A 1,153,433-nucleotide genomic window follows, 5' to 3' on the forward strand; every position below is an offset into this window, starting at 1 on the left:
TCTGGTTTCTCTGTTTCAATTTGGTGCCATGTGATGCTTAATTGAAGACTGCATCCCTATTAAGATTATTCACTATACAGGTATGTATATCCTCCTTGAAAACACAGACCCAGAGTGATGACGCTGAGGATAAAACTTCAGTCTTTTCGTAAAATGTGCAATGCTGTACTCTGCTAGTGCTGATTTATCAGGTTGGCCCAGGTGTATATGACAGCAGTGTTCAACACAACGTTCAACATGTCTGCCCTATATAAGGTTCCTGGATTGGCATCTTACATATTATCTCATGTCTCTTGAGGATTCTTTCTATTGTTGAAGACATGCTGCCAAAATACAGCAAGGAGGTCATTGCAGTGGGAAGTGAACTTCCAGTTCATGACCTGACACAGCACATTTCAGAGATTTAGTTCAGCTTTTAACCACAGGAGCGTCTAACAGCACAGTCATTGCCCACTGTGCATTCATGGCAAATGTAACTTCAACTCCCTGCATGAGACTAAGAGTGCCATTTTCATCCAACTGTGACTATTTCCTGCTCCTGTCCTGTTATCAGTCTTGTCTTGGAGCAGTAACAAAAGCAATTACCACAAATTGAAGACGTTGAACAGCTGTAGCAATGAAATATTGTAGAAAATCCAGGCTGTTATCCAGTGGCCAACCTGAGTAGTATATCTATAACAAATCTGTCGGAAAAGGCTGAAAGGTCACAATTATTCTGTGGTTTACTTTTGCATGATGTTTTGAATATATCAGTATGTAATAATGCCGTGTGAAGGTTGCCTACCTGCAATTTCTAGTTTGCTCTAGGTGTATCATTGGTGGAAGATAATCGTATTGCCGAAAGCTAGTTTTATGGTGAGTCCTTCAATAACATATCCCTCACAGCTTTAAATAGATTTGAATGTTTTTTATGTTTATTGCCACTAATATAAACATGATGTCTAGTCTCAGATCTCACACAAACGTTTATCCCAGATAGTCCCCACAAAGCAGTAAGATAGTGACAAGGTAATTACAGTGCACTTGACATATGAAGTCTGACAAAAGAATATCACCACAATAGTTGTAGCTTACACAGCCCGTTAACTCTTTAAGTTTCCAGATACATGACAACAATGCACAAATGTCCTTGTTATTGATACAAAGATGCATGCAAGTGGAATGAAAATTACTACAATTCTGAAAATATTGCTCATATCAATGCTGGCTGCAGACTAGTTGTTCCTTGTGTGCTAGCTTGGTCCGGGGCTGTAGAATTTTGGGGGGAGATGTCTTATATAAAGATTTGTGTATGAATATTGTTGGCTTTGGGTGAGTTACGTTGCAGCAGTGATGTGGTTTACATAATATACGAGGTGCGACAATACAGTAATGAGATTGATTTTCTTTGCAAGATGTAGCAACCCTGCAGGCTTGCGTAGGCACAATCTTTGACCGTTGTCTATAAGCTGCTTCTAGTCCAAGCAGCACATCAATGCAAGTGCTCAGTTGTGAGTTGTGCTGTAATAAGTTAACATGTATTTGTGTCTCTAGTCACGGAAATGGAACCGCATAATATTGTGCAACGGTATGCGATAACTTTTTGCATTAAATTGGGTGAAAACACGGCCGATGACAACTTATGGTAAGCTTCAGAAGGCTTTTGGAGAGGTGGTTATGTCAAGAGCCCAAGTTTTTCTTTGGCATAAAATGTTTAGTGAAGGCAGAATGAAAGTTGAAGATGAAGACCACAGTCAACGACCATCAATCTCACGGACGGATGTCATCTTGGCCAGGGTGCATGAGCTCGTACAATATGATCGAAGATTATCCATGAAAATAATGTTCAGTTCTTCTGCAATCAGTCGAGAAATGGTTCATCTAATAATAACTGAAGATCTTTGTATGACAAAGATTTGTGCAAAAAATGGTCCCCAACACCACAACAGCGAGAAGCACGGAAAAATGTGGCAGCATATCTGTTAGAGCAAACAGAAATCAATCCAGAATTGTTGAGCCGCATTACTGGTGATGAAGGTTGGTTTTTTCAGTATGATCCAGAGACAAAACGCCAAAGTTTGCAATGGTGCTCAAAAGGACCGCAGAAACCAAAAAAAAGCTCGCATGTCAAAGTCAAAAGTGTACTGCATGCCTGTGTGCGTCTTTGAGTCCAAGGGAATTGTTCATAAAGAGTGAGTGCCTCCTGCACAAACTGTTAACCAACATAAATCCAAAGAAATTTTAGGAAGACTTTGTAAAAGAGTTTTTCGTGTCCGTGCCAACATTGCTGATAATTGGATTCTGCATTACGATAATCCTCCATCCAATACTGCCCTGTCAGTACAGCAATTTTTAACCTCAAAACAAAATTTCAGTACTACCACAGCCACCTTATTCACCAGATATCGGTGGTCAAGGGACACTATTTTCAAACAACACAAGATGTTCAAAAAGCTGTGACAAGGGTCTTGGAGGATATTACAGAAGGTGAGTTCCAGAAATGTTACCATCAATGGTAGAAGTTCTGAAAAAAGTGTGCAATCAGAAGGGCACTACTTTGAAGGAGACAACACTAAACTTGACTAAAACGGTAAGCACCAATTATTTATTTATTTTTTTCCCGCTACATCAGTCTCATTCCTTTGTTGCACCTCGTATAGTGAGTTATTAAAATACAAAAGATCACAGGGCTGTTTTGTATTTCTGTGCCTTAAATTACCTATTTATGAGTACAGAACCTATATGAAAATTATTATAATTTTGCAGATCCTTAATTAATGGGTTAATTAATTATGGGTGCAATATGGCCCAAAAAAAAATTTGCGAACAAAAGTACAGTGTCAAACTTAGGAATCCAACAGGCATAAGTAATTTGGAGTATATTCAAAATTTAATTGCAATGGTCTTTTAAGGTACTCATTTTTAAGAAAACAAACATATTACCAGAAAGCTAAGACTCACGACTTTACTGTGATATGTGTCAGTACATCCAAAATCTCTGAGTAGCTTAATCGAAATTTATTGTTACATGCTATAATAAGATTTTAAATTATTCATTACTTTTGATTAACATGGTTTTCAGAAAGACTAGATATACCATTGTAATAGGTGAATGTTAAATAATCATTAATTCATATAAATCATCATAATTAATTCGTCCAAAATGCGACATGAAAAATGTTTTGGCAGGTTGGGTACAAAATGCTCGAATGTGATGTGTATAACTGATTCTAAATGAAAGCTAAGGGGAAAAAAATTGTTGTAATTTAAGAGATGAAGAATAATAGCAGATAGGGGGAGGCCACCTTGCTATGTTTCATCACCCTGCTGAATTTCTGTTCTTATATATATTTCATTCACATTGCAACCTAATGTGCTCAATGAAATAAAACAAGTCTTATGTGAGTGGTGTAACTCAGTAGTGACTAATACTTAGTCTGAGATCTGTTCGTTGTTCTGGAGATCTTGTCGAGAAGTTTACATGTGTAATGTGAAACAGGGTCAGGATAAACCAAAAAACTTTTTATTTGATAGTGCAACACAGATCTTATATTGTGGAAGTCGGAACAACAGTGAGCCCCTCCTCTCATAACTCAACTGCTTATATACGCTTCATTGACAATTAGATAGAACTGATTTTACAAGTCACATCTTGTTAATTTAACATACAACTGGAAATGTCACAACTGCTGTCATTCACTCACTACACACAATTCAGTATGAAAAAGAATTTATCATAGGAATTTGTATCAAATACACAACACAAACAATGCTTGTTATAGTTTTGTTAATTATACAACAAATAAATTAGACACAGTATTCCTATCATATTTTAAGCACCTGTTTGAACAGACCCTTTTTATCAGTATTACCAGACGTTCTGACATTGAAACAGAAAGCAGGCTTCCATTATTTACTTATAGTTTCTGATTGGGGATAATTATGAAACTGAGTTATTGCCAAAGTAGTTAAAACTGTAACATATGTTGATCATACAAATAAACAGTAGCTGTACACAAGATGAGTAAACTTTGTGAAAGTGAGCAATTCCTGAAAACACAATTTCATGATCTGCTGATTAAAACTGAATGTGCCAGATGTTCCTACCAATTAAGAGATCTTTAGACTGTTTCAAGATCATAACATTCACAAGGTAGGGATTACTGGTACTGACATTTCATTTATGCTATAATTACATATGTAAATTGGAATCTGGGTGATTACATGACCTAACTGAACTAAGAGTCGTGGTATCGAACCATTTAATTCGCTGTCTAAGCTAATCCATTATGTTTGACTACTCCCCCTAAGAGTACTCTGCACCCACAGGAAGGTAAAAACTCTTCCAGGCAATCCATGAGATAGACAACAGGTGGTACGTACAAACTTCAATGCAGGTAGTAGAACTTTGAACATAAGCATATACAAATAAAGTGATATATGAAGTATTATGCAATTGTTCTACAATGAATATTTTAGTATTATGAGGAATATACAAAATAAATGAGACATGTAAGGATTTATCCTTTAAAACCATTCTGCTTATTTGCACATACTCTCCTCTCTCACCACAGGAGGTAACTGTCCTCTCCAACATACTGGGTGATAATTATTGAACTATATAGGGAGGGAGGGGAAGTAAATTAGTAAAAAGTATGGCTTGCACACACTTTTTATTCAACATGTAAATCTCACTGTAGAGATACGGATCTAGGTTATGGCATGTTCAATATGCCCGTCATCATTGGCGATGATGTGGTGCAGACGAATAGCGGAATTCTGCAAAACCTGCCGAAGTATCTGAACATAAATGCTGTTGATGGCCTATGGATTGGCTGTTTTCAGTGCAGCAATGGTTTTGGGGTTATTGCTGTACACCTTGGCTTCAATATAGCCCCACAAAAAGGAGTCAATGTGTTCAGATCTGGAGAATATGGCAACTAATCGAGGGCCATTCCAGTGGCATCTGGGTACCCCAGAGCGAGAATGCGGTCCCCAAAGTGCTCCACCACAACATCAAACACTCTCCTGCTTAGATGGGGTCGAGCTTAGTCTTGCATTAACTACATCGTGTGGAAATCGGGGTCACTTTTGGATACTTTGGTAGTCACTGTGCCATCAAGGAATATTGCACCGATTATTCTGTGACAGGACATTGCACACCACAGAGTCACCCATGAAGGGCGAAGAGACTTCTCAATCACAAAATTTGAATTTTGAGTCTCCCAAATGCACCAATTTTACGTATTGACAAACCCATCATCGCTAAACAAAAGCATGCAAGCGCATACTAATTCCCATCATGCCCCGTGGCCAACTGTGCAGTTTGAACATCCTAACACAATGGTCACCCTGTCACGCCATACAGTCCTACAAAAATTAGAATTTCTGTAAACTTAAGCACCTACGTAGAAAAACATACCTCCTTATACGTGATTGATAACACAATAAAAGTGCATGCTAAAATTTGACGAAAGTGAATGTGCAATGGACGCAGAACTAAAATTTAGGCTGTAGTACAGGAAAGCAACACCAGCCAGAAAGACGATCTACAGCTGGCATGTAAAATTCGTTGGAACTGGGTGAAACAAGAAGGGAACGCGATGAGCCAAGTGAAAATGCAAATGATATTTAATGAGTGAGAGGACTGTGTGGCATGTTTTGTGCAAAAAATTAAATGTGAAACCAACCAGATTACAGTTAGTGCAAAAGTTATATCGTAAAGACAAAGACCAGCGATTAGACTTTTGCTGTGCACTGCAGCTCGAAGATGATGGCTTTGTGAATTCAATAATTTTTTCGGTCGAGGCAAAACTTCATACAAATGGGAAAGTAAATATGCTCAATTGTAGGATTTGGGGAACAGAAAACCTATATAACATTGCTGAACACAAACCAGATTCTCTGAAGGTTCTTGTGGCCTGCCTCACAAGAAACTTTGTGCCATTCTTCTTCTTTGAAGAACAAGCTGTTAGTGGAGATGCCATCCTGCCTTCAATTGTTGCAGAACTGGTTAATGCCATTGTTGCAAATAGAATCAGAGAACTTTGTCCTTCAGTAACATGGTGCACCCTAACATTTTCACCATGATGTTAGCGCATATATGAACACAGTGCTTCCCATGGTGGAGTAACAACCAGTGTGTGCTAAAATGGCCTCCTAGGTTTCCAGATATATTACTCCTTATGATTCCTTTATAAGGGGTTATGTAAATGATCTTGTTAATGCACCTCCTCTTCCAGGTACTGTTGTGGAATTGAACAAGCAATAGCCATAGTCTCGGAAGGCATGATGGCCCACGTGTGGCAATAATTCGATTATCTCATTGACATTTGTAGTATCTCACATTGTGTATGTGGAATGAAAGTTGTTTGCAAAAAACACTAAAACAACTTACAACTTCACACTTTCAAATTGTGTACAGTAATGACAATAAATATTTTGACACACATTTTCACTACTAGGACATGTCAGGTGCTTCCCTGCCTAGCCAGCCCATCTCGGTTCACTATTCAGCAGCATGTGTCCATATAGACGCATTCATCAGGATTCAGCTCAGTGGCATTCGGTACAGCACTGACAATATTGTTGTGATCAGTCCAAAAGTATTTTGACACTGTAGTTTATTGTTGCAAAACAAATGCCTATGCCACTATTACGTCAAATACCCTTAGTTTACATTACCTTTTATTTTATTTTTTATGCATCTTGCAACATGACAAAGATCAAAGGGTATTTAGCAAACCTCAGGCCCAGCAAAGTCACACTCCGTACGAGGAATCTAGTAAGGAGGATGTCAGGGCGCTCCAAAGAAGACTGCTGCTGCTGACAGAGAGAGAGAGAGAGAGAGAGAGAGAGAGAGAGAGAGAGCTGCATGAAGACCCTGCTCTTCATAGCCAGCACCAAACAAAAAGCCATTAATATCGGCAAAGAATAGGAAAGACCGAAGTGAATTTGCCGGACTGGACACCTCAAATATGGTCTCATCTGCTCTGGATGGATGGGATTCGATATGATTGAAGACTAGTCATTGCAAGACACAATGTCTAGTACTAAGTTCCCACTGTTTACCATGGTGGTTGGAATTTTGTGGTGCGAGAATGCTTCTCTCATTTAGGTGTTGGCCCTCTGGTGCATACTGAAGTCATTATGGATCGTTTCAAATATTGTGAAATCTTGAAACTGCACATATTGCTCCATGCCAAAAAGAAAATGGGACAAAACAGGGAATTTCTGCACGACAATGATCCTAAGCACGCACTCTTCTGTTCATGTTTCAGACTTTTTGAGAAGGATGCAAGAAAGGATGCTTACATGGCCTTGTCAATCCCAGATCTCAATCTGATTGAACACCTGTGGGAGGCAGAAGCCACTCGACCCAAGGCTAAGGCGACAAAAATTCTCCAGCCATGACCAGTTATTGCATTATTTCGTTAAAGAATGGCAGCAAATCCTCCTGCATCGTTTGGCTGCCCTCATTGACTCCACGCCATCACTCTGTGCAGCTGTAGTTAAGGCGAAACGTTTTGTAACCAAATACTAATGGCTGTGTACACTGATTGGAGTTCCACAAGTCTTTTAATCTGTAACATGACTTTGTCGAACTACAACAGGGCGTATACATGAACAAGGAAAAAAGATTCCCGGATTTCCCGGTTAAAAATACACTTTTTCTGTGTTAAGTGACAATATACTCTTCCTCGGCACTGTAAAATTCATCAATTCTTTGAATGTTTATGGTTTTATATACCAACGTAAAATTTCCCGGAACTTTGGAAAACGAAACTCAGGGGGGAAAAAAAACACGTTCTGAAAGACCTTTGAAGTGCAGTAACATATACACTGCTTATTTCCGTATTACCAGACACCGCATGTCACTTTCCGAAGCATTGAAATCGTGTTGCGATGCCGTTTGTATTCCAGTCATACCTCATTTAATGTGATCTCGCCAGCTGATGACAGCATAGAACACGTCATGTAGTCAGCCAATATCAAATCCCTCTTAAGTGGCGCGAACACACAAATAAGAAAAGCAATGGTTTACATTAATATACATAGCATTCACATATATTGGTCTCGAAGATTAATAAGCTGAGCTTCCACATATAATGTTGATCTTTTTTGCACGTGTTACACTTTAAGATACATATGTGCCAGTAAAATGTTTAAAAACGACGTAAATGTTTGATCACCTGGACTCTAAATTCTTCTAGATGGTCGTCCTCAAAGAGTTTATTTGTAAATAAGAGTCAAACGCTCTGTGATGTAAGAAATTCATCTTACATTTTCGCACATAATTCATCTTGCGTAAAAGGAAATTTACTTTGAATGTAACGTTTTTCAAACCACCGTTCGCAATATTTTCCTGCAGTCTGTTGGAAATAGGTACTTTCAGCAGTTGGAAGAGAGCGCCAAGTAATAGGCGTCTCTGCGCTTACACAGCTACGATGACGCAGAAAGCCCATATGTTCGTACGTGTAAAACATTAAAAGATCTTACATTATCTCATAAAAGAAACAAGACATCAGAGGATACTTCAAGAGCATCGGAATTTCGTGAACCATACTAAAATGCATAATTCGGCTTAAAATGCACATTCATATGTCCAGATTCGTATGTAAATTTTATTGGAGTACCAGTACTGTATTATCTCATGTTTGGTTCTTTATTATGGTATAATGCCATACGTGCACTTGAAATGCAGCGAACAGTTGAAACTAGCCAAGAGTGTGAAATTAAACGCTTCGTTTCAAATAAAGCAGAAAAGATTAATGAAAGCCAAATCCCTTTGTCAGGAAGGTGGAAATGAAATAAAATCTAAATCTAATATTTCAGCGTTCCGTAATTATGCGACCGTTTTTAATTCATTTGATAACTCCAGGCCGCAAAAATCCGTTTATCATTTAAAGTGAGAGCAGTAAACGAAGAGGAAACAACAAAATCACTGAACATAAACACAGGTCACGTGGAGACGACCCATCTCCTCGCCACAACTCAGACTGCTCTGGGCATCAGCGCCTAATTGACTATATTTCCGAACCGGGGCAATGTTAAATAGTGGCGCCCAGCCATACTTTTGTAACTAGAAGCGAAAGAAGGCACCGATACTACTAATACGCGACTCAACTGCGCATACGCAAGAGCCCGCCAAAACTGCTCAAACGAATCTAATTTAAACAGTTGTCAAGTCACGCTCATCGGAGGCACTGTGTTTTGTTGATGTATTTCCTTTGCAACTTAAGTTAGATTTTCGTTTTTTTTTCTCTCGTTCATGTTATGTTGCTGCAGTATTATTCTGTAATAGCGGGATACAGTAATATCTTTTGTTAAGAGTATTGGTTCATACCAGTCAAAAATCACAAAAATTTAACTGAAAACTAAAGCAATGAAAAATTCCTACACAATTCCCGGCTTTTTCCCGGATCGTATACACCCTGTACAACATTTATATAAAACTGTGATATTGCGAGCGCTGGAATACAATGTTCCTGGTTTTGTGATATTACCACTGTTTAGGTGGTAACTGACTACTGAACAACACAATTCAGTTAAAACTCTCCGTTAAGTCAGGTTAAGGAAATCACTCGAAAGATTTTAGATAATGATATTACACAACACTGTCAGCGTTGAGTGTGCATATCACAAGACCAATGCAGGTACTAAGCAGTGAAGTGATCATTGATAAATTACTCTCAGAACTATGATGTCGCCTACAAACACTCATTACTGAATCCGAAGTATCTAATACAACCTCGCATCAAGTTTGGTTTAGCCAATTGCCATTTCCTGTAAAAAGTGCTGTGATTTCCAATGTTAGGTGTGACTACGGCTGGACACTGCAAATAAAGTGGAGAGAGTATTCAATATGACAAGATGAACTGGTGTTACAAGCCTGTAATGGCTTCACAACAGCAACTTCGTCGACTATTACAAGATGGCAGCACCTGCCGCAGACCAAAAGTGCATTAACGTTTACATTTACCCAGAAGATGACAAAGACTGGGTGTAGGTGCAACCAGTTTCAGGAAAAAAGAAAATGTGCTTACCTGCCAACAGTGACACGCAACAGAACAGAACAGAAGGTTATCATCTTGTGACATACAATATCAATTAATTGACTTAATGTACATGAGACTCATCAAAACACAAAAACTGGTTTACAATTTTTCTTATAATATCATTAATATAATATGCAGTACTGGATAATTAATTAATTACACATTTAATAATTTTTCTTAAAAAGTAACTAACTTTTAAAAATTAACGGTCCTAAGTACTTGCTCTCTCCTGCTCAAATTTTCAGGTTGTCATTCATGAATTATTCTACAGATTTTGATTTGTCTGCATGTTTGTACCCAGTAAATCCAATATCTGGTCTGGCTGCCTATATCCAGGTAAGTCATACCTAATTTCCCATAGAGACAGCACAGGCCAGTAATCATCAATATGGGGTGCTGTGTCCCAATAGTGAGATCTATACCGCAACCCAGAAGGAATTTCAGAGCAGGGCTGACTGAGGGAGTTTTGCTGACCACTCGATAAATACAACTGCCTTATTCCGCCAGAACCTAGGAACTACCCTCAATTCGTCAGGGCTGTTCTTACTGTGGGTACAGAAAGGCATATGTACCAGGCTGGAATGCACATCGTAAACAACTTTATGAACAGTAAAGTGAAACTGGTGCCAGCAATATTGCAGACAACCTCCTCCAAAGTCTTGATGCTGCTGGAAGAGTACGTTGGTGAGAGGTGGTAGAAAATATAAACTTTAGACATCGAAGTAGAAAGGAATGGAGTCTTTTCTGAAAGCTTGGCAGGGCCTCCAATAGACGTGGGCAAACCTGACTTTGAGGTAACTAATTCGCTAACCATACATTTGAAATATCTAGATCATCCTGTGATAACCAACATACTTCCAAAATAAAACAAGAACTCACCTCTTCAAAAGCTCAGTACTCAAAGGAATCAAATTTCTCTTCACCATTTACACTGACTGAATTGGATGAGGCCTTGAAACTAACTATAACGTGGTAGAGCACCTGGTATGGATAATATACACCCGTAATTTCTGATAAACATGGGTAATAGTAGGAAAAAATGGCTGGTCTGCTTCATCCTAGGCAGTGGATCACTGCCTAATGAGCACTTTTGAAACCAGGTAAACCAGCTGACAACCCTCGAAGTTTCAAACCAATTTCTCTTTTGAGCTGTACTTATAATTTCCTGGAGAGGCTCATCTGTAACACAATTAGTGGCTTCATTCTGGAGCATATCCCAACAGCAAGCGGGTTTCATGCCACAGTGAACTTTCATAGAGGCTGGTTCCCAAGAACACACGAAGACATCTGTCGCGTTTGTAGGCCTAACTGTGGCATATGACACCGTGTGGAGAGAAGGGATGATATACAATTACTAAAAACAATCTGATCTCGAAAAAGTGTAACTTCTCATGCAGACCATGATAAACAATAGGAATTTCCATATTTACTTGGGAGAAAATGTGAGCAAAGAGGGCAATTTAAGTAATGGTCTACCACAGGGCTCTGTCTTAGCCCCCCCGTTATTCAACCTATATATCTCCGATCTCTCCAATACCATGTCAACAAAATTTTGCTTTGCGGACAATATTGGTCTTGCTTGTAGAACCAAGGATCTTGGACGAGCAGAGACAATTCTCACAAAAGATCTAGCCATTATGCACACCTGTTTTAGAAAGTGGTGACTTAAACCCAGCACAAGTAAAATTGAAGAATGTACATACCATATGACAAGCAAACATGGAGCTCATGAAACTTAACGGAAACACACTTTGCCATAACAAGTAACCTAAGTTCTTTGGTGTCACCATTGACCACACCCTTTCATATAGAAAATATTTTGAAAATGCTGCTGCCAAGTTAAGAACTTGTAACAATATTATTCAAAAATTGTGTGGAATGACATGGGGAGCCTCAGCATATACCTTGTGCACATCATCCACAGCGCTGATCTCGCAGCCGAGTATTGTGGCCCGGTGTAGCTAAATAGCTGCCACACCAACTCAACTGACGTCCATTTGAACCACACTATATGGTTAATAGTTGTGGTAAGCTGACCAATACCAACTTATTGGCTTCCTCTGCTGAGCAATGTCCATCCACCTGCAATTTGCAGAAGTGAGGCCTGATTAGGAAATAATGCAAGCTGCAGGAGAACCTGGAATTACCTCGACAGGAAGACGTACCAAGTTTATGATGAAATAGACTCCATTCAAGAAGCTCACTATTACAGCAAGCAGAATAACTAGATGTCAGTAATACCAGGCTGAGAAACCTGTAGAACCAGAGCTGTCAACTTACTGAAAATCCTGAAGAGCGTGTTGTTTAGAAGGTATAACTGTGATACTGAGAAGGTATAACTGTGATACTGCTGGCACATAACTTGACAGGAAGCTGTGGGTAAAACTGAACAGAGCTCGCACTGGGCATGGACAGTGCGCAGACTCTCTTTACAAATAGAGTGCTACAGAGTCTCCAGTTTGTGACTGTGGGTCTCCGAACCAGACAATCAAGCACATTAGAATTAATGCCCCTTGCGTTCCTACCAGGGGTAATGTAGCGACCTCATGAAAGCTGATGATGCGGCTCTTATATGGATTAAGAACCTAGATATTAACATTTAGTTATATATAAAAAAAAACAAAGATGCTTTAACTTACCAAACGAGAAAGCGGCTCTGGTATGTTGATCGACACAATAAAATAAAAAACACACACACAAATATTCAAGCTTGCTTCATCAGGAAAAAGGGAAGGAGAGGCAAAGATGAAAGGATGTGGGTTTTAAGGGAGAGGGTAAGGAGTCATTCCAATTACGAGAGCGGAAAGACTTACCTTACGGGGAATAAAGGACAGGTATACACTCGCACACACACACATCCATCCGCACATTTGTGAAAGCTTAGATATTTGTGTGTTTTTTATTTTATTGTGTCTATCAACATACTAGCGCTTTCTCGTTTGGTAAGTTAAAGCATCTTAATTTTTTATATATATTTTTCCCACATAGAATGTTTCCCTCTATTATATTAACATTTAGTTAGTTTTACATGTAGCTTTGTATTTTCATATTCCCGTTATATATATTATTACTAATGTTATATACCTGTAATTTTAAATTGCATGTGAGCCATAGGTATAAATAAAATAAAATCTTTTACTGAATATTAACTTTTCTGCATTAGTTTCTCGCATAAGGTTTTTTTCAGTGTTTCTAAAATTATGCTGAGCAATTCTGTTCCTTTCACTTTGTTAAAATTTTCATACCCATATACAGTGGAGTTGGAGCATAAAGTTTTAAATGGTGGATGGGCAGCATAAAATTATTTTCATTTCTGGTTTTGTAATCATGTTGAAAATGACTTGCTACAAATAAATTATGTTTAATGTGTACAAAGATAATCATCTCATAGATGTACAGTGAGGGAACACTTGGTACACTTAATTTTTTTTAGGAGTGGGCAACATGATTTTCTATGCCCTACATTGTGCATATTTCTGAAGTTTCAATATTTGACACATGTGGTTTGAGTTACCCTAAAATCTTATTACTGACTCAAAGTTGCTGTGGTATACTTCTTTTCTTATGTCAATGCTGGTACATTGTACTATATCCTCATTCCAAATGCTAGGGTATTTAATTTATTTGCAAGGTACTGTATATTTGAGCCCCATGATAGGTTTTTATCCAATTGAATTCCAAGGAATTTTACTCCCTGTAAATCCTGGTTTCTGTGACTGACTGAATATCATTTAATTTTGCTTCTTTTGTTTTAAACTGCATTAAATGAGTTTGTTCCATATTTAATTTTAACCTGTTTAAATCAAATCAGGTATCTAATTTTTCTAAAGTATTTCATACAGTTTGAGGAATTTTGTCAGTACTGTTACTTTCAATGATTACAGATGTGTCATTTGTAAATAAAACTTGACGACACTCAGTATTAAGTGATATATCATTTATGTAAAACAGATACAGAATGGGACCTCAGACAAAACCTTGGGGTACTCCTTGTGAAATGGTTTTCCACTTTGAACAGTTAAGTTCTTCTCTTTGGTGATATAACCACTCTTTTGTCTTCAGTTGATTAGGTAGGATTTTAACCATTCTAATACAGTGCCCTTAATTCCATACTCTTCCAGTTTACAGGGTAGCAAGAAGTGGTTCACACCTCAAAGACCTTTTTAGGTGACAAAAAATTCCTGTGGCATGCAGTGAATTGTATAGAATGGAGTTAATTTTATCTACAATTTGATTTATAGCAAATACTGTGGTTTTGACTTTTTGAAAATCTTACTGATTTTTTGTGGTTATTTTAAATTTTTCTACAAAATCTTTAATTTGTATGGTGACTATCTTTTCAAATTTTTTTGATAGTGATGGGAGAAGAGGGATTGGATGACAGTTTCTCATATGTTTTTTTGTGCCTTTCATGAATAGTGGCTTAACTACTGTGTACTTAAGTGTGTCTGGAAAATAACCTTCTTGAAGGAACTGGTTAATCACTGTAGACAGTTGCTGTGCAGTTATTTTAGAGACTGTTTTTCACACTTTTGTTGGTATCCCATTCCATCCTGCTGAAGTTTTAGTGATACTATCACATTTTCTATATCTTTTACAGTAATTATGGTAAATGTACTGAAAAGTTCACCTTCAAATTGCTCACTGTTAAAGAAATTTGCCTTATCTGAGTAATTTCCTACATTGATCTTTGATTTGTTTGTTTATGTTTATACAGAATCCAATAAATAATTCAGAAATTTCAGCAGGAGTTACAATAGTTTTGTCCTCTATCTTGATTTCAGGAATATCATGTCCTCTAGCTGTGGCACCTGTTTTAGCTTTGACCACTGACCATAATGCCTTCAATTTGTTTTCACTATCCAAAATAAAACTATTATTTGCCATTTCTTTTGCTGCCTTTACAACTTTTTAAAAATATGTTTGTAATTTTTGCATAGGCAATAAAATCAAGACTCGTTATGTTTTAGTTCGCTATGTGGCTGCCTTTTCTTGCACTAGAGATTTTTATTTCTTTAGTAATCCACTTTACTTTATTTCCCACTTTTTATGGTGTATAGTAAGGGGCAAAAGTTTCATTAAAATGTGTAGGAAGTTTTCCAAGAAAGCAGCAAAATTTTCAGAACCTGAAGTACTATGATCTATAGCCTACTCCACCTTATTAAATCTGTGATGGAATAAGTTCTTATTTTCTTTGCTGACCTGGCTCTTTGTGTAGATTTTCTTCCAGCAAGGTTCTATTGTTTTTGTAACTCCATCAACGGAGCACAATAATGACTGGAAAATCCTAATCTACATAAAACTTATTTACCTTATTATAATTAGTTAAAATATTATCTATACACGTTGCTGACATTTTGTTTACTCAAGTAAAATCAGTGAAATTAGCACTGAAACACAATATTTGAATCATGTCAATGAATTTTTTTGAATTGTTGGCTTCACTGGCTAAATCTATGTTGAAATCAACAGTTACTATGACTCTTTTCTTGATTTCTTTTTGAAGTTTTGCAGTAAGCATTGGAACTTCGACAAAAAGGTATTTACATAGCTGTTACTGTTTTCCAACAACAAATATCCTTTCATGCTTCATACTATAGACCTGCCACCAAGCCATGCATTGGAAATGTGAACGCCAGTGAATTACTGGTACATGAGAATATTTTGGGTGTGTAACGTGGATCACAACGGTTATATGTTATGGACATTCACATACCGTGTCCTTACCTAATTAATTTATAAGGATATGGTGTCTGTTCTTTCGGACATGTACGAAAGAACAGACACCATATCCATATAAGTATATAGTTCTGGCAACACCGGCCATGACCTCCTTCTTCTGTGCAGATGCACACATATTCCCCGAACTCTTACTGGAGTTGGTAAGAATGTCTGCAACGAGGAATGAGTGTGTTGGGGTGGAACAGTACAAATGTAGTGTGTGGAGATACAAGGTGAGAATGTGCGTCTCGCCGGGAGACGTGCACGAAATAGTCCCTGCAGTCACACTATCCTCTGTGCCCTCAGTGGCTCAGATTGACAGTGTGTCTGCCATGTAAGCAGGAGATCCCGGGTTTGAGTCCCGGTTGAGGCACACAGTTTCAACTGTCCCCATTGATATATATATATCAATGCCCATCAGAAGCTGGAGGTATTAATATAATTCTAATTACCTAATTAAATTCAGGTCCAAAGTTATCATGTTAACAGTCATACAGCAGCTAATAGCTTCCCAAACTGTAACTAAGGAGAATAGACAGAAGCGTTTGATCTGCATTTCAAACCATCTGTAAAGTGGGCTTTTGTACCATCAGAAGTAACTTCACTTATTTTGGGTGCTGACTTGCTGCATCAATATGGTGTCGAAATACATTTGTGTTAGTTACAAATTTGAACTGGGTATGAAGGTGTTGGAAGATTTCTAGTGAGGGCTGCTAAAAATTGTGCCTCAAAGTGGAAGATGTAGTTCAGCATAAATGAACCTTCTGATGCACATTCTACCTATCATGTGTAAGACAACTGAGGTGGCCTCACTTGATGCATTTTCTCACACCTTTGAATATACATTTGATTATCTTGCATAGATGTTGTGACACCATAGAGAAATTAAGATGCATATGAGGGGAAAATACAAAAAGTTTTGCAGAAAATGAAGTGCTGTTATTTAAACTGTGTTTGACCACAAATGACTTAGATGCTGCTCAATCAGGACTTCAAAAACTGCAAAAGGAGTGTCAACCTCAGATTAGATTGATATCCTGCGCAACACCTGCTGCACCTCTTAATGGACAACTGTCATCTACTAATGTTGTCATGCACAACACACGTTACAATATTCAAATTACACCTGGCACTCCCATCACTTATAAGGCTCGCCAACTGCCAACTGACAGACAGGCTGCAGCTAAGAAGAAGATAAATGTATTATAAAATGTGGGAATTATCAGCAGTTTAAGCTTGTAGCACAAACCACAGATACTCAACTATGGGATCTCACAAAAGCTGAGAAAAGAGTTTTGAAACTAAAGAAAACTTCCCTTCCAAGATCCTAAAACAACTCTCTTGTGGTGTGACATCTCCAGAAAATTACCTTGTCTGTATGTGTCTGCTAGTTTTCGAAGAGAGGTGTGAGATTCAATACATGGCCTCGCACATCGTGGAGCAACCTGCACAATTAGAATGATTGCCAACAGATACCTGTGAGAAAAGACTGCTGTTTGGGCATTAGAACAAACTTGGTCTGTCAGAAAAGGTTGACCAACAAATGCTCAAAGCAGTTGGAATCAACTGTGTACCACAAATTTGTCAAGATGTTCATTTTCCAGCATCCCTATACTACTGCCTACCACCCTGCAAGTAATGGGATGGTACAGCAGTGGAATAGAACTCTTGAAGCATCGTTATTGCACCACAATACTTTCTGTATATTGGAACTGCCATTTGTACCACTCAGACTGTGGACATTGACATCTTTTTGCCAGAATTTGTTAACAGTGATCTAGTGCAACTTCCACTGGAGTTTACGATGCAACATCAAGAGCTTTCTCAACAGGAACAGTTATTCCTTCTTCAACAAGTGAAATAATGGATTTATAAGTATTGTTCAGTTATGGCATATCAACACACTGACACCACTTTTGTTCACAAAGACTTGCATACATGTTCCCATGTGATGTTACAACCACTGCACTCTGGACGTTATCCACTTCTGGCAACGTGTTGAGCATACTACAAAAATTCTCCTAAATGGGGAACCTACTACATTAGAGCAAGTAAAGCTCACCTATCTGCTGCCTCAGGACAATCCTCCACAGAGAAACTGCTAACCGCTGCCTACAGTAGCTGACAAGGACAAGTGATATCTTTGACTTTCTTAACCTTTGTTCTCCTTGCTCTTGTACGTTCATGTTATTTCGACATGACCATGATCTGTCCTGTTTCATGTATTCTATTAATTTAATTTGTTCTTTTGCATCTGTATATGTGCTACCTTTATTGTTGTTAACATTACTACAATTCTAACTCACCGAGTGTAAATTTCTTTTGGAGGGATTGCAACAAAATTTTGACCATTTTCAGCCACAGCTTGCAAAATTCTCAAGAAGTCACTGAAAGATAAACCACGAGTTCAAAAAAGATGAGAATTATATGAGATATAAAAACGTAAAATGTGTTAGATTAATTACATTAACATATTAATTATGAAGAGTAATAAAAAAGCAATATTTTTTCAACATACCATTTTACAAACTTAGTAATGCAGTAGAGTGATGTTTCATGCTGGAGTCCTTAGACTGTAATGAAACTGATTGCATTCTGTGTCACTACTACTGTTTTAAACAGGTTGCAACATGCATGCTTGACTTGCGCATCATGTATTGCAGGCAACAACCTGCTCCTCTTCCCAAATTCAGTGCTTTGCTAATTTCATTCATCTCTACTGAAATGCATTATTGGGTCAACAGAAGTGAATATTTTTCATCAATTATAATACATTGGTAATATACACTAAAGAGCCAAAGAAACTGGTACACCTGCCCAATATCGTTTAGGGCCCCTGCGAGCACGCAGAAGTGCTGCAATTGACGGTGGTATGGACTTAACTAATGTCTGAAGTAGTGCTGGAGGGAATTGACACCAGGAATCCTGCAGGGCTGCCATAAATCTGAAAGAGTACACAGGGGTGGAGATATCTTCTGAAAAGCACGTTGCAAGACATCCCAGATATGCTCAATAATGTTCATGTCTGGAGAGTTTGGTGGCCAGCAGAAGTGTTTAAACTCAGAAGAGTGTTCCTGGAGCCAGCTTGTAGCAATTCTGGGCATGTGGGGTGTCTCATTGTCCTGCTGGAATTGCCCAAGTCCGTCGGAATGCACTGTGGACATGAATGGATGCACGTGATCAGACAGGATGCTTACGTATGTGCCACCTGTTGTATCTAGTTGTATCAGGGGTTCAATATCACTCTAACTGCACACGCCCCACACCATTACAGAGTCTCCATCAGCTTGAAGAGCTCCTGCTGACATGCAGGGCCCATGGATTCATGATGTTGTCTCCATACCTATATGCATCCGTCCACCTGATACAATTTGAAATGAGACTCGTCTGACCAGGCAATATGTTTCCAGTCATCAACAGTCCAATGTCACTGTTGATGGGCCCAATTCACAGTATAGTTGTGAAATGGTCATGTAGGAAAATCCGCACTTCATCGCTATCTCAGAGATGCTGTGTCCCATCGCTCGTGCGTCAACTATAACACCACATTCAAACTCACTTAAATCTTGATAGCCTGCCACTGTAGCAGCAGTAACCGATCTAACAACTGTGCCAGATACTTCTTGTCTTATATAGGTGTTGCTGACCACAGTGCCACATTCTACCTGTTTACATATCTGTGTATTTGGATACGCGTGCCTATACCAGTTTCTTTGCCGCTACAGTGTACGTTGCTGTTGTGTTATAAAAGTAAAAAGTAAATTAAAGGTCATATACAATGCAGAAGATAATATCCCTTACATCCCAAGGGTCTCACTGAGGTCTTCATCATAGACTGAAATTACCTCCAAAACATATAGGAACAGTTCTCTCATGCCTTGTCTCTCCGACATACCGACTTTTTGGCTACAAAGGAGCACTCCCTTCACCATTCGGTACCACCCAGTACTCAAGCAACTGAATCACACTCTCGACTGGGGTTTTGAGTACCTGTCATCATGCCATGAAATGAGCATAGCCTACCCACCTCCCCCACATTGGTATTCTACCCACTGAAGCTGTATGATATCCTTGTCCATCCCTACTGAAATCCTGTCCCAACCCCTAGCCTCATATCACTGCAGCAGGCCAAGAGGCAAGCCTGTTTCAGACATCCTCCCATCACCACCTACTCTAGTCTGGTCACAGGCATCTCCTATCCCACCAACGCAGGGCCATTTGTGAAAACAGGCAAGTGATCAATGAACTAAGCTGTGACTGCAGTGCTGCTTTTTACGTGGACATGACAAGCAACAAGCTATCTGTTCACATGAATTGCCACCGACAAACTGTGGCTAAGAAACAGCTGGACCATTCAGATGCTGAGCACGCAGTCCAACACAACGTCCTATCTGAATGAATGTCCACCGACAAACTGGCCAAGAGACAACTGGACCACCCAGTTGCTGAACATGCTGCTCAACACAATGTGTTTCACTTCAATGACAGCTTCATAGCCTGCACCATCTAGATCCTTCCTACCAATGTCAGTTTTTCTGTGTTGCACAGGTGGGAAGTCTCCCTGTAATATACGAGGGCTGCTCATTTAAGAATGATATTTTTTTAAACATACCTTTACTCATTCTCATAATTAGTGATGGTCCTTCTCAAAGTAGTCTCCCATGAATGCAATGCACTTGCTCCAGCATTTCTGCCAGTCTTCAAATACATGCTGGAAACCATTTTTTCAGAGGTTCTTCAAAATTGCCTCTGCAGCCTTCACCACTGCTTCTGATGATTGATAATGCCTCCCACGAAGGCATTTCTTCATGTTAGGGAATGGAAATAAGTCACATGGGGCTAAATCTGGACTACAGGGAGGGTGAGGGATGCACTTTATGTTGATTTTTGCAAGATATTCAGCAACAACATTGCCAATAAGTGTCTGCGCATTATCGTGGTGCAGCACCCAGCCTTCATGGAAATATGGTCTTTTGCACCTGATATGGACTTGCAATGTTTCCAGGACATTCCTGTGCAGTTACTGATGTGTGTGCAGGTACAACATGCTGATAAACCATCCATGAATATCAAAGAATGAGATGACCATAACTTTCCCAGCAAAAGTGACCACATTTCCTTTTTTGGGATTGGTGATGAAGGAAATTTCCACACTGAGCTTTGCTTTTTCTCTCAGGATCAAAATAATGTAGCTAAATTTCATCAGCAGTGATTACATTTAAAAGAAACTCTGGATCTTCCTCTAACATCAACTTTAACTGCATGCAGACCTGTACGCGAATGTCTTTTCGTTCGGAAATCAACGGTCTTGGAACCCATCACGCACAAACACGTGTTGTGTAATTTTTCTGTCACCAACATGTGGGTGGCACACAATGAAATGTTCAGTATTTCAGAAAGTGATCTTAGGTAATTTGTCGATCCTCTCTCGTGATAACAGCAGCAGTGTTGACGTTTTTCTTCCGTAAGAGCAGTAACTAGAGCACCGGGTCCATCTTCCTTTGAAGTTGATTGTCTTCCCTCTTTAAACACTTCAAACCATCTTCGATCTGTGCTGTAGGGAAGAACAGACTCTCCATAGGCCTCCTGTAACGTTGTATATGCCTCAGCTGAAGATTTGTTGAGATAAAAGTAGAATTTCAAAGCCATATATTGAACCTTGTGTGTTACCTCCATTGCAGCGGTAGGCAATACTGAACATGTCTGACCTTTCCTGCCTCTCACAGGTGGGAACCAGGAGTCCCAACACTGAAACTACAATGGTGTGTTTGTTGCACGTTAAGCAAACAGAATATCATAAGATTAAATTTTAGTGCAAGAAATTATGACCATGAAAAAATTATGATCATTCTTTATTGAACAGCCCTCATATACTGTATGTCCCTATAACCCCACCCACCCTTAACCTTCGGCAGGCCTTGGCACCAACTAACTATCCCCTTTCTTGCTCCACCTACACAGCCTTCTATTCCACCAATGCACCCACTAGCATTTTCCAGCTTCTCTACACCTCTCCTTCCCACCTCCCCCAAGCTCACTACTGCACCTAGCAGCCCTACCTTGTTCCCACCATGTCTCTGCTTGCCACATAAGCAGCACTACACGTTCCCTCACCCCTAACCTGCTATCCTTATTTCCCCACTCTATGCTGGCCCCTTACCCCACTACCGATGCCAGATTGCTTCTCCCATCAGTTGCAGTTACAGTCTGCAGTCACAGAGTGTGTGTGTGTGTGTGTGTGTTTTAGTTTGGAAGAAGGTGTTTTTGCCAAAAGCTTATGTGTATAGCAGTCTCATTGTTGTGATTGTCTGCAACTGGGCGGTTCATCTATACAGTGGGTAAAAAATCTACTCTTTTCATAATACTGTTGTTATTCCATCCTGCACTTTCTATTGTTTGAATATCCTTTACATTATTTAGGCTTATTTTATATTGCATGGATTATGACATTGTTTAAATGATAAAATAAAGTGTGCTTAATTTGTGCTCTATAATTTGATATTAACTTTAGTTTTACGAAACAGCCTAAAAACCATGGGCAGTTTGGTACAGCTGGCAAAGCAAACTGCAATCAAATAAAATTTATTTCACAATTTTTCCCATTGGAATACTGTCATGTAATTTGGTGTAAATAGTATACAACAGAAAATTTTTTCAGCACAAAAAATGTGTTATTAAAATATTTTCAATTTAAAAAAAATTGGTTTGAGAAAATTTAGTACACTTATGAGTACTGTCAAGTAACACATATTTCTAAACCTTATAAGAAACTAGAAGGTCTGCAAGTCAAATAGTGTTGAAGATATGGCCAATCTGTGGTTTCAAAATTTGTCAAAAATCACATAATTTTGGAGATTAAAAAACTCTAAAATGAAAAGTCCAACAGTCTTAAATATTTCAAGTTACCTTATTTTGATAGGTGACAAAAAATTACAAAATCATCAAGGTTTAAATTAATTTTTTTAAACTGACAACCTATATTTTATCACTTTTATCATTTGTAAGTTTTACAAACACAGACACACACACACACACACACACACACACACACACACACACACACACACACACACACACACAGAGAGAGAGAGAGAGAGAGAGAGAGAGAGAGAGAGAGAGAGAGAAGGGTAGTAACAGATTATTACTTCATACAACACAGCTTTAGAGACATCTATATTACATAGTACATAGTGCTTTACCAAATGGTTTTCATTCATACATACATACATACACACACACAGCATCATTGACTTATTATCTTCTACTTCTTAAAATGTAACGTGTAATTTTATTTGTTTGGTCAGGTGTACAGATTTCTTTTGTTACTTGGTTTGTGGAATGGTTATGTGGGCTTTTCTTTTTCCTTGTTCCTTTGGTAGAAGATTTAGGCCTTGATTTTTTTGCTTTCTGTAGGACCGAGCCTAAACTCCTTTTGGCTTCCAACTGTAAGTGAACCTCAGCAATCTTTTCAGAGGCATCACTTGTGCTCATTTCTGCAATATCATCATCCTCAGCTAAGGATGTGCCTGTATCTTTATTCTTTTTTCTTCTTCTTTTTGGCAAAGATTTTAATTTGGACTTTCTTGTCTCCATCATTTCAGGTGCATCAGTCGTGCTCCTTTCCGCAATAATTTCTTCAGATGATGCTGAGCTATTATGTCCATTTCTGTTTCTTTCTCCTTTTGCTGACAATTCTGATTTGGACTTTCTTGCTTCTTCCACAATTGGCAACAATCTATTTTCTCTGTTCACTTGTTCAGGGACAGCATCGCTGCTCACATCCTCTGATATTGAGATGCTATCATTACCCTGTAAAATTAAGAATATGACATTTTTTTTTAAATGGTGACCTCGTTTTGAGAATACAATGTAATTGCAAATGATATGCTAAAATTATGACGATGTATGTCATTATACTTAATTAATCACTGAATTTATTTATTTGTTTGCTGACAGTTATCTCCAAGTGTTCTCACCTCTTCATTCAAGTTTTCATTTGGTACATCTACCTTTGTAGACAATGAAAATCTTTCGGTTTTAATGCAGCATATTTCAAAAGCTTCTCTCAAATAATATAATTTGAAGCCTGAAAACTGTTCCTTTGCAACAGCTAATTCTTCCTCCTCCATTTCTGTTGAAATAAAAGATATCAGGAGATTCCTCTGATGAAAGTGGGAAAGATGTCATCACAGGAAAATATTGCCAGTATCAGCAGAACATACTCACCACTGCTCTCAATATCAATTGTTGTTGGTAGGTAACAATCTGAATCATAATGGATTACCAGATTCACTGATCCACAATTCGTTGTTTTCAGAGTGTCATCCATTCTTACAGTGATTACAATATAATTTAATGAGAATGGATGGAATACTTTTAGTGTTATATTTTGACTGTTGGCCCATTCCTGAGGAGAGGACAATCATTCGTGAAACATTGCCTTCTAACATAAACCTATTACAATGGAAAATAGCAGTAATAGACTGCACATTTTAAATACCTACCAAAAAAAGTGAGAAATGAATGCTGAAATATAGGCACCTTCACTAGAATTGTTAAACATGTAGCAGGATCACGAAAATGGTCAAATACGCCATGGACTGGACAAAAACATGGTAACACTGTGAGAAATGCATGCCTGAACTTAACTGCAGATGCTAGCCAAACCTGCAGGCAGCACTGATGAATTTGACCATGAATGGAACCTGTTCAATGTCCTCAGTACATAGCCAGTGTCAGTCACGGCCAGAACAGTGTTCTGTGACAGTGTGAGTGCATTATGTCACAGCTACATGAATTTGAACTTGGGCAACTTGATGGTGGTCCTATGGTGAGTGCTTCCTTAATCAAGATAGCCAAAGTGTTTGGAGTTGCACTATATCGAAGATTTATACTGCACACACGGAAAGTGGAAAAACATCATCCGTTAATTTACAATACAGAAAAAAGTGCATTGAGTGATTGTGAAGTCATTGAATGGGTCTTTGATGAAAAATAAGAGGATGACAGCTGCAAAAGTCACTTAAAAACTAAGTTTTGCCCTCACGAACCAAGTCAGCATCAAAACAACATGAAGGGAGCTCCATAACCTGGGAACTGGAGGGCAAGGTGAAATTCCAAAACCGTTCATCAGTGATGTGAATGCCCATTAAAGGAAAACGTGGTGCTGAAGTTGTAAAACCTGGAGTATGGAGCAATGGAAGAAAGTCATTACATCAGGTGAGTATTGTTTCACACTGTCACCAACTTCTGGGTCAGTTCACATTCCAAGAGTGAACCATGGTGGGGTGTTCAGTGATGATTTGGGAAGCCAAACTGTAGTATTCCACAGGCCCCATGGTTACTCTCAAGGCCATCTTATGTGATCATTTTGGTTGTCAGGTCAATCCCATGGTACAATGTTTGTTCCCCAATGATGATGCTGTGTTCCAATACAACAGGGTCCCTGTTCACACAATTCACATTGTCCAAGATTGGTTTTCGGAGCACCAGGATGAACTGTCGCATTTCCTCTGGCCATCAGTCATCAGATCTCAATACTACTGAGCCTTTGTGGTCTATTTTGGAGGGAAGTGTGCGACTAATGTCTACCTCCATCACCATTACTCAAATTAGCCTCTATTTTACAGGAAGAATGGTGTAAAATGCCTTTGAAAACCATGCAGGACCAGTATTTATCCACTCTGAGACAACTGGAATCTGTTTTGAATGTCAATGGGTTTCCTACGCCATATTAGGCATGATAATGTGTTGTGTTTTTGGAGTTTCCATACTTTTGTCCAACCCCTGTTTCTATGAAGTCTGCAAAGGAAGTTAAATAACTTAAATCATTTACGTTAAAGAAAAACACGATCAGGGAAAGTTGCAGGCGGAAGGTAATTAAAACAATATAAAGAAATAGTCAATCATTAGGTGAAATCACTGGAAAAGTAATAAGGTTGTGTAACAGATTACAGAAAGGCAGCACTTTTTCAACAGTGGAAAGATCAATATTTTATTATTATTGTCTAAAGAAAATAAAGTCTAGATAATTAAAGATCTACTATTCTTTCTGTAGAAAAACGTAATTGATCTATATTTTACTAGCTCCATATTGCTTCTTTTCTATTACTTCTCTCTCTGTTTTTGCCATGTCCTCAGGAAATTTATTTTTTATCATAAATAAACTCTGTTTTCAAGTTTGCTAATGACTATAATAAACATCAAAATATTTTAGGAAATTAGTAGTTTTACCACAGGTTTCTGTGTTGCCTAAATAGAAATCTCGTTTTGTGTATTTGCTTCAATTCTTATAGGGAATTAGCAACATTTAAGCTCAACAAATTAAAAGATAATCAGAAGACTTAATTTCAAGTTATTTGTTCACTGCACCAGCCAAAATGCAGCCCCACTGTGAACAATATTCTCGAACATGGGATGCGTTGGCTGACATTCATGTGCAGCTGGAAATTGCCCTGACTATTGTCAAACAACTGGCAGCTGCTGCGAATAAGTGTGTTGGAAGAGCTGCCAAGAGTCATGTACCTGTGATACCTGGACCAGAGGTACATCAAGTATTAACTTCTCTCATGGATCCTGTCTCCTCTGCAGAACGTACAGGATCTGTTATTACTCATTCACTTGACTGCAAGTGGCATGTCAATGGCAGAACTAGATGGCCTGTACAGGGAGGATGGGGACCAGGGAGGACTCAGAGAATATTGTACTGATCCCCCTTAACAACAAGTTAAGGGTGCTGTGTTTCACTGAAACTGCAACTTAGACAGTGGGACTCACTTCACCTGTTTTGGGGAAACCTGTTTTTTCTGGTGTCACAAACAAGCAAACAGATAAGAGTAGGGTCTATTAATTGTTGGCAGTTCAAATGTATGGTGAATGACAGTACCCCAAAGGGAAATGGCAGCAAGAGGCAAGAAAGGACATCAGATACACTCAGTGTGTATGCCTGGGGGCCTCATTCTAAATATTGAAGAAGCTATTCCATACTTTACTGTATGATTAAATGATGATGGCGTTCCTCTTGGGTAAAATATTCCGGAGGTAAAATAGTCCCCCATTCGGATCTCCGGGCGGGGACTACTCAAGAGGATGCCGTTATCAGGAGAAAGAAAACTGGCATTCTACGGATCGGAGCGTGGAATGTCAGATCCTTTAATCGGGCAGGTAGGTTAGAAAATTTAAAAAGGGAAATGGATAGGTTAAAGTTAGATATAGTGGGAATTAGTGAAGTTCGGTGGCAGGAGGAACAAGACTTTTGGTCAGGTAAATACAGGATCATAAAAAAAAAAAGCATATAGGGGTAATGCAGGCGTAGGTTTAATAATTAATAAAAAATAGGAGTAAGGGTAAGCTACTACAAACAGCATAGTGAATGCATTATTGTGGCCAAGACAGACACGTCGCCCACACCTACTACAGTAGTACAAGTTTATATGCCAACTAGCTCTGCACATGACGAAGAAATTGCAGAAATGTATGATGAAATAAAAGAAATTATTCAGATAGTGAAGGGAGACGAAAATTTAATAGTCATGGGTGACTGGAATTCGAGTGTAGGAAAAGGGAGAGAAGGAAACGTAGTAGGTGAATATGGATGGCTAGAGGACAAATGTAAGGATGTAGAAGCTTATCTCACTAGGGGTAAGATAGATACTGCCTACAGGAAAATTGAAGAGACCTTTGGAGAGAAGAGAACCACGTGTATGAATATCAAGAGCTCAGATGGCAACCCAGTTCTAAGCAAAGAAGGGAAGGCAGAAAGGTGGAAGGAGTATATAGAAGGTTTATACAAGGGTGATGTACATGAGGACAATATTATGGAAATGGAAGAGGATGTAGATGAAGACAAAATGGGAGATACGATACTGCGTGAAGAGTTTGACAGAACACTGAAAGATCTGAGTCGAAACAAGGCCCCCGAAGTAGACAACATTCCATTAGAACTACAGACGGCCTTGGGAGAGCCAGTCATGAAAAAACTCTACCATCTGGTGAGCAAGATGTATGAGACAGGTGAAATACCCTCAGACATCAAGAAGTATATAATAATTCCAATCCCAAAGAAAGCAGGTGTTGACAGATGTGAAAATTGCCGAACTATCAGTTTAATAAGTCACAGCTGCAAAATACTAACGCGAATTCTTTACAGACGAATGGAAAAACTGGTAGATGCGGACCTAGGAGAGGATCAGTTTGGATTCCGTAGAAATGTTGGAACACGTGAGGCAATACTGACCTTACGACTTACCTTAGAAGAAAGATTAAGAAAAGGCAAACCTACGTTTCTAGCATTTGCAGACTTAAAGAAAGCTTTTGACAATGATGACTGGAATACTCTCTTTCAAATTCTGAAGGTGGCAGGAGTAAAATACAGAGAGCGAAAGGCTATTTACAATTTGTACAGAAACCAGATGGCAGTCATAAGAGTCGAGGGGCATGAAAGGGAAGCAGTGGTTGGGAAAGGAGTGAGACAGGGTTGTAGCCTCTCCCCGACGTTATTCAATCTGTATATTGAGCAAGCAGTAAAGAAAACAAAAGAAAAATTTGGAGTAGGTATCAAAATTCATGGAGAAGAAGTAAAAACTTTGAGGTTCGCCGATGACATTGTAATTCTGTCAGAGACGCCAAAGGACTTGGAAGAGCAGTTGAACGGAATGGACAGTGTCTTGAAAGGAGGATATAAGATGAACATCAACAAAAGCAAAGCGAGGATGATGGAGTGTAGTCAAATTAAATCGGGTCATGCTGAGTGAATTAGATTAGGAAACGAGACACTTAAAGTAGTCAAAGGGTTTTGCTACTTAGGAAGTAAAATAACTGATGATGGTCGAAGTAGAGAGGATATAAAATGTAGACTGGCAATGGGAAGGAAAGCGTTTCTGAAGAAGAGAAATTTGTTAACATCGAGTATAGATTTAAGTGTCAGGAAGTCATTTCTGAAAGTATTGGTATGGAGTGTAGCCATGCATGGAAGTGAAACATGGACGATAAATAGTTTGGACAAGAAGAGAATAGAAGCTTTTGAAATGTGGTGCTAAAGAAGAATGCTGAAGATTAGATGGGTAGATCACATAACTAATGAGGAAGTATTGAATGGGATTGGGGAGAAGAGAAGTTTGTGGCACAACTTGACCAGAAGAAGGGATCGGTTGGTAGGACATGTTCAGAGGCATCAAGGGATCACCAATTTAGTATTGGAGGGCAGCATGGAGGGTAAAAATGGTAGAGGGTGACCAAGAGATGAATACACTAAGCAGATTCAGAAGGATGTAGGTTGCAGTAGGTACTGGGAGATGAAGCAGCTTGCACAGGATAGGGTAGCATGGAGAGCTGCATCAAACCAGTCTCAGGACTGAAGACAACAACAACAACAACAACAACTTTCCAGCAGCCACTGAAGGAACAGGGTGCAACCAGCTGCAGATTTTGGTACACATTGGAATAAATGACACCTGTCGTCTGGGCTCTGAGGTCATTCTTGGGTCATTCCAGCGACTGACAGAGAAGGTTGAGAAGACTAACCTTGCACATGGAGTTTCAACAAAGCCCACAATTTGCAACATTGTCCCCAGAACTTATCATGGCCCTTTGACTCCGAGTTGAGTGGAAGGACTCAACAATGGAGTTTGAAAGTTCTGTGGCAAGCTAGCTACGAGTTCCTTGACTTGCACCACACGGTTGAGAACTGTAGGGTCCTCTTAAATGGGTCCGGTGTGCACTACACATCAGAGGCTGCTGCTCAGGTAGCTGACTGTGTGTGGGTTGCACACTAGGGTCTTTTAGATTAGGCAACACTCTATCCAATCCAGATAATGATAGCTGTAGGAAATCCAGAAGTATTAGTGTAAGACTGAAAGAAATGCCTCCCACAGGTGGACATGACATGGACACGTTCGTATAGGCATACAGCAGCAAGGACTTTAGCGCTGGCACGAAAACGGATTGAGATGAGTGTCAGTAAAATACACAAAACAGGTAACAAAAGTTGGAAAACTACATATGTACCTGTGCAGAACCATGGAATGAAGTATTGTGTCAGAACTAAAACATTAACAACACAGGAAGACAGTAGTATAAGGAGCCAACACAATATAGCAGATGGACATGGCTGGCTGACCACAAGAATAAGAAAAGGAGAAGCCAGCCATTCTGCAACACACTAACACCTCCAAACTAAAAGTTTAGGCCAGAGTGCAGACATATCACAAAACTTTAAAACCTTAGTCACACTCATCTAATTATCAGCTAAAATAGAGGACAGCTCTGTACCAAAATTTGCTTCTGCCCTTGCAACATGATATAAAATGCACTTCATTAAAATATGGCAGATAGAAATGTGCACGCCACAAGCATCACAAAACGGAGGATTCTCTCGCCATAGTAAAAAGCTATATGTAAGAGAGCAGCGCCGAATTCTGAGACACATGAGGGTCACTTCATTCCGCCTGAGAACTGGAACGAGGAACACCACAATCGAGTTGTTGACTTCATCAACTGCAGCTTATTGGTTATCACCGCCAGCCATTCCTCATCCCGCAACTGCATGCACTTCCTGTGCAGTGTTGGAACAATACCCTGCAAAAGAATAGGACACTGTGCCACATCCTATCCTCTGCAAGCCTCCTTGGCAACCCAGCCTGTTCATCTCCCCTTATCCCTACATGACCTGGCACCTTGCAGAATGACACCTGCTTACCCTGCTGTTGGAGCAAGTACAGATGGTCATATATTAGCCAGACCAGCTCCTCAGCTGGGTATAGGTTCTGTAATAATTGTAAGGCACTAAGGGAACCAGAGCAAATAAGAAACTTCTTGCCCCCTATACAACACATCTGCCCCAGAGCCTTCAGGATTACGTGGAGCTCCACTGAGAAAATGGTATACTCATCACGAAGGTGAATCCTGGTGACATGGTTGGGGAACATCACAGAGCAGCCAAGGGAATTCCCTTGTTTGGAGCCATCAGTATATACTACTGTGAAACCATGATGCATATCTAAATTTTCAAAAACAGTGACTGAAATGTAAAATCTGACATACAATCTTTCTTAAAATTCGTCTAGTCTAAAATAAGTTTGGGTCTCTGGAGATGACAAGGTGGAAATCTTCTCCCACTGTCATGTAAAACACGAAGACCGGCCACACCCACCTCTAGAAGGGAATCCTGTGGACGAATCCCATAGGGCCTCATTGCCTTTTACAAAAAAGCCTTTCCATTGGAAGCTGGGCAATGGTACGATAGCCAGGTGTGTATGATACAGACAGTTTTACAAGCCTGGCACACTGTAAGTAGCCATAGCCTGACATGAAGTGGTGGTTCACCAGCCTCTGCACAGAGGCTTGGTATGGGGCTCGTTCTGAATGCCCCAGTGGCCAACTGAATCCCTTCATGGTGCACCACATCCAACATCTGTAACTATGAGGGTCTCGCACCCATACATTGTGCACCCATAATCGTGCCGAGATTGCACAAATACCGTGTAAAATTGAAGCAGACAAGTCCTGTCTGCTCCCCATGTGCTGAGGCTAAAACATTTTAAATACTTAAAGCCTTAAGTGACCATTTTTTCAGGTCCTTAAGATGTGGTAACCACGCAAGCTTAGTCAACTATGAGGCCCAGAAACCTCACTGTCTTTAAAAGTAAGGTCAGTGACCCTCATCCTAAGCTCAGGAAGTTTAAAATGGAACGAGAATGGTTAAAAAGAACACACACAGACTTCTCGGACAGAAAACTTAAAACCACTCTTCTGCACCTATTCGTCCACACGTCGAAGAGTTAGTTGCAACTGACATGTTGTTGTTGTGAGGCTTGAAGAAGAGAAAAACACAGAGAAGTCATCCACAAACAAAGAACACTAGACAGGACTTTTCACTATGGAAGTAATGTTATTAATAGGTATGGCAAAGACAGCCACACTTAAAATGCTACCTTGAATGACACCGTCCTCTTGCTCAAAGCGATCAGACAGGACGTCACCAACTTGGTGTCTAAAATACAGTGGCAAGAGGAAGGACTGAATAAAAATTGGAAGACAACCACGAAAATCCCATTTGTGAAGCTGCTCCAGGATAAGATGCCTTCAAGTAGTACCGTAGTCCTTCTCGATGTCAAAAAATATACCTAGAAGGTGATGCTGGCGTAGGAAAGCCTGTTGTCTAGCTGCCTCCAGGAGGGCAAAGGTGGAGTGATACCTCCTGAACCCGCACTGAAAGCGACTAAGGAGTTGCCTGGATTCTAAGATCCAGACAAGGCGGTGGTTGACCATCCGCTCCAAGGTCTTCACCATGCAGCTAATGAAGGCAACACTACGATAGCTACTTTGGCATGTACGGCCTTTCCTAGGTTTTAAAAGAGGAATTAAAATTGCCTCACACCACGAGTCGGGATAGCGACCTGATGCCCAAATGGCATTAAAAAGTGCGAGGAGGATATCTTTGTTCCGCCTTGTGATGTGCCGCAGCATACTGTAATGGATCCTGTCATGACCAGAGGATGTGTCATGAGCCACAGACAATGCATAATCCAGCTCCCACATGGAAAATGGGCAGTTGTAATCTTCAGAACTACTCTATGGCACTGGAAACCTGGAGATCGTGACTGGCTTGCAGTAACTGTGGCAAAATATGCTGCCATAGTCTGGGCAATGACTCGTGGATTGATTTGGAGAGTACTGTTCCCCATTGTGACACTTTGCCCTCGCCACCCGAAAGGATGCAAAATTCTCTGCAGTTGGCCAACACTTGAACCTACACATAGCCGCACGCCTGGTCGTGATTGCAGTGCAGCATTCGGCACTTCAAGGGAGAGGTTGCCTCTTCTGTAGTCCCTTGGACTGAGGAATGGATGCTGCAGTGGCATGGTGGATCATTTTGGTAATATTGATCCACCCATGCCTTGACATTTGCACAATGTTTCAACTGGACCAACTGGCTATTAAATGTCCAGTCAGCTCTACCGAGCACCCACCACAGCAGTTTGCTTTCGAGTTCCATCCTATCTGACACGTGAATCCAGATCTGGAAGTGATCACTTCTGTGCAAGTCATTGACTACTTCCCATTGAACAGTGTGAACAAGAGTTGGACAGGAAAGTGAGAGATCAGTGATAGAGAACGACCCAGTTGCTGTGCAGAAGTGAGTGCTCTGTCTCACATTTATCAAGTATGCACATGATGACACGAGAAGCCTCTCAACTGCTCTACTCCTGGGACAGGTAGCTGCAGAGCCCCAAAGCACACTGTGTGCAGTAAAATCATCACTGAGGACAAAGGGGCAGGGCAGGCATGTAATAATGTCGGTTAGGGCCTCTTCATCAAGTGCATCATGTGGAGGCAAGTAAAGGGAAAATATTGTCAACCGATGACATACTTGGACTGATACAGCAATTGCTTTTAAAGTCATTGTAAGTGAGAAAGACAAGGAGTGGTAGTAGGTATTGATGAAATACCAACACCTCCTCTAGCTCTCTCTCCGCTCAGGTTGTCCTTTTCGTGGAGTACATAACCTCTTAGCTCAGGGGTGTACGACTGATGGAAAGTAGTCTACTGGAGAAACAGACACAGTGGTCTACCCTGAGATAAGAGACAGAGTTCCTCCACATGCATCCCGAACCCCTCCAAGTTCGACTGTAGAATGGGAGCAATTTCATAAATGTGGTTGTAATTTACCCCTCTCTTTCCACCGTGGAGGTGAAGCACTTGTAGAACGAGGGGGAGTGGAGGGGCTGCCTGGATCCAAGACATCTAACTCCATGATGTCCTGTTTATCAGTCATATGTGAATGAATGACACCTGACGGCACTCGGGACAACTTTTGACCTGAACGTTGTGAACCTTTCCCTGCACCCTGTCCCTTCAAGGATGAGGGGGAAAGGGGTGTTAAGAAGCACAATGCTTGTTGTATGCCTTCTTGACACTCACAATGGAACTGCTGCTGGTCTTTTCTGTGATAAATGCTTGGATTGCTTTATTGTTACTCACTTTGCCGTGGCATGTACAGGTGATGGTTGTACACTGGACGATGTCTATGTCAAGGCACCGACCTTAGGAACAGGTTTCTGCACCATGGAAGCATAAGAAGTGGTAAAGACGGGAGGTTTTGTCGCCTTTTATTCCTTTTTGGCTTCAGCATAGGGTATCTGCTTGGTGACTGAATTTCTCGTTCCTCTGCAAAAACAGGGAAGTCTCGGCTCCAGACTGGGTGGCTCCCAGAGCAGTTAACGCACACTGCTGGAGATGTACACTGCTTACGGTTAGCTACATCAGACCTAACCCTAAGTCGGAGGACACCCACTGTGATGTGATGTAATGTTTGAGAATGAAAAGTCGCAATGAAGGTGTCGGTCTTGTCAATTTCTCCATTATTCCTACGTATCCTCTGCTGTATGTCCACTATCCCCTGTAATGCATATTCCTGTTTAAGTTAAGCTATGTCGATATCCATAATGTCACGGGATGTGACCATACCCTTTCTAGAGTTAAGGGAGTTATGCAGTTCAACAGTTACATCATATTCACCCAATTTTTGAAGCTTCGTAAGTAGTTCCACTTGCTTTGCCCTGTTAGTTTTGAGCAGTAGAGAACCATTCTGCAACCGCTTAATAGACTTCAGGCTTCCACCAAGTCCTTCCAAGCCTTCATGGATGTAGAAGGGAGACACTTTTTCAAAATTCCCCTCCTTCCTCTTAATGACCAAAAACACATTTCAATTTATAACTCCTGAAACCTTGTTACTATAATTCAACTGACACAGATTACTAGGAGGGCTAACCTCCCTCATTCGTTTGGAGGATTGGATGTGGATACTCCCAGGCAGTACACCCTTCCCACTTGAAGGAGATGATGATGATTTCGAGAGTTCCATCTTGGTCCCAAGGGCAGCTAGGGAAACAAGGGTCCACTTATACAATTGAGTTGTGGCAGGTCCACCAGAGGTTGCCCACTAACGACTGTTCGACCTCAACAGCTATGCACCTCATCAGCGCACAGCACACCTTGAGATTGAGGGTTATATATAAGAGAGAGAGAGAGAGAGAGAGAGAGAGAGAGAGAGAGAGAGAGAGAGAGAGAGAGAGGGGGGGGGGGGGGGGGGGGGGACATTCCACGTGGGAAAAATATATCTAAAAACAAAGTTGACGTGACTTACCAAACAAAAGTGCTGGCAGGTCAATACACACACAAACATACACACAAAATTCAAGCTTTTGCAACCAACAGTTGCTTCTTCAGGAAAGAGGGAAGGAGAGGGAAAGATGAAAGGATGTGGGTTTTAAGGGAGAGGGTAAGGAGTCATTCCAATCCCGGGAGTGGAAAGACTTACCTTAAGAGGAAAAAAGGACAGATATACACTCGCACACACACACACACATATATCCACCCGCACATACACAGACACAAGCAGACATTTCACATGTTCAGAGCATCCTCCTACAGGCCAACTGCAAATTAGAACAGCATGCCACCCTCCACCTCAAAAAACTATCCAATCTCCTGGTTTCCCTCCTCCGGAAAGGCAACTCACTAACCCTTCACAACCTTTCCAGCAAACCTCAACCTCCTCTCTTTGCACACAAACCCAGTCTCTCCCATCTACTCAATCTCCCACTTCCAGCTCCACTCCCTCCAAAACCTCAAAATTCCAATCAACACAATCTGGAACCACAAAACCCTAATTCATTAGTTAACCTTTCCTCCAAACCTCTCTCCCAATCCGAAACCTCTGTCCTATCCAAAGGCCTCACCTTCAGCCCCACTCCCAGATTCAACCAAACAGTCCTTGTCAAAGATTTACTGTCCTACACTCGTACTCTCTGCTGGAAATATCACTTCGCCATGAAGAGAAATGATCCAATCCTACTCCTAATAATCCAACTCCCCAAGACACTATCCAAATTGAACCCTGCCTGGAACAGTTCCGTCCTCCGACACAGGGGGACCCACTACCTCTTCCTCAAAATCACCCTCTCCAAACCTTCCAGAAATTTCTGACTTCCAGCCTTGCCTCTCAATCCTTCTTCACCACTGCTGAAGCCCAGGCTATCTGTGATCTGAAGGCTGACCAATCCATCGTAATTCTTCCGGCGGACAAGGGTTCCATGACCGTGGTACTTGATCGTCGGGAGAATGTGGTTGAGGGACTGCGTCAGCTTTCAGACAACACTACATACAAAGTTTGCCAAGGTAATCCCGTTCCTGATGTCCAGGTGGAGCTTCAAGGAATCCTCAGAACCTTAGGCCCTCTACAAAACCTTTCACCTGACTCCATCAACCTCCTGACCCCACCGACACCCTGTACCCCTACGTTCTACCTTCTTCCTAAAATTCACAAACCCAATCATCCCGACTGCCCCATTGTAGCTGGTTACCAATCCCCCACAGAAATTATCTCTGCCTACATAGATCAACACCTTCAATCCATTACATGCAGTCTCCCATCCTTCATCAAAGACACCAACCACTTTCTTGAACGCCTGGAATCCTTACCCAATCTGTTACCCCCAGAAACCATCCTTGTTACCATTGATGCCACTTCCTTATACACAAATATCCCACACGTCCAGGGCCTCGCTGCGATGGAGCACTTCCTTTCACGCCGATCACCTGCCACCCTACCTAAAACCTCTTTCCTCATTACCTTAGCCAGCTTCATCCTGACCTACAACTTCTTCACTTTTGAAGGCCAGACATACCAACAATTAAAGGGAACAGCCATGGGTACCAGGATGGCCCCCTCGTACGCCAACCTATTCTTGGGTCACTTAGAGGAAGCCTTCTTGGTTACCCAGGCCTGCCAACCCAAAGTTTGGTACAGATTTATTGATGACATCTTCATGATATGGACTCACAGTGAAGAAGAACTCCAGAATTTCCTCTCTAACCTCAACTCCTTTGGTTCCATCAGATTCACCTGGTCCTACTCCAAAACCCATGCCACTTTCCTTGACGTCGACCTCCATTTGTCCAATGGCCAGCTTCACACATCCGTCCACATCAAACCCACCAACAAGCGACAGTACCTCCATTATGACAGCTGCCACCCATTCCACATCAAATGGTCCCTTCCCTACAGCAACTACCCTCCCGACCTGCTACAGAAGCAAATAACCAGAGCCATTTCCTCATCCCCTCAAACCCAGAACCTCCCACAGAAGAACCACAAAAGTGCCCCACTTGTGACAGGATACTTTCCGGGACTGGATCAGACTCTGAATATGGCTCTCCAGCAGGGATAAGACTTCCTCAAACCCTGCCCTGAAATGAGATCCCTCCTTCATGAAATCCTCCCCACTCCACCAAGAGTGTCTTTCCGCCGTCCACCTAACCTTCATAACCTCTTAGTTCATCCCTATGAAATTCCCAAACCACCTTGCCTACCCTCTGGCTCCTAACCTTGTAACCGCCCCCGGTGTAAAACCTGTCCCATGCACCCTCCCACCACCACCTACTCCAGTCCTGTAACCCGGAAGGTGTACAGGATCAAAGGCAGAGCCACGTGTGAAAGCACCCACGTGGTTTACCAACTGACCTGCCTACACTGTAAAGCTTTCTATGTGAGAATGACCAGCAACAAACTGTCCATTCACATGAATGGACACAGGCAGACAGTGTTTGTTGGTAATGAGGATCACCCTGTGGCTAAACATGCCTTGGTGCACGGACAGCACATCTTGGCACAGTGTTACACCGTCCGAATTCCGGATATGGGAACTTGCCCTCCAGTATATCTTATCTTCTCGATATCTGCCAGGCCTCAACCTCCGCTAATTTCAAGTTGCCGCCGCTCAAACCTCACCTGTCTTTCAACAACTTCTTTGCCTCTGTACTTCCGCGTTGACTGACATCTCTGCCCAAACTCTTTGCCTTTACAAATGTCTGCTTGTGTCTGTGTATGTGCGGTTGGATATGTGAGTGTGTGCGCGAGTGTATACCTCTCCCTTTTTCCCCCTACGGTAAGTCTTTCCGCTCCCGGGATTGGAATGACTCCTTACCCTCTCCCTTAAAACCCACATCCTTTCATCTTTCCCTCTCCTTCCCTCTTTCCTGACGAAGCAACCAAAGCTCGAATTTTGTGTGCATGTTTGTGTGTCTATCGACCTGTCACTGCCAGCACTTTCATATATATATATATATATATATATATATATATATATATATATATATATATATATATATATATATATATAATAGAAAGAAACTTCCACATGGGAAAAATATATTAAAAACAAAGATTCCAAAACTTACCAAGCGGGAAAGCGCTGGCAGACAGGCACATGAACAAAACACACAAACACACACACGGAATTACTAGCTGTCGCAACCGATGGTTGCTTCTTCAGGAAGGAGAGGGAAAGACGAAAGGATGTGGGTTTTAAGGGAGAGGGTAAGGAGTCATTCCAATGCCGGGAGCGGAAAGACTTCCCTTAGGGGAAAAAATGGACAGGTGTACACTCGCGCGCACACACACACACATACATATCCATCCGCACATACACAGACACACACACACAAAATTCAAGTTTTCACAACCAACGATTGCTTCATCAGGAAAGAGGGAAGGAGGAGAGGAAAAGATGAAAAAGAAAGATGTCTGCTTGTGTCTGTGTATGTGCGGATGGATATGTATATGTGTGTGTGTGTGTGTGTGTGTGTGTGTGTGTGTGTGTGTGTGTGTGTGTGTGCGCGCGCGAGTGTACACCTGTCCATTTTTTCCCCTAAGGGAAGTCTTTCCGCTCCCGGGATTGGAATGACTCCTTACCCTCTCCCTTAAAACCCACATCCTTTCGTCTTTCCCTCTCCTTCCCTCTTTCCTGAAGAAGCAACCATCGGTTGTGAAAGCTAGTAATTCTGTGTGTGTGTTTGTGTGTTTTGTTCATGTGCCTGTCTGCCGGCGCTTTCCCGCTTGGTAAGTCTATCCCTCAATCTCAAGGTGTGCTGTGTGCTGATGAGATGCATAGATGTTGAGGTCGAACAGTCGTTAGTGGGAAATCTCTGGGGGATCTGCCACACCTCAATTGTATAAGTGGGCCCTTGTTTCCCTAGCTGCCCTTGGGACCAAGATGGAACCCTCGAAATCATCATCATCATCATCATCATCATCTCCTCCAAACGAATGAGGGAGGCTAGCCCTCCTAGTAATATATATATATACAAAGATGATGTAACTTACCAAACGAAAGCGTTGGCATGTTGATAGACACACAAACACACACACACAAAATTCAAGTTTTCACAACCAACGATTGCTTCATCAGGAAAGAGGGAAGGAGGAGAGGAAAAGATGAAAAAGAAAACCTACATCCTTTCTTCTTTCCCTCTCCTCCTTCCCTCATTCCTGACGAAGCAACCGTTGGTTGCGAAAGCTTGATTTTGTGTGTGTGTTTGTGGTTGTTTGTGTGCCTATCAACATGCCAACGCTTTCGTTTGGTAAGTTACATCATCTTTGTTTTTCGATATATTTTTCCCATGTGGAAGTAAAGAGATCCCCATTCCCTGTAAAAAAAAACAACATTCCACTGCCGCGCTGTTCGGCAAATGATTGCTGAGCCTCTGAGGGCACCTCCCACAGGTGGGACTATTAAAATCCCAATGGTAACCTGCCAAAGCATTTGCAACAAAGTGCCGGAGTTTGAAGTGCTCATGAAAAACAGTGAAGCTCACATAATACTAAGTACAGAAAGCTGTTTGACACCTGAAATTGATGGCAGTTAGGTATCTGGGGAAAATTTAAGTGTATATTGAAATGATATAATCAAATCGAAAATGGAGGCAACGTATCTGTCACAGCATAGAAGAAACTCACATCCACCAAGGTAGAAACTGAAGCTGCATGTGAAATTGTTGGGCAAGACTCAGTATCAGGGGTGGGCATAAAATGATAATTGGATCCTTTTACCTCCCATCAGGCTCATCTCCTGATATAACTGAAAACTTTCGAGAAAACCTCAGTTCCCCAATCATACTGTAATCAGTGGAGGAGACTTTAATAATACAAAAAATCAATTGGAAAAATTACAGTTTTGAAGGGGTCGGTGTGATAAGACATTCTATGAAAGCTTTACTAAATGCCTTCTTTGAAAACTACCTAGAACAGATAGTTAGGAACCCCATTCGTGATGGAAATACATTGGATCTAAAGGCAACAAATAGATCTGACCGCTTCGAGGATTGTCCACATCGAAAATGGTATCAGTGAGCATGATATGGCTTTGGCAGCAATGATTACCAAAGTATGAGGTTTGCCCAGGAAGTAAAGCATCAAATTTCTTTTTTCTCAGCCAAAAACAATGCTATAAATGTGAATGTTATGTATGTATTATTTGATGCCCCCTGAGTGAGAGTGCCAAGATTCAGTCACTTCCAACATATAGCACAACTGCAGGATAGTTTCAAAATGGCATCTGCAGCTGATATACGTTACAAGCAAAGTACCGTCACTGAATTTCTCACTGAAGAGAAAGAAACTCTGAGGAATATTCACAAACGCTTGTGAAAAATCTAGACAGCATCTGCTGTCAACAGAAGTACAGTTAATTGCTAGGGAAGAAGAATGAGGTCATCAGAAGGTGGTTCGGCAGAGCTCCACGATTTGCAGCTGTCGGGGAGACCATCCACGGCTGTCACATCTGACATGTTGCAGCAAGCTGCAGATGTCATTCATGAGGACAGACACATTACAACTCAGAAGTTGGCACTGTGTCTGTCAATCAGCAAAGGTAGTATGGATGCATTCATCTGCACTCTTTGATATTTAAAAGTGTGTGCAAGACGGGTCCCACGGTGTCTAACAGTGGATCACAAATCCTACATAAAAACATTTGTCTTGATTTGTTGCAACATTTTGAAGCTGAGAAGTAGTCCTTCTTGTCCCAGATTGTGACAGGTGATGAAACCTGATTCATCATTTTCAGCCTAAAACCTCAAAACAACTCATTCTGCCACTAAAGTCATTATCACCGTGTTCTGGGGCTGTGAAGGTGTGATTCTCATTTATGTGATGCCAAGATGCGGTACCATTAATTCAGAAGCATATATCAACTCATTAACAAAACTCAAGACACACTTCTGGAGACTTCAGCGTCACAGCATTTCAAGAGATGTTTTGCAACAACACAATAATGATCAGTCCCACACAAGTCCAAGGTCTACTGAATGCATCGCAAAACAGTGTTACCTCATCTACCCTACAGCTCTTACCTATCCTCCTTCAGATTTCCAGTTTTTTTTTTACAGGTCAAGTACCGTAGTACCAAATTGAGGAGCAAATCTGCAAGGTCATGGAATGTATCAGTACATGAAATTACAACATACAGGTAATAACAGATAAAAATAAAAGTTTATGAACCTGGAAAAAGTCAATCCATAAATTTAAGTAAACATAATCAACAATACAACAAGAATCAGCTTAATTTTTCAAGAAATTCCTTGACAAAATAGGAGGAGTGAGGAAGCTCTTCAGTTTCGATATGAAAGCGCGTGGATTACTGCTAAGATTTTTGAGTCTGAGTGGTAGCTTATTGAAAATGGATGCAGCAGTATATGGCACACCTTTCTGCAAAAGAGTTAAGGAAGTTCTATCCAAATGCAGGTTTGATTTCTGCCGAGTATTAACGGAGTGAAAGTTGTTTATTCTTGGGAATATGCTAATATTGTCAACAAGAAATGACAGTAAATAAATTAGAAAGAAACTTCCACATGGGAAAAATACATTAAAAACAAAGATTCCAAGACTTACCAAGCAGGAAAGCGCCGGTAGATAGGGACAATGAATAAAACACTTCTCTGTGTGTGTGTTTGTGTGTTTTATTCATTGTGCCTATCTACCGGCACTTTCCCGCTTGGTAAGTCTTGGAATCTTTGTTAGAAATGACAGTAAGTAATATATATATATTGAGAGGCCAATGTCAAAATACCCAGACCCATGAACAGGGGTCGACAAGAGGTTCGTGAACTTACACTGCTTAATGTCCGAACTGCCCTTTTCTGAGTCAAAAATATCTTTTAGAATGGAAAGACTTACCCCAAAATATAATACCATATGACATAAGCGAATGAAAATAAGCGAAGTAGACTAATTTTCACGTTGAACGATCATTCACCGTTTGAATAGTAAAAATGGCAGCATTAAGTCTTTGAATAAGATCCTGAATGTGCACTTTCCACGACAGTTTACTATCAACCCGAACACCTAGAAATTTGAACTGTTCAGTTTCACTAATCATATGCCCATTCTGTGAAATTAAAACGTTAGGTTTTGCTGAATTGTGTGTTAAAACTGTAAAAACTGAGTCATACTGAGATCTAGTGTTAGTTTATTTTTTACATGCCACGAACTTTGGTCATGAACTGCACAATTCGAAACTAAGCCAATGTAGCACACATCATTTACTACCAAGGCAATGTCATCAGGAAACAGAAATATTTTAGAGTTACCTGTTTACTAGAGGGCATATCGTTTATATAATTAAGGAACAGGAGTGGCCCCAAGACTGATCCCTGGGGCAACCTCCACTTGACTGTACCCCACTCAGACCCCACATAACAGTAATTCTCAACGTTGTGAATAATGACGACCTTTTGTTGTCTGTTGCTAAAGTAAGAGGTGAACCGATTGTGAGCTACTCTCCATATTCCACAATGGTCCCACTTCTGGAGCAATATCTTGAGATCAGCACAATCAAATGCCTTAGCTAAGTCAAAAAAAATGTGTAGTGTTCGAAACCTTTTTTCTTCATCTCCCAGTACCTACTGCAGCCTACATCCTTCTGAATCTGCTTAGTGTATTCATCTCTTGGTCTCCCTCTGCGATTTTTACCCTCCACGCTACCCTCCAATACTAAATTGGTGATACCTCGATGTCTCAGAACATGTCCTACCAACCGATCCCTTCTTCTAGTCAAGTTGTGCCACAAGCTCCTCTTCTCCCCAATTCTATTCAGTACCTCCCCATTAGTTATGTGATCTACCCGTCTAATCTTCAGCATTCTTCTGTGGCAGCATATTTCGAAAGCTTCTATTCTCTTCTTGTCCAAACTATTTATTGTCCATGTTTCACTTCCATACATGGCTACACTCTATACAAATACTTTCAGAAACGATTTCCTGACATTTAAATCTATACTCGATGTTAACAAATTTTTCTTCAGCAGAAATGCTTTGCATGCCATTGCCAGTCTACATTTGATATCCTCTCTACTTCGACCGTTATCAGTTATTTTGCTCCCCAAAGAGCAAAACTCCTTTACTACTTTAAGTGTCTCACTTCCTAATCTAATTCCCTCAGTATCAACAGACTTAATTTGACTACATTCCATTATCCTCGTTTTGCTTTTATTGATGTTCATTTGATATCCTCCTTTAAAGACATTGTCCATTCCGTTCAACTGCTCTTCCAAGTCCGTTGCTGCCTGTGACAGAATTATAATGTCACTGGCGAACATCAAAGATTTTATTTCTTCTCCGTGGATTTTAATGCCTATTCTGAATTTTTCTTTTGTTTCCTTCACTGCTTGCTCAATATACAGATTGAATAACAGGGAGAGGCTACAACCCTGTCCCACTCCCTTCTCAACCACTGCTTCCCTTTCATGCCTCTCGACTCTTATAACTATCATATGGTTTCCGTAAAAATTGTAAATAGCCTTTCGCTCCCTGTATTTGACCCCGGCCTCCTTCAGAATTTGAAAGAGAGTGTTCCAATGAACACTGTCAAAAGCTTTCTCTAAGTCTACAAATGCTAGAAACATAAGTGTGCCTTTCCTTAATCTAGTTTCTAAGATAGTTGTAGGGTCAGTATTGCCTCATGTGTTTCAACATTTCTACAGAATCCAAACTGTTCTTCTCCGAGATCGGCTTCTACCAGTTTTTCCATTTGTCTGTAATGAATTCGTTTTAGTATTTTGCAGCCCTGGCTTATTAAACTGATAGTTCGGTAATTTTCACATCTGTCAACACCTGCTTTCTTTGGGATTGGAATTATTATATTCTTCTTGAAGTCTGAGGATATTTTGCCTGTCTCATACATCTTGCTCACCGGATGGTAAGAGTTCTGTCAGTAGTTCTAATGGAATGTTGTCTACTCCCGGGACTTTGTTTCAACTCAGGTCTTTCAGTGCTCTGTCAAACTCTTCACGCAGTATCACATCTCCCATTTCATCTTCATCTACATCCTCTTCCATTTCCATACTATTGTCCTCAAGTACATCGCCCTTGTATAGACCCTCTATATACTCCTTCCACCTTTCTGCTTTCCCTTCTTTGCTTAGAACTGGGTTTCCATCTGAGCTCTTGATATTCATACAAGTGCTTTCCTGTAGGCAGTATCTATCTTACCCCTAGTGAGATAAGCCTCTACATCCTTATATTTGTCCTCTAGCCATCCCTGCTTAGCCATTTTGCACTTGCTGTTGATCTCATTTTTGAGATGTTTGTATTCCTTTTTGCCTGCTTCGTTTACTGCATTTTTATATTTTCTCCTTTCATAAATTAAATTCAATATTTCTTCTGTTACCCAAGGGTTTCCACTAGCCCTCGTCTTTTTACCTATTTGATCATCTGCTGCCTTCACTATTTCATCCCTCAAAGTTACCCATTCTTCTTCTACTGTATTTCTTTCCCCCAGTACTGTCAATTGTTCCCTTATGCTCTCCCTGAAACTCTGTACAACCTCTGGTTCTTTCAGTTTATCCAGGTCCCATCTTCTTAAATTCCCACCTTTTTGCAGTTTCTTCAGTTTTAATCTACAAGTCATAACCAATAGATTATGGACAGAGTCCACATCTGCCCCTGGAAATGTCTTACAATTTAAAACCTGGTTCCTAAATCTCTGTCTTACCATTATATAATCTATCTGATACCTTTTAGTATTTCCAGGGTTCTTCCATGTATACAACCTCCTTTCATGATTCTGAAACCAAGTGTTATCTATGATTAAATTGTGCTCTGTGCAAAATTCTATCAGGCAGCTTCCTCTTTCATTTCTTAGCCCCAATCAATATTCATCTACTACGTTTGCTTCTCTCCCTTTTCCTACTCTTGAATTCCAGTCACCCATGACTATTAAATTTTTGTCTTCCTTCACTACCTGAATAATTTCTTTTATCTCATCATACATTTCATCAATTTCTTCGTCATCTGCAGAGCTAGTTGGCATATAAACTTGTACTACTGTAGTAGGTGTGGGCGACGTGTCTGTCTTGGCCACAATAATGCGTTCACTATGCTGTTTGTAGTAGCTTACCCTTACTCCTATTTTTTATTAATTATTAAACCTACGCCTGCATTACCCCTATATGCTTTTTTTTTTTTTATGACCCTGTATTTACCTGACCAAAAGTCTTGTTCCTCCTGCCACCGAACTTCACTAATTCCCACTATATCTAACTTTAACCTATCCATTTCCCTTTTTAAATTTTCTAACCTACCTGCCCGATTAAGGGATAGATACATACATACACCTTTTCAATAACTTTAGCAAACACTGATGGCATAGAGACAGGTCTAAAATTGTCTGCATTAACTCTTCCTCTCTTTTTATAAAGCGGCTTTACTACTGAGTACTTCAATCATTCAGGAAACTGACCATTCCTAAAGGAAAAATTACAAATATGGCTAAATTCAGGGCTAACATGTGCAGCACAGTACCATATAATATTCTGCTAGGCATTCCATCATATCCATGAGAATCATTACTCTTGAGTGATTTGCTTATTGACTCAATCTCCCCCTTGTCTGTATCACAGAGGAGTATTTCAGACATCAATCTCGGAAAGGCATTTGCTACGAAAGTTATATGAGTCCCTGTAGATACTAAATTTTTATTTAATTCACCAGCAATGCTCAGAAAATGATTGTTAAATACTTTACATATATCTGATTTATCAGCAACAGAAATATTTTTAATACAAACTGACTTTATATCGTCAACCTTGTGCTGCTGACCAGACACTTCCTTCACAACTGACCATATTGTTTTAATTCTATCCTGTGAATTAGCTATCCTAGCATACCACATACTCTTTGTCTTCCGAATAACATTTTTAAGCACCTTACAAAACTGTCTGTAGTGAGCTACTGTAGCTAGATTGTGACTACTTCTAACATTTTGATATAATTCTCCCTTTGTTCTACATGATATCCTTATCCCACTAGTCAGCCATCCAGACTGCCTATTACTGTTAGTAACCCATTTAGAACGTTCTAATGGAAAGCAGCTCTCAAAGAGCACGAAATGTGTTAAGGAAAGCATTATACTTATCATCTATGTTATCGCCACTATAAACATCCTGCCACTCCTTGACAAGGTTTAAAAAACTCTCTGCTGCTGTTGGATTAACTTTCCTACATAGTTTGTAATTACATGTGACATTTGTTTGAGTTCAAAAGCCTTCTAGTGTTAAAATTTGTGCATCCTGGTCTGAAAGGCCATTCACCCTTTTACTAACAGAATGACCATATAGTAATGAAGAATGAATAAAAATATTGTCTATGGTTGTGCTACTGTTCCCCTGCACCCTAGTCGGAAAAAACACAATCTGCAACATATCATACGAATTTAGGAGATCTGCCAAAATCCTTTTTCTTGCACCACCATATACGAAATTTATATTGAAGTCGTCACATATAACTAATTTCTGCTACTTCCTACAAAGTGAATCAAGACCCCTCTCTAGATGGAGCAGAAATGCTCTGAAGTCAGAGTTAGGAGACCTATAAACAAGAACAATTAAAAGTTTAGTTTCACTAAATTCAAACGCCCCTCCACGACATTCAAATATCTGTTCAATGCTGTGCCATGATACAGCTATGGACTCAAATGGAATACTGTTTTTTACATACATAGCCACTCCCTCACCCCACAAGGAGCTCCTTGAAAAATAGCCGGCTAATCTGTATCCTGGTAAAGGAAGCCTCTGAACTGCACAGTTATTAAAGTGGTGCTCTGACATACCAATAATTTCAGAGTCAATATCTATAAGCAGTTCACTAACTTTATCTCTAACACCTCTTATATGTTGATGAAATATGCTAATTCCTTCTCTACTTGGTAACATGACATCATCTGATGGTGAGCCCTTAGTTACAGAGACTTCCTTTAAGCAGGTATACCTATCAGCTGACTTCAATCTAAAAAAAGGTATACCTCTAAGACCAACTACCACAGGAATTTTTCCGTGAGTGATTCCACGACCACCCACTACACAGTCACCTATAAGCTTTGCCAGCCTTCCCTTCCTATACCTACTGAGGTGCAGGCCATGAATTATATATCACTAGAGACAATAAGAAACGTTAGCTGAAAACTAAAGCATGAAATTTACTAAATGACTTCAATGTACAGAAAACTCTTGGGCCATTAAAGAATGCCTTTCATGGAAGACATTTTGAGGACGATCAGGAGGTGATTCACACAGTGAAGCACTGGCTCTACCACCAGGACAAGGATTGATACCGAATGGACATACACGCCCTTGTTTCACACTGGAGGAAGGCCATAGAACGGGATGGAGATTACAAGGAAAAGTAGGGCATGTAGATGAAACACCATTCTTTCGTGTGTGTAATTCCCTTTACGTTTTATAAAGAAATGTTGGAGAAAAAATGTGGTGCATTACTTTCTGGGCAACACTCGTACAAACGATAACTAAACAAGCAGAAAGATGTATATGTTCAGTAAACTAGATAAAAAATCAGAAATTTGAAACTTTCAGCACAGGGCAGGAGCATGTAGAGGAACTCTGACTCAATTTTGAAAGAATAGTTGACCATGCATTAATAATTGTGTACCCAATAGAAGAGTTCATAATGGGAAGAAACCTCCATTGTATACAGTCACTGTAAAGAAACTTCAAAAGAAACAGAGATTATTGGATAACAGGTGTAAAACAAAGTGTAGGGCTACAGATGGATAGATGCAGAATGAAATGTATTTGGCTGTCAACAGAGCAATGCATGATGCTTTCAATGACTACTGTTGCAGAATATTGTCAAGTGATTTTTCACAGAACCCGAAGAAATTGTGGTCATATGAAAAGGCACCAAAGTTAGTGGTCCAGTCCCTAGTGTATGGGTCAGGAACTGAAACTGAGGGTAGCAAAGCAAAAGCTGAGATGCTTAACTCAGTTTCCAAATGTTCCTTTACAAAGGAAAACCTAGGAGAATTGCTCCATTTAATCCTCACACCACTGAAAAGATGAAATAAGTATTAGTCTCAGCGGTGTTGAAAACCAGCTGAAATCATTAAAATTGAACAAAGCTCTATGGCTCGATGGAAGGAATCCCTATCAGATTCTACACTGAATTTGCAGCTGAGTTAGCTCCCCCTCTAATTAAAATCTATCGTAGATCTCTCAAGGAAAAAACCATTCCCACTTACTGGAAAAAGTCACAGACACACCCACCTACAAGAAGGGTAGCACAAATCTACTATCCAATATCCATGACATCAATTTGTTGTAGAATCTTAGAACATATTCAGAGCTCAAACATAATGAGGTGCCTTGAACAGAATGACCTACTCAATGCCAAACGCGATCATGTGAAACCCAACTTGCACTTTTCTCATGTAGCATACAGGATGCTTTGGGTCAAGCCAATCAGGTCCATGCTGTATTCCTTAATATCCAAAAAGTATTTGACTCAGTACCACACCTATGCTTATTGTCAAAAATATGATCATAGGGGGTATCAAGTCAAATATGAGACTGGATCAGGTACTTTTTGGTAGGGAGGACACAGCATGTTGTCTTGGATGGAGAGGCATCATCAGATGTAGAAGTAACTGCCTCAGGGAAGTATGTTGGGACCCTTGCTGTTCACATTGTATATTAATGGCCTTGCAGACTACTTTAATAGCACAATCAGGTTTTTTCTAGATGATGCAGTTATCAATAATGAAGTAATATGTGAAAGAAGCTCCATAAATGTTCTAAATTAATGTTCTAATATTCTAAATTAATTGAAACGCTCAGCAGCAGACAGGTGTTGTTGATGTACCTCGATGGGAACAGCTCAAAATGTGTGCTCCGACCGGGACTCGAACCCGGGATCTCCTGGTTACAAGGCAGACGCTCTATCCATCTGAGCCACCGAGGACACAGATGAATAGCACGACTGCAGGGACTTATCCCTTGCACGCATCCTGTGAGACCCACATTCCCAACTATCCACAATCTACATACATAATGTACCTAGTAGATATTTGCCCATCCACTCATTACTCATGCACACTAAGGTGATGATTCCCGTAAGAGTTCGGGCAACCTGTGCTCATTCGCACAGATGAAGGTCAATGGCTCGGTAGCCTTTTAACCATATATATGAAGATAAGGGATAAGTCCCTACAGTCGCGTTATTCATCTGTGTCCTTGGTGGCTAAGATGGATAGAGCATCTGCCATGCAAGCAGGAGATCCCGGGGTTCAAGTCGCGGTCAGGGCACACATTTTCAGCTGTACCCATTGAGGTATATCAACAACACCTGTCGGCAGCTGAGGGTTTCAATTAATTATCATTTATTCTAGAGAAACTGCATGGTCATCAATGGTATCTGTTTTTTCGAGAACAGTTACTATCTTCACATATACCATAAATATTCAGTCAGTTCTTGATAAGATTTCAACATGGCACAGAGATTGGCAACTTCCTTTACATGTTCCAAAATATAAAATTTTTCACTTCACAAAAAAAAAGTATCCTATGACTTAATATCAATGAGTCACTGTTGGAACTGGCCAACTCATACAAATACATGGATGTAAGACTTCATAGGGATATGGGTAAAGCAGGTGGTAGACCTCAGTTTATTGGTAGAATAATGGGGAAGTGCAGTCAATCTACAAAGGAGATTGCTTACAAATCTCTCATGTGATAGGTTCTAGAATATTGCTAAAGTATGTGGGACCCATGCCAATACGACCAACAAGAGATATTGAACGTACACAGAGAAGGGCGGCACAAATCGTCACAGGTTTGATTAAACTGTGGATGAGAGTCAGAGAGATACTGAAGAAATTGAACTGGAAGACTCTTGAAGATAGATGTAAACTATCTCAAGAAAGTCTGTAAACAATGTTTCAAGAACCGGCTTTAAATGATTACTCTAGGATTATATAACAACCTCTATGTATCACACACATAGGGACCGTGAAGATAAGACTAGAGTAATTACTGCACAGACAGAAGCATTCAAACAATCATTCTTCCTGCATTCCACATGTGAATGGAACAGGAAGAAACCGTAACAACTGGTACAATGGAATGTACCCTCTGGCATGCACCTCACGGTGGTTTGCATGGTGTACATGTAGATGAAGCTGTAGAAGGGAACGATACCAGACTATGACTTATGCAATTTAGAGAAATCTGGATCATCTAAATAAGCCAATGCCACTCTGAACTCCAATTGCCATGAATGTCAGCTCGGTGTGACACTAATTGTGCCATTTTACCTGTTACTTACGTATGTGAAATGACACAAGTGTTCCATATTAAATTAACATGGTTAAAATGATCAAGATAGTTATATCTCTTCATCTTTAGGCTGGCGTGGATTGATAAATAAGATAAATTTAGCTTTAAAGCAAGTTATATAACAGTGAGTTAAAGTATGTGTATTATAATAATGATGATGATAACAATAATAATTGTAATAATCTCGTACGGTTTCCCACCATTGGCAGGGTCTGCTTGGAACACAAGCCTCTCTGCATCTTCCATGATCGTCTCACCATCTCTTGGCTACTGCTCTGGCCCAATCCTCTTCCTTCTTCCACATATTCATGTCAATCAATTTATTAAACATTTCCTCGATGCAATACAGAAAACTAGTACAGACAGCTCATGAGTAAAAAAGCATGATGTAGGGAGACAGGTGTGTGTGTGTGTGTGTGTGTGTGTTTTTCCCTACAAGCTTGAAAAATAAAGAGTATTCTGAAAGCTAGCAAAGCTCTGTACCTTCTGTTTGTGTACCAATCAATGGCGTAGTTCTTCTTGATTTCGATGCATTGTCTCCTTTACTCCTAAATAATTCATAATTCTCAAACAGAACTTTCCATACATTACTTTAAAAAATGGAGCATATGTAACAATACTCAATGTAAGTTATCGATTACTGGGGAATTAAGAACATAATTAACTTCTTAAAACATAAAATCCTCCAGGGAGATCGTATATTTTTAAGTGCCTGCACAGGATTACAAATCCATTTTTGTACTCAAGATTTCAACAATTGATTCTGCTGTATCCCACCAAATACTGTAAGTGATTGTCTCAGATCTGCTTGATAAGTGAGCCAAACAACCTGTTTGGGTATCTGAAAACATATTCTCTATAACAAGATTAATTTTGCTGCAAATCCAGAATGATGAAAAATGCAGATTATACAAAGATGAAAGCAGCAATTGTTTAACATATTTAATGCAAATAACAAAAGATGTTGCAGCAATGAAGACAACACAAGAAGAGAAAATCTCAAACAGAACGTGGCACGTATTAAAGAAAAGTTGGGAGTTTTGTGAAAATCGTAGTGAGAACTTGATAAAACATGGCAAATTAACAAAACTATTCAAAAATGTCTTTGATAGGATATGAGAGGCTACAATGAAAATATGATATGAGAAATTCGTAAAAACGAAGTATGAAGAAAGCAAAACATTAACTTATTTTGTCAGTTGAAATGGGAGACCGCATAGTAACTAACAACAGAGAGAAAATTGTATGAGCATTCAAAGATTTCTTTAAATGTTTATGTAGTCAAAGAGATGAATCAGAAACACAGATATATAATAATGAAAACAACAAAATACCAAAAAAATGCCAGATGAGAGCAGATGATGGTATCTCAACACAAACAATTAAAGGCCGAATGAAAAGTTGAATGGAAGGGATTTATTTAGAGATTGTTTGCAGAAGAAGACAGTTCCTCAAAACTATAACAACATTGTAATTATTCTCCTTCACAAGAAAGGAAACAGACAAGGCACACAAAACTGTTTACTTATCAGTCTCCTCCTGTAATGTGCAAGGTATAAACAAAAATTATAACCAACCACATAGAAAACACTCAAGATTTTAATCAGGCAAATGAACATGCTGTCTTTAGAAATGGATTTGTCACAATTGACTATTTGCACGATAACCAACAATGAGTGTGTATTACCACTTTGTCTGGGTTGGTTGGTTGGTTTGTGGGATTGAAGGGACGAGATTACTTGGGTCATTGGTCCTTTTTTCCATGAATGTGAAACACCCACAAAGAATAAAAACAAACACTGGATTTGACAAGAGACAGCACAGGACAAGAAAGACTCAGACACAGACCAGACAAAAGGAATTAAAATCACACAGTGTGTGACAGTGGTTGGCCGACTATAAAGACAAAAAAGGAAAAGCCAACCACCAAGAAATGCACTAAAAACCCAGTCTAAAATTGAAGGCCAAAGGCCAGACTCAACACAAAAAAGGACAAACAGTTAAATCAAGTGATAAAAGCTCCCTGCCCGAATAAAACGCAAAACTAAACCTGCCATGGTAGCGTCATATGTTAAAAGTGCAAGGAGTGTATCAGGCAGCGCAAACGTCTGCCTGAGTGCAGTTAAAAGGGGACACGCCAACAAAATGTGGACTATCGTCAAAGCTGACCCACAGCGACATAAAGGAGGGTTCCCACGGAGCAATAAGTGTTGCAGTTGTTGTGGTCCTCAGTCCTGAGACTGGTTTGATACAGCTCTCCATGCTAATCTATCCTGTGCAAGCTCCTTCATCTCCCAGTACCTACTGCAACCTACATCCTTCTGAATCTGCTTAGTGTATTCATCTCTTGGTCACCCTCTACCATTTTTACCCTCCACGCTGCCCTCCAATGCTAAATTTGTGATCCCTTGATGCCTCAGGACATGTCCTACCAACCGATCCCTTCTTCTAGTCAAGTTGTGCCACAAACTTCTCTTCTCCCCAATCCTATTCAATACCTCCTCATTAGTTACGTGATCTACCCACCTAATCTTCAACATTTTTCTGTAGCACCACATTTCGAAAGCTTCTACTCCCCTCTTGTCCAAACTATTTATTGTCCATGTTTCACTTCCATACATGGCTACACTCCATACAAATACTTTCAGAAACGACTTCCTGTGCGTAATCCTGGATGTGCGCAGCCGGCAGAGAAGAACAGGCTCCTTGCGAGAGACCCGCAAGGAGGAGCACCATGCACCAGTAGCCTGCTTGAAGGCCCGAAGTTTGTTGGGTGAAGGAAGGGTGTGCCACTCTTCACTCCAGGTGCGAAGTACCATCTGCCACAAAACTGACCTGAGGTCACTCTCTGAAAGGCTAATCTCCAAGGCTGATACACAGACAGCCTGTCTGGCCAGCGTGTCAACATGTTCATTTCCCGGGATGCCGACATGAACCGGGGTCCAGACAAAGACCACAGCGGCCGCAATGGGTAAGAGTATGGAGGACTCCTGGATAGCCATCACCAGACGAGAGCGAGGGAAACACTGGTTGACAGCTCCTAAACTGCTCAGGGAGTCACTACAGATAACGAAGGACTCACCTGAGCAGGAGCAGATATACTCTAGGGTGCGAGAGATGGTGACCACCTCAGCAGTGAAAACACTGCAGCCAGTGGGCAATGAGTGTTGTTCATAATCAACACAACCAGCAACCATTGAATCATCAGTATAGACAATTTCAGGGCCTTGAAACGCGGCAAGGATTGAAAGGAAGCGGCGGCGGAGGGCCTCAGGAGGGACTGAGTCCTTCGGACCCTGTGCAAAATCGAGCCGAAGGCATGGGCGAGGCACATACCACATGGGTGTATGCAGAGGGGCCTGGAAAAGAGGTGGAGGACAGAAGACCTCAAGCCCAGAGAGAAGAGCTCTGATGCAGACCGCTATCGTACACCCTGACTGGGGACGCCGTTCCAGAAGATGGATGACCGAACTGAGGGAACAGGAGACAATAATTGGGATGCCCAGGCAAGCTACAAATGTGTGTAGCATAAGTGGCCAGTAATTATTGGTGCCAGAACTGCATTGGAGGGATGCCTGCCTCCACAAGTATGCTGTTGACAGGGCTTGTCCAGAAAGCTCCAGTGGCGAGTCGGATCCTGCTGTGAAGGATGGGGTCCAGTAACTGCAATGCGGAAGGGGATGCCGAACCGAAAGCCAGGCTCCCATAATCTAGATGGGACTGAATTAACGCCTGGTACAGTTGTAGAAGAGTAGACTGACCGGCACCCCAGCTGGTGTGGCTAAAGCAACGAAGAGTGTTAAGATGCCGCCAGCATGTCTGTTTAAGCTGCTGAATATGAGGCAGCCAAGTCAACCAGGTATCGAAATCCAACCCCAAAAACCGATGCATCTCCACCACAGCAAGAGGTTCACCGTCAAGATAAAGCCACGACTCAGGGTGAACAGCGTTTCGCCGACAGAAATGGATAATGCAGGTCTTGGCAGCCAAAAACTGGAAGTCATGCACTACAGTCCAAGACTGCACCTTGCGGATGGCACCCCGCAGCAGCTGCCGTTCAGCAACTGAAATGCCAGCGAAGCTACAGTATAAGCAGAAGTCGTAAGTGTACAAGGAAGCTGAGACAGGCGTTCCCACCGCCACAGCGAGCCCAATAACTGCAATTAAAAAGAGGCAGACACTTAAGACACTCTTGCGGTACCCCATTCTCCTGAACTCGGGAGGAACTATAGGAGGCCGCAACTCACAACAGGAAGGTATGAAGTGACAGAAAATTTTGTATGAAAATCGGCATTGGACCCCGAGGACCCCAACCATGAAGCGTAAAGAGGATGTGATGTCGCCATGTCGTATTGTATGCCTTCCACATGTCAAAAAAGACAGCGAGAGGAAGTGCAGACTCCAGGCTCACCAGATTATCGGCAGCAGAGCAGCTCTTACGGAACCCTTTGTCTGGAAATCAATGGTTTTGGGAAAGCTTTTGACTCCGCTTCACAAAATCTTAAGTGATGGGCCTTACGATAAAAGGCACAGATGAAAATTATTATGGTATGCTGAAGAATATCAACATTAATGCTATAGAATTCATTAAGATAGTGGTAAATTCACAACTGAAAGAGGACTCATGCATGAAGCTCCAATGTCAACTATTCCCAGCAGTTCTACAGGAACTTTTGAAAGTAAGAATACATGGTCCATATCTGAACCATCTATGTTTTGCTGATGATGGTGTACTGTTCCGAATTAAGTCTTTCATAAAAGACTGCTTCTTAAGGGCTGAGACACTTCACATGCAAACAATTATTGGTACAATGCTCCAGTCATTTTGACACCACTATACGTTTTGGTGGTCATGTCATCTGTTAAAAATAAAAGTCACTAAAGCAGTATACTAATAAATGAGTGTACTGTTTGCTTCTAGTGCATATAAACTTCAACAACATTATGAAAAGAATAGATTGCTAATCTCTGTAAGGATGACACCCTGGGTTGCAGGCAGGCACAGTGAAATGACTGTTATACATTGAGCTTTCAACCAAAGGCTTCTTCAGAAAGGAAACACACTCAGATTCCCGCAAGCAAACACACTTCTTGCACACATGACCGCTATCTCCAGCTGCTCCAGCCAGAATGCAACTTTGTTGAACTGAAGCAGCAATTGGGAGTGGGGCAGAAAAGGGAGAGGGATAACAGAGAACAGATGGGACAGAGAAATGATCAGGGTGTATACATAGATAAGGACAAAAAATTCCCTCAGGAGTGGGGCAGAAAAGGGAGAGGGATAACAGAGAACAGATGGGACAGAGAAATGAGCAGGGTGTATACGAGAATAAGGACAAAAAATTCCCAAATTTTTCCCGGATGAAAATACACTTTTTCCATGTTAAGTGACAGTATACTTTTCCTTGGCACTGTAAAACTCATCAATCCTTAGAATGTTTATGGTTTTCTACACAGACGCAGAATTTGCCGGCACTTTAGAAAACGAAACCCGGGGGTGGGCGTTTTGGAAAGATCTTTGATGTGCAAGAACATGTACGCTCCATTTTTTCGTGTTACGGAGATATAAATTCGAGTTCCGCCAAACACTGCATGTTACTTCCGAAGCAATCAAATCGAGATTGCGACGCGCTTTTCTAAGCCAATCATAGCTCATGTCACGTGATCTCGCCAGCTGATGACAGCATAGGACACGTGATGTAGTCAACCAATAGCAAGATCACTCTTAAATAGTGCGAACACATAAAAAAGAAAAGTTAATGGTTTAAATTTATATAGTGTTGCTACAAGAAAAACAAAGCTTTCACAAATAATATTGGTCTCGAAGATTAATAAGCTGCAAAGAGAAGGTAAGCTTCCACATATAATGCTTATCTTTTTGCACGTGTTACACTTTAAGATACATCACACAAATTTTTAACAACGACGTAAATGTCTGACCTTTTGGGCTCTAAATTCTTCTAGATGGTTTTTAAATGAGAGTCAAACGCTCTGTGATTTAAGAAATTCATCGTACATTCTCGCACATAGTTCATCTTGCGTAAAAGGAAATTTACTTTGAAAGTAACACTTTTTAAACCACCATTCGCAATATTTTTCTGTGGCCTGTTAGAAAGTGGTTCGTTTCAACAGTTGACAGAAAGCGCCAGATAGACGTAACTGCGCCTGCGCAACTCCGATGACGCAGGAAGCCCACATGTTCGTACGTGTAAAACATTAAAAGATCTTGCATTATGCCATAAAAGAAACAAGACATCAAAGGCTACTTCAAGAGCATCGTAATTCCGTAAATAATACTAAAATACATAATTCGGCTTAAAGTGCATATTCATATGTGCAGATTCGGATGTAAATTTTCTTGAGTACCAGTACTGTATTATCTCATGTTTGGTTCTTTATTATGACATAATGCCACACGAGCTAGAAGATGGAAAACGTGCATTTGAAATGCAGCGAAGAGTTGAAACTAGCCAACAATGTGAAATTAAACACTTCGTTTCAAATACATTGACTGCCTCAGCGCAAAAGATTAATAAAAGCCAAATCTCTTTAGCAAACCGACAAAATAACTTCATTGTTCTGCCAGGCCATTAATGTTAGACTGTCAGAAAGGTGGAAATAAAACCTGAAACTAACAACATATTTTAGCCTTCCGTAATTATGCGAACGTATTTTAATTCATTTGGTAGCTCCTGGCCACAGAAATCCGTTTTGCTTTCATTTAATGTGAGAGCAATAAACGAAAAGGAAACAGCAAAATCACTAAACGTAAACACATCTGTAGCCAGAAGCGGGAGAAGGTGCTACTTATACGCGACTCACCTGCGCATGCGCAAGAGCCCACCCGCAACTGCTCCAATGAATCTAATGTAAACAGCTCTCACGTCACGCTAATCGAAGGCAATTTGTTGTTAGGAAGCACTGCATATTCTTCCTATAGCCTTTGACATGCTTTGGTTAGCAGCCGCTTGCATGAGCACTGTGTTTTGTTATTGTATATGGCGCATTTCCTTTGCGACTTAAGTATTATTTTCGTTTTTTTCCCCTGTCGTTCTTGTTTTGTTGCTGCAGTATTATTCTGCAAAAGCAGGATGCTGCAATATCCTTCGTTAGAGTATTGGTTCTTACCAGTCAAAATCACAAAAATTTAACTGGTAACTAAAACAATGAAAAATTCCCGGAATTCTACAAAATTCCCGGGTTTTTCCCTTCTCCTGGACGGAAAAATTCCCGGATTTTCCCCGGATCGTAGGCACCCTGAATGAGTGCCGCCTGGCAGAGCTTGCAGGTTCTAGATAATACCAGGACATAGTTCCAGATGCAGCATTGGGAGGTTGTGGGGGAAATTTGGTAGAAAATCCGAAGAAATTCTGGTCGTATGTAAAGTACACAAGCGGCAAGACGCAGTCAATACCTTCGCTGCACAGTGCCGATGGTACTGTTATCGACGACTGTGCCGCTAAAGCGGAGTTATTGAACGCAGTTTTCCGAAATTCCTTCACCAGGGAAGACGAATGGAATATTCCAGAATTTGAAACACGAACATCTGCTAGCATGAGTTTCTTAGAAGTAGATACCTTAGGGGTTGCGAAGCAACTCAAATCGCTTGATACGGGCAAGTCTTCAGGTCCAGATTGTATACCGATTAAGTTCCTTTCAGATTACGCTGATACTATAGCTCCCTACTTAGCACTCATATACAACCACTCGCTCACCGATAGATCTGTACCTACAGATTGGAAAATTGCGCAGCTCGCACCAGTGTTCAAGAAGGGTAGTAGGAGTAATCCATTTAACTACAGACCTATATCATTGACGTCGGTTTGCAGTAGGGTTTTGGAGCATATACTGTATTCAAACATTATGAATCACCTCGAAGGGAACGATCTATTGACACGTAATCAGCATGGCTTCAGAAAACATCGCTCTTGTGCAACGCAGCTAGCTCTTTATTCGCACGAAGTAATGGCCGCTATCGACAGGGGATCTCAAGTTGATTCCGTATTTCTAGATTTCCGGAAAGCTTTTGACACCGTTCCTCACAAGCGACTTCTAATCAAGCTGCGGAGCTATGGGGTATCGTCTCAGTTGTGCGACTGGATTCGTGATTTCCTGTCAGGAAGGTCGCAGTTCGTAGTAATAGACGGCAAATCGTCGAGTAAAACTGAAGTGATATCAGGTGTTCCCCAGGGAAGCGTCCTGGGACCTCTACTGTTCCTTATCTATATAAATGACCTGGGTGACAATCTGAGCAGTTCTCTTAGACTGTTCGCACATGATGCTGTAATTTACCGTCTAGTAAGGTCATCCGAAGACCAGTATCAGCTGCAAAGCGATTTAGAAAAGATTGCTGTATGGTGTGTCAGGTGGCAGTTGACGCTAAATAACGAAAAGTGTGAGATGATCCACATGAGTTCCAAAAGAAATCCGTTGGAATTCGATTACTCGATAAATAGTACAATTCTCAAGGCTGTCAATTCAACTAAGTACCTGGGTGTTAAAATTACGAACAACTTCAGTTGGAAGGACCACATAGATAATATTGTCGGGAAGGCGAGCCAAAGGTTGCGTTTCATTGGCAGGACACTTAGAAGATGCAACAAGTCCACTAAAGAGACAGCTTACACTACACTAATTCGTCCTCTGTTAGAATATTGCTGCACGGTGTGGGATCCTTACCAGGTGGGATTGACGGAGGACATCGAGAGGGTGCAAAGAAGGGCAGCTCGTTTTGTATTATCGCGTTATAGGGGAGAGAGTGTGGCAGATATGATATACGAGTTGGGATGGAAGTCATTACAGCATAGACGTTTTTCATCGCGGCGAGACCTTTTTACGAAATTTCAGTCACCAACTTTCTCTTCCGAATGCGAAAATATTTTGTTGAGCCCAACCTACATAGGTAGGAATGATCATCAAAATAAAATAAGAGAAATCAGAGCTCGAACAGAAAGGTTTAGGTGTTCGTTTTTCCCACTCGCTGTTCGGGAGTGGAATAATAGAGAGATAGTATGATTGTGGTTCGATGAACCCTCTGCCAAGCACTTAAATGTGAATTGCAGAGTAGTCATGTAGATGTAGATGTAGAGCAGAGAAGGGGAAGAGACTGGTGGCTCAGTTCGCAGAGAGCGGCACACAATGACGGTGGGAGGATTGGTGGTTTTAATGTTGACAGATGTGAGGATGGAGCCATCAGAGAGGGGAGGTTGATGTCTATGAAGGTGCACCGCTGGGTTGAAGGGGATCAGGTGAAGAGGGTGGGATAAAAGTTGTTGAGGTTGTGAAGGAATCACGATAGGGTATCTTGGCCCTAAGTCAAACTCATAAAGAGATCATAAATGAACATGAACCTAATCAGGGGTTTCGGATTTTTGGAAGGTTAGGAAGATTTCCTCTAGAAGGCCCAAACAGGTTGGCACAGAAGAGTGCCATGTTGCACTGTGGATTTATTTACATACCTTCCCTCCAAAGGAGAAAATAGTGTGTGTGTGTGTGTGTGTGTGTGTGTGTGTGTGTTTGGAGTTTACTGTGGATGCAAGGCTAAAAAGGTTATCACACAGTGAGGAGTAAACCACTTACACACACACACACACACACACACACACACACACACACACACACACACACACACAAACTTAAAACTCTCGTCACATTTGTTTGAACATCATTTAAAATAGAGGGCAGATCTGTTGGCAAATCTGCAGAAGCCCTCTCATCTGAAAATAAAACAGTCTAATAAAATGTAGCACACAGTGATCTGTACACTACAAGCAAAATACTTCTTGCAGGAGCAAGAAGCCATGCATTAGGACTGTGTCCTATGAGAAGGCAAGTAAGGAGGACCTCATCCCGCCTGCATGGCTGGAAGGAGTGACACCGCAGCCATGTTGTGGTCTTTACTAGACGGAGCTTATTGTCCGTCACTTTCAGCCACTCTTTCTTCCCTCGATGCGTGACTGTGTACCTAACAGCAAAATGACAGCATGTAGGAAGATTCACTGTGTGATCAAAAGTATTCGGACAGCTAGCTGAAAATCTGAAAATGACTTACAAGTTCGTGGTGTCCTCCATCGGTAATGCTGGAATTCAATATGGTGTTGGTCCACTCTTAGCCTTGATGACAGTTTCCACTCTTGCAGGCATACTTTCAATCAGGTGCTGAAAGGTTTCTTGAGAAATGGCAGCCCATTCTTCATGGAGTGCTGCACTGAGGAGAGGTATCGATGTCAGTTGGTGAGGTCTGGCATGAAGTCGGCATTCCAAAACATCCCGAAACTGTTCTACAGGATTCAGGTCAGGGCTCAGTGCAGGCCAGTCCATTACAGGAATGTTATTGTTGTGTAATCACTCCGACACAGGCCATGCATTATGAGCAGGTGCTTGATCACGTTGAAAGATGCAATCGCCATCTGCAAATTGCTCTTCAACAGTGGGAAGCAAGAAGGTGCTTAAAACTTCAATGTAGGCCTGTGCTGTGATAGTGCCATGCAAAACAACAAGGGTTGCAAACACTCTCCATGATAAACACAACAACACCATAACACCACTGCCTCCGAATTTTACAACTGGCACTACACACTCTGGCAGATGATGTTCACCAGACATTTGCCATACCCCCACACTGCTACTGGATCGCCACATTGTGTACTGTGATTCGTCACTCCACACAACGTTCTTCCACTCTTCAATCGTCCAATCTTCACAGTTCTTACACCAAGCGAGGCATCATTTGCCATTGACCAGTATGATTTGTGGCTTATGAGCAGCCACTCAGCCATGAAATCCAAGTTTTCTCACCTCCCACCTAACTGTCACAGTACATGCAGTGGATCCTGATGCAATTTGGAATTCCTGTGTGATGGTCTGGATAAATGTCTGCCTATTACACATTATGACCCTCTTCAACTGTCGGTGGTCTCTGCCAGTCAACAGACAAGGCTAAACTGTTTGCTTTTGTACTGTACATGTCCCATCATATTTCCACTTCACTATCACATCGGAAACAGTGGACCTAGGGATATTTAGGAGTGTGGAAATCTCGCATACAGGCATATGACCCAAGTGACACCCAATCACCTGACCATGTTCAAAGGCTGTGAGTTACGCGGAGCACCCCATTCTGCTCTCTCACGATGTCTAATGACTAATGAGGTCATGATATGGATTACCTGGCACTAGGTGACAGCATAATGCACCTAATATGAAAAACGTATGTTTTGGGGGGGGGGGGGGGGGGGGGGGGTGTCCCGATACTTTTGATCACATAGTGTAGCACACTACACAACAGCAAGCGGTGCGCGCACTTTCGCAGCTCTGGCAAAAGTTAAGTGTTCAGTAATAGAATAATATTAAACTTAGTGTAAATTATAGTTTAGATAGTTAAATTAACGTCTGTGTTAGACTGTGTATTGAAGGTTTCGCGAATATTAGCGTATTTTACCCGTAAAGAAGGTTTTACTAAACGGTCGGTTTTCGTCAGTGTTTGTTTACATTTGTAGGCGTAAATTTCGTGCGTGTGTAGACCTCTTATTATTACTTAACTTTGCGCCTATAATCTTAAATACTGCTTTGGTCAATAATTAAAGACTTTTTATCGTCGGATTGTAGATTATTCAAATTTATTTGTTCATAGACTTTCCATTTGGCGTTTGTTTACTTTCAGGTAACGATTGTTTAAATTCATGTAGCTCGTTAGATTACATCCATTGTAGGTTCATTATCTTACTGATTTAAGAATATAGTTTGTTGTATTAAGAGATCATTGTTTCAATTTTATTACTGTACATTGCCATGAGTACTAAGTGTGGAAGCTGCCGTAGGAAGATAGAATCGGGTGTGGTATGTGGGGCTGTTTTTCATTGGGGCTCATGTAGCGGGAAATTTGACGAGATTATGCTTTTGGCTCTCCCATGGAACTGTAGGTTCTGTAGTATAGAAATAAGATTCGTACAACAGGAGGAAAAGATGTGTGCCCTTCAGGCTGAACTAGATTCGGTAAAAACTGAATTAGCTAAGTTAAAGGGGGAAAAAGACTGCGGGAAATGGGAAATGGGAATTGGTAACAAGGAAATCGCGAAAAGGGACCAGCTATGTAGATGTTGTCGAAGTTCCAGTTATGAATAAATTCTCCTTGTTACCTGAAGTAGGAAGGGAGGAGCTAAAAACAGGAGTAGTTGAAAATAGGGTGCAGCAGACTACTAAAATTGGTAACAGCATTAGGTCGGGAAAATCTAGTAATAGGAAAAGAAAAGTCTTGCTGCTAGGTAGCAGTCATGGGAGGGGTGTAGGCCAACTAGTGCAGGAGAAATTAGGAGCAGATTACCAGGTCACAAGTTTGTTTAAGCCAAGTGCTAGGCTTAGCCAGGTGATAGAAGACATAGGACCACTCTGTAGGGACTTTGACAAGAATGATGAGGTGATAGTAATAGGTGGGGCAGGAAACAGCCTGGCTAAGGATAGGAATTATGATATTAAGAGTGACCTGGATAAAATAGGAGCTGCAACAGGATGTACGAATGTGGGTTTTGTTGAGGTATTGCAGCGTTACGATCAGCCCTCGGTTAACCCTTCTGTGTGGCGAGTTAACTGAGAGTTGAGCGAGCAGCTGCTGGACGGTGCAAAAACACACATTTATACAGTGCCTGTTGGTAGCATTGGGAGATGGGGATACACTCGACATGTCCTGCACCTAAATAGTCTAGGGAAGGATAGATTAGCTGATTTAACTGTAGGTCGTCTAAAGGGGGCCACTAGCACTCAAGGCAAAACCCCTGTGACACGAGAGGGCATAGGGGCACCTTTTTTAGGTTGAACAAGACGTCCAGACAGGCAGCTCTTCAAGGTAAAAAAATAAATGGTTTGAATAAAGGTAGAGGAAACAGTTGTGTTAATATATTTCACCAAAATATCAGGGGATTAAGGAACAAAATAGACGAACTAATAATTTGTTTTGAGAATATTAAAAATACAACAGAAGTTGATGTACTGTGCCTGTATGAACATCATATAACTACACAAATGGAAAATGTAAATATTAATGGGTATAAACTAGCAACTTATTTTTGTAGAGACAATATGGAGAAAGGAGGAGCTGCCATTTATGTTAAGGGGGAACATAGTTTAAAAAACATAGAAACCACAAAATTCTGTGTAGAACAGCACATTGAAGTATGTGCTTGTGAGCTTAAATTGGAAAGTGGTAAATTCATAATTGTGACTGTGTATAGGTCCCCACTTGGAAATTTTCAAATGTTTCTTAAAAACCTAGATCTCTTGCTGTGTTATCTGTCAGAAAAGGGAAAACACATTATCATTTGTGGAGATTTTAACGTAGATTTTCTTAAACACTCAAGCAAGAAGAACGACCGTGAACTATTACTTTGCCCTTACAATCTGACATCAGTCATTGATTTTCCTACTCGTATTGTACAAGACAGTAGCACCCTGATAGATAACATTTTCATAGACCAAGCTAAAGTAAAAGAAGTAAGCATCTATCCTATTAAGAACGGGCTTTCTGATCACGATGCACAGCTACTTTCAATTCATCACTTTGCTCCATACAGTAATGTGAAAAAAAAAAAATAATAATACGCCCAATTAACAATGTAACAGTTCAACAATTTAAGGAAAGATTGAAAAGGGTAGACTGGGAGGATGTTTATCGGGAACCTGATGCAAATGTTAAATTTAACTTATTCCATGATAAACTTGTGGGTATATTTGAAAACAGTTTTCCTAAGAAATTAGTGAATCATAATTCAGATAAACTTGATAAAAAAACCATGGCTGACTAAAGGGATTAAAATTTCTTGTAGCCGGAAATGGGAACTATACCAAGACACTAGAATCAGTCGAGATGAAGAAAAGCTCAACCATTATAAGAAATATTGTAATATATTAAGGAAAGTTATAAAAAAATCCAAAAGTATGTGTATCAAGTCTGAGATTAGCACCTCTGATGACAAAGTTAAAACAATATGGAATATAGTTAAAAGGGAAACAGGGCAACCAAGGTCACAGGACAACAGTATTACTGTTAAGCACAATGAAAAGCTTATAAATGAAAAATCACAGGTTGAAAATATTTTTAATAATCATTTTATAAATGTAGTGGAAAATATAGGCACCAGTTGCTCACCAGATAGAGCAGAACTCTATATGAAAGAGGCATTTCCGGTGCAAACAAATGAAATTGAAATCCTACCCACCTCACCGTCTGAAATTAAGAAAATAATAAATTCACTTAAGAATAAAAACTCACATGGAACTGATGGTATCTCCAATAGAATACTAAAATCTTGTCCACATCTGATAAGTCGAGTTCTTAGCCACATATGTAATAGCTCATTGAATCAGGGAATATTTCCTGACAGATTGAAATATGCCATAGTTAAACCCTTGTATAAAAAAGGTGACAAGACAGACGTCAACAATTATTGTCCTATTTCACTTCTGACATCCTTCTCAAAAGTGTTTGAAAAAGTAATGTACTCAAGAGTAACTTTACACATTAGTGGTTTTCAGAAAGGTGTTTCAACAGATAGTGCTATACACGCTTTCACTGATCAAATTTTAAATGCTCTGGATAGTAGAACATCACCAATTGGGATTTTCTGTGATCTCTCTAAGGCTTTTGATTGTGTGGATCATGAAATCCTCTTAGATAAGCTGAAGTACTATGGAATGAATGGTTCAGTACACATACTTCATATTTAACTAGTAGAATGCAGAAGGTTTAAACAGTAAACCCACATAGTACACAAAGGGCAGCAGATTATTCAGAATGGGGATGTATCAAGAATGGGGTACCACAGGGTTCTGTCTTGGGGCCTTTATTGTTTTTAATACATGTTAATGACTTGCCTACTTATATTCATGAAGATGCAAACTTGGTTCTCTTTGCAGATGACACAAGTATTGTAATCAAGCCTAAAAAGCAAGAATCAGCAGAGGAAAATGCAAATAATGTTTTTCAAAGAGTTATTAGGCGGTTTTCCGCAAATGGACTTTCATTGAACTTTGAAAAACACTGTACATACAGTTCAGTACAGGGAAAGGCATAACACCGGAAATAAATATAGAGTGTGGGGGAAAATCTTTAGCTAAAGCAGATTGTTCAAAATTTCTGGGTGTCTGTATTGATCAGAATTTAAACTGGAAGACACACGTTGACAATCTACTGAAACGATTGAGCTCAGCTACCTATGCTATTAGTGTCATTGCAAATTTTGGAGACAAGCACATCAGTAAGTTAGCTTACCATGCATATTTTCATTTGTTGCTTTCTTACGGAATCATCTTTTGGGGCAATTCATCACTAAGAAAGAAGGTATTTATTGCACAAAAACGTGTTATCAGAATAATGTCTGGGGCTCATCCAAGATCATCTTGTAGACAATTATTTAAAGAATTAGGGATATTGCCAGTAGCTTCACAATATATATACAGCCTAATGAAATTTGTTGTTAGTAACCCAGATCACTTCAGAATTAATAGCACAGTCCACAGCTACAATACTAGGAGACAGGGTGACCTTCACTACCGTTCATTGAATTTGACATTGGCACAAAAGGGGGTGAATTATACTGCCACAAAGATTTTTGGTCAATTGCCAAACAATATCAAAAGTCTGACAGACAACCAATCGGCATTTAAAAGTAAGTTAAGGGAATTCCTGAATGACAACTCCTTCTACTCCATAGATGAATTTCTACTCCATAGATGAATTTTTAGACATAGGCCAAAGAAATACAGTAAGCATTAACAATTGTACCGTATATAAGACTAACAATGATTATTTGGGATAAATGAATCTTGTGTACTTTGACACGTTCCACATCATTACGAAAGAATCGTGTTCATGATCCATGGAACAAGTAATATAACTAACTAACTAACTAACTGAACAAACAGAGGTTCTCGATATGCATTCTGGGGCTGCTATATCCACACTTTCATTCCCCGCAGTAACCATGTGCCCTGGTGCCTGGACCACTTTATCTGTTGGGTACAAGTGTCGCAGTGACTTAAGGGCACTCATAGAGTTTGAAAGACAAGGAATTTAGCACTGATAACATATTTCATCTGCTTCAATGCTTACAAAAACCCATATAATTCCATATTAAATACAATAATCTCCTGAGGCAATTGTAGCTTGATGACATGTTCAGGGAAAACAACAGAGCAATCAATGGACCCTCCCTGTTTAGACCCATTTGTAAGTACAGCTACAGAGTTGTGGTGCTCAGTTAAATCTCATTAAATAATGTATTTAAAAAATTTGGAGGAAGGCAAATTCGTCTGTACTGCACTAAATCTAAAATTACTCTGGGCCTCTGTAGTAACCAGGATGGTCTGTGTATGTGCGGATGGATGTGTGTGTGTGCGAGTGTATACCTGTCCTTTTTCCCCTTAAGGTAAGTCTTTCCGCTCCCGGGACTGGAATGACTCCTTACCCTCTCCCTTAAAACCCACATCCTTTCGTCTTTCCCTCTCCTTCCCTCTTTCCTGAAGAAGCAACCGTTGGTTGCGAAAGCTTGAATTTTGTGTGTATATTTGTGTTTGTTTGTGTATTTATCGACCTGCCAGCGCTTTTGTTTGGTAAGTCACATCAACTTAAATAAAAACAACCTGACTCATTCCACATCCATGATCATCATTCCACTTTGGATCAGTGGAAGGTACATTAGCATATTTACTTTTCATAGTAATATTTATTGTGTGTTCTCATTGTTCTGACATGTTATACATCCTGGAGGATCTCCTCATTGGATCATTTCGAACTATAAGTACATTCAATCTAATCTAATAATACTTTCTTGGGCCAAGTTCATTTTTGGGAATGTCTGCCAGAGCCCTGCAGGTCACCACACTTTTGCTGTAACGTGGTATGGAGCACAGTCTCAAAGGCATATTCCCATAGGCTTTTGGCTTTCTGCAGGTTTGTCGCTTGTTGGGAACTTGATGTTCTGATCAACAGTGTCCCACTGCACAATCACTTAACTGATTTTAATAGATGTTAGCAATGTCCTCTAAGCCTTTTTTAAAGGAAAAAAGTGTAAGTTTCTCGAAGCTGCCCTCTTTCCTCTTAAATATTAAAAACACATTCTCATTACCAGCAAGCATTCTGTTGCTACAGAAAAATCTTTTGGAACTAATTCCTGAGTCAGACTGGCTACACTATCCCTCTTGTTGACTGGGTGTTGGTACCTACCAGTGGCCCAACCATTCCACTGGGCAGAGGAGGAGAAAATTACGAGGCTTCCATCTTGGTCCCACACACAGCTAGGGAAATAAAAGTCCACCCAGACAGAGCCCCACGTCATTTAGGTATGCTTTATACAACTGAGGTGTGGCAGGTCCCCCAGAGGTTGCCTGCTAATGACTGTTCCCCCCTCAACAGCGAATGTGGCTCATTGGCACAAAGCACACCTTGATATTGAGGGTGTTTCTATAGAGGTTTTTTCCCTTCCTGGGGTCTTGGGAGCTCAAGCCATGATCCCAGATCCCTGTGACGCACAATTTTCCATCACCGCACCATACAGTGGTCGCTGAAGCATGGCCAGAGCTTATAGTGACACTGGACTGGTGGCACTTACAAGGTCCTAGCTCAGTAACCCTGAGTCACCAAGCCTGTATCCCATAAACAAATGCTGAGTTCCCAAGGGCAATAGTTGTGTGTTCGGATAAACTTAGTAAAGTGTATGAGGAATGAGGTAGCCGGCTTTGAGGCTGAAGAACACTGAGAGAAATAGTGTTCAACAGCGGCAAGATCATGGGCATGAATGTTGTTGGTGTATAGGGAAGTGGCATCAACTGTGGCAAGCAGTGATCCAGGGGGTACTAGCAATTGGCTGGAGGTGTCGTTCAATGACAGCTGAAATTCTTTCATTGGGATCACAATAACCAGCCACAAAGGGCAGCCAGGATTGTTGGGTTTGTGGATTTGGGACGCATTGAGAAGGTGAATGTGCGTAGAGTACCACAGGGTTGAGGATGAATGGATTCAGGGAAGAAGTTCTGGGAAGGGTCTATGAATTTAAGCAGGGATTGGAGGTTCTGTTGGACTTATGGGATAGGATCATTTTAGCAGAGTTTGTAGATGGAGGAATCAGACAATTGGCAGAGCAGAGGCCTTCCACAAGGTAGTCACTGTGACTCATACCAACAGTGGTAGAAACTTTGACTGCAGGTAGGATGATTAGATCAGGATCTGTTTTGAGGCTATGTATGGCTGTCTTTGCTTCTGCTGAAAGGTTGGTGTTCTTAGGAAGGGCTGCAGGAAAGGATGTGTGGCCAAGATTAAGTTGAGGAATTCCTGGAAAGTGACCAGGGGATAGTTAGTTGTGTGGGGAATGGGGTGGATCCAGCTGGATGATGGTGAAACTAGTGTGGAGGTGAAAGTCACTGTGAAAGGAGGGGTGGGATCCAGAGAAAGGGCTTTTGTGGTTACGCCATTGGGGGGGGATTCCAGTTTCAGCAGTACTGTGGCAGATATGATGTTGGGGAATGGTAATAACACGGGAAATGGAAATGACATAGGAAATGGGCAAATGAAGGCATCAGGTGGTTGCGAGGCAAGCTAGATAACAGAAAAATATGAATTAAAATACACACAACCACGTAAAAACATGCAAAAATATGTAAAAATATACCGTGAAATGATGGACATCCAACCCAAGATCCTTTCCACCCCTTTTTCTGCTCCTCTCCTTTTCACCTCCCTGTGCCCCCCCACCCCGCTCTCCTCACAACACTGTGCTTGACAGTCGTCTTGTGGCACTATCTAGAACCTGCACACTCCACCAGGCAGTGCTCACTTCTTTCCTCTACCCGCGTCCTGCTTCAGTTTAATGTGACGCAGTTGCCCTCTGGCTGGAGATAGTAGTCATGTGTCCAATAGGTGAGCTTGCTTGTTTGAATGTGTGTGAGTATCCTTTCTGAAGAAGGCTTTGGGTGAAAGCTCAATGTGTAACAGTCTTCTCACTGTACCTGTCTGTAAGTCAGTGTGTCATCTTTATGGTGATTAGCAATCTACTCATTGCACAATGATCCTGGTGTTCAAACTTAGGCTTTCCCTTGTTTGATTAAGCTTCCAACAATGAATGCAATAAAAGATTTAAACTGAAAATCAATAACAATACGCACAAAAAATTTATAACCAATGTATTGAAAAGCAAATAGCAAAATTAACAATGTAGTCATAGAAGACCCAGTAGACAAGTTTTTATATTTACGACAGTTGACGACAATTACTGGGTTGGGGCGAGTGGCGGGGGGGATAAGAAGAATACAAAAATGACCTTAGTGATTTCGGTAAGTTGAATAGGTTTTTCATAACTGACCTTAGAGTCTGCCTGAAAAAGAGAACTTTCAATCCGTGTGTATTTCCAATACTCACTCACAATAGTAAGACATGGACTTTAAATGCACAAATCCCTCAAAAACTAAGGATGTTCAGCAAGAAACGGAGAGATGCTTGCTGGGAATTACTAGGTGAGAGGAATCGAGGAATCAGAGAACAGACTGCACAGAATCAATGACTGTTAGGGTCATCTATCTGAAGACTGGTTTGATGCAGCTCTCCATGCTAGACAGTTGTCTGCAAGCCTCTTCATCTCTACATAACTATCAAAGTCTAATTCCATTTTTGGTCTCCCCTTACAACACCCTCCCACACTTACCTTCATTATCACATTACCTCTACATCTACATGACTACTCTGCAATCCACATTTAAGTGCTTGGCAGAGGGTTCATCGAACCACATTCATACTATCTCTCTACTATTCCACTCCCGAACAGCGAGCGGGAAAAACGAACACCTAAACCTTTCTGTTCGAGCTCTGATTTCTCTTATTTTATTTTGATGATCATTCCTACCTATGTAGGTTGGGCCCAACAAAATATTTTCGCATTCGGAAGAGAAAGTTGGTAAAAAGGTCTCGCTGCGACGAAAAACATCTATGCTGTAATGACTTCCATCCCAACTCGTGTATCATATCTGCCACACTCTCTCCCCTATAACGCGATAATACAAAACGAGCTGCCCTTTTTTGCACCCTTTCGATGTCCTCCGTCAATCCCACCTGGTAAGGATCCCACACCGCGCAGCAATATTCTAACAGAGGACGAATTAGTGTAGTGTAAGCTGTCTCTTTAGTGGACTTGCTGCATCTTCTAAGTGTCCTGCCAATGAAACGCAACCTTTGGCTCGCCTTCCCGACAATATTATCTATGTAGTCCTTCCAACTGAAGTTGTTCGTAATTTTAACACCCATGTACTTAGTTGAATTGACAGCCTTGAGAATTGTACTATTTATCGAGTAATCGAATTCCAACGGATTTCTTTTGGAACTCATGTGGATCATCTCACACTTTTCGTTATTTAGCCCCTGCCACCTGACACACCATACAGCAATCTTTTCTAAATCGCTTTGCAACTGATACTGGTCTTCGGATGACCTTACTAGACGGTAAATTACAGCATCATCTGCGAACAGTCTAAGAGAACTGCTCAGATTGTCACCCAGGTCATTTATATAGATCAGGAACAGTAGAGGTCCCAGGACGCTTCCCTGGGGAACACCTGATATCACTTCAGTTTTACTCGACGATTTGCCGTCTATTACTACGAACTGCGACCTTCCTGACAGGAAATCACGAATCCAGTCGCACAACTGAGACGATACCCCATAGCTCCGCAGCTTGATTTGAAGTCGCTTGTGAGGAACGGTGTCAAAAGCTTTCCGAAAATCTAGAAATACGGAATCAACTTGAGATCCCCTGTCGATAGCGGCCATTACTTCGTGCGAATAAAGAGCTAGCTGCGTTCCAAAAGAGCGATGTTTTCTGAAACCATGCTGATTACATGTCAATAGATCGTTCCCTTCGAGGTGATTCATAATGTTTGAATACAGTATATGCTCCAAAACCCTACTGCAAACTGACGTCAATGATATAGGTCTGTAGTTAAATGGATTACTCCTACTACCCTTCTTGAACACTGGTGCGACCTGCGCAATTTTCCAATCTGTAGGTACAGATCTATTGGTGAGCGAGTGGTTGTATATGAGTGCTAAGTAGGGAGCTATAGTATCAGCGTAATCTGAAAGGAACCTAATCGGTATACAATCTGGACCTGAAGACTTGCCCGTATCAAGTGATTTGAGTTGCTTCGCAACCCCTAAGGTATCTACTTCTAAGAAACTCATGCTAGCAGATGTTCGTGTTTCAAATTCTGGAATATTCCATTCGTCTTCCCTGGTGAAGGAATTTTGGAAAACTGCGTTCAATTCAATAACTCCGCTTTAGCGGCACAGTCGTCAATAACAGTACCATTGGCATTGCGCAGCGAAGGTATTGACTGTGTCTTGCCGCTTGTGTACTTTACATACAACCAGAATTTCTTCGGATTTTCTACCAAATTTCGAGACAATGTTTCGTTGTGGAACCTATTAAAGGCATCTCGCATCGAAGTACGTGCCAAATTTCGCGCGTCTGTAAATTTGAGCCCATCTTCGGGATTTCGCGTTCTTCTGAACTTCTCATGTTTTTTCCGTTGCTTCTGCAACAGCGTTCGGACCTTTTTTGTGTACCACGGGGGATCCGTTCCATCTCTTACCAATTTATGAGGTATGACTATCTCAATTGCTGTTGCTACTATATCTTTGAATTTGAGCCACATCTCTTCTACATTCGCATAGTCAGTTCGGAAGGAATGGAAATTGTCTTTTAGGAAGGCTTCTAGTGACACTTTATCTGCTTTTTTAAATAAAATTATTTTGCGTTTGTTTCTGATGGATTTGGAAGAAATGGTATTGAGCCAACCATTTACAATTCGCGTGAGTTCGTGGACTAACTGCTCGAAATAATTTTCGGAGAAAGCATTTAGGACAATCTCGGAAGACGTTTTCTGCCTACCACCGGTTTTGAACAAGTATTTTTGCCAACATACCGAGGGTAGGTTGAAGTCCCCACCAACTATAACCGTATGAGTGGGGTATTTATTTGTTACTCAAACTTTCTCTGAACTGTTCCGCAACTGTATCATCGGAGTCTGGGGGTCGGTAGAAGGAGCCAATTATTAACTTAATTCGGCTGTTAAGTATAACCTCCACCCATACCAATTCGCACGGAGTATCTACTTCGACTTCACTACAAGATAAACCACTACTGACAGACACAAACACTCCACCACCAATTCTGCCTAATCTATCTTTCCTGAACACCGTCTGAGACTTCGTAAAGATTTCTGCAGCACTTATTTCAGGCTTTAGCCAGCTTTCTGTACCTATAACGATATCAGCTTCTGTGCTTTCTATTAGCGCTTGAAGCTCAGGGACTTTTCCAGCAACTACAACAATTTACAACTATAATTCCGACTGTTCCTTGATCCAAGCACGTCCTGTAATTGCCAAGCACCCTTTGACATTGCAGCCATCCCGCACTTTCCCGAGGCCTTCTAACCTAAAAAACCGCCCAGTCCACGCCACACAGCCTCCGCTACCCGTGTAGCCGCCAGCTGAGTGTAGTGAACTCCTGACCTATTCAGCGGAACCCGAAACCCCACCACCCTATGGCGCAAGTCAAGGAATCTGCAGCCAATAGTCGCAAAACCGTCTGAGCCTCTGATTCAGACCCTCCATCCGGCTCTGCACCAAAGGTCCGCAGTCGGTTCTGTCAACGATGCTGCAGATGGTGAGCTCTGCCTTCATCTCGTAAGCAAGACCGGCAGCCTTCAACAAATCAGATAGCCGCTGGAACCCAGGGAGAATTTCCTCAGATCCAAAGCGACACACATCATTAGTGCCGACATGTGCCACCACCTGCAGCTGGCTGCACCCTGTGCTCTTCATGGCATCCGGAAGGACCCTTTCCACATCAGGAATGACTCCTCCCGGAATGCACACTGGATTTCTTCCCCTCCTTAGCTGCCGTATCCCTAAGGGGCCCAATTACGCGCCTAACATTGGAGCTCCCAACTAGCAGTAAGCCCACCCTCTGCGATTGCCTTTCTGATCAGCCTCCGGGGACGCCTTTTGCTGCCTGCCACGCCTTGGAACGACCTCCCAATCAACCACAGGCGAGGGCTCAGCCCCACTGCGGGCAGCAACCGGGGCAACCACAGCGGCAGACCGATCTGGGGACAGACGGGACAAGGTTGACATCCCTGTGATACCCAAGTCCAGCTCCCCACAGTGGTGCCCATTGGCAACAGCCTCAACCTGCGCGGCCGAAGTCAGCGCCGATTGCAGCTGTGAGCCAAGGGATGCCAAGTCAGCCCTCATCAGAACACAGCAATCGCAGTCCCTGTCCATTCTAATCGATGTTGAACAACAGTTAGTGAAACACGAGTCCGTGCCTAGATAACGCAAGCGAAACACGCAAAGAATGTATCAACTAACCTGTACAAATGCCTAACGACTGCGCTACAATCTGCTGAATTTACGATTACAGTTACTAAAACTCGAAATTGCACCTCCTATACGAAACTCACACCCAATTTAAATAAGAATCCACCAAGTAAACACTAAAGCGCGATGCTACAACTGTCAAATACTATAATACGCCCGAAATATATGAATTAAACAATGAAGTACCCAAAAACACGCAAATAAATTAATTAAACTATCTAACAAATAAGTAAGCTAGGGTTATACGACTTGCTGCTGGCAGCTGCTTATCCAACGGCGGCAGGGAGCACAATGGCTGTGACCAACCGACACTGGCTGTTCAAAACAAAAACAGAAGACAGACGACTACGCGAATTTACACTATTCAGGTACTAAGGCGCGATGCTACAACCCTCAAATACTATAATACACCCGAAATATATGAATTAAACAATGCAAGTACCTAAGTTCCTAGATACTTTGGGAGGGTCCACTCACGTTATCTTTTCTTTTATCATAATGGGAACTACACTGCAGATCATGAAGTTCCATCTGCACACATACAAGGGTGCTTTCAATTGAAATGGCAAACGGTCTCGAAAACAGATGTAAGATTGACAGTGCCCTCAAAATATTTAGAAGACTTATCCTTGTAATTCTTTCAAGTCCACAATGAATTCTTCAAATCTCTCATTTTGTTCAACGCCAATGAGCTTGGGGTAGTGGAAGGTGTTATTTGTCAGAATTTTTTCCGATCCACAATGTAATTTTCTTTTTAAATGAGTCTCCAACTCATCAGAAATGAGTTGTTTTTCACCTTACAGTGTCCTGCTGTGGCTAATGTGCAGTCAAGTCCACTTAAAATGAGAGATCCGCAATCCATTCTGGAGGTGCTAATATATGTTCCTGCTCTTCTTTTTTTTTTTCATAAATGCAATAATAATGATTTTTAAATGAAAAATCATTCCAGGCATGCTCCATGACTTAACCAACCAATTTTGTAATATATATAGTCTCCACATTCTTCATACAATTCAATAAAAACTGTTGCAACTGGCAGAAGAATAATGCGTGTGACTTCAGAAATATGCCTGCAAATTTATAACAAATCACTTCTTGATGTACAGAGGCATGAATCCTATCTCATGATGGTTGTAATATTTTGTTCTTTCATCATCAACAATACCTTCAAATTCTTTCTGCATGGTGTTGTAATGTTGTTCCATAGCAAATCTGAGATATCTGTCAATTATGCAAGTGCATATCTATCTCTACTATCATTCCCATTCACTGCTGAAGGCCTTTGATGATTGACCGCTGGATTGCATCACTTTTTGCAAACAGTCACTGGACCTGAGAATTCTCTTTAACTACGAACAAACAGCAGAGAGTAACATTGCTGACACCACAATTTTGCCAACCTGAAGAAAGCTACGCTGACAGAAAAATTCTGCACTGTAAAGCTAAATGAAATGCTGGACAGTACCATTTACATCTGAGAAGGTCTGAACAAAGCCGACACAAGCAGAGCCTCTGCTCACACATGGTGCTTGCTTGCAACTTGGCACACCGTGGCCAAACCTGATCTGCAACTTAGATTCTATTACAGAAAATAAGTATGTTTACAGTACTACATAGATAAGCATACAAATTAAAGTGTCCACATGTGAGGAGTGATCGAAGACGCTTTTAAAAGAATAACTTTATTTATAAAACCAAACTCAATTATAATCTCCTTGGATGAATATCCACACAACTACATAGACTAGAAATGTGTCTCCTGTGATGTAGTCTGTGATTGCCTTTGAGACAAAACCTAGAGTAATGACAGACTGCAGCAAGAAGACCTGGGGCATTACTGGGCTGGTGCTGCTGACACGTGACATTCTGCTGGTAAAGACCAGGAGGATACGGACAGGAACTGCTGATGACGAGTGCGGAAACAAAACTGCTGGTACTGCTAACTGGTAGCATTGAGACTGAACTACTGGTACTGTCAACTTGAGGAGGAGGAGGAGATTAGTGTTTAACGTCCCGTCGACAACTAGGTCATTAGAGACGGAGCGCAAGCTCGGGTGAGGGAATGATGGGGAAGGAAATCGGCCGTGCCCTTTCAAAGGAACCATCCCGGCATTTGCCTGAAGCGATTTAGGGAAATCACGGAAAACCTAAATCAGGATGGCCGGAGACGGGATTGAACCGTCGTCCTCCCGAATGCGAGTCCAGTGTGCTAACCACTGCGCCATCTCGCTCGGTTGTGTCAACTTGAGGATTAGGGCATAACTGACTTCACAAGTCCTGGCAGTGGCCTAAATAGTCAGGAGCAGATGGATATATGCGTGGTGTGCACCTGATCTGGCACAGCAAAATAGTGCCTTGCCAAGAGCACTCTGTGCAGCGACAGGCACGCTGCCTGTCGGTGACGCTGGTGTCCCCAGACATCTACATCTACATCTACATCCGTACTCCGCAAGCAACCTGACGGTGTGTGGCGGAGGGTACCCTGAGTACCTCTATCGGTTCTCCCTTCTATTCCAGTCTCGTATTGTACGTGGAAAGAAGGATTGTCGGTATGCTTCTGTGTGGGCTCTAATCTCTCTGATTTTATCCTCATGGTCTCTTCGCGAGATATACGTAGGAGGGAGCAATATACTGCTTGACTCTTCGGTGAAGGTATGTTCTCGAAACTTTAACAAAAGCCCGTACCGAGCTACTGAGCGTCTCTCCTGCAGAGTCTTCCACTGGAGTTTATCTATCATCTCCGTAACGCTTTCGCAATTACTAAATGATCCTGTAACGAAGCGCGCTGCTCTCCGTTGGATCTTCTCTATCTCTTCTATCAACCCTACCTGGTGCGGATCCCACACTGCTGAGCAGTATTCAAGCATTGGGCGAACAAGCGTACTGTAACCTACTTCCTTTGTTGTCGGATTGCATTTCCTTAGGATTCTTCCAATGAATCTCAGTCTGGCATCTGCTTTACCGACGATCAACTTCATATGATCATTCCATTTTAAATCACACCTAATGCGTACACACTCAGTGGCCTTCCTGGTGTGAGCAGGAATTGACTACCAGACAGATACAACAAACTGCCCCCTTAGAAAGAGATGGTACTGCCATCTCAGAGACCCACTGTACTCATGGGCAAAGCCATCCATCACCAGCACTGACTGTCCAGGGAACTGGAACGATCAACAATACAGCCAACAAATGGAAAGCAAATGCCCAGAAAAAGAGAGAGGGAGAGAGAGAGAGAGAGAGAGAGAGAGAGAGAGAGAGAGAGAGAGAGAGAGAGAGAAGAAAAAAAATACAATAATAGAACCTCGCGTTCCATGCTAATTCCAGTAAACAAAAACACTATGCATGTATAAGAACACTGGAAAGTACATAACCAATGACGAAGAATACAAAATACAATGACCAAGACTGTTGAGCAAGGGGTGTAGGACCCATGCCTTTTTATACACAAGAATAGTACAGAAACTTTACAAAAGCGTAGTGCCAGGCACATGAAAATACCGAAGTGAACCACTAATTAACACACGAAACGATCCCAACAAAACAAGCACGTGTAAGGGAATGGCGAATGGCCTCCAATGTAGGTGGCGATGGAAGAAAGGTTACGTATTGGTGAGGCTTGCAGCGAAACTGCCAAAAACCCAGGGCCCTGCAGAACATGCAATGGGATCAGCAGTGCCAGTGTGAATGGTGAAACTGGTGACTGGGCCAGCAGCAACAACAACAACAACAGGAGTGGCTGTGTGGGTGGTGGCAGCGACTTCAGCAGGAATGACTGGGTTGGCCACAAGGATGGCGGTGGTGGCGGGAGTGGATTGGTCGTGCCCAACAGTCACTGAACATACTGACAAGACAGCTGGTGTCAGCATCAAAAGGGCTTGTGACGTCAGCGGCAGTGGCAAGGAGACTGACAAATGGACGGATGATGTAACAGACAGACCGGGTGACGACTTCAGGGCCGGCAGGAACAGGGTCACCATCGGCAGGACAGGTGAGACGGCTGGCAGTGGCGCTGACACAACATTTGGCAACGTGAGGGCTGGCGTCAGACAAACTGCTGACAAGACCGATGTTGTTGCAGACAGAATTGTCAATGACGGAAGGGCTGGCCAGGCCAGGGCCAGCGATGTCCGGACTGACCACAGAGCTGACGTCATCGCTGACAGACTTGATGATGATGCTAGGGGCCATATGTGACAGAGACAGCACTGAAAGAAGTTGTGCTTAGAGGAGGGCTGGCTGTAATAGGGCAGCCACTGACATGACAGTGCTGATGACGAGACAGCTGACCTGTCACAGGAATGGGCTGGACCAAGAGTGGCAGCATCGCCGCCATAGAACTCTGAGAACAAGACATGGGGTGCCACATGGCATGACAACAAAATTGTAAACAACTTGACAGAAAATGGCTCAGCTTGCCAAACACAAAACTGATAGATGCCCTGTCTGCACTTTGTTCACGAACAAGCTCACTTGAACACTGTGAAAAAGACTGTCTGACACTAACTAAGGATGTGACATGTAGACTGCTAGGCCAGAGGCGACTGACACAATGAAAGTGGAACAGTTAACTGTTCCGCCAACAAAACAAAGTCTGAATTCTCTGGGCATGAGTCGGGGTAAAACTGACAGCACAAACTCAAAATTTATATACCCCCACCAGTAAGAAAATTAGCACTCCAATGCATACCTTGTACCTCGTAGGCTCTAAGTGTAACTCAAACTGATGACATTACAGGTCCCAGTCTTCTTTCTGACAGTCAAAAACATGAAAAGTTGGCACTGATGTACAAATGGCATGCTCAGAAATGGCTGTAGAAGTCAAAACATAAGTGAGCTTATGCCCAGTAACAATTTCTCTACTTGTTGATGCTGAAAGCAAATGATTTGAGGCAGTAGCAGCTCCGACAATGAAACACGCATTATGCTATACTTGAGCAAGTAAACTGTGCATGAGAACATTGTCCGCAAAAGAGAGACATGAAACTTGAAACACTGGAAACAATTTAGACCAGCAGAGTGAATGAGAAGTTACACTTTAACAAGCCACCTGAACTAAGCAGAAAAGACAATAACCACCATGAAACTCGGTGCAATGATGGCAAACGGTACCCAGGTGGAAGAATCATGAAAAGAACACTACCATCTGACTGTGGGAACAGAACACGAAGAAAAACATTGCCCTAGCAAAACTAACGAGCACATGATGAACAATAAAACATGCTCCAGTAAGTAAACTAATACACAGAAAAACTCTGAAACCAGACTGAAGGAACCCCAACACACAAAACCTGTGAGAGACAACAATGTCAAAACACACTTGTTCCACAAAGGAGAGGTTGTGTAAAACTGAAAAAAAAAGTTTTACTGTAATTAACAGGAAAACCATTTATGTTAAACCAGTTAATCCCTAAAAACCTTATTAGCTGACATGTCAAGTTCGTCTGATGAACCATCACCAAGAACTGTAGTGTCATAAGCACAGATAGTCAATTTAAAATATGCTGTACAATGAGATAGGTCATTAATAAACAATAATAAAAAGTAGGGGGGGGGGGGGGGGGGTGGCAGGACTGAGGCACTCCAAGTGATAGCATCTCATTTGGAATGATGCATACACATTTTCTTGACTGTGCAATACAACTTGCTGCTTTCTGTTAGTTAGAAGGATGTCTTTCCCAAATGTAAATTTACTCGGTTTATGGCGAGGAACTGTCCATCACAATCTGAGAGCTATTTATACTACTTTTGACAGCTTAATTTTGACATAAGTATGCTTATCTATAAACACTTTATCTGTTAAAGAACAACAACTGGCAGTTACTCTAGTTGGAAAGTGTACCACTGATACTACGTTGTAAGAGTAAACCAGACATTCAACGTCTATTCTGTTTCTATTATCTACTAGAAAGTTCTTGCTAAAGCCTCCCATTACAATGGATGATGAAGTAGCAGTAGCAGTAGCATTACAGGTGGCACAAGAGTGATACAACATGTCTCAGAAAAAAAACATTAAAATTAGTTAAGTTGGGACATAAATTTTTAAATTTATTTTCTCCCCAATTTAATTCACTATGTATTCATTAGTTATCTAACCATGGAAAATCCAGGATGGAATGTAACAATACGAGAGAAGGAAAGTTGCTACTCACCATATGGCGGAGAAGTTGAGCCGCGATAGGCACAGTAAAAATATTCACACAATCGTAGCTTTCAGCCATTAAGTCATCTGTCAGCAGTACACACACACACACACACACACACACACACACACACACACACACACACAAGCGCAACTTGCACACACATCTGCAGTCTCAAAGAGCTGAAACTACACTGCGATCAGTAGCACCAGTGCATGATGGAAGTGGCGACTGGGTGGGGGTCAGGAGGAGGCTGGGGCGGGGAGGGGGAGGGATAGTACGGTGGGAGTGGCGGACAGTGAAGTGTTGCAGTTTAGACGGAGGGTAAGAGAGAAGGTGCGGAGGTGGAAGGGGTAAATAGCGGAAAGGAGAGAAATAAAAATTAAAGAAATTAAAAGACTAGGTGTGGCGGTGAAATGATGGCTGTGTAGTGCTGGGATGGGAACAGGGAGGGGGCTGGATGGGTGAGGACAGTGACTAACCAAGGTTGAGGCCAGGAGGTTTACGGGAACGTAGGATGTATTTCAGGGAAAGTTCCCACCTGTGCAATTCAGAAAAACTGGTTTGGTGGGAAGGGTCCATATGGCACAGGCTGGAGGTTTACGGGAACGTAGGATGTATTTCAGGGAAAGTTCCCACCTGTGCAATTCAGAAAAACTGGTTTGGTGGGAAGGGTCCATATGGCACAGGCTGTGAAGCAGTCACTGAGATGAGGGACATCATGTTTGGCAGTGTGTTCAGCAACAGGGTGGTCCACTTGTTTTTTGGTCACAGTTTGTTGGTGGCCATTCATGCGGACAAGACAACTTGTTGGTTGTCATGCCTACAGAGAAAGCAGCACAGTGGTTGCAGCTTAGCTTGTAGATCACATGACTGGTTTCACAGGTAGCCCTGCCTTTGATGTGATAGGTAATGTTAGTGACGACTGGAGTAGGTGGTGGTAGGAGGATGTATGGGACAGGTCTTGCATCTAGGTCTATTACAGGGGTATGAGCCATGAGGTAAGGGTTGGGAGCAGGGGTTGTGTAAGGATGGACGAGTATATTGTGTAGGTGCGGTGGATGGCGGAATACCACTGTAGGAGGGGTGGGAAGGATAGTGGGTAGAACATTTCTCATTTCAGAGCACGACGAGAGGTAGTCAAAACCATGGCGGAGAATATAATTCAGTTGCTCCAGTTCCGGATGGTACTGAGTTGCACTTGCGTGAGTGCGTGTGTGCATGTGTGTATGTGTGTCTACTGCTGACAAAGGCCTTAATGTCCGAAAGCTATGATTGTGTGAATCTTTTTATTGTGCATATCGCAACTCAGCATCTCCGCTATATGGTGAATTTCTATTATTAATTATACAATCCTGTACTGTTTACTATGTTTATTTCTGGATTCATTTATTAAACAATAATCAAAGTTAATAATGTAACAGAATCTAATAGAAATTCATTTGTTAAGAAAAATTGTAAACCCTCTGGAATATGGTTATTTCTGCAGAGTGAGAGAGTCGTAAGCTTACCTTTGATGTGATCAGATGTATTTTTGTGTGAACAATGTAATCTTGGCTTTGTTGATGTAAAAAATCAAAATACTGTATGATATACTAAAATGTGATAAAATATATATGAAGATAGTATCTGTTCCCGAAAGAACAGATACCATTGATGACTGTGCAGCTTCTCTAGAATGAAATGATAATTAAATCAACATCCCAGCTGAAACAGGTGTTGATGTACATCACTGGGGGCATGTTGCAAATGTTTGCCCTGACTGGGACTCGAACCCGGGATCTTCTCCTTACATGGCAGACGCTCTATCCATCTGAGCCAACGAGGGCACAGAGGATAGTGTGCCTGCAGGGACTTATCCCTTGCACACTCCCTGTGACAAAATATATTTACGTAGAAAATGCTGAAACAACAATTTTCAGATGTATTTAGTTCAAACCAACTGTGAGGATCTGAAGTGAGATTTTTGGCTTCAAAAATCAGACCCATAGGCAAGAAGAACTGGAGCTATTTTAACATGACAAGCTAAGTAAATCTGAAAATTTATTGTAACCTTTGCTCCTCTCAAATCTTCATAAAATACTTTGCTTATTAATTACTTGGACTGGACATTGTTTAATGTGGACAACAGATGGAATCAGGAAGGAGGGGGGAGATTGCAACTTTTAGAGGCGAACATACCAATACCAAGGTTACACAGAGCAGTATTGCTTTGCTCTTACCCGTAAAGATGGTCCATGACTGACACTGGTTGATAACTGGGTTTAAAATAAAATCACCTGATGGTCAAACATGCATTTTATAAAAACAAATCAGTGGTACAGCAAGAATCCTTATAACCACCAAAACACCCAAACCCTCACCTGCCTCATATTTACTGTTGAAATCTTCATGGCATGGAACAAGGGTGAGGGCACACTATACATATTCCTTCAGAATCTCAACGCCTTCTCTCCCATTCGCTTCAGCTGGTTCTCCACATACCAACAAGCCACCTTCCTCGATGTTGAGCTCCACTTCAATATTGGCTACATCAGTACCTCCATCCATTTCAAACCTACCAACCACCAGCAATACCTCCACTTCAACAGCTGCTACCCATTCCACAAAGAATCCCCTTCCTTACAGCCCAGCCACTCATGGTTGCCACATCTGTAGTGAGGAGCAGTCCCTCTGGAAATATACCGGGCATCTCACTGAGGCCTTTAGAGATCATAATGACCCTTCCAACCTTGTACAAGAACAGATCTCCCGCACCTTCTATCTCCAGTCACCTACTATGTTCCACATATCCAATGTCCAGCTACAAAGAAACACTCCCCTCGTGGCTCAGCACCACGCAGGAGTGGACCAACTGAATCACATTCTCCACCAGGGTTTATACTACCTCTCGTCATGCACTGAAAGAAAATATCCTATCAACCCCTCACACACAAGTATTCCACCACCCAATGAACCTAGGCAACATCCTTGTCCATCCCTAATCTACTGCTGCTCCATATATTTAACAGTTCAGTACACACATCACCTTTCTTCACAGCAGTGTACGACACACATAGAGCATTCCCAATGGAAACATATCCATTATGTGGTTCTCCTTTGAGCGAACAGACAAGGTAGTAAATTTTATCTTTGGCACAACAAGAACCTTGGATACTGTCTGATCGTTGCAGCATATGTCCAGGATTTATGACTACATTCTTCACTAGCAGTCTGCATTACGATATTGGTGTCTTAAATTTCAGTTGAAATTATTGCAACCAGTCACATTTATTATTCTTCCCCCTGTGTGTTTCAGAGGGCAGTATCACAATCATCACGAGTGAGTATATGACCCTCATCTCAAGGTTAATATCTCTGCAACAGACCTACATACAAGACTTGTACCATACAGCCTCCCACTAACACCTACTCTAGTCTGGTCACAGGCCTCTCCTATCCCAGCAAAGGCTACCTGTGAAAGAAGTCAAGTGATCTACAAACTAAACTGCAGCCACTGTGCTGCTTGCTATGTGGACATGACTGGTAACAAGCTATCTGTCCACATGAATGGCCACTGACAAACTGTGAGTCCCTCACCTCCATCTACATATACCATTTCCTGTTCCCACTCCAGCACTACACAACCTTCTTTCTGTTGTGCCAATGGATCTACCAATCCTTTTCAGTTCCACCCAATCTCAGCCCACCACCCCCACCACCAACCCACCCGACTACACCTAACAGCCCTCCCACAAGCAGCACTACAGCTTCTCCCACCCATATCCAACTATCCCTCCCCCTCCTCACTCCGTGCCTCCTTCTTACCCCCACCACCCACACCAGATTGCTGCTCCCAACAGGCAGTTATAATGCAGTCTGGTCACAGCAGCCAGAGGCAATGGCCATGTGTGTAAGTTGTGCATGTGTGAATCTCTGTGTGTGTTTTCTATTTCAGAACAAGGCCTTTTGGCTGAAAACTTAAATGTACAGCACTCTTTTTGTTGTGTCTGTCTGCAACTCAACATCTCCTTTTTATGGAGGGTAGCAATCTATCTTTTTTAATGATACTGATATTTTCATTCTGGACTTTCCATTTTTTGATTATGACAATGAAGATGTTATACAACAACTAAGGATGCCAGTACTGAATGTCACATGCTGCAGATTATTATACAGCCTGAAATCTATCATATTTTTCTAACTGTTAATTATGCAAACATGTCAGAGTGTAGATTCTTTCATGCACATGCTTATAATGAATCCAGCATGTTCTACTCAGAACTGACCCTATTTTTCAATATGTCTTCTGCACAGTTTTTATATCTATTTATTGGTTAATTAATTCAATATTCACTTGGCTATTTATGTCAATTGAAAGTGATTGTACCTTCATAAATTCTATAGCAGCCATTAAACAAAGTTTGAACAGATAATTCTTATGAAGAAGGCTTTGGCCAAAAGCTATAATATGTGAGCCTTTTCCATGTTCCTGACTGCATCTCAACATCATGTCTTTATGGTGAGTAGCAATATATCCTTTTCGTAATATTGTAGACAAGCAACTAGGTAACATTTATTATGTAAAAATTATGGTGCGAGCTTTTTCAAATCTAAAAATATATGTAAAAACAAAACTGTGTATTACTCCGCAAGAAATAAACTGGAGATTCCTTAGAAAGGTGTAACAAATCAGGAAATTAAATACACTTCAGCAAGAAAAAGTCATTTCAACAAATATAACGAATATTTATGGTATATGATGGTAAGATCTGTTTGTGCAAAGATCCTGCTCTTCAGAATACCAGGAAGCTGTGGGTAATGATCCCATTTTATTTTCCAGATGACCTTGGTGCACTAGTCAGGTCAGTAACTAGGCAATCTGACATTCTGAATGAAGACACACTATACCACGGAGATATTTCAGGACATTTGTCCTACCATTGTTCATTATAAAACAAGTGATAAGAAGTATTTTTAAAACAAATATCATTTATTATTACATACACAGCCATTATTCTCTGACTGTGTGTGCATTCACAGTCCTCTTCTGATGTCACCTACTAGTTTCCAGCACACTACTGTGGCCTCTCTGCTAACTTATTCAATTCAACTCAATGTTCATTTCCATCTTCTCACACTTTTATTCAGAACAGTCCTCCATACAGTTATAAACAGCAGTTACAATTGTGTGTTGTAACTGTGGTCTTCAGCCCAAAGACTGGATTGATGCAGCTCTCCATGCTAGTATAGCATGTGCAAGCCTTTTCATCTCGGCCTAACTGCTGCTATCTGTGTTCATTTGAATCTGCTTAGTGTATTTGAGCCTTGGTCTCCTGTAATTTTTACCCCATTGCACTTTCTCCCATTACCAAATTTAGATTCCCTCGATACGTCATGTTGTGTCCCATCAGCCAGTGCACTCTTTTAGTCAAGTTGTCCCATAATGTATTTTTCCTGTTATATTCACTACCTCTTGATTTGTTATTTGATCTACCCAACTAATCTCAGCATTCCAGCATTCTTCTACAGCACAACATTTCAAAAGCTTCTATTGTCTTCTTGTCTGAACTGCACGCCCCCCCCCCCCCCCCCCCTCACTCCCACATTCCACTTCCATACAACACTATGCTCCAGACAAATATCTTCATAAAAGACTTATATTAGATGTTCACAAATTTAGTTTTTCCATAAATGCTTTTCCTTCTATTTTAATTTCTTTCTTTGTTCTTCCTTCAGTCTGCATTCTATGTCTTCCTTACAAATTTATTTTTTCCTTAAATGCTTTTCTTGCTATTCTTTTTCTTTCTTTTTTTTCTTCAGTCTGCATTTGATATCTTCCCTTCTTTGGCCATCATCACCTACTACTTTTATGGTCTTACTTTTTTTATTTAATTGCCTTAATATTATCTAAGTAAATTTGGCTAAAAGGATAGTCAAATGAAAATCGAACACCCACCACAGCAGAACCATGGAATGGTTCCATTCAAAAGTAACCAACAGACATATTCAGACATTTATCCCACTTGGAGATGAAATGATCAATTCCTGTTCCATAGCCGCAGTCAGCCACTGATGGATCTGCACAGGCACCCTCTCTTGCACTTCCTCATCTGACTGAAGTCAACATCCATGCACATCTTTCTTCAGATCACCAAAGATGCTAAAATCACATGGTGAACGATTGAGATGGAGGATGTTGCAGTGTTTCCCAAGCAAACTGATAAAGCTTAGCCTTTGTCAGATTGGCAATTTGGGGTGGGCATTATCATGCAACAGTTTCTGTAAAGTATTTTCATAGTGCTGCACATTGATTGCGGATCCACATTCAAGGAACTCAGTGAACAGAAGGCCCCTGCAGTCAAAGGAGGTCATCATTACCTTCCTGGAACTTGTGTGAACAGCTTTTTTCGTTGGTGGGTAAGATGAGGGATATCTCCACTGCTGGCTTTGTCGTTCACACTCAGCTATCAGAATACTGATGGATGGAATCATCCTGTTCCACGATAATGCCCACCTTCAAAACACTGCCAATCGAACAAAGGCTACACTTCTGCGATTTCAGTGGAAACACTGCAACATCCTCCATATACCCCCAGTCCTTCACTGTGTGATTGTCATATCTTTGGTGACCTGAAGAAAGACATGCATAGATGACGGTTTCAGTCAGATGCAGAAGTACAAGACTGCGGGTGTGGGTCTGTCAGCAGCTGATCACATTCTACTAAATAGGAACTGATTGTTTCATCTTCCAGTGGCACAAATGTCTAAATGTGCATGGTGGTTGACTTCTGAATAGAACCATTACATGGTCCCATTGTGGCGGGTGGCGGTTTTCATTTCACTGTCCCTCATATATTATTCCATTACCTTGTTTTACATTTACTGATGTTTATCCTATAATACATCTTCAAGACACCATCCATTCCTTTCATCCACTCTTCCAAGTCCTTAGCCATCTCTGACAGAATTACAATTTCATCAGCAAATTCCGAAGTTTTATTTCCTGTCCCTGAACTTTTAATTAACTTTCTAAATTTCTCCTTGGTTTCCATCACTGCTTGCTCAATGCACCAATTTAAACCTCAGCAACAAGCCCACAATTCTGTCTCACTCCCTTATATAGTATGGCTTCCATTCCACATCCTTTGAATCTTATAACGCAGGCTGATTTCTGCATAAGTTGTGAATATATTTCGCTCCCTGTATTTTATTCCTGCTACCTTCAAAATTTTAGAGCATAGTCCTGTACACTTTGTCAAGGGTTTGCCTTTCTTTAACTTATTTTCTAAGATAAATCATAAGCTGTTCCTACATTTCTTTGGAACCCCAACTGATCTTCCTCAGGATCGGCCTCTACTAGTTTTTCCACTTTTCTGTACATAATTTGTGTCCATACTCTTCAACCAAGACTTATTAAACTGAAGGTTTGGTAGTATTCACATCTGTCAGTACCTGCCTTTTTTAGAATTGGCATTATTACGTTTTTCCTGATATCTGAGGATATTTAGGCTGCTATCTCATACATACTGCATGCCAAATGGAATAATTTTGTCATGGCTGGCCTTCTCAAGGATCTCAATAATTCTGAGGGAATCTCATCTACTCCAGGGGTCTTGTTTCCACTTATGCTTTTCAGTGCTTTACTGAATTCTTCCTACAGTATTGTCTTTCCCGTCTTATTGTCAACTACTACTTCTTCACTTTCCGTAATATTGTCCTCAAGTTTGTTCCCTTTATACAGATCCTCTGCGTATTCTTTCAACCTTTGAGATTTTCCTTCTTTGCTTAGTTCTGGCTTGTCATCTGACCTCTTGTTATTCGTAGAGTTGCATCTCTTCCCTATGAAGGCCTATTTAATTTTCCTGTACACAATATCTATCTTTTCCCTAGTTATGCAGGCTTCTACAGCCTTACATTTGCCCTCTAGTCATTCTTGCTTAGCCATTTTCCACTTTCTTTCAATCTCATTTTTTTTACATTTGTATTGCCTTTTGCCTGCATCATTTATTGCATTTTTATATTATCTACATTTGTTGATTAAATTCAATATCTAGTGGGTTATTCAAGGATTTGTACTAAGTCATGCTTTTTTACCTGTGTGAACCTCTGCTGCCTTCTGTATTTCATCTCTCAAAGCTATCCATTGTTTATCTATTGTATTCCTTTCCCCTGTTTCAGTTCGATATTTCTCAATGCTCCCTGAATCTCTCAACAATCTCTACTTTCTTTAATTTATCCAGGTCCATTCTATTTAGTTTCCTACCTTTTTCAAATTTCTTCAGTTTCATAACCAATACTTTGTGGTAAGTGTCGAACATCTGCCTCTGGAAAGTGTTACAGTTTAAAATCAGGTACCAAATTCTGTCATTCCATTATCTAATCAACTTGAATACCTTCCCTTGTCTCCTGGTCTCTTCCATGCATACGACCTTCTTTCACTATTCTTAAACCAAGTGTAAGTGATGATTAAATTATGCTCAGTGCAAAATTCTACAAGTCTTCTTCCTGTTCATTCCCTTCCCCCCAGTCCATGTTCTCCTACTATTTTTCCTACTCTCCCTTTTCCTGACAAAAAATTTCAGTCACTTATGAAACTTAAATTTTCATCTTCTTTAAGTCTCTGAATAATTTCCTCTCACTGTTTCAGTCTCTTTATCATCTTCGGAGCTATTTGGCTTGAAAACCTGTATTACTAGGGTGGCTGCTGCCATCTATCTTGGATATAACAACACATTCACTATGCTGTTCATAGTAGTTTACCCGATTTCTTATTTTTTTAGTCTTGTTCTTCCTGCCACTGGTCGTCACTAATTCCCACTCTATCTATAATGTAATTGAGTAGATAAAAAAAAAAAAAATCTACAGACCCAGTGGCAGCAGGAGAACACACATATAAATATACTGAAATTTGCAAGCTTTCGGAACCAATGGCTCCTTTTTCTGGCAGAAGGATTGAAGGGAAAGGGGTGAAGAAAAAGGACTGTGAGGTGTAGGAAATGGGGGCAGTTCCAAAAAGCTGCCCTTTTTGTCTATCCAATTACATTATATTTTCAAAAATTGATTATTTTCATTGATAATGCCAATCTATGTGACTGCAGTAAAAATACATACAGTTTTCACAGTTTGCTCCTTTAAATTGTACTTTTCTTAATGTCTCTTTTAGTAGGATTTTGTAACACCTTTACCTTATTTTGTAGTTCTCACTGCTCTCCGTGTTCTTGTAATTGAAAATTTATAGCAACTTATACCACCTTCTTTTTCTGCACCTTTACTCTGTTCTCTCTTCTATGCCTGACATTTTGTGCGGACGTATGAGGTGTGTTCAATAAGTAACATACCACTTTTTTTTTTCCTCAGCCAATTTTGGTTCAAAAAAATGCAATATTTGTTGTGGGACATCATGAATATTCCTGCTTCAGCCCCTATAGGTGGCAGCACTATACAGCGCATTCCAAGCAGAGAGCTGTCATTGAGTTTCTTTTGGCAGACAACCAGAGCATCACAAATATTCAAAGGGATTTGCAGAATGTCTATGGAGACTTGGCAGTGAACAAAAGCACAGTGAATTGTTGGGCAAGGCATCTGCCATTACTGCAACAAGGTAGCGCAATCTTGTCCAACCTCCTGAGACCCCTGCAATGTTGGCACATGCGGATACTCTCATTGGATGTGACTGACGAATCACAATCAAATATCTCGCTGCACAACTGGTGTGTCTGCTGGTAATGCTGACACACTCGTTTCTATGCTGACACACTAGGTTTCTCACCGCCTAACGGAAGACCATAAAGAGCAACGAAGGACCATCTGTGCAGAACTGTTTGTGCGTTAAAAAGGTGAACATGACAATTTTTGTCAAACATCATCATAGACAATGAAATGTCGGTTCATCGCTTTGAATTGGAAACAAAACAGCAATTCATGGAGTGGAGCCACATCTCCTCTTCTCTGAAGAAAAAGTTCAAAGCCACACCCTCAGCTGTTAAAGTCATGACGACAGTCTTCTGGGATTCTGAAAGGGTTATACTGCTTGATGTCCTCCCTCATGGTGCAAAAATCAACTCTGAAGTGTTTAGGGATACCCTCAGGAACAAATGTAAATGAACTTCTCCTTCTCCACAAGAACGCTAGGCTTCACACAAGTCTGCACACTAGCAGATGCTCACAAAACTCACTGAACTCTTCTTCCTCATCTGTCTTACAGCATGGATCTTCCGCCTTCCAACTTCCACATGTTTGGCCAAATGAAGGTTGCACTCCATGGGAAGCAGTACGTGGATGATGGGGAGGTTATTGATGCAGCAAGATGTTGGCTCTCATGTTGACAAGTGGAATGGTACCATGTGGGCATATAGGTTCTCCCAGTAAATGTAAAGCCGTCGCATTGCATAGTGATTATGTTGAAAAATAGGGTTTTGTAGCCGAAAAAGTGAGGAATAATAAGGTGTACTGGAATCCTGAACAAAAGCAACTTGCTTTCAGACAAAATGTGTTCCTTTACTTATTGAACACTTCTTGAGGTAGGAAACACAAAACATAAAGGCCATATTTTACAGCAATATTTGGCCGGAGTAACTTACCATCAACATGGCTACAAAGTGACTGCATACACAAAAATTTTGCTATATGTCTACGCAATATTGCTGATGTTGCATGCTGTTGCTGATTTATTGCCACTGTTGTCCACCAAGGGTGGAGAATATTTCATTTTGCATGGTATATCTTTGTCCTTGCTGTACATACTTCTCTCATCTTTGTTTTCTACTTCTCTCCCAGATAGCACTGCAATCATGTCTGAGTGAAAACAACATCGTTTCACTTTTGTTCACTAGTTTTCAGGTGTACATATAGCCACCTATCTTGTTAACTGCACACTGTGAGCAAGTTTAATGTGTAAGCAATGGAGAAGTGGACAAATGAGAAATCTACGAATTTCAAAAATGTCATTCATCTACAATCAGAACTATGGGACATCAAAAGCATTGTATACAAAGACAGCAATCTGAAAAATGACACTTGGCACACCGTTCCCGATGAACTTGGGATTTCACTTGATGAAGCAGACAAAAAATTCCGAAGTCTTCAAGCCTATGGCAAATGTGACGTCGAAAAGATGCATAGGAAAAGTGGAACTGCAACTGACACTTCATCCACATGCCACAAGTTTCATATTATCTGAAAATGTGTCTGAACCAGGAATTTAAGTGTAAACAGTGGTGTGTACTGGTGAAGAAAAATAAAATTCATCAACTTATTTCAAACTTACCTGAACAAAACTCTTGTTCTGCCAAAACAATGCAAATTTTTGGAATCTAGAGGATTACTGACGAATAGTGCACTTTAAAGAGGAACATTACACTTCTATACGAATTAGATAAAGAGGAATATTTGATACTAGTCATTGGCTTTGACCAGAGACAAGGGAAACAAGTTACAAGTGTCACATTTGTTGGCTTCGCCAACGAACAACCAAACTGTGAAAACACTCACCAAAACATGACGTCACAGCAGCCATTAACATTAAGTCACTGATGAAAGCCAATGACTAGTACTGAACATTCCTCTTGACCATATGAATAACCAAAATCTAAAACCAAAAGGGCGATTGTCCATCAGTTTGTAACTGATATAAACTCTCTCATAATTGTGTCAGTTTTAACAATTCTTGGACGAGTTGTTTGAGACATTCAAAACCATATCAACATTCTGGCAAAATTCTGGAAAAGCACCAATTCATGAGTTAAATTTTATGAAGCATTCAGCTTAATTAAAAAAACAATGCATCCACAAAGACCAATTTCTGTTGTCGTTTATTACTTTAATCGCTGTGTGATGTAAATGCAGAAGAGACACAGTCACTTTCACTAGCTCACATTTGTCCATTTTGTGTATATAGTAGTGTAGCCCCACTTTGGCCCGGAAATGTATTGTCACAAACATTGCTATGCAACAGTGGCTGCTAATGTTGTTGTACATGTGGCAGCAGTTCATGTGATCACAATGTTGCCGGAAACCATTGTCAGGATATGTGCAATTTTTATAGTGCATAAAAACATAGCTTAACATTTATTTGTTGTTTGCTACTACTGCACACTTGCTAAAATTCAAGGTTATAAAAATCTGTTAAAACATATTATTACACACACAATTTCAAGCAATTAGATTCCTATACATTCATTTTACATATTATGATGTAACTGAGTGTGTGTATTTGGTACACATGTGTTTCTGCCAATCCTATTTTACATAAACAATATTTTTTAAAAATAATAATTTTTTAAAACTAAAATAAAACACTGCTGATAAGTGTTACTCAACATTAATTACTAGATACTTTTCACTTCACTAATTATATTACCTTGAGTTCCAGCACCTGGTTCTGCCGATGATGGAAAGCATTTATCTGCTGTTTTATATCTAGCAAAAAGTTTTTCAAATTTTCCTGTTTGAGAGGAGACCATCGTTGTACCACTGTTCTCATCTGTACCGAATGTGGTAGATAATACTTCTCAACAGAATGACCTCAAAACAAAAAACAATGTAATTTAGTAAATATTTTCATCTTTCAAAAATCAACATAAAACTCAGGAAAGACTAGTACAGAAACAAGATGTTAAACTGCGTGACAGTAAATGTAATGTCTACTTATTGGCATAATGCTTCACAGCAGCTCCATGATGATTAATTCAGTGCAAAATACACTATTTAAAACAAGAGGTCCCTTCTCAGAAAACAGTGGTGAAAGAAGAGAACATGGCAAATGCTTTTTAATGGATTATGTGTGGATGCCTTCCTGAATCTCTGGTCAAGAGAGAAATCAGACAGAAATAGCTGAAGTTAACAACAAATAGATAAAATGACAAGCTATGGATATCAATGAAGTTACAGTGCTGATCAATTACTGGGCACAATCATGGCCATAAAATATCAACAACCAAACTGAGAGTCATTGGAAGAATCCTAACGAAATGAGATTCACCGAATAAGGAGACTTTTTGTCAGTTTGAGACAATAAGAATGTAGACTTGTGCAGAAAGCCCAAAGAAGGGAAGTATGTTTAACCATGAGTCGATTCAGTAAGCGTGAGTGTGCCTTGCTGGTGTTCATCAAATTCCAGGGAAGATGGCACACTAGAAACATTATACACCACGGAGAAGTTTACTGTTAGAATTTAAAAAATGCATATTTCAATAAAAGTCATGTAATATCTTATCTTCTCTCTCACACATCTTACAAAATAACCATTTCAGTAAAATCTAAACTGTTAATTCATACAGGGACTTACCAACAGTCATTTCTTTCATGCACAATTTGTGAATGGAACAGGAAGGAAAAAATAAATGTAGTTCATGAAGCGTTCATTAATTTATTCAATCATTCAAACTTCATGTTCCATAAATCCTATCACGAAGGATAGCCTCCAGGAATGTGGAACGAGTCAAGCTATACACTAACATGCAAAGGCATCACTGCACACTACTAACAACAAATTGTGACTAATACTAATCCAATCAAACTGATAATGATGGGAAACACCAATATGTAACTTCATACTTGTACGTGAATGCTAGGAGAAAAGCAGCTAGTTTAGGGGAATCAGAGGCTCAGACGGTTTTGCGACCGTATTGGCTGCAGATTCCTTGACTTGCGCCATAGGGTGGTGGGGTTTTGGGTTCTGCTGAATAGGTCAGGAGTTCACTACACTCAGCTGGCGGCTACACGGGTAGCGGAGGCTGTGTGGCGTGGACTGGGCGGTTTTTTAGGTTAGAAGGCCTCGGGAAAGTGCGGGATGGGCTGCAATGTCAAAGGGTGCTTGGCAATTACAGGACGTGCTTGGATCAAGGAACAGTCGGAATTATAGTTGTAAATTGTTGTAGTTGCGCTGGAAAAGTCCCTGAGCTTCAAGCGCTAATAGAAAGCACAGAAGCTGATATCGTTATAGGTACAGAAAGCTGGCTAAAGCCTGAAATAAGTTCTGCAGAAATTTTTACGAAGTCTCAGATGGTGTTCAGGAAAGATAGATTAGGCAGAATTGGTGGTGGAGTGTTTGTGTCTGTCAGTAGTGGTTTATCTTGTGGTGAAGTCGAAGTAGATACTCCGTGCGAATTGGTATGGGTGGAGGTTATACTTAACAGCCGAATTAAGTTAATAATTGGCTCCTTCTACCGACCCCCAGACTCCGATGATACAGTTGCGGAACAGTTCAGAGAAAGTTTGAGTCTCGTAACAAATAAATACCCCACTCATACGGTTATAGTTGGTGGGGACTTCAACCTGCCCTCGGTATGTTGGCAAAAATACTTGTTCAAAACTGGTGGTAGGCAGAAAACGTCTTCCGAGATTGTCCTAAATGCATTCTCCGAAAATTATTTCGAGCAGTTAGTCCACGAACCCACGCGAATTGTAAATGGTTGCGAAAACACACTTGACCTCTTGGCCACAAACAATCCAGAGCTGATAGAGAGCATCATGACTGATACAGGGATTAGTGATCACAAGGTCATTGTAGCTAGGCTCAATACCATTTCTTCCAAATCCATCAGAAACAAACGCAAAATAATTTTATTTAAAAAAGCAGATAAAGTGCCACTAGAAGCCTTCCTAAAAGACAATTTCCATTCCTTCCGAACTGACTATGCGAATGTAGACGAGATGTGGCTCAAATTCAAAGATATAGTAGCAACAGCAATTGAGATATTCATACCTCATAAATTGGTAAGAGATGGAACGGATGGTACACAAAAAAGGTCCGAACGCTGTTGATATGTCTAGATACGACTGTGACAGGCGATACGTACGTAAGCATTCTGTCTTATCACCTGCATCCATTCATGTCCATTGTGCATTCCGATGGACTTGGGCAATTCCAGCAGAACCATTCGACACCCTACATGTCCAGAACTGCTACAGAATGGCTCCAGAAACACTCTTCTCAGTTTAGACAGTTCCGCTGGCCACCAAACTCCCCAAACATAAATCTTATTGAGCATATCTGGGATGCCTTGCAACGATCTGTTCAGAAGAGATCTCCACCCCTTCGTACTCTTACGGATTTATGGACAGCCCTGCAGGACTCATGGTATCAATTCCCTCCAGCACTATTTCAGTCATTAGTCGCGTCCGTCCCTCGTCGTACTGCGGCACTTCTGCGTGCTCGTGTGGGCCTTACAAGATATTAGGCAGATGTACCAGTTTCTTTGGATTTTCAGTGTATGAAAATACACTCATTTTTTCACGTTTGGACTGCGATCATTATTTACTCAGACAGCTCCGCTCCTGCCGTTCTGAAGACTACAAACGCGGTCCAGAACTGCCACAATGGGAAACTGATTCGTCAGAATCGAAGGCAGCTTCCGACGTATTCCAAGGTTCAAAATGGCTGTGAGCACTATGGGACTTAACATCTGAGGTCATCAGTCCCATAGAACTTAGAACTAATTAAACCTAACTAACCTTTCCGAAAATTATTTCGAGCAGTTAGTCCACGAACCCACGCGAATTGTAAATGGTTGCGAAAACACACTTGACCTCTTGGCCACAAACAATCCAGAGCTGATAGAGAGCATCATGACTGATACAGGGATTAGTGATCACAAGGTCATTGTAGCTAGGCTCAATACCATTTCTTCCAAACCCATCAGAAACAAACGCAAAATAATTTTATTTAAAAAAGCGGATAAAGTGCCACTAGAAGCCTTCCTAAAAGACAATTTCCATTCCTTCCGAACTGACTATGCGAATGTAGACGAGATGTGGCTCAAATTCAAAGATATAGTAGCAACAGCAATTGAGATATTCATACCTCATAAATTGGTAAGAGATGGAACGGATCCCCCGTGGTACACAAAAAAGGTCCGAACGCTGTTGCAGAGGCAACGGAAAAAGCATGCGAAGTTCAGAAGAACGCGAAATCCCGAAGTTGGGCTAAAATTTACAGACGTGCAAAATTTGGCACGTACTTCGATGCGAGATGCCTTTAATAGGTTCCACAACGAAACATTTGTCTCGAAATTTGGTAGAAAATCCGAAGAAATTCTGGTCGTATGTAAAGTACACAAGCGGCAAGACGCAGTCAATACCTTCGCTGCACAGTGCCGATGGTACTGTTATTGACGACTGTGCGGCTAAAGCGGAGTTATTGAACGCAGTTTTCCGAAATTCCTTCACCAGGGAAGACGAATGGAATATTCCAGAATTTGAAACACTAACATCTGCTAGCATGAGTTTCTTAGAAGTAGATACCTTAGGGGTTGCGAAGCAACTCAAATCGCTTGATACGGGCAAGTCTTCAGGTCCAGATTGTATACCGATTAGGTTCCTTTCAGATTACGCTGATACTATAGCTCCCTACTTAGCACTCATATACAACCGCTCGCTCACCGATAGATCTGTACCTACAGATTGGAAAATTGCGCAGGTCGCACCAGTCTTCAAGAAGGGTAGTAGGAGTAATCCATTTAACTACAGACCTATATCATTGACGTCGGTTTGCAGTAGGGTTTTGGAGCATATACTGTATTCAAACATTATGAATCACCTCGAATGGAATGATCTATTGACACGTAATCAGCATGGCTTCAGAAAACATCGCTCTTGTGCAACGCAGCTAGCTCTTTATTCGCATGAAGTAATGGCCGCTATCGACAGGGGATCTCAAGTTGATTCCATATTTCTAGATTTCCGGAAAGCTTTTGACACCGTTCCTCACAAGCGACTTCTAATCAAGCTGCGGAGCTATGGGGTATCGTCTCAGTTGTGCGACTGGATTCGTGATTTCCTATCAGGAAGGTTGCAGTTCGTAGTAATAGACGGCAAATCGTCGAGTAAAACTGAAGTGATATCAGGTGTTCCCCAGGGAAGCGTCCTGGGACCTCTACTGTTCCTGATCTATATAAATGACCTGGGTGACAATCTGAGCAGTTCTCTTAGACTGTTCGCAGATGATGCTGTAATTTACCGTCTAGTAAGGTCATCCGAAGACCAGTATCAGCTGCAAAGCGATTTAGAAAAGATTGCTGTATGGTGTGTCAGGTGGCAGTTGACGCTAAATAACGAAAAGTGTGAGATGATCCACATGAGTTCCAAAAGAAATCCGTTGGAATTCGATTACTCGATAAATAGTATAATTCTCAAGGCTGTCAATTCAACTAAGTTCCTGGGTGTTAAAATTACGAACAACTTCAGTTGGAAGGACCACATAGATAATATTGTCGGGAAGGCGAGCCAAAGGTTGCGTTTCATTGGCAGGACACTTAGAAGATGCAACAAGTCCACTAAAGAGACAGCTAACACTACACTCGTTCGTCCTCTGTTAGAATATTGCTGCGCGGTGTGGGATCCTTACCAGGTGGGATTGACGGAGGACATCGAAAGGGTGCAAAAAAGGGCAGCTCGTTTTGTATTATCGCGTTATAGGGGAGAGAGTGTGGCAGATATGATACACGAGTTGGGATGGAAAACATTACAGCATAGACGTTTTTTGTCGCGTCGAGACCTTTTTACGAAATTTCAGTCACCAACTTTCTCTTCCGAATGCGAAAATATTTTGTTGAGCCCAACCTACATAGGTAGGAATGATCATCAAAATAAAATAAAAGAAATCAGAGCTCGAACAGAAAGGTTTAGGTGTTCGTTTTTCCCGCTCGCTGTTCGGGAGTGGAATAGTAGAGAGATAGTATGATTGTGGTTCGATGAACCCTCTGCCAAGCACTTAAATGTGAATTGCAGAGTAGTCATGTAGATGTAGATGTAGATGTAGAAATGGAAAGCCAACTTTCCTCATCCTTAATATTATTATCTAACCCTTGAAGCAAAGTATTTATGTAACTTTACACAGAATGTCATAAGCTGTCTGCACACTGAGGTAACAAATGTGATGGGATAGTGATATGCACATATACAGATGATGGTAGTATCACGTACAAGAGGTACTGGTGCACTGGTGGATCTGTCATTTGTACTCAAGTGATATATATCAAAAGGTTTCCGTCATGATTGACTGCACAATGGGAATTAACAGACTTTGAATGTGGAATGGTAGTTAGAGCAAGATGCATGGGGCATTCCATTTCAGAAATCATTAGGGAAGTCTATATTCCAAGATCCACAGTGTCAAGAGTGTGCTGTGAATACCAAATTTCAGGCATTCCCTCTTACCATGGACAGTGCAGTGGCTGATGGCCTTCCTTTAACAACTGACAGTCTCAGCATTTGTGTAGAGTTGTCAGAGCTAACAACAGGCAACAATGCGTGAAATAACTGCAGAAATCAATGAGGGACATACAAAAAATGTATCTGATAGGATACTGCAGTGAAATTTGGTGTTAATGGGCTATGGTAAAAGATGACCGATGCAAGTGCCTTTGCTAACAGTACAAAATTGGCTGCAGCGCCTCTCTTGGGCCCATGCCACATCAGTTGGACACTAGACGACCAGAAAACCGTGGTCTGGTAAGAAGAGTACCACTTTCAGTTGGTAACAGCTGATGGTAGAGTTCAAGTGTGGCAGATACCCCATGAAGCCATGGACCTAAGTTGCCAACAAGGCACTGTACAAGCTAGAGGTGGCTTCATAATGGTGTGGGCTTTGTTCACATGGATTGGACTGGGTACTCTTGTCAAACTGAACTGATCATTTGCTGGAAATGGTTATGTTTGGCTACTTGGAGGTCATGTGCAGCCATTCATGAAATAAATGTTTCTAAATATGTCACCGCATTACAATTGTTCACAATTGGTTTGAAGATGATTATGGACAATTTGAGTGAATGATTTGGCCACCCAGATCGAACAACAGCATGCACAGAGGCATTCAATCAATCATTCTCCCCGCACTCCATATGTGCATGGAATGTGAAGAAACACTAAAAACTGGTATAATAGGATGTACCCTCTGCCATGCACCTCACGGTGATTTGGATAGCACAGATGTAGATGTAGATTTAGATTCATGGGACATAATCAAGAGGTCCGTTCATGCACACAATCCTGCACCGGAAACACTTTCGTAATTATGGACAGCTATAGAGGCAGCATGGTTCAATATTTCTGCAGGGGACTTCCAACGACTTGTTGAGTCCACACCATGTCAAGGTTCTGCACTGTGCTGGCCAAAGGAAAGTCCAACTTGATATCAGGAGGTATGCCATGACTTTTGTTACCTTAGATTATAATGGCCACACTGAGACATGTTTACTACAAACATAAGTGGTATTTACATCCCAACCTATTTATGTCCCAGAGTTCAAATACTCTGATAACATGCAGCAGTTACTAATAAGGTTTTCTTGTACTTTAGTTCTTATTATCCAAGAATTTTCAGTTCCCTGTTTGATGCGTATCAGCAGCCTGTTAAAGCATATAAAAATCCATTCTCAACCTTATATAGGCATGCATAACCTATACAGAAGTTAAGGAATGCGAAGCCCAGGTTGGAATATCAGCAATTATGAAAAGGATACACAGCCACTCACTGTAAAACTGACATGATGAGTTGCAGACATGCACAATGAAACGACTGTTACATACTAAGCTTTTGGCCAAAGCCTTCTTCAGAAAAGAAAGGAAAATGCACACACATTCACACAAGCAGGCACACCTCACGCACACATGACTGCTACTTCCAGCCACTCTATTCCAGTAAGAGTGGCCAGAGATAGCGGTCATGTGCATGGAGAGGGAGAGGGAGGGGGAGGGGGGGGGGGAGAGAGAGAGAGAGAGAGAGAGAGAGAGAGAGAGAGAGAGAGAGTCCCTCGAAGAAAGCTTTGGCCAAAATCTTTGTGTGTAACAGTCTTTTTGCTATGCTTGTTTCAACCGAACATGTTATCTTTACATCAGGCAGTAAACTATCCTATACAGAAATTTAACAAATTTCCAGTAGATGGAATAATTGCAGGTCAGCAACTTCTGTTAACCAGTACAACGAAAAACGTGCCACAGTTGCAAATTTCACTTGTTTTATTTGCTCAATGATTAGTTTTGAGCCAGGACCCATTTTCAAATCTGTATGCTCTGCAACTGCTCATTTGCACTTCATAATATGTATATATTTTTCACATGGTTGTTTATTTTTGGAAATACCATTTTGAGAATCTGGCACGATGATTTGAAAATGGGTTCCAGCCTGAAACTAGTCATTGGGTAAATAAAAAAAAGTGAAATTTGAAACTGTAGCTGGTTCCGTGTACGTTTACTAGAATTGCTAGAATCAACAACTAGGTGTTTCCTATTTTATTATCTGTCTCATGCTTGGTCAGAATTCTCCTTTTTTTCTTGAAAACAAATGTACATGTTTCCTCCAGGAAATCCAGCAGATGATACAGTAGTTGGACAGTATAAGAATGCACACATTTCACCACAACATAGATGTGCATATCTCCTAGATTCGATAAAGTTCATCCACGTGCTATTTCACATCCACATCTTGACCGATCTGTTTTCCGCTATACCTTTCACCTGCGATTGCGGCATTGGCTTTGTGTACAAATGCTGCAGCAGTCTCCGTTGCGTCTTTTTTGTCCTTCATTCCTTTCATAGAAATGAATATTGTCATTTTTTGTAAAGGCATGCAGGTTTCTCTTTTAAATCTGTCAACAATATTTTTTGATGCAAGGCATTTAGTGAGTTTGAGCCACACAGTTTTACTATGCCAGTAAACTTCTTTTAACATTATGTTTTTTGGGGGAAATAACAACCCAATTTCATAAACTGTAATCATGGACAATAGACCACTACCTCTATATTCTTTAACTTTTCAAAACATTTCCTTTTTACAGGCTACTAAAAATCCTTTTCCTCAAGAAAGGGTAGGCATATTAAGTCGAAATTTATGTCACATACTAAGGTCCACTGTTCCTTCACAATGTCAAACACTGGAGCTTCTAAGTCAATGTCATCAAAAGATATGACTGTTTATGTCATATATCCTGATACTCAAAACATGTTCGTCAATACCTGCAGGGAAATTTGGCGAGAAGCAGGGACTAACAGTATATATAACGGAAAAAAATCTGAAAATTGTGAATTTGTAATTGCAACACAATGTCCAACTGCCTGCCTGCCTGCCTGCCTGCCTGCCTGTCTGTCTGTCAATATAACTTTTTCTCAGTAGAAGGTGAACATATCAAGTTGAAATTTATGTTATATACTACAGTCTACAGTCCCTTGGTGGTGCACACAACTTAAGCTTCTAAGTCAACTTTTTACACTCTCTGAAGTGAAATAATAATAATAATAATAATAACAATAATCTTTATTTATTTATTTATTATTACTTGTCATTAGCCAACATTTGTTGAAATAGACAGTTTTGACATTACATTTGATAGTGAATCTAAAATTGGGAAACTATGTACATTTAGATTACATTACAAGAGGATAAAGAGTTGTTCTCTACATTATAATTCCTTAACATCATAGTTACTCTCTACATACATTCCAATTCCTTAACATCATAGTTACTCTCTACATACATTCCAATTCCATCTAATCTAATCTAATCTCACTCTCTACTACATTCCAATTCCTTTACATCATAGATACACTTATCAGCTAATAATTTGTGCAGCTGCTTCTGGAAGGCATCACCTTGTAGGTCTTTCAGTGATGGTGGTAACTTGTGAGTTCCTGAGCGATTTCCATATGAATAACTTGAACCAAAGCATCCAAAGAAAGAAACACTCGGAAAAAAAAGTGAAGTTTAGCTTTTTATATTTCCAGAAGTAATAGTGGGAAACAGGCCATTCATGTCACATACTTTGATACTCGAAAACTCACTGACCAAAACCTATAGGGTACTTACCGTTGGCCTAGAATCATGAAATTTGGCAAGAAGCAAGGATTAACAACACGTGTAAAGGAAAAAGGTCCAAAAATTGTGAACTTGTAATTATATTACACAATTTTTTTTCTTTTGTCATTTGTTGTCCTAATGTCTGTCTGTCAAGACACCTTTTTCTCGAGGAGGGGTAAATGTATCACGTTAAAATTTAGGCCACATACTAATGTCTGTAAAGAATTCACATTATCATTTTGCAGCCATAACTTATTAAACTGATAGTTCGGTAATTTTACCATCTGTCAACACCTGCTTTCTTTGGGATTGGAATTATTATACTCCTGGAGCTTTGTTTTAACTCAGGTCTTTCAGTGCTCTGTCAAAATCTACACGCAGTATCGTATCTCCCATTTCATCTTCATCTACATCCTCTTCCATTTCCATAATATTGTCCTCAAGTACATCGCCCTTGTATGGGCCCTCTATATACTCCTTCCACCTTCCTGCCTTCCCTTCTTTGTTTAGAACTGAGTTTCCATCTGAGCTCTTGATATTCATACAAGTGGTTCTCTTTTCAACAAAGGTCTCTTTAATTTTCCTGTAGGCAGTATCTATCTTAACCCTAGTGAGATAAGCCTCTACATCCTTACATTTGTCCTCTAGCCATCCCTGCTTAGTCATTTTGCACTTCCTGTCGATCTCATTTTTGAGACGTTTGTATTCCTTTTTGCCTGCTTCATTTACTGCATTTTTTTTAATTTTCTCCTTTCATAAATTAAATTCAATATTTCTTCTGTTACCCAAGGATTTCTACTAGTCCTCGTCTTTTTACCTACTTGATCCTCTGCTGCCTTCACTACTTCAGCCCTCAAAGCTACCCATTCTTCAACTGTATTTCTTTCCCCCATTACTGTAAATTGTTCCCTTATGCTCTCCCTGAAACTCTGTACAACCTCTGGTTTAGTCAGTTTATCCAGGTCCCATCTCCTAAAATCCCACCTTCTGCAGTGTCTTCAGCTTTAATCTACAGTTCATAGCCAATAGATTGTGGTCAGAGTCCACATCTGCCCCTGGAAATGTCTTACAATTTAAAACCTGCTTCCTAATACCATAATGTAATCTATCTGAAACCTGTCAGTATCTCCAGAATTCTTCCATGTATACAACCTTCTTTTATGATTCTAAAACCAAGTGTTAGCTATGATTAGGTTGTCTCTCTGCAAAATTCTACCAGGCGGCTTCCTCTTTCGTTTCTTACCCCCAATCCAAATTCACCTACTATGTTTCCTTCTCTCCCTTTTCCTACGCTTGAATTCCAGTCACCCATGGCTTCACTGTCTGAATAATTTCTTTTATTTCATCATATGTTTCTTCAATTTCTTCGCCATTTGCTGAGCTAGTAGGCATATAAACTTGTACTACTGTGGTAGGCGTGGACTTCGTATCTATCTTGGCCCCAATAATGCGTTCACTATGCTGTTTGTAGTAGCTTACCCGCATTCCTATTTTCTTATTCATTATTAAACCTACTCCTGCATTACCCCTATTTGATTTTGCATTTATAACCCTGTATTCACCTGACCAGAAGTCTTGTTCCTCCTGCTACCGAACTTCACTAATTTCCACTATATCTAACTTTAATCTATCCATTTCCCTTTTTAAATTTTCTAACCTACCTGCCCGATTAAGGGATCTGACATTCCACACTCTGATCCGTAGAATGCCAGTTTTCTTTCTCCTGATAACAACATCCTCTTGAGTAGTTCCCGGCTGGAGATCCAAATGGGGGACTATTTTACCTCCGGGATGTTTTACCCAAGAGGATGCCATCATCATTTAACCATACGGTAAAGCTGCATGCCCTCGGGAAAAATTACGGCCATATTTTCCCCTTGCTTTCAGCTGTTCGCAGTACCAGCACAGCAAGACAGTTTTGGTTAGCGTTACAAGGCCAGATCAGTCAATCATCCAGACTGTTGCCCCTGCAACTACTGAAAAGGCTGCTGCCCCTCTTTAGGGGCCTCTCAACAAATACCCCTCCATTGTGGTTGCACCTACGGTACGGCTATCTGTGTCGCTGAGCCATGCAAGCCTCCCCACCAATGGCAAGGTCCATGGTTCTTTACAGACGAATGGAAAAACTGGTAGAAGCCGACCTCGGGGAAGATCAGTTTGGATTCCGCAGAAATACTGGAACACGTGAGGCAATACTGACACTACGACTTATCCTAGAAGCTAGATTAAGGAAAGGCAAACTTACATACCTAGCATTTGTAGACTTAGAGAAAGCATTTGACAATGTTGATTGGAATACTCTCTTTCAAATTCTAAAGGTGGCAGGGGTAAAATACACAGAGCGAAAGGCTATTTACAATTTATACTGAAACCAGATGGCAGTTATAAGAGTCGAGGGACATGGAAGGGAAGCAGTGGTTGGGAAGGGAGTGAGACAGGGTTGTAACCTCTCCCCGATGTTATTCAATCTGTATATTGAGCAAGCAGTGAAGGAAACAAAAGAAAAATTTGGAGTAGGTTCGCCGATGACATTGTAATTCTGTTAAGAGACAGCAAAGGACTTGGAAGAGCAGTTGAATGGAATGGACAGTGTCTTGTAAGGAGGGTATAAGATGAACATGCAACAAAAGCAAAACGAGGATAATGGAATGTAGTCGAATGAAGTGTCGGGTGATGCTGAGGGAATTAGATTAGGAAATGACACACTTAAAGTAGTAAAGGAGTTTTGCTCTTTGGGGAGCAAAATAACTGATGACGGTCGAAGTTGAGAGGATATCAAATGTAGACTGGCAATGGCATGCAAAGCATTTCTGCTGAAGAAAAATTTGTTAATATCGAGTATAGATTTAAATGTCAGGAAGTCGTTTCCGAAAGTATTTGTATGGAGTGTAGCCATGTATGGAAGTGAAACATGGACGATAAATAGTTTGGACAAGAAGAGAATATAAGCTTTTGAAATGTGGTGCTACAGAAGAATGCTGAAGGTCAGACGGGTAGATCACATAACTAATGAGGAGGTATTGAATAGAATTGGGGAGAAGAGGAGTTTGTGGTACAACTTTACTAGAAGAAGGGATCGGTTGGTAGGACATGTTCTGAGGCATCAAGGGATCACCAATTTAGTATTGGAGGGCCGCGTGGAGGGTAAAAATCGCAGAGGGTGACCAAGAGATGAATACACTACGCAGATTCAGAAGGACGTAGGTTGCAGTAGGTACAGGGAGATGGTGAAGCTTGCACAGGATAGAGTAGCATGGAGAGCTGCATCAAACCAGTCTCAGGACTGAAGACCACAACAACATCTTTTACTATGTTCCACAGTTATTTAATACTTTTTGAGGAAGGCAATATCAGCAGTTTTGATGACTAGGAAGTGAGATAAAGTCCCAATACTCTAAAAACTTAATATAGATGACACATTGTGACATATGACTGACTTTTTTCCGTTATAACTACAGAATCAAACTGCATTACCAAGGCAGTGATCATGGTAGTAAAATTGTTCAATAACAGCCGCAGCACACATCATACAAACAGCATGCAGCTTTTACACTGTCTCATTGTGTAAATTTTGGTAAAGTTCACTGCAGTCTTCTTGACTTTTTTGGAATGGACCCATGTTACAGAGAATTATTAGTATGTCTTTTTATTCTGTAGTGCTACTGATGTGCTAATTTAATTCTGGTTTATCATACAGCATACTTTGTGTTAGCATAGTTTGTGGTTAATGTGGAACACGTTAGTGTACACATGAAAAATTGTGCAATTGTGTTGGTACATGATCCATGGCAGCTTAACTACTGGTGGAACCTTTTAAAGTGAGAAAACCAGCATCCTCATTGCCATAGGGGCCACTTTATATAGCTGTGGAGCACCAGCCATAGGCGAGAATCTTTACCACAGGATCCCAAGCAAATGATACATTTCTGTAAGTGTCAGAGGATGAAGCAAGAAGACGTCTCTTCTTGGATCCTATGCTAACGTTTACCTCAAGGTTGAAATTTTACAGGTTTCATTAATCTGTCGTAGAATATCATTAATGCGATTGTTTGGGGGGAAATTTTGATAGCACAGAACCCAAAAATCACATTGAAAAATGTGATTAACTCAAATTATTAAAGCCACAAAAAAAGAGAAAATGGCTCTTTTTATTGGATTTCTTATTCAATTTCATTTTTTATAAAAAGAATTTTGTGGAGCTGACTGCTGTAGAGATGTCTGGAAAAAAAAAGACTACTTACTTGCAATGTTTCTGCCTCAAGCTCATTTCCTGGTATTAGGACTTTTGATATTATCTTCCACAGACAATACTAAACAGTAGTACAGCATAATAAAATATGTCACATTTCATTTGAGTACCAGCAGACTATGGGCTCACTTTCAATGCACCCCCAACTTTTCATTCTTTTCTAGGGCATTGTGTGCTCACATTACAAAACCAAATATAGTTTTTAGGTGGCTTAGAAGACGATCTTTTGAATGGAAATGGTTTAAGAGAGTTTACAGATGACTGTTTTTTGTAAAAGCGAGGAAAATATAATAGTTTTTGGCATTTTTGAGAAAAAAAATCATCAACTTTGCCCTCAGTTTGTAAACTTTTTGATAGAAGTAGAAGAATTAAATTTTATATTCTACGACCTGGTATTCGTAAGTTATTGCATGCAAGCTTTAATGTGTACTCCGCTAATACTTCCAGAAATATAATATTCCAGGGCTACACCATTCTTAGACCCTAACCAATTCTGATCAATTTTATGACAAACTCTACAAATTCTGTCAACGTACTGGAACATAATGTGGGTATACTCTGGGTTTGAAGGGAATAAACTTAAAATGCATATGATTTATTTTAACCAAGAAATAAACATACCAGGATATGACAACAGGAGGGGAAGAAAACGAAAATTACACAGTTCAGTCACATCAATGTGACCACTGCCTACATTCAGTGTCCATGTGCAACAACTCGCACACAGCAGTTGGTAGCACTAGTAGTGCATCTTATGTAAAGCATGTCAGGGGACATAAAAAACAGTGTAATTGTTGTATAACGCGGAAACAGAGAGATTTATCTGACATCCAAAAGGGCATGATCCTTGGCTTTTGGGCCAATGGTGGAAGCATTTCCAATACAGTTATGTTTGTAAACTGTTCATGAGCTGCCGCGGTTAAAATATGCCGTGCACAGAAAAATGGCACTATCCAAGACGCGCCGAGACAACAGTGGTGCACCACAGGCCACAGATAACGGGGGTGAACGACGGCTGCAAAGTTGTGTATGAACAAATAGACATGCAACTGTTGAACAACTGACTTCCCAGAGCAACCAGTGGGCTGGCGACACCACTATCTACTCCAGTCCTGTCACAAACATCACCAATCCCATCAAAGGCAGGGCTACCTGTGAAACCAGTCATGTGATCTACAACTTAAGCTACAACCACTGTGCAACATTCTATGTGGGCATGACAACCAACAAGCTGTCTGTCCGCATGAATGCCCATCGGCAAACTGTGGCCACGAAACAACTGGACCAACCTGTTGGTGAGCACGCCGCCCAACATGACATCTTCGATTTCATGACTGCTTCACAGCCTGTGCCATATAGATCCTTCCCACCAATGCCAGCTTTCTGAGTTGTGCAAGTGGGAATTATCGCTGCAATATATCCTGTTCCCCTAACCCTCCTGGCTTCAACCTTCATTGGTCATTGTCCTCACTCATCAAGCCCCTTCCCTGTTCCCATTCCAGCACCACACAGCCTTCTATCCCACCAACACACCCAGTGTTTTTACTTCTTTCCTTTTCTGCTACCTCCCCCCCCCCCCCCCTTCCCACCTCTCCCCCACCTTCCATCTAATCTCCCAACTGCAACCTGCTGCCCTACCCTCTCTCCACCTCGTCCATGTATGCTCCACCGAGCACTTCACTGTCCCCCACCCATACCTGGTAACCCTACCCTCCCCACCTCAGCCTCCTGCTTACGCCAACCCAGTTGCCTCACCCATTACGCACACTGCTCTGCTGCTGCTGCTGCTCATAGTGTGGCTTCAGCTGCCAGAGACTGTGTGTGTGTGTGTGTGTGTGTGTGTGTGTGTGTGTGTGTGTGTGTGTGTACTCGTGTTGCCTATTTTTGACAAGGGCCTTGTTGGCCGAAAGCTTATTTTGTGACAATCTTGTTGTTGTGCCTATCTGCGATTCAGCACCTCTGCTATATGGCGGGTAGCAGTCCTTTTCTTAATACTGTTACATTCTATCCTGGATCTTCCATTCTTTGAAAGGAATTACAGACACTGGCTGCAAGCAGGCATTGATTGAAGTCAATGTTGAAAGTTGAAAATTTGTGCTGTGCCGGGTTCAAGCCCAGGTCTCTTGCTTACTAGGCAGGTGCCCTGACCACTGGGCCATCCAGACACAGTGGTCACTGCAACTACATGGACTACCCTAGCACACCTCCTGTCAGACCCAAAATAGTAACACAGAGAATTGATGACTGGTGCAGGCTATGGCAGTTGATGCTGAAGGTAAATAAATAAATCATATTGCGCATACATAGGGAAAGAAATTCACAACTGCACAGTTACACCATTACACCATTGATGAAAAACCACTGGAAACAGTGTCTATCGTACAATATCTATGAGTAACTATCCAGAGCGACCTTAAATGGAATGGTCAAACAAAACAAATAGTGGGAAAATCAGATGCCAGACTCAGATTCATAGGAAGAATCTTAAGGTAATGGGACACATCCATGAAGGAAGTGCCTTATAAGGCACATGTTTGTTTGATTCTTGAGTACTGTTCATCTATGTGGGATCCCTACCACATAGGTCTGATAGAAGAGATAAAGAAGATCCAACGAAGAGTGGTGCACTTTGTCACACAATCATTTAGCTGGCACGATAGCATTATGGAGAGGCTCAACAAACTCCACTGGCATATGTTACAAGAGAGAGATGATGTGCATCAAGGAGAGATTTAATATTGAAATTTTGAAACAGCACTTCCTGAAAAGAGTTGGACGACATATTATTTCCCGCCACATACATCTCCCATAATGATCACATGGAGAAAATTGGAGAAATTAGAACCAATACAATGTCTTACCAATGATTAATCTTCCCACTCACTGTTTGCGAGAGGAATGGGCTAGCTGGGCTCAGTTAGCGGTACAAAAAGTACCCAATGCCACACACCATTTGGTGACTTGCAGTGTATGATGTAGATGTAGATATATTAATGTAGTGCCAGTTGCCCATTATCCTTGTTACCCTCAACATTTTGCCAATTCCCTTAAGAGGTGAAGAGATCATTGGCTATTTCACCTTAATTATACATACATGGTGTCTGTTCTTTTGAACATGTCTGAAAGAACGGACACAATTTTTATCCACCAACCATTATGAAATAAGACTCAAAGGAATTACAGACACTGACTGTGAGCAGGCATTGATTGAAACCAATGGGAAAAGTTGGAAATTTGTGCTGGACCAGGATTCAAACCTGAGTCTCCCACTTACCATGCAGATGCTCTGACCAATGAGCCATCTGGACACAGTGGTCATTGCAACTGCACAGACTACCCTGGCATGCATCCTGTCAGACCCAACTTCTCAAATTATCCACTCACACTACTAATGTAGTGCCCCTTGCCCATTATCCTTATTACTCACAGCATTTCGCTGATTCCCGTACGAGTTCAAGCCTGATGTGCATCTGCACCGAAGAGATTATTGGTCACCTCGTTTCATATATATGTGGTGTTTGTTCTTTCGGAAAGGAAACTACCAGATCTCAACAAGCACACAGTATGAAAACATGTTATACACTTCCTAGCAAATTAAAACTGTGTGCCAGACCAAGACTCGAACTCGGGACCTTCGCCTTCCACAGGCAGCTGCTCTAACATCTGAGCTACCCAAGCACAGCTCACGGCCCGTCCTCACAGTTTTACATCTGCCAGTACCTCGTCTCCTACCTTTCAAACTTCACAGAAGCTGATTATAATTAATCACCCTGTATATAGAGTACAACAGTGGTTCTTTCACATTTCCCTGGGGCACTCCTGATGATACCCTTTGCTCTGATGAACATTCACCGTCGACGACAAAATACTGGGTTCTATTACTTAAGAAGCCTTCAAGTCATTCACATATCTGTGAACTTATCCCATATGCTCGTACCTTTGTTATCAGCCTGCAAAAGGGGCACGGAGTCAAATGCTTCCCAGAAACATGTAATATGCCTGTAGCCCTTCATTCATCATTCGCAGTATATAATCTGAGAAAAAGACAAGCTAAGTTTTGCATGAGTGATGCTTTCTAAAACCATGCTGATTATTAGACATAAGCTTCTCAGTCTCAAGAAATTTATCATATTCAAACTGAGAATACGTTCAAGGATTCTGCAGAAAACTGATGTTAGGGATATTGGTCTGTAATTTTGTGGGTCCATTATTTTGCGGTTTTTATATACACGGTGGTCCATTGATAGTGACCGGACCAAATATCTCACGAAATAAGCATCAAATGAAAAAACTACAAAGAACGAAACTTGTTTAGCTTGAAGGGGGAAACCAAATGGCACTATGGTTGGCCCGCTAGATGTCGCTTCTACAGATCAAACGGATATAAACTGCATTTTTTAAAATAGGAACCCCCATTTTTTTACATATTCGTGTAATATGTAAAGAAATACGAATGTTTTAGTTAGACCACTTTTTTCGCTTTGTGATAGATGGCGCTGTAATAGTAACAAACATATAAATATGTGGTATCACGTAACATTCCGCCAGTGCGGATGGTATTTGCTTCGTCATACATTACCCGTGTTAACATGGACCATTTACCAATTGCAGAAAAGGTCGATATTGTGTTGATGTATGACTATTGTGATCAAAATGCCGTACGGACGTGTGCTATGTATGCTGCTCGGTATCCTGGGTGACATCATCCAAGTGTCCGGACCGTTCACTGGAGAGTTACATTATTTAAGGAAATAGGAAGTGTTCAGCCACATGTGAAACGTCAACCACGACCTGCAACAAATGATGATGCCCAAGTAGGTGTTTTAGCTGCTGTCGCGGCTAATCCGCACGTCAGTAGCAGACAAATGGCACGAGAATTGGGAATCTCAAAAACATCGGTGTTGAGAATGCTACATCAACATCGATTGCACCCATATCATATGTCTATGTGCCAGGAATTGCATGGCGACAACTTAACATCATGTACGGTTCTGCCACTGGGCACAACAGAAATTACGGGACGATGACAGATTTTTTGCATGCGTTCTATTTAGCAACGAAGCGTCATTCACCAACAGCGGTAACGTAAACTGGCATAATATGCACTATTGGGCAATGGAAAATCCATGATGGCTGCGACAAGAGGAGCATCAGCGACCTTGGCTGGTTAATGTATGGTGCGGCATTATGGGAGGAAGGATAATTGGCCCACATTTTATCGATGGCAATTTAAATGGTGCAATGTATGCTGAATTTCTACGTAATGTTCTACCCATGTTACTACAAGATGTTTCACTGTATGACAGAATGGCAATGTTCTTACAACATAATGGATGTCCGGCACATAGCTCGCAAGCGATTGAAGCAGTACTGAACAGAATATTTCATGGCAGGTGGATTGGTCGTCGAAGCACCATACCATAGCCCGCACTTTCACCGGATCTGACTTTCCCGGATTTCTTTCTGTGGGGAAAGTTGAAGAATATTTGCTATCGTGATCCACCGACAATGCCTGACAACATGCGTCAGCACAATGTCAATGCATGTGCAGACATTACAGTAGGCGAACTACTTGCTTTTGAGAGGAATGTCGTTACACGTATTGCCAAATGTATTGAGGTTGACGGACATCATTTTGAGCATTTATTGTATTAATGTGGTATTTATAGGTAATCACACTGTAACAGCGTGCATTCTCAGAAATGATACGTTCCCAAAGGTACATGTATCACATTGCAACAACCGAAATAAAATGTTCAAACGTACCTACGTGCTGTATTTTAATTTAAAAAACCTACCTGTTACCAACTGTTCATCTAAAATTGTGAGCCATATATTTGTGACTATTACAGCCCATATATCACAAAGCGAAAAAAGTGGTGCAACTAAAACATTGATATTTCTTTATGTACTACACGAATATGAAATAAAAAATGGTGGTTCCCATTTAAAGAAACATAGTTGATATCCGTTTGACCTATGGCAGCGCCGTCTAGCGGGCCAACCATAGCGCCATCTGGTTTCCCCCTTCAAGCTAGACAAATTTTGTTCTTTGTAGTTTTTTCGTTTGATGCTTATTTCGTGAGATATTTGGCTCAGTCACGATCAATGGACCACCCTGTATACACGAGTCACCAGTGCTTTCTTCAGGTTGATCAGAAACTGTGCTGGGTGAGATATACACAGCAAATGCAGAGCTAGGAAAGGGGCCAATGCCATAGAGTACTCTTTGTAAAACCGAATTGCGATTCCATCCAGACCTAGTAATTTATTTGCTTTCAAACCTTTCAGTTGTTTCTCTATGCCAGATATGTTTATTAGTATGTCGTCCATATTGTAGTCTGTCCGCTGATCACATGACAACATGTCTGTATGATTCTCGTGTGTGGATGACTACTTGAATGTGAAATTTACAACTTCGGCTTTCGTATTGCTATCTTCAACTACCACATCGTACAGGTCAAGAAGGAATTGAAAGAAAGCCTTAGACCAGCTTAGAGATTTTACAGAGGGCCATAATTTTCTGTGGTTCTCTGCCAGATCTTATTCTAAGGCATGACAGTGGTAGTGTATGCTTCACATATAAATCTTTTCACAGACTCATGAATCTCTATTATGCAGACAATATAACATGGAAGTCGATTGTGATGATAAAGAAATGAGAACTTAGAGTGACTGACGGGAGAAGAGTAGTGTGGGGAATAAGCCTCGCCTCCTTCTTGAAGGACATAACAGCCTAAAGGATCGCTGATTCCTTTTATTGTGGTGAGAGTCACATTCGAATATCTTCCTGCACAACAATTAGGTTCATCACTTCACAACACAAAGCAAGTTGGAGTACACACAGCATTTGGTAGTGGCTACAGCACAATTGTTTGCTACAGCTGGCAATGGTAATTCAGGCCTGACCACTACTGTTCTTACACAACCGTAGTTCAAAACACTCCTTACCTAAAACAGCCAAGATACAGTGTCCGCATAATACTAACCTTTGCTTGTAGTCATTTGTGTTTCCTTTTGAACCAAGAATGCAACAGGATCTGCTTCCTCAGCATCTTCCAAATTTCATTATTAAATGATGGTGGGTCTTTTTCATCCTTTATCCTCTTATTAGGCATAAACTCTCCAGATCACAATTTACAATCTGTTTAAACTTTGACCACAATTCCTCTAAATCCATCTTACAGGAACTAAATGAAGTTAATTCACTGTCCAAGTGAGATGCTAACAACTGCTTATCTGCTCTGCCTAGCAGAAACACTCTCCTAGCCTTCTTGACTGATTTATTAGCTTTTGTAAACATAGTTGCTAAATGACATCACTATCGCTAATTCCCTTTTCTATACTGACATCATTGATACAGTCCAGTGTATAAGTAGCTACAAGAAGATATTTCTATTGCATGTGGGCTGTTGAGCTAGCTACTCAAGACAGCTTTGAGAACACATGTTCAAAAGTATTTCACATGAATGTCTATCTGTATCTCCTGCAATATGAATCCATAGACATCCCAGTCTATACCAGGTAGGTTAAAGTCGTTTTCAACTAGCACTGCATGATCTGGGTATTTGCTTGCTACTGACTGCAGACTCTATTTGAATGACTCTGGAACGCCACAGTGGAATCGGGTGGCTGGTAAAACATGCAACAATTAATTTGGTTTCACCTGCAGAAGACAATGCCCCAAATGTGTAACTTATATGTGTCACAGGGCACAGAGATTAGAACCACCACTATTGAACATTGGATGCATGGAAGGACATCATCCAGACTGATGAGTTGCAAGATATATTAAGTACAAGAAAATGGCAGGGAGCACTAAAGAACACGGAAAGACATCACCCAGACTGATAATCTGTGAGATGTATTAAATACAAGCTAGTGACAGGGAGCATTTAACATCGAAAACTGGGTGAGGTGATGTACCTCACTTGGTTGGTTGGTTTAAAAGAGGGGGGAACGGACCAAACTATAAGGTTATCGGTCACTTGTTCCGAACGAAACATGCCACAAGGGTGAGAATAAGACAATGAGACTTACGGCACAAAACAGAATGAAAGGAAAAACCACAACAATGACTGAAGGGCAACAAAAACTTAAAAGCACACAAGACGACAAGAAAACCACACACAAGAAACAGGTAAGAAAAAAGTAAGCAGGTTACCATGGCTGGCTGACCTTGAGAATAAAAAGGAAAACCCTGAAAGCACTAGGGTGGAGGACACACAGGGACAAATGACATGTGCTAAAACTTGAGCAATAAAATGTAAAACTAAAGTTGCTGTTGAGGCATTGTCACCCAACACCGAAGATAGGGTGCTGGGAAAGATAAAAGTCTGCTGCAGAGCGGATAAAAGTGGGCAGTCCAACAAGAGATGGACGACCGTCATTCGTGAGCCACAGCGACACCGAGGTGGGTCCTTGCGATGGAGGAGGTAACCACGCGTCAGCCACGTATGGCCAATGCAGAGCCTACAGAGAACCACAGAGTCCCTGCGAGAGGCGCACAGGGACATCTTTCACACACTCGTAGTTTCCTTAATGGCTAGCAGCATGTTGTGCGTACTGAGGCTATGCCATTCTGTCTCCCAAAACATTTTGGCGTAATACTGAACGCAGATCAGTTTCAGAAAAGCCAATCTCCATAAGCGGTTTCCGTGTAGCCTGTTCAGCCACCCTGCAGCAAGTTCATTGCCTGGGATCCTGATGTGACCGGGGGTCCAGACAAACACCACTGAATGACTGGACCACTCCAGGGCATAGATGGACTCCTGGATGGTCGCTACCAAAGGATGACGAGAGTAGCACTGATTGATAGCTTTCAGGCTGCTCAAGGAGTCAGTACACAGGAGAAATGACTCACCTGGGCACGAGCGAATGTGCTCAAAGAGCACAAGATTTGGCCATCAGCTCTGCAGTGAAACCACTGCAGCCATCTGGTAAGGAGTGCTGTTCTATATGTCCTCCATGAACATAGGCAAAGCTAATGTAACCATCAGCCATCAAGCCATCAGTGTAAACCATTTCATGGCCCCGGTACATGTCGAGAATCAAGAGGAAGTGACAGCAGAGAGTCGCAGGGTTAACTTGAGTCCTTAGGGCCATGTGAAAGGTCCAGATAAAGCCACATCCTAGGTGTATACCATGGGGGTGTTCGTGAATGAACCTCAAGTATAGGTTTACCACCTAGGTTCGGAGAGAACGGATCGCACACAAACTGCAACTGTAAGCCCTGACCTGGGCCGCTGATGAGGGAGATGAACTGCTGTGGGCAGGAAAAGGAGACGGTAATTCAGATGCGCAGGAGAACTACAGACGTGTGCAACATAACTGGAGAGCAATTGCGCATGACTAACCTGCAATGGAAGGTCTCTGGCTTGCACCAGGACACTGGTCATCAGACTCATCCGAAAAGCTCCTTTTGCTAGGTGAATGCCACAGTGGTGCACTGGGTCGAGTAAACGCAACGCTGAGGGTACCGACAAACTATGAACCACACTCCCATAGACGGGATTGAACGAGGGCTCTGTGGAGCTTCAGCAGCGTAGAGCGATCTGCACCCCAGTTGGTATTGCACAGGCAGTGGAGGGCATTGAGGTACTATCAGCACTTCCACTTAAGCTGACGGAGATGAGGAAGCCAAGCCAATCGGGCATCGAAAACCAGTCCTAAAAATCAATATGTCTCCACTGCGGTGAGTGGATCATTATTAAGGTAAAGTTCTGGTTCCAGATGAAACGCCGACAGAATGTATAACACACGACTTTGCGGCCGAAAACTGGAAACCCTGGGCTAGAGCCCATGATTGCGCATTGTGGATGGCTCCCTGTAGCTGCCGCTCAGTAACACCAATACTGGTGGAGCAGTACGAAATGCAGAAGTCATCTGCATACAGAGAAGGTGAGACATATGGCCCTACAGCTGCTGATAGACCATTAATGGCCACTAAAAATGAGATACACTCAATAAGGACCGCATTCTCCTGGATATGGGGGGTACTAGGGGTGGCACCAACTTGGACACACAAAGTACGAAGCAACAGGAAATTGTGGATAAAAATTGGGAGTGGGCCCCGGAGACCCCACTCATACAATGTGGCAAGGATATGATGTCGCCAGGTCGTGTCATACACTTTTTGTAAATCAGAAAAGACAACAACCAGGTGTTGGCGTCTGGAAAAGACTGTTCGGGTGACAATTTCGAGAGACACAACATTATCAGTGGTAGAGTGAAGCTGGTGGAAGCCGCCCTGACATGGACCCAGTAGGTCATGTGACTCCAGGACCCAACCCAACCACTTACACACCATACGTTCCAGCAGCTTACGAAGAACGTTGGTGAGGCTGATGGGCCGATAGCTAACCACAACAAACAGTTTTTACAGGGTTTGAGCACCGAAATGATGGTGCTGTCCCACCATTGCGATGGAAAGACGCCATCACACCAGATCCAATCTGACCGTGGATCCGATCTGTCTCAGGAGCTTTGTTGGAGCAATGTCCAAGGGCACTGTGGAGCTCCCACTCTGTAAATGGGGTGTTACAGAGTTCACTGTGGCGTATAGCGAACGAGAGGACTTTCCTTTCCACCTGCCATTTGAGGGTGCTGAAGGCTGGGAGTAGTTCTCCGATGTAGAGGCACAAGCATAGTGCTCAGCAAAGTGCTTGGCAATCGTGTTTGCGTCGGCAGATAACATGCCATTGATGTTAATGCCACAGGCACCTGTTTGGGTCTGGTACTCAAAAAAACGTCTGATCTTCGTCCAGACTTGGCAAGGGACGTACGGCACCCAACGGTCAAGACATATCTCTCCTAACACTCCTGCTTCCGTCTTTTAATAAGCTGGTGAGTGCAGGCATGGAGCTGCTTAAAGTCTATGAGGTGCTCCAGTGAAGGGTGCTGCCGATACTACTTATTTGCCTCAGTGACTTCTGCCGACCATCAAGGGACCACCTTTTGCCGGGGGGCACCCTAAACAGTGAGGGATTGCGTTTTCCGCTGCCGTAACGATTGTTGTAGTCACCTGCTCAACCATTACATCGATGTTACCGTGTTGGGGACAGTCAACGGTGACGTCAAAGGTAAAAGTTTCTCAGTCTGCCTTGTTTGAAGCCCATCTGGACAGGTGTCCATGTGCCTGACGCCGGGACAGAAACAGGAAGATGCCAAAGTGGTCACTACCACACAGGTCATCATGTGCTCTCAGGTGGATAGATGGGAGAAGTCCTGGGCTGCAGATGTATAAATCAATGGCCGAGTAACTATCAACGACCACACTGAAATGTGTGGCAGCCCCAGGATTTAAGATGCATAGGTCGAACTGAGGCAGTAAAGTTTCGACATCTCTGCCTCGGCCAGCAAGCACGGTGCCACCCCATAAGGGGTTATGGGCATTAAAACCTCCCAAAAGTAGGAAGGGTTAAGGGAGTTGATCAATCAGTGCAGCTAATACATTCTTGGGTGCTGCACCATCTGGAGGAAGATATACATTGCAGACAGTTATTTCCTGTGTTGTCCTTATTCTGACTGCCACAGCTTAAAGAGGGGTTTGAAGGGGCACAGTTTCACTAATGACTGAGTTTAAAACATAAATGCCAACTCCACCTGACACTCGATTATAGTCACTACAGTTCCTGTAATACCCCTTACAGCTGTGGAGGGCAGGGGTCCACATTGCTGGGAACCGGGTTTCCTGGAGGGCAATGCAGAAAGCAGGTGTAAAGCTTAACAGTTGCGGGAGCTCAGGCAGGTGGTGGAAAAAAACCAGCCACAATTCCACTGGAGGATGATGTCATTGTGAGATTGGGAAGGCATGGAACAATCAATGAGGCAGTTTACACCTCAGGGTCACCTGCTGCCACCGACTTTTTGCCTGAACAGTCTATATCCACTGTGTCTGAGAGTCCAGTGAGATCTAGGTCCTCAGTGGACGACAGAATCTCCACCTTATCCCCAGACACAGAGCTTGTAGGTAGTGGTGGTGTGGGTGCCACTGCAATTACCTCGGTCTTAGGGGTCTTCTTCTTGGACTTTTCTCACTGCTCCTTCGGTTTCCCTGGCTGGAAGGACTTCACTGATTCAGTCTCCGGGGCTGAGGAAGATCGTGAAGCCCTATGACCAGTTGCTTTTGGGCACTTCAGCTGCTGGCGGGTGTCATCTTTCCCATTAGCAGAAACCTGGAAAGGGAGTGACCCCAGGGACCCGTTTTGGCGAGAGGAGTCAAAGAAGACTTACGCTTCTCCAGCTGAAAAGTGGGGACTGGTGTCCCCGATGGTTGGGGGGCCAGTGCTCCCAAGGTAGTTGGTGCGGAAGCAGCAGGCGGGAGGGAAGGGGGGGAGGAGGGAAGTGCCCTCCACCATCAAGGGGGCAGGTGCAGCCTTCTGGCTCTGACAGCTGACTGGAATTCGCAGAACTGATGGGGCTACAAGTGTTCTCTTGGCGGTTGCATATGAGGAGGTCATAGCCACAGTATGTAGGCACTCATATTTTCTCTTAGCCTCAGGGTAGGTCAGTCGTTCTAGGGTTTTGTATTCCATGATTTTCCTCTCTTTCTGTAAAATCCTGAAGTCTGGCGAGCGAGGTGAATGATGATCCACGCAGTTGACACAGATGGGAGATGGGGCACATGGATTATTGGGATGTGATGGACGAACACAATCTCAATATGTTATGCTAGAAGTACAGCGAGAAGACATAGGGCCAAACTTCCAGTGCTTAAAGCACCGCATTGGGGGGAGGGATATATGGCTTGACATCACAGCGGTAAACCATCTCGGGTAAGGTGTCACCCTTAAAGGCCAAGATGAAGGCACTGGTGGCAACCTGATTATCCCTCGAACCCCGATGGACACGCCGCACGAAATCAACACCTCGCCATTCTAAATTGGTGTGCAGCTCTTCATCGGACTGCAAAAGAAGGTCCCTATGGAATACAATACCCTGGACCATATTTAAGCTCTTATGTGGCGTGATGGTAACAGACACATCCCCCAACTTGTTACAAAGCGAGTAAAGTCCGTGACTGGGCAGAGGATGCTGTTTTTATCAAGACTGACCCAGATCACATTTTGACCCAGATCACATTTTGGACAAGACCTCCACCTCCCCAAACTTGTCCTCTAAATGCTCTACAAAAAACTGTGGCTTCAACGAAACAAAGGAGTCCCCATCAGTTCTCGTAGATACAAGGTACCGGGGTGAATAAGGTTTGCTGCCATCCTTAGGCTGGTGTTCCTCCTATGGTGTAGCCAGGGAGGGGAATGATTTAGGGTCATACTTTATTGCATTGTACTGAGATTTGGAATGCTTAGAGACTGCTGGTGTTTGATCACCAGCAAGTGATGACATCGTGCATCATCCACGTTGATGCCACCCAATCCGACCAGGGGCCTCCCCACGAGTGCCACTCAGCACCAGCAAAGGCCACCTGGCAGGATGGCCACTGCTGGGAGTCCCAATGCGCCAGGGTGACAGGCATCTACTCCTTGGCATACATGGGGAGTTAATGGCACAGGCATCAGCAGAGACATCCCTGTGTTGTCAGGGGGATCCAACCAACAGGTTACATGGCAGCCCCACAACAACGGACTGGCTTCCATGCTGGATATCAGGTGCAAGGAAGTCCATAGTCATCGCCAGCACAAAAAGCGACACTGCATAGTGCATAGTGGACTACGTATACAGGGAGGAGTCCCCGCCCTAGAGATGGAGAATGAGCTGGACTGCAATGCGACAACGAGAAATTGGGCTAAAGATCTCAAGGCACGATGGACACGATGCACCACATAACGCGCCCTTCCCCAATTGGCTTGCTCTTCGGGAAAATTCTGAAGAATGGAGGTCAAACCCTACAGAGGACAATCACATAAAGGCCAAAACGTGCGAGACTCCTTTTAGTCACCTCTTACGACAGGCAGGAATACCTCGGGCCTATTATAATCACCTCACTTGGTGATAAGGCAAGTGGTGGTGGTGGTGGTATTCTCATACGTATCAGAGGAAATGGGACTCAAGTTAAATCTAACCATGTTTCATTGGTAAATGATACAGGAACCTACTAGATTATCAGGTGCACCTCTTGAATCATTTACAGCACCTCAGGCATGACTTGTGCCTTTCACAATATAATACATCACCCTAGCCCTCCCATGTCCTCTATAAGTGGCTTGAGGAAGGCCACACTGATAAAGTACTCATGTGGGCAATAAGGTCACCTGACATCATTTTCAACACCACCGATCAAGACATGTATTCTTCAACTTTGCTCTGGCCAGTCTTCATGAATTTTGGATGGCAGTTGAGTGGCCATTACCAAAATGGCTCTCCAGTACTTCTTGTGTCATAAAGTGCCAGACATATTATCAGGGTGAAAACAGGCATTGCAAACTACTAGGTTTGTGTTTAACCTAACTGATGACGAGAGTACTCGTAAAGATATTTTCTGTACTAGAAGTTTCAAGGCCTCCACAGGGGACCTGAATCCATAGTTCATGAGACTGAAGCCTGATCCTCCATGGGATGATTGTTCAACCACAGAGGCCGTCATACAAAATACTGAATTCTAATGTTTTTAGTTTTACATCAATTTCCTTTTCAGTCTTTAGAAGAAAGCAAGAGTGGGAAACTGAAGTTTAAAGGGACCACATGTTCTCAATAGAATTTCAACATCAAATCTAGAGTTGCTGATATCAAATGTCACAGGTGTCTTTACATGTGACATTATTGTGTTTGCTGTCTTTGATAGAGTTTCTGTCTTAACCTAAAATTTTTATTTTTAATGGGGCTTGATCACTGCATCATTTTTTTCCATTAGCTCAGCACCAAAAAGTCTTTTAACTTGTTGTTCTTAGCCACTTTCAAAAATAAAAGTACCTTTCATCAAACATTACTATTGCAGTCTGTAATCCATCATTCAGTTTCTCAACCAGGGCTATAAATATGTTAAGTTATCCAGAAAATGTGGTGCAGCCTACTCACTACTCTAACCATACCATATAAACAAATATTTCAGTCTCCCTGTAAAATTTCACAACTTAGTCAGATTACATGTGGGTCCTCAACCCATTTTCTTGCTATAAAGTTCTGTCTGCATATTGTACTTTATCAGTTTCTCAATTTCTGTTATAATCTGGTACTTGCTGTTGAGTAAATTTTGCTTTGATAGTTTTTCTGTGACAAAGACCCTGAAATAAAATACCAGAGTTTTAAACGGGTTAGTGGAATATCCAAAAAGATTGAAAAACTACACTGGATTTTGTATAGAGAATGCCTCACAGGTCATAAACTTTTGAAGAAAATCTAATTTAAGGAGCATCAATAGCTGCTGCTGAAATAAATCCTATTCACTACAAGTTTTGTTTAACTTGTCATCAAAAGGTAAACGAAAATTATTCACATCAGCCTGTATGGTATTGTTCTTGCTGTGACATAAAAAATAAAATAACAAACTGTCCTCTATTTAGAATGCACTCCCACAAATATGTATGAAACCTGAATGTAAACAGTGTACTACAATTATTTAATTCTAGTCATGTGTCTTGCTGCAAAAAACAGTTTCAGTAATGAAGGAGGGCTTTTATTTTATTTTTTGATGTCAGGGTAAGAATGATACCACACAGGCTGATGTAAATAATTGTATATTACATGATGAAGACTGGCTGATAGAAATTGGTGGTGAATACAGCTCTTGCTGGTAATTATCTATGATTTTCTACAGAAAGTGCACTTTCAAAACTCAAGGATGAAGATTATTTTTACTGTGTTTCTTGATAACAGTGGCAATGTCCACAAAGAATGTGTAATTCACAGCAGAACGGCAAATACAAAATACCATCAAAGACTTAAAATGATTCATTAAATCTTGTGAGTTTATTTGGAACTTTTCATCTCTCATGTGGTTTATAAAACAATAAAAAATAATAATATTAAGAAAAAGACATTGCCCCCCCCCCCCCCCCCCCAATTCATGTGACAACAATGAATTCCCATCCAGGTCCTCACTGACAAGTCCTCACATAGTACCATTCATATTATTCACAGATTTGTTATTCTTGGATTACTTCCTCTTTCTAAAACTGAAAATGACCTGATGAGATCAAGATAAGTTTGACTGAGGACATCCAGACAGCTGACTCAACAACCGTGAAAGGCCATTCTCAGAGATTTCTTGAAAGAAATACATTTCCTGCATTAGCTGTTTTTCATTTCGTATCTTTTTCTTCTTCTTTGTCTTTCTTTTTTAACATCTATGACAGTTCGGCAGCCTACCATTTCTCAAGCAACTGCATGCACATTAGGAAAAAATAATTAGAAGAAAAATTACAACGCAATCATATGTTACAGCTACCAGATTAAGATCAGACCAAAAACAGAATTAAATGGGTATGTACAGTGTTTAACCCACTAGATGCAGATGCATATGTTTTGAGTTACTGTAATGCAGTGTTCTTTCAAAGTTGTCTTAAGTTTGTATGTCTCAGCCCTCTTGATCCCTTAAGTCAAATTGAATCTTGAATTCATCAGGTCATCTTTAGAAAGAGGAAAGAGTCCAAGGATAACAACTCTAGGGAATAATATGGATGGTGTAATGTGAGGACTACAAGAAAGGAAATAAAAATTAAACACACTGAAAGTATATGCAAAGATGATACACTGAGCTGCAGACAGGCACAATGAAAGGATTGTTACACATTGTGCTTTCAAACAAATCCTTCTTCAGAAAGGAAAACACACACACACACACACACACACACACACACACACACACACACACACACACACCTGCTGTTTCCGGCCAGAATTCAAATGTATCGCTTGAATGGAACAAGCAATCTGGGGTGGGACAGGCAACGGGGACAAAAAGCTGGGTAGAGGTGGGGCAAGAGAAGTCAGTGCAGCCTAATGGAGTGTGTAGGGGCTAGATGGGGGCATCACAAGGCTGCCAGATGCAGTGTCAGGAAGCTGAGGTGGAGAAGGGAGAGTGGGGGGGAACAGGTAGTGGAAAAGGAGAGGAGCAGTGAAGGAGAAAAGACTGCTCAGTGAACTGGTATAGAGTGGCAGACAATAAGTGTGATGAGATGTGAACTGCGAGGAGGTGTTGGGACGGGATGGGGAAAGGGGGGGGGGGGGGGGGCAGTGTGCCGAAACTGTTGGGCGGTGGGTACAGGGGCAGTACATTACTGTAGATTGAAGCCAGGACGATTTTGGCGAGGAAAATGTGTTACAAGGTTAATTCCCATGAGTGCAGTTCAGTAAAGCTGGTGGTAGTGGGCAGGATACATGTCCCGGGTAGATGTTTTTATCTTAGACACGTAAAAATTTTATAATGTATGCATCAAGGAATAAAAATTCAAAAAAGCATTTTTTTCCCCTGCAGTACTTGTCTTACCTTTGTCAAAGACAAAAAGTCAAAGAGCAAGCAAATTAATTAATTTTTCTTCTATGAGTAGTAGTCTCATTTCACCATTCATCCTGATGCAATTATTACAGTAAAGTTGGATTTGGCAAGGCTGCTGTCACGGGTGGCCCAGCCTCTGAAGCAATAGGATAAGCCTGTGACAGGACTGGAATAGGATGAATGGTTTGGGCAGGTCTTGCACCTGAGTCTTCCACAGGCTTATGATCCCTGTGGCATGGGATTTTGATTGAGAATGGAACAGAAATGCTGTGGAGGTTGACTGCATGACAGAATACCACTTCAGGAGGGGTGTGAAGGATCTTGGGTAAGATGTCGCTTATTTCATGGCGTGGCAAAAGGTAATCCAACTCTGATGAAGAATGTCATTCAGTGTTCCATTCTAGGATGCTATCGGGTGACGGGGGTGCTCCTTTGTAGCTGGTTCTTGCGGACGGTAAAAGCATTGGGGGTGTGTGGGGATATGGCCTGGGAAATCTGTTTGTAGAGCAGGTCTGGGGGTTAATGCCTGTCTGTGTAGGCCTTTGTAAGACCTTCAGCGTACTGGGTAAGGGAGTTCTTGTCACAGCAGAAGTGCAATACCCAGGTGGCCAGGCTGCATGGTACACATTTTTTGGTGTGGAATGACTGCAAGCTGTCAAAATGCAGGTACAGTTGGTGATTGGTGGATTTAATGTGGACAGGGGTGTGGATAGACCCATCAGAGAGGAGGAGGTCAACATGCAGGCAGGTGGCATGATTAGCTGAGGAGGACTAGGTGAAGGGAATGAGGATAGGCTCTCTTGGCCATGAGTCCACATCATGAAGATGATATTAATGAACCTGAACCAGACCAGGGATTCAGAATTTTTGGAGGCCATGAAGGTTTCCTCAAGATGGTCCAAAACAGTTTGGCACAAGAGGGTGCTATGCAAGTGCCGATGGCTATGCCAAGGATTTGTTTGTATACCTTGCCTTCTAAGGAGAAGTAGGTGTGTGTTACGATAAAGTTACTAAGATGTGTGGGAATGAGGTAGTGGGGTTGGAGTCTGAAGCCCATTCAGAGAGGTAGTATCCGATACCAGCAAGACCATGGCTATGAGGGAAGTTGGTGTACAGGGAAGTGGCATCAACAGTAATGAGTAGAGATCCAGGAGGCAAAAATGTAAGGATGGTGGGGAGTTGGTGAAGAAAGTTGTTGGTATCTTTGACATGGGTAGTTAGATTTGGGGCAAATGGTTGGAGGTGTTGGTGAATGAAGGCCAAAATTCTTTCTGTGAGAACACAATAACCAGCCATTGTGAGACACAGGATGTGTTTGGTTTGTGGATTTGAGGGAGCATGTAGAAGGTGAGTGCATTGGACGTACAGGTTTGAGGAGGCAAATGGATCCAGGGGTGGGGCTCTGGGAAGTGCCTAAAGCTTTAAGCGGGGATTGGAAGTTATGTTTGACTTCTGGTATGGGATCACTGTTGAAAATGGGATCCTTGTGGTAGAGTTTATAGGAAGAGGAGTCCAATAACTGACAAAGGACTTTTGCCGATTAACCACTGTGATTCACAGCAAGGTAGTGGAACATTTGTCTGCAGGTAGGACAAATAGGTCATGATCTGTTTTGAGGCTGTGTATAGGTGTACTTTCTTCTGCTGAAAGTTTATTGTTCTTAGGAACAGACCTGGGAAATGATGCTAATGCCAATTTGGATGTAAGGGATTGCTGGATCATGATCAGGGGGCAGTTAGATGGGAGGGAGGGAAAAATACAGTTGGATGGTGGTATGAACTGGGAAAGATTCGGATTGGGCTAGCTTCAGTTGGAGGAGGGATTGGTGGCAAATAAGTGTTTCTATTGCATGGATCGGGAGCAGAGTTAGTCTTTGACAAGTCCAACACAGTTAAATTTGGGTGTAGAGCTAAAGGTGAGGCCTTGAGAAAGGACTGAAACTTTTGTGGAGCTGAGGATTTTGGTCAATAGGTTAACAATAGTGTTCTGGGATAGTTTTGTTTCTAGATTTAGTGGATTGTTGGTAGCAAATTTTGGGGGATGTGATAAGTGGAAAGGTCAGCTAGGCTGAGTCTGTCTTCTACGAGGGTTGGACTAGGAGAAACACTGTGGTTAGTGCAGGTGTTGGATAGTGGTGCCCCAGGGCAGCAGTAGAAGTCAGCAGGCTAGATAACTTACAGTTGTGGTGTCTGGAATGCTCTTCCAGGTGCTGGAGTGCAAGAGATTGAATTTTAGATATGTTATGTATGTAGTAGGGATTCCACAGTAATGGTATCTTCTGGAGGGAGCAGAAATGGTGGTGGGATGCCTAAGCCATGAGAATGTGTTTTTGCAGTACCAGGTTTGTGAGGGACAAGACTGGCGGAATATGAAAAGGTGAAGGTCATTGGGAAGAGGAATGGTATCCAGAGGAAGGAATTTTTATGGTTAGGACATTGGGGAGTGGGGCTAGTGGGATGCCATGGTTTAGGCAGCATGTAAGGAATCGGACGTGGGACTGGGCTTTAACTAGGGAAGAGATACTTTATGGAACTGGTGCACAGAGGTGGAGCAGAGGTTCACTGTGATAGAATGGTGTTGGGGAAATGGGAAATGACAGAAATTGGGCAACTGAAGGCATTAAGTGATTGTAAGAGGACTTGTATGAAAAAGGGAAAAAAGGAATAAAAATGTGTGCAGATATGTACAAATATGCCCAAACACTTAAGAAATGTACAAAACACGGGGAAAAAGGATGAAATGTATAAGGTATGTGAGTATTCTCATGTTGGGACTTGGATATGACTCCTCCACCTACTCAAACAATCTGCCCGAGTGATCACATCCCAGAAGTTTAATATAACTTTCAATCCCTGCTTAGAGCCTTAGGTCCTGCCCAGAAACCTCTTTCATGAATCCATTTCCCTCCTCACCCCTATAAATGCCACACTCTCACTTCTACATCCTCCCCCAAATCAACAAACCCAACAATCCTGGACCCCCATTGTAGCTGGTTATTGTGCCCCCACAAACAGAATTCGGCTCTCATTGAACAACACCTGCAACAAATTGCCCACAACCTGGCCTCCCACGTCAAAGATACCAATTACCTCCTTCACCACTCTCCACCATCCCCATCCCTCTACCTCCTGTATCCCTACTCATCACTGTTGAAGCCACTTCCCTGTACAGCAACTTCCCTCATGGCTATGGTCTTGCTGGTATTGAACACTACTGTGCTTCAGACTCCAAACCCACTACCTCATTCATCATAAACCTTAGTAACTTTATCCTAACACATCAACTACTTCTCCTATAAAGCCAGGTATAGAAACAAATCCACAGCACACACATGGGCACCTGCTCAACACATTCCTATGCCAAAGTGATATGGGCCATCTTAAGGAAACCTTCCTGTCCTCCAAAAACCCCAAACACTGGTCTGGCTCAGGTTCATTAATAATACCTTCATGATCTGGACTAAGGGCCAACACACCCTGCTCATTCCTTCACAACCTTAACATCTCCTTTTCCATCCACTTCACCTAGTCCTCCTCAAACCATTCCTGGATGTTGACCTCCTCCTCTCTGATGGCTCTATCCACAACTCTGTCCACATTAAATCCACCAACCACCATCAGTATCTGCATTTTGACATCTGTCATTCATTCCACATCAACAAACAGCCTGGCTACATGGGGTGGCATATCTGCACTGACAAGGACTGCCTTGCCCAGTATGCTGACTACTCCACATACAGATTTCCCATGCTATATCTCCACACACCCCCAATCCTCCCACTGCTCTCAAGAACCAGCTACAAAGAAGCACCCCCTTTGTCACCCGATGTTACCATGTTGTGGAGTAACTGAACGACATCCTTCATCAGGGTCGGTTTATCTTTCACAGTGCCACGAAATGCAGTCAACCTCCACAGCATCCCTATGCCACTCCCAATCCAAACCCCTTGCCACAGCAATCATAACCCTGTGGAAGACATAGATGCAAGACCTGCCCAATACACCCAATCAGCACTTCCTATTACAGTCCTGTCACAGGCTTATCCTACAACACCAGAGGCCAGGCCACCTATGAAAGCAACCTAATCATATACCAACTATACTGCAGTCATTGCACAGCTTACTGTATTGGTCTGAATACCAGACAACTGACCACCAGGATGAATGGCCACTGCCAAACTGTGTGGCCAAGAGCACAACGAGCAGCTAAACATGTTGTTGTTGTTGTTGTGGTCTTCAGTCCTGAGGCTGGTTTGATGCAGCTCTCCATGCTACTCTATCCTGTGCAAGCTTCTTCATCTCCCGGTACTTACTGCAACCTACATACTTCTGAATCTGCTTAGTGTATTCATCTCTTGGTCTCCCTTTATGATTTTTACCCTCCATGCTGCCCTCCAATGCTAAATTTGTGATCACTTGATGCCTCAAAACGTCCTACCAACCGGTCCCTTCTTCTAGTCAAGTTGTGCCACAAACTCCTCATCTCCCCAATTTTATTCAATACCTCCTCATTAGTTATGTGATCTACCCATCTAATCTTCAGCATTCTTCTGTAGTACCACATTTCGAAAGCTTCTATTCTCTTCTTGTCCAAACTATTTATTGTCCATGTTTCACTTCCATACATGGCTACACTCCATACAAATACTTTCAGAAATGACTTCCAGACACTTAAAGCTATACTCGATGTTAACAAATTTCTCTTCTTCAGAAACACTTTCCTTGCCATTGCCAGTCTACATTTGATATCCTCTCTATTTCGACCATCATCAGTTATTTTACTCCCTAAATAGCAAAACTCCTTTACTGTCTTAAGTGTCTCATTTCCTAATCTAATTCCCTCAGCATCACCCGATTTAATTTGACTACATTCCATTATCCTCGTTTTGCTTTTGTTGATGTTCATCTTATATCCTCCTTTCAAGACACTGTCCATTCCGTTCAACTGCTCTTCCAAGTCCTTTGCTGTCTCTGACAGAATTACCATTTCATCGAGGAACCTCAAAGTTTTTATTTCTTCTCCATGAATTTGAATATCTACTCCAAATTTTTCTTTTGTTTCCTTTACTGCTTGCTCAATATACAGATTGAATAACATTGGGGAGAGGCTACAACCCTATCTCACTCCTTTCCCAACCACTGCTTCCCTTTCATGCCCCTCGACTCTTATGACTGCCATCTGGTTTCTGTACAAATTGTAAATAGCCTTACACTCCCTGTATTTTACCCCTGCCACCTCCAGAATTTGAAAGAGAGTATTCCAGTTAACATTGTCAAAAGCTTTCTCTAAGTCTACAAATGCTAGAAATGTAGGTTTGCCTTTTCTTAATCTTTCTTCTAAGATAAGTCGTAAGGTTAGTATTGCCTCATATGTTCCAACATTTCTGCGGAATCCAAACTGATCTTCCCCAAGGTCTGTTTCTACCAGTTTTTCCATTCGTCAAGATGTTTGATTTCAGTGGCCATTTGAATCCTTCACTCCAATACCATGTTTTTCTCAACTGTGCACAACCTGGCCTCATACTACAGTAACGTATTGTCCTGAGTGCACACCCACCATGCAACAGTTTCCTCCTAATTCACATCTCCTCACCATCATTGCATTCTGCTCTCTGCCAATGGACCCACCAGACTTTTCCCCTTCTCTGCTCCTTTCCTTTTACCCTTCCTGTTCCTGTCCCCCCACCCACCCTTCTCCCTCATAGCCTCCTGACATTGCACCTGCAACCTTGTTGTGTCACCATCTAGACTCTACACATTCTGCCAGGCTCCACTGACTTCTCTTCCTCCACCCGTACCCTGCTACCCAGAGCCCTTCCCCACCCCAGATTGCTGCTTCTGTTCAAGCGGTACAGTTGCATTCTGGCTGGAGCAGCTGGAGATAGTGATCATGTGAGGTGTGTTTGCTTGTGTCAGTATGTGTGTGTTCTTCTTTCTGAAGTAGGCTTTGGGCTTTGTCCAAATGATCTATGCATAACAGTATTTTCATTGTGCCTGTCTGCAACTCAATATGTCATCTTTATGGTGAATAGCAATCCGCCCTTTTCATAATGTTGTTGAACTTCCAACCTGAACTTTCCATTGTTTGTTTAAGTTTAGGTGATGGTAGTAAGCAGGCAATAATTGGAAATGTCATATAACAGAATTGTTTAACACATTACCAGGCTTGAGAGCTGTAGACATAATATTCAGTTTAGCAGGATTAGTAACAGTGAGGAAATGGAAATGTGTGCAGTAAAACTTTGTGAAAAAACAAGTCAAAGACAGATCTGTGCAGACTGGTATTTCTATGTGTGGTCTATGTTATTTAAGATATTAACACGAGTGTTAGGAAGAAAGAAAGGATTATTTTCTCTTTACTTTGTAAAAAATGATCATAACTGACACTATCAGTATATAAGTTGTTCCAATAATACCATTTTTGAAACACTTGTTATACACAATTTGCAACAATAATATGAAATTTGGTAATGTCCAGATTCCCATCATCGTCCTTAAAATCAGATGCACTAGGAACGTTGAGATCAAACACTAAACAATATAACTACACATGAGACTATTTTTTATGGCATTTTATTTTAACATAGTATTTAATAGTAAATAAAGATCCATGTTCGAGAACCCCTGGATAATAGTGTTAAAACCACAAAGATGGAAATATAAAAGCCTAAAAGGGCATATGCCTATAATTTTCTGTTTTTGTATTTTTACATTTTGTATTTCCCTCTTTGTAGTTTTGATACTTTTATCCAGTGGTTCTCTCTGGATTTCTGTGCTTAAGAATTGCGCATGAGTGTGAATGTGGATCGGACCTGTATTTATCACCACATATGATGTTAAACTAAAATGATATGAAATATTGTTTATCACTTTATCCTAATGTTTCTAATGATGCTGCTTGTGAATCTGGGAATGCTTCACAATAGCTAAATATGTCTGGGAATTGGATGTACTTCCTAATTCCTTCTCGTCCTCCCCCCCCCCCCCCCCCCCCCTCTGTCTGTCTGTCTCCTCTTCCTATCCCTCTCACCATCCGCGTAAACTCCTCCCACTTTCTCTCTCTGTGTCCCCCACCCTTTCTCGCTCTCCGTGTCCACCAGCCCTTTTCTTTATCCACCCCCCACCCCCCACCCCCGGTCCATTTCCTTCTCTCTCTGACCTTGAGCCATGTTTATTGTTATTGCAAACAAATCGTGATTTGGAGTCAAATTTTCTTTAAATGAATGGGAAAACAATTGGTATCATTGGTATGTGGGAAACGAGAGGGACACCTCCTGCTGGATCTATAAGGATATTTGCTTCACTGACAGTATTTTGCACAGTTTTAATCTGTGAATGGGGAGGATTACAATGTTTTAGATGGTTCAGATTCTGTAGTATTATTCTAATTAAAAGCCAATAAGGCACAGACACTATTTTCCTGTTTTCTGTTCAATACCAACTGCGAGAAAGAAAACAAAACAGCACATTCTTGTGTATAAAATTTTTGTTTAAAATTATACATAAGGAGAAAGAATATATTTGAAACACACCATTTGTCTAATATTTACATGGATGATGACTGGCAGCCATTCGAAATATATTCGCTGAATGAGAGTAACTTGGCATCAGTTGTACTAGGTTCCAGTGTTCTACCTGCTGGTGACATATAAAAATTTGTGTCAGATTCAGACTCAAACCCAGATTTCCCTCTATATCTATTAAATGGATGGGATATATATATCCCTTGCAGTGTGAATATTTATTGGAGCACTGAGTAAAAATTCAAAGTGAATAGGTCAAGCACTTTTCAAGATTTTACATATATAAATATATTAAAAAGATGCGGGCTATGTCTGTTGACATGTTTGTTAGAGATTGGTGTAAAAAATTGAAATAAATCAGTCAAGAATTTTTCAAGGAAGACGTCAGCTCAAACATCTTTCAGATTATGTAATAATTTGAAATAAATCAGTCAAGATCTTCGAGATTTTTACTAATACTGTTTCCCCTTTAAATAGTATGCATATACATAGTACCATATGTACCAAAATATTAAAAAAATATGTAGCCTACAATCTTCCAAGTGTTTATTGGATGGTTACATAAAAATCTGAAGTAAATCAGTCAAGATCTTTTCAAGATTTCTGATAACAATGATTCTCATTTATATAGAACTAGCAAACCCTGCAATCCTTTGCTATTGTTACTTATGCAAGGGAACTGGACGTACATCCTAATCTCCCACTCCCCGTCTTCATCCACTGCCTTCAGCAACCCCCCCCCCCCCCCCCTTTAATTGCTCATCTTCTCGTTGCCTGTCTGAATGTCCATTCCCCTTGGCCTCTTACCTCCCTCTCTCTGACCTTGAGCCTAGTTTATACTTATTCCCTTTCTCAGGAATTGAAGTTGCTTACAATGAATGGGTAATTTGTTTGGGATCATTGATATAGGAGGCATGAGAGAGACCTATCCAGCTGCAGGATCCGTGAGGACAGTATTTTGCATAGCTTTAATCTGCAAATGGATAGGATTCAAAAGTTTTGGGCTATTCAGATTCCATACTAATATTCTAATCATAAGCCAGCACACCATAAATATGTTTTCTGTAAAACCGGCGGCAATTAAGAAAACAAAGCAGTATACAATTTTTATTTTGAAGTTATCTCTAAGGAATTCGAATATACATGTAAGTAACAATCTGTCAAATGGCTTACATGTTTTGTCAAAATAACAGTAAGAAAAATAATGAAACTGCACATTTCACAGCACATCAAAGCATTTTCTTCCTCCCAGTTGATTTAACAGAGAAACTGTACACTGACATTTAAAAAGGAAAAAAAAAAAATGACCATCCAAATGTTCATTGGAGTACCAGTTGAGAATCTGAGATTTTTAACAATAACTTATCCCGTTTGCGTAGTCCATGTCTGTCCAAATGTTCTTTAAAGTATAGAGCAAAAATCTGAAATAAAACACTAACTAACTTTGAGATTTATGGTAAGAAGATTAAATATAATGTTTATTGTGTGAAAATATGAAGTAAATTTGTAAAGAATGTTTGGAGATTTTAGTTTACAAAGTTAAGCAATAAACTGTTATTACATATTGTATTATTATTATACAAAATATATTGAAAAGAACCATGGACCTTGCCGTTGGTGGGGAGGCTTGCGTGCCTCAGTGATACAGATAGCCGTACCGTAGGTGCAACCACAATGGCGAGGTATCTGTTGAGAAGGCCAGATAAACGTGTGGATCCTGAAGAGGGGCAGCAGCCTTTTCAGTAGTTGCAGGGGCAACCGTCTGGATGATTGACTGATCTGGCCTTGTAACACTAACCAAAACGGCCTTGCTGTGCTGGTACTGCAAAAGACTGAAAGCAAGGGGAAACTACAGCCATAATTTTTTACTGTATTGTTAAATGATGATGGCGTCTTGGGTGAAATATTCTGGAGGTAAAATAGTTCCCCATTTGGATCTCCGGGCGGGGACTACTCAAGAGGATGTCGTTATCAGGAGAAAGAAAACTGGTGTTCTACGGATCGGAGTGTGGAATGTCAGATCCCTTAATCGAGCAGGTAGGTTAGAAAATTTAAAAAGGGAAATGGATAGGTTAAAGTTAGATATAGTAGGAATTAGTGAAGTTCGCTGGCAGGAGGAACAAGACTTTTGGTCAGGCGAACACAGGGTTATAAATACAAAATCAAATAAGGGTAATGCAGGAGTTGGTTTAATAATGAATAAAAAAATAGGATTGCGGGTAAGCTACTACAAACAGCATAGTTATCGCATTATTGTGGCCAAGATAGACACGAAGCCCACACCTACCACAGTAGTACAAGTTTATATGCCAACTAACTCTGCATATGACGAAGAAATTGAAGAAATGTATGATGAAATAAAGGGTACTATTCAGATAGTGAAGGGAGACGAAAATTTAATAGTCATGGATGACTGGAATTCGGTAGTAGGAAAAGGGAGAGAAGCAAACGTAGTACATGAATATTGATTGGGGCTAAGAAATGAAAGAGGAAGCTGCCTGATAGAATTTTGCACAGAGCACAACTTAATCATAGCTAACACTTGGTTCAAGAATCATAAAAGAAGGTTGTATACATGGAAGAACCCTGGAGATACTAAAAGGTATCAGATAGATTATATAATGGTAAGACAAAGATTTAGAAACCAGGTTTTAAATTGTAAGACATTTCCAAGGGCAGATGTGGACTCTGACGACAGTCTACTAGTTACGAACTGTAGATTAAAACTGGAGAAAATGCAAAAAGGTGGGAATTTAAGGAGATGGGATCTGGATAAACTGACTGTACCAGAGGTTGTACAGTGTTTCAGGGAGAGCATAAGGGAACAATTGACAGGAATGGGAGAAAGAAATACAATAAAAGAAGAATGGGTAGCTTTGAGAGATGAAGTAGTGAAGGCAGCGGGGGATCTAGTAGGTAAAAAGACAAGGGTTAGTAGAAATCCTTGGGTAACAGAAAAAATATTGGATTTAATTGATGAAAGGAGAAAATATAAAAATGCAGAAAATGAAGCAGGCAAAATGGCTAAGCAGGGATGGCTAGAGGACAAATGTAAGGATGTAGAGGCTTATCTCACTAGAGGTAAGATAGATACTGCCTACAGGAAAATTAAAGAGACTTTTGGAGAAAAGAGAACCACTTGTATGAATATCAAGAGCTCAGATGGAAACCCAGTTCTAAGCAAAGAAGGGGAGGCAGAAAGGTGGAAGGAGTATATAGAGAGTCTATACAAGGGTCATGTACTTGAGGATAATATTATGAAAATGGAAGAGGATGTTGATGAAGATGAAATAGGAGATACGATATTGCATGAAGAGTTTGACAGAGCACTGAAAGACCTGAGTCAAAACAAGGCCCCGGTAGTAGACAACATTCCATTAGAACTACTGACAGCCTTGGGAGAGCCAGTCCTGACAAAACTCTACCATCTGGTGAGCAAGATGTATGAGACAGGCGAAATACCCTCAGACGTCAAGAAGAATATAATAATTCCAATCCCAAAGAAAGCAGGTGCTGACAGATGTGAAAATTACTGAACTATCAAGGAGGAGGAGGATACTAGTGTTTAACGTCCCGTTGACAACGAGGTCATTAGAGACGGAGCGCAAATTACTAACACGAATTCTTTACAGACGAATGTAAAAACTGGTAGAAGCCAACCTCGGGGAAGATCAGTTTGGATTCCATAGAAATATTGGAACACGTGAGGCAATACTGACCTTATGACTTATCTCAGAAGCTAGATTAAGGAAAGGCAAACCTATGTTTCTAGCACTTGTAGACTTAGAGAAAGCTTTTGACAATGTTGACTGGAATACTCTCTTTCAAATTCTAAAGGTGGCAGGGGTAAAATACAGGGAGCGAAAGGCAATTTACAATTTGTGCAGAAACCATATGGCAGTTATGAGAGTCGAGGGGCATGAAAGGGAAGCAGTGGTTGGGAAGGGAGTGAGGCAGGGTTGTAGCCTATCCCCAATGTTATTCAATCTGTTATTGAGCAAGCAGTGAAGGAAACAATAGAAAAATTTGGAGTAGGTATTAAAATCCATGGATAAGAAATAAAGACTTTGAGGTTCGCCGATAACTTTGTCATTCTGTCAGAAACAGACAAGGACATGGAAGAGCAGTTGAACGGAATGGAAAGGGTCTTGAAAAAAGGGTATAAGATGAACATCAACAAAAGCAAAACAAGGATAATGGAATGTAGTCGAATTAAGTTGGACTCGCATTCGGGAGGATGACGGTTCAATCCCATCTCCGGCCATCCTGATTTAGGTTTTCCGTGATTTCCCTAAATCGCTTCAGGCAATTGCCGGGATGGTTCCTTTGAAAGGGCACAGCCGATTTCCTTCCCCATCCTTCCCTCACCTGAGCTTGCGCTCCGTCTCTAATGACCTCGTTGTCAACGGGACGTTAAACACTAGTATCCTCCTCCTCCTCCTCCTCGAATTAAGTCGGCTGATGCTGAGGAAATTAGATTAGGAAATGAGACACTTAAAGTAGTAACGGAGTTTTGCTATTGGGGGAGCAAAATAACTGATGATGGTCGAAGTAGAGAGGATATCAAATGTAGACTGACAATGGCAAAGAAAGAGTTTCTGAATAAGAGAAATTTGTTAACATCGAGTATAGATTTAAGTGTCAGGAAGTCGTTTCTGAAAGTATTTGTATGGAGTGTAGCCATGTATGGAAGTGAAACATGGATGATAAATAGTTTGGCCAAGAAGAGAATAGAAGCTTTCGAAATGTGGTACTACAGAAGAATGCTGAAGATTAGATGGGTAGATCATATAACTAACGAGGAGGTACTGAATAGGATTGGGGAGAAGAGAAGTTTGTGGCACAGCTTGACTAGAAGAAGGAATGGTTGGTAGGACATGTCCTGAGGCATCAAGGGATCACCAATTTAGTACTGCAGGGTCGCGTGGAGGGTAAAACTCTTAGAGGGAGACCACGAGATGAAGACACTAAACAGATTCAGAAGGATGTAGGTTGCAGTAGGTACTGGGAGATGAAGAAGCTTGGACAGGATAGAGTAGCATGGAGAGCTGCATCAAACCAGTCTCAGGATTGAAGACCACAACAACAATTAAACAGATATGTAGCTTATGTCTGCCTGAACATTAAAAATAAAGATTCCATGACTTACCAAGCGGGAAAGCGCTGGTAGATAGGCACAATAAAAAAACACACAAACACATGCAAAATTTCGAGCTTTCGCAACCCACGCTTGCTTCGTCAGGAAAGAGGGAAGGAGAGGGAAAGATGACAGGATGTGGGTTTTAAGGGAGAGGGTAAGGAGTCATTCCAATCCCGGGAGCGGAAAGACTTACCTAAGGGGGAAAAAGGACAGGTATGCACTCGCACACACATATGCTTTACTATTTGCTTCTCCTTGGCTGTTTGCACCTTTTACATCTGTTATTGCATCATACTTACTTAATTCCTAATTTATCCTTCCTCTGTAAGCCTGAATACCCTCTCTGTCACTTCCAATTCCTCAGATTCACAATTTTTCTCTATTATAGGAGTGCTGCATCCTCTCTCCTCGTGTTGTCTCCTGTTGCTTCTTTGACTGTCTCGCAATGTCTGCCCCCTTTAGTATTATAAAGACTAGTTACCTCTCAACCTTAATTCTCTGTTTGCTTTATGTTGAAAGCCCACATTGTCAAATCTAGTAGATCTGTCACTCTACATATGTGTACTAGCGAAGCCGGCAAAGCTTTCCAACTGCTAAATATGTACTGGAATTGGATATATGTCCTAATATCCGTCTCCTCTCTCTCTGTTCATCTCCTTCTACCAACCCCCTAACCCCCCCCCCCCTCTCTCTCTCTCTCTCTCTCTCTCTCTCTCTCTCTCTCTCTCTCTCTCTCTCTTTCCACCCACATTTGCCCTCTATCTGTCCATCTCGTTCTTTCCCCTCTCTATATCCACGTCCTCCTATCCCTTGTCTACCCATCTCCTCTTCCCCCCTCTCTTTCACCTTGTTATTGCAAATGAAACCTTGATTTGGAACTGATGTAACTTAAAATGAATGGATAAATGGGTAAATCAAATCATTGGTTTAGACGGTGTAAGAGAGACCTCTCCTGGTGCTGTACCTGTGATGACAGTATTTTGTATAGTTTTAATCTGCAAACGGGTACGATTACAAAGTTTCGGAGAATTCAGATTTTGAAGTAGTATTCTAATCATAAGCCAATAAGGCATAAATACAACTTTCTTGTTTTCTGTTAAAACTAACTTCGAGGAAGAAAACAAAACAGCACACTGTGGTATATACAATTCTTGTTTAAAATTACAGATAAGGGCAACGAACATATAGTGGAGAAACATGTTGCCTAATGGTTTAAATACCCTGCTATTCTAATAAAAACTGACTGTGAGAAAGAAAATGAACCCACATATTTCCATAGTGCATCCCAGTACACCTCTCAACTGATTTTATGAGAAAACCTGTACAATATCTATACAGCCTATGTCTGTCCGAATGTTTATCAGAGTACAGTGTAAAATTTTTTAAAAAACACTCCCCTATTTATAACTAAAATGGGATTCGCTTTGTTTTCCGATAAAAATTTCACACCTGTAAATTTTATGTTGCCATAATAACACACTAACAGTATTTACAATAAAGTATAAAAAAGAGGAGTTTTTGTTATGTTTATTCAATAACGTTAATAAATGAAGAAAGAGGTATCAACAATGTAAATTGTTCGATACTGTCAAACATATTCTTGGATAATGAATGAACAAAACTTACTGTACGTGTTCTGTAGTATAATAGTCATGAATGACACACCTTCATCCAATTGCCGTATTACAAAAATTAATCAACAGTACCAAAATGAAAAAATAGTATTCTATACACAAATTAAATGAAGGCTAACATTTTCTCCTATGTTTCTCTTTAAAATGTTGTACAAATGTGATGTACTGTACCTAACTCATTGAAAGTATCCAACATACATAACCACAAAAATAAATAACAAATGCACTATTATTCAGCTTCTGTAATTAGAAAAAATAATATATATATATTGGAATTTAATTTCGTAGTTTTACACAATCACAACGAAGTCAGTGTTGTTTAGCGTTTTAACCAGTTGCTTGAACTTTAAAAAGAAAAGCAATACAGTAACACATACTACAGTGCACTCTCCTAAATAAGATAATCAGTTATCTTTGTTTGCTTTTTGTATTTAAGATGTGTGTATGCATTTTGCATTTGATGTTGCTTTCTTTTTAACACTACATTTCATTAGTATTATTTGTATTAAACTCTTCTTTGAAAATAAGAAATTTTCTGTAAAGTTTTCACTGCATCGAGAGTTTGGTTAACTGATGATACAACAAAACTGTTCTTCTTGTTCATTTTCATGTTTGTCAATCACATCCTGGTTTTGGATGTCAGCTGCAATTTCTTCTTCATTTGCTGAGATATACACGGTAAGGGTGTTGTCTACCTGGATGTACTACTCTATTTTTCAAGTTGACAAAGATGGAAAAAATTCTTGAACTAATTCTGCCAGAGGAATGTTATCCTCATCTTCATCATCAGCACCATCAGCTGTTGCTGAAAACATGTCACCCTCACTGTGGGAATCTCTCTGAATCCTGCACGTTTAAAACAATTCACAACTGCCTTTTGAGCAACATCTTTCCATACTTCTGATATCATTAAAATTGCATAAAGAACACTGAACACTTTTTTCTTTACCTCCTTTGATATTTTGTAACACATTCATCACTTGAAGTTTCCTGTACTGCATTTTCAGAGATTTTAGAACTCCCTGGTTCACAAGTTGTGGAACTGAAATAACATTTGGGGGTAGAAATACGAACTTCATGGAACTGCAGATTGTTAACTACTAAATGAGCAGAATAGCCATGGGCAGGCAAGTAATTTTTTGTTCGTTTGATTTCAGTCGAGAGTCCCAGTTATGCAAACACTTTTCAGAAACGTCAGATATCGTCCAAGATTTTGCACTGTCATGAACTACACAGTTTTAAAACATCTAGATTTTCAAAATTTTCGGATAAATACAAGTGTTTCTTTACATTATCCTTGCAGCAACCATAACTGAGTCTCTTGTCTTAGACATTTCCCCTCCCAAATACCGGTTGCCTTTAAATTGCATGTTGTGAAACAAGCCAGTTTCATCTGCAATGAATATATCATCTGGCTTGTAACCTTCACACAAAATGGGCACTTCTTAGATAGCCACTCATCTGTTGCACTATCAGGTACTCTGGCAACTTCACCACAAATTTTCCTGCCGATATCATGGCAGGCTCAAAAACGTTGTATTCAAGTGAAGAACAATTAAAGTTCTGACTTCCCAACAGAAAAGCAAATTCATTGGCTTTCACTTGAAGAACGGGTCCAAAGATCAGCACTTTGCTGCTTAAACCATGTAAGTAAAACATTTTCAATATCTTTGTGCTCAGATGATCTTGCCCGCTTGATTTTTAAAGAATTGTGTTAAAGAAATTCTTGAGTGTGAGGCCCCCAATTCCTTCATGATGCTGACATTTGTTTCCCAATTTTCTAATTGCCATATTATGCATGACTTTTCTTCAAATATTAAATACCCCCCCCCCCCCCCCGCCCCCTCCACACACACACACACAAATCTCTCTCTTTCAACAATCTACAGAAAACAAGGGTTTGAAAATAAGCGTTACATGGTTGTTAACAATCTCCAAATATGTAACAAACAAAAATGAACATTGGATGTTACTGCTGATACATTTCTCTGAAAATAAGGGTAGCAAAAGCAAAATATGAAATGCTTGAAATGAAAACAATTTAATCCTGGCACTGCTGAAAAGATGGGTAAATAAGTATAAGTGTCAGAGATGTTGCGAAACATTTGAAATCATTAAAATTCAACCAAGCTCCAGGGCCCCACTGAATCCATCAGATTCTATACCGAACTTGCGGATGAGTGAGCCACTCTTCTAACTATATAACATATTCCTCAAACAGAAGAACTATCCCCAGATCTTGGAAAAAAGACAGATCACACTTGTCTACAAAAAGTGTAGTAGAAGTAATCAACAAAACTACCATCCAATATCCTTGGCATCAAATCGTTGTAGAATCTTAGAAAATGTTCTGAGCTCAAACTCCCTAATGAGGTACCTTGAACAGAATGACCACCTCCATGACAACCGGCATGGATTCCGAAAACAATGCTCACATGAAACCCAATTCGCACTTTTCTCACAGCATACTGAAAGCTCTGCATCGAGGCAAGCACGTAGACACAGTATTTCTTGATTTCTGAATAGCATTTGACTCAGTACCTAACCTACACATAGTGTTAAAAAGTACAATCATATTGGGTATCAAGTAAAATTTGTGACTGGATTGAGGATTTTTTGGTAGGGAGGACGCAGCATATTATCTCGGATGGAGGGTCATCATCAGATGTAGAAGCAACTTTGTGTGTGCCCCAGGGAAGTGTTTTGGGAGCCTTGCTGTTGATGTTGTATATTAATGATCTTGAAGACAATATTAATAATAACCTCAGACTTTTTGCAGATAATGAAGTACTATTTGAAAGAAGCTGCATAAATATTCAGTCAGCTCTTATTAAGATTTCAAAGTGGTGCAGAGATGGGCAACTTGCTTTAAATGTTAAACTGTGCACTTCACAAAGAGAGAGAGAGAGAGAGAGAGAGAGAGAGAGAGAGAGAGAGAGAGACATAGTACCCCGTAACTACAATATCAGTGAGTCACTGCTGGAATCGGCCAACTGATACAAATCCTGGATGTAATACTTGTAGAGATATGAAATGGAAAGATCACAAAGGTTCAGTCGTGGTGAAGCAGGCGATAGACTTCGGTTTATTGGTAGAATACTGGGGAAGTGCAATCAGTCTACAAAGGAGATTCTTACAAATCACTCGTGGAACTGGTTCTCGATTATTGCTAAAGTGTGTGGGATCCATACCAAATAGGGCTAAGATGGGATACTGAAGACATACAGAGAGGGGCAGAAGGAATGGTGACAGGTTTGTCCAATCCGTGGAAGTGTGACACAGAGATACTGAAAGAAATGAACTGCCAGAATCTTGAAGATGCACATACACTATCATGAGAAAGTCTATCAACAACATTTCAAGAACCAGCTTTAAATGCTGACTATAGGAATATACTACAATGGTGGTCTGAAAAGTTCTTGGAATGGAATAGAAAAAAAGTACTTACAACACTGTAACTTTTTTTTATTTTTCAATAGTCTCCTTGTAGGTTAATGCATTTGGTCGAAAGATGTTCCAATGCATTGACCCATCTCCAAAATGAGTTTCCTCCATGCCTGCAAAATAGTTGTCAGCCCCGGCTATCAATTCATTATCTGAAGCAAATCTTCACCCACCAAGAAAAATTTTCAGTTTTGAGAAGAGGTGGAAGTCTGACAGAGCCATATCAGGTGAAAAGACCGGTGTGGCAACCATTCAAACCTTAGTTCATGTAATTTTGCCATGGCGATGGCACGTGTGTGTAGCCGCGCATTGTCTTGTTGCGGCACCCATCCTGCAGATAATTTTTTCATTTCTAATTCTTAAGTTAAAATGTGATATACCTTTCAGATTACATCTGGCAAGCGTGAGCAATTTCACACACTTTCATTCGCGATCCTCCATGAGCATATTGTGCACTTTTGCAATGATTTCTAGCATAGTGACACATCTTGACCAGCCACTGTGCTGATAATCATCTAAGCTCTCCTGACCAAATTTAAATTCATTTGTCCACTTCATGATCATCATCATCATCACCATCATCATCATCATCAGTGTTCTGCCTAAAGGCAGGTTTTCACATGGTAGTTCTCCAGATGTTCGGTCTTCTGCCATCCTCTTCAGGAACGCATAATTTCCTCTTCCCTTTAAGTCATCTGTCATCTTGTATCTCCTTCTTCCTATAAGTCTTCTCCCACAAACCAGTCCTTCCAAAGCATCTACTAGCAAGCACTCCCTTCTCAATGAATGCCCCAACCAGTTCTTTTTCCTTTCTCTTACAACCTTCAGCATCTTCTCTCACCAACCCTTTCCAATACTCTTTCATTACTCACTCTTTCCATCCAGCTTATTCTCTCCATTCTCCTCCACATCCACATCTCAAATGCTTTTAACCTTTTTTCATCTTCTTGTCTCAGTGTCCATGTTTCTGCCCCGTATAGTGCCACACTCCACTTGGCAACAGTTGAATGTGAATAAGCAGACCCCCAGTTTACTCTGTAAATTGGCATGAATGTACTTTGCTTTTATACCTTTCTTTATGAAGTACTTATCACTCCTTAAATCTCAATTTTTTCCATCTTCGCAAACCACAACGCGGGAACAACAACAGAGCCACGTCACTGCCACAGCTCTCTTCCAAGAGCACTGACGTGGCACGTGTTTACAGGCAAAAGTCGAATGAATATCACATGAACAACTCGTTGCTCTGGTGCTGGCCTCTTGTGGTGATTCTAAGAACTTTTCATGCCATCCTCATATAACCCACTAAGTATCATCACATAGGGATCATGAGGATAAGAGTAGAATAATTACAGCATGTACAGACGCATTCAAATAATCATTCTTCTTGCACTCCACACATGAAATGAATGGAAAAACCCTGATAACTGGTACAATGGGATATACCCTCTGCCATGCAGTTCACAGTGGCTTGCAGACTACAGATGTAAATGTAGATGTAGAAATGTAATGAAAAATACATAATTTTACATGGTAAATTACAATAAGTGATTTTTTAAATATAGCATTGAAATACAACTGCACACACACAAGCACGTGCTCTCTCTCTCTCTCTCTCTCTCTCTCTCTCACACACACACACACACACACACACACACACACACACACACACACACACACACACACACAATGAATATGATAAGATAATAATACTTCATAATGAAATGAGGATTAGTTTGTTGTAGGTACTGTACTGGATGCAGGCACCAGCTACAAAGCTGTGTGGTCATTCAAAATGTTTTATGCATCTTTTGTGCTTTTATAACACATTTGGACTTACAATTATAAAGTACAAATTACTGTTAATACTGAGTTAATTACCACAACCACTCTCAACAAATGGTACTTTAGCAGTCCTCTTTCATCACTCATACACAACAATTAATAGACACAGAGAGTAGCTCTGTTCGCAACCCTGTGTTCTTTATACCTTCAGCTGCAAAACAGATGTCTGGAGTGCATACGCTGTTGAACTGTTGTCTTGTGTGACCCTTTGTGTTTTATTTAGAGACCAAAAGAATCATAAGCGAAGAAAAATCTTGTAGTTACTATGGATCAGAAACTATGTGCAGTAATGCGACTAGGTTATGGGATAGCAGCCAAAACTGCTGCTTTGAATTTAGGGGTGGGAAAAAGTACTGCTGAAGGCTGGAAGAAAAATCAAGTAGAAATTGAAAATTGGTGTGCTTCCCAAGCGAGTGGGAAGAGACAGTGTTAAAAGGTAAGTCAATAGAAGTTGAGAAAGCTTGATTTTAGTGGCATGAGTATTTAAGAGGAAAAGGTCTGCCCATTACGGGTCGGTATGGCAGGTAAATGCACTGCAATTTCAATGGCAAATCAAAGTAGGGGATCCAGAATTTATTGCCAGTGATGGATAGTTGGATCAGTGGAAAAAAGATTCAGTATTTGCCAGATTACCTGTTACAGAGCGGCTTTAACCACTGACAAAAAAGCTGTGCCATTGTTTAACAAGTATCGTTTCAAGGTAATTGACAAGATGTATCCAAAAATAAAGATGATGTGACCTATCAAACGAAAGCGCTGGTAGGTTGATAGACACTCAAACAAACACAAACACACACACAAAATATAAGCTTTCGCAAGCAATGGTTGCTTCATCAGGAAAGAGCGAAGGAGAGGGAAAGACCAAAGGATGTGGGTTTTAAGGGAGAGGGTAACGAGTCATTCCAATCCCGGGAGCGGAAAGACTTACCTTAGGGGGGAAAAAGGACAGGTATACACTCGCGAGCGCGAGCGCCCATACACACACACACACACACACACACACACACACACACACACATCCATCCGCACATACACAGACACAAGCAGACATTTGTAAAGGCAAAGAGTTTGGACAGAGATGTCAGTCGAGGTGGAAGTACAGAGGCAAAGATGTTGTTGAATGACAGGTGAGGTACGAGCGGCGGCAACTTGAAATTAGCAGAGACTGAGGCCTGGTGGATAACGAGAAGAGAGTATATACTGAAGGGCAAGTTCCCATCTCCGGAGTTCTGACATATTGGTGTTAATGGGAAGTATCCAGATAACCCGGGCACTGTAACACTGTGCCAAGATGTGCTGGCCGTGCACCAAGGTATGTTTAGCCACAGGGTGATCCTCATTACCAACAAACACTGTCTGCCTGTGTCTATTCATGCGAATGGACAGTTTGTTGCTGGTCATTCCCACATAGAAAGCTTCACAGTGTAGGCAGGTCAGTTGGTCAATCACGTGGGTGCTTTCACACGTGGCTCTGCCTTTGATCGTGTACACCTTCCAGGTTACAGGACTGGAGTAGGTGGTGGTGGGAGGGTACATGGGACAGGTTTTACACCGGGGACGGTTACAAGGGTAGGAGCCAGAGGGTAGGGAAGGTGGTTTGGGGATTTCATAGGGATGAACTAAGAGGTTAAGAAGGTTGGGTGGACGGCAGAGAGACACTCTTGGTGGAGTGGGGAGGATTTCATGAAGAATGGATCTCATTTCAGGGCAGGATTTGAGAAGTCGTATCCCTGCTGGAGAGCCAAATTCAGAGTCTGATCCAGTCCCGGAAAGTTTCCTACCACAAGTGGGGCACTTTTGGGGTTCTTCTGTGAGAGGTTCTGGGTTTGAGGGGACGAGGAATTGGCTCTGGTTATTTGCTTCTGTACCAGGTCGGGAGGGTAGTTGCGGGATGCGAAAGCTGTTTTCAGTTTGTTGGTGTAATGGTTCAGGGATTCCGGACTGGAGCAGATTCATTTGCCACGAAGACCTAGGCTGATGAATTTGATGGAACCAAAGGAGTTGAGGTTGGAGAGGCAATTCTGGAGTTCTTCTTCACTGTGAGTCCAGACCATGAAGATGTCATCAATAAATCTGTACCAAACTTTGGGTTGGCAGGCCTAGGTGACCAAGAAGGCTTCCTCTAAGCGACCCATAAATAGGTTGGCATACGAGGGGGCCATCCTGGTACCCATGGCTGTTCCCTTTAATTGTTGGTATGTCTGGCCTTCAAAAGTGAAGAAGTTGTGGGTCAGGATGAAGCTGGCTAAGGTAATGAGGAAAGAGGTTTTAGGTAGGGTGGCAAGTGAGCGGCGTGAAAGGAAGTGCTCCATCGCAGCAAGGCCCTGGATGTGCGGAATATTTGTGTATAAGGAAGTGGCATCAATGGTTACAAGGATGGTTTCCAGGGGTAACAGATTGGGTAAGGATTCCAGGCATTCCAGAAAGTGGTTGGTGTCTTTAATGAAGTTTGGGAGACTGCATGTAATGGGTTGAAGGTGTTGATCTACATAGGCAGAGATACGTTCTGTGGGGGCTTGGTAACCAGCTACAATGGAGTGGCCGGGATGATTGGGTTTGTGAATTTTAGGAAGAAGGTAGAAGGTAGTGGTGCGGAGTGTCGGTGGGGTCAGGAGGTTGATGGAGTCAGGTGAAAGGTTTTGTAGAGGGCCTAAGGTTCTGAGGATTCCTTGAAGCTACGCCTGGACATCAGGAATGGGTTTACCTTTGCAGACTTTGTATGTAGTGTTGTCTGAAAGCTGACGCAGTCCCTCAACCACATTCTCCCGACAATCAAGTACCACGGTCATGGAACCCTTGTCCGCCGGAAGAATTACGATGGATTGGTCAGCCTTCAGATCACAGATAGCCTGGGCTTCAGCAGTGGTGAAGAAGGATTGAGAGGCAAGGCTGGAAGTCAGAAATTCCTGGAAGGTTTGGAGAGGGTGATTTTGAGGAAGAGGAGGTGGGTCCCGCAGTGACGGAGGACGGAACTGTTCCAGGCAGGGTTCAATTTGGATGGTGTCTTGGGGAGTTGGATCATTAGGTGTTGGATTAGGATCATTTTTCTTCGTAGCATAGTGATATTTCCAGCAGAGAGTACAAGTGTAGGACAGTATATCTTTGACGAGGGCTGTTTGGTTGAATCTGGGAGTAGGGCCGAAGGTGAGGCCTTTGGATAGGACAGAGGTTTCGGATTGGGAGAGAGGTTTGGAGGAAAGGTTAACTACTGAATTAGGGTGTTGTGGTTCCAGATTGTGTTGATTAGAATTTTGAGGTTTTGGGGGAGTGGAGCTGGAAGTGGGAGATTGAGTAGATCGGAGAGACTGGATCTGTGTGCAATGAGAGGAGGTTGAGGTTTGCTGGAAAGGTTGTGAAGGGTGAGTGAGTTGCCTTTCCGGAGGTGGGAAACCAGGAGATTGGATAGTGTTTTGAGGTGGAGGGTGGCATACTGTTGTAATTTGTGGTTGGCCTGTAGGAGGATGCTCTGAACAGCTGGTGTGGATGTGAGAGAGGAAAGATTGAGGACTTTTATTAAGGGTAGGAGTTGATGGGTGTCTTCATTGGCTGAGTTGATGTGTAGGTGAAGGATTAGGTGGGTGACGGAAATGGATTGTTCAGTTTGGAACTGGTATAGGGACTGATGGAAAGAAGGGTTACAGCCAAAGATGGGAACTTTAAGTGTGAGGCCTTTGGGGGTAATGCCAAATGTCAGACAAACCTGAGTAAATAAAATATGGGAGCTAATCTGGCTAGGGCGATGGCATGTTTGCAGAAGGAATGTAAATAAAACTTAATGGGGTCATTGTGGGGATGTTGTGAGGGTGACATGGAATAAGAAGGTGGAAAGTGTAACATGAGGCTGAAATGAAAATGAAAATAAAAATATATGGGGAGAGATAAAGGTGAACTAAAAAGCAACTGGAGTTCTGGTGTGAAAAAAGTCGAAAAAGTGTTGGTTAAAGCTGAGCTATGTTGATCCTGTGGTGAACTTGGGTTGGTAAACAACAATGTGCACAAAGGTTAGGTGGTTGTGTTTTGGGAAAATTTCGAAAGTAAATGTATTAAAAGGAGTGGTTATGTGGTGGCAGATTATGAAAATGAGGCTAACAATTGTCTGACGAAGAAATAATGACGTTAAAACCTGTGGGAAGCGGCTAAAATATTATGTGACTTTTGCAGATGGTCTGAAATGGCAATTTAGCTGAATTGGAACCATCACAATAAAACACTAAACAACTAAAACAACTATAGCAGCAATTTGGATTTCATTACATAATGTCTCTACGAGAATTCTCCAACGCTGTGGGCCCATTGGATTATAAAGTCAGAAAACATTAAAGAACCTAGGTCTTCGTATATTTAAAAAAAAGGTGTTTTGAATGGTATGGCTGGGGTAATTATTGAACTCCGGTGCATCCATCATTTTTGCTATCCAGTTTGATTTTCCATCTAAGATAGCGGCCAGAGTGAAAAATACACAAAGTTTCATCACAAAAAATTGTGAATTGGGCAATTAAAAAGCAAGAGTGTACAAAGTGTAAAGGTGAAATCACCAAGATTAAAGAACATAATTCAAGTCTGCAATTAGTTATTAGTGAATTGAAAATGAGTACCTCGAAAATTCAGAGCGAAAAACTTGAGTCAATGTCAAATCAAAACTTGGAAAATCATCCTCAAGAGAGTTCAAACAACTCCTAAAAGTGGACAAAAAGGTCGTATAAAAACAGCAGGCATAAAGTGAAAACTGCTGAAGACTGTGCAGTATCACGAAATTTAGTGAATGACAGCCAATTTCAGATACTTTCTGATATGGACTACGCAAAAGCTGTGAACAATGTTATATTATGTGACAAGATCGAAGACGGTGCAAAGCAGATGAGACAGGAGCATATTCCACCATGGAAAAACAACCCCAACATAACAGAAATATGAACAAAATACATATACCGACTATCGGAAATTCTCCAATGGTATTATCATCTCTCGCTGGTACACAAAACAATGTGGAAAATGTGAGTCAAGACGACACAGGTACCTGTAGCTATAGACTAAATAACAGTAATCTTCCAACAAAAAGTAGGCCTACGTATAAAATTGACATCTATGCTGATAGCCAAGTGTGAGGAGTAGCCTCTGAATTGTGAAATTTATGTAAACACGAGATCAACAGCGTGGTACAATCAGAAGCAAATCTTAAGGCAGCAACTACAGCCACTCACGAAACAATCTCAGGGCTAAATAGTAATAGGGCTTTCTTGCACGTACTAACAATGTAGCAAAAAATGAGACAAAAGATCTTGTACCTAACCTTAAACGGAGGCTGCACCAATTTAGAAATATGAATATGATCGTATTTTCTATACCCCATCGTCATGACCTACGCAGCTGGTCCTGTGTGAATAAGGAAGTGAAAAAAAAACAGATAAAGCAATGCAAAATCTATGTAGGAACATATGTCAACATAAGCACACTATGGAAACATTCCATACAACACATGGTTTTCACATCAACAGACTGGGGAAGGCATTTATTAGCAGTAAGATCGTGGAAATAGTTCATATGGGGGGGGGGAATGCTTTTTTACCAGAAGTAAACATTCCTGCAGTTCTGACACAGACAGCTAGAGTGCTTATAATTCGGAGATATCATGTAACTGTACAACTGATAAACAAACAGTGCTAAAATATTTACATTGGTGCAAGTCAATATCTGTTGTATACGAAATAAATTATCAGAATTGCAAAATTTTTGTAACATTAAGAATGTTAGATGTAATATGCTTGGCAGAACATGGCTAAAAGAAAATGAAATTGAAAGTTTCATCCCTCAAGGATATGTAGTAGCTGACATAATGTGAGGGAAAAGGAGAAAAAATGGTGTTGCTGGGATTTACATCAAGAATGTGCTAAAATTTTCAAAACTAGGTGTGACACTGTACTGTTCAAAAATAAATGCTTAGTTTAGGTGTCTGAGACTAACTGAAGGAAATGAAATAATGGTTAGCCTGTATGGGTCTCCAAATGGAGATATAAATGTATTTTTTGAACAATTTGAGTTAACGGTTAAAAAACTCCTTAAACTGAAAACAAAGGTCATTATCAGGGAGGATTTTAAAATTAAATGATAGACTCAAAGCAACAACTCTCTAGAACATTAAATATTTTGAGATCCTTAAACCTGCATTGCACAAACACCTCTCCTAGTCATAATGATGCATGTTTAGACAATATTATTGTTAACTTACATAGAGAGGAATATGTAACTAGCCCGACTGATGGAGTTTTTGAAGATCATGATCCTTTGCTTTTAACAGTTTACCACAAGCATTCAACTTATTACAGTAAATCTGATGTGGCATGGGTGAGAGGTCAGAGGGTGGAGCACATTATGTTGTTCATTGACAAGTTAAAGAACACGAATTGGGACTCTACATATGGGAGCCAAACAGGAAAAGATAGATTTGAAAATGGTTTTGATGATCTCCTTTAAAAAATACAGAGACTTATGGTATTCATGTTTCTCATTAATAAAAGTTAGTTCCCCACGTAGACCTACACATAAAAGCACAAAAATCAACTGGTATACAAAAGAATTTGCAGAAATTATGGAAAACATGCACAAAAATGAGGATAATTGAGGGGAGGAAGAGAGGAGTAGGGTCTACAATGACTACCTCTGAAGTAAAAAAAAAAAAAAAAAAAACATTACAAAGATAAGCTCAGGCAGGCCAAAACAGCAGCATGTGAAAGTTATATGGAAGGTGCTACAAAGTAGTGCAGGACAGCATGGGAAGTTATTACACAAGATAATTCTTTCAGCCACGTGTGTCAAACTCTTCTTGATCCATGAGATCTGAATGATCATTTTGTAATGTTAGTCAGAGAACTAAGAGATAAACTTAACACCTCAGATACTTCTGCAAGGGATCTCCTCAGTCCCCAGCTGCCTGAAGAACCTTTATTTCGCCAAAATAACACCTGATGAGATCTGTAAAACTGTTTCCAAATTGTGCAGTTCCAAAAGTATGGACTGCTACTGAATGTCCAATTATGTTGTTAAAAGACCAGTTCACTTGATAAGTGAGCCACTGAGGTTTATTTTTAACAAATGTTTAGAGTATGGAGTTTTTTCGGATTTGCTCAAAATCTCAAAAGTTATGCCCAAACACAAAAAGGTTGATAAACTACTCCCCAGAACAATCAACCAGTTTCTAGTGAGCCAATGCTCTCAAAAAAATATTTGACTCACTATGTACATCCAGTAAGTAATTACTTTGAAAAACATGCCCTCAAAAATCATGGACTCTTACGCAACAATCAGCATGGATTTCGGACAGGTCAAAATACAACTGCAGCTGTTCTAGAACTGCTGACCAAACTTTAATTGCTTTTGAAAATAAGAAGATGGTTTCACTTGTATTATGTGATTTACGTAAAGCTTTCGACTGCATTCCTTTTAACATATTACTAACAAAATTGTGAGTATTATGGTCAACAGAAATGTACATTGGCAGTAATCCCTTCCTACCAGACCAACAGAAGACAGTCTCAATTGGAAACAGACGTTCTCCCTTAGTAAAAATTGGTACAGTGCTCGGTCCTTGGCCCCTTCTTTTCCATTGTGGCTATCAATGATCTGGCCCACTGTGTATTGCAGTCTGTAATCTGCTGTGCTGATGATTCAACTTCACTTTCTTAACATCATGCCAGCCCAAGCCTTAGTAAGATTTCACAAAAACTCTTGACTCTGCACTGAACTGGTTTGCAGCCAATAAACTTGTCTGTAATCTAGACAAAACTCAAAAGCTTATATTAGGACTGACTATGGAGATAGAAAATAAATGTCTCAAAGTTTTAGGAACACATATTGATGCCAAACTCAGTTGGGAAGAACACATGAATCAAGTCTGTAAAAAAATCCCAGAAGTGTCCTACCTCATACGGAAACTGAGATATGTGGTCAGTAATTATTATCTAAATACGGCATATTTTGGACTCTTTCAGTCACACATCTCATACAGCCTTCTCATATGGGACATTCTCCTCATTTCAGCAACATTTTAAAAGTCCAAAAACAAGTTGTCTGCATATTATGCAAGGCTTGTTCTTAACAGCACTGTCACCCTCTTTTTACCAGTCTTAAGCTACTAACAGTTGTGAATCTGTACATCTATGAGTCTACACTCAATCAAGAACAGCATTAAGAAATGTGTTTTAAGGGAAACAATACACAAACATGACACAAAAATAAGGCAAACATTGACATTCCAAGGCACTGGCTAGCTATAACTGGAAATTTTTAACAAGCTGCCTCTTACTGCTCAATCCCTGCCATTCGAAACAATATTGTATGACTGGGTGACAAAAAAAAACATTATACAATATGAAAGAGCTCTATGATATGGACAATACTGATGTTAATATTTGAAATTATAGCTGTATATAAGATATTTAATTTGTGCATGAACTATAAAGGTTAACTACAATAATTTAAGTGCAACTGTAACTTCATATTATTAAGATAGCACCTGATATTATTAAGAAAGCCTATTCTATGGCAACAAAAAATTCTGAAGTCTAGAAATAATGTTTCATCTTTACGGTGAGTTGCAGTTATCCTTTTCATAATTGTTTATATTCCAACCTGGACTTTCCATTGTAATAGTATAGATATAGATGTCAACCTGCTGAACCTTTATGTGTGAATTTCTTTTCTATATCTGTTTGTACTTTCAGTCCCAACTGTTCCTATCTGTATCAAGAGATGTTTAATAGTAGCATATGAACAATTATAAATACATTCCTATTAACAATGTACACTCTTTTTCAAAAGTGTTTTGCTGTTGTGAGTTCTATTATTACTGTTTCCTTTCATAAAAATAAGAGACTGGATTTAAGCTATATGCAAAAACAGTTTAATAGTTACAGATTTCATTCTCATTTAGATGGTTTTTTGCAACAAAAATTTTCCTATTTCAGTACTTGTCTTCCTCTCAATAGTCACTCCCCATGTGTCACCTAATGCTGAAAAACCTTCTTTGTTTGTTACAACCTGTTTACAATTACATAATGAATATACATATTTACTGAAACAGTATTTGCAATGCTCCAATAATCTGAATGGAGCTCCATATTTTGTTTGTATGGCACAATCAAAATTTGCAAGAAATATGTAAGTTAATGCATTACAATAACATAAGGCTCATATTACCATTATTTCCTGCCAAAAGACATATAGCATAGACCTCTGGAAGAATCTTCTCCAGATAAGACGGTCTGAACTGCACTACCAGTTTAGATTTATTGTAATCCACAACCTTCAAACCTGAAAGAAAAGGAATGGTTAAATGCAGTAATTAACATTTTAACATGTTAAACATATGGCATCTTTTGTTCTTGCAGCATTTAAGTTAATTCTCACAGTTTATAAACAACATTCTTACTATCAAATTCTATGACAGAGCACAGGTAATTTTGCAGCACCTATTACAGGTACTATATGGCATATTACATTCACTCATACAATAAATTATAATGATGCTGCAAATGACCTCGAGATACTGGAATGTTTTGTATGACTTGCATAATTATAAGGTAGAGACTTAAAATTAAGATTCATGTTTGTGTGAGCTGTGTGTGTGTGTATGTGTGTTTGGTCTACTTTTGACAAAGGCCTTGTTGACCAAAAGCTGAGACAGTCTTTTTGTTGTGCCTATCTGAGACTCAGCTTCTTTGCTATATGGTGAGAAGCAACTACCCTTTTCATCATATGAAATGTGTCAGAGAAGCAAATGATTTGTAAGGTGAGTTGAACAGAATGGATAGCAACTTAAGAAGAGTTTACAAGATGAACATTAACAAAAGTAAAACAGGTTAATAGAATGTAATTGAGTTAACCCATTAACTGCCAAACTATTTTGCTTCAACCTAAATTTATTTTTGGGTTACCTGAGTGACACAGAGGCTGGGACAATGGAAGAAAATGCTATACTTTAGACAAACCCCAAATGAGGATCATGGCAGTTAATGGGTTAAGTCAGGCGATGCTGAGGGTATTAGATTAGAAAATGAGACACTGCAAGTTAAAGGAACTATGGGTGGCAAAATAATGGTGATGGCTGAAGTAAAGAGGATGCAGGGTCCAGAATGACAATAGCAAGAAAAGTGTTTCTGAAATAGGAAATTTCTAGACATTAAATATAAATTTAATAGTCAGAAATTGTTTGAAAGTATTTATTTGGAGTGTAGCCTTATATGAAAGTGAAACATTGATAATAAACAGTATTGGCAAAAAGAGGTTTGAAGCTTTTAAAATGTGGTTCTACAGAAAAATGCTGGAGTAGGATGGATAGACCATGTAACCAGTGCAGCAGTAGAAGCTGTCAAGTGTGGTTTAAGCTTGGATTGTATGATTGTGATAGTCCAGATTGGTGAGAGTGAGGGAGAGATGGAATTGGAAAACCTGAAGGTTCTTTGGTACGCTGGGTGACAGCCCACCATGCCAGATTTAATGGTCAGGCCATTAGGTGGGATACCACGTGTCAGACAAGATTTCAGAAATAGGATGTGTGCTTGTAGTGCAAAGGAATACTGCACTGAGAAGGCATTTTGGCTTCCTGATGTAATGGGAGACATATAGTTCAAAGACAATGTATTTCCAAAAAAATGAAAATTTTCAAGTTACTCATCCATATCTGCAACAATCTATTCTTCATTTATTGATACCACATTTTCTCAACAACTCTGGTTTGGGAAATAAATAATTGTTACCCATCTCTCAACAAATGAAATATTATATAGTGCAGAGTTGTCATTATTCCAAACTGATTTTTCACCTAAGTGAATCTTATATTCATGGGCTTCTGTTGGAGCTAATAAAAGAGATCAGATATATTACATGGTTCGTTTAACTGTTGTTGCTGCTAACTGAATCATATTCTGAAGTTTGTTTATTTTTGTTGTTACATATTGTTCTATGAAAATCATCAGTTTAAATCCACATATCACACACGCATTCAGCCTCCATACACATTAATGCAATTAGACCAGGCCAAAGGACCACCCATCATTACCACATAGCATGTGGCACTCCAATCGTTCAAGAAACCGTACATCTGAAAATCTGTGATGCAATCTATCTGCAATTGATAAAGCCTTTGCTTCAGACAGTGCCCCATACTTGCTACCAAAGTCGATTGGTTGAGTAGTGTGAATATCCTTCTGCAATTGCAATTTAATATCGAGCAACTGCTTCCTTCTTTTCAGCAGATCTTGTTTTTGGGAGAATAGGAGATGCTCTCTCTCACCTGGAAACAAGAAAGGAATTCTTGTTAATTAATACTATAACAATGAATAGACAGCACTGTGTGAGTATGTTTATTAAAGTCATAAAAAAATGGTGAACAATTAGTATTCCAAAGTTTTTACCGACCAACATATTTTCAAGTACTTTACATTCTACATTTGTAAAAACATTTTTTAATTACAAACCAGTCAAAAAAACACAATTCAACAACAATTTTAAATAGAAACCTAAGTTTGATGACAAAGGACCATTCACCCCCAAACTTTCTAATCTTGTGAGCTATAGTAAAAAACAAACAAAAAAAAATCAATTTCCCCCCCCCCCCCTCTCTCTCTCTCTCTCTCTATGTGGTACTGCCGACAGCTTAAATCAATTACAGAAATTTACAACAAATCTGTAAGTTACAATGTACAGTTCAACATCAACACTGAAGGTCCGATGAAAAATTTGTTCTCACTCCCCCCCCCCCCCAAGGTGTTACCTACTGTCTCTACAAGACAGCACACAGATTAATTCTGTTTGTAGTGAGCAGTTGCAACTATATCTATATCCATACTCTGCAAATCACCACAAAGTGCCCGGAAGAGGGAACAGTCAACCAGCATTCATTTAGCAGTGATGTGAGATACCAGTAAGTCATTTAACTAACTATTCTTCTCACAACAATTTTGCAACTCACCGCTCCAGAAATATACATACCACAAAAAACATTCACCCTGAGCACTTACATTCACTAAATATTCATCATTCCTCTAGCACAATACTTCTTCAGGCAAACATAAATGACTCATCAGGTATGTACAGAAGCGGTGATCCCCACTTTAAAAAGAAAGGGCGAAGAGATAGGTACTTTGAGAAACATGTCTCCCATAATACTTCACAGAGGAAAAGGAAGATAGGCAATGACGTCAACAGGGCAAGAGCTTAGATAGAAATTGGCCAAGCCCTGATCAGATGAATAATCATGGTCTTTGCTTTAAGCAATTTAGGAACACCATAGAAATCTAAATCTGGATGTCCACATGGGAATTTCAACTGACATTCTTCTGAGTGTGAGACTAATGTCTTAACCATGGTGCCACACAGTACAGAACTTCCAAAACCTAGAGTTCAGCTATGTCTGAGCTACATATAATTAGTATAAGAGCATCAGAAAGACAGTTTCATTTGCACACTTCAGTTCATTAATGTCATGTGGAATCTCTTTTTGGGGCAATTCCACACACAAAGTATTCATTGCAGAGATATGACCTTTCCACCCTTGAAACTCACGTAGACAACTGTTTTAAAACTAGGCATACTAACAACACCCTAACAATAAATTTAGTATTTTTTAAGTTTTGTATGAAGGAACAGTCACAATTTAAAAACACTAGCAGCATTCATAAACTTAACAATAGGAACCAAAGCAGTACCACATTTCATGCCTTAATTTTATCTTCACACAGAAAGGAGCAAAGTATGCAGCCAGTTGGGTACAGTCTCGAAATAGTTAGAAATTGCACTGGCCACAGTGAGTAGGCATCAGGCTCCAACACTAGGCTGCAGTGACACTGGGATATGTGAGGTAAAATCTGTAACATCTCTGGAACCCTTGGAAACCTCTTAACCATTTTGCCTTCCTATGTGTATCATCTTACTGGTTTGTCATCGTTTGAACATAAATGGCAGAAAGTAACAAGGATGTGTGTCTGGAAAGAAGGAAAATGTAGGAACTGGCCACATACCTGACCCCCTCATGCCTTAGCTACAGGTAAGAGGTGCTGCCCTGTGTTGATAACACATCTAAGACAGCACTGTGTGCCTCATGTTGGACGAATGGACAATTTTCTATATCTGGACAACCACATAAGTTGGATGTGTAGGTCAATGGGAGCTACAAGGTTTGGCAAGTAAGGAAACCTCTAAGGGAAATAGTAGGCAAGTTGGGAAAGATAGCAAGTGTGCATTCTATATGTGTCCTGTGAAGTCTCGTTTAAGATGTGACGAAGGGTTTGACAGTAGCTGTTGAAGGCAGTGATCCAAGATGTAACCAGGAGGAAATTGTAGCTCATCTCCAGACAAATGGAGTTTGTCACCCAAGTTCTCAGGCCACTCTTGATTCCTATTCATGGTTGGCTGAATTGGTGAAGAGAGCTAGTATCGCACAGTACTGGTCATTTAAATAGTGGCAACATAAGGGAGGAGTAAATAATATGGACTGTTTTGAGGTGTGTGGCTGTTGGATACTTTCACCAGCAGTGATTGATGCATCCAAGTTCGCATCTCGACAGTTTCTTGCTACGCTTACCACTGAAATGGTCTAAATGATTAATATTCTCCTTTTAACATAATGATACTTACTTCTCCTTTCTTGAAGAAACGGGATAATCTTTCATCCCCATGATAAAGAATGCAGGATGATATGATAATAAATGAGGTCACTGGTATACTTGAAGATTGCAGTTTGTTGTTTTTCCACGTAGCATTTTCTGGATGAATAATTTAGAAGTAAAAACTGTCTCTCTTTCCAGAAGATATATTGCGACAAACTTTTACACAAATACACATACCTCACTCATCAACATGTCCCCCCAGAAGTGTAGGCAGGAAAATACAGATAGTTGAAGAGTGAAAACTTTGATATCGACGTAAGGAAACATTTTCATAAGAGAGTACCACTTAAACCACTTTTTGGCCTGACTGGGGATCCAATCCTTTTATTTGGGACGAAGTTTTTATTTATCCCCGTCCCATGTCAGCTTTATTTTTGTTAAAATTAATGTACATGAAATTTGCAAATCTAGAAAAGTTCAGTTTACAAGAGATCATGACTCGACAAAGGGCATGTCTTTTGCTCCATTAACACCTATAGTTCGTGCAGTGACATCTCCACAAGATAAGAGGTGTTTGTTGTGTGAATGCCTTGCGGTACCATCGGTACAACTATGGTGAACAGTTCAGCCTTGGATCTATAACTTTGCACATGATGTCGAACTGCATGTCATTATAGTGACTAGAGGGTAGCTCCATAGGCCAAGTGCACTTTGATGTGTGTGTGGTTAAAAAAATTCAATGCCGCGACAGTGAAGTCAAGGTTCTGTCCATGGTTATACAGACCACGCCATCATCACATATTTCGGTGTCCAAAAGGCCATCTCATATCACCGGCACAACATCGAGAGCTCACCATATTCCAGGTAATTCCATAAATTACTTGCTGTAATTCCTCCTCCGAGGTAAAGTTCAACGTCCAATGCCACTACAAAGGACACTTGGAACATTTTCATCATTGTAGGTACAAGCAAGTTTGATCACTGCTTCACACGAATGTGTATTCCTCATTTTGTACATGCTAAATGTATTATCTATGGACATTTTTTCTTTGAGCCCCTTTTCATTTCACACATGTTAAGTAGCCTTTGCACATACAGTTTCCCTAACATGTCTTTGTACATGAGTGTAAAAATTCACACCACATACATAAATAAATTAAGACATGTTGTAAATTTATGAAAAAAATTCTCAGTTTTCTTGCCACGTCAATTCGGGATAAAATCTTGAGCTTTCGATGATAGCCTCCGTTGACATCGTCAGGAGCAACTGACTATCTTCACTGCTGCTGTGGTGGCCTTGTTTAGCCCGTAGAGAGCTTCTGATTGGTCAGCGATTACATACTGTTGGCTTGTGATTGGTCGGCGATTACATACTGTTGTCGCAGACGGTGTCAATGTCTGCGATGGTAGTGCCACTTCTTCTGTGGGAATGTAAACATTGCAACGAATGTGTCTGCTGCTTCTCTGCATCGAGCACACTCCGATGCACCATCTACGCAGCGCTCTTCCTATTTTACTGGATATAGCGCTACAAAAAGGAAGAACTGCAATCAGTGGTTCATCCTGTGAGTGTGCAGCATTTTCCCGTTTCCTTTTCTTGGAGAACACTGCCTTTATATCACACACACCATAGCCATTCTTTTGGAACACTTACTTCAGATAGTTAATTTCGGACTTCAAGTGGTCCTCGTCAGAAACAGTTTTTTCTCTATATACCAATGTGTTCAAAACAGCTCTCTTCTGAACATGATGATGGAAACTCTGGGCATTAAGATATAAATCGGTATGTGTCGGCCTGTGGCACACAAGTGGCCGAGACGCCCAACTGCCTGTTGTTGTACTAAAACCTCCAAGAATGACAACCTTCCTTCCTTCTCCATCTCGACAGTGAGCTGGATGTTCAGATATATGCTGTTCGTGTGTTCCATGAATTGTTCAAGAGCTTCTGCGCTGTGTGGCCAGACCATAAATGTATCATCAACATAATGATAAAATAAGAATGGACAGAGAGGAGCCGAATTTAATGCACGTTCCTCAATATTCTTTCATAAAAAAGTTAGGCAACGAGGGAGAGATGATTGCCATACCATCCGTCATTTCATAAAATTTAGTAACATACAAGAAGTAGGTGGCCATAATCAATGCCGGCACAACTTTATAGTTTCAGGAGGAAGAAGATCTCTCAGTATTTTCAAAGTGTCCTCCACAGGAACTTTTGTGAACACTGATACCACATCCAAGCTGACTAAAATGTCATTTGGACCAAATCCAATCATTTTAATTTTTTCAATGAACATCTGGGAGTTCTTGATGTGATGTTCACAACATTCGATTAGAGGAATCATCAACTTTGTTAGGTATTTTTTTATCCTCTTAAGAAAATTAAGAAGATGATGCACCCTGTTATGGGCAGTCCCGGCCTAAGGGTCCCTGGAATTCACAATATCCCCTGTGAGTGTGAAAGCAATGATATAGGTCAGAACATTTGTACCATTTCTGACCACTGTGCAGAACACCAACGGCATATTAAAAATAGAGACCTAGAGAAATCAGCAACTGCAGAGCACAGCCTTACGAACAAACATAAAATACTGTTTGATGAAATAAAAATTTTGTCCCATGCCAGGATTCTGTTATTAAGGAAGCTGTTGAAATAAGAATGAGCAAGAAGAAGAACTTTAACTGTGATAGTGGGTATTACCTGAGCGGTGCATGGAAACGAGCACTCGATGCTGAGAAGCAGCAGAGACATTCCTTGCAATGTTTACATTCCCATGTAAGCTGTGGTGCCACCAGCACAGACACTGACACCGTCTGTGACAGCAGTACATAATCGCCAACCAATTACAAGCCAACCATTCAGAAGCCGTCCACAAGCTATATAAGGCTACCACAGAGGCATTGAAGATAGTCAGTTGCTCCTGACGATGGCAATGGAGGCTATTGTTGTAAGCTCCAGATTTTATCCCGAATTGACACAGCAAGAAAACCAAGAATGGTTTACATATCAGTGCCATTCGCAAAAGATTTCACTTTCACAATGTAAATTTGCTCCTTATAACTACACATAAATGTCATTTTAATATTATTTGACACATGACGATGTTTCAGTGACACATTATTTCATAAAAATTCTCATCAATTTTTACAATGAGATAGTACTCCCTTTAACTTTTTAACTTGTGACATAATCTTTGTTTACATGAATAATTTGCAAAACGTGACACGTCAGGACTGAAAAAACGATATCCATCTATGCAATTTAGTGTACAACTACCGTCACATCTCATTTAACTCAAGTGTTTGTAATTCCAACACAAGCAAGTATAGCTACACTTAGCCACGCTTCTCTCAATTCTACCAAGAGGTGGACTATGAATCTACAGGGAGTTATGATAAGGAATAGAAAGAAGCATTTATCATCTCCTGCTGAAATCCATCATTTACAAATCACACAACAATTGAGCAAATTCTCTGTGAACGATCCTTCATGTTTTAGGACAAACTATTTATTCAGTGTTTGCAGCACTATAGATAAAATTCAAATTTTGCTATGTCATATAAGTTTATTAATGTCATTTGCTTAAAAGTACCTGTAATGATTGTTCATCAGTGTACTTAATTTATACTTTTCTCTGCGGGATACAGCTCTTGTGTGTAAATACTTTGCTGCAAAGGTTGTGTCAGAAAGAAACGTTCATGGGAGGACACTCAGATAAGCTGTTATTACGTGTAATTGTGTCTTGGACACTTGTATTCAGCATTCATATTCTGTTACTTGCATTCTTCAATGCACAGTCCGACCCCTTATTTTTCATTCTTTGGTAGTACAGGGCCTCAATTTCATTTCACAACATTTTACATACATAACTTCTTTATATTCACGCATTAGATTCACATTATCACATTCATACACATATTTATATATAAATAATTACTCATACTGCACTGTGGCCCATTTCTTTTGGTAGCAGCTAACTGAATTCTCTTTCTTCTCATTACAAAGATGTGACCTTGCATTGTTCATTGTAAAAAAAAAATTTAATATTAATTTATCAACTAAACAAGTAGTTGCTCCAAGGCCAATCAACATATCATTCACACTTTTAACATACATATTTTCATTCAGTATGCAATTGTTCTTAGTTCATTATTTTTCTGACTGATTCTCAGAATATAACTCTTTTTTTGTGAGAGAGCAAATATTAACAGCATGTCTATCACTTCGACTTGCCTTTTCGGTCTCTTCCATATTCATACAATGAGTTCATTACCCCTTCTTATAGCTTATTCAGAGCATGAGCACATCCCAAGAATTATTCATTCTTTCATGGTAAGCACAGATTTCCTGTACTATAATTAAAAACAAAGATTCCAAGACTTACCAAGCGGGAAAGTGCCGGTAGATAGGCACAATGAATAAAACACACAAACACACGCACAGAATTTCGAGCTTTTGCAACCGGCGGCTGCTTCGTCAGGAAAGAGGGAAGGAATAAGAAAGATGAAAGGATGTGGGTTTTAAGGGAGAGGATAAGGAGTCATTCCAATCCTGGGAGCGGAAAGACTTACCTTAGGGGGAAAAAAGGATAGGTATATACTCGCGCACACACACATACACGCATATCCATCCATACATACACAGGCACAAGCGGACATATTTAAAGGCAAAGAGTATGGGCAGAGATGTAGGTCAAGGCAAAAGTGTGGAGGCTATACTCGCGAGTATATACCTATCCTTTTTTCCCCCTAAGGTAAGGAATGACTCCTTATCCTCTCCCTTAAAACCCACATCCTTTCATCTTTCCTTTTCCTTTCCTCTTTCCTGACGAAGCACCCGCCGGTTGCGAAAGCTTGAAATTCTGTGTGTGTGTTTTATTCATTGTGCCTATCTACCGGCACTTTCCCGCTTGGTAAGTCTTGGAATCTTTGTTTTTAATATATTTTTCCCATGTGGAAGGTATATGTGTGTGTGTGTGTGTGTGTGTGTGTGTGTGTGTGTGTGTGTGTGTGTGTTGTAAAAGAACATCTTAAATAACTAATGACAAACCTTATTTTTATTTATACACAAATAAAAAACACAAGAGAAAATTATCCTAAAACTAAGTGAACATCTTTCATAATTTACAGTGAAATATTTCTACACTTAAGCATGACAACTTCATAGTTGGTTTAACCTCTTGTCAAACCCATTCCACATACATACTCCTTTACATCTTTGTGTGGATAAAGGCCCTTGTCCATTCCATTTATGGGGTAATCTAGTTTATATGATCCTGGACGACGTACTTACGTGATTACAAATGGATCAGTGTGTAAGAGTTGCCATCTCCAGTTAAGCTTTCCATGTTTGGGTCATTTGCAGCAATACTTCTTGTCCTACATGGAATTGTATGGTGTGCCCTAATCTTTAGTTGTACGACTTTTTTCCCTGCTCATCCTTTTCTCCTAGGTTAATCAAAGTTTGGCGTCCCCCCCCCCCCCCTCCAAATAACATAACTCCCTTAGATACTTCAGGGAGGGATTTTTCTCATTCATCCATTTCTCAAACATTAATTCAGTTGGTGTAAAACCTGTCAAAGTATGTGGCAAGTTATTAATGATTTGCTGAAATCCATTTTGTATGTTTCTGTGGTTTGTAGCAGCATATAAATTTATTAAATTTCTTAAACACCCTTTCTACAGAGCTTGCTTCGGAGTGGAATCATGATACCAGTATGTATTTAATTTACTTGTGGTCATGAATTCCTTCCATCTGCTACCTATGAAGTACGATGCATTATCAGTTAACAGTATCTTTGGCTTCCCTACTCTCAGGAGACAGTCGTCTGTAATTCTAATAATAGAACCAGCTGTCACTGTCCTCAATGCATACAATTTAATATACTTGGAAAAAATGCCATATAAGGCAATTACATACTTAATGCATGCTTTTCCTTTTGGAAAAGGACCAGCAACATCCAATGCTACTAATTCTAAGTGTCTTGTGGGACCTATTGGATGCAGTTTAATTGATTTTAATTTGTTGGATTGTAGTATCCTGACAAGTAGTACATTTTCGAATTATTATCATCATCTCCTTCACATAGTTCGAGTCTTATTTTTTACCAGCTTGGATCTACTTCTTGCAATTGCTCCAGGCTATTGGACGATTTTACACAATATGGTAGGTGTGTTTTGTCTTGCATAAGTATGACACGGATTTTTCCATTTAGTGAGTTCTAAAAATTCATTTAGCCCTTGGGGTAGCCTCCACAAAGTGTCAGCAATTACATTTTGTTTACCCTTGATTACACTACATCAAAACTGAATTCCTGCAACTAAGACATCATCTGGCTATTCTTCTGTGCAGCAATTTGCAAGTCAAGAGAAAGGAAAGCATTTGGAAGCCACAATAGAGTTTGGTGTATTTTCCCTACAAATAATATTTGGATTTCTTAAAAGCCCACACTGCACAGAGAACTTCAAGCTCCATTACTGAATATGACTGCTCACATTCACTAAGAGTTCTGCGAGCAAAACTAATTATCCTGGGTGTTTGTTGTCCATATATCTCAGTGATCTGGAATAGGCATGCCTTCAGGCCTGTGAAGACACATCAGTAGTTACACAAAACCCTTATGACATGTCTGGGTGATGCAATATATTTGCACAGAGTAAAGCTTCTTTTATGTTTTTAAAGTTGGTTGGAGACTCACTGGTCCACATCCATGGGTTATTCTTCCATAACAAGTTTAACATGACATTGCTGTTCAGCAACTGATCAGCAATAAATTTTCTAAAGGAAGACACTAGGCCTTGGTAAGCTTTGAGTTGTTTTTTGTTCTGAAGTAGGGGGGAGGGGGAGTCTGATTGCATCTAGTTTCCCTGGCTCTGTCAAAATACATTTTTGAGGTTTTTTTTCTGAGGTGGGGCAATATGTCTGACTGCATCTAGTTTCCCTGGGTCTGGGAAAATACCTTCGAGTGATATGGTGTGTCCTTTCCTTCCCAAATTCAGACTTCTTTAAATTTGCTGTAACGCCGAATTCTGGGAATCATTATAAGTACAAGTACTTGCCTCAAAAGTCACAAATTCTCTTTCCGCATAGGCGTTGCTATTAGCGAGTCATCCCTGCAGCCAGTGACATTATTAAGGAGTTCTGGACCTAAAACTTTGTCTCACACAGGAATGAAAACACTTGCACTCACATTTAACCAAAAGCCACGACACAAAATTCACAGCTTCTGCCTCCAGATACAGACTGTGTATTTCCTACTGACCTCATAGAAAGCTACCTGCCAATACGATTCTTTAATTCAATTGTGGTAAGGTATTTGACTTTACCGGACTTTAGTAACTGTTCTTCTAAGTTGTTGGGACATGTCCTAAACAGGAACAATGATCTTGTTTATATTCCATGCATTGAGTACAAACCTAACACTACCATCATATTTGGCAAGAGCTAAAATCAGATTACAATCTGGCAAGTATGAGCATTGTAGGGCTCCACAATCTCTCATCCTCTCAATTTCTTTCCTCACTGCCTCCTCCTTGGACCATGGTACAGGACATTATGAAAAACAGAATGTTTTGTTAAGGTAAACGTCCATTTCATATGTGTAATCTTTTATTAGTCCTGGGAGCTTTTCAAATATATGCTTATACTGTAGTATTAATTCCTGTAGCTCCTCTTCCTGGTCTTCCAACAAACAAACTGATTCACTTATGTTTGCTTGTATTAATGCTACATCCATACTTCCTTCATGTAGCTGTTTGTCTTTTTGTGCATTGCGCAACAATGCATCTGTATAAGACATTTGTACTCTAATGTCTACATTTGGCAGAGGTTTGTTTTCTATTGTACCTTTTTGATTAAATCTACTGATAACCTTTGTTTGTTAACTGTAAAGAAAAACTTTTCCTGTCCGTTATCAATCTGTACCTTGTATTGATGGAAGGTATCCACATCAATAAGACAACTAACTACAAGTTTTTCCATCACTCGAAAAATGCATTTTAAAGACACTTTTTCGATAGCAATGGCTATTAATGCTTAAAGTCTCACCCCCACTGATTTGTTGTTTTGCTGGTCCTAGTTAACAGGAGGAGGATTGCCTGGCCATCTACCACCTCGTGGTTCTTGCCAATTATTATACTGGTTATTACCACCCACCAGGGTTACATTTTGAATCTGTTGTCCAAAACCCCTTTGTTCAGTATAAGCTGGTCCATTTTTATTAGGTTTATGGTTTCCTTTAAAACCTCATTTGTGTGCATCCTTGATTCCCCAGTTACCTCTTGTGTGATTATTATTACGCAAGTGGTAAGAGTTCCCACTGTTATTACTTTGCGAATCGTTATTTCGCGGATGTTTACTTCGCACATTATTGTTCTGGGTTTGTAACTACCCTCTTCATAAATTGAGGGTAATCGAATCCAGAACGGATAAAAGTATTCTACTTCATTCTCAGGTATTGTGATTAATTTTTCCTTGCTTTGTCGTGGTAAGTGACTTCCGAGTATTTTTAGTACATCCACGTGAGAGACTGGATTTGTCCAATATCTTGTTTTGTTTACATTTTTTTTTCAAAATATTTCTTTAGGCCCCATGTTTAATGATGAATAGTACTGGGTTAAATAACTGTCGCCTTAGCCTCTCTTCCTCTGCTATGTACCAGAACTTGTCCAAGAAGGCACTCTCAAACTGTTCATGACACTGCTCAGCCATATCAGTTGCCCGTAATAAAGCATCACCCTTCAGCGAACTTCATCTTCCATGCCTCAGTCCAGTTGCATGGTAACACATTATGGAAGGCTCTGGTGAATACCACGGGGTGCAACTTTTACCCTCTACAGCAAAAATAAGAAACTATGCTGTAGTAACCCCTTGTCAGCTAGAAGAATAGACAGGCAGGAGGTGCAGTCTGATACTGCCATTGCATTGTTTGGCTGCATGTGGGTATACTCTGTGTATGCCAGTGCAACTGGTATTGACATTGGCAGTGCCTCCTGAATTTTATGCTCTCCTTCCTCTCCACCTGAGCGACCAGTGGTAAACGGCGGATATGTATGGCACCTTTCTAATATGCCAGACTGCACTTGATTGCTAGTGATTAGTGGCTCCTTTGTGATGTCAGTACCACCAGTTAAACTGTTGTGCAATTTTTCTTCTGCTGCTTTTAAGCATGATTTGGTCTCGGCAATTAGTTCCTCAACTACCTCTTCGAGCCCTTCCACATTGCTCTTATGCTCTTGCATCACCTTCTGTGCTAATGTTGTATCCTTATCTAATAATCCTGATTCGGCTCTTTCCATTAAGTTCTTTACATCCTTATCAATTCTTTCTTGGGTTTTCTTTACAAACTTACAACTCAATTTTAAATTATTCATTTTTACAAACAGTTCCTATACTTACTCAGGCAAATCTTTAAATATAGTTTGCTACTCGGTAATAGTATCTTGCATCTCCTTTACACTTTTAGTAATTTCTGATTGAGTCGCCTGCATTTCAATCTGTGTGTCGCTCATGTTTTTCACCTTACCTGTCACTTCCTCATGTACCGTGTCAACATCCAATATCTTTTTACCTAACTTATCGTATTCCCTGAGACAGATCTGTGAATAGCTCCACCTTTAATTCTTTTCCCTTTTCGGACAACTTACATGTTAAATCATTTGACAGGTCAGTGCACAATGTTTTACTTACGTCATAAAATTTTTACATATGTTGATTTCAAAGTTACTCAAATTTTTGTGTCACAATTCCTTAAAATCTTTAAATGTTTGTGTTTGTTGGTTTGAAGAATCTTTGATTTTTGTGTTAAATTATTAAATGTTTGTGTTAGATCACTAAAGTTTTCAGTTTGTTCATTAAATTTTTGTGTTTGTTCACACCTAAATTCATTGAGAGTTTTTATCATCCCTTGCATAAGTTGCATCAACATTGGGGTACCTTTTCAAACACCTACAGGTCTGTTTTGGCTGATGTGGAAATTTTAGATCTACTAGAATTTTCTCTACCGTGCCTTTCACTAGACTCATGTGAAAAACTGCTTCCCAGTGATATTCGTGAATTTATTTCATCTGCCATAAATAACCTCTGTCATTAATCACATTGCTATCCACAATAATAATTGAGCTTAAATAACACTCGCCACTGTCTTCTCTCTCACTGACATTTTCACACTCACTATCCTTTGTCGTCGCATTAATCTGTATCCATTTCTGTCCTTGTGGTTTTATAATTGCAAAATTTTAAAATGAATATGCTTTTCTTCATTACTCTGAGAAAATTTGCTAAATTGTCCTGTGATGTGTTGCAAACATATACTGCAACTCATTGTTGCCACACTTACACTTATTCAAAATTCCCAGCCAAAAATTGTTTTTAATAAATACTAATATTATAAGGCTCCAATTTTTTAGGATGGGAGGGGAAGGTACTACAACTATTAGATACGAGTGAGGCGCTATCAAGTGCAGCTCTGCAAGCTACAAGTTAGTGTCTTCCCATCTTCTCGATGGGTTTCACAATTTCTATTTCTGGTAGTTTCCAAACAAATTTTATTCTCAGTCCATGCATATCCTTCTTTTATAATCCTTCCCTCTTTCTTTTGGCAATATTACTCATTTCATGCAACAAAGAAAAGAAAAGATAATAAAAACACTGGAAATTTTTACCACATTTTAAATATTGTAATTACTTCAATTATCTATACCTAGCACCATCCTTTTTATGGTCGCCAGTTATACTGCTCAATTAAGTACCGGCGACGTAAAAGAGGTTTGCATAACATGGAGGTGTGTGACTGACAGATACTTTAAACAGCATTGATTCATGCTTCTAAGTTTGTACCTCCACAGTTTATTGCTACGATTATCACTGGAACAGTCTAATTTATTAATGTATTTATTCTTTTTTTAACAGCTACTTACATCTTTTTTCTTGAAGAGAAGGGAATTTCTTCCACCCTTCTGATAAAGAATGCAGTATCGTACAATCATTAGACTTGAAGATTGCATGTTGCTGTGCTTCCAGGTATCATTTTCTGGGTGACAATTTAGAAATGAAAGAAACTGCCTCCCTTTCTAGAAGACATATATTGTAAAACCCTTTAACAAATACACACAGCTCACACACACAACACATCCACCCAGAATCACAGACTGGAAGGGACAGATACTTAAAGACTAAACATTAGAATGAAGATACATGTTCACCTTTCTTTTTTTTACGTCTCTCTTATTGGTGTGGGTATGTTTATATTGCATCTTTGTCATGCAGTGTTCCGATACTTATTAAATGACATATGCTTTATGGGTAAACCAAAATAAGATCTCTATCACAGCACACAGAGTGGAAGCTTAGCTCACTATCTGCAGCATAAACCCAGAATCAATTGTGGTTCTCTGGTTCGGAGGCAAGTGGAAGGTCAAACACAGAGGCTCAGATGATTATGCAGCAATCTCAGATGTGAACTTCTCAACTTCTGCTATCTGACAACAAATTGTAGGGCTCCCCTCAATAGACAGGCATGCACTAGACAGAGCATAGTGGGTAGCGGAGTATCTGTGGCGCGTACTTAAAAAAACACACCTTTCATATATCAATGTTAAATTACCTTTAATCAATGGAGAAAGATTAGCCACATTACTCTTGGAAATGAACTTCTGTCATTGCAAATCACAAAACAGAAAGATTAATGTGGTACATCTACCTGGATACTCTGCAAATCACACTTAAAAGCCTGGCAGAGGGGTCATCAAACAACCTTCACAATAATTGTCTATTATTCCACTCTAGAACAGCATGCGGAAAAAACGAACACCTCTACCTGAGCTCTGATTTCCCTCATTTTATCATAATGATTGTTTCTCCGTAATGTAGTTAGGCGTCAACAATATATTTTTGCATTTGGAGGGGAAAGGTGGTGATTAAAACTTTGTGAGAAGATCCTGCCACAATGAGAAATGCCTTTGTTTTAATGGCATCTAACCCAAATCCTGTATCATGTCTGTGACACTCTTTCCTGTTTTTCTCGATAATACACAACATGCTACTCTTTTCTGAACTAATTCAATGTACACCATTAATCCTATCTTATACGAATCCCACACCCTGCAGCAGTACTCCAAAAAGAGGACGGACAGGCGTAGTCTGGGCAATCTCTTTCGTAGACCTGTAGCATCGTTTATATATTCCACCAACAAATCACAGTCTTTGGTTAGCCACAGTCTTTGGTTTGCCTTCCCCACATTTTCTGTGTGTTCTTTCCACTTTTAAAGTTTTTTGTAATTGTAATTCCTAAAGATAAATCCTTTTGTGTGTGTGTGTGTGTGTGTGTGTGTGTGTGTGTGTGTGTGTGTGTGTGTGTGTGTGTGTGAGTGTGTGTGTGTGTGTAGTGTTCTGCTGTCACTTGGTGAGTAGATTTGTTATCTATCCATTTATATTAGGTATTAATTGAATTTACGGGCTTTAGATGTGATTGATTCATTGTGTAACTGAAGTTTAACTGATTTGTTTTAGCACTCATGTGGATAACCTCCAACTTTTCACTATTTAGGGTCAATTGCCAATTTTTGTACCATACAGATATCTTTTCTAAACCATTTTGCAATTTGTTTAGATCTTCCAATGACTTTACTAGGACGATAAATGATAGCATCTGCAAACATCCTAAGAAGGCAGCTCAAATTGTCTCCTAAACAGTTTATATGGACAAGGAACAGCAGAGGGCCTATAACACTATCATGAGGAATACCAGAAATCGCTTCTGTTTTACTTGATGACTTTCCCTCAATTACTACAAACTGTGATCTCTCTGACAGGAAATCATGACTCCAGTTGCATTACTGAGACAAAATTCCCTAAGCACGTAATTTGATTACAATCCACCTGTGAGGTACAGTGTCAAAAGTCTTCTCGAAATCTAGAAAAGCACAATCAATTTGAAATCCCTTGTCAATAGCTCTCAACACTGTGTGAGTAAGGAGTTAATTGTGTTTCACAAGAAACATGTTTTCTAAATCTGTGTTGACTGTTTGTAAATAGACTGTTCTCTTCAAAGTAATTCATAATGTTTGAACATAATGTATGTTCCAAAATCCTGCTGCATATTGACATTAATTGTGTTGCTGTTGTGGTCTTCAGTCCAGAGATGTAGCTCTCCATGCTACCCTACCTTGTCCAAGCTTCTTCATCTCCAAGTACCTACTGCAACCTACTTCCTTCTGAATCTGCTTAGTGTATTCACCTCTTGGTCTCCCTCTACAATTTTTACCCTCCATGCTGCCCTCCAATCCTAACTTGGTGATCCCTTGATGCCTCAGAACATGTCCCACCAACTGATATTAATGATACGGCCCTGTAATTTAGTTAATTACTGCTATTGCCTTTCTTGATTATTGGTGTGATCTGTGCAACTTCCCAGTCTTTGAGTATGGATCTTTCGTCGAGCAAGTGGTTGTATATGATTGTTAAGCATCCTCTCAGAGGAACCTAACTAGTACACAGTACGAACCGGAAGACTTGCTTTTATTAAGTGATTTACATTGAGTCACTAGTCCAAGGACATCTATTTCTAAGTTACCCGTGTTGGCAACTGTTCTTTATTCAAATTCTGGAATATTTACTAGGAAGTGGCCGGCATCACAGGTTCCAGGGATGTGAGATAATGCCGGAGTGATTGTGGGATCCTCTTTACTGCAATGGATGTCACAGCAAAGTGGAGCTGCCTCAGTTGCAGGCATCTGATGCAATGGCAATCAGCAGGGCCATGCAGCACGACATGTGTGCTTGGTCATCAGGCACCAGCCATGCACTGCATTTAGCACCATAGCATTAGCCGCCATCTGACTCCTGCCAGAGAGCAGAGGGTCAAATCCCACGCACAGCACTCTCCGCATCATCACAGTGAACGCATGCGGAGCTGAGAAGCTATTCTACATGTACACAAATACTCTGCAAACAACACTTAACAGCCTGGCAGGCACTTTGTCGAACCACTTTCACAGTAATTCTATATTGTTCCACTCTCAAACAGCAAGCAGAAAAAAAAAAATCTATGTCTTTCCGTGCAAACTCTGAGTTCCCTTATGATAATTTTACCCTGTATAGTTCAGCATCAACAAAATGTTCTCACGTTCTGAGGAGATCGTTGGTAATTGAAATTTTGTGACAAGATCCTGCTGCAATGAGAAATGCCTTTGTTTTAACGGTGTTCAGCCCAAATCGTGTATCATATCTGTGACACTTTTCCCCATTTCTCAATAATACATAATGTGCTACCTTTCTTTGAACTTTCCAGTGTACTCTGTTAATCTTATCTGGTAAGGATCCCATGACATGCAGCAGTACTCCAAAAAGGACAGACAAGTATACTGTAGTCAGTCTGTTTAACAGACCTGTTGCATCTTCTAAGTGTTCTGCCAATAAAATACAGTCTTTGGTTCACCATGCCACAACATTTTCTATTTTTAGGTTTGATTGATTTATCATGTAACAAAAACTTAATGACTTCCTTTTAGCGCTCATCTGGATGACCTCCCACTTTTCATTATTTAGGATCAATTGCCAATTTTTGCACCTTACAGATATCTTATCTGAAATGTTTTGCAATTTCTTTGATTTTCTGATGACTTTATTAGACGATTAATAACAGCATCATCTGCAAACTGCCTAAGGTGGCTGCTCAGGTTGTCTCACAAATAGTTTATACAGATAAGGAATAGTAGAGGAGCTAAGACATACCTTGGGAAATGACAGAATTCACTTCTGTTTTATTCGTTGACTTTCCATCTATTATTACAAACTTTGACCTTTCTGACAGGAAATCACGAATCCAGTCACATAACTGAGAAGACATTCAGCAAGCATGCAATGTGATTACAAGCTGCTAGTGAGGTACAGTATAAAAAGACTTCTGGAAATCTAGAGATACACAATCAATTTGAAATCCTTTGTCAACAGAGCTTCACACTTCATGTGAACAAAATGCTAGTTAATTTCACAAGAATGATGTTTTCTAAATCCATACTGACTGTGTCAATTTACCTTTCTCTTCAAGGTAATTCATAATGTTTAAACACAATGAACATTTCAAAATCTTGCTGCATATTGATGTTAATGATATGGCCCGATAATTTAGTGGATAGCTGCCTTTCTTAAATGTTGGTGTGACATGCGCAACTTTCCAGTCTTTGGATATGGATCTTTCCAAGCAAGCAGTTGCGTGTGATGTTATGTATGGAGCTATTGCATCAACATACTATAAAAGGAACCTAACTGGTATACAGCCTGGACCAGAAGACTAGCTTTTATAACATGATTTAAGTTGCTTCACTACTCCAAGGATATCTACTTCTAAGTTACTCATGTTAGCAGCTGTCATCTTCTTTGGCTATTCCAGGCACCATTGTGAGTTAGCACACTGCTGATGTCACAACAGTGGCCTACAGTGGCCACCAGCAACCAATTGACCAGCTGTCAGCAACACAGAAGACCTACACAGCATTCTCTCACCACGATGGAAGCTGCCGCCTGTATGCTAGTGCTAGCCAGCGTCAATAAAATGAGGTACGTTTTGCCTTGTCGAGCTACGACGAAGCATGTACGGTGACTGTATAAAGCATTCCTTACTGTCAGCAGGTTTTCCACTGGGCCCACCAGTCCACCAGCACAGTCAGTCATCTCACCAAGTGCAACTGCACTTTTCGGAGTGATATTGGCAGGGGATCTTCGAGGTCATCACCACGCCATTTGGTGGCAGAGGTAGCGACAAAACCCTCAATGTCATCTTTAGATGAAAAAGATGACTTGATAACTGCAGGGGTGCAGTTTCATCAACGCCTGGTGGGGTAAGTGCAATCTCTTTGTTTTATTTTTAAGTTCAGCAGATGACAGGTGATCTCAGACGGGTGAGGAGAAGTAAACATAAGAGCTATTTTTCACCTGGTTGATATGGACAAGGTGGGTGTCATGAGCAAGCAATGTGACTCATTGTCTAGTAGTAAAAGCTGTCAAGCATTAGTAGCGATTCAAGAAGTGAAGCTAGGTTTGCTCATTGTTCTGATGTGTAGCAGTGAATTTTGCTACTCAGGTGAGAGTAGTTAAGTGACAGTAAGAAATAATCTGATAGTATTATGGTTAAATGTTCTTGTAACTTGATTTTTTTTTTTTGGTGCAGAACTAGGAATATGGCTCAGCATTTACGCACATAAGGTAGTGATAATCTACGATAGGGGTATGTTTAAGTAGTTTTTTCTTGTTTATTATTATGTAATTGATGAGAAGTCATCATGCCCTGATCAGTTCCACAGGGATTTCAATACTGCAAGGAGCTATCACAGAGGAGGTATTGAGAATTTTAAGAGGTGAAGTAGGTAAGTAGCTGGCAGAGAAAATAGAGCAGCCTAAGAGTTAGAAGCACTTGATCCTGAGGTGAATGAAACAGCTTATCACAAAGCTCCGGAGTATAGGCAAAAGATGCAAAGAGAACATGAGAATTGGATATTGGAAAATGGGCTTTGGGATGTAAGAAATATGTTGATTATGGGAAGAATGTAAAAAAGGAAAAGGGGAGGAAGCAGATAGGAGGGAAAAGGAGGAAGCTGAAAGGCAGAGGAACTGGCTTGTGGATAGTTTACAGAGGATGGAAAAAAAGAAAAGGTCAGTAAGTAAAGAGGTGGGAGAAGCAGAAAGCTGAAAGGGAGGAGTACAGGCTTGAAGATAGTTTAGTGAAAACAGAAAGAAAGGAAAAGGACAGGAAACAGAGAGGTGGAATGAGGAGGAAGCTGAAAGGGAGAGGAACAGGACTGTGGATAGCTTACCTAATCAGACAGCGATGAAACACATTTCTGAGAATTTACACAAGGCACAGAATAATGACATTACTGAAGTTAGGATAAGTAATGTAGAAGTAACAGCTCTGATATTCAGTTGAATTGTGGAGTCTGAGGCAATTCAGATTGTATCCTGAGTGCAAGCACTGGGTCACAGCCTTGCAGAGCAAGCAGCTAATGTGAGCTGTGAACTGTTTACAGCACAGCCGAAGTCACATGTAAACAGTGAGTATGGGTTGGGTGAGGGGTACAATGTGAGCCCAAAAGTAAACATTCTGACTGAACATCAGGCCAAAGTTAACACACAGTGACAGAAAGCTGTTGCCAGCATAGAGCAATTTCAAGGTGTGTCTACCGCACAAAACAAACCTGTCAAACCACGTACAAATAGATTGAGTAATTCACATCATATAGTGCCAGAAGACACCGCGAAGTTGTTTTGGGCGTGCAGGGCGACTGGAAAACAGAGCACTTCATGGAGAATATGGTCGGTAATGAGTGCTACAGTGAAAGGAACAGGTGGGACTATTTGTCAAAGCTTTGTAAATTGTAGTCATGTATGTGGTACTCTCATGAGGATAGGTTTTGCAATATGTTATCTTGGGAAGCATAAAAAGAACTACTGTTGTAAGGACCAAGTCCAAAAGTACTAGGGACCGATGACCGTAGCAGTCTGGTCCCTTTAATCCCACAAACCAACCAACCAAAAGTACTGCAAAATAAAGGATTAAAAAAACCAACCCAGCAGACAGAAGAGATGCCAAGTGTAAGAGTTTACTGAAGCCGAAATATGTTTAGTTGAAGTTGATATGTGTCACATTTGTTTGTAAGTGTGGAATGGAGGGTTAGGTGTTTTTGCATAAATAAAAATGGCTAGGGGCCTAGCAGTGAAAAATGTTTCGTAATATTTGAGTTACTGAGTGGGGCAAGGGACCTATTCAGTAGTACAAGCGAGAAACAAGAAATATGTTTATGTTGCTTGTAAAGATTAATGTAGTTGAGAATAGCCAACCTGTCAGTATGTACTTGTTTTACAGATTAAGGGTAAAAGTAATTTCAATACAGAACCAGGACAACACAAAACATGAGGGAACAGGTCTTTTCTGTGAAGGTCAGTGTAGTGTCGCTACCCAGTGTTTTAGTAAAAGCAGTACAAAGTACTGAGAAAACCACTGTGAAGTATTGCATTAGCAGCTGCAGGCTGGTGGCCACAATATGGTGACACGTGGACTAGGTACGCTTGGCACAGAGGTGATAACCGGTGCAGGGCAAGTCTTTTGTTATGGGTGACATGACTAGGTGGCAAGTTTTAGTGAAACAAATGCACCGGTGAGTGATATAAATATCGGTGAGTGATATAAATATACTGATCAGCCCCAACATTATGACCACCAACCTACTATTCATATAAGCCCGTCCAGGCAATAGCAGCATCAACTGGTGAGGAATGACAGCTAGTCAATTACACACTCAGCACATGTAGTATCAGTGACTGTGCTGTCCATGTCTTGAATGGAGAAGACGTGCAGTCTATATGAGCTTTTCCGGGCGTAGAGTCTGGTGCCCCGGACGCTTGGCATGAGCATGTCGGAAATTGCACGACTTGTTGGGTGTTCCAAGGAGTGGTGTGGTGAGTGTCTTGTTGAAGAAACCAACGTGAAACCATCTCTACACATAGTGGGGTTGGGCAGCTACCTCTCATTTCAGATGTTGGACATCGTAGTGCTGGTAAAACAGGACAGGCGGAGAACTGTGGTGGAGCTAACACCAGACTTTAACGCTGGGCAGAGTACAATTGTGCTAAATACATAGTGCACCAAACACTCCCAATTGCCGGCCTCCATAGCTAAAAACCCATGCATGTCCCAATGTTAACATCACTACATTGACAACTATGACTGAAATGGGCATGTGACCATTGGCACTAGACATCGATGCAATGGCAGAGAATTGCAGGGTCTGATGAATCCCGATACCTTCGTCATCATGGCGATGGGAAGGGTGGGTGGGGTGGGTGTGATTTCGTCATCTTCCAGGGAAACAGCTCCTTCACAACTGTACTGTGGGTCACAGAGAAGATGGCAGCAGCTCCATTATGCTCCGGGGAACATTCAAGTGAGCATTCATGGATCCACTGGAGCTTGTGCAAGGCACCATGACAGCCAAGGAGTATCATACTCTTGTTGTAGACGGCATACAACCCTTCATGACAATCATGTTTCCCAATGCCTGTGGCATTTTTCAAGAAGATAATGAGCCATGTCACAAGGCTACGAGTGTGATGGAGTGGTTCAAGGAACACAGTGGTGAGTTCCAATTGATCTGCTGGTCCCAAAGTCACCACATCTGAACCCGATCTAACATGCCAGGGATATGACTGATGTGACATCAGAGTTCATCAACCCCTCCTCAGAATTTAAGAGAATTGGGTGGTTTGTGTAGGTAGATGTGGCAACAATTCATTTCAGCAACCAACAAAGTCCTCATTGCCACAATATTTTTCTCCTGTTTTCGGTGCCAAAATGGACGTACTGACTATTAGGTAGGGGGTCATATTGTTCTGGCTGATTAGCATGTATCTGAATTTTGAGGGAGAAGCATTCTTATCACGTGAGTTCAACAGCACTATCGCAACGCCAAGGAGCCATCGGACAGCGAGACGACTGGGTATCGCAAGCAGCACCTGTGGATTTGAGACCAGGCTGTGTCTGTCACAGCCAGCACTATGTTCCGTGACTTAGTCCAACAGTGCCAGCCGCTGTCCAACTCCCGCCAGAGAGCAGAGGATTGAATCCCACACACAGCAGTCTCCGTGCCGCTGTAGTGAATGGGTGCACAGCCGAGAGGCTGGTCCAGGGCCATTGCTGGCGAGGAAGTAATGTTCAACTGACATTACAACTGTGACCCACAGGGGCCACTGGTCACCCTGGGACCTGCCATCAGTGCAGGGCAGCTAAGCAGCATCCCCTGCCCATATGTCAAGAATCCCGAATTCATTAATAATGAACATTTAAGCAACTTATTACTTTTTGCTTGTTTATTCATACAGGAATCATCTCACAATAATATAGAATTTGTCATCATAATAAAATTAAAACAGATAGCCCAAAACATACACTTACTCTACAAATGCACAGAAATCAGATCCCTCATTGGAAGAAGTACTGTATAGTAAAGAATCACTCAAATGATTGCATATTAATAACTTTGCAAACAATACCAATAGTTACTTCAGAATTTTTGCAGATGACACGCAATTATCTACAATGTACTACTGTGTGAAAAAGGCTACACAAATATGCAGTTTGATCTTGCTTAAGTTTTGGAGTAGTGGAAAAACTGGCAACTTTGTTTAACTGTTCAGAAATATACAATTGTGAGTTTCACATATGGCAGAAACGTGAAATTTTGAAGTGTGAGTGTGTCACAATTAGTACCAATCAGTCAGCTCATATTAAAATCTTTGTGTAACAATTTGTTGTGATGTGAAATGATCATATGGGCTCAGTCATCAATGAAAGCAGGTGGGAGAATTCAGTTAATGGGCAGGATATAAGGTTAATGCAATGCACCAACAAAATAGTTTGCTTACAAAATCAGTTCCAAAATGTTGTTCAAGTCTGTAGATTCCATACAAAATAGGGCTAAGTGTGGATATCAAATATGTACAAAGGCAGCAGAAATTGTAGGAGGAAGATGCGATTACCGTTTAATGTCCCGCCAACAATGAGGTCATTAGAGATAGAGCACAAGCTCAGATCAGGATAGGATGAAGGAGGAAAGCATCCGTGCCCTTTCAAAGGAACCATTCCCGCACTTGTCTTAAGCGATTTACGGAAATCACGGAAAACCTGAATCAGGATGGCCAAACACAGGTTTCACTGTCACAGGTCCATTCCACACATGAGAGAGCATTACTGAGATGCTGAAAGCCCTGAGTTGGCAGACCCTTGAAGACAGGCGCCACTTACACTATGAAAGCCTACTTACAGGGTCTCCAAAACATGCCAGCACACCCCCCTCCCCCCCCCCCCCTCCTGTGTATCCTTCTCCTGTACCTGCATAACTGGAATAGAAAGCAGCTTTAGAATCTCACACAACCTTAAACATCAGTACCTCCATGCCTAGCACTTCATGGTAGTTTGCAAATTATGTACACAGAGTTTGATAAAAAAAAATGTTCACGCTGAAATCACAGGTAATATAACTGATTCAGATCAATCCAACAGTTCTGGCTGTCACCCTGGTGGAAGAAACACATTTTCAGCAGGCGTGATGCTCCTATCACAGGTCTTACTCCCACTTTTGTGCAATTTTTCTTTACTGCCTATCACACATTACATACATTATTGTACATGATTCTTCAGCTTATCCTTGTGTACTTAACACTGAAATAATTTACAGGTGGAGTGCTGGATGTCACTGTGCGATGGGCACAATACTTTGGCAAACGACCACGATGCCATCGTCAGGTCAGCGACACCACTCTTTTATTTTCGTCCATCCTCTCCCTCTGATGAGCTGCTCCATCAGCCATCTGCACCCAGCATCCATAGCCCCATTACTCCAGCCAATCCAGCGTTCTCTCCTAGGATCATGCCTAGGTGCATATGTTAGTGGAACCACTGCTTTTCCTTTGCCTGCCCCCAAAGTCAGTTCATTGTCTAGTACCTTGTTCCCCTTCTTGACCAATCTAATAGCAGTGGCCCATGCCATGTAAATTTCTGAGTGCATACACTGATGAACATCTGAGGTGGACAAGCCACATTAACTTTGTATGTGGTAAAGTCAGTACTAGCTTATATCTCCTTAGCCGTTTACGAAAATAGTTCCTAGCCAAACATTAAAAATATTATACCATAGAATAATATAATCCTATCTTGATTATCGGACTGAATTAGGGGACTGTGCCACTGATGTCCACTTAGTAAGAATATTGCTCTTACAACAAACAATAGGCCTACTTAGACTTTTACAAGATCCAAACAATAGAGAATCACGTCACGTAGTATCTGTGCTGCATGAATAGGCCTACCTAATAATATATTCTATACACATATTTACATTAGTTATTTTCTTGTGAGTCAACCAACAGATTTGCAGAGATGTACATGATCACAACACCGATAAAAAATACAAGTACTTCTAAAAACAAATAACATTCAAAATGACAGATTGAAGCCCATATACCAATGGTTTGATTAACTACAAAACTCTAAGAACACACATGGGGAATGATTTTAACACAAAATTAATATTTTCTGGTAGAAATATGTTTGTCCAAAGAAAAGGAAGGAAGGACGATTAGGTTTTAAGTCCCTTTGACATTGAAGTCATGGGAGAGAGAACACAAGCCTGGAATGGATAAGGAATGAAATCAGACGTGCTCTTTCAAAGGAGCCATCCTGGCATTCACCTACAGCAATTTGAGGAAATCACGGAAAACATAATCTGGATTTCCAGAGACAGATCCAAACCAAAATCGTTTCAAATACGAGCACAACATGCTAACTACCATGCCGCCTCACTCAGTGAAAAATATTAATATTCATTCAATGAATGTTAAGAAAGAGCAATACGTATACAAAATAGATATATACTGTAACAATTGCTGTATTTTGTACATGTAACTACTATTATGGCTATTACTATGTCTGATGTTTGCAGAAGTCAATAAATAAACTGTTGAATGCATTTTTACCCATGTATGAACTCCTTTCTGTACCTAATACCAAGCCCTTGAGGGCTTTGTAAAGGTTGTTTTTGGTCCCAGGGTTATATTCGCGTTTTTCACCATTTCTTGTTAAAAGGGAAACATTGTTAATGACAAAAGACGTCAGTGAGCATAGGTAGGTGTGCTGTATAGTAGTTTCAAAACACTCAGTTTTTCGAAAAGGTATCTACGGGAATTATTACCATTTGTAATTTTTAAAACTCGCTTTGTATTCTGAAAATACTATACCTACAACCAAAATTTCCCCGGAAAATGTGATTCTATAAATCACTGATGAATGGAATATGGACAACAAACTAGTTTCATTTTCTAAATCAGCCATAGCAGTAATCATGCGTACTGAAATAATAGTTGAACCAAGGCACTTCATTAATGACAGACGTTTTTTCCAATTAAGACCGTTATTTATGTGAAGTCCCAAGAACTCCACTCTTTCTACTTCTTGTATTTCATTGTTTAAGAAACCTGCATTTATAGTTTATGATATTCCGTGAGGAGTACTGAACCGTACAAAATATCTTCTTCAAGGTATCACGCTAATGACTAACACAAGAACTGTTGTTATTTAGACGTCGTGACGCCAGTAAAAATATTGAAATTGATGTACCTGTGTGACAGACAACAAACATTCCTGTCTGGCACAAACACGTTTGTACACCAAACTCAAACTGTAGAAATCATCTTGCGTTGTAATTCCACTGACTGTATGTCTATAAAGCGTTTAACCTATTATCTAAAAATCTTAACTAATATTTACCCATATTTGAAATACGACAAATTCAAACACTGTTTTCAAAACAATCGTATTGCCGCTCTAACAAATCAAAGATTAATGTAACGGCTGGGCTTTACTGTTATGCACAGGTTCTGCTTTATCTTCCAACTCATGTAGAAACTTTGGCAGCGCACGGGACACAAATAGAAATAGGTTTGGAATATGGCACTGTGTTACAGGTGAAATTGGCAATAATCTATTTTTCATGTATTATTGTCGATATTATTAGAGATAATGTGCGTCGTCTACTATTCTATATGTTTGTCACAGATTGCTGGGAAACAGGCAGTTATGTGGGAGCTTCGTACGAGGATTATATAGCCAGCCGTAAGTTTTACTTTTTTTTTTAATTTTTTTCCCCCTAAGTGACAGTTTATAAATACGTATTTTATTTGCAGCTGTTTGAATGTACATGTTGCTAATATGAGAATCTGTTAATTTCTGATGAAATCTTCTCGGGCTACCCGGATGGAAGTCCGAGAAGATTCAAACAGCATATACACCGAGAAAGCCTACATTCACAATGTTAGTTTCTGTTTAGATGTGTAGGAAGTCCAACGTTGATAGTCGTACTCTTCTAGATAAAGACTTGCTTCATTGACTACTGTAAAAAGAAATCAGAAACGGAATTCGTGCACTAGTTAACTTGACTTAACTGCTGTAGCTACTGTACTGAAACACAAGCATCCATCAAGTTAATTCATATAATGTGGTTCTTAGTCGCGTGGAAGAGTTGAACCAGAGACTCCTAGAGTTCTGTGACAAGCTACGCAATGACTCCATAGACTTGCACCATAGGGTTGAGAGTTCTAGGGCCCCCCTAAATAGTCCAGATACACATCAGAGGCAGCTAGCCAAGTAGCTGACAGTATGTGAGGTGCACACAATGGTTTTTTAGTTGAGGTGACTCTCCATCCAATCCACATGACAGTAGCTGTGGGAAACCCAGAACTGCCCATCTAAGATTGAAAGAAGTGCCTCCAAAAGAGTCACAGCATTCAGAACAAAGTGCCAGAGTTTGAAGCACTCCAAGAAAGCACTGAAGCTCATATAATTGGGTGATTTTGATCATTAGAATGAAGAGAGTATATTTGAAAGCTGCTGTACAGAGATAAGGGACATAAATGTCGTAGTAGTTTCTATTTATAGAGTACCAGAGAAACCTGGAATTGAAGCTTTTCTGGTGAATTTTCATTGCCTGCTGGGAAAGCTCAATGAAGGAAGAAGGTAGTACTTAGCTGCTGACTTCAGTATTATCATAGTTGAAAACAGTGACTTGTCGAAATTCACTGAGTTAATAAAAAAACTTTGCCTGCAAAATAAACTTCATGCAACCCACTGGAGTAAATGCACTGTCAGCTACCTGTATTGGTAGTATTGTAACAAATTATGTATTTGATGATGTTCATAAATTTTGCATAGATTTAGGAATCTCTGACTACTCTGCATCATTGGTGGAACAACCAAAAATTACCAGGAGCTCATGTGACAAAAGCCATACAAAAAGGAATTTCACTGAAAAACCTCAGTTAATTTAGAAATAAGTTGAGAGATATTGAATGGCCACATAGCAGCATTATTTTGGGTAATAGTAACTTTAACAAATTTTTAAGTAGCTTTCTTGAAATGTTCAGTGAAACTTTTCAGCTTGTAACCACATCTTACAAAATGACTATTAAACTTAACTATTTAACTCAGGATATAAAAACTTCTAGTGACAGGAAGAGGAAACTTCACAATGGACTGAAATATAATAAAAATAGATGTTTTACTGAGTATGCTTGTCATTATAATGCTATATTTAAAAAAGCTGTGAAGGCAGCCAAGCAAATGGCAAACAATGAGTTCATAGTGCAACATAAAAGTACAAGACAAAAGCAGTGTATTCTGTTGCCAAGTCACAGGTGTTAAGAGTTAGTAGTAATGAAATATCTAGGATTTATGTAGATAATAGCATTATTGTAAACCCAGCTCAAATATTGGTGTGTTTAAATGAAATCTTCATAAATGTGGAAAAGTCAGATGTTGATGTAGCAGAGTATCAGAGTAAAGTAAATCCCCGTGGGCTCTGGCAAGAAGCTGAGTGTGTTATGGATTTTAAAAAGGTCTTAATAAAGGATGTGGAAAATGTTTTGTTGGTGTGGTCTACAGTCCTGAGACTGGTTTGATGCAGCTCTCCATGCTACTCTATCCTGTGCAAGCTTCATCTCCCAGTACCTACTGCAACCCACATCCTTCTGAATCTGCTTGGTGTATTCATCTCTTTGTCTCCCTCTATGATTTTTACCCTCCACGCTGCCCTCCAATACTAAATTGCTGATCCCTTGATGCCTCAAAACATGTCCTACCAACCGATCCCTTCTACTAGTCAAGTTGTGCCACAAACTTCTCTTCTTCCCAATCCTATTCACACCTCCTCATTAGTTATGTGATCTACCCATCTAATCTTCAGCATATTTCTGTAGCACCACATTTCGAAAGCTTCTATTCTCTTCTTGTCCAAACTATTTATCGTCCATGTTTCACTTCCATACATGGCTACACTCCATACAAATACTTTCAGAAACGACTTCCTAACACTTAAATCTACACTCGATGTTAACAAATTTCTCTTCTTCAGAAACACTTTCCTTGCCATTGCCAGTCTACATTTGATATTCTCTCTACTTCGACCATCATCAGTTATTTTGCTCCCCAAATAGCAAAACTCCTTTACTACTTTAAGTGTCTCATTTCCTAATCTAATACCCTCAACATCACCCGACTTAATTCAACTACATTCCATTATCCTCATTTGCTTTTGTTGATGTTCATCTTATATCCTCCTTTCAAGACACTGTCCATTCCGTTCAACTGCTCTTCCTAGTCCGTTGCTGTCTGTGACAGAATTATAATGTCATCGGCAAACCTCAAAGTTTTTATTTCTTCTCCATGGATTTTAATACCTCCTCCAAATTTTTCTTTTGTTTCCTTCAGTGTTTGCTCAATATACAGATTGAATAACATTGGGAAGAGGCTACAACCCTGTCTCACTCACTTCCCAACCACTGCTTCCCTTTCATGTCTCTCGACTCTTATAACTGCCATTTGGTTTCTATACAAATTGTAAATAGCCTTTCCTCCCTATATTTTATCCCTGCCACCTTCAGAATTTGAAAGAGAGTATTCCAGTCAACATTGTCAAAAGCTTTCTCTAAGTCTACAAATGCTAGAAACGTAGGTTTGCCTTTCCTTAGTCTAGCTTCTAAGATAAACCGTAGGGTCAGTATTGCCTCACGTGTCCTAGTATTTCTGCGGAATCCAAACTGATCTCCCCCAAGGTTGGCTTCTACTAGTTTTTCCATTCGTCTGTAATGAATTCACGTTAGTATTTTGCAGCCGTGACTTATTAAACTGATAGTTCGGTAATTTTCACATCTGTCAAGACCTGCTGTCTTTGGGATTGGAATTATTATACTCCCAGAGCTTTGTTTCAACTCAGGTCTTTCAGTGTTCTGTCAAAATCTACACGCAGTATCGTATCTCCCATTTCATCTTCATCTACATCCTCTCCCATTTCCATAATAATGTCCTCAAGTGCATCACCCTTGTGTAGACCCTCTGTATACTCCTTCCACCTTTCTGCTTTCTCTTCATTGCTTAGAACTGGGTTTCCATCTGAGCTCTTGATATTCATACAAGTGGCTCTGTTTTCTCCAAAGGTCTCTTTAATTTTCCTGTAGGCAGTATCTATCTTACCCCTAATGAGATAAGCATCTACATCCTTACATTTATCCTGTAGCCATCCCTGCTTAGCCATTTTGCTCTTCCTGTCGATCTCATTTTTGAGACGTTTGTATTCTTTTTTGCCTGCTTCATTTACTGCATTTTTATATTTTCTCCTTTCGTCAATTAAATTCAATATTTCTTCTGTTACCCAAGGATTTCTACTAGCCCTCGTCTTTTTACCTACTTGATCCTCTGCTGCCTTCACTACTTCATCCCTCAAAGCTATCCATTCTTCTTCTACTGTATTTCTTTCCCCCATTTCTGCCATTTGTTCCCTTACGTTCTCCCTGAAACTCTGTACAACCTCTGGTTTACTCAGTTTATCCAGGTCCCATCTCCTTAAATTCCCACCTTTTTGCAGTTTCTTCAGTTGTTATGTTATCAGTAAAAAATAAAAACTCTGCTGGGTGGGATGGGATACCCTCTAAAGTGATTAAAACAGTGTGTGACATAACATTTCCTCCCCTTGATAAAATGTTCAACCAATCTTTTGAATAGAGATCTTTCCTATTGTCCTGAAGTGTGCCGAAGTCAGACCTCTGGTCAAGAAAGGGTCTCGGTCCGCCACACAGTTTTAATCTGCCAGGAAGTTTCATATCAGCGCACGCTGCAGAGTGAAAATCTCATTCGGGATCATCTGTGATCTCAGAGCGTTTGACTCCATGATCCATGACTTGCTTATTTACAAGTTAGACAAATACAGAATTAAGGACAATGCTCTAAATTGGCTCATATCATACTTGCACAACAGAAAACAAAGATTACCACTTCAAATGCAGTGAATAATTGTTCTTACAGTACAGTATCACAAAGTATGCCTCAAGCTCCATTTTGGCACCAATCCTGTTCCTATTCTACTTAAATAACTTGCCAATAAATATAAATAATCTATTAGTTCTGTTTGCAGAACTTAATTCTGTTTTAATTGCAGATGATAATGTAGGAAAAAATCTAAGCTCCATTGTAAGCATGAAAACTGGGTCCAGTTAAATGGGTTGAAACAGAAGTGTGCAAAAACTCATATAGTATTTCAAAACCAAATGTTCCAAATGGGATGGAACTTAAAATACAACACCACAATTGACTTATGGAAAAATTTGACACCGTCAAATTCCTAGGACCAAGTGTGGACAAGAACTTAAGCTAGAATACTCATACTGACTCCCTATCAAATAACATATGCTGGTTTGCATTTGCATTGCAAATACTAACAAATTCCACTGATATCAGTACATGACACATGTCTAAAATTATAATATTCCTACACAGCAGACAAAAAACTGAGGAGAATCATTCTAACTACACATATAAAATGAGGAATAGAAATAATTTTGTGCTACTCGCACACCAGTTGAAATTATATGTACAGACTCCACGGTATATGTGGATGACAGTATATAACAAGGTAATTAGCAAAAATATATTTAATATGAAGCCAGAAATTTTAAAAATGAGGTTGCAGCAGATTCTGTGGGAGAAATGCTGCTATTCAGTAATAAAATTCATAGAGGATAAAATGATAATTTGATCAAGAGATAATTGTTCATTTCATTGTATGTATGTGTATGCAGTGAAATTAAATTATTATTATTATACTGTTTCATAATATCAGCTGTTCTATGTTTATGCTGAAATTTTAACGCGGTTTTGATGTGTCTTCTGTACCCAAATCAAATGATTTACATTAAGTTTGTTATGAGACAAGTAAACCACAATTTACAATATGAGGCACAAAAATCTGATTTAAACCAGTAGTTGACAGTAGTGAGGTCTTTCAGGAAAATTTAAGCATATGCCGAAAGAATCGGGAAATGAGAAATGGAGGTGGCGTATTTGTCGCAGTAGACATGTAACTCGAGTCTACTTAGGTAGAAATTCCCCCCCCCCCCCAATGCTCAATATTAAGGGTGAGCAAGATGTTATTATAGTTTCCTACTTTCAACCATCAGATTCTGCTCCTGGTGTAGCCAAAAACTTGAGAGAAAACCTCAGTTTACTTGTACCTTTAAGCTATTATTATAAGTTATCTGTTTTGTAAAAAAATATGTATTTCTCTGGCTTCGCTAAATTTATACTTCATCAGCTTGCAGTGAAGTATTGAAATATCTACAACTTCCTGTTATAGCCCTGGTTTAATCAGTGCAATACAATGTTAGGTAGCCGTTTCTCTGGTGAGGTTAGTCAGTGTATCACATGCAGTGGGCTTAATTGATAGCATGTTTGTTATTTTATGAAGTTCTGTTACTTTCATCACCAGTGTACACAGAGAATGAGATTTGAAAGTTGTACTCCATAATGAATTGTATGTATCGAATAATGTTATTTTATAAGTGAAATGAAGTGTCAGATATAACTGCTTGATTAACAGATTTTAGAAGACTAAATCATGCAGGAGAGAACATCTGAAAGAGAGCAAAGTTCATGACATTTATTTGAGTTATTGCTGCCTCCAGTCAAACAGCTCCCAGTGAATTATATGCAGAGCACAATGTGAATACGAAACTGCAGTACCTGTGCTATTCTGATTACGATGCAAAGTTCTTTTGGACATGCATGCATACATACATGAAAGGAACAGGCACTGTGGCAACCACAGTTGTTGCAAAACACATCAAATGAATTAGCAATTGTGAATAATGACTAACATCAGCTGCAGGATGGAATGACGATAATGAAAATTTTTTCCGGGCTGGGACTCGAACCCGGGTATCCCGCTTATTGCGAGCAGTTGCCTTACCATTTGGCTGTCTGTGCTTGACTCAGGCCAGACCCAAACTTACATAGGTCGTCAACCATACATCTAGATCAGTATATGAGTGACTGCCTATAGCTGTTTACAGGACTGTCATCTTCTGTTCACCATTGTCATACCTCTCTGGCATTTCAATTGATAGTTACCAGTCAACTGTAAGACAACAAAGCTGGTTTGCACTATTCACACATTCCTTGAAGGCAGTTTGTAAATGGGAATTGTCCTTTCACGCCAAAATACTGGCTTCAATTTCCATTAGCCATTGTGTGACATCCATTTCACTGTCCCCATACAATACATCCAAACTCTCCAAACCACTTTGAAGTGCATGGCAGAGGGTACTTCCTATTATTCAAGTTATAAGGGCTTATTTCATTTTCATTCACATATGGAGTGTGAGAAGAATGATTGTTTAAATGCCTCTGTGTACATTGTAATCTCATTTTGTTCTCACAGTTCCTTTGAGTGTGATGCATGGGGGTTCCTGATATTGCTAGAGTCACCATTTAAAGGACACTGGATACAATGCACTTGTGTGACCAGATAGCACTAACAAGGGTATTGAGTGGGTATAAGAAGGGGAAAATCAAATGGTCAAAGGTCTGTGTGATCCATGGTAGACTGTCACGGATATGTTTACAGATCTGAATTGGTAAGCACAAGCTATACCATGAAAGCCTACTTTCAAAGTTTCTAGAATCAACTTTAAATGATGTATTATGAATCCACTATAATCCTTTACACATTGCACCTATTGTGATTGCGCAGAAAATATTAGACTGATTACAGTGTGCACAGAGGCGTTATAAGTCATAAGTCTTCCCACGCTCCATATCTGAATGTAATGGGTGAAAAGCCTTAATAACAGGTACAGTGGGACATACCCTCTGCCATGCACTTCCTAGTCTCTCTGACATTGACATGGGCCAAACAAACCAGTGACTATTTGTGCTGCCCTTCTCTGTATACCTTCAATACCCCATGTTAGTCTTAATTGGTATGGGCCCCACACTCTTAAGCAATATTCTAGAATGGGTCGCACAGGTGGTGTGAAAGCAATCTCCTTTGTAGACTGATTGCATTTCCCTCATATTTGACCAATGAACTGTCTGCCGTCTTCTTTACCTATGACTGAGGTTACATGATAGTTCCATTTCACATCCCTACAAAGTGTTGCATTGTTGTGGTCTTCAGTCTGAAGACTAGTGTCCATGCTACTCAATCCTGTGCAAGCTTCTTCATCTCTGAGTAACTACTGCAGCCTATATCCTTCTCAATCTCCATACTGTATTTGTCTCGTTATCCCTCTATAATTTTTACCCTCTGCACTTCCCTCCATTACTAAATTGGTAATCCCTTGATGTCTCAGATTGTATTCAACCAACTGATCCCTTCTTCTCATCAGGTTGTGCCACAATTTTATTTTCTCCACAATTCTATTTAGTACCTTCTCAGTACAATTCATTCATCATAAGAATAAACTACATGCAAATAAACACACACGATTGGTAAGCAGCTGTAGCCCTCGTAGACTGGTGTTGTACTGCTCTTGGAAGGATGTCCAAGTTATGTATTAGATATCTTATTACTATCTCACAGTAAATGATGTATTAACAGTCATCAACATTTTAGTTAATCACACTGTAGCTAGGTAATTGTTATTTCAAAAATCATATACACCCAAACTCTGTAAGCGATACTTGTGCTCCGATTGTCTCGCCGTTCACACATACTGTGGAAATGGATGACACTGCTTCCTGATTCGTAGTGAAATGTGTGCGGAACACTGTTAATGGCTAGAAGCAAGTTGTTCTTAATGTTTTTCATACAATTAGAGAGAGAAATCTGCTCTGATGGTTTTCGAGAAACACTATTCCTAAATATAAGGGTTTTGTTACAATTGTATGGGTGGTGTATGAGATTGGTAATCTTGTGGGCTGTGGTCTGAAACCCGTTATTGTCTCCAATTTTTTTAATACCTAAACTAACCATGATTTTTTCAAGAAAAATGCAGATTTTTTAGTTTCTAATTACATATCACATACATATCATCTGGTTTTCAATGCAAATACACATTCTCAGTTATCGATATTTTATAACTGATTGTTGAGGTTCAGAAAACAATACATAATTAATTTTTTTGGAGAAATGTGAAAAATCAAATACTCCTTGTTTGAATATGTCAATTGTTTTGTAGGACCAATGTGCTTCCACATGAGTTAGAGTGGTCAGTATCATAGAAGTATAGAAAACAATAATATTCGCAGTGTCGATCACACTGTACAAATGCTGCAATTTTATGATTGTAACCTTAACACTGCAATCTGAACTCAATAGAATTCATCTGGAGCCGAGTTAGGGGATTTGTCACGAGAAAGTAAGACATTTATGCTGCCAAACATACTGGAATTAATGCATGGAGATTTGACATGTCACTGCCGAATGAAGGTGAAATGCAGAACAGTGCATCATAAAAGAGGAGGGAAATGTGGATTTTTTAGTGGCTTGGGATTCTGTTGCTGTTCGCTTTGTTATGTAGCAGTACTGAAATGTACTCCTTGGAGTCCCATATGGAAGGAGTCAGAGATTATAAGATGACTGAGTGTAATACCTTCATTGGCTTCAATACTTAACTACATGGTGAAATGCCAGCAGGGCACATTTAAGCTGCACAAAGCTCATGCAGAAAAATTACCCTTGTTAAAGTCCAGAATTTTCATTACTCTTGTTTTTAATTACAATAGTATGTTAGCTAAGATCGAGAGCATGTTGTGTTTTCCATCAGATCACCTAAGAAGCATATTGCCTGAGTTTTACCATTATTTCCTTCTTTCTAAAAATTAAATGACATGCAGAGCTATATTGTTCTCTGCTTCTCTCTTTTTATTGTCTACAGCCACTTGTTCACACTACAGCATGTTAGTTGGACCAGGTGGCTGGCCAGTGCTGTCCAAGTTAAATGCACTGGAATTGCTGTTGTCCTGTATTACAACTGATCCTTATTACTGTACTTGACTGCACACAAGATAGCTAAGCTTCCGCTCTACGTGAAACAAAACCCAATGAGGTTTCAGCAAATGCAGAATAATACATAGTGTAATATTTACTTGAGGTTTATTCATATGATGAACAGAGTATAGTTGTGTGATCTACCCATCTAATTTTCTTCATTCTTCTGTAGCACCACATTTCATAACCTTCTACTCTCTTCTTGTCTAAACTGCTTATCATCCTTGTTTCCCTTCCACACATCGCTACACTCCATACAAATACTTTCAGAAAAAGACTTCCTGACGCTTCAATCTATACTCGAGGTTAACAAATTTCTTTTTGTCAGAAAGTGGAAACTCCATGTATTCTGACCCGAGATGCTGGAGTTGGCAGTTGTGTATACATGAGATGTACTTCCTTGTGTGTTGGAATCGTGTGTGTGTGTGTGTGTGTGTGTCTCTTTTACTGATGAAGGCTGTGGCCAAAAGCTATATGTCTTTCAGTTGTGCCTGTCTGCAACTTGATGTGTCTCCTTTACAGTAAGTAGCACTCTTGTCTCTTCTTCAGAAAAGCTTTTTTTGCCTTTGCCAGTCTTAATTTTACATCCTCTCTTCTTCAGCCACTATCAGATATTTTGATTCCCAAATATCAAGCTCATCTATTACTTTCAGTGGCTTATTTCCTTATTTGATTCCCTCAGCATCGCCTGATTTAATTTTACTAAATTCCATTATCCTTATTGTGCTTTTGTTGATGTTCGTCTTATGTCATCTTTCAAGGCACTGTCCATTCCTTCAGTTGCTCTTCCAAGTCCTTTGATATCTCTGACAGAATTACAATGTCATCAGGAAACTTCAAAGCTTTTATTTCTTCTCCCTGTACTTTCAATCATACCTCCATTTTTATCTTCCCCCCCCCCCCCCCCAAGTGTAAAGCTTAACATCAGGAATAGGCTACAACCTTGTCTCACTTCCTTCTCAGCCACTGCTTCTCTTTCATGCCGCTTGACTCATATCTGCCATCTGGTTCCTATACAACGTGTAAGTAGTCTATTGCTCCTGGTATTTTACCGCCGCTACCCTCAGAATTTTGAAGAAAGTGTCCCAGTTAACATTGTTAAAAGTTTTGTCTAAATCTACAAATGCCATAAATGTAGGTTTGCCTTTCATTAACGTATCTTCTATGAGAAGTCGGAGTCAGTACTGCATCTTGTGTTCCCAAATTTTTGTGGAACCCAAACTGATCTTCCCCGAGGTTGGCTTCCATTCGTCTGTAAGGAATTTGTGTTAGTACTTACTATTTGTGTCAGTGCTGCGCCTGCTTTCCTTGGAATTAGATTTATTATATTCTTCGTGAAGACTTGAGGGTATTTCACCTGTCTCATATATCTTGCTCACCGGGTGGGAGAGTCACGTTATGAGTGGCTCTCTCTAGGCTATCAGTAGTTCTGATGGAGTGGTATCTACTCCCAGGGCCTTGTTTTGACTTAGGTCATTCAGTGTTCTGTCAAATTCTTCAACCAATATTTATCTCCTATCTCATCTTCATCCTCTTCCACATATATAATATTGCCTTCAAGTACATCGCCCTCATATAGACCCTCTGTATACTACTTCTGACTTTCACCTTTCCCTTCTTTGCATAGTACTGGTTTTCTATCCAAGCCCTTAATATTATCCAGGTAGTTCTCTTTTCTCCAAAAATCTCTTTAATTTTCCTGTAGGCAGTATCTACCTTTCCTATAGTGATATATGCTTGTAAATCCTTACATTTGTCCTCTAGCCATTCCGGCTTAGCCATTTTGCACTTCCTGTCAATCTCATTTTTTAGACATTTGTATTCCCTTTCTCCTGCTTCATTTACTTTTATACTTTCTCCTTTCATCAATTAAATTCAGTATCTCTGTGTTACCCACAGATTTCTACTAGCCCTCACCTTTTTACCTACTTGATTCTCTGCTGCCTTCACTGATTTCTCCCTCAAATCTAGTCATTTATCTTCTACTGTATTCCTTTCCTCTGTTCTAGTCAACTGTTGCCTAACACTCCCTCAAGCTATTGGCAACATTTGGTTCTTTCAACTTACTCAGGTCTCTTCCCCTTAATTTCTTATCTTTTTGCAATTTCTTCAGTTTAAATCCACAGTTCGTAACCAATAAATTGTGATCAGTCTGTTGTCTTGCCATTATATAATCAAACTGAAACCTTCCAGTTTCTCTAGGTATTTTCCACATACACAGCCTTTCATGATTATGAAACCAAGTTTTAGCGATAATTAAATTATGGTCTGTGCAAAATTCTACCAGGCAACGTTGTCTTTAATTCCTTTGCCCCAGTCCTTATTCGGGTACTATTTTTCCTTCTCTTCCTTTTCCTACAAACGATTTCCTGTCCCACATGACTATTCAATTTTCATCTTCCTTAACTGTCTGAGTAATTTCTTTTATTTCATTATACTTTCCTTCAATCTCTTCATCTGTGCAGCTGGTTGGCATATAAATTTTTGCTTCTGTGGTAGATGTGAGCTTTGTTTCTGTCTTGGCTATGGCACTGTGTTCACTATTCTTATCTGCATTCCTATTTTCATATTCATTATTAATGCTCCTCGTGCATTACCCATATTTGCATTTGTATTTATAACCCTGTATTCACCTGACCAGAAGTCCTGTTCCTCCAGCCACCAAACTTCACTGATTCCCCCTATATCTAACTTTAACCTATCCCTTCCACTTTTTAAATATTTTAATCTACCTGCCCGCTTAAGGGATGTGACATTCCATGCTCTGATCCGTAGAATACCAGGTTCATTTCTCTTAATAACAATGTCATCCTGAGTAGTCCCCACCTGGAGATCCAAATAGGGACTATTTACTTCCAGTATATTCTACCCGTGAGGATGCCATCATCATTGTTTAATCATACAGTGGAGCTGCATGCCCTCAGGAAAAATTATGACTGTAAGTTTCCTCGCCGTTGCAGTACCAGCTCAGAAAGGCCATTTTGGTTGATGTTACAAGGCCAGATCAGTCAAATCATTCAGACTATTGTCCCTGCAACTACTGAAAAGGCTGCTGCCCCTCTTAAGGTACCACAGATTTGTCGTGCCTCTCAACAGATACCTATCTGTTGTGGTTGCACCTGTTATGGTATGGCTATCTGTATCACTGAAGCACTGAGGGCTCCCCATCAACAGAGCAAGGTCCATGTTTTAGGGGGTGGGGTACAAAGTATTACACCCAGCTGTTTGTGTAAGTACTCTGTAGTTACTTTAGAAATATGCTATTCGAAACTCTCTCACTACCTCTCCACCAATGACAGGCTTCTTGCTTGTTGCCAAGACTGCTTACCCCCCTGCCTTGATTCACTGTGAAGTGCTTGGCAAAGGCTACATCCCATTGTACAAGTTATTACAATTTTTTCCTGTTCCATTCTTGTATGGAATGTGGGAAAAATGATTGTCTGGATGCCTCTATGCTTGTTGGAATTACTCTAATTTTGTATTCACTATTCCCATGGGAGCAATACATAGGGGTTTATAGTATAGCACGAGAGTCATCATTTAAAGCCAGTTTTGAATCTTTGCAAGGTGTCTATCTTCAAGATACACCACAGCCACAAAGGCATCCATTTTTGGACCCTTGAAACTTCATTCCACAATGTTAATTCACTACAGTATTGTAATCATGGAATCGTGTGTTGTTAATTTGAATGCCATTGATGCGAATTATAAACTCATGACAAGAGATGGAACGCTGGAGTATTTAAAGGGAGCAACAGGCTATTAACTGTGTTGTCAGTTCCTCACTACAGGCTCTTGTGTAAGAGAGTGAGTTTCTTGCGCCATGTCTTATGAGCTAACAAATATGCTTGTTTCACTTCCTTTGGTTTTCTGTCGCAGTCCTCCACCTCCTGAATGCTTATTTTCACTCAGTGGATGGTGTTGTAAAGTGTTGACAGCCTGACCCCACTAGCAACATACTGACTCGCTTCCTGGTTCCACCTCTGCCTCTGGGATGACTGGATTTTGAATGTGGTAACATTAATGAGTTTCAGTAAAAATTTGTAATATCCTACCCCTTACTATTCAGTCCTGTAACAGTGTTTTGTTTGCCTTCTGACTTGAGTAAAAATACTCATGACCATCTCTACTCTTCTTGGGTATCCTGATATTAGCCCAGCCAGTTTACCCTTCTATTTCGTGTTTATGTGAAGACTGTGCCTGGTATATTCCCATGTACAATTTGGATCAGAAGGAACCACACCAGTGTGTGATACTGCACTCAATATAAGGAACCATTCATCACCAAATGTTCTCTCCTGACAGAATTCAAATGAGGTCCATCATGGCAACTTAGAAAAAAATGCAGGTTCAGCACTGTATGTCTTTACCTGATCACACTCCTTGTATTCCATGGAAGAATTTCTGTTACTTTAATTGGGTAGGAACTACTAACTCCAATCTGTATAATTATTTTTTCTTTTTGTAATCTAAAAAGAGAATTAGAAATGTTCAGAATGTAACCATATGAACAAATTAATTTGCGATGTGAATGTAAATAACTTTATCCACATCATTATGATCTATCAGAGAATGGTCCATGGAACATGCAACTAACCAACCAACCAACCAACTAGCTAGCTAACTAAGCATAGTCGGGCTTTGTGCGAATACAGTGTCAAGTCCATTCATTATAACCATGGTGTTTTCTTTGGTGACCGAGCATGGAGCTCACTGGGCTCACATTCAGGACGACAACGGTCCAATCCTGTGCCTGGCCATCCTGATTTAGGTTTTTCATGATTTCCCTAAATTGCTCCAGGCAAATGTTGGGATGGTTCCTTTGAAAGGGCACGGCCAATTTCCTTCCCTGTCCTTTCCTAACCCGATTAAACTAATGACCTTGCTGCCTGGTATCCTCCCCCAAACAACCCAACCCTCTTCTTTGTTGATCCTAAATTCTCAATCACCTGACCCAGATCAGCACTATGTTGCTGTTTTCTTAAGTGATGACGTGTTATTCTGAAGTTAGCTCATACTGCAACAGTTGACCTACACTTCTAGCATGAGAACTACCTAACTGCAAAACCACCTAACAACAAAACCATCTTTATTTTTACCGACTTCTCTGTGTGTGTCGCTGAAGAATATTGTGTGAGGTCAGCAGTATTTTGTGTTGTTTGTGTGCACAATGACAGCTCAGTGCCTCAGCAGTACAGTAATTGTAGTCCATCCAGTATCCTCAGTATTATCTATGAATTGTAGCTGGTACTGTGCTTAACAATGTATTAATGTCAAATTAATCTTTATGATACTTCTCTTTTCCTTCATCTTTCCACTCACCTCATCTTCACAACAGTTTCGAACGTTCCCAACCACTTTCCTGAACAAGGTACATACAGCCCTGAAAGCAATGTAAGAGCATCTGTTAACAGTAGTATGAGTTGAACCTCATTAAGGTAAATATTTGCCAGATTTTCTTTTGCTGCAGTTCTGACTATCAATATCTCTTTTAGGCTACACAATTGTGAACAAAATGCATATGCTGTCCCTTAACATGGGCATTGAACTTTTTAGTGATGTAACTTAATATCAATAAATGAAACTGTTTCTCCACCTGTCAGTTAATTTTCAGATAATTGTAAACACAACCTTAGACATGGTAGTTTGTGGACAGTAATAAAATGTTTAATTAGTGAAGATTCATGCACCTTTTCATCTCTCTTATTTTTGTCCATGTTCCAAAGATTTACACTGTCCTCTTCACAAAAACTATTTGAGAGAAAATGAATGCATGGAGGATATATTTATTGTCGGTGATTAACAGGCTGAAGACATAACAAATAAAACTGTCAGTGCCCACAAAAATAGTAAGGCAGAATGTAAATAATATAGGAGCAAATGAGAGCACTCACCAAATAGCAGAAGCATTGAGTCTTTGAGAGGTGCACTCACAAAAGAGAAGAAAACTTTGCCTGCTTTCAAAAGAAATAATTTCACATGCTGGAGAGCACGCGCACGTGCCGCCCCCTCCACACACACACACACACACACACACACACACACACACACTGTCCTGGCTGCTGTTGTGCCACAGGTGTGTATGTGTTAGTGTTTATTGGGGCCAGAGCTCATTAACAAATTTCCTGTAAAAGCTAACAAAGTTTTCATTCTCTTTTGTGTGTGGTGTTAATGATGCATTTTCTTTTGTTGCTTGATTTTTATATATTCAAAGGCGGGCACTCATTTTATATTATGAAATAGGTGAGAGAGTACCTTGGATATGATAACGTGTCATAAAATTTGTCACCAACTTTCTCCTTCAATTGCAAAAATATTCCGTTTGCATCCACCTACATGGGTAGAAACAATCATCATGGTACAATAAGAGAAATCATAGCTCGCCCAGAAATATTTCAGTGCTCTTCCCCCCCCCCCCCCCCCCCCCCATACCATTTGAGTGATCATCATGGTAAACTAAGAGAAATCGGAGCTCCCACAGAAAGATTTAAGTGCTCATTTTTCTTGAAAACCATTTAAGAGTGGAACAGTATAGAAACAGCGTGAAGATGGTTTGATGAACCCTCTGCCAGGCAATTAATTGTGAATTGCAGAATAATCTTGTGGACACAGATATTTTATTTTGCACAAAATCAATGGAAAAAACATTTTACAGTGTGAAGAAAGGAAGGAGCCTAAAAGTGCTTACATTTGTGAACTTGCAAATGCAGAATTTAGCATAGCTTATGCTGCAGGTATTACCTATCCTTGTCTCATTGCTATTGAGTGTAGTTACGTTATTACATTTGTATAAATTTTGGTATCGTGAAACTGCTGCAAACTAATAAATTATCATATTTTACATTGAACTTCGAAAAGAAAAGAAATATTACAAATTGGAACAGTTTCAGTGGAGCATGTCAATGACTTACCGACATTTTAAGTGTGGAAATGTATAAAACTCATTACTAGTTGTAAACAAAGTGCAACTTTGGGCCGTCTCCCTTTTAGCGCATTGCAGTTAACTAAGAGTTCCATTATTATCCTTCCGATAAAAGTACTGAGAACTATACATGAGTCTAACAGTAATAATAATGTAATAGATGAGATCCACCCAGGGGCTCTCAACTTTTTTTGCGAGTATTGGATTGGCAAGCATGGGGCTCCTGCCCTTGCGGTATTACTTCCTTTTCTGTGCTGCTTGTCTGTCCTTCTACTATACTTCCCATTGTGCTCCCTTTTTTTTCTTGTCCTCTTTTATCTTACATTCTACCTCCACTTTGCGGTTTGAGGTGTTCTTTTTTGTCTCTTTTTCCTTCCATGTCTATTCCCGAAGCCTGGCGAATGCACGAGATGCATAAAGGGTGCCATAATGCATAATTCCCTTCACTGAGGTTGAAGGGTAGGTATCGCATGTACCCTCTGGTAAAAGCCAGGCCTCGGGAGGCGTGATCACCTGAGCCGGTACCTTCCAACTGATTACTCTGTCTGAAGTTTGCAAGTGGTGCCCTGAGGTGTGAACAGTCACTAAAATGGGTTAGTACCCTTGTGTGTGGGAACTCCCAGCAGGAAGGAGCGTGCTGTTGGAGACACTGGCAATCGTTTGTGATTAAATCACAATGATTACACTGAGCCAATCCGCTCGACCGCAGTCTCAAAAATGGAAATGGAAAGAAATCAAGGAAATGTCAAATTTTCCAGCTGCAGTGTGCTGCTTATTAAATGTAAATCGAGGCAAATTGTGCATTTCAGGACTAAAAATTGTTGAAAGCTACACAACGCCTAAGGTACGCTGTACGTGTAGAGGCCCATCGCTTACTGAATCACAGATTTGTTTACCATCTGGCTGCTTGACAGATTGACCAAGGAAGTAAGAAAAAGTTACTTCTCTGACCAAGAGCATAAAAATTGTTGATGGTTGGTAATGAATTAGTGCTTACTCATACTCCATTCCTTACAGCTAGTAATGTGATGTTTTTGTCAAAGATCAAAGAAGGGTATGAGGTGACTGTTGCGAGACGCTGTGTACCAAATCTTACATGTTGCCAACGGTTTCAACATTTCAATTAAATTTGTATATCCTGTAAAAAGCAACCAAATGTGGAAACTGTCACAGAGATGCATTTGAGGCAGATTGCATACCTGCTTCCACCTATTTGGTAACTGAACCAGGTGATGATGCTCCTTTGTCCTGCTGATGGCCTGTGTTCCACGATCAGTGGGATGTACAGGAGACCTACGTAGAGGAAAAGATCTCAACTACTGCTGTTTCGAAACACTACCATGTTAAGCACATTATTGAGCCCTGAAGGAAACAGGGTCCAGGGCTGGAAAGAAATCCAATGTTCCCTCGATGTGTCTGCTGGGGTTCCTCATCCAAGAAGTGGAAGTGGCCCTGACTGCAGCTATCGAGGATGTGGGGTTCAGTAGTCAGCAACTTGTTGCTCGTGTCAGCACCAATGACACCTGTCACTTTGGTTCTCAAGACATCCTCTGTTCCTTCACTTGGCTGCCAGAAGTGGTGATGACTGCTTGGCCTCCTACGTGGGGTGCAAGCGGAGCTCACAGTTTTCAGCATCAAGCCTGCACTGGATGGGGATCCTTTGCTTTGAAGCCAAATGTCTCAACCAAAGGCTTCATTAGTTCTGTGACAATCACAACTGCAGATTTCTGGATCTATGTTATGGGATGGAAATTTTTATGGCTCCCTTTGATAGGTTAGGGGTGCCCTACACAAAGGAACAGCTTAGGTAGCAGAGTACTTATGGAGTGGACATCAGGATATTTTAGGCTAAGGTGGCAGTTTGAGGTCCTCTGATGAACACTCACCGGTCGATAACCCAGATAGCGAAAGTTTGATAATTATTACTTTGGGACCATCTACTCACAACTGAATGAAACACAGTTTTTGGGCCTTGCACGTTTTACTTTATTATTTTCAGTGACTTGGAAAATGTGCATAATTTTGTTTATGCTGTTTGAAGTTTTGCTTTCCTGTCATGTAGTAATAATTTAAAGATGTTCTTGCAGATTTCATGGATGATTATCTGTATGTGTTCTTTTTCCTTTATTAAAGCTGTGCTTCATCTGCTTGCATCCACTTAAAATTTTGTTTACACAGCACTAGGAATTGAACACATCAAAACAAGTGCTCAGTTACTATTGCTGTGAAAACAAAATTCCAAATTCACAGCGACCAGATGAACAACTACTGTAACAAAGGAAAAAATTACATGAAAATCAGCATCCACAAAATCTGTAAGTAGGATTTTAAATTAAGACTGCTTCATAAAAAAGCAAGAATGTGCAAGTACTCATTATAACCTGAACACACAACATGTGGCACCGCGGACACACAACATGTGGCACCGCGGACACACAACATGTGGCACCGCGGACACAAAGTAAATAGTATAAACGAAGTTAGACATTTTCTTGGCCGCTGAAGATGCCTTGCAAATAGTAAATATGTAAAAATAGTATGACACAAAAATTGTTTCACTCACTTGTGAAAAGATGGTCCCAAAGTAATAATTGTCAAAATACTGTAAAATTATTGGTAGTCATAACAAAGCTCCTAAACTTAATGCCTTCCAGGAAAGCTGTCACATTCAAATTATTCTTGGAACTGGGGACGTAATGAAACCTGAAATAGAGACCTTCCAAATATTTATCAAGGCATGTAATGTATATCGGAAAAACAAATCAGACTCCACAGGAGCAGAAATGTTCATCACTGTCAACAAAAATATTGTGTCTGTCGAGGTTGAAATTGTCATCTGTGAAGTTATTGGGCATGGGTAACAAGCATAGATGAACTCAGTTATCATATATTTTGAGACACTACCTGATTCTGCCATAACAGTTGTAGAATTGGGCATTTTCAACTTTTTGTGTCATAATGAATAGTCCATTAAATTCCGGGCGTGCGACCGCGCTAATAAAATTTCTTCCACTGATATTTCGGTTGCGTACGTCCGGCCATTTTCAGAGTGAATCATGCGGCTGAAATAACAGTGGAAGAAATTTTATTTCCGCAGCTGCATGCCCATAATTTAATGGACAGTTGTAGACTTATTCAAAGATAGTCTATGTTCAGTTGTGCGGAAATACCCAGTTTGTGCAGCGGAGGCGACTTTAAGCTACCAAGTATAAACTGAGATGATGCCTATGGATTCAATGTTGCTGATACTGACACTCTTGGGTAATACTTTTGAACACATTATCAGAGAACTGCCGTGAACTACTAGTTAGACAATCAACATACAATGGAAATATTTTATACCTTGTCCGCAGCTCGTGGTCTCGCTGTATCGTTCTATCGTTCTCTCTTCCCGAGCACGGGGTCCCGGGTTCGATTCCCGGCAGGGTCAGGGATTTTCCCCTGCCTCGAGATGACTGGGTGTTGTTGTCGTCTTCATCATCATCATCATCATCATCATTTATCCCCATTATGGTCAGAGGAAGGCAATGGCAAACCACCTCTGCTAGGACCTTGCCTAGTACAGCTGCACGAGTCTCTCACCTCCTCCCCTATGCTCTGTCAAGGAGTATGGACTTCATCATCATTTTAAACCTTGAATCTACAAATAGGCCTGACAATATTGGCAGTGTAAGTATAGAGACAGGTATTAGTGATTATGATGTCATTATAGCAACAGTTCTTGAAGTTAATAAATCCGTCAAGAAGGCTAGGAGAGCATTTATGCTAGAGAAAGCAGGTAGGCAGTTGTTAGCCTCCTACTTAGACAATGAATTGACTTCATTTACTTCAAATATGAGATACTTATTATGGATTAAGTTTAAACTGATTTTAAACCGCACTCTGGAGATGTATGTTCCAAGCAAGTGGCTTCAGGTTGGAAAAAATCCACTGTGGTTTAATAATAAAATATGGAAAATGCAGAGTTCGTTGCACACTCAGTTCGTGTCAGTAAGAAGACCAGTGTGCAATGAACACAACTTACACCGTCATATCTTAGCGAAAGATCTTGCCGAGAACCTAAGAAAATTCTAGTCTCATAAAATCACAAACTGGTCGAAGGCTTCTAACTGGTCACTTGTTGACAAACCTGGGGTGCCAATAGAAGACAGCAAAAGGAACCTGAAATTTATATTTAAGAAAGCATTCATGCAGAAGGATTATACGAACATCCTTACCATTGATTGATTGTCACACAGACTCCCACATGTAGGGCAAAGATATAGGCATCAGTGGGACAGAGAAGCAACTGAGAGAGTTAGAAAAAAAGGTCAGCAGGTCCAGATGGAATACAAATTTGGTTTCACAGAGAGTACCCTGTAGCATTACTCCTTTCTTAACTTGCATTTATCATGAATCTCTTGGCCAGAACAAACTCCAAAGTGACTGGAAAAAGGGCAGGTGACTCCTGTATGTAAGAAAGGTAAAAGAATGGATTCACATAATTACAGCAGAATATCGTTGAACTTTGGTTTTCTGCAGAATTCTTGAACATATTCTAAGTTTGAATGTAATAAATTTCCTTTAGACAAAGTAGATTCTGTCCACAAATCAGTGTGTATTTAAGAAGCATTGCTCATGTAAAACTCAGGTGGCCCTTTTCGTATGTAACATATCCTACGAACTATGGATGAAGGGCTACAGGTTGATGATAGTCCAAGTGTACGGAATTTGTGCCCAGATATGAGAGTGGCTCAAAGACTTCATAAGTAATGGAACCCAGTGCATTGTCCTCGACGGCAAGTGTTCATCAAGAGTGCACCAGGGAAGTGCAGTAGGATTACTACTCTTATTCACAGTGTACATAAATGATCTAATGGACAGGGTGGGCTGCAATTTATGGCTGTTTGCTAATGGTGATGTGGTGTACATGAAGGTGTTGTTATTGATTGACTAGGAAGAGGATATAGGATGACTTACACTAAATTTCTTGTTGGTGTGATGAATGGCACCTCGCTCTAAATCTAGAAAAATGTAAGTTCATATGGATGAAGAGGAAAAAACAATCCTGTAACATTCAAATACAGCAGTAGTAGTATGCTGCTTTACACAGTTACATTGATTGAATATCTAGGCTTAGTGTTGCAAAGCGATGTGAAATAGTGGGAGTATGTCAGATTAATAGTAGGAAAGGTGAATGGTCAGCTTCATTTTATTGAGAAAATTTTGGGGAAGTTCTATAAAGAAGGTGTATAGAACAGTAGTGTGACCCAGTCTTGAGTACTGCTAGACTGTTTGGGATCACCACCAGATTGGATTAAAGGGAGACATCAAAGTAGTTCAGAGACATGCTGATTTATTTGTTAGCAGTAGATTTGATCAGCACGCGACTGTTGTGGAGATGCTTCGTAAATTTAAATGGGAATCCCTGAAGGGAAGACATCATTCTTTTCACCAGGCACTGTTGAGGAAATTTATGGAAACTTCATTTTAGTCCAGCTGCAGAATGATTCTAATGCCATGAACTTACTTTTCACGTACGGACCAAAAATCTAAGATGACAGAAATTAGGGCTTATACGGAGGCTTATAGATAGTCATTTTTCTCTCACTCAGTTTGCAGTTGGAACATGGTGCTTTCTGCCATACACTGTACAATGGCTTGTGGAGGATGTATGTAAATGTAAATATAGATAGCATTGCTTCACCACAACTGAAAAAGGGTATGGTCACATAGTCCTCCAGCTCCATGCCGCAAAAGACAGAAGTCTGTAACCATTAAAGTAGCATCCTCGTGCATCACTGCTGTCCCAGCAGAAGCACTATAAAACTTTTATGCACACAAGGGTACCTTGTAACTCATACAAAAGAAGAGAGATTTAAGAGGGAATACTCCTGAGAAAGTTTTCTGCATACATCTTGCCAGAAAAGCTTGAATCCTCGTCCTTCAAATGCAGAGTATATATGCTCACTTATTATGAATTTCTGGAAGCCTAAAATCTTTGTAGGAATCGACAAGGATTCCAAAAACAATGTTCGTGTGAAGCCCAGAATGCTCTGTTTGTCTAAGAGACCCAAAAAGCAGTAGACACAGATATTGAGGTAGGTGTTATGTCCCTTTATTTCTGAAGGTCATTCAGTACAGTTCCGCACTGCCACCTAATGAACAAAATATGAGGATTCGTAATATCAGACTAGCATGATTGGATTGAAGAGTTTTTAGCAAGCAGAACACAGTAAGTCATTCTCAGTGGAGAGAAGCCTTGAGAAACATCATTTTTCTCAGTACATACAAATGACCTAGCAGATAATGTCAAAAGTTCTGTGTGGCTTTTCGTGGATGGTAGTGTATGCAGAGAAGTCATAATGCTAGAAAATTGATGAAGACCTGCAGAGGATTGACGCCTGGTGCAGGAAATGGCAATCGACCCTCGACATAAAAAAATTGTAATATATTACGAACACATGGGTAACAAACCCCTTCCATCAACTCATTCAGCCAATATTTGAATATTGCTCATCAGTCTGGGATCCATTCCCGGTAAGTTTGACAGAGGAAGTAGAGAAGATGCAAGCAGCAGCATGTTTCATTGCAGGTTCATTTAGTAAACATGAAAAATCAGACATGCTTAGCCAACTCTAGTGGCAGATATATAAAGAAAGCATCATGCTGTAGTTTATTGTTAAAGTTCTGAGAGCATACTTTCCAGAAGTTGACCAATGTATTGCTTTCTCATAAATATGTCTTGTGAAAAGATCACGAACTTAAAATTCGAAAGATAAGAGCTCACACGGAGCCTTACCATCTATTGTTTTTCCTGTGATCTATCCGCAACAGGGACAGGACCCAAATCTGAGATCCTATGCAAAAACTCCGCTTGGCGAACTCTCATTTCAACAGTGCAAATTGCACACCAATCCTGTTCCTTACAGGCAGCATATTGAGCCTGGGTGGAAATCCCTACCTCTGAAAAAAATAATAGAGTAGGGCCCTCTTGCTTCTGAACTCTGTATTCCAATAGACATTAAACCAGGCACTCATAAACTGCCAAGGTGATAGCAACTTACAACTCTGATACTTAAATAAGGCTGTCTTTCAGTGGAATGTACTTGGCATCAGAGGCCCTAGAGAAGAACTGCAGCTGCTACCATTTTCACAATCCCTAGCTGTTCTAAGTGTGCAAGAAATGAGATTACTTCAGCCCAGTACATTACAACCTGCCTCCTAAGGAAGGAACTCTAGCTACCAGGGATGTAATGATGCTCAGCTAAGATTATATCTGTAGCTATTTCACTCCATAGAAAACCCAGTTAACAAGCTGTTGCTGTTTGTATTTCCCCATCAGCAATTACATTTTTTCTTCGCAATATTTATGTACCCCCTTCTTGTTCTTAGCAGGGTAGGCGTTAGAGTGCTGCAATGCTCAATGTTTGAACGGTCACAGCTCGCCTGTTGACAGGGGGACCGAGCCGCTTGTGTCCGGCGCTACACGACTTGGCTCGGCCAAGTACTCGCCTCATGTCTGTTGTTCAGATTCCGGACATGCGGATAACCAAGCATGATCGGTCACCGCTGACTTCTCAGCTCGCCTCGCCCCGGCTCGCTGCGCTGTACTGTAAAAATCCAACACCACCTCTCTCTCTCTCTCTCTCTCTCTCTCTCTCTCTCTCTCTCTCTCTCTCTCTCTCGCACACACACACAGTATTTCCCTCTGGCTCTCTCTCTTTTAATACAAAAGACACACACTGTATTTATCTCTGTCTCTCTCTCTCTTTTAATACAAAAGTAATGTTTCCAAAAAGGGGTACGTGACACAGCTAAATTCATAAAGTACTTGGAAAGTAAAATGATATTTCAGTACATTCGGGGATAGAAGATGAGTCTCATTTCCAAACAGAAGATTTATTTTTCCTTTCATTAACAGTAAACATTAAATAAGTGCTGTCCCTGTAATGTAGAAGACAACCATCTTCACAAAGAAAACATACAAAGAACATTAAACATTTACAGATGTAACTTGTCGTTTTTTTCACTTGTTTGCAACAGAAACAAAATTATAGTTATTGTTTATCAGCAGTAAATCACTAACTCGCTCCAGATTTTGTTGGCTGCGGCGATTTGTTAGTAGCATGCCAGCTTTACTAAAGCATCTTTCACTAGGTGTGGTTGTTGCTGGGATGCATGAAATACATCTTGCAACTGCAGCCAGGCCTGGCAGATCTGTTTAATGTCTGCTTCACCGCTTTAAGATGATCATCATCATCTCCGGGGTGCATTAAAATGTAGAGATATACTTTATCTGTTGCAGATGATGTGTTGTTCCTCCATTCCTTGAAACAATCTCGCTTTCTGGGTGGTGGTGACACAGTATTTGAAGGATCTATGACAATAAACAAAAGAAACAAGTAATACAGAACTGATGTGGAAATCATCGAAACATTCCCTTAAAAACGAGGTGTTAATGAAATAATATATGATTTATAACATTCTCGTTTCTCTATAATACACTATCCACTAACTATGCAAAAACGATTGTGTTAATGATTGCATGTTGTAGCTGCGTAAGTGGCACACATTGCTAAGAATTTCATGCTTTTCTTTTATTTCAAGCATATTAAGAAAGACGGCCAAAGAAACGAAGCAATTTTATGTCTGGAAGGGATCACAATCTTCTCACAAACGAAAATCAAGGCTCCATTTTTAATCCTTTGTACCTCCTGTTGAAAAATACATATGTTAGTACACACCAATTACACTAGTTAATTATAAATCTGTCACATATCATAATGAAACAGTGCTTTTAACTGGAGTAATTACTCACTTGACAGCCAGTGTCATTGACCCTTCAAATTTGTTGCCGTTTGTGAAACCAAAGAAGAACTAACTGGACTGTCGGTTCTTTTTCGCCTTCTAATTCATCTGTTGTTGTTGTTGTTGTTGTTGTTGTGGTCTTCAGTCCTGAGACTGGTTTGATGCAGCTCTCCATGCTACTCTATCCTGTGCAAGCTTCTTCATCTCCCAGTACCTACTGCAACCTACATCCTTCTGAAACTGCTTAGTGTATTCATCTCTTGGTCTCCCTCTACGATTTTTACCCTCGACGCTGCCCCCCAGTACTAAATTGGTGATCCCTTGATGCCTCAGAACATGTCCTACCAACCGATCCTTTCTTCTGGTCAAGTTGTGCCACAAACTTCTCTTCTCCCCAATCCTATTCAATACTTCCTCATTAGTTATGTGATCTACCCATCTAATCTTCAGCATTCTTCTGTTACACCACATTTTGAAAGCCTCTATTCTCTTCTTGTCCAAACTATTTATCGTCCATGTTTCACTTCCATACATGGCTACACTCCATACAAATACTTTCAGAAATGACTTCCTGACTCTTAAATCTATACTCGATGTCAACAAATTTCTCTTTTTCAGAAATACTTTCCTTGCCATTGCCACTCTACATTTTATATCCTCTCTACTTCGACCATCATCAGTTATTTTGCTCCCCAAATAGCAAAACTCCTTTACTACTTTAAGTGTCTCATTTCCTAATCTAATTCCCTCAGCATCACCTGACGTAATTCGACTACATTTCATTATCCTCGTTTTGCTTTTGTTGAAGTTCATCTTATATTCTCCTTTCAAGACACTGTCCATTCCATTCATCTGTGGCCTCTTTAAATGGTCTCAGGAAATGCGCAGTTTTTCAATCTGTAAGTGCCATCAGCAAAGCAGCAACTTCGTTATACTGAGTTTGTAAGGATTCCAGCATAGTGTACAAGCTGTTCCAGCATGTGCAGACCTTTTGTTTCAACAATGATTTCAAAGACGAGCAGAGGGCACTTTTCTTAATGTGCCTTACAATACATTTTGCAGTATTTATTGTTGATGCAATGTTCGGGGCATGATTTGACAAGAAGTTATCTTCTTCAGAAGTATGGCTAAGTGATTATACAATGAGGAGCAGAAGGAATCCTTTCATGATTTTCCAAAGCCTTTATTACATTGGCAACTTGGTCGGAGACAAAAACAAAACTGTGCAACATGCCCTGCAAAATGTCCCAATCAGCCATCCTCTCTTAAATTTCTTTCATAGTATTTACTCCCATCTTCTTAACGTCTGGGAATTTTGTTGTAAATAAAACAATTTTCACAAGAGACCAATCTGTGTTAATTTAATGTGTTGTAAGTGTCAAATAGTGCGCCTGATTCTGCGAATCAGTCCACATATCAACTGTCGCAGCACATGTTTTATTAATAACTTCCACAATAACAGAAGGCATTATGCTGTTTCCTATTGCATCAGCTTGTTCTTTGACATTTCTGCTTATAGTAGAGAGATGTGGCATGATGTCTGCAACGTTAACTTCTCCATAATGCGCATCTAGATGTATTAATTCTTGGCCTAGTTCTCTGAAACAATATTAAAAGGTCTGATATCTTTAGCACACATTGCAACACACTTTGCTGTAATACTATTTTTTTGTTATTGCCGGTATCCCTGAAGGAGCTGTATCTTTGTGAGGTTTCTTGCAACTGTGTTTCTATAAATGAACGGTTCCCAACTGGAAACACAATAATGTGGAGCAGTTTATGCATGATACGTACCCAGTAGATGTACTGTTTTCGTCTACAGCCAACATAAATATACTCCATACTTGGCTTTTTAGACCTTCCCATTTCTTCAATGTGTAAACATTGGTTTCAATCTTACATCTTCCTGCACTGTATTCCTCGCGCTGCATGATTACAGAGAGGGGACACACCACAAATGAGAAGCCCATACTGGCTGCAGTCTCACACGGTTAATGACACATGTAATGTGTTTGAAGCTACGTGCTATGTATTCAGTTACGGCTTCTATGCTCGGCCACCAGAGCTAGTGCGGGCAGCCTATCCAGTTAGAGTATGCTTGCCCCACCTTGTATTTTGTGCTCGCTTACTCGGTCATGCAGGACACTAGTAGCCATACTACAGCTTACTGCCCAGCCCACTGCACTTTTCTTACCACTCAGTGACTGCAGTGCCCACCATCCAATTTGCGAATCTCTCAGAGCACTTGCAAGGGGCTTGCTCCTTACAAATATTGTGGACACATACACACAATGAGCTACCATGATGCACAGTTTGTTTGCTCAGCCACATTCAACCTATGCATAAGATGACCTGACAGCTTTCTAAAGTTGACTGGAAGCTCTGCTCTTTATTGGCGACCTTTGACAAACAACTGTTCCTCAGCATTGACATCCAGGTAGAGTACCTTATGAATGATACTCTAACTGCCTCTAATTTTTCACACCTCGAATATCTTCCCTCCTGTGACAAACCCAAGCTCCCAAGCAATGCTGGACCATGATTCGTGGGCAATGACATGGTCTCTTTGTATTTGAATGCCATCTCACAGTGGAGAACTTTGACAAATATAAACAAATGTGTGTGAAGAGCCAGCATACTATCAGAGACAGCAAAAAAAAAAAAACCCTCTTGGGTCTCTTTCGTTAATTCTCTTAACCACTTTACTCCCTGTACTGTCATTTGGGGTACACTTTATCACATTGCTGGCAGAAAGGTCTATCTTCCAATACGCAGTCTTACTGTTGCAAGTAATTCTGTCAGTAACTCAACAGTTTAGCCCAGCAAGCTCCACCACTATCATTCCAACTCCCTATCCTGGAAGTGAGTAAGAGAGGCTTGGGAAATCTCATTCGCATCGCATAATCACGAATGCTACAACACATTTTTTACTGCAAAGAAACTAGAGCATGCCCTTTCGTCAGCGTGTTGTTCTGTCCTGGAACCAGGTGACATTCACATTCAGATGTTGCAGCACCTCTCTGTCAGTGGTGTTTTCTCCTGTTTCTAAAATTGTATCTGGAAAAATAGTATATTTCCTTCAGACTAACATAAGTCACCACAATCCCTAAACCTAAACATGCTAAAGACAGACCTGTTTTTTTTTTTTTTTTTTTCAGCTACAGTCTCATTTTCCTCACCAGTAATGTGTGCATGATGATGGAACAATTAATCACCAAGCTGCTGATATGAGGGCTCAAGTAACAAAAATTGCTAACAAATGTCCAACATGGCTTTCATAGTCATGACACTGTCGTTGACCGTCTCATCACTTTTTTGACTCATATTGTTGACAACTTTCTGCGGAATTACCAGATTGCAGATGTATTTTTGATTTGGAAAAGGCCTGTGACACTTGCTGGAGGACAATTATCCTTCATACAGTTTACAGACAGAGGCAACAAGGCTGCCTGCGTCACTTGATTAGGAACTTTTCAAAATATGAGTGCATGGAAACGGTTTATTAGCCCCTTTTATCCAGAACAGTATAATTTACATTTCAGTGCTAACTATAACAATATTTTAGCAATAAAACCTATTATTGACTGTTTCCTGCAGGCATCGCAGGTGCTCTGTTTGCTGGCATTGTGTGGAATCTGTAAATCTGTTGTATGCTCTGATTCTCTCAGTGCTGCCCAGATCCCCTGCCTGATGTATACGTACAATCCTATATACAGTACACTGGATCCAGGAGTGCTTTCACTCACTCACTAATGCTGGCCATTGTGTTATTTGTACAGGTTCTTGGGCACATCAGGGTGTCAGGGATGAGACTGTTAATACTACTGTGAAGGCTGTTAATCTGCTACCCCGTCCCCTCGGACTCTCTCAGCACTGCTTCATGTAGGAACATTCTATTACTCTGACGTTAATACTGATCATCTCTCTGTGTGGGAACAAGCTATGCGAGATTAAACTCCTCCTACAGCTTTGGGGACTTTGTCTTGGCTTCTCATTGCGAGGAGATAATTTTAGCTAGCCCGCACATTGATCGCTGTCCTTTCAGCCATCATCATTTGTTAAGCGGTGACCCCATCATCATTTTGATCTCACTGCAACAAACCACTGACGGTGCGCCACTTGTGAACCCAATGTCAGTTGTCTATAATGACTATGCTGTCGGCTGGAAGTTAAACTTCCTACTTTCCGAATGTCAGCCCTTTAACCCTTCACGCTTTAATGTGTTTTTGTCATAAAATGATGAAGGAGATTTAATTTTCAACTGTAGACACCAATTGTCTTAGAAATTCTTCCCAAACCACCTCTTAAAAAGTGTTCCAGGTTCACTTTGATTACTCATTATAGTTTTAACCACCTGTTGTTTAGGTTCAAAATTATCATCTAACTTAAAGACCCAAAGAATGGTTTTCCTGGGAAAGGCCATTTTAAATCACGATTCAGGCACTTATTACCTCAGCTGTTTCACACCCCAGATAAAAAAAAGAAAAAAAATAGATGAGATTATAATGGTATCTCTTCAGTACATCATTATATATTTTGCTATCTAGCCATCTCAGCTGGGGTAGCACTAAGTATCTATGGCTGTACATCTTGTTTATAATATGTAGTGAAATATACAAACATAATGAATTTGACTGTCTTGTCAAAATCCTTACAGTACTTCCAGAGATTAGCCATCACATACAGACAAAAATGTAGCGAGGGACTGCAATTTATAACATGTATAGATATTTTTGCTTCTGTTGTTATAAACTATTCTCCACATACTATATGTAATATGCAAACTACATTTGCCTCATCTCAATATGTGTGTCTTTTCTGCAGGTGTCGTTGTGTTTCACTGAGAGTAACTCAGTATGAACCTCCTCCCAGTGAGAGCCACGATGAGCGAAACGCTAGACTGGGACGGCCGCAGTCACCTCATCTTACCATCATCAAATACCAGCTGACAACGGTGCTTTCAATATCCCATCGAATGACGGGACTAGCATTGAGTGTCTATATGACAACGTTGGGCTTAGGTAAAAATTTGCTGACAGTCACGTCAGCCATAAGAATAATTTATTTTCTAATATACAAAAGATCCAAAACATTGTATTCTATAAGACATATCTGCATACATTCCTCAACAGAAAACACAGCTAACGTAAAGTCCTGCAAGACAGCACAACAAACCCTAAAAAGTACTCATCATCATCACTTTGAAAATATTGCAGATTTGAGATCTTACCAGAATTAATGCACATCATTAATGGTAGGAGGTGGGAGAGGGAGGGCATGACTTTTCTCTTTGATTGAACTTTTATAAATATAGTTACATACAAGGATATTTATTAAAGATTAAAATCAGAAGGTAAGTACTAAAAATATACACGATAGAATAGGAGCATTTAGGTCAGCTGCAGGGTCAATCCATATGAAGTGGTCCAGTGAAGGCTGCTTGACCATTTTTCTATAGTTGAGAAGTTCAAGACAGTTTTTTAAAAAATAATTTATCTTGCACCTTTACTGGATGGCGGCCATATTCATTTGTAAGTGCGCAATGATTTTTCAGTCTGAAGACATTAGTGAAAATTGGAATATCTCTGCACTGGATTAATTACAACATTGCAATTGACATGATTGTTTTTAGAGAAGTGTCCTCTACAACACTGACTGTTACACAAAATACTCTAAATTCAAAAATAACCAGTCAGAATGACCTCCAAAAATAACAAACAAGGAGCAATTTATGAGAACTTAAATATCTTCGACATTTCGTGGCCCTGTCAGCAACTGTATAAATATTAATTTTAAACGAGTGCTGTATTGGAACTTCTGTATAAATATTAATTTTAAACTAGGGCTGTACAGGAACTCCAGATACCGTTATTCTGAGAAAGGTTGGGTTATCCCGACTGAAACCTAGATAAATTCTAGGCTGTTCATTATTAAAATTAATGATTTATGAGAGTCTATTTTTTTTCCTGTAGTTAAGATATCAAACACTATTAGCCTCATATAGAGTAAGAACACTTACAAATGTTTCCTTAATTTTTTACGAATTTTTGCAATTTGAAAATTTTTACTTTTTGTTAAGTTTGGGGTTAGTTATCTCAGGTTGGACTGAATATAAAAATACTATTTTTGACAGTTTGTACACCTATGTGATAGCAATGTACTGTAAAAATTTCTACATTGATATCTGACTGTGAACAAAGATATTAAATTTTGAAAATGAGGAAATAATTCACATTACTCTACAACTGATCTTATGGCTGTTGCTTATTTAAATGGTTTATTGTTTCATTGTAATAAAATTTGTGACATATATTTAGTTAACTCGATCACCCAATATTCATTTAGTTTGTTTATTTTTAATAATGCAGTATTAAACAATGGGAGCTTTCACTTTTGTTCTTTGGTAATAAAAATCCCATTTATGTTTAAGTTTGTCGTCAATAAAGCAGTATGTGATTGCTGAGTGTGGCATAGTAGAAGTACATTGTTGCTGGGTTTGACATTGTTGTAGTCAGTCTGTTCTGAAACCTTTGTTGGAGTGGACGTACATACTTTAAGAGTGTAGAACGTGTTATGTGCTTTGTTCTGTGTGTAATTTGTAATTAATTGTGAGAGATTAACTGGAATGCAATAACATGTATGAACAGTGCTCTGTTGGACAACTAGCAAGTGAAATGTTCCGTAAAACAGTTTACGGGTCAATTTCAAAAAACTTGAAAAATTTCAGTGACTTTGATGAAGTTAGACAAACTTTGTTTAAATTTCGAGTAAGTTCTTCTGTAGCATCAGTGTTTGAGTATCATGTGAAGAAACATATTCTGAATTACAACCACATTTTTGGAAGAAATAGCTGTGACCCACTTAAAGTTCATAAAAAGCCTGTTACTAAAGGTTTGAGAGAAATAAAACTTGAACATTTGTCCTTGTTATGTGAGAGTGAAGCAGCTTCTGAATTGAAACACAATGTGATTCCTGGAAATTCTCTGTGCCCAAATTGTTACTCAAAAATATTTGTTGTGAATCCAGAACCAAAATCATGTAACCTTTTTAATGACATTTTTATTCCTAATGAGGAAGTTGTTAGCATATTGGATTTTGCTTGTTCTAAGTTAGATTTATCTCGTGTGTTGAAAATAATAAAATTAAGTAGCAATAAAGAAAAGCAGCTATTGAAAATAAGGTACAACAAATTTCAGACAAAATTAGAAAAGGCTTAGAATCATGCTTCAACAATACAGATACCAACATTATTTCTAAAGGAGGAGGACAGCTACCACCAGCATCATCTGACACTGAATGTTTGAGCTTAATAGAGAAGTTAAAAATTAAACATTCAGTGACATCTAAAGAGGAAAAAGCTAAAATTTTAAGTTTGCTCCCTTACTCATGGTCAAGAGAAAAAAATAGATCATGGATTAAACATTTCTCATCGTTTGGTTAAACTAACCCAAAAATTAGTGAAAGAGCAAGGCATTCTTCCAGTTTTAAGAAAGAAGAAAGGAGTAGATATAAGTGAAGAAACAATTAAAAAGATCCAGCAGGTTTTTCAAGGTGATGAAAACAGTAGAATGTGCCCAGGTTGCAAAAAAGTAACAAAGCAGAAACAACTAGTGCTGTCAAATTTAAATTAACTTTATGTAGCTTTCAGGAATTCTCCTCCTGAATGCAAAATTGGAAGGTCAAAATTTTTTGGTCTTCGTCCTAAGGGGTGTGTTTCGGCTGGATCCTCAGGGACACACTCCGTATGTGTTTGTTTATTTAATCAAAATGGTGATTGCTGGTGCAAAACTTAGTGATCTTAACTACAAAGAGTTACTAGTGACACTAACAGTTATGACTGCATGATGAGTTTGTGTAATAATTTCCCTGGTAAGGAAACCATTTTTAAATTGTTTCAGGAATATGATGATGAAATGCCAGACAGTATTACCTTCAAACATTGGGTCACAACTGACAGGGCAGAAATGATAATTGTGGTTAAATCTCAGTAAGAGTACTTGGAATATTTAATTGATAACTTACAAAAACTCAAAAGTCATCACTATGTTCCTAAAATCCAAAGTAAGTTTTCAAAGGACAAAAAAGCGCAACTTCATGAAACTGAATGCATAGCGTTAGCTGATTTTGCAGAAAATTTTACATTTCTGATTCAGGATGCAATAGAAGGGTACCACTGGGTCAATGACAAGGCAACAGTGCATCCATTTATTCTCTACTTTAAAAATGAGAAAGATGAAGTTTGCAGTTCTTCAGTTCGAATTCTAAGCGACTACTCAGAGCACAACACTTTGGCTGTACATTTGTTACAAAAGTATGTAATAATTTACATAAAAGAAAATTTTCCCTAAGTTGAGAAGCTGATACTTTTCAGGTGGAAGTGGTAGTCAGTATAAGAACAAACATAATTTTTCAAATCTGTGCAACCACAAAGTAGACTTTGGGTTGGAGGCTGAATGGCACTTTTTTTGCATCTTGCCATGATAAAAGGGCACATGATGGAGTAAGAGGTACAACAAAATGTGAAAAACAAAGCCAGCCTACGAAGACCAACCACAGACCAAATTCTCGCAGTACAGGACATGTATGTCTTTTGCAAGGATAATATTAAAGGCATTACCTATTTTCTTATCAAGAAAGCAGTGGTTCTGCATATGAAAACAACACTTCAAATCAGATTTGAAAACTGTATAGCTATAAAAGGAACAAGGCATTTTTACAAATTCCTTGGCATTGCAGAAAACTTGGTTCGATGATATGTAACATGAGAAACCAAATTTTATGACGATCATCTCTGTCCTTAATGTTGAATGACATAGTGGCATGTGTGTGATGGACAGTGGTGGCTTGCAGAGGTTGAAAGATTAAGTTTGGAAAACAATGATGTTTTTGTGCTTTTTTACCACCCTGCTGGCCCAAGAACATCATTCAAGAAATCTGTTAGTGACAAAGTTTGGATTCCATTGAAAAATGTTTTCAGGAAACTTTCAGTGCTTGAACTTACTACAGCAATTGGGAGGTCTTATTCTATATCACAGAAGCTGTTTGAAGAAATAAGTGTTCTTAACATTCACCAACAGGTTTAAGAATAGTTGCATCTCGAAGGATGTTAATCGAAAATATTTGTTTTATGTACGTCAGAATAATATAAATGTTAATTTCAGTGAAGTTTCCACTTTTTGTATATAAATCAACACCTTACTTCAATAATAATTGATCATATCCTGCCAATATCACACATGAATAGGCAACAGCCATAAGATCATTTGTAGAGTAATGTGAATTATCTCCTCATTTTGAAAAATTCATATCTTTGTTCACAGTCAGATATCAATGTTAAAAAAATTTACAGTACGTTGTTATCATATAGGTGTACAAACTGTGCAAAAGTCATATTTTTATATTCAATCCCACCTGAGATAAATAACCCCAAACTTCAAAAAAATAATAATAAATAAATAAATAAAATAAAATATAAAAATCAAGTTCCAAAAATTCATTAATAATTAAGGAAACATTTGTAAGTGTTCTTGGTCTATACAGGGTACGTTCCGAAAGTAATGCAATTGAATTTCCCGCGCCGCTCCTAGTAGTCGGAGTGGGAGCGGGCCACATGGAGTAGGTGGGGGGGACGCTAAGCTTTGCCGCGAAACCGGTTTCAGTGCTCTCCGAGCTGTGGAAGCGGCAGGACGTCTGTTATTGTAAACCTCTGCGCGCCGACCGTGTCACGGAAAAAATGGGATCGAGCAACGTTACGCGATTAAGTTTTGTGCTAAACTGAACAAATCTTTTGAGGAGACTAACAAAATGATTTGTGAGGCTTACGGGGACTCTGCTCTGTCCTACTCTTAAATTTCGAGGTGGTTAAAGGCCTTTAAGAAAGGCCGGGAAGAGGTTCACGACGAACAACGCTCTGGGCGGCCGTCAACCAGCAAAACCGACAACAATGTGGCTCGTGTGCGACAACTGTTGGACTCTGACCGTCGATTGAGTATCAGGATGTTTGACAATGAACTGAACTTGTTGTCTACTGTTGTTTTTCGCATTGTTACTGAAGATTTAGCGATGAGGAAAGTGTGCGCCAAGCTCGTGCCCAAGGTGTTGTCAGACGACGAAAAGACCAACCGAGCGGAAATTTCAAGTGAACTTTTGCAACGTGTTGAAATTGAACCTGATTATTTGGACAACGTCATCACTGGTGATGAAACCTGGGTTTTTGAATACGACCCAGAAACAAAACGCCAAAGCTCTGAGTGGCACACTGATCAGTCCCCCAAGCCCAAAAAGGCAAGAATGAGCAAATCAAAAGTGAAAACAATGCTCATTGTCTTTTTCGACAGCAAAGGAGTGGTCCATAAGGAGTTTGTTCCTCAAGGACAGACAGTTAACGCTGCCTACTACGTGGATGTGCTGGAAAGACTCCGCAAAAGGGTCGTCAGGACGAGAAAGGACATCTCCGCTACCTGGCAACTCCATCACGACAACGCGACTTGCCACAACGCGCTACGAGTCCGCGAGTTCCTGGCCAAACACCAGGTGCCAACGCTGCCCCCCCCCCCCCCCTATAGTCCTGACCTCGCCCCAGCTGACTTCTTTTTGTTTCCTAGGATTAAGTCAGCCCTGAAAGGAACCCGTTTTTCGTCCATAGATGAGATCCAATCCGCCGTGACGAAGACCTTGCGAGAGGTCCCAGAAGACGCCTCCCAGGGCGCGTACCGGTCATGGCAGAGTCGCTGGAAAAAATGTGTAGAGGCCCAAGGACAGTACTTTGAAGAATTTTAAGTTTTTGTGCAAATCTGTTCAATAAATTACTTTAAAAAAAATAATTGCATTACTTTCGGAACGCACCCTGTATGAGGCTAGTAGTGTATGATATCTAACTATAGGGGAAAAAAACTCTCATAAATCACACACCCCCCCCCCCCTTTCCCAGCAATTTTTTTTTGGGGCGGGGGAGGGTGGGTGGGGTCAAAAAAGTGGATTTTTGAAAATTTGGATACCAAATTTTGGAGGTCATTTTGACTGGTTATTTTTGAATTTAGGATATTTTCTGTAATAGACAACATTGTACAAGACACTTCTAAAAACAATCATGTCAATTGCAATGTTGTAACTTAACCCAGTGCAGAGATATTCATATTTTTGCTAATGTCTCTAAACTGAATCATCATCACGCACTTACAAATAAAATGGCCACCATTCAGTAAAGGTGAAAGGTAATTTAAAAATATATATATATATTTGAACTTCTCAGTTATAGGATAATCACATATAAAAAAATTAAAATATTTAAAAATGGTCAAGCAACCAACTTAATTTTTATCGGACCACTTCATTTGGATTGACCCTGCAGAGTAAATAAAATCTTGATCAAAAGTGACTCACATAAGACTATGAAGATGATATTAATCAGTGGAAAGTCTGAATAAATAACAATAATAATACCAAAGGGATAGATTGTTACTCATCATATAGAGGAGACTCTGGGGCACAGACAGACACAATGAGAAGACTGCTATACACTTAAGCTTTCAGCCAAAAGGCCTCCTTCCTAAGTAGAAAACTTACACACACACACACAAAATTAGAAGCTCTAAATTTTGTTTGTGTGTCAGTTTATCTTTCAGTACATCACTTATACTGAGAGGCATTACAATTAATTTTTCCTACAGTGTTTTTAGTAATTTAATGTAGATAAACCACTATTCTAAAAAAAATCCATGTGTAACATTCTATGTATAGAGATCACCCTAAACTAATTGATAAATGTTACATTGTAGTGAGAGACCAAGAATAGAGTGCATGTGCTTGTGTGTGCGTGGGCGTGTGCCCCTCTGCATGCACACTAGTTAAGAAAACAAAACACACCAGTATTAGTGACTAGTATTAAGAGTTATACCAAATTAAATAAAAAATGGCAGTGTTGATAATATTGTCACTGTTAAGTTGCACATGTTTGTGTTCACAACATTGTTCCATCAAAGTCAGCAGTGTGTTAGCAATATTGTTAACCTTTCGTGTCCCTGCCTGCACTAATGACTACATTTACGTATTCTTGTCGTCTGCTATGCTGAACTGGCAGCAGACATTCCAACGCTTTGGATGACTTAAATATGTGTGTAAACTCCCAGTTCTTTAACAATACGACTTACTTGAGACTGTCAGCAGACTTTCCTTGCTGGTTAACCGGCTGCTCAAACCTCCTTTTCTCTTCTTCTCCGAAGTATATTTGCTAGGAACAGGAATTTCTCAAGACTCTTTTTATGTATAAAAATAAGCAGATGTACTCAGTTTCTTTTGCTTCACTTAACGATGTTTATTAAAAATCAAACTTATACAAATATCATTCTCCACATAAACAAACACTGTCAAGTAAGTTTCTTTGTGTATCCAAAGGTTGGAAACAAAGTTTATTTACAGATAAGAGAGAGTTGGCTTAAAAAACCAAGTCCATTCTCATCCTGAATCTGAATACATGTCTTATCGTCTCCAAGTCCAAGATGAGCATCCATTAACAATATTTCAACTTTTCTTCTTCTTTTCTTTTCCCTTCCCCCCCAACCCCCACCCCCCCTCCCCCCACTCAATAGTCAAAGTTATAAAACAGCACAGAATAACACAGAAGTTCCTTGAGTCTGCCGTGTTCTTTCATTATACTTCCTTGGCGCGACCAGCAAACACTTGTCGGTGCTGTTCAACCACCGTGTCTACAGTCTTCTTACTACACGCTTCAGACCTGCACACACAGACGTGCAGTAGATAGGCTCTCTCGCACTTATTTTTAAAATATCGTATGTTCGAGACGTTCGAAGGCAGAGTGATTCTAGAATTTATGCCAAAATTCTCGAAACATTAAAACATTTCACATTGTGTATTTACATCAAGAGCTACACTATGGCAAGTAAAGAGAAAGAATTAATTATATGTGGTGCTGCAGTAATAATACTTGATGAATAAACAGTTGAAGAAAGACGTAGTCGTCATTGGTAGATGGAAGACGTGATGGGAATGATGTGCTGTGTGAGCTGGTTTTGAAAGACTGTTTTGAGTTTTATAATTTCTCTTGGATGTTGCCACCCGATTTTGAAATTCTGATGAATGTAATAGGGCCAGTTGTTTCAGAGAGAGAAAAATACTTCCTGCGAAGCAAAGATTTTCTGGTATGCTTTGTCCCCCTTCCCTCCCCCGCCCCCAGCAGGAGATACCTTTTAAAGCCTTGCAAATTTTGCCACGTTTCAAAGGCAGCTGTATCTTAGATAGGACATGCAGCTTGTGAAGCTTTGGTTGAAGGTAATTCATTTATGGTAACTGCACCAAAACATTTGAACATATATTTATTTTTATTTGCGTATAAAAATTCATTCATATTATTTTCAATAATACTTCTTCAGCTTGACAGTCATTAATGCGGTGGGTGATATCTACAGTTGATGATTCCCTCATCCATGTTTACTACTGACTGCTTCCTCCAACATAAATTAGCTTCTGCCCCAAAGAAAATGCTGTACATTCTTTTTTGCTGTCACCGTCCTTTCATAGGGGGCGGCTCAGACAGTTTACTGATGACAGTACTGCTAATGCCAAGCAATGCGGCAATATTTTGTAGCAAGTTGTGCTTTGGTTTAATACTGGGACTACATGCCAGAGGCGTTCCGGTGATTCACAGAGTATGATAAGTTCATAATTTTGCATCTAGTCCATTCCATTTCATAAAAGAAAACACAATGTCATGGAAAGACAACATATAACACTACAGAGGGAGAGTATAAACACCAGTGCTGCATTGCAGCATTTGATCTGTACCAAAACAGCCATGAAATACTGGTTTTGAATTGTCAACATGTTGCCAGCATTGATAGCCCAGCACTAGCCGCAAACAATGTTGGAGAACATGTTTTGAACACAGTGTAGATGTGCCTTTGTTGGCATTTGAAAACTGATGAAATAAACTTCAATATTGCAGAATTCTATCTTTGTTGCATACCTACTTCTGAATCAAAATCAGATGTTGTCTTGTTAATTATAGATAGTTAAAGAATAGATTGAAGGCTAAGCTTACACATTTTTGGCAGAAAAAACTAAGTCCTGTTGGTGGTGGTAGTTGGTAATTAAGTTTATGCAGTTTGTAGATGTAATGCATTTCAATATCTTCTAGGTACCCTTGTATCACCATATCACTTCACTGATTACATCACTTGGATACAAGAACTGCACTTGAATCCAGTACTTATCGCTGCCACGAAGGCAATTATTGCATTTCCTCTGGCATATCACACATGTAATGGTGTCCGTCACTTGGTAAGTAACAATATGAGTTCTTATAAAGTTCTAGTCGTTTATCTTTCGCTTTTACGTCAATGGTATCATACAAACACCTGCATCTGGTCACATTCAAAACACTATGTATTGAAGAAACGGACCAATTGCTTAGGAAGATGTGCATCCGAAGCAGTAGAATTATGGGATTAATGGAAATTTATAAAAATAATCACTTGTCAAATAAAAAAGTAAATAACAGAAAGAAGTGCTGACTTGGTGACACTGTTGTATTAATTAGTCTTTGATGATGGGTACACTAGCACCAGCAAAAATTTATCCAGCAGGAGGGGGTGGATTGGGGGAGCAGAGCCTATCTACAGGGACGCCAGTGTATGGGGAGGCGGACACTGTTTCCCTGAAATCTCAAGAATACGTAAAGATAAAAAGCAAAAGCTACTTTCTTAAATTGTTACGGAGCTGACTCTCATGTTCATGGACTATTAAGTTCCAATAGTGTAGGTGGCTCGATCATGGAGTGTTATCTGAAATGAAAAATAATGGAATTGCTTGATGAGATGAATTAAGTGTACAAATGACCAAAGCAGTTAGAGATACAGCCACAGTGATTATATAGGGTTGTAGACAGAATTTGGAAAGAATATGCAGTACTTAATTGTTGCAAACATCCTGTGGACTAAGAATTAACACCTATAGCCACATTCTGTAGTCTGTCACCAGATAGTGTGTGCCTTTCTTCAGGCATCTGCTTGATTTTTCAACATTTCCATGCCACTCTCCAACGTGTGTCAAATAAATCTGTGGCCCATTGTACTGTCCTGCGTTGTAGACGTTTCCCTGTTGTCCCTGTTTAGCATGGGTCCCACACAGATAAGCAGTATTTTAAGCAGCTTGTAAATGGTCAGTAATACTGTACAATATTATCGACTTTCTCCCTACACTACTAAGTAATGTTGTGGTATGGAATGTTTTATGATGAAGGTGCTACTGCTGTGGGTAATTGCCCTACTTTGTTGCAAGCAAAAAAAGAAAGGTGGATGAAATATTGGTGTACATTGGCATCACTGTTCAGAGGCTCTGCCCCCCTCCCCCTTTTTTTCTCTCAGGATAAAAAATTTGTGCAGGCATTAGTATCCCCGTCTTCAAAGACAAAATAATACAATAATTCCTCCAAGTTGGCATGTATCTATTATTGTATGCTGCAATATCTTGCTACAGGAAATTCTTTCAAAAACTTGAAAGTCATAAATTCAGTTTCACTTACAGTGTAGTTATGGTCATGTGTCGTGCAAAAACACATACATGTAAGGATTACATTCGGGTAAGTGATGTATACACAGAGATAAATATCTATATATATCTTACCAAACAAAAGTGCTGGCAGGTCGATAGATACACAATCATACACACACAATTCAATCTTTCGCGACCAGCGGTTGCTTCTTCAGGAAAGAGGGAAGGAGAGGGAAAGACGAAAGGATGTGGGTTTTAAGGAGTCATTCCAATCCCGGGAGCAGAAGGACTTACCTTAAGGGGGGAAAAGGATAGGTATACACTCGCGCCCACACACACACGCACACACACACACACACACACACACACACACACACACACACACACACACACAAGCAGACATTTGTAAAGGCAAAGAGTTTGGGCAGAGATGTCAGTCGAGGCGGAAGTACACAGGCAAAGATGTTGTTGAAAGGCAGGTGAGGTATGAGCGGCGGCAATTTGAAATTAGTGGAGGTTGAGGCCTGGCGGATAACGAGAAGAGCGCGCGCGCGTGCTGGTGTGGGAGTGCGAGTGTATACCTGTCCTTTTTTCCCCTTAAGGTAAGTCTTTCCGCTCCCGGTATTGGAATGACTCCTTACCCTCTCCCTTAAAACCAACATCCTTTCGTCTTTCGCTCTCCTTCCCTCTTTCCTGAAGAAGCAACCATAGGTCGCGAAAGATTGAATTTTGTGTGTATGTTTGTGTTTGTTTGTTTGTTTGTGTCTCTCTCGACCTGCCAGCGCTTTTGTTTGGTAAGTCACATCGACTTTGTTTTTAGATATATTTTTTCAGCGTGGAACGTTTCCCTCCCTCCCCCTCCCTCTCTCTCTCTCTCTCTCTCTCTCTCTCTCTCTCTCTCTCTCTCTCTCTATATATATATATATATATATATATATATATATATATATATATATATATATATATAGAAAGAAACTTCCACATGGGAAAAATATATTAAAAACAAAGATTCCAAGACTTACCAAGCGGTAAAGCGCTGGCAGACAGGCACGTGAACAAAACACACACACAGAATTACGAGCTTTCGCAACTGGCAGTTGCTTCGTCAGGAAAGAGGGAAGGAGAGGGAAAAATGAAAGGATGTGGGTTTTAAGGGAGAGGGTAAGGAGTCATTGCAATCCCGGGAGCGGAAAGACTTCCCTTAGGGGAAAAAAAGGACAGGTGTACACTCGCGCGCACACACACACACACACACATATCCATCCGCACATACACAGACACAAGCAGACATATTTAAAGGCCTTTAAATATGTCTGCTTGTGTCTGTGTATGTGTATGTGCGGATGGATGTGTGTGTGTGTGTGTGTGTGTGTGTGTGTGTGTGTGTGTGTGTGTGTGTGTGTGTGTGTGCGCGCGCGCGCGAGTGTACACCTGTCCTTTTTTTCCCCTAAGGGAAGTCTTTCCGCTCCCGGGATTGGAATGACTCCTTACCCTCTCCCTTAAAACCCACATCCTTTCATTTTTCCCTCTCTCCTGACGAAGCAACTGCCAGTTGCGAAAGCTCGTAATTCTGTGTGTGTGTTTGTGTGTTTTGTTCATGTGCCTGTCTGCCGGTGCTTTCCCGCTTGGTAAGTCTTGGAATCTTTGTTTTTTGCATTCATTAATTATTTTTAATATCTTCCTCTGTGACTGTTCCCTATATTTTCTGAGAAATAAATCATATGATTCATCATTTTAACACTTCTGTTTTTGTACTTATCTGAACTAACATCCCACAATGTTGGCAATAACATAATTTTTTATGCACTCTAATAATAATAATAATAATAATAATAATAATAATAATAATAATGCTGTTTCATCTTGTTTTGAACTCTTTTCCACACATAACAACAACAGCAGCAGCAGCAGCAGCAGCAAAACCTAACCACCTTGATGTATGTATTACATGAGACTGTCAAGGATATTGTCAATAGTGTCCACAGATTGATACTGTAATCATAGAATATTATGGAACTTTTTTATTTTGTAAAGTGCACAGTTTTACATTTCTGGACACTCAAAGCAAGTTGCCTATCTTTGCACTACTGTGAAATTGTATCAAGGCCTGACTGGCTATTTGTGCAGCCATTTAGTTTTGGCTAGGTCTTTATTGTTAGATAACTACACTATCTACAAAAAATCACTGTTGCTTCATTAATATAAAACATGGACAATAAGTGTCCTAGCACACTTCTCTAGTAGACATCTGAAGTTACTTCTGTCAACAACTTTCCATTTAAGATAACATACTGTGTTGCACTTACCAAGAAATCTTCATTCCAGCCACAAATTTTATTTGATACCCATATGGTCTGTGGTCATCTATTTATTAATACGTGTTGGAGTGGTACTTGACCTAAGTGTGTGTGTGTGTGTGTGTGTGTGTGTGTGTGTGTGTGTGTGTGTGTGTGTTTTACAATATCCAGTAGTTTATCGTGATTTATTTCTTTCAGAATGTCATATGAGAGGAGCTGCACTTATAGATAAAGTTTAAAATGCTGTCAAAATCTACTCATTAACACTTTTGGTGCTGGTCTTGTACATTCCTGTCATTGCACCTGTGGTCTGGCTAAAATGTGTGGTTTTTCTATTAGTTATAACTCTTGTGTACAAATATGTAGTCCAAATTTCCAAAGTTTTTAGGTTTATAGGACTCGCTACTTTAAGTACACATATTTTGGCATTTCTAATGTCAGATCTGAACCCACAGATGAATCTTTAATTTAATAGTACTTGTCACTGAAAAAACTGGAAATGAGTTCTGGTATTCATATACATGCCACAGTAAGCAAACAAATGATCTTTCTGTTTAAATTTCTTTTACAGCCCATTTAAATCTAAAGAAACTCACAAAACACAAGAACAAAGCAAAAGTTAGTGCTCATAGTGGAGTACAGTGTGATACAAATTGAAATATGGGGAGAAACATAGTCCACCATTATGCTCACTGACATCATATGCTCGTATTATTTTCCTAATTTACCTGAAGAAAAATCCTTCATAACAATACAGTCTATGAAAATAATACAATAGGCGTGTTATCTGAATCGACATCAAATATTTCGTTCTCACCATCTGCAGACTCATCAGTGACTATGTAAATCATTTGCTCCAGATGTTTTTCTTGTTCACTGCACATTATGAATACAAAATCCATGAAACAGAGAACTTAAATGTCAACTAACACCTACAAAACAAGAGATAACAATGAAGGTTTAAAAAACGATAGTTTTTTGTGGTGATACTGCTACTGCCATCTGTCAAAAACTATGACGCCTGAAGACCTGACACATTTTCATTTTCAGGGGCCATAAATATGCATTTGACTTTGCGGAAAATCATAACTGGCGTGACATAATATTACACCTGCCACACATTTTCATTTCCTGCAAGCACTGTAATATTACGTTACCTGCACACTAACTGTTAACAGAGATAATCTTACGTTAAAAGTTTAATGTAATAAGACAAATATTACAGTTGGAAACTGTAAGTATGTCGTGAGGCAGCATATCATGTGGCACATAAATACCAGGACTTTATTCCTCCAGTATTTGAGAATGAGAGCACTTAGTGACCTCCAATAAACTTTACACAAAATTTCAAACTTTTACAAATATTTTTTTCTTGCCAATCCTTCCACATAATGAAAAGTAGTTTGTTGCTTACTACATTTTCGCTGTTCATGCAGTAAAATTCAGCATCAGGCCTGACGTAATTTATATCTTTTTTACTACTAGTTCTATTCATGATGCAGTTTGTGGACAGAATCAACCTATACCACCCAATTTACCTGCAAAATTATGTCATTGTATGACACATAGTTCAGGAAATATAAGATCGTCATTGAAGTTCGTGAAAAACTATCTTTTGCTTAAAATGGAGTGCAGATTACCCAAACTATATTCATTCAGTGTTTCATAACAACACTTAGTGACTTCCACCTTCTGGGCATTGCCTAAAGTTTTTCTTCATGGGATCTATGGTTTATTGTGGTTGAGAAATGGGCTAAACAAGTTAGAAATTGTATATGTGAGACAGCCTTCAGTTTTAATAATTTCAGTTGTTTCTCACTTCCATTGGCACTAGTATCTATATCCCTCATCTTTGCAGTAGTATGAGAATTTAACTGGGGCTCTACTTGTATCTCTTCCTGTGTAACGAAATATTTGGAAATGGTATTCAGAATTTCTGATTTTGCTGTACTGCCCTTGATTTTGGGTACTTTTTAATCACGAGTGTGACATTGTGACACCATTGTAAACTTTAATGTACTACTGGAATTTCTTTGGGTTTTGACAAACGTTTTTGATAAGATCTTGCCATAGTAGTCGTTAAAGGCTTTTATGCAAAATGAGATTTTCACTCTGCATCAGAGTGTGTGCTGATATGAAACTTCCTGGCAGATTAAAACTATGCACCAGACCTAGAGTCCAACTTGAGACCTTAGCCATTCATGGGCAAGTGCTCTGCCGACTGAACTAACCAAGCACAACTCACGACCCATCCTCACAGCTTCAATTCTGCCAGTACTTTGTCTCCTACCACCCAACATTCACACAAGCTCTTCTGCAAACTTGGCCGTGAATGGCAAAGGTCTCAAGTTTGTGCGTCAGTCCGGCACACTGTTTTAATCTTCCAGGAAGTTTCAAAGGCTTTTATGTCCTCGTCCAGGCCATAAAGACCCAAGGGATATTAACCGGCCACCTTGTCATTATCTATCTTGCGGTCTCATGCAGATGGGGTATAGAGGAACATGTGGCCAGCACACTGCTCTCCCAGCCATTTTGCAGACTTTCCAGACTGTGGAGCCATTACAGCTCATTCAAGTAGCTCCTCAGTTGGCATCATGAGGCTGTGTGCACCCCATACCAGCCCTCCCACCAAGGAAAAATCCTTTTCAGTTCCAGGAATCAAACGCAGATCCTCTTCTTGGCAACTGTGCTAAAATAGGTGTGTGGAGGCCTTGGAACAACATTTTATTTTCCATAATTGGCTATGATGAAGTTGGCATACAGGTGATCAAATGCTGGTTACTGCTGTTATATGCAATTGTGTCGAATAAAAATAAGTGTATAATGTGATTCATTTAGCATCTCTCTCTCTCTCTCTCTCTCTCTCTCTCTCTCTCTCTCTCTCTCTCTCTCTCTCTCTCTTTCTCTCCAACCGTAAGCTTCAGAACCAATTCCTCTTCATGCTCTTGTCCATCAGACATCAGAGTTAAACGTCTCATCATTGCTATATGAATTGCCCCATCTTTCCTTAGTTTGCTGTACATACAGCATAAATTGTACATTAACAGTTATTTTTTCTACAACTGCATCATGATCATTAATATAAGTTTCAACATGGATATCCTCGAAGAGGTCAGGTCTCTCTTTTGCCATTAGCTCTAATATATTTGTAATGAATGGACTTCAAAAGTGTTTTCTGTGGGGTTTCCAGAGAAAGCATTTATTATTATTTTGCTGGCTGTCTTGTCACATTTTCCTTGTACAAAACTATAAGTATTGTAATGTTTTTGAACAATTGAAGTTTCCATTGATGATAATATTATTGTGGAACATGACATAATGGCAATCTGATGTTTCCTTTAACATTCTTAACTACATATGGGATGACTGGTTGTTGATAGGACTCATTTATAAGTTTATGCCCACTCTTGATACTGAGTCTTACCTAAACAATCTCTCATGCAGTTTCAATTTTTTATCATGTTGGATCATAGTTTCTTGTCAACTGTGACAAATTCGCCACATCAGTTTCCCATTAGCCTGTCCTTTTGAAATGCATTTAGGTTTACCTTAAATATCTCTCCTGTGTCAGTTTCAGATGTTTGCCAACTTTCTGTAATTAGTGTTATGTGAGTGCCACTGCTTTTTAGGTGTGCTTCAAACTCTGGCACATTGTTGAGAATGCTTTAGCAGTTCATCATAAGGATTTTAATATTCTCATCTATGGCATCCTTTCTTCTTGTCTTACTGTAATACATCAGGGTCGCCTACAGCTTTTATTATTGGACCCCTGTGTTAACACACAGTCAGCTACCTGGGTAACAGCTTCTGATGTGTAGTACACCCCTGAGCCATTTAGAGTGACCACACAGCACTCATTCCTGTGATGCAAGCACAGGAAGCTGCAGCTCAACTTTTCACATAATTTTTCATGAGTAAACCACTAATTGCCGAAGCAAAGCTGCATACAGGTACCAAGTGGATGATCGGGTTGGTGTGATACAGTTGAGTCTGAAGAACTTCACAAGATAAACATCATAAATCAAGATATTGGAGAACACAAAAAGTTTCCAAATTCTACCATGTGGTCCATAGTATGCTTTGAAATGCAACTGTACCACAAGGCTCCAAGATCAGCCCGTAAGATATATACCTTGTATGTGTACTAGCATTTGGACTAGAAGCAGCAGGTACTGAACCAAGTAAGAAAAATCGCTAGGCAAAATAAATTTTCTCGTTCTTGCCTACAGAAATCAAAAATAAATCTGGACTGAGATTCTGACAGCACACTAGGTTTCGAAGAAAGCTTCCTGGAGGCCCTTGAACTAAGTGACTGCAGGGGTATGAGCACATGAAGGTAGTTTTCCCCAATAGGACCTCCTGGAGCTTGGCTCAAATGGCTCTGAGCACTATGGGACTCACCATCTTTGGTCATCAGTCCCCTAGAACTTAGAACTACTTACACCTAACTAACCTAAGGACATCACATACATCCATGCCTGAGGCAGGATTCGAACCTGTGACCATAGTGGTCGCGCGGTTCCAGACTGAAGCGCCTGCAACTGCTCAGCCACACTGGCCGGCTCCTGGAGCTTGCTTTGACCAAAATGTCTGAGGGAAAGCACCAAGAGGAAGACCATTTAACACCTGGGAGAAGTGAATCACATAGTACCTCAACTTTAGAGGTGCAAAGTGGCATCAGTTACATAAGTAGCAGCTGCTGATGTACAAGGAAAGTGTGAGGAGGCCTATTTACAACCGCACCCAGATTGCCGGAATGGAAAAGTGAGGATGAAGCAAGAGAACTGCAAGGGAAGGGCAGATTGTCATTATTCAGGAAATGAAACCTTGTCACAGGAATGGAGAATGTCACTGTGTACCAATTCTTAATTGTTTTATCTGTAATTTAAAAAATGTTAAAATTTGTGTATTTTGAATTGAATTTAAAAGAAAAAAGTGAACTACAACTCACGATCTGAGTGGTCCGGCCTCCTTTCAAACCACCTCTCAACTAGTTCATCCTTTCTTCCTGGAGAGTGAACATATTGTACTGAAAATTAGAAATTCTGTGCTGTAATTGGAAAAACTGAACGGTTCCTATATGCGGCAGCAGTAGTCAAGGTGTGCCTATATGCATGTTTGCAAGTGTGTTTGTCTGTTTTCCTGTCCCTGACTCCCTCTCCATTTCCTTTTAACCTTCTTCTGGTTAGTCCAATACAAGTATTTGATTTTCCAGGAGCTCAGTGCACCATGCATAAGGTGATTACTTGCTTATGGGCTGCATATGTTAGTTTAAAAACTTTCAACCTTTGCATAGGGCCGTGTAACCACAAGCTTTCTGTGTGTTGTTGTGTCAGACTATTTCTGTCAAATATGATCAAATATTCTAAATGTTGTTGTTTTGTTACTTTTAGGTGTGGGATTTAGGGAAGGCATTAACAATAAAAGAAGTCTACTACACAGGATATGCTATGTTAGCTGCAACATCGATCATGACAGCTTGGTTAATGTCGCTGTAATCTAAAATACTTCTCTCATGAAGTGTTTTTGGTGTAGTGTGTTTGAAGACTGTGCAGCAGTATTTATTTATGAGACCATATGTAAATCATTAACATTTTTGTGTACATAACTGCTCCATGAACCTTAGTTCAGATGTTTAAATACAGAAATGAATTCACATTGTAGTATTTGGTTGTGTAAAAACTGGCACTGTCCAGAATAGTATGTAATTAAATAATAAAATGTGCAAAAGTCTTTTTTCTGCTCACGTGGCTTAAGTGCAGTGCCGTAATTGTTTGAATAATTGCATTAAATTGTAAATGGATGTAACTGAAAATACTTTATGGGTCGTGCTACATTTAGAAGAGTATTATGTGCAGCTTTTTTTTATGATATAAAAACCAATGTGCCCGACACAGGAAACATTTAGGACAACTATGTGAATTTTGTGGAATGGTGTGTGAAGCCAGTAAATCATTACATATAATTGAAATGATGTGTTACATTCTTTCATTTGCCAATCTCCATAATGTTTTCCAAAATAGATAAATGTGATGCTGCACCAAAGAATAAAACTTGCAAAAAATATCCTGTTCAATGTATTACCAACAGGTGAATCACTGAACGCCTTGCATAATATTTTGACTCCCAACTGCGAAAGTGCAATGTCAATACCACTCAATACAACTCAGAACAATGTTTAGCACTTGACTTGGGTAATTTTTTTTTCACAAAATTTATTTATATTTTACTAACTGCATTTATATAAAATTTCTCCAAACTCTCAGTTTTTCTAAAATATTATGCTGGGTATTCCTTTAGGACTTATATTGACTAGATTATTTTTTAATGTAATCAGTGTCATTATTAATATTTTACTAAAACTCTACCAATGGTGCACGAGTTATAAAAGCTGAGTGAATTTTGTATCAGAAGTAAATACTACTACAAGATCTTTAGCTATGGGCAAAGAGCACATTTTACTACATGATACAATAAGAGCCTGCTAGCACCAGTTTGCAATTTGTTAAATTGTTTCATGATCGTGGAACTAGCCAGTGCAGAAAGTATATCTGTGTGGTACAGATGTGGTAGTGATTTCAATGAAACTGCTGGTGGCAAACTTCCCAGTACTACCTATGGGAACACTGTGTTACGAATTTTAGGGATAGTGAACTGGAAGTCACATGCTATAGATCTTGAAAGTCACAAATGATGCAAGTTTTCCATTACAGGTAACAGCATGCTTTGGAGGCTAAAGCATCCGAAATTTAATTTATTTTAACCAATTTCACTCACCTTTGCCTTACAAAATGATCTTCTGGGGCAACTCTTCATTCAAGAATAAAGTGTTCATTGCACAAAAGCATGCAATGAGACGAATCAAGTTTAATCACCACTTAAAATGTTACAGACATCCCTCATTATCTCATTACGACAAATATAGAATAGCGACTGCACTACAAATCTTCACAAATATATCAACTTTCACATTTGGTAAAGGATTTCATATTATTATTATTATTATTATTATTATTGCTACAGATATACTGTATCCAACCAGGAACATTGTGGTGTATTGTTTTCACTTGAAGTTAATTATTTCAAGAGATTTGAAGATATCGTAATATCATTACGAAACAAAACTACATATGTCAAAATTGAAACCTAAGGACTAACAACCTAGTTAACTTTTTACAACCATTGTTCATAATTCCAAAAAAGTGATTGGTCTAGCTTAACTATCCATAATTAAAAGTTATTTATTAATTAAGATTTCAATACACTAACCATTTTTGTATCTTTTAATATTTCAAAATTCCACTCCCATAATTTAGAAGCCCAAAATTTTCCTAACACTGCAGTGTTTTTAGATTTCTCATATTTTGATTTTGAGACAAAGCATTTGAAGTTTAAACTCTTGATAAATAAATTATAAATGGTGGTTCTCATAGAAGCTGGGGAATTTTAATTGAATATGAAGGTTTGTTACAACTACATCAAAAAGTTGCACATTGTGTTTTGTACAGTACAGCAGCTAAATGAAGTAAATGGCCCTAAAAATCCTGCTTGTGATTACTTTTATAATTTTTCTCTTTTATTAGAGTAGCACTCTCTTTTAAATCACTAAAAACTGTGACTGTAAACAGCTGGAAATTAGTCTCGGGGATTGAATTAGTTGAAGTTCAGTTGCAGTCGGGTTGGGGACAATTGAGAGCACAGACTACGTTGTAAACCTATGGAGAATGTACTGCACAGTAGCACTATCAGAATTTTCGAGAACTGTGTTAATGTCATGTTAATGGTGGGTGAGCAAAATAATGTAATGAACTTTTCAGCCGTGGTCTTAAATGAAAATTATCTGTGACCAACTGTTGTGGTGTATGTATGAGGGTGATCAGAAACTTATGTTATGGAGCCAGCAGTGAAACGTGTACATTTTGTTTCATAAAATCAATACAGCCAGCAGATAGTATATACATTAGGTTATTTTTTGACAGTCTTCACATCATGAGTGTAAGTGTACCTTTCTCATACAAATATTGTTCTTGGTGTTCAGCCACATTGTTGCATAGTGTTTCATCTCCTTGTCCGAAGCAAATCATCAGCCTCCTGGGTGTCCCTTCAAGGGGAAGTCACCTTCCTTCACAGTAGTTCATGCATGACCTCATAAGGCCAAGACGACCACCATGCTGTTGGAGCAGTTTCGCTTGGACAGTGATAGACCTTGCTCCAACCAATTTTCCACCGTTTCCTCACTTGAAGGAACACCTAGGTGGCTGACAGTTCACTTCTGATGAATAGATTAAACAATTTCTGACAACTTGGCTGAATATGCAAATGTAGTTTTTCAAACTTATCCCATTAAGAAGTGAGTGCTTCAACCAAAACGGAGACTGTTGAAAAATAACGTAATGTATGTTTTATCAGTTGGCTGTATTGGTTGTATGAAATAAAGTGCACATGTTTCACTACAGGCTTAGTTTCTGATCTCTCCTCATATTTAGAGACTGTGCTAGTGATTAGCTTCTGGCATCACCAAGGATTATGTGTATATTTTGTATGAATAAACTGCTCATAAAAAACAAATGCCTTCTGTCTGTGTCTATTATTTAACACGCCACTGCCAATATGAGAGAGAATTAAAGTGTCTTGTTTTGCAGCCAACTAATGGACTTAGAAGCTTGACATGGTAAGAAACACAATCACCTACTATAAATGAAAATGTTTCATTGGCCACTCTAGTTGACATCATCCATACAATTTGTACTCTCTGTAGATGAATGAATAACTAAATTTAAAAAAATAAAGATAACTTTTTTTAGATTACATTATTAAACAGGTGTGGATATTGATTACAGTGTCACAGTACATTTACTCCTGTATGGAGTTTATTGTCAACAATAAATCATATTTATAAAACGGTAACATGCATAGATATAATATTGGAAAGATAAATGACTTAAAACACCTCAGATTAATGGGGTATTCTCCAATACAAATCTGTTATCACTTACCCAGTGATCTGAAGGATGTGACAGACAATACAAACTAAGAGGGGCCTACCCATTATGAGGAAGGCAGACTATGAGGGATAAAGTGTCAGAGAGGTTCCTTCAAACTGTTTGTGAAATTATATTAAAAAGTCAGGGAAGTTAGTTTTGCTGTATCCTGATCTTTAAAGTATGGGGTAAATGATTCAAGGGACAGCAAAGAGATTCAGAAATGGCACAAGAATTCAATCTCGTAGCATAATGTGGAGTAGGGAAAATATCAAAATAATGAAGTAAAACCTGTAGGGGTAAGTCACTACAGTTCTTGCAAATTATCTACATTTCCATAAGTATTCTGCAAGCCACCATAAGGTGTCTGACACAGTGTTCCCTGTACCGTTACTAGTCATTTCCTTTCCTGTTCCACTCGCAAATAAAGTGCGGAAAAAATGATTGTCTATATGTCACTGTGAAGTATATTAAAAACAAAGATTCCAAGACTTACCAAGCAGGAAAGCGCTGGCAGACAGGCACAATGAACAAAACACACAAACACACACACAGAATTACTAACTTTCGCAACCGATGGTTGCTTCTTCAGGAAAGAGGGAAGGAGAGGGAAAGGCGAAAGGATGTGGGTTTTAAGGGAGAGGGTAAGGAGTCATTCCATTCCCGGGAGTGGAAAGACTTCCCTTAGGGGGAAAAAAGGACAGGTGTGCACTACCACACACAAATATCCATCCACACATCCCTCTCCCTTAAAACCCACATCCTTTCGTCTTTCCCTCTCCTTCCCTCTTTCCTGAAGAAGCAACCATCGGTTGCGAAAGCTAGTAATTCTGTGTGTGTGTTTTGTTCATTGTGCGTGTCTGCCGGCGCTTTCCCGCTTGGTAAGTCTTGGAATCTTTGTTTTTAATATATTTTTTCCATGTGGAAGTTTCTTTCTGTTTTATTTACATCATCATTAATTTGTCACTGTGAAGTGATACATTTACTTTCAAATAAAGGTGTTCCCAAAATATTTGTTGTATCACACAACTATCTTTATATCACCTGCATTTGTTATACCTTTTCCTTCACTCACACCTCACAATTTTCTAATGGGATGTAAAGGGATAAACAAAATTATCAACAAGCTAGGACAACACATTTGATTTTGGGACAAGCAAACACAGCTTCTCCTTTTTGATGCTGATGCTGAATCCTATTGGTGTCCATGAAAATTCGCTCTTGTGTCCTATGATTGGCCACATTTTTTGATTTAATATAAAGAACATATTAATAATCACTAGAGACAAAATAGACTATGCCAACTGGAGTACTTTACATCATGACTTCCATTTTTTAAAAAAGGAAGAAGACTAAAGCCAATGAAGCAAAGGTAGAGTTGCAGACAGTTGAGCTTTCAGTCGAAGTCTTCTTCAGAGAGGAAAATTCACACACTTTCACCCAAGCAAGCACACCTCACGCACACCACAGCGTCCCAACCAGAATGCAGCTGTATCTTGTTGAATAAGCAGCAGTCTGGAGTGATGTGGGATGGAAAGGATAGTAGGGTACAAGTGGGGGAGAAAAGTCAGCACAACATGGTGGAGCATGTAGGGAATAAATGTTGACAAGACAAGGCCGTTGAACACAGCATCGGGAGGCTCTGAGGGTGAGGAAGGGGGGAAGGCCACAGGGAACAGAGAAGAGGAAAACACCAGTCGGTACATTGGCAGAAAGAGGCACATGATTTGTTTTTCAGTTGTTCCTTTCCGGTGTGGTATCTGCTGACAAAGGGGCCACTTGTTTGTAGCTGATTTTTGGGGGGTGGTGGGAGGATTGGGAGTGTGTGAGGAGTATACGGCTTGAGAAATCTGGTCATGGACTAGGTTTGGGGGATAATGCCTGCCGGTAAAGGCCTTTACGAGACCTTAATCATACTGGGCAAGTGAGTTGTCAGAGTAGATACACCATATGCAGATGGCCAGATCACAAGAGAGGAATTTTTGGTGTGGAAGAGATGGCAGCTAACTAAATACAGGTACTGATGGTGGTTGGTAGTTTAAAGTGTATAGAACCATCAGAGAGGAGGTAGTCCAGGAATATGGTACATTGGGTTGTAGACATCATAGTCTGATTTTATATTCATTGACTGTATGTTCATGATCTGAACCCAGGGCCAAAACACCCTATTGTCGTTCCTTAACAGCCTCAACACCTTCTCTACCATCCACTTCAACTGGTCTTCCTTATTCCAACATGCACCTTCCTGGACACTGACCACCTATCATCGTGCCCTGAAATAAGAGACATCTTACACGTGATTCTTTCCACATCAAAAGTGGCATTCTGTTGCCTACCTAACCTCCACATCGTCATAGTCCATCCCTACACCACACTCAGACCCACCTGTTGCCACAGGGATCATATCCCTATGGAGGACCCAGGTGCAAGACCTACCCAATCCATGCACCCAGCACTTCCTATTCCAGACCTGTCACACGTGTATCTGCCCCCCCCCCCCCCCTGTAAGATGCCAGGTCACTTGTGAAACCAGTCACGTCATATAGCAATTCTGCAGCAATCATTGCTCAGTTTTTTATATTGGTATGACTATTAACTGCCTGTCCACAAGGATGGGTGGCCACTGTTAAACCGGCCAAGAGCGAAGTGGACTGCCCTGTGGCACAACATGCACCTGAACATGACAGGCTTCATTCCAATGGCTGTTTCACATCCTGGGCCACTGGAACCTCCCCTCCACCACAAACTTTTCTGAACTGCACAGATGGGAATTACCCTTACAACACATCCTCCACTTCTAAATGTATCTCATCCTCAACCTATGGTAACCTGCCGTCCCCACATTCTCCAAACAACAGTATTTGCCCCCACTGTTCTATCACCACCTACCATTTCATGTCCTCTCACCCTCATTGTGCACCAGTGCTCCCAACTGTCTTTTCCCCTTCACCGTTTCTCTCCTCCTTCACTCTCCATTGCCCCCCTCCCTTTGCTCCACTACAGCCTGCTGAAGCTGTGCCTGATAGCCTTGTCCTGCCACCATCTAGTTGTTGCATGCTTCAGCAGACCGTGCCGACTGTCCTGCCCCCTCCCATTCTCTGCTATCCCTACCCTTCCCCCTTCCCCGCCCCACCCCGGATTGCTACTTCTGTTCAATGCAACCCAGGACACAGTTGTATTCTGTCCGGGCGGGCCAGGGATAGCAGTCAGGTGTGAGTGAGGTGTGCTTGCTTGTGTGAATGGGTGTTGTTTTTTTTTTTTTTTTTCCCTCTGAAGAAGCCTTTGGCCGAAAGCTCAATGTGTAGCAGTCTTTTTGTGGTGCATGTCTGTGTGTCATCTTTGTGGTAAGAAACTATCTTTTTCATAATATTGTTTTTGAGGGTAGAAACTGCTGGGCAGAGGGTATGGGAACAGTAGGTTACCATAGACTGGGTTGATTTCAGGAGTGGAGAATGTGTTATTAGGGTAACTTCCATCTGTGCAGTTCAGAACAGCTGTGGGAGGGGGGGGGGGGGGGGGGGGGTTCCAAATGGCCCGTGTTGTGAAGCAGCCATTGAAACCAATCCTATTACGCCCATCTGCATATTGTGCTACAGGATGGTCCATTTTGCTCTTGGGCAGAAATTCCTTACCTCCAACTTAGTCTCACCATCCTTCGCCAAGTCCCTTCCTAAGAAAACTAAACTTTCAGCAGAAGAAAGTACAGCTGTACACAGCCTCAGAACAGATCATGACATAAGCATCCTACCCGCAGACAAAGGTTTCACCATTGTAGTTATGAATCACAGTAACTACCTGGCAGAAAGCCTCTGCCAGTTGTCGGACTCCTACACCTATAAACTCGGCCATAGTGATCCCACCCCAGAAGCCCAACATAACTTCCATTCCCTACTTAAAGCCTTAGACCCTTCCCAGACCCTCTCCTTCAAATCTTTTTCCCTGCTCACATCTATGACGCTCCACACACCCCATACCTGTACATCAGTGGTTCCCAAACTGGGGTAATTACCCCCTGAGAGGTGAAATGAAATTTTCAGAGAGGTGAAAGTAAAAGTGTTAGATTGAGTTTGTCATGAAATATCTATTTTAAAAGATCATTTCTTTTTTTTTTTAAAAAAAAAAAAAAGTGTGCTAATCTTCACATCACTTCACTCTGTAAAGGCTCATTACTGTTATCACTATTGCTAAGGTTGTAGTAATTACTGCATAAGTTACCAAAATTATTTTTTTTAAATAATAGCATTAATGTGTGACAATGTTTTGGGTGTCACAGATTTGAAACATTTTCCTTACATAATCCACCCACTACACTACATTGTACTTTGTCATGCATCTATGGTGATAAAATGGAGGCATATATGGGAGTGTGTTGTCCTTAGAGGATAGTTTACCAAGGAACATGTGATGGTTTCTGGTCACCGCTTCAATCTAATGACCAATTTTAGAACCACATGAAGGATTACACACTAGAGACCTGCCAGGCATAGTTTTCAATATTTTCTACTGTTTTTGTTGTAAGAAGTGAGGTTGTTTTTTGTGCAGCATCTGAAAATGTTATGAGTCCTACATATTAAGTGCTGTATAATATATTGAACCTAGTTTGAGGATATTCTTGGTTCTTCAGTTGCAAAGTTTTATGGTGAGTAAATTTCTTTATCCATCTTTTTAAAACTTTTAACACAATGTGTAAATAACTGAACCATACTTTGTCAATCATGCGCCATCCTATAGCTGAAGTGGAAGGTATCTTTACTATATAATGTGAAAATTTGCAAATTGAGTTTCATTAATGTCTTAACAATTTTCTGTGTCTCAAAAACGGAAATTTGTTCTAATTGAGTATAGCTTCTGTTTTAGAATGTTTTTAATGTGTAACTGTTGTTGATGACATTTATTAATTTGATTTCACTCACTGATTATTGATATGTAGTAGAGTAATAATGTAATGTGCAGACAATTAAAGTCGTAGGCAGCCGCTAAACAAGAGGAAATTTTGTGCTGCCTTGCTCTTTCCACAGTCCAGACAAATTCACACACTTATTGCAAAGGAAAGGAAAGCTGGTTGAGAATTAAAGTATTTTACTGGTAAAAGTGGATTGTATATATAACACTACACTGTCCAAACAGTTACCAGAATGTCTGAGCAGTTTGGCAGTCACAGCAAGTCATCCCAACCTCTGCCCCCATCCAGCCGTCCTATCATGGTGAAAGCCAGGTAGAAAATCTTACAATGACAGTGACCAGTTGCTGCTGAACCCTCAAGAGGGCACCTTGCACCAATGCAGAACATTATGCCCTCCTAATTTATATGAATTAGACAAACACAAATATTCACAAGCAACATAAGTTAGGTCAAACAAACAAGGAAATAAATTGATTGAATTAGTCATCTTCACTGTACACAAAAGAAATAAGTTTGGCTAGCAGTTGAGTAGTTATGTGGAGGAGTAAAGTGTGTTTCCATATCTTCAACAGCTGTCATTTATTGTGTCCCATTGCTGTGTGCACTAAAACAATGTACCAAATTGTCGAGATCATGGTGTATGTAAATAATGGCCCCCAGACCGCAACACAACAACTGGCAAGTTGTCGTCCCTTCAGGAGAAACAATGTACCTGGCTGTAGATTCTTTCGTTGAGGAGCGCTTTGTTCTCTGCTGCAGCTGTGATAGGTAGCTCTTTCACCACAGTTTACACACAAGCTGCTTACACTGCTGGATGAGCTACCATCTCAGCGACCTGGATAATGGTTCTGAATGCAAGTCTGGCTCTGGGACAGTTGTCTAGGGTTCACTGATAAGTAAATATACTGAAGTGAGGTATGAGAATTCATGTAGCTTATCAGAAAGGTGTGTAATGGGTCGGGAATTCGAAATTGGCATCAGAGGAATGTATAAATCTTCAGTTATCAACACTTGGTTTTCCACAAGTCTGTTTAAATGTGTCTTGATGTATTTTACATCTGCTTCCCATAGTGCACCAAAATGCTGCACATGTGTGGAATAAAATGCCACTGTATCCCATTCTTTGATGCATAGCTAAGGATTTGTGTTGTGTAGAGCAGAGTACTAAATAGTTAGTGCAGTTCACTCAGCTCATTCGTTACTCCCACAAATGTCTTCTCATTGTCACTGTACGTATTTGTGCAAAAGCTTTGTCGTGAAATAAATCTTTGAAGAGCAGAGAGAACTGTTCAGTGACAAGCTTGATGTGTGCTGCCTTTGTTACCATTCAGATGAACAAGGCAGTGTAGATCTTTGTCCTAGTTTTACTGCTCTTTCCTCCATTCCTGACATATAGCGACTTTCCATACTCAACCCTGCAGTTAAGGAAAAGTCTCCTTTGTTCTATTCGGACTAAAGGAAGTTGTCCCATTAGCTGGGTTGCAGCGATTGCCTTCTGGTGGTAACAAGGAAGGCACTCCTGAATTGTTTTCTTTCTTGCAGATCTTCCGTTGGGTATGCAGTACCTTTATCTGAAGCTTCCTAACAGGAGTTGAGATCCTGCTCGCAACAAACTAAGATGCTCACCCATGACTATAAATTTAGTTACGTCATGCTTAGAAGGAAGAATCCTGGTGTGCTTCTGACTGTAAGAAGCCACTGACTGTCCGCCCAGACTTGATGTCTATTCCTTGTCCAGATAGGGATGAAGTGAATTCAATTTGTTTTTTGTGCGCATTGTTTGACCTTGTTGCAGTTCTTCAGTCTCCATGTAATAGTCCAGTTGTTGCACCATACGAGAGATTGCATGTGATGCTGTGTGCAAAGTTCTCATGCAGTCAAGTTTCCATTGTATCTCTGTGCTTCCTGATATATATTCCACATGGGAAAAATATATTAAAAACAAAGATTCCAAGACTTACCAAGCGGGAAAGCGCCGGCAGACAGGCACATGAACAAAACACACAAACACACACACAGAATTACGAGCTTTCGCAACTGGCAGTTGCTTCGTCAGGAAGGAAGGAAGGAGAGGGAAAAATGAAAGGATGTGGGTTTTAAGGGAGAGGGTAAGGAGTCATTCCCATCCCGGGAGCGGAAAGACTTCCCTTAGGGGAAAAAAAGGACAGGTGTACACTCGCGCGCGCACACACACACACACACACACACACACACACACACATATCCATCCGCACATACACAGACACAAGCAGACATATTTAAAGGCAAAGAGTAAGGCCAGAGATGTCAGTCGAGGCGGAAGTACAGAGGCAAAGAAGTTGTTGAAAGACAGGTGAGGTATGAGTGGCGGCAACTTGAAATTAGCAGAGGTTGAGGCCTGGCGGATATCGAGAAGAGAGGATATACTGAAGGGCGAGTTCCCATCTCCGGAGTTCGGATAGGTTGGTGTTGGTGGGAAGTATCCAGATAACTCGGACGGTGTAACACTGTGCCAAGATGTGCTGGCCGTGCATCAAGGCATGTTTAGCCACAGGGTGATCCTCATTACCAACAAACACTGTCTGCCTGTGTCCATTCATGCGAATGGACAGTTTGTTGCTGGTCATTCCCACATAGAAAGCATCACAGTGCAGGCAGGTCAGTTGGTAAATCACGTGGGTGCTTTCACATGTGGCTCTCCCTTTGATCGTGTACACCTTCCGGGTTACAGGACTGGAGTAGGTGGTGGTGGGAGGGTGCATAGGACAGGTTTTACACCGGGGGCGGTTGCAAGGGTAGGAGCCAGAGGGTAGGGGAGGTGGTTTGGGGATTTCATAGGGATGAACCAAGAGGTTACGAAGGTTAGGTGGACGGCGGAAAGACACTCTTGGTGGAGTGGGGAGGATTTCATGAAGGATGGATCTCATTTCGGGGCAGGATTTTAGGAAGTCGTATCCCTGCTGGAGAGCCACATTCAAGGTCTGATCCAGTCCCGGGAAGTATTCTGTCACAAGTGGGGCACTTTTGGGGTTCTTCTGTGAGAGGTTCTGGGTTTGAGGGGATGAGGAAGTGGCTCTGGTTATCTGCTTCTGTACCAGTTTGGGAGGGTAGTTGCGGGATGCGAAAGCTGTTTTCAGGTTGTTGGTGTAATGGTCGAGGGATTCAGGACTGGAGCAGATTCGTTTGCCACGAAGGCCTAGGCTGTAGGGAAGGGACCGTTTGATATGGAATGGGTGGCAGCTGTCATAATGGAGGTACTGTTGCTTGTTGGTGGGTTTGATGTGGACGGATGTGTGCAGCTGGCCATTGGACAGATGGAGGTCAACGTCTAGGAAAGTGGCATGGGATTTGGAGTAGGACCAGGTGAATCTGATGGAACCAAAGGAGTAGAGGTTGGAGAGGAAATTCTGGAGTTGTTCTTCACTGTGAGTCCAGATCATGAAGATGCCATCAATAAATCTGTACCAAACTTTGGGTTGGCAGGCTTGGGTAACCAAGAAGGCTTCCTCTAAGCGACCCATAAATAGGTTGGCATACGAGGGGGCCATCCTGGTACCCATGGCTGTTCCCTTTAATTGTTGGTATGTCTGGCCTTCAAAAGTGAAGAAGTTGTGGGTCAGGATGAAGCTGGCTAAGGTGACGAGGAAAGAGGTTTTAGGTAGGGTGGCAGGTGATCGGCATGAAAGGAAGTGCTCCATTGCAGCGAGGCCCTGGACGTGCGGGATATTTGTGTATAGGGAAGTGGCATCAATGGTTACAAGGATGGTTTCCGGGGGTAACAGACTGGGTACGGATTCCAGGCGTTCGAGAAAGTGGTTGGTGTCTTTGATGAAGGATGGGAGACTGCATGTAATGGGCTGAAGGTGTTGATCTACGTAGGCAGAGATACGTTCTGTGGGGGCTTGGTAACCAGCTACAATGGGGCGGCCAGGATGTTTGGATTTGTGAATTTTAGGAAGTAGGTAGAAGGTAGGAGTGCGAGGTGTCGGTGGGGTGAGGAGTTTGATGGAGTCAGGTGAAAGGTTTTGTAGGGGGCCTAAGGTTCTGAGGATTCCTTGAAGCTCTGCCTGGACATCAGGAATGGGATTACCTCGGCAAACTTTGTATGTAGAGTTGTCTGAAAGCTGACGCAGTCCCTCAGCCACATACTCCCGACGATCAAGCACCACGGTCGTGGAACCCTTGTCAGCCGGAAGAATGATGATGGATCGGTCAGCTTTCAGATCACGGATAGCCTGGGATTCGGCTGTGGTGATGTTGGGAGTAGGATTAAGGTTTTTCAAGAAAGATTGAGAGGCAAGGCTGGAAGTGAGAAATTCCTGGAAGGTTTGGAGAGGGTGATTTTGAGGAAGAGGAGGTGGGTCCCGTTGTGATGGAGGACGGAACTGTTGCAGGCAGGGTTCAATTTGGATAGTGTCTTGGGGAGTTGGATCATTAGGAGTGGGATCAGGATTGTTTTTCTTCGTGGCAAAGTGATATTTCCAGCAGAGACTACGAGTGTAGGACAGTAAATCCTTGACAAGGGCAGTTTGGTTGAACCTGGGAGTGGGGCTGAAGGTGAGGCCTTTGGATAGGACAGAGGTTTCAGATTGGGAGAGGGGTTTGGAGGAAAGGTTAACTACTGAATTGGGGTGTTGTGGTTCCAGATTGTGTTGACTGGAATTTTGAGGTGTTGGGGGGAGTGGAGCTGGAAGTGGGAGATTGAGTAGATGGGAGAGACTGGGTCTGTGTGCAATGAGAGGAGGTTGAGGTTTGTTGGAAAGGTTGTGGAGGGTGAGTGAGTTGCCTTCCCTAAGGGAAGTCTTTCCGCTCCCGGGATGGGAATGACTCCTTACCCTCTCCCTTAAAACCCACATCCTTTCATTTTTCCCTCTCCTTCCTTCCTTCCTGACGAAGCAACTGCCAGTTGCGAAAGCTCGTAATTCTGTGTGTGTGTTTTGTTCATGTGCCTGTCTGCCGGCGCTTTCCCGCTTGGTAAGTCTTGGAATCTTTGTTTTTAATATATTTTTCCCATGTGGAAGTTTCTTTCTGTTTTATTTACATCATCATTAATTTGAACCCAACAATTACGTTTGTTATTGTCTCTGTTGCATTTCGAAATCTTCTCTATCGTCTTACTTTCTCTTTTCGTTTGTACAAGAAGTTCCACTTTGTATTCATCTTCCATTTTTCCGTAATCTACCATACATTTTATCCTGCCTAATTATACTCAATAATACGTAATTTACTTCCAAACCATAACCTAAAATTTTCAACGCTTTCAACATAACCGCTGCTATAAAATCCATTGTTCCAAGTTTACAAACATTTCGTGTAAACTCGTGAATACTATTTCACAGCTTCAGTTCCTTTCACCCATTACACAACCATCTCAGTTTTTTTCCAACAACTTTCGTTTTATTTCCATTTCCGTTTTTCCCACAAAACCGACCATTTTTTAGCAGCTTCCCACAGGTTTACACGCTATTATTTCTTCATCAAACAATTGTTAGCCTCATTATCTGCCAGTACATAACCAGTCCTTTGAATACATTTACACACATATTCTTCGAGATTTTATTCGAAATTTTTTTCGAATTTTATTTTTCCGCAAATTATTTTTTCGAAACTTTTTTCGAAATTTTTTCTTTTTTTCGAAATTTTTTTTCGAAATTTTCTTGAATTTCCCCACCCTTTAACGTGATCTGGAGACAACATAACTACCCAACCTTTGCACCCATTGTTGTTCACCAACCTAAGTTCAGCACATGATCAACATAGCTCATCTCAAACCAACACTTTTTCGACTTTTTTCACACCTTTATCTCTCCCTATACAAATCTCTCTTTACTTTCACTTTAACCTCATATTACCCTTTCCACCTACTAATACCATGTCAACCTCACAACATCCCTACAACGACCCCATTAAATTTTATTTACATTCCCTCCGCAAACATGCCTTCACCCTAGCCAGATTACGCTCCCATATTTTATTTACTCAGGCTTGTCTGACATTTGGCATTACTCCCAAGGCCTCACACTTAAAGTTCCCATCTCTGGCTGCAATCCTTCTTTCCATCAGTCCTTATACCAGTTCCAAACAGCACAATCCATAGCCCTCACCCGCCTAATCCTTCACCTATACATCGACTCGGCCAATGAACACACCCGTCAACTCCTATCCCAAATCAAAGTCCTCAATCTTTCCTCTCCCACATCCACACCGGCTGTACGTAGCATCCTCCTACAGGCCAACCGCAAATTAGAACAACATGCCACCCTCCACCTCAAAAAACTATCCAATCTCCTGGTTTCCCACCTCCGGAAAGGCAACTCACTCACCCTCCACAACCTTTCCAACAAACCTCAACCTCCTCTCATTGCACACAGACCCAGTCTCTCCCATCTACTCAATCTCCCACTTCCAGCTCCACTCCCCCCAACACCTCAAAATTCCAGTCAACACAATCTGGAACCACAACACCCCAATTCAGTAGTTAACCTTTCCTCCAAACCCCTCTCCCAATCTGAAACCTCTGTCCTATCCAAAGGCCTCACCTTCAGCCCCACTCCCAGGTTCAACCAAACTGCCCTTGTCAAGGATTTACTGTCCTACACTCGTAGTCTCTGCTGGAAATATCACTTTGCCACGAAGAAAAACAATCCTGATCCCACTCCTAATGATCCAACTCCCCAAGACACTATCCAAATTGAACCCTGCCTGCAACAGTTCCGTCCTCCATCACAACGGGACCCACCTCCTCTTCCTCAAAATCACCCTCTCCAAACCTTCCAGGAATTTCTCACTTCCAGCCTTGCCTCTCAATCTTTCTTGAAAAACCTTAATCCTACTCCCAACATCACCACAGCCGAATCCCAGGCTATCCGTGATCTGAAAGCTGACCGATCCATCATCATTCTTCCGGCTGACAAGGGTTCCACGACCGTGGTGCTTGATCGTCGGGAGTATGTGGCTGAGGGACTGCGTCAGCTTTCAGACAACTCTACATACAAAGTTTGCCGAGGTAATCCCATTCCTGATGTCCAGGCGGAGCTTCAAGGAATCCTCAGAACCTTAGGCCCCCTACAAAACCTTTCACCTGACTCCATCAAACTCCTCACCCCACCGACACCTCGCACTCCTACCTTCTACCTACTTCCTAAAATTCACAAATCCAAACATCCTGGCCGCCCCATTGTAGCTGGTTACCAAGCCCCCACAGAACGTATCTCTGCCTACGTAGATCAACACCTTCAGCCCATTACATGCAGTCTCCCATCCTTCATCAAAGACACCAACCACTTTCTCGAACGCCTGGAATCCGTACCCAGTCTGTTACCCCCGGAAACCATCCTTGTAACCATTGATGCCACTTCCCTATACACAAATATCCCGCACGTCCAGGGCCTCGCTGCAATGGAGCACTTCCTTTCACGCCGATCACCTGCCACCCTACCTAAAACCTCTTTCCTCGTCACCTTAGCCAGCTTCATCCTGACCCACAACTTCTTCACTTTTGAAGGCCAGACATACCAACAATTAAAGGGAACAGCCATGGGTACCAGGATGGCCCCCTCGTATGCCAACCTATTTATGGGTCGCTTAGAGGAAGCCTTCTTGGTTACCCAAGCCTGCCAACCCAAAGTTTGGTACAGATTTATTGATGGCATCTTCATGATCTGGACTCACAGTGAAGAACAACTCCAGAATTTCCTCTCCAACCTCTACTCCTTTGGTTCCATCAGATTCACCTGGTCCTACTCCAAATCCCATGCCACTTTCCTAGACGTTGACCTCCATCTGTCCAATGGCCAGCTGCACACATCCGTCCACATCAAACCCACCAACAAGCAACAGTACCTCCATTATGACAGCTGCCACCCATTCCATATCAAACGGTCCCTTCCCTACAGCCTAGGCCTTCGTGGCAAACGAATCTGCTCCAGTCCTGAATCCCTCGACCATTACACCAACAACCTGAAAACAGCTTTCGCATCCCGCAACTACCCTCCCAAACTGGTACAGAAGCAGATAACCAGAGCCACTTCCTCATCCCCTCAAACCCAGAACCTCTCACAGAAGAACCCCAAAAGTGCCCCACTTGTGACAGAATACTTCCCGGGACTGGATCAGACCTTGAATGTGGCTCTCCAGCAGGGATACGACTTCCTAAAATCCTGCCCCGAAATGAGATCCATCCTTCATGAAATCCTCCCCACTCCACCAAGAGTGTCTTTCCGCCGTCCACCTAACCTTCGTAACCTCTTGGTTCATCCCTATGAAATCCCCAAACCACCTCCCCTACCCTCTGGCTCCTACCCTTGCAACCGCCCCCGGTGTAAAACCTGTCCTATGCACCCTCCCACCACCACCTACTCCAGTCCTGTAACCCGGAAGGTGTACACGATCAAAGGGAGAGCCACATGTGAAAGCACCCACGTGATTTACCAACTGACCTGCCTGCACTGTGATGCTTTCTATGTGGGAATGACCAGCAACAAACTGTCCATTCGCATGAATGGACACAGGCAGACAGTGTTTGTTGGTAATGAGGATCACCCTGTGGCTAAACATGCCTTGATGCACGGCCAGCACATCTTGGCACAGTGTTACACCGTCCGAGTTATCTGGATACTTCCCACCAACACCAACCTATCCGAACTCCGGAGATGGGAACTCGCCCTTCAGTATATCCTCTCTTCTCGATATCCGCCAGGCCTCAACCTCTGCTAATTTCAAGTTGCCGCCACTCATACCTCACCTGTCTTTCAACAACTTCTTTGCCTCTGTACTTCCGCCTCGACTGACATCTCTGGCCTTACTCTTTGCCTTTAAATATGTCTGCTTGTGTCTGTGTATGTGCGGATGGATATGTGTGTGTGTGTGTGTGTGTGTGTGTGTGTGTGCGCGCGAGTGTACACCTGTCCTTTTTTCCCCCTAAGGGAAGTCTTTCCGCTCCCGGGATGGGAATGACTCCTTACCCTCTCCCTTAAAACCCACATCCTTTCATTTTTCCCTCTCCTTCCTTCCTTCCTGACGAAGCAACTGCCAGTTGCGAAAGCTCGTAATTCTGTGTGTGTGTTTGTGTGTTTTGTTCATGTGCCTGTCTGCCGGCGCTTTCCCGCTATATATATATATATATATATATATATATATATATATATATATATAGAAAGAAACTTCCACATGGGAAAAATATATCAAAAACAAAGATTCCAAGACTTACCAAGCGGGAAAGCGCCGGCCGACAGGCACATGAACAAAACACACAAACACACACACAGAATTACTAGCTGTCGCAACCGATGGTTGCTTCTTCAGGAAGGGGAGGGAAAGACGAAAGGACGTGGGTTTTAAGGGAGAGGGTAAGGAGTCATTCCAATCCCGGGAGCGGAAAGACTTCCTTTAGCGGAAAAAAAGGACAGGTGTACACTCGCGCGCGCGCACACACACACACACACACACACACACACACACACATCCATCCGCACATACACAGACACAAGCAGACATATTTAAAGGCCTTTAAATATGTCTGCTTGTGTCTGTGTATGTGCGGATGGATATGTGTGTGTGTGTGTGTGTGTGTGTGTGTGTGTGCGAGTGTGTGCGAGTGTGTGCGAGTGTACACCTGTCCTTTTTTTCCCCTAAGGGAAGTCTTTCCGCTCCCGGGATTGGAATGACTCCTTACCCTCTCCCTTAAAACCCACATCCTTTCATTTTTCCCTCTCCTTCCCTCTTTCCTGACGAAGCAACTGCCAGTTGCGAAAGCTCGTAATTCTGTGTGTGTGTTTGTGTGTTTTGTTCATGTGCCTGTCTGCCGGCGCTTTCCCGCTTGGTAAGTCTTGGAATCTTTGTTTTTAATATATTTTTCCCATGTGGAAGTTTCTTTCTGTTTTATAACACATATGCTGTAAGTCATTGCAGCAAGGTTATTTCTAAATGAAACGCGATTTGACTCCTCTATAAATGAGAGTTGGTGGATTTTACACACAGTTTCCAACAAATGTTTTCAACAATGTGGCTCTTTCACCAATCGTGCTAAGATAACAGTAGAATGTCTCCAAAATTAAGTTTTCGTGATATTTTAGGGTGTAGTCCAGTATTAGTCTTTTCCACTCGTCCAGCAAGTAGTAGAACTGCACACAGTTTGTGTTGGTAGTGATACTGGCTTTGGATTTTGAACTCAGAAAGCTTGACTGGGAAATTACTTCTTTCAGAGACAAGGCTAAGGTAGATACAGGCTCCATATGCTCACTCAGAGGCATCTGAGAATGCGTGTGACTTCAGCCTTTTTAGTCAATTGCTGATCACTCTGTTCAATCTGAGTACTATTCAGTGACAATAGATTGTTCACCTGCTCATATTGTGTCTTCAGGTCATCTGGTAATGGCTTACCCCATTCTATTAGTCTGTGCTAAAGGTGATGCAGTAATGTGTTGCAAATTGCTACCACTGGTCCTAGAAGCACCAATGGATCAAATATGAAGGCAGTTTGAGGAAGTACATTACATTCAGTCTAACTTGCATTACTGCTCTCTGCATCAGTCGCCAAGAACTGAAAGGTATCATTATGGAGAGAGGAAAAAAAAGGGAGTACCGCAATAGACCCAAAGTCTTGACTGTTGCTTGCTGTTCATTACTCAGACTCCATTGGGATTTGTGCTTCACAGTGTTTAGGTGGGATGTTTTCTGGCTGTACTGAATCATTGCCATCACATTTATGAAAGAGAAGTTCTCCACTCTGAAGTAATTTAATCAGCACTCTTTACAGACTGTTGCCTCCTCTGTTGTGTCTGCTCCACTCAAAACATTGTCTACATAAAAATCTCTTTCTATAAGGCGTGATCAAAAAGTTTCCGTTCATAGGTCATACAGTCCAGAGTCGGTAAGCCAATCGGGCAAAATAGCTGTGAGCATTGAGGTAACAATCATCCCACTGATGTACTAGGTGGAAGATACCTGTTTGGTTAAACCCCTTGTCTATCTGTGTGAAAAAGTTCATATCTACCTGCTGCACATACTCATCTGACAGGAATTGTCGACTCTTCAAGGCCTTTTTCAATGGGCCAAAGGCATAATAATTTTATAAAGAGAGATCAGCACTATAGGGCAGGTGCTAGAGTGTCTCCCACTTGAGTTGACATAACTTCTGCATTACATTTGCAGTATGGAGACATTCATCTTCATGAGGGGGAGAAGCACCCCTTATTGTGGACCATTCCATAATGGTGGTTTCTGACAGTCAAGTTGCCCTATACACATTTCTCATTGTCCAGTGGATGTCTAAGAGTGTTCGTCCTTTATTATCCAAGAAAAGAATAACAGCACAGTGATCTGTTTGGATGCACTTGGTAGTAATGTCACCACAGCATGCGCTTCCCTGTTTACCACATGCGTGTCGGAAAGACATGATGTCACACTGATACTTTGTGTATCGGTACATGTCAGTGCTTATATATCTGCATCAGAGTCATGCTACATTGCATATACATTGCAGCAGTGCCGTCACATAAATTTTTTTTGATTTCCCCCTGTAATATAGTTGCAGACTTCATGTAGGTTGCTCTTTCATCTTCTGCTAGTTGTGACAGGCATCTTTTTTCTAAAAAGGGCACATCTACTGTGCCATTGGTGACTATTGTCAATCGATAAGAATCGGTTGGGTCATGGGAGACTGACTCCGTAGTATTCATTGTAGGTCTCTATCCACCATTCGGTCCTCAATGTGTCTATACGTTTTTGTAATTTCAGCAGTGGAGGCATATCTGTGTAGGATCTGCAATATGTCATTTTTTAATGTTGTTCCAACCATCAAGAATTGAAAGAAGTCTTAGATATCTTTGCAGAGCCATTAAACACTACTTGACGTTTAGTAGCAGTGCATGATATGGCATGGAATACATACAGTTCTCTGTACATATGGTGACCATTTCCATATTACCCAAATCTTCATATTCTCTCATAAAACTAACATAACATGCCTTTAATTATGGCTGTCGTAGTGTTCTCTCAAAGCTTTGTAAGCAGTGTGTAGCTTTATTTCTGGAATCTTTCAGTCCTACATAATTAATTTTCACTGGTAGTTTCACCACAAACCTACTATTTGCATTTCTCCAAATGTTTGAAAAGTGCTCCTCACATAATCGCTCTTCTTCCATGCGCACAGAAAAGACTTTATTTCTTCCTACTGCTAGAGTCATTCAACCTGAATGTTAAGGTGGTTGTTGCATGTGAGGCATGACAGTACCCTTTGCATATTGGACTTCATTGAGTGATGTGGTATCTTTCTAGACAGAATCCAACCAACGATGTTTCCTGTAATGCTAAATGGTTGTCTCCCTTTAGCTAACCTTATTTCAATACATCAAAAAATATCAATGCTGCAAGCAGAAGATTGGTATCACCAGTTTCATTTAATGATGGTTATGCTAATCTTATGTGCTAAGGATGTTGCCAGGTGGGGATATCAGGGGAAGCTGTTGGGAGTGGGCCTGTCTTGCGTGGCAGTAATACACAGACTGCATGTTTGCGGTAGTCGCAACTCTGGAGGATATGCACACCTCGCCAATGTGTAACGATTCTGTGATTTAAACATCGCTGATACCACTTACTGGAATAAGATGCTGACTGAGTCATAGTCCCACTCGATCTGCTAAGCACCTAGACATGAAGTCAGACGTCTGTCAAGCAGTCCTCTGCATTGGTATACCTTCCCATTTTTGTCGGGGATGTTTACAAGGGCAGTTGATAACAGTACATCTGCGTGCTGGTGGCTTTTTTTAACTGTGTGTCTGGTGTGATATACCTATTTCTTGCATTTTGTTGACATTATATCTGGCTTGTATATTATGCAGTAGCGCATTGTTGCAAATGTGGCAGCTGCTGCCACAGCATTCCTTGTTCATATGATTTGTTCCCAGACAGTTGAAACATAGCTTTTGTCCGATCACAAAGTCTATTGTGCTTTGAATATTGCTCTCTTTGATCTGAGGATGGCTACTTATTCTGTGTATTGAGTTAAAAAACTCACATTTAGAAGCAGATGGTAAGAACTGTAGTCTTCTGCGTTAGCATGCTTTGCAGCTGTCTGCTGTGACTGGTGCAGGATTTTGTCTGACAGTAATCTCTGACATGTGGTTTCTTTAAATGTCACCAGATCTTTCACACAAGGAAATGTGGTTTCAGCAGTTTATGATTCCCACTATTTCCTCAGATCCAGCAAAACGTGCGACAATAATACTGCACACAATGGAATCCCACCCTACATGTCCTCAATTCTGTTCAGATTCACATCAGCTGGATGATTAGCATCCGTAAGACGTTAGCAGATTTATATTTGGTGTTGGGCAGATTCAGCAGTTCCTTTGCATCTAAATCAACAGTTAACGTGGAATTGTTATACCTTTTGAAAAGTCAGATCACGTGCAACGTTAAAGTTACTTTCTGTAACTGGGAAGTTTTCAGTCAGCTTACGAGGTTCATAGAGACACTTGATAACAAGCAATAGTACCGCTGGACATCAGTTGAGGCCTCATTGCTAATAGTGTCTTAAAGGTACAAAGAAAAATGCATGAATTCTGCAATGCTACCATTAAATTTTGGCAATGAAATCGCTGTAAGCCTTATGTCAAGCGAACCACATGAACCTGCAGAATGAAGTGGTATCACAACATTTGACAGGAGTAATGTCATTATCTTTGATTCTATATGTAAGCACAAGTGTTCAAATGACATCCTGTCTGCATCAGGAGATTCTTCCACATTGTTAATCTCTACCTGAGTTTGTATATTGTCAGTGACTGCTTTACTCTAATGTTGCTGAGATTTGATCCTTCCTGAAAGATATTAACAAAAATTCAGTCGCTGTGACTAGATCATTACTCTTTTCTCAATTAAACTTTGTCCCCAGCTCGTGGTCTAGTGGCTAGTGTTGTTCTCTCTGGATCACGGGGTCCCAGGTTCTATTCCCGGCTAGGTCAGGGATTTTCTCCGCCTGGGGCAGAGTGTTTGTGTTGCCTTCATAATTCGGGAAAGTGGTGAGTCTGGACAGTGAAAAGATCGGGACTTTGTACGGGTACTTATAACCAAGCACTTGAGCACCCTACAAACCACATATCTTCATCATCATCAGTTAAACTTCGTTTTTTGACAGGATCTGTCATTAAGGATATCAGAACACAGGATAATAGATTAAGGAAACTGAGCTAGACTGCTAAAAGAGCAGGACGACTGTAGTTGTGGCTGTGGCATGCTGTCTGGACTTCAGCTGCTGGTGGTCTTGGTGATGAGTGGAAGTACAAGGCGTCTGCTGACTTGACATGCAGTTTACGACATGATTCTCATGTAATTTAAAGCCAGAAGTGCTTTACTGTGGACATACCTCAAAATCGAAGCACATGATGTTTTGGATCATACCCAAATAGCTTTATTCATGTAGGAGGATTACAATGTTAGCAGCCATAAAACATGAGAATTCTGCGCTACATCACTTTTTACACACTCCAGACAAATGTATACACTTGACGCAAAAGGAATGTCAGTTGAAAATAAAGGTACAAAAGTGGTAAAAGTGGACTGTATCTTTAACACTACTTTGTGGGACCCAGTTACAAGTAAGTGTGAGCAGTTTGGTGGTCACAGCCAATCTCCCACACCTCTGCCCTCATCCTGCCATTGGATTATGTCAAAGGCCAGGTAGAAATTCTTACCTGCATTGACAGCAACCGGTCACTGCTGCACCCTCGCTAGGTCACCTTGCACCAATTTTCTCAATTGCATCTCTTCAATTTGAATGCAAAGTTTGTTCCTGGTTAAATTATATTGGAATAGTTTTTCATATTTGGGAAGACCGAACTTTTCTGGAGTATTTTTTGTAATTTCAGAAAAAGACTGCAGCACCCACAAACTAAATCCTAGAGGTGAAAGTGTGAAAAGTGTTCAGACATATAACAGTGTCCCCTTTGTCACATATCCTTACCTGAGTTGTAGGTAGTTCCCACAATGGACCCAAAATTGATTCATTATTGACTTTACAACATATAAATGAACAAGTTAAGAGTACAATGCAACACTAATTTAACATTGGCTACTACATTTTTGTATGGCCTACACATTATTATTATTATTATTATTATTATTATTATTATTATATCTGTGTTAGAAAACTGTACGTACACAGAGAGCTTCATCACAAATTCAAGAGAAGTAAAAACATAGCTGAAAGCAAAAGCCAAAGGGAGCATAAGGAGAGGAATGAGAGAAGCATTCATTGACAGAAAAAAACATTATGTCATTCATCAGACTATAAACCATACAAGGTTTTGGTTCTACATAAAAATCTGTAAGATGTTCGAAATCCTCTATTCAGCTAGTCAGTGACCACACTTTCACCAAAATGGAAGATACTAGAATGAAGGCCAAAATAGTGAATATTCTTCCGAAATTGTTTCCATCAGCGTGACCACTATGGGTTTCAAGCACAGTGCATACCACCAAGCTTGCCCAAGGGGCAAGTGGTGAGTATGCAGGTCTGCTGGAACACTTTCCTGTTTTGATGCAACCTCCTGGAGCTCCTAAGGAGGTACATTTTTGTACTGTTCACCATATTAAGACAATGGTACACTTGTCTCCTGTAGACCTAGACAATTTGCTTCCAACTATCTGGTCACTGTGAAGGCAGAATTTGTTTCCAGATCAAGAAAGACACTATGTGCCTCTCAAGTAGCCCATGGTCATCTTCTTCCACATTAGGCCCAAGGCTCCAGTTGTAAAGGAGCGGTGTGGCACGCTCAGAGCAGAGAAACAGTAGCGAAACAAACCAGTAGTGTTCAATGCGCATGATTATGGTGCCGCTGCAAGCAGAGCAGTGCTGAGTGAATCAGATATATTTGTTTCTGAGAGCGGCAACCAGAGCATTCAAGTGACTCCAAGTGCAGTTGGGCAGTGCAGGCAGGATTTGTCTGTTGCTGAAGGCAGCAGAATCAGTACTGTTGGTGGCACTTCTGTTTCTTCTGTTGTACTGTTGAGAAAATGGCATCAGCAGAAGCCTTGATAGCAGTTGTTTTTACTCACCTTCGTTTATCGAACCAGTAAAACAAGTATCATTACAACTTATTCATTTTGTACAAGTTATTTGATGAGGTGGCAGCAGCATTTTAAGCTGGGGCCAAATATAAGTGCATCCAGTATATTCCTCTTGCGAATCTTTTTAATCCATCAGTATAAAGATAAGTGAAACGTGGCACCTTTTCTGTACAGTAGGAGTGAAAATAGAGTTTATTAAACATACACTTCTGGAAATGGAAAAAACAACACATTGACACCGGTGTGTTAGACCAACCATACTTGCTCCGGACACTGCGAGAGGGCTGTACAAGCAATGATCACACGCACGGCACAGCGGACACACCAGGAACCGCGGTGTTGGCCGTCGAATGGCGCTAGCTGCGCAGCATTTGTGCACCGCCGCCGTCAGTGTCAGCCAGTTTGCCGTGGCATACGGAGCTCCATCGCAGTCTTTAACACTGGTAGCATGCCGCGACAGCGTGGACGTGAACCGTATGTGCAGTTGACGGACTTTGATCGAGGGCGTATAGTGGGCATGCGGGAGGCCGGGTGGACGTACCGCCGAATTGCTCAACACGTGGGGCGTGAGGTCTCCACAGTACATCGATGTTGTTGCCAGTGGTCGGCGGAAGGTGCACGTGCCCGTCGACCTGGGACCGGACCGCAGCGACGCACGGATCCACGCCAAGACCGTAGGATCCTACGCAGTGCCGTAGGGGACCGCACCGCCACTTCCCAGCAAATTAGGGACACTGTTGCTCCTGGGGTATCGGCGAGGACCATTCGCAACCGTCTCCATGAAGCTGGGCTACGGTCCCGCACACCGTTAGGCCGTCTTCCGCTCACGCCCCAACATCGTGCAGCCCGCCTCCAGTGGTGTCGCGACGGGTGTGAATGGAGGGACGAATGGAGACGTGTCGTCTTCAGCGATGAGAGTCGCTTCTGCCTTGGTGCCAATGATGGTCGTATGCGTGTTTGGCGCCGTGCAGGTGAGCGCCACAATCAGGACTGCATACGACCGAGGCACACAGGGCCAACACCCGGCATCATGGTGTGGGGAGCGATCTCCTACACTGGCCGTACACCTCTGGTGATCGTCGAGGGGACACTGAATAGTGCACGGTACATCCAAACCGTCATCGAACCCATCGTTCTACCATTCCTAGACCGGCAAGGGAACTTGCTGTTCCAACAGGACAGTGCACGTCCGCATGTATCCCGTGCCACCCAACATGCTCTCGAAGGTGTAAGTCAACTACCCTGGCCAGCAAGATCTTCGGATCTGTCCCCCATTGAGCTTGTTTGGGACTGGATGAAGCGTCGTCTCACGCCGTCTGCACGTCCAGCACGAACGCTGGTCCAACTGAGGCGCCAGGTGGAAATGGAATGGCAAGCCGTTCCACAGGACTACATCCAGCATCTCTACGATCGTCTCCATGGGAGAATAGCAGCCTGCATTGCTGCGAAAGGTGGATATACACTGTACTAGTGCCGACATTGTGCATGCTCTGTTGCCTGTGTCTATGTGCCTGTGGTTCTATCAGTGTGATCATGTGATGTATCTGACCCCAGGAATGTGTCAATTAAGTTTCCCCTTCCTGGGACAATGAATTCACGGTGTTCTTATTTCAATTTCCAGGAGTGTATTATCCCAAGCGATCTGTCCGAAATAACGTACTGGTATTTGAAAGCTGAGGACATCTAGATCGTACTCAAAAAGTGGTAACAGAGTGGAACATTTAATTTCTGAAGTGAAAGTGTTGAAACTAGAGCAGATGGCAGGGTTTTGAATTCTTCTGTTAGAATCCACACTAATACATTGAATGCTATCTTTACTTTTATAGACTGAGCTGTCCTTAAATACAGTGCCTTGAAGATAAAATTTATCAGCTAGTTTTTGTAGGCAAATGTTAAGGGGATATCATTCACCTCCGCTAATAGAAGTAGGAATGGTTCTGAATTGTAGAGTGTCTAATTCTGATGCCAATAGCTTCCTTAGTTATGGATTCATTATTCATACTCATGTGTAAAAGTTCTCTCAACTGTGTTTTCTCATCGAGAAATTCTTTGTCTATGTTATCCTGACTTAAGATATTTTCCAAGGTAGGCAGAAGTTGTATTTCTTGTATCAGCCAGGCTGAACATTATGAGAAGCATTTGGTCAAATTTTTTGGATGGCCTCTGCTTTAGTCTTTCCGAAAACTACCGACTCTATTCGAAACATTATTTGCAGCCGATACCCGTATATACCACGAAATGCATCTGCAAAATTATATCATTGTACGATACACTGTTCAGGAAATATGACATCGTACACAATTAGATGCGTGAAAAACTAGATTCTGCTTAAAATGATTTACTTTATAACATCATTGGTACTAATTCGCAGCACACTTTGCTGACTGCATCCACATGCGTCATTGTACCTGCGAAGTTATATCATTGTATGACAAACAGTTTATCAGATATGACATAATAAACATTGAGATGCATGAAAACCTAGCCAAATGGAAATCATCAAGTGTTTCGTAATAAAAACACTTAGCGACTTCCAACAATTAGCCTAATTTCAAACCTTTCTTAAATATTTAAGACATTACCTAATCAGCAAAATAATCAGATGTTTAAAGTTGTTCCGTACGTGTGCGTTCGATTCTTTACAGAATTGGCGCTTCCCTGGTACTGTGGATATTGAATAGATACAAAGAAGTGTAGAGTAACGCATACGGTCACAGGGTTGTTCCACCCATGGGAGAGTGTCACAAAGATGTTGAAACAACTTTACTGTCGGACACTATCCTGTGAAAGGCTACTTAGAAAGTTCCTAGAAACAATTTTAATTGATTGATATAGGAATATAACACTATATAGGCCTATAATATTGCCATAGGTCTCACAAAGATAACATCAGTTACATCGCACACAGAGTCGTTTAAGCAATCGTTCTTCCTGGCCTCTTTATTTGAATTGAACAGGAAGAAGCCTGTGGACCTCCAATACATAGTGATAGCGAATGATATGGGACACATTGGCATGGAGCACACAACACACTTTATTTTATACAAACTCGATAATACGAGAATATACAATGTAACAACACACTTGAGTCACAGAGTGAACTGATTTGCTACTGTCATCCGTCACAGATAGGACTGTGAGTCTGAGTCGTTTTCTCTGGCCAGCGATGCTAACGTACCCACAGAGCCTCCCTCTCCATCCTTGGTAGTGTGTAGAATGGTGTAGAGGTGGCAACGACTGGGGAGCAGAAGTGCTGTAGAGTGTAGAGATGATAATCATGGAAATGGGTGGCCGCGTGGATGGCGTGGCCTGCATGGGAGGGGGAGGTGGGGAAGATGTATCCCCCAGTATTTGTGCATCAGGTGAATCTGTGAGGAGCTCGCTGTCCAGAGGGGGCAGGTGAGTAGTGGAGATGGCCAGGCAGTCATCATCAGTGACATGTGCACGCAGAGTTGCGGTGTCGACGTTATAAGGTGAGGTGAGAACTTCCTGAAAATGGTGTAGCATCGACCCAGGTGAGACTGTATAGTCATCGTGGGCACCTGTGACTACCAGCTCCTTTCTGTAACTATGAGGCTAAGGTCCTCTAGGCATAAACAACACACATCGAGTAGTGTCTGGAAAGGAGGGGATGCAGTCACAGGAGGAGTAGGGTTGGGAGTTGGGGGGGGAGCCTAGCCATCATGATGATAGAGTCTGTATCAGGGAGACAGTTGATGAGATACCAGGCAGGTTTCAGTCAGTTGATGGAGACAGTGGCTGACTTCCCTCTAAGCAGAATGTCATAGGTGTTGGGACTGCATCGGAGGACTCTATGTGGGCCCAAGAATGGGGTTTGAGTATGTTATGGACAGTATCATCATGCAGCATGACGTGATTGCATGTGGTTATGTCTGTGGGACTAAAATTTTTGATGGGATGGGGGGAGGGTGGCAAAACATGCAGTTGGCAATGTGACACCAAACATTGTCAAGCAAGTTGGGAAGTGCAGCTGACGTAGATGGGCAGTTGGAAGAGACAAAATCACTGGGGAGGGACAGTGTCTCATCATATAAAATCTTGGGTAGTAAGGCATTGAGGTCTTGTTTATTTGTCTTGCTGACACCCAGCAACACCCATGGGAGTGTGTCAGACCAGTCGCCCCTGTGGCACATGAGAGTGACCTTTAGGGTTCAGTGCCACCTCTCAATAAGCCTCTTAGCTTGAGGGTGTCAGGCAGTGGCTCAGTAATGGGTAATTCCGCATAGTCTACAGAGTTCAGCAGACAGCAAGGACTAGAATTATCTACCTTGGTCTGTGATTATGGAGGCACTGTGGCTGAAACCCACAAACCATAGACATGAGAGCACTGGCAACTGTTTCCAACAGTGATGTCTTGGATGGTGTACTCTCTACACAGTGTGTTACCCAGTCAACAATAGAGATGAAGAAGCAGTAGTTGTCAGATGGGGAAGGGGCTGACCAGGTTCACATGAATATGCTGGAGGTGTCCCTTTGGTGTGTGGAAGGTGCCTAGTGGGGACTAAGTGGGCTGGGTGGTTTTACATTGCTGGCATGGTACACAGGACTTCATCCACAACTTTCAGTCTCACTTAACATAGAGCCAAACATATTACTCAGTTATGAAGCAAGTAATAGGTTTGAGATTGGGGTTGGGCGAGGTTGTGAAACAGGTAGAAAATAATTCTGCAGAATTATTGTGGGATGATGGGCATGTGCATCCCTGGGACATGCCACAGAGAACAGGGCAGGTTGAATTGAGGATAATCCTTGGCTCAGTGATGAGGGTGGAGGAGGCATTATTTAAGAAGTCCTATAGCTGGCACTTGTCCTGCTGAAACTGCACGAACTTGGGCTCCTATCCCTAAACAGCTTGGGACAGCAGTGATGGACAGGGGAGCTTCTGGAATAGGGTGAGCTAAGGTGTCTGTCTGAAACAGATCGTCCTTGATCACTTGGTGGGCGCTCTGCATGTCTGTGGTCCATGTGAGCTTCCTGTGACCAGCTGTATTTTTGCTTTTGAGGGTCCATGTTAAGGGTGCCTGCAGGGCAGCTCATTGCACTCTGGAGTTGTGATTGCCGGAAGTGTTAACAATATGGCCCAAGACGGTGACATACACCCAATGGAGCTGACATTTGACTTGGTTGATCACTACTTCAAGAGCACCGAGAATTGTTTGATGTGAGCAGAGTGTGAGTTCATATCTGCCGAAAAAAAATGAGTATATCTTTCAGATATGCATAGCAAAAAGAAAATTTTAAAAAGCAGGCTGTCTATAAAGTGTTGCCTTAATTGTGAAGCGCTTTTTAGTCCATAATGAATAAAAAGGAACGCCAACAATCCAGTGGGCATTGTTATGGCAGTCTTGTGAATGTCATCTTTGTACATTGGTATCTGAAGATATACCTTCTTACAATCAGTTACACCGAACTCTTAAGCGCTGGCAAGTTAGTGCTTGAAAACTTGGATATTAGGAGCATGATTGTGTGAGCATTCCAGGCATGATAGTCCCTGCAAAGTCTGACCGAGCCATCCTTCTCATGGACGAGGCAGATGGGTGACGACCAGCTGCTAACTGATGGGTGAATGATACCAGCTTGTAACATCTCGTCCACTGCTGCCTTAGCCATGTGGAGGCAGTTAGGGGATAGACATCAGAGGTGCTAACTAACTGGCGGGCTGGGTGTAGTTAATGCAGTGCACGAAGTAGTAGTGGATGGCTGACAAGATAAAAAGATCACATGGGATGGAGCCACTGGTTGAGAGTTTGTCAGCATGGCCAGTGTGGAGGTCAGTGTCCTGAGCAGCAGAAATGACATTGGATGACAGCTGTAGAGTGGAGCCAGATTGCCTGAGCAAGGTGGCAGTCTGTGTGTGCACGGCGCATTCACTCGGCTGTGTAGGCTCTAAGTGTGGTGCAGTTTGTAGTGCTATGTGCAGGTGCTGGCTTGGCCTGGGAGGCAGTGGTGTTAGATGGAGGCTGCAAACTGGAGCTGGGCTACCTGGATGAGGCCAGTGCTTGCACATGCCTAGTGACATTGACAAGTTGCAAAGGTTCGGTCATGGTATGGCAGGCAGTGCTGGGTGCAGGCGCTGGCTCAGCATGGGCAGTGGTGTACTGCATGGGTGTGGGTGTGTTGCAGGTGAGGCTGCTCTGCGCAGACACAGGTGTGGAGCAGGAGGCAGCGTATTGTGTAGATGTGGACACACCATGGCAGGCGTCATCTGGCATGGGCGCAAGGGTGCAGAAGATGAGCAGCATTACTGTCAGCATAGCAGAGATGGCAGCAGGTGGTGAAGGAGAAGGCACAGAATAAGCGGCAGGTGAACAGTGAGGCAAGGGCGGCTGCGTCAAGCAGCTTGAAGTATCAGGTGATAGGTGCAGGTCTGCAAGCATAGGCAATAGGTGAGGATTGGAGGTGCTCGAGGCTGGAGCAAACCTCTGCAAATTCTGCCTGTGCTTTTTGGATGCGACTGTGTAGGGACACATTGTCCTGTCGGAGGTGAGTGAGTGTTTCTTGCATGTCCACACACTGTTGACAGATGTTTAGTAAGCAGTCGGCGTAGTCCACACACTGTTGCATGTACTGTTGTGTGGGCATGGCTGAGGGTGAAGGAGGACTGGTGTCATTGCATTGTGGCTGTGCGGTGGACATGGTGTGTGTGCTGTTAGCAGTGCAGTCAGCAGACACGTAGGTGAGCCTGTTTGTGTGCAGTAAGGCCACAAGGTTAAAGGCCCATAGGAAAAGCACACAGGACCAGCTTCATAACATCAGCAACAATGAACAGCCACATGAAAGCTGTAGTGAAGCCAAGATCTAGAGTGCACGTCCAGATACCCCTAATGGCGATAGGAAAGCAATTAGCAGCTGCCAAGCGAAAGCGTGAGTCTTCAGATGTAAGCAAGACAGGCATGTGAGGGGTCATGCTGATCTGTGATCTGCTGTCGACCAGGAAATGCAGTCTGTTAATGCGGTAAAGGATCAGAAGCCAGCAGCAGGCAGCGACTTAATGTGTGTCAAGGCAGCCTATGCATAGTTCATGGTTCAAATGGCGCTGAGCACTATGGGACTTAACTTCTGAGGTCATCAGTCCCCTAGAACTTAGAACTACTTAAACCTAACTAACCTAAGGACATCACACACATCCATGCCCGAGGCAGGATTCGAACCTGCGACCGTAGCGGTCTCGCGGTTCCAGACTGAAGCGCTTAGAACCGCTCGGCCACTCTGGCCAGCGCATAGTTCATGGCTCATGGCCCTACAGATGAGGCAAGTACAGTGTAGTCGCAAGGTTGATGACAGAGGCACACAGTGTCAGCAAAGCACGCGTAGTGCCAGCAGAGGCAAGACTGTGTGTGCACAGCTGTTGATTCATTGGGAGTGACAGCTGGAGCCAAATTTGTTTTGTATACACAGTGGGTGGTGGTCGTTGTGACGTCAACATCAGGCATGGGCGACTGTCGATGTCTCCAGGAGGTCGCGCACGTGGCAGTGCAGCGTGCATATCCATACCATTGTTGGGAGCTTTGTTGTTATTGTGCCTATGTCGAGAAATGACAAAAATTCGGTCAGACAACGACAGCCGGGCGTCAGGAGTCTGGTTATGAGTTGCAAGTAAACTCATCTGTACCTAGGATGGGAGCTTGACGATCCAGCACCTCTTCAGGCATGATGCGTAGGTGTATTTTGCTGCAAAGAAGCCGCCACAATTAGGAGGAAGTCCCAATCTGAAATTGTTCATTGTAAAGTAACGGTTGTTGTTGCTCTTCAGGAGTCCGAGAGAGGTATCATAAGAGGATTGTTTTGGCGGTCACATACTTTCCATAGAGGGTGGTGCCAGGATGAAGTTGTAGATAACGTCAGTGTGCGTTGCAAGGTGACTGAATAGAGTGACATACTTCATGTCGTCAGTGACGATGGTGTTGGAAGCTTTCGACAATCGTGAACCACAGGCGTTGGTTGACTGTATGGAACGGAGGTAATGTGAGCCATGAAGCAATTGTCTGTTTGGTATGGTAACGTGGTTGGAATACAGCCTCACAGCATTGGGAGAACTGTGGGTGAATGGTGACCGATTATGCAGGCGTCTGCATGGACTGGGACGGACGGCCCGTCATGCGGCGTGGCTGAGACAGGACGCATATTGGGAGAACACGTGTACAGTACGTACGACAATGGCCACGACGCGGTTGGCACGGATCGGTAATTCAGGTCGTGAAAATGTTGACGAAATGAAAGGGTAAAAGTTACACTGATAGAGTCCGTAACAAAGTCAATAAGCGAGTTGTCAATTGCTTTGCGCTGCTGTGCCCCTGAGATTTGCAATGAGAATGCAATGTGAGAAATGTCACTGTCACTTTTAGTCACTTGGGCAACATTCGGAACACTGTTCATCTCTGTCGATAGTAAGAGACGCGATAGTTCAACGAAATTCGCCAACCGCGTGACGCAATGGGGGTGTGCTGGCCAGATTGTCGCGACGCGAATTTGGATTATTTTAGTGTTCACTCGAAGTTCAGGTTCCCCAGTGTGGATCTTTGGTACGTAGTGATAGTGAACGATAGGCGATGCAGTGGTATGGAGTACACAACACACTTTATTTTATAGAAACTCGATACATGCAAGAATACAGAACATAGCACAGTCGAGTCACAGACCGAACTGACTTGCAACCATCACAGATAAGACTGCGAGGCGTTTTCTATGGCCAGCGATGCTAACCTTCCCGCATGCCCTAATAACTTGTTCAATGTAAAGTGCCCTATGCTATTCACTTCACAGTGATTTGAGGAGTGTAGTTATAGATCTACATCTACATCTACATCCATACTTCGCAAGCCACCTGACGGTGTTTGGCGGAGGGTACCCTGAGTACCTCTATCGGTTCTCCCTTCTATTCCAGTCTCGTATTGTACGTGGAAAGAAGGATTGTCGGTATGCTTCTGTGTGGGCTCTAATCTCTCTGATTTTATCCTCATGGTCTCTTCGCGAGATATACGTAGGAGGGAACAATATACTGCTTGACTCTTCGGTGAAGGTATGTTCTCGAAACTTTAACGAAAGCCCGTACCGAGCTACTGAGCGTCTCTCCTACAGAGTCTTCCACTGGAGTTTATCTATCATCTCCGTAACGCTTTCGCCATTACTAAATGATCCTGTAACGAAGCGCGCTGCTCTCCGTTGGATCTTCTCTATCTCTTCTATCAACCCTATCTGGTGCGGATCCCACACTGGTGAGCAGTATTCAAGCAGTGGGCGAACAAGCGTACTGTAACCTACTTCCTTTGTTGTCGGATTGCATTTCCTTAGGATTCTTCCAATGAATCTCAGTCTGGCATCTGCTTTACCGACGATCAACTTTATATGATCATTCCATTTTAAATCACTCCTAATGCCTACTCCCAGATAATTTATGGAATTAACTGCTTCCAGTTGCTGACCTGCTATTTTGTAGCTAAATGATAAGGGACCTATCTTTCTATGTATTCGCATCACATTACACTTGTCTACATTGAGATTCAATTGCCATTCCGTGCACCATGCGTCAATTCGCTGCAGATCCTCCTGCACTTTCAGTTCAATTTTCCATTGTTACAATCTTTCGATATACTACAGTATCATCCGCAAAAATCCTCAGTGAACTTCCGATATTATCCACAAGGTCATTTATATGTAATGTGAATAGCAATGGTTCTACGACACTACCCTGCGGCACACCTGAAATCACTCTTACGTCGGAAGACTTCTCTCTATTGAGAATGACATGCTGCGTTCTGTTACCTAGGAACTCTTCAATCCAATCACACAATTGGTCCGATAGTCAATATGCTCTTACTTTGTTCATTAAACGACTGTGGAGAACTGTGTCAAACGCCTTGCGGAAGTCAAGAAACACGGCATCTACCTGTGAACCCGTGTCTAAGGCCCTCTGAGTCTCGTGGATGAATAGCGCGAGCTGGGTTTCACACGACCGTCTTTTTCGAAACCCATGCTGATTCCTACAGAGTAGATTTCTAGTCTCCAGAAAAGACATTATACTCGAACATAACATGTGTTCCAAAATTCTACAACTGATCGACGTTAGAGATATAGGTCTATAGTTCTGCACATCTGTTCGACGTCCCTTCTTGAAAACGGGGATGACCTGTGCCCTTTACCAATCCTTTGGAACGCTTCGCTCTTCTAGAGACTTACGGTACACCGCTGCAAGAAGGGGGGCAAGTTCCTTCGCGTACTCTGTGTAAAATCGAACTGGTATCCCATCAGGACCAGCGGCCTTTCCTCTTTTGAGCGATTTTAATTGTTTCTCTATCCCTCTGTCGTCTATTTCGATATCTACCATTTTGTCAACTGTGCGACAATCTAGAGAAGGAAGCACAGTGCAGTCTTCCTCTCTGAAACAGCTTTGGAAGAAGACATTTAGTATTTCGGCCTTTAGTCTGTCATCCTCTGTTTCAGTACCATTTTGGTCACAGAGTGTCTGGACATTTTGTTTTGATCCACCTACCGCTTTGACATAGGACCAAAATTTCTTAGGATTTTCTGCCAAGTCAGTACATAGAACTTTACTTTGGAATTCATTGAACGACTCTCGCATAGCCCTCCTCACACTACATTTCGCTTCGCGTAATTTTTGTTTGTCTGCAAGGCTTTGGCTATGTTTATGTTTGCTGTGAAGTTCCCTTTGCTTCCGCAGCAATTTTCTAACTCGGTTGTTGTACCACGGTGGCTCTTTCCCATCTCTTACGATCTTGCTTGGCACATACTGATGTAACTCATATTGTACGATGGTTTTGAACTTTGTCCACTGATCCTCAACACTATCTGTACTTGAGACAAAACTTTTGTGTTGAGCCGTCAAATACTCTGTAATCTGCTTTTTGTCACTTTTGCTAAACAGAAAAATCTTCCTACCTTTTTTAATATTTCTATTTACGGCTGAAATCATCGATGCAGTAACCGCTTTATGACCGCTGATTCCCTGTTCTGCATTAGCTGATTCAAATAGTTCGGGTCTGTTTGTCACCAGAAGGTCTAATATGTTATCGCCACGAGTCGGTTCTCTGTTTAACTGCTCAAGGTAGTTTTCAGATAAAGCACTTATAAATATTTCACTTGATTCTTTGTCCCTGTCACCCGTTATGAAAGTTTGAGTCTCCCAGCCTATATCCGGCAAATTAAAATCTTCACCCAGAACTATGACATGGTGGGGAAATCTACTCGAAATATTTTCCAAATTATTCTTCAGGTGCTGAGCCACAACAGCTGCTGAGCCCGGGGGCCTGTAGAGACATCCAATTACCATGTCTGGGCCTGCTTTAACCGTGACCTTCATCCAAATCATTTCACATTTCGGATCTCCGTCAATTTCCTTCGATACTATTGCACTTCTTATCGCTATAAACACGCCTCCCCCTTCACTGTCCAGCCTGTCTCTGCGGTATACATTCCAATCTGAGTTTAGGATTTCATTACTGTTTACATGTGGTTTCAGCCAACTTTCTGTCCCTAGTACTATATGGGCGTTGTGACCGTTTATTAATGAGAGCAGTTCTGGGACCTTTCTATAGACGCTCCTGCAGTTTACTATTAGCACATTAATATTGCTATTCCCTGTTGCATTTTGCCTACTCCTGCCTTGCCGCGTCTCAGGAGGCGTCTTGTCGGGCCTAGGGAGGGAATTCTCTAACCTAAAAAAACCCCATGTGCACTCCACACGTACTCCGCTACCCTCGTAGCCGCTTCCGGCGTGTAGTGGACGCCTGACCTATTCAGGGGGACCCTACATTTCTCCACCCGATATCGGAGGTCGAGAAATTTGCACCCCAGCTCTCCGCAGAATCGTCCGAGCCTCTGGTTTAAGCCTTCCACTCGGTTCCAAACCAGAGGACCGCGATCGGTTCTGGGAACGATACTAGAAATAGTTAGCTCTGATTCCACCCCGCGAGCGAGGCTTTCCGCCTTCACCAACTCCGCCAACCGCCTGTACGAACTGAGGATGACCTCTGAACCCAGGAGATTATTGTGTGCAAGTGTTGTAGCAATTCCACATGTAGGCCACATATTGAGATTTCTAAGCTCAAAGCAAGCGGAACTAATAATTTGTTCATAGTCTATGGGATGTTTTTTTCTTTTAAAATTACAGTTTGTTGCTGCGTCAACTCTCTTATTTTCTCTATTGAAGAATTGAAAGCAGCTGCCTTCTTATCTCAATCACCATAATCTTTGAGGCTCTCATTCCACATACATGTGACTCTTATATAGTTCAGTACATCCACCAATGAACTCGCGAAAGTACTGTCGTGTATCAATCACTACAGAATCCACTGCTTTCCCAATTATGAGAACTAATACATTTATGGGAGCCTTTATATTTTATGAAGTAACAGCTTTTTCATGAGATGAGAAAACATTTTATTTTTTAAGCACAGATCAAAAACTAACAAGAATAAACAACTCGTAACCAAGCCGACTACGGCAAAGATAAATATCTATCAGCTGCAGCTTTCACCCGCTGTTTTTGGCGCAGTGGATAAATGACGTCGCCACATCAGCCCCCCTCCTTTTGAAACCGGGTGCACCAGGTATGTGGGGAAACTTGCACTTGATTTTTCTACCAGCTCTCGTGAAAACATCTGGTGCAGGCAATGGCTGTTCCTGTTCTGCACTTGCTGCTTCATTGTCCTCTTCTGAAACCGAGGGCTCGGCGAGACTATCTGCTGTTTCTTTGGCCTCCACGTTTGAGGGTGATTTTGCAGACCGAGGAAGGAGTGTATCCTCTTTGGTGTAAGCAGGTTTAAGCCGCTCAATTGAGACTGTCTCTTCTTTACCATCCTTATCGATTTTGAAGCTGTGGCTTCCTCTTGTGATTACCCTGTATGGTCCAGAGTAAGGCGAAACAAGCGGCGGGCGCACCGTATCATCCCTAAGCCACACGTGGGACGTTGCTTGCAGGTCTTTATGTAAAAACACTCTCCGGTCTCCATGTCTGACAGGGTTAGTGGGTTTGATGTTTCTCATTCTAACGTTGAGTTGTCTCGCGAATTGCGTGCATAGCTCAGGAGCGAACGGCTGTGTAGATGCTGGAACGATAAATTCTCCAGGAACCCTCAATTGCTCGCCATAAACCAATTCTGTGGAAGAGCATTGTAAGTCCTCCTTCACGGCCGTTCTCAATCCGAGTAGGACCAGCGGTAGTGCTCCAGGCCATGAAGTGGAACTACACATTAATGCAGCTTTGAGCGTGCGGTGTAGTCGTTCCACCATTCCATTACTAGATGGATGATAGCTTGTGGTGCGTAGATGGTTGCACCCGCACAGTAGTAAAAGTTCATTGAAAAGTTGGCTTTCAAACTGCCTTCCGAGATCTATTGTTATGTTTTGCTGAACGCCAAACCTGAAGAACCATGAATGCAACAGTGCTTTTGCAACCGACTCCGCAGAAATGTCTTGTATTACAACTAGTTCTGGCCACCTGGTAAAACGATCAATGATTGTGAGCAAATAGCTTTGTTCTGAAGAGCATGATAGCGGGCCCACAATGTCCACATGTATATGTGAAAATCTTGCAGATGGCGTCGGGAAGTCAGCAATAGGTGCAAAGACATGTCTGCTGATTTTATTACGCTGGCATTTTAGGCATGCACGCGCCCATGCACGACAATCTTTTTATATTCCAGGCCACACTACTTTGGAGGAAACTAACTTGGCTGTAGCTCGTACTCCTGGATGTGATAGGTTATGTAGTGCATTATAAATCTCGCGACGATATTTTTCTGGTATGTAAGGTCGCTCCTTTCCTTTTGCTACATCACACCAAATTCCGTCTGGAACATTTGGGACAGACACACGTCTGAGCTGGAGCGCAGTTCTCTGTTCCTTTATTAGACGGCGCAAGAAAGGATCTTCTCGTTGTTTAGACTAACTCGGTCCAACGAACTGAATTTAAACTGGCACAATTCCTAGACAGGCAATCTGCGACCAGGTTGTCTTTTCCTGAAATGTGACGCACGTCAGTTGTGAATTGTGCAATGTACTCCACTTGCCTGCACTGACGTGGTGAATTGAGTTCTGTGTCTCGTTGGAATATAGCTACTAACGGCTTGTGATCGGTAAAAATTGCAAAGTGCCTCCCTTCGACAGACGTGCGAAAATGCTTTATGGCTAAGTAAATAGCAAGCAACTCACGGTCAATAGCACTCCATTTTTGCTGCTGTCGAGTCAGATTTTTAGAGAAAAATGCGAGCGGCTGCCATCTGCCATCAACTTCTTGCTGTAGCGCTGCACCCACTGCTGTTTGGCTCGCATCAACCATGAGCGCTAAAGGAGCGCTCAAACTTGGATGTCCCAGTAGTGTTGCCCAAGAAAGACATTTCTTTAAGTCATGGAAAGATGCTTCAGCATCTGGACTCCATGGGATTTTACGATTTCCTGTTGTATTTTTACCTGCAAGTAACGTTGTGAGTGGATCTTGGGCGGCAGCTAATTTAGGTAAGTGACGTCTGTAATAGTTGAGCATGCCTAAAAATCTGCGAAGTCCTTTGTAAGTTGTGGGAAGGGGCATCTGTTGTACTGCTTCAACCCGCTCAGGCAAAGGTGACAGGCCTGCTGCTGAAACCAAATATCCAAGGAACTTAACCTCGCGTTTTCCAAACGTGCACTTTGTATCGTTAATGATTATGCCATACTCTGTCAGACGGTGGAAAAGCTGCCGCAGATGTTCGACATGCTGATATAAAGAACCAGAGAATACTAAAATGTCGTCCATATAACAAAATACGAATGGTAATTCTCGAAGCACCTCATGCATGAATCTTTGCCATGTTTGGGCAGCGTTTCTGAGGCCAAATGGCATAAAATTGTACTCAAACAAACCGAATGGTGTGATAACTGCTGTTTTTTTTTTTTGTCAGATGGAGCCATTGGAATCTGGGAAAATGCTTTGGCGCAATCAATCACAGTAAATATTTTGGCATTGCTAATCGTACTGTTAAAAGCAGTCACATTGGGTACTGGGTAGCGGTCGGGAATCGTGCGGGTATTGAGCGCCCTGTAGTCTCCACATATTCTCCATGAATTGTCATTTTTACGGACCATGTGAATTGGAGATGCCCATGAACTATCAGACCTACTTACAATATCTGTTTTTAGAAGTCTGTCGAACTCAGCTCGCGCCGCGAGTAGCTTCTCTGGAGACAGACGCCGCGGGCGGAAGGCAACGGGTTGAACTTATGTCGTGCTGATGTGGCGTTGATTATTGTGTCTGCATTTCCAGGTTGCGTTGACGGGTTCGGTAAGTGCTGGAAAGTCTTGAATCAGTTTACGAAAAAGTGATTCCTCCGATAGTGCTTTGATATTGCCTACAGTATAAGAATCGTTACGACTGTCGGGTGTCTTCTTGCGTGACGCACACGTGTGCGCCCCGCTTAGTTGCGGGTACGAAATCGTATCACAATATCCCGACGCGAATGACGCGGTAGAGGAGCCGGAAATCTTCGTGCGGAAAGACACGGGCACATCGCAATGCACTTGAACCGACGCGGAAGACGCAGTAGGCAATATCCCTTCTGTGGGAACTGTCACCAAACGACGGTTAACCAGGTCGGGCATAAGTCGGTAGTTCCGTAAAAAGTCCGCTCCAATTATAGGACTCGGCACATCAGCAACCACAAAAGTCCATTTTGGATGTAAGTTAGAATTCAGCCAACTGTTTCTCACTATAGGTAGATATTCTGGAATTGTTTGCCGCAGTCAGCACATGTTGCGTTGTTGTCGTGAGTATATCACCTCTCTTTCTCGGATAAACACTGACTTCTGAACCTCTTCAGGTAGGAGTTACGGGCCGGCTAATGTACGTAAGGCCTTGAGTACTTGTGACGGAGTCTTGTCGCCCAAATCTTCGTATGCGAATTTTTTTTGTAGTCGCAAATCTGGTGACAACGTATAATGCTGTGTGAGAGCTCCCTTTAGCACAAAGTAATTTTGTTGCGACAAGGTTTCTTCTACTTGCTCTATCACTTCTAAATTTAGATGTAAAACCACTATATTAAATTTGTCAATGTTGTTAGACACCCCACGCTGCCGAAATATGCATTCAGGCTGCGTAAACCAAAGCTGGGGGCGCGTCGGCCAGAACGCGGAAAGCTAACATTTCCGTGTCGCGCGTAGGTGCTCCCATCTTTTGCGTTAACATCTGTCGCTCCGTTTTGTGGCGAATCAAAGGGCGTGGACCGCGATCCTTGGTCGAACAGACTGTAGTCTTCAATCTTGATTTCACTGCCCCATGCTTTTGTCTCTGAATTCATTATTCTCGTCGGTATATATATTTTCTTTATGCTTATGCTACGATTTTTCGGGGTCACCACTATGGGAGCCATTATATTTTATGAAGTACCAACTTTTTTATCAGATGAGAAAACATTTTATTTTTTAAGCACAGATCAAAAACTAACAAGAATAAACAACTCGTAACCAAGCCGATTACTGCAAAGATAAATATCTATCAGCTGCAGCTTTCACCCGCTGTTTTTGGCGCAGTGGATAAATGACGTCGCCACATATTGAACAAACAGCAGACTCAAACACTTTCGCGCCCCGTATTTTCGGCAATCTTCTCTGCAGGCGCTACGATTTGCCTGGGCCGATCTGATTTATGCCCACAGAATTGGGCAGTTTTACTCAAACCAAATTCCAGGTTTATGCACAGATTTTCCACAAACCCCTTGTTCAGACACTACGATCTGTCTCCACCGTTGAGATGTCTGGTGGGCACAAATTATTGTGCAGGCATATCGTTCCGTGTTGATTTGTATCAAGGACGTAACCACCACAGTCTAACATATACAGGGTGTTTAAAAAATGACCGGTATATTTGAAACGGCAACAAAAACTAAACGAGCAGCGATAGAAATACACCGTTTTGTTGAAATATGCTTGGGACAACAGTACATTTTCAGGCGGACAAACTTTCGAAATTACAGTAGTTACAATTTTCAACAACAGATGGCGCTGCAAGTGATGTAAAAGATATAGAAGACAACGCAGTCTGTGGGTGCGCCATTCTGTACGTCGTCTTTCTGCTGTAAGCGTGTGCTGTACACAACGTGCAAGTGTGCTGTGGACAACATGGTTTATTCCTTAGAACAGAGGATTTTTCTGGTGTTGGAATTCCACCGCCTAGAACACAGTGTTGTTGCAACAAGACGAAGTTTTCAACAGAGGTTTAATGTAGTCAAAGGACCGAAAAGCGATACAATAAAGGATCTGTTTGAAAAATTTCAACGGACTGGGAACGTGACAGATGAACGTGCTGGAAAGGTAGGGCGACCGCGTACGGCAACCACAGAGGGCAACGCGCAGCTAGTGCAGCAGGTGATCCAACAGCGGCCTCGGGTTTCCGTTCGCCGTGTTGCAGCTGCAGTCCAAATGACGCCAACGTCCACGTATCGTCTCATGTGCCAGAGTTTACATCTCTATCCATTCAAAATTCAAACGCGGCAACCCCTCAGCGCCAGTACAATTTCTGCATGAGAGACATTCGCTAATGATATAGTGCACAGGATTGATGACGGCGATATGCATGTGGGCAGCATTTGGTTTACTGACGAAGCTTATTTTTACCTGGACGGCTTCGTCAATAAACAGAACTGGCGCATATGGGGAACCGAAAAGCCCCATGTTGCAGTCCCATCGTCCCTGCATCCTCAAAAAGTATTGGTCTGGGCCGCCATTTCGTCCAAAGGAATCATTGGCCCATTTTTCAGATCCGAAACGATTACTGCATCACGCTATCTGGACATTCTTCGTGAATTTGTGGCGGTACAAACTGCCTTAGACGACACTGCGAAGATGGTGCATGCAAGATGGTGCCCGGCCACATCGCACGACCGACGTCTTTAATTTCCTGAATGAATATTTCGATGATCGTGTGATTGCTTTGGGCTATCCGAAACATACAGGAGGCGGCGTGGATTGGCCTCCCTATTCGCCAGACATGAACCCCTGTGACTTCCTTCTGTGGGGACACTTGAAAGACGAGGTGTACCGCCAGAATCCAGAAACAATTGAACAGCTGAAGCAGTACATCTCATCTGCATGTGAAGCCATTCCGCCAGACACGTTGTCAAAGGTTTAGGGTAATTTCATTCAGAGACTACGCCATATCATTGCTACGCATGGTGGATATGTAGAAAATATCGTACTATAGAGTTTCCCAGAGCGCAGCGCTATCTGTTGTTGACAATTGTAACTACTGTAATTTCGAAAGTTTGTCTGCCTGAAAATGTACTGTTGTCCCAAGCATATTGCAACAAACGGTGTATTTCTATCGCTGCTCGTTTAGTTTGTTTTGCCGTTTCAAATATACCGGTCATTTTTGAAACACCCTGTATGTTACACTGCAGTAACTAGTGACCAGTATCTGGCAGAAACGAAGTTATTCATGTATCATCTATGGCTGAGGACCTGTAGTCTTCGTAGTAACTGCACTGAAACTGGCAGACGAATTGAATAATACGTTTGTAAACATGAAGTATAATACGTTTGTAAACAAGAAGTAATCTATTACAAAACAGAATTGCAGGTATATAGTGTAGGTGGGAAACCATAACTTATGTATTTAAAGCTGCACAAATAAGTATATAAAATATCAATGCCAGTCTGGGCGAACTACATTTACTGTCAGTTACCTGTGAAAACAGGCGGATTGACAACAGTCACTTTGCAGTGAAGCGAAATCGTGACACTAAATAATAATAATAATTTGCAAGGGACTATGATTTCAACGCTGCATTGAATTTTATGAGGTCATTTATTACCTTAATTTCTTTTGGCTCCTTATTATAGATAATTTTACCATTGCGTAGTGTTTTTCTTAGGAGACACACATTATTTTTTGCTTGTTTATTTGTTGCTGCCATGTTTTATGATTATGAATGTTTTGATTTTTGCTTAAAAATATAGTAAATGAACAGAAGTCTGTTGCTAAGGCAGAATATTCCAAATTTCTGGATGTGTGCACTGATGAGAAATCGTATTGGAAGAAACACATTGATGAACTGCTGAAATGGTTAGGTTCAGCTTCTTATGCTGTTAGGGTTATTGCAAATTTTGGCCTACTATGCCTATTTTCATTCACTGCTTTCATATGACACCATATTTTGAGGCAATTCATCATTAAGAGAGAAAGTATTCATTGCACAAAAGCGTGTAATCAGAGTAATAGCTGGAGCCTGCCCTAGATCACCTTGCAGACATTTATTTAAGGAACTCAGGATATTCACAGTACCTTCGCAATACATATATTCACTAAATGAAATTTGTCATTAATAACCCATCCCAATAAATAAAAAAATAAAAACATGCATAGCTACAACACTAGAAGAAAGGATGATCCTCACTATTCTGGATTAAAACTTACTTTTTCATAGAAAGAAGTGAATTATGCTGCCACAAAAGTCTTTGTTCATTTGCCAAATAGCATTAGAAGTCTGACAGATAGCCAAAAAGTCTATAGCCAACCAACATTTAAAAGCTAATTAAAAGAATTTCTGAATGAGAACTCCATTTACTCAATAGATGAACTTTTAGATATGAAGTTAAAAGAAAAAAAACCCTTAATTATATCTCACAAAGAAAACCTGTGTTAAAGTGACATGTTCCACATCATTATGAAATGTCATATTCACGATCTATGGAACATGGGTTAATGTATGTATGCCAGGACATATTATTGAACACTCCATAGTAAGCGCTGCACTTTCAAGACTGTAAGTCAAAGAGGAAGCATTCCCAGCTTTTAAGAGTCATCTACAGGGTTTGATCTTTTCGATTCATCATGATTCTCACTATTCTTTTGCGCACTCTAAAGAATTGTAATCAGGATGGTGGGTTGCCCCAGAAAGAGGTCTCATTAAAATAGCACACAAGTCATCAGACAGTCCTTATGAAACAATTTTCAGGCTTTGTATTTAGTAGTTCAGGGTACTTAATCTGTTAAACATGCCATCAATATGTGAATCCTGTATAGAGTTGTCTTGAAGCCAGATCACTAGAAATTTTGCAGTGACTACACTTAACAATAAATGTGTCTGACAAACTGACTTTACAGGTCCTCCTCAGTCTCTTTGTCACTGTTATGGAAATTTAATGCTACGTTTTTATTTTTATTCATTATCAGCTTACTATTTTTTTTTTTTGGGGGGGGGGGGCTGAACAAGTCTGAAGCATTTCTGCTGTCTCATCACTGATTAATATGCTTCTTCAATCTGCAAACTGAGTAATGTTGTGAAAGTGTACGTTTCCTCTTAGACCCCCTAGATAAATCAAAAATTGAACGATTTGCCATACTGACCCTAGTAACACATTTTATTTTTCTTCATTGTGAACAGAACAGTGGCTGGTTATTTATTTATTTATTTATTTTTCATTAAATTGTATTTCTACTACTTGCTTGTAGCCAGTACGATCTTAGTCAGTCATTAGGTGCACTTCTGATACCAACACTATCAAATGTCTGCAGCAATAAATTATGGTCTATAATGTCGAAGACCTTGGACAGGTCAAGACATATACCTGTAACTTTTTTGCCATTATCAGGCTTTCAGAGCTCTTATATTCAAATATTTGCGATTTCTGTTGATCAGCCTGTCTGAAAACTGCATTGGCTGTAGTGAAAATATTGTATTTTTTATGAAATTAACACCTTCTTCTGGAAAACTTTTTGCCCAGTATTTTTGAAAACAAAAACAACAGAACAGTGGGTCTACAATCAGTTAACGCTCCTTTTGTTCCCCATTTTGAAAAGTGGCTTGAGCATCATGATCTTTAAATAGCAAGAAAGTATTCCACTTGTAAATGTAGTGTTGAACAGGTGGACTAACGTTATTGCAATGAGGTCACCAATGCTTTAAAAGACATAGTCCAGTACTTTATATTTCCCAATTGAATATATTGTTTTTAACATTCTAATTACTTGCATAATCCTTCAGGTTGGTTGGAGAAAGGAAGAGGGAGTTAGATTTGCATGCAGTTATACAGGTGGTATTGTACAATATCACCGCACAATAACTGATCTCATATATTTGAAAAAGTGCGGAAAAAGTAGTAGAAGCTGACCTTGAGGAAGATCAGTTTGAATTACAGAGAAATGTAGGACCACATGAGGCAGGCAAAGGTGGTGGGACCCCTACCACTTATCTTAGAAGTCAGGTTAAGGAAGGGTGAACCTACGTTTATTTTTATAGCATTTGTAGACTCTGAAGAAGCTTTTGACAATGTTGACTAGACTACTCTCCTTGAAATTCAGAACTAGCAGGAGTAAAGTACAGGGAGCAAAAGGCTATTCACAACGTGTACAGTAACCAGACATCAGTTATTAGATCAGATTAGATTAGTACTTGTTCCATAGATCATGAATACGACACTTTGTAATGATTTGGAATGTGTCAGGTGAATAAAAGGTGTCTATACAAGATATTACATTACACGAAATATTACATGACACTCAATATTTTTTGTGGTTTGGGAAATTACCTACCCACTTACTATATCCAAAAATTCATCGAATGAGTAGGAGGAGTTGCCATTTAAGTTGTCTTTTAATTTCCTTTTAAATGCTATATGGCTATCTGTCAGACTTTTGATGGTATTAGGTAAGCGACCAAAGACTTTAGTGGCAGCATAATTTACCCCCTTCTGAGCCAAAGTTAGATTTAACCTTGAGTAGTGAAGATCATCCATTCTCCTAGTGTTGTAGCCATATACACTGCTATTACTTTTGAGTTCATTCGGATTGTTAATAACAAATTTCATAAGTGAATATATATATTGTGAGACTACAGTGAAGATCTCTAGCTCTTTAAATAAGTGTCTGCAGGATGATCTTGGATGAGCTCCAGCAGTTATTTCTGATTACACACTTTTGTGCAATGAATACTCTTTTACTCAATGATGAGTTACCGCCAGAATATGATGGCATACAAAAGCAGAGAATGAAAATAGGCGTGGTAAGCTAATTTACTCAGATGTATGTCGCCAAAATTTGTGATGACCCTAATAGCATAAGTAGCTGAATGTGTTTTTTCCAGTTCAACCCGTCATCAATGCATGCACCTAGAAATTTTGAATATTCTACCTTAGCTACCGATTTCTGATCGAAGTCTATATTTATTAATGGTGTCATTCCATTTACTGTGTGGAACTGTATATACTGTGTTTTGTCAACGTTTAATGAGAGCCCATTTGCAGAGAACCACACAATGATTTTCTGAAAAACATTGTTTACAATTTCACCAGTTAATTCTTGTCTGTTGGGTGTGATAGCTATACTTGTATCATCGACAAAAAGTACCAGCTTTGCATCTTTGTGAATATAGAATGGCAAGTAATTAATATATATTAAGAACAACAGAGGACCCAAGACCGAACCTTGCGGCACCCCATTCTTGATTGTTCCCCAGTTTGAGAAATCACCAGTTTTTTGCTTATTATGTGAACTGTTTATTTCAACTTTCTGCACTCTTCCAGTTAGGCATGATTTAAACCGTTTGAGCATTGTCCCATTCATACCACAGTACTTGAGCTTATCTAGAAGTATTTCATGATTTACACATTCAAATGCCTTTGATAGGTCACAAAAAGTCCCAATGGGTGACTTCCAGTTACTCAGAGCATTTAATATTTCATTAGTGAAAGTATATATAGCATTTTCCGTCGAAAAACCCTTCTGGAAACCAAACTGACATTTTGTTAAAACTTTATTTTTACAAAAGTGTGAAGCTACTCTACAATACATTACTTTTTCAAGAATTTTGGATAAGATAGTCAGAAGAGAGATTAGGCAGTAGTTGTTGACATCAGACGTATCCCCTTTTTTATGCAGTGGTTTAACAATGGCATACTTCAGTCTATCTGGAAAAATACCCTACTTCAGGGAACTATTACATATGTGGCTAAGAATCCCCCTTATTTCTTGGGAACAAGCTTTTATTATCCTGCTGGAAATGCCATCAATTCCATGTGAGCTTTCGTTCTTGACAGAGTTTATTATCTTCCTAATTTCAGAAGGAGAGGTGGGTGGAATTTTAATTGTATCAAATGGTGTGGGTAAGTCCTCTTCCATTAACTGCCTTGCTTCTTCTAATGAACATTTAGATCCTATTTTCTCTACAACATTTTAAAAATGATTATTCCAAATGTTTTCGACATCCAGCTTGTTGTTTATCAAGTTTCCATTTGCTTTGATGGTGATGCCGTCATCCTGTACTCTTGGTTGCCCTGTCTCCCTTGTAATAATATACCATATTGTTTTGATTTTGTTATCAGAGGTATTAATCTCAGACATGATGCACATACTTCTGGACTTTTTAATAACCTTTCGTAATGGAGCACACTAGTTTTTATAGTATTTGGTTCTTTCTGGGTCATTACCCTTTCTTGTTGTTAGATACAGTTCCCTTTTGTGGTTACAAGATATTTTTATTCCTTTAGTAAGCCAAGGTTTTTTGCATGGTTTCTTATAATTAGATTTAACTACTTTCTCGAGGAAACAGTTTTCAAATTCTGTTACAAGTGTATCATGAAATAAGTTATATTTTAAATTAGCATCGGGTTCCTTGTACACCTCATCCCAGTCTAACTGCTGAAGATTTTCTCTGAAATTTCTAATTGTTGAGTCATTAATTGAACGCACAACTTTGGAAGGTAGTTTTGAATTACTGAATGGAGCTATGTCATATACTGTAACTAGCTGAGCATCATGATCAGAAAGCCCATTCTCAACAGGAGGAGAATTTATGTTTTTAAACCCATCTTGGTCTATAAAAGTGTTATCTATCAATGTGCTGCTGTCCTTTACTACCCGAGTAGGAAAGTTAATGACAGATGTCAAATTGGAAGAACCAAGCAAGACTTCTAGGTCATTCTTCCTATTACACTCTTTCATCAGTGAATCAACATTGAAGTCCCCACAAATAATTATTTGCTTTCCCCTATCTGACAGATAGCACAACAAGGCATCAAAGTTTTCCAGGAATAAATGAAAGTTTCCTGAAGGGGACCTTTATACTGTTGCAATTATAAAAAGATCCCTCCTTCAGTTTAAGTTGACAGGCACATGCTTCTAGATGTTGCTCTAGACAAAAAAAATTTGTATCTAAGCTTTCTACACAGTGATAACTTTTGACATATATGGCAACTCTTCCTTCCACCTTATCCTCTCTACTCATATGTGCAGCTAGTTTAAAACCACCAATATTTACCTTTTCCATGTCAGACACAATGTGATGCTCAGACAGGTATAGTATATCAATTTCATTATCAGATTCAGTGTCATCTAAACAAACCAGGAGCTCATCTACTTTATTCTTTAATCTCGGAATATTTTGGTGAAAAATTGTACCATTATTTTTTACTTTACTTTTGTGAGAATCTACTTTTTTCTTTAATCCACCAATATTTTGGTTAAATATGGTAACATTATTATTTACTTTCCTGTTGTGAGAATTTTGTGAGTTTTGGACCTCTTTAGCACCTGCCTTCCTAAACTTCTCATTGGACACTGATACTAGTCTAAAAAAGAGGTACATCCATGAGTACTAGTCTCCAACCCCCCCCCCCCCCCCCCTATGGATTTCGCTAAAAACCCTGCCGTTTACCCTTCCCCTTCCTATTGAGATGTAGACCATGCCTTGTGAAATCCCCCCAATCAATAGCCTCGACAGGAAACAATCCAATGTCTTGACAGAGTGGCTACCCTACACAACTGATCCAACTCCATATTTACCTTCCTGACAGAGCAGTTCAACTGTGGCTGATCATGCCACACGAAAGCAGGCACCTGCCCAACATTGGAATGGGTCGTTGCAGAGGCTATTTTCACCAGGTCACAATCAATCCTGTAGCCCTGATCCCCACCAGTACTGTTTCCCACTCCACCCACGATCATCACATGATCCTGCTTTGTGAATCCCTTGCACAAAGAACCTATATCCTCTACCACCTGGCTAAGACTTACACTTGGCTTGAAAAATTTTGTAACCTGGCACCTGTCATCTAATTTTTCCTGCAAAATCTGGTCCACACCTCTTCCATGGCTGCTACCTAGCAACAGAACTTTCCTCTTACTTTCTACTTTTTTTGAAACAGTTGGTTTCCTAGTGAGATTCTGTTGCATCTTAACTACATCTACTTCTACCTGGAGCCTCTTCCTTACTTAACTGTGGTTAAGGGGCATGTAAAGTAAGCAGTGGTTGAGAAGATAGTGAGACAGTGTTGTAGCCTATCTCTGATGTTACTCAATGTGTACATTGAGCAAGCGGTAAATAAACCAAAGAAAAAAAAATTGGAATAGGAATTAAAGTTCAGGGAGAAGTTAACAAAAGTTTTGAGGTTTGTTGATGACATTTTAATTCTGTCATAGACAGCAGTGGACTTGGAAGACCAGTTAATTAGAATGGACAGGTTGTTGAAAGAGCAACAAAAGCAAGGCAAGAATAATCGAATGTAGTTGAATGTCGAGGGAATTAAATTAGGAAATGAGACACTTAAAATAGTAGATGAATTTTGTTATTTGGGCAGAAAATAAATGATTGCTGAAGTAGAGAGGATATGAAATGTAGACTGGCAATAGCAAGAGAAGCGTTTCTGGGGAAGGGAACTTCGTTAACATCGAACTGAATTCAGACTTAAGGGGAGTTAAAATGCAAAATTTTTTTTTTACATTTTCGGATTTTTATCTCATTATAAAATTTGCAAATTTCTGAACAAAATGATACGCATATATCACTTATAAACTCACATGAGAAGTAGGTTTTTTTTTTTAAATATAATCTTCACTGGTTGAAAATATTAAAACATTTTATGTGTGTTACTTAAAGATCTAATAAAATCAGTAATTTTTTATATAGTAGGCTGTGGATTGCTGTGTTATAGAGGTTAATAGTGGTGGTCATGTCCAGAAGATGATGGGCATGATGTTGCGGAAGTTGAAACAAAGTTTGAGAGACAAGAAACTTTCTGAAGATAATATTATTCTCAATAACCAATATGGGTAAAGGAAGGGATGAAACACTTTACAAGCTGTTAATGAATTAATCTCCAAAGTAAGTAAATGCCTTGACAACAAACAAAGTGTATCTGGTATTTTCTGTGACCTCTCAAAGGCCTTTGACACAGTAAATCATAAGCTACTGCTCCAAAAATTGGGCACCTATGGCTTCCATGGAAAATCTATAAGAAGGTTTTCATCTTATCTCAAAAACAGATACCAAAGGGTGGTGATACATCCAAAGGAAGAGAAAACTTGCTCTAGTTGGAAAGAAATTCAAGCAGGCGTGCCCCAGGGCTCGATATTTGGACCACTTTTGTTCTTATATTACATAAATGACATGTCTAGCAAAGTAAATACAGATACAATACTTTACACAGATGACTCAACTGCTGTAGTCTGCTGCAAAAACACTGACAAATTAGTAAGGACCGCGAAACGAACTCATCAAGAACTTGAACAATGGATAAAAGATAATGCTATGAAATTAAATCTTGAAAAAACCCAAATCATACACTTCAGGCCCAAACAAACTACTGAATGTATATCACAAATAGAATATTCAGGTAAAGAACTGACCCCAGTTGATTCTGTAAAATTTATTGGGATAACTTTAAACAAAAACTTGCAATGGACCGACAATGTGGACAGTTTATTGAAGAGATTAAATAGTTTAGTTTATGCAAGGAGGGTATTACACAAAGTAATGGATTTAACAGTGAAGGAAACTGTATACCACGCGTATTTTATAACACTTATAAGATATGGAATAATATTTTGGGGTGCTGAAAAGACAAACCTCCTTTGAATCTTCAAACTAAAAAAACATCAGAGCAATGACAGGAACCAATAGTAGACATTCATGCAAACCACTATTCAAAAGCCTGGACTTCATGACAATCCCTTCCATCTTCATATATGAAATACTTCTCTTTGAACAGAAAAACTTACATCTGTTTGAAGGAAATACATTCACACATGCCTATGAAACTAAACATAAATTGAAATACATGCTACCTTGTTACCGACTCACAGTATATGAAAATACTCCATATTACATGGCTCTGAAGATCAGAAATAAGATAAGATCAATATTTGGGGAATCCACATTGGAGACCATTGACACATACCTAAAAAGCAAATGTTGTTATAGTCTAGAAGAATTTCTAAATGAATAAAAAGCAATGTTATAGTTTAGAAGAATTTATAAATAGGAATAGGGAGTAAAGATGCAAGTACAAATGGTATACTTTCGAAGCCATATAGATACAAAGTATACACATTCACTGTATATTCATGTTTATATATAGAATTATATGGCGGTTTGTATCCCGTTCAGTACATCCATACTTCATATAGGTGAGTGACGGCTATAGTAATGATTCAATGAGTTACAAAAAGATTTAAAATATAATGTTGTATTTTTATTATAATAAGCAATGTATGTTTGACATATTTTCTGTAATATATAAAATACTGTAACAACTTAGGTTAAAGACTGACGAGTCACCAAAGTTCTCAATCGAATGATTGTATAAAAACATGTTATGTGACAATAAAGTATCTTATCTTATCTTACCATAAGAGGCAGGCTGACAGACAAAATGATTGATGAACTACAGCAGTATTATGGGATAGCCATTAGAAATAATACTGAGAATTTGTTGGAAATGAAGCAGGCAGTATGGGCTACCTTCTTCCATGGACTGTCAACTTATGAAAAGCCAGTACACCACCTTTGCCCTCCTGGACCTGAGACATGGTGCAATTACTGCAATGCCCAGTACTCAAACAGTTCATACATTCCATCCTAGCAGAAGTCATGGATATCATAAAACCTATTTACAGGCACCTGGCAAATCCTGAATTACTGAAGAAGTGTCTGCATAGTCAGACTCAAAATCCCAATGAGTCATTCAGTTATCTTATATGGACTCACTCACCAGTAAATGTTTTTGTTGGAATGAAGACACTGAAGTGTGCCGTCACTGATGCTGTTATTGCTTTTAATGATGGCAATGTTGGTAAGATGAAAGTGCCACAGCATAAGGGAGTTAATCCAGGAGCAAACTGCATCAGAGAACTTGAACAGATGGACAAGGTTCGTATTGATAAAGAAGAGCATGCATCACAGCTGGCCACTAAGGAGTCCAGAAACAAGAAAAGAAGAAAAAGCTTGAAATAAAATCGAGAGGATGATATACGTTACAGTGCAGGGTGCTTCTGAGTGACTAAAAATAAAAAAATAAACATATATTAACATATGTATCCTGAGCCTACTGAATTAAAAGAAGAACATAATGTTATGTATAATTAAAATTATTTAGGATAACGTACAAAAAAGTACACAAAATTTTAACTGTGTAATTAAAAATCAGTATTTCTGAAAGCAGTGACTGAAATGCAATTATTGTAGTTCAGTAGACTCAGAACATGCAGTTTAATGCCGTGTAAAAGTTCCATGTCAATGTCTACAGTGGTTCCTGAAATATAGGGAAACCAAGTCACTAAATTTAACATTGTCGGGATAGAGTGTTGCAACTTCCCTTAAGTGTTAAGAAGCCTTTTCTCAAAGTATTTGTATTGAGTGTAGCCAGTTTATATTCTCATCAGTATGGACATCTAAAATTTCTGAAGTTTTCACTCTATTTAGTATTTCCTCACCACATGTTACACTTATCGTTGGTGTGGTACCTCTAGGTGTGCAAAACTGAATACATTGTGGCTCTTAAAATTGGGAGTTAGCCCATTAGCAGAAAACCTGTCATTTACACAAAAAAAGAGAGTTCATTGTTTCTCTTGCTGTATGTATACTTGGATTGATTACAATACTAGTGTGATCCACAAAAAGAACTATTTCTGTGTGTTGCATTTTACTGAAATCAGTGTATATATGAGGAACAGTAAGAGGTCTTATGTTTGAACCTTGGGAAACCCCATACATGAATTCTCTCTAGTCAGAATAATGTTCCCTGACTACATTGGTTGAATTAGTAAGTAACACTTTCTGCAGATTTTTGGCTGCATATGACATTATTCATGGTTGACTATACCTTCAGTCCTATAACACCTCAGTTTATCCAGGAGAATATTGTGGGTCACACAGTAAAATGACTTAGATAGGTCACAGTAAATACCAACCAGTGCAATTTTGTTATTTAATGCTTGTAAAATAAGGCGAGCGAATGTTTAAATGGCATTCTCTAAAATCCAGACTGCAAGATATTACAGCACATAATGTACATTGTGTGAAGAGTGCTGCTAGAAAGTTGCTTTCAGTGAGTGAAATAGAAAGGACAACATATTAATTTTTTATTTAAATGGTGCAGAAATAATTGATCAGAGTGGCATTGTAATAGCCACAGTAAATGAAGCAGTATGTATAAATTAGATGCTTTTCAAGTGTGAAATTGTTATCCAGTATATTCTGCAAAAGGTTTTTTGCGAAATCAAAGACTTGGCTGCTTAATTGGAAAGGTATTGCCTTGTGAAAAGGTATGGCAACAAGGGTAAAGGTATATGGCAGTGGTAACTTGTGAAATTTGAATACAAGGAAAGCTAGCCAGATTACCATTCAAAACAAGTAGATTTATTGAGCTTTTACAGCTGATACTCATAGAAATGGGCCTGTGGAAAAGGAATTTATAGGAGGCAGTAGTTATTTCCTTAACTTTATTGATGATTTTTCAAGATATACCCATTTTTATTTCCTTAGAAACAAGGACAAAGTGAGTCAAATATTTGACAGTTTTCACATTGTGGTTAAAAGAGATACTGGTAAAAAGATGAAAAATTCTCAGATCAGACAATGGTACCCAATTTGTCGACAAACAGCTTGAGCAACAACTGAGTGAATTTGAAATCAGACATCAAACTACGTTACTGGGCAGAAGTAGCATCAACTGCAGTGTATCTAAATAATAGATTACCTACTGAAACTGTACTAAACAAGATTCCACATGATGTTTGTACTGGAAACAAACCTCATCTAGATCATCTAAGAATTTTTAGATACAACACCATGATCCAAGTTCTCAAACGACTTAGAAGAAAATGCGACCCTAAATCTCAAAAGTATATTTTTATTGGTCACTGTGAAGATTCCATATGTTACAGACTTACAAATCCTAAAAAGAAGAAGATAAAAACTAGCAGAGATGTAATATTTTTATATGTGCTTAAAATGAAACAAAGGGCGAAAAAGTATCTGAAAATATTCATCCTGAATATGATGTACAAGAGCATGCAAAGGCAAAGTTAGAAACTAAAAGATCTGAATAAGTTGTTCAAGAGCAGTTATATATATGTTTATTTAAGATGAAATGGATGATGAGATCCAGTAAACTCCAAAAGCAAAATTCTGTACATGTACATGGCTGCTCAAGCATCCAACAATAAACATCTTACAGCTGAGGAAGCCATGGCCAGCCTGAATGCAAATAACTGGAAGAAAGCTATAGAAAAGGAAGGTAACGACTTGTCACATAGTTGAAGTGCTGTGTCATCAACAGTTACATGAACAAAGATAGAGAATGCGGCTACTTTTCAGCATCCTTCTTTGACTGTGATCGACTGTATATAATAGAGGGAAACATTCCACATGGGAAAAATATATCTAAAAACAAAGTTGACGTGACTTACCAAACAAAAGCGCTGGCAGGTCGATAGGTACACAAACACAAACATACACACAAAATTCAAGCTTTCGCAACCAATGGTTGCTTCTTCAGGAAAGAGGGAAGGAGAGGGAAAGACGAAAGGATGTGGGTTTTAAGGGAGAGGGTAAGGAGTCATTCCAATCCCGGGAGCGGAAAGACTTACCTTAAGGAGAAAAAAAGGACAGGTATACACTCACACACACACACACACAGACACAAGCTGACATTTGTAAAGGCAAAGAACCTTTTATATATCCTACCCTGAAATGAGATCCATCCTTCATGAAATCCTCCCCACTCCACCAAGAGTGTCTTTCCGCCGTCCACCTAACCTTCGTAACCTCTTAGTTCATCCCTATGAAATCCCCAAACCACCTTCCCTACCCTCTGGCTCCTACCCTTGTAACCGTCCCTGGTGTAAAACCTGTCCCATGCACCCTCCCACCACCACCTACTCCAGTCCTGTAACCCGGAAGGTGTACACGATCAGAGGCAGAGCCACATGTGAAAGCACCCACATGATTTACCAACTGACCTGCCTACACTGTGAAGCTTTTTATGTGGGAATGACCAGCAACAAACTGTCCATTCGCATGAATTGTCACAGGCAGACAGTGTTTGTTGGTAATGAGGATCACCCTGTGGCTAAACATGCCTTGGTGCACGGCCAGCACATCTTGGCACAGTGTTACACCGTCAGAGTTATCTGGATACTTACCACTAACACTAACCTGTCAGAACTCCGGAGATGGGAACTTGCCCTTCAGTGTATCCTCTCTTCTCGATATCTGCCAGGCCTCAACCTCCGCTAATTTCAAGTTGGCGCCACTCATTCCTCACCTGTCTTTCAACAACAACTTTGTCTCTGTACTTCCGCCTCGACTGACATCTGTGTCCGAACTCTTTGCCTTTACAAATGTCTGTGTATGTGCGAATGGATGTGTGTGTGTGTGTGTGTGTGTGTGTGTGTGTGTGTGTGTGTTTGTGTGTGTGTGTGTGTGTGTGTGTGTGTGTGTGAGAGAGAGAGAGAGAGAGAGAGAGAGAGAGAGAGAGAGAGAGAGAGAGTGTACACCTGTCCTTTTTTTCCCGTAAGGTAAGTCTTTCCACTCCTGGGATTGGAATGACTCCTTACCCTCTCCCTTAAAACCCACATCCTTTCGTCTTTCCCTCTCCTTCCCTCTTTCCTGAAGAAGCAACCATTGGTTGCGAAAGCTAGAATTTTGTGTGTATGTTTGTGTGTCTATCAACCTGCCAGCACTTTTGTTTGGTAAGTCACATCATCTTTGTTTTTATATATATACACACACACCTGTATGACTACATTGTCTTGGCTGTGCCCGGTGGCAGACGACTTAGAACCTCATCTATCCACACCTATAGAACAGAGTGTACAGCTGATAGTAAAGAAGATGAAATGTATGAAAAGGAAGTACCTTATTTGGAGGCAGTGGAAAGTCCTGTATATTTAGCTCAAATTTCCATGCCAGATATTGCCTTTGCATCCAACACTGTGAACAAATTTTGCAGAGACTATAGAATTAAACATTGGGTTGCAGTTAAATAAATATTTAAATGGAACAGTTGATTACAAATTAAGGTAGTGAAAGACAGGAAACTGGAATCTGGAATGTCTTAGTGATGCAGATGGGCGAAATGAACTCCATAACACGTTTCTGTTACAAGTAGCAGTTTCAAGTAGATGGGAGGATTAATATTCTGGTCTTGTGAGAAACAAAGATTCTGAGTGTATGAGATTGTCATTCACCTTACGAGGAGTGTTACGGTTAAGAACTCTGAAAGGTGAATCTGAGCCACATGTGATTACTGAACTGACCAAAGTGCATTGAAAGGAAATGGGAGCTAATCATGTTATCTCAGAAAGAAATAACAAGTGTGAGATTCAAGCACATTGATATTAGGCAACATCTTATTAGGTACCACTGAAAACAGAATGATATTACTATGTAATATTTGTGTACAAAGGAAATGCTTTGATTTATTGCCCAAGCCTCTCAGTAAAGACAAATTCCATAAATTGGTGAACTTGTGTGGTTTAAATGCATAAAGTACAATGCATAGTGCTTTGAGATGGTGTAGCATTCTATATTATTGCGAGCACATAAAAATATTTGTTCAGGGTGGGGTGTTGGGATTTGGCAAACAGAGTATTTGTTGTGTGTGTTGACAGTGAGTTAATGTGTATTGAGTCTCTGCCTATTATATGTATTCTTAAGTGCTCCCTAGATGGTCAATAATATTGGCAGTATTTCTTGGATGCTCAGTAATACTGACCATCGAGGAGTGAGATTGAGAGGTTGCACAATAACATTCAGAACATCAAAAACTTTGAAAGTATGTTGTCGATCCTGGAAATATTGTGCTGTCAGTGTGTGCATTGTTGGTGATATCCTTGACAGTCCCTTGGTGTTACATAGACAGAGGTGATGGTTGTTGTGTGGAAAATGAGTTCAAAACAAGACGAGAGAGCATTATTGTTAGAGTGCATCAAAATGTGTAAATCATTGTGAGATATTAGGGCACATCAATATAAAAAACTGAAGTGTTAAGACTGATGAATCATGTGTCATGTTGCTCAGAAAATAAATGGAATGACCACAAAGGAAGATATTAAAAATTAATTCATGCAAAGTTTTGAATAAAACTATGTATAGCTATTTATCCGTGTGTTTATGTTACTTATTTAACTGTTTAGTGCACATATTATTGCATGATATGTTTCCATAACTATGTCTCCTCGTGAGTCACTCATGTCCTATACCACTGTAGTGCCCTCAGTGGCATATTTATATACTGTTTTAAAATTTTGACTATACCCGTTATGTATTCAGGTCAAAAATGTTTTAATTGTGGTTTTAATGTTCTGACTAGAGCAATGTGTCTCAAATTTCCTTTTAACCACATGTAAGGTAACAGTTTCTTCTGAAGAAGGTGCCCCTAGTTGGTGTTGAAAACTAGTTAAAGAATTTTAAATTCTATTTGCAACCCATTGGCTGGAAATTTGTGACATTGCCAGAATATGAAAATAAATTTGTTTTGGCTTCTTACTACTGCAGGAAAAATGGCAACCAGGGTGGGGTAGCAATTTACACAAAGGAAAATGTAGATTTTATTACCCTACCTGACTTAACAAGAACAAATGTTGAAAAGGATTATGAAATTGCAGCTGTAAAAATTATTTAGTTCAACCTGGTTATTGCCACAGTTTACCGATCACCACCCGGAAATTTGGAACTCTTCTGAAACAAAATTGAGTCATTGCTAAATAAAGTAAATAAAAAGGATTGTGAGTTGTTAATCTGTAGTGACTTCAATATTGATTTCCTCACAAATGGTGGAAATAGAGAGACCTTTTTGAACCTCACAACATCCTACTATTTAAAGGCTGAAGTAAAAGCGGCTACCCGAGTAACAGAAACTTGCCAAACTGCTCTAGATCAATTTCTAGTCAAGAAGTCTTTACACACCACTTCATTAAAAATTTTCAATGCAAGTTTTAGTGACCATATTGCTCAAATATTAAGCACAAAAGTAATAGGCATTATTATCAACAAGATGTCTTTAAGTACCTCATGTAGAAGTTCTAATCAGGATAATGTAAACTACTTCAACATCTTACTACAGAAAGAAAAATGGTCAGAAGTGTACGAAATGAACGATATGAATGAAAAATTCAACACCGTCACTAATACATTAACCCATTTCTATCAAATGGAGCCCCTTAGGGATATGGCTGCAAGGGAGGGGAAGAAAACCAACTCTGTGTGCATACTGGGGGGAGTCATTCCAGATGTGGAAAGGGTCCTTCCAGATGCCATGAAGGGTACAGGGTGCGCCAATCTGCAGGTGGTCGCTCATGTCGGCACCAACTATGTGTGTCGCTATGGACCGGAGGAAATCCTCTCTGGCTTCTGGCGGCTATCTGATTTGGTGAAGACTGCCAGTCTTGCTAGTGAGATGAAAGCAGGGCTCACCATCTGCAGCATCGTCGACAGGACTGGCTACGGACCTTTGGTACAGAGCTAGTGGAGGGTCTGAATCAGAGGCTGAGTTGGTTCTGCGACTGTGTGGGTTGCAAATTCCTCGACTTGGGCCATAGGGTGGTGGGGTTTCGGGCTCCGCTGGACAGGTCAGGAATCCACTGCACACAGCAGTTGGCTACACGGGTAGCAGGGGTTGTGTGATGGGGACTGGGCTGTTTTTTTTAGGATAGATGGTCTCAGGCAAGTACAGAAAGGGCAACAGCCTCAAAGGGTGCGGGGTAAAGTCAGGACATGCGGGGACCAAGCAGCAATCGGTATAGTAATTGTAAACTGTCGAAGCTGCATTGGTAAAGTACCGGAACTTCAAGCATTGATGGAAAGCACTGAAGCTGAAATCATTATAGGTACGGAAAGCTGGCTGAAGCCAGAGATAAAATCATGCCGAAACTTTTACAAAGGCATAGACGGTATTTAGAAAGGATAGACTGAATGTAACCGGTGGTGACATGTTTGTCACTGTTAGTAGCAGTTTATCCTGTAGTGAAATAGAAGTGGATAGTTCCTATGAATTATTATGGGTGAAGGTTATACTCAACAACCGGGCTAGATTAATAATTGGCTCCTTTTACCGACCTCTCGACTCAGCAGCATTAGTGGCAGAACAACTGAGAGAAAATCTGGAATACTTTTTACATAAATTTCCTCAGCATGTTATAGTCTTAGGTGGAGAGTTCAATTTACCAGATATAGACTGGGACCCTCAGATGTTTAGGACAGGTGGTAGGGACAGAGCATCAAGTGACATTATACTGAGTGCACTATCTGAAAATTACCTTGAGCAATTAAACAGAGAACCGTCTTGTGGAGATAACATCTTGCACCTACTGACAACAAACAGACTCAAACTTTTTGACTCTTTAAGTGCAGAACAGGGAAGCAGTGATTATACGGCTGTTGCAGCATCCCTGAATATGGAAGTAAATAGGAATGTAAAAAAAGGAAGGAAGGTTTATCTGTTTAGCAAGAGTAAAAGGAGGCAGATGTCAGACTACCTAACAGATCAAAACTAAAATTTCTGTTCCGACACTGACATTGCTGAGTGTTTATGGAAAAAGTTCAAGGCAATCATAAAATGCATTTTAGCCATGTATGTGCTGAGTTAAACTGTGAGGGATGGGAAAAACCCACCGTGGTTCAACAAAAAAGTTAGGAAACTACTGCGAAAGCAAAGAGAGCTTCACTGCAAATTTAAATCTAGCCAAAACCTCTCATACGAACAGAAGCTACACAATGTCGAAGTTAATGTAAGGAGGGCTATGCATGAAGTGTCCAGTGAATTTGAAAGTAAAATTCTATGTACCGACTTGACAGAAAATCCTGGGAAGTTCTGGTCTTATGTTAAACCAGTAAGTGGCTCGAAACAGCATATTCAGACACTCCGGGATGATTGAGCCAGAGGAAGACACTCGTAAAGCTGAAATACTAAAAACCTTTTTCCAAAGCTGTTTCACAGAGTAAGACAGCTCTGCAGTTCCTTCTCTAAATCCTCGCATGAATGAAAAAATGGCTGACATTGAAATAAGTGTCCAAGGAATAGAAAAGCAACTGAAATCACTCAACAGAGGAAAGTCAACTGGACCTGACGGGATACCAATTCGATTCCACACAGATTACATGAAAGAACTTGCCCCCCTTCTAACAGCCGTGTACCACAAGTCTCTAGAAGAACAGAAGATTCCAAATGATTGGAAAAGAGCACAGATAGTTCCAGTTTTCAAGAAGGGTTGTCGAGCAGAGGTGCAAAACTAAAGGCCTATATCTCCGACATCGATCTGTTGTAGAATTTTAGAACATGTTTATTGCTCGCAAATCATGTCAATTTTGGAAACCAAGAATCTACTCTGTAGGAATCAACATGGATTCCGGAAACAGCGATCGTGTGGGACCCAACTTGCTTTATTTGTTCATGAGACCCAGAAAATATTAGATACAGGCTCCCAGGTAGATGCCATTTTCCTTGACTTCTGGAAGGCGTTCGATACAGTTCTGCACTGTCGCCTGATAAACAAAGTAAGTGCCTACGGAATATCAGACCAGCTGTGTGGCTGGTTTGAAGAGTTTTTAGCAAACAGTACACAGCATGTTGTTCTCAATGGAGAGACATCTACAGACATTAAAGTAACCACTGGCGTGCCACAGGGGACTGTTATGGGACCATTGCTTTTCACAATATATATAAATGATATAGTAGATAGTGTCGGAAGTTCCATGCAGCTTTTTGCAGATGATGCTGTAGTATACAGAGAAGTTGCAGCATTAGAAAATTGCAGCGAAATGCAGGAAGATCTGCAGCGGATAGGCACTTGGTGCAGGGAGTGGCAACTGACCCTTAACATAGACAAATGTAATGTATTGTGAATAATAGAGAGAAGGGTCCTTTATTGTATGATTATATGATAGCGGAACAAACAGTGGTAGCAGTTACTTCTGTAAAATATCTGGGAGTATGCATATGGAATGATTTGAAGTGGAGTGATCATATAAAATTAATTGTCGGTAAGATGGGTGCCAGGTTGAGATTCATCGGCAGAGTCCTTAGAAAATGTAGTCCATCAACAAAGGAGGTGGCTTACGAAACACTCGTTCGACCTATACTTGAGTATTGCTCATCAGTGTGGGATCCATACCTGGTCAGGTTGACAGAGGAGATAGAGAAGATCCAAAGAAGAGCGGCGCGTTTCGTCACTGGGTTATTTGGTAATCGTGATAGTATTACGGAGATGTTTAGCAAACTCAAGTGGCAGAATCTGCTAGAGAGACGCTCTGCATCACGGTGTAGCTGCTGTCCAGGTTTCGAGAGGGTTTGTTTCTGGATGAGGTATCGAATATATTGCTTCCCCCTACTTATACCTCCCGAGGAGATCACGAATGTAAAATTAGAGAGATTCGGGTGTGCACGGAGACTTTCCGGCAGTCGTTCTTCCCGCGAACCATATGTGACTGGAACAGGAAAGGGAGGTAATGACAGTGGCATGTAAAGTGCCCTCTGCCACACACCATTGGGTGGCTTGTGGAGTATAAATGTAGGTGTAGGTGTAGAAAATGGAATAAACATATGCAGAACTGAGAAAAACATGTTACCTTCTTTGCACACTAAAATTATGCTGTAGTGAGAAAACAGTGATGAATGCATATCATGCCTACTTTCATTCTCGTATTAGATATGGGATCACTTTCTGGGGAAATTCTAAAACTGCTAATAGCACTTTTAAACTACAGAAAAGGGCCATTAGAATCTTGTTTGGGTGCAAGTGTAGAGACTCTTGTAAACTTCTGATTAAGAAATCTGGTATTTCTCCATTACCCCCTCAGGGGGTCCACAGCTCTTTTGTGGACAGGTTCGTGGCGAGCACAGGAGCCCAAGCTAGTGCGGCCCTCTTTGCTTTCCGGGCTGCATACCTTCCTTTTCCACATCCTTCCCCACCCCCCCCATCCTACCTACCTCCCTCACCTCAGCCTCTTCCCTTCCCCTTCTCCCCCTCTGGGTGTATGTTTTGTGCCTACGTCCGGAGATGGACGCTTGTAATTGTAAGACAGTCTCTCATCTTCACTTTCTCTGCTGGAAAGTCTCTGTCCTTCTCTTTTCCTTGCCTCTTTTCTTTACCCTCTTCTCCGCTGCGGCGTTTGAGACCTCTCTGCTTTCCTTTCCTTTTCTTTGTTCCTCCGTTTCTCTTATTTCCTCCCTGTGCGTGTCTGAAGGCCAACCCACGCATTCCCACGTGTAGCCGGTGATGGGGTAACGCATAATTCCCCACCCTGGGTAGACAGGTAGGACACGTACATTACATACCCCCTGGTAAATACCAGGCCCAAGGAGGGGTCTTTATCCGAGCTGGTACCTTCCAAAAGTGCGCGATTGGTCCCTCTGTCCGGTCCTCGGGAGGTGTGACCTGAGATGTGAACAATCACCTAAGGTGGGAGTGACCTCAGAGAGGGCCCCCACTAGGAAGGAGTGCGCCATCTGAGATGCCGGTAATCATGGGGGATACTTCCGCAATGGTTTCCTCATCATCTACTATGTCTGCTCACAAGCAAAGGTTAAATGAGTCTCAGCCACGGACAATTCTTCCACCAGTTCCACAGTTCCTTGTTTCTCAGTTGGATGAAGGTCAAGACTTCTCCACAGTCAACTCTTTCATTATTCAGAAAGGTGTTGACACAATTGCAGGTCCTGTAAAGTCTTGTTCCCGATTATGAAATGGCACCTTGTTGTTAAAAGCAGTCAGTGCCCTGCGGGCACAAAAATTGCTGCAAACTTCACTGCTACACGCCGTCCTTGTCCGGGTGGAAGTGCACCACACTTTAAATTCATCATGCGGGGTGGTTTATACATGCTCCCTCGATGGATTTTCTGACGAGGAAATTCAAAACTACCTCTCTGACAACGGTGTAATAGCTGTTCATCGAGTCATGAAAAGAGTTGACAAGGACCTGGTTCCAACCCGTACTATCTTCTTGACATTTCACAGAGTTCAAATTCCATCGAACATAAAAGTCGACTATGACATAATTTTAGTTCGCCCTTACATCCCCAACCCTATGTGTTGCTATCATTGTCAGCAGTTAAATCATACCAGCCAGTCATGTTCCAATCCGGCCAAATGCATTACGTGTGGCAAGAATGCCCATGAGGGTGCTTGTTCACCTCCATCCCTCGTTGCAACAACTGTATGGGTGACCACTCTGCTTCCTATAGAGTTTGGCCCATTTTTAAAGATGAATAGCTCATTCAGGAAATCAGAATGAAGGAAAGGCGTTGACATTTGCTGCTCGAAAGTTATTCGCCAGTCGAAAGCCCACTGTGCCTCCCGCAGGTAGATATAGCACTGTCCTTGCATCTCCTCAGCCTACTAAGGAGACAGCCACGCAGACTTGTGCTCTCACCTTTAGTGCCACGGTCATCAGATTGGCCAGTGCAAAGATCGCTCATTCAGCCTCCCCACTATCACCTGCTCACTCTATGGCTCACCCTTCATTGACTCCTGCTAAATCACGAGCCCCAAAATCAGAAACCCGGACTTCCAAAAAAGAGCCTACTTGCGACGATTTTTTACATACCCTGCCTTCACAACCATCGATTCCTCCCTCATCTCAACGTCCTGTTTCCAAGAAGGCTCATAAGAAACCTAGTCCTCTCCTCCGCCACGGCGTATCTCATATACAGTGTCACCTGGCGGTAACCACCCTTGGCTGTCTTCTGTGTCGCCAAAGTGCACTGCTGGTGGCCAATCAACCAGCCGATTGCTGGCAGCAGGAGCTGCTCCTGAACAACCTATGGATCAGGATCTTCTGCCTTCGGCTGAATGCCATTCCATGCTGTCGGCCTCTGGCTCTTAGCAGTCATTGAGTTGAGAGCAACCGTGGTAAGATTCTTCCCTTTCTGTCCACCCTATGTCCATTATCCATTGGAATATCCACAGCATTAGAGCCAGTTGGGATGAATTGTCGATCCTCTTATGATCCTACCGCTTTGTATTGTATGTATTCCATTGTCCACACTGATGGCAAGAGCTAATCTCCTTCATCTCCTTGGTCAGCTCCCGCCCCCCTATTTGCTGGGGATCTCCACGTCCTCGTCCTTGAGGCTCCTTATTGATTGATGTCTTCCACCAAGCAGATCTTGTTTGCCGCAACACTGGGGACTCTACATTTTTGTCTGCCTCCATGAGACATTTCTCTCATTTGTATCTTTCGATTGGTACTGTTCAGCTAGCTTGTCGCTTTGAATGGTTCGCTCTTGCTGATACACACTGGAGAGACCATTTTCCATGTATCCTTCGATTGTAGCCACAACTGCCATCTATGCACCCAAGATGCTGGAAGTTTGCCCAAGCCGATTGGATACTTTTTTCGTCTTTAGCAACATTCGATGACCGTCAGTTTCCTAGCATCGATGATCAGGTCACTCATATTACAGAAGTTATTTTTACAGCTGCAGAACGTTCAATACCTCGCACCTCAGATTTGCCCCAGTGCCCCCCAGTTCGTTGGTTGAACAAGGCGTGCTGTGACGCAATATGTGAGCGGCAACATGCTCTTCGCATTTTCCGTCATCATCCTACCTTGGCCAGCTGTATCTGCTGTAAGCAGTTACGTGTGCAATGCTGTCATGTTATCCGTGATAGCAAAAAGGGAAGCTGGGACTTCTTTACTAACTCTCTTAACACCCTCACTCCCTCCTCCAAAGTGTGGAGTTGAATTCAATGGTTACCTGGTGCGCCTAGTTTCCCCCCAATCTCTGCGCTCACTGTCACGCATGATACCTTAGTGGGCCCCGTCGCAATTTCTAACTCATTGGCTCAACACTTTGCTGAGATTTCGAGCTCTTCAAATTACCCACCAGCCTTTCTCCCAAAGAAACGTGCAGCGCAAGTGCGACCTCTTGCTTTCTCCTCTCAAAATAGTAAAAGCTATAATATTGTTTTCTCCATGCGGGAACTCCAACACACACTTTCTTCTTCACGCTCTTCTGCCCCAGGACCGGATGGTGTCCATGTCCAAATGTTGCCCACCCTATTTGCCAAATCAGTTATGTAAATTGAGAACAACAACAGCCCTATCGCACTTCCCTGGGGCACTCCTGGCTATACCTTTGTCTCTGATGAGCACTTGCCGTCCATGGCATAATGTGTTCTATTATTTAATAAGTCTTTGAGCCACTCACATATCTGTGAACTTATTCCATATGTCTGATTCATCACTTAGAACTGTTTCATGCAATTTTGTAATCAAGATTTCAAAGGATAGTTTGCATCTATCTTCAAGTATCTGCCAGTTCAATTTTTTCAGTGTTGTAGCACTTTACTAGTATCCTACCAGTGAATTGAGGGCTGCAGCCTACACAAAATTTTACTTTGTTTTCACTCATGTTATTTTCTATTTCTGTGGTCCCAGTTATGCTGTGAGGAGCACAAACTTCACTGATATGTACTTAACATCTGTGTGACTGGCTGTGATTTATTGTAAGAATAGTATATGTGTTAGGAATTTTATGTAAATTTGGCTTTCATTCATAACCCTTTGACATATTTTCTATTTACATCTCCAGGTGACTAAAGACATTGATAATCCTGAGCAAGACATTCATGTAACAGCATAGAAGCTAAAAAGAGGAGATGGCTTCTCATTCGTCATCTAGTAATCCAGACATAGAAGATGGCTACGAAGGTGAGTTTGAGTTTTAAACAAACACCTTCCACACTGACTAATTTGTTCATTTCTAATGTCATTATTGTTACCTCTCTCATCATTCTGAATTTTTTTAAATTTTACTTACCTTTTAACCAAGACTTACTTAAAATGTATCAAATCGTTAAATTTTGGGAGTATTACTACTAGATAACCTCATTTCACATTTTAGTAATTTTGAAATAACGCAGATAATAATTAAACTACAGTTAGCATGAAGAACAGTCAGATTACGAGGATAGTTTAAATAGTTCTCTGAGTGGAATAGAAAGAAATGACTTACCTCAGTGAAACATTTCTATTTTACAATGTAGTCTCCTGTACACTAATGCACTTGATTCGTCAGTGCTCCAATGCTTGATCCCATCTTAAATATTATATCCTCAAGGCCTACAAAATACGTCACTTCTGGCTGTCAGTTCTATGTGTAAAGAGAATCTCCATTCACAGAGGAAAATTTTGAGCTTGAGGAAGAAGTGGAAATCTGATGGAACCAAATCAGACGAATAATTTATTTTTTATTTTTATTAATTTATTTAGCCTATCAAGATTAGGCCTATCTGTCCATCTCTTACACCTAACTAAGCGTTCTACATATTTCACATTGCATATAGTACAGTAAGCATGTTATACTAAATTTTAAAAAATGAAAGTTACTATAGTATACATAAGAAAAACATACACTCAGTTCATGTTTGTACATGGTAAATACAACAGTAGTTAGAGATTACAGTAAGGTAGGTTTCTAATTATGAGTGCTGGCAACAATGGGCACAGAGAAAGGGATGGATGAGGGAGAGAAAGATGACAGTTGAAGAATATAAGGGACATGAAGATGGTGTGAGTCATAGAGAAATGAAATGAGAAAGAAGCATAACTAGGAGAAGATAGGAATAATGGCAGAGGGAAAGTTGCTCGTATACATTAATTTTGGGTAATCACTATGGCAGAAGCTAGTGCTTCAACTTTTTCTTAAAAGTAGCAGGGCAAAGAATGTAGGGCAGCTTGTTCCAGAGGCGGACACCAGTGACAGTGAAGAAGTTCGCAATTTTTGTTTTTTTTGTTTTATCAATATGCACAGTTAGTACACTAGTTAGGTGAGACCTTGTATTTATATTATTATTATTTTGAAGCAAGGTAGTGGGATGCTTGCATATGAAGTAGCCAGTGAAATAGACATACTGCTTGGTAGTCCTGTAACTTGTCTGGCTACAGCCACACTAACTGTGTGTGTGAAGCATTGACATGGTCATATCGTCAAATGTTGCAGACGTAATGTGCACAGGCATTAATGGTTAGCTCTGACCATCCTGTGTTTTCACTACTCGTGCATTGTTGAATTACATTGCAATAATAGAAGTTTTGCAGAATGAGTGCTTGCACCAGTTTACATTTCACATCATGTGGAAATATGGTCCAAAACGTTTTGAGGGCATAGGGGCAAGTGGAAGCATTCTGACAAGTGGCGACAATATTCTCTTTCCAGTTTAAATGCTGATCCAAAGTTACACCCAAAATTTTCACTGCATTCTGATATGGTATAGAGATGCCATCAAGTTGAATGGTAGGGAAATTATTGCAGAATTCTGATGGGATACTAGAATTAATCGTGACATTTTTGCAGTTAGTTCAAGCCCCAGATTTGTTGCTCATTTTACCTCTGAAGGCAGATCATCATTAAATGGGACAGTTGCAGTATTTCTATCTTAAGGTCTGGCTCTTAGGTCAATGTGGGGGTCATTGGTACGGAAATGATATTTACATGAAGGCAGAACCGAAGAAATATAATTGAGATACAAGGAAAACAAAAGTGGGCCCAAGACTGACCCTTTTCACACTCCTGTTAGAATGTTTCCAGGATGATTTTTCATTCCCACAGACAATACTTAGCTATCCATTGTTTTAGAAGCTTTCAAACCACTTCACTGAGAAATTTAGTTGTCACATTTTTATGAGCAGTGTGTCAAAGTTGACAGTATCAGAAGCTTTGCTGAAGTCTAATAGTGACAAATATTGTGGCCTCATGGTTGTCAATGGCATATTTCGGGTCACCAGTTACCTTGATTGGTGCAGTATCTATGGTACTGTGTTATGAAAGTCGGACTGATATTTGTCAAGTAAGCTGAATTCGCACAAGTGATCAGTATTTCCAATGAAATAAAATTACAATGAAATGAATACCCTTAGCTGCATACAGGCGTTGATATAAGTCAACAGAGACAGTTGAAAATGTGTGCCCTGACCGGGACTCAAACCCGGGATCTACTGCTTACATGGCAGATGCTCTCTCCATCTGAGCCACTGAGGACACAGAGGATAGTGTGACTGCAGGGATTTATCTCTGGCACACCTCCCGTAAGACCCACATTTGCAACTTATTGTCCCGCACAATATTCATAGTGCCCCTGCCCATCATACTCATTACTCGCTTCATTCCTGCCGATTGCCGTAAGAGTTCAGGCACTGTTTGTGCATCTGCAGAGAAGAAGATGGTCAAATGGCTGGTGAGCCTTAACTATATATTAAGCTTTTGCAACCAACCGTTGCTTCGTGAGGAAAGAGGGAAGGAGAGGGAAAGATGAAAGGATGTGGGCTTTAAGGGAGAGGGTAAGGAGTCATTCCAATCCTGGGAGCGGAAAGACTTAACTTAGGGGGAAAAAGGACAGGTACATACTCGCGCACACAAACACATATCCATCCACACATATACAGACACAAGCAGACATATTTAAAGGCAAAGAGTTTGGGCAGAGATGTCAGCCGAGGCGGAAGTGCAGAGGCAAAGATGTTGTTGAATGACAGGTGAGGTATGAGTGGCGGCAACTTGAAATTAGCGGAGATTGAGGCCTGGTGGATAACAGGAAGAGAGGATATATTGAAGGGCAAGTTCCCATCTCCGGAGTTCGGATAGGTTGGTGTTAGTGGGAAGTATCCAGATAACCCAGACGGTGTAACACTGTGCCAAGATGTGCTGGCCGCGCACCAAGACATGTTTAGCCACAGGGTGATCCTCATTACCAATAAACACTGTCTGCCTGTGTCCATTCATGCGAATGGACAGTTTGTTGCTGGTCATTCCCACATAGAAAGTGTCACAGTGTAGGCAGGTCAGTTGGTAAATCACGTGGGTGCTTTCACACGTAGCTCTGCCTTTGATCGTGTACACCTTCCGGGTTACAGGACTGGAGTAGGTGGTGGTGGGAGGGTGCGTGGGAGAGGTTTTACACCGGGGCGGTTACAAGGGTAGGGAAGGTGGTTTGGGGATTTCATAGGGATCTCTATATATATGGTATCTGTTCTTTCGGTGAACAGATACCATCTACATATATATATCTGCTCAGTATTTTTCTTGTGAACAATCTATCCCCGTAATATACTAATTTGTCTGTAATCTCAGGATGATTGCGAGTTTTCTATCTTAGCGATAGGTCAGGCTATGCTTCGTTTCTATGAACTGGGGTACAAGGTGGGTGTGGCAACAATTCCTGTTTTAGTTGAAGTTTTTTTGCCATTACAATACCACTTGTGCATGGGTATACATTGTCATCTAAATCTGCGTTACTAATCTGTAGTTCACATTTATGTGCCTGGCAGAGAGTTCATCAGATCACCTTCAGACTACCTCTCCACTGTTCCGCTCTCAGACATTGCGTGGGGAAAAATGAACGCTTAAAATTTTCTGTACGAGCTTTGATTTCTATTGTTTTATTATTATAATCATTTCTTCCTATGTAGGTTGACTTCAGTAAAATATTTTAGCAATCAGAAGAGAAAGTTGATAATTGAAGTTTTATAAAATGTCTTTGTTTTAAAGATGGCCATTCGTTTATCATATCCATGACACTCACTCTCCTATTTCACGTTAATACAAAACGAACTACCCTTCTTTGGACTTTTTTGATGCCCTGCATCAATTCTATCCAGTAAGGATACCATACCGTACAGCAAAATTGTAACAGAGGATAGACAATAAGTGTAATCGTTTGTTTGTCTTCCCCACAACATCATCTATGAGATCGTCCCAATTTAAGTTGCTCATAATTATAATTCCCAGGTATTTAATTGAATTGACAGCCTTTAGATTTGTGTGATTTATTGCCTAACTGAAATGTGATGGTTTCCTTCTAGTACTTGTGTGCATGACCTCACATTTTTTGTTATTTGGAGTCAACTGCTTCTTTTCACACCAGACAGATATTGTGTGTAAGATATTTTTCAATTGGTTTTGGTCTTCTGATGACTTAACCAGATGATAACTGACAGAATTGTCTACAAACAATCTAGGAAGGCTGCTCAGATTGTCTTCTAGATCATTCATATAGATTACAAACAGCAGAGGGCCTTCATAAAACGCTTCTTTCTTCCTTGTCAGACTCGTCTTTTTTCACATATCTTTTGCTGTAGTTGCTCCATTAGGCTAGTGCAGTATTGTCCTGTCATTGTTTGACCAGTGGGAAGATAATCTATTCTACCACTGGGAAAATAATCCATCAGCAGAATCCCTTTCTTATCCCAGGAAACTGATGCCACGACCTTTCTGGCCAACTGTATTGCCTTTGCTTCCTTTGGTGGTGATGAATCAATGTTTTCATTGCACTGACTGTTTTGTCTGTGGGGTAAAGTAGTGGATGCAAGTTTCATCTTGAGGGGTCTTGTTGTAGATTGATTTTAAGTGATAAATATAGTTCAAGATGCCAAGTCCTTACTTGTTCCCTGTAATAACATTTACTTTATTCTCCGTCCATTGCTGTCTAGTTTTCTCTTGTTGTTGTTGTTGTTGTTGTTGTCTTCAGTCCTGAGACTGGTTTGATGCAGCTCTCCATGCTACCCTATCCTGTGCAAGCTGCTTCATCTCCCAGTACGTACTGCAACCTACATCCTTCTGAATTTGCTTAGTGTATTCATCTCTTGGTCTCCCTCTACGATTTTTACCCTCGACGCTGCCCCCCAGTACTAAATTGGTGATCCCTTGATGCCTCAGAACATGTCCTACCAACCAATCCCTTCTTCTGGTCAAGTTGTGCCACAAACTTCTCTTCTCCCCAATCCTATTCAATACTTCCTCATTAGTTCTGTGATCTACCCATCTAATCTTCAGCATTATTCTGTAGCACCACTTTTCGAAAGCTTCTTTTCTCTTCTTGTCCAAACTATTTATCGTCCATGTTTCACTTCCATACATGGCTACACTCCATACAAATACTTTCAGAAATGACTTCCTGACACTTAAATCTATACTCGATGTTAACAAATTTCTCTTTTTCAGAAACACTTTCCTTGCCATTGCCAGTCTACATTTTATATCTTCTCTACTTCGACCATCATCAGTTATTTTGCTCCCCAAATAGCAAAACTCCTTTACTACTTTAAGTGTCTCATTTCCTAATCTAATTCCCTCAGCATCGCCCGACTTAATTCGACTACATTTTCTCTTGGTGATTTTAATAACATGGTTTGTTTGGTTACCATGAGATGCTAAATTTCGCCCGCCATTTACCTTAAGGAGTTACATGTTAGAATTTCATCTTGTCTTATTTTCCATAGTTACAAATCTCAGAATCGTTCTTGTTCAATGTGTATTCAAGAAGGATAAGTCCGAGAAATCAATCAAGTCCTGGTAGGTCCATATGCTTTAACTATTGTCGAGAATACTTCCTTGTTTTCATTTAATTTACTTTCCTAGTTTTGTATTTTTATATTTGCTGCATTCTCTCATAAACCAGCTTTCTAGTCCTTCCTTCTTTGGATCCACCTGATGTTATTAGCTATAGGTTCTCTCTTTCATAGGTGTAGGTAAGCCTCCCTCTCATTCCTACCAAACCTGTTCAGGTCCTTTCTTCTGTGAATTCACCTGACCTCAGGTATAGGTTCCCTTTTTCTAGGTAAACCTACCTTCTCGCCCCCCTACCTCTCTACAAATCTGGAGACACTTCACCCTCATGGTTAACGATCATATCCCTAGTCTCTGACCATACAGCTTTTACCATTTCTAATATTGAAGATTTCTCCTTAGCAAAGTGATCTTACCCAAAAGCTACACAAAACATTAGTTTCTCACTTCCTTCATTTCTCTTATCACTCCTCTTTCTCGACCTGTTATTATTGATGTGTTATATAAGTACCTCTGAATAACTTAGCTTATATTAGTATGTCCATCCTCTATAATTTGCTTTCTTTTACTACCCACTATTCCTACAATATATGCTTCTTTCACTGTGATAGGGGTTATTTATTCTTATTTGTAAAAGTGTGCAGATATTCTTGTGAAATTTTGCTTCCTGAGTCTATAAAAATATCTACATTTATATGTAATACATTTCCCCTGATTATTGATTTTAATTACTGTTCCTCTTTTTATCATCTTCTTGTAATAACCATTCTATAATGCATATCAATGAGTGAATGCAATTAATTTTTTAGTGTAGGGACCTACGATAGTTTTGTTACATCCAGGATCTTGTTCCACATCACAGGATGTTGCCCATTTACCAACATTGTTATTGGATACTTAGTTGTTGCTATATTGTGTTTGACATAGGATGCATTTTGTTTTATTACTGTGTTAATAGTACTTGGGTCACAAGTTACAGAAAACCTGAGAATTATTCCTTTTGCTATTATTTCTCTTTCTGTTATGACCATTATTTGGTCTCCTGTCCATCCAACAAAAATTATTCTCTTTTTTCCTGGAAAATTTAGATGCCTAGCATTCCCACTCATTTCCTGTACTACCATTATCTGTATTCCAATTTTCTGCATGATTAAAATCACCTCATTCTTTATTCAGGGTATCTAGGCCTTCTACAAATATTAATAATTGTTCTGGGGTAGTCCACCAGCTATATAATATTTCTTTACTTGCGAAATAAGGCAATCTCCTTACCAGCACTTGAACCAAATGTGTTTCATATACTAGGTTATCTAAATACTTAGACCTAGTCAGATGTCACTCAATATACTTCTTATATGTACCCCATGAACTATTATAGTACTTAGGATCTAATAAGTATAGTGTCAATCAAACAATGGATAACCCAGGATGAAATGTAACAATGTTATGAAAAGGGAAGTTGCTACCCACCATATAGCAGAGATGCAGATGCTGAGTTGCAGATAGGCTCAAAAAAGACTGTCACAATCTAAGCTTTTGGCCATCAAAAGCCTTTGTGGAAAACCCACAGAACATGCAAATGCACGTGCACCCCCCCCCCCCCCCCCTTTCCACACACACACACACACAAACTCACACACAGGACTGCAGCCTCTGGCAGCTGAAAGTGTGGCTTCAGCTGCCAGAGGTTGCAGTCCTGTGTGTGTGTGTGTGTGTGTGTGTGTGTGTGTGTGTGTGTGTGTGTGTGTGTGTGAGATCTATTTTTGACAAAGACCTTTGAGGGCTGAAAGCTTAGATTGTCAACTTTTCTTCGATCCTTTGTTACTATTTTCTAATGCATTATTATACTCAATGTCCATTCTTCTTTTACTTTGTTCCTGTGATTATTTTGTTACCTCTAGAACCTCACTGCACACTCTACTTATGAACCACACTCTATTAGTCTCGGCCAGACACAACAGATGGCTACAAGCCCGCACTAATCAGTATTTCTCATTCATATTTGTTGTGTCTTATGTAAATTACTTGAGACAAAGTGTACCACCTCATGGAAACAATCTGCCCCATTTCAACTGTTATGAATTACCCCAGATATGTTTATGTGTTGATGAAACAATGTCAAAGATGTGTATGTTGTGAGAACAATAAGACACCCACTAATTCTGTAGAAGTGGTAAACATTTGGGCAGTAGGCCAGTGGAAACAGACCCTTGGAAGAGTGCCCCCCGGATCAGGTATCATTAAAAGAAAAGTACTGTAAAAGAATATGCCTAGCATGTCAAAATGTATGAATAGCCATTAAGTGGCAAGAAGGTACATTCAAGAAGGGTTCATCCTTTGGCATACAAAGAGCTTCAGAAGTTTAGCTGCATCCCTAAAATCGGTCTGAAGTGCAATTAAAAGCTAAGAGAAAAGGGAGATGATAGGAAAACACAAGAGAGCGAAAGTGGGAAAGCAGAGATAGCAGGCGAATAAGAAATAATAATAAAAAACACAATAAAATGATGATAATGGAAAAATAATGACAGTGGAAAAGAGGAGGACGTTTATGCTGGAGATTAAGTTCGGAAGGGTAGTGGGATGCAAAGATATGTTGCAGGGTAAGTTCCCCTCTCAGAGTGGCGGATCACTATACTTCGTTTGTCATAAGAATAAACCTGATGCAAACAAACACAAACGCTATGATTGGTCAGCAGCCATAGCTCTCGTAAACTCTTGGAAGTAAGTGCCAATTATGTATATGTGTATCAAAACATGTGGTGCGTGGCAGAAATCTTTTCAGTGACAAATCTAAAGTGTTCACTGAGAAAGATTTACGTGTGCAACGATAAGAATGCAGTGGGAATGTGTTCACATCTGTTGGGTGAATGCTATGAAAACACACTCCAAACCGACATTTCACATAAGTCACATCCAATGAAAATCTGTAACACAACCATCTGTGTGTGACATGCTTATAATTATGTATTATTTACATTTTAGGACAATTAATCTTTAAAAAAAAATGCAACACATGTTATAAGGAAAGCATGTAAACCATCTGAAGATGAATCACAACGATTCAAAACTGGTAACAGTACCCTTTGAATAAAGAAACTGAAAGTAAATTTGTGGCTTGTTGCGGCCAAACACCATCAACATTTGTCTTTGAATAACAGCCACAGTCTCCAACCATGTCATCATATGACAAAATTGCAAATCATTGAATATTTTGAAATGGGTAGCTGACAGGTTCTACCTCCTGCAGCTTTACAGGGCATTTTTCAGATAGATTATGGCAGCATGGTTTGTGGATCAACATGCACCTCCTATCTCAAAATGTTAGATGCTGCCTACCGTGAGGGCATTCGGATATCAACTGGAACCTATCGGACTGGCGCAGTTCAGAGACCTTGTGCCAAGGCCAGTGAAATACCACTCCAGATTTGGTACCAATCCTTCTGGCTTGACAGGTCCCGAAAATCTTTGCATTGCCTCAGTCATCAGCAATAAAACTGGCCACCCATCTCAACTCTGGGTGGCTGTTTAGGAATAGGCCCCATACAACCAAACCATTTATGATATGTGCACTGTCTCTCAGGTACATCAGAGATATGCAGCCAGGGAGAGAACAAATTGCCACACTGGTGTCTTCAGAGGCCCAAAATAATTGTAAGCTTGATGCAGTTCTATAAACTTGCGCCCCAGAGTACATTTTACGTAACTTATTTTCTTCAGTTTTAAGTATATGCCATGATTTTATCATTGTATATACTGATGACACTCAGCACAGGAATGTGCTCACTATGTTCTCTAATGGGGTACTTTCCAAGTACACCTTCCAGAACATTACAGATTACAATGTGGATTATGAATGCACTGGATTGAATTCAGATCATCACAGAATGAAGTTTCTCAGCTACTCAGACTGATTCATTGCATTACAAGCAATTCACCAAATGTATCCAGTAGACCTGTTGACTTAGATCATGCACGACACACAGCAGATCCAACACCAAGGGGGAGGAGGTGGTGTTTTGCTGTGTACTTGTATGTGTCAGCATTGTCAGTATACAGGGTAACGCCATAGTTGACAGCCAAAGAAACATCTAGCGATGTTGTGCATCGATGTACCTTGTATGCCATCATCTCATTGACAAAAGAATCGTGCGTCCCAAGTGGTGACCAACAAACTGCGGTCACTTGTATTGACCACCCAAGCTTGGTGGACGCATGCCAGCCACACAGGTAGAAGGAAGTGCTGTTCACTAGTCTCTGCATAGGACATTGCCCACTAACACATGGTTTCCTCTTCCAGTGGGAGGATCGACCACTCTGTGAAGTTTGTAGTGATCTCTTTCCAGTTCAATATGTTTCGGCTAAGTGTGTTTTACATACTGACAGTAGAGCAACCCCCAGTTTGGCAAGATATCTGCCCACCACCATCGCTGATACTGACACCAATGCAATACTGGTACTGAAATGTTGTAAATTGCTGTGCCTCATCCATAAAGTGCTGGGAAGGAGAGGTCAACATGCTCTGGTTGGATAGCTTGTCCAGGCAGTTTGACATTTTTATTAAATGGGTTTCATTTCAATAGTTCAATTAATAATGAGAGTATTTTTTTTAATAATTTCTAGGTGGTGTATCAGACACTATAATCAACTCCGTCTGTGAGGACAGCCTTCGTGCCCTCCTCCCCCCCCCCCCCCCCCCCCCCCTCCCAGATGGCATGCTGACGTTTCATAATGGTGCTGATAACTATGCTGTGGGGTGCCCCACACTCAACATCATCATCATCACCATCACCAGATAGTTATGATTCCAAATCTCTCAAGTCAGATTAAAATGGAATACTTGTTTCTCTTTGGTCAGTGCCGTTGGGCCCTGATGGCCTGTTTGGGCGGAGGTTTTTTTTCCCTTAATGGGACTGGACCACACACAATGTGCAGTAATAATAATGTCCTCTTATTACCAGAAATAGCACTTAATGATATGTTAAATGAAAAATGAGTAAAATTCTGTATAGTCCAGGTAGCTAACAAACTAAAACACAAGCAACATCTGCTAAAGCAAAGAATTGGTTCCTTCCTTCCTTCCTTCCTTCCTTCATTCATTCATTCATTCATTCATTCATTCTGTCATCCATCAAGTCTTGTATATATGAACATGAAAATTAATTCAACATGATGACCTCCCAGGTGCAAGCTTATCTTCTTTTGCTTTAGCTTATAGTTCACTGTAGGTCTTAAATGTGCCCAAGGTGGTTTGCTGCCAACTTGTGCTAGCACTGATTCAGAGCTGTGTTACCGTCAGTGAGAACTTATGGCCTATAAATGCCTGTAAGTTGTCTGGGTGTCACCATACAGCGTTACACTGTGTCCCAAAACTTATATAAAAAGGAGTTTATATTCATAAAAGATAGGAATGTGGTTGATTCTCTTAATTAATGTTTGGGCAACCCATAGTTTGAATTTCAAACAGATAGCAATCTGTTTCACCCCACACATCTCAGATGTGAGACAAAGAAGCCCAGAGGATTTAGCCATAGGTAAAAATTGACTAACACTAGAAAGCATGAATTAATGTTTTGCAGAATTGTATGCAGTGGGCCAAAAATGAGATTGTAATTTGCAATTTGGCTAAGTACCAGAATAACTTTTGTCGTTGTTCCCAATGTGGGGCGGCGAAGAAGTTGGTCGAATGAGTTGTTTGAATGTTCATTTCACGTAACAGACTATTGCCGATGCAACATATGTGGGACGGCGAAGAAGTCGTTGTTTAATGTTGAATGAAAGTTGAACATTGCCACCTTAAATCACGCGAGCCTGGCAACTAATTTGGTGGCCAGTCAGAAAGCGAAGGGAAACTTACTGACCTTAGTTCCCAGTATGCACGGCCACATTCCTGTACAGCCCAGCTAAACGAAAAATATCCATAGTTCTTCACGGGATTAGGGCTGCTTCAATAAAATTTAAAGTTCCAAACAAGATTTTATTATCTTAAAGGCTCACACAAATTACTCGAAACTTCTGAAAATGCTAAAGACATTAAATATTGTTAATTCAGCCAATCGTTTAATAGTTCAGAGGCGACTTCTACAGCAAGTTCCTCCCGAATAGTTCATTACTCTAACTAACGGTGCTCTATTAATAGTTCGCAATAATGTTAAAAAAAAAAAAGATTAATGCTCGCCTTAAAGGTGGAGTTAGTCACCACTTGCCACGCGGAATTATACTTCACACGGACGGCACAATAACAGTTTGTTACCGAAGTCTAAACGATCCAGGACGGTGTACAGTCCTCGCGATTTTCAATGTCCGTTTACATTGCTAAGTACGCGCATGTCACAGCCCGCTATGACGTCACCCGAGGCGAGGCACGATCGGACGTTAAGCTCGCGTGGACTAGGCGTTGGTCTAATGCGGAGTGAGCTTCCTACTGCCTCTGCCGCTCTTTTTATATAGCTCCGGCGCGTACCGCCAAGAGAGCATCTGTTCTTTCCGTTCCTATGCAGATGCCTGCAGCCTCCAAATGATCGCTATCTCAGGCACATAATCTTAAATATCACATTTAATAATAGCTTTACAAACTTCTCAATTTTTGTATACATACATCTGAGCAGTACAGAAGCACGTAGAAAATCTCAGCCCGCTAAAATTAAAACTTTACTCTCTAGAATTTTTACAATGGAACTAACGGTAGATTGTTACCTCTGAACCATAGCTTTATCAAGACTTGTATCAGCTGTTAATTATGCTACAAGACTAAAACTTGGTGTAGCTTTGTTAATTGTCCTATCTGATCATTTGGTCTTAAAGAATTTGTTTTATCATTAAAATTTAAAGTACTTAATCTATAATGCTTATGTACATTTTACTCACAAAAGTAGTTTTTACCAAATTACTAAAAAAACTAGAAGAGGTAACTGATTGTGGTACTTCCATTATTATTATTAGGGTGAACTGAAGCATCCTACCAATTTTCAATATTGTAGCTCTATTATTTCGCGCCTCTGATTTTTCCGAAAAACGCGGATTCTGGAGTCAATTTTAGTTTTATGGTTTTGGAAACCAGCACCACTCATTAATGACTTCTTACTGCACCTTCTCACCAAATTTTGGCTTCCTAGCGTCATTATTTAGCGCCTCCTATTTTTCTTTCAAAACGTGAATTTTACGTAAACTACTAATTTTATAACATTAAGATTTGTTACCTGAAACATTATTACATAGAACTATACTTTAACAAAGTTTTAAACACAAATCTTAATTTTTACTTTTATGTTAAATGTGGTGCAATACTATATGCAGGCGCGTTACGATGACGTGACGCTACTAGCAGTGAACTAGGGTAAGTCCCGTGCACTCGCTCGCCTCTGTATCTTATACATGATACAGCGCTTGCTTTGCTTCACCAAGTGCAATAACAAGTAATTTAGAGACTTGTAAGAAGCTCCCAAAAATGGCACATGTTCTGTCTCACTCTGCATTAATTTTAAACAGTGGAAAATCCAGGATGGAGTAGTGGCAATATTATGGAAAGGATAGATTGCTACTCGCTACTAGCTACTTTTAGAGGAGTTGTTGAGCCACAGACAGGCACAACTGGAAAACTGCTTCACACCTGAGTCTACTGAGGCCTTAGTGGCCAGAGACAGTGCTTGTGTGTGTGTGTGTGTGTGTGTGTGTGTGTGTGTGTGTGTGTGTGTGTGTGTGTTGTGCTTGCTTGAATTTGTGTGTTTTCTATGTTAGAAGAAGGCCTATAGACCAAAAGCTCATGTTTATAGCAGTATTTTTGTTGTACCTGTTTTCGACTCAACATCTGCTCTATATTGGGAATAACGATCTATCCGTTCCATAATATTGTCGACACTAATTTTATAAGAGATAACTAGTATTACTGTTTTACTTTGTGTATGTGTTTTGGCTCAACAGTTTTCAGTCTGTGGTTGTTTCCTTTGATAGAGCTGTGCATCAAATTAATTAAGATAGCAAACTCCTCATTGGACTTCTGACCTCTAACTAATGGGAAGAACTCCTAATTACAACAGAGACCTCATAAGTCCTGTTACAATCTCTCATACACAACAAGTGTCCCTGTTCTGCATGCAAAAATATTAAGTTCCATGTTTTTTCTTTCTTTTATATTCAAACAAAAGGTCAAGTAATTGTGTCTACGCATGACCTTGATCATATATCATATTAATTCTTTGATCTCATGCTGTATTAATATTTTGAGATCATGTAATTACACCAATATTACAGACTGTAGATATTACCTGCTTTATGCATTTTAAAATGATTTCTCCCTTTTCAGCAACTGCGGAGGAAAAGCTTGCTGCAGTTGATTATGAACTGCAAGAAATTGAAGCTAAAATTCAAAGTTTACAGGAGAGAAAAAATGCATTGGTGAAAATGAAAGAAAAACTGAAGGATGAAATGCTTTTGAGGAAAAGTGAGCAGGCAGCAAGTCGTAAATGGGATACAAAAGGTAGGATTGTTCTAAATAATCTAGTTTCAGTACTTGCAAGAGTAATTACTCCACAAATGAATTGCAGGAAATCCATTCATATTAAATATGGGATTGAGAGAGGTGAACCTTTCCTGACATTAATGTTTTTGTAATACTTGAGAAATTTCTGGATTTTCAGTGTAAATCTTTATAAAAGGAAGACAGTATCAGAGGTTTGAAACTTTGTTAAAGAGTCTGTGAGTTCATCACATAGTCAGTACCATGGTTTTCTTTCTCAGAACAGCTACAGTAATACTTCACTGTATTTGTAAGTGCATGGGAGAACAGAAAGGTGGAACGAATAATGAAATCCTCCAACTTCTGGTGGAAACTGGCCATCGTATAATTTCTGGTGATGACTGGTGTAGCGTAACTCATCCCACATGCTAAGATAATGCTGACTCAGGGTAAGTTAAACAAACTCAGCAGCCTACTTAGTAAGTAAAAGTGAACAGAGATATATGCAGCCAATGACACAGTTTTGAAGACGTATTTCCACAAAAAACCAGTAAGGTTTAAGGGAAACAAGAATGAACTACACCAGCTATAAAAACCTCCTGCCAGAGTGAAAGAATATTCCACAAGTTGCGCAAACAAAGTAATAGCTCCCCCCAGTTACTCAAATACTATAAAAATTATGTTTCTATCCTGAGGAGTGATAAGACAGGCAAAAGGTTGCACAGTGATGAGTACCTTGACAAACACAACAACAAAGAAAAAGCAGATTGGAGTATTATGTAAAGAGAAAGAGGGGAAAACAAAGCATGCATGCAAACATAGAAATTAAACACAACAATAAAGTAGCAAACTAATCTGGAAACTTTGGTGACCACTGCCAGAAAACTCTTTTCAGGCATTAACTAAAAGTAATGCAGTCACAAAATATCAACAAGAAAACTAAAAAACTGGCATGTACAAAGAGTCAATGTCTTTTAGTACAATCACTAAAGGTAGCAATGAAAAGCCTTCAGAGGGTTAAAAAGTTCTTATGCAGTTGGCTTCAATGGTGTTCCAGCGATTGCCAAAAAATGCGGGCATACTATGGTATTGCTGAACCACTAACTCACATCTGTCACTGTTCTTTGCAGGCAAGTAATTTCCAATAGTCACAGAGAAAGACAAAAGTAATTCCCATTTTCTAAAAAATCATGACAAAATGGACATGAACAGTTATTGGCCTGTGTCTGTAAAATACTTGAAAAAAAAAATTGCTCAAAAAACTGAAGGGCTTCATTGGCAAAAAAGTTGTACTAGCGTACATGTACCTCAGCGTGGGTTTAGACACAAGTCTACACAAACAGTTGTATATGGCTGAATTAGTATGATACTAGATTCAAAATGATGGAGCACAGCAGTCAGCCATCCTTTTCTTTCAGGCTTTATTAAAGCAAATCTGGATTTCAGCTAGTGCCTAGCCATTATCAGTGCACACTATTTCATAGTTTCAATAAATGTCCTAGTCCGTCAGTCCCCTGTTGTTTGGACTTCTGTCACAATTCCAGAATGAGATTTTTACTCTGCAGCGGAGTGTGCACTGATATGAAACTTCCTGGCAGATTAAAACTGTGTGTCCGACCGAGACTCGAACTCGGGACCTTTGCCTTTCGCGGGCAAGTGCTCTACCATCTGAGCTACCGAAGCATGACTCACCCCCGGTACTCACAGCTTTACTTCTGCCAGTATCCGTCTCCTACCTTCCATTCTGGAAACATCCCCCAGGCTGTGGCTGAGCCATGTCTCGGCAATATCCTTTCTTTCAGGAGTGCTAGTTCTGCAAGGTTCGCAGGAGAGCTTCTGTAAAGTTTGGAAGGTAGGAGACGGATACTGGCAGAAGCAAAACTGTGAGTACCGGGCGTGAGTCGTGCTTGGGTAGCTCAGTTGGTAGAGCAATTGCCCGCGAAAGGCAAAGGCCCCGAGTTCGAGTCTCGGTCGGGCACACAGTTTTAATCTGCCAGGAAGTTTCTGTCATAACTCTTTCAAGACTACTGTATAATGAAAGTAGGCTTTGCGAAGAACACTTTTCTCTGCAAAGCCAATGTCATATCACAGTCATGGAGTGTATCCACATTCCTAATGGAAGGTAACTTGATTGTACTAGATCTTTTGGATGCAAGGTAACCTGCCACAGGCATATTTATAGGTCTGTCAAAGGCTTTTGATACAGTGAATAATAAATTATTGCTGCTAAAAATTGAACAGCATGATATCAGAGGACTCGCAAACAAATGGATTGCATAATTCCTAAGCAGTTGTGTACAGGAGGTTCAATATGACATCTACAGATGACTAACTTATTTCAGCAAATGACATGTTTATCTGGAAGTAAAACAGTCAAGCAAGGTGTGCCTTGGGGCTTGATACTGAGACCTCTTATATTCCTCTTTTATATTAGTAACTTAAGTGTGAATATTGATCCCCACAGAACTGTTATATTTGAAGAGGATAGAACTGTTTTCCTTAAAGGGGATAACACAGAATACTGTGAACTTAGCTACTTAGAAACTTAGCGACTGAGCCATAAACAGCAGACTAATGATCTTTGTTATAAAGAGTGTTTCACTAAGTTTGGCATCACACAAAATACAAACCCAGTCAACTATCTGCAACTATTAGTAAGCGACCAATAGAAATTATTACTGAATTCGCAGTTGTGCATCTCTGGTTAAAAGATAATCTGAAATGGAATGAATATATTGACCAGACAAATGTTAAAATAAATACTAGCTGCAATGCCTTAAGTGTGGTGTGAGCATGTACTACTCAGAAAACAGTAAAAAGTGCATACTATACATACATAACAAGTTCACTTAAGATATAATTTGATGTTCCAGGTACTTTTATAACTGCTCTTATCATTTTCCAAATCAAGAAGGGAACCATGAGGAACATTAATGAAAGCAAAACTAGAGACTCTGGCAAACCCATTTTTTAGGAAACTGGAAATCCTAATACTACCTGCTTATATATTCTCGAGAGTGTAAAATCCTCAAAAAATCTCATAATGCCTACTGAATGCAGACTGAAGAAAAACAGTGAAATTCACAATCATTACACTATAATAAATTCAAACCTGTTTTTGTTACATGCTAATACATGACTTTGTTCAAAGGGATAAACTACATGGGCCTTCAGCTGTTGAATAAGCACCCCACAAGTGTAAAACTTATTGAAACTATCCACAATTTTATGGGCCATACTGTATTTGCTGTGGCACTGTTCTTACTTGTAAAGCAATACCTAGAACTGTAAATGTGCTGGTTATCATTAAGTGCAACACATGAACTATCCAGTGAAGCAAATTTTATACAAACCTGTTACAATATATTGTGAACCATAATTTACCCAGTATAAATATTAACACACCTGTTGCATACTAATTATTTCATATCACATGGACCAAATAAATAAAAGAAATGACACATTGCAGATCATGTGCATAGTCCTTGTGAAACTAAAAAAAAATAGATGCATTTGTAACATGAAATACAACACAATGTCTAACATTACGTACATATGTTATAACAGCATATTGATTGCAATTATTTTTTGACAAGTTGTCTTACTTGTTGTCATGCATGTGGAAAAGATTGCAGTGACAATACAGTGTGCCAAAAGATTTTACACAATAGTGCTATGACACATCAAGAGATAAGTGATTAAGTGTGTTAAGTGCTATAACCACTTTTATCAGCTTTTTGTCTTTGAGTAAGGTTAATTGTAATGGTCTTCTGTAAGTCAAAGGCAGTTCATATATGTTAGTTTTACTAGGAAGGTTCTAAAGTAATAAGGTGGTTTGTCCTTTGCTTATATGTAAATAGCTTTTTTATAAAAAAATAAAATAAAACCTTAAACATTAGTGTCATGCAATATTTTGTGTAATGTAATATCTTGTACAGACATCTTTTATTAACGTGACATGTTCCACATCATTACGAAGTGACGTATTCATGATCTATGGAACAAGTATTAATCTAATCTGTAACTATTTATGGAAACACTGACTAAATTTATATATTTTTGTTTGGTCCAGAATTTCCATGGTCAAAACAGCTTGATGAAGCACTGCACAAGGTTTTTGGCCTGACAGACTACCGTTCATTGCAGTTGTCTACTATTAATGCTGTTTTGTCAAAGGAAGATGTAATATTAGTTATGCCTACTGGGGGAGGAAAGAGTCTATGTTACCAGTTGCCAGGTGTAGTTTCTAAAGGTAAGGTAGGTAACACTACATTGTTCTGTGTACTTTTCACTTTTGTCAGTTTATCTTCTTGATCTTTTCATGTTAATAATGTGATGAAATATCTTAATGCTTTTTGTGTTGTTTAAAAAAAAAGGTTGGTTAATGTGTATTTTCTGTTTTATAAGGTGTTACTCTCGTAGTTTCACCACTAATTGCTCTGATGGAAGATCAGATAATGGCATTAAAGGCTCTGAAAGTGGGAGCAGAGATGTTAACTGCTACAGCTACAAAAGCAGATGTTAACTCTATACAGGCAGTAAGTATACATGATACATCTGATTCAGTGACTATGAATTGTCAGTCTGTGCTTCAAATAATTAAATAAAATGTGTACATTTCTGGACATAGCATGGCATTATGCTTCTGTAAATAAAATGTCGACATCTGCTAAACTCATACTAAGCTTCTGAAGATTACAAATTAATTTATCAAAACCAGTAAAGCATAAAAAAATTATTTGCAACTGATGACTGAATTTTGTCCTGAAAAAATGCATACTGTAAATTAGAGCCATGTACAAAATAATATGTATATGTTGTTTTAGTAAATCACAGTGGGCTACTCTCATTTTCAAATTTGTCTTAATGTCAATAGTATTTTTACAGAAGATAGAAAATAAGCATGAAATTTTGCTTAGTTGCAGCAAAGCTGTAGCTTAAGCATTGGGTGTCATTAACCTATAATAAACTAATGAATGCCACTGAATATTTTCCAAAATGTGTAGTGTATATTATGTCTTGCCATTATGCTTTACACTAATAAAATGCCAGATGAATGGAAATTAGTTTTTGAACATTCGTAGAGTGATTGTCACTGCTTAATTGATATTTTGAGTAAGTTGGAAACATTGTGTTATTGGAGTGAGTGGTGTGTGTAAAGAAATAAGAATATGAAGCTACTGAAATCTACATCACTGCTCTGCAATCCATATCCAAGTGGTTGGCAGAGGTTTCTCAAAACTACTTTTCGATTATTTCTAGGCCGTTCCGCTCTCAAATAGCACATGAGAAAAATGAAAACCAAAATCTTTCTCTTTATTTTCTATTTATTTTATTATGATGGCCATTTATCCCTTCGTATGTGGGAGTCAACAAAATATTTTCACATTCTGTGGAGAAAGCTGGTGACTGGAATCTTGTGAAAAGATAACTGGGTGCTTTTGTTTTTCCCATTGCCATCCTGCTCGCACGTCATATCCATGAAACTCTCATCCCTATTTCATGATAACAGAAAATGAGCTGCTCTTCTTCAGCCTTTTTCAATGTCCTCCATCTATCCTTCTTGGTAAGTATCCCATACTAAACAGTAATACTCTAGTAGAGGACAGACAAGCATAGTGTGGAGAGTCTCTTCACTAGGTTTGTTGCATCTTCTAAATGTTCTGCCAATAAAACAGTCTTTGGTTTCAATTCCCCACAACATTTTCACTGTGATGTTTCCAATTTAAGTTGTTCACAGTTGTAATTCCTAAGTGTTTGCTTGAAGTGAGATACTTTAGATTTGCACCATTTATCATGTAACGGAAATATAATGGATTCATGTCCACCCCAATAGCTGAATGGTCAGTGTGACGGGCTGCCATCCTAAGGGACCCAGGTTCAATTCCCGGCTGGGTCAAGGATTTTCTCCACTCAGGGACTGGGTGTTGTGTTGTCTTCATCATCATTACATCCCCATCTGGTGCGCAGGTTGCCCAATGTGGCGTCGAATGTAATAAGATGTGCACCAAGGTGGCCAGACCTGTTCCATAAGGGGCCTTCCGGCCAATGACGCCAAACGCTCATTTCCATGTTTGTACTCAAATGGAGGACCTCACAGTTTTTGTTGTACAGTATCAATTGACACTTTTTGCACCATACAGATATTTTGTTCAAGGAATTTTGTAATTCACATTGCTCATCTGGTGACCTTACTAGATGATAAATGACAGCATCATCTGCAAGCAGTCTAAGAGGGCTGTTCACATAGTCTCCCAGATCATTTGTATAGATAAGGAACAGCACAGAGCCTATAACATTTCCTTGGGGAATGCCAGATGTAGCTCCTGTTTCCCTTGATGACTTCACTCCAATTAGTAGGAACTATGTCCTTTCTGATGGGAAATCACGAATCCAGTTGCACAGCTGGCACACAGTTTGATTAGAAGTCACTTATGAGGAGCAATGCTGAAAGTCTTCTGGACATCTAGAAATATGGAATGAAATGAGATACCCTCATTATCTCATGTGAATAAATGGCCAGTTGTGTTTGGCATGAAATGCAAAACACGTTTCACTAGGGGGGGGGGGGGGGGGGGGGGACAATTGCAGACACGTTATGTGGGACGATGATGCAGTGGAGATACAGTATGAGGCTAGGAAGGGTTTAAGAGAGAATGAAAAGTAAAAATGGCATGATCTAGACATTACAATGCTTTGTTCTATAAAATAAATTACACTGTTCTTACAATCAGAATGCCTTTTATTTACACAGTGTTGCAGGGCTTGTAATTGATTCTCATTTTGAGAATAAGATGTTCATATCAAAGTATTTAATTTCTTTGCTAAGTTTTCAACTGTATAATTCCTCAGAACTACAATTTTCTAGCTAATATGAAAAATATAAATGTCATCTAGAAAAATTTGTGATTGCATCCAGAGCCGCCATGTTGATAAACTGGAATTCATGTGCATAGTAATAGAGAAGGGGTATGAGGCAATAATGTGGTGCAATTTCAGTGTTCTGATGTCAGTTTTTATGTAACAGTTCTAGGAAAAAATGGGAGTGCTAATATTGCCTCCAACCAATTGTGAGCATAATGCGGTTGTATTCCTATGTTCTCAGAAGCAAACACTAGCAGAGACACCATGAGCTGAGTCATGTGTATTGACCTAACATTATGAGAGTGTGGTCGGAAAGAAGGTGCAAGAAATTCAGTGAATTTAGGATGAAAAATGCCCACTGTGGTTTAACAATGAAATTTGAAAAATGCTGAGGAAGCAGAGGCTGTTGCACCCTCGCAACGGGAGGGCAGATATTGGGTCTCGCTGATTTAGCTCAAACTGTGTGTGTGGAAGCAAGTATATGACCCTATGAAGTTCCTAAAATATTTTGTCTGAGTGGGACATAGGAAAAGAGAAAATGCTCTCAAAAATTTATTGATTATTTGTGAGTGATGTTCGAATAACAGTTGCACAGTTAGTGGCATGGTGCAGTCAGTAAGTGTACACACTGATAATTTGGCAGCTTGAGTTTGATTGCCGTTGCTACTTTTTTTTCATTGATTGTATTTTGTTCCTTGCAACTACAAATTATAAAACTTAAATATAGTGTAACAGTTCCATTTATATACATAAAATTAATACATACAATTTAGATTACTTTAATTTGAATAATGATTATAGCTAAACAGTTAATTTTTGTAGTTGGGCGAAATTTTGAATGAAAGTAATATTTTTGAAAAATCTAGCAAGGATTTACCTGCTTTTATGTCTTAGAGGCAATTATATTGCGTTTTTGGGTGCTAATAATCAAAGAAACATTTAAAACATAAATATTGTTCAAATCATACACATTTTGTGAATGCACTTTATGAGCAAGAACATTTTTCTAAACTATGCTTCGGTGGAAAGCATACTTCATTCATGTTTTTAAACGAAGGTCTTTCCTCTGACAGTTTTGATGCATACCAAGCATATCAAATCACTGGCGTGAAAACAAGAGCACTGAATTGATTGTGCACGTCAAACATATTTTAATTGCATTTTCCCTAGACAATAATTCTTGCTGTTGTAGAAAATCAGGGCCACTTTGTAATCTTTTAGTTAGAACTTTGACTTTCTGATAAAAATATACACTGCTCAGTCAAAACATTGTGATCACCTACCTAATAGCCAGTATGTCCACCTTTATTGATAACAGCAGCAACACATCATTGCACGGAAGGAGTGAGCCCGTGGTAGGTCGCTGGAGAGAGTTGGCACCACACCTGCACACCGAAGTTACCTAATTCCCGTAAATTCGGGGGAGGAGGGTGATGAGCTCTGATGCCGTGTTCAATCACTTTCCAGATGTATTCGCCCTGGTTCAGATCTGGTAGGTTGGGGGGACCAACACATTAGTGTGTACGTGGTCCGCAACCAGTGTGCGATGCACCTTGGCCATCATGATACCTTGCACGAGCTCCACTGGACGCATGAATGTCCACGTGAGTGTGCCCCAGAACATAATGGAGCCACCCCTAGCTTGTCTCCATCCTGCAGTACAGGTGTTAAAGAGCTATTCCCCTGGAAGATGACCGATTTGCACCCTCCCATTGGCAAGGCAAAGAAGGTAGTGGGTTTCGCCAGACCATGCGTGCTCTGCTGCTGCGCCAGTGTCTAATGCCAATAGTCACGTGCCCATTTTAGCTGTAGGTGCCGGTGTCATGGTGTTAACATGCCCAGCATTAAATTATGATGTTACTTCCGCCACAGTTCGCCTCCTGCCCTGTTTTACCAGTCTGCCCAGCCTACAATTTCAGACAAAAAGTAATGAGGGGTGGCCGTACAACCCCATGACGCCTGGACGTGGTTTCACCTTGGTTTCGCCACATGTTGAAGACACCACAGCACTCCACAAATATCCGACAAGTTGTGGAGTTTCCAAAATGCTCGTGCCGAGTCTCTGGGCCATCACAGTCTGCCCTCAGTCAAACTTGGATAGAGTGTGTGACTTCCCCATTCTACACAAGGACAGCATGTTCACTGATACTACATGCACCATGCATGTTCCTGACCAGAAGTCATTCCTTGCCAGTTGACACTGCTGTTACCCAGCTGGGTTTATATTGATAGTAAGTTGGTGGTGATAATCTTCTGACTGATCAGTGTACACCACAGAGTTGAGCAAGACGAGGATTTTTAGGTGGAATGATCTTCCTCATTGTCAAATGTCTCATCATACACTGTAAAATCTATTTGGCCACCTCACTAATTCACCAATAGAACGAAGTTGTTGTTAGGAATGTAAGTTTTTAAATGTTGTTTCCAGAAACTTTTCATAAAGCTCTTTTGTTAGTGTTACTGGCTTGAAGCAAGTAACGATGATATTCTTATATTCTTCTTCTGATTTTTTCATGGTACCAGCAACTCGAGGACCAATTTTAGTGCTAGGCTCTAGCATACATAAAAACACAAGGGGTAACAGTTTCCATCAAGCGATTGAACTGTACTGTGCTGTGCAACAGTGGATGATTTGGGAGAGAGCAAGTTTGTTCACCAAAATGGTCTTCGAACTCTTGTAGTTGTATGTGCTGCTGTACACTGATTCATACTGGCGTCCAGTCTGGTCAGTGTTAATTACATAATCAAGGTTGAAGTTTGGAATTATACAGGGTGATTCAGAGAAATGGGAAATATTGAAAGTCGTGTTGGTAGTCATGGGTGATTAGTAGCACTGAATAGAGTATGCATCCTGTCAATGATACCTTCCCATGAAGTTATCTCTGATGCTGGGAATGGTGTGCAATGTGCATCTGCAGTCAAAGCGTTTTATGAGAACAGTGATAGTGTTGAGGGAGCACATAGAGAATTCTGCTGTCATTTTAATTTAGTCTGCCATGATTGTGTTCCATCATCACATACAATTAAAACATGGATATGTATTTTTGAGGAAACTGGTTTGGCAATGAAAAAGAAACCTCCAGGCTGTGTGCAAATGGTTCATACACTGCACAATATAAAAATTGTATGAAATGCTGTCATAGGAAGTCCATACCTGTCAATTTGTCACTACACACCATCTTTACAGTTGCATAGTTCAAGTGTTCAAAGAATATTAGTGCAAGACTTGTAATGCCATCTGTACAAGTTGCAGATCATCCAGGAACTGATAATCAGTGATCATGTTCTGGAGATGCACTTCTGTGAATTAGTGCTTGGAAAGACAATTGAGGACAAGGAGTTTATTAAGAAACTATGAATATCAGATGAAGTCCATTTCCAACTCAGTGGACTTGTTAATAAACTAAATTTTAGATATTGGCACAAGACAATCTTACGGAATTACACAAGCATTCATAGCAGAGCAATAAAGTTGCTGTGTGGTTGCTATGTCATCATATAATGTGATAGGCCCTTATTTTTTTTTCAGGATGAGACTGGCCATGCAGTTATAGTCACATCAAATTGTTCCGTCACCATACTGGAAACCTTTCTTGTGGAACAACTTCAGAGATTCCCACACATTAATGATACAACCTGGTTTCAACAAAATGGATCAAGGTCACACACATGCAACAATGCGGTTTCTATGTGCTTGTCCAACAGAAATAATGTTCCCTCACTTTATGGTGAATTTCTTCTTCTGCAGTCTGGTCCACACAACTTCCCAGTAAAAAATGGATTATGTTCTTCTTCTGGAAAAGCTGTAGTAGAACTAGTAACATTATATCAGTTGAGCAGGAGCAACAAATGCTTTTCAGTATCAGGTTAACTGAGCAGTTAATTAAAAGATACTTTGTGTGCGAAAACTTCAATATATTGTCACTTTTTTATACAAAAACACTGTTAAGCCTGTGTTAATCTTAAGTTCTAGTTTCAGCACTCACAATCAATCATAGTCACTCGTAATAGCCAGCTTATGGTTTTGAACCGAACATGTTACCTGAAAGGATTACAAAATGGATTAACCATGGCAATATTCTCGCTCAAATATTATACAGTCTAACCACCAGAAGTGTTCAGCTTGTGGACACTACTTGTATAACATGCCACAGGGATTTCATGTGTTCATTTTTTCACATATCCATATCCACTTTGCCGCACTTCACACTCAAGTTTTAATCATTATTCTGCAAAACCAACACATATATTCAGAGATCTTTATATCCACATCTGAACATGATGATGGCTGAGTGCTTAACTGGACCTTAGACTTCACAAAGAAATTCTTTGGCCCACAAAATTCGCTCGTACATACTTTCCTTTGATTGGCTGATACACATCATAGCCAATCTGATACTAGTATTAAATTGTGCAATACTGAGTCTTTTACCTTTGACCGATCACAACTTTATAGATTTTATGAATAATTTACTAAATGAACAAATTCAGAAAATGCACAGTTATAAAAATAACTCCCCTTTAAATAACAGAATTATCATAAAATATTTTTTGTTTCTCCAGTCCCTTAAACTGGCTAGTTGCACTTTGCAATTTCCCCTGAATGTGATTCACTCTCACAATAATGCATACTCAGTTAATAGACACAGCATTATTAATTTCTTATCTTATTTTCCATTCACACCATCATTCATACTAATAAACAAGTTAAATTAACAATAATTAAAGAAAGTTGTAGTTGTCACAACAGAGCAGTTTTGTTTCTAATATATATTTTAACTACATATTATTTTTTAGAATGTAAGATACTGATACCTTTCGACCATGGTCATAACTGCTTGCAGATAGCTACTGGATCAGAGCACATCTGTTGAGATGTTACATGAAAGCGTGAACAAGGTAGTGATGAGACTGCAGGAATGTTTGCTTAAAGGAGGAGCTCACCTGCAAGATGTCATCTTCAAAAAATAAATTGTACTTTATGTCTTCCAAAGAGGCATTATGTTTACTATCAAATGATACAGACAAATATTTTTAAAAAATTGTCTTTGTGAAATTATATAATTTTCTAAATTCCCAATTTATTTGTATCACCCTGTATGTCTCGTCTGTATATAAAACTTCTCTGCTGCTTCCACCGTTTCCTCCAAACTTGCAACTTCTTTTTTGTTGACAAACTTGGTGATTTTTCACTGTCTTATTGAATGTTTATGTTTGAAGGCTTTTGTTCAGATATCACTAGCAATAAACTGACATTTTTGTGCTAAATATGGGAATGCAACTGCCATCGCCCATTGTTGTAATGTTCTCATCATTACTTGTTCGTAACAGCCTTATACTTCCTGAAATCTTTACCGTGTTTTGGAGCTGATGAATGCAGTTTTGTCATTTCTTGTGCCACCTTGTCCTGTTTCTTTCCTCGAAATCTGGAGATTTTTTTTTCTCCTCCAAGATTGAAAATTGTGATTTTAGTGATGGGAACTCCCATTTGGGACGGGTATCACAAAAACAGATCACTTTCTTCTTATGAACCAGGGATGCCAGAGTGTGAGAAGAATATTTGTCTGGATCATAATCATCATCATTCATGCCTGTACTTGAAGAAGGAACCTGTTACAAATAAAATAAGGCTGCAAACAGCAAAAGTGTATGTGGGCACAGAGAGGAAGAGAGAATAAGAAAATTCACATACCTCTTCATAGAGATTTTGTTCATCTGGTTCAGTGTGTATATTAAAGCTGTATCATTTACTATGAAATTATCTGTCATAATTTCAGTAACCTGTTCTGCAGTTGCTTGACCTATGGCTGTTGCGGCATGACCAACAGCTGTGTGGGGATTGTCCGTTATCGTGCATTTTTCTTTATGAAATTGAATAAGTGTAACAAAGAGCACTGGTGATTTTTTTTAATCTTCATCAGAAGTTTTAATTATGATATTTTCACCAGTCACTTCTCTGGTAGAAAATCCTTGCTTGATTTCCGTTTTCCAATAAAACAAGTTTTTATGATAAATCACCGCAGACACGTGGTGAAATGCTGTTCACAGATGTAGAAACTGTTACATTATCTCTTAAAACAGGTGAAACAACCGACTTTTAGAGATGAATCACTTAAAATCAATCCCTGTTTAACTATTCTCATCATTCAAATTAAAGTAATCATAACTAATTGTAAATTGTATAATTAATTTTGTGTACATAAATTGAACTGTTAAACTATATTTAAATTTTGTAATCGATGATTTAAGTTTGTGGGGAATAAAATGCAATGAATTAAAATAAAACATTGGGGAGCAGTGAAAATCATACTTGAGCTACTGAGTTATCACTCTATTATACTTTCCAACTGTACCCCACTACTAACTGGACAATAGTTATTCCAACGTTACTCACAATGTAAGCAAAAAACTTTTGAGAGCATTTTCCCTTTTCCTTCGGCCCGTCAGACGAAATATTTTAGGAACTTCAAAAGATCATCATGTACTTGTTTTTACTCTCACAATTTGAGCCAAATTGATGGGACTGGTCCCATGCCCTCCCCTTGTCAGTTTAAAAAAAAAGAGTGCAGAAATTTTTAGAGGAAAAAGTTAAAAGAAATTTGTAAGTCTAAAAAATGATTGATGTGTGAAGCCTACAACAACTTCCACCATGATATGTTGGCGGAAGATCGTGCCGAGAACCTGAGAAAATTCTGGTCCTACATAAATTTGCTTAGCAGGTTGAATGCTTCTCTCATGTCACACATCAACCAATCTGTTATGACAAGAGAACACAGCAATAGGAAAGCTTAAGTTTCAAATTTTATGTTTAAGAAATCATTTGCACAGGAGGGCTGTACAGACATATCATTGTACAGACTTCTGTATGGGGGACATAGTAATATGAACCCAGGTGTTGAGAAGTACCTGAAAGAGTTGGAAACAAATGAATTGCCAGGTCCAGGTGGAATCCTAATTCAGTTTTACAGTATTTGACATCGGTCCTTTACTTAGTTTGTGGTTATCATAGACATCTAGCCCACCAGTGCAGAAGCCCATGTGACTGGCGGCAGTGGGAAGGGAGGGGGGGGAGGGGAGTGCAGTTGACCCCTGTGTGTAAGAGAACGAGAGATGGATCCACAAAATTACAGACGAATATCCATAAAACGCAGAATTTTTTAACATTTGTTGTAGAAGGTTTGTTTTTGAATTAGAGCAACTGGAGACTGTTTCATGATGAGCTTTCGATATTATTAACTTGAGATTTACCAACAGTGCAAATGCCATTTATGTGGCAGTTAAAGCTATATGTTCCAGGAGGTTGTCTTGGTATATTTTGTAGATTGAACTATGATGCAAATAACTATTCACATCTTATCAACAATATTAAGATAAGGATAGACAACTACTCATCATAAAGATGATCTATTGAGTTACAGATTGACACAAGGTTTTTGTTGTGTCTGTCTGCAACTCGATGGGTCTTATTTACAGTGAGTAGCAGTGTACCATTTTCCTAATATTGTTGATATTCCAATCTGGAATTTCCATTATTCACATCATGTTTCATAACTTGTCCCAATAAACATTTCACTACCATAACCTCATTGGTGATCTACTTTTGCACACTTTTACGTATATTTGTTTTGTTTTGTTTACTAACCTAATTCTCTTCTTAAATGTTCCTGTGTTTACTGTCCCTGGATTGTTGCCTTTGTCTTCATGTATATGGGACTATGCATATGCCATTGGTAAAGTGACTAGCATTTTTTTTTTTCTATGAAACTTCTTCTTGGTACCAACATTCGCAAATATAACAACTTTGTAAAATGTAAAGCCAGGCTTTCATTACTTCGATATGGAGAGAGGCAGTGGAAGATTAAATGGAAAACTGCCTTGAGTTGTGCTCAAGTTGCTAAATTTATAAGAGCACTGCTCTAAATACGCAGGCATCTGTGTTCAAATTCCATCTGGTTCACAATTTCCATCTTGCAATTAATGTTTAGTTCTTAACTAGAACTGAAAAAGGATATATTTTTAAATTTACATTATTAAAAGGTATTAACAATATTGCTGGAATCCTCAGATGTTAAATAACAAATATATATTTAAAACAATTACAGTATTTTTTAGTGAGAGCACTGAACGTGATGTAATGGTACTAATTTTTCAATATTTGGTATCATGTTTGTCACGATCAGCTTTAAATCACCATGCTCTGTGGTTGACAGTATGTTTCTGTTCATGCTAACCACGCTAAATCCTCTTTGCACTAAATACTTCTTTGTTGCAGCTCATAAAGGTGTATGTACTATAGGAATTTGCCTTTGAATTTTAATTTTACCCTTTCATTTGTTGAGAGTTCCATCAGTGCTTCCTGCAAGGATAATGCTGACATTTGTGGGTCAGAGAAAGGTGTCAGTACCGAACCTGAAATGGTCACTTGAAGATCCTGTAATCTGTTTGTAAAATCTTCCATGAGTGCGTCCGAATGTGGACAACAATATCCTAAAATGTCATCATCATTGGTTTCCGCAGAAGAAAGATTTGGAAACTTTCATACACAATGATAAGCAGAAGTGGGCTCCAGAGCAGCACAGTAGTGTTGTAGGGAAGCTGGACAGGAGCAGAAGTGATTAGCAAACATGTAAATACAGCAAACAAAAGTTTTATTTAACTTGTAACTAAAGAGCCTCATGCAGTGTGAAGCTCCCACTTCTAATGCACGGGTGAACTGTTGAAGGCTGGTTAAGAATGAAGATGGTCAAACACTGCAGCTGAGACTGGGCGTGTAACTGCTGCAGGTCATCCTATATCGCAGTGGCAGAGGGAGCTTGTAGTCGGTGCTGCTGAAGGTATGGTGCAGTGGGCACACATTATCGGATCTGCTGGGTCCCCACGTGACTGCTGTCAGTGTTTGTCAGAATGTGCGTTTCCATTTCCAGCTGAGAGACACCAGTGAGCGTGTTATTGATCTATAATACCACAGTTTTTGACAAAAATTATATCTGTACTAGCCAAGTTTTGACACAAAAGTAGAAATATACTACACAACAGTTGAAAGGATTACTCTTTCAGCGTCCTGTAATTGTTTCCCATTGTGCCATACAAGTTTGAAATTTGGCTCAAAGGTGCCCACAACCTTCATCTGTAATGGTGCAAAATCATGACATCCTGCTAAGTAACTCTTATGCTGAGCAACGATTCAATCAGCAAGGTGTCAATATGTACTAAAGAAAGGCCACAGCTCAGAAGTTTATGTGAGCTATAAGGTGGGCTAATGCTGTCACTTTGGCACCATATTTCACCTTAATTATGCTCAACACCACCTCAGCTGTCACACAATGAGAAGGGCATCACAGTCCCTCTTACCCACATTTCACCCCATCTTTTGACATCTCAGCGGTGGAAGTCAGAGCCGTGACAACTGGCACTGAAGTCATGCAATTTTCTGATTTGTAGCTGAACAAAACATTTCAGACACACCACTGCACAGAATCGACATGGAAAGGCCACAGAGGGTGGCATAAATGGCGTCAATGAAACTATCCCTTTCCCTGGGGCACTCATTCTCACACATTGTGTAATTGAAAATGATAGTTCGCAGTGTGATGAGCAGCAGGAAGAAATTCTTGTCATCCTGACACTGCTGACACCCTCATACACTTCAACCTTTCTCTGAGGACATCTGGGGCTACATTCCCTCTGAGTGTCATCAAACCCCCTTTGGAGTGCAGTCCGAACAAGTTTTGCGCTTGTGTATGGGTTGGAGCCACTAGGAACCGTTCAAAAACATATGATGAAATTTGAACACGATCCGAGGCAGTGAAGGGTATAAATGTTTTTTCAACTCTCCTATTTTCCACCCTCCTGTGGCATGATCACATGTGTGTTAATAAAAGAGCAAAGGGTCTCTCTAAGACCCTCCAGTTTGGTAATGCCCTTGTTGCCAATGACGCACCTATATTGAGCATGTTAGAAATGTACCTTCAGAAATTTTGACACCAAATTAGCCTGGCAGCTACTCTAGCAGTTGAAGGTTAGGCAACACCTTCGCCACCCCTCAGGTGCGGTTTGCCTGTCTTCAGACTCTAGAGCAGGTGCGGGCTAAATTGGTGTCAAAGTTTCTGACAGGTACACTTGTAATGCACCCAACAAAGGTGGGATGGGTGATTCCAAGGGTGTTGTCCAACTGGGAGGTCTTAGATGGACCCTTTGCTCTTTTATTCATGTTTATGTTACAGTTGCACTCCCATGTGATAGCACCACAGGAGGGTGAAAAACAGGGTGGCTGAAAAATCATTGATTCGCCCTGTACTGTGCTATTACTCAGTGGGACTTTCTTAATGGTATCTGACAATGGTTTATGCAATGCAGTTCGCAAGACCTCACTAACAGTTACAGTATCAATTCCTCTCCAATAGTGTGGCGTTTTTCAGATTTATCAGTAAGTAAAGAAATTTTATAAGAGGCAAGTAACCTATCCTTATTTTGATTCAGTGCCACACAAAAAATATTTGGTAGCATTTGATCCATTGAAATTCGTTCTTTGAGGCTTTGTAAGTAAGACAAATTTTTATTTTCATTATCAGGATGCATTTTTATCAGATGTTCTTCTAATCTTGAAGATTTCGTGACTACATTTGGAAATACTTTCTGGCATATCACTCACATTGGTAATTTATAAAAACCTGCTTTAGCTGCCACCATACAAATCATTACTATATTAAATTAGTTATTATGATTTAATTGTGTAAATATAAATAACATTTTGATTTGTGTTGTTATTAGAGTCTGCAAATACAAATATAACATGAAAAAAATAAAAATTTGAAGTTTAATTGAAGATAATATTTCCTGCATGTTTTTTTACTTGTGTTCTCTGTTGTAACTTGTCCCTCATGGGAAAACTTTACGAAGCTGTTCCGTAGTATCTTAGTGCACTAGTGGCCTATGATGCACAATTTTTATATTTTTTTGCTGCTAAGTGTTTTACCTTTCACGTGCATACAACAATAACTGCTTACAAAATTTAGCAATATAAGGTGAAATGGTGGAGTACAAAATACCAGTATGCAGTAATGGATTTTTTCCCTAGCTATTATTCGGTTATGGAGATAATATTTTAACTTTTGGCACAACACTTCCCAAAGTCCCACCTAAGTAAGCTACACTTCAAAATGCGTCTTTTTGAGAAATAACTTGCAGTGTTGCCCTTATGCAGAATATATTTAAAGTATGTGCCAATAAACCAATAAATGTTCTTTAAAGGTGCCATAAGAAAAGTAACTGAATTCCTATGAAACGAAATACTTTTTTACGTCATGGAACAAGTGTTTGTTCATATGATATTATTATTATGTAATGATAAGACAGAGATTCAGGAAGCAGGTTTTAAATTGTAAGACATTTCCAGGGGCAGATGTAGACTCTGACCACAATCTATTGGATATGAACTATAGATTAAAACTGAAGAAACTGCAAAAAGGTAGGAATTTGAGGAGATGGGACCTGGATAAACTGAAAGAACCAGAGGTTGTAGAGAGCTTCAGGGAGAGCATTAGGGAATGATTGACAAGAATGGAAGAAAGAATGGGTAACTTTGAGAGATGAAATAATGAAGGTAGCCGAAGATCAAGTAGGTAAAAAGACGAAGGCTAATAGAAATCCTGGGGTAACAGAAGAGGTATTGAATTTAATTGATGAAAGGAGAAAATATAAAAAAAATGCATTAAATGAAGCAGGCAAAAAGGAATACAAACATCTCAAAAATGAGATCAACAGCAAGTGCAAAATGGCTAAGCAGGGATGGCTAGAGGACAAATGTAAGGATTTAGAGGCTTATCTCACTAGGGGTAAGATAGATACTGCCTACAGGAAAATTAAAGAGACCACCTTTGTTGAAAAGAGAACCACTTGCATGAACATCAAGAGCTCAGATGGAAACCCAGTTCTAAGCAAGGAAGGGAAAGTAGAAAGGTGGAAGGACTATATAAAGGGTCTATACAAGGGCTATGTTCTTGAGGACAAATTTATAGAAATGGAAGAGAATGTAGATGAAGATGAAATAGGAGATATGATATTGTGTGAAGAGTTTGACATGGCACTGAAAGACCTGAGTCAAAACAAGGCCCCGGGAGTAGACAACATTCCCTTGGAACTACTGTCAGCCTTGGGAGAGCCAGGCCTAACAAAACTCTACCATCTGGTGAGTAAGATGTATGAGACAGGCGAAATACCCTCAGACTTCAAGAAGAATATAATAATTCCAATCCCAAAGAAAGCAGGTGTTAACAGATGTGAAAATTACCAAACTATTAGTTTAATAAGCCACAGCTGCAAAATACTAACACGAACAGAAAAACTGGTTGAAGCCAACCTCAGGGGAGATCGGTTTGGATTCCGTAGAAATGTTGGAACAAGTGAGGCAATACTGATCCTATGACTTATCTTAGAAAATAGATTAACGAAAGGCAAATTTACGTTCTCGTATTTGTAGACTTAGAGAAAGCTTTTGACAATGTTGACTGGAATACTCTCTTTCAAATTCTGGAGGTGGCAGGGCTAAAATACAGGGAGTGAAGGCCTATTTACAATTTGTATAGAAACCAGATGGCAGTTATGAGAGTTGAGGGACATGAAAGCGAAGCAGTGGTTGGGAAGGGAGTGAGACAGTGTTGTAGCCTCTCCCCGATGTTATTCAATCTGTATATTGAGCAAGCAGTAAAGGAAACAAAAGAAAAATTTGGAGTAGGTATTAAAATTCAGGGAGAAGAAATAAAAACTTTGAGGTTTGCTGATGACATTGTAATTCTGTCAGAGACAGCAAAGGACCTGGAAGAGCAGTTGAACAGACTAGACAGTGTCTTGAAAGGAGGATATAAGATGAAAATCAATGAAAGCAAAATGAGAATAATGGACTGTAGTCAAATTAAATTGGGTGATGCTGCGGGAATTATATTAGGAAATGAGACACTTAAAGTAGTAAATGAGTTTTGCTATTTGGGGAGAAATATAACTGATGATGGTCGAAGTAGAGAGGATATAAAATGTAGATTGGCAATGGCAAGGAAAGCATTTGTGAAGAAGAGAAATTGGTAAACATCGAGTATAGATTTAAGTGTCAGGAAGTCATTTCTGAAAGTGTTTGTATGGAGTGTAGCCATGTATGGAAGTGAAACGTGGATGGTAAATAGTTTGGACAAGAAGAGAATAGAAGCTTTCGAAATGTGGTGCTACAGAAGAATGCTGAAAATTAGATGGGTAGATCACATAACTAATGAGGAAGTATTGAATAGGATTGGGGAGAAGAGAAGTTTGTGGCAAAACTTGACCAGAAGAAGGGATCGGTTGGTAGGGCATATTCTGAGGCATCAAGGGATCACCAATTTAGTATTGAAGGGCAGCGTGGAGGGTAAAAATCATAGAGGGAGACTAAGAGACGAATATACTAAACAGATTCAGAGGGATGTAGGTTGCAGTACATACTGGGAGATGAAGGAGCTTGCACAGGATAGAGTAGCATGGAGAGCTGCATCAGACCAGTCTCTGGACTGCAGACCACAACAAGAAGTAAGCAGTGTTTCATTATTTTTCTGGTATTTCATTTATCACATTACATACAACGTAGGCTACTTTGATCTTTGTCAGAAAGCTTATAATCTGTATAAGTACACGTTCATTTGCCATCCTGAAAATTAATAATATCAGTTGCTAGAAGAAATACTAAACATATAACTCTAGAAAATGTGATTGTAAATGTACCTCTGTTGTAAACAGTTATTGTAACAGATATGTGTTTTTAACATGCGGTCCATGTAAGTAATCCTTTGAATTGGTGTGCAGTGGTTCACAGTTGCTCTGAATGACCTTTGAAAAAAAATCTACTGGAAACAAGAGGCCTTGGGTTTTGAAGTACTGTAAAGCATAATGAACCATTGGGGGGGGGGAGGGGGGGGGGGGCAGGTATCTTCACTATTCTGCACATATGTTTATCTTGCCACAAACCACTGCTAACTGGTATAATGTAAGCTTTATTGATTCAGCCACATCAATTGCAGATTATTCCACTTGGTTTTGCTGTGTGTCAGATAGCTAGGGGCATCAGAATATGTACCGAAGAAAAGACAGCGACATAAAAAAAGGGGAGCTTATACTTACTAAGTAAACTGTCATGTACTCCTTGTCAAAAATGTTGTAAGGATGAGAGCTGATTGTACTGCACCTTTCCATTGTGGCTTTGTGAGTATTACCTGAAGGGGAGAAAGGTGGGGGGGGGGGGGAGGGGGGGGGGAGAAGGAGAAGGTGTGAGTGACCATCAATACCCTTCAAATTTGCTCTGGATCAAGGCCCCCCCCCCCTCCCCTCCCTTTCCCAGACATCATGACTGGCCACCAGTGGGTGGTACCACCCCAGTAAGAACTGCTGCATTTGAAATAATGATAAATGAGAAATATCTTACATGAATAAGTCAAAAGTTCCAGTTTCAGATACTGGAAACATAACTGTGTGCAGCGTCTCAGTGATACTAGTTGCAGGAGAGTATTTCTCTGGAGATAATTTAATAGTCTTTTGTTTCTTTTTTATTTACCTTGTTTCTTTCAAGGTTGTGTTACCTGTTTGTGGCTTTCCAGGCAATGCTGGACCATAAGGCTTCATTAAAACTGTTGTATGTTACCCCAGAGAAGCTAGCTAAGAGCAAACGGTTTATGGCAAAGCTGCAGAAAATGTATTCAATGGGAAGACTGTCACTCCTTGCTATTGATGAAGTACATTGCTGTTCTCAGTGGGGCCATGACTTTAGGCCAGGTATGACAAAAAAATACTATAATGTTTGTGTGAGTGTGTAAATCATTTGTTTCATTGTGTTTCTTAGTATAGACGTAATATAAAACTGGACAGGACATCATAGTAAGTAGGGGCACACCATTTGAAAATGTTATTCTTGTTGAGTTTGTGTTAGTGGTAAAATATTTATTAGACGAGTTTTGAAACTGATATTAGGCTCATTCTTTGAAGTATGTACCATTATAAGTGTGACAGATCACAGTTTATTGAATAGACAGAATTATTGCTTTTAAGCAGAATATATGGCAAAGATGCAGTGAACACTCGAAACTAAGAATTTCCATTTTTAACTTGAAACAGGTTGTGGGATTCAAGGGACCAGACTGCTATGGTCATCGGTCCTAACTTGAAACAGGAAAAATAATGTTCACACATCATTATTTGTGTTGGACAAAAATTTGTGTTTTCTAAGGCTTTTCCATTTCAGTTTTGTTAAATTCTTCTAGCTATCAAAAGGAGCCAGGCGTTCCCAATTTCTTTGATGATCCATCCCATCTGAAATGTCTTCAATTTGATCACCCTATTGGTGTGACATGTTGAAATACACACATCAAAAAAAGTTTTGCATCAACCCGGTACCCAGAATTGCTGAAGATAGACGTTGACTGTGGATATTGTATCACAGACACAGTCCTTTCGACTGTTCAGAGATCTCACTAAAACCGCCCAAAGATGTAAACAACCATGCATGAGCAGTGCCTGTTAGACGGAGGGGGTTGGATAGCTGATCAGTTCCAGTCATTCCAAAAGGAAGGAGGTACATGGCTCGTGTTGTCTGTAGTTCAACCGTGCCTAGACGGTCAATACCGTGGTTCAATTGCACCCGTATTGTTACTTTATGCCAGGAAGGGCACTCAACAAGAGATGTGTCCAGGCATCTTGGAGTGAACCAAAGGAATGTTGTTCGGACATGGAGGGGATACAGGGAGATACTGTTGATGACATGCCTTACTCAGGCTGCCCAAGGGCTACTACTGCCGTGGATGACTGCCACCTACGGATTATGGCTCAGAGGAACCCTGACAGCAATGCCACCATGTTGAATAATGCTTTTCGTGCAGTCACAGGACTCAAACTATGCGCGGTAGGCTGCATAATGTGCAACTTCAGTCCCGATGCCCATGGTGAGGCCCATCTTTGCAACCACGATACCGTACAGTGCAGTACAGATGGACTCAACAACATGCCGAGTGGACTGCTCAGGATTGGCATCACGTTCTCTTCACCAATGAGTGTTGCATATGCCTTCAATGGAACAATTGTCGGAGACATGCATGGAGGCAACCCGGTCAGGCTGAATGCCTTAGACACACTGTCCAACGAGTGCAGCAAGGTGGAGATTCTCTGCTGTTTTGGGGCGGCATTATGTGGGGCCGGTGTATGCCGCTGGTGGTCATGGAAGGCACCATAATGGCTGTACAATATGTGAATTCGCTATATGATATGTGAATTCCATCCTCTGACTGATAGTGCAATGATATCAGCAGCATATTGGTGAGGCATTCGTCTTCATGGATGACAGTTCGCACCCCCGTCGTGCACTTCTTGTGAATGACTTCCTTCAGGATAGCGACATCGGCCGACTCGGGTGGCCAGCATGTTCTCTAGACATGATCCCTATTGAACATGTGTGGGATAAATTGGAAAATGCTGTATATGGATGACGTGACCCACCAACCACTCTGAGGGATCTACGCCGAATTGATGTTGTGGAGTGGGACAATCTGGACCAATAGTGCCTTGATGAACTTGTGGATAGTATGCTACAATGAATCTGGATCACCACTGCTGAAGGTTTTGCTGTATGGTGGTACAACATGCAATATGTGGTTTCCATGAGCTATAAAAAGGGAGGAAATGTTTATGTTGATCTCTATTCCAATTTTCTGTACAGGTTCCAGAACTCTTGGAACCAAGGTGATGCAAAACTTTTTTGGTTGTGTGTACTCTTCACTGCCTCAGAAATATGTTCTTTTACTTTCGTATTCTCTTTTTAAGTAATAAAACAACATTCAATGCAATGCTTCTTATCAGTCAACTTTTACAAAGCCTTCAGACCCATTGTAGTTTTAGCTTTGCATGCTTCCTGATGGCTGAGCAAGGTGGCGTAGTGTTAAGACATTTGACTTGTATTCAGGAGGACAGCAGTTCAAATCCCCATCCATCCATCTGTGATTTCCTTAAATCACTCAAGGCCAGCATCAGGATGCTCCGTAAAAAAGGCATGGCCAATTACTTCATGAAAACTGGTTTAGTGCTCTGTCTCTAATGAACTTATCACTGATGTGATGTTAAACCCTAATCTTCCAGCTTCCTGGTCACTACAATTTGTACGCTTGTCCTGTCATGTATTTTCTGTTCTTTTGTTTCAGAATTAAGCTATTCTGCCTGACAATTAGTCCATGCAGAAAAGATGTCATCTGTGAACTGTGTCCTGTGATAAGCTCTCAACATAGCTGATCCCTGAATTCATTTACATATGACTGAGCTATTCAAGTTTTAGTAGTTGTTGCATAATGCATTTGTAATTTTTACCATCGTAACTGACTTTTTGTCAAAATGAGGTTTTAGGGTGATAAAAATGATGCCTTTATTTGCAGTCAATATGGTACTGGGAAAGGGCATGGATCAGGAGCATGTAGGCCTTGTATATGTGCACTATTAGTATGGTGTGATGTGATAACAGTGATGACAAGAATTATGTTATGTTGAAGTATAGATATGAGCCAATTACATCTGTGGTTAGTTTCCTGTGTTAAGGATGGGAATTGACAGACAATGATATATAGTTGGTAAACTAATGGCAAAGTATGTTGAGTGGAAAACTTATAGGCAGCAACAGGACGACTGCAGCATGATTAGGACCATGTCTTAGGAAATGAGTAGAAGATACAAATGCAAAAATTCAGACTGTGTGAGAAATTTAATGGAGCCAGGAGCTACGCACTTACCTGAAACAACTGATTTTGAAGGCCTTTGAAGTAGGCTCAGATTTTTCATGTAGAATCACAGGGATAGATTTTGTGTGCTTTGTGTAATTGAAGAAGGCCCTTGACCATATAAAAATTACCATGTAGCACAAATGTAGTGGAATCTTTGTCACCTATGAGGGTTATATACCATGAGCCCAAAGCAAACAAATTAATCAATGTTTAGTCGGATTTTTATTGGGATTCTGAATGTCCCTGTATAAGGACTGGAAATAACCAAGTTCTTAAAGGTTATTGTGAAATGGTGGAAAATCATAGTTTGCTGATGGACAAGATTATTCTGTTTCAGTGTCACATGTAGCAGCTGATCGTGCTGACAGTTGATCTGTCCACAATAGGGCAATGCATTTCCACTCAACAGTTGTACGTAATTTGTTAATATAAAATGAAAATGGAAAATCTGGGATGGAAAAACAAAAATATGAAATAGGATAGATCACTGCCCATGACATGGAAGAGGTATTGAGCAGCAGACTTGCATATTGAATGAAGACTATTACGTATTATAAGATGGGTGACAGAGTTCTTCTTCATACATAGGCAGAAAACACGAACACACACACACACACACACACACACACACACACACACACAGCCATTGTCATCTCTGGTCATTAAGGCATGACTGCAGCGAACCAGGATCTCAGATGGGATGGGTAATGGGACCACAGAAGAGATGCAGAGTGGAGAGGGGAATGGATAGCAGGGTAGGAATGTGGGGAAATGCTGTAGTGCTGCCTGTGGGAGTGGTAGGGGATAGGACTGTGGAATGCTAAATGCAACACCAGGAGGCCATGCTGGGGGAAAAGGGGAGAGGAGAGAAGCAGAGAAGGGGAAAGGACTACTTGGATGTGCTGGGGGTGGGGGAGAGGGGGGGGGGAGGGTTGGAAAGATAGCAGGCATGTGCAATGCCAGAGTGGGGAGCAAGGAAAGCGGTAGAGGCGGGTGTGGACAGGGACTAGCGAAGGTTGAAATGGGGTAGGTGGGTTAAGTGAATGTAAGTAAATGAAAGATATGTTGTAGGGAGAGTCCCCACCTGTGCATTTCAGAAAAGCTGTTGTTGCTGAAATAACCCACATGGCGTGGTCTGTGAAGCAATCAGAGAGAGAGAGAGAGAGAGAGAGAGAGAGAGAGAGAGAGAGAGTTGTATGTTCATGTGTACATGGTTTTCTATCTGAAGAGTACTCTTCTATCCATAGGTTATGATACCTAACAGTCTTCTCTAACATGCCTGTCTGCTGCTCAGTGCCTCCTCTATGTGGTGAATAGCAATCTGTACTCTTTCACATGGCTAATATTGATGCTCTGTGTGATTCTTTTTCCTTACAGCGTATTTTGGGGGATGAGGAAACACCTGGATTGTCACTTTATATGCTGATTTTTGTTTTCATTCACTTAAAATAAAAATCCATGATTCTGAAACTAAATGGTTCAAATACTTGTCTTGTATGAGAACAAATTGTTTTTCTAGCTCTCCTCTTCGTGTCTCTCCTCCTCTTCATGTACCTCTTGTTCCATATCTTTCTTATTTATCTTGTAGAGACATGGAAAACTAAACAATGGAAAATCCATGATTGAATAATGACAATATTGTGTAAAGATAGATTGCTACTCATCATGTAGCAGATACGTTGAGTAGCAGATAGGTACAACAAAAACACTGTTAAACAAGTAAGCTTTAGGCCAAAACGGCCTTAATCAGAATTGAGCAAAAAGAAGAAAAGAAAAAAGAAACACCCCCCCCCCCCCCCACACACACACACACACATGCACGCACGCACGCACACGCACAAATGTCCAGGGTCTCCATCCGTTGAGACCAGACTGTAAACAGCGGCACATGATGGGGGGAGCAGTCTAAGTGGTGGTGGTAAGGGAGGGGGAGGAGGGTGAAGCGGGGATCAGAAAAGGAGAGGAGTAAAAAGACTGCGGGTGTATTGGTGGAATAGAGGGCTGTGTAATGCCAGAGTGGGAACAGGAAACAGAATAGACAGGTGTAGGACAGTGACTGACAGAGGTTGAGGGCAGGAGGGTCACAGGAGCATAGGATACATTGCAGGGGGAGTTCCCACCTGTGCAGCTCAGAAAATCAGGTGTTGGTAGGAAGGATCCAGATAGCACGGGCTGTGAAGCAGTCATTAAAATGAAGAATGTTGTGTTGGGCAGTGTGCCCAGCAACTGGGTGGTCCAGCTGTTTCTTGGCCACAGTTTGTTGGCGGTCACTAATGCAGACCGACAGCTTTGTTGGTGGTCATGCTCACGTAGAACACAGCACAGTGGTTGTAGCTTAGCTTGTAGATCAGATGACTGGTTTCACAGGTAGCCCAGCCTCTGATGGGATAGGTGATGCTTGTGCCTGTACTGGCACTGGTGGTCTTGGGAAGATGTGTGGGACAGGGCTTGCATCTTGTCTATTACAGGGATATAAGCCATGAGGCAAGGGATCGGGAGCAGGGGTTTGGTAATGACGGAAGTGAGTATTGTTTAAATGGAACATTACTCTTCGAGGAGTGGGAAGGGTAGTGGGTGGGACATTCCTCATTTCAGGGCAGGACAAGAAGTATTCGAAACTCTGATGGAGAATGTGATTCAGTTGCTCCAGTCCTGTATGATAATGAGTACCAAGGGGAATGTTCGTCTGTGGCTATACGGTGAGACTTTAGGAGGTGATGAGTGACTGTAGAGATGAGGCAAGTAAGATCTGTTTCTGTACAAGGTTGGGAGGATACTTACAGTCTGTGAATGCCTCAGTGAGGCCTGTGGTATATTTCGAGACAGACTGCTCATCACTAAAAATGAGATATCCGCAGGTGGCTTGGCTGTGTATAGAAGGGACTTCTTGGTATGGAATGAACAGCTGTTGAAGTGGAGCTATTGCTTGTGATTGGTTGGTTTGACATAGACGGAGGCACTGATGTAGCCATCTTTGAAGTGCGGCCAGCATCAATAGAGCGGCTTGTTGAATTGAGGAGGACCAGGTGAAGTGACTTGAAGAGCAAACAGCTGGACCACCCAGTTTCTGAGCACGCTGTTCAACACAATGTTCTTCATTTCAATAACTTCTCATTGTGGAACACACACACACACACACACACACACACACACACACACACACACACACACACACACACACACACACCTATCCCCTTCCCCGTTCCCACTCTAGCACTACACAGCCTTCTATTCCACCAACACACTTTTCTTCTTTTCATATACTCGCTTCACCCCCCGCCCCCTCCCCCCCCCTGTCCTCCCTCAATTACCCTCCATCTAACCTCTTGAATGCACCTAGCTGCCCTACCTTCTCTCCACCTCATCCCTCTATACTCTCACAAGCAGCATTTTACTGTCCCCCACACCTACTCTTCTATCCCTCCCCCTTCTTGCCCCCACCTCCTCCTTACCCCCACTACCCACCTAGATTGCTTCTCACATTACGTACTGCTGCCTCAGAAGCCAGAGATTGTGGTAATGTGTGTGTGTGTGTGTGTGTGTGTGTGTTCTTGGCTGAAAGCTTGCTTGTTTGATAGTCTTTTTGTTGTGCCTATCTGTAATTTGACGTTTCTGCTATATGGTGAATAGCAATCTACCCTTTTCATAGTACTCTTAGAAACAGAAAAGCTATAGTTAAAGGGATTTGACAGTTGTAGCTTAATTTTTACAAAAAATAAAAAAAAAGTGACAGAATAGGAAAAAGCAGGGAGAAGATTTTGAATTTGTGTAAGGATAGGAAAGTCAAGGCAAAGGGAACAGAACATTCAGAAGAAAAAATAGCATGTAGGTAAGGTTGTAAAGGCCAAGATTTGACTTGCACAGTGCCAACAATAGAATTTTTACAGTTACCAGATCAAAGATAACATAGCAAAAAACTGAAAAAGGATCATTAGGTGCAGATAGAAATGTAAGTTTACAGATTGAATTAGAGGTGTGCATGGGAACTTAAAAAGGTGAAACATCATGTTAGAGAAACACTTTATTGATGCAGAAATGTTTCATAATAATTGAAAATCTACATTTTACCATTGCAATACATTGATAATTGCCTATTTTGATACCATTTTCTCTTATTTCAGATTATAAATTCTTAGGAGTGATGAAGGCGATGTTTCCTGATGTTCCGATTTTGGGGCTAACAGCTACAGCAACTGCAAAAGTGATTACAGATGTCCAGAAAATGCTCAATATTCAAGGGTGCCTTGTCTTGAGAGCTTCATTTAATAGGCCTAATTTGTATTATGAGGTAATATTCAGTTCCTTTACAGATACATATAACTTTTTTCCATGATGGTATAACAACATTATTGTGAAAAGGATAGGTTGCCACTTGCCATATAGAGGAGATGTTGAGTCACAGACAGACACAATGGAAAGACTGCTATACATTTTAGCTTTCAGCCAGAAGGTCTTCGTCTGAAGTGGGAAAAACACACACACACACACACACACACACACACACACACACACACACACACACACACAAAGAATCTGCAAGGATTGAACAAAAGACACATGGGTGAAACACAGGTTTCTTTATTCACACCTAACATATTGCAAACATTAGATGTAGGTGAACAGATATCTGTAAGCATTTGACACCATAGTAAATTGTCAATGTGATCATATGGATCATCGTCACAAATATGTGATTGTTTCATGGAATATTTGAATAATAGAGCACAGTATGTCATTTTGGATGTCAGATATTCCATTTGGTGGGCAGACATTTCAACTCCAGCTCAGATTATCTAATCCTATAACATTTTATACTTAATAAAACAATGTAACCAGACACTTTTGTTTTCCATGCTTTCCCAAAATCAGATAAGACAAATGCCCAAGTACTGTCTTTGAAAAAGGATGGGCAGCTTTCCCCATTCTTCCTGTATCTATATTTACATCTATGCTCTGTGAAAATTCATGCAGCTTTTTTTTGGTAAGTGCTTTATTACAGATAACTATAACTTAAAAAGGTCTGAAGGTACTATTAACATTATGTGCAAGGTCATTAATATGCAGTGTGAACACCAAGAGTCCCAGGACATTTTCCTGTGGCACACCTTAAGTTATTTGTACCTTTGTCAATGACTCTCCATCCAAGATAACATGATTGCATCCTTCCTGCCAAGAAATCATCAATCCACCCATAAATTTTGCATGATGCAATACAGTTCTACTTTTATTAATAATCATTGGTGTGATACTGAGTCAAATATTCTTGGAAATCAAGTATCACTGCATCTACATGACTGCCTTGATCCATGCCTCCTGAGATATCATGTGACAAGAATAGAAGTTGTTTTTCACAGAAACGATACCAGTTTTGACCCTTTCCTCAGACCATCTTCAGACTTTTCCTTGCTGTTATGGCTGCTGGTGGCGGCAGATGGAGTGGGGTCCGTAGAAGTAAAGTTGTCACTGCTGCTGGAGCTTTGTTCAATTTGAGTGATTTCAGCTTTTCCACAATATCACTGGCACTAATCACTTATCTCACTCATCTTTTCTGTGGCATAAGAATTAAATTGGGGCAATCTTCCTGGGTTTTCCTGTGTGAAGGAACATTTGACAATGAGGTTCAGCATTCCTGCTTTTGAAACTTCCTGGCAGATTAAAACTGTGTGCCGGACCGAGACTTGAACTCTGGACCTTTGCCTTTCGCGGGCAAGTGCTCTACCAACTGAGCTACCCAAGCACGACTCACGCCCCATCCTCACAGCTTTACTTCTGCCAGTGTCTTGGAAGGTAGGAGACAAGACACTGGCAGAAGTAAAGCTGTGAGGACGGGGCGTGAGTCGTGCTTGGGTAGCTCAGTTGGTAGAGCACTTGCCCGCGAAAGGCAAAGGTCCAGAGTTCAAGTCTCGGTCCGGCACACAGTTTTAATCTGCCAGGAAGTTTCAAAAGCAGGAATGCTGAACCTCATTGTCAAATGTTCCTTCACACAGGAAAACCCGACTCATGCCCCATCCTCACAGCTTTACTTCTGCCAGTGTCTTGGAAGGTAGGAGACAAGACACTGGCAGAAGTAAAGCTGTGAGGACGGGGCGTGAGTCGTGCTTGGGTAGCTCAGTTGGTAGAGCACTTGCCCGTGAAAGGCAAAGGTCCCAAGTTCGAGTCTCGGTCCGGCACACAGTTTTAATCTGCCAGGAAGTTTCATATCAGTGCACACTCCACTGCAGAGTGAAAATCTCATTCTGGATTCCTGCTTTTGCTTCCTTAACCACAATTTCAGTTTCAGTGGTATCCATTAGTGTGTGAAATCCGACTTTCATGCCACTGACAACCTTTACATAAGACAGAATTTCTTTGGGTTGTGTGAGAAATGTTGTGATAATATTCTGCTGCGACAGTCATTTGAAAGCTTTGTGCCATGTGGTCTTGACAGTGAAATGAATTTCATTTAACATTTCCCTATGTATAGATCCATGTTTTGTTTTGCAGGTGTTGTACAGTAGTCTATTTCTTTATAGTGGCTTATACCATGGATAGTTGCTCTGATCATGAACTGTTCTATTAGGTATGTTTCTATCCAGTGTTGTAAACATGAGTCACATTTATTCTATGTGCTCCTGGCCAGAGATAGAAGTTTTCAAGTTCCCTATTGAGATATACACAACTCCCTTTTTATTTATTTTAACAACAACATGAAAGGAATAGATTGCTACTCCCATGTAGAGGAGATGTTGAGTCACAGACAAGCACAATGAAAAAGACTGGTAAAAATTTAAACTTACAGACAAGAAAGTCCTTCTGAAATAGAAAAGATTTGCACATTCTCACAAGGACAACTCGCCGCTGTGCTGCCTGTGTGGGTATGCAAGTGTTGGAAGGCTGAGTGGAGATGGGGGCAAGAGGAGGGGGAGAGGAGAAGAGTAGAGAGAAGTAGAGAAGGGGAAAAGACAAATAGGTGCATTGGTGGAAAGAAAAGGGATAGGTAGGAAAAGGACAGGGATTAGGGAAGGTGAAGGCCAGGAGGTTTACGGGAATGAAGCATATATTGTAGGGAGAGATCCTACCTGCACAGTTCAGAAAACCTGTTGTTTGGAGGAAGAACTCAGATGGTGTAGGTTGTGAAGCAGCCATTGAAGTGAAGCACATTGAGTTGAACAACAAGTTCAACAACTGGGTGGTCCAGCTGTTTCTTGACCATAGTTTGGCAGTGGCTATTCATGTGGACAGAGAGCTTGTTTTTGTCTTGGTCACATAAAAAGTGGCACAGCGGTTACAACTTAGTAGATCACGTGGCTGCTTTCGCAGGTAGCCCTGCCTTTGATGGGGTAGGACATGGCTGTGACAGGGCTGGAGTAGATTGTAGTGGGAGGATATACGGAATGGGTCTCGTATCTAGGTCAGTTGCAGGGATGAGAGTCATGAGGCAAGGGGTTGGGAGGAGGAATGGAATAGGGTTGGGCCAGGATATTGTGTGGATTTGATGGGCAGCAGAATACCACTGTGGGAAGGGTGGGAGAGGATGTTCTTCATTTCAGAGTGCAACGAGAGGTAATATAAAGCCTGGTGGAGAATGTGATTCAGTTGCTCCAGTGCCAGGTGGTACTGAGTCATGAGTGAAGTGCTCCTTCGTGTCAGATTGTGATTATGTGGAGGATGGTAGGTGACTGGTGCGACAAGGCACAGGATATCTGTTTCTGGGTATTGCATCCAGACTGTTCGAAGCTGTCAACAAGAAGAATTCTAAAGTCTGAAGCACTACACCAATTGAAACAGAACATGAGCCAGAACATCAAAAGGGCACATAACGTAACAAGAGGCAAACTGAGAAAAAAAATACCCCTAAATATGCAAATGTGTAAGTGTCGTAGAATGTAGGCAGGTCAGGCTTCTAAGGAAGCAAAAATACAACTGACGTGAGCCTGAGGCCACCTTAACTCCTCACCTCGGAGGCTCTCTCCAGCACCGACAGCGCGGGCATGATCTGCCAGTGACCACAGTGACTAGTTTGCTGGCTACCGGCACTGTTGGTTCTGCATCGTCCATTACCACGGCATTATCAGCAGCAGCAGACACCAAACTGAACAAGGTTCACAGTATATTTTCAGTCTGAGAAGGCCGCAGTGAGACCCTTGGCATATTTGGAGAGGGACCACTCGTCACTACAGATGTGATGACCTTGTTTGGCTAGACTTTATGGAATGGTCTTGTTGGTATGGAATGAGAAGCTGTTGTTGAAGTGGAGATATCTTTATCTGGTTTGCTTAACATATGAATCATTCTACTTGTTTTAGTTGCCATTTGTACCTTGGTAATCATTGTTGCTATAATTATTTCATAGTCTGTGACCTCAGTTTCAGCACGGACATTCTCAAAGAGATCAGGTTTATTTGTTCCCATTAGGCCTAATATATTTCTATAGTGAATGGATGCCTGAACTGTTCTACATAGTTTACAGAGAAGGCATTTAGTATTGTTTCACAGGATGTCTTGTCAGGTCTTGATGTTAAGGTAAATAAACAATGTAGGAAAAGATAGAGAGCCACTTACCATAAAGAAGACACGGCAAGTTGCAGACTGGCATGTTTATAAGACACTCACATGTTGCTTTCGGCCACAGCCTTTGTCAGTCAGTAGACACACACACACACACACACACACACACACACACACACAAACACACACACACACACACACACACACACACACACACACACACACACACGTGTGACTGTTGTGTGTGTGTCCCTCTTTACTGACGAAGGCTGTGGCCAAAAGCTACATTGGAGGGTCTTTTAATCGTAACTATCTGTAACTTGACGTGTTTACTTTACGGTAAGTAGCTGTCTGTCTTTTCCTACATTGTTGATGTTGATGTAAAATAAGTATGACAACACAAATGTATTGTAATGTAATGTTTATTGTCTCTGTAGACAATATACATTGTATAGACCAAGTCAAATTTGTACCACAAGCATGGAAAAAATATAAACTACCATGTCTAATTAGTAGCATTTAGCAAATTATAATAATATACGTCAATATTGTAGGCCTATGTCCTACTAAATTACAATTTCGTATGTGTCATCTATGCTGTGAGCAAGTTTTATTTTAACTAAACAACCTTTTCCATAGCTAAAGATTTCATTTTATTGTGGTAATTACTATGTGAAGTTGTAATCTATGCTCATGACATGAATATAATGATATTCAACCACCTGAGCAGTCAGTGATTGCCTTAGTGTTAGAGAGAAGCCAGGCATCTCTTCTATTGTTGGGCCGTTGAAGAATTCTAATTGCTAAAAATATGGCTAGGATACAAATACACTTCTGCTATATATTAAAACCCTTCTTTTGTAAAGGTACGCCCAAAGCCAAACAGTCAAGCTGATTGTGTCGCAGAACTCGTAGACCTCTTGAAGCACAGATTTGCTGGCAAGTCTGGCATCATCTACACAACATCCATTAAGGATTGTGGCGATCTAATGGACGAGCTGCGCAGCAAAGGATTGGCCGTAGGCATGTACCATGCTAACCTGGATGCTCAGTTACGAAGTCGCTGCCATGCCAAGTGGCTTAATGGTGAATATCAGGTGTGTTAATATGTAAACATGACTGATTCATTAAGTGAACTATTTCTTGAATCATTGTTTTCTTCTTCTCGACTGTATTATCTTACTGTCAGTACTCTGTGAGGTTTTTTAATCTAAGAAATTATGTTTTGGTTTTGTATAACCTCGGCATAAAGGTACTACCTTTTTTATATTGGTTAGATAAAAAAATCTACTCACCAAGCGGCGCCAGAACACACACATAAAAGGAGGTTGCAGTTAGGCAAGCCTCAGGAGCCAGTGGCTCCTTCTTCAGGCAGAAGGGTTGAAGGAGAAGGAAGAGGGATGAAGGAAATGGACTGGAGAGGTGTAGGAAAAGGGATAGATTTTGAGAAAGTCACTCAGAACTGTGGGTCTGGGGAGACTTACCACATGGGAGGAGACAGAATGAGTCTTTCCTTTTCATCCCATGTGGTAAGTCTCCTCTGATTTGTGGTTCTGGGTGACTTTCCCGAAATCTACCACTTTTCCTAGATCTCTCCAGTCCTTTTCCTTCATCCCTCTTCCTTCTCCTTCAACCCTTCTGCCTGAAGAAGGAGTCAGAGGAGACTTACCACATGGGATGAAAAGGAAAGACTCATTCTGTCTCCTCCCATGTGGTAAGTCTCCCCAGACCCACAGTTCTGAGTGACTTTCTCAAAATCTATCCCTTTTCCTACACCTCTCCAGTCCTTTTCCTTCATCCCTCTTCCTTCTCCTTCAACCCTTCTGCCTGAAGAAGGAGCCACTGGCTCCTGAGACTTGCCTAATTGCAACCTCCTTTTATGTGTGTGTTCTGGTGCCGCTTGGTGAGTAGATTTTTTATCTATCCAATTAAATTATTCTGTCACAAATTGATTTTAAGAGTGTGTACTATTTTTTTTCCCTTGAAGACAGCAGACTTACATATTTTGCAAAAGTCAGAAATAATAGTATTACAATAGTTATGCTTATAATGTATGTGTTTGAATGTCCCTTTACTCTGATCAGTGCACATTAGGATTTTTGAAGCAAGGCCGTTGGTTCCAAATACTGTCAGATCTAAATGCTGATATGAATTTAACTCGCTACTGAGAATGGCAATGGCATGTGACTCAACTGCAATACTTTTGATATGGAGTTATTAATGAATACAATGATTGAAGTTGCTTTTAATGTTCCATGGAATTTAATATTTACATTGGCTGAATAATTCAGTTGCTTCAAATGAACTAGGATAATTTTGAAGTTTATGCAGTTGCCTGGCCAGTTCAACAAACTTCACTGCAAATCAGTCGATTACAGCAATATGTAAAATAAGGGAAAGGCAACCACTCACCCTACAGCAGATCGATGCGTAGTGTACAGAAACACACAAAAGAAAGTAGCATTCACACATAATGTTGTGGGTCAATGGTGTAGTCTACCACCCAGATTTACACTGGTACAAAACACAATATTCTAGGTAAATTACTTTTTTCAAAAGAGTCACTGGGATAGACACTTTGAATTATTGATGACTCTATGTGACAATCTTACATTCTCGTGATGCTGATGTGTCAATCATTGTACTCTTGTGGAGATGTTGGTCCTTGACAACAATGCTCCTGAACAGTTCCATTTCTGAAGTTTGCGACAGCTCATTAATATCGTACTGTGATGTAAATTGGTGGCCCAGTTTTCTTCTCTGCCTACTGCAAACCATGAATGCCAGGCTTGTGAGAAATCACATGCTGTTAAAGTCACACCTTGCAAATGAATGTGAGTTCAGTCTGCCATTTATGAGCCCACCTTGTGGCTCAAACCTGCTGTTTTACAATGCTCTTTTCCCTGTCGTATTGCAGCAATTACAAGGATTACACATCAACACTAGAAGTAAGGAATGTTTGATTAAAATAAACTTCGTCATTGCTCAGGAACAGTAAACCTGACTATGTTACTATATATTTGAGAAATAAAAAAATAAAATAAAATATGCGTAACTAACTTTGTTGTGCTTTTACATGTGCTTTATTGTTTCTCGGTGAATGATTACAACATGAAAACAAGGCAACACCCAAACAAACATTGTGTCACAATGCTCAGGAATCCACAATGTTTCCTTACAGTACCAAAATTTCTTACATAAAAAAATCTCCAGCACTATCAGGCTCTGAAGATCAAGTGATTGTCTGTTGGTCACTGTGTCATCCTCTGCCATGGCGTATCATGTGGATGCAGTATGGGAGGCATAGTTCAGCACGCCACTCTCATAGGTGTTCTCGAATTTTCAGACCTTGGAGCTGCTTCTCAGTTGTCATCTTGAGACAGAGCATTCTCTGTTCTAGTCCTTCATATGAGTGTCAGACGTCCTGACTACTTGGCTGTGGAGGTGGACTTCTTACATACAGCAGTTAAAAAAATTATATGTGAATTATCTTTTTTGCATGAAATAGAAATGTGTACGAGTTATTTTGTCTATGTAATGTTCTTTCATACATAGTGTGTGTTATATATGAATGAATTTTTCATGTTCACAGCAAAAGCTTGCACAACAAATTTGTGTAATAGTCACCTAAAACACAATTGTAACATTTTTTCTTGTGTACCTCAAGACATAGTTGTAAAACACCTTAAATTGTTAAATAATGTAACAAATTGTAAAAATGTTATGCACATATGAATAATATTGAAATCTTAAGGATGTAATGCTTCTTTTAAAATACTATTATCGAAATAGAGTGAAGATAACGAGGCTTTTATTTACCACAAAATGTATATTGAAAACCAAAAGAAGTGTTGTGCATCTTGTTGTACAATATATATAACAAATATACACAATTTTATTAGTTAACTGAAAACAGAGAGATTCAAATGGTCATTTGCTGCAAAAGAATCAGATTAATACAAAATTCTCCTTTTCTCCTCCTGCAGGTAATATTTTTAAGGGTGAATTCTGTAGCTTAATTCACAGAATTATATATCTTTTTCCTTTATTCCACAAATATGCCCCATGTGGACACATTTTACCACTTAGTATTGCACGTGCAAAGGTTCAGTTGACATACATCTGCCTTTGCTCATGCATCATATCACTGACATTACATTTCCTCTTTTTTCCCCATAATCACTGGATGACTTACAGGTCCAAAAACTGTTCTTTTCACCTGTATGTTATACAGTTATCTAAGTACATTCACAAAATAGAACATGTTTTGCTCTTAAAATCTTTTTTGAGCTGCATCTACGACCCTAGTTTAAGATTTCCTTAACCTAATACTTGGTGTCATAGACGATCACTATTGAGACTGCTCACCATGCAGTTAAAAGCTCTTGATTACATTTCAAATAAGACTTGCTTAGGTATCAGTGTGCTGCGTACCAGAAATTTTGAAATGACCTTGAAAACAAATCTGAACTTTGAGATTTTATTTTTCAGTTCACATGTGTGAATGGGGACAAGGACACCTTCCTTAAATTTCACAGGCATTTTTTTTCACTTGTTCGTGTGATACCTCCTTTTTCTGTACAAGGTCCAAGTCATGCCTTAGTGAAAAGTTAACCACTTCTTCCACTGACTTTTTGGCCTTTTGTTTTTCAGAAGAAAACTCTGTACATTCATGAACTAAAGTGTGTAATGTGAGTTTGAATTCAGGTACTTAGTTGTTCCGTACCCTGTAGTTATGATGACTATACAGTCTTAAATATCTGGCTAGCTCATGCATGTAGTGTCCCATTGTCCTCTCATAGAACGTTTTTCTTTATTGCCAAGCCATTCCATAACAGACCTTTCAGTTTGCTGCTTCTTGTCTTATCTGCTTGGTTTCTTTCTTTTTTTTCTTTTTTCCCAATTGCTTTAGTAACTTTGTAGTGATGCTGTAACAAATGTCTGTCTCTGTTGGGCAGTGTTTTCACTCTTTTTCTCTCTTCAATCTTTTGCTACTTTACTTCACTTTCGCATGTGCCTGACATTTCATTAGTGTATGACTGCTTCTCATCTGACTCATCATTATCAGAGCATTTTATGCCCATCTCACTTCATAGATACTGAAATCTCTGTGTTCCCCAATGATATATTCATCGTCATCAGTTTTATCTTCCTTCCACCCCCAAGTGCTGTCCTTGCTCAAAAAGTTTTGTTAACCAGTCAGAGTGATTTGGCTGTGGCATCAACAGTGAACTGAGCCACTTGCATCTGTTGCATGGTGCACTTCATTTTAAACTTACTAATTCATCCAGCTCAGGTGACCTATGATAACTTTTCCCATTACCTCTCCCTTTCCGTTCTCTGTCATGATGTACAAGCCCTTAATACAGTCAACCAAGCTGCTTAAACCAAACCACCAAATATTCTGATTCATTATCCTGTATACTGGAAATTTTATCCATTTCCAGATGATGTATTCCAAAATGCCCCTTTGTTCGACAGGGCTATTTCCTTGAGTGGTAACTTTTCACTTTTGACCATTGTTGTTTGGTCTTTACGTATGCTAGGTTTGTCTCGTGTGCAAATATCACATTTTAAGTCTTGGCTCACTTTGTGAAGCTCATGCATCTTTGTGTTCTCTAATTCAACTTCGTGGCAGTTTTCTGTCAGCTGTTTTCACCAGTAAGGCATGCCATTGATGTTTTTAGGCTTTTGGTTAGGCTGAAAACAACTCCCTGTGCCCACTTTGCCCATAGCTAAAGGTGCTACAGATTTCCTGCTCTTCCCATAGAAGCATCATTGCTGTTCTCTCTTTCTGTTTAAAGAGGTGTATTATTCCACCATCCTCTCCTCCCATCATTCCTTGCCATATTTACATGCAAGCTCTTTCATTCATTCCTGTAATGTTCCCTGTTCCTATCTTGACCACAATCATAGCTTTGATGAAAAGTTCTCTGGTTTCCAGCCAGGTGGCAGTGTTAACATACCGTGACATTTCGAAGAGTGTCATATTCATGATCTTCTGGTGGAGTGTTGGGATGTTGTAATATTTACACTAGCAGTGGACCCCCTCTTGGGTACTGTCCGGCTGGCGAACAGGGTGAGGGTCGAGGTTGCAGTGCTTGGTATAACAGGTGTGCTAGAGGCTGTGCATGAATCTCTGTCTGGCTGTTCCAGTTGCATCTTGCATGCTGGTTGGTGTTGTGGTGTTCTTGTATTGTCACTAGTGCAGGATTCTATTCCAGACAAAGTTATTATCCTTCATCCCTATTGACCAGGTACCACAACATCTCTACACTTTCCCAGATGATGATGATTATGTCACTCTTCAAGACATCGCAGTATTTTAACACTGCCACCTTCTTGGACAACTGAGCACTTTTCATCAGTAGTACACATTGGAAAAGTCAACAGTCCCAAATAATTCCTTAATTATGATTGTCTCGGTTATTGTTGTTGTTGTGGTTTTCAGTCCAGAGACTGGTTTGATGCAGCTCTCCATGCTAATCTATCCTGTGCAAGCTCCTTCATCTCCCAGTACTTACTGCAACCTACATCCTTCTGAATCTGCTTAGTGTATTCGTCTCTTGGTCTCCCTCTACGATTTTTACCCTCCACACTGCCCTCCAATGCTAAATTAGTGATCCCTTGATGCTTCAGGACATGTCCTACCAACCGATCCCTTCTTCTAGTTAAGTTGTGCCACAAACTCCTCTTCTCCCCAATTCTGTTCAATACCTCCTCATTAGTTACGTGATCTACCCATCTAATCTTTAGCATTCTCCTGTAGCACCACATTTCGAAAGCTTCTATTCTCTTCTTGTCCAAACTATTTATCATCCATATTTCACTTCCATACATGGCTACACTCCATACAAATACTTTCAGAGATGACTTCCTGACACTTAAATCTATACTCGATGTTTACCAATTTCTCTTCTTCACAAATGCTTTCCTTGCCATTGCCAATCTACATTTTATATCCTCTCTGCTTCGACCATCATCAGTTATATTTCTCCCCAAATAGCAAAACTCATTTACTACTTTAAGTGTCTCATTTCCTAATCTAATTCCTTCAGCATCACCCGGCTTAATTCGACTACATTCCATTATCCTCGTTTTACTTTTGTTGATGTTCATCTTATATCCTACTTTCAAGACACTGTCCATTCCGTTCAACTGCTCTTCCAGGTCCTTTGCTGTCTCTGACAGAATTACAATGTCATCGGCGAACCTCAAAGTTTTTATTTCTTCTCCCTGGATTTTAATACCTACTCCAAATTTTTCTTTTGTTTCCTTTACTGCTTGTTCAATATACAGATTGAATAACATCGGGGAGAGGCTACAACACTGTCTCACTCCCTTCCCAACCACTGCTTCGCTTTCATGCCCCTCGACTCTTATAACTGCCATCTGATTTCTGTACAAATTGTAAATAGCCTTTCGCTCCCTGTATTTTACCCCTGCCACCTTTAGAATTTGGAAGAGAATATTCCAGTCAACATTGTCAAAAGCTTTCTCTAAGTCTACAAATGCTAGAAATGTAGGTTTGGCTTTTCTTAATCTTTCTTCTAAGATAAGTTGTAAGGTCAGTATTGCCTCACGTGTTCCAACATTTCTACGGAATCCAAACTGATCTTCCCCGAGGTTGGCTTCTACCAGTTTTTCCATTTGTCTGTAAATAATTCATGTTAGTATTTTGCAGCTGTGGCTTATTAAACTGATGTCTCGGTTATCATAATTATTTCTTCAATAGTTGTCCTGATTAACATTTTAATTATCTTCATTGTCAATGCTTTCTAAAAATGAAGCGAATGCTCTGCATTTGCAACCTATAATCTGGAGCAAAAAAAAAAAAAAAAAAGGGGGGAGGAGAAACAATGCCATACACTTTACTGTTTTTGTTCATGTCAGATTTCGTTTAAGACTTGGTCCTTAAATTCGCGAAATGTCGTGCCATTCGTAGGTAAATTTAATACTCACCCCTTTGCAGATCCAGCCAACACATCAATTACAACATTAATCTTTTCACTGTTGGACATTACTGCAAACAGTTCCTTACAAATTCCACAGAATACCAGCCACCCTCTTTCTTGTGGATTGAAATTTTCTTCTTTCAGCCACACTTCCATGTAGTCCATTTACCTGCGGCATGTTTTGGCTGTTCAAGTAATCTTCTTCCTTTTGCAGCCAGTTTGTTACTGAGTTCAGATGTTGTAGTGGTTAACATATCTACTGATTATACTTTCTGTCTGCAGGATTGTTGTGTTTGTTGACTTCAGATTTTGAAATTTTGGCTCTCACATTTGAGACCTCTACATAAGTAACTTGCTTACTTTCACGTTTTACTACTGAAGATGTAATTCAAAACAGTATTTTCAGAAATAGGATTTATATTCTCCTCTATTTTTTTAACTTTTTAACTGTATTGACTATCACTTCTATTTTGTTTGCATTGTATTGGCTTCAGGTTTCAGGATTCATTGTCCCAATGGTATTATTTATAGTATTCACTTTATCATCTAAACTACTTAGCTCGCCATTCAGTGCTGATGATTGTGTATTAAGCTATGATTTTATTGTTGATGCCTATGCATCTTGCTAGTCAAAACTGTTAATAAATCATTAATTGATGAAAAGGAGGTTTGGATTCTGGTTCTGATTTGAATTAGGTTTGTACATTATCAAATTCTGATTTTGTCTTAATTGCTTGTTTAGGCTCCATACTCAGCACCTTCTATGAATGTGTGCTCCAGTCCAGGACCATCATAGTTTTCTACATAATCATGATCAGTGTGAGCTTCTCCAGTTCTGGCAGTGGCATATGTCTCTGGCGTGAACTGTCAACAGTGGGCTCCGCTTCGAGTGTGGCATCTGTTATTCCGTTCACTTTTAATTAAACAGTTATTTCTCTATTGTACAATTTTATTTATGTGATGTTGTTGTTGTGGTCTTCAGTCCTGAGACTGGTTTGATGCAGCTCTCCATGGTACCCTATCCTGTGCTGTCTTCATCTTCCAGTACCTACTGCAACCTACATCCTTCTGAATCTGCTTAGTGTATTCATCTCTCGGTCTACCTCTAAGATTTTTACCCTTCACGCTGCTCTCCAATGTTAAATTTGTGATCCCTTGATGCCTCAGAACATGTCCTACCAACCGATCCCTTCTTCTAGTCAAGTTGTGCCACAAACTTCTCTTCTCCCCAATTCTATTCAATACCTCCTCATTAGTTATGTGATCTACCCATCTAATCTTCAGCATTCTTCTGTAGCACCACATTTCGAAAGCTTCTATTCTCTTCTTGGCCAAACTATTTATCATCCATATTTCACTTCCATACATGGCTACACTCCATACAAATACTTTCAAAACGACTTCCTGACACTTAAATCTATACTCGATGTTAACAAATTTCTCTTCTTCAGAAACGCTTTCCTTGCCATTGCCAGTCTACATTTTATATCCTCTCTACTTCGATCATCATCAGTTATTTTGCTCCCCAAATAGCAAAACTCCTTTACTACTTTAAGTGTCTCATTTCCTAATCTAATTCCCTTAGCATCACCCGACTTAATTTGACTACACCCATTATCCTCGTTTTGCTTTTGTTGATGTTCATCTGATATCAGTGCTTTTTGCACAGTCTGGGCTGTGAGATACACCAGTTTCTGGTATGTCCTGTCATCTCAAGCCAAGTTTAATGTCATCACACATTGATTGGTTAAACCACTTGACCTTGTCATAGTATACCTAAGGATTTCAGAAGTGAGGTTATCAGTTCTAAAAACTGTTGAAAGGGGAATCACATACAGCACACTGCCATGAATACCAGGGGGGATTAGAAAACTCCTCTCAGTCCCACTAGAGTTTATCACTCTTATCTTAGGCTCTTAAGTGACCTTCCCTCCCACATAATCTTCCCCAACCTCTCTCTTGCTGCTCCCCAAATGAAGAATTAATAGTTCCAAAACCTAAGGATGTACTATTTACTTTTATATGTGTGTATTGGTAGTAGTAAACATTTTGTTTCCTGAGGGTAAGGGCTATCCAGAAATTCTATATCATAATTTTGTATTTTTCCCAAGTGAATTTTCCTTTTGATACAAAGTATAAAAACAGTAGCAATTATCTACCACTCAAGAATAAACACTATGCGTTTACTCCAAAGAGAACTTGACAAAGGCCTTAATGGCCAAAACCTATAATTGTATGAATCTTTTTGTTGTGTCTATCGCTACTCATCATCTCCGTTGTATGGTGGGTAGCAACTTTCCTTCTCTGGTATTGTTACATTCCATCCTGGATTTTCCATTGTTTGACTGTAACCCTTCTTAGATCAGAATCTAAGCTTAACAAATATGCAGTCATGATACTAGATTCTGGAACATCCAGACACAAAAAAAGTTCAGCTTAACAACGCACACACACACACACACACACACACACACACACACACACACACACACACACACACACACAAGTTGTTCTTACAGAGTGACAGCATCCAGTATCTTAGAATGATAAAAAAAATAATTATGTGGCCAGGAATGAAGTGCTTTAGAACCCTGTAATAGAAAATGTACATGGCAAATAGTAAAGAGGGAGGAAGATTAAGACTTAACATTTCATCACTGACATATTCACTAGAGACAGAACACAATTCTGGACTGGGAAAGAATAGGAAAAGAAGTTGGTCATGTTCTCTAGCAATTAACAATTTAGGAAAAGTGTAACAAAGCAAAATTTGGATGGACAGACAGATGTTTGAAACCCAATGCTCTCAATAGAAACCAAGTGTCTTGAAAACTGCATCTCCTTGCTTGGAAAGAAACAGAGACGAAAGAAACTGGTTTTAAAATACCTGTTGTTCATACTGTCAGAAATTAAAAAAAAATATAGGATCCAGTCCTTTAATGAAGTGTATGACCACCAGCACATCAGAAAGATTATAAAAAAATAGACGGGGGAAATCAAGAAAGGAATGGATTGAAATGATGAGGATTGAGAGAAGTGGATCAGAACGAGAAATAATCCTGGATCAATAGCACCAAGAAGAAACCTCAAGTGCTTCAATGCTGTATCTGAGAAACTGGACTTGAAAAATGGCGAGCTTGATGATGATGATGATGATGATGATGATGATGATGAGGATTATGGAGGTGTAGAGGTATATGAGCAAGGGTAGCAGGACTGAAATATAAATAGACCACAGATGAAATTTTGCACTCATCTGATACTTGCCGTAGCCTCACCTAAGGGTCCAATACATTATATTTTCATTACTCCTGTATTTGTAATTTTTTGAACCACCCTAAAATAACAGTTGTTATAAGAAGTATAATAAACTAATTTAATGTTTCGTGGCTTTGAGTAACTGCACAAATCACATTAATTTCAGGCAGTTGTGGCAACAATAGCATTTGGACTCGGAATTGACAAACCAGATGTACGATTTGTGATTCACCATGCCTTATCAAAGTCCATGGAAAATTTTTATCAGGTGAGGAACATGATGTGTTTTTAATGTTTTTTTTCCAAATTAATTTATCTCTGAAGATATTTTTGAGCTAACATATACATTGTGTAATATTTGTGAATAGAGCACACTCCTAAAATGCATTTGCATATGCACTATATAGCTTTTGCAGAGGTAATCTGTTGAAACATAAAAAATTCCATGTTGACATAAGATTTCAGTTTGCATAGAATACTTTAAAGAGCGCTGAGAAACAACTCAGTTTTTCACTGTGTATTGGTTGGATTAATAAATGGTCTCATCATTTACTCGTCGACACCCCTTCTCCAATGTTAGCAGCCACTACTTCTAACTAGATCGCCGATTTCATATGTCCATTGATAGTATTGCTGGGCACCAGTGGAAGATGACAATAGAAAACATGCAAGTGCAACATGAGTGCTTATAGCCAAAGACTGTAGTGCATGAAGAATTCTGGAAGAGGCCTTCATCCAGTGGTGGATGTCAAATGGCTGATGATCTACTTCAGCTTCTTCCAGGACTTTATAATTCTTACAGTTGCTGGCCGACACTTTTAGTTCTTATTACTCCCACATGTACGAGATGGGATCTGGAAACTCTAGAAATTCAGAACTTAATTAAAAGCATTTCTTATTAACTGTTGTGTCTGTAAATAATCTGAATATCTCGCTCCTGAATTTGAAATATTACCGTACACAGTGATCAGTTTACTAAACAGGAAAACAGAAAATTTATAGTGAAAGTTAAAATAATGTGTAAATTATAAATCTGTGACCTCTTTTGATAATACTCACTCTTTAAATATTGTGTTATTTTCTAACTATAGATAGACTACAACTATTGTTAAAGACATCTGTAGTTTTAATTTGCAAAAACTTTCATCAGTGTTTTTTGCATATTTTGACAATTTCCACATACACAAGCTTTTGTCGGAAGGACATCTGCAACTGAGCTTCATTGTAGAACCAGAAAATCAATAGCTTCATTTGTAAATAGGTTTACTGCTTCAAATATACACCCAGTTTCAGGCAATTATAAACCCATCTTCAACTGTACAAGAACTGTGAGATGTGGGGCCACCGCATGCTGTGAACACCAGGCTGCGGACAGGTGGCTCCCGCACGTGATGCCAAGATGCCTGTATCTCAGCTTCATTTGCGTCGGTCACCTGCACACAACCTAATGTTCACAGTGCGCATCAGCCATATGCCTCATGGTACTTGTACACTTGAAGATGGGCTTATAATTTCCCAAAACTGGCCATATTTTTTTTATCTACATTGTCTCCAAATTGGATCTACAGAACATTGTGTGGATTAATGTCTTCAACGTGATGGCCACCTCTGTTTTGTCTTCGGTGTATTTTAGCTTTTCCATTACATTACTTGATATTAATATATTTTTTTCATAACTTTCAGTTGTGTTGCAGTAGTTGATAAGGCTGTCTGTTGTAGGAAAGCGGTCGTGCAGGGCGTGATGGGAAACCTTCAGACTGCATTCTCTTCTATAGGTTTGCTGACATTTTCCGTTTAAGTACCATGGTATTTTCTCAGCAGACTGGTCTGGAGAATCTTTACAGTATTGTAGATTACTGTCTTGATACAAAGCGGTGAGTACACGGTGTATATGATTGATTGTGCATTTTCCACCTTTCCTTTTATTGTTAATTTAAGAACCAGCTAGCTTTCAAATCACATATGTTGGAATTAGTTGTTGTTGTTGTTGTTATTGATGATGATGACAAAAATAGCAAGTACGAGGTTTTTTTGGCACATGGCAAGGTCTTTAGTGTCTGTACTAAATTGTTAAAGTGACTTAACATTTTTTTAAAAAAGAACTACACTAAAATGAGAATAAAATCTTTCATTAATCTTCTTTTACCCAACACACACACACACACACACACACACACACACACACACACAGAGAGAGAGAGAGAGAGAAATTAATACAAAAATGACTAGTGCAAGTACACAACACTAACGTTAGCAGACCCCTTGGAACAATGTTTGATGTTTTATTTTCTTGATTTAAAAGCAGCATTATGTGTTGTGTCAAGTGCTGTAAAAATTAAAACAAATTGATCCGTATTTCAGTATTTTGCAAGTTCCGTCCCTAACAGTTCACAGTTCTACCGCATTCTAAGTACTCACTGCCATAAAAAAGTGAAACAATATTAATTTCTGTGCAATGGATCTGAGCTGACAATTGAAAATTCATGCAAGACCAGGAGTCAGACCCTGATTTCCCACTTAATGTAAGCATTCTATTTAACCATTAGACTACCCCAAACACACCTCGACTCTTAACTCAAACTTTCATTGTCACTAATATCGCCACCTACAGTAGTGCTTAGGCAGCCATGTGATTAAAGTGACTAATTGTGACAAGGAGGAAATGTGAATTTTCACCTTGGCAGCCACACCTTTGTGAGTATATTTGAAAACTGTTTCACTAAGAAAACAGTGAAACATAATTGGAATAAACCATCTAAAAAGCCATGGCTTACTGAAGGGATAAAAATACCTTGTAAACAGAAAATGGAACTGTATCTTATAGCTAGAAGGATTAATGATCCAGAAACAGCCAAACATTATAAAAACTACTGTACTGTATTAAGAAAAGTTATTAAAAAGTTCAGAAGTGTATGCATTAGACTGGGATTAGTACCTCTGATAATAAAATTAATAAATTTTGGAATACTGGTAAAAGGGAAACAGGGCAACTGAGAACACGAGAAGGCTGTATTTCTGTTGAACTCAGTGAAAAGTTTGTTAACAAAAAGTCAGAATAAAAATAATTAATAATCATTTTTAAGTGTTGTAGAGAAAATAGGATCCAGTTATTCCTTACAAAATGCAAGGCTGCATATGGAATAGGTAAAACCTATGCAATTTGATAAAATTGGAATTCAGTCCACCTCTGCTACTGAAATTGGGAAAATAGTAAATTCACTCAAAAGTAAAAGCTTGTGTGGAATTGGCCGTATTTCCAACAGAAGACTAAAACCTTGTTTTCAAAAGACAAGTAGGATTCTCAGCTATGTATTTTGTAGTTCATTGAAACAGGGCATATTCCAGATAGACTGAAATATGCTATCATGAAACCATTGCAGTAATAAGGGGATAGGTCTGATGCTAACAGCTACCGCCCACTCTCACTTCTGACAGCTTCATCCAAAATTCTTGAAAAAATAATGTAATCAAGATTAGCTTCACATATTTGTGAAAATGAAGTACTAACAGGATGTAAGTTTGAGTTTCAGAAAGCCTTTTCAACAGAAAATGCCATATATGCTTTCATTGATCAAATATTAAATGCTCTGAATAACTGAACATCACCCATTGGTATATTTTGTGATCTCTCAAAGGATTTTGACTGTGTAACAATATTCGCCATATAGTGGAGATGCTGAGTCACAGATAGGCACAACAAAAAAGCTTTAAGCCAGCAAGGCCTTCGCCAAAAATAGATCTCACACACACATAAACGCAACTCACACACATACATTCCATCCTGGAATTTCCCTCGTTTGATTTTGACTGTTTGAATCTCAGAATTCTTTTATATAAGCTTAATTATTGTGGTATTAGTGGGACAGTGTACAAATGGTTTAATTCATATTTAGCTGGAAGATTGCAGAAGATTAAAATTACTGTACAGATTGTCTGCAAAAATTCGCAGAGTCCTCTAACTGGGGAGATATCAAGAATGGTGTCCCACAAGGTTCAGTTTTGGGGGGTTCCTTATTGTTCTTAATATATATTAATGACTTGCCACTGTATATTCATAAAGATGCAAAGCAAGTTCTTTTTGCTGATGAACAAGTATACTAAGAACACCGAACAAGCAAAAATTAGCTGAGGAAATTGTAAACAACGTCTTTCAGAAAATCTAGTAGTTTTTTGCAAATGGAGACACACAAAATTTTGAGAAAACGCAGTATATACAATTCTGTACAGTAAATCGTAGTATAACACCATTGATAAATACAGACTTTGAACAGAAGTCTGTTGCTAAGGCAGAATACTCAAAATTTCTGGGTGTGTGCATTGATGAGAAGTGTCTTGGGGAGTTGGATCATTAGGAGTGGGATCAGGATTATTTTTTTTCTTGGCAAAGTGATATTTCCAGCAGATACTACGAGTGTAGGACAGTAAATCTTTGACAAGGGCAGTTTGGTTTGACTCCATCAAACTCCTGACCCCAGCGACACCTCACACTCCTACCTTCTATTTACTTCCTAAAATTCACAAACCCAAACATTCCGGCCGCCCCATTGTAGCTGGTTACCAAGCCCCCACAGAACGTATCTCTGCCTACTTAGATCAACACCTTCAACCCATTACATGCAGTCTCCCATCCTTCATCAAAGACACCAACCACTTTCTCGAACGCCCAGAATCCTTACCCAGTCTGTTACCCCCGGAAACCATCCTTGTAACCATTGATGCCACTTCCCTATACACAAATATCCCGCATGTCCAGGGCCTCGCTGCAATGGAGCACTTCCTTTCACGCCGGTCACCTGCCACCCTACCTAAAACCTGTTTCCTCATCACCCACAACTTCTTCACTTTTGAAGGCCAGATATACTAACAATTAAAGGGAACAGCCATGGGTACCAGGGTGGCCCCCTCGTATGCCAGCCTATTTATGGGTCGCTTACAGGAAGCCTTCTTGGTTACCCAAGCCTGCCAACCCAAAGTTTGGTACAGATTTATTGTTGACATCTTCATGATCTGGACTCACAGTGAAGAACAACTCCAGAATTTCCTCTCCAACCTCAACTCCTTAGGTTCCAACAGATTCACCTGGTCCTACTCCAAATCCCATGCCACTTTACTTGACATTGACCTCCAGCTGTCCAAAGGCCAGCTTCACACATCCGTCCACATCAAACCCACCAACAAGCAACAGTACCTCCATTATGACAGCTGCCACCCATTCCATATCAAACGGTCCCTTCCCTACAGCCTAGGCCTTCGTGGCAAACGAATCTGCTCCAGTCCTGAATCCCTGAACCATTACACCAACAACCTGAAAACAGCTTTCGCATCCCGCAACTACCCTCCTGACCCGGAACAGAAGCAAATAACCGGAGCCATTTCCTCATCCCCTCAAACCCAGAACCTCTCACAGAAGAACCCCAAAAGTGCCCCACTTGTGACAGGATACTTCTCGGGACTGGATCAGACTCTGAATGTGGCTCTCCAGCAGGAATACGACTTCCTAAAATCCTGCCCCGAAATGAGATCCATCCTTCATGAAATCCTCCCCACTCCACCAAGAGTGTCTTTCCGCCATCCACCTAACCTTCGTAACCTCTTTTTTCATCCGTATGTAATCCCCAAACCAACTTCCCTACCCTCTGGCTCCTACCCTTACAACCACCCCCGGTGAAAAACCTGTCCCATGCACCCTCCCACCACCACCTACTCCAGTCCTGTAACCCAGAAGGTGTACACGATCAAAGGCAGAGCCACGTGTGAAAGCACCCACATGATTTACCAACTGACCTGCCTACACTGTGACGCTTTCTATGTGGGAATGACCAGCAACAAACTGTCCATTCGCATGAATGGACACAGGCAGACAGTGTTTGTTGGTAATGAGGATCACCCTGTGGCTAAACATGTCTTGGTGCACGGGCAGCACATCTTGGCACAGTGTTACACCGTCCGGGTTATCTGGATACTTCCCACTAACACCAACCTATCTGAAATCCGGAGATGGGAACTTGCCCTTCAATATATCCTCTCTTCCTGTTATCCACCAGGCCTCAATCTCCGCTAATTTCAAGTTGCCGCCACTCATACCTCACCTGTCATTCATCAACATCTTTGCCTCTGCACTTCCGCCTCGGCTGACTTCTCTGCCCAAACTCTTTGCCTTTAAATATGTCTGCTTGTGTCTGTATATGTATGTATGTATGGATGGATGTGTGTGTGTGTGTGTGTTTGTGTGTGTGTGTGTGGGGGGGGGGGGGGGGGGGCGCAAGAGCGAGTATATAGCTGTCCTTTTTTCCCCCTAAGTTAAGTCTTTCCGCTCCCGGGATTTGAATGACTCCTTACCCTCTCTCTTAAAACCCACATCCTTACATCTTTCCTTCTCCTTCCCTTTTTCCTGACGAAGCAACTGCCAATTACGAAAGTTCGAAATTTTGTGTGTGTTTTTATTGTGCCTATCTACCGGCGCTTTCCCGCTTGGTCAGTCTTGGAATCTTTGTTTTTAATATATTTTTCGCATGTGGAATGTTTCTTTCTATTTTATGTGCTTAGTTTTGTGTATGTAATTTATTTTTACCATTCCTAGTTAATACCTTTATTATAGGATGAAATCAGTAATTGTTTTGTGACTTAGATTCTGTTGTTGACTTACAAACAATTATAAATTGTGTACTAATTATAAACATTTGGAAGACATACTACTACTATTCTCATAGTATTTATTTGGCTCTATTTGAAAACATATTAGCAAAGCCATCCCTTAATTAATTTCAAAATAATTACTATGTTTGTCAAAAGTATTGTTTATGTAACTGTGTAAGTTAATTTTATTACTTAAACAAATGATTTGGCCGAACCTCTGTGGTAGAAGAAACTGTTAAAATGAAGGAATTTTTCGATGGATCCAATTAATTGAATGAGTTATGTTTTAATTGTAAATTCTGTAGCTTAAGCATTGAATTATATCAGTGCCTATTATTGTGAGGACATATAAAGGACAGATTTTTGGTCTAGAGGCAGTCAGTCCACAGTCAATTTTCAGAGGCGAATAATACACTGTTTCAAGTAACAACAATGCATCAACTTAACAATGGAATTAGTATAACACAAATAGACCATGTGTTAAAATAATGACAGTGTATGTTCAATTTATTTGAGAAATAGTGTCGCACGTACTGAATTATTTTGCAAGAACTGCGAACTCTGTGGTTGAGTTTTTCCTGCTTGTAGATGTTCAACAGCAAACTTGTAGCAGTGTGCTGGTGTTTGCCTGCACACTATGAATGAGGCTTATCAAACTTTACCGATAGTGAAGTGGCCATATAACTGTGTAATATTGGGGGGTTGCGAACAGTGGAGGAGTGTGCAACTGTTGGCTACGTGATTTAAAGTAGGCAGTCTTGAACTTCTACCCCCCTCCGATTTTTCAGCCAGTATAACATTGCAGTACGTCAACACCGAGGACTATCAGTGAAGAAATAAAGCAGGCGAAAAACACAAATTGGAAGAAACATGTTGTGATCTGTTGAAACAATTAGGTTCAGCTTCTTATGCCACTAGGGTTATTGCAAATTTTGGTGATAGACATACCAGTAGATTAGCCTACTATGCCTATTTTCATTCACTGCTTTCATATGGCATCATATTTTGGGGTAATTCATCATTAAGAGAAATGTATTCATTGCACAAAAGCATATAATCAGAATAATATCTGGAGCGCACCCAAGATCACCTTGCAGACATTTATTTAAGGAACTTAGAATGCTCAAGAACCTTAGCAATACATATATTCACTTATGAAATTTCTTATTAATAACTCATTCCAATTCAAAAATAATAATGAAGTGCATAGCTATGACACTAGAAGAAAGGATAATCTTCACTATTCTGCGTTAAATCTGGCTTTAGTACAGAAAGTCGTAAATTATGTTGCCACAAAAATCTTCGGTAATATGTCAAATAGCATTAAAAGACTGATAGATAGCCAGTCAACATTTAAAAACAAATTGAAAGAATTTCTGAGTGTCAACTCCTCCTATTTAATAAATGCATTTTTAGATATGAAGTAGTAAAAAAAATTTATATATATATAAATGAAAATATATTAAAAACAAAAATTCCAAGACTTACCAAGCGGGAAAGCGCCGGTAGATAGGCACAATGAATAAAACACACACACAGAATTTCGAGCTTTCGCAACCGACGGCTGCTTCATCAGGAAAGAGGGAAGGAAAAGGAAAGATGAAAGGATGTGGGTTTTAAGGGAGAGGGTAAGGAGTCATTTCAATCCCGGGAGCGGAAAGACTTACCTTAGGGGGAAAAAAGGATAGGTATATACTCGCGCACACACACATATCCATCCATACATACACAGACACAAGCAGACATATTTAAAGGCAAAGAGTAAGGGCAGAGATGTAAGTCGAGGCGGAAGTGTGGAGGCAAAGATGTTGTTGAAAGACAGGTGAGGTATGAGTGGCGGCAACTTGAAATTAGCGGATATTGAGGCCTGGTGGATAACGAGAAGAGAGGATATATTGAAGGGCAAGTTCCCATCTCCGGAGTTCGGATAGGTTGGTGTTGGTAGGAAGTATCCAGATAACTCGGAGGGTGTAACACTGTGCCAAGATGTGCTGGCCGTGCACCAAGGCATGTTTAGCCACAGGGTGATCCTCATTACCAACAAACACTGTCTGCCTGTGTCCATTCATGCGAATGGACAGTTTGTTGCTGGTCATTCCCACATAGAAAGCGTCACAGTGTAGGCAGGTCAGTTGGTAAATCACGTGGGTGCTTTCACACGTGGCCCTGCCTTTGATCGTGTACACCTTCCGGGTTACAGGACTGGAGTAGGTGGTGGTGGGAGGGTGCATAGGACAGGTTTTTCACCGGGGGCGGTTGCAAGGGTAGGAGCCAGAGGGTAGTGAAGGTGGTTTGGAGATTTCATAGGGATGAACCAAGAGGTTACGAAAGTTAGGTGGACGGCGGAAAGACACTCTTGGTGGAGTGGGGAGGATTTCATGAAGGATGGATCTCATTTCGGGGCAGGATTTTAGGAAGTCGTATCCCTGCTGGAGAGCCACATTCGGAGTCAGATCCAGTCCCGAGAAGTATCGTGTCACAAGTGTGGCACTTTTGGGGTTCTTCTGTGAGAGGTTCTGGGTTTGCGGGGATGAGGAAGTGGCTCTGGTTATCTGCTTCTGTACCAGGTCGGGAGGGTAGTTGCGGGATGCGAAAGCTGTTTTCAGGTTGTTGGTGTAATGGTCCAGGGATTCAGGACTGGAGCAGATTCGTTTGCCACGTAGGCCTACGCTGTAGGGAAGGGACCGTTTGATATGGAATGGGTGGCAGCTGTCATAATGGAGGTACTGTTGCTTGTTGGTGGGTTTGATGTGGACAGATGTGTGAAGCTGGCCATTGGACAGATGGAGGTCAACGTCAAGGAAAGTGGCATGGGATTTGGAGTAGGACCAGGTAAATCTGATGGAACCAAAGGAGTTGAGGTTGGAGAGGAAATTCCGGAGTTGTTCTTCACTGTGAGTCCAGATCATGAAGATGTCGTCAATAAATCTGTACCAAACTTTGGGTTGGCAGGCTTGGGTAACCAAGAAGGCTTCCTCTAAGCGACCCATAAATAGGTTGGCATACGAGGGGGCCATCCTGGTACCCATAGCTGTTCCCTTTAATTGTTAGTATGTCTGGCCTTCAAAAGTGGGTCAGGGTGAAGCTGGCTAAGGTGACGAGGAAAGAGGTTTTAGGTAGGGTGGCAGGTGATCGGCGTGAAAGGAAGTGCTCCATAGCAGCGAGGCCCTGGACGTGCGGGATATTTGTGTATAGGGAAGTGGCATCAATGGTTACAAGGATGGTATCCGGGGGTAACAGACTGGGTACGGATTCCAGGCGTTCGAGAAAGTGGTTGGTGTCTTTGATGAAGGATGGGAGACTGCATGTAATGGGTTGAAGGTGTTGATCTACGTAGGCAGAGATATGTTCTATGGGGGCTTGGTAACCAGCTACAATGGGGCGGCCGGGATGTTTGGGTTTATGAATTTTAGGAAGTAGGTAGAAGGTAGGAGTGCGAGGTATCTGGGGGGTCAGGAGTTTGATGGAGTCAGGTGAAAGGTTTTGTAGGGGGCCTAAGGTTCTGAGGATTCCTTGAAGCTCCGCCTGGACATCAGGAATGGGATTACCTTGGCAAACTTTGTATGTAGAGTCGTCTGAAACCTGACGCAGTCCCTCAGCCACGTACTCCCGACGATCAAATACCATGGTCGTGGAACCCTTGTCAGCCGGAAGAATGATGATGGATCGATCAGCTTTCAGATCACGGATAGCCCGGGCTTCGGCCGTGGTGATGTTGGGAGTAGGATTAAGATTTTTCAAGAAAGATTGAGAGGCAAGGCTGGAAGTGAGAAATTCCTGGAAGGTTTGGAGAGGGTGATTTTGAGGAAGAGGAGGTGGGTCCCGCTGTGATGGAGGACCGAACTGTTCCAGGCAGGGTTCAAGGGTTCAATTTGGATAGTGTCTTGGGGAGTTGGATCATTAGGAGTGGGATCAGGATTATTTTTCTTCGTGGCAAAGTCATATTTCCAGCAGAGACTACGAGTGTAGGACAGTAAATCTTTGACAAGGGCAGTTTGGTTGAACTTGGGAGTGGGGCTGAAGGTGAGGCCTTTGGATAGGACAGAGGTTTCGGATTGGGAGAGGGGTTTGGAGGAAAGGTTAACTACTGAATTGGGGTGTTGTGGTCCAGATTGTGTTGACTAGAATTTTGAGGTGTTGTGGGGAGTGGAGCTGGAAGTGGGAGATTGAGTAGATGGGAGAGACTGGGTCTGTGTGCAATGAGAGGAGGTTGAGGTTTGTTGGAAAGGTTGTGGAGGGTGAGTGAGTTGCCTTTTCGGAGGTGGGAAACCAGGAGATTGGATAGTTTTTTGAGGTGGAGGGTGGCATGCTGTTCTAATTTGCGGTTGGCCTGTAGGAGGATGCTATGTACAGCCGGTGTGGATGTGGGAGAGGAAAGATTGAGGACTTTGATTTACGATAGGAGTTGACGGGTGTGTTCATTGGCCGAGTCGATGTATAGGTGAAGGATTAGGCGGGTGAGGGCTATGGACTGTGCTGTTTGGAACTGGTATAAGGACTGATGGAAAGAAGGATTGCAGCCAGAGATGGGAACTTTAAGTGTGAGGCCTTTGGGGGTAATGCCAAATGTCAGACAAGCCTGAGTAAATAAAATATAGGAGCGTAATCTGGCTAGGGTGAAGGCATGTTTGCGGAGGGAATGTAAATAAAATTTAATGGGGTCGTTGTAGGGATGTTGTGAGGTTGACATGGTATTAGAAGGTGGAAAGGGTAATATGAGGGTAAAGTGAAAATAAATAGAAATTTATATGGGGAGAGATAAAGGTGTGAAAAAAGTCGAAAAAGTGTTGGTTTGATATGAGCTATGTTGATCATGTGCTGAACTTAGGTTGGTGAACAACAATGGGTGCAAAGGTTAGGTAGTTATGTTGTCTCCAGATCACGTTAAAGGGTGGGGAAATTCAGGAAAATTTCGAAAAAAATTTCACCTTCAACCCATTACATGCAGTTTCCCATCCTTCATCAAAGACACCAACCACTTTCTCGAACGGCTGGAATCCGTACCCAGTCTGTTATCCCCGGAAACCATCCTTGTAACCATTGATGCCACTTCCCTATACACAAATATCCCGCACGTCCAGGGCCTCGCTGCAATGGAGCACTTCCTTTCACGCCGATCACCTGCCACCCTACCTAAAACCTCTTTCCTCGTCACCTTAGCCAGCTTCATCCTGACCCACAACTACTTCACTTTTGAAGTGCCAGACATACTAACAATTAAAGGGAACAGCCATGGGTACCAGGATGGCCCCCTCGTATGCCAACCTATTTATGAGTCGCTTAGAGGAAGCCTTCTTGGTTACCCAAGCCTGCCAACCCAAAGTTTGGTACAGATTCATTGATGAGATCTTCATGATCTGGACTCACAGTGAAGAACAACTCCTAAATTTCCTCTCCAACCTCAACTCCTTTGGTTCCATCAGATTCACCTGGTCCTACTCCAAATCCCATGCCACTTTCCTTGACGTTGACCTCCATCTGTCCAATGGCCAGCTTCACACATCTGTCCACATCAAACTCACCAACAAGCAACAGCACCTCCATTATGACAGCTGCCACCCATTCCATATCAAACGGTCCCTTCCCTACAGCCTAGGTCTTCGTGGCAAACGAATCTGCTCCAGTCCTGAATCCCTGGACCATTACACCAACAACCTGAAAACAGCTTTCGCATCCTGCAACTACCCTCCCGACCTGGTACAGAAGCAGATAACCAGAGCCACTTCCTCATCCCCGCAAACCCAGAACCGCTCACAGAAGAACCCCAAAAGTGCCACACTTGTAGCAGGATACTTCTCGGGACTGGATCAGACTCTGAATGTGGCTCTCCAGCAGGGATACGACTTCCTAAAATCCTGCCCCGAAATGAGATCCATCCTTCATGAAATCCTCCCCACTCCACCAAGAGTGTCTTTCCGCCGTCCACCTAACCTTCATAACCTCTTGGTTCATCCCTATGAAATCCTCAAACCACCTTCCCTACCCTCTGGCTCCTACCCTTGCAACTGCCCCCGGTGTAAAACCTGTCCTATGCACCCTCCCACCACCACCTACTCCAGTCCTGTAACCCGAATGGTGTACACGATCAAAGGCAGGGCCACATGTGAAAGCACCCACGTGATTTACCAACTGACCTGCCTACACTGTGACGCTTTCTATGTGGGAATGACCAGCAACAAACTGTCCATTCGCATGAATGGACACAGGCAGACAGTGTTTGTTGGTAATGAGGATCACCCTGTGGCTAAACATGCCTTGGTGCACGGCCAGCACATCTTGGCACAGTGTTACACCGTCCGAGTTATCTGGATACTTCCTACCAGCACCAACCTATCCGAACTCCGGAGATGGGAACTTGCCCTTCAGTATATTCTCTCTTCTCGTTATCCACCAGGCCTCAATCTCCGCTAATTTCAAGTTGCCGCCACTCATACCTCACCTGTCTTTCAACAACATCTTTGCCTCCACACTTCCGCCTCGACTTACATCTCTGCCCTTACTCTTTGCCTTTAAATATGTCTGCTTGTGTCTGTGTATGTATGGATGGATATGTGTGTGTGCGCGAGTATATACCTATCCTTTTTTCCCCCTAAGGTAAGTCTTTCCGCTCCCGGGATTGAAATGACTCCTTACCCTCTCCCTTAAAACCCACATCCTTTCATCTTTCCTTTTCCTTCCCTCTTTCCTGATGAAGCAGCCGTCGGTTGCGAAAGCTCGAAATTCTGTGTGTGTGTTTTATTCATTGTGCCTATCTACCGGCGCTTTCCCGCTTGGTAAGTCTTGGAATCTTTGTTTTTAATATATTTTTCCCATGTGGAACTTTCTTTCTATTTTATTTACATCATCACTAAATAAATGAAAACTTATGTTAAAACTGACATATTCCACATCATTATGAAATGTCATTTTAATGATGTGTGATACAAGAATGTGATGTAATGTAATGTAGGTTCAGTGCATTTGAACAGATTGCAATGACATCATTTCATGTAACTGTATCTTCATCAATTTCACAACCATCTATCAGTTATTTCATTGTAGCGCAGTTTATTCATTTAATTAATGTCTATCTCTCTCTCTCTCCCTTTTTTCCTTAAAGTTATTTATACATTTTATTTTTTACTGTAAGGTGTCGACGGTCAGTCATAGCATCACACTTTGATGAGACGTGGGAACCAGAACATTGCAGGGCTATGTGTGATCACTGCAGATCTCCACGGGAATCTAAGGAGATTGATATCACAAAATATTGCAGACAGCTCTATCAAATATTGCAAAATGCTGCTAAGGGTGATGTTAAACTTACAGGTAAGGCATAGTAATTATGTTTAGGAATGATATATTTGGACTGCTTAAATAATCTTTGTTCATGTAGCATGTGAAGTTTTCTTGGCAGAGGTGTACTGAAATGTCTGTGTTCGCCTGTAAAATGAAATATGTTGGCTGCAATCTGTGGTACTGTGTACTGTTAGGGAAGGAAACTGATTCCACTTGTAATATGAAATGTATGACTTAGTAATGTATTTTAATTCTGTTTCCAGCTTGCATACACGCTCATGCACCCCTGCTTCTCTCTCTCTCTCTCTCTCTCTCTCTCTCTCTCTCTCTCTCTCTCTCTGTCTCTCTCTGTTTGTGTGTGTGTGTGTGTGTGTGTGTGTGTGTGTGTGTGTTGGTTTACAGAGTATAGATGTAGAAGTAGATACAAATATAGATTTTCTTGACTGGACAGGTGTGCACAGATGCCCTTGTTAGCAGGTAATGCTAAGTTTAAAAGCTAGGCTGCAGTATTTGGGACAATGTTCTTGTCACAGTGAGCTGCTCAGCATTTTTCTTATATGGTGAGTGCTTGTCATTTTGCTCATGATAATCCCTTTTTCATAAAAATTAAGCACCCATGAATTTTAAAATTTCCCCAGTGAATGAATGCTCAAAAAAATTTCAGGCTTGCAGCCGGTTGTTGTTGAATTCATCACACGATATTTCGACTGGGCACCTACCAGTCATTTTCAAGTGACCCATCAAAGACTGGCGAAGACTTGCTCTTCCACCATATACATCACGGAGTGGATATTCCAAACGTGCATCAAAATTCAAGTTCGCTGATGGACCACATATTCCAGCAACAACGCCCTGGCTGGTGGAACTGCGGAATTTAGCTTTCCACTGTGTTACCTGTCACCGCAGCCGTTGGTGCACTCTGTTGTCTTCAGTTAGAACAAATTGTGGAGATAATGGGGTCCTATGCACTCCCCAACTGATAGCTGGTATTGCAGTTCATCAGAATTTATGCCAGGTGAATTTCCACGGATTTTTTAGTGTTGGAGTCCCAAAACCACACACACTGTGAAAGAATGCTGCACTGAGCATCAACATTGCACTCACCTTTTGCATACAGTCAAGTCTGCTATTGCTGAACACTGTCTTTTGACTGTACAGTCAGTGGGGTATGATTAAACGCAGATTCTGAACACAGCAACATGTTTTTGGGATTACATTATTGAAGAATCTGTGGAAATATGCTGGAGGAAAATCGGATGAACCGTGATAACAGCTATCAGTTGGACAGTGCATGGAAACCCATTATCTCCATGATTTATTCTGATTGAAAATGACAGAGTGTGCGAATAGCCACGGTGAGTGGTAATGCAGAGCTGAGTTCCACAGTTCACCAGTGAGGTGCTGTCTCTGGAAAGTGCGGTCTGTCTGTCAACTTGAATTTTGTCGAATGCACGGGACACGCCACACCGTATAGGGTGAAACGGAGCAAGTCTTTGATGGCTCATCTGAAGATGTCTGGCAGGTGCCCAGTTGGAATATCTACTTCTACCTCTACATCTACATCCATACTCTGCAAGTCACCTGACGGTGTGTGGCGGAGGGTACTTTGTGTACCCCTATAGGTTCTCCCGCCTATTCCAGTCTCGTATTGTTCGTGGAAAGAAAGGTTGTTGGTATGCCTCTGTGTGGGCTCTAATGTCTCTCCTCATGGCCTTTTCGTGAGGTATACATAGGAGGGAGCAATATACTGCTTGACTTCTTGGTAAAGGTATGTTCTCGAAACTTCAACAAAAGCCCATGGCGAGCTACTTAGCATCTCTCTTGCAGAGTCTTCCACTGGAGTTTATGTATCGTATATGTAATGCCTTATTGATTACTGAATGGTTCTGTAACGAAGTGTGCTGCTCTCCATTGGATCTTGTCTATCTCTTCTATCAACCCTATCTGGTATGGATCACGCACCGGTGAGCAGTATCCAAGCAGTGGGTGAACAAGTGTACCGTAACCTACCCCCTTTGTTTTTGGGCTGCATTTCCTTAGGATTCTTCCAATGGATCTCAGTCTGGGATCTGCTTTACCAATGATTAATTTTATATGGTCATTCCATTTTAAATCACTCCTAATGCCTACTCCCAGGTAATTTATGGAATTAACTGCTTCCAGTTGCTGACCTGCTATATTGTAGTGAAATGATAAAGGATCTTTCTTGCTATGTATTTGCAGCACATTGCACTTGTCTACATTGAGATTCAATTGCCATTCCCTGCACCATGCGTCAATTCGTTGTCGATCCTCCTGTATTTCAGTACAATTTTCCATTGTAACAACCTCTTGATATACTATAGCATCATGTGCAAAAAGCCTCACTGAACTTCTAATGTTACCCACAATGTCATTTATATATATTGTGAATAGCAACGGTCCTATGACACTCCCCTGCGGCACACCTGAAATCACTATTACTCTAGAAGACTTCTTTCCATTGAGAATGACATGCTGTGTTCTGTTATCTAGGAACTCTTCAATCCAATCACACAATTGGTCTGATAATCCATATGCTCTTACTTTGTTCATTAAACGAGTGGGGGGAACTATATCGAACACCTTGCGGAAGTCAAGAAACACGGCATCTACCTGTGAACCCGTGTCTAAGGCCCTCTGAGTCTCGTGGATGAATAGTGCGAGCTGGGTTTCACACGACCGTCTTTTTCGAAACCCATGCTGATTCCTACAGAGTAGATTTCTAGTCTCCAGAAAAGACATTATACTCGAACATAACATGTGTTCCAAAATTCTACAACTGATCGACGTTAGAGATATAGGTCTATAGTTCTGCACATCTGTTCGACGTCCCTTCTTGAAAACGGGGATGACCTGTGCCCTTTACCAATCCTTTGGAACGCTTCGCTCTTCTAGAGACTTACGTTACACCGCTGCAAGAAGGGGGGCAAGTTCCTTCGCGTACTCTGTGTAAAATCGAACTGGTATCCCATCAGGACCAGCGGCCTTTCCTCTTTTGAGCGATTTTAATTGTTTCTCTATCCCTCTGTCGTCTATTTCGATATCTACCATTTTGTCAACTGTGCGACAATCTAGAGAAGGAAGCACAGTGCAGTCTTCCTCTCTGAAACAGCTTTGGAAGAAGACATTTAGTATTTCGGCCTTTAGTCTGTCATCCTCTGTTTCAGTACCATTTTGGTCACAGAGTGTCTGGACATTTTGTTTTGATCCACCTACCGCTTTGACATAGGACCAAAATTTCTTAGGATTTTCTGCCAAGTCAGTACATAGAACTTTACTTTGGAATTCATTGAACGACTCTCGCATAGCCCTCCTCACACTACATTTTGCTTCATGTAATTTTTGTTTCTCAGCAAGGCTTTGGCTATGTTTATGTTTGCTGTGAAATTCCCTTTGCTTCTGTGGCAGTTTTCTAACTTGGTTGTTGTACCACAGTGGCTCTTTTCCAACTCTTACAATCTCGCTTGGTATATACTCACCTAACGCATATTGTACGATGGTTTTGAACTTTGTTCACTGATCCTCAACACTATCTGTACTTGAGATAAAACTTTTGTGTTGAGCCATCAAGTACTCTGAAATCTGCTTTTTGTCACTTTTGTTAAACAGAAAAATCTTTCTACCTTTTTTAATATTTCTATATACGGCTGAAATCACCAATGCTGTAACCACTTTAAGGTCGCTGATTCCCTGTTTTGCGTTAACTGTTTCAAATAGTTTGGGTCTGTTTGTATTCATAAGGTCTAATATGTTATCGCCACGAGTCGGTTCTCTGTTTAATTGCTGAAGGTAGTTTTCAGGTAATGCACTTAAAAAAAATTTCACTGTAGTTTTTGTTCCTGCCACCCGTTATAAACGTTTGAGTCTCCCAGTCTGTATCTTGTAAATTAAAATCTCCACCTAAAACTATAACATGGTCGGGAAATCTACTCAAAATATTTTCCAAATTTTCCTTCAGATGTTCTGCCACAACAGCTGCTGAGCCGGAGGGCCTACAGAGACATCCAATTACCATGTTTGAGCCTGCTTTAACTGTGACCTTCACCCAAATTATTTCATATTTCGGATCTCCGTCAATTTCCTTTGATACTATTGCACTTTTTATCTCTATAAACACGCCTCCCACTTCACTGTCCAGCCTGTCTCTGCCGTATACATTCCAGTCAGAGTTAAGAATTTCATTACTATTTACATCTGGTTTCAGCCAACTTTCTGTCCCTTGTACTATGTGGGCATTGTGACCTTTCTATAGATGCTCCTGCAGTTTACTATTAGCACATTAATATTGTCATTCCCTGTTGTGTTTCACCTACAGCTACCTTGTCGCGTCTCAGGAAGCATCTTGTCGGGCCTAGGGAGGGAATTCTGTAACCTAAGAAACCCACATGTGCACTCCACACATACTCCGCTACCCTTGTAGCCGCTTCCTGAGTGTAGTGCATGCCTGACCTATTCAGGGGGATCCTACATTTCTCCACCCGATAGTGGAGGTCGAGAAATTTGCAGCCCAGATCTGTGCAGGATCGTCTAAGCCTCTGGTTTAAGCCTTCCACTTGGCTCCAAACCAGAGGACCGTGATAGGTTCTGGGAATGACACTATAAATAGTTAGCTCATCATCCGCGTAACATCGGAGCTCCCAATCACTAGTAAACCCTCCCCCCGTGTGCCTGCTTGGACCTTGCTGAAGGAGCGACCTCATGTCCACTCACAGGCAGAGCGGGCGATGCCACATGCCCAGCCTCCACATTGACCCTCCTCCTAGTGCGACGCGAACACCGCTGAACCCGCCACTTCCCTTGGGGAGAGGGTGTCCCAACCACGTCCGGTACCCGCAAAGATGTCTCGACAGCAGGGACCGTGGGTGAAGCGTGTAACACTTGGGGTGTACCATGCGACACACCGGACTCTCCACTGCCGCTACACTCCGAGGCAGCAGCTTGAAGACGGCTGACCAAGGCCATCAACACACTCAGCTGTTCATGAACAGTGGCCAGCTCCTCCTGCATCCGTACACAGCAGTCACAAATCCTATCCATCTTAAGAAATCAACAATTTATTGTAGAGAGTTAAGTAATCAACTTTTAACTAGACTGCTAAATCACTAAAGGTGGCTGATAGCTGACTAAACTGGGGTTACTAGACACTTCTTGTTGGAAATAATGAAAATAAGCACTAGCTGTCTCTGGACTGTATTAAAACAAACACAAAATCTGTGGAACACAATTACTAGTAATCGAAAATTGAAGCTTCCTGAAAGCAAAAACACATGGAAAAAGAAGTGACAAGTAAGAAAAACACAGTTAATACTTAGCCTGCTGCACAGGAGATGTGCAGCAGACAGCAGTTACGACGACACTCATGAATTAAACGAGACTGCCTACAAGCCGGAAATTTGTTTGAACAATCAAGTTGTTGTTGTTGTTGTTGTTGTTGTGGTTGTGGTCTTCAGTCCTGAGACTGGTTTGATGCAGCTCTCCTTGCTACTCTATCCTGTACAAGCTTCATCATCTCCCAGTACTTACTGCAACCTACATCCTTCTGAATCTGCTTAGTGTATTCATCTCTTGGTCTCCCTCTACAATTTTTACCCTCCACGCTGCCCTCCAATGCTAAATTTGTAATACCTTGATGCCTCAGAACATGTCCTACCAACCGGTCCCTTCTACTTGTCAAGTTGTACCACAAACTCCTCTTCTCCCCTATTCTATTCAATACCTCCTCATTAGTTACGTGATCTACCCATGTAATCTTCAGCATTCTTCTGTAGCACCACATTTCGAAAGCTTCTATTCTCTTCGTGTCCAAACTCTTTATCGTCCATGTTTTACTTCCATACATGGCTACACACCATACAAATACTTTCAGAAACGGCTTCCTGGCACTTAAATCTATACTCGATGTTAACAAATTTCTTTTCTTCAGAAACGCTTTCCTTGCCATTGCTAGTCTACATTTTATATCTATATTTAATTAATTACCCAATAGCAAATGTCTGCATGTTGTAGTTTCCAACATGAAAGCTGTCAACAAAAGGATATGGATATGTGGTTCGGCAAAAATATGATTGTTGCATTCTTCAGGCAGCCAAATCCTCTCCTAATTGTGTGATGTGAAGTTCAGTCTGTATCTAAAACTATCAAATAATTTGGCTGTAAACTGCTGTTCCATCTGAGGTCCGTTGGATTTCCTATAAGGTCAATCCAGAACAGAAGGATGATACCAAATGTACAGCTATTTATAAAATTAAGAATGTTAATTGTAAAATGCCTCATTTGCCCTGGATTGTCCTCAGATGTTATCTGCAGCAGCAAGGAGTAAACATTTGAGGTCACACTGTTTCCGTGGCCAGGGTAGAAATTGATGATGTTAATTCACCACGTTCTGTTAACTGAATCTTCCATCAGTTCTTGGTTGAACAACATTATAATCAATGAAAAGCATTAGTTTGCTTTTGTTATAAAGTATTACTTTTGTTGTGTTTACTGGTTTTTGGCTTACAAGGCCATCTTCAGACATTTACTGAATATTGCACCAAAGAAGCTACAATGTTTGTAAACAACATTGGAAGAGAAGTTACACGTGCAGATTGAAGCAGAAATGTACGGCAAATAACATGTTTGACAGTAGGGTGAGAATGCAATGTAAAAAGTAAGTTGAACAGTTAATAAATAAAAATGGACTAAACAGGAAAAAACTTTTAACACAAAACAGGTACAGCAAGCCTTCATAACAGTTTATATTAATAAACAAATCCAATAAAATTAGTACTTGACAACGCTACTTCAGGAGGTATAAGAGATGGAGAGTGATACACAAACCAATTAAAAGAAGAAAGAATTATCAGTGTAATGAGGGAATATACTGTAGAAGAAAAATGGGTAGTTTTGAGATATGAAATAGTGAAGTTAGCAGAGGATCAAGTAGGTAAAAAGACGAGGGCTAGTAGAAATCCTTGGGTGACAGAAGAGATATTGAATTTAATTTATGAAAGGAGAAAATATAAAACTGCAATAAATGAAGCAGGCAAAAAGGAATACAAACATCTCAAAAATGTAAGGATGTAGAGGTGCATATCACTAGGGGTAAGACAGATACGGCCTACATGAAAATTAAAGAGAACCACTTGCTTGAATAATATCAAGCGCTCAGGATTTATACAAGGGCGATGTTCTTGAAGACAATATTATAGAAATGGAAGAGAATGTAGATGAAGATGAAACAGCAGATATGATACTGCATGAAGAGTTTGACAGAGCACTGAAAGACCTGAGTCGAAACAAGGCCCCGGGAGTAGACAACATTCCATTAGAACTACTGACAGCCTTGGGAGAGCCAGTCCTGACAAAACTCTACCATCTTGTGAGCAAGATGTATGAGACAGGCGAAATACCCTCAGACTTCAAGAAGAATATAATAATTCCAATCCCAAAGAAAGCAGATGTTGACAGATGTGAAAATTACCGAACTATCAGTTTAATAAACCACAGCTGCAAAACACTAACACGTATTCTTTAAAGACAAATGGAAATACTGGTAGAAGCCGACCTCGAGGAAGGTCAGTTTGGATTCTGTAGAAATATTGGAACACGTGAGGGAATACTGACCATACGACTTATCTTAGAAAATAGAGTAAGGAAAGGCAAGCCCACATTTACAGCATTTGTAGACTTAGAGAAAGCTTTTGACAATGTTGACTGGAATACACTCTTTCAAATTCTGAAGGTGGCAGGGGTAAAATATAGGGAGCGAAAGGCAATTTACAATTTGTGCAGAAACCATATGGCAGTTATGAGAGTCGAGGGGCATGAAAGGGAAGCAGTGGTTGGGAAGGGAGTGAGACAGGGTTGTAGCCTATCCCCGATGTTATTCAATCTGTATATTGAGCAAGCAGTAAAGGAAACAAAAAAAAAATTCGGAGTAGGAATTAAAATCCAGGGAGAAGAAATAAAAACTTTGAGGTTCGCCGATGACAATGTAATTCTGTCAGAGACAGCAAAGGACCTGGAAGAGCAGCTAAATGGTATGGACAGTGTCTTGAAAGTAGGATATAAGATGAACATCAACAGAAGCAAAACGAAGATAATGGAATGTAGTCAAATTAAATTGGGTGATGCTGCAGGAATTAGATTAGGAAATGAGAGGCTTAAAGTAGTAAATTAGTTCTGTTATTTGGGGAGCAAAATAACTGATGATGTTCGAAGTATAGAGGATTAAAATGTAGACTGGCAATGGCAAGGAAAGCATTTCTGAAGAAGAGAAATTTTGTTAACATCGAGCATAGATTTAAGTGTCATGAAGGCATTTCTGAAAGTATTTGTATGGAGTGTAGTCATGTATGGAAGGGAAACATGGGCCAAAAATACAGGGTGTCTGAAAAGTCTTTCGCTGATTACATAAATTGATAACTCAGATTAGAAGTAAGATACAAATATGAAACTAGTGTCTAATTGTTTACAAACTATCAAAGTTTTTTCACACATCAGTAAACTTCCACATGAGCACCCTTGGTAGCACGTAGCATATCTAGGCAATATTCAATTTCCGTCCACACATTAGCCAACATCACTTTTGGGATTGCTTCAACGACTGTGGTTATCCGTTGCCGCAGGGTTTCAAGATCTGGTACACGTGTTCGGTAGACCTCATCCTTGACATAACCCCATAAAAAGAAGTCTAATGGGGTTATATGAGGAGTGTGTGGGGGCCAAACTGTTGGCCCATCATGACCAATCGAACGCCCAGGAAAGGTCATATCGAGATAGGCACAGACGTCCAAACCCCAATGAGACAGTGCAACGTCTTGCTGAAACAAGACATCGGGGTGATACTGAAGCAGCTGAGGAACAGCATACAGTTGCAACATGTCCAGATACACTGCAGATGTAATGGTAGCCTCAGCGAAGAAGAATGGCCCGATAATCCAATAATGCAATAGCGCATACCAAACATTTACCTTTGGACTGCCTCTGGTGCAATCCATGAACCCCAAATGTGCATATTATGGTGAGTCACTACTCCACTGACAAACAATATCACTTTGTCGGAAAAGGCAATTCGTCTGAGATAACCATCATCGTCCTCAATATGTGATAGCATTTCGACCACAAAGTCATATTGATGTGTACTGTCATTGGGCAACAAGGCCTGAATGATTTGCACTTTGTATGCACAAAACAATAAACGTTTGTGTAAAATGTCATGGAGAGAGCTTTTTGGCATCTGTAATTCACATGAAGCCCTGCGCACCGATTTCTTTGGACTTAGCAGAAAAGACTGCCGTACAGCTTCCACCCTGTCTGCTGAAGTTCTTAGTTGACCAGACCTCGGAAGGTCAGCAACCGATCCTGTGTTCTTGAACTTCTCATACCAGGCTTTAATGCTCTTGACATCAGGTGGATTCCTTCCAAATGTTGTCTGGAAGTGTCTCTGCACTGTGGTTGGTGATCGTGTCTCATGGTACCACAGGACACACTGTGCCTTCTCCTGATTGGTTAACATGGCTTCTTGGGTACTGCACCTCATCCACTACTTATGTACTGCGAATCTAAAACAGAAAAAAACTTTGATAGTTGTAAACAATTCGACACAAGTTTCATATTTGTATCTTACTTCCAGCCTGAGTTATCAATATATGTAATAAGGGAAAGTCTTTTCGGACACCCTGTAGTTTAGACTAGAAGAGAAGAGAAGCTTTCGAAATATGGTGCTACAGAAGAATGCTGAAGATTAGATGGGTAGATCACATAAGTAATGAGGAGGTATTGAATAGAATTGGAGAGAAGAGAAATTTGTGGCACAACTTGACTAGGAGAAGGGATTGGTTGGTGGGGCATATTCTGAGGCATCAAGGGATCACCAATTTAGTATTGGAGGGCAGCATGGAGGGCAAAAATCGTAGAGGGAGACCAAGAGATGAATACACTAAGCAGATTCAGAAGGATGAAAGCTGCAGTAGGTACTGGGAGATGAAGAAGCTTGCGCAGGATAGAGTAGCATGGAGTGCTGCATCAAATCAGTCTCAGGACAGAAGACCACAACAACAACAACAACAACAACAACAACAACAAAATATACAAGAAACTTAAACAGTAACAATAAGATAAACAGAAATGAATAAATCCATGAAAATTGAGGAGTGTTAGGGAACACACTGTAAACGCAATCTTTCAGTGTGTGTTGGTACTGCATTTTAAAAGGTAAAAAAGCTAAAAATATACAAATACAAAGGGAGTGAACAGGTAAAACATTAAGACTATACTCAAAACTGTGCCTAGATAACAGTTTGCATTAAATAACTGAACAAAATAAAATAAAAAGCTATACACATTCTCGTAGTTATGTGAAAAGTGATAATGGAACAAACAATGCAAAGTCCAGTATGGCCAAATATATTGCTCATATAATAATAGCTAGAAGAATTTACCTCAAATTGGTGCAGGCATTATAATCAACAAACAAATCCTGAAATATGACTGAGGAGCAAGCAAAACGGAATACAAGCAGATTGTCTAACATTCACAGGTGATATTGTGATGTCTTGGAATCATTAGAAGTGGCAGCTAACCCAGTCCACGCACCTCCAGAGATGAGCAAGTAAAGTAGAGCTACAAATTTCTGTAGAGAAGATGCAGTGTGTGGCAGACATCAGAGCAGTTCCTAGGTGGAGGTCAGTAGAAGGAAGAAAGATTTAGAAGAGGGGCAGAGATACCTTGGAGAATGGATAGAAACTTTTTTAGTATAAAAAATAATTATAAACATCTACAGTAAGAAGGCTATTTCAGTCAATGGGAAATTGAGACATTATCATACAGTGATCTGTGCTTAAGTGTTTTAAGTAGCAGGAACTCTTAGCCTAGTAAGAACAGGAGACCAGAATTGGTGGAATGAGAGATTCTCAGGAGAATATCAGGACCTCAAAGAACAGAAGGTGGTCAATTTAGAAGATGGGCAAACCAAGTACTGTGTACAAAGATAGATTGACCGTCTGACATCATCAGGAAAAGGAGCATGTTCTTCAGACAGATCCTTGGAATGGAAGGAATCTGGAAGAAATCAGAGATAAACAACATGGTAATTTTTAAATAAAGAATTCAGGCCTTCACATGGTTCAAGGCCAGAACTAGACCTAGAACAGAATCATCATAAACAAAAGAGCAAAGAAGATGGCAAAGTATGAGAATGAAAAAATATTGAACAAGGAGAAATACCAGAAGAAACAAAGCTGATGTGAATTAACAAGGTCCTCAGATGGCCAAAGTGGAAAGAAGAAGTCGGACAACAGAAAATACAAGTTTCTGATCAGCTGTTACAGAGATGGTTTGAGAAAAATGTTCATGATGTCCATTTACTGTCCACCTTGGCACCACAATCAAAATTTTTGTGTGCGTCAGATATGGAACACTCCCTTCTCACTGTGTAAAACCAAGGAAGAGCTTTGGATTGTGTTTATTTATCCCTCGTATGGAATTTGACATGTTAATTATGCTTAAAATATGCCCAGCCTCTGATTAAATAAACTGTTTAAGTCTGTTAGCAAGATTTGTCAACAGCAATGTTGTTCATTCGGAAATACCTCCCAGGTTTAGTAGCTGACAGCATGGACCCATTGAAAAGAAGCTGCAGTATTTTAACAGATGAACAATTCATGGAAAAATATTTAGCACTTGGGTTACTTTATAAATGTGTATAGTATTTTGGGAGGTTGCATTCCAAGAGGCAGCAAACAAATTAAATTTTTTATTGATAAACCACTACTTTTTAATACAGTCTAATTTGGAAAAATTGTTTAATAGTACTTGAAAGCATACCATTACAATCCTGTTCTCTCCTTTGTACACATTTAAATAGATATTTTGTGCACTACAGGTGAATATGTCTGAGTTGATATATTCATTCGATGTGCTGTTTTCGTAGAATTGAAGGGACTCACGAGTTAACCAATACAAGGATAACCATAGTGATGGAAAAGGTGTTTAATAAAAACACTTGTATATTTGTCAAATAGAATAATGTCCATTTTTACTACAAAACTGACGCTACAGGTGATCAGAGTCACAATAGAGTACGTACTAAGGTTTTCTGTAAATATTTTGTGAGGCATCTTCATCATATACTGAGTATCATCCACAACTTTGGAAACATCACCAGCTCAGTATCTCTGCCTACCGCAGGTATATGTATCCTTATTCAAAATGACATCCATTAGCTACATTACGCACGTACTTCGTAGCTCCCAAGAAACCACAGTGCTGCCAATTAATCCTTCACTATTCTATTCCAAATATACTGACCTTGTACTTCATGTACCGAATGAGGATGTCACTGACCAATAGTGCATGTTTCGTAAGTTAACTGACCTGGCTTTTTTAATGTTACCTCATCAGTTTTATCTGTTTCAATGTACATTGACACGATACTCAAAATCTTATTAATAGATACTTCTTTCCCTTCTTCATAGAACAAGGTCATATTTAAGGGTGAAAAGCAAATATTGTTTTGTTCAAGTAATATTTATTATTAACAAGCTTTCTAGGCTACCTTGAGGTTCAAGAAATCAAACCTTGAAAGCCATGTATATTAGGAAAAGCACAAAATGTTCGGTTATGACACTGGGAAAGAAATGTCATACTGAGAACTCATGTTGTTTGCCAAATATATTTGAATCAGTGGATTTACTTACTATAGAGCGGTACATTGTATAATAGTGGATATACACTGTAATCAAAGTGACCATTATTTATACTGTCATTGTATATATTCTCTTGTGCACATATGCTCTCATTCCCAAAATGATTTAAATGTTGACCAAAAATTTCTTTATATATGGGAGGCACAGTTCCATATATTGCGCAGGCTGAAGGGAACCTGATGACAATGTAAGGATGTTGTTGTTGTGGTGGTGGTGGTGGTGGCGGCGGTGGTGGCGATAGTGGCGGTGGCGATGGTGGTGATGGTCTTGAGTTCAATTGCTGATTTGATGGAATCATCAAACTGTTTTCAAATGATTTTTGAAGGGAAGGAACACAATATTGACAATCTTTGTGATAAATAGTACACTTGCCCAGTTCGTGTGACCTCATCTTGCAGTAATCTTGCTCAGGTTAACAGCAGGTGATGTGATTGCTTTGTATGACAAGTCAGTGCATTCAGAACTTTGCAGCCTGTAAACTCACCTGCTTTACTTTCACTGCGCAAATTCTGACATTGCTCTCCATCTGGCGGCACATGAAATGATAGGCCAGAGAAGTAGGTGGTTGGCCAGCAAATAAATACCAAACTTGTCGGGTAAAAACAGACTGTACTGTTGAGGCTCTGTGTCTTCCAATTGGTATTCATAGCGTATCATATTCTTAATTAGAGCAATGTGTGTGTAATATCAGAGTTCAGGGAGCCTGCATGGGAGCTACTAATTCAGTGTAGTCATCTTCTCAATGTGCTCGTTATGAAGTTCCAACACCATTGGGAGATAAAGCAATCAGGTAATCATTACTCTCGCACATTTAATGACACCTGTACAAAATATTCTGGCATTCTGGACTTTTACATTAAACACCAGGAAATTGAAATACTGACTGGCACGCTTCATAAAATGGTTTTCCACTCCTGTCACATTTACCCACTCAGTTGTACCCAAATGACCACCAGTGATTGTCTAAAACAACACTTAGAATGTCTGCAAAAGTATAGTTAGCATAGCCCTACTTATCATTAGAGTGGAGGCCAGTGATGCAGTTGAGTGACGTAAGCTTTTTTCATATTTTCTAACAATGTCTAATTCCATAGCCATTATCACTATTAAAAATAAATTTAAATTTACCTGTCAGAGTCACTTCCTATGCAATTGAACATTTTTGAATAGAGCATCAGTAGTGTGCTGCTTGACACAGGCACACAGATTAAAGATCTAGGTTAATGTTGATAAATGATATGAAATGGAACAAGCACATCAGGTTGGTAGTGTGGAAGACAAATGGTTGACTTCATTTTATTGGGAGATTTTCTCAAAGTGTAGCTTGTCTATAAATGACATGTGTTGACTCTGTCAGCTGGTGGGACTATACTAGGCACGGCCTTCACCTCAACAGGAAAGGGTAGGGAAAACTGTCTGGGCTAATAGCAAATAGCTTAAGGGGGGGGGGGGGGGGGGGGATGGCACGGCACTGTCACAAGTGATTTCAAGTGACAGATCAGCAGCTTTTTAAGGTAGGGAGGGCAGAAACAAAAGATGTTCAGAGACAGGCTGAAAATGACATTCACATTGATAAAACAGGCAGTCAGAAAGCAAATTTTGATGTACACAATTCATACAGAAAGCCTCTTATTGGAACTACAGATACTCAAAAATTGGCAGGAAAATTACGATGTTGTAATTCAGCCAGTAAAATGTAGACTTTCACGGCCGGAAATATCATGTCCATTATACTTGTCCGGGCTGTTATGCCATGGTCGGTTGATGAATTTTGTCTCAATTCCCAACGTTTCGTCTCCGACTGTGGGAGACATCTTCAAGGGTGCCCGTAGGTCGATAGAAGGTCCAACACACCCACTGCCTCGCTACTGACTGCCGCTAAATTCCGTCTCCGCGAGCTCCCGCGCCACGGTGTGACGTCACGTGTTTTGAAAACGTCAGTGCAATTGGCCGCTGTCTGTCGCCGTCGATCGCCATTGCCATCACCCAGTAGTGGACGGGTGGTACACATCTTCTGTTAATTTCACTCCCTCCTCCTTTCGGTTGAAATTATTTTGGTGTTTAGCGATTTCGATTGCCTCCCTGTAGAGCCTTTCGTAGTATCCGCTTGTGGCCACTAGTACTTGCGTCTCCTCGAAACGAATATTGTGGTTCCCTGGCTGGAAAGCATGCTCCGCAACAGCTGATCGTTCCGTTTCTCCTCTTCTACAGTTTCCCTTGTGCTCTTCCAAACGTTTAGAAACCGTTCTTTTAGTTGTACCCACATAAACATCACCACAGCTGCATGGGATCCTATACACTCCAGCTTTTTCCAAAGGTTTGCGAGCGTCCTTGGCAGGCTTAAGGTATTCCTGTATCTTCCTGGTGGGCTTGTAAATTACGGTAATATTCTGCTTCGTCAAGATCCTCCCTATTCTTTCCGTTACATTTTTCACAAACGGCAGGAATACCTTACATTTTGCAGTAGCCTGTGCGTCAGTATGGTTTCTGCGTGGCTGCCTCAACGCACGTTTTATTTCGGCGGACGAATATCCGTTCTTCATTAATGCATAGTGGAGATGTTCCATCTCAGCGTCGAGCAACTCAGGTTCACAAATATTTTTAGCTCTGCCCGCTAACGTCTTGATAACACCCCGCTTCTGTTGTGGGTGGTGGTTCGAATCCCGGTGCAAATAACGGTCTGTGTGCGTGGGTTTGCGGTATACTGAGTGGCCCAAACTACCATTTTCGTTTCGAAAAACAAGCACATCGAGGAAATGTAATTTGCCGTCTACCTCCTCCTCCATTGTAAACTGAATTCTCGAGTTTATGCTGTTTAGATGTTCGTGTTCTTCCTTACCATGTCTCCACAGCACAAACGTGTCATCCACGTATCGGAACCATACATTTGGTTTTTTGCTGGCAGTACCTAAGGCCTGTTCTTCGAATTTCTCCATAAAGAAGTTTGCAATTACGGGACTCAGGGGGCTTCCCATAGCCACGCCATCCGTTTGCTCATAAAACTGTTCATTCCACTTGAAGTATGTGGTCGTCAAACAACACTTAAATAGTTCTAAAATATCGGCAGGAAAAATTCTATCCAGCTGTTCCAATACATCATTAAGTGGAACCATGGTAAACAGCGATACCACATCAAAGCTGACCAATATGTCCTCCGGCTGGACCCTTATGCCATCCAATCTGCTGATGAAATGTGTCGAATTCTTTATATAAGAGTCCGAACGGCCCACATGTGGTTTCAACAGCGTAGTCAAAAACTTGGCTAACGAGTAGGTGGGCGAACCAATGGCACTTAGTATCGGTCTTAATGGCACACTTTCTTTATGAATTTTGGGCAATCCATAAAGCCTCGGTGGTAGCGCAACCGAATTGCACAGACCTTTCTGTACACTCTCTTCAATGGAGGACTTTTTTTATTAACCGCGACACAGTTCTGAGAACGTTGTTAGTGGGGTCCTTATTCAGCTTCCTATATGCTTGCGGATCCAATAGATCAGTAATTTTACTCTGGTAGTCGGCCACATCCATAACCACCGTTGCGCTTCCTTTGTCAGCTGGGAGAACCAAAATACTATCGTCGTCATTCAGGAGTTTTAAAGCTCTTCTCTCACCCACAGTTATATTACTTTTCGGCGGTTTTGCATTGGCTAATATTCTCACTGTTTCTATACGGATTTCTTCGGCTGTTACAGAATCCACACAGCGAATTCCTGCTTCTACACTGGCTATAATTTCTTCCGTGGGCACATAACGCGGACTAACAGTAAAATTTCCTCCCTTGGCAAGCACAGATGTCTCATCGTCAGATAACGAACGTTTGGACAAACTGAAAATGGTCCGGGAAACGTCTAAATGCCGAACAGACTGCTTAGGTAGCAAATTATCAAACTACTTCTTCTGTCTACTAGACGTTGTCAACATATGCTTCCCCATGGTATCATGCAGTAGTCTATCAATCTTATCCCAGTCACTGCTGCACAGTTTATTACTGATTGTAATATGGAGAGACATTAACTTACAGTTTGTGCTTGCCAAGTATATATTTACAAGCCCACCAGGAAGATACAGGAATACCTTAAGCCTGCCAAGGACGCTCGCAAACCTTTGGAAAAAGCTGGAGTGTATAGGATCCCATGCAGCTGTGGTGATGTTTATGTGGGTACAACTAAAAGAAAGGTTTCTAAACGTTTGGAAGAGCACAAGGGAAACTGTAGAAGAGGAGAAACGGAACGATCAGCTGTTGCGGATCATGCTTTCCAGCCAGGGAACCACAATATTCGTTTCGAGGAGACGCAAGTACTAGTGGCCACAAGCGGATACTACGAAAGGCTCTACAGGAAGGCAATCGAAATCGCTAAACACCCAAATAATTTCAACCGAAAGGAGGAGGGCGTGAAATTAACAGAAGATGTGTACCACCCGTCCACTACTGGGTGATGGCAACGGCGATCGACAGCGACGGACAGCGGCCAATTGCACTGACGTTTTCAAAACATGTGACGTCACACCGCGGCGCGGGAGCTCGCGGAGACGGAATTTAGCGGCAGTCAGTAGCGAGGCAGTGGGTGTGTTGGACCTTCTATCGACCTACAGGCACCCTTGAAGATGTCTCCCGCAGTCGGAGACGAAACGTTGGGAATTGAGACAAAATTCATCAACCGGACAAGTATAATGGACATGAATTTAGCCAGTGCACAAAATCAGTTATTTTATTGTGTCAGAATATCCGAGGGCTAAGGGGGTAAGCTTTAATGAGTCGCTTATTTGTGTTGAAGAATTAGAGTTGAGCAAACCAGTTGATATAATCTGGCTATCTGAACATTACGTGACTACTGGTATAGATATATTAAATGTTACAGCATTCAAGTTAGCTTTTTATTTCTGTAAAGAAAATATGGAGAAAGGGGGAGTTGCCATATTTGTCAGAAAATGTTTTAATTTCAAGAATATTGAAATTAATAAATTTTGCTTAGACCAGCACTTAGAAGCTTGTGCAACAGAAGTAGTGCTTCATAATAAGTCCTTCATTATAGTAGGTATATACAGAACACCTTCAGGAAATTTTAATCTCTCCATAATAAAATCTGGAAGGTCAGCTGTCCCATCTCATGGGGAAAAAACAAGGAAATAGTGATTGCTGGTGATTTTAATGTGGATTTATTGAAAAGCTCTGTCAGTGAACAATTATTGCCGTCAGTAACACTGTCATTCAATTTAGTTCCTACTGCAAACTTTGCTTCTAGGATATGTGAATATTCCAAGACTGCTATTGATAATATCTTTGCAGACAAATCTAGGGGAAAAGTCATATCACAAAACGAATAGTAAATAGGCTATCTGATCATGACATGCAACATCTTGTGTTAAATGTTGAAACTTGTCAGAATAAAAAATCTGTTAAATCTGGGTAAAGTCAAAAATTGAGATATTGAGGAAATCGCTCAAAGACATGAACTGGATAATGTTTACAATACTTCTGGCTCAAATGGAAAATACATTCATTAATAAAGTTACCTCCACTTTTGAAAATTGTTTTCCTCTAAAGGTAACTCAAATCACACAGAAGTAAAAAAATAAACTGTGGATTACACAATGAACAAAGATATCATGTGGGACAAAAAGGAGACTGTATCTACTATCTAGGAACAACTATGATGTTAGAATTCTAATGTATTACAAGAATACAGTGAGATATTGTAGCAAGTAATCCAGAAATTGAAGCAGCTTTATTATGAGAAAAAGGTAACTACACCGGGCAACAAAACAAAAACTGTATGGGATATAGTGAAGACAGAGACAGGTGGGGCCAAAAAGGTGTACAGTGCAATGCAGTATCTGAGACCAGTTTTTAAAAATAACTTCAGTAAAATGGGCATGGCACTCACATCTCCCAAAGAAGTAGCATCCATCATAAAATTCTTAAAATCTAAGTATTCCAGTGGGTATGGTAACATATTAACGAAGTTAATCAAAGAGTGCTCATGTGAGTTGAGATCTATCTTAAGTTATTTGTGCAGTCAATCTTTTATGAGTGGAACATTTCTAGACTGGCTAAAATATGCTGAAGTTAAGCCTCTTTAGAAGAAGGGAGATAAAGAGATACCACTTTTGCTGGCTTTCTCAAAAATATTTGAAAAGGTTGTGTTTTAGTGTCCTCTTAAGCATCTGACTGCAAATAATATATTGTCCAAGTCACTGTCTGGATTTCTTAAGGGTTCTGACATAGAGAAATCTATTTTCACTTGCAGCGAGAATGTATTTAATTAATTAGATAATAAATTAGAGGCTACTGGCATTTTCTGTGACCTGTCAAATGTGTTTGACTGTGTGATCCACAGCCTTCTCTTAAGTAAATTAAAATATTATGGTGTATCTGGCACTGCTGCGTAATGGTTTGAGCCTTATCTGTCTAACAGGAAACAGAGGGTGTCATCGTGAAATACCTTTGCAGTAAGCAGTCAGTCTTCATCTGACTGGTAATTATTTTCATGTGGTGTTCCTCAAGGTTCCATCTTGGGTCCATTGCTTTTTCTTGTGTACATTAATGACCTCTCATCTGTTACATTGACAGATACTAAGTTTGTTTTGTTTGCATATGATACTAACATTGCAATAAATAGCAAGTGAAATACAGATTTAGAAATAGCTGCTAATCAAATTATGACTGACATTAATAAGTGCTTTAAAGCTAATTCACTGTCATTAAACTTTCAGAAGACACAGAATATTCAATTCAGAATCTGTAAGAGATTTACTTCCAGCATGTGTATAACATACGAAAACATGCAGACTGAAGAGGTTGGCAGTGTTACATTTCTATGATTACAACCCGATAATAAATTCAGTTGGGAAGAGCATACCACAGAATTGCTTAAGCGCCTAAACAAGTCTATATTTGCCATGAGAATGGTGTCAGATGTAGGAGATATAAACATAAAAAAGTTGCATACTTTGCTTGCTTTCATTCTTTATTATTATTTATTTTATGGCCTTACCATTATGTTAAACAAGTTGTTACACAGGGATACAATTTGGTTCAACAATAACTTAATATGATATTTAGGTAATATAATTATTAGAGTCTATTCTTATATGAAAGGTGTTTTGCTCTTCTGTCTGCCCAATATTTCTTCATTCTTTCAGATATTTTCTTTCTTCATCTGAGACCACTCTTCCTGTACTCCTTTTATTGATTTTCATTTGTAGTCTGGTTTTCTCTGTCTTGTTTTTTAGGTCATCTACTGTAATTTGAAGTTCTTTTATATCTTCCTTAATTTCTGTGATCCATTTAATGTCACTCTTGCTATTCCACAAAATTTGTATTATTTTTTTATTAATTCTATTTTCTGGAGTTCTCATCAGATGTCCAAAGAATGAGATGCGTTTCTTCCTGATTGTGCTCATGACTGGTTCTATTTTCTTATATACTGTTTCATTTGATGCTATTCTCCAATGTCCATTTATTTTATACTGTTTATTTATACATGTCCTAATTATTCTTCTTTCTATTTTTAGTATTCTGTCAATTTCTGCTGTATTAGTTGTTTTGAAGATAGTTTCAGCTGCATACGCTATTTCTGGTTGTGTAACTGTTTTATAGTGTTTTAATTTTGCATCTATAGATAGGCTTTTTGTTGTTGTATGTAGTTTTTGTAATGTAATTTTCGTAGTTTAGTTTTTTTTATTCTATTCTGTCATGATGGCTTCTCATTTAGATTGTATGTTATTATTTCGCCTAAATATTTCAATTTATCAACAATTTAGATTTCCTGTTCTACTATTGTAATTTTGTTTGCAAGTGGTGGATCAGTTAGCATAATCTCCGTTTTTTCAAATGATATTCTAAGGCCTACTTTCTCTGCTATTTCTTGTAGTGATTTCACTTGTTGCCTGGCTTCTTGAACTGTGTTGGCTAGGAAAGAAAGATCATCAGCAAATCCCAAGCAGTTTAAGCTAATATCATCTTTTGCCCTTCCAATTCTTATAATCTTTTAATTGTTCTTGTACCATTCTCTCATTATGTATTCCAGTGCACAGTTGAACAGTAATGGTGATAGGCAGTCACCTTGTCTTAAGCCTGTTGTTATGAGGAATGGTTCCAAAATTTCTCCTCTAAACTTCACTTTTGATTTGGTGTTGGTTAAAGTGAGTTGTATTATTTTAATTAGTTTTGGATGGACTCCTAGATTTCTTAAAATTTTCAATACTGAAGGTCTGTGGAGACAGTCATATGCCTTCTTAAAATCTACAAATGTTATTGCCAGAGGTTTGTTCTGTTTCTTGTAGTATGCCATAATCACTTTTAAACTAATTATCTGTTCTGCACAGCTTCTCCATGGTCTGAAGGCTCCCTGATATTCCCCTAACTCCTGTTCTAATTGCTCCTTGATTCTTTCATATAGGATCTTGGATAGAATTTTGTATGTGCAGTCTTGGAGAGAGATTCCTCTGTAGTTGTCTGGGTTGCTCTGTAGTGTAGTGGGTGGATGATAGCTGTGGTCCAGTGTTCGGGAAATCTTTCTGTTACCCAAATTTTTGTTATAGCCTTGAGGTCTTGACTGTTTCACTTGCATATTTCCACATTTCAGCAAAAACCTGATCTTCTCCGCGTGCCTTTTAATTTTTTTGTTCTTTAAGATTTTTTTTCTACTTCTTGGAAAGTTGGAGGGTCTAGTTTGTTAGGTTTGGTTTTTATTGGGGTATTTATGTTGATTTCTAAAGGTTCTTTGGGTTCCTCACAATTCAGAAGTTTGTTAAATGCTTTTGCCACGATTTCTGCATTTGCCTTGTTACTGTGTGTCATTCTTTCATCTTCATCTTTCAGTATTAGTGTAGGGGCCTCATATTGTTGTAGTTGTTTCCCAAAGATTTTATAGTAGTTCCTGGAGTTGGTTTTATGATAATTACCTTCTATAGAGTTTATAATATCTTTATGAAATCCTCTCTTGATTCTTCTAATATTTTGTGTGAATTTTTTTCTTTAATTTTTTAGGTTGATGGCATTTTCTTCAGTTTTATGTGTTTGAAATTTTAACCATGCTTGGTGTCTATCTTCATGGAATTTGTCATATTCTGATGTCCACCATGCATGTTTCCTTCGTGGGTTCAAGGGAACTAGATTCTCTGCTTCTTTTTTAAGACCAGGCACTAGTTGTTCTAGATCATCTGTTAATTTGATGGTTTGTGTTATTTGTTGATACTTATTATTTTTAATTAGCTGATGTGGGTCAAACCTCCTCTTTATTTTATTAGTTTTTACAGTCCTCTTCTTTAGCGGAGTGAATTTGATTTTAATTTTAACCGTATAATGGTCTGAGCCTGTGTCTACTCCTCTCAGTACTTTAACATTGTGGATCTCCTTATGAAAATTTTTGTCCATACAGACATGATCTAGCTGCCACTCACCCTTCCTCCAGTCTGGATGTTTCCATGTTTTAAGTTTACTTGGCTTCCTCTTAAAGTATGTTGATTTAGATATAAGGTTGTGTTCTCTGCAGAGTTCTACAAGTCCTTGACCGTTTTTGTTCGTATATTTATGTGGACTCCATTTTCCAATTATATCTTTATATTTCCTTTCTTTTCCCAACTGAGCATTGAAATTGTCCAATAAGATTTTTACATTCTTTTTATTTACTCTGTTCACAGTTTGTTCCAGAAGGTCCCAAAATTTATCTACCTCTTCCTTTGTTTTTGTTAGACAATTTCTTCATTTGTTCGGGTATGAGCATTTATTATTGTATAGGTTTTATTCATTGTTTTAAAGCTTATAGTTGCAATTCTTGGCGATACTGCTTGGAAATCCGTTACTGAATCTATTATTTTTATGTTTACTGAAAACCGTGTTCCAAACTAGGGACATTGTTTCATTGCCCTCGGTCCTTGTTTCTCATTATAAATTCTGTATCCTTGTGATTCGAATGTGTCCTCTGTGGTGTTTCCCATTTCTTGGATCCCTGTTATTAAAATATTTGTTTATTTAGTTCATCTGTGAGCTTCTTGAGTTTTCCAGCCTGAAGTAGTGAGTTTATGTTGTGTGTTGCTATATAATTTATTTGCTCATGTTTAATCTTCTTTTTGTGTTTTAGTGTGCATTTGGATGGTTACAAACGCTCCGATTCATTTGTGGTGTAAATTTAAGAACATCACGTAGAAACCTGTTCGAGGAGCTTTATATTCCAACCACTGCTTCTCAGTTTATTTATTCCTTAATGAAATTTGTTGCAAGTAATACATCTGTTTCCAACCTGTAGCTCAATACATAGCATCAGTACTAGGAATAAGAACAACCTACATAAAGACCTAAAATCACTTATCTTGGTCCAAAAAGGGGTCCAATATTCAGGGACACACATTTTCAATAAATTGCTGGCAGCCATTAAAAACTTAGTTTCAGGTTAAGCACAGTTTAAACAGAGTTTGAAAGACTTTTTGATAGGCAACTCCTTCTACTCCATTAATGAATATCTTAACAGAGACTGTTAGACCAGCTCAAGTAAAAATATCTGTTAGATTTCAGATTTGACAGCATTTGGTCACAACAGTCATAATTAGATATTTTCTGTACGATAAATTTATTAATAGTACGTAACAGTGTTTCATTCTGACAGTGTGTAAATCCTCTAAATATTAGCTGTTCCAGTTTATCACATTGCATTCACTGACAGATGATCGGGGTAGTAAGTATCACATTCAAGTGTTTTATGTTTATATTTTCTGACATGTCCCACACCCACGACAATCATTTTATTTTTTGGGCCTGTGGAATGGAACCTGAACCTAATCTAATCTGTGTATAGAACACTAGTGTGACCCATTCTTGAGTGCTGCATGAGTGTTAAGGATCCCCACTAGGTCATAATCAAAGCAATTCAGAGGCTTGATGCTATATTTGTGGGTTATGTCAGCACACAAGTATTATGGAGATACTCCGCGAACTTGAATGGGAATCACTGGTGGGAAGATGATGATCTTTTCATAAGGCACTATTGAGGAAATTTAGAGAACTGGCATTTGAGGCATATCCCTGCAGAACAATTCTGCTGTCGACTGCATACATTTTGCTTAAGGACAATAAATATAAGATGAGAGAAATTAGGGCTTGTACAGAGACTTTTAACAGTCATTTTTCCCTTGGTTTGTTTGGAACTGGCACAGGATAGCAGATCACTAGTAGTGGCATGTGGTGTCCCTCTGCTGTATGCCGTATGCTGGCTTGCAGAATATGTATGTAGACATAATTGTATTTCACATGTGAAAATCAAATAAATTATGACTTCAGCCTGTTAGTCCACTAGTACTTGGCTGCCACCAACAATGATATACGTTTGGTCAGCCCCTGTCATGATCTGCCTCTAACAAGGGATTGCTATTGCTATTTGTGATCTTTTGTACCTTTGTGACAGATACGTCAGTATTCATAGAGCACATGTATGTAAAATACTTTTGTTAGCACCATCTGTGAGTGCCACTTATACCCTCTCAGATCATCTATTAGCAGAATTTTAATATGTATATTTCTTACCCAAACAGTTTCTTTATAGAATGACCATTTTGTGTCTCCCTCTTTCAGGGACAGGGATGAGTCCATTCCTCTGAACACAAGAGATATCCCTTCTCTGAAACGGCATCTTCGTTTTCAGTTTTGCCAGAGTTGTATCCATCCACTAACCTTCTAGAAGCTGCTATATCATGTAAATCTTCCGACCATGTCAGCGACCCCACTCAGCCGTTTCTTCTCCCATCTTCTGAAACAATGGCAGATATGGCTATCTCTCACTCCCTTGAATTCTGCTGCTCCACTGTCTTCAAAATTGTATACAAATCAAACCGTAAGTCTGAGTTAAATGCTGATTGCATCAATTAAATGGATATTTTCTACTGCATATTTTCGATCGTAGTACCCGTAATTTGTTCTTTATGTTAACTTACATTATTATGTAATTTATTTTTGGTGATGAGCGTGGGCACTGCCTTGTTTCATGTGATTAACATTTAACAGTATGCAACATGAGACAACTTGTACGATGTTTTCTTCTCAGCAAAAGGTCTTGAATGTAAATGAGGATCAAAAATTGTTTTGTATCACTCTTTGATGCAGAATGAAATGTTTATATTTGATATGACTGACACCAAAACATGCAGCAAAGATTCAGAATTGAGAACAAACCTCAGTAGACAAAAATTCAGGCTATGTGTGAGCCTATTGTCAGAACTGCACCATACTTAATGGATTAAAATGCTTTACCAAACTTTAATGTCTTCAGATTCTGATCAGAGACATGAAGGTGAAGGTGTGAATGCGGATAAGGACTTGTGTTCGGATGCAGTGTGGATAGGGATAGCATACCTCTGCCAATATGATATAAGCATCACCACCAGCATGTGAAACTGCTAATGGAGACACACATCTTTCTGGTAATATTTGTAGTGATGTTGATAATGTTCATAGAATGTAACAGTGGTAACTCAACGACTATTTGCACCAGTACCCTACAACAAACTCCATTGCAATTTACATTTTTTCTACTATCACGGTAGTGCTAATAGTGTAGTACTAATAAGTTGAAAAATGCTATTAAACATTATTATTATTATTATTATTTAAGCTAACTTCATGAGTTCCATTCAGTGTAAACAACTCTCTGTTGCACATCTCTTATGGGAAATATTCATGGTGAGAGATTCCATTGAATCACCTGCTATACAAAGTGACGCATATTGTGCAAAAATTAATGAAATGCATTGAAGTACTACTCTAGGTTTCGGTAATACTATACTTAATTTGAATGTTATTTTGTAAATTAATATCTAGTATGTTGTTGTGCTCTTCGGTTTGAAGACTGGTCTGATGCAGGTCTTCATGCTCCTTTATCCTGTGCAAGCCTCTTCATCTCTGAATATACCTACATATGCACACACGTGCATATGTAGCTAGATTGTGCCAATGAAACACACAATGCCAGGGCTGCAGTCTGGCAGGTAGACTGGCATGAAGAGTTGTGTTGGATGGAATGGGTAGAAGGAGAAAGAAGCAGGAAGGAGGGGAGTATTGGAGATGGGTAGCTGATGGCTCAGAGGGAGGCAGTAAGTGTATAGGGTAGGAATGCAACACACAGGGACTACGGCCTGTGAGTTTGTGCAGCACACGATAAAATGAGGTCAAGAATGGATTGGGAGGAGGTGACAGGACAAAAGAAGGGGAGATTGTTGGGTAGAAGATGTAGGTATAGTGAGTTAGCAAAGACTGAAGCCAGGAGGATCAAGGGAGTGGAGGATATGTTCGAAGGATAAATCACATTTGCACAGCTCAGAGAACATGGTGGCATGGCGGATCCAGATGGCACGGGTTGTCAAGCAACTACTGAACTCGAGTGTTTTGTGCTCAGCAATGTGTTCTGCCAGTGGGTGGTCAGCTCTGCTCTCGGCCACAGTTTGGTGATAGGCATTCACTATTTTGGACAACTGATTGGCGGCCATGCCCACATAAAATGCTGTGAAGAAATTGCAGGAGACACAGATGCTTCCACAGGTTGCCCTGCACCTAACAGTATTGGGTAAGCCTGTGGAAGGACTAGAGTTGGATGTACAGGGTGGGTGACTCAGGCAGGTCTCACACCTGGATCTTCCACTGGGATATATGACCCCTTTGGCAAAGGGTTTGGGAGTGGAAGTGGCATAAGGATGGACCAGAATGTTTTGTAGCTTTCGTGGTGGCTCAATAACACTTCAGGAAGGGTGAGAAGGATTGTGGGTAGGATTACCTCATATACAAGCCTGGTGATAGTTAAATCCTTGACAAACAACTTGGTTCATTTGTTCCAGTCTGGCAGGATATTGAGTAATGAGAAAGGGGGGGGGGGGGGGGTTGCTCTTTTACCTTTTACAGCTGGTTCTTGGGGGATGTGGGATTAGGGTGTATTTGAGAATATGGTACAGTTAATCTATTTGTGGACTGGGTTTGGTGGATGGTGCCTGTCTGTGAAGGACTAAGACTTTGAGCAAAGGAATTCTCATCACTACAAATACACTGTCCACAGGTGGGTATGAGAAATGGCAGCTATTTTTTTGTGTGGAAGAGATGGCATCTGTCAAAATGCAGTTACTGTTGGTGGTTAGTGGGCTTGAGATGGACAGAGGAGTGGATGGAGCCATCAGAAGGATGTCAGTGTGTGTTTGTCTTGGGTCCAGATCATGAAGATATCATAAATTAACCTGAACCAGATCAGGGATTTGGCAAATACTTACATTATTTGCAGTATTATGTAGAGAACTTAAAAAAATCATTCGCATAGCTTATGAAGGGATATGGACCAAAAATGGAGCACTGAGAGACACCAAAATCTGTATATCTTATTCTTGACCATCTCATCTCTAGTACTTCTCAGTTATCTTATGTAATTTCTCAGCACTGTTGTTTACTATTAAATATGTTGCTACTCATTGCATGGGTTTTCCAATGACACCGCCTATTGTAATTTATGACAAGACTGCATCAAGATGTTCTGCATTGAGACCTTTGGAGAGGTCAGTTAATAGTTCTGCTGCTGACATGGGACTCGAACCATTTCTCAAACCTGGAAACCCTTAATATACCAGCATTGTTGTAATGTTCCAAGATGCTTTTTAAGATAGTTTCTCAACCAGTTTGCTGTACGCGGTTTCATGCAGACACCACTTTCAACAGTATCTGTAAAGTAATGATTAAAAATATTGCTAAGTAGAAGGCAATCAGAAGTGGTATAGTTATTCACAGTTAATTCTACATTATTAGTTTTAGTTTATGTTGCATGATTCCTGATTATATTTATAACTGACCAGGAAGGCTAAAAAATTTTACCTTGGCATCACATAGGAAAATTTCTGACAGATTAAAACTGTATGCTTGACCGAGACTCAAGATTGGGACCTTTGTCTTTTGCGTGTAAGTGCTACCAAAGCACAACTCGTGAACTGTAATCACAGGAGAACTTCTGTGAATTTTGGGAGGTAGGACATGAGGAACATGTGGAAGTAAAGTTGTGAGGACAGGTTGTGAGTCTTGCTCCAGTGGCTCAGATGCTCGCAAAAAGGAAAGGTCCTGTGTTTGAGTCCCAGTTCAGCACAGAGTTTTAATCTGTCAAGAGGGTTCTTGAGAACTCTCATGTTTGTTGCACTACTTCAGATGTTGTATGGACGTCATAACTTTCTGAGTGAATACATTCAACAAATCTTGTGGAAGTGTTTTTGCTGTCGAAGTATAATGATGTGTAATGCTGTGGCTGATCATTGCATTTGAAGCAACCTCTTTCACCAATGTGCACAACCCAGAGTGAATGCTCACCAAGGAAGATGCCCTGTGTGTTCATAACACCTGCCAGCTTTGACCAGTGCAATTCGGTTTTCTCAACAAAATTCTTCAGTGATTAGAAACAAAGTTCCCCATGTGTAGTGGTGTCCATTGTGTCTGAGAACAAGTATTTTTCTTCCACTTTCTTTCATGACATCATCTTTTGTGTATTGATTGTAAACAAGCAGCTGTGAATGAGATCCCATATTGACCAGTTTATCATCCCATGAAAGAAAAAAAATCTCACAGCAATCACTCCTTTCTCCTCACTCCTTATGATCAGGTATGTCATGAAAAGCATAACATTATCATTGCACACTTATATTTAAATGGGGAAATCTGACTGTGCCACAACATCCAAAAATGCTCTCTTTATTCTGCACCTTTGTATTTTGTACTTCACAATGTCTTGCGAGTACAAGTCATGAGTCATGCTTGGGTAAGTCTGTCGGTAGACTACTTGCCCACAAAAGGCAAAGGTCCTGAGTTGAGTCTCTGGCACACAGTTTTAATCTGCCAGGAAGTTTCATATCAGCACACACTCTGCTCCAGAATGAAAAATTTATTCTGTAAATATCCCCCAGGCTATGGCTAAGCCATATCTCCACAGTATTCTTTCTTCCAAGAGTGGTAGTCATTCAGGCTTTGCAGGAGAGCTTCTGTGAAGTTTGGAATGTAGGAGATGAGATACTAGTGGAAGTAAAGCTGTGTGTTTGGGGTGTGAATCATCCTTGGGTAGCTCAGTTGGTTGAGGTAAGGCAAAGGTCCTGAGTTCGAGTCTTGCTCTAGCACACAGTTTAAATCTGCCAGGAAGTTTTGTATCAGCACACACTCCGCTGCAGAGTAAAAATTTCATTTAGGAGCTTCATATATGTTGGGTAATTCTTTTCTGCATTCAGTCTCCTAACTTATTTGCAGACCTGATATTTGTGCTGCTTGTAGAATTGTTTATATAACTTGTAGTTAGTCTGTGCAAGCTATACAACTTTCAGAACTATTGTTATAACATGTAATGGCAAAGGTTTTGATTTTAAAAGTGGATTTTTATAGATATTATTCACTTTTTTTTTTAATGCAATGGTACTGTTTTTGTCCAGTGAGGACTTCTAAGAGGAGGTTCCATTTATTGTTGACCCACGACTGTGCCTAAGTATAGCAATTATGTGCAGATAGATATATTTTGTGTTTGTACATGTTTCTTGGTTTTAATTTGGTATTGCAATATCTGCCGAGATGATGTGGTCATAATGATCTATTAAAAGACTGTTTGTGTTGACTGTACTGCAGGTGCTTGTCATCATAGATCTTTAACCTCATAAGATAGGATGCAATATGTTAAGGTTTGCTTTCCTGACAATCGTGGGAAGTGTTCATTTTCAGATCTCCGGGTATGGTGTTATTTACATTCCTACACCATGGCACTAATTTATTCGAAATTCCATCAAAAGATTTCAGGAATGAATTAAATTTTCCAGATGAGGGTCTGTATCTGCCAACAACAAAGAAATAAATAGAGTGAAACGTGAATTTGGGCTGTGAAATTTTGACTCTTTGTCAGCATAAAACTTGTTCACGCATGCCACTTTCTCTGTAGTGGATAGAAGCTTATGTTTTCTCAAGTATATGACAATGCCACCTACTTTATTACATGTCATGCAGTGAGATGTTTCTAGTTTCTAGTCTTTTAATTTGAAATAGTGAATGTTATCTACTGATTTCTGGTGCTCTGTTACAAACTACTGTAGATGGGGTCAGTCCTGTAATAAATGATGCAAAAGCATCTCATTAACATCTTGTACTTAAACACAAAAATGATAGAGTACTCTCACATGAACTTAAGGATGTATGAGGCATATACGAAACATGTTTTTCCAGGCCTTTATTGTGTTTCTTCAAGGGATCAGAATGTCAGTTTTCGGATTTGGCATTGTTAATGTTAGAGTACGGCCAGATGCATTTTCTGTCGCCAGCCCCGACTGTCTGAGTCTAGTATTATCTCGTGTAAAAGTGTGCAAATGTTTTCTGTACATTTACAAATTGTGTAACTGAGGTAGGACATGAGAAGCAGCTGGTATTCTCTTGTTGAATGTGAGAAACTGCCTAAAAACTACATCTGTGCTTACTGGCACTCTGAATCTCATTCTTAATCCACCAGGTGAATTCCAGCCTGCTGATGTGTGCGGATAACCATGTGGGTCCATAAATGACACACACACACACTGGTGTTATCTCATGTGGCACCAATGCAGTGTTTATTTGTCCTTAAAAAAAAGGTCATGTTTGTTTTGCATGTGCATTGCTTCAGTGACATACTATTTCAGGATTAACTCTCCCAAGAAATTGTAATTTTTGTCCTTGAGATGAATGACCTCTGTAACATTACATTGCACATTCAACTTATTGTTTACTATTTCTAGAAACTGTGTTTGTTACCTAGTCCTTCCATAACCTACTGAGATGTAGACGATGGGTCATAGGGAATTTTCTTCCTGTGCAGCTTACGTTAGCAAATGTTATACTATTAAATCTTGTGTATATATTTTGTATTATATGTTTTGTATCTACTTACTTACACATGACCAGTCTGCTTACGCATTATGATGCTTCTCAGTGTGTGCAGTCTTCTTTTGTCAAGATCACTAGATCTTTTGTTTCATTACTTGCTACATTGTCCGTTTCCACTAAGAACTAGAAAAAGTTATTGTTTGATAATGGTGACATCTGATCAGAAAGCATCTCATAGAAGTTGCTGCCTGGAATTTTGTGCCTAGTTTCATTGTACTGGTTATATTTCGATGTATGTATGTATGTATGTATGTACAACTTCTATTTTGAAAGTTTGCAGCTAAGATTTGCCCTTCCATATAGAATTATTTTAAATTTTCTGACATTTTATTGATTTTAGACACAATAGTACTTTGGTGCTGTGTGATGACACTGTTTTGTCTTTTGCCCATAGTAACTGATGATGCAGTATGAGAAATTCTTTGAAATCACTTCATTATCCGTGACCACACTATGATAGCATTATTTTTATAATACTGAAAATGTCTGTTTCGTGCTTTGATTTCAGTTTAGTTTTTCTTCTCATGTGATTCGAGACTGCTCATTGCACTCTCACAGACTGTAACTGAAAGCCCATCAAAGGGGTTTGGGTTTTCATGAACAAAATTTGTGTTGCATACACTAGTTACATGATTAGGGACATTTTCCATGTTAAATGTGTGTGTAACTTCTGTCCACTTTCAGAAGCAGATGAGATACTTGCAGAACTCCTAGCATATTCAGCTTACTTTTTCCTACATAAAATTTCAAAGTGTCCATTTTCAGTGCATGAATTGTAAACTGTAACCTCTATGCATTCAACTTCGTGATTTTCACATGCTTTCTTTGTAATGGGGAAAAATTAAAATTTTTATGAAGAGAAATGTGATCAACTTACACAGTGGATGCCATCTTGATCATATCTGTGTATTTTTCTCTGGCATTTCAGTGAGTTCCCTTTCACGTTATGGCAGTGGCATGACTGCAGTTCTCAAAATCTCTGTACACAAAAATTTGGTGGTTTTTTTGTACATCTTGCAGGGCTGTAATCAGACATGATTGGTATGGTTGGTATGGGTCCCACACACAACTACACTACTACATACAGGGTGTTTAAAAAATGACCGGTATATTTGAAACGGCAATACAAACTAAATGAGCAGCGATAGAAATACACCGTTTGTTGCAATATGCTTGGGACAACAGTACATTTTCAAGCAGACAAACTTTCGAAATTACAGTAGTTACAATTGTCAACAACAGATGGCGCTGCGGTCTGGGAAACTTTATAGTACGATATTTTCCACATATCCACCATGCATAGCAATAATATGGCGTAGTCTCTGAATGAAATTACCTGAAACCTTTGACAACATGTCTGGCGGAATGGCTTCACATGCAGATCAGATGTACTGCTTCAGCTGTTCAATTGTTTATGGATTCTGGCGGTACACCTGGTCTTTCAAGTGACCCCACAGAAAGAAGTCACAGGGGTTCATGTCTGGCGAATAGGGAGGCCAATCCACGCCGCCTCCTGTATGTTTCGGATAGCCTAAAGCAATCACACGATCATCGAAATATTCATTCAGGAAATTAAAGACGTCGGCCGTGCGATGTGGCCGGGCACCATCTTGCATAAACCACAAGGTGTTCGCTGTCGTCGTCTAAGGCAGTTTGTACCGCCACAAATTCACGAAGAATGTCCAGATAGCGTGATGCAGTAATCGTTTCGGATCTGAAAAATGGGCCAATGATTCCTTTGGAAGAAATGGCAGCCCAGACCAGTACTTTTTGAGGATGCAGGGCCGATGGGACTGCAACATGGGGCTTTACGGTTCCCCATATGCGACAGTTCTGTTTATTGACGAAGCCGTCCAGGTAAAAATAAGCTTCGTCAGTAAACCAAATGCTGCCCACATGCATATTGCCGTCATCAATCCTGTGCACTATATCATTAGCGAATGTCTCTCGTGCAGCAATGGTAGCGGCGCTGAGGGATTGCCGCGTTTGAATTTTGTATGGATAGAGGTGTAAACTCTGGCGCATGAGACAATACGTGGACGTTGGCGTCATTTGGACCGCAGCTGCAACACGGCGAACGGAAACCCGAGGCCGCTGTTGGATCACCTGCTGCACTAGCTGCGCGTTGCCGTCTGTGGTTGCCGTACGCGGTTGCTCCACCTTTCCAGCACGTTCATCCGTCACGTTCCCAGTCCGTTGAAATTTTTCAAACAGATCCTTTATTGTATTGCTTTTTGGTCCTATGGTTACATTAAACCTCCGTTGAAAACTTCGTCTTGTTTCAACAACACTGTGTTCTAGGCGGTGGAATTCCAACACCAGAAAAATCCTCTGTTCTAAGGAATAAACCATGTTGTCCACAGCACACTTGCACGTTGTGAACAGCACACGCTTACAGCAGAAATACGACGTACAGAATGGCGCACCCACAGACTGCGTTGTCTTCTATATCTTTCACATCACTTGCAGCGCCATCTGTTGTTGAAAATTGTAACTACTGTAACTTCGAAAGTTTGTCCGCCTGAAAATGTACTGTTGTCCCAAGCATATTGCAACGAACGGTGTATTTCTATCTCTGCTCGTTTAGTTTTTATTGCCGTTTAAAATATACCAGTCATTTTTGAAACACCCTGTATGATGTCTTACCAGGAAAAAGTACTCTTGTTGCTTCACCTTTCTCAACCAGCCCTACAAGATTCTTGTCACTTCCAAGAATACCCTGTTTGCCTTGCAGACCACCCCACTTTCACGCATTTGTTTTTTCAGCCAAAATAATTAGATGGAAACTTTGGTTCCCTACAGGTCAAATGTTGATCGATGCCTGGTTGGGTAAAGGAAAAGCCAACCTCAGGGTGAGTGATGTTCCTGTACCACAGTTCAGCCGTGAGAATTGTGAGGCAGTGGTGGCGTATTTATTGATCCAAGGGTTCCTGCAAGAAGATTTTCATTTCACCCCATATTCAACTCTTAGTTACATCAAAAGAGGTAGGTATTTAGCTTATCACGGATTTAGAGATACCCTTTTGACAAAGAAATTTTAAATTTTTGGATAAAACAATCATCATTTTCTAAAATTTTTGAGAAGGTAATGTACTCCATGAATGTTGCCCAACTGTATAGTAATGGGGCAGCCTACTTAGCCAATCACAGTTTGGATTTCAAAAGGGCGTATTCTATTGTGTCAGCTTTTTATACATTTACATCCCACATAATACAATCAGTAAATGATAAAATATAGTCAACTGGGATCTTTTGTGGCATGCTGAAGGCTTTTGATCATGTCAGTCTTCATATTCTATTACAGAAGTTAGCTTTTCATGGCATACATAACTCACCTAATACCAAACATTGTTGTGAAGCTGAGCAAAGCAGCATCATCAGAGAAGATAGTAAATGATGTTTTTGTGATAGTTACTGAATAGTTTTGCATAAATGGGCTAACTTTAAACTTTGAAAAAACACAGTTCATCCAGTTTTGTACTGTCAAAAATATCCCACCTAGTATGCCAACAATAAATAATAGAGTAGAAAATAATAAGTTCTTAGATGTACATGTTGATGAAAACTTAAACTGGTAAAACCAATTAACTCAGATACTTTTGCCACAAATGCCAACATTGAGAAACAGAAGTCAGTAAGATAACATATTTTGCATATTTTATTTCATTGATGTCTTGTGGGATAACATTCTGCAGTAACTTCTCAATTAGGCCAAAAGTATTTATTACACAAAGCAAGGTAATTAGAATTATGTGTGGAGTTCACATGTGTACATCTTGCAGGGATCTCTTTAAGGAGCTAGGAATACTAATGACAGCCCACAGTAGGTCTACATTTGTTCACTTATGAAATTTGTAACCAACAATCCATCTAAGTTTAAGATGAACGTAGATATTGACAAGTACAACACTAGAAGAAAAAATGATCTGTATTATGCTTCAATGAATGACACTTTATCACCAAGTGGGGTGAGATATGCAGCTATTAAACTCTTTGGCAATATACTCGTGGAAATAAAATGTCTGGCAAGTGGCAGAAATGTTTTCAAATGTAGATTTAGCAAACTCGTCTATATCCTACACTAATTCTTAAGTAGAGATAGACATTTTTAAATAAAAGCACCTGTAAATGACCAGCACATAGCCTTATAATTATTATATTTTATTTTTTTAAATTTTTTAGTTTTCTGTGTTTGTTCTGTTGAAATATTGCATATAATAAGGTTTATTGTGAATTTAATGTGTATAACAAGTAACTAATTACACTAAAAAAATGTTTTCTGCAATACAGGGTGTTTCAAAAATGACTGGTATATTTGAAACGGCAATAAAAACTAAACGAGCAGCGATAGAAATACACCGTTTGTTGCAATATGCTTGGGACAACAGTACATTTTCAGGCGGACAAACTTTCGAAGTTACAGTAGTTACAATTTTCAACAACAGATGGCGCTGCAAGTGATGTGAAAGATATAGAAGACAACGCAGTCTGTGGGTGCGCCATTCTGTATGTCGTCTTTCTGCTGTAAGCGTGTGCTGTGGACAACATGGTTTATTCCTTAGAACAGAGGATTTTTCTGGTGTTGGAATTCCACCGCCTAGAACACAGTGTTGTTGCAACAAGACGAAGTTTTCAATGGAGGTTTAACGTAACCAAAGGACCGAAAAGCAATACAATAAAGGATCTGTTTGAAAAATTTCAACAGACTGGGAACGTGACGGATGAACGTGCTGGAAAGGTGGGGCAACTGCGTACGGCAACCACAGACGGCAACGCGCAGCTAGTGCAGCAGGTGATCCAACAGCGGCCTCGGGTTTCCGCTCGCCTTGTTGCAGCTGCGGTCCAAATGACGCCAACGTCCACGTATCGTCTCATGCGCCAGAGTTTACACCTCTATCAATACAAAATTCAAACGCGGCAACCCCTCAGCGCCGCTACCATTGCTGCACGAGAGACATTCGCTAATGATATAGTGCACAGGATTGATGACGGCAATATGCATGTGGGCAGCATTTGGTTTACTGACGAAGCTTATTTTTACCTTGATGGCTTCATCAATAAACAGAACTGTTGCATATGGGGAACCGAAAAGCCCCATGTTACAGTCCCATCATCCCTGCATCCTCAAAAAGTACTGGTCTGGGCTGCCACTTCTTCCAAAGGAATTATTGGCCCATTTTTCAGATCCGAAATGATTACTGCATCACGCTATCTGGACATTCTTCGTGAATTTGTGGCGGTACAAACTGCCTTAGACGACACAGCGAACACCTCGTGGTTTATGCAAGATGGTGCCCGGCCACATCGCACGGCAGATGTCTTTAATTTCCTGAATGAATATTTCGATGATCGTGTGATTGCTTTGGGCTATCCGAAACATACAGGAGGCGGCGTGGATTGGCCTCCTTATTCGCCAGACATGAACCCCTGTGACTTCCTTCTGTGGGGACACTTGAAAGACCAGGTGTACCGCCAGAATCCATAAACAATTGAACAGCTGAAGCAGTACATCTGATCTGCATGTGAAGCCATTCCGCCAGACACGTTGTCAAAGGTTTCGGGTAATTTCATTCAGAGACTACGCCATATTATTGCTATGCATGGTGGATATGTGGAAAATATCGTACTATAGAGTTTCCCAGAGCGCAGCGCCATCTGTTGTTGACAATTGTAACTACTGTAATTTCGAAAGTTTGTCTGCTTGAAAATGTACTGTTGTCTCAAGCATATTGCAACAAACGGTGTATTTCTATCGCTGCTCATTTAGTTTGTATTGCCGTTTCAAATATACCGGTCATTTTTGAAACACCCTGTAAATTAAAGTTATATGTTAAATCCAGTTACTGGACTACAGTCCTGACACCGTGCATTTAAAATGGATAAGCTGTTGCACCACAGTTTGGAGTCCACATTAAACTGTAGGTCCCCCAGTAACATATGAGGTAAGTCAGTGCAAAGGCTGATGGAAGGTAATGGCATACCACCTCCATTAGGACCACACCTAGTAAAGCACTGTGGCATACAAACCAACCTTTGGGTTGATGATAGCTTTAGTTTTTTATTTCTTGTAAACATTTTTATATGGATCTGTAAGATGTAGTTCAGGTTTTGTTCAGAAAAGGGAAGGGAAGGGATAGGTAACACAAAAGAAATTTTTCCACATGTCTTATTATAAGAAATCAAATTGAGTCGGGTGATACTGAGAGAATTAGATTAGGAAATGAGACACTTAAAGTACTAAAGGAGTTTTGCTATTTGGGGAGCAAAATAACTGATGATGGTTGAAGTAGAGAGGATATAAAATGTAGACTGGCAATGGCAAGGAAAGCGTTTCTGAAGAAGAAAAAATTGTTAACATCAAGTATAGATTTAAGTGTCAGGAAGTCGTTTCTGAAAGTATTTGTATGGAGTGTAGCCATGTATGGAAGTGAAACATGGATAATAAATAGTTTGGACAAGAAGAGAATAGAAGCTTTCGAAATTGGTGCTACAGAAGAATGTTGAAGATTAGGTGGGTAGATCACGTAACTAATGAGGAGGTATTGAATAGGATTGGGGAGAAGAGGAGTTTGTGGCACAACTTGACAAGAAGAAGGGACCAGTTGGTAGGACATGTTCTGAGACATCAAGATCACAAATTTAGCACTGGAGGGCAGTGTGGAGGGTAAAAATCCTAGAGGGAGACCAAGAGATGAATACACTAAGCAGATTCAGAAGGGTGTAGGTTTCAGTAAGTACTGAGAGATGAAGAAGATTTGCACAGGATAGAGTAGCATGGAGAGCTGCATCAAACCAGTCTCAGGACTGAATATGACAACAACAACAACAACAACAACAACAAGTAAAAATAAGAGTTGGAAGCAGTTGGTGCAGAATGGTCATGGAGACTAGAGTGAGAGGAGAGGGCAAATTAATGCCTTAACATAAAACCGTGAGTTATCTTGTTTTATTATTTTGACAGAAACTTAAAATCTTTGGCATACTTGGGCTATTTAAGAAGAGATCTTGGGGAGGGGGGACCACTTGTATCTGTTTCAGCACTTACAGTTAACTGTGCAGCTACTGAGTTTCGGTTCAGGTGGTTGCCACTAGGTATCCTCTTTACTGTGTACAGCTTTGGATACTTGACAACAAAACATGCACTTTCAGCCTCTCTCCTGTGGTGTTATTGAGTCGACACTTTCAACAGAGGATGGGGATAGTGATCCTGAGTTTGACGTTGAATATAGCAGCTCAGAAAGTGAAGAAGAAATTGATGTTACTTCATTAGAGGCGGAAAGTGATAACAATTTGTCAGTTGAGTGACAAGTGCTTGCCAGTGGTACGAGATAAATACACCCATTGAGCTTCAGACAGCTTCTCCATGATTTTTGTTCACAGTAAACCATTGTAAAATACGTGGTTAGACTTCATAGCTACACAGAAACTAAAAAATAACTTCAAGTTTCAGTATATTTTAGTGAAAATCCAGTGCATGAGTATACTACGGATGTTTTATTGGTGAGATTCAAATTTTTTTAACTCCTTATTTTGAGCTTTGAAAGCTATCTTTATATTCTGTGTGTTATGTCATTCATTATAGGATGTTATTCACCATAAAAAAATGTTTTTGTAACATAACTTGAAAAAAAAGTCATTAAATGAAGCGGTTAATAATTTGAAAAAAAGCAAAGTTTAGTTAACTTACAAAAGTTGTTCAAAGAGAGGAAGTATTTATCTAAAACTGATATGAAGTTAGACTGGCCAGTTCTGTTACCAAAACAAATAATTTAACTGGATAGATAAAAAATCTACTCACTAAGTGGTGACAGAACACACATGTAAAAGACAATTGCAATTGGCAAGCTTTCGGAGCCAGTGGCTCCTTCTTTAGGCAGAAGGGTTGAATTGGAAGGAAGAGGTGTGAAGGAAAAGGACTGGAGAGGACTAGGAAAAGTAGTACACTTAGGAAAAGTCACCCAGAACTGTGGGTCAGTGGAGACTTACCACACAGGATGAGAAGGAAAGATGGATTGTTGGGGCTGCATTGGATGAGATTTGAAAACCTGAGAGCTTAAAGGTTTAAGACAGGGTAACATGCAGAGAGAGATTACTGCTTAAATATCATGCATGAGTTAATAAGAGGGAAAAGCTAAGTGCATTGTACATAACAGAGGTGGGAGGGGGGCAGTGAAAAATATATTGGTAAGACAATGAAAGATGTAGAAAACTAAACTAGAGTGAAGCAAATAGTAGTTACTGTGAAGAAATGCTGAGACAGAAGAAATTAACATAAATTAAGGTCAGGTGGGTGGCGAGAAACCAAGGACATGATGTGCTAGTTCCCAACTGCGGAGTTCTGAGGAACTGGTATCTGGGGAAGAATCCAGATGGCACATGGGGTGAAGCTGGTGCTAAGGTCACAATTGTCATGTTGTAGAGCATGCTCTGCAGCAGGATATCGCGAGTTGCCAGTATACACCATCTGCTTATGCCCATTCATCCTAATTGATGATTTGGTGGTAATCATGCCAATGTAGAAGGCTGAGCAGTGTTTACGTAACAGCTGGTATATGACGTGTGCCATTTCACAGGTGGCTCTTGCTTTGATAATATATGTTTTGCCAGTTACAGGGCTTCTATAGGTGGTTGGAGGAGGGTGCATATGGCAAGACTTTCAGTGGGGATGGTCACAGGGGTAGGAGCCATAGGTTAGGGAAATGGGTGCAGAAGGAGCATAGGGTCTGACAAAAATATTGTGGAAATTCGGAGGGTGACAGATAACTATTCTAGGCATGGTGGGCAAAATTTCAGACAGAATGGATCTCATTTCAGGGTATGATTTTAGGAGTTCATGGTCCAGTCGAAGTAGCTGATTAACGCATCCCAGACCAGGATAATACTGAGTCACCAGTGATGTGCTCCAAAGTTGTTTTTTGGAGGGATGAGCAGTACCAGGATTGGATGTGATGGCCCAGGAAATCTGCTTTTTAACTAGGGTGGGGGTGTAATTATGTGCAGTGAATGCTGAAGTGAGAATGGTGCTGTATTGCCGTAAGGAGTCTGCATTCGAACAAATACATTTGCCTCAGATCCCAAGGCTGTATGGGAGGGAATGTTTGACGTGGAAAGGATGGCAACTGTCAAATGTAAGTACTGTTGTTTATTGGTAGGTTTAATGTGGACAGAAGTGTGTAGCTGGCCTTCGGTGAGGACAAGATCAACATCAAGGAAAATGGCATGGGATTTGGAATAGGCCCATGTGAAATTTAATTGGGAGAAGGTAGTCAGAGATTCCAGAAATTTTAGCAGGTTAGCCACATCATGTGTCCATTTGGTAAAGATATCATCAATGTATCTAAACCAAACCAGGAGCTGAAGACTTGTGGAACCCAGGGCAAGTGCCCTCCAAGCGACCCATGAAACGGTTGGCGTTGGAGGGAGCCATCCTGATTCTCATGGTCGAACCCCTGGTCTGTTTGCACATCTGTCCGTCAGAGGTGAAGCAGTTGTTGGGAAGTATAAAGTTGATTAAGGTGAGTAGGAAGGATGTCATAGGTTTGGAATCAGGTGGGCACTGACAGGAAATGTTCAGCCGCACCTGACCATGTACCTGGGGGCTGCTGGTATAGAGGGAGATGGTGGTAGTGGGACGGGCACGGATTTCAGATGATCTAGGACTGTTTGGTGTCTTTGATGTAGGAAGGGAGTCTTTATACTATGGGTTGCAGGTGTTGATCAACTAAGGCAGATATATGTTTAGTGGATGCTTTGAAGCCAGCAACTATAGGATGGTCTGGATTATTGGGTATGTGGATTTTAGGAAGAAGGTAAAAGGTGTGGGTGTGTAGTTTGGGGGAGGGGGGAGGGGGTGAGAAGCTCTATGGATTGAAGTGTTAGCCCTTGTGAGGGGCCTGATGTTTTAAGGAGGGACTGCAGGTCAATTTGAATCACAGGGATGGGATCTTGATGGCAGACACTGTATGTAGAGGTGTCAGGCAGCTGGCATAGACCTTCACTAACATATTCCTTTTGGTCAAGTAACGCAGTGGTAGGCCCTTTGTCTGCTGGGAAGATAATGATGGAGTCATCGGCATTTAGGGAACATAGAGTCTGGAGTTCTGCAGAGGACAGGTTAGGGTCATGCTGTAGGGAAGATGTTTGAAATGTCCCATAATAAACATAGAATGTCAATTCTCTGCAAGGTAGTGCTGCACTGCAGGAATTCTTGATTTCACCTAATCAGTGAGAAAATTCCACTACCAAATACAAATATGGCTGATTTAACTATGAATGGTTGTACTGTATTGTAGAAGATGGCCAATGGTTTGTAGGTCTTGAGTGAAGGTGGTTTGAAACTCAAACACTGCATTAAATTTGTTGATGGTCAGAGCTAAGTGTTTAATTCTCTGTGTTCAAATAGGGCTACATTATCAAGACAAATCCTTGATAGAGAAGTACACATGGTAAGAATATGTTTTTGACATGAGTAACATTCTAGTTTGAGGAATATTTTAATGTAAAAATTGAAAGCTTTCTGACAGCATGCAGCATGTTATAAATTAGGCAGAGCAGTTGTCATAAGCTGTGATTTGCAACTAAGATATCTAAAGAAGAAAAAGCAAACAAGAAGAGATTTACAAGAAAGTAGCATGTACCAATCTCTTGACATCCCACTATGAAATGTTTCCAGTGGATGATGGTTCTAGGCTTGTGTTGGCCAGGGCAACAGTCAAATACCTTCTGGCTCCAGAAATAGGCCAAGATGGCACGGGAAACGGACAGTATTGCATTATCCGAAATAGAATGTCATGAAGACTTCGAAGATAGAGCACAGTCACCAGACGTAACACATCATGAATGAAATGCATAGATCTAAATAACTTTAACAATTGTTGCATGCAATCTTCAGGGTGTTGCGATTTTAATGGGCAGTGTTGTATGCAGTGTTGGATCACGAGCCTTGCCACAACTCATATATGATCGTATGCCAGACATTGGTTGGTGACACATAATTTTATTGGTTGATTCAATGGGGCATGTACCACTTCTTTACTTGCGTAATAGTCTCACACGTAATAGTTTGCTGAACACTTGTAACACTAGTTTTTGGAAAACGGGGTGTATACTTCTCCCTGTACTGCTTTCATAGAAGTTAGCAATGATGAGTCATCTTCCTGTATGAAGAAGAATTTGAAGAGTCTGTTAGTGGTGATGTACGTTTTCCCCTGTTTTTGCTTATTATATGAAAGATTTTTGTAATTTAATTATTGATTTTTTTTTTTTTTTTTTTCCAGGGCCGAGGGCAGCAAGTGTGTTGGCTAACAGCTACTGTATAAAGATGGCCGTCCCTGGCAAGAAGCTCCCAATGTCAGCTGTGGTGAAACCTGCACTTGTGTCATCTGGTGCAGCTGAGAGAGAACCAGGAGCATACAAAGAGAAGTGTACAAATAATAAGACTACAATTGTGATAAGTCCTGATAGGGAAAAGGATGTAAAAAAGGAAAAAATGAAACAGGGTGGTGGGCACTCGGACTGTGGCTCGAAGTTGAATGGTGGTCCAAGTGCTTCCTCTGCAAAGAAACGTAAGAGTGATCATGAAACATTGGCCAACAAAAAACACAAATCAGAATCAAAATCTGATGTGCTAAGTAGTTCTTCTAATCAGATTACCAAGAAATCAGATTGCTTACCTACAAGCAGTGTTGAAACTGTGATGTTAGAGGACTCTGATAGTGAAGAGGCACCTGTTTTGAAGAGCACATCATTTTCAGCCAAGAAGCGCAAGACATATATAAGTTCTGGTAGCAGTGATGAGGACTTGGAATGTGGTTGAAATATGACCAAATGAGACTGTAATACAGCTATTTTTGTTACAAATGTATTGTGTAAAATACTGAAATACTAATATCCATTACATTTTTCTAGAAGTAATTTACATATTTATTTATTTATTCACTCTGAATCATTCCATTAATGTGGAATAAGAAATAATGAAACAAACTTTGATTTGTATATTTTCAACCTCTGCTTGAGTATTTTGTGTATTATACAAGTAAATATGCAATAAGTAGATGATCAAATTGAAGTGTATTTTGACATCATTTAGTACTGTCAGTCAGCTGCCAAAACAAGAACAGCATGATTGTGCTTGACAATCCAATAAAACTCTTAATTACACCACTTTTAAAAAGACATGTCTGTAGGAGAAACAACAAATTAGAATGTAAGACGGGACGAAAGTAAGCATGGGGACTTTAAAAAAATATGTTTTAACACTTTGAAGTGGGGGGATTGGGGAGTAACAAACTGAAGAAAAGTATTTAGAAATAACAGTGAATTATCACATAAGATTCAGGTTCCAGTTTGCTTACAATGCATTGCCAGAAATAAAGAAATGGTGAGGAAGGAGAAAAAAGCAAAGCAAAGATTAAGGGGGAAGCGAAGGTTTTTTTTTTCTTTTTTCAACAGTTTCTTGTACTACAAGGGTTAAGCTGAATTATTTGTTTAAGTGATGAAATTAACAGATATAGTTATGCGAACAATACTTTTGACAAAACTGGTAATTACTTTGGAATTAATTAAGGGCTGGCTTCGCTAACATTTTTCGAATAGAGCCAAATAAATACTTAAAGAATGCTATTAGTTGTTCCTTCAAATGTTTGTAATTACTACAGAACTTATATTTGTTATTAAGTCAACAATTGAATTTAAGTTACGAAACAATTACTGACTTTGCCCCTAAAACAAAAGATAATAACTAGGAATAGTCAAAATAAATTAGAAAATTACATACATAAAACGAAGCACAAAATTGGATCTGATGTTATATTTTTTAAAACTGAGGGACAACCTTTCTCTTTTATGAAAATGCATATTAAACTCACACATGTTAACGGTAATTAGTCAGACATGAAAAAATGAATTTTAAGGAGGCAGATGGCAAAACAAGAGGGGAAGTAAAAATATCCCAGATTGCTTTGTCACAGAGTGGTGCAGGTAGAAATTTAAAAACAGGGCTAGGAACAATGTTCACAAATATGAATGTAAATTAATAACAGTTTTTCTGTCTTTGTAGCATCTTGTCCTGTGGAACTCCATACCTACATATTTTTGGTATTCTGTATTCAGTCAAATGCTTCCATAAGTTACATTATCATCATTCTCATGGCTATAACTGAAAAACCAGATGATTCTGCTTATACTTTGATACTGAGCTTTTGTCCAAATGAATTATAGAACATAGTGTTTGTTATTGTGCAAGAATCATAAATGTATTTCTGCCATTTCTGTCAGTGTGAAGGGAGTCATTGACTAGTGTAAGTTCATGTAAGTGTGTAAACAACCTGGCACAGAATGAGATTTTCACTCTGCAGCGGAGTGTGCGCTGATATTGAAACTTCCTGGCAGTTAAAAACAGTGTGTCCGACCGAGACTGGAAACATCCCCCAGGCTGTGGCTAAGCCATGTCTCCGCTATATCCTTTCAGGAGTGCTAGTTCTGCTAGGTTCGCAGGAGAGCTTCTGTAAAGTTTGGAACGTAGGAGACGAGATACTGGCAGAAGTAAAGCTGTGAGTACCGGGCGTGAGTCATGCTTCGGTAGCTCAGATGGTAGAGCACTTGCCCGTGAAAGGCAAAGGTCCCGAGTTCGAGTCTCGGTCGGGTACACAGTTTTAATCTGCCAGGAAGTTTCAACCAGGCACAATTATTGTCCTAGTACTATCATGGTTGAAGCCCTAATAATTCCAAAACATGTTTCAATTCTTCAATGAAAACTTAAGCTTTAGGTGGGTGAGCTTCCAAAGCCTGTTTCACAAATGAAGTTTGGTTTCTCTTGTACCCTGCCAACAACAAATAACAATAACTTTTCCCCATTTCAAGTTGAACTAACGAAAGCCTCTCTATTTTTCCCCCCCCTCGTACGGTTACTCCAGTATTTATAGCAGACGTAGGCATCATATTTTCAGGTGTGTAGTTGGGTGTGTAATTCCATTTCATATGCTGAATATTCCAGTGAGTAATAAAGTACAAAAGGCAATCATTCAGTTTTAGTTAAATGATGGGTGGTGCTTACGCACACTTAACAGACAAAAAAATCACTCTTGGTTTCAAACTTTTGTTCTTGTGCCATTACCCATTGTTGGTCATTGTTATCTCTATCTCAATCAATCAGAATCATCATCATCATCATCATCATCATCATCATTGTGTGTGAGTCCAGGATAGCATTTTATCTTCTTTCATCATTTTGGCTGGTAACCTCACAGCCATCTATTAGGTGATCACTGGCAGTATTTCAACCACTTAATGCAATACTGTGAAACTGTGGAGTAAATGGATGTGTGTCAGAGGTAACTTTGTCAATAATCCAACTTGACGATGGATGGCTGTAAGATTATCAGCTAAAATATTGGAAGTAGAAATAATACTGTCCTGGGTTCATGTCCAAAAGATAATGGAATATTTTAACTGCTGGTAAAACCTCAAGGAACACATGATAAACCTCATTCATTCTAATGGAACAACATCCAATTGCATTGTGTTTGGTATTGTATCTTTAATGTCTTTGAATTTATATTGAAAAATTTTAATCATATCATCTGTATTGTTTATATTTATTTCACCATTACATCCAACTCATTAGGAAATCAATAACAGTCGAAACAAAAGCAGTGACAGGTGGAACTGCTCAGTTTCCCTAACAAACACAGACATCTAATTCCTGTGTTTGTTAACTGTTCTAACATTCAGTTCTGTGACTCTTTTTAGCTTGCTGATATTCATCTCGTTGCAGTGCCTGTACAAGCCAGTCATCTGTTTCAGCAATTTCGTTTTCTTCTCCGTCACTGCTGGCATCAGATTCGGTGGAGGCAATAGAAAATGAATGTTGTCGTGCCTGCTGCCTCTGGTTTGCAGTACACCTTGCCAACCTGAAAATGAGTAAATGAACCAGTGTCACCCATGAAAATATTCTACAAATTGATGTATGTTTTTCCACTTGCTTTTAAAGCAAACACAAAAAAGGAAATTTAAAAATTATTTTTATTTGCTGACAATCATAATTGTTTTTTCAGACGATGGGTTTCAACCATCTGCAATGGAATCCTCATACATTTTTGTGCTGCACAGCAGTGTCATGCATTGTCCAGGTCAGAACACGGATATGAGGATGGTTGTTGGAGATGTTTGGAACCTGCTATCTGAAAACACAGTTGTGATTGTGTTAGAAAATTAAAACAGAAAATTAAAACAATTTTAACAGTTGCAGCAGTTATGGTTATTTCCACATTATGATTAAAATACCATACCATACAATAATATATGATGTGGTTCTGCAGATTCTCTAAGTTCATTTGATGGCAACAAACTGCTCCCTATTTTGTCCAAATGTTACAGTATTTCAGAGTGTGTCCAAGACAAAATAACAATATTATGAAAAGGATATAAATCCAACATGATCTCCAGCTCCTCCTCAAATCTCTAGGTCCGCCCCAGAATCACCCCCTGAGTCTGTCTACCTCCTGACTCCTACAACTCCCCACACTCCTACCTTCCTTTAGTCTATAAACCCAACCACCCAGATGCCTGTTGTGTCCAGTTACTGTGCCCCACTGCTCTTGTGAACTAGCACCTTCAGCCTATTACCCATGACCTACCTTCCGATATGAAAGACACCAACAATTTCCTTCACCGACTTTCCACAGTTCCTGTTCCTTTACCACACATTACCCTGCTCATCACGGTTGGTACTACCTCCCACTACACTAAAATCCCCAATGCTGTAATTACTTCTTCTTTGAAGGCATCAGGTGCAAAAAATTCATGGCGCCATCCTGTGTCAATCTATCCAAGGGTCATCCAGAGGAACCACTCCTAACCACCCAGAATCCCAAACCCCTCACCTGGTCCAGATTCATTGATGACATCTTCATGATCTGGACTGAGGGTGAGGGCAACACTATCCACACTCCTCCAGAACCTTCTCCCATTCACTTCGACTGATCCTCTTCAACCCAACAAGGCACTTTCCTCAAAGTTGACCTCCACCTCAAGGGTGACTACATCAGTACCTCTGTCCATATCAAACCTACCAACCTTTAGCAGTACCTCTACTTCAATATCTGCCACCCATTTTAGAATGAGCATAGCCACCCATTGTCGTTGCATCTGCAATGATGATCAGTCCCTCTCCAAATATACCAAGGATGTCACTGAAGCTTTCACAGACAGAAATTACTCACCCAACTGTATACAGAAGCAGATCTGTCATGCCTTATCTCTCCAGTCACTTACCACCTCCCACATATCCACTGCCTGACCACAAAGTAGCATTCTGCTCGTGTTCAGTGCCGCCCAGGACTGGAGCAACTGAATCACGTACTCTGCAAGGGTTTTGACTACCTCTCCCCATGCCTTGAAACGAGGAACATCCTCCTCACTATGCTTCCCACCCCTCCCACAGGAGTATACAGCTGTCTGTACATCCTCCCACCACTTCTGTCAGATCATGAGCATCTCCTATCCCATCTGGAAAATTAGTCCGTGATCTACAGATTAAGCTGCAATCACTGTGCTGCTTTCTATATGGGCATGATGACTGACAATCTGTCTGCCTGCATGAATGGTCACTGCCAATACTGTGGTCAAGAGACAGCTCAACCACCCAGTTGCTGAACATGCTGCTCAACAGTGTATTTTACTTCAACAACTGCTTCACAGCCTGCACTGTCGGTATCCCTCCTACCAACACTAGTTTTTCTCAGTTGCGTAGGTTGGAACACTCCCTACATTGTATGAGGGTGGTTTGTAAAGTTCTCGGAATCACCATGAGAGGTCAGTGCTAGTGCAATGAGTTGTTCACGTGATATTCATCGGGCTGTGGTCTGTAAACACGTGTCACGTCAGTGCTCTTGGAAGCGATCTGTGGCAGTGACGTGACTCTGTTGTTGTTCCCGCATAGTGATTTGCAAAGATGGTAAAAATTGAGATTATAGCAGTCATTAAGTACTTCATAAAGAAAGGTATGAAAGCAAAGGACATTCATGCTGATTTCCAGAATACACTGGATGACTGCTCTTTCATAATTCAACTGTTATCAAGTGGACAAATGAATTTAAATTTGGTTGGGAGAGCATCGATGATGATCCACACAGTGGTCGGTTAAGATGTGTCACTACTCCAGAAATCATTGCAAAGTGCACAAAATGGTCGTGGAGGGTCGCTAATCAAAAGTGCATGAAGTTGCTCACACTTGCCAGATGTCATCTGAAAGGGTATATCACATTTTGACAGAAGAATTAGAAATGAGAAAATTATCTGCAAGATGGGTACCACGACTTATGACGTACTCCCGCACATGTGTCGTTGCTATGGCAAAATTATATGAAGTAAGATATGAATTGTTGCCACATCAACCTTATTCACCTGATATAGCTTCATCAGACTTCCATCTTTTCCCAGAACTGAAAATTTTTCTTGGTGGTTGAAGATTCACTGCAAATGAAGAATTGATAGCTGGAGTTGACAACTATTTTGCAGGCCTGGAGGAAACTCATTTTAGAGATTGGATCAAGGCACAGGAACATCGTTGGCATCTCCCCTCCCCTTCTTGATAGCTGCACATTAACCATACTCTGTCCCCACCATGCCTGTGCATGCTCCCACAAGCAGCACTTCACTGTCCCCCAACCCACCCTACTATCCTCCCTTACCCACCCCACTCCTCCTCATTACCCCCACCACCAGCTTGCTGTTCCCATAGTGCACAGTTACAGCACAGTTAGACTACAGCATCCAGTTACAGTGGTCATTTTGTGTGTGTGTGTGTGTGTGTGTGTGTGTGTGTGTGTGTGTGTGTGTGTGTGTGTGTGTTTTCTATTTCAGAAGAAGCCTTTTTGGTTGAAAGCTTAAATCTATTAACAGTATTTTTCTTGTGTCTGTCTGCAACTCAGTGTCTCCTATATAAGGTGAGTTGCAGTCAATTCTTTCAATAATATTGTTGTTATTTCAGTGTGTGTGTGCACCTCACACAAGAGACAACTAAAACTACATATGGACAGCAGCTCAAATTTAATTCTTAAAGCTAAGAAAATAGTAGCAATCAAGAAAATCAAAGTGCCATTATGCTAATCTTGAAACAAAAACAAAATCTGAAAGCAAATAATGTGATGAAGGAAAATGTTGGCAGAAGTAATAAATAACATACTAAGAGTCAGTTTGCCTGCCAGTATGTGCTTTCAAGTGGTAAAAGCCTGTGTACTGCCAACAGACACATATAAAAGTACAAGACACTACCTTAGCTTTTGGAACTAATAGTTCCTTCCTCCAGCAGAAGAGAGGGATAGGTTGGGAAAGATTAGAAAGGAGGAGCAGATAACTCAGACCCCCACCCAGATTAAAAAGAACCCATCTGTAATGAAGGCAGGGGTGGACATAAACTAAAGGGGTGGGGGTGTCAGAGAGAGTAGAGATGTCTAATTTTGTAGTTTCTGAAGTGACTTTTACTTTTGACATAAAAATTAAGTAGACAGAGAACACTATTGGAAGAGTTATCACAATGTACAGATGTCTACTGGCCTAAATGGCGACTGTCAAACTGTGGCTAATTGCAGGGGTGACTATCTGGATGCTGAACACACTGCAAACTAAACTTCATTCATCATAAGAATAAACCTGATGCAAACAAACACAAACACGATGATTGGTCAGTAGCAATAGCTCTTGAACATTGGTGGTGTTCCGCTCTTGGAAGTAGGTCTAACCTATGTACTAGATATCTTATTAGTATGTCTCTGTAAATTAAACTTTTAAGATATTCTGGTGTATTAACAGTCATCAACATTTTTCTTAATCATACTTTAGCTACATAATTTTTATTTCAAAAATTGTGTACAGTCACAGGCTCTGTAAGTGCTACTTGTGCTCTGATTATCTCACTGTTCATACTTACAGTGAAAATGGATGACACTGCTTCATGCTTCATAGTGAAAAGTGCATGGAACACCATTAATGGCTAGAAACAAGATGTTCTTAATGTATTTCACAAGATTACAGAGAAAAATCAGCTTTGACATTTTTCGAGAAACACTATGTAGTAAACATAAAGGTGAGTAATGTAATTATTCGTGTGGCATAATTGGTAGTGGCATTGATTGAAATAGTGTGTGCTGGTGAGCAGCAGGAAAAAATGAAATGTCGAATACTCTTTGTTTCAATATGGCCATTGTTTTGTAGGACAGATGTGCTCTCTCACGAGCCAGAGTGATAAGCATCATAGAAACATGAGGAACAATTTCATGGCATCGGGCACACTATACAAATGCTGCATTTTTACAGTTATCCCCTTAACACTGGAATTTGAACCCAATAGAACTGATTTGGAGCAAAGTTAAGGGCTTTGTTGCGAGAAAGGACAAGACATTTAAGCTGCCAAACATACTGGAACTTATGCACAAATCTTTGAGAGACGTCACTTGTGAACGATGGTGAAATGCAGAAAAACACATCATAAAAGAGGAGGAGGAAACATGGCTTTTTTGGTGGCTTGAGATTCTGTTGCTGATCGCCTTGTTATCAATATACCGGTACTGAAATGTATTCCTCAGAGTCTGCTATGGGAGGAGTTCATAATTACCAGACAACTTACTGCAATACCTTCAGTGGTGGCAAAATCGCATCAGTGCGCTTTTACGCCGCACATGACTCGAGTAGAAAAATTACCCGTGTTAAAGTCAGGAATTTTCATGAATCTTGTTTTTAATTACAGTACTATGTTAACTAAGATCGAGAGCATCTCATGTTTTCCATCCAATTGCCTAAGAAGCATATCGCCTGAGTTTTACCATTCTGTTCCATTTTGTTCTGTTTAAAAATTAAATGACATTCAAAGCTACATGGTTCTCTACTCGTCTCTTTTTACGTCTCTACTACAGCTGTTCACATCACTGCAGGTTAGTTGGATCACTTCCCTGGCCAGTGCTGTCCAAGTTACATGCGGCAGTAATGCTGTTGCTCCATATTATCTATGAGGTGATGGGCATGTAACGTACAGCATAGAATGTATCCTCATCATCATACTTGACTGTACTCGAGACATCTTCGCTTCTGCTCCATGTGGAAAGAAATCCAGTGAGCATCCAGCAAATGAGGAAAAATACACTGTGTAATGTTTACATGAGGTTTATTCTTATGATGAATGGAGTATAGTTATTCAACAACAGCTCCAGTGGCCATGCCATTTTTATTCCACCATTCTCCACCACTGTTTTCTCAGAACAGTCTTTCTATCGCATCCTTCAGTCTTGCAATCCCTTCAGTCTACACCTCATAGTTTACATACACAGCTGTCCTAAAATATAAGGTAGCTTTTTGAGAGCAAGAAGGAAAGATTTCATTCATTCAGAATGTCAGTAATTAATTCAGATGCTGCCTTCCCTGTTCTGCTGACTTTATGGGATTCCAGTTCATAATCCTAATTAGAGCTGTCATATTTATATACTTTAGAATCCTACTCTTCTTCTGGACCTACTTAAATGACTTACTAAGACATTAGAGAATTATGAAACAAATACAATGATAAGGGATCCAAACACATTCGTAGCAGAGGCAGCATGGAGAAGTGCAATATGGGCTTACACCTGGTTCACAAGCAACAGCTCAGCTCTTTGATTTTACAAAAACTCATATTATTCACTTTCCAGCCAACAAAAATGTCTTACAGGTACTAGAGATATTTGTTATTTCCTCCTCGTGTGTTACTCTTAGCATTAATGTAGTACCTCTAGATGTACAGAACTGAATACTGTATGTTGTGTCTTTTTAAAACTGAGGGTGAGACCAATTGCAAAAAAACTAGTCAATAATACTTTTAAGTACCTTGTTTACTGTTTCTTCTGTTGCTGTATGTATGCTACGACTGATTACAATACTAATGTCATCTGAAAAAAGAATTAATTCTGCTTGCTGTATTTTAGATGGAAGGTTGTTTACACATTCGTATATGAGGCACAGTAGCAGACATACGACTGAACAATGGGGAACCCCATATGTGATTTCTCCCACAGAATGATGTCCCCAGACTACATTGGTTGAATCACTAAGGGTTGAACAAGTATGTAGCCTACAGAAATATACAATAACAACACTAGCAGAGATGCTGAGTCACAGGTAGGCAAAACAAAAAAAACTGTTAAACATGTCAGCTATCAGTCAAAAAGGCCTTCATTGGAAATAGACACCCCCCCCCCCCCCCCCACCACACACACACACACACGCGACCACAGTCACTGATGAATGCCTTTTTGGCTGAAAACTTACTTGTTTGACAGTTTTGTGCCTATTTGCGACTCAGCATCTCCATTATATGGCAAGTATCCTTTTTATAAAATTTTCATTATTCCATCGTGGATTTTCCATTGTTCAGTATCAATGTTTGTTAGTTGCGTGTTCCATAGACAATTTTTCATTATAAATCATAATGATGTGGAATGAAGCATTTAAAGCTGATAACCTGACTGCTTGCATTAACTTCTTCAGTGCCCTTGCATTCCTTACACTTAAATGGTAAGGAATTTAGTCCATAATGGTATTTGTGGTCAATGACAATAGTGAATTTGGAATGAATGTGAAATACACAATCACAATACATCACAACTGGTTTTCAGTATGCTTTACAGTAGTAGTGTGCAGTGGCTACTTCTGCCAATTGATGTATTTTGACTGCCCCAAATCCTTAATGATTTTTGTTAGTGATGGGATTTGCAAAACATGATGTGTAAATTAATTTATTTATTTGTATACTGTAGTATTAAAAATATTTGAGTTCATTGGGATGTTTCTGAATGGATGACCCTGTAAAGACAGAGTTCCTTTTCTTCATTTTTTATCTTCTTCTTCTTCTTCTTCTTCTTCTTCTCATACTCCTTATGCTCCTTGTTTGTGGCTTTTATACCAGTCTCAATGGGGTCAGTATGTTAATTTATTGATTTGACAATGTTAGTGGTAGAGGGTGGCCAGATGCCTGTTCATGAACCCCTCCCCTTCCCGTCCCACTATGGGACAGATGTTATATGTCCCATCTGTCTGTGTCTAGTATTATACCATGTGAACGTGCGTGAAAGTTTCCGAAATGTTTGCCAGTTGTGTGTCTGAAGCTAGTCTGCTCTCCCAAATTCCAGAAGCAGCCTGCTAAACCATGCAGGTTTCAGAAAGGCATCATAACAGTTAAATTTGTGTTAGAAGTTAAGAAATTCCTCTTTTCAGATATGCGTTTTTGCTATTTCCTGTCTGCATTTTACATCCTACTAGCTGACAAACCCAGCATTGCCTGGCTATTAATTTTGCCAATTTTCTATTAGAAACTAAAACAAACAAAAATAACTGGGTTTGTAGTATAATACCTAAACAATTTAATTTCCATGTATTTGTAGAAACACCTTAGAAATTGTGTGAGAATTTATGTGTGCTGGGCACAGCTGCTTCATGTATTTACAATTTGATGTTGTAAGTGTCTCTATGACAACACCTCTTCATAACTCTGTAGGCAGCTATTGTTTTTGCCTACAGCCGTTTGCACTTAACATTTGAAAGCTGCCAAAAGGGTATCAGGGATTTCCTTAAGTTGACTTGACCGTATGAGTGTCCTAGTAGTAAAGAATAAATGTATTAAAACTTCATGCATGATACTACATTTTTTCACACATCTCAGTATTAATGATATCATATATCCTGAATTATGTGTGATATCATGATATAATTTTATAGGTTCATTTTGTGGCATATGTGGATACTGTCTGTGAAAGTTTTTGTGAATAGAGCTAGTAGGTAGGTGGTTCTTATGCCAACAGTGATTTTTGCCTAGCAGTAAGGGATACGTGTACCAAGTTTGGTTGAAATCGGCCCCTTTGGTTTAGGAGATGTGAAACATACACTTATATATTCTAGGGATTGCCATTATCACTGAAACAACCAATTTTTTTGTCTGCAGTTAACCTGTCTATTGAAGCCACTCAAAATAGCCAGTTTCTGAAACAAACAATTTAAAAAAAAATTGTTTTTACTTCCAGCAATAAATGCGGGCTTCATACTAGGTTGGAACATTATTATGAAGGTGAAGGTACACTAGATCACAGTCAACATGGGGTTTAGGCTGTGGCGTACATCAGTCTCATTGTCCCCATGAAGGACTGTGATGGTGTAGGAGATGGGCGTGACAATATTGAGAGAGAAAGTTCACAAGCTGATGTCTTCTCTGTGTCTTCAGGATGGTATCAGTTTTTCACCCTAAAGCAACCAAAAAATTATGAGTTGAGTTATTGTCTCGAGCTTATAGCACGTCAATAAAATTATAGCTAGGAGGATGTGATAAAAAGTAATGCCTCCAAATTTTTTATGTGAAAATGTTAAAACTTTTTATATAAAACAAGCATCATTAACATTGTACATCATTATTCTTCATATCTAGATAATTGCAGCCCTCTGCTATTAGAGAGCTCTGAATTGTAGCATGTAACAGGGTGATGTGTAATGTAACTATCTCGATGCATGAGGAACAGCCGCTGTAATCGAGTTTCGATTTCTAAAAGTTTGTCCACACATGAAGCACCCTATTCTTCAGCATGACAATGCTAGACTGCACATTAGCACTGCACCATCTGGAACAATCCAGGACCCTAGATTCACTGTCATCAAGCACTCTCCATAATGTACAGTCCTGACTTGGCCCCATCTGACTTTCATCTGTTCCCAGTACTCAAAGAACTAATTCAAGGACTTCACTTTGATAGTGATGGAGTGGTGCAAGCAGAGGTGAGGATGTGGCTCCATCAACAAAGTCAAATATTCTACAGTGACAGCATCGACAAACTGGTCTGTGGTTGGGAGAAATGTGTTTGTCTCCAGGGTGACTATGTTGAGAAATAAACATGTAGACATGAAGAATAAAGATGCTGAATAGTAATGATGTTTTGTTGTATTTAAAAACTTCAAAGTTTTCACATAAAAGATTCAGAGGCATCACTTTTCAGCACACCCTCATACATCAATTAAATTTACCTTCTCTTCTGTGGGACATTGTGGACATTTTCTCGTTATATGATGTCGCAAGTTTGTTGTGCTCCTCCTATCTTTAATCTTTGAGAGCAAATGTAACATTGTACTTCACTGCTACTGCACTTTCTAAAATACTTGCAAACAAGGGGTGGTATCGTTCTGCAATGCAACTAATGTCAGAGGTCATAGACCAGGTGGGGGGAAAAGAAAGGAAGAAAGATCAAGTTTTGACGTCCTGTTGACATTTAGGTAATCAGAGATGGTGAGAAGCTCTCAATGTTTCAAGGATGGTGAAGGAAATCGAATTTCAAAGGAACACCTGATGAAATTTAGGGAAATTATGGGAAACCTAAATCTGGATGGCTGGATGCAGATTGGAATTGTTGCCCTCCCAAATGAGCGTACAGTGTGCTAACCACTGGAGCATCTTGCCCAGTCAGTTGGGGAGCAAGTCTTGCACACTGCATGTTCACGCACACCGTCTGATAGGCCACGCCACACGCCAACACATACATTATTGTCACTGCAGTGTTGCACCAATTCTTATGTCATGTGTAGGCATTGTTATTAAAATAGTGCTAATAGCATTTCTCAATTTCTGCACTAGTCCAATATTTCAAAGTAATATAAATTCCATGAGAAAGCTCAACTCATTTCTAAAAATAAGTTTTATTTAAAAACCAAAAATTTTACCACTGTTACTATGGCAAATAGATTTGCTGGTTTTATACCCGATTATCAGTAAAAAATGAAAAAAAAACTTGTTATAACTGAGACTAAAAAGTATTGAAAAATACTGGTCATTCGGAACTGAAATACTGGTATCATTTTTAACTAGTCAGTTTTTCCCATCCCTAGTATATACATCCATTTTTATAACATCTACTTAAACCATCCTCAGTTATTTTGCTGCCCAAATAGCAAAACTTATAATTACTTTTAGTGTTTCACTTCCTAATTTAATTCCTTCAGCATTGCCTGATTTAATTTGAGGACATTCCTTAATTTGACTACATTCCATTACCCTCCTTTTGCTTGTGTAATGTTTATCGTATACTCTCTTTTCAAGACACAATCCTTTCCATTCAAATTCTCTTTTAAGTCTTTTGCTGTGTCTGGCAGAATTACAGAGTCATCAACAAACCTCTAAGTTTTTATTTCTTCTATCTCAACTTCAATTGCCTTTGCAAATTTTTCCTTGGTTTCCTTTACTGCTTGCTCAATATACAGACTGATTAACATGGGGCATAGTCTACAACCCTGTTTCACTTGCTCCTCAGCTACTGTCCTTTCACTCCCTGTATTTTACCCTGCTACGTTCAGAATGTCCAAGAATTATTTCAGTCAACATTATCAAAAGCTTTCTCTGAGGCTATGAGTGTAAGTTCGCCTTTCTTCAACCTATTTTTCAAGATATGTGTAGGATGAGTATTGCATCACAGGTTCCTGCATTTCTCCAGAACCTAAATTGATCTTTGCTGAGTTCAGCTTCCACCAATTTTTCCATTCTTCTTAAATAATTTGCATTTGACATGTTGAAACTGTTTTACCATCAGGTATGATGCTAATAAGTGCAAAACAAGTTGTGTGTGAGGTATAAATAATTAAATATTTGCTGCCCAGACTTAACTCATTAGTGAAAGTGCCAAAATTGTTGTTGCCTCTAGTTTTTCTTGATAAATGAAAGAAAACTAAGATTGGAGAAGTTCATAAACCAGCCTTTCCAACATCAAATTCCATACTGTTTTCTTGGATACTTAAAGAATGATAAATACACTAATAAACTTCTTTCATGTCTATTCCTTCCACACTGGAATGTGAACAACTTTAATGTTGATATATAAAAAAAAGAAGGCATTTGAAGCACATACACACACTAAGTTGTCTCAAGGTATAATTTTCTGGCCTGATGTTCCTGAGATGATATGTAGAATATTTATTCTCGAAAATTGAGGAGCAAGAATGTAGCGCCGTGTAGAGAAATGTACATCTCAAAGCTATCTTTATGGTAAATGTCCATTTGCATGACAGTATTTTTAAACAATATTATGAAAAGGAAAGTTGCCACTCACCTTACTGGCCAAAAGCGTTATTTGTGACAGTCTTTTTGTCGTGCTTATCTGCGACTCAGCATTTTTGCTAATGGTGAATGGCAACTTCCCTTTTCGTAATATTGTTACATTCTATCCTGGATTTTTTACAGTATTTTTAAACTTCATGATTATTAAGGAAAAGTTGCAGCTGTGTCAGAGCAATCTGTACAACTTCAGAAGTTGTCTGGATTGGGTTGCCGAAGCCATAACATTTCACTGCTGGCAAAAAGGAGTTACTCTGCAGTGCTCCACTTTTTCAGTGAGCTGCACCTTCTTATTTTGTCTCTTCTGGTGGCGTACTATGATACCAGGATTCCTGACTTGTACTTGCAAACAAACAACAAACAAATTACAGAAATTTATTTTTCGAAGTAATGATTAAAACTTTATGGTTACCCCTCATACATATGAGGAGCTCATTGTCAAAGACGGTTGACTCCACCTTTCATTACTATGATCTTTTAAAAGCAAATTTCAGTTCATTTTTTTGATATAGAGTGAATAACAAAGTTGAAATTTGGCCAGTTATGTTGTACATATGAGCATTCTGTGGTCATGTTCTGATTGCTTCTATCTCTTGACTTTTCTTGCTTGTTTACAATGAACTTAGTACACATTCTCTTCTGTAATTGCACTTTATTATGTTAAATTGTAATGTAAGATACGACTGAAAATACAAAATCTTAACATAAGCGGTTCTGCCAAACTGAATATGTGTAGCAGTATGGGAATGCCAGAAAGGTGATCCTGTCATTATATTGGCTGCTGCTGAAGTTAGCCTGATATGAAGTTGAAATATAATGGAGATGCCCAAATTTTGTCCATTTTTGAAACTTGAGAAGTTTATGATTAGATTTGACTTGAAAAGTACTACTGGAATCAGTTAACATCTAAACTTAATGAAAAATGTAATTGTCCGTCTTTGAATTGAACTCATTTGAGACAGAGCCATTTGACTGAAGAAGATGATGAATACTATTTCTCTTCTTTGGTATGATGCTTAGACAACCCAAATCAGTGCTTCCCTATTCTTTTGCATATGACAGATCACTTCGTGTTTACATGTGTTTATTTTGATTTTTGTTGTATAATTTGTTTGGTTCAATTTAATGAAACACTGCCAGGAGAAGAAACGAAGAAACCACTGAAATGTGACTCTCTTCATATAAAAAAGAACAGGAAATAATTCTTCATTCTCCTTATGGAATTGGCTGTTGCATACATCAAGAAATCTAAATTGACTTGCTGAATCTAAAGTGATACTTTTAATAGTTTGCAACTATTGAATGTAATGTTTTCTCTGGCAGGAACGGAGTAGGCGATTTCTTCATGACTGGTTGATAGAAACATTTTAATTCCAGTAATTTAATATTTGATTAAATCATATATGCAATATACCTGACACATTAAGATGTATCACAGTCACACGTTTAGAGCTAGAATAACACTTCACCAAGAATTTGATAATACTTCATAGATGTTGAGAACTATATCCCAGCCTTATGAGAGTATTTTACCACTCAGCATGGTTAGCAAATTTTGTGGTTCAAAGTAAAGGCTGATTCCCTCTTCTCTCTCTCGACAGTATAAACAGAATCTGCTATTATAATACATGAGACACAAAAGGCCAAAATTTTGTCACTTTGCACTATTTGGAGATTGAGTTCAGAAAAGGAACTGCACACTGAAAGAATGATAAATATCTATGACATAAGCATGATGTGAATGCCACACAACCAAAGATTATAATTTGCTGTGGATGAAAGTGACTCTCGAATATTTGAAAATATTGTAAATGTATTCTCTGAAAGCAAAACCAAAACTATCTTAACTAAATTACACAATGGAAACAAATAATTGTGAAGATAAATTTTATTATAGCCATTATCACGAGGTCAAAGTGTACATTATAAACAGTTTCACATACATACACACAGTGTTTAGAGTTAGTTTTAGGTAACATTAAATTTCTGGATGTGTGCTGAATGATTTCACAAAGTTATGTGTCACTAATGAGTAACACAGTTTATTTCATACAAACCTTAGCAGTTATGAATATACAGCTACCTCATTTGTCAGAGATTTTATAATATTACAGTTATAGAACACAATCTATGACAAATACTATACTGCTCAAATGAAAAGATAACACTGCTATTAAACTGAGTGCAAAACTGAAGCTGTAAATATGTTTAATTTGGTACGAGTTTTAGCTGAGAATCTGAAGTTATATGCTTAACTAGAAGATGTGTTCAGACTGATTTTCTACCTCTGATGTCATATAGCCTGCCTCCCTTTGTTGAAAGTGAAACAGATTTCATGAACAGCAAACAGTTTCATTTAACAAGGACTCACACACCACACAACATCCAGTCATTTATCATTTGGATCACAGTTCTTATGAATTCTATATTATTACTTGCTCAGTGGATCAGTACATACACAAATACATATTTACAAAGTGGACACAGTATTTTTACAGATAACACAAGTAGCTGATAGCTTCCAAATACATAGAACATCTCTCAGAGCATCTGCATAATTTTCTGAAGAAAATAACAAAATAATATGCCATAAAATACACAACTCACATCTGTCATATGCCCAAAATTTTGAAAGAAGAATTGTACCAATGCATTTTGTAGGCAAAGGTTTAAATAATATTTCCCTATCCTATATGAAATTTGGTTAAGCTTATAGCTCCTTTGTAGGACGTGACATCAATCATTAGCTGAGGGAATCATATGAGATTTTGTTGGTTAGTCGACTACAAAAATCCATCTTCCCCCAAGCGCACTCTCTTCTCTCTCTCTCTCTCTCTCTCTCTCTCTCTCTCTCTCTCTCTCTCTCTCTCTCACACGCACACGCGTGCACTGGAGCTAAAGAGGCAGATGAATGGAAGGAATGATACTGCGGACAATGCTGCCCTGTAATACTATTGGGAATACCAAAACCCATTTTAATTTTTATGCTGACGACGTTACATTCAAGGTAATTGTCAAGTATTTCTGCTACTGAACAGCGTAACGTGGAGGAGGAGGAAATAAGTCTGTTCTGTATTAATTTTGTGGTATTTTTCTGCACAAGCGATAACAGATTCCGTGCCAGATGACTGCCTTTTGCTGGTGAACTCTCATTTTCCACAGACTGACAGATTCAGCCTCCTTCCTTCCACAGATACACCTCATAGCCAGTCTTCTGGCAATGTGAAGTGCTTTTGTTATCTTTCAACAATTTGGCGGTGAAATTAAACACTCTCAAAGTGTCGCTGTAGAACATAAAAGTGGTCAGCACAGACATGTCACTGCTAGCTAAATGCCTGTCTTCTTTTACAAATGGAAAACTTGGTACTAAAGTCCGTCTACATGGTTATCAACGGCGTATTTACTACGCCAATGTGAATTTCAAGGCACAGTTCCATCACCAGGGGTTAAGTCTCTTATGGAAGGAGGTTCTTGTGACGTGAAAAAACCAGAACCTCGATTTTTGGCAGATATCTGTCGTAATGTATCCGACATCGGATCCAAATACATAGAACATCTCTCAGACCATCTGCAGAATTTTCTGAAGAAATAACGAAATAATATGCCATAAAATACACAACTCACATCTGTCATGTGCCCAAAATTTTGAAAGAAGAATTGTAGCGATGCGTTTTGTAGACAAAGTTTTAAAAAATATTTCCCTATCCTACAAATTTTTACGCTATTGTACAATCACAGACAGTTGTCAACGACGAAAGATCCTGGCAGATTAAAACTGTGTGCCGGACCGAGACTCGAACTAGGGACCTCTGCCTTTTGCGGGCAAGTGCTCTACCACCTGAGCTACCTAAGTACGACTCACACCTGTCCTCACAGCTTTACTTGAGTCGTGCTTGGGTAGCTCAGTTGGTAGAGCACTTGCCGGCGAAAGGCAAAGGTCCCGAGTTCGAGTCTCGGTCCGGCACACGGTTTTAATCTGCCAGGAACTTTCATATCAGCGCACACTCCGCTTGAGAGTGAAAATCTCATTCTGGAAATTGTCAACGATGACACGAAGTTACTTCAGTGTTGTGTTGTTTAACTCAGAAATTGGAAAAATTTGTAGATTCCCTTTTCTAGTGTGCTGACATAGAAATGAAGGTCCTTTGGCAACTCGATGAAGCCTTTACGTGGATCTGTGCTTCAAAGTGTCCATTGACAGTAGAGGGGGCTCGTTGATTAAGTTTTCCATTTGTCTCACTGTCTCAGTTTCGCGAAGAACAGAGACTACGGTTACCACCAAATAAGTACAGCAAATTTTGAAAATGTTGGTCGAGTCCCACACTGTAAGAGAGTGTCCCCGCTTGTAGCGAGCGTCGTGCGGCGCGACTAAGTACGAGTGCTCGGTGATTTTTACTTCACAGTTATTACTGAGCACCTCAGGCTAGAACGACTAGCATCGGTAACAACAGTAACGAGTAGAGTAGCACCGTGACGGCCGAAGCGGAAGCCCCGCCGTCTGCGTGCGGCGGCACTGTAGTGGTGGTGACGAAGCTACTGGTGCTGCTGCGGGTGGTGGCGGCTGCTCCGGGCACGGTGAAGGCGCCGCCCTGCTGCGGTGTCCACGCGTCGTCGCTGTACAGGTACGACTTGGCGTCGACGAAAGCGCGGATGACGCGGTAGTTAGGCGTCTGCTGGTTGACGGTGCCGGCCATGAAGTTCTGCAGCCGGTTGCTGACGACCCAGAGGTTGCGGTCGGCGTCTACGGCCAGCGACGAGATCCACTGCAGGCGCTCCGGGTCCTGCGTGAGCAGGCGGGCCTGCGCCAGCGGCTGCGAACTGTCCCAGCGCGCGACGGCATCCTGCTGCAGGTAGCCCAGGTAGAGGTTGCCGTGCCAGTCGGCCGCCGCCGCCTGCACCGGCGACTGCATGCGGCCGTGGTTCCTGACGAGCGCCGAGACGGCGACGCCGGGCGCGGCGAGCGCGTCCGTGGGTAGGGAGAACAGGTCGTAGCTGCTGAGCGGCGAGTAGAAGAGGCGGCGGGGCCCGGCGCGCGGCCGCGGCGACAGCGCCAGCGCGAACACGTTGTGGCGCAGCTCGGTGCGGCGCTGGCCCACCTGCACGAACGTGCTGTCGGCGCGCATGGTGCGGTCGCGCACCTTCCAGGCGCGGCTGTCGCGCGCGCTCACCACCACGATGCCCGGGTCGCTCGGGCTCGCGTCGCTCACGTACGCCACGTCGTCGTCGCCGACCACGACGTCGGCGAGCAGCGAGTCCGGGGCGAGCAGGCCGGGCTCGAACTGGACGGTGCGCTGCACGCGCCCGGTCTCCACGTCTATGACGAGCAGCTTGGGCGGGCAGCGCGCGTCCGCGTTGCCCGACTGCGTGTTGACACGGCCCGAGTCGGGCACCCACATCCTGCCGGCGGCGTCGATCTCGACGCTCTGCACGTACTGCAGCGCGGTGCAGTTGCCGACGGCCTGCATGTCCCAGGACGGGAAGGGGTCGAGCGGCGGCGAGTAGGCGCCCGGCGGCGCGGTGGCCGGCAGCGAGGCGAGCGTGGCCGGCACGCCCGGCAGCAGCCGCGGCACCGTCACGTACAGCCGGTCGCGCCACGCGCGGATGCCCGACAGCGCGCAGTTGACGGGCTGGAAGCGAGCGTCCGACAGCGCGCGCAGCCGCGCCGACTCGTCCGGCCACTTGAAGTCGAACTGGTTCCACATGTACACCTCTTTGAACTCGTTCAGCTCGGGCCTCTGCGCCGCGGCGACGCAGAGGAACGGCAGCAGCAGCACCAACCACCGCATGGTGCGACGGAGACTTCGACGCTCGGACGGAACGGCAACTCTAATCGATTGGGTTCGCAGGAGTGCGCGCACGCTCACAGAACGGTCGAGGAGGGACTGGAGCAAACCCCGCTTGTGCGCGACCCCTCTCTATATACCCGGTGGCGATACGACGCGTCACGCGGATCCACACGGCGCAGTCCGAAGTATCCCGAAGCGTGACTGCCTAATCTCTCGACTGTAGCGCGCGACTGAGGCCTGCGGCTGGCGGCAAGCACGAGGCCGTGGAGGGGGGCGGGGCGCCTGCGCCCGAGGTGGGGACGGCGGCCGCCTACGCGCAGACGGCTCCCTCCACTCTCCGCGACAACTCGGTTCAACCCTAGCGTACTACCAAGGGGAGGGAGGGTGAGGGGGTAGAGGGGCACTTTATACCTACCACAAAAAAAAACAAGTTTCGTTGACTGTTGTTAATGTTCACTAACAACATCTTTTTAAATAGCTACTGATGCATAACAAGGATGCAGGACCTGAAAATATATTTTGCGCAGTCCTAGCAGTACCAACGCATTTTCCGTAGTGTGTACACAGAGAGGAGGGGTAGTTTATGATCACAAAAAAAGAAAAACAGATTTCGTTAATTATCGTTAAGTTTCATTCACACCAAACTTTTTAAAGATACAGGGATATGAAAGAAGCGAGCTGAATTTGAAAATATCGGTATGACATCGGTTCGAATCGCCTAGCGGTTCATCATCAGATGGTACGTGTATTAATTGTTTGAAGCAGTGAGGGAGTCATGTAGCTGTGCCAAGATGTGTAAACGAAACATGTAAGCACTGAGCGTGGCGAGAATTATTCACATTTTGAGATAGATTTGGTTGCTTTACTTGAAGTGATAAGTATCCATTGGTTGGATGTTGGTGTACACTGTATTCTGGAAACCGTAGTGAATGTTTTCCAGGTTTTTTTGGGTTACATTTAACTGAAAAAGTCGATTAAAACGATAAATATTTTTTTCGGAATTTTAAAATATATTACTAGGGTACGATATTTTCAAAAGGTAGGCATAAAATACCCCTCGCCTCTCTCTCCACTTGGTGTTGCGGGGGGTTAGTACGACGCAAAATGCACCGCCTGACAAATTTTGTTCACAAACAAGTTCTTAAACACCCCGCCTCGCGTAGCGCAAACAGACGACGTAAGTTGTAAGAGGAGGACGTAACTCGAACCTTTACCAAATACGAACGGCTGACTGTTGTAGCATCCCAGCCAGCTTGAATGAGGCTTTTAGGTTGGCTTCCCGCTACCGACTAAGCAGTACGTCTCAGAAAGTTTGCAGGTAAATAATTTCAAAAGGAGAAGTCTGAGTAATAGACACCGATTAGTTTTGTTTTCCACACTTAAAATGAAAGTTAATATACTTTTACAATTTGGGATAAAAATCAGTACAGCAAAGAATAGAGCGTATCATGCCAGGCTCGACGTACCAAGTTTCGTACCAAGTATCTCGTCAAAATGACTCCGTGTATAACGTTTTAACTGATGTGAAGATGACAAACGGCCGAAACTAATCATTCCTGAAGTAATGTTCCGAAGTGACGGGCGAAAATATCAGTGACAATGAAAGCCTGGAAGTGTGTTCAAATGGCGTACAAGTTGAAGCGAGTACTCGCTAAAAGCAGGAAATCCAGGTTCGAGTCACCGCCCCGCACAGCTTTTCACTTATCACTCCAGACGCATCAGTAACTGATGAGAGACGAGGAGATGCGTGAGCGCGCGGCTGTGTTCCGCACTCCTCATTGCGTAAGGCCGGAACTGTGGACGCCGCCGTCTCTACCCCAGCGATATCGACCACCGCGTGCTCGGTAAAACCCAGACAGCTGACACGGCGTCGATTTTCGAAGGGGGAACCCGTTAGGCGGGCAACACGGTGTGGGTTACCCCACAGCACTGCGCTGCCTTGCCCTGCCCTGCCCTGCCCTGCCCTGCTACTGAGTGAGGTGGCGCAATGGTTAGCACACGGAGTTCGCATTCGGGGGAATGACGGTTCAAACCCGCGTCCGGCCATCCTGATTTAGGTTTTCCCTAAATCGATTCAGGCAAATACCGGAATGGTTCCTTCGAAAGGGCACGGCCGACTCCCTTCCCCATCCTTCCCTAACCCGATGGGATCGACGACCTCGCTGTTGATCACCTCTTCTCAAATCAACCGTCTCTCGTCAGAAGTAAACCACTAAACTGGGTGCCACAGCCGTAAAACAGTGGACCTCAGCGTCTCAGCAGAGACTTCCGTTTACGTATACTAAGATCTGTTCAGAATTTCTACCATTTCGGGGGATCACACATGGTCAGTATGACAATATGATAACAGGACATTCTGGCTGTAGACTGATGGATTCAAAATGTCTGCAGGAATGACACTGGAGCTCAGACCTGATGGTTTTCTAAGGATTCATATAATGTCTATAATAGAGTGTTGCAGCAACTGTTCGAAAATTACGACCGGCTATTTATTTCAGCCGCAGTTCCGATTTTAAGTCTACACACAGCCGTCCTTTGAAATACAGTTCGGTATAATTCACTTTATGAGACACAGCTCGTATTTGAAGATCAGTAATCTAGATCGACACATATACTGTGCAAACTACTCTGAGCGCATGGAGATGACGCTTACGCTTCTACGAACTGATTAGACTTGTTCCAATTCCATTAGGGTACAGCTCGCGGGAGGAATGACTGTTTCAGTGCCTTCCTGTGCGCTGCAATGTTAGACTGATCTTGTCTTCACGTTTCTGTACATAGGTGACTGAAGTAGATCCCTACGTTCTTCATTTAATATTGGTTCTTGAAATTTTATAAGTAGGCTTTCGCGGGAGAGTGATGTTCACCTTCAAGGGTTTCCCAATTCAAATTTTTCAGAATCTAGGTGACATTCTCCCGCGGGTAAAACAGAGCTATGACTATTCCTGCAGCCCTTCTTTGTATAGCCTACCTGAATTAACTTCTGATAGTCCTATTTGGTAGGAGTCCTACACACCTGATCAATGTTCTAAGACAGGACGCACAACCGTTTTGTAAACACTTTCCTTTGCCGACGTACTGCATTTTATCAGCGATGAACCCGTCTGCCACGTGCCGTACCTACGATTGAACCTATGTTGTGGTTCCACTTCATATATCCACAAATGGTTATTCCCCGGCGTTTGTATAGGTTCACTGATTCCAGTTATTACTCACGAAATTTTAGTCATAGAATACTACTTACCAGCGTTTTCTGAATTGCACAAGTTCAAATTTAAAGCTAGTTGCTAAACTCTGTAGCTCTGTGAACGCTTATCAATATCTGCTAGGATATGTGTGCAGCTTTATTCGTAGAGCACTTCGTTATAGATAACCACATCATCTGCAAAAAGTCTGAGGTTACTGTTATCTACCAGATCACAAATATACAACATGAACAGCAAGGGTCCTAAAACGCTTCCCTGAGCCGCTCCTGAAGTTATTTTCTACTCTCCACCCAACACAATCTGCTTCGTCCTCCGTACCAAGACGTCCACAAATTTCATTTTACACCCCACTGATCGAACATTCTCTCAGTAAACTTTTGCATGCTGCTGAGACAAATGTTTGTTGGAGTCATGAAATACTGGATCTACATGACTGCCTTGAGCCACGGCTTTCAGGACGTCATGTGAGAAAAGCACAAGTTGGATTTTGCAAGCTAGATGTTTGATCTTCGGATCTCTTAAGCATACTTACGGGGCACCTCGTTAACGTCGTATTTCAATGCTGAGGGAGCCACATACGGCGAAGAAGTTGATGAGTTTCACCGTAAATAATCTGAAGAAATGTGAAAATGGCTCTAATGCTCTGAAGTAAATAATGATCTATTACTCCTGAAGTTTTGAACTGGCGTACAAGGCGTGCGCAGTTGAGAAATGTCATGTCTTACAGTTGGATACTCCCTCTGCTAGCAGTCGCCTGTCGCGTTACTGACAACTGGGAGAATCTTGTCTAACTGATTATGTGCAACTTTTTTTAGTTTGTTTATAATAACGATCAAATGTATATTAAGATATTGTGTCACTAATGTAGCGCAGAAGTTCGATTTTCAAATCTGTATTCATCAATGCTGCTATATTTTTCTCTTGTTTTTTCAGTAGAAAGCAGGGATAGTTGTTTTAATATGGATAGGAAAGCAAGCTTAGAGAACAATGTTTTTATACGTCAAGCTCATTAAGAAGGAGCATTAATTCCAAGTAGAAGAAGACAAAGACGCACTCATTCCTCTCCTTGTGGAGGGAACCATTCTCCTGAAGTGGTGTACAAGGGGGAGTCGAAATTTTCTAGGCTAACTAAAGAATAACAGAAATTTCACAGTAAGAATCTATTTTTCAATGTAATACCCGCTTAGAGAACTTCTGTAAACCATTCAAATAAAAGGTCTTCGATTTCGAATCCAACGAAGCTTTCACACCATCAATCATTGCATCATCATTTTCAAATCGTCGTCCTTTGAAGTCTTTAAGGCTTGGGAAAAGAAAAAAGTCTGATGGAGCCAAATCTGGAGAAGATGGCAGATGACGTTACAATTCGAACCCGCAGTCACGCAGAGTTTCCAGTGTTGCGAGGGCTTTGTGCTCTAGTGCGTTGTCCTGATGCAAAAGAACTTCGCGCACCAATTTTCCGTGCCCTTTTTTCCATTATCTCTACTCTCAAACGGCGCAGGAGGGTACAATAGTATGATGTACTGACAGTTACGTCTTTTTGCAAGTAAACCACAGTAATTAGCCCTTCTGCATACCGGAAGACGGATGCCTTCACCTTACCGGCTGATTTTTGCACACGGAATTTTTTGTTTGGGGTAGGGGATGAAGGATGCTTCCATTACTGTGACTGTGGTTTTGTCTCAGGATCGAAGTGGTGAATACACGTTTCGTCCATTGTGACATAGCTTGCAAGAAAGCCGCCTTCATCCGCTTCTAATTGGCGGACGATTTCTTCACAACACTGCACCGCTCCCGTCTCTGATCTGCATTCAAGTCTTTCGGGACCCACCGAGGTGAAACTTTCCGCATTCCCAAAACATCCACAACGATGTCATGAGCACGCCCATGGGAGATTCTAAACGTGGTTTCAATGTGCTGTAACGTTGTTGAAAGTCTCTTCGGATTTGCTGCCGGATCCTAAAATCAACTTGACTCGATATTACGGCGATCCAACTGATCGCCATCTTCAGGAAAATGCTGCCTCTGCTGATGAGACCCGCTGAAAACTGACGCCAGGTTGCAAATCGACTTCCTGTATAGGCCACCGTTCAGTACACGGCGCATGCGCCGCCCATCACGGTTGCTGCCCTCCAAGACACGGAGGTGGCGGCGCCCTTAGTGAAACACTGCTGGCAACGATATATCGCACTCAGGGCCGCACCGAAGAACGTCCAATTTTGATGCGAGATAATACAGGATTCCACGTCTTGCTCAGAGGAAACCCATTGTCTCTGTTGATTAAATTATCAGCCAACCTAATTTCAATCGCCTCTTTATAGACACTGTTCCAAGAACCGGAAATGTTGGCAACTACCACGGTTTCCTCAAATTTCATACTGTGTCCCTCATTTCAGCAGTGTTCTGCTACTGCCGATTTTTCCGGCTGTTGTAGCCTCGTATGACGGCGATGTTCCACACGTCATGCACTGTGCGAATCGAACGGCCAATGTAAGCTTTTCCACATTGACACGAAATTTTGTACACACCGGGTTTCCTAAGCCTCAAATCATCTTTCACAGAGACGAGCAGTGCCCTAATCTTAGAAGGTGGACGGAACACACTCTTAATGCTAAAATTCCTTACAATTCGTCCAATCTTAAACTATAAGCCTCCAGCATAAGGAAGAAAGGCCACCGATCTATGTTCCTCCTCATAAACCTCCGGAGATGGTCCAAAGTCCATAGCCCGACGAATCTGCTTCTCGGAGTATCCATTTTCCTTAAAAACAGCCATCAAATGCTCAAGTTCTTGGGTTAAGCTGCCAGCGTCGGAAATGGCATATGCTCTCCGTACAAAAGTCCTAAGGACGCCACTGCGTTGGTGTGGTGGATGACAGCTCTTAGGATGCAGATACCATCCCGTGTGGGTCGGCTTTCGGTGAACACTGTGTCCCAAAATACCATCTGGTTTTTTTATAAACCATAATGTCTAAAAATGGAAGCATCTCATCATTTTCAACCTCCATAGTAAATTTGATACGAGGATGAAGACAGTTGAAGTGGCCCAAAAATCTGTTAAGAGCATCACGTCCATGCGGCCAGAAGAAAAAGGTATCATCCACGTATCTCGAGAAGCACGTTGGTTGCAAAGCTGAAGTCTTCAGTGCCATATCCTCTCAGCGGGACTCATCAGCAGAGGCAGCATTTTCCTGAAGGTGGCGACCAGTTGGGTCGCCGATATATCGAGTCAAGTTGATTTTAGGATCCGGCAGCAAACCCGAAGAGACTTTCAAGACTTATTACGCCGGGAAAGCCTACGTAATCACATGCTGTAACGTTGTTCCACGATCCTGCAAAATCGTATCGTGAATTGCACTGTTTCATCAGTGGCAACGGTGACAGGCCTTGCGCTCCTTGGCGCCTTTTATACACTCGTTCTTGCACGATTGAAGTCGGACACCCAGATTTTCACTATTGCATAAGACGGATTACTGTCCTTAAGTGTATACCGCATATCTTCCGCAATTTCCTTGGGCGTCATTCCCTTTATATGAAGATATTCAATCATAGCACGATTGTTGATTCTCTCGATATTCGCCATTTTGCTTACACTGCGGTATACAACTCATTGTAGTGGCAAAACTAACGAAGCTGTAGCCGCGAAATTTGACTTGCGTACCCAAAAAGGCTCACCATGAAAGTCGGTGGTGTTGTTTGTGGGAGACATTACGGTAACTATCTCGGCTTAGAAACTTTTCGACCGCCCCTCGTATGGAAGCTACGGCAAAACTAGACCAGGGCGGCCGGTGCGGGACGTGAACGGCGGTCTTCCTGCATGCGAGACCAGTGCCGTGGGGCAGCCGCCACCACAGAGTCACCGCACTCGTTCTCCCACTGCTAGTCGCGGCCCGGCACACTTCCACTTGCTGCCGGGTGCACGAGGGATCGCCCATTCCTCGGCGGTTCCTGATTGTTGTTCTTCAGGTTATTCTTTCAATTGCCAATATCTTCTTTTTGCCTTTATGTAGATTATATTTTCTACTTTTGTCCGACACCACACCCCGAAGCTCCCTAAATACTTGCTTACCGTCCTGAATTATGCCCCATACAACAACCAGCGTCGTACGCAATCCTCTTTGGCTACCGTGGTTCTATTGACACGAAGTCAACATGGGTTTAGAAAACACCGTTCGTGCGAAACACAACTAGCTCTTTATTCACATGAAGTGTTGAGTTCTATTGACAAGGGATTTCAGATCGGTTCCGTATGCCTGGATTTCCGAAAGGCTTTTGACTGTGCCACAGAAGCAACTCGTAATTAAATTGCGTGCTTATAGAATATCGTCTCAGTTATGTGACTCGATTTGTGATTTCCTGTCAGATAGGTCACAATTCGTAGTAACTGACTGAAAGTCATCGAGTAAAACAGAAGTGATTTCTGGCGTTCCCCAAGGTTGTGTCATAGGCCCTTTGCTGTTCATATCTATAGAAACGATTTTGGAGACATTCTGAGCAGCCTTCGGCTGTTTGCAGATGACGCTGTCGTTTATCGACTAATGAAGTCATCAGAAGATCAAAACAAACTGAAAACCGATTTAAAAAAAGATATCTGAATGGTGCGGAAAGTGGCAGTTGACCCTAAATAACGAAAAGTGTGAGGTCATCCACATGAGTGCCAAAAGGAACACGTTAATATTCGGTTACACGATAAACGAGTCAAGTCTAAAAGCCATAATTTGAACTAAATACCTAGGAATTAGAAATACGAACAACTTAAATTGGAAGTAACACTCAGAAAATGTTGTGGGGAAGGGTAACCAAAGACTGTGTTTTATTGGCAGGACACTCAGGAAATGTAACAGATCTACTAAGGAGACTGCCTACACTACGCTTGTCCGTTCTCTTATAGAATACTGCTGCACGGTGTGGGTTTCTTAACAGATAGGACTGATGGAGTACATCGAAAAAGTTCAAAGAAGGTCAACACGTTTTGTATTATCGCGAAATATGTGAGAGAGTCTCACTGAAATGATACAGGATTTGGGCTGGAAATCATTAAAGAAAGGCGTTTTTCAGTGCGACGGAATCTTCTCACGAAATTGCTGTCACCAACTCTCTCCTCCGAATCCGAAAATATTTTGTTGACACCGACCTACATAGGGAGGAATGATCACCACGATAAAATAAGGGAAATCAGAGCTCGTACGGAAAGATATATGTTCATTCTTTCCGCGCGCTATACGAGATTGGAATAATAGAGAATTGTGAAGGTGGTTCGATGAACCCTTCTGCCAGGCACTTGAATGTGATTTGCAGAGTATCCATGTAGCTATAGATAACTAAATTCATCGATGAAATTAGCGTCTCTTGTTATGAGACCACGCTGGTATTCGAACCGCTTGACTTCTGCAGCTGTACCGAGCGAGGTGACGCAGCGGTTAGCAGGCTGGGCTTGTGTTCGGAAGGACGACTGCTCAGACCCGTGCCCGACCATTCAGATTTAGGTTTTCCGTGATTTCCCTAAATCGCTCCAGGCAAATGCCGGAATGGTTCCTTTTGCAAAGGCACTGCCGATTTTCTTCTCCAGCCTAGACACCATCCGAGCTTGTGGCACGTTTCTAATGACCTCGGGAGTTAAACAAAATCTTCCTTCTTCTGTTGATGCGACGGAAGGAGGAGAATGCGATTGTTTGGAGTGCACTGTTTCAGTCAACGGGAGGGAATGGGCGGCAACCAGCTCGATGACACACTCGTCTGCCTTTCAATAGGTACTAAATACCGGGTGATCAAAAAGTCAGTATAAATTTGAAAACTGAATAAATCACGGAATAATGTAGATAGAGAGGTACAAATTGACACACATGCTTGGAATGACATGGGGTTTTATTAGAACCAAAAAAATACAAAAGTTCAAAACATGTCCGACAGATGGCGCGTCATCTGATCAGAATAGCAATAATTAGCATAACAAAGTAAGACAAAGCAAAGATGATGTTCTTTACAGGAAATGTCCACCATCTTTCCTCGGCAATAGCTGTAGTCGAGGAATAATGTGTGAACAACACTGTAAAGCATGTCCAGAGCTATGGTGACGCATTGGCATCGGATGTTGTCTTTCAGCATCCCTAGCGATGTCAGTTGATCACTATACACTTGCTACTTCAGGAAACCCCAAAGCCAATAATCGCACGGACTGAGGTCTGGGGACCTGGGAGGCCAAGCATGACGAAAGTGGCGGCTGAGCACACGATCATCACCAAACGACGCGCGCAAGAGATCTTTCACGCGTCTAGCAGTATGGGGTGGTTCTAATAAAACCTCATGTCATTCCAAGCATTTGTGTCAATTTTTACCCCTCTATCTACATTGTGCCGTGGTTTATTAAGTTTTCAAATTTATACTGACTTTTTGATCACCCGGTAGTACGAAAAGAAGTACACATTGTTTCCTAACAACAAACAAGGACGTCCAGTCAGAGAGTATGGAAGGAACCCGTTACGCAAACTGGTTTTTTTTATCTTTTGTACAATCTGGCAGCGTCGTTTTTAAAATACAGGGTTGTTACAATTGGACTTCCGCTACCGAGTTGCGCACAAGAAAATCTATTTATCCATATAGGTACCGAACTTCATAGGAATGACGTTCAGGGCGTTGCAGCATTTGCGGACACGGACACGGCGTGAATTCGTTTGAGACAGAGTTGGAAAAGGGCCTCATTGTGGGTTCCCATTTCGCCGGCCTGTCGAATTGTGGACTACGCAGAATGTGGGTCATTCAGATGGTACAGTGGCCCGGCGTTGGACTGCATGGGAACGTGAGGCCGGCAGGCATATTCGTCGTCAACGTTCCGGGCGAACACGTCTGACCACCGAGAAGGGAGGATCGCCATAGTGTGCACCAGGCACACCGCAACCACCTCACATGTGCGCCTGCCATCCGAGAACAAGTGATGAAATCCCTGAAACATTGTGTGCGCCATTCCACGCCATTGGTTGGACACCAGCAGAAGGCGAACTAGGGAATTACTGTCCGATACGTAGATTGCCATTAACACCACAACACAACTGGCTGCGTGTGGATTGGTGCTGCGACCGGAAAGAACGGACTACTGCGTCGCAGGGTGTTCAACGACGAATCGCAGTTCTGCACCATCGTCGGCCAAGGTGATGGCGACCTGGGGAGAGGTCCGACTCTTCCAATGTTTTAGACAGGCACAGTGATGTTACTCCTGGCGTCAAGGCCTGGGGAGCCGTCGAGTATGATTCCAGGTCACAGCTGGTAACGATTAAGGGAACTCTGATGCTTCAACGCGACGCTACGGACATCCTGCGTCCTCGTGTCTTGTCTTACCTTTCGTGCGGCAGTACTGTGGTGCCATTTCTCAACAGGACAATGGTCGCCCACACTTGGCGACTGCGTGACGTTGAGGTACTCTCGTTACCAGCAAGACTCCCACATCTGTCCTACACGGACCTCAACTCTGTGCCATTGCCGATATCCAGGATATCAAGGACCATTTGCAACAGTCGGCGCCAACTTGCCTCCGGAGAGAACACAACGGCTTTATGACAGCATTCCCAACCGAACCAGTGGATGCGTCCAGGTCAGAGTGGGTGCAACGTCGTGCTAATACCTGGGCTCATACTACTAAGTTCTATATAAATCTGACTCGATTTTGTAATCACCGAAATAACATACTTTATGATATTCAATGGGGTGCTAACAAGCTTCTGCCGGCCGGGGTGGCCGAGCGGTTCTAGGCGCTACAGTCTGGAACCGCGCGACCGCTACGGTCGCAGGTTGAATCCTGCCTTGGGCATGGATGTGTGTAATGTCCTTAGGTTAGTTAGGTTTAAGTAGTTCTAAGTTCTAGGGGACTGATGACCTTAGACGTTAAATCCCGTAGTGCTCAGAGCCATTTGAACCAATTTTTTGCTAACAAACCCTTCCATTTGAAATGAATCTACATTAATTCTGATGTTTTGGCATTACGCCTTGTTTTTTACATTACATGTGATAGTAATTGCATAGTAATAACATTGATTTTTATTTTTCTGTGTTAGATTTGAAGTGAACATGGCTGCAAGAAAACACGGAGTTCGTAGTGAAAGTGAAAATGTAACACCGCTAAACAAATTTATGTCAGTTACATTGAGTGGTAACTGTCCGTCCTACTCCACTCTGAAGAACGCGGTTGCTGTGTTTAAGGAAGTGCTGAAAATCAAGCGCGTCTTACAAGGCCAACTTAAGTCACAGTTCCTCAAACCGTGGGTGCTGTTCATTCCATCATCCTGGCTTAGCGGAGGATATGTCGTAAAAAGACAGCATAGATTGTGTGCACATCCCGAGAACTTCAGCGTAATATTATTCATGAGATTTCGGACATGAAGAGGATCTCGGTCAAATGAGTTCCCAAATGTTTCAAGATAGACCAAAAGCGTGTACGAGTGATTGCTTTACAGTCCGTTTAAGTCCAATTTCGCCGGAATCCTGGGAGCTTTTTGGATCGTTTCGACACCATGGATAAAACGTAGATGTACTCTTATGATCCAGAGACCAAAGAACAGTCCAAAGAATCGAGACACAGTGGTTCTCCGCGTCCAAAGAAGTTGAAAACACAAAGATCAGCAGACAAATTGCTCATGTTCGTCTTTAGCGATAAAGATGGAAGCCTACTTATTGACTGCTTACAACAGGGTTAAACCATAACGGCAAAGGACTACGTTGAACTTCTCAAGGTCTCCAAACGTCACGGAAAGCTGAGAAAAGGAATCTAGTTTTTGCTGGACAATGCCGCTCCTCATAAGGTGGCCATCACGCAGCAAAGACGGGCAGATATTCACTCTGAAATACTCAAACGTCCACTATATTCACCTGACTTGATTATTTGTTCCCAAACCTCAAGAAAAGTCTCAAGGGAAGACGATTTCTGAGGAAGCCAGAAAGGCTGAGGATGAGTAGGTTCCAGTACAATCGCAACAACTGAAGCTGGAACAAAGATGTCATAAATGTGTTGAGCTCAAGGGAAAATATGTTGAGCAAATAAATTGTTTTCAATCCCGTAACAGTACTTTTTCGTTATAAAGCCGAGGACTCATCAGCACCTGCTCCTAGATACGTAGGAGGCTGTTGAATACTCGTTTGTTCTTGATAGTTCCCTCAGCAGGTTTTCGTCAGTTACATCAACCCTTTCCTTGTCCGCCTGCCTGCCTGTTAAGATGTTTAGACGTTTCTGTTATAGTCTCTCGCTGGTGAAACGAGTCTGTGACCATTCGCGCCGCCTTTTCTGTATGCCCGCTGTCTCCTGCTGGTCCGACCTCATTTAGTAGAGAAGTAGTATGAAAATGGTTCGATGAACCCTCTGCCAGGCACTTACGGGTGAATTGCAGAGTAACCATGTATATGAAGATGTAGATTTTGATCACTCACACTTGAGCAGTATTCAAGTACGGGCCTTTGAAGTGTCTTTTGTGCAAACACTACTGTAGACGAACAACAGTTTCCCGGTCTCCCACCAGTAAATGAAACGTAACCTGCCATTTGGGTTACCTACAACTGAGCGTCTGTAGTCGTTTCATTCCACGCACAATGCTAATCTGCAATGTTCGTATGGAGTGAATGACTCCTAATTGCGTAATGTACACAACTTTTCATTTCTCTACAGGAAGACTGAGGCGCCTATCTTTCCACCACGCTCGTATTTTGTTGAAATCTAACTGAATATTGTTTCACATTTTGCCAGATATAATTTTCTCATAGACAACCGAAACACGTGCGTAAAGTCTGAGACTGCAACAAATATTACCCGCTTAGTGATTAGTGTATAACATGTTCAGGAAGACTCCTATTACACTTCCGAAGGTTGGCTGGGATGCATAAGTGATTCCCATTATTGATTACTTCTGAATCGCTGAAACAATAAGTGAGGAATACTAAGCAAGTCTTGGGGGCCAACCGAGCAATGATGAGCGGTCACGAAAATCTTCCTGCCAGTGCCTTCGCTGTGGAACAACAGAACGATCTGAAGCACGATTTGCAGGGATCTCCATCCCACCCAAGGGATTTTGCTTTCTCTAACTTCTACCTGTCCCACATGTAAAGAAATTTGCGACTGGAGAAATATTTTTGGTTAAAAACAGAGACTGTGCTATCCGTAGGTGGATATCTTCCAGATCTTCCGAAACAGCAATAAAAGGATAGAAGCAGCTTTGCTTAATAAAGGTTCCAGAATTGATGTGATATCTGATAGGGAAGAGAAGTAGTGATTTCGCTGGTTCCCTTATACAGGATGCGCAGGGAGGAGTGGTCAAACTTCGTGGACAAAACAGGAACGATCATTCGAAGTAATAAAGTCCAGTAAACGTGGATTCTAAAATGCACACCTTAAAAGCTGTGAGCATTTGTTCAGTAGAAGAGTTGTGTTTCACAGTAGCAATGATGAGTAAGTGCCTTTTAGAGTGTGTGTTTACACAGACTTTTTTGCTTTCAATGGTCGTTTCTGTCATATCCCGGAATATTGACCATTCCTCCTGCATAACCCGGTAAAGGAGTACTGTTAGATTACCGTTAAAGGCTTTCTAACTTTCAAGTAATGATTAAAAACTCTGCTCGCCGTTTGGTGTTGCGGAATCTCCAGACCGGCGGGAGAAGGCGTTACGCCATCGCCCGTAGCGAGAGCGATTACTTTTCCTGTAAGGGTCAAGACTTTCAACTCTGCTCTACTGGTCGTGGGAACACTGGGGGAATATCACTCGTATCAACAGTTCCCACGAACATACGTCAAAAGGCGAAAATTTATTGGCCTATCAGTGACACAAGTCAAAAAACTCACTTGTTTTTCTAGCTCCCATTTAGAGCTGTGTGTGATGATTAGCGTGTGTGAAACTCTGAACAAATGGAACATAAGAAAAATTGAAGTCAACGGAATGAACCAAACTCTCACACATCGACAACATCGCACAGAAATGGCATAATACACAGAAAACGCACTTGAAAATGGGAATCATTTCCGGAAACGTGTAGTGTGAAAAGCAAATAAAAATAGTGACTGGTAGCAGACGAATTATTTATAAACAAACCTCTCGGCAAGTCATGACACTAATGCTACTCACAACGCACGTGCTTCACAGCGATCAACATCTGAAGCTGTTGACGCCTCTTACCCTACTCTGGCAGGCCTGGTGACGGCACTAAACACTAACAACTCTACTGCTCTCTGGTGGCTGTACTTCCTGTCACAGAGAATTGCAACTCTTAATCACTTACAAGCCCGCCGACGGTGTGTACGCGTACCTAGTTACACAGACATCCGTCTATGTTTTCCGAATGTTTCACTTTTTTTTTGTCGGTCAGTGTATACAGTGCAGTATAGAAGGACCCTTCGCCTTGCCTTTAGGGAGCTGTAGGTGTCAAAACATTTCCAGCACATGAAATCGACGCCTACATCTCTGGTGTCGGGCCCTCGACTTCCTCCCACTTCTTAGACAGATATTTCGTTTCTGCTGTGACTTTATTGAACTACCAGCCGTGCTCAGTAACAAAGCGACCCTCAACAATTCCCGGATTCATTTTAAAATGGTCCAGTTACTACTGAGCCGTTGTTTTCGCATTGACCTTTGAAAGTTGAAAGCTGTGGTAAGGTTCTGTGGGACCAAACTGCTGAGGTCATCGGTCCCTAGGCTTACACATTAATTAATGTAATTCAAAGTAACTTACGCTAAGGACAACACATACACCCATGCCCGAGGGAGGACTCGAACCTCCGACGGGGGGAGCTGCGCGAACCGTGACAAGGCGCCCTAGACTACGCGGCTACCCCGGCGGTATTGACCTTTCGTCTACTTTTGTCTCAGCCAAATCTTCAGGGATGACGTACCGCTCCCTTTCTTCTTCGTCGCCAGCAGTACGATACACTATTACCCGTCGACCGTCCAGTAGCGTACTGTGTACGCTGCCAATGTTTCCTCTGTCGTTGAGTTTGGAGCATCCATCACGTGGATTGTCTGTTGTGCAATAGAAGTACGGCGACGCTTGAATTCATCTCAAAAAGAAGAGAAAGAATTAATGTATTAGAACTCATGTGATGCTGTTCTCCACGTTTTACTATCTTGGGCTGAACTTTTAACCTATATACAATTCTTGCACCCTATGGTCTGTATAACCTGTTTTATGTATTGTACCCTTGGTCTGCTTGTGTTACTTTTCCCCTCCACTACTTCCAGCTGTTAACTGTTCCTGGGGGCCGTGAAATATGTCCCAGTAAGCGTCCCTTCTCCTGACAAGTGTCATACATAGACTCGTATCCTCACCTATTCTTGTTAATCCGTATTTATTATTAAAAGCAAGGGCGTCAACATCAAGAGTGCAGTGTGAATGCCACTACTAAGCGAGAAAGAGAGACCGTACAAGTGGAAACCAGGGCCGTACTGAGGCCACGGCGAGATAGGCCAGGACGCAGGTATAAGAAGGCGCAGAAACTGGATGAGAGTGAAAAAATCACCGAGGTCGGTTTAACAACTAACCGGGGGAGGTGCGTCAGTTCACTTGTCCACGTGTTCGTACCTTCTGCTGCGAGAAGTCGAGACTGTAGATGAACACACAATGCCAACTCCGCCAAGTACCACCGTAACGAAGTTACTACCGAACAGGCGTCACAGAAGTTATGCGCCAACACTGCACTTGCTTCAAACAGCTGCCGCCTACACGGTTTGCGCCTGCTCAGCAACTGAGTTTTAAAGTTTTTAGCCGGCCGTGGTGGCCGAGCGGTTCTAGGCGCTTCAGTCCGGAACCGCGCAACTGCTACGGTCGCAGCTTTGAATCCTGCCTCGAACATGGATGTGTGTGATGTCCTTAGGTTAGTTAGGTTTAAGTAGTTCTGAGTTCTAGGGGACTGATGACCTCAGAAGTTAACTCCCATAGTGCTCAGAGATATTTAAAATTTTTGCTGCAACTTTGCTATGGTATTAGAGGACATCGGTGGTTCGCGAGTAGGTGCTGAAGCAAATATGGTGTTGACTTAAAGCAAACGATTTTTTGTCGATTTCTGTACTACTCCAGTTTTCATTTTACAGCCTCTGGCTCATTTCTTCTTGAATGATGACAATATACAGAGTGATTTTTTTTCCACCGTTTACAAACTCTAGGGATTGATCGATGAGAGGATACGGGACAAAGAGGGTAATGAACTTATTTCCGGAAATGCATGGTTTCCATGCTAGAGACTATTTATTCAATCATACCTTGTTACGGAGACAGCGGTCTAATGCGCGCTGTACTATGCAGCCACAGTTACAGTATGTGCTGAAAATGGTTTCCATGTACCTTAATGCATGCGTGTACGTGCCATAGCATGTTCTGTCTCACATGTTCACATCGGCCAGGCTGCATCCGAACAGTGTCAAAGGGAGTATGAATATGCCGATCCAGTGTCACTACACCTCGAATGAGCTCTGCATACAAAATGCTTTTGAGATGGACCCATAACCAGAAATCGCATGGGCTGAGACCCGGCGAACGAGCAGGCTATGCAAGTGGATCCCCTCGTCCGATTCACAACCAGGGAAGGCACGATTGAGGTTAACCCTTAGAATCATCAATGACACTTCTTCCAGCAGGAGAGGAGTAGTCACCCGCAGGAAACGACGTCAGTTCCGGCCTGTTAGGGGACGTGGAAGGAAGACTGGTCCAAAATACGGTCGCCAGTTAACTCGGCTCACACATGCCGTCTGCACCGATGCTGATGGCGATTCTGCATACTACCCCACAGATGACTGTTGTGAAAGTTGAAGATACCACTCCGCGTAAAGGTGACCCAATCTGTGAATAGGATGGATGACACAAACCCCGGAATCGTAGTTGCCTGGTGAAGAAACCAGTGACAAAACTGCTCCTGGTGTGGAAAGTCTGTGGATAGTAAGGCCTGCACACGCTGTAAGTGATAAGGGTAGTAACAATTGTCACGGAGAATGTTCCACACGGTCGTCTGGCTTACCCTGTACTGGCGGGCCAACTGGCTGGAACTGACACGGCGGTCGCCTTCCACATTGCTAATCACATTTTCCTCCAAGTCTGGTGTCCGAACATCTCGGGTACGTATTTCATGATGTCGTGCTTCCTGAAATGACCCTTTCTCAGATAGAAACACTTTTGCAAACATTGAATGCTGTGGTTGTTGTCTGTGAAGATAGGTCTCCTGATGAAACCTTGCTGTCCGTCGCCCTCTGCCATCTGCCTTTCCGTAAGTAAACACCATGTCTGCAAGCTCTCGATTCGAATACAGAACCACTGCGTACAACGCTGTATCACATCCACTAAAAGGTGAGTCAGCAAGAGAAGTGAATCGGACGCAACATTGCCAATGACTGCGGCAGGAGAGAGCGCAAGGGCATGACGTGTGAGGAGTAGTACCACCCTCCAGCCGTAAACCATACATATTGTAAATGTGGCTGCAAGGTACAGCGAGTATTAGACCGCAGTCTCTGTAACAAAATATGCATTTCCGGACATAAGTTCATTAGACCTTTTAGGTTCCATATCTTCTCGTCGATCAATCCCTAGAGTTTATACACGCTGGAAAAAATCACCCTGTATAGCTCATTTAAATAATATTTTTCAATAATGCTTAATTTTTTGTAACTTATAGAGACAGAAGTTACAAAATTTCCTAAATCTATACAGAAAAAATTGCAGAGAGTTAGTTTGTGTGTGTGTGTGTGGGGGGGGGGGGGGGGGGGGGCGCAGACTTTGCATTCTGCCAAGGGCATAGGACCACCACGGTCCAGCTCTGGTGGAAAGAGTACACGACCTCTACGAGGTCGTGATGACGTGAAAGAAGAAGAAATGAGAGTCGATATGAAATATGTAGGGAGTCCATATTAGAGCTTTGGAAGACTTGCGATCAAATAAGGCAGAAAACGCAGATAACGTTCCTTCGGAATTTCTGAAATCGGTGCGGGGTGTAACAACCAAGCGACTATTCAAGTTGGTATGTAGAATCTATAACTCTGCAGACATATCGTCACTCTGCCGGAAAAATATCGCCCACACAGTTCTGAAGGGAGCCATCGCGAGAACTACCATGCAGTCAGTTTAACGGCTCATGCTTCCAAGTTCCCGACAACACTAGTCTACAGAATAATGGAAAAGGAAACTGAGCATATGTTAGGTGATTTATCAGTTTGGCTTTTGGAAAGGTAAAGGCACCAGAGAGGCAGTTCTATCGTTACGTTTCGTGATGGAAGACGTAAGAAAAATTAAGACAAGTTCGTAGGATTTGTTTACCTGGAGAAAACGTCCAACGATAGGAAAGGGTGCAAGACGTTCATGTGTATGGGGAGGGAGGATAGCGGCGGGGGGAGCAACGCAATTTTGAACGTTATCCAGCAACAGAGTTCGATTTCACACATGTGCACCTTATAACAGGCTACCTTTATTGTAGCTATTGTTTTGTTTTTACTTCACATCAAATGTTTATGGTCAGATATTTGAGTCGAGCGAAAACAAGACTCTCTACAAACTACACAACCGATTTTTGTCCGAATATCCACAGTCAAACGAAGAGTGGGAAACAGACGAATGGGGTATCAAATTAACTAACACAAAGTCTAGTTTTGCAAAAAAAATTTAATTTAGTGCAAGTAACTAGGGTAATTAAGAAAAACTTACTGATTTGAGGGAAAAGTGAAATATTTCATGAACAGCTACTCCCAGGTATGTAAATGATGTATTAAAAAGTTTATCTTTTCAAGGTCTAACTCATCTGTGCATAAAAAGTTGCATTGGTGTGATATTTAACCGTCAAAATGGTTTCCTTCGAACCAAGTACTACATTTAGTATATTTCAAGAACAGTAGACAGTAGGAAGATAAATGAGGTGTCAAAAAATTTCTTTCCAAAACCACGCTATTTTGCGCAAAAGACGATACGTAGGTGTGATATTTAACTGTAAAAATGGTTTCCCTCGAATGAGGTGCAAAATTCAGAACAACTGGAAAGCAGGACACACGAGGAAAGAAAATGAGATGTCAATAAGATCATGCTTTCTGAACAAAACTTGAAAATAAAAAAAAACTGAAAAAATTTCGGTCAAGTGTTTTGTGAAACGAAGTAAAGTATGTTACACATATATTTCATTAGCCTTTGAATGATGCTAGAAATCATGTACAGCAAAACAAGTGCGTCAAATATTTCTTCAATGTATTTTATTTCTTACTTTTAGGTAAAACATTTCACAAAACATTTCACAGATTTTTTCAAAATATTTTGTTATTCAGTTCAATGAGGCTCTTTCTTTCTTTCTCACTTACTCCTGGATATATTTATGGGTCGTAAAACGTGTTTGAGCTGTTTATTTTAATAACAGACAACTGTTTGTTGCCCATAATGATTTCCAAATTACACACACACACGTCGAAAGCCATGGATTTCATATCTGTTATTGTATTGCTTCTAGCGCTGACGAGACTCATAAAAAATAGTAATCAGCCCTAATCAGTCAAACTATTTAAATGCCTGTGTGTAGTAGCACGAAGTGACAATGAAACGAATTTGTGGATGTAAGACAGCTATTTTTTGGGTGAATAACGTCGGCGTGTTAATGAAAGCGCATGCAGAACTTCAGTACGAATACTCGTCCAGTGTTTGAATCTTTACCGAATGGATCTGATGGCTGACGTTGAAAGAATTGAGACTTGCGCTGCTAGTCTGATAACACACGAGCGCAGCCTATACGGAAGTGTAACGGAGATGCTGAGAGAACTCAAAGTTGAAATTTTTGGAAGAAAAGTTAATTCGTTCTCGCCATACACTGTTGGATAGATCTAATAAATAGATATTCGAGGCTGGCTGCAATACATCTGCAATCTTTGGGCGTGGGTACCGTGCGAATGAGATACTGGAGATGAGCACGCACGCCATACGCGAACGGGATACGTTAGCACTACGTAACAAGAAATACCATCCGCAGTTGTCCTTAAGTAAGAGACTAGCAGTACGAAGATAAGTAAAAATAGAGGGTAGCAACAAACTGTTTGTTAGAAAAACAGTTGCAAATCGGATTTTTGGCTATTACTTATCAGTATGGGGCCCTTATTGATTTGGATTAATGAAGGAGACAGAGAAAATCCACAAAAGAGCGGCGCGTTTCGTCAGGGAATCATTTAGTCAGCACGAGGTGCCCAACAAACTCCAGCAACAGACGCTGTGAGGGAGATAGGCGTTCGTGCATCATGGAGAGGCTTATTGTTGAAAGTCAGAGAGCGTACGTTCCGGGAAGGGCAGGGGAACAAATTAATTCTTCATTTTCTATGGCAGGGTGTCGTCGTCGTCCCAAACCATCTCGTGAGATTACACTGACGAGACAAATCAGAGAATTCGGAGTTCATACGTTAACTTTACGGACATTCATTCCTGCTACGCACCGTTGGCGAGTGAAAGAGGAAGGGGCAGAGGTACCTTCCACCATAAACAGTAAGGTGACTTGAGGAATGTTGATGCAGAGGTAAATAGTGTAGTTTTCGGAGAGTGGATTGAGCGAAGAAAGCAAATTAAGAAATGGAGAAGAAAAAAGGAGACAAATCTATTTAAACCTACTGAAGTTTCCCAAGAATGGCATAATTCATGAACCACCCCTCCTCCCTTTCCCTCCTACACCATCCATATACCTTCATTTCCTTTGCCAGGAAATTTTGGATACAGATCACAGTCCGTTAGAGCACACCACATCCTAGAGAACCTTTCTGGTGGGGCACTAAAGTGCTCGATCTCTGGATGGATGCAACACAAGATTCCATCTCATATCTCTTACTTATTCCTGTGCATATCAGTGACCTTTCAACAGTGTTATTACCTTATGCCAAATTTGTATTGATTGAAGAGAATACAAAAATTGCAAAATAGCGAATGTTTTATAATTTTAGGAAGGCCAGTTTATAAAATTTTTATAAATGGTTCCTAGCCAATTCTTTGTCAATAAACTTTGAAAAACACACTACATACAGTTCAGAACTTGTAGGAGGTTTCCCGCTAGTAAATGCCTCAAATAAGATAACAAGCAGATGGAAACAGTTGACAGCGTTAAATTCTTGCGATTACAACTCGATAATAAATTCAGCTAGGAGGAGCATACCGTAGAACTTGTGAAGGGCCTAAGGAAATAACTATTTGCAATACGAATGTTGTCAGACGCAATTAGGTGACATAAAAATAAAAAAGGTTAGCTTACTACGCTTACTTTCATTCCATAATGTCATACGAGGTTATTTTTGGGGGTAACTCATCAAGCCAAGATAAAATTTTCCGCGTCCAAAGACGCTTAATCAAGAATTATTTGTGGCGCGAACTTAAGCACGTCTTGTTCAGGCCTGTTTAGGAAACTACGGACACTAACTTTTGCTTACCAATATATTTATACCTTAAGCAAATTTGTTATTAAAATGTATCTCTTTTCCGAATCAACATAACTAAAGTCGCTTACTTTCGGCCAGAAATGTGTCCATTATTCAGGAACGCAGATCTTCAATAACTTGCCAGCAGCGATAAACAGTTTAATTACAGATAAAGCTTAGATTAAGAGGAACATAAAGGATTTATTGGTGGCTCTCTGCGTTTTCTCCATTGACAAATTTGTTAGTGAGTCAACTTATGTGTATATGTTATTCATAATATCAAACAATGCGAGTATTACATACAATCTAACTTGTGCACAAATTAAAACCAGTAATGCGATTATTGTAAATTAGTCTAGCACAATGATTTTTCTGTGTGATGGTGCATGGCTACAATAGCCTAAGAATTATCACAGACACTTCAACATATTTACATTTTACCTGTTTTGTTCAAAAATGGTTCAAATGGCTCTGAGCACAATGGGACTTAACATCTGAGGTCATCAGTCCCGTTGAACTTAGAACTACTTAAACCTAACTAACCTAAGGACATCATACACATCCATGCCCGAGGCAGGATTCAAAACTGCGACCGTAGCGGTCGCGCGGTTCCAGACTGAAGCGCCTAGAACCGCTCGGCCACAATGGCCGGCTTGCCTGTTTTGTGGCAAGTTTGTTAATACCTTTTAAATGAAAATATTTAAGTTTTTTAACTTATTCCACACCAATAAGGACCACTTTATTTGGGATTTGGGGAAGGTACATTGGCATATCTGTTGTTCTTTTCTCTGACACAGTAGGCATCCTACAGAATCTCCTCACTATGGATCTATTGCTACAATAGGAACGTCTAATCTGATGCAGACGACAGGCAGAAGCATCGGCAGTGCTGGTTTCTCCGTCGTGACTTTCTTGGTGATCGATACGCAGAGCCCGCACTTCCCGGGTTTTCCCAGCCCCACTGGGTTATCCCCGCCTAGGAAACCGCATTGCGGAGCAGCAGAGAGAGGTCTGTGGCACAACTGCAGGCGGCGTACCCCAGGCGCCCGTCACATCCTGAGGTTTCTCGTTTCTGTGGCAGGTGGCCTCACAGTCCCAGACCGCAGGCATCACGGTTCTCAGTGTGTGGGCGTGTGGGTTCACCAGAGCGAAATGACGCAGCGATCAAGACAGACAGTGGAGTCCCATTTGGCAGTGGAGTTCAAATCGACGTCCAGCCATCGAGATTTCTGTTTTTGCTGGTTGCCCTGAAACACTTCATCTACAGACATAACTCCGCAAGCTACTGTATTAGTATCCATGCGACAGCACGCGTACGTAATATGTTCTAAAACGCCGCGCATAAAAACGGGGTTTTATGGTGCTTATACCACGGGTTCTATTGGTAATAAAAAGGTAGGGTCAAGTGTTTTGGAAAGCCCCTGCCCAGGGACCATTTGTCTACGCAACAAAGGATTGTTGTAGCGTCACTGTCCTATAGTACATGGTCAAACTGTGAATATCACACTTCCTCATGTTTAGGAAAAAGGACGAAATAGTTTGCTGCTTTTGCATCTGATGTGGTCTATGATAGGCTTGATAGGAGTTGTGGAGGCACCAATAGTTAATTGGCACTTTGTCGGAAAACCGATCTCGAACAATCTTGAAAATTTTCTGAATATCTTTATCAGTTTCCGAGACAGAGAGGTTCAAAGCTACTCCTACTTGTACGCGTAAAATCCCGTGTGAGGCGAAAACGTTGTTTTTAAGATGACGTAGCACGAAGAAACATGCTGTAAAGAATCTCTGTCATCATCTTAAAATCCCATGTTATAGTACTGAAGCACATGCAAAATTTTTTGCACATAAAATCCTGTCTGAGGTGAAAAGATAGTTTTGCGTTATTTTAGTTTCACATAAAAAGCTATCTTAATTTTAATGACCCATTACATTTCTTTTCATATGAGTTACCTGCCCTACTGCAGCACGGAAAAGATGGGAACTAGAGGAAAAAGGTTCCTATTTTAGAACAAAAAATTGCGAATATGCTGCTGTTTTTTGAAAGACTCTGACTGAAAAGTGGGTATGAGCTGCATTTTTCTACCTTCCTCAGCACCTTTAAAAATGTTCCCAAAAATTTTGGGATGCGAACATATTGGCGCTTTTTTATTCTGAGAAAGAAGAGGACAGGAGCAAAGGCAAAGAAACGTAAAAGTAATAAATACTGGAAGATAGGAGACAATGGGGATGTGAAAGAAAGAGGGGGACACAGTGGCAGTGGAATATAGGTGACAGTGAGAGAACAGTGACAGGAAAGAAGTGAAGGGATAGTGCCAGTGAGAGAGGAATAAGGAGAAGGAGAAAGGGGAAGTGGGTGGGAGCCTGTGATAATGAGAGACTGGGTATATGACGACGACTACGAAGAAGAGAGATAGTGTCAGTGAGAAGACACCACAGCAGTGTGAAGGAATGGATGAGACAGTAGCAGTAAAAGAAAGCAAGAGGGAGACAGTGCAGTGGCAGCGACAGTGAAAGGAGTCTGGAGACAGTGACAGTGAGAGAGACACAAACAGATATTGGCAGTGAGTTTGACTAAATGAGTGAATGAGAATGGTCAAGTAGTAGAGCGGATGGGTATGAGCGACGTGTAGTGATGGACTAGTAGGTATGGGTGAGTTACAGCTGGGGGAACTTGTGGGAGCGAGAGGTGAGTTGCATGTGAAAGAGAGCGCGCTTATGTTTGCACCTCAAAATTTTTGGGAAATTTTTTAGAGGTTCTGAAGAAGGTAGAATGAGGCACCTGGTACTTCACTTTTCAGTCAGAGTCTTTTGAATAAACAGCAGCGTATTCGCAATTTTTGTGCTCCGATAGGGGTATTATTGTGCAGGTAGTATATGGCGGAGTTTACTTCCTACCACTGCTAGACATTCCCTTTCCCTTCCACTCGCACAAGCGATTGCTCGTATTCCTCTGTATGAACCCTTATCTACTTTAAACAGTCCTTGTAAGATGAAACATTAGAGGCTGTAGAAACACCTTGCAGTCTGTCGCAACTTGCTTCTCTAAACTTCCTCAACAGCAAACGCAGGCTTCGCCGGCAGAAACCGCAGTGATAGAAATTAATGTACATACGAAACCGCCGCATATCGCGTGTTATTTTTCGCCTTATTATTAGTTTAGGTCTTCAGACGAGAGCATTCTCAGATATTCATTGTTCTAAAGACAACGCATCGAATGATTTCAAGTTTTGGTAGCAACCATTGTCAACACAAAGTGCTGTGAGTTGGATGGATGAGGTACAAAATTTCAGAGTTATTTCGTCGTATCAGGAACACAAACGAAAGACGACTATTTACAGAAAAAGCGCTACAGTGATACTAAAGAGGACAGACGTGATAATTATTGGACCATCAGAGTGACATCTCATCTACATATCTAACTCACTTTAGTAATATACTGAAGAATAGAAAGAAAAACGTAAGCGTTATCGGATGAGGATCAGATTAGCTTCAGAACACGCGGGTTACAGGAAAGCTGCTCCTCTATGTCGCTATGGACGGCGGGGTGTCCGATGTATATATCAGGATACCTTCTTGACTTTTATAGACCCAGAGAGACGCGGCAGCATTGTAGGGTGTAATACGATGTTCGGAATTTGGAAAAAAAGAGGATAAATGAATGATCCTATATTAGTAAAACATTTAAAAAGTAAATAAATATGAAAGAAATAAATCTGAAAAATTGAACACTAATTATTATGGTGGGCGCTATTGTGTAAATAAAACTCGATTTCAGAGCAGGAAAAAAATTGCCAGCATTACAGATGCCAATTCGTAAGTCCGCAGACGCAATGTCGCTCATAACTGAACGACTGCAAGTCTTAATTGAACGGTTTAATCGAATCTACAACGTATGTACTGTACATTATATACCAATGAAAACAAATTAAAGGAATTCATAATAGTCGAAAGCAAATATCGACTTTGTAAACATCAAATTAAGGGAAGATGTGAATATACCAGTATCAAGATTACACAAGAGAGCCAATGAGAGGATGTCATCAGAAGCTAACAGAGCCAAGCGAAGAAAGTTTCCCTATACAGTAGAGCATCACTATGCGTCACATTTTGGCACAGAACAGCGAAAGGATATGTTTCTCGCTTTTCCTTCTGAGGAAAGCATTGAATGGAAGTGTAATAGGAACAACCGAGAATGAACAGAAATCATCTGAAATGTGCCGTTAAAAAAGAAACAAGAGAAAGTACAGTAAGTATAATAGTGGAGGAAGTAAGTTTGTTACCGGCAGAATGGGACGGGTTAGTGGGTACACGTGTCCAAAACTAGTTACCTTGTCAGACCAAAAAACAGTACAAGGGAAAGGCTGTGGAAACACAGAGTAGTGAAATAAGTTTTTTCATATTTACGTAACTGGTGGTGGTGGTTAGTGTTTAACGTCCCGACGACAACGAGGTCATTAGAGACGGAGCGCAAGCTCGGGTTAGGGAAGGATTGGGAAGGAAATCGGCCGTGTCCTTTCAAAGGAACCATCCCGGCAATTGCCTGAAATGATTTAGGGAAACCACGGAAAACCTAAATCAGGATGGCTGGAGACGGGATTGAACCGTCATCCTCCCGTATTTGCGTAACTCCTGCAACCTATACCCATTCCAACCTGATTCCTGCATTCATCCGTTGGTCTCGCTTTGCAATTCCTACTCCCCACACTTTTTCCTGGCGATTCATCGATGCTTCAGAATCTGTCCTGTCTAACGATTCCTTCTTTTAATCGCGTTGTGCGACAAATTTCTTTCCTTCCCATTTCGATCCAGTACTTTCTCATTCTTTATTACGACTATCCAAGCAATATCCAAAATTCTTCGGCAGCACAGCATTTAAAAAGCTTCTATTCTCTTCTTGTGTGAACTATTTATCGTCTACGTTTCACTTCCGTACAAGGTTACTTTCCGGACAAAAACTGGCTGCAAAAGACTTTCTAACACATAAAGTTTCTGTTAGCAAATTTCTATTTTTTATAAACACTTCTCCTGATATTACCATTCTGCATTTTATGCCATCGTCAGTTATCTTGCTGCCCATGGACGAAAACTCAACAACTACTTTTCGTTTCAAATTTACTATCTAGCTCCCTTTGCGTCGCCTGACTAAATTCGATCACACTCAATTATTCTTCTTTTCCTTTTTCTTCCAAATCGTTTTCAATCTCTGACAGAATTATAAGAGCCGATTTTATTTCTTCTACCCGAAGTTTCATTTCCTTTCCAAATTTCCGCTTGGTACATATGTATAGCTTGAATAACGTAGGGGATAGTCCATAACTATGTCTCACACCTGAATTTCCAAACACTGTTTTCCTGTCAAAATTGTCGAATACTTCGTCTGTATTTGCTTAAGGCAATACGGTTTTTCTCCGTAGTGAGATTTTAACGTCAGATGAGCAGCGAGGTCGCAGAAACCCTCGTCCTATGCCATCAGGTGACGCAACAGCGGAAGCATACGTGGCCGTCATGGGTCACATACAACAATTCTACTCTGACGTGAGAGAAAAGTCAGCGTGTGTGTGTGTGAATGTGTGTGTGTGTGTGGGCGCGCGCACGCTTGGGGGGAGTTGCGTGCCTGCTGAAACCACGGCCACTGGTTTCGAACTTGACTTATCACAGTGACGGATAAATCAGATATCATGGCAGGCTGCATATTATCGAGGAGTTCCTCAAAAACACATCTGTATCTCGACACATCCCGCGTGTACGAGGTGTAGAAGTATGAAACCGGAATTTGGTTGCAATAATTAGACGTCTGTTGTTTGAAACAGGTAAGCAATATTTAATTCAAAACAATCTCCATTGCTATTTATACATTTCTCCCACCTCTCCGGCAGGCTATGATTGACATGCCACGAAAACAGTTATTTCTTTTGAAGCTAACCAGTCAGCGAACTTATTGAAGCGTTGCTCAGAGAGAGCGTACCCCAGTGACGTAAATAGATGATATCGGACGGAGCCAAATCTGGAGGATAAGCCGCATGCCCTAGTGTCTCCCAACTGAACGCCTCGATCGTTTCCCTAACGCGTATTTCTGTGTGTGATGGGGCGTTAATATGGAGCAACATGACTTTGCGTTGCCTTTTCCCATTTTCACGCAATGCTCGATAGAAATCGATCATTTGCTGTTGGTAGCGATCAGTGGTAACGGTTTGACCAAGTTTTACCGGCTCATAATAGATGACACCGCCGAAGCTGGCCGGCCGGTGTGGCCGAGCGGTTCTAGGCGCTTCAGTCTGGAACCGTGTGACATCTACGGTCGCACGTTCGAATCCTGCCTCGGGCATGGATGTGTATGATGTCCTTAGGTTAGTAAGGTTTAAGTAGTTCTAAGTTCTAGGGGACTGGTGACCTCAGCTGTTTAGTCCCATAGTGCTCAGAGCCATTTGAACCATCTGAATAGATGTCACCTTTCTGATCCCACCAAACACAGAGCATTGTCTTCTTTCCAAAGCGATTTGGTCTTCTGGTGGATGTGGATGGTTTGCCTGGATTCACGCATGATTTAGACGCTTAGAATTCTCAAAATATAATAATTTTTCATTACCTGTCACTATTCGATGGAGAAGTGACTTTTTTTTGTATCTGGCGAGCAGCATTTCACAAGTGGTCCTTCGATTTGCTTGCTGTCTTTCATTCAGTTCATGCGGAAGCCATTTTTTCTCTTTCTGCACCTTTCCCAGAGCTTTCAACCGAAGAGAAACGGCTTTCTGCGTCACATTCAATTGTTCCGTGATTACCTGTTGAGTTTGAGTATCATCTTCATTCAATAAGGCCTGCAGTTCGTTGTCTTTGAAACATTTTCGTTGGTTTGTCGCTCTTGTCGTTTTTCACGTCAAAATCACCACTTTTGAATTTTTGAACCACCGAAAGCTTCGACAAGCATTCGATGCGATTCAGCAGCAGTTTTCTTCAAATGATAGCAGAAAACCAATGCTGTCCGCAAATCGTATTTCGTAGACACAAAACTTTACACTTGAAACAGATACCGATGTATTGAACTTGGTTACTGTGTGTTGACATTCGTCGTCAGCCGTTACAGGAAGCAGATGGCGCTACAGGTGCGGTCTCACGGGCCCCACTCTGATGGCTGGCACCATCTACAGGGAAATTTCGGTTTCATACTTCTACACCTGGTAATTCGACACAGATACTTCGCCAGTTCTGTATTTCCGACTTATAGAGAGGGGAGAAAATCTTCGCACGTTGACGTCAACCTGAAGCGTCAGCTGAGTCAGGGTTCTTGTCTCACTTAGATCTCAGAATTCTAACTCTTTCATCAATCTACACAGAAGGTGACTCAAAGGTAATGTCCCGCAGGACAAATAGGGTGAACAACACTCCACCGACAAAGGAACAAGTGCTAATAGCTTGTAAGATACGCATTTTAGAGCCCACGCTCACTAGGTATTTTTTTTTTCTTGTTTTGGTCCACACTACCACCTCTATAAAGTTCGTCTGTGGAGTTTTGGCTCACCCTGTTTGTCCTACGGGACTAGACTCGAATCACCCTGTATACACTAAAATGGGATTCATTGTCGACTATGTCGACTGACTCAAAAGAAACTGGAGCATTCATTCATTGAACACCAGGTGGAAAACGATTTGCAATTGAATAAAACTTCCTTAAGCGTTGTACTGAAACGTGTGAACTTTTCAGCAGATTTCATTTCCAATAAGGTTCCAGCGGAACGGAAAAGAAACTGACTGACAAACCGCAAATCTTCAAATACAAGCGGTAAGATTTTCTTGTTCTGTACAGGAGTTTCTTGCAGGAACTGATGACTTTTCTCTATAATCCGTTATGCGCTGCCGGGAAAAAAATGCAACACCTGCAGCGACTATGTTCAGCGGCACCTGGGTGTAATGTGTGCACACTGAAGAGCTGTTGTGTTAGTGATTTATTTGCTATCGGCGTGCGTGTGTGCCTTGTGTCTTGACTCTGCAGGCTCTAAAAGTTCTGAGTTTAGATGTGAAAAATATCTGCAGTATTCATTGTAGGGTACATCATTGTCCCACAGACGAGTACGTAATCCGGCTGAACAGCTTCAAGCATTTGAAAGGGGTCGCATTGTGGCATGCGGGAAGCTGGGTGGGCCTATCGAAGGGCTGCTGCTCATGTTGGGCACAACTTATCGGTGGTGGTCGCTGCTTTCAACAGTGGTATGCGGAACATTTCCACGCCTGTAGACCAGGTTATGGACGTCCGCGCAGTACAGACTCACGTCAAGACAGACGCACTGTGCGTGAAGGAGTGGCCGGCCGATCATCGTCCAGGGGCGAAATGGGGTAAGTGTTGCCGTATCATCAGGGACAATAGGGAAGCGCCTACTTGCAGCAGGATTAACATCGTGTGTCAAAAAATGGCTCTGAGCACTATGGGACTCAACTGCTGTGGTCATTAGTCCCCTAGAACTTAGAACTACTTAAACCTAAGGACATCACACACATCCATGCACGAGGCAGCATTCGAACCTGCGACCGTAGCAGTCGCACGGTTCCGGACTGCGCGCCTAGAACTGCGAGACCACCGCCGCCGGCAAATATCGCGTGTCCCTCTGGCCATGCTACCACTGATAGCACGATACTGCCAAGCCGTGGCTACTCTGGTGTTGCGAAAGATAGAGAATGGAATGGCGCCCTGTTGTCTTGAGTGGCAAGGGTAGGTGCTACCTGTATGCGGGTGAAGGTCGTGCACGTGTAAGATGAAGACGTGGTGGACGGCCGTTTATGGAGTGCATTCACCCACACAGGTCCCACTCCAGGCGTCATGGTGTGATGGGCCTCTAGTTACAACTCGCGCCGGCCGCGGTGGTCTCGCGGTTCTAGGCGCGCAGTCCGGAACCGTGCGACTGCTACGGTCGCAGGTTCGAATCCTGCCTCGGGCATGGATGTGTGTGATGTCCTTAGGTTTAAGTAGTTCTAAGTTCTAGGGGACTAATGACCACAGCAGTTGAGTCCCATAGTGCTCAGAGCCATTTGAACCATTACAACTCGCGGCAACATTTGGTGTTCCTGCAGGGTAAAGTAACCAGTGTCCGCTACAGTGCACAGGCTATTGGCCCTGTGTTACTACCATTTCATCGGCAGGAAGATAATGTGCTTTTCCTGCAAGGCAATGCAGGTCCACATACAGCTGCTGCGACACAATCTACCCTTCGTGGTGTGCATCAAGTGCCCTGGCCAGCAAGAACACCAGATCTCTCGCCAATTGAACACGTATGAAACGTCGTGAAGCAAGAACGTAATGGTTCTCCACAGCCCGTAAGAACCAGTTCGCATTACAAAAAGAGGCGCAAGGTGCTTGGGACAATCTATCGTAGGATGCTGTTGGGCACTTTCATGACCGTTTGCGTGCGGGAATACACACCTGTTTGTTGCCAGTGATGGAGTGCACTGTGTATTGATGCGACTGTTTGGCAACTCTTTACGGTGACTTGTGAGTTTCATTTGGTCTTAACGTGTTATTATACACTCCTACAATGGTGATCTACCTGCCACGTTACCTGTCAACAAAATGACTGCTCATTGTGGACGTTGCATTTGTAGTGATATATACATACCCACACTACTGGCCATTACAATTGCTACACCAAGAAGAAATGCAGATGATAAACGAGTATTCATTGGACAAATATATTATACTAGAACTGACACGTGATTACATTTTCACGCAATTTGGGTGCATAGATCCAGAGAAATCAGTACACAGAACAACCACCTCTTGCCGTAATAACGGTCATGATACGCCTGGGCATTGAGTCAAACAGAGCTTGGATGGCGTGTATAGGTACAGCTGCCCATGCAGCTTCAACACAATACCACAGTTCATCAAGAGTAGTGACTGGCGTATTGTGACGAGCCAGTTGCTCGGCCACCATTGACCAGACTTTTTCAGTTGGTGAGAGATCTGGAGAATGTGCTGGCCAGTGCAGCAGTCGAACATTTTCTATATCCAGAAAGGCCCGTACAGGACCTGCAACATGCGGTCGTGCATTGTGTTGTTGTTGTGGTCTTCAGTCCTGAGACTGGTTTGATGCAGCTCTCCATAACACTCCATCCTGTGCAAGGTTCTTCATCTCCCAGTACCTACTGCAACCTACATCCTTCTGAATCTGCTTAGTGTTGTCATCTCTTGGTCTCCCTTTACGATTTTTACCCTCCACGCTGCCCTCCAATACGAAATTGGTGATCCCTTGATGCCTCAGAACATGTTCTACCAACCGATCACTTCTTCTGGTCAAGTTGTGCCGCAAACTTCTCTTCTTCCCAATCCGATTCAATACTTCCTCATTAAATATGTGATCTACCCATCAAATCTTCAGCATTCTTCTGTAGCACCACATTTCGAAAGCTTCTATTCTCTTCTTGTCCAAACTATTTCTTGTCCATGATTCACTTCCATACATGGCTACACTCCATACAAATACTTCCAAAAATGACTTCTTGACACTTAAATCTATACTCGATGTTAACAAATTTCTCTTCTTCAGAAACGCTTGCCTTGCCATTGCCAGTCTACATTTTATATCCTCTCTACTTCAACCATCATCAGTTATTTTGCTACCCAAATAGCAAAACTCCTTTACCATTTTAATAGTCTCTTTTCGTAATCTAATTCCCTCAGCATCACCCGACTTAATTCGACTACATTCCATTATCCTCGTTTTGCTTTTGTTGATGTTCATCTTATATCCTCCTTTCAAGACATTATCCATTCCGTTCAACTGCGCTTCCAAGTCCTTTTCTGTCTCTGACAGAATTACGATGTCATCGGTGAACCTCAAAGTTTTTATTTCTTCTCCATGGATTTTAATACCTACTCCAAACTTTTCTTTTGTTTCCTTTACTGCATGCTCAATAAACATATTGAATAATATCGGGGAGAGGCTACAACCCTGTCTCACTCCCTTCCCAACCACTGCTTCCCTTTCATGTCCCTCAACTCTTATAAGTGCCATCTGGTTTCTGTACAAATTGTAAATAGCCTTTCGCTACCTGTATTTTACCGCTGCCACCTTCAGAATTTGAAAGAGAGTATTCCAGTCAACATTGTCAAAAGCTTTCTCTAAGTCTACAAATGCTAGAAAAGTAGGTTTGCCCTTCCTTAATCTAGCTTCTAAGAAAAGTCGTAGGGTCAGTATTGCCTCACATGTTCCAACATTTCTACAGAATCGAAACTGATCTTCCCCGAGGTCAGCTTCTACTAGTTTTTCCATTCGTCTGTAAAGAATTCGCGTTAGTATTTTGCAGCTGTGACTTATTAAACTGATAGTTCGGTAATTTTCACATCTGTCAACCCCTGCTTTCTTTGGGATTGGAATTATTATATTCTTCTTAAAGTCTGAGGCTATTTCGCCTGTCTCATACATCTTGCTCACCAGCTGGTAGAGTTTTGTCAGGACTGGCTCTCTCAAGGCCGTCAGTAGTTCTAATGGAATGTTGTCTACTCCGGGGGCCTTGTTTCGACTCAGGTCTTTCAGTGCTCTGTCAAACTCTTCACGCAGTATCGTATCTCCCATTTCATCTTCATCTACATCCTCTTCCATTTCCATAATATTGTCCTCAAGTACATCGTCCTTGTATAGACCCTCTATATACTGCCTCCACCTTTTTGCTTTCCCTTCTTTGCTTAGAACTGGGTTGCCATCTGAGCTCTTAATATTCATACAAGTGGTCCTCTTTTCTCCAAAGGTCTCTTTAATTTTCCTGTAGGCAGTATCTATCTTACCCCTAGTGAGATAAGTCTCTATATCCTTACATTTGTCCTCTAGCCATCCCTGCTTAGCCATTTTGCACTTCCTGTCGATCTCATTTTTGAGACGTCTGTGTTCCTTTTTGCCTGCTTCATTAACTGCATTTTTGTATTTTCTCCTTTCATCAATTAAATTCATTATCTCTTCTGTTACCCAAGGATTTCTAGCAGCCCTCGTCTTTTTACCTACTTGATCCTCTGCTGCCTTCACTACTTCAGCCCTCAAAGCTACCCACGCTTCTTCTACTGTATTTCTTTCCCCCATTACTGTCAATTGCTCCCTGATGCTCTCCTTGAAACTCTGTACAACCTCTGGTTCTTTCAGTTTGTCCAGGTCCCATCTCCTTAAATTTCCACCTTTTGCAGTTTCTTCAGTTTTAATCTACAGTTCATAACCAATAGATTGTGGTCAGAGTCCACAAGTGCCCCTGGAAATGTCTTACAATTTAAAACCTGGTTCCTAAATCTCTGTCGTACCATTATATAATCTATCTGAAACCTGTCAGTATCTCCAGGCTTCTTCCATGTATACAGTCTTCTTTTATGATTCTTAAACCAAGTGTTAGCTATGATTAAGTTATGCTCTGTGCAAAATTCTACCAGGCGGCTTCCTCTTTCATTTCTTTGGCCCAGTCCATATTCACCTACTACGTTTCCTTCTCTCCCTTTTCCTACTACCGAATTCCAGTCACCCATGACTATTAAATTTTCGTCACCCTTCACTATCTGAATAATTTCTTTTATTTCATGATACATTTCTTCAATTTCTTCGTCATCTGCAGAGCTAATTGGCATATAAACTTGTACTACTGTAGTAGGTGTGGGCTTCGTATCTATTTTGGCCACAATAATGCGTTCACTATGCTGTTTGTAGTAGCTTACCCTCATTCCTATTTTCCTATTCATTATTAAACCTACTCCTGCATTACCCCTATTTGATTTTGTGTTTATAACCCTGTAGTCACCTGACCAGAAGTCTTGTTCCTCCTGCCACCAAACTTCACTAATTCCCACTATATCTAAATTCAACCTATCCGTTTCCCTTTTTAAATTTTCTAACCTACCTGCCCGATTAAGGGATCTGACATTCCACGCTCCGATCCGTAGAACGCTAGTTTTCTTCCTCCTGATAATGACGTCCTCTTGAGTAGTTCCCGCCCGGAGATCCGAATGGGGGACTATTTTACCTCCGGAATATTTTACCCAAGAGGACGCCATCATCATTTAATCATACAGTAAAGCTGCATGACCTCGGGAAAAATTACGGCCGTAGTTTCCCCTTGCTTTCAGCCGTTCGCAGTACCAGCACAGCAAGGCTGTTTTGGTTATTGTTACAAGGCCAGATCAGTCAATCATGCAGACTGTTGCCCCTGCAACTACTGAAAAGGCTGCTGCCTCTCTTCAGGAACCACACGTTTGTCTGGCCTCTCAACAGATACCCCTCCGTTGTGGTTGCACCTACGGTACGGCTATCTGTATCGCTGAGGCACTCAAGCCTCCCCACCAACAGCAAGGTCCATGGTTCATGGGGGGAAGGGTCGTGCATTATCCTGCTGAAATGTAGAGTTTCGCAAGGTTCGAATGAAGGGTAGAGCTACGGGTCGTAACACATCTGAAATGAACGTCCACTGTTCAAAGTGACGTCAATGCGAACAAGAGGTGACCGAAACGTGTAACCAATGGCACCCCATACCATTACGCCGGGTGATACGCCAGTACGGCGATGACGAATACACGCTTCCAATGTGCGTTCACCGCATGTCGCCAAACACGGATGCGACCATCATGATGCTGTAAACAGAACCATCGGAAAAAATGACATTTTTCCAATCGTGCACCCAGATTCATCGTTGAGTACACCATTGCAGGCGCTCCTGTCTGTAAAGTAGCGTCAAGGGTAACCGCAGGCATGGTCTCCGAACTGCTAGTCCATACTGCTGCAAATGTCGTCGAACTGTTCGCGCAGATGGTTGTTGTCTTGCAAACGTCGCCATGTATTACTCAGGGATCGAGACGTGGCTGTACGATCCGTTACAGCCAATCGGATAAGATGCCTGTCATCTCGACTGCTAGTGATACGAGGCTGTTGCGATCCAGCACGGCGTTCCGTATTACCATCCTGAACCCACCGATTCCACGTTCTGCTTACAGTCATTGGATCTCGACCAACTCGAGCAGCAATGTCGCGATACGATAAACCGCAATCGCGATAGGCTACAATCCGACCTTAATCAAAGTCGGAAACGTGATGGTACGCATTTCTCCTCCTTACACGAGGCATCACAACTTTTCATCATGCAACTCCGGTCAACTGCTGTTTGTGTATGAGAAATCGGTTGGAAACTTTCCTCATGTCAGCACTTTGTAGGTGTCGCCATCGGCGCCAACGTGTGTGAATGCTCTGAAAAGCTAATCATTTGCACATCGCTGCATCTTCTTCCTGTTGGTTCAATTTCGCGTCTGTAGCAATTTCTTCGTGGTGTAGCAATTTTAACCGCCAATAGTGTATTAATATGTGTGTTGTTGAATGGAATGTGGGGTTTATTATTTAATTTAATTTAATTTACATTTACATTTTATTTTTATTTTTAATTTGATTTTGGTTTCACTGCAAAGAAAGCGAAGGCACGGATCGTTTTTAGATTTTACTGACACAAAAATGCAGCGTGAGATCGTGCCAGCTGAGATGGCCGAGCGGTTCTAGGCGCTACAGTCTGGAACCGCGCGACGGCTACGGTCGCAGGTTCGAATCTTGCCGCGGGCATGGATGTGTGTGATGTCCTTAGGTTAGTTCGGTTTAAGTAGTTCTAAGTTCTAGGGGACTGATGACCTTAGAAGTTAAGTCCCATAGTGCTCAGAGCCATTTGATCCATTTGAAGATCGTGTATAACTACTGAAATTACTTAGACGAATCCATGCTGAAAAACAATTAATCATTATAGGCTATATACACACACAAAAATAGATGTCACCATTTTCGACACGTAAGGACCTACGTGTGATTTAATTAGGTCTTAGTGCATGCCAAATCTGTGTCTCATTGCATGTAACATAAATCGTCTGAATAAATCGTTAAGTACTTTGAAAATATCAGGTTCCCATGGATCAGAAATGAAAGAAATAATATCGCCGATCTCCAGCGTCCCCTATCGAAAGAACTAGATAATAACTACGATAATCTGAAATTGCCGCTTAATGGAGGCCAATTGTCGCCGTCCAGCGATGTTCAGCTTTCTGCCGGCGCGGCGTCGGAAAATCTTTTTTTTAAAATGATGGGACAAGCAAACGGGATATGCGGTACAGGTTACAGTTAAAATTAATAATATCTATACTGTAGACATATATTGGAGTTCACTGCTCAAATAAAAAAAAACGTGTACACACCTTATTATGTAGATTGCGCACAATGGCGTCCTAACCGAACAAGACAAAGCAAGATAAAGAGTCTGGCGCTTTTTGTTTCACGCCGATACCAAAAAGAACAAAGATAATAATAATACTTATGTTAGAGATATTAGTTTTTCTTTATAATCGCATTATTCCTTAACTTTCAGGAGAGTTTCTTTTACACATGACAAATATAATTGCTTAATATCGTGGAAAAATATTTAATCATTTATAGTTAACCTAATCTGGGCCGTGGGACGACATACATTTTTGTCCCTGCCTGTATATTATTACACTATCTCACATTTGTTTTCGTGTTTCATGAAATCTTTAGTTGCTTTTCTTATATACGTTTTCTAACCAGCGTTCTGTAAACCATATACCGAATCGTATGACGAAGCAGTTTTGGCTCGCTCGGTCTCACGGGACCTGACACATATCTAAATAATGTGCAGAAGTCTATGAGAGACTGCCAATAGATATCGGACAGAAAACTGAAAAATAACCGGATGTATTGAAAAGCGAAATAAAAGGGTATCTAATGAGCCACTCTAACAACTGGTCAGAATATCTGGACCCTGGGATCTAGGTTCCGCTGAACACTCAGCCTACCTTCGTGTTAAATACGTTTCCAACTTTACCTGTGTATAGACAGCTGAAAAGTATATTGAGCAAGCAGTAAAGGAAACAAAAGAAAAATTCGGGGTAGGTATTAAACTCCACGGAGAAGAAATAAAAACTTTGAGGTTCGCCGATGACATCGTAATTCTTTCAGAGACAGCAAAGGACTTGGAAGAGCAGTTGAATGGAATGGATAGTTTCTTGAAAGCAGGATATAAGATGAACATCAACAAAAGCAAAACGAGGATAATGGAATGTAGTCGAATTGAGTCGGGTGATGCTGAGGGAATTAGATTGGGAAATGAGACACTTAAAGTAGGAAACGAGTTTTGCTATTTGCAAAATAACTGATGATGGTCGAAGTAGAAAGGATATAAAATGTAGACCGGCAATGGGAAGGAAAGCGTTTCTGAAGAAGAGAAATTTGTTAACATCGAGTATAGATTTAAGTGTCAGGAAGTCATTTCTGAAAGTATTTGTATGGAGTGTAGCCATGTATGGAAGTGAATCATGGACGATAAATAGTTTGGACAAGAAGAGAATAGAAGCTTTCGAAATGTGGTGCTACAGAAGAATGCTGAAGATTAGATGGGTAGATCAAATAACTAATGAGGAAGAATTGAATAGGATTGGGGAGAAGAGAAGTTTGTGGCACAACTTGACCAGAAGAAGTGATCGGTTGGTAGGACATGTTCTGAGGCATCAAGGGATCACCAATTTAGTATTGGAGGGCAGTGTGGAGAGTAAAAATCGTAGAAGGAGACCAAGAGATGAATACACTAAGCAGATTCAGAAGGATGTAGGTTGCAGTAGGTACTGGGAGATGAAGAAGCTTGCACAGGATAGAGTAGCACGGAGAGCTGCATCAAACCAGTCTCAGGACTGAAGACCACAACAACAACAACAACAACAACAAAGACAGCTGAAAGCAGTGACATCGGCAGGGTTACATAAATGCTTAGTATGAAGGAGTATAACGAAAGGAAAATTAGTGAGTGAAACAGAAGGATCAGTGTTTTTCCCCAAATTAGCAGCCTCTTCCTTAATATAAATCAAGTTATTTGGAAGTAATTGCCATAATCATCAGCGCGAGTAAATTTGCATTACTTGTAAATTGATGCTGTCACAGAAGCAGCCAGGAGTGTTTGCTCCTGTCTTTTGGTATGTAATTGAATCTTTGCTCAACCCCGAGGCCTTTGCTTTGTCGCGGGATTTATGAAGCACGATGTGTGCTTTGCCACTGTACTCTTCTAGTGGGTATACAGGTGAAAATGATGGATCCAGGAGGTGACGTCTGGCGTTAAAATCCTAAGCTTGGAGGCTTGTTTCTTCCTTCACGTCTCTCCGCTCCCGACTCTCGAGTCTCCGCCGCCACTCATCTAACTGAAAACTCGTCGCTTGAGTCTTTTGTGGGGTATAAGGGGCTCGACCCGTCTGGGAAGAGGGCGAGCACACGAGTCCACAAGTATAACCGCTGACTAGTGGCACTGCCGCTACATACGCAACGGTTGGGCATGGCGATTATTATATAGGGTGGTCCATTGATCGTGACCGGGCCAAATATCTTACGAAATAAGTGTCAAACAAAAAAACTACAAAGAACGAAACTTGTCTAGCATGAAGAGGGAAACCAGATGGCGCTATGGTTGGCCTGCTAGGTGGCGCTGCCATAGGTCAAACGGATATCAAGTGCGTTTTTTAAAAATGGGAACCTCCATTTTTATTACATATTCGTGTAGTACGTAAAGAAATATGAATGTTTTAGTTGGACCACTTTTTTCGCTTTGTAGTAGATGGCGCTGTAATAGTCACAAACATATGACTCACAATTTCAGACGAACAGTTGGTAACAAGTAGGTTTTTTAAATTAAAATACAGAACGTAGGTACGTTTGAACATTTTATTTCGGTTGTTCCAATGTGATACATGTACCTTTGTGAACTTATCATTTCTGAGAACACATGCTGTTACAGTGTGATTACCTGTAAATACCACATTAATGCAATAAATGCTCAACAAGGCAATACGTGTAACGATATTCCTCTCAACAGCGAGTAGTTCGCCTTCCGTAATGTTCGCACATGCATTGACAATGTGCTGACGCATGTTGTCAGGCGTTATCGGTGGATCACGATAGCAAATATCCTTCAACTTTCCCCACAGGAAGAAATCCGGGGACGTCAGATCCGGTGAACGTGCTTCGACGACCAATCCACCTGTCATGAAATATGCTATTCAATACCGCTTCAACCGCACGCGAGCTATGTGCCAGACATCCATCATGTTGGAAGTACATCGCCATTCTGTCATGCAGTGAAACATCTTGTAATAACACCGGTAGAACATTACGTAGGAAATCAGCACACATTGCACCATTTAAATTGCCATCTATAAAATGGGGGCCAATTATCCTTCCTCCCATAATGCCGCACCATACATTAACTCGCCAAGATTGCTGATGTTCCACTTGTCGCAGCCATCGTGGATTTTCCGTTGTCCAATAGTGCGTATTATACCGTTTTACGTTGCCGCTGTTGGTGAATGACGCTTCGTCGCTAAATAGAACGCGTGCAAAAAATCTGTCATCGTCCCATAATTTCTCTTGTGCCCTGTGGTAGAACTGTACACGACGTTCAAAGTCGTCGCCATGCAATTCCTGGTGCGTAGAAATATGATACGGGTTCAGTCGATGTTGATGTAGCATTCTCAACGCCGATGTTTTTGAGATTGCCGATTCTCGCGCAATTTGTCTGCTACTGATGTGCGGATTAGCCGCGACAGCAGCTAAAACACCTACTTGGGTATCATCATTTGTTGTAGGTCGTGGTTGACGTTTCACATGTGGCTGAACACTGCCTGTTTCCTTAAATAACGTAACTATCCGGAGAACGGTCGGAACACTTGGATGATGTCCAGGATACCCAGCAGCATACATAGCACACGCCTGTTGAACGTTTTGACCACAATGCCATACATCAACACGATATTGACCATTTCCGCAATTGGTAAACAGCCCATTATAACACGGGTAATTTATCACGAAGCAAATAGCGTCCGCACTGGCGAAATGTTACGTGATACCACGTACTTATACGTTGGTGACTATTACAGCGCCATCTATCACAAAGCGAAAAAAGTGGTCCAACTAAATCATTCATATTTCTTTACGTACTACACGAATATGTAATAAAAATGGGGGTTCCTATAAAAAAAAAACGCAGTTGATATCCGTTTGACCTATGGCAGCGCCATCTAGCGGGCCAACCATAGCGCCATCTGGTTTCCTCCTTCAAGCTAGACAAGTTTCGTTCTTTGTAGTTTTTTCGTTTGACGCTTATTTCGTGAGATATTTGGCCCGGTCACGATCAATAGACCACCCTGTATACCAATACAGTGACTGACGCGAAAAAGTCGTAAAAACCAAGGAGGAGTTGTGCGACATGAACGAAAAAGTTTGTAGGCGTGTTTCTACATCTGAAAGACGATGTCTATGCAGACTTCACAACAGTCGTATACGAGAGGACGCTAGCAGAGCTACTATGGATGCAAACCAGGTTTGCTTTAAATACTCGTTGTAACGGTCGTGAGCGTTAGTTACCTTTGAGATTGGACGTGGTGAAGTGATGGTAGACAACAACGCCTTTAAGGCGACAAGATGAATTCCCATACTCCTTCACAGAGAGTACGGGAACGATGCGGGAGACCCGCACCGCCGTAATAGGCAAGGTCCTAGTGGAGGTGGTTTGCCATTGCCTTCCTCGGACCGTAATGAGGATGAATGATGATGATGAAGGCGACACATCGAGACCCAGTCATCTCGAGGCAAGTGAAAATGCCTGACCCCGCCGGAAATCGAACCCGGGGCCCCGTTCTCGGGAAGCGAGAACACTACCACGAGACCACAAGCGGCGGACTTAAGGCGACAAAGACAGCATCAGGACGAGTTTGAACGAGGTGGTGTAATAGGATTACAGGAAGCTTGCAGAAAGACTTGGCAAGAATGCAGCCAGTGTACATGATTGCCGGCAGCGGTGGTCACAAGTATATACGGTCACGAAAAGACTGGGCTCCAGACGGCCACGTGGCACTAACGAGAGGGAAGACCATCGTCTTCGACGTATGGCTCTGGTGCATCGTACTGCACCTGGAGCAGCAATTTGAGCAGTTGTTGGCGCCACAGTGACACACTGCACTGTTACAGACCTGTAACTTCAAGAAAAGCTCCGAGCTAGACGCTCTGAAGTGTGCTTTACACTAACCCCATACAACCATCATTTGCGACTTCAGTAGTGTCAAGCGAGAGCTCATTGGAGGGCAGGGTGGAGGAATGTTTGGGTCTTCTGATGAAAGCTGGTTCTGCTTCGGTGCCAGTGATGGCCGTGTGTTGGTTAGAAGGAGGCCAGTTGAGGACCTGCAACCAGTCCATCTTCGTAGTAGAAACACTGGACCTACACCTGGAGTTATGGTCTGGGGTGCCATCTCGTATGACAGCAGGAGCACTGTCGTGGTTATCCCATGCACCCTGACCTCAAATTGTATGTCAATCTGGCGATTCGACCTGTTGTGCTGCCGCTCATAAACAGCATTCTAGGTGATGTTTCCCAACAGGATAACGCTGGCCCACATACCGCTGTTCTAACCCAACTTGCTCTACAGAGTGTCGACATCTTACCTTGGCTTGCTGGATCACCAGATCTGTCTCCAATCGAGCATATGTGGGACATCATCGGACGACAACTCCAGCGTCATCTACAAACAGCATTAACTGTCCCTGTATTGACCGACCAAGTGCCACAGGCATGGATCCCCAGACCAGAAACTAACATCTGGCACCTGTACGACACAATGCAAGAACGTTCGCATGCTTGCATTTAACATTCTGGCGGTTACACCGGTTATTATTGTACCAGAATTTCACATTTTCAATGGATGATCTTGCGCTTACATTAACCTATGATATTGCAGCGTTGATCACTTAAATATGTTACCTGGATGAATGCATTTCCGAAACTACATTACTCTACATTAATTATTTTTTTGTGTTGCGATTTTTCCCGCCAGTTGGTTGGTTGGTTTGGATAGAAGGGGTCCAAATTACATCTATTCAGGGAATGTCTAATAACTACGTTGCCATACACACACTTTTAAGGCGCTGCCAAGCATGTGATGACAGTACAAGAAAACATGACATGAGGACGAAGTACTTTCTCTAAATGGTGATTACTTATTAAAATAGATTTACAATAGTCTACAACATAAATACAGAAGCGAACGATAAATTACACAACTCGCTGTTAGTCCACAAACGAATGTTACCATGGCCATGATCGAAGGAATAACGCGCTTTTTGGTTGCGGGGCAGAACAGTGACGTTCGTCTGTGGGCAGTTTTCGTATGAAGCAGCACACATGTTTTCTCATGTTGAAGGTGGAATAAACAAGAATATAACCACTTTGTTTGCACTGGACGAAATTGCTATGTTTTGCATCTGAAGCTTGGACTGTAGTATGGAACTTATTTGAGACATCACTCCTCTTCTAATGGAACATATTTGCAATTGTATAGACTGCATCGCTTAAGTTCCGCCTTACACCATCCACAGTCTCAGAAAACACGGTTTCGTTGGCCATCTGATCCCGACAGTTGGTCATTTCTCCTTGTTGGTACTACTTTACAACAGCAAGATCGTGTACTCAACTTCTATATTAACAAGTAGTCACGACTAGCCTTATACTCCTGCACGCTTCATTTATGAAGAAAAAGTCTACAAGTGTGAAGCGACTGCAGCGCCACATTTGTCGGACTACAGAGGGAAGGCAGGCAGGAAGGCAGGAAGGAAGGACTGACGTAACAGCGGCGCCTTGATTTGTTAGGTATGCAACCCGCAATGTTAGTCTCTAAACGCGCTCCATTTGTGATCTCCACTGATGACTCATCGGCGCGCCGGTTTACCGCCTCGCGCTGCCCCACCACTGCCAGAGCTTGTTAGTCGAGGTAACAGGCACATGGGTGTTTGAAAACACCAAACAGCATGTCTGTTTCCACCGAGTGAGTCAGTGGAGTAGGTAAGTTACAAAGTTTCTGTCAGGCAGCAGTTGGGTTCAAATCCGTGCTGCCCCTATCGAATACAGTTTACCACATGTTCCATGCAATCAGCTCTGGCCAATTCTAAGATAATTACCTCTAAAAAAAAAAAAAAAAAAGTTGCAGTCGATTTCCTGTTCCCTACTTGTCTGACAGTAGTAGTGTTGCAGCTCTAGTGATGCGGCATTGATAGGCCATCACCTCTAACCTATCTTCCTTTCTTCCCTCTTTTGACCCTTCTCTGCACTCGGCACCTGCATGAGGCCCCATCATTCTTGCATCATGCCCTGTCATAGGATGTCTTATTGCCTCAGTGCCATACTTGGAAAGGTGATAGCTCAAATGGATAGTATTACTCACTGCTCACGAAAATAATGCGTCAACTTCTCATTCATGATCTATTCACCTGAGAAATCTGTAACATTCCAAAACCTTTCACGAATTATATTTCATTTTTAATATATTTAGGTACTGTAACACTCAAGTTGTAGCAATACCCAGCCTTACGAAAAGAATGGAATCTCCCTGGCATGACACATAACAGCATCTGAAAAAGCTAACTCTGTAACCTGTTCCCTCCGTGAAGCTGCATATGGAGGAGCAACGTCCGACAAATTACGAGAGCGAATTCTTACAGTCTGCATGTCATGATTGGTTCATTGCAAGAACAGAGATCTGCTCATCTTGTGCCATCTAAAAATGTCTCGTTATCCCAATTGGAATTGTTCTCCACAGGTCAAAGCTTCTAACTTAGCTATGGGGATCGCTACTCATGGCACTACAGGAATGTTCATAGTTTTTGACTTAATAAAAACGGACGCCATCTTATTTATCTGTATAACTGCTGAAATAATGGAAATGCTTATATCGGTAGGTATGGTAATATAACTGCCGCATGAGAGCCAGTAAAAATCCATAGATCAATGTTACAATCGCGATGTCTAATCATGACATCGGACGCAGCAACTGTTGTGCATAATATCACTGTCTTTTCTTGGGAACCACTTGGAAGGGTTGTTGGAAGAAGTCTTGTTTTGCATGGATTAAAAATGGTTCAAATGGCTCTGAGCACTATGGGACTTAACTTCTGAGGTCATCAGCGCCCTAGAACTTAGAACTACTTAAACCTAACTAACCTAAGGACAACGGACACATCCATGCCCGAAGCAGGATTCGAACCTGCGACGGTAGCGGTAGCGCGTTTCCAGACTGTAGCGCCTAGAACCGCTCAGCCACCCCGGCCGTCTCTGCTTGGATCAGTCTGATCATATTAACAGTTGTGTTTTCGAATGCACATCATGCTAATAACACATATTTCAATTGGTACCGCTAGGAAAAACTATTTTCTAAGCAAATTCTTTTCTCTTACTCTGCAATTACGTTTTTGTATTGGAAGTTAAACGATCGTGAAAGGTGCAGTAACTCAAAATGAGTCTCTCGTGGGTTACCACTTTACTCCACAAATCACTTAATTTAATATTAAATTAGGAGTCGTCGAGGCACTTTTAACATGTATATTTTTCGTTAACGAGTTAAATGTTAAACATTACCGAGCAACCGAGCTAAACTGATTGTTGACCACATCTAACAGTTTGCTCCCCTGGCCTCTCAAGACGCATACCCATCGGAGATGGGCGCCGTTTCTTCTGACATTCGTTACGTTAATTTGGTTTATTTGTGTTTTTTCCGAAAGCGTTTGTTAAAAAAAATAATGTTGCATTTATGAAACTTCAGCATGAATAAGGATTCCCTCGTAGTCAGCTTGCTTTTTGATGAAGTGTTTATTAGTTACCGTAAGTTAAAGCTGTAGCTATTACCGTCAGCTTTTACGGGAGTTCCAGCGGTCTGGTTTAGATCGCGAGCGAAGTCCTCGGCCGGATGAAACTCCCCCTCACCCAGGGTCCAGATGAACATTCGTCATTTCGGAGTGTGTAGCCTGACGGGCACAGCCATAGCACTGAACGTAATTCTGTATCGGAATTACAGTACGATAAGCAGCGTGGTATAAACGCCACGACGTGTGAACCTCACTGCAAGCTTCATACCAGCCAGAAGGAAGGAAGCTGTGTCAGGCTTTAACGTCCATCGGCGACGAGTGGGCTTAATGCCCCACCACGGCGAATTCATTAGACACAAATCTCACGGTTTGGGTAAGGAAATCGGCCGTATCCTTTGAAAAGGACCCATTCCGGCGGTTTCCTCACGCAATTCAGAGAATCCTAGATCTGCATGGCTGGACAAAGATGCGGACAGCTTTCCCCCTGTCTTGAATGGGAGTCCCGTGTACAGACCAAACAACCTGGGTCCTGGGTTCGAACCTAGCCCCTCCTTAGACATTGAACAAAATCATGAGCAATACTGGCTGGAGACTACCTTCATAAGTAGTCACCCTCATTCTGCCAACGGCCTTGTCAAAGAGGGGTGGGAAACTGCTCCTAAAAGACGGAAGAATCAGCAATGATCGACAGCATGAGAATGCAGAGGCAGCAGAAACCACTGACAAGGGCATGTAAGATGTATCCACACGATATGTGACCTGTAATTAAAAATTGTCTTGGAGATCTCTCTATTGCCAAAAGATTCCGAACTAGGCCCCTATTCAGATCTTCGGGAGAGGACTGCAAAGCGAGAGGTGACCATGACAATGATTTCTGGGCATACCCTGAATACAGGGTAATATCAACAGCAGCAGAAAAGGGACGCAGGGTGTAGAATTCAATTATGAGTAGGAAGATCGGGCAGCGAGTGAGTTATGTGTAGAGTGCAGTGATAGGATTGTTCTCATCAGAGTCGACAGCAAACCAACAGCAACAATAGGTCAGATATACATGCCGACATCGCAAGCAGAAGATGAAGAGATAGAGAAAGTGTATAAGGATACTGAATCGGTAATTCAGATGTAAACGGAGCTGAAAATCTAATAGTCGTGGGCGATTGGAATGAAGCAGTAGAGAAAGGGATAGAAGAAAAGGTTGGGGGAGAACGTGAGCTTGGTAGTAGGAGTGAGACAGGAGAAAGGCTCGTTGAGTTCTGCAATAGATTTCAGCTTGCTATAGCTCATTTTCTGTTCAAGAATCACAAGAAAAGGAGGTAACCTGGAAAAGGTACGGAGACACGGAAAGATTCCAGCTGGGTTTCATCATAGTTAGACTGAGATTCCGAAATCAGATATTGGATTGTAAGGCGTACCCAGGAGCAGACATAGACTCAGATCACAAATTAGTAGTTATGAAGAGCAGACTGAAGTTCAATGGAACCATCTGGAAGATTCAATGTGGAACTAAGTAGGATACTGATGAAGGATGAAATACGTTTCATATCCTCTAATGGTATGAGTAATATGACAATGAATTCCACAGTAGGCAGTTCAGTTGAAGACGCATGGACATCTTTAAAAACAGCGATGACAGAAGTTGACCTGCCAAACATAGATTCAAGGAGGGTAACTGCGATGAAACACTGGAAAACGGAAGCAATAATTCAGGTGATAGACGAAAGAAGGAAGTACAAAAATGCTGAGAGAAAGACAGGAATACAGCAACATAAATGGAATGAAATAAACGGGACGTGCAGGGAAGCAGAAGCGAAATGACCACAGGAAAAATCTGGAGAAGTAGTCAACAAATGTTCGTCGGAACGACTGGCTAATCGTGTAGAAAAGTGAAAAGAATCTTCGGTGAAGTAAAAAGCAAGGGTGGTAACACTAATTGTGCAATGGGAAACGCAGAGGAGAGGGTGTATAGGTGGAAAGAGTACAGTGAAGGCATCTAAGAGCGGAAGACTTGTCTGATGACGTCATAGAAGAGGAAACTGGAGCTGATATGGAAGAGATAGGGATCCAGTATTAGTCACAATTTAAAAAAGCTTTGTAAGATTAAAGATCAAATAAGGCAGAAGGAAGAGATAACATTCCATCGGAATTTCTAAATTCACTGGGGGAAGCGGCAACCAAATGACTATTCTTGTTGGTTAACAGAATCTATTAGATTGGCGAAATACCATCAGACTTTCTGAAAAAAACATCAACACAATTCCAGAGATAACAAGAGTTTATACATGCGAGAACTGTCGCACAACTTAACAGCTCATACACCGAAGGCGTTGACAGTATACAGAAGAATAGAAAAGAAAATTGAGGAGCTGTTAGATAACGATCAGTTCGACTTTAGAGAGGTAAAGGTACCAGAGAGGCAGTCCCGATGTTGTGGTTGATAACGGATGAAAGACTGAAGAAAAATCACGATATGGCCACAGGATTTGTCGCCCTGGAAAATGCATTGGTCACTGTAAAATGATGAAAGATGTTCGAAATTCTGGGCAGAATAGGAGTAAGCTATATGGAAAGAAGAATAATATACAGTATGTAGAAGAACAAAGAGAGTACAATAATAATGGAAGACCAATAACTATATGCTCGGATTAAAAAGAGCATAAGACAAGGATGTAGTCTTTACATAGAAGGAGCAGTGACTAAAATGCAAGAAAGATGGAAGAAATGGATTAAAATTGAGGGTAAAAGGGTATTAATGATAAGATGCTCTGATGACAGTGGGACCCTCAGTGAAAGTGGAGGAGAATTACAGGAAGTACTGAATGGAATAACAGTCAAATGAGTACAGAATATGGATTGAGAGTAAACCGAAAAAAGACTAAGGTAATGAGGAGTAGCAGAAATGAGAGGAGCGAGGAGCTTATCGTCAAAGTTAGTGACCACGAAGCAACGAAGTTAAGGAATTCTGCTAATTTGGAAAAAAAATGATACATGACGGATCGAGCAAGGATGACATAAAAAGCTGACTAGTACAAGCAAAGAGAATGATGCCAGTGGCGAAGGATGACATGGCGGTCGATCGGAATCGATTGCTCCCCAGAGCCTGTGGACGGAGCACAGTCAAAGTGGGCATTTATGGCCAAGAGAAGTCTGCTAGTATTCCGATGTCCTTACATCATACCCTCCATCGCCAACATGCTCACCAAGCAGACTTCCAATTCTTCAAAAGCGTCGATCTTGTGTAGTAATTTTACTTTTTTATGGTGTAGATGTACTTTACACGAAACTTCTACATTACTGAAGTTTACTTCTGTTTTAGATACGTAGCATGGTATGTCGAACCTAAACTTACATTCAGGAACCTTTACATACAGTACGCTGTCGATTACACTTTGCTTTGATGTAAGTCATTTAGTATGGCACGGAATGTTACAGGACGTTTAAAAATGCTTCAAGGACCGGTAGGTATGTCGCAGTGGTTCATTTTGTGATGAAGAATACGTCATTTATTACTGATAACTGATGGAGACATACAAGGCAGATTAATGCTGCGACGGAACAACTTAAGATGCCGTGCATATTGACCAATCCACCTAGCTTTGAACTGCCACGCAAGATCTGCTTCGTTCTTACACGAACACGATCCAACGCTGAAAGGTATGCCGATTCTTTGAACAAATGGAAGAAAATAACTTCACCAAGTTGTGACAGTGGTGTTGAAAAGCAGACTATGTAATTCAAGATTGTCCTCTGAGACCTTCTTCTTGAGATCAAACTCAGTCCCTGGTGATGACGGAGAGACCAATAGAGTACATTCGTGGCCTGGATGTTAGTTTACAATTTGAGGTGATTGTAATTTTTTGTGATCCAGCCTTACGCTAAGGAAATAAAGAAAACGTGTCGTAGAGGAGACATTCCTCTAGATAAACAGTATTATCACACTTTCGTACATCTCAAAACAGAAGCTTGCAAACATTTAAAAATTCCAACTGGCTATCAGATATTACTTCTTGGTCACGAGGCTTTCCTTGAGGAAAGTTCTTGTGATTCGGTACTGTGCTGAATAGTGAGTTCAGAATTGTGCTTCAGGAGTAATGACCTATAACTAGCTACTTAAGCCTATAGTTAAAGACATAACATTAAGAACATCACTGTCCATTCTGAATATTAGGTGTCCCTCATGCAATAGAGTGTGTTTCTGCTTGTGAACTATGATTGTAGTAGGGTGAGGGCGCAGTGTAATACAGATAGATATGCCTAGGTCTGGCTATGCGAAAGCAAACTGTTCGTGCCTTTTCATATCAGTTCAGACAGAAGAGGCTTGAACATTCGCAGTAGCACACATCGTTTTCTAAAGCGGAGTATTGATTTCACAGTCGAGGAGTCATGGGAATGCCAGAGGAATTAGGCGGGAGATCCCATATGTAACATCAATACCCGGGTTCCGCAGCTCCGGAAAAGAGAGAAAACTGAGCCGGACCTTATCCAGATATAGTTACAAACTATCCCCAATTAGTGATAATTAAACTCAGACGCCTTTCGTAACACTCTCGGCTTTCCAGCCGAGTAAAGTAGTTAAATCCGCAGGATGTACTGCCAGAAAATATTTCTAGCGTCACTGAGTTCAGTGGAAATACTTTACAAGCTAGAATGAATTCGCGTCAGGATCAGCGGTCGTGTTTTCTGCGTTAAATTCAACTTCTCGTCCCGGCAAGTAGTCCACCTGTGCAGGACAGTTTCCACGCCGATATACACCGAATCGCCATATAAACTGGTATAGGTAAGCGTATTCACATACAGAGATATGTGAACATGCAGAATACGGCACTGCGGTTGGCAACCCCTATATAAGACAACAAGTGTCTGGCTCAGTTGTTAGATCGGTTTTACTGCCACAGTGGCAGGTTATCGAGATTTAAGTGAGTTTGAACGTGGTATTATAGTCGGTGCACGAACAGTGGAACACAGCATCTCCAAGGTAGCGATGAAGTGGGGATTTTCCGGTACGACCGTTTCACGAGTGAACTGTGAATATCAGGAATCCGGCAAAATATTAAATCTCCGACATCACTGCGGCCGGAAAAGATCCTGCAAAAACGGTACCAACGACGACTGACGAGAATCGTTCAACGTGACAGAAGTGCAACTCTTTCGTAAATTACTCCAGATTTGAATGCTGGGTCATCAATAAGTGTCAGCGTGCGAAACATTCAACGGAACATAATCGATATGGGCTTTCGGAACAGAAGACCCACTTGTGCGCCCATGATGACTGCATGACACAAAGCTTTAGTCCTCGCCTGGGCCCGTTAATACTGACATTGGACGGTTGATTACTGGCAACATGTTGGAAGAGACTCGTTTCAAAGCGGGCCGGTGTGGCCGAGTGGTTCTAGGCGCTTCAGTCTGGAGCCGCAAGACCGCTACGGTCGCAGGTTCGCATCCTGCCAGGGGCATGGGTGTGTGTGATGTCCTTAGGTTAGTTAGGTTTAAGTAGTTCTAAGTTCTAGGAGACTGATGACCTTAGATGTTAAGTCCCATACTGCTCAGAGCCATTTGAACCAACTCGTTTCAAATTTATCGAGAGGATGGACGTGTACGGGTATAGAGACAATCTAATGAATCCATGGCCCCTGAATGTCAGCAGGGGACTGTTCAATCAAGTTGAGGCTCTGTAATTGTGTGGGGCGTGTGCGGCTGGAGTGATATGGCACCCCTGATACGTCTAGATACGACTCTGACAGGTGACAGGTATGTAAGCATCCTGTCTGATCACCTGCATCCATTCATGTCCATTCTGAACAGAATTCCGGCAGGACAATGCGATGCCTCACACGTCCAGAATTGCTACAGAGTAGTTCAGGGAACACTCTTCTGAGTTTAAACACTTCCCCTGGCCACCAAACTTCCCAAACATGAATATTATTGAGCATATCTGGGATGCCTTGCAACCTGCTGTTGAGAAGAGATCTCCAACCCCCTGGTCCTGTTATAGATTTATGGACAGACCTGCAGGATTCATGGTGTCAGTTCTCTCCAGCACTACTTCAGACATTGGTCGAGTCCATGCCACGTCATATTGCGGCACTTCTGCGTATTCGCGAGGGCCCTACACGATATTAGTCTGGTGTACCAGTTCTTTTGGCTCGTCAGTGTAATTTGCACTGAGTCATTGCTATTGAGTTGGGTGAACATTTGTATTAAAATGAAATAGTTTGGCACAGTAGATAACGTTAACTCCCAACCAATCTCGCTCTCCTTTCAGGCCTAGGAGCATGAGAAGTGGAACACAATTCGCCACTTCCGCAGATAGAAGGAAGGCAAGGTCGTAATAAAAGCATGTCCTGTAAATCAGCGGCCGTCGTTTCAGCTATAAGTCTCTCACCAGCAGGTCTAGTTTTAATTTAATGGAGAAAGCAATTAATTGATGTTCGAGTGTAGCGTCCAGACGGCATCGAGGTCGTTACAGATGGAGCATCATCCCAGGCGAAAGAGAGGGCTTAGCAGGGAAGGGACAGGGAAAGCAGTGCGTGATAACCCTAATGACCCATCCCTGCATTCTTCAAAATTACAGAAAAGTCAAATGTCCGAGGTAGCGATGAAGTGGGGATTTTCCCGTACGACCTTTTCACGAGTGTATCGTGAACATCAGGTATCCGGTAACACATCAAATTTCCGAAGAGAATCGTTCAGCGTGACAGAAGTGCAGACCTTTCGCAAATTGCTGTATATTTCAATGCTGGGCCATCAACAAGTGTCAGTGTGCGAACCATTAAACGAAACATCATCCATATAGGCTTTCGGAGCAGAAGGCCCACTCGTGTACCCTTGATGACTGCACGACACAAAGCTTTACGCCTCGCCTGGGCCTGTCAACACCAGCATTGGACTTTTGATGAGTGGAAATATATTACCTGGTAAGACGGGTCTCGTTTCAAATTGTATCGAGCGGTGGACGTGTACGGTTATGGTGACAACCCTACATATCAGGAAGGGACTGTTCAAGCTGGTGGAGGCTTTGTAATGGTGCGGAGCGTGTGCATTTGGAGTAATAGGGGACACCCGATACACCCAGATACGAATCTGACAGGTGATATGTACGTAAGCATCCTTTCTGATCAGCTGCATCCATTCATGTCCATTGTGCATTCCGACGGACTTAGGCAATTCTAGCAGGATAATGCGAAGCCCCAGACGTTCAGAATTGCTGCAGAGTGGCTCTAAGAACACTCTCGTGGTTTTAAACACTTCCGTTGGCCACCAAACACCCCTGAAATGAGCATACCTGGGATGCCTTGCAACGTGCTGTTCAGGAGAGATCGCCACCCTGTCTCCTCTTACGGATTTATGGACAGGTCTACAGGATTCATATTCTCAGTTCCCTCCAGCACTACTTCAGACATTAGTAGAGTCCATGCACGTCGTGTTGTGGCACTTCTGCGTGCTCGCGGGGGCCCTACACGATATTAGGCAGGTGTACCAGTTTCTTTGCCTGTTCAGTGTATATGTGTTATTTTACATTTCCATTATTTAGGCTGTGCTATAAACTTTGATTTTGACTCTGATATTGAGAGTAAAATAAACCGATCCCAAGCTGTCTGTGGTGCCATTAGGAGAACATTGCACCGTTAAGAACGAAAAGAGACCCTTCATGGTATTCTCTAAAGTGATGGTAGATCCTGTGTTATCCTATGCAAGGGAAAGCTGGTTACCACCAAAAAAAAAAAAAAAAGAAATAAAATTCAAACAGCAAAGATGAGGTTGCTAAGGAAGAGGAAGTGCTGCACAAGGGAAGAGATGTGATTAGAAATGAAGATATTAGAGCAGAATTACATATCTGCAACATAAATGAGAAAACACAAAGATATGGTGAAGACTGGAGACAATACGTCAGTAGAATGCTAGGTTACAGAATTCCGCGTATCCTGATCAACAGACGGAAATGGGAGAAGAGATATCGGAAGTCCTCGAAAAAGATGGGAATGTTTTTGTTTGTTTTTGAGGTCGGAACAGGCAACAGGCTAAGCCTTTAAAGGATAATGATGATGATGATGATGATAATGACGGATTTTTAACACATTGGGAACTGTGTATTTGTTACGCCATTCTCGCCTGTTTAACATAAATAACTCGACTTTGAAAAGTGAATTTAGAGGAAATCTCGGGACCGGCAGAAGACGGCCTGGAGATTGATGGTCCAGAAGTGAGTGCGGGAGGCCGGCTACACCACGTTCTCTGCCTCTCTGGGCACCACAGGTGAGTCAGCAGCCGTGCGTCACCGGCGAGCCGCGTCCAGGTGCGCTGACACCCGGCCGGCAGGCCGCGGCGGACGCGCCTGTTAGCGGCCACGGACGCTGTTTGCGAGCCACTTCTGGCCGTGACGGCGTTCCTCGAAAATTCTGCGGACGGCGTCGAGGGAGCGACTCTGCGCTCACAGCGTGGGAACGTCGGGCTGGCCTCAGCATTCAGCACTTGCCCCAAAACAGTTTAATTATCCATATCTACTAACGTAGTCCGTAAACCAATGGATAGCGCGTGGCGGAAGGTGATTCGTAACAATATTAGCGATTGTCTCTCCTAATCGATTTGCGTACTGAGCGCAGGAAGAAAAATATTGTTTATAAATCTGAACACAATCTGATCAAGAGTATCAGGACATCTGTTGCCGGCCGCTGTGACCGAGCGCTTCTAGGCGCTTCAGTCCTGAACTGCGAGACCGCTACGGTTGCAGGTTCGAATCCTGCTTCGGGCATGGATGTGTGGGATGTCCTTAGGTTAGTTCGGTTTAAGTAGTTCTAATTTCTAGAGAACTGATGACCTCAGCAGTTAAGTCCCATAGTGCTCAGAGCCAGTTGAACATCTGTTGGTGGATTTGAAAATGGGATGTGTCATGCCTTCGCCTTTATGACGGCTTCAGCTTTGCTGGGGACCCTGTCAATGAGGTCTCTAAATATCTGTGGACGAATGGCAGCCAGTTCTTCCTTAAGAGCCGGAACGAGAAAAGACACTCATGTTGGACGCTGGGGTCTGCGGCGAAGACGTCGGTCTAATTCACCCCAAAGGATTTCCAAAGGGTTCAGGTTGGAAATGCGGCCAGGCCAGTCAATTTCAGTAATGTTATTGTCCACAGACCACAGACTCGCAGATGCCGCTTTATAACTAGGTGCATTGTCATACTGATACAGTCTCTGTATACCAACTGTCGCTATGCTGTGCACAGTAGAAAATGCTGTAAAGTGAGTTCGTATTCTTCCCCATTAACAGTTTTCTTAAGTGCAAAAAGTGGGCCAGACCCTAAGTACAAGAAACACCCTCACGCCGCAACACCATCTCCTCTGTACTCTAGCCCTCTCAAGTGGTCACTTAGCACTGACTATACAAGTATGTCGATTATGAAGAGCTCCTCTACCATTGTCCTCCCCCCCCCCCCCCCTTCCCATTCTTTTTGACTCCCTTCGCACTGTTATTATGCTACCTAGACTGCTGGCAGCACTTTCGAGCTCACGAGTGATTTCATGTGATTTTTTACAATTACCGAATACAGTCCTCCTTAGTCCCTGGCCCTCAGTATATGACCTCTGCCTGGTCTCTGTTTACCTGTGGTTGTTATATTGCGCTTCCACTCTACATTCGCATCACCAACAGAGGATGGAGCAGCTGTAGAAGGACTGAAATATCCCTAATGGATTTGTTGTTCAGGTGGTATCCAACGTCTGGTCTACGTTCCAATTCAGTGAGCTCTCTTGGACGACCCATTCTGCTGTTCCTGGTTCTCTGCTAACAACACAGTACTCCCCACCAACTTTTGTACTTGCGGTTCCGCCTCTCGTGACACCTGGTGGTCAGCTCCGCATTACACACATACATTGATCAGATAGTGCATATGCGCTTCAGTTTGTTTTAAGACACCCAGGAATTAATGGCATTTATCTGCTAGCGGACACTGATGTGCATCCATAGGGAAAGTTTAAATTTTGTGCTGGAATGGTATTCGAATCGTGGCCTCCGGCTCACTAGCTAGATGCTCTGACCACTAAGCCGTCCAGACACAGTGGTCATCACAACTGTACAAACTACCCTAGCATGCTTCTCTTCAAGGCCAAATTCTCACCTTATCCACAAACTGCTGCCGTAGTGCCGTGCCCATTATATTCTTTACTCGCTGTATTTGGCCGATTCCCAATAAGAGTTCGAGCGTGGTGTGCATCTGCACTTAAGACATCATTACATACGTGTTGTCTGTTCTTTCGGACATCTCCTAAGGAACAGATACAACGCACATATCAATTTGTTTTATTTTATCATCACGCTTCCTCCGCGAAGCATACGATGGCGGCACCAGAATTCTCCTAAAATTTCGCTTCAACAGAGGTTCTCTAAATTTACCCAGCATGTTTCGCGACGGTAACGTCACCTTTCTTGCAGATATTCACTGAAGGAAAAAAAATCTCAACACCAATGAGTTGTACGACATAATCGAAAGTTCATAGGCGTGTTTCTGAAAGATGATATCTGTTAAAATTCCGCGGTGCTAGCGAGTAAGGATCCAAATAATCCAGAATGAGATTTTCACTCTGCAGCGGAGTGTGCGCTGATATGACACTTTCTGGCAGATTAAAACTGTGTGTCGCACTGAGACTCGAACTCGGGACTTTTGCCTTTCGCCGGCAAGCGCTCTACCATCTGAGCTACCGAAGCACGACTTACGCCTCGTACTTACAGCTTTACTTCTGTCAGTATCTTGTCTCCTACCTTCCAAACTATACAGAAGCTCTCCTGCGAACCTAGCAGAACTAGCACTCCTGGAAGAAATGATATTGCGGAGACATGGCTAAGCCACAGTCTGGGGGATGTTTCCAGAATGAGCTTTTCACTCTGCAGCGGAGTGTGCGCTGATATGAAACTTCCTGGCAGATTAAAACTGTGTACCGGGAAAGGCAAAGGTCCCGAGTTAGAGTCTCAGTCCGGTACACAGTTTTAATCTGCCAGGAAGTTTCAGATCCAAATCATGTTTGTTTTACATACACATTGTAACGGTCGTGAGCGTTAATTACTTTCAACATTGGACGTAGTGAGTTAATGTTAGTCAAGAATGCCTTTAAGGCGACAAAGACGTGGTTATCAACACCTCACTCACTTTGATCGAGGTCTTGTTATAGGGTTACGAGAAGCTGGATGGTTCTTCAGCGATACTGCAGAAATAATTGGTAGGAATGTAGGCACTGTACATTACTGCTGGCAGTGATAGTCACGAGAATGTATGGTCGCAAGAAGACTGGGCTCAAGCCGACCATGTGGCACTACCGAGAGGGAAGACCATCGTTTTCCGCTTATGGTTCTGGCGCATCGTACTGGATCTGTGGCAGCTATTTGAGCAGCAGTTGGCACCACAGTGACACAACGAACTGTCACAAGTCGGTTACTTCGAGGACAGCTCAGACCCAGACACCCTTTACCGTGCATTCTTTTGACCACCGCCATTTGCGACTTCAGTGGTGTCAAGCGAGAGCTCATTGGAGGGCAGGATGGAGATCTGTAGTGTTTTGTGATGGAAGCTGATTCTGTCTCGACGCCAGTGATGGCCGCGTGTTGGTTAGAAGGCGGCCAGTTGAGGTCCCACAGCCAACCTGCCTGCATTTTAGTCACACTGGACCTACACCTACACCGCACCCAAGCCATAAATCTATATGGTCTGTGTTGCGGTTTCGAATGATAGCTCCGGCACTCTCGCCGTTATCTCACGTAACCTGATTCCAATTTGTACGTCAACATGGTGGTTTGACTTGTTGTGCTGCCACTCATGAATAATATTGCTGGGGGTGTTTTCCAACAGGATAACGCTAGCCCACATAATGCTGTTCTAACACAATATGCTCTACAGAGTGCCGAGACGTTTCCTTGGTCTGCTCGATCACCAGACGTGTAGCCAATCGAGCACATATGGGACATCACTGGACGAAAATCCCAGCGTCATCCACATACAGCATTAACTGTCCCTTTATTGGGCAACCAAGTGCAACAGGCATGGTACTACATACCACAAACTGACATCCGGCACTCGTACGACACAATGCATGCACGTTTGTATGCTTGCAATGAACATTCTGATGGTTACATAGGTTACTGATATACCACCATTTCATGTTTGCAATAGCTTATCTTGCGCTTACATTAAATTTTGATCTAGCGATATCAATCACTTAAATACACTACCTAGACAAATGTATTCCCGAAATTTAATTACTCTACATTAACTGTTTTGAGGTGTTCCGATTTTTTCCGTCAGTGTATTAATCAAGTTACCCAAAAGCCTCTTACATATTTAGTACGATCTTTACCAGCACGTTGCGATGCCAGCAGCGTGTTTCTGCATTCGAAGTCTAGTGCGATGCCAATTTCCTAAGGACCCGAGAAGCTGGAATAAAACTCTACAGTGTCGCATTAATGCCTTGTAAGCAATTTGCTTTACAGATGCAATGTGCTTTTCTAATACCCACCCGCCACATAGAGTCACTTTCCCTAATACTGATAACATCTGTCACAGCTGTTGATATCACTTTTTAATAGTATCCCGCGACATCTATGCAATAAGACGTGCTCATAATATTCGAGCCTAAACTTGTAATTGGTTCTTTCTCTTTGTTATTTGTGTTTCCTGAAAGAGAACTGCCGTAACACAGCATCAAGTAGTAATTTTATCCATGTTTATGTACACTTCTGTACGATCATTCTACTATAGTACTTTCCTGAAAACAACAGCATTGCCAAGTTACAGGCTGTCAGTGTTGTTGTTCTTTGATAAACCGTTTATGTATACTGAAAACATTTAGAGACCGTATTCCTTTTTTTTGGGACACGCACATTATTTACTTCCTGTGTGTGGAACTTTCGCCACCCAATAAAACAGTGAGTTCTATTAGTAAAGACTTCATCGAGCTAGTCGCATATCTGTTATTCTACACGATCATATATTTGGTATTAATCAATATTTGAGACAGTCCTGAACGCCTTTCATAACCAGGACGACGGAATTTAGTTGTTTACCTCCGTCTGTTGTTTGCAAGATATCATCTGAGAATAAAGCAAGCTGTGTTCCACATTTATGTTGGTTACAAAAATCTTTACACGACTTTTTAGATTAGCAAAATAAAAAGCTTCGTTCGCGTTGGCTCGAACTCTGAATATACATGGCTGTGCTTAGACTGGCCGTGCTTTTGCCAGGTGCTCCCTGGCCATTTTGAAGCAATAACTGATTATTACTGTGGGCACGTATTGTTTTACACTTTTAGTTTCATTCCCAAAATGGGGTGCATACGTGGAAGACACGTGGACAGGCCGAAAGTTTTCAGCCTGTTTATATAACGGCAAGGCGGAGTTTTCAAAACCAGATTTAAATTTGCACATCATTTCCGGGGGCCGGTAGATGAGAACCCTGACCATCTGTTCATGAATTGCAGATTAAAACTGATGAAATTGCAGAAAGATTAGAAACTATGGAGGTTACTCCTGGATAAATTGATAGAACCAGAAATTGGTGAGAGTTCCCAAGAGACCATTAGGCACGATTGACTGAATGGCGGGAAGGACTACATAAATGAAATGGTGAGTGCAGTTGAAGTCAAACGGGGAACATTACATTGAGGCGTCCAAAGTCATGGGATAGCGATATGCACATATACAGATGGCAGTAGTATCGTGTATACAAGGTATAAAAGGACAGTGCATTGGCGGAGCCGTCATTTGGACTCAGGTGATTCACGTGAAAAGGTTTCCGACGTGATTGTGGCTGCACGACGGGACTTATCGAACTATGAACGCGGAATGGTAGTGGAGATAGACGCATGGGACGTTCCATTTCGGAAATAGCTGGATAATTCAATATTCCATGATGCACTGTGTCAAGAGTGCGCCGAGAATATGAAAGTTAAGGCATTACCTCTGCCACAGACAAAGCTGTGGCCAACGGCCTTCACGTAACGAACAAGTACAGTGACATTCGCGTAGAATGGTCAGTGCTAAGAAACATGCAACACTGCGTGAAACAACCGCAGGAATCAATGTGGGATGTAAGACGAACGTACCCGTTAGGGCAGTGTGGCAAAATTTGACGTTAAAAGGCCGTGGCAGCAGTATGCCAACGCGAGTGCCTTTGCTAACAGCACTACATCGCCTGCAGCGCGTCTCCTGGGCTAGTGACCACATCGGTTGCACACTATAAGACCGGAAAACCGTGACGTGGTCAGACGAGTCCAGATTTCAGTTGGTAAGAGCTGATGGTGGGGTTCGAGTGTGGCGCAGACTCCACGAAGCCATAGACCATAGTTGTCAACAGGGCACTGTGGAAGCTGGTGAAGGCCTCATATTGTTGTGGGCTGGGTTTACGTGAAATGGACTGGGTGCTCTGGTCCAACTAAATCGGCCATTGATTTTAAATAGTTACAGTCGTCTACTTGGAGACCATTCGCTTTCATGGACTTCATATTCGCAAACAATGATGTCACCGGGCCACAACTCTTTGCTATTGGTTTAAAGAACATTAGGGACAATTCGAGCGTACTATTTGGCCACCCAGACATCAGTCCCATCGAACATTTATGGGACGTAATCGAGAGGTCAGTTTGTGCATAAAATCCTGCACCAGCAACAGTTTCGCAATTACGGACGGCTAAGGAGGCAACACGGTTCAGTATTTCTGCAAGGGATTCCAACGACTTGTTGAGTCCACGCCACATCGAGCTGTTGTACTACGCCAGGCAAAATGAGGTCCGACATGCTATTAGGAGGTCTCCCATGTCTTCTCTCTTCAGTGTAAAATGAAGCCTTTCACGACCGGATGACATAGCTGCTGGTAAACCTTTCGGGATGTGAGGTCGTGGTCCAAGAAACTCTTCCGTTCCCTACGTTTCGTCCAGGACTGCGCTGGACATCTTCAGAGGCGCTGAGTCGACAAGACTCAAACGAGGAGCGCCTCTGAATATGTCCAGCGTAGTATTGGACGAAATGTCAGGAACGGAAGAGTTTCTTGGACCACGACCTCACATCTTGAAAGGTTTACCAGCAGCTACTTCAGTGTAAACTGGAAACTTACGAATGAGTAACTGTAAGTCTGACAGCCTTCAAAGTTACACCATTACTTGAAATGTAGAAAAAAATTATTTCACGTCTCTGGTATGGCATGGCTTGATAGCTCCCTACCAACGTTTGATAATGTTAAGAAAGTGGAACCAGCAGTGGAGAGGGACCAGCAGCACGCACGACGCCCGTGTGAGCTGCCCGCTGTCGGCTGGCGAGGTGAGGTCACCCAGCGTGGGAGGGCACAGGCGGCGCTGCGCTGCGCTGCGAAGTTCGCCCTTCGAGCACGTGCCGCGCTTCCGCCGCACCTTGCGAGCTGGGGCCGGGAGCGTCGAACCGTGCAGAAAGCGCGCGGGCGTGCGTTGCTCGCGACTGCGACTGCAGGGCGCACGTCCTGCCTCAACACGGTGACAGGTGGGCGGGAGAAAACACTGTCCTACTTGTGAACATTATCGAGCAATAATCAGTCTCGTTCACCCTATCAATAAAACAAATGGAAATGTCGTGTGACTAGGGCCTTCTGTCGGGTAGACCGGTCGCCTGCTACAAGTCTTTTTGGTTGACGCCACGTTAACGACTTGCGCATCGATGGGGATGAGATGATGATGACAACACAACACCCAGTCCCTGAGCGGGAAAAATCTCTGACCCAGCCGGCAATCGAACCCGGGCCCCTTCGCGTGACAGTCCCTCGCACTGACCACTCAACTATCGGGGTGAAACTGATCAATAAAGGGACGGCGATCTGATCGCTTTTCAGCGCGAAAAATACGTCCGGAAATTTGTTGATCGCGCGTTGTGCCAGGTCAAACTTTGTGAACGGTTCGGATGTGGTGACTGGGCGTGCCCTCCACAGTAAGAAACAGAGTACCGAGCAACAGATTCCAGTTCGGCTCGAAAATGTTGACCCACAACCCGATTGCACGGTGCACATCGACAGCGTAAAGATTTACGCGCCTGGTGGATTACTATGTGTGACGGTGCGCTCAGTACTAGGTTGGTGCATAATCCGTAGCGTTTTTCCGTAAGTTTATTAAACACAACAGACAGACATAACAGAGACTTTAATCATCAATAATGCATTTTCCTTCACTATTTAAAACTGGCTGCCAACGCTTTTCGATTCCTCGACTGTAGAAACGACTTGATTTTGAGGCGAAGAACTCGTTGCGCCGTGCTCGGAGCGCATTTTCATCCGGAAAGAAAATCTGAGGGGGCAAGAGAAGGTGAATAAGGAGGTGCGGATTGACTTCCCAACCCAACTGTGTAGTGCCTTTTGTCAGACTAACAGAGTGCGGACTGGCGTTATCATGGAGTAGCATCACTTCACGCTCGCGCAGTCTTCCTGGTCGTTGCTGTTCGAATGCGTCTGCAGGACGTCTCAATTTTTGAGTTGGGTTGTTTTGCCGGCCGCTGTGAGCGAGCGGTTCTACGTACTTCAGTCCGGAAGCGCGATGCTGCTACGGTAGCAGGTTCGAATCGTACCTCGGGCATGGATGCGAGTGATGTCCTTAGATTAGTTAGGTTTAAGTAGTTCTAAGTTCTAGAGGACTGATGACCTCGGATGTTAAGACCCATAGTGCTTAGAGCTTTGGGTTGTTTGGGAGAAGAGACCAAACTACGAGGACATCGGTCTCATCGGATTAGGAAAGGACGAAGAAGGAAGTCGGCCGTGCCCTTTCAAAGGAACCATCCCGACATTTGCCTGGGTCGAGTTAGGGAAATCACGGAAAACATAAATCAGAGTGGCGGGACGCGGGATTGTACCGTCGTCCTCGCGCATGCGAGTCCAGTGTGCTAACCACTGTGCCACCTCGCTCGGTTCCTCAATTGCTGACAATAAATGTCAGCAGTGATGGTTATGCCTCGGGGAACCAATTCCTAGTAGACCACAACCGTCGCTGTTCCACCGTATGCATAAAATTGTCTTTTGTGAATGTGCGGACGTCTTTGGACGGGCAGTTGCTGCTTTGTTTTGGCTCAACCACTGCTTTGTTTTCTTTACGTTATTATAAAGACACAATTTTTCGTCCCCTGTAACGATACAGGATAGGAATGGTCGGCGTTGTTTGCGAGCCAGTTGATGACGAGAAAGCAGAGATGTACATATTGCCTCCAGCTGATTTTTCTGATTTTGACTTAGAGCATGTGGTAGCCATACACCCGATTTTTGAAGCTTCCCTATTGTACACAAACGTCACACGATAGAGGAAAATCACAGTTCATCGCATTTTCCAGATATCGAGTACACCTACGTGGATCATCGTCGATTAATGCGTTTAAACGATCTTCATCAAACCCTGAAGGTCTTCCTGAACGTGGAGACTCACTAATGTCAAAATGTTCCTCCTTAAAACGCGAAAACCTGTTTTCTTTCCGTGGTCTATGCAATGACGTCATCTCCACACACGGCACAAATGCTTTATGTTTATGGCTATCTCCGCTGCTGTCGCCCCTCTATTTAACTCAGATAGTTGAATACGTCAGAAATGTTCCAATTTCTCCACTGAACACTCCTTTTTCTTGAGTCCGCAACACCATCTCCACTATCTCCAAATGACAAAATGACAATATGTAAACTCAAACAGAAACAAAAATGTTCAAATGTGTGTGAAATCTTATGGGACTTAACTGCTAAGGTCATCAGCCCCTAAGCTTACACACTACTTGTTGTTGTTGTGGTCTTCAGTCCTGAGACTGGTTTGATGCAGCTCTCCATGCTACTCTATCCTGTGCAAGCTTCTTCATCTCCCAGTACCTACTGCAACCTACCTTCTGAATCCGCTTAGTGTAGTCATCTCTTGGCCTCCCTCTACGATTTTTACCCTCCACGCTGCCCTCCAATACGAAATTGGTGATCCCTTGATGCCTCAGAACATGTCCTACCAACCGATCCCTTCTTCTGATCAAGTTGTGCCACAAATTTCTCTTCTCCCCAATCCTATTCAATACTTCCTCATTAGTTATGTGATCTACCCATCTAATCTTCAGCATTCTTCTGTAGCACCACATTTCGAAAGCTTCTATTCTCTTCTTGTCCAAACTATTTATCGTCCATGTTTCACTTCCACACATGGCTACACTCCATAAAAAATACTTTCAGAAAAGACTTCCTGACACTTAAATCTATACTCGATGTTAACAAATTTCTCTTCTTCAGAAACGCTTTCCTTGCCATCCTCTCTACTTCGATCATCATCAGTTATTTTGCTCCCCAAATAGCAAAACTCTTCTACTACTTTAAGTGTCTCATTTCCTAATCTAATTCCCTCAGCATCACCCGGCTTAATTCGACCACATTCCATTATCCTCGTTTTGCTTTTGTTGATGTTCATCTTATATCCTCCTTTCAAGACACTGTGCATTCCATTCAACTGCTCTTCCAAGTCCTTTGCTGTCTCTGACAAAATTACAATGTCATTGGCGAACATCAAAGTTTTTATTTCTTCTCCATGGATTTTAATACCTACTCCGAATTTTTCTTTTGTTTCCTTTACTGCTTGCTCAATATACAGATTGAATAACATTGGGATAGGCTACAACCCTGTCTTACTCCCTTCCCAACCACTGCTTCCCTTACACACTACTTAACCTAAATTATCCTAAGGACAAACACACACACCCATGCCCGAGGGAGGCCTCGAACCTCCGCCGGGATCACAAAGAGAAACAGTGAACTAGAAATAAAAAATAGCAATCGATAAATAAATCCATAGCAACCAGAACACCAACATAGAAAACAAAAATGCTACGAACTAATGTGCCAATGTACAGTAGTATTTTAGTTGCAGCGTGGAATCGAGAACTGAGGTCGTACTGTGATGTTACATCCGTACCGGACTACGTATTGTTCGTACTGTGCCACGAAAGGCAGGGTAGCCAGAGTGTGTAAGGGCTAGTGACATATGCAGATGGATGTACAATAGCCAGGGCGCAGTTCCCCCTTATTAATCCAGAGGTCTGTGGCGTCCAAATAGCGTCACGATTTTGCATCGGAGTGACCTGCAGCTTCGTCGTTTTGCAGCCACATTGTCTGACGACCTCGTAGGCACCTCATCCAACAGGGAAGCAAGGACATCTCTAACAAAAGAGAGGTAGGACAGTCCTATTAGAGCAGCTGGCATGTTAAGTGGCTCAACGATATGATCACAAATTATCGCACCCCTTTCTTTCAAACTGAACTTGGGTTGGTTACTCCTAAACAGTCAAGATCGCAGGATTTCGTCTACCCAGATATTAATTTCGTGTAAGTTCGTAGTGAGGTCTCGAGTGAATTGCGTTCATCATGAAACGTTCCTCTCGCCGGAGCCCAGAACCTTCCGTGGCGCAACGCGAAGTCACTCTCGCGGTTGCGGCCAGAATCGACGCCACTGTAGGCGGTGTGCGCCGCGCAAGATGTGCTGCTTCGCGGATTGAATGGGAAACGTTTCCTGGCGGATCCGGGTAAAATGTCTGCACAGCTGCGTTACCGAATACGTACGAATAAGGATCGCCAGCCTCGCTTTCATCCACGAGACAGGCTTAAACTTCTGACAATTGCAAATGGTTTCATTAAGAGCCCTATAGCTATCGAACCACTCTCTGGACGATAAGAGTGGTTCGGTGGGGGGCGCCAGAGGGGTGAAGTGGACTGCGGTAGTCGTCGTGGGGTTGTGGACCACTGCGGCTGCGGCGGGGACGGAGCCTCTCCGTCGCTTCTAGGCCCCCGGTTAACAAACAATAGAATACAATACGATACAATAGAATAGAATACAATACGATTCCGAGATCAGACCATTCGCAAGGAATTCAACACACCATCTCCAACTAGTTACTAACAATTGCCATTGATAATTACCAAGAAAAGAAAACAGGAATGCCGACCGGGGTGGCCGAGCGCGCGACCGCTACAGTCGCAGGTTCGAATCCTGCCTCGGGCTTGGATGTGTGTGCTGTCCTTAAGTAAGTTAGGTTTAAGTAGTTCTAAGTTCTAGGGGAATGATGACCTCAGAAGTTAAATCCTATAGTACTCAGAGCCATTTGAACCAAAACAGGAATACAGTGCAGGGTCAAAAGGGAAAATATCTCTCAATTTGCACTGAAACGAATGAAATTTGTTTGTATCAGTCAACCGTAGGCACGTCCTTCACTTTTATCCAGCGACACCTCCAGCTAGCTAATGCCTCCACACTCTGTTCTGATGCCTTCTTTTACCGAGGACGTCAAGACTCATTAATCTGCAGTACTCGCAGAGAAAAATTACACAGTGCCTAAGCAAAATTCGATGCTCGCGTAAATGAATGTCCTTTTGAATACTTCCTAGGCTTTTCATATCAGAAAAGTAAACTCGTTAGTTGCAGAGGATCACTAACTCCAGAATTCCGAGACGAGAAACACTTAAAAAACACAAACTTCGTCCCAGACGATTCACAGCTCGCCACCCCAACTCCGCAAAAAGTCCCGGCCAGCTCCTCGATTTCGCGACCCCACACTCATCACGAAATTACACTACTGGTCATTAAAATTGCTACACCACGAAGATGATGTCCCACAGACGCGTAATTTAACAGACACGAAGAAGATGCTGTGATATGCAAATGATGAGCTTTTCAGAGCATTCACACAAGGTTAGCGCCGGTGGCGACACCTACAACGTGCTGACATGAGGAAAGTTTCCAACCGATTTCTCATGCACAAATAGCAGTTGACCTTCGTTGCCTGGTGAAACGTTGTTGTGATGCCTCGTGTAAGGAGGAGAAATGCGTACCATCACGTTTCCGCCTTTGATGAAGGTCGGATTGTAGCCTATCGTGATTGCGGTTTATCGTATCGCGACATTGCTCTCGCGTTGGTCGAGATCCAATGAATGTTAGCAAAATATGGAATCGGTGGGTTCAAGAGGGTAATACGGAACGCCGTGCTGGATCGCAACGGCCTCGTATCACTAGGAGTCGAGATGACTGGCATCTTATTCGCATGGCTGTATCGGATCGTGCACCACGTCTCGATCCCTGAGTCAACAGATGGGGACGTTTGCAAGACAACATCCATCTGCATGAACAGTTCGACGACATTTGCAGCAGCATGGACTATCAGCTCGGAGACCATGGCTGTGGTTATCTTTGACACTGCATCATAGACAGGAGCGCCTGCGATGGTGTACTCAACGACGAACCTGGGTGCACGAATGGCAAAACGCAATTTTTTCGGATGAATTGTTTAAAGCATCATGATGGTCGCATCCGTGTTTGGTGACATCGCGGTGAACTCACATTGGAAGCGTGTATCCGTCTTCGCCATACTGGTGCATCATCCGGCGTGATGGTATGGGGTGCCATTGGTTACACGTCTCGGTCACCTCTTGTTCGCATTGACGGCACTTTGAACAGTGGACGTTACATTTCAGATGTGTTACGACCCGTGGCTCTAATCTTCATTCGATCCCTGCGAAACCCTAAATTTCAGCAGGATAATGCACGACCGCATGTTGCAGGTCCTGTACGGGACTTTCTGGATACAGAAAATGTTCAACTGCCCTGACCAGCACATTCTCCAGATCTCTCACCAACTGAAAACGTCTGGTCAATGGTGGCCGAACAACTGGCTTGTCACAATACACCAGTCGCAGCTCTTGATGATCTGTGGGATCGTGTTGAAGCTGCATGGGCAGCTGTACCTGTACACGCCATCGAAGCTCTGTTTGACTCAATGCCGAGGAGTATCAAGGCCGTTATTACGGCCAGAGGTGGTTGTTCTGGGTACTGATTTCTCAGAGTCTATGCATCCAAATTGCGTGAAAATGTGATCACATGTCAGTTCTAGTATAACATATTTGTCCAATGAATATCCGTTTATCATCTGCATTTCTTTTTGGTGTAGCAATTTTAATGGCCAGTAGTGTATTTAGCACCAGTTGTTAGTCACGGCTGTGCTCGCTCATCAGCTGAGTGACGGTGAGTAAGTAAACTAGTTTACGAGCAGTTACGACAGCCGCCCTGACGTGTCTGTCTGTTCAGGTAAGCGTACCTCGTGACGTGCACATCCGTCTTCCGACGCCCCCTCTCTCCCCCCGTTCCCCTGTAACAGCTAAATATAAGACACGGCGGCAATGCACTGTACTATTGAAGTAGCTATACAGTATACAACGTGGACAAAACGCAACAATTTTAGTAATTCTTAATATGGTCCTCGTTCGCTGATGTATAAAACAATGTTCCATTCCGCGCTTCACCCTCTTATGGGTGCCGCCCTTCTCTACCGGGTGAGGTGCGACTGCCTTCCTGTTCACTTGTTGCTCACGCGTACTCTCAACATTATGCAGGCATCCGTCCATGACGGTTCTCACTGATTTGTATCAGTTCCATTCCTTAGGAGTTTAAAATATCAAGTCTTATTTTGCATCTTTTTACTGTTTCTTCATTCATTCGCATTTTATTCTATGGCCCCTTTTTGGTGCTTTTTAGTCCGTCCTGTCTTTTAATAAGATTGCTATATAATTTCACTTCCATTCCTAAGCCCCCCTTTTCCCTGGTTTTACAGTTTCGTTCTTCTTTTTAGAGCTGACTTCCTTCTCTCGCCGTCTTCTTCATTCCGCCTGTTTTAAGATTTGACTTTCGTCACAATTTTCACGTATTAATACAACCAGACTGGGAATGGTGAGACCTCCATTGCGCCCAACGTTTGCCTGGTAAGGATCTGAAGGTAAGTCGGCTCCAACCGGCACCCATTTACGAGGATGAGCTGAAATCCATCTCGTCTTCTTCAGGCCGAACTAACACTTCCTTCCCTGGCGTAAACAACAGTTGCCGAAACGAGGAAACAAGCGCGGTCCGTAAATGTCGCAATCAGTGAATAAAGCAAATCACAAACTCTGGCTGCGATATCCAGCGCTGTAAATGAATCTGCGAAAACACTATTGCTGTTACCTGGATTTCTGCAGATGGTGTGACTGTAGCTCTCGATCAGAGACAACTCCCCACGTGTCAGCGTGAGGGCTGCCCAATGCTTGTGTAATTTCGTAGATACTGGTCGGCGATTGGCCTTCAGAGTGTCTCGAAACACCCTCTTCAGAGGCAACTGTTATAACCGAGCGTAGATAGCCGACATCCGCGTCCGACACCAAATACTCGACAGGAATTCAAAGAAATTGCTCAATACTCAGAGGACCTACCATATGTACAACTAATTTCTCAGTACCACACAGTACTATTGTACATACAGGGAAATATAACAAGAGCAAAAAAACGTACTTTTCTTTGAATACAGGCAGCATTTTGGGAAGAACTTCAGGCGCTAAGTTCGTTATCTACTTGCAACTTTCCAGTCTCTTGCAGTCTTCTCTCAATTCTTGCGAGCACCTAATTATATTAGGCATACCACCTGACGGTGTGCGATGGAGGCCTCTCGTAGGACTACCGTTTCTCCAGTTACTTAGTGGTGTGCGGGACAAATGACACTCGACTGAACCTCCGTTGAGGTCTGATTTCTCTGATTTACCCGTCGTGGTATTTTAGCGACATTTATGTTACCAGACTGGTTCGTAAAGCTTCGAAATTTTTACAATAAACATCTTCGTGATGCATATCGCCTCTCTTCATACGCCCCTTCTTACTTTTAACCTTAAATTCATGTAGAATATTAAGAGCCCAAGATGCTCGTGATTAACCTTATAATCAAATTCTATCTTCTTGTCTATTGCTGTTACAGGCATTGTCTTCTATCTGTCCGCATTTAAAGAGAGCTGACACTTATTACACCAAGCGGAAAGTTTGTCCAGGTCTTTCCTTACGATCCAACAATGACTATTCTTCCGTGTAGACAACAGTATGGTCTGCCAACGATCTTAGAGTGCTGTTGGCCCTATCAGATAAATCGTTCATGTATAAGGAGAACAGCAGATGTCCTGTTATGCTTCTGTTGGGCAAATCCATTATTAGTTTACAGTACGCTTAGGTTACAGTACGCTTGTTCGCCCACTGCTTGAATACTGCTCAGCAGTGTGGGATCCGCACCAGATAGGGTTGATAGAAGAGATAGAGAAGATCCAATGGAGAGCAGCGCGCTTCGTTACAGGATCATTTAGTAATCGCGAAAGCGTTACGGAGATGATAGATAAACTCCAGTGGAAGACTCTGTAGGAGAGACGCTCAGTAGCTCGGTACGGGCTTTTGTTAAAGTTTCGAGAACATACCTTCACCGAAGAGTCAAGCAGTATATTGCTCCCTCCTAAGTATATCTCGCGAAGAGACCATGAGGATAAAATCAGAGAGATTAGAGCCCACACAGAAGCATACCGACAATCCTTCTTTCCACGTACAATACGAGACTGGAATAGAAGGGAGAACCGATAGAGGTACTCAGGGTACCCTCCGCCACACACCGTCAGGTGGCTTGCGGAGTATGGATGTAGATGTAGATGTAGATGTAGATGTAGTTTTGTAACGCCGTCCCGACAAGATGAAACCACGAGCTATCAGCGGAACATCCCCCAGGGAGCGTAGGAAGACATTTTTACAGTTTTTGGTTTCATGGCTGTAGCATCAACGGAGGAACGACATATTCCTGTACATTAAGGCTTCCGGTAGAAAACTCCACGCATATTTTTCCAATATGCTGATGGATCTGCATCTGCAGAATAAAGTATAAGATGGAGAGTTTAATTCTGCCACAAACACAAGATTGTAAATGAGATGACAGTTCTCATTGTTCAGTGGTTTATACCCATGCACCTTTTGACCTATGTAACAAAGCTAAACTGTGGCTGGCACTGAAATTAACGTTAGGCTTTAGCGTTCCGTCAACATCGAAATCATCAGAGTCGCAGCACCAGCTAACGGCCGTGGATAGTTGTAAGAGCCGCAGCGCCACTCCTATGGAGTGTTGTAAGGAAACTGCAAAAGGTGAATCATTTTGTCCGAAAGAACAGATGCGACACACACACACGCACACACACACACACACACACACACACACACACACACACACACACACGGTGAAACGGACAATGATTTCAAATGGTTCAAATGGCTCTGAGCACTACGGGACTTAACTACTGAGGTCATCAGTCCCCTAGTACTTAGAACTACTTAAACCTAACTAACCTAAGGACATCACACACATCCATGCCCGAGGCAGGATTCGAACCTGCAACCGTTGCAGTCGCGCGGTTCCAGACTGTAGCGCCTAGAACCGCTCGGCCACACCGGCCGGCGACAATGATTTCTTCAGTGCAGAAGCACACCAGGCTCGAACTCTTAGGGGAATCGGAGAAATGAGTAGAATGGGCAAGGGGCACTACATTAATAGTTTGTAGACAAGTTGAGAATTTCGGTCTAATGGGAGGTGTGGTAGGGTAGTCCGTATAGCTGCAGTGACCACTGTGTTCAGGTGGCTTACTGGTTAGAGCATCTGCCTAAGAAGCAGAAGACCCATGTTCGTATGCCGGTCCGGCAACAATTTTCAACTTTCTCCTTTGATTTCAATCAATGCACGCTCGCAGCCAGTGTCTGTAATTCCTTAATGTCTTAATTCATAATGGCCGCTGGCTCAAAATGGTGTTTGCCCATTCGGACATGTTCGAAAGACCAGACACCACACACACACACACACACACACACACACATATGTATGTGTACTAGGCTCCAGCCTAGGCACAGCCTCGAAAATCATGACATATTCGGAACATCCACGACCAGCCTGACCGTTTCTCACAGATTACTGTTCTTCTCTTCGGTTACCTACGATATCGAATAACTGACAAGAAGAGTATGAAATATGTGAGCTGCGAACACCGTAACTGCACTTTAGCTTAAATTTCTAAATACCTCGAGATCAGACAATATCAGATCTTTTCGCCCCTTTATATCACATTTACTTATGTCTAAAGAAGCTTCCAATATTTTAGCTAGACGTCTATGGTCAGCGGGTCCGAAATTTTCGTAACATCTCCCAGTACATAATTCAGCCGTCTATTAACAGCCTCATACTTTGCTATCCAAGTAATTTGAGTGTAAATGGAAATGGTAGCGACTCCGCACCACACAGACCTGAGGTACCCATGACGCTACCCTTGGTTGTGGCGATGCCTGGTCGTTAATAACTACAGGGGATGGACAAATATATGGAGACACCAAAAACACATTAACATGCTTAACTCTGTATAGGAAACCCGTTGGCATCCAAAACGAGTTTCAGTCGTTTCGGAACGGATAGATACAAGTTCTGTATGGTTTTTACTGGAATCGTATACCATTCATCCAGAGAAATAGTGGCAAGATCAGGCGACGATGATGGATGTGGAGAGTGATCACGCACCCTTCTCTCCGAAGTAGACAACAAAGGCTCAATAATATTGAGACGAGGTAACTGTGGTGACCAGGGGAGATGTGACAATTCATACTCGTGCTCCCAAAACCAGTCCTGGACGATGCGAGCTGTGTGATCAGAGGCCCCGTCAATGGGGAACAAAGAGTGCACCATGGAATGGATCTAATGTGCCAAAATGGTCACATAATCCTTAGCAGTAATTCGGCCTTGCAGAGTAACGATGGGACCGATGGAATACCACGACATGGCTGCCCAAATCACCACAGAAACCTCCTCCATGAGTCACTTTGGCGTCTGCATTGTTGACTTGAGATGGTGTACGCCAGATGTAAACTCGCCAAGAGGTTGAAATCACCGTGAAACAATACTGATTCGACCAAATGTTTTTCTTACATTGCCCCATAATCCAGGTTTTATGGCTTCGGCGCCACGTTTTTCTGTTACGGTCATTTGCATTACTGATGAGTGATTTTGCATTTCCAGCTCGCCATGCAATTGTCTGCTTCTGGATCTCCCTTCGTGTTGTTCTGGTGCTGATAGGGTTCACGAGTGCGACATACAGTTTTGCAGTGACTTTTGCAGCTTGCGTCCTCATATTTTTCTTCACAATGCTCTTCAGTGACCGCCTGTTACGACCAGTCAACACACGCACACACTTTCGTCCGCGTTGTGACTTCGCATGTGATGCTTTTCCGCTTTCGTCGTATGCGGCGTCAATGTTCGATACGGTGCCTTTTGAAACACCAAACACTTCGCCTATCGTGGTTACGGAATCACCTAACGACAGTTTGCCCGCTTTCGAATTCACTTTGCTCCGACATAATGCACTCACTACTACACAGAACACTGTTAGCACCACGACCGACAATAGCAAGGTATGGAGGGCATTCCGCAGGTGCCATTCTTGGTCAAATACAGCATCGCCACCTACAGACTTGGCTAGCATCTAGATTTCTCACGATGTTTTCATATTTTCGTTCAACCATCGTGTGGTTAGTGTTGATTGTGGAAGGTATGGGTGGAGATTCCGATAACGGCTCTTAGGATGCAGGCTACTCATCTGTCAGGAAATACCGTAGGCCCGGAGAGCCGCGCATTCTCTTCCGCTGGCTGGATCCGCGTCATCATTCTAGCGCAACCTCGCCCCACGACACCCTGTGTGTAATTATAACCGCAGGTACCGACACAGAGGCCGTCTGGTGGCGCTGAGCCGTACACCGCACGCTCTCCTTCCCCCCTTGTCGGCGATGAGTGTTCGTAAAGGGAAAATAGTGATGATAGTTAGCGTCAGCAGCCGTGGAGGTAGTCCTACGTAATGGTGTACTGCAGAATTTTTCCATTCCCTGATTCTGACACATACAGGGTGTTTCAAAAAGGACTTTACAACTTTGAAAATTCATATAAATTAATTGACAGCACTTACAGCGGTGATTGTTGTGTCAATTTGTAGGGAAATACATAAAGTTTTGTCTCGCGTACTTCGCTAGCGCCGAATCGCACCGTAAGGAGCGATAGCAGCCGTTGCGTTGAAGATGGCTGCCTTCACTGGATCCGAGCATGCTAGCTATTTGTTTTGGTTTGAAGAATCGAAGTCGGCAACAACATTTTAGCGTATTTTCCGTATCAAGAACGCCAAGGATCCTCCTAAAAGGTCTACAATTTATGAGCGGCATACATGTTTTGTAGAAACAGGGTGCTCGGTAAGATGTGGAAATCATCAGGTCGTCCAAGCGCATCTAACGACGCCGTTGAGCGAGTGAGACAACATTCTGTCACGGCCCTACGAAATCGACCCGGTGTGCATATCCCACATACGACTGTTTGGTGTGTGTTCAGAAACAGTTTGCATTTGAAACCGTACAGATTGACGATCGTACAAGCAATAAAAGAAACTGGAAAAATTGCTCGCAAGAACTTCTGTGCGGATATGTTAAATCGATTACATGAGTATGAACATTTCTTGGACAAAACATCTTTTCTGACGAGTCGAATTTTCGCTTAAGTGGCAAGGTGTTTCAAAAAGGACTTTACAACTTTAAAAATTCATATAAATTTATTGAAAGAAGATATAGAGCTGGGCTTAGTGTTATTTTGTAGGGAAACATATCAAGGTTTTTTTCGTTTTTTCTTTTTTTTCTTACCATAGACTAAAGGTCTGTAGGATTTCGGGCAGTGGAAGTCCACATCAAAACATTGCAACGTGTTTGTGACAGCCCTGAACTGAACTGCATTGAGCAAGAACAAAGTGTACAGGCCCTTTTTTCCATGAAAGAACCATCAATGGGATAGTGTACCTGAATATGTTACAACAATATTTGATACCACAGATCGATGAGGATGACCAAGAACGAAATGTTTACTTCATGCAAGATGGTGCAGCACCCCACTACCTGGCTGACGTCCGAGATTTTCTCAGTGACCGGTTTCCAGGTCAATGGATTGGCCGTTATGCACCCCCACGTTCCCCAGACCTGACACCACTCGATTTTCTTTTAAATGGGGATTCATCACCTATATCGTTTTTGTACCTCCTGTACCGGCTTCCCTACCTGAAATTAGACCAAGAATTTACGCCGCCACTAAGAAAGTTACACCTGCAATGGGTTTGGGAAGAAATTGACTTCCGATGGGACGCGTGCAGGATAACCAACGGAAACCACATACATCTTTAGTCTAAGGTAAAAAAAATAAAAATAAAATAAAAAATAAAAATAAAAATAAAAATAAATTTAAAAAAGTTGATGGGTTTCCCTACAAAATAACACTAAGCCCAGCTCTATATCTTCTTTCAATGAATTTATATGAATTTTTAAAGTTGTAAAGTCCTTTTTGAAACACCCTGTAGATTAGATGCCACATCCAGTGACGTACAGGATTGGCGCATGAGCTGGATGAGTATTTTTGTAACAGGCGGAAAAGCTGAGGAGGGCAAAAGGAAAGAAGAGTTTATCGGGAGAAAGAGGAAGAAGAAGAAGAATCAGAACTGGAAGGCAGTGAAATGGGAGTTGTGTGAAACTTATCACGCTGAAATTCGGATCAAGCGAGAGCTGCATGATACGTTGTTTCTACCACATAGGCGCTTTGCACGCGCACTGCCGTTCAGAGGTAGCATAGTTTTGAACATTTCAAGCTGCTGTTGAGTGCAGCTGGGCATTATCGCAGCCTCTCCCTCCCTTTCCTCCCTGCCACATCAGCACATCAGTACAACACTCAGAAATACACACAACAATGTGAAACTATCAGAGAAGTCCTTCTTTTTCGGATATTGCTCAACTCGCGCATCATATTGGCTTGAATTTCAGTTGCGTCATTAAAGCGTTGGAGCCGTCATGTGAATTTCTTCACATTGTCATTTTTTAGTATGTGAATTTCTGGAAATTTTCGATTTGTGATGTGTGAATTTTTGTACATTGTCGTTCTGAGGTAGGTTCGTACTGATAACACCAAATCTCATTACCAGCGATGATTTTTTCCAGAAAACATCTGCCCGCGATTTTCATTTCCTCTTCTTCAAAACATTCTGGAAAACGTCTTGACCAGTCGGTTTAGAGGTGTTGCTCCACTGCGATTTTTGGTAGAGCAACGTTGACGCACTGCGGCCACAGGTCCAATACTCTAGACTGCCTGCCCACAACTGACTGGTCGAATGCAAGCATGTTGCTTACAGTTGTTAGTTGATGTTGCAACCGTAATTATTGCTTACACGCGAGGAATAACATCAACCTCGTAACGTTTTGGGCGGCTGTTGTGTGTTCAAAAATGGTTCAAATGGCTCTGAGCACTATGGAACGTAACATCTATGGTCATCAGTCCCCTAGAACTTAGAACTACTTAAACCTAACTAACCTAAGGACATCACACACATCCGTGCTCGAGGCATGATTCGAACCAGCGACAGTAGCAGCAGCTCGGTTCCGGACTGAAGCGCCTAGAACCTCTCGGCCACTGCGGCCGGCTTAAGCAAGTGTCCTTGTAACTGCTGGAACGTTACCTAGCACGCAGTTTTGTGAAACGGCAGCTGGTGTACCGAAGCACTGTGGCGCATGGCTGAATCAGTGCATGAATCAGTGCAAAGGTGGATGATTTCAACGAACTGTGTTCAAGTGAATCACCGCCATTCAAAACTACGTAGGCTCTCGCACTTTATCTGTAATGCGCCAACTGCGAAGTTTAGGCACGCCGTCCACCTCCCAAAGAACGGTTTACTATCGCACCGGGAAGGATATGAAATCGCAAAGCATATGATGTAAGCAATTAAGGGAGCTCACAGCTTGTGACTTGTTTCTGGCTACTAGACGAAGCCAACCTCGCTATGCCAAGTAACCCAACGCAATGAAAATGGAAGAGGTATATTTTACTTTTGTTGATTTCCTTGTTACGGCTTTGCATTCGTCGCCAATGAAACAGTGAAAAGAGACTCGTGTTATTTTAGCAAGCAATACACGTTTTGAATCATACAAAGTACGAGGGGCGTTTGAAAAGGCCATGCAAAGTCCGAGAGTAGGCACCGCCGGCGCGTATCGAGATCAGGTTTAGTTAGTAGCATCTTTGGAAAGAGCGCACACCAAGTTTCAACCATATTGGTCTATTTCTTTGTGTTTGACACTCGTGTGAATCAAAGAAGTCGAGCTATTGTCAAAAAATGGACGAAGAAGTATTTCGTGTGGGGATTAAACATTACTTTATGAAAGGTAAAACGCCTCAGGAGACTAAAGAGAAGCCTGATAATCATTACGGTGACTCTGCACCTTCGATTAGAACAGTTTATAAGTGGATTCAAAATTTCCGCAGTGGCCATATGGGCACAAGTGATGCTGAACGTTCTGGACGCTCTGAGGAGGTTACGACTCAAGAAATCATTGATAAAATCCATGATATGGTGATGGATGACATAAGAGTTAAGGTGCGTGAGATTGCTAGTGCTGTGGGCATCTCGAATGAACGGGTACATAATATTTTGCATAAACATTTGGACATGGGAAAGCTATCCGCAAGATGGGTTCCGCGATTGCTCACGCTTGACCAAAAGCGGAATCGTGTGAAGCGTTACAAGGATGGTTTGCAGCTGTTCAGGCAGAATCCGCAAGACTTTAAACGCCGTTTCGTCACTGTGAGTGAAACTTGGATACATTACTATACTCCTGAGACCAAAGAACATTCTAAACAATGGGTTACCGAAGGAGAATCTGCACTAAAAAAGGCGAAGACCATTCCTTCGGCCGGAAAGATTATGGCGACTGTCTTTTCGGATTCGCAAGGGATAATCCTCATCGACTACCTGGAAAGGGGTAAAACTATTACAGATGCATATTATTCATCGTTATTGGACCGTTTGAAAACCGAGCTGCAAGAAAAACGCCGGCGATTGGACCTCTAAAAAGGCTTTTCGATCACGACAATGCACGAGCACACACCTCAGCAGTTGTGGTCGCAAAATTAATGGAAACAGGATTCCAACTCGTTTCACATCCCCCCATTCTCCAGACTTCGCTCCCTCGGAATACCATTTGTTCCTCAATCTGAAGTAAAGGCTCGCGGGACAAAGATTTTATTCAAGCGAGGAGGTGATTGCAGCAGCTAAAAGCTATTTTGCAGACTTGGACAATTACTATTATTCGGAAGGGATCAACAAATTAGAACAGCGTTGGACGACGTGTATAAGTCTAAAAGGAGACTATGTCGAAAAATAAAAAAGGTTTGCTCCAAACACGTAAGTAGTTATTATTTTTGCACGGACTTTTCAAACGCCCCTCGTAGTATACTGACATAAGAACCCGTTACCTCACCGTGAATTCGAGTCTATCTCAGTACAACAGCTGGCCGTTGTGACCGAGCGGTTCTAGGCGCTTCAGTGTGGAACCGCACGACCCCTACGGTCGCAGCTTCGAATCTTGCCTCGGGCATGGATGTGTGTGATGTCCTTAGGTTAGTTAGGTTTAAGTAGTTCTAAGTTCTAGGGGACTGATGGCGTCAGGAGTTAAGTCCCATAGTGTTCAGAATTATTTGAACCATTCAGTACAGCAATAAAAGGACTGCCCAGCGATGAGGATAAAAGAGAAAAAACAAGTGGGAGTAATGATGGCAGGAGCGGCGTGGGAGCGCCAAGCCGAAGTTCGCTCTGGGCCTCGCGTCGTTCTCGGAACACTGGATGTGATAATTTCGTTACCAGGGGACGAACGAACCACTTCCGCAAGGTGTGCTGCCGCCGCGCACGCTCCTCCCACGCAGCGAAACCCTCCACCTGCGGGGCGGTGCGGTGGGACGCAGCAGACTGGGACTTCCCTGCGCTGACGTGGCACCGGCTCACGTCACACTGACTCACCCCCGCTCCGCCGGCTGAATCCCGAGACGGCTGCAACACTACAGAGGACGTATTCTACAGCCGCGTTGCTGTGGTGGGGAGGGCGGGTTGCGACACGCAGCAGTCACGCACTACCTGACCGGCTTAGTGAGTGCCGACACCACCGCTTCCTTCGTGGTTATTAACGTAGCTTACGACATGCTGCGATGGAAACGTCCGTCCCATTTGAGCCCTGGCAGAAAACTGGTAAAGGTCGCCCTGAAGCAACGATCCCTAATAAGTGAAAGTTTATTCACATATTATCTATGATGTTTTTTTTAAATTCCATACTTCTGCATACTGCCATCCTTATGTTTCTTTGTAACACCGAAATTGCAGATAATATACCTTGCGCACCATCGAAAAATATTTGGCGTTTAATATCCGTTGATAACTCGTACTGTACTTCTGTTTATGAATCTCTAAGCCGTATTACAGAAACCGTATTTAATGCGTAATCGATGTAATAGTGTATTTATTTTTGACTGTATATAATTGATTGCAATTGTAACGAAAATATTGTAAATTGCTGGGTGATACTTTGTTTAATGTATCGATAGCAACGACGAAACGGCAGTAGCTGTACCGTTGTTTATCTTCGCGTATGGAGAGTCTCTGTCGCGCCGCGAGCAGAGAGGAGCCAGAGCAGCTTGAGTTATGAGCCGCGCGGGATTATCCAAGCAGTCTCAGGCGCTGCAGTTATCGACTGTGCGGCTTCTCCCGGCGGAGGTTCGAGTCCTCCCTCGGGCATGGGTGTGTGTGTTTGTCCTTAGGATAATTTAGGTTAAGTAGTGTGTAATCTTAGGGACTGATGACCGTAGCAGTTAAATCCCATAAGATTTCACACACTTTTTTTTTTAAGTTATGAAAGAGCGCGGGATGTGTTTGTTGTGCGCTCCCGCAGACGCGGTGTGTAGCAATGATCGCACTAGTGTTGGCGCGCCTAATTCAGTCTAAACTCCTCCCGAAGAGGCCATGAAGGCCCAACGGTACCGACCGGCCGCCGTGTCATCATCAGCCCATAGGCATCGCTGGATGCGGATATGGAGGGGCATGTGCTCAGCACACCACTCTCCTGGCCGTATGTCAGTTTAAGAGACCAGAGCCGCTACTTCTCGATCCAGTAGCTCCTCAGTTTGCCTCTCAAGGGCTGAGTGCACCCCGCTTGCCAACAGCGCCCAGCAGACTGGGTGGTCACCCATCCAAGTGCTAGCCCAGCCCGACCGCGCGTAACATCGGTGATCTGACGGGAACCGGTGTTACCACTTCGGCATGGCCGTTGGCTGCCTAATTCCTTAACACGAAATTACTGAGCGCACGGTAGGAGTGGACAGGCGGAGGAAGCTCCAGTTCCAACTGTTGCCTGTGCCATAATTATCCGTGGCTCTGGAAACAATACCCGGGTTCTCACCGAACAGCAGCAGCAGCAGCAGCAACGACAGCCACATCATCGTAAGACTGTTAACGTGAAAAATTATCAACTTACGTAGGCTGTATAACCCAACAACATTTCTTTCATAAAGTATGGCTAACCTGAATAATAACATGCAATAGTTAAAACTTGTAGGGCACCTGTGTTGTCATTGTCCTCAGACAATATTACCAAGCAGGTTCCCTTTTCCTTTCCATGCAATCACCGAATGTCGTAAGAATATGAAAATTGATTAAATATGTACTGCCAGTTTTGCGTGTTTGCTATTGACCAGTTTCAGTCTAAATTTTTTGCCTCAGTAACTATTTATTCTCGTATTGCATGACAAAGGCTACTTAAAGTAACGTAAAATTTCATTGGCAAAACTAATAACTAAAAGATACAGCACAAATTAAAAGTGCACGTTTCATCTATTGTGTATTTACCTTAGTGAGTGACTTCTGCTGGCTTGGTATGTATCTTATTGCTGTTATATTAAAAGTAAAATCAGTTGCTCATTTGCTTAAACTAAACTTAACTCAGTCTTACAATAATGAAAAGTAAATTGCTTGCCTTTTTCTAAATTTTGCATTATACGCTGAGGGTACTAAAAGCAAATTTTTTAACATAATAAAGTTTTAGTTACATTTACCCAGTAATTCCATTTAATTTTACTTTCAAAATTTAATATTTCAGAATAAGTAACTGCAAACTCAATGCTTTCTGATTCATTTATTTTCTCGTGAACTGTTGTGGTGCGGAAAAGCGTGACAACCTTCTGCTGCCGCGCCAGTGATTATTGCTTCAATTTCTTTGCAATTACGTTTCTTAATATTCTGGAGCTAATCAGTGTTTTCTTTGTATTATCAGTAATATTGTGGTAAATATTACGTGCTACCCTTACTCCCCCCCCCCCCCTCCCCTGTGTGCTTCGTGAGCGATTGCATTATATTCCACCAATTTCAAAATAACCATCAGTACTCAGCTTAAGTTTAGATCAGATTCTTTCTTCAGAAGAGTCTGTTGTACATTTTCCTCCAACTGACTGGTGTTATGTTCTTTCCGTGACGATAGCATTACTCACTGTAAAATGTCATTAGGCAGATGCGATCACGGTCAGTCGTATCGCAATCCAGTACGCCGATTAGGAAGGCGGAGATTACACCTTACATTTAAAAATTACCAAAAAGTTACGTATCTGATTTTTTTTTCTGGCGTAAAAGCAACGTCAGCACAGTAACTACGGTGGCAGTTGGAACTAAGAAGTGTAAACAAGAGACGTGCAGGTTCGACCATTCAGTTGTGAGCAGCAGTGGTAAGCAGTGGCCGGAGGGCCATTTCGTGAAGCACTATCAAAAGTTCAAAATCCTTCACCGACAAATCTCGAAACATTTTCCAATAATCATCGACAGTGTCATCGACATATAATTTTTTTTCTATTCGTGGTTGTACAGAAAGAAGTTGGTTTCGTTCAAGGCAATGCGAGTGTCGGTTAGAGATGTCAGTGATGGAGCACCTCGAGTTCCTGCTGCTTATTAAGTCGAGTACACCGTTCGTTTGTTACATATTTTTACGAGCTCCAACAGGAGCGACTTCAGTAATGGATAGGAACTGTCATTGCTGTGTGCAGATGCGAGCTGAGTTGATGACCCTTCGCTCACAGCTGCAGGCGGTTTTCCGATTCCGTCACACAGCTTGAGTCTGCTGCCAAGGGGCATCACTGTGGGGAGGTCGGACGTGGGGGTGCGGCGGACTTCGAGTACGTCCACCGTGTCCCCCGATCGGTCCACTGCCTGGACCGAGGTCTATCCGTGGTCGAGTGGGAGATCATTCCAACGTCTCGCAGGAAGCGAAACACTTTCCGAGGGGTAAAATCGCAGAGCCTCCCCGGATCGTTTGGCGAACAGGTTTCGGGTGTTATCTGTGGCTGAGGAAGTCTCTCAGCCGGATGCACTCGTCCACACGTTCCAGAGGAAGCTTCTCGGCTCGAAAGGTCGGGGCATTCACAGAGAGTGGGTTTGCTTGTAGCTGGGAGCACCAACGTTAGGCGCGTAATGGGGCCCCTTAGGAACATGGGTGGCTCATGTAGGTACCAGTGACGTGTGTTGCTTTGGATCGGAGGAGATTCTCTCTGGTTTCGGGCGGCTAGCGGAAATGGTAAAGGCTACCAGTCTTACTTGCGAGATTAAGGCGGAGCTCACCATCTGCAGCATCGTCGATAGAACCCTGTGATCCTTTGGTGCAGAGCCGAGTGGAGGGTCTGTCACCGTGTATGCTGCTGATTTCTTGACTTGCGCCATCCGGTTGCGGGTTTCTGGGTTCCTCTTAATGGGTCAGGACTGCATTACACACAGGAAACGGCTACACGTGTAGCGGGAGCTGTGTGGAAGGGACTGGGCGGTATTTTAGGTTAGAGGGTCTCAGGAAAACACAGAAAGGGCGTCCGTCTATAAGTGGGCAGGTAAAACACAGTAAGGTAGTTGTAGACTCGATCCATATTGTAGTTGTAAATTGTCGTAGCTGTGCTGGAAAAGAATCAGAGCTTCAAGCCCTAATAGAAACCACTGAAGCTCAAATCGTTATGGGTACGGAAAGCTGGCTAAAGCCGGAAATAAGTTCAGCCGAAATTATTTCAAACGATCTAACAGTGTTCAGAAAGGATAGATTAAATAAAGTCGGTGGTTAGTATTTATTGCTGTCAGAAGTAGTTTACCTTGTAGTGAAATTGAAGTAGATAGTTGGGTAGAGGCTATACTTGACAATCGGACTAAACTATTAATTGGATCATTTTACCGACCCCAGACTCAGAAGATATAGTTGATGAACAGTTCAAAGAAAACTTGAGTCTCATTTCAAATAAGTACCCCACTCATACAATTATAATCGGTGGTGAGTTCAATCTATCCTCGATTTGCTGGAAAAATTATACGTTTAAAGTCGGCGGCAGGCATAAAACGTCATCCGAAACTGTACTGAATGCTTTCTCAGAAAATTGTTTTGAATAGTTAAATGGTTGCGAAAGCATACTCGACCTATTAGCAACAAATAATCCTGGAAAATAGGGAGTATAGTGACGGATACAGGAATTAGCGACCACAAGGCAGTTACCGTAACACCCACAACCATCAGGAAGAAACGCAAAGTACATCTATTTAAAAGACCTGATAAAAATTCTCTTAGCGCCTTTTTAAGAGAAGTCTCCACTCCTACCGATCTGATCATGTAAGCGCAGGAAAGGTGTGGAATCATTTCAAAGAGATAGTATCTACGGCAGTTTACCACATAAATTAATAAGTGATGGTACTGATACCCCATGGTACACAAAACGGGTCAGAACGTTGTTGCAGAAGCAACGAAGAAAGCATGCCAAATTTAAAAGAACGCAAAATCTCCCAGATTGGCAAAGTTTTGCAGAAGTTCAAAATATAACGCGTACTTCAGTGCGAGATGTTTTAATAATTTCCACAACGAAATTCTCTCGGAATCGGACAGAAAACCCAAAGAGATTCTGGACATTCAAAAAGCACACCAGTGGCAAGACGCAATCAATACCTTCATTGCGTGATAACAACGGTGAAGTCACTGATGACAGTGCCACTAAAGCAGAGTTATTAAACACGGTTTTCCGAAACTGCTTCACCAAAAAAGACGAAGTAAATGTTCCTGAATTCCAATCAAGGACAACTGCCAAGATGAGAAACATATCCTCGGTGTAGCAAAGCAGCTTAAAGCACTTAATAAAGGCAAGGCCTCCGGTCCAGATTGTATACCAGTGAGCTTCCTTTCAGAGTATGCTGATACAATAGCTCCATATTGAGTAATACATATAACCGCTTGCTCAAAAAAAGATCCGTAGCTAAAGACTGGAAAATCGCTGAAGTCACACCAATACCCAAAAAGGGAAACAGGAGTAATCCGCTGAATTACAGGCCCACATCACTAACGTCGATTTACAGTAGGGTTTTGGAACATATACTTATTGACAAATAGTCAGCACGGATTCAGAAAATATCTTTCTTGTGAAACACAAGTAGCTCTTTATACTCAAGAAGCAATGAGTGCTATCGACAGTGGATGTCAAATTGATTCCATATTTTTAGATTTCCAGAAGTCTTACCACACTGTTCCTAAAAAGCGCGTTCTAACCAAACTGCGTGCCTATGGAATATCGCCTCAGTTGTAGGACTGGATTCGTGATTTCCTGTCAGAAAGGTCACAGTTCGTAATAATAGACGGAAAGTCGTGAAGTAAAACAGAAGTAATATCCGGCTTTCCCCAAGGAAGTGTTATAGGCCCTCTATTGTTCCTCATCTACATTAACGACAAGCAAAATAATTGATGATGGTCGAAGTAGAGAGGATATAAAATGTAGACTGGCAATGGCAAGGAAAGCGTTTCTGAAGAAGAGAAATTTGCTAACATCGAGTATAGATTTAAGTGTCAGGAAGTCGTTTCTTAAAGTATTTGTGGCACAACTTGACAAGTAGAAGGGACCGGTCGGTAGGACATGTTCTGAGACATCAGGGGATCACAAATTTAGCATTGCAGGGCAGCGTGGAGAATAAAAATCGTAGAGGGAGACCAAGAGATGAATACACTAAGCAGATTCAGAAGGATGTAGGTTGCAGTAAGAACTGGGAGATGAAGAAGCTTGCACAGGATAGAGTAGCATGGAGAGCTGCATCAAACCAGTCTCAGGACTGAAGACCACCACAACAAACAACAACAGGAGACAATCTGAGTAGCCCTCTTAGATTATTTGCAAATGGTTCTGTCATTTACCGTTTTGAAAAGTCTGCAGATGACCAAAACGAATTGCAAAATGATTTAGACACGGTGGGAAACCCATTTTAGATATGATGGTAAACGTGGTAATTAACCCTGAATAAGGAAAAGTGTGAAATTATTTAAATAAGTACTAAAAGAAATCCACTAAATTTCGATCGTGATAAGTCACACAAACCTGAAGGCTGTAAAATCAACTAAATGCTTAGGGATTACAATTACAAAAAACCTAAATTGGAATGATCACCTAGATAATGTTATGAGTAGAGCAAACCAAAGACTGCGATGCATTGGCAGAACACTTAAAAGGTGCAACAGGTCTACTAAAGAGACTGCTTACACCACGCTTGTCCGCCCTATTCTGCAGTATTGCTGTGCGGTGTGGGATCCGCGTCAGGTGGGACTGACGGATGACATCGAAAAAGTTCAAAAAAGGCAGCTCGTTTTGTATTATCGCGAAATAGGGGAGATAGTGCCACAGACATGATACGTGAACTGGAGTGGCAACCATTTAAAACAAAGGCGTTTTTCGTTGCTACGGGATCTTCTCATGAAATTTCAATCACCAGTTTTCTCCTCCGATTGCGAACACATTCTGTTGGCACCCACCTACATAGGGAGAAATGATCATTACGATAAAATAAGAGAAATCAAGACGCGCACAGAAAAAATTAAGTGCTCGTTTTTCCCTTGCGCCGTTCGAGAGTGGAACGGTAGAGGGACAGCTTGAAGGTGGTTCATTGAACCTTCTGTCAGGCACTTTTTGTGAATAGCACAGTAATAACGTAGACGTAGATGTAGATGTAAATGTAGATGAAGAGCGGAGAAAGAATGACATAGCTTCGAGTCCTAAGACGACGTGAGAGGGTTGATGCTTACTTGTTTCTTGGTCCGTACTGGCAACCAACGGATGTGCTCGGCTCGTACCGATCAGTAGCTGTAGTATAAATAAAGCACGGAAATAACAAGGACTCGCGAAAGCAGGTTACAGGGACATTCGGGTTTAAACACGCTCGTTACTGTAAGCTGTGTAAGCGTGACTTCATAATGGCTCATAGGGGTAATGTTGATTAAGATCAACGTTCTTGTTACAGGAGTTCATTCATAAATGGGACGGCATAGAAGTGAAGGCGTTCTCTAATCTACTAAAATATTTTAGTAATGGCACCAAGGACATTAAAAGCATTACAGGTGAGCTAGCCATAGTTTTTCACATTGTCAAAGATAGTTTTAGCTACAGAAGTATGGATTGTGGAAATAAATTATCTCGTGATGGATATTTTCCACGATGCCAATTTAGGAAAGGCGATAACATGTGCTGGAACTAAGGCAGAAGCAATTGTGAAAAAGGTTTTCGCTACAAAAAGTGTTGAGAACTTCAGTAGTGTCTTGAAAGATCCAACTAAATCAAGCTACTTTTTCGCTTCAACCAATATAACAGAAGGTATTTTGATCAAGAAAAGGCAATAGGAAATAGGTTTCTATACGTTACTGAAGAGGCTGATGTTCACAGACTCATCAAGCCTTCACTGAATCATCACTGCATATTCTGCCGATAATCAAACGTTAATGAACAAAAGCATTACTGTATATTGGAATCGTTTCAAGAAGACAACAGGGACTTGGTGAAACCAAATATTTAAATAACCTGCGGCACAATGCAACAAAACATGTATGTGACGCAGTAGATGTAGAAACTGAAACACTTTTCTTGAAAATATATGGCCATTTGCCTGTATCATCAATTCCATGAAAACGCGATGAAGTTGTGCAGTTGAAATTGATTGCGACTAAATTCCGCTTAAACATCCCTTAAAATCAAGGTCAGGTGTTGATCATCCCCCTCAAAACGATCGTCAAACGCTGGTCACCCTACTTCGCTTCCAGACCATAAAGTCAATCCTGAGCTCTTTCCAATCAACTTTAACCTGCTCCACCTCTTCCATTCCAAATGAAGGCTCCACTTCACGCCTCCGCTATATTCTGCCCACCTACTACCCCTCTGCCTGCTGATGTGGACCTGAATGAGTACGCCTGGGACCATTTCAAACGCCACTCACATAGCCACAGGAATCGTCTTCTCACCTGGGTGACGTCCATAAGACAGTCAAATCTATGTAGAACAGATTGAGCCACTGACGATATGAGAGGCAGAATTGCAGTCCTGGTGGTATATTTTCCAGTGACCGGTGACGCTGCACTTCGGGCTGCTAGATGTTTACGCCACTTTACATAGACTTAGGAGAGACGTCACAGAATGAACGATGAGGGCAGTTCCTCGTCACAGCTCACTGGCAGTCTTCTTCCGGGTGCGATGTGTTTACTATTGCTGGGCAGGTGTTCAGGAAGCGCAGACGCGTCCCGGACGGTGCAGTGCGGTACTCGTTCACCAGGAGGCCCACACACAGCTGGAGTACGTATGCAGGAAGCAGCGACTAATTCAGCTGAGCAAATCGTCGTAAATGTTAAAATAAGCACGATCTGCAAACTAATTTTGTTCCGTTCCCTGAGGAGTTCATCCGGTTCTTTGCGTTTCAGAATGTAAAACACCAGTTATTCTGAACTGTCTAACCATCTTCTTGCTTCGACACTATGTACGATATTTAGTTATTGGCCAATGCTACGGATATCATGTCCTTCATTTTGCATATGTAAACCTAATGCTGTTTTTATTCCTGGCTTAGGTATATTATTTGAATCTCAAGTCAAACGCCGGTCGGAGTTGTCGAGCGGTTCTAATCGCTACAGTCTGGAACCGAGCGACCGCTACGGTTGCAGGTTCGAATCCTGCCTCGGGCATGGATGTGTATGATGTCCTTAGGTTAGTTAGGTTTAAGTAGTTCTAAGTTCTAGGGGACTGATGACCTCAGAAGTTAAGTCCCATAGTGCTCAGAGCCATTTGAACCATTTTTTTCAAGTTAAACGACATGCCACTTTGGCTAATATACTGTTCCTCACAGTCATTAGATAGTACTTTGTAAACGTCTGACTTATGGTATATATTTGATTCCCCAGTTGTGTGTTTCAGTTTCATCTGTAGTGGGTTATTAAGTTAAGTTGCATAGTGCTCAGAGCCATTTTGTAGTGGGTTATTGGTTTTAAATGCTATTGTCACGCTTGTATTTTTAAATAACTTGCCGTAACTTTCTAACACGTTTTAAGGAACATACTACTGGTACTGCATGTACCAAATCAATATTTGGTCAACATCTTGATGGATACAAATATTCTGAGGGTTGCATTTCTAACAATTTGAAAATATTACATACTGTGCTAAAAGGATTACTGCTAAATACTTTAGAAGAAATTGAAATATTTTCACTTCACGAAAGTAACCCGTTTTCTGTTTTAAACGAACAACTTCAATTCAAACACAAACATTTCTTCGAGCTTTTCGATGATCTGCTTTAGAATGTTCACTCTTCTGTCCTTCGTTTTTAAAATTATTAAAACTTTTAGGAAATATTTTATCTTTACTTTGTAATTTTATTTCACCAAACATTATTGTATGACTGACTATCTGTTTTTAGAATGTTTGCTTATATGCTTTTAGACTGCATATTGCTAATTCACATCCCTTTATTTTTGACACTACCGCTCATAATATTATAATTCTACATTCCTTCCGTTTTCATTATTTTTTTATAAGACTGGCATGCAACATAAGTAATAGCAATGCCTTTTTAAAAATTGTCACGTGTAATTAAACAAAATTGGAATCTACATACGAACTTCATAGACAATATTTCATAAATATGCACAACTACTGTGCTCTCTCGATTTTTTTCTCTTAGTATTGATCTGTAAGAATTATTATGTAATCTATATAAATGAAAGTCTCTTATTACACCAGTAAATCGTATCTGTGCAGCATGTACTATACATGTCGGCCAAAGATTATTGCAGCCTACTCATTGAAAATCGTTTCAATAAAGACATGTTCTGCTCAATAGTACATCGTCTGACGTGACAGTCTTTGCCATTCCACTTCGTTACCAAGAAACTTGCTGCCACATCTTTGCACTGGCGTTTATCCTCACCATGGCAACCACTAGTTTGCCTATCGACTTTACAACAACTTCAGTGGAAACAAGCCTGCTGCCTCATCTTTGGAACGGCGTCCACCTTCACCATGGCAACCAGTGTTTCCAAATGGTTCACTAGCAGGCCTCGAGAGGGCATCCCATGTACTGTCAAAACGAAGTTCATTTATCCTACTTGTTTAAATATTTTTAACGCTTCTTGATTGACAATAGCTGTTAAATAAGCTAAGTTTAGTGTGTGTTTGTTTTTATTTCTTGACGATGTTCTTTTAACTAAGAAATTTTACATTGTTATTCGACCTATAACCTATTGGTTAGGAATGACATCATTCCGTCAGAAGTGAATGGAGCCTCAATTATATACAGTGTGGTCAGAAAATGTCTGAAACGCTTGTAGGGATGTTGCAGGGTAGGTTGTACTGAGATATGAATCTTACGAAAAAAAAATCGATACGTTGCGCCGTTTCCGGGTTATTTAGCATTGAAGTTAGCCAATCAGATATTCGCGCGCGTAAATTCAAGTTTGAGCGTACCGAGACAAAGCACCCGTTGGACAACACCGCCCCTGGCAGGCCGCTTGAGTGTGAGCGCGCGACGCCCCGATTGGCTAAATTTTACGCCAAATAACTCGGAAACGGAACAACGTACCGATTTTTTTTCTTAACATTTATGTCTCAGTACATCCTGCCCTGTAACATCCCTACAAGCATTTCACACATTTTCTGACCACCCTGTATAGTAAGACGTGCACTGCTTTCGCCAGTAGTGATTCTCCAGCAGAAGGAGGTTCTTACTCATTGGTAATTCATCGTTTTATAGCTTTACAACTTTATGTATTTTCTTTTGGTAATTCATCGTTTTATAGCTTTACAACTTTATGTATTTTCTTTAATGTATGTAGCTCTCTAATTAAAGCTTTGTATACAACTTGTAGGTCTAAAGATGACCACAGCAGTCGTCGAAACCGGTCACCGTAATAAATAAATTGTGATCAAGACTGTTTTTGATAGTCAATATATGTAACACACTGATCACTGTCACTCCCATAATGTATTCAAAAGTAATTAACTTGTTACTGGTGGCTGGAAGAAGTAGCCTCATGAAGCCATGCGTGAACTTTTCAGCGCAGCCTCTTTTTGTTTGAGGAATTCAATGTCTTTTTCAATTATCTTTTAATCTCCTGTATTTCATACTCTCTTCTGTTATCATGCTACTTGGCAAAGCAAACTGCGTCTTTTCGTTGGCTTTATTCATTATCATGGTAAAATCAATCCCGTTTCAGAAAAGCTTCTTTGTATGATTTATTTCAGGTGGTATGGCCCTTAAAGAAAGGAAAAGTGTCTGAAGAATGCGTAGCGGAGAATGATAAACACACGGTAACGTATTTCTGAACAAAAGTGTCACGAAAATCTAACATTACTTGTCAAGAATATATTGCAAGTGACATTTACTATACTGATGAGTTTAATATTACGTCTATTTGCAACTGAGTTAATACAATTTATATTTCGCTACGTACTTTTCACCTCAGTTCATTATTAAGCACCTTCAGTAGCCTTACATGCTGCTAATGCCATTTTTTTTATCCGTATACGCACGTAATCTCAAAATTCCCAATACAATATTGATACATTTTTTTCATTGTAAGTTTAACACAGATGTCAACATTGCGCTGTGTGTTACCTGGCAAAGGAAAGAGAGCACGTGGTCAGTGTAACAGCACCGTGTTTACAGTCCCGTACAAACTGAGCGCTCACGAAGGCTCCGTTTCCTCTGATGTACTGACGACAGGCGAACTGTGTTCGGCACGCGCCTTAACGTATTCAGATAGTATTTGTTCGGACACTTTAAATTTACAGTATACATAGGGTGACCATGATTAAAGTTCTACTTTCAAAAGGCTGTAGAAAGAGAACCACTGCTAAGAATGGCGTCAAATTTTATGAAACGTCCCCTTAGAAATATTATACAAGACTGTGCTTAAACTGACACGCAATATTTTTAGCACAACGCAATCTGACTTTCAGTAATCGCTACAAAGAATGGCCCTGACTAACATTAACCTACCCGTTTCACAAATCGCTTACCTCACAAAAATCTTGGTTACTCGAACTACTGCTATATAGCGAGAGCCACTACTGCCAGCTAAATAAAAGATTCAAACTACGGAAGGCACTAACTACTGATAGGGATAGTTAGCAAATGAAAAATTTTAATAGAGAACGAACAATTTTAATACAGAACAAACAATGTATTTACCTTAATATCATCAAAAGTCATAATATATATAGCAGTTAATGACATCCAGTCTTACAGATTTCAAAACTCCGCCATTTCTCTCCCAACATCCGCCACTGCTGGCAGCTCACCTCCAACTGCGCAACGCTACGCGCTGTTAACATCCAGCTGCCCAACACTACAATGGCGAGTATTACAACAATGCCAACCAGCCACAGACTGCACACAGCACAGCCAGTGATTTTCATACAGAGCGCTACGTGGCGTTAGCAATATAAAAACCTAAACAGCCTACTTACAGTTTGAACGGCATATTATTGACGGAGGGGGAAACGCCAAGAAACAAAAAAGAAAATAACACAAATTTTACCAATAAAAGTCGCTCTTAACGTAAATGGGTCTACAAATGACAGATGAATAGCAATACGGCGACTGTAGTTTGAGTTGCATATTATACTATCCATTCCGTTCAATGTGTATCACTGCACAAATTTGACAGTCAACAGTTGAGCCACTGTTAGTTTGATAAGCCCATGCGCCAGGGCACGGTCGCACCAAACCGGTTTTTAATTGACCCGAGGCCAAAAACTTCATTAAAAGCAAAATGATAGCGGTTTTTAAATGTATTCGAGCCAAAAACTGCGTAAAAAACAAAATTACTTTTGTTCATAAACGTTGTGAGACTGGCGCAAGACATGTTCAGTATGCTGTCCACCGTTTTGAACCACAAATTGAAGTAGAGCAACAGCATATTCCACAACAGATCGCAATGTCTTGGGAATGACGTTCAAAATGCGTTGCGCTATGCGAGATTTCATTTCAGCAATGTTCGTAATTGGAGCACTTAAAACATCTTTCACATAACCCCACAGCCAGATGTCACACGGATTAATATCAAAAGATCTGGACGGCCAGGCTGTAGGGAAACAACGGCTGATAATTTTAGCATTTCCGAAGTGCCTCTGCAGCAGCCGCTTCACTGCCTGTAGAATATTCGGAGGAGCGCTATCTTGCATAAAAAAGATCACATCCACGCTGTTGCAGGGTTGGTATGACGTTGGCGTGCAAAAGATTCCCGTAGCGTTTACCAATGATGGCATAGGTAATGGGACCGGCACGACATATCTCCTCGAAATGAATGCGGGTGCTTCTTGAAAGAATTTTTGTGGCAAACATCTTCTTCAGACGCTAAAAACAAAAGTTGTGGTGGAATTCACAAACTTCTTGCTGGTGACTACAAAAGATTTCAAAAGACTTCTAGAGTTGGCAGGGGAACGCAATTCGAAAGAAGTCGACAGCCTGAAGCTCCCAATTTCTGCTTTCCTCACACTATCAATCGCACTCGTGATTCACTGAAAATACTTGGAACAACGGGCAATGAGTTGCTTAGCTTCGAATATCGTAGTAAATATTATCAGTAATGAAAAGATAGCCACTTCATCATCAAGCTGCGATGCGAGACTATGAAATAATCAAATATTTCTACCGAATAATTTCCCAGAAATCGTTTGAAATCGACGGAATAGCGAGAAAACAAGCTGATCCAAAATAGGTGGCTTTTAATTTTATTTGTAAAAAATAAACCTTTTCCCGAAAACCTACTTCAGCAAGCGATGCAGCTTTGTTTCGTTTGCATAAAGAAATGTTTTTCATCAGTGCAGCAGATGACTCGCTTTTCAGCTGTCTGGTTTCCTTGAATTAAACCTAAATGCAGACACGATTATTTGCATGATAGCGTGAAAAAGTCTGCGACAAAGAATCCGCGACAAAGGACTGAGGCACTGAGTCTGAACAATGAACGACCACGGTGCGCACTGAGGTTTGCAACTGAAGTGCCACCACGGGCTACACGTCCAGATCGGACGAGCTCAAGAACGCGCCGTGATGAAAGGGGGCGGCCAAACGGACACTGCAGTCTCTGCGCTGGTTACGTTTGTTGTAGCGTTCATCCCATGCGAAGATGCTTGCTGCACTGCGACAATATCGAGTATTTCATCGTTTTATGTTCATGAAAACGTTGTAATAAAATACATCTCATACAATTATGCAAGTATTTTCCTCACCCAAAATTTCCTCGATTTCACAAGCTTAAAGCCACTATTATCTTTGAAATCATACATAAGTGTGTGCAACTTTCATTGAACAGTGAAAAAGCTGACTTGAACAACATGCACAATTCAGTTCTGTCCTTACTATGAATTAATTTTTGTGTGATCTTCTTATGATTACAGCTCAGTGGGAATGGAACTCGAAAGGAACTTAACACACCTATTTACATCTTGTCAACTCGGCTATTAATGTCTAATAGTTAAACGACAATCATTGGTCCAAATTAGCAATTTCTTACCCGAGCAATGGAAATTTTTCACTTACTCGCTTCTCTTTCCTTCTGGTTCTCTTAATCAGAAATACGTTAAAAATAGTGAAATCAGAGGCATCAAAAATTCATTTCTTCTCGTTTTCATCGCCTTGGTTGGTGAGCGGACGACTGACAAACGAAAGACGAACAGTGAACGAGCCGATAACTCGTTGGAGCCAATAATGGACGACCCACGCCAAGCAAGTGGCCGGCAACCCGACAGACAGCCCTTAGTTTCCGCATGCCTGCAAACAGGCGCTAGAGCAGCAACAGAGCTTCGCTCAGCTGAATGAGCATCAAAGTCTCTATACAGGTACAGTCTTGAAGTGCTCAAGAAAGGTGTTCAGGTGGAGCCAAGGTTGTTTCCAAACTGACAGGGATCCTCTGTCATTTTACTCCCATACATGTCATTGTTGCACCCCCCCCCCCCCCCCCCTCCCATCGCCACGCCACAGGGGCGCGTCAAACAAGAGGACTCAAAAACATAAACATCATTTGCTACCTCGGATCTCATTCAAATTTCGTCGAATGGCTTTTAACAGTCCAAGGTGTACAGCAGAGCAAAGATTGTGGTCGCGCTACACTGGAAAGATACCAGATCACGTTCAGTGGCGTTGCAACCCTACGATGTCCTTAGTGAAGTGTTCAATCGTCCAGAGGTTGTCAGCAGGCTCTTTGGCATTAGTCAGGCAGGCAGCAGCAGCCGGCCGTGACAGCGACAGCAACAACAGGGAAGTAACAGATTTTGTGACTTTTATGAATCTCTAACTAGGAGCGAATCATACAGTTCCATCTGTGTGCTTTGGTAGTTTAGTTTTTGAATCACTGCGTGCTAATCTAATTTATTAGATACAGGTCTCCCGTTTCCGTCAGTGTCTACAGTAGAGTTTCGTAGCGCGGGTCGATAGTTGTTTGTACGTCTGTTTAGTGCAGTTTTCCAAGGTCTTTGGTATGGACAGCGACTGTGATTGTTGTGTACGGATGTGAGCCGAGGTGATTATACTTCGCTCTCACCTCCACTCTATATTGGATTCAGTTACTTGGCTTGAGCCTACATTGGATGGGCACCACTGTTGTGTGACGGCCGTGTGAATCCAAAGGACGTCCAGCACAGCTGAGTCTTCCAATCGGTCCTCACCTGTGCACAACCCAGTTACTGTTCGCACTGAGGTTGATCCCTCACCTGTGGTCGAGCGGGAGGTCGTCCCGGAGCACAGCAGACGACGAAAGACTTCCCAGAGGGCTGCACGTAAGGCCTCCCTGGTTAGTCTGACAAACAGGTACCAGGTGATGTCTGTGGCTGACGCGGCCCTCAGCCAGATACAGTCACTTGTCCTGTTTCAGAGGAAACCTCTAAGCCTGCAAGAACGGGGCAACCACAGAGTTATTGGTAGTTGGGCACGTTATGGTCCACGTTATGGTACCCCTTAGGGACATGGCTGCCAAGGAGGGGAAGAAAGCCAAGGTGCACTCCGTCTGCATACTAGGTGGAGCCATTCTATATGTGGAACGGGTCCTACCTGGTGCTATGAAGAGCACAGGGTGCAACCAGCTGCAGATGGTGTCTCATTTCTTTACAAATGACCTGTGTTTCTATGGATCGGAAGAGATTCTCTCTGGTTTCAAGCGGCTATCAGAAGTGGCAAAGGCTGCCAGTCTTGCTTGCCAGATGAAAGCAGAGCGCGCTATTTGCAGCATAGCCGACAGGACCCAGGACCGATTTCGGACCTCTGGTACAGAGGCGAGTGGAGAGTCTGAATCAGAGGCTCAGAAGGTTCTGCGACCATGTAGGACGCAGATTCCTTGACTTGCGCTGTAGGGTGGATGGTTTCACCCTAAACAGCGAGGTCATCAGTCACATCGGATTAGGGAAGGATGGGGACGGAAGTCGGCCGTGCCCTTTCAAAGGAGCCATTACGGCATTTGCCTGAAGCGATGTAGGGAAATCACGGAAAACCTAAATCAGGATGGCCGAAAGCGGGTTTGAGCCGTCGTCCTCCCGAATGCAAGTCTAGTGTGCTAACCACTGCACCACCTCGCTTGGTAAATATAAAGCGCTGATGCTCAAATCGTTATACGCGTGGAAACCTGGCTAGAGCTGGAGATAATTCAGTCGAAATTTTGTGCGAAGGACCTAACGGTTTCAGGAAGGATGGACTAAACACAGTTAGCGGTGGCGTATTTCTTCCTGTTAGAAGTAGTTTATCTTGTAGCGAAATTGAAGTAAATACTTCCTGTGAATTAGTATGAGTAGAGGTCATTCTTGGTAACCGGAATGAAATAATAATTGGATCCTTTAGCCGACCTCTCAATTCAAATGATACAATTATTGAAATATTCAAAGACAGCTTGAGTCTAATTTCAAACACGTACCTGGCTCATGCAATTACAGTTGGTGGTGACTTCACTTTGCGTTCGATATGTTGGTGAAAGTACATGTTTAAATACCGAGGTACGCATGAAACAGCATCTGAAATTGAGCTAAATGAATTCTCTGTAAATTATTTCGAGCAATTAGTTCACGAGCCTACTCGAATAAAAACGTTTGTGAAAACACTCTTGACGTCTCTAGCAACAAATAACCCTAAGCTAATAACGAGCATCAGAACGTATACAGGGATTGGCGAACGCAGGGTTATCGTAGTGAGACTGAATACCGTAACTCCCAAACCCCCCAAAAATTAACGGAAAATATACACTCCTGGAAATTGAAATAAGAACACCGTGAATTCATTGTCCCAGGAAGGAGAAACTTTATTGACACATTCCTGGGGTCAGATACATCACATGATCACACTGACAGAACCACAGGCACATAGACACAGGCAACAGAGCATGCACAATGTCGGCACTAGTACAGTGTATATCCACCTTTCGCAGCAATGCAAGCTGCTATTCTCCTATGGAGACGATCGTAGAGATGCTGGATGTAGTCCTGTGGAACGGCTTGCCATGCCATTTCCACCTGGCGCCTCAGTTGGACCAGCGTTCGTGCTGGACGTGCAGACCGCGTGAGACGACACTTCATCCAGTCCCAAACATGCTCAATGGGGGACAGATCCGGAGATCTTGCTGGCCAGGGTAGTTGACTTACACCTTCTAGAGCACGTTGGGTGGCACGGGATACATGCGGACGTGCATTGTCCTGTTGGAACAGCAAGTTCCCTTGCCGGTCTAGGAATGGTAGAACGATGGGTTCGATGACGGTTTGGATGTGCCGTGCACTATTCAGTGTCCCCTCGACGATCACCAGAGGTGTACGGCCAGTGTAGGAGATCGCTCCCCACACCATGATGCCGCGTGTTGGCCCTGTGTGCCTCGGTCGTATGCAGTCCTCATTGTGGCGCTCACCTGCACGGCGCCAAACACGCATATGACCATCATTGGCACCAAGGCAGAAGCGACTCTCATCGCTGAAGACGACACGTCTCCATTCGTCCCTCCATTCACGCCTGTCGCGACACCACTGGAGGCGGGCTGCACGATGCTGGGGCGTGAGCGGAAGACGGCCTAACGGTGTGCGGGACCGTAGCCCAGCTTCATGGAGACGGTTGCGAATGGTCCTCGCCGATACCCCAGGAGCAACAGTGTCCCTAATTTGCTGGGAAGTGGCGGTGCGGTCCCCTATGGCACTGCGTAGGATCCTACGGCCTTGGCGTGCATCCGTGCGTCGCTGCGGTCCGGTCCCAGGTCGACGGGCACGTGCATCTTCCGCCGACCTCTGGCGACAACATCGATGTACTGTGGAGACCTCACGCCCCACGTGTTGAGCAATTCGGCGGTACGTCCACCCGGCCTCCCGCATGCCCACTATACGCCCTCGCTCAAAGTCCGTCAACTGCACATACGGTTCACGTCCACGCTGTCGCGGCATGCTACCAGTGTTAAAGACTGCGATGGAGCTCCGTATGCCACGGCAAACTGGCTGGCACTGACGGCGGCGGTGCACAAATGCTGCGCAGCTAGCGCCATTCGACGGCCAACACCGGGGTTCCTGGTGTGTCCGCTGTGCCGTGCGTGTGATCATTGCTTGTACAGCCCTCTCGCAGTGTCCGGAGCAAGTATGGTGGGTCTGACACACCGGTGTCAATGTGTTCTTTTTTCCATTTCCAGGAGTGTATCTATTCAGAAAAGCAGAGACAATCTCCACTCCTTCCAAACTAACAATGTAAGTGTAGACTAGATGAGGCTTGAATTCAAAGAAATAGTAGGCCCTATCGATAGCAATTGAGAGATTTATATCAAATAAATTAACAAACGATGGATCTGATCCTTCATGGTACACAACACAGATCAGATCAGTGTTGCAGAAACAACAAGCATGCCAGATTTAAACGAACGCAAAATCCCCAATGTTCACAGTCTTTTATAGCAGCTCGAAATTTAGCGCGGAATTCAATGCGAGGTGCTGATAGTAGTTTCCACAACGAAACTTTGTCTTGAAACCCGGCAGAAAATCCAAAGGGATTCTGGTCGTATTTAAAGTAGCTAGTGGCAAGATACAGTCAATGCCTGTTTCTGCGCAACAGCAATTAAAATACTGTTGAAGACAGTGCAGCCGAAGCAGAGTTACTAAACGTAGTCTTCCGATATTCCTTCACCAAAGAAGACGAGATAATATTCCAGAATTCGAAACAAGAACAGCCGCCGACATGAGTAACTTAGAAGTAGATATCGTCGGAGTAGTGAAGCAACTTAAATCACTTAATAAAAGCAAGTCTTTCGGTTCAGACCGTATACCAGTTAGGTTCCTTTCAGAGTATTCTGATACAATAGCTACATAGCTAACAGTCATATACGACCGCTCTCTCGCCGAAAGATCCGTACCGAAAGAATGGAAATTTGCATACGTCACACCAATATTAAAGAAAGGCAGTAGGAGTAATTTACTGAAATACAGGTCCATATCATTAGCGTAGATATGCAGCAGGATTTTGGAACATATATTGTGTTCGAACATCATGAATTAACTCGAAGAAAGTGGTCTATCGACACATTGTCAACCCTGATTTAGAAAATATCGTTCTTGTTGAACACAACTACCTCTTTATTCAGATGGTATTCAGTACTATCGACAAGCGATTTCGAATTAATTCCCTTTTTTTTTCTTAGATATCCAGGACGCTCGAGGCACCATATCTCACAAGGATCTTGAAATCAAATTGTTTGCTTATGGAATATCGTTTCAGTTATGCGATTGGATTCATGATTTCCTATCAGAGTGGTCACAGTTCGTAGTCATCGAGCAAAACAGGAATGATTCCTGCCGTTCCCCAAGGTAATGTTACAGAGCCTCTACTGTACCATATCTATGTAAGCGAATTAGGAGACAATCTGAGCAGTAATCTTGGGTTGTTTGCAGATGGCGCTGTCGTTTACCGGCAAGTAAAGTGATCAGAAGATCAAAATAAATTGGAGAACGATTTAGAAAAGATACCTCGATGGTGTGAAAACTGGCACCGACCCTAAATAAATAAAAGTGTGAGGTCATCAACATGAGTGCTAAAAGGAATCCGTTAGACTTCTATTACACGAAAAATCAGTCAAATGTGAAAGCCGAAAATTCAACTAATTACCTAGGAATTACAATTATGAACCGCTTAAATTGAAAGGAACATACAGAAAATGATATGGGGAAGGCGAAATAAAGACTGCGTTTCACTGGCAAAACACTTAGAAGATTTAACAGGTCTACTACGAGAGGCGTTTGGAAAGTCGATGCAAAAATAAAAACTACTTACGTGTTTGGGGTAAACCTTTTGTATTTTTCGACATAGGCTCCTTTTAGGCTTATACACTCCATCCAACGCTGTTCTAATTTGTTGATCCCTTCCGAATAATAGGAACTGTCCAAGTCTGCAAAATAGCTATTAGTTGCTGCAATCACCTCCTCGTTTGAATAAAATCTTTGTTCCACCAGCCATTTCTTCAAATTGGGGAACAAATAGCAGTCTGAGGGAGCCAAGTCTGGAGAATAGGGGGATGTGAAACGAGTTGGAATCCTATTTCCATTAATTTTGCGACCACAACTGCTGAGGTGTGTGCTGGTGCATTGTCGTGATGGAAAAGGACTTTTTGCTGTCCAATCGCTGGCGCTTTCCTAGAAGCTCGCTTTTCAAACGGCCCAGTAACGATGAATAATATGCACCTGTAACAGTTTTACGCTTTTCCAAATAGTCGATGAGGATTATCCATTGCGAATCCCAAAAGACAGTCGCTATAATCTTTCCGGCCGAAGGACTGGTCTTCGCCTTTTTTAGTACAGATTCTCCCTTGGTAACCCATTGTTTAGATTGTTGTTTGGTCTCAGGAGTTTAGTAATGTATCCATGTTTCATCCACAATGACGAAACGATGTTTAAAGTCCTGCGGATTATTCCTGAAAAGCTGCAAACCATCCTTGCAACACTTCACACGATTCTGTTTTTGGTCAAGCGTGAGCAATCGCGGAACCCATCTTGCGGGTAGATTTCTCATATCCAAATGTTTATGCAAAATATTATGTTCTCATTCATTCGAGATGCCCAAAGCACTAGGAATCTTATGCACTTGCAATCTCACCCACTTTACCTCTTCTGTCATCCATCACCATGGACTTTATCAATGATTTCTGGAGTCTTAACCTCCACAGAGCGTCCATAACGTTCAGTGTCACTTGTGCCCATATGGCCATCATCATCATCATCATCATCATCATTTAAGACTGATTATGCCTTTCAGCGTTCAGTCTGGAGCATAGCCCCCTTATAAAATTCCTCCATGATCCCCTATTCAGTGCTAACATTGGTGCCTCTTCTGATGTTAAACCCATTACTTCACAATCATTCTTAACCGAATCCAGGTACCTTCTCTTTGGCCTGCCCCCACTCCTCCTACCCTCTGCTGCTGAACCCATGAGTCTCTTTGGTAACCTTGCTTCTCCCATGCGTGTAACATGACCCCACCATCTGAGCCTGTTCATCCTGACTGCTACACCTATAGAGATCATTCCCAGTTTTTCTTTGATTTCCTCATTGTGGACACCCTCCTGCCATTGTTCCCATCTACTAGTACCTGCAATCATCCTAGCTACTTTCATATCCGTAACCTCAACCTTGTTGATAAGGTAACCTGCCTCCATCCAGCTTTCGCTCCCATACAACAAAGTTGGTCGAAAGACTGAACGGTACGCAGATAACTTAGTCTTGGTACTGACTTCCTTCTTGCAGAAGAGAGTAGATCGCTCACTGCATTAGCTTTGCTACACCTCGCTTCCAGTTCTTTGACAATGTTGCCATCCCGTGAGAATATGCATCCTAAGTACTTGAAACTGTCCACCTGCTTTAACTTTGTTCCTCCTATTTGGCACTCAATCCATTTATATTTCTTTCCCACTGACATTACTTTCGTTTTGGAGATGCTAATCTTCATACCATAGTCCTTACATTTCTGATCTAGCTCTGAAATATTACTTTGCAAACTTTCAATCGAATCTGCCATCACAACTAAGTCATCCGCATATGCAAGACTGCTTATTTTGTGTTCACATATCTTGATCTCACCCAGCCAGTCTATTGTTTTCAACATATGATCCATAAATAATATGAACAACAGTGGAGACAGGTTGCAGCCTTGTCTTACCCCTGAAACTACTCTGAACCATGAACTCAATTTACCGTCAACTCTAACTGCTGCCTGACTATCCATGTAAAGACCTTTAATTGCTTGCAAACGTTTGCCTCCTATTCCATAATCTCATAGAACAGACAATAATTTCCTCCTAGGAACCCGTTCATATGCCTTTTCTAGATCTATAAAGCATAGATACAATTCCCTGTTCCACTCATAACACTTCTCCATTATTTGCCATCAGCTAAAGATCTGGTCCTGACAACCTCTAAGAGGCCTAAACCCACACTGATTTTCATCCAGTTGGTCCTCAACTAATACTCGCACTTTCCTTGCAACAATACCTGAGAAGATTTTACCCACAACGCTGATTAGAGAGATACCTCTGTAGTTGTTACAATCTTTTCTGTTTCCATGTTTAAAGATTGGTGTGATTACTGCTTTTGTCCAGTCTGATGGAACCTGTCCCGACTCCAAGACTATTTCAAGTACCCTGTGTAGCCATTTAAGACCTGACGTTCCACTGTATTTGATGAGTTCCGACTTAATTTCATCCACCCCAGCTGCTTTATTGCACAGCAGTCTATTGACCATTTTCTCCACTTCCTCAAATGTGATCCTATTTCCATCATCATTCCTATCCCATTCTATCCCGAAATCTGAAACATTGCTAATCGTATTTTCACCTACATTGAGCAACTCTTTAAAATATTCCCTCCATCTGCCCAAGGAATCCACAGGATTCACCTGCAGTTTTCCTGACCTGTCCAAAATACTTGTCATTTCCTTCTTACCTCCCTTTCGAAGACTGCTAATAACACTCCAGAATGGTTTTCCAGCAGCTTGACCCATAGTCTCCAACTTGTTTCCAAAGTCTTCCCAAGATTTCTTCTTGGATGCTGCAATTATCTGTTTGGCTTTGTTTCTTTCTTCAACATAACTTTCTCTGTCTACCTGAGTTCTAGTATGTAGCCATTTTTGATACGAATTCTTTTTCCTTTTACAGGCTGCCTTGACTGTGTCATTCCACCAAGCTGTTTGCTTCATCCTACTTTTACACACTACTGTTCCAAGACATTCTTTAGCCACTTCTAGTACTGTGTCCCTGTGCCTTGTCCATTCCTTTTCCAATGACTGTAATTGACTACATTCAACTAACTGGTACCTTTCTGAGATCACTGTTATGTACTTGAGCCTGATTTCCTTATCCTGAAGTTTCTCCACTCTCATCCTCCTACATATGGACCTGACCTCCTGCCCTTTCGGCCTCACAATCCCAATTTCACTGCAGATTAAATAATGATCAGTGTCATCAAAGAATCCCCTGAATACACGTGTGTCCCTCACAGCCTTCCTGAATGCCTGATCTGTTATTATATAGTCAATGACAGATCTGGTTCCCCTGCCTTCCCAAGTATACCGGTGAATGTTCTTATGTTTAAGAAAGGAGTTTGTGATTACTAAGCCCATACTGGCACAGAAATCCAAGAGATGTTTCCCGTTCCTGTTGGCCTCCATATCCTCTCCAAATCTACCCATAACCTTTTCATACCCTTCTGTTCGATTTCCAATCCTGGCATTAAAATCACCCATGAGCAGAACACTGTCCTTGTCCTTTACTCTAACAACTACATCACTGAGTGCCCCATAAAAACTATCCATCTTATCTTGGCCCATATGGCCACTCCGAAAATTTTGAAACCACTTATAAACTGTTCTAATCGAAGGTGCGGAGTCACCGTAATGTTTATCAGGCTTCTCTTTAGTCTCCTGAGGCGTTTTGCCTTTCATAAAGTAATGTTTAATCATCACACGAATTACTTCTTCGTCCATTTTTTGACAATCACTCGACTTCCTTGACTAACATAAATGCAAAATACAAGGAAATAGACCAATATGGCTGAAACTTGGTGTGCGTTCTTTCCAAAGATGCTACTAACTAAACATGACCTCAATACGCGCCGGTGCTGCCGTCTAACGGACTTTGCACGGACTTTTCGAACGCCCTTCGTAAACTACGCTTGTCCGTTCTCTTTTGGAGTACTGCTGCGTGGTGTTTTGTATTATGGAGAAATAGGGGAGAGTGTCACTAGTATGATAGAGGATTTGGGATGGATCTCATTAAAAAACAAAGGCGTCTTTCGTTGTAGCGGTATCTCCTCACGAAATTTCAATCGACAAGGTTTTCCTCCGAATGCAAAAATATTTTTTTGACGCCGATCTACATAGGGACAGACGAGCATCATAATAAAATAAGAGAAAGCACAGCTCGGGTGGATGGATATAGGTGTTCGTTTTTTCCGCGCGCTGTTCGAGATTAGAATAATAGAGAATTATTGTGAAGGTGGTTCGATGAACCCCCTGCCAGGACTTACGTCTGATTTGCAGGGTATACATTTAGGTGCAGATGTAGACGTAGCACTGTCAAGGGTGTCAAGAACATCCTTCTGTTGCTTATAGAATTCCGAATTGTCGTTTTCGACCTCGAAATGTGTGCAAATCAACGCCCCAAGCGAAGTAATGGTTTTTATTGACGCTCTTTATGCCACCCCTGAGACCTTTTCGTGTAGATTCCGAGCGACGGCGTGCGTGAAATGTTTTGCTCGGCCATTCAGAAGAACCGCGTGATTTTAAAGCTGGGTGGTCGTGGTTCTGATCTCTATCGCAGAAGCGTCAAAAGAAGGGGTGAAATGTGGTTAAGAGGAGGTGTGAATCCCATCGTGCGACATGTGTATGATGGCGCTGGGCAGAACTCTGGTGAAATTTGGTGCCATTGTGACATCATTAACCCGCCTTACAACTCACACGAGCGTCTGAGCTTACATTTTTTTTTCGCGCCTGTCGACACCTCACTGTTTGAATCATTGCCGAGTTCAAGGGCGACGTCGCAGGTCGCAGGTCGCCCTGCTTTTGCACCGCTACAGAAGTAGGTTGCAGGCATCTTTGAGCCAAATTTAAAAATTATGCGTCGGAATGGGAGACAATTACCATGCTTCGAAAAAGTGATTCTTTAATTTTGTTGCGCAGTGTATGTCTGGAAACCAGCACCCGTGAAGTGTAACGGGACGTCCTCCTCTAGAATTACTTTTCCTCAGCAGTAGTTGTCGATAGCAGTATTATTTTTCGAATTTTGGACAGGTCAATATTATCTCAGTTGCTTTTCCGAAAACTTTCATATAATTTTATACACAGTATGGTATATTTCATGCTAAAATTTATGTAAAGAAATTACTTTATAAACTATTTTAGTCTCGATGTTATAATCGATAAGTCCTAGTTCTGAACATACAGTTAAAATTATTTTTATTCATAAACATTTGAAATTACGAATTATTGACACACTTAAAATTTATATTATTAATTACGCAATCGTGTACTGTTTACTATATTTATTTCTGCATTTATTTATGAAATAATAATCGAAATTAATAATGTAACAGAAACTACTAGACATTCATTTGTTAAGAAAAACTGTAAACCATTTGGAATATTGTTATTTCCGCAGAGTGTGAGAGTCGTAAGTATGCCTCTTACGTGATGGGACATACTTTTGTATTTTTGGGAGAACAAAGTAATTTCGGCTTTGGTAATGTCAAAAATCAAAATACTGTATGATAGACTAAAATTTGAGAAAGCATATTTACATAAAAACAAAAATTCTGCAACAACGATCTTCAAGTTTCTTTAGTTCAAGATGTAACGTTCTCAGCTTCAAGAATCAGACCCCTAAACAAGAAGAACTGGAGCTAACTCAACATGACAAGCTAAGGAAACTAGAAAGTTTATTGTAATCTTCGCTCCTCTGAAATCTTCATAAAAGTCATTGATGAATGTGCACTATAGATGGAAGCAGGTAGATTGCAGAAGGTAGGGCCAGTCTGTTCTCTCATCACAACCTGGCTGTAGACGGGGAAGTAGACACTACAGGCATATCCGCATGTGTTTACCTCGTATCCTGACACACACTTCAGCTCCTTTTCGCAGTGAGTCACGCACTCTCTCGACTACATCTGGCTCATTTCGGATTGCGGAACAGGCATCGGTGACACGCCCCCGTAACATCTGCAAATTGTCGATAGCTTGGGCTTACCGAACGTCTTTAAATGTAATTACAAATAATTCCAAAGGATTCAGCTCCAATGAACAAGGGGGCCATTCTACCTGACGTAGACCAATACATCGTTCATGAAACTTTGCAGTGAGGTAGAGTCGCACGAGTCGGCCGTTGTGGCCGTGCGGTTCTAGGCGCATCAGTCTGGAACCGTGTGACCGCTACGCTCGCAGGTTCGAATCCTGCCTCGGGCATGGATGTGTGTGATGTCCTTAGGTTAGTTAGGTTTAAGTAGTTCTAAGTTCTAGGGGACTGATGACCACAGATGTTAAGTCCCATGCTGCTCAGAGCCATTTGAACCATTTTTTAGAGTCGCACGATCTGTCGGGAAATCGGTGGAGCCCCGTCGTGCATAAACCGCTATCGTCGTCTTCGCATAGATTAGTTTCAGCAATAGCGCTGGTAATCCCTCGCCCAGACTCTGGTAATACACAACACCTTTTAGTCTGTTTGGTAGAGTGTATGACCCTGTAAATCTCTCACCAACAGTTCCTGCCAGTACAGTGATACTGAAGATATCCTGAGGCCTTGAGTACGCCCACACGTGCATATTGTGGTACTTTCCTACGCCACCTCTTGTGAATCCTGCCCTATCTCTAAAAAAAAGCAGGCTGCGGATTGCGCATCTTCAACGACCTGCATTTCAACAGATTTTGGTGTCCGCACACATCATTATAGGAATTCTTCCTCTGTTTTTGACCAATACTTCAAATGACACTTCTTTAGACGCCATGAATTTCTTAATTCAAAGTAGCTGTAAGTTTCACTGCATAACGTACGAGCCTAATTATGTTACACTGTGGAAATGTCCGATTCTGAAACGCAGCTTACCTTCTTGCGTTGACGTGCACCGAAATTTAAAATCGTTTCGGCAATAGTAACCAAGTGGAAAAAATGTGCTATTATCAAAAAGAATTACCCTGTAACTTGTTTAAAGACCCAGGGAAAGCTCCGTTTCATACATATAATGGATTTGTTCCTGTTTCTCTTCACATGAGATACGGAAGTAATTGCTAAGGTCGTAACGAGAGACAGGAATAATGTCTGTCCTTAACGGCTTCAGAAACAATGATTTGCAACAGTCGCCAGACAGTACGGAGTCGCTTGGTGCCTTCTGCTGCACGGCCAGAACTGAACAATGGCAGCGAGTTCAGTAGGTGAGAGAGAACAAAGACCCAGCGGGGGCTCGGATTCCCAGAGCTACTGCAGTCCATCAGCAGAAGTAACGTGAGAACTGTGATCTCTCTGCTGAGATACAACTTCAGACCGGGCCGCGTGGGACGCAATATACACAGCTGCATTTACTTCTCGCAATCTGCTTTAATGTAGATGCAAAAATGCAGCTCTTTTATCACTCCCAGTTACCTGTTCCGTTTTTGAAAGTGGATTAAAACATTTTGTAATGAAATATTTGCTCGATAAAAAAAAGAAACTGCGTAGCTAGTTTGGTCTCTCATAGTTACAAGGCGACCCTGTTTCCTGTGTTAGACAACAGAAATACGCTCGGTCACACCTAGTCTCAATAGGGGCAACACGGAGAGGTCTGAATAATATCTGTAGATAGCTCGATGAATAATCATTCTTGGTGTTTGCTAAAGTTCGCCTTTACCGCCGACATGAAGACTTATTTTTCTACTTTAAATTTTTCTCTACGTTTTTGTAACACCTTCTGAGTAGCCAAACAAGCCCGTGACCATTAGAGTCTCTCGATGACGATAACGTCACCATGTCAGTGAACAGTATTCCTGCGTACGGCATACAAACATATAGTACAAAATGTTCTTCAGAGACGTCTTACCAATGAAACAAAGCTTTCCTCTTGTTTTGTGTACGGTTAAACTTGAATCAGATTTTTACTTAATACACCTAACCATTGTTGTTTAGTGACATGGACTGACAAGTCTTTGATTTTGGTAGGCAGTAAATGACATCTGCATTTATATTCCAAACGCCAGCTTACGGTATGTGGCAAAACTGCTTCGTGCAGAACTACAAAATTGCCTCCATTTCTCTGTTTCTTTCGCTTATGTCGCCGTAAGCCTCCGTATCAGGTAGAATGTCCATAACTTTCTCGTCCAAGTCAGTTCGCAAGACGTATGTGGGAAGTCGGAATACGTTACCCGATTCTTGTTGTAACTTACGCTAATCAAATTTTAACAACAGTCCTCTGAGTGACTCAAAAGACTCTCCTGCAGCGTCTGCCCCAGGTGTTTGTTCAGAATCTCCGTAACGCTTTCGCGGTAATTATGCAATCTAACGACGAAATGTGCCGCTCTTCGTTCTTCTACTAACACTTAACTGCATAGAGTTCCATATTTGAAACATGGATTGTAAAAATTGTTTTGTGCACATCTAGTGGAAATTTGGTGAACTAATCAAGTTTTACAGATGCAAAGAAGCTCACAGAGAGAATCTCTGATACTAGGCATGTAGTTGTTGGCTGCACTGCGGACTTCTGGTAACCTCTTTGGATGACACCCGAGAAAGCTGTCGAGTACGAATTGTTCTTGATTTTGGATTGCGTTTGCCTTACTAAGAGCCAGTTTAGGAAGTAGGGGAAAATCATAAAAACTGAAGCAAGTATGTAGAACCATATTAAACAACAACAGCTGTGCAAGTTATACAACTTCAGACTGTGTATGTTGCATGTGAGGAACCTAGTGTGAATACTGAAACCAGCACTATTCAGACCGCTTTGCTTTGTCAGGACTTTTTAAGTAGGTATTCTCATTCAATGTTCTGTTTTTGTGTTGGGTGTTATTTTTTAGGATGGTACAGGTACTACAGTAGTTAATTATTGGCTGTTCTTTGTGGTGGTAAGACCCTGTGGAACCAAACTGCTGAGATCATCGCTCCCTAGGCTTACACACTACTGAAACTAGCTTACGCTATGGACAACATACACTCCCATGCCCGAGGGTGGACTCGAACCTCCTATGGTGGAAGCCGGGTGAACCGTGACAAAGCGCCCAAGACCACGCGGCTACTAATCGCGGCTGTTTACTGTGATTTAAAAAAGTGTTTTGTGTTAATGACAGTGTTTTCTTGAAAAAGGCGCTGCTGTAGAGGACATAAGGCAGCTATTAGATTTACCTTATGGGAATGCTGATGAGCTTAGTGACTTTGGCGGGTGCAGTGATGAAGATCCTGCAGCCGGCCGCGGTGGTCTCGCGGTTCTAGGCGCGCAGTCCGGAACTGTGCGACTGCTACGGTCGCAGGTTCGAATCCTGCCTCGGGCATGGATGTGTGTGATGTCCTTAGGTTAGTTAGGTTTAAGTAGTTCTAAGTTCTAGGGGACTGATGACCACAGCAGTTGAGTCCTGTAGTGCTCAGACCCATTTGAACCATTTTTTGAAGATCCTGCAGCAAATCCGTAGGAGTAACATGGTAGCACCAGTTCTGAAAATGATCTCTCAGCGAAAGATAAAACAGAGACTGTAGAGTTATGACACATTCCTGCAAGTAGTTCACAAAGGATTGGAAATGAGCATATTTCTCGTTATGTTAAGCGAATAATCGAGTACCATAACAGCAAACCCAATGACTGTGCTCATAAGCATTCTCACAAGAATGGTGAACCTAAAAGCGTAAAAGCAACTAAAAAACTCAACCAGTGCTTATGGGAAAGATAGAACCTCTCCCTCATTGAGGAACTAAATAAATTTAAAAGGAACTTAAATTATCGAAACGAAAGAAAAACATTTCAGGCTGGTTTACCGTTTGCTTGATCTTTCAGTCAGAAATTTTTGGGCCGTTTGTAAGGAAATAGTGCTGAGCAACCCTTAAATCAGCAACAGTTCAGAATTGAGATGGTGCAATTTTTTCGTAACACAGAAAGATCTGGACGAATGAAGGGAAGATCAAGCAATATAATACAGCAGTAGCTAGAGACAAGAAAGAAGTGTCCCAGGAGTATTCTCCCACAATAAGATGTGCGAAGTGACTCTAATGGCCACTGCCCTACATCTGTGTCATGCTCCGCAACCACCTAATGGTGTGTGGCAGATGGTAGTTTTGTTCCTTAAGTGGAATGCCAAAAGAAATCGATGCGGGTATCTTTGATGTCATGGGTATACTTTCGTTTCTTGTAGAAAACGTGGTGTATACCTTTGTTCAACAAAGACAAGAACTGCTATTCAAGTTTCCATCAGTAGTTGGAACTTACTGTTACTACGTAGAACATTGGTCAAAATTCATACGCGATGCTATCATTGCAGTTTGTGTTAGTTACATATTTAAAAAAAATGTCAGATTGATGTAGAGTAAGTATATGAGTTTAGTTTCAAAATATTTTAGAAGCAAAAATAGTAGGATTGATGTTTTTCTACGTTATACTGTGTCGTTTATTGATGAAACAGTATGATTCCACACGGTGTTGAATACAGGGTTCTCAGAAAGCAATTCGATACGTTGAGCTGTTTCCTGGTTAACTAGAACTGAAGTTAGCCAATCTGGCCGTTGAGCACCCAAATTCTAACGGGCCGCCACATACAATTAGTATCAGTTGTTCTCACAGCGTAGATGATAGCACACGAGACTGCTTAACCGTTGGGTTGGGTTCAGTCTTTATTACTGCCCGATGTCCAATTGTTACATCGCTCTCTTGTTTGGTTTTAGGAAACCAAACGAGGAACACGTTTGGCGACACCATCTGTGGTGGGCCGCTTGAATTTGCGCGCGCAACGGCCTGATTGATCAACTCCAATGGTAAATAACGGAAATGGGGCATCGTATCGATTTTTTTCGAAACAATTATTTCTCAGTACAATCTACCCTGCAATACAATCTACCCTGCAACCCTTACACGCTTTTCAGATTTTTCTGACCACTCTGTATATGCAAAATGTGGAAAATGTGTTTTCTTCTTAAGTTTTTTTTGTTTGTTTTGTTTTTGGAAACTGACAACGCAGGATTTTGCCTCTGTTGTCCCCTTGCTATGAACCTACTTAAAGCAGTGGTCGTCAAACTTTTTTGTCCAAGAGCCAGTACAGACATGGTGGAGCGTCCTCTCGGGCAGCATACGTACCGATCTTACGATTTATTTGTAAGCTACGTAAATTAGTGTGTTGCGAGCCACCAGCAGAGTAGCTACAGTAACGGCTTCGTAAGTCGGCCGCTGGCTACCAAGTACTGATCGTTAATAGTCGGCACCATTCGGAACGCTTTATGTTGACTCTTCTGCCACTCTGCCACTCTGAGTGAGCCAAAGTACTGTACTTGCCTGACGAAGTTTTGTTGTATTGTCTGTGTGAGCCGATGATTACTTGATTAATAACAGTAACTCCGCTTATACGACGGTAATCCCAAAAGTAAGGTCTCCTATTTTTTATAAGTATAGAACTCTATTTGTGTGGCAGTTGGTCACACTGTTATGAAGAATGCTTCGCGCGCTGTGTGTAAACATGCGCACGCCGCGCTGAGGCGCTCAGTCTTGGCTTGGCAGCTGTTGAGAATGGAACTCCCGTGGCATGTTGCCGCCAAGTGCGAACTGCGCGCAGTTATTCGGTTTTTGAACGCAAAGGGCACTGCGCCGATTGAAATCAATAGCCGATTGACGGAAGTGTATGGTGAGTCGTGCATGGATATCAAAAATGTTCGTAAGTGGTGTAGAGTGTTTGCAGCTGGTCGGACCGAAATTAACGACGAACAAAGGAGCGGGAGACCGTCAATTTCTGAGGAGACAGTGTTGAAAGTTGAGCAAAGCATGCGTGTAGATCTGTGGATCACCCTAGATGATCTCTGCACGTTGGTTCTTGACGTTTCCCGAAGCACTGCTCACATAATTTTAACGGAAACATTGAACTACCGGAAGGTGTGCGCAAGATGGGTGCCACGCATGCTGACTGAGGACCACATGCGGCAACGAGTTGATGCTTCCCGCGCTTTTCTTCACCACCTTTCGGTCGAACAGGACAACTTCCTGGACTCAATTGTCACGGGTGACGAAACCTGAGCACACCACTTTACACCTGAGACCAAGCAACAGTCACGCCAGTGGCAGCATCCTTCTTCAGCATGGCGGCGAGCTAGTATGACATGGGCATACAAAAACTGTCACAGCGTCTACAAAAATGCATTGACAGAAATGGTGATTATGTCGGAAAATAGCTAAACGTTTAAGCTGTAAACTGAAGTAAATCATTGTAGAAATAAACAGGTCTGTGTACTTACAAAAAACTAGGAGACTTCACTTTTGGGATTACCCTCGTATTTAATACACTATTGAACGTGAGACACCTCAAAAATCTTACTAAGTATTTTGAATGTTATTTTTCTTTTATCGTTTTGGTATATTGCTGCACTCTTAATTTAATTTCATGTTACCTGCTACAAATATGTACCGCATTTGAACACGACAGTCTCTATAAAGCGCACTAACGAATCCATGTTACTTCCGTGTCAAAATCTACGGTATACCGCAGCAGTGGATCGGTACGAGCAGCTCACGACCGTTAGTGGTCAGTACTGGAAGACAAGCAGTAAAACATTCCCAGTCTCGCATCTCTAACCCCGCAGTGACCACGCTATTTGAGGTACGCAGACAAATTTATTTGGCTCTCAGCCAAACTCACCAACTTCAGTTAAAATTAAGCGCATATTGAAATGTTACTGCCTCTTAAAGTACTTCTGTACCATTACGGAGCAGGAAAACTACTTTGTTAAGAAGCTCTCAACGTCGGTTGACTTTTTGGATTCGGCTGTTATTTGCTACATGCACATTATGATAAAATAGGCTGAGAACCGATAGCCGCACTAACACTTGATTGAACACTAGCCATACTAACACCCACTAACACGGACCACCGTTTAACGACCACTGTCTTAAAGATTTCAAAATTAATTTATGAAGAAAACATAAAAAAGTCAAGCATGCCTCGAGATGCCTGGATGTTGTTCTGTCGTCTTCATCATCATCATTCATCACCATTACGGTCGGGAAAGGCAATGGCAAACCACCGCCGCTAGGACCTTGCCAAATCGGCGGTGCGGGTCTCCCACATCGTCTCCTACGCTGCTCGGAGTATGGGACCTCATCATCATCATCACTTAACGATTAACACTTCCTGGTAATGGTCGCAAGCTACAGAGCTATCTGTCAAACGACGGCCGGCTGTTTTGTGGCCGAGCGGTTCTAGGCGCTACAGTCTGGGGCCACGCGACCGCTACGGTCGCAGTTTCGAATCCTGCCTCGGGCATGGATGTGTGTGATGTCCTTAGGTTAGTTAGGTTTAAGTAGTTATAAGTCTAGGGGACTGATGACCTCAGATGTTAAGTCCCATAGTGCTTAGAGCCATTTGTCAAACGACAATTTTACAAGTTACCTCCGTCGTGAATGAATTCTTCCAATGAATCTCAGCCTAGCACGTGCTTTTCCTGTGACTCGCTTTATGTGTCGTCCCGCTTGGGCAGTTCTGTACTATTGCATCTGTGTGTTTTACGGCTGTTGCTGTTGCCATTGATTTATAGCCAACCGCGTAATCAGCCAGTAGTATCTCTTCGCCTGTTTATGTGCAACACGTCACACTTATTCACGATCAGGGTCAAATGCAAGTCTCTGCGCCAATCTTAGATCCTTACATATCTCCATACATTTCCATACAATCTACTGGTATTCTAACCTTTGTACAGACAACAAAATTGTCCATGAACAGCATCACGGATTTTCCGACTTTATGCACTGGATCATTTATATGCATTGTATGTAGTAATTTTCTTAAAAAACTCCCATGGAACACTCTTGAAATTACATTTACAGTTATTGAACTTGTCCCTTTAAGAGCGGTGTGTTAAGTTCTGCCGGCCTGAGTGGCCGAGCGATTCTAGGCGCTACAGTCTGGAACCGCACGACCGCTACGGTCGCAGGTTCGAATCCTGCCTCGGGCATGGATGTGTGTGATGTCCTTAGGTTAGTTAGGCTTAAGTAGTTCTAAGTTCTAGGGGACTCGTGACCTCAGCAGCTAAGTCCCATAGTGCTCCGAGCCATTTGAACTATTTTTGTTAAGTTCTATCTGCAGAGAAGTCCCGATCACAGTCACAAATGTGATCTGATACTCAGCAAGCTCATTTTTTCCACTTATCTACAGAGCGGAATCGTGTCGAATGTCTTGCGAAAGTGAAAGAAACATGAACGTTTTCGATCTCCGAAAAGGCCTTAATATGTGAGCACAAAACAGGTTCCACACTTACATATAGTGCTGCGTTCTCCTTAAGGGAGCCGAGGAACAGTGCTGCGCCCTATTGTCTGTCGTATTTTGCACACCGTTTTCTATTTTTGTGACTAGGAGGATGTCGCCGTGGCAGACTGGCTGGTTTTATCTTCGTGTTTTGTTATTGTGTACCTCCAGGCATTCATTGTCATACAACGTTTCTCCCAGTGCATTTTCTTCGGAGCAAGCGTCTCTTGCTGCCGTGCCTTCTGACTCGTTTCACTGGTTTCGCACGTGATCTGGCACCCAGCAGAAGGATAAAGCCTTCCTCTGTCGGTTTTTTAGGTGAATGGTGTCTTGTATATCATGTGCCAAATTGTATGCTAAGTATGTCTGCATAATTTATTGGTATATTTCGTGACGGAACCTATACGCTTTACAAACTCCAAGAAGAAACTGTGGAATATTTAACATTACATGAGTGTTTGAAACGACGAACACTAAGACATTTCTAACAGCAGCTTAAATTTTCTTGTGATAATATTCTGCCTGTTTTGTTGCTTAGACGGCCGCTAATAGTAGAATCACCATGCCGCACGGAGCGGCATTTGAGGTCAGGTTAAAATATGCGTCATTTATTGACTTTTTCACGTATGAGACCCGGGTCTTCTAATATGAAGCACTTAACTAAATTGTCTTTTCACGTGTCTTCTTCAGTCCTCAACCGCTTAAGGGTTCTGCTGCGCTGTTTCTTCAGCAGATCTCACCCACTCACTCGCGTTGAAAGAAGTTGCTTTCTTTTGATCCACACGAGCTTTCTCTGGTGATTGTGCTGGCTCTTGGATATTCTTTATAAAGCTCCTCTTTTACCTAAATCGCGACGGGCAGAAAATGTAACAGTAATAGGAACACCTACTGCCTTTCAGAGACATAAATTTCACATCAGTACAGACTATTCTTCTGATGTTTGATCGTAGACTTCGTCATGTGATTTGGGTATAAGACAACCAGTGACAAATCGTGCAAGTGTTTTTGAGTTCAGTGTCGCCCACCTAATGGTCTGAACGGTACTTACACAATCAGAACACGCCCTTGAATTATTACATAGCTCAGACACACCTCATCTGTTGCAGGGACTTTACGACCGCGCAGTGTTCTGCGTCAAATATCGCAAATTAATTTTCAGACGTCATGGCAAATTACCGAGGCAGCGGAATTTTCTTCTAACTTAGACCCATCGCTACGTACAACTGTAAAGAACCATTACTCCTCTAAAAAAAACTTTGTAACAAGAATATTTATTAATTCAGTCTTGTGTAGAGGGGCTCTTGTCCTTTGTGAAGTGTTAAAATGGCTCTCACTGCCGGCTAGGGACTGAACTTACTGTAACACTGTGTCATAACGTTCAGCTTTGCTACACCAAGAAACATTCGTCAACCATCTTACGTCAACTGATAGAAAAAAGTGTTCCGGCGTAAAGACAAGCGCGGGTACAAAGATCAAGAACGATATAGCAGAGGGGGCTGTGAGATGACGTCACGCTGACTAGGACGTCACCACGACAGGAGCGGCCTCTACACGAAGAGAATAAAAGCGACGCGCCGCCTAGCCTCGGCCCCACTCGGAGACCGGCACCACACGACGGACTAGAAGAGAGGCACTAGAAGAGCCGTAGTGGTATTAACGACAGCAGTGACGTATGAACTTGTGTGATTAGCTCCCACAGAAATTGTATCTGTGAAAGGACACTCGAGCAGTACTCAAGACTGGGTGACGCTATTATTCTACATGCCGTCTCGTTTATAGATCAGCTACACTTCCCCAAAACTCTTCCAATAAAATCAAGTCGAATATTCACCTTCCGCACTACCGTCATTACGTGCTCGTTCCAGTTCACTAGCTTTGCAGCATTACGCCCAGATATTAAATCGATGTGATTGAGTCAAGCAACACGCTACTAATATTGTATTCGAAAATTACGGGCTTGCGGAATGACATTTTCGCTACCACTAATGTTGTATTCGAAAATTACGGGTTTTGCGGGATGACATTTTCCCTATGGAGAGAGTGTGTGCTGGTATGAAACTTCCTGCCAGATTAACAGTTGTAATCTGACAGGAAGTTGCGTTACAGATTTATTTTTCTTACTCATTTGCATTAACTAACATTTTTCTACATTTAGAGCAAGCTACCATTCATCATAGTAACTAGAAACTTTGTCTAAGTCATCTTACATCTTTTTTCAGTTATTCAACAATGTCACCTTCTTGTACACCGCAGTGTAACCAGGAAAAACAGCCACAGATTGCCGCTCGTCCTGTCTGCCAGAACATTTACACATGTACAGAACACTTTGCAAGACTGTACTGCACTTGCGGTATGTTTTGGAAGGGGACAGGCGACTCTGGTTAACCGCGCTGACAGAAATCGCTATAACGAGTAAACCTTTCACTTGCCTGCCTGTCGCAAGCATCTGATACATCGATTTTGCCCTTCAACTGTGTGTGTTGCTGATAGCACAGTTATCAGAATCTAAATGAACCTGAATGATCAAACGGTGTTGACGAAATGGTGATCGTGTCATTATTTTTGTCAACTGTTGATGGGTGATTAATATACCAGTATGGCACAAGTTTATTGGTAAAAATTGGACAAAATACATGTTAAGCATGATGATAAAAAATAAACATGATTTGATGGTAGTACAAATATGCAACGAACAGTTGACAACCGTGTGGGATGGCTGGTTGGCGAAGACTAACGTTTGTCTGATTGAACTATTTACTCTGGCTCTAAATATGGATAACTCATTTTGAAATTATCTAATACTCAATACCTTGATGTATTTATTCTACACAGAAGTTATACTACGTTGGTGCACCTGAGAACAAGTGAAGAGATTGTCATCTTGTTTGCCCTAACAAGCCAGAGCAGCTTTTCTTGATGTGCAGTGCTGTCTCAGGTGACAGTCGTGGTTCAAGCGTCTGCAGAGCAGCGATGTGTGGCGCCTGTAATTCCCTATCGTGAGCACAAAATATGCAAAGTCGCTGCTAGCGATCTGTTAGATGGTTCGCAATTACTCTCTAGTGGAGCCCTGAAATCGCAGCAGATCCAGTGTGTGACACTCCCGTTCGCCAGTCGCGCCGTGGACCAGTTTGAATCTCTTATACAGCAGTGCACACAAGGAGATCAAACGTCAAAGCGGCAGACCTGTCACGAATAAGATTACCTCGGTACAGCCAGTTGACCGAAATGACTGAGGTCTAAACTGTCACTACAGCTAAGCATTCCCCACAGGTTCCCCAGTCAACATCAGTGCTAGCGCAGAGTCATGCTCAGGTTAAGTGTCCCAAGTGCAGCCCACTCATAACAAAAGCCAAGACCAGTATCCTCTCTAGACCGAAGTCTGAATCAGAAGGCCCACTACAACCCAGAATCTGAATTGGAAGACCCACTCCAGAACAGAGCCCGAATTGGAAGACCAAATATCTCCTCTCCTCACTCTACATCAAACCTTCGTAAACTCTACAAAAGCATTCCTGAAACTGACCCAATAAGTCTTTCCTGCCAATCAAAAGCCTCCATGAGTTCCATGTCTCCCCTCTAACTCATCTGCTCTACTCATCGACGAATCCTAATCAAAGTTCACAATATTCTTCACTTTATAGGAGAAGCGGCCAATCCCTGACTCAGAAATTCCTGTGCAGAGAAGAGGAGCCACTCCACTGCCAAATTGTTTTCCTTTTTCCATGACCCCTTAAGACAGCATGTTATTTTGAGTTTCGGCAGCCGGCCGGAGTGGCCGTGCGATTAAAGGCGCTACAGTCTGGAACCGCGTGACCGCTACGGTCGCAGGTTCGAATCCTGCCTCGGGCAGGGATGTGTGTGATGTCCTTAGGTTAGTTAGGTTTAAGTAGTTCTAAGTTCTAGGGGACTGATGACCACAGCAGTTAAGTCCCATAGTGCTCAGAGCCATTTGAACCATTTTTTGAGTTTCGGCAAAGCTCTAGAGTAAACAACACATTTATCATGAAGATCATTATCTGGACGGCCTGAACACAACCGCGTGTCCGACCAGGGGTCCCATCTAAATCAAGAGAAGTGCTTTTGTATCTCAACATAGATCGTTTCAGAGCCGAGATAAATGTTCTGTTCCTCCTAAAATTGTTTTGAAGGTCTGAAGCTTTCTAAAAGTCTCTGGCAGGCTGAGGGACGACACCACCTGATGGCTCCCTCAATAGCGTCCTGTCACGGTCAACATGGAAACTTGCGAATTTTTATGGTCACCGTCCCTGTTCACAAAGGGCGTTTGTGATGTTGTCGTAACGCATTTTCTGGGATACGTAGGTTTCTATCACGCCCCCGACCTCTGCTGTGGCAAGTTGCGCCTAACACATAGGTCCAGGTAGGCCGTTTTTCCACCTCGTCTACCGAATGTATTGTCTGCACACCATGGGAGAAGTTCATGGTTCAAATGGCTCTGAGCACTATGGGGCTCAACATCTGAGGTCATTAGTCCCCTGGAACTTAGAACTACTTAAACCTAACTAACCTGAGGACGTCACACACATCCATGCCCGAGGCAGGATTCCATCCTGTGACCGTAGCGGTCACGCGGTTCCAAACTGAAGCGCTTAGAACCGCACGGCCACACCGGCCGGCGAAGTTCCTGGGCCCAGCATTCTGTCCCCCGTAAGTGATTTGAGATGTCCCTTTCGCTAATAGCTGCACATGGCTTTCAAGCTCCAAACGTTCGCTGAAAGATTTGTCGTTAAATGACCAAAGTGCCTCTTGTTCTCAACTCCAGAAAAATACTATTGGAAGGAGAGCTGCTATAAAGTCCATGCGTACATTAACAGTGTACGTGTTTCCATCAACGCCTGCTCATGTCGATACTTCAAGTCGTCTCACAAGTATGATGTCATAGGAGAAAAATCAACATCATTAAATTGTACCCTTGAATATGGAGAATAGTGAGAAAGTGACTTGTCCTCTCTCAGCTTCCCCGGGGCACTCCTGACGATACCCTTGTCTCTGATGAACATTCGCCGTTGAAGAAACCTACTTGGTACTATTATTCAAGAAGTCTTTGAGCCATTCACATACCTAGCAACCTATTCGGTATCTCGGACCTTTGTTAACAGACTGCAGTGGGGCACTGCATCAAACATTTTCTGGAAATCTATGAATATTCATGAGACACCGTGGGGTAGCTTGGAATGTAGCCCAGAAAATAGGCGCAGAGAGAGAGAGAGAGAGAGAGAGAGAGAGAGAGAGAGAGAGAGAGAGAGAGAGACATGATCAGAAACTTTACACTCCCACCTTTCCCCCTCTCGCCTTGCCGGCCAAATACTGGCAGTGAGAATTTCATCCACCACCAGTATACAAACCGTCTTGCTCCGAGTTTGTGCTCACGCACAGGCCTGCGTTAGTAAAATAATCCATAACTGCAAATGTAAGCGAGTGCTTTCTTCTTCAAATGTGTCACTACTTCAGCCTGCTCCTACCCATCACACAAACAGTAGTCACACTCTCACAGATATATTTGCAACTAAATCCCCAAAGTAATTCGTACTTCTCAATTATCTGCACTGGTCTTGTCCGCCCATGACATATTTTCATGACGTATTCGTTAGAATATCCCAGAAACAAACCGCAGTTTTTACCGAGATTTCAAATGCATAAATGCAAATAAATAGCTTGGGGGACGTCTTCTATCACTCTCTCGGAGATAAACGAAAAACTTCATAGGGTTACTAATAAACATGCTCAACTACGTGACAAACATGGCCCCTTAAAGACCAGAAAAGTAAGAAGGAAATCTGCACCTTGGCTAACTGAAGAACTAAAACAGCTCATGAATCTCAGAGACGCTGCACACTGGGAATACAAACAGTGTCCCACTCCTGAAAATCATATTACTTACAAGCAGAAGTGTAACGGAGTCAGTTAAGCTGTGATAAATACAAAACAAAGGTATTCCCCGTAGATTAACCGACAATGGAAACAAACCAGTGACCTACGGAAAAACCTGCAAGTTCTTCTCACAGGCAGAGTAAAAGCTGCAGCTGACCCCATTGTCCAACAGGAGGAACAGCATCGGTACATCGTATTGCTTACAGTAACAACTGGACCACAAACGAAACAGAGACTCACTGACTACTTGATGGGGGTAAACGACTGTAGCCATGAAGAATTCTATCTAAAGCATGTTACTTGTAACACTGTCAAAAAAAGCCATCATCCGTATCAGATCAGCATCTACTGGACACAGTGGCTTCACAGTCCAAATGGTGAATCTTATTACTGACTTATGACTGGTCACTATAACAGACATCTTCAACCATTCCTTAACTGCATGTATTTTCCATGATGCCTGGAAACAGGGACTAGTTAAGCCATTACCTAAAAAGGACTCTGCCACAGTACCTTCTCGTTACCGACCTATTTTCATTACCACTGTACTGTCCAAGTCTTTAGAATATATAGTTCACGACCAGCTAATAAACTATCTAACTACAAATGAGCTGTGAAGGCTCCTGGATATCTCCCTTGCCCTCTGTTGTGATCCTTGGTCGTCGATTGCGTGGCTGATCTGGCAGCTCGTTTGGCCACTGATCTCGATGGACCCTTGAGCCTCACGCCTGACAGCTCCAGTGAGGTAGGTTCAGCAACTGATGTTTGTTCTTAAGCCTTTGTCGAGCTCTGCCAGAATGTAGCGTTTGTGGAGAATAGTCAGCCCACCACAAACAACTGTATCGAGTGCAGGCCCAACATACGCATTGGGGTAGTCATCTCAGAGATTTGAAACAATTAAATGCTGAACCGATTAGTTTCCTTGCATGGTTGGTAATCAGGTTAAAGAATTACAGGCGGCCGTAAATATTCTCGACTTAAGTGAGGGGGCGGGAGCGAGCGAAGATGAGTACGCACTGTAAATGTTCATTATACATTTTAACATCTTCGTAAATGCCATTTTTGACTATGTTCTGATGATGTGAAAATGCGTCTCGGCCCGAAACTAGTCATCGAATGAATAAAAAGTAAAAATTTGGAACTTTGGTCTGGGTTTTCGTTCTGCTGATTAACAGAACAGTTAGTCTTGGCTTCTATATCCCAGTGGGGGACAGGGTAGCCGTTTAGGTGGGGGAGGTTGAGCCATGGAGGCTCTCTGGATATTCACCCTTGCTCTTTCTTTTGGTCTTTGGTCGTCGGTTGGGACTCGAGCATGAGGTGGTGCACTCTGGAGGAGAGAAAAAGGGGGTCGCTGGAGAGAGTTGGGGGCGGTACGAGTCTAGCAAGTGACTCGCCAAATGGTCATCGATTTGACAGATTTCGGCAATTATTGCAGTCTGTTGTGGGCTAGTCTGAGAACCTAGGCGCTTGGGGGCTGTGGACGGCTGTTGCTGTGTGCACCTCGTTCACTTACCTACCAAGAGGAGAATTTATGCTGTCAGACGTGGACTCCCTGTGCTTGTTTTTGTTGTTGTCTTCAGTCCATAGACGGGTTAGATGCAGCTCTCCATGCTATTCTACCCTGTAGAAGCCTCTTCATTACCGAGTAACTACTGCAACCTACATCTTTCTGAATCTGCTTGCCGTATTCATCTCTCGGCCTCCCTCGACGGTTTTTAACCCCCCCCCCCCCCCCCCCACCACGCTTCCTCCAGTACTAAATTCGCTATCCCTTGACGCCTCAGAACGTGTCCTACCAACCGCTCCCATCCTCCAGTCTAGTGCTGCCACAAATTCCTCTTCTCCCCAAAATCTATTCAATACCTCCTCATTAGTTATGTGATCTACCAATTTAATCTTCTGTATTCTTCTCAAGTATCACATTTCAAAAGCTTCTATCCTCTTCTTGTTCAAACTATTTATCATCCATGTTTCATTTCCATTCATGGCTACACTCCATACAAATACTTTCAGAAATGACTTCCTCACACTTAAATCAATACTCAATGTTAACAAATTTCTCTTCTTCAGAAACGCTTTCCTTGCCATTGCCAGTCTACATTTTATATCCGCTCTACTTCGACCATCATCAGTTATTTTGCTCCGCAAATAGCACAACTCCTTTACTACTTTAAGTGTCTCATTTCCTAATCTAATTCCCTCAGCATCACCCGACTTAATTCGACTACATTCTGTTATCCTAGTTTTGCTTTTGTTGATGTTCATCTTATATCCCCCTTTCAAGACACTGTCCATTCCATTCAACTGCTCTTCCGAGTCCTTTGCTGTCTCTGACAGAATTACAATGTCATTGGTGAACCTCAAAGTTTTTATTTCTTCTTCAAGGATTTTTAATTCCTGCTCCAAATTTAGCTTTTGTTTTCTTTACTGCTTGCTCAATATACAGATTGAATAATATCGGAGATAGGCTACAACTCTGCCTCAGTACCTTCTCAACCACTGCTTCCCTTTCACGCCCCTCGACTTTTACAACTGCCATCTGGTTTCTGTACAAATTGTAAATACCCTTTCGCTCCCTGTATTTTACCCCTGCCACTATCAGAATTACAGAGAGAGTATTCAGGCAATATTGTCAAAAAATTTTACTAAGTCTACCAATGCTATAAACGTAGGTTTTCTTTTCCTTAACCTATCTTCTAATATAAGTCTTAGGACTTTGTAAGGAAATGAAAGGAGGGAGATTCCTCTGTAGTTATTCACATTAATTTGTCTCCTTTTTTGTGAAATGGATGGATAACTGCGCACTTCCAGTCGTCTGGGAGTTCTTCACTTCGCCATATGTCCTGAAAGATCTGTGTGATTTCCTGTAATGATCGTATTCCGAGATCTTTCAGTAATTCTGTGATGATTCCATCTTCTGCTGATGTTTCAGTTCAGTGAAGTGGTGTCGGATTAATTCTTGTTTCGGTGGACCGGTGTCGGGTTTCGTGTGACTTGGGGATGAGTGTGGGAATCGTTCGGATGGTTCAGGGCAATTAAGAAGGTCGGAAAAGTAATGTGCCAGTTCATAGTAGTTCTCGGTTGGTGAGTGCGAGTTTCTCATCTTTTTTCTTGAAGGTCAAATTTTGTGGTGAGTAACCTTTGATTCTGCTATCGAAAACTCTATAGAAATTTCTCCTATTGTAATTTCTGAATTTGTCCTCAATTGATCTGAGCTGTTCGGTGATGTAGTTACGTTTGGTTTCCCTGATGGTTCTGTTTGTCTCTTTGCGGATGTCGAGGAAGTGTTGTAGGGTATCCGGCATTTGTTGCTGTTGTATTTTTGAAAGGCTATTCGGCGATTGATGATGGCTTGGTCGCAGTTGGAATCCCGCCCTGGGTGTTACGCCTTTTTCTTAAGTGGGTGGACTCGCATTCGGGAGGACGACGGTTCAATCCCGCGTCCGGCCACCCTGATTTAGGTTTTCCGTGATTTCCCTAAATCTCTCCAGGCAAATGCCGGGATGGTTCCTTCGAAAGGGCACGGCCGACTTCCTTCCCCGTCCTTCCGTAATCCGCTGAGACCGATGACCTCGCAGTTTGGTCTCTTCCCCCAAACAACCAACCAACCATCTTAAGTGGGATTAATTCTTTGACTTTTGGAATTATTTTGCTACAGAGATCAGTCCAGTTGTTTGTCGTTTTTTTATTCTTCTGTGATCTTTGTTTCTTGAATTCTAGATGTGTCGAGCTTTTCGGTATGGGGTCACAATTATTATTATTATTATTATTATTATCGAATTTTCTCGTTTTGTGAATATAGAAGGAGCGATCTGTTTTACTTCCTAAAACACTCAGCAGCCTAGATCACGTAAATATTTCTTTAAGACCGGTTGTCTTAAATAAATGTTTTGGTGATCTTGGCTCTTGAATGGTTTTAGCAGTTTCTGTTGTCACTGTTTGTGGCTGCAACCGCAGTAGCACAAGTAATGTCAGTATTAACTTCGTTAGTTCATAGTCAGTATAATTTAGCCATACCGCCAATGCAGACATTCAAATCATTTTGATACTAGATGTCATACTAAAATTGTTATCGTGTTATTTATTTATTTTACACGTCTAGTTTCGTAGGACGAAATTGAGGAGCAAATCTCGAAGGTCATGCAACGTGTTAGTACATGAAACTACAACATAAAAGTAATAACAGATAAAATGAAATGTTTATGAATTGTAAGTTTATGTAAACGGAGTCAACAATATAACACAGGATTTAGCTCAATTTTTCAAGCAACTCATCGACAGAATAGAAGCAGCGACCCAGGAGGAAACTCTTCGGTTTCGATTTGATGGCGCGTGGATTTTTGAATTCATGTGGTAACTTAACGAAAATGGATGTGGCAATGTACTGTACGCCTTTATGCACAAGAGTCAGGGAAGAGCGATCCAGATGCAGATCGGATTTCTGCCTAGTATTAACTGAGTGAAAAATCCTAATTTTTGGGAATAAGCTGACATTGTTAATAAGAAACGACACCAAAGCATACACATATTGAGAGGCCGATGTCAGAATGCCCAGACTAGTGAACAGAAGTCAACAAGAGGGTCGCGAACTTACACCACTTACTGACCGAACCGCCCGTTTCTGAGCCAAAAATATCCTTCGGGAATGGGAAGAGTTACCCCAAAATATAATACCATACGTCCTAAGCGAATGAAAATAAGCAAACTAGACTACTTGTCGAACTGTCTCTTACTTCAGATGCCCTTCGAATAGTAATAAAGGCAGCATTAAGTCTTTGAGCAAGATCCTGAATGTGGGCTTTCCACGACAGTTCTATCTGAACACCTAGAAGTGTTCAATTTCACCAATCGCATGACAATTCTGTGAAATTAAAACGGGTTTTGTTGAATTGTGTGATAGAAAATGCAAAAACTGGGTCTTACTGTGATTTAGCATCAGTTTATTTTCTACAAGCCATGAAGTTATGTCATGAACTGCGCTGTTTGAAACAGAGCCAAAGGCACACAACACCCTTACTACCAACCTAGTGTCATTATCAAACAGAAATATTTTAGAATTACCAGTAATACTAGAGGGCATATCATTTGTATAAATAAGGAACAGGAGTTGTCCCAGAGAGGATCCCTTTGGCACCCCCTCCCCCCCCCCCCCATTTGATCGTACCGCCTCAGACCTCACACCATATGCCTAGGTAACTATGATGTAATATGTACTGTATGTGTGAAGTCCTCATCCGATGTAAGAGAGGTCCTGTTGGCCCCAATCAGATAGGGTGAAATAAATAAATAATATGAGAATATGTTGAATATGTTGATAATTATGTCGCCTTCCGCAGTCTGCTCTCAGATCAATTCGTTTGTTTGTTTTTTCTTCTGCCTTTCTAGTAATACCCAAAACACGAGCGCAGTTTCCGTCGAGCAGCAGATGATTGGCTGTAGGCGGCCTCTGCCTGGTTTTCCTAGAGTTGGACGTCGCTGCCGCGACACTGCGAGGACGGCCGCGGCGGCGGCAGCTGTCGGGTGACCTCTGTGTTTTCTGTTGGAGGTCAGACTTACTCGTCCCCATTGCACGCTGTCCTAGGACGAGGCGCCTGGAGAGGCCACCGCGAACGGCAAGTGGCGCTTGTGTTTCACACCTCGGCTGCTGCTGCTCCTGTTGCGCGAGCACCACCGACTCGGCGTTAAACGGGTTTCTCGGGTGGACACCTTCCACCTTCCTGCCCTGTCACTCAGACCGCAAGAGAACCTCGCCACCGGAGGCGGCACGTAACGGCGGCAATAAGTAGTCTGATAGGCCGGTCAGCCCTGTGTACTAGCCACGGCGTGAGGCCAGTATTCGTATTTCGCTACTCGAGGTCGTACGGCTACCAAGTCGATGATCGAGGTTATTCCAACACTTTATCGCCGCACACGTCCGCATCAGAAACCGTCCCAAACATTATGATTCTCTCACTGATATACGGGCCGCATCTTTGACGATGTTGCAAACTTTCAGGTATGATGGAGAAGGGTGAGTCTGTCAATTTGAGGTAAGGGACTCTGGTTCGGAAACAACCGAGCCGGAAGTTATAAGCGAAAATCGTCTTTGGAAATTTGTGGTAAGGTGTTATGGGACCAAACTGCTGAGGTCATCAGTCCCTAAGCCTACACACTACTTAATCTAACTTAAACTAGCCCGAAGGAGGACTGGAACCTCCGACGGAGGGAGCCGCGCGAACCGTGACAAGACATGTCAGATGTCTACCCCGCGCGACGAGCGAAAATCGTTCTGATGGCTCTGACAGTCGACCTCTTGTACTGCAAACTCTCTGCTTTCCATGTTTTGGGAGGAGCAGAACAAAACAAAAAAAAACTGGCCAAGTGCCGCTAGGACTCGTGGACCGTGGGTTCTGTACAAACTTAGCTATGTGTTCAGTTAGTTCATCCACCCCGGGAATCGAGAATCTCGGCAGTTTTTACCCATTGTCGACATCGATACTGGCAAGATATCGGTCCCAGGGATTCGAAGGCCGTATCGAAATGTCTACAGTAGCTCCTGGGACTAGCCTGGACATACAGAAAGAAGCGAATAGGGGAGTTCCGTTAACATATCTATAAAGAAAGGAGCTAATAAAATATTTTTTATTTACTTACTAGAAGACCACAACTTACCTTTTGTGATTGTATGCACTAATATTTTTTATATTACGCATCTGGCTGATGATGAATGCAGTTAAAGTTATAATGGCGGAAAGATATTTTTTATATAATATAATTACAATTTAAATATTTTCGGACTTGAAACTTCCTGGCAGATTAAAACTGTGTGCCCGACCGAGACCCGAACTCGGGACCTTTGCCTTTCGCGGGCAAGTGCTCTACCAACTGAGCTACCGAAGCACGACTCTCGCCCGGTACTCACAGCTTTACTTCTGCCAGTATCCGTCTCCTACCTTCCAAACTTTACAGAAGCTTTTCTGCGAAACATGCAGAACTAGCACTCCTGAAAGAAAGGATACTGTGGAGACATGGCTTAGCCACAGCCTGGGGGATGTTTCCAGAATGAGATTTTCACTCTGCAGCGGAGTGTGCGCTGATATGAAACTTCCTGGCAGATTAAAACTGTGTGCCCGACCGAGACTCGAACTCGGGACCTTTGCCTTTACTTGTACCGCGAGAGATTGTTTTCTGTCAGATTTGTTACGCTCCATGATAGTACTCCCGGAGGACACTAAAATCTCGTTCAACTTCTACCTTGGCATCTGCTGGAAGCCGAACCGCCTGTGTCAATGACCAGTAGATCTCCAGATAGGAGTAAAATGCTGATCGAGTTGCTGCAAACAAGGAAGCTGTCGCAGCATGGCGAACGACCGAGAGCCCTAGTCTACAAGCTAAGCGTAATGACGTTATGGAAGCTGAGAGATACTGTCATACTAATGACAGAGTTTCGTAAGGAATGCTAGGTACAACGCAACAATGCGTATTCAGGTGTCGAGCCAGCAGAAAAGAGCTTCTGAAAGGTGAAGTTGCGAAAATCGGAAAACATTAGGAGAACTGACAGCGAGGGAAAACCAGGACACATGACGTCATTGCCACTCCCACAAATACCCCGCCATTCACAACAAATGTTTCACTGCTGAGGGGGGATAATCGACCGCCCAGTGCGTAGTCTCAGTCCTTTTGTCAGTTGCAGCTATCGACTGTGATGGGAGGCTACAGACGTCGCTCCTCGAAACGCCTAGCTGTCTTCGACCTTCTATGGAATGACGAATTTGGTTGGAAGGACGCTGCTGCTGCCAACTGCACTGCCATCTTCCGAGACAACAACGGAGGCTGCCATCGCCCTGCAGGTCTTTGCTAGAGTCTTGACCTGCATGACCTGGACGCAGTTCGTCATCCGCCTCCGAGAAGGGGGTCACTGCAGCTGCTCATCCCGCACCTGTGGTAGAAGCCAATGTTGACGACTTCTAAACAGGGCTGAGAGTCGACACCTTCTGGTACAACTGGGCGAAACTTCCGATTGCAGATCTTCGACGTCAGTGAGTGCACTGTGGAAATCGATACGTACAGCTGGACGCTGCGGATCGACGGCCGCTCCTTGATGTAACAGCCGCCACCCTGGCGGCATAACAAGACAAGACAAGCACTTCTCTGCCGGGCCAGGTGTTGCATGGCGCTCTGGAAGACAATCCATTTTACTGCCCAATAAAAGTGCTATTGTCAGTGATGTTTTCTTGGCACTCATGAGCGTAGCCTGACGACTGTAAGAGTCTGGGACTGGATTCCTGTAGATTTCATGATTGTAGGTAAACGAGAAGTACAGCTTAGGTTTTGATGAGTGAATCTTAGAGTATCTTTTGATTGTACCCAGTTAGAAGATTAAATATTTTATTCCAAGAGAGCGTAGACCTTAATACATTACTGGCCATTAAAATTGCTACAACACGAAGATGACGTGCTAAAGACAGGAAGAATAGGCTGTCATATGCAAATCATTAGCTTTTCAGAGCATTCACACAAGGTTGGCGCCGGTGGCAACACCTACAACCTGCTGACATGAGGAAAGTTCCGAACCGATTTCTCATACACAAACAGCTGTTGACCGGCGTTGCCTGGTGAAATGTTGTCGTTCAAATGGCTCTGAGCACTATGGAACGTAACATCTGAGGCCATTAGTCCCCTAGAACTTAGAACAACTTAAACCTAACTAACCTAAGGACATCACACACATTCATGCCTGAGGCAGGATTCGAACCTCCGACCGTACCAGTCGCGCGGTTCCGGACTGAAGCGCCTAGAACCGCACGGCCACCATGGCCGGCAAACGTTGTTGTGATGCCTCGTATAAGAAGGAGAAATGCGTACCATCACTTTTCCGACTTTGATAAAGGTCGCATTGTAGCCTATGGCGATTGCGGTTTACCGTATCGCGACGTTGCTGCTCGCGTTGGTCGAGATCCAATGACTGATAGCAAAATATGGAATCGTTGGGTTCAGGAGGGTAATATGGAACATCGTGCTGGAAGCCAACGACCTCGTATCACCAGCAGTCGTATCGCGCAGCCACGTCTCGATCCCTGAGTCAACAGATGGGGATGTTTGCAAGACAACAACCAACTGCACTAACAGTTCGACGACATTTGCAGCAGCACGGACTATCAGCTCGGAGACCATGGCTGCGGTTATCCTTGACGCTGCATCACAGACAGGAGCGCCTGCCATGGTGTACTCAACGACGAACCTGGGTGCACGAATGGCAAAACGACATTTTTTCAGACGAATCCAGGTTCTGTTTACAGCATCATGATGGTCGCATCCGTGTGTGGCGACATCGCGGTGAACGCACATTGGAAGCGCGTATTCGTCATCGCCATGATGAACTGTGGTATCGCGTTGAACCTGCATGGGCAGCTGTACCTGTACACGCCATCGAAGCTCTGTTTGACTCAATGCCCAGGCGCATCAAGGCCATTATTACGGCCAGAGGTGGTTATTCTGGGTACTGATTTCTCAGGATTTATGCATCCAAACTGCGTGAAAATGTAATCACATGTCAGTTCTAGTATAATACACTCCTGGAAACGGAAAAAAGAACACATTGACACCGGTGTGTCAGACCCACCATACTTGCTCCGGACACTGCGAGAGGGCTGTACAAGCAATGATCACACGCACGGCACAGCGGACACACCAGGAACCACGGTGTTCGCCGTCGAATGGCGCTACCTGCGCAGCATTTGTGCACCGCCGCCGTCAGTGTCAGCCAGTTTGCCGTGGCATACGGAGCTCCATCGCAGGCTTTAACACTGGTAGCATGCCGCGACAGCGTGGACGTGAACCGTATGTGCAGTTGACGGACTTTGAGCGAGGGCGTATAGTGGGCATGCGGGAGGCCGGGTGGACGTACCGCCGAATTGCTCAACACGTGGGGCGTGAGGTCTCCACAGTACATCGATGTTGTCGCCAGTGGTCGGCGGAAGGTGCACGTGCCCGTCTACCTGGGATCGGACCGCAGCGACGCACGGATGCACGCCAAGACCGTAGGATCCTACGCAGTGCCGTAGGGGACCGCACCGCCACTTCCCAGCAAATTAGGGACACTGTTGCTCCTGGGGCATCGGCGAGGACCATTCGCAACCGTCTCCATGAAGCTGGGCTACGGTCCCGCACACCGTTAGGCCGTCTTCCGCTCACGCCCCTACATCGTGCAGCCCGCCTCCAGTGGTGTCGCGACAGGCGTGAATGGAGGGACGAATGGAGACGTGTCGTCTTCAGCGATGAGAGTCGCTTCTGCCTTGGTGCCAATGATGGTCGTATGCGTGCTTGGCGCCGTGCAGGTGAGCGCCACAATCAGGACTGCATACGACCGAGGCACACAGGGCCAACACCCGGCATCATGGTGTGGGGAGCGATCTCCTACACTGGCCGTACACCTCTGGTGATCGTCGAGGGGACACTGAATAGTGCACGGTACATCCAAACCGTCATCGAACCCATCGTTCTACCATTCCTAGACCGGCAAGGGAACTTGCTGTTCCAACAGGACAATGCACGTCCGCATGTATCCCGTGCCACCCAACGTGCTCTAGAAGGTGTAAGTCGACTACCCTGGCCAGCAAGATCTCCGGATCTGTCCCCCATTGAGCATGTTTGGGACTGGATGAAGCGTCGTCTCACGCGGTCTGCACGTCCAGCACGAACGCTGGTCCAACTGAGGCGCCAGGTGGAAATGGCATGGCAAGCCGTTCCACAGGACTACATCCAGCATCTCTACGATCGTCTCCATGGGAGAATAGCAGCGTGCATTGCTGCGAAAAGTGGATATACACTGTACTAGTGCCGACATTGTGCATGCTCTGTTGCCTGTGTCTATGTGCCTGTGGTTCTGTCAGTGTGATCATGTGATGTATCTGACCCCAGGAATGTGTCAATAAAGTTTCCCCTTCCTGGGACAATGAATTCACGGTGTTCTTATTTCAATTTCCAGGAGTGTATATTTGTCCAATGAATACTCGTTTATCATCTGCATTTCTTCTTGGTGTAGCAATTTTAATGGCCAGTAGTGTATTTTATTCCATGAGAGCGTTGACCTTAATATGCGACAACTTGATACATTTATCTGTACCTGAGGAAAAGGGTTCTAAACAATCGGACAGATAGAGAGAAAAGCTATCCTGTAAGGGTCCCATTTTTCCTGATTGGGGTGTATTGAAATGCAAGCCTCTCCAGCTATGAGCACTTCTTCTGTTGCAAGAGACGTGTTTCAGAGTAGCAAAGATGAACAAGATCTCATACCTCGTAATATATGCAGTTCGCAGCCCATGTTTACCGGAAATTCCTTTCTTGTTTTGGTCCATACTACATCCCCCTAAAACATGGAAAGCAAAGAACCGGCAATAGCAAAGGTCCACCCCCTGACCTCAGATTGATACGTTTATCCTTCTCCCTCATCCCTGAATGTTTGCAACCTCATCACCGAATCACCCTGTATACTGGTGAGCCACAACGCTTGGTTGCCCACATTATGTGTGAATGTCGCCTCGTGGCGTTGGTGGCACGTGACGCCTTAAGGAAAGTACATAAACTGATCAGAGACAGATGGAGGGTCAATCCTCAGAAGCGCAAAATTTTCCCTTCACAAAACGGGGAAGCGTAGTACCCTATGACTGCAATATGAATGAGACAGCTCTGGAATCGGTTAACTCATATAATTACGTGGCTGTAACGATTTGTAGCAATACGAAATGGAACATTCACATAGACTTACACGTAAATAATGCAGACGACAGATCACAGTTGATCGGTAGAATACCGGGGAAATGCACAAAGTCTACAAAGAATGTTGAATACAAAACACTCGTGCGACCCATCCTAGAATACTGGTCACATGTGTGGGACGCTTGAAATAAATTGTTATTTCCTCATTTTTACGCCAAAGTACAAGATGTGAGGCATAATATATTTATATGGATGTTGTTAAGAGACTGCCACACTTTGAGTGACATTACATGCATAATACCCCAGATAAGTCTAGTGAATGGTAAACGTGCACTCAAAATTCTTCTGAAAGACAAACTGTTGTGATAATTAAACTATCACAGATAAATAAATAAAGTTTCTGTATGACGAAACTCACCGTAATAAAGAACTGCCCGTCCCATTAACCAAGATCGTTAGCCACAACGTCCGACTCCATCGCATATCCTTTTCGGCACAATGACGCAACGGCTTTGAGAATACTGCTCAGCAGTGTGGGATCCGCACCAGGTAGGGTTGATAGAAGAGATAGAGAAGATCCAACGGAGAGCAGCGCGCTTCGTTACAGGATCATTTAGTAATTGCGAAAGCGTTACGGAGATGATAGATAAACTCCAGTGGAAGACTCTGCAGGAGAGACGCTCAGTAGCTCGGTACGGGCTTTTGTTGAAGTTTCGAGAACATACCTTCACCGAAGAGTCAAGCAGTATATTGCTCCCTCCTACGTATATCTCGCGAAGAGACCATGAGGATAAAATCAGAGAGATTAGAGCCCACACAGAAGCATACCGACAATCCTTCTTTCCACGTACAATACGAGACTGGAATAGAAGGGAGAACCGATAGAGGTACTCAGGGTACCCTCCGCCACACACCGTCAGGTGGCTTGCGGAGTACGGATGTAGATGTAGATGTAGAAAGGTGTATCTTCAATGTCAGCAGGCGTGACTGTCGTGCTCCAAGGAGATGCCGCACACCAGAATTGGAAGAGGCATGGTGTTTATGAAAACTGATTAATTTTTTGTTTCTTTGGTTATTAATGGGTGGAGGTGTAAAAAAAGTGATGTATTGGGTTATAACTAATAAATTACTTGTGAAAGTGGTCGCGTTACCAACACGTTTTCAAATGATTGTAGCGCGAAAATCATACTTTTCCGGACGTGGGTTCCAATTCAAAATATTGTCGTCTCAGTCCCTTCTACAAGTCCTAGAACTTTTAAAGGGAATTTTAGAGCACCCTGTAAAGAGAGACTAACGTATTCTACATGTATGGGGCGAAAATGCTACCTGTTCACCACCAGATATTTCGTAGAACTGTCACACCTCCTTAAGAAATATGTATACAAAGTGTCCCGGGAGGAATGGTAACAGGAACGATCATTTGAAGCATTAAACTTCACACAGACGTATGTCCTATTCCGAATTGTTTTCGAGACACAACAATTTAATATACACTGTTATTTATTTTCTCTACTATTCAGTACATTGTCAGGTTTACACTTGCACAACAGTTAGTGAACATTAAAACACGCGTTTTACGAAGTATCACTTGATAAATACGTATTTTAACACAGGCACCTCTAAACATTGTCGTACACGTCACATTACACCTGCTGTACTGTTCACAATAAATGTTCGAATCTCCCACCGTCAACTTCAGTGCATTTTTGCGCTCTTGAAAGACACGTGTTGCTTCTCGGAGTGTGTGTGCACTTTCCCTAAGAATGGGAGCAGTTCATCACGCTTTTTTTGTTTGTACACCTCAGACTTCATCCGACATTATAAACAAAACTCTAACGGTGTAAGGTCTGTCGATCTCCGTGGCCGGTTAATTTTATTACAACGACCAATCCAGTGATTAGCTAAAGTATAGTTCTGATGTCCGCTCACATGACTGATAAAGTGTAGAGGGGATCCGTTACGCAGGAAGTGGTAGATTGCAGTCGACGCGGCCAAAGAAGCGTCACGAGGTATTCAACAAACGAATTTTCCAAAAAGTCAGGTAATTCTGTCCCGTCATTCCCTCTTCTAAGATGACTGAACCTATCAAAATGCTATCGATCATATTGCACCAAACACTGATTGAAAAACAAACCCGGAAATTGGTTTCCGCTGTAGCGTGTGGATTTTCCTGCGACCATAGATGATTATTATTTATTTATTTATTTATTTAATCTGATCAGATTAGGGCCATCAGGCCCTCTCTTACATCGGACCAGTGTTCCACATATGCAGCATTTCACACATCAGAGCTACATCATGACCATAGTTTAAATGAGAAAATTAGCTTACTCTAGTGACAATATGAATAAAGAGTAGTGACTAAGACCTAATAAAGTAAATGCGGCAGTATTTTTACAACAGGTGCTATACATACAGATTATGATAAAAGCAATAATTATAACAGTAAAAAAAATATAATGATAAACATGACTAAGATAAACATGACTAAGACCTAATAAAGTAAATGCTGGCAGTATTTTTACAACAGGTGCTATACATACAGATTCTGATAAAAGCAATAATAATAACAGTAAAAAAACAAATAATAATGACAAACATGAGAAGGATTGGCAATAGTAATGAAGGTTTGTGCAGATGTACATAATATCTTGGTATGTAAAGTAGATGTTTACTGGTATAGCGTGTTTTGGGGAATGGAGATTTAAGGAGGGGGAAAGAGGGAAGTAATAAGGTGAAGTGCATTCATGTACAGAGGAAGGCATTACTGTTGCTTAAGTAGATACGTCATTAACTGTTTTTTGAAGCCGGACATGTTTTTAAGTTCTCTAACACAACGAGGGAGGTTATTCCAGTGTCGGGTTCCCGCTACTGTAAAGGACTTGGAGAAGGTGACTGAGCGATGCAGTGGAACGGAGAGGATTTTTTAATAATGGGAACGTGTGTTTTTGTCATGTTGTTCCGACATGAGCGCTAGGGACGAGAGGAGATATGAGGGACAGTGTACATTTATAAGGCAGTAGATGAGACAGAGTGTATGGAAATCTCTGCGTTTGTCTGCACGCAGCCAGGACAGTTTTGCATATGCTAGTGAAATGTGATCAAAAAGTCGAACGTCACAGATATATCGGACGCAGGCATTCATGATCAGTTCTAGACGTCGGGAATTTTCCTGAGAAAGGCCTTGTAGGATAATAGCGCTGTAGTCAATGATTGGGAGTATAAGCGTTTGTACTAATTTCTTTTTCAGATCGAAAGGGAAGAGTTTTTTATATTTTTGTAGGACATGAAGGGATGCTGATGCTTTTTTGCACACTGCAGTTACGTGCTCTGTCCAATTTAGATTTTCATCTATTATTACTTCCACACTCTTTGCTGAGGGAGAGAAGTTAATATTTGTTCCATTTAGGACAAGAGGTGGTACGGATTCCCGATGTTTTGGGCTAGTGAGCTTAGAGTGGCCAACAAGTACCGCTTGGGTTTTAGATGGGTTTAGTTTTAGACCTATGTCCTGTGCCCATTTTGACAGTGCATCGAGGTCAGTATTGAAATTTTCAATAGCTTTCTTGAGATTGCTTGGTTTCGCACTTAGATACAACTGAAGGTCATCAGCATACATATGGTATTTGCAATAGGTCAGAACCGATGACACATCATTGACATACAGAGAGAAGAGTATAGGACCTAATACTGAGCCTTGGGGAACGCCTGACACTACCTGCCGCCATAGTGATTTTATATTCCCAGATAGGACGCACTGCTGACGAGACGTCATGTATGAGTGAAACCATTGCACTGCACTTGGTGAGAAATTTAGACCGCTAAGTTTGGCCAGTAAGATGTCGAAGTCGACAGTGTCAAACGCTTTGCTGAAATCTAAGAAGTAAATGATAGTCGCTTCTTGTCTGTCCATGGCAAGTTTCAGGTCATCTGTCACCTTTATCAGAGCAGATGTTGTGCTTCGATGTTTACGGAAACCTGATGGTGTTCGTCTAGTAGGTTGTCAGTAGTTAGGTATTTGGTGAGCTGGTCATGATCTATATATTCTAAGGCCTTTGATAGTGCAGGAAGAAGGCAGATGAGGCGGTAGTCAGAGGGCACTGTGGCGATGTCCTTTTTAGGCAGTGGCTTAATTTGTCCAAGTTTCTAGGCCTCAGGGAAAACACTTGTGATTAATGAATCGTTGAAAATGTCTGTTATAGAGGGCAGTAGTTGGTCAATAATAAGTTTTATCATCTGGATATTGATACCATCATGTCCAGTAGATGCTGATCTAATCCGCATTATGGCTTTCTTGGCAGTACTGCAAGTGACGTGCTGTAGACAGAATTTTTCTTTGCTACAGTCGTTCAACCCCATGCAGTAATCAATGATTCTCTGTTGTTTTTGCGGTTCAATTTTTGTTGTAGGTAATGTGAAGAATCTGTTTAGTTCTTCAGCTGGGACCATGTGATTTTCTGCAACTTTTGTTTTGCCTAATCCGAGACTACGAAGATTTTTCCACAGGATAGCTGGTCTACATCTATTGTCAGCTAATGTACGGGCATGTCTGAGCTTAGCGTTTCTCACCGATTGACTGACTTTGTTTCGTTTCTGCTTGCATACAGCATAATTTTCAGGTGTAGGATGTATCTGGTATGCTCGATGTGCAGCATCTCTGAGATTCATGAGTTGTTTTAGTTCATCAGTCAGCCAAGGTGCAGGTTGCCTTTTTACTTTTCTGGTCTTTATTGGAGCATATTTGTCATATAGTTGAGTAATTTTGTTAGTGAAATCCTGGAGTTTGTCGTTTATGTTCATGAGGGGAGTAGAGGTCATCCCCCAAACTATTTCTTGTGCCTCAGTTTCGAGTTCAGGCAAATTTATGCGTTTGAGGTCTCGGTATGTAGACAGTTACGTGTGTTGTTAATTCCATTCCGTGTAAACGTGGCTTCATCAGTGAACAGTATCGACGGAAGCAATTGAAGATTGAATCATCGACAAAATCCAAGTAATGTGGCACTGTCACCAATGCGAAGATTGTGGACACACTATATGTGCTACGGACACAAGTTTACCACATGTAATGTTCGCCATACAGGTGTTCGTGGTCCATTGGTACGTGCAGAATGTCGCTGTGTGCTGCTGGCAGCACTACGCTGCACCATTTCAACGCTGTGTTGCTGTTGCTGCAGAGGTTGTTGAACTGCACGTTCAGAAGAAGAATGGGAACTTGGTTGAATACCTGTTTCAAGCAGTGTGTTAAAAACTCTGGTAAATGCTCTACCATCAGGTATTCGACGTGTCGGAAGGGGCAGACGGTATTCTTCGTCAGCAGCAGGAACACTACAGTCGCAGAAACCGTAAATATTCACCTTATCTGCAATTTCAACATTAGTGTAGATTTGTATCATTTTGGCCAGCACATGTACAAACACAGTTAACCGATGCTTCTGTCTATTACGCTTACAATCTCCCGCACCATTTCACTCACAAACAAACCAGGAACAACGGCACGTTCAACGAGCTAGTGTAATGGCAGAAAGAGATCCCGAGCGAAGAGGTTGGAAACAGCTAGGTAGGTTGGGCCAGAGTAAAACATCAAAGAGGCTGACCGTCTAGGGTCACATAGACTGATGAACCAAAACATTGTAACCACTGCCCACCGAGATGTTGAGCTCCTGGTAGTGTTGCAGACATGTAACGCAGTAAGGAAAGAATGTGAGCGGAAGAGAGACGAACGGGCAGTCACTAAAATGGAGATACCGGCTGCAAACGCGGAAATCTACTAATATAAGCTGTTTTGACAAAGGGTAGATCGTTGTGCCGCTGAAGCTGGAGACGAGAATCTCTGAAGCGGCGAATCTGGTCTCCTGTTGGTGTGCTAATGTCGTGAGCAGGTATTTCTTGTTACATCAGGTCGATGGCTGGGTCCTCACAAGCCATCACGCAGGCTGCAAGAAACATGCACCACGCTTCACATGAATGTCGGTGAGGGCAGAATTATGCTATGGGGCACAATGAGCTGGGCTTCTATGAGATATATGGTGGTAATCGAAGGCACTGACATCCTATGTCCGTGTTGCAAGGTCAGAATCGTTCTACAGTGGTTTCAGGGGCGTTGTAGTGAACTCATATTGATGTCTTAGCCCGAATATGTGCCTGATCTGTGTCCATTGTAGCACATATCGGACGCCAGCTGCGTGCCCGTAAACCACCGTTCCGTAATCTGCGGCAATTGCTTGACCTGTGCATAAACGTCTGGTGCCTCATATTTCTGGAATCCTATCAAGGACTTGTGGAATCAATGCTAAGCAGAATTTCTGTTGTATTGTGTTTGAAAAGTGGAACAACACGCTATTAAACAGGTGGTCGTAATGTTTTGGCTCATTGGTGTACGAGCGCGCCACTAGCCCAAAAAGAATTTAAATAAAGTGAGTTTTATCTCAGAAACCATCCGGAATAGGGCATACGCCCATGTGAAGTTTTTTGCTTCTACATCTACATCTACATCTACATCTACATCCATACTCCGCAAGCCACCTAACGGCGTGTGGCGCTTCAAATGAACGTTCCTGTCATATCCCCGAATATTGACCATTTCTACTGGGAAACCCTGTATATACAAGAACACGTCACAAAGGGGATATTTCCGGTTGACGAATCGTATACCGGCGGTTGGTTATCGTCACAGTAAGTGACATTACGAGTGAGACAATGCGCTGGAGGTGAAGTACCGTTGCGAGCGTTTGTTTCCGTGAGGAGGGGGTAGGGGGGAGCGAAGTGAGCCTCGTCTTGTACGCCGCAAGGGCCCAGGGCTGATTGTGAGCGGTCGACAATGCGCATTGTGCGCGTCTGACACGCACGGCACGCATGCCGACGCGTCCCTCACGCACGCTGCGTGCCGACGTCCCGGCACAGCGCCACAACGCCGCTTGCGAACCGTCTTCCAATGCTGTCTTCTGAGCAGGACGGTACCTTACCGGTATAGCTTCACTGTAGCCGTGTGGTCTTCAGTCCGAAGAAGGCTGGATGAAGCTCTCCACTCTATCTTCCGTGCATCTTTTCGACACTGCACAACTACTACAACTAGAATTCACTCCAGCCTCCTTTCTATACTCAAAAACGTAGTCTTCCTCGACAACATTTCACTCTAGCAAGTCCCTGCATTAGATTATTACCTGTTCCTTGAGCCTCAGGATGAAAACACTTTTAGTTAAGTTGCGTCGTGAAGTTATTTTCTCCACAGTTTAATCTTTTAGTTAGTTACTCGAGCTACCCATCTAATCTCTAGCATTCTTCTGCTGCACTACGTTTCAACGGTATTTATTCTCTTGCTGTCTGAACTGTTCACCGTGGACCTTTCACTCCCGTACAAGGCTAACCCTAGACAAATCTGTAGGAAAACGGTTCCTGACACTTAAATTTAATTCGTTGATAACATATTTGTCTTTTTCTGATTGATTTCCTTGTTGTTGCCAATTTGCATATCAAAATTTCACGTACTATCTACTTTGGCCATCGTCAGTTAACCTACTTCCTCCAGCATCACTTACTTCGACTTACTCCTTTACCCTCTTTTTAATTTTATTGATTTTTTTCTTGTAACCTATTTTCAGAACACTGTGGATTCCGTTTAACTCATGTTACAAGTATTTTGCCGTCTCTACCAGAATCACAACACCATAGCCAAACCTCAAAATTTTTACTTCCTCTCGCATGACTTTAATGCCTGTTCCAGATTTCTTGTTGGTCCCCTTCACAGCAGCTCAGTGTACTTATGGGCCAGAATCCTGTCTTATTCTCTTCTCATTTATTGCCTCAGTTTCTTGTACTTACACTCCTACACATGCAGTCTAGTTTCTGTTCTAGCTGTAAATAACGTACTATTAGTGCTACAAACTATATGGATTTATAACTGGAACAATATTTTTTTCATAATTCGAACACGGTAGCATCTTGTCTGTACAATATTTGTCCTGTGCATAAAATGCAACTTGTCTGTAGCGAGCGCTTGTACAGTGTGGTGCAGTTTCTTGTTACAGTTTTGGACGATGGAAGCGCTGCATCACATCTCCGCTGTACCACAGCGGTAGCTGCCTACGGTAGGGTCACTAATGAACCCCAGAAAGATGACGTTCTGGATGAAGACAGTTTCGTTGGCTGGGAAGAGCTACACGTTGAGCAGATAGCTGGTACAGTCGATGGGAATGTCTTCTGCCTCACTTCCTGCCACTCTCCCAGTCAAGGATGCATGATGCTGAGGAGGGATAGTGCATGTAGGGGGACTACGTGCTAGGTAATGTGCAGACTTCCCATACTACTGTATCCGCCAATTTATCTTTCCGAGTTCCCAAATGCTCTGCCATCGAACTAAGCATTAACTTCTTCCATAGTCGGAACAGGAGGCGGACGAAATCTTCAATTCATTAGGCTATGATTACATTTCCCCTGCTTAAGTAACCTTAACATCAGAGGTACCACGATGTAAACACTGCAGTTGATTATCAGAGGCAGAGCAGACGCTTAGACGAACCAGTGTACTTTGAGAAATAACTACGTTGTTTACTTAAGAGATCGTGGACTAACCATTTAAATTTGCAATCCAGAATGTTATTTCTCGTGTACTGCAGGAGATCGGAAATAGCTCGGAATCTCTTGACCATACAGTACGACAGTCGGCTTTAGCCGTGGACTGACGCTTATCTCCGATTTCCTTCGTTTCCGACTGGATTTGTAAATCGCTGGTGATTGGAGGAACACGACTGTATAGCGGGAGCGATCAAACAAGTGGCGACGATAGTCGATCGAACAGGATGCTGTATGATGCAACTCGAGGAGCTTCAGTCAGATAGACAGTGGTCACTTACTAATTCCAGCACAGAAAGTGTCTATGCCGTTGGTCCCGTTGTCACCTGTGGTCAGCAGAATCCTCTCATGGTGGACAGCGTCGATGATATTTTAATGCATATCTCTTGGTACTCTTTTCAGTTGGAATTTATGCAGTCGATTCCAGGAACAACCATCTGTGGACTTCAGAAAGTTGTAGCAGATACTCTCTGTCCTCTCTCCAAGAACTGAGTCTGGAGCTTAAGAAACCGTGCCATCAGAGCATGCAGGAAGTATCAAGTATGATCCTCGTTATGTAACAGGACTCTCTTGTACCTCGTCTCTCTGAATTTGAAGCACTGAGAACATTTACAAAGCATGTGGCTTAAAAAGGAACCACGAATGCTGCAAATGGACGAATCCAAACTTATCTGTAGAAAATCTAAACCCAGAGCATCCCATGACTGATCTAAGGCTTTTACCTCACTACAGTCAGTTGCAAAATCATTCACAGATGTGGAGGGCTGAGTTAGTCTCCTAATGGTGAACATTTTACTGTTGATGGCTGGTTATGACTATTACTTCAGTTCTGTACGGACTTCTTCACGCGACGCTTGCTTATGCGAAATTAATGACGTAAGAATGAACGTTTATTTTTTCGTGCAGTTAGAAGGAATTAAACGGAGCACATCGGATTCAAAAGGTAAAACGATGTGTAACAGTCATTGGAAGGAAGGATGATAGATGGCGTAACGTCGATTAAAGTATGTTCAACTGCTCGCTGCAATGTAGCCTCGAGATCTAAACAAAGATCAAACAGAGCTTGCTTCACTCACATGCGGACTGCGCACAGTAGACGAAGGTGAACAGCTAGATTCCGCCATCTCATGTTTCCGAAAGACTGTTGTGGATAATTCTTCCGGGTTATATGGCCGTGGTCTATGGAATACTTCTATTCCTAACGTTTCGTCCAATACTACGTTGGACATCCTCAGAGGTATGGCTGGTCCTGCTGACTCCTGCCGACTGACGAGTCGGGCGTCGGAGAGCGGCCTAAATACCGAGGAAAGTGGGCGTGGTCCAGCTTGCACATAGTAGCAGAGAGAAAACTAGTCAAAGATAAAATGTAACTATCGATAATAGTCCGTCATAAATAAAAATCACTTACCAATTCTTTAACGCCAATGTCCATATCTCGCTTAATTTCAAGGCCTCTTCTTTTCTATTAAAATTATCTTCATGTTTATAAATTTCATTAGCCTCCCTATACAGTCGTGGATAATAGTTCGTGGTAGCACTTAAAACTGTAGTTTCAGAAAACTTAACTACATGGTCACCGGACTGAAGTGCATGTTCCGCAACGCCCGATTTATCTATTTTACCCAGTCGACTTTTATGCTCCTTTACCCTCGTATTCACACGTCTTTTCGTAGTACCAATGTAGACCTTGCCACAGGTACACGGAATTTTATACACACCGCTAGATGATAATGGTGGCCTTCTATCTTTAACAGAACGAAGTACTTGTCATATTTTTCTGGTAGGTTTGAATACCGGTTTCACTTTATGTTTCAGCAAAATTTTGCCTATTCGATCTGTAACCTTACTAATGAAAGGTAAAGACACCGTGTTATTCCATTGTTGTGAACCATCCTTGTCCTTTGGCCTGCTGTAATTAGGTCTTAAAACTCTATTAATTTCTTTGTTTGAGTACCCATTCTTTTCGAACGCCTGTTTCAGATGATTAAGTTTCGTATCCAGATGTTCCGGCGTACAAATCCGCTTTGCCCTGTCTACTAAACTCTGAGGATGTCCAACGTAGTATTGGACGAAACGTTAGGAATAGAAGTATTCCATGGACCATGACCATATAACCCGGAAGAATTATCAACAACAGTACCATCCGGTCGTGAAAGCCTTCATTGTTTCCTAAAGACGTCCCCTACTATACCACACCATCCAGGTGACTCTCATGCCTATCTTTACAAATACGAGTATGTAGTTGTGTCGAGGACTTTTGGCAACCGAACACAGTACGTTATACTGGGCAGTGGACATTCAGCAGAAAGGAAAGTTCCAGTGAAGTCTAACAGAGCCTTTGATGCTCTCCGTGTCCACCTTTGTAGCTGGTCCGCATGACTACCTTCCATGCGGGGTACCAGGTTTCGACACCCGGGGTTTTTCCTCGGTCGTACGGGGTGCACTCAGTCTCGACCGATCAGTAGCGATTCGAAGGTCGAAAAACCCGACAAACGCCGAGAGAGTGCTGTCCTGACAATACGCCCCTCAATACCGCATCCGATGACGCCATTGTCGGAGGATGGCACAAGGGTCGGTCGGGCCCCATTGACCCATCTAGGGCGGGAACGCGCAAGTCTACCATCACCTTTAGTGTCCTCTGTACACATTAACGATGGATCAGATAGGATCTGCAACATTGTCAGATTCTTCGCTGACGATGTCGTCTACAGGAAATTATCATCGATGGGCACTTTTAAGGCTGGTCAGAAAAGTTTGCCCAACATTTCAACGTACTGTAAAGAACGGCAACTCTCTCTGATTGCGGGTAAACGCAATGTAATTCCCAGAAGAAAGAGCAACAGCCCGATAGTAGGTTACTCGCTTTCAAGGTAAGTGGTCAACATACAAGCAGTATATCACGTCGTCTCAGTTTTTAATGTAATGCTGGAAAGATGGAAGGCGAAGGGATAATGAGAATAAGATACGGGTCATTAGGGAGTAATTCAGAGGAATACAGACCGTCGCTTTTCCCTCCTTCAGTACATGGTGGGCAGGAAATGTAGTTTCAAAGTACCATCCGCCACGCAGAGGACAATGGTTTGGACGCTATACGTGTAGATGTAGATATGGATATTCCGGTTAGGCGCGCGTTCGCATGGCAGTTAACGCTTACATACATGAGATGAAGTAAAACAGATGTCCAGATGATTCCTTTCTTCTACGGGTTTCGGCAGATTCAGTCGGAATCTGTGGATGGCAAGTTAAATATTCCGCGGAGCTGTGGAGATAGAAGAGCGCCGCTTGGCACAGAAGTCTGCCTGTTCTGGAGCCTTGGTTCCACGTGCAAGCAGTCGCGGGTTCTGATCTCACGTAGGCAGATAGGGCGCGCACCTCCCGCGCGGCATGGACTACCTGCCTGTGTGTGTGTGTGTGTGTGTGTGTGTGTGTGTCTTGTCTCCAGTCTGACGTAAACGCGCTGCCGCGCATCGTCCGCTGTCCATGGTCACCTGTAAGACGCATCTTCAGCAATAACCAGTGCCAGGAAATGCTCTGCGGTGTTCGACCGGTGGCCATTAGTAACAAACTGATCAGAGCAAGTTCTGTAGTAAATTAAACGAAACAGTTCTACATGAGAAACCCACTTCCAAATGACGAGTACGAAATTACCTGTTAAATATGCTCATAAAGTTTCGCACCGCCTTTTAGCTCTGCATCTGTGTAACAGAATGAATGTAAACCAGCATTCAAGATGAAATTTCGTAGAACTCGCTGTACCTCCAATCATGAACGGGACAGTGCGGCGTTGTGAACGATCTTCAAAAATGGCTCAGAGCACTATGGGACTTAACATCTGAGGTCATCACACACATCCATGCCCGAGGCAGGATTCGAACCTACGACCGTAGCAATCGCTCGGTTCCGGACTAAAGCGCCTAGAACCGCTTGGCCACCGCGGCCGGCCGAACGATCTTCAATCCGTCCCTTTACGCCAAGGACGGTTTTCAGTACGCGAAGTTTCCTGTAGAACTGACGCACCCCAGCGAGCATTACACCACTAACGCGAGACACAAAACACAAAAGATCTGCTTTGTGGTCACATACGATCAATAACATCAGCTGATGGCCGCTGTCTCCTACCTATAGCTCAGAGGTACCCCGATAAGAACGCAACAGAACGTCTGGAAGGAACTGGTGGACTCTGTCGACTGTAAGTAACCGTCTACGCACTATCTACAACCACAAAGGTACTCCGCAAGCCACAGTACAGTACCCTGTACCACTAGTTGTCATTTCCTTTCCTCCTCCTCCTCGCAAATCGAGTGAGGGAAAACCGACTATCTGTATGCCTCCGTATGAGCCCTAATTTCTCGTATCTTCGTGGTACTCACGCGCAGTGTATGTCGGCAGCAGTAGAATCGTTTGGAAGTCAGCCTCAAATGCCGGTCCTCTAAGTTTTCTCAGTAGTGTTTCTCGGTCAGCGTGGTCTCTGGGCGTGCCCTACAAAAAACAGTAAAAAGCTCCAAGCCTGTGGTGCTTGTATATGATGGGCAATGAAATATCTGGAATCCAACCTGGATCAGTGACAACGGGTTATCTTGACTGACGAGTGTAGCATCTGTCTGACGCTTACGGTCATCGTAGAAGTGTGTAATGGCGGCCAAACACCAAAGTACAGCACATCTCAGACATACAGCTCCATGGCTTCAGAAGGAAGCTGGGTGAGACATGTTTTGGGCTGGTGTCATTTGCGAATGTCGGACGGCTCTCAAAGCTATCTAGGACAATTTGAGGGCCGTGCAGTATGGGGGACAGGATCCTGTAACCTATTGTCCAGACCCACACCATTTCGGCGATGGGTTCGTCTTTCAATACAATAATGCCTGAATACACTGCGCCCTCCTCGTGAACATATTCCTCCAACAACCAGCAAACGTCCGAATTGAACGGCCTGCAGTACCTGCTTCCGAGGTCCCCAACCGAGTATGCCGAGCTGAAGCCCGCAATGCGTCGTCGTATGGGCCCTCCTCGTGCTCTGTAAGACCTCAGGAGAGATGCGCATTACGGACTTTAGCAGCAGTGCCTCCACCACGTCGTGGATAGCATGCCAACTAGCATCCAGGCGCGTAAGAGTGCTAGGGATGGAGAAAGATGGTACTGTATTTCACCCAGCAGTAGATTTTGATTTCACAGATGTGGAAAGATGTGTGTTTTCGAACAGACTGACTGTTCAATTCCCTGCTCCCCTTGAACCTAAGTCCACTTATATTTGCGGAAATATTGTGGCACTAACCTTTTTTGAGCTGTTTGTGTCAGAAGGCGCAGGCGTGTGTGAATGTTCTAATTTAACACTGGAATTGCTGGCAAAATTTCAACCAATCTCGGTACACATATGAAAAAAGTGATGTATGGTAAGTCACTCTTAGGAGCCACAGTGAAAAAAAGTCTCCAACAGACTGTCCACATCGGAAAATACTGACTTTTAATTTATTTTACACATCGTTCAAGTTGTTCACAATGAAAAAATATATATTAAGGCCATTGTGGCCGAGCGGTTCTAGGCACTTCAGTCTGGAACCGCGCTGCTGCCACGGTCGCACTTTCGAATCCTGCCTCGGGCATGAATGAGTGTGATGTCCTTAGGTTAGTTAGGTTTAAGTAGTTCTAAGTCTAGGGGACTGACGACCTTAGATGTTAAGTCTCATAGTGCTCAGGGGCATTTGAACCATTTGAAAAAAAATATTATTACGATAATAGTTCCGAACATCGATCAGCGGCCACGACAGAATGTCAGTCGGAAATCTCATGTGGCACCGAAGGCACGGGAGCCTGGGCCACACCTTCCCGTATGATGTGTTTCGAAACTCTGCTGTCAGTTCCTGGGACATAAATAAACCAACAAACATGTGTCATCATTTAAATTAAGTTACTGGCTAAATAGGAAACTGTTCATTAAATATATACGCAAGTACTCATACTGTGTTCATTTTGTGTGTAGCTTTGGAGAATACGATGTTCTGACAAATACTTGTTTAGTAAAAAAGATACAAAAGACGTCGTAAGCCAATATATAAAATAGACACCGATGAATGGCTTTCTATGTTGACAGCTCTCGTGCAATGCTATAATACGAGATATCGTCTGTTGAAATCGCATGAAGCGCTTAAAAGTTGCTAATTCAGAGGTTCATCATGTAAATGTTTATTCATTGTGATACATTAACTTTTGCAGTATTAAAAATATTGAAATAATGTTGTGTTTTTCGATGCGCCTCGTGTATCTGGTGTCGTCGATTATCCAGATTTGCCTTAATACAAGACTGTGAGTTATGTCGAATCTCAAAGAGCTGTAACTTAGCCACCTTTAAGACTTAGTGACACTCCGCCGTTTTTGGAGCATCGTCTCCCTCACAAAGGCCATGTGAACATCACCCGTCACAATTCCCAGTACTGGAATTTTTCCCATTTCTGGCCCAACGGCTAGTCTTTGTACCTGGACTCGCTCGTAGCGGTCACCTAGCCGCAAGCCGGAACTGCCGTGGTGCGTTCTGAGACCTTTGCCCGCTAGTGTTCAGCCGTACGCAAAGTCATCTTACAGCGGACCAATATTGGGCAACCGATTAGCTGGCCTAAATACGCGTGACGTTATGTGGGGGAAGGTGGTAGAAATCGCAACAGAAATAAAATATTTAGAAAGTAGCACGAAGACGTGTATCCTGAAACAGCGGAGAACAACTTACTCTTAACCGAGGGCGACCTTCACTGGCATAGACACATTCAAAGAGTGACGTATATAGATAGCATTCAAGTATAGCTGGGCCATAGAAGTGATGGCTTCCTTTGTTTCCCCAGAAGTTTGCTAACCTGGCGCAGCCTCGGCCGTTGGGATGGCTAGATGTTCTGTGTTCGTAGTTGCCTCAAGAAAAAGAAGACGCTCCGTTTCAACTTGAATCTTTCTAACGGCCGCTGCCATTTTGAACAGTTTATTAATTCTTCTCAAAATGACGCCAGCTGAGACTTGTTTACAGTTCTTCTGTATCTAGAGAATTATTATTACAAGATTTCTTTAGTTTCTGTATTATTTAGCTGCCTTAATTCGCGGTTCAATCCTTGTTGTTATTGTGGTCTTCAGTCCAGAAACTGGTTTGTTGCAGCTCTCGGTGCTACTCTATACTGTGCAAGTCTCTTTATCTTCAAAAAGTACTGCAACCTATATCCTTCTGAATATGCTTAGTGTATTCATCTCGTCCTCTCCCTCTACAATTTCTACCCTCCACGCATCCCTCCAATACTAATTTGATGATCCCTTGACGCGTCAGAATGCGTCCTGTCAACCGATACCTTCTTCTAGTCAAATTGTGCTACAAATTCCTCTTCTCTCCAATTCTGTTTAGTACCTCCTCATTAGTTCCGTTATCTACCCATCTGCTTCAGTCCAGAACCGCGCACCTGTTACGGTCGCAGATTCGAATCCTGCCTCGGGGATGGATGTGTGTGATGGCCTTAGGTTAGTTAGGTTTAAGTAGTTCTAAGTCGGGATGGATGTGTGTGATGTCCTTAGGTTAGTTAGGTTTAAGTAGTTCTAAGTTTAAGAGATTGATGACCTCAGATGTTAAGTCCATAGTGCTTGGAGCCATTTGAAACATCTACCCATACAATATTCTGTATTCTTGTGTGCTAGCACATTTCAAAAGCTTCTATTTTCTTTTTGTCTAAACTATTTACGTGGCTACACTCCATACATATACTCCCAGAAAAGACTTCCAGTCACTTAAATGTGTACACGACGTTAACAAATTTCTCTTCTTCAGAAACATTTTCCTTGCTATTGCCAAACTATATTTTATATCCTCTCTACTTTGATCATCATCAGTTATTTTGCTCCACAAACAGCAAAACTCATGTAGTACTTTAAGTGTCTCATTTCCTAATCTAATTCCCTCCGCAACACCCGACTTAATTCGACTACATTCCATTATCCTCGTTTTGCTTTTGTTGATTTTCATCTTATATCCTCCTTTCAAGACACTGTCCATTCCGTTCAACTGCTCTTCCAGGGCCTTTGATGCTCTGACAGAATTACAATGTCGTCAGCAAAACCTCAAAGTTTTTATTTCCCCTCCACAGATTTTTCTTTTGTGTCCTTTACTGCTTGCTCAATATACAGATTGAATAACATCGAGGGTAGGCGAAAACCCTGTCTCAGTCCCCTCTCAACCACTCGTTCCCTTTCATTTCCCTTCGACTCTTATAACTGCCATCTGGTTTTTGTTCGAATTGTTAATAGCATATCGCTTCCGGTATTTTACCCCTGCCACGTTCAGAATTTGAAAGAGAGTATTCCAGTCAACATTGTCAAAAGCTTTCTCTAAGTCTACAAATGCTAGAAACGTAGGTTTGCCTTTCCTTAATCTTTCTTCTAAAATAAGCCGTAGGGTCAGTATTTCCTCACGTGTTCCAACATTTCCTTCTGTAGGTCTGCAGACAATAGAAACGTAGGTTTGCCTTTCTTTAACCTATCTTCCAAGAGAAGCTCAAATGGCTCTGAGCACTATGGGACTTAACATCAGAGGTCATCAGTCCCCTAGAACTTAGAACAACTTAAACCTAACTAACCTAAGGACATCACACACATCTATGCCCGAGGCAGGATTCGAACCTGCGACCGTAGCGGTCGCGCGGTTCCAGACTGAAGCGCCTAGAACCGCTTGGCCACATCGGCCGGCTCTAAGAGAAGTCGTAGGGTCAGTATTCCGTGGTCCTACATTTCTGCGGGACACAAACTGATCTTCCCCGAGGTCGGCTTCTACCAGTTTTTCCATTCAATCTTTAGATACTTCGAATTAAAATTGCTAGAAATTATGGATAGAGAAGCGGTCTATTGCTCGTCAGAAAGTCCCGAATCTATCATCTGAGTTCATTTTTTATTAATTACTTCTCGACTCATCCCTTGTTTCCGGCCTAGCGTGGCCGCCCCCGCCCTCCTCACTGTACGTGGCAAACTAGGTAGGGTTCGCAATTCGATATGTTACAAGAGTAGAGTGTGGAGTGGCGGACAGCTTTCGCAGCTGATGACAGCGCAGTGGAATGTTTGCGCTGGCTGGAGTGGCGTGCTCGCCAGTGCCGGGTACCACGTTACCACGCTACCACGTGCAGGGGGCGCCCCCCAGCTGACCGCAGTGTGTGTACACTGTACCCAAGGCCGACCGGTCTCCGTCTGTTTACCGTGTCGGCCGTGACGCAAGCGCCTCGCCTCGCTGCGCCGCCCCCTCAAGACGGCACGCATTAGGCACGCCGCAGCACCGCACACCAGGACGTGTCGTGCCGCGCTACGGCAGGGCCTGAGCGAGTGCCCACCCGTTGAGGGGTGGGGTGGCGTCGCGTGGCTGCCGCAATCGCCTTGTACGCGCTGTCGGCGATGCCGATGTAGCCATTATCGGAACATCATACTTCGCTTCCAGTATGCCTCTAGTTGTAAGGACTCGCAATGTTCGAAACGCTAATGAGACTGAGTCTGTGCGCGACCGCTGCGGTCGCAGGTTCGAATCCTGCCTCGGGCATGGATGTGTGTGAAGTCCTTAGGTTAGTTAGGTTTAAGTAGTTCTAAGGTCTAGGGGACTGATGACCACTGATGTTAAGTCCCATAGTGCTTAGAGCCATTTCAACCATTTCAACTGAGTCTGTTTTTTTTTGTACGGTGGTGGTTGTTGTGCAGAAGTAGAAATTCTAGCTTATTTTACGAGGATCTTTCAATAAGAAACGCCCCAAATTTTTTTTCTCAGAACGTATTTATTGTTAAGAGCCAGAATTTGGTGACAAAATACATCAACATGTCTTATCCATGTCCCATATTTCTACGTAGTCTCCGTCATATTCTACGGCCGTACGCCAACGTTGTAGAAGAGCATGTATTCCCTGCTCATAAAAGCTCTAGCCGGCCGCTGTGGCCGAGCGGTTCTAGGTGCTTCAGTCCGGAACGGCGCTGCTGCTATGGCCGCAGGTCTGAAAATGGCTCTGAGCACTATGCGACTTAACATCTATGGTCATCAGTCCCCTAGAACTTAGAACTACTTAAACCTAACTAACTTAAGGACATCACACAACACCCAGCCATCACGAGGCAGAGAAAATCCCCGACCGCGTCGGGAATCGAACCCGGGGACCCGGGCGTGGGAAGCGAGAACCCTACCGCACGACCACGAGATGCGGGCTGCAGGTTCGAATCTTGCCTCGGGCATGGATGTGTCTGCTGTCCTTAGTTTAGTTAGGTTTAAGTAGTTCTAAGTCTAGGGGGAACTGATGACCTCGATGTTAAGTCCCATAGTGCTTAGAGCCATTTGAACCATCATAAAAGCTGTTGTCCTGTAGGCGTAGCTATGTTTTCACTGCATGACTGACAGTGTCGTCATCTTCAGAGTGTGTTTCCCGCCCAAAGAGATGGAAGTCCGAGGGCGCCAGGTCCGGACTGCAGGGTGGATACACTGCACACAAACGTTTATGGATGTTCACCCGGTTTCTTTTTATGCACGCAAGAATTCAACAACAGCACGCTGCTTATAGCGTGAGTCCTATGTAAGCGCAATTTTGACGCTATACTATGGCTCTGCCATCTACCACAACACTAGCAAACTTCACCGGCGCACAGAACAAACGTCAACTGTGAAGCACCAACAAGGACGCTTGTCTGTGCATATTAATGGCTTAAAAAATGTGAACGACTCTGGTACAATGTCAGTCGAAGGAGGTCAGTCAAAGCAGGGCACGAGGTGACCTACAGAAGCGGGACGACGGCGCTAGTTTCGAAATGAAAACGCAGGTGTCGGTAGTGAGTCATGGGCAGGAGATATGGCGTCGGCTGGTTCGTGATAGGAAACGCAAATTAACACTAATGACTCACCGAAACGTATCGTAGCCCATTAAATGCATGGCAGTAATTTTATCTCGTTATCCAAAATTATGAAACAAAGATTTACCCACTAAATAATTGTAATTACTGACTTCACTCTTACGTTACATAACATCCCACCTCCACGACACTGCTTCCATCATTTAGCGACTGTATATCAAGAAACTCTTTTTCTTCCTCTCCCCCATCTCTAAGGAATTCTACGTCATATATGTGACCTGGGTGTTGTGTCATGTCCTTAGGTTAATTAGGATTAAATAGTTCTAAATTCTAGGGGACTGATGACCATAGATGTTAAGTCCCATAGTGCTCAGAGCCTTTTGAACCATTTCTGTCATATATGTGGTTAAAGAGTGAAAGTGCCCCTACCCCACTCAATTGACATCTTGGTTTTGGTGACAGATTGATCTTTACCATAGCTCAAGGTCTAAATTAGGTCGTAGAGTGACAGTTTGCTTGTGAGTGAATACGAAATGAAGTTTGTAGTATCGGATATGCTTGTAGCTTAATACAATGTCTGCAGTCGCGCCATATCTAACGCATTATTCGTTATGATAGTTAAAACTGCAAAATAAATGCAAAACGCTGTATTAGATGGTACCCGCATGACCCGTTTCAATCCTATCACACTACTCTCTTGCCGGGCTTTCCAATACACTGGCCTGCAATCGTAAATCGCTTTTGGTATTTTTCCATTCCCCATCCTATTTAACTGCTCCTTCCAGTTCCTTCTCATATCTTTTATTTTATAATTGATACCAAACAATTTAAGTTCTTCTCTGACTACATTAATTGTTATCTTTTGTATGTCCCTTGATTGATCTAAGGAATTCCTTCTCCGCCGGCCGGTGTGGCCGTGCGGTTCTAGGCGCGTCAGTCTGGAACCGCGAGACCGCAACAGTCGCAGGTTCGAATCCTGTCTCGGGCATGGATGTGTGTGATGTCCTTATGTTAGTTAGGTTTACGTAGTTCTAAGTTCTAGGGGACTGATGACCTCAGATGTTAAGTCCCATAGTGCTCAGAGCCATTTTTGAATTCCTTCTCCGCTACGTAAGTGTAACAGCTGTCACGAACATCAGATAGATGCGATTTCACAACCCATAACAAAATGCGAAAGCAAACTGACACGGCTACTATCCACAACAACACACATAAAACTTAAACAAAAAATTTAAAAAATCTCCGACTCAAAAAAGCCATTACGTTCTTAAGTGCCGAACAACGACTTCGGGAAACAGGCAGCTTGGTAATGCGCTGCAGTAACAGACGAAGAACTGCAAGAAGTGAGGAGACGAAGGTGTTTGTTTTAGCTGCAGAACTATCTAATCTAAAACGGCGCATCGAGGACCCATGTTGCTCCGTGACACCGGCCATGTTACATCTCGTCCGCAGATCCTTTAGAAGCCGCAGTGCATTGTGCATTCAGGAACATGGACACACATGTGAACATCTCATGTAAATCAACTTCCCACCACCAGAAACATCCATCACACAGCACACAGCCATGTATTATGTACAGCGTATGGTATCTGCCCCTGAAACTTGGAAGGGTTTTACGTCCCCAACTGAAAGTGATAGGAATGTAATTTAAATTCATGTATACGCAGCTCGTGTTACTAATGCCCATGATAGAAACAACTATAGTTCCATTAAAATATTTTCTTTTTGCTATAACTCTTTGGATAATAACACAATAAACTACGTTCATAGCTCAGCAGACAGTGTAACGATTCTTATGGTGACCTACAACAATAAATATTTCCGTGTCTATTACTTCGTAACTTACAGAGGAAAACACATTTAGTGAAACGCCCTATATATCTCTAAGTTTAACGTAAGTATTAATCTTTTGATCCAAGCGCCGTTGCCTCGCGGGTCCGCTAAGTAAATAAAATAAGTAAGAGTTAACAGCAGCTATAATTTCTGTAACAGCATACTTTCGTTGCTTGCATAAGGCTTTTCTAATTGGCGTCATCTCTTCCAATTCTGTGCATCCCGCAGACGCATCTCAGAACAGCTAGTGAAGTTATAATTACTTATCATATAAAATTTGGAAACCAGTCCGTCCTTAATGAACTTAATGTAGTTAAAGAATGAGGTTATACATTTACGTTTACCATATTTTACATAATTACGTACGAAGTTAGTTTGATGCCTTGATCTGTCTTACGAGGCCGATGTCCTGCACTGGTTTGGCTACAGCGTACTAACTAACTCACGCTTCATCAAAGCCCGGGGCGTTACGTTATAGTGGTGGTTTTATTATTATTTTATATTTTATATTTTATTTTATTTTTGGATTTTAATTACCACCATCAAGATTCATATTTCTTTAGCTAGGCTTATCTACCGGGATTGTCTATTGGCGAATATAATTTTGGGACATGATTTACTTCTAACAGCTATCGTATTTCGTTTTGCAAAAAGTGAAATTTCAGATGTAGGTTCTATTTTGAAAGCAAACCAAAGGTATTACACTTATTGGTGCCCCACACAAAGTAAGCCACATTTACTTATCAAATTCATGAGAAAAGCTGAGGAAAAAGGTATGATTAGTCATAATGATAAACAGAATGAAATTAAGTAGTTATTGTTACACAAAATGAGCATAAAAACATAATCTCTACGCAACACAGATTATTGCGACATTACCGGACAATGGCTGAACAGGAAGAGAGCGAACAAAAGGTTGTCGGTCCGGTTCATTTAAAATTACATAGATAATGAAATTACAGAGAGGTTTTATTGTAATCACAGAGTCTGTTAAGCAGCGATAAAATCGTCTCAGCGCTACTGCGCGGAAACACACTGTCACGAAATCCGCTAACACTTGGGGAACATTACAACGTGACCAAGTACGGCGATCCGAATGTGCATTCGTATGAGGGCAGGTGTCAATGACGGATGTGACTGTATTGCGAATTATTCAGAGTAAATTATTTAAATATTTACCTACGTTGCCTAGGTGGCTTACTTGTATTTAAAATTCATACTTAATCATTTTTAGATGTATTGTGTTTTATTTTATTTACTTAGTGGTTCATCGACGCGACGACACTTGGATCATAATATTACTACTTATATTAAAATTAAAGGACAATACATATTTTTTAAAATTTTTAGACGATTTTTTGTGTCAGGGATTTTTAAAATTTTTAATTCAATTTCTATTTCATACTTTTCATACTTCAAATCTTACTAGTAGACACGGCTCTATGGCTACTGTATCCCCATAGTCACATAAATACTTTTCGGGACGAAGCACGAAATTGCGAAGCGAGATATTGTCTCACCGAAATCTCCATATTCCGACAATGGATGTATTTTCGTAAATATTGTTACAGTTACACGATTTTGGAAATGTAATATCGCATGTACGGTTTTGGGTTTCAATCTGAAATTATTATTCCGACTTTTTTCTTTTATTTGATATTTTCTTCACTTACTCGATTTACGTGTTTCTTTTTTTATTCACAAGTATATTCATTAACTATGTTTTAGTATACCGTTGGCTAATTTAGGTGACATAAGCAATAAGCAGTGGCGATAGTTCTATATCAGATCGGAAGAAAGTGGGTTGCCATTGCGCTCTCTTGCAATAGGCTGGCTAAACTATTAGGGCACAATCATTTGGTTTGTTACTGAAATGTGGATCTCAAAAAGAAGTAAAAATGTATGCGAGCGCGTTATCTTTTACAGTTGAGTCACAGTCACCCTTTTTCTGCTTTGTAAGTGCTGAAACAGGCGACCTCAAACGACCGAAGTCATTCTTCTAATAATTTTCGGGTATGCAGCTGGATCCCGTCGTCATTCTGCCACGATATTTCGGCCCAGAGACGTCAGGCCAACATCAGGTGAGTACACAACCACTGAAGAGCCCAGGTGCAGTCGCAGTATTTATGCCGAATCTCGCGCATGCGAAATGTACTGTCATCCTACAGAGCATGCGTCACGTGTTGACATGCGCGGCATAGCCGAGTTGCACGTGCTGCCCTCGGTGGTGAAAGTAAAAGGTCATCTAGTCATTGAGTATCGAATGACGCTGTCTATTCCGCTGTGATTCTATAATTTTAATTTCAATTTTTATCCAGTTGAACGCCGTTGTCACGATTTATAAGATTATCGGCAAGACGTATTTCCACTGATTCCTTGATTACGGAATCCCAAAATCCGGAAACCGGAGCTAAAATTTTTGTTCCATTGTATTCCATTGAATGTCCCAATGAAATACAGTGCTCTGCTACTGTCGATTTTGACGGTTGCCGCAGACGGGTGTATCTTTCATCTTCTGTATATCGTTCATGGACAGTTCTTGTTGTTTGGCCAATATATGCAGAGCGACATTCACAGGGAATTTTGTAGACGCCTGCTTTCTTCAGTTGTAAATCATCTTTAACGGATCCAACCAGAGCCCGGTTCTTTGCTGGTGGACGGAAGATAACCTTGATTTTATCCTTCTTCAGTAATCGGCCTATTTTCGACGACACATTCCCGGCGTATGGAAGAAACGCAGTTGATTTAAAGTCGCCATCAGCGTCCTCAGTGCGTTGCTTCTTGTTATGACAGTTGCGCATGTTGTTTGCTGTTGTGGTCTTCAGTCATGAGACTGGTTTGATGCAGCTCTCCATGCCACTCTATTCTGTGCAAGGTTCTTCATCTCCCAGTACCTACTGCAACCTACATCCTTCTGAATCTGCTTAGTGTATCCATCTCTTGGTCTCCCTCTACGATTTTTACCCTCCACACTGCCCTACAATACTAAATTGGTGATCCCTTGATGCTTCAGAACAAGTCCTACCAACCGATCCCTTCTTCTGGTCAAGTTGTGCCACAAACTTCTCTTCTCCCAATCCTATTCAATACTTCCTCATTAGTTATGTGATCTACCCATCTAATCTTCAGTATTCTTCTGTAGCACCACATTTCGAGAGCTTCTATTCTCTTCTTGTCCAAACTATTTATCGTCCATGTTTCACTTCCACACATGGCTACACTCCATACAAATACTTTCAGAAATGACTTCCTGACACTTAAATCTATACTCGATGTTAACAAATTTCTCTTCTTCAGAAACGCTTGCCTTGCCATTGCCAGTCTACATTTTTTATCCTCTCTTCTTCGACCATCATTAGTTATTTTGCTCCCCAAATAGCAAAACCCCTTTATTACTTTAAGAGTCTCTTTTCCTAATCTAATTCCCTCAGCATCGCCCGACTTAATTCGACTACATTCCATTATTCTCGTTTTGCTTTTGTTGATGTTCATCTTATATACTCCTTTCAAGACACTGTCTATTCCATTCAACTGCTCTTCCAAGTCCTTTGCTGTCTCTGACAGAATTGGAACGTCATCAGCGAACTTCAAAGTTTTTATTTCTTCTCCATGGATTTGAATACCTACTCCGAATTTTTCTTTTGTTTCCTTTACTGCTTGCTCAATATACAGATTGAATAACATCGGTGAGAGGCTACAACCCTGTCTTACTCCCTTCCCAACCACTGCTTCCCTTTCATGTCCCTCGACTCTTATAAATGTCATCTGCTTTCTGTACAAATTGTAAATAGCCTTTCGCTCCCTGTATTTTACCCCTGCCACCTTTAGAATTTGAAAGAGAGTATTCCAGTCAACATTGTGAAAAGCTTTCTCTAAGTCTACAAATGCCAGAAACGTAGGTTTGCCTTTCCTTAATCTTTCTTCTAAGATAAGCCGTAGGGTCAGTATTGCCTCACGTGTTCCAACATTTCTACGGAATCCAAACTGATCTTCCTCGAGGTCGGCTTCTACCAGTTTTTCCATTCGTCTGTAAAGAATTCGTGTTAGTATTTTGCAGCTGTGGCTTATTTAACTGATAGTTCGGTAATTTTCACATCTGTCAACAGCTGCTTTCTTTGGGATTGGAATTATTATATTCTTCTTGAAGTCTGAGGGTATTTCGCCTGTTTCATACATCTTGCTCACCAGATGGTAAAGTTGCGCATGGCCTTTTTTATTTGGCGTGAAGTGTAGCCATTCTCTTTAAAAACTTTCTCCGAGTGTTCTAATTCTGCGTGGAGGTTTTCATCATCCGATATTACATGCGCTCGATGTATTAAGGTACTGAGAACACCGGCTGTTTGTCCTGGGTGGTGGCAGCTTGACGCCTGGAGATACAGATCTGTGTGAGCCGGTTTCCTGTACACAGAATGTCCTAATGACCCATCATTTTTACGGCGTACTAGCACGTCTAGAAATGGTAAAGTGCCATGTTTTTCAATCTCCATCGTGAATTTGGTGTTCTCATGTAAAGAGTTTAAATGATGAAGAAATTTCTCCAGTTCCTGTCTGCCATGAGGCCATACAACAAAAGTATCATCTACGTACCGCCAGGAGACCGTAGGCTTTAAGACAGCAGACTTAAGTGCTTTCTCCTCAAAGTCCTCCATAAAGAGGTTAGCTACCACAGGGGACAAAGGGCTCCCCATGGCGACCTGTTTGTTCAAAGAATTCGTCATAGAATAAAAAGTACGTTGAGGAGAGTATATGTTCAAACAAGGCCCTCATTTCTGCACTGAATAAGTTACCAATAAGATGTAACGATTCTATTAAAGGCACTTTGGTAAATAGTGAGACCACATCAAAGCTGACTAATAAATCCGAGCTGCTAAGCTTCACTTCCTTCAAGCGACTGACAAAATCCTCGGAATTACGTATATGGTGGCAACACGTACCCACATCGTGGCAGAATGTCGACGGGATCCGGCTGCATACCTGGAAATGATTAGAAGAACAAATACGCCGGAAAAATTTCAGAAGTCACAGACCGAAGTCATCATTGTTGGTCAACCGTAAACGGTAAGCATATATTCTCTTGGATGTGTAAGATCTTTTTGACCTCTGTAGTCTAGTACTACGTAAATTGATGTAGCTCTTATGTATTGCGTAGCACATGTCAAGAGACCGTTCTAGCGGAAAACATTTCCCTGGTGAAATTTAAGCGGCTGAACAACAGAAAAAGATAAAAAAATCATCAATGTTGGTCAACCGTAAATATAGATATATGTTCTGCGGGCTTTTATTTCTATCTTTTTGAGCTCTACAATCTGGTACAACGTAAATGGATGTAGCTCTTGTTTATTACGTAACGTATGTGAAGAGAGTGCTCTGGCGGAAAACATTTTTACTTAATGTCTCTGATAAAATTTAAATGGCTGAACAGACTCCCATGAAACATAGCTAAAAACCATCCCGATTAAATCAGCTTTCAAATATAAAAAACTGCATTAAAGTCGGGCCTTTCGTTTGGGGGCCACAGACAGATACACATGTTAAACGCCCCTCTCTTTGCATCGGTGGTTGAAAACTCGTAACTCCGTTCTCTTTGCGGCGGGAGAGAAAAAAACCTAAGTATATAACTGTACCATATTTAAGAGTCACTTCAAACAAAATAACCAGCCTTTTCAAAAACACAGCTATGAGGGTCACTGTTGCCACCACCCATGACTTAAGGAACAGACTAATGCATGACATCTCACAACCAGTTGACAAACTGAGCAAATAAGGAATTAGCAAACTAATATGCAGTCACTGCAACAAATACTACATTGGCCAAAGGCGCAGAAATTTTAATAGTGTTACAATAGACAATATTCTGAAGTACTGCATGCTTTACTAAAGAGCTGGATCATGTACATCTCGGAGGAAATGGAAATATTCATACATTACCAAAAGTTGAAAAATTAGATCCTAAAAGAAATTACAAAGTTAAAGACCTCACATTTTTTACGTATTTCAATTCAATACTCTTAATATGAAACATACGCAAAAATTACGAACGTACATGAAACTGTGTTCCAGAAATATTTTTGTAATTCTTTAAAATAATTTTGTACTGTCAGTTTTAACATCAGATTGTCACAGTCTCGCTAATTGCAACATATTTTGTCTACTTAAATCTGAGATGTGACAACGAGTTGCACAGAAGACATTAAATCGAAGCAAGCTTTGTTTTTACTGCCATCTTGTTTCTACTACACAATAATTGCTTATGATGTAGTGTTTTAAGTATCCCTTACAGGTTCATGAAGAGTAGTTAACAGCATCCTAGAAGCCATAGGAACGGAAATATATGAACACACCACAAGAAGAAAGCCATTTAATATGAACACAGTGGGCGATTATTTAAATTTTTTATGTGAGCTGCAGGCCAACAAAAGAAATGACTATTTGTTCACATTATGTTATCCTTCTCTTTCTCCATAGGACGACCGCAGCACGTGCCAGCACCCTATAGAACAACTCTGAGATCTACCTGGATTTTTATTAAATTATTTTTGTATTTGCTCTTGTAGCTTGAAGATGAGGTTTGTACTTAGAAACATGTTGCTTCATTAAATAGCTTGGGCAGTTAACAAATTTTGTGAGCGGTACCGGTCTCTGAAGAAAACTTGTCGAACTGGTTTATTATCGATAGTTATTTTTTGCTCTACACATGTATGTTGCTACGAATGCGGTAACTTGATTTTTTTCAGGTCAGTAAATTCTATTCAGAGCAGATCTGATTCATTTTACGAACAGAGAATTGCAGACTGATTACTGCGTCACCTACAGTTAAAAGATCATAAGCAGAAATAAGCCCCTGTGATATACTACTGTCGTCAGTTTTTCTCATTTGTGTTTCAAACTGAAAGGTTGCATCCGTTTCGGAGACCATGATCCATAATTCTTTTTTCATCATTTGACTTTTGAAAGTCGATGACTGTTTTGGTATTCTTGCTGATTTTAGTTGTATGGACATGAGGCTGTGATCTAAGGCTTAGTGCCCATACAGCTAAACTCACCAAGGATGGAAATGCTATCCGGGAAAAACTACGTTGTACTAAATATTGTGTAACTTTTCAATATTGTGTATAAAGTCTATCAAGTACCTGTATTCTTTAATGATCTGCCGTAGCAGTTTTCTGCCAACTCAGTCGAAGGCTTTTCACAATTTATAATTGCCTTGTGAGTTGATTTATTGAATTTGCTGCGCTTTTTTATTATTTGTTTATTAACACGTATAGGATAGGCGAAAAGTCATGAAGGGGTTATAAGTGTGCATAACTTTTTTATTTATTGTGCTTAATAATTATGATGTTTTTGAAGAAGCAAAATTAGTTCTATAAAAATCAATATGAATTCCGCAAACTGAGATCTTTCGAGACCCAGCTCACTCTGTTCCTCCATGAGATCCATAGCGCCGTAGACAAAGGCGCTCAGGTAGGTGCCATGTTCCTTGACTTGAGGAAGTCATTTGACACAGTCTCATATTGCCGTTCAGTGAAAGAAAAGCGAGCCTACCGAGTACTGGGCCAGATTTGATACTGGATTCAAGACTTCATTGCAGGTAAAACTCAACATGTCGCTCTTAACGGAATAAAAGCGACAGATGCAAAGGTAATTTCCGAAGTACCCCAAGGATGAGTGATTGGCCATTACTGCTTACAATATATACAAATGATCGAATATAAAAAAGCATCGGAAGCTCTTTAAGACTGTTCGCAGATGATTCGAATGTTTATAACAAAGTAGCAACGCCAAAAACAGTGACCATTTGCAGACTGACCCCCAGAGAATTGATAAATCGTGCATTTTGTGGCAGTTCACCCTGAACATGAATAAATGTTAACATATTGAGCAAATACAGAAAATAAATCAGCTACTGCACAACTTTACTATTGACGACGAATTACTGGATACAGTATCTACTGTAAAATATCTAGGAGTAATTATCCATAGCGACTTTAAGTTTAAAGAACGCATAAACCAAACAGTGGGAAAAGCTGATGCCAGACTGAGATTCATAGGCAGAATCTCATGGAAATGTAACTCATCCACGAAGGAAGTGGCCTATAAGGTACTTGTTCGACCGATTCTTGAGTACTGTTCACCAATATGGGCTCCCTACCAGGTAGGATTGATTGAAGAGACAGAGAAGATTCAATTAAGAGCGGCGCGTTTCGTCAAGGGATCGATCAGACGGCGCGAGAGCGTTACAGAGATGCTCAACAAACGCCAGTCGCAGACGATACAAGAGGGGTGTTGTGCATCACAGAGAGGTTTTCTGCTGGAATTTGGAGAGAGCGCTTTGCGGGAAGAGTCGTGCAACATATCACTTCCTCCTGCATACATCTTTCAGAATGACCACGATGAGAAAATTCAAGAAGTTTGAAGTAATATAGAGGATTGCAGTCAGTCATTCTTCCCTCGCCCCATTCGTGAGTGGAACAGGGAAGGGAGGATCAGTTTGTGATAACAGAAGTACCCTCGGCCACACACACCAGGTAGTTTGCGGAATATTGATGTAGGTATAGAAATTCTTTTCCCCTTTTTTGTTTCAGAGTCTGACAGAGGAAGGAAGGGAGATTGATCACGGAAAAACTGATTAGCTACTGTTCAACGAACCATAGAAATTAATGATAAACGTTATTCGCAGCTATAACCCTTTCCTGACTTCGTGAGTTTTGGCCCACCCCGTGTTTCACAATCTGTTTTATAAATGTTATCACGTAATAAATAGAATTATTTCCCTATTTAATTCTCTATTTACCCAGAAGTCCTGGAATATACCTATCTAATATCGATGAACCTGAGTTTTCTCATTCATTCATAGAGAAAGGGATTCAGTCTACCGTGTATATAGCGTCCCTGCTTACTTCCAACCACCGCTCCCTACCACTACATGTAAAGAAATATTTTTATCGTTCTCTACAACATTTAGCATTTCAGGTGAATGTAGGAATGGCAGTTTGTTGTATTTTGTGTGTATGTGTGTGTCTGTATGTGTGTGTGTGTGTGTGTGTTTGTCCTTAGAATAATTTAGGTTAAGTAGTGTGTAAGCTTAGGGACTGATGACCTTAGCAGTTAAGTCCCATAAGATTTCACACACATTTGAACATTTCAATTATTTCATAGACTTTTGTAGCACTATTGACCAGGCGAAAGGGCCCAATAATAAGCAAGCCGGATAAGGAATTAGTCAATCCCAGGAGACATGACGTTAATATCGTGTAACACTGCTTGTAGACTTCATCGTGTCCTCAGTTCGGCGAGGAAGACAATCGATACGTTTGTTCAGGTATACCATACCGAGGTGAAGCCAGCCATTGATGATGAGATACGGGAGAGCTACCAAATTATGGGAAAGTCAGTTGCTACGCTGCACACTGTGCTCCAGAGAGTCTCAGACATTTTCTATGGAATTAAGAACGGGCGATTTGGCGAGCCAGTTGTGGTGATACAGGCTGAGTTTTCGCCAAACCAGGAACGTATGCGTGAAGCACTGTGAAGGCAACTGTTGTATCTTGGGAGACAGTAGTGTCCGCAGCAGACTCGTCACGAAGGTGAAGGAAGGGCGACACTTGGTTACCGAGAATGTTGAAATATTTCACGTTGAGATTTGAGGTGATCTGAATGAGTGAACAGCAGTCATGGTACACGAAATAGATCAAAAGTATCACGGATTCGTATCTGGCCTCAACTACTCTCTCCACACACTCTGGGTTAAACGCCTCATTTGTCCGTCCGTATACCCGACGCCTTCCATCATTTGAAAAGAGGCAACATTGCGATTCGTCAGACCACACTACATTCCAGTCATCTTCTCTCTAATTCCTGTGATGTATTACGCACTGAAAAAATGCAGCTTTCTCTGCCGCTATGGGCAATCGCCTTTTTCGAGGTATCCAATTCCAAATGTCCACTGCATGCACATCCCATAGCGACGGTCGCTCGGAAACTGGTTCAGACTGACCTGCATTGGCTAAGAGCAGCAATTCCTATCGAATTTGAAAACGATTGTCGTAACACTTGTCTGCGGTTCCTGTCGGGTTGGGTTGGGTTGTTTGGGGTAAGAGACCAAACAGCGAGGTCATCGGTCTCATCGGATTAGAAAAGGATGGGGAAGAAAGTCGGCCGTGGCCTAATCAAAGGAACCATCTCAGCATTTGCCTGGAGTGATTTAGGGAAATCACGGAAAACCTGAATCAGGATAGCCGGACGCGGGATTGAACCGTCGTCCTCTCGAATGCGTTCCTGTCGGTTACGTTCTTTCTAGAAACACTGTTCTCACGCCCTGTTACAAGGCAGCGAGGGGTACATCATTCTTCATACGCATTGGACAGTCCACGTTGATACGGAAACAAATCAGGTAAGCTACTGATAGCTTGGCAATGAACACGTCCAAACAAGATAGCTCGTTTCTGCAATTACGTCACATGAACACGTTCCATATAGCCGACTGGCTCAAGCACATCATTTTACTGCCGTGACTTAATACAACCGACTTCACATGGCAGCCTGGTAACAGATCTACGGCGCTCCAAAGAGGTCTTTGTGTTCATTTAAGGCGTCACTGACATTTCGTTCCGTCTGTTTACAAACGCAGTCGAACATCACTCGTACTCGGGGTGGTCATTACTACTCTTCCGTTTCTTAGTGCAGTATAAAGCAGACTGTAAAGAGATAAATTCAGCTAAAAAGTAGTATACTTTAGAAATGCTATCCAGAACGCGGCTTTAGCGTGGGCTTGCGGAAACCAGCTGCTCGGAGGACGTTGGCTTCTTTGCGTTCAGCGCTCGTTTTTACGACTGCCACCTGAGCGTGTGGCATCGCCTCATGGCCGTGAATGTCTTGCGTGCGTGCAGCCAGTGCTGACTGGCCGTTTCGGCGAGTACCGGTCGTGTGGTCGGTGGACAGTGACCTGGCCGGCAGGGGACAGCTGTATAACGTGGTCTGACGGTGGTCACAGAAACAAAAATCAATGACTTTGCATTTGTAGGATACTTGAACTTAATGCTGTGACAGATTACATCAAAATCCGTCATCTCTTCCACAGAGAGACATGTTCTAAGGAGTGTGTCAGAACTCTCCATTACATTGGAAACAATATAGTCAACTCAGAACTCTCCATTACATTGAAAACAATACAGTCAACTTAACGCTATTCTTTGCATTGTGTAAGCACTCAGATATCGATAGTAACAATCTGAGGGCAAACAAGGGAGCGGGAATGTAAGCAATGTTGTGAGACAAGGTCTGTCTGCGAGAGTTGGAAGTAGTAGTATTGGTGGAGAGCTCGGAGACAGAAGACGTGTCACGCTGCCCTCACGTCGGTGGTGGCAGATCTGACCACAATCAAGGCCTTATTTCATTGATAAAGCAGGGAGATATTTAGACGGCTTAACTACGCCTAAATATGGAATTCAAGGTAAAATTCGCAAGCATAGCGCAAAAGCAACTGCAGAGTTAGGATAGTGATTGTTAGTCCGAGTTTGCAATAATCCAGTGTTTTGCTTCTCAGTTATAGAAAGCTTCCTTATCCTCCAAATAATTAATCTCCACATCTAATTAATAAACAAATGCTGTGGTTATTAAATGTTAATGTAACTTTAAAATTGAAATAACTTGTTAATCTGGCACTCGGCGATGATTGATACCTATGTTATTGTAACTTAATTAATGAAATCCCTCCTCACAAGTTATTTAGTAGTTAACAGGACCCAAACAAACTCCTTTTTATTAAATTCATTCTTAGTAACAATGAGCTTTAGCCGCTGCTGCTGCATGCTGCTGCGAATTGCTGTAAACCACATGGAAAAAGAAAGGGAGTCATCTAAAGAGGTGAGTGCAAAACAGAGACACTGACACACCGCAACACGTCATGTAGTCTAATCCAGTAAATTACGTTTCACAAGTCAGATTCTGCATCAATTGTAAAAGCTTGTTAAAAAACGCAGTCAGATAGCTTAGGTATTCATTGTTATAGGTTCATTTGTTCCTGTAGTTTTTCATAGCCAAATACGCCGTCAGATAGCTTTTCCAAATGTTAGTTTTAAGTTTTTCATGTAACAATCCGTTGAGGGCTTAAATGACAGTGAAACTCACACTTATACAACACGCACACAGTGTTATGCAGGTTAGATTCCGTTTACTGATAGCTAATGTTGATTATCGAGTCCATTTTCACAGACGAACAAAGGCAATATTGACTATAGCTACGTTACGTATATTAGCTGCATATACGTTACAATGTCTTGCTCTCCGCCGCAAAATGTGTTCGAGATCCGACACAGGAGAATACAGAATGATGATACCAGTATGTATACTAGCCAAATATGATCTGTCAGTAGTGGTTATCTTCAAAAGTAGGACACTCGTAAGCCCACACACGCTTGCATTTGTTTTACCGCAGCTCAAATCGTTTATGCATATCGCTCTTCGTAGGCTGAAAGAAAATTTGCGGAAGAAAATAAACGTGAGATGAGAATTGGCGCAGGTACTGCAGTTCGCAGGAGACATAGGCCTCATCGACGGATGTATAGAGGCAATGGATAGCATATTAGCAAAGAATACGGCTAACGGGTAAATAAAGAAACGGTAATGAGCAGTGGTGGCAAGGAGGGTAATGACTCGCTTCAAAACGATATTGGGACAGACACGATAGTGAAAGAAGTGAGGGAATTCCATCTACGTATTACAATAACTCGCAACAACCGAAGCCAGGAAGGTATTAGAAGTACCAGGGGGTTATAATTAAAATGCAGCTATTCACGGAAGTCCATTGTGGGCGGTTATTGTCATATGCCACCGAAATTTTGTGGATATGTTACGAGTTAATGCGGAACCGATCTACGCTGGAAAAATATTAGTTCCAGTTGTGGGCATCAGGCGCAAGTCAGCGCTGTACACTGGCTGTGTGGCGGGTCGTTTGACAAGCCATAACGTGTGGAAACAGTACGGCAGTCGAGCAGAGAGACCGCGCGTTTTCAGTGAAACTGTTTGATGTAAACGGCAGCAATTATAGTGCTGCGTTGCCGGAGTATCACCGACTGAAAGGCGAGGCACTATATCATTAAATGGTTTAAAGAAGGTGATAATGAAATTCGAAAACACGGGTGAGCTTGGTGCGATATCTGGAAGACGAAGGCGTCCTATCCCGGCGGAAGTTACTGCAGAGGTTGCTGTTGCTGTAACTGGCCATGCAGCACGTGCCCCGGATAGTGCCTGTGCTTGTGCAGTGTAACGAGAATTGCCCACCCCACGGTCAACAGAACGGAAATTTTTGGGTCAGTTTTACAGTGGTACCCGAAAAAGATGTAACTGAAACCTCAAGATCCGCAGCAGTGTTCCGAATTTGCTCTTATATTCTTTAGAGTGGCGAGGCACATTTTACGCAACAGAATGCAGTGCATGCATAGAACTGTCGAATTTCCGATTCTGTTAAACCGCATATTGTGCGCGAAGAGCCATTACACTCGCCGTATGTGACTGTGTGGCGTGGATTCACAAGCACCTTACTCTCGGTCCGTTCTTCTTTGAACAGAATACTGCCGGAGGGCCTGTCTGGTGTACCGTGACGTCGGCACGTTATCGATATCTCCTTATAAGGCATGTGATTCCTGCTTTGGAAGAGCTCAACTGTGTGGAAACCACTGTTTGAATCCAACATGGAGGCAACATCTCATGTCGATCGTCCAGCGGAAGCTTTGCTTAATGCAACCTTCCACGAATGTGTTATGTACAGAGGTTTTTGGCCTGCAACATCATCTGATCTGAATTCGTGTGACTTTTGGCACTGGGGACATCTGAAAGAGTGCGTTTGGCAGGGACACGTTCGGTCTCTATCTGGTCTGATGGCCAGTATACAGGAACACATTGCTCAGATTCCACCGCAACTGCTGCGAACAACTGTTGTTTTACGGATGAAGCATCTGGTCGACGTCTCCAGTGTTCATATTGAACAAATGGTGTAAGAGGAAGGCAGCATTAAAATCAAAATTATGCCTTTCTCTCTTGTTTGACCTTTTATGCCCACGTCCCGTTCCTAATCCATTGCATATGGAAACATTTCTATACGTCTCTCTTGCATTCTCAGCACCAGATTTCTCACACCTGGTGACCAAAATTGGAACCAACGTTTTTCGAGCGTAAATTGGTTCCGCATTAACACATTAGCATATCTACCACGTTTCTCTGTCACACGCTGTCACACTGGACGTCTGTGAGTAACTGTAATGTAATTATAACACCCGGTAGACTGGCACAGGTGAAGATTGTTTTGCACGATAAACAAAAAAAAAAAAAAAAAGTGGTTCAAATGGCTCTGAGCACTATGGGACTTAACATCTGAGGTCATCAGTCCGCTAGAACTTAGAACTACTTAAACCTAACTAACCTAAGGACTTCACACACATCCATGCCCGAGGCAGCACTCGAACCTGCAACCGTATCGGTCGCGCGGTTGCAGACTGAAGCGCCTAGAACCGCTCGGCCACTGTGGCCGGCACGATAAACCAATTCTATTGATATCACATATTTGATATTAACATGGAACTAGGAATAAGTTCGTGGAAGAGTTGGTCTGCAAGACTTTATTGAATAGAAGTGAAGCATGGTCCATCGGAAATGTTGAAAATATGAAACTCGAAGCATTTGAAAAGTGGGGCTGCCGAAGAATGTAAAAAATTAAGCTCGCAGCTAAAGTAGAAAATGAAGTACCAAAGTGAGCAGGTTAGGATAAATGCCCATGAAAGGACTCTACTAGAAGAAGGGACAAGCCAATCGGACATCTGTCGAGGCTCTAGGAATTTGTTAACTTGGCGCTGGAAGGAACAGTGGAGGGGAGAAATAAAGGTAGCAAATTAAGACTAGAATATGCAAAGCAGATTGTAAACGGTGTTTGGTGTAGTGGTTGCATGGAGATGACAAGTTTCGCACTCGGTAAGAAAATATGGATGTCAACGTCTAGCAACTCGAAAAGTTGATGGCTTGTTTTTTTTAAAAAAAAAAAAAAAAAACCAGCGCAGGAATTCCGCCATTTTTACCTTCCCGTTGAGCGCTTGCACGTCTAATGGTACTGCGCTGATCGAGTTTGATGAAATGTGATGCAGCCAAAGGATACAGCGTTAGTCCCAAAAACAGTGGCGTACCGATACGTCACGACAAGAACATCGCTGTTAATGCGAAAAGTCTCGTATTAGAAAATCTAGTATGATTGGTGCCCGTAGCTTGAAAGACATCTTGCTGTACGCCTTGAGCACTTGAAGGTCCTGGTGTAAAGCAAGATATTTTTTTAACAAAATGTGGTTTGTTAAACTGTACAAGTATACCGATTATTCCTGAGATCCCTATCCTTTGTTGACGGCCCATGTTGTGATGTCTCAGATTTCAACCGTTGGCAAATATTAGACATTGGTAAACGAGACTTGACGTGTTGTTGATATCCAGTTTACATAAGGCGCGGTACAACTCTAGAAATGGCTACGTGCAAGGCTATGAGCCGAAGAGGCCAGGACGATTAGGTAGTAATGAAACACAGAGTGGCTCTGAACACTGTGGGACTTAACTGCTGAGGTCATCAGTCCCCTAGAACTTAGAACTACTTAAACCTAACTAACCTAAGGGCTTCACACACATCCATGCCCGAAGCAGGACTAGAACCTGCGACCGTAGGGGTCGCGCGGTTCCACACTGAAGCGCCTAGAACCGCTCGGTCACAATGGCCAGCTGTTGTACTGAGATAGACTCGAATTCACAGTGAGGTAACGGGTTCTTATGTCAGTAATACTACGAGGGGCGTTTGAAAAGTCCGTGCACAGAGTCCAAAATGTGAGGAAATTGTGGGATTACAGAGATCTCCACCTACTCGGCAGGAGAGATTTTTTCATCTCGAGTGTTAAAATAATAATAACAAAAATGCAGTAGACGACTTCCTCGTGTACGACACCTCTTTCTGCTGTACAAGAGAATTACACTTACTCGAATGCCTAAAACCTATTAAAAATTCTTATAAAATACGGAGATGTGTCTGTTCTGTCACTAATTAAGGGCATTTGTCTATTAAGCTCTGTTTGCGTGTGTAATTGAAGCTTGCAAGTAAATGAACCTAGAGTACAGAAGGACAAATCACAAACTAAACATTTGCCTGAAACAATCTATACTAAATACGTAGTACTTAAAGGGTCACATTACTCACACGAGAAGTTTCTGAGTTGTAGAAAGTTCGTCGCCTATCGTCATCGACATCGAAATGAGTCCCATCTAGCGGATTGAAACTGTATGCAGGAGCGGGACTCGAATCCTAAACCCGCACTCACAGCCCTACTTCTATCAGTACCTCATCGCCTACCGCGCATACTTTACGGAAGTTTTCGTGCATACCTGCAGGACCAGCACATATGTAAGAAAGCATAAGGGGAGGAAATGGATTAGCTGGAGATTGTTTACGGAATGCACCGCTTCTGCGCTCGAGTCCGATCTGGCAGACATTTTTAATCTGCCAAGAAGTTCTAAATTTCACAAATTTGCAATGAGCTTGTGCATTTCACAAGTAGCATAATATTATAAATGGCTTGCTACGACAGATCGAGGCAACAATTAAGTAAAGGCATCTTATCTCTCGGCTCCTGAAGTACGTGCTTCGAGTCTTATCTGCCTCCGGAGCAGTCTGGAAAGCGCGCAGCAGACAAGTTTACTGCACACAGCACTTTGACCGCTGCGTTATGAAGCGCGCAGGAGGTTGTTCTGAGGGCACACCAAGGCTGTTTCTAGTTTTTACTCTCTTGCAGGCGCGGATTATATACAAGAGCGCTGATTGGAGTGCTGCGGAAAGTCGTGTAATACGCCGCATTCCACCTCCTCCGACCTGTGTTACGTGCCACCATCACTGGCTTCCGGTAACAGCGAATATTTGCAGGAAAATTACTGCACCTCTCATCAAAAGGACTCTCAGAGGTGCCTGCCAGGTTAAGGTCTAAATGGGTACCATAAGGACGGGTACAGTGAGGCGTCGGAGTCCATGCTAGCGAGGTGTTGTATTAACAGCCAGGCGGCTTACTCAGACAGTGTGCGCCGTTTTCGGGATTTAGAGCAAACTTCAATGCGAGATGCTTTTAGTATTTTCCACCGCGAAACTGTCTCGCCGCGCGGTATGGCCCCACGGTTAGAGGTGCCACGTCACTGATTTCGCGGCCCCTCCCGCCGGAGTTTCGAGTCCTCCCTCGTGTTGTTCTTAGCATAAGTTAGTTTAAGTAGTGTGTAAGTCTAGGGACCGATGACTTCAGCAGCTTGGTCTCTTAGGAATCCACACACACACACACAAACTCTGTCTCGAAGTCTGGCTGAAAAACCAAAAAGATTCTGGTCGTATGCAAAGTACAGCAGGGCAAGACGTAATCAGTACCTTCGCTGCGCGATAACAATGGTGATGTTGTTGATGACAGTGCCACTAAAGCAGAGTTACTAAACACAGTTTTTCGAAATATTTTCACAAAAGAAGATGAAGTAAACATTCCAGAATTCGAATCCAAAACAACTGCCAACATGAGTAACTTAGGAGTAGATATCTTCGTTGTAGGGAAACAGCTTAAAACACTTAAAGAAGGCAAGGCTTCCGGTCCAGATTATATACCAGTCCTGTTTCTTTCAGGGAATACGAATGCAATAGCTCCATACTTAGCAATCACATACGACCGCTCGCTCGTAGCAAGATCCGTATCCAAAAACAGGGAAGTTGCAAAAGTCAGACCAATGTCTTAAGAAAGTAAATAGTAGTAATTCGATGGATTACAGACCCATATCACTATGGTGATTTGCAGTAGCATTCTGCAACATGTATTGCGTTCGAGCATCATGAATTACCTCGGAGAAAAAGATTTATTGACAAACAGCTAACACGGATTCAGAAAATATAGTTCTTGTGAAACACAACTAGCTCTTTATTCTCGCGACGTAATGAATGCTTTCGACAGGAGTCTGTCAAATTGATTCCATATTTTGAGATTTCGAGAAGGTTTTTGACACCGTTCCTCACACGCGGTTTCTATTCAAATTCTGTGCCTACGGAATATCGTCTCTGTTGTGCGACTGGATTCGTGATTTCCTGTTAGAAAGGTCACAGTTCATTATAATTGACGGAAAGACATCGAATAAAGCAGAAGTCATCTTTGACGTTCCCCACGGAAGTGTCATAGGCGCCCGCATCTCGTGGTCGTACGGTAGCATTCTCGCTTCCCACGCCCGGGTTCCCGGGTTCGATTCCCGGCGGGTCAGGGATTTTCTCTGCCTCGTGATGGCTGGGTGTTGTGTGATGTCCTTAGGTTAGTTAGGTTTAAGTAGTTCTAAGGTTTAGGTGACTGATGACCACAATAGTTAACTCCCATAGTGCTCGGAGCCATTTGAACTATTTTTTGTCATAGGCGCTCTGTTGTTCCTGATCTATATAAACGATTTAGGAGACAATCTGAGCAGCCATATTAGGTTGTTTGCAGATGCTGCTGTCATTTATCGAAGTCAATTCATCAGATGATCAAATAGAAGTACCAAATGATTTAGAGAAGCTATCTGTATGGTTCGAAAAGTGGCAATTGACTCTAAATAATGAAAAGGGTAAAGTCATCCACATGAGCACTAAAAAGAATTACGTAAATTTCCGTTACACGACAGATCACACAAATCTAAAGGTTGTAAACTGAACTAAAGACTTAGGGATTACAATTACAAATAACTTAAATTGGAACGATCACATAGATAATTTTGTGGGAAAGGAAAACCAGGAACTGAGATTTATTGGCAGAATGCTTAGAAAAAAAGAGACTACCTACACTACACTTGTCCGCCCTCTTCTGGAGTACTGGTGTGCGGTGTGGGATCTGCATCACATAGGATTGACGGAGGACATCGAGAAAGTTCGAAGAAGAGCAGCAAGTTTTCTAATATCGACAAATAGTGGAGAGAGAGGCATGGATGTTATACACGAACTGGGGTGGCAGTCATTAAAATAGTGGCTTTTTTCGCTGCGACACGACCTTCTCATGAAATTTCTCTTGCTGACTCACCTTGTAGTGGAAGTGATGCAGCATTGTACACAACGCTTCCGTATTCGAATAGTGAGCTTGCCCACATGGTGTTTACTTACGGAAAGGCAAATGGCAACGGGCAGCAAGATTGTATCGGGGGACCTGTCCCCGCCGACAGCAATCACAGCATTCAATGTTTGCGACAGTGTTTCGCCGTTTCTCAGAGACAGGGTTGTTTCGCAAACAGGAAGTCATGAAGGACGTACCCGAAATGCTCGGATACCAGATTTGGAGGAAAATGTGATTAGCACTGTGGAAGGCGATCGTCGTGTCAGTACCAGGTAGTTGGCCCGCCAGTACAGGGTAAGCCAGACGACCGTGTGGAACATTCTCTATACCAGTTGTTACTACCCTTATCACTTACGGCGTGTGCAGGGCTTAGTAGCAACAGATTTTCCGCATCAGGAGCAGTTTTGTCACTGGTTTCTTCACCAGGCAAGCACGATTCCGGGATATGTGTAATTTAAACTATGCATGATGCGGCCCCCTTTACGCAGAGTGGTATCTTCAACTTTCATAACAGTCGTCTGTGGGATAGTATGCCCAATCGCCATGGAATGGTGACAGCGAATCATCAGCATCAGTGCAGCCGGCATATCTGTATCGAGGTAATTGACGACCGTACTAGGGAACCAGTCTTCCTTCCTTGTCGCGTAACAGGCCGGAACTATCGGCGTTCCTTGCGGCTGACTTTGACTCCCTTGCTGGAAGAAGTGCCATTGATAATTCGAGACGTTACGTGGCTGTTCCGTGATGGTGCTCCACCCCACTTCGCCGTTAACGTCCACATGCATCTCAATCGTGTCTTCCCTGGTTGATGGATTTGACGAGGGGTTCCAGTCGAATGGCGTGCTCGTTCACCGGATCTCAATCCATGCGATTTGTGGTTGTGGGGCCATCTCAAAAGTATCCTGTATGCAGAGCCCGTTCGAGGTCTGGAGACTCTGGAGCAGTGTATTCACGCTGCCTTTGACATTGTTCGTACGCAGCCTGGTCGACGTGAATCTGTGAGACAGAACGTGCTATGGCGTGTACACGCATGAATTGAGGTACATGGAAACCATTTTCAGCACATTCTGTAACTGTGACTGCATGGTACATTACATCGCAGTCTCATTGACAATGTATGATTGAATAAATGGTCTGTAGCGTGGAAACCATGCATTTTCGGACATAAATCCATTAGACCTTTTCTGTTTCGTAGCCTCTCATCGACCAATCTTTAAAGTTTGTACACTGTGGAAAAAAATCACCCTGCACGTGACGCATTCTGGCAGCAGTTATCATGTATCTAGGAGTGGCAAGGTCGTGCTCTGTGTCTGTTGAGGGAAATGACGGCGTCACCGGTGTTGAGGTGATCGATGGATGATGACATTTCCGAGAACACGCGCACGACGAAAGAGGGGCCGGAGGAGTTGCCGCTACATAGAACTTACCTGATCGTGGCGTCAGAGATTGATTTCTACTCTTGAAAGCAGTAATGCTGGTAAACTGTGGCAGACGGGGTAATAAATTCAAGGTGTACTATCCTCTTCACGTCCAAAAAAAAAAGTTTTGGAGGTGGTTGGTAAAACTAATAGTAGTATACAGCTAAAACTCATCAAAATGCCATCCCGGTACAAGAACTAATAACGAACTCTTGATATACAGCAATGAAGACGTGTGCAATCCACGAAATGCATGTGGCATCCTATACGAATAATGAGACACTCTTAGATTCTGCCACGTCATAACAATACAGGGTGCGTAAAAAATGCACATGCACTTTGAACTCACAGAGAATATTTATTTTCTAGTTACAAACTTAGGTTTCTGTGAAAAAATAACGTTATGTTTTCACAACGCAGGGCAGTAGAATCACAGATCCAGCTGCGAAACCTAGTAAGTGAGAGAAGACTAACGTCAGAATGGCCGACGTTAATTTGAGCTCTGAAGAGAAGAAGCAGAAGCAGGTTATTCAATAGTACTGGAAATCTGAGAATGTTTCAGTGGTTCAGAGACAGCGGAGGCGTGAATGTGAAACTGTGCCACATAAGAAGCCCACATATCCCTGAGCTTATTTCACTGTTTCCTAAAATCCTTCACAAAATTATACTCTGCCGTCTAGATCGCTGTCGCTTAGCTCTTGGCGCTAGCCTCGAAATGAAATAACACAAACTGTTTCTCTTCAAAATGCGTCGAACACAGAAGTTAAGGATTGTAGCCACGAGAGGTCCCCATGACCAGCCTTCCTGCGCATCACATACTGCTCTGTGGACGTCGAATTTTTTCTTGTAGGTGTGTATTTGCTAACCTAAGTGAATCATTTCCAATTCCACCTCCGATATCTCTGAATCGCAGTAATACACACCTACCATCCGCTGAGAATACTTACGATTTCATTTTCTCATAAATTTAACCTTGTAGCTAGGGAAATACATTTTTTGTGATAGCTCAAAGTGTACGTACATCATGTGACATTACTGCCGCATATCCCTCAGTGATATTTATACTGGGATTGCTGGACATGTGGACGCCGGAGGAAAGTTTTGCTTTTTTCGCAGGTGAGGTGTACCCCTGGTGTGGCCTCAGCGTCCTGTAGCCAGTAGATGATGTTACGGCCGCCGTGCAACTGGTCTCCCGGCCGCCATCTGGTGCCGATGGAGCATGTTTTGCTGGTTTTGGCGAAATGGGAATTTAGCAACGGGATCTGCACTCCAAGCAGCTCGCTACTTATTTGTTTTGGTATTTGATTATAATTTGTGACTCCGTGTCATTAACATTGAATTAGCGAGCTGCCCACACAAGGGTAAGTTATTGCGTTTTCTCCCCACAGTGCTCGATATAATTCAGTACCTCGCCACAGTGTTATGAACATTTTTGTGTGATTTCTATCCAGAGTTTCAGCAAACGTTGCTTTCAGTTAACTACGTACTTGTGAATTGTGACCAATAATTCGAGCAAATAAAAATCTGTTAGACTTGATTCAAATTAATAGATCATCAAAATATTCCTTTCCTTGGTTAGGCGACTCACTAATAATAAATATAACTTGTGGCGTCATTCTGCCGCTGTTATTGGCGTGCACAGTGGCCAAACTCAACAATAACTCTTTTATTATTCAGTAACGGAAATGCCGTGTGGCTAGGGCCTCCCGTCGGGTAGACCGTTCTCCTGGTGTAAGTCTTCCGAGTTGACGCCACTTCGGCGACTTGCGTGTCGATGGGGATGAAATGACGATGATAAGGACAACACAACACCCTGTCTCTGTGCGGAGAAAATCTCTGACCCAGCCGGAAATCGAACCTGGGCCGTTAGGAATTGCGTCACGCTGACCACTCAGTTATTAGGGGCGGACTATTATTCAGTGAAAGTAACGAACATTGCAATCACTCGTCTTGTTTAATAAAGTTTGTTTATTGACTTGGGAGAGATGTGTCGATCTGCCCTAGGATTATAAAATTGCTGTGTGTTGTTTCATGACTATTTGGTTAACGAGCTTGCAGTATTGAGGTGTAAGCAACGACTTTTTATAGCAAAGGCTTAGCATAGCGCTGGTCCAGGGTCTCTGCAGTCGAAGCACCAAATATTTTTAGCCGTAACAGTATACAGAGACCTGAAATGGAACGAGCACCAAGGCTGCATTGTGGATGTAGAAAGTGATAGGTCACGATTCAGTGTTAGGATGCCGAGAATTCCAGCCCATCTGCAATATGTTTATAAGGCCCATACTTGAGTTTGACTGGGGAGAAAGTGCGACAAAATCAGTCGAAAGATCTTACCTGGAAGACAGTCGAAGAAGGATTTGTATATCTCACGAGTATCTGCTTAGAAAACGGTTCGTCTTTCAGGACAGAAACTACTAACATTCTTTCGTACTCTCCACATCTAGCCCTTGGAGGTCGGGCAGACATCACTAGGCAAATACGAGGGGTATTCAGTATGTAATGCAACGTTTTTTTTTTCCTGAAAGCATATACATCTACATCTACATCCATACTCCGAAAGCCACTTGACGGTGTGTGGCGGAGTGTACCTGGAGTACTTCTATCGGTTCTCCCTTCTATTCCAGTCTCGTATTGTTCGTGGAAAGACTCTGTGTGGGCTCTAATCTCTCTGATTTTATCCTCACAGTCTCTTCGCGAGATATACGTAGGAGGGAGCAATATACTGCTTGACTCCTCGGTAAACGTATGTTCTCGAAAATTCAACAAAAGCCGGTACCGAGCTACTGAGCGTCTCTCTTGCAGAGTCTTCCACTGGAGTTTATCTGTTATCTCCGTAACGCTTTCGCGATTACTAAATGATCGTGTAATGAAGCGCGCTGCTCTCCGTTGGATCTCCTCAATCTCTTCTATCGACCCTATCTGGCACGGATCCCACACCGGTGAACAGAAAAGTCGTAGCATACCACAGGTCCAAGGTCTCTGCACTCGAAGTTTTATTCAGGATTGTAATACACTATGTTATTCCCCACTCTTTTGGCTACAAAACCCCATTTTTCTGCTTAGTCTTAAGTCACCTTACTGGGATGGCCTGCATGCCCTCATGGTACCATTATATTGGTCAACGCCGGAGCCAGTGTCTTGGTGCATCAATAACTTCCCGATCACCAATGTACTGCTACCAGCGGAGTGCACCCTTCACTGAGCCAAACAGACGGAAGTCGGAAGGTGCGAGATCCGTGCTATAAGGGGCCGTGGTGGTCTAGCGGTTCTAGGCGCTCAGTCCGGAACCGCGCGACTGCTACAGTCGCAGGTTCGAATCCTGCCTCGGGAATGGATGTGTGTGATGTCCTTAGGTTAGTTAGATTTAAGTAGTTCTAAGTTCTAGAGGACTGATGACCTCAGCAGTTAAGTCTCATAGTGCTCAGAGCCATCTGAACCATTTGATCCGTGCTATAGGGTCAGGAAGAGCAGTTCAATAACGTTTTGTGAGTTCCTTTCGTGTCTGTAGACTTGTGTGAGGTCTTATGTTGCCACGGAGAAGGACAACTTCGTTTGCATTTTTGTGGAGACCAACACTCTGAAGTCGTTTCTTTATTTTCCTGAGGATAGCACAATAAACTTCAGAGTTGATCGTTGCACTATGAGAGAGGACATCAAATAGAATAACCCCCTCAGAGTGGCAGAAGAACGTCTCCACGACTTGACCGTCTGAGGGTGCGGCTTTAAACTGTTTCTTCAGAGGACAGGTGGGGTGGCGCCACTCCCTGGAGTGCCGTTTCGTGTCCAGTTCGAAGTGATGGGCCCCTATTTCTTCACCTGTGACGACGTTCGACAAAAAATTGTCATGATTATCCTCGTAACGAGCAAGCAATCCTGCACAGACTGTCCTTTGTTGCTCCTTATGGTCTTGTGTTAGGCTGAGAGGAACCCAGCGGGCAGTACCCTAACAGGTGGACGAGTGTATTAGCGCACAAACGGAGACGTCCAGTTGTGCAGCTTGGTGTTTGATTGTAACTTTTCGACCACCTCAAATGAGAGTGTCCGCACGTTCCAACATTGCAGGAATCACAGTCATGTGCGGCAAGCCGGCATGCGAGAGGCTTGCGCGACCTTGTCGCAATAATGACAGACGCCTCTCACGACGACTCACCGCGCATTTGTTCTCTTCTAGGTCGCCGTAGACACTCTGCAAGCGCCTTTTAATACTCGTATGTGATGATGCTTTGGTTTTCCGTCAAAAGAAACTCAGTGACAGCTCTCTACTTGGAACAGACCTCCGTTAGAGACCCATTTTGAAGGCTACGAGCAGCGCCGTCACCCATCGGAACTTCATGAAACCACGGGGGCTGACGTGAGAATTTTCCATGATGTCCTACAAAAATTATGCATTTTTTCAGTCGCAATTGGACAAGAAAAAAGTGTTTCATTACTTGCAGCAAGCCCCTCTAAAACATAGTGTAACCTGTGTGAAGTTTTAATGCCGTAAAGAAAGGCAGGCCTGGAGAAGCTGCCGAGACTGAATGGGCAGCCGCCCAAGAGAGCAGGTGAGGAGGGCGTCTGATCGGTTTGGAAGCTGCCAGCAGAAGAGAGCGAACGGCGTGTCCGCTCCCGGCAGCCGGCCGCGGTTCCACCCCGACTTGACCACCTCCAGGCCTCCCTGTTGGTCGGTAAGATCGAAGGACGCGTAGTTCGGTAGCGTTACCTCGTCAGCAACACGTGAGTTTAGCTGCTATTGGTTCAACACGTGAGTTTCAGGGTGGTTCTATCCAGTTCTGGACAACGTGACTGAGACGCTGCAGCTTACCCCCAGGCAGAAGGCACTTACGAACATAAAGTGAAAAAATAAAAATAAAATTTTTATATTAATGGACCCATTCAGTACCGGCCCCCTACTGTACACAACCTTAATGTAATATACGGTACCTACTGTTACGCAGTTCAGTGTTTGGCAGAGTGTAGATATAGGTACAGACCACTTATTTTGTGTTGCCTACCAGTGCGTTAAAAAAAAAAGGGGGGGGGGGGAGTTAATCCACAGGGCTTGATATGATCGAAACTCAATGCGTGGTCTGGTGGACTCACTGCCTCTGTTGCGAGACGTTCAGTGGCAGAGGTGTGGTAAAAACATGCATGAATCGCACCCTCGGAAATGATTAAAGTTTCATGCGACGGCGCGTCGCTGTGTGCATGTCAGACGACTCCGTCGAGGTAGCTCTATGTGTGATTTATACAAACCGTCTTTAGAACAAAGAGTGTGTCGTCACACCCACAATACTTGCAAGCTCTGAGTCATGAGCGGTCGCCACGCATAGGAAATGGCTGTGGCGGTTGTGCGAACAAATGACGGGGCTTGAGGGAACGCCTTGTCAACCACGGGAGGAGAATGTGTGCCGAGGAGTGGAATGGCGAGGCGCGTGTGCGTGCTCCATTTTAACCGCGCCTGCCGCGAACTCTTACTGCGTTTCCCAACACCGCGATCAAACGGTATCTGATCTGGAAGTAGAACACTGTTATAGAATTTATCCGAAAGACGGTGGTGAACGTACAAGGTTCTAGCTCAGAAGCCCCTTGGCCGGAGAGATTTAAACACTCTGGAACACACACACGTCTGCCACATAACAGTTTAAGGGGGGTCATACATGAATTTGGCCGAAATTGTCAATTATCACTTTACTTTTTATTTATTAGTAAAACTCATGGACGCTACGTTTCCAAAGCTTCAATGACGAAATCGCATCCGAAGTGCGTGAAAAATACAGAGGAACATCCCATGCATCATCTGTGCCACATTAGCTCTTGTAAAAATTAACAGGCTCAGAGGGGTAACAACCCGTACATTCACAAGGAGGCTCTTCAAAATTCTAACCGGGATGTTGCGAAGCCCACGCACTGGTTTCTGGACGATCCTGAATTTAAAAAAAAAGTGTTTATGGGAAAATCCAGAATCCAACTGAGTCCCTAAATTCGCCCATATGGAACTGATACCCTAGAACCATATTTTCATCTCCTAAAGTTGTTAAAATTGTAACTTGTGATCAGTTCTTGTACTTAATAGCGGGAAATTAAGGAAGATAATGGTCTTATGACTGGAAATTTCAATCAAGACGTCTTGAGGAAAGCAGATCTACAGCGTCTCTCTGCAGCTGAAAAGTCAGTTGAAGACGGAATAAAGGAAAGAAGGCAGAAAACAAGAAACCAGAAGAAAAAACCTTGACAGAAAAGAGGAGCCTGAATACAAATCTATGCTCTTCTGAAGAGATGGCATAAGAAAAAACGTCAGGTTGAACTTTAAATTGCATTTCCCTCAAAATTATTTTTTTTAAAGTTTATGCACCTTTTTCTGAAAATCTATGAAGTCTAGAATTATGAAATGTTGTACACTTATATCTATAAACTCAGTAAAGGTTGTCTCAACAGTAAATTTTGAATTCTGAATGTAAGCTGAGATATGGAGCAAAGAGCTTGGAATTTTGCATGCATTTTGTATTATACTTACATATTTATACTCAAGAAAATCGATTTTTAAAAAAACTTATGGTACAAGCGTACTACATGCAATGAGATAAAACAGAGAAAATTTTGTAGAAATCTCTTGAATAGTTTGTGAGAAAAATATACATATATTATTTTTGTAAATAAAGTTCCATGAAAAGATTAGGAACTTTAACAGCAAATGTGTTAATATCATCTAAAGCGTGGTACAAAATTTCATTGCCGTATATTCAAAATTGTGGATTTGGTGCATCTTTCAAACAATGTGTGTTTGAATGTCCCCCTTAAGCGAAGATTATGTACACGTCACAACACCCTAAGATCAGTTTCAGACACTTCTCGTTACGACCAGTGATCGTCAGAAACAAAGGTAATGTCAGGAGTGCCCCAGGGACGTGTGATACGATCGCAACTGTTCTCCGTGTAAATAAACCTCTGTCGGATAAGGTGGAGAATCTGTGACTTTTTTTCTGCTACGATGTTATCTAAATGGCAGTGTTGTGCTCGAATGATTTCTAGGAGGATTTAGGATGATTTGCGCAGAAAATCTGTTTGATGCGATTCATGGCAGCTCACTTTAAATGTTAACATGTGTAAGCTAATGCGGATCGGTAGGAGAAGCATTCTTGTCACGTTGGAGTACAGTATTAGCGGTATACTGCTTAAGTTTGTCACGACGATTAAGTATGTAGATCCAACACTGAAACGACATCAGACTAAGTCAGTTGAAGGGAAGGTGAAGGGCCACCTACGGTTTATTGGGAGTGTTATGGGAAATGTAGCGAGCCTATGAAGAAGAAACCCCACAGAATACTTGTGCGACTTTTTCCGAGTACTGCTAGAGTGTTTACTACGGCGACCAAGACAGATGCGGTAATTTATCCTCACATTTGCAAAACGAACCGGCCGTGGTGGTCGAGCGGTTCTAGGCGCTACGGTCTGGAACCACGCGATGGCTACGGTCGCAGGTTCGAATCCTGCCTCGGGCGTGGATGTGTGTGATGTCCTTAGGTTAGTTAGGTTTAAGTAGTTCTAATTGTAAGTTCTAGGGGACTGATGACCTCAGATGTTGAGTCCCATAGTGCTCAGAGCCATTTGAACCACTTTTTGCAAAACCACTCCTGTGTGAACGCAGGCTCTGTTATCTTGGAATACAGCCTCACCGTTGAGGAACAAACTTTATACCACAGGATGGCCCTTGCAGGAATGATGCGACCTTGCAAAGTAATGATGGGCCCCACTGAATACCACGATATTGCTGCCCAAACCATCATCGATCTCTTGCCATGTTTGAGTCTAGGGACGTAAACTCGGCCATAATTTGGAGACAGTGTGAAACAAGACTAAATGACTTTTTTCCATTGCTCCACAGTCCAGGTTTTACGGCTTCGTCGCCATGTTTTCCTGTATTGGGTAGTTGCACCACTCATCTTTGATTTTATAATCCAGCCCGCCCTACAGTTCCATGCTTATGGCTCTCCCTTCGTGTTGTTTTTGGGCTGACAGGGTTCGCTAGTGCAACGTTCAGTTCTGTAGGTGACTTGTAATCCTCTTATTTTTCACCAGAGTCTTCTTCAATAACCGTCTCTCACGATCATTCAACACACAATTTCCCTCGCGTTGTGACTTTAGCGGTTGATGTTTTTCCGCTTTCCCTGTATGCAGTATAAATCTTCGATATGGTACCTCCTGAAACGCCAAACCTTTATAACAGAAAGATCCACAGTGCGAGCAGCAGTAATTTGCCCACGTACGAAGCCACTTAGCTCCGTCATAATGCACTCACAGCCACACAGAACACTGTTCCGACAACGACTGCCACTTTTCAACGTATTGAGGACAGAGCAGAGCTCTCCGTCAAATACAACAGCACAACATGCAGGCTTCGTTAACAACTGCAACTACGTACAAGCACGCATCTCTCGCACTGTGTTGATATTTCTGTCCAAATTGTGTGCACTGTACACTGACTTGCTAACGATTCGCAACTGGAATAGGGAAGCGGCGAAGTAGCAGCGGTACATAAAGTACCCTCCGCCACATACCGTAAAGTGGGTTGCGGAGTATACATGTACGCAGATGCAGATGTAGATGTAGGTGCGGATGTAGATTTGGATCGCCTTCTTGTCAAATTGAATTTACTCGTAACTTTATTAAAATTGATGAAAACATGGCCCAAGTCATCTGTGATCTGTTTATTATCAGTGCAATTGGTTAATTTCATCCACGGGTCATTTTCAGGCACTGATTTTAAGCTTCACGTTTCAACTTAAGATAAGCATAAAAATAAGCTGAAGTATGTAGCTTAAAATAGGCGCTTGAAAATGACTCGCACTTGAATTTGGTTAATTGCAGAGGTAATAAATAGATTACATCCTACGTGGACCATGTTTTCACTCTCAATGCACTTAAACATTTTTCAGGCCTTTTATAAACTTTTGAATGTAAAATCAGAAACTAATGAAACCAACATAGTTAGGGTTTTGCCTGTTAGGCCATAAAGGTTCTACATGCTTAACGCCAAATATTTAACACTTTAACTCACTTGTATAGTGATCAGACTTTTGAAGCTTTTTTATACTAGAGAGGTCTATTCTACACTCCTGGAAATTGAAATAAGAACACCGTGAATTCATTGTACCAGGAAGGGGAAACTTTATTGACACATTCCTGGGGTCAGATACATCACATGATCACACTGACAGAACCACAGGCACATAGACACAGGCAACAGAGCATGCACAATGTCGGCACTAGTACAGTGTATATCGACCTTTCGCAGCAATGCAGGCTGCTATTCTCCCATGGAGACGATCGTAGAGATGCTGGATGTAGTCCTGTGGAACGGCTTGCCATGCCATTTCCACCTGGAGCCTCAGTTGGACCAGCGTTCGTGCTGGACGTGCAGACCGCGTGAGACGACGCTTCATCCAGTCCCAAACATGCTCAATGGGGGACAGATCCGGAGATCTTGCTGGCCAGGGTAGTTGACTTACACCTTCTAGAGCACGTTGGGTGGCACGGGATACATGCGGACGTGCATTGTCCTGTTGGAACAGCAAGTTCCCTTGCCGGTCTAGGAATGGTAGAACGATGGGTTCGATGACGGTTTGGATGTACCGTGCACTATTCAGTGTCCCCTCGACGATCACCAGAGGTGTACGGCCAGTGTAGGAGATCGCTCCCCACACCATGATGCCGGGTGTTGGCCCTGTGTGCCTCGGTCGTATGCAATCCTGATTGTGGCGCTCACCTGCACGGCGCCAAACACGCATACGACCATCATTGGCACCAAGGCAGAAGCGACTCTCATCGCTGAAGACGACACGTCTCCATTCGCCCTCCATTCATGCCTGTCGCGACACCACTGGAGACGGGCTGCACGATGTTGGGGCGTGAGCGGAAGACGGCCTAACGGTGTGCGGGACCGTAGCCCAGCTTCATGGAGACGGTTGCGAATGGTCCTCGCCGATACCCCAGGAGCAACAGTGTCCCTAATTTGCTGGGAAGTGGCGGTGCGGTCCCCTACGGCACTGCTTAGGATCCTACGGTCTTGGCGTGCATCCGTGCGTCGCTGCGGTCCGGTCCCAGGTCGACGGGCACGTGCACCTTCCGCTGACCACTGGCGACAACATCGATGTACTGTGGAGACCTCACGCCCCACGTGTTGAGCAATTCGGCGGTACGTCCACCCGGCCTCCCGCATGCCCACTATTCGCCCTCGCTCAAAGTCCGTCAACTGCACATACGGTTCACGTCCACGCTGTCGCGGCATGCTACGATGGAGCTCCGTATGCCACGGCAAACTGGCTGACACTGACGGCGGCGGTGCACAAATGCTGCGCAGCTAGCGCCATTCGACGGCCAACACCGGGGTTCCTGGTGTGTCCGCTGTGCCGTGCGTGTGATCATTGCTTGTACAGCCCTCTCGCAGTGTCCGGAGCAAGTATGGTGGGTCTGACACACCGGTGTCAATGTGTTCTTTTTTTCCATTTCCAGGAGTGTATAAAGAATCCAATGGTGGGCTACTCAGTACCTGGATTTTCCGTCTCCCTGATTTCCACCTCCCCATCCATAATCGTCGCATCCACTATACCAACACAAACAAAATACTCGTGCCAGTAAACTAACTTGACAACGTCCTCTAATAAGCATCCAAGAAAACGCCCGTGACAGACGGAAACTCCTAATGGTCGTAATGTGTGGATTACATTCTTCGGCCAGTCTCCATACTTATTAATGGCTTCTCTTACCTAAACTTAAACATCGCCAATGTAGCTTGGAGCACTACACCCACTGTATTTTTACCACCCCTTACAGCTACTTCAACCACTTGGATTCTGTCTGAATTTGTGAGTCTATCTTTCGTCTAAGAATGCATCCTGTTGCAGCTATCCATATTTTCTCTTTTCTGTACATTACTCGGACGTTTTCGAAAATCCTACTGTTCCTTCAACGTCAACTCAATGTAAGGCCGGGCCGCTGCCATGCCTTCTTCCTAGCACCTTCCCACGACCTCAGAGCTACTTCGGTGTGCCCCTTCTTCCCTTTTTAGCTACAGCCTGAGTGTAGCACACTGCACACGTCGCAGTTCCCGTATCCAGTCTCACCTCTTACAACAACGGCGCACCTCTTACTCCTGCCCGATCCCTCTGTCACGTATTGTTAATTACTTGAGGCTCAAGATTAACAATATGGCTGCTACCTAACCGACTAGGGTGTGAGAGAAGGGAAACTAAGGTAACCTAAGTATTAAAATAGAATTAAAAACGAACCCAACCAGTCACTAAATTTTAAGTATTAGTGTATATAATAACTATTCTAGTTGAAATAACTGCTGAACTTTCAGGCCCATTACGAGTATGATAGATACGTTCCACAGATTTGGAAATGTGCAGATGAAACGAAACTGAGAAGACCAAGAAAACAAAAGGCGCTTAAACTGCATCACGAAACCAAATTTTTCAATAAACAAAGGAGAGCAGAAATATTAAAAGCATTCGTGTTTTAAACAGTGTATAACGATCCTAGGCTGACGCTCTGTTACCAGCACTGAATTATCGAAGCCTGATTTCTTAAACGAAGATTGTGCTACAGTTTTTGCTAACTTACACGTCTTTCGGTTCTGACGTGGGCGCCCATTTATTTCCGCTCGGCGTTCGGCTGTTTTCAGGATAATTTCTAATTTAAAGTTTTCAGTGGACGTAAATGCTGTAGCTCCAAGAATAATAGCCATCCAGGGACTTCACACCTGATTTAAACCGAATTTGAACATAAACAATAACTAAATATATTAAGACAAATGATATTTTGAAATAAAGCGTAAATTTCACGTACAAAAATTTATGTCACGGTCTACATTTTTTCATACCAAGGCAATTTCTTGGAATCCTATCTTTGGCAGAATTGTATCTTTCCCTTTGGAAGGTACCAGTCACTCAAGTCGGCATGTTTGTAACGAAGTCTGAGGAAGGAAATGTGTTAGCGTGCTTGTAACTCGGGAATAGTTGAGTCACGTATGTCAACAGTTATTGGACTATGCAGAAGGAAGTTCCATTTCGCTTTTTTTACGATGAAAGTGGACTGTATAGTCTATGACAAACTAAAGGAAGAGATTTTTAGTGTTTTATCAATCTTCAGCAAGTCTAGTTATATATATCGAAATAATCAGCAACCAGTTGCACAAAAGAAATTTTATTTCCTTACCGGTTTGAGACAATTAGTGCCCTTCTTCAGAAGTTCCGGTTACAGTTTCCAGTCCCATGATGCGATTCGCACTTTGTTTTTGCTGACAGTCTCCCTGCTATAGTCCTATCTACGAACGATGGCGGTTCGCACATGTCAGGGCACGTATGGGGATAGCGCTGTTGGCGATTCCGAGCGACAGTTGCGATATGCGCAAGCGAGTGATTTCCTCTTGAAGAAAGCATATATCCCGCAAGTTATGTCTCTGGCTCCCTTATGCAGAATTTATCGCTTAGCACCACCATCAGCGACAGAAAATGGAATAGAAATTCACTAAACAACTCGCCACGACCATGTTTAATGCTCGCCTGAGCTACGGCATTCGCAACAGATTGCTCGGAATGCTTCTGAATGCTCATTGGCTGTCGGAGAATGCGTGACGTAGACGAGCAGAACACGTGTAAACTTGACCGCTATCGTTCTGACTCCAACTATAGCATGCCAGCGACCTCACTATAGCTGTTCGGAGATGTGCATCTTGGGACTGGAAACTGTAACTGCACCCAAGTACCTCAAACCGGTGAAGGGAATAAAATTTGTTTTACGCAACTGGCTGCTGATTATTTCGATGAATGAAGAGATTTTTCTTGAATTGGATAAACAGCCCAAAAAGAAGCTTGCGTTTTATTCAACCAACTGTTGAAAACCGGGACCGTTATTAACACCAGGCCAGTAGAACACAACTCTCCAATCATTTACTGAAATCCATTCCAACCTAATTCGAAGTGCAAAGCTGCGTTTTTTTCTAAAATGCTTTCACCAACTAACTGTTATCATTATTATTATTGTGAGATGTGGCTACATTTCAAAGTGCGAGTACATCCCTAATCTGCGCCTCTTATGCCACTTCACACCTTTCGCTGTATTTCACTCCAGACCCTAACCCCTCCTCTGTCATACCGTCTCTCTATTGTGGTGGCCTTATTGCCAGTGTCATTTGTTGTTTCAGAACTTATCTCAGATATAGTTTGGCTCGTAGTAGGAAAGTGAACGCCCCTTGCGTGGAAGCAGAGATAACGTCACAAATTGCGTGATGAAAGTCTGAGCAGAGCAATAAAGTAAGCAACTTGGTTGTAATAAATGAGTTTAGACGCAGTCAGACTTAATTCGACATATGACGACAGAATAGCGTCATTCATTTACAAAAAAAGATACCAGATTTTACTTTTTAAACCTGTTCAATATCTCCTTTTCACTAGTCCCATCGTGCGCCGTCTCTCTCTCTCTCTCTCTCTCTCTCTCTCTCTCTCTCTCTCACACACACACACACACACACACACACACACAAACGCACACACGACTATAAACACTGCTCATGACGCTGTAAGGCCTGGCTTGCAGGGACGACAGAAACGGGCCCGCTCTCCTTGACGCCGGTGAGCTGGGATCGATTTATTTCAATGCTTACGGCCTTGACCGTCACCCCGTTTCAAAAAGAAAAACGCCGGGATTATGAAAGCACAGGCAGCCTTGGGCAGAGTCAGCGTTCTGCGGTGTTCTGCTAGCGATGCGACTGGTGCCCAATACGCCTCGAGTTTCCTCGTCTGCTGCCACGGCTAGCAGAAAGTGTTCAGGAGATAAAGCAGTCCACAACCCGAAAATTGGCCTGACTACCACACCGCCGTGCTCTACTAAGTGCGGTCCTCCATCCGACTGTTGAACTCACTCACTCCACTAGTTATATGGAGGGAGGGGGAGGGGGGACCTACAGTTTAGCTCAGACTCCCAACCATGGCGCAACTTGGCACTTTACACATTTACAGATAAATGCAAGAAAGGACTGAACTTGGACTTTGAGAGTTTGAAACTCTCACTATAAAATTTGGAAATTTGTGGCAAGGTCTTATGGGACCAAACTGCTAAGCTCATCGGTCCCTGAGCTTACACACTATTTAATCTAACTTAAACTAACTTATGCTAAGGAGGACACACACCATCATGCCGGAGGGAGGACTCGAACCTCCGATGGGAGGACTCTTACTATAACTTCACCAGTTTATACGTAGGGTATAAAAAACCATTTTCATACTGCTCTTTCCCTCCATAACGACTCTCGAACTACATCGCAATCCACATATGTTTAATAGAAAAAGTAATAATTTAACGCTCCGTTCGTGTCCATTCACGCACATCATTCCAGAATTAACCACAGTGTTTGAAGAGGAGAGTCTTTCTCTCGGTCTTCCACACAAGGAAAAAAAAATCGAAAGACCTCACATTCACATTTGGGTTTGTAATCAAGTAGCATTTTGATGCTGTTTTAATTCACGAGAAGAGATGAAATGACGAATAGTTTGGTATTGGACAAGAGGAGAGGTGCAGATAAGGAGAAGGGCCTGACTTTGTGGATGAGAGCGATTTTACAAAACTTCCCCCGGCCGCCAACTCCTCCTGCTGTTGAAGTTTTTGCGATCATAACTCCGTACACCATAAGTTGTTTCCCTATATAAATATATCTAGGACATTTAGAGTCTTTCCTTGAATTCCCATTAGCATCTGCCAGGCACTTAAGTGTGATTTGCAAAGTATTCATGTAGATGTAAATGAAGCGGTCATTGGTTACAATTTCAGAAAACCTGGATTGTTTATTCAAAGAGCTTGACAAAGTGGGCAATGCGTTGGTCTACCTCTTAACCTTAAGCAAACACCTATTCTGCTTGCCATTTTTAAAGTTGTCGGATATCCTCCTGAGGGATGTAGTGCTAAAGTCTGTACAGTTGGCGCGTTAGATCACCATAATCCTGAAGAGATTTGAGGGTCCTGCCCATAATGCTCGAAACGTTCTCAGTTGCGGAGACATTCGCTTACCTTGCTGGTCAACGCAGGGTTTGGCAAGCACAAAGACAAGCAGCAGACACTCTCTCCGTACACGAGCGGGCATTATCTTGCTGAAATGTAAGCCCACGGTGGCCTGCAATGAAGGGCAATAAAACGGGGAGTAGAATATTGTCGATGTACATCTGTGCTGTAAGAGTGCCGCGAATGACAACGAAAGGGGCCCTGCTACATATGAAATGGTACCCTAGACTAGATGCCCGCATCTTGTGGTCGTGCGGTAGCGTTCTTGCTTCCCACGCCCGGGTTCCCGGGATCGATTCCCGGCGGAGTCAGGGATTTTCTCTGCCTCGTGATAGCTGGGTTTTGTGTGATGTCCTCAGGTTAGTTAGGTTTAAGTAGTTCTAAGTTCTAGGGGTCTGATGACCATAGATGTTAAGTCCCATAGTGCACAGAGCCATTTGAACCATTTACTTAACCTACGCCGGCCGAGATGAGAACATTTTCTTTATAAACATAGTATACACAGGTCTGCAATTTTGACTTTGGTATACATGCTTCATTTCTTTATTTACCCATAGCAAATAGTAGATCACAGGAGTGCTGCTACTGACTACAGACCCAGACCTGACTTTACAATAATCTTTACACTATAGTCAAGTCGTAATTTTATTTATTCTCAGATATTAAATCCATTTGGAGATCACTGCAATTGGACAGCAGTGTATGTTCCCTATTACAATACATGTGCATCCAAAAACTGGAGAATCATGCCTATTCATCCATGAAATAAAACCTCCATGTGAAGCTGTACATGTAGAAGACACACATTTTTCCTATATGGTTTCACTCTTGTGCAGTCCACAGAAGACTTCCACTTTCGCAAGGGCCGCCTTGAGCTCAGCTCCCTTTTGTGTGGGCCGCGTATTAACGGTCCTTGTGGTCACTAAAGCACCAGTTGCACGTCGGGTCGGCGATAAGACGAATCCGGCTGTCCGAACGCCTCTCTGACTGTTGTTCGCTCCTCACACTCCGTCGTGTCTCTAGATCGAGCGCTACTTTCTTGACGCTGTGTTCAGCCATGGTTCACTCTTTCCTGCCAACATCGAAGAACAGTGGCATCGCTCCTATAGAAAAGTCGAGCGATTTGAACATTACTTCAACCGGATTCTTTGAGCCCAACTACACGTCCTCTCTAAAATACTGACATCTGTGTACATTCTACACGCGCCTGCCTATGAGGCATAGTTACTGCCCAACTGAGTGCACGGAATGACATTCGCAACGACTTTATGCCCTTGTATCGACATGCCCCCTCTTTTCTGTCCTTGGCAGCAACGCGTTGACATTTGTCTGCAGCGTCACATACTCATCCATCGGCCGCTAAAGTTTACAATTTTGCTTTTCCCGTCGATACCCAAGGAATAGAAAAGCAACTGGAATCACTCAACAGAGGAAAGTCCACTGGACCTGACGGGATACCAATTCGATCCTACACAGAGTACGCGAAAGAACTTGGCCCCTCTCTAACAGCCGTGTACCGCAAGTCTCTAGAGGAACGAAAAGAGCACAGGTAGTCCCAGTCTTCAGGAAGGGTCGTCGAGCAGATGCGCAAAACTATAGACCTATATCTCTGACGTCGATCTGTTGTAGAATTTTAGAACATGTTTTTTGCTCGAGTATCATGTCGTTTTTGGAAACCCAGAATCTACTCAGTAGGAATCAACATGGATTCCGGAAACAGCGATCGTGTGAGACCCAACTCGCTTTATTTGTTCATGAGACCCAGAAAATATTAGATACAGGCTCCCAGGTAGATGCTATTTTTCTTGACTTCCGGAAGGCGTTCGATACAGTTCCGCACTGTCGCCTGATAAACAAAGTAAGAGCCTACGGAATATCAGACCAGCTGTGTGGCTGGATTGAAGAGTTTTTAGCAAACAGAACACAGCATGTTGTTATCAATGGAGAGACGTCTACAGACGTTACAGTAACCTCTGGCGTGCCACAGAGGAGTGTTATGGGACCATTGCTTTTCACAATATATTTAAATGACATAGCAGATAGCGTCGGAAGTTCCATGCGACTTTTCGCGGATGATGCTGTAGTATACAGAGAAGTTGCAGCATTAGAAAATTTTAGCGAAATGCAGGAAGATCTGGAGCGGATAGGCACTTGGTGCAGGGAGTGGCAACTGACCCTTAACATAGACAAATGTAATGTATTGTGAATACATAGAAAGAAGGATCCTTTATTGTATGATTATATGATAGCGGAACAAACACTGATAGCAGTTACTTCTGTAAAATATCTGGGAGTATACGTGCGGAACGATTTGAAGTGGAATGATCATATAAAATCAATTGTTGGTAAGGCGGGTACCAGGTTGAGATTCATTGGGAGAGTCCTTAGAAAATGAAGTCCATCAACAAAGGAGGTGGCTTACAAAACACTCGTTTGACCTATACTTGAGTATTGCTCATCAGTGTGGGATCCGTACCAGATCGGGTTGACGGAGGGGATAGAGAAGATCCAAAGAAGAGCGGCGCGTTTCGTCACAGGGTTATTTGAAACCGTGATAGCGTTACGGATATGTTTAACAAACTCAAGTGGCAGACTCTGCAAGAGAGGCGCTCTGCATCGCGGTGTAGCTTGCTCGCCAGGTTTCGAGAGGGTGCGTTTCTGGATGAGGTGTCGGATATATTGCTTCCCCCTACTTATACCTCTCGAGGAGATCACGAGCATAAAATTAGAGAGATTAGAGCGCGCACGGAGGCTTTCAGACAGTCGTTCTTCCCGCGAACCATACGCGACTGGAACAGGAAAGGGAGGTAATGACAGTGGCATGTAAAGTGCCCTCCACCACACATCGTTTGGTGGCTTTCGGAATATAAATGTAGATGTAGATGTAGGTACTTGTACGAATATAAATTTGTGACCAATTCGTATAACTTCGTCGTATCGTGTCGTTTCTTTCTTTTTTGTCTTAAAGTGTGCATAAAAACATTCGGTGCGGCTTGTTTCTGGCACGACAGCTTGCTCTTTATGCTCGTATACTGCAAGTTTGAGACTGGAGATTCACATCGTCGTTCTTTCATTCATTCTGTGACCTCTTGGAACCCTTATTAAGTAAATTTCGAGCAAATGTATTTGAGGACACTCACGATTTTCCGGCAGTTGCATAGTTCGTGTACAAAGACGGCAAACAGTTTGAATCGTGAGATGCTGTGACATATATGTTGTAAGCTGCGATATAGCAGACGCCAGAAGAAGGGCTTTTAATATGTGGAGTAAACATACTTTGAAAAAAATCTGAGAATCGGTTTGCGGAATCGAATTCCCCAGTATCCACCTGTTCCCTACGCGGCAGCTCTGGCAGAGGCATAGAAACACGCATTCTTCCTACTCTCGTTACGTGAGTAGTAGCTGAAGAATTCTCTAAGGCAGAGCACAGTACTATTCTTCACCACACAGTTCGTAGTAATCTGCAGACTATTGATGTAGATGTAAATGCGAAAGCGAAATCCGTATTACAAAAAAATTGTTTCAATTAGTTGCATATGTAAGGAACCGTGAAGAGTGTAACATAACGTAACTAAGAAGCAGCCTCCATACGCATCGACTTATTCATACGGTAGTCACTCGCTTCTAATTTGTATACTGGTACATAATTACTGGCGAATTTTGTGATGTGAGGTACACAAGGAAAAGGTTATAAAATGGTCAGAGATTTCTCATACTAATGAGAGTGCCGCTCGCTAGGAACGAAAATTAAAGCTGGTGATTTACGACGGGAATGACTGAGCGAACGAACGAAGTGTCAGACCTCGTTCGTGCATGTCATACGCACGTGTGTTGAAAACTAACCAACAAGCGCGTGTGTCTTGATTAGCGGCTCCTAAGCACGCCAGGCACAGAAGGCAGAAACGAGGTCTGGCTGCTCGTTTACACGTTCGCTGGCCGTGAATTTGAGTACGCAGACTGGAGTGTCCGGTACTTTTCCTACTCTGTTCGAGGCTGCGATGAGTCAGCGACGCTGTACTGCGACAGCAGACGACACTACGTGCAGGGGAAGGTCGCGGGACCCCGTGAGCTGGTTGTTGACGGCGCGTTGCCGGCCGGCTCACCATTAGAGGCCGTTCTGACACAGCCTTGCAGAACCACTGCTCACGCGCGTTTTCCAGGATTTTGAAGCAGGCCTTTACCCCATCAGAGTGTTCTTTCAGCATCGTTTATGTTAATGCTGAGTAGTCTTATGGCAGTATTATCAGGTGTTTTTAATGACAGCATACGGTCATAGATGCATTGGATGTGTGTGGTCCACTTTTGTCGTACATTAAATAACCTTAGGGCTTTTCAATAATTGCATTAAAAGTTCTCAGATTACTTGCCGCTTCAAATTCTGATAAAATTCCAAGCTTTGGATGACTGCCCCCATCATCGTAGTCCGCGGCTCTGTCTGAAGTAGTGAAACCAGCGAGGCTCCAACTTTTATATCCTGATCACAACATCTGCTTGGCTCGATTATGTCATCATCTGGTGACGGTGTTCAGGAGGAACGGGTATTTGTCTGTGATGCATGAATTTAATAAAAAGCAGTGGCAACAGTGTTATAATTCGTATCAGACTTTATTGACAGACGCTAACCATATTACACTGAAGAGCTAAAGAAACTGGTACACCTCCCTAGTATCGTGTAGGGCCTCTACGAGCACGCAGAAGTACCGCAACACGACGTGGCACGGACTCGAATTATGTCTGAAGTAGTGCTGGAAGGAACTGACACCATGGATCCTGCAGGTCTGTCCATAAATCGGTAAGAGTACTAGGGGGTTGACATCTCTTCTGAACAGCACGTTGAAAAGCATCCCAGATATACTCAATAATGCTCATGTTTGGGGAGTTTGGTGTCCAGCGGAAGTCTTTAAACTCAGAATAGTGTTCTTGGAGCCACTATGTAGCAATTCTAGACGGTGAGGTGTCGCATTGTCCTGCTGGAATTGCCCGTCGGGATGGACAATGGACATGAATGGATGCAGCTGATCAGACTGGATGCTTATGTACGTGTCACCTGTCAGAGACGTATCTAGAGTATCAGGGGTCCAACATCACTCCAACTGCACAGGCCTCACACCATTACAGAGCTTCCACAAGCTTGAACAGTCCCCTACTGACATGCAGGATCCATGAATTCATGAGGTTGTCTCCATACCCGTAAACGTCCATCCGCTCGATACAATTTGTAACGTGACTCGTCCGACCAGGCATCAACGGTCCAAAGTCGGTGATGACGGGCCCAGGTGAGGCGTAAAGCTTTTTGTTGTGCAATCATCGAGGGTACACGAGTGGGCCTTCGGCTCCGAAAGCCCATATCGATGATGTTTCGTTGAATGATTCGCACGCTGACACTTGTTGATGGTCCAGCATTGAAATCTGCAGCAATTTGTGGACGGGTTGCACATCTGTCAGGTTGAACGCTTCTCTTCAGTCGTCGTTGGTCCCATTCCTGCAGGTCTTTCTTCGTCCACAGCGATGTCGAAGTTTTGACGTTTTACTGGACTCCTGATATTCACGGTACAATCGTGAAATGGTCGTACGGGAAAATCCCCACTTTTCTATTGACAACAAAGTAGTCGCTGCCACAAATTAACGTGGAGGGTGCGTCTCTCGTGACATCTAGTCGTCAATCCCGTGTGACATAGAGGTCTCTGGATACTTATGATCAGATACTGTACACTGTCAAGTTCGTAGTGCATCATATCCCTGAGTCAATGTTTCAAATCCAATCGGAGCACTGTTGCCCATATTCGCAGGGATCACCTCTCTTTTACCTCTCTGTTACCAAGCGAGGAACAACTATTAAGATGAGACGGAGCCGTCTTAAATGATCTCTAGCTGAAAGATCAAGGAGTGGAGATACTCGAAGAAGTCCTTACGAGGACCTTTAAGTTCGTAAGATGAGTCCTTCAATTGCCAGAGATGAAAGAAGTGATAGGTGAGAGAGGAAATCCCATGGACTCATTGGGATTGAACTCCAGACATTTTGAGCTTTAATCTGGCCTTTAACCACCACACATTTTTCTTTAGTATACCGTAAATATTACACATCTTTACACACACACACACACAGACACACACACACACACACAGACACACACACACACACACACTCGAACCACGAACTCTGTGACGGATGTGGAAGGATACCCGTAAAATGAAAGAAAGAGGCAGGTTATACGTAACGCTTGGCCTATGTGGCATAATGCACTACTAGCTAGCGGGACTGGCCTGTAAGGCAGTGCGTGTTCGAGTTCACGCAGCGGATTAACGGTTACTTGTCTGATATACCGGCCACGTTTCCTGTGGCTTTTAGTCGTTTTGCTACACTCGTCTAGGCCGATACCCTGCACGTTTACCATCTTCGCCCCATAAAAAGGAGACATATATAGCTGACACGGGAAGTGAAACGTGCGTACGGCATAACTGACTGGTGCGTGTTCTTTTATTTGACGCTGTTTCGGGGACTTGCGAGTCCATAATAATGATGATGAGGACAATACAACACCCAATCCCCGAGCGAATAAAATGTCCGACCCTTCCGGGAATCGATTCTGGGACCTCATGACCTAGAGGCAGGAACGCTAATTTTTTCTTCTTAATTGTTAATTACATGATAATGAAAAATTTTCTTTTCGTGGAACTGAAAAAGAAAAGTCATAATACAATAAAGTTCTTGTTTCTTTTTCAGGAAAATTATCGAAATAAAATATATTTCTTCTCCATCGTTGTAGCATATTTTCTTTTTACTATCGGTATCCTACTTCGAGATCGTGAGGTACATTTGAAAGTCAAGTAACATAATGGGTGAAAGCATTAATCTTAATTACAGAGTAAAAGGAGCAGTCTATACACAGGTCTTTATAGACCATTTACAGAGATATCATTCCCTTGCGTACATTGCGAAACTGTTTTGATAATTTCGTTTGTTCTGCAGTTCATGGCGTAATGGTGTCAGTTTAAACTTGAATTCTGCTGATCTCTGATCTCCTTGCTTCTGATATTATCACGACTGTACGAACTGACCCGATAGCCAGCTTACTTATTGTTTTTCTTGCCGGGGTATCGGTTTTGGTCTGGCGTCACAGTATCTCATATGTTCACATACTGCGGTATCGTCCGCATTAGTGACTCAAGTTTGTGTTGAGAAAAATCCCAGACTCAGCCTGCGTTGTGACATGTGAACCGGTGTATCACAACTGGGTGAATCCGCAACATGAGTAGAGTACAATTTTGTGCGCTTTGGAATTATTTCATTGACGACTTTTCACCATTATATCCTAAAATCTGAATTAAGATGATTTTTGTGAATGTTCTTCTACACGTGAGCACAACTGACGTGAGGGTACTTAGTTTCCATTCTGTTAGAAGCTAAACGTTAATATGAAGGTTCTGTTTCCTTGCGTCGCGCATTTTGCCTTCCTGCGTTACGTAATGGTTCTCTACTATGGCGGTTTTGAGAAAGCCGAGTTTTGAATGTATTTTGCCAATGTTGACAGTTGCTACTTGGCTTTCCGGCTGTTCTTAGAAGTATCCCTGTCAGGTTGGTAGAGCTGAATTTTGACCTTTCCGTTTTGCGTCGGTATCTATTAACACTACCCCACTTTCTTCAGAGGGCAGTGTTAGTGTGGTGTAATTTACATTCAAAATATGTTCACGGGATACGAAACATCCACTCGCTGATAACAGACATCTGGCGTTGGTATTAGCAAAATGGACACTAGACAACACACTTTCGAAAAGATGAATTCGTTCATTAGTTTGAATTTCTTTTACGGAGTGTAGCTGTGCGCTGGCCCTAACTTTGTTCATCATCGACCGCCAGTTGCTAGCCGGCATTATTCGTGTGCCTGACACAGTCCAGTAGACCACGAGCTGCGGACATTGAAATGGGAAATCACTCAGCATATTTTTTACACGATTCATAAAGTGGTGGTGCACGCAACTTTGCCCCCCACTTTAAGTTAAAGCGACAATGCAGAGACAGATCGTATCTCCTGCCAGAAATGAAGCAATGCTAAATCCAGGAATTACAAACTCGGATGCCGCCCCGTGGTGGGAATGTCGCCAGCAATTAAGAAAAAGCTGAAACTCAGGTCACAGAAAAATTAGTCCCACCGGTCGCTTTGGAGAGCTGCGATAATGTTTGACTCGTCCCATGCGGTCAAGGGACCCTCCAACGCTGAGGTAAAAATCATGTAAGTGTCGTGTGAGTAGGGCCTCCCGTCGGGTAGACCATTCGCGGGGTGCAAGTCATTCGATTTGAAGGCACTTCGGCGACTTGCGCGTCGATGGGGATGAAATTATGATGACTAGGACAACACAACACCCAGAGCCTGAGCGGAGAAAATCTCCGACCCAGCCGGGAATCGAACCCGGACCCTCAGGATTGACATTCTGTCGCGCTGACCACTTAGCTACCGAGGGGTGGACAACGCTGAGGTAATATAAGTCGCGACAGAAGAGTGGAGTGTGTCTGCCTCTCGGTTGTGTGGGACCGGCGCAGCGAGATGGGACGACTTGGCAGAGTGGAAGAAAGCTGCTGTCGTATGTGGAGGGAACTACGGCTACACCGTGAATGTAGTTGCCCGACTGGACACGTTTCTATAAGGAATACCGCACCACTAGCAACCACGCTACACGGTGTGTCATAAGTGATCGCACAAACATCCTAATGGACTACGACTGTCGATTTGGAACTTGACAGGAATTTATGCTTTCAGTGAATGCAGGTTGGGCTCAGCCAGTTTCCGAGCGAGGGGAACCGCATGGAACGAACACTTTGACTCGGGTGTCCCGCAAGAGTCACATAAAACTGCACGTTTTCATACCGGCCAAAAAACAGAAACTGGTTTGTAGTTGACTGACACTTGTAGTGTGACCCGGCGAGTCGCGATTTTGCCTCTTTTCAAATGATTCGAGGCGCCGAGTGCACCGACAATCTAACGAGGCGCTTACCTGCAATATGTGAAAGGTATAGTTCAGACCTGAGATGATTCTGTGACGTCTTGGGTGTGTTTTTTGCGCTGAGACTTGGGCCTTCTCTTTCACATTACCGTGGAAATGAATCAGGATGTTTATTTGAACATCCTCGTCGACCAAATCTCGCCCTTTTTTACATCACTATGACGAGTATGCTCTGGACACTCCTGTCTTCCAAGAGACAACAGCCGCGTTCACACACGGCTTCCGCCGTGGGTTCCTACATTGACGACAACTCAGCCACGCAATGGCACTTCTAGTGGTTCGTTAAATCAGCCGATCTTAACTCGATAGAAAATACACTACTGGCCATTAAAAATGCTACAACAAGAAGAAATGCAGATGATAAACGGGTATTCATTGGACAAATATATCATACTAGAACTGACATGTGATTACATTTTCACGCAATTCGGGAGCAAATATCGTGAGAAATCCGTACCCAGAACAACCACCTCTGGCCGTAATAGCAGCCTTGATACGTCGGGGCACTGAGTCAAACAGAGCTTGGATGGCGTGTACAGGTACAGCTGCCCATGCAGCTTCAACACGACACCACAGTTCATCAAGAGTGGTGACTGGCGTATTGTGACGAGCCAGTTGCTCGGCGACCATTGACGAAACGTTTTCAATTGGTGAGAGATCTGGAGAACGTGCTCGCCAGGGCAGCAGTAGAACATTTTCTGTATCCAGAAAGACCCACACAGGATCTGCAACATGCAGTCGTGCGTTATCCTGCTGAAATACAGGGTTTCGCAGGGATCGAATGAAGGGTAGAGCCACAGGTCGTAACACATCTGAAAAGTAACGCCCACTGTTCAAAATGCCGTCAATGCGAACAAGAGGTGACCGAGACGTGTAACCAATGGCACCCCATACCATCACGCTGGGCGATACGCCAGTACGGCGATGACGAATACACGCTTCCAATGTGCGTTCACCGCGATGTCACCAAACACGGATTAGACCATCATCATGCTGTAAACAGAACCTGGATTCATCCGAAAAAATGACGTTTTGCCATTCGTGCACCCAGGTTCGTCGTTGAGCATACTATCGCAGGCGCTCCTGCCTGTGATGCAGCGTCAAGGGTAACCGCAGCCATGGTCTCCGAGCTGATAGTCCATGCTGCTGCAAACGTCGTCGAACTGTTCGTGCAGATGGTTATTGTCTTGTAAACGTCCCCATCTGTTGACTCAGGGATCGAAACGTGGCTGCACGATCCGTTACAGCCATGCGAATAAGATGCCTGTCATCTCGACTCCTAGTGATACGAGGCCGTTGGGATCCAGCACGGCGTTCTGTATTATCCTCCTGAATCCACCGATTCCATATTCTGCTAACAGTCATTGGATCTCGACCAACGCGAACAGCAATGTCGCGATACGATAAACCACAATCGCTATAGGCTACAATCCGACCTTTATCAAAGTCGGAAACGTAAAGGTATGCATATCTCCTCCTTACACGAGGCAACGCCGGTCAACTGCTGTTTGTGTATGAGAAATCGGTTGGAAACTTTATTCATGTCAGCACGTTGTAGGTGTCGCCCCCGGCGCCAACCTTGTGTGAATGTTCTGAAAAGCTAATAATTTGCATATCACAGCATCTTCTTCCTGTCGGTTAAATTTCGCGTCTGTAGCACGTAATCTTCGTGGTGTAGCAATTTTAATGACCAGTAGTGTTTGGTATAGTGGGTGCAAATTGGAAGTCAACACACCGGAAATCTGGCGGCACTGTTGGATCTAATTATCAGTGAGCGACTTCAGTTGGATACATCATCAATAGTGTTCCGCCCTGAGGCAGATTTTCACTTGGTAACTCTGTACGCTCTCCTGTCTTCTGCCATCCCCTTCACGCCCGCGTAATTTCCGCCTCCCTTTATGCTGTCTATCAACTTCTAACTTCTTCTTGCTCTCAGTCTCCTCTTACAAACTAGTCTTTCCAAGGAATCTCATAGCAAGCACTCCCAACTCAGCGAACATCCCATTCAGTTGTTCTCCCCTTCCCTTATAACCTGCAGCAGCCTTCTTTCCTCACCAACCCTTTCCAAAAGCCTTTCGTTATTCACTCTTTCCAGCCAGATAATCCTCTCCATCTTCCTCCGCACCCACATCTCTAATGCTTCTAGCATTTTTTCATCCTTTCGTCTCAATGTCCATGTTTGTGTCTTGTCCGTCTGTCTTTCCTCTACCCATCACCATACTCCTTGTTTTCGCTTTATTGATTCTCATCCAATATGCCACACAAAATTCATTCAGATCTGTTAGCGTTTTATTTACTGTTAGACAAAATGCTTGCCAGGCCTTTTCTTTAGATCCTTATCTATTTTGTCACGTAATAATCTCCTCTTTCTAGTGAATGCCTCTTTCGCTATACCAAAGCGAGTTTTCACTTCCTCATGACAACTCAAGCCTTCAGTGATTGTACTACGAAGGTATTTAAATGCTTTTACCTGGCTAATAATACCTCGTCCTATCTTTATATTTGTCAACGTCTTTCCTCTACCGATCACCATACGCTTTGTTTTCGCTCTAATGATTCTCATCCAATATTCCACACAACATCCGTTCAGATCTGTCAGCGTTTTATTTACGGTTAGTTCACTTTCTAGCACTGATCGTCAGGAAATCTTATACATTCTGATCTCTACACACCAATACACACTTCTCCTTTTCCAATTAAACCTTTCGCAATAATCTCTGCTAGAGGCAAAAACCTTTTATAACGCCTCTTACAATGCTGCTTCCTTCAGACATTTCACTTCCAATCCTTATTGTTACTTTCTGTTGCAAATATAGATTTTGTACCACTCGTGTCTCCTTCAATCTACTCCTCTCCTCTTCAAAATATCCATCAAATCGTTCTAACGAACTTTGTCGAAAGTTTTTCCCCAAATCAAAAAAAATAGCGTAAATCTTCTGCGTATCTCAGTACATCTTTCCCCTCTGATTCTTAACAGACCATTGGCCTCTGTTGTTCCTTTCCCTCCCCAGTCCATCTATTCAGCTTGCCATAAAAGCTTTTATTCAGTACTCTTAGCAGTACTGTGGCCGCATGAGAAATTGAGCTGATATTGCTACGCTCTTCACATTCTTTGCTATTTTCCTTTTTCTCAGTTGGCATCAATACCGTTGCAAGAAAGTCATCAGGTCATTCTCCTGTCCTATATCTCATTGCTTGCATTTGGATATAAAACACTTAAAAAACCTCGTATTCTTCGTCGGGGATTAAGGAACAAAGGGTTGCCGTAGCGAGATGGACTATTATAACTCACAAATCCTCGAAAAATAAACGAAAAATATACCTACTCAAAAAAAGTAGACAAAAATTCACTTGACGTCTTCACGAGATACAATCTCCACTCCTTGCAAATTAACGATGTAAGTGTAGACCAGATGTGGCATGAATTCAAAGAAATATTATCAGCAGCAATTGAGAGATTTATACCAAATAAATTAACAAACGACGGAGCTGATCCTGCTTGGTACACAAAACGGGACAGAACACTGTTGCAGAAACAGCGAGAAAAGCATGCCAAACTTAAACGAATGTAAAGTCTCCAAGATTGGCGATCTTTTACCGAAGCTCAAATTTTAGCGCGGACATCGATGCGAGATGCTTATAATAGTTTCTACAACGAGACTTTGTCTCGAAACCTCTCAGAAAATCCTAAGAGATTTTGGTCGTATGTAAAGTATGCTAGCGGCAACACACAATCAATGCCTTCTCTTCGCGATAGCAATGGAAATACTATCGACGACAGTGCTGCCACAGCAGAGTATCTAAATACAGCCTTCCGAAATTCATTCACCAAAGAAGACGTAGTAAATATTCCGTTATTCGAATCAAAAAGAGCTGCCAACATGAGTAACTTAGAATCAGATATCTGAGGAGTAGTGAAGCAACTTAAATCACTTAATAAAAGCAAGTCTTCCGGTGCAGACTATATACTAATTATATCTTTCCTGAAGGAACAGCTCCATACTTAACGATCATATGTAACAGCATGCCCGACGAGATTCATCCCAATGACTGGAAAGTTGCAGAGGTCACACTAATATTCAAGAAAGGTAGTAAGAGTAATCCATCAAATTACAGGCCCATATCATTAACGCTGATATGCAGCAGGACTCTGGAACATATATTGCGTCCCAACATTTTGAATTACCTCGAAGAGTACAGTATATTGACACATTGCCAACACGTAATTAGAAAGCATCATTGTTGTCAAACACAAGTAGCTCTCTACATAGACGAAGTGTTAAGAGCCATTGACAAGGGATTTCAAATTGATTCCGTATTTCTATATTTCCGGAAGGCTTTTAACACTGTTCCACACAAGCGGCTTGAAATGAAATTGCATTCTTAAGGAATGCCGTCTCAGTTATGTGAGTGGATTTGCTATTTCCTGTCTGAGCGGCCACAGTTCGTAGTAACTGACGAAAAGTCATCGAGTAAAACAGAAGTGATTTCCGGCGCTCGCCAAGGTAATGCTATAGGCCCTCTGCTGGTCCTTATCTATATAAACGATTTAGGAGACAATCCGAGCAGCCGTCTTAGGTTGTGTGCAGATGATACTGTCGTTTATCTTCTAGTCACGTCATCAGAAGATCAAAACCAATTGCAAAACGATTTAGGGAAGATACCTGTATGGTGTGAAAATTGACAACTGACCCCAAGTAATGAAAAGTGTGAGGCCATTCACATGAGAGCTAAGAGGAATCCATTAAATTTCGGCTACACGATAAATCAATCAAATTTAAAGGCCATAAATTCATCTATGTACCTGGGAATTACAACTACGAACAACTTAAAGCGCAAGGAACAGATATAAAATATTGTGGGGAAGGCTAACCAAAGTCTGCGTGTTATTGGCAGGACTCTTAGAAAATGTAACAGATCTGCTAAGGAGACTGCCTACACTACGCCTGTGCGTCCACTTTTAGAGTACTTCTGCTCGATGTGGGATCCTTACCAGACAGGAGTGACGGAGTACGTCGAAAAAGTTCAAAGAAGAGCAGCACATATTGTACACACATCAAAGAAAGTTTTGCATCGCCTCGGTTCCGAGAGTTCCGGAACCTGTACGCAAAATTGGAATAGAGATGAAAATAAACATCATTTCCGCACTTTTTATTGTTTATGGAAACCGCACATTGCATATTGTACCACCATATAGTGAGACCTTCAGAGGTAGTGGTCCAGATTGCTGTACACACCGGTACCTCTAATACCCATCAGCACGTCTTCTTGCATTGATGCATTCCTGTATTCGTCGTGTCATACTATCCACAAGTTCATAAAGACACTGTTGGTCCAGATTGTCCCACTTCTCAACGGCGATTAGGCATACATCCCTCAGAGTGGCTGGTGGGACACGACGTCCACAAACAGCCCTTTTCAATCTATCCCAGGTATGTTCGATAGGGTTCATGTCTGGAGAACATGCTGGCCACTCTAGTCGAGCGATGTCGTTATCCTGAAGGAAGTCATTCAGAAGATGTGTAAGATGTGGGCGCCAATAATAGTCCATGAAGACGAATGCCTCGCCAATATTCGGCCGATATTGTTGCACTATCGGACTGAGGATGGCATTCACGTATCGTACAGCCGTTAAGGCGCCTTCCATGACCGCCAGCGGCGTACGTCGGCCCCATAGAGTGCCACCCCAAAACAGCAGGGGACCTCCACCTTGCTGCACTCGCTGGACAGTGTATCTAAGGCGTTCAGCCCGACCAGGTTGCCTCAAAACAAGTCTGCAACGATTGTCTGGTTGAAGGCATATGCGACACTCATCGGTGAAGAGTACGTGATGCCAATCCTGAGCGGTTCATTCGGCATGTTGTTGGACCCATCTGTACCGCGCTGCATGTTGTCGTGTTTGCAAAGATGGACCTCGCCATAGGCGTCGGGAGTGAAGTTGCGCATCATCAGCCTGCTGCGCATAGTTTGAGTCGTAACACAACGTCCTGTGGCTGCACGTAAAGCATTATTCAACATGGTGACATTACTCATAGGGTTCCTCCGAACCACAATCCGTAGGTAGCGGTCATCCACTGCGACAGTAGCCCTTGGGAGACCTGAGCGCGGCATGTCATCGACAGTTCCTGTCTCTGCATCTCCTCCATGTCCGAAACACATCGCTTGGATCACTCCGAGACGCCTGGAACTTCCCTTGTTGAGAGCCCTTCCTGGCACAAAGTAACAATGCGGACACGGTCGAACCGCGGTATTGACCGTCTGGGCGCGGTTGAACTATAGACAACATGAGCCGTGTACCTCCTTCCTGGTGGAATGACAGGAACTGATCAGCTGTTGGACCCTCTCCATCTAATAGGCGCTGCTCATGCATGGTTCTTTACATCTTTGGGTGGGTTTAGTGACGTCTCTGAACAGTCAAAGTGACTGTCTGTGAGACAGTATGCACAGTCAACGTCTGTCTTCAGGAGTTCTGGGAATCGGGGTGACGCAAAACTTGTTTTTGATATGTGTATTACAACGGGAGAGAGTGACACTGAAATGATAGAGGGTTTGGGATGGGCATCATTATAACAAAGGCGTTTTTCATTGCGGAGGAAACTTCTCAAGTAATTCCAATGACCAGCTTTCTCTTCCCAATGCGAAAATATTTTGTTGACGTCTACCTACATAGGGAGAAACGATCAGCGTGATAAAATAAGGGAAATCAGAGCTCGTACGGGAAGATATAGGTGTTCGTTTTTTCCGCGCGTTGTTCGAGATTGGGGTAATAGTTATTATGAACGAAAGTCGATGAATGGTCTGTCAGGCTTTTAAACGTGATTTGCAGAGTATCCATGTAGGTGTAGTTGTATGTGCTGTGTTACTCGTTATTGATGTAGTGTCACACGGTGTTAAGTAATCCTTCTTGACGGTGTGCTGTCTCTCGACCGCACGGCAGTCCGTGTTGAGTTTGAGTTATCGACAGAGAAAGCAAAGCGAGGCGCGGCGCTTGCCCGGCAGCCAGCCGGCGGTGGCGAAATCAGCGCCATCCGGTCACGAGCAGGTGGTTAGCGAGCGGCCACTAACCGCCGACCCTGCCGCCTCTTAGCGACCGCCACAGCAGCCCCGGTAACAGCCGGGGAGCGTCCTCGCCTTCACTTGGCGGCGGGATGCCGCGGGCGAAAGCCTGCACGAGATCTGTATCTCTGGGCCGCGGCAGGCGTTGGCGCGAGCAAACTCGGGAAGACACTCAGGAAATAACGAGAAACTGTATCAAACAATTTCATAGCTGGTCAGCGCAGTTCTTGTGGCGTTCTTAAACCAAATTCTGCATCTACATCTACGTCTGTACTTCGTAAGCCATCTTACGGCGTGTGGCGGAGGGTACTTTGTGTACCAGTCTAACTTCCCCCTTTTCTCTTTCGAGTCCCGAATGGTTCGGAGAAAGAGTGATTATTGCTAGTAAGCCTCCGTTTGGGCTGGAATTTCTCTGATTTATCTCGGTAATCCTTCCGCGAGATGTACATAGGAGAAAGCAATATAGTGCTTCACACTTCTAGGAAAGCACGCTCTCGGAACTTTTACCGGTGCGAGAGGCGTTTGAAAAGTCTGTGTAAAGTCCGAGAGATGGCACCACCGGCGCGTATCGAGGTCATGTGTAGTTCGTAGAATCTCTCGAAAGAACGCACGTTAAGTTTCAGCCATAATGGTCTATTTCTTTGTGGTTGGCATGCGTGTGAATCAAGAAAGTCGAGTGATTGTCAAAAAATGGACGAAAAAGAATTTCGTGTGGTGATTAAACATTACTTTATGAAAGGAAAAACCAAAGAGGAAACCAAAGAGAAGCTTGATAAACATTACGGTGACTCTGCACCTTCGATTAGAACAGTTTATAAGTGGTTTCAAAATTTTCGGAGTGGTCATATGGGCACAAGTGATGCTGAACGTTCTGGACGCCCTGTGGAGGTTACGTCTCCAGAGTCATTGATAAAAATCGTGATCTGGTGATGGATGACAGAAGAGTTAAGGTGCGTGAGATTGCTACTGCTGTCGGCATCTGGAATGAAGAGGTACATAATATTTGGCATAAATATTTGGATATGAGAAAGCTATCCCCAAGATGGGTTCCGCGACTGCTCATGCTTGACGAAAAACGGAATCGTGTGAAGTGTTGAAATGATGGTTTGCAGCTGTTCAGGGTGAATCCGGAGGACTTCAAGCGTCGTTTCGTCACTGTGGATGAAACATGGATGTTGTTGTTGTTATTGTCTTCAGTCCTGAGACTGGTTTGCTGCAGCTCTCCATGCTACTCTATCCTGTGCAAGCTTCTTCATTTCCCAGTACGTACTGCAACCTACATCCTTCTGAATCTGCTTAGTGTATTCATATCTTAGTCTCCCTCTACGATTTTTACATGTCCTACCAACATGTCCTACCAACCGATCCCTTCTTCTAGTCAAGTTGTGCCACAAACTCCACTTCTCCCCAATCCTATTCAATACCTCCTCATTAGTTATGTGATCTACCTGTCTAATCTTCAACATTCTTCTGTAGCACCACATTTCAAAATCTTCTATTCTCTTCTTGTCCAAACTATTTATCGTCCATGTTTCACTTCCATACATGGCTACACTCCATACAAATACTTTCAGAAACGACTTCCTGACACTTAACTCTATACTCGATGTTAACAAATTTCTCTTCTTCAGAAACGCTTTCCTTGCCATTGCCAGTCTACATTTTATATCATTTCTACTCCGACCATCATCAGTTATTTTGCTCCCCAAATAGCAAAACTCCTTTACTACTTTAAGTGTCTCATTTCCTTATCTAATTCCCTAAGCATCACCCGACTTAATTCGACTACATTCTATTATCCTCGTTTTCCTTTTGTTGATGTTCATCTTATATCCTCCTTTCAAGACACTGTCCATTCCGTTCAACTGCTCTTCCAAGTCCTTTGCTGTCTGCCGGCCGCGGTGGTCTCGCGGTTCTAGGCGCTCAGTCCGGAACCGCGCGACTGCTACGGTCGCAGGTTCGAATCCTGCCTCGGGCATGGATGTGTGTGATGTCCTTAGGTTAGTTAGGTTTAATTAGTTCTAAGTTCTAGGCGACTGATGACCACAGATGTTAAGTCGCATAGTGCTCAGAGCCATTTGAACCAGCCTTTGCTGTCTCTGACAGAATTACAATGTCATCGGCGAACCTCAAAGTTTTTATTCCTTCTCCATGGATTTTAATATCTACTCCGAATTTTTCTTTTGTTTCCTTCACTGCTTGCTCAATATACAGATTGAATAACATTGGGGAGTGGCTACAACCCTGTCTCACTCCCTTCCCAACCACTGCTTCCCTTTCATGTCCATCGACTCTTATAACTGCCATCCGGTTTCTGTACAAATTGTAAATAGCCTTTCGCTCCCTGCATTTTACCCCTACCACCTTCAGAATTTGAAAGAGAGTATTCCAGCCAACATTGTCAAAAGCTTTCTCTAAGTCTATAAATGCTAGAAACGTAGGTTTGGGTTTCCTTAACCTAGCTTCTAACTTAAGTCGTAGGGTCAGTATTGCCTCACGTGTTCCAATATTTCTACGGAATCCAAACTGATCTTCCCCGAGGTCGGCTTCTACTAGTTTTTCCATTCGTTTGTAAAGAATTCGCGTTAGTATTTTGCAGCTGACTTATTAAACTGATAGTTCGGTAATTTTCACATCTGTCAACACCTGGTTCCTTTGGGATGGGAATTATTATATTCTTCTTGAAGTCTGAGGGTATTTCGCCTGTCTCATATATCTTGCTCACCAGATGGTAGAGTTTTGTCAGGACTGGCTCTGCCAAGGCCATCAGTAGTTCTAATGGAATGTTGTCTACTCCAAGGGCCTTTTTTCGACTCAGGTCTTTCAGTGCTCTGTCAAACTCTTCATGCAGTATCGTATCTTCCATTTTGTCTTCATCTACATCCTCTTCCATTTCTATATTATTGTCCTCAAGTACATCGCCCTTGTATAGGCCCTCTATATACTCCTTCCACCTTTCTGCTTTCCCTTCTTTGCTTAGAACTGGGTTTCCATCTGAGCTCTTGATGTTCATACAAGTGGTTCTCTTTTCTCCAAAGATCTCTTTAATTTTCCTGTAGGCAGTATCTATCTTACCCCTAGTGAGATAAGCCTCTATATCCTTACATTTGTCCTTTAGCAATCCCTGCTTAGCCATTTTGCACTTCTTGTCGATCTCATTTTTGAGACGTTTGTATTCTTTTTTGCCTGCTTCATTTACTGCATTTTTATATTTTGTCCTTTCATCAATTAAATTCAATATTTCTTCTGTTACCCAAGGATTTCTAGCAGCCCTCGTCTTTTTACCTACTTTATCCTCTGCTGCCTTCACTACTTCATCCCTCAAAGCTACCCATTCTTCTTCTACTGTATTTCTTTCCCCCCATTCCTGTCAATTGTTCCCTTATGCTCTCCTTGAAACTCTGTACAACCTCTGGTTCTTTTAGTTTATCCAGGTCCCATCTCCTTAAATTCCCACCTTTTTGCAATTTCTTCAGTTTTAATCTACATTTCACAACCAATAGATTGTGGTCAGAGTCCACATCTGCCCCTTCAAATGTCTTACAATTTAAAACCTGGTTCCTAAATCTCTGTCTCACCATTATATAATCTATCTGAAACCTGTCAGTATCTCCAGGGTTCTTCCATGTATACAACCTTCTTTTGTGATTCTTGAACCAAGTGTTAGCTATGATTAAGTTGTGCTCTGTGCAAAATTCTACCAGGCGGCTACCTCTTTCATTTCTTCTCCTCAATCCATATTCACCTACTACGCTTCCTTCTCTCCCTTTTCCTACTACTGAATTCCAGTCACCCATGACTATTAAATTTTCATCTCCCTTCACTATCTGAATAATTTATTTTATTTCATGATACATTTCTTCCATTTCTTCGTCATCTGCAGAGCTAGTTGGCATATATACTTGTACTACTGTGGTAGGCGTGGGCTTCGTGTCTATCTTGGCCACAATAATGGATACATGGATACATAGATACATTACTGTAATCATTAGACTAAACAACAATCTAAACAATGGGTTACCAAGGGAGAATTTGCACCAAAAAAGGCGAAGACCATTCATTCGGCCGGAAAGATTAGGGCGACTGTATTTTGGAATTCACAAGGGATAATCCTCATCGACTATCTGGAAAAGGGTAAAACTATTACAGGTACAAATTATTCATTGTTGTTGGACCGTCTGAAAACCGAGCTGCAAGAAAAACGCCGGAGATTGGACCGCAAAAAAACCCTTTTCAATCACGACAATGCACCAGCACACACCTCAGCAGTTGTGGTCGCAAAATTAATGGAAATAGAATTGCAACTCGTTTCACATCTCCACTGTTTTCCAGACTTGGATCCCTCGGACTACTACTTGTTCCTCATTTTGAAGAAATTTTATTCAAACGAGGAGCTGATTGCAGCAACTAATAGCTGTCTTGGAGACTTGGACAATTCCTATTATTCGGCAGGGATCAACAAATTATAACAGCGTTGGGCGAAGTGTGTAAGTCTAAAAGGAGACGACATCGAAAAATAAAAAAGGTTTACCCCAAACACTTTAGTAGTTTTTGTTTTTGCACGGACTTTTCAAACGCCCCTCGCACACCACAACGTGATGCAGGACACCTCTGTTGCCGCTTCTGCCACTGGAGTTTGTTGACAATTTCTGCGACGATTTCGTGCTAACTAAATGAACCTCTAACGGAAAGCGCTGCTCTCCTTTGGACAGTCTCTATTTCCTCTGTCACTCCTATTTACTCCAGATCCCAGACTAACAAGTGATGTTCAAGTATCTGACAAACTAAGGATTTTTTTAAGCAGCACATTTCAAAATCTTTGATTCTCATCCATTCCATACAATACATTGCTCACATTTTGCTTCCATAGAATACTACTGTCCAAACACTACCCACCTGACACTTAATTTGTACCAGTGTTAACAAATTACAAGGAAAACTTTTCTTGCTATTGTCAGTCTACATTTTGAATCTGCAACACTTCTGATAGGTGGAAAGGAAGCGACTCACAGAATAGTGGACGTGAGTTCGTACTTGTACTCTTAAATTATTTGTATTACACTATGACTTTCATTACTGTATTTATACTTATATTATTGTTAGCTATTTTTCTATGTAAAGAACAACATTCATCTTCTGCTCTTAGTGTTGATTTTCACGCAGAATTCTCTCAGAATCACGTGACTTAATTCTAGTGCAATTTATTACCACTGTTCTACATTTGTTGGTATTTACGTTATAAACTAGTTTCAAGTCGGTGAGGATTCTATTCAACTGATCTTACAAGTTCTCTGTCATCACCGATAGGGTTACAGTGTCCCTGACAAACCTAAAACGTTTGATTTTTTCTTCCTAAACTGTAATTGCTTTCCCCAATTTCCCCCTAGTTCACTTTACAGCCTGCTCAATGCATAGATTACTTTGGACCGCGCGGGATACCCGTGCAGTCTGTACCATTGCCGCAGCATGCTGTCGTGCTTGGCAGTTACGCTATGTGGGTTACATGAAATCAGGCGGAAACCCTCACCGAATCGCAGCCAACGCTTCACACTTCGCGGGACGCTCTACTGTTGCAGGCCTCTCTATTTCCTCACTGTGCACTCGCTATTGAAATCTGCGACGTGATGCTATCGACAGGCATACTTAAGACAGAGGGCAACACAAGTGCTCAAAGCTTCATCGGATTTTCGCTGTAGTTTTAATTTCCGATCGATCGCAGCTTTAAAATAGCCCTCTTACACTGAAGAGCCAAAGACACTGACACACCTGCCTAATATCGTGTAGGGCTCCCACGAGCACACAAAAGTGCCGCAACAAGACGTTACATTGACTCGCCTAACGTCTGAAGTAGTGCTGGAGGGAACTGACACCATGAACCCTGCTGGGCTATCCATAAATCCGTAAGAGTACGAGGGGGTGGAGATCTCTTCTGCACAGCACGTTGCAAGGCATCCCAGAAATGCGCAATAATGTTCATGTCTGGAGAGTCTGGTGGCCAGCGGAAACTCAGAAGAGTGTCCCTGGACGTGTGGGGTGTCACATTGTCCTGTTGGAATGCATCCTGGACATGAATGCATGTAGGTCATCAGACGGGATGTTTACGTATGTGTCACCAGTCAGAGTCGTATGTAGACGTATCAGGGGTCCTATATCTCTCTAACCCACCACGCCCCTCAGCATTACAAAGCCACCACGAGCTCGAACTGTCCCCCGCTGACATACAGGGTCCATTAATTCATGAGGTTGTTTCCATAACCGTAAGCGTCCATTTGCTCGATGCAATTTTAAACAAGACTCGTCCGACCAGGCACCAACAGTCCTGTGTCGGTGTTGACGGATCCAGGCGAGGCGTAAAGCTTTGTGTCGTGCACTCATCAAGGGTACACGACTGAACCTTCGGCTCCGAAAGCCCGTATCGATGATGTTCCGTTGAATGGTTCGCACGCTGACACTTGTCCATGACCCAGCATTGAAATCTGTAGCAATTTTCGGAAAGGTTGCACTTCTGTCACTTTGAACGATTCTCTTTAGTCGTTGTTGATCCCGTTCTTGAAGGATCTTTTTCGGCCGCTGCGATGTCGGAGATTTGATGTTTTACCAGATTCCTGATATCCACAGTACGCTCGTAAAATGGTCGTACGCGAAAATATCCACTTCATCGTTGCCTGGTTGATGTTGTGCCACATCGCTCGTACGCCGACCATAAGACCACGTTCAAACTCACTGAAATGTTGATAACCTGCCATTGTAGCAGCAGTAACCGATCTAACAACTGCGCCAGACACTTATTGTCTTCTATTGGCGTTGCCGACCACAGCGCCTATTCTGCCTGTTGACATATCTCTGTTGGCCTATACCAGTTTCTTTGGCGCTTCAGTGTATAGTTCAGTGTCACGTAAGATATTTGCGACAAGTAAACACAGGGAAGTACATAATTCAGGTCCCATGAATTTCCTGAAATAACTGCAATTGCCGGCGAAGCGCTACTTTCATTTCATCATTTTCTTGCTATTGGATGCAGTGCTCGCTAGATCAAAACTAAGTTGCAAGAAGTTTATGGGGACTCCACAGAACCACCGAAGGCCGTTTACTCCTTAATGGTCGAAGGTGAAATACTCTCCGACCGCCCTTCCACCCAGTTGGGATAATAAAAACGGAGTACATAGAAAACAATATGGGAAAGCCGAGCGAAAGAGCATTAGAGAGGCTAGGCGGTAAGTATAGACATGTGAACTTAGCATAGTCTCTCGCATTAAAAAAATCAAAATGAAAATCCTGTGTGCACGATAGGAGCTGACATTCGACCATCAACGCATCTGTAAAACTGTTTCAGTGCAGTCTTTGGTATTGTGTAACCGCACTGCGCCCCACTTTTCGCGGCGATTCGTGATTACGAGTAAAGCGTGGATCCATCACTGCTGAGCTTAATGAAAACAGCGGAAAAAAATGTAAAGATGCCAATGAGAGTGCGCCGGTGACGGTATAGACCGTTTTGTCAGCTGGTAAGGTGATGATCACCATTTAGAAAAAAAATCGTTTGTCATGCTGCGATCATCACAGATTACCTGGACCACGGCAGAGATATAACTGAACACTACTATACTTTAAAGCTAGATTATCTGAAACATGAGTGGGTGGAAACGATCATAAAAGGTTAGAATTGGATCCTCAACCAGTGACGGACTGATAAGACGCTAGACTCACATTCGAGAGGGTGGAGGTTCGGTTCCCGTCCAGCCATCAAGGCATAGGTTTTCCGTTATTCCTCTCAATCAAGAAATCGGGTAAGTGAATGCTGCGATGATTCATTAAGGAGGGTACAGCGGATTCCTTCCACAGTGAGAGCGTCTGTTCCGTCCTAGCATTATTTTTTATATATCATTCAACTTTTCAACAATCCAAGACGTCTGGGAGAGCAGTGTTACTGATGCAGAGTGGAAAAAGTCTATAAATCACTGTTGCTATTGTCTAGGATGATGGTGTGTGAATTATAGCTCAAGTTCAAATTGATACGCACAGATACACACACACACACACACACACACACACACGCACGCACGCATATAAAATCGAGCGAGGGTTCGTTTTCAGAAATGTCGCCTACACTATCTACATTGAAATGCACGTGCTGATTCTTCCAGTTTCTAGCTTATCTGTGAGTGGAGATTCGATATTATTGCGCGTGTTATAATCATATGTATTCTCCAAATGAAAAGTAATTACGCTACCTGTATCTTCCCTGTTTCCTTTTCTTTTATTTTCTTTTGCCTTATGTCTGAAAAATAGCTTTAAACCACGACTGAGACGTCAATGATATGTATACCTCTAACGTGTCTGAAATTCGTAGTTTTCATGGTGCTGCACGCCTCTGGCAGACATGTTAACACCGCATCCAATTCTTTATGGCACACGTATGAAGGCACGGATTCCATTTCAAAAGACATTCTGTTCCTCTGTTAAGCCTTGCAATTGAGTGAAATAAAGGTAATTCTAATTTCTGATGACGTGCAAGGATAAAACATATGGTAAGAAGATATAAACATGAGCTGCTATGCGCAAATTAGACAGCAACAGCTAACGAAGCAAGTGCACTCAAGCCAGTCGCACCTGAAATTATTACATGTGACATTAATTAAGCTACAACATACGTGGTTACTCACGTTGGTGATGCGTTGCGAACGTCATGTCGCCTATCATCCGCAAATACTGAGATATGCCAATAGTGGCACGACCTCTTTTGCTGGGTAGTGCTCCCTGATACAAAATAAAAAGTTTATTATGACTGGGAATACCAATCCTAACTGTCCAGCTGAGTGGAAGCGCGTGTTACACAGAATGAGGCTTAGAAAATCTTAGAAGGAAATATGTTACGTAAACAAAGGAGAGAACCTCTAATTATAACAACATCATTTATGATGATGCTGAAACGTTTAGGACTGAATGTAGCTGCTAGCGAGGGAGCGAATATTTCACATCCTTGGTTAACAAAGAAAAGAGGAAATGTGTTTCATGAGTTTGGTTACCTTGGCTGGGTTTTTCACTTTTTACATGCAAAACATAAACTGTAAAGCTATATGTGGAACGCGGGCCGAGCTAAACGAAGCGTAAGGGAAAACAACTGATGGTACATGCTAAGCCATCAATACATAAAAGAAACAGCAGTGGTTCTGTCAGACCTCCCTCACAGAAACCCGTCATGCGGGATAACGTGCTGTGTTCCTCATTACAAGAAGTGTATATGCCGTATGATGACAGTTTCTTTAGTGGACGTGGTTGTGCTACGGAATCAAAAGCTTTCCGAGTCTTGGTACATATTGTCCGTATGGTTACCTCCATAATTAATGTTCTCACAACTGATGCTAGGTGACAGGTAGAGAGTTATATTGTTCTACTTGGGCCATTATGTCTTAACTTTGTATATATTCATAAAATCTATACGAGCTGAGGAGAGAAAGGTACAGCACAACCGTTTTGTGAATCTGTTGGACTTCGAGATGTGGAACTTCAGAATCGTATCATTATGGATATAGATGAAAAGCGTTCGACACTGTACCACAACCCAGACGGTTGACAAAGGTCCAAGCATACGAAACAAGTTCCAGATGTTTGTGATTGGCTCCAAGACATTCTGAGTGACAGACCCCGGAACGTTGTATAATGCGACGAGAGTTCAGCAGCGACAAAGGAGTGCCACAGATTAAGTGCCACGCGACCGCTCCTTTTCTGTACCCACACAGGCCATCTGCCGGGCAGGGTGAAAAGCATCTGAGGCCGTTCACTGGTGACGCCGACGTTCTCGGGAAAGCGTCGTTGTGGAGTGGAATGACTTGGACGGGATAAGTAAACGCGTATGCAAAGGAGAAAGAATTCCCTAATGTTCAAATATATTTGAATGACTTGCTGCTTGACTCAGCCACATCATTAATAACCAAGCGTAACGTAACAAATCGGCGTAAGCAAAACGATCACATAAAATCAGCTGTTGTTGGGAAATCAAATGGTCGGAAACAGTTTATTGGAAGATTTCTGGGAAGTTGAAGTGCACAGAACGTTAGTGCGATCCGTTGTTGATTACTACTCCAGTGTTGGAATCGCCTAAGTCCGATAGAGAAAGACAGGGAAGCAATTGAGAGGCGTGCCGCCAGATTTGTTACCAGTAGGTTAGATCAGCACGAGAGAATTGGGAAAATGATGCGCGAGATTAGATGGGAATCCTCTGTGAGAAGAAGATCGTTTCGCGAAGCGCTATTGAAGAAGTTTAGAGAACCAAACTTTCTGAGAAATTGCGGAACTACTGTATCATTTTCACCGTCCATTTCGCTGGACAAAATTAGAGAGTTTGAAGCATACAAGCCATGCCTGTCGTCCGGTCCATTTGGGAGTGTTATAGGAAAGAAATGACTGGCAGTGATGCAAAGGACTCTCGACAAAGAATTACATTGCATACAGTGTGATTCACAATTTCTACTACAGGCTTCTACGGGTTGTAGAGAGATCTTACTAGACGAAGTTTCGATAAGCAACCCGCGTCCGGAAATGTACAGTTTGGACGTAAAATAAGTTTGAAGATTGTATCACTTTCAAATCTCCAACTTCACGCCACACACTCAGCAGACGAAATACGCTCTGGCCTGTGTGCCCCTTGGGATCCCGTGGCGTGGTCATTGTTTCCAGTACTCGTGTCGGATTCTCTTCTACGTAACGGACAGGGAATCTCACACTGATTCCATATTTTTATATTTCCAGAACTCTTTCGACAAGAATTTTTATCAAATTGCGTACCTACAGATTATAGTCTCAGTTGTGCGACTTCATTCGTGATTTCCTGTAAGAAAGGTCACAATTCGTACTGAAATGAAATGATCGTACGGCATTGTTGGCCGGGAGACCCCATGCGGGGTGTTCGGCCGCCGAAATTGCAAGTCCTTTTTAGCTGACGCCACTTCGGTGACTTGCGGGTCAATGATGATCAAAGATACACAACATCCAGTCATCTCGAGAGAGCGAAAATCCCTGACTCCGCCGGGAATCGAACACGGGACCCCTGCGCGGGAAGCGAGAACGCTACCGCAACGAACCAGCTACGGACACAGTTCGTATTAATCAACGGGTAGTCATCGAGTAAATCAGAAGTGATGTCTGGCATTCCCCAACGAAGTGTTATGGTCCTCTGCTATTCCTTATCTGCACCTGCATGTACTCGATATTTTACATGATCGCTCTGCAGTTCACAACTAAGTGTCTGGCAGAGTGTTCATCGAACCACCTTTAAGCTACTTCTCTTTCATTCCAGTCTCGAAGAGCGAGGGGGAAAAATTAAAGTTAAGGCTTCATGTGCGAGCTCTAATTTCCTTTATTTTATTATGATGATCGTTTCTCCCTATGTAGTTGGGAGACAGTGATGATCGTTTCTTCCTATGTAAATGGTCGCCAACAAAATATTTTCACACTCTGTGCAGAAAGTTGGTTATTGAAATTTTATGATAAGGCTCTGCCGCATTGAAAAACGCCTTTGTTTCAATGACTTCTACCCCATTGTACGTATCATACTCGTGGCACTGTCTCCCCTGCTTCGCGACATTACAGAACGAGCTGCTCTTCTTTCAACTTTTTCGATGTCCACCGTCGGCCCCATATGATGCGGAACCCTCACCGCTCAGCAATACTCCAGGAGAGGACCGACAAACAGTCTCTTTAGTAGACCTGTAGAGTTGTCTTAGTGTTCTGCTAGTAAATCACAGTCTTTGGTTTGCTTTACCCGCCTCATCAGCTATGTGAGGACCGACAAGCAGTCTCTTTAGTAGACCTGTAGAGTTGTCTTAGTGTTCTGCTAGTAAATCACAGTCTTTGGTTTGCTTTACCCACCTCATCAGCTATGTGAGGACCGACAAGCAGTCTCTTTAGTAGACCTGTAGAGTTGTCTTAGTGTTCTGCTAGTAAATCACAGTCTTTGGTTTGCTTTACCCGCCTCATCAGCTATGTGATCGTTCCAGTTTTAGTTATTCGTAATTGTAGTTGAGTTTACAGCCTTTAGATACGTGTGATTTATCGCATAACTGAAATTTGGCGGATTCCTTAGTGCCCATGTGTAAGCCCTCACACCTGTCATTATTTGGAGTCATCTCCCACTTTTTAAACCATACAGATATCTTATATGAATCATTTTGCAATTTGTTTTGATCCTCTGATGACATTGCATGACGGTAGATGACAGATACCTGTACACTATTTAAGAGACAGTCTGAGCCGTCCTTTTAGATTGTTTGCAGGTGGTACTGAAATTTGCCATCTACTAAAGTCGTTAGAAGATCAAAATAAATTGCAAAATGTCTTAGAAACGATATACGTATGGTCCGAAAAGTGGCAGTTGTCTCTCAATGAGGAAAAGTGTGAGGTTATCCACATGAGTCTGCCTACTAAAAGGAATCCCTTGAATTTCGGTTACACGTTAAATCACGCAAATCTAAAGGCTGTCAGTTCCACTAAATACTTAGGGTTTACAATTACGAGCAACTTAAACTGGAACAAATAGATAATATTGTGGGCAAGGCAAACCAAAGAACACGTAGAAGATGCAATTAATCTACTGAAGAGATTGCTTATACTACGCTTCAACGTCCTCTGCCAGTGTATTACGGTGCGGTATGGGATCCTTAGTAGATAGAATTGACGGATGACATCAAAAAAGTCCGAAGAATGTCAGGTCGTTTTGTATTATCGCTAAATAGGATGGAGAGTGTCACGGATATGACACCGAGATGGTGTGGCACTCATTAAGACAAAGATGTTTTTTCTTTTACTGAATTACAGTCACCACCAACTTTATGCTGTGAATGCGAAAATATGTTATTGGCGTCAAGCCGTATAGGAAGAAATGATCAATGGAATAAGAGAAATCAAAGCCCGTACAGGAAGATTTAGTGTTCATTCTTCCCGCGCAATGTTCGATAGTGGAACGGTAGACAAATGGCTGCAAGGTGGTTGGATCAACCCTGTATCAGGAGAGTGGTCACGTAGACGTATAAGGAAGATGTCCTCTTCAAAGTTGAGAGTACGGCGCATCCGTTGAGTACCGCAGTCCACCGCACCTAGCTGCGGTCGTACCGGTTTCTCGCTGCCGTTGTTACAGTCGGACAAAAATGGTGTGTGATGTCATAACTACGTCAGCGACTGACGACGGAGCCCTCTTTTCAGTCTGTGTGCGTAGTGTTAAGCGGGAGAGTTGAAAATGATCAGATCCTCAAGTTTATTTTATATCCAAACGGTACATTTCTGGACATGGCTTCCTTACCAAAACTTTATCAACTTAGTTTCTATAACCACTAGAAGCCTGCAACAAGAATTGTGGAAAAGCATGTATGCGCAGACGTTCGGATAGTTGTTTCAGAGACTGGTACCCAATAGTTGGCCCGCCGGCTGCTGAGAACATAAGCGGCGTGCAGCCGTTGAGATTCACGAGCAGCGACGAGCGCGTGCCGTGGGAATGCTAGGCTGGGTCCCGTTGTCCCATTCCCAGCATTGTGTGTTGCCGCTGACCCCGGGGGAGCTGCACGCCGTGCGACCCGGTTTACAGGAGGTGCGGGTCTGCGAAACCACGCGCTCGCTTTTACAACGACGACGCGGTCCGCTATTATGTTTGGAGAGATCGCAGTTATTCTCCTGCAGGGGAGAACGTGACCCACTGGCACGGGATGCGGGCCCACGACTGCGCTTCTTATGTTAGGCTAGCACAGTTCATCCAGACGCGGGATACCAACAGCCAACGTGGCCTTGTGGATCTACCTTTCCAAAGCTAGTTGAAAAAAAAAAAAAAAAAAAAAAACCGTTCAAATGGCTCTGAGCACTATGGGACTCAACTGCTGTGGTCATTAGTCCCCTAGAACTTAGAACTACTTAAACCTAACTAACCTAAGGACATCACACACATCCATGCCCGAGGCAGGATTCGAACCTGCGACCGTAGCAGTCGCACGGTTCCGGACTGCGCGCCTAGAACCGCGTGACCACCGCGACCGGCAGCTAGTTGCACAATACGAATTTATTCCTCACACACAACCCCAGAACAACGAGTACGAATTCTGAAATTATAGCGATTTTAAGAAACGATTTTCTGTAGCACCTTTTCTTTTGAAAATGGACATAAACAGTCTCGACCACATTAACATTTATTTTGTGGTGACCGGTTTCGTTCAGTTTCTGGCCCTCCCCAATCTTCGTACCGTGATGCTAACCGATGGCCGTTAATGGAGCGGGTGCTGTAACTCCACGAACGTCAGCTGCTCAAGTTACAACACCTCCCCAGCCATCACCACCGCTTACCATCATGGTATGAGGGTTAAGGATGAACAGAAACTAAACGAAACCGGTTACCACAAAATAAATGTTATTGTGGTCGAGACTGTTTGTGTCCATTTTTAAAATACGTTTCGCCAGATCGCTGTTCTCCACGAGAAATATTCTCGAAAATTACCTTTTTATTGAATCACGATAATACGAAAAGCTACGGCAATTCAAGTAATCTTTCATAAAAAAACTGGATGTTGGTGTATCTGAACGTTTTTATGGTATCCACTTTGCTGTAACTAGACACTAGATTGTACCGCAGCACATACGTATTTGAGCACGGAGATATTTTCACGCTGCCCACCTTGTTCTAAATCTCCACTAGATGTTGCTGCGGCATATCAATTTCTATATAGTTCAGTCAATCGTAAAGATCATATCGACGCCTCTGTGCTCAATAACAAGAAACTCCATGGTTAGTAATTGGTCACTGAGTTTGGATTGGAGAACCATTTACATTTTGTTGTTTTAAGATCAACACCAGCAGACGAAATGAACGCATGTCTGAAGAATTCGTCTCTCTGGAAACATGTGAAGAAAATTGCATTGCCGACCAATAATGCATGTGCATTTACTTGGAGATATTTCTGCACAAAAATTACCCAAGCATGTTTTGGATATGGGCAACGGCAGACTTCCAGTTCTTCCTGAAACACAGGAGATATCGTCGCCACGGAGCATTCGTCAACTTCAGTCATCAACTGAACATTTTGAGAAGGTTATTCTGAACATCGCCGCCAGTTTTAGGGATCACGATTAGCTATGCGACCGAACTATCTTAGCTACAAAGAATGATGACGTCAATCGAAAAACTAATAAGATTCAATTGAAAATTCCTGGTACGGCTATGAAATGCAAGTCTGTTGACACAGTTACAGAAGAGGATGTAGCTGTTAATTATCTAGTAGGACTTCTCAATTTATTGGAGCCTACTGGGACGCCTCCGCAGATACTGACACTAAAAGCAATATCACTAATACTGCTCCTTCGGAACCTCAAAACGTCAAACTTGTGCAAGGGGCCCAGACTTTCCGTGAAAAAACTGATGGTGAATGTCATTGAAGCAACAATAATTAATGCCAGCTCTAAAGGAAAAGATATGCTGATTACGCGCATTACAGTGATTCCCACTGATTTGCCCTTCATTTTCAAATGACTGGACTGTAGTTTCCTGTACGCCTTGCATTCGCGATGACAATCAACAAAGCTCAAGGGCAGTCACTACACGTTCCCGGATTAAATTTAGAAAATGCGTGTTTTCCTCGCGGTCAACTAGAAGGAGTGTTCAAATGAAAAGGTACGAAACGTAATAATCAAACAGGTTGAAAGCCGCATATGCTGCTTTGGCATAACGTAGTGAGACATCTACGGACCCGAACGTGATCTCATAATCTCCTCCTAAAGATTCAAAACTGTGCCGTGAGCAGGCAAGGTGACGCTCGCCGTCTTTTTCGACGTCCGACGTCCGATACTCATCGACTTCCTCGAACACGAAAAACCCATTAACAGCGACGTGTACTGTGAGACACTCTGTAGCCTACGCAATTCCATCGAGAGCAAACGTCCTGGGCTGCTCATCGAGGGAGTGATTCGTCTCCATGATAACGCACGTCCAGGGGTCTCCAAGGTCACTCAGCGTATAATGGCCAAGTTCAAGATGCAACGGCTTGAGCATACGTCCTACAGCCTGGACATATCGCCCTGCGACATCCATGTGTCTGGCGCGCTAAAACGAAAAAAAAAAGAAATGTCTGCGGTAAACGCGTCAACTTGGATGACGAACTGAATGAATCAGTGGAGGTCTGGCTCTTGTCACAGCCACATTAATTCTCGGAACAGGAAATCGTTCGGCTCGTGAAACAGTTGGATAGTAGTGGTCATGTTTCTGGTGATTACTTTTGAATAGAAACTCCAATTATGCCCAATATGTGGTTTCGTGTCTTTCATTTTGAATTGCCCTCATACATGTTGCTTGCTCTAGATCAGGAACTCCACAACCTCTGTATACCTTTATAGCAAACTATAAAGCCAAAAATATTTTTTATCCACTCGAGTTATGCTAAATGTTAGCATTTCTTTAAATTATTTTAAGTTAGTACAATTATACAGCGAATGGAATAATGAAACATATTGTTCAGTCGCGTGATGTATCAATAAAAATGTGTATGGTTCATCACAAACATACCAAAAAAGTTGTGGAATCTCTTCGGTATCAACTATTTTTCACTTTTCACATCTTTCCACAACGAATTATAGATCCTAGATTACAAACAGATAGTCCTTTTTTTTACATATGCAGAGGTAAATAAATATACACAGGTAGGACAATGCCCAGTAGTCACAGATATTTGTTTTCATGAACGCGCACTGAAGCACAGTCGTAATGCTCACAAAATAATAAATAAAGCGCAAAGTTCTATCACAGCAGAACTGGCAAACTTCCAGCGGGACAAAATGTTGGTGCCCACTCAATTAATGGATTAGTGACTACAGTCGAAAGTCTGTTATACAAAATAGATGATTAGAATAGTTTTGCCCATTGCCATACACAGTTATTGGGAATATTTCGTCTACAAAACACTGTTCTTTCGAAAAAGCCTAATGATAGAGACAGGAGGGTGTGAAAGAGGGTCACTGCCCTGATAACGAGGGCATTATCGTGAAAGTTGTCAGTACCCTTAACAGGTACCAGCAGAATGCAGTGTTACACTGAAAGAGAGAGACTGGAGTATAGACAAAACATTCATGGCAGAGCTGCGATTGCGAAACATCTTGTAAAGTAGAACTAACCCAATAAAAATAAGCCGTGTGCTCCGACAAGCATGCGTTCAAACAATTCCATATCGAAGCACATTAAACAATGGTGGCTTTAGTTTTGGCTGGCATGCCATTCCACTGGTGACACTAAGTATTTGTACAGCTGGTATCGATCCTGGTCATATGCCAGGGCTAGGATCTTTGGTCGAGGAGTGTGTTGTTGGGTTTCACCGGCCGTGGTACCTCCAGCCAGCGGGAAGCCACGTGGCTGGCGAGTTGGTTTTTGCGGCACTTCTGGTGCCCGGGCGTGGAGCTCGTGAAGCCGCAAGTTGTTACGTTTTCCGTCTGGATTAAGTACTGATAGCGGCGAGCTGCGGAAAGGGCAGCTGACGCCACGTGCAACCTCGTCAGCAAGCACAGGGCCAACTCTGGAGGCTTAAGCGTTACGGCAGCTGTAGATTAGCTGCACGGATTCGAGGCAACGCCACTGCTTGGAATGCTGGATGATGATGATGATGATGTTTAGTTTGTTGGGCGCTCAAATGCGCAGTCATCAGCGCCCATACGAAGTCCCAATTTTTACACAGCCTAATTTTTGTACACAGTCCATTCTAGCCACTGTCACGAATGATGATGATGATGATGAAATGATGAGGACAACTCAAATACCCAGTCCCTGGGCAGAGACAATCCCCAACCCGGCTGGGAATCGAACCTGGGACCCCATGATCCAGAGGCAGCAACGCTAGCCACTAGCCACGAGCTGCGGACTGGAATCCTGGAGTCACGATTTCTTTACACCTGAGTGGAGTGAAGTGTTGATCTTTTATTGGTACCTGTTATCATAAGGCCACGTCTGTGTTAATGTTGAATTGGCCTCCTCGGTTTCATTACGCCTCCGAATGATTGCGTGGGTGGTCACCAGTCAGTGTAACCGATTTTAATCTGCTTGCTCCAGATCATATCTATTGCAAGTGTACGAGTACTCTCTGTTGTAAATTGAGTCAAAGTAACTATGTCTTCAATATAGTCTGTGTCCAAGGCAATAAACTGTTCAAGGAGAGTGTGCCCTGGCATTTGGATCTGCAGGTGATTTTAGTTCACGCTCTCAGTTTTCATATAATACCAAGGAGCGTGAAGCTCGTGACTTCTACGTGTAGCCACTTCCGCAATAATTGAATATTTCCTAGATGTTAGATATTGTCGTTTGTAGCGTTATTTGGGCAGATTACTGGTTCCTTTCAGGTGCATGTCGGCAGGGTAGTTCTGGCAGGGGGCGACGCGCTCCTGTTTGCTGGGCCTGCAGCAGAGCCGTGTTTTCTTCCTGCTGCAGCGACACGTCCGTCGTCGCACGACGGCTTAGTTCGCCTGCAGCTAGGCGCCCCTCTCAGCTGACTCGTGTCGCCTCAAGTTAAGTAAATTTGATGGTTTTTGTAGAGCCACGGTGGAGTGTCGCCCAATTAATTCCGGAACCCTTGATATACTCAAATATTGAAGGTTGAGCAAACACACAGGCCTTAAAGTGTTTTCTAGAAGCCCGAAGTTCCTTGTGACTATATTACCCTTTAATAACTTGTTTAAATCTTCCAGGCCCTATTATGCCACTTCTGAGCTTGTTGAGTTTTAAAGACTTTTACTTACGAGTACGAACTGTTGAGTTTTTTTACCCGCAGTCATTAGCTAACTCCATTCATTGTCAAACTTCATGGTTGTAGTCAGTTTCCTGTGATAACTGGTTGCTATAATTTGTCACCTTTCTTGTGTTTTGAGGGACTGTATATTTATTTAAGGGTTTTCCAACAGCCACAATCCGTGGGGTGACTTGTTGTCCTTTCTGTATTTTTGGTGGGCATTGTCTATTTGTTTAAAATTTTGTCCATGCTTGGGAATTGTTAGTACTTTTAGCGGCAGTCATGTTTAATTCATTTTACTGGTAAAATTTACTTTGTTGAACCAGCTTGCAGTCACACCTAGTTAGTGTGACTTTTTATTTGAATTTGGGGACTTATGTATATTCCTGGTTTTCACCCTTGTTCTTAATGGTATAAATTGCTAAAGTTTTTTATTAATAAACAGACCCTTTTCAAGTTTTTTAAATTATTGTGAGCATTGTTATTCATTTTTTGACAAGGCTTTTAATTTATGTTCATAGTAATCGTTGTTAAGCAATAAAGTGTATTCCATCAAATGACAAATGACGAAATGTGGGTCACCTTCCATGGGCTTTCTCTTAAAATTACTCTAATCGTTGTCCTGAGGTATCACACATCTTAATGCACAAAGTATAAAGAGGGGAGCGGTTTCATATGCAATGCCAACGAAGTCATTAGTGTCGTTACGCAGATTTGGATTAGACAAGTACCGGAGAGGAGACTCGCTGTAGACACTTCAGGGGAAACTTCTCAGTATTTGCCTGAATCTCGCTGGCAGTAAACCTAAATCTGCCCAGTGAGACAGGAATATGAATCTCTCTCTTCAAAAATGAAACTCCATTTAATGTTGACCTCTTCCAAGTGTAACGCATGGTTTTGCAACAGTTTTCCCGGCTATTTAGTCACGCACACTAACTTATAAATTACGGTAATTCTAAATATTCATATTATTATTTACGCACCGACTTCAGCTGCTTAATATACACTGCAATTAAAGGATCAATTTTTCGAAACTGAGCGTTTGTCTCCCATTGCAATATTGAAGCTCGAAACTTGAGTTATAGGAGGCTCACCTTTCTCTATACACGGCTGGCAAAGGCGTGGCTTCCTGCGACGTCACACTCGGGCTCGGCGAAGTTTCGGACAGCGAAAACAGGCCACAGCTCAGTTCATGTGAGGGGCAAGGTGGGTTAATGCTGTCACATTGGCACTAGATTTCACCACAACTCCACCCAAACCCCACTGTGGACGTTTCACACAGTGGGAAGGTCGTCACACTCCTCTTATCGTATTTCACACCCTCTTCGGACGCCTCTGCAAAGAAGGTCAGAACTGCACCGCCCAGCCTTAAAATTACGCGGTTTTATTATGATTGGACTAGGAAAACATTCTAGATACACCGCCGCTCAAAATCGACAGGGAGAGACATTTGGGGGTGGCATGAAGGCCGTCATTGAAAGAACCCCTCGATCGAAAACCTTCCGTTTGCAGTGTGTTGAGCAACAGGATGACCTTAACAACCTTCGAAACAGTTGACACCCCCCCCCCCCCCCCGGACGATTCAACCCTTCTCTAAGGACATTATGAGCCAGGAACCCTACTGAGTATGATAGCACCCTTTTGGAGTGCAATGAGACTGCAGTGTTTGCTCTGGTGTGCAGGGTGGAATCACTAAGAGCCGTTCAAATCCATTTGATAAAATTTTAAACGCAACCTGAAGCAGCAAAGGGTTCTCATCCTTTCTTAGCACTTCTGTTTCGCACCCTCCTGTTGAGTGATCATGGAGAGCTGTGTCATTGACATACACGTGTAGTGAATGGCAAAGGGTCCTCCAACAAGCTCCAATTCGGGGACGCTCATTCGCCTTGTACACCACCTTAAAAATCACCCTGTATAGAGGCTAACTTGTAAGGTGGCTATAATTTCGTACCTTACAAGAACTCATTTTCATATTTTGCCATGATTTACAACCGGAACTACGTATCATTTGATAGGTCGTACATCGTATATATGAATATTTAAAGAAGACTGACATAGTTATGTACACCTTGTAAATATTTAACACTTACTGCATGAAAGATGATGGAGTGTCTTTATTATCAAAACGGCGTAATGAATGATTGCCTATACTAGTAAAGGTTAGAGCGCCAGTGGGACGAAACGGCAGGCGTAACTCAGGCTCTGGGTGGAAAGGCCCGCACAGGTGTGTTGGTCCTGCTTAACACAGGAAGTTGCCCTAGCCGGACGGGTGAGCCACCTGAGTGCTGAAACACAGTAGAGCTGCGCCCGGCCAGTTTTGTAGCGGAGACGGAAGAATAACCAGACAATACTTCGGAAACTCTGAAAATTTTGGACGCAGCAGAGAGGAACGAGAAAGCGTTACCTCGGAAATCACACAGGCTGCGTTATTTCCGAGGATTTTTTTCTCTGAGAAGCGTACCAGAGTATGTATTCCTAATTAATGAGGATAGGTACTTCCTGGCAAACTTTCCGCGCTGGACAACAAAAGACTAAAATATGGTTGATCGGCGTTGAGAAGAATCTGTAGAGAGGGAGAATATTTCGTGGTTTCGAGAATATGATTCGCCTTCTGCAGTTATGAGAGAGGGGAGCTGAGCTTTGCTGGGAAGCCAGTGGTATAGAAAAAACAGGTCTTCCATTTTGAGCGCCCGTGTTTGACGATCGCTCAGTATCAGCTTTCATTTGTACAGACGGACTTTCTGTCTTTTCTCTGAGGACATTTTATAGTTCGAATGGTTAGGCGCTGTACTGTTGCTAACTTACACGATTCTGGACTTCACCTCCGGGTAGGGAGTCGTCGTTGGGTACGCAGCGTTCAGTGATTGAGAGCACGTCTTCTGCCTACACTCACGTTGAGACGTTATCTGAACTCCGTCCTTGTGGCTGGGAGATCGCTTTTCTCATCTGTAGAACACATAGAGGAGAAGACAGTATTGGATTATACTAGTCAGAGGACCATCTTCTGCTATCCTAGTGTCTAAATGGAGTTTTTTTTCAGTATCTTATGGCTGGAATTCTTCCGTCGTCACAGACGTGTACGACAACTATCACTCTGACGCACTGGACGCAGTACATACTGGACACAGTACATACGGTGATATTGCTAATTGTTTCGGCTTATTAGGCCTATAAAGCTAAACAGCTGTGATCACTTAAATTGTATTTCCACTGAGGCTGCACACAACTGTAGATCATCTTTGAAAGTAGTCTCTTGTAGTGTTTGGTACGTAGGTGATGTCAGTCATTTCGCGTTATTTATATTAGATCGCGTAGCCATAAAAAGGGGCAGATTTGGGCAATTGATCAATCACATTAGTTAGGAAATCCATTTGTATCTCTTTATGTCCATTGGACATTGATATATAAATATTTGTAATATATAAAGGGGTTTTACTCCACAGTAAATGTATAAGCAGGAACAGCATTTATCATTTGTAGTTACTAGTTCCCTTAATTATTCGTTTATGTTGTAATTTATATATTAAAGAGCAAGAAGGAGCAGATAATATCACCATTAAGGGATCCTAAGATCTGCCTCAGGGGGTAGTCAGACAGGGCCAAATCTTCATTTTCGCGTGCAGTATTTTCCGTTACGCACATTCATTTTACACTCACCTGGAGTAGCATCTTGGAGAATATGATGGGATTCTTAGGCGCCTGCAGGCAGGTAACACTGCTGGTCTTGCGGCTGCAGATAGCCTACTAGGCATTCAGAGTCGGAGTGTTGGCTCTCAGAAAGCACCCAGGACTTTTTCACAGTCTTAGTACAAATGCATTTTCAAAGTGCTCAATAAAGGTGGGCAGGTGGCACCGAGGGTGTTGCTGGACTCGCGTGGTCTTAGAGGGAGCATTTGACGTTTAATTCATAATTGTGTCTATATCATATCCTAAACTGAAAGAGAAAAGCTGAAAACGGATAAGCACCCTTTGCTACTTCAGATCGCATTCATATTTTGTCGAATGAATATGAATGGTCTCTGGTGGTTCCAGCCTGTACACCAGAGAAGAACTGCAGTCGCACTGCACTCCAAACTGGTGCGATCATGTTCAATGGGATTGCTGGCCATGATGTACTTAGAGAGGTGTTGAATCGTCTGTGGTTGTCAGTTATGTCAAAGGATGCCAAGAACGTCGTCCCATTGCTTACCACAGCGCGAACTGTTGTTTCCGACCCCGAAATTGGTGCTGAATCAATGCTCCACAAAGAGAGATGTTTCCATTGACGCGCTTATGCTACCTCCTTAGGCCTTTTCGTGTCGATTTTGATTGGCGTTGTGTCTGAAATATTTTCTCGACCACCATAAGAAAACCACGTGACTTCATCGCATTAGTACTACTATCGAACATTGGATTTATTTGATTCACCTGTATTTGAGAATATTTGCATTAATAATTTCTTTGCGATTTAATGCTGAAGTTCAGTTTCAATTTAACGATTTTAATATATTTTTGCATAACATGTAATCAATATCAATGATTACTATTCTTTAAGTCTTTATTGTTACCAATGCGGGGCAGAATTTCGCAATCTTGTCTTAAATGAACAGTAGCAAAGGGACGTTAGTTGCACTGCGGATATCCGCAAAGACTAAAGATGAGAACACGGTGATCTTCCTCATTTTTGATGTACTTCCTATTTTGGTCGTATCAGCCTTATGTCTGATTCATTCCTAATTCGTTCGTGTTAAGAACCGCCGTTTATGCAGTTACCCGAAGGTTGCCATACAGAGACCAGGAAGGTATTTTTGGGACACTCCATACACTGGAATTTTCACTTCAGCGCCCGACTGCCGTTTGCATATCACATACGACGTGAATAATGTTCACTATTATCAACGGTTTCTCTTAAAAGTGTAATAAGTACACAAATCATCTCTTGTTACGTTCGGAAGTATAACACATTAATGTGATCTAACAATATATTGAATTAACGTACAGTTAATAAACAAACTCTACATCTAACATTTAGCAGTTTGCAAGATGTGGCGAAACCTTTTAACACAACATCCTAGTGTCGAACAAATATTCGTCACAACTTTTCACAATATTCCTTTCTGTAAGGAGAACCGGAAGGTGTAATTTGCGGAACGTAGCAATAACATGACAATACTTTCTTGTATCAAAATGTGGTCGCGATGGCCACTTACGTTCTTCGTCTTTGAAATGTAAATCAAAAGGTCCGACGAAAATTCGGGCCTGGCGCAAGCCTACCGTCGTGCACTGAGGAGCCGAATCGTTATCGCCACCGCCAGCTACGACATCAGCGATTTTGAGAAAGGGCAGACTGTTATTGCCCGGTGACAGGGAGCATGCAGCTCGGAAAACGACCGACGAACCTCGTCGGCAGTTCTCGAGCTACTGTCATGAGCATCTATTGAACGTGGTTGAAGGACGGTGCAATCACAAGTAGGCGACAAGATGTTGGACGTCCCAGCATCGCCATGGAACATGGAAGCTGGGGGTTGCTCGCTCCGTAAAGCTCCTTTTACACGATCGATTTTCTTGTTTCAATTGACTGCTCGTCACAAGTAAGTCTACTGCAGAGCCACTGGCGCCTTATTCCTTACTGAGTGTCGCCTGTTTCGAGTGTTAATTTCGTTTAGAAGTCATCACCGAAATTGTGAGAGTTGTCTGCTGTTGCGTTTGGCATCTTAACCGCGAAAGAAAGGTTATGAGAGACTTCTTTGCACAAATACTCGGAATATGGCAACAAAATGTTGTAACAAATAATGATGGTAAAGTTTATCAACGTCAACAGCAGAATTCACATTCGAAGTTCTTTTCAAAGGTCGGATGATAAATTTTTTACACTCCTGAGAACTGTAAGAATACGAAAAGTGTCATCCAAACATTTCTTAACATACCGGCATACATTTTATTTGCTCGAGAAAATGTGTACCTACAAAGCGAAAACACATCAAACGATATCCAGAACGCAGAAAAAACTTCTTTTGCTTTCCCCTTTTTATCTTATTTCCTTGCTGAGTGCCAAATAAATTGGAAAATTATTTTTTCATCAAGTAACTCTGACCTTTAAACAGTTGCAAGAATTTTCATTACACCAATTTATCTACTTATGTTCTTGTTTCTGTGTACGGTAGGCTAGGCTTTATCTCTGTAATCTTCAGATTTTTTTCGTTTCAGATACTTCGTCTGTCTTTTAAGATAACACTAGTGCGAAGAAATATCTGTACTATATATAACGTTCCAAAGAGCCACAAAAGCAAAGCAAACAACACAATAAAGATTAAACAGACAGGAAAGTACAAAATCCATTTCTGTAATAGGCGTGAGGTCGTGCAGTATAGACTAACTTCAGGTTTTACAAGACGCCGCCAAACTCCCTTGTTTCTGCGCATGCGCGGTGTTGCAGTGTCCTAGGATGTTTAGAAGTCCACATTCTGAACAATCTATAGATCATGACGTTATACACACATTCTGCCGGCAGCTGTGGCCGAGCGGTTATAGGTGCTTCAGTCTGGAACTGCGCGACCGCTACGGTTGCAGGTTCCAATCCTGCCTCGGGCATAGATGTGTGTGATGTCCTTAGGCTAGTTAGGTTTGAGTAGTTCTAATTTCTAGGTGACTGATGACCTCAGATGTTAAGTCCTATAGTCCCAGAATGATATTTTCAGTCTGCAGCGGAGTGTGCGCTGATATGAAACTTCCTGGCAGATTAAAACTGTGTGTCGGACCGAGACACGAACTCGGGTCCTTTGCCTTTCATGGGCAATTGCTCTACCATCTGAGCTACCCAAGCACGACTCACACCCCGTCCTCACAGCTCACGGGCTTAGCGCACGATAGGCGGTGATCAATGGCAGATCTGACGTCAGAGTACAACATTGATGCAGGCACAAATGTATCGGAGCACGATGCTCGGCGCCCATCGTAGAACACGAGACTCGCTTGTGGGCCACATCTATATGCTGCCATGTTGATCCAACAATGTCGTCAGTTATGACTGCAGTGGAGGCTGGACGATGGGGCAATAGAAACGTGTCGCCTGGTAGCGTGAATCAGGTTTCTTGTTACACCAGCTCAGTGGTCGCCTCAGGAGACGCCCTTATTCAGGTGAACAGCTATTCGGAAGACGCGCCACTACACGGACGCAGGCGGGTGTGGGCGGTGTTAAAAGGAAGATTAGGTGGTAAGTTCCTATGGGACCAAACTACGAAGGTCATCGGTCCCTAGGCTTACACACTACCTAATCTAACTTAAACTGACTTACGCTAATGACAACACACACACCCATGCCCCAGGGAGGACTTGAACCTCCGATGGGGAGAGCCGCGCGAACCGTGGCAAGGTGCTCCTGACCGCACGGCTTCCGCACGCGGCTGGAAGATTTGGCTTTCACGTCTTGTCGACAACTGAGACACTAGAAACGGACTACTTTTTGAAGGCATCGTCGCGGAGTTTACCCGCACTGATTTAGGAAAAACAAGAAAAATCCAAATCTGATTGGTCGGACGCGAATTTGAGCCTTCGGCATTCCGACCGAGAGACCAATCTGCTAACCGCTGCGCACGATGGGATAGTATTATGCTTCCGTAAGGTCTCTGGTCACAATCGAAGGGAGCAGGACACCTGTGCACTACGTTAACATAACGGCGGACCATCTGCATCCATTCATGTTTCATGTCTTCTCCGAAACCGACGGCATCTTCCAGCTGAGTGACCGTCCGCGTCACAGTTGCTGTAATTGCAAATTCACCCGATCTGCATCCAATGGAATACGTTCGGTACGGATTCGGGCGCCAGCTGTACGCTTACCAACTACCGGCTGGTAATTTACCGGAATTGTATGTCCTGTGCGAACGTGCCCGGTGCCTCACACCTACGGAAACCCAACAAGGGCTTACCGAAACCTCGCCACAGCGGTTGTCCAACACACTTCTAAGCAGGTAGTCATAATGTTTGGCCTCATTAGTGTAACCGCAGCACACGGAATGTTTTGGTGTACAATATTTTGTTAGGTTGGTACATAAATTCGTAGCGTTCTTTTGTTTTGCATGTTGGTATCCGGTTGTTATGGATTTAGCTGTTGACTATCATTTTTCAAATTTGTACTTCACTGTTGCTGTCTTTTTATCATTTTGAGAAGTGTGAGGAGTTGAGGACGCTAGAACATAGAGTGTCAAGTGGAGAAATCGGAACATTTCCGACATGTTCTGTTGTCTGAGTTGAATAGGTGGGTGACAGCAGCGTAGGCAGCCAGAAACATTTGGTCCTTGTATGAGGATCATCCCGCTGGACAGAGCATGGCAAGAAAATGATTTATTCGTTTCGTGGAAGATCTCTTTGACATTAGTCATTCTCTACTTTCAGGAAAACCTTCGGGGTTTGATGAAGATCGTTTAAACGTGTTAGTCCACAATGATCCACGTCAGTGTTCTCGAGGACTCAAAAGAGTGATGAACGGTGACCATTTCACTACCGTGCGAAATTTGCACGCACTGGGGAAGGTTCAAAAATCGAGTGTACGAGTACCGCATGCTCTAAGCCGAAATCACAAAAATCATGCACCTGTGCGTGGTCGTCATCAATTGGCACGCGAAAACATCGACCATTCCTGTCCAGCATCGTTACTTGTGCCAAGAAACGGTGTGTTTATGCTAAAATAGCGAAAAGAAATGATTGATTAAGCCCACATAAAGCAGCAATTTCCTGTACAAACACCTACGTGCATTCACAAAAGATAGTATTAGTATGGCGGAACAGCGACGGTGTGGTGTACTAAGAATTTCTTTCCGGAGGTGATAACATCACTGCTGACATTTATGTCAACAACTGGGACGTCTTGCAGACGCAAGCGAAGAGCAACGACCAGGAAGACTGCGTGAAATGACACTACTCCATGATAACGCTCGTCCGCATCCTGCTAGACTGATGGTTCAGATGGCTCTGAGCACTATGAGACTTAACATCTGAGGTCATCAGTCCCCTAGAACTTAGAACTACTTCAACCTAACTAACCTAAGGACGTCACACACATCCATGCCCGAGGCAGGATTCGAACCTGCGACCGTAGTGGTCGCGCGGTTCCAGACTGAAGCGCCACGCTGGCCGGCTGCTAGACTGACAAAAATACTACAGTACACAGGAGTTGGGTTGGGAAGTCATTCCTCACCCACCTTATTCACGCGATCTTGCGCCCTGAGATTTTCTCCTTTTCCGCTCTCTATCGAACAACTTTCAAGGAACATCGTTTCTTAGTGATAATGCACTCCAGATATTGCTCGACAAGTTCTTCGCCTCAAAGTCACGTGATTTCTACAGTTGCGGAATGGAAACGTCACTACAGCGTTGGCAGACTGTTCTAAATAATGAAGGGGAATATATAGGGTGAGTCAAAAAGGACTTTACGACTTTGGAATGACATTGAATTTTATTGAGATAGTTTACAGATCTGTAGACGTATCATTTTGTAGCAAAAAACCTCACGTTTAATTCACTTTGTGCATCAGTAACCCATTCCGCCACCAGGAGCGCCAGTTAAAATGGCTGCTTTCGCTGGTGCGTAGTATACGTGCAGTGTGTTTTGGTTTCATGAAACGGACACTGCAACAACTGTTCGGCGTAAATTTTGCACCTAATATGCTAAAGAAGCTCGAGGCAGACCAACAGTTTACTCTTGGCACAAGAACTTTGTTGAGACGGATTGTTCACTGCCACATAAAACTGAAAGTGTACGGCCCTTTCTTCTTCATGGAGAAAACTGTCACTGGTATTACGCATCTGGATATGCTTGAAAACTTTTTAATCCCACACATCGATGAAGATGACCGATCTGAGATGTTTTACCTCCAGGAAGACGACGCACCATCAGATTTCCTCACAGAAGTGCAAGGTTTGAAAATGGTTCAAATGGCTCTGAGCACTATGGGACTTAACGTCTGGGGGATCAGTCCCCTAGAACTTAGAACTACTTAAACCTAACTAACCTAAGGACAGCACACACATCCATGGTCGAGGCAGGATTCGAACCTGCGACCGTAGCAGTCGAACGGTTCCGGACTGAAGCGACTACAACCGCTCGGCTACCGCGGCCGGCAGTGCGAGTATTCCTCGATAATTGCATCCCAGGTCGGTGGATTGGTGTGAAGCGCCAATCGCGTGGCCACCTCGCTCCCCGAACCTTCCACCACTGGGTTTCTTTCTCTGGTGTTTCATTAAAGGCCGTGTGCATGTTCCTCCCGTAGCGAACAATTATAGCTGACGTGGAAAGTCGAATCCACACTGCCCTTGCACAAGTTACGGCCCATTTGCTGCAACGAGAGTGGGAAGAAACTGATTATTGGTGGGATGTTTGTCGCATCGCAAACGATAGTCACGTCGAATGAAAATGGCACTGACAATTTTACGTAAAACTTGAGGTTGTTTGTTACAAAAGGACACATCTACCGATTCTGTAAGCTGTGTCAATAAATTTCTAGACCATTCCGAAGTTTTAAAGTCCTTTTTTGACTCTCCCTGTATTATCGATGACTAAAGTCTCTGCTACGCACCAAGCTAATAATATCTGCAGATGTGGGCGGGGATGACGACTTGGGCCTTTGGGTGTGGGATGCGCACAGCACTTCTGGTACGCGCGCAGACGTGTACCGGTAGCAGCCGGACTGCTGGCAGTGTGTACAGGTTTGGGAGGGGTGGGGGTTGGGGGAGGGGCCACATGGCTGCACGTCGCGCAGGCGCCCTCTGCATGCTGAGCACTGTGCTGCTGCGCTGCGCTGTTTCGCTGGCTGTGGTCTGCCCCGCGCTGTCTGGCGGACAGGAAGCAGGCGGCCAGAGCGCAGATCTGCTGCAGTCAACAGCTTTACGGCCGCCACGTCCCACCGCTTGGCAGCGATCCTTTCTCCCAGCACCCAGCTCCGCGCTTTACTTCTCCCGTGCTGCGAATCCAGTTGGACGATGCCCAGAACTGGGCGGCGGTGAGAAAATGTTGCACTTAAACGGCCAATGAACTTGTATTACCTTCCTGTAGATCAACATCTACATGTACATCTACACTACTGGGCATTAAAACTGATACACCAAGAAAAAAATTTAGATGATAAACAGTTATTCATTGGACAAATATATTATACTAGAACGGACATGTGATTACATTTTCACGCAGTTTGGGTGCATAGATCCTGAGAAATCAGTACCCAGAACAACCACCTCTGGCCGTAATAACGGCCTTCATACGCCTGGGCATTGAGTCAAACAGAGCTTGGATGGTATGTACAGGTACAGCTGCCCATGCGGCTTCAACACGATACCACAGTTCATCAAGAGTAGTGATTGGCGTATTGTGACGAGCCAGTTGCTCGACCACCATTGACCAGACATTTTCAATTGGTGAAAGATCTGGAGAATGTGCTGGCCAGGGCAGCAGTCGAACATTTTCTGTATCCAGAAAGGCCCGTACAGGACCTGCAACATGCGGTCGTGCATTATCCTGCTGAAATACAGGGTTTCGCAGGGATCGAATGAAGGGTAGAGCCACAGGTCGTAACACATCTGAAATGTAACGTCCACTGTTCAAAGTTCCGTCAATGCGAACAAGAGGTGACCGAGGCGTGTAACCAATGGCACCCCATACCATCACGCCGGGTGATACGCCAGTACGGCGATGACGAATACACGCTTGCAATGTACGTTCACCGCGATGTCGCCAAACACGGATGCGACCATCATGATGCTGCAAACAGAAACCGGATTCATCCGAAAAAATGACGTTTTGCCATTCGTGCACCCAGGTTCGTCGTTGAGTACACCATCGCAGGCGCTCCTGTCTGTGATGCATCGTCAAGGGTAACCGCAGCCATGGACTCAGAGCTGATAGTCCATGCTGCTGCGAACGTCGTCGAACTGTTCGTGCAGATGGTTGTTGTCTTGCCAACGTCCCCATCTGTTGACTCAGGGATCGAGACGTGGCTGTACGATCCGTTACAGCCATGCGGATAAGATGCCTGTCATCTCGACTGCTAGTGATACGAGGCCGTTGGGATCCAGCACGGCGTTCCGTATTACCCTCCTGAACCCACCGATTCCATATTCTGCTAACTGTCATTGGACCAGGACCAACGCGAGCAGCAATGTCGCGTTACGATAAACCGCAATCGCGATAGGCTACAATCCGATCTTTATCAAAGTCGGAAACGTGATGGTACGCCGTTATTACACTCAGATGTGGTTGTTCTGGGTACTGATTTCTCAGGATCTATGCACCCAAATTGCGTGAAAATGTAATCACATGTCAGTTATAGTACAATATATTTGTCCAATGAATACCCGTTTATCATCTGCATTTCTTGTTGGTGTAGCAGTTTTAATGGCCAGTAGTGTAGTATTCCGTGAATGTTGTCAAGGTAGTGAAGCTGTGCTCCATTCGTTTAGAGGAACTACTGATAGGTGAAATTTGCAGTTACAGACCATGTTTTAAAATTTGGCTGCGTCGAAAGAGAAAAATGTTTATATTGAGAGAACGCTAAAAATATTTTTGAAAAAGAGTAGCCGGCCGCGGTGGTCTAGCGGTTCTAGGCGCTCAGTGAGCCGCGAGACTGCTACGGTCGCAGGTTCGAATCCTGCCTCAGTCATGGGTGTGTGTGATGTCCTTAGGTTAGTTAGGTTTAAGTAGTTCTAAGTTCTAGGGGACTGATCCCCCAGACGTTAAGTCCCATAGTGCTCAGAGCCATTTGAACCATTTGAAAAAGAGTAGAATTGGCGATGGCGATACCAAATTGTCACTGCTAACATGATTAGTTGCGGCACTATGCAAGTTACCGTGTGGAATGTATCTTACCAATGCGACAGCAGGGCAAGCCAGAATAATAAATAATTTTATTACCTAACCGTGTAAAGAATCAAAATTACCCAAAACGTTATGGTGCTTTAAATCTAATTGGTTATTCAACGTGAACTGTGCATTTCATTTTTTACATCTAAAAGCTTCTGCTTCCTCTAATACAATCTAAATATGGCCTTTTTATGAAGTATTTTTTAATTTTTTAAAGGACTTGTGATACTGCACCCCTCTTCGGAATTATTTAAATTAAGACGTTCCTGAAATCTTATTCTAAATGACATACTGGTTTGCTCTACATACTTCTTAGGACAATCACTGCATGTAACACAGTATGCTCCACTTCATTATACACTATGTGATCAAAAGTATCCGGACACCACCCAAAATAAATGTTTTCCATATTAGGTGCATTGTGCTGCCACCTACTGCCAGGTACTTCACATCAGCGACCTCAGTAATTGTTAGACATCCTGAGAGAGCAGAATGGGGCGATCCGCGGAACCCACGGACTTCGAACGTGATCAGGTAATTGCGTGTCACTTGTGTCATACGTCTCTACGCGAGATTCCCACAGTCCTAAACATCCCTAGGTCCACTGTTTCCGATGTGATAGTGAAGTGGAAACGTGAAGGGACACGTACAGCACAAAAGCGTACAGCCCGACCTCGACTGTTTACTGACAAGAGGCCGCCGACATTTGAAGAGGGTCGTAATGAGTAATAGGCAGACATCTATCCAGAATATCACACAGGAATTCCAGACTGCATCAGGATCCACTGCAAGTACTATGACAGTTAGATGGGAGGTCAGAACACTTGGCTTTCATGGTCGAGCGGCTGCTCACAAGCCACACATCACGCCGGTAAATGCCAAACGACGCCTCGCTTAGTGCAAGGAGCGTAAACAGTGGACGATTGAAGAATGGTAAAACGTTGTGTGGAGTAACGAATCACGGTACACAATGTAGCGATCCGATGGCAGGGCGTGGGTATGGCGAATGCCCGATGAACAGCCGGCCGCAGTGGTCTAGCGGTTCTAGGCGCACAGTCCGGAACCAGCGACTGCTACGGTCGCAGGTTCGAATCCTGCCTCGGGCATGGATGTTGTGATGTCCTTAGGTTAGTTAGGTTTAAGTAGTTCTAAGTTCTAGGGGACTGATGACCACAGATGTTAAGTCCGATAGTGCTCAGAGCCATTTGAAGCATTTTTGAACCCGATGAACATCTGCCTGTGTGTGTAGTGGCAACAGTAAAATTTGGAGGCGGAGGTGTTATGGAGTGGTGGTGTTTTTCTTGGAGAGGTCTTGCACTCCTTGTTGTTTTGCGTGGCACTATCACAGCACAGGCCTACATTGATGTTTTAAGCACCTTCTTGCTTCCCACTGTTGAAGAGCAATCCGGGGATGGCGATTGCATCTTTCAAAACGATTAAGCGCCTGTTCATAATGCACGACCTGTGGCGGAGTGTTTACACGACGATAACATCCATGTAATGGACTGGCCAGCACAGAGTCCTAACCTGAAGCCTTTAGAACGCCCTTGTGATGTTCTGGAACGCCGACATCGGTACCTCTCCTCAGTGCAGCACTCCGTGAAGAATGGGCTGCCATTTCCCAAGAAACCTTCCAGCAACTGATTGAGCGTATGCCTGCGAGAGTGCAAGCTATCAGGGCTAAGAGTGGGCCAACACCGTATTGAATCCCAACATTACCGATGGAGGGCGCCACGAACTTGTAAGTCATTTGCAGCCAGGTGTCAGGATACTTTTGATCATGCTTTTTTCTTGCTCCTGAGTTGCCTATCTAGATCCGAAAAAAAGTAAAATATGCTGGAATACCGTTTTAGTTCTCATACATCTGCCTATTTTTTTCTGATACTGCATCTAGATATGGTATTCTACAGAAAATAGAACGTTCCATTGTGTTATCGGCTGGTCTAAGCGTCATAAATCTGCCTCCGATCCCCTATGGGGAAGAATATTTTTCCTTTCTTACTATGTATCTATAATTTGCGTTAGCCAATTCTGTACTGTAATTGTTTTGATACGCTATATATACTGTATAATCTCACATTCAGACCTTGAGCTCCACTAGTGAGGAACACTTCGTACATAAGTTTTAACATGGCTCGAAATGCCGCCGATTTATATTTCATTGGGTGAAATGACTGGCTATGTATAACAAGATCTGTCTGGTTGGATTTCGGTAAATATCTAAGCCAGTATTTTCATTTCTTACCGTCACTTTACGCCTCGAAATCGGTTGTGTTTCAATAAACAACAATTTTACGACTTCTTAGCGGAACTTTTTAGTAAATTTGGAAATCAATCCGCTTACTCTACCCTACAATAAACCGTCACCAGCACATAACTTCCTGCGTACATTGAGCACGTCCTTAAATACTGTACTTCCCCGGCCAGCACACTTTTATAATACTCCCACTTCCTGGCTAAGAAGTCCGTCTTGACACCTTATCCTCCTACCAGATTTAGCCACCTTCTCCCTGACCCTTTCCGGTATCAGGGTTTCACTTCCTCGCTCCCTCCCCATCCCTCTCTTTCTTTCCTCCTCTGGACTGTGGCCTGCCCCCACTCTAGCTCTCTATGCCCTGAATTCCACGTTTTCCTGTCACCTATAGCCCCACACAGCACCTGTCAAACAACCTAATCCACCTGAACAAAGTATCCCAATAAGCACTTTAACCTCACCAAAGGATCAATTGCCTCTCCCCATTATTCATTCTAAACGCACGTCTCTCTCACCAAGTGGTAGCGAAATGAAATTTAAGGCGGAGCAGTGTTTGTTTTAAGTTTCCTCCAACCCATTATAACTGTTTTAAATCTGAGACAACGTTTTTGTTCCATGAAACAGATTTTCAAAACATTCCTATAAATTCAACCTTTTAAAATTTTAATTTCAATCTCTGTATCTTTTAAACTCTCTTGGTCGAAGAGATGAGTATTCTCAAGCTGCCAGCCCACCCTAAACTCTAAAGGACGAAGGAATGAAATAACAATAAAGGAACATGCATGTCACATTTGTAGTCACCTCATCACCTAAGCCAAATATGGTTGATTATCTGCTCCACCAAAGTACCACCGGTCTCTCAACGTAATTGAACGCCACACGCTCCACCTTGTCTTCCCTATCCGTTTACCTTCATCTGTATAGACCCTTTACATGTCATCAAATTATCACCACTCCTCACCCAAATCGAACACCTTCTTACATTCTACATTATCTTGGAACTGCTCCTATAACCCCATACCCCACTGTTTGCTCCCTAATTTCCAGTCACGGTCACGGTATGCTGCTGCGCCTGTACAAGTACAATACACACACACAGGCTCACACACACATACACACACTAATGAATACCCTCTCCCTCCTTGTACTACTACACATGCTAGTCCCCTCGTCCCCCTCAAGCATTACCTGTTCCTCCACATTCTAGTTCTCTATTCCATCCAATAGCCATCCACCATCTACTCCCCCGTATATTCTGGACCGCTGTTAATCTCTTGACCTACTACTGAAAATCTTAAATACATTATTAATTGAAACAGTATATGAAATAAGTACAATCAAATTGGCAAAATACATTTTTAAATAGTGAATGTTAACTGTAAAAAATTGCCGATACATTTTGTTTTGTTGTCATATTAGGGTTCAGTTAATAAACCATACTCGTTAAAATAGCTTTTCATCGTTGGTCCATGTTTAGAACTCATTAAAATTTTATCGTGTGTAATCAATGGCACAGGCCCAGACAGCAGCACTGTGCCATATCTGGGGCGTGAGCCGCAGTCAAGCAGCTCACCATTTTGCCATGCCGGCAGATTCCTCAACAGCGAATCAGTTCTTCGGACAATGAGCATCTTCAGGAAGTTTTGACGGCATTGCCTTCTGCATCAACAATCCCCCTTGGGCCATAAACTGGGGTATATGTCATGGGCCTGCCAAGAAGAACATTAGCACGCACCGACACACATCTTGTCTGCGAACCAACGACCGCTACCAGACAGCCCAGTCACCAGGTTGCCTCTACTCTGCCACGATCTCCGCGAGACAGTCGGCCGGGGATCCTGCCAGCAACTCGAATCCTCCCGATGTGGAGCCACTGGGATCCGACGCAGACAGATGCAGTCAGACGCAGTTCTTCAGCCACCTACCCACAGTTCGCCCCCAGGCGACACTGCTGTCTCCCGCTTAGTTGGACCACAACGTGCCTCGGTGAGGCCACACGAGACGGGACACTGACAGCGCAAGTTAAGTTTGCCTACCTTAGAGGTGAACTGTTTGATATCATCACCAAAAATAATCGTCGTTGAGGCGTGTTCCAATAACAAGTATCAATTTTTCATTTTCCCAGTTTAAGAATTTACATCTACCTACATCTACATCGTTACACTGCAAATCACAATTAAGTGCCTAGCACAGGGATGTTAAAATATTCAAATGTGTGTCAGATCTTATGGGACTTAACTGCTAAGGTCATCAGTGCCTAAGCTTACACACTACTTAACCTAAATTATCCTAAGGACAAACACACAGACCCATGCCCAAGGGAGGACTCGAACCTCCGCCGGGACCAGCCGCACGCAGAGGGATCTTCGAATCACTTTCAGGCTGCTTATACAGGGTGTTTCACTAAATGTGTTTGCTTCTGCAAGATACGAAGTAATAGGTCACCATAAGAAACGTTACAGTCTGCGGAGCTATGAACATAGTTTATTGTGTTATTATCCAAAGAGCTACAGCAAAAAGGTACAATTTTTAAAGGGAACAATAGTTGTTTCTATCACGCAATGGAATCAGTAACACCAGCTGTGTATACATCAATTTAAATTACATTCCTATCACTTTTAGTTTAGGAGCTACAACCCTTCAAAGTTGAAGGGGCAGATACCACACGCTGTACATGATACATGGCTGTGTGGTGTGTGGGTGTTCTGGCGGTGGGAAGTAGATTTAAATGAGATGTTCAAATGTGTGCCCATGTTCCTGAATGCACAATGAAATGCTCCTTCTAAAGGGTCTGCGGACGAGATGTAACATCGCCGGTGTCACGGAGCAACATGCGTCCTCGATGCGCCGTTTATATCATCTGGGGATGTGGGCTTAGTGACATACACACAATCCTTTAGATATCCCCACAAAAAAATTTAATGGTGTTAAATCGGACGACCTTGCGGCCATGAATGAGGACCATGTCGCCCCAACCACCTTCCTGCAAAACTGTTGTTTAGTTTTTCCACAACAGCACGCTCAGAATGGGCTCGGTAACCATCGTGCTGCATCCACATATGAACTCTTGTGTAAAAACACACATGTTCAAGGAGACCACCCAAACAGTCGACTTTTAACCCGCGATATAACTCACCTGTCAGTCCACCTGGGACGTAGTGTGGACAGATGACTTCATCCCCAAGGATTCCACACGACACATTCATGGACCACTTACGTTGACGGTCGACACGTAGTACCCACCGAGGATTGCCTGCGGCCCAGCAGTTCACGTTATGGCGATTCACTGCACCATAATTTGTGAACGTGGACTCATCAGAGAACATAACACCCTGTAAAGACTCCAGCGCGAAATTATGGCCCATTCACAGAATGTTACTCTCGCACGGAAATCGTTCCCATGCAGCTCCTCGGTTAGTGACAGGCGGTACGAGTGAAATCTGTGGCTGTGTACTACGCGCCACACAGATGTGGGATTGACACCAGCGACTGTAGCAACGTCTCGTAACCTGACATGAGGATCGTGGTGATCTGCAGCTAAAACAAACACCTCCGTCTCCTCACGTCTTGCAGTCTTCGTCTGTTACTGCAGCGCATTACCAAGCTGCCTGTTTCCCGAAGTCGTTGTTCGGCACGTAAGATCGTAATGGCTGCCGGGGCTCTTCGCCTAGGATGTCTCACGGCGTACGCCATGGCTGCTTCAGTGGCATCGTGTCGGCACTCGCCGAGCATCAGCAACATGTCAAAGTACTCGTTGTTCGTGTGTGCCATGTTCATCCGATGTCAGTATCTGTGGTATATTGAGCCCGGCTGATGACCTCGATGTTGAGCGCCCATAAGCCCCAACACATTGAGCCCGGTTTCTTTGTGTGGCTCGAACTATCGGGTATACGGCCGTGTGCGGCGACAGTCGGCGCTCTAACAGCGCATCGAGGAAGCTTCTCGTGACACCGGCGACGTTACAACTCGGCCGCACCACATTTAGAAGACGCATTGCGTTATGAGCAGCGTGTGTGGTATCTGCCCCTGAAACATTGAAGGGTTGTAGCTCCCAAACTAAAAGTGATAGGAATGTAATTTAAATTGATGTGTACACGGCTGGTGTTACTGATTCCAATGCACGATAGAAACAACTATTGTTCCACTTAAAAATTGTATCTTTTTGCTACATCTCTTTGGATAATAACACAATAAACTATTTTCATAGCTCCGCAGACAGTGTAACGTTTCTTATGGAGACTAACTGCAATAAATATTTCGGTGGCCTATTACTTCGTAACTTACAGAGGCAAACACGTTTAGTGAAACACCCTGTATATCGTTCCACTCTCGAACAATGCGCGGGATAAACGAACACTTAACTTTTTCCGTGAGAGGTCTGATTTATTTTATTTTATTGTGATAATCATTACTCTCGGTGAAGGAGGACGCTAACAAAATATTTTCGTATTCTGAGGAAAGTTGGTGATTGAAATCTCAAGAGAAGCCGCGCGGCCTAAGGCACCTTGCCACGGTTCGCGCGGATCACCCCGTCGGAGGTTCGTGTCCTTAGCGTAAGTTAGTTTACGTTAGATTAAGTAGTGTGTAAACCTAGGGACCGATGACCTCAGCAGTTTTGTCCCATAGGAAATTACCACAAATTAAATTTCATGAAGATCCTGCCGCAGTGAAAATGTCTTTGTTTTAACGAATGGCGTTAAAATTTGTGTATCATATCCGGGGCAGTCTCTCCCTTATTTCGCTATAACGCAAAACAAACTGACCTTCTTCGAACATTTTCAATGTCGTCCATCAATCCTGTCTGATAGGGATCGCTTACCGCACAGCAACACTATAGCCGACAGAGAAGCATTGCGTGGACCATCTCTTTAGTAGACCTGTTGCTTCTTCTAAGTGTCCTGCCACTAAGGCACAGTATTTGGTTTACCTTCACCACAATATTTTCTATGTGACCGTTCCAATTTAAGTTGTTTGTAGTTGTAATCCCTAAGTACTTAGATGCATTGACAGCGTTTAAATTTGTCTCATTTATCGTGGAACCGATACACAACGGAGGACCTCACAGCTTTTATTGTTCAGTGTCAACTGCCACTTTACGCACCAAACAGATGTTTTGAGTAAGTCATTTTGTAATTCACGTTGATCATCGCATGACTTTACAAGACAGTAAATAACTCCATCATCTGCAAATAATCTAAGAGAACTGCTCAGATTGTCTCCTGAATCGTTTATGTTGATTAGGAACAACACAGAGCCTACAACACTTCGTTGTAGACCCCAGATATTACTTCTGCTTTATCCAATGACGTCGCATCAGTTACTACTAACTGTGACATTTGTGACAGGAAATCAGGAATCCAGTCACACAACAGAGAGATGAGTTGATTAGTAGTCGCTTGTGAGGAACGTTGTCAACACTCTTCTGGAAATCTAAAAATATGGAATCTATCTGACATCTCCTCAGAATAAAAAGCTACTAGTGTTTAACAAAAACGATCTTTTCTAAATCCGTGTTGGCTATTTGTCAATACATTTTCTTCGAGCTGATTCATAATGTTAGAAAACGGTATTTGTTCCAAAACCTTCTGCAAATCGACATTAGGGATATGGGTCTGTAATTGAGCGAATTACTCCTCTTTCGTTTTTTGGATATTGGTGTGACTTGTGCAACCTTCCAGTCTCTGGGTACGGATCTTTCCACGAGCGAGCGGTTATATTTGATTGCCAAGTACTGAGCTATTGTATCAGCATACTCTGAAAGGAACCTGACTGGTATGCAACCTGGACCGGAAGACTTATCTTCCTCAAGTGTTTTAAGGTGCTTCGCTACACCTACATCTACATTTATACTCCGCAAGCCACCCAACGGTGTGTGGCGGAGGATATCTACTTCTAACTTACTCATGTTGGCAGTTGTTCTTGATTCGAATTCTGGAATATTTACTTCTTCATTTATGAAGGAATTTCGGAAACCGCGTATACTAACTCTGCTTTAGTGGCACTGTCATCTATAACACCACCACTGTTATCACGGGGTGAGGGTATTCATTGCGTCCTGCCGCTGATAAATTTCCGTAAGACCAGAATCTCTAAGTTTTCTGCCAGATTTCGAGATAGAGTTTCGTTGTGGAAACTATTAAAAGTATCTCGCATTGAAGTTCGCGCTAAATTTCAAGCTTCTGTAAAATTTCGCTAATGTGAGGATTTTGCGTTATTTTAAATTTGGCATGCTTTTTTCTTTGCTTTTGCATTAGAGTTCTGTTTAGTCTACCAATTGCCGTCGATACTATTTCTTTGAATTTAAACCACATCTGATCTACGCTTACGTAGTCATATTGGACGGAATGAAAACTGTCTCTTAGGAGAGTGTCCAACGAAATTTTAATTGCTTTTTTAAAATTATGTATTTTGCGTTTATTATTGGTGCGTCTGAATGTTATGGTATTCAGTATAGCTACAACCACTTTGTTGTCACTAATCCCCGTATCTCTCATGATACTCCTTATTTGGTCAGGATTATATATTGCTAAGAGGTCAAGTATGTTTTCGCTCCTGAACTAGTTGTCGACTCCTGAACTAGTTGCTCAGAATAATTTTCTGAAAAGGCATTCAGTACGATTTTGGACGAGTTTTATGACCACCACCGATTTAAAAAATATATTTTCGTAAAGCGTCGTCAACTGTTGCTGAGAACAGTCTCGGTAATATGGGATCTCGTTTCTCGAGACCTCCTTCAACCGTGAATTTTTCATCTTTTTATGTCGGGAGTGGGCGAGTGGTTGTCTGATGGAGGTGGATGGGGACACAGACGACGAAGGCAGCTAAACATATCGGTGCGGATGCGAGGCTCCAGTTGCAAGAATCAGAGCCTAGGATGGATATTGGTCCTGCATTTAAAGATATAGAATGGTAATATTATGCTCCATGGCAATTGGTAACATGAAGAAGAGTCTTGTGTGAATTACGTAAACACTTAGGTTGAGCCTACGTAACCTCTGTGACGCCAAAGCGGCCCTTCGCAACGGCACCACGAGGCGAAGTACTGTTTACGTCAGAATTCTAAAACACAAGGACCAGTGTTTAACGTGTTGACAGAATGCACTTCATGCATTTATCCCGACTGTCAATGACCCAAGTCATGTTACCTGCGATAGGATCCTCGTCAATATTCTAAAATCTACCTCTGTGTTTTAACTACAATGAAAGAAAGTAAAATTTATTCTGAGAGACACGTCAGAGATTAGTTAGTTTAGTTGAAATGCTTGAGAAATATATTACGGATTGAGCTAAGCACCAAGAAAAGTATCAGATTAGCTATTCCGAAGTACTGAAGTAAAATTTCAAGTTCAGTGATACAGTCACTAGTCTGTAAATAAACTGAATCTGACGGTCCTATTTAACAAATTTAAAATAAATTTTTAAGTTTTGTTTAGCATTCCATTTATGTACGGCTAGATCATATTCGTCCATATTTACTTGTGCTAATAGAATGTTTATGTAGAGAAAGTAGGTCCACAGGTTAAAGTACATGATAATTTTAGACGTTGACTTATTCAAAACCAATCAGATTATTTTTGTAATCGTTGTGTGAGGAAGACATTTTCTTGTTACATAGTATACCATAGTAAAGTGAATGTTGAAAATTAGGTGGACTGATAAGGTAAGGAATGAGGGGATTCTGCGCAGAATCGGAGAGGAAAGGAACATGAGGAAAACATTGAGAAGAAGAAGGGACAGGAAGATAGGACATCTGTTAAGACATCATAGAGTGACTTCCATGGTATTAGAGGGAGCTGTAGAGGGCAAAACTGTAGAGGAAGACAGAGACTGGAATGCATCCAGCAAATAATTGAGGATGTAGGTTGCAAGTGCTACTCTGAGCTGAAAAGGTTAGTATAGGAGCGGAAATCATCAGTCAGTAGACTGATGACTCAAAAAAAGAAAAAAAGGTAAACAAACAAAATTGATAAGTTAGTGAAAAGTTGATTCTACGAAATAGTTTGTAAGTAGGCTGTTTACGTTTTTTTATTGGTAACGCCACGTAGCGCTCTGTATGAAGATCACTGGCTGTGCTGTATGCATTCTGTGGCTGGTCGGCATTGTTGTAATACTCGCCATTGTAGCGTTGGGCAGCTGGATGTGAACAGTGCATAGCGTTGCGCAGTTGGAGGCGAGCCGCCAGCAGTGGTGGATGTGGGGAGAGAGATGGCGGAGTTTTGAAATTTATAAGACTGGATGTCATGAACTGCTATATATATTTCGACTTTTCATGATATTAAGGTAAATACATTGTTTGTTCTCTATTAAAATCCTCCATTCGCTAACTATGCCTATCAGTAGTTAGTGCCTTCCGTAGTTTGAATCTTTTATTTAGCTGGCAGTAGTGGCGCTCGCTGTATTGCAGTAGTTCGAGTAACGAAGATTTTTGGTGAGGTAAGTGATTTGTGAAAGGTGTAGGTTAATGTTAGTCAGGGCCATTCTTTTGTAGGGATTTTTGAAAGTCAGATTGTGTTGCGCTAAAAATATTGTGTGTCAGTTTAAGCACAGTTATGTACAATTGTTCAAAGGGGACATTTCATATGGCGACCCTGCCAGGATACCTCGCTGGAATCTTCTGATTTTTTCTTGTAGTTTGTGTAATTATTGTAGCTATTGTTTATTGCTAGTGGGTAATTGTAGAGAGAAGCTTCTTTGTAGTTGTAGTTTTTCATTTTTGTACAGTAAAACACTTGTGGCATGCGTGTAGATTTGCATGTAGTATTTTTCAGCTGCGCTTGCAATTAACTAGATATTATTTTCAGTGCTATGTTAATGTGTTTTCTTATTTTACTCTTCCAATTGTGCTTTTCTGTGTTATCGTGTAAAATATTGTGACAATAATGGTGTCTGAAAAACGTAATACTAGGCTCCAAAGTAAACTGAGACATGACAGTGAAGACGAAAGCAGTGTGTTAGCGCCACCATGCAATGAATTAACTAATGTTCAAAGTAGTAATTTGATAATAGTGCATAGGGAAATGGAGCGGGCTGCAAATAATGGTGTAGGCAGTGAAACAATTAGTGAACAGGGAAGCATTATCGATCGATCAGTCGGCAACAGCACGTTTCAGGATTCCGAAATGACAGGAAACAATCTTGCAAATACTGTAGATTCAGGTTTTGCGTCCTCACCGTTTTCTCAAATAAGTCAAGACACATTTTCTGCTTGTCAAAATGTGAATGTTGCTGGTGCAAATGCACTGCCGAAAAACAGATTCCAGACACTAATACATTATTATTGCAATTAATGCAACAAATGAAACAAAATCAGAGACAAACACAGCAACAGTTAGACACAATGGAACAAAATCTTCAAAAGTTAGACACAATGAACAAAATCAGAGACAAACACAGCAAAAGTTTCAAAAGTTAGACACAATGGAACAAAATCAGAGACAAACACAACAAAAGCTTCAAAATTTAGACACAATGGAACAAAATCTTCAAAAGTTAGACACAATGGAACAAAATCTTCAAAAGTTAGACACAATGGAACAAAATCTTCAAAAGTTAGACACAATGGAACAGCACCAGAGACAAACACAGCAACAGTTAGACACAATGAAACAAAATCAGAAACAAACACAGCAAAAGCTTTAAAAGTTAGACACCACACTTGAACAAACACATGAAGATTTAACTACTGAGTTACATAACATTGAATCGAAATGTCAAAAAATCTGCAATGACGTAAAAACACAAATTTGTGAGCATTTTCAACCTATTTTTGCACGGCATGAAAATTTTTTACAGAATCATGAAGCAGCCATAAAGAACTGCAAACTATTGTTCATGAAAATCACGACACCTTGCAAGTTAAAATGGACTCAGTTGCATCCTCCGATTCGGTTACGCAACTTGCAAGAACTCAGGAAAACTTAAAGGACACAGTAGATTAGATTTCAACACAAATGGACTCTCTGAAACTTGGTTCAGAAAAACACACTGAGGAAATGTGTTCACTATCGGAGAAAGTAGCCGAACTTTCAGATCAGTTCACTAACTTAACTAACTTATCTACAAAGGTAGATGATGATCTGAATGACACAAGACCCGTAGCCATCACTGACACAGAAGAGTATGAACAAATTAGAAAATTCACACAAAATCAAAATCAAATCAATACACAGTGCAAAAGAGAAATCCGGGAAGTACAAGATCAGTTGACGCTGGTAATACAAAAATTACATATTTCAGGTGACACTTGCGCTCCAACACGGGAAGAGGAACTTAGAAATACGGAGAAGCCACAAAATAATAACACAGGGCATTTCGGAAATCATGAAAGAAATTGGCAAGGTGCACTGAATTTTGAGATGGAACAATGACCGATATGCTACTCGCCGACACGATGATTTTGAATATAAGCTATTCATTACTGCACGTAAATTCAAAACATTTAAGAATTCTGGCAACGACATTCATCCACAAGCGTGGCTCCATCAATTCTCTCATTGTTTTCCTCCCAACTGGTCATTACAGCACAGATTAGAATTTATGTGTGGCTACTTAGAGAATGAACCAGCTATAAGAATGAGATCGGTCATTTACGATTGCCACAGTGAAGGAGAATTTTACCATGCCTTCCTCTCAGCATATTGGTCTCAAGCAACACAAGACCGAGTAAAACATGGCATCATAATGATGAAACATTTCGAACAATCTGAATTTTCCAGTCTTGTGAAATATTTTGAAGACATGTTGCACAAGAATCAGTACCTGTCAAACCCATACAGCCCCTCAGAACTCATTCACATTTGCTTAATCAAATTACCTGAACATTTACGGCATATTATTTTGGCAGGACGTTGCAAAGACGACATTGGAGCTTTTCAGGGACTCTTACAAGAATTAGAAATTGACACTGACAATCGCGGAACCCGAAAACAGGAACACAACAATTACAGGTCACATCCGTCGCAATTCCGCAATGAAAGAAATAATAAATGGACACGACAAGGCTATTCTTACAACGTAAATCGTGATCAAAACAGACACCACCCATATGACAACCACTGGGAGAGTAATAGTTACAGAGAAATGTCGCATTTCCGTAGTAATGAATATAACAGAGACAATCACAGAAACAGACAATATGGCAACCAGAACTATTATTATCACGGGAGACAGAATAACTTCAGACGCAACGGTCCACCATGCAGTGATAATTCAGGGAGAAATTCTCCACCACTTAACCGACAAGAAAGAAACAATGGAATCTACCGACATGACGACAGATGATATAATCGTAACGACAGAACTGAATTGCATCAGAACTGGCGAGCTTCAAACAGGGCAGGGCCCTCTCGACAAGGTGAATTTGTAGAATTTAGGTCTCCTAATCCCAATAACGATGCGGGCCAACAAAGATACAGACAATGACTCGCACCGCAGGCAGCCACGTGCGCCGGCTGGCTCGGCGAAAAATAACATAGAGGCTCACCTTGAGAAAAATTCCAGTATTCTCTACCGATGTATACAACACGATAATTGCGTTCAAGTTGAAACTCTACGTACTAGGAAGAGTAAAGGTTTACAACACATTTCACATGTAAAACTGTTTATTGAAAGATAGTCTGCTTTTTAACTTTGTCTTTGCCATAAAACTTTTCACTTCACATTTCTAGTATGCTTTGTCAGACTTAAGAAATTGTTAACATGCAACAATGTTTGAAGTTAAATATCCAGTCTAGAACCTAGGGAACATTTTTAAACAGAAATTACGAATGCATTGTTATAGTGAACAGACGACACAGTGTTGTATTTGTACATTCTTGCTTGTTAGTTGCACGATTACGTAACGACTATAAGGCTTACATACTTAGAACATTTATCAGTACTGCTAATGAGATTTTAATGCAACATTTTGGTTTACTTGAAAATACATTCTGGATTTAAAGTACTTTCTGTGAGATACCAGATGACACAGTGGTTAGTATATGTGACAGTTACACGATTATATCACGACGCTACTAATGAGTGACAATTTACAATGTTGCTTTTGCGGTGTATCTGTTTTATATCTGCACAGTTTTTCTGAATACTTCTGGAAAGGAAAACATGTTTTAGTAGTAACTTTGTGGTATAGCTACAATGAGACGGCCTTTTCTGTAGCACAACAATACGTTACAGTACAGTACTTACTTCATCACGGCAATAAGCGTAGTAACTACGATATCTATACGCAAAGCATTTCACTTTTGTTTATCATGAGGTAAGTACATTGACTTCTGCACAACTTAGCTTTCGGAGGACGATAACTACGACACTTCCACAGAGATTGTCTTACAACAAGACGCACAGTTTAGCGCTACAGTACACGTATTTGAGTGATTAATTTTGTACATAAAACATTTATTTTTAAAGATATTTGAAGTACAATGATACAAAGGTTTTCCGTGATACATTTCATTCCATTGCTGTAATCTGTAACACCTGAGGATATAATTACATTAAACCTCAGGGGGGTACACGCTTACTTTGTGTACCATGTGTTTGGCAAGCACAAGGAGCCCTAGCTAATATGGTATTTGCTCATACAACTTTACACATCGGCACCATATTTCTCTAACACATAAATTACACAGCTATCTGATCATTTAACGGAGAGAGACAAACAATTATTTTACTACATCAGTGACAGATGTTTACGTAATTACACAGTTGGATAACTTCACACTTATGAAATTGTACTTTGTCTGTACTTTGTGAAATGTTCATATTTTTTCGGAACCATTGTGATACTATGAGAGCTTTGAATGATGTATTTGGTATGGGATCATGATTTTTAAAGTGCGTTTGAGGTAGATGACAATACTGAAATGAGCAGAGAATTTTTTAGGTTTTGAAATTATTGCAGAAAGCTACGACGTTTTTGAGATTTGACTGAGGTGTTATGATGTTATTATTACGACGACGATGTGTATTATGCTGCTGAGGTATGTTTATGATCAATAAGCTGACGTTATATGAGGAATTTGATTATGCTACATATCTGTTATGATGAAATATTGAAGAAGTGTCGACGAATATGTATATGTGTAATAAGGTAAGGAATAATGAGTAGTGGTTAGGGACTCTGGTTTGCGAAAAAGGTTGTTGGAAACCAAGAATCGTACTTTAAGAGTTATGAAATGTGTGTAAATGCGTGAATGTATCACAATTCCGCCGAAAATGTTTTTGGACACTGTTATGTCAATAGGATTTTGTTTCTACAGATTTGTAACGCAGATTCTTGACCTGTGAATTTTTTTATGAGACTGCCACTGTAGCGGAAACTGGTGTCGTAAATATTTCGGTAAGAAAGTTAAGTGACCACCTGCACGTAATGCGTCGTGGGCACCCAGCTGCGCGACAGCCACCTGGAAACAAGCCATTAGAGTGTGCCTTTCAGAGGCACAGGAAAAAAAAGAGGCCATTATCCTCGCTATTAACATTTCTTTGTAGAAATCATCGCAAATACGACATGCTCAAACTTGAAAACATATGATTATACTGTGGAGCTCTTAATTTATGATATTTACTAAAATGCCTAATGAAATGATGAGAAACATTTTACATCCATTGTCTTTCTAGTTGAGAGATTACTCATTTTGTTTAATATCTAGTTTCTATCTGCGCTACAGCACTGGTTACAATAAAATTTAATAGATGTACTAATATAGATATTTTATGCCTACAGATCCAGTAAATAATAACTTTATGATCTACTTAAAAAAACGAAGGAGCACAAAAGACCTTTCTCTTCACAGGACTTTTTCTTTTCAACTACTTGGTAATATTTCTCGTAGAATAAGTTGTGGTGCGCCACTTTCATTACATAGACATTAAGATGTGGATATACATTTCCTTTATCAGCGTTGTTGTGTTTAGTGTACTATTTTTTCTGCTTGTGGGTTTGTCATGTTTAGGTGTAAGTTATTACATTTACTGCTGCTTTCTTTGCCAATTTGCATTTTTTTGTCCTTGCTATTTGTGTTAATTTGTTATGTGCTGCTGCATTGCCTCGTCCCTTGGTATATATATTTGAGCTCAGTAGATTTAAGTTAGCTTAAGAGGGGGTAGACTATATAAGAAACTAACTATGATGAATTGGAAGAAAAGAATTGGGAAGCTATAAGAAAATGGTTTGGCCAAAAAAAGTAGTGTACAGTGGAGAAAAACTATTTTTGAAAGAGGATGTAAACAGAATACAGAAAGCATGCTTGGATAGGATTTTTTTTTTTTGGCTGGAGCAATTGTTGAAATAAGAGGGACGATCCATGGAATGAAATTTTGGGTTGGACTGCAGTACCAAATGTTACACTGAAAACAAACCCTGTCCTTTCCTTGTGTTATCCCACTATGTGTTTGTGTACCCTTGTGTATTTATGTTCTTCCTGTCTTTATATGTTTATCTGATAAGACATATGTTGCAGAATTTTTCTAATACTCAGCTACATGAACTATTATGAGGAATACTGTTATCCTCAAATATAATTTGCATTAATAAGATGTTATTCACTTTGTAAAGGTGTTAGACATTATTAATTCTGTTCTGTTTTAATGCTCATGTGTGTCGTTTATGTTTCAAAAGTTATTCTGAACTTTATGTATGTACTTATGTCATAATTTTTGTTACACTGATGTGCATGTTTATTTCTATTCTTTTGTAAAGCCTGTATTACTACAACTGTTATCTGTACTATTATGTTCTTTAATGATATATTTTGTACCTTTGTTATTGTATTCTCATGTTATAAAATTGTAATTGACACCAGTTCATCAAATCAAGTAACTTGTAAATTACATTTCACTGCACACGTTTCTATTGGTCATAGTGTATGGACAATATGTGAGAAGTAGGGACTGATAGTGTTTGCACGTGTGTTGACAATTCAGCAAGGGACTGGTTAACAGCATTGCCGGTTCTAAGGATAATTCCAAAACTTTGTGAGTGCACAAGTGGTGGTTTATGGACTTGCTATATTCTCCACAAGGCTCTTCGATGGTGATTGTGCACCTGGACAGTCGCAACAGATGGCTGCTGGCTATCTCTACAAGGACTGAAGTGGGTCTGCACCTTCGATGGGCCACCAATACCATTATTTCTACAAGGACTGCAGTGGGTCTGCAACTCTCGTGGCCCACCACTAACATAATCTCTACCAGGACTACAGTGGGTCTGGTCTGTGATGACCAACCTACCAATATGCTTCAAAACGACGTCTGACTCTGCTGTGCGTTTGCTCTGTTGTGGCCCATTACCTGTCAGCACGTCAAGAGTCAGCACTGTGTTTCCGTTGGAAGGAAAACACTACTTCTTCAAGACTGCATGGAAATCCACTACTACGGTGTGCATTTTCTTTTACTGCTCAAACTTTGCGAAAAAAACACTGTAATTTTACTGTGATGAATGATCAGGACTGTCTTTATGGGACTGTGAGAAAATTTTACCTTTTGACCAATCTATGACCGTAGCGGTCATGCGGTTTCAAACTGAGCGCCTAGAACCGCTCGGCCACTTCTGCCGGCTACCTATCACAGCTGCGGATTCCGCACGGTATCTGTTCTCACTCATTTAATAATATTTTACATATATGAGAAACGACACAACAAATTGCTGATACCAGTACTTCGTTGGGTAGCGTTACGGAAAATAATTTGCGTCTTTACATGGTGCACTTGATTCAGTTTGGTTGCAGGCTGATTACACACTTAGCTGTCATCGAAAGAAGGCCTGTGAAACCAAATTTCAGAATTTAGACTGAAGTGACGTGGAAATTATTTTGCGTTCAATAAACATTGCAAAGTCTGCTCACGTTATTGTTTGACAAAACATCAGTCTATGTTCCAAGAATTGAAGATACTGCAAACGCACCAGGGTGGATAGACGTCCTCCTGGGAGACAAAGAGCTTTGCGAGGTTTTGTTTTCCAGAAGCCAGACACGTCCCCCTACAAGGCCGCAGCTGCTGCCGCCGCCCAGGCGACACCCTCGGTGACGTAAGCGGCTTCGATGCAGAACGTCACTTCCGCCGTCTATTTCGCTTGTAACATTTTGAAACAGATGCGTGATAACAGTACAGAGGTCGACGAAATAATTGTCTCTAAAACTGAAAATTAACAACTGGAGCGACGTAGTACACTACTGGCTATCATAATTGCTACACCACGAATATGACGTGCTACAGTTGCGAAATTTAACCGACAGGAAGAAGATTCTGTGATATGCAAATGATTAGCTTTTCAGAGCATTCACACAACGTTGGCGCCAGTGGCGACACCTACAACGTGCTGACATGACGAAAGTTTCCAACCGTTTACTCATACACAAACAGCAGTTGACCGCCGTTGCCTGGTGAAACGTTGTTGTGATGTCTCGTGTAAGGAGGAGAAATGCGTACCATCACGTTTCCGACTTTGATAAAGGTCGGATTGTAGCCTATCGCGATTGCGGTTTATCGTATCGCGACATTGCTGCTCGCGTTGGTCGAGGTCCAATGACTGTTAGCAGAATATGGAATCGGTGGCATCAGGAGGGTAATACAGAACGCCGTGCTGCATCGCAACGGCCTCGTATCACTAGCAGTCGAGATGACACGCATCTTATCCGCATGACTGTAACGGATCGTGCAGACACGTCTCGATCCCTGAGTCAACAGATGGGGACTTTTGCAAGACAACAACCATCTGCACGAACAGTTCGACGACGTTTGCAGCAGCATGGACTATCAGCTCGGAGACCATGGCTGCGGTTACCCTTGACGCTGCATCACAGACAGGAGCGCCTGCGATGGTGTACTCAACGACGAACCTGGATGCACGAATGGCAAAACGTCATTTTTTTGGATGAATCCGGTTTCTGTTTGCAGCATCATGATGGTCGCATCCGTGTTTGGCGACATCGCGGTGAACGTACATTGGAAGCGTGTATTCGTCATCGCCGTACTGGCGTATCACCCGGCGTGATGGTATGGGTGCCATTGGTTACACGCCTCGGTCACCTCTTGTTCTCATTGACGGCACTTTGAACAGCGGAAGTTACATTTCAGATGTGTTACGACCTGTGGCTCTACCCTTCATTCGGTCTCTGCGAAACCCTACATATTAGCAGGATAATGCACGACCGCATGTTGCAGGTCCTGTACGGGCCTTTCTAGATACAGAAAATGTTCGACTGCTGCCCTGGCCAGCACATTCTCCAAATCTCTCGCCAACTGAAAACATCTGGTCAATGGTGGCCGAGCAACTGGCTCGTCACAATACGCCAGTCTTGATGAACTGTGGTATCGTGTTGAAGCTGCATGGGCAGCTGTACCTGTACACACCATCGAAGCTCTGTTTGACTCAATGCCCAGGCGTATGAAGGCCGTTATTACGGCCAGAGGTGGTTGTTCTGGGTATGATTTCTCAGGATCTATGCACCCAAATTGCGTGAAAATGTAATCACATGTCAGTTCTAGTATAATATATTTGTTTAATGAATACCTGTTTATCACCTGCATTTCTTCTTGGTGTAGCAATTTAATGGCCAGTAGTGTATTTTTCTTCGTAATCAGTTCTTTGGAAAGACATTTATTCAATAATAACTGAGGCCGAATGTAATGTCACGAGGCTACCTTTAAACACCGTAGTTAAGGGAATTTATAGACAGACGGGCGTAGGGTGCAAAAGTTACTGGTATACTACTTCAGACCGCAGTCTATATCTAATTATACGAGACACGTTCAATAAGTAATGTGACACATTTTTTTCTCGGCCAGTTTGGGTTGAAAAGATGCGAAATCTGTTGTGGGACATCGTGGAATATTCCCGCTTCATCCGCTATGTTCCAATAGGTGGCGGGTCTATACGTAGCCTTCAAAATGGCGCCTGTAACGGAGGTGCGTTCCAAGTAGAGAGCTGTCATTGGGTTTTGCGGAAAACCAGAGCATCGCTTTCAGATTGTCTACGGTGTCTTGGTAGCGAACAAAAGCAAGGTTAGTCGTTGGGCGAGGAGTCTGTTGTCATTGCAACGAGATCGTGCAAATGTGTCCGATCTCCCACGAGCCGGCAGGCCGCACAAGGCTGTGACTGCTGCAATGTTGGGACGTGCGTACTCACTCATTCGAGGTGATGCATCACTTTCGAACACCTCGCTGCTCAACTGGACGTCTTTTTTGGTAGTGCTGACACACTCGTCCGCCAGTTGAGGTACTCAAAGGTCTGTGTCTGCTGGGTTCCTCGCCATAAGAAAGCAACGAAGGACTATCTGTGCGGAATTGATTACTCATTACAGGACTGAGCGTGACAGGTTTTGTCGCACATCGTCACAGGCGATGAAAGATGGATTGATCTCTTCGAAACAGAAACAAAACGGCAGCTCTTGGAAGGGCACAACATCATCTCTTCTTCGAACAAAGAGTTTAAAACTGCACCCTCAGCCAATAAATTCATGATGACGGTCTTCTAGGATTCTGAGGGAGTAATTCTGTTTGAGGTCCTCCCTCGCGGTGCAACGATCGATTCTGCTACCCTCAGGAAATTGAATAAATCACTTCAGCGTTTTTCCGCTTCTGCGCTACAACTCAAGATCTCACACAAGTTTGCGTATTCGAGATGGGATCACAAAATTTCTTTGGACTATTCTTCCTCATCCACCATATAGTCCGGACCTCTCACATACCGACTTCCATCAGTTTGGCGCATTGAAGGATGCACTCCGCAGGAAGCAGTATGTGAATGATGGGGAGGTTACTGATTCAGCAAGATGTTGGCTCCGAAGTCGTTCATTAGAGTGGTACCATGAGGGCGTACAGGCCTCCCAGTAAGGTGGGGTAAGGCCGTCTCATTAAACAGAGATTAAATTCAAAAACACGGTTTTGTAGCCAAAAGCGTGCGGAATAATACGGTGAATGAGATTCCTTAATGAAACCAGTTCATATGGTTCAAATGGCTCTGAGCACTATGGGACTTAACTTCTGAGGTCATCAGTCCCCTAGAACTTAGAACTACTTAAACCTAGCTAACCTAAGGACATCACACACATCCGTGCCCGAGGCAGGATTCGAACCTGCGACCGTATCAGTCGCGTGGTTCCACACTGTAGCGCCTAGAACCGCTCGGCCACTCCGGCCGGCAATGAAACCAGTCTACTGTCAGAAAAATTATGTTGTCTTACTTACTGAACGCCTCTCGTAGTAACTGTAGCTACAATAACGCAACTTTGGCCATCGTAATGTAGCCATCTTGCTTTTTAGAGCGGCACGTACTTGAAAACAGTATGTGCCACTCCAAGCGATCTCGTTAGTCTGATTTAAAGACACGCAGATGTTTGACAGGCTATTCTCCTGACTGTTTCCAATACAAATAAAAACACAACGCAAGCAGCCACTAAACTTAAGTTTTTTTAAATATTTACGATGTATTTCCGAGGGTTTGTTGCATCATCAGCTGCGAGTTATGGCGTTGAGATAATCTACTTTGTTCCTGGAAAACCAATGATGTCAAAAAACTCAGAATGCCTTAAGTTCATCACTTTAATTGCAGAATGCTTTTGGCTGATTAATAACAAGAAATCTTTTGGAAGTCGTGTAGCATACGTGCAGGACTTTTCGTCTGCGTAGTCAGAAAAGTATACAGAGTGTGTCATGTGAAGGACTGGTGTATTCAGGCACGTAAATCTTTGAGCACCTGCCCATTGACGTAAAGGTTTAATAGACAAAATTTAACTTCAAACACATGGTAAAATCATATCTGCTCAATAACTCTTTCTATTCCACAGAAGTATTTCTTTATATATAACTGTGTGTAAGTGGATGTGTGTGTGTGTGTGTGTGTGTGTGAGAGAGAGAGAGAGAGAGAGAGAGAGAGAGAGAGAGAGAGAGAGAGAGACTGAACAAAAGCACAACGGTCAAAAAACTAGTCATCCCAAGTAGATATCACTCCAGTACCGCACTCGCATTCGGGAGGACGACGGTTCAATCCCGTCTCCGGCCATCCTGTTTAGGTTTCCCGTGATTTCCCTAAATCGCTTCAGGCAAATGGCGGGATGGTTCCTTTGAAAGGGCACGGCCGATTTCCTTCTCCATCCTTCCCTCACCCGAGCTTGCGCTCCGTCTCTAACGACCTCGTTGTCGACGGGACGTTAAACACTAATCTCCTCTTCCTCCAGTACAGCGAAAGAGCGCCTCCAGGATTGTGATCCCAGCTCTGCGGGGAATTCAAGAATGACTTGTCCAGCTGTAGCCACACATTGATGATTAGATGGCGCATTACCATTATCCTGATTGCTACTTTTCCCCCGTTGTCCTGATGATCTGCAGACGTTTCCTAAAGCACGATATTCAGACGATCAAAATATCCACTGGTGTACTGCCGGTCTACAGTGTCCAACGGGCACAATATTTCGGCGATCATACACGTCGCCATCAACAGGTGGACTGACGGACTGAGATCCTGTGAACGCGCGGTGGAACAGATTGCGACGGCGTCTGAGATGACGTCGGTGTGATGGCTCTCTCCGCCGTGGTCGTCACAACTATACGTTTGCTCGATTTACTCTTGATTAACCCAATCGCTGGTTCCCAAGCCTTGCTAATATTATAGCCACAGTCACGGTTTAGCAGGCCGGCGGAACTGCGACGGAGTGCCCGAGTCTTCGTCAAACTAGGGACACAGTGCGTGCAGCTCTGTGAACACGGCTGTCGTTATCTTGGAAGACGTGAGTGTCCCCAGTGCACTCATCATGAAGATGTAGAATAAAGAGCAACGTTTGCTCACCGAGAACACTGAAAAAAAAAACATCCTGTTTTACGTTCACGGCGACCTGAATTGGTGGAAAACGCCACTAAAACATAACAGAGCTGTCTCTAGCCCGTGTTACGCACCACACGCACTGAGGGTTAAACGTTTCACTCGGACGTTGCCGTACTCTCCACGCTTCGCATCATTCCAAAGCGTGACTCGTCAGATCACAATACACGGCTCCCATCAGCGACCGTTTCTATTAAATTTCTGTTACGTGATGAACCACACAAATTTAAGGCTGCCAATTCATCAAAATACTTAAGGATTACGATTACGAACAACTTAAATTGGGACGATTGCATAGGTAATGTTCTTGGGAAGGCAAACCAAAGATTACATTTTATTGGCAGAACACTTACAACATGCAACAGGGCTACTAAAGACGCTGCCTACACTACGCTTTGTAACGTAGCAAGTTATTTCGGGATAACATTCTGTACAGTATAACAGTCAGGGTGGCTGCAGGATTTGCTCTCCGGTATGACTCACAGCGCAGCTGACGCTATCGGCCGTGAGAAAGGTCTCCAGTAATATCTAGTAGGAACGTAAATTCATACCCCCTACGAATGTAAATAAACTATAGTAATTATCATCCGATTTTGTTCAAACTTGTAATACTATCTTTTGTTACTAACTAGAAGAGCCTGTTAAAATTTCAGATTTTTATCTTATGTAGTTCCTGAGATTGAGAAAATTGCTCTAATGTCCAAAAACCGACATTTATGTTTCAAAACTCAGTTAGGAACAATAGCAGTTTGTCTTTTATTATCATCTAAAGTCATACCAGCATTCTCAATGTACAAAATCACTTAATTGGAATTTTTCTTTTCAAAACTTTAATTACTCTGCATTTCGTTGTGTAAAAAAATTATTATCTGCTTATTATTTTGTTGTGTGTATACATGAGAATGAATGAGAGAGTGTCTGTGGGACATACGAAAAAAACTTAATATTGTTTTATGTAAAACCTGATGAAATTGAATCGTGGGAAAATTGTGGTGCAACAACGATGCTCATGACGTATGTCGAAGTGTGCATGCTTTTGTAAGAGAGCAGCCAGAATAGAAGTCGGAAGTGAAATAAGTTTCTAAATTAATTTAAAGATTAGTTCGTATTTCGGTCTATTTAAATAAACATTATATTAGGAATTAGAAGTGTAAGGGCGTCAATGATTTCCTGAGTAGTGATTGTCTCAGGCAAGTTTTGCCGCGAGAATGATCTAGAAGGGTTGTTCTGATTGGTCAGTCAGACCCATCAGCCAATCAGAATTAAGCTGTTCCCGCGCACCCAGGCACAGGTGGTTAGATATGAAGTGTGTGGGGTGGCATCGAGAGAGTCGCTCGCCAACCTTCGTACGTGTAACATCATGCTAAACGTCGCCGAGTAAATAACTTGTAAAATGAAGGTCTGTTGAGTTTATTGCTGTTAGGAAGTGTCGTGGCTCAGGCAGTTTAGGTTACGAACATTTTGAGGACAATTTGATTAATTAATTGATGTGTTATGAGCGTGTGATGTTTGGGTCTTAGTGAAATTCTGCGTGGCATATTCCGTGTACTTTATGGAATACTTGGGCGAGCTCTTCTAACTCTGAAGACCACTGATACGACCGAAGTTTCAATTTCCTATAGTAGTTGGTCAGTGACTGTCAGATCGAACATTAATCAGGTCGGACTGGTAGATATTGTGGTTGCTTTTTCCGTGTGAGAACATTTTATATAGACTGTGAGATGGGAATAGTAGAGCAGTTAAAATATTAAATTCTGACTTGATAGCAAATTTATGTGCTTCCTCAAGAATAAAAACTAATTTACTAGAATTTACGAAGGCTTACTGCAGGTAAACTGCATTTTCCCACCACCCGAAGTTTGTTAAAAATGAACTTACAGGAACTGATTCGCAACTTGGGTTACGCGGCCCCTCTGTGGTAGGTATTAGGTCGAGGTTTCATCACCGCTGCTTTACACGGCCTAGTGAGTATTTACTACTGCAGATTGAAGGGACGTCGTAAGGAAGCCGTGCTGAGGTAGGTGGACAATTTATGAGAGAGACTGTACGAACGAGTTGTCCGCCGCCTTATGGAGTATTGCTGTGCGGTTTGGGATTTTTACCTGATAGGGTTTAACGGATGACATTAAAAAAGTCCGTAGAAGGGCAGGTCTTTCTGAATTATGGCGAAATAGAGGAGGGAGTGCTACGAGCATGATACTTGAATTGGTGTGGCAATCATTAAAACAAAGACGTCTTCCGCTGCGACAGGATCTTCTCGTGAAATTTCAATCATAAACTATCTCATCTCAGTGTGAAAATATTTTGTTGGTGCACACCTACGTAGGGAGTAACTATCATCGTAATAGTGTAAGAGAAATGAGGAAGCACACTGAAAGATTTATGAGTTCGTGTTTGACGCGCACTGTTCGACATTGGAACGGTGGTGAAATATAGTGAAATTGGTTCGATGAACCCTCTGGCAGGCACTTAATTGTGAATTATAGAGTATTCATCTAGATGCACCGTATAGACTCAGGCAACTGTGCTGCATGGCAGTTGTATCTTTGCGTTTGTCTTGTTACTGCCGTACACCAAACCAATCGGAAGACATAGGGCCTCAACAATATAGTGGAGTTTTCTCAGACTAGCGTGTTATTTATTTGATGGTGTACGACCCTTTTCTTGAGTAGTGTTGGGTTAATGCAGATAATAACTGTGCCACGCCAGCTGGAGTGCAGCATAATACTGACTGCAGGCCAGATAAGGGCAGGCAGGCCGTGACAGGCCGAGAACGTGCGGATAGACCACGAGTAGACAGAACCAGAAGGAAGGTCCGTGGGTCAGCATACCTGTTATTATTCCGCTTGCGGCTGCAGACAGCTTGCCCTAACATACATTGCCGGTTTCCTTTGGCGTATTTCTCCTATCTATTCCAAATGGATGGACCAGTTATTCACGGCTGTACAGCCTGAGACGTTTCAAAGTTGTCCAACTCTAAATAAACGCACTATTTAATAATGGTTAAGGAGGTTTGACGTTGCCCCCGGGTCCCTGAATTTCACGGCCAGTGCACCACCAGTTGTGTTAGGATTAAAGACCAGAGTTGTTTTAATTGTACTCTCAGAAGTGCTGTGTCGTCTCCTATCGAACTGCCCCCCCCCCCCCCCCTCTCCCTGTATCCACATAAGACGAAAGGTCATATCAAGGAGAACAATACAAAAGCATTCAATGAATTTTGCTACCAATCGATTAGACTAAACATTCTGAAAAGTTTTTGTCTTATATAAAGTCAGTAGACGGATCAAATTGATCTATTTTGTCGTTCAGTCACCATACTGGTGCCGCAACGGAAGGTAACGCGAGAAAGCGGAAATACTGAATTCAGTTTTCCTAAATTGTTTCACTGTGGAAGATCGTAAAATGGTTCCTACTTTCAATCGCTCCCCAAAGCCGAAACGGCAGATGTTTAGATAAGTGACTACGGAACAGAAGCTCAAGTAAAACTGCTTAGTGGCAGAAAGACACAGAAAGATACTGCAGACATTGTGTGAAAGAAGGTGCTCCCCTCCTAGCAGTAGAATATCTTCGGTCGCTGCGGCGACCAAAGCGTGGATTACAAAGCAGGTCATTTGTGACGGGGCGGTTGAGCTGCTTAGCATACCCCAAGCTGCTATAAGGCTGACCCCTGGACAGCTACAGAGAAACGGAATTCCCCATAAAATCACGCAAATTTAACAAAAAAAATAATGGTGCACAGTGGAAACTTCCCACTGAAGCAAAAGTCATAGGGATGGCACAATCAAGCACGAAACTATGGGTACCACACTACAAATGGATATATTAATGAAGGCGATCATTTGTCCACAATAGAAACAAGCGTTTACTATGGAATATGAACACATGAATTACCCACAGAGATATGTACGTGAACATTTAAACCAGGAAGGGTAGCCGATAGCGCTAACGCGCTGCTTTCTGGACTCGGATAGGCGCGCCGGCCCCGGATAGAATCCGCCTGGCAGATTGACGACGAGAACTGGTGTGCCGGCCAGCCTGGATGTGGTTTTTAGGCGGTTTTCCACATCCCGCTAGGTGAATACCGGGCTGGACCCCCACGTTTCCCCTCAGTTATACAGTTGGCACACATCTGTGCACATACACACTATTTCATGGATTCCACTAGACACAGACAGTTGGGGTACACTAATTCCGTCCTGAGGGGTACGGGGTGGCGGCAGGAAGGGCATCCGGTCACCCCTTAAACTTAACATGCCAAGTCCGATTAACCATGGCTGACCCTGTGTAGCTGCGGGACAAGGCGCAAGCGATAGAATATGTACATGAACATTTAATAACGGGACAAGGAATTGTAATTGTGAAATCTAATCTTGCCACAGGCTGGTGAACACAATAAAAGCATAATCAGGAGAATAAAATGCAGATGCAGCCAATGATTGCAATAACTATTAGTGGTTTGAAGAAAAAAAAACACGGAAAAATAAGTAGAAACACCACCTGAATCGTCAAAGTGCATGAAGGAAGCAAATAGCTCGTTGCGAACATTAAAGCTATGTGATTCAGTGACTGCATAGCCAGCTCGTTCTTACTATTGCCGTATTCTGAGTCCAGCTCGACCTCTGTACTCTGTTCTAGGATGGGGACATCAATCTGTAGGACGCCTCAACAGCGAGTCTTTACTCATCGATCTGCCAGCAGCGAGTAGCGAGTGTGTTTACCAACCGATCGCCGGGCAGCAACTATCCTTGCACTTAACTCTCTGAATCTCGGCTGTTTCTGCCAGTGTATGAATCTCGCTGGACAGCTACAGTAGACCTTGCGAGTTCTGACCAATTTAATTTTATAAATAATTTAAACGCACTCCTGCTCTCATTTATTTTTGTCATGATTAACAAGTGATGGTCTGGCGTGGTGAGGAAGGCACGAAATCGCTCCTTCTCCGTAACAGGTTTCTAACAGTGGCCTATCGAACGGCGTTCATCTAGGCACACGCAGAGCAGCACATGTTCTACAGAAGGCTTTTATATGACGTTCTTTCGTAACGTGGCTACAACGAAATGGAAGATGGCACGCTTTTCCAATTCCGCCAGCTACAACTGCCTTCACCCGTTATCTTTCCAAAAGGATTCCTTGAGGCCTCTCACACAATGAAAATTCGTGGCAGGCAGCCCGGTTCCTTGAGTCGCCCACTGGGGATGAGGTGATGCGAATTCTGCGCTATCTACGTGCTGTGGAGGACAGCTTTCATGTCTTAACATGTTTATGATTCTGTGGTCCTTTTAAGGAAGCGTCCATGTTGCAGCAACCAGCTAGAAAGAGCTCTCAGAGGCTGCAGAAAATAGCAGGTCCCTCGCTGTCATAAAAGGAAAGGAAGAGAAGAAGTAATTAGCTTGGCAGTCGCTGGTAGTAATACTGTCTGTACCTATGATGTAGCGTTACAGGTTCGACTCTATTGACCAGGGGGATATGTATATAACATTATAAAACATGCTGAGCGACAGTTTGGGGATAAACTCCAAGTAACGCATTCCAATGTTCGACCTCGATCACGTAATTATATTCCCAGATTGATCTCTTCCAGAGCGCAGTAGACTAAGGCGTAAGGGTTGATGCCATGTTCCTTGACTTCAGGATGGCATCCGATACAGTTCCATAGTGTCATGTAGTGAACAAAATAGTGCCTTATCGAGTAAAAGAACAGATTTGTAACTATTTTTAGTAGATCCTTGCAGACAAAATTCAACAAGTCGCTCTTATCGGATCAAAATCAAATGTAAAAGTAATTTTTGTGGTTCTACCATTAAAATAACCAGTATATATAGATGACAGAAAAAAATCACAGCACCAAAAATTGATCAATATAGAGTGATGAAATTTCGGGAATACATTTGTCTATTAAACATATTTCAGTGGTTAACATTGAAGATCACAAGTAATGTCAATCCAAAACAAGCCACTGCAAAGCTGAAATACTTGTATATTAATAACCGAGGAGGTACCAGAATGTTGAACGCAAGCATGCAAACGTGTAACGTACAAGTACCGGCTGTCAGTTGGTGGGTTGAAGTTCCACGTCTGTTGCTATTGGTCAGTCACTGCAGGGAAATTAATGCTGCTGGTGGATGACGCTGGAGTTGTCGTCCCGTGGTGTCTCGTCCGTGACCGACTAGAGACAGATCTGGTGATGGATCAGGCCAAGGCAAGACGTCCACACTTTGTAGAGCATGTTGTGTTACAAAAGTCGTATGTGGGCGAGCGTTGTCCCACTGTAAAATGCTGTTTATGAATGGCAGCTCAACAGGTCGAATCACCAGATTGACGTATAAATTTACAGCCAGGGTGCGTGGGATAGCCACGAGAGTGCTCCTACTGTCATACGAAATCTGCCCCCAAACCATAACTCCAGGTGTAGGTCCAGTGTGTCCAGCACGCAGCCAGGTTGGTTGCAGGCCCTCAACTTGTCTCCCTCTAACCAACACACGGCCATCACTGGCACCGAGGCAAAACCTGCTTTGATCAGAAAACACAACAGTCCTCCACCATGCCCTCCAGTGAGCTCTCGCTTGACACCACTGAAGTCGCAAACAGTGGTGGTTTGGGGTCAGTGGAACGCACGCCACGGGACATCCTTGAAGCAACCGATTTCTAACAGTTCGTTGTGCCACTGTGGTACCAACTGCCGCTCAAATCGCTGCTGCAGAAGCAGTACGATGCGCCAGAGCCATATGTCGAACATGTTGGTCTTCCCTCTCCGTGGTGCCACGTAGACGTCCGGAGTCCAGTCTTTACGCAACCGTACATTCTCGTGACCACTACTGCCAGTAATTATGTACAGTGGCTAAATTCCTGGCAAGTATTTATGTAATATCGTAGAGGAAACATCTAGCTTCTACTAGTTTTATTACACGACCTTGATCAAATTCAATGAGGTGTTGATAATGGCATCTTCGTCTTGGCTAACATCAACCTAGTGCGTCCAATCTCAAAGGTAATTAACGTAAACCTGATTTGCCTCCTCATAGTGGCGCTACAAGCGCCACTATTATGCGACTGATGCGAAATTTGAATAGACATTATTTTTCAGATGTAGAAACACGCCTACCAGCTTTCATGTAGTTCGCACATAACATTGGTCTTGGGATTTTTTTCCCGTCAGTGTAAAATGATTTGGTGGGTAACGCCGTGAGCTACGTAAGGTTGTTGGAAAACATTGCCGTTGCTTATAATAAGTAGCAACGTCATAACAGTATAGCGAAATATAGGACTTCCCGAGGTTCGTGGATTGGCTATTGCCCCAACCCTAAATAAAAGTAACGTACTGCACACAAATAGGCTAAGAAACCCATCACTGTTCCATGACACTAGTAGCGACAAATCGCTGGCAACAGCAACTACAGTAAGATACCTAGGGGTAGCCATTCGGAGCAACCGTAGTGGAATAGCCATTTAAAAGAAAAACCCGACGCCTGACTGATGTTCATTGGGAGAATCTTAAGGGAGTGTAATCCGTGCACGAAAGCAGTGGATTACAAAACACCTCTGCGGCAGATTCCCATTGCTCATCAATCTGAGACCCTTACTAGGTAAAATGAGGGGCGTTCAGAAGGACAACACTGTGGCTATAAATGAAGTCTTTATTCAAACGTAATCACCAGAGGCCTGAGCACAACTATCCCACTGTTTCAGGAGCCGAAGCAGTCTCTGTTCCCAAAATTCCTGTAGCTGTGACAGGGGGCAGTCCTCAACTGTCTCATTCAGTTCGTCGTCTGAGATGAAGCGCTTCCCTCTGAGACGTATTTTTAGCTGACTGAAGACACGTAAGTCGCAGTGCGACATGTCCAGACTGTACATCGGATGCTAAGGCTGCTCCCACTTGAATTTGCCCAATACGCTTCGTGTGACCTCGGAGACGCGTGGAAGCGCGTTATCGTGCCACAGAATCGCTTCCTCCGTCAGCAGCCCAAGCCGTAATCGATGGACTTGCGCCGGTTAGGGAGTGTCTGAGAGTACACGTCAATGTTAATGGTTTTCCGTGCTCGAGAAATTCGGTGAGTATCGGACCACAGACGTCGAACAAGACTGTGAGCATCACCTGAGGGCACAGCTTTCATTTTTTAGGTGGAAGTGACGAAGCATGCTTCCTTTCCCAGATGTCTCACTACGTTATCCTAAAATGGCATATGCAAACTTCAACCGGTTTCATTGTTACGACGTTTCCTACCTTTTTATTTCAATACTTCTTATACACTGAAGCGCCAAAGAAAGTGGTATAGGCATGTGTATTGAAATACAGAGATATGTAAACAGGCAGAATACGGCGCTGCGGTCGGCAACACCTATATAAGACAACAAGTGTCTGGAGCAGTTGTTAGATCGGTTACTGCTGCTACAATGGCAGGTTATCAAGAGTTAAGTGAGTTTGAACGTGGTGTTATAGTCGGCAGCATCTCCCAGGTAGCGATGAAACGGGGGTTTTCCCGTACGACCATTTCACGAGTGTACCGTGAATATCAGATCTCCGACATCGCTGCGGCCGGAAAAAGATCTTGCAAGAACTGGACCAAAGACGAATACAGAGAACCCTTCAACGTGACAGAAGAGGAACCCTTGCGCTGGGGGCTCTGTATTGACGTGGGGCTTGTGCAATTGGAGTGATATTGGACCCCTGATACGTCTAGATTCGACTCTGATACGTGACACGTACGTATGCATCCTGTCTGATCATCTGCATCCATTCATGTCCATAGTGCATTCCGACGGACTTGAGCAATTCCTGCAGGGCAAAGCGACACCTCACACGTTCAGAATTGCTTCAGCGTGGCTCCAGGAACACTCTTCTGAGTTTAAACACTTCCGCTGGCCACCAAACTCCCCAGACATGAACATCATTGAGCATATCTGGGATGCCTTCCAACGTGCTGTTCAGAAGAGATCTCCAATCCCTCGCACTCGTACGGATTTATGGTAAGCATTGCAGGATTCATGGTGTCAAGTCCTCCAACACTACTTCAGACATTAGTCGTGCCCATGTCACGTCGTGTTGCGACACTTCTGCGTGCTCGCGGGGGCCCTGTACGATATTAGGCACACGTACCACTTTCTTTGGCTCTTCAGCGTATTAATACATGAGATAGAGGAGATCCAATGAAGACGGCACATTTCGTCACGAGATCGTTTACCTGCGGTAAGAGCGTTACGGAGATGCTCGGTGAACTCCAGTTACAAACGCTACGCTACAAGAGGGATTTCGTGCATTACAAAGAGACTACCGAAATTCTTACAGAGTACATTGCGCGAAAAGGTGCACAACATATTCCTTTCTCCCACATACGTCTCGCGAAATGACAGCAACGGGAAATTCGGAAAATAAGAGCTAATTCAGAGCTCTACCTTCGTCTTTCCCAAGCGCCATTCACACTTGGAACAGTGAAGGTGAGCTCCAGATGGTGGTGTCTGAAGTACCCTCCACTACCCGCGTAATACGGCCTGCGCAGTACAGGTGTAAGGGATAAGAATAGACGAGTGTGAAGCAGGAGCGCGACGTGTTTGCCCGCCCTCGAAGCGAGAAACTTCGCCGCACCATCGCTAACGAGCAGCGTCCACGCCTGACGCAACTTCTCCCTTCACAGGTGACGGCGATAACCATCTGCAGCTGACCGCGGCTCTTGCGACGTTGGTTGGCTCACCTAGTTAGTCACTCGGCCGCTTCAAATCGACAAAAAAGAAAATTGTCGCATCTCGTGGTCGTGCGGTAGAGTTCTCGCTTCTCAGTTCTAAGTTCCAGAGGACTGATGACCATCGATGTCAAGTCCCATAGTGCTCAGAGCCATTTGAACCATTTGTCGTACGTTATCTGTGACAACAGAAACACGTAACACATTCCATTGTTTATTAGTTATCTGGAACGTTGCTCTTGTGCTTTTCGTTGCTCTCGGCAATCGCATATTGCTAGTAATCACATTTATCTTTTAAGGCAATTAACCACCAGCGAAGGTTTGCCCTGCTACAAAATTACATTTGCTTTAATTATATTCTCCACGACACATTTCAGGGAATAATCTACATTATATGGTGTGTTATTCGGGTGCTACGTTATTTTTAGACGTAGTGTCCTGTGTGTGAGCTGCTGCGTTACACGGGTGTCTTTATTTTAAAATACATTCGCAATTTCGTAATCATCATTGTCAGACACTACAGGCAATGTCTTACTGCTGTAGGCCTCACCATCTTTGTAAAAAAAATTGTGGTAAGGACTATGGGACCAAATCGCTTAGGCCATCGGTCCCTAGGCTTACGCAATACATAATCTAACTTTAACTTATCCTAAGGACAAGGAAGGACTCGAACCTCCGACTGGGGCAGCCGCGCGAACCGTGACAAGACGCCGTAGACCGCACGGCTACCCCGCGCTCACCATCTTTACAATTTGTTTCTAATCACTGCAGCTCCTTCCCCTGCTAACACTTTGTGAGAGAGATGATCTGGGATTGGCTCTCGATATTTTTCCAGGATTACTGTTTTAAATTTTGTTGTTTTGTTTAAGCCGATACGCCAAATTAAATGTCCAGTTAATTTAGTTTTTCTTCTCTCTGTCGAGTAAATCACTATCCTTCTCTCCTTAATTTTTTTTATATTTTCTGTCGGTCCAGAAAGTTTTTTTGACTCTTCTCTGTATCCACATCTCTTTTGCTTCTAATGTTTTCTTTTCTTGCTTCCACAGAGTCCACCCATCACAACCGTAGCTTAAAATACTTAAAATAAATATCTTAATTAACGTTTTTCTTGTTTCTGTATTAAGTGATTTCTGTTAGTAAATATTATTTCTGAAGGCTTGACATTTCATCTGTTATTCTAATTTCTAAGTATGAAAATTCATTTATTAGCGTTAGTATTTTATTTTGTATTTTAATATTTACAATCACTGCTCTCTTTGGTTTATCTTCCACGGTTATTTTCGTCCTGTTTGCATTTATTTTTATTTTTTTGTTGTCCAAGGCATCAGGCAAAAATTTTATCTAATGCTTCAAATCATTTTCAGAAACCATGAGGACTAGTATATCAACAGCAAACCGAATGCAGTTTGTTTACGATTACTTTTGACTCCTTTCGTGCACATTTTCATTGTTTATATTGCAGTTTCTATAAACAAGAAATGAGACAGAGGACAGCATTGCCGGACACTTCTTCTTATGCTGGCCTCCCTCTTAGTACCATCGATATCGGCTTCTGTACTTTGCTCTTTGTATAAATTGAGAATCAAAATTTGGCTGTGGACTCTGTTCCAGTTTTATTCAATTTTACAATCAGTATCTTCCCGTCCACTCTCTCAAAAGACCTCTGTAGCTCAATGAATGCGGCATACGTTTTCCTATTCACCTCAGTTCTTCTTTCTAAGATCATTCGTATTGCCATCACAGCTTCCCTGGTTCCTTTTCTTCTCCTGAATCCAACTAAGTCTTCTTCGAAATGTTGGTTAATCTTTGCTTTTGCTCTTTTCTTGACAATACTGAGTATAATTTTTGAAGCATGACTTATAAAACCAAGGTTCTATAGCTTGAACAATCATTGGCATTCCCTTTCTTAGGTAAGCGCGATCGTTTTGCTTTTTATTAATTCCACTGGTAGTGTTCCATCCTCATACCAGATACAAATAAATTTGTACAGTTCTTCTCTGGCCTTGTCTCCTTAAACAACTCAGCAAGGATGTTATCTGTTCCAGTCGCTTTGTTGATGTTAAAGTTGTTATTGCAGAGTCGAATTCTGGCTTGGCAACTGTTGGTCCTATGAGTTCATTATCCACTTCTTCCGTTGCGCTTATGTCATCTCTATCATTTGTGACATGTTCTCCACACGTAGTTCTTCAGTGCTTTCGTTCCACCTACCTCGTATTTTTTTTTTTTTTTACAAGTTCAAATAGAATGTTACTTTATTTATCTTTAAACATGTTGCAACCAGTTCTGCATTTAAACAGGAGTGATTTAATTTTTGAGTTCATCTTGTCTCTTTTTCTCTGGGGTGCAGAGTGGCTTTTGATTTTTCTTTGTCGGTAAAAATCTCATTTTCTCAACCTATTACGTTCTTTGATGAGGTCCAGAATTTTTGTGTGTCATCCGTGATTTTCTTGGCTTCAGTTCCTTCTCCCCTAGTACATTCTCTGTTCCGATACTGACACATAATCTTACTTCCTCCGGCTTACAGTTTCCTGATTCGCTGTAAGTTTTTCCACTCTAAATTGCGCACCTGTGTTTTTCTATGCACCATTAAATCCCAACTGTTCGTTGTTGCTTTTTAATCTAATACTGCTCTTGGCTGCAATTATTATGTGATCGCTGTCAATGTCAAAACTCGAAATAAAAAGATTCTGATGAGAAGTAAGTAATGAATTTACACAGTGTGACAGCATGTATATCTTTTTTACATTTTTTTCGTCAAGCCTTTCAGTTTGTAGACACTTATTCCGAACTGCACCACCATCAGCTGCAATAAGAAAAACTTTATTATTGCTGTTAGATTCGATTGTCACAAATCATTGTCAGGCACATGAAGTTTTACGATCAGAGTAGTTTTGCGGATACATACAAGCTGTCCAACCGCACTCTACATACTCTGAAGGACACAAAGTGAACAGCAGAAAACGGTGCAGTGGTTAAGACGCTGGACACACGTTCCGGCGGACGACGGTTCAAATTCCCGTCCACATTTTGATTTCCCGCGATTTCCCTAAATCGCTTAAGATGAATGCCGGAATGGTTTCTTTGAAAGAGGACAGGCGATTTTCTTGGCAGTACGACCCTTATTACAATTTTTACTTTGTCCACAATGATTTGCCGTCGACGGGACGTTCCTTCTTTCTGAATATGAGAAAGTGTTAGGTAAAATCTGGATATCGTTCACAAGATGTCGTGAATAATAAAACAGTACAAGGCACGCAGCTTCGGAATACTGGTAACGTGTCGTGCTTCTAAACAACAATCAGCCGTGATTAAGAGGTGGCTAAAATGGTTCAAATGGCTCTGAGCACTATGGGACTTAACTTCTAAGGTCATCAGTCCTCTAGAACTTAGAATTAATTAAACCTAACTAACCTAAGGACATCACACACATCCATGCCCTAGGCAGGATTCGAACCTGTGACCGTAGCGGTCGCGCGGTTCCAGACTGTAGCGCCTAGAACCGCTCGGCCACCCCGGCCGGCTGATTAAGAGGTCTAAACATGCTTTGTAATCAGAAATGGTAATCAGAAGCTGAATGATTTGTGTCGTTTTATTTTTTACGGCACTGGACCTTGCGAACGATATTTAGATTTTATAAGAACGCTCTAAAATTGACTTTCAGTTTTTGACGTTATGTAGAGTGTGGGTCAACCTCATGTACTTATCCCGACAAAAACTCTGGTTGAAAAATTTTGTGAGCATGACGATGTTTTGTGACAATCGTAACTAGTAGCAATAATACAGGTTTTACGAAGAATTTGATGGTGGTGCAGTATCATTTTCTATGAACAGATTTTGTTCGTGAATTACTGATTAACACAACACAGCAATTGGATTGTATCGTACTGACGTCACGTCCTTGTTGTAAGGACATTTCTTGTCTCTGCGGCTGCGGTAGTGTTCACCAAAGGGTTGAACATCATATAGTTAAATTTTGTTCGCTGTGAGGAGTTGATCGACTGAAGAATTTCCCGAGAGCTACAGTTATTCTGTGTTTATTTCAGTATTATATGTGGAAAGATAAGGCTCTTCAGATCCTCTAATGCAGGCATCTACAGAGCCAATAGCCACAAATGTCAACTCAGCATTTACTATGTATTTTCCGCGCTCTATAAATCACGAGCACGTTACTAATGTATTCTGCGCCCAGAAAACGGTGTCTGATGTGAGGATAGTCGTTTGCTAGTCGTGAAGCGGAGACATTGATGAGCACAGTCTCAGCCAATGGGAGCTCAGAGCGGCCTTATTATTGTTATTATTTAAATGTCAAGTTCCGTAGGACCAAATTGAGGAGCAAATCTCCAAGGTAATGGAACTTGTCAGTACATGAACTTACAACATAAAAAGTAATAACAGATAAAAATAAATGTTCATGAACCTGAAAGAAAACTAGTCCATAAGTTTAAGCAAACGCTATCAGCAATACAATGCAAATCAGCTTAATTTTTCAAGGAATTCCTCGACAGAATAGAAGGAGTGACCCATGAGGAAACTCCTCAGTTTCGATTTGAAAGCGCGTGGATTACTGCTAAGAGTTTTGAATTCGAGTGGCAGCTTATTGAAAATGGATGCACACCTTTTTGCACAAGAGTTAAGGAAGTCCGATTCAAATGGAGGTTTGATTTCTGCCGAGTATTAAGCGAGTGAAAGCTGCTTATTGTTGGAAATAAACCAATATTGGTAACAAGAAACGACAATGAGGAATATACATATTGAGAGGCCAATGTCAAAATACCCAGACTCGTGAACAGAGGACGACAAGAGGTTCGTGAACTCACACCACTTATTGCCCGAACCGCCCGTTTCTGAGCCAAAAATATCCTCCTATAATGGGAAGGGTTACCCCAAAACATAGCACCATACGACATAAGTGAATGAAAATAAGCAAAGTAGACTAATTTACGTGTCGAAATATCACTCACTTTCGATACCGTTCGAATAGTGAAAATGGCAGTATTAAGTCTTTGAACAAGATCCTGAACGTGGGCTTTCCACGACAGCTTACTATCTATTTGAACACCTAGGAATTTGAACTGCTCAGTTTCACTAATCATATGCCCATTCTGTGAGATCAAAATGTCAGGTTTTGTGAATTGTGTGTTAGGAACTGTAAAAACTGAGTCTTACTGTGATTTAACATTAGTTTATTTTCTACAAGCCATGAACTGAGGTCATGTACTGCTCTACTTGAAACCGAGTCAATGTTGCACACAACATCCTTTACTGCCAAGCTAGTGTCATCAGCAAACAGAAATATTTTAGAGTTACCCATAATACTAGAGGGCATACCATTTATATAAATAAGGAACAGGAGCGGTCCCAACACTGATCCCTGGGGCACCCTCCACTTGACAGTACCCCACTCAGATCCCACATCACAGCCGTTATCAACATTGTGAATAATGACCTTTTGCTGCCTGTTGCTAAAGTAAGAGGTGAACCAATTGTGAGCTACTCCCCTTATTCCGTAATGGTCCAACTTCTGGAGCAATATAGTGTGATCAACACAGTCAAATGCCTTTGTTAAATCAAAAAAGACTCCAAGCGTCCGAAACTTTTTGTTTAGCCCATCCAGTACCTCACAGAGAAAAGAGAATATAGCGTTTTCAGTTGTCAAACGACTTCTAAAGCCGAACTGTACATTTGATAGCAAATTGTGTGATATAAAATGATCAATTAACCTTACATACACAGCCTTTTCGATAACTTTTGCAAACACTGATGGCATAGAAATAGGTCTAAAATTATCTACATTATCCCTTTCTCCCTTTTTATAAAGCGGCTTTACTACTGAGTACTTTAATCGGTCAGGAAACTGACCATTCCTAAAGGAAAAATTACAAATATGGCTAAATACAGGGCTAACATGTGGAGCACAGTACTTTAATATTCTACTAGACACCCCATCATAACCATGAGAGTCCTTAGTCTTCAGTGATTTGATTATTGACTCAATCTCCCTCTTGTCTGTATCACAGAGGCGAATTTCAGACGTCAATCTCGGAAAGGCGTTTGCTAAGAAATTTATATGATTTCCTGTAGATACTAAATTTTTATTTAATTCACCAACAATGCTCAGAAAATGGTTGTTAAATACTGTACATATATCTGATTTATCATTAACAGAAATATTATTACTGCAAACTGACTTTATATCATCAACCTTGTGCTGCTGACCAGACACTTCCTTCACAACTGACCACATGGGTTTAATTTTATCCTGTGAATTAGCTATTCTATTTGCATACCATATACTTTTTGCCTTGCTAATAACATTTTTAAGCACCTTACAATTCTGTTTTGTAATGGGCTACTATAGCTTGATTGTGGCTACTTCTAACATTTTGATATAATTCCCGCTTTGTTCTTCATGATATCCTTATCCCACTAGTTAGCCAACTGGGCTGTCCATTACTGCTAGTACCCCTTTTAGAATGTTCTAATGGAAAGTAACTCTCAAAGAGCATGAGAAATGTGTTATGAAAAACATTGTATTTATCATCTATATTATCGGCACTATAAACATCTTGCCACTCTTTTTCCTCTACAAGTTTTGAAGAACTCTCTATTGCTGTTGGATTAACTTTCCTACGTAGTTTGTAATTAAATACGACATTGGTTTGAGTACAAAAAACTTTTAGTGTTAAGATTTGTGCATCATGGTCTGAAAGGCCATTCACCTTTTACTAACAGAATGGCCATTTAGTAATGAAGAATGAATAAAAATATTGTGTATGACTGTGCTACTGTTCCCCTGCACCCTAGTTGGAAAAAACACAGTTTGCATCAGATCATATGAATTTAGGAGATCTACCAACATCCTTTTTCTTGCACAATCATGTACAAAATTAATATTGAAGTCACCACATAGAACTACTTTCTGGTACTCCCTACAAAGTGAATCAAGAACCCTCTCTAACTTAAGCAAAAATGCTCTGAAGTCGGAGTTAGGGGACCTATAAACAACAGCAATTAGAAGTTTAGTTTCACTAAATTCAACTAATGCTGCACAACTTTCAAATATCTGTTCAGTGCAGTGTCGTGATACGTCTATGGACTCAAATGAAATACTGTTTTTTACGTACAGAGCCACTCCTCCACCCCACAAGGAACTCCTTGAGAAAGAGCCAGCTAATCTGTAGCCTGGTAAAGGAAGCCTCTGAATTATCAAATTATTTAAGTGGTGCTCTGATATACCAATAATTTCAGAGTTAACATCTATTAGCAGTTCACTAACTTTATCTCTAATACCTCTTATATTTTGATGAAATATGCTAATTCCTCCTCTACTTGGAAGTATAACATCCTCTGAAGGTGAGCCCTTAGTTAGAGGCACTTCCTTTAAGCAGGTATACCTATCAGCTGACTTCAGTCTAAAAAAGGTGCAGCTCTAACACCAACTACTACATGAGTGATACCACTACCACCACCACCATCCACTACACTGTCACCTATGAGCTTAGCTAGCCTCCCCTTCCCATACCTATTGAGGTGCAGGACATGCCTAGTGAAACCCCATCTACTGATAGACCCAACTGGCACCACTGAGATGTGATCCATGCCCTCCGCCGTCAGTGCCCTCCCCAGTCCCACATTAACGCGCCTAACAGCCGCATTAAGGTGAGGCCGATCATGACGCTGAAACAGTTGCACGAAATGCACATTAGTACCGCCAGTTTGAGTAGCTATCTTAACCAAGTCACCACTGACATCATATTCCCCGTCTCTATCGAGACTGTTCCCTGCACCACCCACTATCATTAGCTGATCCTCTTTTGTAAAATTCTTTCATAACTCCCCTATGCTTTCAGTCACCTGAGTCAACCCTGCACTAAGCTTCACAATGCTGGGGACCTGGTACTCACTCCCTAACACTTCCTGCAACTGCTCGCCCACACCTCTACCATGGGAACTACCTAGCAGAAGAACATTCTTTCTGCTAGACTTTGCAACTAACCTAGGCCTCCTCATTGCTGAGGACTCCTGCAAGTTACCTACATCTATGGCTACACGAGGCTCCTCTCCACTCAACTCTGACAGTTGGTCGAATCTATTGCATGTATGCAAAGTAAAACTGTCTGAGTACCTCCTCTTCGTAGCTACCTTCTTGCCAACTGCCAGTTCCCATTCCCCACCACCCTTCACCCTCCTTAACCTATCTAGTTCCTCCTTTGCACATTGTAACTGCACCTGAAGGGCACAGATCTTACGCTCGTGCTCCTCTATCAACTTGTTTCTACTACAGATTCTACATTCACAGGAGAGGATCTCCCTAAAATGACCACTGGCTTCCCCACTGCATTCCCCCCAGTGAAAATACTTTGAACAAATCGCACACCGTAATCCACTACTCACAAACCTACGACAGAGCCCACACTTTTCACTCATGGTAAATGTTATAGTTACTGAAAAAAACTATATGTCTACGTTATTAAAGTTCAGTTACACCAGTAGAACTATTTAAGAACTAACAATAATGGTCTCGAAATTCTCTGCCTACTAAGAAAGCAGCTACTTGTATTAATACTACTACAACACAGCCGATATCAATACCAGCAAAACTTCACAAAATTATTAGCTACAACCAAAAAATTAAAACTACCACTGTAACACTAAGCGAAGTTAAAACACTATATGAAAATTTTACTGAAATATTTCACTAGAAAGAACAATAACTGTCAGTTGAAAACTAAAGCACGAAAAATACTAACGACTTCAACACACTGAAAACTCTCTAAAACACAGCGAGCGAACGATTACAAAAGTTTATTAAGTCGTTATTTCGCCACAAACGGCACGCAACACCGCTGAAAACTATTAAATTTAATAACTGTATTACAGAGCACAAATACGTTTGTCAGTACTTAGCTTATAACCGCTACAGCTGCAGTGCACGCCGTAAAATGTAAACACACTACCTGTATTAGGCTGAACTTGAAACGTCCCCTTAGAAAAATTATACATGACTGTGCTTAAACTGACACACAATATTTTTAGAACAACGCAATCTGACTTTTAAAAATCCCTACGAAAGAATGGCCCTGACTAACATTAACCTATACCTTTCACAAATCACTTACCTCACCAAAAATCTTCGTTACTCGAACTACTGCAATACAGCGAGCACCACTACTGCCAGCTAAATAAAAGATTAAAACTATGGAAGGCACTAACTACTGATAGGCATAGTTAGCGAATGAAAGATTTTAATATAGAACAAACAATGTATTTACCTTAATATATATATATATATATATATATATATATATATATATATATATATATATATATATATATATCAGTTCATGACATCCAGTCTTACAAATTTCAAAACTCCGCCATCTCTCTCCCCACATCAACCACTGCTGGCGGCTCACCTCCAACTGCGCAACGCTACGCGCTGTTAGCATCCAGCTGCCGCTGCCCAACACAACAATGGCAGACAACAATGCAAACCAGCCACAGACTGCACACGGCACAGCCAGTGATTTTCATACAGAGCGCTACGTGGCGGCGGCGTTACCAATAAAAAAAACCTAAACATCCTACTTACAAACTGCGTTCCAGTAGGACGACGAAGAATTGGATAAGAGAGAGAGAGAGAGAGAGAGAGAGAGAGAGAGAGAGATAGAGAGAGAGAGACTTTCTTCATGGTGTTTACGGTTCTGGACGGAATGCGTGGTTCTTGTGCGTGCAACTCTGTGCCTACACGAGAGACAGATTTGCAAACTTGCCACGAGATTGCTTTCTGCATACTCTCCTTACGAGTTTCGGCGAGGCAACGCCTAGTGCTGCACAGTTTGACATATTAATTCAGTGCAACGATTGAAAGCCTGCAACGACACATATCTAGTGACAGGACTTATCGCACTTTCTGCTGTGAGATAATGTCGATTCACGTGGGCCAAAAATAAGTTTCCTAATAGAACGTACGTATCGAAGGAAAACTAAATACGTCTACATTTCGTTGCCACCTTTAAACTGATAACTGTAACGTAACGGTTCTACATAACTTGCCATGGGCTCCTTTACTTTGCAGTAAAGCTAAGTAGACCTTTGTTATAATCATTTGCCTTTAGCAAAACTGGTTTTTCATGGAAGCTGCTCCACAGTCAGTACTTACATGTTCGGCACCACCATTAGCTACCAGCTTCTCTGTATGATCTTTCAAGTTTGTGAAGAAAACTTTCGTCGAGATTTTCGCTGCAGACGCCGATACCCCATTCTCCATTCATGTTTATTCTCGTATAATATAATTTCGTTGAAAAGTTTTGAAATGGCAGTTCGAGGCATGTCTGGCATTGCATATACTATCGTCTACAAGATGGAGCATTGATACAGTTCGTAAGTCAGATCACGAATTTGCCAATAGGAAATTTGATCACTATAGTTCATTTCAACTTTCATTATACAAATAACCATTGCGCAAAGTAAGCCTTCTTCTTCTGAATTTGTGCTCAAAATTACACTCAGACAGTGTTTAATAAAATTTCATGGTTCAAAAGTGCCGTGTTATAACCGGGCATTTTAAACAGGACAATTTTCTGTAGATCTTCTCATTTAAGATACATAGGGCAGCTTGCAACTTGACACAGAAATGTGCGTGGCGGATAACCTCCTCACAGTAACAATAACAGCTCCAGTAACGACTATAAGTAATACAGTAATGTTATGAGTGTTAATATAATTTTGAGTACACTTCTCACAAAATCATAGTCCTGTCGGATGGGTCTGTTGGCACTGTAACAGAAATGAGCACGAGCAGAGAGAAAGTTTGATGAAATTAACTAGTCAGGGAAAGTTCGAGGTAGAAAAGGATTAAAGTTAGTAGAAGAGACGAAAGAAAAAATAAACAGAAATATGGGACGTGGCTGAGAAAGCAGGAAGTCTGTTAATGTGACAGATGGACTACTTCGCTCTTCTACAGCTACGTATTTACTCCACAGACAACTGCACAGTGCAGGGCAGAGGGTACATCTTTCCTTTTTTGAGTGAGGGGAAGATGACTGCCTGCATGTCTTTGTACTTGCCCTAACCTCTCTTATCTCATTCTCATCGCTGTGTTGAGATATACTACAGTGACAGCATAATGTTCCCAGGAATTTCTTCGAACACAGAATCTCTAAATTCGTCCAATAGGGTTTTCCTCAAAGCATTGTCACTTACTCTCCTCGAGTCTTCCTGTCCCACACTGGTATGAGTTACACCAACTTGTTACGATCGTCGCAGCGCGCCTCCGAATTTGTTCGATGTCTGTTCTCATGCCTAACTGATAAGGCCTCGAGTATTTCGTAAACTACACGATCAGTGGGCGCACTAGCCTCTTGTATTCGATGGGCTTTACAGATGCAATGAAATTTCCCAGAACCCTTGCAACAAACCTGTCTTTCATTCGTCACCCCTAAAATTGTTTTTATGTGACCGTCCCATTTCGTATCGCTTGTTAGCATTACCTCTGGATACAAATGCGATGCTATGTTCTCGATATATTCACCACCCACCTTGTAATGGGGAGCTTTCTCTTTGTAGTAAGAAACTTTATCTTGAATTTATCCCCATTTAAAGACAGCTGCAATTCATTAAATCAAGAGCAAATTTAATCCCAGTCTGCATTTCCTTACAATCGTCAAGCGACGATATTTTGCTGTACACAGCAGGAAACAAACTGACCTACCTGATAAATGGATGTGAGCAAGAGGAGGACAGTGGTAGCGCGGCCAACCATACGCGCGGAGCCAGCTCGCCACTATTGAGGTCCCTGTCCAGGCCGTGTCAGGGCCGAGCATCCGACGTGGGACGCCCGTACTCCACCCTGTTTCTCTAGGAACCACACATACACGAGGCTCGTCCGCATTCCTGTTGTTCCTTGTAGTGACTAAAAGGTGGTGGTCTGTATTCCTGTTCGTGAAAGTTGTAAATATGTTGGCTAATTTTCGTAATAGTGAATTAGTACTTACAGCTCTTGCCTTAGAGCAAATATAAAATGACGCGAGACAAAAAAAGAAGAAATATATGGATCCACTGTGCCTGGAAAACAACATCAGTACAGGGAGAGTTTCGAATATTATTTCCTCGTCTTATGGATGATGAGACAAAGTTTTATGAATATTTTAAGACGGCGCACAGTACACGTGCTGTCAACTTTTAAAGAAAATAGAAACAAAATCGAGAAGAAACGTACTTTCTGGAGATTACCAATTTCACCCAAAGTACGCCTGCCTGTTTTTTAAGGTAGATTCGCTAGAGACTAAACATAATGTAAACAAAAAAGAAGTTAAGAAAAATTTACGAACTTCTTCTATGAGCCTTTCAACAACCATTTTTGTACACCAATGTCTTTCTCAATTGCAAAGCCTACAAATAAATTCTACCGTTGCATTGTCCTTCACGTGAAAAATTAAAGATAACTTCCGGGTGACGGCCTATACTCGGACGTGTCTCGGGACGGACACACCCCGGACATGGGTGACCGCACCATCGGCGTTAGCCAATCCACCAGGTGCGGTCAGCGCCGCTCGCGGCGAGGTGCAGAAACAAGAGAGCAAGTGTTCGTGCGAACTACGCGGCGTGGTAGGTACCATCGCGCGTCAACTACAAAATTAGTGAACCAGTGAGGCACCATTCTGTTCAAACTTATTTTGAGAGGCGCGATACTGCTGGCAAGATCAGGAAACGGCTGAACTACGGCTGCACTTCAACGACGCCCCGCCAGCCTCCTACACAGAACAAGCTCACCTTCAGGATCTCCTTGAACGGCGATGCAATCGCCTCTGAGTCACAAGCAAGAAAAATGCTGCCCTGCTGTTACCATCTAGGTCTTCAGTCCTTTCCACCTGGACTGCCAATTTCTCAAACTGTTAAGATATACGCCAAACAGCCAAAGGAGCTGGTATACCTGCCTAACGTCCTGTAGAACCCCGCGATCATGCAGAAGTGCCGCAACACGACGTGGCATGGACTCGACTAATGTCTAAAATAGAGCTGGAGGGAATTGGCACCATGAATGCTGCAGGGCTGTCCATAAATCCATAAGAGTACGAGGACGTGGAGATCTCTTTTGAACAGCACATTGCAAGGCATCCCAGATATGCTCAATAATGTTCATATCTGGGGAACCTGCTGACCACCGGAAGTGTTGAAACTCAGAAGAGTATTCCTGGAGCCACTCTGCAGCAATTCTGGACTTTAGAGGTGTCACACTGTACTGTTAGAATGCGCAATGTACACAAATGGATGCAGATGATCGGACACGATGCTTACGTACGTGTCACCTTTCAGAGTCGGATCTAAACATATCAGCGGTGCCATATGACTCCAACTGCATACGCCCCACACCATTACAGAGCCTCCACCAACTTGATCAGTCGCCTGCTGAGATGTAGGGTCCATCGATTCATGAGGTTGTCTCCATACCCCTACATGCCCATCCGCTCGATACAATTTGAAGCGAGACTCGTCCGACCTCGCAACATGTTTTCAGTCATCAACAGTCCATTGTCGGTGTTTATGAGCCCAGGGGAAGCGTGAAGCTTTGTGGTGTGCAGTCAGGAAGGCTACACGAGTGGGTCTTCGGCTCCGAAAGCTCATATCGATGATGCTTCGTTGAAGAGTTCACACGCAGACATTTATTGATGGTACGTCATTCAAATCTACAGCAATTTGCGGAATGGCTACACTTGTGTCACGTTGAACGATTCTTTTCCGTCGTCGTTGGTTCCACTCTTGCAGGATCTTTTTCCGGTCGGAGCCATATCGCAGATTTGATGTTTTACCGGATTCCTGATATTCACGGTGCACTCGTGAAGTGGTCGTACGGGAAAATTCCCACTTCATCGCTACCTCGGAGATATTGTGTCCCATCGCTCGTGCACTGACTACAACACCACGATCAAACTCACTTAAATCTTTATAACCTGCCAATGTAGCAGCAATAACCGATCTAACAACTCCGCAAGACACTTTTTGTCTTATACAGGGTGTTCCATTGATAGTGACCGGGCGAAATATCTCACGAAATAAGCGTAAAACGAAAAAACTACCAAGAACGACACTCGTCTAGCTTGAAGGGGGAAACCAGATGGAGCTATGGTTGGCCCGCTAGATGGCGCTGCCATAGGTCAAACGGATATCAACTCTTTTTTTAAAAAATAGGAACCCCCATTTTTTATTACATATGTAGTACGTAATGAAATATGAATGTTTTAGTTGGACCACTTTTTCCGCTTTTTGATAGATGGCGCTGTAACAGCCACTAAGTATAAGTACGTGGTATCACGTAACATTCCGCCAGTGCGGATGGTATTTTCTTCGTGATACATTACCCGTGTTAAACTGGACCGTTTACTAATTGCGGAAAAGGTCTATATCGTGTTGATGTATGGCTATTGTGACCAAATTGCCCAACGGGCGTGTGCTATATATGCCGCTCGCTATCCGGGTCGACATCATCCAAGCGTCCGGACCGCACGCCGAGTAGTTACGTTATTTAAGGAAACAGGAAGTGCTCAGCCACGTGTGAAACGGCAACCACGACCTGCAACAAATGATGATGCCCAAGTAGGTGTTTTAATTGCTGTCGCGGGGAATCCGCACATCAGTAGCAGACAAATTGCGCGAGAATCGGGAATCTCAGAAGCGTCGGTGTTGAGAATGCTACATCAACATCGATTCCACCCGTACCATATTTCTATGCACCAGGAATTGCATGGCGACGACTTTGAACGTCGTGTACAGATCTGCCATTGGGCACAAGAGAAATTACGGGATGATGAGAGATTTTTTGCACGCGTTCTATTTAGCGACGAAGCGCCATTCACCAACAGTGGTAACGTAAGCCGGCATAATATGCACTATTGGGCAATGAAAACTCCACTCAGTCCGGAACCGCGGGACTGCTACGGTCGCAGGTTCGAATCCTGCCTCGGGCACGGATGTGTGTGATGTCCTCAGGTTAGTTAGGTTTAAGTAGTTCTAAGTTCTGGGGGACTGCTGACCACAGATGTTAAGTCCCATAGTGCTCAGAGCCATTTGAACCATTTGAAAAATCCACGATGGCTGCGACAAGTGGAACATCAGCGACCTTGGCGAGTTAATGTATGGTGCGGCATTATGGGAGGAAGGATAATTAGCCCACATTTTATCGATGACAATCTAAATGGTGCAATGTATGCTGATTTCCCAAGTAATGTTCTACCGATGTTACTACAAGATGTTTCACTGCGTGACAAAATGGCGATGTACTTTCAACATGACGGATGTCCGGCACATAGCTCGCGTGCGGTTGAAGAGGTATTAAATAGTATATTTCATGACAGGTGGATTGGTCGTCGAAGCTCCATACCATGGTCCGCACGTTCACCGGTTCTGACGTCCCCGAATTTCTTTCTGTGGGGAAAGTTGAAGGATATTTGCTATCGTGATCCACCGACAACGCCTGACAACATGCGTCAGCGCATTGTCAATGCATGTGCGAACATTACGGAAGGCAAACTCGTATTGCCAAATGCATTGAGATTGACGGACATCATTTTGAGCATTTATTGCATTAAATGGTATTTACAGGTAATGACGCTGTAACAGCATGCGTTCTCAGAAATGATAAATTCACAAAGGACCATATATCACATTGGAACAAACGACATAAAATGTTCAAACGTACATACGTTCTGTATTTTAATTTAAAAAACCTACCTGTTAGCAACTGTTCGTATAAAATTGTGACGCATATATTTGTGACTATTACAGCGCCATCTATCACAAAGCGAAAAAAGTGGTCCAACTAAAACATTCATATTTCTTTACGTACTACACGAATATGTAATAAAAATGGGGGTTCCTGTTTAAAAAAAACGCAGTTGATATCCGTTTGACCTATGGCAGCGCCATCTAGTGGGCTAACCATTGCGCCATCTGGTTTCCCCCTTCAAGCTAGACGAGTTTCGTTCTTTGTAGTTTTTTTGTTTGACACTTATTTCGTGAGATATTTGGCCCGGTCACGATCAATGGACCACCCTGTATAGGCGTTGCCGGCCGCAGCACCGTCTTCTGCCTGTTTACATATCTCTGTATTTGAATACGCATGCGTATACAATTTTTTTGGCGTTACAGTGTAGAATCTCTAGTGAGCATCGATTTATAGCCTCAAATCTGTCTTTTCACGTTCGTGACGAGGTTGGAAGAAGAACAGAAAACAGTCAAATCTCCCGCAAACAAGCAGCACTGAACCAAGATACTTTTTCGTGGACGCTAACTGCATTAGTGAAAACTGTGATGAGAGACATTGTAAGAATCCAGGGTTTTGCGGCAGTAGCAGTCAATAGAATGTCCTCCGGCTTCCAGCCGCGCCAATTCGTTAAAATGCCACGAGCTTTCCACCAAGCACTCCTTGGCCGTTGGCTGATGGGATGACTGCCGATGGGCTGCCAGTACGCCCTTAAGTACTCTAGCTGCCGGCTGTGACTTCATTGGTGCTCATGAAATCGCGATGTATGGGGATACGTTGACTCCGCGTAAGCAGCACCCTCTTCAACTGCGCGATCGCTGTGCTGTGGCCCTCCGACTCTATTATCGGTGTTTTATTTCGGTGGCGTCTCTAATTACACAGGTCCTGAAGCCGCTAGTGCGAGCCACACAGAGGTTTCGTCAAATTCGATCCGATGCCCGCAGGAAGACGCATGAGAACTTTCATCGCCTACGCTACCCCGAAAAATCCGCTTTGGCCTACGTCACCGGATCATATTTGCCGTGAAGTCTGTCGTGGCGCTACATCTTCATCAATGCTTCCCAAGCAACCTGAGAATGTTTGACAGAGGGTACTTCTGCTACCACTAGCTCATACTCACTTTCCTATTCCTCCCGCGAAAGACGCGTGGGAAGAATAATTTCGGCAAGCCTCTGTATTAGTTCTAATTTCTTGAATTGTCTCACCGTAATCATTCCGTGATATGCATTCAGGAGGAAGTAATATGTTGTCCGACTCTTCCCGGAAAGTACTCTCTCGACATTTCAATAGCAAACCTCTCCGTGATGCACAACGCTTCCTTGTAATGTCTGCCAGTGGAGTTATTTGAGCATCTCTGTAACGCTCTCGCGCCGACTAAACGATCCCGTGTCGAAACGCGTCGCTCTTCGTTGGGTCTTCTCCATCTCTTCTATCAGTTCTACCTAGTAATGGTCCCAGATTGATGAACAACGGTCGAACAAGCACCTTGTAAGCCAATCCTTTCGTGGATGAGTTATATTCCCTTAAGATTCTTTCTGTGAATCTCAGTCTCATATCTTCTTTACCTATTATTTGTTTTTTGTGATAATTCAACTTAAGGTCGGTCCAGACAGATACTCTTAGATATTTTACGGTGGTTACTGTTTTTAGCAATTTTTCATCAACAGTGCAGTTGTAGAGTAGTGGATTTCTTTATCTATCTACTCGCAGTCTGTTGCATTTATTTATTGATCGATGTGAACTCCAAGTGCTTGTACCATTCATCAATCCTCTGTAGGTGCTTCTGCAAATCGACAGTCTTCTAGCGTTGCTACCTTCTCTGCGAACAGCATTAAAGAGCTTCCGACGTATTCTACTAGGTCATTTATGACCTACATACCGGTACTTCCTCAGGGTGCTCCCGAAATTACCTTCACAGCTGTCGATTTTGTTCCGTGTTGAATTCTACAATAATTCTGCAACAGATCAACATCAGCCGCAGAGGCCCACAATTATGTGAACTAACTGCTTCTGTAATGGTGTAAATATTAGAGTAGCGATCGAAGTATAAATCACCGATAACACACTTAACACAGTGCGGCGCGAATCCTGCGTCACGAGGATGAAGCGGGTGCAACGAACGGGGAGTCCACGTGCTCCCATATGTGGTGATACCGACGTCACAGCCGGCAGCACGACTTTATAAGGGCGTACCAGGAGCGCATCAACAGTCATTCCACTTGAAAAAAAAAAGGATCAGATTGCTCTAAGCACTATGGAACTTAACATCTGAGGTCATCAGTCCCCTATAACTTAGAACAACTTAAACCTAACTAACGTAAGGACATCAGATACATCCATGCCCGAGGCAGGATTCTAACCTGCGACCGTAGCCATTCCACTTGACAATGGTCGAAAGCTCGTGTCATTCTAACCACATTACGCTGCTGGAAGTCCGATGACATTCCATTGATAGACGTTGTCTTGTGCAACCCCGTTTCACGGAGTTTCGACAATAGGATATCAAAAATAAAGTTGGAAAAGAAAAGGCGGAGAGATGTCCCTACACAAGTGACTGTCTGGTGATACTACGTGTCAAGTAATATCGTGTAACGCTCCTAAAGTCCGACAGCACTCCTTTTAGATGTCGCCTGAGGATTAAAGCATGCGGATATCTGCCTCAGCAGCCTCATAATACCGACAATGGAACGCCATCACCTGGATCCACACTGAAAGGGCCTGAAGAGCTGTATGTATCCTCAACTCAGAGCAGAGGCAACAAGTAGTGGACAGCCTTCCTAAAGTCTACGGAGTGAGCCACTGGTGTGACAGCTACTGGGCAGGAACGGCACTTCTCATACGAATTGCCAATGGAATTGTGTAATCCATTGCTAATAATCACGATAAACATCGTGAAATAAAGCGAGACTTGCTCACATTTCTATCAAAAATAAAATAATATTATATAGTCACAATTTCGCCTTTTACGTGTTTCCAATTAACTATTTATTTCTTTTCAAGGTTTCATCTATGCCACAGAATCAGTGAAAGACAAACAACTTTAACAGGTATTTTAAAACTGTACTGTTACCTGCCAAACGTTTCGCTTCCGTGGTCAGACTATTAAATACTTTTAAAGCTGTGAATGGAAAAACGAGAACGGAGCGCACAGTTTAGAAAAGCCCCTACTGTTCAATCTATACAGCGAATAAGTGTTGACGGAAATAAAAGAAGTGTAGTCAAAATTCAGGGAGAGAAAATACGGTATCGCGGTTTTAAGGCTCTGTGTCATTTATTGCATTCAATTTACAATGATAAATAATACATAAAAACTTAAACAGCGATGTTTGTATACCTGTACACATGCATATGCATTGTTTCCCGTGTCTTCCGTTGGCAAGCTCTAGTAGCAAAGATGGCAAGTACTGAACAGAAACCTTTCTGTGTTTTCCGCTTTCAAGGAATGAAGCTGTTGTTACAGTGCAATGTGCATTCCGTATTAAGTTCCTTTATAGCACCCCAGGCGATAGATCATCAGTTTGAAGACACTTCTGTCCTTGTAAAGGGAAGAGTATGAGTCGACGAACAGTGACTGAAGAACTTGTTGAAAGAGTGAGAGTCTTTCACGAGTAACCCAAGAAATCATTTCGGAAGGCTAGTGGTGAATTATCAATTCCAGTGATGTCTGCGACTAGATTTTTAAGGAGATGCTTGCAGCTACATTGTTATCGTCGCAGTTGCTACAATCTCTAAAGCCTGCAGACTACTGTTCACGTGCCAGCTGTGCAAATGGAATGTTGGCCACGATGACGACGCTTTTCTGCATCGTGTCGTCTTCAATGATGAATCGACGTGTGACCTAAGTGAAAATGTGCACACACATAATGTGTGCATCTGTATGTCAAAAAATCCCCACGAGATGGTACAGTAACAACGATACTCCCCTAAATCCAATGTTGTTTTTTTACCTTGTCCCGGCAGAAACATTATGGACCTTCCTTTTTCGGTGTTTCTTTTCTTGATCCGCTGGAACTGTGGCTCTTTCCTCATTTAGAAGAAGCGGAAGCACAGAAGTTTACTTGGCAGCGAGGTGGTGCGCCGCCTCACTGGCATAACTTAGTACGCGATTGTTTCAGCGACGACGTGGCCGATCGGTGGATTGGCCGCAAGGGGCTGGCTGCCAGAAATTCTTTCAACTGGCGTCCATGTTCGCACATGATCTGACATCATACGATTTTTAACTAGGAGAGTTTGTCAAAGATCATGGTATGCGCCTCCGCTACCAGCTGATCTTCCCGATCAAAGAAACAGGGTTGAAGCAGTTGTTGCAACAATTACTCCAGAAACACTGATCAACGTTTGGGAAGAATGGTTCTCACATTGGACAGTAGTAATAAAAACTGTGTAAGTTGTTCTTTCGTTGATTTCTTATTTATAACTATAAACTGAACGTAATAAATGCTACAAAGCCTTAAACACTGATCAACGTTTGGGAAGAATGGTTCTCACATTGGACAGTAGTAAGGAAAACTGTTAAGTTGTTCTTTCGTTGATTTCTTATTTATAACTATAAACTGAACGTAATAAATGCTAAAAAGCCTTAAAACACCGATATTCATTTCGAGACACCTGGTATAAGTGTTAAGATTCTTTGATGACATTTCTATCCTCAGTGAAACCGAGGAAGATCTGCACCATCCACTGAATGGAACGAACAGTCTAATGACTACAAATTAACTATAGATCGTCAGTAAACTGAAGAAAGACAACAGGAATGAAGAGTAGCAGAAATGACTTAACGTCAGGATTGAGGACCACGAAGCAAATGAAGTGTAGGAGTTCTGCAGCCTTTTAAGCAAAATAACGAATGGTGGGCGAAAAAACCAGAATGTAGAAGCACACAGGAAGTGAGAGCAGACAGAAGACTATATGTAACATCATTAATTAGTGGAAGAAGTTTATGAGGATGTGCGCTTGGAGCACGGTATTGTATGACAGTAAATCATAGTCTGTGCGAAAACCGAATAGAGGAGAATGGAAGAGTTGCAGATGTAGTGCTATGGAAGTATATTGAAAATTAGGTGGGCTGGTAAGATAAGAAATGGGGTTCACCGCAGAATTCGCAAGGTGGGAAACATGTGGAAAACGTCGACACGAAGAAAGGATACGTCTTAAGAGATCAAAGAATGTTTACCATGGTGCTTGAGGAACTGTAGAGGGTAGAGACTGTAAGGGAAGACTGATACTGGAATGTATCCAACAAATAACTAAAGACATTTTGTGTGGGTGTTAGTCTGATTGCGAGATTAAGAAGTTGTTAGAGGTGAGGAACTTGTAGCGGGACGCATCAAACCTGTCAGACGACTGACGAAATTTATATCAACGAATAAATACAGTACGTTCGACTTCGTAGTTAATAATTTCAAATGCGTAAACAATCAGCAATGAAAGTTATTTTTTTCCTCGGCCAATTTCAGTTGAAAAGATGTGCAGTTTGTTGTGAGATATCGAGGAATATTCCCTATGAAGCCCTGGAGTACCACAAAGTTCCGAAAGGTGGCGGCACTAATTGTAGCCATCACAGCAGCATCTGTAACGGAAGTGTGTTCCAAGCAGAGAGCTGTCATTGAGTTTCTTTTGACGGAAAACCAGAACATCTCCGATATTCATAGACGCTTGGAGAATGCCTACGGACGCCTGAAAGTGAACGAAAGCACGGTGAGTAGTTGTGCGAGGCATCTGTCATCATCGCAACAAGGTCGCACAAACCTCTCCGATCTTCCAGGTGAAGGCTGGCCGCACACAGCTGTGACTCCTGCGATCTGGGAGCGTCCGGACACTCAGTCTAGGTGACAAATCACTATGGAACGCCTCGCTACTCGACTGGAGGTCTCTGTTGGTAGTGCTGACACGCTCGTCCACCAATTAGGGTACTCAAAGATGTGCGCCTGGGGTTCCTCACCTCATAACACGAGACCGTAAAGAGCAACGAAGAACCATCTGCGCAAAACTGCTTGCGCATTACGAGGCTGATCGTACCCTTTTTTCTTTTCTTGTCGAACATCGTCACAGGTGAAGAAACGTGGGTTCATTACTTCGAAGAGGAAACAAAACGACAATCCATGGAGTGGCGCCACAACCACATCGCCTTCGAGGAAAACGCCGGCAAAGCCATGGCGACTGTTTTCTGGGACTCTGAAGGACTTATTCTGTTTGATGTGCTCACTCGTATTGTAACGATCAACTGTGAAGTACATTGTGCTGCCGGCAAGAAATTGAAGAAACGACTTCAGCGCACTGGTGTCCACAAAAAAGCAAACGAACTTCTCCTTGATTGCGCAAGGCCACACACAAGTCCGCGCACCCGAGAGGAGCTCACAAAGTTCGTTGAATTTTCTCATTTTCAGGGTAGTGAAGGGCGATCTGTTTTAATCGCTAAAATCCATTCAAAAGTGAAGATCGCATAAAATGCGAGTTTGGCTTTTGATTGGTTTTTAATACTCACAATACATCATTGGACTGTTCTTCGCCATCCATCCTAGAGCCAGAACCTCGCACCTTCCATCTTTCATGTATGTGGTCCAATGATGGATCCACTCCGAGAGAAGCAATGCGTCGATGATGAAGAGGTTACTGATGTACCAAAACGTTGGCTCCGAAGTCTACCAATAGTGTGATACCAAGCGGACATGAAATCCCTCCTAGTAAGACGGCGTAAGACTGTAGATTATGTTGAAAACTTGGGTTCTGTAACCAAATCAGTGGGGCACAACATGGTGTATTGTAATCCTGAATAAAAACAGCCTGCTTTCATAAAAAAGTATTGCATCACTTAGTGAACACCCCTCGTACTTGTGTGGACCTCACACAAATTCTAATTGTTGTCTTTCCCGAACTGACTACTCGTCAAAGCCAGAGATATAATTATGTGTATTTATCCGACGACGCCCTTCTTGAAAACTGGAGTGACCTGCAATTTTTTCCCATTACTAGGTACTTTCATCTACATCTACATCTACGTGGATACTCCGCAAATCACATTTAAGTGCCTGGCAGATGGTTCATCGAACCACCTTCACAATTCTCTATTATTCCAATGTCGTATAGGACGCGGAAAGAATGAACACCCATATCTTTCAGTACGAGCTCTTATTTCCTTATTTGATCCTGGTGATGTAGATCGGTGTCAACAAAATATTTTCGCATTCGGATGAGACAGTTGGTGATTGGAATTTCATGAGAAGATTCCGTAGCAAGGAAAAACGCCTTTCTTTTAACGATTTCCAGCCCAAATCCTGTATCATTTCTGTGACACTCGCTCCCATATTTCGCGATAATAGAAAACGTGCTGCCTTTCTTTGAACTTTTTCGATATACTTCGTCAGTCCTATCTGGTAATGATCCCACACCGCGCAGCAGTATTCTAAAAGAGGACGGACAAGCGTAGTGTAGGCAGTCTCCTTAGAAGGTCTGTTACATTTTCTAAGTATCCTGCCAATAAAACGCAGTCCTCGGTTAGCCTTCCCCACAACATTTCCTATGTGTTCCTTCCAATTTAAGTTGTTCGTAATTGTAATATCTAGGTATTTAGTTGAATTTACGTCTTTTAGATTAGACTGATTTATCGTGTAACCGAAATTTATTGAGTTCCTTTTAGCACTCATGTGGATGACCTCACACTTTTCGTTATTCAGGGCCAATTTCCACTTTTCGCACCATTCAGATATTTTTTCTAAATCGTTTTGCAGTTTGTTTTGATCTTCTGATGGCTTTATTAGTCGATAAACGACAGCGTCATCTGCAAACAACCTAAGACGGCTGCTCAGATTGTCTCCCAAATGTTTTATATAGATAAGGAGCAGCAAAGGGCCTATAACACTACCTTGAGGAACGCCAGAAATCACTTCTATTTTACACGACGACTTTCCGTCAATCACTACGAACTGTGACCTCTCTGACAGGAAATCACAAATCCAGTCACATAACTGAGACGATATTCTATAACCACGCAATTTCACTACAATCCATGTGTGTGGTACTGTGTCGAAAGCCTTCCAGAAATCCAGAAATACGGAATCGATCTGAAATCCCTTGACAATAGCACTCAACACTTCATGTGAATAAAGAGCTAGTTGTGTTTCATAGGAACGATGTTTTCTAAACCCTTACGGACTGTGTGTCAACAGACCGTTTTCTTCGAGGTAATTCATAATGTTCGAACACAATATATGTTCCAAAACCATGCTACATATCGACGTTTCCATTGCTGCAGCGGCCTACGAGAAACTACAGTTGAGAGAGGAGCAAGCTCTCTGTTTGGCGTGTTGCCTGTGGACCCTCCCCTGGTCCAGACGGAGTTCCAGCGGCACGTCTAGCTTTTCCGCGTTGCGGCGAGGATGTCCCAGGAGGGCGGTGAGTCACAGGGCCGCCCAGCCGCAGGGGCCGCGCTCGTATCTGTCGCGGGGCCTTGTCCCAGTCCTGTCCAGGCCAGGCCAGGCCACTCCAGCTGAGCAGCAGCAGCACGTACAGTAGGTGTCCTCGCAGAGTGCTCGAGGCGCGGCGCAGGGCCGCGCCACGAACGGTCGGTCAAGGCGCTGCAGTCGCGTTGTGCTCTCTTCACCTCGCTGGCCGGCCTCGCGAGCGTTAACTGAGAGAGGCGCGAGCTGTTTCACGGGCTGTCCTCCGAGCCCAAGAACCATCGTCCGCAGCGCGTGGTCTAGTGGTTAGCGTTGCTGCTTCTGGTTCACGGGCTCCCGGATTCGATTTCCAGCAGGGTTGGGGACTTTCTCAGCCCGGGGACTGGGTGTTTGTGTTCTCCTCATCATTTCATGATCATTCGTGGTAGTGGCGAGATTGGACTGAGTAAAGATTGGGAATTGTGCGGGCGCTGATAACCGTGCAGGTGAGCGACCCACAAACCAAACATCATCACCAAGAACCATCTCTTTTGGGTAATAACGAATAAAGCGTAAACTAATAACCAACGTACCGGCACATTCGAGCAGAGCACCCGTCGCAGATGTGTGATCGGCTCGGTGAATCAACAGCGTGACCCAAGGGTCCGTTAAATTTTAAAATGCACTAATTCACGGAATAATGTAGGTATAGAGGTGAAAATTGACAAACATGCCTGAAATGATCTGGGGTTTTATTGAAACCAAAAACGAATGCCAGAATCCACGAAAAGATGACGCTGGACAGCAGCAATATGTTGGTGACTCTGAATGAGAATCGTGTATAAAATGAGCGGTAGTGAGAGAGGGAGTGAGATCATCCCTAGAGTGGCTGATAAACACCTGCTGGAATGTACGACTCTTATGCACACCTTATTGCTGCACGAGATGAAGATGTCTTGCGGCCGGCCGGTGTGGCCGTGCGGTTCTAGGCGCTTCAGTCTGGAACCGCGTGACCGCTACGGACGCAGGTTCGAATCCTGCCTCAGGCATGGATGTGTGTGATGTCCTTAGGTTAGTTAGGTTTAAGTAGTTCTAAGTCTAGGGGACTAATGACCCATAGTGCTCAGAGCCACTTGAACCATTGTTTTGATGTCTTGCGCACATCGTTTAGTGAGGATTGCGTGCTGAGCCGCCACTTCCGTCGTATCCTAGTCGTCCTAGGTCCCCAGACCGCAGTCCGTGTGATTATTGGTTGTGGACTTACCTGTAGTCGCAAGTATACTGCGATCATTCGACCTCATTAGACATGGTAAAAGACAACATATAACGGCAGTTTCTCACCAAACATACTGACATGCTGTGCAGTGGTGTTGACAACGTTGTCCTTCGACTGCAGGTATCGTGGATGTATGACGGTCGACGTGTTGAGCGCCTGTTATAAGGAACATCGTCGTCGCTACGAATCAATTGTATCAGATGAAACGACATCTGTTGGACATTCTGTGTAGATGTTTTTGCTTTCAGTAAAACTCCATGTCGATTCAAGCATATGTTTGTCAATTTTTACCTCTCTACCTACGCTATTCCGAGAAGTATTAAGTTTTCTAACATTAACGGACCTTTGTGGCACCCTGTATATTACTAAACGACTAACCTGGTCCCATTTCCAGGCTGCCTACCTTACAGCTTCGAGCGACAGTAAAAATTCGGTTTCAAGTATTTTATACAGGTACTAACGAAATTTAAAAATTTAAAACACTGTCATAATCTCCTCATATATACGTAAAAGCGTACGCTAAAAGTATGACACAGTAAAGACAGTATTACAGCTGGATACTGTGTACGTGTCTTCACGCAGCGTAACTCACGCCGGCCAGATCACGCAGAACATATTCTACATCCAGTGTCAGAGAACGAGGACACTCAGTGACTTCCAGTAAACCTTACATATAATTTCAAATGTGTGTGAATTCCTAAGGGACTAAACTGCTGAGGTCATCGTTCCCTAGACTTCTGCACTACTTAAAACTAAGTTATGCTAAGGACAACACCCACACTCATGGCCGGGGGAGGCGCAATCCGTGACATGGCGTTTAAACCGCGCAGCCACTCCGTGCGGATATTTCAAACGATTTCGGACGTTTCTCTCCCTGATACCCTCCGCAAAATAATGAAAGGAGAAAAGTTTATCGCTTACTAAATTTTTGCTGTTCGTGCAGTAAAACTTAAAACTCCAGTGTCAGACGTTACTTCATTACTTCTTCACCACCCACTCTATTAGCAAAGCATTTTTGCAGACAGAGTCCACATATGCCGCTGAATGTATCCGCAACATTGTATTACAGTATGGCACATAGTTCAGGAGATGTGACGTCACAGACATTGAATATGTGAAAAAGTAGATTTTTTTTAAACTGAACGCAAATTACCCAGCTCATACTCATCTACTGTTTGATGATGAGAACACCTGAAGAGTCCCAACAGACATTTTCTAAAATTCTTCTCGCTTACATCTTTAACACCATAGGTTTGGAGCTGTTTTATAGATGGGACTGCGATTCTAAGGCGAATCACGCAAATGTTCAACAGAAGTAAGGTCGTGTGTGTCACAAGCAACCCTTATAGGACCTCGAATGTCCTCACCACACATAGAACATTTACCAGGAACGATCAGCAGCATTCTAAGAGTGAAAGCCGACGATTCTGTTGTCTGCAAGGAAGTGTTGTAGTTTCCCGACCATAAGAAAATGGAAAGACACTCACGCGAAATTCCCAATTGCCGTAATGAACGACAGCTCTCTTAAATATGGATAAATGCAAAGTAATGTCTACAACAAAGAGAAAGAACTGTATAGTACCAGATTACGAGATCAGCCGTGCTTATCTTGAGTACATCAGTTTCCAAGTAATACCCAAGCCAGTATTACGAAAACTGTTGCAATACTTGGTTGTGTTGGAAGGGTTCTAGGGTAGAGCAGACGATGTGTAAAGTAACTCCAACACTACACAGCAGCAGATTGCTGTAGCGTTTGGGATCCTGGGGGTTGGGTTGTTTGGGGGAAGAGACGAAACTGTCAGGTCATCGGTCTCGTCGGATTAGGGAAGGAGGGAGAAGGAAGTCGGCCGTGCGTATCAAAGGAACCATCCCGACATTTGCCTGGAGCAATTTAGGGAAATCACGGAAAACCTAAATCAGGATGGCTGGACCAGGGATTGAACCGTCGTCCTCCCGAATGCGAGTCCAGTGTGCTAACGACTGCGCCACCTCGCTCGGTAGGATCCTTAGGGCAAAGGTGCGGTACCAGCTATGTAACGAATACACAGACCCGCTGTGAGAATTGTTACTAGTCGGTATAGGCAATACGAACCTGTAAAGGAAAGGCTTGGGACACTCAAATGGAAATTCTTGGAAGAAAGTCAACGTAGTTCTTGTGAAACCATGTTTCGTAAATTTGGAGCGGAAGACCTTTCGACAGTTCTGCTGCCACTGCCGTATATCTTGCGTAGGCATCGCGAGAACCACATGAGAAGCATACGGGGAGTGGGGGGAGTTATTTCACAGTTCCTTTTATAGCTCTACGGTTTGTAGGGGGCACTTAGTAGGTAACGTTTTGGCAAAATAAACATTGTGATACAAAACTACTTGAAGATCGGATCACTTTTAAATTACCCACTTAGCGGTACAGTGTTTGATGCTAAAGCGGCACATTGGGAATATCGAGAACGTTTTCCGAGTCGCCTCAGCGCATCACACACCATTTCCAGCCGACTGCAACAATGGCTGCGAGAGACTGGTACGCCCGCGACTAGGAGGGTTGGCCGACGCGCATCAGGGTTTGTGGACCGATTTTGTGAAAGCGTGCGTAGCAAGTACACCCGGTGGCATGAACAGCAGGATCGCCACATGGAGCAGCTCCTGGAGAGCACACACGTCACAGCTCGTTGTCTCCGCTGTGTGCGTACTGTAAGGCGAGAAATTTGAAAATGATCCAATGCTCAAACTTGTTTTACATCCGATCAAGACATTTCCAGAGATGGCTTCCTTATGAAAACTTTACCATCTAAGTCCCCTCTACAAGCTCTAGAACGGTGGTTCCCAACCTAGGGGGGTTATTACTTCCTGAGGAAATGAAATTTTCTAAAAGATAAAAACTAACGTGTTCGTTTGTGATTCAGTCGCGAAACTAAATTATTTTTAAAACGTAATCACTATTATTACTACTTCGTAAGGTTCTAATCCTGATCACATAGATTACGAGCAGTTACGTTTTTTCCCAAACACTAGCCTGGGGGTGGGGGAGATCTAATGGAGAGCTGATGGGAGGAGCTTCGCACAAAAATTTCCAACATCTGACAGGTAAGGTGTCGTTACCAGACACCCAGCAGCTCTCCTGACATTTCACAGGAGAGCTATACGCCAGGAAATTCTTAAACCATACCGCAAACATTTATTACTGGCATAGTGAAATTTAGACAACACTAACCAGGTATTCTGGGAAAGCTTTGGCACTGAATGGGGTTGGGGTGCACAGTTCACGAAAATTAAATTATAACTTTATAAAAGATGAGGTAGAAACATTACTTTAGCATGTGACACTATCAGAAGGCAGCAAAGGCAATGATTTCATTCAACATAATAGAGACAAAATAGGGCCATGTAGAAGGCACGAGAACACAGTGTGCACAGAATAATAGTTTTTGACTTACTATCGTTCTGAACACTATTCCGAGTTAGAGAATGGGACTGCCATACCAGGATAAACTATAAACTCCATCCAATTGAATCCGCTGACTGCAGTCAAGAATTTTCACATGTCAGTCAGTATCAGCAGAAACAATACTTCCAAGAAAGCTCTTCAGCATGCTTACTCAGGAACAATAAAAAGAGCTCGACTTCAGTGATTATTTACTACCTTCTGTTAGTAAAATATGGATTTTTTTTCAAAGTTTATTGTCACCATTTATTGTGTGTTATCGCAGACGAAGCTACACTATATCCCCTAGACGGTGTTACCTGTCTCTACATTTACTGTATCGACGACGTTACAGTCTACGTCATTCAGAGATTCATTCACGTTATCTGCAACAAATAAATAAATAATAATTAGAGTCATTTCTCACGTTTAGTGGTTAATCAGTATAACATTTCAAGAGAAACAGTGGAACAAGAAGTGAATCTTGTACCACACTCTATACCTATTGTGTTGTTGTGGTCTTCAGTCAAGAGACTGACTTGACGCATCTCTCCAAGCTACTCTATCCTTTGCAAACTCCTTCATCTCCAAGTACCTACTGCAACATACATACTTCTGAACCTGCTTAGTGTATTCATCTCCTGGTCTCCCTCTACGATTTTTACCCTCCACGCTGCCCTCCAATACTAAATTGGTGATCCCTTGATGCCTCAGAACATGTCCTACCAACCGATCCCTTCTTCTGGTCAAGTTGTGCCACAAATTTCTCTTTTCCCCAATTCTATTCAATACCTCCTCATTAGTTATGTGATCTACCCATTTAATCTTCAGCATTCTTCTGTAGCATACCCTCTACTTATAGCCACACAAATATACAAGGGGGTCAGAAACAGTCTGAAAAGCTTGTAAGGGTGTTGCAGTGTTGCAGTGTAGATCGTGTTGAGAAATACGTGTTCAGAAAATAATTTGATACGTTGCGCCGTTTCCGAGTTATTCAGGAACAAAGGCCGTTGCGCGCGCAAATTCAAGCGGCCCGCCAGAGAAGCCGTCGCTCAACGCGTCCTTCTTTCACGAGAGAGGTACAAAAATTGGACGCTGAACAGTATTAAGAACCGGACCCGAGCCAGACAGTGAGCAGTCTCGTGCTCTATCATCTACGCTTTGAGAACAAGTGACGCCCCACAAAGAAATTATCTGAATGGGACGTAAATCGATAGGTGTGATGTACATATATACACTAACAAGTGATTACAGTTTCAGAAAATTCTATGATTTATTCAAGAGAAAGAGCTTCACGAATTGAGCAAGTCAATAAAGCGTTTACTACCTCTGGCCCTTATGCAAGCAGTTAATTGGCATTGATTGACAGACTTGTTGGCTCTCCTGCTGAGGAATGTCATGCCTAATACCATCCAACTGGCACCTAAGATCGTCAGAATTCCCAGGTGGTTGGAGGGCTCTGCTCATAATGCCCCAAACGTCCTAAGTTGGGAGAAATGCTGCGGCGTGGCGGGGTTTTGAAATTCCGTGCTGCTATGCCGAATGCAAATTAGAAATTCACCTACCTCAGAACGGCATCTGCTCGATGTCCCTTCACTCGACAACGTAGATACAAAATGATGTAAAAACAGCATAGAAAAAAACACCATTTAATATCTACAATTACTGCGGCCGCGCAACTCTAATAATGAAAAAAAGTTCTGTAGAAAAACTGTTATTAAAAAAATTATCGGGCGGTAAGATAATAGATTGGCTTCTGGAAAATAATGTCTGAAATTTCCACACAGAAATGTTTATTTGTTTTTATAGCCAAAAAAACGGTACTATTTAGTCCACATTTAAACTATTGGTTATTTTCATCAAGTTCACGTTTCATACACTAATTTCGCATGCCCAACAGCCAGAAATCTGTCCAAATTCGACCCGAGCTAAACAACGTTACCACGGTCATTGATTCCTCCACTAACGTGAGTTATTACATTCGGTCTTTCTGGTGGATTTCAAAAAAGAAATAATGCTCAGTGGTTGAATACTGAAACATGCCATGCGGATATTATGAAGGCCAAATTTCACATGCGAATATTTGTCCAATTAAACAGTCCTAAACCGATGACCTTAGAAGTTAAGTCCCATAAGATTTCACACACACATTCAAACAGTTCTAGAAGTTCCGAACTTCACAAAACTGTCTGTAACTACTTCAGCGTAAGTCACAACACATATCAAATGCGAGGAACTCAATAATCCTTTATTTTACACATAAAGAGAAACATCACATTTAACATGTCCTTGCGCGTCCGAAGCTGGCGAGCGACTCCTCTCTTGTAGCCTCACTCCCAGTCTAACTATCAGGTAACGAGCGGGAACCATCCGAGTTCTGATTGGCTGATCATACTGACTGCCAATCAGAATCCTCGCTCATGATCATGCGCTAAAACTGGCCTGCACCAATCCATATAGAAAGACCCATTTGCGTCATTCTGACATACAAATATTAAAGTAATGTTTAAAAACGAAAACTAAAAGACAATAATTCTGAAAACATTCTTTAGAAACAGATTTTACTCCAGCAAACTTTCTCGCTGCTCTGTTACGATAGCAATCACTCCAAGACACACGTCATCAGCAAGTGGGTAGTTTCACTATGAACATTTTCCCACGACAGGCTTGCATAACTCTTGCAGGTTACTTAAGACTGTATATAATGCTATTCCTCATACACAAACAGCAATTGACCGGCGTTGCCTGGTGAAAAGTTGTTGTGATGCCTCGTGTAAGGAGGGGAAATGCGTACCATCCCGTTTTCGACTTTGATAAAAGTCGGATTGTAGCTTATCGCGACTGCGGTTTATCATATCGCGACATTGCTGCTCGCGTTGGTCGAGATCCAATGACTGTAAGCAGAATATGGAATTCGTGGGTTCAGGAGGGTAATACGGAACACCGTGCTGGATCCCAACGGCCTCGTATCACTAGCAGTCGAGATCACAGGCATGTTATCCTCATGGCTGTAATGTATCGTGCAGCCACGTCTCGATCCCTGAGTAATACATGGCGACGTTTGCAAGACAACAACCATCTGCGCGAACAGTTCGACGACATTTGCAGCAGCATGGACTATCAGCTCGTAGACCATGGCTGCGGTTACCCTTGACGATGCATCACAGACAGGAGCGCCTGCGATGGTGTACTCAACGACGAACCTGGGTGCACGAATGCCAAAACGTCATTTTTTCGGATGAACCCAGGTTCTGTTTACACCATCATGATGGTCGCGTCCGTGTCTGGCGACATCGCGGTGAACGCACATTGGAAGCGTGTATTTGTCATCACCATATTGGCGTATCGCCCAGCGTGATGGCATGGGGTGCCATTGGTTTCACGTCTCGGTCACTTCTTGTTCGCATTGACGGCACTTTGCAGAGTGGACGTTACATTTCAGATGTGTTACGACCCATGGCTCTACCCTTCATTCGATCCCTGCGAAATCCTGTATTTCAGCAGGATAATGCACGACCGCGTGTTGCAGGTCCTGTACGGGCCTTTCTGGATACAGAAAATGTTCGACTGCTGCCCTGGCCAGCACATTCTCCAGATCTTTCACCAATTGAAAATGTCTGGTCAATGGTGGTCGAGCAACTGGCTCGTCACAATACGCCAATCACTACTCTTGATGAACCGTGGTATCGTGTTGAAGCTGCATGGGCAGCTGTACCTGTACACGCCATCCAAGCTCTGTTTGGCTCAATGCCCAGGCGTATCAAGGCCGTTATTACGGCCAGAGGTGGTTGTTGTGGGTACTGATTGCTCCAGATGTATGCACCCAAATTGCGTGAAAATGCAATCACATGTCAGTTCTAGTATAATATATTTGTCCAATGAATACCCGTTTATCATCTGCATTTCTTCTTGGTGTAGCAATTTTAATGGCCAATAGTGTAGTACACTTATTTGCGGTCACTCGCGCCAGCGATAAAGCCAGAGTGAAATATCCAGAACATTCCTCATATTTCATAAACAGTTTGAGATATCAAAATTACATTTTGGCAAACTATAGTAGTCAAAAAGGAGAGTATTTTTCCATATTCTTATTATGCAAAACTTCATTATCTACCTCTTATTCCACTAACTACAGACTTTTCGGTGAAAGAATGTAATTTTTAAGGGCCATCGATGCCTGGCGTACGAGAAATCCTAGGGGCATTAGAACAAAGTAAGTGAAGACATTACAGGATTATTTCTGTATCGACGATATGCTTTTTCATAAGTACAGACCTTACTTTTCCTCAGCTTTTCACTTAATAAACTTAACCGTTTCAGAATTCTCTCGCAATTGCATCTGCACAATATTTTAGTGAGGTGACACTGTAAAATCCGCTATGTTTTTGGGAAAGGAAGCGGATTCTAACATGACAACCAGAGAAATGTGTAAGTCTTACTCAAAATTTGCTGCTCATGACGATTCCCTTAAAGTTATAAATCGTTAACAAGCCAGGTCATAATAAGTCACTTCTTTTATTGCATTTTTGCGGAATTCCTTTTAGATACTACAAAACCTAAGTGTAGGCATGGAGGGGCTCCACTTCACATTAAAAAAAACCCAAAGAAAGTGATAGTCGGCTTGACTTTAGAGCGCCGTTTCTCCTGCAGCGCTTGGCATTTTCCCTACAGTGACTGCCTGAAACAGCCGCCACTACCGCTCTACCCACACATGACCTGCCGATTGCGCATCTACTGGCAACGTTATCCTTCGTGGACTCTACCAACCTGTCACCCGCCATATGGCTCGACAATCAGTAGTGATAGTCATTGACCTAGCAATATGTCGACGGTATTTTATGCTTCAATTTTCTCATTTTGAGAGAACGGAAGAGCGACTTGCTTAATCAACATCCAATATCAACAGACTATGCTGTCATCTTCAGGTCTTAAAATCTTTTGCTGTAAAACACGTTCATTTCACGTTGACTTCACGCAAAAGATATCAAGTGGATAAAAACAGCATATTATAAAAGGTTTGTCGTTGCTAAAATATTTAAAAACGTAAAGTAACTTGTGCAACAGTCATGTTCAAGGAAAAGGAATTTTTTTAAATGTTTAGGACAAACAAAGAAGTAGGACTGATTACATATCACAAAAAGTTTGCTGTCTTTTAAAAATGATTAAAAATCAAAATGTTTAATGTTTGAAGCCAATCATTCAGGTAATAAAATTAGATATATGTGGGCAATAAAAGAAAGAAGCAAATCAGGTAAGGAATATGGGGACTTTACTATTAAAGAACACAGTAGAATGGTAAATGACAGCATGCAGGCAGATGAAGTATTTAATAACTACCGCCTTAAAGTAGCTCGGATGATTGGCATGGACAGTTCAAGTGATACGTAAATATAATATGCAAGAAGCAACGCCTCATACGTACAGGTACATCACAAATAATCCCTGCTCTGTCAAAGATTTTAAGAATGTAATCAATTCTCTCAAAACGAAAAAGTCACAAATAATGGACAATACATCAAGTAAAGTAAAGTAATCCCGCTCTTTAGAAAGATGCACTGTATTTAATTGTATATCCACCACGTCAGGGCCACAGAGTATATTTCCAGACAGACTTTGATATGGTATTGTCAGGCCCCTTTATAATACGGGTAGTAAGAGAGATGATAATAATTCCCGACAAATCTCACTACTTAATGAACTTATCTCAAAACAAGATATTAAGTGAATCTCAATTTGGATTTCATAAAAGCCGTAAGGTGTGGCCGAGCGGCTCTTTCGCTTCAGTCTGGAACCGCGCGACCGCTACGGTCGCGGGTTCGAATCCTGCCTCGGCCATGGATGTAACTTACCATGTATGATTGTAAGGTAGACAACTTTCAGAGGTGGTAGTATGGACCGAAACAAGAAATAAAGTCTATTAAATGTGAGCTCGGAAATGCATGCCATAAGACCTATGGGATTTGTTCGGTAGAAGATATATGTTTCACAGATAATATGAAAAAGTGCTAATAGCTCCTCAGGTATCCATGTTTACCAGACTTTTTTTCTTGTTCTGGTCCATAAACCATCACTGAAAGTTGCCCATCTTACGATCTTAGCAACAATATGATCGGTACACGTTTTCCACTGTTAGGGATATCAGAACGATTTTCGCATGTAACTTTCCACTCCGCCATTTCCGGAGCAGGGTCCTTACCTCAAACTGAAGCATTTACTCTTCTGCGCCATCCCTGATAGTTTTTAGCATCATCACCGAATCACACTGTATATACGCCTGTCAGTTCCTAGTTGCTTCACATCCAATAGTCACCGATGTCTCCTGTATTAACTGCGGGCAGGCAATCTCGCTGTCGCTTTATACTATAGTTATTTATTCAGGATATACGTTCATACGTCAGGCACGATAGCAGTGTGGCACAAACTTGTCTTTAAACCATGCTTCTAATGGCTGCTAGAAGTCCTCGTTTTATGTACAGAGAGTGCAATTGTCGTTTGCGGTGAGGTCTAGACCTCCATTTACTGTAACTGCTCACCGTAATATACAGCAGTTCTCGCCGTTTCTCTTTCGATGACGTTTTTAAGTCTTCAGCGTATTTCTTAACTTGCCTGCCTGACGGTTACACGTGTGCTATACTTTAGAACATTAAAGTAATAGGTAAACTTGGTCTGACCCCACACCCAGGAATAAAAAGAATTTGACTACCTTCTGCTACTAACCCCTGTTTGCTTGCCACACATTGTTCTCAAGACACTTTTTTTTTTCTACTCAGAGCAGCTCTCGCTCTTGTCTGGTGACCTTGGCGCAGCAAAGCACACAACATGTTTACGTTCTGCTTTACCGTCCCGTCACGACCCACCGTGGCTTTGCTGTTTCCTTCTAGGATACCTATCTGTAGAAACCCTTTTCTTGTCTCTCTTTTTTTTTTTTAAGGAAAAACGTCTTAAGAGATATCCGAGCCACATTCTCCTCTTGTTTGCTGAGTAGATACAATTGTGCAATTGTGTTTCAGTGTTGCTACTCCAAAGCAAGACTTTTAGTAAAAACACTAGAATGACTGCAGGCCAGCAAACACAAATTGTTATTACTGGATGACATGCTTAACGGAAAGAGGAATAGTTTTCCCCGAAACCTGTAAAGGGTCTCTCGGAGATTAAACAACTTTTGGTTATTTTTATACGTTCCATTATCGCTGTTGGATTTGCAGGAGCGGCAGCTCGCACAGTGGCACGTGTCAAGTGTTGAAGAATATCCGTTGTGTATCGTAACAGTTGCAAGTAGATACGTTTACAGAGTAAAACGTACGGCCCTTTCTAGTTAATAGAGGAGGAACAAAACTGTAATGATGAAAGATTCCCTATGTCGGCCCGAGTGAAAACTGGGACGCAATTCTACAACGGGCTTTCCATAAGTAATGCAACACATTTTTTTTCTGAAAGCAGATTGGTTTTATTCAGGATTCCAATACATCATATTATTCCCCACTTGTCTGGGAACAAAACCGTATTTTTAACAAAATCTCCGTTGAATGCGACGGCCTTACGCCACCTTGTTCGGCGGGCGTCTATGCCCGCATGGTATCATCCCACGTAGAAGCCAACGACTTGCTGCGTCAGTAACCTCCCCACCATCCACGTAATGCGTCCCGCGGAGTATATCCTACATTGGGCAAATACATGGAAGTCGGAAGGTGCGAGATCCGGGCCGTGGGGTGGATGAGGAAGAACAGTGCAATGAAGTTGTGTGAACTCATCTCGCCGCGCGGGATTAGCCGAGCGGTCTAGGGCGAAGCAGTCATGGACTATAAGGCTGGTCCCGGCGGAGGTTCGAGTTCTCCATCGGGCATGGGTGCGTGTGTTTGTCCTTAGGATAATTTAGGTTAAGTAGTGTGTAAGCTTAGTGACTGATGACCTTAGCAGTTAAACCCCATAAGATTTCACACACATTTTGAACATTTGAACTCATCTCGGGTGCGCATACTTGTGTGAGACCTTGCGTTGTCACGGAGAAGGAGAAATCGTTTCTTCAGTTTCCTGAGGGCAGCACAATACACTTCAGAGCTGATCGTTGCACCAAGGGAAAGGAAATTAAACAGAATAACCCCTAAAGAGTCCCAAAAGACCCTCACCATGACTTTACTGGCTCAGGGTGCGGCTTTGAACTTTCTCTTCGGAGGATAGGTGGTGTGGCGCCTCTCCATAGATTGGCACATTCTCTCCGGTTCGAGGTGATGAACTCATGATTCATCGCCTGTGACGATGTTCGGCAAAAAATTGTCAAGGTGAGCTTCGTAATGTGCAAGCAATGCCGCACAAATGGTCCTTCGTTGCTCTGTATGGCCTTCCTTCCGTTAGGGACGAGAACCCCAGCGGCCACACACATTTAGCTATCCCAACTGGTAGACAAGCGTGTCAGCACTACCAACAGAGACGGCTAGTTATGCAGCGAGGTGTTTGATTGTGATCCTTCGATCACCTCGAATAAGAGTTTATATGGATATGGTGTCTGTTCTTCCGAACATCTCCGAAAGAATAGACACCATTGATGACCTGCAGCCGTGTAGAACGGAATTAGAATTATATATTAATACCTTCAGCTGCTGACAGGCGTTGATAGTATATCAACGGGGACAGGTGAAAATGTGTGCCCCGACCGAGACTCGAACCCGGCATCTCCTGCTTACAAGGCAGGCGCTCTATTCATCTGAGCCACCGAGGGCATAAGGGATATGCCGACTGCAGGGACTATCTCGCGCACGCCTCCCGCGAGACCCACATTCTCACCTTATAGGTCCACGCACTACATTCGTAGTGTCCCTACCCAACACACTCATTACTCGTGGAAGACATTCTTACCACGTCCCGTAAGACTTCCGGTAATATGTAATAGAGCCTTATATTTTGGAGAGCGAAATCCAGTGGGCCCTTGAAAATATAGCTGATAACAAAACTAGTGGACAAGATGAAATACCAGCAGAATTGTTTAAAGTCACTGGAAAGGATGCATGAAAGTGCAGCACTCAATATGTCAAAAAATATGGATCAAGCAGCAGTGGCCAGATGACTGGAAAAGATCAGTATTCGCCCCCTTCCAAAGAAGAGAAGTTCTTAAGAATGCTCAGATTGCCGAACAATCACACTTATCTCACATGCTAGCAGAATCATGTTGAAAATTTTACAAAATAGACTTCGCCAATATCTAGATCGAGAGCTACCAGAAGAACAACCTGGATTAGGAAAGGAAGAGGAACTAGAGATCAAAATGCTAACATTCGGTGGATGAGGGATAAAGCAAGAGAATTCCAGAGAGATGAGTGCCTCTGCTTTATTGACTACGCCAAAGCCTTTGACTGCGTCGATCACAACAAATTATAGAACGTACTGAAAAACATGGGTGTACCAGATCACCTCATTCATCTGATACGGAGTTTATACCTAGACCAAGAAGCCACAGTGAGAACTATGTAAGGAACAACGAAATGGACAAAGATTCAGAAAGGGGTCCTGCAAGGCTGCATACTGTCACCGCACTTATTCAGTCTGTATGCAGAACATGTTATGAGGAATGCGAGGCTAGATGACGGAGAAACAGGAATTAAAATAGCTGGAATAAATGTAAACAACCTCAGGTACCCAGATGATACGATCCTGTTGGCAGAAAGTGAAGTGGAATTGAGAACACTCCAGCTGAAGGTGAAAGACGAAAGTGAAAAGGCCGGTCTTAGGCTGGATGTGAAGAAAACGAAAATTATGGCAACTACACTTACCATGTAATATAGCAGGAGAAACCATGTAGGTAGTGACCACATTCAGTTATCTCGGTTCCCAGATCTCTGCTGACGGCGACTGCAGCCATGAAATCCGGAGACGCATGTTGCTCGGTAGACAGGCGATGTCAAACATTGACAAGGTTATAAGGTACAGAGATATAACACTCGCAACAAAGATCCGTATTGTGAGGGCTATGGTCTTTCCAGTTGTGATGTATGGATGTGAGATCTGGACCATTAGAAAGGCTGAACGACGAAGAATTGACTCCTTCGAATTGTGGTGTTGGAGGAAACTTCTTAGAGTTCCATGGACTGCAAAGAGAACCAACAGATCAATATTGGAGCAAATAAAACCAGGTTTCTCCCTGGAAGGTCTAATGTTAAAACAACAGCTGACCTACTTTGGACACACAACTGTCAGCAGCTGAAGAGTGTAATTCATAGTTCTAGTTTCGAATAAGAGTGTCCGCACGTTCCTAGACCGCATGAGTCACAGCTCTGTGAGGCCGGCCGGTTCAAATGGCTCTGAGCACTATGGGACTTAACTTTTGAGGTCCTCAGTCCCCTAGAACTTACAGCTACTTAAACCTAACTAACCTAAGGACATCACATAGATCCATGCCCGAGGCAGGATTCGAACCTACGACCGTAGCCGCCGTGCGGTTCCAGACTGTAGCGCCTAGAACCGTTTGGCCACTCCGGCCGGCGAGGCCGACTGGCATGCGGAAGATTGGACAGGATTGCATCACTTTGTCGTAATGATGACCGACCCCTCGCCCGACGACTCACCGTGATTTTGTTTACTGCCAGGTCTCAGTAGGCATACTCCAAGCGCCTATGAATATCTGCGATGGTCTGGTTTTCCGCCAAAAGAAACTCAGTGTTTCGAGCGCATCCTCGTTACAGACGCCATTTTGAATGCTACGTATAGCGCCGCTATCTGTCGGAACTTTATGACACTATAGGACCTGAAGCGGGAATCTTTAACGATGTCCCAATACGAATTTCGCCTCTTTTCAACCGAAATTGGCAGAGAAAAAAATTGTTGCGTTACTGATTGAACGACCCTTGTACAAATGTTTTATGCAATATGGTTTCATTTCTGTGGAATCTTATACAGTTCACATCTACTGATCGTCGGGGCATGGACTCTGAATCTCAGTTCAATATTACAAATGTGTGACAATATACGAATGATTTTCCCGTTGTAATGCTGTTGCAAATCAGTATTTACGAACTGCGGTCTTTGGCAGGTATTAGTATACCATTCAGGTATATTTAGCACTACGTTGTATTCATCGTACGTTAAACACGGAAGCCAACATTGGCCGTGTGTTGCTTTTCGTTTGTACTAACTTCGCTGGATTCTCCTACTCGCGGAACTGAATTTACGCCCTGTCGAGTACAGTCGCTTACGAATGCAAGGGCATGTTTATGCTACAGGTTGTGTAAAGAACTGGAGGGATCTATGAAATGCCTTTAAGGTCCTTGACGCGACGAAGGGAAACAACTACACCTCTTCCTAATTGGGGGGGGGGGGGGGGGGGGGAGGGGGCAGAGGAAACGCCACTGTGTGTGACGACTATCGTAACTAGCCACTTGGAATGTGAGAACACTGCTACAGTAAGGGAAACTGCGAAACCCAAAACTTGACGTCAACGACTGTAAATCGGCGTTCCTGGCATATCTGAGATGAGATGGCACCTACCAAGAGACTTTTGGCTTGAAGAATACCGAGTCACAAGAGTCACGCCGCATTTGATCAAGACAGTCCAGAGGTAAGAGGAATTGGAGTGATTTTAAGGAAAAATCGCTGCCTAACGTGTCAAGTGAAATGAGCAATACAGCTCTAGGATAATATTAGTCAAAGTTCAAATTAAACTAATGTACGCTATAGTAATACAATTGTGCACGCCAACATCCAAAGAAGTGGATGTGATAGTTGACGAAATGTTGTTGTTGTTGTTGTTGTCGTCTTCAGTCTAGAGACTGGCTGGATGCAGCTCTCCATGCTAATCTATCCTGTGCAAGCTTCTTCATCTCCAAATACCTACTGCAACCTACATCCTTCTCAATCTGCTTAGTGTATTCATCTCTTGGTCTCCCTCTACGATCTTCACCTTACACGCTGCCCTCCATTATCAAATTGGTGATCCCTTGATGCCTCAGAATGTGTCCAACCAACCGATCCCTTCTTCTAGTCAAGTTGTGCCACAAATTCCTCTTCTCCCCAATTCTGTTCAGTACCTCCTCATTAGATACGTGATCTACCGATCTAATCTTCAGCATTCTTCTGTAGCTTCACATTTTTAAAGATTCTATTCTCTTCTTGTCTAAACTATTTATCGTCCATGTTTCACTTCCATACATGGCTACACTCCATACAAATACTTTCAGAAATGACTTCCTGACACTTAAATCTACACTCGATGTTAACAAACTTCTCTTCTTCAGAAACGCTGTCCTTGCCATTGCCAGTCTACATTTTATATCCTCTCTACTTCGACCATCATCAGTTATTTTGCTCCCCAAATAGCAAAACTCCTTTACTATTTTAAGTGTCTCATTTCCTAATCTAATTCCCTCAGCATCACCCGACTTAATTCGACTACATTCCATTATCCTCGTTTTGCTTTTGTTGATGTTCATCTTGTATCCTCCTTTCAAGATACTGTCCATTCCGTTCAACTGCTGTTGCAAGTCCTTTGGTATCTCTAACAGAATTACAATGTCATCGGCGAACCTCAAAGTTTTTATTTCTTCTCCCTGGATTTTAATAACTAATCTAAATTTTTCTTTTGTTTCCTTTACTGCTTGCTCAATATATAAATTGAATAACATTGGGGAGAGGCTACAACCCTGTCTCACTCCCTCCCCAACCACTGCTTCCCTTTCGTGTCCCTCGACTCTTATAACTGCCATCTGGTTTCTGTACAAATTGTAAATAGCCTTTCGCTCCCTGTATTTCACCCCTGTCACCTTCAGAAGTTGAAAATTAGTATTCCAGTCAACAATGCCAAAAGCTTTCTCTAAATCTACAAATGATAGAAACGTAAGTTAGCCTTTCCTATTGTCTCCGTGCTCTAAAATTTCTACGGCATTCAAAGTGATCTTCCCCGTTGTCAGCTTCTGCCAGTTTTTCCATTCGTCACCAGATGGTAGAGTTTAGTCATGGCTGGCTTCCCAAGACTATCAGTACTTCTAATAGAATATTGTCTACTCCCGGAGCCATGTTTCGACTTAGGTCTTTCAGTGCTCTGTCAAATTCTTCACGCATTATCATATCTCCCATTTCATCCTCATCTATGTCCTCTTCCATCTCCACAATATTGCCCTCAAGTACATCGCCCTTGTATAGACCCTCCATATACCCTTCCAATTATCTGCTTTCCCTTCTTTGCTTAGAACTGGTTTTTCATCTGAGCTCTTGATATTCATACAAGTGGTTCTCTTTTCTCCAAAGGTCTCTTTAATTTTCCTGTAGGCAGTATCTATCTTACCCCTAGTGATATACACCTCTACATCCTCACATTTGTTCTCTAGCCATCCCTGCTAAGCCATTTTGCACTTCCCGTTGATCTCATTGAATCGTTTGTATACCTTTTTGCCTGTTTCATTTACTGCATTTCTATATTTTCTCCTTTCATCAATTAAATTGAATATCTGTTCTGTTACCCAATGATGTCTACTTGTTCTTGTCTTTTTACCTACTTCATCCTCTGCTGATTTCACTATTTCATCTCTCAAAGCTATCCATTCTTCTTCTACTGAATTTCTTTCCCCTGTTCTTGTCAATCGTTCCCTAATGCTCTCTCTCACACTCTCTACAACCTCTGGTTCTTTCAGTTTATCCAGGTCCTATCGCCTTAAATTCCCACCTTTTTGCAGTTTCTTCGGTTTTAATCTACAGTTCATAACCAATACACTGTGGTCAGAGTCCACACGCATTATCATATCTCCCATTTCATCCTCATCTATGTCCTCTTCCATCTCCACAATATTGCCCTCAAGTACATCGCCCTTGTATAGGGCCTCTGAAAATGTCTTACAACTTAAAACCTGGATCGAAAATCTCTGTCTTACCATTATCTAATCTATCTGAAACTTTCCAGTGTCTCCAGGCATCTCCCAAGTACACAACCTTCTTTCATGATTCTTAAACCAAATGTTAGCTATTGTTGTAACCGCAGAAAAGCCAAGTCTAAATGCAGTTGTTCTCAGACGATACACCAGAAATCATACGGGGAGATAGAGTTAACAGGGGACGCCAGGCGTGTCAGAGGGGTCACAAAAGATAACGACGCAGCCAAATAGCCGAGGCGGCGGTCCAAGCGGCCAGGCAGCTGCGCGTGATAAGCAAGGAAGCAGACTCAGCTATTAAGATAAACAGGGCGCTCTGGGCAGGTCCCTTAATAAACAATAACTTGCAGTATCAACACTCTTGGCTAGAGGGAGAAGTCTGGGAGCGGAGAGAGAAAGAAAGAGGGCCCTAGGTGGGGACCGCACTACGTCATGAGGATCCAATGAAGGGCTCAGGACGCAGTGCGTGACCATATAGGGAGAGGCCCCTCTACCCCTCCACCCAGCTTCTGAAGAAAAGTACTGAAGTTAATACTAAAACAATCCCTAATAAGGAAAAGTTGCACTCGACGCTACGTCATGCCAAGCGCTGGCGGGGTCGAAGGGGAAGAGCTAACAAAACTCGGAGGCACGCCGCTCCGGGGATCTCTCTCTCTCGGGTTTAGGCAGCGACGGTAGTCAGCGTGAGTAGCAGCCGACTTGGGCTGAGGGCGGGCTGCAGGCAGACAGTTGGAGATAGTCGCCGATGAGCGTTTAGGCAGCGACCGCGGGACTCTGACGTAGGGTGCTAGTGTGGGCAGCAAAGTGCTGGAAAGTTCTATCAGGCAGCCAGAACGGTGGAAGTCAGTCACCGTCTCTGTAATGGGCTTGGCTATTCTGTAGGTACAATCACTACGCAGTTAGGGTGATCTGTATTCTTTATGAATAAATTAGAACTTTTATAACGTCCATACGAGTTTACTTCTACCAACATCCTAGCCTTGTACCTTCACACCAGGGAATTTAACATCTTAGCCAGATCAAAAGTCTCCCTCTCAATTAGGTCAACCGGCTAATTCCCGTTTACGAACCGTGTCGCTCAATCCCTCGCAAAACCCACGCTTGGGACGCGACATAAATAAAAGTTTTGGTGCCAGGTGTGGGGTACCACAAAGGCATATAGGCAAAAAGGAGATAGGAGCCAGTAGATTTTGCTACAGCGACTGTGGCAATTAGCAGGAAGTTGTGGCGACTCGCAACTTTCAGCATTAGTAGCCCCACTACGACAGAGTCCAGAGAAGTAGTCCTCGCGGGTGCAGGGCAACGCAGGATAGCGGCAGCACGACGCGGAGCGACGAGGCACAGAGGTGCCTAAGCAGCCAGCGTTCGAGACCGGGGGTCCGGGCCGAGCAGCGGCAGCAGCCGTAGCAGCGGCAGCCGAGGCGAGCGACGGGGTCGGCACAGCCCAGCAGAGCGGCGGCCGACGCATCGCGGCAGCGCGGAACAGCGCGGGCATAGAGAGCACAGAGACAGCGCGGAGCATCGCGGCACAACGCGGGACAACGCGGATCAGCGGAACAGACGGCGCACCACAAGAGAAGCGGTACATATAAAATTATATTAAGAATTTTGTATCTTGTATTGTAAAGTGCTAACATAGTTAAGTTGGTAAGATGGCCCATACTAACGAAGTTCCGTCATCCTCCAGTAGCGGTAAGATATCAGTGAAAGAAGCCTTGTGTATAGTTCCAAAAGTGTTCGAAGGAAATAAGAGAGATCTTAGGGAGTTTATTGAAAATGTAGACGCTGCATTTGAACTTGTGAAACCGGAGGAACACGAAACGTTACTGAAGTTTGTTAAAGCCAAAATAACCGGAGAGGCCAGATCGAGGCTGCAAGTAAGGGAACGCACGGGGACATGGCAGGAAGTAAAACATGTTCTAGAGGAAAATTATGCGAGTAAGCGTACCATTGACTACTACGCGTGCAAGATATTTCAATCGAGACAGGGACAAGGAGAGCCAATTGCGACATGGGCAAGCCGAATAGATGAAATGCAAAGGGATTTCAGGGAAGCAGTAAGCAGAGTTACGGCTAGGGAGAACTTAAAGGGCGCAATAGAACTGGTTGATTCACTAGGAAGAGCATGCTTTATACAAGGGTTAAGCAATGATAGAATACAGACGATAGTAAGAAGTAGAGGCGATGAAATCACGCTAGCAGCGGCCGTGGAACTAGCATTGCAAGAAGAAAGTGCAATACCGTCAATGAAAGAGCGGGGACTAGCCCCAAGAGTAACTTTCAACCGGGGAAAGGAAACGGTGAAGAATACCAGAGATATTAGAGATTTGAAATGTTTCAATTGTGGATTGAGAAGGCACATGGCAAGCAAGTGTAGAAAGAATAGGCCAGAGGGAAGAGTACGGATAATGACGGGCAAAGAGTTTACGAATTTTTGTTACGGGTGCGACAAGCCAGGACATACAGACGCGGAATGCCGGGTAAGATTAAGAAAAATTCAGCCGATAGATACAAGAGACTTTAGAGGAAATCATAGGGAAGCTGATGGAGGGTTACGAGAGTGGAGGTGCCCACAATGTAATCTACCAGGGAACTGTGGAATTCCGTGTACGAGGGTAAAAGACGTTGCTTGTTTCAAGTGTAAGCGGCCGGGACTTTACGCGAAAGATTGTCACGCAGGGCCCTGGCACGCATGGAGAAAAGGCAGGGTGCCAGTATCGAGCAAAACCGGTAAAGTGGTGCAGGGAAACTAAGAGGCGGCAAGGCCGCACAGTCGGGCCTTGTTGCGATAGGTAAACCCTCAGTTAGGGTAATCGACTGTGCAACAGAAAATGACGTTTTGGTTTTATACTGCATAGAATTAAAAAGATATTTGAAGTTGCTAATAGACACTGGAGCACAGTTGTGTCTGCTCAAGAGAACGAGTATTCCGATAAATAGTACACTTGCAATTAATGAAGCGGAAAGGCTTCGGCTAAAAGGTGTAACCAGTGAGGCCGTCAGCACAATAGGTACGGTACAGGTACACTTAAGTGTGGACGGTTCTGAGCAAGTAGGGCAAAAATTTCACGTGTACGGGAGAGGATTAGATATTCCGTACGACGGACTGATAGGCAGAAATTTCTTGACAGAGCATAGAGTTAAGTTAGACTATGCAGGTAAAATAGTTAGACTAAAAGGGCGAGATATACCCTTAGTAGTAGAGGAAGAGCCAAAGGGACATGAGAACGAACAAGATTCAGAAGTAGGCGGGGAAATAGGGCCCCGAGAGGAAAAAATAATGTTATTAAAGGTGGAAGGAAATGTAAAAAGGGGAATCGAAAAGGAAATGATTATTCCTAGGCAGGAGATTGCACAAGGGGTACATGTACCTGAAGCGTTAGTAAAAGTGCGAAATGGGAAATGCATAGTAAGTGCATTAAACTTGTCAGAAGACAGAGTGCAGTTAGGAAACGTCAGGTTAATGACGGAAGAATTAGAAAAAGTAGGGAAAATACGCGAAGTAAAATGTTGTACTAATGTCATAGGAAAGACAGAAAGTCGTACTAGTGTGTTGCGAAGGCAATTAAGAATGGATCATTTGAACGCTGAAGAGAAAAGCGCTCTAGCAGAGGTTTGCGCGGAATACGGAGATGTATTTTATCTACCAGGGGACAACCTGTCCTATACTTCCGCAGTGAAGCACAGAATACCGATTGCACCGGAACACGCGGGAAAGGTAGTAAACGCTAGACCGTACAGGATCCCGGAAGCGCAAAAGGAAGTGCTAAGGGAGCAAATAGAGCAGATGCTAAGAGATGACATAATTGTCGAGAGTAAGAGCGCTTGGAACGCACCGTTACTGTTAGTTCCAAAGAAGCTAGACGCTAGTGGCAAACAGAAATGGAGAATCGTAGTGGACTACAGACGATTAAATGATATCACTGTAGGCGATGCATTTCCACTACCGAATATCTCCGAGATACTGGATCAGTTAGGGCAAGCTAAGTACTTCTCGACGCTTGACCTCGCAAGCGGGTACCATCAAATATTGACGGACGAGAAGGACAGAGAGAAAACGGCATTTAGCTCAAACTATCAGCATTACGAATACAAACGAATGCCGATGGGACTGAAGGGAGCCCCAGGATGTTTTCAGAGACTGATGAATACAGTCTTGGCAGGTTTACAAGGAGTGAAATGCTTTGTATATCTAGACGACATAGTATGCTATGGGAAAAACCTGCAGGAGCATAACGAAAAGCTCCGGGAAATATTTGACAGGTTGCGAGAGCACAATTTGAAGCTGCAACCAGACAAGTGTGAATTCCTGAGGAAGGAAGTAATCTTCCTAGGTCATTGCATCACTGACAAAGGAATATCACCAGATGTGGCGAAGGTGGAGAAGGTGAAGTTCTTCCCACAGCCAAAGACAACTAAGGAACTAAAAGGGTTTCTCGGATTGATAGGTTACTACCGCCGTTTCATTGCTAACTTCAGCAAGATTGCGAAACCTCTCCATGAGCTCTTAAAAAAGGGAGTGGAGTACCGATGGAGCGAACGTCAGAACAATGCGTTCGAAGAACTAAAAGAGAAATTAATAAACCCTCCGTTACTTCAGTACCCTGACTTTACGAAACCGTTCATCATTACAACGGATGCGAGTAACGCAGCCTTGGGTGCAGTGTTATCGCAAGGTAAGAAGATTGGCGAAGACTTGCCCATCGCATATGCATCCAGAGCATTGAACAAAGCCGAACTAAATTATAGCACAACGGAAAAAGAGTTGTTGGCTATAGTTTACGCAGTAAAACAGTTCAGACCATATGTATATGGCAGAAAGTTCACTGTAGTGACAGACCATAAGCCACTAACGTGGATATTTAGTGTCAAAGATGCGAGTTCGAGACTCCTGAAGTGGAGACTGAAACTCGAGGAGTATGATTATGAAGTAATATACAAGCCAGGAAAGTTAAATAGTAATGCGGATGCGCTGAGTAGAATAAGGCATGAAGGGAAGGAAGAGATAGATGCGAAGCAGAAGGTGGAGACAGAGATCTCGGCAGCAAAAGCAAATGGGGAAGAAAGTTCCGTAAACGTGCGGCAAGCACAAGTGTCGAGTGAAATAGAACAGGAAACGGATAGTGGTGAGGAAATTAGTCCCGAAGAAAAAGAAAATATACTAAAGGAAATGCATGACAATCCCTTGGGAGGTCACCAAGGAATGCACAGGACACTCGAAAGAATTAAAGCATACAAGCAGTGGCGCGGAATGAAGCGTGACATTGAAAATTACATTAGGAAATGCCCATCGTGTCAAAAGAATAAAAACACGCAAATGAAAACTAGGATGCCCTTAGAAATTACAGACACAGCAGAAACAGTATTCGGAAAGTGTGCGATGGATATAGTGGGTCCACTAGATGTATCTAATACAGGAAAAAGGTACATGTTAACATTCCAAGACGATCTGAGTAAATTTACCTTAGCAATCCCAATTGACAAACAAGATGCCGAAACAGTAGCTGAGGCATTTGTGGAAAACGTAGTATTAAGGTATGGAATTCCATCAGTATTATTAACAGATCAAGGGTCTAACTTTCTGAGTGATGTATTTAAAAGTGTATGTAAATTGTTGAAGGTAAAGCGTATAAATACTACAGCGTACCACCCTGAATCAAATGGTGCACTAGAAAGAAGTCATAGAACTATTGTAGAGTATCTCAGACACTTTGTAACAGGAGATCAAAGTTCTTGGGACAAATGGCTACCGTATGCAATTTTTGTGTTCAACACTACACCACACAGCAGCACAGGATACACACCATTTGAATTACTATACGGAAGAAAGGTTAATATACCAGGAGTACTGCAGCAAGAAACACAGCAGGTAAGTTACAATTATGAAATGTATGTAAATAAACTAAGAGCGAGAATGCAGGAAGCCCACAGAGTGGCCAGAGACTCGATTATAAGAAGTAAGAAAATCAGTAAGGAACAGTATGACATGAAACAAAATCCAAAAAACTTCAAGGTAGGAGATAAAGTATTACTGCACGATGAGTCGGTGAGACGGGGTAGATCTCGGAAATTAGATTCACAATGGAGAGGTCCATTTGAAGTAGTAAAAGTGGAAGGTCCTAACGTAGTAATAAAAGTTAAAAGAAATAAGGAAACAAAAGTACATGCCAACAGACTGAAACAATTCTTTTAAAATTCAGGTATGGCACTCAAGTGGCAGGTCGTGAAATTCGTCATAGTGATAACAGCATACTACATCACTGCATCAGAGCATGCAACAAATAAGTACCAAGTGACGCCATTTCCGAGTTCATCAGGACTATATTACGATAATAGAGGACAGGTAGAAATATACAGTACCACATGGAGAATAGTCACATACGTAAATCTAGATATAATAACAGAAAGGTTTCAGAATGCAGAGAGGTATGGTAGGGCAGCGGTACAAAGGTGCCGAGAAACACTAACACAATTAAATGTAGGATTAATAGAATGCAGGGTACTAGACCAACAAGTAACCCATCATGTGGAAAAAATCACAGGATTGCAACTTTTAGTACAGCAGCTAACGAAACACGAGACCAGAAGGAAGAGAGGAGTATTCAACTTCGTCGGGCAGGTAAGTAAAATACTGTTCGGGACGTTGGACGAAGCAGATGCAGCATACTATAAGGAAAGAATAGACGCTATGGAGAAAAACTCAGAAGGGTTGTTGAGGCTAACAAAGGAACAGGTGGCAGTGGTAAGAGCCACATTGGCGGGAGTAAACAGGACGGTATATACACTAGAGTCAAATGAGCACGTTCTGAAGACAGGTATGCAAAGACTAGAACGATTCATGAAGGAATACGTGAAGGAAATCGATATAGGGTTTAAACGTGTAGCGTCCTTCGCCACAGTAACAGAGCAAGTATTACAACTATCGGCAGTGTTTGGTCAGATCGAAGAGGAATACGAACAAATGATAAATGCCATTGTAAATGCTCAGAAGGGAATACTACAGCCTCATATAATTAATCCAGTCCAAATTGTAAAATACCTAAGTTTAATACGGGAAGAACTAAAAGATGTAAAGTTTCCTGTTCCTCTTACGGAGTCCTCAGGTTATCTATTGTTAAGAATAATTGATTTAGATGTTTTCATCTCAGGTAGCATACTAGGATATGTAATTAATATTCCATTAATAAATAATAACAATTTCAATTTGTATAGAGTACTCCCACTACCAAAAGAAATTCCAAACATGAAAGGTAAATATGTGTACATACAGCCAGAGAAAGAATTCTTACTAATAGATGAATCCAAAAGGCAGTACGCGAAACTTTCTGCGGAGGAACTAAAATGCAAGGAGCTAAGTAAAAATAGGAGACTGTGCAAACAAGCATTCGCCTTGCTGTCAACATTCGACCACGAAGAGTGCGAAGCCAAATTGTTGCAACCGGTAAGAGAAATTCCGGAAGACTGTGTGCGAAAAATAGTCGCACTGAATCAGAGCCTTTGGACTCATCTAAACAGTAACGAATGGCTATATGTAGCACCGAAGGAAGAAGGCTTAACAGTATTGTGTGGAAGGGAACCACCAAAGGACCTAGTAATAAAAGGGGTAGGAAAAATTAGTTTTTACAGTAAATGTAAGGGGTATGGCACTAGAGTGTTCATACAAACAGATAGAGTGATTCAGAGTAATGTGACGAAGAAAGACATAGTTCCGCAGATCAATCTAGAATTCGATTGTTGCGTGGTAAACAAGGAAAAAAGGAATGTCTCAACGTTAGCATTAGATTTGCCGTTGGACCAGGTAATAACACAGTTAGACGACTTGAAAGTCGCAGGAAAAAGACTGGATGATGTCCAGAAGATGGTAGAGAGACAAGAGGAGGAAATGAAGTACTCCAGGTACTTCACACATTACTCCATAACTACGTATGTAGCCATATCAATAGTTATTCTAATCATAATAACATGCTGTTGTAAAAACTGTAAATGTTGTAAAGACCGTTTTAAAAGTATATGGAAATATTTTGAAGACAGTGATTGTTGTGGAAAAGTATGTATAAGAAATACCATAGTGAACCAATACCCAGAGACTAGTTCAGCTAGAAGACACAGTAATAAAGAAACTGAAGAGATAGTAATTTATGAAAGATGTGGAAAAGACCAAGGTGATACGGTCGCTTTCAGAAACAGACGTTAAATAACTGTATTTGAAATATGTAATTAAAATGTAACTGTATTTGAAATGTAATTCTAATTGAAATGTGAATGTATGTATCAATGAAAGTGTCTTTTGATTTTAATGCAAATGCTTTTGACATAACTGAATGTTAGGCATGTATAATGTAATTGTATTATTGTGTGTTTAATGAATTTGACTTTACTAAATGAAAATGAAAAATATAACATATCAGATGCTAATGTAATAAACAAATCTGTAAAGCATGTAATGGAAAAAAAAGAGTCACAATTGACGCTACTCTGAGGAGTAACGCCAATTTCCCTGGCGGGGGAGGTGTTGTAACCGCAGAAAAGCCAAGTCTAAATGCAGTTGTTCTCAGACGATACACCAGAAATCATACGGGGAGATAGAGTTAACAGGGGACGCCAGGCGTGTCAGAGGGGTCACAAAAGATAACGACGCAGCCAAATAGCCGAGGCGGCGGTCCAAGCGGCCAGGCAGCTGCGCGTGATAAGCAAGGAAGCAGACTCAGCTATTAAGATAAACAGGGCGCTCTGGGCAGGTCCCTTAATAAACAATAACTTGCAGTATCAACACTCTTGGCTAGAGGGAGAAGTCTGGGAGCGGAGAGAGAAAGAAAGAGGGCCCTAGGTGGGGACCGCACTACGTCATGAGGATCCAATGAAGGGCTCAGGACGCAGTGCGTGACCATATAGGGAGAGGCCCCTCTACCCCTCCACCCAGCTTCTGAAGAAAAGTACTGAAGTTAATACTAAAACAATCCCTAATAAGGAAAAGTTGCACTCGACGCTACGTCATGCCAAGCGCTGGCGGGGTCGAAGGGGAAGAGCTAACAAAACTCGGAGGCACGCCGCTCCGGGGATCTCTCTCTCTCGGGTTTAGGCAGCGACGGTAGTCAGCGTGAGTAGCAGCCGACTTGGGCTGAGGGCGGGCTGCAGGCAGACAGTTGGAGATAGTCGCCGATGAGCGTTTAGGCAGCGACCGCGGGACTCTGACGTAGGGTGCTAGTGTGGGCAGCAAAGTGCTGGAAAGTTCTATCAGGCAGCCAGAACGGTGGAAGTCAGTCACCGTCTCTGTAATGGGCTTGGCTATTCTGTAGGTACAATCACTACGCAGTTAGGGTGATCTGTATTCTTTATGAATAAATTAGAACTTTTATAACGTCCATACGAGTTTACTTCTACCAACATCCTAGCCTTGTACCTTCACACCAGGGAATTTAACATCTTAGCCAGATCAAAAGTCTCCCTCTCAATTAGGTCAACCGGCTAATTCCCGTTTACGAACCGTGTCGCTCAATCCCTCGCAAAACCCACGCTTGGGACGCGACACTATGACTAAGTTTTTCTCTGTGCAAAATTCTACCAGGCGACTTCCTCTTTCAGTCATTCCTTACCCCCATATTAACGAAATATACGAAGAAATAAGTAGCGTGATAAGACATGTTAAGGGAAGTGAAAACTTGATTATCATGGGGGGGAATACGAATCTGGATGAAGATCAGAAAGTGGAGATTGCCGGTGACTATGGACTTTGAAGAAGTAATGAAGGAGGAGCCCGATTAATCGTGTTCTGCTAGAGGCTGGGGCGGTGGCAAGGGGGGTCTATAGTTCCTCCCCCCCCCCCCCCCCCCCCCAAGTAGAATATCATATTACACTGGATAAAATGACTTTAGAAATCAGCGAATATGTTACATCAACAAATTCGCTCTCTTTTTATAACTACGTAGCAATATAGGTTGCAATGTATTTCAACATTTAACAAAACAATAAGAGCGGCAAATAGCGTACTATCCAAACCAATAAATATCATTTAACTTAAAATGGGAGCCTTATTATTTATTAATATACATTGAATGTATATTAATGTACGAGTACCACTTACAATAATCAAGAAAGCTAAATATGCCGGGTATGCCTACCAACACTTAAATTGCTGGCCCCAGACAAAAAATTCGAAATCGCCGGAGATCTGGGTCAAATCGTATTATTTTCCCGGGCACACACATTCTGTAGGCAAGTTTTTGTCCTGAACTCCAAAACAATTACCAAAAACTAAGCAACACCAAATTTTACCAATTTGTCGGTGGAGGACCCCAACTCTCCTTCTGTTAAGCGATATTCCCCCTTCGCCCCCGCCATTAGCCCCTCCCCCCCCCCCCCGCACCCTTGACCGACTTCTAGAATCGCCCCTGGCTAGAGGCACCAATTAGTTGTTACAGACACACTTTTCCTACATAATAAGAGATGAAGATACACCCTGACAGCCCCATGAGTCGTAAGGAGACAACAATCAATTACACTTTTAATGAAACCACGTTTTAGAAAGGAAGTTAAAGATTTCATCCGGTATCCAACTGCAAACATAGAAAGTGACTCCAGCCTGGTCCTGATGAAAAGTTCGCTCACATTCAGATGCCTGAAGAAAATGGCAGTAAAACAGAAATGGGAAATAGAAAAACTGAAAAAACAGACACTGGCAAGGCATTGTGAACAGCAAACGACAACCTAGCTAAAAATTTCCAAAATTTGGGGAGTAAAAGAAGACTGGGAACAAATTAAATCTGCTATATACAAATCAGCGGGAGAGAGAGTTTGGAAATCTAAATCCAAGAGGAAATGGATTACACAAGAAGTTAATCAGCTTACTGAAAACAGAAGACAACGTAAAAACGCAACTGATGAACAAGGAAAAGCTGATTACAAGAGACTGAGTCCATAGAGAAGTTAGGAAAGCAAAAGAAAGTTTTCTCGAGCAAATGTGCAGAATAGTGGTAGAAAAAATACGAGAAAGGAGACCCGATATAACCTACAGAACAGCAAACAAATTTTTAAAAAAAACTCCAAACAAAAATGTCCCGTACAATCGAAGATCAAGAGGAAAAAATGCTGTTTTGTGAAGACGTGGTGAAGAAATGGAGAGAATACATTGAGGAACTGTATTATGAAACACGCTTATCGGAGGATATAATATGACAAGAAGAGGAAGCAGACAAAGATGACAAAGGAGACGACATTCTGTATGGAGAATTTGAGACATCTCATAAACATGTACAAGACAACAAAGCAACGATCTTGACGACATTCCTGCAGAACTAATCAAGAATGTTGTTAAAAGCATGAAAATGATGCTGCTGAAAGTTATTAGGTCCATCAGGAGACACAGCAACCGAATTCCAGAAACGCATCATGGTTCTCTTACTGAAGAAGGCGGCAACTGCGACATGTGAACAGTATCGAACCTTAAGCCTATTGCCACATGCATCAAAAATTCTCATATTATAATTCTGAGAAGAACTGAAAATTAAGTGGATTCAAGAGGGGATTAGGTACCAGAAATGCGATTGTGGCACTGAAATAAATAAAGAAAAATGAACCGTAGGCCTGAAAGAGACATTTATTTTATTTTATTTACACGTCAAAACCGTAGGACCAAATGGAGGAGAAAATCTCCAAGGTCATGGAACGTATCACTAAATGAAATTATAACATAAAAGAAATAACAGATAAAAATAAAATGTTAATGAACATGAAAAAAGTCAATCCATGAATTCAAGTAAGCGCAATCAACAACACAACAAAAATCAGCTTCATTTTTCAAGGAACTCGACAGAATAGAAGGAATGACCCATGGGGGAACTCTTCAGCTTAGATTTGAAAGCGTGTGGATTAATGCTAAGATTTTTAAATTCGAGTGGTAAGAGTTAAGGAAGTCCGATCCAAATGCAGGTTTGATTTCTGCCGAGTATTAACTTGGTGAAAGATGCTTATTCTTGGGAATAAGCCAATATTGTTAACAAGAAATGACAGTAAGGAATGTACATATTGAGAGCCCAATATTATGCTCTGCAACTGGCAAGGAAAATGATGTCTTAAAGTTTTTCAGTTATTTAGCGTGACGGTTCAGTGTATCATTCGCACTTAAGATTAACAAGATACCTACCTAATACATACTATAAATAGGGCCTATTTCCAATAGTGCCACAACAGCTTGCGGGTATGCACTATAGCCGACGAATAATCTTTTAAATTTTATAGACTGAAGAGCCAAAGGAACTGTTACACCTGCCTAATGTCGGGTAGGCCACCGCGAGCACACACAGGTGACGCAACACGACGTGCGTGGACTCGACCAACGTCTGCAGTTGTGCTGGAGGAAACTGACTCCATGAATCTAACAGAGTTGTCCATAAATCCGTAAGAGTACAAGGGGGTGGGGGATATGTGTTCTGAACAGCATGTTGCAAGGCATTCCACATATACTCAATAATGTTCATGTCTGGGGAGTTTCGAGGACAGCGGAACTGTTTAAACTCAGAAGAGGATCCTGGAGCCATTCTGTAGCAATTTTGCATGTGTGGGGTATCGCATTGTCCTGCTGTAATTGCGCAACACAAGGAACTTGAGTGGATGCAGTTAATCAGACAGGATGCTTACCTACGCGCCACCTGCGAGAGTTGTATCGAGACACATCAGGGGTCCCATATCACTCCAACTGCACACGCTCCATGCAGGATTTATGGATTCATGAGGTTGTCTCTGTGTCCGTACATGTCCAATTGAAACGAGACTCGTTCGACCAAGCAACATGTTTCCAGTAATCAACAGTCCAATGTTGGTGTTGACGGACCCAGGCGAGGCGCAAATCTCTGTGTCCTGCAGTCGTCAAGGGTTCACGAGTGGGCCTTCGGCTCCGAAAGCCCATATCGATGATGATTCGTTGAATGGTTCGCATAATGATACTTGTTGATGACCCAGCATTGAAATCTGCAGCAGCTTTTGGAAGGGCTGCACTTCTGTGACGTTGAAAGATTCTCTTCAGTCGTCGTTGGTCCCGTTCTTGCAGGATTTTTTTTCTGGGGCAGCGCTGTTGGAGATTTGATGTTTTACGGGACTCCTGATATTCACGATACACTCGTGAAGTGGTACTACGGGAAAATCCCCATGTCATCGCTACATCGGAGATGCTGCGTCCCATTGCTCGTGCGCCGACTATAACACCACGTTCAAACTCACTTAAATCTTGATAACCTGCCATTGTAGCAGCAGTAACCGATCTAACAACTGCGCCAGACCCTTGTTGTCTTATATAGGCGTTGCCGAACGTAGCACCGTATTCTGCCTGTTTACATATCTCTCTGTTTGAATACTCATGCCTATACCAATTTCTTTGGCGCTTCAGAGTATACATAGAGTGTAACAAATAGGTATGGGCTAAGTTTCATTCCGCACACTTAGAGGAATAAAATTTTGTATGGACATGAACCGTGGAGCTTGCCCCGGTGGCGTGCCTTGCGCACCTCAGCGAAAAGATAGCCGTACAGTTGGTGAAATCTCAACCGAGGGACATCTGTTGAGAGGCCAGACAAGCGTGCTATCCCTGAAGAAGGGCAGAGGCCTTTTCAGTAGTTGTAACTGAAACACTCTTGATTTTATGACAATGATATTGTGACATCAACCAAAACGACCATGCTGTGGTGGTACTGCGTACAGCTGGAAGCAAGAAGAAACTGCAGCCGTAATTTTTCTAGAAGGCATGCAGCTCATCTCTATTTTTTAATAATGACGGCATCCTCTTCGGTAAAATATTGCGGGGGTAAAATAGTCCCTCATTCGGATAGCGGGGCTACTCAGAAGGATGTCCTCATCACAAGAAACAAAACTGGCATTCTATATGTCGGAGCGTGGAATATTAGATCCCTCAGTCGGGCAAGTAGGATATAAAATTTAAGAAGGAAGATGGATAAGTTGAAGTTAGATGTAGTGCGAATAAGTGAAGATTAGTGGGAGGAGGAAGAGGACTTCTGGTCAGGTGAGTAAAGGGTTCTAAATACAAAATCAAATACGGGTAATGCAAGAGTAAGTTTAATAGTGAATAAGAAAATAGGAACACGTGTAAGCTACTACGAACAGCATAGTGAACGCATTATGATAGCCAAGAGAGACACTAAGCACACACCGACCACAGTAGTACAAATTTATACGCTAATTAGACCTGCAGATGATGAAAAAATTAAAGAAATGTTTGATGTAATAAAGTAAATTATTCAGGTAGTTAAGGGAAACGAAAATTTAGTTGTGATGCGGAACTGGAATTCGACAGTAGCAAAGCGAAGAGAAGGAAAAATAGTAGGTGAATATTTACTAGAGAAAAGGAATGAAAGAGAAGTCCGCCTGGTAGAATTATGCACAAAGCATAAATCAATCAAGACTTTGTTGAAGAATCGTGAAAGAAGGTTGTATGCACTGAAGAGACCTGGAGACACCTGAATGTTTCAGATTGGTTGTATAATGATAAGACAGAGTTTTCGGAACCAGATTTTAAATTATAAGACATTTCCAGCGACAGGTGTGCACTCTGACCACAATTTATTGGTTATGAACTGTAAATTAAATGTGAAGAAACTGGAAAAAGGTAGGACATTAAGGCCATGAGGCCTAAATAAGTTTAAGGAACGAGAAGTTGCTGAGAGTTTCAGAGGGAGCGTTAGGCAACGACTGACCGAAACAAGAGAAAGGAATGCAGTAGAAGATGAATGGATAGCTTTGGGAGATGAAATAGTGAAGGCAGAAGACGATCAAATAGGTAAAAAGACGAAGCCTAGTAGAAATCCTTGGATAACACAGGAGATATTGAATTTAATTGGTTAAATGGAAAGTATAAAAATGCAACAAATGAAGGAGGCAAAAGCGAATACGAATGTCTGCAAATGAGACTGACAGGAAGTAATAAATGGCTTTTCAGGAACGGCTATAGGACAAATTTAAGGATTTAGAAGCTTATTCCACTACGAGAAAGACAGAGGTCTTTGGAGAAAAGAGAAGCATTTTTATGAATTTGAAGAGCTTAGATGGAAAACCAGTCCTAAGCAAAGAAGGTGCAGCTGAAAGGTGGAGAGACAGCATAGATGTCCTGTACAAGACAGATGAAATTGAACGCAATATTATACAAAGAGAAGAGGACACAAATGAAGATGAGATAGGAAATATGACACTGCGAGTTGAACGGTACAGAACACTGAAAGACCCAAGCTGAATTAATGCCTCTGAGCAGAAGACATTCCGTCAGAACTACTGATAACCTTGGGAGAGACAGTCATAACAAAACTATTCCATCTGGTATGCAAGATGTATGTGTCAGGCCAATACCATCAGACTTCATGAATAATATACTAATTTCAATTCCAAAGAAGGCAAGTGATGACTGGTTTAAAAGGCATTTTACTTACAGAAGTTACACATGTGCTGTTGCACTTGTTCGTTGACCTTAGGGATATGATTGCGTTGCTGTATAGTAATGTCAATGGAGTATATGTTTACAGTTTTTTTGTGACTCCAGTGCTATTTTTATGCAAGGTTTTAACCGTGATTTACATTGTTAACACGTTGAAACAATTATAGTAAATGAGATATTTCGGTGGCTTTGCGATGTCTAGAGAACGTTTGCTCATTATGTTTTTTTGCATTTGTTTACTCCAGTCGTTTGGTTTTATGTAATTAGGTTGTTTCGTTTTACTATTGGTACATCCTGCATTCGTAGGTGTTCCGGTTAGTGAGGTACACGACTTCGGTTGCTTTGCAGGTGTAATTCATTACCTCACTGATTTATGTAATTATTATATGCATATAAAAACATTTAAGCAATATAAATTACATGGTCAATTTTATTTTCCTCGAGTACCAATGGTAAATTTTTATTATTTGATTTTATGACTATATGATTTTTGTTGTCAGCACTTTACTTTCATTCTGCGTTTGTTTCCATGTTCAGAGGCCTGAAGCTGACGCTTTTTCGCGTCGAAACTGGTAGCATTATTTAAATAAACGACGTTTTAATTACAATACAATGGTTGGTTTCAGTTTTCATCATTAAAGTGCTTCAGCTAATGCTGTTGTCCCACTGTCTTCGATGGATTAGCAGGCGTATCAGTATAGTGCGAAAAGTGGCAATTGACTCTAAATAACGAGAAGTGTGAAGTCATCCACATGAGTACTAAAAGAAATCCGCTAAATGCCAGTTACACGATGAGTCACAGAAACGTAAATGCTGTAAATTCAACTAAATACTCAGGGATTACAATTACGAGTAACTTCAGGTGGAACGAATACAATGATAATGTTGTGGAGAAAGACTGCGATTCATTGGCAGAACACTCAGATAGTCGAACGGATCTACTTAAGAGACTGCTTACACCACGCGTGTGCGCCCTATTCTGGAGTATTGCTGTGCGGTGTGGTACCCGTATCAGGTGGGATTGACGGATGACATCGAAAAAGTTCAAAAGAGGACGACTTGTTTTGCATTATCGCGAAATATGGGAGAGAGTGCCACAGATATGATACATAAATTGGGCTGGCAGTCATGAAACAGTGGCGTTTTTCGTTTCGGCATGATTTTCATAAAATTTCAGTTACCAGTTCTCTCCTCCAATTGTGAAAATATTTTGTAGGCGTCCACCTGCACACGGAGAAATCATCATCATCATAATATAAGAGAAATCGCAGCTCGTACAGAAAGATTTACGAGTTCGTTTGTCCTGCACGCCGTTCGAGAGTGGAACGGGAGAGAAATAGCTTGAAACTGGTTCGATGAACCCTCTGCCAGGCACTTAACTGTGAATTGCAGAGCAGCTGTAGATATCTATTTCATTCTTTCTTTTGATGAAACAGACGTTATGGGGGCTATGAGCAGTCGATAGACTTGTCACTGTGTCATTAACTTACCGCCCTATAAAAAATAAACAGCCTTCCAAGGGAAAACAAACTCCACGTTGTAATAGGTCATTCCTTTTCAAAATGTCAGAAAACGCCTTCTTTTGTCCCGATGGTGCCCACTGCACAAAGACCTGAGTCATATAACAACTTTACTGGTTGGAAAGAAATATATGCTCTGTCGAAGGCCACTAATTGATGAGCGTACTTGTGGCTCAGTGTTCAAGAGAAAAATTGGAATATTGGAATCTTGTAATCCTTTCGAGTGGTGTACATGTAGAGAATTGGCTAATAAATATAATAAAAACGAAGTGAACTGCGCTGCTGGAACAGTAGTTGTCGATACCAGCATTATTTCCCAATTCTGCACAGATCAATATTATCTCAACTGGTATTCTGAAAATTTTCATATAATTTTATACACAGTAAGTTATATTTCGAGATAAAATGTATGAAAAGGAGTTACTTTATAAAATATTTTATCTTGGATGTTATAATCGGTAAGCACTAGTTCTGAATGTACAGTTAAAATAGTTTTTTTTAGAAAGATTTGAAATTACAAGTTATTTGCAGGCTTCAAATTTCTGTTATTAATTACGCAATCCTATACTTTTTACTATGTTTATTTGTGAGTTCATTTATGAAATAATAATCGAAATTAATAATGTAACGAAAGCTAGTGGGAATCCATTTGTTAACAAAAATTGTAAACCCTCTGGAATATCGTTATTTCCGCTGAGCGTGGGAGTCGTAAGCTTACTTCTGATGTGATCAGACGTATTTTTGTGTAATAGGTGCGAATAATGTAATTTCGGTTTTGTTAATGTGAAAAATCAAAATACTGTGTGATATACTGAAATGTGAGAAAATCAGTGGAAAACTTACTGAGTTAAAAAATTTTGCAACAACAATCTTCACATTTATTTAGTTCAAACCAACCGTGAGGACCTGATGTTAGATTTTCAGCTTCAAGAATCAGACTCGTAGACAAAAGAACTGGAACCATCTCAACATGACAAACTAAGTAAACTTGTAAGTTTATAGTAATCTCCGCTCCTCTCAAATTGTCATAAAATACTTTGCTTATTAATTAGGTGGATTGGCCATTGTGTAATGTGGACAACAGATGGAAGAAGGAAGGAGGGGGGAGAATGCACACTGCAACACCTACATTTACATCTACATACATACTCCGCAATCCACTATACGGTGCGTGGCGGAGGGTACCTCGTAACACAACTAGCATCTTCTCTCCCTGTCTCATTCCCAAACAGAACGAGGGAAAAATGACTGCCTATATGCCTCTGTACGAGCCCTAATATCTCTTATCTTATCTTTGTAGTCTTTCCGCGAAGTATAAGTTGGCGGCAGTAAAATTGAACTGCAGTCAGCCTCAAATGCTGGTTCTCTAAATTTCCTCAGTAGTGATTCACGAAAAGAACGCCTCCTTTCCTCCAGAGACTCCCACCAGAGTTCCTGAAGCATTTCCGTTAGACTCGCGTGATGATCAAACCTACCAGTGACAAATCTAGCAGCCCGCCTCTGAATTGCTTCTATGTCCTCCCTCAATCCGACCTCATAGGGACCACAAACGCTCGAGCAGTTCTCAAGAATAGGTAGTATTAGTGTTTTTAAGCGGTCTCCTTTACAGATGAAACACATCTTCCCAAAATTCTACCAGTGAACCGAAGACGACTATCCGCCTTCCCCACAGCTGCCATTACATGCTTGTCCCACTTCACATCGCTCTGCAATGTTAAGCCCAAATATTTAATCGACGTGACTGTGGCAAGCGCTACACTACTAATGGAGTATTCAAACATTACGGGATTTTTTTCCATCTGCATTAATTTACATTTATCTATATGTAGAGTTAGCGGCCATTCTTTACACCGATCAAAACTCCTGTCCAAGTCATCTTGTATCCTCCCACAGTCACTCAACGACGACAACTTCCCGTACACCACAGCATCATCAGCAAACAGCCGCACATTGCTATCTATCCTATCCAAAAGATCATTTATGTAGATAGAAAACAACAGCGGACCTACCACACTTCCCTGGAGCACTCCAGATGATACCCCCACCTCCGATAAACACTCACCATCGAGGACAACGTACTGGGTTCTTTTACTTAAGAAGTCTTCGAGTCACTCATATATTTGGGAACCAATCCCATACGCTCGTACCTTAGTTAGGAGTCTGCAGTGGGGCACCGAGTCAAACGCTTTCCGGAAGTCAAGGAATATGGCATCCGTCTGATACCCTTCATCCATGGTTTGGAAGATATCATGTGAAAAAAGGGCGAGTTGCGTTTCGCAGGAGCGATGCTTTCTAAAGCCATGGGAAGCGAAAAGACGCTCTTTACGCGCCATGTAGTGGGCATATCTTCAAACATGTGGTACACCCAAAAATAACAGCCGTACCACATTGTCGTCTCTGTAGTCACTATGAGTCAAGAATGTAGGTGGACCACACGACTGCACTGGTCCTCAGATTATTAAAAAGTATTTTTCTTGGACTTTCCTGGGACAATCAGTACAGATGCGGAGCACGGGGAGTTGACCAAGCTTCCGCACTGGCTGGTGCTGCTGGAAACGGACGTTTAACACGGGAGCTGACAAATCGCCTGCGTCTGACCTTGACCGTGGGCTTCCCGTGGCGTCCAGCTGCTAATGAATGCTGAGCGGCAGTGGCGGAGAACACTCCTCCTCGCAGCCCGCTGGTGCGTCGCCAAGCACGTAGCCGCAGCCGCCTGGCAAGCTGCCCTCGCGCTCACCGCCTTCTACTGACATCACCGGCCGCACTCAAGTTCTGCCGCTCACCAGCTGTTCTCGCGGCAAGTACACAGCTCATAGTCCAGAGAGGCGCCTGGAAAATTTTTCAACACTACTTCCCTAGTCAGACGCACGTAGGGCACTTATAATCTTGTGTCCGGTGGAGAGGAAATGTGGAATATTATACTCGGGTTGTACAAAACAGTCACCGACAAGTCTGATCGATTCCATAATTTGAAAAACAATAGCAAGAATATTATATCACAACGCTGCATCAGTATTCGTAACACACGCAGTCAATCGCTAAGGCACACAATCAAAACTTAATCACTTGTTACTGAAGCACAATGTTAACAACACTTACACGCGCTCGGCATAAATACGGAAAGGCGTGATTGAACATAAATGCAGATACCAACCAAGCCTGCAGCTTTCGCTGTTTATTTGACCAGAAAAGCCCCTGTGCGATGTCCTCAACGGGTTACAAGTGTCTGTCGTGGCCAGAACAGTGTTCTGTGTGATTGTGAGTGCATTATGTCGGAGATGAGTGAATTCAAACTTGGGAAAATTGTTGGTGCCCTTATGGTAGGTGCTTCCGTAACCGAGATGGCCGAAGTCTTTCGTATTTCAAGAGCCACCACATCGAAGATTTATACCGCACGCAGGGTAAGCGGGAAAACTTCACCCGTTAAGTCACAACGCGGACGAAATGATTGTCGGGTTTATTACATGAAATGAATACCTCTAGCTGCATACAGGAGTTGATATAAGCCAACGGTAACAGTTGAAAATGTGTGTCCCGCCCGGGACTCGAACCTGGGATCTGCTTATATGGCAGATGCTCTATCCATCTGAGCACATAGGATAGTGCGACTGCAGGGACTTATCTCTGGCACGCCTCCCGTGAGACCCACTACATTCATAGTGCCTCTGCCCATCATACTCATTACTCGCGGCTTTACCGCCGATTCCCGTAAGAGTGCGGGCACTGTTTGTGCATCCGCACAGAAGAAGATGGTCAAATGGCCGGTGAGCCTTAACTATATATATATATATATATATATATATATATATATTGTCGGGCTTGTTACGGACGGTCATTCACGAGGGTTGTGACAAAAAATAAGAAGGTGAGCTGGAATCTAACGCCGCTCATCAGTGATGAGGTATAAAACGTGGACAATGGAACAATGAATGAAAGTCATTTGATTTAATGAGTCTTGTTGCACATTGTTTCCGACGTCTTGCTGAGTTTACGTCCCAAGAGCGAAACATGGTGAAGGTTTCGTGATGATTTTGGCAACCTTATCGTGGTGTTCTATGGACCTCATGGGTACTCTGCATTACTGCACTACTTCCAATGACTATGTGATCATTTTGGCTCATGTGGTACATCCTGAATAGTGATACTGTATTCCAAGAGGACAGATCCCTTATTTCACACAGCTTTGATTGTCCAGGACTGTTTCTGTGAGCACGAGGGGGAATCGTCGCTTCTCTCACCAGATCTTAGTGTTACTGAGCGTTTGTGGTCTACTTTACAGAGAAGGGTGCGTCATCGCTATCCATCTCCGTCACCATTAACAGAGCTTGTCTCTAATTTGCAGGAAGATTGGTACACGATTTCATTGAAAAACCATACAGGACCATCATTTATCCATTACGGGACGACTGGAAGCTTCTCTGAATGGCAACGGGATTCCTAGACCGTATCTAGGCATGGTATGTGTTATGTTATTAACGTTTCGACATTTTTGTCCACAGCCTCCCCCCCCCCCCCTCCCCTCCCTCTACAGACACTTCTCACTTTCCTGGCTCTGTTTTCGAGATAGGCGAATGAGAATGAACAAATCATACAACGATGAGGCAGGGTATCATCACTGACCTGGTGTCTACGGAAACACATTAAGTGTGCAACGTACACAGTGATTCTTGGTGAGATTTCAAGGAACAACATAGACGTTTTGAAATATTCGGTCGGTACTTGGAGCAAAACACGGGGTGACAATTGTGAAACTATATGAAATTAAGTCTTCATAACTTCTGAACGCGGTTGCCCGCGGAGCATGTTGAGAATTAGTATGCGCAGTATGGCATGGTTTAGAGTCGAAGTCCACTTTCATCTGTATGGGTCCGTCAATAAGCAAAATTGGCGCATTTGGGGGACTGAGAAGCCGCATTCCGCCATCTAGAAGTCTCTTCACCCTCAACGGGTGACTGTGTAGCGTCCAGTGTCCAGTTACGGAATAATCTCTGCAATGTTCCTTGTTGGCACGGTGACTACCGAACGGTACGTGAAGGCTTTGGATGATGATTCGTCCCCATTACCCAAAGTGACCCCGATTTCGACAAGATATGGTTCATGCACGCCGGAGCTCGACCCCATCGACGCAGGAGAGTGACTGATGTAGAGGAGCACCCTGGAGACCGGACTCTGGCTCGGGGTGCCCAAAGGCCACTGGCGTGGGCCACGATTGGCCGCCATACTCTCCGGATCTGAACACATGCTACTCATTGTCTGGGGCTATATTACAGACAAGGTGTACAGCAAGAATCCCAAAACCATTGCTGAGCTGAAAGCAGCTATTCTGGTGGTCATTGACAGCATCTATTTTCCAACACTTCAGCGGGTCCTGCAGAATTTCGCTATTCGTCTGCACCACATGATCGCCAATGATGGCAGACATATCGAGCATGACATAACCTAAATCCGAATATCTTTAGAGACGTTTATGTGCTGAATAAAGTGTGTGCACGGTGTACGTTATAACTAATTTAAGCATTTTCATGTAGTTCAATAATTGTCACCCTGTAAACGAAACACAAACTATTTTTTTGGAACAACAATACCTTGTTTTTCAGTTTTTAGACAGTGTAAAACTAGTTACGCAGTTTACTACCCCATAAGTAATTTTAGGACTCCATGCCTCTTGCCTTTCGATTGCGTTTTATTATTGTATGAAGCTGATTGATGTGATAAATATCATTCAAAAGTTATCTGCAGATAAATAATGTGTAACCAACAAAGATCTGTCACAAGTGTAGTTAGGAAATTAAGCAGAGCTTACTTTGGCGATGGAAGAAGGAATGTTGGAATTAGATGTTTGACAACATCTACGTTGTTAACGAAGGAGCATGTGCCAGTTGAACAACAGCAATATGCAAATTAGGAGACCTTGCTGCCTCAAAAATGACGGAGCGTGATCCGAGTGCCAGAGCCCGGGACTAGCGCGCTGTGGTGGGAAGGAGACCCTGCGGCGGTGGGTGTGGGGGAGGGCGGGGGGCGCCCGCAGCTCTTATCTGTTGTGGCTGCTGCTGCCGCCGCAGCTGTGAGCTGTGCGGGTGCTGCCTCGTGTCGCTGCTAATGACTCCACCAGCTGACGGAAGTAGCGCTCGGTTCAGTTCTGTCACGCTCTACACATAGGCCTATTTTCCTGGATGACTGTATCTAATGGCGACGTTATTTTGTTCAATGCCGCAAGAAAAAAATTATGTTATCTGTTTTGGTTGCCGAACACTGCAGCTGTTTTCGTAAATTACACGGCAGAAAATTTCCTCGAAATTATTTTATTATACCGTTACCAGTTTTGGGCCTGAGCTCATCGTCAGATAGTACCGCTGACTTCAGGCAAGTTTTACGTTTGTGTCCTAAAATACAATAAAAAAATTTGTGATGCAAAATTTAAAAAAGATTTTAAATTTCCATTCTAAAATTTAACAACCTTTTTGTGATTACACAGTTTTATTCTTATTAATTTACCGTCTAGTAAAATCATCAGACAATCAATTTCAGTTACAAAATGGTCTAGAGAGAATCTCTGTATGGTGCGAAAAGTGGCAATTGGCACTAAATAAAGAAAAGTGAGAGGTCATCCACATGGGTTCTAAAAGAAGTCCGATAAATTTTGGGTATACGATAAATCGCACAAACCTAAGGGCTGTCAACTCGACTAAATACCTAGGAATTACAATTACAAGTAACTTAAATTGGAAAGACCACATAGATAACACTGTGGGGAAGGCGAAACAAAGCCTGCGCTTTGTTGGCAGAACACTTAGACGATGCTACAAACCCACTAAAGAGACAGCCTACATTACACTTGTCCGTCCTCTGCCGGAATATTGCTGCGTGGTGTGGGATCCTTACCACGTAGGGTTGACGGAGGACATCGAAAAAGTGCAAAGAAGGGCAGCCCGTTTTGTGTTATCGCGCAATAGGGGTGAGAGTGTCACCGATATGATACACGAGTTGGGGTGGCAGTCACTGAAACAAAGGCGGTTTTCTTTGCGACGAGATCTGTATACGAAATTTCGATCAGCAACTTTCTCTTGCGAATGCGAAAATATTTTGTTGACACCCACCTACGTAGGGAGAAATGATGATCATAATAAAATAAGAGAAATCAGAGCTCGAACGAAAAGATTTAGGTGTTCCTTTTTCCCATGCGCCGTTCGAGGGTGGAATGGTAGAGAAGTAGTATGAAAATGGTTCGATGAACCCTCTGCCAAGCACTTGAGTGTGAATTGCAGAGTAACCATGCAAATGTAGATGTAGATGTAGATGTAGGTACACATATTTATGCACTTTTTAGCAACAGCATATTTCATCGAGGCTGGTAGTGGTTCAGGACTTATTCTCTTGTATTTAATGCAGACGTATGGCCCAGAAGGCCGCCGTAGAACCGAAAGCGGTCAGAACAGAGCACGTGCCACAGGTACTTAATCAACACGAATTCCAGCTTGTTTCATCGCTAGTGAAAATCTTTCACAAATACTGGCACTACGAGCGTCTTTCACACTCAAGACAAATTCTTTGTAATCTAGATAAGATTTCTCATCTTCTTTAGGCTCACGTTCATGCTCCACGAACCTGCGGCGTGCTACCGAGCGGGTAGTTAGACTGTCGTGCCTTTCGAGCATTCTACTCGCAACGAGCGTGAGCAAAGCCGAATGCAGTTTGCTCCTCGCATCCGAAGCGGCTGAATTGACATTTTCGTACTCATGCGGAACTACCTGCGCCGAGCAATTCGAATGAACATAAACTGCAGAGACAGACCTCTATCGTACAAGTATGACGGAAAGGAAGGAAAAGGTCGTATGGGATTGTTGGCTGTGAATACCGAGGGAGTGTTCAGTTTCGTAAGCGGAAATGGTTTTTTTCCTGGTTTGTGAGTTTTGTGTTTTAAATCTAGCTTGTGAATGCAGGCGATTGTAATGGGTGTGTGTATAATATGATATCAACTTTCTGTTGTACGATGATGGGAAAAGGGAGAATATTGCTCTCGAATAAGACGAAGGGAGCCGCCGAACTTAGGGTCTCCATCAAACGGACGGATCAGAATCAACAGTTATATGCCCTCACCACATAAGAGACAGCAAAGATTTGGAATTTAAACCACGAAATTGGGAAAAATCTTACGCCAGTACTTCTCCTCCTTTCGCCGGCCAAATATGACAATGAAAATTTCATCCAACACCGGGATTCTAGATGTCGAGTGGCATTGCACGTGTTAAAGACCTTAGCTCGGGAGGTAGGCAAGTATGGTGGAAGAAACTGATCGGCCAGTCAAGGGACCGTAAGCTTCAAATCTGTATGGCTGGACTGGATGCAGCCTCGCTCGTCTTATGCAGTTCCCAGCTGTAGGTGTGATGGGCTCCAGATTTTTCTCCACACTCCTCCCTCGCCGGCACAGTTCTCGAAGAAAGGCTAACGCCGAGAAATGGCTTTATGTTAGTCACAGCCTGGGGTACAGGTATGTGCTGTCAGCGCGGGACGCGCCTGATATGCAGGCTCGTCTGCAACACATCGTAGAAGCGCTGGCTGCAGAGCGAGCGGCAGCGCGGAGCACAACTATAGCAAGAAATGCTCTCCAGGTTAGAGACGCAAAACACGTCTTTCCAGGGATAGGAACAGAACGGCTAATTCACTGCAACGAACTAAAAAGCTAATAGAAGGCACTTTGCTTTATCAGCTTAGTTCTACAGAACGGCATTTCTACCTGATTTGGCCCTCATTAGAAAAGGAAGAGTGAAATTAGATTAAAATTTTCAGTAACGTTCGTACAACTGCAGTTTTGGTGCTTACGCAAGATCCTAAATCTATTTGTCAATTAAGTTGCAATTATAACTAACAGATACTGAAAAAAAATATTCCACGTTTTACCGTGAGACGGCATCAAGGCATACGCAAATTACACTGACTGCCCTTATAGCTGCGTCGCCAGGAACTGCGTCACCAAGAACTTTTCCTTATCGTGCATACATATATGAGGAGGGAAGAAAACATGATTAAATTTGTTGGTGAATGGGGGTGTACGGGGAGCGACATGTAGTACACAGAGCTGCGATCCTCTGTGGCAACAATGACTCATCAAATCGAACTGAGCTTGGCTGAAATACATGGACAAGTCATCCTTGCTGCTTCAGCTGCAAGCTAGTGGCTGGCGAGTGCTGGCATGCCGTTCTCTTAGCGACCAAAGTCTTACGACCGAGTGCACCAACCTCAACCAAAAGTTAATGGAGCTAAAGTCGGCATTTAACCTTCTTCAGCGTAAAATTCTGATGCACCGACCTCGATCAAAGTGAAACAAGGGAGTTCACCGAGGTCAAACTTGACCGCCGCTCAAGCCCCGTCTTCGCGAGATGACCAGGGTCTTACAAGCGTACGGTATTAAGATGACGGCACGTTTAGATGTAGTGGGGCAGGTTTAGGGCATCTTTTACCGTACCCTATATGTAAGATAAACCCAGAAAGTTTATTAATTTATGAATCAAACTTATCGGGAGTAGAATTACATTGAGCGTCAACATGTGACCAGATTGACTGTTTTCTGTAAAAAGATTTTTGTAATTTTTTATGTTTATATTTATACAGGGTGAATCACTTAAAACTTGCACCGCAGATACTGCGGAAATGGGAAGTGCTATTGATGAGCGGTTTTCACAGACTGGGTTACTAGTCAGAGGCTCTATTGTTAGCCAATAAACATAAGATAATAATGCTTAGAAAGTGTAATTTTTGTGCAGATATACACTTTTTAAAATCGAACAAAGCCTGTTGATATTAACAGACTAAAAGTACAGTAAATTAGAATGTCCGTGGTGTTTGTTGCAGGAGCTACCGCTAGTCGTTTCCGAGAGGAGTCGTATTGAGCAAGATTTCCATACAGACACTTATTTGTGCCATTCGACATCCGTAGTTACTAGATACGACGGTGTTATGTTTGCTTACAGTCTGCTTGCGCGTTCCTTCAGTTGATTGCGACCTCCTAGTCAGTTGGTGTGTGACAGTCCAAGCAGTAGATAGTGGGTGGATAATGGGATTTACCAATGCAGAATAAACCGACTTGCTCATGGTGTGTCGACATAATTGGAAGAATGCAGTTCGTTCTTGTACAGTGTATTCGGCAAGATATCCCAATAGACACCAACCATCTCAGCAATCATTTATCAACCTCTTCAACTAGTTATGTGAAAGTGGTAGTGTAAAACCTAGAAAACGTAAGAGTAGGAAATAGGTGACGACAGAAGAAGGGGAAATCAATGTTCTTGTTGATGCTGCAGTTGCTTCGCACTATAACTCCAACGCAATCGCACAAGGAAGTGGCACGAGTCAGGCAAGTGTCCTATGCATTCTCCATCGATAAACGTTCCATCCCTATCACATTTCTCTACATCAAGAGCTGCATGGAAACAATTGTGAGAAGCGTGTTGATTCTGTACATTGGCATTAAGACAGGATACCCTAGATACATCATGTATCTAGTTTAGGGATGAAGCCGCACTTAGCAATCACAGCCAGGTAAACCGCATAAACATGTGCTATTGGTCTGCTGAGAATCCCCATCGGCTTCGTCCGGTGGAACGTCAGCGTCAGTGGAGTTGTAGACGGGTGATGTGAGACAGCGAACCTTCAGCTCATAGGCCCGTTGTCCGCAGACGGAACGTTGAACGCGCGCAGCCATCGCAGCCTCCTAACAGCCAATCTTCCACGGATGCTAGAAGACGTTCCTCCAGCCCGTACTTCACGAAGTACTACAGCATGTTTCACGAATTTTTTCCAAGTCGTTGGATTGGACGCAGAGGACCTGTACCTTAGATGGCCTCTCCCCCCCATCTGACGTCTGCTGACCTTTTTTCTGTGGGGAAAGCTGAAAGACATACCAACTACACCGATGATATGCAACGATTTAGTGCTGCTGCCTATAAGCACATCCCCGATGAAATGCTAGCACGTGTGCTGCATTGGTTCCACACCAGACTGGAAGCGTGTATTGCCGCTGGCAGTGGTCATTTTGACCGCAACTTTTGATGGTCAGTTGTCTCGTTACTGGTCAGGATCCACATAACTTACACTTTTGATGTTCTTTAGTATGTGCTACCACAGGTATTGTACAAGTGTCGGTGCAGAACTTTCAAAACACGGTATCTCGTAAACGACTGGCACTAGACTGCTGCAACAAACGCCATTGACATTCTAATTTACCCTACTTTTAGTCAGTTAACGTCAATAGGCATCGGCCGGCCGGAGTGGCAGTACGGTTCTAGGCGCTACAGTCTGGAGCCGAGCGACTGCTACGGTCGCAGGTTCGAATGCTGCCTCGAGCATGGATTTGTGTGATGTCCTTAGGTTAGTTAGGTTTAATTAGTTCTAAGTTCTAGGCGACTGATGACCTCAGAAGTTAAGTCGCATAGTGCTCAGAGCCATTTGAACCAATCAATAGGCATCTTCCGTTTCAAAAAGTGTTTGTTTGCGTAAAAATATACTTTCTCAATATTATTACAATCTGTTGACTAGCTAACAATAAGAACTCATGACAAACAATCCATTCTGTGAAAAAAAAAACACGCCAATAGCACTTTTACGTTATTCACCCCGCATATTCGTATTTATATTTATGCTCCTTGAAGTTCAGAAATGAAATACATCCCTCCCAAAGCAGTTAGATGAAATTCTCAAAAATTCTCGAGAATCTTGACTTCTAAGTTGTCTCACCATGTTTAATACGCTAAAATAAAAACGGGTTCAAATGGCTCTGAGCACTATGGGACTTAACATCTGAGATCAACAGTACCCTTAGAACTTAGAACTACTTAAACCTAACTAACCTAAGGACATCACACACATCCATGCCCGAGGCAGGATTCGAACCTGCGACCGTAGCGGTCGCGCGGTTCCAGACTGAAGCGTCTAGAACCGCTCGGCCACTCCGGCAGGCTCACTAAAATAAGTAGATATTTTTCGACAACCAGTGTTTACTCGCAGCGCGACGGGCCTGGGTTTCACTTTTAGGTAGACTCCAATTTTTAAACAAAGGTGCATGTTTTACGAACATTTCGTGATGCGTAAAATACAAGGAGGCAGAAAATAATTAATAAGTTGTTTTTTAATTACACAACCTTTATTAACAATCTTTTATAAAAGATTGGTAACTAACAATTTTTATTTGCAACGAAAACGGAATTTCTGTATCCAGTGTATGCACTAATCAACCAGGATTGTGACCGCCGACTTATACTATTGATATAAAATCGTCCAGCCGATAGGAACGCCACCTGGCGAGGAATGGTTGCTAGTCAGACTGACGCACGGTTCATATAATATCAGTGAGCGTGATGTCCATCTGTAGAATAGGTAAGGGGCGCGATCTATCCGAGTTTGACCGAGGGCAGGTTGTGATGGCCCAGAGGCTCGGCTCGACCATTTCGGAAACTGCACGGCTAGTCGGCTGTGCGGGGAATGCTGTAGTGTCTTCAGCACATGTGAAACCAGGCGTCGTGGGATTGGTCAGTCACCCTCATTGCAGGTGTCGGACGTCGTAGGCTGGGCAGACTGGTAAAACAGGACAGGTGGCGAACTGTGGCGGAATTAACATCAGACTTTAATCGTGGGCAGCGTACACGAGCGTCTGAACACACAGTGCATCGAACACTCCTAACGGTGGGCCAACGCAGCCGACGGCCTATGCCGATGAAGGGGCGCGAATCCGTAGTCTTCCAGGAGGACAGTTCCTTGACACCTGTACTGCAGGACAGAGACGAGCTGGCGGGCACTCCATTATGCTCTGAGCAACATTCACGTAGGCGTCCATGGAGTCCAGCCGAGCTCCTGCCATGACGGCCAAGGAGTATCGTACACTGGTGGCACACCACATGCACTCCTTCATGACGATCATGTTTCCCTACAGCAGTGACATTTTTCAGTAAGATAATGCGCCATTTCAGAAGGTCAGGAGTGTGATGGAGTGGTTCCGGGAATACAGTGGCGAGTTCTAATTGATGTGTTACCCCCCAACTCGTCAGATCTCATCCCGATCGAAAACATCTGGAATTTGACAGAACGTGGCGTCAGAGCTCATCGCCTTCCTTCCGGGAATTTAGAGGAATTGTCTACATCTACATGGATACTCTGCAAATCACATTTAAGTGACTGGCAGAGGGTTCATCGAACCACCTTCACAATTCTCTACTATTCCAATCTTGCACAGCGCCCAGAAACGACGAACACCTATATCTCTCTGTACGAGATCTGATTTCCCTTATTATATCACGGTGATCTTTTTTCCTCTGTAGGTCGGTGTCAGCAAAATATTTTCACATTCGGAGGAGAAAGTTGGCGATTGAAATTTTGTGAGAAGATACCTCCGCAACGAAATACGCCTTTGTTTTAACTATGTCCATTTAAAATGCTGTATCACTTCAGTGAAACTCTCTCCCCTATTTCGCGATAATACAAAACGTACTGACCTTCTCTGAACATTTTCAATGTACTCCGTTAATATTATCTGGTCAGGATCACACACAGCACAGCAGTACTCTAAACGAGGACGGACAAGCGTAGAGTAGGCAGTCTCCTTAGTAAATCTGTTACATTTTCTAAGTGCCCTGCAGATGTAACGCAGTCTTTGATTAGCTTTCCCCACATTTTCTATGTGTTCCTTCCAATTGAAGCTGTTCGTAATTGTAATTCTTAGGTATTTAGTTGAATGTAGGGCCTTTAGATTTGACTGATTTATGGTGTAACCGAAGTTTAACGGATTCCTTTTAGCATTCGTGACCTCACACTTTTCGTTATTTAGAGTCAATTGACAATTTTCGCATCATACAGATATCTCTTCTAAATCGTTTTGCAATTTTACTTTATCTTATGATGACTTTACTAGTCTATAAACGACAGCGTCATCTACAAACAACCTCAGACGGCTGCACAGATTGTCTCCCAAATCGTTTACATAGATAAGGAACAGCAAAGGGCCTAAAACACTACTTTGGGGTACGCCAAAAATCATTTCTCTTTTACTCGATGACTTTCTGTCAGTTACTACGAACTGTGACCTCTCTGACAGGAAATCACGAAAAAAATGGTTCATATGGCTCTGAGCACTATGGGAGTAACACCTGTGGTCATCAGTCCCCTAGAACTTAGAACTACTTAAACCTAACTAACCTAAGGACATCACACACAGCCCTGCCCGAGGCAGGATTCGAACCCGCGACCGTAACAGTCGCGCGGTTCCTGAATGAGCGCCTAGATCCGCATGGCCACCGCGGCCGGCGGAAATCACGAATCCAGACACGTAACTGAGACGGTATTCCATAAGCATGCAATTTCACTACAAGGTACTTGCGTGGTAGAGTGTCAAAAGCCGCCTGGAAATCCAGAAACACTGAATCAATTTGAAATCCCTTGTCAATAGCACTGAACACTTCATGTGAATAAAGAGCAAGCTCTGTTTCACAGGAACGATGTTTTCTAAACCCATGTTGACAGTGTGTCAATGGATCCTTTTCTTCGAGGTAATTTATAATGTTCGAACACAATATATGTTCCAGAATCTCGCTGCATATCGACGTTAATGACATGGGCCTGTAATTTAGTGGATTACTCCTACTACCTTTCTTGGACTTCCCAGTCTTTGGGTACGGATCTTTCGTGAGAGAACGGTTGTATATGATTCTTAAGTATGGAGCTATTGAATCAGCTTACTCTGAAAGGAACCTAATTGGTATACAGTCTGTACCAGAAGACTCGCTTTTATTAAGTGATTTAAGTTGCTTCACTACTCTGAGGGTGTCTACTTCTACGTTACTCATGTTTGCAGCTGTTCTTGATTCTAATTCTGGAATATTTACTTCGTCTTCTCTTGTGAAGCCATTTCGGAAGGCTGTGTTTAGTAACCGTGCTTTGGCAACACTGTCTTCGATAGTATCTCCATTGCTAACGCGCAGAGAAGGCATTGATTGTTTCTTACTGCTAACATACGTCACATACGGCCGGAATCTCTTTGGGTTTACTGCCAGGTTTCGAGACAAAGTTTCGTTGTGGAAACTATTATACGCGTCTCGCATCGAAGTACGCGCTAAACTTCGAGCTTCTGTAAATGAACACCAACCTTGGAGATTTTGCGTCTGTTTAAATTTGGCATGTTTATTTTGTTATTTCTGCTACAGTGTTCTGACCCGTTTTGTGTACCAAGGAGGATCAGCTCCTTCATTTATTAATTTATTCGGTATAAATCTCTCAATTGCTGCCGATACTATTTCTTTAAATTTTAGCCACATCTGGTCTACACTTACATTGTCAATTTGGAAGGAGTGGAGGTTGTCTCTCAGGAAGGCGCCAGGTGAATTTTTATCTGCTTTTTCGAATAAGTATATTGTTCGTTTATTTTTGGAGGATTTGGGGATTGCAGTATTCAATCTCGCTACGACAATCCTGTGTTCACTAATTGCTGTATCCGTTTTGATGCTTGTTACTAACTCTGCGTATTTTGTTGCTAAGAGGTCAAGTGTGTTTTCACAACCGTTTACCATTCGCATGGGCTCATGAACTAATTGCTCGAAACAATTTTCAGAGAATGCATTTAGCACAATTTTGGAAGACGATTTATGCGTACCTCCGGAATTAAACATGTATTTCCTCCAACATATCGCGGGCAAATTAAAGTTACCAACAACCACAATTTTATGAGTCGGATACGAGTCTGAAATTAAACTCATGTTTTCTTAGAACCTTTGAGCAACTGTATCATCTGAATTGGGAGGTCGGTAAAAGAATCCAATTATTATTTTATTCCGGTTGCCAACAATGACTTCTGTCCCTGCTAACTCACAGGAACTATCTACTTCAATTTCGCGACAAGATAAATTACTTCTAATAGCAACAAACACGCCACCGCGAACAGTGTTTAGCCTCACCTTTCGGAACATCGTTAGGTTCTTCGCTTTAGCCAGCTGTCAGTCCTATAGCGATTTGAGCGTCAGTGCATTCTATTACCGCTTGGAGCTCTGGTACTTCCCAACACAACTACGACGATTTACAATTGTTGTAAGTAGTATAAGCGTAGGTATGAGATACCACATATTTTTCGCTTAAAAATATTTCCACATGTTTTACACTTAAAATTATTTCCATATATTTTTCTGTTAAAAATATTTTTGTCTTACAAAATTTCCACTTAAATTTTCTCTTATAGATATTTCCACATAGTTTTCGCTTCAAAAAATCCGTTAAATTCCTGTTATAAAAATTTCCTGTTAAATTCCTGTTAAAAATCTGTATCGACAAGACTATTTTCATCATTTCCCCATGTTTTCCACATATAAATATATCCACAGAGTTTCCACGTAAATATTTACCATATCTTTTTCACTTTAAATTTTAAAACATTTCTCGTAAAAGTTGTCGCCTCTTTGAACCCACATCTTCTTGAGCAAAAGATGGCAGCCACTTTTAGAGGTCACTTTTTTGCTAAATCTTGGCGATTTTAAGTAAGGGCGGCGGCATGGGACAAACCTGCATCTCCTTGATAAAAAGACGGCGGCCATTGTTTTGCGACGACATTTTTGCGACCACTTTTCTGTGGCCACATTTTTGCGTATTCCAAGCAGCGCTCAGTCGTCGCTCGGTGGGCACTTCGTTGCGATCACTTTTTGGCGGTCACTTTTTTGTGGTCACTTTTTACCGAGCGCACTTTTGCAACGACTTTTTTGCAACAACAGCACACCAAAATTTTAAAGGGTGTCCACCCTTTAAAATCAGACTGTTATGAAGTACATATAAGTCACCTCAATTATTTCCTCGCTGATCTCTATTTTATCATCCAGCAGCAGTTCGTACCAACGATCATTATCATCAACGTGTTCTGTAATCTCTTCGAAAGTGTAGCTTTCTTCCATTTATATACAGATTTTATTTCATTATTAATAACCCCAGGGAAGTTTATCGATTATTCCGTCATTCTCTTCGACAACATACATTTGCCGTAGTTAAATTCCTTAGCTGTAGCTTTATTTACCAAGTTCTTTGTATTCTTGTCTCTCGTTATCATATCGTTGTTTATTATGACTTTTCTTTCGAACCGCGTACCAGGTCAGCCATCCTTTCCATATTCGAACTTTTAGCATTACGATGGTTGAGAGTGAAGCCTTTAATGTTGGTAGTCTGTTTGTCTTTATATGTTTTGTATACATAACTTTTTGGTCCTGTGCTTATCCATTCAGTACCGTAATGATCTTTACCGAACTCGTCAGTCCATTCACCGAGCATGCAACCTGTTTCTACGGTATTTGTACCATCGTCAATATAAACAAAAGAGTCTGTGTCGTAGTACATAATTTTATCACCTAATCTATCGAGCATATCATACAGCCTAATTCCAGCGTTGGAGGTGGTGAAGGCGGCCACAAATATGTTGGTACTTGTACTATCTTAGACGTAGAAATCATCGTAGCGATACGTCACCTCCATTATTTCCTCGTTAATCGGTATCACGTTAGTTTATTTTATCGTCGAGTAAGAGCTCATACCATCTCTCAGCGTTGTCTTTAAATTCTGTTTATGACAAGTTCTGTCTCTGGAAGAATTTTCCCCAGAGGGAATTGAGGCATATTTTGGCAACAGAGCGCTTGCTAGCACTTGGGTCAATATTGTTAATATCGAGCGCGATATCTTGCTTTTTATCGATACTTCGACCGTACCTTCTTTCTACTTGTAATTATCTTCCCAAGGACTAGTTTCCAGTTTGATCTACATAAAGATTTTAACGTAGTCTCTGAACAACTCATTACTTTTCCGTTCGAAATGCCACACCTCGTAAATTTTCTGTATTTTGTAGCCTTTCTCGATGGCTTTGTTGAGCTCTATCGTTGTCCACGCTCCAACAAATGCTCGCTCATCGTCACTATGGTTGCAACAACTATGAGGCTTTTCTTCAACACATTTCGCACATAGAGCGAACAAATGCTTTTCCTGCTTAATTGGAAACACAGGATGCGCAAGCACTTTGCATTTAACAAAACCAAACCTTTCTCCGTCGAATTTTTCTGGTGTCAGTATCTGTACGGGATGACCAATAGGATAATCGTCGTAAAACATCAGTGTTCGATATAGAGTGCAGATGTCTTATTACAACTCGACATTTCGACAACGTTATAACCATCATTTCTCAATTCTTGCGTACGGTCTGTTGTCTTTGAAAAAGAGACCATCCATGGTTTCGTTGTTGACGTTATTGATACTACCGGGTGAATAACACTCTGGACAGCCGTGCCAGAAACAACCGTGCTACGGTAAACTGTTTTCTTGTTGGCATAGCAGACGTCAACTTTTGCACCACATATTGTAACTTCCCCACTTTTCAATGCATGTTGTACATAGGAAACGAATTTAATCATCCAATTGACTCTTTGCTGAACATTTTCTGCTTATGATCTTTGACTACAGAAATCACGTTAGGCTTAAGGTATTCTGACCTGTAGATAGCCATACAAACACTAGCAATTGCTATGTATTGAAAAGAATCAATGTTTGCTACTTCCAGGAAAATTCTCCTAAATTCGAGGCAGCCGCGGCGCATATGTCGACATCAGAATGGCAATACTTGGCAAGTTCCTTCTGGGCGTGCCATTCTAAGAACGCTTTTCTTGCTTCAGGTTTCATAGTGTCAACACCGTATTACTTGTTTGCAGGAAGTATCCCTACGTAATTCTGATTTTCGCGCCTCTTGAAGAAGTGTGCTATTCGTCCACGAGACTCAGAGGGCCATAGACACGGGTTCCCAAGTAGATGCCGTGTTTCTTGACTTCCGCAAGGCGTTCGATACTGTTCCCCACAGTCGTCTAATGAACAAAGTAAGAGCATATGGACTATCAGACCAATTGTGTGATTGGATTGAAGAGTTCCTAGATAACAGAACGCAGCATGTCGTTCTCAATGGAGAGAAGTCTTCCGAAGTAAGAGTGAATACAGGTGTGCTACAGGGGAGTGTCGTAGGACCGTTGCTACTCGCATTGTATATAGATGATCTTGTGGATAACGTCGGAAGTTCACTGAGGCTTTTTGCGGATGATGGTGTGGTATATAGAGAGGTTGTAACAATGGAAAATTATACTGAAATGCAGGAGGATCTGCAGCGCATTGACGCATGGTGCAGGGAATGGCAATTGAATCTCAATGTAGACAAGTTTAATGTGCTGCGAATACATAGAAAGAAAGATCCCTTATCATTTAGCTACAATATAGCAGGTCAGCAACTGGAAGCAGTTAATTGCATAAATTATCTGGGACTACGCATTAGGAATGATTTAAAATGGAATGATCATATAAAGTTGATCGTCGGTAAAGCAGATACCAGACTAAGATTCATTGGAAGAATCCTAAGGAAATGCAATCTGAAAACAAAGGAAGTAGGTTACAGTATGCTTGTTCGCCCATTGCTTGAATATTGCTCACCAGTGTGGGATCCGTACCAGACAGGGTTGATAGAGGAAATAGAGAAGATCCAACGGAGAGCAGGGCACTTCGTTAGAGGATCATCTGGTAATCGCGAAAGCGTTACGGAGATGACAGGTAAACTCCAGTGGAAGACTTCGCAGGAGAGACGCTCAGTAGCTCGGTACGGGCTTTTGTTGAAGTTTCGAGAACAAACCTTCACTGAGGAGTCAAGCAGTATATTGCTCCCTCCTACGTATATCTCGCGAAGAGACCATGAGGATAAAACCAGAGAGATTAGAGCTCACACAGAGGCATACCGTCAATCTTTCTTTCCACGAACAATACGAGACTGGAATAGAAGGGAGAACCGATAGAGATACCCAAAGTACCCTCCGCCACACACCGCCAGGTGGCTTGCGGAGTATGGATGTAGATGTAGATGTAGAAAGTAACCTTTCTTCAGCTCTTTCAAACCGAATGTCTTGGGAGACGTCACGAGACCTCCTTGGATAAAGTTTATGCTGTCAATTATTCTGAGACTTAGGGAAGGTATTTTTAGCTCCATAATCTTTTGGTATATGATTTTGATCTTAATTCCGTTATTCACACAACACTGTAAAATGAAGTACGCATGCTTTGCATTGCGTGCTATACACGTGTACTCCCTGTTACTGTGTGATAGCAACCACTCACAAAATTCATTGTTATTTCTAAATTCGTACTTGTTTCCTTTGAAGTCATGCACAGTCACAAAGTTTGGCGTGTGTAGACTTGTATCTTGTTCTGCTTCGAAATCGAAAAAGTAGTACCTTTCTGTGCAAGTGCATTTTTAAAATTTTTTTTAGTGCCACTCCCATTGCAAGTACATTTATCATCGCAGTAACCACCGCGACTTTTTCTCCTTTCTATGTAGCATTTGTGTTCATTTATCAACACGCATTCTTCACCACAATTACGGAAATCAGAGAAGCCACAGTTGTGTCCGCCAAGGCTTTTTCTGCATATTTTTTTTACGCTTTTCGCACTTGTAAACCTTTTCACACACTCGCTTGTTATTATCCATCCTTTACCAAAGCAATAACTGTTGCACTTTTTGCAATAAAATATTGGTCGTTTACCTTCATGCTTTGGTCTTAAACACAAATTGCATACATTTCCTTTAGCTTTTTTGCAAGAGTGTTTGTCTTTGTTGTCATAGGGTTCATCAAACTTCTTGCAATAAATAGTACACGCTGCCTAAAAAACCCTTCATATTGTTGATGGCGTCATAGTGGTCATTATTAAGTACAAATAAAGTGTAATTTCCTTTTCGGCACCAGAGGAATGAACTACCCTGTTAAAATTAACAGCTGAAACAACTTTAATCTGAACATTCAAAAAAGCTGCTGCATCGTTGATATCGTCCAGACTGAAACCTTCTGCACAGTTCTTTCCGAGTCTTGCCCACAACTCTTTTGCTAATTCTTCCTGAAGAACTCTCCCTTTCCTAATGTAGAGAACTTTGTTATCCGTCAATTCCTTGCCCTGTATGTTGCTAGTTTCGTAGGTAAGTGCTTTGATTATTGCTTGAAGACCGCACAGGTTATCGTTGTTCGTTATTTTGTTTATACTTCTCCTGCCAATTATATCTTCAGCAATATTCACTAATTTCGTTCCCTTTGAACCTTTACCTCTAGGTATTTTGCAGACCTCAAAGTAAAATTTGGTGTTGTTTATGTCTACATTTTTGTTGAATGTTACTAGTCTTTCAATCTGATCAAGTAGCCGTGAAGCGTTGACTTAAATTCCTTTTCGATGAAACTTCATGATTAAAATGATCATTTTCAGCAACTACTTTCATTTTGTCGCCCTGCTTTGCATCTGTTAATTTTCTTACTGCTTTTATAGCTGCGTGTACAGTCTTTCTGATCGTTTTCATTTGTTCCACGGGATTACCCTTCTTCAAGTCTTTGATTTTGATAGTGTAAGCTGTCTGCCAAACATTATATTTCTTTAACATTACTGTACGACCATATGGGTGAATCTTGAAGGGTAGTTTCTTTTCTTTCACTGAAGTGAACAGTTTTTCTTGACACGGGCAAATTTGGCCTAGTTTTTCTGTTTTCCTGGATCCTCGTTTTTGCTGTCGTTGTTGTTTTTCTTCGAAAACCTCTGGAGAGAATTGAAAGTGCCGAATTCTTTCCAAACGTTCCTTCTCTGAATTTACCAAGTTCAGCAGGCCTTTCTTTGTATGTACTATATAGAAAACTTTGACCCTATTTTCCCTCGCTATATTTTTCAGTTCACGAACAGTTTTCTGAGACAAGTCTCCATAGTTAAACAAACAACTATCATTTGCTGCTGAGTAAACTCGTACTATACCTTCAACAAGTGCAGCTTTCTTCATTTTGTACAAACCTTTGATCCTGAGCTGTTTTGCAAGAGCTTTTAATTCCTTAACAGTTTTATTTTCTTTAGCGTTCATTTTATTATACACAATATTTTTTTATATTTCAGTTACGCTGTTCAGCTTTTTTCGAGAGACCGCAACGTTACTAAGTCATACAAGTCATACGCGTGTGTGTGATAGCAACGGCGGTGTTATCGTCATGGCCATTTCCTCTCAGCGCTAACTTCCTTGTCCTCGCGAGGCTGGCACGTGATTCATAGCTTTAGCTGACTAGAGATGTCGCTGATGTTTGCTCCATTTAAATTACTACCGTACGTGTTTTGCATTAAACATGAATTTCCGAGAGGTAAGAGCTATTTGCAGTAATCATAATGACATTTACATGAAGTTTGCGTTTAGTCTCTTCAAATGAGCTGCTGGTGAATGTAGGTTCTTTTAGAAATTACTTTATCGATGCCACACCAACTATATATACAAGTTCCCACTGGAAAGAGTAACATCGGGCATTTCACAGACTTAACAATCCTCCATCAAAACATGCGATCAATAAGAAGTAAAATGGAACTATTAGTAGTTGACCTCCAATCTTTGAACTGCACAGTAGTTTGTGTTATTGAGCACTGGTGTAGATACACAGAAATCCAACACGTAGTGTTATCACTTTATGAAAGGGCAAACTCTTAGTGCAGAACTGCTTCAAAGGGTGGAGGATTATGCATTTACATCAGAAAAGGAACACAGTTCAAATTTACACAGGACCTCAGTACAGTAAGTGAAGACACACACATTGAAATATCAGCTGTTGAATTAACAGGGCATCATATCACTAAGAAATTAATCATTTTGTGTGTATATAGATCTCCCAGTGGTAGTGTGGACACTTTTTTCAATAAATTAACAGAAGTTCTAGATAAAGTCTCAAGTACAAAGGTCAACATAATTCTGTGTGGGGACATTAACATCAAAACTAGTATCATAAATGAATGCAGCAGCACCCTCATAAATATCCTTCAAAGTTTTGGCATGTCCCTATTGGTCAATAGTGCAATAAGGGTTACTACTGTGACTGTATCAGTAACTGACCATGTGACCACAAACATGGACAGGGAAAAATGTGATGTAGCTGTAAAGGATCTCGGACTATCAGACCAACTCTGTCAAATAACAACAGTAAAAGCAGGCATCAAATCATTTCCTAAACCACAAGACTATAAACGACATCAATAAGAAATCAAAAATAAAGAGATAGCAAAACAAAGCTGGGATGAAGTGTATAAGGAAACCAATGTGAATAAGAAATTCTCTAAATTCTCCACATTATTGAAATTGAACTTTGAAAAGGCATTTCCAAAAGTATGCATGTCTGTGCCAACATCTCATAAATACAGATGGATAACAACAGGTGTTACGAAGTCCTCCCAAACACTTAAATACCTCAGTTCCATGAAAAAGAGTCGCAATGATCCAGAATTCTTAAATTTCTATCACAGATACGAAAATATCTATAGGAAGGTTTTGATTGCTGCAAAAAACTCATTTCATGACAAAAAATTATATAATGCAGAGAATAAAAGCAAAGCAGTCTGGGATGTTATAAAAAAGGAAACGGAGAGAGACAAACAAATGCAGAATAACACACTCCTAAGGGAGAAAGACGAAAGTTTGCAAAGAGATAATGGTAAGGAAGTCAGTCGTCGAACGGTATAACACTTAAGGAAAAAATGTGGAAACAGTTTGCACTTCAAGGTAATTACAGGTGGGTCGACCTACTGCCAAAGTTGATACACAAGTACAACAACAGTGTGGACAGTCCAGTAAGCATGAGCCCTGTAGATGTAACTGATTCGCTACAGTAAAAAGCGGTGGAACTCAGAGGTGAATCACTCAAGTACAAACCAGGTGATAAAGTGAGAATCAGCAAAATGAAGGCTTTGTTCGAGAAAGGTTACCCAGCAAATTGGTCTACTGAATTATTTGAAGTCGTTGATGCCAGCAACACAAATCCGCCTACACATAAGTTGAAGGATATGAGTGCTGATGATATTAAGGGGGACTTCTATGAGCAGGAATTACAGAAGACGAAACAACAAAATGTTTATCTCGTCGAAAAAGTGCTGAGAAAGAAAGATGATAAAGTTTATATGAAGTGGCTAGGCTTTGATAGCTCACACAAGAGTTGGGTGAATAAAAGCAGTGTAGTTTTTTTATGGACCTTGATCCATTAAAATCTGGTAAACGTTTTAATTTTATCTCTGTATTTTCCCAATTTCGCTTTTCGAATCATATCGCTAGTTATAAATCCAAACTCCTCGTTCCAAGATTTACTGCAAATTTCTGTAAAGTCGTTCCACTTCAAACGTCCACCCACAAATTCGTCTTAGATGTGCTTTAAATTTGTGTCATCTTGCCATAAATGTTGAGAAAATTAAGGTTATCTCTCACCAACTGCTTAGGAATTTTTTGTACGTTTGTGCTAAATAGAAGTAGTCAATATTCTTATGTCGTCCTCTGGTATTCTCTGACTATATCTTAATTTTCAACAATGAAGTCGTCAAAAACAACAGCGGAGTTATCTACACATTCATCTAGTGGAATAATTTCGTCATTGTTGCTGATAAAAGTAGTAATTTTTTCTTTGTGTTTATCTTTTCTGTTTTTTGCATGCTTTTATAAATTCTTGATATTTCGGCTGCTCTAAACTTCTATAGTAAACATACAGATGGTTAATTTTTTCCCACTTCAACCATCCTGGCGCTAAGATATAACTTTCAATCATTAACATTGTTTTCCCACAGCCACTGGGGCCTATTATTGCACATCGAATAGAATTATATAAAAGATCACCATATCTCTTTTTCTGTTCCTTCACACGAATTCTGATTTTTGGCTCCCAATCAGTCGTCATTTATTACAATAATAAATGAACATAATTTTTGAACTCAGTGATAAGTCTTCGACTTCAGAGAAAAGACTGAACGTACGTATACGAGACGCGTTTACAAAAGTAGGACTCGTTGGTTTTTACTCGACATTTTTAACTCTAAATGTTGCATGTGTAAACAACATACTGTACTTTGAGAAAGACGGTGTCATTAACACATTAACTATTCCCACAGGCCAGTACAGTCTAGATAATTTACAGAAATATACACAGAGTCAGCAGCCATTCAATGCTGATAATTTAAAAACTAAGCCAAATAGTACGCTCAACAGTCGAAATTCAGAGCACACGCCACAAGCTGTATTTTGATGGAGAGCACAGTATTGGGCGGCTGCTGGGTTTTACGGAGAATCAAACTGTGGAGCTCGCAGTAAACGTTGTTGGAGCACAGCTGCCGAAAATCATACCTTTCGATAAAATCAAAGTCCATTTTAATTTAGCAGATGGCATCTTTGTAAAGGACTCTGACCATTTCCATAGGGAAACGAACATTATCGCTTCATTTAAGCCAAACATTTACATCTGTGTGATTACTGTGCTATTCACAATTAAGAGCCTGGCAAGGGATCAATGAACCACCTTCAAGCTGTCTCTCTACCGTTCCACTCTCGAACGCGCGGGAAAAACGAGCACTTAAATTTTTCCGTGGGAGCCCTGATTTCTCTTATTTTATCGTGGTGATCATTTCTCGCTATGTAGGTGGGTGCCAACAGAATGTTTTCGCAATCGGAGGAGAAAACTGGTGATTGAAATTTCATGAGAAGATCCCGTCGCAACGAAAAACGCCTTTGGTTTAACGATTGCCACTCCAATTCACATCATGCCTGTGGCATTATGTCGCCTATTTCGCGATGATACAAAATGAGCCGCCTTTCTATGAAATTTTTTGATGTCAATCGTCAGTCCCACCTGATGCGGATCCTACACCGCACAGCAATACTCCAGAATAGGGCCGACAAGCGTGGTGTAAGCAGTCTCTTTAGTAGAGTTATTTGAACTAGCCGATCATTTGCAGTTTGGCAGCCCTATCCTGTGAGCCAAGCTACCCGTTATTTTTCCGAGTTCATGATAAAATTCAAAATCTACAAGTCACTATAACGGATGAAAACGATTCTGTCATAGATTTAGGTGGTGCGAATGTAACTGTACTTCTGGAAATGCTATAATAAAGAGGAGCAAAATAGAAAGTTATCAGTGGCAGTCTTTTCCAATAAATGAGAGGAGTAAAAATAATTTGAACTACAAAGATGTAGAAATAGACGTGAAAGTTAGTGATGGCTGGTTTGATAATAATGCTTACGTGTACCCGACATTTAATGCGACACATGAAGACGGCTCAGAATACACTGCCTATGAAGGCAAATCGAACGTAAAACTAGTTGACAATGTTCCAAGTCAGCTATGGAGTGTATTAATTGTCAAGAAAAGGGGACAGATTATCTACAGGCAAGAACATCCAAGCGTTTCTTCAACAGTTTTGTATCACCTAATATCTTCTCTGGACGATGAAACAAGATTCGAGGGAAATTTCATTAACAACGGGAAGTTGCAAAGAAAAGAAAATGAAGTACTTCACCAGCTGAAAATCCTGGGCGGCTTTTTTTAAAGATTATAGAGAAATCATGTGGGAAGGAGATTTAACGATAACGTTTGTAGGAAGTCCAAAAGCAGGCGACGCGTTGTATAGATGGTTTTCAAAGAAGGATGAAGGGACTACATTCCAGATTCTCGATCATATCATGGTAAAGTGACAATTACGAGTATGAAAAATCGAGTACCTATTGTAAAGTACGAACCAAACTATGAAATGGAATTGAGAGAAAATATGCTTAAGCAGCCTAAAATACCTATTTCTTTTTTTGACCTACAAATGCAGGAATTAGGGGAATCATTGGCAAAAGAATTTTTGAATTGGATATAACAAATTACTATAATTCTATGGAGATTGACATGCCCTATTTTGTGTTTGTGGTGTTTCAGACCAACAGGAAAGGAAATAAAATGCAGACTCGTCATTGTATTATCATGTTACGCTGCAAAATATTTATCTCAAGAACGGCAGGAACAAGATATTTCCCGGAGAACTGTGGAACATTAATCCTCCAGCCACTTGTTTGAAAGCATACAGTGCGTTCACAGATTTCAAGAGAATAACTGAATCGAGTAATGGCGCTAAAATTAGTCCGTACGCTTTCGTTCATTCATATGTAATTTATGCTATCAATATGAGCAGGCGCAAGAATGTTGTTACTGCTGAAAAGACAGCCATGAAACAGTCAGCGACTTCTAATGAAGCTATTCCTGATGGCACTTTGGCGAACATCATTATGTACGGCAAGAGAAATTTGACTTATGATCTTAAGCATGGAATAATTACTGAGAATTTTTAAACGAGTTGAGAGGTATAGTGTTTTTTAATGGATCTTGATCCATTAAGAAGGTTCACTCTCACGCTTAGAAGAAGTACGAAAAGAAATTGCGGGTGCTGTTGTTGGTTGGACAAGTCTTTTGCATTGCTCGCCACTGGTCAATGCATTCTTATTGAAAAAAGTGTTTGCATCTTGTCACCACAAATTGCCGTTGCTGGTTTTCTTCCTCATCTAAGCAGATGGGACACTTTTCCTGACACTGTTCGATTAGATCATACGGTTGAAACAATTTTTCCAAGAATGATGCAGATAGTGTCTGGTACATTGGGATTACTTCCAAGTCTAATCTATCTCGAAATTCCATTATAACATCTTCAGACAGTTCCTGATATCTTGTACCAGTCTACTTTATGTTGAAATTCACGAATGAAATTTTCAGATAGATTTTGTTTTCCGGATATGATATGCCAGTCTACTTTATTATGAAATTCGCGCATAAATTTTTCAGATAATTTTTGCCAGCATGAAATTCCTCCCAGCCTACTGTATGTTGAAATTCACGAATGAATTTTTTCAGATAATTTTTGACGGTCTGAAATTCCCTTCCAGTCTTCTTTGTGTTGAAATTCACGAATTAATTTTTGAGAATTTTTGATTACGTGAAATAAAAGGCCAGTATATTTTATGTTGAAATTCCCACATGACTTCTTGAGATAATTTCCGACACAGAGACATCTCTTTCCAGTCTAATTTATGTTGGATATCACGAATCAAATTATCTGATAGCTTTTATTTGTTACCAGATATCCTTTCCTAGTCTAGTTTATCAGGAAATTCGCCCATGAAATTTTCAGATAATTTTGTACGTTTTGAATTGGCACACCAATTTAATTTAATTTCTTCTCTCATGATTAACTGCACAATTACTTCTCTGCATTTTTCATTCATTGGATATAATTTGTATAACTCTCTAAAGCTTAATTTTTTGCACACATAACTCAACCCATTAAGAAATTGTTCTTCCGTAGTGTAATTCTTCAATTCTTTGGTAGCCACTTATAACACAAATAATTTTAATTTTTCCAATAAGGTAATTCAATGTTTTACAAGACAACTCGTCCGTTGCACTGACCAACGCCTGGCCGCGGGAAAGTGGTCGCCATAAAGTGCCTGCCATAAAGTGTTCGCCATCTTTGGCACAAAATGTTAAGGGTTTGTCGTCAACCACCGCACTTACTTTAAGTCGCCAAGATTTCCCGAAAAAGTGCTCACCTAAAAGTGTCCGCCATCTTTTGTCCAAAAAGATACGGATTCAAAGAGGCGACCACTTTTCCCGTAAAGCCGCCATGATTTCCCAAAAACGCGACCGCCAAAAAGTGGCCGCCATCTTTAGGCCGAAAAGATGCGGGCTCAAAGAACGAGCCCCTTCTGCGCTAAATGTTTTAAAATTTACAGTGAAAACGATGTGGAAAATTTTTATGTTGAAACTCTGTGGAAATATTTTTATGTGAGAAACATGTGGAAATGATGAAAATAGTCTTGTCGATAGACGCTTTAACAGGAAATTTTTAGTACAGGAATTTAACAGGGATTTTTTTAAAGAGAAAACTATGTGGAAATATTTTTAACAGAAAATTTAAGTGGAAATTTTATAAGACAAAAATATTTTTAAGATAAAAATATGTCGAAACATTTTTAAGCGAAAAATATGTGGTGTCCCATACCACCGCCCATACCACTGTTACGCCGATGGGTCCTGTGTTTGCCTTGCACCCTTCGTGACTGAAGCCCTTTTTGTGTTTTCCCGAGACCATCTAACCTAGAAAACCGCCCAGTCCACGCCACACAGTCCCTGCTACCCGTGTAGCCGGCTCCTGCGTGTAGTGGACTTCTGACCTATTCAGCAAAACCCAGAAACCCAACCACCCTATGGCTGAAGTCGAGGAATCTACAGCCTACACGGTCGCAGAAATGTCTGAGCCTCTGATTCAGACTCTCTGTACTAGAGGTCCGCAGTCAGTCCTGCGACAATTCTGCCAATGGTCTGCTCTGCTTTCATCTCACGAACAAGACTGGCAGTCTTTACCACCACTGTTAGCCGCTTTAAACCAGAGAGAATCCCTTCTGATCCAAAGTGACACACACCATTGGTACTGACGTGAGCCACCACCTCCAGATGGCTGCATCCTGAGCTCTTCATGGCATCCGGAAGGAGTCATTCCACGTCTGAAATGACTTCACACGGTACCCACAAGGAGTGCACATTGGCTTTCTTCCCTTTCTTGCCAGCTATGTCCCTAAGGGACCCCATAACGCGCCTAACATTGGAGCCCCCAACTATCAATAACCCCACCCTCTGTGATTGCCCGGATCTTGCAGGCTCAGAGGTTTCCTCTGAAAAAGGTCAGGCGATGGTATCTGGCTGAGCTACAGTGTCAGCCACAGTTAGCACCCGGAACCTGTTTGTCAGACTAATCGAGGAGGCCTTATGTGCGGCCCCCTGGGAAGTCTTTCGCCGCCTCCTACGCCCCAGGGCGACCTCCCACTCGACCACAGGTGAGGGTTCAACCTCAGTGCGAGCAGTAACTGGACTGGACATCGGTGAGGACCGATCAGAGGACTCAGACTTGCTGGACGTTTGTTGGATCCCCACGGCCGGCCCAGAACATTGGTAGCCATCCGCTGCAGCTTCAAGATGTGTAACTGAAGCCATGACAGCTTGGAGCTGAGAGCAAAGTGTCACCAACTTGGTTCGCATCCACACACAACAATGACAGTCCCTATCCATACTAAAGACTGTGGAAAACTACTCTATCCAGATAAATGGATTATTGACACATGCTGTGGAATTCTACTGTAGACACTTGCCAAAATTCAGAAACTGAGTCTAAGAAATTAGATTAAGACGCTGAGATTCAGAAACCTAGATAGAGTAGCACTCAGGTAACACGAAATAATTCGCCCCTGACTAGGAACTTATGTCACAAAATTGGTTTACATTCCGACGCAAACGAAAACGCGAGAACAGTGGTTATTAGATATAAATTAACATGTAGAAACTCAAGGAACTGAACCATCAAATCACACAGTTGAAATTATAGAATTAGCTCCTGGTTATCAACCCGTAAAAGTCATAAAATCGGATACTTCCCTGTTGCTGCGTCTGTCTTGCCTGACTGCGACTAGTGCCTCCTGTAGGGTAGACCGCTCGCCTGGTGCAAGTCTTTCGATTTGACGCCACTTCGGCGACTTGCGCTTCGATGGGGATGAAATGATGATGATTAGGACAACACAACACCCAGTCCCTGAGCGGAGAAAATCTCCGATCCAGCCTGGAATCGAACCTAGGCCCTTAGGATTGACATTCTGTCACGCTGACCACTCAGCTACAGGGGGCGGACTGACTTGTGTGAGCAGACGTGGTGTCAACTCCCTCCAGTGACCTCACTGCCTCATTGCTTCCATGCCAAAGCTGGACATACCGGCTATGTGGTCATTATGTTCTTGTTGATCAGTGTGATTAGAAATAGGAAGACAAGCATTTTCCATAAAAATGATAGATGTGGTAATTAGCATATGTTTGATGATTTTTATATTTAAATAACTTAGGTTTTCGAACTGAACGGAGACAATTCTTTTATTTTCAAGAAGTGATGCATTCGCACCTACCAATCCGAGAAGTATATCCATCTCGTACTTTGAAAAATTAGGGGTTCTTCTGTTGTTTTCCATTTCGCCAAACATAATCGAACGGACTGTTACCGAGATATTAAGACATTCCTTCTTGTTAAAGAATATGTAACAATGACGTCACTCAGCACTGATTATCTAAGAAACTTACGTATACAGGCACCTGTCTGCAAATTCAAATCTCTATTAACATCTTTGCTTCTCGAGGTTGCCTTGCATTGCAATACATGGAGTTAACCACGGTCAAATGCGCGGTTTGCTGACCGGCGATTAACATTGATGCACCGCAGAGACATTTTAAAGGCGGTCTGCTTTCAACTGTGGTCATGTGACATTGGCCACCTTGCTTTTTGACCGAGGTTGGTGCATTCGGCAGTCAGTGTAACGCCGGCTGTGTGATAGGTGGGACATCTGGAGGGCGTGCGTGCCAGATTAACGGTCTGTACAGCAGGACAGCATGGGAAACATTCGGTCTTGCGTTAGCTTGTTGAAAGATAACGCTAGGTAGTTCTCGAAGACTGGGAAAAGCCACCCTCCTTAACACGCCAGAAACGTAAGGTCAGCCCTCAAAACAGCCTCCTCCGCGAAGCAGACGTGATCGTGTTATGTACCCAATGGCGCTTCGTACCGAGTGCTGGGCCAGGGCGACAACAACGAATGCAGTCTGGGAATGTAAGTTTTCCCGGGAGCCCCTCCCCCTATTCCCCGCACACATAGACCCCCCACCGTGATGCAATACACAGAACCGGGGCTCGTCTAAGAGGTGGCGCGCTGCTACTCCTGTGTCCAGTGCCGTTGTTAGTGGCGCCACTTCGCTGCACCCCTCTCTGTTGCGGCATCCGGGGAAGCGTGCTGGAGTCCGTGACGCGCCACACGTCGTCGCACTCTTCCTGTGCATGCTCGACCAATTCGATGGCAGCAGGTTCCGTAAGGCCGTTGACCCGTCAAAACGTTTGTCAGTCACCCAATGGCGTCGAATTGGACAAAGACAAACCTCCCACTGTGCAGGTGACGAAGAACGCATGCCATAATGCACTATCTCGAGATGTCCATTTTTTGCCGATGTTGATCGGCAGCAAGTGAATCAGCACGAAAGACTCGAGATACTGCCTTCCGACACAGAACAGCAGATCCTGGAGAATTCTGCCGAAGCTACCATATTTTACAGCCTATAAGACGCTACGGACTATAAGAGGCATCTTAATTTTCAATCTTTTTTTTTAAATATCATTTTTATTATTAGATTACAAAGCCAGACTTAAAAGGATTCTTAGTTTATAAATTGAACTGACCTTTAAAAGCCCTGAAAATCGTCATCTAAACTTTCTTCTGCTTCTCCGTCATCATCGTTGTCCTCTTCGTATCTAAGACGGTCTTCACTGCCATCGAGAGCGTTACTCATACCGCACTTCTTGAAAGATGTAACAGTGATGTTTACTCTCACTATAGACCACGACTGTTTTATATTCTGACACACTTGTTTGATTGTAGAATCTAGGATGGGATGTAAAGTTTGATTGTAGATCGTTTTAAAGCTCCCTTCGGCGTGAATTCATCCATTTGTTCCATTCCTCTCTCATATACTCTTTAAATGGTTTATTTGTCGACATATCAAGAGGCTGCAATTGTGAAGTAAGTCCCCCGGGGTACCAGCGCTCTCTGTATTTCCCTGTTTCAGATTCTCTTTTACAGAATTTTTCAAATGACGGCTAAACTGATCTAACACAACAAGATAACTCTTCTTCAATAAAGCATCTTTTCTTCTCTCCCACACTCAGTTAATCCATACTAATTTCATACTAGCCTCGTCAAATGGTTCAAATGGCTCTGAGCCCTATGGGACTTATCATCTATGGTCATCAGTCCCCTAGAACTTAGAACTACTTAAACCTAACTAACCTAAGGACCACACATAACACCCAGTCATCACGAGGCAGAGAAAATCCCTGACCCCTCCGGGAATCCGTCCACCCAACCCTTGTCATTTAGGTGAACAACACCACCTGGAGGTATTTCAGAAGATTTTGACATTGTTTGGCTCTTGAAAATGTTCGTCGGATTGAGTTTAGTACCGTCAGCACAACATGAGGGGACAACAGCGTAGTTTATTTTTTTCATATTCACTTGTTTTCATTGTTACAGTTTTAGCAGCTTTCATGTCAACAGTTTTGTTACTTGTCGCATGAAATGTCGGAGCAGTTTCGCCCATATTCGCTACTTGGCTTAGTTCCACACTAGATTTCTTTCAGTACTGTATAATAAAGTTATGGAAAGATAGTGTTTTCTTTTCTCACTGCTATGGCATTTCCTGAGATATTTTGGTTTTTCGCATGCTAACTCCATGACGACTCATAAACTTGTAGCACCAACCAAGTCCACCCTTAGAGCCTGTTCCACTGTAGCGCTAGCTTACGAGTGTGTGTTTTAATCATGTTTGTATTAATCTCAATGCCGTTTTGACAGTGTTCTTGAATTCATTTCAATATGTCACCTTCTAGTTTTGGACATGTTGCATTCAGTCCTCTATTAGCACATTTAGTCTTCCTCAATTTGTACAGTTCTTCTTTACCAGCCCGCCAGTAGCGAACGTTTTTTGTTCTGTTGGTGGAGGGCCGAAATTCCGCTCTTCTGCTCTGTTTCCATGTTGTTCTGCATATTCTATTGTATGCTATTATTTTCAATTTATGACTCGCATTATTTGAATACCTTTTATTTTTCTCCATTACTAAACTAGCTACTAACAAACTGTACTGTTACCGATAGTAAAAATCACTTTCAATTAAAGTTGACTGTCACAGTAGACTGCAGTGACGCATCGTAGACTAGACAGGGGCACGAAAGGACGATGATTTGAAAACATTGAAGACGTCAAGCAAAAAACGAGGGAGGAGCTGTCAGCCATTTCTAACGGTGACTACAAAAAATGTTTCGAACAGTAGAAGTAACGGTGGGACAAATGTATTAGTTGTAATGGATAAGGTTGTTTTGTGATCAATTTGAAAATATATAGCTTTTAGAAAGTAATTCCTGCTTTTTGGATTCTCCTTCGTAATTCCTAGTATAAGACACCTGAATTTTGAAGACAATATATCGAAGAAAAATGTGTGTCTTATAGTCCGTAAAATACGGTATTTCAAGTAAGGCTTGGGTAGCACGTTACCTTGTAAGTTAACCCCATGTATTCCATGTCGTGACAGAAGATCGAGAAGCAATTAAGCGAAGATATCTGAGATCCACAGTAGCGACAGACGAATCTTCAACAGCGCCTGCAGCAGATCGTGACAACGTGGAAGCGCGGCTGTGGATCTGGTCTCGTGACCTAAGGAACAAGAACGAGGGTAGCCTGTGTCGGCATGTTTGTGCACACCTCTCCGGCAGAAACGACGCTCCCTCGGAATAGGGGAGTCGTCGCGTGCAGCTAGGAAGCCGACGAACATCGCAAGAAGCAGAAAAAATCATAACACCGTGCACAGTGCCCAAGGAATCGTCACGGTGTGCCTACGGACCGGGTAGCGATGGAGTGCACTGTGGAATGTGACAGTCAAGAACTGGCGTTATTAGGGTTTATAATCTTTGTCGGTTGTTTATAGTGTATACCAGCGACAGACAGGAGGAAAACAAGCTGTAGGGCAATAACAGTGGGACACATACTTAGATTTGTATAAATGGGTGTCGTTTTATTAGTAGTACGAATAGTTATAGTGATGGGAAGTAGTATTGTTTAGGACGTAATAATGCATATTGTATCATTGATTGCTGCCGTATAGGGAAAATTAGCCTAGGTTTTCAATAATTTGTGTAAGAATGAGTACGGTCTGTGTTTAAATTACACATAACAGGCCAGAATGTGGTGTGTAACGTTGCCACACGATCCTGCATGGCCGAGCAAACGTGCCCACTCGGGCGCTAGTCTCGTGGGCCACCCTGAACTAATCGATTCGATATTTGCATAAAAGTCTTGGGATCCTGACCAACACGAGGAGCTGCACCGCGGAACGATTTACAGCAGTCTACATAGGACACGACCTCGCCTCTGTCGAATTCCGACTCATGCTGACGGAAATTTCTCGTTTTTACGCAAGACAAAACGCGATCTTCTCGCAAACTAACATCATTCAGATTTTATTTCTAAATGATAAACTCGGTACATAACATTTCTATATGTACTGAATATAAGCGGCAATAGTGCTATCTACTTCGTTAAGTTACAATTAAATGCCAATCATATGCGTATCTAAAAATGCAGCTCACGTCATGCCATTTGACGTTTATTGCACGCCACGTTCATGGTGTTGTAAGTAGGCTTTTTAGGTTTTTAAGTTGGTAACTCCACGTAGCGCTCTATATGAAAATCACTGACTGTGCTGTGCAAAGTCTGTGGCTAGTTGGCATTGTTGGAATATTCGCTGTTGTAGTGTTGGGCAGTTGGATGTGAACAGTGCGTAGCGTTGCGCAGGTGGAGGTGAGCCGCCAGCAGTGATGGATGTGGGGAGAGAGATGGCAGAATTTTTGGAGCGGACGATCTGGACATGTGTCCATCAGAAAGAGTAAATTTGTAATATTGGATACCATGAACTGATATACAAAGTGTTACAAAAAGGTACGGCCAACTTTCAGGAAACATTCCTCACACACAAAGGAAGGAAATATGTAATGTGGACATGTGTCCGGAAACGCTTACTTTCCACGTTAGAGCTCATTTTATTACTCCTCTTCAAATCACATTAATCATGGAATGGAAACACACAGCAACAGAACGTAAAAGCGTGACTTCAAACACTTTGTTACAGGAAATGTTCAAAATGTCCTCCGGTAGCGAGGATATATGCATCCACCCTCCGTCGCATGGAATCCCTGATGAACTGATGCAGCCCTGGAGAATGGAGTATTGTATCACAGCCGTCCACAAAACGAAGAGTCTCTACTGTACATTTGGTACTGGGGTTGCGTAGACGAGAGCTTTCAAATGCCCCCATAAATGAAATTCAAGAGGGTTGAGGTCAGGAGAGCGTGGAGGCCATGGAATTGGTCCGCCTCTACCAATCCATCGGTCACCGAGTCTGTTGTTGAGAAGCGTACGAACACTTTGACTGAAATGTGCAGGAGCTCCATCGTGCATGAACCACATGTTGTGTCGTACTTGTAAAGGCACGTGTTCTAGCAGCACAGGTAGAGTATCCCGTATGAAATCATGATAACGTGCTCCATTGAGCGTAGGTGGAAGAACATGGGGTCCAATCAAGACATCACCAACAATGCCTGCCCAAACGTTCACAGAAAATCTGTGTTGATGACGTGATTGCATAATTGCGTGCGGATTCTCGTCAGCCCACACATGTTGATTCTGAAAATTTACAATTTGATCACGTTGGAATGAAGCCTCATACGTAAAGAGAACATTTGAACTAAAATGAGGACTGACATATTGTTGGATGAACCATTAGCAGAAGTGTACCCGTGGAGGCCAATTAGCTGCTGATAGTGCCTGCACACGCTGTACATGGTACGGAAACAACTGGTTCTCCCGTAGCACTCTCCATACAGTGACGTGGTCAACGTTACCTTGTACACCAGCAACTTCTCTGACGCTGACATTAGGGTTATCGTCAACTGCACGAAGAATTGCCTCGTCCATTGCAGGTGTCCTCGTCGTTATAGATCTTCCCCAGTCGCGAGTTATAGGCTGGAATGTTCCATGCTCCCTAAGACGCCGATCAATTGCTTCGAACGTCTTCCTGTCGGGATACCTTCGTTCTGGAAATCTGTCTCGATACAAACGTACCGCTCGACGGCTATTGCCACGTGCTAATCCATACATCAAATGGGCATCTGCCAACTCCGCATTTTGCACTGACTGCAAAACCACGTTCGTTATGAACACGAACCTGTTGTTGCTACGTACTGATGTGCTTGATGCTAGTACTGTAGAGCAATGAGTCGCATGTCAACACAAGCACCGAAGTCAACATTACCTTCCTTCAATTGGCGGTGAATCGAGGAAGTACACTACATACTGACGAAACTAAAATGAGCCCTCACATGGAAATTAAGCGTTTCCGGACACATGTACACATAACATCTTTTCTTTATTTGTGTGTGAGGAATGTTCCCTGAAAGTTCGGCCGTTCCTTTTTGTAACACCCTGTATATATATGATGACTTTTGAGCATTATTAAGGTAAATACATTGTTTGTTCTCTATCAAAATCTTTTATTTGCTAACTATGCCTATCAGTAGTTAATGACTTCAGTAGGTGGAATCCTTTATTTAGCTGGCAGTATTGGCGCTCACTGTATTGCAGTAGAACGAGTAACGAAGATTTTTGTGAGTTGATTCATGAGAGGTATAGGTTATTGGCAGTCAGGGCCATTCTTTTATAGGAATTATTAAAAGTCAGATTTCATTGCGCTAAAAATATTGTGTCAGTTTAGTGTTGATCAGAATAAGGAAAGAGAGAAATGTCTGAGTACGTTCGGTTCTGCTCAGTTGTTTGAAAATCAAATAACGTAAGGGGTTAACCAGTACAGCAATTCATTAATTTTTCTAAGGGGAGGTTTCAGTGTGTATAAATCACGTATGAACAAACCTGACAGATCTTTGGCCAATTGAAAAAAATGACTCTCCCGGCTCGCCACGCTCGCGTTAGAATCGAACAGTCACGTGACCACAATAAACGTATTCACATTTTTACGTAATGTAAACGAACCTACAGATGTCGTTGTACAGGGTGACCCAAAAGGCCGTTAACGTTTGAAAATTCATTACTTCGCGGGATAATGTAGATAGACAGATAAAAGATGACACGCATGCCTGAAATGACGTGGAGCTTTATTGAAACCAAAACCGAGCGCAAGAACGGGCCAACAGATGGCGCTGGGCAGCAACACGTCAGTGACGTCTCATGAGGGTGCGAGGTACGCCCGATACGTTAAAGGATCGCATCATCCCTAGCCTGGGTGATAAACACCTGCTGGGAGGTACGACTCATGCAGAATGGCGCTCCACCCCGCACTGCTACACATGATATACACCTCTTGTGCACATCGTTTGGTGAGGATCGCCTGCTGAACCGCTACTTCCACCGTGCTTGGTCTCCGAAGTTCCCAGACCTCGATCTGTGTGATTATAGGTTACCTGAAGTCTACCGCGACCATCCGACCTCATTAGGGGTGCTAAAAGACCACATCCGACGGCCGACATGCTGAGCGTTTGTTACAAACAACATGAGCTTTGCTAAAAACCAGTTTTTACGCTAATTACTGCTTTTTCATCATATGAAGCGCCATCTGTTCGTCATTTTGTGCACCTTTTTTAGTTTCAGTTAAGCTCCACGCCATTTCAAGCATGTGCGTCAGTTTTCACTTCTTTACCTACATTATTCTGTGATGTGTATAGTTTTCAAATGTTAACGGAGTTTTGGGTCACTCTGTACAACATCCAAATAGATAAGTTACGTATTAATTAACGTAAATTTTATTTTATTTTTATTAATTTTCCTTCTTGTCATATTAGTAAACAGTGTTTTTTAATTAAGTCCTATTAAAGTGTACCTATTACATTTCAAAAACAAACGACTTCAAAAAACCTTTATTTGATTCCTTTGCGCTATAGGCTCACTGTAGCTTGGCGTTTCGCGCAGGTGATGCTGGAAGCGCAAGCAGGTGGTCCGTTCCCCCCACAAACGCTAGTCTCGTAGGGTGGACCGCATACAAAACAACCGTGCACCCACGTTTCTACGAAAGCAGAGGTGACATATTTCTACGAGTACGTATGTAGTCAAAACGAAGTTTTTTTTTCCTATATGGAATTTACAGAATACATTGTTAAGACAATAGGCTCGCTTCGGGAGGACGTCGGTTCAAATCCCCGCCCGACCACGCAGGTTTACGTTTGCCGTGATTTTCCATAATTAGATCAAACCGGTAAGCACCAACACCCGAACCCATCCACAGAACACCTTCAATCGTCTGATATTTACAAATGAGTTTGTGGTGAATATTTGACGTTCGGCAAGTGAGCGAGAAAAAGTTTAGGAGAGGTTTGAAATTATGTTTAAAGTTTGTTGGAAATCGCTAAGTGCACTTATCATAAAAATCCGGATGTATACATATAGTCCGGGTAGTCTGCACTCCTTACAAGAAGAAGCCAGTTCTTCATGCGTCTCAGTGTTTACGACATATCTTCTCCAGTACGTCTCGTATAATCATACAATTTTTCAGGTCCGTTCAGTGGTATATATGGATACCGCCTGCAAAATCTGTTACTAATGCAGTTGGTAGTAAAGAAGAGATATTTGAATTGAAATCAGTCTTGGTGCAATTTAGTCTTTTATTAAGAACGAGTTTCGCCTTCATGGAGTATCTTAAGATTATCTTAAAAATGTGATTCCACAACATTAAAATAAAACCATAAAACGGATCTATGCCACACTGAATCAGGCGTCGAAACAGATGAATGGGTACTTCAGTCTAGCACAGAGCCGATTTATGGTTATTAAATATTGTAAAACAAAATTTTTAAGATAATCTGAAGATGCCATACGAAGGAGAAACGCGTTGTTAATAAAAGAATAAATTGTAAACAAGACTGATTTTAGTTCAAATATTCTACACACGATTGCTGTGACAGACAGCCTAATGGAGTGGTAGGCAATTTAAAAGAAGAAATAAATTAAACGTCATGCCTGCTACTGAAGTTTTACTGCGCGAACAACGAAAATATGTTAAGCCACAAACCTTTCTCCTTTCCCCATTTTATAGGATTGTGCGCAAGGAGAAGTTCATTAAAGGTTTGAAATTATGTGTAAAGTTCGTTCCAAGCTGCTAAGTGCTCTCATTATCGCATAGTGTATGCATGTAGGCCGGGTAATTAGCGCGCCGCGAGCTACGATACCTCAACGCACACAAAAAGTTTTTAACTAAAACACTTGTCTTACTGTATGAAACCATTGACGTAAGATTATACATCGTAATGACTAGATTTCGAAAGCATTTAAATTTTTAAATTCGGTCAGTAACTACAGCCAATACCGTAAACCAACCTGCATCTAGAATTGTGCACCATGAACCATGAAACGGGTTGTAGACTATAGATGCCGGGCTGCCAAAGTTGAAGTATTTATTTATTGCCCCTGAACTTTAATCCACTTTCCAAACTCCTCCTTAGTCTCCTTTACTTCTTTCTCTATGTGCAGTTTGAATAACTTGTGGTATAGGCTGCATCTCTGTCTCACACCAGCGCCGTTTACCATCGTGGTATGAGGGCCTGAGGATGGTCGAAAACAGACCGAAACCGATTTATCTGGGAAAACTGTTTGGGTCCACTTTCAAAGCATTTCAGTACAGTCCTAAATTACTTCCTTAACCTTTGATTCATGGAAGAAGGTAGTAGACAGCCCTACTTTCATGTCCTGTGACTCTGAGCACTGCAGTCCGAGTTCTGTACGGGATACACCTAACCTAGTTCGTGGAGCTGTAACAGAGATATCTACGGAGCCTCCTAAAATCTGCGGCAGTGTGGAGGTGCCCCCATAGACTTACTAAATAAAAACTAGACCGCGCATTGGCGCTAGTGTCGCGTCCTCACATTGAACGTGACAGAATTCGCTATTTGCAGGGAAACAGTGCGTAAACATGGTTCGTTCGTGTGCTGCTTTTAATTGTAACAGTAAGAATGGAAGCAAAGACGAAGACGGAAACAATGTTACTTTTCACAGGTCAGTCGTTTCTGGTTGTTTGTTACTTTCTATTACTTGTAATAGTATTTTCATGGAGAAATAATACACCATGATCGTTTGTTTTTGTTTAGAAATCCCCTTACAAATGATTTTCTAAATCGGAAATGGATTGTTGCTACTCGGAGAGAGAACTTACAACCGACAGCAAATCATTTGCTGTGCTCTCTTCATTTTGAAAATTATGTATCGAAAATTATGTAAATAGAAGTCAACTGAAGGACGATGCTATATAGACAGTATTTGGATTTTCCTCTCATTTGAAAAGGTATAGTGTTTGCAAAGCCAATTAATGCATATGCTAAATGTAGGTGACAGCAGATTGTTCTATAGCCTAACCTGATGTCTATAATTACACCTTATGCTGTATCTAATAAACTTTCTGCTACAAAAATTGCAAGTTACATAGGGAAAAAGTTGCAGTGTTAGATTACAGACAAAGGTACTTTGTTGCATGTCAAGTACTTATATTGTATTTTCACATAAATTACTAAAAATACTAAGAGGGTTAATGTACTAAGTTGAACTGAATGAAGAACTAGGCACATGATAGGTATTTAGATTTTTAATCAAATATATATTAAGTTTGAATCAGAGGTAGGTCGAATAATTGCGTTTAGATACGTAACATGTTTTGTCAGGTGGTGATTATACTTCGTCAGTGGTCAAATATTTGATCAAATGTTGCAAACTCAACCACTTTCAGAGGTTCTATCAGTGTTAAAAACTAACGTGCGAATGAAATTCCTACGGTATTTAAAGTGATACGGGTTATTACAATTAATCACACCAATATTAGAGTGTAGACAGTACTGTGCTAAACAAAAGTAAGCGTGCAAAATGTACACAGTAGTCGGCAAAAAGCAAACAGGAACTGACGGGAAAATAATGTGAATTAAATAATAATCGTACTGTCTGCTATTTTAAAAGTTTCATGTAATTATCTAATGCAAATAGGGCGATGTAAACTCGCTCCACCTTGTCAGGAAAGAGCCTTACATTTTTAAATTTCGCGTCTCTATGCAGGCGTATTTCGGAAATTAGGAAACTACATTCTTTTAAGTATACTTTAAAAATAGACTCGAATACTCAGTACTTTTTTAAACGAACATGTGTTTAATTTGTGTCTCAATCTGTTCTTGTTGCGTCTCATATGCTTCAAATCACAACCCCAGTACTAGGATTCAACCCTGCAAATGGCGGCGATTAGCTGCTTCAATCGGGGGAAAGTTGCCTCGCTTCTCCGCTACGGCGTGGTAGGGGCTTGGGTGCCCCTGCGTGCCCGGGAGGAGCCCCCCGCTCTCCCGGACACACGGAAGCGCCAGCTGAGGCTGCCAGCGGCTGCGACGGCCGAAACGCAGTCCTTGACCCGCGGTGAGCGGCGGCCTGAGAGCCCCCCCTCCAGAACATAACGCTCTGTGCCGTGCCGTGCTGTCTGCTGTGCCTTCCTTTGTTGCCCTGCTGGTGCTACGTGGCCGGCTTCCCACGGCCCAGGCGGCCGCCGTTACTCTTCCTGCTGGACCCGTAAAGCCGTCGGCACACGGACCGTGCATCCGAACGTTGAGCGTGCCGAGTTTCTGACGTCATAGCGTGGAATAGCACGTTCGGGAGTCTTTCCGAACGTGCAGAGCAATATCTAGCATGTCAGATATTCTGAGCGTTGACCAATGAGATGGCGCAACGCCACCCACGTCACATGCACGCCATCTCCCTTCAGCACAAAATTGTGAAGCGCCATATTGGCATTCATTTCAAGCCTACATGTATATATGCCGTTTCTGAGCACCAGGAAATTGAGAATCGCTGGAAAACACGTTGTTAACTGTGTGATCCGTTGCAATAAAATAATGAGAAACATCATATTCATGGTAAAAGAATTATTGTAACTTGCATATTATAAGAGTATGCTATTTGAAGGCAACAATTCACTGAGGATGCAACCAAAACGCATTGTTCTTGGTACTATTTGTTATAATTAAACTTCAGTTAGTAACATAGTTACGATTAAAGCTTTCAGGAAGTGCTAAGACTGGTAAGATCCTAAGAATATCAATCAACCACTAAATGTGGGTTTAAGCCGGCATGGTAGCTCAGCGTGTTCGGTCAGAGGGTTTAGCTACCCTCTGTAATAAAAAAAAACTGAGTGAATGGTTCAACGAACAACTTGAACGGGTGTCATGAGACGTCCGCCCCGATCATATGCAACGAACAAAATAGAACAAAATGAGATCAACAAAGAACTAAAAAAATAAAAAATAAAAACCTGTTTCGGTCAGAGAGCTGGTTGGCCTCTGTAATAAAAAAAAACTGAGTGGAAGGATCAACCACCGAACTTGAACAGGATGTATTGCGACGTCCACAACGATCAATAACGAACAAAATTTTAAAAGAAGCGTGGTGAGTACCGTCACTGAATTGTGACAATTTTATATTTGGGCAGTGGTTCGCGACTCGCCAGTAAGTAAATTTTTTTCCCAACATTTGCGTTTTTACTAGGTTCCGTTACTTTATTATTAGTTTAATATAAGTATATACTATAATTTTTGATGTTATGTAAATATAAGTTCACCTTTCTTTGAATGTTCGATTGGCGTAATCTACAGGACACCTTGCGCTACTCGTGTAAAGCTATTTTGCTCCTTTTCCTTTTACGCTTCGTAATTAACGTGTTGCAAAGATTCTGCTACTGGGTAGGAACAGTGATCAAGTAAGACTGACCTTAGAGTTTAACTAAAATGTAGGAATGACGAAATAATGTTTATCTAATGTGAAGAAGTATTGCAAATTTGTATCGCACTGTTTGTAATGGAACTTTTATAAATCTGTGTCCTTATTGATTGGACAAAGTACTTTCCTTTTCGTGGACATCGGAGAAAATGTGGGTTTTAATAGAGCTAACATGGGAATTTTACGCGCGCCCGTTTAGTAAACAGTGTGATTTACGAACTAGAAACTTCCCGCAACTGCCGCCGGAGTGCGTTGCGATCGGGTATACCACATTGGGGACCACGTACCGTATGCACAAGTCGCATCGTTTCTGAGCGTTCGACAGCATGTTGAACTTGGCACGCTCAACGTTGACGTTCGACAGCGCGGTCCGTGTGCCGACGGCTAAGGCGACGCCTACTCGTTCACTCCGCTCCTGTTCCGCGCTTCACCTCCTGGTGACAGGTCGCCTACGTCCCTCGTGTCGCAAGGAACCAAACGCTGTACCTCGATCCCTTGCAGCTCGACTTCCCGATATACTCACAAGGGGAGGCCACGACGTTTGGAACGCGGATTTACTGCTAACTTCGTACACTCGTAGTACTCCACGAGGACAACAAGATTTGTAAGCAGCTGCGCGTACTTCTCAAGCGTTATTGATAAAATCGCAGGGTAATTTCGGTCGTCGAATATACAGGGTGTTACAAAAAGGTACGGCCAAACTTTCAGGAAACATTCCTCACACACAAAGAAAGAAATTATGTTATCTGGACATGTGTCCGGAAACGCTTAATTTCCATGTTAGACCTCATTTTAGTTTCGTCAGTATGTACTGTACTTCCTCAATTCACCACCAGTTGGCCCAATTGAAGGAAGGTAATGTTGACTTCAGTGGTTGTGTTGCCATGCGACTCATTGCTCTACAGTACTAACATCAAGCACATCAGTACGTAGCATCGACAGGTTAGAGTTCATCACGAACGTGGTTTTGCACTCAGTGCAATGTTTACAAATGCGGAGTTGACAGATGCCCATCTGATGTATGGATTAGCACGGGGCAATAGCCGTGGCGCGGTACCTTTGTATCGAGACAGATTTCCAGAACGAAGGTGTCCCGACAGGAAGACGGTCGAAGCAATTGATCGGCGTCTTAGGGAGCATGGAACATTCCAGCCTATGACTCGCGACTGGGGAAGACCTAGAACGACGAGGACACCTGCAATTGACGAGGCAATTCGGCAGTTGACGATAACCCTAATGTCAGCGTCAGAGAAGTTGCTACTGCAGAGGGCAATGTTGACCACGTCACGGTATGGAGAGTGCTACAGGATAACCAGTTGGTTCCGTACCATGTACAGCGAGCGTGTGCAGGCACTATCAGCAGCTAATTGGTCTCCGCGGGTACACTTCTGCGAATGGTTCATCCAACAATGTGTCAAGCCTCATTTCAGTGCAAATGTTCTGTTGCTGTGCGTTTCCATTCCATGATTAATGTGATTTGAAGAGAAGTAATAAAATGAGCTGTAACATGGAAAGTAAGCGTTTCCGGACACATGTCCACATAACATATTTTCTTTCTTTGTGCGTGAGGAATGTTTCCTGAAAGTTTGGCCGTACCTTTTTCTAGCACCCCGTATACTGTATTTGTGGGTGGCCATTTTAACAATGAAGCGGCTGCGACCGAGTGGTGCTGGCACGGAAGCTCAGCGTGCCGGCAAGGTAGCTCAGCGTGTTCGGTCAGAGGGTTCGCTGCCCTCTGTAATAAAAAACTGAGTTAATCGATCAACGACGAACTTAAACGGGTGGCTTACGACGTCTGCCCCGAGCAGAGGCAACGAACGAAAACGAACAAAATGAGATTAAAAAAGAAAAGAATAAAAAGCGTGTTTGGTCAGAGCGTTAGCTACACTTTATAATTTAAAAAAAACTGAGTGAACGAATGATTGAACAAACTGCACTGGTGGTATCGGACGTCCGCCCTGAACATTTTCAACGAACAATATAGAACAAAAAGTTTTTTTGTAAAAAAAAAAGTGTTTGGCGTTCAACCCGCTGCGTCGAGTTCCGTTAGTCAGATTTTTTTATTTTCTACACAGTCGTTTTCTTTATTATTTAATTTACAATTGATATAATGGCGAAAATACGTGTAATCGGAAGAACTTTTTTTAAATTTACAATGTTATTTGGCAGTCTATATTTTTATTATCATAAATAATGTATAATATTCTTAACTATCGACTAGTAAACGACCAAACGCATAAAGTGATACTAAAAATGTATGCTTGTCCGTAATTTGAGAAATCCCTTATACCTGGAAGGAGCCCGAAACGACTTGTTACCTCCAAGTTTTGACCGGCACAGACGGCTTTCGAAAGACGTACAATTAATCGTCGCTTTCGACATTACGACTACAAGTTACAGGATGGTATTTTTCATAAAAACATGGAAAACATAAAGTTAAACGGCACCAGGTGCATTGAATAAATGCTATGTTTCCGCATACGCAAGGTCTTTTGACGGTATCCGTGGAAAAATCAAACTTCGTTAACATTTTCAAACACCTCTCTTTCACACAATAGTTTGGAAGCAAACCATGCATAACGTAGTATTTCCTTAAAAATTGGCGCTGATAATTGGTTATGCAGTATCGAGTGTATTTTAATAGCGTCTTCCGAGAAGCAATTTCGATTAAATACGAACAGTTTTGAAGACACGGACAAGCATACATTTTCAGTATCACTTTATGCATTTGGTCGTTTACTGGTCGATAGTTATGAATATTGCATTTTTGTGATAATAAAAATTAGTAGACTGCCAAATTACATTGTAAATTTAATAAAAGTTCATCCGATTACACGTATTTTTCCCATTATATCAATTGTAATATAAATAGTAAAGAAAATGACTGTGCTGAAAATTAAAAAAAAAAAGACGAACGGAACTCGATCAAGCGATGGACTGAACGCCAAAAACTTTTTTACTAAAAAAAAATTGTTCTGTATTGTTCGCTGAATTTGTTGAGGGCAGACGTCCGATAAGACCCGTTACGCTTGTTCGTTCACCCGTTTGCTTAGTCTTTTTATTATAAAGGGTAGCTAACGCTCTCACCGAACACCCTGAGCTACCGTGCCGGCAGCACTCGGCCGCCGCCGATTCATGGTTGAAATAGCCACGCACAAATATATATTCGACGACCGAAATTATCTTGCGATTTCCTCAATAAAGCTTGAGAAGTACGCGCTACTGCTTACACATATTGTTGTCCTAATGGAGTGCTACGAGTGTACGAAGTTTACAGTAAATCCGCGTTCCAAACCTCGTGGCCTCCCCTTATCAGTATTCCAGTCTTGCGACTTTCGAAAGCCACGTCATTCAGAACACTACCGCTGCAGTACACAGGACGTTTCTGGGGGAATAGGCAATACTTCAGTAGGTGGTAGCATGAACTAATTCGAATGAAACATTCCATACGACGTGTGTCCAGTTTTTGTTGGTTACGAAGTTTCAGCTTGTTACAAAGATAGCCGCGCTGAGAGGCCGCGCGGTTCGGGGCACCATGTCACGGATTGTGCGGCCCTTCCCGCCGGAGGTTCGATTCCTCCCTCGGGCATCGGTGTGTGTGTGTTATTCTCAGTTTAAGTTAGTTTAAGTACTTTGAAGGTCTAGGGACCGATGACCTCAGCAGTTTTGTGCCTTAGAAATTCACACACACACACACACACACACACACACACACACACATATATATATATATATATATATATATATATATATATATATATATATATATATATTCGTTCTCCTGTTGCTGTTGGAACAGTCTAACACATACATAACAACACTCCTGTAATTTTTGGTATATACTGCAAAAACAGCACTCCCTGCGGCCTGTAAGCTACACTTCTGAATGCGATGTCAGATGAGTAGAAATAGTATCTTTTATATTGATTTGCAACACAGTCTTTATAGTACGGAATGAACACAGTACCCTAAAAACTGGAAATAATTAAAAAACTACTCCACATTTGTATTTCTTTAATTTTCTAAGGACCCTGGGACGTAGAGTATATTATGAGACAGTTTATTTACAAGTCTCTTGTAACCTACAAATATTAACTGAAGAATATCGTTTTCTTTTAAAAACAAAAAAGGCTAGCAAACAACAAAATATCTGATCTTTTGTAGAAAGGCTTCGCATAAATTTTCATCACTACACTTCCATTCAAATCGCTGAATGTGGAACGCAGGCAGCTTGCATGGAATGCAATACTCGTACGTACATTATTTAACCTACCAAATGTTGTTGTTGTTGTTGTTGTTGTGGTCTTCAGTCCTGAAACTGGTTTGATGAAGCTCTCCATGATACTCTATCCTGTGCAAGCTTCTTCATCTCCCAGTACCTACTACAACCTATATCCTTCTCAATCTGCTTAGTGTATTCATCTCTTGGTCTACCTCTACGATTTTTACCCTCCACGCTGCCCTCCAATACCAAATTGGTGATCCCTTGATGCCTCAGAACATGTCCTACCAACCTATCCCTTCTTCTGGTCAAGTTGTGACACAAACTTCTCTTCTCCCCAATCATATTCATTACCTCCTCATTAGTTATATGATCTACGCACCTAATCTTCAGCATTCTATTGTAGTACCACATTTCGAAAGCTTCTATTCTCTTCTAGTCCAAACTATTTATCGTCCATGTTTCACTTCCATACATGGCTACGCTCCTTACAAATACTTTCAGAAACGACTTCCTGGCACTTAAATCAATATTCGACGTTAGCAAAATTCTCTTCTTAAGAAACGCTTTCCTTGCCATTGCCAGTCTACATTTTATATCCTCTCTACTTCGACCATCATCAGTTACTTTGCTCCCCAAATAGCAAAACTCCTTTACTACTTTAAGTGTCTCACTTCCTAATCTAATTCCCTCAGCATCACCCGACTTAATTCCACTACATTCCATTATCCTCGTTTTACTTTTGTTGATGTTCATCTTATACCCTTCTTTCATGACACTGTCCATTCCGTTCAACTGCTCTTCCGAGTCCTTTGCTGTCTCTGACAGAATTACAATGTCATCGGCGAACGTCAAAGTTTTTATTTCTTCTCCCTGGATTTTAATACCTACTCCGAATTTTTCTTTGCTTTCCTTTACTGCTTGCTCAATATACAGATTGAATAGCATCGGGGATAGGCTACGACCCTGTCTCACTCCCTTCCCAACCTCTGCTTCCCTTTCGTGCCCCTCGACTCTTATAACTGAAATCTGGTTTCTGTACAAATTGTAAATAGCCTTTCGCTCCCTGTACTTTACCCCTGACTCCTTGAGAATTTGAAAGAGAGTATTCCAGTCAACATTGTCAAAAGCTTTCTCTAAGTCTACAAATGCTAGAAACGTAGGTTTGCCTTTCCTTAATCTAGTTTCTAAGATAAGTCGTAAGGTCAGTTTTGCCTCCCGTGTTCCAACATATCTACGGAATCCAAACTTATCTTCCCCGAGGTCAGCTTCTACCACTTTTTCCATTCGTCTGTAAAGAATACGCGTTAGTGTTTTGCATTCGTGGCTTATTAAACTGATTGTTCGGTAATTTTCACATCTGTCAGCACCTGCTTTCTTTGGGATGGGAATTATTATATTCTTCTTGAAGTCTGAGGGTATTTCGCCTGTCTCATACATCTTGCTCACCAGATGATAGAGTTCTGTCAGGACTGGCTCTCCCAAGGCCGTCAGTAGTTCTAATGAAATGTTGTCTACTCCCGGGACCTTGTTTCGACTCAGGTCTTTCGGTGCTCTGTCAAACTCTTCACGCAGTATCGTATCTCCCATTCCATCTTCATCTACATCCTCTTCCATTTCCATAATATTGTCCTCAAATACACTCCTAGAAATTGAAATAAGAACACCGTGAATTCATTGTCCCAGGAAGGGGAAACTTTATTGACACATTCCTGGGGTCAGATACATCACATGATCACACTGACAGAACCACAGGCACATAGACACAGGCAACAGAGCATGCACAATTTCGGCACTAGTACAGTGTATATCCACCTTTCGCAGCAATGCAGGCTGCTATTCTCCCATGGAGACGATCGTAGAGATGCTGGATGTAGTCGTGTGGAACGGCTTGCCATGCCATTTCCACCTGGCGCCTCAGTTGGACCAGCGTTCGTGCTGGACGTGCAGACCGCGTGAGACGACGCTTCATCCAGTCCCAAACATGCTAAATGGGGGACAGATCCGGAGATCTTGCTGGCCAGGGTAGTTGGCTTACACCTTCTAGAGCACGTTGGGTGGCACAGGATACATGCGGACGTGCATTGTCCTGTTGGAACAGCAAGTTCCCTTGCCGGTCTAGGAATGGTAGAACGATGGGTTCGATGACGGTTTGGATGTACCGTGCACTATTCAGTGTCCCCTCGACGATCACCAGAGGTGTACGGCCAGTGTAGGAGATCGCTCCCCACACCATGATGCCGGGTGTTGGCCCTGTGTGCCTCGGTCGTATGCAGTCCTGATTGTGGCGCTCACCTGCACGGCGCCAAACACGCATACGACCATCATTGGCACCAAGGCAGAAGCGACTCTCATCGCTGAAGACGACACGTCTCCATTCGTCCCTCCACTCACGCCTGTCGCGACACCACTGGAGGCGGGCGGAAGACGGCCTAACGGTGTGCGGGACCGTAGCCCAGCTTCATGGAGACGGTTGCGAATGGTCCTCGCCGATACCCCAGGAGCAACAGTGTCCCTAATTTGCTGGGAAGTGGCGGTGCGGTCCCCTACGGCACTGCGTAGGATCCTACGGTCTTGGCGTGCATCCGTGCGTCGCTGCGGTCCAGTCCCAGGTCGACGGGCACGTGCACCTTCCGCCGACCACTGGCGACAACATCGATGTACTGTGGAGACCTCACGCCCCACGTGTTGAGCAATTCGGCGGCACGTCCACCCAGCCTCCCGCATGCCCACTATACGCCCTCGCTCAAAGTCCGTCAACTGCACATACGGTTCACGTCCACGCTGTCGCGGCATGCTACCAATGTTAAAGACTGCGATGGAGCTCCGTATGCCACGGCAAACTGGCTGACACTGACGGCGGCGGTGCACAAATGCTGCGCAGCTAGCGCCATTCGACGGCCAACACGGCGGTTCCTGGTGTGTCCGCTGTGCCGTGCGTGTGATCATTGCTTGTACAGCACTCTCGCAGTGTCCGGAGCAAGTATGGTGGGTCTGACACACCGGTGTCAATGTGTTCTTTTTTCCATTTCCAGTAGTGTATATCCTCAGGTGTTACAGATTAGAGCAATGGAATGAAATGTATCACGGAAAACCTTTGTATCATTGTACTTCAAATATCTTTAAAAATACATGTTTTAAGTACAAAATTAATCACTCAAATACGTGTACTGTATCGCTAAACTATGCGTCTTGTTGTAAGATAATCTCTGTGGAAGTGTCCTAGTTATCGTCCGTCGAAAGCTAAGTTCTACAGAAGTCAATGTACTTACCTGATGATAAACAAAAGTGAAATGCTTTGGGTATAGATATCTCCTGATAACGACATCCTCTTGAGTAGTCGCCGCCCGGAGATCCGAATGGGGGACTATTTTACCTCCGGAATATTTTACCCAAGAGGACGCCATCATCATTTAATCATACAGTAAAGCTGCACGCCCTCGGGAAAAATTATAGCCGTAGTTTCTCCTTACTTTTAGCCGTTCGCAGTACCAGCACAGCAAGGCTGTTTTGGTTAGTTTTATTAGGCCAGATCAGTCAATCATCCAGAATGTTGCCCCTGCAACTACTGAAAAGGCTGCTGCCCCTCTTCAGGAACCACACGTTTGTCTGGCCTCTGAACATATACCCCTCCGTTGTGGTTGCACCTACGGTTAGGCTATCTGTATCGCTGAGGCACGCAAGTCTCCCCACCAACGGCAAGGTCCATGGTTCTTGGGACCAAATAAGGCACCACAACTGTCGCTGAAGTGAAAACCACAAAGATGTGATAATAAAACGTCAAAACAAATAAAACTAATTCTCAACTGAGAAGAAACAAATTTCACAATTGTTGCTACATATGAGCCACATACGAAAGGAATCTTCAAAACTTTCGCTTTTGAGACAAAAATAATGACAATTACAAAAATACTAGCGTATTAGAAAGTCCAGTGAAGTGTAAAAATGTGCGAACAAGGGAAGTGCCTGTCATAATAAGAACAGACAACAACAGTAATGTATGTGTCTCATGCACGAAATACGTGTTTATATACTCTTGCTTTCAATGGAGTAAGCTGGAATTATATTCGAAAGTATTTCTTCATAACATGTAGCTTAAATCACTCAGATTCCGCTACTTTGACGTTTATTTCGTGGTTATTCGTGTCTCTCGATAATTTATCAGTGCTTGGAATGCAAAAAAAAAAAAAAAAAACTATTTCTTTAATTACGCAGAAAAATTATTAAAAACAAACATTAATCTTACCACGAGTTTCACGTCTCTTTAATCCCTTCATCATAAGAATAAATCTGATGCAAACAAACACAAACGCGATGATTGGTCAAAAGCCGTAGCACACGCGTTGCTCTCTGATTGTAGCGCTCGCTGTTAATGCGCAGTGTGAAAGTGGTTAAGGCTGCTTTCTGTTCCGTAGTCAAACACGCGCCTGGAACACGGTTAAAAAGTGCCGAGAAATAGGCTGTTCTTAATGTTTTTCATTAATTTGCGGAGACAATCGGCTTCGAAGTTTTCTCAGAGCTGTACACAATGTAGCTAGACATGAATTTATGTTGATCGTGAAGCGCAGTTGTTAGCGTATTAACAAATGAGTAAGATACAGTTGGGTTTAAATCTCCGATTATCAATTTTTTTCTCGTTCAGTTTGAGATACCTACATCTCATAATTATAAAACTCATTATTTTTATGAATTATGCACGTCTTCTTGTTTCTAATTACATACTGGACGCGAAATTCCTGTTTCCATTTCAAATACAAATTCTTAATTATCGATGTTTTATGAAAGACTGTTAATAAAAGTTGCTTAAATTAATTTTAAGGCGAAAACGAAAAATCAAATCCTCTTTGTTTGGACTATGTCTGTCGTTTCATACCACAGAGGTAAATAAGTATCGCCGGCCGGAGTGGCCGTGCGGATTTAGGCGCTGCAGTCTGTAACCGCGAGACCGCTACGGTCGCAGGTTCGAATCCTGCCTCGGGCATGGATGTGTGTGATGTCCTTAGGGTAGTTAGGTTTAACTAGTTCTAAGTTCTAGGGGACTAATGACCTCAGAATTTGAGTCCCATAGTGCTCAGAGCCATTTGAACCATTTGAAATAAGTATCGTAGAAACATGAAAAACAATCATTTTCACAGCATCGAGAACGTCTTACAAATGCTGCATTTTTACATTTGCTACTGTACCACTACAATATGAACCCAGCAGAACTGATCTGGACCCAAGCTGAGGAATTTGGTCCGATAAGTAACAAAACTGTTAAGCTGCCAGTCGTACTGGAACTAACGCATGCAGCTTTTTCCCACGTCACTGCCGAACGCTGGCGGGATGTAGAACGGCTCGTCATAAAAGAAGAGAAAATGCTGCGCCTGGTTGGCTTCGTGGATTATTTTGTTGACAGGCTCGTTATCAACGTAGCAGGTGACAATTCCTTAATTTTCGACTTTCGGACTATGAATTGCACTGTCCTCGTAAAACAAGAGGACCTCAGATGTTATGTGAAATGTTTTATTGTTCTATACTATCATCTCCTAAAAAAATTACTATTCCTGCCGGTCTTTTTCGTTGTTCTCATTGTTATAATTTGGGATCCGTTCCGGAACGTGTCCGCTTTTAGCTGTTCGACCTCTCACAGAAGAAAGCACCTCCCCTAGGAGAACTGTTCGCTATGTATACACGACGTCTTATGTGACACAGACACTATTTGCTTAGAATACAATTGCATCAACAATACTTGTTTGACTCACGTGGGAAGGTCACAAAGTCATGGAGATGGTGAGAAACCTGGCCTGGCAGAAGACAGACACCAAGTATAAAGCGAAAGCCGAGACCACTTCTCACACTTAGAGAGCCAAAATTTAGTAAAAAATTGGGAGTATACTACAGTCCCACACAGTTCGCTCCTGTAGGGACCGGAAAGACGAGATTAAACTACACTCATGCTCATAAAGTATGGATAATGGTGATACATGGTGAATCAACGCTCTGGTGGGCGGTTTGCGGGTTTAAATCACCTCGGGGTATGACCATGCGGTGCATTTGACCTGTGGTCGTCGCACGGTGGCTCTGGCAGCAGTCCACATACGCAGAGGTGTGTTGGTGTATGTCAGAGTCGGTGCGGCGAGTAAGTGTAGAGACGTTTTCAGATGTGCTAATGGTGACTGTATGTTGAAAATGCCTCAAAGAACACATATTGACAACGTTATGAGGGGTAGAATTCTAGGGCGACTGGAGGCTGGTCAAATACAGCAGGTCGTAGCACGGGCCGTCCGTGTGCCACAAAGTGTGGTCTCAAGATTATGGCAACGATTCCAGCAGACAGGAAACGTATCCAGGCGCCACAGTACGGGACGTCCACGTCTACAACACCACAAGAAGACCGATCTCTCACCATCAGTGCCCGCAGACGGCCACGGAGTACTGCAGGTAGCCTTGGTCGGGACCTTACCGCGCCCACTGGAACAGTTGTCTCCACATTCACAGTCTACAGACGACTGAACAGACATGGTTTTTTCTTCCGGAGACCTGCAAAGTGCATTCCACTGACCCCTGGTCACAGGAGAGCCCGTAGAGCCTGGTGTCAAGAACACAGTACATGGACATTGGAACAGTGGTCCCAGGTTATGTTCATGGACGAGTCCAGGTATAGTCTGAACAGTGATTCTCGGCGGGTGTTCATCTGGCGTGAACCAGGAACCAGATACCAACCCCTTAATGTCCTTGAAAGGGATCTGTATGGAGGTCGTGGTTTGATGGTGTGGGGTGGGATTATGATTGGTGCAAGTAGACCCCTGCATGTCTTTGACAGAGGAAGTGTAACAGGTCAGGTGTACCGGGACGTCATTTTGCACCAGCAGTCCGCCTTTTCAGGGGTGCAGTGGGTCCCACCTTCCTCCTGATGGATGATAACGTACGACCCCACCGAGATGCCGTCGTGGAGGAGTACCCTGAAACAGAAGATACCAGACGAATGGAGCGGTCTGCCTGTTCTCCACACCTAAACCCCATCGAGCACGTCTGGGGTGCTCTCGGTCGACGTATCGCTGCACGTCTTTAAACCCTTACGACACTTCAGGAGCTCCCGCAGGCATTGGTGCAAGAATGGGAGGCTATACCGCAGCAGCTGCTCCACCACCTGATCCAGAGTATGCCAACCCGTTGTGCGGCCTGTGTACGTGTGCATGGTGATCATATCCCATATTGATGTCGGGGTACATGCGCAGGAAACAGTGGCGTTTTGTAGCACATATGTGTCGGAACGGTTTTCTCAACTTATCACCAATACCGTGGACTTACAGATCTTTGTCGTGTGTGTTCCCTATGTGTCTGTGCTGTTATCGCCAGTTTTGTGTAGTGCCACGTTGTGTGGCACCACAGCCTGCAATTATTCTTACTTTATAAGCATGAGTGTAGTTACAGAGCGCACAAAGGCATCTGAGCCGTCGTCCCTCCGCACTCCATACGCGAATGAAAAAGAAAGAAACCTTAATACACAGTACAATGTAAAGTGCCCTCAGCCATGCGCTTCACAGTGGTTTTCAAGGTATGGCTGCTGCATGGCAGCTTCATAGCCGATGTTCACTGTTACTACAACAGAAATTGATGTTCCGCAATTCCCATATCGATTGTTCAGAATGCTACCTTTTATTTTGCAACGCACTGTGCCTATCTAAAGAGTATATATATATATATATATATATATATATATATATATATATATATATATATATATATATATATATATATATCGTCACGAAAAGAAGCTATGGAGGTTAGCAAAGCAAATATTTTGCGCTAAGACCAAATTTTTAAAAGCATAACTATTTCTTCTGCTGTTATGTATTTATTTATTGTGAACAGCACTGATGAATAATTGTTGCTGCTATGAAGGCAAATAAAAATACACGTAAGAAGGAACACTTACTTCTCTTAACTGTCAGAACATGAGTGACTTGTATGTATGAATGTCTCTATGTACGGATGTTGACGACAAAATTGCTGTTTTGCGCACCTGAATGTTAATTCCATAGAAAGCCGTGTGCTGTGCAAGCTGCAAGGCTTGGTCAAAACACGAAAACACTGCTACCCAATCCCGCAGACTGCGCTCTTATATTTGACCACGAATGACGCGTTTGAAGTGCCCTCATTGTGTTGCAAATGTCAATCGTTGTGAGAACAGTATTCTGTGTAGTTGTGAGTGCGTTATGCCGGATCTAAGTGAATTCGAACGGGGGCAGATTGCTGGTGCTCGTACGGTGTGGGTGCTTTCGTAAACAAGGTAGCGGAAGTGTTCGGTGTTTTAAGAGGCTCCGTATCGAAGGTTTATACCATATACAGGGGAAGCGTAAAAGTCTCATCCCCTAAGTCACAACGCGGATGAAAGTGTTTGCCGAGTTTGTGACGTACGATCATTGAAGAGGGCTGTGGTGAAAAATAAAAGGACGACAGCTGAATGAATATCGCACTCACCAATCCTGTCAGCACCAAACCGACGCGAAGGGAGCTCAATTGCGGGGTGAACTAGAATCCAAAACCGCTCATCAGCGATGCAAACGCCTGTAACTAGAAAACGTGAAGTCGAAGCTACAAAACGTGCGGAGCAATGGGAGAAAGCCATTTGATTTGATGAATGATGTTGCACATTGTTTCCGATTTCTGACCGAGTTTACAGCCCAACAGTGAAAACATCGCAGGGTTTCGGTGACGATTTGAGCAGCCGTATCGTGGTGTGGTATGGACCACATGGGTACTCTGCAAGGAAGCACTACTTCCCAGGATTACGTGACCATTCTGGCTGATCAGGTCTATCCCGTGGTAAAATGTTTGTTCGCTAATGGTGATGCTATCTTCCAAGACGACAGATTCCTTGTTCACCTTGGTAGAGCAACGTTCACCTAAAATAAATCCCTCCCGGTATATCTGCAGCTAACTCAACGTGGCTGCATTGAGACACCCTGTTAAGTTTTACTATTAACGTAGTGGTTACTGCTATGGTGAATGAATTTACTTTCCGCAAGACTGCAAGTGCGACTATTTATAACCATAACGACTTAACTTTATGCTACAAATCAGTGATTTTTCTCCACAAGAAAAACAGTTAAGCTTTAGACAAAAATCAGGGTCTACAGTGACAGCAGTACTCCACAGTTTTACACTACATTAATACCTGTTCCATAGATCATCAATACGATATTTGGTAACGATGTGGAACGTGTCAGTTTAACATAAGTTTTCTTTACGGAATGTATAAGTATACACTTGCTACTTCACATCTAAAAATTCATCTAAATTCATCTATTGAGGACAAGGAATTGTCATCCGGAAATTCTTTAATTTGCTTTTAAATTTTGGTTCGGTATCTGTCCCACGTTTAAAGCTATTTGGCAAATGACCAAAGATTTTTGTGACAGCATAATTCACCACTTTCTGTGCCAAAGTGAAATTTAGTCCAGAATAGTGAAGATCATCTTTTCTTCTAGTGTTGTACCTATGCACTTCGCTGTTATTTTTGACCTGGGATAGGTTATTAATGACAAATTTCATAAGTGAATATGTGTATTGCGAGGGTACTATCAATATCCCTTGTTCTTTAAATAAATGCCCGCAAGGTGACCTTGGGTGGGCTCCAGCTATTATTCTGACCACACACTTTTATGCAATGAATACTTTCTCTCTTAATGACGAATTGCACCAAAATACGATGCCATATGGAAGCAGCGAATGAAAATAGGCATAGTAGACTAATTTACTGATATGTGTATCACCAAAATTTGCAATAACCCTAATAGCACAACGAGGTTCGATTCACGGCCAAGTTGGGGACTTTCTCCGCTCATGGACTGGGTGTTGTGTTGTCCTCATCATCATTTCATCCTCATCACCGCACGCAAGTCGCCCAATGTGCCGTCGACTGAAATAAGACTCGGCCGAACTTCTCCGGATGGGGCCTCCGGCCAACAATGCCATACACTCATTTCATATTTTTATCATCAAAAAGAACTAGTTTTGCATCTTCATGAATATACAGTGGCGAGTCATCAAAAAATACTTTTGCATCACCTCGGTTCCGAGAGTTTCGGAACCTGTGTAGAAAACTGAAATAGAGATCGACATAAACATCATTTCCGCCCTTTTTATTGCTCATGGAAACCACACAGTGCATGTTGTACCACATACGAGACCTTCGGAGATGGTGGTCCAGATTGCTGTACACATCGGCACCTCTATACCCAGTAGCACGTTATCTTGCATTGATGGATGCCTGTATTCGTCGTGGCATACTATCCACAAGTTCATTAAAGCACTGTTGGTTCAGACTGTCCCACTCCTAAAAGGCGATCGGCATAGATCCCTCAAAGTGGCTGGTGCGTCACGTCGTCCGGAAACAGCCCTTTTCAATCCACCCCAGGCATGTTCGATACGGTTCAAGTCTGGAGAACACGCTGGCCATTCTAGTCGAGCGATGTCGCTATCCTGAAGGAAGTCATTCACAAGATGTGCACGATGGGGGCGCGAATTGTTGTCGATGAAGACGAATGCCCCGTCAATATGCTGCCGATATGATTGCACTATCGGTCGGAGGATGGCATCCACGTATCGTACAGCCGTTACGGTGCCTTCCATGACCACCAGCGGAGTACATTGGCCCCACATAATGCCACCCCAAAACAGAAAGGAACCTCCACCTTGTTGCACTCGCTGGACAGTATGTCTAAGGCGTTCAGCCTGACCGGGTTGCCTACAAACATATCTCCCACGGTTGTCTGGTTGAAGGCATATGCGACACTCATCGGTGAAGAAATGCGATGCAAATCCTGAGCAGTCCATTCGGCATATTGTTGTACCCATCTGTACCGCACTGCATGGTGTCTTGGTTGCAAAGATAGTACTGCCAAGGACGTCGGGAGTGAAGTTGCGCATCATGCAGCCTATTGCGCACTGTTTGAGTCGTGATACGACGTCCTGTGGCTGCACGAAAAGCATTATTCAATGTCCGAACAACAACGTTTTGGTTCACTCTGAGACGCTTGGACACTTCCCTTGTTGAGAGCCCTTCCTGGCACAAAGCAACAACGCAGACGTGATCGAACCGCGGTATTGACCGTCTAGGCAAGGTTGAACTACAGACAACACGAGCCGTGTACCTCCTTCCTGGTGGAATGACTGGAACCGATTGGCTGTCAGATCCCCTCCATCTAATAGGCGCTGCTCATGTATGGTTGTTTATAATTTGGATGGGTTTAGTGACATCTCTGAACAGTCAAAGGGACAGTGTCTGTGATACAATAGCCACAGTCAATGTTTATCTTCAGGAGTTCTGGGAACTGGGGTGCTGCAAAACTTTTTTTGATGTGTGTATATTCAGAACAACGAGGAAGCCACAACTGAACCCTGAGGACAACCATACTTGATACCTCCCCCGTTAGAGGACGCTGCTGATTTTTGCAGACTATCTGTACTGTTAATTTCAGCCCTCTGGATTCTTTCAGTTAAATATGAATTAAACCATTTGTGCGCTGTCCCACTCGTACCACAATACTTAAGCTTGTATAGAAGAATTTCGTGATTCACACAGTCAAAAGCCTTTGAGAGATCACAAAATATCACAATGGGTGATATTCGGTTATTTGAAGCATTTAATATATGATCATTGAAAGCATATACAGCATTTTCTGTTGAAAAGCCTTTCTGGAAACCTAACTGACACTTTATTAGCCGGTCGGTGTGGCCGTGCGGTTCTAGGCGCTTCAGTCTGGAACCGCGTGACCGCTACGGTCGCAGGTTCGAATCCTGTCTCGGGCATGGATGTGTGTGATGTCCTTAGGTTAGTTAGGTTTAAGTAGTTCTAAGTTCTAGGGGACTGATGACCACATATGTTAAGTCCCATACTGCTCAGAGCCATTTGAGACAACTTGACACTTTATTAGCTTCATTTTTACAAATACATGATGCTGCTGTTAAATACATTAATTTTTCAAGAATTTTGGATAAAGCTGTCAGAAGTGAGATTGGGTGGTAGTTGTTAACACCAAGCCTCTCCCCTTTTTTTATGAAATGGATGCAACGGTTTAATAATAGCGTTTTTAAGTCTATCTGGAAAGTGCCCCTTTTCAGTGAGCTACTGCATATCTGGCTGTTGGGAACAAACTTTTAGTGCTCTGTTGAAAATGCCATCAATTCCATGTGAGGTTTTTTGAGTGAATTTATTAGTCTTCCAATTTGAGTAGGAGAGCTGGCCTGAACTTCAGTTTTATCAGATTACATAGGTATTGCCTCTTCCATATAAGGCTTTGCATTTTCTAATCAATATCTGGTCCTATCTTCTCTACAACACTTAAAAATGATTATTAGAAACGTTTTCTACTTCTGACTTTTTGTTAACAACATTTTCATTGAGTTTGATAAAAATACAATCTTCCTATGCTCCCTGTTGTCCTATTTGCCTTTTAACAATATTCCAAATTGTTTTAATTTTATTATCAGATATGTTAATTTCATACATAATGCACAGACTTCTGGACTGTTTAATAACTTTTCTTAATACAGTGCAGTAGTTTCTATAATGTATCACTGTTTCTGGATCATTACTCCTTCTAGCTATAGGATACATTTCCTCTTTCTGTGTACAAGATAGTTTTATCCCTTTAGTAAGTCATGTCTTTTTAGATGCTTTCTTCCGGTTATGTTGCACTGTTTTCTTAGGGAAACTGTTTTCAAATATGGTCACAAAGGTATCATGAAATAGGTTAAATTTTAAATTAGCATCAGGTTCCCTGTACACCTCATTCCAGTCTAACTGTTGCAAGCTTTCCCTAAAATTTTCAATTGTTAAATCGTTAATCAAATGCACATTTTTGGAAGCCTGTTTTGCATTACTGTATGGAGCTATGTCATATACTGTAACTAGCTCTGCATCATGATCAGACAGGCCATTCTAAACAGGAAAAGTTTTTATTTGATTAAATTTATCTTGGTCTATAAAAACGTTATCTGTTAAAACTGAGGGTGTAAAATTTGCATGTAATAGTGCTTCTATATATTGTTTTACGCTTTGTATTATTTGAAACTTGCTACCAAAATTAGATTGCCGCAATAGTCTCTTGTCATATAAAGATAGTTGTTGATGTAAATGAGTAAACTATTTAAGACATTACATTCGCTGTCTGATAATTTAGTTTGACAGAAAAATCAGTTACCTGTAACGAAATTCCAAACAAATACCGATGCCTGCTAGCGTAACAGACAAGCAATGTCACGTTGCTGTGCGTTTATCGTTGCTGACCGAATACTCGTATTTCAGAGGTGGAGACCAAGAAGAAAGTTGACAGTTAACAAGTGACCAGTAGAATCAGATTATGTAGTTAACTGTCGTCTGGATCACATTAACTTCCTGTCTCTAACTGAAAAATAATTATTGCGAAAGAACGTTTTATACGATTTTGAGCAAACGTACCCAAGTGCTTACTATGTTACAGAATTATCGGAGACCAAACTAGTGAAGCGATGGGCGAAAGGTACTCGCCTGTAAATCACGCCAGAGCCAGTCGTACCGGGGTATTGTTATAGACGCAACAATACTACAATTGCAAAAGTTTATTCTGTACTGTTTCTCAAATGAAGCGCTACATCATTATGTAGTGTACATTAAAGCGCATGGTCCTGGCGGAGGTTCGAGTCCTCCCTCGGGCATGGCTGTGTGTGTTTGTCCTTAGGATAATTTAGGTTAAGTAGTGTGTAAGCTTAGGGACTGATGACCTTAGCACTTAAGTCCCATAAGATTTCACACACATTTGAACATTTGATTTTGAACCTCAGATGTTAAGTCCCATGGTGTTCAGAACCATTGGAACTATAGCATTTTCCGCCAGTGCGCTTCCCAGAACACAAATGCATTGACCATTTGTTTGTTCTCAGCTTCAGACTCGACAGTTTTCGTTTGTAACTTGAGGTTCCTTTCTAGTTTCAGTATCATTTTGATTATGTGCACATTAGCAAGGACAATTCCAAATCATGTGCCGATGTTTAGTTTCCACTTGGTCATTTGTAAGGTTAAGTCTGTCCGTTTACTATATATTTTCATGAACGGTAAACATAAACAATCAAAACCTGTGTTCCTTTTGATACGCTGTACTCATCATCATTAAGCTCGACAATTATGCAACTCTAATAAAGCACGCACTTATTTCATAAACTTGCTTAAGTTGACAGTTTGGGCAGTGCAATAATGAAAAACATTAAGTGTTGGCCACAAATCCAGTTTAGCGGGAAAAAGCAAGTCAGTCCATAACAGCCAATCATTACTTTAGTTACAAGAGCTATGTGACGCGCTGCTGTGTTCTGCCGCCATATTTGAGTTCACCCTGTATTGCAGATTTGATTCTTCCATCCTCTGTTCCTCAGAGGTGTGCTGCACCTTGCGCGTGAATCCTCTACGCGGGAACTGCACGAAGAGTGATGCCCTTTGTTTGGGCCCCCATGCAGTCTGACTGCACACTAGTTTTCCGGCAAGACACAGTACACTGATAGTCAAGTGACTTGACTCAAGTCACAGTCTCATCTCGAACGCGTGACATCGGATAACGAAAAAGGTTTTATCTTGCAGTAAAATCGCAGTGAGGGTATTTATAAAATACTAATTGCCTGGCACTTTTTCCACTTTTATGAACTGCAAAACTACCTTTTATGTAATCTAAAAACAGGTAAATTTTTCCCTCTGATTGTCTTTATTTATTTATTTGGTCCTGTTGATTACATATTATACAGCTAGTGTACAAGTAATATAGGACAAGTGAACTGATGCAATTACAGTAGTACATTAACATTTATATATCACATTGCACAGACATTGGTTTATTTTACAAGAACAATTACTTGCATGCAGTATTAAAGCCTGCATTATGCCAAAAACAGTTTAAGTGATTGTTTAAAATAGTAGAATAAGTGACAGTGCATATTTTTATGCTACTGACATATATAAGGAAAAAAAATTTCTTCGTGGTTATGGTTTGAATGAATACAAGTTTTAACTGCATTCCTTAAGAAGAGGTTTAAGTGAACGCTCAAGAGACTGGGATACATAGGAGTTCACATTTTCTCATAATGAAACAGATAAATTTACATTTTATCACCATAATTTCAGTTAAACTACAAGTAGCAGCGTCACACTTTATCTTTAAGGGAGTGCTTTTCTTAGGCAGTTTCCCCCACTATTGTACATCATAACTCTATGTATTCATTCATTTTATAAAAAGTTTGTTCAATGAGAAATAATTTTAGTTTCCTTTTGAAAACCTGTAGATTATTTATTTCCTTTTTCATATTGATGGGGAGCTTATTGAAGACCTTTATACCTGACTCTGTAACTCCCCTATGTACTTTAGTGAGAGATGCAGTGCCTGGATGAAAATTTTTCGGCTGTCTTTTGTCATGGTTGTGGATGTCACAATTTTTCTGAAACAGTTCCCTGTTGTTGGCCACAAATAACATCAGTGAGTATATATACTGACTTGTGGTGGTAAGCATCCTGAGAGATTTGAAGAGACCTCTGCAAGATGTCCCATTAGGGACCCCACATATTAGCCTCACTGCTCATCTTTGTATTCTGAAGACTTTTTCAACACCTGCAGCATTTCCCCAGAAGATTATGCCATAGGAGAGAACAGAATGGTAATATGCAAAGTAGGACAACAATATTATTTCTCTGTCTACTAACTGATGGAGAGCTCTTGGTGCAAAGCACGATGAGCTAAGTTTCTTGACCAGCTGATCAATTTGTTCTTTCATCTTAGATGACTGTCTATCTGGATACCTAGGAATTTTGTATGTGTGGTTACATTAATTTTGTAATTGTTAACCTTTAATTTTGAAGGAATATTTGTACCTTCATTTAACACAAAATTCTTCCTTTTAAAGTTACCACATAAGGGTGCACTCAGGCTTGTGATGCCAAATGAGGAGCTACTCGACTGAATAGTAGCGGCTTTGGTCAAGAATACCATCATAACGACTGGGAGAGCGGTGTGCTGACCACACGCCCCTCCTATCCGCATCCTCCACTGAGGTCCCAGTAGGCCACTCATGGCCTGAAGATGGGGTGAGTACATAAAGCTATGCCTCAAATGTTTTGGCCTCAATGTTTTGACGCTCAAATGTTTTTCATCAAAGGAAAACTGAAACCAGATGCTGTGCACCTATTTTTCATTTTCCTGTGCGTGTAACACTCCAAGAAAAATTTGAAAACCACCAATTCATAGAAGTATGAAAGAAGTGCTACCTGGATCGGGAAATGAAGTTCAAGATTTTATTTATACTTTTGTCAATATGACAGTTAAGAAAATAGTTATGCATAAGTTTCAGTTGCTGATAAATCCAGATTCATATCATCTGAAATGCCATTTATCTGAAGTTTGTAGAAAATCTACCAGAAACCCCAAGAAAAGTGTTGTTGAATAAGAGCAGCTACTATTGGAGCTTTCATATGATACTGAAAACAACACTTCAATGAATATACTTTTAAATGTTGGCAGTAATTTTTTGTCAATTTCAGAATGCAGAAAGCTTGTTTAACATAACTGTTTTCTCACTGTATCACAAACATTGTCTTCTTTATGAGCAACTCTTTGTTGCTTTTTTGTTGTGTTCATTTTTACCGCCTAAGAAATGTGCTGAACTTCCTGGCTCCAGGCCAAGAAGTCAATTTTATAGACATTTAGAAATGCACTTATGATTCACACTTTGTTAGGTAACACCACTTCTTTCATTCTCTGAAATATATTACATAACTTACAATTTATATTACCTCACTCACAACTACAGTTTTCTCAGTAATCAATGTCTGGTAACATATTTTGCGCCATAGTAGGTTGATATTGTTTCAGTGTATGGAATGGATTTCATAAATATCCTAAAATCTGAATACTCATTTTGTGTAAAAATAGAACTTTATTGATAAAATATTATGTCATTTCCTATAATATCATAGCATAGTATTTTTTCTCTCATGTTTCTGGAGTAGTCATTTGAAAATAAAATGAATTCTATCGAATTGACATTTTGTCTTCCATTTTTGTCGAAGAATGAACTACATGATACACAGAGTAGCAAAAAGGGGCATTCATTGAAGAAAATGTAATTATGGCCTTTGTAAAAAGCATACATAGAACTGTTACTACAAAGCTTCAAAATCTGTTTATTGAACATTCATCTGGCTGACTGTTAAAATAATAAATGTTGAGAATTTTGCAGAAATTACATTAACTGCAGTGCTATAGCAGATATTGTATGCATTACTAATACAAGAAGACACTCAGATGTCAAAATCAGTGCTTCATTTCAGCTAAAAATTAGAAAAATCTGTAACAGTTAGCTCCATTTTGCATCATGCAGAATGACAGAGTATATAGCTTTATTCCAGCCATCCATCATGTGACTGAGATGTCGGTTTAAAACAGTGACCTTTATGGTATATGAGTGCAGAACTCTGGTCTGTGAGTGCAGTACTTTCATGTGCCAGCGGATTTCTGCTCCATGCTTTGTGCAGCACATTCTAGTCAGGCAAAATGTTATCCTCGGTCTGTACACGATTATGAATTATATTCTTATTTGTTGTTAGCTTTTTGTCACTGACTGTAACAGCTACTGAACCAGAAGACTATCATATCAGCATAAATATGCAACACTTTGTCAGAACATGCCCACAAAACAGAATAATTTCTTCCTCACATATGCTGCAAACCCTGCAACTTCTCTTGTGGATTTGTCTAGCAAATGATAGTAGAAAGTTCAGTGCTCCAGAAACATTTTTCGTGCTTTGTATCATTATTGTGTATGTCTTGTTAATAGGTCCAGGTGAATATCCAAGTGACACATTATGTTCAGCTAACTTTTGAAGAACAAAAGACAAGGTGAACTAAAAGTCTTGAAAGTGGCAAGAAAATTTAAAAGAAATTACAAGCTTAGTTTAACTTAGGATCTCTTTCCTGAGGGGAACTCATATGAGTTTGTTTGGACTGCAGTAAACATTTCAACCAAGAAATGGCACAGACTTACAAGCCTGAACATACCTGCTAGAAACAACAGATATGACATGGTTTTTGAGTCCACAGGCAGGATCAACAAAACACAGTCGGTTGACTAAGGCAAGACAGAAGGGGAAAGACACTCCACTAAGACAAAAATGATAAAGACTTCACACATCAATTTTCTATCACATAAATTATGAAGCTATAAAATTAAGAAAATTTTTACATTATTTGCTTGATACCAGTACTCCAATAATTTTTAGGTAGATGATATTTAAATGATGTATTTCTCTGTATTGCAATTTCTTGCAAGCTATGCTGTATTGATGTACCGGTATTTCATTAATGTCAATAAGAACTGCTGCAGCTGTATAAAGGTACATTTATTAAGTCACAGCTTGTTTCATTCAGTGTGTGTCACCAAGTGACGCTCCCAATAGTCTTCCTGACAAATTCTCACAGATTTCACTACAAAGTCTGTTGAAAGTGTCACCTGATGATGTTCCTGAATCAAACTTGCTTGACAGAATAAATGTATTTAAATGTACTTTAATACAGCTGCAGTGGTTCTTATTGAAAACTGATGTGAAGCTGTTGTGGGGCATAAATTGATCGAGGTGTACTAATCAATCATGTAAACAAATTATTGCTATATTAAAGCATTAAATGTACTTTACTGTCACTGTTATTAATATCTTAGGCATCTGTATTTTATCAAAAGTGGGGATGACAGCTGGTTTTATTTGGGGAGGGCTGGGGGAGAGGGGGGGGGGGGGGGGAAGGGGGGGACACCCCTCAGAATCCAAAATGATAGATCTGTGTGCTTATGGTTTCAAACTATTACAGTGTTATACGAATATCAAGCAAGATGATGTACAACATGTGTTCAAACAGGAAATGACCATTTAATTAGCATTTCAAACATTTACTTGGCTGATGTATAGTTTCTCCCTTTTTTTTAAAAATCATGATGATTTCATGAGGCTAGGCTTTGATGTTAATTCTGATTCATCGCTTCAAGAGTAGGACCCGGAGAGTTACATAACTTTGCTACCTTTTTTGTGAGTGAAATGAAGGTTTGTCTTCCAAATGTGCTGCACGAAATTTTATTTCTAGGCTGTTCTTTTACATCAGCGTATAAAAGAAATGTACACTTACCTTTCACTCAGTGTGTTCATCTTTTCCCAGTTATTTCATCTGGCATGCAATTTAGAAGCCGTTTCACTCAAAAGTTGCTGAGGATCAACTAATGACATTACATGTTCAGTGCAAAAATAAGTATATAAATTCATTCAGCAAGTAACCACATTACATGATATAACATGTCATGTGTACTGGTTTGACATCTAATGTGCAGATAAATAACGCAAAGCCTTGAAAGTAACATCGGATAAATCACCATGGAAAAAAGCTAATGAGGAACAAATTTTGCTCTGGTAAAGATCAGAGTTATTAATCTATAGTCCCTAAAAAAAACAATTTATGTTTAAGAATGACTATCTGCAAACTGTGGTTCAAACCTGGAAACTGAAGTCTTGTCCTGGAACATTAAAAGTGTATGGTATTGTGTGACTTAGAGCCACCCCTTACCTTTCATCTCTGTATTTGTTGGCTGAATATATTAAACTGGAGAATTTTAGTAATTTTAACCATTCTGCATATGAAAATTTACATTTCATAGCTTCAAGCTTTGTCCTTAACTGCGAGGAACACTTGATATTTAAATTGAGAGGTCACTGAGCACAAAAGAGAAATTCAGGGTTTGGTTCTGCTCTTCTACTCATTAACTTGCTATACATTTTCAAATCAGGGAATGTCACCAAGAGGAAAACCTTACATCAGAGTTGGCAAGTCTGCTTACTAATCAAAATTTTACTATCAGGGGTAGATACCAAGTGGAAGCACTCTGCCTTCTCTTCAGCAACAGAACTGAAGTTTATGCTGTTCCTAATTGCTGTAAGTAGTGCAGTGGAAACTAAGCAGCAAAATAAGTTGAGACTTACCCCCTAATGATGGCTGCAACTGCTGCACATGCTGAGGTTCCCAGGCTGAGCACCTGGAACAGCACAGCTGCTCCCCACTTCTGGACGATGAAACCCGCAACCATGCAGCCGCATCCGTAGCCGATACCGTAGCTCATCCTCGCACTCCCAACTGTTCCGCCTGAGGACAGGGCAGAGCCAGCCCCCTGCAGGGTTCCCAGCAGTGGTGGCAGCACCCACACTGGCTGAAGCTGAGCTGCCAGCTGCTCGACACCAAGCAGCAGGGTGCCAGCCTCCCACAGCCACCACCACCGCTGGTGGCCGGTCACTTCTGTCCTGAGCAGTTGCCAACGTCCACCCCCTGTCTCATCGTCAGACTCACTTTCAGCATCTTCTCCAGCTTCAGTTCTCTTCCTCAGTACCCTGTTTGAACATTAGTGTTTAGCCTGTTCCATTATGTCATAACCAGAGAGAGTACATGTACTTATCTGCACATGTATCTACATTACGACATCATGTAGCCAAAATTAAAGCGAAAATTAATTCTAGTAACATTCATCACAGAAGACAAGTGTTGCTTACCAGCTACCAAAGCAGGAGTATTGCACCAATTATCTCTCTCCATTGCCTCCTAAATAAGAATTTAAAATGGAACATGGATGCAAATATTATTCAGAGCCACTGATGAGAACATTTGAAAAACTGCATAGTGCAGCTATTTTGAAACAGTAATGAAGTTTGGCATTGTTTTCTGGGAAAGTTGTAGTAACACATCATGTATACTGGAGTCCCAGGAACAAATTATCAGAAATGTGTGGTGCTCATCCAAATAACCTTTATCTAAATACCTGGAAATTTTAAAAATCCCCTCCCTATACGTCCATGATATTGCAGTCCTTTTAAACAGCATGCCATAATTATTCACAAAAAATAATTTTGATCATTCATACTGTACCTCTTGTGCAATAAGTGATTTATGGACCAAGAAAGCAGAATTACAGTTACAATATATTATACAGAAAAAAGATCATTTTATGGCTCCTGTTCACTCATTAAAATTATATGCCCAGACTCCTCAACATATGGGAATGAAAATCTTTGACAGGCAAAAAGATGAGAGCGTTTGGTATGTGAAGTAAGATCTGCTAAATAAAAGCTAGATGATACCCTAATACGGAAAGGTTACCACTCAGTGGAAGTTCTTGAAGGATGAGCCGATAATTCAAGCAGGATGTCTGTTAATGATCATTAGCATTATTGTTGAATATAACTTTATTATGAGGAAAAATACTAATTTAAGTATACTTCTTCATCTCATTAGCTATAATTTTACCTAATTAAAATGAATTACTGATTTATGATGCCTCTCATGTATGCTAATCTGATGATTAATGAACGTTTACAAGCTGAATAAATCACTATTCATTTCTCTCTCTCTCTCTCTCTCTCTCTCTCTCTCTCTCTCTCTCTCTCTCTCTCTCTCTCTCTCTCTCCCCAGAGGCTATGATCAACTATTTGCTAGGTGTTGTAAGGCTATTCAGCTGTTAACTTCGATGTTGTTTGATCTTACTGACTAAGAATTTATTTATTTCAACATTTTCAAGAGCTCATTCATGCTGAGAGTGAGAGATAACTCGAGGAATCCATACAAAGGAGACAGGAAATCCAGTATCAACCTTCAGAATAATGGACTTGTTTCCTTGAATACGAAGGTAGCTATCTTCCTAGGAAGCAACATCTGAATATTATCCTATGGTAATGCTCTAGGGACAGGGTACAACTATACAGATGAGATGTTATTAATACAACAAACTTCTGCAAGGTTATGGGAAAAACATTTTTTTCTTTTTACTCTTTTTTTGAAAATCAGGACCAAATTTATTTATTCTCGAAACATCTTAGTGGCCTTTTTGATGAGGGTAACATAAAATTTCATACTGACCTATTTAACAGAAATTGTGTGATTGAAGCAGTGGCAGAATATCCACAGTACAGGTATTCATAGTTGTGAGAGAATGTTTCTTGTGCTTCCATATACCACATCATGAACTCCATATTACATGCTGTTATAAATCCTGTTATACCCATTCTAAGTGAGAAGGAAAATCTGAAAAAAGATGAACCATACTTAAGTGGTGTTTTTGGACCAAAAATATATTTTGTAGGTGGAAATGAAAGGAAAAAAAATACACAGGGAACAATGCATATATTCAAATAGCTTAGCAGTTTGTAAATTGTAAACAGCGTTGCTAAGTGTACTACCAAGAACTCAGCTTATTAAAAAACCAAAATAAAATAAAATGATAAAAATAATCATAAGAAATGTGAGACAACATGATGAACCAGATGAAGTACTTCAGAACAGAATTTGTGTGATTATAGTGATTAATAGTACAGTTTAATAAATATGCTGTGCCCCTAATAACTACAGGCATGGGTTTGGAAAATTCTTGTACATCTCACTCAGCTATGGCTGGCAGGCAGTAGATAAGGGGCCAATCAGTACATCGGATGGCAGGCGTGGGTGATGGTGACATTTTGCGAATGATTCTGTGAGGCAGGTTTACAGCACCACTCACAGAGTAGAAGGAATGGTCCAGTGGGCACAATATATGAATGAGAAGTAATCAGGGCAGCACAGGACACAGATGTGCTGTGAAGAGCCCATGCATTGCAGTTACAACAGCACCTCATGTCCTTTAAGTAGGGGCCGCAGTGGGCTGAGGAAAACTGGCATAATTATCAAAGAGCACTCCGTTTGTCCCCTCCAGAGGAACTACATCATAGGAATAGGTAAATTACATATAAATAAGAGAGCCCAGAGGCTCAAAGCAGGCAGTTGTGTCACCATTTTGTTGCATATAGGAACAGAGAGAATGATGATTGCTTAAGTTGCAGGCAAACCACTATGACCTCTGGCCTGCTGCTCAGACGAGTCATTGCTGTGGCAGGGTGAGTCGCACCTTGGAGCTATACTGGCAGTGGAGTGAGAGGGCTGCTAGCCTCCACTCTCTGGGTGGCATAGACTGGTGGACTGCATACTACCGCACGCAGGGGCTGCGCCACGGCTCGAATTTGCAGCCTCCCGGGTGCAGAGCTTTTAGTGGACACTGAACGAGTTGCCCTGGGAAGATGACCAGAGCTGCCAAGGCTCACTACAATGACAGCAGTTGGCTGCTTCTCTTTGGTTTTCTACACAGGGTCCACAAGTCACACTTGAGGAACCAGTCAGCCGCGTTCTGGACCATGGGCACAGTTAACATGCATGTCAGCCACTTAGCTCTGGCGTGAGTAGGACCTCTACATCAGCAACTAGATGCTGATGCTGCAGATTCTGACATTTGTGTTGGCTGACTCACGCATGCACTGTGCAATGCCATCACCAAGTTCAGTCCAAGTGGTTGTAAAAGTGTACTGCAGATGAAAATGTGTTGTACTGTTTACACAGTTAAAATTTATGCCCCCAAAATAAAAATAAAATGCATTTTATTCTTTTATTTTTATGTACAGATAAATCCGTCACTGGTTGTGTATTGTTTGATTTAATGGGTAGTTTTTTTCATCAAATGTGAGCACCATTGGATATTTATTTCTCAAGTGGCAATTCATTACAGGTTTAAACCACCACTTGACACCATCATCAACAAAAAGTATTTTGTACTTGTACCTCTGGTATTTGTTGACAGAACACTAAACAATGTACATCTACATCTATACTTGGCAAACCACTGTGAGGTGCATGACAGAGGATACATCCCATTGTACTAGTGTAGAGTGCATAGAGACTATTGTGCATCCCATTCTATTCCTGTTTATGCAATGTAAAGAAGATATGCACTTCCAACAGGTCACAACCAGTGCACGAACACCCATATTACCCAGTGCTATCCAATATGATTGCCAGCTTTTTTGGCCAATAGAAACACTAGATACCACTGGGCATGTGTTGGTTACATTGGAAAAATGTGTATTATTTATTGAAGTATTGTCAACAGTGTTTAACCAGCTGCAACGAAAGATGGAAGAAACTTCTACAAGTACTCCTGTGCTCTAAAAACCACTGTGAAGTACATGGCAAAGGCTATGGCTGATTGTATCAGTTATTAGGACTTTCTCCTGTTCTATTCCCATATGGACCATGGGAAGAACGGTTGCTTGAATGCTTCTCTGTGTTCTGTGATTAGTCCAGTATTCTCTTAACAATCCCTTTTGGAATAATACGCATGTGGTTGTAATAAATTCTTAGATTCATCACTTAAACTTGGTTCTAGAAAAATTCTAAGTAGATTTTCTTGGGTACTTTGTGACTGACATATGTCTGCTTGTGTCTGTGTATGTGCGGATGGATATGTGTGTGTGTGTGTGTGCGAGATTGTTTACCTGTCCTTTTTTCCCCCTAAGGTAAGTCTATCCGCTCCCGGGTTTGGAATGACTCCTTACCCTCTCCCTTAAAGCCACATCCTTTCGTCTTTCCCTCTCCTTCCCTCTTTCCTGATGAAGCAACCGTTGGTTGCGAAAGCTTGAATTTTGTGTGTATGTTTGTGTGTCTATCAACCTGCCAGCGCTTTTGTTTGGTAAGTCACATCATCTTTGTTTTTAGATATATTTCTCCCCACATGGAATGTTTCCGTCTCTCTCTCTCTCTCTCTCTCTCTCTCTCTCTCTCTCTCTCTCTCTCTCTATATATATATATATATATATATATATATATATATATATATATATATATATATATATATATATATATATTTTATTAAAAACAAAGATTCCAAGACTTACCAAGCAGGAAAGCGCCGGCAGACAGGCACAATGAACAAAACACACAAGCTTTCGCATCCTGCAACTACCCACCAGACCTGGTACAGAAGCAGATAACCAGAGACACTTCCTCATCTCCTCAAACCCAGAACCTCACACAGAAGAACCCCAAAAGTGCCCCACTTGTGACAGAATACTTCCCGGGACTGGATCAGACCTTGAATGTGGCTCTCCAGCAGGAATACGACTTCCTAAAATCCTGCCCCGAAATGAGATCCATCCTTCATTAAATCCTCCCCACTCCACCAAGAGTGTCTTTCCGCCATCGACCTAACCTTCGTAACCTCTTGGTTCATCGCTATGAAATCCGCAAACCACCTTCCCTACCCTCTGGCTCCTACCCTTGCAACCGCCCCCCGGTGTAAAACCTGTCCTATGCAGCCTCCCACCACCACCTACTCCAGTCCTGTAACCCGGAAGGTGTACATGATCAAAGGGAGAGCCACGTGTGAAAGCACCCACGTGATTTACCAACTGACCTGCCTGCACTGTGACGCTTTCTATGTGGGAATGACCAGCAACAAACTGTCCATTCGCATGAATGGACACAGGCAGACAGTGTTTGTTGGTAATGAGGATCACCCTGTGGCTAAACATGCCTTGGTGCACGGCCAGCACATCTTGGCACAGTGTTACACCGTCTGAGTTATCTGGATACTTCCCACCAACACCAACCTATCCGAATTCCAGAGATGGGAACTCGCCCTTCAGTATATCCTCTCTTCTCGATATCCGCCAGGCCTCAACCTCCGCTAATTTGAAGTTGCCGCCGCTCATACCTCACCTGTCTTTCAACAACTTCTTTGTACTTCCGCCTCGACTGACATCTCTGCCCTTACTCTTTGCCTTTAAATATGTCTGCTTGTGTTTGTGTATGTGCGGATGGATATATATGTGTGTGTGTGTGTGTGTGTGTGTGTGTGTTTGCTCGTGTACACCTGTCCTTTTTTTCCCCCTAAGGGAAGTCTTTCCGCTCCCGGGATTGAAATGACTCCTTACCCTCTCCCTTAAAACCCACATCCTTTTGTCTTTCCCTCTCCTTCCTGAAGAAGCAACCATCGGTTGTGAAAGCTAGTAATTCTGTGTGTGTGTTTGTGTGTTTTGTTCATTGTGCCTGTCTGCCGGCACTTTCCCGCTTGGTAAGTCTTGGAATCTTTGTTTTTAATATATTTTTCCCATGTGGAAGTTTCTTTCTATTTTATATATATAGTTTGACAAGTACAGGCAAGAGGTTGGCTGTGGCCTTAAAGTAGGAACCATCCCAAGTTTCCATTTTGTGTACCACAACTTTCCATTTGCTAGAGCTTCTCTCTATAATGAAGGGGACTCAGAGCTCAGAAATAGGTTAGGGTGCTAGTATTATACATCGCATAGATTTAGGGGCAAGATTTACCAAAACTGAAAAGAAGGGAAAAGAAAGAAAGTAAAAAACAAAGTGTGAAAGTGTTATGTGAAATGATAGATGTTTTATTATCATTATTTCTATTTAGTAGTGACACATTTCTTTCTATACCCCTTATCTTCAGTGTATAGGACATATTGCTTAAAGTTTTATTCTCTGGTAGATAACGATGTTTTGAGTTTTATGTTTATTCTATCTTTTTAAATGTTAGTTCGGTCTAGATTTTGTTTCACAGTCGCAGCTGTGAGGTGTCTCTGCAGTAATTATCATTGCTACTGTTGATGTGTACAACTGATTGGTGAATATACTCACATGGTGTACTTTAAATCCCCTGTGCTTTCAATACTTCCTTACAATGAGTTTGACTACAGTTTTTGGCTGTTATTTTTATGACTTTTTTTGTAGTTTGAAAATTTTGTGTATATATTCTGTGCATTTGTTCCCCCATCAAAGAATTCCATAACCAAGAACTAGTCTTACAAACAACAGAAAAGACAAAAATGTGTGTCAGAGAGGTCACTCGTAAAGACCATTAATTCACAACACACAAGCACAAAAATACATCACTGCTACACAGACCACTCCCTCCTCTATAGTGCAGAGCACCCTGTGGGTATATCATGATATTTGAACTTGATCTGGTGACCATCTATTGTAGTGATTGGATGGCGTGGTGGCATCAAAGCTGTCTCGTCTGATGCAGATGTACGACAGGCCGTGAGTCGTTGCTGGTTGATGTCCTGGAAGTGTGATGTGGTGCAACTCTGTATGTATGCAGTGAAAAGAGTTGTCTGAGCAAGGCATGGAGGTGTTCCTCAGAATCCTGCACAGGGTGATCTGTGTTCTCTGATACTGCATAGTTGTTGACTGTGTTTAGTAATGTAATGTGCTCCCTGAAGATTGACTGCTAGCACAAAGTGTGCGAGGAAGTCAGTGACCGAAACAGGTTCAGTGACATTGCCAACTACAAATGACCCAAGTGAAAGGATTAGAGAGACCGCCAACAAAGGTGACCACTTTGTGGCTATAAGTGTTGATCGCAGTGTTGTTACTCACTTTCAACAGTGATTGAACATCCAGTTTGTTTTCTGGCGCGTAGTTGGCAAGCTAGTGTGCTGACATTAGAGCCAATATCTGTCAGAAATTCTGTCTTGGCATGCCTGGCTGTTACATAGAGTCTTTTAGGCACACTTAAATGTGTGTGTGTGTGTGTGTGTGTGTGTGTGTGTGGAGATGGCTGTTGAGAATATTGTGCAGACACTGCACTGCTACCATGAGTGCACTGGCTGTTTGAGTAACTGCACGATAAAGTACATTTTGCAGCATGCTGGCAGTGTTCTGCTGCTATTTTTGTTTTCAAGGTGATAACACCACGTTGAACTGGCCCCACGCTTGACTATCAACACCCCATAGTTGCTACTGCATGCACATCAGTTCTACCAAGGCATCCAATGTAGTTTGCAAGCTATGGATTTCCTCAAAAATTCTAGGTGGGTATCATGTCATGATGGATGCATAGTTTAGAGTTGACTCCTAGGGTAAACTTGGTAGGCATCTGTCATGTTCAGTCAGCCAGTATGCCAGTGTTGTTGTGACAACTGTTGCGGATAATTCGAGTGTTACTCAGGCTCTATCAGTGACCTGTAGTAATTTGTTGGGTGATTTATTGGAGTATATTGCCAATGCTGTTTGCAGTTGTGATGGTAGTTGTTACTGCTAATCATATAGTTATAAATTGTTGGAAAACTGTGGAGCTGTCTACTAAATTGCGTAGATGTCAACAGAACACTGAGAGGGTCTTGTCACTAAGTTTCTCATGATATATTACTTGTTTCACTCTGAGGTCAATGGATATCACAGAGCAAGAAATAAACTCATTTTACAGCTTGTTGTAAGCTGTGTCTGGTAGTCGGTGCACTATAATATCCAGTACCAAGACTGTGGTTTGTTGGTCCAAAATCCCTATCTCAAAGGTAAATTTCTCATGGTCATTGGCTACTTGTTATTGCAAAATTACATTCTCCATTACTGTGAACCAAGTGTGCAGTTGGTGCATTGAACTGTGGTCACAGCTCTGTTATAGATCTCATAATTACACATGGTTGCAACCAGGAATACGTAGCTGAGCCAATAAAGTCTTTAAGTCCAGGTTATCATCTTCTTCTGCCTTTGCAGAAATTTGCACTGTGCTGTGATATGTGGCTATTGCAGGAGTAACACCATTTCTGTTTGACTGGTTATGACTCACATTCAGAGTCACCGAGAGAGCAAAATACAAAATCTGTAAATTGTTACAGAGTTTGTTCTTCTTGTCAACAAGGGCATGGAATGGCCTTTTGCCATCATTTGTGGTGCTCATGCATATTTCTGCTGTTTGTTGAAAATACCATTTCTGGGAAGGAATGAAAATTGAGGATCATTAATTATGTGCCCTCTTTGTTTAAGCACATAATTAATTACACCAAGCTTTTGAATACCCAGAATTAACTTTTATTCATGAACATCAACATACAAGAGCATTCAGTAAAGACAGGTATTAAAAGCATAGTACTTACAAGTGATGTAAAGATAAAAGTGCATGTCAGAGGGGCCAGCTGTCACAAAAATGCATCACTGCCAGTAGGATATACTCTTCCTCTAGAACTGTGTGTTGTCACAGCATTGACTTGTAGGTTATGCTTCTGTCTAGTATCATAAAAGTGAAAATCACAGTTAGCTTGAAGTGTTATCCTCTTTAAAGGCACTTTCTTTTGTGAAGACTAATGCTTGTGTCTACGTAATCTCGGTGTTTAGCTTGTTTTATTATTTCGGAAATCTTTTCCTGTAGTCTAAATGTTTTTTTCTTCTGATAATTATGGATATCCTCCAAAAGGTAATTCAATACATCAGGAGTGGTACATTGTGACCACTTATGCACATCTTGTATTTCGTGAGAAGATTCTTACAGAATATGTGTATTTATTTAACTTTTTATTCACATTATTCAGGTGAACCTCTCAGTTCAGTTTTTTTCTGAATATATATGCCTAAAAATTTTGTCTTGCTTACCAATGAGATAATTTTTCTGTCAATGTTAAAAATTGGTGTTGCAGAGTGGAGTTTCTGTGCAGTGTGGAAATTGACTGTCACTGTTGATGAATTTTCAGTTCTCACCCTTAAATAACACTCACAAAATGTTAGAGACACATTAATCTTAGGGACTATTATCAATTGGTTTTATTAAATTGAAAGATAACTGAAGACAACTGAGCACAGACTCTTCCTTCAAAATCTTATAGTAAAGACATTTATCTGTGTATGACAGAGACTCTTATAGAGATAAGAAATGTATGAATAGAATGATTCCATGCTATTAATGCTTGCTTTAAGCTGTATAAAGAGTTCTGTAACCTTCAAACCAAACCAGTTGTGTCTTTCAGTTCTACAGGAATAGCTGCTCCTTCAGGAATAACCATGTATATTTCCTCCTTGACTAATCAGTCAAGAAAAGCACTGGCAACATCAAATTGTTCCAGAACCAGTCCTTATTGGATTTCAATAACTGACATTATTCTAACAGTTGCAAGCCGAGCCACTAGCGCATATGTTTCCTCGTAGTCAAATCCTTTTGATTGTGAGCATCTTTTATCCGCAAGTCTAGTCCTGTATCTTATAATATTTCCATCCTTGTTCTTCTTCACTTCTTCAGTTTGAATACCCACTTTCTGCTGATGATTTTTCTTCCAGGGTGTAGTTTAACAAAGATCCAAGTGTCGTTTTCCTTTATGGAGTTAGGTTCATCCAGTATAGCTTCATTCCAGTATTCCTTATCTTCACGAGTTGCAGCTTCCTCGTAGCTTTTTGAAACATCATCTACAAATGATTCAGCATCAACTGCATGAACAGTGTAGTCATCTAAGTATGTGGGAGGGTTCCTCTTCCTAGTAGAACATCGAATAGCTTCCTTTTCATTCTCCTCTTCATCACTGGTCAGTCCTGGTATTGGAATTCTTTCATGACCTCCACCATTTGATGTAACATCGTCTTCCTAGACAGATTCTGAAATCCGGTCCTCAACTGGTATATGTTCAAAGTCAAATCTACTTTTGTAGAAAACCATGCTCCTTCCTGTGACTATTTTTCCTTCCTCCGAATACCAAAGTCTGTAGCTATCGGGACAGTTGCCAGTGAAGTAGGACTTCAAAGATTTTCTGTTAAGCTTCCCTATTCTCAGTTCCTTTGGTACCAGGAGATAAGCAATACCTCCAAAGACTCTCAGCTTCTTCAAGTTAGGCTTCTTATTGTACCACAAAGCTACAGAAACCTTTCCTTCCAAAGCTGTAGTAGGAGTTCTGTTTAGTAGATGTACAGTAGTACAAACAGTTTCTGCCCAGAATGTCTTACTTTATGTGCATAGAAATATCAAACAGCGAGCTTTCTCAATCAGAGTTCTGTTCATTCACTCAGAGGCACCTTTCTGCTGAGGAGTATATCTGATTGTAAACTCAAACTGTATTCTCTGTTCTGCAAAAACCTGCTTAAACTCATTCAAAATGTTGTCATGACAATTGTCACATCGCAATCTGCTGATCTTCAACATGAAATGAGCTGTAGTCATGGCATGGAATATCTTCAGATAGTGAGTTACCTCCAACTTTGATTCCAGTGCATAGGCCACTGTGAAATGTGTAAAGTCATCAATGAACGTGAACACGTACTTCATAGTATCGAATGACTGGTGAAATTGGCCCACACAGGTAACTGTGGATCAACTCAGGAGATCTGGTGTCAAGTTTCCTAGCATGATTGTTTTCCTTTGACACAATCTGAGCATTGTTCTGTGGGTTATGTGGAAGTGTCCAGTTCCATACCAACAACTTGTGACTGCAGGAATTTAATGCTATCATAACTCAAATGTCCTAATCAGCAGTGCCACACTTTCACATTAGTTTCAGTTGAAGCAGCTGACAATGCTTTAGGTTGCAAAAAAATTAAAACCTTTAGCTGAGATTTATTCCTATTTGCAGTGACAATGATTTCTTTTTCCTTTTTAATAGAAACCTTGAGTTTTTTCAAATGTGATACTAAAACCATTCATTTCCAATATTCTAACTGCTGGCAAATTATAATTAAGATGAGGTACAGATAAAACATCTTTGATTGTTATCTCAGTTTCCTTTCCTTTCACGACAGTAGTGACTTAAATTCCTCCTTTAACTTTAAACCTAAAGAAAAATGTCTGATGTACCTACTTTAACTTTGATTGGTTGTTCCGGTTTCTTCAAAGTAATGAGAGGCATCTTACTGTTAATGAAGTGTTCCATTGCCCCAGAGTCCAAGAGCCAATTTATGTCGTTCTCTGACTGATCTTCACTTGATGCTACAAAACAAAAAATTCAATTGTTCCTGCAAAACACAAACCATCTTCCTCTTCAACATTAGCCAACACTACTGAACTGCTGGTTCCTGACTTCTTGTTTGGTACCTTAGCTCCATAGGTAGCATCTGACGAACCTTTTTCTGATACCATTGAGTCTGATTCATTTTTGTTTTACCTAGTGACTAGTTTCCCATTTGACTCTTCATCCAGTAGCCTATTTTTCACGAAGCTCTGCGTCAAGTCTTTCACTGAGATTGTTTCGATTGCAGTGACCACTACGCTGTATTCTGTAGGCATTGTTAAAAGTATATGGCATACGATGTCGATTTCTTCCATAGTAGCTCAAGTCAAACTTAAGAAAGTGATCAACTAGCATATCATTTGTCGCATCAAATTTCGTGGTTAACAACTGTTTTCTCAACAGAAGTTGACTAGCAATGTCTTTTCTCCCAAGCGTATTGCACAGAGATGTCCATAAATCGAAAGATGTTACCTTATCTTTCACATATTCCAAGTGACTGTCAGCGAGGCATTGAATAAGCTGAGGCTGAATAAACTGACCTCGTTTAGCCAGTTCAACCAGTCGTGTTCCTTTTGCGACACACTGCATGTCTGCCTCTCTGTCCATAACTTTGTGAGATAATTCGCTTGTACAAACGGTAAAGTTCCAGTTCCTCGAGAAGGATTTCCATCCTGAATTTCCTATTTTGAAATTTGTTCCATCAAATAAAGGAATACGATATTTTTCCGCTTCAGTTACCATCTTGAAAAAATTTTACATGAGTTTCCACTCATGGCCAGGTATTTTATTACAAATTCCATTTTAAAACGAACCTGGGCCCAAAATTTTTTCACCTTTAAATAACACTCGCAAAATGTTGGAGAAAGAAACATACACGAATTTTAGGGACTATTGTGGTAGCAGAGCGTGGTTGTGGACCTCTGCTACCATCATAGTCTTTAACATTTATAAGTGTTAATTAACGATAGTTAAGGATAGTTTCTAACATTTTGTGAGTGTTATGTAAGGGCGAGAAACCGAAAATCCATAACTGTTTTCTCAGAATATATTATTAGCTTGATAGTTGGGAACAACTGTGTTAAATCTTATATTATAGCTATTTCTTTGTAGGCCGTCTTCATCACACTGGAAACCTTCTTTCTAAAGGTGATTTGCGCCAGATTGTTGCTCCACAATTCAACAATGAATTAAAATGGGAGAATCTTGGTGGCTTATTGATGTGCTTGTCTCCAGAACTTGCAAGGATACATTGCCGAATGCAGCGGAGTTATAGAAATTTATCCATTTATAAAAGATTAATATAAATACAAGAATATGGGATGTCAGTTGTTATCAGTTTACACCGTTTTACGCCAGTTATAGATAAATTACAATTACTAATAATTTAGAAATACTTTGTTCTGAAATAATCTGTTAAGATGTGGTGACTCGACATCGATTACCATAGCAAACCCTTTGGCCAGCGCAGTAGAGCTCTCTCTGCTGTGGCACTTTCTTTGGCCAGCACTTTGCTCTGCACAGTAGCTGTGTGTGTACGTGATCTCCAGTGTATCACAGTATTGGTAATAAAGTGTACATTATATGCAACTGCTGCCTACATTATCCAGCTATGAATATCCACAACTGGTTCAAATGGCTCTGAGCACTATGCGACTTAACTTCTGAGGTCATCAGTCGCCTGGAACTTAGAACTACTTAAACCTAACTAACCTAAGGACATCACACACATCCATGCCCGAGGCAGGAATCGAACCTGCGACCGCAGCGGTTGCTCAGTTCCAGACTGTAGCGCCTAGAACCGCACGGCCACTCCAGCCGGCTCCACAACTGGATCCTCTCCACATTGGCGACCCTGCGATGAAGGTCAGTAACCACTACGAAATAAACCCTGCCGTCTGCTACACATCTCCTATGCAGCAAAATACGTAAATTTAAGTATTAACTGTGTTTTTCTTAATTGTCACTTCTCTTTCCGTGAGTTTTTGCTTTTAGGGAAGCTTTAATTTTCGAGTAGGGAGAGCATAAGGGAGCAATTGACAGGAATGGGGAAAAGAAATACGGTGGAAGAAGAATGGGTAGCTTTGAGGGATGAAGTAGTGAAGGCAGCAGAGGATCAAGTAGGTAAAAAGACGAGGGCTATTAGAAATCCTTGGGTAACAGAAGAAATATTGAATTTAATTGATGAAAGGAGAAAATATAAAAATGCAGTAAATGAAGCAGGCAAAAAGGAAAACAGACGTCTCAAAATGAGATCTACAGGAAGTGCTAAATGGCTAAGCAGGGATGGCTAGAGGACAAATGTAAGGATGTAGAGGCTTATTTCACTAGGGGTAAGGTATATACTGCCTACAGGAAAATTAAAGAGACCTTTGGAGAAAAGAGAACCACTTGTTCGAATATCAAGAGCTCAGATGGAAACCCAGTTCTAAGCAAAGAAGAGAAAGCAGAAAAGATGGAAGGAGTATATAGAGGGTCTATACAAGGGCGATCTACTTGAGGACAATATTATGGAAATTGAAGACGATGTAGATGAAGATGAAATGGGAGATGCGATACTGCGTGAAGAGTTTGACAGAGCACTGAAAGACCTGAGTCGAACAAGGCCCCCGGAGTAGACAACATTCCATTGGAACTGCTGACGGCCTTGGGAGAGCCAGTCCTGACAAAACTCTACCATCTGGTGGGCAAGATGTATGAGACAGGCAAAATATCCTCAGACTTCAAGAAGAATATAATAATTCCAATCCCAAACAAAGCAGGTGTTGACAGATTTGAAAATTACCGAACTATCAGTTTAATAAGTCACAGCTGCAAAATACTAACGCGAATTCTTTACAGACGAATGGAAAAACTAGTAGAAGCCGACCTCGGGAAAGATCAGTTTGGATTCCGTAGAAATGTTGGAACACGTGAGTCAATACTGACCTTACGACTTATCTTAGAAGAAAGATTAATGAAAGGCAAACCTACGTTTCTAGCATTTGTACACTTAGAGAATGCTTTTGACAATCTTGACTGGAATACTCTCTTTCAAATTCTGAAGGTGGCAGGGGTAAAATACAGGTAGCGAAGGGCTATTTACAATTTGTACAGAAACCAGATGGCAGTTATAAGAGTTGAGGGACATGAAAGGGAGGCAGTGGTCGGGAAGGAAGTGAGACAGGGTTGTAGTCTCTCCCCGATGTTATTCAATCTGTATATTGAGCAAGCAGTAAAGGAAACAAAAGAAAAATTCGGAGTAGGTATTAAAATCCATGGAGAAGAAATAAAAATGTTGAGGTTCACCGATGACATCGTAATTCTGTCAGAGACAGCAAAGGACTTGGAAGAGCAGTTGAACGGAATGGATAGTGTCTTGAAAGGAGGATATAAGATGAACATCAACAAAAGCAAAACGAGTATAATGGAATGTAGTCGAATTAAGTCGGGTGTTGCTGAGGGAATTAGGAAATTGGGCCACCCTCTTTCCCAGGGGAGTGGCGGGTTCAGCGGCGTTCGCGGCGCACGAGGCGGAGGAAATGAAACACTTAAAGTAGTAAAGGAGTTTTGCTATTTGGGGAGCAAAATAACTGATGATGGTCGAAGTAGAGAGGATGTAAAATGTAGACTGGCAATGGCAAGGAAAGCGTTTCTGAAGAAGAGAAATTTGTTAACATCGAGTATAGATTTAAGTGTCAGGAAGTCATTTCTGAAAGTATTTGTATGGAGTGTAGCCATGTATGAAAGTGAAACATGGACGATAAATAGTTTGGACAAGAAGAGAATAGAAGCTTTCGAAATGTGGTGCTACAGAAGAATGCTGAAGATTAGATGGGTAGATCACATAACGAATGAGGAAGTATTGAATAGGATTGGGGAGAAGAGAAGTTTGTGGCACAACTTGACAAGAAGAAGGGATCGGTTGGTAGGACATGTTCTGAGGCATCAAGGGATCACCAATTTAGTATTGGAGGGCAGCGTGGAGGGTAAAAATCGTAGAGGGAGACCAAGAGACGAATACACTAAGCAGATTCAGAAGGATGTAGGTTGCAGTAGGTATTGGGAGATGAAGAAGCTTGCACAAGATAGAGTAGCATGGAGAGCTGCATCAAACGAGTCTCAGGACTCAAGACCACAACAACAACATAATTTTCGAGTACTACTAATAGTGTTCCATAGATTTCGTGTTTGTTTTGAATACAGTCCAGAGACAGTGCTTATTTTCATTGTTTCCAACAAGAAGCGTCTAGTAACCCCAGTTTAGTCAGCTATCAGCCGCCTTTGGTGAATTAGCAAACTTGTTAAAAGTTGATTACTTAACTCTCTACAGTAAATTTTTGATTTCTTAGGATGGATAGGATGTGTGACTGCTTTGTACAGATGCAGGAGGAGCGGGCCACTGTTCATGAACAGCTGAGAGTGCTGATGACCACGGCCAGCCGTCTTCAGGCTGCTGCTTCGGGGTGTAGCGGCAGTGGGGAGTCTGGTGCGTCGCATGGTACACCCCAGGTGTTACATGCTTCACCCACTGTTCCTGCTGTCGAGACATCTTCGCGAGTACCGGGAGCGGTTGGGCCACCCTCTCCCCCAGGGGAGTGGCGGGTTCAGCGGCGTTCGCGGCGCACGAGGCGGAGGGTAAATGTGGAGGCTGACCGTGTGGCATCGCCCGACCTGCCTGTGAGTGGACATGTGGCTGCTCCTTCAGCAAGGTCCGAGCAGGCACATGGGGAAAGGGGTTTGTTAGTGATTGGGAGCTCCAATGTTAGGCGGGTGATGTAGCCCCTTAGGGAAATAGTGGAAATGTCAGGGAAGAAGGCCAGTGTTCACTCTGTCTTCTTGCTGGGAGGTCTCATCTGAGATGTGGAGGAGGCTCTACAGGGGGCTATAGAGAGCACTGGGTGCACCCGACTGCAAATTGTTGCTCAAGTCGGCACCAATGACTCCTGCCGCCCGGGTTCAGAGGTCATCCTTAGTTCGTACAGGCGGTTGGCGGAATTGGTGAAGGCGGAAAGCCTCGCCGCGGCGTGGAATCAGAGCTAGCTATTTGTAGTGTTGTTCCCAGAATTGATCGCGGTCCTCTGGTTAGGAAGCGAGTTGAAGGCTTAAGCCAGAGCCGACCATTGTGACTGAGCGGTTCTAGGCGCTTCAGCTCGAACCGCGCGACCGCTATGGTCGCAGGTTCGAATCCTGCCTCAAGCATGGATGTGTGTGATGTCCTTAGGTTTAAGTAGTTCTAAGTTCTAGGGGACTGATGACCTCAGATGTTAAGTCCCATAATGCTCAGAGCCATTTGAGCTTAAACCAGAGGCTCAGACGATTCTGCGGAGATCTGGGGTGCAAATTTCTCAACCTCCCCTATCGGGTGGAGAAATGTAGGGTCCCTCTGAATAGCTCAGGCGTGCACTACATGGAGGAAGCAGCTACAAGGGTAGCGAAGTACGTGTGGAGTGTACATGTGGGTTTTTTAGGTTAGAGAATTCCCTTCCTAGGCCCGACAAGATGGCTCCAGAGACGGACAAGGTAGCAGTAGGCAAAAAGCAACAGGGAATGACAATATTAATGTGGTAATAGTAAACTGCAGGAGCGTCTATAGAAAGGTCACAGAACTGCTATCATTAATAAACGGTCACAGTGCCCACATAGTACTAGGGCTGAAACCAGATGTAAACAGTAATGAAATTCTAAACTCAGATTGGAATGTGTACCGCACAGACAGGCTGGATAGTGAAGAGGGAGGGGAGTTTATAGTGATAAAAAGTGCAATAGTATTGAAGGAAATTGACGGAGCCCCAAAATGTGAATTAATTTGGGTGAAGGTCACGGTTAAAGCAGGCTCAAACGTGGCAATTGGATGTCTCTATAGGCCACCTGGCTCAGCAGCTGTTGTGGCAGAACAGCTGAAGGAAAATTTGGAAAATATTTCGAGTAGATTTCCCGACCATATTATAGTTCAAATGGTTCAAATGGCTCTGAGCACTATGGGACATAACTTCTAAGGTCATCAGTCCCCTAGAACTTAGAACTACTTAAACCTAACTAACCTAAGGACATCACACACATCCATGCCCGAGGTAATATTATAGTTCTTGGTGGAGATTTTAATTTACCAGATATAGACTGGGAGACTCAAACATTTATAACGGGTGGCAGGGACAAAGAATCCAGTGAAATGTTTTAAGTGCATTATCTGGAAACTACCTTGAGAAGTTAAACAGAGAACCGACCCTTGGAGATAACATATTAGACCTTCTGGTGACAAACAGACCCGAACTATTTGAAACAGTTAACGCAGAACAGGGAATCAGCGATCATAAAGCGGTTACAGCATCAGTGATTTCAGCCATAAATAGAAATATTAAAAAAGGTAGGAAGTTTTTTCTGTTTAGCAAAAGTGACAAACAGCAGATTTCAGAGTACTTGATGGCTCAACACAAAAGTTTTATTTCAACTACAGATAGTGTTGAGGAGAAGTGGACAAAGTTCAGAACCATCGTACAATATGCGTTAGGTGAGTATATGCCAAGCGAGATCGTAAGAGTTGGAAAAAAAACACTGCGGTACAACAACCGAGTTAGAAAACTACTACGGAAGCAAAGGGAACTTCACAGCAAACATAAACATAGCCAAAGCCTTGCAGACAAACAAAAATTACGCGAAGCGAAATGTGGTGTGAGGAGGGCTATGTGAGAAGCGCTCAATGAATTCGAAAGTAAAGTTCTATGTACTGACTTAGCAGAAAATCCTAAGAAATTATGGCCTTATGTCAAAGCGGTAGGTGGATCAAAACAAAATGTCCAGACACTCTGTGACCAATATGGTACTGAAACAGAGGATGACAGACTAAAGGCCGAAATACTAAATGTCTTTTTTCAAAGCTGTTTCACAGAGGAAGACTGCACTGTAGTTCCTTCTCTAGATTGTCGCACAGATGACAAAATGGTAGATATTGAAATAGACGACAGAGGGATAGAGAAACAATTAGAATCGCTCAAAAGAGGAAAGGCCGCTGGACCTGATGGGATACCAGTTCGATTTTACACAGAGTACGCGAAGGAGCTTGCCCCCCTTCTTGCAGCGGTGTACCGTAGGTCTCTAGAAGAGCGTAGCGTTTCAAAGGATTGGAAAAGGGCACAGGTCATCCCCGTTTTCAAGAAGGGACGTCGAACAGATATGCAGAAGTATAGACCTACATCTCTAACGTCGATCAGTTGTAGAATTTTGGAACACGTATTATGTTCGAGTATAATGACTTTTCTGAAGACTAGAAATCTACTCTGTAGGAATCAGCATGGGTTTCGAAAAAGACGGTCGTGTGAAACTCAGCTCGCGCTATTCGTCCACGAGGCTCAGAGGGCCATAGACGTGGGTTCACAGGTAGATGTCGTGTTTCTTGACTTCCGCAAGGCGTTCGATACAGTTCCCCACAGTCGTTTATGAACAAAGTAAGAGCATATGGACTATCAGACCAATTGTGTGATTGGATTGAAGAGTTCCTAGACAACAGAACACAGCATGTCATTCTCAATGGAGAGAAGTGTTCCGAAGTAAGAGTGATTTCAGGTGTGCCGCAGGGGAGCGTCGTAGGACCGCTGCTATTCACAGTATATATAAATGACCTTTTGGATAACTTGGGAAGTTCACTGAGTCTTTTTGCAGATGCTGTAGAATATCGAGAGGTTGCAACAATGGAAAATTGTACTGAAATGCAGGAGGATCTGCAGCGAATTGACGCATGGTGCTGGGAGTGGCGATTGAATCTCAATGTGGACAAGTGTAATGTGCTGCGAATACATAGAAAGAAAGACCCTTTATCATTTAGCTGCAATATAGCAGGCCAGCAACTGGAAGCAGTTAATTCCATAAATTATCTGGGAGTACGCATTAGGAGTGATTTAAAATGGAATGATCCTATAAAGTTGATCGTCGGTAAAGCAGATGCCAGACTGAGATTCATTGGAAGAATCCTAATGAAATGCCGTCTGAAAACAAAGGAAGTAGGTTACAGTACACTTGTTCGCCCATTGCTTGAATACTGCTCATCGGTGTGGGATCCATACCTAATTGGGTTGATAGAAGAGATAGAGAAGATCGAACGGAGAGCAGTGCGCTTTGTTACAGGATCATTTAGTAATCGCGAAAGCGTTACGGAGATGATAGATAAACTCCAGTGGAAGACTCTGCAAGAGAGACGCTTAGCTCGGTACGGGCTTTTGTTGAAGTTTAGAGAACATACTTTCACCAAGGAGTCAAGCAGTATATTGCTCCCTCCTATGTATATCTCGCAAAGAGACCATAAAGATAAAATCAGAGAGATTAGAGCCCGTACAGAGGCACACCGAGAATCTTTCTTTTCACGAACAATACGAGACTGGAATAGAAGGGAGAACCAATAGAGGTACTCAAGGTAGCCTCCGCCACACACCGTCAGGTGGCTTGCGGACTATGGATGAAGATGTAGAAATGCTCAGCATACTCCATCTCATTACCTATGTGCCGACAATGGAGTCGTCACACATGTACAGTTCTAGTGAACTCCAAGTGCAAGACAGTGACTATCCTAATGCTTTGCTTAGTGCTCCAAATCAGCAGGAAAAATCAGTTTTCTGTGAATTGGGGAAGTGGTGCTTTTCTGTACAATGCTGTTGGTAGCAACAATGGTCCTTGTGTATGTAGACAATGTGTAGTGACAACCGACCTTCTGGGTGATTTTAGTAATGGGTGTAGCCTGTTTTTGTACCAATAAGACTAATTACATTGGACTGTCGCAGACGGACACAGCGGCATGTTATCCAAGTGTGAGTACATCGAACCAGCTGATTCAAAAACTTTTCCGCCAAACCCATCTGTGATGTCATATGAAGCCCAGCTGGACTAGTATTTTCTTCCACGCTATGTCTGGACTTAGATAACTCGTCTGCTGTTGCTGTCCAACCTTTCATGCCATCATATCTATACCAAAATTCTTATGTAACTTTTATTCGACTGGGATCCCACCGAAAACTAACATCCTTCCACCTGGAACAACCAGCGATGTGGTTTGCTATCAAGGGGTGTGTTCTACACCACTACAGAATTTTTGATGACAGCTGCTAGTTTGTCACACTGTTGAGCCATATAGTGGAGCAAGCAAACAGCATCGGTGACATCATTCAGACATCTCAGACTACCGACATGTACGACTGGGTGAAGCCAACATACTTCACCAGTCATTGAGGACACAGTTATGCCAAATCATTTAAAGTGAGGTACTAGGAACCTGTGCCTTCTCAAGTTTGGAGCTGTCTAGGAGAACCACATCGAAACTTTCGTGATGCTCACATGCATGCAATGCTTCTTCATCGAATCTCAGAAGTTTATGAGTTGCAGCATGCCACTTTTTCTGAAGCCAAACTGCTCTTCAGAGAGGATAGAGCAGGCCCAAATTAGTTTTGCTGCGATTACACAGGACAGTACCAGACTATATGCGCTACATCACTTAAAACAACTAATACTTTCTCACCGAGATGTGGTCAGAAGTGAGTACCACTCCCAGTGAGGAAGCACTAACACTTTGTGCCACAAACGATTCCTCCATCACAATTTATGGAACTGCCTCTCAGAATGTGAACCTTGTGTTGAAGGACATGTTTGTTCCCTTGGCAGATTTTAGTTGCCAACCCCAGAGAGCCTGTACTGCAGGCAGAATTCCTCTGACATTTCCATTTTTCTCTCGGCTTGGCTCTCCTACCAAAAGCAGCAGAGAATCTGTGACTAGCATCATCGGCACACCTCCACGATACATTCAGCCACCTTTGACAGATACTGATCAGCAGCTATCTCACTCCATCCCTGCACATGACAGCTGCTGACAGACCCTCCAAGAGTATCAGGTGTTGGAGTTGGAATTGCGACAGATCACCCTGCATTGTGGGTATGTCATACGAGAGATTCTCGTCGGTTTACGATGAGAACTGCGACCTGCGCATCAGAATTCGTTAGATTGCAGATGAGCTTACCGCTGCATGCTCTTACTAGAAACACCTCACAGGAGAGCAGTCACATTGTTACAACTTCGCCATCACGTACGAGATAGTGAGCGCTGAGGCGCCAGAAGCAGACGCACACACGTCATTGGCACAGCCTGCAGTGCTGGTGCCATCATCAACAAGAGGTCACTACAGCAAATTTTTTCTCACAGTGCCTGTGCACCACCACCCCCCCCCCCCCTTCTTCCATATGGACTTCCCCACCCCTCAGAACTCACATGTAACGTTATAAAAAGAGTGCTATCCAATGCAGAACTGTACATAAGATTAATACCATTCCAGGCCCCCGGTTTGCCACAATGCTTGATGGCTAGCCCCTGACAGTCCGTATAGCCAAGGTGGCTATAGACGGTTATTACTAGGCAGAATTGTGAGACATTGTGATAGTTCCTGGGCCCCACCCATCCAACTCGTCCCAATAAAGCACATATAGATTGTGCGGCGATTACTGGCCTCTCAGTGCCCAGCTACCCAATCCCAATTCCGAACATTCAGGTCTCACCCATAAATTATCAGGTACCTCAGTTGTTATTGTTTTAGATTGTAGAAAGACATCTCCAAGACAGCGATTATCATCACTCCATTTGGACTTTAGGCACTTCTTTGCATAATCTACCACCAGAAACGTGGCACAGACTAGGAAGAGGTTCACAAACAATATTCTCTTCTGCTACACATACCTCAACGATATCCTAGTATTTTCCACTTTCCCACACATAAACACAGGGAGCATCTCAAATTCGTTTTCGAAACACTGAAACATTTTCGTGTTGTGATCAGTGACGAAATGTATCAACTGTAGAAACGCGAAGTTACTGTTTTTGGCCATTCCTTCGGCACTGAAGGCATATGTCTGGTTCGCAGGAGAGCTTCTGTAAAGTTTGGAAGGAAGGAGACGAGATACTGGCAGAAGTAAAGCTGTGAGGACCGAGCTTGAGTCGTGCTTCGGTAACTCAGATGGTAGAGCACTTGCCCGCGAAAGGCAAAGGTCCCGAGTTCGAGTCTCGGTCGGGCACACAGTTTTAATCTGACAGTAAGTTTCAAAGTTTGATGGAACTCCCACTACAACCTCGTCGCCTCCCGCAGCCCATCTTCCAGCACACCCACCCCACTCCAAAGTAGGACTGTTGATATTTTTAAAAATATCAGGAATCTGATACATCGAAATTTAAAAAAGTATCATTATCGGCCCTCGGTATTTCGATATATCGGCGGAAAACATATCGATGGACCAGCCTATAAAAATATCGACTACTTATTGTAAATATAGCGCCGGTTTTAGAATTGTATATTAAAATATTGATCTATTATTAGACATTCTGTACATCAACGTGCTAGCGGGCTGCTTATCTCCCTTAAAGGACTGAAAGGAAAACGATACACATTCACGTATGACGATAACTTTGCCAGCAATGGTAACAGCATTTAAGTGGCAATAAAAGGTGTCTAGTGGGTCCGTCAGCCGGATTTTGTCACATACCGGATTTTCTCAGAACACTTCATGCCGATTTCCCTGTTTTTTTTTTTTTTTTCATTTCTGCAAACGCAAGCGGTCTAGTAATTGTAGTGTTCAAATTGCGTGCTTATGTTGCACGTAGCAGTTTCTGTTGGTAGCGCCGAGCGCCAATTACTACAGCAGTTCCTCTCACACGTCTTCACCAACCACAAAGACGAGGTTTGTCAATTAGATTTTTGTTCATCTTCCCTGTTTTTGAAGAATGCCAATGTGAAGAAACAGCACACTAGTTTGTTTAAAAATTACTTTTTAACACAGCTGGTGTGCTATATCTTCACATCGGAAGTCTTTTTATTCTATTCACACTGCCATCCCCAAGAGCAATCGGGCATCTTTTGTGCGACGTATACTTGTTTCACACAGTCAAAGAGACCGACTGGACGTGATGAAAGCTCAAAAATTAGCTAGATTCCTTCACACAGTGCAAATAAAATTGTTTTCTACTACAATTTCATAATAACAGTTTCAAATATTAACCGAATATTGCGAAAAAAAAATCTGAAATAAAAATATCGGCACCCGATATTGCCATTTCGATACCGATATATCGATATATCTGTGAGAAAGATATTGCTGACATAAGTCTACATTTCGCGGAAACTAGCGATATATCTATATTTTATCAACAACCATACTTCAAAGCAGACAATCTATCACATCATGCCTGACCACACCGTCTTCTTCCTCATCTCGCACAATATAAGCCGTATTAAGTCTTGACAAGGACTGCACCCACAAACGGTCAGCCGTGCCCAGCATAAGCTGCCATCCACAGCACTGCTGGTCACACACATCCGCGTGAAGATGTTACTTCACGCTCCCGGGAAAGGGTGGTGTGGACTTTGTAGTGACTCGACATGTATTGCCCCTTTATCTTTCTTTTCTAAGTCATCAGTTTTCTGACTGGTTTGATGTGGCATGCAACAAATTCCTCTACCATGCTAACCTCTTCATCTCACAGTAGCACTTGCACCCTACATCCTCAATTATTTGCTGGATGTATTCCAATCTCTGTCTTCTTATATAGTTTTTACCCTCTACAGCTCGCTCTAGAACCATGGAAGTCATTCCCTGATGTCTTAACACACATCCTATCATTCTGTTCCTTCTTTTTGTCTGTGTTTTCCACATATTCCTTTCTTCAGGGATTCTTGGGAGAATCTTCATCATTCCTTACCTTATTAGTCCATCAGATTTCCAACATCATTCTGTAGGATCACATCTTAAGTACTTCGGTTCTCTTCCTTTCCGGTTTCCCACATTCCTTCATTCACTACCATAGAATGCAGTCTTTCAAACGCATATTATCAGTAGTTTATTTCCACATTAAGGCCCACGTTTTATACTTGTAGACTTCCTTTGGCCAGGAAAGCCCTTTTTGCCAGTGCTAGTCTGTTTTTTATGTCTTTCTTGCTTCGTCCGTCAGGGGTTACTTTGTTTCCTAGGTAGCAGAATTCCTTAACTTCATCAAATTTGGGATCACCAAGTTAAGTTTCTAACTATTCTCATTTCTGCCACCTCTCATTATTTTCGTCTTTCTTCGATGTACTCTCAGTCCACATTCTGTACCCATTAGACAGTTCATTCCACTTAACAGATCCTGTAATTCTTCTTCGCTTTCACCTAGGATAGCAATGTCATCAACGAATCTTATAACTGATACCCTGTCACCCTGAATTTTTTCCGACTCTTGAACCTTTCTCTTATTTCTGTCAATTGCTTCTTCGATATATAGGTTGAATAACCTTGTTATCCACAGATAAACAGGCATACAATTTGTAATTTTTAATAGAATAATCCAGAATTTTGTCGCAGAATAGAACTGACGCAATAAAACTCTTTTATAATTCTGAAGCTTAAACCACACTGGTGACCTGCAGAAACTTGTAAGCTATGCGTCAAAGTAAATATCACTGAAGAATTAAGAGATATTTGCAGCGAGAAGATTCACTCATCCAGTTTGTACAGAGATAGGAACAGAAACGTGGTGCGCTGTTTGCTGTACTTTTTCATATGTCAAAGATAACTGCAGTTCAGAAATAAAATCATTTGTAAGTTCATTCCCAGATGTTCATTGTTAATGATGTATTGAGTTACAGAATTTCCCTGGAACTGCAACAGAACTGACGATCTGTTTTAATCTGACTTGTTAAACTTGATTTCTTCAGAAATGTCACTCATTAGCAACGAATTTTGAGTAACGCGTACGGTATATTTATTCTAGATGCTATTTTTTCCTTCATCTGCCAAACCAAAGTAGAAATTGAAAAAAACTTAATGGTTTAGGCGTAAATGGAAAAATAGTTTATCATCAGGCTACAAAGTGAGTATACAAAAATTTTTACCAAATTGTTGAAAATCGCAAGAACAAGGATGTATGGTAGTTCTTATTCACACAGCTGCCATTCTAACAATAATCCGAGTGTCTGTTTCCAGCGCTACCAGGGTGTTCGTGCTGAGAGAGCAGCGGGTTCACGCCTTGGTTGTGATAGTCATCTCCGTGTTCAGTTTCTGTCGTGTTTTGGCAAAAGAATCCAAATTTAACGTGGAATCTAGACAAATGTACCATGTGTTACTCAAAACTCGCCAATGATGATACCTTTGAAGAAAATAATTTAACAAGTCAGATGAAAATGAAACGCCAATTCCGTAGCACTTCCAGGGGAAACCTGCAACCCACTGTATCTTTAACAATGAAGAGCTCGAACTGGAAGTTAGCAAAGGATTTTGTTTCTACACTTCAGTTATCTTTGACATATGAAAAACTACAGCAAATAGCCTACCATCTGCCATTGCTGTCCCTGTACAGAGTGAGCGCGTGCATCTTCTTACTACAAATATCTTTTAATTCATCAATGGTATTTGCTTTGACGAAGATTCGGCAAGGTTCTGCAAGTTGACAGTGTGCTCACAGCTTTAGAGTTACAAAATGGCTGTACTGGGCCAGTTCTACGCTGCAGCAAGAATTAAGCTTTGTTCTATTAGAAGAAACACGTTTGATGCTTGTTCATCTGTGGATAACAGGGTAACAGAAACATGGTAGGTATCAACTTATAAATCGCTTGAGACTACTCATTATGGTTAAAATAGATTATAAATATAAATAATCTACTGCCTTTAACACATCACAAAATAAATATGCCGAAGAAGGTTAGCACAGCACCCTCAATGGGGATAGGAACAGAAATATGGTACACTATTTGCTGCGAATTATTTTCATATCTCTCTGATGAAGAGCAGGGAGAAATTTCTTTGGGAAGTTCAATTCCAGTCGTTCACTATTAAAAAAACGATGGGCTCCACCTAAATTGCAACAGAATTGTCTGGATTGCTAACCATTTCTCATTTGAAGAAACTTCATCAGTTATGAGTAGCGGCTACATTTCTCATGTCGACTCGTTGAATTTTGTTTCTTTTGCCAAAACATAGTATAAATTACACAAACTCATCTTGCTGCAGCTATTGCGACAGAATCTTGAAATAGAATGTTTAAACAGTAATAGATGTTCGGAGAGATCATTACCTTATAGAATAACTCATTATATCAGTTTGCAGTAACATAAGAGGACAAATATCATGTTTATTTTTATACTAACATTGTTTTCCTCTAGCTTCCGACGATTTTTTAAAAAATTACAGTAGGCTCGACTGGAAAAAATTAAATAAAAACTGTATCTACAACTATATCGATATAGATAAGAAACTTTTATATGTTAACCATATGGCAAAATACTCTCTCCTTTGTGTGCTAGTGATAGTCAAAATATCGGTCAGGAGATATAAGGTGTATTGTGAATATTTAAGTGTCATGCGTGTGCGATTGTAAGTGAATGTGCTACATAAAATCCATTATCTTGAGATTCGAGACAGAGGCGTCCTCCAAAGTCTAAAGATATTTTCAATGCATCAGCTAAATTCCATGAGCAGAAACCCATGGTACAATATGCACCAAACGCAAAATCATCGCGACCCATATTTTTCATTGCAAATTCCTCCAGTTTTGTGCAGTATCGTACATAAATGCGAATATCACAGTAAGTAGGACTCTTTGGGAGATGATGGGTATTTCATCATTAAGCTGAGGTAGAAACTATAAGTAAAATAAAAATTTAAAAAATAAAATTAAAATTAAAATTTTACCGAGTGTGGTGGTGCAGTGCTTAGCGCAACGGTCTCGCATTATGGAGGACGACAATTCAGACCTGCGTCTGGCCATCCACATTTGGGTTTTCCATGATTTCCCAAAATCACTCCAGACAAATGCTGGGATGGTTCCTTTGAAAGGATACTGTCGATTTCCTTATCCATCCCTCACACCATCTGAGCTTGTGCACTGTCTCTAATGACATCGATGTCGATGGGACGTTCAACCCAATCTTCCTTTCTTCCTTAAAATCAATTTTTTAAATGAATAGTTTATGTAAAATCGTTTGAGGAAGATTGTAGTATGTGTGTCTCGATTTTGTCGGCACAGCGCTTCGCCAACAGGTAAGAAATGTCTCGATCACTCTGGCTCGCTGGCAGCTGCACGAGCGCTCCAGTCAGCGCCACCACCCAGCGGCCATCGTGTGCTACCTCATTAGATAACATAGGGTTCAAGCGGCCTTGCACTTGGCCATTCCCGTGCACCTAACTCGCTTTCTTTCTGTATGCTCCCTAACAGGCTGTGAATTCAGGTCAGATGGCTGAGGCGAATAAGGCGACTGCTTGCATCTGACGGGAGATCCAGTTTTTAGTCCCAGCGTCGCAGCCTGGCATAAATTTTCACCTGTTACCGATGATTCAATGCCCAAATATGGCTACCATCAATGAAAAGCGGTAAGTAGTATTTGTTTGGCCGCTAGATTAGATAACGTTTCTCTTCTTTCAAATATTCCCGAAACAACACACACATATATATATATATATATATATATATATATATATATATATATATATATATATATATATATATAATGACAGTCTGGAGGGGCTGTGGAACAGTGTAACCAATGAAATTGCCAAGTATTTTAATGAAAGTTATCTAAATGCAGCTGCTTTAGTGACTGCAATAATGAAATGTAACACCACGAAACGAACAGAATTTGGTATGTAATTATCCACAGAGAACGAAATTTTAAAAAAGGCAAAATGAAAAAAAAGTCTTCAGAATCACGATCGAGGAACACTTAAGGTGGGAAGTGCATACATATTCCTTAGCTTCCAGGCTATCAGTAAATATATTTGTCATAACCATGATTAGCAAATATTGTAAAGATATGTATGTACTGATAACTGCATGTCGTTCACTATTCTCATTTAATTTAAACTATGCAGTAGAAATACGGGGTGCAACAACGTAAAACAGCCTAAGTACATTACTGACACTTCAGAAAAAAGTTATCATAACTAACTGTGGTGCTAAAACTAGAGAATCATATCAAAACCTCTTTCCCAAATTAGGTGTGTTATCATTATACGCTATCTGATCAAAACTATCCGCACACCACCAAAAACAAACGTGGATTGTACCGCCACCTGCTGCCAGGTACTCCATATCAGCGACCTCAATAGTCATTAGACAACGTGAGAAAGCAGAATGGGGCGCTCCGCAGAACTCACGGACTTCGAACGTGATCTGGTGATAGGGTGTCACTTGTGTCATACGTCTGTACGCAAGATTTCCACGCTCTTAAACATCCCTAGGTCCACTGTTTCCGATGTTATAGTGAAGTGGAAACGTGAACGGACACGTACAGCACAAAAGCGTAGAGGCCGACCTCGTCTGTTGACTGACTGAGACCGCCGACAGTTGAAAGGAGTCATAATGTGTAATAGGCAGACATCTGTCCCCACACAGTAATTCCAAACTGCATCAGGATCCATTGCAAGTACTATGACAGTTAGGCGGGAGATGAGAAAACTTGGATTTCATGGTCGAGCGGCTGCTCATAAGCCACACGTCACGCCGGTAATGCCAAACGACGCCTCGCTTGGTGTAAGGACATGCAATCATACATACATACATTTATCCTTGTTCCATAGATCATGAATACGACATTTCGTATGATGTGGAACGTGTAACTTTAACATAAGTTTTCTTTACACAAAATAATTAATTAATTGATTACTTAATTAATTAATTAATTTTTTTACAGTTACTACTTCGTATCTAAGAATTAATCTATTGAGTAGAAGCAGTTGTCATTCAGAAATACTTTTATTTGCTTTTAAATGTTGGTCAGCTATGTGTCAGACTTTTAATACTATTTGACAAATGACCAAAGATTTTTGTGGCAGCATAATTCACCCCTTTCTGTGCCAAAGTGAGATTTAATCCACAGTTCCTTAAATAAACGTCTGCAAGGTGATCTTGGGTGGGCTCCAGCTATTATTCTGATTACACGCTTTTGTGCAATGATTACCTTCTCTCTTAATGACGAATTGCCCCAAAATATGATGTCATATGCAAGCAGTGAATGAAAATAGGCATAGTAGGCTAATTTACTGGTATGTTTATCACCAAAATTTGCAATAACCCTAATAGCATAAGTAGCTGAACCTAATCGTTTCAGCAGATCATAGATGTGTTTCTTCCAATTCAATTTCTCATCAAAGCACACACCCAGAAATTTTGAGTATTCTGCCTTAGCAACAGACTTTCGTTCATAGTATCTATTTATCACTGGCGTTATGCCATTTAATGTACAGAATTGCATAAACTGTTTTTTCTCAAAATTGAGTGAGAGTCCATTTGGAGATAACCACTTAATAATTTTCTGAAAGACATTATTTGCAATTTCCTCAGCTGATTCTTGCTTCTTGCGTGTGACTACGTAAACATTGGACGATTTAACAGTGGAAAACGGTTGTGTGGAGTGACGATTCACGATACACAATGTGGCGATCCGATGGCAGGGTGTGGGTATGGCGAATGCCCGCTGAACGTCATCTGCTAGGGTGTGTAGAGCCTATAGTAAAATTCGGAGGTAGTGTTGTTATGGTGTGGTCGTGTTTTTCGTGGAGGGAGCTTGCACCCCTTGTTTTGAGTGGCACTATCACAGCACAGACCTACACTGATGTTTTAAGCACCTTCTCGCTTCCCACTGTTGAAGAGCAATTCGGAGATGGCGATTGCATCTTCCAACACTATCGAGCTTCTGTTCATAATGCATGGCCTATGGCGGAGTGGTTACACGATCATGACATCCCTGTAATGGACTAGACTGCACACAGTCCTGACCTGAATCCTATAGAACACTTTTGGGTTGTTTTGGAACCCCGATTTCGTGCCGGGCCTCAACGACCGACATCGATACCTCTCTTCAGTACAGTACTCCGTGAAGAATGGGCTTACATTACCGAAGAAACGTTCCATCACCTGACTGAACGTATGCCTGCGACAGTGGAAGCTGTCATCAAGGCTAAGGGTGGATCAACACCATACTGAATTCCAGGCCCACCACATACAATTAGTGTCAGTTGTTCTCATAGATAGACGCTAGCATATGAGACTGCCCTGCCGTTGGGTCAAATACCATCCTTACTACTGTCTGATATCCAATTTTCGTTTCCCTTTTTTGTTGAGTTTTAGAAAACCAAATGAAGAGCACATTTAATGATACCATCTTTGGCCGCCTGTTTGAATTTGCATGCACAAAAATCTGATTGGTGAACTTCAATGTTAATTATCTCGTAAACTTTTTTTTCTTAACAATTCATTCTCAGCACAGCATAAATGCTGCATCCTTACAAGATTTTCAGACTGTTTCTGATCGTCCTGTATATTAAAAGTATAAATGCTTGTGAGAACAATAATCCCAAACTTAAACTGTGTCCTACACCAGCGTAACACAAGATAAAAATTAAGATACCATGTAAATTGCTACAGAAAAACTTTATATGGAAAAAATGCACTTCATCTTGGGCTGAAGGTAGTCAACCTTCCGAAAAGTCTCACAGCTCTTCCCACTGGTAAATTAAGAGCCCAACTAAAAAGAATTTCAATTGAAAATCCACTTTATTCCCTTGATCAGTTATTTAGCTCCATCTTGTGAAAAGTGCTGTCCGAGTATTTTAAGCTCATAGTTTTAGATAGTTAACAAGTGATCTAATGATATCAAAAATATTTTTAACACTGTCATTTGTATGTTAAAAGACCTAAAAAGCATTAAGATGTAAAATTTTAATTTAGTTTGTAATTTTTAAACTGACGAATTCACAAGAACAGTCCATACAATGCCCTGGAACAGTATTAATTCTAGGGATTGTATTTGATTATTCGATGTTGAATAAGTATTATTATTATATCCTTGAGGTTTGATTGTCAAAATTATACGTGTCTAACGAGCTTACCAGCAGACATTTTAAAGTGATACAGGCGCTCGTAGAAATGCTTCCTGTTGTCTTGAAGTATCAGAGGCAGCAAACACAATTGAATAAATTTTCAAGATATCAAACCTAATGAAATGCAAATAGACTCGCTCTTAGGAGCGAATCATAAGGCATGTTTAAATTTTGCACATCATACTGACAAGTAAAAAAAAACAACCATTTTTCACATGGCACAAGAAGCAGCGATAAATAAATAAAAAACAACAAAAAGCCTAGCAAAGAGAAAAACATTGCTGGAAGGAGAACTATTCAGGAGTTAAGCGAAAAAATCATCCCAGACCTTGGGTGGGAGGAAATTAATAGAAAACAATGACTGAAAATGTGAGACAAGTCAGCAATCACACATACCCCCAACAATGTGTAGCACTGCATCCATTTGATGAGATTTAGCTCTTTTCACATACCTTCTCAATTTGTCTAGGCCTTGGCAGCCTACAGTACCATGGTCAGGACTGTCAGAAGTCATACTGCCATGTGCAAAATCCAGGGATGTCAGATGCTGGTATAGTTGGAAGTAGTCCACTGAGGAAATCGGAAAATTGCTGCTTGGAACAGCAAGCATCTTCTGCATCCACATCATACTACACGAAGTTTGGCTATATACACAATAATATGGACCTTATAACACCACCTGCCTCTGCCATTTTTTAATGGATGCAGAGATAAGTCAGCGAAGTTGAAAAAAGGCTTAAAAATAAAATCATATGAGATATAGTAAATTCACCTGAACTGGGTAGAAGAAGTTAATGCAACCAGGCTCTATATTTTACTGCAGAGAAACAGAGCTTGAGGAAAATTCTAATGAATGCTTTGCAATAAATGAAGAAAATTAAAATCAATTTTAGAATTTCAGACAGAAGTGCTGGACTTGTTTTTAAAATTTTGGGGATATCGATAGCAACCTGTATCGCTGGCGAGCAAAGGGAGGTTTATCTTTCGGCAGAGCAAAGTCTTCAGTGCGTTTTGTGTCATGATTGAATGTGGACGTGTCTTTATATTGCAGTTTGTAACTAAATCACTCATACAACTAACAGTATCGACTTCGTCACTGGCCCGTTCCTTGTCACCAGATGGGGAATATCTTTTCAAAATTAAACAAAAATTATTCCATTCCAATAATTCATTATTGTCATTACTTGTGCATTTGACTGCGAGTGGTGTGTCTATGGTAAATCCAGGCGCCCTGACCAGGGCGGACTGATGATGTTATATCCTTTCCCCTAAGCAAAAAGTTCGTTTTGCTGTCTTTCACTGAAACTGGAACTGAGCTAAGCCAGTGGGACTCACTTCACCTGTTCTGATGAAACCTGTTTTGTCCAGTGTCAAGAGGAGAGAAACGCAAAGGGTAGAGATCTATTAATCGTTGTCAGTTCAGACCTTGGGCGAATGATGGCACCCGTTAGAGAAATGGCAGCAAGGGACAGGTTAGGACACCAGGTGTACTGAGTGTGTATGCCTCAGGGCCTCATTCAACATGTTGGGGAGGCTTATCCGGCAACCACTGCGCGAACAGTGCATCCAACTGCAGATTGTGGCGAACAAATTATGTGGAATTGTGTGGAAAAAATTATGCCTGTCGTCTGGGCTTCTAGGCGGTACTTCAATTGTTCCAGTGCCTAGCAGAGGGGGTAGAGAATACCAACTTCGGTCAAGGCGTTTCAAAAAAGCTCACAATTTGCAGCATTGTCCCTAGAACATACCATGGTCTCCTTGTTCTGAATCGAGTGGAAGGACTGAGCCAGAGACTTCCCGAAGGTTGTGTGACAAGCTAGGTGGCGACTTGCTGGACTTGCGACATAGGGTCAAGTGTGCACTATACATCAGAGGCTTCTACCCAGGTAGCTGACGGAGTGTGGGGTGTACGGAACGATTCTTTAGATTAGGAGCTCTCAATCCAATAAAGATAACTATGGCTATACGAAATCTAGAAACGTTTCCCACAGCTGAGAGTATTAAAATCCTAGAGGTTAACTTCCGAAGGATTCGCAATAGCATGCCATATTTCGATGTGCTTCTGAAAAGCAGTGAAGCTCACATAATACTAGGTACAGAAAGCTGGTTGAAACCAGTAATTGATGGCAGTTGCATTTTTGGCGAAAATGTAAATGGATATCGATAAAATAGGCTAATGGGAAATGGAAGTGGTGTACTTGTCGCAGTAGACAAGAAATTTGGATCCACCAAGATAGAAATTGGAGCTTCATGTGAGATTCTCTGGGCAAGACTTAGTATCAGGGGTGGGCATAAAATGGTAACTGGACCCTTCCACCAGACACATCTCCCAATGGAACTGACAACTTTAGAGAAAACCTCAGTTCACTTCCCCAGTCATACTGTAACATCCAACAATCAATTGGGAAAATTACAGTTTCGTTAGTGGTGGGCGCGATAAGACATCCTGCGAAACATTACACAAAATGTTTTCTCCGAAAACCGCCTATAACATATAGTTCGGAACGCCACTCATGGTGTAAGTATGTTCAGTGAACTAGATATAATGTCGCTAGTGTCATATCTCAATAAAGAACTTGAAACTTGCAGCAGAGGGCAGGAGCATGTAGAGGAACTATGGCTCAAGTTTAAAAGAATGATTGGCCATGCACTGGATAGATATGTACCCAGTAGAAAAGTTCATAATGGAAGAGACCCTCCATGGTGTATAGTCACTGCGGAGAAACTTCTAAAGAAACAGAGATTGTCGCATAATAAGTGTAAAACAAAGCATAGGACTATAGGTAGAGAAATAAATGAAGCGCGTTTGGCTGACAAGAGAGCAGTGCAAAAAGCCTTCAATGATTACTGTAGGAGAATTGAAATTGAGGGCAGCAAAGCAAAAGCTGAAATGCTTAACTCACTTTTCAAATGTTCATTTTCAATGGAAAATCCAGGAATTTCTCTATGCACGTCCGACGTTGCCTGAATGACATCATTCCAAGACGTTGGATTGGAGAGGACGAGCAGAAGATGACCTTCAAACCCGGTCGCCTCCCATGCCACCAGACCTCACATCTTGTGACTTTTATCTGTGGGGTTACGTGAAAGACAGCGTTTTTATCCCCCCTCTCCCCTTCTCTATGCCTGATACTTGTGAAAGTCTGCGGCATCGCATTGTTGAAGTTGTGAATTCGATGGATAGAGATCAGCTGCTAGCAGGAAATGAGCCACTGTTTTGATATTTGTCGTGTAATGTATGGTCCTCACATTGAATGCATAAAAATTTGAACTTTTCTTTTCCCAGTTAGTAGCTGTTAAAGTCACAGTGCAGAACAAATTGTAAAATTTTATTATATGGAACTGAATAATAATCGTGATCAGCCGCAGAGTTAAATGATACCATGGAATGAGACATTGATCAACCAATGAATAATTGTTAACATAATGAAAAATCAACAGTGTAATGAAGGCAACCATCCATTGCAAGGTAAATTTTATTATTTTTATTGGCATGCCCATAGTTAAGTCACTTGTCTGAGATGTTAATATGAATTTGTTTCTATCTTTTCTTTTGGGATTCGTCAGCACCATTTGACCCAGATTTGAAATATATTCAGTTTTCTTGTGTAATGGATTACAGGTCTTTATCAGTAACGTAAAAATTTTCAGAATATAATTGTTTTTATCTGTCAACTATAAAAGTATGGTTTCCCGTTACGTCACTACCAGTCCCGATCCAGTCATTCATCTAAATTAAAATATTCCAGAATTTTTGTCAGATCATAGTCATGTGTTATTTAGTAATCAGACGACCAGCACAGCTGTGTCACTAAGGAAATTCAGTTTTTTTAGTAATTCAGATCTCAGACAAATGTTATCCAGTATTAATAGATAGGCCAGCATTGCTCTAAGCTGTGCCATTTACGAGCAGATATATAGACAGCGTTATCCGACACCATCAAAAGGTAAGCATTTTTCAGTTTATTTCTCACAGACCTAAACATTCATGGTGGTGTCTGATTGTTCTACACTCCTGGAAATGGAAAAAAGAACACATTGACACCGGTGTGTCAGACCCACCATACTTTCTCCGGACACTGCGAGAGGGCTCTACAAGCAATGATCACACGCACGGCACAGCGGACACACCAGGAACCGCGGTGTTGGCTGTCGAATGGCGCTAGCTGCGCAGCATTTGTGCACCGCCGCCGTCAGTGTCAGCTAGTTTCCTGTGGCATACGGAGCTCCATCGCAGTCTTTAACACTGGTAGCATGCCACGACAGCGTGGACGTGAACCGTATGTGCAGTTGACGGACTTTGAGCGAGGGCGTATAGTGGGCATGCCGGAGGCCGGGTGGACGTACCGCCGAATTGCTCAACACGTGGGGCGTGAGGTCTCCACAGTACATCGATGTTGTCGCCAGTGGTCGGCGGAAGGTGCACGTTCCCGTCGACCTGGGACCGGACCGCAGCGACGCACGGATGCACGCCAAGACCGTAGGATCCTACGCAGTGCCGTAGGGGACCGCACCGCCACTTCCCAGCAAATTAGGAACACTGTTGCTCCTGGGGTATCGGCGAGGACCATTCGCAACCCTCTCCATGCAGCTGGGCTACGGTCCCGCACACCGTTAGGCCGTCTTCCGCTCACGCCCCAACATCCGTGCAGCCCGCCTCCAGTGGTGTCGCGACAGGCGTGAATGGAGGGACGAATGGAGACGTGTCGTCTTCAGCTATGAGAGTCGCTTCTGCCTTGGTGCCAATGATAGTCGTATGCGTGTTTGGCGCCGTGCAGGTGAGCGCCACAATCAGGACTGCATACGACCGACGCACACAGGGCCAACACCCGGCATCATGGTGTGGGGAGCGATCTCCTACACTGGCCGTACACCTCTGGTGATCGTCGAGGGGACACTGAATAGTGAACGGTACATCCAAACCGTCATCGAACCCATCGTTCTACCATTCCTAGACCGGCAAGGGAACTTGCTGTTCCAACAGGACAATTCACGTCCGCATGTATCCCGTGCCACCCAACGTGCTCTAGAAGGTGTAAGTCAACTACCCTGGTCAGCAAGATCTCCGGATCTGTCCCCCATTGAGCATGTTTGGGACCGGATGAAGCGTCGTCTCACGCGGTCGGCACGTCCAGCACGAACGCTGGTCCAACTGAGGCGCCAGGTGGAAATGGCATGGCAAGCCGTTCCACAGGACTACATCCAGCATCTCTACGATCGTCTCCATGGGAGAATAGCAGCCTGCATTGCTGCGAAAGGCGGATATACACTGTACTAGTGCCGACATTGTGCATGCTCTGTTGCCTGTGTCTATGTGCCTGTGGTTCTGTCAGTATGATCATGTGATGTATCTGACCCCAGGAATGTGTCAATAAAGTTTCCCGTTCCTGGGACAATGAATTCACGGTGTTCTTATTTCAATTTCCAGGAGTGTATATCGTGTCTCCCTACCACTTTCGCGCAACGACGCTCTGAGCGTGTTTTTTTAGGGAATTAACTAGTTTGAACCTGGGACCTGTTGCTGGTAAGGAGACGCCAGACCACACATGACATGTACAATTCAGAAGAGTTCAGTGAGACTAGCGATGATATAACCAAATACTAAATGATCTCAGCGTCAGCTCCACTGCACTCCCTGTAAAAGAATCTTAATTCTAACTAAATATAGTGGAAAGGGTTCAAGGCTTTCCTATTTTTAGTTAGCTGGTAAAATAACGTCGAAAAAGCAGTTAAGTTTACCATTGGAAATTTTATTCTACTCACAAAACATCGTTTATAAATTGCACTATTGATAAAAGGAAATGTTTTAATACAGGATGGTAAAAACCAACTGCGTTCAACAAAAATGTGAACGAATATTCCCTAAATGGGTTTCCAAGTTCTACAATCGATCGAAGGATGACCTATGCCATATCACATCTATAATCTAGGTTTAAATTAAGTTTCACAAAAGAGAAAACTATCAAAATGGTCTACAGTGACCCTCAATTATCTTCAATTACTTATCTAACTTGTCGTAAATTACAGTGGCTGATGTGGCTTCTCAATAACTATAAAATAGAAAAATCATCGCGTTTCAGATCTTTACTTCAAGTGGCAAATGTGAACACCATGAGTTTTAATTAACGATCGTCACTAGTATTACGCAAAAAGTGGGTGTAACAGATGAGACTTCTGCAGTTCTGAGTGAAGCCTTATGCGCTCAAAAATGCGGCATCGCGTGCGTTCATTACCTTGTCGGTGTCTAAGCAGCGTCAGGGCGGCAGCGGCCGGCGCAGCTGCCATCCAGCCCGCCGTCTCGGAACCAACTCTCCTCTAACTTCTCCTTACCACAATTTACCGAAGTTAGTTTAAAAAAACTTTCTGGCTATGTTTTCATCTGACCAATCAGGGTCTCAATGTTAACCTTAAGCTCCGCCTACAAAAATTCTGTCTATCCAATGAGAAACGTTATACTTTTCGTGGTGGGGCAATGTTTTTAAAGTTTGCAACGTAACAGAGACGCTAAAAAGTCTCACGCTAAAACCTGCAGCTAGTGTGGTCCTTTTAGCGTTATCGTAAGATCTATACTGCTCTTCTGGAGGGCTCTATCTTTTAACATGGGCTGGGGAGTGATCCTAATGTAACAGACACGCGAAAAAGTCTCACGCTAAAACTTGCGGGTGGTAGTGGCCCTTTTTGTGTTATCATAAGATCTATACTGCTTTTCTGGAGGGCTCTAGCTTTGAACATGGACTGGGGGTGATCCTTGACGTACCTGAGACGCGAAAAAGCCTCACGCTAAAACGTGCGGGTTGTATGGTCGTACAGGTAGGCTCGCGGCGTGGGTGCCCAGCCCCTCCCTTATCTAGCTTAACACGGTTGTGCTCTCGGCTTCTGTCCTCGTTTCTCCCCTCGGAAGTGCGTCTGCCTCACGGTGGGAAGGTACGACATGCATTTAGGCATTCTTGTGTTAGTCTGTGGTATTCTATTTGCTCACTCGTTACTCGTATTACTTTGGTTAATTTAATGTCACGATTTATTCGGAGCTATATGACATACTAGTAGATTTGCTTGTTATGTCAGGGTTTTCATGTAAGGTGTTGGATTTGCCTGACACCTTACACAGACAACTTAAGACTGATTACACAGGGTCATGGCGTAGCGCTGCTTACGTCAAAATTTATCAGTTTTTCATGAGTTAAGATTTATCAGTTTTCATACATCAGAACTTAATCATCCAAATTTCATTATTTTATATTTTTTTATTTACACGGGAAGGTTACAATGGTGAAGAAACTGAAATGGCATACTTTTGAAGGCAGACGTCAACTATCCCAGGAAGGTATACTAACAAAGTTACAAGAACCGGCTTTAGATGATGACTCTAGGAATGTATTACAGTCCCCTAGATATCGCTCACATAGGAATCGTGAGGACAAGGTTAGAATAATCACAGCACGCACAAAGGCTTTCAATCAATCATTTTTCCCACGCTCCATACGTGAGTGGAACAGGAGGAAACGCTAATAACTGGTACAATGGGACGTATCCTCTGCCGTGCACCTCACGGTGGTCTGCAGAGTATAGGTGTAGATGCAGATGTAGATTCTAATGTATGCACCAACGTGCTAACAGTCAGCTGAATAGGCGGAAGAACTCTATGAAGAATTACAGGAACTGGTAAATAACACCAAATCCTACTCCAAGACAATCATTGCCGATTTTAATAGATGTACTCAAGCAATCATTTGTCACAAGTGTCATACACGAGGGCTACTCGGTGAGTGTGAAACGATTGGTCGCGAAATGAAACCACTGTGAAAATCCGAAGAGACTTTTCACAGATGTTTTGGGCGGTGTCTCAAGTACGCCCGTCGATCGCATCAAGACGTTCTTTTCAGTTGTGAGCGCACTGTGAGCGGTTAAAGGTGCCTCGAACAACTATGTCGCCCTCCAAGTAGCAGGGCCCGCTGAGAGACTTCTCCTTAATGTATGCAGCTCACTTAACATAGCTGCCACGCACTTCCTTCTTCATGGCAATTCTCAACCGCACTCTGCAGGGGCTGTGAAGACGCTCCTGCAGCCTTTACGATAGGAAGTGTTCGATCACCCACAACACAGCCCTAATTGGCTCGTCCTGAGTATCATCTCTGTTCACATGAAACGCTGAATACGAAGACAACACTTGGGCGCAGGCTACAAGCTATAGACCAGCGTAGAGAATTATCAGGAAGCACAGGCGTCTGCCTTCTATAACGATGGTGTTGGAAATTTGATATAACGCTCCGACAAATGTCTAAGTCGGAGCGGTGACTATGTGGAGAAGTACCTGGAAGGTGTAGCTAAATGTGCAAAGAAAACAGTTTTGATTTTCACTGTGGTTTCCATTTCGCGACCGATCGTTCCTTACTTTTCGAACAACCCTCGTATTAACAGAATTTGGCAAGAACAAAGTTAACACACTGCGCAACAAAATTAAAGCATCATTTATTCGAAACCCGGTAACTGTATCCCATTGCGACGCATGGGTTTGGAATTTGGCTCAACGGTGCCTAAAACCTTCCGCTGTAAGGGTGCAAAAGCGCGGACCCCTGCGACACCATCCACGGGCTGGGTGACGCTTGAGACAGCAAGTGGCGACACATCAAAAAAAAAAAAACATAGGTCAGAGCTTAGAAGTTCAGCCGGCCGGTGTGGCCGAGCGGTTCTAGGCGCTTCAGTCTGGAACCGCGCGACCGCTACGGTCGCAGGTTCGAACCCTGCCTCGGGCATGGATGTGTGTGTTGTCCTTAGTTTAGTTAGGTTTTAATAGTTCTAAGTTATAGGGGGCTGATGACTTCAGATATTAAGTCTAGTAGTGCTCAGAGCCATTTTAGAAGTTCATGTGAGCTGTAAGACGGGTTAATGATGTCACTTTTGCACCAAATTTCACCACAATTCTGCCCAACGCCACCGTGGATGTGTCACATATGGGAAGGTCGTCACAGTCCCTCTTACACACATTTCACCCCTTATCTTGACGCTTCTGCGATGGAGGTCAGAACCGCCACATCCAGCGTTAAAATCACGCGGTTTTCTTATGAGTGGCCGAGGAAAACATTTCTCACACACCGCAGTTCATGAAACGTCCCCTTAGAACAAAACTGACACACAGTATTTTTAGCGCAACGCAATCTGACTTTCAAAAATCCCTACAAAAGAATGGCCCTGACTAACAATAACCTATACCTTTCATGAATCACTTACCTCACAAAAACTTCGTTACTCAAACTACTGCAATACAGCGTGCGCCAATACTGCCAACTGAATAAAAGATTCTAACTACTGAAGGCACTAACTACTGATAGGCATAGTTAGCAAATGAAAGATTTTGATAGAGAACAAACAATGCATTTACCTTATAGTGTTCAAAAGTCATTATATATATATATATATATATATATATATATATATATATATATATATATATATATATATATATATATATATATCTGTTCATGACATCCAGTCTTACAAATTTACTGTCTCTGATGGACACACGTCCAGATCATCCGCTCTCAAAACTCCGCCACTCTCTCCCCACATTCACCACTCCTGGCGGCTCACCTCCAACTGTGCAACGCGCTACGCGCTGTTCATATCCAACTGCCCAACACTACAATAGCAATTTCCAACAATGCAAACCAGCCACACACTGCACACAGCGCAGCCAGTGGTTTTCATACAGAGCGCTTCGTGGCGTTACCAATATAAAAACCTGAACAGCCTACTTACACTCAGAATAGACACGAAAAGGTTCCATGGGTTGGTATAAAGGGCGTTAGTGAAAACCACCTCTTCGCTTGGTCCGCTGGTTCTCCCACTGTTCGCGGTCGAAAACGACAGTTCGTAATGCGACGAGCAACAGGATGATGTTCTTGACAACGTTCAAAACCGTGGGCGTTTCAACTCTACACTCTACTATCATGGGGCTGCAACTCCATGGAACGTGACAGATCCGCTTTGGAGTGGAGTGCGACCGCAATTTTTGCTCAGGTGTGCAGGGTGGAACCACTAGGCACCGTTCAAAACCATTCGACGAAATTCGAACGAGATCCGAAGCAGTAGAGAGTGTCTATGCTTTTTCAGACCTCCTGTCTGACGTCTTCCTTTGGCGTGATCACACGAGGAGGGGGGGGGGGGTACATTAACATGAGCATGAATAAAACAATGATGCGGTAAAGGGTCCCTATAAGACTCCTCATTCCGGCAGCACCCTCGGTGCCACACACGCACCTTTGTTGAGCACGTTACGATTTGGGAGACAATTTGAGCAGCCGTCTTAGGTTGTTTGCAGGTGACGCTGTCATTTATCGACTAATAAAATCATCAGAAGATCAAAATAAATTGCAAAACGACTTAGAAAAGATATCTGAATGGTGCAAAAATTGGCAATTGACCCTAAATAACAAAGAGTGTGAGGTTATCCACATGAGTGCTAAAAGGAATCCGTTAAACTTCGGTTACACGATAAATTAGTCTAATCTAAAAGCCGTAAATTCAACTAAATATCTAAGAATTTCGGTTATGAACAACTTAAATTCGAAGGAACACGTAGAAAATGTTATGGGGAAGGTTAACCAAAGATTGTGTTTTATTGGTAGGACATTCAGAAAATGTAACAGATCTACTACGGAGACTGCCTACACTACGCTTGTCCGTCCTCTTTTAGAATACTGCTGCGCAGTGTGGGATCCTTACCAGATAGGACTGACGGAGAACATCGAAAAAGTTCAAAAAGGGCAGCACGTTTTGTATTATCGCGAAATATGGAAGAGAGTGTCACGGAAATGATGCAGGATTTGGGCTGCACATCATTAAAAGAAACGCGTTTCTCGTTGCGACGGAATCTTCTGACGAAATTCGAATCTCCTCCGAATGCGAAAATATTTTGTTGACACAGACGTACATAGGGATAAACGATCACCAAGATAAAATAAGTGAAATCAGAGCACGTACGGAAAGATATAGGTGTTCTTTCTTTCCGCGCGCTCTATGGGATTAGAATAATGGAGAATTGTGAAGGTGGTTCGATGAACCCTCTGCCAGGCACTTAAATGTGATTTGCAGAGTATTCATGTAGATGTAGATGTTACAAAAGTACATGTCAGAAACTTTGACATACATTCAGCCTAGGAACTGCTCTAACACCTGAAAGTTAGGCAACCACTTCGACCCTCCATGGGTGGAATTTGCCTGCTTCAGGCGCTACAGCAGCCATTTTACTGTCGCACATGTTAATATTGCAGCCCTCTCCTCCCTCATGATCACACCACAGCAGGGCACGAAACAGGGGGGCTGTAAAAGTATTAACACCCTCTGCTGTTTCGGGTTAGGTTCGAATTTTGTCCGGTCCCTAGTGGTTCCACGCTGTATACCGGAGCAAAAATTGCGGCCGCAGTACACTCCAAAGGGGACAGATCATTTTCAATAGAGTTGCAGCCCCATAATGCCCTTAGTGTAGGATTGAAAGGCCCTGGGGGTGGAAGTTATCAAGAATGTCGTCCTGTTGCTCGTAGCACTGAGTGCTGTTGTTTTCGACAGCCTAATGTGTGGGAATCAACGCCCCAAGAGGTGAGGTAGTTTCATTGACGCAATTTATGCCACCCCTGGTCCTTTTCGTGTCTGTTCTGAGCGGTGGCGTGTCTGAAATATTTTCCTCGGCCACTCATGAGAAAACAGCGTGATTTCAAAGCTGGGCGTCGCGGTTCTGACTACCATCGCAGAGGCGTCAAAAGAAAGTGTGAAATGGGTGTACGAGGGACCGTGACGAGCTTCCTATCATTTGACACGTCAGCAGTGGCTTTGGTCAGATTTGTGGAATAATTTGGTGCCAATGTGACGTCATTAACCCACCTTACATCTCAAATGAACCGGTCCTCTTTTTATCTCTCTCTGTCTCTGTCTCTCTCTCTCTCTCTCTCTCTCTCTCTCTCTCTGTCTCTCTCTCTCTCTCTCGTGTGTCGTCACCTTGCGTCGTAGGGCCTAAAGATGACGTCCCAGGGCGCTGCACTTTTCCTCTATTACAGAAGATGGATAGCATTTTTCAGCCAAATTTGAAACCTATACGTCGGAATGGGAGAAAACTACTGGGTTAACTTCGTTGCGTAGTGTACAATCCTTCATACATACTTTCACTCACATATCATGTTACATAAATCTCTCCTGAACGTAGGGACTTGACGGATATTGAATAAATCAGTTAATACATTGACAGGCAGAAGCAGCGACACTTCATTTACTCATTTAATTGTGTTGTGCAGATCCCATCAGAAAGAAGAACCATCAGGTATGTGGAACAAGTCAGGAAATACATTAACAAAAGACACACAGATAACATAAAGTTAACCTCTAAAATATGTTAATAATAATTAATTTCTATTTTGTTTAAGATTTTCACGTTTATGACAGCTAAATTTAACATAGTAAATTAGAGGACCAGGTCTAAACAAGACAAAAGTGCACGACAAGCAGGATTGCAAAATTCTTCAGAGTATGATTAAGAAGGCAAAAACCATGTACTATGCACAAAAAAGTGAAAGTTCCAAGAACGAGACAAGAACAATGTGATGAGTTATTAGGCATAAGCTGAATATAAGTTGCAAGACAAATCGGGTTCAATTCGCTTATGACAAGGAGACAGATGATATGATTTTCATGTCATTCGCTACTAAATTAAATTAATTCTTCCTAACAGCAACTGAAAACACAGGGACAATGAGTGGTCCATCAAAGACAGATACAATAGATTTACTTATATAGGCATTACATTGTCCACTAAAAGACGTCAGTTTTTTAAAATCATATGTTAGAAGATGAGAAAAGCTATTGGCTCACTAAGATGCTGTAATTTTTCTGGTTGTGAAGGTACTTCAACAAAATTACTAATATCTTGTAGTGGTGCCACCCTTGTGGTACCTTTGTAACTAGTCAATCATCCAACGTATATTTGCTGAAAGACCAAAGTATATAGTAGTTGCACCTTTTACAGAAGTGGTGATGTGCAAATGACGTGTAATTATAGGCGGTTCTGTCTCCTTTCGACGATCTCAAACATATTTGAAAAGGAGCTTACAACAGAATATTGAATCATCATTCTGAGAATAACTTGTTAATTATAGTTCAGTTTGGCTTCCATAAAGGCTTCTCCATTCACGAAGCAATGTATGATCTTATTGATTCCATTTCAGTAGAACTAAACAAGAAAATGTACCCTGTTGGCGTTTATTGTGATCTTGCCAATGCCTTTGATCGTGTAGATCATAAAATCCTACGAAGGACACTAAAATGATACTCCATTAAAGGCGTTCTATGTATAGACTCTTGCCATAACACCAGAAAAAAAGGTGTCCACTTTAACAAATAAAGCTACAGGAATAAGATTAAATTCAGAGGGGAGAACATTAAATATGGTGTCCCACAATGTTCAGAACTTGGCCTCTCATGTTTTTGGTCCTCATAAACAAATTATTGTGGAAACTGGAGAACTCTTCAGACTAGTACAGGTATTTCATACTTTATTTATTTGTTTGGTATTTTATTTTAGTCTATTACCTAGGTACAAGAGCAGACCAAATGTCGCACAGGAATCGGTATGAATGTAAGATGTAATATTTTACATAATTGCGAATATGTTAGTTTAATTAAACTTGATGATGTTTAAGGAAGAAAAGAAGATATACACAAAATTTGTTCATAAAAATATTATAAAAAAATTTAAAAATTCACATTCTACCCTTTGGCACCTGGCGCACAGATATACCTATGTTCATGTGGAATCCAAAACGCACTTGCCACTGGTCTACTGAACAATGCTACAGTGCTACATCACAAATTTTGCAGTTTATAATTCTGGACTTCAATACCATGAACTGCACAGCACTACACTGCACTACTGTACTTGATATTATAGCCAAGTTAGTTTCCCAAGTTCGTCTGGAAGGTTACGGCCTGGTATGTCGAGGCACAACTCAGGATTCGGAGGGGCGGTTGCTGTGACACTTACGGTGCAGAGATTGAAAGATGGTTGACAGGATCAGGAAATCCTTCCTCCCTGAGGCTCACCTCCTCACTGCTTCCAGAATGTTGTTTTAGATGTATATTCTACCATCTTCCGTATAACTGCCTATGATGTGTGACCTCTTCTTGGTTGTCCCTCTGCCATATAGGGTTTGCATTTCATAAACTGATATTTTGGCCGTTAGCGAGCTCAGATAGTGCCACAGCTCCTCATTCCTTATTCTGTTGTAGTCTGGTGTACTATGAAAGATGTTCCTATCTTGATCTGTAACATTCTGTGTAATGGCGTACTCACAGACGATGTGGTCCGACATGCTGATTGCTCAGTATGCACAAGTGTCTGTGGTGTGTTGTCCTACTTGGGATATGGACTATGTCCCAACAGGTAGTGTGTATCTCCCTTGGTTGGTAGGAAGTTCTTCATCTTTCTTTCACATTAGGAAGGAACGTATAAGTTCTCCTACCTGTTTCTGTCCTACTGCAGATTTCTTTCCACTTTGCATAAATGCATGTGTTTATTTCGTCCTTTGGTGTGTCGCTCGTGCCCAGTATCTCATTTACCTTCCCATATTCATCCTTCTTGAGCCATACTGAGCTTCTCTCATTCTTATTGCTAAGCCTAGAGGTATCAAGCCTAGTATCACCAGCAGCGCCTCAGTCGGTGTTGTTCTATACGCGCCTGTCATACTCAGGAATACACTTCTCTGTGTTAGACGTAGAGCTTGTGCTGGCCAGATACCCCGAATAGCCATGCACATTTACATACCGCGTCTGGGATTTGGGGAGGCGTGCCGCCCCTGACCGAATCCGCCCAGGACTTTAACACACAGTTCAGAAACATTTCGGAAACGTTCTAACATATTCATATGGATAACGCTTGACACAGAGAGATTCGGTGCACAAATTCCATGCCGAGGGATTGGTGGCGAAGGGATGGGGGGAGGGGTCTAGGGAAGGGGAAATAATTTTACAAAGCCTCATATTATGCACTTAAAAACAAATGAATATGACCTCAAAATACTAGAAGTATGGATTGGTGGGCACACACTGGATGAGGCTCCATGTGTGAAGTTCCTGGGATCTAGATATTTCATAAATAGTGATGGCACCGGAATACGGATAAATTAACCAAATCACTCAGTTCCGCCTGCTCTGCTCTTAGTAATTTCTTTCAGTGCTTAGTCTTACTTAATAGTCTTCTGTGGCGTAATCATCTGAAGCAGTACAGACAAGGTGACAAAAAGAATTAACATCTACAGATATGTGCATTAAGAATATTGTGCAAAATTGAAAATCTAACGTCTTCAGGGTAATAACTAGTCTTAGGCTTGCGTGCCAAAACATGTCATTCCTAATGATATTTGCAGTCAATAAAAAGAGTGATTTTATGATAAACTCTGCAGTCTCGCAGCACTGTGGAGTCTTTAGAAAATGAAACGCTTGTAGGGATGTTGCAGGGCTGTTCGTTCTGAGACATAAATGCTGAGAAAAAGATTCGATATGTAGCGCTGTTTCCGAGTTATTTAGCATTGAAGTTAGCCTATCGGAACGTCGCGCGCCCACACTCAAGGGGCCACCAGTGATCTATTTGTTTAGCCTGAACTTGAATTTGAGCCGGCGACGACAAATTAGCTGACTTCTAAGGTAAATAACTAGGAAACGGTTCAACATATCGAATCTTTTTCTCAACATTTATGTCTCAGTACAACCTGCCCTGCAACATCCCTACGAGCGTTTCAGACATTTTCTGACAACTCTACCCCTCTATATCCATCAGTACGCACTTTTCTACTGTATTTCGAAAGTCTATAATAGGTTTAGCCAGAAATCAATGTAATGTGACATATCACACTGGTGAAGTGATATGCTGAATGAGAATTTACCGAACCGACGAAAGACGATCGCCACCAGAAAAAGTTTATTTAAGTAACGGATTACTATAGTCTGCTGTTCAGATGTGTACTTTATTTATGTGCATACATTATGGAATGGATGGGCACGACGTATCTGCAAACGGGAACGACGAGAGAGAGCTTACTACATTCGCGGTACCTGCTGGCTGGACGGTTTTTTCAGTGTCGTCGGGTCCTGCCTTATGAAAATGATGCGGTCCATGGAAGAGGAAAGGCCGTGACAATGCCAATGACATCACAGGAACAAGAGAAAAACTATTATCATCATGTCGTTGTTGTTGTGGTCTTCAGTCCAGAGACTGGTTTCTACATATATACTCCGCTAGCCACCAAGTGATGTGTGGCGGAGGGCAAAACTCGCGCTAAATTTTTTCCCCATTTATGAAAGCGAAACATGGACGATGCATAGTTTAGACAAGAAGAGAATAGAGGCTTTCAAAATGTGGTGCTACTGAAGAATGCTGAAAATTAGATGGGTAGATCAGGTAACTAATGAGGAGGTATTGAATAGAACTGGGGAGAAGAGGAATTTGTGGCACAACTTGACTAGAAGAAGGGATCGGATGGTAGGACACATTCTGAGGCATCGAGGGATCACCAATTTGCTATTGGAAGTCAGCGTGGAGGGTAAAAATCGTAGAGGGAGACCAAAAGATGAATACACTGAGCATATTCAGAAGGATGTGAGTAGCAGTAAGTACTGGGAGATGAAGAAGCTTGCACAGGATAGAGTAGCATGGAGAGCCGCATCAAACCAGTCTCTGGACTGAAGAACATAACAACACATCAAGGACATGTGTCGTTTTCACTGTAACTATGTTTTTCATATTTAAGTCACTGAAATTTGTAGCCGCACTATGTTTGTTCATCTTGTAAATAGCAGTATAACTCTGTCATTGACATAGTACTCTAAGTAGATTACTGTATGTGTACATGATATATTATATTGCATATGTAAAAGTGTGTGTATGTAGGAATCCACAAATTGTGTGTATGCATCACATACATATGAAGGGCTTATTCCAATAGTGGTACAAGTCCATTTTTGTTCATTCTAAGATGCAGAGTCCTAAAGTTAAATGAGCGCTGAAAAATCTGCAGTTGAGACACCAGAAATATTCAAGCATATGGCCCCTTGCTATAGATGAACCTTTCTTTCTGTTTGCTTCGACCATTAATTTCAGAAGCATTACAGACAGAAAATTGGAGGTAATGGACTTGTACCACTATTGAAATAAGCCCTTCATATGTATGTATCCAAAAATATGCATGTAACTGATGAAATCCATGACATGTAAGTGGTTGGTACGTGATCAGTGGTTGATTAATAAATAAGAAAGATAAAATAAATCATTTTCAGTTGTTTTATTGCTAATACGGGGGAAGGTAGGAGAGGAGCGGGTTTAATTATGTTGATGTAAGTATCTGAACATAAATTGCAAAATATTGTATAAAATGATAGTGGGACACTTGAACGCATGGTAGAAGGCAACCCCTGAAAAGGGAAGAATGAGAGGTACAGTATCACGTGTGTATGTATGTAGATAGAAACAGTAGATTTCTTAACGTCAGTGAAATTTTAATAGGGTCGCCTTTATGCTGAGGACAACACGGCCGCTGGTCGGTACCGTTGAGCCTTGACGGTCTGTTCAGGCAGAGTTCAGTTTTTTTATATATTTCATGAAAGGTTAAAAAAAGTAGATTAAAAATAGGGTGAAGTGCATTGTTAGAACAATAAAGACACACAAGTAAATTAATTTTAAGAGAATGTTTACGTTTTTTTTCTTTCCCTCGACCTAATGAAAGTATTATCTGTCGTGCAATTTTAGAAACTTTGCAAAGCAAAGCTGATTATAGGGTAGCTCTGAGCACGTTTAAAATAGTCACTATACTCCGATTAGACTTTCTTTTTTCAAGTTTAAATTATGGTATTACCATCTTAGTAAGAAAATTCAGAGTTGGTGATGACAGTTCTAACTTTTTTTTCAGGTAGTACGTGAATGCGGTGCTCTCAGCATATGTCGTTAAAGACTTAAGAAAAATATGAGAGTTTTGTTACAATATCATAAAAAATAAGACTTACGGGCTCTTACGAAATAATAATGTTTTACCGGCTAGAACTGTAACAGTTGCATGGAGCATATCAGATGCCACTATTTTAAAACTGTTCGGGGCCAAAAGCTTTAATACCCAGCGCTATGTGACTTTCGTCATCCCTACCACATTATGTAGACGGCAATACTAAAAGAAAGCTATGGTACATGAAACCTTTGAGTGTCTGTGGCATCCCTACAACACAAACACTTTTGGCCAATAAATTTACTATCTTGTCTTTACTCCTCCTACTGCGATGAAAGCAATGAGAAGGCAACAACTTGTAGACTGAGAAATGTAAGTCCAAGCGTACCTTGTAAGGAGTGTGGCGTGCATATCTTCATAGGTTTTCCGGTAGGACGGTTTCGATGGCTTCCTTTTCCTCGATCTCGACACTGGAGCCACCAGTGGCAAAAGAAGGAGAGCGCAGAAGGTGAGCGCGGCGGCGATCGCCATGTGTGCTGTTATCTGGAAGGGGCAGGGAGACAGGGCAGCCACCACGGCCACCAGGGGACACACGACGAGCGACCACCCAACCAGCACCTGGCTGCTCGCAGCGAGCTCCCCGAGCACCGCGCAAGTGTCCCGCGTCATTACTCCGCACAGTCTCAGCGTCCAGACCAGAGCTGATTGGCACCCGGTCTCTAGGAACAGTGATATAGCAAACACCGTGTAGAATACTGTTGACCACGAACCGTACCTGTTGACACCAAAGCCTTCAAGAGTAGAAAAATATGTGATGCTGTCCATGTAGGCAGAGTTTGCATCTGGGCGTGAAATATTTGCTATTTGACTTTTAACGTTCAAGTGGCTATTCAGTGCCGTATTATTTTGTAATAACGGTGATAAATCTGTTACACTACCCGACGCTCCCCTCCTCGTCGTAATTTCACTCTGTAGTACATGATCAGAAGTAACTGGTTCCAAATGGAACAGATCAACACTGTGCACGACGTCACTATTTGAAATTCTATTATGAACTCTGCGTACATCACGCTTGACAATGCCATTTTCATTCGTATACTGCGATGGTAAGTGATATTGGTACAACGGTTTTGCACTGTCATACTGCTGTGATAAGTCCAAAATTTGTTCTTTTTGTTGTTGCTGCTGATTACTGTACTGCTTCTTGGCAGTATTAGAGTAGTCCAGATCATTACCAGCGCCATTTAATTCTTGTTCGCGATATCTGGGAGTGTGGAGAGGCTGTTTATGCTTTGGCTGATTCTGTAGGAAAATTTTCTGAGGCATCTTCAACCTAGGATTTGCAAACGTCTTGCTGCCACCTTCGGCTTGTCCTCCTGAAACGCCACCATGTTGCATTGCATCAAACTTACTCTGGTCAATCCACTGGTAGTGGTGACTGACTGAAGGCTTGGGCTTCAAGTATTGTGATACGTACTCATAGTCAGTATGCTCTGGCGTTACCAATATTTTGTTATCATTTTCACTGTCTGCAATATATGGTGGGCTATTTCTCTGAGAATTCTCCGCGACTGGCAGATCGTACTTAAAAATGAACGGAGTGTTAGTGATTTTGTGGTAGGAACTGAGAATTCCCTTCCTTTCCTCCATTTGCCAGGAGTCTGGTGAAGTCTTTCTTTCTGACGATTTGTCGTCAGATGTTTGCTTCGTGTCAATATCAGCAGATTTATGCTCAGGAGACTCGTTATCCTCCATATCTCTGTTTTTCTGACTGATGAACTTGTGCCTGTTGCTGTCACCTTTCAAAGTCTCAACTTTCTCTGGTGTAGATGCAGTGGTTGGGCTTTGTACAATCTCTGGATCGTCTGCAGTTTTTATCTCTGGCACTGAAATGTTGAATGTTTTATCTTTGGTCTCCTGTAAAATACGACTGAATGATTCGTGGGTCTCTAACTTCGTAGTGCCGTTTGGGTTGTCCAGAACGAAGAGTCCCCAGCCTGACCCTGGAGTGGCGGTGTGCGAGCAGTGAGTTACATCCCTGGGAACGGCGAAGGGCGGCACGAAGACGAGGCTAACGTAGGCCGCCACGGAGGTGAGCAGCAGCAGCGCCGCGAAGGCCCCGCGGCCGCGGCCCGAACCGAAGAGTGAGCTGGACAAGGCGGCGGACGCCGGCGCCGCAGCGACGCCGGCCCACGTCTGCAGAGCGCGGACGGCGCCCGCGTCGCCGGCCGACAGGCCCAGGTACTTCAGGTACACCGAGAAGAACTGCGCCGCAGCGCTCTGGGCCGCGAACAGCAAGAAGTACGAGAGCCTCGCTGCCGCCGAAAACTCGACGGGATCTGTTTCGTCGATCATAGTGCGCTTTTGTTACCTCCACTTCCATGCGAAGTCGACACCTTGGTAACCAATAAATTTGGGGGCTAGCTGCTCGTCGCAGGTTTCCACCATTGGCTTCTTTAAACACGTCATCCTGCACAATAAAAAAACATTATTTAGTTTATTATGATTATTGGTTAGTAATTTCAATTATGACCAACGTTTAAGTTGCACCAAACTATATGCAATGGAAATTTGGAAAAGTAAAGTTTCAGATTTTAAATACGGGAGAAATAATCCAATCAAATGCTCTGAACAAAGCAAGTAACATAAACAGAGTCAGAAAAATGGAAATGATACTCTACTTAACAAAGAACATTTACAATAAAAAATCTTTTTAATACAATAAAATATATATAATAAAAATCTGTTTAATACAAGACTGAGGTAGTACAATATATCGATTAGGATCAGATGTCTTTATGCCTCAGAACACCTCGCCATCAACACAGCCAAACACTTAAATAATTTTGAGAAGTAAGAAAAGGATAATTTGGAAAAAATGGATCCAAAGTATCAAAATGGGGCTTGGAAACTAAGAAGCAACTATGAGCTGTATGAAAAAATTCAGAATATTATCGATACAACGAGACAGCGGAGCATTATACTTTATGCCCATTTAAAAAGAACTGATAACAACAGACTTATAAAAAAACAGAATTTCTTTGCAAAATCCAGAAACCAAAATTCCATGGTTTATAGAAGTTACGAAAGATATGCAGGGCCGGCCGAGCGGCTCTAGGCGCTTCAGTTTGGTACCGTGCTGGTGCTACGGTCGCAGGTTCGAATCCTGTCTCGGGGATGGATGTGTGTGATGTCCTTAGCTTAGGTTTAATTAGTTCTAAGTCTGCGGGACTGATGACCTCAGTGCTTAGAGCTATTTGAACCATTTAGATATGCAGGAAGTGGGGACCAAAGACAAAGACGTAGAAAACAGACACGACTTCAAGGAAAAGGTGCAAAAAGTCCAAGTGTTTCCAGAAGAAAACACAAAAGAATAGATAAGGAACATGGATAGCAGAAAGAAGAGGTCAACAGAGAGCAAGAACGATGAAGTGTTTGCTAGCCAAGTAAAATAAAAGATTACGATGTCATAAAGCAGCTGTTTCACATGGTCTTTAGTTGGCCATCTTTGAATTATAATAATAACAAGAGCTCAGAAGTTAGTATACTCTCGATTTCAGTTTCATTACTTAAATCACCCAGAAACGTTTTCATTACCATTCACGCCCATCATTATGAAAAGCACCCAGTTGAGGTGACTCTTGATACTTAGGTGCCCTAGGGCAGAAACGTATTGGGCATTACCTACCAAAATCTGGACCGGCTCAAGAATATTTTTCAGGCAAGCGACTTATCATTCAGCGCCCCCACGCCCCACCCCCACCCAGCCTCGCCCATTTTCCCACGTACATTTCCACCAATTGTCAGTTTTCAAATGGTTCAAATGACTCTGAGCACTATGAGACTTAACATCTGAGGTAATCAGTCCCCTAGAACTTAGAACTACTTAAACCTAACTAACCTAAGGACACCACACACATCCATGCCCGAGGGAGGATTCGAACCTGCTACCGTAGCGGTCGCGCGGTTCTAGACTGGAGCGCCTAGAACCGCTTGGCCACACTGGCCGGCTGTCAGTTTTCGCGACGAATTGTTACATGCACTGTATACAAATATTGCACTTGGACTCCCCTGCTACGCCTCTGAACTTGGCGCTCCAAGCAGCCTCTACTAATTTTATGTCCTGTGTAGAAATCTCAGTTGTGCCACATCTGGCGCCCCTTTCAGTATGGCGATCCAAGCGGCGGCTTATGTCGCTTGCGCCGTAAGCCTCAGTGGGTGTTGTGGAGTATACGAGTACGAGTAAGAATAGCCCATCCATGTTCCAATGCACGTAAGGCCAGAATTTTCCGATGTGCGCACTTCTGCTTCTCAACGTTGTTTTGAGCGTTTCTTTGTTTCATTAGGAAAGTGAAGTAAGTTGCTTGGGGTAAGCTGCTCCCCGACCGCACTGTTCGCTTTACAAATAAAATAATTTTAGACACTTTATATTTTTATTATTTACACAACTATTGCTATGGCTAGCACATCTAAGGACAGTGTGTGTGTTGGGGAACCAAATTTAAGACACATTGTAACTCAGTGGTTAAATAATGTTGATGATCAGTTATTATTAGTTTTCCGTCTTGAGCCCACGGCAGTTTCATTAAAGAGAATTATACCCGACGCATGTCGCTTTTATTTATAAAGCAACTTCCGTGGTTATTCTGCAAATGGGATAACACTTAAAGAATATGCATACACGCCGCTGAATGTACCTGCAAAATTATAACATTGTACGACGCATAATTCAAAAAATAAGACATCGTAAATATTGAACCACGTGAAAATCAAGTTGCAGGACGAAATTCGCTAGATATATGGGTGAAATATGTGTACATATATGTGTGAAATATGTTAAATGTACACTGAAGTGACAAAAGTGGATGACATCGGAAGTTCACTGAGGCTTTTTGCAGATGATGCTGTGGTGTATCGAGAGGTTGCAACAATGGAAAATTGTACTGAAATGCAGGAGGATCTGCAGCGAATTGACGCCTGGTGCAGGGAATGGCAATTGAATCTCAATGTAGACAAGTGAAATGCGCTGCGAATACATAGAAAGATAGATCCCTTATCATTTAGTTACAAAATAGCAGGTCAGCAACTGGAAGCAGTTAATTCCATAAATTATCTGGGAGTACGCATTAGGAATGATTTAAAATGGAATGATCATATAAAGCTAATCGTCGGTAAAGCAGATGCCAGACCGAGATTTATTGGAAGAATCCTAAGGAAATGCAATCCGAAAACAAAGGAAGTAGGTTACAGTAGGCTTGTTCACCCACTGCTTGAATCCTGCTCAGCAGTGTGGGATCCGTACCAGATAGTGTTGATAGAAGAGATAGAGAAGATCCAACGGAGAGCAGCGCGCTTCGTTACAGGGTCATTTAGTAATCGCGAAAGCGTTACGGAGATGATAGATAAACTCCAGTGGAAGACTCTGCAGGAGAAACGCTCAGTAGCTCGGTACGGGCTTTTGTTAAAGTTTCGAGAACATAACTTCACCGAAGAATGGAGCAGTGTATTGCTCCCTCCTACGTATATCTCGCAAAGATACCATGAGGATAAATCAGAGAGATTAGAGCCCACACAGAAGCATACCGACAATCCTTCTTTGAACGAACAATACGAGACTGGAATAGAAGGGAGAACCGATAGAGGTACTCAAGGTACCCTCCGCCACACACCGCCGGGTGGCTTGCGGAGTGTGGATGTAGATGTAGATGTAGAATAGCGATATGGACATATACAGACTGCGGTATTATCGCGTACACAGGGTGTAAAAGGGCAGTGCAGTGGCGGAGCTGTCATTTGCATTCAGGAGATTCATGTGAAAAGGTTTCCGACGTGATTATGGCCTCACGACGGATATTAGACGGACTATGAACGCGGAAAGGTAGTTAGAGCTAGACGCATGGGACATTCCATTCCGGAAATCGGTACGGAATTCTATATTTCGAGATCCACAGTGTCAGGAATGTACCGAGAATATCACATTTCAGGCATTAACTCTCACCACGACAACGCAGTGGCTGACGGCCATCACTTAACTACCAGAAGCAGCAGCGTTTGCGTAGAGTTTTCAGTGCTCAAAGACAAGCAACACGGCAGAAATATCAATGTGGGATGTACGACGAACGTATCCGTCAGGACAATGCGGCACAATCTGGCGTTAATGGGCTGTGGCAGCAGACGACCGACGCGAGTGCCTTTACGGACAACACGAGATCGCCTGCAGCGCCTCTCCTGGGCTCTTGACCATATCGGTTGGATGGTAGACGACTGAAAAACTGTGATCTTGTCAGATGAGTCAGTCCCGATTTCAGTTGGTAAGAGATGACGGTAGCGTTCGAGTGTGGCACAGACACCATGAAGCCGTGGACCCCTGTTCTCAACAAGGCACTGTGTAAACTGGTGGTGACTCCATCATGGTGTGGGCTGTGTTTACATGGAGTAGACTGGGTCCTCTGGTCCAACTGAACCTATGATCGACTGGAGATGTTTTGTTTGGCTACTTGAAGACCATTTGCAGCTATTCATGAACATTATATTACCAAACAACGATGCGCCACGTCACCGAGACACAGTTGTTCACAACTGGTTTGAAGAACATTCTGGACAATTCGAGCGAATGATTTGGCAACCAGATCGCCCGACATGAATCACATCGAACATTTATGGGACGTAATCGAGAGGTCAATTCGTCCATTGAACCCTGCACCCGAAATTATTGATGGTTATAGTGACAGCACAGCTCAATATTTCTGCAGTGGACTTCCAACGACTTGTTGAGTCCATGTCACGTCGAATTGCTGCACTACGCCGGAAAAGGGGGGTTCGAAACGATATTAGGAGGTATCCCATGACTTTTGTCGCCTCAGTGTATGTGAAATATACGTGAAGTACGTACACAGAAGAAGCCAGAGGCAAAAAGTTCCTCCTAAATCCTATATTCATATCAGCCAAACATGGTATAGATGTCAGTTACTAACTGGAAAGAAATACTGCGGTGGTAAGAACCACCAGCCTTCTATTTATGAGGAACGGATGGAGAGAGAATCATAGGAGAAGATGAAATGGGAAGACATAGAGGGGAAAGGGAGAGATCGACAGATATAGGGGGAGGAGGAGATGGAGAGGGAAGAAGAGATGGACAGAGGGAGGGAGATGAGGAGACAGACAGAGAGAGGGCAAAGGTGAATGTGGACAAAGATAGGGGAGAGAAGGTGATGGACATAGAATGGGAAGAGGAGGAGGTGGACAGAGAAAGGGAAGAGGAGGAGATGGTCAAAGAAAGGGGGGAGGAGGTCATAGAAAGGGAAGAGCATGAGGTGAAGAAACAAAAAAAGAGGATGGATGGATAGAAAGTGGGGGAGGAGGAGATGGACAGAGAGAGGGGGAGGATAACATGGACAACAGAAGGAGGAGGAGGAGATGGTCAGAGAGAGGGGGAAGGTGGACAGAGAAAGAGAAGAGTATGAGGTGAACATAAAAAGAAAGAAGATGGAATGGACAGAAAGAGGGGGAGGAGGAGATGGACAGAGGGAGGGGGAGGATAACATGAACAGGAGAAGGAGGAGGAGGAGATGGTCAGAGAAATGGGGAAGATGGACAGAGAAAGGGAATAGGATGAGGTGAACAGAGACAGGAAAAAGGATGGAATGGACAGAAAGAGAGGAGAAGGAGATGGACAGAGAAGGGGGAGGATGACTTGGACAGAGGAAGGAGAAGGAGGAGATCTTCAGAAAAAGGGGGAAGGTGGACAAAGAAAGGGAAGAGGATGAGGTGAACAGAGAAAGGAGAGAGGATGGAGTGGACAGAAAGAGGGGAGGAGGAGATGGACAGAGAGTGGGAGAAGGTAGACAGAGATGGGGAAGATGGTGAGGCGATCAGATAATAGAAAGATGATGGACTGGACAGAAAGAGGGGAAGGAGTTGATGGACAGAGGGAGGGGGAGGATAACATGGATAGAGGAAGGAGGAGGAGGAGATGGTCAACGAGATGGGGAAGGTGGACCGAGATAGGGAAGAGGATGAAATGAACAGAAAGGAAAGAGGATGGAATGGACAGAAAGAGGAGAGGAGGAGATGACAGACAGAGAGGAAGAATAACATGGACAGGGGAAGGAAGAGGAGGAGGTGGTCAGAGAGAGGGGTAAGGTGAACAGAGAAGGGGAAGAAGATGAGGTGGATAGAGAAAGAAAAGATGATGGAATGGACACAAAGAGGGGGAGGAGGAGATGGACAGAGAGAGGAGAGGAGGAGATGGACAGAAAGAGGAGGAGGAGGATATGGATGGAGGGAGGAGGAGAAGATGAATGAGATCAGGGGCAATAGGAGATGGAATTAGATGGAATGAGAAGGAGATAGGAGTGTTACGAGAAGGCTTGAAGGCAGAGAAGGAGATGGGCAGAGGGAAGGAGCAGGTTGGTTGGAGCAGCTGGGGGAAGGGGGAGGAGGGGAAGGAGCAGCTGGGCAGAGATATGAATGAAGAGGAGATGGATAGAGAAAAGGTAAACAGAATTTGGACAGAAAGAGGGGTGAACATTGACAGACAGAAGAGAGAGGTGGAGGTGAACACTGAGAGTGGGGAGGAGTAATCAGAGGGTGCAAGGAACAGGTAGAGAGGATGGAGGAGATGGGCTTAGAGTGGGGAGGAGGCGATGGACAGAGGGGAAGGAGCATATGGACAGAGAAAGGTAGGTGAAGCAGATTAGGAGAGAGAGTAGGAGGAAGAGATGGGCTAATAGAACATTCTATTAAATACATATCTGGGCAACATCGCATACTCAGCTAGTATATCAAAGAGTACCACGATACTGGTTCAGGTTTACACTAGTCCTTCCTAAACAGAATAGAAAAAAGAGCGACATGGCGCATAATTCGCCTAGTTGTCAGCTGAAAAACCTTGGCAAAATGTCTACATCATCTGGCTGCAATCCCTAAATATCCTGAAATATTATTACGGCGGTAAACTTCAAGACTAACAGGAGCATGCCTTGTTAAGTACTGTGGTGCTCAACCCAACCCTCAGGCTGAGAACAGCTTAACCTTTCTCCAACATTAGATGCGTTACGAATGTACAACATATTTACGTCACATTATTACTTATACAACTGTGATGAATTATTACCTTTCAGTCATTGCATTGTGAACAGACGAAAGTTGTTTCCATTGCTCAATTTAATGACAATGAGCAGATTTTATTCAAAGCTTGGTTGTTGCTCTAGTTTTGGTGGCGTCTTAACAGTTAAGTCGAGGGAGTAAGTACACTAATTTACCTTAATATAATACATAAAGCTATCAATACTCAGTTATTAGATTTATGATTAAATAAGTAACATAAAATAATTACATATCTTTCACTCCAATATTATACATGGCATGTTTTCATCTTCGTAAGTGTAAAACTGAAAACACAGATAAATAATGGGTTGTTGTGTTACGTAAGGTTGGCGGGGAGGGGGGCAGGAAGGTGTACATGACGCTGGAAGAGCGAGAAAGTTGCAAATGTCAGATTATTGGCGATTTATATGATACTTTGTTTTAAAGTGTGGCATTATTCCTAGTGTGAGCGGATTGGAAGTTTAACCATTGTCAGTAGGACTATATTAGTCGCTGTGTAATACAAAACACTTTTTTCCAGACAGCAAAGCAATTGAAAGCCTGTGGGGACACCACATGTGAACTTGTAACTGATTGTTGAACCTAGCAGGCAAAGAACTAGAACTGTACGTAGCAATGTGAGTATTATAGGGTGGTGTAACGAGCGCTTCGTGCCTGGGCAGTGAGTAGGTCAAACGTGTTATCACATGCATCGCATATTTCGCTGCCATAAAAATATGCTGATATGCGTCGTACCAGCTTAAGAATAAAGGAAGGGAGCAGCAGCATCCGGTTGTCATGTGCTGATGTGTTACAGCGCAGCGTAAATATTGCGGTAAATTACGCCGTTCCTTCTCGAATGCGAGCCAGAAATCGCACTAAAATTACTCCATTTCTCTTCGAATACGTGCTGGTATGCAAATAAAACGGACGAAAACATGTTCTGTAGCGCTCACTCCAAGATAACTAGAGACCAGTGCTGGGTGCTGAAATGGTGGTCAGCCGTACTAAAATCAACTCATTGATGGGACGCAGCGCTTTCTTTTCGACTGTGCATTCTCTGATGTCTTTCTTTCCGTCACTAGGACAAAACTCAGAGCAACAGTGAGTATTTTCTTGTGAAACTGCTTGTAACAGATTACGCTAGTGCAGAGTACGAAGGGTTTTTGAGGAGCTATTCTCGTAACGGCAGCGCGACCGAGTGCCATAGTGCACTGATTAGCAATTCGTCGACTCGGATTTGATTCTCACTGTCATGAGACTTTTGTTTTCTTCATTTTCTTTTATTGTTCGTAATGTTAAATTAATAATTATAAAATGTAAATATATTTAAATACTTCAATTTATGTACATAAAATTAATATATCAAATATAGTTATGACTACTACCCATGTAAATCAAAAGTCTTTAGGCCATCACATTGTGGCACACTGGAGAAATTTTGCACAAGCTACCACTGGAATGAATATTAGGTTTCCACGTCCTGTCGATTACGAGATCGTTAGAGACGGAGCACATGTTAGGACTGGGGAAGGAAATCGGCTGTGTCCTTCTCAAAGGTAGCATTCTGGTAAAATCTTAAGGTCCCTGCTAATGATAAGACTTGCTTATCAAATCTGCTGTTTCCTACCCACGCGTTTGTCAAACGAGAACGCAGAAGTGCTCACTAAGTCTGTCAAATTTAACAGCACTTTAAAATCAGCTGACAAGCTGTGCGTCTCGTTTCATGAAGTATTCTGAACTAGTGGGAATGGCTACCAACGCTAAGGAAGCATTTCTTGTGTTGAAATTAGCACCGTGTGTATGAAAGAAAAAGGAAACAAGACGTTGGTTCAGGGAATGTCGGTGTTGGTTTGCTGTTGATTATGAGGAGAACAACACCATCACTGAACTGTTCACACAGCAACTCACTCTCTGTCCTACCCTCCAATTCATAACCAGTCACTCCCATTATATCATTTTCTGCTGCTGTTTATCTTACCCTATACTCGTCTGACCAAAAATCCATGCCTTCTTTCGATTTCATCCCACTTACACCCAATATATCTAGACTGAACCTTAGCATATACCACCGAGCGAGGTGGCACAGTGGTTCTACATCCACATCTACGTAATTACTCTGGCAGAGGGTTCAATGAACCACCTTCAAGCTGTCTGTACCGTTTCGCTCTCGAACGGCGCGTGGAAAAAAGGAGCACTTAATTTTTTCTGTGCGAGCCCCGATTTCTCTTGTTTTATGGTGATGATCATTTCTCCCTGTGTAGGTGGGTACCAACAGAATGTTTTTGCAATCGGAGGACAAAATGGGCGATTGAAATTTTAAGAGAAGATCCCGTTGCAACGAAAAACGCCTTTGTTTTAATGATTGACACTTCAATATACGTAACTTGTCTGTGGCACTATATCCAATATTTCGCGATAATACAAAACGAGCCGCCCTTCTTTGAGCTTTTCCGATGCCATCCGTCAGTCCCATCTGATGCAGATCCCACACCGCACAGCAATACTCCAGAACATGGCGGACAAGTGTATTGTAAGCAGTCTCTAATACATCTGTTGCAAGTATTCTACCAATGAATCGCAGTCTTTGCTTTGATCTACCCACAACATTCTCTATGTAATCGTTCCAATTTAGGTTACTTGTAATTGTAATCCCTAAGTATTTAGTTGAATTTCCAGCCTTTAGATTTGTGTGACTTACCGCGTAATTAAAATTTATTGTATTTCTTTTAGTACTCATGGAAATAACTTCACACTTTTCTTTATTCAGGGTCAATTACCACTTTTCGCACGACACAGATATCTTATCTAAATCATTTTGCAATTAGTTTTGGTCATGTGATGACTTTACAAGATGGTAAATGACAGCATCATCAGCAAATAATCTAAGAGGGCTATTCAGAATGTCTCCTATGTCGCTAATATAGATCAGTAACAATAGAGAGCCTATAACACTTCATTGAGGAACGCTAGATATTACTTCTGTTTTACTCGATGACTCTCCGTCTATTACTACGAACTGTGACCTTTCCGACAGGAAACCACGAATCCAGTCGCACAACTGAGGCGATATTCCATACGCACGCAGTTGGCTTAGAAGACGCTTGTGAGGAACGATGTCAAAAGCCTTCTGGAAATCTAAAAATATGGAATCAATTTGACATCCTCTGTCGACACCACTCATTACTTCATGAGTATAAAGAGCTAGTTGTGTTTCACAAGAACGATGTTTCCTGAATCCGTGCTGACTATGTTTCAATAAATCGTTTTCTTCGAGTTAATTCATAATCTTCGAATACAGTATATTTTCCAAACCCCTACTGCAAATCGACGTTAGTGATATGGACCTGTAATTCAGTGGATTACTCTTATTTTCCTTTTTGGGTATTGGTGCGACCTGAGCAATTTTCCAGTCTTTAGATACGGAACTTTCTGTGAGCGAGCCGTTGTATGTAATTGCTAAATATGGAGCTATCGCATCAGCATACTCTGAAAGGAACCTGACTGGTATACAATCTGGACCGGAGGTTCAAATGGTTCAAATGGCTCTGAGCACTATGGGACTTAACATCTGAGGTCATCAGTCCCCTAGAACTTAGAACTACTTAAACCTAACTAACCTAAGGACATCACACACATCCATGCCCGAGGCAGGATTCGAACCTGCGACCGTAGCAGTCGGGACCGGAGGTCTTGCCTTTATTAGCACACTGGACTCGCATTCTGGCTCAAACCCGTCTCTGGCCATACTGATTTAGGTTTTCCGAGACTTCCCTAAATCGCTTCAGGCAAATTCCGGGATGGTTCCTTTCAAAGGGACGTCCTATTTCCTTCTCTATCCTTCCCTATTCCGAGCTTGTGCTCCGACTCTAATGACGTCGTTGTCGACGGGAAGTTAAACACTAATCTCCTCCCCCCCCCCCCTCCCTCTTAGCATTTACCTTTTCAGATTTTCTTGCTTCCCTACCACGTTCAAGCATCTGAGATTTCACTCCCCTCCTCGTAGAGCGGTTATCCTTTCATTGGTAATTCAATCTTTTTCTCATGGTCACCTCCCCTTTGGCAGTGCCTTCCCGGACTAGTCGGAAATCTTTTGCCAATGGAGAGATCATCATGTCACTTTTTTCAGTTACAAGCCACATGTCCTGTGGATACACGTTATGTGCCTTTAACGCAATGGTTTCCATTGCCTTCCGCATCCTCATGCCGTTGATCATTGCTGATTCTTCCGCCTTTAGGGGCAGTTTTACACGCCAAGGGCAAGAGTGTGCCCTGAACGTCTGTCGACTCCTCTGCCCTCTATGCAAAGGCCGTTTGGAGATTGAGATTGACTTCTTATGCCGGTGGTCTTCGGATGCCGTTGCTGATGATTTTTATTCAAAAATTAAGTAGTGGCGGGTTTCGAACCTGGGACCGAAGACGTTTTGATCGCTAATCAAAGACGCTACCCTTAACTTATTACAAAAGCTAACTGGTACTCCCTGAGCAACAAACTCTCTGAGGACTACAGCATTAGCCCTATATTATTGAACTATTCAGTAGTGTTGTTCAATAGTTCACCCACCCACCTGGCTGATGTTCTACTTCGACAAGCCATAGAGACTGCATCTGGCACACATCTGCCTTGGCCTGTTCGGGGCGGCCATCGTTCAGTAGCATCACTCGATCTTACATCAGAAGACAGCAACTCGCTCATGGGAATGAGTGGAGAGGGACCTCCAACGCGCTGTAAAATCCAGCAGGGCTCTGCAGTTCGACTGGCTCCTCTTCAGGCAGCCTGTAGAGCCACCGAGGGCTCTACAGATGCGATTCCACTGTGTTGGCAGTGATGACACGTTTCGCACTGCAGTATCCATGGGCCTCTGCAGTGGCGCTCCTCTATTGTGACTGAATGCAGCCTCATCCAGTGGTGGGTCTGCAGTGGCGCGACACTAGAGTCGCACGTAAGGTGACTGCTGCGTCGCACCACACACAATGTGTATGAATGGATGCAGATGATCAGACAGGGTGCTTACGTATGTGTCACATGTCAGAGTCATACATAGACGCATCACGGGTACAATATCACTCCAACTTCACAGGTCCCATATCACTCCCACTGCACAAATCCCACACCATTACAGAGCCTCCACCAGCTAGAACAGTCCTCTGCTGACATGCAGAGACTGACTGGCATCGTCACCCTAGCAACGCTTCATGCTACCCGAAAACCTAGCTCTCATACTTACACACAAGACACTGCTAAATTACGCTAATATACTGTGTTTAAACAATTTCTCTCACCCACTCATGCTGCTACCACCGCTAGGATAGACATAGGACAGCTATGCACTTAAAAAAAAAAAGAAAAGAAAAAACTAAGCTTTGACTATGAGACTCCGCCAGCAGCAACAGAATTAAAGCGCCCCCCCCCCCCCCTCCTCCGCCAATCCACCTCCATGAAAGTACGGTGCCAACGGGCTTACAGGATCCATTGTATGATCTCCTTCTACTTGCTTAGGCACATCAAGCATGCTGCAGAGACATGAAGCTGTGCATAGCCGATAAAATACATGTAGACAGTCTTAAAGTGTAAGAATTTTGTATAACTTGTCTTTTAGTCGTGCGTATTTCAAGAAACGAAACTTTATAAACATCAGCGGAAAACTGCTCCTATGGAGCACAAAAAAGGTGAATATGCTTCTGTCTACAAGGCTGACTGAAAACTAGGGTACAATCTGCCTCATTCTATCTTCCTCAGCAGCTTCAAAAATTTTCCCGAAAATTTTGGAATGCAAACATGTCCGTGCTCGTTTTAACATGCAACTTACCTTCACTCCCACAACTTCCCCTAATTGTAACTCGCTCTCACCCATTTGTCCATCACTGCTAGTCTCATGTCCATCCCCTGCCAATTGCCCACTCTCACTTATTCATTAGCCTGAATTCACTGTCATTATATCTTTGCGTCTCTCTAACTGTCACTGTTTCCTGTCTCATAGCCACAGTCTCCTTCGTTCTGTCCTACTACTACTGGGTCCTCTCCCTGTCAGTGTCTCCCTCTTACCCTCTCTTACTGCCACTATATCACTCATTCCGTCCCACTGCTGCAGTCTCTCCTCGTTGTCAATATCTCTCTCCTCCTCGTTGTCATTGTCATAGACTCTGTCTCCCATTATCACTGACTCTTGCCTACTTCCACTTTCTCTGTCTGTTTATTCCTGTCCCACTGGCACTGGCACCTTACTCTTTTCCTAGCACTGTTCTGTCACTGTCATTTATGTTCTACTATTATTATGTCCCTTTCTTTGTCTCACACTGCCATTGTCTCCTTCGCTCTTTCTGCATTGACGAGCCAAAAACACTGGTACACCTGCCTAACATCGCGTAGGGCCATCGCGAGTACGCAGAAGTGCTGCAACATGTCGTGGCATGGAGGGAATTTTAACCATGAATCCTGCAAGACTGTCCATATATCCGTACGAGCAGGTGGAGATCTCTTCTGGACAGCACGTTACAAGACATCCCAGATATGACCAATAATGTTCATGTCTGGGGAGTCTGGTGGCCAGCGGAAGTATTTAAACTCAGAAGAGCGTCTCTGGAGCTACTCTGTAGCAATTCTGGACCTATGGGGTGTCGCATTGTTCTGCTGGAATTGCCTAGATCCGTCGGAATGCACAATGTGTATGAATGGATGCAGATGATCAGACAGGGTGCTTACGTATGTGTCACCTGTGAGAGTCACACATAGACGTATCACGGGTACAATATCACTCCAATTTCACAGATCCCACATCACTCCCACTGCACACATCCCACACCATTACAGAGCCTCCACCAGCTAGAACAGTCCTCTGCTGACATGCAGGGTCCGTGTATTAATGAGGTTGTCTCCATACCTGTACTTTTCCATGTGCTCGATACAATTGAAACGAGACTCGACCGACCAGGCAACAAGTTTCCAGTCATCAACAGTCGAATGTTGGAGTTGGCGGTTCCAGGCGAGGCGGAAAGCTTTGTGTCGTGCAATCATTAAGGGCACACGAGTGGGCCTTGAGCTCCGAAAGCCCATACCGAGGATGTTTCCTTGAGTGGTTCGCAGGCTGACACTTGTTGATGGCCCAGCACTGAAACCTGCAGCAACTTGCGGAAGGGTTGCACTTCTGTCACGTTGAACGATTCTCTTCAGTCGTCGTTGGCCCCGTTCTCGCAGGATTCCTGATATTCGCAATACACTCGTGGAATGGTCGTACGGGAAAATCCCCACTTCATCGCCACCTCGGAAATGCTGTGTAGCAACGCTCGTGCGCCGACTATAACACGACGTTCAGAGTCACTTAAATCTTGATAACCTGTCATTGTAACAACAGTAACCGATCTAACAACTGCACCAGACACTTGTGGTCATGTATAGGCGTTGCCGACCGCGAAATTTTATCGACAGGAATAAGATGCTATAATGTGCAAATGATTAGCTTTTCAAAGCATTCACACAAGGTTGGCGCCGGTGGCGAAACCTACAACGAGCTGACATGAGGAAAGTTTCCAACCGATTTCTCATACACAAACAGCAGCTGACCGGCGTTGCCTGGTGAAACGTTCTTGTGATGCCTCGTATAAGGAGGAGAAATACGTACCATCACGTTTCCAACTTTTATAAAGGTGGGATTGTAGCGTATCGCGATTGCGGTTTATCGTATCGCGACATTGCTGCTCGCATTGGTCGTGATCCAATGACTGTTAGCAGAATATGGAATCGCTGGGTTCAGGAGGGTAATACGGAACGCCGTGCTGGATCCCAACGGCCTCGTATCGCTAGCAGTCGAGATGACAAGCAACTTATCCGCATGGCTGTAACGGATCGTGCAGCCACGTCTCGATCCCTGAGTCAACAGTTGGGGACGTTTGCAAGACAACAACCATCTGCACGAACAGTTCGACGACGTTTGCAGCATCTTCAAGATTATACGGAGGTAAGAGTCGCCTTTTTGTACTCCAATAGAGAAATTTTGCCGCTGGTTTCTTTCTTTTTCCTGGAACAGCAAGGCTTGTCACTCATATGAAAAGCACTTAACGGGTCAGTAAAACTTTGACAACGTACTTATACAAAACTGAAATAACGCAAAACTAATTTTAAACCTCAGACAGGAGCTTATAGACACAAAAATTTTCCATGTGCATCAGCACTACAACATAGAGTTTCTAGAACCCATTTCATGGTAAGGGAGACACTTTATAGCATATTTGTCGATGCTACTTCACTTTATAAACTTCACCGGATTTTGCGTGTACAAGTAGCGTAACTTTAAAATTCTGTATCTCAGATAAAGACATGCAGAAAATTTTCAAGGTTGTTCGAGATCGGGATCTTAGGAATATATAGTGAAAATTTTTGCCATTTGCTGTGCATAGCCATCTTGGAATCCGCGGCTCGATTTTGGCACGAAACAAAAGCTTTTTTGAGCTTTTCTAAGGAACCGCCAATGATCTGATGGTGCCTCCGTAAGCCCCTTAGGTCCATCGTGGACAACAGATGTGAAAAGAACCAACCGCTTTGTTCGATTTGTCTGAGCAGGAAGAACTGCTTAATATTCATAAAAAAAGGCCGCCCAGTTCCAGACTGTAGCGCGTAGAACCGATCTGCCACTCCGGCCGGCTAGCGATACTAAGACGATCCTTCTGTTGGATAGACAAAAGGTCTTTAGCCTAACGGTTATCCACAGCACTTGACGTTAATCTTTCTATCACCAATAGAATCCGAGGTTTGAGTCCCGGGAGAGCCCCGTTTTTATGCACGGCGTTGTGGGTCTTGTTACTTAGTTTCATCACCATAACATATTTCCTCTGTAGCAATACCTGTATAGTAACCCTTTTCATGTCGGCTGCCGGCCGTTGTGGCCGAGTGGTTCTAGACGCGCCAATCTGGAACCGCGCAACCCCTACTGTCGCAGGTTCGAATCCTGCCTCGGGCAAGGATGTGTGTGATGTCCTTTGGTTGGTTAGGTTTAAGTAGTTCTTCTAAGTTCTAGGGGACTGATGACCTCAAATGTTAAGTCCCATAGCGCTCAGAGCCATCTGAACCACTTTTTTTTTTTTTTTTTTTTTTTTTTTTTTTTTTTTTTTTTTAGCGCCTACCGCTGAAGCTCGTTTAACATCTAAACGAACGCATGAGGAAATTTGCCGATTCTGTTAATTTGATCCGGTCTCATGCTGACGAGTAGTACTTAAACATCTGTCAAACCATTGTTTTGTATGTCACTTCTTTCGTGGACAAGATTCCGCTCTGCTTTGTCTGCTACTTATTTCATGTGCTCACTCCACCTTAAATCGCTCTGAATGCTTGCTCCCAGATATTTTACGATTGCTCCTGTTTCTAGTGATTTGTAATCAGTAGTGCACTAGAACAGTAGCGGGTCTCTTCGCCTACTTATAAGCAGAACATTCAGCTCGTACTCCCTTTCTCTGCAACAATCGTCAATCGTCTGCAGCCCTTTCTGTAAATCTCTCCAGCTCGCTGGCGTTTCATCCCTCCGACAGTAAACAGCATGGTCCGTGAACAACGTACATCTTCACACATATTCCGCAGGCAGGGAACCGTAGTAACAGTATTATCGGTCTTCGTCCCACTCCCCTCTCCAGCACTGACTGAGGAAAAAGCGATGATCTATATACCTCTGCATATACCCTTACCACTTTTATGATCATTGCTCTAGATAAACAGTTTCTGTAAATTTACCCAATAGTGTTTCGCGACAAAGAACCTCGTCTTCTTTTCCAGGGATTTCCTGAGATTTTCTGTCTCGTTTTACTAACAGGGTATACCGACCTGATACGATCCGCTGGATGGTTTATATTGTTACAGTTGGTTTGCGGGTTAATCTCAACCAATGAACCATGTAACGTTATTTTATCAGTAGTAGTGCCAATAAGTGATCAATGGTTATCGCTTTTTCCTGCATTTTGTTTTTATGTGCTCATTCCAATTGAGATAACTCTGGATGGTTACTTCCACATATTTTACGATTCTAAATACATATGACACACAGCATTCAGAATCCAATTAAGGCATGTCCTAAAGAGCCAACTTGTACACAACGAACCACACTCCACTAATCTAACAACAGTAATAAAACGTCTCGAGGGAGCAACAATATAACGGCCATCACCCCTCTGCTACATGTAACATAATAATAATAATAACACATCAATTTATACGCTATGATGATAAAGTTTAGGTCTCAAGGTACGGTTTGTAAAATTACTCAGTGTTAATCCTATAGAAAATGCGTGGGATTGTTCGGAACAGTGAATGGAACGTAACAGTCAGCATCCCCACAACCTGATAGGTCTAAGTGATCTAGTTATCAATGATCAGGTCAGCTGGATATGGCATACCAATACAAACCTTCTCCTCAAATTGAGAGCATTATCAAGGCTAGAGGCGGTGTTGCACCGTGAAGTTTCTCGATTGTAGCGAAGTCTTTGTCTGGTGTGGTTCTCTTAGATAATGTTTTGATATTCTAGCGTATTGGAGGTACAGACGCAACTATGCAGATATCCATACATATTATATAAATGGCTGCATGTGTGTGTGTGTGTGTGTGTGTGTGTGTGTGTGTTTCACATCTCCTCCTAAACAACTGGACCGATTTCAACCAAACACGGTACGCATATCCCTTACTGCCAGCCAATAATCTCTGTGGGAATACTTGTCATCGTTCAGTAGATGATACAAAGTCATAAGGAATGAGATACTTGAAAACATCAGCATCAAGCATGAGGTTTTAAAACATTTATTCTTTATTACTAAAATCCTCCTACAGTCGAATCAACTTAAGGAAACCCTTAAGACATGGCAGCGCTTTTGATAGCTTTCAACTGTGAGCGAGAACGACAGCCATCTCTAAAGATATGGAGAGGCGTTGCCGTAGAGACGTTTACAAAATTGCGCTGTAGACACGAGGGGCAGCTGCGCCCAGAGAAGAGAAACTATCTGGCATCATGTTTCTTAATCTTAACATTGTACTTCTATATTTGTACAGTGTGCGCATTTCTCTGCGCAACTATAGCATAATTTCTAAGATGTTTTCACGAATGCATGGAAATGAAATTTCTTCGATAGTTCACTTTTTGACAAACTGCCAGTTGGCTTCTGTCTCGGGTTCTTCGGACGCCGTTCGTCTGATGATTTTTCTGTCGTTTCGCCAGCAAGACTCTATTCACCGCCGCTCAAGCACATCGTATGTACGACAGAATGGAATCCGCTTTCCTTCGTGAGTGAATTCATATAACACGGAGATACTTAGCAACAACGGGTGAGGAACTTTTGGACATTTTCTATCAACTAAGTAGCACAATGCAGCGAGACGACAAGATCGACAGCATTACTCACAAGAGCATGCAGAACGAACTGGAGCACTGCACTGAACGACAGAAGGAAAAGTTTGAAAGATGCCGGAAGCAGACTGACAAGGCGATTCCCGACATGTCACGCACAGTGGTCAACCTCACTGAAAGACAACTGACCGAAGACGAAGAGTCTGTCCTTAAAAAAAAGGTTCAAATGGCTCTGATCACAATGGGACTTAACTTCTGAGGTCATCAGTCCCCTAGAACTTAGAAGTACTTAAACCTAACTAACCTAAGGACATTACACACATCCATGCCCGAGGCAGGATTCGAACCTGCGACCGTAGCGCCCGCGCGGTTCCAGACTGAAGCGCCTAGAATCGCTCGGCCACTCCGGCCGGCACCTATGGAAGACGTGCTGAAGCGGCTATTCGTACCCCTTCCTTGTGAAAGAGCAGACGAAATACGCAGTGCAACAGCCAGGATACTGCGCCGAACCAAACCACGAATTTGCAATCTGAAGAAAGAAGAGGTACAAACTATTAAGATTCTTAATGCCGACAAGAATATATTGGTACTGCCTGCCGATAAGGAAAATGCGACCGTCGAAACGAAGACCGAAGATTATGAGCAGAAGATCCGGGACCTATTAGATGCGACAACGCACCGGAAACTAAGCGCAGATCCGACGCAGCGTATCACGCGGAATATGAATCGGTTAATCAAGGCGTCTTCTCTGCCGGCTGACATACGGAGGAACCTGGGTAACACAGAAGCCCTACCACCTCGGCTGTATAGATTACCTAAGATCCATAAGAATAACGTTCCAATGAGACCGACTGTTAGCGCTGCTGCCTCACGGACATATAAACTGCCAAAACACTTGGCCTCTCTGCTCCAGCCACACGTGGAAAAAACTGACACATACGTAAAGGACTCAGGACATTTCATTGAGCAGCTGAAGAAACAAATTTGCACCAAACGACATCCTGCTCAGCCCTGATGATGTTTCTTTGATTACCAAAGTGCCACTCAATGACTCTGGAGCACATCGGTTCCATTTTCCCGCAAGACATCACAAAGCTCTTTCATGCATGTCTCACCACGAGCTGTTTCACATGTAACGGCGACTTCTACGAACAGATGAAAGTCGTCTTCTTAGTTCAGTGATGGCCAACTTCTTCATAGAACATTTCGAAGCTCAGGAACTGAACTCGCTACCTTGTAAACCTAAGGTATGGTACAGGTACGTCGAAGATACCTTTGTTGTGTGGAACCATGGTGAGGAACAGCTCCGTGACTTCATAAGACAGTTGAAAAGCCTCCATGACAACATAAAATTTACCATGGAAGTAGAAAAGGACAAAAAAAGTACCCCTTCTAGATGTGTTGGTCACAAGGGATGGTGAAAACCTGGGACAGCGTGTATCGAAAACCGACACACATGGACCGATACCTGCACAAACTATCAAATCACCATCCGAGTCAGAAAAGAGGCATGGTTAACACGGTTGTAACGCGAGCAAGACGAACATGTCAGCCGCACCACCTCAGGCGAGAAATACAATACTTGGATACTGTTCTGAAGATCAATGGGTACTCCACAAGTTATATTAACGGTATATCAGAGTCAAAGACTCGGCGAAGTGACACATCAGAGAAAGAAATGTCGGTTACGGCCTTTCTGCCATACATTACCAGAGTGAAGGACAGAATCGGCCGTATTTTGCGCAAACACGGCGTAAAGACTATTTACAAGCTGACAAAAATGATCGAAGAGTTTCTGAGATCAGCAAAGGATAAAAGGGACCCTCTTGCAATATCGTGAATATACAGCATACCATGCAGATGCGGAAAAGTTTGTCGGAATGACTGGACGATCAATCACGGAACATAAGCGGCATTTTAGACTGGGGTAGTTGGAGAAATCGGTCGTGGCAGAGCACGCACTGTGTCAGGCCGATCACGTAGTAAAATTCGCCAACACGGAAGTTCTGGCTGTGGAGAAGAGTTATCACACCCCCTTCTTCAGAGAAGTTGTAGAAATACACAAACACGAGAACGGCTTCAACAAGAAAGAAGGAAGTCTCAAGGTAAACGGATCCTGACTTCCCGTGCTGCAGAAAACGACCGTTGCAGTAGCAAGAGGAGAGCCGCACCGGAAATGACCGCGGAGAAGCCCTCGGACGTTGGCGCGCCAGGTACACATAGTCTGCGGCCGCGAGCTCGGCTCCAGTTCACCACCGGCAATGGAGGGTGAAGCTTTGACAATGCCAGCCACTCGTGCTGGCGAAACGTCAGAAAAATCATTAGATGAACGTCGGCCGAAGAACCCCAGACAGAAACCAGCAGGCAGTTTGTCAATAACTGGGCACAAAAGCCTTAACAACATTTTACTTCGTTTTTTGTATTCGTTTCTAATACAAAATTGACTAAATGAATACCCAGCAATGCCATGTTCGTCAGCTAATGCTACATAAAATTAGGGTCACCCTAAGAATACACTCTAATTAAGCAACATACAAAAGGATCAAACAGTTAATCATGCGGTAGGGCGCAATAAATGTTCTAGATTCAATTCCCTATCTTGGCTAATACACTGCCAGTATTCAGCAGCAGTGTGCGTGTTTTTGATGAGAGGCAAAATATTGTAAATCTACTCCAGAAGCTACTGTACAGTGATGGGTGCAGTGTTGTTGAAGTAATGTTAGCTGCTTTCTGTTCAATTAAGTGAAGCAAAACTGACCTGCTTCTATGGTCTAGCGCGCTAATATGCCAGGCAGGTATTCGGCATCAAGTCCACACGGTGGATTAAGGACCTTTGGTCCTTTGCTCTAGCCGGCCTAAGGGTGATTTTTAGCCAGCTCCTCACACTAGCTTAGGCAAATGCTGCGCTGCACAAACTGGTAAATTACAAAAGCACAAAGAACAAAGTTAATGTGATTCACAGTCAGATTGAGCCCAAAACTTCCGATTCTTAGGAAATGTTGTGTATTTGGTCCAAGAGGTTCACGGCACTACTGCGAGAGACTGCCACCACATAGGAACAGCCACTCCCTTGGCGTGTGACTCAAGTTCGTGCAGCAGCCTCCAGATGACGCTGGCAATCCCCGCACCACGTCCGTCACGAGTCGTATTTGTTTGCCGATAATATCGCCGGTCACTAGAGGGAGCGCTGTCAATCGGGATCCGCCTAGTACCAGAGACAGTGGACACGCGTTCCTGCTGCGGATCACTTAGTACAGCGCCAATATTTCCTGCCCTTACGCTTTATAGCACAGCTCGGTAAGCTCCACTCAGGGGACAACAGTTGTTGTTGTTGATGTTGTCTTCAGTCCTGAGACTGGGTGATGCAGCTCTCCATTCTACTCTATCCTGTGCAAGCTTCTTCATCTCCCAGCACCTACTACAACCTACATCCTTCTCAATCTGCTTAGTGTATTCATCTCTTAGTCTCCCTCTACGATTTTTACCCTCCACGCTGCCCTCCAATACTAATTTGGTGATCCCTTGATGCCTCAGAACATGTCCTACCAACCGATCCCTTCTTCTGGTCAAGTTGTGCCACAAACTTCTCATCTCCCCAATCCTATTCAGTACTTCCTCATTAGTTACCTGATCTACCCACCTAATCTTCAGCATTCTTCTGTAGCACCACATTTCGAAAGCTTCTATTCTCTTCTTGTCCAAACTATTTATCGTCCATGTTTCACTTCCATACATGGCTACACTCCATACAAATACTTTCAGAAATGACTTCCTGACACTTAAATCTATACTAGGTGTTAACAAATTTCTCTTCTTCAGAAACGCTTTCCTTGCCATTGCCAGTCTACATTTTATATCCTCTCTACTTCGACCATCATCAGTTATTTTGCTCCCCAAATAGCAAAACTCCTTTACAACTTTAAGTGTCTCATTTCCTAATCTAATTCCCTCAGCATCACCTGACTTAATTCGACTACATTCCATGATTCTCGTTTTGCTTTTGTTGATGTTCATCTTATATCATCCTTTCAAGACACTGTCCATTCCGTTCAAATGCTCTTCCAAGTCCTTTGCTGTCTCTGACAGAATTACAATGTCATCGGCGAACCTCAAAGTTTTTATTTCTTCTCGATGGATTTTAATACCTACTCCGAACTTTTCTTTTGTTTCCTTTACTGCTTGCTCAATATACAGATTGAATAACATCGGGGAGAGGCTGCAACCCTGTCTCACTCCCTTCCCAACCACTGCTTCTCTTTCATGTCCCTCAACTCGTATAACTGCCATCTGGTTTCTGTACAAATTGTAAATAGCCTTTCGCTCCCTATATTTTACCCCTGCCACCTTCAGAATTTTAAAGACAGTATTCCAGTCAACATTGTCAAAAGCTTTATCTAAGTCTACGAATGCTAGAAACGTAGGTTTGCCTTTCCTTAATCTTTCTTCTAAGATAAGTTGTAAGGTCAGTATTGCCTCACGTGTTCCAGTATTTCTACGGAATCCAAACTGACCTTCCCCGAGGTCGGCTGCTACAAGTTTTTCCATTCGTCTGTAAAGAATTGGAGTTAGTATTTTGCAGCTGTGGCTTATTAAACTGATGGTTCCGTAATTTTCACATCTGTCAACACCTGCTTTCTTTGGGATTGGAATTATTATATTCTTCTTGAAGTCTGAGGGTATTTCGCTTGTTTCATACATCTTGCTCACCAGATGGTAGAGTTTTGTCAGGACTGGCTCTCCCAAGGCCGTCAATAGTTCCAATGGAATGTTGTCTACTCCGTGGGCCTTGTTTCGACTCATGTCATTCAGTGCTCTGTCAAACTCTTCACGCAGTATCGTATCTCCCATTTCATCTTCATCTACATCCTCTTCCATTTGCATAATATTGTCCTCAAGTACATCGCCCTTGTATAGGGCTGTCTCTGACAGAATTACAATGTCATCGGCGAACCTCAATGTTTTTATTTCTTCTCGATGGATTTTAATACCTACTCCGAACTTTTCTTTTGTTTCCTTTACTGCTTGCTCAATATACAGATTGAATAACATCGGGGAGAGGCTGCAACCCTGTCTCACTCCCTTCCCAACCACTGCTTCTCTTTCATGTCCCTCAACTCGTATAACTGCCATCTGGTTTCTGTACAAATTGTAAATAGCCTTTCGCTCCCTATATTTTACCCCTGCCACCTTCAGAATTTTAAAGACAGTATTCCAGTCAACATTGTCAAAAGCTTTATCTAAGTCTACGAATGCTAGAAACGTAGGTTTGCCTTTCCTTAATCTTTCTTCTAAGATAAGTTGTAAGGTCAGTATTGCCTCACGTGTTCCAGTATTTCTACGGAATCCAAACTGACCTTCCCCGAGGTCGGCTGCTACAAGTTTTTCCATTCGTCTGTAAAGAATTGGAGTTAGTATTTTGCAGCTGTGGCTTATTAAACTGATGGTTCCGTAATTTTCACATCTGTCAACACCTGCTTTCTTTGGGATTGGAATTATTATATTCTTCTTGAAGTCTGAGGGTATTTCGCTTGTTTCATACATCTTGCTCACCAGATGGTAGAGTTTTGTCAGGACTGGCTCTCCCAAGGCCGTCAATAGTTCCAATGGAATGTTGTCTACTCCGTGGGCCTTGTTTCGACTCATGTCATTCAGTGCTCTGTCAAACTCTTCACGCAGTATCGTATCTCCCATTTCATCTTCATCTACATCCTCTTCCATTTGCATAATATTGTCCTCAAGTACATCGCCCTTGTATAGACCCACTATATACTCCTTCCACCTTTCTGCTTTCCCTTCTTTACTTAGAACTGGGTTTCCACCTGAGCTCTTGATATTCATACAAATGGTTCTCTTTTCTCCAAAGGTCTCTTTAATTTTCCTGTAGGCAGTATCTATCTTACCCCTAGTGAGATAAGCCTCTATATCCTTACATTTGTCCTCTAGCCATCCCTGGTTAGCCATTTTGCACTTCCTGTCGATCTCATTTTTGAGACGTTTGTATTCTTTTTTGCCTGCTTCGTTTACTGCATTTTTATATTTTCTCCTTTCATCAATTAAATTCATTATCTCTTCTGCTACAAAGGGATTTCTAGCAGCTCTCGTCTTTTTACCTACTTTATCCTCTGCTACCTTCACTACATCATCCCTCAAAGCTACCCATTCTTCTTCTACTGTATTTCTTTCCCCCATTCCTGTCAATTGTTCCCTTATGCTCTCCTTGAAACTCTGTACAACCTCTGGTTCTTTCAGTTTATCCAGTCCCATCTCCTTAAAGTCCCACCTTTTTGCAGTTTCTTCAGTTTTAATCTACAGATCATAACCAATAGATTGTGGTCAGAGTCCATATCTGCCGCTGGAAATGTCTTACAATTTAAAACCTGGTTCCTAAATCTCTGTCTTACCATTATATAATCTATCTGATACCTTTTAGTATCTCCAGGGTTCTTCCATGTGTACAACCTCCTTTCATGATTCTTAAACCAAGTGTTAGCTATGATTAAGTTATGCTCTGTGCAAAATTCTACCAGGTGGCTTCCTCTTTCATTTCTTCCCCTCAATCCATATTCACCTACTACGCTTCCTTCTCTCCCTTTTCCTACACTCGAATTCCAGTCACCCATGACTATTAAATTTTCGTCTCCCTTCACTATCTGAATAATTTCTTTTATTTCATCATACATTTCTTCAATTTCTTCGTCATCTGCAGATCTAGTTGGCATATAAACTTGTACTACTGTAGTAGGTGTGGGCTTGGTATCTATCTTGGCCACAATAATGCGTTCACTATGCTGTTTGTAGTAGCGTACATGCACTATTATTTTCCTATTCATTATTAAACCTACTCCTGCATTACCACTATTTGATTTGGTGTTTATAACCCTGTAGTCACCTGACCAGAAGTCTTGTTCCTCCTGCACCGAACTTCACTAATTCCCACTATATCTAACTTTAAGCTATCCATTTCCCTTTTTAAATTTTCTAACCTACCTGCCTGATTAAGGGATCTGACATTCCACTCTCCGATCCGTAGAATGCCAGTTTTCTTTCTCCTGATAACGGCATCCTCTTGAGTAGTCCCCGCCCGGAGATCCGAATGGGGGACTATTTTACCTCCGGAATATTTTACCCAAGAGGACGCCATCATCATTTAATCATACAGTAAAGCTGCATGACCTCGGGAAAAATTACAGCTGTAGTTTCCCCTTACTTTCTGCCATTCGCAGTACCAGCACAGCAAGGCCGTTTTGGTCAATGTTGCAAGGCCAGATCAGTCAATCATCCAGACTGTTGCCCCCGCAACTACTGAAAAGCCTGCTGCCCCTCTTCAGGAACCACATGTTTGTCTGGCCTCTCAACAGATACCCTTCCGTTGTGGTTGCACCTACGGTACGGCCATCTGTATCGCTGAGGCACGCAAGCCTCCCCACCAACGACAAGGTCCATGGTTCATGGGGGGGGGGGGGACAACAGTTAACAAATGCTAATCTTTATTTCTTCTTGAAGAAACAGTAAACAATCAATGAGTTGCAAAACAGAAGGTTTATTTGAACCCTTTAAATAAACCTTCCATTTCGTAACTGAATGGCTGTTTATTATTTCTTCAAGAAGATTTCATACTACGGTTGCTGCTGCAGCCATGTACAAAATATTGCGATCATTTCTTATTGTGTTGCTGCATTTCTGTTCTAGCCCCATCCTGTCAAGCAAGCATTTAATAAGTAATAACTATCGTACAAATTCTCACCTACTTTATTGAACTCTAGTGGAAATACGTTCGGTGCTACCGCAAATGTTTGGGCTGAATAAACATTAACATTCAGTTACAGCATCCCAACAGGTTAAATGACGACTGCGATTAGAGGATGCATATAAGCTCACGTAGTTAAATCACATTAATACAGTGACGGAAAATATCTCAACATCAGAAAGTTATTAACGTAGAGTAATGAAGTTTGGGGAATGTATTCGTCTATGTAACATATTTAAGTGATTAACATTGCAAAGATCAGAGGTTACTGTAAGAGCGAGATAAGCCATTGCGAATTTGAAATGCTGGTACATTAAAAACCAAAGTAACCGCCAGAAGGTTGGATGCAAGCATGCAAAAGTGCACGCATTGTGTTGTATAGGTGCCGGCTATCAGTTTATGGGATGGAGTTCCTTGTCTGTTGCTCTTAGTCCATCAGTATAGGGGCGATTAATGCTGTTTGTGGATGACACTGGAGTTTTCGTCCGATGATGTCCCGTATGCGACCAACTGGAGACATATCTGATAATCGACTAGGCCAAGACAACATGTTGACACTCTGCAGAGCATGTAGGCATGCGGCATGAGGGTGGACGTATACTGTTGAAAAACAACCCCCGGGATGCTGTTCATGAGTGGCACCACAACAGGTCGAATTACCACACTGACGTACAAATTTGCAGTTAGGGTGCGTGAGACAACCACGAGAGCGCTCCTGCTGTCATACGAAATCGCACCCCAGACCAGAACTACAGGTGTAGGTCGGGTGTGCCCTGCACGCAGACAGTTTGGTCGCAGGCCTCAACTGGTCTACTCCTAATCAAAACATGGCCGTCACCAGCACTGAGGTAGAACTAGCTTTCATCAGAAAACTCAACAGACTGCCATCCATCCCTCCAATGAGCTCTCTCTTGGCACCACTGAAGTCACAAATGGCGGTGGTTTGAGGTCAGTGCAATGCACACAATAGTTCATCTGTCTCGGAGCTGTCCTCGAAGAAACCGATTTGTAACAGTTCGTTGTGTCTCTCTTGAGCCAGATGCTTCTCAGACTACTGCTGCAGATAAAGTAATATGCGCCAGATCCATACGCCGAACACGATGGTCTTCCCTCTCGATAGTGCCACGTGTCCATCCCGACCCCAGTCATCTTGCAACCGTACTTCACCCTGACCACCGCTGCCAGCAATCATGTACGGTGGCTACATTCCTGCCAAGTCTTTCTGCAGTATGGCAGAAGGAACATCCAGCTTTTCTTAGCTCTCTTACACGACCTCGTTGAAACTCAATCAGGTGTTGATAATGGCGACCTTGTCGCCATAAAGGCATTCTTGACTAACATCAACTCAGGAGCCGTGCGGTGTGGCCGCGCGGTTTGAGGCGTCATGTCACGGACTGCGCGCCCCTCCCTCCGGAGGTTCGAATCCTCCCTCGGGCATGGGCGTGTGTGTCTTGTTCTTAGTATAAGTTAGTTTAAGTAGTGTGTAAGTCTAGGGACCGATGACCTAAGTAGTTTTGTCCCTTAGAAGTCACACACATTTGATTAACATCGACTCACCATGTCCAATTTCACAGTTTACTAACGTCTACGCCCGTTACTGCACCCATTTGAAGCAGGCCTGTATCCTTATAGTGGCGCTGCTAGTGCCACTCTTATGCTGCTGGCATGAAATCTGAATAGGCATCATCTTTCAGATGCAAAAACAAGCCTACCAACTTTCGTTCATGTCGCACAACTCCTTCTTGGTGTTGCGATTTTTTTCCTGTAAGCACATTAATAAATACTATTGATCATTTCTTATTGTGTTTCCTCATTTCTGTTCTAGATCTGCCCTGTCAAGCAAGTGTTTAATAACTAATAACTAGCGTGTAAAGTGCCACCCATTTTATTGAACTCTAACAGAATTATGTTTCTTGCTACCGTGGATGTTTGTTCTGAATTAATGGTAACATTCAGTTAGTACATCCCAACGGGTTAACTGACGACTGTTGTAGACGGATGGGTATCCGGTCGCAAAGTTAAAGCAAATAAATATTTCTAAACCATGCAAACGGCAAACCCATCTTTACGGTATAAACGCCAGGAAACAGAGAGGTTAGGTGAGACATAATGGTCCCTAATCTACCATGATGCTTCCGCGATATACCGCGAATAGACAACTGCACTGCCGCGCAGTCTTCCTCAAATAACAGTCCTACAGACCTCTAAACTCTCGATTTAAAATGCTCTAAGCGCCTCTGCCACCGTGTCGTATAGGCTGTATCAGCCTGCCACGACCACAGCAACGCGTCTCTGGATTCGATCGATTTTTGCTGTCACGCCCTATTGATAAGGACTACAAACGTCATAGCAATATTGTCGTTTGCTGTCCGTCGTCTGCAGTGACGTATCTGCTGTAATTACTGCCTGGCGACGAGTGGGGTAACCGATTCGATTCTCACTTTGTGGAATTATTTATTGTTTGACGTCTGTGATTTATGGAAGGTCCAGGGACTTATTATGTGTACTGGAGTTTGCTGGAACGTTCTATACATATGAGGCAGACTTGAACCCGTCCATACGTTCGTCTGTTCTCAACAAGTTTTCAAGTGATACTTCTCATTGATGACCCGACTGTCGTAACCGGTTCTTAATTCAGGACTCTACGAGACAGTATTCTAGAACTCGTCTCACTGGCGTCTTGTACAAGGTTTCCTGTACAGGTCTGCCGTACCTCCTAAGAACCCAACTAGTAAATCTAAGTCTTCCATTTGTTTAACCTACTACAGGTCGTACGTGATCGTCCCTTCTCGTATCGCTTCTCAGCATTACACCTAGATGTGACGTGCTGTAGAAGTGCGCCACTAACCTGGTAATCGGATACTGTCGGGTTGTTTCCCTTTTCTATGGGCTTCACCTTTCATTTATCCACATTAACAGAGAGGTATCATTCATCTCACTAAGAGGACATTTCTGCCAAGTCATTCTAACTTTTCTCATGATCGTCAAACGCCAACACTTTCCTATAGATCGTCAATGAACAATCTCATAATACTGTTGGCCATATTTAATAGAGGATTCATGTACAGTACACTGAGAATGTTAGCGGTCCTGTTTCTCTCTATTGGAATACTCCCGAATTTACTATAGTTTCTGTTCAACATTTGCCGCTCATCACAATCTAATAAATATCTTTGATCAATAACATATGAGTGAAAATACTCTGTATGATAGTATCTTGGTCATCAGTGGACAAAGAAATATACCATCGAAATGTTTTTGCAAATCAAGACAGGCAAATTTGTCCATTCACCCACATTTAATATTTACTTTTTCTCAGTGCGAGCTGACTCTTTGAAACAGCTTCATTTCCTCCAGGAATGTCACAAAGTTTGAGTTTAAAATATGCTCTTGCTCTGTAATTCTGTACAACTGTTCTTTTAGGCTTTTTAAATTAGGAGTAACGTGCAGGCTTTTCCATTCATGCTGGATACCTTAACTCTGTCTGCAATAACAGGTGGACTGAAGCTCTATAGCGTGTTCGAGCGATGTACGATTCCGTTTAATAAAAGAATTACGAAGTCAATTCAAATAAAAGCTTTTAGTGTATTGTAAACTTAATGGACCGAAGCGTACTAAAAAGTAATGACCCTCCTGTAAGCACGGCGTCGATACCTGTCGTTTACAGTTATACCAGGGTGTACTTACTGGGGTATAGCTACAGACACAAGGGCAGAAACTACATTTAACCATTAAGGAAAGGGAAAACTTAGAAACCGATAACCCAAATCGTGTGAAGAAAAGCGTCCTGCGCTACAGTGGAATATTATACCCAACACATTAATAGCGGGAAAATGCTCCGATAGGAGCACAAAAAATGCGAGTATGTTCCTGTTTAATTTAAGACTGACTGAAATGTAGGGTACCAGCTGCCTCATTCTAGGTGCCTCAGCACCTTTAAAAATTTTTCCGAAAAGTATGGCGTGCGAATATGTTCGCGCTCTTTTTAATATTCAACTCACACCTTACTCACACAAGCTCTTTCACGTCCACTGTTTCATCGATGTAAGTCGCTCACGTCCATCCATTCGAACTTTCCTATTCTCACTCGCTCATTCAGTTCAACTCATTGCCATTACCTCTTTGTGGCTATCAAATTGCCTCTGTCTCCTGTCTATTAGCCATAGTTACCTTCATTCTGTCCTACTACTACTGTCTCCTCTCACTGTCACACTCTCCCTGTTGCTCTCTCTCTCACTGCAACTACCTCATTCATTTCTTCCCACTATTGCTCTCTCTTCTCACTGTAACTACACTACTGGCCATTAAAATTGGTACATCAAAAAGAAATGCAGATGATAAACGGGTTTCATTGGACAAATATATTATACTAGAACTGACATGTGATTACATTTTCACGCAATTTTGGTGCATACATCCTGAGAAATCAGTACCCAGAACAACCACCTCTGGCCGTAAGAACGGCCTTGATACGCCTGGGCATTGAGTCAAACAGAACTTGGATGGCGTGTACAGGTACAGCTGTCCATGCAGCTTCAACACGATACCACAGTTCATCAAGAGTAGTAACTGGCGTATACAATACGTTACAGACGAGCCAGTTGCTCGGCCGCCATTGACCAGACGTTTTCAATTGGTGAGAGATCTGACGAATGTGCTGGCCAGGGCAGCGGTCTAACTTTTCTGTATCCAGAACGGCCTGTACAGGACCTGCAACATGCGGTCGTGCATTATCCTGCTGAAATGTAGAGTTTCGCAGGGATCGAATGATGGGTAGAGCCACAGGTCATGACACATCTGAAATGTAACGTCCACTGTTCAAAGTGCCGTCAATGCGAACGAGAGGTGACCGAGACGTGTAACCAATGGCACCCCATACCATCACGCCGGGTGATACGCCAGTATGGCGATGACGAATACACGCTTCCAATGTGCATTCACCGCGATGTCGCCAAACACGGATGCAACCATCATGATGCTGTAAACAGAACCTGGATTCATCCGAAAAAATGACGTTTTGCCATTCGTGCACCCAGGTTCGTCGTTGAGTACACCACCGCAGGCGCTCCTGTCTGTGATGCAGCGTCAAGAGTAACCGCAGCCATGGTCTCCGAGCTGATAGTCCATGCTGCTGCAAATGTCGTCGAACTGTTCGTGCAGATGGTGGTTGTCTTGCAAACGTCCCCATATGTTGACTCAGGGATCGAACCGTGGCTGCACGATCCGTTACAGCCATGCGGATAAGATGCCTGTCATCTCGACTGCTAGTGATACGAGGCCGTTGGGATCCAGCACGGCGTTCCGTATTACGCTCCTGAACCCACCGATCCCATATTCTGCTAACAGTCATTGGATCTCGAGCAACGCGAGCAGCAATGTCGCGATACGATAAACCGCAATCGCGATAGGCTACAATCCGACCTTTATCAAAGTCGGAAACGTGATGGTAGGCATTTCTCCTCCTTACACGAGACATCACAACAACTTTTCACCAGGCAACGCCGGTCAACTGCAGTTTGTGTATAAGAAATCAGTTGGAAACTTTCCTCATGTCAGCACGTTGTAGGTGTCGCCAACGGCGGCAACCTTGTATGAATGCTCTGAAAAGCTAATCATTTGCATATCATAGCATCTTTTTCCTCCTGTCGGTTAAATTTCGCGTCTGTAGCACGTCATCTTCGTGGTGTAGAAATTTTAATGACCAATAGTGTATCTCTCTCTCTCCCTCGTTGTCACTTCCGTAGACCCTGTTTCTCATTGTCACTGGTTCTCGAGGAGTTCCACTGCACTTTTTTCTTCATTCCTATCCCCACTCCCTCCCCATCCCTGACACTGTCTCCTACACTATTTCCCTAGCACTGTTCTGTCCCTGTCAAGTAGGTGCCACTGTCACTGAGCCGCACTCTTTCTCTCACACTGTCATTGTCTTCTTCGGTCTATCTTCGCTCTATCTTCCAGTGTTTATTCCTTTTTCGGCTCTTTGCCACTGCCGTTGTCTTCTTCTCTCTCAGTATAAAAAAGTGCGAATATGATTGCGCAACTGGTGGTGAGGTTGTGACTGCGTCAACAAAGTCAAATATTCTACATAGAGGTATCAAAGAAAATCAAATGGCTCTAAGCATTATGACTGAGGTGATCAGTCCTCTAGACTTAGAATTATGTAAAACTAACTAACCTAAGGATATCAGACTCATCCATGTCCGAGGCCGGATTCGAACTTGCGACCGTAGTAGGCGCGCAGTTCTGGACTGAAGCGCCTAGAGAGATATCAACAAACTAGTCTCTCGCTGGAAGAAATGTGTTATCGACAGGGTGACTACGTTCAGAGGTAGATATGTAGACATGAAGAATAAAGATGTAGAATGTTAATAACTTTTGTTTCATCTAAACAGCTTTACGAGTTTTCACATAAAACATTCGGAGGCCTTACCTTTCAGTACGCTCTCATAATTTCATTCTCAGGCTTTTCGTAGACGATGGGAAAGATTTATCGAATAAAAATTGCAGTAATATCCATTGAGATCTCTGCACCATATTACACCAGTCCAAATCCGACAACTGGCTATTTATGTTGAATAATGCAAAGCCGTTCCTCAAAAGACGTAAAGCCGTGGTAGCCTTTGAACATAGCAGTTTGGACACAAGTAGAGTTGCGTCATGTCGTACAAATATTTTGGAGCGACAACGTGCGGCGGTATTAAGTGAAACGATCACATAGACTCAGACTACGATTTCTGAGATGTATGTATACCTCTAGTGCCCCTGTTTTGTGTCGATGTATTGTATGATGTGGCTGCGTGTGCCTGACCCTGAATTGTATACTGTTGTTGGAACGTGAGAGTTCCTTTGTTTCTGAACTCAATAATGGGCCTCCTTTGGCGCGCGCCAGCTTGCTGCGAGTGTTGTGTGGCAATATTCGTGAAAGTGAGACGACGTCGTCCAATAGGCGGTAGAACTGTCGATATTTTTAAAAACATCGGGACTGCGATATATCGATATTTATAAAATAACATAACCGGCCCTTGTTATACCGAAAAGAATTATCAGTATATCGACGGAAAAAATATCCACTGACTGGCAAAAAAAAAAAAAAAAAAAAAAAAAAAACATCGGCTGCACATTGTAAATATATTGGCAGTTTTATAGAGCTGTACACTCAAGTATTAATTTCTTATTAGGCATGCTGTACATCAATAAGCTAGCATCCTGCTCATCCCCCTTAGAGGAAGAATTGAAAGAAAAACGATACACATTCACGCTTGGCGATAACCTCTTTGCTAACAATGGTAACTGCATGTAAGAAGCACAATAAAAGGTGTTCAATGGGTCAATCGTTTGGTTTCATTACATGTCGGATTGGTCTGGAACACTTCATGACGATTACCCTGTGTTTTCGTTTGCGTGGTGAAGTTAAACGTTGCATTTTCTGTTGGTAGCGCCGAGCGGCGATTACGTCACCATTTCCACTCACACGTCTCCGCCAACCGCAAAGACCAACCTCGTCATTTAGATCTTTGTACATCAGTTTCGGTAACAGAATTAGAAGAATGCAAGTGTGCAGAAATAGCACACTAGTTGCGTTAAAAATTGTTTTTTAACGCATCTGGTGTGGTACTTCTTCACATCGGATGTCTCGTTATTCCATACTCACTTTCATCCCCCCCCCCCCCCCCAATGCAATAGGACTTCTTCTTTGTGCCATCTGTACTTGCTTGACATAGGCAAAGAGAAAGACTGTATGTGTTATAGTACGATTTCACAAGAACAGTTTTAAATGCCTACAGAAAATTGCAAAAAAATGTAATGTAAAATAAAAATATCGGGACTCAATATTGCCATTTCGATATCGATATGTCAGTGTATATGATCTTGCCTCATACATATTGATGTATTTTGGAAAGAATCGATATATCGGTATTTTATCAACAGACCTAATAGGCGGCACTGCTGTGGTGCTTTTATTGAGTAACATGATTAATATTTTGCGTGTAAGGCTGTCTGTATCGTAGTGGCACATGACCATGAAAAATTTTAAAATTGCCACGGCAGACTTTTAAGGAATCAATAATATAAACGTAGTTTTTGTTCCCCATTAGTCGATTTATGTATTAACTTGCGACCGTCACAGACCTTACGTTAACCTGGCAATACAGGATACTATCAACAAAGATTGTAAGTTAGCTGCCTATGCAGCTCGCAAGCCAAAACGAAGACGAAAAACACTCTCTGAGAGAGGATAAATAGGGGGTACATGGTTTGTATACTGGGAAACGGCAGCTTGTCTAAGAAAGAGATTGCATAAGGGACACTACGTGAATGTTGTGTGGGACCAAACCAGGTCTGGGTGACAGGAAACACGGCGCAGACGAAGATGGGCGGCGCGAATAGCTGTAGGCTGGTTTGCCCGCCGAGAGGGTGTAACGGAAATATCGAATAATTTTAGGTGGCGTACACTCATAGAAAAACACCTACATGTCGTGAGAACTTGCTTCGAAAACTTAAAGAAGAATCTTTGAAGATATAAACTACTAATATTCTACAGCCTTTCAACTACAGGGTATCCCAGGAGGAACGGTCTCTATTTAGGTATACGACAGGAACGATTGGAGCAAAAACGTCTAGTAAACGTGAGCCCTAAAATGCATAGCGTAAGAGTTATGAGCATTTGTGCGTCTTCAGTACTTTGAAACAAATCTCTTCTACTGTAAGATTCTAGCTTTCCACAGTTTCGGAGGTGGTAATATTATCCAAAACAAAAAAAACAATTGATAAGTGAACATGGGTTTTCAAATGCATATGTTAAGAGTTACGAGCAGTTGTTCATATTCAATACTGTAAAACAAATCTCTTTTACAGCAAACTCTTTGCTTTCCATACTCTGATAGACGGTAGCACGGACCAAAAAATAAATAAATGCCCTGCAAACATGGCTTCTAAAGCACATACGTTAAGAGGTATGAGCACTTCTTCAGTAGAAGAGATGAAGAACACGTGCTCATAACTCTTAACGTACACACTTTAGAACCCGTGTTTACTGGGTAGTTACTTATTTTTTGGTCCGTGCTACCGTCTATCAAAGTATGGAAAGCAAAGAGCTTGCTGTAAAAGAGATTTGTTTTACAGTATTGAATGCGAACAAGTGCTCGTAGCTCTTAACATATGCATTTTAGGGGCCATGTTTAACAGATCTTTTTTTTTTTTTTTTTACTTAGAATGATGGTTCGTGTCATATACCTAAATAATGACCGTTACTCCTGGGACACCACATATTTCCAGTGTAAGAAGAAAAAATAAAAACCATGCGAATATCAGCTCGCACTTAGTTGTACAAACAGTAATTCTTCACGTACTCCTTTCGTGAAAAGAAGGTTCAAAATGGTTCCAATGGCTCTTAGCACCATGGAACTTAATTTCTGAGGTCATCAGTCCCCTAGAAATTAGAACTACTTAAACCTAACTAATCTAAGGACATCACACACATCCACGTCCGAGACAGGATTCGAACCTGCGACCGTAGCGGACGCGCGGTTCCACACTGTAGCGCCTAGAACCGCTCGGCCACTCCGGCAGGCTGAAAGGAAGGGGATGAGACTTTATTGTAAGGTACACTAAAACATAGCTTCTGCCTTGTACTTCACAATTTTTTGAACACTCGGGTTCGATTCCCGGCGGGGTCAGGAATTTTCTCTGCCTCGTGATGACTGGGTGTTTTGTGCTCTCCTTAGGTTAGTTAGGTTTAAGTAGTTCTAAGTTCTAGGGGACTGATGACCATAGATGTTAAGTCCCATAGTGCTCAGAGCCATTTGAACCATTTTTTTGAACAGTACAAATATCGATGTAGAACCAGTATTTGGTCGCTTTATGTAATAGTGAAATATAGAGATGACTTGAACGACATTGACAGCATGCAGTTTTGGGTGATTCATGTTTACTGCGAAAACATCACCTTGATACATTTCTAATGTAAACGGTCTGGTCTAAGTTACTCTCTAACTTTCCGAAAAAGCATTCGTTAGAAAAGAAACGATACACTAAACGGTATTTTCAAGAAATTAACAAAATTATGAATAAACGGAACCAATAAGAAATAAAGAATTACAAACGACACCTACTCGTAGTTTACAGCTAAAACAACGAACTTACGATTCGACGTCAAGAGGGCACAAATCTGAAACACATCCCGCTCAATCCGGAACGCGGAATCAGTCACACACGTCGGCTAGCTCTGCCGTATTGAAACTACTGTCGGCCAGAGTGTGGGCACCGGAGGCGGCCCGTCCGGGTTTAATTTCCGACTGCAGGGTATTGCACCATACGGCGGACCTCTCGCTGCTATCAGCGGCGCCGGAAACCCACAAGCGAGATAACTGCCCTGCTGCGTGCCGCGCCATCTCACCATCAGGTGGAAGGGCAGTGCCCCAGCCAGCCAGCCAAGGGGTCAGCGCAAAACGGGGCCACGTACACGCTGAAGCCGAAACTTCCCGACAGACTGAAACTGTGAGCAGGGCCAAGCTCCTCGTGGACAAAGCTCCATCCAAATGACCGATCTGGACAAAGAAGTGCATCAACCATTTTGCTAACATTCCAGACTTGTCACAGGCTTAGGAATGTGACAGTCTTTTCGTATGCTTATAATAACCCTCAGCTGGAGATCTAGTCCGACTAGCCAACCACACTGCACCAGTGTCCACCGCGACACTTACGAGGGTCACTCCAAAAGAAATGCGCACTATTTTTATAAAAATACAGTTTTCATTCAGCATGTGTGAAAGTTTTACAGTGTGTAGATACATCCTTCCCGCTTGTTTTCAAACTTAGTTGAACCTGTTCCCGTGAGTGGCGTCGTCACAGCATCTCCTCAAGATGGCTGCTACACTTGACGTTCGTCAGAAGCAACGTGCTGTCATAGAATTCCCGTGCTGTATAAACGAGACAGTGGGAAACATCCACAAGAGGTTGAAAAAGGTGTATGGAGATGCTGCTGTCGATCGCAGTACAGTTAGTCGGCGGGCAAGCAGCGTACGTGATGAAACCGGGCACGGCAATATTGAGGATTGTCCTCGCAGCGGCAGGCCTCGTAATGCACACACTCCAGACAATGTGCAGAGAGTTAACGAATTGGTGGCTGCTGACAGATGCATTACAGTGAACGCTACGTTGGGATGAGGGAAGGAAGTGTTTGCAGAATACTGAAAGTGTTGGCGTTAAAAAAAGGTTTGTGCCACAAGGATTCCAGGATGTTGACAGTGGCTCACAAAGAAACAAGAAAAACGGTGTGCAGCGAACTTTTGGAACAGTACGAGAATGGTGGAGATGAATTTCTTGGAAGAATTGTGACAGGTGATGAAACATGGCTCCATCATTTTTCACCAGAGACGAAGAGGCAATCAATGGAGTGGCATCATGCAAATTCACCCAAGAAAAAATTCAAAACCACACCTTCTGCTGGAAAAGTTATGGCTACCGTGTTTTTCGATTCAGAAGGACTCTTGCTTGTGGACATCATGCCAACTGGAACCACCATAAATTCTGACGCATGTGTGGCGACTCTGAAGAAACTTCAAGCTCGACTGAGTCGTGTTCGACCACATCGGAAAAAGCAGGATGTTTTGCTGTTGCACGACAATGCACGGCCACATGTCAGTCAAAAAACCATGGAAGCGATCACAAAATTCGGATGGACAACACTGAAACACCCGTCTTACAGTCCTGACCTGGCTCCATGAGACTATCATCTCTTTGGGAAACCGAAAGACTCTCTTCGTGGAACAAGGTTTGAAGATGATGACTCCCTTGTGCACGCTGCCAAACAGTGACTCCAACAGGTTGGTCCAAAATTTTACCATGTGGCTATACAGGCGCTGGTTCCAAGATGGCGTAAGGCAATTGAGAGGGATGGAAATTATGTGGAGAAATGAAAATATTGTTCCTAAAGGATGTTTCTGCACACTGTAAAACTATCAGACATGTAGAATAAAAGATGGGTTAAAAAAATAGTGTGCATTTCTTTTATTTCTTTTGCAGTGACCCTCATAATTCCACCTGGAGGCATTGTGGGAACGTGACGAGGCAAGGAAAGTATTACACGAATGGGGAAATTATTCTAGCGACAATACGACCTTATACTTTCCCAAAACAGCTACGACACTTAGCAGCCGTAATACCGGTGGCTCCTAGATCTACGCGCAGTGGTTAGACACGGACGATTCAATCCCGCGTCCGGCCATCCTGATTTAGGTTTTCCGTGATTTCCCTAAATCGCTCCAGGCAAATGCCGGGATGATTCCTTTCAAAGGGCACGGCCGACTTCCTTCCCTAATCCGATGAGAGCGATGACCTCGCTGTCTGGTCTCCTTCCCCAAACCAATCAACCAACCTAGGTCTATGTTCTTGTTGTGTTTGACCTGCATCCTTTGATACTGAAGCCCTTTCTGTGTTTCCCCTATACCCTATAACCTAAAAATATCTCCCAGCCCATGCCAAATCCCTCTAAACGGGAAAATGAATTGACACAAACGATTTTTAGAAAGGCAAGTTTGTTATGGCGCGAAGCCTGGGAGCGAGCACCTCGGAAGCGACCAAGCTGGTGCGCTGTTCGTGTACTGCTGTCATGAGCGTCTACGGAAAGTGGTTCGAGGATGGTGAAACCAGGAGTAGGCTACTAAGTGTTGGACGTCCACGGCTCGCCACGGAACCCGGAGGTCGGAAGCTTGCTCGCTTTGTAAAGCAGAGTAGGCGTCTACTTGTTGCTGATCTGACAATAGAGTACAATGCTGGTGGCGGCGCAAGTGTTTCACAGCAGGTCTTTGAGTGCACGGAGTTGAACGTGAGGCTTCGCAGCAGACGAGCCTAACACGTTCCCGTATTGACCCAACGACATCGTCATTTAAGCATCAATGGAAACGTGTCATCTGGTCTGATGGATCATATTTGTTGTTACAGTTTGTCGATATTCCTATCCTGATAAGCCATCATCTGGGCGAACGGCTGCTCGAAACATGCACTGGGCCACAGACGCAGGTGTGCAAGGCAGTGATATTCTCTGGGGGACAGTCATCTGGACTTCCGTGGCACAATCGAAGGCATCGTGACAGCTGTGGGCTGAGTGAACGTTACTGAGGAGCGCCTGCATCCCTTCGTGCTCGATGATTTCTTCGACGGGCTACTGTCTGTGTCACAAGACCAGAATCGTGCTATAGTGGTTTGAGGAGCGTGACAGTGGACTCACGTTGATGTTTCGACCACCTAGTTTGCCTGATCTGAACCAGCTGGAGAGATTCCGGGACACTATGGAGGGCCCTGCACCCGCAAATCACCAACCCATAAACTATGGGAACTGCGGGACCTGTCCGTAGAAATCTGGTGCCACATATGTACCTTTGGAAATACAGAAAGGACTTGTCGAACCGATGCAACCCAGGATCACTGCTGAACTGCGTTCTAAAGGCGAAGCAGCAGTTTATTAAGCAGGCGATCATAATGTTTGGGCTCAACAGTGTACGGATTAAATCAAACGAAACATTATATGGCCACTTTTTTTCTGGTCGGTTCTTTTCCCTTTAAGAACATCGGATTAAGTGATCAATCTTTCACTTATTTCGCCGACAGTTGTGGCCGTGCGGTTCTAGACGCTTCAGTCCGGAACCGCGCTGCTGCTACAGTCGCAGGTTCGATCCTACCTCGCGCATGGGTATGTGTGATGTCCTTAGGTTAGTTAGGTTTTTAAGTAGTTCTACGTCTAGGTGGCTGATGACCTTATTTGTTAAGTCCCATAGTGCTCAGACCATTTTTTTCGCTTATTTTGGAGTTCGACTGACATGAATGATCTGTGTGTAATGTAATCATAACGTGTTATATGAAACTGTCATTTAAACAGATAACGGTTAATTATTGTTATCACAGATCACCTTACAATATTTTAAACTGTAAATTTGTTAACACAGACTTATTACACCCAACATTTCGGTGCACTAAATAATTGATTATAAATATTTCCTTTTATTGAAGATACGTTATCGTGCAGATACAGGGTGTTTCAAAAATGACCGGTATATTTGAAACGGCAATACAAACTAAACGAGCAGCGATAGAAATACACCGTTTGTTGCAATATGCTTGGGACAACAGTACATTTTCAGGCAAACAAACTTTCGAAATTACGGTAGTTAAAATTGTCAACAACAGATGGCGCTGAGGTCTGGGAAACTCTATAGTACGATATTTTCCACATATCCACCATGCGTAGCAATAATATGGCGTAGTCTCTGAATGAAATTACCCGAAACCTTTGACAACGTGTCTGGCGGAATGGCTTCAAATGCAGATGAGATGTACTGCTTCAGCTGTTCAATTGTTTCTGGATTCTGGCGGTACACCTGGTCTTTCACGTGTCCCCACAGAAAGAAGTCACAGGGGTTCATGTCTGGCGAATAGAGAGGCCAATCCACGCCGCCTCCTGTATGTTTCGGATAGCCCAAAGCAATCACACGATCATCGAAATATTCATTCAGGAAATTAAAGATGTCGGCCGTGCGATGTGGCCGGGCACCATCTTGCATGCACCATCTTCACAGTGTCGTCTAAGGCAGTTTGTACCGCCACAAATTCACGAAGAATGTCCAGATAGCGTGATGCAGTAATCGTTTCGGATCTGAAAAATGGACCAATGATTCCTTTGGAAGAAATGGCGGCCCAGACCAGTACTTTTTGAGGATGCAGGGACGATGGGACTGCAACATGGGGCTTTTCGGTTCCCCATATGCGCCAGTTCTGTTTATTGACGAAGCCGTCCAGGTAAAAATAAGCTTCGTCAGTAAACCAAATGCTGGCCACATGCAAATCGCCGTCATCAATCCTATGCACTATATCGTTACCGAATGTCTCTCGTGCAGCAACGGTAGCGGGGTTGCCGCGTTTGAATTTTGTATGGATAGAGGTGTAAACTCTGGCGCATGAGACGATACGTGGACGTTGGCGTCATTTGGACCGCAGCTGCAACACGGCGAACGGAAACCCGAGGCCCTGTTGGATCACCTGCTGCACTAGCTGCGCGTTGCCCGCTGTGGTTGCCGTACGTGGTCGCCCTACCTTTCCAGCACGTTCATCCGTCACGTTCCCAGTCCGTTGCAATTTTTCAAACAGATCCTTTATTGAATCGCTTTTCGGTCCTTTGGTTACATTAAACCTCCGTTGAAAACTTCGTGTTGTTGCAACAACTCTGTGTTCTAGGCGGTGGAATTCTAACACCAGAAAAATCCTCTGTTCTAAGGAATAAACCATGTTGTCCACAGTACACTTGCACGTTGTGAAAAGCACACGCTTACAGCAGAAAGACGACGTACAGAATGGCGCACCCACAAACTGCGTTGTCTTCTATATCTTTCACATCACTTGCAGCGCCATCTGTTGTTGAAAATTGTAACTACTGTAATTTCTAAAGTTTGTCCGCCTGAAAATGTACTGTTGTCCCAAGCATATTGCAACAAACGGTGTATTTCTATCGCTGCTCGTTTAGTTTTTATTGGCGTTTCAAATATACCGGTCATTTTTGAAACACCCTGTATGTTATTACACACCGAAGCAAAAAACAGCATGTGATTCAAATGGCTCTGAGCACTATGGGACTTAACATCTGAGGTCATCAGACCGCAAGAACTTAGAACTACTTAAACCAAACTAACCTAAGGACATGACACACATCCATGCCCGAGGCAGGATTCGAACCTGCGACCGTAGCTGTCGCTCGGTTCCAGACTGAAGTGTCTAGAACCGCTCGGCGACACCGGCCGGCAACAGCATATGAACATATCTCTTTTCAGAATGAAATTTTCACTCTGCAGTGGAGTGTGTGCTTATACGAAACTTCCTGGCAGATTAAAACTGTGTGCCCAACCGAGACTCAAACCCGAGACCTTTGCCTTTCGCAGGAGACTGCTCTACCAACTGAGCTACCCAAGCACGACTCAACGAAAAGTCATCTCAGCTTCAATTACGGCAGTAACTCGTCTCTTACCTTCCAGAAGCACTTGCCTGCGAAAGGCAAATGTCCTGAGTTCGAGTCTCGGTCCGGCACACAGTTTTAATCTTGATCTCTTTTGGTGTCAGGGGTTGAAACTTAAGCATTCGTATGTATGCATACTTATTAGCAGCACACTTGTTTGTTAATTTTAATTGCACGAAGCGTATTTAGTTATAGCTCTCTTTGTAATGGCGCCTACGTGAAAAATAACGTACCCGATATTTGTCGCCCAGCACGGCAAAATTTGGATCGAAAAATGAAAATAGTGACGGTGATGCTTTAATATTTTCCTAAATGCATAAATCAATTTAGTTATCTCAATAACATCGGGGCTAGAAGAGACGTAATTACCAAAAATAGGTGTACCGACCGTGATGGCGGACAACAACAGGATAAGATCGTAACTAATAAAACTTTTAATAGCTGCTGGAAAGGACACAATTCTCCTACAAATAAAAGATGGTTTCAATAGTAACAAATAACATTTTGTATTCTGATAATGATTTAGATAAATGAACAATTATTGCACCTGTTACAGACCTCTTAATATGGAACGTAGGAAGAGTGCATCTTGCTAGATCAAAGATGGTTTCAGTAGTAACAAATAACATTTTGTATTCTGATAATGATTTAGATAAATGAACAATTATTGCACCTATTACAGACCTCTTAATATGGAACGTAGGAAGAGCGCATCTTGCGAGATCATGGAAGTGCCTATACGCCACGGTAGCTGAGTGGTCAGCGCGACAGACTGTCAATCCAAAGAGTCCGGGTTCGATTCCTGGCTGGGTCGGAGATTTTCTCCGCCCAGAGACTGGGTGTTGTGTTGTCCTAACCATCATCATTTCATCCCCATCGACATGCAAGTCGCCGAAGTGGCGTAAAATCGAAAGACTTGAACCAGGCGAACGGTCTACCCGACGGGAGGCCCTCGTCACACGACATTTCATTTCAGCCTGTAATACTATTTGTTTATGGTTCATCTATATTTTCTATAATTTTTTGCTTTAAAATTTTCGTGTATTGGTGCTATATTTTCCGTATATGTAAAGTGAAGTGTACTCTATTGGACACTGCAGTTCTTTGCATTGTATATGAGTAATGTATGTAAAATACTATGTAACTTGTTTATTACGTTAAATAATTTTCTGATGACATTTGTATTTAAAAACATTTGTGTGTATAAACTATCCATGCTGATGTAAATTTGACAATTTTAAGAAATGGTCACGCTTAGGAACAATGTAAGAAATAGGTGTTATGTAAAAGCCAGTGTACTTTTGTTTGAAACGAAAGTGGCTCTCGGAGTGGAAAAGATGGCAATGGCGAATTGCCGCGCTACCTAGAGCAAGCGCGGGAAGAAGTCACACAGTCTGTAGGCAGCAGTGATTGAGGCAACAAGCTTGTGGAGCAGGAGAAGCTTTGCCTGCAAATTTGAACAAAAATTCCTCGGATGAAGACTGCAAACGCCTTACGGCATAACTGCGAACGACGGCAAGAAGAGAAATTGGGCCCATACAGTAGGATTCTTGCAGGCCGTACTTTTCTTGAAGTGAAATGTTCAGTTTAAAAAGCGTGTGCTTTAGTATCTAAGAATTTAATATTTAAGTATGTTGATTATGGAAAGTGCTTTACTAAAGGTGTCCCCCCCCCCCCCCAAGCAAAAGTTTTTTTGGCTTCCTTGAAGTTATCTATTGGGCTTTTTCTCTTTTGAGCATCCTGGTGCATATCTGCTGCAGCATCCTAAAACAAACAGAATCGTTGGACTATATGCTCACCGTGATATTAGAGTATACAATTCTCAGTAGTAAAACACATCAATGGATCATGCTTAAGTTATACACAACCATTAAATACACGTACATCACAGTACTTTTACAGAGAAGCAGCGTAGTATAAGAGTTTTATTTCAGCTCTTCCTGGCAGCAGCAGAAGCAGAAGGAGAAGGAAGCCAAAAAAACTTTTGCTTGGGGGGGGGGGGGGGCGGAACCTTTAGTAAATGACTTTCCATAATCAACAAACTTAAATATTAAATTCTTAGATACTAAAGCACACGCTTTTAAACTGAACGTTTCTATTTGGTTGCGCCGCGAGTTAGCCTGTTGCGCTCGCGCAAGGTCAATGTCTCTTCCCTAGTACTGATGTAAGCATGCATTGTTGAGCGCGCACAGCTGAGTCGTACGCTGCTCCAGTTTGCATTTCGCTTAGCGTGAAGCTGTGTTTTTACACTTCCATCTTGTCAAATGTTTGTCTTTGCTTACAAAACAAGAAAATTACGTAAGTCTACATATATTTCATTCAAAAATACACACAATAAAAATTTTTACTTATAAAACTACAACATTACTTGCCTGATTACTGCTTCCGCTTGTTCTTCTAGTGTATTTTTCGTTGATTCTATTTCATGTTGCTATAGGTCGTCGTTTATGTCTCCTTGCTCATCGAATCGTACGAAACATGTTTGAAAATCTGATGTGCCCCTACCTCTTGTAAGATCTACAATATGGGGCTCAACTTCGACCGATTCGGGTTTTCCTGCAGTGTAGTCTGATTTACTTCTGTGCACAGAACACTTTTCTGTCAGTTGTACTGTGTGATTGTTTCTCCAGTTTGTATCATTACCAGCTCTTGACATACTTTTTCGAGTGTTCATATGACTGTTGTGAAATGTTGCCGTATCGTGATTTTGTTGGGCAAAGGTTGGCTGCGGTTCGGCGTGTGGCATGTTGTTATTGTTGCCGCGCGCCGGCCATTGGTACGGCTGACTGTTTTTATTTACACGCGGTGCATAGTTTTGAGATGAGGGATTGCAATTAGCTTGTGGATGGTAATCGTTTCTGTCACACGGATAGTTTCGTTTAAATCTTCTGTTCTTGCCATTTCCATTTCCGTATCCATTACCACGGTTAATGTATCCTTGCGGTTGCGCGTACCAGCCTTGCTGTATGTTCGCGTCTGGCTTTTTGTTTTGACCATTCGAGTTATGTTGTTGTGGTGTTTGGCTGTCCGACGCCCTATTTGTTAGTACTTTCTCCTCATATACTATGTCGATTGAATCTAAATTGGACACAAAATATTTTGTGTCGTGCTCAGGTGTAGTAACTAATTTGTCACGAATGTGTAATGGCAAACGATTTTTAAAATTTTTAAAACATCAACATGAGAAATAGGATTCGTCCGATAACGTGTTTTATTGAGATACTTCTCAAAATAGCCTTGCAAGCTACCATATTTGCTATAAAAGGAGTGGGGTTAAAAATCTCTCGCCTAAGTCTCTCCTGTACGGCTTCTGACCAGTATTTGTCAAGAAATGCACGTTCAAACTGTAAATGTTTTACAACGCTCGGCTGCCTCGGTTGCCCACAAAAGTACATCGCCTTGTGCATACCCAACAACAAATCTGATCTTTTGTGCTTCCGTCCAATTTCTAGGAAACACATGTCGAAAAGCACTAATAAATACAACAGGGTTCATCCTCTTACCTTCACTCGTAAACGTTGGAAACTGATGGTGTCTTAATAGACCTTCCTCGGCAAATATAGTGGACAAGCTATTTGCATTTTGTGCTGTGTTTACATAGCTGTCATAATTATTTACATTTCTCGTAGGTACTGGTTCTGGTGTTATGACATGTAAACCTACACTCTGCGGTCTGTCATTACTACTTGCATTGTTTGTAGGGTTTCCAATGATCGGTGTGCATACATTACTTTGGTTTGCTGTGACTGGCTCCTTGTTTATGTCTACAACTTGTGTCTCTGTAGCAATTTCACCCAAGTGGTTACGTATCCCGTGCTCTGTAGCTTGCAAATTGGTGTTTACTTTATCGATAATGTCATTTTCCTTCTGCTGAGTAACTTTTTCAACGACATCATTGATTAATCTACATTCCTTCACTACTTTTTCCGCTGCGGTACTGGTTTTGTCCAGAGTACCTGCTTCAGCTTGTGGAATTACATCAGATAAATTGTCATTAGTTTTGTCCCTTTCCTTTCTGGCACAGACACTTTCGATTTCAAGTGATGCTACTTTTAACGCGAGTTCATTAATCGCTATTGGTATGTTTTCGTAATCCTTAGGCAGTTTGTTCACTACGGTAGCGACGTTCTTCACTGTGGAAGTTAATTGTGTTTGTGTAGCTTCCAGGTTTGTGTGTGTGTCTTTCGTCGCTTTTATTTGCTGCTCTACTGTATCATTCTGCTCGTTAAGAGTTTCTAATTTGTTTTATTTCCGTAATGTTATTGTTTACTTCAGAAAGTACATCTTGCTTTAGCTGTTTTTCCATGTCTTTAAATTTTACATTCATTTCCAAGTGAAAACTCTTAGTCCAATCAGTGATCTGTTGTGGGACTGTATCCTGAAAATCTTTTAAATCTTGTTTCTGCTCTTGTTTTATGTTGTTTGTCTTGTGTGACTATGGTAAGGTTTTGCAACAAACTGTCAAATTTTGTATCAATTTCTGCACACAAATTGGTGTTTGTATTTTTTATTTCGGTGCTCAAGCTATCGAGTTTTTGAAGTATCGTGGCAAGTGCACTATTTTGGTTGCTATCTAATGTACTTTGGTTGTTAACAACTGTACTTTGTAAATCAACATTTGGATTTCCTATGATGGGTGACGGTAAAGTGTCGTCAAAAATCATGTTATCTTCGCTTTCTGTTTTCCTGTGAGAGCAGAATGTTGTTCATGGAGATACGTGATGTAGTTTCATCTATTGTCATCAACGTATCATCAAAGTGAGAACTCTGTGAAAGCTCACTAGCACTTGTTACTTCGGTTCTGTTCATCTCTGAACAACTTAATACTTCTGAGTGTGGAAGACATGGCTCTGGTACTTAAGATGTTCTGTCTTGCAATTGTACGCCATCTTGGCTCATTGCGTTTTCGCCATTGTCAACAATAATGGAAACTGATTTTTGTGCCATTTTGGTTTCATATTTTAATTAAAATTTGAAAAATAGAAAATTGAAATATATTATTTTTGGAAATTTGAACATACGATTTACATGTCGTCAAGCGTTAACTGCCTACTTTTATGACGCACGAAATGTTGTGACACAAAAACTTAAAACTTTTCTCTCGCTAATCATTGCGTAAAATTTCTTAAAATTCACTACAATACATGTAGGAAGAGAAATTAAGGAAAGGGATGTATAATTACTACGCTGGAGACGCTCCCAAGCAAAGCTAAGCAAGCGGTTGCGTAGCGGCCCTACCCTTGCTGCGATGAAACCAACAGCGTATTTCCAAAACTTTCTGTAAATTCCGGTTTCGCTATTGATTCCCTTTTCAATTGGTTACTTTATCCACAAGAATTTTTGTTTCTGTTTATTTTGCTCCTAGTCCTGATGTTGCACATGAAAATTTAAAAATAATTACTACATGCAAAAAATTTCATAAAATATCATAAACAATTTTGAACAATTTACACAATTGGTTCCGTGCTGTTGAGATTTACGCAATTTGGTTATATATGCTTCTTCATCCTCCATAATTACTTCCCATTTTTGACTGCGAATACAATACTGATTTTTATCGGACTTCCTCTTCAGATGCAGGCAGCTACAGTGACATGACATTAGCATAATGCCCGAAAGGAAAGAAAACTTTCGTGGTTTTGCACTAAAAGGACCTCACACTTCATACTTTCATAAAAATTTGTTATTCAGGTAACACAATGTCTACAATCTTTGCCGACGTTTACACTGGCCGCTCTAGTGTTTATTTTCATTGGTAATAAGTTTTATCGTACCGTGTCGGGGCTTTTCCTTATGTATCTGTACAGTGGCTGTCGACCCCGACTATGTGCGTGCAATTGGACAACGCTACTATCGTAATGGATCCAGAGTTGGTAAAACAAATGGCAGAGGCTGCTAGTCTTGCTTGCCAGATGAAAGCAGAGCTCGCCATTTGCAACATAGTTAACAAAGCCGATTGCGGATCTGTGGTACATAGCCGAGTGGAGGGTCTGCAGGAGATTGGTTGATTTGGGGCAGGCGACCAAACAGCGAGGTCATCTGTCCCATCGGGTTAGGGAAGGAAGTTTTAAATGCAAATTTGCATGCCGAGCTTTCATTAGCAGAAAACGTAATTATAAGCTATGAAATAAAACCATATTATGAGCCATAGATATAGTCCACGGCTGTATAAATATTGTATGCAGCCTCTGGAAACATTTGAAGATTTTTAATCGTCAGATTATTGGCGGAAAAAGAGGCACCTTTTGTTTTTTAGGCCTTGTCCAGAGCGGATGTACTTTGGCCATTAATACTACATTATTTTAATACATTCACTAGTTGCAACCAATCGGCACTCGTAATTGCATAATACAACTCTCAGTGCAAGATTAGTAATTTAATTGTGCTTTATTTCAGAATATACTGTTATTACCAACCTACGTATGTTTTATTTTGTATCTTTAGTCATTGTAAGATTGTTGGGGGGACTTGCTATGGCAAAAGGTTCCGTACTTCTACGCAAAAGTCGTCCAGCTCCACCCACCGTCGTCTTCTGGTGCTGTCTTATTACAAAGTCCGATTTAATGAAAACACAGAGAAGAAACACTGTTAAACATACACGAATGGACCTTTAGCAGAAAAAGGCATGCTCAAGCGCCGAGAGTTTGTATGAAACATATTTTACCAATCCGTAAACTTAATTGATCTCTCTTTCATATTCATTGCTGTAGTTCATTGTATTGTCTCGATCCAGATACGAACGAGCTTAAATTAAATTGGCGACTTCGTGTATGGACGCATTCTTATATGTACTATATTGGCTTCCTTTTGTTACATGTTTATTGGATACTACAAACTGGATACGAGACCCTATTATTGACCACTGGAATATATTGAAGTAAGACGAATTACTTGATTGTATGTCGACACCTGAAATTACGCTGCAATCACTGATACAAGACAAGGCACCCCATCTTTACATCAGCAATCTTGCCTAAGCGCTTGTGTTACTTGCTTGCTTGGCAGATCTACCAAAATTTCCGTTTCCGTAGCAGTGATTTTAATCGTCGGATGTTAGAGTCCTCCCTCGGGCATGGGCGTGTGTGTTGTCCTTAGTGTAAATTAGTTTAAGCTAGATTAAGGAGTGCGTAAGCCTAGGCACCGATGACCTCAGCAGTTTGGTCCCATAGTCCTTACCACAAATTTCCAATTTTTCAGTTCACAATATGGCCGAATTTAGTCCTGTGTCACGTAATATAGCGTGCAGCCATTAGCGTTACAAATTCCACCAGTACCTACAACAAAAGCGAGATTAATTTTTACATGTATTCTGATTATATATAGCAGCCACCAAATCCTCACGTTATGCTGATCTATAGGCAAAACTTGACCCACGTGAAGAGAGAGAGCGGGACTTATATCGACTCGCTAAAGCAAGACATCACAATTCGGTGGATGTTCATCGGAGTCAAGGATGAGACCGGTAATCTGCTTGTTGCCTGGAAAAAGGCCAGAGAAAGATAGCGCAAATACTTCAAGAAGATCTCAACAGAAGAGTGGCGCGCGATCCTATAAATTTTGTGTCCTTCCCTTCAGTCTGAACGTCAGTTCAGGCGTGTTTATCACCGCATTTGATACTGTACTTGGTGATGAATCAGTTAATCACTGACACACTGATACTTTGCAAAAGATTCTGCGTAAATTCCTACAAGATGGAGTGATAGCTATTCTCAAAAAGTCGAAATTTGCTTGCAGTGACCTTAAGTATCTAGGACATATTATTAATGCACAAGGTATACGTCCTAACTCAGGTAAGTTAGACGCAATCAGGAATTTTCCCAGTCCACAGACTAGAAAGCAATTGAAATCTTTCCTTGGACTTTTTCTTTCTTTCGACGATTTTTACCACACCAACTTTTAAACAGCAAACATCTATGGAACCTACTCAAAAAGAATCAGATATGGATATGGTCTGTCCAGTGTCAGAAAGACTTCGATAGTATTTAGCATTCTTTCGTTAACGCAAACATTTTGGATCCCCCTGATTTTAACTTAGATTTTTGTATGACGTGACGCCTCATCCTATGGCTTAGGCTGTTTTGTTTCAAGTTGTAAAGAATGGAGAACAAGAACATGTGAAAATTATTGGTTTTGCGAGCCTCACACTTAGTGAATGTGAACGCACTTATTCTACCACAGAACGTGAAACACTCTCTATTGTGTGGGCCTTTAAGAAATTCACTTATTTGTATGGTAAGCACACTAAAATTTATACTGATCACCAAGCTGTCACATTCGTGTTAACTTCTGAGCTTGTACAGCCCAGATTATCACGCCAGGCTTTATCTTTGTAAAACTATTCCTTTGAAATTGTATATATTAAGGGCAAAGACAACATCATTGTCGACGCTTTGTTTCGTCTGTCTCAAGGCTTGAATGAGCGTAACTCTGACCTGGAGAATGAATGATCACCGACTACTTCTTATGCAGGATAAGCTATATCACTAGTGTTGTATCGACTTTTATGTCAATGTTGTATAAATCTGATATGCACTGGAATGAAGTAAGTTTTACTCGCAAATCAACCTACCATCCTCTGTCCAGCCGATATCTGATACATAATGTGTTATTTTATCGCCATCATCCTGAAGCCACTACTTGGTGTGTTTTTATTCCTAAAGATTCTGAACACAACCTAATTTGGCACACCAATTTTTTTGGGGTCATTATGGTATCAAGAAGTGCCTAGCAAAGCTTGAAAACTACTGTTACTTTATCAATATGAGACGTAAGATCCACAGTGTACTCTAAACACGTGTGATTTGTCAGAAATCTAAACCGCTGAACTTGTCTACGAAGTCTGAATTGCGTTCTATTCTACCTATAAACCTCTAAAAATTGTAAGTTCTGACATAGTGGTCCACATCCCACAAGCAGTGGTGGTGTGAAATATATTCTTGCATTTTACGATTTATTCTCCAAGCATGTTAAACTGTATGCTATAAGATCTGCTACTGACACTGTCAATATTAGTCGTTTCTCATGTAACTACATTCCTCGTGTGTTAAAATCAGAAGCTATTTGATCCAACAATTCTACTTACTATACTGGGTATAAGTGGCGTAAATTTCTCAAAGACAATAGTATATGTTTATCACAAGTTTTAGTCCCCAAAGTAATCCCACTAAACGTGTATTCCGTGAAATTAACAGATTTATGGGAATCTACATTTCTACCAAACATACTAATTGTGTAACATATTTGTCTTTATTTGAAGAGGTACACAACAACCTCAACGTTAATGAAACTCCGTACACTCCTAATGAGCTCATGTTCGATCGCAAAGAAGACAACGATTGGACAACGCCGTTACCAAAACTTTCTTTTCAGCAAACACACGACAAAAAGGTAAGGGAAGTCTGTGCGACGCTGTCTACGGAAGCCAAAATTAAGAATAAAACTTACACGCACACTGTCAAGAGGAAGCAGGAATTTAAAGTTGGAAAGTCAGTGCCTTTGCGTACTCATCATAAGTTGTGGACTCTTCAGCGGCGCAACGCGACGTGGCGTCTGCTGTACGACGGTTCTTATATCATAGTCAGCATTCCGCATTCTGGTGCATATCTGCTGCAGCATCCTAAAACAAACAGAATCGTTGGACTATATGCTCACCGTGATATTAGAGTATACAATTCTCAGTAGTAAAACACATCTATGGATCATGCTTAAGTTATACACAACTATTAAATACACGTACATCACAGTACTTTTACAGAGAAGCTGCGTAGTATAAGAGTTTTATTTCAGCTCTTCCTGTCAGCAGCAGAAGCAGAAGGAGAAGGAAGAGAATCGTCTTCGCCGAATACTTACAGCAGCAACTTAAAATTTTAAAGCAAATCTTATGTTAACTTTCATGCAGGTTTGAAGATATATTTTCAGCCTAGAGGTTGACTATCTGTATCGTCAGTCGTCGATTACTAACAATCAATACACTCTTACACTTTCACCTTGAAACTGATTTGTTACGCATCTCACCATTGAACACACACACACACTTGCGATCAGCTAAGGTCATGCTTACACTGCACACTTACACTAGTGTCGCGAGTATTTTATGTGTTTCATATTAGTTCATTGCTTTTATTTGCCTGTTTGTAGTTGTGAGCTTGATCTTATTGCTGGTGTGTGGTGAGATGTCAAATCCTCCTCTATTTCAGTTGACATCATTTGCAAAAGCAAAACATGGATCTAAACTTGTAAAGATAGTAAAAAATGTAAATATTGTAAACTTTCGTGAAGTTATATAAAAATATTTCTATGTGTGGAAATGGAAATGCCATGTGGCTAAGGCCTCCCGTCGGGTAGACCGTTCGCCTGTCGCAAGCCTTTCGAGTTGACGCCACTTCGGCGACTTGCGTGTCGTCGGGGATAAAATAAGGACAACAAAACACTGTCCCTGAGTGGAAAAAATCTCCGACCCAGCCGGGAATCGAACCTGGGCCGTCAGGTCTGACATTCCAGCGCGCTGACCACTCAGCTACCAGGGGCGGACAAAGTTGGGTGAAGACAAGAGAAATATTTCACTATGTTTATGTAAAGCCAATAAGTAATACGTTTGTATGTATTTATACCTATGTAAAACCTATATGTAATATATTTCTTTGTATTTATCTGTATTTAGGTAAAGCTAAATGATATATGCTTACTTGTATATGTTATCCGCACTTGTTACATGTGCCCATAAGTGAAAAGTTGAGACTTGTATAACCTGAGACTATTTGTGGATGTTTACTATACGTCGCTGAACTTATAACTACGAGGTAACTGTTGTGCAAAACCGCATAATTGAGAAAGACTATTGAGGTGGTGTGCTGATTGAGGTCATAAGAAATGTGCACTAGCTTTTCAGATCTCTAGTGTTACGCTTTCGGTGGAAATGCTGTCTGGGATTTAGAATCAACTCTTTCCATTCAACCACATACTTGCATTAGATCCTATGGAGAAGACCTTTAATGATTACAGCCACTAATGAATCGTATTTCTGGCACTTTCATATCTCGAAACGAGTCACCTTTCTCGAACCTATCTGCTACAGTAAAATTCCAGCGTGGTTTTAGGTAGTCCCTATTCAGCTGGCAACTGCCCCTCAGACTCTGCGCTACCATCCCTGTGGCTTAGCGCATGTGATCTTTCCCATGCAAGTTGGAACTGAGTTGAAGTCTGAGAAGACTCTACCACCTTCTGCAACCCATGTAGAATCAGGCTAAGCTGAGTTACTGCGACAGGACTGCGTTTTAACCATTTGATGGAAACGGGAAGTGGAAGAAGGACGAGGATTCTGCTTCTACATTGTGGTGCGCCCCCAAACTACATACAAGCACTACAAATACGCGTCCCTCAGGTCCCATTCACGTCTATCACCCCAACATGCTATCTTCGTTATTCTGTACCATCCAACAGAGAAAACTTACGAACTATAAAAGCTCAACTCACTCCATCCGACAGAGAACTTGATAAGATTTTACCGCATCTCTCTCCTCCCATATAACGAAAGTAAATATTGTCTGCTTTCCGGCATAGAGCACATGTGACGATCCTATTAAATATACAGCTATTGATCCATTGCATGGACCAGTGTAAACGTGCATCGCCTGTACTCTAGGAAGATGACCATATCCCACAAACAATACTATAAATCGAAGAGACCCTCCCTGTGACCCTGAGTCGTTGTTTGAAACATTGTTTTGTTTCTGCTGTAATACGCTTTGTACATTGCCATACATTTTGTTTTTTTCTGCCATGACTTCGAGATATGTGTGAGCTTCTAAACTGACATTAATACGTTCTGATCCATTGCTTCTCACAGAAAACTAGACGTCGCGTGCCATAACTCATGTTGTTAGTGCTGCTACCACAACACACCACACACGCTGGATGATTTTAAATAAGACAGTTGCAGCATAAGGAAACTGGAAGAGTTTGGCAGCGTTGTGGAGAGCTGTCCGAAGGTGGCTGACGACCTCTGCATTTAAACTCATCCGTCACAAGGACAGAATAGCTGATGGCTCTGTGTTCTTTTTCGAGTGATACCTTATACTGCAGTCATGTAATGATCACTGTCAATCATCATGTGGTAACCAACAGCATGCCAGTGAACGGATCGGATGGAAAAGACACCGTCAATGTACTGTAATAACAAGTGTCACAGTTGATAGTGCGAACAATTTTACAGTAATTTCAACACAGAACAATGATGTGAAAGCATGCTTCCCAATTTCATTATCATAGCTAAGCCGGCCCCTTCTCTACTTTGCGAGTATAATTGAAAATGTAGATAGATGACTGTGCAGTACCTCCATTCATTGTTAATTCTCGAACATATACATCATCAATGTATACCAGACATACTTCTAGCTCATTGAGCGTAGTGCTTAATTTATGATCTATCTCTGTGTGTATGGGAGTCGCCGGCCGGAGTGGCCGAGCGGTTCTAGACGCTACAGTCTGGAACCGCGCGACCGCTACGGTCGCCGGTTCGAATCCTGCCTCAGATATAGATGTGTGTGATATCCTTAGGTTAGTTAGGTTTAAGTAGTTCTAAGTTCTGGGGGACTGATGACCTCAGCAGTTAAGTCGCATAGTGCTCAGAGCCATTTGAATCATTTTGTATGGGAGTCACAAAGCCTTCTCGCTGTCTTAGGATAAAATTAGAGATTGGAAGACCCCCTCACACTCTTTGTTTGATCAAACCACTCTGCAGCACCATTTCCTATTTAATCTGCGGCTGACCAAAAGTAGATCGCTGCATTCCGCATCTCGTGAATGAATGGAGTTGCGAGTCTTCGCCCATCCAAGTGCACAAGGTTTCTCCAGACGCCCCCATGTCGAGGAGGTTGGCACCCCTTATCGGTGTATAGTAGTAGATTTAAAAGTGCTGTGATTTAATAGCAGACGGTTAAGAAGAACAAGAAATAGGTGATTATTATGCATGATGGAGCTCCAGATGGATGGAGTTCGAAGCACTTTAGGTAAATCAAATATGCCATCAATTTTAAAGTATTGTTCAAGTGTCTGGGATCAGTACCAGGAGGGTATTGGTAAGAGGAACATAAACAAACACAGTCCTAAGGCTACATTCTTCTGTACTTAAAACAGGCTATAATGTTAGATAGCTTCAGTTTCTGACCTACCAGTTGTGTGGAATGCAGCGCTGTTAATATTCCAATGTAAGAAATATATTACAAGTGCATGACATACATCCTTCTTGCAGGTTTCTCTATGATAAACTATGGTAACAAACAGTAAAAAGAAAAACCTACTTCCTTAAAACAGTGGCTCTGTGTGTATACATGCACAATGTACCTTTCCAGAGATGTATAGCGTTCACTGTTAACATCTATCACGGTTCAGGAATTATACTATGCCCACATCAACCCAATATAAAATGATCGTTAGTAACGGAGAATACCACTTACAAGGAAACAAGTAAACGCGTAGCAGCGACGTCCGACATGTGAAATTACAAGTCATGCCGCCGCTAACTCTGTAGACAGCACATCCATCAAGCAGATGTATACATGGGGATTACAGTGTCTCACAAACACCTATCGTTAACTTAGAATCATCTTAGTTATGAAACTGAAGTCTTGATTTTATACCCAAAATGCGACAATGGGTTGGAGTACATCGCCTAAATCTTTGTACGTTTAGCGGACTATGTCACGTTTCATCACACATGAGATGGAAATCCTCTGATGACTGAGAGGTTTACTGTTAATGATCGCAAGAAGACAGTAGTTCAAATGGCTCTGAGCACTGTAGGACTTAACATCTCAGGTCATCAGTCACCTAGAACTCAGAACCACTTAAACCTAACTAACCTAAGGACATCACACACATCCATGCCCGATGCAGGATTCGAACCTGCGCTCGTAGCGGTAGCGCGGTTCCAGACTGAAGCGCCTACATAGTAGTGTAAGTCAAATACAGAAGACGTGGTTGTACATGAGTCGAACGCAGGCTATGTCAGACAACTGATGCATCCTGACAGAACATCAGGAATAAATGGTCAAATGACCTGCAAAAACTTCTCCCTCCCTCTGTAGAATGTATCATCAGTCAGCCATTAAATCGTACCTCGTTACAGCTCCATCTCAATTGATTACCCCGTCCACTCTGTCATCCTTAACGCAAGTAATTTTAGAGGCAGATGTTTCTCTGTCTTCCCTAAAAGCCTCAAATACAGTAGTCAGCTAGCGTGTATCACTGTTATCTCAATAGACACACAGCAGAATGCTACCTCGATGGAAAAAAAGGTGACTCCATGGTTCCATTCACTTCCATGTCGACGTTTTCTCGGATTCCTCTTGCTGTAACATACTTGTTCCCTTGTACAAATTGTTTTGCGCCAACCAGAAGACACACATGTACTTCCTCAATTTCACTGCATTTCGGTGTATATTCCTTCAATTTATACGAATTTTACGCAATTCTATCAATTTTATGTCAGTTCTACCATGCTTTCATGACATAACCTCTCGTCCCATGTTCTAAAATTGCTAATAAATGTAATACAACTGGCAACATCTACCACAAATGCACTGATCGTGAGGCATAGTATAGCACTGGATTGTATCCAGTCACCTCCACACCACATATTCCACATTTGCAGAGTGCAAGCAGGTCAGGTCCAGAAACAGTAACGCTTTTGTGCCGAGGTGAAATGAGCCCACCTTTGCACAAAAATTGTGAGAGTGACTTCAATCCACTTAGGATCCTCTGGTCACACATTGGGAGTGGATAACTACCCGACCTTGCGGGAAATATCTAGTGCCGTTAGTACGCCTACAGTGCATGTGCTTATACTGTCTGTCTTTATGGTATATGTACAAACGATGTGAAAGGGGCGATTTTGTATGGCGCAGGATACGAATTGCGTGTTGACTACATCAACACGGTATGCAGTGATATACTGGTGGGTATGAGACCGGTTTCACGCTCTAGTATTCAAGCTCCTGTCCTCAGTGTGAGAGCAGTGTAATTAAGAGTCTTTCTGCATTTGACGACATGTAGGGCCACTTTCCTGGGTTAATTAACGGTGCAATATGGCGATCTGTGTAAAATAATTTTTTTGCCACTGGAAGTCTTGTCTGCAGAAAGAAAGAAAAGGTGGATGATGATTCTACACCAGCAGTATCAGTAATTCTGCGGGTAAATTCGATAAGAGCCAATCATAATACTCCATTAATTCACAAGACATCCTTTGTGCTGGGATATAGTAGTCACTACATAGTGGTGAGAACGTTTGCATATGTTGAAAACAGGAAGAGTAACACGTGGTGGACAGGGTACCACGTTAGGACCGGGAGGAAGAATGCATTCAACGGTATTCTGCGCTATTTTCGTAAACAGGTCCTGTTAGGGCAAGAATTTCCATGCACACTAGCAGAGAGATCACGAAAGCTTCTACAAATGAGAGCGTTAACTATTTCTGGGACACTATACAATTTCCGAGAGGTCGACTTATTTGACATAGCCATGTGACATCAATGTAACATTGAGAACCTTTTTAGACGCACTTGCAATGGCGTGTAGCTAAGTGCGCCCATTTCGCAGTGATGCATTAGCAATGCTGGGCACGTAAGCACACTTGCACAGCTAGATGCAGCTTGAATGTGTTGTTAGCATCACGAGGAAGAGAAAGCAGCCTGTGCTATTCTGGGAAGCAATGGAACGGATTTCTACAGCATCTGCGTGTGAGTCGCACTGAAATTAGTCTTTGCTCCCGTCCTCAGTGGAAGAGCAGTGTAATTGAGCAATGTAACTTACGATATGTAGGGCTCTTTTGCAGAGTTTAACTGTCAGTGCAATATGGCGATCAGTAAAAAAATAAATTTTTGCCACTGAAAGTCTTGTCTGCAGAAAACAATGGTGGATGGTGTTCCCACACCAGCAACAGTTTGTTGGGTACATTTAGTGATGAACAGGCTGTCCCGTTAGGATCGCAGTCAAACATATTTCTATAGCTTGACCTGTGACGTCAGTATAACATTACGAAACTTTTAGCTGCTATGCAAACATCTCTTGCGGCGCTGGACCCGCATCACAGCGATGTGTCATCGTATCAACAATGGTGCCTGTGCGAACATATATTTTGACAGGAATTTCTCACATGTCAAGTATGAAAGGGATGCCGCTGCCTCATGCTTGCAGGACCTGAACAGGCACCTGTGCTTGGTTTGGCAGCTGACGGCCGCGTCGTCACTTCACGGGGGCTGCCGGTGCATCCTTACATCTGGGAGCATGTGCAGTAGCATCCTCTGTGGTCCGGTGGACAGGGGCAGGCGGGCAGTACTTGCATGCATAGGAGCCTCTTTTTTTACGAGTTATTTGTGTGTCGAAGCAGGTCAGCAGACTGTGCTATGGATTGTTCGAACTGTTTATGAGTAGTGAGCGTGTCTGCAGAGTCTTTTACATGCGTTATTTTGATAATTTAAAAGTTGTTTTCGTGTCTGCACTTCAGTATACAGCATTATTTCGGTGATTTACGAGTAGTTTACAGGTCTGTATGCTGCGAGCTGCATTATTTCGGAAATTTACGGGGTGTTTGCGTGTCTGCACATCAGTGTACTGCATTATTTACGTGTAGTTTGCAGGTCTTCACAATGTGTATGGTGACACCAAGCGCATCAGGGCGAGTGTCTTGTCAGTGTAATAATTATACTATGTCAAATCCGTCCCTAAATAAATTGTTCCAAAATAAATTAAGTACACTCCTTCCTCTCTGCAGCAGACCACAACAGTCTGAGACGTTTTCCCACCATTTCCCCCTCCAGACCGCCATGTTGGATTACATCATGGGATGGGTCATGGCGCCCTCTGGTGGCAGGACTATCTACTAGGTCAATTGGACTCCAGACCTCGTGGCAAACACACTGGACGGAGGTACTGCCTCAAGTTTGTTTAAATAAAGACATACGTCCAGCAAAGGGTGAGTCCTTTTCACGCCATTTTCCCCCACCCCTGACCACCATCTTGGATTATGTCACAGAAGGGATGACAGCACCCTCTGGTGGCGGTAGTGTGTACTAGGTCAGTTGGACTCCGGACCTCATGGTGAACACGCTTGATGGTGGTACTACCTCTAATTGTTTAAATAAAGACTGCATGCAACATAAAGACTTACTTCCAGCACAGGCTGTGTCCTTTTCCCACCAATTCCTAGGACGAGGTGCCGGTCAGATGAGTTAGGTTATTGGAGGTAGCCAAAGTGACCTATTTTCCGACCATTTTCTCTGGTTAGTAGAGTGTTGCAGGGTCGGAGGTTCGAACCCGAGACTCCAGTTGGCAGAGCTGAAGGTAAGACCCACCACACTGTATTTTGTCAGGAGGCTGAGCAAGTTCATGAATGTCAAGGGGCAGGGCAGAGTGATACAGCGGTATTCAGTAACATTTGTTTATTCAGCTAATTTACAGTACTCAATGGATGAAGTGTAATGTCGGTGTGCCACCGCGTGCTGTCCCATGAGAACAGCCAGCTCAGCAACCTACTAGTATGCTGACGCTGCTGCTGCCATCATCAAGGTCGCCCGCCAATGGAAGTCAGCCATACTCTCACAGTCCCTGCCCACCTGGACTTTGTGACTGGTGCTCCTCCACTGCCCACGACTCCAGAGACTGCTACAGTCCCTGTACCTCGCCGTCCTCCACCCCGTTTGGCCTGCTCTGTCCGACCATGGGACAAACGTGAGTGTACTGGTCACCTGTGGCTCTCTGGCCGCCGCTGCTACTATGACAGGATCGGACTCGAACACTTGCCCTCCTGGACCCTGTGCCTCAACTTGCCACTAAAGGTGCTTGCCAGTTGGCAACATCTGCCACTGTCTCTGGTGCTGTCGTATTGCTGCTGGGCCTCCCACAGCATACGCCTCGCCCGGACCCTGGTACACCATGTGGGAAGCAAATGTGCCCCATAGACTCAAGTGGAATGGAGCCCCTCCTGGACACACTGCAGACTGCTGTCACTGCCCTCCTTCAGACAGACCGTGCGATCTCCAAGTTCCAGGCTGCTGTTCCGTCCTGCCCCGGTGTTGTGTCCCCGGAGGCAGAATATAGCCCGAGCAAGTACATATAAACAAAGTACAAGTTTATGCAGAATACTTATAACATTGCTGCCAGATTGGCCTCTATAAGTGTAGACCAGCACAGGTCCATCCCGACGCTCGACTGACCTGGCACACTCTCCCCCAAGCCAAAATTGCCCATATATATATATATATATATATATATATATATATATATATATATATATATATATATATAGAGAGAGAGAGAGAGAGAGAGAGAGAGAGAGAGAGAGAGAGAGAGAGAGCTTTCTCCCTCGCTTCTGATGTAGTGTCAGAGAGAGACAGAAACTATGGCAGGGATAAATTCCCACACATGAGCCATTTACAAATCGCCCTCTTGGCTCTGGCGTAGTGCCCCGCCTCATACATCGCAATAACTTAAAGCAACGCTGCAGTTTCCTGCCTCGTTGTTGCTCCACTCAAAGTAAATCGTGTGTGAATTACCATCGTCGCAGCTCCGCGCCAACGAGTGTCATGTTTACCCTGCCTGGCCCGCTGGCTGTCGACTGTCACCACACACTGCCAGCGGCCCCCAGATTTAATCGCCAAACTGCGCCTTCATTGAGCCTTGATACAATTTCCCTTTCCCTCGACTAGGAGACACTAGCGCAGCACCCCTCTCTCCTTTTAACAAGATTCGTCCCGAGTCGAGATAAAACAGACGTTGCCTGTCGCTGTGTAAACCTACCTTGTTCACAAAACGCACGTACTACAGACTAAAACTGACGAGAAAATCAAAACATTTACTCTACACCTATACACTGTTTACACTGGTTACCCATGACACAGGTAACTGATGTGTTGGCACCTCCTCCACTGGTGTACGTTTCCACATTCTCCACAAAGCTATACTCAAGAAAAATAGAAAAACGGCATACCCTGTGGCTGAAATGTTCAGTGTCATTACTCTGTTGGCCCATGCGAAACATTGTTCCACCAAGTTCCACTGTTTGTTGCCAAAGATCTGTCTTCGCACGATGTTTGTCAAAGAAGTCCATTTTGAGAATCACGAAATACCCCTCACCCACACATGGTAACATCTCTAGCTGCTCACTAAACTTAGTTCCTACGACCACAAATTGAAGTACCCAATGACTCCACTTTATTATCCCCCACCCCACTAACCTATAACGTGGCGGCTCAAGCCTTTCCCTGCTAACCAGGTCCAGACTAAAAGCAGACACTTGTTCCCCGTGTCAACCAGAAACCTTTGTTCCCTCCCGTTCACCAAGCCTAATAAGCAGCATTCCGTCTGTGCACCTACAAGCGCATTACCTAATTTCACTGGGACTGCTCTCCGACGGTTGAAGCGATACCGTTCTCGTTTAACGGCTGCTGCCGCCGTGGTTCCCCCCCCCCCCCCCCCCTCCCTACTTTTACTCCAGCAGTTCACTGTCCGGTGACCCATTTTCCCACATGATAAACACCGCAACTGACACTGACATTGCCTCCTAATGTGCCCCATCTAGCCACAACCAAAACACTTAATTTCCGCTGCCAGTATTTTATGCTCCACCCTTTGCTTCGTTGCTTAATCTACCTCCTCTAAGTACGTGGCAATCCTTAGAGCCGCCGCAAGATCACTGTGATTCTCCATTTTCATTCGACGTGACATGTCCGGCGGTACTTCCCACAAAAAGACATCTAACGCCCATTTCTCGGCCTCTTGTAACAACACTTTATTAGTCTCCCCATTCTGTGACAGTTAGAACTTTGTATATTCACTTTTCACATCCTATTTGAGAAAACCTCCATAGTCTCATACCTCCTCATAACTAACGCACTTAATTTTTCACAAAAAACCTGGTACGATTCTGTTTTGGTAACTCTGGCATAACCCAGACTCAAGCTATCAAAACGTTACCACATTGTTCAACATTTCATGGTACAATATGTACGACTTGGCGTCCCTTATTAAGTGTAACTTCGCCACTCTCAATATTACAACATCTGACTATCCATTGGTCTCAGCCAATGTGATAATGTCATTAAGGAGTACCGACACATTTTCAGTTGCCTTACCCGAAAAAGGGTTAATCAATGCTGCGACTGCCAGGTCAAAAGGTCTATGACACTCCCTGACCTGCAAATTACTTTCACCCGACGTCGCTTCCCCTACTTGCAATGCCTTAAATCTCCACACTAATCCGTCGTATTTTTCTTTGTCCCTTATCCTTGCCTCCGACAATACCTGAATTTGCTCTGTTAGAGCGGCTACAGCTTCTGCTGTAGTCACTGCCACAGCCTCCGCTGGTTGCTGTGTTTCCACCATTCTTGATTATTGTTCTACTGTTGCCATTAATTTCACTCTGCTACTCCTTAAACTTAGATCTTGTCGCGAATCATCATCCATCAACATTCTGAATAATTGCGCACCAAATGTCCAAATCTCTTACAAATAAAACAATTATTTTGCACCCACTTTGTACACAGTAATCCTTGGCTGACAGATTACAAAACTTACATCGCTTAGGTGCTATGTTATCATATCCCCCATTTCCCCTCAATCCAGATAAATCTACAGGCCACTCCGGCCTTACAAAAGACACCTTTAAAAAGTCCATCCTAGTTAACAAAAGAATGACACATAAACCATAAATCATACGTCAGTCACCCCTCCATATCGTGCTCGTGTACAGGTGAACAGTCCTGCTTTCTTCCCTATACTGGCATGGACGAACACTTCCCGAACGAGAAGACATAACAAGAAGTGCACGACCACCCATCATGAACGCAATCAAACAACTCTACTACCCCTCTACACAGACACAACTCAACGCTACTTGTTCACCATAAGATGTGGAAGTGGAAATCCGGTACCAGTGTTGTAACTGGCACCACCTCTGACACCACTGTTGTGGGGTCAGAGGGTCGAACCCGAGACTCCAGTTGGCAGAGCAAGTTCAAGAGCGTCAAGCGGCAGGGCAGAGTGATACAGCGGTATTCGGTAACATTCGTTTATTCAGCTAATTTACAGCACTCAAAGGGTGAAGCGTAATGTCGGCATACTACCGTGCGCCGTCCCATGAGTCCAGCCGACTCAACAACCTCCTGGTGTGATGACGCTGCTGCTGCCATCATCAAGGTCGCCCGCCAATGGAAGTCAGCCGCACCCTCACAGTTGCCGCACGCTGGGACATTGCGACTGGTGCTGCTCCACTGCCCGCGACTCCAGAGACTGCTACAGTCCCTGTACCTCACTGTCCTCTACCCCGTTTTGCCTGCTCTGTCCGACCATGGGACAAAGGTGGATGTACTGGTCACCCGTCGCCTTCGGGCCGCCGCTGCTACCACGGCAAGACCGGACTCGAACCCTTGCCGTCCTGCACACTGTGCCTCAACTTGCCGCTAGCGGTGCTTGCTAGTTGCCAACACCCACCACCATCTCTGGTGCTGTCGTATTGCTGCTGGGCCTCCCACAGTATACGCCTCGCCTGGATCCCGGTATGCCACGTGGGAAGCAAATGTGCCCCATAGACTCAAGTGGAACGGAGCCCCTCCTGGACCCGTTGCAGACGGCCGTCACTGCCCTCCTTGAAACAGACCGTGCGATCTCCAAGTTCCAGGCTGCTGTTCCGTCCTGCCCCGGTGTTGTGTCCTCGGAGGTGGAATATAGCCCGATTAAGTACATATAAACAAAGTACAAGTTTATGCAGAATACTTATAACATTGCTCCCAGATTGGCCCCTATAAGCATAGACCAACACAGACGCATCCCGATGCTCGACTGAGCTGGCACACTCTCCCCCAAGCTAAAATTGCCCATATATATATATATATATATATATATATATATATATATATATATATAGCTTTCTCCCTCATTCCTGACGTAGTGCCATAGAGACAGAAACTATAGCAGGGATCATACAGGCAATACCGCCATCACAGCTCTGTGCCCGTGAGTGCCATGTTTATCCTGCCTGGCCCGTTGGCTGTCGACTGTTACTACACTCTACCAGCGACCCCAGATTTCATCGACCAACCGCGCCTTTGTTGAATTTTGATAAAATTTCTCTTACCCTCGACTAGGACTTACACTAGTGCAGCAAGAGATAGCCGTGGCGTGTTTTGCATTGTCCTGATGGAATTTGAACTTCCCGCCATTTTCTGGGGAAGGTGAGAGGGGGGAGGGGGTTTACCAGAGGGTGAGAGGTTAATTAATTTGCTCAATGTAATTAAATAATTAATCAAATTGATAAGAGTGAGAGGGGCTATTCCAATAACTCAGATCTGAAAGTGTACCTGCAGCAGCGATGGAGGAGGGGTTCCTGAGGGGGGAGGGGAGATGCAGGGGGTGGGGGAATACTAGGTTAAGTGCCTGTCAATCAAAAGGAAGGATCCTTTTAGCAGAACAATAGGTTAAGGACCTGTCAATCAAAGGAGAACAATAGGTTAAGTACCTGTCAATCAAAGGAGAACAATAGGTTTGCCCCTAAGTGCATACCTGCCCATGATGTAGGCAACACGCACTAATAAAATGCGCCGCAAACTGCCTTGCCCACCTACTTCTCTATACTGATGCCGTCAACAAGGTAAGGCCTGTTTGTATACGAGGTCTAAAATATCTCCATTGCATTTGGACTGCAGAACTAGCTACTCGAGACAGTTTTCGGAAAATATGTTCAAAAGTACTTCACAAGACGTTGTGTCTGTACCCCCTATAATGAATCCATGGACGTCACAGTCTATACTCGGTAGGTTAATGTCACCTCCAACTAGAATCGCATGATTTAGGCGCTACTGAGCGAAGACTTTCTTTGAATGACTCTAAAGTGGAATCAGGTGGCCGGTATGTACTGTCATATGCAACCAGATAAATTCACTGTCAGACTTCGATACAGACAATATTTTTGTCAACTGCAACGACTACACTACCTCATGCGGCGTCTACGTCTTTCGAATATAAGTTCCATGACTCGCTAAATATCTCAGCGCTTTCTTCTTCAGATTTCAGCCGGTTCTCGGTCCCGAGAATAATTTGAGCGCGAGGACTTCCCTGGATGATAGTAAATTCGGGGACTTTTTTTGCTTCGACGATTCACTGATAAAATTTTGGCGTTTTAAGTGTCTTCACTCCGAACACGGTCTGATTTCGCCCAAAATACAGCCTAGCCTTAAAAAAGTGCCATATGTGTTCCACAAGAACTCTGCTACCCAAGTAGTTGCTTCCCTTGTGTAGTGGGCGCCCAAATCATCAAGGGGTTTCCTACAATTCCCCACCAGATAACCCACGTCCAAAAATCCGCAGTCAAGGCAGTCACTCCGTAAAAGACTCGACGAAGCCTTTGGTTGAGACCCTCCACTCTGCTCCAAACCAAAGGATCCAGCTCAACTCTGGGAGCCCTTTCAGGTATGGGAAGCGGGGGGGGGGGGGGGGGGAGCACGGTGTTTGAAGCCTAGGGGGACTTGTATCTAGGAGAAACATGATACAGAATTTCTCATATTGGTTCGCAAACTCGTCTGACACTGGTAAAACGTTGTCGTCGTAGAGAGTGAAAGCAAGAGTGGAATGCCCTAGTTGCTGTCGTCGACAGCAGGTGATTGACACAAACATGTATTTATTGTTATCAGATTCTTCTAAACAATTTTTTACATTATAATCGAATTTAAACATTCTATGACAGGAAACTGAACCTCGTTTTATTGCTTATGAGACTGGGTTGTAAAACACGGCCGATCACAATCAGTTTGGATGTCCCGTACACTAGACGTACAAACGGATGGCTGGCAGTAGTTTGAAAGTGTATCAAGTGGACGCACGAGATTTGCATGCAGAGACCTCTGAACAGACGGGTCGTAGCGTGTGAGACGGCTTTTACGTCACGCCGCCTACATGTCTTGGAAGACAATGGTCGCGTGCGTTCACAGCTGGTACCGTCGCTGCTGGTGCGAGGCCAGTCATCTAGTCACTGACAGAGCGCGGTTGGAGTGTGCCTACTCGAGTGTCAGCCAGAACCATTGATCCTCACACACTGCTGAAAGTTCGTTCGTGTGACTGGTGATGGAGAACGGGATATGCTTTGGCGGTACATCCAGGAAGAGGGAGAGAGGATTAGTATTTAACGACGAGGTCGCTGGGCACGCAGTAGGAGCCCCGAGGGGTGGAGGATGTGAAACAAAATCGTAATCAAAAATATGAAAAGTTCTTTGAAATTCCGAAGATTTCGGGAATAAAACACACGGACTGAAAGGTTGCCTCTAGTTTGTACACTAACCAGACAGTACTTACAGGCGTTGGTCTGAAATATGGAAACACTGTGAGAAATGTATGCTTAAACACAAATGCAGACGCTAGCCAAGCGTGCAGGTTGCACCGTTGCAGTGCTCTCAATACAGTCGTGGTCAGAACAGTTGGTTGTGAGTGCACTGCGTCGTGGCTAAGTGAATTCACACGTGGGCAAATTATTGGTGCTCGTATGGTTGGTGCTTCCGTAACCAAGGTAGCCGAAGTGTTTGGCGTTTCAAAATCCACCGTACCGAAGATTTACACCGCACAGAGGGAAAGCGGGAAAACCTCATCTGTTAAGTCACAACGCTGACGAAATATGTGTTGAGTGATCGTGACGGAGGAGGATTGTGACGAAAAATAAGAGGACTACAGCTGCAGAAGTCGCTGAAGAACTGAATGTCGCGTTCTAGAACCTTGTCAGCACCAAAACAACACGAAGGGTGCTCCATAAGCTGGCAAATTGCAGGGTGAACTGGACACGGATTACATGGGTAGAGGGGCTGTGTGGAAGGATCTGGGCGGCTTTTTAGGTTCAGAGTGTCTCAGGAGCCACAGTAAGGGCGTCCGTCTGAAAGGGAGCAGGTAAAACACAGTAAGGTAGTTGTAGAAACGAACGGTATTGTAGTTGTAAATTGTCGTAGCTGTGTTGGGAAAGAACCAGAGCTCCAAGCCCTAATACAAAGCAATGAAGCTCAAATAGTTATAGGTACAGAAAGTTGGCTAAAGCCGGAAATAAGTTCAGCCAAAATTTTTTCAAATGATCTAACAGTGTTCAGAAAGGATAGATTAAATGCAGTTGGTGGGGGAGTATTTATTGCTGTCAGAGGTAGTGTGAAATTGAAGGAGATAGTTCCTGCTAAATAGCATGGTTAGAGGTTATACCTGACAGTCGGACTAAACTATTAATTGGATCGTTTTATCGAACCTCGTCTCAGAAGATATAGTTGCTGAACAGTTCAAAGAAAACTTGAGTCTCATTTCAAATAGGTACCCCGCTCATACAATTATAGTCGGTGGTGACTTCAATCTACCCTCGATATGCTGGAAAAATTATACTTTTAAAGCCGGCGGCAGGCATAAAACGTCATCCGAAATTATGCTGAATCCTTTCTTAGAAAATTATTTTGAACAATTAGTTCTCGAGCCCACTCGAAGCGTAAATGATTGCGAAAACTTACTTGATCTCTTAGCAACAAATAATCCTGGACAAATAGTGAGTATCGTGACGAATACAGGGATTAGCGACCACAAGGCAGTTGCTGCTAGGCTGAATACCGTAACACCTACAACCATCTAAAAGAAACGCAAAGTATATCTATTTAAAAAAGCTGATAAAAATGCTCTTAACGCCTTTTTAAGAGACAGTCTTCACTTCTTCCTCTCTGATCATGTAAGCGTAGAAAAGTTGTGCAATGGTTTGAAAGATATAGTATCGACAGCAATTGACAAATATACATCACATAAATTAAAAAGCGATGGTACTGATCGCCCATGGTACACTAAACGGATCAGATTGCTGTTGCAGAAGCAACGAAGAAAGCATGCCAAATTTAAAAGAACGCAAAATTCCCAAGAGTGGTAAAGTTTTGCAGAAGTTCGTAATATAGCTCGTACTTCAATGCGAGATGCTTTCTATAATTCCCGCTACGAAATTCTGTCTCGAAATCTGGCAGAAAACCCAAAGAGATTTTGGTCATAAGTAAAGCACACCAGTGGCAAGACGCAATCAATACATTCACTGCACTATAACAACGGTGAAGTAATTGTTGACAGTGCCAATAAAGGAGAGTTATTAAACATGGTTTTCCAAAACTCCTTCACCAAAGAAGACGAAGTAAATGTTCCTGAATTCCAATCAAGAACAACTGCCAAGATGATAAACATAGAAGTATATATCCTTGGTGTAACAAAGCAGCTTAAATCACTTAATAAAGTCAAGGCCTCCGGTCCAGATTGTATGCCAGTCAGGTTACTCTCTGAGTATGCTGATACAATAGCTTCATATTTAGCAATTACATTCAACCGCTCGCTCACAGAAAGATCAGTAGCTAAAGACTGGAAAATTGCTCAAGTCACACCAATACCCAAAAAGGGAAGTAGGAGTAATCCGCTGAATTACAGGCCCATATCACTAACGTCGATTAGCAGTAGAGTTTTGGAACATATAGTGTATTCGAACATTATGAAGTACCTCGAAGCAAACGATTTATTGACACATAGTCAGTACGGGTCCGGGAACATTGTTCTTGTGAAACACAACTAGCTCTTTATACTCATGAAATAATGAGTGCTATCGACAGGGGATGTTAAATTGATTCCATACTTTTAGATTTCCAGAAGGTTTTCGAAACTGTTACTCACAAGAATCTTCTAACCAAACTGCGTGCCTATGGAATATCGCCTCAGTTGTGCGACTGGATTCGTGATTTTCTGTCAGAAAGGTCACAGTTCGTAGTAACATACGGAAAGTCATCGAGTAAAACAGAAATAATATCCGGTGTTTCCCAAGGAAGTGTTATAGGCCTTCTGTTGTTCTTGATCTACACTTCTCGAAATGGAAAAAAGAACACATTGACACCGGTGTGTTAGACCCACCATACTTGCTCCGGACACTGCGAGAGGGCTGTACAAGCAATGATCACACGCACGGCACAGCGGACACACCAGGAACCGCGGTGTTGGCCGTCGAATGGCGCTAGCTGCGCAGCATTTGTGCACCGCCGCCGTCAGTGTCAGCCAGTTTGCCGTGGCATACGGAGCTCCATCGCAGTCTTTAACACTGCTAGCATGCCGCGACAGCGTGGACGTGAACCGTATGTGCAGCTGACGGACTTTGAGCGAGGGCGTATAGTGGGCATCCGGGAGGCCAGGTGGACGTACCGCCGAATTGCTCAACACGTGGGGCGTGAGGTCTCCACAGTACATCGATGTTGTCGCCAGTGGTCGGCGGAAGGTGCACGTGCCCGTCGACCTGGGACCGGACCGCAGCGACGCACGGATGCACGCCAAGACCGTAAGATCCTACGCAGTGCCGTAGGGGACCGCACCGCCACTTCCCAGCAAATTAGGGACACTGTTGCTCCTGGGGTATCGGCGAGGACCATTCGCAACCGTCTCCATGAAGCTGGGCTACGGTCCCGCACACCGTTAGGCCGTCTTCCGCTCACGCCCCAACATCGTGCAGCCCGCCTCCAGTGGTGTCGCGACAGGCGTGAATGGAGGAACGAATGGAGACGTGTCGTCTTCAGCGATGAGAGTCGCTTCTGCCTTGGTGCCAATGATGGTCGTATGCGTGTTTGGCGCCGTGCAGGTGAGCGCCACAATCAGGACTGCATACGACCGAGGCACACAGGGCCAACACCCGGCATCATGGTGTGGGGAGCGATCTCCTACACTTGCCGTACACCTCTGGTGATCGTCGAGGGGACACTGAATAGTGCACGGTACATCCAAACCGTCATCGAACCCATCGTTCTACCATTCCTAGACCGGCAAGGGAACTTGCTGTTCCAACAGGACAATGCACGTCCGCATGTATCCCGTGCCACCCAACGTGCTCTAGAAGGTGTAAGTCAACTACCCTGGCCAGCAAGATCTCCGGATCTGTCCCCCATTGAGCATGTTTGGGACTGGATGAAGCGTCGTCTCACGCGGTCTGCACGTCCAGCACGAACGCTGGTCCAACTGAGGCGCCAGGTGGAAATGGCATGGCAAGCCGTTCCACAGGACTACATCCAGCATCTCTACGATCGTCTCCATGGGAGAATAGCAGCGTGCATTGCTGCGAAAGGTGGATATACACTGTACTAGTGCCGACATTGTGCATGCTCTGTTGCCTGTGTCTATGTGCCTGTGGTTCTGTCAGTGTGATCATGTGATGTATCTGACCCCAGGAATGTGTCAATAAAGTTCCCCCTTCCTGGGACAATGAATTCACGGTGTTCTTATTTCAATTTCCAGGAGTGTATATTAAAGACAAAGGAGACAATCTCAGTAGCCCTCTTAGATTATCGGCAGATGATTCTGTCATTTACCGTGCTGTAAAGTCATCAGATGACCAAAACGAATTGCAAAATGATTTAGATAATATATCTGTATGATACGAAAAGTGGCAATTGACCCTGAATAAACAAAAGTGTGAATTATTCACATGAATACTAAAAGAAATCAGCTAAATTTCGATAACGCGATACGTCACACAAATCTGAAGGCTGTAAATTCAACTAAATACTTAGGGATTACAATTACAAATAACCTAAATTGGAACGATCGCATAGATAATGTTGTGGGTAGACCAAACCGAAGACTGCGATTCTATGGCAGAATAATTAGAAGGTGCAACAGGTTTACTGAAGAGACTGCTTACACCACGCTTGTCCGCCCTATTCTGGAGTACTGCTGTACGGCATGGGATTGCATCAGGTGGGACTGACGGATGACATCGAAAAGGTACAAAGAAAGGCAGCTCGTTTTGTATTATCTCGAAATAGGTGAGATAGTGGCGCAGGCATGATACGTGAATCGGAGTGGCACTCATTGAAACAAAGGCGGTTTTCGTTGCGACGGGATCTTCTCATGTAATTTCAGTCATCAGAGTTCTCCTCCGATTGCGAAAACATTTCTGTTGGCACCCACCTACACAGGGAGAAATGATCATCACGATAAAGTAAGAGAAATCAAGGCTTGCACAGAAAAATTTTAAGTGCTTGTAACGGTAGAGAGACAGCTTGAAGGTGGTTCATTGAAACCTCTGCTTGGCACTTTATTGTGAATAGCAGAGAAATCACGTAGATGTAGATGTAGATGAATTCCAAAACCGCTCATCAGTGATGCAAATGCTCGTACCAGGGAAACGTGGCAAAGCAATAAAACCTGGACTACGGAGCGATTAGTCATTTTCTCGGCTGTATGTTGTTTCACACTGTTTCCAACTTCTGGCCAAGTTCTTGCCCCAAGAGTGAAACATGCTGGATGTTCAGCGATGATTTGGGCAGCCGTAATGTGGTATTCCATGGGCCGCATGGTTACTCTGCAAGGTAGCATTCCTACTAAGGGGCAGTGACCATTCTGGGATTACAGCAAAGCCCTTTTTCACACAACTGGCATCGCCCAGGACTGGTTTTGTGTGCACGAGAATGAATTGTCGCGTCTCCCCTGGTCACTGCAGTCACCAGTCTCAGTATGATTGAGCCCTTGTGGTCTGCTTTGCAGAAAAGTTTGCGAGGCCGCTATCCAACTCCATCAGTGTTATTTGAACTGTCCTCTATTTTGCGGGAAGAATCGTGTAAGAGACCCTTGAAAACCATACAGAATCTTTATTTATCCATTCCAAGACGACTGGAAGTTGGTTTGAAAGGCAACGGGTTTCCTGCATCTTATTAGGCACGGTAACATGTTCTGTTGTTGGTACTTCCACATTGTTGTGCACACTGTAAACATCTAAGTCTTCGTCTATACTCTACAAGCCACCCCACGGTGCATGGCTGAGGGTACTGCTGGTACCACAATGTCGCCCTCTTCTCTGTTCCTTTTCTGAAGGTCGTGGGAAGATTGATTGTCTGTAAACCTCTGTACTTAGCCGAGTCTCTCATTGTGCTCTTTAGCCATACAAACGTGAGAAGAAGTAATACGTCTTGTATCATTTCAGTAATACGTCTCAGGGCCTCTCTCTCTTCTAACTTTTGCCACTGGAGGTTGTTGTGCAATCTGTAACGCTCTCGCCCCGGCTAAATGATCCCGCAATGTAACGCACCGCTCTTCATTGCGTCTTCTCTATCAATCTCCTATTAATCCAACCTGGTAAGGGTCCCAGACTGATGGCAAGTACTCAAGAATCTGGCTACAAATATTTTGTAAGCCACTTTTTTCATGGGTGAATTACATTTTCTTACGACTATTCCAGTGAATCTCAGATCTGCATTTCCTACTAGTTTTGTTGTCATTCAACTTTGGATCGCTTCGAATGCTCGTCTCTAGCTATTTTACGTCAATAACTATTTTCAGGCCGGCCGGTGTGGCAGAGTGGTTCTAAGCGCTACAGTCTGGAACCGCGCAACCGCTACGGTCGCAGACTCGAATTCTGCCTCGGGCATGGATGTGTGTGATGTCCTTAGGTTAATTAGGTTTCAATAGTTATAAGTTATAAGGGACTGATGACCTCAGAAGTTAAGTCCCATAGTGCTCAGAGCCATTTGAACCATTTTTTGAACTATTTTCAGTGACTTGTCGTCATTTGCGTAGTCGAACATTGGTGCGTTTCTTCGCCATTTCATGCACAATATTTTGCTTTTGTTAACGTTTACGGTCAAAGGCCAGCCCTTTCCTCCATCGATCATCATCCTCCGCAGGTGTTCCTGCACTTCCCTACGGTCCTCTGGGATTATTATGTTTGCACAGACAAGTGCTTGGTCTGTGAACAGCCTCACGCAGCTCCCATCGCTATCTGTAATGTACTGCTACGTCCTAAAGAAAAATTAACTTGACCTTTGACTTTGACACAGATAAGGCAGGTACTGCATTTAAACTCTTTTGATTTTTTGCCTAGATTCATAGATTTTAAAATGTTGACCTGTCTAATATAAAAAACTGTGAAAAAATTTGCCTAAGATGAACATGTTTTCCTCGTGGTTGCTGTAACGAGACCACAGGTTAGGTACAGGATGAGTTGGCGGTCGGAGGTTTCCGTTTCCTCGGTTCTCAGAGAATGCCAGCCAAAGTCGGAGAAACCTGCTACAGCTCACGAAAACCTCCGTCTCTCGTGGCAGCTAAAGTACTCACAGTCACCGTAAGATTTTCTGGAAACACTTTCAGAATAAGAAGGTTGAACAGAATGAGAAGGTTGAACAGCAGTCGTAGTATGATATCTTCTAACAGACTGGTCGCTTAGGGAAAGTCTTTAATACACAAGCTGACGGCGAAATACTGAGCGTCGTTCGGGCCGTGATAATAGCAGCTTCGCCCAGTATTGTTAATTTGCGAAGAAATCACTATGCACTGGGTTGCTAAACACACTAATAGTTTTATGAAGGCCGGGAGATCCAACATCGAATAAAAGTTCATAGACGATATTTACCTTCTTATTCACAAGAAATTTTTTTTATTCTTGATAATTGCGAATACAAATTGTATCTCCTCTGCACTTCAAATTCCGCCTATATGCAAACTTCGTGTCTCACCCCCAAAAGACAAAGTCCAATAGGCATTCCATATCTCCAAAAATTACAAAACACATAGATGCTCGCCGGCCGTGTTGGCCGATCGGTTCTAGGCACTACAGCCAGGAACCACGCGACCGCTTTGGTCGCAGGTTCGAATCCTGCCTCGGGCATGTATATGTGTGATGTCCTTAGGTTAGTTACGTTTAAGTAGTTCTAACTTCTAGGGGACTGATGACCTTAGAAGTTAAGTCTCATAGTGTTCAGAGCCATTTGAACATAGATGCTCTTCTTCACACCAAAGAGCGTTGTCGTCTCAATTACGGTAGCGCATCATGGCTGGTACTCGTAGCCGGAATATTACAATAATTTTAGTTAAGTGCTCCGCCGGGACAATAAATTCAGAAACGGTCTTAAAAACTTGTAAGGGTGCTGGGAAATAACTATGAAGAAAAAATTCCAAATTTTGCACCGTTTCCGAGGCAATTGGTACAGAAGTAAGCCAATCAGGTCTTTGCTTTCGCAAATTCAAGCAGTCCTCAGAGACGGTGTCACCAAACCCAAGGCGCTGAAGACCTTGCTGTCGTGGGCCGAAACCCCTCTACTACTACTACTACTACCAAACCCAAACCCTGCGCCGCTTCCGAGCTAATTGGTACTGAAGTTAGCCAATCAGGTCTTTGCTCTCACAAATTCAAGCAGCACGCCAGGGCCGTGTCACCGAACATTCTCTTGGTTTGTTTTCCTAAAACCGAACAAGAGAGCAATACAAAAATTGGATATGGGACGATAGTAAGGATCGAAGCCGAGCCAATTGCCGAGTAGTCACGTGCTCTATCATCTACGTCATGAGAACAACTGATACTGACTGTATCTGGCTTGAATGTGCGGACGCAACGGTCTGATTGGCTAACTTACATGCAAATTAACTCGAAAACGGCGTAACGTATCGAATTCTTTTCTTAAGAGTAACACGCTGTACACAGTAACAGTCCTAGCACACTTCCTTGAGATACTCCAAAAATTCCCATCGCCACTGCCAATTTCGTTCCGTTAAGAGCGACGTTTGAGTACTATCTGCCAGAAAGTCTTGAATTCAGTCACAAATCTGCCCCGATACCTCGCACACTCCTATACTTTTACACTAATCGGTAGCGCGAACTGCATCGAAGGCCTTTCGGAAGTCAAGGTACACATCGGCAACCATGGCGCCCTTGCCTGAGACGTTCTGACTCTCATGGACGAACAGAATGATTTCATTTTCGCAGTTTTAACAACCAAGGAACCTGAAAATGAGACAGTAACAGGGAATGGAGTGATACAGGGTTTTAGTTTATCCCTTACAACATTTAATCCTGAAAATGAGACAGTAATAGAGAATGGAGTGATATAGGGTTTTAGTTTATCGCTTACAACATTTAATCTGTACATAAAAGAAGCAGTAAAGGAAAACCAAGGAGAAAAGTGGGAAAGGGATTAAAACTCAGAGAGAAAAAATATGAGCCTGAGATTTGCCTATGACATTGCTGTGTCTAAGAGATATAGAAGATCGTGAATACCATTTTATCAGAATGCGTAATACAAGCCTAGTTTGAGTGTAGTCGAATTAAGTCAGGTGATGTCGATGGAGTTAGAATATGAAATGAGACAGTATATAATATTAGAATCGACACAGTTGAATAAGTAATAGTGAGTAAACGACATTTAGTGCCAGTAACTATATTTGCACTTCCAGGTAAAATCATCGAACCCAACAACCAAGGAACATTACATTACACACATAAAACTCTGAGCTTACAATACCGCCAAAGAGGTCTATTATATTCCACATGATGCACTTTGCCCCCGTCTCACATGAAATATATTGATCACACAATTCCAACAGCCGGCCATGGTGGTCTTGCGGTTCTAGGCGCTACAGTCCGAAACCGCGGGACTGCTACGGTCGCAGATTCGAATCCTGCCTCGGGCATGGATGCGTGTGATGTCCTTAGGTTAGTTAGGTTTAAGTAGTTCTAACTTCTAGGGGACTGATGACCTAAGATGTTAAGTCCCATAGTGCTCAGAGCCATTTGAACCAATTCCAACACCCTCCTTTGAACATATACTTTGTGGCTTGCCTTCATAAGATAAACCAAATACCCAAACAGTCTTTTCAAACTTCTCTTTGTCCAAGGGTTTTGTCAGAAGGTCAGCCAACATATCCCCTGTGGTTAGGTAGTCCATGGCGATGTTCTGTCGCTCTATGACATCCCGAATAAAATGGTGCCTTATGTCAATATGTTTTGTCTTAGCACTAATGACATCATTTTCAGCTAGGTTAATGGCTTCTTTACTGTCACAGAAGATAGGTTCCACCGATAAATTGGGTTCTATTTCACATATTAATGTTCTTAGCCACAATGCTTCCTGTGTAGTGTAATATAGCGCCATACTCTCGGCCACTACGGTACTCAATGCAACATATTTTTTTGTTTTGACAGGATCATGAAATGAGACTCCACCATTAATTTAAAGCAGCAGCCAGTAGTGGAGTGCGGATCTCCCAATGCACTCCCCCAGTTCGCATCGCTGTAGCCTTCTAGTTTTGCATTACCTTCTCTATGGTATCTTAATTCGTGGTTTTAAGTTCCTCTTAGTTATCGGAATATCCTTTTCACAGCTTTCCAGTGCTTCTCCTTTGGGTCCATCCAATATCTGCTCACTGTGTTGATGGCAAAAGCAGTGTCGGATCGTAAAGTTTGAGACATATATAACAGACTGTCTACTGCTTCTAAATATGGAACATTCTTATCACATTCCACATCTGTCACTTTTGTATTTAACTTCACTCCTACTTTCATTGGAGTAGTTATGGGTTTACAATCACTCATCCCAAATTTCTTTAAGATTTTTTTCTGTATATGATGATTGATTTATGCTCAATTCTTGTCTCTCTTCATCCTTAGTGATCTGCATACCTAAATAACGTTTAACTCCTCGCAAATCAAGCACCTTAAAATTGGTTTGCAGCTGTTTCTTAAACATTCTCATTTGGCTTTCTTTTTCAGCCAGAATAAGGAAGTCTTTCACCCATATTACCATTATTATTATCCCTTCTCTTCCCCTTTTATAGTATATTCTGGGATCTGCTTTAGATTGTTTCATATTCATATTTATTAGAGTTTTATGTAGACATCGATTCCAGCAATGTCCACTCTGTTTAAGTCCATAAATACTTTTTCACAAACGCCAAATATTGTCCCTTTCCGATCTGGTTTCATGCTTCTCCTGGTGGAACGTCATGTATCTCCTCCTCCAATTTCCCATTTAAATATGCTGTTTTTACATCAATATGATGAATTGTTAAATTTCGTTTTGCTGCCAAGTGTAAAAGATATCTCAGTGAGGGATACGTGACTACAGGTGAAAAAGTTTCTTTGTAATCTACCCTTGTTTTTGTGAATATCCTTTTATTACAAGTCGTGCTATATATCTTAGTGGCGAATTCTAAGGGCTCTTCTAAGTAAATACCCATCTTACCTGTAATGGTTTCTTATCTGCTGGCATATTTACCCATTCAAAGGTTTCGTTCTGAGATAAAGATTCCAATTCCCTGTCCATTGCTTCTTTCCATCCTTGAGAGTTCGAGCCGCTCATTGCTTCTTCTGTTGTTGCTGGCTCATCTTTTAAAGACTGGGCTGCATGCATCTCAAAATCAGGATATTCTTTCGGTTTTGGCACGCGAGAAGAAAGCCTCACATTGTTCTCTTCATTTTGTTCATCCTCAAACTTATCGTCGTCATGAATAGTCTCCATTTGCCATTTGACTATCCTCTTCCTGTTCTTCACTTTCTCTTTCTTCACATAAGGTTTCACTCTCAGAACTAGGTGCAGTTAACTTAGTAGTCTTGCCCTCTTCAGAGTCCTTCCTATTTTCAGAGAATACTACATCTCTGCTTGTAACAATCCTTTTATTCAATGCATCCATTAATCGGTAGCCATTTAAATTCTCAACTCTACAAAAATATACTTTTTAGCTTTTGGGTTCCATTTTCCTCTCAGCTATTTTGGAATATGCGCCATTGCATCACATCCAAAAACCCTTATATTGCTTAGGTCAGGTTTCCTTCCTACCCATATCTCATAGGGGTTTTTATTCCTTAACGCTTTTGTAGGTGATCTATTGTTCAAATATACGGCCGTTGACACCGCCTCTACCCAAAAATCTTTTGATATGCCAGCATCAGTTATCATGCTCCTTACTTTTTCGACAATGGTCCTAATAACCCTCTCAGCAACTCCATTTTGAGATGGCTCTACCTTATGGTAGTTTGATGCCTGATTCCCATTTTTGCCGGAAGTGTCTTCAATTTCTGGGTAATATATTCTCTCCCATTATCAGACCTGATGATCTTAATCTTCTTTCCCGTCCGTCTTTCGACCATATTACGAGATTCCTCAAAAATGTCACTCACTTGGTCTTTGAAACTAAGAAAATGAACATGAGTATATCGTAAATAATCATCAATAAACGTAAGAAAATAATAACTCCCACCTATGGATTCGCACTCCATCGGGCCACATACATCTGTATGGATTAACTGTAAGACATCTGTAGATTTACATTTAGTAGTCTTAAAAGGTAGCCTCGCTTGTTTCCCTTTTATGCATATCTCACAAGGGTCCTTATACACTATAATTCTGTATTCCCTTTGCCATATCCGTTATTAAAGACATTCTATTTAGGTGTCCAAGTCTGCGGCGCCATAAAAAACCTTCCGCTGAGTATACTGAATGACTAACATTTCTGTGTTTACTGTCAATGGTATCCAACTTTAAAACACCTCTTTCTTTGCTTGCTGTACCTATAACTTCACCATTTTCGTTGATTACTCTTGCTCCGTGCATGTCAAAAATAACTGTATTTCCCTTCTTGACAATTTCCCCTACAGACAGTAGGTTAGTCGCAATATTTTTTAGATAATGAACATCATGTACTGTAACCATATCGTGTTCACCATTTACACTTGCATGTAGGTCTAGTTCCCCAGCCAAATGACACTGGAGCTTCCTGCCATCAACAGTAGATATTCCCATTTGAGTCTTATCTTTAACATCATAAAAAATGGCTCTGAGCACTATGGGACTGAACTTCTGAGGTCATCAGTCCCCTAGAACTTAGAACTACTTAAACCTGACTAACGTAAGGACATCACATGCATCCATGCCCGAGGCAAGATTAGAACCTGAGACCGGTGCGGTCGCGTAGTTCCAGACTGAAGCGTCTAGAACCTCTCGGACACTCAAGCCGGCTTAACATCATCAAGAAGAGATTTGTCTTTAACAATATGCACAGATGCACCTGAGTCTAAAATCCATTCCAGCTGACGATTACCCACATCTCCAAAAGAATAAAAACATGAGAGTACGCCGGCCGCGGTGGTCTCGCGGTTCTAGGCGCGCAACGGAACCGTGCGACTGCTACGGTCCCAGGTTCGAATCCTGCCTCGGGCATGGATGTGTGTGGTGTCCTTAGGTTAGTTAGGTTTAAGTAGTTCTACGTTCTAGGGGACTGATGACCACAGCAGTTGAGTCCCATAGTGCTCAGAGCCATTTGAACCATGAGAGTACCTTACCTTAATTATTGGTCCCTCTGTCTAGGCTATGAGCAACATACCTCTTTTGCTGCGTGTCTGACTTTCGATTTACCTGTTTTCCTCTGCAGTGCTGCACTGAGATGCAATATGCCCCTTCTTCTGACATCTATAGCACCTCACTGATTTCTTCGTTTTGTTTTTTGAATAAAGAGCAGATGCAACTTGAAGTACTGTTAACATCCTGCAGAATTTTCACTTTAATACCGTCGCCCGTGGTCGGTATACCTGAGCTTTCCAACTCGATAATCGTAGGCGCATACCTTTCGGGTAGTCCAGCCAAAAGTAGTGTCTCTATCCATTCGCCAGCGATCTCAAACCCCATGTTTCTCAGTCGGTCCGACGTGGCTATTATTTTGTTGACGTGTTCGTCTTCACTCTTGCATTTGTCCAGCTGAGTGGTAAATAACTCACGTAATAGTCTTACTTTCCTTGTAAGACCTCAGTCCTCAAATGCACTACGTAATTTGTCCCAGACTTCTTTCGCCGTTGCAGCTTTTTCAATGAGAACATAATTCACTGGGTCAACTAGTACTATCAACTCTGATTTTGCTTTCCTATCCTTACTTGAATAATTCTTATCTGTGGGTTTCATTGTCCCATCCACCACATCCCAAAGGTCGTCCAAACGTAAATACGCTTCTACTACAAATTACCACGTTGCATAGTTTTCGCGACCCATAAGTCTTTCAATCTGCGATCTTTGTGCCGCGCTCATTTTAACGGTAACGTTGATCTTTCTTGACGGAAAGAATAATACCGAAGAATAAAACAAAAGAGTTACGTTCGTCTTGTAAGGATAACTCGTACTTCACGCGAGCACTAACTGGAACTTTTCCAATACTTTCTCACTATTATATTATTCAAAATACATGGAGAGAACCATAACCTATTAGAGTCGACACAGTTGAATAAGTAATAGTGAGTAAAAGACATTTAATGCCAGTAATTATATTTTCACTTGAGGTAAACACATCGAACACAACAACCAAGGAACATTACATTACACATATTAGAACACAGAGCGTACAATAGCGCCAGAGGGGTCTATTATATTCCACATTATGCACTTTTCCGCCGTCTCACACGAAATATATTGTTCACACAGTTCTACATATAACATGTCGACTGCGACTCACTGTCACGACAGTCGTATTTTATTAACGTACCAGGTGCATTCAAGGTTCAACATCTCCGATTTTATTTCTCAGAACTGAAGATAGATAGCAACGTGCGGTTGTTTCAAAATACGCGTACACTCTCTGTCGATGGTTACAGAGTTGGCAGTACTGTAAGACACAGAACTCTGCGGCCAGCAGGGAGAGTGAGGGCTGTTTTTGACACTTAAAACTGAAGACGTTTTCGTTACGAGAGCAGTGTGGAATCATTGTTTTCTCGATTTGCACGGAGTGAGGCCGATTGAAATTCATCACCAGTTCTGTGAGACATGTGATGTTGTCATGGATGGGTCTAACGTGCGTTCGTGGGTGCAACGGTTGAAAGAAGGCAGAATGTCGTGATAACAAACCAAGACAGTGTCGGCCTCGCACCAGCCGGTCTGGCGACATGATGTAGCGAATGGGGAGAGCTGTTTTGGAGGATCGCCGAATGACTGTGAAACACATCGCCTCCAGAACTGGCCTTTCAATGGGATCTGTGCACAAAATCCTGCATAAAGAACTGAAAATTCGAAAAGCGTCCTCCAAGTAGGTGTCACGAATGCTGATGGTCGACCACAATGCTGCATGGTTGGAAGGTTGCCAAGCAATGTCTATGCCTGATGACGGCGGAAACTTACTTTTCATTGATTATGACAATGGATGAGTCATGGGTGCCGTTTATCAATCCTGAAACGAAGCGACAGTCAGATGAATGGAAGTGAATGGAAGCACGCTCACTCTCCGCTCCAAACATTTTCGGGTAAGCGCCAGTGCTACAAAAATGATGGTGTCCATGTTCTGTGACGTCTACGATGTAATCCTTACTCCCTGCGGTCCAAAGGGCACTACCGTGACAGATGCATCCTACCAAGATGTTTTGAAGAACCGGTCCCTTCCTGCATTGCTTGAAAAACGGCTGGAAAAGGCTGCTCTTATGCCCTTTCAGCAAGACACGGCGTCACTGCATGGCGCAAACACAACGCTGTAGTTTCTTCGTGACAACAATCACGCTGGTTCGGCAACCACGCCGAAAGGAAAGAGGGCCATCACTTGCGGCAGTGTCCCTACGGTGCGACAACATGCGGAACACACGTGCCACACAGACTAGGAGACACCGGAGTAGCAGAGAGGCCACTCAGATTTGAGAGTCTCTCCAACCAAAGGTGGGTGGAAGGTTCCAGGAATTAGGAAGGTCTGTAAGGGCAAGTGGAAACTAAGTGACAAGACACACAGCACACACGGAGCTAGTTCACCCATTGTTGAACTATTAATTAGGGGTTGCCGAGAATAAACGGCAGTTACTTAGCTGCGAGTAACCACCGCAGTATAGTCGAAGACGAGAGCCGTACCAAGATGCCTAAAGAGCAGGAGCACAGCCTTCGCGTTACAGAACTGGGGGCCTTGCAGCGGTAAGCATTCTAAGGAGAAGTCTGCGTTCAGTTCCAAAGAGCAGTTGATTTAGATAACTAGACAGCAGCAGGAATAATGGCTGTCTTTGTTTGTGTGACAGATAATAGTTAAAAGGACAAGATCAGTCTGCATGTGAGCTAATAGCACTGGTTCTGTGAAGAGTTAGAGTGAGCCATGGCATAGTACTCATCTCCGACAACGCTGAATAGTGAAGAGAACAGACTGAGGTATATGTATTCCCTATACGTACTGGACTCGCATTCGGGAGGACGACGGTTCAATCCCGCGTCCGGCCATCCTGATTTAGGTTTTCCGTGATTTCCCTAAATCGTTCCAGGAAAATGCCGGGATGGTTCCTTTCAAAGGACACGGCCGACTTCCTTCCCCGTCCTTCCCTAATCCGATGAGACGGATGACCTCGCTGTCTGTTCTCCTTCCCCCAAAACAACCCAGCCCTATACGTAAAGCAGAACGAGTCATGGAATAGAACAGCACTCGTCTCTGATAGCTAGGAACCAATAATGTTAAAGTAATAATAGCAATTTCCTATAACGCACCTGTCTCTTGGAGGAATTAATGCAGCAAACCTTAAAGTTAAATCTACTATAAGACACCTGAAGGGACTGTGACGTGGCCTCTAGGGTGATGGGTGAATTGGGTGATGGCAACTCACGATGAAGCACCATGTCCTTCTCGAACATGGGCTTTGGGTGTGGTGGTAAATGGAACCTCACGGCGAACGACCAGTAAAACATCCCTGGTCATGAGAGTCCTCGTAAAAGTCTGTTCAGGAATGGTAAACGTAATCAGAGAGTAGGTTATTGGGAGGGATGAGCATTGCAGCTGCTGTGGTGCCTGGCATGGCAGAAAATGATGGCGTGCACTAGCCCCATGCGAAAGTCAGCGGCAATGTATGCCTGTATATGCTGCATGAGGGTGGCAGTGTAGGTGGACAGCAAACTAGACCAGGCTAGAACTTACGGACCACCGGGGAGGGGGCCAGCAAAAGCCCAGCAGGTGACAGTAGAGTAGAAGCACCAAGTTGACCACATGCAGATCTCAGGTCAGGCGGCAGCCTATAGCAACGTCTGTGTCTACACAGATACTCCGAGGCCTACGAGAAAAGACAGGCCACGGCGCGTACGTCACGAAGGTAGTCCTGCGCTCGCTCGCTCGCTCAAATCAGCAGACAAACTACGTTTCTACACCTGTTAATTCGTAACTAGGCGTGTCCGTACAAACGAAAACTGAATCTTCTACTGGAATCCGCTATTATGGAATCTTGCTGTTATTAGTCCTATAATGATGGGAAGTCCATGGGCCTACTTATAATTTGTTACCGCTGTACTGGCGTACAATAAAATAAAATCATGCTAAAATGGTTATCCGTTGCATAAGGCACCACTTCCAGCATGTAATGAGTACTGTTAAACAAAAGAGACTAAATGCTATAAATAAGCCGTTATACGTTTATGTCGAGTATTGGTCTTAAATTAAATTTTGCTGTAGTACTGTCAATCAGTAAGACTTCATAATAGCAGATTCCAGTGGAAGTTGCGATTCTCGTTAGTATGTGCGCACCTATATACGAGTTAACAGCTCTAAAAACGCATTTTGTCTGCTGAGCTAAGCGAACGAGCGGGTTCACGATTACCTTCATGACGTACGCGCCGCGGCCTGCCTTTCTCGTGGGCCTCATATACTACCCGTACTACAAGTCATTTCCCCTCCTGCTCCACTCGCAGATAGAGCGAGCACTAATTTCTCGTGTCTTATCTTCGTGGTCCTTACTCACAATGTGTGTTGGCGGCAGTAGACTCGTTTGGCAGTCAGCTTCAAATGCCGGTTCTCTAAATTTTCTCAATATTGTGCCTCGAAAATAATGTCCCGTTGCCTCTAGTGATTCCCATTTGAGTTTCTGAAGCATCTCCGTAACACTTAATTATTATTCGGACCTATCGGTAACAAATCTAGCAGCCCGTCTCTGAACTGCTTTGATGTCTTCCTTCTATCCGCTTTGTCAACATCCTGAATGAGTGCTCTTGCACTCTGAATACGCCTTCTTCAATATTGGCGCCTGGACTTCAAGGTGACAAACACTTTCCTCTCTATGACTTTTTCTGCTCGCCGATGCAGGAACAGTTCGTTGACCCCAGTGAAGTCTCAGAGCAACAAACCTTTCCCAGTAAGGCATATAAGAAAAATAATCTGTTTAACTATTTAATCTTTAGCTGTTCGAAATTCAAAATACTTCCTAGTCTTACAACAGATCACTCCGTTGCTCTCAGTTCTCGTAAGCAGATGAGGAAGACTTTTACTCCCTCTTAATTCCTACGTCGTAACAAGGGAGACAGTTCACTAGTGATTGTCGCTCAGGTCCTGTCAGCAGCTAATGTGCATGTGACATATTTATAAATTTTTGGTACCGGGCGCGTGGAGTGAAAGCGTTTTTGATAGCCAAGATTGAAAATTAAGTGTGATGACATGGGAGGAGAGAATAGGAAGGATATCTAGTCAGATTCATGAATGGTTATTGACAGACAATAAACCTACTGAGAACTCCATAGATAACAAAGGCCAAAGAAAGAAGAAGTCTACTTTGAGGACCAGCTGAGATTGTCGAAGCCAACAAGCTGAAGAAAAACAAAAGAAGGCAAAGCCAAAGGACGGATGACTTCGCCATCACCATTGCCGCTACAACAGAAGACCACACAGGAAAATGACAACAGCAGTGCCTTTTTACTTGCGCAATGAAGCCCTCCAGTAGCAATGACAGCGGAAACAGTGCTAGGAATGCACTAGTGTTAACACGTAACTCTTTTGATAGGAATAAGTTAGAGCTAAGAGAATTCAGCGAAAATGTAAATGCAGAATTTGAGATCGTGTAGAATGAATATAATTAAGATATTATTCTTTCAATATGTAAAGTTTAAAATTACTGAGGAGGCAAGGGCCAAGTTAACCGTATGGAGAACGAATTGCACGTGGAACCAGGTAGTCGAAATATTAGAATTACTTAAATAAACGACTATCGATTCTTAGACATGCTAGATGTTTCGAGCCGGACAACCACCAGATGAAGCAATCTCATCATGCGAAAAGAGAATCGATGAGATGTCCATAGAGGCCATAACAAGAGTGGCAGATGCAGCACAATTAAAAGATACTTACATTTGCTATACGTATGAAGGGAGTCATACTTTATCCGTGCTTTAGCGAATAACTGAATTCAAAGCATTGTGCGAAGACGCGATGGAGAGATAAGTTTAAGTGATGCAGTGGAAGTGGCACTAAAGAAGAGAGCGCACTGCTGTCACTAGAAGAAGGGCATCTGTTACCAAGGACTACCTACAGAAAAAACTATAGAAAAAATTATACAGAAGCGAGACGATATAATTGTGGATGAAAAGGCCAGCTAGCTGCACATTTCCAAAAACGAAAGACAAATGCGTAACTACGACATATAATGACATCCACAAAGGGCCAGGATGACAGAAGGTTTCTGAATTATTGTCACCATTGTGAAACTGGGAACATGCAGATGCTACGTGGGAAAAATAATTATCTGAAAACAATGTCACAGATGTAGCATGTTGTCAGACATGTAAATCCTATAGCTGGAACAAGTTTGGGATATTGGGCTTTTGTGTAGAGAGAAAGTGATAGAAAATTAGATAGGCGAAAAGGAAAACGAATAACATGGAACATGAAGCATTTATGTTTTAGCACAACAAAAGGGCCAAAAATTAGAGCCATGAACAGGAAATCAGAAAACGAGATAATTACTACACAATGTTATGACTCAAGTAAAATTTTATGGTTATCAACTGATATGGTGGCACATATAAGATCGTGAAGGAAGAGTGGCTAGAAAAGAGAGGTCAATAATGGTACAGAAATCGGCAGACTGGAAGACACCATGCAAGGAGTATTGGACACAATGGGCACAAACGATCTGCGATTGATCATAGCAGAGAAAGCACAAGTAGAATACAGATTTTATGTCATACGAAGAGGGAATGATACCCCTTAGGATGGCTTAATATGACGATTCTTTTCGAAAACTCAAGGCATTGTAATGGTTTATGGTGAAAAAGTGTTCTGAACTCGAGGTCAGAGTATTCCATTGCTGACAGTGACTCAAACAGTAACCAAAATAGACAAAGTAATGCAACAAGTTTCCAATAAAATCGTAGATGTGTGGAATCAGTATGGAACACAAAAAGAAGTGTTAGTAGTCGAAGGACACCCAAGCGTGAAATGATAGTTGGCCCTAGAGGAGCGAAAATCTTGTGGATCTGTGTAGAAAGAGAAGAAACTCCTATGGATGCAAAGGATGTGAAATAATGAAAGGCGTATATGTAACAGAGCTGATGGTACATGTAAGATAAGAAAACTGTGTCAGTATACTAAATATTAATGAAGTTGACTGTGGCAAAGCACAGTGAAAGTAATAACAGAACAACTAGTAAAGCTAATGCCAATTGGAAGGATAAAGGAAAGAGCAAACAGGTTAGAAACATTTAGGTCCGTAAGACTCGAGTAAAAGCAGTGATTTGCACGGAGCATTTGAATAGAGAAGAGAAACATGAATTAGGGAAACTATGTAGCGAGTATTGTAACATATTTTATTTGAAAAATGAGAAGTCACCGATGCCAAAACAGTGAAGCATGCTCTCCCTATATTACCAGTGCACAGTGTTTGTGTATAGAACACACTTGTACCAACTAGGAAAATGTATCGTAGGGAGTCGCGGCGTCTCGTAACAACACACATTCGCAATTATGTCGCAAACGGTGCACTTACAGACTGTGTCTACTGCAATGGTTTAGTTTTAAATTGGTGCTGTCACCAGGATCAAACTCAGGTCCACCTCATGATTTCTCTTTTGTATTAAACACAATTTGTGTTTTCCTTTTCCGTTGTACATATAAAAATTTTGGTATCGTTTATCTACTTTCAACTATTTCATAGCAAATGTTTAGCACTACAATACGAACCAGAAATTAATTTCTGTTACAAAGGAATGTCTGTGTAGCACTTACTTTAACAGAAAAAAAATGCTATATCCACGATCACCAGATGTACTTCATTTACAATCCCACAGAAAGACAACTAATATCTAAGGGATGGGTTTGAGACAGTGCGATCGCCACCAAATGATATGTCGCTTGGGTGGGGAAAATATTTTCGAGCCGGCCCTGGGTGTGCCAATTCGTTTTTGGTAGTTGTTTGACAACACTGTAAACTTTTGTATGGTGTATTGTTGGCAGACGCTTCCACCAAACCAGCATGTGTTCTTGCAGCGTTTTTCTCCTTGAAAGGCATAAAACGAATTACTGCTCCATCCTTCACTGTACCAATGACTGCCCCATTTTGATCTAGGTCCTCTAGCTGCATATTGACGATCCATGGCGCCGGGACTTCAATATGTACCCGTCTGCAAACAGGTACATCGAACGAATTAAAAGTTAATTACGTAACTTTAGTTCTCCGATCTCACAATTATAATTTTCTGGCTAGTTGTCGTACAGTTCCACCAAAAGGAGCAGTGCTGTAATAATTCCACTTCACAAAAAGAAATCTAAAAGTGTTGCTGTATCAGCCTTCTCTTTTTAATGTACAACCTAGTCAAATGGCGTTCATAAGAATGATAGGAAACATTTTGACTCGGTTTCAACTAACCTTCAATTACAGGCAAATTCTGTTATTTTGACTTTAGTTGTACAGGTGCTATCAATTTCCCATGAAAATTATGAAATTAATTCGACACGCTTTCCATCGAAAACGAGTCTAGGCGAGGGAACAAAATGAAGAAACAAAAGCAGCCACAATAACATATTTCTTGCCATACCATATTTTGGCGGTGTTTCCTCGAGTATCGGAAGAGACCTCAACAGACACAACATGAGATGCATCTCCTACACAACAAAACTGAGGATTTTTTCAGATTCTGTAGGCATCAGAAAACAAGGCGTGTGCGGGATTCCTCGGGAATGTGGACTGATGAACACTGGCTAGACTGGTCATACAGTACAGCACCAACGACTCACCTGTGTGGGCAAAATGGATAAACCTGCCACAGCAGTCCTTTGCCTTATTACATGATGCATCATGTACAAACTGACAACCATTATACTCTCAGTCTTTCTGGCACTGTGTGAGAAAAGAGGCAATACATATTCACAGCACAAATAACGCAATAAATGGGGACTCATGATTCCAGTTAAGAAGAAGCTGGAAACCTATGGTGCCACCATTAGCTATAGGGAGAAACAAAGAATATTCTGATGACACTTACACCACAATATAGTGCAAGTTCCTTCTAGCAACAATCTTGTTTAGCCTCCCAGCCGAAATGACACTCAGTAAGGTCTGCACAGAACACTCTGGCCGGTAAATGCGCACACGACAGGGCACACGGTGGTGGTGGGGCTTGTGGAAAGTGCTGTAGGGGAAATGCCGAGCGCTGGAGGGGAAGCTCTGCTCCAAACTGAAGCCTACACTTGCATTTCTTGTAAATATTAAGTGAGGCCCGTCCACGCCCCCATTTTTATGATGACCCTTTAAAAAGATCTGTTCCGTCTGCTTTGTTTAGTATCTAAAAGAATTCTGCCGAAAATGCAGCGATTTCTTTTCGCTTGACTTATTAATCATTTGTACTTTCAGAAAAGCATCATGAGTGTCGAATTTTGAGTAAAACCCACACATTTCTCTTGTTGCCAAATTAAAATTTTCTTCTTTGGCTAAAACACAGCGGAGTATACACAGTCTCACCTCACTAATATGCCATGCAGAAGCAATTGCGAGAGAATTCTGAAACAGCGGTTTATTAAGTTAATTAAGTGATGAACTAGGAAGAAGTAACTTCAGTATCTTATGAAAAAGTACATCCTCGGTAGAAAATAAATTTGTAATGTCTTCACCTATGTTGTTCCAAGACATACAGCATTTCTCGTTTCACCAGCTATCGATGCCCCTGTAGTTGGTGGAATAACACGTTAGATAATGAAGTTTTGCCCAATAACCATATGGAAAAACACACATATCTTTGCGTGCTACTATTTTCCAAAACCTCATTTCGATAACTCAAACTGTTTAAGAAATATGAGAAATGTGGATATTTCACTCTGGCCTTACCACCGGCGCGGTTCGATCGCAAATAAGTCTTACGTCATATCATTTTTCTTGAGACGCTAAGAAAAAAGTCTAAAGAAAAATTCGGCATTTTAGCTAAGTTTCATACGCAGCAACATATTGTGTAATATGCTCCAAGCACAGTATCACGGCGACCCCTATTTTTATTGAAATTTTATGCGAATTTCGTGCTATGGGGTGACTTCCACGTAAATATCACAGTAACTATGACTGTTAAGGAAATGACTGGCACATCATCGCGAACCTGACATATAAAGCTACAAGTAAAGAAAAAATGAAATTTTTCTACCGAATAGTTTGTGTAAAATCGTTTGGGAAAGGTCGTAGGGGGTGCGCCTCGATTCTGTCATCACCGACCGGCCGAAAGGTGGCAGACAATGTGTAGGCCTCCCATTCCGAACAAACGAAGGAACTCACCAAGCGCTTTGGACGAAAACTGGTCACTACTCACCGGCCATGGTGTCTTGCATAGATTCGAGGAGCTGCGGTTACCTGGCCCATGAGCGAAGAGCCGCACCTCGGCTCCCAGTGGGGACTCTAATAAACACGCTATGTATGACGCTGCCGTCATTTGTCTGGAAGCTAACAATCGTTCACGCCCGCTAGTAAAACAAGGTATCCGTGCAAATATTCACAATGGACACACTAGAAGTTGCTACATTCAAAGCAATAAGAGACAGCCACCGCCTGACGATATCAACTAGCCGCCTCGAAGAAATATCGTGGGGTACACGAAATGACGTACCTGAGAGCGTGAACTGATCATCTCGTATTGCTTGTGAAAGGCTATGATCATAAAAAATTAGGGGTCCTTACGTGGGCTGGACAACGATAAGGACGATCTTGTATGGTCAATATGGAAAAACAGAAGCACACTCATGCTCATAAATTAAAGATAATTGCAGAATATGGTGCCACACAACGTGCCACTACACAAAACTGGCGCTAATAGCTTAGTCACATAGGGAACACACACGACGCACATCTGTATGTCCACAGTATTGGTGATAAGTTGAGAAAACCGTTCAGAAACACATGTGCTACAAAACGCCACTGTTTCCTTCACGTGAACCCCGTCATAAATATGGGATATGATCACCTTGCACACGTACACAGGCCGCACAACGGGTTGGCATACTCTGGATCAGGTGGTCGAGCAGCTGCTGGGGTATAGCCACCCATTCTTGGAACAGTGCCTGTCGGAGCTCCTGAAGTGTCGTAGGGATTTGAAGATGTGCAGCGATACGTCGACGGAGAGCATCCCAGACGTGCTCTATGGGGTTTAGGTCTGTAGAACAGGCAGACTACTCCATTCGCTTGATATCTTCTGTTTTTAGATACTCCTCCACGATGGCAGCTCGGTGGGGCCGTGCGTTACCATCCATCAGGAGGAAGGTGGGACCCATTGCACCCTGAAAAGGCGGACACACTGGTGCAAAATGACGTCCCGATACACCTGACCTGTTACAGTTCCTCTGTCAAAGACATGCAGAGGTGTACGTGCACCAATCATAATCCCACCCCAAACCATCAAACCACGACCTCCATGCAGGTCCCTTTCAAGGACATGAAGGGGTTGGTATCTCGTACCTGGTTCACGCCAGATGAAAACACAGCGAAAATCACTGTTCTGAATACACCTGGACTCGTCCATGAACATAACCTGGGACCACTGTTCCAATGTACATGTACTGTGTTCTTGATACCAGGCTTTACGGGCTCTCCTGTGACCAGGGATCATTGCAATGCACCTTGCAGGTCTCCGGGCGAATAAACCATGTCAGTTCAATCGTCCGTAGACTGTGTGTCGGGAGACAAGTGTTCCAGTGGCTGCGGTAAGGTCCCGACCAAGGCTACCTGCAGTACGCCGCGGCCGTCTGCGGACACTGATGGTGAGATATCGCTCTTCTTGTGGTGTTGTACACTGTGGACGTCCCGAACTGTAGCGCCTGGACACATTTCCTGTCTGTTGGAATCGTTGCCATAATCTCGAGATCACACTTTGTGGCACACGGAGGGCCCGTGCTACGACCTGCTGTTTTTGACTAGCCTCCAGTCGCCCTATTATTCTACCGCTCATGACGTCATCAATATGTGTTCTTTGAGCCATTTTCAACACAGTCTCCATTAGCACCTCTGAAAACGTCTGCACGCTTACTCGCTGCACCGTACTCTGTACTCCGACCTGCACCAACACACCTCTACTTATGTGGACCGCTGCCAGAGCCAGCGTGCGACGAACGCTGGTCAAATGCACCGTATGGTCATACCCCGAGGTGATTTAAACCCTCAAACCGCCCACCAGAGGTTGTTTCATGATGTATCAGCATTATCCTTAATTTATGAGCATGAGTGTGGAAAGTGTTAGCATGAAATAGGAGTGACAGAAAAAAACCTATCTGTTAATTTATATTGACGCGAAAAATAGTTTTGACCTGCGAATGCCGTTAGAAATGACGAAGTCTTGCGCAATTATTGCTGAAATAACTTTCAGAAAGAACGTAATTCTTTAAAAACAAGTCCTGCTAGTAGATACTGTTTGTGGCAGAGGAATGTGGAAGCTGCCACACAAAAAACTGTGTAACAAGTACTAAGTCACTACTTGATTTAAGTCAAGAGGTAGGTAAGAGACCATGGGTTTTTATGTTACGATTTTTTGAACGAAGGTCATGTTACAATAATAGGTTTGGCGGGAGACAAAATTGAGTATGAGCTAGTACAAATAACTTACTTAAGAACAAGTATCCTCGGTCAGTTTCCGTAGTTTTACTACATTTTCGCGATTTTATATATTTCATCGTATTTCCCTCAGTTATTGCGTACTTCAAGTCATTTTTTGTCATTATACTAGATTTTTCCTCGAATTTTACGGAGTTCTTGTCTTTTTCACATTTTTTCCACAGTTTTTCATATGTATATGGTCTTGTTGCTGACATGCCCATGACTGTTTGATGTTTTATGAGAATATTTGTGCGTCTTATACACCAACCTACCAAAGAGTCCTAAGACTTACCCTCTCGCCGATGGTCCACATGCATGCTTTTTGGATAGGTTGAACATGAAAAGTATACCAACAGTAGCTTCGTACCTATCTGAAACTGAAGATTCAATTTATGCACAAGATGTAGCAGGGGAAAGGAATACGTAGCATAAATCTAAGTTCGTGTAGATGAGTGTACCGAAACAGGTTTTCCATCGATGAACACTTTTCATCACACATGAACTGGAGGTGCTTTGATGACTGTGATATGGAGAGGTTTGCTGTTAACGATTGCAAATAGATAGTGCTATAAGTTACACACAGAACATGCAATTTTATGCTAGTCGAACGCAGGTTATACACTATTGGCCATTAAAATTGATACAACACGAAGATGACGTGCTACAGACGCGAAATTTAACCGACAGGAAGAAGATGCTGTGATATGCAAATGATTAGCTTTTCAGGGCATTCACACAAGGTTGGGGCTGGTGGCGACACCTACAGCGTGCTGCCATGAGGAAAGTTTCCAAGCGATTTCTCATACACAAACAGCAGTTGACCGGCGTTGCCTGGTGAAACGTTGTTGTGATGCTTCGTGCAAGGAGGAGAAATACGTACCATCACGTTTCTGACTTTGATAAAGGCCGGATTGTAGCCTATCGCGATTGCGGTTTATCGTATCACGACATTGCTGCTCGCGTTGATCGAGCTCCAAGGACTGTTAGCAGAATATGGAATCGGTGGGTTCAGGAGGGTAATACGGAACGCCGTGCTGGATCCCAACGGCCTCGTATCACTAGCAGTCGACAAGAGAGACAACTTATCCGCATCATTTTTTCGGATGAATCCAGGTTCTGTTTACAGCATCGTGATGGTCGCATCCGTGTTTGGCGACATCGCGGTGAACGCACATTGGAAGCGTGTATTCGCCATCGCCATACTAGCGTATCACCCTGCGTGGTGGCATGGGGTGCCATTGGTTACACGTCTTGGTCACCTCTTGTTCGCATTGAACAGTGGACGTTACATTTCATATGTGTTACGACCCGTGGCTCTACCCTTCATTCGATCCTGTGAAACCCTACATTTTAGCAGGATAATGCACGACCGCATGTTGCAGGTCCTGTACGGGCCATTCTGGATACAGAAAATGTTCAACTGCTGCCCTGGCCAGCACATTATCCAGATCTCTCACCGATTGAAAACGTCTGGTCAATGGTGGCCGAGAAACTGGCTCGCCACAATACGCCAGTCACTACTCTTGATGAACTGTGGTATCGTGTTGAAGCTGCATGGGCAGTTGTATCGGTACACGCCATCCAAACTCTGTTTGAGTCAATGCCCAGGCGTATCAAGGCCGTTATTGCGGCCAGTGTGGTTGTTCTGGTTACTGATTTCTCAGGATGAATGCACCCAAATTGCGTGAAAGTGTAATCACACGTCAGTTCTAGTATAATATATCTGTCCAATGAATACCCGTTTATCATCTGCATTTCTTCTTGGTGTAGCAGTCTTAATGGCCAGTAGTGTACTACGCAACTGATACACCCCGAGAGAACAACGTAAGATATTGGTTAAATGCTCGATAAATGACCTGGAGCAACATCTCCCTCTCTCTAGAATGCATCATCAGTCACAGCCACATCTCAACCCATCATTCTATCTACTCTCTGTCGTCCTTTAACGCAGATGCAAGTCAATTTAGCGGCAGATGGTTCTCTTTTTTCAGAAAAGCATCAAAGACAGCAGTCAACTTGCATGTACCACCATTACCTCAATACACATACAGTAGAGTGTTTTTTTTTATGGTATTTGTTAGCTGACACAGCAAGAGTGTGACTGGTGTAGGGTACAGAAAAGCGCATTGAAAATACTGTTTGTTAGGGTTTAAAACACCTAAACAGTTCTGCACATGGTCAAACACGCGATCCAGTCTGTAGCTGTATATTGCAGCCACCCCAGCTCGTAATAAAACGCTCTTCAGCTAAGGACACTTTATAAAAAGCCATAAGGTGGTTGCCGACAACTATGTGGCTACAAATATATAAATTTATTAATCTAAATTTGGCGGTCATCCATGCCAAAACATTCTGTTTCATCCGCTGTAGACGAAAAATAATTGTTTCCCTGGTTCCTGGCGCTTCCATGTCAACTTTTTTGGTAATCGTCTTATTGCCACATAATCGTTCCCATGTACAAGAATTTTACTGCACTAACCAGAAGACGTGCAAGTACTCCCTCAATTCCCCCTCCCTCCCCCAACTTTTGGTGGAGTTTTCCTCAATTTATAAGTAGTTTCCGTCGTTTTTGGTAATTTTATCGATTTTATGTCACTTCGGCCCATGCGATCATGACATCACTTCTCGCCACGTATTCTAAAATTGCTTGTAAATGTAGTACAGTTGTCAACACCCAGTCCTCTCGTTGGTGGATCCAACTTCAGATATAGAAGAAATCTCCCGACGTAACACGTGATGGATCCACCTTGAAATCCTATCCTGGATGGGGCGTATTGTGGATCCGCCTCTGAACATTGCTCCGCATGTAATGCATGACAGATCCACACTCAACCACTAGCTTGGGTCTACTTGGGTCATGGGAGCCATCCGCATGCACAGGCACAGACGCACAGAAAACTGAGCAAACGCATTGCAACTGTGTAGTATGTGGCTGGAAGTGACTGGATGCATTTGAATATAGTGCTATACTATACCATCCGACCAGAAAAGTAGTGCTTCTGCCAGGCACTTAAATGTGATTTGCAGAGTATCGATGTAGATGTAGTGGCTTTGAGGGAAAATGTACGTCACATGATGGAAACATATTTCTTACATTGGAATATTGATGGCATTGCATTCCACACGACTAATAGGTCGGAAACCACCTGGCTTCAACATCATAATGTGTTTAAGTTCAGAACCGTGTAACTTTAAGAGTGCATTTGTTTATGTTTTACAGTCACTTCTCTCTTACCAATAAATACCTTTTTGGTACTGACCCCAGACGCTATAACAATACTTTAGAATTGATAGTGCAGTAGATTTATGGAAAATACTTCAAACTCAGTCTGTCTGGAGCTCCAGCATGCATAAAAACACAGTTTGCTCTTAACTGTCTTATATTGTCACTACACTCTCATATCTACTATACACCGATAGGGGATGCTAACTTCCTCAACATGCGCGCATCTGGAGAGAACTTGTGCACTTGTTGGGTGCCTTGAGTAAGATTGCTGAGGAACAGTCTTCGCTGAACAGCTGTTAAGGGCTCAGCTTGCTCTGACCCTTCACAGGACGTGGAATGTAGTATGTATAGTAGCGTCCTACCTCTGGTCAGCTGCAAATTAAGTCGGTGACGGTGTTGGAGGGAGGGTTGGTCAAAGACAATGCGGTGAGAGCTATCCATTTTGAACTTTATCCTAAGAATGCGAGAATGCTCTGTGACTCCCATCAGCATAGGGAAAGATGGGTAATAGTAATCGTAAAGTGCGCACTATGATCAAAGTGATAAAAATAGGTAGACAACATAACTGCATCGGAATAGGATGCTGTCTGGTATACTTTGGTATGTATGTGTTCGAGAATTAATAATGAATGGACGTACTGGACAGTCATCTATCCATATTCACAATCTCACCAAGTTGTGGAGGAATTATTTAGTGATGATACAGAAATTGAGAAGCATGCTGCCGTGTCATTAGTCGGCACTGAAATTACGAAAAACCTGTAAAAACTGCTAATATTGATCACACTATCAACTGTGATTCTTATTTTAGTACATTGTCATATTGACGGTGTCTTTTCCATTCCACCAATCCACTGGGGGTATGCTCTTGATTACCACGTAACGGTTGACTGATATCACTTCTTTGAGATGGAGAGAGGGTCGTGGTGGGAGCAACACCTTCCAAGGATGGCCTGCATGAAACAGTGATAGCGTACATGCTCGCAGTATGCGGAATCAATCGAAATGGAACACCAAGACATGTGCTAGCCCATCACTGTGGAAGATGAGTTTAACGAAGATGTTCTCAGTTACCGTTAGGCAGCTGTTTGGAATCGCCCCACAATATAGCACACTTATCCAATTTCCATATGTTTTGATGTCTTTCACATTTTTTTGCCAATAAGAAACACTGCTCTGTCTTTTATTTCAATCATCATGTGTGTTGTGAGAGCAGCAGTAGTATAATTTACACCATGCAACGTCTGGCTTTCACTCACATCCAATAGACCGAGATATGTTAATGTCTGTTTAGCACCTGACACAGACCCCCGACGTCATGGTACAAAAACAAAATGTATAGCTGTGTACAAAACTGCAGTCATACACTGCTTCGATACGTTACAGCAAAAAAGCAAATGTATCAAATAACTACACACAGGGACTCTCTCTTTTGACCGATAGTCTGTGGGATATGGTCCTCCAACAGCACAGATGATGAAACTTTACACTTCCAGAATGAAATTTTTACTCTACAGCAGAGGGTGCGGTGATACGAAACTTCCTGGCAGATTAAAACTGTTTGCTGGACCGAGACTCGAACTCGGAATCTTTGCCTTTCATGGGCAAGTACTCTACCAGCTGAGCTACCCGAGCATGATGCACGACCCACCCCCACAGCTTCAATTCCGCCAGTAACTCGTCTCCTACCTCCCAAACTTCACACAAGCTCTACTGCAAAGCTAGCAGTACTTACACTACAGACTACTTAAACTAACTTATGTTAAGAACAACATACACACTCGAACCTCCGGCGGGAGAGGTCGCTCAATCCGTGAAATGGCGCGTCAAACCGCGCGGCCACTCAGCGTGGCTATCACTTTGTACATGTCCTAATTTCCTTTATTGTGTTCCAATGATTACCGCACCAGAAATACGACAGTGTAATTGTGATCGAGCCTTCACTGACAGCACAGTCTCTCTCTCTCTCTCTCTCTCTCTCTCTCTCTCTCTCTCTCTCTCTCTCTCTCCCTCTCTCCCCCCTCACCCTCGTTATTTTTTTTGTAACATCCAGTGGAGTAAAACTACGAACTATAAAAACTTCGCTAACATTATCTGGTGTAAGATTTTACTGTATGTCTCTCTCTTCTGATATACAGGGTGTTACAAAAAGGTACGGCCAAACTTTCAGGAAACATTCCTCACACACAAATAAAGAAAAGATATTACATGGACATGTGTCCGGAAACACTTAATTTCCATGTTAGAGCTCATTTTAGTTTCTTCCACCTACGCTCAATGGAGCACGTTATCATGATTTCATATGGGATACCCTACCTGTGCCTTTACGAGTACGACACAACATGTGGTTCGTGCACGATGGAGCTCCTACACATTTCAGTCGAAGTGTTCATACGCTTCTCAACAACAGATTCGGTGACCGATGGATTGGTAGAAGCGGACCAATTCCATGGCCTCCACGCTCTCCTGACCTCAACCCTCTTGACTTTCATTTACGGGGGCATTTGAAAGCTCTTGTGTACGCAACCCCGGTACCAAATATAGAGACTCTTCGTGCTCGTATTGTGGACGGCTGTGATACAACACGCCATTCTCCAGGGCTGCATCAGCACATCAGGGATTCCATGCGATGGAGGGTGGATGCAGGTATCCTCGCTAACGGAGGACATTTTGAACATTTCCTGTAACAAAGTGAAGTCACGCTGATACGTTCTGTTGCTGTGTGTTTCCATTCCACCATTAGTGTGATTTGAAGAGAAGTAATAAAATGAGTACCAACGTGGAAAGTAAGCGTTTTCGGACACATGTCCACATAACATATTTTCTTTCTTTGTGTGTGAGGAATGTTTCCTGAAAGTTTGGCCGTACCTTTTTGTAACACCCTGTATGGTGGAACAAATACCGTCTGCAAGTTGACATCGATCATATGTGGTGATCCCCATAAATATAAATGTATTGGTCCACTGGAGCAGACCACCAGTGATCGAAGTCATTTGCACAGACCTGTGTCAAGTCCTATTGCCTGTTCTGGAGGAAGACCATATCGACTATCAGTGACAAGGAGAGGGTTCTTGTGTTGTTGTTTCATAAGAACTTTGATACATTTGTTTTTGCTGTAACACATCGAAGCAATGTATGACTACAGCTACGCACACAGCCATACATTTTGTTTTTCTGCCATGACTTGGAGTCAGTGTCCAGTGTTAACCCGCCATTAATATGTTTCGATCTTCGGCTCCCACAAAAAGCTGGACATCGCACGGTGTACACTACGCTGCTCTCACAACGCACAGTATGGATGAAATAAAAGACAGAGGCGGTGTTTCTTATTGACAAAAATGAGGAAGATTTCACAACATACGAAACTGGATGAGACTGTAACAGTGTGGAGCGTTTCCAAATAGCTGTTTGAACATGATGACCTCTACATTTAACCTCATCTTCCACAGAGATGTGGTAGCAGGTGTCTCAATGTTACATTTTGAAGAGATCAAGAGAATTGATTTCTCATATTGCACCCATGTTCGTGATCACTATTTCATTGCTGGCCGTCTCTGGAAGGTGTTACTCCCACCAAGACTCTCCTAATCGCAAACAAGTGATGTCAGTCAATCATTATGTGGTAATCAACAGCGTACCAGTGGATGGATGGGTGGAAATGACACCGTCAATAAGGGGGCAATGTACTGTAATAAGCTCCATTGCTGATAGTGTAATCAATTTTAGCAATTTTATCATCTTTTCTGTATTTTCAGCGACAAACAATTCCCAATTACTGTATCATCGCTAAACCACTCCTCCACTGCCTTGTGAGTACCATGTACTATACTACGAATAGATGTCTGTGTAGTACGTCCATTCATTACTCATTCTCAGACATATAGACAAAATTATGCCAGACAGCGTACTATAGCGATGCAGTTAGGTTATATATATGTTTCTAGCACTTCGTCCCAGAGTGGAATCTACGATTATGGTTGGTCATCTTTCCCCTATCGATGTATAGTAGATATGGGAGTGTTTCAGTGATATAACAGACTGATAAGGATAAACGTGTGCTTTATACATGATGGAGCTCCAGATGTATGGAGTTTGAAGCATTGCTATCAATTCTGTGGTATCAATTCTGAAGTACTGTTCTAGTGTCAATAAAGTATTGGCAAGAGAGAAATGATTATAGAACATGAACACACACTCTTAAGGCTAAATGGCTCTGCACTTAAAAATGCTATAATGATTCAGTCATGTGGTTTCCGAAATATTAGTCATGTGTAGCGCTATCCTCTTAATACTCTAATGCAGGACATGTAAGTCCAACATCTGATGAACATCCACCCTGCAAGTTTTCTATTTAACTCACTATGATGACGAACTTTAAGATGATAATACTACTTCCTTCTACACCCAGAGTAGACTTGAATTAGCATTTGAGTGTGGATCCACCGCGTGTTATATCTGGAGCAATGTTCGGAGGCAGATCCCCAATACACTATGTCCTGGATAGGATTCAAAGGTGGATCCACCACGTATTCAAGTTATGTGCAGAATGGTATCTAGGGGTGGACCCATGATGCATCACATCTGAGATAGAGATAGGATTGGAAGGTGGGTCCATCACACCTTATGTCCAGAGATGTGTTCTACATCCGAATGTGAATCCACTAACAGGAGTACTGGTTCATGGGAGCAATCCATGACACAGACATGCAGAAAATAGAGCAAATGCAATTCAACTGTAACATACGTGGTTGGAAGTGAATGGATACATCCGAGTACAGTGCTATACTATACCATCAGACTAATGTGCTGTTCTATCTCATACATAAGAAAGACACTCATAAAGGACTGTCTTGCTCCAGTCAATGAACATCTAGCAAACAAAATAGTGTGAGTGGGATGATCATGTGCCATTATCAAGGATCCTTAGAGTGTAAAAGGAGGTGTGATAGACACAGTGGGACTCCTAGGATGGTTGTTATTACTGGAGAATCTAGAAAATCTTGTTACAAATACTAATAGTATAAATTATATCGAAGATGTTATTTTCTTTAGCAGGATGAATTTAAATGTGCTTACATGGTTGCAGAATCGTTTTGCAAAGAGTATTTCACTATTTGCAGGGCTGTAGGACTGTCGAAAATTATGTACAAGTGGTTGGAAGCGAGATGTCACGATTGGTTATATGGGTCCAGAGTCTCTATTTGTGTGTGTGTGTGTGTGTGTGTGTGTATGTGTGTCTCTGTGTGTGTGTGTGTGTGTGTGTGTGTGTGTCTGTGTGTGTGTGTGTGTGTGTGTGTGTGTCTGTGTGTAGCTTTCAGCAGGTGATATCTGTAGTTAGGATGCATAAACTGCTAACTGATGATCTATAAATAAAGCTGTCGGTTAGACACATTGTGTACATAGAGGAGGGAAACTCTTATGACCCAATATATTACTTGCAATCGACACACTGTCAACTAATGAATAACTTATTACTGGGGTAATAAAAATAAATGCCTGATAGCTGTAGCTTGTAGATGGCTTCACAAGGTTATGGGTACATATCTGAGTTATAAGGTACAAACAAAAATAACAAAGCACATCAGCTAAGTAATAAGAATATATACACGTGGAAAAAATCTGAGCAGCAACAGAAATCAACTCTACACACATGTCAAATCCATGTTGCAGACCCCCACACAATGGAGTGGACATTAAATGAACATGTAGAACTGTTTCCAAACATTAACTCTGCATCTAGTGCAGCACTATGTGTATCTGCAGACAAACTCTCTGATGGGTCAGACTAGTACTCGAAATTGTTTCCAGACTTCGAGTTTTCAATACATCCATTATCTGCACCACTCGTTGTCCGCCCCCGGTAGCTGAGTGGTCAGCGTGACAGACTGTCAATCCTACGGGCCCGGGTTCGATTCCCGGCTTGGTCGGAGATTTTCTCCGCTCAGGGACTGGGTATTGTGTTGTCCTAATCATCATCATTTCATCCTCATCGACACGCAGGTCGCCGAAGTGGCGTCAAATCGAAAGACCTGCACCAGGCGAATGATCTACCCGCTGGGAGGCCCTAACCACACGACATTTCATTTCATCTGCACCGCTCGTTGAGTCTCATATAGGTACAAAGTGACAGATACTAGACTTTTCCTGATCGTCCTATTTAAAATACATGTGCTTTGGAGGACAAGTCTTGGGCTTTTTTAGTATGTTGGTGTATAAGATGTGCAAATACTCCCACAGAAAATCAAACAACATGTGGGTTTGTCAGCAATATGAAAATACACACATGGAAAACTATCAAAAAAAGAAAAATGACATGAAATCGGTAAAATTCGAGGAAAACCTAGTATAATCATGGAAACTTGATGTGAAATACTTAAAAATTGAGGGAAATATTATGAAATATGTATAATGGCGATAACCTGGTAAAATTACAGAAACTGATTCAGAATACATAAATACAATGAAACGAGTACTGAGCGAAATCAACAAAAATTGCATGTTCTGGAGGAGGAGAATGGACTGATGCTACATATACACGCCTTAACAGTCGAAAGAGGTGGAGGCATTCTTGAAACATGATGTCAAGGCGAAACAGCAATATTATCCTCCAGATGAGTAATTCAACATGATATCAGACCATGACTTCTGGCTACTGATCATGGTCTTTATTTCCTTATAAGATGTCACTGTTTCTTTATATGCATTTTTGGCTGTTGACGATAATTTTATAGGACTGTTGTGAAGATACCATAATTTCTAATCCGTAATTGAGCTTGAACTTCATAAACAGCAGGTGTCGTACACCACCAGGAACCTATGTAGTGTTTGTATTACAAAGACACAATGTATTCTTTGGTGCACAAGGTAGTTGTTTTATCACCTTACAATTTGTTACCATAGTTTACAGGAGAGAAATTTGCAGGGAGAATGTGTGCTATGCACTGGAAACATATTTCTTACATTGGAATATTAATTCCAAACGGCTAAGAGGGTCTACTATCATAGTATGTTTAAGAGCAGAACTGTGTAGCCTGTGGAATGTGTACATGTTCTACAGACACTTCTGTCTTGCCAATACCTTCTTGGTACTAACCCCAGACACTAGATCAATACTTCAGAAGTGATAGCACAGTTGATTTAAGTAATATGCTTCAAACTCCTTCCATCTGGAGGTCCATTGTGAATAATCCACATGTTTATTCTTATCAGTCTGTTATATCACAACAACACTCCCATATCTACTAAACACCGATAAGGGGTACTAAACTTCTCAAAATGCACAGATCTGGCTAAATCAAGTGCATTTGAATGGGTGCTGTGAGTAAGATTGGTGCAGAACAGTATTCACTGAACAGCAGTTAGACTTTGATGGCTCTGTTTCTTCACAAGACACAGAGTGTATGGGTGTACCTCCCACTTCTGGTCAGTTGCAAATTAAATCAATAACAGTATTGCAAGGCAAGTTGGTCAATGACAATGTTGGGGGATCTTTCAAGCTCCAACTTTATCCTATAAATGCAATAATACTCTGTGACTCACAACAATAAAATGAAAGATGGCTAGTTGTAATTCTAAATTCTGCACTATGATCGAGGTGCTACAAACATGTATACAACCTAACTTCATCAGTACAGGTCGCTGTCTGGTATACTTTGGTGTATATCTCGGGGTTTTAATAACGAATCGACTTAGTGTACAGTCATCTATCCAATTCGCAATCTAGTGTGTGGTATTTGCAAAGTAGTGGAGGGGTTAGTTTAGTGATGATACAGAAATTAGAAAGCATGTAGCCTGGTCATTGTTTGGTGTTGAAATTACCTACAAGCATGCAAAGGGACTCTCATAATCAATTTAATTACTCTATCAATTCGATATCAATGACATGCCACCAGGGGTGTGGAAGCAAGGGCGGACATGATTCAAGAGTTGAAGTAGCAATCAGAAGTTTTTTCACTGTGGCGAGTTCTTTCAACAGTGTTTGAGTCTCCCACCCACACAAGAGGAGATGATCATCATAGTAAAATCAGCTATATTATAGAATTTATAAAGTGATTCATAGCATAAACGTGATATATACAACTTCTCTGTGCTGTTGCCTTGAGAGAATTTGTATGTGATGAGACATTTGTTTACTTTAAGAGATATCGAAAGTGAGGAGGCATCTTGAGACAGAGGTAGAGGATGCTCTTAGCACTCCGTCATAAACCAAAACCGAGTTAATTTTCTAGTCCTTGCGATGCAGGACGTGGCAGATAAGAGCAGATATTTTTCTACCTGATGAGAAAATACTTAGAGGTAATAGAGCCTGTGCCACAGTGTTGTACAGGATTTTCACAACAAGTAACGATACTTTAGCAATGTGAAAACGCATCTATGGTGCGATTTCTTCTATCTTCGAAAATAACCCGCATGAAAGGGAGCAATTTGAATTTCACACTAGAAATTAGAGGTGTATGAGTAAAGAACATCCCCATTTCGGATTTTGTGAACGGAGGAGTCTGTGACAGGAGTGGAGCTGGAGTTAGTCCACGTCACACCCACTGTGCCACGGACAGCAATAAGGGCTGTCAGAAGTAGAGGCTTAAGAGGTCTGTCACCAGCCACAGTTTCCCAGCTGGCCGGATCTTCAGGTACACAAGACACTTGGTAGATAGTGCTGAACTAGACTGGAGGTGACTGGTCTTTTTAGTCTTGAGACACGTTCAGGTAAGTTAATGAACACTAAAGTCATAAAAATATCGTACAATACATTTCCCATGTTTCTGTTGGCTGGGATACGACTTGAGAGTTGTAAATAGGTATAAGTGTGTGTAATTCCCAATCGATGTTGCTACAAGAGTACTGTATACAGGGGGAAGGATGTTCCTGGTGCAGTGGGACAAGTGGGTTGCTAATCTAATGTTATTATCACCCATCCTTATGTTCCTCCCAACAGCAGCTTTTCTCTTGTAGATTGGCAGGAGGCTACTTCCTTGTACTTCAGTGATAGCTTGATGTCATGTCATTGTTATCCATCCTTCCCATAGAGAGCTATTGGCAAGACTGGCTGGAGCAACTCTCGCTAGTGTTAGACTAATAGCGAAAATATCCACTCCATATTCAGCTAGTATTCACTTGTAGGTCGGCAGGAGGCTACTCCCCTGTAGTCCAGTGATAGCATTCTGTCCCATTGTGATTACTACCCTTCTATCCCTTTTTAGGCTATTGGATAGACTGGCTGCAGCAACTCTCGAATGCTGACTAATAGCTAAAATATCCACTCTGCCTCTAGCAGTTATTGCTGAAACTAGGTAGAGGTATTGTCTAGTGTTCAACCAGCGGCAACCCGAATTGTTTAAATACACAGTATTCTGCACTGTGTACAAAATAATAAAGACTTACATCCATCCTATCCAGCAGCCCTTCACAGACTGAGTTTTTTCTCACCAGTTTTCAGGTGGAGGATGGGAAGGGAAGGGAGAGGAGAGAAAGGGATTGGGGGATGCCCAGCAGCGCCATCTGGTGGTGGTGTTATGAACTAGGTCAGTTGGTTTTCGAATCTCTAGGTGAACACCCAAAATTTGGTATTGCCCCCAATATATTTGAGTTTCCCGCCATTTTCAGGGGTAGGGGTGGAGGGGAAGGGGAATGGGGGGGAAGGGACATGTGGCAGCTGGGAAAAACCCATGACATCATCAGTGCTAATTATTTGAGCAATTTCATTTATTTTCATATTTAATTTAATACTAATTTGATATCAAAATTGCATCAGAAACAGCTTTGTCCCACTACTTGCATCACACTGCTGAGGCTGAAGACCATATTGAACACATGATCTAGCTTGTGACCATATCATAATGAACATGCCAGAATCGTCGTGTCTTGATTGTTCCTTTATTGCACCCACACTGCATTCTGATTGCTTGCAGTGCAATAGTTTTACCTGTTGACAGAAAGTGGAACTATTATTTTTTCAGCATACTACAGGAGTATACTGATTAATTAAAATACCTGTGATGTTTCAGCAGCATGCGATGTATACAGTCCATTGCAGCTCTCAGAACACTGTTAATTTAATTATAACCACGCAGTACTTCCACACCAAAGGAAAAGCATTTCTTATTTTTGTAACTCTCTTTTTCAATACAGTAACACAGAAAAATTTATCACTAATTGAACAATAAATACTTCACTAAACAATATACCACTCTTCAGTTCATGTCATTTCACTTCAATTTTGATCATACTATAACACTAACATCTCAACTCCTTTCTCTGCCATACCAATTTTTTCAAATTCCACATGTTATCGAGAGATGACGCCATGTCTGCCCAACAATATTATAGGACAGTATGTCTTTTTGCACATGCTGTGCAAACCATAGTACTAACACAAAGCACCACTTTAAAGAGGAGAAATAGATATATAGACATATTATGATGTGTATGATTGGATACAGAGTCAAGTAGATCTCTGTAGCAGATATACAATAAATAATTAATAGCAATTGCAGTTTTATATCCACAAAAGAGATCAACTATCAGTTTATAACTCTCATTGACATTCATCGACTGAGCTACATACATATTTGATTGCATACATAATTAACCAGTGAAAGGCAATTTAACTGGACACTTAATGAAGTCAGCTTGATTAATAAACCAAAGCAAGTACATGATCATCACTGCACTAAGTGTTTTGAATATACACGTGCATCATTTACAATGTTTACATTATAAAAATTGTTAAGTTTAACTGTCAATTATAATTAATTATTCAATATTTTCATATTTTTGTCCATAATTTAAATATGGTTAGAGACACGTGTATTCAGATTGCAGTAGTGAAATGAGCAAGTCATTTCCTGTATGGATAAGCTGCCTTATATGTGGGTGTACACTAATTATTTAAGACATGGAGAGCAAAGACTGAAATTGATCATGGCAATTAAAATATACATTTATTCAACTGTGATTTGTGGGAAAATTACTAGACACAGAATCAGATATAAAATGTCGTTTTATTCGGATTTCTGATGTGATTCTGACGACATGTCCAGTTTTGAGGTTGAATTTTTGTATGAAAATGTATTATATGTAAGGCTGGTGATTTCTCAGACTTGTTAAGTGACATAGGTGATTGGGATTTCCACAGTAGGTTGGCTGTGGGAATCATACTCTTTCATATGTGCTGGAATGGAATTGAAGAGGCAGTACCAATGATGGTCTCGGCAGTGATCGAGTCGCACGTTTTTGGATCATCATAGACTTTTTTTGTGATAATGGTCATGATACTATTCCATGCAGTAACTCAATGGAGACTTAGAATTCTCCGCAGTGGTCAGAACTCTGATTCATTCTACCAGACGCACTGTAGAACTCGCATCTTTCACATGTTAAGCAGGTTTCGGCTTAGAGTGATCTTATACTGTGTCGAACTGTAACTCAGTCTCTTTGGTAGCAACTCTGCTTATTTCAGCGCTAATTGACACATGGAATCATTCTATCATGTGACTATTCGACTTGCGTATTTTGTGTCGATCCAAAATTTAAACAACGTTGACCTGTTAGTGCATGCTGTGTTTTAATAATGTACTGAATTTGATGTCAACTGTATTGGGTCTCAAGCTATTTAAATCCACTTAATGTCACTGTTGAGATTTATCATATCTGCATTCAGTGTGTGGAAGAGTAATAAACTATTATTATTGAACTTAAAAGTTTAGAGTTCAGAACATCATTTAGACTATTGCACTTATATTCAACCTAACATTGTTTAATTTGATCCATAGCTCATGAAAAATTTGTTGGTAGGGTTGTGAACATCCCATACCACAAAGCAGAGACAGAGCCAAACAACATTTGTTTCAAAATATTTGACCATAAAAGTTGCAGTTCTTTCAGCGACATTGTGCCATATATTTCTTATCTTCTCAATTGCATTTAGCACCTCTTCATTAGTTATACAATCTTCCTCTCTAATCCTCAGCATTTTCCTGCAGCTCTACATTTCAAAAGAAAGCTTCTATTCTCCGCTTTGCTGTAAAGTGTATCATCCTTCTGTCACTTCTGTACAAGGCTACACTCTGTATAAATTCGTTCAGAAAAGACTTCCAAAGATTTAAATTTACATTTGAAGCTAACACACTTCCATTTTCCAGATACGCTTTTCTTGATATTGCCAGTCTGCATTTCATATCATCTCTACTTTGGACCTCAAGAGTTACTTTTCTGACCCAAAATCACAGCTCAACTACTACCTCTAGTGTCTCATTTCCTAACGTAATTCAATCAGCATTATTGAATTTAATTCGACTAGACCTACCTTCCATTACCCTCGTTTTAGTTTTGATGATATTCATATTATAATTTCTTTTTGTGCACTACACACTCCATTCAATTACTCTTGTAAGTCTCTTGTTGTCTCTGACAAAATCCCAACACCATCAGCAAAGTGCGAAGTTTCTTCTTCCTAAACCTTAATTCTCTTTCCAAATTTATCCTTGGCTTTCTTTTCTGCTTGCTCAGTGTACAGGTTCAGCAACATTGGAAGTAGACTAAATCCCTGTCTCACTCCCTTCTTATCTGCTGACTCCCTTCCATGTTCCTCAACTCTTTATAACTGTTGTCTGGTTTCTTTACAAGTAGTAGATAACCATATAATTAAAAACAGCGTTTCCTTTTTTGCTATTAATTATGTGTAATGCATTAGCCTGAAATCAGGAGGTACACGTATGTATTGGTACTACTACTCGCCATCACGTCACGTCACTTCAAGTCAGAATATTCCTCAATGCATTTCAGATCGTGATATTCACACTGGCCGTCAACGGACCGTGGTATCACGTCAGTGTTTCTTGGGAAGAACTTTACGACAAAGGTTTCGTCTGTTAACATCGGAAGTTAACCTATTTTTACGCTCTCGCACACATGTTATAGTAGTGTATTTTATGCTTTTGTTTCTTCTTTTGCTTCTTCTTTGATAATTGTGATTTGTTTTCCTGGTAAACTACAAATGTTCCAAAGCGATTTGGATATTATTTTCCATTGGATATTCTTCTACAAGCGGGGCCAGATATATGAAAACGAAAAATTATTTACGTTTTACGACAACAGGACAGAACTCACACCCATACCGTTTATAAAGAAGAATATAAGTTGATGAAGCATTTTTTATAATAACGCTTTGAGTGAAAAAAGTCAGAACTAACAAGGGAGGAAAAGGCAATCGTTTATGATCTTATTAGTTACATAAGTAAAAACATCATGTTTAAGGCTCTCTATTCCTGTATAAATATTGTTTGTATGTATATATTTTCGTTAGCACATAAATGTCAAAGTTTTGAAATTTTGTTTCCCTTTTCAGCACTTTACTATCCAAAAATGATCAAGAACATACGTCATGAAGTTTGATTTGAGCATTAATAATTTTTTTCGTTGTTTGTTCCCAATTCCGATATTATGCTCCGACTTTTTCTAACGTGGATCATAAATTATAACCTCACATTCACAGTTTCGGTATTGAACTAAGACAATTGTCGTGACGTCACGTGATAGCGTGAATACATCATGGCATGGCTTGACATGACATGACAGACGGTGTGAATGGCCTGTAGTGTGGTGCCACCTGCATGCAGTAGATCTACCATCTCACAGGGCACTGTGAAAGTATATCGTTTATATTTATATAATAAACAGATGCCGGTATTTAGATAAAAATGGTTGCAGGCATATTCACTGTATAATCCTGCCATACAGAAATTGTTTGTCGTAGACCACCAAAAGCGTATTTAGTTAAATACAAAAGAACATGACATTGTATCTCTCTTTCTCGTAAGAATTATGTTATCTCTCTAGGCAATTTTTCACGCTAAAGTTTCAGACCATACACTAATAAAGCAGTCCGATGGACAGTGTCACGCATGTCGGTGTCAATGACCTTGTGATAAAGTATGAATCTGACATTGCTACCATCTAACGACAAACTCCCGAGGTCGGAAACGGGGATCCTTACACTATATGAAAAAAATCTGTATTTACCACATATCGCGGTCTCCGCTCGTCAGGTTTTGTCAACAGCTTGATGTGGCGCTTTCGCTTGGAAATCGATTAGCCGTCCTCTTTTTTTTTTTTTAATCTAAAAAATTGCAGTCTCGAAGCTACAGTCGAGTTACCGTATAATCGATTACTGCATAAAGTACTGACGTATGATAATGCCGCACGTTGCGAACTGGTGTTCATTTGTTTACTGTGACGTTCGAGTTTTGTGTTTCTATGAAGATAAGTAATTGCCACGATGGCTGATGCCGGTGTAAACATTGGGAAAACGGAAATGGAAGCCAGTGACAAGCATCTCGAGGTATTTGTCGCGTAATGAGTAACATCTTATAAAAAACATAAAAACTCTATTCATCAATCGCCTCAGTAAACATCGCAGTTTTATAAAATAATGTACCAAGAAATGTTAAGTCTTTGGAAGAATTCTTTTTATTTACTGTTGTCACCTTAGGCACAATTGTCTCCTCTTCTGGTAAAAATAATATCATGTTAATTTCAGGAACCGACACAAGCTTTGACAGATATTGAATTCCAGGCGTCCCAGGTTATTGAACGCCTCGAGGAAGCTGTGGAGAAAGCAGAAAAAGGAAGAAGTGAAAGCAATGGACAGGCCTGGGAAAATTCATATGGATTTTTACCATTCCCACGGAAGCCAAAGGATGAAATAATGAATATTTTGGAGGTACTCGCTACACCTTTCATTTTGATTGTTAGGTACTTGTAATGATGCCACGAATACGTACATTATCTTCCCAGCGACACATTAGTGTTTCTTTCCATGCAAGTAATTGTAACAATTGCGAAGAAATATTATGTCAGGTAATAATCCATCTTGTTGAAGGTTGGTGCACCTCTCTTGCATCCCTTTTACTCATATTTTCAAAATAATAATTTACAGGTCTTGCAGACAACCTCTTCCTTCAACAAAACTTTGTATTAAAGTAATCCTCCAGTATTTGTTGTTCAGCGTACTAGTATCTTTATGAACACTGATTGCTAGTTGTACCAATATTCTTGGAGTCATAAATACACCAGTGGAATTTATAAATTTTTGGAGTTTCCTTTATACACCTTTACAACGTACATTGTCTCTGTATTTGTTTCTCTCCAACATCTTTTGGTTACGCCCAGCATGTTAAGGGCTGATTGAAGCTCAGAGGAAGGCATGATTCTGTATTATTATTATTACACACACAAGTGAAATGAATAAAATTCTGTATTCATCCATATATCCAAAGAAATATAAACTGCAGTGGTTTATTGTGGCTTGACATAGTGCTGCTTTTGTTTCGAAAACCCAATGTCTTGAGATTTACAGACACAGAAATGCAGTGATGGTGGTCTGTACCGGGCGTGAGTCGTGCTTCGGTAGCTCAGTTGGTAGAGCACTTGCCGCGAAAGGCAAAGGTCCCGAGTTCGAGTCTCGGTCGGGCACACAGTTTTAATCTGCCAGGAAGTTTCATATCAGCGCACACTCCGCTACAGAGTGAAAATCTCATTCTGGTGGTCTGTTCTCGTTAAATCGTTTGTATGTGAACACCATTGCAGTTACACATTGTGGATTTTCACTGCTCATAACCACTTGACAGTGTAATTTTAGAGAATGACAAAGGCTGCTGTACACACACAAGAAAACAATTGATATGATATACAATTTTTTGTGTATTTGCATCTATTGGTGTACCGATAATTATATTTTAAACAATAGATGTTTACACAATACACTTGTAATATTCCATTTCTCACAACTACATTGATACTCTGCAAACCACTGTGACGTGCATGGCAGAGGGTACATCGCACTGCACTAGTTATCAGGGCTTCCTCCCATTCGGCTCACGTATGCAGTGCGGGAAGAATGACTGTTCGAATGCCTCTGTTAATAGACTTTCTCGGGATAGTTTACTTCTGTCTTAAAGAGTATGCCATTTCAGTTCCTTCGGCATCTCTGTGACGCACTACCATGGATTAAACAAACCTGTGACCATTCATGCTGCCCTTCTCTATATACATTCAATATCCCCTGTTAGTCCTATCTGGTATGAGTTCCACACACCTGAGCAGTGTTCTAGGATGAGTCGCATAAGTGATTTGCAAGCAATCTCTTTTGTAGACTGATTGCACTTCGCCAGTATTCTACCAATAAAGTAAGTCTACCAAATGTTTTACCCATGATTGAACTTATGTGATCATTCCATTTCATATCCCTACGAACTGTTACACCCAGGCATTTGTATGAGTTCACTGATTCCAACTCTAACTCATTAATATTATAATCACATCTCTCCTGCAATAGCCTGAAAACTTGTAGTTGTATAAAATGGAATGGCTTTGTAACTTACTGTGTGTCGGCTAATGTTCACAGCCTGCTCATTCTTCTAATTAAACCAATACACAGCTGTGTTCAAGGACATGCCGCAACTCAGATCTCAGGAAACGCGGACGCCAAGTCCCTGGCAAATGGTTGGGAAAGAGTTGCAAGCTATTCACTGAGGAGTCACTCTGCAGTTGTGCCTTCTGCGGAGTGCTGTTTAACTGTACAGGAAGCAATTTGCTGCCAACCTGTTTCCAGCTCCCATCATTAACATTACTTTGAGTCGCTCTGTGTGGGGGCCTAAGTTGTTCAATTTTAATTGCACATACCTAGGGCGGCCATACTGTTTTAATAGTGTGCAACCATGAAAATCGGTAGTGGTGTCAGTCCTCTTCTACATGTTCGCTCTTCAATGGCGCACATTTTTCACAATGTAGAGTGGTTTGGTAGAGAGGTTGGTTGTAGTAATCTGTCTTTTTGGCTGTACGGGAAACATTCCACCTTAAAAATCACATAGTCATTGTTCTGGAAATGCCCACCACTTGGCAGTTTCTTCTTTAAGGAAAGTGGAAGAAGTCATTGGGTGCCGTATCATGAGCGTAAAGGACGTGAGGCAAAATTTGACAGATCAAACAAGCAGCATACGTGACTAGGTCCTCTGCAGAATGAGCAGGGGCATCATTGTAGATCAAAAACATCACTTCAAGTATCTCCATGCAACACATTGTCTTACACTCCTGTAACCTCGTTCAGACTTAGTATGCTCCTGTGACTTTTTGCCCCACCTGAGCACAATCTGTAAATGCCACATCATGGCAGCCCCAAAAAACACACACACTGCCTTACCCAATGAAGCTTTCTTCACCGTTTTTATTGGTGGTGAAGACACGTTTCCATTGGTTCTTTGTCTTGGGGTCATTGTGATACTTATCAACACTGTGGTTAGCACACTGGACTCACATTCAGCACAATGATGATTCAAACTTGTCCATCCATCCTATTTAGGTTTTCCTTATTTTCCCTAAATTTCTTCAGGCAAATGCCGGGATGGTTCCTCTGAAAGGGCACGGCCGACTTTATACCCCGTCCTTCCCTAATCCAGCGAGACTGATCACCTCGCTGTTTGGACCCCTCCCCCGAATCGAACAAATAAGTAGCTTAAAAATATACAGACATGAAGAGCAAACAAGCATGCTTCATGAAGATTGGACAGGTAGTCAGTTGTGACCTTAATGAAGGAATCATCCTGGCATTTGTGTGAAATGATAAGGGAAACTTGTGGAAAACCAAAATAAGGATAGCCAGACATCCTCTTGAATGTGAGGTCAGCATCTTAACATCTGCACTGCTGCATTTAGTTGGTACTTATCTTACAGTGTTCTTTGATATAAACAAAATTTTGCTCTTCATCGTTGCACATGTCAAGGGCACCAGCTGGTGATTCAGGAACGGTGAACTTGCTGCCATGTCCCATGTGCCATCTCTAGACCATTTGGGAAAATATCTCCAGGTGTGCCATCAATAGTGCAGCTGTATTTTCTCCTTTTGTTTGTGCTTATCGACGACTTGGTGCTTCTGCCTTTTGGTGAGTGGTCTCCGTTAATTCTAAAGTATTTATGTTCTACAAGATCTTTCCTGTAATGTTTGACTATAGAAATAAATAATCCCATTCAGAAATTTGTGAAATATACAGAGGCAGGTGTCCAGCATCTCCGAGAAATAGAGAAACAATAAATAACTACAATGATTTAAAAGTTTTGGGATTTGCAACTGAGTTAAATTTTCATGACAACTCTTTAGTTGTCTCTCTCAGGTGCATGCCAACCTTACAGTGAACAGCACATGTTGTGTGTCACTCTAGCAGTTGTTTCCTGCTCCAGAAGAGTACGGACAAGTACGGTGAAGACCATCTCATTAGTAGACCTATTGCATTTTCTAAGTGTTTTGCCAATAAATCACAGTCTTTGGTTTGCTTTCTCCACAACATTATCTATCTGATTATTACAAGTTATTAGTTGAATTCACAGCCTTTAGATTCGTGACTAAAATTTTTTGACCCCCTCACTTTTCATTACTTAGTCAGTTGCCACTTTTTGCACCATATCTTGTATAAATCATTTTCGAAAATTTGATTCTTGTCTTTGCTTCTTCTTGATACTGTAGTCATATCATGTATCCTTTGTTATACCATACCCAAAATAGTCTACTTTTCCTATTCTTTATTGTCCAGTTATCTCATTCCACAAAGTTGTTTGCCCCCCCCCCCCCCCCCCCCATCTTTTAATGTTGCTTGTTCTTTCACAAACTAATGCTGCAGCTTCAAGAGTGTTGGCTTAATTTTTTAAATATTTTTGGCTTGTTTCTTTGTCTGTCATGTTTCCAAATTTTTATTGGACTCACCTGTTGTGCTCTTCAGTCGATCCTGGCTATGAGACTCAGGACTGTTAGTCAGTGGTCACTATCTAAGGATTTTAGTTTCACTATCTAAGGATTTTAGTAGCTAAGAGTACTGTTCTTTATCTTTTGTTTGCTTTTGACCACTGTACTGACAGCTGACCCTTCAGAAAGTAAGTAGTCATATTGCTCATGCCACCTGCCTCTTCCTAAAATGACCATTGTCATGATGTGGCAGTAAATGTGATTCATATGATACGGTGACATATTTCCATTGGTCCACAGTTCAATCTCAGTGATTGCATGCCCACTGCAGTTGAGATTGACAATGTCGGGTTGACACAGAAATAGGTAGGGGTCACCTGCAACAGAACCCTGTGATCAGCAGTGTGCACTGAATGGCGTGCTGAGAAACATTTGTGCCTGTGCCAGCACTGAACTGTATTAGATCTGCCACAGCTCGTACTGTATTCTGCTTTATGGAGGGGGTAAGCCTGCAGCCTCCACATTCTGTGATGAGGTGGCGTTGCCCAATACCTTGTTGCTTTCTTATGGTTCACCAGCCATCGACCACTTTCTATAGTTACTCACAACAGTAGCAAGAGAATAGCTGACCAGCTTTGCTGTTTCTGATTGTGAAATGCTTGTTCCCACGCAGCTGATCCCAACAAACTGATGTTTTTCAAATGGGCTAATGTAACAATGAAAATATCAGTTATTGATACTATAATGTATAGTGAATAATACTATAATGTAATTATAGTGTCAATGATGTTTGTCAAAGTCACTCATTTGAAGCCCATTTTGCTGCTAGAATGATTCCTTGTTGCTGTCTGCTTCCCTTGTATATTTTCCTTATCATGTCATGTGGCCACTATGCCAGCAGGTAGCATTTGATGGGCTTTGTTTTGGTCCATCGGTGCATATTTTGTACAGGTATGGACCAGTTCATTACTTTCTTAAATTATAGTGGATAATCAAACAAGCATAAAGTCTAGTTACTACTTACTGGTTTCCGAGGTAACCTTTCTTGTAAAGAGGCCCAACAATATATATTTTAAGTTGTATAGAAACTTACCCAGAATTAATTATTCATGAAGCATGAGACTAAGAATATGACAGTATAGAGCCCCAACTTTTTAGTGTCTTCCTGGAAATATGTGGCTTTGCTTAATCTTATTAGAAATTAGTTCATTTGTAAACGTGTGTCTTTTCGATTGATGTTGTGCACTTATATTTGCGGAATGGGATCATTCAGTATTTTTATGTAACAATGTTGTCAGTCAAGACTGGAAAAATAGAAAAGTATTACAATCCTGAAAGTATATTCTTCTTGAAAACTTCAGTATTTTCTGCATTGCTTTGTCTGTAAAACATGGATACACACCAGCCTGTTCCTTGTTCACATTCCAGCACTACACAGCTGTCATTTCACCATCACATCCAGTGTCTTTATTTCTTTTCTTTCCCACTCCTCCCCCTCCTCCCAGTCCCACCCCTCCAACCCCGCCCTCCGTCTAACCTGCAGCACTTCACTATCCGCCACCCTCACCATCCTCCTTACTCCCACCCAGTCTCCACTCCCATCATGCACTGGTGCTGCTGCTCACAGTGTAGTTTCAATTGCCTGAGACTGCAGTCGTGTGTGTGAGTTGCTTGTGTGTGTGTGTGTGTGTGTGTGTGTGTGTGTGTGTGTGTGTGTTGTTGACAAAGGCCTTAATGGCTGAAAGCTTTAATTGTGTGTGTCTCTTTGTTGTGCCTCTCTGTGACTCAGCATCTCCGCTATATGGTGAGTGGCATTCATTTTCATAATATTATTACAGTCCATCCTGGATTTTACATTGCAGAAGAATGCAAAAAAAGCAGATATGTGCTATCAAATGTAATGTTGGTGGGTAAACAACTAACTAAAGGTTGCGTGTAGGATTTCAAAAAGAGCAATTTGATTGTATTGCAGATTATCTGGCCACTGTACAGACAGTTGAGATTTTAATTCTGGATATCCCTTGTTTTTCAGGATTTAATAGTATTTGAGGAAGGTAAAAATCGAGATGATGTTGCAGAAGATGAGGGAGTCAGCACTCCAGCAGTTGCAGTTCTGCCTCCCCTGGATTCCATTTCGAGGCTAGCAGTGCTGACTCAAAGTATTGCTGCATATGCATCAGGGCTGGAGAGACAGCATCTTCAAAGACTTGTCACTAAAATAACATCAGACGTTACGAGATGGCTGAGTCACATATTCAGGTATTTATACATATGTTTTATATGTGACCTACTGTTACTCACTCTTCTAATTAATTTTGCTGTTCATATAAATTTGTCTAATTAATTTTTACATACAAGCAGGAACAAAACTTATGTAGCCTAAACCACCCGTAAAAATGAGCCCACATCATCAAAGGAAAATTATTTTTATAACTAATATAAATGAAATAGCAGCTTTGAAAACAAAGTCAAAAAATAGCGACAAAGTGAGTTGATGCAGTGGTAAACATTCTGCATAATTTGGGTGGACAGTGGTTCATATCGCTAGCTGATCAGTTGGATACAGGGTTTCTGTTTGTTCCTTATGACCAAGATGTGTTCCTTTGTGGAGAAAGTGGCAGATTTCCTTCCCAGTCTGAGCGTTTGCTCTATCTGTAACGAGCTTGTTGTCAGCAGCGTGCTAAACCTAAATCTTGTTTCTTGACAAAACATGCAATAAAAGATGTATGTAGGTTACATGGTCATATCTGTAGCTATTGGGTTATGAGAAAATGAGAGAAGCTATAGGTTACTAAAAACAGTTTTAATCTATGTCAAGCATCTTCTGATGCAAAATCATCAATTTGTTGCACATTGTGACAATATTATTCCACAGAAATAAATAAACACATGACACAGAACGTTAGTGCAGTTGTAAATGAAGAAATGTAATTCATTTCCCTCCTCTGTTAAATTAAGTTTAAGTGATGTGTATAAGACAGAACTGGATAATGACAGTAAAATAAGCTTTAAAATGTAACCATTTAATCTTGTATGAAATACATATTTTTAATTTTTAATAACTCATAATATGTCTGTCACAAGTGACAGTATCTTTGGTTGTGACAGTTACCTACTAATGCATTAAGCAGTTGAAAACCAGTTACCAGTAAAATAAGCATTGTTGCATGAACACGCGGATGTGATTTGCAGCACCACGGAAGTTGTCTGCACCGTTTTTCAAATTTCACAATGTGCAATCACTCAGCTATATAACAAAATTCTATTTTACAAGAAGCTTGTTTTACAGTTTGACCAAGTGGGCTTGTCCATTTAAAAGGTAAGAAAATGTATGTCAGATTGTAAACCTTAAGTTGGTTTGCTACATAAGTGATTGCTTGTGCATCGTTAAATTAAGTTAAGCAGTGGATAATCCAGGATGGAATAATGACAATATTATGAACAGGATAGTCCATTTGTTGATTCAATGTGACTAAGGAAGCATAATATTGTGTTGAACCCTGGTATTACCATCAGGGGGTAGGTTGAAACTACAAATTTGATTCATGTATCATATTCAGACTTAACACTTACACAGCACAGATTTATATGTCATCTTTCAGCAGTCTTTGAACTCTGATGGCAGTATCATCTTTGTTTATTGTATTGAGTTGTGGTTATGGGCCTCTTCTCTGATAAACATTTTATATTCCATGTCTCAGAAGAAAAAGGAAGAATATTAAGAAATTATCTTCAGGAGACGACTCTTTATTGGACAATGCAGTGTTCTGTCAAAATTATTGTGTTGCTTTGTTAAATTTCATACAAAAAGTTTCTCTTATTTGAATTGTAATTGCAATTACGTTTCTGCCATTAGGTGACTGTAAAAGTATTTAGCTTCCGTATTTACTTTCGACTATAGTGAGCTTGGGACGGCACAGTTCCCTCCATCCTTTTTACTAGCACCTACCCGTGAACTAGTCACAGCAGATCACCGGTAGGAAAGCTGAACAGAAATTTACCGTACTGCGACTCACACCAGGCTGAATATGACATAACTACTCTAAAAATCGGGAAAAGGTCTTAATTTTGAATGAAAGGTGGAAATATGGTATATTCTGAAGTTCAGAATTACACATTCACTGCCAAGCCCATGCTAATCCTAACACAGCCATGTACAAATCCTTTCATTCGTGTTGGCAAGTTTATGGTAACTTATTTCCCGAAATCTGAACAGCTACTAAACGCAGACTGTTCTTAAATGAAAATGCTCGCTACACTATTATATTTACCGGTGTCTAATGCACTCAAGCTTTCGCTCACCAATCTGCTGAATATATGACGTGGGTTTACTGTCTTTTCTCATACACAAAATTACTTAAAAAATTTGTACTTTCTAAAAGAAACACACCGGTATAAATATACCTTCAATTAAAAAACGTTCAAAACGTAGCACAAATAAAACCTGCAAACTATAACTTCCTTCGGAACTCCTACTACACCTGACCGTATCATCTAGGCTCCGACTACTTAAGACTCATGTTAGCATTCTATATCTCCGAGAGAAAAGATGCACCAAGAATACTCTGTTCTCATTGGTCAGTTTTCTTTAAGGCCAATAGAAAAACATCATTCTCTCCCGTTAGTCCATGCTTTTCAGGACTAACCAATCAACAAATAACACGCTTTCAACGTGTACTTTTCCTGAAATAAATGTTTAACATTTTTATATGTGTATTATATTTTACGTTATTAACTATTTTCATTTGCACTCGAATTAGCTTTCCTTTTACCATAAACTTACTTAACACATTGTGATACAAAATTCTCAGTCATCTGCATTCACACTGTTTGAAAACTTCCTCTTACTACAGCATTTATAAGTAGAACAATGATTAACATATTTACTTTATATCACATTCACGCATCATTCACACTACTATAACCATATACAGAACTGTACAAACATAAATAAACAAAAAAATCCTTCAAGAAATAAACTGAACAATTCACAGAAACTTTCTCTTGACCTGTTTCTTGAATGTCTCTGTCCGCTACTGTACTCCGTTGGATGAAAATTAGAACTAAGTACTCGACTGAACCCGCTTCAGACCATCTGTCGCTGTGCACGCACGAGTCATTCTCCCAATACACAGGCTCTAGACAAGAGCGATATAAGGCCTCTCACCCCCTATGATTATAGACTTTTTTTAATTTTCGATTTGTACAAAATTATTGATGCTGGCTTCAAATTTTAAACCTTTCAAAAAATTCTCTTATAAACCAAAATTACAAATTACTTTATCCGGACTTGGCAATCTACCGCTAACCTAGACTGAACTTTTAATTTCTTGATGAAAAGTGATTTCTTACTTGACAAAATTGATACAAATTTTCAAAACAAATTTTTAACATTTCAGTAAGTTTTTCAACATTTTTAAATTCATGTTTCATGAAAGTCATTTGAAGTTAATTTTTTTTCACTTTTTTATTTAAAGGCACTGTGAGTTGTGTCCTTCCATTTAATAATGGTATTTTATCCACCTTAGCACAAGCACAACACTATAGTTGTCGCACACATTTCCCTGGTGTTTGTTTATGGCACCTTTGCATTGTAGCATCCATAACATTCCTACATTCTTCACATATCTGTCCTTCCAGGGTTCACACACAACATTGTCCCTGAAAGCACACTTATGTCTAAGACTACTTTCTTTACATACATCCTAACACATGATCACTTATTATTGCAAGAAATTATTTACAAATTTTATATTTTTTTAACGTCATTTCAAATATAAGTAAATTAACAGAATATTGCTCTTTTTTTCCCTTTCTTCCAAGAAGATCAAATGTACTAGAAAATTTTTTCAAGAACTTATTTCCTTTTATAGTCTTAATAAGTTTTTTCAAAAACAACTCACTTTTTCTTTACTTTAACTCAACTTGAGAATATTTAAATTGTGAAAAACATATTTCACACAAAGCAATTACCCCTTCAGGGGGGTCCACAACTCTTTTGTGGATACGTGCGTAGCGAGCACGGGACCCCGAGCTAATGTGGCCCTCCTTCCTTTCCGGGCTGCATACCTTCCTTTTCCTCCACCTCTTTCCTTCCCTTCCTCCCTCTCTGGGAGTATGTTTTGTGCCTACATCCAGATACAGACGCTCGAAAATGTAACACTTTCTTCTCTTTCTCTGCTTGTCAGTCTTTGTCCTTCTCTTTTTCTTACCTCTTCTCTTTACCCTTTTCACCACTGCCGCATTTGAGACCTCACTTCTTTCTTCTTCCATTCCTTATTTTTCCCTTTCTCTTTATTTCTCCCTGTGCGTGTCTGAAGGCCGACCCACGCATTTCCATGCGTAGCCGGTAACGGGGTAACACGTAATTCCTCGCCCCGGGTAGACAGGTAGGACACGTACGTACCCCCAGGTAACGGCCAGGCCCAGGGAGGGGTGATTATTCGAGCTGATACCTTCCGAAAGTGCCGATTGGTCCCTCTGCCCATTTCTCGGGAGGTGTGAACAATCACCTAAGGCGGGAGTGCCCTCAAAGAGGGGCCCCCACAAGGGAGGAGCGCACCATCGGAGACGCCGGTAATCATGGGGGATACTTCCGCAATGGTTTTCTCATCTTCTAATAAGTCTGCTCACAAGCATAAGTTCAATGAGTCTCAGCCACAAACAGTTCTTCCATCGTTGCCACAGTTCCTTGTTGTTTCTCGGTCTGACGAAGGCCACGACTTCTCCACGGTCAACCCTTTCATTATTCAGGAAGGTGTCGGCTCAATTGCAGGTCCTGTAAAGTCTTGTTCCAAATTACGAAATGGCACCTTGTTGTTAGAAACAGTCAGTGCCCTCCAGGCACAAAAATTGCTGCGTACTTCACTGCTACACAGCTACCCTATCCGGGTGGAAGAGCACCGCACTTTAAATTCCTCACGTGGGGTTGTTTATACATGCTCCCTCGATGGATTGTCCAACGAGGAAATTAAACACTACCTGTCTGACCAGGGCGTAACTGCTGTTCATAGAGTCATGAAACGGGTTGACTTGAACATCGTTCCAACCCGTACTGTCTTCTTGACATTTGAGAGATTTCAACTCCCATCGAAGGTCAAAGCGGGCTATGAGCTGTGACTTCTGAAATTTTCCCGGCGTATTTGTTCTTCTAATAATTTCCGGGTATGCAGCCGGATCCCGTCGACATTCTGCCACGATATTTTGGCCCAGAGACGTCCGGCCATCATCAGGTGAGTACACAACTACTGAAGGGCCCAGGTGCAGTCGCGGTATTTATACCGATTCTCGCGCACGTGTTGACATGCGTGGCATAGCCGAGTTGTACGTGCTGCCCTCGGTGGTGAAAGTAAAAGATCATCTAGTCATTGAGTATCGAATGACGCTGTCTATTCCGCTGTGAATGTATAATTTTAATAACAGGATTCCAAGTTTTATCCAGTTGAAAGCCGTTGTCACGATTTATAAGATTATCGGCAAGACGTATTTCCACTGATTCCTTGATTACGGAATCCCAAAATCCGGAAACCGGAGCTAAAATTTTTGTTCCATTGTATTCCATTGAATGTCCCAATGAAATACAGTGCTCTGCTACTGCCGATTTTGACGGTTGCCGCAGACGGGTGTATCTTTCATGTTCTGTACATCGTTCATGGACAGTTCTTGTCGTCTGGCCAATATATGCAGAGCCACATTCACATGGAATTTTGTAGACGCCTGCTTTCTTCAGTTGTAAATCGTCTTTAACGGATCCAACCAGGGCCCGGTTCTTTGCTGGTGGACAGAAGATAACCTTGATTTTATTCTTCTTCAGTAATCGGCCTATTTTCGACGACACATTCCCGGCGCATGGAAGAAACGCAGTTGATTTTAAAGTCATCAGCGTCCTCAGTGCGCTGCATCTTGTTATGACAGTTGCGCATGGCCTTTCTTATTTGGCGTGAAGTGTAGCCATTCTCTTTAAAAACCTTCTCCAAGTGTTCTAATTCTGCGTGGAGGTTTCATCGTCCGATATTACATGCGCTCGATGTATTAAGGTACTGAGAACACCGGCTGTTTGTGCTGGGTGGTGGCAGCTTGACGCCTGGAGATACAGATCTGTGTGAGTCGGTTTCCTGTACACAGAATGTCCTAATGACAGATCATTTTTACGGCATACTAGCACGTCTAGAAATGGTTAAGTGCCATCTTTTTCAATCTCCATCGTGAATTTGATGTTCTCATGTAAAGAGTTTAAATGATGAAGGAATTTCTCCAGTTCCTGTCTGCCATGAGGCCATACAACAAAAGAATCATCTACGTACCGCCAGAAGACCGTAGGCTTTAAGACAGCAGACTCAAGTGCTTTCTCCTCAAAATCCTCCATAAAGAGATTAGCTACCACAGGGGACAAAGGGCTCCCCATGGCGACGCCGTCTGTTTGTTCAAAGAATTCGTCATTGAATAGAAAGTACGTTGAGGAGAGTATATGTTCAAACAAGGCCATCATTTCTGCACTGAATAAGTTACCAATAAGATGTAATGATTCCATTAAAGGCACTTTGGTAAATAGTGAGACCACATCAAAGCTGACTAATAAATCCGAGCTGCTAAGCTTAACTTCCTTCAAGCGACTGACAAAATCCTCGGAATTACGTATATGGTGGCAACACTTACCCACATACGGCTTTAGTAGTGAGGCCAGATATTTTGCTGTAGAATAGGTGGCAGCACCAATATTACTCACTATTAATCGTAGTGGGGCACCATCCTTGTTTATCTTGGGAAGACCGTAGAGTCTTGGTGGTACTGCATTGTGTGGTCTCAATCTCTTGATAATTTGTTCAGGTAGAGAACAGTCGTTCAAAAGGGTAGCAGTTTTCCTTGATATTCGGCTTGTTGGGTCCTTTTCAATTCTGCGGTACGTGGAATCATTTAGCTGACAATATATCTTCTCGTTGTAGGCTTCCCTTGTCAGAAGAACTGTGGCGTTACCCTTATCCGCAGGCAGTACATGGAGGACTCGTGATTCTTCTCCATGATACTCTCCATTATCACCCAATCCCCTTAAACACTTCCTTCCAAGCTGTCGCAGTCCGTCTTTCCCTTTCTGGATACACCTTCTCTCTTTGTACTGTATACATTCCATCATCCACACAAATGGCACGAGATGATCTCCTTCATATTCTTTGTCAGTTTCCACCCCTCTATTTGCTGATTGGGGACTTCAATGCCGAAAACCCGCTTTGGGGATCTCCACATCCTTGTCTGCATGGCTCACTATTGATAGACGTTCTCCACCAAGCGGATCTTGTTTGCCTCAACACTGGGGACCTTAGATTTTTGTCTACCTCCACGACAAATTTCTCTCATTTGGACCTTTCAGTCGGTACTGTTCCGCTAGCTCGGTTCTTCGAATGGTTCGCTCTTGCTGATACACACTTGATTGACCACTTTCCATGTGTTCTTCGATTGCAGCCATACCTGCCTATATGCGCCTGCGACACTGGAAGTTTGCCCAAGGTGAGTGGACACTTTTTTCATCTCTAGCGACATTCGATGACCATCACTTTCCTAGCATCGACGATGAGTTCACTCATATTACAGATGTTATTCTTACAGCTGCGGAACGTTCAATACCTCGCGCCTCCGAATTGCCCCGGCGTCCCCCAGTTCCTTGGTGGAACTAGGCAAGCCGTGACGCAATACGTGAGCGGCGGCGTGCTCTTCACGTTTTCAGACACCAGCCTACATTGGCCAACTGTATGCACTGTAAGCGGTTCCATGCGCAATGCCGTCGCATCATCCACGATAGCAAGAAAGCAAGTTGGGACTTCTTTACTAGATCATTTAACACCTTCACTCCCTCCTCGGAAGTTTGGAGTCAGATTCGACAGTTATCTGGTGCGCCTAGTTTCTCCCCGGTCTCTGGGCTCGCTGTCGCGCATGATACATTAGTGGACCCCATCGCAATTTCTAACTCATTGGGTCAACACTTTGCTGCGATTTTGAGCTCTTCAAATTACCCGCCCGCGTTTCTCCCGAAGAAACGTGCAGCGGAAGTGCGACCTCTTGCTTTCTCTTCTCACAATCACGAAAGCTATTATACAGTTTTCTCCATGCGGGAACTCCACCATGCACTCTCTTCTTCTCGCTATTCCGCCCCAGGACCGGATGGTACCCACATCCAGATGTTGCTGCATTTATCGTACCCTGGTCTGCGTTACCTCCTTTGCCTTTATAATCAAATTTGGACCGACAGTGCTTTCCCCAAACGATGGCCGGAAGCTATCGTCGTACCAGCTCTGAAACCTGGAAAGGACAAACATCTCCCCTCTAGCTATCGCCCCATTTCTCTCACGAGTAGTTTATGTAAGGTTTTGGAGCGTATAGTGAATTGCCGTTTAGCTTGGTGGCTGGAGTCCCGCAGTCTTTTAACACCTGCCCAATGCGGTTTCCGAAAGCATCGTTCTGCTGTTGACTATCTTGTTGCTCTGTAGACTTATATCATGAACAATTTTCTCCGAAAATGCCAAACAGTAGCAGTATTTTTTGATCTGGAGAGAACATACGATACCTGTTGGACAGGCATCCTCCGGACACTGTTCTCTTAGGGCTTTCGAGGTCGGCTGCCCCTTTTTCTTCACGAATTAATGGCAGAGTGCACATTTAGAGTGTGGGTGAACACTACTCTCTCCCGAACTTTCTCCCAAGACAACGGGGTACCCTAGGGCTTCGTGCTAAGTGTTGCACTGTTTGCCATTGCCATAAATCCAATTATGGATTGTCTCCTTCCTGATGTCTCGGGCTCCCTCTTTGTGCACGATTTTGCGATCTACTACAGCTCTCAACGAACCAGCCTTCTTGAACAACGTCTTCAAGGATGTCTCGATCGCCTCCACTCTTGGAGTATCGAAACAGCTTCCGCTTTTCTCCCAGTAAGACCGTTTGTGTTAATTTTTGGTGTCGTAGGGAGTTTCATCCACCTTCCTTACATCTAGGACCTGTCAACCTTCCATTTTCGGATGTTACTAAATTCTTGGGTCTTACGTTTGACAGAAAACTGTGCTGATCCTCCCAAGTTTCCTATCTTTCGGCTCACTGTCTGCGATCCCTCAACACCCTCCGTGTCCTGAATGGTACCTCCTGGGAAGCGGACCGAGTGGTCCTTCTCCGCCTCTATCCCGCCTTAGTGCGCTCGAAATTGGACTATGGAAGCATAGTTTACTCCTCTGCTCGGCTGTCTATTCTCGGTGTCTCGACTCTATCCACCACCGTGGACTACGTTTAGTGTCTGGGGCTTTTTACACCAGCCCTGTGGAAAGCCTTTATGCTGAGACTGCTGAACCTCTGCTGTCCAATCGGCGAGCTGTTCTTCTGAGTCGTTATTTTGCTGCTTGTGTGTGTGTGTGTGTGTGTGCGCGGGTGTGTGTGCGCGTGTGTGTATACCTGTCCTTTTTTCCCCCTAAGGTAAGTCTTTCCAATCCCAAAGAAACTTCCACATGGGAAAATATATTAAAAACAAAGATTCCAGGACTTACCAAGCGGGAAAGTGCCGGTAGATAGGCACAATGAATAAAACACACAAACACACACACAGAATTTCGAGCTTTCGCAACCGGCGGCTGCTTCGTCAGGAAAGAGGGAAGGAAAAGGATAGATGAAAGGATGTGGATTTTAAGGGAGAGGGTAAGGAGTCATTCCAGTCCCGGGAGCGGAAAGACTTACCTTAGGGGGAAAAAAGGATAGGTATATACTCGCGCACACATACACATCCATCCATACATACACAGACACAAGCAGACATATTTAAAGGCAAAGAGTAAGGGCAGAGATGTAAGTCGAGGCGGAAGTGTGGAGGCAAAGATGTTGTTGAATGACAGGTGAGGTATGAGTGGCGGCAACTTGAAATTAGCGGAGATTGAGGCCTGGTGGATAATGAGAAGAAAGGATATATTGAAGGGCAAGTTCCCATCTCCGGAGTTCGGATAGGTTGGTGTTGGTAGGAACTATCCAGATAACTCGGACGGTATAACACTGTGCCAAGATGTGCTGGCCGTGCACCAAGGCATGTTTAGCCACAGGGTGATCCTCATTACCAACAAACATTGTCTGCCTGTGTCCATTCATGTGAATGGACAGTTTGTTGCTGTTCATTCCCACATAGAAAGCGTCACAGTGTAGGCAGGTCAGTTGGTAAATCACGTGGGTGCTGTCACACATGGCTCTGCCTTTGATCGTGTACACCTTCCGGGTTACAGGACTGGAGTAGGTGGTGGTGGGAGGGTGCATAGGACAGGTTTTACACCGGGGGCGGTTGCTAGGGTAGGAGCCAGAGGGTAGGGAAGGTGGTTTGGGGATTTCATAGGATGAACCAAGAGGTTACGAAGGTTAGGTGGACGGCGGAAAGACACTCTTGGTGGAGTGGGGAGGATTTCATGAAGGATGGATCTCATTTCGGGGCAGGATTTTAGGAAGTCGTATCCCTGCTGGAGAGCCACATTCAGAGTCTGATCCAGTCCCGGGAAGTATCCTGTCACAAGTGGGGCACTTTTGGGGTTCTTCTGTGAGAGGTTCTGGGTTTGAGGGGATGAGAAAGTGGCTCTGGTTATCTGCTTCTGTACCAGGTTGGGAGGGTAGTTGCGGGATGCGAAAGCTGTTTTCAGGTTGTTGGTGTAATGGTCGAGGGATTCAGGACTGGAGCAGATTCGTTTGCCACGAAGGCCTAGGCTGTAGGGAAGGGACCGTTTGATATGGAATGGGTGGCAGCTGTCATAATGGAGGTACTGTTGCTTGTTGGTGGGTTTGATGTGAACGGATGTGTGAAGCTGGCCATTGGACAGATGGAGGTCAACGTCAAGGAAAGTGGCATGGGATTTGGAGTAGGACCAGGTGAATCTGATGGAACCAAAGGAGTTGATGTTGGAGAGGAAATTCTGGAGTTGTTCTTCACTGTGAGTCCAGATCATGAAGATGTCATCAATGAATCTGTACCAAACTTTGGGTTGGCAGGCTTGGGTAACCAAGAAGGCTTCCTCTAAGCGACCCATAAATAGGTTGGCATACGAGGGGGCCATCCTGGTACCCATGGCTGTTCCCTTTAATTGTTGGTATGTCTGGCCTTCAAAAGTGAAGAAGTTGTGGGTTAGGATGAAGCTGGCTAAGGTGACGAGGAAAGAGGTTTTAGGTAGGGTGGCAGGTGATTGGCGTGAAAGGAAGTGCTCCATTGCAGCGAGGCCCTGGACGTGCGGGATATTTGTGTATAGGGAAGTGGCATCAATGGTTACAAGGATGGTTTCCGGGGGTAACAGACTGGGTACGGATTCCAGGCGTTCGAGAAAGTGGTTGGTGTCTTTGATGAAGGATGGGAGACTGCATGTAATGGGTTGAAGGTGTTGATCTACGTAGGCAGAGATACGTTCTGTGGGGGCTTGGTAACCAGCTACAATGGGGCAGCCAGGATGTTTGGGTTTGTGAATTTTAGGAAGTAGGTAGAAGGTGGGAGTGCGAGGTGTCAGTGGGGTCAGGAGTTTGATGGAGTCAGGTGAAAGGTTTTGTAGGGGGCCTAAGGTTTTGAGGATTCCTTGAAGCTTCGCCTGGACATCAGGAATGGGATTACCTTGGCAAACTTTGTATGTAGAGTCGTCTGAAAGCTGAAGGGAAAGACGAAAGGATGTGGGTTTTAAGGGAGAGGGTAAGGAGTCATTCCAATCCCGGGAGCGGAAAGACTTACCTTAGGGGGAAAAAAGGACAGGTGTACACTCGCACGCACACACACACACATATATCCATCCACACATACACAGACACAAGCAGACATCCTTTCGTCTTTCCCTCTCCTTTCCTCTTTCCTGAAGAAGCAACCGTCGGTTGCGAAAGCTAGAAATTCTGTGCGTGTGTTTGTGTGTTTTATGTATTGTGCCTGTCTACCGACACTTTCCCGCTTGGTAAGTCTTGGAATCTTTGTTTTTAATATATTTTTCCCATGTGGAAGTTTCTATCTATTTTTTTTTTTCTTTCTATATATATAGGGTGTTACAAAAAGGTACGGCCAAACTTTCAGGAAACATTCCTCACACACAAATAAAGAAAAGATGTTATGGGGACATGGGTCCGGAAACGCTTAATTTTCATGTTAGAGCTCATTTTAGTTTGTTCTTCCACCTACGCTCAATGGAGCACGTTGTCATGATTTCATACGGGATACTCTACGTGTGCTGCTCTATGTGCCTTTACAAATTCGACACAACATGTGGTTCATGCACGATGGAGCTCCTGCACATTTCAGTCAAAGTGTTCGTACGCTTCTCAACAACAGATTCGGTGACCGATGGATTGGTAGAGGCGGACCAATTCCATGGCCTCAATGCTCTCCTGACCTCAACTCTCTTGACTTTCATTTATGGGGGCATTTGAAAGTTCTTGTCTACGCAACCCCGGTACCAAATGTAGAGTGTCTTCGTGCTCGTATTGTGGATGGCTGTGATACAAAACGCCATTCTCCAGGGCTACAACAGCACATCAGGGATTCCATGCGGCGGCGGGTGGATGCATGTATCCTTGCTAACGGAGGACATTTTGAACATTTCCTGGAACAAAGTGTTTGAAGACACGCTGGTACGTTCTGTTGCTGTGTGTTTCCATTCCATGATTAATGTGATTTGAAGAGAAGTAATAAAATGAGCTCTAACATGGAAAACAAGTGTTTCTGGACACATGTCCACATAACATATTTTCTTTCTTTGTGTGTGAGGAATGTTTCCTGAAAGTTTAGCCGTATCTTTTTGTAACACCCTGTATATATATAATATCCACATTCATTCATATTCCTTTCATAAAAAAATGTTCTTCAGCTTCATCCATGTATGTTTTTCGTTATATTTGTTAAACTTCTTTTAACTGTGTGGCCACTCTATAGCCCTTTTCGTCATTACAACATGCCTTTTCCTGACCACTACTCTTTAGTGTTCATCAAAATCCGCTTTATTTACTGAACTTGTCACATCCAGTTACTTTCATTTCCCTATATTAACTCAGCCTCCAATTTATTTTTACATATTTTAACAGGATATTACTTCCTATCTGCCATTATTTTAACTGTTACATTAATGCTTCATACACTTTCACATATCATGGAATAACTTCTCATATTACTAAAGTCAATCCTTACTGCCAGCTTTCAGTAGGATAATGCACCTTTTTTCTACTTTCCCTTCATCACCTTCGTATCTTCATTATTTTTTTTGCATCAACATACTTACATCGTCACTTCACTCCATTACAATTTGACGCCCATTTCTCTCACCATAAAACTTATTTCATCATAAGACACCATAACACCCTTTGAGGAACACATTATCTTCACGGATAGAGAAGAAAATAAAAGATGATGGATTCAGATCAGAATGCCAGAAGAGGAAGATTGTCAATATGAAAAGAAACTAAAATAGCATTGTAAATAACTCGAGCACCTGGTGTTAGTCAAACACCTAGCATTGCGTAGGTTGCAATGTTCTCTGATGTCCCCAAGCTTAGCTCACATCTAACCTTGGACCAATTTATCTTTTCAAATCAATGACATTCTTAAGCCCAATGGTTTCCCCTATTTCCAGTATACTTATATAGATTAGGGTTTTCAATAATCCTAAATGGACCCATATATTCGTCCATAAACTTTTTCATTTCTTACTTTTCTCTTATTTTGGCTAGCACTTATTCTCCAATTTGGGAATTTGTTGGTTGAGCCTTAGCATCACGATGTCTTTTTCGTTCCAATGCTTTTTTTTGTTTACACTTGGTGCTATGTCTACAATAATGGGAAACTGTATCAGTTCAAACAGCAAATGATTTGGTCTTACCCCACACATCAATTCACATGGAGTGAACCCTGTAGCCTCATGCTATGTATTATTAATTACATCTTCAAAATATTCAATATGTTGTGCCCAAGCCGTATGTTTTCCATTGCAATAAGTACAACATTACCTTTTGAAATCCTTCATGATCCTTTCACATATATTTCCTTGAGGAAATTACACTGAAATCTTTGTATTCAATGTTTCGGCTTTCTAAACATTCTTTAAATTTATTGGAAACAAATTGCAGACCATTATTAGGCAATATAGCTTTTGGGATTCCTACAACCAATAAGTAGTCTTTCTGCAATTTATTTACTAACACTTTCGCATTAGCCTTCTTAATTGGGTAATGGACCGAAAATATCACAGGCAACAAGGTCCAATCTATTTTGGGACTTAACACTATACATTTGGCCTTGAATTGCTTTATTATTTGCCTCTCTTTTTGACATCTGTCACACATTTCAACTCTTGCTTTTACACGCCTCCACATATTATTAAAGATCACTGCTGCACCAATTTTGGCTACACATTTTCTGGCCCCATAATACCCATACCTTTTATGTATATAGTCAGTCAGTAAGTTAACATGTTCAGGAAAGCAAACCTTCCATTGACTATAGAATCTGTATTTTTTCCTCCTGCAAAATAAAATTCCCTGGTGTGTTTTACAATATTCGGCAACTTTAGGACAAGCTGGGTCATCTAAATAACTTTTTACTAATCTCAGATTGTCATCTAGATTTTGTTCCCTTCTTAATTCTTTACACACTTTTTTCAATTGTCCCTCTTCATCTATTTTCATTATGGTTGCAAATATATGGATGCCTTCTTTGTCTGCCAACATATTTTCATTATTCTCATAATCTCCTCTCCCCACCCCCCCCCGGTTGTATTTAATTTCCAGATCATACTGTTGCAGGTATAAAGACCACTTTGTTAGACTGGTGTGTTTCAGTTTGCACGTTTGTAAATATGTCAATGTCCTGTGGTCACTGTGTACAATCACTGTGTGTCCCAACAGTTATTGTTTAAATTTTTCCAAGCCAAAGATGGGTGCTAAAGCCTCTTGTTCCAAAATGCAATAATTTTTCTCAGATTTCTTCAACGATCTGCTCGTGAATGCAATAGTTTTATGAATCTCTATGACTCCTCCTTCACACACTTGAAACAGCTCTACTGCAATACCATACCCACATGCATCTGCCATTAAGGAAAAAGGTTAGGAAAAATCGGGATGATGAAATATTTGGCTTTCACATAAGGCGTTCTTTAGTTCCTCCCATGCAATTTGACAGTCATTGGTCCATTTGTATGATACATCTTTTTTCAACAGATTTCTTAAACATGGCGCATTAAATAATTGCCCTGGTACAAAACGCCTGTAAAATCCAAATAATCGAAACATCCCTTCTAAATTCTTTTTATTATTCGGAGCATGGTATTCCTGAATAGCCTTTAATTTTTCCGGGTCTGGCATTATCCCTTTCCCAATAATAATGCGACCTAAAAATTTTGATTCTTTCTTAGCAAAATCATTTTTCCCCAATTTCAGTTTTCGTCCCCCTTTTTTCAACAGTGTCCAAAACTTTATTTAACAAAACACAATGTTCTTCCCATGTGGCAGTCGAAATTAAATCATCACCTACGTACACTGTTATTTTCTTAAGCAGTTCATTCCCCAGCACTTGTGACATAGCTCTGAAAAATGCTCACACACTTATATTTAAACCGAAGGGTACCACCTTATACTGATAACATCTGCCTTCAAATAAAAAAGCAGTATATTTTCTAGATTCATGGGCCAATGGCAGATTCCAGTAACCACATGTCACGTCCATTGATGTAAAATAATTAGATCCCTTACATATTTGCAGTAACTCATCAGTGTTTTCTGGCTGATCACTTTCTGCTAAAACTACTTTATTTCTAGCCCTAATGTCCAGCACTAATCTTATGGATCCATCTCTTTTAACTACTACAATCATTGGATTGTTATATATGCTCACAGCCTTTTCAACAATTCCCTGTTTAATCATATTCTGTATCAGATCTCTAAAAGCTTCCCTGTGTTGTTCAGTGAGATAGGTATTGGTTTTTTGGAGAAAAAAAGAAGAAGAAGAAGAAGAAGAAGAAGAAGAGGCGGTGTCATCTTTCACATGTAAATAGCAGTCATATTCCTTGACTAAGCCAGGTTGATCAGAGAAAACATTTTTGTGATTTAGTAGCACTTGTTTTAATTTGTCCCTGGGATGCTCCTCTAAATATGGCACCTCCTTTACTTTTTGTTCTATTTTTTCTTGTGCTACCTTAATTTCCTCAGAGTCCATTCCATCATCATCCCCATACTCATTGTAGCCCTCTAAACTTCCATCCTTCTACAATACCTTATTGGTATACTACTCTGATCAACTTATTTAAAAAATAAAAATAAAAAATTCTACCAGCACATCTTTCCCATTTATTTAAAAAATTACTTCATTTTCATAAAAATTTAAGCTCCCCTTGTGCAGGTTAAAGAAATCTATGCCAATTAGAATTCTTATGCCTAGATCAGGGATTATAAGGAAGTTATGGAGTACTTGCACACCATTTATCTTTACTGGCAGCAGAACTTAATGTTTAACGTGGTTTTTTCCCCCTGTAGCTACAACTATCTGCACCTCCCATTACTGGCATTATTAAAAGTTCATTTCTATTTGGCAATTATTCTAACCAACTTTTACTCGCAGCGCATAAATCACTGCCGCCATCTGCTGAACACTGTACTTCCTTGTTACATACTTGCAGCCTAATTACTGTCTGTCTCAACACCTTCCATTCATTGCTGGTGTCAGAACACTCCCCCAACAAATCGTGCACAACCTCCCTTCTATCGAAACCTTCCACAGATATTTGCAGAATTACCCTCATCACTTTTCTCCCCCATACTAACTATTCTGTCCACTAACGACAACCCATAATTTTTTTCCAGTGTTTTGCCATTCTCTCCTTCCTCTCTCTTCCTTTTTTCCACAATTAGTTGGCTGCTCCCCATTTTGTCACCTTTTCCTGCCTCGCCCTTATAGCCTCACAAATGTCATCATTTATAGACGCTAGTATTTCTTCTACACTGACATCACTAATCTCTCGTAATTCGGCATCTTCTGTACTTTCTCCTTCCCCGGAAAATGACTAGACTTTGTTGCTAAAGACTTTTTTGCAATCAGGTTCTGTCACATTTTACACTAATACATCACCCATTTTGTCTGCAGTATAGTGCTTATTTAGTTTGTCTGTCCAAAAACTTCCATAAACCTCTGTTAAATGTACACATTTTTATGTAGCTCGTTTTTTCTCTTGCTACTACCCTCTTCTGCTCCTCACTTATAATCCCTGCCTGTTTAGTTCTAATATGTACAAAGGGTTTTGCTAATGGGTTCAAATCACTATTTCCCGTCTTGTAAACGCTAGCTCTTTCACAGACGGCTTTTAGTTTAACGGATTCTGAGATTCTGTACCATTTCTTACGTTAACCTCATTTGATGTCGTCTTGCTGCAACATCATCCTTTCGCATTGGAGAATACAATCAATAATTGTGCATCTGCTCCCCATTATTTTGCCTATCATTTGCTGGATAGCCCCACCTCCTGACACTTCTGCTCCTGCTGTTTCCGCGGTACACACCAATTCTGTTAACGTTTACATTCTGCCGCTGTTCTGCATTGTTTGGTGGTCTGACATTACAATTTCCTCATTCAGCTACTTCTCAACTCTCTCCAAATAACTAATGAATTTACAAATGTCATCCCTCAGAGCTGCAATAATTTTGTTTTTCGCCAGTTCTTGGACAGTTCACCTTCCAGGTCCATAACAGTTTGTTCTGGCTCGACTTTATTGTTTAAATATGACAGATTTGTCTTCCACTTTAACATAAACTTTCTTACGCTTTCCTTTCTGGGATTAAACTTTTCCCCAGTCCAGAAGCTTTTTAACAACTCCATTTGTTTTGCGTGCCCCCCATATTCTTTAAAAAAATGCCTCTTCAAATTTATCTAGAGTATCGTCCTGTTCAGCAGCGATAATCCCCCAAGAATTTAGACATAATAAACTTTTTTTTTTTTTTCCCCTGACCACAAATGAGGTAGAACACCTTCAAAGTCATTCCAAAATTCATTTGGCTGTACACATCCTGTTGGATCAAAATGTAAAAACTGCCTGTTAGCAACATTTGCTATTTCAGATGATTCTGCTTCAAAGCTACACCCACTTCCATGTCTTAGACTGCTGTTCTCATCCAACTTATTTTCAACCTCTTATACCTGGTTAGTTAGCTGAAGAACATTTTCTTCTCACACACCCACTCGGTCAGGCACACTTTTTACTTCATTTATACACTTGGCATATTCAGAACTGTTTTTACTGTCAAACAATTTGTGGTCATATACACATATAGACTCTACTGCCACTATTTTGACCTCTACCTTCTGTACACTTTCTTGTCAAATCAACCCTTTGTGTGTTTCCAATAGCAACATTTTTCAAGGCATCTGTTAATTCACTTTTTACAGTTTTAATGGATTGTTGGCAGTTATTCTCAACTTGAGAAATTTTGCCATCTTCTTTACTTTCTAATGACTTCATACCATTTTTCCACATTTCTTTTAAAACCGTAGTTTGCTTTTCAGTTTTTTCACTAAAATCACTTGTTTGCTTTTCGAGTTTTTCATCAAGTATATTGATTTTCTAAACAGTTGTTTCAGCCATATTAGCATGTGGTTTATTCCCATCTTTCATAGAACCCAATAATGTTGCAAACATTTCTTGCATACCTCCAGGCTCTATTTTCTGCATTACTGTTTCCTGTTCACATAATTCCACCGGTACTATACCAAATTTGGTATCCGCATTTAACACACTTGATTAAGTAACACTACCAAAATATTCTACTTCACTGCCTGTAAATAACAAAGAAATGTTGTCAAAAATCTCCTCTTTTACTTTAACATCTACTCCTCCTTTCTGTTCAGGTGTGCTAGTTTGTGAAGCATTTACAATGAATGAGAGTGCGCGCGCGCACACACACACACACACACACACACACACACACACACACACACACACACACACACAACAAATGTAACAAGCTTATCTTTCGTTGAATGCTGCAGCCTCAGCGTGCTGACACTGGGAGTCAGACTTCCTTCGTCTGCCGTAAAGGTTTCAGGGTCCCCGCTTGTCGTGTAAGTTGGCAGTGCTGCCCTGCTGCTTGTTGATATTGCTGTGACTCCATCTACTGCTTCGATGTGCCCTGGTTGTTATTGTGACTGTTTAACATCATCTTCTTTCGTGTAAGTCTCTCCAGTGACTCGAAATGGGTTCCATTCAAAATTCTGCGTGTATCGATTTATTAAGTTTTTCATTATCATTCACTATATGATCTTTCACAAAATACCTCTCAACTAAGGATTCAATGTACTATGGCTTTTTAACTGCTTTCCCAGCTGGTGCATCATGTACAGCGGCACGGTTTTTTCCATCCTTTTTACCAGCACCTGTCTGAACTTGTCTCAGCAGATCACTGGTAGGAAAGCCGAGCAGAAACCTACCGTACAGCAGCTCGCACTAGGCTGACTATGACATAACTGTTCTAAAAATTGGGAAAAGGTTTTTAATTATGAATGAAAGGTAGAAACACTGGCAAAACTTTGGTATATTCTGAAGTTGATAATTACACATTCACTGCCAAGCCCATGCTAATCCTAACACAGCCATGCACAATACCTTTCATTCCTGTTAGCAGGTTTATGGTAACCTATTTCTTGAAATCTGAACAGCTACTAAACAAGAATTGTTCTTAAATGAAAATGCTCGCCACACTATTATGTTTATCGGTGTCTAATGCAGTCAAGTTTTTGCTCACCAATTTACTTAATATGCCACGTGGGTTTACTGTCTTATCTCATACACAAAATTACTTTAAAAAATCCGTACTTTCTAAAAGAAACACACTGATAGAAATATGCCTTCACTTTAAAATGCTTTTGAAACATGTAGCACAAATAAAACCGGCAAACTATAACTTCTTTCGGAGCTCATACTGTACATGACTGTACCTTCTGGGCTCAGACTACTTAAGACTGCTGTAAGCATTCTGTATCTCCGAGAGGAAAGACGCGCCAAGAATACTCTGTTCTCATTGGTCAGTTTTCTTTAAGGCCAATAGAAAAACATCATTCTCCCGCACTAGTCCGTGCTTTTCATGACTAACCAATCAACAAATAACACACTTTCATCCTGTACTTTTCCCGAAATAAATATGTAACATTTTGATATTTGTATTATACTTTACGTTATTAACTATTTTCATTTGCACTCGAATTAGCTTTCCTTTTACCATAAACTTACTTAACATATAATGATACAAAATTCTCAGTCATCTGAATTCACACTGTTTGAAAACTTTCTGTTACTACAGCATTCATGAGTAGAACAAGGATTTACATATTTACGTTAGATCACATTCACGCATCATTCACACAACTAAAAACAATACAGAACTGTACAAACATAAATAAGCAAAAAAGCCTTCAAGAAGTAAACCGAACAATTCACAAAAACATTGTCTTGACCTGTTTCTTGAATGTCTCTGTCCGCTACTGTACTCCGGTGGATGAAAATTAGAACTATGTACTCAACTGAACCCGCTTCTGACCATCTGTCACTGTGCACGCATGAGTCATTCTCCCAATACACAGGCTCTAGATAGGAGCGATATAAGATGTCATGCGTCAAGCATTATTCTAGGATTGCTTCTTTAAACTGAATGTCATAATAATATTGATATAGCCTAATCCTTGAAGTATCAAAAGATAAAAAGAATTATTTACCCTTGCAGGTTTCTCGACAGTGCTTCATTTTTCCATGATGATCCCATGGACGGTGTTGTACGGCTGACTCGTATGATGCTGCATTATAAGTATCCGAAATACCTCGAGGATGGCTACGAAGCCCTCTCGTCACACCCTCCTGTTATTTACAGTAGTGTTGCTTCACCTCTAGGAGTTGTTCAACATATCTGCCGTCAGGTAAACCTTTTGTATTTTATGTAAAAGCACTTAATCGTCATAATACAACAAAATAAAAGAATAACTTATACCTAGTTTTGTCGTCTTATTTTTTCTGTCACTAGACAGCTTGGCTTCCTTGCAGGATGGGAGTAAAAAAAAAGAAAAGAAAAAGAAGTGTGTAATGCAGATGTTCAGTTACTGTACAGTGGAGACAATTTTGTATTTGTATCTGGTGGAGGAGGCACTTAACTGTTGTGGATAGTATAGCTAGATCATTTGGCCCACACTAGATTTTATTTTGAAGGGATGTCATTGATTTGGTATTAGATAATTTATTGTAGACTGCTGCCAGGCTATATATCCTCCAAAAAGTTACTGTGTTTGAAATCTCTTATGATATTTCTGTCGTGTTTATTACTTTTTTTATCTTCTTAAAAAGAAAAGTTGGTGGTGGTGTTGTACGTAATGAAGCTTTTTTTTCATGTGAATTATGGTGTTAAGTTGAAGAAAAAATTTCAATGTTTCATTAAATCTGTGGTGTACGATTCATTTATCACAAATCAATAGTCCAGATTTAATGCATTCATATGAGTTGAAATGAAAAATGTAAGTGCCATTTTTCTGAGAACATGTATTCTGTGTTTCTGCATTCTCAGTACTCTGTTGCACATTCCTAGACTTGTTCCAAGTGTCAAATCAGAGAGAAAATGTTTTAGGCATTCATTACTAGAAGGTGCCTGGTCTGTGTGTCAAGCAGTGCTTCGCTCAGGAGTTCAATCAGTTAAAACTATGAACCCATTCCATGTAATTCCAGTGCACGCAACTGACTTCTTTGATTTTAAAGGTGCTGCTGAAAAATTGTTGTCAATGTTAGTATGTAAAATCTCCAAATTCAGTATGATCAAAGTGTCTTATAGTCATCCATCTCAAGTAGCTATTTAAAATTCTAATTCCGAAACAGAAGAATGGAAAAATGTCAGTTTACTTAAGAGGAAAGACCATGGCAGACACAGGCTATGCCATACTTCTTTCCATGCCATATTTATTAGCTGCAAAACAGAAAGCACTGTTGAGTTGCCGTTTCTTTAACAGCATGAGAGTTTACCGTAAACTTTGCAACATCTGATCACAATAATGGAGTTGTATAAGAAACAAGTTAATACTCAGGGGTGTTTTTTTTTTTGTGAATTTAATCTTGTTATGCTGCAGACATGTGAAAGAATTAAGAAATGATTTTTGTTGATTACAGTTCTGCTAGTTTAAATATTATTGCTTTACTCCTCTACTTGTATTATCACAAGTAAAACATAGTGCCTGTGTATTAATGGCACTTGGAACTGTTAGGATTAGGACTTGAAATTACGGCAACAACACATGTGTAACGAACAACTTTATTCACAAAGGACCGCACACTGAACAAGGAACACAAACAGACAGAGAACACACACTGTTAGGACAGCTGTGTATATAACATCATCTGTGGACACCAACAATATTATGTGGCGGTAAAATTTGAAACTCAACATGCCCCCTCAATTTTTACACACAGATATAAATCAATGAACCTGAGTCCTTAAGTTTGTGGTTCTAGGTTTGCAGTCAGAGTCCAACAACACACACCTCGTGCTTCGGTGCAGGAAGGGCCTTTGTCAGCTCATCTGCTACCATGTCTTCTGTTGACCGATATTCCAGTTTCAGTGGATAATCTTGCAGGGCCTGGCGAATGAAGTGGTACTTTATGTGAATATGTTTTATCTTTGAGTGGAAAACTGGATTATTTGCCAATTTTCCAGCTGACTGGTTGTCATTGAACAGTACAATGTTTGACAGCTCCTCTAAACCCAGCTCCTTCACACAGGTTGATAGGTGAATTGCCTCCTTTGCTGCTTCTGAGATACTCATATACTCAGCCTCAGTTGATGAGAGAGCGACGGTCCTCTGCTTGCATGAACAGCATGAGATTGCTGACTTGCACAGGTTGAAGTTGCAACCAGTATACGACTTCCTGTCAGCATCTGCAAAACCGAATATTCCCTCTTTATCCTAGTTTCTTGTCAGTTGTTCCCTTGAGGTATCTAAGGATTCGTTTAGCTGCCTGCCAGTGAACAAGATTATGGCTGTTGTATTGGCTTAGCTTGTTGATTGCATGGCATATAGCAGGTAGAGTGCCAGTGGCGATGTATGTTAACGCTCCGGGCAGTTCCCTGAACGGATACTGAGTCCCATCCACTATACTTGCAGCTGCAACATCCAGTTTGATCCTGTTCACCAACAGGATTCTTACGGGCTTGCAGTCATCCATTCGGAATCAGTGTAAAACTTCTCTGATGTTGCCACTTTGACACAGCGTGCGTTTGTCAACAGACTGATTTACGTCAATGCCCAGGTAGCATTTCAGAGGACCAAGACCCTTGACGTCGAATCTGGCAGATAACTTGTCCTGGATCTGCCTTGTCCTTTCCGGACACCCACACACGATAGGTACTTAAACAGTCTGAGTAGCCTACGAAGATTCTTTGGTTGCCTCTCAGATCAAACTTCCCCTTGTTTGGCGATTTGTCCAGGATGATGACACTTTCACTCAATACATGAAGGTGTGACAGGTCTGGTGCCTTCTCCGTCCACTTTTCATATGGAGTTCCACCTGAAAGTCCTTTGGTTAGTCAGCGATTTCGGATGTGGTTGTCTGTGTTAATAGCTTCGGCCCAAAGTGATGGTGGCTGTCCAGACTCCAGCATCATGCAGCGAGCCACTTCAGCCAAGGATCAGTTCTTTTGTTCGGCAACACCATTCTGTTGTGGTGTATAAGGAACTGTTCAACGTCGCTGTATTCCTGCCGCTCGGAAGATGGAGTCCATCCTTTCATTGGAATATTCCTTGCCGTTATCTGACTGGAAAGATTTGATTTTACATCCAGTCTGATTTTCAGCAAAGTTCTTGAATTCAACAAATCTGTCCACAACTTCCCCCTTGTGTCGAAGAAAGTAGACTTGACACCATCTGCAGTGGTCATCTATGAAGGTTACAAAATATCTTGCACCACCTAGAGATTTTTCTCTCATTGGCCCAAAGACATCTGAATGTACTAACTCCAGAAGGGCACTTTTGTTTTCATCCCGCTTGGTGAAGGGGTGGATGTGATCTTCCCTTCAAGGCATAAGCACTTGGTGAAGTCTGCATCACTGAATTTCAAGCCTGTCACATACTCATCCTTGAGAATTCTAATCATGTCTCCAGAGTTCAAGTGTGCTAATTGAGCTTGCCAGATTTGCGTGTCACATTTCATAATTTTTGTCTCGGCACTGTACAGGCTTTTGGGCTTTTTTCATGCAAGTAAAACAGGTTACCAACTCTGTTTGCAATCACCTTAACTTTATCGTTAGTGTCCCTTATAACTGCGTGATTTTTCTCAAAGGTAACAGTGTGATTGCTGTCCACAACCTTCGCGACTGAAGTTAGATTAGTTCCGAGTTTTGGCACATACAAAGTGTTTTTCAGCTTAATGGAGTTCGTATCACTGACTGAGATTTTGATGCGTATGTCACCTTTAGCTGTCACTTGCGTAGCACTGTTGTCTGCAAGCGTTAAACTTTCTTGCGCTTTGGTTACGCTTGTAAGCACTTCAGGGTCGTTACACATGGGTGATGTGCACCCACTGTTTATTCACCTCAAAATGTTTGGTTCAAGAGACTTCGGAGAATGTTCGCTAATGGAAAAACAGCAATGAGCTTCATCAACTTTATTTGGAGCTTTTGCAATTAGCTTTCTTTTGAAGGAACACTCTTCTTCTTTGTGGCCTTTCTCGTTGCAAAAACTACACCTGAATGATGATTTTTCCCGCCTTTGCTTCTGTTTTGATTTTTGTTCCGATTTGGCACAGTCATTTAAGGCACCTTTTGATTTGTTCACGAAATGTTTAGGCCTGACCGGTTTGACAAACATTGCAGCACTCGCATTTTCACTGTCTTTCTGAACTCCCACATTGTTTTCTTCCAAGATTTTCACTTTTAGTGTCTTGACATCAACTAGGTTATCACGAGATTCGATTACACACCTAAAATTATTGTAACTTTCTGGCAATGTGTAGAGCAACATTATTGACAATAAATCACCGTTTGTATTGACGTCCATTGCTTGTAATTTGTCCACTGCATTGAAGAATTCATTAAGATGCTGTGTTACATGGTCACTAGGTTGCAACTTGTGAAGAGTAAGGCGTTTCAGTAGTGTTGCTTTGTGAGCAGGTCCTTTGGATGCATAAATTGATTCAAGTTTGAGCCATACCTTACGTGATGTACTGCAGTTCTTCCCTTGCTTCAGTTCCGTGGGGCTGGTGGATAGAATGAGGTTTGCCTTCACCTTCCTGTCTGCAGTTAACCACGCTTTGTAAGCGGCTTGTGCAGCAGCGCCTTCACCAGTCACTGCAGGTTGCGGTATGTCTCCAGATACATACCCCAGCATGTCGTTCTTGATGAGTACTGCTTCGACTTGAATTCTCCATGCGTCTCCATGAGCTCTTGATGTTCATACAAGTGGCTCTCTTTTCTCCAAAGGTCTCTTCAATTTTCCTGTAGGCTGTATCTATCGTACCCCTAGTGTGATAAGCCTCTACATCCTTACATTTGTCCCCTAGCCATGCCTGCTTAGCCATTTTGCGCTTCCTGTCGATCTCATTTTGGAGACGTTTGTATTCCTTTTTGCCTTACTGCATTTTTATATTTTCTCCTTTCATCAATTCAATTCAATATTTCTTGTGTTACCCAAGGATTTCTACTAGCCCTCATCTTTTTACCTACTTGATCCTCAGCTGCCTTCACTACTTCATCCCTCAAAGCTACCCATTCTTCTTCTGCTGTATTTATTTCCACTGTTCCTGTCAATTGTTGCCTTATTCTCTCCCTGAAGATCTGTACAACCTCTGGTTCTTTTAGTTTATCCAGGTCCCATCTCCTTAAATTCCCACCTTTTTGCAGTTTCTTCAGTTTTAATCTACAGTTCATAACCAATAGATTGTGGGCAGAGTCCACATCTGCCCCTGGAAATGTCTTACAATTTAAAACCTGGTTCCTAAATCTCTGTCTTAACATTATAAAATCTATCTGATACCTTTTATTATCTCCAGGATTCTTCCGTGTAATCCATCTAGTTAGGCTGACCACCAGTCAGCCCAAAAATGGGGCAGAGTATGCTGCCACTCCAGCATCGCTCCCAGTGCAGCGCCAGACACAACATTTGTGTGGTACATGAAACCCCCTAGTACAAGTGAGCAGCTAATAAGACTCACATAGAAACAATAACCACAAAAAGATTGATTTGTTCTTTTGAGTGTGGCCCACTTTTAGGGCTAAATGATAAATTGAGACAGTAGTCATATTCGATTTAACATAAACCTGAGATTGTTTGAACCATGCAAACATATGCACTAATTGGAAAATTATAAAATTAGAGGAAAGGTAAACAATGCTTCATTACTCACCTGTGATATAGGAAACAGAGCTGGGTTGCCACAAGTTCTGGAAATCAGGAAATATCAAATTTATTAGGGGCATTTGGGTGGAAAAAAACTGGAAAAATCTTGTTTTTGTCTTGGTAGCTGTAAAGGTTTGTTTACTGAGAAGTTATGTATCATCACTGGCTTGGCACAGCTTAGTACACGCATCGCTTCCCGACTCTCTCATTCTTATTGCTTCTCCCCTTTCTACCATTTCCTTCAGCTTCTAGTCAGTGTTCCACCACTTTTTTCCTCTAGCCTAGCAGCTGCCGACGAGAGGCATGGAGGCATGAGGAGTGGTTTGTTTGTATATGATTCTCAGAGACTGTTGACACAGTGGCCAGAGATGGCAGTCGTGTGCACAAGTTGTGTTTGAGTGATTGTATGAAAATGTGTGAGCTCTCATTTTCTGACAAAGCCTATGGCCAAAAATTTCATTATGAGAATGTTAGTGTCATTTCTATTTGCCTGTCTGCGGCTCGGCGATCATCTTTACAGTGAGTTGCTACCTATTCTGATTCATACTGATTCTCTGAGTATTCAAGCAACTTACCTGTTGCATGGATTGATCACGATGGTCTCATCAACATGGTGTCTGTGACATGTTAATAGCTGGCCACACGAGTGGATTTCCATAACAGGCCAAAACCGTAGGTCATTGCTGTGGGTATCTATAACAGATCAGGCTTGCCAATCTCAAGCCATTCAGTTCCCACTAACGTGCAGACCTCCCCCCCCCCCCCCCCCCCCCCCCCCCCCCCCCATGAACCATGGACCTTGCCGTTGGTGTGGAGGCTTATGTGCCTCAGCGATACAGATAGCCGTACTGTAGGTGCAACCACGATGGAGGGGTATCTGCTGAGAAGCCAGACAAACATGTGGTTCCTGAAGAGGGGCAGCAGCCTTTTCAGTAGTTGCAGGGGCTACAGTCTGGATGATTGACTGATCTGGCCTTGTAACACTAACCAAAACAGCCTTACTGTGCAGGTACTGCGAATGGCAGAAAGTAAGGGGAAACTACAGCCGTCATTTTTCCTGAGGGCATGCAGCTTTACTGTATGGTAAAATGACGATGGCGTCCTCTTGGGTAAAATATTCTGGAGGTAAAATAGTCTAGCATTCAGATCTTCGGGCGGGGACTACTCAGGAGGACGTCGTTATCAGGAGAAAGAAAACTGGCGTTCTACGGATCGGAGCGTGGAATGCCCGATTCCTTGATCGGGCAGGTAGGTTAGAAAATTTAAAAAGTTAAATGGATAGGTTAAAGTTAGTTATAGTCGGAATTAGTGAAGTTTGGTGGTAGGAGGAACAAGACTTTTGGTCAGGTGATTACAGGTTTATAAATTCAATATCCAATAGGGGTAATGCAGGAATAGGTTTAATAATGAATTTAAAAAATAGGAGTGTGTGTAAGCTACTACAAACAGCATAGTGAACGCAATATTGTGGCCAAGATAGACACGAAGCCCACACCTACTACAGTAGTACAAGTTTATATGCCAACTAGCTCTGCAGATGACGAAGAAATTGATGAAATGTATTATGAGATAAAAGAAATTATTCATATAGGAAAGGGAGATGAAAATTTAATAGTCGTGGGTGACTGGAATTCGAGAGTAGGAAAAGAGAGAGAAGGTTGTATACATGGAAGAACCCTGGAGATACTAAAAGGTATCAGATAAATTATATAATGGTAAGACAGAGATTTAGGAACCAGGTTTTAAATTGTAAGACATTTCCAGGGGCAGATGTGGACTCTGCCCACAATCTATTGGTTATGAACTGTAGATTAAAACTGAAGAAACTGCAAAAAGGTGGGAATTTAAGGAGATGGGACCTGGATAAACTAAAAGAACCAGAGGTTGTACAGATCTTCAGGGAGAGAATAAGGCAACAATTGACAGGAACAGTGGAAATAAATACAGCAGAAGAAGAATGGGTAGCTTTGAGGGATGAAGTAGTGAAGGCAGCTGAGGATCAAGTAGGTAAAAAGATGAGGGCTAGTAGAAAGCCTTGGGTAACAAAAGAAATATTGAATTTAATTGATGAAAGGAGAAAATATAAAAATGCAGTAAATGAAGCAGGCAAAAAGAAATACAAACATCTCAAAAATGAGATCGACAGGAAGTGCAAAATGGCTAAGCAGGCATGGCTAGGGGATAAATGTAAGGATATAGAAGCTTATCTCACTAGGGGTAAGATAGATACTGCCTACAGGAAAATTAAAGAGACCTTTGGAGAAAAGAGAACCACTTGCACGAATATCAAGAGCTCAGATGGAAACCCAGATCTAAGCAAAGAAGGGAAAGCAGAAAGGTGGGGTCTATACAAGGGCGATCTACTTGAGGACAATATTATGAAAATGGAAGAGGATGTAGATGAAGATGAAATGAGAGATATGATACTGCGTGAAGAGTTTGACAGAGCACTGAAAGACCTAAGCTGAAACAAAGCCCCAGGAATAGACAACATTCGATTAGAACTACTGATAGCCTTGGGAGAGCCAGCCCTGACAAAACTCTACCATCTGGTGAGCAAGATCTATAATACAGGCGAAATACCCCCAGACTTCAAGAAGAATATAATAATGCCAATCCCAAAGAAAGCCGGTGTTGACAGATGTGAAATTTGCTGAACTATCAGTTTAATAAGCCAGGGCTGCAAAATACTAAAACGAATTCTTTACATACAAATGGAAAAAACTGGTAGAAGCCGATCTTGGGGAAGAACAGTTTAGATTCCGTAGAAATGTTGGGAACATGTGAGGCAATACTGACCCTACAACTTATCTTAGAAAATAGATTAAGGAAAGGCAAACCTATGTTTCTAGCATTTGTAGACTTAGAGACAGCTTTTGATAATGCTGACTGGAATACTCTCTTTAAAATTCTGAAGGTGGCAGGGGTAAAATACAGGGAGCGAAAGGCTATTTACAATTTGTACAGAAAGCAGATGACAGTTATAAGAGTCGAGGGGCTTGAAAGCGAAGCAGTGGTTGGGAAGGGAGTGAAACAGGGTTGTAGCCTCTCCCAATGTTATTCAATCTGTATATTGAGCAAGCAGTGAAGGAAACAAAGAAAAATTTGGAGTAGGTGTTAAACTCCATGGAGAAGAAATAAAAACTTTGAGGTTTGCCGATGACATTATAATTCTGTCACAGACAGCAACGCACTAGGAAGAGCAGTTGAATGGAATGGACAGTGTCTTGAAAGGAGAATATAAGATGAACATCAACAAAAGCAAAACAAGGATAATGGAATGTAGTCGAATAAAGTCGGGTGATGCTGAGGGAATTAGATTAGGAAATGAGACACTTAAAGTAGTAAAGGAGTTTTGCTATCTGGGGAGCAAAATAATTGATAATGGTCGAAGTAGAGAGGATATCAAATGTAGACTGGCAATCACAAGGAAAGCGTTTCTGAAGAAGAGAAATTTGTTAACATCGAGTATTGATTTAAGTGTGAGGAAGTCATTTCTGAAAGTATTTGTTTCCATGTATGGAAGTGAAACATGGACAATAACTAGTTTGGACAAGAAGAGAATAGAAGCTTTCGAAATATGGTGCTACAGAAGAATGCTGAAGATTAGATGGGTAGATCACGTAAATAATGAGGGGGGGATTGGTTGGTAGGACATGTTCTGAGGCATCAAGGGATCACCAATTTAGTAGTGGAGGGCAGCTTGAAGGGTAAAAATCGTAGAGGGATACCAAGAGATGAATATACTAAGCAGATTCAGAAGGATGTAGGTTGCAGTAGGTACTGGGAAATGAAGAAGCTTGCACAGGATAGAGTAGCATGGAGAGCTGCATCAACCAGTCTCAGGACTGAAGACCACACAACAACAACATCCATGGACCCAGAGGCCGAGGGCAATGGTTTTCAAGAATTATGATTGTCTCACTGCAAGTATATTGTACAGTGTGGTGTTTTATAGATGTTCTGTTTATTCTAGTACATTTTGGCACTTCAAAAGTAGTTTATATTTTAGAAAGTATGGATGATGAGAAGAAAAATTGTCAGTGCCTGGGAGTTTTTATGCTATGTACTCAGGTATTTCTTGAACGAAAAAGCACACATTACCTGTAAAATAATAGAAATAACAGAGTGGTTAATAACCAACAATTACAAACATAGTAGAACCATCATTTCATTGGCAGTCACATATAGTGTTGGTTTACACAACTTCTCCCTGCCATGTACACTTCTTTCAAGAGGCCTACATTTTTCTGAGGTTATTTCTGAAATCAGTGAAGGTATTTTAAATCTGTCTTGCGGCTCCAACGAAATGCATATTTTTGTCACAAAAGGTTTGTTGAAATATATGACATCAGTGGTCTTAATGAAACATATATACTATTTCACTTGCTTTCTCCATCTGGAAACAGTTCATCACAAAAGATGTTGATGTTTGTACGTAAGATTTTTGGCCACACATTTGGAAGCACAGAAGTCCTTTTCTTTTTGTCAACTTAAGTCATTAGTTACCATTGAGATCCCAGAATTTGTCAGGGAAAAGTGCTAAAACTAGTGTGGCAGTCAGGGGATTTCACATGGGTAAACTTGTTGCAACCCTGCAGATGTTTGCCCTCCAGTGTCAATAAACAGGGAACTGATTTGATCTGGCTGGGATTAAGTAAAGTCGGAGGTGCCGTAGAATTCTGTTCTGGGTTCATTGCTTTTATTAATTTGTATCAGTGATTGACCACTAAAAGTGGTACCGGATCTGAGGATGATCATTGTTGCCCGTTGCCCGAAATCGATAGTCCAAGGACAATGTCATGTGATTGTAGACTGGAAATGTCAGATGGACAATAGGGCATACCTACCCCAATAGAACTGTGCTTAGTTAAGTATTATGGGGTTCAAATCAACCTTTGTTTGGGGACAGCTTTCTCTCTCTCTCCCCCCCCCCCCCCCCCCCCTCCCCAAACTGAAAATCAAAAAAGAAATTCCTGATGGCTATTACGCTTTAGCTATGTCTTATTGGTTAAGTGAGCACTAGCAACTGGGAAATAGAGTAGCACCAATATCATCCAGATTTTCATTTTATTTTTAAAAATAATTAAACATAGAAATGGAAATGTCATTAGTTTTATGTGTGTTAACACCTGTCTCTCTTCACATCAGCTGAATTCATTCACTTTTTTGTGTTTTCTTCCATACGTTTCATCAGTGACAAGCCAATTTGTATTAGCATTTTGTCCTTTTAACAGTTGGGTTTGCCAATGTTCTGTGTTCGCCCAGTGCCTTGCAACACAATGTTTGGATCGCAGCAGAAAATTGATGTCGCTGCCCTTGAGAGGCTTATGGAAGAAGATGCTGCCGGAGGGCGGATCCCTCTTATTGTTTTGGCAGATGCAGGTAATAACATATGGAAGAAAAAAGGGATTTTTATCATATTTAAAAATTGCTTTAAATGTTCCAATTCTTGTACTTCTTTCTATATGTTGCACTGTTTCATTATGCAAGTAACTTTGAAAATGATATATTGATTTAATGATAAGTAATTGGTGTTTGAGCTGTTTCCAGAGTTCCAACTTGAAAACAACTAAAAAAAAGTGATAAGATGAATGCAGGCAAGTTCAAGTAACCTCACTTGCCATTTTTTGTTTGATGTCTGAATTCTGTAGCAACTGATGTACTGATTTTTTTAAATCAGACTCCAATCTAACTATTTGGCAGTAATTGGTTTAAGGTAGCATGTATTTAATTAAATGTGAAATCTTCCATGGTAATACAGAGTTGGTGCCTGAATACTGCCCCCAGAGCTTACTGTTTAGGGCCAGTGAATGCTGTGAGCATGTAGTGCTGTGATTGCATGATGTGTTGTACAAAACCCATCCACATGTAGCCATATTTTTTTTAATTCCCAGTGTCAGACACAAAATGCAGAGAAAAAATTGGATACCAGAAATTTTGATCAGTTAGTGTTTGATCGTGCAACAAACTATAGTTTTGTAACGGTGTTGGGATGGATGAAGTGAAGTGAGCACGCGGTTCTCTGCTATAGGTGGAGGGAGGTACAGACAATGAAGGCTGCCAGATGTTGTCAAAGTTAATTATTGTCAACCGTAAACAGACGTCGTGCAGTGTGCCTGCAGTAATCGGACGACAGACATCAGATGTTCAACCCTGGACCTAAAATGTAGCAGCCGGGTGTGCAGTGGTCACCACAGAGTGGTCATTTCTGGGAACTCTGAGATTCACACCCACTCACTCCAACACCCATCCACCCACCCATCCACCCACCCACCCACCCACCCACCCACCCACCCACCCACCCACCTACCAGATTAAGCAGTTGAAAACTAAGCTTATTACTTCTGCTTTGTAAATGTAAAACTCCTCATCTTCATCCACAATTTAGAAGCCCCTTATGGTATGTGACCAGGGCTACTTCTGAATTTAATCTTGTATTATATGATGTCAAAAAACAAAACAAAAAAAAACAAAAAACAAAAAAACACCTTTTAATCTTTGATTTTACTATGCTAGTTTGTGCAAAGTAGCATAAAATAAAATTAGCTTTCACTTTGTATGGAAAAACTGACAGTCCTCAATCCAACAATGTACCTTTCAGGGACAGCTGTCGCTGGACACGCCGATTCAGTTGCTAGGATTTATGAATTGTGCAGACACCATGATGCGTGGCTTCACCTCCGTGGTCATGGCTTGGCTGCACTGGCACTTGCTGCTCAGCCCAGCATTGCAACTCCAAATTCTCAGCCACCATCTCCACTTGGTGACATAATGGTAAGCAATTATTTTGTCTAATACTGAACAATAACAGATATATTGACAGAGAGTGAAAACTTCAGCACTGTTTAGTGCAGTTAGGTTCATTGCCATTGTTGGATGATGATAACTCCACGGCTTCACAAACAGAGTGATGATGGGGCAGAATACAATCACTGGGCACTTGCTTGGGAGGAGCAAGGTTCAAATCCATGTCTGGCTCTCTAGGTTAAAGTTTTCTTTAAACTGCTTCCTCCAAAAGCCACGGTGGTTTCTTTGGCAGGCCACACTTGATTTCCTCATTCATCCTTCCTCAAATAAACCAATGCTCTGCCTCTAATGCCTTAACCATTGATGAAAGGTTAAACCCCAGTTTTACTTTTGGTTACTCTGTCTGGTCCAAACTTTACTCTATGAAATAATAATTTCTTTTCTAAGTTAACTCCCGCATGCAGTTTTATCAACACCACAACAAATTAATAACAAAAACATAACAATATTTGTTAAAAAGAGTTTTTACTCTTTTCCATTAAATTGGGGAAACAAATTATTAAATGGAGAATAGAAGCTGAATTTTGTTATTGGTGTCATGTCATTTTAATTGAAATGGTCTGTGAGAAAAAGTGCCAATCTTCAATTTCATAAGTATTAGTGTGATTAAGTCATCTTTTGCATTTTTGAATGCACCACGTGCTGGTAACAAGTAGTTTCACATGTACCTCTAGAAAATGCTGTCTGCTATCTACACTGATTTGTCTTATTGAGCTATGTTCTTATCTTTGAGTTTAATGAAACATTTAACATCCACTAACACAAAATCTCGTGATTTAGCCTTTTCTTCTGCCAACCCCATTCAATTCAGTGTTACAGTGTCTTAATTTGTACTACAGTTTTCAGATTCATCTTCTGGGCATGATAGTATTTTCTTTGTTTCCCTTGTATGTCTCACATGTTCGCATGCACTAATTTTTCTGTTAGATTTAAAAACTGCACTTTGCCTCTCTGTTTGCAGTTGCTCAGCTAATACATAAATAAACAGTAGGAGAGCATTATTAGTCTTCAGCAGCTAGTGATGATAGTTGGTTTGCAAATAGTAGGCTATAAATGATAATTTGAGAGATGTATCAGTTTTTTCACAGGGCTTTGTAATCTAAACATTTAAGACATGGGTTTATATTACGAATTAATGTGTACACATAAATGTTGGAAGCCATTTGATACATCCACAAAGGAAGAGATCAGAGGAACCTGGTGAAGCACGTATTGATGATGTCATGGCTGTTGTGTTGTTGAGCATGCTTAGCGATGAGGTGTTGCCCCATAGAAGTATTTCATCAGTTTCTGTTAAATCTTACATGCGATTGCTAGATGTCAAGCCACTGCGGAAAACTCAATAGTGATTACATATGAGCTTGTGTATGACCTTGATCATTTGGGAGATGGGTGATCCTTCACTTGGTAAACCAGATCATAGCCAGTGTGTGGCTGATGTAGGAAATGGTAGGGGATATTGTGCTAGGTGCGTTCATTAAGTTCATAGTCTAAGGCAGTAATAAATCCTTAAGCAGAGAGATGTGGATTTGACTGTATTTATTCTAAGTGTAATGGGACACATTGCTCAGCGTTAGGCACAGACCTGTCAATGTTTTGGAGATGTTGGCTTTCAGAATTGCCTTGAGCATGCCACAGCCTTCAGTCATCCATCACATCAGTTGAATCCAGACCATTCATTGCATTTTTAGTTTTAAGAAGGGAAATAGTCCAAATGTGACAAATCTGAGAATAAAGTTATGTTGCATCATTGAGGTTTTCTTTTCAGTGAGGAACCAGAGATTTACGGTTGCCAAATGAGCCAGGGTGTTGTTCTGCAAGGAAAAAGTACAAGTGTTGAAGATGTCTATTTGAAATAGTTGAATTCAAGTCAGCAAGTTGTTCATTGTTCTTGTTGATGCAGCTGCTGTTATAAGCAGTCCAGAGTGTATTCTCATGCGTCTTTCCATGCTAGTTTATGCTCTGCAAGTCTCTTCGTACCTCTATCCATTTGAACCTGCTTACTGCAATTAAGTTTTGATCTCCCTCCTACACACCACTCAACCTCTCAGCTATTTGGGGAATCTTCTCCTTTACTCTTTCCATTAGTTATATTCCACCTAGAGCTTTCCATTAACATATTTGTACCACCTCAAGGACTGCTTGTACCCTATTACCTTGTACTGAGTGTGGTTGCACAATGGTTACCACATTTAGATTTTCCATAATTTCCATAAATCATTTAAGGCAAATGCAGGGATGGTTCCTTTGAAAGAGCATGGTTGATTTTCTTCCCCATTGTTACCAATACAGATTTTGTTCTGTCTCTAATTACCTTTTGTCAACAAGATGTTTAACATTAATCACCCTTGTTGCTTTTATTACCTCATGTCATCCACTCTTTATTGATGTGAGGTCCACATCTTATTTTCTCTCTCACATTATCCATCCACATTGATCTTGTGTTTTTCTTCGTACCTTTATCCATCCACATTGATCTTGTGTTTTTCTTCGTGCCTTTCTCACACCACCTTAGTAAATGTTTCAGCTGGGCGATAAGATACACAATTACACCACCTGACAAAAAAAGTGAACATCCCAGTATGGGAGGATAAATGAAATGAAATTTCATGGGTTTATGTTATTTCATTGGCTACAAAGTAGAGTGAAATTTGCAAAGAACTTGGCAGTATGAGAGATCACTTATCAGTATGGTGTTGCACCTGCTGTTACCTTGATGCATGCACTGATTCAGTTCTTAAGGGTGTCATAAAGCTATTGGTTCCTCTCCTGAAGCAAACTTGTCCATAACTGCTGTAACTGGTCCTTGATATCCTGGATACTGGCTATAGGATGGATTTGAAATTTAAGAGTCAACTCTTCGCATGTCACTTTCGGGAGCAGATTGGGAATCTTGATAGCTACAAGAGTACCTCATAACATCACAAACAGTTCATTGAGACATGGTGTATGTAGACGAATATTGTCCTGTTGAAAATGTCACCATAATACTGTCGCATGAGAAGCAACAGGTGAGGATGCAGAATGGCCATTGCATACTGTTGTGGGATCAGTTCTCTTGGTCTTTACCAATTGTGACTTGAAGTCGTACACCATGGTTCCCCATACAATGACGATGGAGTAACAATGCTGTGCATCTCCAAAGCAGTGGAAGAAAGAGATCTTTCCCCAGATCACTGCCATACTTGCCAATGATGGTCATCTGGGGTAGGGCAGACAGCGATTGATTGCCGAACACAATGCAGTACCATTCATCAACAGTCTGTGCTTCTTAGTCATGGCACCACTCCAAACATGTTTGTGTTGTGTTGTTATTGGCAGCCTATGCATTGGACAGTAATTCCCTAGTCCAGCAGCTGCTGGTCTCCGATCAGTTACGGTTAATGATACAGAATGTTGCACAGAATCCAGTCTTGTTCTAGGATGATAGGCACAGACTAAAGCAATTATGATGCGCTTGATGCACAATAGGGGGACCCTTGAGGAAGAGTATGCTTGCCTTCACATTCCCACACATTCCAACATTGGGCCACATCCGAATGCTCTGCACATCTGGACATTCCACAGTACAACCAGCCAGGCAAATATAGACCCACAGTGAGGCCATTTTCAATCTATGCCAGCACTGGTAAAGCGCTGTCAGAAGTATTCAGCATCTTAGTGTCATCCACAGTGATCACTCAACGTGTGGTACTGTCCACATCCCTAATACACTCTACCAAGTGTGGTAATGATACTAAAGACGAACAACACTAATGCGTGCTGTTGGCCACTCTGTCACAAAAAATTGCAACTCTTAAATCATTTACTTACCTGCTGACAGTGTGCATCTACAAAGATACATTGACATTTGAGCATGTGTTTTGGGTGCTTCATTTATTTTGTCATACAGTGTAAATATTCCTATGATATTAAAACATTCTGCAGCCAGTAAATGCTTTTTGCATTTTCTTTCCCAAGCAGTTTCCACTGATCCCTTCACATGTGTTCATTTTTCTGTTTCATGCATCTAATTTTTCTGTTTCACGTATCTAGTCCAACCTCAGATAATCTCTACAGTATTTGCCCTTACTTACTACTCCCTGGCATCACTTGGATCCCCCCCTCCCCCCCACCCCGCCCCTCTCCCACCCCCAAGGAAGCAGGGAATTTGCCGAATTGAGTCAAGAAGTGGAAAGTTGACCACTGGAATTGTGTAGCAGATGGAATGCATATAATGTTTATCAGCAACCAATTCCTTCCAAAAGAAATCAGTTGACCAACTTCATTCAAGAGGCCAGTACATGACCAAACCATAAACTGTTCCTTCCATATTAGAAATTTAACAATTATGTTTGAGTCACATCTCATTGTCTTAATTAGGCTCCGTGGATGCACACTCTAGAAATGAAATCTTAGATGTACAATGGGAGATGAAAATTTAAGTCATGGGTGACTGGAATACGAGTGTAGGAAAAGGGAGAGAAGGAAATGTAGTAGGTAGATATGGATTGGGGCTAAGAAATGAAAGAGGAAGCCGCCTGGTAGAATTTTGTACAGAGCACAACTTAATCGTAGCTAACACTAGGTTTAAGAATCGTGAAAGAAGGTTGTATACATGGAAGAACCCTGCAGATACTAAAAGGTATCAGATAGATTATATAATGGTAAGACAGAGATTTAGGAACCAGGTTTTAAATTGTAAGACATTTCCAGGGGCAGATGTGAACTCTGACCACAATCTATTGGTTATGACCTGTAGATTAAAACTGAAGAAACTTCAAAAAGGTGGGAATTTAAGGAGATGGGACCTGGATAAACTAAAAGAACCAGAAGTTGTACAGAGTTTCAGGGAGAGCGTAAGGGAACAATTGACAGGAACGGGGGAAATAAATACAGTAGAAGAAGAATGGGTAGCTTTGAGGGGATGTAGTAGTGAAGACAGCGTAGGATCAAGTAGGTAAAAAGATGAGGGCTAGTAGAAATCCTTGGGTAACACAAGAAATATTGAATTTAATCAACGAAAGGAGAAAAAAATGAATGAAGCAGGCAGAAAGGAATACAAACGTCTCAAAAATGAGATCGACAGGAAGTGCTAAATGGCTAAGCAGGGATGGCTAGAGGACAAATTTAAGGATGTAGAGGCTTATCTCACTAGGGGTAAGATAGACACTGCCTACAGGAAAATTAGAGAGACCTTTGGAGATAAGAGAGCCACTTCCATGAACATAAAGAGCTCAGGTGGAAACCCAGTTCTAAGCAAAGAAGGGAAAGCAGAAAGGTGGAAGGAGTATATAGAGGGTCTATACAAGGGCTAAGTACTTGAGGACAATATTATGAAAATGGAAGAGGCTGTAGATGAAGATGAAATGGGAGATACGATACTGTGTGAAGAGTTTGACACAGCACTGAAAGACCTGAGTCGAAACAAGGCCCCCGGAGTAGACAGTAGTTCCAATGCAATGTTGACAGCCTTGGGATAGCCAGTCCTGACAGAACTCAACCATCTGGCGAGCAAGATGTATGAGACAGGCGAAATACCCTCAGACTTCAAGAAGAATATAATAATTCCAATCCCAAAGAAAGCAGGTGTTGACAGATGTGAAAATTACCGAACAATCAGTTTAATAAGCCACAGCTGCAAAATACTAACGCGAATTCTTTACAGATGAATGGAAAACTAGTAGAAGCCAACCTCGGGAAAGATCAGTTTGGATTCCTTAGAAATGTTGGAACACGTGAGTCAATACTGACCTTACGACTTATCTTAGAAGAAAGATTAAGGAAAGGCAAACCTACGTTTCTAGCATTTGTATACTTACAGAAAGCTTTTGACAACGTTGACTGGAAGACTCTCTTTCAAATTCTGAAGGGGGCAGGGGTAAAATACAGGGAGCGAAAGGCTATTTACAATTTGTACAGAAAGCAAATGGCATTTATAAGAGTTGAGGGGCATGAAAGGGAAGCAGTGGTTGGGAAGGGAGTAAGACAGGGTTGTAGCCTCTCCCCGATGTTATTCAATCTGTATATTGAGTAAGCAGTAAAGGAAATAAAAGAAAAATTCGGAGTAGGTATTAAAATCCATGGAGAAGAAATAAAAACTTTGAGGTTCGCCGATGACATAGTAATTCTGTCAGAGACAGCAAAGGACTTGGAAGAGCAGTTGAATGGAATGGACAGTGTCTTGACAGGAGTATATAAGATGAACATCAACAGAAGCTAAATGAGGATAATGGAATGTAGTCGAATTAAGTTGGGTGATGCTGAGGGAATTAGATTAGGAAACGAGACGCTTAAAGTAGTAAAGGAGTTTTGCTATTTGGGGAGCAAAATAACTGATGATGGTTGAAGTAGAGAGGATATAAAATGTAGACTGGCAATGGCAAGGAAAGCGTTTCTGAAGAAGAGAAATTTGTTAACATTGAGTATAGATTTAAGTGTCAGGAAGTCATTTCTGAAAGTATTTGTTTGGAGTGTAGCCATGTATGGAAGTGAAACATGGACAATAACTAGTTTGGACAAGAAGAGAATAGAAGCTTTCGAAATGTGGTGCTACAGAAGAATGCTGAAGATTAGATGGGTAGATCACATAACTAATGAGGAAGTATTGAATAGGATTGGGGAGAAGAGAAGTTTGTGGCACAACTTAACCAGAAGAAGTGATCGGTTGGTAGGACATGTTCTGAGGCATCAAAGGATCACTAATTTAGTATTGGAGGGCAGCGTGGAGGGTAAAAATCGTAGAGGGAGACAAAGAGATAAATATACACTCCTGGAAATTGAAATAAGAACACCGTGAATTCATTGTCCCAGGAAGGGGAAACTTTATTGACACATTTCTGGGGTCAGATACATCACATGATCACACTGACATTGGGGGACAGATCCGGAGATCTTGCTGGCCAGGGTAGTTGACTTACACCTTCTAGAGCACGTTGGGTGGCACGGGATACATGTGGACGTGCATTGTCCTGTTGGAACAGCAAGTTCCCTTGCCGGTCTAGGAATGGTAGAACGATGGGTTCGATGACGGTTTGATGTACCGTGCACTATTCAGTGTCCCCTCGACGATCACCAGAGGTGTACGGACAGTGTAGGAGATCGCTCCCCACACCATGATGCCGGGTGTTGGCCCTGTGTGCCTCGGTCGTATGCAGTCCTGATTGTGGCGCTCACCTGCACGGCGCCAAACACACATACGACCATCATTGGCACCAAGGCAGAAGCGACTCTCATCGCTGAAGACGACACGTCTCCATTCGTCCCTCCATTCACGCCTGTCGCGACACCAGTGGAGGCGGGCTGCACGATGTTGGGGCGTGAGCGGAAGACGGCCTAACGGTGTGCGGGACCGTAGTCCTGCTTGATGGAGACGGTTGCGAATGGTCCTCGCCGATACCCCAGGAGCAACAGTGTCCCTAATTTGCTGGGAAGTGGCGGTGCGGTCCCCTACGGCACTGTGTAGGATCTTACGGTCTTGGCGTGCATCCGTGCGTCGCTGCGGTCCGGCCCCAGGTCGACGGGCACGTGCACCTTCCGCCGACCACTGGCGACAACATCGATGTACTGTGGAGACCTCACGCCCCACGTGTTGAGCAATTCGGCGGTACGTCCACCGAGCCTCCCGCATGCCCACTATACGCCCTCGCTCAAAGTCCGTCAACTGCACATACGGTTCACGTCCACGCTGTCGTGGCATGCTACCAGTGTCAAAGACTGCGATGGAGCTCTGTATGCCACGGCAAACTGACTGACACTGACGGCGGCGGTGCACAAATGCTGCGCAGCTAGCGCCATTCGACGGCCAACACCGCGGTTCCTGGTGTATCCGCTGTGCCGTGCGTGTGATCATTGCTTGTACAGCCCTCTCGCAGTGTCCGGAGCAAGTATGGTGGGTCTGACACACCGGTGTCAATGTGTTCTTTTTTCCATTTCCAGGAGTGTACTAAGCAGATTCAGAAGGATGTAGGTTTCAGTAGGTACTGGGAGATGAAGAAGCTTGCACAGGATAGAGTAGCATGGAGAGCTGCATCAAACCAGCCTCAGGACTGAAGACAACAACAACAAAAACAGATGTACAATTTGTTGACAGCTTCTGTTGCATTATCAGATGAAGGTAAAGCCTTTCTTCATAATATTTTCATACAGATGAAATTTGATTACACCAATATAAATGTGAAACAAACTGTTGGTAGACAGATTGCGTGCACAAAGACATCGCAGCCATATAAAATAGAGACACAGTCACAGGCTTGAAAATTAAACTTTTTGGGAGGGGTGGGGAGGAGAGGAGAGGGGGGAGGTTTTTAGGCTACAGCAGTAAATTTATTGCAGTGCGTAATTATACTCAAACTTTGGAAGTGCAGTTGAACATAATCCAATTGGCAAACACATTTATTATGAAAAGTATAGATTGCACACACACACACACACACACACACACACACACACACACGAGTTGTGTTTGCATTAATGTGGTTATGTGCATGTCATTCAATGCAGAAGAAGGTGTTTTGGCGAAAGCTTACTTGTTTAGCAGTTTTTTTGTTGTGCCTGTCTGTGAGTCAACATCACCAGTATACAGTGAGTCGCAATCTATCCTTTCGATAATATTGTCATTATTATTCAATCTTGGATTTTCCATTGTTTGATAAACGCCTTTGTTGTTTCTAAATGACAATGGTATCCACAAATGTGTGTGCCACCATGACAACCAAAAGAAACTGTCATTCACTACTTAACTGCTCTTACACCGTACAGCCCAAACCTGGTGGCTTTTTCCGAAATATGAGCCTGACTTTCACTATAATACCAGTAATGAAAATGTAAACAGCATTCAGGATGTGGTTGAAAAGCAGCTGAGTTGCTTGAGTTCTTCACTTAACAGGTTTATTGTTTTGTGAGATGTGTTTGTATAATGACATTAATTTGGATATTTTCTTGATGTAGCAATCATTTACTGTCCAACCAAATCCTGATCTTAATTTTTCTATTTTTCAGGTTGGAAGAATTGCAGATAGCTTTACTCTGCCGATCGGTACATGGTTAGGCATTCCTACATTGCCTATGGTTGTATCCTTTTTCCTGTACGTTCAGTGAAGTAATAACAGGAATTTAGAATCTTCAGTTGGTCCAAATTTTTAGTGTCACTAGTCATTATTTTCTGCCATCCAGTGAAAGTTGCACATCATCTGCTTGTATGCCAGTACATCAGTGGCTCAAAGTCAGCACAAAAGTACTTTTATGAAGGTGTGGTGGCTCGGTGCGACTGTGCTGCGGATATAAAATTCCTCACCTTGTGTTGCAGCTCTTCGCACATGCACGCCTCCTTGAACTTACTGTTGAAATCAGAATATGCAGCACAGTGCACTTTTTTCAGTTGTTAAGGAAGAATAGTTTCCATCCTGGCATTCATGTCTACCTCAGTATTTTCAAATCACTGTGAAGTTTTTAATGTAACATACATTGAGGCTTCTTCCCGTTTGATTTACAGATTGAGCCCAAGAATAAGGACTGTTTGTATGCCACTGTGCATGGTGTTGTTTGCTTATTTTCTCTGCACAGTTTCCACAGGAGAGATACATGAGGTTCAAAAATATTTGTAGCTTTACAGAATGTGGAAGAGGGCCAACTCCTACACTTCCTGTCAGTGCTTTTCACAGTGAAAGTAAAAACTTCAAATGTGAGTGGTGTTGTAAGTAGACACATACAAATGGATATCTGTATGAACCTTTGAATCGAAACACAAGTTACAACAGGTGCATAATCAATTTTCTTGTAGTGTGTGTGATTTAAATATGTTACACTCATGCTCATAAACTAAGGATAATGCTGATACATGGTGCAAGAATGCTTTGGTGGGCGGTTTGCGGGTTTAAATCTCCTCTGTGTATGACCATGCGGTGCATTTGACCTGCGGTCGTCAGACGGTCGCGCTGGCAGCAGTCCACATACGCCGAGATGTGTTGGTGCCTGTCAGAGTATGGTGCAGCAAGTAAATGTGCAGATGTTTTCAGACGTGCTAATGGTGACTGTGTGTTGAAAACAGCTCAGAGAACACACATTGATGATGTTATGGGGGTAGAATACTAGGGCGACTGGAGGCTGGTCAAACACAGCAGGTTGTAGCACAGGCCCTCTGTTTGCCACAAAGTGTGATCTCAAGATTATAGCAACGATTCCAGAAGACATAAAATGTGTTCAGCCACTACAGTATGTGATGTCCACAGTGTACAACACCACAAGAAGACCAATATCTCACCTTCATTGCCCACAGACAGCCACGGAGTACTACAGTTAGCCTTGCTCGGGACCTTACTGCAGCCACTAGAACAGTTGTCTCCAGACACACGGTCTGCAGACGACTGAACAGACATGGTTTATTCGCAAGGTGCATTCCACTGACCCCTGGTTACAGGAGAGCCCGTAAAGCCTGGGGCCGAGAACACAGTACATGGTCATGGGAACAGAGGTCCCAGGTTATGTTCACGGACGAGTCCAGGTATAGTCCGAAACAGTGATTCTTGCTGGGTTTTCATCTGGTGTGAACCAGGTATCAGATACTAACCCCTTAATGACCTTGAAACGGACCTGTATGGAGGCTGTGGTTTGATGGTGTGGGGTGGGATTATGATTGGTGAACCTATACCCCAGCATGTCTTTGACAGAGGAACTGTAACAGGTCAGGTGTATCAGGATGTCATTTTGCACCAGTATCTCCACTTTTTCAGGGGTGCAGTTGGTCCCACCCTCCTCCTGATGGATGATAACGCATGGCCCCACCGAGCTGTTATCGTGGAGGAGTGCCTTGAAACAGAAGCTATTGGGCGAATGGAGTGGCCTTCCTGTTCCCTAGACCTAAACCCTATCAAGCACGTCTGGCATACTCTCGGTCAATGTATCACTGCATGTCTTCAAATCCGCACGACACTTCAGGAGCTTCGATAGGCACTGGTGCAAGAATGGGAGGCTATACCCCAGCAACTGCTCGACCACCTGATCCAGAGTATGCCAACCCGTTTTGCGGCCTGTGTACGTGTGCATGGTGATCATATCCCATATTGATGTCGGGGTACATGTTCAGGAAACAGTGGCGTTTTGTAGCACATGTGTTTCGGGACAGTTTTCTTACCTTATCACCAATATCATGGACTGACAGATCTGTGTCGTGTGTGTTGTGTTTCCTATGTGCCTATGCTATAAGTGTCAGTTTTATGAAGCGCCACATTGTGTGGCATCACATTCTGCAATTATCCTTAATTTATGAGCATGAGTGTAATTTCAGCACCTCTGATGCAGGGTGAATGCTTAGAGTGCATTCTTAAGAACAATAGGTATTCCAGAAAAAATTAAGAAGCGTTATCAAACCTCACCTTTGTAAGTGGCATCCCACAAGAGGAAGTCTTGGTAGTGAGTTTTCTGCTGCACATCTCCATAGGGTCTGTAAGAAAGTCATACATTAGACAAGCACATTGTGAAATCATTATAGAAATAGAGAGATGATCAGAAGTGATAGATACAGACAAAGGAGAAAAGGAGGAAGCTTACAGCATTGAAGAGTATATAGTTCACCACCATCTTAGAAGAAAAATTTGTTGGCCTGACAGGAAGATCCATCAACAAGATCACTGAATATACATCAGTCACATAGTAAAATTAAATCATAAATGAATGTTCACTGTGAAGCAGAACTGAAAGGCCCATTTGACTAGAGGAACCACTAAAATACGGAAGTGTGATATCTTCCACAGATAGGTGGGAGCTGTCAAAATAAATGGATACAGGCTTCTGTGTTTAGCACAAATGCCTGCCAAGGTAACTTGTGTGAAACTACCATGGAAATGCACAGGGAAAGACCTGTAGGCAGTGCCACGAGGTTGATATAACCTCAAGCTGTGAGCTAAGTTTCTAGTTTGCCGCCAGTAATGAAGGTGAAATTTTGACAGTTGCAGCCACTTGTGCTTGAGAAATGTAAAAAGCAATTGAATATCAGTCCGCTGAAGATTCCAAGAACAATGCCAATTGTAACGGTATCAAGAACTCCCATCCTTAACTGCACAAAAAAGGGAAGGATGTCTTGTTTTACTGAGTACCGGATGATTTGGGAATAAAGGGCAGAATTTATGAGATGAAATAGCTAACAGAACCTCCATAAGATAAACTGTTCATTTGCTTGTCCAACCTCAATGTCAAAGTGCAGGACCTAAAGTCAGTTGGAGGAAGGACGAAGATAGAGAAAAATCACACTTCGGCTAGGGAAGTGTGTCACGTGGTTGCAGCAGTCCTCATTCCAGCCATGAATGCGGGAGGAATACTTGAGCCCGCCACTGGATCGAGCACTTTTCAGTACTACATGCTGCATCCTGTTCTACATTCCGAACCCCGTTTTACTGCAGTGTGTTTCATATTGTAACAACAGTTGACAGATGTGGGGCAAATTTTAAGATTCTGTGGGCTGTTTGACCTCCTTCCCCAGTTGTTAGGTAACAGATTGTAAAAGATTTTATTAGGTTTTCCATGCAACATAATATTGGCCAAAAAACGTGACTTTTCAGCTATTTCTATGCGAATTTAAATTTATTTGAGCAACACCTTTTCAAACTATAAAAAGTTTATGCTAATTTTTGGTTTCACTTTTGGAATGGCAGGCACCTAACAGCTTCACCTGAGGATCTTAAAATATGTGATTGGAGACACTTGCTCACCAGAGCTGTGCTGAATACCAGAACTGCACTCCCCTCCATTACTCACAGGAAAATACCTCGTCACTCTGTAATTGTTATGAAAAATCCAGTGTTGTAATCAAATTTTTGAAGTAGTGAAATGGCCCTCTTTTTAAAATTACATGAAAAACAACTCTTGCTGTTTTGTATCCAAATTATGTACACTTCTTGCATCACAAATTGCTAATGTAAAACATTTTTAAATTTAAAGGAAAGAGAAATCATTTACTAAAAAGTTTCATGATTAATAATATAAAGAAAAATGTACTCATCTTTTTGCTTATCCTCAATACATTACTTATCATTTTGGTAGGAAATGATCACGGGCCTCGGATTTTTTTACTGACAGACTAAAAACAGTTTTTCAAATTACAGCACATTTCATTCCTCATTTTAACTTGTCGCAAGAGTGAAAATCCACTATTCAGCTTTTTAGCACTAAATATAGCTTCTTACTTGTGCCTTTATGAGACAACAGATGTATTGTAGGCTGCTGAAACAAGGACTAATGCACCTCTTGACTGTCAGCTACTGACCCCTAATTTGGTATGTTTTCAGTTCTCTATATTGAACCATGAACTTCTAGAGTGTTCTAGAATCTGTGTTGTTCAGATTAATGATTATAATGACACCAGGTTTCAGTATTATTAACAATTTTATGTAAACTTATCTTCTCTCACTTTTGCAAAGGAATAAAATAATGTTAAATTTTATTTTATAAAATTACAAAAGAGAAATCTCCAGATTATAAAATATGCCACATGTAAAAGACAGTATATTTGGCTTTTACAAAATATCATAATAATAGTTTTGTTTAGTGAACAATAAGTTTCCATAAAATAAGACGTAAATTACACTTAGAAAAATATTCAAACCTTTTGGCTTTTGTTGTAATTTGTGTAAAATGAAATGTATGGGATAACTAATTTTTGTGATGGAAAAACTTTTACATTGGAGATACGATAAAACTTGTGTAGAATAAATGCAAACAACTGTCTTTGATACTGCCATGTGTTCTACATTTGAACAGGGCCAATTTAAGGCAAAGGCAAAACAAGCTGCTGCTTGGGGCGCCAAAGCCAAACTGAGAGAAGTGCCAGAGGCTCAGCAACTGTACCTTTCCATGCAGCACGTATCCTAGTCAGTAGTTGCTGCTTGGGGTGTCAAGCTGAGAGGAGTGCCTAAGGGCAAGACTTTTATACAGTGCGTAGCAATGCTTAATAGCAAGTAGTAGCAAAAACTGACACAGGAAAATGTATGAGGGAAATTGGTGGAGTGAGGGGGGGGGGGGGGGAGGGCTAAGGGGGTAAATAATGAGTCAAGAGTGTGGAAAAATGTTCTTGAACAGACCCTTCCTCTGAAGGCATGTGACAAGTGTTCCAGGTTCTTATCCTCCCTTTGGCTCTACTAAATATTCACCACATGTCTTGGTGACAAGGGTTTGATGATCAAGGAAAAGGGGCGTGTGTCACAATTTTTTATTTTTTCATCTTGGGCTTTCAGTTGTCATTAGTGTTTCTATGTTAACAGGGCAGGTCCAAAAGTCTTGTCTGATAGTAGACCCACAGTTTTCTATACTATACATGCAACATTTAGAAGGTGAAGCCCTAAATTTTCTTAATTTCAGTCTTTTGATTTTATTTTGTTAAGATGATTTCCTTGACTAATGGAATTAGACTTTGTACAGGCTGTTTGAACAGACAAGTATGAAGCCGTCCAGGCTGGTTGCTGCTGTGGGTGTGCCTCGTGAGAGCACACTTCCAATAATTGCTGGTTTGACAGCCGACCACAGCACTCGTCGGCTGAGCTGTATGTCACTCTGGGTCACTCTTCAGGTAAGTGTGTCCAACAATTAGAGCAGTAACAGAGAGAATTTAATAAACTACTTGAGAGGTGGAATGGTTTTAACAGTTTTACACCCCCAACTTCAAACATTTATTAGTCTCTCTCTCTCTTTCTCTCTCTCTCCCCCTGTCAGTTCAACAAGTCATAGAATTCCTTCCTTCCTTCCTTCCTTCCTTCCTTCCTTCCTTCCTTCCTTCCTTCCTTCCCTTCTTGCCCCTTTTTTCTGTGTGAAATATTTACAGATGTGGATGTGTGCTCAGTAGTAATATTCTTAAAACATTTGTTGCTGTCATTTACATTCACTTATTTTCCAGGCTCTGGGTAGAGAAGGAATCCATCAAAGGATACGACAAGCATTTGAATCGACAGAACAACTCTGGAGAAGATTGTCAAAATATCCATGCCTTCGTTTGTTGGTAAGTCGCTTGTGTATGGAGTTGTTAACTTTGGTAAAAGTCATCGGAGTAATGCATTTCTAGCTATTATACATGCAACACCATGAAGGCATCATTCAGTAAAGTCGAATTGGTGTGAAGTTTACCTACATGTGGTAATATGCAAATGACCAGCACAAAATAGGCAGGGGAATGCCATCTACATTCAGCATATGAGGAAAGATAATGCAGCAGGTTTTCCATTCAGAAATTCCGTTTGAATGTAGGTTGTTTGTGAGAAGTTTGCATTATGCCTTTTGTAGAGAAGAAAATTCAACAGTGACAAGATAATAGTGTATCAAGATAGAGATTTATCGTTTTATGACATTAATGCTTGCATTGGACAGGATTCCACTACCAGCATATGAATATGGTATCAATAGGTTCATGCTGTGCCGCCTAAATCAGTGATCCCACATGCACCTAAGAATGCAGACATATTGTTTGCCCAGCTTTGCAGGTTTGTACACATCACTTAACTTTAGTCAGGAAATGGGGATGTTTGCAGGAAGAGAAGAATTGACATACACAATGTTGTGATGTGTGGAACACCACAGAGTGTCAGCAATGTGACAATGTTGTGGCTTCCATTGGCATAGCAGCAGAAAGATATGCCAGCAGGGGTACACAGTGAAAACACTTGATGCAGGAGTGGCACCTTATCTTCTCAGATGAGTCCTTATTTTGCATCCAGCTTATAATTGCGGCAAACGTCTGTATGCTGCAAGGATGACAGATGTTGCAAAACTGCCCTTGTCATTGTCAAATGGGCCCAGCTCCTGGCATGATGTAACAGAGTGCCATTAAGTATGCTACATGGTCACTTCTGGTTTGTTTAGCCTGTAATTTGTACAGCTGTTAAGTTTATGATTTGTTAAGACTAGTGGTTGTGTCGTATCGTAGAAGTCTCTTGCAGCAAGATGAGAAAAGGCCACATTTTGCTGGTGCTGTCCTGACCTACCTCAGTGCAGAGTGTGTCCCTTTTGTCCTGGCCAGATCTGCACCCACTGGGAACATCTGGTCACAGTTTGCCTAAAGGCTGGAACACCATGAGCTGCTAGCAGCTATGATACATGAACTCTGGCATAGAGTTGACACAGCATGTAATGACATCTGTATTTGTCATCGGAGCTCAGTTTGTCTCATTGCCCAGCTGTACTCTTCCTTCTGTATCGTATGCACATTCAAGTCATATTTTATTATTTACTGTCCTTCCTGGTGTTCCAGTTTTAATGATCAGAAATGTATAACTACTTTGATGGAGTAAGTGAATGTCTCGTGGAGTAGTTGAGGTTCTGACTTGTCAATAGACACATAAACAAGACTGACAATGTTCCTATATTGTGGACAAATGCTTCGCCAGATCCGTACGAAGCCGCCGCCCCCCCCCCCCCCCTCCCCAACACACACACACACACACGCAGTGTTAGGGATATAGATATTGGGATCATTGGGATCTTCATATGTACTCATTTCATTGTGTTATTTTTTTTCTCTGCACCTAATAGTCTTCTTGCGAAGACATTGCATAATTTACTACCTAATGTTCACTGCACGTTAGTAACTGTTCTTTGAAGTGAATTACAGCTAGTGGTATTGGCTATCGAATTTGCATTCACATTTCAATACCTGATCTGCTGCCCAGGAGAAAATAAACAATAATGGCTTGCATACTATGAGGTACTAACTAACCTAAAAATATACTACTTATAATAGCTATAATTATTAGTTCGTAAATGAAGTAAATACTAATGTACTGTTGTTCAATACATTGTCCTCAGTTGTGAATAGAAATATCTGCACTTATACCCCAACAGTCTATATATACTCACACATATAAACACATGCACCTTCACATATATATTGTATAGGTTGACTACCTAATGCCAGGACTGCAGCTCGACTGGGGTGTGAGGGTTCGACCGGGGGGGTGAGGTTTCCTGTCATGTGGAGTGAAGAGGAGGGGCATTGATGGGGATGAGGTTGAAGGGTTGTGGGTTGGTGGCTGAGAGCTGGGAGGGGGGGTCAGTAGGCATGCAGGATAGGAATGTGGCACCCCTGTGCTCCCTCTGGTCGTAGCTAACGACAACATGGAAAAATGAATTACAAGGAAAAGATAGAATACCAGAAAAGGGAGATTATGGAGTAGAGGATATGGATGACAGACGAATGAAGTTAGGGGCAAGGGGGCAGAGGTTAGGTCAGTTCACACGTACGTAGCTCAAGTGTGTGTGTGTGTGTGTGTGTGTGTGTGTGTGTGTGTGTGTGTGTGTGTGTACGCGTGCGTGCAGCATGTGTGTAGCACACATGCACATGATCAGTAAAGGTGGAGGGAGCATATGTCACGGGCTGTGAAACAGCTATCGAAACAGAGCATGTAGTGCTCAGTAGCATGTTGTACCACTTGTTGGTCGTCTGTGCTATTGGCTGCAATTTGGTGATGGCCATGTGTTCAGCTGGGTAACCACATAAAATACTGTGCAGAAATAGTGATAGGATTGATACACGGCATTATTTCTTAAGTAGGTGGCATTGCTTCCGACTGTACAGGATAAACCTTTGATGGGGCTAGTGTAGTATGTGTTGTGTGGGTGTAATGGAAACTTCATGCACTGTTGTCTTCCACAGGGATATGAATCAAGTGACAAGGTGTTGGGAGGATGTGTGGTCGAAGGCTGGACTAGGGTATTGTTTAGATGAGTGGATGGCAGAAAACCACTTTAGGAGAAATGGGAAGATTGCGAGAAGGATAATCTTCTTTGTCAGGGACGATAAGTAGTCTGAGCCCAGACAAAGGATATGATTACATATGTGTCTTTGGAGTCTTTCGCAGTGGCACATTTAAATAAAATCTTCTTGGTTTACAAGCCCTGTCGTTTCTAACGTCTCGAGCTTTAAACAGCTGTCTCCACCATCGTCATAAGGATTTGAAATCATTGACTGCCAGGGCTGGTACTTTGTTCTGCTTGTATAGGTGTAATGGCAGCATCTGGAACCTTACAGAAAGGCCAGAGTGGTGCATGCACGGAAGGCAAGTTGGGCAGCATGTAGCAGCTACGTCTGCCACAGGCTCAAGTAATATCACGTGGTCCGAGAGGCCAGTGCCGCATTTGAAATGCTGTTCCCAGTCCATGTCTATTCAGCATGCACCCTATCTTGCTAGTAGTTGCTCCACAGAATGGAAGGAAAGCAGCAGGCTTGACCTCTTCTGGCGATTTACAGTCTCTTTCCTCGTTGGCACTTGAAAGCTTTTGCAATTTCTCCCTTAATGTAACCATTCTCTCTGAACACACTCTTCAGCAGCTCAAAATTCACTCTAGATGGTTGATGTCTGATATAATCTTTGCAATGTGTGCAAATGTGTTCAGCAGTGCCTGCTTGTGTACAGGGTGTTGAAATATGTCGGTGATTAAGTACGTAAATTTCCTGTACACTGAGTGACCAAGCCGGCCTCCTGCCTTCCTCCTCCAACTTGACAGTAAATTTAATGTTGGGAAGAACACTGTTCAATTGATAGAGGAACTGCAACATTACATTTTCACCATAAAGCGATATGAAAAAGTTGGTGTCAGTGTATTGTAGGAAGCAAGATGGTCACAATGTATCAGAGTTCAGAGCTTGCTCCTCAAAGTACTCGATGAAAACATCCACAATGTCCAGTGACAGTGGTGATAACATAGCTGTGCCAGCCGTCATATCATAATATTTATCGCAGAACATTAAAGTATATTGTTGTCAAGGCATAGCAGAACAGCTTGATCATCTCAGGTAGAAACTATTGACCCAAAAGATCCAGTATATCTTGTACTGGCACTTCGAAAAAAGTGACACAACATCCAGACTAACCATTATGATGATGAATAACATAATATAAATGGATAGATAAAAAAATCTACTCACCAAGAGGGGCAGGGAAACACACACACACACACACACACACACACACACACACACACACACACACACGTTTAACTATTACATGCTTTCAGAGCAAGTGGCTCCTCCTTCCAGCAGAAGAGTTGAAGGGGAAGGAAGCAGGGTGAAGGAAAAGGACTGGGGAGGTTTAGGGAAAGGGGTAGAGTTCAGAAAAGTCACCCAAAAACCATGGGTGTTGGGAGATTTTACTGGACAGGATAAGAAGGAAAGACTGATTGTTGGGGCTGACCGGATGAGATTGAGGACTTAAAGGTGGAAGACAGGTTAATATGCAAGACAGAGATTACTACTAAAACATCATGCACGAGTGAATAGGAGCAAAAAGCTAAATGCATTGTTTGTGACAGAGGTGGGAAAGGCGGGACAGTGAAAAATAGACAAATCAGAAAATGAAAGATGTAGGAAACTAAAATGGAGTGAAGAAAGTGGTAGTTACTGTGAATAAATGCTGAGACGGAAGAAATTAACGTAAATTAAGACCAGTTGGGTGGTGAGAACCAAGGACATATTGTTGTGCTAGCTCCCACATGCAGAGTTCTGAGAAACTGATGTCTGGGGGAAGAATCCAGATGGTGCGATGGTAAAACTGGCACTGAGGTGATGGCTGTCATGTTGTACAGCGTGCTCTGCAGCAGGATATTGTGTATTGTCTGTAAACACCCTCTTCCTATGCCCATTCATCCTGATGATAACGGTTGGTAGTCATGTAAAAGTCCGAACAGTGGTTACATAATTGCTGGTATATGATGTGTCGTTTTGCAGGAGGCTCTCCCTTTGATAGAATATGTCTTGCCAGTTACAGAGCTGAAATAGGTGGTGGTAGGAGGGTGCATAGGGCAAGTCTTGGTGGGGATGGTCACAGGGGTAGAAGTCATAGGTTAGGGAGATGGGTGCAGAAGGAGCATAAGATCTGCAAAGGATGTTGCGGAGATTGGGAGAGTGACGGAAAGCTATTCTAGGTGTAGTGGGCAAAACCTCAGACAGAATGAATCTCATTTCAGAGAATGATTTTAGGAAGTTATGGCCTTGTCAGCCAGTGAGGACTGAAGCATTCCACCAAGAATGACTTTGATGACATATATAATTCCTCTATGGTGACAACATACCATGCATTGTGTGATTGTTAGGAAATCTTCAAAAGAAGAAATCACAGCTGCTCAGTTCTGTGTCTCAGCATTTTTACAACAGTGCTGGAACAAGAAGGTAATTCCTTGCTTTGGTGTAATCAAGTACTACATTCAAATGTTGCAGTAGGCGGAATTTTGATGGAATTAGTCATACCATAGTGAGAGAGCGAATAGGTTGCACAAGGTATGAACTTGATGTTAATGCCAGAAATTTACCCTATTGTCATCTCCTCCTGGCATCAACCATGTAGGCCTTCAGTTGGGAGTGGGTTGACATAGTCACAGCAATGCAACAGTGCTTAGGTTTGTGCAAGATGATATCTGAAGAATGTTCAAAGTTCGACTGCTTAAGTTGCAGAGGTGCCAACATGGACTGCAGTAAAACCCACAAAGTGGTTGATAATCATTCCAACCGAGAACTGGATGGTGGGTCTGTTGCAGCACAGAGTAAAGGCCTTAATGTTCCCCCAGCATCATGGCATCTGCCAGTATTGGGTATTGTTAGTGGAACAGATCAGAGCATTAGACATATCTCGTGTGATGCAGCTGAGGACATCACACTAACTACTGACCGTATGCTTGTGAAAGCTAAGCCACCAAAATGCAGTGTTAGCTGGTAGGAACAAATGGCTTATGCTTATTACATATAAAAGAGGACTTGGTTGCCACTGTGATCCTGAATGTCAAAGGCTACCACCTGACATGAAGGTGTTGTATTTACTAGATGATGATACATATCGGACACTTAGGCTCGATCCAACACAGACCATTGTCAGAAAGACAAGGAAGTGAATAAAGGACTCTGGTTTTCCAGAAGAAATGATGAAATTAATGCCACTTACCGCCAGACGTGGCTGGCTTAATGAATTGCTAAAGACACACAAGGAAAATGTCCCTCTGAGACCTACAGTTAGTGCAATCAGTTCACCCACCTACAGATTGCAAAAAATCTGGCATGGTTATTAGCATCCAAACTGGGACACTGCAACAACACGATGTTAACTCACAATCATTCGTTGAGACCCTCAAGAAAATGCCTGCTGCTTTCTTTCCATTCTGTGGAGCAATTACTAGCAAGGTAGGGTACGTGTCGAACAAACATGGACAGAGACCGATATTTTTGCCTGCCTGCAAGATGAGATATATGTTATGCCCTTTTAAAGACAGCATAGGTCTTAGAGTTCCTGGAATGTATGATGTCCCCTGTAAATGCAGTAGTATTTACGTAGTTCAAACCATTTTCACAATTGCCGAGTCTTGCGCAGAGCATTCATGACACATCAAAGGGAAGTTGTCCGTGCCTGAACATTTCCTAGAAAGTTAGCATAAAATACAATCTGAGAAAAATGTGAGTTTTGGCTCAAACCACAACATACTGGTATACCGTTACCAAAAAACTTGCTGAAATTAGAATAAATAGCAACAATTTTAAAAGGGGGCAGGCATTCACACGTGGTAGGCCATGGGGGTGGGCTTTGGACACTGAGCGAAAACAAGCTGTATGCTTGACACTTTTAGGGAAGCGGGAACAGCAGTTCCAAACTAGGCATTGGACCATTGCAATTTGTGATATCACTCGGTCCCACAGCATGTGGAGCCACTAGGAGCTACCCAATTTGCCTTCCTGCATATGCTTCACTTGGGCCTTCCCTGGAAGGTTCCAGATGCTGCCATGTCAGTCCCGGCAACCAGTAATTTCAACTCTTGATGATGACAGCGTAGACAGCTGTCAAAAGCTCAAGTGTTTTACTCAAAATGATGAGGCTTGTAAACCAAGATGATTTTATTGAGATATGATTACATTGTTCCTGTTGGGATGGTACTGGTTGATGAGGGTGGTGTGCTCCTTTGCACCTGCTTCGTAGTAGGTGGTCAGAGGATTAGGAGTATGTGTGGATGCATCAGGGGAAATCTCTGTGCAGACTAGGGTTTGGTTGGAAGAGGGAAGGGGAGGGGTGGTGGTGGTGGTATGCCTGCCTTGTCCTGTGTGCCTGCTGCTGCTTCCACCTAAGCTGTTAGCCACCCTTCCCCAATCTTCTCTCCCACTTCCTCATTCACCCTTTTTGGCGAGCTGCGCATTTCCAGAACTATGTGTTCTGACAAAACACTGTAGCCGTGCAAGGGCATGCACGGCAATAACTGGATTAATAATGTGTTTTAGTTGCAGGCTTGTGCCCATCAGGTACAGTTACATACCTGAAATACAGAACTTTGAAATTGATGACATCTTTTCGACTTTCATCTGGTTGGTTGCATTTAAATTCTGTCAGTCAGTGTCACTCTCATCATCTTGTGCAAAGTGTTGAGATTGTGCAGGTGTCCTGTAGATATATATTCCATACATATACTCCCCCCCTCTGTGCATTCAGACTTGCCCAGACATGTGAAGCATTAACTACTAGGTGTAGTCTTGGCGTATAGGTGCTGGTGCAGGGTTCCATGGTGAACTTAGCTGGTAGCCCTCATCTGTGTTGACAAGATTGTCATGGAGCCTTATCTCAGTTTAGCTTCAATGGTACTCTCTGAAAAGTCACTAACTCAGCACATCATTTTCCTTTTCCGAAATTCAAACATAGCTCCCATGTTCTGGCTGTGATCTGCCATGCTGATTTATCTTTGTCCCAGATGCATGCATCTAATGTGTTCCATATAGCATTTCAAGATATCAGTGCCATATTCGACTGTTGTACTGGAGGCCACACTTGCAAGGATGTTCTGTACACCAGATATTTGTTATTGTAGTTGGTCCTTTGCCGAGCCAAGTGTATATTTCATTTTTTGTGGTGGTTGAAAGGTGACCTTGCTGTTGTTTTTTCTGAGGATCTTGCAGTTTTTGCCGAAGCAAGTCCAATGTATGGGATAAAGGCAGGTTTCTCAACCTCTTCTTTGTAGGTGGCCATATCACTCGTTTTCTTCAGTGTGGTTTTAATCTATGCTCCACTGAACCAATTTTAGGAAACAAATCTCTAAGACATTGCAGTTCGGCTGAGAGGCTGTCTTTGTCACAACTGGTACTTGCCCTGCGAGTTTGAGTTTACAGAACACTGCATCAGGTGATGAGAGCTCATTGCATGAAGATACAGATCTATAGCTACATCTATATGGATGCTCTGTAAATCACACTTGAGTGCCTGACAGAGGGTTCATAAAACCACCTTTACAACATTTCTGTTATTCCACACCCAAACAGTGCATGCAAAAAATGAACATCTGTATCAGTCTGTGAGAGCTCCGATTTCCCATTTCGTGAGAAGATCCCACCACAACAAGAAATGCCTTTGTTATAATGATGTCCACCCCAAATCATGTATCGTGTCTGTGACATTTCCCTCCTCCATTTCTCGATAATACAAATGTGCTGCTCTTCTGGGTACGTTCTCGATGTACTGTGTTAAACCCATCTTGCAAGGATCCCACATCTCACAGCAGTATACTCCTAAAGAGAATGGACAGGTGTAGTGTAGGCAGTCTCATTAGAAGATCTGCTACATATTCTGAGTGTTCTGCCAATAAATCGCAGTCTTTGGTTTGCCTTCCCGTCAACATTTTCTGTGTCGTCTTTCCGACTTGAGTTGTTCTAATTGTAATTCCTAGGTATTTAGTTGAATTTACGGCCTTTAGATTTGATTAGTTTATTGTCTAACTGAAGTTTAACATATTCCTTTCAGCATTCCTGTGGATGAGCTCACACTTTTCATTATTTAGTATCAGTTCCAATTTTAGCACCAAATCAGTATCTTATCTAAATCATTTCGCAATTTGTTTTGATCGTCTGGTGACTTTACTAGATGATAAACAGCATCATGTGCAAACAACCTAAGACAGCTGCTCAGATTGTCTCCTAAATTGTTTATACAAAAAAGGAACAGCAGAGGGCATATAACACTACCTTGGGGAATGCCAGGAATCACAACTGTTTTTCTTGATGACTTTCCATCAGTTACTGCGAATTGTGATATGTTTGACAGGAAATCACGAGTCCAGTCACACAACTGAGACTATTCCATAAGCATGCAATTTCACTACAATCCACTTGGGTGGAAAAATGTCAAAAGCCTTCTGGAAATCTAGAAATATGGAATCAATTTAAAATCCCTTATCAATAGCACTCAACACTTCACATGAGTAAAGAGGTAGTTGTGTTTCAGAAGAACTATGTTTTTTAAGTTAGTGTTGTCTGTGTGTCAATAGACCATTCTTTTTGAGGTAATTCATAATGTTCGAACACAATATATGTACCAAAATCCTTCTGCATATTGATGTTTAATGATTTTAGCTTGTAATTTAGTGGCTCAACTCCTGGTGCCTTTTTTGAATATTGGTGTGACCTGTGCAACTTTCCGGTCTTTGGGTATGGATATTTCGTCGAGCAAGCTATTGTGTATGATTGTTAAGTGTGGAGATATTGTGTCAACACTCTCTGAAAGAAACCTAATTGGTGTATAGTCTGCACCGGAAGACTTGCTTTTATTAAGTGATTTAAGTTGCTTCACTACTCCGAGGATCTCTGCTTCTAAGTACTGATGTTGGCAGCTGTTCTTGATTCAAATTCTGGAATATTTACTTCATCATCTTTATTGAAAAAAATTTTGAAGGCTTTTTCTGTAGACTGCGTGTCCTGTAGTACCATCTGCTTTTATCATTAGAATATCCAAATATGGAAGACATCCATTCTGTTCTGACTCCTTTGTGAACAGTATGATTTGCTGGACGCTGGGTGGTCCACACATTCATTCAGGACCTCTCTGCCATGTTATCACACTACGATGGTGTCATAAATGTAATTGAAGAAGTGTTCAGGCTTGAGGTGTAGTTTTTAGTGCTATCTCCAAAGTGCTCCATATAATTTGCCAGTACCAGGGGAAAGCGATAAGTCAGTGGGTACTCCGTTTATTCATAGAAGTCTCCACCACATTTGAAGTAGGTTGTGGTGTGTGTTCAAGTAGCTCCACTTTTTGGAACTCAGAATGAATTGCTAAGATTACCAAGACATTTTGAAGCTTTACCCATGTAAAAAGACATCTTAAGTCAAAGCCCACAAGCAGAACTGTCCTCATACCACTGCGTATCTTTCAGTATGCTTACAAATTTGGCAGAGTTTTTCAAGTGATGTCAGCAATGTCCTATTACAGGTTTCAGAAGTAAGGCTAGAGATACATGGGAACTTTATATGTGGGATGCAGTAGTGGTGTTGTCTATAGGCTGCAGTGGTACATTTTCTTTGTGAATTGTAGGCTCTACATACAAGTGTGGTGGTGCTGGAGCCTATGGATTGAGCTTGTTCATATCTTCTGTCATCAAAGTTGACTCGTCATGCAAAGCTGTTAATAAGAAAAGTAACTTAAATGTTGGGCACTTGTTCAGCTTCCTTTAGGGCGGATTCTGTAGCAAAGTGCTTAGTTGCTGGTGGTAGTCACGAGCACACAATGGGACTCTCACACTTCCTTTGTAGCTGGTAGAACTACTGCATTTTTATCTTCTCTTAGAAATGTTGGTGTTCTCCATACTGCTGTTGTCATGTTTAGTTTCAGAAGTTGTGATGTGTCGAAGATCCGGCAATTTTCCTGCGCCATTGCCTCTTCTGCGCTGACGGGCCATAGATTGCTTGTTGAACATCACTAACAACATCCTTCTTCAGTTGATCAGAAATTAAAAGGATCAGGAAAATGACTTCGAAGGACTAGGCCCCTTCAACTAATATCATTTATCCTTTTGAGAACAAACATTTATTTTCTGAAGTAACAACATGTCCCCTTTAATAACAACAGGTAGGAAAATTCCAAGTTAATTTGCCATATTAAATTTACGGCTTGGAAAATGTTCAAAATGGTGAATAACGCAGTTACTGAATTACAGTGATACCCTTTTCATGGCGTTAAAGAAGATAATTTAATAATTTTAGCATTAAAAATTTAAATGAATCAACAAAATAATTAAAACTGAACTATGAATTTTTGCAAATAAACTCAAAATCAAGACATTAGGCAGACCTCCAACACTAACTAGTTAACAAAACATAACAGTTCTCCTTTACAGCTTACCCAGGTTTACACCAAATAATCTAAAACAAAATTTAGATGAAAGTTACCATATGTATTAAACAGAACAATAAAATTAAATGAAAATTCCCTATGATGAATCAGTTAATCAGATAAAGGCCTCTTCATTGACGCCAAAACTTCATTTCCGTTGCAATTCAGATAACATAAGGTACTCAGCTTGATCACAGTCAGTCAGGATATGTGACTGCAAATGAGTTGCAAGCCATGCTAGAAAATGCTCGATAGCCACCCACACAGCCGTAAGCAGGCTAGGCCTGCCCAGCAAGAAGCCACTGACACAGAACACTCTCTCTGTAACATACTTGATGCTTTTGCCTTCTGCCCAGTTCTGGCGAAGAAGGGTGGATGATGACCTGAAAGAGACATTGTGCTGATCTGCACCACACATCCATTGCTCCAAGTGCAGCTGCTGGCCCCAACTCCACACTGCATGAAGGCTACATGTAAACTGCCTGCACTGCACTGTTCAAAGGCCTCTCCATGATGCCGGTCTAGCAGCCACTTTTGAAGCTTAGATGGGGCAGTGATAACCATGCAAGGCAGTAAGATGCGTCACCTGGTGAGACACCAGCAAGAAGCTGTCAATAGTGGGGAAGGTGAAATGAGTCTCCTTCCCCCATTCAAGCAAAGAGAGAGAGAGAGAGAGAGAGAGAGAGAGAGAGAGAGACGAGAGAAGAGAATAGAAGGAAAGAAATTAATCACTTAACTACTTTTCTATTTGGCTCGCATGTGCCTTCAAGGACTTCAGTCACAAGGTTGCACAATAGCAGATGGGCTAGGTCAGTGGTAACCGAGCGAGGTGGCGCAGTGGTTAGACACTGGACTCGCATTCGGGAGGATGGTCGTTCAATCCCGCGTCCGCCCATCCTGATTTAGGTTTTCCGTGATTTCACTAAATCACTCCAGCCAAATGCCAGGATGGTTCCTCTGAAAGGGCACGGCCGACTTCCTTCCCCATCTTTCCCTAATCCGATGAGACCGATGACCACGCTGTCTGGTCTCCTTCCCCAAACAACCAGCCAACCAACCTAGGTCAGTGGTCGGCAAAGTCATTCGTTAAAAGACCCAAATTCCAGTAGTTTTGTGGTTAAAAAATTTTGTGAGAGCTGTTCTTATTTTCTGAAACTGTGCTTTTAGGAGTTGGTTAATAGTACTGATAGCAAATAAATGTAGAGATCACAACCCTATTGATTGACAAATAAAATACAATAAATGACATATGACAGTGCAAGTTTAATATGAGCAGTAGCCCTGCATTTCTTTGGAAATTTTGACTAGGTCTGCTTTGTATGTTGTTGTTTTTTAAGTTTAGGCTGGATTCCAGGTTGTTGTCAATAAGGCAATTCCTCAATTTATTTTTTACAGGGTTCATGCTTGAAAAAGATTGTTCACATGTATATTTGGAGCAGAAAAGTGCCAGAACAGCAAGTGCTAGTTTCTTAACTGGTGAAATGATTCTGGAATACTTTTCCAGGTGTTAAAAATTACCATGTCTTCCTTCTCTAGGTCTTTCGAAGGAGCCTATATGTGCTGTGAACTAAGATCAATTTTTTTCTATCTAATTGTTCCAAATCAGCATTAAGATGCTCAAATTTGGAGCTCTATAGGTCATTTAGCTCTAGTAATTGAATTTCAAAAGTGCCAATTTCAAAATTAAAGGGAGAAAAATTTAGTTTTGTTATGTTAGCGTGGAGTGCATTTTTAACGAAGGCTAATGACACTTTGCTTTTTCTGAACTTCTGAACTTCTGAAACCTCTGCAGGAAAGTTTCTCTCATGTTTAAAATTGTTCTTTTGAGAAAGGGAATGACAATTACCATGTTCTGTTATTTTCTTACCGATATTTCAGCTGACTTGGAAAATGAATTAATGTTCCTCTCCCCAAATCTTGTGCCAAAAGAAACAATTTATTTTTGAATCGAAAAGACTGTTTTCCCATTCTCTTGTAGTTTACAATTCAGCTCAGTTAGATGAGCTGTAATGTCTACCATAATATAAAATTTTTGGATCTAATTCTCTTGTGTTAATTCAGGACAGTCAGTTCCTCTTCCTAGGAGAAATACTTTAATTTCTGATAATAAAGACGTGAAATTCTGTAGAATGATCCTCTTACAAAGCAACAGACCTTGTTATAAAGCAGATCTGCATATTCACTCTTTATTTCAATCAAAAATTCCTTAAATTGCCCATGATAAAGAGCTTTAGCCATTATTGTGTTGACCATCTTAATGACTTAACACAGCCAATTTCTTCTGGGAATGTCCAGGCACAAATCACTTCTCAGTCAGTGATGCAGTGATGATGAAGTACCTCATGGCTGATTTTTTTTCTTTTTCTTTTAAAAGAGAAGCAGATCCCTTTGTCTCTCCAGTCATACAGTTTGCCCTGTCTTTTGCAACTGAAACAATTCTAACAACTGGAATATGGTATTTGTTCAAGCATTCTGTGACACTATTTGCAATATTCTCACCACGTGTTTGACTTTTAGGTAGCAGTGATCCTAAAATTTCTTCTTTTGGACCTGTAGGTGAAATTCTACGCAGAATCGGAGAGGAAAAGAATACGTGGACAACACTGATAAGGAGAAGGGACAGGATGATAGGACATCTGCTAAGACATGAGGGAATGACTTCCATGGTACTAGAGGGAGCTGTAGAGGAAGACAGAGATTGGAATACGTCAAGCAAATAATTGAGGACGTAGGTTGCAAGTGCTACTCTGAGATGAAGAGGTTAGCACAGGAAAGGAATTCGTGGTGGGCCGCATCAAACCAGTCAGTAGACTGATGACCAAAAAAAAAAAACAAAGGTGAAATAAACTGCACGAGAAGTGAAAATTGTGCTGTGTCATTTATGTCACAATATTCGTCAGCAACTGTAGGTGAAACTACTTTCAGGTTTTCAATTGGTTGATCAATAGTGTTCGAATATATTCTGACTGTTCTTTCACTGTTTTAGCACACAGTGGTAGCTCCGTACTTTTTTTTAAGAATCTTTTCCTTGTTCTTAAAATCATGGGATAACACTCCGGATACACTTACAAAATAACTTTTTTTTATATATTTGCCTTCTGTGTATGATTTTTCCTACCTTGCCAGTCTCTTGACTTACAACAAAGCTTTCAAGGTTAGTGCTGTTGGAAAATTCTGCCTAGTGATTAAACATCGAACTTGGCTTTTCTTTATTCATTTAAAGTTCCTGAACCGCTTTCTTTCTTACATCACTGACAGGGTATTTGCTTCCAATAGACACATGTTTGGTTGCAAAGTACCTCTCCAAATTTGAAAATTTGATTTCCTGTTATGTGCCAGTCCCCCCCCCCCCCCCCCCCTTTCATAAATGAAACACTTTGGAAGACCATTTGAGTTTTGTATGAAGGCAAATTTCTCAGTCCATTCAACTTTAAATTCACAATTTGCATCTTCCAGTTTTCTTTGCTGCTTCTTCTTTGTAGCCACGGCTAAGAGGTGGCACCTTAAAAGAAGGTTATTGGTTTAAGAAAACCAGAAACACTAAGTTGTAACAATTACTTAAATTGTTGAGAGAACTATGGTATATATTCTGGCAATCCAGTTATTAGATCATAAAGCAATATTTTGTTTGTTTATGCTTTCCCATGGAAACTTACACTAATAGCTTATATAATTTAATATTTTATTTGCAGCATGTCAGCTTGTTTAGTGTAGGGATCCAGTTTCTCTATGCATGAGTATACTGTTCATAATTAGTTACAAACAAGCAAGAGGGAACATCAGCAATCAATAGTGTCCTCAGGCAAAACAGTTATTGTTGAATAAACAAGGCATAAAACTTGTCATCTCAACAGCTGCGGATTCAGGGGGAATCACTGTGAACTTACTTTGCCATATTCCAAAAGATAGACGAGCAATATACACATGCGTCTGAAAAATGGAGCACTATATACAAACTGGGCGTGTTTGTTAACACACAGACTGTGTCATTAAATATAGCCTCACACATTCTTCAAATTTAAGATGAACTTGGTGATTTTTGTAATGCTTTCTGCAACTGTATGCTAGTCACGTACAAAGGTAGTGTTTCATTATAGTTTTGTTTTGTTTGTCGAGATGTATTATTCAGCTTGCGAACACATGCATTGCTATGTGCACATGGGGGGTTTCACATTATACCATGTAGTAGGGAAAATTATGGCTGCACGAATCTTTGACGAAATGTTGTCATGTGGGAGACTGTGTCATCGTTTGTGTTTATTACCGGTTTTTATTAAAAAAGTGGTCATTGCGTTTGAATAAATTTGAATATTGTAAAAGAAAGTTAGCTTTCCAGAATGTCTTAGAAGTCTTTCCTCAATTAAAAACATATTTAATGTATCCAAAAGAGCCATGAAATGATCCCAGGCTGGTCAATGTTAAAGAGATAAGGAGTAAATTTTTTATATTGTACTACTAAGGATACATATCTCTGATGAAACACTAGTTAAGAAAATGTGGTCCTGTGGGTAATTTACATTCAAATCATGATCATTTACCTATATCTAGTACTTAAAATATGTGTCATATTCCAAAAATGAAAACTGTCACAAAGTTATATATCTTGCTAATTTAATGGCAAAATTACCTGTAAGATTCACAGCTAGTTGAAAGGTACAAGTAGCTTAATACACCGTGTAGATATTTTCCTCAATTGCGCACTTTTCTCCAACCCACCTGGCTCTGATCAGAAAACACACTGATAACCGACTCCCTTGATATAACGTGTGTCGTGCGTACCTTCTCAATGCCCAGCCTGTAATAAAACACCAACAATACCTAGTCATCTGCAATTAACAATTGCCACCAAATTTTGAGGACTGATCTGAATATAGACACTCCAAGGACTTTTGGAAACAGAGCATACAGGGTTTTTTCTTCCACTATCTTCCATCAAATAGACATTTAAAATGACTGCAATAGAAAGAAAAAAAAACAATGTGCTGCATACGTGCCCAGATAACACCAGTTTTCAACCTCATTGTGGCAATAAAGTTGGCAGGAGCTGTAGTCGGAGTTGATTCTTCGAAGAGCTGCACTGGAGTGTCCAAAGAGCCGCATGCGGTTTGCTGGCCACTGGTCGATGTTTTTTCTAGCTCTGTTCAAGTTTTCTTTAGTCATACAAGTGATAATTCACTCAGACAATAGATCATTTATACTCCACAAATTAGCCAGGGAGAATTAAGGGAATAAGAAAACATCAAAGCAGCAGGAATTGCTTTAGAAGCCACATGCTGTGCTGAATTGAAGGCAGCATTAATCCAAGGGGTGGAAGTGTCCCATTTGGTTTGATTGTTAGCATGGCAAAAAATAATTATGGTGGCCTTAAGATTATAATTAACCCCCTCCGAAAAGGAAGGTTGAGCATAGTAGGGTAGAGTGGATAGGTACTTAATGGCATTACCAAAACAAAACTTTTTAAATTCTAGTGACACAAAGGCAGGGGAATTGTTACTGAGAAGTGTCTTTGGTGGACCGAACCCGAAAAATATTTGAGTTAAATCATGAATAGTTAGCGAGGTGGTAACCCCTCTACTTGGCAAAAGCCACACACAGCTACAAAAGGGGTTGACAACAACTAATATGTAACAATTCCCAGTCTCGCACAGCAGGGAATCTACACAATCACTGAATACTTTATCCTTAAGGCTTTGCTCCCATTCAGAATGCAATAAGCATTTGTGAGTTGGGATTGTGCCTCACCATTTTAAGATTCCCACTCTTGAACCAATCAATGAATATCCTTGTACAAGGACAGCCATGTAACATGAGCATAAACCTTAGTTAATATTTTATAGAGATCCAAAGCCCACCTAATAAGGAAGTATGAAAATAAAATACAGATGGCATGAGTTTAGCAGGTAAATAAATTTTGAGTTTGGCTAATTTCTCAAATTCATGACAAAGTTTACCCTTTCTCAAGGAATAGCTGGGAAGTTCCTCACCTGCCAACAACCACCCTCTTATAGGCCTTAAATAAGGAACTTAGATTCGCTTATTCCTAATATCAGAAAATAATTTAGGTATCTCATGTAACACATCAAAACTTGGATTTGTGGGCACCTTCCTCAAACATTTGGCTGAGTGCACGTGTTTATCTGAGCCCCCTGATTTGCCGAACCTCAAAATGAAAGGCAGGTTTGTGGATCAGCCACCTCGCAATGCTGCCAGTTTTTCTTGGGGAGGCCAAAACCCAACCTGAGGCCTGGTTGTCTGTCCTTAGGTCAAATTCTCTGTGTTCCAGATAAAATTTAAACGTTTCCAAATTGAACAGAACAGCCAAAGCCTCGCAATCAACAGGTTGTCTCACACCAGCATCTTCCTGTAAAAGGACTGCAGCCATCCTGAAATCGATCTGGAGAATGAATCTCTTCTCGAAATTAGGAATAGTGAATACTGACAGGTTACTTAGAGCTGTCTGTCACCTTAAATGTTGCCTGCTGGCTCTCTCCTCAAGCAAATTCCCATCCCGTCTTACGAAGATCAGTAAGAGGGCCAGCTAATTGAATGAAATTAGGGACAAACTTCTGAATGTAGTTCGCCATCCCTGTAAATCGGGTGACTCCTTTCTTGTACTTTGGTTGAGCAAACTTCATGAGATTGAAAGTACATTCTTGATCAAATCTGATTCCATCTTTAGAAACCAGATGTCCCAAAAATGAAATTTGCTGCTTGGTGGGAGTGACCTTAGAAGGTTTAACCATCAGACTGAATACTCAGTATGACCGTTGAAGATGTGAAAGATGTTCACAGAGGACTGATTATACACACCAACATTGTCAAGAGACTTATAAACACAGTTGAACTTTAAATCCCCCAAAACATTGTCTGAAAGCACAGCAGCTCAAGTGGCTAGGCCAAAGGATACATGGTTGGATTCATACAAATTCCAGTCCTTACAGAACGCTGTAACAAACCAAATCAGCATTCAAAGATATTTGATAATAAGCCTGATTGAAATCAAGCAAAGAAAAATATGATGCATCAGGAAACCAAGTGGAAGCAGGTACGGAAATCCAGAAGGGGGAACTGACTCTTAACATAACCCGTTCATTTCCTATAATCAAAGACCAGTCTAAAATCCATGCCCTGTTCCTTAGGACCCAAAACTATAAGTGAGACATGTGGAGAAGTTGAAAATGTAATTACTCCAGCACAAAGCATGAACTCAGTCTGTTGCCTTAAAACCTTTGTTTTGGGTGGTGACAGATATGAAGCCCGACAAAAAGGAACACCATCCACTAAATGGATTTGACATTTAATCTTGTCGGTCACCCCCAACTGATCAGTTAGTATATTGGGAAACTCACTGAAAAGGTACCTTAACTGATTAGCCTGAGGCTCACTAAGATGACCGAGATCCATCTCTGTCCACTCAGTCTGCAAGGTGTTAATATGAACACTATTAGCGGAACAGGAACAGAAGGATATCTTCTCTGATGGACGAAATCTTAAGAAGATAGTGTTACTGGCAACACTGGGGACTAATCCAGTATGCTGGATAAAATCAGATCCAAGCAACAAGGTGGCAGGTAATTTCTTCACAAATAACAATTTAACTGGTCAGCAAAAACAAAGAATCATCTCACCTACCAGAGGTAACATCTGCCCATTGGCAATACAATATCTCTTTTGGGGTGGGGGGGCTGAAGATCTTAAAGACTAACTTACACAAATGTGGAAATTCAAATTACCAATCGTAATCAAGTGAAGAAATAGAACTTCTGGAATCAAGCAGAGTGCAAATTGGTTCTCTCTTAATTTGAGCAGATGTATAAGGAAAGAAGCAGTTTATTACAAGCGTGAATACGTGCACAAAACCCAACAGAGAGAATAACACGGTTACTGAATTACAGTAATACCTTGTTCATGGCCTTATACAAGATGAAAGAAAATAAGACTTTAACAAGGTCGGCCTTAAAAAGTTTTAATTTAAAAAATGAAATAAACCAGTAAAATAATTAAAACTGAGCTCTAGGTGAATTTGTGCAAGTGAGCACAAAACTGACACATTAGGCAGACCCCCAGATAGGAAATATTAGCTAGTTAACAAGACCTAACATAACAGTTCTCCTTTACACCTTACCCAAAAGGTTTACACCAAATACTTTAAAATAAAATTTAGAACAAAGTTACAATATGTATTAAACAGAACAATAACTTTAAAGGGAAAATTCCCCGTGTGGAGCCAATTAATCAGGTAAAGGTCTCTTGATTGACAGCAAAATTTCATTTACATTGCAGTTCAAATAACATATGCTACCCAGTTTGAGCACAGACAGTCAGGACACGTGACTGCAAACATATTGCAAACCATGCTAGGAAATGCTCGAGAGCTGTCCACACAGTGGTAAGGAAGCCCACAGGGCAAGAAGCTAAGGACACAGAACGCTCTCCTGCCAACATAGTGCTTTTGCCTTCTACCTGGTCCTGTCAAAGAAGCATGAAGAGACATTGTGCTGATCTGCACCACATGTCCATTGCTACAAGTGCTGCTGCTGGCACCAAATCCACATTGCACAAAGACTACACATAAGTTGTCTGCACTACGCTGTCCAAATGTTTCTCCTGACGACAGTCTAGCAGTCGGATTTGAAGCATAGCCAGGCCAACGATAACTACACGGGGGAGTAATACGTGCCACATGGTAACACGTCAGCTAGAAGCTCTCAATAGTGGGAAGATGAAATGAGCTGCCATGGCTCATCAGTATTGTGTTTGGAACAGGTATGGAGTTCAGCCTTTTGCAGAGGGCTGAGATAGCAGCATCAGTTTCTTTCTTTATCAGATGGGTAGTTGTCCTTGTATCATTGATATCTTAGGTCTTCATCTGAGCTCCCGCCAGCCTCCGAAACTTTTTTGCTATCCGAAGTTAGCCCACTGTCTTTGTTTTTCACTGTTGGCAAATGAACTGCAATCTACTCATTCCCAGGACTATGCTGACAGTGTACCAATGATATGTAGGTGCCATGCGGGTAAAGGCTGTGCATCCTTGTCGATTTCTCTTACTGTGAAGCAGATGTGTTCGCTCATTATGGCCTGGCTCACTCTTGTAGAATCGGATCTGTCAACAGCCTCCCAGCAGAGCAGAAACACCTTAGAGATGTACCAAAATGGGTACAGCAAAGTGCAGATTAAACGTTAATTGAAATAATATAAATTAACTTTTCATAACTGAGATTCACAGTCATGTAAAATTTTTTGAAAGATATAATGTTTAAGTCAGTGACTGTTAAAAATTTTATTTCTACTATTGCAATTTCGGCCTTAGGCCATTATCAAGTGCAGGTGTTTTGGCTTTTAGCCATGTCAACTTTATACATTACGAATGTATATAACAGCAAATGACGACGAGATATAAATGTGTCGGCATGTATAAAGGTGACATGACTTGAAGCCAAAACATCTGCACTTGATAATGGCCTAAGTTCGAAATTGCAATAGTGGAAATAAAAAGTTTAACAGTCATTGGCGTAAACATGACGTCTTTGAAACCATATAGCCTTCCACAAAGAAGAGGTTTACAATGAGGCAAAGAAACTCACCTGTATCCCCTGTACTAGACCTCCTTCGCCCAAGATGAAGAATTGTTGGAAAAATTTCAAAGTCGCCTTTCACCCATCACAAAAAATGAATGACATGCTTGGCTCAGTGTATGGCAAACTACAAATTTAAATATCCAGTATATATAATGTCCCTTGCAAGTGTAGCATCCAGTACACTGAGCAAACACAGCAGTGCATCTTGTAATGCTGTGTAGAACACATGCCTCAACAATGACAAATGTTTGAATTTGAGAAAATAAAAATATTGTGCCAAGCTAGTGGCGTATGGGAGAGCATCATTAAAGACTTAATTCAGATAAGGCTCCACGGAAGTCTCACCAACAGGGATAAGGGCTCCTAACCACAGGTCACTGACCCCAAAGGTGGAGGAAGGAATGGAGAGATAAAGCCACCACTAGTGTGTGTGTGTGTGTGTGTGTGTGTGTGTGTGTGTGTGTGTGTGAGAGAGAGAGAGAGAGAGAGAGAGAGAGACCTGCACAGAATCCCGACACTTTGTCAGAAGGTGATGAGAGTGACAGACTAAGTAAACCAATGTTTCTATAGAAGTGTTCTGAGAAGTCCTATTTATTGATTCCTGTTTACAACTGCACCTGATGGGCATAGGTGTGAAACACAACATTAGTTACTGCCATATGACTGGTAGTAGGAAATTTGTCTTAATGCTCTCTTAGATGTAAACTCAATACGAGTAGTAGCTAACATGGGGGGCTTCTTACTAATGTTTATACTAAGTGGAGAGGTATTTTATGATCATCATAGAAAATTTAAGTCCATATGTCATTAATTTTCATTCTCAGCATACTTTTTCAGAGCTATATAGATGTGTAACCCCCCCCCATTAACCATGGACCTTGCCGTTAGTGGGGAGGCTTGTGCCTCAGTGATACAGATAGCCATACCGTAGGCACAACCACAATGGAAGGGTATCTGTTGAGAGGCCAGACAAACATGTGGTTCCTGAAGAGGGGCAGCAGCCTTTTCAGTAGTTGCAAGGGCAACAGTCTGGATAATTGACTGATCTGGCCTTGTAATACTAACCAAAACAGCCTTGCTGTGCTGGTACTGCGAACGGCTGAAAGCAAGGGGAAACTATGGCCGTAATTTTTCCTGAGGGCATGCAGCTTTACTGTATGGTTAAATGATGATGGCATCTTCTTGGGTAAAATATTCCGGAGGTAAAATAATCCCCCATTCAGATCTCCAGGCGGGGACTACTCAAGAGGATGTCGTTATCAGGAGAAAGAAAACTGGCGTTCTACGGATCGGGGCGTGGAATGTCAGATCCCTTAATCGGACAGGTAGGTTAGAAAATTTGAAAAGGGAAATAGATAGGTTAAAGTTAGATATAGTGGGAATTAGTTAAGTTCGGTGGAAGGACGAGCAAGACTTCTGGTCAGGTGACTACAGGGTTATAAGCACAAAATCAAATAGGGGTAATGCAGGAGTAGGTTTAATAATGAATAGGAAAATAGGAAGGCGGGTAAGCTACTACAAACAGCATAGTGAACGCGTTATTGTGGCCAAGATAGATACGAAGCTCACGCATACTACAGTAGTACAAGTTTATATGCTAACTAACTCTGCAAATGACGAAGAAATTGAAGAAATGTATGATGAAATAAAAGAAATTATTCAGATTATGAAGGGAGACGAAAATTTAATAGTCATGGGTGACTGGAATTCGACAGTAGGAAAAGGGAGAGAAGGAAACGTAGTAGTTGAATATGGATTGGGAGTAAGAAATGAAAGAGGAAACCGCCTGGTAGAATTTTGCACAGAGCACAACTTAATCATAGCTAACACTTGGTTCAAGAATCATAAAAGAAGGTTGTATACATGGAAGAACCCTGGAGATACTAAAAGGTATCAGACAGATTATATAATGGTAAGACAGAGATTTAGGAACCAGGTTTTAAATTGTAAGACATTTCCAGGGGCAGATGTGGATTCTGACCACAATCTATTGGTTATGAACAGTAGATTAAAACTGAAGAAATTGCAAAAAGGTGGGAATTTAAGAAGATGGGACCTGGATAAACTGAAAGAACCAGAGGTTGTACAGAGTTTCAGGGAGAGAATAAGGGAACAATTGACAGGAATGGTGGAAATAAATACAGCAGAACTTTGAGGGGATGTAGTAGTGAAGGCAGCAGAGGATCAAGTAGCTAAAAAGACTAGCACTAGTAGAAATCCTTGGGTAACAGAAGAAATATTGAATTTAATTGATGAAAGGAGAAAATATAAAAATGCAGTAAATGAAGCAGGCAAAAAGGAATACAAACGTCTCAAAAATGAGATCGACAGGAAGTGCAAAATGGCTAAGCAGGCATGGCTAGAGGATAAATGTAAGGATGTAGAGGCTTATCTCACTATGGGTAAGATAGATACTGCCTACAGGAAAAGTAAAGAGACCTTTGGAGAAAAGAGAACCACTTGTATGGATATCAAGAGCTCAGATGGAAACCTAGTTCTAAGCAAAGAAGGGAAAGCAAAAAGGTGGAGGGAGTATATAGAGGGTCTATACAGGGACAATGTACTAGAGGACAATATTATGGAAATGGAAGAGGATGTAGATGAAGATGAAATAGGAGATATAATACTGCGTGAAGAGTTTGACAGAGCACTGAATGACCTTAGTCGAAACAAGGCCCTGGGAGTAGACAACATTCCATTAGACCTACTGACAGCCTTGGGAGAGTCATTCCTGACAGAACTCTACCATCTGGTGAGCAAGATGTATGAAACAAGCGAAATACCCTCAGACTTCAAGAAGAATATAATAATTCCAATCCCAAAGAAATCAGGTGTTGACAAATGTGAAAATTACTGAACCATCAGTTTAATAAGTCACGGCTGCAAAATTGGATTCTTTACAGACGAATGGAAGAACTAATCGAAGCCGACTTTGGGGAAGATCAGTTTGGATTCCTTAGAAATGTTGCAACACATGAGCCAATACTGACCCTACGACTTATCTTAGAAACTACATTAAAGAAGGCAAACCTACGTTTCTGGCATTTGTATACTTAGAGAATGCTTTTGACAATGTTGACTGGAATACGCTTTTTCAAATTCTAAAGGGGGCAGGGGTAAAATAGAGGGAGCGAAAGGCTATTTACAATGTGTACAGAAAGCAGATGGCATTTATAAGAGTTGAGGGACATGGAAGGGAAGCAGTGGTTGGGAATGGAGTAAGACAGGGTTGTAACCTCTCCCCGATGTTATTCAATCTGTATATTGAGCAAGCAGTAAAGGAAACAAAAGAAAAATTTGGAGTATGTATTAAAATCCATGGAGAAGAAATAAAAACTTTGAGGTTCGCCGATGGCATAGTAATTCTGTCAGAGACAGCAAAGGACTTGGGAGAGCAGTTGAATGGAATGGACTGTGTCTTGACAGGAGTATATAAGATGAACATCAACAGAAGCTAAATGAGGATAATGGAATGTAGTCGAATTAAGTTGGGTGATGCTGAGGGAATTAGATTAGGAAACGAGACGCTTAAAGTAGTAAAGGAGTTTTGCTATTTGGGGAGCAAAATAACTGATGATGGTTGAAGTAGAGAGGATATAAAATGTAGACTGGCAATGGCAAGGAAAGCGTTTCTGAAGAAGAGAAATTTGTTAACATCAAGTATAGATTTAAGTGTCAGAAAGTCGTTTCTGAAAGTATTTGTATGGAGTGTAGCCATGTATGGAAGTGAAACATGGACGATAAATAGTTTGGACAAGAAGAGAATATAAGCTTTTGAAATGTGGTGCTACAGAAGAATGCTGAAGATTAGATGGGTAGATCACATAACTAATGGGGAAGTATTGAGTAGGATTGGGGAGAAGAGAAGTTTGTGGCACATCTTGACCAGAAGAAGGGATCGGTTGGTAAGACATGTTCTGAGGCATCAAGGGATCACCAATTTAGTATTGGAGGGCAGCGTGGAGGGTAAAAATCGTAGAGGGAGACCAAGAGATGAATACACCAAGCAGATTCAGAAGGATGTAGGTTTCAGTAGGTACTGGGAGATGAAGAAGCTTGCACAGGATAGAGTAGCATGGAGAGCTGCATCAAACCAGTCTCAGGACTGAAGACTGCAGCAACAACAACAACAACAACAACATAGATGTGTAAGGAGGGTCCCGAACGTGAAAATATGAATAAAACATTTGTTGCAAAAAGTCACATTCTCTACCTGGTCCTAAATTTTGGATCAAGTTTTACTGAAAAATTTTAAATAATTATGGGCTCTAATATAAGAAATCATTAAAAACAATAAATATTTTTTCCAAAATTTTAAAATGTATTAAATACCAGACTACATTATGATACTTCCCCCCCCCCCCCCCCCCCCTTGGTATTGCAAGCATTACAAAATTATGTAAGCATTGACAAAGAACTCTTCAGTTATGTTAACACTTTCATGGACCATGGGGGATATACGAGGGTCAGTCAAAAAGTAATGCCTCCTATTTTTTTTTCTACGTTTAATTGTCAGGAAATTTAAATGCAATTACATAGGTTGAAAACCACAACATTGAGGATCATTTTGTCATTTTTCAATGTAATCTCCGCCCATCTCTACAGTTTTGGTCCATCTTTGAACAAGGGCATGTATCCCAGCACGGTAAAAATCACAGCTCTGCTTCCTAAGCCATTGACGCACGGATGTTTTGACGGCCTCCTCATCTTCAAAATGAATCCCACGGTGAGCTTCTTTTAGTGGCCCGAACAAATGGAAGTCTGATGGTGCCAGGTCAGGGCTGTATGGGGGATGAGGCAAAACTTCCCATCCAATTTTGACAATCTCGTCCGAGGTGTGACGACTGGTGTGTGGTCTTGCATTGTCATGCAAAAGAAGAACATCTGCCATTGATTTTGTTGGGCGAACTCGCTGAAGACGTGCTTTAAGTTTTTTGAGGGTTGTGACGTATTGAACAGAATTTATTGTGCATCCCTGCTCCAAAAAATCAACCAGAATCACACCCTCTGTATCCCAGAAAACTGTTGCCATAACTTTCCCTGCCGATCGCACAGTTTTGAATTTTTTCTTCCTCGGCGAGCTTGTGTGACGCCACTCCATTGACTGCCTCTTTGATTCGGGTTCAAAAAAATGCACCCATGTTTCGTCCCCGGTCACAATTTTTTTCAGAAACTCATCTCCCTCCAAACGGAAGCGCTGCAAGTGTTGGGAGGCTATTGTTTTCCTTGCCTCTTTATTCTGATCGGTTAACATTCTTGGAACCCACCGTGCACAAACTTTTGAGTACCCCAATTGTTTAATAATCGTGATCACACTGCCTTTACTAAGAGAAATAATGCGACACACTTCATCTGCAGTCACCCGACGGTCACCACGAATGATGTCATCAACTTGCTGAATGTTGTGTGGAGTCACTGCACTCACCGGCCTGCCGCTCTGCTTTTCGTCAGTCAACGGTGTTTGCCCTTCAGCTTCCTTACGACGACGAACCCATCGTCTAACAGTGCTGACATCCACTGTCACAACACCATACACCTTCTTCAGTCTTTCATGAATGCGTATGGGCGTTTCTTTCACCTTCTGCATTCAAGAATTCAATCACACAACGCTGTCTCAAACGAACATCGATGTCGGCCATCTTACAAACTTCTGCTGTGCTGCCACCTGTTGACACAGAAAGTTACTACTGCAGTGGATTGCAGAAGAAGGTTTGAGGAATGGCGCCAAATTAAAATTTTTCACTTAACTTAATTTTTTTAAGTAGAAAAAAAATGGGAGGCATTACTTTTTGACCGACCCTCGTACTTCCCACTAAATGTATTGTCTTAGAGCATTTACCACTTTTGTACACTCCTGGCATCTAGTGTCATTCAACTACACCAGCTGCTGGGTCTGTTTGTTGTGAAATGTAGGCTTCAGGACTGTGGGAAGTATATATCCCACCGAAGTAGTTTGTGGAAGGGACTTGTGAAGTATACTTGCCACAAAATTAATCTGTCATTTGTGGTCCTTGGGAAGCATACTTACCACTATTTTAGTGGTCATCATCATCTGTTATCTGCTATATTAGCAATTCCTTTGCCTCTCCATTTTCTGCGATCCATTGCTTTCTTCTTAAGGCTGCTGTATGTTTTACTGTCCATCATGTCATCCAGTATCTGGAATCTCGTCCTTCCTCACTTCTTTTTCCCTTCTACATAACCTTCTAAAACTGTTTTTATCAGTCCGTAATTCTTTCTTAATATATGCCCAATCCAATTTCTTTTTCTTCTCTTTATTACATCTAGTAACTGTCTTTTCTCTCCCATTCTTCTCAGTACCTCTTCATTTTTTACTCTGTTCATCGAACTTATTCTTTCCATCTTTTGCCATGTCCAGATCTCAAAAGCCTCCAGCCTTTGTCTTTTTTCCTCATAGTCCATGTTTCAGCGCCATATAGACGAACACTCCATACAAGACATTTTAAGTGTCTCTTTTTGAGTTCTCTGCCCAGACTGGTGCAGAAGATTCTCCTTTTCTTATAAAACGCCTCTTTTGCCATTGCTATCCTTGTTTTCATTTCTGTGGTGCACTTAATGGTATCCCAAAGCTTTTGGGAATATGTCTTACCACCTCTGTCTACTCCTGCATCTTGTGGTAGTACACTGCACCAGGTTATGAAAACTGCTACAACAATCAGTTTCTGTTTGTTCTGGGATCACCACTGTTGTCAGAACACATTGTTTTGCTTTTGCAGTGTGTGATAACACAAAACAGCACACAAAAGGGAAGTGGGAAATCCATTTACCACCATAGTTTTAATATCTCACAAGGTGCTGCTGGGGGTGATATAAGTACCACCATAGTTTCTGGTCGTAAATCTTAAAAATAAAATTATCAAAAAATAAGTACAGTCAGTTGATCAATATTCTAATAGGATAGAAAGAAACCTTTGTTGAGTTGCTACAAAAAATTTGCCTGCGAAAGGGTTAAAGAAAAGCTTTTGAACATACATCAATTTTCAGATGTATTTGATGTTCTGGATATTAAAATGTCGCAGATTATTGATAAAAGAATATATGTTCAGCCAGGGATTTTTGAGTATAGAACATGAGATTATCAAAAAATAACACATTTAACCAGTAGGCACTAAAGATTATGCTGAATGAATCACCAGCAGGTACGGTTCCTATGAAAAACTACTAAGCTACCATTATCTGTCTCACACACTTTCGCATTTGGGCATCCCATACCACACACACACACACACACACACACACACACACACACAAAACACTTAAACTGTAGTTTTTAACCTATAATTACTATTTGGAAATATCACATTTACATTATGTACAATTGTGATAGTTCTTTTTACTTCTTTTGCAGAGCCAACAGCCAGGTGGTGAGTCTGGAACAATTACTGTCAATGAATTAGTGACCCGTCCGGTTAATACCTCAGTGAGTCCAATATTTGTTACTAATAAACATTAACACCTAAGCACAGTTATGTAAACCAAATTGTTTAGTATCTTTAAATAGCAGTTATATTTCTTCAGTGTTTCTGTGTGGAATGGGGAAGGCAAGAAAAACTTATTGTATTGAAAAGTACAATTAAGCAGTATCATTGTGTGCATTGGGGATTAGATTAAACTGAATGTGCTTCCACTGTGGATATTTCTGTTTTACAGATGCTTTTTGAAGTTGTTGCCTCCACAGTTGTGTTCCAGTTCATTCCTGAAGCAAGTGAAGGAAATGAAAGTGGACGTGTGCCCTCGTACTATGACAAGCTCAATTCATGGGTACGTTTGAGGTATTTTTAGGTTCTCAATTCACCTTTGCAAGTGTCTTTAAAAATAATCCGTATTGTTGCATGCTGAGTGATTCTGAATGGCAATATTTCATTTTTCATTTTCTCAGAATACCTCTTCGAAACTGAATAGTATTGTTGTTGCAGCTCGGGCAGATCCTTCAGCGAGATGCCCCACAAGTACCAGTGGAAATATGTGAACTGGAAACTAGCGGTGTGGTTTTACGGTACTCCCCTCTGGAGTTGGGGCAAGACAGGCAACCTACAGTAGAAGACATTGATTCATTTATTCTTTGTCTAGAGCAACAGCTGGTATGTAAAACTGTTGTAAAATGTAAATATCACATCAAGAACTTTGAATGATACAATCTTCCTTATAATTTTAAATTTTGTCACCACCTTGAAACTTTCTACCACAGTGAAAATGGTCAAAAATAGCACTCTGTTGTTTGTTCTTTTCTTTTCTTTGTTCTATGCTGCAAAGTGGTTATAGATTTGCACCATGTTTGTCCCTACATTGGCACCCATCTTTTCTTTTCTTATTCTAGGCCATCACTTTGCTACTCCTTCATTGCAAAAGCCACCTCAAAATATGAAGTCTTTCTCTTTTTATTAATTAGCGATGTAATAAAAGATAGATTACTACCTACCATAAACATAACATGGTAATTTGCTGACAGGCAGAATTGAAAGACACTTACAATCAGCTTTCGGCCTCAGCCTTCATTGGAAAAAGATAAACACACACCATTCATTCACAATAGCAAGCAAACCTCATGCACACATGACCATCAACTCCAGCATCTCAGGCCAGAATGCCTCTATCATCTGAAATGGTAGAAGCAATCTGCAGGGGGTGGGGAAAGGGAAGACATAGCAATGTACAGGTGGGTTAGAGAAGACTGCTGTCTGGGTATGTGTGCAGAGACTAGAATGCCAACAAATGCAGCATCAGTAGGTTGTGAACAGGGAGATGGAGAAACACAACGAGAAAGGAGAGGAGCAGGGAAATATGGGCAGGTGCCTTGGCAGAGAGTGGCAAACAAAGGCTACAGGAGATGGGAATGGGAAAGAGGTGGTAGGACAGAGGGGGTGGAAACTGTTGGGTGTAAGGTTGAGGCCAGAATAATTATAGCAGCAGAGAATATGTTGTAAGGATAGCTCACATTTGTGAGTTAAGAAAATCTGGTGGTGGCGGAAAGGATCCAGATGGCTCAGATAGTGAAGCAGAGATTGAAATCAAGGATGTTTTGTTCGGCTGCATGTTGTGCCACAGAATGGTCTACTTTGCTCTCAGCCACAGTTTGGCAGAGGCCATGCATCCTGGTGAACAGCAGGTTGGTAGTCATACCAATATAAAAAGCTGTGTAATGATTGTAGCGTAGCTGGTAAATGGCATGGCTGCTTTCACAGGTGACCCAGACCCTGATGGGGTAGGATAAAACTGTGACAGGTGCTGAATGGTGGATTGGGCAGGTCTTACACCTGGGTCTTCCACGGGGATATTGTCCTTGTGGCAATGAGTTGGGATTGAGAGTGGCAAAGGAATGGACTAGGATGTTTTGGATGTTGGGTGAGTTACGGAACATCACTTCAGGAGGGGTGGGAAGGATCTCACGGGTAGGATACCCCTCATTTCAGAGCATGATGATAGATAATCAAAGCCCTGGCGAAAGATGTGTTTCAGTTGTCCCAGTTCAAGGCAATATTGGGTGACAAAAGGGAACTCTTTTGTTGCTAATTCTTGGGGTTGGTGGGAGAGTTTGGGCTGTGAGGGGAAATGGCATGGGAGATGTGTTTGTGGATTTGGTCTGGGGGTAGTGCCTGTCTGTGAAGGCCTTGGTGAGACCCTCAACATACTTAGCAAGGAAGTTCTTGTCACTGCAGATACATCTTCCCCTGGTGGCCAGCAACCGTATTTACTCGAATATAAGCCACGCTCAAATCTAAGCCGCACCTGAAATTTGAGACTCGAAATTCAAGGCAAGAGAAAATTTTTAGGCCGCACCTCCAAATCGAAACAAAGTAGGTCCATTGTAATATGAGACACAATTTAGGTCGAATGAATGACGATACAACTACAGTAGTTTGGTTCAAGTCGTAAGCTTAGCAGTTAAGCTTTACCAAGAAGCTATTGCTACGCGTCAGGCGCTCCGTCCGTATTTATAAGGGCACCCTTCCTTTTTCACGTGCTTCGTCTGGTTTGAATCGATTGCTTATTTTGCTTTGATCTGATAAGTACCGTTTTCTTTGTTATAGGTGTTTACGTCACTCTAAGCTGCATTACTGTACTGTGTCATGCATTGTTTGTCGCATTCAGATAGTGCGTGTTTACGGCCTGTCGCCGTTCGCGGCACAGCTTGCTTTTGTGTGCGTTTCCCCCGCTTACAATTTTTTTTTATTAAAAAGAGAGGAATCGTCTCATTAGCGAAACAATGGCAAGAGACTGCTATTTGTTGTTACTTACACTGCTGCTTTCTTTGATAATTATCAACAAGAACCAAATACTCGACTGCGTATGATAGAACATGTTCTGAACGGGAGTTAGGCGAAAATTTTTCTCCGTTTGAAAATCTTTGCGGCCGTTCTTTAGTACAGTGAAACTTCTTTATAACGTTCCTCCATATAATGTTTTCCTCTGTTACATCTGTTTTTTTTGGTCCCGACTAAAAGCCCCTATAAGCAATGTTAAATTTTCCTCTTTACTGTGTTTCCTCTGTATTACAATTTCCTCCATGTAACATTCATATTTTTGGAACCCTGGTCAATTATTTACCTTTTTATAACGTTTAAGTGACTAGATGTAGATGCATTGTTTTCCATTCTGTGGATTCACAGTTTGCACCGGCTCGGAAACCCCACGCGACATGTGACGCACATTCTGCTTGCTATCTTTTTGGAGCCATTTACTTTCACCCATCCACCTACCGGGCCCCATGTTTTAATCACAAAAACCAATCATTTGATACATTGATCATTTGCAATCAATATCATATTACAGTGTTGTAAAAATTTTAAAATGTCACTTGTGGCACCATTTGTCAAAGCTGGTTAGTGGTATCCCAAACTTCAGTAATGCTCTATAATTACTATTTGGAAGCCTTCCTCTTTATAGTGTTTTCCTCTATACAGTGTTCAGAATTTGTGGTCCCTTGAAAAACGTTATATAGAAGTTTCACTGTACACCAAATTTTGCACAGAAATTAGTCATCTTCGATTTAAAAATCTAGTCAGGTGCTGTGTTTCATTTCTGACTGTATCACTGTTAGGCCTAAGAATAATACAAATATAAACATGACACGATATGTATATTCTTCCGTGCTTGCTGTTGTCTCACTCTAGTTTCGTAGTTTATTAGGCAGACAGGATTTAAATGAGATAGCAGCAAACACGAAAGAGTACATGGCAAAATGTTTATATTTGTATTATTCTTATGGTGGAGAGAATACTGCATGTGATTCACATTTCATCAGGTTCCTATTAGCAACCATCCTTTCTCACAGGTAGGAAAAAATTCAGAACGGAGAGTTGGCCATATTGACAAAAATCCCAAGCAGTCTTGCCACTCGGATTTTTGTAGCGCATTGAAATTCTGCTACATTCGAAGATGAACAATAGGGAATTTGTATTTACTTATGAAAATGCAGTGGTCGAAACTCAGGGCGGAGAAAAAAAGCTCGTCTTCCACATTTTTTTAAAAACATTTATTTACTGACGCAGAGGTTTTGGCGCCAGTATTTATCTTTGTGCCTACAAAGCATGCCTGCTTAGCACTATGTATATTCGACGGCAGAAATTAGTTGTGGTGGCACCTACCAACATTTTTCAGAACTTACGCTTGCTTTGCACTCGATTCTAAGCCGCAGGCGATTTTATTGATTACAAAAACCGGAAAAAAGGTGCGGCTTAGATTCGAGTAAATACGGTATATGGGATTTCTTTATGTGAAAGGGGCGACAGCTGTCAAAATGCAGGCATTGTTGATCTTTGATGGGTTTAATGTGGACAGAGGTGCAGATTGCGCTATCAGAGAGGTGGTGATCAATGCTTCGGAAGGTGATATGCTGGGTTGAGGAGGACAGGGTGAATTGCTGGGTCGAGGAGGACAGGGTGAATTGCTGGGTCGAGGAGGACAGGGTGAATTGATGGGTCGAGGAGGCCGGGGTGAATTGCTGGGTCGAGGAGGCCAGAGTGAATTGCTGGGTCGAGGAGGACGGGGGGAATTGCTGGGTCGAGGAGGACGGGGGGAATTGCTGGGTCGAGGAGGACGGGGGGAATTGCTGGGTCGAGGAGGACGGGGGGAATTGCTGGGTCGAGGAGGACGGGGGGAATTGCTGGGTCGAGGAGGACGGGGGGAATTGCTGGGTCGAGGAGGACGGGGGGAATTGCTGGGTCGAGGAGGACGGGGGGAATTGCTGGGTCGAGGAGGTCGGGGGGAATTGCTGGGTCGAGGAGGTCGGGGGGAATTGCTGGGTCGAGGAGGTCGGGGGGAATTGCTGGGTCGAGGAGGTCGGGGGGGAATTGCTGGGTCGAGGAGGACGGGGGGGGGAATTGCTGGGTCGAGGAGGACGGGGGGGGAATTGCTGGGTCGAGGAGGACGGGGGGGGAATTGCTGGGTCGAGGAGGACGGGGGGGGGAATTGCTGGGTCGAGGAGGACGGGGGGGGGGGGGAATTGCTGGGTCGAGGAGGACGGGGGGGGAATTGCTGGGTCGAGGAGGACGGGGGGGGAATTGCTGGGTCGAGGAGGACGGGGGGGGAATTGCTGGGTCGAGGAGGACGGGGGGGGAATTGCTGGGTCGAGGAGGACGGGGGGGGAATTGCTGGGTCGAGGAGGACGGGGGGGGAATTGCTGGGTCGAGGAGGACGGGGGGGGGAATTGCTGGGTCGAGGAGGACGGGGGGGGAATTGCTGGGTCGAGGAGGACGGGGGGGGAATTGCTGGGTCGAGGAGGACGGGGGGGGGAATTGCTGGGTCGAGGAGGACGGGGGGGGGAATTGCTGGGTCGAGGAGGACGGGGGGGGAATTGCTGGGTCGAGGAGGACGGGGGGGGAATTGCTGGGTCGAGGAGGACGGGGGGGGAATGGCTGGGTCGAGGAGGACGGGGGGGGAATTGCTGGGTCGAGGAGGACGGGGGGGGAATTGCTGGGTCGAGGGGGACGGGGGGGGAATTGCTGGGTCGAGGAGGACGGGGGGGGAATTGCTGGGTCGAGGAGGACGGGGGGGGAATTGCTGGGTCGAGGAGGACGGGGGGGGGAATTGCTGGGTCGAGGAGGACGGGGGGGGAATTGCTGGGTCGAGGAGGACGGGGGGGGGAATTGCTGGGTCGAGGAGGACGGGGGGGGGAATTGCTGGGTCGAGGAGGACGTGGGGGGGAATTGCTGGGTCGAGGAGGAGGGGGGGGGAATTGCTGGGTCGAGGAGGAGGGGGGGGGAATTGCTGGGTCGAGGAGGAGGGGGGGGGGAATTGCTGGGTCGAGGAGGACGGGGGGGGAATTGCTGGGTCGAGGAGGACGGGGGGGGAATTGCTGGGTCGAGGAGGACGGGGGGGGAATTGCTGGGTCGAGGAGGACGGGGGCGGAATTGCTGGGTCGAGGAGGACGGGGGCGGAATTGCTGGGTCGAGGAGGACGGGGGCGGAATTGCTGGGTCGAGGAGGACGGGGGGGAATTGCTGGGTCGAGGAGGACGGGGGGGGAATTGCTGGGTCGAGGAGGACGGGGGGGGAATTGCTGGGTCGAGGAGGACGGGGGGGGAATTGCTGGGTCGAGGAGGACGGGGGGGGAATTGCTGGGTCGAGGAGGACGGGGGGGGAATTGCTGGGTCGAGGAGGACGGGGGGGGAATTGCTGGGTCGAGGAGGACGGGGGGGGAATTGCTGGGTCGAGGAGGACGGGGGGGGAATTGCTGGGTCGAGGAGGACGGGGGGGGGAATTGCTGGGTCGAGGAGGACGGGGGGGGGAATTGCTGGGTCGAGGAGGACGGGGGGGGAATTGCTGGGTCGAGGAGGACGGGGGCGGAATTGCTGGGTCGAGGAGGACGGGGGGGGAATTGCTGGGTCGAGGAGGACGGGGGGGGAATTGCTGGGTCGAGGAGGACGGGGGGGGAACTGCTGGGTCGAGGAGGACGGGGGGGGAACTGCTGGGTCGAGGAGGACGGGGGGGGAATTGCTGGGTCGAGGAGGACGGGGGGGGGAATTGCTGGGTCGAGGAGGACGGGGGGGGGAATTGCTGGGTCGAGGAGGACGGGGGGGGGAATTGCTGGGTCGAGGAGGACGGGGGGGGGAAATTGCTGGGTCGAGGAGGACGGGGGGGGAATTGCTGGGTCGAGGAGGACGGGGGGGGGGAATTGCTGGGTCGAGGAGGACGGGGGGGGAATTGCTGGGTCGAGGAGGACGGGGGGGGGAATTGCTGGGTCGAGGAGGACGGGGGGGGGAATTGCTGGGTCGAGGAGGACGGGGGGGGGAATTGCTGGGTCGAGGAGGACGGGGGGGGGATTGCTGGGTCGAGGAGGACGGGGGGGGGGATTGCTGGGTCGAGGAGGACGGGGGGGGGGATTGCTGGGTCGAGGAGGACGGGGGGGGGGAATTGCTGGGTCGAGGAGGACGGGGGGGGGGGGAATTGCTGGGTCGAGGAGGACGGGGGGGGGGGAATTGCTGGGTCGAGGAGGACGGGGGGGGGAATTGCTGGGTCGAGGAGGACGGGGGGGGGGAATTGCTGGGTCGAGGAGGACGGGGGGGGGGGGAATTGCTGGGTCGAGGAGGACGGGGGGGGGGGAATTGCTGGGTCGAGGAGGACGGGGGGGGGGGGAATTGCTGGGTCGAGGAGGATGGGGGGGGGGGGAATTGCTGGGTCGAGGAGGACGGGGGGGAATTGCTGGGTCGAGGAGGACGGGGGGGAATTGCTGGGTCGAGGAGGACGGGGGGGAATTGCTGGGTCGAGGAGGACGGGGGGGAATTGCTGGGTCGAGGAGGACGGGGGGGAATTGCTGGGTCGAGGAGGACGGGGGGGAATTGCTGGGTCGAGGCGGACGGGGGGGGAAGTGCTGGGTCGAGGAGGACGGGGGGGAAGTGCTGGGTCGAGGAGGACGGGGGGGAAGTGCTGGGTCGAGGAGGACGGGGGGGGGGGAACTGCTGGGTCGAGGAGGACGGGGGGGGGGGGAACTGCTGGGTCGAGGAGGACGGGGGGGGGGGAACTGCTGGGTCGAGGAGGACGGGGGGGGGGGAACTGCTGGGTCGAGGAGGACGGGGGGGGGGGGGAACTGGTGGGTCGAGGAGGACGGGGGGGGGGGAACTGGTGGGTCGAGGAGGACGGGGGGGGGGGAACTGGTGGGTCGAGGAGGACGGGGGGGGGGGGAACTGGTGGGTCGAGGAGGACGGGGGGGGGGAACTGGTGGGTCGAGGAGGACGGGGGGGGGAACTGGTGGGTCGAGGAGGACGGGGGGGGGGGAACTGGTGGGTCGAGGAGGACGGGGGGGGGAACTGGTGGGTCGAGGAGGACGGGGGGGAATTGGATGGGAGAGAAGGTGTTGAGGTTGTGAAGGAAAGAGGATAAGGTGTTTTGGACCTGCCAGATCATGAAGGTATCATCAATGAACCTGAACGAGGCTAGGGTTTTGGCATTTTGGAAGGCTAGGAAGTTTTCCTCTAGAAAGCCTGTATAAAGGTTTGGCATAGAAGGGTGACATAAGGTGCTCATAGCTGTGCCACAGATTTGTGTACTTTTCCTTCAAAGGAGGGTTAGTTGTGGGTTAGAATAAAGGTTACTAAGGTGTACGAGGAATGAGGTAGTCGGTTTGGAGTGTGAAGGACTTTGGGAAAGGTAGTGTTCAATAATGATAAGACCATGGGTGTGAGTTATGTTGGTGTATAGGGAGCTGGCGTCAACACTGATTAGTAGAGGTCTAGGAGATGGATTGTGGACAGTGGAGAGTCAATGAAGGAAGTGGTTGGTATCTTTGACATGGGAGGCTAGATTACAGGCAGTTGGTTGAAGATGTTAGTCAATGAGGGCTGAAATTCTTTCAGTGGGGGCAAAATAACCACCTACAGTGGGGCATCGAGGATTTTTGCGTTTGTAGATTTTGGGGACCATGTAGAAGGTAGGTGCGTGAGGTGTCATAGGGGTGAGGAGAGAAATGGATTCAGGGAAGAGGTTCTGGGAAAGGCCTAAGGCTTTAAGCAGGGATTCAATGTTGTGTTGGACTTCTGAGTGTAATCATTCTGTCAGTTTATTGGTGCAGGAGTCAGAAAACTGGCAGTCACTGTGATTCATAACAACAATGGCGGGATTTTGTCTTCAGGTAGGATGATTAGGTCAGGATTTGTTTTGGGGTTGTGTATGGCAATTCTTTTGTCTGCTGAAAGGTTAGTATTCTGAGGAAGGGAACTGGGGAAGTATTGTGAGGCTAAGTTGGAGGTAAGGAATTCCTGGAAGGTGACCAGCAGATGATAAGATGTATGGGGGGATTGCAGTTGGATGGTGATGTGATCTGGGAGAGGCAGGGTTCAATGTTGGAATTTGGTTGGCTTTGGTTGGAGGGATTGGCAGCAAAGAAGTGTTTCCATTTCAGGGATTGGGAGAATAAGAGTAGGTCTTTCACAAGTTCAGCGTCACTATATTTGGGCTGAGAATATAATTTCCGCAACTGGTTCGTAGGATGTACGTCAAGATAATTATATCTTTTTCTACAATAGTCTGTCCAATGGACGCAGGGTTAGCATGATGTGATAACATTATTGCAGCACTCTGCGAACTGTTGCAGTGTTTAGCACATCTAATTACAGTTCCACAGACTATCTCAGGGCTATTGACACCCTCATACCGAGTGTTTAAAAGTGTCTTGTATTCTTGTAGAAGACAATACTGGTAAAAAATGCGTAGAGAAAACATCCTATGCCCAGAAATATGCTTATTGAGCCATGGACCACTTTACTTGTGCCAATAAGTGAGTACTTGGATGAGTAGGCAGTCGTCTTGTTTATGTTCATTGCTTTATTGGTTGTGTTTGGTAGCCCACTGACTGTGATGCTGTTGTGAGAAATAACACCTAAAACTGTGTCCTACATCAACCTTTCCATACAGATAGTATAGAGGGTGTGCTGGCATCATAAAAAAAGATTAATGATTCAGTAGAGTATGAACAACATACACATTGAAGAGGCAGGCATAATATTCTGCTATGGTTTAGCCAACTGTATTAATCAACTGGCTCATGTCATATATGCCACACAACAATGCCAATACTGCTGGACATCCTTAATGTGTCCAGAATGAGATTTTCACTCTACAGCGGAGTGTGTGCTGATATGAAACTTCCTGGCAGATTAAAACTGTGTGCCCGACCAAGACTCGAACTCGGGACCTTTGCCTTTCGCGGGCAAGTGCTCTACCATCTGAGCTACCGAAGCACGACTCACGCCCGGTACTCACAGCTTTACTTCTGCCAGTATCTCTTCTCCTACCTTCCAAACTTTACAGAAGCTCTCCTGCGAAACTTGCAGAATTAGCACTCCTGAAAGAAAGGATACTGTGAAGACATGGCTTAGCCACAGCCCGGGGGATGTTTCCAGAATGAGATTTTCACTCTATAGCGGAGTGTGCGCTGATATGAAACTTCCTGGCAGATTAAAACTGTGTGCCCGACTGAGACTCGAACTCGGGACATTTGCCTTTCACGGGCAAGTGCTCTACCATCTGAGCTACCGAAGCACAACTCCAAACTTTACAGAGTGCTAGTTCTGCAAGTTTCGCAGGAGAGCTTCTGTAAAGTTTGGAAGGTAGGAGACAAGATACGGCAGAAGTAAAGCTGTGAGTACCGGGCGTGAGTCGTGCTTCGGTAACTCAGATGGTAGAGCACTTGCCCGCGAAAGGCAAAGGTCCCGAGTTCGAGTCTCGGTCGGGCACACAATTTTAATCTGCCAGGAAGTTTCGTCCTTAATGTGGTATTTCGTCTGAAAAAATCTTCGGCAAATTGTTCCAATGACTTGCAGGTACAAGTTTCTTTGCAACAAGGGCAAGAGTGTTTAGTAAAGTTATCACAGTTTGCATTCTGGATACATGGGAATGAGCATTGTGATGACCAGATAATAAATCTGAAACAAGTCTGCAAAGAATTGGAGCTACTGAAGGCAAAAACCATACACTTGTATTTAATGTATCTTGTAATTCACAGTTCATTCAGTGGAAGAACATAAGGATGTGTAAGAATGAATTTGTTTTTTGGACATTTGTTAAAGAACCTTTTTCCTAAATTTCACCAGTACTATTTCCTATAAGAATATAGGGCTTTTTGCACAGCCAGTATTTTTAATGACAGAGAGACAAAATTACTGGCCAGTTCCTATTTTATAGAGATGGAATTCAGGTACTACTGGCACAAAACATTCCTAGCTTTTGCAACTGTTTGTTTCTTGCACAGGGAGGAAAGGTGGATCGGTTGGGAAAGTTTATAATGGAGGGCCAGGTTACTAAGACCCTAGGTTGATACCCCTGTTGTAAGAATGAGGAGATCTGTGTGACTGATAGCCTTCCTCCCATCACATCCTCCTTTCATCCGTGATGAAGGAATTAATGCTTCTGAAAACTAGGACTGTGTGCTGGCCGGCCATTGTCTCCCTGTTATTTTCATTTTACTCAAGTGAATTGTCTTTTTGATATACCTGTCTCTTGCTGTTAGATTTGTTTTATGCAGCTATTATCTGTATGAATCAAATTTCTTACAGCATGTTCTGGCCAGAAATTTTTAGTGTTGTAAATACATTCCATTACCAGAGACATACTAGCACCCTCAACAATGTATTTGTAAATAGACTTTTCTCAGCTTCTTATAGACAAAAATGAGGGAAGTCAGCCATATACATGTGCAGCTGATAAGCGTGTGGCATATAAAAACCACAACACTTCAGAAATTGCTAGCTTTCAGTGAGTGATGTCACGTGATTTGTAAACTAGAGTCTGGCTGTTGTGGAAAGCTTGCATCTCCTTACCGTACCTTCATTCTGCGATGACTTGCTGTGTATTTCACACTTTCAATATATCAAAACATTTATGCACTAGAAGCACTGCTTCTTAATTTTTGTAATGTTTTAAGGTCCCATCAGAAAATTTCTTTGCAGTATTCTGTGTCTTCTGAATACATGCATATGTGAATTGTGTCATTGTTAATATTGTTCTTGTTTTTTTCTTGTGATATCTTTCATGTTTTTTGCCAGAAATTATTAAAATGTTCTGATCAATTTTATTTTCTTGTCTCATTTGAAAGGATGTAAATAAGTTATTTTCAAGAATAAAAGTTAGTCACTGTGAAATTTGTGGGGAAGATGTTAACTTATGATATATGTACTTTGTGCTTTTTCTTTATTGTTATTGCCATTACAATGTTTTGTGTGTATGTGTTGTTCAGGACATTCTTTCAGCAACAGTTGCACATAAAGCAACATTTCAACGGCTTGTGTCATCTACACCAAATCTGTGCTTGGTTGAAATGGAAGGATGGGCTGGCTTGGGTGGTGTCCGCTATGTGCCAGAAGCGTGGCAAACTTTACTTACTGACCAGGCCAAAGAAGAGCTCAATAAACTCAATGTATCGCTCGTTGAACAGCTGCGGAGTACAGATGCTGCATTTTCTTTGGGTGAGGCAGCACTTTTAAAATATTTTTTTGAGTCTTTAGATATACTGTTCTGCATAAATATTGGCCTTTACAACCTGTTATTTGCCGATCTTTAGGGCATGCAGTTTTGAATAATGAATTTTTGTTAGACTTGCATTACAACCGCGACTGTAATCAATTTAATGTCTTTTATCATCTAACAGGAGTACATATGTTAATTTTAATGGTTGTCTGCCCTCTACTTTAGCTGGTGAGAAGACATATGGTGTGTGTTTTATAATTGTGTGTGTTCTTTCTCAATATTGGATAATTTTGACCATATAGTCATCATCAAATGTCATGTACTTGTGATCATATGTATGTGTATGTGCACTCATAACCAAAAATGGAAATGTCAGTTTTTTATTTAAGATTGCATTTATGATTTGCTGTTAATATATTTACCATTTAACCCCCATCCCCAATTCCTTAAGGAATCAAATCCAGTATATAAATGCCATCTCCCCCAAACCGTGTGTCATACACCTGTGATATAGTTTTGCAATTACATTCAGTGGTGTATGTGAGTACTGTCTGCAAAATGTGTTATGAATAGAGCTAGTAATAAACGAGTAATAAGCTTCATCATTATGCCTGTTGTTGTAATTTTAGTGAATGAACAGTGAAAATATAGTAAGGAATAGTCTCTTCCTTTCATCATTTGGTGGGGGTGTGATATACACTGTCTCAAGACATATATACAGACATAAATACATTAGAAATGTCCTGCCCACTATCCTTCCCACCCCTCCTACAGTGGTATTCCGCCATCCACTGTACCTGCATAATACACTCATCCATCTCTACACAACCCCTGCTCCCAACCCCCTTACCTCATGGCTCGTACCCCTGTAATAGACCTAGGTGCAAGACCTGTCCCATACATGCTCCCACCACCACCAACTCCAATCCGGTCACAAATATCGCCTATCCCATCAAAGGCAGGACTTCCCGTGAAACCACTGTGCTGCATTCTGTATAAGCATGACAACCAGCAAGCTGTCTGTCCATACGAGTGGCCACTGGCAAACTGTGACCAAGAAACAAGTGGACCACCCTGTTGCTGAGCACGCTGCCAAACACATCATCCTTCATTTCAATGACTGCTTCACAACCTGTGCTATATGGATCCTTCCCATCAACACTAGCTTTTCTGAATTGTGCAGGTGGGAACTTGCCCCCTGCAATATACCCTACGCTCCCATAACCCTCCTGGCTTCAACTTTCGTTAGTCATTTACCTCATCCATCCCCTATTCCCATTCCAGCACTACACAGCCCTCATTCCAGCACAGCACCCAGTCTTTTTACTTCTCTTGAGCTGGAAAAAGTTATCTTATGTCAACACAACACGTTCCATATTTTTGCAACAGACATATATAACAGTGTTCTAAATTTCTTCCCATTTGTCTTTAAAATCTTCTCAAAAACAGAACGGACCTTAACAGGCAAGGTGTTGCATGGCCAAAATTATTTAAGACAGATGCCAGGATGGTTCCTCTGAAAAGGTAATGGACGATTTCATTTCTCATTCTTGCCCAATTACTGCCTGTGTTCCCTCATCACCATTGATGGGATGTTAACTTGTTCGCTGCAGATTTGTGTGGCTGACACATAACTGCTGTGTGTGTTGCTAGGTGTAAATCATTCTCAGGCTTACATTGTCTTTCTATAATCAGCAAGAATGTGTGTCTTCCTCTTTCACTAAAATGGATGGTCATTGTTTGGGGCCCACTATACTGAAGTAGGGTCACCATTGTTCTTTAATTTGTTGCATTATTTTAAAAATTAATAATGACACTACTTACCCCTAAGTGTATGTAAGCAGTTAAAAAGACCAGAAATTTAACACCACCTGTACACCAGGTATCTGGATATATCAACAAATTGCTAATGACCGAAATGCAATTTCTTGTCAAGGAAGTATTAATCCTGTGCAGTTTCTTGTGCTGTCAAAATTAACAGTTTAGTTCCACCGTTATACCATATTATATACTTATTGAGTGTCTTTACAGTAGTAGTCAAAACAATAGTTAAAAGAGAAGATAATATTTATTGTTCGACAGTTTTAATGAGATGTATGGAGATTTAAAAATTGGGTGCATTAGAAGCACTTTTGGTGGAGAATGATATGCATATATTATTTCCTTGACCTTGATCGAAGTACTTACGAACTGGAAGGATTTTTGTCTGTAGGAGAGGGACCAGATGGCCTGGCTTGTGTAAGATTTGGCATGGTGACAGCAGAAACAGATGTTGAGGAGTTGCTGGGATTGGTGGTCAGTTTCGGGCAAGAAGTTGAAGAGTCTTCACGTTTCCTTGAAACAATGACGGAGATAGTGAAAAAAGGTAATGTCACTTCCCGCTTAAAATGGGTTACTTCTTTGTTAGGCCAGTAGTGTACACAGAATCTGAAATGTTTTAAGGTTATGTTCGAATATTAGAGTTGTTGAGTTGTAAAAAATGCACATAAACAAGACTGAAAACTTTGCTAGAATGAAAAAGGATTTGTCCAAAAGTTAGCGAAGTTAACATTGCTGTTTTTATTCCTGTCATTGTCTCTACATCTCTCCTATTCAGTCAGTTGGGTTACCTTTACTTATAGATTATTTACATTTTACCAGGACTACCCATTATCATAATCGTGTTCCCACTTATTACTTAAAAAGTTTTCAAAGAGTAATTAAATAGCTTATCAATTTCCTATGCCTGTAGAGGTGTCATCCATTGTTAACATACTTTTGTTTGTCCCTCAACCCCCTTAATGCCGAATTGGCAGAAACCGTAAGATAGATGACAAATAGTGTGATTGCTAACCTGCATAAAGCAAAGTCAATAGCATTATCATTTGCTTTTAGTATGTTTGTGCAAAAACAAGTGATGCAGAAATTTCCAGTCCATCAAAAGTATCACCCACAACTATTCCTTTAAGCAACCTCTGTAGGTTAATTTTAGCTTACTGGCAACAAAAGTAACCATCTTAAAGAGCTGCTTGGTAATTTTTGTGAAATATGACTGCTTATACTTCAGAATGATCTTTCAGATGATATGGTTGCATAACTATTTGGGCAATTGGTGGCAGTATGATTAATCATTAGGGATAATTGATATAGCTGCACAGAAAATTCCAAGGTTATGTAATTGTTGCTTGAACCTCTATAAGTATAGTGCAGTTTGTAACATTCCAAGTCCATTACTGCATTAGTATTATAATTTTTACAGGTATTGAAACAGCTACACTAGATTTACAGAAAGAAAATGAAGAAAGGCTGTGGCAAGAGGGTATACTGAGGCATGTGCCAGTATTTGGTAGTCTCGTGAACTGGTGGTCACCTCCAAGCAAAGAGGGAGGTATCAAAGGGCGCAGCTTAAATCTTACAGCAGGTAATGTGTCTGCAACTGCACTTGTGCTTGTTGGTAATTCATTATGTGTTCGATGACAAATGTTGCAAACCTAGTTTAAGTTATTATTTATGTCTTGTGTGAGCAAGTTGCAGAAGGTGAAAATAAGGTCTTATCTGTGCATACGTAAGTAAATACTTTTGCCAGCAATAGAGTTGAAAGGAGAGTAGGTATGCAGAATGAGGTGATAAAAAATCAACATGGTAATAGAAAATATGCTAGGCGGACACTGCTAATTGCAGGATGGAAATCATCCTCCTTTGGTTTTAATGCTGTAACAACTACCTTGTTTGCATGATAAACTATAGCAGTTGTAAGAACTTGCACCATGCTGGAGTATGCACTGCGAATGTAAGTTACACATTTTGTTGACATCTTTGGAAATGACATTTTCGACTTTATGTTGATTTGAAAATGGGTCACAGCCCAAAACTAGTTATCGAATGAAAAATAAAATATTTGCAAATTGGGTTGATTTTTCATTCTATTGATAGAGCAATTGTATTCTGCTTGTTTATACAAACCACAATATTTTCTTATTACTCAAACATGTTTCAGCACATTTGTGCCATTGTCAGTGTGCTACAAGCTTTACCACAACTTCAAAACACAGTATATTGTACAGATGTAAAAATAGTGTTTTGAAATCTACTGGTGAAACATGAATGCTGCTCACTAAAAATAATGTACTGTGTTTTTGCTCCTCTCTTTGCAAGGTAACATCATACCTACAAAACCAAATCTTATAGAGATTAAGACTTTGGTAAAATATGATACACTGATGATGACACAAATGTGCTGAGATGATTTTGTGATTTACATAAACAAGGGGAATGCAAATCCTTATAAAGCAGAATGAAAACTTGAGAGTTCTAGCAATTTGTTTCTTATTTATAAAATTGAATTGTTGTGACTTGTTGCTATAATTGCACTGATTTCATCCAATCATGTTAAAGAAATAATTAAGTGTTTAAATTCTCCTAGCGTTGCCTGACTTAATTCCACTACACTTCATTATCCTCATTTAACTTTTTTTGTTGCTTGCTTTCACTGCAGGTGTCGTAGAGAGCACAGAGAATATCTACCGGTACCACATGCAGCTGCAGCAGGGCGTGCCCCCAGCGCCCGGCACACGATCACCGCCGCAGCCGCAGGTGCAGACTCCGATCGCTCCCCCCAGTGGCAAACATTCACGTTCGTCATCGCACAGTTCACAACAGTCTCAGTCGCACACCACTCCCGTTGGAGCTGTCGGTAGTACTCCTGTCGAGCAACACCAGACTACTCCATAGAAAATTTTGTCTTTTTAAAACTGATTATTATTGGAATCATGCACGAGCTATCAGCACAGCTGCCAGGTGTCAGTAATGCCTGTTTATGCATTTGTGCTGCTACCAGCAGCTGAGGAGCATGTAGAGTTTTGTTCTCACCGCGAGTGTGATGGAGCTCCGTTCTGGATGAGAGCTCTTATTCACATCACAGTCCAGAAGAAATTCTCTTGTGAAAGGCTTTCCTGGTTATTATCTTGTGTTGCTAAACTTGTCTGAATCACTTGAGAAGTGACGTACTTGAACATTACTGTTGCCAGACGTTATGCCTGTCCTCATAGTCCATGAGAATGTTCTCTATTTGTCTGGGACAGGGCTGCTGGATAGGGAGTTGACATTTTATGCTTTTATAAATTTTCTGTTTGGTAAAATACTGCTTTCCACTGTCATATTGAATTGCACATTTAGATGTAATTTTTATTATTTGGTACTGTGTGTATTCTGTTTTTAAATATCAGTACAGAATTACTATATGATGATACACATGTTCATCCTTCGTGAGCCACAAAGAGAGATTGACAATTTATGGTGCTACATTTATTATGCAGTTTAGTGTATATTAAACCCAAGAAAATGATTTGGGTTAGCTAGGTCTCTCCGCTGACAGCTGCAGTATATCAGGACAATAGTAGCACTGCTCTGATTTTTCTCATAATCTTTTTACTGAAATACATTGTTTAGAGGTACAGTTTATGCTCATTTCTGATTATAAGTTCTTGGTATCTAAATGGTAATCTTCTTTCAGATTTAAAAATACAGCTTTGTTACAGAAACTTTGATGAATGTACCACACAGTTTATTGATAAAGAATATTGATTGGATTTATAAATTCATTAACCATCAATTTTCTAGAAATACTGTCGTATGTGAAATCTCAGCAGATTTGGGTAACATTCAAACGGTTTTTGACTTGGAAAAAAATTCCCATGATGATGGTTGACTAAATGAATATCTCTGTGAACCCTATGGAAGTACAGAAATAAAACCCATTTTTCTGTTTGATACTGTCTATACGAAATTTGTGAAGTTTAAAGTTATACAATCATTTCATTTGTCTGTAGAAATCTCCAGCTTTGATGTAATAGATGAGGAAAACTGTTGCTATTTGCTGTGAAAAGTTGTAATGAGATGAGGGAAGACAGAAAAAGAAAATGATTTCAGGACTGTTTCAGTTGCAGGAAATATGTATTTAGTGCAGGTGCGTGTTTTGTGACCACAAAGAACATTAATTTGGCCATTGCCAAGTATTTTTCACTTCCCATTAAAAGTACCAATCCACAGTATTTTTTCTGTTGTAAAATCATGTACTTATCATACTTATGATGCGATTTATTTATGAATCGTAGTGTGTGTGTTTTATTTGTGCTGTCAGTGCCTTATTCAGTGCCTTGTATTTTTATTGTTCTGTAACTGTGCACATGAGTGTAGACATTTATTTTCCAGTTTGATCAAAATACCCCTTACCTCAGTGACATGTTCACTGAAAAACATTGTGTAAAGGGTCTGCAAGAGAGGTTCTTTCTGCACAAAGCTTAAATAATTCACATTTGTTTAATACTGACAATCAGTAAATGCAGTGAATGTACTGTTTCATTTTACCCCCTGATGCATTCTGATGCTGCTCACTTATTGCCATTAATCATGTGAGCTTCATTAAAATTCCACTTGCTACCATGTAGATCAGATTTTAAATCTTTTGGATCTCATCAGTTGCTATTGAAGGAATTGTATGAAATCAGCTAAAAACTATATGTATGATAGTGTAGTCACAATTTCTTCTGCTGTTTTACATTAAATCTCTCTCTTTTTTTTCCTGGTTGTAATAGTTCACATGTTATTGTGAGACTGAAAAGTATGTCTAATTGTAAGGACTTTTAATAGAAGTTACTTTTATATCCATATGTTGAATAATGTAGGTATGATAAGCTATTTAGCAAACAAACAATCAGAAACAAAACACCATGCGAAGTAGACATAAGCAACACTACTTTTGGATAAAGCAACTCCCAAGGCACAAAAAAAGAAAAGCTAAAATGCATGGAAGTGTATGTTCCTTCTTCTAGGTAGACAAAATTGTGTAGAATATAACTAAACGGGATTAGTAAAGAAGATCAGGACGTGAGAGAGAAAAGAAGATAATAGTGTAGAATGTGACTGGTGACATTTTGTTTGGTGATAACCAAACAAAATGGAGCCTATCTGTGACAGAGAGAATGATAAAGTTGGAAGTAATAAAGTGAAACTGGAAGTGAAAACTTAAAGATTGAACAGAAGTATGGAAAGAGGAGTGAGTAATAGGATTAGTATAAAAGGGCAAACATTGGTGGCTAGGTCTTTCTTCCTCTTAATTTCTTCACACATCATTTGTGTTCTTTTACTTTTGCCAACTGTATTATTTATTTTGCCATGTCAAACTATAGATTTTTCTGCTAATGTGTCACTCCGTTAATAATTCAACTCAGTGTTGCTCTTGTGGGTATTTTGTTTGATTTTATTTTTGAAGTCCTTGTACCTTTCCCTTCCCACTCCACTCCATTTACTGTAAATTTAAAGTACAGTAGGCTATTAATTGTACCTGTGAAACTGCTGCAGCTGCTACCTGTGAAACTGCTGCAGCTGCTGCTCCAACCTGCATTGCTTGTAGGCAGGCAGGTGCTCTCTCTCTCTCTCTCTCTCTCTCTCTCTCTCTCTCTCTCTCTCTCTCTCTCTCTCTCTCTCTCTCTCTCTCTCTCTCCCTCCCTCTCCCTCTCTCTCCCCTCCCTCTCCCTCTCTCCCCCCCTCCCTCTCTCCCCCCCTCCCTCTCTCCCCCCTCCCTCTCCCCTCCCTCTCTCTCCTCCCCCTCTCTCTCCTCTCCCTCTCTCTCCCCCCTCCCCCCTCTCCTCTCTCTCTCTCTCTCTCTCTCTCTCTCTCTCTCTCTCTCTCTCTCTCTCTCTCTCTCTCTCTCTCTCTCTCTCTCTCGCCCTTTTTCCCCTTCTCTCTCTCTGCCTCCCCCACCCCCGTCATGTGTGTTCATTCTGTGTACTGTGTATTTTCTTACAGTGTAAACTCTCTTGAGTGGCATATTTTCTTGTAGTATTTAAATCAAGCATCAAATATGTCTTCCATAACATGTTTAAACTCACGCATCTGGAAGGACTTTGTCAATGGATTAAACAGGGAATTCCAGTACTGCAGCCTGGACTCTCTGCATTGTAAGAGACTGCAAATGATACACCAAGTTTTCGAGAACAATCTTTAAGAAGCTGACTTATAAGAGTGTTTGTCTATTTTTCAACAACAATTGTAACAGCAATAACAACTGTACTACTCCTATTTTATAAAATGTAATGTTACTTCCAGAAAAGGACAAGAAATTCAAGCAGTTTTTTCATGTATTTATTTAATTATTTGCCACTGTACAGGAAATTAATGCAGCCTCTGATTATGAAATACTGCATTTGTTGAATTTTGTTATTTATTTTCATAGATTTAATAAATAAGAAAACTACCAAACATGTAAACTATACTTTTAGTAAGCAAAGTAGTTCTAGAATTTTATTTTTAAATGTGCCTGAGAAAAAAAACTATGATTTCACCTGTCCTATTCCTTTTCGATTGGTACAATAATTGTTAATAGCATTGATTTCACTCATAAGACACCTGCAACACCTATGAAGCTGGTGTTTATGCTCTTTCTCTTCCATTACAAACTTGTGTGTGTGTGTGTGTGTGTGTGTGTGTGTGTGTGTGTGTGTTTCTTTCTCATAATACTGCCATTCATATTGGTGCGTTACCCCATTAACATATTTCTGACTAAGCACTAGAAGCTTTCCTGTCACGTCATGGCAAGATGGCTCCAGAACCTAAATAAGCGTGTGAATCAGGCTTACCGGTCACCATGGCTTGCCCACATCTGAGCTTAATGTTTGACTTGTTAAACGAGCTGATTGAAGCAAAGACAGGTTTCAAAAATTTTGAGAGGTAATCTTGTTACAATCATTCTCCAGTATTATAAAAAATGGAAATGCTTTCTTAAAGTATGAAACAGAGTTAAGGTCGTGAAGAAAAAAATGTGAGAAAAGGTAAATTCATAATATGAATACCAGTGAATATGATAAGGAACAAACTGTAGATGATTTCATTGTTATTGACAGACAGCACAGACCTGAACCATATATCCGCTGTTTTCACTCTGTGAAAACTTTTATGTTGTGCCATAGTTCATATTCTGAACAAGTATATTGTTCAGGTTATCATTTGAGAAATGGTCACTCACATTTCTTAAAAATTGTATATTTTTTTCTAATTGACTGATCTCCATACAAAAATGGTGCAGAAGAAACAACTTTAATCTGCACACTACTGATGCAGACATTTTATCTTTGTTGGTAGTTTTTTCTTTTTGTACCAACATTATGTTTGCTAGAGGTCAGAGCAGATCATGTTTACTTTTAATACTACATATCAGTGTCTATTACTGTCAGACTCAAATTGATTATGGACACTGAAAAACTCTCATATATATTATTACAGTTAATGTCCACAACTTCGTAAATATGTTGCCTATAACATCCTCCTCCCAGTGAACATTTTATGCTAAAGAGCTGAAATCTAGTGGGCGTGTAGCTGTCCAATCTTGGATATTGGAAGAAAGGGGGTGGGGGTTGTATAGTTCAGACTCACATTCTTCCCCATGCATTCACAATATGCATGTAAAAATATTGTAGTATTCAAAACAGAACTTTCATAGAGAACCATGTTCATTCTTATATTTTTTGCTATGGACTAAACTGAACATCTTCACTATATTCACCACTCAGTGAAACCATAATTGTAATGAATTCAGATCATAACTGAAATTTATTTTCTCCCCAATTGTGATTTCTCTGGTAACATCTGTAGTTTAGAAATGGATGCAACACCTGAATGATCAATCTGCCACAATGGATTTGTATGGAAATAGTCAAACAAATATTAACATGAGGGAAGGGCATTCTCTCTCTCTCTCTCTCTCTCTCTCTCTGTGTGTGTGTGTGTGTGTGTGTGTGTGTGTGTGTGTGTGTGTGTGTGTGTGTGTGTGTGTGTTGTTATTATGTAAATCATTGTTCGTTTTGAACTGCATTGGATTATTTACAACAAATTTCATGAGAGAATAAATGTACTGTGAAGCAGTAGTCAAAATGCCTAACCCCTGAAACCGATGCCTTAAAGATGTTCATGGATGACTGCCACATATTATTCTTTCGGCATGTTTGAGCAAGGAACATTTCCTTTCTTAAAGTTAAGTGGTCCCAGAACATTACTCCATAGGAGATTACTGAATGAAAATACACAAAATATGTCAGCTTACTGATTTGTTTAAAACGTTTTTTCAAACTAGAGTACTTTTGAAGCTTTAATAGGATACACTATTTGTAAAGGAAGCATCATTGTCAATATCGTACCCTATCCTCTTTTTCTTTCTTTTTTTTTATGCTGCTTGGTGCGTAATCTTTTTTATCGATCCAATTATTGGTTAGTGTAGTAGGGATCCATATGCAGTTACAATCAAAAGTGAACTGTGTTCTGCCTTAATTTATGTGACAATTCGTCTTTTTCCTATGTTAGTTCTGCACGAGTAAGATGCTAGAATATAATCTTTTATAATTAACTTCTCTAATCCTCTGGTTATGTGGTACTTAGATAGGCTCAGGATGTCTGTCTATTCAGAGCTCTCTAAATTTTCCAGAAGAAAAAAAAAAGTCTTACTTTATTACTTAGTACCAAAGTATACTGAGGAAAGAAGCTAACCTTCCTTAACTTTTCTGTGATTTCTTGAGCATTGTGTGGAACTGCTTGTCCTTTCAACTTCTTTCACAACATAGTGCCTAATTCCTGACAGACCTAGAAAAGGTTCCCCTCTGTCAACATTAACCACAGGGATCTTGCTATAATGTCATGGCTCCCTGTACATTTTGTACAAGAAGCTCAGCCCACTTATCTTCTCTCTCTTATTCATGTCTAGTATATCCTCATCTACCAGTTGTAGCAATGGGCACACTGCACTCATATGAGAGTTCATTTCATACAGTAGCAGACTGCTGAACTGTGTTCATATGGCCCACAACAGTGTTAACCCAGATCTGGTCATTGCACCGTAGACCTCCATAATACTCACACTTGTGTGTGAAGTTGCTACAGCTATTCCATAAGGTCATCCCTAAGGCTGCAATTTCTGTCTTTAGCCAGGCTGTTTCTTGCTCCACCTACTATGATCTCGTGATCCTGTTTATCAAAATCATCACACAAATTCCTTGTGTCCCCTGCCACCTGGCTAAGACTTGCAATTGTCTTCACAGTATTTTGCAACCTGGTAGCTTGTTCTTTATATGTCCTGTATCATCTGGCCTGCACCTCTGCCATAGCTACTGTCTAGCAGTAAGACTTCTTTTTCTTCTTCTTCTTCTTCTTCTTCTTCTTCTTTTTTGTTTACCAACCTACACTTTGTTTCTTTACTAGAAGTCCCCTGCTCCCTAATGGGTCATTCCATGTCAATTCAACCAGGGGCTCCAGCTCATAGTCTTGGATTTGAAATTCAGTACACTAATTCTACCAGGTGTGTAACACTCGTGTACAAAGTGTTAGTTTCCCCTGCTAATTAGTTCCAGAATTATGACTTGTGAAAGAAGGTGGCGTGACCCGGAAATGGCAACCCCATCTGGCGATCTATTTTCAGATCCAACTTCAGGTCTTAATAACTTTGGAACTATCCCGCATCGTCCAGTGAAATGTTTACAACCCAGTAACATCGATTTAGAGAACACACTCCTTGAATCAAAACACCAACAACATATTTCTGAGGGGAAAATAAAAAAAATCCAAAATGTGATTAAAAAGATGTAATATGTTAAAAGTTATGTATTGTAGGTGCCCTCTATGCCAAATATAATACACTCAAGAAGGGTATAAATCTTTTTGGGGTAAGCTTAATGTGGCCTAAACACACACAGAACTAATCATGCCCATATCAGTCACAAAAACTGAGTTACATGCACACGAAAATACAAAAATTTGAAAAATTACCTGAAAAATATGGATTTTTGAAGTATGGAAGCACAAAAGGGACAAGTGGTATCCAAGCCAAATTTCATACATTGCAAAGTAGACCATAATGATGTATATCTCAAAATTTCAGCATGTTATTGCAAGACATTTGTGTACAATGGAAGTTGACAGATGTATTTGGTGATGTGGCCATTGTTCCACAACACAATTTTGTAAAAACATATCGTAAACTGTTCTGCCTCTTCTTATTCTCTCCCACAACTAATTAATCACCAACATATAGACAGATTAACACAATCTATTATTAATGTTTACTGCACCTTAACTGCTAAAAACCAGTTGATTGTGCTTCTAACAGAAGTTCTCCCACACTTTAGCTATTGTTCTCTGTATATTGAGTGGCAAATTGTACTGTCTTCCTGACACTGCGATAGGAACTGGAACTGTCGTAAGAATATGTTCAAAAGGAATCCAACATCTGTCTGCCAATGAAATGATCTTGCTAGTCCTGCTGGTGCCATGAAGTTCGCTAATACATCACCTTCTGCTTCACAGCACTCTGCAGCACATCCTAAGTCCCATTTGTCACCATAAACAGCAATAACATAGCAACCTGGTTGTATGTTGCTTTTGCTTCTGAATCCTGAGTCAGACCCACTGTAAAAACACATGTTGTGCATGAACCTATATTATAACCGGACAGTCTGCTCATCTGCACATTGTCAGTCCGCTGGAGAGAAGTGACGATGGCTCCTTGTGCCAACAACAGTTTTAATGTGTTCCAGTCTGCTTTTTAGCAACTCTTCGACTGATTTCACCTCATCTTTCGAAACATAGAATGATTGTATGCCAGAGATATTTTTATGTACCCAGGTAAATAATTGAAGAGGTGTTAGAATGTGACCTTCTGTAGGGTGCTGCAGACCAGCTCGTGATGCCATGCGCTTAATGGTAGCACCAATACCATCACATACATTTTTACCATGACTTGTTTCAAAAAAATTCCATTCTGGATGAATCTGAAAATCATAGTAATGCGTGCATAAACTTTTGAGATTTTTACAGTTTTTGTACTGACTAGCTGCCCCATCACTGAAGTATTTCGCAAAATGTATGTGAGGTAGCTTGTTTTTCACATATGCCATGACAGTGCGAAAACGCACAGGTTCATGACAGACACATCACTGGATTCACCTCTGTAGTAAATCACAAATGGCTGGAGAGTTGTTTGACTGTTGTCCCAATGATATCCTTGGATGGCATCTTGAACTATAAGTGCACAATTTCATCTTGTTTCAAATTTGTCCTTAAAAAACTGGAGATAAGCTGACTGCGCTGTTGCTGTGAAGCTGTGTGTGGTCAGTTTGTCCGTTTTTTGACAACACATTTCAACAAAATCTTCCACTGTACTTTGCTTTATTTAAAGACTTGTGCGATCCAATGTTTATAAGAAACAAGTTCATCATCATCATCATCATCATCCATAAGGAGTTCACCATACAGTTTGTTATTCAAGTGTTCTGCAATATTTGCCTTACCAGGACACTTTTCACACCTGTGTATCATGCACTGGTAGGAACTGATGTCACGCACTAGCAGCTTCATTGCACCTTTGTAATCCAGACCATAATCCTTTATAGCAGCAAACATCAGCTTAGCATTTTGATGGGCCTGACATACACTAACATTGTGTGTGCCCCTTGAACTTGCAGGCACAACCTATTTTGGCCGAATATTGAAAAAAGATGATAAACCTACTTTGGTATTGGGATACTTTTCCTTGAATTCTACATATAGTTCTGATATGTTGCATAGCAACAGTCTCTTTTGCATCTGTACACGTACATTTCCCATTTTCACCGTTACATAGTATTTTTTTTTTTTCCAGGCATTATTCGGCTGTAGTCATTATTTTCATAAAACTCCAACACTAGCACCTTTATTTCTGAACTCAATTGCTTACCCTGAGCCTGCTGAAGTTGTGGAAGCACTCCTTGGGTTGCTTTTGTTTTCCTAGCTTGCTTTACCATATATGTAGAAACATTTAATTCCTTTGCAGTGTAGTCAGTAGACCAGCTGGAAGGTGCAAGGGTAAGAATAGCTACTTTTATCTGGCGTGTGGATATGGCACATTTTTCTTTCAAATCGTGCACAATTTTTTCCAAATCAGCATTTCTGGCATGATTTCTGTTTCTTTGGAGCAGATAGTTCCTCTTCCACCATTAGTGTGTCAGCTATTTTGTTTTAATTCCATTTTAGCTTCTTGTAGTTTTCTTCTGCCATAGCTGGGCCTGTCTCTTTTCCCAACTTCGTGTGTCTTCATGGGAGACAAACCAAGAGCAGTCACTGAAGTATTTAATTGCTCATCTGCTGTGGTTGCAGGTGGCTGATACTCTTCATCACTGTCATGTAAATTATCAGAATATTCTTCATTTTTTAGCAATGTAACACACCTAGAACATAACTTTTGTCCATGTTTCATGTTAAGTCCCATGCACTGAATTACTTTCAGTACTGATTTTATATCAATTTCTCTGAAGCTACACTTCACTGTCTTCTTATGAATCCAAAATGGACGAAAACAACTTCTTTGTAGGAAAGAATACCAGAAACACTTTCATGTGATGATAACAAACACTAAAGTTTCCTGTAACTATACTTCTTGTGCCCACAGGGTGTATCCCGGATCTTCATAGCAACAAATCTTGGTCCGATTCTCTACCAATACTGCAACTTGTTTGAACAAAAGCACCACAAGTACACTCTTCTGCCGCCATACTGACTTTCCACAACAGTACTGACCAGTCTGAACTAGGATCTTTAAAACATGAATAACCTGTAATTGTTGCTTGTTTCTTTTGTTGTTCCTGCCTAACAATGACTCATTCTGTCCCTGAAAACTACCATTGTTTAACTTTCTGTTCCCTAATAGTTCCCAACAATTGCTTTATCTGAAACAAGCTGTCTGCCTTATCACTATTACTTGCTAAATTGTGTTAAAAGAAACGTAACCAAATACATCTGTCAACTTTTATTGTACACAAATGCCTTGCAGTAACAAGTTGAAATTTTGCCACATATTATATCATGGTCTATTTATGAAGTGTTTGAAATTTGTCTTGGATATCACTTGACCCTTTTGTGCTACCACACTTAGAAAATCCTTGTTTTTAGGTAATTTTTCAAATTTTTGTGTGCATGTAACTCTGTTTGTGTGACTGATATAGTCAAGATGAGTTCTGTGTGTGTTTAGGCCACATTAAGCTTACCACAAAAAATTATACCCATTTTGAGTGAATTATATTTGGCATAGAGGGCACCTACAATATGTACCTATTAACGTATTACATTTTTTTAATCACATTTTGGAATTTTTTATTTTCTTTCAGAAATATGTTGTTGGTGTTTTGATTTATGGAGTGTGTTCTCTGAGTGGATGTTACTGGGTTGTAAAATTTCACTGGACTATGTGGAATAGTTCCAAAGTTATTAAGACCTGAAGTTGGGTTTGAAGATAGATTGCCAGATGCGGGTTGCAATTTTCGGGTCACGCCACCTTCTTTCACAAGCCATAATTCTGGAACTAATTGGTAGGGGAACATAAAATTTTGTACACGAGTGTTCCACACTTGGTAGCATCTGTATGGTAAATTTCAGCCATACCTGAGACTATCAGCTGGAACATTTTCTCAAATTGGTTGAATTGACATGGAATGACCCTAATGTGACCTACAGCTGGATGTGGTTCTCCCCCTCTTACTGGAGGTAACAAGTCAAAGTTATTAGATATTGTAAGCTCAAATGTAAATGAAGAAACTGAAAGGCTGTTCTTTCACTGGTCACCTTTACCCATTTCCCACAAATTTTATACCCCTTCAACCCATGTAGTTCAGATTTTGTGTGATCTAATTGAGACTGAAGGGCAGAAATTGTTGCTTTCTGTTCAGTAATTCCCTCATCTTTTTTGCAAAGTCTACAGTTCCATGGGAGAGCCTGACTGCTTTCCCCATTCAGGTCTCCTGTACTATCACACTAGTGGAACTCAAACACACAATATATCCCTGTCAGATTACCGTACAGAAATGTCCACACTAATCAAGCATTGCAACACAGACTAAGCTCTTAAAAGTTGAACCAGATCACTTAAAAGTATTCAGTCTTTTTCTGTGTAGGATGTTAGTATATGTAGAATCCCCAAGTTACCTGTGAATGGTTACCATAGAACATTTCTTACAGGGTGTTAATTCTGAAGATAGCTTTCCTCCTTCAACTAGTGGCTAATGAGAAACTTGGGAGACTGACAGAAAATGTTCTCTCTGGACTTCACAAATATTGTAATCAATGGTGAAGAGTGTGTGCAGTGTGAGATTTATGTAGCCATTTTAGCTTCAGATAGTATAAATAAATGTATTTTGAATGATTCAGCTTCGTGCGGTTAGAGGTGCCATGCTGCAGACTGTGTGGCCCCTCCCCCCGGAGGTTCGAGTACTCTACGTGTGTGTGTGTGTGTGTGTTTTGTTTTGTTTTGTTTTGTTTTTAGCAAAAGTTAAAAGTAGTGTGTAAGTCTAGGGACCAATGAGCTCAGCAGTTTGGTCCCTTAGGAATTCACACACATTTGAATGATTCAGCATTATCTGGGCCTTATTCAGCCACCCAGAGACACAGTAAGAATCCTGAAGATCCCAACAGAGGAATGGAAATCGCAAATAATTTAGAATTTTGAAGAGGTATGATGTGGCCCAGCGACTAAGAAGGGTTTACCAACAGTGAAAACAGCCATAAAAGCCTGCATACGTATCGTAGTTTCTGTTCTAGAAGCAAACAGTAATTTGCCAAAAAAAAAAAAAAAAAAAAAAAAAATCATTAACATGTGTGCCTTCATTTTCTCAGGTGGAAGATCTGAAATTTTCCTGTATGTCTATGAAAAATAGTTGGAAAAAAAAAATCAGGCAGGGCAATTATTTATTGTCAGTTTAATTTTTCAATAGTCTTTTAAAGTCTATTAAAAGCTGCAGTATCAACATATACAGAGTGGTCCATTGATCGTGACCGAGCCAAATATCTCATGAAATAAGCGTCAAACAAAAAAACCTGCGAAGAACATAACTTGTCAAGCTTGAAGGGGGAAACCAGATGGTACTATGGTTGGCCCGCTACGTGGCGCTGCCATAAGTCAAACAGATATCAACTGCGGAAAATCAACGATGGCTGCAACTAGTGGAACATCTACATCTACATGACTACTCTGCAATTCACATTTAAGTGCTTGGCAGAGGGTTCATCGAACCACAATCATACTATCTCTCTACTATTCCACTCCCGAACAGCGAGCGGGAAAAACGAACACCTAAACCTTTCTGTCCGAGCTCTGATTTCTCTTATTTTATTTTGATGATCATTCTTACCTATGTAGGTTGGGCTCAACAAAATATTTTCGCATTCGGAAGAGAAAGTTGGTGACTGAAATTTCGTAAAAAGGTCTCGCCGCGACGAAAAACGTCTATGCTGTAATGACTTCCATCCCAACTCGTGTATCATATCTGCCACACTCTCTCCCCTATAACGCGATAATACAAAACGAGCTGCCCTTTTTTGCACCATTTCGATGTCCTCCGTCAATCCCACCTGGTAAGGATCCCACACCGCGCAGCAATATTCTAACAGAGGACGAACGAGTGTAGTGTAAGCTGTCTCTTTAGTGGACTTGTTGCATCTTCTAAGTGTCCTGCCAATGAAATGCAACCTTTGGCTTTCCTTACCGACAATATTATCTATGTGGTCCTTCCAACTGAAGTTGTTCGTGATTTTAACACCCAGGTACTTAGTTGAATTGACAGCCTTGAGAATTGTACTATTTATCGAGTAATCGAATTCCAACGGATTTCTTTTGGAACTCATGTGGATCATCTCACACTTTTCGTTATTTAGCGTCAACTGCCACCTGACACACCATACAGCAATCTTTTCTAAATCGCTTTGCAGCTGATACTGGTCTTCGGATGACCTTACTAGACGGTAAATTACAGCATCATCTGTGAACAATCTAAGAGAACTGCTCAGATTGTCACCCAGGTCATTTATATAGATCAGGAACAGTAGAGGTCCCAGGACGCTTCCCTGGGGAACACCTGATATCACTTCAGTTTTACTCGATGATTTGCCGTTTATTACTACGAACTGCGACCTTCCTGACAGGAAATCACGAATCCAGTCGCACAACTGAGAAGATACCCCATAGCTCCACAGCTTGATTAGAAGTCGCTTGTGAGGAACGGTGTCAAAAGCTTTCCGGAAATCTAGAAATACGGAATCAACTTGAGATCCCCTGTCGATAGCGGCCATCAGGCAGGGCATTTATTTATTGTCAGTTTAATTTTTCAATATTCTTTTAAAGTCTATTAAAAGCTGCAGTATCAACATATACAGAGTGGTCCATACATCAGCGACCTTGGCGAGTTAATGTATGGTGCAGCATGGCCCCCATTTATCGAGGGCAATCTAAGTGGTGCAATGTATGCTGATTTCCAACGTAATGTTCTATCGATGATACTACAATATGTTTCAATGCATGACAGAATGGCAATGTACTTCCAACGTGATGGATGTCCGGGAACATAGCTCGCGTGCGGCTGAAGTGGTATTGAATAACATATTTCATGACAGGTGGATTGGTCGTCGAAGCACCATACCATGGCCCACATGGATCTGATGTCCCCAGATTTCTTTCTGTGAGGAAAGTTCAAGGATATTTGCTATCGTGATCCACCGACAATGCTTGACAACATGCGTCAGAGCATTGTCAATGCATGTTGTTGTTGTCTTCAGTCCTGAGACTGGTTTGATGCAGCTCTCCATGCTACTCTATCCTGTGCAAGCTGCTTCATCTCCCAGTACCTACTGCAACCCACATCCTTCTGAATCTGCTTAGTGTACTCATCTCTCGGTCTCCCTCTACGATTTTTACCCTCCACGCTGCCCTCCAATGCTAAATTTGTGATCCCTTGATGCCTCAAAACATGTCCTACCAACCGATCCCTTCTTCTGGTCAAGTTGTGCCACAAACTTCTCTTCTCTCCAATCCTATTCAATACCTCCTCATTAGTTATGTGATCTACCCATCTAATCTTCAGCATTCTTCTGTAGCACCACATTTCAAAAGCTTCTATTCTCTTCTTGTCCAAACTAGTTATCGTCCATGTTTCACTTCCATACATGGCTACACTCCAAACAAATATTTTCAGAAATGACTTCCTGATACATAAATCTATATTCGATGTTAACAAATTTCTCTTCTTCAGAAACGCTTTCCTTGCCATTGCCAGTCTACATTTTATATCCTCCCTACTTCGACCATCATCAGTTATTTTACTTCCTAAATAGCAAAACTCCTTCACTACTTTAAGTGTCTCATTTCCTAATCTAATTCCCTCAGCATCACCCGATTTAATTTGACTACATTCCATTATCCTAGTTTTGCTTTTGTTGATGTTCATCTTATATCCTCTTTTCAAGACACTGTCCATTCCGTTCAACTGCTCTTCCAAATCCTTTGCCGTCTCTGACAGAATTACAATGTCATCGGCGAACCTCAAAGTTTTTACTTCTTCTCCATGAATTTTAATCCCTCCTCCAAATTTTTCTTTTGTTTCCTTTACTGCTTGCTCAATATACAGATTGAATAACATCGGGGAGAGGCTACAACCCTGTCTCACTCCTTTCCCAATCACTGCTTCCCTTTCATGCCCCTCGACTTTAATAACTGCCATCTGGTTTCTGTACAAATTGTAAATAGCCTTTCGTCCCTGTATTTTACCCCTGCCGTCAATGCATGTGTGAACATTAAGGAAGGTGAACTACTTGCTGTTGAGAGGAATGTCATTACATCTATTGCCAAATGCATTGAGGTTGACGGACATCATTTTGAACATTTATTGCAGTAATTAATGTGGTATTTACGGGTAATCACGCTGTAACAGATGCATTCTCAGAAATAAGTTCACAAAGGTGCATGTATCACATTGGAACAACCGAAATAAAATGTTCAAACCTACCTATGTTCTGTATTTTAATTTAAAAAACTTGTTAGAACTGTTCTAAAATTGTGAGCCAAATGTTTGTGACTATTTCAGCGCCATCTGTCACAAAGCGAAAAAAGTGGTCCAACTAAAACATTAATATTTCTTCATACTACACGAATATGTAATAAAAAATGGGAGTTCATACTTTAAAAAACTCAGTTGATATCCGTTTGATCTGTGGCAGTGCCATCTGGTTTCCCCCTTCTAGCTAGACAAGTTTCGTTCTTTGTAGTTTGACGCTTATTTCGTGAGATATTTGGCCCAGTCACGATCAATGGACCACCCTGTATACATTATTCGTTATTAACCAAAGGCTGAATGAGCACCTGTTTCTCAAGGGCTGTCAGCGCAGATTTCATTAAAACTGAGTCGAACGCTTTCTCGAAATGAATTCCACACAAAGTGGTAATTCATGCTCATTGCTAGGTTGTATAATTTAGTTTATGGGTCGCATATGACCCATTACGCTGCACTACCCGCAAGAGACGATTTCTTTTAGTTATGTTCTTTCGTATGTTGATGGTAGTAATTTTAATCACCTTTGAACATAACATAGAAGAGACATTTTTTAAATCTTTGTCCACTATGTTATGATAAAGAATAATTACAAGATTATTCCTATTTTGGAGAAGTGTTTTTTATTTTTTCCTAAGCATGCTGTAAATAACAAGATTGTTGTCTAGGCCATTTTCTATAGCACGTGCATAATTATTAGTTTATAAACGCCTTCTTACATTAGTACAGTAAAACTAGATCGAAGCGGAACGTGTAAATTTGGAAATCTGCCCAAACCGTTCAAGCATTTCAAGCCCACGCATTCGATATACTTTCGTATGCAAAATTTTTGTATAAAGCGGAACATGCTTAACATGGAAATGGTCCCTAACACGGAAATGGAATGAAAACTTTAAGACTTAATTAATAATCCACTGTATAATGCGGAAATGGTCATACAGGTATATAGTACTACTGTATTACAGTCTACATTAGTTATTCACGATTCTACAAGAAAGCTACTTTTAACACAGTCTACAGCACTTCCGGTGCTCTTCACCGGCGCAAAACCAAGTAATTCCGCGCAGTGCTCTGTGCAACAACGAGAGAGATCAGCACAGTGTCGATACTTCAAAAGAAATGGTTCGTTCGTGAACACCCTATTTGTGGGCGTATCTCGTTTCCCATTATTAATGACACGTGCGGGCGCACACTGCAACATTGTTGAGCACCTATGAAAATTTTGCTGCAAAATGCGTAGTTGTTCCGTTAAACAATGGTTTTGCCCAGCAAGGTCAAGCATTCCAACAAAGAAATGCATTATTTTCTGTCAGTATTATTTGACTAGTGGCACTTAAGTGATAACACGATCTCAAACAAAACATGTATCGCTAACACTTAACGAAAAGATAAAGATGTAATGGGGGCGAGTGAAAAAAAAAAAAAAAACACACACACTGCGCGCGAAATAATATTGTATTTCAAATGCTCTAAGACACAAATCTATGACACTTCAAGAAACAAGACGGGGGAAGAATGGATGAAAGGGGACGGGGAAAAGAAAAGAAAAGAAAGGCAAATTGATGGGAAATGAAGAAATTAACGAGGTAGTGTGGGAACGATTCGCAAGTGCACATATAAAAACCTGTCTTTGTCTGAAACCATGTTGCCAGAATGAGGCTCTGAAAGTCACTAAAGAGCTTGAAAATATGGAGTTTAAGGCATCCACAGGACGTCTGGACAGTTCTAAAATTAGGCACGACATCGTGTGGAGTGACATTTGGAGAAGCGAGGTGCAGGGAAGTGTAACAACAGAATGGAAGAGAATACTGTACTACCTAATTTTGAGTTATGACCCGAAAGACATGTTCAGTGCCGATGAAACGAGACTTTTATCGTGCGCTGCCTTCAAAATTCCTATCAGTTGAGGTGAAAAGTGCACCGGCGGTAAAATATCCAAGGAAAGGCTCACTGTACTACTGGGAGGAAACATGTGAGGTGAATGGAGAAGCCATTGGTGATTGGAAAGGCATCAAAAAACATAGATGCCAATAAGCTTCCGGGCACATGGCGAAGCGATGAAAATGCGTGGGTGGTGGGTGGTCTTCTGGAAGTATGACTGGGTTCTTGCAATCCCAAAATGACAAAATGAAATCACCAAGTTCTATTGCTAGACAGTGCAGTGCCACCCGAAAGTCAAGTTATCAAACGTTAAACTGTCTCTGTTCCCGCCTGGTTCAACCAGCCCCACACAAACCAGGGTGGTTAGTTTCGGTCCCGGATGCAGTAAATTGGATTGTCTTGACAGTAAGTGAAATAAAGCCGGAAAATGTTACCAAGTTCTTTGGCAAGGCAGGATTTGGAGGTCAAGAATTAGACGTTTCTGTGGCCATCGAAGTTTAAGAAAATACAGCAGTAACTACTGAATTAATTGAAATGCGAAACATTTCACACAGTACCGATGACTACATTCGAAGTGATGTTCAAATGTGTGTGAATTCCTAAGGGACCAAACTGCCGAGGTCATCGGTTCCTAGACTTACACACTACTGTAACTTATGCTAAGAACAACACACAAACCCATGCTCTGGGAGGACTCGAACCTCCTGCGGGAGGGGCTGCGCAGTCCGTGACATGGCGCCTCAAACCGCACGGCTTCGCAGTGATGACTTTCTTTCAGCTCAATCCATTTTTACCTCAGTAACAGGTTTAATAGAAATTGGCCACACGGGAGATATTTCAGGAAGAACCAAAAGAAGAAGAGCAAAATGATATTCCCTAGAAAAATTCATGCACCTGAAGCAGCTGTTGCATGCATAAACAAAGTTAACGCACTTTGAGGCACACACTAACTCTCCCAATCGGTTGGAACTACTGCATAATGCAAAAAACTATGCAGAAGAAAAACAGTTTTGAACAAGAAATGCAAATAGGTTTCCTTCCTTTATATGTGGCGAATAAAGTGAAACGTAAATAAACACAGGAATAATAATTATTTATATACATACAACAATAAACGAATTTGATGTTAGACATACAGAAATGTCGTATTTTTTATCAGTTAGTTAAGTAGTCTCGCGTTCTATTGTACAATATACAGTAAATGAAAGTCTAATGAGTAGGAATGAAGGTATGCAAATACATGCATATTTACAAATTTATACTTTTGCGCATGATACCTGACAAATTTTATACATCCTAGTGAGTTTTGTGTAATCAGGAAACGTCCAATTTGCAAAATAAGTTTTAATCCCACGCGATCCTGTTTTCAGTAAGTTTAACTGATTAGTTCAAACAAATGGCTCTGAGCACTATGGGACTCAACCGCTGAGGTCATAAGTCCCCTAGAACTTAGAACTACTTAAACCTAACTAACCTAAGGACAACACACACATCCGTGCCCGAGGCAGGATTCGAACCTGCGACCGTAGCGGTCGCGCGGTTCCAGACTGTAGCGCCAGAACCGCTCGGCCACCTACGGCCAGCTTACTGATTATTATTTAATTTCCAGACATGTTGCACCTCTAATTTAAAAGGCATCTTTAGTGGATTTTTATGTAATAATAGTAATATTGCAACAAGGAAAATGTATTAAAATTTTTTTTAATGAATGCTCTGTAAATAGAATGAGATTTTTACTCTGCAGCGGAGTGTGCGCTGATATGAAACTTCCTGGCAGATTAAAACTGTGTGCCCGACCGAGACTCGAACTCGGGACCTTTGCCTTTCGCGGGCAAGTGCTCTACCAACTGAGCTACCGAAGCACGACTCACGTCCGGTACTCACAGCTTTACTTCTGCCAGTATCCGTCTCCTACCTTCCAAACTTTACAGAAGCTCTTCTGCGAACCTAGCAGAACTAGCACTCCTGAAAGAAAGGATATTGCGGAGACATGGCTTAGCCACAGCCTGGGGGATGTTTCCAGAATGAGATTTTCACTCTGCAGCGGAGTGTGCGCTGATATGAAACTTCCTGGCAGATTAAAACTGTGTGCCCGACCGAGACTCGAACTCGGGACCTTTGCCTTTCGCGGGCAAGTGCTCTACCAACTGAGCTACCGAAGCACGACTCACGTCCGGTACTCACAGCTTTACTTCTGTCAGTATCCGTCTCCTACCTTCCAAACTTTACAGAAGCTCTTCTGCGAACCTTGCAGAACTAGCACTCCTGAAAGAAAGGATATTGCGGAGACATGGCTTAGCCACAGCCTGGGGGATGTTTCCAGAATGAGATTTTCACTCTGCAGCGGAGTGTGCGCTGATATGAAACTTCCTGGCAGATTAAAACTGTGTGCCCGACCGAGACTCGAACTCGGGACCTTTGCCTTTCGCGGGCAAGTGCTCTACCAACTGAGCTACCGAAGCACGACTCACGTCCGGTACTCACAGCTTTACTTCTGCCAGTATCCGTCTCCTACCTTCCAAACTTTACAGAAGCTCTTCTGCGAACCTAGCAGAACTAGCACTCCTGAAAGAAAGGATATTGCGGAGACATGGCTTAGCCACAGCCTGGGGGATGTTTCCAGAATGAGATTTTCACTCTGCAGCGGAGTGTGCGCTGATATGAAACTTCCTGGCAGATTAAAACTGTGTGCCTGACCGAGACTCGAACTCGGGACCTTTGCCTTTCGCGGGCAAGTGCTCTACCAACTGAGCTACCGAAGCACGACTCACGTCCGGTACTCACAGCTTTACTTCTGCCAGTATCCGTCTCCTACCTTCCAAACTTTACAGAAGCTCTTCTGCGAACCTTGCAGAACTAGCACTCCTGAAAGAAAGGATATTGCGGAGACATGGCTTAGCCACAGCCTGGGGGATGTTTCCAGAATGAGATTTTCACTCTGCAGCGGAGTGTGCGCTGATATGAAACTTCCTGGCAGATTAAAACTGTGTGCCCGACCGAGACTCGAACTCGGGACCTTTGCCTTTCGCGGGCAAGTGCTCTACCAACTGAGCTACCGAAGCACGACTCACGTCCGGTACTCACAGCTTTACTTCTGCCAGTATCCGTCTCCTACCTTCCAAACTTTACAGAAGCTCTTCTGCGAACCTTGCAGAACTAGTACTGCTGAAAGAAAGGATATTGCGGAGACATGGCTTAGCCACAGCCTGGGGGATGTTTCCAGAATGAGATTTTCACTCTGCAGCGGAGTGTGCGCTGATATGAAACTTCCTGGCAGATTAAAACTGTGTGCCCGACCGAGACTCGAACTCGGGACCTTTGCCTTTCGCGGGCAAGTGCTCTACCAACTGAGCTACCGAAGCACGACTCACGTCCGGTACTCACAGCTTTACTTCTGCCAGTATCCGTCTCCTACCTTCCAAACTTTACAGAAGCTCTTCTGCGAATCTTGCAGAACTAGCACTCCTGAAAGAAAGGATATTGCGGAGACATGGCTTAGCCACAGCCTGGGGGATGTTTCCAGAATGAGATTTTCACTCTGCAGCGGAGTGTGCGCTGATATGAAACTTCCTGGCAGATTAAAACTGTGTGCCCGACCGAGACTCGAACTCGGGACCTTTGCCTTTCGCAGGCAAGTGCTCCACCATCTGAGCTACCGAAGCACGACTCACGCCTGGTACTCACAGCCTTACTTCTGCCAGTATCCGTCTCCTACCTTCCAAACTTTACAGAAGCTCTCCTGCGAAACTTGCAGAACTAGTACTCCTGAAAGAAAGGATATTGCGGAGACATGGCTTAGCCACAGCCTGGGGGACGTTTCCAGAAAGCGATTTTCACTCTGCAGCGGAGTGTGCGCTGATACGAAACTTCCTGGCAGATTAAAACTGTGTGCCCGACCGAGACTCGAACTCGGGACCTTTGCCTTTCGCGGGCAAGTGCTCTACCATCTGAGCTATCGAAGCACGACTCACGCCCGGTACTCACAGCTTTACTTCTGCCAGTATCCGTCTCCTACCTTCCAAACTTTACAGAAGCTCTCCTGCGAAACTTACAGAACTAGCACTCCTGAAAGAAAGGATATTGCGGAGACATGGCTTAGCCACAGCCTGGGGGATGTTTCCAGAATGAGATTTTCACTCTGCAGCGGAGTGTGCGCTGATACGAAACTTCCTGGTGCTTCGGTAGCTCAGTTGGCAGAGCACTTGCCCGCGAAAGGCAAAGGTCCCGATTTCGAGTCTCGGTCGGGCACACAGTTTTAATCTGACAGGAAGTTTCATATCAGCGCACACTCCGCTGCAGAGTGAAAATCTCATTCTGGAAACATCCCCCAGGCTGTGGCTAAGCCATGTCTCCGCAATATCCTTTCTTTCAGCAGTACTAGTTCTGCAAGGTTCGCAGAAGAGCTTCTGTAAAGTTTGGAAGGTAGGAGACGGATACTGGCAGAAGTAAAGCTGTGAGTACCGGACGTGAGTCGTGCTTCGGTAGCTCAGTTGGTAGAGCACTTTCCCGCGAAAGGCAAAGGTCCCGAGTTCGAGTCTCGGTCGGGCACACAGTTTTAATCTGCCAGGAAGTTTCATATCAGCGCACACTCCGCTGCAGAGTGAAAATCTCATTCTGGAAACATCCCCCAGGCTGTGGCTAAGCCATGTCTCCGCAATATCCTTTCTTTCAGGAGTGCTAGTTCTGCAAGGTTCGCAGAAGAGCTTCTGTAAAGTTTGGAAGGTAGGAGACGGATACTGGCAGAAGTAAAGCTGTGAGTACCGGACGTGAGTCGTGCTTCGGTAGCTCAGTTGGTAGAGCACTTGCCCGCGAAAGGCAAAGGTCCCGAGTTCGAGTCTCGGTCGGGCACACAGTTTTAATCTGCCAGGAAGTTTCGCTCTGTAAATAAATTGCTACATCCCTTTGTATGACTTGCCCTCCAGGTAAGATTATGTTCTTTCTCATGCCCTCCCATTCTTCGTACTGGGATTTAATTTGTACACATCACCAAGTCCTAACATGACTACCAAAATGTCAGTTTCGTAATTAACTTTTTGTCTTGCTGCACAATTATAAACTGCACATTTCTAATTTGTTTAAACATTTTTTTTATTTTTTAAATGCTCAGGAAATTGCAATTTACAACTTGCTTTTCAGATAGCAGCATCATTAAGTATTAGTGTTGTCCATAATTTTGTAGCCAACTTCTCAAATTTATGTTCTTTGGAAGGATAATATTGCGTGGTCATTCATTTCATGCACATAAACAAAAATTCAGTTTGACAACAGGAACTGAAGTGCAAAAGTTAAACTCAGCAATCAGGCCCTGAAGACCATGGTTTCTTGACCAGATGCCACGTGTCGTCATGACTATGTGGTATTGATGGGCACAGTGCCAGGCGCCAGCAGACTGCTGTCCCAGCTGTTGTCAACTTTCCAGACCTGGGAGCTGCTACTTCTCATTCAAGTAGCTCCTCAGTCCAGAATGAATGTCTGAAAGGTAGGAAATGGGGTTCTGGCAGAAATACAGGTGTGAAGCCTTATCGTGAGTTGCTTGGGTAGCTCAGTCGGTAGAGTTTTTGCCTGTGAAAGGCAAAAGTCTCATGTTCAAGTGCTGGTCGACACACATTGTTAATCTACCAGGAAGTTTCAGCTTCCCAATCCGCAACTCTCACGATCACTGATTCATGAAACTGTTACTGAAAAACTGAAATTTCGAAAACTTTGCTTACGTTGGGTACGCAAAGTTCTTACTTAACAACACAAAAAACAACAGACGGTCACTTCAGTTTTTGAAGGCGATGGTTTCCTTTCTCGGATAGTAGCGGGGGGTGAAACTTGGGTCTCGTACGACACCCCTGGGGAAAAAAAAAAACCGCAATCAATGGGGTGGAGGCACACTTCAACCCCCAACGAAGGTTAAGTCTGAGCAAATCTTGACACCATGAGAAGTCTTGCGCACCATTTTTTGGGACAGAAAAGGCATTTTGCTGATTAACTTCTTACCACGAGGCCAAACAATCAGTGCACATGGTTACTGCGAGATCATTAAGAAATTGCGCCGCGCAATACAGAACAAGCGCCGAGGATTACTGTCAAAAGGTGTTTTTTTTCCACGATGATGCCAGACATCACACGGCGAATGTGACCAAACAACTCTTGCAGGAATTTCACTGGACGCGTTTGATCATCTTCCGTACACCCCGGACCTTGCTTCCAGGCAGTTTCATCTCTTCTTACACCTAAAATCTGTCTCTTAGTGGTCATCACTTCAACGATGATGACGAGCTGAACCAACATGTTACCACATGGTTGAATACACAGGCGGCAACCTTCTATGAAGAAGGCATACAAAAAATTGTGCCACGCTATGACAAGTGCCTACAAAATTTCGGAAGCTATGTAGAAAAGTAGTTTAACAGTTGTAGATTTTTGTACAATAAATATTTTTTTCTGTATATATACACGTTTGTTTTATATAACCAAACGGAACTTACTTTGTGGACATACCTCGTAAATTAGTTCTTCGCAGAAGTTTGCTTTCCAATACAAATACACTCCTAACATATACCATACTAAGCTTGCTTCTCAATACGAACGTTCTCCTAGCACATAACATACACGTAGCTATCGTACTTCTGGGAACAAAACAATGCTACGGAAAGAGACGATACAAGCACATAGCTATATTGTCGTATAATGGTAATACCCTTCTCTGACCTGATTCTTAACGGGAATTTCTTTTATGTATTTCAATATAAATTAATTTGACTTATTTAATGAAAGCTGTTATCTCACTGTTATTGAGCAATGATATTACTGATACAGGATAGAGCTTTGAAATTCATTCTGCTTTAAATTCAGGTTGTAATCACCGTCAAACATTATGCAAAACTGATTGAAAATATTTCCTAAGCTTAATTTGTCGGGCGAAGCCCGTAAATAATTATTGTTTTTGTCTAGAGGAATGTTCGATACTTTGACCTGTGATGTGACGTCACGTTTTGGTGCGTAGTTTGAAATGAATTTCTGTGTAGCCTTACATTCTATGGATCTAAATCTCGTTGACTTATACAAAAAGTAATTTTTTAATCTTTGCGCGGAATTTGAAATTGCTTTTCAAGTATTAGTAGCATCGCGAAATATGAAAGGAAGTGCGGGGCCAAATCCTGCCCATGATTTTGATGTGGAAAATAGTGGGAACGGGGAACAACATATTCCTCATGTTCGTTTCACTATTGTGAGCTTAGCTGATGAATTGAGGGAACAAGTTAATGTGTCACTTTTGGTAGAAAGTACAGTTTAATTGCTTGCTACTGTAAGTGTAGTTGGTTCTAAGCCTTCAGTCCGGGAACCGCGCGACTGCTACGGTCACAGGTTTAGAATCCTGCCTCGGGCATGAATGTGTGTGACGTCCTAAGGTTAGATAGGTTTAAGTAGTTCTAAGTTCTAGGGGAATGATGACTTCAGATGTTAAGTCACATAGTGCTCAGAGCCATTTGTACTGTAAGTGTAGTGTTTGTGGCAATGACACATTGTGCAAGGTTTCGAAGAAACGCACGAGCCGTCTGTATAGGTGACGCTGTGCACAAGATTGTGTGTGGCAGTCTTTTCGTAGAGGGATGTGGTTTGCGAAATCAAGGCTTCCTATGAAAACTAGATCTCCTACTTGGTTTGATGCTCATGAGATAGAAACAGACTGTAAAACTGTTATAGACTGCTATTCGTTTTGCAGGGAAGTTTGTTTGGATTTAATTATGAGAAGGGGGAAAATTGATGGGCCGGGGGTTATTATAGAAATAGATGAACTGAAAAAAAGATGAGAGAGGGCGTGACGTCGTTGTTCCATGGGGGTGCGTCTGTGTGTGTGTGTGGGGGGGGGGGGGGGGGGGGGCAGTTGTTCCAGGAAATCCCTCTTCACCAGACATGGTTTTTAAGCGAATTATACATAGGATAGCTTTTACGATGTTTTAGTTACTAAAAAGTTACATAGTAGATAGGTCAATCATAATGTCAGATGGGTGAGCTAGTTACAAGGGATTACGCGAAATTGGGTACGTGCATTTGGCTGTGAATCATTCCGTTTACTTTAAGGGACTAAAAAACGGGGTCATGAACAAACACAATTGAAGGGCATTGGGCAGCAATAAAAACGGACGTTTCAGCACTTGAAAGCTATTTAGATGAGTATGCCTGGAGGAAGAATCTTCCACAAAATCGGTGCTCCTTTTTTTTTAGGTGCATATATAGTTTTTTTCTGTTTCGTTAATTTAGTTTCATGTTTCGCCTTGATTTGTTGGACGTCAACCTTTTGGAGATACTAATATACTGTTGGTAAGTACTGGTGTGCATCTTGTTACTGTAATTTTTATTTCTATACTCATTTTGTCTAAGTGACTTGCTGTGTGATGGTTCTTGCATTGTGTGGTGATGCTGGCAATTGTTTGACATTGGTGTTAACGAATTTGTAGATACAATTATGCAAATGTCGAGGAGGCGATAGATTGAAAAGAGAGATGTACACTATGTGATCAAAAGTATTCAGACACCTGGCTGAAAATGACTTACAAGCTCATGGCGCCCTCCATCGGTAATTCTGGAATTCAATATTGTGTTGGCCCACCCTTTAGCCTTGATGACAGCGTCCACTGTGGCAGGCATACGTTCAATCAGGTGCTGGAAGGTTTCTTGGGGAATGGCAGCCCATTCTTCACGGAGTGCTGCACAGAGGAGGTGTATTGATGTCGGTCGGTGAGGCCTGACACGAAGTCGGCTCTCCAAAACATCCCAATAGTTTTCTATAGGTTTCAAGTCAGAACTCTGTGCAGTCCAGTCCATTAATGGCATGTTATTGTCGTGTAACCACTCCACCACAGGCCGTGCATTATGAACAGTATGAACAGGTGCTCGATCGTGTTGAAAGATGCAGTCGCCATCCCCGAATTACTCGTCAATGGTGGGAAGAAAGAAGATACTTAAAACATCAATATAGGCCTGTGCTGCGATAGCGCCACGCAAAACAACAAGGGGTGCAAGCCCCCTCCATGAAAAACTCGACCACACCATGACAACACAGCTTCCGAATTGTACTGTTGGCACTACATACGCTGATGACTTTCACCCGGCATACGCCATACCCACAACCTGCCATCGGATCGCCACATTGTGTACCATGATTCGTCACTCCACACAACGTTTTTCCACTGTTAATTCGTCATTGTTTACGCTCCTTACACCAAGCGAGGCGTAGTTTGGCAGTTACTGGTGTGATGTGTGACTTATGAGCAACAGCTTGACCATAAAATCCAAGTTTTCTCACCTCTCGCCTATCTATCATAGTACTTGCAGTGCACTCTGATACAGTTTGGAATTGCTGTGTGAGGGTCTGGATAGATGTCTGCCTGTTATACATTACGACCATCTTCAACTGTTGGCGGTCTCTGTCAGTCAGCAGATGAGGTCGGCCTGTACGCTTTTGTGCTGTACATGTCCTTTCACATTTCCACTTCACTATCACATCGGAAACGGGGGACCTAGGGCTGTTTAGGAGTGTAGAAATCTCGCGTACATACGTATGACACAAGTGATACCCAATCACTTGACCACGTTCTAAGCCCGTGAGTTCTGCGGATTGACCCATTCTGCTCTCTCTTGATATGTAATGACTACTGAGGTTGCTGATATGGAGTACCTGGCAGTAGGTGGCAGCACAATATATCTAATATGAAAGACTTATGTTTTTTTTTGGGGGGGGGGGGGGGGTTTCTGGATACTTTTGATTACAGAGTTTTTTTATTTTTGAAGAAGTTACGAATTTCCGAGAGGATGATCACTTTGTGAGTCAGTACAACAGCTTAATGTCACGATAATGGATTGGTTGCGCCAGAGGTCTATGTTAGGACAGAATGTGATGATTTGGAAACATTGGCAAAGCCAACGAATCTTGCAATGGAAACAGATGTCTGTGGTGACACACTGATCTGTAATGTAAAGTGAAGTCTAGGTTATTTTGGAATGCAACAATTTGTTTGTGTGTTATCGAAGCCAACGAATCTGACAGTGGAAAAGATTTCTGTGGTGACAAACTGATCTGTAGTGTAACCTGAGGTCTAGGTTTGGTTGGAACGCAACAGTTTGGTTGTGAGTTATCGAAGTCAACGCATCTGACAGTGGAAAAGATTTCTGTATTGACAGACTGATCTGTAGCGAAGTCCGAGGTTTAGGCTAGACTGGAATGCAAAGTTTCGTTGTGAGTTGCGAAGCCAATGAACGTGAGAGCCGATAACATTTCTGAGGTGACAGACCGATCTGTGGCGTAGCCCAAGAGTTAGGTTAGGTTGGAATGCGACAGTTAGTCAGTGGCGAAACCAACGAATCTGACAGCGGAAAAGATGTCTGTGGTACCGGTAACAGACAGATCTCTAGTGTGACCAGAGGTCTAGGTTACGTTGTGATGCAACAGTTTGGTGGTGAGTTGCAAACGAATGTGACAGTGGAAACGCTTTGTGTGGTCACAGACTGATCTGTAGCGTAGCTGAGGTGTAGGTTCGGTTATAATTCAACAATTTTCTCGTTAAAGCCAAGAAAACTACGTGTGTTACGAGACTCGCCTGTAGTGTAGCGAGAGTTCTGTGTTAGGTGTAATGTGCGAATTTCATTCAGGTGTCGAATGTACTGTGCCTGGTTGATCTGTATCGTATGTCGTGATATATGATGTTCTTCGCAATATCCTACTTGTATTTACGACTTTGCCGAATATTTTGACTGTGTGGTTCAGTTATGTTATTGGAAAACCGCAGCTCGTATTATCTACAGATGAGTATTGTCATTGGCTAACAGCATACTAGTGATTTAACGTTATCAGTTTGTTCGTTGTGATGCTTCGTGGAATTAGTTCCGACTATTACTCGATTTACGAGGAATTATTTATTACAGATATCTGCTACCCGTGAGCGATTACAAGAAACGAAGAGCAGATGGTTGAAAGGAGACTGGTAAAAGCATTCTCCTTTAACATTAGAGACATAATTCATTATCAAGGACTTTCTAGCATATAGCTTCTTTCGATTATTACAATACATAGATAATAAACAATTAAATTTATTTTCCCATACACAACATTAACTAAATTTTATCGTTATTTCCCATTCGTTCTCAGATGTACTTCATGAGACTTTTGACAGAATATTTCAAGGCGTCGGTACAGGACTTCCACATGAGTCTGATGCTCTGAGCACTCGCCTACTGGGGGGGACTGAAGTGACGTATACATCGGTGAATGTTTTGATTCACAAAGACACATGCAAACATGAAGTTAATAAGCTATTGTATTTTAAAAAATAAACAGGAGTGATGTGTGATGAGCAGCAAGGTCATGTTAGAGAATGTAGTTGCACAGAAATGAACAAATGCAAAGTTGGTAACTTCCTAGGTATACTACATGAGACACTGGAATTAAATGTGTAGTGTTTTAAATTGAGATGATGTTTGTTTTTCTATGTCTTTTGAGTGGCTATTTGTGGAAGAAACAGTTAACAACGTCCACAAAAGATATCATTTATTATTTTCTTAGTTGGTGCTTCTATACTGGATTTCACAAGAATCTTATTTGTATATTTTGCTTGCTTCAAGCTTTGCAGCAACCACATGTTGTGAAGGTGATACAGCCAGTGCACCATCTTAGCTGTGCAGCAAACATTCAAGCAATTTTTCATGCAGTACATATAAGTATGTATTAAATGCTGTACAGGCATGGTTTTTATCCAGTACCAGTGTGTCACAGACAGACATTTCTCCTCATGACTATCAGAGACAGTGCATTTTCTGCATAGTGTATGTCATGTGTAGCAGCTTTCATCAGTTGTATGTGTGGTATTCCCACACCTGTAGACCAGGTTCTGGATGTCAATGTAATCAAAACTGAAGTATTGTGCGAGCAGCAGTGACTGACTAAACATCATCCAGGGATGAAATACAGGCATATGTTGCACCTAGTATGTTATTAGGGACCATTGGGAACTGCCAGCTTGCAGTTGGATTAAAATCACTTGTGCCTCTGACCAGGCCACAATAACACTGCCAAGGATGGCTACTCTGGTGTTGTGAAAGAGTTGAATGGAGAGCGGACTGGCCCTCTGTTGTCACACTGATGGCTGTCCAGAGTGGCCAAGTGGTTCTAGGTGCTACAGTACGGTCGCAGGTTCGAATCCTGCCTTGGGCATGGATGTGTGTGATGTCCTTAGGTTAGTTAGGGTTAAGTAGCCTCGTTCTAACTTCTAGGGGACTTATGACCTCAGCAGTTGAGTCCCATAGTCCTCAGATCCATTTTTTTCACGCTGATGAAGGTAGGTTTTGTCTTTGTGCGATTGAAAGACTAACACATGTGTAGTCTAGACATGCTGAGCTGCATATTCCAGAGTGCATGTGTGCATGACACACAGGTCTCATCCCAAGTTTCAAGTTTCGGCGGCCATCAGTAGATGTTTCTGCAGGGTAAAGTAACCAGTGCCCACTACATCACACAAGCTGTTATCCCCCATGCATTTCTTGAACAAGATGGTTCAAATGGATCTGAGCACTATGGGACTTAACATCTGAGGTCATCAGTCCCCTAGAACTTAGAACGAGGCTACTTAAACCTAACCTAAGGACAGCACACGCATCCATGCCTGTGGCAGGATTCGAACCTGCAACCATAGCAGTCACGTGGTGCCGGACTGAACCGCTCGGCCACTGTGGCCGGCTGTCGAACAAGAAACTGATATGCTTTTTCAGCAGGGTGATGCACATCAACATATGGCTGCATGACACAATGTGCTCTCTGAGGTGTACAACAACTGCCCTGTCCAGCAAAATCATCAGATCTCTCACCAAGGAACATGATAAAGGAAGAACAACTTACTCATTCTCCAGGGCCTATAAAACTCATTGTCAAATTGCAACAAAAGGTACAAGTTGCTTTGGACAATCTATCGCAGGATGCCATTCAGCACCTTTGACTGTTTGCAAGCAAGAACATTGTATGTGTTGCTTTCAGAGGGCATACACTATGTATTGATGCAATTGTGAATAGATTATATACTCCTACAATGATGAACTGCCTCCCACCTCAGTTGTCAATAAAATGATGTAGTTCTTGAGGGTGTTACATTCTTTTTTTTTTTTTTTTTTTCCTTCTCCTGGCAGTGGCAGTATAGATTGAGATTGGACAAAGAATAAATGGAAGAATATTCTCTTCACAGATGAACTCTGCTTTAATTTGCAAAATGACTCATTACACATTTTTTTGGAAGCAAAGTGTGTTGAGCAACCTGAACAAAGGCCAGTTCAGTGCTGGTGTGATCCTGGGGAGGCATGATCCTGGGGAGGCATCAAATCAGATCGGTGTACATAGCTTCACACATATTGATGATCGTGAGAATAATTTAAACACTTTCCACAGCTGCAGTTGGTCCAGACTTCCCATTAATAGTTGCTAATGCATCTGCATCAAATTGCTAGGTTCAATGACTTACTCACAGGTGGAGATATCCACTGCTGGAAAATCCTTGGATCTAAATCTTATAAGACGTTAGGGGTGTCTTGATGAGACACGTGCAGAGATTAAAAGGACTCTTTCACCCTCCCCCCCCCCCCCTCCCCCTTCACACTCTGCCCTATGTGTGGCATCTCTAGAATTCAATAATTCAGTCAACAATATAGCCCTTCTGCCAACCACATGTGGCCTAGCCAATAATGGCTGTCAGGATACAAGCATGACGGACTAGAGGTTCTTGGCCTGGGGACTGGCCTCACAGCTTATAGCATTCTTCCAGGAATTGGAAAACATTGTGTTTACAATACCAGTAATACACCTATCCCAAGGTAAGATATACCGAGTGAGCTGGTACATTGGTAAGTCTCTAAACTCACATTTGAGAAGATGGGAGTTCATATCATTGTTTGGTCATCCAGATTTAGGTTTGTGGCCCCCCTGAATCCTTTATGGCAAATGCCAAGATGATTCCTTTGAAAATCTGTGCACCCCGGGAAAGTGTGGTGGTATCCTTGCTGTTCATGGAGTATATTAATGAGCCCGAGTACAATATTAGTTGTAACCTCAGATATTTTGCAGGTGACGCAGTTACCTATAATGAAATACTGTCTGAAAGAAGCTGCATAAATATTCAGCCAGATTGTGATAAGATTTTTGAAAATATTATGGATAGAGAAAAAGCCTAACCCTGCCAAGTGATGGCAAAAGAAAAAAAAATACAAAATTTATGGAAATGAGCAAGCTTTCAGAGTCAGCAGCTCCTTCTTCTGGCAGAAGAATTGAAGGGAAAAGCAAAGGGATGAAGTAAAAGGACTGACAAGGTTTACGAATGGGGAGAGTTATGAAAAAGTCATCCAGAACCCCAAGTCTGGGTGACTTACTGGTGGAACAGGAACGAAAAACTAATTTTTGGGGACTACACTGGATGAGATTTGAAAATCTGAGAGCTTAAAGATAGAAAATAGGGTAATAAGCAAGACAGACATTACTGACTCCATTTCTAATGACTTCAATGTTGACGCAATGTTAAACCCAATCTTTCTTCCATCCTTCCAGTACTGACAATACATGGTACAAGAGTTAATAAGAGTGGGGAGCAGGAAAAATGTAGAAATGAGAAACTTGTGTTGGAGGAGATTTCCGGATGGTACCTCTAACCAAGGACAGCGCAGTGGCTGATGGCCTTTACTTAATGACCGAGAGTAGCGGCATTTGTGTAGAGTTGTCAGTGTTAACAGACAAGCAACACTCAGTGAAATAGCGACAGAAATAAATGTGGGATTTACAAAGAACATATCCCTTAGGACAGTGTTAGCTTTTGCTAACAGCACAACATTTCCTGCAGTGCCTCTCCTGGGTTCACGACCATATAAAATGGACCCTAGATGACTGGAAAACTGGCTTGGTCAGATGAGTCCTGCTTTTAGTTGGCAAGAGGTGATAGTAGGGTTCAAGTATGGCACAGGCCCCATGAAGCCATGGACCCAAGTTTTCAACAAGGCACTGTGCAAGTTGGTGGTGGTCCATAATGGTGTGGGTTGTGTTTACATGGAATTGACTGGGCCCTCTGGCCCAACTGAACCGATCATTGACTGGAAATGGTTATCTTCGGCTACTTGGAGGCAGTTTGCCGCTATTTATTTATTTCGTGTTCCTGAACAACAATGGAATTTTATGGATGACAATGTGCCACATTCCTGGGCCACAATTGTTTGTGATTTTTTTTTAAGAACATTCTGGACAGTTCGAGCAAATGGTTTAGCCACTCAAATCACCTGATATGAATCCCACTGAATGTTTATGGGACTCAATTGAGAGATCAGTTAGTGGACAAAGTCCTGCACTAGCAACACCTTCGCAATTATGGACAGCTATAGAGGCAGCATGGTTCTGTATTTCTACAGAGGACTTTCAACGATTTGTTGAGTTCTTGCGACACTGAGGTTCTGCACTGCACCATGCAAAAGAAGGTCTGACCTATTTGGAAGTATCCCATGACTTTTGTCGCCTCAGTGTATATTGTGCCAGTCACACGGCTGGCATAGGTGGTGCTAGGAGGGTGGACAGGGCAAGTCTTACAGTTAGGACAGTCATAGGGTAGTGAAATATGGATGAATAAGAAGCGTAGGATCTGACCAGGACATTGCAGAGGTTGTAAGGTGGTGGTTGTTGGAGAGCAAAATGTCAGACAGAATGGACCTGATTTCAGGGGATGATTTTAGGAAGTCACTGCTAACTGATACATTCAACACCATGGTAGTAGTGTAGGGTGTCCATTTCATTTTCATTGAAAAAGGGGACATTTAAAATAAATTAGAGAAAAACCTGGGACAATGAAGAAAAAAAACGGGACAAATATTGTACTGACTAAATTTAATACACATACGTGTTTACCTTTACAATGTGCACTCAGATGAACCCAAATCACTTTTTACAAATATTCTGCCACACTATCACCATACTTTTCACTTTTATGTACTTTATCAAGAAGTGCATTTTCGTTGAAATTGTATCATAAAAGTCAGTACACGATACACCATTAAAGTGTGTTTTGACAATGAGCAAGGCCCTCACTGTTTCAACTTTCATTCTGTTTTTTTCATCTGACCACAAGTGTTCACTAAGGAAAACACACGTTCCACAGCAGCATTTGACTAAGGAAATGCCAGACAAAACTCCACCAAATGAATCATGTTTTCTGTGTTAATGATGTTACTTTTGAAATAAGCAAATATTTTACACCACGTTGCACTAACACTTTCTTTGCCTCCTTCACTTTTTATGAAGTTCTGTGCACATGAAAACAGTTCATCTTCATCAGCAGGTAAATTTGGTACAATACTTTTAACAAAAACACAACAGTCCTGAATATCCTTCCACTGTAGCTGCTTCTTTTCAACATTAACCCAGTCAAATGCTTTAAAAGGCGTGAGAAATGGTAAACACCATTCTTTAATATACTCAATGCAAGAGTCAAAGAAGACGTCAGCATAAATATGAAATTGTTCTACAGTAATTTCGCCCTCTTCTTCCAGCTTTCTTAGAATTTCATGTACAAGGGATGTGAGAAATCTTTCAGACTTTCTACATTGTAATTTGCCCAATAATTTGTTAATTTCTTGATAATCCTCCACTATTGTGATTTCTTGTTTCTCAATACATTTAATTGTTGTGGAGAAAGGTTTTAGCTGGCTAACAGGAAAATGAAGAACAATAGACACAAGGTTATGAAAGAATTGTTTAAGGATAACAGGACACTTATGAAGGGAAATGAAATATGATTTCAAAGCAGGAAATATCTCTACAATTGTTTCCAATGCTGATAGCAGAGAGAGAGCTACCTTGCCTTGCTGTGCCCAAGTACAGTTTTGTATTCAGTTTCAGTAAACTTACAGAATTACTTCAGAGATTCAACCATTACTGTATATATGTGGAAATGCTGGTAGATTTTGTTTACAATTAGTTGACAGTCGATGGGTAGGCAATCTGAGCCAGTTTGTAAGGAATTGCACACCACATGTGCTGGACAGCCAACACCTACTATATTATTCAATGTATTCTGTTGCAGTTTATAGAACAAATTGTTTTTTCCTTTCCTCTGCTTACCACCAAAATTGGTGTTAGTGATGTCTGCAGAAACTGCAATCACCTTTCCCTCAAGATCATATTTCTTTAAAACCTCCAACACATAATTCTGAAGTTTCTAAATTAACCAATTTGAGCTCTTTCACCGTGAAGCCATTTTCAGGGTGAAAATACCTGATACGGCGAGGAACCAACTTCAAACCCAGATGATTCAATGTATCAATCATTACAGAAATGAATCGAGCACTTTTCAGTTAATTTAAAACCTGCTGAGCTGCATACGGTGCAATAACATTTGAAATGATTGCATTACATTTTGTGTGTCCACATGTGAATTTAGGATTGAAGAGTTTTTTAAAAACTGCTGTATAACAGTCCATTGACTTAAAACTGTGGTTATGCATTGCACTGTGGTATGCAAATGTAGCTTCTTGTGCTGCCAACTGCCTATCCATTTCTGTTACTGATTTTAAGTTTACATAGTAGTCACTCACGCATTTATTTCATCTTTTCATTTGATCACTCATGCGATCTTTCTTAGTCTTAAAGTGATTCACAATGTCAGACCTTCCACCATAACCAATAGCAAATTTTGATGTGCACAACATACATTATACAGTTTTTCCACTACCACTGATAAAAGGAAACTTGCTTTTCATATTGCTGTTAAAATTACACTTTCGTTTTGGCATAATGAAACAGTGATTGCACAGTGCAAAACATTAACATTGTGGTGACGAAAGCCAGAGAGCAAGTATTAGTGGTGTAGAGTATCTCTGGACCGAAAGGACGGATTCAGTGGATTGATTTAGAAGAGAAGAATCTTCGTTGTTATTCGTAACCTATAGTGCGTTTAAAATTACTTGCGATTGTTGATAGTTCGGTACATGTTTAGGGTATGCTGAAAGTCATCACACGCTTCCTAGCGTAAATAATTGAGCAGTTAATAGCAAGTCAATCAACCAGTAGTGCAAAATACTCTAGCCAGGCGGAATCATAAAAAAATGGGACATTTGAGAGTCCCCAAAAAAACTTTAGGGACAGCGGGACACTTTGGTAGAAAATGGGACTGTCCCGGGAAAAAAGGGATGAATGGACACCCTATAGTAGTGAGTACCAGGAAGTGTACAGTAGAACCCTGACTAACCGACTCTTCAGATTATAGGACCATTGTCTGTGCTCCGCCAGCATTATCATTCAATTTTACTCCTGTCATACCAGGTGTCCATCTGAGTCACACTCCTCATGAATGCTCAGTTGACATACTACTGTACGCATTGTATTGCCAGACTGTTCACTTAACCGCACTCTTTAATCTGCTGTTTTATTTGTGTGGTTTTTATGTTTATTATTGTATTCTTCTTTTTAAAAGTTGCAGTGTGGTTTTATACAGTTTATTAAGTTGTTATTAAGAAATGTAAGGGATTCTCAAAGATTAAAAATGGCTACTGAAAATCATAAAAGGAAACACATTGTGTGCACAACTGGACAGAAACTAAGTGTTCTGCAAACACTTGACAAAGGTGAATTAGTTACTGAAGTAGTCTCTGAAATTGGTGTTTGGGTGACAACCACTAGAGACTGGAAAAAGAACAAAAAAGATCTTGAAGCTTTTTCATTAATTGTAGATGGCAAAAAGGCTTTAAAAACTAGAAAAAGCATTGAAAAAACTAAGACTTGATCTCTTGGATAACATTGTGTGCATTCGGTTGTCAGGAAAGACACACTCAGTCCCCACTTTCAGGCCGTATTTAAAAAAAAAAAAAAAAAAAAAAAAAAAAAAAAAAAAAAAAAAAAAAAACGTTTCAGTTGCACAAAAATCTGGGGAGTGAAGAAGACAGATTCCAGGCAAGTGTTGATTTGCTTCACTGGTGGAAAAATAGTCAGCACATTAGGCATGTTGCTGTTTTAAGAAAAATTTCCTGCTGCTGATGATGCAGGTAGAGAGATTGTTGCAAATTTTGAGAAAATAGTCTCAGAAATTAAACTGGTAGCTGATCAGTTTTATAACATTGACAGGAAGGGGATTTAAAAAAAAATCTTAGCTCAAAGAATGGAACAGCCATAGGTATGAAACTAACAAATGGCCGACAGGCTGACCATTGCAACATGCACCAACGCAAGTGGTGATCATAAATTTCCTTTGTTTAAAGTTGGCAGATCTAACAAGGAACCTATTGAGTGTGAGGTCACAAGTTCAGTATTTCATAAAGCTCATTCGGAAATGTGTTGACAGTTATGACATGCTATATATTAGCTGCTAATGAATCACCATGTGCATCAGGAGGGCAACAGAAAATGAGTGTCCAGGAGGGGCAGACGTTCAACCTTCCTTGCAATATGTGTATTACACTTCACAGAATGCACATCATTGATATTCAAGAAATGTTCAAAACAAACCATCAACTTACATCACGAACACAAAATGAAAAATGGTGCACTATGGTGATCACAAAGGTTGCCACTATCAAAACTGAAGGAGGACTCCTTGAGAGTTACTCACCTTGCAGGACATTCAGCTAAGTATCTACGCTTAAACAATACATATAGAATTATATTGGTGTACTGGGGTGATGAGAACTGATGGAACGTGATCGCAAGCAACTGAATGCAAAGCAATCTGTTGTGGAGCTATCCTTTAAGCTACAGTCGCATGTAGTGTGATAATATGTTTTATGGGCATGGAAAAAACAAACATCCAGAGGCTGAATTTGTCCAGTGGTTCCATGTCATTTGAATTGTAATGCTACACTTTTCAGGAGGGATGGGTTGCTCTAAAGGAGTATGATTTTTATCCATAGACTAGGAATCAAACAACAGCAAGCTACTTTGACCAGCTATTTGCCAAAAGCTGAGCTTGTACCATAGTTGAAGTTGTCTTATGTCCATTTTCCCTCTCTTGCTTGCTTTGATGTAAATATTTCCTACTACCCTTGCAAGATCACGCACATGAGAAAGAACTGTAGGGGGCAGAGCACCTTAAACTTCTTGCAGCGTAATTGTATATGAATTTGTTGAGACATTGATATTAATTGATCCTGATACAACTCTCTAGGTACCTCTAATTTCCAAGGTTCCTTTCATATGCATTCCCTCTTCAAACCCTGATTGGTCAGAGGTGAAAACAAATTCCTTACTTATCTCATCTACAAATTTTCATGGTGATTCCTCAATTTGTTGAGCATTGTCAAGTTGATGCTTTGTTCAGATTTTTGTTGTCTTTCGTCTTCCAATTCTGAAGTACTGTTTGAAGTTATGCAACCATCCACTGCTTCCCTTGAAATCACTGTAATCTATTTCTTGTGCAATTTGATGTGCATAATGTAGTAGGTCACTATTGTGCAGATCCTGGAAGCCTTGAAAGTGCGGACAGCAGTTTTTGTAACTAGTGTGTCTTGTCCTCCCAGGAATATCCGAATTTTTGCTTATGTGTGATATTGTTATAGTGCTGTGTACTTGTTCAAAATCTGTTTGTAACCTTTTTTTAAAAAAAATATGCTACAGATGATCTTCCATGCATGTAATTATGTATAGTACCCCCTCCTTGGACAACGATTGTCTTTTACTACATTTCTCTGGAGATGGGATTTGTGGCTCCCTGTCCAACAAGGATGATGAACTAGGTGGCTTGACACCTGTTTAAATATCACTTTCACTTATTAAGCGCATTTCATTGTCATTGTACTCATCAAGTACATACTCTGCACAGTCTAGTGTACCACACAAACCTCCAATTCATCTTGCAGGAACACTAATATTTTATCTGCCACGTCTTTCTCACGCTGTGAATCTCCTTAGTTTCCTTTCTGACAAAACGTCAACTTTGGCAACTGTTGTAAATAGAATGCAATGTCTGCTTTGTTTATCATTGCCATTGCTCCAGTTTGTATCAACACCATTAGTAGTTCAACTACACTATGTAGCCTCATTCTGTGCTCATCATTGGATACATCTGGTCCCGCTCCATAATGCCATTAGCAGCCAATATTGTGTTTGCATGGTAGACAATACGTGGGTGTCGAGTGCCGTAAACTTCATTGGACTTTTGCAACCTCACACTCGAGGTTCCTTGTAAGAAACCAAGAGCCTTCAAGAAGACAAACATGTCAGCACTTCTTAGTTATTACTCAGTTAAAAAAAAATGCTTTGGTGATTAGTAATGTGTTTAAAGAGAATTTTTTAAATTCATTTGTCCCAGTTGTGAAAAAATACTTGAGATAAAAAACCTACCACCCCATATTGTTAGACAATGCCCCAAGCCACCCCTCTGAGTCTGAACTTCAACAAGGTCACATGAAAGCTATGTTTTTGCTACCCCACCCCCATGTGACTTCAATAATCCAGGCAATGGACCAGGGTGTTATTGTGTGGTACATGGGGAATATTGGTGGAGAGGGAGGTGGCATCACTGAAACGGACACAGGAAATGGTTTGTGTCTCTAATATAGGTGAGTCTCTGTACTATAGGTTGCAAGTATTGATCAAGCAAGGCAGATATACATTCAGTGGGTGCTTTGCAACCAACAGCTATGGGGCGGCCAGGGTGACTGGGTCTGTGGATCTAAGGAAGAAAGTAAAAGGTGGGAGTTCACAGTTTTGTTAGAGTAAGGAGTTCTGAGGATTTAGGTGTTAGTCCTTGTTAAGGGCCTGAGATTATAAGGTGTCAGAAAGCTGGCATTGGCTGTTGCTCACATACTCCTGTCAGTTAAGTATCACAGTGATAGATCCCTTGTCGACCAGAAGGATAACAATGGAGTCTTCAGTTTGTAGAGAATGTAGAGCATGGAATTCTGCATTTGACAGGTTAGAGTCATATAGTAGCGACCTAAGAAATGGCTTTGAAGCAACACTGGATATTAGGAATCCTTGTAAGGCTTGTAAGTAGTGATTTTGAGGTAATGGTGGTGGATCAAGTTGAGATCATGGTCAGAACTGTTCAAGGCATGCTTCAATGTCAGGTTTTCTGTCAGAAAGTTTCTGAGATTTGGCTGCAAAGTGATACTTCCAATTAACATTACATGTGAAGGAAAGTAGGTCCTAACCAAAATGGTGTGATTAAATTCAGGCTGAAAGTGAGACTGTTGGGTAACATGTATAACTCAGAAGAGAAGAGGATTTTTGAAGAGAGGTTGAGAACACTGTACTATTGAGGCTCTTTCTTGTGTTTCTGAATAGCCATTGCTCTGGGAAACAGCAGTGAAGGCTGGGGGATGTTAAGAAGGTTTGCCAAGCACAGTTTGTAGGAGAAGGGTGTGGTTGAAGGAGTGGCTGATGAGGGAGCTGGAGGAGGATAGGAATGGATACACCTCTGTTGAGGTAGTTCGATTTTTCTGATCTTTTTCCTTGCTTGACTTACTTTTTTCCTCAGTCCCCCACCCCTCCCCTGCTTCTTTTTTTCCTTTCCCACCATTTGTAAAACTCCAGCCCTCTTCCTTTACCATGATGAAATCACAGTTTTTTGAGTATTTAAACTAAGGTCCCTCTTTCTGTTTCTTGAAGACTGCTTGTTCCTGAGACTTACTCCCAAAGGCCTAACACTGAGGCCTTTTCCTCCTTCTTCTGGTTGTAATCCCACTCCTCACTAGTCCCTTTTAGTTTCAAATACAACAATCTCTTGCATTTTTCCAACTAACCTATCGCCTATATACTTCATCTGCCAATTTCCATTCAACCAGATTTCTCTCCTTCTTCAAAATCTTGCAGTTATCTGCCCATCATGTTACCTCAGAAGCTACCATCCGCCAGGCTAATTGCAAACTGCAACAGCAAGACACATTTCACCTCAAAAAGTTGTTCTATCTTCTCGTGCCACAATAGTGGTGTTTCCATTCCTCTCCAGCTCCATAATCCGCCACACCCTCAACCAGCACTCCTCTCCTACAATCCGAGCTTCGCCTTCACCACTGCTCCCAGACCAGACCACTGGTAACTCATAATCACAAGAACCAGCCATAACATACCAGTTGTCTCAACCTCTCATCTAAGTCTCTCTCTCCCTTATGAATTATTCATTTATCCAAGGGCCTCACTTTAAGCCTGCACTTAATCACAACGGTTCATGGTTAAGAACCTAGTTTCATTCATAAGTAATGTCAACTGGAAGTATTACTTTGTAACCTAATCCCAAAATCTTCCCAACAGAAAACTTGACATTGAACGCTACCTTGAACAGTCCTGACCGTGATTCCAACTCGATCCACCGCCACTACCTCAAAATAGCCCATTCCAAGTATTCCGAATATCCACCATTGCTTCACAACCCTTTCTCAGGTCCCTATAACAGGATCCTAACCTGTCCTCTGCAAAACTCCAGGCTCTTCATTCTCTAATAACTGATGACTCCACCATTATCCTCCTGGTGGACAAGGGATCTACCACTGTGGTACATGACCAGTGAGAATATGTAAGTAAAAGTCTACACCTGCCTTCTGACACCTTTACATATAGCAACTGTCATCAGAATCCCATCCCTGTGATACACATGGACCCATAGCCCCTCCTTACAACCTCAGGTCCCTCCACAGAACCCCTTACATCTGTATGATGCTGAATATTATCTCAACCAACTCCCAACTGACTTCAGGCCTATGACATCCTGCCTCCTCACCCTAATCAATTTTATGCTTATGAACAACTACTTTACCTTTGAGGGACAGACTTACAAACAGATCAGGGGCACGGCCAGGATGGCTCCTTCTTATGTCAACCTTTTCATGAATCCCTTGGGGTGAGCTTTGAGGGGCCCCAAATGCCTTCATCCCCTGGTTTGATTTAGATACAGTGATGACATATTTGTCATATGGACTCACTGTGAGATTTGCTGTAACTCCCACACGTTCCCATGTTACTATGTATCTCCATCTCTGGCAGCGACTCCTCCAGCAGTGGCTGCCACTGCTGGCTGTCGCATGCAGTACGCATTGTTGACATGTGGTCGCTCAAACAACATTGCACCATTTCTGCCTCACAATGCTACCTCATAAAGGTCATCCGCTACCCTTCAGAGTTTGTTTCAGAATCAACCTTTACAAACACCACCTGCTATCTTGTAGTGAGTCTACAACACAGATGCATGCACTGATGCTCGCAGGACAATACCTGTCACCCATCTTATAACTACGGTGGCTTACTTAGGCTGCAGCCCTAGCTCCATGTTTTGTTTGGCTAGCTGCATTGTAACTATCGTGTTCTTGCCGTCTGGGCTATGCTACAATTATCGTGGATTTACTACTAGACTTTTAGGATTACTCTCTTTTGATCTATGTTTTGGTGTCAATAAACAAGTGTTACTGTTTAATGGGTTGTTTCACTGTGTAGCGGTGGTGCTGATGGAACTCACTGTGCTCTCTCTGTTTAAACACTATGTTCAACATTGGTGGGTATGAACGGTGATAAACACTGCCACCAGTGGACAGTGCTCTGAAGTTACACAGTTTAGAATCAGTGCCAAGACTTTTCTCAGTGCATCAGTGGAAATTGTACTTCAAAGCCTACTGCAACACCGATTGGAAAGCAAGTCACAGATGGAACCAATTCAGCAAGAAAACACTGCCATGTTGGGAAGAGTTTTGACAGCTTTTGTGGAATGCCAGCACCATCCACAGCCAGTCCACCTGCCTCCATTCCCACCAAACAAGAAATCAGCAGAGGGCTGGGAATCACATAAAAAGGGGCTCTGTCACAATTATGAAGCTCTCTAGGTAAAGAACACCAACAGTGTAAACCTCTTTTCATGCTTTGGATCAAGCTGCAAACTTATACCCTTGTACATAAACTTGGCTCTACTGACTGAACCCTCTCAGTTATCATTTGAGGAAATGTGCAATTTACTAACCACATACCACCACCGGTATGCGTATCTGATTGCATCGAGGGTAGAATTTTATCGGTGTAAAAATCACCCTAATCAGACATACAAGACATGGGCAATAGAACTGCATGGTCTTAGTTGCAAGTGTCACTTTGTCGCTTCCAGACATAAGGAATAGAATGGGGACATAGTGAATGTGAGCACCATTATCCATTCTGCCCCAGATAAGTAAGTTAGACAACAAGCTTTACAGTTTGATGGCCTGTCACTAGAACAAGGTCTAGCTCATGGGCAGGCTTTCGAAGTTTTGCATGCAGCAGGCGAGCAATTAGAAACTGGGAGGATGTTGCAGCTATCAGCACACTGGACAGCAGGTGCTGTGCAGTAGTGGACTAGGATGATGCAGAAATAGCAGCGGTGCAGCCCATGTGAAAACAGGCACCAGCCTGTGGATACGCCACCGCAGGAAAATGCTCGAGGTGTTGTCCACTTTTGTCTTGCACAGCATGTTTTAAGAAACATTCCCAGGAAGACTGCTCCCATCACTGAACAACTTTTCACAAGGACAATAAGTCAGGACACCTTGCAGTAGTGTGTTAGCTTTCTACAATTCATTCTTGGCAGCAGAAAGAACAGCCTATGGTCATAAACTTCATCATTGACATCAGTTCCATAGCCAAAAAAATATTTATCACAGTGCATATCATTGCTCAACCAGTACAACTACAAGTAGACACCTGCATTGGCACTTCACTTCTCAATATTAAAATGTATTTGAAAACTGGTGCACCTCCCCTTCCTCCAACGAATTGATGCTTAGTCAACTAAAACATGTTTTGAATGGCAAATAAATTCTCTGGTAGTAGATAGCAGCTCAGCAGAAAATCTATTTGGTTTGGATGTATTCGTGTCATTAGTGTTACCCTAGTATCAGATGAAGTACTGTTTCAGGACTTAGAGGTGTTATGCAAGGACGGTGCAGTCATCAGCTATCCTGGACTTTGTTGTGCAGTGGGGTTTTCACAGCCACATCATGCTCAAACCTCCTGCTTGCCTTTGCTTTTGCAGAGCACTTCCTGATGCATCTGTCTAAAGAAGAACTTGATAAACTAACACAATTGGATGTCATAGAACTGGTTGCATCTAGTCAGTTGATCATGCCAGTAGCAGTCATCAAGAATCCATCCAGAAAATTGCCCCTATGTGGTGACTTCAGAATGTCAGTAAATGCACACACTCACTCTCGTTCATACCTGATACCAAGTCTGGATGAATTAATGGCCAAACACACTGGAGGGAGATATTCTCAAAAACTTTAGCCTAGTTGCAGCTTCCACTTGATGAAGAGTTGCAACAGCTTCTTGTTTCACTGTGTAGCAGTGGTGATGATGGAACTCATCATAGAAACAGGAACTTCCAGCGAGGCTTATCTCCATAATCTGCCTACACTGTTCCGCACACTCCACAATGCAAGTTTAAGGTGTAACCCTGAGAGATCTCAGTACTTTCAGCCATCAATTGCATATTTGGCACATGTAATTTTGCATGAAGGCATCAAATCCATGACCACTAGCGTAGAAGTGATCACAGCTTTAGTTGTGCCGAAGAACATGAAGAAACTGTTATCTTTTCTTAGAAAGGTTTCCCAATACATTCATTCCAAATGCTTCAGAGGTTGCACATCCATTGGATCAACTATAAAACAAGGGAACCCCATTTGCTTGGACACAGGATTGCAAGACTGCATTCCAAACTTTGAAAACTTGCCACCACTCAGTTATCTTTAAGCTTCATGAATTTTTGGTAGTGGTGGCTGATGCCTCAGACTACAGGTCTGGGGCTGTTCTGGCACACCAGTATTCTGATGGGGCTGGACAATCAATAGCTTTTGCCGCCAAGACATTGGTGGCAGCTCAAAGGTATTATTCCCAAATTGAAAAAGAGGCCTTAGCCGTTGATATGCACTGTAGAAATTTCACATCTTTTCGTGCAGGGTGAAGTTTCATCTGACAGTAGACCACAGGCCACTCACATTTTACTGTTCAGCCTGCATCACAGCTTCCTAATAAAACAGTTCACTGGTTGCAGCACTGGGCCCTTTTACGAAGCAGATACAGTTATGAAATTCATTGTCATACCACAGATAAACGTCCAAATGCAGACGTCCTCTCTCAGCTCCTGGAGGATTGTGATCTGTTGTTCGATAAAGAAGAGATTCTATGATTCTACCTCAGTGAGGAAGTACAGCTCACAGTAGACACATTTCCCATAATGGATGAACCAAACCATGGGTGCAGACCTTGTCTTACAGCACGTACATCACAACATCCAGCAAGGGTGTTCAGAACAGCTATAGCAGAGAAAGGCAGAGTGACTTTATCAGTGTTTTACTTTTGGTTGATGGTGTTGTGCCCATGGCTACAGAATATGTATCACCACGATAGTCATACCCCTCCCATTATAGAATGACATTCTGTGGCCCTCCCCATTCTGACCACTGCAGGGTATCCAGGACACAGGTGCAGGCATGAGGCCATGTATACTGGCAGGAATCAAGAAACAGAAAGAGCAGATGGTCTAGTCATGCAAAAAATGTACTCAACAGCAGTTGGCTCCCAAGAAAATTTTCTTCCCATAGCCTACATCCACACATCCATGGGGTGTTTCTTAACTCTCCTAATTATGTATACACTCAGAATTTAAACAGTAAATCATGCTGCACTGCACCACACCACCTTGTAGAATCTGTGCAGGAGCTGGATGAACATCTTTGTGATGATTTCATGTTTACCAAACAAATCCATGACAAAATGTGCTGCTCTTTTTGAGATATTCTCTATTTCCTCTATCAATCTTACCTGAAAGGATCTCTGACAGGGAACAAATTATGGTTTTGTAAGCTACCTCCTTCATGGAAGGACTGCACTACTGAGGATTCTTCCACTGATTCTCAATCTGACATTTGCCTTCCCTACAGTGGTTACTCTACTTTAAATTGTTCTGTCTGCATACTCTCAGATATTTCATGGGTGTGACAGTTTCCAGTTCTGGTTCAGCAAATTGTGAAAACCTAGACTGCATAACCAAATAAAAGACCATCCATCTATTTACATAAAATATGTTATATTTGTAAATATAGAGGGTCAATTGCCAATCTCAGTAAAAGTATCACTCTTCTGCATATCTTCCTGACTTTCACTACAGTTTTTTAACATTTCAACTTCTCTATTTATGACAATACCATCTGTGATCAATCTTGTGGAGCTTCCTGTGCTATCCACTAGGTCAGGGGCGGGCAGGAATTCTTCACGTGTGCAGTGCACTTGCTTGTGTGTATTTAACACATGTTCTGCATGCACACAGGGGCAAGCTGCCCACCCGCTTCTCTCCCCTCCCCACTATACCGTCTCTCCACTACTTCCTCTGTAATGCGTTTTGTTTCCTATTTTGCTTTGTTGAATGAAGGAATAAGGTTAGTAGGAGTGCTTCAAAGAAATAATGGTTTGAAAGAATACCTATTACCTACGATACGTTTTATTTAATTATCACAGGTGGAGTTTACAGTACATTTAATGTCTGGAACAACATTTCTACACACAGACAAACGCAAACAGTTGTGTGAATTTTCATCACTGATGTTTGCTCTTAACCGAGACTTATTAATTTTCATAACAGAAAAAAAATCTCAGAAACGTATGTCGAGCCAAACATTGACATTATCTTTACTGCTTCACGATGGAGACGAGGAAACTTTTGCTGTGGAAAGTGATGATAAAAGTCTGTTACACGTCTTGCCAAAAGGAACTTGTCTCTCAGATGAGAATTACACTGTAGATCTATTAATTTCACTTGCAAATTGGGATGAATATCATCTACAGATACAGCAAATGGTGTCAAGAACTATTCAAAAGCTTGGAACAAATATGATATATCCCCAAATCGCTTGAGAAATTCCTCTTTTATTGCACTAAGTACAGAAACATATTCTTTGCAATTCTGTTCTCGCACAGTAGACAGAGTGGGGAAATGCACTGCATTCCCTGAGGAGAGCTGTCATTCCCACAGCTTAAGCTTGCTAGTGAAAGCTTGCACCTTTCCAGCCATTACACAAATTATCTGATTTTCTTCTTGTAAATTTGTGTTCAATGCATTCATGTGTCCGGTAATGTTGACTAAAAATGCAAAGTCAGCAACCCACTCTGGATCTTCTAACTTGGGTTGTATCTTCCTTTGTTCTTTAAAAACTGATTTATTAGTATTCTCAGCTCAAAAAATCTTCTGAGTACATTACTGCATCTAAGCCAGCGGACTTCACTGTAGTATGTTATGTCACAGTACTTTTCCCCACTTTCAGCTAAATATGAGTGAAACTGTCTATGTGTAAACCTGTGGGATCTCAAATAATTAACTGCCCGAATAACCACTTGCATGACGTCCCCCAGTTTTGCTGCTTTTTCACGGCGTACTTCTTGGTGCAAAATGCAGTGGATGCTGTACAATGACTATTCTGTACGTTGTAGCTTTTTTCTTATTAATCCAACAAATCCCATTTTTCCCCTTTCATTGCGGGTGCTCCGTCTGTTGTCACTGACACCAAACGTTCCCAGTTTAAGCCAGCTGAATCGACAGCTTCTTCAACAGCTTTTAGGATGTCCGCGCCGGTGATCGTGCTTTTTAAAGATATCATATCTAAAAAAATCCTCTGTTATGTGCAGAGCAGTATCCACGCCGCGGGCATAAATCACTAATTGTGAGGTGTCTGAAATATCTGTGGACTCGTCAAATGCAATGGAAAATGCAATAAACTCCTGTACTGCACTCCTTAATTGATGGTAAATGTCACCTGCCGTGGCACAGCTTGAAAGTGATTAGCATTCAGTGGGCAAAGTAAATCAGCAGCATCATTGATGCACTCCTTTATAAACTCACCTTCAGCAAATGGTTTTCCAGCTCTTGCTATATTAAGCACAATCTTATAACTTGCACGTATCGCTGGGCTATCATTGTTGTCGTCCTGAAAAACTGAAAATAGTGCTCCATAAAATGTTAAATCAGTTAGATGAGAGACATGACGAAAGAAAGTCGCACATCTCTCGTGACAACAGCAACTTACATCACATTCATCTAGTATCGTCAGATCGCTCTTCTTAAGTTCTGTCAATTTCTCCATCCACTCAGAATCCGACAATAAATTGTACTAGTCCTTGTGAAATTTATTATAATGCCATTCAATACTAAATTTCTGCTGACCAGTGAGAATACTGCCACGTGTTAAACATTTCGAATTTTCACGTTTTTGCACAAAGAAAAAATGATTCTCCCATTCCTTTTTAAAAGATAGCAAATCTCCTCTTTTCTGTTTCCTTGATTCACTCTGCATTTTCTGGTTCTTGAAATACAACGTTCACTACCTAGTGGTCGCTTCACATCAATGTCCGCATCTTAGCCTTGTACCACACTGCCAGCTGTCGCCACTGCCCCGGTCGACGATTGCACGCGAGCAGCACACTTGCAGCGCTGTGCGCTCATGAGCCGCGTGCAACGTTTGCCTGCCCCTGCACTAGGTCATTAGGAACAATAAGGGTCCTATAACGCTCCTTTGGGATATGCCTGATGGTGCTTTTATGTTTGAAGATTCCTGTCTATTAAGATAAGTATGCTGTGCTCTATTGGATAGGAACTCTTCAATCTAATCACAAATTAAGTCCAATCTTCCATATAATTCAAATCTACTGGAGGGGGCTATACAGCTATATAAGCAACACCAAATAGGTAAATTTTTGGACCACGTGGGGGGGGGCTGACACTACTATTTGAAGTCATGATATCCTCAGACCACTCCGTGCATGGGGCATTTGGAAATGTTGTCTTGTGTTTTTACAGGCTTTCCTTGGCAATATTATTTTGTAGCTCTAGTTACACATTTGCTATCAGATCATTTCAGACAAGTGAACTGAGTTCCTCTAGGCAGTATTTTAGGTCGTATTTTGTCTTTATAACATCATCCTTATATTAAAAGTGGGTACACCATATTATTTTTATAGAGTCTGTTAGATTCAATGGCTTAGCTTTTTATTGGAAGCTTAAAAGGCTGCCACAGCTGAGGGACATGGTAACTTGATCCTCCTGGGCATCTGGTATTTTATGATACACTGTATGTACTGAACATGTTGAGCAAATCAAGCTGTCTGCTCCTGTTTTATAGAGTTTATATGTCGTTGTGGTTTGATTATGTGGATCTACTCTTCTAAAATTAGGTAACAAGATAAATGCTGTAGAACAATGCAGTCTGTATTTTTATTGACATTCTATGGTGTCTAGTGTGATGTAAAGAATTGCAATTTATTGAAAGTGTGTATGGTATGTAGCAGTGAGACATTATAGCAGAAAAATATTGCTATGACTCCTAATTGTTCTCTGAGAATGTCCCTTATGATAATTGATTTTCTACGAAATACTATTATTAAAACTAAATTGTAAGGAACTACTGCATTGTTTTTGTGCCATTTCTTTATTTTTCTTGAAATGCAAAAAATGTCTCAGATGTTTTTCCACAAATTGGAAATGTTTCACTTTTTCCAATAAAAGCAACTTCTACAAGTAATCAAGGACAATGAAATGCAATAAAATTTCTTGTATCACATGATCAAAATGTCTCCAAATAGGATACTTCTTAAAAAGTCAATACAAATTTTTTTTAATGTCACAAATGATCCCACAGCTATAAATATTTGACATATCATTTCCTATACAGTCTCCAATACTTGTAATTTTTGTAACGCTTAATATTGTGGAATTGAATACAAACACGTATCTAAGTTTACTCGACAGTAACATTCATCTCACAGTTGTGCAGTACAGCCAACCAACATTCAAAAAGTAACTCCACGTATGACATTTTGTTATTACTCTTCGTACATAAATACTATTTATTATTCATTCTCTCAAAAACCAGAATGTTTTATTGAAAGTCCTCTGAAGCTTATATACGATATCATACCACTGTTCTAAATGTTGAACTCAATGATCTCTTCATATTTTACAGAGATAATGGTGTTTTCATAAATCACTTTTTCTTTTTTACACATAAGTCTTGTGAAGGTATTTGGTTCTTCTATGCCATTTCACAATCAACGGTTACACACACTTCCTTGGAAATCCTCATTTGTCACTCATTCACAGGTAGGAGTTGTCGCTATTATCCTTTCACTCGATTGATCAATCCCAAAGTATTCTTCTGAACCTTGCAACCTGCATCGTTTCTCCAGTGACTGAGGTTACCTGCTACGAGCCCACCACCCCCTGACATAGAAGAGCCAGTTGCCGACAGCTGACCACCGCATGCAGCATCACAGCTCAGTCACCTGATAGGGGGCGTGGGCTCCCTCTCAGTAGAAGTCAGAGGACTCAAGCGTCTTGCACTGCTTGCTCAGAGTCGCGTACTGCCCATGGTTTGGTCCAAGCATTGCAGAGGCTCCGGACCCGTGCTCGTGCCCTCCGCCGCCTGCTGGCTCATGATGGGAACCGTGCTGGGACTTTTCCTCGCGGGAACTCCGGCCATCTCTATAGAGAAACACGTGCAAATAAGTTAACACTGCAACTTGATTTAGCACATGGACCATGTAGATATTTAAGCATTCTAGTCATGCTAATTTGTGGTTTTGTTACTTTACAGTGTTGCCTGCTTAACAGTTATACAAGTTATGCAAGAAATTGTTGGTGTATATACAGGAATCACCCAGCTTCTGTTCAAAACCACAAACAAACAAAAAAGCAAGTCATTACTCAGTAGTCATACTGTGATGCAAGGAACAAACAAAAGTGTCTTTCTTTTTTGGATTCCTCTTTCCACTTATAACACAGCAGTATTGTGACAAAAGGACAATTTGGAGGGGGAGACAAAGTTGAAGGGGTGGGGGTGGGGCACCAGAGAAACTTTCCTTTCCATTCTTGGGTCTGAGTGATCTGCCCTTCCTTCCTCAATCTCTCTCTCTTTCCTCTGCCGAGAAAGGAACTAATGATTCTGAATCCTATAATAATTTCTTACACTTTTTTGTATTCATCAGCAGTACTAAGAATTTTGCCAACTGGAGGTGAGTATTGGATGGCAATTCTATCTCATAATTTTATAGTATTCTCATATGTAAATCACCCATTTGTAATTAAAAAAAATAGCTACCTGAGGAAAATGTTCACATCCTCCTATCCTGGATTGAAAGCTAATTTTCTTATTTACAGAATTGTCCACTAGACTAATTTTTATTTTTTATTTTTATTTTTATTTTTTTAATTTTTTTTAAGTAATGATGAAGCAACATTAGTCAAACTGACTGAAATAACTGAAAAATGGTAGCCAATAAGTGAAGCAGATTGGAGAAATATCAAAAATATGTCAGAATTATTACACTGAAATAAATACATGACACGTAATATCCTAATAGAGATACAAAGAGAGAGAGAGAGAGAGAGAGAGAGAGAGAGAGAGAGAGAGAGAATACCAGTGCAGTCAAATGTTGTATTAATGCTTCAAGCACTTTAGTTGGAAGTATATACACTTTACTTTTTTATATGTAAGCAGATTCATTTTAAACATTTAATTTAATATTTCACCTGGGAAATGTTCATTTAATTATTCACTGTAAATCACTTTCAAGACTAAAAATTACCAAGCTAGTAAATCAGACATTATTAAGACCAGAGTGTAAAGGGTAATGAGGGATGTCATCCAAATACTTGTGGAACACATGCATAGTAATTGCAACTGTTAATCAACTGCATGCAAAAATCAAAGAATGATTGTAACCAGTGACTAGGTTGAAAACATGTAGGAAACTTACAAACTGTCTAATTACAAATTAAAACAAATAATAATGCTAGATTTGTAAATAAATTAATATTGCATTACACCAAACACGAAAATAAACTTAAGAAGAAAAGCAACGACATTGAGCCACGAAGCTATGTAAAAAAATAAAATAAAATAAGATGAAACTTCTACATGTTTCACCAACAATTTTGTCTGTCAGCAACTGAAATGGAGTGACCTGTATATACACATTGTCATGTGCAAAGAAACAACTTTTTGCATGTTAAAGAAAGCTATATACATTCAAATAAACGAATGGCTACTCTTATTGGTTAAGCATACGAGCCTGTTCAGCATCTGAATTTTATGGAATAAATGTCACATGTGGGCTTCAGGAATTGGACATTGACAGACGTCTTTCCAAAGGGCGAGTGAGGTCACTGACTATCACTTTTAGCACCAGCACATAACAAGTGGATTACTGAGTACAACCAATTCTTAGAAGTCTAGAGATTGTGTGCTGCCATCTTCCTGTGAGTACACCTACATCCTCTGAGAGATACCTCAGGAGATATGGAATGTATCACGTCCCATCACCTTACATGGAATTAAACATCTATCAACGCCTCTAGATGGGGCCTCAAAGAAGATGCCATGATCAGGAAGGTGTCCAATGACTGCGAAGATGCAGACGACTACTAAAAATCGCTGTTACATTATATCTTCAAATATTCTCTTGAAAGTGACTGTGCTGTAACTAATTAACTGTTGAGAGGCATGTTTTTAATTATAAGCAGTTTTTTGGCCTCGTGGACAATTATTTTCCAAATGCTTCTCACAATAAATACAATGGCCTGGTCCTGTCAAGTAATTTCAGATAGTTTTCCACTGCCCTTTATAGATGAACCACATATAGTAATGTTCACATTGTTATAGCTGTATTTGGAAGTCATTAATGCCAAATTTGATGACTAGGATGGGAATTTCAGCAATTTGTTTGTATATACCTCAGTTTCTCCATTGCTAAAGCCACTTTCATTGTCTTGATTAGCAATAATGTTCTTATTTTGCAGTCCAGTCCTTTGCTCTTTCTTTCATCCATTGTATGCTAATCAATAACATCTTCTGTGTCATAGAAAACAAAAGCCACAAACTTTCTAGCACACAAAATCAGTTGCATTCTTGTTAAAGTAATCCAAACATAGCAGAGTGATTACTTTTGCATTTTGTGGCACATATCATGAACAAAAGTGGAAACATAGCTAAATGGAGTATCTTTGTTTGCCCTGATATCACTCTTCTCCCAAACAAATGCTTACTTTTTATTCTTGTTTGCAATTTACTTCTGAAATGCAATTATGTAGTTAATATCAAAATTATTTCAGAGGATATGTTTTCCAAATTATTGCCATGCAGACAGTAATTTACATTAGAGGAATTTTTATTTTACAGATTAGCTTGACACACAAAGTTCATTGTGCCATTTGCTCTAAAAATTCTGCACTACTTTGCAGTGGCCATTCATCCTGGTGGACGTCTCCACCCACAGTTCCCACCTCTCGTCCTATCTCGTCCTCCCTTTTCACTTTCTGTCATCCTCTTTGTGTGCTGGGCTCTGCCAATGTACCCACCTGTCCTTTCCCTTTCCCTGTGCTTTTCATTTTCAACTCCTCTCTTTTTCACTGCCCAGTTTTCCCCAACTCGTGACCCTGCACATGGCAGCCTAGCCCTGCTTGCTCCACCAGACGGTGCTTTTCTCTCCCTCCACCTGTACCTTTCTGTCCCCCCCCCCCCCTTTCCCTGCCCCACTCCAGACAGATATTCATACGACAGTCACATTCTGGTCAGAGCTACAGGTGCTAGCAGTCATGTGTGCAAGAAGTGCATTTCCTTGTGTGAATGTATGTTTTCTTTGTTGAAGAAGACTTTGGCCAAAGCTATAATGTATGATTGTATTTTCATTGAGCCTGTCTGCAACCCAATGGTATCATATTTGTGGTGTATAGCAATCTATCCTTTTCCTAATATTGTTGCTATTTCAGTGTGGAGTTTTAATTGTTTGAATATGTGTAAGTGCTATTCATCAGATTTTATGATGTGGGCATAATAACAGAAAAAGTGGAACAACATTATTATATCAAATTTTGTTTTAAGTTTGGTGATTCTCAAGTTGAAATAGTTTTCAAGATTCAACAAGTGTTTGGGGATGAAGCAAAGGGTACCACATAGATAAAGGAGTAGTAACCACTTCAAAGATGACCATTGAAAGGGCACAGATATCATGTACTTGAAGAATCAAATCTACCCTCATGTCCTTTTGCTACAGCACAGCAACATCACTGACTGGAATGCTCCATTGTTCTAGAAGGGAGATATTGGTTCCTGGATATCTTTTGATGTGGAGTGAATCGGTTGAAGCTTAGCAAGCCTGCAGGTCAGGTCCCGAGAGCTCATGTTCCTCATATTGTGTGCAGAAGTGAAGAATTTTATGGAAAGATTATACTGAAAGCTACATCAGAGTTAAAATGCAAGTAGAATGCATATGTGTGTGAACAATGTGAGATTTTTGAAGCTCAGATTTTAATTTCATACTGAGGGCATTGTAATGTAGTGAAAAGGTGATCACGTGATAATGAATCGGCAATGGTAAATTCATACAGACTTGTGATAAATGAGTCAGGTAACATTTGTAGAGTGTCTGCCCCTGTTAGCTGAGTGGTCAGTGCGACGGAATGCCATGCCAAGGGGCCTGGGTTCGATTCCTGGCTGGGGTAGGAGATTTTCTCTGCTCTGGGTCTGGGTGTTGTGTTCTCCTCATCATCATTTCATCCCCATCTCTGATGCACAAGTCGCCCAATGTGGTGTCAAATGCAATAAGTACTTGCCTTCGGTGGCTGAACTTCCCTAAATGGGGGACTCCCGGCCCACAATGCCAAGTGCTCATTTCCAATTTGTAGAGTGAGTGCACTTAGAACCATTAGGTACATGGTATATGACTTTAAAGTGGAATTAAATTAACTTTGTCACACACAAGTGCTCACATATTACAACCTTTTCATTATTAATAAAAATATTTTGGAACGGACAGAGTTGTTGAACGGTGTGGGAGAATATGGCATGCACCTTAGGCTCATGGTCAGGACTTTAATTATTGGTGTATGTACCTTGGAAGTAATTTCATCCGCTACTTCTGGCTATGTATTAATGTCAGTCCCTAATTTTATTAACTAGCCAGACAACAAGAATAATCAACTTTAAAAGCAGTAAAATAGAAGGGCAGAGTACATTTGTCGACCACTGACATGACTGAACTGTTTGTATCTTCAGATGAATGTGTGGAGAGAAAAATAAGAAGCCAAATATATTTGTCATTTGGTGATAATACAGAATTGTTCAATCTTCATACACTGGAACATCCACTACAGGAAAGATGTCGAGCTGAACCACGGGATAAGAAAGGATCAAGGGGATGCCACATCACAATGAACAGCACCCAGAAATAGCAGAAAATATATAATGTAAGTGTTGGAAGTTAATTATTGCTGTAGAAACAGTTAAGTCATCCAACTGGGCAAGAAAGTGATTGAAACTGTTTGAAACAAAAAAGTGTATTTCAGAAATTTTAAATACTGATAGAAATTGTGAAATCTTCAGGATGCATAACAGTAAATTTAAAATTGAATAAATTGAGGAATAGCACAGCACAGGAAAGTGATTTTAGTAGGCCATTAAAACAACAATGTGCAACTAGTAACGTGCACTACTCTGGCAATTCCAAGAAAATTGCAAGAGAAGTTTTAGGCACCTATTATGTAGCATATGCATCTGTGCACAGGCGCTGGCCATTAGAATTCATGGTTGTCAAATGATTGGCGTTCAAGCTCCGTAAGACAAACAGTTTGACTTCCACTCAAATTTAACTGTTAATCAATTTTTTGCATCACTGGTCATAGTATTTAATTTTTATGGCCTTTGAGATGTAATAAAATGGATAAAAACATGTGTACTTGCAATAAGTACTTGCATAAAGTTTCAATTTATGTTTTCCATGTTTATATGACAAATACCGTCCTGCAACGTGTGGTGTCCAGAGCACATCCATTGAGTAATGTTATGTTATTCTGGTGGCCTGGCATATTATGACTTATTACAGTACTGATTGTGAATAACATCATTCGCACAATTATTTATCGAGGTTTGAGCTCCATGCCTCTCATCATCGTCATCTGTCACAAAGGTATCTGGTGCAAAAGATTTTAGAAATCACTGTATGGAAGTGACATGTGGATGATAAATGACTCAGACAAAAAGAAATTGGAAGCTTTTGAAAAGTGATGCTACAGAAGAATGGCGAAGATTAGATATTTAGATTGAATAACTAAATCAAATTGGGAAGAAAAAAAATGATGACACAATTTGACTAAAAGAAGGGATCAGTTAAGACAAACCATAATGCATCAAGGAACCATCAGTTTGGCAGTAATGGAGAGATGCATAGGGGAGAAAATTGTAGAAGGAGATTGCACTAAGCAGGTTCAGCTGGATGTGTGTTGTAGTTACACTGAAGAGATGAAGAGGCTTGCACAGGATAGGTTAAAATGGAGAGCTGCATGAATCCAGTCTTCAGACTGAAGATTATAACAACACATTTCCTTTTTTCATTGGATATTTTGCTACATTCCTGTTCTTGTAATACCATCCCTTTTTCTACAACATAGCATCTTCCTCCCACTTTGTTCTACTAATTTGTTCTTCCATGAAGCTCTTTCTTTCACCTGTACATCCACCACTTGCCTTCACTACAAGTTTTTTTCTTTCTATTGCTTCTTATATGCCTTGTATGTAATTTTATTCACGGGCTCCTTCACATAAATGTTAATAATAGTTCATATCAAACAGCACAAGATGATAAGAGCAACTGTTCATCAGACAGAAGAGGAGAAGAAAAGGTTCTAATTGTTTTTTTGAACTAAGAGACATTTGACACAGGATAATGCAGCAAAAATGACTGTAACACAACAGTGGGTCTTAGCATCTGGAAATGACAGTTGCCAAGTGTTTGTGAATTGTACGTGCATGTATGTTTTTGATAATATCTAGCAGTCTTTTCAAAGTTCATGTCTGCCACTCAGTGTAATGAGCAGCAATATAAACTTTTCATATTGTTGCCATTTATCCTAGATTTTTCATTATTTGTGAAACAACAGTTGTTTCAAGTCACATGCTGTATTTTAGACATATTTTCCTGTGTCAGGTGATAAAGCTCCAATAGATGTGCTGTAATAATTTAAAACAGCAGTTAAACTGTACCAGTGTTGCTACTATGTCCTTATATCATCTAAATAGCATAAGAATAACTACATGGGAGTAGATAGAATAACTAAAGATTACCAATGCATGTAAAACATAGTGCGAAAGTGGTTACTCATCCATCACATAATTGTAATATCGTTGCCCCAAAATACAGGGTGATTCAAAAAGAAAAATCAGATTTGTATTGTTTATTACAGACAGACTATGAAAGATGGACACATTGTGCATATCACTGGATAGAGGAAAATTTGGAGTTTCGTGTTCACTCAAAATGATCACCATACATTGCTCAAGAAACATTGAAATGGCAGTTCACTTAATGCCACAGGTGAATCATCAGATTTCTGTTTCTTGAACTGCCAGCTTCAACAATCAACAGTTGGATTTCTCAGCTCTTGAACAATACCTGTCTTTTATGTACTCTTTTATGTATGAATAGAAAAAATTGCAAGCTGTGAGGTGACCTGGGAGACCAAAAGCAATTAACAAGATCTTCTTGTCTACCTCTTCCAATCCAGCATTGTGGGATGGTGTTGTTAAGATAATGCTGCATTCAAGCTGAAAGTGAGGTGGGGGCGTAGTGATGCACAAAAATGAAATCATTGGAATCTTTGTGTAGTTAAGGAAACAACCAATTTTGCAGCATGTCCAGACATGACATTCCTGTCACAGTTTCCTTCACAAAAAGGAAAGATCTAAAAACTTTGTGAACAGAAATGGCACAAAAACGTTCAGTTTCAGTGAGAGTCTTTCATGTTTGATGATAAGGCCAGGATTTTGTGACCCTCAAACTCTCACAATATTTCAGTGTACTTCACCCAGTAGATGAAATGTCATTTGGAAAAAGTGTCCTCTGCCATATTCTGGAGAACTGAAATGAAAAATTCATACCTTGTGTTTTGGTTACCAGGACCCAGTTGCTACAGTTGCTGCAACTTGTAAGACTTCATATGCAGACATCATTTCAGAACACATCACATTGTTGCATGTGAAAGTTGAAGTTCCTGCTGTGCATGTCTTGTGGACTTCTGAGAGCTACAAGTGTACGTATCTCAGATACACTCTACATTTTCATCAGATGTGGGTGGCTAACCAGTGCCCTTCCCTTTGCATGCTTCCAAGAATTTTGTGTGTCAGTCATAAATCAACTTGTGCAGAGGCGGCTTCTTGTTGAATCGATAGTGGAACACACGTTTATCTTGAATAGTGGATTGACTTTGCACAAATTTCAACACAAAAAAGGATTTCTCTTGCGGTGTAGTTTCCTTGTTCCTACAAACAAACAACAGCACAGCTGTGTCAGATCTTTGGATCTTCCTCTTTCCAGTGACAAGCACAATATGTTTCTATCTTTTATGGTTTGTCTGTAATAAACAACTGAAATCCAATCTTTCTTTTTGAATCAGCCAGTACAAAACAACAACAAGTAATACAGTTTTCAACATCACAGCATAAAGTGAGAAGTCAGATAAATAAGAAGAGTGGCAACTTGAGAGAGTAAACTAGATAAAGTAGGAGAAGTGTCCCTCTGTGTGACAAAAAGAATAGTTGTTCTAAAGTTCCTTCAAATTTGTAGCTACCAGTTTAAAGAGAGTGTGTGCAGAAAAGATACTACAAAATAAGATATAATAGTGAGAATCTCTTTAGAACAATCTACAGAAATTTTTGTAGGCTATACATTGAACAAAAAAGTGAAGAATTGAAAGCAGTGGTTTGTAGATACTCATAAAATTTCTTTCAGTATTGGCCTACACAGTACATACCATGCTTTATTTGAAACTGCAACCAATATAAAAGGAGAACTTAAAATAAAAATACAAATATTAGAACTACAATACCAAGAACTAAACAGAAAAGGCAAACTGAACCATGCATACAGGACATGTGGGGAGTAGTAGTGGTGGGGGGAGTTTCGCGGCCGGAAGTAGCCTGTGCTGCCATACGACCCTTGGCTCCTCAGAGTCCTCGCAGCGATGGCCTGCGAAGCGGCAGACGGCGGCAGGAACGGGTCTTGTTCGTCCACCTGGAGGTAGTCTCGCCTGGAAACAAGTGAACATTTAGCACTCACTATAACTGCCATCACTTACATTTGCAAACAGTTAGCAGAGAGGTTAAAGTAAGGAGTGTAATACAGTCTGTTAAACTACAAGTAATTTGTCAAATTTTTAGTACTCAATAATGTAGTGTCATAATAATCCCTGTGGATAATGACAATCTGAAGCTAAATGCATTGTAAACAGAATAATATTGTGATGTGTTTTGAAACAAAGTCACTGTAATCTGCCAAATTCAAACCAAAGTGTTTCTAGAGGCAGGCAGCAAGTACACCTGATAGCAAAACTCGCAGCATCTGAAGAAGATGGCTGGATCAGTCACCCAAAGCTTGGGTGTAAAATGGAAATGACAACTTGGCAGAACACCTGGAAGCAAGAGGCCTATGCCTGGGGCACATCCTCCCCTCCCCCCCCCCCCCCCCCCCCAGCTTTCAGGTAAATGAAAATTTTTTGCAGCTACTTAACAGTTGCTATTCATCTTCCAAAATATTAAAAATACCCCATATCCCCACGTCTAGCCCCCCCCCCCCCTTCCAAACTATCATATGAGCGCACTTGCACAATAATAAAATTATGAGACAGTTTGACTGACCAGTGCTCATCTTCAGGAGACAAAGCTCTTAGAAATGCCGACAGACACATTAAAGTATAAGAAACTTCAAACTTCTGAAACTATTGTTAGCTTCTTCTTTGGGAAGGAACAAGGGATGTGTTACAGGAGGTTACAATGGAAGGCCAAGTCACTCAGGGGAGAGGGACTCACCTGTTAAAAGGGATTAGTACATGTACCATTGCTAAGAAAATAAGATGAAAGGAAAGTGATGTAATTCCTAAGGTTTTCTCAGCATAGTTAATTACTGGTATGTTTTTGTGTTTCTGGTCAGGCTGGCAATTTCATTTTGCACAAAATACAAAAAAGAAAACATTAATATTGTGTGTCTCTCTCTACAAATTCTAATAAGAGTAGCTTTACATCAATGTATCAAATGAGAGAACCATTTGATGTTTGTCTTTGGTATTACTCGGCAGAATGTTTCACTTTTATGAATTTCATTAATCATTGACAGTCCAGTTTCTAATGAATATTCCTAAAATTTTGTAATGTGTATACCCAAACACCCTGTAGTAATAAAATACACACAGCTTAATTTTTCATACACTTAATGACATTCTCGTATTTTGTTGTGATGTGAGAGGGGTGTGGTCATCAGATGTGCCAGTAAAAGATAATACTGACTGTTCAGTGATGTTATACTGCTGTTATTATTATTTCCTGGAAGTGGGGAACAAAATTGCTATGAAAACTGTATTTGTCTTAATAAGACAGATGAGGTTTACAATACAGTGAAGCTCCATGTAATAATATCATACCTTTCATAGCTTTGGCAGTGAGACTTCTTGACATTTGCAGTATTTTTGAGCACTTTAAGTGTTTTTGGTGAAAAATGACTTATTAGTAGAGCAATTGTTAGAAAGCACTACAACATTGTCTTCAATTCAGAAGTTTAACTGCAATAAAAGTGGCATTAATAAGCAACTGTTTCATTGTATGAAGTTTTTAGTAATGAATTGTAGCAGTTTAGATTAATGAAAAGGCTTTTTCATCAAGTTATGACTAATTGACAAATTGAACAGCCAAATCTGACATATTAAGTGTAGTAATTTGATAACTTCTGTCTCCTGACAAAGAGATTTTCTTAAATAGAAGCGATGCTCCCTTTTTTTTAAATCTCAGTGCTGTAGAAGGAAAGGAAGGAAGATTAGACTTGAATGTCCCATTGACAATGTGGTCATCTGAGATGGAGCACAAGCATGGATTACAAAAGAACATGGAAGGAAATTGGCCATGCCCTTTTCAAAGGAACAATCCTGACATTTGCCTGGAGTGATTTAGGGAAATCATGGAAAACCTAAATCTGGACAGTGATTTGAGAGTTGTTCTCCCAAACCCAAGCTGAAGGTGAACCAGTACTATTTTGGCAATATATCTTGTTCAACTTCTGAGGATATTTTTGTTCCATCATTGCAACTATAAGCAAATGCGTGTTTTTCTCATCAGCCACATTTCACTTTGCTAAAGTAAGACATTATCAATAAAGTGAAATGCACCTGGTGAGGTAACTATGCATTTGCTTGTATTTGTAACAGTGGGCCAAAAATATCCCTCAGAAACTGTAAAGCAACTATGAACAGTAAGGCCACACAAATGAAGAAATCTTGTGCAGTTCATTGTATCAATTTCATGTTTGCAATACTTCATTCTTAACTTACCTTTTTCTAATGTATATCCATGTATGAGAATCAACCCACACCAATACTGTGAAGAAAAATCCTGCAGAAATGCTAGCCACCAGCATGAATGTTAATCCATACCTATAACAAAGAACAGAGCATGAAAATTTTCACTGGTTCTCTCTGTGTCACAAAAGGTACAAGAGAGGGAGGAGCAGATGGGTTGGGTCCCCCTCATATTGGGTGACCTTGCCCTTTCCTTTCTAAATTTTCCCAAACAACCCCTCCTTTCTTCCTTCTTGCCTTCTTGAGGAAGGAACTAACAGTTCTGAATGCTAGGAATAGTTTGTTCACTTTTACATGCTACTATCACCAGTACTGGGATTTTGCCTCCTGAAGGGATGTGATGACCAGTCATTCCCTCTCTCTGTGATTCTATGAAAAAATCCTCGACAATTTTTAGGTGGCAATTTTCAACATGTATACAGTATCAGATAATATGAGTATTTTCATGTATTCTATTCACAGAGTGCATCTCTTTGCCCATAGTCCACAGCATATGGCCCAGAAAATCTATAGCATATTCAAAGAAATAGGCTTCCACTGCATATACCTAACACTTTGTGCCTATGCAGCTATCACTTAGTAACAATTTTAAAATCGTGATAGCACTTACATTCAGAGAACAAAACTGGAAAAATTGTTTTTGTTCCTGTAAAATGTGATTAATTCAGGATTTCAAAATTATCCTATTTTATTATTTATCTCTTAAGAAATATTGCATAAATACTGTAGGATGCAATTTGCTGTTTGCTCTTAGTGAGTCCCTGTACACGAAATAAAGTATTGAAGCTGTACATTATGAGGCGCTAAATAAGAAATAACCACTCCCTTGATTGTCTGGAAACTGATTTCCCAATGAGGACCTTCTGCTTGACATAATAAGCCTCTTTACAAAATGTTCCTCAAACGCATGGCTCTTCTACCAATGACCATTTCATTTCTCAGTGATAGTGCAGTTAAAAGACCACAATTTCATTACTTTGAATAAATAATTGTTTAGCTCTTCATCAAAGTTGCATTCATGGTATCCAGTATAGTTCCTTCCATGTTATGCCACAAGTTTCCATGAGCTGACATGTTAATGTGCCATAAAAGTTAGGCTGTGACTGTGACATAGTATAAAATTGTAAGAACAGAACAGCTGGTCGGCATTTAAGAAAGTGGAATTTCAGTATTTCTGACAGATACATTTAAAAGTGGAAAAACTATTCCTAGCTTTCAGACCTGTTAGTTCCTTGCTAAAGGAGGAAGGAAGAGTAGATCAGTTATTCCCAGGCTGTGAACGACACAACTGTTATTAAGTCAAAGTGAGAAAGATGAAGGCATAGGTGTCAGAGACAGTAGGAGGTAAAGACGGTACAATGGTAACCACTGTGCCAGCTTGTGAGTAGAGATCATAGAAGGAAAGACTGAGAAGTAAAGATAGATTGAGCAGAAGAGAAATGAGTTCAGGAATGAATGGTGCATAACAAACTATGAAGAAAAGAGATAAGGAGATGGGAGTAAAACCTAAAAGACAAACAGGAGGTAAGCTGACACTAAACAAACGAAAAAAAAGAAGCAAAAGAAAAAGGAAAGGAAAAAAGAAAAAGTAGAAGTAAAGTAAAATGTTTAACAAATAAGGAAATACTATCAACAAAAAAATATAGGAAAGACTGTCTTACAATAAAGACAACTATCGAACATGTTTCATGAACATCATTTATCCCATGAAAAATATTTAGTAAATGCAGCATTATTAAAAATTTCTCTAGTAACATTAACTACTACTTACAGTCCCAAGTCGCACAAGCTGTTGGCAGCAGAGACATACTGCTGGTGGAGTCGGCGGCAGTCCACCATAGCCGTGAGGCCAGTGACGAGGCCTTCTACGTGAGCACGCTCTGTGATCAGCATGTCAAGAGGGTGCAGCTTGCCAGCATCGTACAGTTCGCGGGCAATGCGGCCAACAAGTGACAGGCCTGCACCCATTGCCTGAACTGCCCTTTGCCCTGCCTGGAGGCGCTGGGAGAAGGGATTTGCTCGTGAACCTTCACATCGTACATAGTACGTGAGAATTTCTGCCTGTGTAGCGCCGGGGGCTTCTCTCTCCAGAAAGGCCTCTGGGGCCACACACAAATCTCCCAGGGCCTGATACAAGGACAATTTTGTTACTCAAATAGAAGAAGAAAATAGAAAACAGCAAAGGAATATAGACACAAATCCAATTTTTGTCAGAATCTGTATTCTTATTTAAACATGTTCATAACAAAATGGAGGAAGACAGTCTGTGAATACCAACTGATAGTTTACTGTATGATGAAATCTGCTAGATAGTTTACCATTTGTAGAGATGAACATACATGAAATGAGCAAATATTATCAGAAAAAATACTTCCTTATTCAAAAGAATATTGCACCAATATGGGAGAAGTGTGATTTCTTACTTTAAGCATACTAAAATCTGCAATCTCGTAGTCATGTTGGACTATAGTCAACCACCCCACCATTTGCTTCCTTTCTGCTGCTGGCACCCATCACCTCCCCTTGCCCCATTTCTTTTGTAGGCTATTATTCCCATCAATATCAATTGTTGTTGTTGTGGTCTTCAGTCGTGAGACTAGTTTGATGCAGCTCTCCATGCTACTCTATCCTGTGCAAGCTTCTTCATCTCCAAGTACCTACTGCAAACTGCAACCTTCTGAATCTGCTTAGTGTATTCATCTCTTGGTCTCCCTCTACAATTTTTACCCTTCACACTGCCCTCCAATGCTAAATTTGTGATCCCCTGATGTCTCAGAACATGTCCTACCAACCGGTCTCTTCTTCTCATCAAGTTGTGCCACAAATTCCTCTTCTCTCCAATTCTATTCAATACCTCCTCATTTAATATTGATTACTTAAATGCTAAAAATCAATTGACATTTTTTCACTAACAAAATGTTTGGGACCTCTGCAGAAATGTTAGAAGTAGTCACTCAAAAAAATTCTAACAAATTCTTACCACTGAAGAAGCAAGATATATAGAGGCCATTATCCACGAAATAATAACAGCAAACAGGCCAAATACTGAGAACCTGGAAAAAGAAATCAATATTTTTGTATCAAAACAAGGGAAGTTATTACTGAAAATTATGTGCATTTTTTATGTTTATTTCCTCAAACTCACGTTATAAGCGCACAACGGGAGTGTCTTGCAACTCCAAACAATAGCACCATGCAGAATACCAACAGTACACTAAGAATTGCCATTGTCACAGGCCACCTGCAAAGAAAAACAGAATGTGTGGTGCAGTTTGTCCAAGAGTACAGGAATAGTATGTTCTCTTTCTATCATTTCACATGAGAATGAGAAAGATCTAAAAAATTATTGAAGTGCAGTAAAAGAATTTTTCTACTCAGATGCAGACATTAATTACAAATGTAGACAAGTGCTACATCTACATTTTGTTGATAACAGGAATAATTCAAAACAGTTAATTATTGGAGTAGTTCATCAAAACACTGCACATTGGCAGATTAAAATCAAACAAACCTGTGGTGGAAAAAGGAAGTGATAACAAAAAGTGACTTTAATATACCTTGATAAAAAGGAAGGATTTGTGTATGGAATAGAGGTATAGTACAAACCTAGCAGTGCAATTATATTACAAGTAGCACTGTAAAATTTGAACATATGTAATAAAGAAGGCCAAATACAAGCATTATGCACAAAAAATTAGCAAATCAGACAAGCAAAGACCATAAGGAACACCACAAAGAGTGAGACAAACAGGAACATAAAATCAGAATAAGCAAGCAGTGGTACCACAGTCCTCTGATAATGGTACAGACCACAATAATCAAAAAGTTGGCACCTCAGATTTCAACACATTTTTTCCCACTGTAGCTGCAAAAACAGGCAACCATAATACACAATTTAGGGTGTGAGATGAAACTTAATCTTTATCCATTGCTGAACAGGTCACAAAAATCTTTTCATTTTGCTGCTTATAAGTGATTTATTGATGCATCAGAAATATCTGCTAAGGAAGAATCCAAAGTTGTAACCACAAATGTAACTAAACAACACATGACTTAAAGTGAATTTTACAAAAGGTGGTACATAAAGTACAGGAGTACACACACCAAAAATAAGAACAAAGTCTTCATACAAAGTGTGGGTTCATGTGTATTACCCATCAGTGTCTGAACTTAACTGATAACAGGACTTTGCTACAAAGCTTAACTGATATCACTTGCCGTCAGCTGGTGTGAATACGTAAAGATAGTGGCACTGTATAGTGCCCATATAACTAATGGAACAACCTTATATTAAAAATATAAATGATAAAAGAAAAAAATCTAAGTATAAGCCTAGGAATATGATAAAATAGGACTAGACCCAACAGTGTGGACAGGTTACAGGACTCAATAAACATCTTTACTAAAAAATAGCTCACAGGAATCGCCACAAGGCAGTAAGACTGAGTTGAAAAATTATGACATTTGTGCCGTATTAGAAACTACTGGTAAAATAAAAACTACCCACAATGCACCATTTGTACAAAATTGAAAATGCATGGTCAAATAGTTAATCTGAGTGACAGTATATAACCAGAAAGTATGTCAGTAAATAGGCACTTTTAGTATGAGGAGAGGTGCCTTTTCTCTGTAGATGCATCCACTTTGACTAAATGTTAATTGCATGAATCTGTGTGTGCACTACACCAATATTTATGTAAGAAAAGTTCAGGTACAATCAAACAATGGGAAACCCAAATTGGAATGTAACAGTATTATGAAAAGGATAGTTGCTACTCACCACAAAGCAGAGGTGCTGAGTTACAGATAGGCACAACAAAAACTCTGTCAGAAAGTGGGCTTATGGCCAACAAGGCCTTCATCAAAACACACACACGCACACATGCAAATCACACACATGTAACCACAGTCTCTGGCCGCTGAAGCCAGACTGTGAGCAGCAGAGCAGTGGGGAGTGATAGCATGATACAGTTGGGGGATGGTAAAGTGCTACTTGTGGGAGCATACAGGGATGAAGGGGAAAGAGGATAGGGCAGCTGAGATGCAGTTGACAGGTTGGATGGAGGGCAGGAGGGAGGGAGAGAGGGAGGGTGGGCAGTGGAAAAGGAGAGAAGTAAAAAGACTGAAGGTGCATTGGTGTAATAGAGGGCTGTGTAGTGCTGGAACGGGAGCAGGGAAGGGACTAGATGGGTAAGGAAAATGACTAATGTGTGTTACATAAATGTATGATATATTGAAGGGAGTATTGCCAACTGTACAATGCAGAAAACCTGGTGTTGGTGGGAAGGACCCAAATGGCGCAGACTGTGAAGCAGTCATTAAAATGAAGAACATCTTGTTGGGTGGTGTGCTCAACAACGGTCTGTCCAGCTGTTTCTTGGCCATAATGTGTCGGTGGCCATTCATGCGGACAGACAGCTCATTGGTTATCATGCCCATGTAGAATGCAGCACAGTAGTTTCAGCTTAGCTTGTGGATCACATACTGGTTTCACAGGTAGCCCTGCATTTGATGGGATAGGTGATGCTTGTGACTGGACTGGAGAAGGATCTATTGGACAGTTGTTGCATCTAGGTCTATTACAGGGATACGAGCCATGAGGCAAGAGGCTGGGAGCAGGGGTTGTGTAGGGACGGGCGAGGATATTGTGTAGATTTGGTGAGCAAAGGAATAACACTATGGGAGAGGTGTGAAGGGTAGTGGGTAGGACATTCCTCATTTTGGGGCACAACGAGAGGTAATCGAAACCCTGGCAGAGAATGTGATTCAATTTGCTTAAGTCCTGGATGGTACCGAGTCATGAGGGGAATGCTCCTCTGTGGCCAGATGATGGGACTTTGGGAATTGGTGGTGACTGGAGAGATGAGGCATGGGTGATCAGTTTTTGTTCAAGTTTAGGAGGCTAATTATGGTCTGTGAAGGCCTCCATGACACCTTAAGTATATTTTGAGAGGGACTGCTTGTCATTACAGATGTGACAGCATTGGGTGGTTAAGCTGTATGGAAGGAACTTCTTGGTATGGAATGGGTGACAGCTGTTGAAGTGGAGGTACTGCTGGTGGTTGGTAGGTCTGATATGGATAGAGGTACAGATGTAGTCATCTTTGAGGTAAAGCTCAACATCGATGTAGGTGGCTTGTTGGGTTGAGTAGGACCAGGTGAAGCAAAAGGGGAGAAGCTGTTAAGCTTCTGGAGGAATGTGGATAGGGTTTCCTCACCCTTGATCCAGATCATGAAGATGTCACCAGCAGATATGAACCAGGTCAGAAGTTTGGAATTCTGAATGTTTAGGAAGGATTTCTGTAAATGGCCGATAAGTAGGTTGGCATAAGTTGGTGCTATGCAGATGCCCATAGCCGTCACTTGGGTTTGTTTGTAGGTAATGCCTTCAAAGGAGAAATAATTTTGAGTGAGAATATAATTGATCATGATGACTACGAAGGAGGTTGTTGGTTTGGAATCCATCAGATGTTGAGAATGGTAGTGTTCAATAGCAGTAAGGTCATGGGTACTAGTGGTATTAGTTTACAGGGAGGTGTCATCAGTTGTGATGAGCAGGGCACTGTGTGGTCACTTATTTATTTATTTATCATATGGCAATACATATACAAAGATCACAAAACTATTTCATGTCAACATTTAAGCACAGCTCTCCAGCATAAAATGAAACAAAAAGCAACAGCTATACATGGATATAAAGGTCTTTTATGTATTTTATAACATCAATCGTCACTGTGAAGATATCTTCAAAAGGATCCTTGTAGGCACGTGCAGGACATGTCAATACAACATGAGCAACTGTCTGTCATCCCACATCACAGTCACAGGATGGTGATGAAAATTTGCCACACTTACAGAGAGTGTCTGCACATTGTCCATGGCCCAATCGGATGAGGTTCAAGATAGTTCAAATTGCCCAAGGCTGGTTGAATCCAGGCATTGTGGGGAACAGTTTTGTTGCCAGCAGCATTTCCATTCATTGATGGGATTGAATTCAATTTCCATGAGAGTCCTGGCTGTGATGAGAGTGGTATGTCCTGATCTTAGTCTTTTTCACTTTGCAGGGAATATGTTGTCTATTACTGGAAAGTCAATGTTATTAGCAATCTTCTGGTACTCAACGCAATAGCGTAATCTTCTGTCTGATATCGGGAGGTGGAATGTGTCTCAAGGTAAGTTGCCAATATGTGGGAGTAGATCATATTGACCCACTAACAATGTGCATGGCCTCATTAGGTTGTATGTCTATCTTTTTAACATGTGGACTATTAAGCCATGCAGGTGCACAGTACTCTGCTGCTGGTTATACCAAGCTGAGTGCTGATAACCGGAGAGTGTCTGCTGATGGTCCCCAACGAGAGCCACAGAGTATGGAGAATGCTGTTTCTGGTTTTGAGCATAGCAGATGTTTGTGTCAAGTGCTCCTTAAAAGAAAGTGTCCTATCTAATGTGATCCCAAGGTATATTGGGTGCATATTATGATGAAATGTGTCTCCTTCAAAATAGTCACCAAGGGCTGTGTGTGGCGATCTAATGAACAGATGAAAACATGAAACTTCTGTGTTATTTGAGTTTGGTTGTAACCTCCATTTGTGAAAATAGTGCCTTAAGATATGTAGATCAGAAATTAGGATTTCTTCAGTTCTTTCAAAATTTTTTTGGGTAGCTATTGTCAAGTCATCTGCATAGCCAAACTTTCTGGACTATGTTTGGGTGATTATATATATATTAAACAATAGAGGAACAAGGATGAATCCCTGTGGCAAGCCATTATTCAGTACTTTTGGGCAGCTAGTGTCTTTTGCTATAGTTACAGTAAATGTTCTTTCAGTTAACATATTGTTCATTAGTTTCATTGCCATTTGCTGGGTACAAGTTGCGACAACTTATAAAGCAGTCCTTGTCTCCAAACTGTGTCATGTGCTGCACTTAGATTAATAAAAACAAATGATATTTTCTGCCTCATTTGGTATCCTGGTTCAATAAATATTGTTAAAGATAAGACTTGCTGTCCCGGGTGGAAACCAGCTTGCTCAAGAGGAAGGTTCAGAAAGATTACTGGCCTAATTCAATTATATAGTGCTCAATAGTGTGACTGGGCTGTAGTTCTTAGATGGTCTTGTGCCTTGCTGGGCTTGAGTATTGCTATGATTTTTGATTGTTTAATTTTTGTGGGACTGAACCAGATATCATAATGTCAGAGAAAAAAATCAGCCAGTCATCTTATTGTTTAGCTCGCACTATGCAGAAGAAGTTCTGGGTGGATTCTGTCACTTCCCCATGTCTTTTCTGGTTTTAGAGTTTTAAGAGCAGTAGAAATTTTGGGTATAGAGAAAGTTCTTCAGAAGTCAGATTGTTCATTCGTGTGTCCCCCCCTTGGTTGTTAACTGTTCCTGCAGGTTCTAATACCCTAAATAGAAGACACTTTTTGGTACAGTCTTTTTTATTCTTATGGTCAGTTTTTACCATGTATCCCATGGCTACAGCTATTTACTTCTCTGCCAGTAGCTTCTAATATTAGGTTTTCCCTATGATCATTTTGATGGTATTAGCCCTCTGTGAATTCTTTTGTCAGTGCTTTATACATTGTACCTTATTTGTGCTTTGTATTGTAATAATAGATTGAAACAATTATAACTACTCACAGAGACTTCTGAGCCAATGACCTTATATGTGTTTTCTACTGTAACCATAATTTGAAATAATTATAAATGCACCCACAGATTTCTGAAATAATGACTACTATAAACTTGATCAAGCATTTAATATTTAGTTCCAGTGGCACTAACTGTGCAATAAAGATCTCTCTCCTAATTCTAATGTGCCTTTTTGCTGCAATGCTCTGTGGTTATATATTGTTGTTGTTGTTGTGTTGTTCAGTCCTGAGACTGGTTTGATGCAGCTCTCCATGCTACTCTGTCCTATGTAAGCTTCTTCATCTCCCAGTACCTACTGCAACCTACATCCTTCTGAATCTGCTTAGTGTATT

At 41.9% G+C, this 1,153,433-nt stretch overlaps 7 protein-coding genes and 1 non-coding gene across 21 annotated transcripts in view; 3 read left to right on the forward strand and 5 right to left on the reverse strand.

Annotated features, from left to right (window-relative positions):
• Positions 1–22,229: 22,229 nt before the first annotated feature.
• Positions 22,230–179,785, reverse strand: LOC126335100 (uncharacterized). 4 transcript variants are annotated; one of them, XM_049998034.1, is made up of 8 exons: positions 179,695–179,746; positions 179,545–179,605; positions 153,835–154,068; positions 151,974–152,087; positions 92,121–92,284; positions 23,985–24,165; positions 23,735–23,889; positions 22,230–23,567 (listed from the first exon to the last, which is right to left on the reverse strand). In XM_049998034.1, exons 2-8 carry the CDS (start codon positions 179,564–179,566, stop codon positions 23,013–23,015), a joined length of 1,425 nt encoding a protein of 474 aa, XP_049853991.1. In that variant the 5' UTR covers positions 179,567–179,605; positions 179,695–179,746; the 3' UTR covers positions 22,230–23,012. The 4 variants fall into 4 exon arrangements, with proteins under 4 accessions (XP_049853991.1, XP_049853992.1, XP_049853993.1 ...); XM_049998035.1 differs by lacking the exon at positions 179,545–179,605 and having other exon boundaries at positions 179,695–179,785; XM_049998036.1 differs by lacking the exon at positions 153,835–154,068.
• On the forward strand, positions 179,786–228,728 carry LOC126335103 (succinate dehydrogenase cytochrome b560 subunit, mitochondrial-like). The gene is made up of 5 exons (XM_049998040.1): positions 179,786–179,891; positions 179,983–180,039; positions 209,778–209,974; positions 219,106–219,248; positions 228,151–228,728. Exons 1-5 carry the CDS (start codon positions 179,875–179,877, stop codon positions 228,253–228,255), a joined length of 519 nt encoding a protein of 172 aa, XP_049853997.1. The 5' UTR covers positions 179,786–179,874; the 3' UTR covers positions 228,256–228,728.
• Positions 228,729–270,978: 42,250 nt separating this feature from the next.
• LOC126335096 (ATP-dependent DNA helicase Q1-like) lies at positions 270,979–409,618 on the forward strand. 7 transcript variants are annotated; one of them, XM_049998009.1, is made up of 13 exons: positions 270,979–271,271; positions 294,503–294,621; positions 308,553–308,726; positions 312,778–312,957; positions 313,113–313,243; positions 330,182–330,356; positions 337,459–337,625; positions 342,691–342,921; positions 353,204–353,305; positions 354,757–354,911; positions 366,803–366,981; positions 400,354–400,536; positions 408,828–409,618. In XM_049998009.1, exons 2-13 carry the CDS (start codon positions 294,570–294,572, stop codon positions 409,364–409,366), a joined length of 2,268 nt encoding a protein of 755 aa, XP_049853966.1. In that variant the 5' UTR covers positions 270,979–271,271; positions 294,503–294,569; the 3' UTR covers positions 409,367–409,618. The 7 variants fall into 7 exon arrangements, with proteins under 7 accessions (XP_049853966.1, XP_049853964.1, XP_049853963.1 ...); XM_049998007.1 differs by having other exon boundaries at positions 271,129–271,284; XM_049998006.1 differs by having other exon boundaries at positions 271,134–271,494.
• A 2,508-nt stretch (positions 409,619–412,126) lies between these two features.
• On the reverse strand, positions 412,127–911,852 carry LOC126335095 (uncharacterized). The gene is made up of 5 exons (XM_049998005.1): positions 911,699–911,852; positions 873,791–875,872; positions 825,927–826,091; positions 824,006–824,407; positions 412,127–412,460 (listed from the first exon to the last, which is right to left on the reverse strand). Exons 2-5 carry the CDS (start codon positions 875,755–875,757, stop codon positions 412,271–412,273), a joined length of 2,724 nt encoding a protein of 907 aa, XP_049853962.1. The 5' UTR covers positions 875,758–875,872; positions 911,699–911,852; the 3' UTR covers positions 412,127–412,270.
• LOC126335102 (protein yellow-like) lies at positions 425,526–429,674 on the reverse strand. The gene has a single exon (XM_049998039.1). The coding sequence runs from the start codon at positions 429,439–429,441 to the stop codon at positions 428,074–428,076; it is 1,368 nt and encodes a 455-aa protein (XP_049853996.1). The 5' UTR covers positions 429,442–429,674; the 3' UTR covers positions 425,526–428,073.
• On the reverse strand, positions 734,311–734,385 carry Trnat-ugu (transfer RNA threonine (anticodon UGU)). Its single transcript has one exon. It is a non-coding gene; the product is annotated as a tRNA-Thr (tRNA).
• Positions 911,853–983,930: 72,078 nt separating the features above from the next.
• LOC126335104 (putative pyridoxal-dependent decarboxylase domain-containing protein 2) lies at positions 983,931–1,087,568 on the forward strand. The gene is made up of 16 exons (XM_049998041.1): positions 983,931–984,695; positions 984,894–985,076; positions 991,120–991,346; positions 1,011,802–1,011,991; positions 1,022,680–1,022,827; positions 1,024,047–1,024,219; positions 1,033,232–1,033,303; positions 1,038,630–1,038,788; positions 1,039,113–1,039,214; positions 1,067,275–1,067,346; positions 1,067,577–1,067,687; positions 1,067,843–1,068,007; positions 1,079,093–1,079,321; positions 1,081,535–1,081,687; positions 1,082,561–1,082,722; positions 1,083,797–1,087,568. Exons 1-16 carry the CDS (start codon positions 984,633–984,635, stop codon positions 1,084,030–1,084,032), a joined length of 2,445 nt encoding a protein of 814 aa, XP_049853998.1. The 5' UTR covers positions 983,931–984,632; the 3' UTR covers positions 1,084,033–1,087,568.
• A 44,897-nt stretch (positions 1,087,569–1,132,465) lies between these two features.
• Positions 1,132,466–1,153,433, reverse strand: part of LOC126335107 (protein tweety) — an 866,725-nt gene continuing 845,757 nt past the window's right edge. For 3 of the 5 annotated variants that reach the window (XM_049998047.1, XM_049998045.1, XM_049998048.1), the window contains 6 exons: positions 1,147,590–1,147,685; positions 1,147,425–1,147,497; positions 1,146,216–1,146,571; positions 1,144,418–1,144,519; positions 1,141,970–1,142,131; positions 1,132,466–1,133,536 (listed from right to left, as the gene is read on the reverse strand). In XM_049998047.1, the coding sequence (XP_049854004.1) occupies positions 1,133,362–1,133,536; positions 1,141,970–1,142,131; positions 1,144,418–1,144,519; positions 1,146,216–1,146,571; positions 1,147,425–1,147,497; positions 1,147,590–1,147,685 (964 nt within the window). In that variant the 3' untranslated portion in view covers positions 1,132,466–1,133,361. The remainder of the gene's footprint in view (positions 1,133,537–1,141,969; positions 1,142,132–1,144,417; positions 1,144,520–1,146,215; positions 1,146,572–1,147,424; positions 1,147,498–1,147,589; positions 1,147,686–1,153,433) is intronic. The other 2 variants (XM_049998050.1, XM_049998049.1) reach the window with 1 other exon arrangement.

The sequence above is a fragment of the Schistocerca gregaria genome, chromosome 2, assembly GCF_023897955.1.
Source record: "Schistocerca gregaria isolate iqSchGreg1 chromosome 2, iqSchGreg1.2, whole genome shotgun sequence".
Lineage (NCBI taxonomy): Eukaryota > Metazoa > Arthropoda > Insecta > Orthoptera > Acrididae > Schistocerca > Schistocerca gregaria.

Coding starts and splice junctions, on each gene's coding strand:
- LOC126335096 (XM_049998009.1), top strand. CDS start 294,570: ATGGCTTCTCATTCGTCATCTAGTAATCCAGACATAGAAGATGGCTAC. Junction 313,244..330,181: donor ATGTTAACTCTATACAGGCA/GTAAGTATACAT, acceptor GTGGCTTTCCAG/GCAATGCTGGACCATAAGGC. Junction 400,537..408,827: donor TCTTAGTTACATCAAAAGAG/GTAGGTATTTAG, acceptor TTTTTTTTCCAG/GGCCGAGGGCAGCAAGTGTG.
- LOC126335104 (XM_049998041.1), top strand. CDS start 984,633: ATGGCTGATGCCGGTGTAAACATTGGGAAAACGGAAATGGAAGCCAGT. Junction 1,022,828..1,024,046: donor TATTGTTTTGGCAGATGCAG/GTAATAACATAT, acceptor TGTACCTTTCAG/GGACAGCTGTCGCTGGACAC. Junction 1,081,688..1,082,560: donor GACGGAGATAGTGAAAAAAG/GTAATGTCACTT, acceptor TAATTTTTACAG/GTATTGAAACAGCTACACTA.
- LOC126335102 (XM_049998039.1), bottom strand. CDS start 429,441: ATGCGGTGGTTGGTGCTGCTGCTGCCGTTCCTCTGCGTCGCCGCGGCG.
- LOC126335100 (XM_049998034.1), bottom strand. CDS start 179,566: ATGTTTGTTGTCTGTCACACAG. Junction 24,166..92,120: donor ACCAGGTGCTGGAACTCAAG/GTAATATAATTA, acceptor TCCTCTCCTCAG/GAATGGGCCAACAGTCAAAA. Junction 23,568..23,734: donor ATGAAAACTTGAATGAAGAG/GTGAGAACACTT, acceptor TTAATTTTACAG/GGTAATGATAGCATCTCAAT.
- LOC126335095 (XM_049998005.1), bottom strand. CDS start 875,757: ATGATCGACGAAACAGATCCCGTCGAGTTTTCGGCGGCAGCGAGGCTC. Junction 824,408..825,926: donor ACACAATTTCTGTTAAATAG/GTCAGTATGAAA, acceptor ATGTTCAAACAG/GGTACTGAGGAAGAGAACTG. Junction 412,461..824,005: donor GTTGCAGCCATCATTAGGGG/GTAAGTCTCAAC, acceptor ACTCATTTTCAG/GTTGGCAAGGTGTACTGCAA.
- LOC126335103 (XM_049998040.1), top strand. Junction 180,040..209,777: donor CGAGGATTATATAGCCAGCC/GTAAGTTTTACT, acceptor TCTTTTCTGCAG/GTGTCGTTGTGTTTCACTGA. Junction 209,975..219,105: donor TATGACAACGTTGGGCTTAG/GTAAAAATTTGC, acceptor AATATCTTCTAG/GTACCCTTGTATCACCATAT.